Below are 1,128,093 nucleotides of genomic sequence, written 5' to 3' on the forward strand. Positions count from 1 at the left end.
TTGCCACAAAAACAATAACAATGCAATCCTTGTTGTGTTCTGAGGTTGCAGTTGGGACTACAACAGATGACAGATTTCAGTGAGGATCTCACACACTGTTCTTTATGAGGTTCAGCTAGGAGAATTGCTCCCTGAACACAATCGATGGATATACCTATCTCCTGAGATGCCTTCTTCGTCTCCTCCTCCACCGAAAGTCAGCATCCTCTCCTCCACCACCGAGCAGCCTATTCTGCACTACTTCATATCAAAGAATTATAGAAATGCTACAGTGCAGTAGGAGCCCAATCCACCCAACATGCACATTTTTGAACTGTGGGAGGAAACCAGAGCACTTAGAGGAAACCTGCACAAAAAAGCGGCGAATGTGCAAACCTCACACAGATAATCACCCAAGGCTGGAATCAAATCCGGGTTCCCGGCACTGTGAGGCTACAACATTAACCACTGTGCCACCATTCACCCAATCATGCTAAATCTCACAAGTAATCCCTGCTACTGCAACCATGTCTGGGAGCAGCGAGCCTGTGCAGATATTTTAAAGTCAGGGTCAAATCTTTCAGCACCAGCCACTTCACTCCCTGTAGGTTCTAGACACTTCGAAGAACTCTAGAAGGCACAAAACACTTTGTCCAATCAAAGCAACAGGCAGAAGAAATCAATCAGCAACTAACCTGAAAGTCCTTTCAATAGCATTGGTGGGGATCCTTCTGGCTGTTGAACCCACATTCAACCATATGTTTTTAAGAGAGGACCTTAGCTGGAGTGTGGAGACTCTAGATCAAAGGAATGAATGATGTCATGGCCTGACTACTTACAGCATAAGCACAATGCTTACACTCCAATGGCCTGACCAATTTGACATCTGGCATGATTTGCACTAGAAGTGTGTGTGTGTGTGAACACACATTGGAGAAACTGTACTTAGAGTACTGTGTTTAGTTATGGTCCCTTTAACTGGGGAAGGATATACTTGGAAGAGGTTGAAACAATGACTCATTGGATTGATTTCTGGAGTGAGAGGGTTCTTCTATGAGAAGAGATTGAACTGAATGGGTTACTATCCTCTAGAGTTTAGGAGAATGAGAGGTGATTTCATTGAAAGACACAAAATTCTTAGAAGGCTTTATGGGATAGATGCTTAGAGGCTTTTTTTTCCCTGATTGCAGAATCTAGAACCAGGTATCATAGCCTCAGGATAGGAAGTTGGCCAATTAACACTGAAATGAAGAGAAATTCTTTTACTGAGAGGGTTGTGAATCTTCAGAATTCTCTATCCCAGGAGGCAGTGAATGTTCAGTCATTGAATATATTCAAGAGTGAGGCTGAGAGATTTTGGGGCACTAAGGAAATCAAAGAATATGAGGACCCAGCAGGAAAGTGGAGTTTATGTAAAGGATTTGAACCATGATCATGCTGAATGATGGAGCAGGCGCAAGAGGATGTATGATTTACTCTCCTCCTATTTCTTACATATTTAGGTTCCATTCTGCATAGGTGTTAACAACAGGAGATTATTTTATGTATATCAGTATCTTTCCAGTAAGCAAAACTGTACTTCTTTCTTAACATAGTCTTTGGCAGTACTATCAGGTGAATTAACAAGCCTTTAACCTACTTTAGATTTCTTCACTTTTATCCTTACGTCTATTTCAGGCTGAGAACAGAAATTAGGCTGTATCGCTAAGAAATACTTCTTTACCACTTTTGCGCATTAATTTTGTCACATCTGCTTTTTTATGAACTTCAACAATCAAAGAATAATGTACAATTATTTTTAAAGCCCAACAATATTTCTCTATTTGCTACTCACTTCTGACAGACACACTTAAATTTAAAAAAACTTGTCAGCTCTGGCATAAATAAATAAATATAATCTGATTTTCCTATAGCAGATCATCTCACAGTGTCTCTTATGGGTCAAACCCATGCACCCTTCAGCTTACATTTTAAAATGTTAAAAATTAAACTTTGTCATTTTAAAATTTACTAGAACAATTCACCTCACGGAGGAACGAGACTCCACAGTTATAAAGGCTCATGTTTGGTGTCAGAGAGGTGATTGGCAGTCATTAATACTTATCATGTCAATAAAAGGGCATTCTAGTCATTATTAGCCCTAAATATCTGTGGCCAATTTGGTCCACCCAAATGTAACAACTTCATGGCATTCAATGTTTGTCAATCCTGCGGCAGACAGTGGAACACCACAAACAGCAACTTTGGGAAATTCGCATATAAGTGGGCATCTGCTCCTTTCCCTACTGTATCATCAGCATCACCATTTGTTTGACAATAAAACATGGCCCATAATAGCTTTCAGTTATGACGGGTAGTGCTACTGTTTAAAAGCATAATTAAATTTGAAGGTGAGCCTCCTTAATAGTGAAATGCTCTTGCATTCCTAATTTAACAACACACATAAAGATAATAGAAGAGGTAGGAGCAGATGTACAGCACTCTCAGAGTCATTAAGGAATTAATGAAGACTGACTGAGGATCTCATCATCAGCCATCAATTGACAGATCAGTTCTAATGAATTATAACTTTTTCAATCCTCTGTTTGCTTGAAGAAGATTTTTGGCTAAACGCGATGATTTAATTGTAGCTACCAGTTTGGCATATACGTAATTGGCACTGAGTCATTCCTGAGTTTATGATTGTACCTCTATTCAGGTTATTTAGCTTCCTTACAATTAGAGTCAGTAAATGCTTCAAATCAGTGCTCTACGGTGATATCATTACCAGTTATAGCTGAACACAAATAGTTTAAGTAAAAAAAACTGACAGAAATAGTCAGAAACATTGCATATCACAGTTAATTACAATTTTGTTGCAACTGTTTGATTTTTGAAACATGCTCAGATGCTGCGATTTCCAATTTTATTATTTTCATTAATTCAGCAAGTGAAATTAGACCTAATTAGACTAAGAATCATATTTAAATACTGCTACAATTTAAAATCCCTTATATAGATTGCTTGGACCCATCCGTAATATAGATTGGCTTTTTGAAACTATAATTTATTGCATGCTGTAGTTCAATGCTAGGGCATCATGAAGCAGGAATGGAAGCAAAGAGGCTGGGAAAATAGTGGATGGGATGGCTCCTCAATACATTACTGCAACTGGGGACGTTTTGCAGGGGTAGGTTAGGAAGAACCATTTATCTTAGAGGCAGATAGCCACTTAAACTCATTCAGACTCCAGTTAGGGGTGATTTTGCAGCCTTTCAAACTTCCTGCCGCTGACAAAATGGTCACATGCAGAAACTGCCTGCTTAATAGAGATGGTTTCCCTGCAACAGACTGGGGAAGCATCAGAGTCAGGGGCTCCATACCCTATTGACAGCCTCAAGCATGTACTTAGCAATCACAGCCAATCCAGATCATGTGGAGGGACTTCCCCACCATTCAGATGGACCTGTCAGCCTCAGTCCTATTCATTGCTGAACTGCAGTGAAAGCCTGCGAAGGTTCCTAGCTGACCTTGACCTGTCTCAGTAGTGCCCATCTTTCCCAATGGAGTCTGCCACGACCCTAGAGCTGCTGTCCTTCTGACTGGGCTTGGCACATCAAGTGCCCATCAGCTACTTTTAATTGGATAATGAGCTTGAAGAAGTCTAATCAGAAGGCTGCCTCCTGAAAAATTGCAGTGCAGTCTCAAAATCCATTGGGAAAAGGGCATAAAGGGCAAAAGAGTAACAAGGGAAATAGTAGGGCCTCTTAAGGATCAACAAGGCCATCTATGTGTGGATCCTCAAGGGATGGGTAAGATCCTAAATGAATATTTCTCATCTATATTTACTGTTGAGAGAAGCATGGATGTTAGGGAACTTGGGGAAATAAATAGTGATGTCTTGAGGAGTGTACATGTTACAGAGAAAGAGGTGCTGGAAGTCTTAAAGTGCATCAAGGTAGATAAATCCCCGGGACCTGATGAAGTGTATCCCAGGACATTGTGCGAGGCTAGGGAGGAAATTGCAGATCCCCTAGCCAGGATATTTGAATCATCAGTAGTCATGGGTGAGGTGCCTGAAGATTGGAGTGGCAAATGTTGTTTAAAAAGGGCTGCAGGGAAAAGTCTGGGAACTACAGGCCAGTGAGCCTCACATCTGTGGTGAGTAAGTTGTGAGAAGGTATTTTGAGAGACAGGAATTACAGGCATTTAGAAAGGCAAGGACTGATTAGGGACAGTCAGCATGTTTTTGTGAGTGGAAAATCATGTCTCACAAATTTGACTATGTTTTTTGAATGGATAACCATGAAGGTAGATGAGGGCAGTGTAGTTGATGTTGTCTACATAGACTTTAACAAGGCCTTTGACAAGGTACTGCATGGCGGGTTGTTGCATAAGGTTAAATCTCACAGGATCCAGGGTGAGGTATCTAAATGAACACAAAATTGGTTTCTTGCCAGAAGCCAGAGAGTGGTTGTAGAGGATTGTTTTTCAAACTGGAGATCTGTGACCAGCGGTGTGCCTCAGGGAACACTGTTATTTGTCATTTATATCAACGATTTGGAGGAGAATATAGGAGGCATGGATAGTAAGTTTGCAGATGATACCAAGATTGATGGCATAGCAGACAGTGAAGAACGTTATCTCTGATTGCCACAGGATCTTGATCAATTGGGCCATTGGGCTGACGAATGGCAGATAGAGTTTAATTTAGATAAATGCGAGGTGATGCATTTTGACAGATTGAACCAGGGCAGGACTTACTCAGTTAATGGCAAGGCAATGGTAAGGGTTACAGAACAAAGAGATCTAGAGGTACATGTTCATAGCTCCTTGAAAGTGGAGTCATAGGTGGACAGAGTGGTAAAGAATACATTCAGCATGCTTGGTTTCATCAGTCAGAACATTGATTACAGGAGTTGGGTTGTCTTACTGAAGTTGTACAAGAGATTGATAAGGCCACAGTTGAAATACAGTGTACAGTTCTGCTCATTCTATGATAGAAAGGATATTATTAAACAAGAAAGAGTGCAGAAAAGATTTACTAGGATGCTACCTGGACTTGGTGATTTGAGTTATAAGGAGGGCTGGATAGACTGGGACTTTTTTTTCTGGAGCATAGAAGGCTGAGGGATGATTTATAGAAGTCTATAAAATATTGAGGGGCACAGACCAGCAAGATAGTCAAAACATTTTCCCAAAGTTAGGGGAGTCTAAAACTAAGGGGCATGGGTTTAAGGTGAGAGGAGGAAGATACAAAAGTGTCCAGAGGGTGGTGAATATCTGGAATGAGGCATGTACAATTTTGTCTTTTGAAAAGCATTTAGACAGTTGCATGGATTCAATGGGTGTAGAAGGATATGGGCCAAATGCGGGCAATTGGAATTAGCTTGGGAGCTTAAAAGAAAGTGGCATGGACAAGTTGGGCTGAAGGGCCTGTTTCCATGCTGTAGACCTCGATGACTCTATAAACCTCTGTGAAAACCCAGCCTAAAAGTCACTAACATAATCTATTTCAATACAACAGCCACTTAAATTATACATTTTGACTGACTAGGCAAAACAACGACTTGCATAGGCTCAGGTTTTGCCTAAATGCTTCAATTAAGTTAGCTTCCTATTAAAGACAGACCTTCGAAGACCAATAAATTATTGTAATGACTATAATGTTAGAGGCATTACTATAATTTCACTAAAACATGCACTGAAACAGGAAAGCAATACATAGCAATATAGAAACACAATTATGCCACCCATTGAGTCTGTCTTTTTATTCAATTAGATCTTGGCTGATCTGCATCTTCATTCCATCTACCCACAATGTACTTTAAAAAAAACTAGAGAATATGAATCTATGCCCTGCTTGAAGTATATTTATATGTTGTACATAGTTATAAAAATAAATGTGGAAGAAGCACATGTCCAAGGCAGCTAAACTGAGCCTGATTTTCCCTCAACTAATATACACACATGGAGATAGCCAGCTGGAATTGGTTTCAGGTCTGGGATCCAAACTGTTTTTAGAACAACAAAGAACAGTGCAGCACAGGAACAGGCCCTTCGGCCCACCAGGTCTGTGCTGACACAGATGCCTCACTAATCTCATATTTTCTTGCCTCTACATGATCCATATCTGTCAAATATTTAGTCTGATTTATTATTATCACAAATATTGGTATACAGTGAAAAGTATTCTTTCTTGCGTGCTAAACAGACAAAACATATTGTACCTAGAGAAGAAAAACAAAGAGTGTTGAATGTAGTGTTACTGTTATAGCTAGGGTGTGGAGAAAGATCAACTTGATGAGAGGTAGGTCCATTCAAAAGTCTGGTGACAACAGGGAAGAAGCTGTTTCTGAGTCAGTTGGTATGTGACCTCAGACTTCTTCATCTTTTTCCCAAGGAAGATGATGGAAGAGAGTTTATCCAGGATGCGTGCGGTCCTTGATTATGTTGGCTGCTTTTCTGAGGCAGCAGGAAGGGTAGATAGTGTCATTGTATGGGAAGCTGCGTTGAGTGATGGACTGGGCTTTTTTGATGACACTTTGTAGTTTATTGTGATCTTGGGCAGAGCAGGAACCATACCAAGCTGTGGTACAACCAGAAAGAATGTTTTCTATGGTACGTCTTTAGAAGTTGGTGAGAGTTGTAGTGGACATGCCAAATTTCCTTAGTCTCCTCAGAAAATAGAGGCATTGGTGGGCTTTTTTAACTATAGTGTCCACATGGAGGGACCAGGACAGGTTGTTCGTGATCTGGGCAAAAACTTGAAGCTCTCAACCATTTCCCATTGATATAGACAGAGGCATACCCTCCACTACACTTCCTGAAGTCAGTGGCTATCTCCTTTGGGTTGTTGAAATTGAGGGAATGTCAATTTATTGTCATTGCACCAGTTCACCAGATTCTCGATCGTTTTCCTATACTGTGTCTCATCATTGTTTGAGATCCAACCCATAACGGTGGTGTCATCAGCAGACTTGAAAATCGAGTTGGAGGAGAATTTGGCCATACAGTCATAAGTATATAAGGAGTATAGTAAGGGGCTGAAGACATAGTCTTGTGAAGCATGGATGTTGAGGATGATTGTGGGGGACATTGTTGCCTATCTTTAATGATTGCAGACTATGGATTAGGAAGTCTAGGATCCAGTTGCAGAAGGAGGAGCCGAACGCCAGACCATTAAATTTGAAGATGAATCTCATTGGAATAATTGTATTAATGGCTGAGCTGTAGTCGATAACTAGAGTCTGACATAGGTGTCTTTATTATCTAATGTTCCACGGTTGAGTGTAGGCCAGGGAGATGGCGTCTGTTGTGGACCTGTTGCGGTGATAGGTGAACTGTAGTAGATCCAGGCAGTCTGGGAGGCAGGAATTTGTTTGTACCATGGCTATCCTTTTGAAGCGCTTCATTATGATGGATGATGAAAGGCAAATTTATCAACTGCAACAGGGAAGTAACCATATTTCAAATAGTAAAAACATTTTTTTAATTGTTCAGAGACCCAAGGCCTGTATGCCATTTTGCAAGATGCTATAGTGATTGCCCTCCCTCTCATCCAAGGTAGATGCTGCAGAAGCACTGTAAATGGCCCAGTCACTGGCCTCCTTTGAATTCCCCCTACCCACTCCTGGTATTTCCCACCGAAAATTATCATCCTCCGTCACAACCTCCAACCCCTCTGCCAGACTATACAACATTTCAGCTCCCTCACACCCACCCACCCACTACATCCCACATTGCCTATTAGGTCAAATTTTGGCCTTCAAGACAAGTTTCTGGCCTTCAGCCCACATCTACACCCACCCAGCACATTTTCAACTACTTCCAAATCCTTATCAAGAAAGATTTTGAGTTCTTGGCCAAATTGGAATATCTTGAAGATTGAGAGTGAAGAGAGGCAGTAATTATGTTAGATACTGACTTTGAACGAACAGTAATTGCCTGCATTTGATTAAAATGAGCAGCTTAAAAATCTCCCACCCCATATCTACATCTTTCCTTATAACCTAGAAAGCAATCTCCATCACTGAGCATATATGAAGGACAGCGAGTCATGGATTGCACTGATCCCTGTATACTCATTGTGAGTCCCTGTTATGGAGACCGACTACGCAAAATTGTCACGTTCTGCTAGGGTGGTGCTGCAGTGTGCCCCATGTGTCTCCTAGTTCCTCAATCTGTATTGCAGAGAAATACGTGAACTCCAACTAGCTCTGCATCTCTACTCCCGAAACTGTCTCTCTTAATATTTAAATATATCAAAGTATAATATTCAGGCACTGTATTGAGGTAACCTCATTGGTAATTTGATGGAAATCCAGCTTCAGCAAACACATCCGAATTTATGGGAATGCAGCAACAAAAATTCAGAGGGAATTCAAGCGAATATATCCATTAAAAATCTCACATCAGCATATGCTGGTGTAATCCCAATATACCCCGCCTCCCCCACCCACTCCACTATCTTCACTGCACTCCAGACTGCACTTTTGGTCTGACCCTCCTCTCATTACCCACCCCATCTCTTCCATAGGATATTGACTAGTGTTAATAATGTTAGCTATCAGGATGTTTTAAAGAGAGTTAAAATGTTAACCTATTTTAAATTCTTAATACTTCCATTAAAATAATGCACACTAAGCATTCAATCATTAACGTCATCAACAATAATATCTAGTCACACATTCTATTCATGCAAAAATCTTTAACTTAAAAGGGGAAGGATACAGAGACATTATAAATTATGTTGTTTTACACATGATCGGGATGGTATGAAATAAATTGCAATGGAAAACTGGTACATTTATAAGGAGCTAAATAGTTATTTGGTGAAGCAAATGGGTGGTGGGGAAAAGAGATAGAGTATGTACAATAGTTTTTAACTTCTCAGAATGGTCTAAAGAACCATTCCAGAGCTTTCTAGTTCATGTCTGTATGGCACTCCGAGTCATCAAAGGAATGATACAAAGGTCATTTATTGAAGTTCAGGCAGCAGTAAATGAGGAATAAGAAAGCTTTTTTGTACTATCTAAAGTTGATCATTTGGGGTCATTTGTATCACATCAAAGATTTGTTTCTTACAATGGCTAACTAGTCTGGGAAAGGTGACTTGATATCTGCAGGTACTTCTTTGTACAACTGCATGATAGTGTCTAGCATAGTACATCATAATAAGCTTGTACAGTGCAGTCTGATAAAGATCAATCATTTGTGCTGGTAAAGCTAACATGAGTTCTCTTTGACTTCATGTGTGCTGAGTCTAATATGTTACAGCACTCGGATTAGGAAAAAAGGTACTGGCATTTCGTTGGAACCATTAGTCACTATCACCTGTAGTTAAACAATTAAACCAGAAAGTTCTTTAGTCCATTAATGAAAAAAATCAAACTCTCTAGACAGGTCACATTTGGTGACACAGGTGCTGCATTATGTTCCATAGAAGGGAGGATACAGTATGGGGGAGGGATTACCTTTTACCTGTGTGTTTATTCATCCAGTCATTATAAACAATGACTGTAATCAACTGTAAAATTTGACCACAGATCTGATTTGGGAAAGTTTGCGAATGTCACGTTGCACATAAGAGTACTCAAAAATGTAACTTTTATTGCATGCAAAATATTTGTCATTTATAACATCTCTTTATACTTAAATTCATCAGTTAAATCTTCTCTGTACATTTTCATTCAAATCTGGTTATATATATATATATATATTCATAAATCTCTATGACGTCTGTTCTTTTGTACAAAATATTACCACTGAAGTTAGCTTCTGTGGTGCAAATTTACATGATTTCCCTTAACCATGTACATTCGTTATAAAAGCAACAATGTACATTTTGAAACGTGCCATATTTTAATGAAAAAATTAGAAAAGTGCATTATTTTACAACACTGCAGTAATTGTAAAGACAATGTAAAATATATACATGTTAGTGCAATCATTACAAAAAAGAAGCAATCCCAATAATTACATTTTGTACATAAGTCTGAGAGCTACCTTGAGTTGTAAACATTTTGTTACAGCTTCCTATCATTTGAACTATTTCATAGAACAGCAAAAAAAATCAAGTTTGGAAATAACAGTTAAAATTATTTAAACTGTTAGACCTTCTAATGAGAAAAATCTTTTTTGTTGTTGATTTTCTAGTCTTATTGTTTATACCCAGGCATTCAAAAACTAATTCCAGGTCATGCCAGTCATAACTGCACTAAATAACTAAATGCAACCCCAACCATTCATTTTTACTCGTCCCATTCTCCGATAATTCTCCACAAAAGATGAGAAAGAACAAATGGCTGGAATTGCCACAAAAGCATAAATACTCATCATAAATCAATAAATATTAATGGTTTTTATTAATTTCATTGCTAGTTAACTTGTGTTTTCAGGTAAGTTACAATGCATACCAGTTGTACAAAGCGCATGCATTTTAACTGGCATGCTAAAATGATCTTTCTGCACTTTACAATCCAGTAATAAAGAGCCAGCTGTTGAAAACACATCCAGTGTACTGACTGCTTCATGTGTTCACGCGCATGCTGTTTTGGCAACAGGATTTAGGTTCTTCTGTTAGTCAAATCTGAAACTCAGTATTTAAACTGTTTAACAAAATTAATACCTGATGCATTGTTTCCACATATCCCACTTCCATAATAACACTCTTTCATTCTAACAGTTTACTGTCCTTCCCAAGCAGAATAATGCCAATCTAACGAGTCCTCTAGCTTGTAGTTTCAGTGGATGGCCAACATGTTGCTTGTTCCTAACATTCCAACTGCCACCTGTAAGGCATATTGTTGCTACTGTAGAGCTTTATTAACCATGCTTCATGCTTGGTTTCTGAGTCCCAGAGAAAGGTTGTTTTATTTTTCTCATCTTCTCCAGCACGCTCAAAAACAAATCAAGGTAAAAAGTGTTTCAGATGGACTTTCTCCTTCTCATGAGCCTGTGATTTTCATTGAAGCTGTGTAAACCTGGCGACACAGAACTCACAGGGGAGGGGAACAGACTGTTTTTCAGTGTGCTCGGTGAAATCTCTTCTATCTTGTAAGATACTGAGTGAAAGTACTGAGGATTGAGTTGGGAACTGAATGAATTCTGGTGAGATACCACCTGATTGGTATACTCGTGGGACCTGTAGCACATGCAGGAGCAAACGGACTGCAGGTCTGTCACCTCAGTTTTGTACCTCTGTCGGCCCTGTTGGGGATCTTCCTGGATGTGGATGATCATGCTGTTCCTATTTCCCGCCAAAGAAGCTCGCTCTTCGGCATCCCGCCGCTCATCTTCACTGTTCATGGTCAAAAACCTGAGAACCACAAGGTTAAGGAAAGCTCCAATAACTGTTAAACCCACTAAAATATACATAAAGCTAAAGGCCACATACAGCGGCCTTTTCTGCAGAGCCTTATCCTTCTGGAGGGCCACAAAGTCCCCGAACCCTATTGTAGTCAATGTGATGAAGCAGTAGTAATATGCATGAAAAAAGTTCCAGTCTTCGTAATGTGCAAAGGCAGCAGCTCCAATGCACAGGGTCCCCATGCAAGAGAAGAAACCCACGGTCACCATGTTCTCCATAGACACATCTGTGCTTTTCATGCCGAGGCATTTCTTTATTCGTTTCAAAAGGTATTTGACAAATGTGTTCATCCGTTCTCCCAGACTCTGGAACATGACTAGGGTCAGTGGTATTCCCAGCACGGCATAAAACATGCAAAAAGCTTTACCTGCATCAGTGTCTGGAGCAGCATGGCCATATCCTGCAAAGCAAAAAAAAAGTCATCAGTCAAATTGCACACAGAATCTTTGGGTGTTTGAGAATTTAATCTTCAAATCATACAAAATGAATTAATCTCAGCCATTTCTGACGGGAAAATATTCTCTTTTATTTCTTCTTGACTTTTGACACCTGAAACAGGTGTTGTGCTCTCTCAGCATTGCAACTTGTTTATCTTTGAAATATTTAAAATATGCCCATCAGCAGCACATGGGAACAGAGGGCTGGAAATTTCTCAAATGTATCTGTCATTAACATATGAAATAACAAATGCCTTTAGTTTTTAAATGATTGCGTAAAATAATGATAATAATAAGGAAACATACAGGTATTACAAACTTAAGCAAACACAGCAATTCAAAATCAGTCTGCGGTCTGGCAAATCTGAGTTGTTGTGTTTTAAGAAAACTGATACAACTGTTGTACTGTGGATTTATGTTGACTTGGGTACTGTAAACTAGGGACTTGGCTGACATCAACCAAATTCATTTAACATGTGACACAGGTAAAAACAATGCTCATTACCAAACATACATGGATTCATGTTTCCAGAGATTTCAATTCACAATACCACTCAACTTCTAAATATGGGTGGTATTCTCCAGACTTGCGTGCTACCACTACCAGCGAGAATTTGGTGCTCAGTGGCAGAACTGGTTAATCCTGGCCATGGGTGAGGTTGATGGATTTTGACAATGTACTCTTCAATTTTAATAAATATGTAACTGGATTGCCAAGACCTGAATTGGGATTCCCATATGCTATAGACAAAAATTGCCTCCAGTGATTCTTTTTTTTTAGTCAGCAATTTAAAAATATATGTGACAGAAAATATTGATGGAAGAATAGTTTGGCTTTTAAAATGTGGTGCTATTTCCAGGCTGAATTTAGCAATAGCTGGAATGTCTGGCCCTTCCTGCTGGTAGAATCTTTTGGCCCCACTGATAGTGATTTGCCCCCTGCCCCTCCACCATCCACTCCATGGCACATTCCCCAGTGGCAGGGGATCTGGGGCGCGCTCCCCCAAAGACATCAGTGGGACCAGAAGATCCCATCGCCAGCCAGTGGCGGACCATCTCCACTGCCGGAAGATACACTGCTGGGGTTGGGGGCTAGAAAATCTTGCCTATGATATTATCAAGTATCCTGTAGACTTGTTAAAAAAAGAGCAATTTATTTCTGTGCGTTAACATGTGTGGTTATTCTACACAATGGCAAAATATTGGAAGTTTTTTGGTACAATTAAATTTTGAAGATTAAAGCCCCCCAGAGTGAACAACAGTTAGAGATGTTCTGATAAACTATTACAACAACCATCTCAGGACCCGCTGCAATGTCCAAGGTAAGTTTGTCCCATTCTTCAGATTGAAGACAAAAGTATGACTGTCATGGAGGGGACACAGTTAAATCACAGTATTAACAATTCATTAAATGAAGGCAAAATTGCATTTAAATATTCAAATCAGTTCAATTCCTTCACATCTACACACAAACTTAACAAGATTCTTTAATCAGTCAACACCAAGTAACACAGGGGGCAGAAGTTTTCTGGAAAGATTTGGGTAACTATACCATGAAAGTAGAATTATACCTCATTGTACCAAATTTGCAGGTTTTTGATTTGCGGCAGTTTTCCTCTACTATTAGTTTCATCTCCTCAGTTACATCTGCCAAAATCCAGCTTAACTCATTTATACATCTAATTCTGTTCAAAAGTCCAGAGAATGTAGGTTTCTTGCAGTTGTTCTAAAAAAGCATAAGTTTCTCCCAAAGAGAAAGGTAAATTTCACTTTAAAAAGTCAATACAACAAAGATATATTTCACATAGTTACAAGCACTCACATTATTTCCTACACAAATATAGGACCATGTGCAATCTCAGTCTTCCCAACTCATCTTTGCTATGCAGGATGTCTCATTTAAACATTTTGCTCCATGAGTCACATTCACCAGTAGCTGTATTCTGTCCAAAGTCCCAGAACATGGTTACTGTCAAAAAGGCAAAGGTGTAGGAATCCTCTCTCATTCAGGCGTCCTGATAGCACAGTATGCCCAGAGATTGCCTTCACTGACCTACTTAGATGGTCACCTACTTAGGTGGCCAGTGGCAAAATAAAAACAGCTGCAATGGGTGTTGTCCAATCTACATTCCAATGCCCTTCCTGTCTTCAGCTCACTCCTTTTCCACCTGTATAATAAAACATAGTCTGAGTTATGTTCTCAGTGGCCTGATTCAACACCAGGACCCTGAAGACTGGCAAACAGAAAACTGTTCCAGTCAGTTAGAACCTTATTTGTTTCCTCTTTATGTGAATTCTCTGTGAACTGAACTGCCAAACAGAAAACATAGGCTGATCCAATTCCATTGCAGTTAATTTTCTATTTACCCCTTGTTTCTTAGCTGTTCATTCCCATAACCACGGGTCCCATGGGCAATTATTAGAAGCTAATGATGTCACCATCAGGAATCCAATTAACCCTCTTTCAGAATTCTCTCCAGCCCAGGTTGGTCTCAAAGGGACAATGAACCAGAGAAAGGATAGGTGTTCCCAGCACATTGGGCATTATGGTATTGGACTTTACACATTGATCCAACCTAAAACTGTATCAAATCTGTTTTTAACCACCAACCACGCTACCCCCCACCCCCCAGCTCTTCCTCCAGGACACCCTTGGTCCTAAAATTAGTTTTTATTCACAAATTCTATTCACTATCTACTCAGAAGCAATTAACTGGAATGAATTTTAATGTTATTAATGTCACCATGTTTTACAAACCATCAGACATGGCAGGCAAATTGCTCTGATGTGATCATGCTGATTAGAAGCAATGCAGGATATAATAAAGGATTTTATTTTAAAACAAAATGACCGATTAAGGGAAGTGTGACACTGATCAGAAGTGGAAGCAGAATTCTCACAGAAGATGAAGGAATGGCAAAGATGCTAAATAAGTTATTTGTCTTAATTTTTATGAACTCACAATAGTGAAGTTGCATGCATCTTAGAAGGGTGGAAGATGTCAGAAGAAGAATTGTCAGGGCTCCAGGCAATGATCCTTCATGCTCCCTTTAATATGGAACTGACGCCAAAGGAAGAGAGGGTTCTATAATCATATATGATGCAAATGTCATGAAATAACGGAAACTTGCCAATTGTTAGAAAGTGGCCAACCACTCACAAGTTTGGAGCATCCACCTGTCACCTGGGAGACCCAGGTTGTGACAGAATCATTGAATTCCTACAGTGCAGAAGGAGGACATTTCACCCATTGAGTCTGCACCAACAATAATCCCATCCAGGCCCTATCCCCCTAACCCCACATATTTACCCTTTACTCCCTCTAAGCTATGCATCCTGGAACACTAAGGGGCAATTCAGCATGGTCAATCGACCTAATCTGCACATCTTTGGATTGTGGGAGGAAACCAGAGCACCCAGAGTAAACCCATGCAGACACAAGTAGAACATGCAAACTCCACACAACAGTGACCCTGTGGATGTGGTGTATCTGGATTCCTGATTTCCAGAAGGCATTTGACAAGGTGTTGCACCAAAGGCTGCTACATGAGATAAAGGTGCACGGTGTTACGGGTAATATATTAACATGGAAAGAGGATTGGTTAACTAACACAAAGAATGGGGGTAAATGGGCGTTTTTCTAGTTGGCAATCAGCGACTAGCAGTGTGCCTCAGGTATCTGCGTTGGGACTGCAATTGTTTACGATTTACATAGATGATTTGAAGTTGGGGACCAAGTGTAATGTGTCAAAATTCGCAGAAGAAACTAAGATGGGTGGAAGAGCAAAGTGTGCAGAGGACACTGGAAGTCTGCAAAGAGATATAGATAATCTAAGTGAGTGGGCGAGGATCTGACAGATGGAGTACAATGTTGGTAAATGTGAGGTCATCCATTTTGGTAGGAATAACAGCAAAATGGGCTATTATTTAAATGATAAAAAATTGCAGCATGCTGCTGTGTAGAGGGACCTGGGTGTCCTTGTGTAGGAATCTCAAGGAGTGGTCTGCAGTGCAGCAGATAATTAAGAAGGCAAATGGAGGTTTGTCCTTCATTGCTAGAGGGATGGAGGTAAAAGCAGCGAGATTATGTTGCAGCTGTACAAGATGCTGGTGAGGCCACACCTGGAGTACTGTGTACAGTTTCGGTCTCCTTACTTGAGAAAGGATATACGGGCACTGGAGGAGGTGCAGAGGAGATTCGTTAGGTTGATTCCGGAGTTGAGAGGGTTGGCTTATGAGGAGAGACTGAGTCTGGGGCTATACTCATTGGAATTAAGAACAATAAGGGGAGATCTTACAGAAATATGTAAGACTATGAAGGGAATATATAAGATAGAAGCAGGGAAGTTGTTTTCACTGGTGGGTGAAACTAGAACTAGGGGGCATAGCATCAGAATTAGAGGAAGCAGATTTAGGACTGAGTTGAAGAGAACTTCTTCACACAAAGGATTGTGAATCTGTGGAATTCCCTGCCCAGTGAAGCAGTTGAGGCTACCTCATTGAATGTTTTTAAGACAAGGATAGATAAATTTTTGAACAGTAAAGGAATTAAGGGGTTATCATGAGTGGGTGGGTAAGTGGAGCTGAGTTCACAAAAAGATCAGCCATAATCTTATTGAATGGCGAGCAGACTTGAGGGGCCAGATGGCCTACTCCTGCTTCTAGTTCTTATGTTCTTATGATCCAAGCCAGGAATCAAACCCAGGCCCCTGAGGCAGTAGTGCTAACCACTGTGCCAACATCATGCTGCCCAGGTTCCAGCACAAACTGATTCACACCTACATGGAAGTTTAAATGTTAGGAAGGAGACATAACTTTGAGAAATGGGAGAAAGCATATAGAAAATAATTATTGACCACGAAGTAAGTTACTAATATTAATAAGATTAAGCCCATTTGTTGACTAAATGTTTAAGGCTTTTAGGCAAGCATTTGGTTGAGTACAGAACTTTGTGAACTTGGGGCTAAACTCACATTAATATTCCTGTATTATATTCCACTTGTGAGATATTTATCCACTCACCTAATCCATCTATATCCTTCTGTAGCCTCCCAATGTCCTTTTCAAAACTTACTTTCGAAAAATTATGAAGACAGAGGTAAAATACTTTTTCAGCTTATTTGCAATCTCCTTATTTTCCATTCCTAACTCACAGACTCACTTTCTATTATGCTCACTTAGTTACCTCTTTCCTTCTTCAAATATCTATGGACACTCTTACTATCTGTTATTCTATCGGTAGCTAGCTTTTTCTCATACCAATTATCTCACCATCAGTCTACTCTCAATCACCAGCAAAGTGATAGAAGGGGTCATCAACAGTGCTATCAAGCAGTACTTACACTGCAATAACCTGCTAAGTGACACTCAGTTTGGATTCTGCCAAGGTTATTCAAGTCCTGACCTCATTACAGGCTCGATCCAAATACAGACAAAAGAGCTGAGTGCCAGGGGTGAGGTGCAATTGATTGCCCTTGACATCAAGGCAGCATTTAACCATTTGTGCCGTGTCCTAGCAAAACTGGAGTCAATGGGAATCAGGATAAGAAACATCTGCTGATTAGAGTCATATCTAGCATAAAGGAAGATTGTTGTGGTTGGAGGGCAGTCATTTCAGTCCCAGAATATCACTGCAGAAGTTCCTCAGGGTAATCTCCTAGGCCCAACCATCTCCAGTTATTTATCCATGACCTTCCCTCCATCATTAGGTTTCAGAACTGGTAAGTTTCATTGATGATTGGACAATGCCCAGCAACATTTGTGACTCTGAGCGGTCTATGCCCATATGAAGTCCTGAACAACATTGGCACTTGTTGCAACACACAATTGCCCGGCATTGACCATTTCAAGCAAGAGAGTATCAAATCATTTCCCCTCGACTTTCAATGGCATTACCATCACTGAATCCCCCCTTATCAACATCCTTGTGGTTACCATTGACCCACATATTAGCTTTCCCTTGTCACTTGACCACAATACAAAAATAAAAACCAACACAAAATAAACATTCCAAACAAAATTTATAAATGAAATCATTACATATTGCTTGCAGAATTAAACAAATCACTTATCTGCTCTTCCTTTGTGCCTGTTTTCTTTTTGCTTTTGCCTGTTCTAGTGCACCTGCCACGCTACGCCTGTAGCTGCAGCCTGGTTGGAAAAGGTTGCTGACTTTTAGTGGCAGAAGAACTTGGAGGACAACCTCAAATAATTCCATATCTAGATGGCCTGGCTGCAGGATTGGAGAATGAATGATGTCCTCATGAGTGAGGACAGCCAGCTTTTGTCCCATGAAATCACTGCCACTCCCTTGGGGCAGCGCCTCAGCAATTTAGTAGTATAAGGGAGTGCAGATAAATGGATTGCCATGAAGCTCCTTTGCAAACTGCATTCCATAGCAATGATGGGAACAATATAAGCTTGCATGGCTTCAAAGTAACTTTACATGGCAACAGTTTTAGCTTTCACTATAACATTCAGATATTAGATGGCTGCTATTTCTATGGCAATTGGTGCTGCAATATTGCCATCAGTTGGAGCATCATGGTTGGATTCGTACTATGTGAATGGAGTTCATCATCATTTCTGGCAAGGGCGTGCTCCAAGCATTGTGCAAAGCCCTTGATCCTTTGTACTTTGTACTTGACCCTTCCACACTTCCTAATGTTGACTGCAAGTTTTCAATCAGCTCCCCAATGCACCACACTTTCGTTGTGCACACCTATCAACGTTCTTGCGTAGGTTACCCCCTGTAGCAGAACCTGTGTCTCAGCATGGTCTAATACTACTTTTATGTATCCTCTAAATTAAACACAATGTTAGAATCTGAGCTAGTAGCTGATGGTGTAAAATCAAGTAACCACATATCTTCATTATCATTGTGCACTTGTTGTTCCTCCACTACCTGACCAGTTTGTAATTCTTGGGTAACTGAATGAAAATAACATGAGGGGAAGATTGTGGTGTGAGTAGGAATGTAAAGTAAAAGGTACATGCTTATAGCATCTGTAGCTTGAAAATCAGAATAAAGTGTGGGGTGAAGGTAAAGTGATGAATGAAAGAGGATTTGTTTTGAGAATGCCATCATATTTGATAGTTTCAGCCTTGGCATTGGCCACAGCTTCAACAACGGTCATTCTAATATTTGCCAGCACCATCACATCCATAGATAATAAGTCAGGCAAATGGGCCCGTTAAGCTTCTAGTTAGCTCTTGTTGCTTCTGGACGTTGCTTGTTGTTTTGCAAGAGACAGGGAAGAGCATCAGTGAGTGTCATGCAATCTGCTTGAGTGCTATGGTTAACTTAGATAATAGCTGGAAGAGCAGGGACCTATGAGATGTGGGTGTGAGCTTGCACTATACAAAGTAGGTATGTATCCTGATTAATAGAAATTTTTTGCAGGTGGATGATGGAGGTGTGGTGAACTGAACAGTGTGTGAGGCTAATAGTGCACTTGGTGGGATATAACATTTGAGGATACATTCATTGACCTTGACCACTCATGTGCAGTCTTTGAACTTCTTGCAGCACTGCATTTGGGTCCTTGAGGCTTGACTCTTGACATTAGGCTCCATGGCTATCTGCTCTATGTTAAATTGCATCCGGAGGGCTTTCTGTCCCTTGGTGGATACAGGACATCAGTCCTTCTTTCCATCTCCTCCACTCAAGGTCACCAGTGTAGCATCCAAGAACTTTACAGCCCATGTTGTGCCAGTCTTCAATGTTTCCCAGATCAGGTTCACTTCCAGCAAGACTTTCAGCACCTGCTCCAACCGCAGTGCATCATCCCTATTGATACAACCAGCCAATCAACAGCCTGATTAGTGCTGGCTAAATGCTGAAATCTTTGAAATGAAGAGGCAGCGAAAAGCTGGAGTTGCAACCCATTAATAAGCCGTCAGCATTTCACACCTATTTTGGGGTTTATCAAATGTAGCCCACAGGAAGTAAATATCGTGCTAATAGCCACTGCTTAACTCACACATAGAAAATTAAGGATATATTGATATCTTACTAAAAGTCAGTGCCTTCTGGGCAAGAAGGAAACTGATGGAATTAAGAAAATCAGATTTGTTATTGATCAGTATTGAACCAAATGATGTGTTTCCAGAGTGAATTCTCCAGAAATGTGTAAAATGTAAACTAGATAGCAAGTATCTTTTTTAAAGAAGCAGCTGTACTTTCTTCCCCTGTGTCATATTATGTGAAGGCAATACATGCTGAAGATATCAATGAATTTTGCTACAATAAATCTAATTTTAGAAATCTTCCTGACCGCCAGTGTCCTGTCCCATATCCAAAAGGGTAACTGATGTAATTGCATTTATCTTTCAGATGGGATCACATAGGATACTGCATGAAAACAACACAGAGGTAAAAGGGAATTGATACAGACTTAATATCATTGAATAGGAATGCGCATATTAGGAGAAATACCACAAGGACCGTAACCTGCTATGTTGATATTTAGAAAAAAAACCTCTCATCAATTCATGGAAAACAAGAAGATGGCTTCTGTTTAGTCCTTTTGTTTGCTTTCATTGCCCTTTTATGTTAGTGGACTCAGACCTTCCAGTCTCCAGTTTGTCAGAGACTGGATGAACCCCAGTAGATATGCTATGGGACTCTTTGGAAATCCCAAAGCAAGGATTTCAAGCCTGTTTCCCAGAACTCTTTGAAAATATCTCCAGTTCTGAGTTAAGGGTGGAGATTTTTGACAGTTCTGCAGTACTCACCTGGATAGCTACTCAGGAAATATTAGACAGGAAAAAATCTAGTCTGATTCCTGAGCAATTATCACAAATGACCCCTCCCATAATCACTCACACTGACCACCCCCCTCCCATCCCATCCCCCCGCCACACACAAAACACACATACCCAAATACTCCATGATTTTCCCAACTTGACCTGACCAGCCATACGATCCAATTACTCTGACCTACCCACCCATTCATCCACCTGCCACCTTACCTACCTCACCAACCTATCACCCAACCCTTTCACACCTTCTCTCCACTGCCGTTTTCAAAGCAGCTTTGGAACACTTGAGCTCTTTACTTACAAAAATACAGCAGCTAGTGCCATAAGAAAAGAAATTTGGCTTTTATGTGGATTCTCTGCACTACTCCCTATGAGGTTTCCTGGGTTGAACGTGAAGGATCTTTCATGGGAAGGTAAGTAGGTCCAATTTTTTTGTCCAATCAAGGTCAGAAAAAGGAGTTCCGATCCTGATCGGACAATCTTGGTCCAAAATTGTGAGTTGGCGTCCAATATTTTTGTTTATTCCAACTTGTTTACCTGGATAGTTACCCAGGAAAAACCTACAACAGATACCACCAGTTTCACCCCCAACTATCCAGTTTACCTCCTTGAACCCCAACCACGCTCCCGACAACCACTCTCCCCAACACCCCACTCCTCTCAGCTATCCTCCCTAACACTCCAACCCTCTCCCATCTGGACCTGACTAGTCCCTGACGCCACCTGACTACATCCCAACTCATCTATCCACTTACCCAGCTGTCACCCAACCCACCTATCACTTGACCCACTTTGATTTCCATCTGTCAATCTACCCACTCACTCACTTCTCCCCTACCCTCATACCATTTACTTTCTCTCCATAGCTGTTTTCCAACCAGCTTTGGGGCATTTAAACTTCATTTTAGTGGATTATGGCAACTCATGCTGTACAAAGGGGGCATGGCTTTTGCACAAATTCTCTGTGATGCTCCCTACAAGGTTTGCTACACTAGGTCAAATATGAAGGATCCGCCCTCCATTGGAAGAATGCTCAGAAAAATCAGAAGAAGGCATGTATGCAATTTTTTATTTGCTCAGGATCCAAAATGGGTTTCTGATCCTGATCAGAAAACCTGGGCTTGGTTTCACTCAGTGCAACTTAGGTGCAATACATTGTAGATTGGAATAGAAGAACTAGTTGATGCGCTCTAAGCTCTTATAAAAATTGCCTGCCCCATTTCCCAGATGTAAGTCATCAGTGCAATGTGAAAGTTTTGGAATCATGATGAAAATATAGTGATACACATTACAGGTTCTTAGGTGTTCTGAATTGGTTGCAGTAGTGTTAATACATTTAAGTCTACAATCTCCCTATGGCCTGAATTTTTCACCAGTCAGACACGCACACTTGGCAGGCCTAGAAACAGACTTGAAACATGTTCCCAGCCTTAGTCAGCCCCGGAGCATAATTTCATGCCAGCTGGCCAGTTAATGACCATCCATTGTGAAACGTGCTCTGTGAAAGACTGAGTACTGCCAGGGTGGGTGAGAAGAGGGCTGCCACTTCTATGTGCTTCCTCGACAGCCACTGCAAAGTTACATCATAGAGCAACTGACCTATGAAATATAAATAATGATGTTAAAATTATGCCACAAGTCTAGGCAGCTAAATCATATACAGACCTCAGTCCCCAGATACCTTTTTCATTTTATTTCACCGCTGAAAGTTCATCCTATCCTGGATTATGGTTGCAGCTAAAATGTAAATGCTGCCTCACCTATCAACCTGGCCACCAACCATAAACACAAATGGACCACTTAAAATTGTTTTCAATTGCCCCTTAATGGGTTAAATTGCCTTCCAGATTATCATCGGTTGCACATTCAACTCTCGTGCCCATCTGCTGATCAAAATGATATTGAGCAAGTGCATGATGATGTCAGAACGTCTTCTCCCACAGCTTCACACTCTTCCTGGTCAAGCATGCATCCATCTGATCAATGTAGAATTCTGGCCTTGGCCTTTTTCTCTGAAGGGCATGTTAGCAGAATGGTGAAAAAGGCATACAGGACTTTTGCCTTTTTTAATTGGGGTATAGAAATAGGGGAGACGATGGTCTAGTGGTATTATTGCTAAAACAATTAATCCAGAAACTCAGCTGATGTTCTGGGAACTTGGGTTTGAATCCCACGGCAGATGGTGGAATTTGAAATCAGTAAAACAGAGCCTGGAAAGAAGAACCTACTGATGATTATGAAACCATTGTCGATTGTTGGAAAAACCAATCTGGCTCTCTAATGTCCTTTAAGGAAGAAAATCTGCCATCCTTACCTGGCCTAGCCTACATGCGATTCCAGAGTCACAGCAATGTGGTTGACTCTCAACTGCCCTCTTAACAAGGGCAGCAAGGGATGGACAATAAATGCTGGCACAGTCAGTGACACCCACGTCCCATGCTGGAATTGTTTAGATCTTTGGTGAGGTCACAGTTAGAATATTGTATGAAGTTCTGGTTGCCACATTATAGGAAGGATGCAATTGCACTGGACAGGGTCCAGAGGAGATTCACCAAGATGCTTCCTGGGATGGAACATTTATGTTATGACGAGACGTTGTATAGGCTTGGGTTCTTTTTGTTGGAGCAGAGAAGACTGAGGAATGACCTGATTGAGTGTTCAAGATTATGAGGGGCATGGACAGAATAGATAAGTGATTAGCTGTCCTCCTTAGTTGAAGGATTAGTCATGAGAGGACATAGGTTCAAGGTAAGCGGCAGGAGGTTAGTGGGGGATGTGAGGAAAAATGTTTTTACCCAGAGGGTGGTGATGGTCTGGAATGCACTGCCTGGAGAGATGGTGGAGGCAGGTTGCTTCACATTCTTTAAAAAGTACCTGGATGAGGACTTGGCACATGATTACATTCAAGACTATGGGCCAAGTGCTGGCAGTTGGGATGGTGGGATTCAGATGTTTCTCGACTTGATGGGTCAAAGCGCTTCTTCGCTGATCAAAGGCAGAGTGGCATCAGACTCCCCCTCCCCCTCACTGATCACAGGCAGAGTGGCAGCAGAACCCCTATCCCCACCCTCCATCCCCACACCCCATCAATCTCAAGCAAAGAGCTGTCAGACACCTACCTCCTTACTAGCTGGAGTGCCTGAATTGGACTTATATGGAGCATGTCTGTTTTGTGCCCAATCTAGATAGGCGAATGCAGTGGTAAAGGGGGAAGTGCCAGTATGGGCATGCAGCCCATTAAGTCAATTTAAATGCATTTAAATGGACATGACAATGCACAAAACAGATGCAAAGATCATGGCCATTTATGGGCCTTGGTAAAGGAGGAACCGGCGCAATGGCGGGGTGGATAGCACTACTTGCCTCACACCCAACTTAACCAAGTTTTCGCACCAGAAAACATGCGCAAATTGATGGTAAAATCGGGCCCTTTGCTTCCTATTAATTTGAATTTACAGGCTGTTTGAGCAAACTAAAGCCCAAAAAAGACATTTTCAGTAGAAATGTCAAACAATCAAATGTTGAAAAAGAAGCAAAATCCAAATACTATACAGGATTTCAAAAGATAAAAACTGAAGGCCAGATGAGGTTTAACTTAACCAATTAGTATGCATGAGATTATTTTTCCCTCCATCAAACTTCATGATATTTCAATGAAAATTTTGATTATTAAATCTATTCATTTTAAAAACAGAAATGATTTTATCATCCCATAACTTTAAAGGCTCTGTTCACATGTTTATGAATGCAAATTCAGACCACAGGGCATTTTGCATGTGAGGCCAGGTAGAAAATTGCTTCGACATAAACTTTCACCATCTTACACAACTGGCCTATCAAGTCTATCTGCCACTCAATCATAGCTGATTTTTTTTCTTATCCCCGTTCTCCTGATAACCCCATAACCCCTGATCTCCTTATTAATCAAGAACCTATCTATCTCTGTCTTAAAAGATCTTCAATGACATAAGAACACAAGAAATAGGAGCAGGAGTAGGCCATGTAGCCCTTCGAGCCTGCCCCACCATTCAATAAGATCATGGCTGATCTGAAGTGGATCAGTTCCACTTTCCCGCTTTCTCTCCATAGTCCTTAACTCCCCTGTCTATCAAAAACCTATCTACCCGTGACTTAAATATATTTAGCGAGGTAGCCTCCACCACTTCAACAGGCAGAGAATTCCAGAGATTCACCACCCTTTGAGTGAAGAAGTTCCTCCTCAACTCTGATCTAAACTATCCCCCCCCCCGGCTTATCTTGAGGCTGTCCTCTAGTCCTGCTATCCTTTCTAAGCGGGAAGAATCTCTCTACCTCTACCCTATCCATCCCCTTCATTATCTTATACATCTCTATAAGATTCCCCCTCATCCTTCTAAACTCCAACAAGTACAGACCTAGTCTATTTAGTCTCTCTTCATAGTCGAACCCCCTCATCTCCCCTGGCCTCCATAGCTTCTTTGGCAAAGAATTCCACAGATTCACGACTCTCTGGCTGAAGAAATTCCTCCTCATCCCTGTTTTGATGTGATGACCACATCCTTTGTGATATCTCTGGACTATTTAAATAAAATTTGGAGCTCAGAAAGAAGCCATTTGGCCTCCAGGTGTTTATTATGCTCCACACAAGACTCTGCCTGCCTCACTTCATCTCAACCTTCCCGTATTTCCTTTTTACCTCATGTACTTATCAGACTTCTCCTGAAATACTTATTTCAGGAAATTATTTGCCTCTTCGTAGTAGTGAGCTCCATATTCTCATTCTCTATGAATAGCGAAGTTGCTTCGGAGTTCCTTATTGAATGTTTGCTTAATTTATACAGCATTTAAATTAAATTGTCTGTTATCCAAGCACTTTGTGGTCTGTAATCATACATGTCATATGTTTTGATGCCTATGTTGTGAATGCCATTTTCTTAAGAGAGAAAGCACGCATACAGATTAGTTGATCAAGCCTGTTCCTAGCCAAGATCCTGTGTAATCTACCTGTCATGGACAATACCTCGTTAATTCAATCATTTTGCAGAAAGTTCTGCATAGAACTTCACTTATCCCCAAATAACTCCAGAATATTCATTGATCCACTCTACCCAACATTGGCCTGCTGCACTCTGAACAATATTCGCCATCTCATGGTTTAGCAGCACAGAAAACATTTTCTTCAGTGAAGTATATTGTAAGACTGATTATCACATGGCACGCTTAATGAAGCCAGATCACCTGTTTTCAATTATTAATTCACCCATCATGTTCCTATTATAAATACTATTAGGTAGCCATCAATAAGACACCAATCTAGTCAAGGGATTTAAATGACATCTAAACTGTTTAAGTTTATTGCATCATCTTAACAGCTGAATTGGATTATTTGTCTTGTTATCCACTGAGAGGTGATTAGCGTCCTCCCCACATTTCAGACATAAAGATATATCTATGTTACTTGAGCTGACACTGATTGTGAGAGTTCTGCTTGTAACTGACCTCCCAAGTACAACAAATTATCAATGTTTATCACTAATTATAGAGTATCTTTTATAGATGGAACTCCTGTAACAAACACCAATAAATATCGAAGTATCAATAACAGTATAATTGTGTTGCAATGAATGTGGTAGAATGCCATAAATAGACAGACAAATAGTGACTGAGTATTTACTATGGTGGCAATGAAAGTTGATTTAACCCTCAGGCTGGAGGGATACCATGGAAGCCTTGTCAGCTTTAATAACCAGACCATATTTACATTCTATGGGGTAATTTCTCACCCAAAGTGAATGGAAATGCTGAAGAGTCTGGCAGATAGGCAGAAGTAGGAGACAACACCAAGGACCTTAGAATTGTGGGACAGGGCCAGCATTTATTACTCATCCCAAATTGTGCTTAAATTGAGTGGCTTCCCAGGCCATTTTAAATGCATTTAAGAAGGGCTGGAGTCACTTGTAGGTCAAGTAAGGATGCCAGATTTCCTTCCCTAGTGTTGGCCCTCTGTTGTTTAGTGCTTGGACCTCTGTAGTTTGTAGTATATAAAAGTGATCTGGAGTAAAATGTGGGTGGTCTGATAAGTAAGTCTGCAGATGACATGAAGGTTAGTGAAGTTGCTGATAGCACCAAGGATGGTCAGAGGATACAACAGGATAAAGACAAGTTGGAGACTTGGGCACAGAAATGGCAGGAGTTTAATCTGGATGTGTGCAAGATGGTGCATTTTGGAGGATCAATTTTAGGTGCAAATTATACTGTAAATGACAGAACCTTTAGGAGCATTACCATACAGAAGGGTCTGGGTGTGCAAGTCCACAGTTCCCTAAAAGTGGCAACACAGGTGACCAAAGTGATTAAGAAGGCATATGGCATGCCTACTTTCATCATGGACAGCATGGTGGCATAGTGGTTGGCACTGTTGCCTCACAGCACCAGGGACCCAAGTTTGACTCCCAGCTTAGGTCATCGTCTGTGTGGAGTTTGCACGTTTTCCCTGTGTCTACACGGGATTCCTTCAGGTGCTCTGGTTTCCTCCCACAGTCCAAAGATGTGTGGGTTAGGTACATTGGCCGTGCTAAATTGTCCATTAGTGTCCTGGGATTTGTAGGCTAGAGGGATTAATGGGGTAAATATGTGGGGCTGTGGGATAGGGCCTGGATAGGATTGTTGTTGATGCAGACTCGATGGGCTAAATGGCCTCTTTCTGCACCGTAGGGACACCATGATTCTATCAACTGAGGCATTGAGTACAAAAGTTAGGAAATCATGTTGCAGCTATATAAAATCTTGGTTAGGCCATATTTGGAATATGACATGCAGTTCTGGTCACCACACTACCAGAAGAACATGAAAACTTTAGAGGGAGTACAAGGAATGTTCACAAGGATGTTGCCCGACCTCGAGGGTGTTGGCTGTGAGGGGAGGTTGAATAAACTAGGATTGTTTCCACGGGAAAGACAAAGGCTGATAGAGGTCAACAAAATTATAAGAGGCATAGATAGTGTGGATACTCAGAGGCTTTTTCCCAGGGTGGAAGTGTCAATTACAAGGGGCACAGGCTCAAGGTGAGAGGGGGAAAGTTTAAGGGAAATGTGCGGGGGAAGCTTTTCACACAGAGAGTGGTGGGTGCCTGGAACACTGCCCGAGAAGGTGATGATGGAAGCAGGCACGTTAGCAACATTTAACAGGCATCTGAATGGGTACATGAACAGAAAGGGAATCAAGGGAGATGGACTGAGTAAGGACAGAGGGTTTTTTTTAGTTTAGTTAGGCACAGGCTTGGTGGGCCAAATTTCCTGTTCCTGTGCTGTACTTTTCTATATCATTTTAAAGGACATTGGTGAACCAGATGGGTTTTTGCAACAGTCGACAATGGTTTCAATTCCAACTTTTTATTGAACTCAAATTTCACCAACTACTGTTGCCCGATTCAAATCTGCGAACTCAGAGCATTACTCTGGGTCTTTGGATTATTAGCCCAGCAACAATATGACTACATCACCAGCTCCTCTTAGTCGGCCAGAGGCAATGACATGGAGAGAGAGGAAGGACCATGATTTCATTCTGACACCTGGAGAAGCACGTCTCCTTTTCCTGGAAATATACTGTTTTAAAATCTTACTTTGCTGTGTCACTTCCAACCCTAACTCCTGTTTCTGGCAGGTTTGGTCTGACAGGGAAGTCATATGGGTTTCCTCATGCAGGTCTAGGGTTAATATTAGTTTAATTGGAATCCAATCTGCATATTTAAACAAGCACCCTGTTGGCTTCTGTTGTGTGCCCTTTGTAGCTACAATTTAAATTACAGTCAGCAGGATCCAGGCAGGAAGGGCCGAGGTAATATTCCTCTTCTACTTTAACTGTCTGGAAACCAAGCAGTTAAAAATTTCCCACCACTCTTATATCATAATTTAAAATAATATTATTTAGATGACCATTTAAAGGCAGTTCTCAGGCTTACGACACAACTGTCCCTGATAGTAAGTTGCAATATCGTAGACCAATATCAGAACTAAGTTTCCCATAGAGACAATGTTAAAAATGGGTGATTATTTCATGAATGAACACATATTAATGTCCAGTCCTTCAGGACTTTTTGTGCATCAGCTTGGTGATTCCAGGTGGTAGTAAGCCATTTGTCTGAAGCTATTTGTCAGCCAACAAGTCACTGTAGGAGATTAAACCACATGGAAACGCTAGGAGATGAACCTAGCATGGTGCTGGCACATTTACTGAGCTCTCATGTTCTCAGTGTAAGAGTCAGTCTAAACAAGGCACAAAAAATCCAAGGCAGAGAGCACTGCCTCGCCACTCCACTGCTCCCTGTCTATCTATCATCCTGTCTGTCTCTGTCTCCATATCTCCATACTGTAAAGTCACATTTTTACTGAAAAATTCAAGGGAGATTTCTCTGCTTCCACGGACACATTTGAGATCGAAGTCCCAAAAGTATAAAATATGGGTGGCATATAACATTGTAACATTAAAACCTGCATTCTAAAACTGAAACCGGGTGCAAACTTATAAATGTCATGAGTGCTATTCGTCATTACTCAAACATCATAAAGTCGAGGACTGTCTGTACTTAAAATGACACAATCCTTATCACCACATAATTAAATGAAAGTGCCCATATTAGTCTATACTTAAAATTACATTCCTATATTGTTATACACATATGTTTATATAACTATGAATTTAGAACAAATGTACATCGTAAAAAGAATAACAGAAGTGGCTTGACTTTAAAATAAACAAACATATGAAATATCTGGAGTATATTGTAATTGAGGCTGTCTGCCAGAGTGATTGTTTCCATCAGTTGTCAATGTGACTGGGATTTTGAAAGGTAATTATGCGCAGCCGCCAAATTTAACTCATTTTGAACTGAAATGTGGACTATTATTAAACTGAGAGTCTAGCTTCAAATACAGGTTACTTTAGTTATCTTTTCAAAGTTGAGGGAAGGGCAAACATTAATGCAAGGACTCAAAAGTTCCTGAACTATTTTACAGAGTACAGATGAGCTTTGCTCACTAGGGGATAACCTAATTATTTGGAACAAGTTTGCTCCACCATCAGCGTCCCATTTAACTTGGACAGTTTAAATTAAACTGCATTCTTAAATAAATACAGATGATAACATTGTTTGTGAACCATAATTATGGATTAGGAAATGATGTAGAAACATAGAAAATGGGAGCAGAAGGAGGCCCTTCATGCCTGTTCCACCATTCATCATGATCATGGCTGATCATCCAACTCAATAGCCTGATCCCACCCTCCCCCTGTATCCTTTGATCCCCTTCACTCAGGGCAACATCTAAATCCTTCTTGAAAACCTACAATGTTTTGGTTTCAACTGCTTTCAATGGTAGTGAAATCCTCAAGCTCACCTCTCACTCTCTGGGTGAAGAAATTTCTCCTTATCTCAGCCCTAAAAGGTTTATCCCATATTTTTACACACATAGAGTACACACCCTGCTGGAGTGAAATAAGAACATAAGAAATAGGAGCAGGAGTAGGCCATCTAGCCCTTCGAGCCTGCCCCACCATTCAATAAGATCATGGCTGATCTGTTGTGGCTCAGTTCCACTTTCCCGCCCTCTCCCCATAACCCTTAATCCCCTCTCTTATCAAGAACCCATCAACCCGCTTCTTAAAAATATTTAGCGAGGCAGCCTCCACCACTTCAACGGGCAGAGAATTCTAGAGATTCACCACCCTTTGAGTGAAGAAGTTCCTCCTCAACTCTGTTCTAAACCGCCTCCCCTTTATCTTGAGGCTGTGCCCCCTAGTCCTCCTGTCTTTTTTGAGCAGGAAGAGTCTCTCCACCTCTATCCTATCCATCCCATTCATCATCTTATATGTCTCAATGAGATCTCCCCTCATTCTTCTAAACTCTAACGAGTACAAGCCTAGTTTATTCAGCCTCTCCTCATAGCTCAACCCCCTCAACTCCGGTATCAGCCTAGTAAACCTCCTCTGCACTCCCTCCAAGGCCAAAATATCCTTGCGCAGGTGAGCGCCCAAAACTGCACACAGTACTCCAGCTGCGGCCTCACCAATGCCCTACACAGCCGCAGCAAGACCTCCCTACTTTTATATTCAATCCCCCTCGCTATGAAGGCCAGCATCCCATTCGCCTTCCTGACCACCTACTCATATTCGTATATACATCACTATGATGCTTGGTTCTGGGCACTCCCACCATTGGGAACATTCTTTCTGCATCTACCCTGTGCCCGAAACTGTACACAATATTCTAGAAGGCCGGGGGGGCGGGGGGGGGGGCGATTCTCCCAAAGTATCGATTTCACATGAAAACTGGAGCAATTCATGCTTTTTTTTTTGTGGGAGTTCAGAGAAGAATCTTCCACACTCTATGCACTGCTAAGTGCACTAGTATGAATCACATAAAATATCTGTGAGCGGGATCTATTCCCACTGGAGAGGCTGGCAGCATAGCACTGAGCAGGCCAGTATAATTGCACCAATCTGTCAGCATTAAGATCGGCACATGCGCAGTGGCCCCTGTCTGCTAGCCTACCAGTTGCTGTTTGATCACTGGCCAGCCCCACAATCCCCACATCGCCAACCCTCCGCCCACCACCCCCCAGCCACCCCTGCACAGCCAACTCCATGGCCCAAACACTGGTCCCCCAAGCATGTCTAGGCCCAGCCTCAAGTTCCCTCCACATCTCCTCCTTGCAGCCTCAATCTTCAATCACCTCCCCCCGATCACCTCCCCCCCACCCATAGTCCTGACTCTCCTCCCACAGTGCTGACACTCCCCGCAGTGTTGACCTCCCTGGCAGTGCAGACCCCTGCAGTCCCGACACCCTCCTGCAGCCCAGAAACCCCCATCCCTGAGCAGGCTGACACCAACCCGCCCCCCCGCCCCCACAAATATCAGCCCCGATCGCTGGCCTCTCTCCTTCTGTCACTCAGCCCAAGTGCAGAATGACAGCAGGACCCCCCACCCCCATCAATCGCCTCTGGAGGCCCTGCCCCAACCAGGCCTTGTCCCACTAGTCGCTGCCCCCTCAGCTCTGCCTGATGTCCAATGGGCTGTGCCAAGCTGCCCCTATGCATTGGCACTTTGTTCCTTGGACAGTGCCAGCGGGCCTGGGCACTGCCAAGGTGCCAATGCCCATGGCCCGCTTCCCCCCCCCCCTTCACTCCACCATGATCGGGCTTCCAGCTCCCCGCAAGTGGGGAGCTACTCTAAACCCTGCTGGAATGAAATACTCATATTCATATATACATCGCAAACTCTTGTACTCACTGACACTTCTCATAAAACCTAAATGATGTTGGCCAAATTATGTTTTTCCTACCTGAAGTCAGATTTTTTCAGGAATTATGGATTTGCATCCCAAGATGTCTCTGCTCCTCCAAATACTTCAACACCTTGGGACTGGCTTCCATCTTTGCTTATTCCCCTCAAAATACATTGCCTTGCTGTATTAAATAGTATGCACCATCTGTCTCTTTATTATGCTAACTCATCTATGTCTTCCTAAAATTTGCTACAATCCTCCTGACAGTTTCCCAACAATTTTTGGACTGTTAACAGACTTCAATATTGTGCTTCCTAATTCAAAACATACATCATCTAAGGAAATTGCAAACCAAAATGATCCCAGCATTGACCTTAGAGTAACATATTCCCAATCTTTCTCCAATTCTTAGGATTGGAATTCAGTTTGCACATCGGTGCACTTTGTTTAACCTGAAATCTATTAACAAGGATTATTAGAAATTAATGAAAATGAGACAGGAGACTGGAGAAATTATAGCATATTCTACTAAATGATCTGAAAGAGTTCAGAACTCTACCCTACCCCAAATATCAGGAAGCAAATTAAAAAGCAGAATGTGCAATTTACATTCAGTTCAACTTTTTAAGAGCTACTTTCAGTTTTAGTGCAATTTGAAAGGGCGGGGGGAATCAAAAACTGAATTCACAAACAGACTTTTGTTGATCAGTGATTCAACTTTCTGCAGTTGACGTAAAATCCAGCAGAAATCCTATTCAAAGCCACTGACATATCCTGAATGTCTTTTGTTTGTTTCATTAATTTTCTTAATTTTGGGATCAGATTAATTGTATTAAAAGCTGCCATGAAATTATTTTGAGGGCACTACTCAACAGAATGTACCAAGTCCCTTGCCACATAAGAGATTAGATCAGATGTCAAAATCTACCCATTGCTGCAGATGGATCTGAACATGGTTTTTTTTTATATTATTCATTGCACATATTCTATCCTTAGAGTCTTAGTATTTCTGAATATTACTGTACAATCAATATCTTAATATGGAGGAATCCAAGAGGAATATCCTTTCACATTTGCTGATATATAGTGATTGAAATGTCAACAATAAGCACTAAGATGAATCATCTTGTGTGCCCATTAGTGATTCAGATTATAGGTTAGTCTTACACACAAATTTTGGTGCTCCTATATATGTTGTACATTGACTGGAGAACAATAGAGTACTAGAGCTGGTGAATAATTAAATTCAAGGGATTGTTTTCTTTCCTTTCAATAAGAGAAAAGCAGATTTTCATCCAAAAACAAAGAAGTATTACATTTTTGACAATTCTCTCGTGTCTTCACTATTTTTTCTATTTCATTCTCATTTCAAAACTTGGTGTGTTGCTGAGATAATGGGACTACAGCCCTCACGCACTCTCCTGCAGTTCAGTTTGCAGCATATTAAAGGTATTAAGGGAAATGGGACCAAGGCAATTATATGGAGTTAGGTCACAAATCGACCATGATATCATTGAAAAGAGCTATTGATGTTCCTATGTTTCTATGGTCAGTTGTAAAAACTATCTGACCATATTATTCAGTCAAGGAATTCAACTGCATCATGAGAAGCTTGCAACAAGATGAAAAATATCTAGATTAGATTAGAGGTTAGAAATTTTATGTGGTGAATGTCACAGTAATGTTTTGTGCTCATGTGGTGTTCACAAGTGCATTATTTCTGAATTAATGTTAACCTTATTTCAAAGGAAGACTACTTTAAATAAACATTCTATCTGCTTCATTTTGTCTTTCCCACTTCTCAGACAGATAAATTAGTGCTTTATTACGTTTACCTGGTACATAATTTAAAAGTCTTAGTTTTTGTGTTTATTCATCTGTGTTAGATCAATGTATTTAAGTAAATTCCATGCAAAACTCACAACTGATCTGAAGCTATAATTCAGCCAATCATTTCTTAAAAGGAGTATGGCCGAGATTTTAAAATCAAAGGCAAGGAAAGGTGCTCACTGATCACTAAGCTGACAGGCACCCAAGCAGTTTTTTTAGACATTTGGAGAGAGTCTAAACCAGCATGGGACTCTTAAGCAAAGATTAGTAGCTTGTGTGGCCAGGACAAGAGCAATTCAGCTTTTCAACCAATCAGGTTGAAAAATCCTCACTGGTTCATGCAGGGCTGATTTTCCCTGAGGCATTCTGAACCCTTTTTTAGTCCCAAATTGGAGTTAGAAGCCCACACTCTGTGGGAACAGTCACCACTTGTGTTTTTTTCCCAAATTGGCCAATTAATAGCCAGAGGATGAGCTTACCATCCAATTATAGACAGTGGGCAATCTCTGAAAGCTGGAGAACCAATGAGAGGCCTTCTAGCTTGAAAGCAAGATGCCAAGGCATTTAATAATTAATTATGTTTGCAACTAGATCTCTACTGTTTGAAGGGGGGACTGACTCCCTCATAAAGAGTGGCTTGCAACTGCAACTGCCATCTAGGCAAGAAAGAAAGGTTTCTAGGCCTGCATGAATCCCCGCCCCTGATATTCCACCACCAGGATGCTATCTCCAGGCAGTTAAACTGGCCCCCACCATCTGCAGAAACCTAGAGGATGACCGGAAAATCCTAGTTAACCTCCTTCAATTAGCCTTAGATGCTCTTAATGAGCTTAACCAGCTACACAACACTTGCAGGCAGATAGCCTTGCTACACCATTGCATCCTCAGGAAAATGGCCTGGGAGGGGGATGAAGTCAGGGAACAGACCCTTAGGCCAGCAGCAGCATTTTCAACATCTACCCACTTTGGCTCGCAGCCGCAAAAGGGCTTAAAATCAGACCTAATGCATCTAAACTAAATAAATGAGACAAAAAGTGAAATAAAGAAAGGGAGTGCAAATTGGGATTAAGAGAGGGACCGAGACAAAACAGATAGGCAAAATGGAAAAAAATCTCTGATACAAAGTAAATTCTGAAGGAACGAGACACCTGAATGCAACAACCTACTTTTTCTGCTATGTTTAGTGATTAACTAGTAGGCAACTCCGTGCCCTTGGAGTCAAGAACTATAAATGTGTTTGTGCATATTGGTATACATGCATGTCAGTAATTACAAGTGTGTTTGTATACCTGTTAGTGAATGAATGTCAGCAACTATGAATTGTCTTTATCTATCAGTGAATGCACATACATGTTACTAGCTATGAATGTATTTATGAGCAGGCATGTTCACCATTACCATGCATGTGTTTGTGTGTCTGTGGATGTGTTTAGTTGTGACTATGCTTGAGAAAGACAAAGAGTAAATCTGAAGAATAGAGAGAGTGAAAATGTCAACATTTTTCTGTTTCCACCTTTTTGTTTTAAGGTGAAGAATACAGTAAATATTTTATGACAAATCTAAAGGACACCGATTCATTACTTAAATATGAAAAATGTTCTGTTTCCCATATCGAAATGAGAATTTCCATTGTGTGACATAGAACCTGAGGCAATACTGCTGAGAGTAATGTAGTGTAAGGGTATACAGCCTCACACTACAGAATTGAAACTATTATGCTACAGCTTATATTTACTGTGCCTTTTATATAGAAGATTTCATGTTTTGTTATTTTTAGTTTTTAATGAAGCAGGAAATTTATAGCCAAGAAATAAACCTATAAATCAATATATGTTAAATTTGTACCATCTAATTTTAACACCTTATTGATTTGGGATTCTAATATTAATATTCTAATTGACTTTTAATGTTAGAAAAATTGCCTGAGCTTATTTTCACCAAGCATGCTTTTATTAAAAAATCTGTTAAAGAAATATGTGAATTTTAATAGTTACTTATGTACCGTTAGAGTTTTTTAATCTAAAATTGGATAAAGATCAACAGCCCAAGCAATACAAGACTGAAACTTTTTCTGAATTAAGAAAGTCTTCCCAGTTCTTTGTTGAGCCAATAAACACAATTTGCGGGAAAATAATCTGTGTCATCTTTGAATCAAAAATTGCAGTACATTTCTCTTTCCTTCCTCTAACTTCCACCCTACATGAAGCATGCCGCTCATTTGGTCTATTACAGAATTGCGATGAAGGTGGCCAACAGACAGTCCAATCCTGTTGCTCTAGTCAAAGAAATCAAATCAGCATTGGAAGCCATATTGGTTGATCTAACGTGAGGAAAAATCAATGATGGAATGTAACAAACTACAACTAGCATTCCTGCCCCACAGTATTATGACCCAAGCATGTCTTGAAGATTGCATAGCATCTTACAACACACAAGGAGGCCATTCAGCTCATTGTGCTAGTTCTGGCACTTTAATAGAGCTATCCAATTGTCGCACTCTCCTGCTACACACACATAGCCCTGAAAATGTTTCCTCTTTGCTTTTTGAAAATTTTGAAAGATTAATTATGTCAACGTGCCTTTCATTATGAGTATGAAATATCTCCTTATAACAACCTGTAGTCAGACTGTATCAGAAAATGTTCTAGTAAGGCTCTACCAATTCTAGAAACTGTCTCATACATTTCTTGCCATGTAATCCATAGACAGACAATCTGTAACATTACTTTTCAAGGGACTGCAGTTTTATTGGTCCCTAAGTAGCCATTCTGCTACCAAGCAAATGTATAGTTCAGTAATGGCTTCCAGGGGATAATAATGATCAGAGTGATGGTATGAAATAACATTATTAATGGGACCATTATCTATTTTGTCTCTTTAATTAACTTTGTAATAAATCTAGCCCTTGGAGTTATTAGTAAAGTTTTTATTTCATTGGTTTGCTCAATGACATATTGTTTCATTTAATTTTGCCTAAGAATCCACAAGGCCAAAATTAATCTAGTCTTTCTATCATGATGAAATGGTACTGCAATGCTGGGGAGCATTTTCAGCTATTGAAAAATAAATGACTGAATAGAGAAATATATAAGACCAGTGGAGAGGAAAAATATAAAAATGTACAGAAGAGACTAACAGTAAGCTATGACATAAAAAACCATAAATTATTTTACTACCAATATTTTCTTCATGTGTTACAATTTCAAGGTTATTTATCAATATAATTTGTTTTTGAAGTTGAGACATCATTACTGAAAAAAAATTTCACATGCAATATTGCACATAACTATCAGTTGCAGTTTGTGCTGTAATTATAATGTGGAGTGTCTTTGATTTACCAAAAATTCAATGTTACATCTTTCAGCAAAGACATTTGCAGTATCCAAGAAAGGGAAACTTTAGTATAGAAAGACAGCTGTTTATCCTAATTTAATTTACTAAGTGGTTAGTAACTTACATCCATCTCTGAGACTGACATTAAGTGGCTCAGGTCTCAACTAAGCTCTCATCAGATTTTTTGACCTATTGCCAGGAAGGAATTTGGTGCATGGTTTGGAATGTTGGTTTCACATTAATCCAGCTCACATTAATGGGCAATGTAGATCTAGCTGCCAACAGGGATTGCATGCAAATGGAAATGATGTGCTGAATGCCTTTTTTTAATAGTTCTGAATTTGCACTCTTTAGATTGGCCAAGTACTTGAGATAACAATTATTCAGTGCAATACTATGCTGAAGCTGTCCAGTATGATGAAGTAATATTTGTGAAGATTGAATGGTGTACAGCCCTTGGCATGTATGATCCTGAAAAGGATCTTTGCATTTTTCTGCATCTGAAGAAATTGAGGGTCTGTATCCAAAGTTCCATCCAATTCTTCTGTGTTAACCAAAGACTTTTGTTCCAAAGCATCTCTTCAAGTTTAGTCTGCTTTCTCAATCATGACAATGAACATAGAGCACAGGATACAGATGTGACCAGAGGTTGATGTTGCTGGGATTGGGAAAGGGTTCCAGGGGTGATCTCATGATAGAGCTCATGAAATAACACTGAACTTTGGAGAAGTATGAAATTGAAGGTAGCTTTTTAAGTTTTACTAGTCAAGGTAAAAGTAATTGGTATGAAAATATGATATAGCTCTTTTGAAAAAGTTGATGTTATTTGGTGAATTTCTTTTCCCCCCAGTATCTAAATCAGAGCTTGAAGGACTGTGCAGGTTAGCATTGTTTTCAGTAGTAAATGTTAAAATGGTGCAACTTCCCACTATGGTGAAATATATTCTCATTTCTAAAATTCTGCACTCAAACATAAAGCTGAGGCACTTTGCAACAATTACCAAACTAAGCAAGTGATTTTCACATCCATTCAGGACTGCAATAAGGGACCGTTTTAGATTTCTACCCCAATAGCCCACCTTCAAAATACTCAAACTACTTCACAGGAGAAGTATATAGAACAATACAAGGTATCAACCCTTGGGCAGGCAAGGACAATTACCCTAACTAATATTATTGCTTGCTTGCAATGGTAAGTTGGCTTAAATTGTGCAGCAATTTAGTGATTTCTGTTGCACATGATAGCTCTTCCTCACTATACGTTGTTGGCTAATTTGATTACCAATAACATGTGCATCATGCACATATTAATTTTTCAACAAATTCTGGGCCAGTATTTATACATTAGTTGAGGAAAACAGATGTACAATTCACATTAATCACACTAAAGCTGCATGGTGGCATAATGGTTAACACTGCTGCATCACAGTGCCAGGGTCCCAGGTTCAATTCTGGCCTTGGATCACTGTCTGGAGTTTGCACATTCTCCCCATTGTTTGTGTGGGTTTCCTCCAGGTCCTCCAGTTTCCTTCCACAATCCAAAGATGTGCAGGTTAGGTTGATTGGTCATGCTAAATTGGCCTTAGTGTCAGGGGGATTAGCAAGGTAAATGTGTGGGGTTCTATGAATAGGGCCTGGGTGAGATTGTGGTTGGTACAGACTCAATGGATGGATGGCCTCCTTCTGTAATGTAGGGAATCTATGGTTAATAGCCTCAGGTAATTCATCTAAAACAACAATAACAAATTATATTTACATAGCGCCTTTAATATCATGAATCATCCCAAGTTGCTTCCCAGCAGCATTATAAAGTAAAGAATGACACCTAGCCACATAAAGGAAATATTAGGTCAGATGACCAAAAACTTGATTATAGAGTAGGTTTTAAAGAGTTTCTTGAAAGTGGAAAGTGAGTTAGAGAGGCAAAGTGAATTGCAGAGCCCTTGGAGCTAGACAACTGAAGGCATTGTCACCAATGGCAAAGTGATTAAAAATTAGGAAGTACAGAATTAGAGGAACCCAATATCTTTGGAGGGCTGTGGGGTTGAATGAGATTACAGAGATAGGGAGGTGCAAGATATGGAAGAAATTGCAAAAAAGGATGAGAATTTTAAAATCAAGACCAGTTGTTTGACCAGGTGTGAATGTAGGTCAGCGAGCACAGGGGCGATAAGTGAACAGGACTTGTTTCAAGTTAACATACAGGCAACTGATTTTGGCCTCAAATTTACAGAGGATGGAATGTGAGAGACCAGCCAAGAGTGTGTGAGAATTATCTAGTCTTAAGCAAAGGCATGAATTAAGATTTCAAAAGCAGAGAAGCTGAGACAGGATTGGGCAAGATTATGCAAGCGGAAATAGGACATCTTAGTGATGGGGCAGACATGACTTTGGAAGTTCATCTTGGGATAAATATGACACCAAGGTTATGAACAGACTGGCTTAATCTCAGACTGTTACCAAGGAGAAGGATGAAGTCAATAGCTAGGGATAAGAGTTTAAAGTAGGAATTAAAAACAATGGCTTCAGTTTTCCCATTATTTGATTAAGGAAATTTCAAGTTATCCAGTACTGAATGTCAGGTAAGAAGCCAGATAATTTAGTAACAGTTGAGGAATCAAGAAAGATGGTGATTTGATTTAATCTGATTTGATTTATTATTGTCACATGTATTAGCGTACATTGAAAGGTATTGTTTCTTGCACACTGCGTACTGTTCATAGAGAAGGAAAGGAGTCAATGCAGAATGTAAGGTTATAGTCATAGCTAGGGTGTAGAGAAAGATCAACTTAGGGTGAGGTAGGTCCATTCAAAAGTTTGATGGCAGCAGGGATGAAGCTGTTCTTGAGTCGGTTGGTACGTGACTCAGATTTTAGTATCTTTTTCTGACTGAAGATGATGGAAGAAAGACTGTCCGGGGTGCGTGGAGTCCTTAATTATGCTGGCTGCTTTTCTGAGGCAGTGGGAAGTATAGACAGTGTCAATGGATGGGAGGCTGGGTGAAGAAATACAATTAGGTGTTGACAGCACAGATGTGAAAACTAATGCTGTGCTTTCAGGTGGTTTCACCAAGAGAGAGCATGTGGATGACAGGTAGTAGGAAACCAAGGCTAGATCCTTAAGGAACAGCAGAGGTACCGGTGCAGGATTAGGATAGAGATGTCCTTGCAGGTGCTTCTCTGGCTACAATCAGATAAATAAGAATGGAACCACACTAGAATGATTCTACCCAGTTAGACTATAGCTGAGAGTCATTGGAAATGGATGGTGTGGTCAACCCTGTCAAAGGTTGTAGACAGATCAATGGGACCAGATTTCAGAAGACATTGGCAGAAAATTAGGGAATTTTTAAAAAAAATACTTAGGCAACTGCACCGATGCATTGCATTTTGCTTTTTATGATGTCCCAACACAAAAACAATTCTTTTTTTGTGTATTTCACGATAGCGCTGCTTGTGAACCCTCCTCAAATGCAAACAGGATATACTGAAACGACAAAGATCTTTTGGATGTTTAGACACTCTTGTCTATTACTAACACTATTTATACATAAGCAAAACAGAATTTGCAGAAGAGTGGAAATTCAACATATCATAAAAGGATAATATATTTTTAATGGCATCATATTTTCATCAAGCACCTGGGAATATACTGACTATATTTGTGCAAATTAAATATGTGCATATCTATTATAAAAATAAATAAATGTTCTCATAATTTATACTTCAAATACGATAAAATGACGAAAGCAAAGAACTGTTCTGATTTCATTTAAATACAAGGCACAAGGCATTTGATAAAATGTTTTGAATTCTTATTAGCAAACTCAAATTCGATCATCAAGTCAATTATTCAGAAAAGGTATTTTTGTATGCTTAACTTTAAGGAGGATTTTTTTTAGTCCTAGTGGTTACTTATAATGGTGCGGGCTGACTAATGGAATGTTTTTTTTGCTCCCCCAGTGAAAGCAAAATTTGTGCTAAGCAGGTGCCTCGCATTATTGTTTTCTCCTCATATTGAGCTTCCTAAAATACTTCTGAAGTTTCAAAACAAAATCACACTTGCTACAACTTAATTAACTTAATTTAATATGTGTTATATTTTAATTTTGCAAATTTTAGTTTATTAACATTTGCTGAAGACTTTGCCTGTGGATGATAACCCACAATAATATGGGAGAACATTTGGCAGTGAGTATTTCTGCGACAGGTTCACTGCAATGCCAAGCAGCATTGCAGTTATCTTTTAAACAAAATGCACAACAACCAGCCTTAAACAGGAGTACAATCTTGCACCAACTCACCATATCATTATTTATTGAATTGAATTTTACCAGCCTGATGGGAGACCACATAAAATGCTGGAGGGAGGCATTGCAAGAGAAGCCTGACATCTTCCCATTCCATTACCATTTACAAAGGTAGGAAAATCAGCTGCATGGCCTCCCACAAACTGGAACCATGCAACCAATTTAACCAATTAATTGACCAATTAACAACCTCTTCATGCACCTGCTGTCAGGACGAGTGGTCACTGTGGAAACCATCAGGCAAACCATGGTGGTCTCCCAGAAGATTATCCAAGGGACCATCCTTAATGGCCAATCCATGTTCCACAGAGGGGCCCCCACTGGCATGGCCACCACCACAGCTCCAACTCCAACTCTTAGCATCACCCCTCCTATCACACAGGCCTGCCCTTCTGGCACCTGTACAGCAAAACAAATCTTACCTGACCTTTGAGGATACGTCAACGTGAAGACACTTTCTATCTCCCTTGCATTCAGTTTATTGGTGGCACTGCTGAGCTGCTGCACTACGGGATCTCTGCTTGTCCTAGATGTGGGCCACCATCCTCAATTAGATGGCAATCCTGGAAGCAGCACTTAATTGGCGACCATCAGTAAAATCCCTCCCCAGTTCCCGGCAGTGGGGCAACCAACGATTTGGTAAGATCATTTAGAGTTTTACCAAAGACAAGGGTATTTGGTGACTGACAATGTACAAGATTCTGGGGTGATTCATCCATAGATTGCTATACAGGTGGCATAGTGGCACAGTGGTTAGCACTGCTGCCTCACAGTGCCAGGGTCTTAAGTTCGATTCCAGGCTTGGGTCACTGTTTGAGTGGAATCTGCATGTTCTCCCCATGTCTGCATGGGTTTGCTCCAGTTTCCTCTCCAAGTCCGAAAGATGTGCTGGCTAGGTGCATAGGCCATGATAAATTCTCCCTTGGTGTATCTGAACAGGTGTCGGAGTGTCACAACTAGGAGATTTTCACAGTAACTTCATTGCAGTGTTAATGTAAGCCTCCTTGTGGGACTAATAAATAAACTTCAACTCAAAAAACTTATATATTTATCTTAAATCACACTAAATAATAATGATATATAATGTGACATTCGTAGAAAATATCCAAGGGGTTATAACCAACTTCTAAATAAAAGCTTGTTTCCAAGCATTATCTTGATTAGAAAGTACAAGAATTATGCACCATTAAACTGCTGTTGTTTTTGCAAAATTATGATAAACTTTGATTTTCTGAGCAAGCCTCTTAACTGTTCTTTACACACACAGATCTTCCATGTTCTTATTTTGCGTGAGCAAAGGAACAATTAATATCTGCACACTACATTCTTACACCTACCTTTTGTTTTCATAAAGACAAATGCTTCACAAATGATTGCTATTTTACATTAATATAACTTGGAAATGAAAAGTCATTCATTCATCCCATGTATTAAACACAAGCAATAAATTGAATGTCTTTAAACTAACACTGAGACTTAATAACCACAGAATCCATCACTGCAACGCATATGTCAAAGCCTGACACTTGAAAGATTTTATGACATATAATAATGTTGCATGCAGAGAGATCATTTATTTTTTTAAAATAAATTTGCATGGCCCACTGATGTTGCAGTTTAGGTTTACTAGTGCATGGTGACATACATCTTACATCATGGGTGAGATTCACAAAGACTAGTGAGTTTCTGATCTTGCCTCACTACAGTCAGAAAGATCATGCACTATTGTGCACTGTTCATGACATCATAGCCTTCTAAACATCCTCCTATGTTGCTGTGAACATAAATTAGAGGGTAGTAGTACAGCTGAGATCAGGTCATGATGAATTATGCACATACATCAACATGTAACGACTTTGAGGCACTACGTATTACCATTTACAGACTCGATATTAGGGAACCACCCTCTTTTCATAACTACTGCATGTTTTGGAGATATCAGACAACTGAAACAGATCAAGGCGTTGAATTTCTACTGCCCCATCAGTAGGTATAAAGGTAGGAGTGGGCACATTCAATCCAGCGGGTGACCTTCTTGTCATTTCCCTGCTGGCCCCCCCACTGGTCTGAAACTTTAAGAGGAGGTCGAAGAGGCCCAGGTAGTTTAATGACCTTGGCCCTATTGAGGCTCTTAAGTAGCCAGTTAATGGATATCATCCCACCACCTCTAGAATTTACCCACTGCAGGCCATGCCACACGGGAAGCCCAGCAGCTTTGGCTTCACTGGCTGATGATCGGAAAGTGTGGAGGAAACCTGCTTTGCAAACCCTTTGTGCCTATCAGAGGCACTCCCAAAGCTCATGGTCCCCTTTAACCCTGCCTCCTGGAGTCTTGAAACAGACCCCTCACCCAACACACTGAGACCCTCATCCTGGGCTCACCTGGGCTCCTTCGTGTAGTGGGACTGCCTGTGGTCCCAGCAATAGGCTATCATTCCTGGCTGGTGCTGCTGGAACTGCAGAGATGTCTCTAAAGAGGATTTACTACTGAAAAAGGGGAAGAATTCTGTCTTGAAGGAATTAACATTGCTCCCAGTGTTCAATTGATGTGGGGCAGTTGTTCAGATCTTGGGTGGGCTCCCATCATTGATGGGGGCAGGGGCTGGAGTGCATGGGGGTAGGGACCTGTATTAATGCCTGCAAAATCCAGCTCAAAGACACAATAATTTTAAAAAGTAGAGCATACAGGATCATTAAATTAAGTATGTTTTCTCTTTACTGTTGACAAAATTAAGATTCATTTTGATATTTTTAAAGCTAATAAGTTCAAATGTTTAATATATAAAATGATTCATTTAGCTGTATATTAATTTTATGATTTTTTTCATCAGGACTTTACCTAATGATGAGGTTTTTTTATACAATGTGGAAGTACACCTTAGAGAAAGTATCAAACAGAATCTTATTCCTCTCCCAGAAAGCAGGCTGGCAGGAAAGGGAAGTGTAAAATCAGGCCTTGTCAGGGAACACTGTACCCATCACCTACCTGCCTCCATTGCTATTTTACCAGTGGTAGTGAGGAATCAGGTAGCCCACATCCTGAGGCAAAGTGAGGCCCTCAGGTGGACAATTAATCACTACTTAAGGTCTCTGCCTGCCACCACTGGTAGTTTACTAGCAGCAAGGCAAGCCCACTCCTTGTTGCAGTCTGGAGATGGGGTCGTTCCTGTGTGAGCATCTTGTGCCCAAAATATGCCCACAAACACAGTGCTTTCCACCTTTGCTTATTCACCACTTGAGGTTTCTGCCTACCGCCACTGATAGTTTACTAGCAGCGAAGTAAGCCCACACCTTGTTGCAATCTGGAGATGGGGTTGTTCCTGTTTGAGCGTCTTGTGCCCAAAATATGCCCCACAAACACAATGCTTTCCACCTTCACTTATTCCTCGTCATGGCAGCCCTCTCATCTGCCCCTACCTGATTTGTCCTGACAAAACCACCCAAGTTACTTCAGTGTCTAGCCCCCAGTAATGGTTTTCCTTGATGACTAGCTGCAGTATCAGCAGCGACCATCACACCTGGCCATTTTATTGAAGTGGAAGTCTCACTTTGAGCCAGAATATCAACTCAAGGTTGGCTTGCTCCTAATTTTGTAGCTGGAATGCAGGGCCAGCACCTCGATGTGAAATTATGGCTGGGATTTCTCTCAGATGACACAGGAGCAGAAATAACCTATTTGGCCCATTGAGTCTGTTCAGCCATTCAATTCCACAGGCTCATTACCCCTGAGAAATCTTAACTGAATGACCCTTTACTCTGAGATTATGCCCTCTGGTCTTAGACTTTCCCGTAAGGGGAAACAGCCTTTCAGCATCAACCTATCAAGTGCCCTATGAATTGTATATGTCTAAATATAGTTGGCTCTCATTCTTCTAAACTTAACCTCTCCTCATAAGAAAATGTCTCTATCTCCTGAATCAACCTAATTAACCCTCTCCGGACTACCTCCAATGCCAGTTTATCTTTCCTTAGATAAAGGGACCAAAACGGTTCACAATATTCCAGATAGGGAGGAAATCAAACAGTGTCAGTCCACCAGTTACTCTCCTATACTAATGACTGGTTACATTGCTAAATTTACCATAGCGAAGTCACGGTAAGAATGGTAGAAAATGTTCCTCGAAGAACTTCAAATGTATCAACCATAACCAAAATTGTAGCACCAAAATTATCATTTTTGGAACAGAAATTGAAATAGGTGAGTCCAGTTCTCATTGAAATAAGATCATTTATGGGATATGCCAGTGAAGAATTAGTAGTACCATCCCTGAGTGCAATTGGTATAGTCCAGCAATTACATATCATCATTGTAAGCAATGGAACAGCAGGTTCAATAATAGGAATTCATTTCTCAACCCCTAATCTTTGATTAATTGGTCTATCATTATCTTTCTCAAAGGTACTTGATTGGAGGACATTTCATGTGGATTACATATATAATCAGCTACCTACCTAGACTTGCTGATCCAATATAAAACAAATAAGTGCTACTATTGAGAAATCAGCAGCCAGGATTTCACAATTAATGGTGAAATGACAGTGCTCATATAGAGCTTGAGGAAGACTGCCTACAAAGATTCAGTCACCTTTGTGGAATTTATTTCCTCTTTTTCAACATCAGTTTGAATCTAGCACCAGGCACACAGCAACACAGATATGATCAAGCAGGTTAAGCAACCTGCCACAAAGTATTCTCACAGACAGTGGGCTGAATGATATGGCGGGAGGAAGAGGTGGTGGGGGAGTGGTGGGAGAGATAGTTGAGGAGGGGGAGGGGGCAGGTGGTGGCATGCCCATCCCTGAAGATACATCAGCATGAAGCCAAAATACACTTCACACAGCAGCGCCGTAGTGATAAAGCATTAATTTGGGCCAAGGGGGCCTACTGCTTCTCATTGGAATTGACTGGCAGCTCCATGAGTCCTGGCACTATAGGAGAGTGTGAGTGGTAGCTTTTAGGATTGCAGTTGAAGAGAGGAGCAGTTGAAGAGAGAAGATAGTGCTTCAAATTTTTGGAATAAGTCTAGGATCTAAGTCTAGGGAAGGTTTGCAAACAGGGAAGGTTTACAGACAGCGGCAGTCAAGGGTGGCGGGGTGAGTGGGGTGGTGGTGGGGGGGGCGGTTTTGGTCAGAGGGTGAGTTCAAAAGAAGAAGTGAGTTGAAAGGAAAGGAGGGATCAAACCAAGGGGCGCCACTATCTGCCCTTCCCCCCAAAGGACAGGCCTTGAAGAACCTTGCCCTTTTTTTCCATTGTTTAATCATTTGAGGTTAAACTTTGGGCTTCCTGCTCCCACACTGCTGCTCATGCCAAAAGTATTATTGTGTGGATAGCATATCATTTAGGTTAATAGGCTTAATAGCAAGCCCAATTGACTCAGAAATGATAATTTTAACATGGCAGTTGGGCTGCCAATTTCAGTGCCCGCCCACCTTACGTGGGTGAGCTCGGAAGTGAAAAAGAAGATAGTGGGATACGCGCACAACATTGTGCATTTCCCCTCCCCCTTCCAGGGAAACATACACATTGGGGCATGCAAAATTCAGTTCAGCAAATCTGTTCAAACTTTTTAAAGTTTATTTATTAGTGTCATAAGTAAGCCTTTATTAACACTTCAATAAAGTTACTGTGAAAATCCCTAGTTGCCACACTTAGTGCCTGTTTGGTTACATTGAGGGAGAATTTAGCATGGGCAATGCATCTAACCAGCACGTCTTTTGGACCATAGGAGGAAACCAGGGACCTGGAGGAAACCCACACAGACACAGGGTGAACATGCAAATTCCGCACAAACAATGACACAAGCTGGGAATCAAACCTAGGTCGCTGGTGCTGTGAGGCAGCAGTGCTAACCACTGGGCCACTGTGCCGCTTAGAGGGTTTTATTATTAATAAATTGGTTTAATTTGGAAATTTTGCAAAAAGTGAAATGAGGCAATAGATAGGAGCTGAAATATCTTCATATTATCAATCTTAAAATATTATTTTAGAATGAGACTTTTTTCATCATAATAGAAAAAGTGGACCTTACATAAATATATAAATTGATTATTTGGGCCATTGGGGTTGTTCTGAAATGATTATAAATGCCCCCAAAAACCCAATTACAACTCATTCAATATGATGTAACATTTTCAATGGTTTTTAGAATTATAGAATCCCTGCAGTGCAGGAAGCCATTTGGCCCATGAGCCTGCACCTAAACAATCCCATCTAGGCCATATACCCATAACTGCATGTATTTATCCTGCTAATCCCCTTGACACTAAGGAGCAATTTAGCATGGCCAATCAACCTAACCCACACATCTTTGGACAGTGGGAGGAAACCTGAGCACCTGGAGGAAACCCACACAGACATGGGGAGAACGTGCAAACTCCACACAGACAGTGACCCAAGGCCAGAATTGAATCCAGGTCCTTGGTGTTGTGAGACTCTAGTGCCAACCATTATGCCACTGTGCCACCCACAAAGGTCAATTGTGACGGGCAAATTTTCTTTGGTTCATTAAATTATTTTTTGCAATCTGGGGTGACTTCAACAGTACACCCTGGAATCGGTAACAACAGCTTCCGGATTCACGTGTTTCATTATTCGTGTGCAGGCTCCAGAAGCTGTTTTCAGTTGTTAAGGAATAATTACCATAAGCATCGAGTTTCACCAACATTACTGCGAGCAAGTGAAGAATGTGTCTACTGAGAGCGCCTATAATATGGCAGAGATGAATGTGTGCATGTGTGAAATGTGGCACAATCTGCGTGTAATGTTGAAACGTGTTAGTGTGTATGGGGGTGAGAGAGAGATGAAACAATCGTATGCATGCGTGTGAGATGGAAGTGTGTGTGTGTGTGGCCTGCGAAATGGCTGTGTACAAGTGTGTGAAATGTGATACAGCTGTGTGCGTCTGTGTATGTTTTTACAGCTTCCACACGAATAGGTGGCCATGTCCTTGCATGAACTGTGCGGTGCGCTCGTTAAACCTACGGTGCAAAAATGCTTCCCTTTTCTAACGTTTAAACTGTGAACAGCAGGGGGACTCCCGGGAGGATACCAGACCACACAGCAATAAGTTTCGAGCTCCAAGAGAAACCGCTGAGATTCGACGCTTGGAGGAGGCGTCCAAAAGTTAACCTCGCGACTGAAGCAATTGTGCATCTATAGCATTATCCCATGAGGGTATGAAATGGATTTACAGACAGTCTATAACCTGGGCAGCCTGAGGAAGGTTCAAAGGAACCAAGTAGAACATCGGACCAGGCGAGGAATGGGCTTTTCATTCGAATTTGCAGAAGGACCCGCAGCTTGCTCAGTGTTAAAACTCTTCAGCGGTGCGTCGATCATTTAATTCAGCGTTCCTCTCATTCTCCGTAATTTTGTTCGGAGAATAGCGATTATAAGTTTTGATACATTTTCAAACACTTTGGATTTTTATTTCTGCGAGAAATGAAAACGAGCAAATTTGTGACAACACTAAACAATCGACGGGTGGGGTAAATCAGACTGTAAAACAGAATGACGATAAACTTTAGGAGGAGCGCAAGACCCAATAGGAAAGGGCGGGAGAGAGTGGATAGGGAGCAGGTGAGATGTATAAGATTACAAAGATAGAACAACATGACCGAAAATAAAGACTGGAACAGAACTGGGAAGATATGTGAAGGACAGTAAGGAAAGGCAGATAGTGAAAGTGCAAAGTTCTGGCTGTTAGCCCATGTTCTGGAGCCGAATCCGCAGGGAAACAGCAACCGAGCAAAAGCAATACAGCCAAAACTCCAGGAAAGCATGATGCAAAAAAGAGTCGTGGCGCGCGACATTGTTTAACCCCATCCTGACCAAGTTTATGGAAAAAACCCACAGAACACTAAGTCGTAATTTACCCCGCTACTCATCATCACTCCCAAGTAATAAACAGCAAGCTCAGAACCCAGGTGAGGGTGACTGGGGACAGTCGCTCCACCAGTTTACAGTACCCAAACTAACTCCAGTACATCCGTGACTGTCATCCTAAAACCAGTGGGAATTCAAAATCATATCCGGGTAGCCAGATCATTTGAGCACATCACGCTGTATCTTCAATTTATCTTCAAATAAGTAACTTTCTTTGCTATCCGAGTTGATTGGGGTATGTCTATAAGCTAATGGAGGCAATGGATTTGAACGATTTTGATCTAGTTCAATTTAACGATGAGAATCGACCTGTCGGGCCACAGAATTTTTTCCAAAGTCAGTTAGTAGTAAAGTACAGAGAGATAAGACAAAATGCAAAGCACTACCTGTGACTGCAGTCTGTTCTTGGATTTTCAACATCTGGAGAAGCGATTTTGTGAAGTTGAAATTGAAAAGGGACTTGAATTGGATAAGCACCCGAAGATTAAAAACTAATGCAGGGCTTCAGGGAGAGGGCGGGGGAGTGGACGACCAAAGAGCTGGCAGGGACTCGACAGGCCGAAGGGTCACCTCGTGCTACTATCAGTCCATGATTCTGTTGCAAATTCTGAATTGCGTTGTTTAAAAAAAAACTGAGAGATGCAAGAATCTACTCTGCCCCTCTCTCCAATCCCTGGATGAAGCAGGAGCTAGTTTCGGTACTAAAATGACCATAATCCTCGAAAGGGATTAAAAGACCTAAAGGGATAAAACTATAAGGGGTGCATCCCTCCCCTTTGTACTCAGTGGTGGCTCTAAGTGGAAGTGCGCGTCTCATTTCAATGGCATTATCTCTAAATTCCAACCTTTTGTTCTCTTCTGTTCCTCAGTTTGTTTAATCAAATCAAATTGTTCATTGCTGCCCACTGACGATGTGAATTCAGAGATTTGTGAAATGCTGCTGTAACCTCCAGAATAATCACTCTGAGCTCCAGTAATCTAACATTGCAGACAACATTATTCAAGGCTGGCCATAGGCGGAATTTCCACGTTAAGCAAGGGAATCATCCTATTCCCCACTGTCTTTAATCATCTGTCTACCCTTATAACCTCATGTTCCCTTCTTGAAGAGATATTTATCTATCTCTTTAAGAAAACTGTCAACAGCTAAAGCATCAAAAGCGTATACTAGGAGGCGACTCCGTATAATTGTTAACTTCTTCTATTTCCTCCGATTTTACCTCCTGAAAATAATGTAGAAGGTGGTGTTAAATGGGAAACAACTGATTGTTAGAACATCGAAAAGATTGGGCCTTTTCAAAATCTGCAGTGGTCATTCCCACCGTCTCTCCTTTCAAAGTTACCCCTCTCTTCAAAGTAGGGCATTTACCCCTGCGCCTTGCCCCTTTTCTTGACTTAATTAGATCAATATCACACATTGCTGAACAAAATAATGTAATACATCATTTCACAGATCTATCATCATCATCTATTTATCTGTTACCTGTTTTGTGTATTTCTTGCCCCGACAATCTTAATTTTCAACAATTGTTATGGAGAATGCAAAGTATGTTGAACCAGCTTTGGATTGGAGAACAAAGTTGACTTAACAATGCCCCAAATAATTACCAACACTCAAGAAGCTCAACACCATCCAGGAAAAAGCAGCTGCTTGATTGGCACCCTATTTGCCGCCTTAAAATTGACTCTCCCCACCAAGGATGAGCAGTGGCAGCAGTGTGCACCATCTACGAGATGCACTGCAGCAATGCACCGAGTTTCCTTCATCAGCATCTTCCAAAGCCATGGCCTTTATGACCTGGAAGGATAAAGGCATCAGTTGCACGGGAACACCACTGCCTGAAAGTTCCTCCAAGCCACACACCATCTTGATGTGGGACGTGGAGGCCTATAGTGTGTTAGTGTTTATTAACACAGGGTTTGAGTTTAAGAGTCATGGGGTTATGCTGCAACTGTACAGGACCTTGATGAGACCACATTTGGAATATTGTGTGCAGTTCTGATAACCTCACTATAAAAAGGATGTGGAAGCATTAGAGAGAGTGCAGAGGAGATTTACCAGGATGCTGTCTGGTTTGGGGGATAACTATTATAAGGAAAGGTTGAGGGAGCTGATGCTTTTCTCTTTAGAGTAGAGGAGGATGAGAGGCGACTTAATAGAGGTTTATAAGATGATGAGGGGGTTGGGTAGAATGGACATTCAGAGATTATTTCCCTGGGTGGATGTAGTTAATGCTAGGGGGCATAGCTATAAGGTTCATGATGGGAGCTATAGGGGGGATGTCCGACGTAGATTCTTTACTCAGAAAGTGGTTAGGGTGTAGAACGCACTGCATGCTGCGATTGTGGAGTGAGATATTTTAGGAACTTTCAAGCGGTTATTGGATAGGCACATGGAACACCAGAATGATAGGGAGTGGGAAAGCTTGATCTTGGGTTCGAACATAGTTCAGCACAACATCTCGGGCTGAAGAGCCTGTACTGTGCTGTGCTGTTCTATGTTCTATGTTCTATGTTCTATACCACACTTCCTTCACTGTCTCTGGGTCAAAATCCAGGAGCTTCCTTACCGACAGCACTGTGGGCGTACCTGCACCAATGGACTGCACCATTTCGTGAAGGCGGCTCACCACCGCCTTCTCAAGGGCAATTAAGGATGGGCAGTGAACACTGGTCAGGGGCGGCCACGTCCTGTGAAACAATTTTAAAAATTGCTTGTCAGTTGTGAGATTAATGAGGAGCAAATTTTTGTCAACATCGAAATGAAACAAAGTTTCCTGAAGTTTAGTCAAGTTTCAATTGATACCATTTTTCAAGGAGCAGACTCACTATAGGGCTGGGGTGAGGGTTGGTGGTCGGTGGTCATGGGGGCAGGGAGATTGTAGGGGTTGGATGTGATATTCCACATGCGACATGTTCTCCTTTGGGCGCGTAACAATCCCTGTATCATTAACCTTGACACTAAAAGACTGTCTTGTAATCCACTACTGGACCGCTTGCGTTCGCAAACACATAAGAGCATGCACCAGAATACAATCTAGGTGATGGCAGTTTATTTATATCCTAACCTAATTCGAATAGCTAAATATGTTTGTTGAAAACTGTGAGTTTTAAAGCACAAGATAATTTCTAACCTCAACAACTGAATCATTCCCATATGTTGAACTATGATGTATTACAGAATCACTGAAACACTCATCTTCTCGCAATCTATTTATATGTACAGAATAGGTTCAATTTATATGCATCTTCTTCCTGACACAAAAAGGCGGAAATAATGTATACATTATAAGTGCATCGCTTTGGCATGGCGGATGTACTCCTCAGGCCCAATGATCTTACACCTGGATCCACAAGGTATTCAAGGTAACAGGAGCCAAACGATCTGCACCTGAATGTGCGTGGGTACCCCCGCCGAGATCTGACACTATGTTGTGATTCGAACTTAAATGCATCTCCAAGCCAGCGCTTGTTGTCGGTAATTAAATAAGCAGCGTTGGTGGAAACATTTAAAGCAATTAATCAGGAAAAGTGCGCTGGATGAAGTGACTAGAAGGCGGTGGAAATGTCAATTCTTAACTTAGGGATGAGCAAAGAGGAGTGGCTGTCAGAGCCGAAGGCGGTACATAAGACTTAAGCGTGAATTACAAGAAGACTTTTCATTCCACTGGCAGCTGGGTTTCCACCGTTTGACTCTGCCCAAGAAAACTAAATGTGTAAAACAACAACTTGCATTTAAAAAGTTCCTTCAATTGAGCAAGGCGCTTATAATGTAATGGTTTGAAAGTTAGAGATATGGCAATATGCCTGGGGTGGGCTGTATTCAGATCCTATAGTGGTGTTGTCAGGTTAAATCCATGCAACACGAGGAAACCATGATGTGGGAGGCACATCTTTTTATTGCAATCCCGTGACGACTCCACAGAAGTGACGTTCCCCTTCATGCTTAGTGTGGGAGTATGGATGATATGGTAATGATTCACCTCCCCACATCGTCATTCACGGCCACGACCCACCCACCCAACTCCCAACTCCTCTTCCCAAACACCACCCCCCACCCGCCCCTACATCCAGTCTTGCGCATTTCAGCTAAGTGGCATTATTATTGGTTATTAATGCAATTTCAGAAGGGGGAGGGGATAGCTGGTGTATCCCAGGTGCTGGGTATCACTTACTGCAGTGCTTTGTTTCAAACACTCATCTGTCTTTGGTGCAGTGGGAGGTTGGTTTCCCACCTTGTAGCGCCTGTTATTAAAAAACGCCTTCCATAATGACTATACCCTTTTAATATCTGAAAGCGTCTCTGTCTAATAAAAAACCTTTAAATATTTAATATCTTTATTATCTTACAGTCCTGTCAACGACGAATAGAGATTAAATCTTCAGCTCCGACCTCCAAACTGCCACATGCATCTTCAGTGAAAACTATGTTACGCACCTCATTGAATCCCATATCTTTATATCTCCCTGCTCTTACACAGCACGTCATATTTCGCGCTTGCTGCACTGCACATACACATGGGAAGCAGTTTTATTGTAATTTGTCCACATTGCGGCTTTCTTGAAAGCGTTTCAAATTCACTTCTGGTTATTTCGGACTTTACGAAGCAACACATCCCACCCTGAGTGGAACAAGCTTTAGAAAAGCTGCCCACTTTCTCCGTAAGTCTCCCATATCCGCAGCCAACCCCCCCCCCCCCACCCCCACCGCCCCCAACCTCCACACCGCTCACTGCCATCGCCTCCCCTTTCCACTTTCCACATACTCTTGTAAATCCTATTCGGTAGGCAGCATGACCGCTGTGGCTTTACGTTCTGCCAGGTGTTTAAGTACTTCGCATGCAACAGGACATAAGTTCAGTGAAAAGACTGAAACAGACGCGAGTTCAGTTGCGATGTGGTCAGGATTTCCTGGACATTACAAGGAAACCATCCCTGTTCATTTTCTTTCAAAACCACGACGGTGCCCGTGTTCCCAATAGGTTTAAACATTACAATGATAAAACAAATCGACTTGATCCTATTTCAAACAGACCACGTACAGTAGCCGAGAAGTTGCAAGTCATGATGAGAGCCAGGGTGTCTGGCTATACAACTGAAGTAGTGAGTCTGTCCAGCAGTTTCAGCCCGTGGAACTGTACTCACGGGCAGCAATCTATCTACACAAAACGCACAATGAGTTCCCTTTGTAACCGTATTTGGTGCACTGTTGCCCAGAGAAAGGGTTTAAACTAGACTTGGAGTTCAGACTTAGAAGAATGATCGCGTTTATAAATCGGTTCCATTGCCAGATTTGTGTATCTGCCAAACATGAAGTAAACAAAAGCCTCATTTCCCGCTTTCAGACTTATCTCGCTAATGTGAAAAGTGTCTAGCCCAGCAAACGTTTCTGGCTTCGTCGCTGTTCTTTCAGCACTAAGGTCAGCACCGAAACAGCTGTGTGTGTGTGTGTGTGTGTGTGTGTGCTCAAAGTGGAATCACAAAGCAGAACCTTACCTATAGTTGTGATCACTGTAATAGCAAAATAAAAAGAGCCGGCGAATTTCCACTGAACTCCAGCTCTATGGGGCTCCGCTTGCATGATGATCACCTCCAGTTGCTTGTAGTCTTCATCGCTGATGTTATACTTGCCCTTGAGCCCGATCTGCTGCTCCTTGAGCTTTCCACCCTGTTCCATTTCAAACTCGGACTCGAGGGCATCGAAAACAGCAGCTCCCACCAGCAGGTACGTGAACGTGCAGATGATCAAGGATAGAGTTCGCACGTTCTGCCGCTTCATGGCCTCCAAAAAGCGGCTTGTGAGCGGCTCATGTCCGCTCTCCCTCCTATTCTCCAAACGGCCGAGGTCCACAGAGAAAGCCCGGGTGCAGCAGCCAGGATCCCGGCAGCGGCTGCTCAAGTTATCCGAGACGTACTGGTCCTCGTCGATGGCTTTGTCGGAGGCGGACAGGCAAAGCAAGCTGCTGGATCGCCGGGACCAGGATCCCTGCAACCTAACTCTGCGCAAGACCTGACCAAACCAAGTGGTCCCAGTGCGCAGGGCCATGAAAACAGCACGCTCTGGGTGGGGGGAATAATGCTTTTCGCTGAGCGATCCGTTCACAGAGGGTGCGATCGGGTGCCCAAAATCTGTGTAATCTGCGTCAAAGCCCGCTGCTGACAGCGGAGAGATGCTGACGGGGTTGGACTGAGTAGGTTTGGCGGATTCCGGAGAGATCTGGGTGGGATAGCCACCAAGTTGGGTTGAGTGTGATTGCTGGTGAGCTTTGCCTCCCCCGGGTCCTCTCTGCCCTTTCTAACTGCACCCAGTGGGATCCCAGCCATCTCATATCTGGGTGTTTCTGTTTATTTATTAATTTACGGGGCAGGTATCTCCAGATGGTTTTTATAAGAAAGAGGCGCACCCAGCCAGCAAGCTGATGTCATCTCCATATTTGTACTATGAAAGGCGGGAATGAAACAACCTGTTAAAGGGAGGGGGGGGCAGAATTATGTCGGGTGAGTCTGAAGGAGAGAGGGCGGGGACAAACCAAGGGGAAGGTCATCAGCGGGAACTTTCTTTCAAAGATATCAAATTGTTCTGTGCATAAACTTCTATAATCTTCCCTTCTCCCACCACCCATTCCTGATTTCACATAGATTCCCGCAGGGGCTACCTAGATTAGGTACCTAGGGTAGCTTGACATTTATGACGATAATAATAGATGTTTGTTTGTTTTGCATTTTATGTTGTGTGTGTTTTGATCTATGCTCTGTGTTGTATCACTTCTACTTTGATTGTTTGGGGCTATACTTGTCCTAAAATATATTTTTCTTTATTAATGTGTGGCCAACCAGAACAGATAGTTTGTGACAATGACCACTGGTCCTGATTACCAGGTACAAACGGACATCCTTATCCCTGCGTTATTAAAGCGCTTTGAATGCAAGTACATGGTAATTCTCCGTAGCTGCACAAATCTACCGCATAATTTTTCCAACTATGTGCTTTTTATTCCCTGACATGTCATTTCGACTGAAAGAAAGGCAAACACGGATGGGTACAGCAGTGAAACGGAGCCCCAGAGCGGCGCTATACAAATGTTTACCTCATTAAATGGAGTATAACTACAGGGAATTGCTGCAACCCAGATTTGGCTCACATGCCCGAATAACCTGGTGAAGTTAGCGCTGTGAAAGTATAGAAAAGAATCCAGCAAGTAACACGTCCTGGAGTAGTTGAAAAATTCTAGGGAATGATCCCGAAGATATCCCACATCGAGTCATAGAATCCCTACAGTGTAGTGGAAGGTCATTCGGCCCATCGAGTCTGCACCGACCACAATCCCACCCAGGCCCCTATCGATCCCCCTGACACTAAGGTTACCCGCACACCGCTGGATCGTGGGAGGAAACCCGCACAGAAACGGGGACAATGTGCAAACTCTCTACAGATAGTGACCCCAGCCGAATTGAACCTGGGCTCATGGTGCTGTGAGTCAGCAGTGCTGACCACTGTGCCGTACTCACAATCTAGCTTCAGTGTACTACCAGCCCAAACCCATTGCTACATTCAATTCCTTGTCCAAAGTCTCTTGTTCCATCCGCACCGGAAAGGGATTGTGTAGTCAACTTAATCTAAAACTACAAAATATTTTAAAAGTTTGATATTTTCCTTTGTGGTTAGTAAATCCCCTCAAGATCCTGTTACATAATGGATGTTAAATGCATGTTATCTCGATTCAAGCGTGACATTATTTGGCCAAGTAATCTCACCTGTTAGGATTAGACAATGGGAACTTGGAGAAAAGCATCTGTTGTAAATAGGGATTTTTTGTGTGTTTGATGGTGCATTAAACGAGTTATGATTCATGCAAAATGAAATTGTTGTCCCAAAATGGCGTTGGTTATCTGGAGTCATAGTTGTGATAAAGCAACTTATTCTAATAATAAACAACAGCCTCATGGCGAAGAAGCCACGTTGTGTCTTTGTTGTTCCTGCACTGTCCGTGGTCCTGAAATGCAGCGTAAGGCACACTCCAGGGCGGGGTTTTCCTTCTGTGCGTCACCAGCAGCAGAAGAAATTGACATCATGGGTGAGTTACACGGAAAATCAAAAGATACAGGAAGAGGGACGTGAGATGGTGTGGCCGAGTCAGACTTCTCTCTGCTGAGTCGGCGGTTACACAAAATGCTGTTAGCCGCTGAAACTTCAGCCAGCCAGCCTTAAACAGCTTCTTCAGGCTAATTAGTTGAGGAGGCGCACTATAGGTTAACATATTACCTTCTCCACCGACCAGAATATGCATTTTTTTCCTTAAAAGTCATTACATGACCATCTATTCAAACCACAGGGCTACGTGCTGTTGTATTAGAAGTGCAACTTGTGTTGTAAGGAATCATCCAGTGTCAAATGCACCATTCTCCTGAGTTCGGCGCAACAGCCCATTCAAGCTGGAAAGTAAATTGCTCCGCATCTCACAGGACCCTACCGCGCATCAACAGGATCGTTACTGTTATTCCCATATCGCCCTGCACATCTTTTAAGCAGAGTTCTCAGAAAATAGATATGGAACGTTAACAAGTGTGACCAAGATTACTGTAAATATAACCATATTGCTTCAAGCTAAAATATTGTCCTTGGACTGTGTGCAGGAACAGTTGATGCCGGAGGATTAAATACATTTTCCTGCCGTTCTCACGGGTGAAGCTTTAAGCCCCCGCTTTGTATGTGTTCACTAAACAATGCTCGCTGACACTGTTTAATCTCTGACTTTTTAAGACTCGGCTGGCCAATACCCCAGAGAACGGTGAGGTTAAGCTGCTTTTATTTTGGCCAAGGCTGCAAAAATATTATACCTCGATGAGAAAAATCTCGTATTCCTCGGATAGTTTTGCAATCATTTGATCAATTTCATCAAAATCCTAATAACAGGCAGAATTTGAAAAACATGCCCCTTTTTTATTCCAGTAACATTTAAGTTGGAAGAAGGTGTTGAAATTACAATGCTCAATATTATTGTGAGAAGCACACAGTGGAGTGGGAGGGCCGCTGTTTGTACTTTTAGAGACAAGCACTTTTTTTCTTATATTGACCCGAGTAGAGGGAACAGCTTGCAGTTAGCATCGTTGTTATTATTATACTTTCTATGAAGGGCTTGACCTCAGGATATTGCAATCTACAATACAACGGATGTGAAATTTACGCGTCACTGGACAGTTGCTGTGAAACAGTCCATAAATGCGAATGAGAAAGCCTGCAACTTGGGTTCAGCTTGTAACGCCGCAATGCAAAAAGCACATTGACTAGGAATAATCTTTGCGGGGTTTACACTGTTGGAGGTATACGATGAGGACAATTGAACACAAGAAGTTATTTTGGATGTGTGTGGTTATGGGTAAGTGTAAAAGAGGTGCAAGAAATAAATGAGGCTTAAGGACGTCACTTAGTCTCACTCACTTTTATAAAGTGTTTTATTCTGGGTGTTATCATGAAGTTGAATACGTTACTGAGTCAGCGAGAAAGCATACCTCCAGCACTTTGTGATTTTAGGGAAGGCGTCTCCAAATAAATCATCTCGAAAGTGAAGGGGAGCACATCACGACATCACTTAAGAACATTAAGAGGTTGACTAAAGAGAGTAAACACGGCGAGAGAGTGTTCAGGACAAACAATCCTGGATCTTTGTAAAAAAAATCATGACTGACAAGTTATTTTCTTTCGTAAAGAATGAACTGTATTTTAACTTTCTGCAGCGCTGCATATCATTTCACAGTACATACTCTGATTATATACCTTATTGGATTACCATGGTGCAGATTCTAGCGTTTGAAGCAATAAATTGATTAGTGCGGTGACGGTAATCTGTAAATTCACAGCAGGGGTTGGAATTATTGCATTTATCTATGGTTCTTCTGATGCGTCTCCTTTTACCCCAAATATCAGGTGCCAGCTTACATTTTCTCAGAATTGGTTGGGAAAGAGGTTAGTTAAGGAAGGTACATTTGTCCGACAAACGCAGCTCCCCTTAAACATGTCCAGATTCGGTGACAGAATAGATTAGTTGAGGAGATTTATGTACCTATCATCATGACTCCCCTTATAAATACCCCAGACGGGGTAAGGGGAGATATTAGTTGAGGTGGGACATGTACCCGAATACCAATTGCCCCTGATCGCCTTATACCCAGCTCAACCTTGGCTGCAAGGAGACTGTTTCAATTGATACATGTACTCAAGCAACTGCTGCCCTAGATGTCCTCAGAAATATCGCAGACTGGATTATGATTTTTAAGGCAAGAGTTACCTGATCTGAAGAATGCTCTTTCACCCTGTTAAAGTTAAAGATTAAATGGACTGACCACTAGTTCCCTCTCCGAGGATCAGTTTTCAAAATTGGGTTTTCTAGACCCTGCATTTTGCATATTAAGCGTATTATTTATAAGCATACATATTTTAGTTACAGATATTCTGTGGGGCGAGAAATGCGAATGAAACTAGTGCGCCAATACTTTATTTGATGCCTTCTAGGTTATGGATTAAGATGCGTTGGTTCGTTAGCGCAGTTGGCTAGATGACATTTTTCCTCACAAATCAACTTTGACCTGGGTATGCGGCGTTCTGGGACAACTGGCACTCGAGTACAATCAATCTCTTCCTCTACCTCGTCTGCGATTTTATAACCAGATCAGTGATAACAGGCATTGAGCTACAGACATTTCAGTGCGGGTTCACTGTCCGTACCGGCTGAGGCATGTCTTAGGGTCACCCTCCATGCCTTGCCACAAAGTACGAACACGGCATGAGCCAAGATTTGACAGCTCTCAGACAACGTGGAAGCGGCAGAGAGAGGTATTACGGATTTTCCAATGTTACTGACTGCTCATATAGTCATTGTGTCATAGTGTCATACAGTATAGAAGAGGCCCTTCGGCCCACCGAGTCTGCATCTACTCTAAATCTACACTAATTTCACATTCCAGCATTTGGCCCATTGCCTTGAAAGTTATGACATTCCAAGTGATCATCGACGTTTTTGACATTTGCCGCCTCTACTACCTTCTCAGGCAATTTATTCCAGACGCCACCGCCTTCTGGGTGAAAATGTGTTTCCTCAGATCCCGTTTAAATCTCCTGTCCCTCACCTTAAAATTATGCCCCCTCCTTATTAAGTTGAAGTCCCCTTCAACTTAAGGGGAACATGGCTCAACCAAAGTTTTGTACAGCTCCATATAATCTCCCTGCTCTCTTAATCTACGCCATGACTGATGAAAGCAAGTGTCCCATGTGATCTTAACTACCCTTTTAACCTGTCCAGCCACCTTCAGGCACCCTCAGGATCTGTGGACAGGCACCTCAAGATCCCTTTATTCCTCTGAATTTCTGAGTGTCCTACCATTCATTGAGTATTCCCTTGCCTTGTTACTCCATATAAAGTGCATTACCTCGTAATTTTCAGAGTTAAATCCCATCTTCTACTGATCTGCCCATCAGACCAATCCATCCTGCAACCTAAGACTTTCTTCCTCACTATTACCACCCCACCAATCTTTGTGTCATTCACAAGCTTACTTATCATCCTTCTCACATTCTTATCTATATTGTTCATGTATATATCATAAATAATAAGGGATCTAGCACTGATCCCTGGGAACGCCACTGGACATTCGCCCCAGTCACATAAACAGGCTTCTACCACCATCAACTGTCACCTACCACTAAGCCAGTTTTGGATCCAACTTGCCGAATTACCCTGGATCTCATGTGCTTTTACACTTGTTATCAGTCTCCCATGTGGGAATTGTCAAAGGCTTTGCTACAATCAATATAAACTACCTCAACTGCACTGTTCTCATCTGTACCCTGGTCATCGCCTCAAAAAATTCCATCAAATTTGTTAGACATGACCTCCTTCTGACAAAGCCATACTATCTATGATCTAACCTTACCTCTCCAAGTGGAGATTAATTCTATCCTTCAAAACTTTCTCCAATAGTATCCCTACCACCGATTGAGACTCTTCTTTAAAACTAAAACCTCATTAGCTCTCCTCCAATTCACTGGCACCTCCCCTGTGGCCAGAGTGGAATTAAAAAAAAATGGTCGAGCCCTTGTAATTTCTTCCCTTGCCTCCCACAGCAGCCTGGGATACAACTAATCCGGACGTGAAGATTTTCCCACTTTAAAGCCCACTAAAACCTAATATACCTCTTCACTTCTTAGGCCAAACTGTTGAAGAACCTCACAGACCCTCTCCCCAAATTCTCTTCTGTTTATTATCAAATAACCTGTTGAAAAGTTTGATCAAAATTATTGAGCTGAATATATAATCTAACATTTGTGATATACAGTTCTTTAAATGTATCTGCCCCTGTTGTCAGCTCACACTTCGTGCAAAATCTTTCTTGATACACTCCCCAAAGCTGTTTTGGGGCCAGAGGCTAGGAATACTGCGGTAAGTAACTCACCTCCTGACTCCCCAGATCTTTTCTACCATCTACAAGACACAAGTCAGAAGTGTGATGGAATATCCCCCGCTTGTCTGGATGAGTGCAGCTCCAACAACACTCAAGAAGCTTTTCACCATCCAGGACAAAGCAACCCACTTGATTGGCACCCCATCTACAAACATTCAATCCCTCCACTACCAACGCTCAGTGGCAGCAGTGTGGACTATCTGCAAGATGCACTGCAGCAATTCACCAAAAATCTTTAGACAGTGCCTTTCAAACCCATAACCACTTCCGTGTAGAAGGACAAGAGCAGCAGATACAGGGGAATACCACCACCTGCAGGTTCCCCTCCAAGCCATTCAATGTTCTGACTTGGAAATATATTGCCGCTCCTTCACAATCACTGGGTCCAAATCTTTGAATTCCCTCCCTAGTGGCATTGTGGGTCAACCCACAGCACGTAGACTGCAGCAATTCAAGAAGGCAGCTCACCACCAGCTTCTGGAGGGCAACAAGGGATGGACAATAAATGTTGGTCAGCCAGTGACGCCCATGTCCCATGAATGAATTGAAAAAAAGTTCAAGTTAACAATGATAAACGTTGTCCACCCTTTCTCACACTCCTGTACTCACACTCACAGCTTCTTTAATACATACCAGTATTATTTTGGCCCTCCTTGTCTTTATCACTGTTTTTGCCATCTATCTCGTGTTCCCAACTTATCTTCATTTGAGCAAAGTCTGGATTTCCCCCAACTCACCTCTCCCACCTCATCCCATCCCACCCTTCCTGTCCCCACTCAAACCTTATTTTGTTAAGGGCAGCACAGTGGCACTTCTGCCTCAGAACGCCAGGGAACCAGGTTCATTTCTTGGCTTGGGTCACTGTCTGTGTAGAGTCTGCGCATTCTCTTGTGTGGGTTTCCTCCGGATGTTCTGGTTTCCTCCCACAGTCCAAAAGGCATGCCGGTTAGGTGCATTGGCCATGCAAAATTCTCCCTCAGCGACCTGAACAGGTGCCAGAATATGGGAACTAAAGGATTTCACAGTAACTTTACTGCAGTCTTAATGTAAACGTACTTGTGACACTAGTAAAATAAAATACTTAAAACTTACTTGTTCCACTACTTATTTTCAAATTAACCATTTTTACTTTTCACAATCACTGCTTTTGTCTGTATTACTTTTTTTTCCCCAATCACCCGCTCGCTTGATTTTTGTGTCTTTGACCTATACGTACGTTCATTCCACCCTTTCTTGAGGTGATGCTTTAGCTCCAATAACCAGTGACAATGCACATAGTGATTGATGGAGACAAGCTGCTCAAGTCGTGTCGACTGAGGATATGCTGTTCTATTCTAACCTGCTGTCCTTACGGAGGTTCTTAAACATGACACGCAGTGTCACAATAATTACTTCTGATTCGATTTATGCAACACTTCAGAAACTGCGCAGCATTTTAAGATTTTTTTTAACTTCCTTCAGACACATAGATAGAACGGTTATGGATTGGTAGGATCTCTGCTTTTCTTGAGTTTTCGGCGTTTTACTTTTACAAAGAATCAGATATTGTACGGATTGGGAATTAAATGAAACAAGGTTAGCAACAACTGTTTCAGTCATCAATTACTGGAATATGATTTCATTAGTGTTAGCCATCCTCTTGGATCTTGCACACAGGCATTCTTAATATGTGGCTTTAGACAAAGTCAAGAGGTTCTTTGCTCATGAGGAACATCACAACCACGTTCAACCCTCTTCCCCAACAGATGTTCAGACACTTCCGGCAGGAGTCACTATATCAGAATCAGGTGCAGAGATCTGAGTAAATCTTTCTGTCTCAACGGGAGACTTCGAGGTTACTTAGATGGCTCCCATACTGTCCTGTTATATATCAACTCATATAGACACAGAGCACGGACTCAAACTGGGCTCAGCAATTCATGCAAGGTGGGAGGGGCGGGGGAGGCAGAGAAGATCATTCTAAAGAACCGGTCGGAATTCCTTTATATTGCAATTGTGTCAATTAATGGTCGCATACTCGACAAAGCGATTTAATAATTATCCATATTGTTAACGCGTTTTGCTATTAGGTGAGTGCAATGAACTGTTGTTCAGATATATTGACCAACGAGAGGATGAAGGCAGTTGTGAAGTGTTTGTATCCTTTGAAGCCCGGGACATTTGGGAAGCAATCTTAAATTGTATAAAGTTGGTGCACTATGTCCTCTCTGGCTCTATCTAGCAAATTAGTTAGACAGAAAATCTCTTTTCGGGGTTGGTAAAGATATTCGGAGGAATGTATTTTGGTACAACTTGGAGCAGCTTTGTAGGATAATATTTTCCTTGAGGATATTTGTCCAAAAACAACAATTAACAGATTAATTAAACTCCTGGGTCATTTGGTGAACGTTATGTGGTTTTAAAAAATGCATGAGATCAAATATCATGTTGATAGTTAAAGGGCTTAAAACCGGATGAGTTCCTTAGAGGGGAACCGATTTCCGATTGGACAGCATGCAGTAAATACAGGCTTTTCGGTGTTGGAGAAGTTAGCCTATAATCAATCGTAAATGCACTGGAAGTATAATTAGTGGGTGGTGTGGAGAAGCATTCCTTCTGATAAGACAGGTTATACAACATGTTAGTGGCCAATATTCAATCATCGTTATTTTTTAAATAACGCCTAGTTCGAATATTTGTGTTTAAAATCTTTGCTCATGCACTAACGGGTAGTGGTTGGAACAAAGAGATTTCTGAATGGGGCGCGATTTTATGGCCTCGCTCGGGCGAGACCGGAAATTCCCGCCCGAGGTCGACGGAAATTTCCGTTGTTGGACCTGACGGGGGAGATAGTAGGGTTCCTGAGTGAACAATTTATCTTCTTGAATATAGCTGCACATCCTGTAAGGTCAGTATTGAAAGTTGGAATATAAGGATGACACCTTCATACACTAAACCATAGAAAATAGAAGCTCTTGGAGCCTGCTCTGCCATTCATTATGATCCAGGGCTGATCATCAAACCATGATGAGATCCTGATCCTGCCTTCCCATTTTGGCTTCAACTACTTTCAGAGGTAGTGAATTCCACACATTCACCACTCTCTGGATGAAGAAATTTCTCCACATAGTCCTAAAAGCTTTATCCCTTAACCTCAAACCATGACCCATGTGATCTTCCATCTTTGGGAACATTCTTTCTGAATCTACCCTGTTTATCCCTGTTAGAATTTTATTTCCTCTCACTCTTCTAAACTCCAATGAATATAATCATAACTGATTTAGCCTTTTCTCATATGACATTCCTGCCATCCCAGGAATCAGCCAGGTAAACCTTTGCTGTACTCCCTCTATAGCAAGATGTTCCTTCCACAGATAAGGACACCAAAACTGCATGCAATACACCAGATATGGCCTCACCAACATTCTATGTAGTTGCAGCAAAACATCCCTATGCCTTTACTCACATGCCATTTGCCGTCTTTACTGCCTGCTTTATCTGTGCACTTGCTTTCAGTGACCATTGCACAAGGACACCAAGACTTCTCTGAGTATCCAATACTCTCAATGTACACATTTCAAATAATGATCTGTCTTCCTATTTTTGCTACCAAAGTGGATAACCTCACATTTATCCACATTATACTGCATCTGCCATGCATACACCCAAATACTCAGCTAGTCTAAAACAGGCTGAAACTTCTCTGCATCCTCTTCACAGCTCACCCTCCCATCCAACTTTGTATCATCTGCAAATCTGGAGATAATACATTTAATTTCTTCATCCAATTCATTAATATATAATGTGAACGGTTGGTGTCCTAGTACAGGTCCCTGTGGAACTCCATTAGTTACTGACTGCCAATCAGAAAAAGACCAATTTGTTCCACTTCTTTGTTTCTTGTCTGCCAATCAGCTTTTTATCCATCTCAGGACATCCCATACGTTTTAGCTTTACATCGTAATCTGCTATTAGACCTTGTTGAAAGCCTGCTGAAAGGCTAAATAAACCGCATCCACTGGTTCTCCCTGTTCCCTCTCCCTTAATCCAGCCTTAATTCTCAACATTAAAAACCAATACACTTTCCCTTATCATATCTTGTGAATTCAATAAACTTGGAATTTATTGCTTATTTCCTCCATCCAGTGACTCAGCTTCCTGTGGAATGATAGATCACTCCAGACAAGAAAACTTCAGTTCTGCCTTCCTATTTCTAAACCAGTTTGTCACCAGTAACGCCAGTCAGTAGAAAGATATCTTTTTGGGTAACTAGTTTTCTCCCAGATACTCATTTTGATAGATGTGCCCTGAGAAAGTATCAAAGCAGGAGGGTACCATGCTTATTTCAGAGAAAATGAGAGTACTTATCTCCCAAAAGGATCTAGTGAAATACATTCACATGACAATTATTTAATGTTGTCTTTATTCCAGAAGTCTATACACAATTGACAAAGATGAAGGCACATTTGGACTGTGGGCTTATTATTTAAACTGTAAAGATGATTACTCGTTGTCTGATTCATGCTAATAATCCCTTTTATTCTTAGTTATGCCTCCTCCAGACCCATCTTTTGTTTCTTTACAAATTCAAGTTTTGTGGATGCTGGAAATCAGAAATAAAACAGAAAATGTTGGAGAGATGCTCAGCAGATTTGGCAGCATCTGTGGAGAGATTTAATTTAATTTGATTTGATTTATTATTGTCACATGTATTAGTATGCAGTGAAAAGTACTGTTTTTTGCGCACTACGCAGACAACACATCATACATGGGGAAGGAAAGGAGAGAGTGCAGATTGTAGCGTTATAGTCATAGCTAGGTTGTAGAGAAATATCAACTTAATGCTTGATAGGTAGAGAAAGCTAACATTCCAGAGGTATGACCTTTCATCAGAATTTGTCCCAGTTTTATCTCTTTTTGCTTTGCGCCATCATCTCATCTACCTTCTACTCTTCAACACCCCCTCCCTCCAACTTCCCTTGATTCTATACTTGCTAAAAATCCGTCCAAACTTTTCCAAGTTCTGACGAAAGGCTAACCATTTAAAAGTCAAGCATTTCCCTCTTTATTGATGCCGCCTGATTTGAGTATGTCCAACAGCTTCTTTTTTGTATATTTCAGATTTGCAATATTTTGGTCTTATGTTGCTTTATATCCAACTTGCTTCTTGGCAGGGAGAAGCACAGGTGAGCATTCCTATCCCAATTCTTGCAACAGTCAAGCCACCTGACACATTCTGCCTTTAATCGCCGCAATATGGATCAATGCCATTTTCAGGATGTAACCAATAGGCACACCTAACTATTGTCTTCAAATTCTGCGGCCTGATATGAAGCCACCGTCAAAACTCACGTCTGGAAGATAAGGAATGTTGCAGGGCTGTATACAACATAGGTGGATTTGCTGAGGTGTTGCACAGTTTGTCTCACATTAAGTGAGGCAAGAACCTTTTGAGACAAAGTAAACATTCCACCGTAGACTATTTGCTTGAAGCCGCTGTGCGCTTTGGCGAGAAGCCGGAAGATGCTCTGGTTCAGCTGGTCTACTCTCAAAAAAGAGAACGGCATCGAAACAGTGCCCCACTCCACCCAGGAATGGAAAGCAAATCTCACTTTGATTGCAAGACGCTGCCAAATCCATTAACTTAGACGCCAGCCAATAGCAAAAGGATATCTAACCAGTGATACACGATAATTACAGGTGAAGGAGATGATTCAACCCATCTCAATTCATCTACCAAAAGGACCATTACATTCACTCATAAAGTCAGCCCATGATCCGTAAATAAATCCAAGGAGTTGAATTCCATCACTCTGATAGTGTATTCCGCGGTGATCACGTTTTGTCCATTGAAACCTACCACGCCTTGATCTATCTTGGCCGTTTCATTGATAATAATTTTCCAGTTTTACCTTTTCTACGCTGTTTATTGCCTTTTTTGTGTCTAACATCACATCTTATCATTTCACTGAAGTACTTTTTTTAAGTCTAAAGAGCCCAAGATTTCCTACGTATTCTTATCCCTGAGTCCTCTCAGGCAGGAAACCAATTTCCCTTTCGCCTTTGTGCTCTTTCCAGGCAGTGATCATCTCCTTTGGCTTGACACCCAGAAATGGGCATCGTCTAATCAAAATACTTCACAATTTAAATACAATTTCCTCGAAGTTGTGTTTTTGTTTCAATATTCTATTTGTTTTGTTGATGATTGCTCTTCATTGGTTTGGTGTTGGGAGCATTGAGTTTGCCAACCCTATGGCAGACTCATTGAGCCATTAAGTGTAATATCATGAGTTTCCTGGATATATATTTTGAGTTCCTTGTCTCCTAGTAAGTGTCACTGAACATCTCCCCTGCCACTGCCCCCCCCCCCAATCAATTTGGTTAATTTGTTTGAAATTAGTTCTTCTAATGATATGTACCTCATTATGATCTTCGATATTTCTGAATCCAAGAACATCTCAAACTTTATCAGTGTAGGCTTGTACTTTGGATCAATAGCAGGTCCTGATAAGAATGACCACTCATTTTTCTAATACCCTGAGGCAATAGAAACCATGAAATGGTTGTGCATTTACCAGCTGACTCTAGAAAGATTAATGCCTCTCAATTTGTTTTAGGTGGTTAAGTAATCTTTGAAAAATATCTTTCCTGTTTTCATCCAATTCATCCAATCAAAAAGCTAACTATTTTCCTTATACTCAATTGGAAGTCAGTGGAAAACCTCTAGTTTAATTAGAGGTTTTCATGATAGACATGGCTACACAGAGTAATCTATTTTGTACATAGATTTTTCTGAAATAAATTGCCCATTCCACAATCACTTTCTGTCTGCTCTATCTTTTTTTTATTCTTTTAATGGGATGTGGCTGTCAGTGGTAAATTCAACATAGAATCATAGAGCCTTGGCCCATCCTATCTGCATCAGCCTTCACTCACCTACCTATTTTAATCCTATTTTCCAGCACTTGGTCCATAGACTTGAATGTTATGGCATTTCAAGTACTAATCTAAATGCTTTTTAGATTTTGTGATGGTTGCCACCTCTACCAACCTTTCAGGCAGAGTTCCAGGTGAAATATGCTGAAACATTGTAAAGTGTTTGCAGTCATGGTCTTCTACCTGTGACTGCCCTCAAAACAGGAAACAAACAACCAGGATGATAATCTAAAATGTCTGGTATGTTCTTAAAATTTGTTTTAATGAGTTGGGTACTTTAAATATGTGGAAGTCCATCAACCTATTTAAGTTGCTCCAAACCAAGTTAATAAAGAATTCATTTGGATAAAGTTCCTGTTTGCTGAAACTTGTCTTCCCACTCCAATTACTTACATTTTAATTATGAGTTATAAAGAACCAAGGCTCATGGATAAATCAAACTGCTGTGCTCTGCAACATTGCAGATTTATGTCACGTGAATACTGCATTATGAACTATTTTTATTCATTCATGGGATATGGGCATTGCTGGCTGGTCAGCATTTATTGCTCACTCCTGGTTGCCCTTGTCTACTTGAATCACTGCAGTCCACATGCTGTGGCTTGACCCACAATGCTGTTAGGGAGGGAATTCCAGAATTTTGACCCAGTGAGTGTGAAGGACAACAATATATTTCCAAGTCAGGATGGTGAGTGGCTTGGAGGGGAACTTTCAAGTGGTGGTGTTCCCATCTATCTGCTGCCCTTGTCCTTCTAGATGGAAGTGATCGTGGGTTTGGAAGATGCTGTCTAAGGACCTTTGGTGAATTGCCGCAGTGCACCTTGCTGATAGTACACACTGCTGCTACTGAGTATCAGTGGTGGAGGGATTGAATGTTTTTAAATGTGGTGCCAATTAAGTGGGCTACTTTGTCCTGGATGGTGTCAAGCTTCTTGAGTGTTGTTGGAACGGCACCCATCCAGGCAAGTGGGGAGTTTTCCATCACACTCCTGCCTCATGCCTTGGAGATGGTGGATAGGTTCTGTGGAGACAGGAGGTGAGTTACTCGCCGCAGCATTTCTAGCCTCAGATCTGCTCATGTAGCCACTGTGTTTATGTGGTGAGAGCAATTGAGTTTCTGGTCAATGGTAACCCAAGGATGTTGACAGTGGAATATTCAATGATGGTTACACCATTGAATGTTGAGGGGTAGTGGTTGAAGTGTCCCTTATTGGTGATGGTCATTGCCTGGCATTTTTGTGGCGCAAATGTTACTTACCACTTGTCAACCCAAGCCTGGATGTTGTCCAGATCGTGTTGCATTTGAACATGGATTGCTTCTATATCTGAGGAGTCATGAATGGTGCTGAGCATTGTGTAAACATTGGCGAACATCCCCACTTCTGACCTTATTAAGGAGGGAAGGTCATTGATGAAGCTGAAGATTGTTGGGCCTAAGACATTACCCCGAGGGACTCCTGCAGAGATGTCCTGGAGCTGAGTTAACTGATCCTTCACAACCACAATCATTCTCCTAAGTGCCAGGTATGATTTCAACCAGTGGAAAGTTTGCCCCCTGATACTCATTGATTCCAGTTTTGCTAGGCCCCTTGATGCCACACTTGGTCGAACCTGATTTCAATCTTCTATCACCACTCGTTATTTTATTTAGCTCGTTCCAAGGGAAATAATGACTATTTCTGGTCAGCTCTTGAGCAGTGTTGAGACTTCTTACATATGTAGCATGTATCAGGAATCCCTCACATGGCAAAATGAAGTTCATAAGGTACCGCAAAGTGCATGGGTATTATTTCCTTCCTCCTCATCACAGCAGACATGTAACATATTCCATTGACTGGTAGTTACACCAATGGTAGGGATTGAGGCTGCTTAGCTTTCTACAGCACAATCAGGATTGGTACCAAACACTTGATGTGTGACCATGTAAGCCATGCATGGCCTTCCAAGACATATTACTTCATCATCAGCTTATATGATGAATAGCCACTTTCAGTGTGGGGAAAAGAAGTTACTTAGGACAGCTTGTTCAGCAACAGCCATCTTGATGTTCAGTGTTGGGCTGGTGTAGATTTATGTCTTATTTTTCTGGAATCAGTTTTGTCACAATTCATATTCACACCTTGGGACTAGATCTTGCACATGATCTGGAAACATAAGTATTGATAGCATTCATGTTTGTGTATTGTCCTTTGCAAAGAAAAAGTATTGGAGAAACTGAAGGGACAAAAGCTGACAAATCCCCTGGTTCTAAATGAAGTTGCTACAGAGATAGTGGGTGCATAGGTTATGACATTGCAAAGCTTCCTAGATTCTAGAATGGTCCTGTGTTTTATAAACCTCTTCAAGAAATGAGGGAGAAAGAAAACAAGGAACTACAGACCAGCCTGACATCAGTGATCAGAAAGCTGGAATCTTTTATTAAGGAAGTCTGAATAATACACTCAGAAAATAAAACTGTGATCAGACAATTACAGTATGGTTTTATGAAAGATAAGTTGTGTTTGTAAAATTATTACAGCTTTCTGAGGATGTAAATAGTGATATTTGATAAAGGGAGCCTGTAGATGTGGTACATTCAGAAATCCAAAAGGCATTCAATAAATGTGTTGTACAATAGGTTAATATGAAAGATAAGGGCTCTTGGATTTTGAAGTAATATATTGGCATGGATGAAAGGTTGGTTAACTGATCAGTAGGAGAGAGTAAGGACAAGCAGGGCAAGGAGCAAGTACGGCAAGGAGCAAGTACTGCAAGGAGCACTGTTATGGCCTTAGCTGTTTACAATCTACATTAATGAGTCAGTGAAAGAGACTGAGAATAATGTATCTAGGATTGCTGACAATAAAACATTAGATGGGAATGTAAGCTTCGAGGAGGGCACAAAGAGGTTCCAAAGAGTTCTAGATAAGTGAGTGGGCAACAAGGTGGCAAATTGAGCTCAAAATGAGAAATTGTGAGGTTATTTACTTAAAAAATAAGAATAGAAGTAGAATTTTTTTTAAAATGCATATAATTTCTCAATATAGATGTTCAGAGAATGTAGTGCTGTTCATGTAAGGAATATAGAAAGCTAACATGCTGGTACCACAAGCAATTAAGAAGGCAATGGCTTTTTCCCATTTATTGCAAGGGAATTGGGTACAACAATAAGGAAGGCTTGCTACAATTGAGTCGTGCTTTGGCGAGACTGTACCTGGAGTACTGTGTGCACTTTTGCTCTGCATTTTTAAGAGAGGATATGTTTGTCTCGAAGGCTGTGAATCAAGGGTTCACTAGGATTGGCCCTTGATATAGAAGGTTGTCCTATGATGAGAGACTGAGTAAATAGGGCTGATGCTCACTGTAATTCAGAACAATGAGAGGTGATCCCATTAAAACGTACAGGAATCTGATGGCGATTGACAGAGGTGACGTTGAATGTTGTTTCCCATTGCTGAGGAATTAGAACACTGGGGCACAATCGCAGGATATTTTGAGGAGAAATTTCTTCACTCAAAGGTTTGTGAATCTTTGGAATCCTCTACCCCAGTGTGTTGTGAATACTCCATTGTTGAATGTAATTAAGTCTGAGATACTTAGATTTTTGTTTTCTCAGGGAATCCAATGGCATGGGGAGCAGGCAGGAAAGTAGAATTCAGACAAGAGATGAGGCATAGTAGAGTAGGCTCAATGGCTGCATTGTTTAATGCTCCTCTTTTGTGATTTATCTAGGTTAAAGCTGGCATTGCTGTATTAAAATGATTAAGTTATTGATTAAATGAAGGAGGAGTTCCCTTTTTAAATGCATCCACAATGACACAATATCGTTTGTGTAAAATAACATCACAATTCCTTCAGAAAAGACACACTGTAACCATCCCTTATCAAGCCAGTCAATACATCATTAATGAGGACTTTTAATATGATGAGTAACCCTGGACAACTTTGTTTCATTCATCGCCTGAGTGGAATAGTTTTAATAAGCTTCCAGCCTTAATAGTTCATGTCTACATCCTGGATAAAATCTACAATTTGGCTATGTACTTCCATAACTTGGAGCTTTTGGGCAGTATGGTAGCACAGTGGTTGGCATTGCTGTCTCACAGGGACCTGGGTTCAATTCCCGGCTTGGGTTGCTGTCAGTATGGAGTTTACACATTCTCCTGGTGACTTTGTGGGTTTCCTCCAGGTGCTCTGGTTTCCTCCCACTGTCTGGTTAGGTGCATTGACACAAACAGGTGGCAAGTAGGGGAATTTCACAATAACTTAATTGCAGTGTTAATGTATTCCTTACTTGTAACTAATAAACTTTAAAAACTTTATATCATAACATAAGAGATATTCACCCTACAAAAATCAGTGTAAACAGTGTAAATGGGTCTCTATCAAAACCTCCCATTATCTTGAAATGTTACTAGGTAATTTCTTAATTTTGCGGCACTTGGCCAAGCTGTCCTGCCATGACTTGCCCTTACATCACTCCCTTTCTACTTAAAAGATTGAGAATATTAATAACACTGAGGACATTCTTATACTCCAAATGCTGACTCTGCAACAACAAACCTTACATGTGTTCTTACTAAACTAACAGTAGAATAGATACTCACCAGTTCCTACTTACCAATCAGCAGGTTCCCAGACTTCTTCACAGCAATGCTGACTGTAGGACACTTTTCCAGTCTGCTTCATGGTGATGCTGATTGTAAGGCATACTTCAGATGAGGATCTTCTGGCTTTCAGTTGATAACCACATATGGAATTTCATGCAAAGCAGGAACAGAGCCAGCTTAGAAAGCCTCCTTTCTCAGCCTATTCCCCCAAAAAGTCTGAGTTCAGTAACAATGGCCAATGTTATGTGGGAAACAAGGGACACTTCCAGTGTCCAGCATAAACATGCATTCAGGAAGTGTCTCCAACCACAGCTAATAGAAATCATGTATCAGAGCTAGAGAGACACCTGGAACATCCATGAAGCTGAGGCATTCATGGATAGCATGTTTAGGCCAAGTCTACACAAGTAGAATGGGAATGGGTGACTGATTGTAAGGAGGAATAGAGGTAGGCAGGTAGTGTAGGAGTCCCGTGGAGTCATATCCTCCTCAAACATATATGCTTTAGATACTGTTGGGGGTAGGTGATAAATTAAGAAGCAGGACCTCCAAGGTATTAATCTCAGGATTACTCCCAGTGCCTTGCAATATGGAGAACAAAAATAGGAAGATAGGTAGGATGAATGCATGGCCAGAGGAGTGGTGTATAAGAATGGCTTTCAGACTCCTGAGACTAGGGATAGGATCTGGTGAAGGTGGGACCTAAACTGGTACAAGTTTACTGTACCTACATTACATGTCATGTGGTGTACCTATACCACATGGCCTGCACTGGTTCAACAAAATAGCTCACCACTACCTTCTCAAGGGCAATTAGGATTGGCAACAAATGATAGCCTTGCCGGCAATGCTCACATCCCATGAAAGGATCAAAAAACTATGTACTTTTGGAGAATGAGAGGTTGTCTCAATTGACAAATTCAAGATTATGAAGGGGCATAGATTCAAAGTAGATACTGAGACATTGTTTTCCCCAGACTGAGGCAAAGTTTCAGGTTCATTTGGAACTGGGTTAAAGACAAATTGCTTCAACCAAGCTGTTCTAGTACATCTACACCACTGGCATCTATCCAGCAATGTGAAAAATTACCCAGGTATGCCTATACACAAAAAACAAGACAAATCCAACATGACCAATTAGTGCCCTATCAGTCTGTTCTCAATCATCAGCAAAGTGATGGAAGGTGTCATAAACAGTGCTATCAAGCAGCATTTATACAGCAGTAATCAGCTCACTGATACTCAGTTTGGGTACTGGTAGGACCACTTATATGGCCTCATTATGGCCTTGGTTCAAAAATGGAGAAAACGGTTGAAATCCAGAGGTGAACTGAGAGTGATTGCCCTTGATATCAAGGCTACTTTTGACTAAATGTGGCATCAAGGAGCCCTAGCCAAACTGGAGGCAATGGGAATCAGGGGGAAAACTCTCCACAGGTTAGAGTCATACCTAGCACAAAGGGAAATGTTTGCGGTTGTTGGAGATCAATCATCTCAGTTTTAGGAATCACTGCAAGAGTTCCGCAGGGTTGTGTCCTCGGCCCAACCATCTTCAGATGCTTCCTTCCATCATAATGTCAGAATGAGGATGTTCATGGATGACAGAACAATGTTCAGCACTATTTGTGATTCCTCAGATATTGAAGCAGTCCATATCCAAATGTACCAAGACCTGGACAATATCCAGGCTTGGGTTGACAAGTAGCAAGTAACATACAAGTGCTGGCAAAGGCCACCTCCAAGAAGAGAGAATCTAACCATCACCTCTTGACATTCAATGGCATTACATCGCTGATTCCCCCTGCGATCAACATGCAAGAGTTGACCAGAAACTGGACTAGCAATATAAGTACTATGGCTACAAAAGCAGTGCAGAGGTTAAGAATCCTGCAACAAGTAAGCCAGAACCTGTCCACCAACCACAAGACACAAGTCTAGACTGTGATGGAACAGTCTCCACTTGCCTGGATGAGTGCAGCTCCAACAACTCTCAAGAAGCTTGACACCATCCAGGACAAAGCAGCCCACTTGATTGGCACCACATCCACAAACATTCACTCCTTCCACACCGACACACAATGGCAGCAGTGTGTATCATTCACAAGATGCACTGCAAAATCTCAACAAGCCAACTTAGGTAGCATTTTCCAAATTCATGATCATTCCCTTCAAGAAGGACCATGGAAGTGGATAGGGTAGGGTGTTAGCGTGGATAGAGGATTGGTTGTCAAATAGGAGGCAGAGAGTGGGGATTAATGGGTGCTATTCGGATTGGCAGTTGGTGACTACTGGAGTGCCCCAGGGGTCGGTGCTGGGGCCTCAGCTATTTACCATTTATATAGATGATCTGGAGGAGGGAACCGAGTATATGGTGTCGAAATTTGCTGATGACACCAAGATTGGTGGAACGGCAAATTGTGCGGAGGGTGTAGAGAGTCTGCAGAAGGATCTAGATAGGCTGGGCGAATGGGCCAGGAACTGGCAAATGGAATTTAATGTTGGCAAGTGCGAGGTGGTCCACTTTGGTAGGAATAATGGTAGGAAGGACTATTACTTATGTGGCAAAAAACTGCAGCAGGCGACGGTGCAGAGGGACCTCGGGGTCCTTGTGCATGAGTCGCAAAAACCCAGCCTGCAGGTGCAGCAGGTGGTCAGGAAGGCTAATGGGATGCTGGCCTTCATAGCGAGGAGGACTGAATATAAAAGTAGGGAGGTCTTGCTGCAGCTGTATAGGGCATTGGTGAGGCCGCAGTTGGAGTACTGTGTGCAGTTTTGGTCGCCGCACTTACGCAAGGATATTTTGGCCTTGGAGGGAGTGCAGAGGAGGTTTACTAGGCTGATACCGGAGTTGAGGGGGTTGAGCTATGAGGAGAGGCTGAATAAACTAGGCTTGTACTCGTTAGAGTTTAGAAGAATGAGGGGAGATCTCATTGAGACATATAAGATGATGAATGGGATGGATAGGATAGAGGTGGAGAGACTCTTCCCGCTCAGAAAGGACAGTAGGACTAGGGGGCACAGCCTCAAGATAAAGGGGGGGGCGGTTTAGAACGGAGTTGAGGAGGAACTTCTTCACTCTAAGGGTGGTGAATCTCTGGAATTCTCTGCCTGTTGAAGTGGTGGAGGCTGCCTCGCTAAATATTTTTAAGACGCAGGTTGATGGGTTTTTGATAAGCGAGGGAATTAAGGGTTATGGGGAGAGGGCGGGAATGTGGAACTGAGCCACGACAGATCAGCCATGATCTTATTGAATGGCGGGGCAGGCTTGAAGGGCTGGATGGCCTACTCCTGCTCCTATTTCTTATGTTCTTATGTAAAACACCACCACCTGGAAGTTCCCCTCCAAGCCACTCACTATCTGGGCTTGGAAATATTTCATTGCCCCCTTCACTATTGCTTGGTCGAAGTCCTGGAACTCCCTAACAGCACTGTGAGCGTACCTACACCATGTGGACCACAGCAGTTCAAGACGGCAGCTTCTTAACACTATCTCAAGGACAAATAGATATGGGTAATAAATGCTGGCCTAGCTAGTAACACCCCCTATGAATGAATTTTAAATATCAAGAATTGTTCACCTTTCAAATTCTGTACCCCAGAGGATTGTGTGTGCCACCATTGAAGATATTTAAGGTCAAGATGGACAGATTTTTAGTCTCTTGGGAACTAAAGGGTACAGGGAATGGGCAGGAAACTGGAGTTCAAGCTTTGCTATCATTAATATGAATGCTGGAGCAGGCTCGGTAGGTCTTGATTTGATTTATTATTGTCACATGTATTAACATACAGTGAAAAATATTGTTTCTTGTGCACTATACAAAGCATACCATTCATAGAGAAGGAAAGGAGAGAGTTCAGCGTGTAGTGTTACAGTCATAGTTCTGGTGTAGCGAAAGATCAAAATGTGAGATAAATCCATTCAAAAGTCTGATTTCAGCAGGAAAGATGCTGTTTTTGTGTCAGTTGGTACATGTCCTCAGATTTTTGTATCTTTTTCCTAATGGAAGAAGGTTGAAGAGAGTATGCCTGGGCTGCGTGGAGTTCTTAATTATGTTGGCGGCTTTTCTGAGGCAGCGGAAAGTGTAGACAGTGTCAGTGCAAGAGAGGGTGGTTTGAGTGATGGTCTGGGCTTCATTCAAGATCCTTTGTAATTACTTGTGGTCTTGTACAGAGCAGGAGCCATACCAGGCTGTGATAGAACCAGAAAAAAATGCTTTCTATGGTATATCTGTAGAAATCAGTGAGACAGCAGACATGCCAAATTCCCTTTGCCTTCTGAGAAGGTAGAGGTGTTGGAGGGCTTTCTTAATAGTAGCATCGGCTTGGGGGTATAAGGACAGGTTGTTGGTGACCTGGACATCTAAAAACTTGAAGCTCTCGACCATTTCTACTTCATCCCCATTGATGTAGCCAGGGGCATGTTCTCTTCTCTGCTTCCTGAAGTCAATGATTATCTCCTCTGTTTTGTTGAAATTGAGGGAGTGATTATTGTTGCAACAGTTCACCAGATTCTCTATCTCTTTTCTGTACTTCATCTTCTTGTGGACAAGGTGTTGTTGCTTATCCTTACTGATTGCGGTCTGTGGTTTCGGAAGCTCCGGACCCCATCACAGAGGAAGGTGCCAAGTCCCAGGCCATGGAGTTTGGAGATGAGTTTCATGGGAATAATGATGTTGAAAGCTGAGCTATATTTGATAAATAGGAGTCCGACATAGGTGTTCCAGGGTTGAGTGCAGGATCAGGGAGGTGGCACCTGTTGTGGATCTGTTGTGGCTTAGGTGAACTGTTGTGGATCCAGACAATCTGGGAGGCTGGAATTGATTTGTGCCATGATTAACCTTTTGAAGCACTTCATAATGATGGATAGCAGAGCCACTGGACAATAATCATTATGGCACACTGCTTGGGTTTTTTTGATATGGGGATGATGGTCGTTTTCTTAAAGCAGAAAAGGACCTTAGAATGGTGTAAAGAGAGGTTGAAGATATCTAAGAATTCCCCTAATATCTGGTCTGTGCTTGATCTGAGTTCTCATTTGGGTAACCACTCTGGTCCACTCTCTTTCTGTGGGTTGACTTTTGAGATGGCTGCTCTGACATCTGCAATGGTGATCTCGGATCCAGGTTCATCCAGGGCATCCAGGGTGGAGGGCATGCTCTTGCTGACCTCTCGCTCAAAACAGGTATAGAATGCATTGAGGTCATGGGGGGGGGGGGGTGGGGGGAGGGTTGGGGGGGGGTGGGGGGGGGTGGCGGGGGGGAGCATTGCAGCCGGCGATTTTACATGCCTTTATCCTCTAGCCTGTTACGTCTTGCAGACCTTGCCATAGTTGGCGGTAGTCAATATGACTAGCCTGTGACGCTAGCTTGATCCAGTACTGTCTTTTGGCATCTTTGATGGCTCTCCTTAAATCATATCTGGTTTTCTTGTATAAGCCAGAGTCACCTGACTTGAACGCCTCAGACGTGGACTTCAGCAAACAGTGCATATCTCTGTCTGTTCATGGTCACCTGTTGGGAAACATGCCGATTTGCTTCTCTGGCACACAGTCTTCTACATACTACTAATGAAGTTAGTCACTGTAGTGGGATACTCAGTGGCATCATATAATCTTCTACTGTTTCTTATTTCCTTATTAGGTATTACTTTGTAAGTCACCTTGTTGTGAATATATCTATCATGGGTTAGATTTTCTGGACAGGCTCTCCACAATGCCAGAAATTCCCACCTGAGGTCAGTGGACCTTCGTATAGTCGCCCTGCCTGTTACAATTCCCATGGCAGGCAGGATGGAAAAACTCTGCCCCGTGTGTCTTTATGAGTTCATGTTGTATTATGTGATTCACTGTACACAGTATTGCTCCTGCTGACTAACTGCAGTTGTTGTTGGGATAAATTTCCTCATAATCTTATAAATTATGCAATAACTGTTTATATTGTTTCTCTCTCTGTTGAGTGGATCTTCTGATATTTAGTCAAATAGGATAACCCTTGAGGAAATTTCCAGCGATTGCTTAGCACTGCAATGAATAATGCACCATCTGTCTCATGTAGCTGGACATATTTACACAGAGTAAATATTGCATTGCGCTAAAAAATATATTGCAACATATGAATTGCACTATAATCAATACTGCAGAATGTGACTGAATATCTAGATATTTCATGTTACTTGTAATACAATATTTAACAGCAGAATACTGTAAATGATGCAGCATGTGATCACTGTAGTTGATATTCCATTATGCAAACTCACACTTGCGACATGTGATCCAAATTTGCAGTTGATGAGATGCTATATGTCCTTGATTTCAATACTTACAGGAATGTGTGCTGATGGGCACTATATGCCTCATGCTGCAGTTCACATCACTACAAGTCTCACTTATTTCAGTGGACATTTTGTGGTCATGTGACCTACGATAGTCAATATTTGTTTTCCATTGCAACAGCATTGCTCATCTCTGTTCTGACTTCAGCTCAACCGCTGCTGGTATCCTCCTTGTGCATTTGTTGTTCTTGCTTCAACAAAGCCTCCCATGTTGCACCCTCTGTAAGCTTAGGCTTGTCTACAAATCTGCTGCTCAAATCCTAAAGCAAACCCAGTCCTTTTCAGCCATCACCCCTGCATTCACTGATTAATATTGACTCCAAGTCTGGCAATGTGTTGATTTTAATTCTTTTATCCTAATTTTCAAAACCCTCCTCATCACTATAACTTTCTCCAGCCCTGCAAGTCTCAGAGATATCTACACTCCTCCCATTCTGGCCTCTTATCCCTGATATCCATTTTTCCATCGTTGACATCCATTCCTTCAGCTGCCTAGGTCCTATACCAGACCCAAGATAAATTATGTCCCACGAGCTACATCTGGCCCAGGGAGCTCTCAATTTGGCATGTTTAGGCTGTGAGGTATGCTGGCAAATACCATGCATACCAAGCTTACATGCGATACTGCGTCTGATGCCTAGTGGATCAACATTGGGAGCTATTAAAGTAACTTTCAGATTGTGGAAAGGCCAACTAAAGTACCTCTGGAAAATCTGAAGTTGGCCCAACTTTGGAGACCAGAAACAGGTTTTTCTTGGAGAATTTTAAAGGGGCTATTGCTTGGAGAGCAGTGGTAAAAGCAGCAAGTATAAGATTTTGATAATACTTCTGTGTGAAACTAACTGCTTTATTTTAATTTTCCTTTATAATTTTTATAACAATTTCTAAAATGTATTAACACTTTCTTGTGGGATATAGCCTGGTTTTACTTGCAGCTCGGGCAGGTTACAAGGTTACAACATGCTGACATGTGTTATGCACATCCCCAGCTCATGATCAGTTAACCTTGGCAGAAATCGCTATCTTATGAACAAAGCATGATCAGAGGTCAGAACCAATTATTATTAGCCACTTCTGAAGGGGTGTTTAATTATCTAATGAATGTGAATGGGTGTTCTCTACAATGATGTACAATAATGCTTATAAGATAGAGAATAACAGCGCAGTCTGTGAACATTTGTAAGAGATAGAAGGAACTCCTAATTATCTTATACTTGTACCAGGCCCCAAAGTGTCAATGAATTCTTGAATCTAACAATTCTGGCGTAGTCAGCAGGATCACAGATTGGATCTCAACTGGAGGAGCATTGATGGACCCATGAACGCCAAGAGGGAAGAACCCCTCTTAGTCATGGTTCTCCGTTAGTTGACTCCAAGTTGGCCGTTTGTGTGATTCCATATTCTGACACATCTCATTCAGAGATTTCAGCTCGAGGCCCCCAACTGAGTGCACTTTCAGCTAAAGGTTAGCCTATTCTCACAGTTGACCTTAATCAGCACAAGAGTCCTTTACTTGGAATTAAGGATGGCAGGAAAGAATATTAAAAGTTACTTACCTACCATAGAGAAGGGTGAAATGACCCCTTTGGATGTAACAGAACCAGAAGTGATGTGACAATTGAAAGAGTTTGTAGCAGTTTAATTTACCAAAAATGTTTGCCAAAATTGAACAAAAGTACGGAGCCATCAAGGGAAAAGGGACCTTGGATGATATTAGGTGGATGTGGGGGGAAAGCCAAGAGATTATTCGGCAAGGATCTGCTCTGCCATTCAATCATGGCTGATATTTTGCTCATCCCCATTCTCCTGTCTTTTCCCCATAACCCCTGACCCCCTTATTAATCAAGAACCTATCTATCTCTGTCTTAAAGACACTCAATGACCTGGCCTCCTTTTGTGGCAAAGAACTCCACAGATTCACCAGTCTCTGGCTGAAGAAATTCTTCCTCATCTCTGTTTTAAAGGATCATCCCTTTAGCCTGAGGTTGTGCCCTCTGGTTCTAGTTTCTCCTACAAGTGGAAACATCCTCTCCAAGTCCACATTATCCAGCCCTCACAATATCCTGTAAGTTTCAATAAGATCCCCCTTCATCCTTCTAAACTCCAATGAGTACAGACCCAGAGTCTTCAATCATTCCTCATACAGCAAACTCTTCATTCCAGGGATCATTCTTGTGAACCTCCTCTGGACCCTTTCCAAGACCAGCACATCCTTCCTTAGATATGGAGTTCAAAGCTGTTCACAATACTTCAAATGGGGTCTGACCAGAGCCTTAAGCAGCCTCAGATGTACTTCCCTGCTCTTATATTCTAGCTTTATCGACATGAATGCTGACATTGCATGTGCCTTCCTAACTGTCGACTAAACCTGCATGTTAACCTTAAGAGCATCTTGAACAATCTTTCCCAAGTCCCTTTGTGTTTCTGATTTCCTAAGCATTTTCCTATTTAGAAAATAGTCTGTGTCCCCATTCTTTCTTCCAAAGTGCATAACCTCATACTTTTCCACATTGTATTCCATCTGCCACATCTTTGCCCATTCTCCTAACCTGTCCAAGTCCCTCTGCAGTCCCCCTGCTTCCTCAATACCAACTGTCCCTCTACATATCTTTGTATCATCTGCAAACTCAGCAACAGTGCCTTCAGTCCCTTCTTCTAAATCATTTCTGTATGTTGTGAAAAGTTGTGGTCCCAGCACCAACCCCTGAGGCACACCACTAGTCACCAACTGCCATCCTGAAAAAGACCCTTTATCCCCACTCTGCCTTCTGCCAGTCAGCCAACCCTCTATCTATGTCAGGATCTTACCCTTAACACCATGGGCACTTAACTTATTTAACAGTCTCCTATGCAGCACCTTGTCAAAGACCTTCTGGAAATCTAAATAAATCACGTCCACTGGATCTTCTTGATCTCAGTTCCTTGTTACCTCCTCAAAGAACTCTAACAGATTTGTCAGACATGATCTCCCCTTGACAAAGCCGTGCTGATTCAGTCCTACGTTATCATGCACTTCCAAATACTCTGTGATCTCATCTTTAATAACGGATTCTAAAATCTTGCCAATGACTGAAGTCAGGATAACAGGCATATAATTTCCCGTCTACTGCCTCCCTCCCTTCTTAAACAGCAGTGTTACATTAGCTGGATCACTGCTTAATCTGTCAAGGGAATAATGCTGGGATCAAGGTGTAGGTACTACAGTTAAAAGCACCCGCACTTCCGGAACTATTCCAACACCTATATTTCACTGCCATCATGCCAAGAGTATGCAGATGTTGTGGTTATAGTGGACAAATTCTCTAGATGGACGAAGGCAACTCCTACATGTCAAGCCACAGCTCACACACAGCAAAGATATTCTATAAAGACTATATACGTCAGTGGGGTCTGTCAGCTAGTATAGACTTGGATCAGAATACACACTTTACAGGAATTTTCTGCCAGAAGGTTTGTTGCTTGCTAAACATTATCTGGAACTTGTACTGTTCTTATCACCCAAAATCATCAGAAGTGGAGAGGACAAACCACACGTTAAGAGTTACTTTTTCAAATATGATCAGGAGGGTCTGAAATGGCCTCAGGCACTTTCTAGAATATTATTCAAGTAATCCTGAATAAAACCACTGGGCTGAGTTTTTTTGAGGTCATGACTGGTAGACCAATGTCATTGCCAGGAACTATTGACCTTCGCAAGGCTGACTGTGATGAATGATTCCATCATGGCATATTATTTAGCACCAACCAAAGCTGTAAATTCTATTTCCCAAAAAGGTTACTATGAAGGTGGACATGACATCGTTCCAGGCAAGTGGGTGTACATTAAGAAACCTAAACCTGGTTAGGCCACATTTGGAATACTGTGTCCAGTTCTGGTGCCGCACTACCAGAAGGATGTGGAGCTTCGGAAAGAGTGCAGAGGAGGTTTACCAGGATGTTGCCTGTTATGGAGGGTCTTAGCTATGAGGAGAGATTGGGTAAACCGGGGTTGTTCTCCCTGGAAAGACGGAGAATGAGGGGAGACCTAATAGAGGCCTACAAAATTATGAAGGGTATAGATAGGGTGAACAGTGGGAAGCTTTTTCCTAGGTCGGAGGTGACGATCACGAGGGGTCACGGGCTCAAGGTGAGAGGGGCGAGGTACAAGTCAGATATCAGAGGGACGTTTTTTACACAGAGGATGGTGGGGGCCTGGAAGGCACTGCCAAGTAGGATGGTGGAGGCAGACACACTGGCTTCATCTAAGACTTACCTGAATAGTCACATGAGCAGACTGGGAATGAAGGGATACAAATGAATGGTCTAGTTGGGCCAATGAGCGGCACAGGCTTGGAGGGCTGAAGGGCCTGTTACCTGTGCTGTACTGTTCTTTGTTCTTTGTTCTCAACGTGAACCACTTGATGCCAAGTGGGAAAGTCCCTATCAAGTTTGCTTGTCACACATTTCCAGTGAAAGTCAAAGGCAAGAAAACTTGGATCCACACATCACATATCAAAAGAGCTCTGTTGGAGAGAGAATAAGTCTAGAGACTGTTAATAGGTTGTTGAAATGATTAAGCCATGTGTTTGTCAATATCATGTTTTCCTATATCTATCTTCATGTTGTTAATTTTACTATTTTTGAATCTAGTGAGTCCACCATTTGAGATAACACTTATCTTTACATGTCCTATATCTACGCTAAAATCCTTAATCTCTCTAAATATTGGTGGATCTGTTCACACATTCCCTTCCATGGACAAGATGGATGCCAATATGAGGCTTCCCATTCAATGCCTCTGAACACATATCTTGGTGGTGTTTCAATAATGGATCCCATTCCCCCTCAACTTTGGATGACACTATCAATTGCTCATCCTCTGGGATGTATTGCTACACAGGTTGGTATCAACCTTCCTTTGATATATCCTGCGAACCACCCTTTAGTGAACTTCATAATAAAGTCTACCATAAGCCCCATGGTGCTTCCAGTGTGATGGCAATAATAGCACCACGCTAGGGAGCTCTACTGCCTAACATATTAACATCATAGTTTGTGCTCCTCATGGCACGCACAGTTGGTCTCGTTACCAAACCCTCTCAAGGGAAGCAATTGGACCTGTGGTGACCATGCACAATGGTGTGGATCATGCATCCTTGGCTATGTTATCCCTTACATCTATTACTCTCCTTCTTTACCCCCTCGGAATGTTTACACCACTACAATAGCTGACTTCATTACTAAGTGTGTAGAAGACTGTGTGCCAAAGAGGCAAATCCATATGTTCCCCAACCAGAAACCATGGATGGACAAGGGTATTCACTGCTTGCTGAAGTCCAGATCTGAGACATTCAAGTCAAGCGACACTGACCTATACAAGAAAGCCAAATACGATCTAAGGATATTCCAAAGATACCAAAAGACCGTACCGGACCAAGGCTAGAGTCCCAGGCTAGCCACACCGACCCCCGCCAACTATGGTAAGGTCTGCAAGACTTTCCAGGCTACAAGATGAAGGCATGTAAATTCGCCAGCTCCAACGCACTCCTCTCTGATGAGCTTAATGCATTCTACACCTGTTTTGAGTGAGAGTTCAGCGACAGCATGCCCTCCACCCTGGAAGCCCTGGATGAGCCTGTATCTGGAGTCACCATTGCAGATGTCAGAGCAGCTTTCTTGAACGTCAACCCACAGAAAGCGACTGCCCTGGATGGGGTACCCAGACGAGTACTCAGATCATGTGTGGATGAGCTGGCGGGAGTTTTCACAGACATCTTCAACCTCTCTTTACAAAAATCTGAGGTCCCTATCTGCTTCAAGAAGACAACCATCATCCTGGTATCTAAGAAACACCAAGAAGTGTGCCTTAATGATTATCGGCTGGTGGTTCTGACATCCATCATTATGAAGTGCTTCAAAAGGCTAGTCATGGCACAAATCAATTCCAGCCTCCCTGGCTACCTGGATCCACTATAGTTTGCCTATCTTCACAACAGGTCCACAGCAGATGCCATCTCCCTGGTCCTGCACTCAACCCTGGAACACCTAGATAACAAGGACACTTATGTCATGTTATTGACTACAGCTTAGCCTTCAATACTATTATTCCCACGAAACTCATCTCCACACTCCGTGGCCTGAGCTTCAGCACCTCCCTCTGCGACTGAATCCTGAACTTCCTAACTCACAGATCACAATCAGTAAGGATAAGCAAGAACACTTCCTCCACAAACTACACTTTTGACTGTGCAGCCAAATTTCCCTCCAATTTGATTTAAGTTTGCTGACAACAAAGCGTAGTGGGTCTGATCTCAAATAATGATGAAACAGAGTACAGGAATGAGATAGAGAGTGGTGAATTGGTGCAGCAACAATAGTTTCTCCTCAATGTCAACAAAACGAAGGAGATTGTCATCAACTTCAGGAAGCATAAAGGAGAACATGCCCCTGTTTACATCAATAGGGACGAAATAGAAAGGGTCGAGAGCTTCAAGTTTTTAGATTTCAGATCACCAATAATCTGTCCTGGTTCCTCCCATGCCGACACTACAGTTAAGAAAGTCTACCAATGTCTGTACTTTCTCAGCATGTCAGCTACAACTCTCACCAACTTTTACAGATGCACTATGGAAAACATTCTTTCTGGTTGTATTACAGCTTGATATGGCTCCTACTCTGCTCAAGGCCACAAGGAACTACAAAAGGTCGTGAATGTAACCCCAATCCATCACGCAAACCAGCCTCCCATCCATTGACTCTGTTTACACTTCCCACTGCCTTGGCAAAGCAACCAACATAATTAAGCACTCCACAGACCCCAGACATTCTTCCAACAGGAAAAAAGATACAAAGATATGAGTTTATGTACCAACCAACTCAAGAACAGCTTCTTCCCTGCTGCTGTCAGACTTTTGAATGGACTTGCCTTGCATTAAGTTGATCTTTCTCTACACCCTAGCTTTGACTGTAACACTACATTTTGCAGTCTCTCGTTTCCTTCTCTATGAACGGTATGCTTTGTCTGTATAGTGCGCAAGAAACAATACTTCTCAGTGTATGTTAGTTAATATGTGACAATAATAAATCAAATCTCTCCTCTCCTGCAAAGAAAACGGCTTTCACAGAGACTCAGCTCTTCTTCTCTCTCCTGCTTCTATGGTATGGTGCAGCCAAGTTGTCCAGGGAAAGTATCAATATGGCCTCTGTTATGGAGAAGATAGCCAATGACACATCTCTGGTTCTAAGATTAATGAGATGGTAGCAATTCACACGGTAGCCCTCCAGAACTGTGTGGCACTCGACTTTGACTAATGGCTGGGGAGTGAGGGAGGGGAAAAGTGCACTTAAATTGGCTCGGAATGTTGCATCTATACACTGGATAACTCAGAATCCATCACTGATTTGGCCGAGCCTATCAAAAAAGAAATTGAGAAGCTCAAACAACCTCCATCATCTACCCTATGGAGGTGGGCTTCAGGATGGTTGGGTTCCCTAGGAATGGCCATTGTGCAAGGAATTGTGTTTTTTCTTGATTTTATTAGTTTTATAATCTTGTCTTTTTGGTTATCAGATGCTGTTGTAAACAAATGATTGGTAATGCTTTAGAAACCGCTAAGCTTCTCCCTGTCACATTGGTTTCCCTCAAATCGACACTTGTGTCGGTGCTTATATATAAAATCTGGCCCAGTACACGTTAGCTAAATTTGACCTTTCCTTCTATTGAATGCTGCTCCACAAGTCCTGGGACCATCAAAGATTGATGGAAACGATTTTGTAATACATGCCGTTGTTTGCTTAATTCTTCTTTCGTGAGTGTCATAAGAATTGGGCCATGGTTGGGGGTGGGGGGGAGGCGGGGTGCGGATTGATGGCAGGGCTGGTTACTGTGGAAAGCTGTTTTATTTATTTTTTCTTTATACTTTTTCCTAACAGCTTCTACAATGTATTAAATTAACACTTTCTCATGGGATAGAGCTGTTGATGTTTCAAGTTTCACTTGTAGCTGGGGCATGTTACAAGGTTTCAACATGCCGCGATAAATTGTGCACATCCCCAGCTGTGATCAGTTAACCTTGGTAGAAACCACTATCTCAAGAACAGGGCTTGATCAGAGGTCAGAACTAACTAGTGTTAACTACTTTTGAAGGTGTGTTTAATTATCCAATGAATATGAATGGGTGTTCTCTACGCTGATGTATAATAATGTAAGGGAACAATAGAGCAGTCTGTGAAATCTTGTAAGAAGCAAGAAGGAACTCCTAATAAACTTATGCTTGTACCAGATCATGTCAATGAATTCTTGAATATAACCCTACTAATTCTTTGGGTTGTATTTTGTTAAGCAACATTCATGGATTTTATCTTGACCACTTTTTAAGCAGTTCTGTTTGAATTTCTGCTTGTGGGACAATTTATACTATTCTCAAGGAATAGTTCTCAAGGAACTGGTGTTGATGATTTCATCACATTAAAGGTATCGTAAAGTCTGGGTTCAAGTCTGGCACTTGTTTTAATTACACTGTGCAATTGAGGGCTTCTTTGCTAGTTTTGAAGAAATGATCAAAAGGTTTGAGCTCAGCAGCTTAAACTTAGGATGACAGCTTGTCTTTAAATAAAACCACGTAGTATTAGGTTTAATTGCTTAACCGTATCTGTAGGTCAGAACATCTATATTAGCGGGAAACATTTCTTTCCTGACATTATGGTAGGAAATATTGCTCTTAATGGCATTAGTATCCATGGGACTTGAGATAAATTATGTTGATGTGAATTGTTTATAATAGGTTGTATTATTGGTGATATGTAATATGGTTTGCACAGCTCTGTTATCTACACGGATGTATTATTTGTTCATAATGGAATGTACCTCAAGGGGCCCGAGAATAAAATGATATTTGTCTACAGTCTAGATGACTGTAGTTATGGGTAAGGAGTGACGCCAGAAGACAATTAACCACTAAAACTGGTTATTTCCCAAAAGGAAAAGGAACAATTAGAACCAGGAATAAAAGTAACTTTTATTTATTTTATTACTCATTAGTCACAAGTAGACTTACATTAACACTGCAATGAAATTACTGTGAAAGTCCCCCATTCATCACACTTCAGCGCCTGTTCAGTTCACTGAGGGAGAATTTAGCACGGCCAATCCACTTAACCAGCACATCTTTGAACTGTAGAAGGAAACTGGAGCACCCGGAGGAAACCCATGCAGACATAGGGGGATATGCAGACTCCACACAGACAGTGATTCAATCCGAGAATCAAACACTGGTCCCTGGCACTGTGAGGCAACAGTGCTAACCACTGTGCCACCCAGTCTTTATTGGCACAATTTACCATGGCTTCTGTAATATAATTCTTCTGAGAAACCAATCAACACATTGTCATTTCAGGGACAGAAGCAAAAAAGGATCTCGAGAGATGTTGTCCTTACTTTTTTTTAAGTACAAGGAAACTCTGGCTTGATAAATTCTGCTTGATTCATAAATGAGTTATTAATAGCTTGTTGGGTCAGGCACAATTGAGAACTCCATTGTTAGAAATTAAGACTTTGGAACTTACTTTAAATAAAAAATACACAAGATAAGTGAACAATATCACTGATTAGATTGCTGCAGTTTTGATTTGCTTTTTAATTTTTTAGTATATGCTTAGACAGGAAAGATGCAAAAGGGTCCGGAGGGCCTTTTTTTTTCACTCAGAGGGTGGTGAGTGTCTGGAATGAGCTGCCAGAGGCAGTAGTAGAGGTAGGTACAATTTTGTCTTTTAAAAAGCATTTAGAGCGTTACATGTGCAAGGTGGGTATAGAGGGATATGGGCCAAATGCAGGCAATTGGGACTAGCTAAGTGGTTAAAAACTGGACAACATGGACAATTTGGGCCGAAGGGCCTATTTCCATGCTATAAACCTATATGACGAGAATCTCTATGCACTGTAATATCAAAATTTCTATTTATTTTACACTTAGCTTTTAATACTCTTCATGAAAAGTGAAGTCAACTAATTTTTTTGTATCCTCCATTGTTCTCATTCCCTCACTTAAGGGGCTGATTCCTGTACTTTTTACTTCTGGTGTCATGGGTACTGGCAATCCAGGATTTGAACCTGGGACCTTCAGGTTTGCATTGGCTTAGTCATTCACTGACAAGTGCCTCATTCACTAGAATGGATATATAAATTTTGCATCTGAATGTATATTCTGTCAACTTTTTACATTATAAATTCCTCTAGCCATCTTTATAATGGTACCAGGAATGTGGAACTTCAGTTAAATGGGGAGATGTGAAAATCTGTGGTTGTTTTCCTTAGTAAGGAGTCTCACAGCACCACACTAAAGTCCAACAGGTTTATTTGACAGCACAAGCTTTCGGAGTCTCAGGTTCCTTCTTCATCTGAGTGAGGAGTTGTGTTCACAAACAGGGCATATACAGACACAAACTCAATTTACAAGATAGTGGTTGGATTGTGAGTCGTTACACGTAATCAAGTCTTAAAGGTACAGACAATGTGAGTGGAAAGAGAACCAAGCACAGATTAAAGAGGTGTGTATTGTCTCCAGCCAGACAGTTAGTGAGATTTTGCAAGCCCAGGCAAGTCGTGGGGGTTACAGATAGTGTGACAAGAATTCCGGTTGAGGCCATCCACATGTGTGCGGAACGTGGTTATCAGTCTCTTCTTGGTGATTATGCATTGTTATGTATCATAAAAGCCACCTTGGAGAACAGTTATCCGAAGATCAGAGGCTGAATGCCCATGATTGCTGAAGTGTTCCCCAACAGGAAGGGAACACTCCTGCCTGGTGATTGTCGAGCAGCGTCCATTCATCTATTGTCTGCTCTCTTGCATCTTTGTTGAAACTTAATGTCTGTGTCGATATGCGCGATCTTCTTGGAAATTTCCTTAGAGCAGGGCAAGTTATAGGTAGATTTCAAAGATGTTCAAAATCTTGAAGGATATGGATAAGGTATACAAGGAGTAACTGTTTCTGGCAGAAGAATCAGTAAAAAGAGGACTTAGATTTGAGGTAATTGGCAAAAGGACCAGAGTGAGGAAGATTTGTAGACACAACATAAACTTGATCTACAAGTGATTGAAATATTGACATATACATATGGCTACCTGCCAGGAGCCCCAAGAAATGTATGACTGAAGGTTCCTACAAGCAATCTCAATTTAACATTTCCAAATTGGCATCTCAGTTATTAGTTGCTTATGCACTTCTGAAAATAATAATTGAAAGAGCATCTTCTATTCCTGCTGAAATGTAGCTAAGATTTGCATTTGTAAGACGGATAATGATAAATATAATAGAAAGTAGAAAGAGAGTGATTTTAGGTTAGAGTTTTCTGTTCAGGGGTATTTGATTTATTGTCACATGTATTGGCATACAATGAAAAGCATTGTTTTTTATGCAATATAGACAAAGCATACCATTCAGAGAGTACATAGGAGAGAGGGGAAGGAAATAGTGCAGAATATATTATTAGTCATAGCTAGGGTGTAGAGAAAGATCAACTTCATACAAGATAGGTCCATTCAAAATTCTGATAGCAGCAAGAAAGAAGCTGTTCTTGAGTCAGTTGGTACATGATCTCAAACTTTTGGTTTTTGTAACACAATTTATTCTACTTATGCATTCATGGGATGTGGATATAGCTGGCAAGGCCAATGTTTGTTGCCCACCCCCCCTAGCCCTTCAACTGAGTGCTTGCTAATTGCCTTTCATAGGGGAGTTAAGAGTAAACCGCATTGTTATGGGCCTGGAGTCTCCAGATCAGATAAAGATGGCAGTGAGCCAGATGGGTTTTGACAACAAGGGATGCTAGCTTTAGGGTCACTACATTGTATAGATTAATTTTCACTTCCAGATTTTTTTTATCAATTGAATATAAATTCCACTAGCTGACTTGGTGGGATTTGAATCCGTGTCCTTGAAGTCTCAGCCTGGGCCTCTAGATTAGTCTACTTTTATTACCACTATGCCACCTTATCCACTAAATGTCTTGTCGATCACAATAAAGCAACATTTATATTGTATGACGAAAATAAAGCAATGCAATTGTTGGAAATTTGAAATAAGAACAGAAAATGCTAAAAGTACTCAGTAGATCAGGCAGCATCTTGGAAAGAGAAAAATGAGCATGGATTTAGATGCCATTGTAAAGAAAGATGACTAACTACATTGTTCACATTAAGCCAATAGGGCATGAAAAGGAGGGGGTGTTTAATTTCATTACTGCATGCAATTCATCATGATGATGATACAAATTATCAGAATAAAGGTTTTATGTTTAGTGTACCAAAATTTACCTGGATTATAATTTATCATTTCTTTAGTATTTATGATTGGCTCATCAAATGATTTCCATACTTGGCTCTGGCCTAAAAGTTCGTCCACCCCGTTCTGAACACTGGAATTCCTTTCCTAAACCTTTTGGCACGGCTACCACTTTCTTCTTAAGATGCTGCTTAAAACCTACCCCTTCTGGTCATCTATCCTAATATCTCTCTTACATGGCTTAGTGACAAATGGCTCAATAACTTTCCTGTTAAAGCTCCTTGGGATGTGTTACTGCACATTGGCATTGTTTATAGATTTTGCAACAGCATCTCAGTAATATTGTCTCAAATAGTAATCAATTAAAATGATATACATCACCCAATGAACACGTGCACATCAAATTGAAGACTGCCCTGCTCCAGAAACAATATTTTACACTTTAAACATCTTTTCACCAAGAAAGAAACAGCACATGTATGTGTAAAGTTAAACTGACCCAAGAAAATGCACCTGCCATTACAAAGAGCAGTAGAATTTGTTGGTTCATCACATTTTAATCTGAAAATCTAGACAGTTACTGGCTTGTCATACACTCCAATCTTCAATTAATTATATTCAGTTATAATCAAGAGTTTTCATAGCCATGAACTGAACAACCAATGTGGGTGCCAACACCTTCCATCTGTTTAAAGTCAAAATTGGCACACACCAGATCCATGGATAAATTTCCAATGCATAGCTCACATTCACTCTTATTATGTAGAAAACTTGATCAAGCACAAAAAGGTCAATCAATTAGATCAGATTTTAATAGAAATCAAAAAGCTCCAGTGTAAAATATCTCAGTGAAACTCAATCTATCCTGGTAACAATGGTTTCTCTATTATTTTCTGTAATTCATGAACAGGTTTACAAAAAGATTCCTTTACAACTGTTGCATGTTCAGGGCTTTCAAATAGTATTTGCTAAGATTGTACGTAATATGTGTATAATTAAAAATCTTTTATTACTTATATATAAAATGGCCCCTCTTCTATCTCCAAACCCCTATATAAAATGGTTTGAACTCAGTAGTGAACACAGATTCCATGAATTTGGCGTGAATTAGTCACTTCATTTTGAGAGGATTTATAGAAGCTGAAAATGAAAGATTCCCAACAGTACTCTTCTGGGACTGAGTTAATTAGGCAGAAGTTTATTCTAAATTTATAACTCCCTAAGATTAATGTTGACAGTGGGTGCAAACATTTAATGGTCTGATGATGAGTCTCATTTTGAATAGCAGAGAAAAAAATCGAAAGTGACTGTGACAATTTAAACCTTTGTTCCGATGGTACATCCTATGATTTGAATCATTGTCTTCAACATTAGCATTACTATTTTTCCAGTGCACATCAATTGCTAATCACTGGCAAAATTGACAAAGAAATGCAGATGTGAATTACACAGAAATAGATAAATATTATAACACCTGAATAGGCCATTTGGCCCAACCAAGCATTATTGATGTTTACGCTCCATTCAAACAATTAGTTCTTGTCACATTTAGCTACCCTGTTCCCTTATCTTTTCCATCTCTTTGTTTCACTATTCCATCCAATTTTAGGTTGAACCTTGACATGATTTCTGCCTCAATCACTGACGTTGGAAGTGAATTCCACATCCAAACAAATCTCTTTGTGTGAAGAAGCTTCTACCTAAATCTAGATCTGATTCTAAATCTTGCATTAAAGTTCCTATCTGGGCAGCTTGGTAGCATGGTTGTTAGCACTGCTGCTTCACAGCACCAGGGATCCGTGTTTGAGTCACTGTCTTTGTAGAGTTCGCATGTTCTCCCTGTGTCTGCATGGGTTTCCTCCATATGCTCCAGTTTCCTCCCACATTCTGAAAGAAGTACTGGTTAGGTGCATTAACCCAAACAGACGCCAGACTGTGGCAACTAGGGAATTTCACAGTAACTTCATTGCAGTGTTAATGTAAGCCTCATTTGTGACTAATAAATAAACCTTTTTACTTTATCTATGGCCTTATTGAAAATCTGCTCTATCTTGCTGTATTCTTTCAGAGTTTTACGCATTTAAATATGTGATTTCATAATCTACATTGTTCTAATTAAAAAAAAAGTTTCCTCAGTAGAAGAAGCATCCCAATTAATCTGTGATATTCTATGTGAAACTTTAAAATCTTTCATAGGAGTTCCTGATCTCTGTGTGATGTGTAACAAAGAGCTTACCTTCATATAGAAAAGAAAGAGTTCTCATATGACATTTCCAACAACCATTCTCATTACTGAAAATAGCTAGTTTACAACAACATTGGAAGTGGCCTTCCTGATTGCAAGAGGCCAGGAATTAAGACAAGAAAGTCATATAAGCCTTAATGTTAATTTGGGATGGGTATTGGGTTTATGGAGCTGAATGAGATGACAAACCATCTGGTTCCGTCAAAACATGAGGTTGAATGATTTTAACTCCCGGCCTCATTAATATTAATTGACACTGATTCCTGACTGAAGTGGTTCAGGTGCTGAAAATCCATGAATTTGTTCCCTGGTGACAGATTGTGGTGGGTGGGGGGCAGTGGGGCTGGCCGACTCAAGATTGTACGGCCTCTGGTCGACTCATGGTTAAAAGGGCTTCAGCATTCCAATATATAAGGCGTGACTTTGCTGTTTAAGTATACTCATGCAGTGGACAGCTTTCCTGTACCTGAAATCAGGCCACTTAGAATGATGGAAGTGTTAGCCTTTTGAGGAGGGGTGAGAGATTAAATTTGCCCCCAGAGTTTTTCCTCAAAAGGAAATATGCTATATTTTTTAAAACTTAAACAATATACATTATTTTGTTTTTACAGATCATGTAACCGCACTAAGAAATCAAAATTTTTAAAGCATTTTTAAGATCATCTCCCTCATCTTATCAAAAATGCTTGTGCTTCTACACCCTGTAAACAATACATTTCTTGAAAATTGTGACCTCCCATATAGGCACCCAATTAATCTACCATCTATGGTTTAATGTGGGATCCAAACTTTTGAATGAAAATATATTCTATAGATTTGAAGCAACTTTGGAATCATTTAACAATTAGTGCTGGCCTAGGAAACAAAATGTTCACTTAAAAGTATAAAACTAATGCTGAGAAGGAAGTTTTTGATTACAGAAGAACATGCAAGCCAAATTTATTTCCAAAGATACAACTTTTTGCAGGTACAGGAAAGAAAATTATCTTGAGAATATCAGTTGAGTTAGTGTACAGAGATGCTAGTTATGGTAGTTCCTGAATTTTGTTTGAAGCAAAAAGACAGACAAATAGCCTTGTTCACACTGCAGCTGAAATAGTGGCATAATTCCATAATAGTTATCATTCTAATTACTTTATAATAATTGCAGATGTTCAACTGCAAATTAACCATGAAGGTGCATTACTCATAAGATTAGATAGACCTAAATTGTAGCAACTTTTAAATGTAAAAAAACCCTGAGTTTGTAACTGGTTTTCCAGTTTTTTTTAAATTTGTTTATTGGTATCATTGAAAATGGTTATAACACCTTAGGGAAATAACTATCAAGTAACCCCTCTGAAGGGATATGGCCACTTCATTGCAGTGTGAATGGGGCACCTTGTCTTACTCTCACAAACAACTGCAGGTACCTCACAGCAATAATAGACCATCAAAATGTTGTGCCCATATATTTGAACAGTACACATCGTATTTCAAAATGGGAGGATAAGGAATTAACTAAGCATTAAGACTGAACTTAACAGCATTGTCATATCAGACTTGTAAAGAATACATGCCTTCATAATCACAACACTGATGTTATTTGTCAACATTCCTTCTATTCCCCATTATTCTGACAGCCAAGATCCAGGAAACATTTTTAACACCTAATCTTCATTTTACACCAGTTTTTACTTAACCATGCCAAAAAATGTAAATTTACCTTTTAGATTTTAACAAGGTTCTGATTAGAGATCTAACATGACACCAAACTACTAATCAAGTGTCTTTTATTTTGTTCAAAGGTGCAACCTGTCTCTTCTATAATATAGATTTATTACTAACTTGAATAATTTTACTGAAAGTAATTGTCAATCCCTCAGATATTTAAAAATTTGGCCAAGCAAGCTTTACAGAAAAACCTAGAAGCATTTTATTTTTGGGGACAGTGTCAGCGTAATCTTAAACCAGAATATTCAGTAAGATCCTGTTGGCATGTATGACTAGTTAGTCAGTATTTACATGATCTAACTCACTACATCTTACAACCTCTATTTTCTAAGATAAATTTAGAACATTGTGTGTTGAGCTGGATCCATGGCACGCACATGAACACTTGGCAAGCAGAACCAAGAAAGGGGCAGCTCCCTGCTTGAGTTGTCATCATGAAATTTTATATTCAGGTAATAATCACCAGCATACAGGAATAGGAGAGCTCCACTGCAAACAAAATCTTCAGTGGATTTCACCTGAAAAACAAAATAAAAATATAATACCATTTAGCAGAAATGCACATAGCACAAAACAGGAACTCTTTATTACCAGACCAGGGATAGACCTACATATATAGAATGTGGACTGAAAACTATCTTTCTTGTGAATCCAACCAACAGACACCATAGGATAAGGCAAGCCATTTACCACAAGGGCACAAAATCAATGATTAACACTTATCTCATTGATCTCTTGATTCCCGTTGGTGCTGTATTACGCAGGAATCTTTAAAAATGGCACAATATAAACTAGGTTTACATTTTAAAAGCTGTGTGTTGTACATTAATCTGTGCTTTATTTGTCAGTGTTAGTGTTTTCATTTATTTGTAAGAAGTGAGTCGAGCAGATCAGGGGTTCTCTGAGTGTTTCAGTTGCACTTTAAGCCACAATACAAGGTTTCTAATATATTTTTACATTTTAATATTAGATGTCTATTTTTTTCTTATTCATTCAAGGGACGTGAATTTCACCGGCTAGACCAATGTTCATTGCCATTTCTAATTGACCTTGAGAATATGGTGATAAGCTGCTTCTTGAACTGCTGCAGTTCATGAATAAGAACATAAGAACATAAGAAATAGGAGCAGGAGTAGGCCATCTAGCCCTTCGAGCCTGCCCTGCCATTCAATAAGATCATGGCTGATCTGAAGTGGATCAGTTCCACTTTCCCGCTCTCTCCCCATAACCCTTAATTCCCCTGTCTATCAGAAACCTATCTACCCGTGACTTAAATATATTTAGCGAGGTAGCCTCCACCACTTCAATGGGCAGAGAATTCCAGAGATTCATCACCCTTTGAGTGAAGAGGTTCCTCCTCAGCTCTGATCTAAGCTGCCCCCCTCTTACCTTGAGGCTCTGTCCTCTAGTCCTGCTATCCTTTCTAAGCGGGAAGTATTTCTCTACCTCTACCCTACCCATCCCTCTCATTATCTTATACGTCTCTATAAGATCCCCCCTCATCCTTCTAAACTCCAATGAGCCCTAGTCTATTTAGTCTCTCTTCATAGTCCAACCCCCTCATCTTCGGTATCAGCCTAATGAACCTCCTCTGCACTCCCTTCAAGGCCAATATATCCTTCTGCATGTGCGGTGACCAAAACTGCACACAGTACTCCAGCTGCGGCCTCACCAGTACCCTGTACAGTTGCAGCAAGACCTCCCTGCTTTTATATTCTATCCTCCTCGCTATAAAGGCCAACATTCCATTCGCCTTCTTGATCACCTGCTGCACCTGCAGACTGGGTTTTTGCGACTCGTGCACAAGGACCCCCAGGTCCCTCTGCAATGTAGCATGCTGCGGCTTTTCGCCTTTTAAATAATAATCCCTCCTACTATTATTTCTGCCAAAGTGGATAACCTCACACTTGCTAACATTATACTCCATCTGCCAGGTCCTCGCCCACTCACTCAGCCTATCCAGATCTCTCTGTAGACTTTCACACCCTCCACGCAATTTGCTTTTCCACTCATCTTTGTGTCATCAGCAAATTTCATCACCTTACATTCAGCCCCCTCCTCCAGATCATCTATATAAATGGTAAACAGTTGAGGCCCCAGCACCGATCCCTGCGGCACTCCACTAGTCACCAACCGCCAACCAGAATAGCACCCCCATTGATACCAACTCTCTGCTTCCTATTAGACAGCCAATCCTCTAGCCACGCTAACACCTTACCCCCAACTCTGTGCACCCTAACCTTCTGTAGCAATCTTTTATGAGGCACCTTATCAAACGCCTTTTGGAAATCTAAAAACACCACATCCACCGGTTCCCCTCTGTCTACCGCACTAGTCACATCCTCATAGAAATCCAATAAATTCGTCAAACTCAACTTCCCCTTAATGAATCCGTGCTGTGTCTGCTCAATCAAACCATTCTTTTCTAGGTGCCTTGTTATTTCTTCTTTGATGACGAATTCTAGCATTTTTCCAACTACAGACGTTAAACTAACCGGCCTATAATTCCCTGCCCTTTGTCTGCTACCTTTTTTAAACAGTGGCATGACATTTTTTTTTTTGGGCGCCGCACCTGCGCAAAGATATTTTGGCCTTGGAGGGAGTGCAAAGGAGGTTTACTAGGCTGATACCGGAGTTGAGGGGGTTGAGCTATGAGGAGAGGCTGAATAAACTGGGCTTGTACTCGTTAGAGTTTAGAAGAATGAGAGGAGATCTCATTGAGACGTATAAGATGATGAATGGGATGGATAGGATAGAGGTGGAAAGACTCTTCCCGCTTAAAAAAGACAATAGGACTAGGAGCCATGATCTTATTGAATGGCAGGGCAGGCTCGAAGGGCTGGATGGCCTACTCCTGCTCCTATTTCTTATGTTCTTATGTTCTTATTAGCCGTTTTCCAATCTTCCGGCACTTCCCCAGAGCCCAGCATATTTTGATAAATAATCACTAAGGCATCTGCTATCACCTCTGCCATTTCTTTCAGAACCCTGGGATGCATTCCATCCAGTCCTGGGGACTTGTCCACCTTCATACTCATTAGTCTATCAAGCACTACCTCTCTAGTGACAGTAATCGCATTTAGGCCCTCAACTCCTACCATCCTTCTATCTTTAAGATCCGGCAAACTATTTGTGTCCTCCTCCGTGAAAACCGAGGCAAAAAATTAATTTAAAGCCTCAGCCATTTCCTCATTGCCCACCGCTAAATCCCCCCCTCACCCTCCAAGGGTCCAACATTCACTCTAGCCAGTCTCCTCTTCTTTATATATTTGTAAAAACTTTTACTGTCCTTTTTTATATTTAGTGCTAGTTTAGCTTCATAGTCTATCTTTCCTTTCTTTATCACCTTTAGTCATTCATTGTTGATTTTTAAATCTTTCCCAATCTTCTAATCGCCCACTATTTTAGCCACTCTGAACGCATCAGCTTTCAATTTAATAGTCTCCTTCATTTCCTTCGATAACCACGGCTGGTTATCCCTTCTCCTACAGTCCTTGTGTGTAGGTGTAGGTACACTCAGTGTGCTATTAGGTGTAGGTACACTCAGTGTGCTTTTAGGTGTAGGTACACTCAGTGTGCTTTTAGGAAGTGGATTCTAGAGTTTTCACCCAGTGACAGTGAAGTCAGGATGGTGAGTGGTTTGGAGAGGTATTTTCAGGTGTTGGCGTTCTCATATTTATTGCCCTTGTTCATTTAAATAGTAGTGGTAGGGGCTTGGAAGGTGCTATCTAAGGAGCTTTTGTAAGTTCCTGCAGTGCATCTTGTAGATAGTATACACTGCTGCTACTGTGTGGAGGAAGTAAATATTTGTAGAAAAGTTGCCAATCAAGCAGGCTGCTTTGTCCTGGAAAATGTCAAGCTTCTTGAATGTTGTTGGAGCTGCGTTCGTCGAGACAAAGGAAGAGTATTCCGTTACACTTCTGACTTGCGTGTTACAGATAGTGAACAGGCTTTTGGGAGGCAGGAGGTGAGTTACCTGCTGCAGGATTCCTCATCCCTGACCTACTCTTGTAACTACAGAAGTTGAGTTTCTGGTTAACAGTAACCCCCAGGATGTTGATAATGGGAGGTTCAGTTATGATAATACCATTGAATGTCATGTGACCACGCTTTTATTTTTCTTTAGAGAGAAGCCAAAAGAAAGTTCAATTGTCAGAAGAATGTCCTCTTATACGTGTAATTTTAATGTAAGGGTGTCCTGTTTGTGAAGATTGCAAACAAAAACATGTGAACTACTTTGGAAACAAAAGAAGACATACTGTCACTTAAAATTAAATGTTAAGATCTGATACCACTCCGACAATACCTTGTTAAACTATTTGACAACATTTAATTGAGTTAAATGTTAGGTGCAGTGGCTCTGGGGACTCTGTGGCTCTTAGCAATAGAACTAACTTAATAACCAACCTAGTGAAAATTTACTGTATATGGCTGTATATGGTTCAAATAGAAGCAGACATTCACTTTCCCAAGAAACTGTCACAAAAAGCCTTCAAGTACGGCTGAAAAAAGTGAGGAATAAAAGGGAAAGACTGAAGCACCGATGTTACTTTGGCACCCTTTCAACACAATTTTCAACACTACATCATACTTGAATCACAAGGAGTTAGCGTGCAGGTCCAACAAATGATTAGGCAGGCAAACGGAATGTTGGCACTTATGCCAGGGGAATGAAATGTAGAAGTAGTGATGTTTTGCTTTAGCTATACAGAGCTACATCTAGAGTACTGTGTATAGTTTTGGTCTCCTTATTTGAGAAAATATATAAATGCATTAGAAACAATTCAGAGAAGGTTCAATCAACATTTACCTGGAATGGAGGGTTTAGTCTATGAAGAAATGTTTGGCAGGCTGGGCCTGGATTCACTGGAGTTTAGAAGACAGAGATGATCTTACTGAAATATAACATCTTGAGGGGACTTGACAGGGTGGAAGCTGAAAGGATGTTTCCCCTTGTTGGAGAGACACAGTTTAAAAATAAAGGGTCTCCCACGCAAGAAAGAGATTAGAAGATTTTTTTTCTTCAGAAGGTCATGAGTCTTGGAACTCATCCCAGAAAGCAGTGGAGGCAGACTCATTGAATGTTTTTAAAGTAGGGGTAGATCGATTCTTGACTAACAAGGGAGTCAACAAGGGGTGGATGGAAATTGGAGTTGATGCCACAATTGGATCAACATGATCTTACTGAATGGCAGAATAGGCTCAAAAGGCTGAATGGTCTTCCCCTGCTCCTAATTCATATGTTCTTATACAGCCATTGACTCAGAGGTTTACAGCATGGAAACAAGCCTTCAGCCCAACTTGTCCATGCCACCATTTTTTTTAAAGCCCTAAGCTAATCCCAATTGCCCGCATTTGGCCCATATCACTCTATGCCCACCCTACCCATGTAACTGTCTAAATGCTTTACAAAAGACAAAATTGTACTCGCCTGTACTACTACCTCTGGCAGCTTGTTCCAAACACTCAACACACTCTGCAAAAAAATTGCCCCTCTGGACACTTTTGTATCTCTCCCCTCTCACCTTAAATCTATGCCCTCTAGTTTTCGACTCCCCTAGCTTTGGGAAAAGATATTGACTACCTAGCTGATCTGAGTGCCTCATTATTTTATAGACCTTTATAAGATCACCCCTCAGCTTTCTACGCTGCAGAGCGAAAAGTCCCAGTCTATCCAGCCTCTCCTTATAACTCAAACCATCAAGTCCTGGTAGCATCCTAGTAAATCTCTTCTGCATTCTTTCTAGTTTAACAATATCCTTTCTATAATAGGGTGACCAGAACTGTACATGGTATTCCAAGTGTGACCGTACCAATGTCTTGTACAACATTAACAAGACGTCCCAACTCCTGTATTCAGTGTTCTGACTGATGAAACCAAGCATGCTGAATGCCCTTTTCACTACTCTGTCCACCTGTGACTCGACTCTCAAGGAGCTATGAACATGTACCCCTAGATCTCTCTGTTCTGTAACTCTTCCCAATGCCCTACCGTTAACTGAGTAAGTCCTGCCCTGATTCAATCTACCAAAATGCATCACCTCGTATTTATCTAAATTAAACTCCATCTGCCATTCAATAGCCACTGGCCCAATTGATCAAGATCTCACAGCAATCAGAGGTAACTTTCTTCACTGTACACGATGTCACCAATTTTGGTATCATCTGCAAACTTACTAACCATACCTCCTATATTCTCATCCAAATCATTAATATAAATGAGAAATGACAGTGGACCCAATATTGATCCTTGAGGCACACCGCTGGTCACATCCCTCCAGTTTAAAAAACAACCATCTACAATCACCCTCTGGCTTCTGTCAAGAAACCAATTTTGTATCCGTTTACCCTGGACCCCATAAGATTCAACTTTATGCAACAACCTACCATGTGGTACCTTTCCAAAGGTCTTGCTAAAGTCCATGTAGACAATATCAACTGCACTGCCTTCATCTGCCTTCTTGGTTATTTATCGCTTCAAAAAACTCAGTCAGATTTGTGAGACATAATTTTCCACTCACAAAGCTATGCTGACTGTCCCTAATCAGTCCTTGCGTCTCTAAATGCTTGTAGATCCTGTCTCTCAAAATACCTTCCAACAACTTACCCACCACAGATGTGAGGCTCATTGGCCTGTCGTTCCCAGGCTTTTCCCTGATGCCCTTTTTGAACAAAGACACAACATTTGCCACTCTCCAATCTTCAGGCACCCCACCCGTGACTATTGATGATTCAAATGACTATTGATGATTAAATATATATATATTTAATTAAATAAAGCAGTAGAAATAATAAAACCATGGGGTTGATTTTCTTCTTATTTTCACTTGATTTGCACCCAAATTATGGCACAATTAGCCAAACAGCATAAAAAAACCATTGGAGAATCTCAAATATCTGATAAATTATCCCAAAACTACATATCCTAGTGTCTTCCATGATCTTTAATGCTTGCTCAAGGTTTGATTCAACCCAATCAAGCTATGCCTATAAAACTACAAGTGATGCCACTCTTAAATACCTCAAGGAATGCTTTCTTAATAGCTAGAGAAATTAAGAAATTGGTTGTATTGCCCCATGTACGATTCTATAATTGTAATGATGTGGATTAATTTTAGCAGATTAATTGATCTAATTTCAAGTGCATTTTCAGTGCAATGTTCTGATTGCACCCAAAGCATAAACTCTCCCCCAAGAGTAGCATCAAATGTTTCACCTTGGGTTTGGGGTCTAGATTTTTAGGGTTTATTTGTTATCCTAAGAATGCCACTGTAGTACTGTATGTACTGTTATTCATATACAACATCTTCTTTATTGATAGAGGTATATATTTCAGTACTTTACACGGAATTCTGTTTCTCACCAGTTCCTAATCTCTTAGTCATGGAACATTGCATTGTAGTTACATCAGAGTCAGGTGTTCCTGATGTTAACCCTTTACACTACATTGTCTCTCAAAGTCTCTATTGTGCCTCTACCAATAACCCTGATCTAGTTCTGATTTCCTGTTGTAGTTGAGGACAAAGTGTATTTTCATGTCACTCGATAGAAGTGTCTTCGACCTGGGTCCAGCATGCAATGATTGTATACCACTTCCCTGTATCCACAAGAGATTGAGAGGCATAATATACTGGCCTTCTTTGAACTTGCATCAACATGGTGCCCAAGCCTGTAGATGAAGAATCCAATACTACAATTATTGGCAACTCCAGAGGGCAGTGAAGTAGATTTAGAACTAATTTCTGGTGAAATTAGGAAATTTTTGATTTTGTCAAAAGTGTTTTACTAGTCAACTTTTCAGCACCACTGTTGACCTTACCTCAATATCTGTCATAATGGCTTGATAACAATGATGTCAAATCATTCATTTCCACCATGTTTGGTAGGAACTTGCCTACTTGGTCGACCATCCCAAGAAATCTTTGTAGTTGTGACTTTTTAGGCTGTGGGATCGCTCTGATCGCCTTGGATTTCTGTGGGTTGGCTGTAATTTCTAAGCTTCCACAGTGCATAGGCTTTGGAAATTCACATCTGTCGTCTAATGTCAAACCTGCTTCTTAGACTGCTTTGAAGACTGCTCTCATGCAGCTGTCATGTTTCTCCCTCAGTGAATGTTGTATGAGAACATCGTCCATATGGCATATTGCTTCTTTAATGCCTTCCATGGTTGGAGATATTGTTCTTTGGAATATCTTGGATGCAGAAGCAATTTCAATTGGTAAACTGTTAAAGCAATAATGTCTGAATGGGGTGATAAAAGCAGTTACCAATCTGGATTCTTTGTCCAAAGCTGCTGTTAGTATCTAATTTTGTGAAGAGGCTTCTGTGTGCTAATTTGGCGAGACTTTCATTCACTGATGCCATCAGGCGGATCTGGAGTTCTAGCAAATTATTTAATTTCGACAAGGCCACTCAGATTCTAACTGAATCATTAGACATCATTTGTCTGCATGGTTACTGGAGTGATGACCCCTTGCTGTAACATATGCTCAATATGGCTCTTGACTTTGTCTTTGAGTGGGTTAGGGAACTTTTTCACTGTAAAGAAATATTTAGGCATAACATCCATCCTTAGAGTTATGTGATATTTTGTTTTAGCTTGAAAATAGAGTTGGAAACTCATTCCCGACTACCTTTTGCAATGATGCAACTGTGCTGTTAAGCCATTGAATTAGAAGCATCCCTTAACAGCACTAATGAAAGGACTCGCTTTCAGTTGCTTCCTGACCAAAGAGGTCTTCTTCATTTGTAACTATCCTGAATTGGTCGGCGCAACATCGAGGGCTGAAGGGCCTGTTCTGCGCTGTAACGTTCTATGTTCTATGAACTGTGTCCACTCTTGCTGCACCAAGCAGTGAGAGTATTTCTCAAGAAGGAGCCCCATAGCCCAGCATAGCAGTCCTCCCAGTCTCCTCATATCCTGCCTAGACAGAATACTTGTACTTTCTTTTTCAGTGAACGCCAGTACTACATGACTGCCAAATGCTGCTTCTGCATGTCTACTTTAGGATAGAATTTAATGTGCCGTCCCTCACTGTGTGCCCGAGATGAGCCTTGAGCTTCACATGAAGGTAGAGTTTCCTTCTGCTATTCTCCAGCCTCTTCCGGTAATACTGGATGCATTGTTGTTGTGTTGGACATTCCTACCCTCCCCCTTGACCCTATCATCCAAGAAGTACCCATTACTCTTGTGGACTTCTATCCACCCCATCTCAAGACTGTATGAACCCCAATTTAATTATGTCTTCCCAATCTACAGTTGTAGATGCCTCCGGTCAGCATCACCATTCCCTTTGCAACCCAATACAGAGCTTGCCAAGGCTAGGGATAGGACCATAAGAGAGCCCTGCAAAACAAGTTGTGCTTTACTCCTGTGGAAGACACAGCTCCTGCCCCTCCCTGCAGCTGGAGTGCACCATGTTTTCAATGATTGTGCAGAAGTGCTGCACGAACAATCTCCTATCTTGGACTTCAGACTGCAAGGTCAACCTATCCCCTGGATTATCTGTATTCTGTGATTCCTTTAAACTTCACAACAGAAGTGTCTGCACTCTATGACTGCAGTCTGTAAGACCTAAACCAAAGACTTCAACCTTCAGAGTTACCCATTTCCCATGCTATGAGAACTAAGGATAACAGACCTTCCAAACCACGCACCCCCAACTTCTGAGTCTTCATGCGAACCATCCCTGGGTGCCACACTAACAACATCCCTTTCCTCACCTCCAATTCTGGAATCTGTGTTTACCGCCTTCCACTGAAAGATGTGTTATTCCTTTGACTGCCTTGTCTATCAGCATTTCACACACCCGTGTTCAGCTCCAGCCTCCCACCCCTTAGTCTTCCCTTTCCCTTTCATTGTTCATCATCCTCCTCATACCCCCTTGCCCTTCCACTCCCACTGCCACTGCCCTTGCACAGTCTTCCTTCACCAATGCCCCACTTGTGTTTGCCTTTCTCCCTCATTGTCGTTATACAGATTTCCTTCCCCAGTGCCTCTCCTTGTCTTCATCATTCCTACTCCCCCTCACATCCCTCCACCAGTCAGAATTCTAAAGTTCCGCAGCACAGTGGTGTTCTTGTGGACTATGGTGTCAGCCACCAGAAAAATATTGAAGATCCCTATACTTGCCAACTCCAGACACAATACTGGTTAATGTCTAAAAGTGGAATCATCAGCATAGTGGTGCCCTTGCAGACAACATCGGCAAAAAGCAGGAGAACATCAACCCTACAGCTCCAGTAGTGTCATTGAATGCAACAAGAGCTATGGCAGATAGGCTTGAAGTCACAAGTGAACTAAGGTCCAACTTGTGCACACCATTCATTTTTAAATGGGTTTGAGACTGACGTAATTTCCAGCTGGGTGGCGCTAGATGGGAGGGTGCATGGAGATTCTGGCGAACAGCTGCTTTAATTAGTATTCATGAGATGTAAATAAATGCAAATGGTGTTCAGGCAACTTGAAAATCGAGTCACTATTAACATGACATTGGGACAATTGCGAACTGTTCTGCTCCTGTTAGACTCTGTGTTCCTACCTGCCATAAAATCCATCCTAGGATTCTGCCCAATTTTGCACAGCTAATGGCATAAATGGCACATCTGCCCTTGCTTGATGTTGCTGTAACATTTGCACATAAATAATTGAGTGCCATTAACCTCTCCATTATTTTGACAGATAACGACAGACTAATGTACAAGTTGAAAGTTATGACCAGCCATCAAAATGCTATCGACACAGTAAGAAAAGCAGTCAGTGCATGAACTGCCACCATCTAAGTATGCTTTTAAAAATATATATTTACCTCATAAACTACAAAGAACAAAGAAAATTACAGTACAGGAACAGGTCCTTTGGCCCTCCAAGCCTGCACCGACCGTGCTGCCTGTCAGAAGTAAAACTCCCCATGCTTGCTAGTGATAGCAAATAAATTCTGCTAACCTTCTGTTAGTCTATATGGCAAAAGCTTTAGCTTTTAATTGTTTATAACAAATACTATTTGTTTAAGAAAGGAGAAGAGCTAGCAGCATGCAAAGATTTTATGATATCAAAATTGCAACTGATGTAATGATGCATTTCAATATGATATATCTCACTGTAATCTAAAAAAAATTCTGAATATAATGCAAGGAAAAGGAAGAATCTAATATAAAGATACTGAGCTGAAATGACCTAATTCCAGTTAGATGAATGGGGATCTAACATTTAAAGTTTATTTATTAGTCACAAGTGAGCTTACATTAACACTGTAATGAAAATCCCCTAGTTGCCATAATCTGGTGCCTGGTCGGGTACACTGAGGGAGAATTTAGCATGGCCAATACACCTAGTTAAACAAAAAGCAAAAAAAGTCTGTAAACCAGCTTTCTGGCAAATAAGGATAAGGATATCATGCATATTAAGAGTAAAAATCTGATTACAGTAGGTGTATGATAAATGTAAGGATATAATACAGTATACAACTCAGAAAATCATCAAACAGAAAGGGCAGTTAAGACCCAGTACATGGAAGAACAAAAGAAGACTGGGTGTCAAAGTGAAGTGAATTACCCATATTTTAATGAATCATCCATGAAGTGATGGGAACACTTTAAAATTAAACAGCCAGTTTTCTGTTGAGCATGATGCAATGGTGTAGAAATATTCAAATCAGCTTTTACAGGGAAAGATGAAAATAGAACTGAAAGAGCAGCTAAGGAGGATGCAAAAGAGCCATAACTGTAGATAAGTTTGTCAAAGCAAGCTTTAGAAAGGCAGTAATTTACTGTAGTCTTGTAACAGTCAGAACTAATTCATTAGAATTCTTGAGGAAATCATGATGTGGTTGACTCTCAAATGCCTTCAGAAATAGACGGCAGTTAGGGTGGGCAATAAATGCTGGCCCAACCAGCAACGCTGACATCCTGTAAAAATGAATTTTAAAAATAAATAAATAGGAATTTGGTAAGCATTGCATTCATGAATTTAGAGCCACCGTTTTGATCGGCTGAAAATTGTCAGTAGCCACTTGGACAAGAGATGACTAGGGGACAGAAAGTTTAATCAAAATATAGAATGCTATACCTCAACTATGGTATATCCTCTGAAACCATGGTGGCACAGAGCTACCACACTCTACTTTGACACAAACCCTTTTGCACCGTCAGCAAGGATAAAAAAAATTCAACCATCGTGAAAGAGTATTTTGTTTTAACAGCCAAGGCCAGGCCTTAATTGAAGTTCGATCCTCTTTATCTTTCAGAACCAGCTTTCAGAACCAGAACCTTTTCACTGATGCTATACAACATTCCAGACTGAAGATTTTCAATTACTTTTTCAAGTTGTACAAAAGGTAATTTTGATTGTTCTTTTTTCAACCTTTCCAAGATCGTTGTTGTGCACCCCGTTTTGATAATCCTGGAAATGGAATGATAGCGAGGGCAAAGGGACCAACTGTGGGCTTGCTCTGATTAGTTATATTTTGTAATGATGTGGAGCAGAAAATAGCTGTTTTAAGCTATCACCTTTGGTCAAATAGCATCAGAGATTCTGGAGGTGAAATCCACCTAAAGTGGCAGCATCAAAATGGCACTAGCAGATCGATAGTCCATTTTACATGAGTTTCTTTTTCACTGAAGAAACAAAATCCTGAGGAGTGTAAAGTGGACTGTTCATCTGCCATCACCCAATTTGCCCAACAGCTCCAGATACATTTGAATCCTTCTGAATGTCAGATAAGACACTCAGATAAGAGATACTACCCTGGCCTGCTTTTTGTGGAAAACTTTGCCTGACAATGTTAATACTTATCCTATCATGTCTATAGGAATTACTTGCTAAAATTTATCGACCATCTCTGAGCCATTACCTCTTTGGCCAAGCTTTTGATCATCTGACTTATTATTAACTCCTTATATAGCTTGGTGCCATTCTTTGTTTAAAATGCACTTGAGAAACACCTTGGGATGTTTCAATAAGTTATATAAATTTATTTTGTTATTAACAAAGTAGATTCTTTATAGCAACTGATCAAACTACAGACAGTGCATTTTTATTTCCAGATGGTTTACTTACTGCATCTATATAGAACGTATTGGATCCAATTAAAGTAACAGCATTGCCAAGATTGTTGTTGTGCACCCCGTTTTGATAGTCCTGGTATGGGATGACAGTGAGAGCAAAGGGGCCGACCGTGCGCTTGCTCTGATTAGTGAGCTTCACTTCCAGGGATGTTGGGTCACCAGCCTGACATTCCACCACAACATCACAATCGCAGGGCTTCCCAGCTACAAAAACATCTGTAAAAAAGGGAAAAAGAGAGGCCAAGATTTATAAAGAATGCTTAAGAAGCTGAGTCTGTCCCTATTGTTCTAATTTTCTCCTTTCTTGTCTACATTCTGAAGGCATACTTGGAATGCAGTTTCATAGGTGCAACATTCAGTAGCTATCACTGTGAGGCATCATTCCCTCTCACTACATACATACAATTGACACTCTGGAGCAGAATCACAAATTGATTTTTATTCTCTCTCTCTCGAGCTCACGGATATTAACTCAACTGGAGTATCCTCGCTGTGATCATAAAATCAGCAACCTATCCACAGACTGAGACTATAGTATATATCAGTGCCTCACGATCTATGCTTAAAGCTCAATGGATGAATCACAAACTATATATGCTACACATGTACCCACAATATACACTGCCAGCTGTTTTGCAGGATGGATATTTGTTTAATCTTAGGTGGAAATAAACAGGATATTTAAGCATGCCATATGATGTCCCTCTGTCAACATCTGTAATAGTGTGGCACACCTTGGATGACGTCAAGACACTTCAGGTTTCATTAGGAACAAAAGATATTTATTGATGAACAAAATTCAATTACAGGGGATTGCAGCCCTTGGTTGCCTTGGTGCAGAGCCCCTGACCTTACATGCATACTATATGACTGCTCGATGATTCTGCACGAGAAGGGCTCCATCCTCACTCACTTACCGTTCACTTTGATCCCTCAAGCCAGGTAACCATTTTTTGCTATGCTGTTTTAAACAGACAGAGAGCAAAATTACTGCAATAGTCTTAACTTCTAATTCCATTGCTGAAGAAGGGATAATCACGACTACATTTGTAACTGAGATAAAGTCACAATCAGATTAATCTACTTAATTTCACTTTGTGATCATCTAAATATTCTGCCAGAATAAGGTAGAAGTACAAAACTAGCATTTTTAGGTTGAAAAAAACTTCTATTTATCATGGCCTAGAAAGAGAAAATAAATCCAGTGGATTGGATGGATTGTCTTGGACAAATGATATGTGAGAAGGCTCAGTATTTGCCACAATCAATGCTGAGAAGCTAATACACAATTATTCTTTAGAAAATGCTTTATCTCCAACTATGGTCTGACGTAAAGAGTTGTGTAAATCCTTTCTTCAGAAGTTATCACTATAATAGCTTCTCTTTCATAATTAAAACAAAGTCAAGATGCAAATTAAGTGACACATCATTTATGACACATTTAGAGGAGACATGGGAGTAATTTTCAGCCCGTGTCCACCAGAGAGAATGGCAATGTGGGCAGAAAATCCAGAGAGAATCAGGAAATGTGATTCTCTCCAGGGAGGTCGCATTTCCTGATTCTCCACAATGGTTTTCTGAGCCTGACGTTTATACTGAAAAAAATATGGTAAGGATTTCCCCCTTAGAAATTTTTCTAGAGCAATATATTAATAATAATATTGATAATTCGAGTTATTGGTGATGAAGTAGACCAAGTGAAATGTTCCATTCATCTCTAGAACCTGATTTTGAAGCTAGCTAGGGCTGGTGGATGAAAATCTATGTAAACAATTAACAAACTCAATATTCTTTTTGGTAATCAAGTTGAATCCAAGTCACAAAAAATTGGCAATATCACAGAGGCACCTTCAAATGAACTGATGGGACCAATGCAGTAGCTTTCTTCTTTCATGCGGTATGGGCGTCACTGGTTGGGCCTCTGTTTATTGCCCATCAATTTGGGCAATGGTGAGGCTTTCTAGAACTGTATACGTGTATGTACACCTGTAGTGCTGTTAAGAAGGGAGTTCAAGGACTTTGATCCAATGACAGTGAAGGAACGGTGATATAGCTCCAAGTTAGGAGGGTGACTGGCTCAGAGGGAAACTTGCAGGTGATGGTGTTCCCATTCATTTGCTGCCCTAATCCTTCCAGGTGATAGGGGTTGTGGGTTTGGAAAATGCTGTCAATGAAGCTTTGGCAAGTTGTTGCAATGCATCTTAAAGATTGTACACAGGGTTGCCACCATGCATTGGAAGTGGACATAGTGAATATTTAATGTGTTGAATGGGGTGCCAGTCAAATGTGCTGTCTTGTTCTGGATGGAGTTAAGCTCCTCGAGTTTGCTGGAATTGCACTCATCCAAACAAGTAGAGAATATTCCATCACACTTCTGACTTAAGCCTTGTGGTGGACAGGCTTAGGGGAGTCAGGAGGTGAGCAACTCACCACAGCGTACCCAGCAACTGACCTGCTCTTATAGTCACATTTATGTGGCTTGCCCAGTTCAGTTTCTTGTCAATGGTGACTCCCCAGGCTGTTGATAGTGGAAGATTCAGCAATGATAATGCCATTCAATGTCAAGGGGAGATAGTTAGATTCCCTCTTGTAGTATTTTGTTCTTACTGTAGATTTCCTAAGATTTTTAAGGTATATTTCTAAGTGCAAGGGAGCTTTACTACAAGCACCCTCTGCTGTCCACCATTTGTGATGTTACATTTTACATTAGATGTCAAGGTTTAAAATGAGACACTTGCACTGATATCATTTAAGAACACACATGTCCACATAAGGGAAATAAATTGTTTTGTACATAATTAATTATTGTTTTACTTAGAGACTGAAGCTCCCAGATCATAGTTCAAGATTTTCTTCCTACCCACATTACAGTTGCAGAATATTTCACCCAGTAATAATCCTGGGCATTTCAGAAGCATGCAATACAAAAATTACTAGAATAAAATATAAATAGAAACAATGAATACCTTGACTTAGAGTAGCTGAATACAAATCCATATAGCACACTGTTAAAAAAGACTGCTACTAAATCAGAATTTCCATCATTTGGCACAAATCACCTTGTTGGCATTCAAAAATAAATAAGCAGTTCAATTGATGAGCAGCTGGCCATCATGAAATTCCATTGATAGTTTGTCCTTCCTGTACTATTCCAAGAGATCTTGTGGTGCAGTGATCTCATCGCCTGCCTCTAAGCCAAAAGCTGCAGGTTTAAGTTCCATTTCAGGAATTAATAACTTAGAGTCATGGCGATTTTCCGGCTATGTTCGCCCCTCAACCGGAAAATCCTGCCCTACGTAAATGGACCTTTGCATGGTCCGCCCCTGCACTTGCTATGATTCCCGTGGCGGGTGGGATGGTAAAATTCCACCCATAAAAGGGTGGAAAAAAGGAAGAGGCTGGCTAGGGTGAACGTTGGTCTCTTAGAGGATGAGAAGGGGGACTTAGTGGTAGGGGATGGGGATATGGCTGAGGTCCTGAATAACTTTTTTGTTTCTGTCTTCACGGAGGAGGACATGAATAATTTGCCGGGTGTTAGAGATGGAAAGGTGGTAGGACTGGAGGGTCTTAATGACATTACTGTTACGAGAGAGGCGGTGCTCGACAGACTGGAGGGGCTGATTGTGGACAAGTCGCCAGGACCGGATGGAATGCATCCGAGGGTTCTGAAAGAAATGGCGGAGGTGATAGTGGATGCCTTGGTGGTTATTTTCCAGACGTCGCTGGATTCTGGGGAAGTGCCGGAAGATTGGAAAGCGGCTAATGTTACGCCGTTGTTTAAGAAGGGTGCCAGGCAAAAGGCAGGGAATTATAGGCCGGTTAGTTTAACGTCTGTTGTAGGTAAAATGTTAGAATCCGTCATCAAGGAGGAAATAGCGAGGCATCTTGAGAGGAATTGCTTGATAGAGCAGATGCAGCACGGTTTCGTTAAAGGGAAGTCGTGTCTGACAAATTTACTGGAGTTCTATGAGGATGTGTCTAGGGCGGTGGATAGAGGAGAGCCGGTGGATGTGGTCTTTCTTGATTTTCAGAAGGCGTTTGACAAGGTACCTCACAAGAGGTTATTGCAGAAGGTCAGGGGACATGGAGTTGGGGGTAGGGTGTTAGCGTGGATAGAGGACTGGTTGTCAAATAGGAGGCAGAGAGTGGGGGTCAATGGGTGCTATTCGGATTGGCGGATGGTGACTAGTGGAGTGCCCCAGGGGTCGGTGCTGGGGCCTCAGCTATTTACCATTTATATAGATGATCTGGAGGAGGGAACCGAGTGTAGGGTGTCGAAATTTGCTGATGACACCAAGATTGGTGGAACGGCAAATTGTGCAGAGGGTGTGGAGAGTCTACAGAAGGATCTAGATAGGCTGGGCGAATGGGCCAGGAAATGGCAAATGGAATTTAATGTTGGCAAGTGCGAGGTGGTCCACTTTGGTAGGAATAATGGTAGGAAGGATTATTACTTACGTGGCAAAAAACTGCAGCAGGCGACGGTGCAGAGGGACCTTGGGGTCCTTGTGCATGAGTCGCAAAAACCCAGCTTGCAGGTGCAGCAGGTGGTCAGGGAGGTGAATGGGATGCTGGCCTTCATAGCGAGGGGGATTGAATATAAAAGTAGGGAGGTCTTGCTGTGGCTGTATAGGGCATTGGTGAGGCCGCAGCTGGAGTACTGTGTGCAGTTTTGGGCGCCGTACTTACGCAAGGATATTTTGGCCTTGGAGGGAGTGCAGAGGGGGTTTACTAGGCTGATACCGGAGTTGAGGGGCTTGAGCTATGAGGAGAGGCTGAATAAACTAGGCTTGTACTCGTTAGAGTTTAGAAGAATGAGGGGAGATCTCATTGAGACGTATAAGATGATGAATGGGATGGATAGGATAGAGGTGGAGAGACTCTTCCCGCTCAGAAAGGACAGTAGGACTAGGGGGCACAGCCTCAAGATAAAGGGGGGGCGGTTTAGAACAGAGTTGAGGAGGAACTTCTTCACTCAAAGGGTGGTGAATCTCTGGAATTCTCTGCCCGTTGAAGTGGCGGAGGCTGCTTCGCTAAATATTTTTAAGATGCGGGTTGATGGGTTTTTGATAAGGGAGGGGATTAAGGGTTATGGGGAGAGGGCGGGAATGTGGAACTGAGCCACGACAGATCAGCCATGATCTTACTGAATGGCGGGGCAGGCTCGAAGGGCTAGATGGCCTACTCCTGCTCCTATTTCTTATGTTCTTATGTTCTTATAGTGTCACATAGCACAGAAAAGGCTCTTTAGTCCATCAGGTCTGCATTGACAATACAACCACTAAAGTTGCACCAATACCATTTTCCAGCACTTGTCTTATGTCCTTAAATTTTATGATGTTTCAAATTTTCATCCAAATACTTTTTAAAGATTGAGAGATTTCCAGCCTCCACTACCTACCCAGGCAACGCATTCCAGATTCCCACCATCCTCTGAATGAAAAAATGTTTTTCAAATCCCCTCAAAGGATGGCAAAGCAGAGCTACAAAAAGGTAGCATGAAAAGAAACCGATGAGAGGTATCGAAATCAACTTCTACAATTAGGGTAGGGAGAAGATGGTGGCTTGAAGCAATATGGGGACTTGAAAACTGATAATGGTGAAGTGCAAAATAAAAATAAGGAAATTGGACATGTTGAATACAGACATATAAATTAGAAGCAGGAATAGGCCACTTGGCCCCTTGAACCTGCTCCGCCATTCAATAAAATTATGGCCGACCTGATTGTAATCTTCATCCCACATTCCTACCTACCCCCGATAACCTTTCACCTCTTAATAATCAATTAATCAATAACTATTTTACATGAGAATTTATAGCAAAGGAAGTGGCCAGCAGGCCAGACACCCCACTGAATCAGGACAAACACGCCACAAAATTAAAGATAGAAGTAGTGTAATGGAGAAATTGATGGCACAAACATGCTACAGATTGCCAGCAGCAGAAGGTTTAAAAGACTCTGCTTAATGATATCATGATTTTCTGAGTACTCTGTTATCACAGTCCTAAAATAATAAATAGATTATAGCATTTTTCTACATTATCAAACCCATTTTCTATCTGTGTTATTAATTAATTCATTTTGTTATGAATATTTCTCATGTTCAGATATAGTGCTTTTAGCTTTAACTTTTTCCCTGATGTCACCTTAATCACTTTTAATGCCTTCACTGCCGCTTCATAAGCCACTCTGCTTATCTTTATCTAAATCAGTACATGGCTCTACAGCCTTGACATTTCGCCAACGGGTTCTGAATTTACCCTTTCCTGAATTCTCCCGTCTAAGATAGAGGAACGTTAAGATCTTACAAACAACAGTGAGATGATGATCAAATTGTTTTTGTGATGCTGGTTGAGATCTATAACTATTGATTAGAACAGAGGGAGAATAGCACTGCTGCTCTTTGAACAGTGCTATGGGATCTAGTACCACCAGAGAAGGCATACCTGGCCTTAGTATAATTTCTCATCTGGAGGATGACACCTCTGTCCTTGCAGGAGCCCATCATAAGAGCATCAGAAATAGGAGCAGGAATAGGCCATCTAACCCTTTAAGCCTGCCCCGCCATTCAATAAAATCATGGCTGATCTGAAATGGATCAGTTCCACTTTCCCGCTCTCTCCCCATAACCCTTAATTCCTTTGTCTGTCAAAAACCTATCTACCCGTGACTTAAATATATTTAGCGAGGTAGCCTCCACCACTTTACCGGGCAGAGAATTCCAGAGATTCACCACCCTTTGAGTGAAGAAGTTCGTCCTCAACTCCGATCTAAACTGTCCTCCCCCATTATCTTGAGGCTGTGCCCTCTCGTCCTGCTATCCTTTCTAAGCGGGAAGAATCTCTCTACCTTTACCCTATCCATCCCTTTCATTATCTTATACGTCTCTATAAGATCCCCCCTCATCCTTCTAAACTCCAATGAGTACAGACCTAGTCTATTTAGTCTCTCTTCATAGGCCAACCCCCTCATCTCTGGTATCAGCCTAGTGAACCTCCTCTGCACTCCTTCCAAGGGCAAAATATCCTTGCGCAAGTGCGGCAACCAAAACTGCACGCAGTACTCCAGCTGCGGCCTCACCAGTACCCTGTACAGTTGCAGCAAGACCTCCCTACTTTTATATTCTATCCCCCTCGCTATAAAGGCCAGCATCCCATTCGCCTTCTTGATCACCTGCTGCATCTGCAGACGGGGTTTTTGCGACTCATGCACAAGGACCCCCAGGTCCCTCTGCACCGTAGCATGCTGCAGCTTTTCGCCCTTTAAATAGTAATTGCTCCTACTATTATTTCTGCCAAAGTGGATAACCTCACACTTGCTGACATTATACTCCATCTGCCAGGTCCTCGCCCACTCACTCAGCCTATCTAGATCCCTCTGCAGACTTTCCACACCATCCGCGCAATTTGCTTTTCCACTCATCTTCGTCAGTATGGCACTGAAGCGTTTGCCTAGATTGTGTGCTTGGGCCTCTGGAGCAGAACTTACATTCAAAACATTCTGTCTCAGCGATGGGAGCACTACTACTGATGCTATGCATGTTCCTGGATTCAGTGTCATCAGTTACTGTTGCTAACAGACCTTGCTTTATATGATCTCTCTGCCCAATATAGGCAAATCACAAGAACCATAACAGAGAACCTTTGTCTGTGTACTGACAATACGCGAATCCCTTTTTCACTTTCCAAAAACTGAATACAATCTTACCAAACTGAGGCATATGCTTTGGACCAATAAGTGGCTTTATTTATGCACGCAAGTGGTATACTCTGAAAATTATACACCTCCACAATACTAAATATATAAAAGAATAATGTAATTCACTTTCTCTTTAAATATCAGGCTGCATTTCAGTGGCTGTCTGTCCACTTTTCCATTTAACCTTCAACGGAAGAAATGCAGAAACATGTTTACAGTGTGTTCCCAGGGTTTTCCCCAAAACTATGGCAGATAAGAGAGAGACTGCCCACAGAAAATTACTGCCAATTTGCTTTTAATTGTAGCAGTATCGTTACTCATCTTTTTGAAAGTTGGCACTTTTTTAGTGTGGCCTGTTGATTGACTCACTGTTCATTGAAACTAAATATCATCATTCTTTAAAAGGGAGAGACATTAAACTTAAATGTATTTTTTCATATTCTTTCACAGGATGTGGGCTTTGCTGGCAGGGCCAGCACCTACTGTCCATCTTGAATTGCCCTCTAGAAAGTAGTGGTGTGCAGCCTTCTTGACCCACTGCAGGATTTTGACCTAGCGAAAATGAGGAAACAGTGATACAGATCCAATTCAGGATGGTGTGTGGCTTCGAGGAGTATGTGCAACTTATTGATTGACCTCCACTTAACCAACAGAATGACTACTGATGCCACTGTGTGAGTCAGTGAGTTGGAGATGGATCAACACTTACGACAGGACTCTCAACCAAGTGCATTTTACAGCAATGTCTAGATGAGCAAACAAAAGTCCATTTCAACAGTGCATTACAGAATGCAGTTTACCAAACCTACTTAAGAAGTCTTTACAAATGACAGCAAACAGAACTCATGACTGAAACTGCAACCAAATCTCCTGATAAAAGCAGGGTGTTTTCACCAGTAAAATATTGATAGATAATTATGCACAAATTATGTTCAGAACATCAATCATAGTCACTGACAAGAATAAGATCTGGAGCCAAGATTGATGGAGGGAATGTCCAATCATCTCTATTCTAGCAAGGAATAGCAGTGTCACTTTGCAGCTAGTTGTTCGGTTTCTGCTGACTTTATAGCTTTAAATTAAGGGGTGGTAGTTATAGGACAGATGTCAGAGGTAGGTTCTTTACCCAGAGGGTGGTGGGGGAATGGAATGCCCTGCCTGCTGCAATTGTAGATGCGCCTAGTTTGGGGGCGTTTAAGAGGTCCGTGGATAGGTTTATGGATGGAAAGGGATTGGTTTAGGTTAGAGGGTCATTGCTTTTCTCTTAATTGGTCAGCGCAACATCGTGGGCCGAAGGGCCTGTTCTGCGCTGTAATGTTCTATGTTCTAAAAAGCCAACTTGTGCTTCCTGAGGTGGTAAGCTGGCAATGTTGGTTCATCCAATTGGCATTCTTGGCTGAAGTTGTTTCAAATGTTTCTGTCTCATTACATACACAGATGTGTTGAACTTGCCAATCATTGAGGATGGAGTATTTGTGGCGACACTGCCTCAAATGGGTTATTTAACTTTCTGCTATTGAGGTATTAAGCTATGATGCTTCTATATGTACAAAATGCTAATTGAATTCACATGTTTCATACAGAATAAAATTATTTTGTTTTTGTAGAATTGAACTACATTTCTGACGTGATGGGATTTCTATTTGTGATACACATTCTGACAGCTACACCAGGAGGAATGATACAGGGTGAGAGATTGAAATAAGGACTGAAAATGGGGACTTCAAAATTTGGAAGGGAGGTACTGGTTGAGAAACAAGTATAGGGGTATTTGTGATGAATGGAGTGCCAAAAGTTAGATCATTTTGAGTGTGAGATTATGCTTGTAAGCAACTTGGAAGAAGAGATTTTTATTAGGGTGAATGTAGAGGGTGTGGAAGAATATAGAGGATGGTGATGAGGGATAGAAGGCTGTCAGTGGAACTGGTCTTTCAAAGAACAAAACTATGGTAGATGGCGAGTCCAAAATAGTGGCCACAAATATGGATATAGAATTTAATGTGGAGAGAGCTTCACGGAAGGCAAGAAAGCAGTAAATTTGAAGGGATGCTTGGGGGGGCGGGAGGCGGGGGAGGTGGTGGCAAAGGGAGCTGAGAGGATGACAACTCATGTAATGCAATGACTTAGAGAAGTAAGATAGAAAAAAACTCATCAGATGTCTTTGAGGTAGTGGCTGAGGAGCATATGAGAGAGGTAAAAGAGATGGAACAGAGTGAGATACTTTTAAAGGGTCAGGCCAAGGTGTGACCTGGTGATGAAAGTCATAATGCCAATCACATAGCAAAATATAACCAGGCGGGAAAGAGCCATGACTTTTCTACCCATGAACCAAGCCACATCAAAGCAATTCATCTACAGATTGTTTAAGGCAAAGGTTTTGTTTGTGAGTGTATAGGCATTGAGGGGAAATCCAGTGGCAGGAGATGGTTGTCGATTCTCCGAAAGATTTTGCTTATTGGTGGGACAGAGGGTCTATCGCCACTGAAGCCATCCTTCCCTGTGGTCATTTTTTACTTTTATATAACTAATTATTAAATAGATGTGTTATTGCGCTACAGCACACTGCTTGTGTAAACAGTAGAAGAAATAAAGCTACAATAATGCTTTAAATTTTACCTGTTTAGGATAGAAATGCAATGAACTAGAATTAATGAAAGGCATTACAAACTTGACTGCAGGTCAGAACATTACATCTCAGCAATTTGGAAAGAGATGGCAGGCACATTCCAAGTAGATATCAATAAATATGTTTGCAATTGTTCAATATATATCTTTCCTCATTTCTTTGCCCTTTCAGTAATTTGAAAGGAAAAGCCTGAAAACCACATTTGAAATAAACTGACAATGAAGTAGAAAAAGCAGATACAGACAAGTCATTTTGAATATTCACCAGCCAGTCTTTAGCTTTGATTTGTAATAATCTGATCAAGGAGTCACCTGCTTTGAGTAAACAAGACACTCATTTGGTCTCTGTATTTGGCACACAGGCAGCTACTAACAGTGAACAGCTGCATTTGCACGTTAGTATTCCTATTAACAATGCCCAGAGAATATGAATCTCGTACGCACCAAGATCTGTTCTGGTTCACAAAAGATGCAGTTTTATTTTGTTTTTAAAAAGATATTCATTCATGGAATGTTGATATTGCTGGCAAGGTCAGCATTTATTGCCCATCTCTAATTACCCTTGAGAAGGTGGCGGTGAGCCACATTCTTGATTTGCTGCAGTCTACATGGTACACCCACAATGCTATGATGGTGGTGTGGTGATTGTCCTTTCAAGGGCAACTCAGCAGAGTAAGGGTCACCTGGTGACCAATCAGAACTCAGTGTGGAATCACCCCATGGTGAGATAGGCTCCCAGGCAGAGATTTGAGGAGTTATCTACAGCCATGCAGTTACAGTACAATTCTTATTGATAAATACCTTGTGTGTTCACTAACGAAGTCTGTGAAAGTGCATCTTTACATTCTGGAGTTTCAGGATTTTGACTCAGTGATAGTGAAGAAAAGGTGATACAATTCCAAGTCTGGACGGTGTGAGACTTGGAGGGGAATTTATGGGTCATGGCATTTCCATGCGTCTGCTGCCTTCGTTCTGTAGATGGTTGAACACTATCCTAAGAGACTCCGACAGTGATGCCCTGTGCAGAAATGACTGCCGTCCAACAACTAAATAATCTTGCTTTGTGCTAGGTATAACTCTAACCAGTGGAGAGTTTTTCCCCATGATTCCTTGATGCCAACTCAATGAAATATACTATGATATCAATCTTACTCTGGAATGCAGCTCTTTTGCCAATGCATGGATCAAGGCCATAATGAGATATGAAGCTAAGTGGCCCTGGTAGAACTCATACAGAGCATCAGTGAGTAGATTATTGCTGAGTAAGTGTGACTTGATGGAACATGCCATCAACAGTACTTTCACTTTTCTGGTGATTGAGAATAGACTGCTAAGGTGGTACTTGGCTGCATTTGCTTGTTTAAGAATAACTTTTGTTGCTTAATAAATTGTCCTGACACCATTGCATATGTCTGAAATTTGTGTCTTGTTTTTGAACCTCTGGCATTGGCAAAGCACATCTTCCATTTTCCTTTACAAGTACAACATTTATGCCTTTTCATTGTAGATCTTGCTTTTTCACTGCTGTGAGGTACGTTTATGAGATGCTAATCCTATACTATACATCTCCAACTCCAGTGCTTTACTCCCATTCTTTGGGTTTTTAACAATATTATCATTAATCTGGTTCCTTATTTGTCTGTTCCCTTCATGCATTTCTCTGCTTCACTAACTTCTGCCAGTGACCATTTCTTACTAGCTGAGAAAGCTCAGGTACTTGCAGTTTCAGGTGAAACTAATGCTGGTTCAACAGTTTCCCTCCCCCTCAAGGTGTGGCCCACCAATTAAGGAACAAAAACAACTTTCTATTCATTCCATACTCTCAGATGGTTCATAAATGTATCAAGCACCAAAAATTTAAAAACTGTCTCAAGATTACTGTCAACAGTATTATTACATTGGAAAATGCACTCCTAATTCAGCTTATTTCACAAGCAATTCACTATTTGTGAACATTTTGAGACAGATTGAGAAAGGTTTCTGTTACATTCACAAAAAACCTCAGCATGATTATTCTGTGAATATGTAAAAAAAAAAGTAGGTAATATATATAACAGAAAAGAGCACATATTAGATTAATGGAGAGACAGATTTATAATTGAGATGTTTGGGAAAAAGCACTCATGATTCTTTCAAAGGAATAAGCATTTCGTCAAGCTTGACCTGTTGTTGGAATAAAAAAGAACATAAATTGAATCTATAGTAATCCTATCATTCAACTGAGAAACATTGTCCTAATACAGTGACTAGGAGTGCAACTGGGATTCATTGCTTATCAAATTGTACGCTCACTTAAATAATAAAAACATATTGTACAAGTAATATGGAAACTCAGCCTTTTTGTTTCATTAGTACCTTTAAAATCAACTGCAATAAGGTGGATAAGCACTGGGACCACAGTGCTGGCTTGACTTCTCATGCTGTGAGCAGAGCTTAAACATGTGGACTGCATCTTCACTATTTGAACATACACTCTTATCTGCTAAAGTTATACCTACACTGCAGAGATAACTACAAATAATGTGTTAACAATTATGGTGGATAGAAAATCAATTAAAAAATCACAGATCTTTCAAGACATTCTAACTTTCTGTTGAATTTCAATTCAGCAGATATTACATGCAAGTACGCAAAAGATGTACAGATGATTTTTCAGCACTAATGAAAAGGATTTCAAAGGTTTTCTCAATATAAAGGATATCTTGACCTCTAGAAAAGCACAACTGAATGCTGTTTCTCAAACAGTGGAACAATTCTACAAGTGCTGGTCTTTGTACAGCGTCCTTGCCTAACGGGTATTTTTCATGTTTGAGCTCGTACAATGAGCTAAAGTAAGCTATTCTGCCTTGAAAATCTGCTTCATGCATACAGTTTCCAGCTGTGGTTATCAAACAGTGATAATGGGGCAGAAACCATAGCTAGACTTGCCTCTGTATAACCTGGAGATTGGCAGCAAATGTTTTCCCCCCACCATTGTATGAGCTGAGAGCAACAAATTCATCACAGAAAGACACTTACAGGTGAAATAAAATAAAAATATGAAATAGTGGTATTCTGAAACAAAATAAAATATACTGGAGTCATGCAGTAGGCTTATAAGCATCTTGAAGAGATAGGACAAGATAATATTTTAAGTGCAGATCCTTCATTGGAGTGAAAAGTTCAAAGGGATCTCTAAGGGTAATTCTCCTTTTTCTCTTTCAGATGCTGTCTACTGGTGGCAAATATCAGGACTTTTTGTTTTTATTTAAATGTGCTGCTTTGTACTTAAAAAGAGTGCCCCTTTTCTGTCAGTTTTTAAATTGTATGCAGCTGTGTGTTACTGAGAAACCAAAAACAAATAAAGACTATCAAACCAGCACAATTTCTTCTCCAGGTTTGGAAGAATATTGTAATTTCCACAAGTTCAGATGCCCTAAAGCGCTTCGTGACCAATTAAGAACTTCTGAAGTGCAGTGACTGTTACAATAATGAATGTTGCAAAATGACAGCAGCCAAATTGCACACAGGTCTCACAAACAGCAATGTGATAATAATTAGGTAACACATTTTTCTCCAGTTGGCGGAGGGATAAATGTTGTCTAGTACAGCAGGGAAACTTCCTTGCTTTTCTTCAAAATTGTGCTGTGGAATCTTTTATGCCCACTGAATGGGGTAGAAGGCACTATCTATCATCTTATCCAATAGGTGGCACTACTGATAGTGCAACATTCTCTCAATACTGCACTGTCAGCTTAAGACATTGTGCTTCAGTCTCTGGAGTTGTTCTTGCAGCCATATCTTCTGACATGACTGCAATGTATAAAATTATGAGGGGCATAGATAGAATAGGCAGGAAGAAACTTTTCCATTTGGTGGACGGATCAATAGCTAGGGGGTATTGACTTAAAATAAGGGGCAAGAGGTTTAGAGGGGTTGTGAGGAAAAGCTTTTTCACCCAAAGGGTGTTGGGAGTTTCGAACTCACTGCCTGAAAGGGTGATAGAGGCAGAGACGCTCAGAACACTTAAGAATTAATTAGATGAGCATTTATGATGTCAAGGCATACGAGGTAATGGGCAATAGTTAGGAGGTTTGTCTTTGATTGACGCAGATGTGGTGGGCAAAGGGGCCTTTTCTGTGTTGTATACCTCTATGACTCAGAGGTGAGAGTGTTGCCAATAAAATGTATTTTAATATGTTATGCAAGATGTTTGGGTGGATGCCATCTCAATGCACCATGTGCTTACAATCCATCTGCTCACAGATTTCTCACTAAAGAACTAGTCAATATTGAAATACCAGACATTAGATTTTATCTATTTGTGGCTGGCATGCTGGACTGTCTGTGTGGAGTTTGCACATTCTCTCCATGTCTGTGTGGGTTTCCTCCGGGTGCTCCAGTTTCCCCTCTCAGTCCAAAGATGTGGGGGTTAGGTGGATTGCCCATGCTATGTTGCTCCTTAGTGTTAGGGGACTAGCTAGGGTAAATGCACGGGATTATGAGAATTGGGCCTGTGTGGGACTGCGGTCGGTGCAGACTAGATGGGCTGAATGGCCTCCTTCTGCAGCATAGAGTTCTATCCTGCATTTTAAACAGTTGTAACCATAGAAAATATATATACAATATAACACACAATTTTAAAACAGTATTTGTTTTAAATGGTCACAATTTTTGTTAAGTTGGCTAACAGCATATCATTTGACTTTGGCATTATAACTCCTGAAACAACTATATGATGACATCAACAAGTTCCATTCCACCATCAGACTCACCATGGACTATTCTCCGGAATAGGTGGCATTCTTGGACACACACATCTCCATCAAGGATGGTCACCTCAGCACCTCACTGTACCGCAAGCCCACAGATAACCTCACAATGCTCCACTTCTCCAGCTTCCACCCTAAGCACGTTAAAGAAGCCATCCCCTATGGACAAGCCCTCCATATACACAGGATCTGCTCAGATAGGGAGGATCGCGACAGACACCTCCAGATGCTGAAAGATGCCCTCATAAGAACAGGATAAGGCGCTCAACTCATGGATCGACAGTTCTGACGCACCACAGCAAAAAACCGCACCAACCCCTTCAGAAGACAAAAACGGGGCACAGTGGACAGAGTACCCTTCGTCATCCAGTACTTCCTCGGTGCAGAAAAACAACAAAATCTTCTCCGGAGTCTTCAACACATCATTGATGAAGATGAACATCTCGCCAGGGCCTTTAAAGGGCTCGAAGGGCTAGATGGCCTACTCCTGCTCCTACTTCTTATGTTCTTATCTCTACACCCCCACTTCTTCCCTTCAAACAACCGCACAACCTCAGACCGTTGTTCGTAGCAAACTACCCAGCCTTCAGGAGAACAGCGACCACAACACCACACAACCCTGCCACAGCATGCCGGATCATTGACATGGATGACATCATCTCACGTGAGAACACTATCCACCAGGTACACGGCACATACTCTTGCAACTCGGCCAACGTTGTCTACCTAATACGCTGCAGGAAAGGATGTCCCGAAGCATGGTACACTGGGGAGACCGTGCAGATGCTACGACAACAGGTCAACGAACATCGCTCGACAATCACCAGGCAAGACTGTTCCTTTCCTGCTGGCGAACACTTCAGCGGTCACAGGTATTCGGTCTCTGATCTTTGGGTAAGTGTTCTCCAAGGCGGCCTTCATGATACACGACAGCGCAGAGTCACTGAGCAGAGACTGATAGCCAAGTTCCGCATACGAGGACGGTCTCAACAGGGATCTTGGGTTCATGTTGTTCTATCTGTAGCCCCCATGACTTGCCTGGGATTGTAAAATCTCACTTACTGTCCTGTGTGGAGACAATACACATCTCTTTAACCTATGCTAATGCTATCTCCACTGACATGGTCTGCATCTTTAAGACTTGAATAGCAGGTTAGCTGTAAAGACTTGCATTCTAATCAATATTCTGTAAACTGTGTGTGACTTCATATGCCCTTCTCTGATCAGAACCTTCCACACACCTGACGAAGGAACACCGTTTCTGAAAGCTTGTGGGATTACTATCAAATAAACCGGTTGGACTTTAACCTGGTGTTGTGAGACTTCTTATTGTATTTAACCCAGTCCAACACCAGCATCTCTTCATTATGACTCCAGACAAAATTGCAATTTGAGTAAATATCTCACTAAGTAATGAGCAATCCCAGCCACTTGTGAAACTTGTAAGTCCTTTGGTTAAGGATGAGTTGTAAACACAACAAGACCGTCACATATCAGCAATACATCATTCTGGGTCAAGGAGCCATCGAATGTGTCGTCTTATGCATGAAAGGTATTCAAAGGGTAATTTGAATTGAATGAAACACTCAGTTAAGTTAACATTAAGACAAAATTTCTCAATGTGTAAAAGACTGTAATAACCCACTATTCTTTTTTGGAAGAAAGATGTTGAAGTTGTAGTTGGTCACATGATTTATAGCAGTTATGCTGGTTGCCTGTCCGTTGAAAAACAAAACACCAGAAATTGTTCAGATCAGAAACATCATCATCTGCTAAGCCATTGAACCAGCTGCAAGACAATACAGCCAAGGTAAAACATCAATACCTTGAAAGAAAGAGGAAGAACCTTCCTGCAATCTGTTCCGACTTCATGTTTACCTCTGAGCCATATTCCTGGAAATGCAACCACAAGAAGCATTGCTGCTTATTGAGATTTTTATGCGTTTTCAACTCCAACTGAAATATCAATTCAGCTGAGAAACTACTGGCCTGCTATGCAAGAGACTGAAATCATTACTACTTGCAAGTATATTCTTTTCTACTATATCTGTATCTGATAACTGTGTATGTGGCAAAATGTGAGAAACATTAAAATCTCCTACAAAAGTCTGTGAAAATAATTTATCAACTATATTTTTAAAATTCACAAAAAGCTTGCTGCTGGAAGTTAGTTAAATTGGGACAACCACTCTGAGGGAAGAAAATACACATTTCAATGTTTAAACACTTTGTTCACAAACAATGATAAAATACAAATTCTGTCCACAACATAACAATAAAATGGCACATTTCATAACTTCAGGATGTTCAAAAATGTTTCACAGTCAGTGAAGATCTTTCGTTGTGTAATCACTGCTGTAATTAAGGAAATGTGGCAACCAACATGTGTACAAGATCTCACAAACTGCAATGCAGTAATGACCACATAATCTGTTTTAATTAGTGGTTGGGGGATACATATCAGCCAGGACACAGGATAAGTACCCTGCTCTTCTCCAAAAAAGTGCCATTAGATTCTTAAAGCCCACCTGAGGGAATAGATGGAGCCTCATTAATAGTTCTACATGAGTACAACATTACAGAGCTCGGTGCAAAAAGTATCCATAGTCTCGCAAACAGAGATCAGGGTTTGATCGATTTTTTTTCACTTTTTAAACCAAAATCAACAATTTAATAGGTAATTTTGGAAGGGGAATTTATCTCACATTAAATCCATGTTGGTTAAATCACAAATTGTTACCGTTAATGCAAATGTATTTTAAACCACAAGCTTTTTTTCAATGATTTATTTTTATTACTGCAAAAAAGTGAGAAATTCTACGTCATAAAATTTTCCACAAAACAATTGGGAATTAGCAGGTGTGTATATATATTAGCTCCATAAGAAAATGTGGAAAAACAGTGTAATAGAATACATTTGATTCATTAATGTACATCATTGTTTATTCCCTTCACAACCTTTGTCATGGTAATGAAAATATTGTTTCTTTTCACTAGGTCTCTTGCTAGTTCATTTAATCACCCACACTTCTTGCCTTTGTCATCTTGATCTATCATCAACCTCTGACCTCACATGAACGCACCCATATTGTTAAAGCTGTTTACTAGACATATAACTGCCCTTCTTCATTATCAATTTATTCTGAAGCCAGTTAGTGAAGGGGGAAGCCAGACCTAAATCTTTTACTTAGTACTCAATTAATTTACAGAACACAAAATTACAAATGTCTGCCTCTTTCCTAACTGACACACATTACCCCAGATGTTTCTCCTCATATGTGCCCAAGATACTTAATAAATCAGTACTTTACACTGGAATATCCTTAATAGTAATAGACATGCCATTGACAGATTCCCCTCTATTCTTTAAATCAAAACGTTATTACACACGAACAATATTTCAAAACAAATTGAGGAAAAGCGAAAGAGAAGAAACAATATTTTACATATTCCGTGCATCACATCACAAAATGTCCCTTTTCTAAGAACTCCAATAGTCTCTTTGTGGATGTATTCCATTTTACTGAAAACAGACATGTTTCTTTTTGTATTACAAAATTTCAAATGATCATAACAATTTACACTGCAGGAAAAAAGGGTGTTGACTATTTGGCAAGTGAACTGATTTGTCAATGCACCACCCTGGAGAAAACAACGGGGATCTAGAGGCTCCCAAAACTCCTGTATAAGTCAAAAGAGGTGCAAAGCAGAAAGCTGTTCCAATGTTGGATTGGTCTTTGCCTATGCTGCTACTCCTTCTGTAGTCTCAGAAGCCTCTCTTTTATTGTTTGTTGCTGAAAGTTAGCAGAGTGTTTAACAAGTATTGTGCAGACAGATAGAGCAGATAAAATGTGAGGTATTGGGCTGCCTTAATTACTTCATTCTGCACTGTTTGCTGCCTTTTAATCTGTGGCTGACTTACTGTGCACCTAGATGGACAGCTATATGCCAGGATTGTTTGGATGTCAACTTTGCAGACTGACAAAAGTTTGAATGAATTCTCTGCTTTTTTCCATTGTAAATTCTTAATTTCCTTCTCCTTGAAATGGAACCACCAACTATTGTGCATTGCTCTGTCCTGTGAGATCTCAGATTTGTTTGAGGATGGAAGAAGGCTACTGAATGAGGACAGCAGAGTACAAGGGTCAACCCAAAATTAGATTCCACAACTCATTTCAGATCAATCGTCACTAATGGATTGCCCTCCGTCATTCACCTTTTGCCTGGTGCAGGGTTCTGACAAGGACCTTTGGGAGTAAATGATGGATCATCCAAGTCTCTCACTTCTGAAAGTAGCAAACCTTATACTTTTTATAGTGTGAAAATGCAACCTTATTTGAACTCTCAAGCTGTGAAAGACCGCTCTGCTCATGAAATTTGTTTGGAATTTAGGATTTGAATTTTGTTTCATTTATACTTTTTATGAAATTTAATAAGGCATTTTTGATCCAATGACAAGTTACATTTCTACTGCACCTTTAATGCAGAAAACATCTCAAGCTGCTTCACAGGTGTGTAATCAGATCAAAACATATATAGAGTCAAAAACAGAGGGATAAGGGAGGTGACTAAAACCTAGATCAAGCAGATGGACATTAAAAAGCATCAAAAATGTTTTTCTGTTTAGACCCGGATTTGGGTGTGCATGGCACGATTTCAAAATTTGCAAATGGCACAAAAGCTCGTATCATAAACTGTGAGGAGGATAAACACAGACCTCAAGAGGACATAGACAGGCTTATGAAATAGGTGAACATGTGACAGATGAAATTCAATGCAGAGAAGGCTGAAGTGATTTATTTTGGGAGGAACAACAAAGAGAGGCAATATAAAATAAAAGGAAAGTATTCTAAATGGGTGCAGGAGCTGAAGAATCTGGGGGTAAATGTGCACAAATCACTAAAGATGGCAGGGCAAGTTGAGAATATGTTTAATAAGGCATCCTGGCCTTTATAAATAGAGACAGAGTACAAACTAAAGGAGGTTACAGTGAAGCTCTATGAAACATTGGTTCAACTGGATTATTGCGTCCAATGCTGAGCATCAATCTTTTGGAGAGATCTGATGGTATCTGGAGAGGCTACACAAAAGATTCCCAAAAATGGTTCCAGGAATGAGAGCTGAGACTGTTCCCTTTAGTGAAGGGAAATTTGAGGGAGGGTTCCAAAATCATGACGGTCTGGAGCAGATAGGGAGTAACTGTTCCCTTTGAAAGAAGGTTTGAGAACCAGAACACACTGATTTAAACTGATCGGCAAAAGAGCCAAAGGCAACTTACAAAAATCTATTTTATGCTATGAATGGTACGGATTTGAAATGCACTGACAGAGACAGTGTTAGACCTAGACTGAAGTCTTCAAAAGGGTATTGGATAATTATCTGAAGAGAAAAAAATGCAAGACTACAAGGAACAAGCAGCAAATGGAACTAGATGAGTTAGTCTCACAGAGATTCAACATGGACACAATGTGCCAAATGGCCTCCTTCTGCGCTGTAACCATTCTTTGAGTCTACGGGTAGAATTTTACGGATGGCGAGCTGAGAGTTGGAGCCTATTGAACAGCCGCTGACTTTCAAACTCTCACTGCCATTTAACACTCACTTGTACGTTGATTAGGAGGGGAAGGACTTCGATCCAACCTTGAAAGGAAATGCCGCCTAAGAGAGCTTTCAGCCAATCTGATGGACCAACAGCTCTTCAACCTAGCCAGAAGTGGTACAGCAGTGTTCTGCTTGGGACAAAGTCCCTGAACCTTCAAGATCCTAGGGATGGGAGAATAAAGAGAAAAGGGAAAAACATGAACCTGGAATTCAAGTGATCTGAAGAGGAGCATCATTGTAGATCAGGTGTCCCAAGGAGAAGAACATCGGAGGGGGAAAGGAGAAGGTCCCAAACCAAGAAGGCGGCCCCAAACCACGAAGTGGGACAGAAAGAGGTCCCAGAAGGGAGTCCAAGATAAGGGACGAGGATGGGAATCTGAAACTAGGTCCTATTAAGTAAAGTCAAAAGCAAGGGGCAATAGTCAAAGGGAAAGCTGTGGGCAGTTGACTTAAAACAAGGCGTGCTTGAGAGAAGCCAGAACATCCGAAGGGAAACCAAAGGTTGGTGACTCCTTACTGAGGGCCTTTGGAGTAATATTGTTGTGTCTGATGCAGCCAAATACCTGTCAGTGTGCTTGGAAGGTGAAGTTTGAGAGCATGAGGAGGCCAGGAAGAAGGAACACTGGAAAACGAGATTGAAATCCCTGACATGGATCCTTGTTGAAGCAGAGTTTGGGAGATAATTCTAAGGCAAGTTCTTTGACCATGGAGATTGATACGTTTTGTGAGAGAAAGTGTTTCAGTGAGACTGTTTGGCTCACAGTATAACAAGTGTCTGCCAGAGAAGATGGTAGAACGTGGGTACAATTACAACATTTAAAAGACATTTGGACAGGCACATGGATAGAGAAGGTTTAGAAGAATATGGGCCAAATGCAGACAAATGGGACTAGTTTAGTTTAGGAAACCTGGTCGGCATGAACGAGTTGGGCCGAAGGGCCTGTTTTGCACTGTATATCTTTATGACACATACGTAATTAATATTGGAATGGAAATGACAATTATTTTATATATGTTCCTTTGATAACAAAGGGAAATGATTATTTGTCTGAAGTTATATTTCACTTAAAAATGACTGTAATTAACTAAAACGATTGTATGACGTAAGAACATAAGAACATAAGAAATAGGAGCAGGAAAAGGCCATCCAGCCCCTCGAGCCTGCCCCGCCATTCAATAAGATCATGGCTGATCTGTCGCTGCTCAGTTCCACTTTCCCGCTTTCTCCCCATAACCCTTAATCCCCTCTCTTATCAAAAACCCATCAACCTGCGTCTTAAAAATATTTAGCGAGGCAGCCTCCACCACTTCAACGGGCAGAGAATTCCAGAGATTCACCACCCTTTGAGTGAAGAAGTTCCTCCTCAAATCCGTTCTAAACCGCCCCCCTTTTATCTTGAGGCTGTGCCCCCTAGTCCTACTGTCTTTTTTGAGCGGGAAGAGTCTCTCCACCTCTATCCTGTCCATCCCATTCATCATCTTATACGTCTCAATGAGATCTCCCCTCATTCTTCTAAATTCTACCGAGTACAAGCCCAGTTTATTCAGCCTCTCCTCATAGCTCAACCCCCTCAACTCCGGTATCAGCCTCGTAAACCTCCTCTGCACTCCCTCCAAGGCCAAAATATCTTTGCGCAGGTGCGGCGCCCAAAACTGCACACAGCACTCCAGCTGCGGCCTCACCAATGCCCTATACAGCTGCAGCAAGACCTCCCTACTTTTATATTCAATCCCCCTCGCGATGAAGGCCAGCATCCCATTTGCCTTCCTGACCACCTGCTGCACCTGCAAGCTGGGTTTTTGCGACTCATGCACAAGGACCCCGAGGTCCCTCTGCACCGTCGCCTGCTGCAGTTTTTCGCCCCGTAAGTAATAGTCCTTCCTACCATTCTTCCTACCAAAGTGGACCACCTCGCACTTGCCAACATTAAATTCCATTTGCCATTTCCTGGCCCATTCGCCCAGCCTATCCAGATCCTTCTGCAGACTCTCCACACCCTCCGCACAATTTGCCGTTCCCCCAATCTTGGTGTCATCAGCAAATTTCGACACCCTACACTCGGTTCCCTCCTCCAGATCATCTATATAAATGGTAAAAAGCCGAGGCCCCAGCACCGACCCCTGGGGCACTCCACTAGTCACCATCAGCCAATCCGAATAGCACCCATTGAACCCCACTCTCTGCCTCCTATTTGACAACCAATCCTCTATCCACGCTAACACCCTACCCCCAACTCCATGTCCCTCGACCTTCTGCAATAACCTCTTGTGAGGTACTTTGTCAAACGCCTTCTGAAAATCTAGAAAGACCACATCCACCGGCTCTCCTCTATCCACCGCCCTAGACACATCCTCATAGAACTCCAGTAAATTTGTCAGACACGACTTCCCTTTAATGAAACCGTGCTGCGTCTGCTCTATCAAGCAATTCCCTTCAAGATGCCTCGCAATTTCCTCCTTAATGACAGATTCTAACATTTTACCTACCACAGACGTTAAACTAACCGGCCTATAATTCCCCGCCTTTTGCCTGGCACCCTTCTTAAACAACGGCATAACATTAGCCGTTTTCCAATCATCCGGCACTTCCCCGGAATCCAGCAACGTCTGGAAAATAACCACCAAGGCATCCACTATCACCTCCGCCATTTCTTTCAGAATCCTCGGATGCATTCCATCCGGTCCTGGGGACTTGTCCACAATCAGCCCCTCCAGTCTGTCGAGCACCGCCTCTCTAGTAACAGTAATGTCATTAAGACCCTCCAGTCCTACCACCTTTCCATCGCTAACACCCGGCAAATTATTCATGTCCTCCTCCGTGAAGACAGAAACAAAGAAGTTATTCAATATCTTAGCCATATCCTCATCCCCTACCACTAGGTCCCCTTTCTCATCCTCTAAAGGACCAACATTCACCCTAGCCAGCCTCTTCCTTTTTATATATTTATAAAAACTCTTGCTATCCTTTTTTATATTAAGCGCTAGCCCAGCTTCATAGTTTCTCCTACCCTTCTTTATCAACTTCTTTGTCAATCTTTGTTGACATTTAAACCTCTCCCAATCCTCATCTCGCCCACTACTCTTAGCTACTCTAAATTCCTCCGCTTTTAATTTAACACTTTCCTTCACCTCCTTCGTTATCCACGGCTTATTACCTCTCTTCCTACTATCCTTTTTGACCATCGGAATAAATTTCCGCTGAGCACCAAGAAAGATCTCCTTAAAGATCCTCCACTGCTCCTCAACAGACCCTCCCTCCAACGCGCTCCCCCAGTCCACATTCGCCAATTCTTCTCTCATCCTACCGTACTCCCCTCTATTCAAACAGAGGACGCGTGTCCGGGAACCCACTTTCTCCTCCTCCATCTGCACCAGAAACTCCACCATACAATGATCACTCTCCCCAAGAGGATCCTTCACCACAAGGTCCCTAATTCTACCCGCCTCATTACATAGCACCAGATCCAAGATAGCTCGCTCCCTCGTCGGCTCCAACACACACTGTTCGAGGAAACTATCCCGGCAGCATTCCAAGAACTCTTCCTCGTGCCCCCCACGTCCAACATGGGTCGACCAATCAATATGCAGATTGAAATCCCCCATAACTACGGCCGTCCCATTCCTGCACGCCGCACTTATTTGCGCGTTAACAGCCCGCCCCACCTCCAGATCATTATTCGGGGGCCTATAGACGACACCCACCAGCGTCTTCCTCCCTTTGCTGTTCCTAATCTCCACCCACAACGATTCCACCCTCTGCTCCTTGGCTCCAATATCATCCCTTGCTACCACCTTGATGCTATCCTTAATCAGCAGAGCTACACCCCCCCCTTTTCCCTCCTGCCTATCCTTCCTAAACACTTGATAGCCCTGTACATTCAGCTCCCAGTCCCTGTCACCCTGCAGCCACGTCTCTGTAATGGCCACCAGATCGTATCCATTTGTGTCGATCTGCGCCACCAACTCATCCACTTTATTCCGAATGCTTCGTGCATTCAGATAAAGCGCTTTCATCCCAGCCTTCACCTGGACCCTATGTACCGTAACGCCACCAACCATACTCACGCCCCCTACTCCCTCTATTGTTGGGACATCCTCGGCCTCTTCCCTTACCTGTACCCTCTCCTTAACTTTAGACCTCGTAACATCACCTACCCTCGCACCCTCCCCCCCCCTAATTAGTTTAAAGCCCTGTCTACAGTCCTCTTTACTCGATTCGCCAGGACTCTGGTCCCAGCACGGTTCAGACCAACCCCATCCCACCCGAACAGGTCCCACCTACCCCAATACTGGTGCCAATGCCCCATAAATTCAAACCCATTCCTCCCACACCAATCCCTGAGCCACCCATTCACTTCCTTAATCATGTCAACCCTACGCCCGTCTGCACTCGGTTCAGGCAGTAGCCCAGAGATGACCACCTTGTCGGTTCTACTTTTTAATTCCATTCCCAGCTTTTCATACTCCCTCCCCAGATCCTCAGTCCGCATTTTGCTTATGTTGCCGGCACCCACATGTACCACAATGACCGGATTCTCACCCTCCCACTCCAGGTTCCTCTGCAGCCCAGCTGCGACATCCCGTACCCGAGCACCAGGCAGACAACACACCCTTCTGTGCACTTTGTCATTGTGACAAAGGACAGTGTCAATACCCTTCACCCCACTATCCCCAATCACTACTATGTTCCTTTTCCCCCTCTCTTTGCCTATGTCCTGCTGCATCACTGTACCGTGTGCAGTTTGCTCACCAACCTCACCTGCCTCATTCTCGTCTAGCCTGGAAGCAAGAACCTCAAACCTGTTATGCAGATTAAGAGGCTGAGGCCTCCGCTCCCCACCCTCCTTCCTCCGCTCCTCACCCCCTTCCTCCTCCCAGCAGCCCCCTCTTGTCCCTGACCCTTAGAGTTAGCCAGTCTAGGGGGGGTGGATGTCAATTGCACCCCATTGACGATGGCACCCTCTCTCCCCCTGATGAGCCTCAGTGTCTGTAGCTCAGAGGCCAGCTCATTTACCCTGAGCTGGAGCTCCTCCAGCAACCTGCACTTACTACAGACATGGTCACTGGGATGGACCCTGGGGTCCACCAGTTCCCACATCATACAGAAACCACACATCACATGCCCCTCCATTATTCACTGTAGTAGTTTTGAAAAAAATTTTTTTTGTTTTTTTTTTCCTTGTTTTTCAAACGAACTCACCTGTCCTTTTTTCCTTCCAGCCCTTTTTGATATTAAGCCCTAATAGCTCACTCTGCTTCCCACTCACTCCGCTGCCCGCTCCGACACTGCCCGCTGTCTACACCAGGCCTCCTTTTAAACCTGGCGCTGATTTAAAGCTGATGTCCCACAACTGCCTGCTAACCACTCCCTCAGAATTCTTAAAGCAGTAAATACAATAAATAAATGCTTTAAACAGTTCTACAAAGAACAAAGTGCTTTAAACTTATTTTAAACAGGTTTTTAACAGGTAAAATCTTAGCTCTCTCTCTGCTCCTTCACTCGTCTGCTCCAGCAAACACCCTAAGCACATGCTTGGAGTTCAATGCTTGCATCAGTACTTGTTACCAACCCTTCAGCTTTGTGAAGGTCTATGACCACTGAGCATATTTTCACATTCGTGTTGACAAGTAGAGCATCAAGCTTAAATTATGCAAAGTTGCAAAGCAGTAAGGCCAATCTTTCTTCAAGTGATGTTCCATTATCCTCTAATGGCATCATCATCAAATTATGGTGATAAGATCTTGAAGCAGTTTGGAATCACTTAAATATATAGCATAGTGCTACCACAAAATTTGTCTTGGAATGAAGGATTTTTTTCAGTTGCTCAGAGAAAAACATCTAGGGAAAAACACTCAGAGGGTGGTAGGTGAGTGGAATCGGCTGCCGTCGATGGTGGTGGAGGCAAACTTGTTGAGGTCTTTTAAGTACATGGATGAGTACATGGGATTTAATGGGATTAAGGGTTATAGGTAGGCCTAGTAGGTAGGGATATGATCAGCGCAACTTGTGGGCTGAACGGCCTATTTGTGCTGTAGTTTTTCTATGTTCTAAAGCAACAAGAGAGTCTGAAATTGAGGTAGTTTGCAGGTTTAAACACCTACACCCATGTGTTCAGCTTCCAGTTTTAGCTTTGCTGTTGTGAGGAATATTCTAAGAGGAACAGCAAACCCTTTCTCATATGGGGATTATAAAATAAGAAATAAAGTCAGCCATTTTTAAAAATCTTACTTATACCCAGTTCAAGAGCAATAGGGAGCTGACTGGGCAGGATACGGCAGCTGTGGCTCTGTGGAAACCACTGCAAAGAGGATAAATATAACTTCAAAAAGCCATGTACTTTTCAGGAGGTAAAAATCTTCAAGGAGTCTTCATGACAGTTACAATATTATTTGACAAACAGCCAATCAGCTTTATGTATGCAGAGTTCTTCATTTAATTTCCACAATGCAAATATCAACAAAGAATGTTAACCCAAACCTGGGTATATGTTCAAATCTGAAATTCACTCTCTTTAGCCTTGGGCTTTTCAGATTTATAGCTGATTGCTTTGTCTGTCTTCAGCCAGCTCATTGCAAAGCTGCTGCTTTATTTAAAGAAATCTTATTTTATACTGAAGCACTGGCATAAATGTTTCAAAATTTAGCAGATGAAAAACAATGTATTTCAGTTCAATTAATTAACAGGAGCATAATGGTTATTGATCAAAACACCAAGAAAGATCATGCTATTTCACTCACATCGTGCAAATTAATGTAACTATTCCATCCACTGAGCAGACCCCAAAATAACCTTTTCATGAATTCATTTCAGTGTGAATGTAGGAAGGCAACGAACAGTTGTGAAACAGCTTGGAAATCTATCAGTTATTTTAACTCCATATTTTTACATCAATTGCAGAGAGAATCTTTCTGGAAAAGAAGATTTTGAATCAATTTGGTTTCATTAGTTTAGAATTCCCACATCACCCAAATAGTAAGTAAAGCTGCTCAGATTTGGGCAGCACTTTTTTGTCTCATTGGCACCACATGATATGTACTTGCAGCTGGGCAGGGATTGCAGTCTGCTTGTTATAGACATTTCCAGGGAACACCAACACAGTGAGCTGTGTAGGGCGTAATTAAATGGGTGAATTGCAGCTGCAGGCTTCAGAAACAAAACACGGAAAAATAAATCTTTATGCAACAAAGAAAATAATTATAACAAAGAATCAGTTCAAAAATAATGTTACTCCTTTCTAACATTTGAGTCTTCAGTGTTTTAGTTTATTGGAAAACATTCTAAAAATGACCAATCAACTCATTTTATTCTGATTTCTGAAGGAAAATAATTGATATCTGGCCAATAAATATAAACAATTTTCTCATAAAACACTGTCAATTTTAGACAGATTAAAGTCAAATAACTTGGCCTGGAGCTTATGTTAGGTTGTACTGATTTTTTTCCACTGCAACCTGCCTGAAAACGGTAATCACCTCAGTAAATAGCAAATTTTCAAGCACAAATCCAGTTTCCATAATCTTCTGCATTAGTTTAAAAATTGCTGCACTAGAAATTAGCCTTACGCACAACTTGCTATGCCCCCAGATCAAATTAATTATTATTGAGAGTATCCATTAATTTTGGCCATTTCTGGGTCTATACAGAGGCTCATAACATTAAGCTACCTGTTTATTTAAGGACATTAATAGGAACCTTATTGAAAACTTATGAATATAATTGTTTTAATTTATTATGAAAGTCGTTATTCTATAGTAGTATAATTAAATGATTCTGTGTAGATACTTGATTGTTGCGATAAATCCACTTCAACTTGCCCTTCGTTCATTTAGAAGTAGGAAAGTTGTGCTAAACCCACAGTGCCAGGAACCCAGGTTTGATTCCTGGTTTGGGTTACTGTCTGGGTGGAGTTTGCACATTCTCCCTGTGTCTTCATGGGTTTCCTCTGGTTTTCTCCCACATTCTAAAAGACATGATGGTTAGGTGCATTGACCCAAATAGGCGGTGGACTGTGGCAACTAGGGGAATTTCGCAGTAACTGCATTGCAGTGTTAATGTAAGCCTTACTTATGACTAATAATAAACTTAGCATTCTGCGCACAGTTCTGGATAATGCGTTACAAAATGACAGGCATTGGAGAGGGTGCAGAGATTACACACAAGGATTATATCAGAAATGTATTGCCATGCATATCAGGAAAGGATTGGCAGGGCAGTGCTCTTTTCTTGATCAAACAGAGGTCTTTAAAATTATGAAAGTTTTATTAGGGCGTATACAGAGGATATTTTCTTTTATGGAGAAATGCAGAATTAGAGGCCACCAATAGTCACCAAGAAATCCAATTTCAGAAGAAATGTCTTTATCCAAAGAGCGGTGAGAATGCAGAACTCACTACCACTGGGAATGGTTGAAACAAACAGATGTACTTAAGGAGAAGCCAGAGAATCATTTGAGAAAAAGGAAATAGATAGTAGTTGTGATGGTAGATTTAGATGATAAAAGATGGGAGGAAACTTCAGTGGAAATTAAACACTAGCATGGACTGGTTGGGATGAATGGCCTGTTTCCTTGCCGTAAATCCTGTGTAATCCTACATGACTGTATTGATCAAATGGCATTTAGAAATATATTTACTTCTTAAAGCAAATTATAAGAGATTATTTCAAAATCATTCCTCGACCATACTGGTTCATGGCAGAATTTTAGGTTTGACAATGTGCAAATGAATTTGGGCAAAATCTTGCGGGGTAAAATGATTTTCAAAATGAGTGCAATTTGGGGAGGGGAGAGTCATTTGCATTTGATCATTTAATTCCTGAACTGGGAGTTGTATTGCCATATTTTTAGCTTTAGGCACCCCAGATGATTGGTCATAATTAGCAATGCAGGGCCAAGATTGATAATGCAAATTCCACTAAACATTAAAGAACTGGGAAAAAAGTTGACTTCAAGCTTGTATTTTAAAATGTGCATTTTAGCTACAAGAGTTCATTATTCACTTGGTTGCAAAAGTATTCTGGCATATTAGTATTGAGGGAAGAGTTAAGCTTTCTACCTTCCTAAATTTAAAGCACTGTTATTTTACAGACAGGATAGATTAAAATGCACGCTTGTTTTGGTAATTTCCAACCAAACAAAATGCACCTGTCTTCTTTCAGTGGGTCTGTGTGACATGAGTCAAAAATTTGGCCACCGAAATGTAGTGGCCCAGTATCTATTCACCACACCACACAACTTTATTCTCTGAATGGGTCATGATCTGATTAGCAACTACTTACTATTCTTGTGACAATATTTAAAGTAATTATGATGCAGATACATGAGTTTCTTTGTAAGCCACGCAGGGGTGAAATACAGATAGAGCTGAAATAGATACAGACAAGGGTTACTATCCAGCGTAAACACAAAATAAATTAAGGGTTGCAGTTAAAACGATCCACTTAATTAACACCAAATAACTGAGCTATAAATAGTAAAAAAAAATTAGACCATGAAAGTCTCCAGCACAAGGTTACTGCCACTATAACAAAACATATGCATGTCTCACACAAATCAAATCAGTTTTCTTCCTGAGGTATTTATAGCAATAACACGGTACAAATTGAAGAGCAGTTTAAAAAAGAATTCATTCCATTTACAGGGATTAAAAAAAGCAAAACTTATTTGGAAACTTACATTTTTAAAAAATGTGTTTTTTAATCTTTGCTTCATCTGTGTGGTGAACGCTTTACTGTTTAGTGGCTGCTGTGCCCATGGCTTTTATTACTAATAACAGTCTTCCAGTTCTGCAGCGCCTGGACTTAAGGGATTTTGCACAGGCTGGTATTGATTCTGTCACAAGAATATACTAAAAATAGCCTACTCTGTACACATGCTTCACTTCAAACATCAAAAATGTATATAGCCGTTTATGATTTTACAGCTATTAAATATTTAAGCTGATAATGTCTTCATGGAAAGATATCTTGGCAGGCCTTTTCATTTGTTTGCAATCACATGATGCAATGAAATAAATCAAGCCAAAATCCATATGATATCACTGTGGTAACAATGACTTATACCTTGTCTGGCTATTTTCCATATTAAAACAAAAATGTAATTTGGTAAACATGGTCATGGAAGCAATGATACTTTGGGTAGAATTTTAAATATGGTAAGTGATTGGTGCTTGCCATCCCGAGAGTCAGCGTGTAAGGTGCTACTGCCGACGTTCAGATGCCTGCTGCCATTTAACACTCATTTCAGCAGTGATTAGCAGTGGATGAGTCTTCAGCCAGATAGGCTGACAGCTCTCTGAACAGGCTGGCATAGGGCTGCAATAGCCAGAAGTCATATTGCAGCGCTCTACCTATCTATCTGGATCCAAGTCCCAGGGCTGTTGGAAACGCAAGTTGTGGGGGTCTGGGGGATAGGAGTGTTGGGGGCATCCTTGGGAGTCAGAAGAAGGAAAGGTGGGTGATCGGCAGGGTAGGCAAGGGGATATGGGGAGGGAGGCCCGGAGCTCCAACGTCCAGGAGAGATGGGCACCCCAATTCTGAAGGGGCCTTCAGATTCAGACACCCCCACCCTCTTCCCCATCTTACCTGCACCTGCCAGGCTAAACATTGAGGCTGTTTGGGCCTTCATATGGCTGGTTTCTCACCTGAAGACTTGCCCACCCAAGTGTGAAATTGTGTCAGCCTTTGGGCAGGTGCATTCCTCGGGGGAATCCTGTCCATTCAATTTTACTCCTTTTCCCATCTCAGAAACCACATTGCGGGAGGTGGGGGTGGGGAAGTGTAAAATTCTGTCCATGAACTTTAGTTTAACAGATAGTTGTGTTTATTGAAATTCAAGTTCTTCAAAGTTGAAATATATTGATTATGCCAGTTTTTTTTAATATAGTGGTATGGTACACACATCTCCTTAATATCACATGCTACAAATCTATGAACAGTGCTTTGTTTGTTTTCTTATTTCAGTCCATGTGGTGTAGGTACACCCAGTGTTATTCAGGAGGGAGTTCAGGTTTGATTGGCCACACAAGTTAAAATGATGATGGCCATGCACTCTCCTTTAAATCTGCTTTCAACACTTCACCTCACCTTCCTTGCATACTACCATCCTGTTTGCATCTTCCCTTTCCTCTCCAAAGTCAGCTGGGTTTCTGTTAAAGCCATGATGTCCATGCAATCATCCACAATAAGTTCATGGATGGCAAAGACCTTGCTTACAAATGAACTGACATTCTGGAAGGGTAGTTAATGCCATTGGCAAAGTCCAAATATTTGAAAAGGAAGAACATTAGCAAGATTAGCCTCTAGTGGGTGCTCTGAGCAGGAATGTCAAAGAAAGAGTAGGGTGGGGGAACTGAAATTGCTGTTCATAATGGGCTAGTGCTGTGTACCTCTGATCCCTTTGATAGATGCCAAGAGAGGCACAGATGGAAGTTATATGCTTTTCTAAGAGGTAATCAAGCCTTGGCTGGCAACAAAAGAGCAGGAAGGTTGAGTACTGAAGGAATGAGGTAGGGAATATGGAAGTATAGTGGAGAGTGGAAAAGTGAAAGGTAGCATGATGAAAGAAGACAGAGATCTAAGAGAAGTAAAGAGGAATGTACTTAAAAAGAGCAAAACACAGCAACAGAATGAGTTGTTTTTAATTTTTCAGTGTTGGAGTATTGAGTCCTAAGACAGCTGAATCATGATATTAGGATTTCATGTGTGATAAAACATTTCTTCTGACTTTTATACTAATCTGTCCCAACAGAGAAGACAGCAGCCCAACCCAATACTACCCTCAGCTACATTTGTCAACTCCAGCAGTAGTTACAGGATCAGGTTTAGGTATAGGAAATCTAAAGTAATTTTTTAATTAAATTGTTAATTCAGGACATTGAGCTCAATTGCAATAGCCCTGCTGTAATCAGCTAACATAATTCAGTAAGCATACCTCAGTTACTCACTGATGAACTTGGCTTATCAGGGGATCCAATATCCCAATTCCAGTTAACAGCAATTTTGTTCAAAATTCTTTTGTATCAAACCCCACGGGCAAAAATAAACTAAAAATAGGATACTATAAGGCTTTATAACCCAGTGTTTAAAACATTCACATTTTACCCCATTATTTGTCTTCTATAAGGTTCTTGGCAGGTTGCCAATACTCTGAACCAAGAACTGTTACATTCAATAAAGCAACATGAAAGCTTTTGTCCAATACTGCATCAAAATATTACAATCACATCAAAGGATCCATTTGGGATTTGTTCATAAGTTTTTTTTAATGTTTCAAATTAATAGCAATTAGTAGCCTTGGAAAACCTTTTACCTCAATTAAAAGCATACAAAGAACTGAATCAATAGAAAGCAGTTTTAATCAAGTTTAACTGTGAACTCCCAGTGTTTAAGTATGAAAAGCAGTTCCAATCTTATCCAAGAGGTCGATCCCCTTAATGAATGCTGACATGATTTCCCATTTCTCCTAAAACTTACACATCTTGTGAGGGCAGCTTAGTTTCAAATCAAAATGATTGCAATCTCACACTGGCAGCTGCAACTGGCAAAATTAAAAACTCGTGACTATCAAAGAGAGTGTTATCATGACTCAGTCAGTTTCCCTCTAATTTTGCGTTAGAAAGTTATGATTTCAAGCACCAGACGAGTTCAAAAGCACACAAAACTAGACTAACATTCTTATGAGTACTGCAGTAATTAGGGAATGTTTAATTATTAGCAGTGCAATCCTTTGGAAGGGTGTTGAACCTGAATCCTGTATTGATATCAATCAGGGGAAATAAGAAATCCAAGAAACTAAACCAACGCTTGATTTTCATTGTTGTCGTAATTCAAGCCAAACAGTTGGTTAGCTCAGTTGGCTGGACTGCTGGTTCATGATGTGGAGCGACACCAACTGCACAGGTTCAAATCCCGTACTGATCTAGGTTATTCATGAAGACCCCATCTTCTCAATCTTGTCCTTGCCTGAGGTATGATGACCCGAGGTTAAATCACCACCAGTCAGCTCTCTCTCAGCCTATAGCAATCTGGGATTATGGCAACTTTAATTACCTTTATCACTCAGATCGGGCTGCATAAAATGAACATTGACTCTGTGCGATGTGTTGAACAGCACTCTCAATTGTTTTCATCCCTCAGATCAACTATCCTCCAGAACCAGCCAGGAGGCCGATGACCCTCCATTGACACTACAGCAGTTGCTGACAGAAAATGCACCCATGACATTCTGTCTCTTAGCACCAAGCACAGTGCAGATACTGCCACGTTGGTGGGCAATAGCACATCAGTTCAGTTGGTGGAGCACAGTGGTGAGGGCATATCAAGCTCGCTTGAGCAAATGGTGAAAGCAGGGAATGCCCAGGGTATCAGATATTGGAGGACTTGGGGGAGATGTCAAGACATAGCACCCGCAAATGTAAGCTTAAAACAAACAGCACAGCAATGGGTTTGCACAGGTGGCTTATTTATGCTTTTTTGTAAATATCACATGTTTAAGTCAGTTCATTCTGGAGGTTTCCTGTATTTTTCATTTAAATGTCATAAAGAAAAATAAGTTCTTTGCTCACAGCGCTCAGTGTCCAGTGTATTCGATGGGTGTTTGTCTTAAAAGTGCCTGGTGAAAGGTGTCTGGGGCAGCAAACTTCATTACTAAGGCTTCAGTGACTTTGGACTCCTGGCATGGTTATGCATGAGATGTCTGCAAAAAAGGCTGTGCCCTTCGTCAGATGGAAGACAAGGCATGGTCACCTACCTGAAGAAATGCTGAATTAAGGCCTCTCTGGTGTTCCTATCTCTCTGAAAGTTCCTCATTTCAGCCTCTTCATCCTTGCTATTTACCTGCCTGGGCTCTGCATCTGAATCATCATTGGGTTTCTATTGCCTTTGTGGTCCAGTGCTCCTTCTTAGAGAGAGCAAGATTACGCAAAGCACAGCAGACAACAATGATGAGCAACACTTTGCAATATCTGGTGGATATTGAAAAGTGCCCCTGAGCAATCCAGGCATCAGAACACAATTTTCAGCCTACCCATTGTCCTCTCCATCACTGTCCTTTGGAGACATGGAAGTGGTTGTATCTTTCCTCTCCCTCTGTCCTTGGGTGCTTGAGAGAAATCATCAGCCATCTTTCCAAGGGATGCCTGTTGTCACTCAGGCAAGCTGAAGCAGCCTTGGTACCTGTGTTTCAGTATGTCAGCACTGTGGGAGCTTGCACAGACTTGTAGAATCTGATCACAAATTAACTGAACATTCCAGGGAGTGGGAGATCCCTGCAATTGCAGCAAAGCCTCTGGCCTGCTGATGAATGTGTTCACCTACCTGAACAGAGTATCAGCCACCAGCTTAACAAAGCTGTGTGCAGCTGACTGGAAGGCTTCACAAAGATCACCCACTGAGCCTGGAAAAATCAAGAAGCATAGAAGTGCGACAATGACCTTAAGGGCAATGGACATTAGGTGTCCATGCACACAATTGGAGGCTACCTCCATCCCAATTATTTGGCAAATGGATATGATGGTTTCCTTTGAAAGCCGAACCTCCTGTTGCACAGGACCTCCATCAAGTCAAGGTAGTTGGATTGCTGTTTGTACACCCTGGCAGCTAGATAGTGGCATCTTCTGCTGAGCCTTCCTCCTTGTCATCCCTGCTGGTCCTGGACACCCTCTACCTGCTCCATCCCTCTTGAAGTGATACCTGCAGGGCCTCTTCTCTCTTTCGTCCCCATCTTCTTCCTCAGAGGGGGTGCTCCATGCTGAAGAGGTGAAACCCAAGACCAGAGATATAAAAGAGGCTGACCTGTGGATTGAGGGTGCCAAATGGTAGAAAATCCCAGAATCATTGCAAGACTAAAATGTCCTGAAAACTCCAGACAAGAAGCACAAATTTCCAAAGAAAGCAATGAAAATGTTCACAAAACTTTAGTCTAAGCCCTCACCAAACTGTCAATAACTCATACCAACTCAGGTTACCTTTACTCCTGCCCCCTTTTATCTCATCCTTGAGCGAACTTAAACACCACATGGACAACATTAAATCAAGATCAATTGCAGTCTTACTCTTCTTAATGAGCTTCCTAGTTGCCAGCAGGCAGACAATTGATTTGTGCTCTTGCCTGCTGACCGAAATATTGCCCAAATACATGATGACATTGTAATGCTATTCCAACATTTCCTAGTGTAATTTCACATGTTTCCGGATTGGACAGATACCCACCTAGGCAGTGTAAAATTCCGCCCTATGGAATCACATTTATTTTTCTATCATTTTTTTTACATACTTGCAGAAGCTTTTACAATCTGTTTTCATATTTTTTTGCTAAATTGCATAAACACATTAGAATTTGGTGAGATAGTCAAAATAAACTGGACCGCACTAGATCTCAAACTTATCTTTCCAGTTACATAACTTGTTCTCACTTCGATAATTGTACTCATTTGCATTCATTTTAGTTAGCGATTTGCAAAACATGATCTAGCTTATTTAATAATGTGTTCCAACACAGCCAGATAAAACAGCATCTTTTTTATTTGGTACTGTGAATTCCTCACTGTATTCCTCACCCATGCTGTGAGGAAGTATGGGTGTGAAACTACATCTCACTATTCCATGCCACAGCATGTCACGGCAATGACATACTACACAATCATGCCATTCAACATATGGCGTGCTCAAAAATTTGGAGCCAAAAGTGAACTGAAATAAATCAAATGAAGATATATATTTGTCACTGCTGAGCCCTTCTACAACTGACTTTCCTCATTGATCAGTATATTTTCTTTTTGCATGGTGTCTTTACTCGATAAGCATTTCAATTTTATGAAAATAAATTGTCTTACATCTCACAAAACCTTCTGAACATCTCTTCACTATAGAAGGAGCACCTCTCTGTCCCTCCACCACTCTTACCTCAAACTAGAGCTCAAGGATTTCTTTACCAATAAGACAGTAAATTCAGCTGCCTCTAATGCTTCCTTCCCTTCATCTAGCCACTAAGGCAACTGTAGCTGGCCTGGACTTGCACTTTTTTCTAGTTTCTCTCATGACTTTTCTAAGTTTTGTTTATGAGGGCCAACTCATGCTTTCTTGACCTTAGTCCCACTAAACTGTTAACTATCCACCTTCCTTTCTTGTTCCTCTCCCTGCCAAATCTGTCACCATCATTTTCAAAAAACCCACGCTTGATCGTACTGACCTTGCAAACTCCAGTCCCATTATCAACCTCCCTTTTTTGCCTTAAATGTGATGGGATTTCCCAAATTCCTGATTTTTCCTACAACTCTAAATCCCTCCAATCAGGCTTCCGTCCCTACCACAGCACTGAAAGAACTTTTTAACATAGTCAAAAATCACATCTTATGTGACCTTACTATCTACCATTTGTCCACCCAGCCCACCAATTTCTACACCATCCTCCTCGTTGCACACAATGATCCCAAGTTTTGTATCATCCGCAAATTTTTGAAAGAGTGCCCTGGACACCAAGGCTAGGTCATTAATATATATCAGGAAGGGCAAAGGTCCCAACACTGACCACTGGGGAATTCCATTACTCCTCCGGTCTGAAAAACATTCCATAATTCCCACTTCCTGTTTTCTGTCACTCAGCCAATTTTATATCAATGTTTCTGCCGTCCCTTTTATTCCATTTGACTGGAATTCTTTCAGAAAGTGATTAGTAGAGTTGAACAAAGAGAACTGGTGAATGTGGTCTCTTTAGACTTTCAGAAGGCTTTCGACAAGCTCTCATATAGCAGACTACTATGTAAAATTAAAGCACATGGAATTGCACATACTTCAGATGCATAGAAAGTTGGTAAGCAGACAGGAGGCAAAGAGTTGGCATAAATAGGTCTTTTTCTGATTGGTTGGCAGTGATTAGTGAGGTACTACAAGGATCAGTACTAGGGTCCCAACTGTTCACATTAATCATATTAATGATTTGATTATTTCCAAATTTGCAGATGATAAAAGGTTGGGTGAAAGGTTAAGCTGTGAAAAGGATGCAGAGATGCTTCAACTCAGTGAGTGGGCATATTCATATACTGCAGATGCAGTATAATGCGGATAAATGTGAAGTTACCCACTTTGGTAGCAATTAAAGGAAGGCCGATTATAATTTGAATGGGTAAAAAAATGGGGAGAAGTGAGTACTTGGTGAGACCTTGGTGTCCTCATATATCAGTCCCTGAAAGTAAGTGTGCAGGTACAGCAGGCAGTAAAAAAAGGCAAATGGTATGTTGGCCTTCATAGCGAGAGGATTTGAATACAGGAATAGAGATGTTTTACTGCAATTGTGTAGGGTGTTGGTGAGGCCACACCTGGAAAATTGTGTGCAGTTTTGGTGCCCTTATCTGAAAAAGTATTTCCTTGCTATACAGGGAGTACAGCGAAGGTTTAACCGACTGATTCCTGGGATGATAGGACGAATGATTAAATTCATTGGCGTTTAGAAGAGTGAGATGGACTCTCATAGAGACTGATAAAATTCTAACAGGATTAGACAGAGAGGATTCAGAAAAAAAATGTTCTCGATGGTGAGAGTCCAGAATTAGGGGTTCGCAGTTTGAGGATAAGGGGTAAATCTTTTGGATTGAATTGAGGAGAAATTTCTTCACCCAGAAAGTGATGAATCTGTGAAATTCATTACCCCAGAAAATACTGGACGTCAAAACATGTGATTTCAAGAAGAAATTAGATATAGCTCTTGGGGTTAAAGAGATCAACAGATATGGTAAGGCAGGATCAGGACACTGAATTTGATGATCAGAATGACTGACAGACTAGGTTGAAAGGGCTGAATGGCCTACTCCTGTTTACATTTTCTTTGTTTCTATGCTACTTTTGGTGGAAGAGAATTCCATAAACTAACAACCCTTTAAGGGAATTTCCTCAACTCCGTCTTAAAATAGTAGATTTCTACTATAGTAGTGTCCCCTGGTTCTACTCTCACCCACATATGGAAACATGCTCCTCATCAAATCCCCTCAGGATCTTGTATGTTTCAATAAGACTATCTCATTCTTCTAAACTTCAATGGGCGTAAGCCCAACCTGCTCAACCTTTCCTCATAAGATTAGCCCCTCATCCCAGAAATGAGACAAGTGAATTTTCTCTGAACAGTTTCTAATACAATTTTATTATTTTCAAATAACATCAAAACTGTACATGATATTCCAGATGTGGTCTCATCAAGACCCTTTGCGGCAGCAGTAAAATACCCCTACTTCTATATTCTATTCCCTTTGTGATAAATGCCAACGTTTAATTCGCTTTTCTAATTACTTGTTATATCAGCATACTTTTTTTTGTGATTCATGTACCAGGAGACCCAGATCCTTCTGCACCACCTAGCTTTGCAATCACTCTACTTAAATAGTATACTGCTTTTCCTGCTAAGGTGGGAAAGTTTACATTTTTCCACATTATATTCCATTTGCCAATTTTTTTCACTTAACCAACCTTTGATGTGGCACCATCAAATATCTTCCGGAAACCCAAAAACACCATGTCTACTGCGCAAGGATATTTTGGCCCTGGAGGGAGTGCAGAGGAGGTTTACTAGGCTGATACCAGAGTTGAGGGGATTGAGCTATGAGGAGAGGCTGAATAAACTGGGCTTGTACTCGTTAGAGTTTAGAAGAATGAGGGGAGATCTCATTGAGACGTATAAGATGATGAATGGGATGGATAGGATAGAGGTGGAGAGACTCTTCCCGCTCAAAAAAGACAGTAGGACTAGGGGGCACAGCCTCAAGATAAAGGGGAGGCGGTTTAGAACGGATTTGAGGAGGAACTTCTTCACTCAAAGGGTGGTGAATCTCTGGAATTCTCTGCCCGTTGAAGTAGTGGAGGCTGCCTCGCTAAATATTTTTAAGAAGTGGGTTGATGGGTTCTTGATAAGAGAGGGGATTAAGGGTTATGGGGAGAGGGCGGGAAAGTGGAACTGAGCCACGACAGATCAGCCATGATCTTATTGAATGGCGGGGCAGGCTCGAAGGGCTAGATGGCCTACTCCTGCTCCTATTTCTTATGTTCTTATGTTCTTACTGGTTCTCCTTTGTCCACCTTGCTTATTACTTCATCAGAAATGCTAATAAATTAATTAAACACTATTTCCCTTTCAGAAACTGATATCAATCTGCCTGATCAATTAACAATTTTCTAAGTATCCTCCTTATCAATGAATTCAGGAGATCACATTTCACACTCTGCTTTTCTTGTGACATCCATGACCCTGGCCCCACGAGGGCAATGTACTTTTCTAAAAGTATGTCTGTGGCTACTCCCCATATGATTGGGCTTCCTTATAGTCCTCTGTACAGTTAAGCCACCCATGGTGTCATGGACATGACCCTGGCTGACTCCACAGATGAACCATCACTTCCATCAGTATTCAAAACTAAAGACTGGTTGGAGAACGAGGTCCTCAGGGGACTCCTGTACTACTTGCATGTTCCTTCTTTACTGGCTGGTGGGCACCCATTCTCTCTCTCCCTGCATTCTCTTAAGCTATGGGGTGACCACATCTAGAAAGGTGTTATCCACAAAGCTCTCAACCTAATGGATGCACTGCAGTGATACCAGCTGCTGTTTAAGTTCTGTAACCACCCCCAATATAGCATTATCCTCAAATTTTGAAATTGATTTTGATTTCACAGTCTGAATTGTTAATATAAATTATGAACAGTAATGACCCCAGCACGAATCCTTTTAGGACCTTGTCACCATCTGCCATTCTGAATAGCTAATTTTTGCTCCAATTCTGTGCAGATTATCCTGTATGCAGCTAGCTAGTTATTTTGTAATTTGTCCCCATACTCCACATGCTTTCATTTTATTCATTACTGTATTATGCAACAACTTGTCCAGAGTCTTTTGGATATCTAGATCCATTATATATCCTACATCACCCCTCTCTATTCCTCTGTTTCCTCTTCAAATAACACAATGTCAAACAAGGCTTTCCTTTTTGAAATCCATGCCAATTCTTCATTATGTTTGGTTTCTAGATGTCTTTCTGCTTTCTCCTTTAATTGGGATTCCATTATTTTTTGTATCACCAATATTAAGCAGACTGGTCTATAGCTCCCTGGTCATGTTGTATCTCCCTTGTTTAAACGTGGGTATAATATGGGCGATGTATCTATCTCTTGCACCTTTTCTTCTCTAGATTCTTTCAAATGCGAGGACATAATCCATCCATATCAGAGGTTTAATCCACTTGGAGAAATTTAAATGTATTTCTCCCCTTTTTGTTTTAAATTTGCAATACGTAAATCTACAACAAGAATCTACTTCCTAATGAAATTCACTAACATAACCATCACTATTCTGTGGGTCACAGTTGAGCAAAAATTAAACAGTACAGGCTTCATAAATTCTGCAGTTAGAAGCATAGATCAGAAGCAGGACGTTCTGTGTGAGTGACGCCCCAAAGCCTTTCATTAATCTATAAAACACAAACAAGTCATGTGAAGGAAAATTGTCCACTTATCTGGATGAGTGTAGCTGCAACAGCACTCAAGAATCTAAAAACCATCCAGGACAAAGCAATTTGCTTGATCAGTAATTCATATCACCTTTAATATTCACTCTGTCCACCATCAGTACAACATGACTGCAACGTATACTATCTGTAAGATGCACGATAGCAGCTTCTCGCAAACCATGACCCTAGAAGAACGAGGACAGAAGATAGAAGGGAGCATCGCCACCTGAATCTTCCCCTCCAATTTACATACATCACCACTTTCTCAAAAGCAACCATGGTAATAATTGTTGGCTTTGCCCACACCACCCACATTCTCTGAATGATTAAAAAAAAATCTCTTTTGCATGGATTTAAATCTTGGCTGCAGGGGATCAAGTGTGGTGTTTAAACACATACTATCTCCTGCAGAGGAGGGTTCTGTGGAAAGTCTTTAGTCCTATTGGCAGTGATGAATAAGCCATCTGTTGGAAGGATTAGCGGCTTTATTAGTAGAGTTTTGACAGGTAATACAATACCCATCAGTTATTATATAAACTGCATAATCACGAAACATGCTGCACAGCATACATACTGTTATTTCAGAAATTATACTATCTTATGCTCGTCACTACCTTAATGATAAGATGGTACGTTTGAAAATTTGCGATGCTATAACAAAGTATAAAGAATTTAAAACTTAAACAGGGAAGTTACTTGTAAACTTTACTGCCCCTTACATTTGGTGTGATCATCCCAAGTTTCATTAATTTGTGATTAAACCTGCAGATGTGAAGAAATATATTAGATTTTAATTTTTGGAGAGTTTTCAAAGGAAGTTAATGTGTAAGTATCACAGGAAGCACTTAGCAGCTGATTCAATCTCAGGATTGTGTTATCCTGATGGAAGATTACATATCGTCAAAATGAATTTTATGCATTGAGCTGAATGAGGACAGCAAAAGCTACGGTAGGAATCAAGGTATACAAGGACATGCTCGAACACAACTTCAAAGGATGTAACATCAACACTGGCAGTTAAGAAAGTCTGCAGATGATAGTAGGTGAGGTGCTTGAAGATTGGAGGGTAGCAAATGTTGTGTCTTTGTTTAAGAAGAGCTGCAAGGGAAAACAAAGAAAAGCCTGGGAACTACAGCTCGGTGAGCCTAATGTCTGTAGTAGGTAAGTTGTTAGAAGATATACTAAGAAACAGGATCTACAGGCATTTACAGGGGCAAAGACTGATTAAGGACAGTCAGCATGGCTTTGAGGGTGGAAAATCATTTCTCACGAATTTGACTGAATTTTTTGACTGGGTAACCAAGTAAGTACATGAGGGCAGTGCAGTCAACATTGTCTACATGGACTTTAGCAAGGCCTTTGACAAGGTACCACATGGTAGGCTGTTGCACAAGGTTAAATCTCCAGGGGTCCAGGGTGTGGTAGCCCATTGGATACAAAATTGGCTTGATAACAGAAGACAGAGGGATGCTGTAGAGGGTTGTTTTTCAAACTGGAGGCCTGAGACCAGCAGTGCCTCAGGGATCGGTGCAGGGTTATCTATCATTTATATTAATGATTTGGATGAGTATTTAGGAGACTTGGTTAGTGAGTTCGCAGATGGCATCAAGATTGGTGGCATAGTGGATAGTGAAGAAGGTTATCAAGGATTGCAATGGGATCTTGATCAATTGGGCTGACAAATGGTAAATGGAAGTTAATTTAGATAAAAATGAGGTGACGCATTTTGATGCATCGATTTGGGGCAGGCCCTACTCAGTTAATGGTAGAGCATTGGACAAAGGGCTATAGAACAAAGATCTAGGAGTACAGATTCATAGCTCCGTGAAAATGGAGTCACAGGTGGACAGGGCGGTGAAGAAGGCATTCGGCATGTACTGTTTCATTGGTCAGAACAATGAATACAGGAGTTGGGATGTCTTGTTGAAGTTGTACAAGACATTAGTAAGACCACACTTAGAATACTGTGTACAATCCTGGTCACCCTATTATAGAAAGGATATTATTAAACTAAAAAGAGTACAGAAAAGATTTACTAGGATGCTACTGGGACTTGATGGATTGAGTTATAACGAGAGGCTGGATAGGCTGGGACTTTTTTCTCTATAACGTAGGATGCTAAGGGGCGATCTTATAGAGATCTATAAAATAATGAAGGACACAGATCAGCTAGATAGTCAATATCTTTTCCCAAAGGTAGGGGAGTCTAAAACTAGAGGGCACAGGTTTAAGGTGAGAGGGGAAAGATACAAAAGGGTCCAGATGGCAATTTTTTCACTCAGAGGGTGGTGAGTGTCTGGAATGAGCTGCCAGAGGCAGTAATAGATGAGGGTACAATTTTGACTTCTAAAAAGCATTTAGACCGTTACATAGGTAGATGGGTCAAGAGGGATATGGACCAAATGCGGGCCCACGGGAATAGCTTCTTGGTAAAACACTGGGCAGCATGGATAAGTTGGGCAGAATGGCCTGTTTCCATGCTGTAAACCTCTATGACTCTACTAGCTGTCAAACAGCAACACAAATGTCAATTTTGCAAGCAATGATGCACATCTCCCAAAGGAGAAGTGGCAGTAGGTTAAATATGATCAGCAGCAGCCAGTCAACAAGAGCCAGGCTATTTAAATCTGTGAAACGTACTGGATAACTTGCTGAAGCCTAGGTTTGAGATATTCAAGTCAGTTGACCCTGACCTCTATACAAGAAAGCCAGATACAATCTAAAGAGATTCATCAAAGATGTCAAAAGACAGTACGGGACCACTTGAGTCCCAGGCTAGCCACACAGACCCCCACTATCTATGGCAAGGTCTGCAAGGCATAACAGGCGACAAGATAAAGGCATGTAAAATTGCCAGCTCCAAAGCTCCCCTCCCTGATGAGCTCAATGCATTCTATGCCTGTTTTAAGCAAGAGCTCAGCAAGAGCAAGCCTTAGATGAACCTGTATCTGAAGTCACCATTGCAGATGTCAGAGCAGCTTTCTTGAAGGTCAATCCATGGAAAGCAACAGGCGTGGATGCGGTGCCTGGATGAGTACTCAGAACCTGCATGGATCAGCTGGCGGGGGCATTTGCAGACATCTTCAACTTCTCAATAAAAATTTGAAGTCCCTATCAGCTTCAGGAAGATGATCATCATCCCAGTACCAAAGAAAAGCCAAGCAGTGGGCCTTAATCACTGTCGTCCAGTGGCTCTGATATCCATCATTATGAAGTGTTTTGAAAGGCTAGCCATGGCATGAATTCATTCCAGCCTCCTGGACTGACTGGACCACTAAAGTTCACCTACTGCCACAACGGGTCCACAGCAGACGCCATCTCCTTGGCCCTGCACGCAACCCTGCTACACCAAATAACAAATATGCTCGACTCCACTGACTATAGCTCAGCCTTCAATACCATTATTCCTATGAAACGCATCTCTAAAAGCCCTTGCTGGGCCTCGGCTCCACCCACTGCAAATGGATCCTGAACTTCCTAACCCACAGACCACAGTCAGTAAGGATATGCAACAACACTTCCTCCACAATCATCGTCAACACTTGTGCCCCAAAAGGCTGTGTTCTGAGCCCCCTTACTATACTCGTTGTACATCTCTGACTGTGTGGCCAAATTCCCCTCCAATTCGATTTTCAAGTTTGTTGACAACACCACCATAGTGGGTCGGATCTCAAACAATGACAAGACAGAGTACAGGAAAGAGATAGAGAATCTGGTGAAGCGACAATAATCTCTCCCTCAACGTCAACAAAATGAAGGAGATTGTCATCGACTTCAGGAAGCATAGGGAGAACGTGCCCCTGTCTACTTCAATGGGGATGAAGTAGAACGGGTCGAGAGGTTCAAGTTTTTAGGTGTCTAGATCAGCAAAAACCTATCCTGATTCCCCCCATGCCAACACTATAGTTAAGAAAGCTCAGCAACGCCTCTACTTTCTCAGAAGACTAAGGAAATTTGGCATATCAGCTACGACTCTCATCAACTTTTACACATGCACCATAGAAAGCATTCTTTCTGGTTGTATAACAGTTTGGTACGACTCCTGCTCTGCCCAAGATGCAAGAAATTACAAAAGGTCGTGAATGTAGCCCAATCCATCACACAAACCAGCCTGCCATCCATTGACTCTGTCTACACTTCCCGCTGTCTCGGCAAAGCAGCCAGCACAATTAAAGACCCCACACACTCTTGACATTCCCTCTTCCACCTTCTTCCATCAGGAAAAAGAGACAGATGCCTGAGGTCACGTGCCAACCGACACAAGAACAACTTTTTCCCTGCTGCCATCAGACTTTTGAACGGGCCTATCTTGCATTAAGTTGATCTTTCTTGACACCTTAGCCATACATTCTGCACTCTCTCGTTTCCTTCTCCATGAATGGTATGCTTTGTCTGTATAGCATGCAAGAAAAAGTACTTTTCACTGTACGCTAATATATCTGACAATAATAAATCAAATTACATCTAAGGTTCCTCTGCAAAAAAAAAGTCAACCCAGTTCCTTAATGGACATGGGCAAATTAAAGCAGTACTGCCTTCAATTTGGCACTAAACTATACAGGAAGGCCACAAAGATGGATGGAATAGAAAATGAAAATGAACCAGTTTGGGGTATTCTTCAGATTTTGTGGTATGGCATATTAGTGAAGTGATGCATAAGTCGTCTCACTCCAGGCTTATTCTGAGTTACCCCCTGTCCAAAGCTATAGTTACTTATGTGAAAGGTAAATATGATAAACTCCTGCACAGCCAACTTGAACAATGTCCCATTAATAAGCTGCCAAATACATGTGATACATAACATTATGCTTGGGAAATGCTGCAATGGGTATATTGTAAATCTGAGGCGGTAGTGAAAAGTCCTAGAAACGATAGGTGCTTGGTGACTGATGCAGACACAATGGGTCTTGCAGTGCCGTTGAGCTTTTATGACACTTGCATCCCTCATGTCACCTTTTTGCCACTACACTACTAGAGGTGCCGAATTTAAATGGTTTATTTGAGCAAGGCAATGCCAAACCTTGAAAAAAGAAAGTAGGCTAATGTCAAATGAAATTAACAAGACAACAATCAGATACAAATACTATTTACCCTGATTTGTTCTGCATGGCAGTCTCACTGCATATCAATGTTAACAACATCATCTTCAGACTGGATCAATATTTAAAGTACACCTCCAGAGTCATTGTGCTAGGAAATGATATATCATTGCATTAGTACGAACGGGTTGCCAACGTCTGCATCATTAATTTCATTCTGGAACTGAATCCATGCCAGATTCATGTTGGCACCAAACAGACAGGTTAAACATAATTGAATGGCAGAAGGTGCACAAAAACACTACTCTTAATATTCCTTCGACTGAGGAACTCAAATATCAGATGACATTAATGAAATTTAAAAATAATTAAAATTAAGGCATACCCATAATAGATGGGCTGGTTAGCTTAGTTGGTTAGATGTTAGTGTGTGGTTCAGAGTAACACAGTCTGAACTTGATTCACCTTCCAGCTCAGGTAGGCTTGAGACTTGCCTCCTCGCTCTGTCCCTGAGTGTGGAAGGCAATGGCAAACCACCACTGACAATACCTGCCAAAGAAAACAATTCAGGATGAAGCATCAGCAAGCAAACAATAAGCCAATGACTTGCCTTCAGGCACAGCATATATAGCAGATCACATCTATGACAACCTTAAGTTAATGTTGGATTCTCAGACAGCCACAGATAAAATGTCAGCCTCAAATTCAGATTCAACACCAAAAAGCGGGCATGATAGCATGTATGGAAGTGTGAAATAGATACAATGCATCCATTTCATCAATATCTGATTGCTGGTTTTCATGTCTAATTATGTCAACGTGGCATGTTCTGAACTCCAGCATTTAAAGACGAAGCTCCAAACCTGCTCTATAAAGCAGCTTGAGTTGTGGTTAAACCAGTGCTGAAATGGAGCTGAAAACAGCAAAGGCTGTGCCCTGCTTTGCTGGTATGTCTCCAGATGTGCCACTGGAGATTGTGTGGGGTTGGGGAAAGATACTGTTCTTTCGTATGGGAGGAAAAAAATATGTGGATGAGACAAAGGTATGATTGGACATTGTCAATCAGGCAGTAGCAAGACATGATGACACCATCCATGAATAAGAGAAGGCACAGCAACAGCGAATCTCCCCTGCTTGACTTCGATCAGATGCCGCATCCCAAGAGCCACTGATAAAAAGGAAATTTACTGTACAGGAGCAGAAAACATGCAATGTACTGACAGATGTTCCAACTGCGCAGTTACAGACAGACTAGATGGCGAAAGGGGGCATGGGAACATGGACTCTGCTTAAAGCACTTGACCCCCTCAGTCATTAGCCTACTTGCTGCCTCCTATCCTGATGGTCAAGTCTGTAGAAGAGCAGGTTGGGTAATCATTGGCGGGGTCCTCATGAGTGAAAAGCCCAGAGGTCATTAGCCAAGAGCAACAGAACAGTCAAAACCTGTCTTTACTCCTGCTGTAACCTGAGGGTTTGTGCAATAGAGTGCCAGGAAAAGAGTAAAGATTTAAAGTTGCACAAGGGAATTATTATATTGTTAAGTTTCTGGTGTGCATTTGAAGTATACAAATACTATTCTTTTGCATCAATTTTCTGCCTTGCCTGTTTTTGTTTGTTCATTGACAAGTGTCATTTTCAGATTGCTCAATAATCTTAAAGCATGAATTAATAGTTATTATTGCGAATGAGATGTTTAGTTGCTTGCAGGACTTCTTTATATTAGTGGCAAGGAATGTGACAGCAAAAGTGACATGCATGAGGCTGTCTGTTGGATACGCTGGTGGAATTTAAGCAATCCTCACAATAATCCAGCAAAAATACTGATATTGTATCATTTATGCACGTTATGCATTTGTGTGCTGCTGACTGAGATTAGGAGACAAAAATGTGCAGCTGAGTCCTGGAAGGATCCACAGGAAAAGAAGTTGAACACAGTGACTTTAACAGCCATTGGTAAAGCATGACCACTAGATCCAACTGGCACCACGTCTTATTCCAATAGGCTGAAAATGTCTGGTACCATTTCAGCAACTTTGTAGGCTTCCTGGTAAACTGGTCTTCAGACAAATCAAGGTACTTCATCCTCTGCTTGTAAATAATGTATGGGGAGGTATGGCCTTCTTTGAGCTTCACCTCTATGCTGATCCCTCCTATGGAGCTTCTGGTGTGTGAGCAGCAGGTTGATGCAAGTGTTGCTGATCATTTGGTTCTTTAACTGAGGTCCAATATAAAGCAGCACATGTGATCAAATCTCCATTGTGCAGATCAGACCTCCAAACAGGGATGAAACCTCCAACTGTTGAAGAAATCTTCAATGTGTGAAGTCATCTCTGAGGACAATTTTTGTGAACCCAACCCTTTGCGAAAAAGGTAAGAAACTAACTGTAGGTAGTGAACGCTTATTAGACAAGGCTTTCCCTGACTAAGCTTCAGCCTCCCTCAGTTGATATAGTGTTCCCACCTTGCTTTCACTAGTAGTGATTTCTAAGACACTAGTGCAGCCAAAGTTAAAACAGAAAACATGCATCAACATCACTCCAGTTGAACAATAAATGCATTGTATGTTCAAGGGGCAACTCCCTTCTCCCAAGGGGTTTGCTTGCATGCAGCCTAATTCACATCAGTGAAATACAGCAGTCTGGAGCCAGTTAACATACTGGCTAGTTTTGCTAGTTTTATCCATCTACCTACATCCATGTACTCCTTCACATTAGAATTTAGCCCGATTGGACAGAAACAACACATTACCATCAGCAATACCAAGAATAGGCCAGTATCAAAGAATATTTACCTACTGTGATGATTAAATCAATCTATTTTTCATAAACATTGTATTTATTGAATTACTAGCTTCACAGTTATAAACATGCCGAGCCGAATGCTGCATTTTTCAATTTAGCTGAAGTGGGGTGTAAATCAATAACTCATATTCCACACAAGTAATTAGCTTTTCTATTGCAGCAGGCTGTGACGATCTATGAATTGAGCTGACTTAATGCTATCTAGTGAATTTATAAATGGTAAAAATTGCCTTAGTCTCCCAAGAGGAACATAAAGTAAGATCGTGTCAATATATATCTGTGCGTGAATGGAATACACAAAATAAATTGATATAGACACATATAGGAGGAGGTTTCCTCAATTTAATCAGTTCACCCCAATGTAGGACGCAAGGGTAAAATTATGAGTGCTAGATGGCTAAGTAAAGCAATTAGGAATGCAGAAGTAGAAAAAAAATCAACTAAATTCGATGGCAAAAACTCTAGTAGTACACCCCCATTGCCAAGGTATGGATCTGCACAGATTTCTAATTCCTATTACACTGAGCACTTAACACAAGCTGCATCAAGTGAAACCAATTTATCTTGATGGGGAAGGTGGAAAATCTTCAGGGGCATCCTACATTTGTGCTTTCTGATGTCTCCTAATAATGAGCTATATGAGCTGAGCATAGGCTGTTTGCCTGCCTTCAATAATAAAAAGGTGAACATACTTTGGAAAAATTACACTGAAAAATGATATATTTATTTCCTGCTTACATATTCTAGTGAAAAGGATCAGTAATTCCTTAAAATTCTTCCATGGTCAATTTCAGTTGCTATACATCAACCAATAACAGGTGCATTGAGCTAAAGATAGTAGCTTCTAAGAACTTTTAAAATGGGTAAAATACACATGCAACTGGGTGAACTTCAGGGCAACTAAATTAGAATCTGAACGCAAGAATCCCTGAAAGAGAAGCCAGTGTTTGTTCAATTCAATTACAAAAAATTCTCCAAAGCAAAATAATTGAGAAACATCAACAAAATACTCTCTGGATCAAAATTAATTGTGAGCACTTCAAAAGGTGCTGACCATTGTTCTACTACTAATATATTCTACTACATGACCTTTATGCTACTACTAACACCTGCCTTAGTATTTAACACTCTTCATTACCATACTCTGTCTTGCAACCGTGATATCTGTCATTTAATCCCAGCTGATCTCCAACCTATGCCTGACCTTCTATTTTGCTCCACTATTACTGCTTTCAAAAGCATGAAACCCACCATATTCTATTCTCTTCAACTATGAAAAGTCATACGGACTCCTAAAAAAAAATCGTGGATGTGATCATTGCTGGCTAGACTAGCATTTATTGCCCAACCCTAATTACCCTTGAAAAAGTGGTGGCAAGCTGTCTTCTGCTGCAGTCCTTGTGGCGTAGGTGCATCCACTATGGGTGTAGTGAATACTAGGTAGTTCCAGGATTTTGATCCAGCGACAGTGAGGGAATGGAAATATCAGGATGCCGTGTTGCTCGAAGAGAAGCTTCCAGATGATAGTGTTCCCATGTGTCTGCTATTCTTGTCCTTCTAGAAGGCTGTGATTGTGGGTTTGGCTGGGGCTGTCTAAGAAGCCTTAGTGAGTTCCTTCAGTACATCTTGTAGATGCAACTGTTGCCATTGTGCATTGGTCATAGAGGCAACCAAACAGGCTGCTTTGTCCTAGCATGATTTTGAACTTCGAGTGTTGTTGCAGCTGCACTCACAAGGTTAGCAGAGAGTATTCCATCACTCTCCTGATTTATGTCGTGTAGATGGTAGGCAGGATTTGGGCAGTCAACAGATGGGTTACTCAGTACAGGATTCCTATTCCCTGACCTTCCCTTTAGTCACAGTATTTATACGCCTTTTTAGTTCAGTTCCTGGTCATGGCAAGTCCCAGGATATTGATAGCAGGGGATTCAGCAATGGTAATGCCATTGATCATCATAGGATAATGATTCAGTTCTCTTTTGCTGGAGATGAGGATTGCCTGTCACGTGTTTGGTACGATTGCTGCTTGCCACTTATCAACTCAAGTTTGAATATTATCTAGGTCTTGCTGTATTTGGACATTCACTGCTTCAGTGCCTGAGGAGCTGTGAATGGTGCTGAACATAGTGCAATCATTAGCTAACATCCCCATCTAACCTTAAGATGGAAGGCAAGTTATTGATGAAGCATCTGTAGATGGTAGAACCTAGGACACTACCCCCAGCAACACCCAGATATAAGCATAATACTGTGGATGCTGGAATCCAAAACAAAAACAAAAAATGCTGGAAATCTCAAAGTCTGACAGCATCTGTGGAGAGAGAATAGAGCCAACATTCCGAGTCAGGATCACCTTGACTCGAAATTTTGGCTCTATTTTCTTTCCACTCCTTCGGACATTTGAAATTGACTTGAGCATTACAATTGAGTTTGGAGTGAACCCCAGATCTAACAGGGAGTGGTTGAAGCAAATGGTAACGATGTATTATATAAATGAAAAGATATGAGAAAGAAAGAATTAGTGACTTATGATCACAGATTTAGATGAGGACAGATGGGAGGAGGCTAAGTGATGCATAAACACTGGAATGGCCAGGTTGGGTTAAATAGCTTGCTTCTGTGCCATGTATCTTGCATAAAAGTTTCAGCTGGAGAAACATTGGATGATCTCCCAGTCAATACTACATCAATGCTTTACATGAAATGCCTGCACTCGAATTGGTGTGCTTTTGGTGAATTGGTTCTGATGGAATAATAAATTAATTTCTGATAAGCAAGAAACCTGCTGCCTGAAGAAATACATCAAACACATTATTGAAATAAAGCAACAAGGCTTTCGTTCTTTAATTCTTTGCAGCGTTTATCCCGTTCAATGTTTCCCATTGAACAAAATCTTTGCAATAAACATATAAATCAATATTAGCATGTAACAGCTGTAGAACTGAAACTTTTATTCAGTCTTTGAGAAAGGTAAGTGACAGGAAGCCCAAAAGGTGGAAAGCAAAAATCATTGCAAGTTGATAGCTAACTGCCTCACCAAAATGCACAGCCATCAATCCCTCTATCTTTGACAGAAGATAGCTTGACATATACACATTTTGTTTCAAAACACTTAGCTTGAAGCTTCTGTTGTTAAGATCAGTTAAACTTTGAAACATACGATGTACATGTTTAAAAGGTTTGAAGTACTATTCCCGGTGTACAAACAACAACTGGATAGCAGCTGGTTCATAACTTAAGGCTAGGCTGACCCGTCAGGATTTCTTGACGTTTACCCTTATTGCTTATATAACTCAAGCTCCCGAACACTTTTGTAGTGAGTATTCTATATTTCCCAAAGTGTGGGACTGGATGCAGTGGGGGGAGTAAGGAGGTGGAAGGGGATGGTTGGTGGTAAAAACTAAATTGTGTCAGCTCTTAAAGGACTGTGGTTGCTTAAAGGTAAGCAGTAATTAAGTGAGAAAAAATGTTTCAGAATTGAATAGTACAAATTGTGTTTGGAAAAGCAAAAGGAAGATGAAATAAATAGAAGCATAAAACAGTCTTCAGCCAAATATTGAAGTGACGCAATGCTCAAACCCTTATTTTGCCTAACAAAGTGGAGATGCAATTGTGTGAGGCGAGTGCAAATCTTGTTAGGCACTGCAGATCTCTCAAGAGGGCAGCAGCGTAAAATCTGAGTGGGGCAGGATACATTCTATACTGCACAACCTAGAAACTGATACAAAATAAATTGGTACAACTTAATAAACTGCTTCAGTAAGATAACATTTACAAATACAAAAATAAAATACTAGAGATGCTGGGCATCTTAAGTAACAACAGAAAATGCTAAAAATACTCAGCAGATCAGGCAGTATCTGTGGTTCTAATGAAAAGTTATCCACTCAAAACATTAACACTGTTTCTTTCACCATAGATACTGCCTGACCTGCTGAGTATTTTCAACACTTTTTTTTAATTTAGTGCCATTCACCAACTAGTCAGCTTGAAGTAATACATGCCAATCTGCTTCGCATTTACAGCATGCAAATGTTAAACCCACACAGATATATATATATTACATTCACAGTTTACTATGTATGTTCATTTTCCAGTACAATAATATTCAAGCTGTAAACCTCTATGACTCTAAGTCACAGTTTATAACTAAAACCCATTGCAATAATGGGCAGAATCTTTTGTCCCCTTGCCAGCAGGTTTGTAGGCAAAGAGTGACTGTAAAATTTCATGGTTTTCCCACCAGGCTCCTGCTCACCCCAAATTCCTGCAATTTTAATGCAATTTTACACTTGCATGGGTGAACCAAAGCCAGCAAGTCTGCCCTTAGCCCAGCTGAGGCCCTTTAATGGCCAATTAATGACCACTTAGGGGCCATTTCCATAGAAGCATAGAAAGGTTACAGCATAGAAAGCAGCCATTCAACCCATTTTGTCCATGCCAGTCGGAGGACACCGAGGTGTCCTTCCTAATCCCACCTGGCCCACAGCCCTGCAGCTTACAGCATCTAAGATATAGATCCGGTACTTTTTAAAAGAGTTTAGGATCTGCCTCCACGACCAACTCGGAAAGTGAATTCCAGATGCCCACCACTGCGCAAAAAAGTCATTCCTCATGCCCCCTCTACACCTACAGCCACTCATCTTGAAATTACCTCTAATACAGGATCAATAGAAGACTTTACTGAAGTATTGAACAATGTAATTCAGTAAGAAATGTAGAAAATAGTACATGAATACTATAGTCTGAAGAATTATGTTTGTGCATCTTCACTCATTCTTTAAATACTCTGGCTTGTTTGATGGTTCAGTAAATTTAGCTATTGAGTAACTGAACTGATCAAGCCCAGGTGCCTGATATAACCTATTCTGACTGAGATTTGTGGGTGTGTTTTGGTTACTACAATTGGATCCTAATCCTAGAGTTGGGAGGAGATAATAGGCCAAGATTCCTTCTCTTGACGGCCTACTACTAATTATTTCAGGAAGAATGTATGTGTAGATTACTTATATGGTTTGAGGATGCAGTAATCCTCTGCTGTCAACTTTTTCAATGGCCAATTTTCACATTAGAAAAATAGCCACTTAGATGAGTTACTTGATTTCTGTGGTAGTGTACTCCAGAGAGGGTCGTAATAGCTTGAGTAGAACAGAGAAAACTGAGTTTAGAAAACCAGAAACTTAGTGTATAGTCCCATTTTATTGATGCTAGTTTCCGTTTATACCTTCCTCTTTTGTTTTCCTGTCATGTTGCCCTATTTGTAATGTACTGCATACATCAGCGCCCATCTACTGTACAACAAATAATGGTAGAAGAGGAAGCATGCTTCAATGCTTTTGTTTTACCTGTGTTTAGACAACTTGTGGGAAGTATGATTTACCTACCTTTTGTTTTTGCTCCTTTGCTCTCTGTTCTGTGCTGTCTTCAACTAAGAATGACACAGAATGGTTGTAACCTTATGTTAGAATATTGTATTTCTTGAGTTACAAAAGAAGCAACTTTGAATTTCCTAAGCAGTAGCCTAATTGTGAGCCCTCTCTCAAAGAAGCACAGCTATCCCTGGAACTTCCTTTGCACTACATAAAACTTGCATCCATTCCGTTGTGGAAGATGCACATAAATTATAAGTCATCATACAATTCTGAAGTGGGTAGTAAAGGTGGCATATTACCCCTGTCTCACTATCTGCTCACTCTATTGGCACAATATCTATGAATACCAAGGGATGATATTCTTGCAGAAGTAATTACCTGAAACATTGCTAAACAGTGTGGCCTCTTATATAGGAAGACGATCAGTGTTTTCTGCGGACCAGCAATAGGTGAAAGAATGTGACATTCTGTTATGGATGGTGTTATAATGCATGCGCCAAGGAGTGGCTTTATACTCCACATAATTGACTGTTAATAGTTGCATAATATCAGGTGTAAAATTACTGTGAGAGAGGTGATAAACCTGAACAGTCTGTAACAAGCTCCCAGAGTTAATAGCCAAGAATTTGATTTTTTCTTCTTTGATATTTGTTGTAATACTGGAATGTGCTTGCTGTGCAAAGCTGATTTCAAACTTTGGTTTGGTTGTAGAAGTTTTTTCTTTCGTTGCTTGTGTTAGCTATGTACAATTAGGGGAATATGATGGCATAAGGTAATGTCACCGGACCAGTATTCCACAGGTTCAAACTAATGTTGTTAAGACATGAGTTCAAATTGCATCACAGAAGATTGTGGAATTTGAGTTACAGTAATAAATCTGGAGTGCAAAGTTAATCTCTGTAATGGTAGCCATGAAACTATTATGGGATGTTGTAAAAAGAAGCCTGGTTCATTAATGTCCTTAGGAAACGAAATCGACCATCCGTATGTGGCCTAGCCTACATGTGACTCCAGACCTACAGCAATATGGTTGAGTCTTAATTGTCTTCTGAAATGGCCTAGTAAGCCACTCAGTTCAAGTGCAGCAAATGCTGGCCTTGCCGATGATGGCCCTATCCCATGAAAGAAATAAGCAATCCCCTGGTCCCAGATTTACTCAGGTAATTTTTATGTTTTGGCAGAAAAAGTAAATTTTAAAGTGAATCAAATTCCTCAGTAAAATAATTGGGTTCTGATGAAAGCATGTTGGCTTATAGAAAGCATTGTATGTAGGACAGATTGATTGATTGAAATTTAAGTTTTAAATCGTTTTCACTCATTATTCATTTGTATAAAATGATCAGATTAGTTGAGTGGATTCTGCATATATGTTTGATTGAAAATTCCTGCCTTAGGGTCAAGATTTGGTTGCTTTTTGTGCCAATTCATTATAAAGGAAAAAGTTTTACCATTTTTGTAATGGAAACTTGGGAGCAAGGAAACTTGCCTGCCGGCATAGTTGCAAATTTCCCAACGATGTGGTGTGAATCATCTAAGTCCGCCTGCCACAAAATAACAACTTTTCCATTTTTACAGTTTGCTCGACCTTCAATTATTGCCGTTTGTGTGCAGGTACAATAAGTGAATTTTAATGCTTTTGGCCTTTGCCTTTTGCATGGCCTCCCACTCCCATACTGGCCTCATTTCCTTCAATATCTGGCAGGGGTTTGCTGCGTTTTGTATGCTGGCCTCAGTCTATCCTTCATTATCCCTATTCAGTTGTTGCCTTGCTGTTCCATGATTAAGCCAGGGCCTGTTGCTGCTGATCCTATCGAAGAGTATATTTTAATTTTGAAAAATTTCTGCAAGGTGAATTATCATATTTTCCCGTCCTAAGAGAAGGACTTGCTAAATGTCTTAAAGATTTCCCTTCTCCCTTGTTTTTATTGTGAGATGGCCTTCCTTGTCTGAATTTGTTTTGCTGGTTTTTGCTTAATGTGGTAACAATGGGTTTTGATGAAAATCAACCCGAAATATTATTCGTAACTTCCCTTCTCCGCAGATGCTGCCTAACCTGAGTTTCTACCATTTTCTGTACATTTCATTTTGTTTCAGCATCTGCGGCGTAATGCTTTTGCAACTTATTATCTGGGTACACTATTTCCACTTGGGCATCCACTAAGCATTGGTGCTGAATAAAACTCTCTTTACGTTGAACCAATAACCTTAACTTTGGTAGAACATATCCTACTTTTCTACTTGCCACAACAATAGTAGTTTTGGCTTTTGAGTAAGATTACCAGTTTGCGAACCATGTAATTTATGCAATGGAATCTTGTCCAGTCGGAGTTCATTTGAGATTTTTCAAGCCACTTTACATTTGATCTGAATGCAGTTCAAGTGCTTTTCATTTGGTCACTTAGCCAGAGAGAATTAGAACACTATCATTTGGCTTTTCTCTTGGACCTTAGGCTTGAAAATAAGCCCATGCAATTTTTTATTTACATGTATTACATTTATATTACATTTGGATAAAGGCTAAAAGAGACTGGAGAATGGTCAAAAACTATGGCAAAGTTTAATTCCATGGAAATCTTGCTGTATTTATTTGAAAGACTAATGTTTGCAATTCTGTGCTCCAACAAGAAGAGGATATTTTGATTTTTGAACACTGACGGTGTATAATTAGAAGTGACAGAGGAGCAGGGAGATGTTGCAGAGATTATTTTAAGAGGTTACCTTTGAGTGCATTGAATAGATTAAATAACAATGTTGATTTTTTTTTTTAAATGAGTGTGCAAAGGGAGTGAAAGACAATTGTTTGTTCCCACTTCTAGGGGCACAGGAAGTTCTCATTGATCCAGGTACCGTATTTCTTTGCTTTATTAATTTGTTTTTGCTTTTGTTCTTTCCTTGCTATCTGTTTGCTTACACATAAGATATTGCTTGCATGAAGAGATCAAGATTCTAAACTGTTGCAATTTAAATCAGAAAACATACATCAAAGTTTCTATAGAAAAATAATACTGTTTGGTTAACACGTGGCACAGAGCTGCTAGTAGGTTAAAAAGTCTTCTGGATTTTGCTGCTTGTTAATATTTGGTGCAAGTTTGTTAATTTTCTTCTGGTGTTCTCTTCTACAGTCACGTATAATGATTTTACACCAGTGAAACTTAGAAAAAAAGTCTTTTTTAATATGGCTGTCAGAGAAGATTTGTCATCTCAACTCATGATATCCCACTTCTGAAACTTTTAAATGTTTGCATGGTGTATCTCAGCAGTTTCTTTTCAGTGTTTTTTTATTTATGCAAAATAAACAAATTTGTGAAGTATTTTAGCTATGGATTGGATGATTTATAAAGACAGGAAACAATGATTTTTGAAATATTCAGAAAATGTGTGTTAGAAGAAAAATCCCCCCCCCCCCGGCCACGTGTTTAGCTCAATTGACTGATGCAAAGTCTGAAAATCTAAGACAAATATTAGGATAAAGGTTAACAGAATTGAAGCCCTTAGCACTTAAAAATCCTCACATCTGATATTATTCTCTCCTATCCCCAATGGGAAGGCAGTATCAACAGAGGCTGGCTGCTTATTTCAGGGTTCACATCAATCGAAAAGAGTGTGGTACAATACAATACAAAATACCTTCTTCATGGACTCCAATCCTTTTTGTTTGTTTTTCTACTGTTTTAATCTCCTTCCAAAAAAGAGCAACAGCAGGGAAACCATTAGTCTCTCCAAAAGATGCAAGAGACAAGGGCTGGAATTCTCTAATGTCATACACCTTGCCATCACTATCAGTGAGAATGGAGAAGTTGGCGCACAGCCAAATCTCCATGCACTGCAGCAGGACCAGAGAATCTCAGCTGCAAACTAGGTTGGAGAATCTGGCCTAATGTCTCATGCATGTCGTGCAGATCTAATTAACTAGGAAGCAAGGGAACTTTTAGCAGTTAATTTAGTGGGCTTTCATTTAGCAACAAACTTGATCTTGTATAAAAATGTACATTTATATAGGTTGTGACTTGAAAGATTAGCACAGCAGCTATGATGTAGAAACTGCTGGGTCTTTACAGACAGTAGGTTGAGAAGAAAATTGTGAACAGGTGTGTTTATGAAGTCTCTGCGTAGCCTAGAATATTATTGCTTAATGAAGGCACTAGAGTTGATCAAAACATATGGAACCCTGAGTTTTATAAATAGAGACATCAAGTTTGAAAACCATGAAGTTATTTTATTGTAAAGAAAACACTAGTTTGGCCTCAGCTGGAGTGTTGTAACTTTTACGCAGTTTCAGATAGGAAACATTTCATTTAAAATATTTTAAGTTCCAAATCTTCAATTTACATAAATCATGAATGACAGAAAAAAGGCCTGGGTAAGATACCCAGTCCGAGAGTCTGTGCAGACTCGATGGGCTGAATGGCCTCCTCTGCACTGTAGAGATTCGATGAAATAAGGCAAAATCCAAATTAACTCTTGCCATTGGTTAGAATCGTTTGGAACAAACATCTCTGCACAGCAATAACATGTTGTCACCACCTGCAACAAGGAAAGTGTTGGACTTTTGCTCCTCATTGGAAAGAAGTCCCACCATTGGGAAATGGTTAGCAACTCTTCCAGTCCTGGTAGCTGTTGGGGGTGCTGCTGGATTGCAAGCAGGCCAATGATAAAGGCCACAATGAATCACTGACTTGGTTAAAGAGACATTGGGTTGGAAGGGGGCAGGCATCTTAAGGAGGTAGGAATGCAGGCGGGGAAAAAGGAAAGGCATTGCATGTGGTTGAAGGGGTTGAAGAGGTGAATGGAATGCTCAAGTTGAGGAATTACAGTTATATTGGTAGACTAGCGAAGCTGGGATTGTACTTGTCAGAGCAGAGGAGGCTGGGGAGATTTGATAGTGTTCAAAGTAAACACAATAATTATTAATAATGTAACAAAATGTCCCAAGACAAATTATAAAACATGATGCCAAGGCACAGGAGGAGATACTGGGTCAGATGACTGAAATCTTAGCCAAAAGGAAAGGTTTTAACAACTGCTTCAAAATAGGAAAGTAAATAAAATCTGTATCCAGTGCCTAAAGGATCAGCTGCCAATGGCATAGATTTAAGGTGATTGGCAAAAGAACTTGAAGCACCATGAAGAAATATTTTCTGTAATATGTGATTTGTATTTGGGATGCACAGTCTGGTAAGGTGATGGATGCAAATTCAACAGTCACCTTCAAAAGGGAATTGGATTAAAAGTAAAGAGAAAAAAGTGGTAGGAGAATGGGAGAAGAAGTGGGGAAGTGAGACTAACAGAATTGCTTTTCGAAATAACCAATGCAGAGATCTGTGCTCTAATATTCTATGAAGGGAAAGTCAGAAATGGACAATGTAAAAGGGAGACATATGTGACAATTGGAAGCACGAATTTTTAAAAAATCATTTTTGGGATGTGGGCATCACTTGGCCAGCATTTAATTGCCCTTGTGAAGATGGTGGTCAACTGCTGTAGATACACCATGCTGTTGGGGAGCAAGTTCCAGGATTCTGACTCCGATGCAGTGTATGAATGGCAATATAGTTCCAACTCAGGATGATGTGCAACTTGGAAGGGAAACTTGGTCTTCTAGATGGTATCAGTCGCAGGTTTGCAGGGTGTTATCTAAGGCGTCTTGATGAGTTCCTGCAGTACATTTTGTAGATGGTACACAATGCTGCCACTGTGCATTTGTTGAAGGGATGCCAGTCCCAGTCAAGTGGGCTGTTTCGTCCTGGATGGAGCCAAGCTTCTTTTGTGTTGTTGGAGCTGCATTCATCAGGCAAAATGCAGAGTATTCCATTGTACTCCTGACTTGTGCTTCGTTTTAATTTAATTTGATTTATTATTGTTACACATATTGGCATATGATGAAAAGTATTGTTTCTGTGTGCTGTAAGACAAAGTATACTGTTCATAGAGTACACAGGAGAAGAAAAGGAGAGGGTGCAGAATGCAGTGCTACAGTCATAGCTAGGGTGTAGAGAAAGATCAACTTTAAGGTAGGAACATTGAAAAGTCTCGTAGAGAAGAAGCTGATCTTAAATTGGTTGGTATGTGATCTCAGACTTGTATATCTTTTTCCCAGTGGAAGAACGTGAAAGAGTATATCTAGGGTGCTGGGGTCCTTGATTATACTGGCTGCTTTTCTGAGGCAACGGAGGGTGTAGACAGTCAATGGATGGAGGGCTTTTTTCTGTGATGGACTGGGCTATGTTCACAACCTTTTGTCGTTTGTGGTTTTGGTCAGAGCAGGAGCCATCCCAAGCCTTGATACATCCAGAAAGGATGTTTTCTATAGTGCAACTGTAAAAGTTGGTGCAAATCATAGCAGGCTTACTGAATTTCCTTAGCCTCCTGAGAAAGTAGAGGCTTTGGTGGGCTTTCTTAACTATAACATTGGTGTGGAGGGACCAGGACAGGTTGGTGACTTGGACATCTAAACTTGAAGCTTGTGACCATTTCCACTTCATCCTCATTGATGTTGAGAGGGGCATGTCTCATCATTGTTTGAGAGCCGACCCACTATGGTGGCATCATCAGTAAACTTGAATATCGAATTGGAGGGGAATTTGACCGCACAGTCTTACGTGTGTGAGGAGTAGAGTAAAGGGCTGAGGACACAGCCTTGTGGGGCACCGGTGATGAGGAAAATCATGGAGGAGGTGTCATTGCCTATCCTGACTGATTACGGTCTGAACTTTAGAGAACATAGAAACTAGAAGAGAAATAGGCCATTCGTCCCTTTTGAGCCTGCACAGCCATTCATTTTGATCACGACTGATCATCAAATTTAACATCCTGATCCCCCTCCCTCCATGTATCCCTTGATACCTTTGGCCCTAAGAGCTGTGTCTAATTTCTTCTAAAGGGAGCTCCAAGTTATTTCCAACAGCAATTTTATTTGAAAATCTTATTGATCCAAATAATATGAATTTAAATGTTCTAATACTTGAATATAGAATTGGAGGGAAATTTGGCCATGGTACAGGTAGCATGATAGAAATGTGTGCCTGAATGTTTTTCCTAACAGTCCTACCTTCCCTTTGATAGGATCTCTGTTATTCATCAGCTCATTGGCCAATAGTCCAAGCAGTGAAATACATTGAATCATGAGAAGACTTTGGCTGATAGGATTAAGGAGAATCCTAAGGCGTTCTATAAGTATGTCAAGAACAGAAGGTTGGTCAGGGCAAGATTAGGGCCAGTTACAGACAGCAGGGGGAAGTTGTGTGTGGAACCGGAGGAGATTGGAGAAGTATTGAACCAATATTTCTCTTCGGTGTTCACGCAGGGGGACATGAATATAGCTGAGGAGGACATTGGGTTGCAGGGGTGTAAAATAGACAGTATTACGGTTGATAAAGAGGATGTGCTGGAAATTCTTGAGGGGCTGAAAATAGATAAGTCCCCTGGTCCGGATGGGATCTACCCTAGGATTCTCTGGGAGGCTAGAGAGGTGATTGCAGAGCCTCTGGCTCAGATCTTCAGGTCGTCATTGGTCTCTGGTGTAGTCCCGGAGGATTGGAGGATAGCGAATGTTGTCCCATTGTTTAAGAAGGGGAACAGAGACTTTGCCGGGAATTATAGACCGGTGAGTCTTACTTCTGTTGTGGGCAAGGTTTTAGAAAAAATTATTAGGGATAGGATTTATAGTTATTTGGAGTGTAATGAATTGATTAGAAATAGTCAGCATGGTTTTGTAGCAGGTAGGTCGTGCCTTACTAACCTTATTGAGTTTTTTGAGAAGGTGACCAAAGAGGTGGATGGGGGTAAGGCAGTTGACGTGGTATACATGGATTTTAGTAAGGCGTTCGATAAGGTTCACCATGGTAGGCTTCTGCAGAAAATGCAGATGTATGGGATTGTGGGTAATCTAGGAAGTTGGATCAGGAATTGGCTATCAGATAGGAGACAGAGGGTGGTGGTGGATGGTAAATATTCATCATGGAGTGCAGTTACGAGTGGTGTGCCTCAGTGATCTGTTTTGGGGCCACTGTTGTTTGTAATTTTTATTAATGATCTGGATGAGGGTATAGTTGGGTGGATTAGTAAATTTGCTGATGACACCAAAGTTGGAGGTGTGGTAGATTGTGAGGAAGGGTGTCATAGTCTGCAGGGAGACTTAGATAGGTTGCAGAGCTGGGCCGAGAGGTGGCGGATGGAATTTAATGCGGAGAAGTGTGAGGTAATTCACTTTGGTAGGAGCAACAGATGTGTCGAGTATAGGGCTAACGGGAGGACTTTGAATAGTGTGGATGAACAGAGGGATCTAGGTGTGTGTGTACATAGATCCCTGAAAGTTGGGAATCAAGTAGATAAGGTTGTCAAGAAGGCGTACGGTGTCTTGGCGTTTATTGGTAGGGGGATTGAATTTAGGAGTCGCAGTGTAATGTTGCAACTGTACACTACTCTAGTGCGGCCGCACTTGGAGTACTGTGTGCAGTTCTGGTCCCCGCATTACAAGAAGGATGTGGAGGCGTTGGAGAGGGTGCAGAGGAGGTTTACTAGGATGTTGCCTGGTATGGTGGGGAGGTCCTATGAGGAGAGACTGAGGGATCTAGGGTTGTTTTCGTTGGAAAGAAGGCGGCTAAGAGGGGATCTTATTGAAACATATAAGATGATTAGAGGTTTAGATAGGGTGGATAGTGATCGCCTGTTTCCTCGGATGGAGTAAGCTAGCACGAGGGGGCATGGCTTTAAATTAAGGGGGGGTAGCTACAGGACGGATGTCAGGGGTAGGTTCTTTACCCAGCGGGTGGTGAGGGATTGGAATGCCCTGCCTGCTGCAGTTGTAAATGCGTCTAGTTTGGGGGCGTTTAAGAGATCTCTGGATAGGTTTATGGACGAAAAGGGATTGGTATAGGCTAGTGGGTCATTGTTTTTGTAACTGGTCGGCGCAACATCGTGGGCCGAAGGGCCTGTTCTGCGCTGTAATGTTCTATGTTCTATGTTCTATGTTCTATGTCCCCTAGTTTGGGAATTCTCCGCCAAGGGAAACAATTTTACCTTGTCCACTCTATCTTCTTCCCGTCATAACTTTGTATACCTCTATCAGATCACCCCTCAGCTTTCTTTGTTCCAAAGAAAATAGCTGCAACTCATCCAATCTTTCCTCATAGCTACACTTTTCTAGCCATGATAACATTCTTGTAAACCTCCTCTGCAGTCTCTCCAGAGCAATTGTCGTCCTGTAATATGGTGGTTAGAACTGCACAAATTCCAGTTGTAACCTTATACAATTCCAACATTATATCCTTATTCTTGTATTCTATGCCTCTGCCAACGAAGGAGAGCATTTCACATGCTTTCTTTACAACCTTGTCTACTTGGACTGCTGCCTTTAGGAACCTATGTACTTGTACGCCAAGATCTTTCACTATATCTATCCTTCTTGGTATATTTCCATTTATTGTGTATGACCCATAACTGTTTAACCTCCCTAAATGTATTACCTCTCTTTGTTAAAATCCATCTGCCACTTTACCATCCACTCTGCCAACCCATCATTTTGCAGATTATAGTTATCCTCTACACTATCAACTACTCAGCCAATCTTTGCATCGTCTGCAAATTTTCCAATCATGCCCACCACATTCACATCCAAATCATGAATACATAGAACAAATAGCAAGGATCCCAACACCAAACCCTGTGGAAGACCACCTGAAACAATTTTCCATTCACAAGGGCATCCATGGACCATTACCCTTTGTTTCCTGTTACTAAGCAACCTTTGATGCAGTTTGCAACATTACCCTATATCCCATGGTCAATCTGCCATGTACGACCATATCAAATCCATGTATACAACATCCACTGCACTACCTTCATCAGCCCTTCTTATCATTTCCTCAAATAATTCAATCAAGTTTGTGAGACAAGACTTTTCTTCAACAAATGCATGCAGACCATCCGTGGCAAGTCCATGTCCCTCAGGATTTATTCTATAAATTTGCCCACCACCAACGTAAGTCTAACGGGCCAATAATTGTTCGACATTTCCTTCAATTCCTTTTTAAACAATGGAACTATGTTCACATTTCTCCAGTTCTCCGGTACCTACACTATGGAAAATCATCTTCAGAGCATCTGCAATCCCGTCCCTCACCTCTTTCAGCAGCCTTGGAAACAGTCCATCTAATCCTGGCCACTTACCAACTTTCAATTAAAACCTTCACAAAGCCTCCGCATCTACACACAGGTTCCCTTCTTCATCTCTTTTACCATTAATATATTTGCAAAACAGCTTTGCATTTTCTTTAACTTTACTTGCTAATCTGTTTTCATACCCTCTCCTTGATTTCCTGGCAGGAGAGGTTCAGGGGGGAAGGGAAGCCCAAAAATGAACTGTGTTCAGGCCTTAGGCAAGTGGGCATCTCCATTAGCAATCTTCTTTTAACATGGGCTCTTCTCTCCCCTCACCCTCACCGCCCCCCGTCCCAGGGGGTCCGGCCTCTGCAGATCTTCTATCCCCAGCAGCCTCTCTATCAACAGGGACCACACAGGGCTTAAACGGTTCAAGAAGCAGTTCACCAGCATCTGCTCAAGGGCAATTAGGCAGCTAAATGCCACTTTCCAATTCAGGTATTCTTTTTTGCATTCTGTATCGCATCAGCTATGTGAAACACAATTTGTAAAACTTCAATACCAAATGCCAGGATTCATCTTAATATGACTACATAAGAACATAAGAAATAGGAGCAGGAGTAGGCCATCTAGCCCTTTGAGCCTGTCCCGCCATTCAATAAGATCATGGCTGATCTGTCGTGGCTCAGTTCCACATTCCCGCCCTCTCCCCATAACCCTTAATCCCCTCTCTTATCAAAAACCCATCAACCCGCGTCTTAAAAATATTTAGCGAGGTAGCCTCCACCACTTCAACGGGCAGAGAATTCCAGAGATTCACCACCCTCTGAGTGAAGAAGTTCCTCCTCAACTCCGTTCTAAACCGCCCCCCCTTTATCTTGAGGCTGTGCCCCCTAGTCCTATTATCCTTTCTGAGCGGGAAGAGTCTCTCCACCTCTATCCTATCCATCCCATTCATCATCTTATACGTCTCAATGAGATCTCCCCTCATTCTTCTAAACTCTAACGAGTACAAGCCTAGTTTATTCAGCCTCTCCTCATAGCTCAACCCCCTCAACTCCGGCATCAGCCTAGTAAACCTCCTCTGCACTCCCTCCAAGGCCAAAATATCCTTGTGTAAGTACGGCGCCCAAAACTGCACACAGTACTCCAGCTGCCCCCTCACCAATGCCCTATACAGCCGCAGCAAGACCTCCCTACTTTTATATTCAATCCCCCTCGCTATGAAGGCCAGCATTCCATTCGCCTTCCTGATCACCTGCTGCACCTGCAAGCTGGGTTTTTGCGACTCATGCACAAGTTGATGACCAACATAAATCATGACCAAAATATATCATTAAACAGAAAAATGTTTTTAAAAATGGACAACAGTGTCAGAATTTTTAAAGAATGCCATCACCCATAGAGCATCCCTTAAGATCCCATAGAATGAATCAACATATCTTGTTTAAAGGGATAGGAAGTCATGCTAGACTTCATTTAGATGCATTACAATATTTAAATTAAGCAATGACTCAATTTTGCAACATCTCCAGTACAGCTAAAAGACCTGTTGAAACATAGCCAACAATCTAGTTCTAGCTAATGTATGAGCCAGATTTTCCTGTCCTTAGCAGCTGTACTGCATCTGTGCCAGCAGCTACAACATCTAGGAAATATACCACAGTCTTTTTCTGATGTTAGTCAGCAGTATTGTAATGGCTCCAAGCCCCAGCTCCCCAGACTATGGATTTATAGCAGTGTTATTTTAGTAACACATTACAGACTGAGCTCTAGAGACGTGCAGATGATTGATTAATCCGTTTTAATGCCTTCTCATTCTATTTGTCTTTATGGTTTACAATGAACTAATTTATTAAAATTTTCAAAACAATACTCCCATCTAGATAAAAACAAAGTGAACACACAAACATGACTCATCCACTGAAAACATGATGCTACGAATATCAGAGATTCAAAAAATAAGGTGTGCATTTTAATCATAATTTAACGCCCCTTAAAACATCCTGAGGTTGTGCAGTGTCATTTTTTTGTAAAGAATACAGAGCTAGGTTTTCTTCTATTAAAAATGAACTTCAGGTTTCAATATTGATTTGATTTCACATGTTAGTATACAGTGGGAAGTATTGTTTCTTGCGTGATATATGAAGTATACCGTACATAGGGAAGGAGAGAATGCAGAATGTAGTATTACAGTCATAGCTATTGTGTGGAGAAAGATTAGCTTAATGCAAGATAGGTCCATTCAAAAGTCTGATGGCAGCAGGGAAGAAGCTGTTTTTGAGTCAGTTGGCATGTGTGTTCAGACTTTTGTATCTTTTTCCCGATGGAAGAAGGTGGAAGAGACTATGTTTGGATGCGTGGGGTCCTTGATTATGCTGGCTGCTTTTCCAAGGCAGTGGGAAGTGTAGACATTGTCAATAGATGGGAGGCTGGTTTGAGTGATGGACTGGGCTTAGTTTATGACCTTTTCAAGTTTTGAGGTCTTGGACAGAGCAGGCGCCACATCAAGCTGTTATACAACCAGAAACAATGCTTTCCATGGTGCATCTGTAGAAGTTGGAGAGAGTTCTATTGGACATGCCAAATTTCCTTAGTCTCCTGACAAAGAGGCATTGGTGGGCTTTCTTTACTATAATATCAGCATGGGGGGGTCCAGGACAGGTTGTTGGTGACCTGGACAGTCAAAAACCTGAAGCGCTTGACCATTTCTACTTTGTTCCCATTGATGTAGAGAGGGGCAAGCCCTCCACTACGATTTCTGAAGTCAATGACTATCTCCTTCATTTTGTTGACATTGAGGGAGAGATTATTGTCATTGCACCAGTTCACCAGATTTTCTATCTCTTTCCTGTACTCTGTCTCATCATTGTTTGAGATCAGACCTACAACAGTGTAGTCATCATCAAACATTACATTTGATAGCATTAACCAGCTATATGGAAAACATGACCATTCACAATAACATTTAACAAAATGAAACACAGAAAAATGCCAAAAATATAGGAAGTTACCATAAATCGTGTATATAAAATGACTATTTTTCTGGCCCTAAAATCATGTTTATGCACGCACTTGGCACATAAGCCAGGTATGATATGCTATAAGCTCACTAGTCAGCCTCAATTTTTGCCCTGCAAATGCAAAGTTTTTTTTTACTTATAACTGGATTTAAGAGATAAGCAGATCATATCGGCTATGTAGTGAAAGTGGGCAGGACCTTTCAAACATCCCCCTCTTTCAAAATCAATACCAGCAGTTCACTTTTGTATTGAACATAAAAGTCAAACCCCACTTTGAAGGGATTTTTCAAGGCTTCAAGGATTGACTTACATGCCAAACCCTATGGTAATCTGAACAACCTCTTAGGGAATACAACACGATCTGAATTACATTGAAATTTACAAAGGCATCGCTTAGAATCCTTGTAGCAATTCTCTCCCAGGAACATCTATTTAAGGACACTATCCCTTACACCTAAACACAGCTCCACAAAAATATCAAGAAACATTAAAATTAAAAGTAAAAGGTATTAATCAGAGTGTAATGATGTATGCTCACAGACTTTGTCAGGAACACAAGAAAAAACCGTACAGAGGCTGGCAGTTCCTGCTGCACCAGTCTCCAAGTCTTCTGCCTAAGAGAGGACTGCCGACGACACGAAGGTTGGTGGTGTTGTGGATAGTTTGGAGGGAAGTCAGAAGTTACTTCTTGACATAGATAGGATGCAAGATTGGGCGTAGAAGTGGCAGATGGACTTCAATCCAGATAAATGTGTAGTGGTCCATTTTGGCAGGTCAAATGGGATGAAAGATTACAATATCAAGGGTAAGACTCTTAGCAGTGTAGAGGATCAGAAGGATCTTGGGGTCTGGGTCCATAGGACTCTTAAATCAGCCACACAGGTAGAAGATATGGTTAAGAAGGCGTATGGCGTACTGGCCTTCATCAATTGTGGGATTGAGTTTAAGAGTCGGGAGATAATGCTGCAACTTTATAAGAACCTGGTCAGACCCCACTGGGAGTACTGTGCTCAGTTCTGGTCGCCTCATTACAGGAGGGATGTGGAAGCTATTGAAAGGGTGCAGAGGAGATTTACAAGGATGTTGCCTGGATTGGGTGGCATGCCTTATGAGGATAGGTTGAGGGAGCTTGGTCTTTTCTCCTTGGAGAGACGAAGGATGAGAGATGACCTGATAGAGGTGTATAAGATGTTGAGAGGTATTGATTGGGTGGATTCTCAGAGGCTTTTTCCCCAGGGCTGAAATGGTTGCTACAAGAGGACACAGGTTTAAGGTGATGGGGAGTAGGTATACAGGAGATGTCAGGGGTAAGTTTTTCACTCAGAGGGTGGTGGGTGAGTGGAATCGGTTGCCATGGGTGGTGGTGGAGGCAAATTCGATAGGGTCTTTTAAGAGACTTCTGGATGAGTATATGGGACTTAATGGGATTGAGGGTTATAGATGAGCCTAGTAGGTAACGATATGATTGGCGCAACTTGTGGGCCAAAGGGCCTGTTTGTGCTGTAGTTTTTCTATGTTCTATATTCTATGAACACCCTGGTGTGATTACCCACCCTCAGTCCCAATTAGTCCCCCAAGTCAAGTGATTCTCTTCTGCTGTGTTGCCTTTAAAGGGACAATCACCACACATAACCTCATCCTAACGCAACAAAGTAGAAAAGTGACATTTCTGTTGCCATAATACAGTAAATATCCAGCAAACAGTTGGTTCAGCCATCACTTAATACCACGTAAACAAAAGAGAGGAAAATAGTAGTTCAGACACATTTTCTTTACTGGAACTGAAGTTGAGAGGTGGTTGGGTGTTAGTAAAATTACATTTTTTCGTTTGTTCTGTTTAAATCATCACCAAGATTTTGTGTCCACATTCACCGCAAGCACGAGCAATGACATGGGCACAAAATCTGGTGAGGCTTGGAAACCAAGAATCTCGTTGGTGCAGTCTCGTTTTATGATTCTCCCTGCCCACCACCAGTGATGTAACAGGATTCCTACCCATGGAGATCGGGAACCATGTTTCAATAAATTACAATTCAAGGGTTTTCCTGCCATATCACCCCCTCACATTTGGAACCTGCCCTTTGCTGATATGACTACACACTGGTAAGTTATACAACTGCTTTTGCAAAATGTGAACTAGGTGAAGGGAACACGCAGGGCTGCTTAGATAAGTATATCTATGCCCCTGGGGGGAGAGGGACATGCACAATGCCTAGGGGGGGGGGGGGGTCCCCTCTGGGGGATTCTTTTGTGGAGAGGGGTTTCCTTATACATAAGAGGTGGGTTACCCTTGTGCATGTTGTGGGGGTGGGGGCTGTTCCCTTATCCATGGGAGGGATATCCTTTGTGTGTGTTAACAGACATAATGGAAAATTCTGCCCTATGTCTTTGATATAAACAAACAATGCACCATTTACAATGCCTGTATTTATTTATAATTATTCTATGCCAGTGACCACACTGGCCATTTGCCAGTCATTCAGTTGCTAATGCTGGCTTTATGTATTGAAATATATTTTCATTAAGTTAATTATCTGGGGAAAAATAGAGAGCCACAGAATCATTAGATTTAATGGGCAGATGATGAAATTCAAATCACACCAATATATTTTCTGACTAGTTAATTTTAGGACCAAATGTTAAAATGTAACTCAATCCCCACAAGCCTGCAGCTAGCCAACCAATCTGAAATACATCACAGGAGTATGCCTTCTCTTCCCTGTAAGACTTAAGATAGAAAATCATCCAGCTGAAAATTGACAAGCAAAAAAAAGTAAAATTCTAATTAAATGATACTGCAACAAAAGAAACAGCTACCATTATAACATGGCAGAATTCACAGCATGGTAGTACAATGTTCAGCACCGTTCATGATGCATCAGACAGTGAAGCAGTCCATGTCCCTATGCAACAAGATCTGGACAACATTAAGGTTTGAGCTAAAAAGTGGCAAGTACCAGGTAATGACCATGTCCAACAAGACAAAATCTAACCATGTCCCCTTAACATTCAATGGCATTACCATCCCTAAATCCCACATTATCCACATCCTATGGGTTATCATTAACCAGGTACTGTAGTTACAAGAGCAGATCAGAGACTGGGAATCTTGATCCCTGCTTACCATATACATGGCAGAAGTCTGGAATACTTTCCACTTGCCTGGTTGAGTGCAGCTCCAACAACACTTGAGCAATTTGACACCATCTAAGACAAAGCAATCGACTTGATTGGCACCCCATCCACTACCTTCAACATTCACTCACCCCATCATTGCAGTGGCAGCAATGTGTACTATCTACAAGATGGATTGTAGTAATCCACCAAGTCTCCTTCAAAAGCACCTTCCGCACTAGCAATCTCTATCACCTAGAAGGACAAGGACAGGTGCATGGGAAATTGTCAGTTGCAAACTTCCTTCAACCCACTCTCCTGATTTGGAACTACACTGCCTTTTCTTTACTGTGGCTGGGTCAATATCCTGGAACTCCCTTCCTAATACCTGTATCACATAGAGTATGAAGGAATCTGGAACAAATGTGGATTAGTGAAATTCATCTGACTGAATGATGGAACAGGCTCAATGGAATGAATGCTTACTCCTGTTCCTATCTTTGTAGGATCCTTCCCATGCTTCAACCACCAGGATACCAGATGTTTATAACCAACAGCATCCCATGACACTGAGGAAGAAGCAGAACTGCAGTAACATACCAAAAAAAAGTGAGCTACAGGAATATGAAGATGAAAATATATTCATTTGTAAATTCTGAATGACAGCAAGTTTCATGAATCCATGAAACATGCCTAACTAGGCCATCATCGATGTAATGTGAAATTTCAAAAGATATATACTGTAGTTGCAAAGATCAAATTAAAAGTCATCTGAGCAAGTATATTTGCTCCATATTAATTCATGAATAATAAACTACCATGTACAAATCTGGTGTCAAGTATAAATATTCTATTTAAACATGCTGTGCAGTTTAACTTTAAGTGCTGAATTCTAATTCAAACTGCCTCTCATTACCTCCCTTTTGAAAGTAAACAATACAATGACTACATCATTGATGTGCATCTACCTTATTATTTCTGTATTTAGCATCCCTCAGATTGAATGCTAGTGGCTTTCAGACAAATGATCAAGTAACTCATTAAACCACATACTTTTAGAAACAATTCATAATTTTAGGATTAAAAGAATGTTAGGTGAGATGAACACAAAAGATGCCATGTACACAAATAGAATGAATCCTTTAGGGTTGAATAAGCACTAATTGTGTTACTGTAGTGTAGACTTGAGATAATAGTATAAATAGAAAATTGATTTCTCTCCTTGTATGGAGAATAGAGATTACATCAGCTGAAAGTATAAATGACTGAAAGCTCCTCAAGGAGAAGAACTGTTCATGTCAGCAGGGATTGAGAAAAAGAGAGGCAGGAGCCTGTGTTAGATGCAGGAAAGGACAAAGGAGCCTTTTTAAATGTAAAACATTGCAGAGACCAAAGGTTGAAGTTTTAAAACATTTCAGTTGCCTAAATACTGCTCCTCCTCTTCAACAACACAGAAGATATACTCCTTTTCTCTGACATCAGTTTCACATGCAGTTGCTGAGAATTAATTTGTGAATTTCTAGCATATTTTGAGTTAATGGGGCACAATTTTTTTTTTCTGACAAAAACTATTGTGGAGAAGATGTATATCACCAAATATGCTTCACTACATCCTATTGTAGATAGGATGTAATGAAAATTTTCTTTGAAAAAAAGAGAAAAAGAAAATTTTAAGAGTTCCAACAGATTTGTAAATTTTGAAATTGTTTTTAATATTTTTGAATATCAAGAAACATGCTTTCATAAAAATTGAATCAAATGTTTACAAAAGACATTTTGTTTTACATTTAGGAATATTTGCACCATATCCAGCAAAGTCATAGGTCCACACAAGGATTTGAGTAGCTGTCATAACCCCAAGTGTTACAGCATTTTGATTTCGGCAGTGACGATCACAGAATTTAAAACATCCATAAGTCAACAGTAAAACAGTAAGATGGTGTCACAAATGATTAAAAACAATATTTACACCTGTCAAACACTAGAATCAAATTTATGATACATTCAGTTCACCATTAACCTGGTACCATCAAACACTCAAAAGCCAGAGCAGATATCCAAAATAAACCTAGTTTGTTTCCCAATGACACCCTCCTCCATCTGCAGCAACAGATGACTTGCCCTCTGTTTCTGCAGATCACAGAAGGCCTCATTACAAATGCTTGGCTGAGCTTCAAAACTGACTAATGGATTAGCTAGGCAGGGGCCTGTTTTCACAGGCTAAAATGGAGCTTTTGCTTTGATTAACATCTTTATGACGTTATAATAAGCTATTCTTTCTCTGAACAGTTTTTAATGTCCATACGCATATTTCAACAATATTAAGAAGTATGGAGCAAGGTGAAGCTTTGTTACTGACACTATAATGGCTCTTCCTGAAAAACAATTTTATAGGGTTTTAAGAGTCATAGTTTTTTTTTCAAAACAGGCTTTTGCATGGGTGTTACATTTAGCGCATTTCAAGACTTACAATTATTATATAGACCATTATATGGTCCAAATGGAGCATATTGGCTGAGTCCTTATCGTTCAAAAGGTTCCCAAATCCAAACTAAAACACCTTTAAGGGGCTCTGAACCACTTATCCTTGAGAAGCAAGTCTGACTCCATGAAAGTTGTGGACTGGAGTGCATGAGATGCCCGACTCCGGAATGAAAATGGCCATGTTGATAGTATGGAGCGTAGGTTCACTCCTTGCTCTCTTCTCTCTTGCTGGTGAAAACTGCTGGTACCAGGAATAGTGTCAGAAGTCCCAGAATTGGGTCCTGCCACCATTTATAAAGTTCTCCAGAGTTGGCCTGACTCCATGAGAATTCCCCTTTTCTGTCCAAATATACTCCCACTCCATAAATCCAACTTATCCAAATGCAAACTGGCATTCAGTTTTACTTACCTATAGTCTAGATCCATTGCTCTTCTCCTAGAGCTTCTCCTGCTCCTTGTTTCCCAAATATACTGATGTTAAAATGCTCATCCTTAAATCCCTCCAAGGCCTTATCCTGTCAAACCTTTTCATATAGAACATTCAACGAGCTCCAATCTACTTTCATAAAACCCCTCCGGAAGCTCTTTTCCCTCTTCTCCTTGAAACATAGAAATAAAGTGGTTAAAAAAGGAAGAGAAAGAGGAATAAGAGGAAAAAGTCAAGATTTTCATTTCCCTCTCTCGCTAACTTTTCTTTCCCTTTCTGGCCACATCTTCCATTACTCCTTTCTACTTTTCCCTTTTAAATACGTTACTTATGTCTTTCAAGTTAGAGAGGTTAAAAAGCTTAGAAAGGGCTTAATGAAGTTCTGTTCCAGTGATATTGGGGACAGGAGCAGCCAACAGAATTCTAACCAATCCCTCCATCCCACCAGGATAAGGGGGAGTCAATTCTGATCAATCCGAAACCAGAACCCAACCAGCCATGATTGCACCTGCTTCTAATTTAACATGGGCAGATGAGGTATGGGTAAATTATCCGTGCTCTAGAAGTGGGTTAGTAATTTAAATATGCTAACGAGACTGCATGCCTCAGATTTTAACATGATTTCCTTGGGCTCAGGAAGTCAGGCAGATGGTTGGGAAGAAAGATTGGATCCAGCAAGTTCAAGTGCTTTTCCAGCACTGTTTGAGGGCATGGAGGAGCAGCAGAGCTTTGTCTCAAGCTCCATCAGCACTCCAAGTTGATGTGCCACAGCTTCTCTAGTCTCTCCATATAACTAACATACAAGTTGCTTATTCCTGGCAACCCTTACTGGTAGTTATGTAACACAAAACAAGGGAGGGATTGGAGGAATTCAAGATATGGAACTGTTACATAAAAATATCTCCCTTGTAAGGTTAGGTAGGCGATCAACTTTCACATTAATTGAGCAGTTTTATTGAACTGTCAAGAATTATCCATACCTTTACTCTGAATCCCCTTCAAGCTGTTTCTACTCGATTATGCATTACCTTACCTTTATCAATATTAAAATTAATCTACAATTCTTTGGTTTCACAGCAATAGAAGAGGAAGCTCATCTTTTCAGGACACTGAGTGCACAACCATTCTTTTTCAGATAATATATTTTACTTTTACATGTATATTTATTTATACAATTAGATATTGTACAATTCCAAAATTCACTCTCATATATTATGAAATCCAAGTTTTTTGCAGCAGAAGTCCTGGATTCACTTGGTTATTCCACAAGTCAAAAGAAAACAAAACCAATTACGTCTTACAAACATTGAAGGCCAGCATCAATTGGACAACATTACAAATACAGCATTCTAGAATTACAATATATGCTTTGTTCGAGTTTGTAAATTAGCAAATGAATTACATTTTTGCTTTCTGTCAGCAGTAATATCGTTTCAGACTTTGCTTTACAAGTCAAAATTAAATATGCCAAGAACATGTTTGTTATTAATCACTTATAGATAAAGAGAATGTTCTTAATGCTTGATGACTGTGGTGCTGTCTCTATAGGGAGCTCTGATTTTTTGAAGTTCGACCAAGGTCAACAGTTTAAAAAAGGAACTGGGGGCAAAATAATCAATAAAACCTCAACCAAAAACAAAAAACACACATCAACAACAAACACCAGAAAATTCCCTATGGTGGTGGGGGTGAGATTATATCCCAATTATCCACCAAAACTTTAATAAAAGAGCATCACAAACTTGGGAGAGAATCTCTTTAGTTATCCTTGGACTTTCTCAGGTTAGTTAAAACATATATAGTTTTTCAAACAAATTGACCCATTCTCTGCATTGCACACCTGAAGTCTATTTTTGGTAAAATGGACCATATTTGATCAGCATTTATAAACCTGTGATGATGCGAATTTTATTGGAAATAAATAAAATTTAAATTGCATAAAGTGCTATCATTTTCCTCAAAAGGTTTGAATGATTTTGCATTTACAAAGCACATGGCGTAACAATTGTTTCCTCTCGTTGAGCCGACTTCCATTTAAAGTTTATAGTTAAATAATAGAAAATGCTGCAAATATAGCTCTTCCTGTTTTTATTTCAAATTTCTAGCATCTGCTTTTGTATTAATTTATAGTGACCTGTCGTCAATGGGGCTAGTGAAAATATAGTTCTAAACCTACAATAGAGCTGTTAGAAGTTAACAACTGAGCAATACTTTAAAATTCTTCAAATGGCAATTTCACTTTGATGACTGATGAAATGAAGCAACACACTGGAATTCCATAATGGCTCTGATAAAAATACATCACTTCATGCTGTTTTTTTTATTTCCATCAATTAAAAAGGCTGGATTGTACAGAACACCTTTTAATAGTCACTCCTGGTGAGCACGTTTCTGAAATGAAGCATCTTTGACTGAATTTTCAAAAACTTAATGGCATTTAGTAGATGACAAATTTCTACAGTTGCTAGAAATTATTCACCATTATTTTACCTTGAATTCAATATGAACAAAATAAGGAAAGTACAGTAGAGAGTTTTTAAAACCTGTGAGAAATTAAGTTCTATCACAGTTTTGACATAAACAAAAGGTAAAGTATAGATACCCAACAGAGATAATTATAAGTTAGAATGAAATTAGATGTGATGATCTTTCACCCAGAAGGAGCACAGTAAAGAAAATTTGTAATTTCTTTTTTAAAAAATCTGTGGAATCTTGGGACCTGGAGACCCTGAGCCCAATCAGTTTGTTCAGTAAGGTTTCTCTAGTGATTATAATTTCACCAACTCCCTCTCCCTTTCTGCCAGCTCCTGATTTATAGGTATTACTGTTTTTTTTCTGGTATCCTCTATAGTGAAGACAGAAGTAAAATATTTGTTCATTTCATGCACCATTTCCTTATTATCCATTATGAACCATCCCCCCCACCACCCCCCACTCCCCATTCCCATTCTCTAGAAGGGCAACAGTCACTTTACTTTCACTTTTCCTTTTTAAATGTGTGGTAACTCTTGCTCTCTGTTTTTACATTTTCTCTCATAGTCTAATTGTGTGCGTTCATTAATCACTGTGTGCCATTCTTTATTGTGATAATACTGTGCCTTTAAGAAATATATTTGTTATGTTTCTGGATGGGTGCAGCTCCAACAACACAAGAGGCTCAATGCCATCCAGGACAAAACATGTCAACTTGATTGGACCATCATCCAGCCTTTAAATATTTGCTCCCTCCACAACTATTGCACAGTGGCAGCAAAGCTTACACGCTACAAGGTGCGTCAAGAAATTTGCTGTCTCTTTTGAAAGAATCTCTCAAACTTGCAACCTCTGCCATCAAAAAGGATAAGGCAGCAGATGCATGCGAACACCCACTGCAAACTGTTCTTCAAGACACACACTGTCTTGACTTAGAATTAGATCACAGTTCCTTTACTTCACCGGGTCAAAAACCTGGAACTTGCTTCCTAACAATGCTGTCAGTGTACTGACAGCTGATGGACGGCAGCTGTTCAAGAGTTGGTCACCATTCTCTCTTAAGGAGAATAAGGGATGAGTAACAAATGTTGGCCTTGCTGATAATAATCATGTCCCATGAAAGAAACAAAATGATTATGTTGTCAACAACAAAATAATATATGGATTGGATTACTAATAGAGGCCATTCATATGAAGGGGAAACAGAATAAGAGACAGATTGAAATCCTAAGGAACACATGTTAAAGGAGAAATCCAGAGAAATAACTTTTGGTAGGAGGCTGTCACTTTTGTAATTTTTATTTACTGAAACGAAGATGAGAAAAATAAGGCAAGTAGTATGTGTGAGATAAAATGAAGCAATAAGCAAATAAAAAATATAACTTGCTTAAGATGTTTTTATCCGAGTTATGTTTTTTTGTAACTCAGGATAAAAACATCTTAAGCAAACAAACAGAAGGAGAAATGTCTAATTGTACCAGTTGCCAGGAAGACATTCTGGCAAAGACATGCAAAATGAAAGATAATTTACCATTCTATTAAGGATAACAATTGAACAGAGGGTACTAAAGATGTTTGAATTCCAATAATTTGTGTTCAGCAATGTGAAGTATAACAAAGAACATAATAACTGATACTTGTTAACTTAAATGAATTATATAGTCACATTTGTGACCTGTACATAAACTATCAAGAGGATAAATACTTTTGAAACAACATGAGTTTGGAAGGATAGAACTATCCAAACTAAGTTGAGTGTCCCAATGAGTATGCGGCCACCTCCTTAATTATGGCTTGTATTAGAATATCTTCATTAGACTCTTGTCTGCTAATGTAATAAATAATTATGTTTGCATGGACTTTTGACTCCTAAGGTAATGCATTGAATTGACATCTCAAGAGTCAATTAGAACTGGAACTTAACAAGGACATGCTAAATTGTTTAAGGTCAGAGATTTTGAAGTATGTTGCAAGATTGCTTGCAAAACAGCCATATCAAGATCATGGGAGCAACTTTGAGCTTGCGCTGGGGGAATAGCAGTGTGGACTCAAAATCCAGAGGGCGCAATTCATGCCGGCAGATTTCCCAGTTTCAATCTTCCTGGCACCTCACCAGTGGAGTGGCGTGAAACAGGCTGCGGGACCGCAGAAAGCTCGTTTATTACATTAGCACATCATTGCCAAGCGTTCTTGCCGGGTATTGAGACTGCACAGAATTTTCAGCTAGTGTGATGTCATGTTGACACCATTTACAACACTTCCGCCAAAGAGTGAACCTGGCAGCTTCACCGCTGAGGGAGGTTTCGGACATCAGTACTCAGACAGCCACCACTCTCCATGGAGTACACTGGTCTGGGATCACCAGAGGGGGCTCAGGGAACACAAACAGGTTCAACTCAGGGCTGGGGGTCCCAGAATCACCATTTTAGGGAGAGGGGTCACGCCTTTAGGCCTTCTTTATCCTTCAAGTGGGGCACCTTGTGGACTAAAGGGATTGTGAAGGCTGGTATGCAGGCAGTGCTTCCTGTGTCCCCCTGCCTGGATTCCTATCCTTAGTGGGGGCTGGCGAGAGGTTAGGAGGGACACAGCACTTCCATTCTAATACTCCACAAGTCTGAGATGCCAGTTGAGCATGATGGTTCTTCCCCACCGCCCCCCCCGCCTCACAAGCTTGGTGGCACAAACAGACAGGGTGGCGGCTTTATGGGTGAACACTGGGAATTTTATTGACAAACATTGAGAACGAAACGTGAATTTACAGCAATGCACCCATGCTCAATAAATGCCTACAGTTTCTTAATCTTCCTCACCCTCCCTCTACATCTAGATCCAAAGCTGAGGTTTAAGCAGCCTATTCACTTCCATGCCCTTTTGTCTGACATGACTTTGGTTGCCATCCCCTGCAATCACTCTGCGACACGTTCTGGGGAGTGCAGGAGAGCCATTTATAATGAGCTTCCCAGTGCCTGCAGCAGTTTAGTCATTCCGTGGCAGGTGAATCAGCGGGATCACACCTCTGGAGCGGTGTGAAATCTTGGGAATAGAAATTAATACTAATGAGCCATCAGATTTGGCCTGAAAACACACCGGTACTATCGGCATATAACAACTTGTTATTCGCGCCGGACCAACATCCTGCCATTTTTTAAAAAAGATTTTACCCCATTATGGTATCATGCATAAGGCTAGAATTTTTTAAGTTATGGATAATTTAACAGCCAACTGAAACATCCATAACTTTAGTACCGACTGATGTAAGAGCAGCAAACTTGTTGTCAGAAATTAATAGCAATCATTTTCTTAATGATAGGATGAAAATAAGCAATAATACTATGGGCTGATTCTGTGAAATGTGCATCAATCCAGGCAGGCTCCATGCTGATACCAGTGCCTTGTAAAATTACCTCTAAACTGCCAAACGAGACAGAAATCCATTGTATTAGTTAAACATCCATTTCTCACTAAGGTACTCTTAAGCAAAATGCCACCTGACTGCCAGTAGCCTAATTAAACCACCAAATTATATTTTGCATTAAATTTTCACTGTAACACTATGTTCTGTAAAATAAATAAGTAGAATTAAAAGCAAAGTAACAATTTAATTCTCATACTGATGATAAAAGCATAACCAACTGTTAGGTGGAGGGAAAGAGGGATTGGTGAGACTACATGGATGACTGAACACAAGACAAAAGCAGATGGTAGAGTTCTCTTTCTTTAGTGAATTCATGAAAATTGTATTTCTTGCTATGTTTAAACTATCATACAAACTTATACTATCAATGAGACAGCTTTTACAGTCCTCACCAGGTATGTTGTCCCACTAAGTTCACTTAAATGGAATCTGCCAAGTCACACCTTTAAAGCTAATTATTTTGATCCTTGAACGTCCAAACTTCCTGGCAGTACTTCAGCCTGATTCCTCAGATCTCACATCATGAACAATATGAAATCTTGGCCCTTTTGCTTAAATCATATCTTTTCTATTTCTCTGGTTATTGTAAGCAATAATGCGATGCTTGTGTGTATATCATATGCATGCAATCTTTGGTTATTATATGCCTTGAAATTCTGCAAAGCAATTCAATCCATGTATATTGATAAATGAATTGTTGCCTTTTTTGTTCAATCGAATTACAGTTTGGAACTAAATAACTGGTTGCTGTTGCAGTGAATGGAGTTTTGGATGAGTGACGAATTCTGCATTCTCGCTGGCAGCAGGGGCAGGGTGAATGAGATCGGAAAATCCGACCCTATATGTTTGTGTGAAATCTACTCACGCACAATAGCAATTTAGAATTACATAGAATTTCACAGTGCAGCAATAGAACATTTAGCCAATTATTCCAATGCTAGTGTTTATACACCAACTGATCCCTCTCGCAATTTACTTCATCTTATTTCATCTTACTTTAACAATATGTTCTTCTATTCTATTATTTTTGCAGAAGCTACTCAAGTAAGTGCATAGAATGTGGAATGGATGAAGTTATTAGCATAGATGTATTTAAGGGAAAGCTAGACAATAAATGAGGGAAAAAGAAATGGAAGGACATTGAAATGAAGTAAGATAATATAGGACTCACGAGATGTATAATATGCCAATATTGACCTCTTTGGCTGAAGGCCCTCAAGTGCACTGTCAAGTTCTTTGTAATTCTAAATTACTGTCATATGTATGAATAAGTTTCTCACCTTTCAATTATTTATTTCCAAGCTATAATTTGAATAGAAAAAGCAACACTTCATTTATCAACATATTGTACGTGAAATTAAGTTATCTGACCCAATTTGAAGGAATACAATAAACAAACATTACAGGCATGTAATAGCTCCATGCGCACATTCAGGAACAACATTCTTTGCCTCATTAACAGCTCTAGAGATACCATAAAAATGTAATTAACATTTGGCCTATACAGATATATGCGAGGAAAGTTACCCAAATATGTTGTTGAAATTGATTGAAAATTAGTTGGAAGAGAGGTGGGAGGGGGTCAGTGGGCAGGTGTCATTCAATCTGCCACTGTTGTTGCCACATTTTTCTCCCTTTTGTTGGTAAAAATTCCAGTACAAAACCAAACTGTTTCAACAGTTAGAAGGAGAAACTAATATTTCAATATATTCCTACATAAAAATTTAATGGATCATAGTTAATATTCACTGATTTTACAATCAGAACTACCATGACATAAACTTTACAAAGAATTCCTCTTAACACACCTATACCTTTCAGTGCAAGCTGTGGTGAACCTTGTTTTCACCAATGGTTTCAGGCTATAAACTGTAATGAGACAATTGAATTTCTTGCAAAATTATTGCGATTGACAATAACCAGCTTTGTTCTGTTTTGAAAATTGTTTTTCTGAATGCTGCCTATTATACAAGAGTATGAATCATTTTATTTTTTCAACAATTAAAATAGCCTTTCAAACCTGCAGAATTTTGAAGAGAGCATGCAGAATTGTGTGGCTAAATGTTCCATATGGGGACAATTTTCTGTCTTATCAGTTTGTATTTTTGACTGTTTTTCAAAAACAACCACATCCTCTGATCTCAAGGCATCATGTAAACCTGTTTCAAACTGCTGGATAAGACTTCCACGTTGGAGCATTCCTGCGGTAATATTGCAAAAAGGTCTAGATATGTCCATGTTATGATTCCACTCTTCTCAATAATAATATAAACAACGATACAAACTATTTGGCAATATGAATACAGGTTATGGATTGCACAAAGTATTTTGTAACAATGGATGTTATAAGCTATGTTATATGAAATTGGAGAGAAACACTATTTTAGAAATAACTACTGCAAAAAAAATCATCTTATGGGATTTGGAACAAGAAGTTCCCCTCCACCCACGCAATAAGGATTCATAAAGTTACAATAAATAATAGATACCACCATAGTTGGAAATTTTGGGTTATTTATAAAGAATGCTAAAACATACATTTAAAGTTTGATTGCAATCACTGAACTCTTCTCATATAAGGATTGCACCAAGGCACACAAACCATTTATCTCCAGGCAGAATAAACATTCCATTTGTTTAGTACCTTTAACATAGTAACAGCGCTCCAAAGTACTTTACAAGGAGCAAAATGTGGCACTGAACTACAAGATATAGGATTGGGGATGTTCACAATTTATTTAAATTAATGATTGAATAAACAATTTTGAAATAAACATCCAACAGTTTATTCAAATCTGATAAATACGATGAGTTGCGAATGCAGCCCAGTTTATCACGCAAACCAGCCTCCTGTCCACTGACTCTGTCTACACTTTCTGCTGCCTCAGGAAAGCAGCAAATGTATAATCAAGGACTCCACACACCCCAGACAAACTCTCTTCCACTTTCTTCGATCAGGAAAAAGATACAGAAGTCTGAAAACATGTACCGAGGACAGCTTTTTCCCTGCTGCCATCAGGCTTTTGAATGGTCCAGTTCATCTTTCTCTTTACCCTATCAGTAACCGCAATACTAAATTCTGCATCCTATCCTTTCCTTCTCCTATATGTACTCTATGAATGATACGTTTTGGCTGTAACAGCTCACAAGAAACAATACTTTCCACTGTAGCCCAATACATGCGACAGTAGTTCAAAAATGTATTTGCATCAGCTTTTAATAGCTAATTGTCCTTTTGAAAGGTTATATTTTGTTTCTGTGAACATGTAATAGAAATACTGGAGTTCAAAATGCATCTGTTGTAAGTTTCACGTAACATCATATGTACTTGAACAAAATAAATCATTGCGCTTATGTGGCATCCCATCACATTTCTCAAGTATGCCTCATATTTTTTCATGTACAACGAATTACTGTGAAGTGTGGTGACAGTTATTATGTAGCCAAATCCAACAGGCTTTTCCCCACAAACAGCAATTTATTTTTAGCTGTACCATTTGAGAGAGTGTTGGCCAGGATGCCAACAGAACTACCTTTTCCTTTTTAACTGTCACGATGTAACTTCACTATCTAACAATAGAGCAATTGAAAAGCTATTTTTCAAGTATTATTTCAGCAACTGCAGCCTGAACTGGTAGATGGGATTATTAGAGTTTTTCTAACCAATTATGACATGTATTGACAACAAAAAGGTGGTTTACATGAGCAGATTGAATAAACTATGCATTGAAATCTACATGCCATAAACAGATTAGCATGTTATGGGACAATTACCTCTTGCCTTGCATTTGTCACACCAAAGACCGTGTGGGATGTACAAATATGATGAATATTATACTGCCAAACTTTAATGCTCTTTACGAGAGTTACATACAAGCAGAAAGATGCAGGAGAAAATAGCAACACAAAACTTGAATTGCACAATAGATAAAAGGTCCGAAACTCTTCGGACCTAACATTCTGATGGTGTTGTTGTATCACCAGATCTGACGAACATAGGATTACCACACACCTTCAGGTTGTGGCACTGACAATGCTGCTCAACTAATAACAGACATGTAATTTACGGAAATATTGCAAGGAGTGGAAAATAGTGAAAAAAAAAAATCAGCTTAAACTTCCAACAAGCTAAAGGATAATGGGTTTTGCAACTGCTAGCTAAACCATTTCAGGTTATAAGCAATGGAGATCGTGTCCCATGCAGAGTGCTGTGAAAGTGCCGTAATAAGATGCTGTTTGGAAGGGCGAGACTCTATGTTTGAGGGTTTGATCTGTGTAAGTATCTTTGCTATATTTTTTTTCTCTGTGGGTGTGGTTTGGCCTCTTTCAAGCCCATCTTCTCTTTCTTATGGTTGGTTCCCTGTGGCCGGTGGGGAGTGAGGCCCTGGGCAATGGTGATGTTGATGTCAGCGGTTGTGGGGGGAGACTCCCCAGTGAGGACGGGTACCAGGCTACTGTTAGAAATGTGGGATGCTAGCTGGGAGGCCTTTATGTTCCAATCTTGGAATGATCAAGTTCACTAGCTGGAATGTCAAGGGATTAAATCATCCTGTTAAGCACGCTAAGATATTTCAACATCTTCGACAACTGGGTATCCAAATTGCATTCCTCCAAGAGACCCACCTCGAGCCAGTGGACTATTTTAGGCTCCATAGAGGATGGAGGGGGTCAATGTTTTCACTCAACTTTTCACACCAAGGCACAGGGTGGGGGGGGGCGCCAATCCTCATCCATAAGTCCTTATCCTTGGTAGTAGTCAATAACATTTCTGACTCATAAGGCCGATATACGTCATTGTCACAGGTAAATTATATGAGATGCCCCCGGTGTTAGCCAATGTGTATGCCCCGAACTGGGACTGTGAAAACTTTTTCCAGTTGTTTTTTGCGCTACTTCCAGATTTTAATTCACATCGGTTGATACGGGACAGAGATTTTCAACTGCTGGTTGAATCCAGGCCTGGACCATTCCTCCCCCAGGACTGCTTTATCTTCCAAGTCAGCAGAAATTATTAAATCATTTCTCATGGAATACGCGGTGTCGGACCTGTGGAGATTTCTTAACCCCACTAGCAGGGAATATTCTGTTTTTTCACCTGTCCACTGAACATATTCACTTATAGATTACTTTTTGATAGATAATAAGTTGCTCCCGGCTCCTATGAAACCGTTGTAATCTCGGACCATGCTTCCTTGACAATGGACTTGGTAGTGGGGAAGAGGGTGGGCCCCCATATGCCTCGGCAAATTAATACTTGAAGAAGAATTTGTTAGATTTCTGTTAACCCAGATCGATGATTTCTTAGAGTTCAATGATGATCTGGGAATCTCGGCAGCTACCTTATGGGAGACACTGAAGGCTTTTTTAAGGGGCCAGATCATATCTTATTCAGCGCACGAGGCAGAGCAGAGAGGTAGGAGGTTATTGGAATTGCTGGGGTATATCACCCAAGTTGATGCCATGCACGTTGTGGGCTCATGCCCAGAGGTATATAAGGAAAGTTTACTACTACAGGTGGAGCTTGAGACCTTATCCTCACGTCAAGCGGAAGAGATTTTGTTCAAATCTAAATATACACATTATGAGCATGGGGACAAGGCAAGCAAGCTTCTAGCTCATCAGCTGTGCCAATTCTCTGCCAAAAGGCTAATGTCACAAATGCAGACTTCGAATGGGGCCGCGACTGATCGACAGCGAATAAATGAACTGTTCAGGGACTTTTACTCAACCCTCTATAGCTCAGAAACTACCACCAATGAGGCAGACTTTCAGGAATTCTTTGGGGCACTGAATCTCCTCGTGGTGGACAGGGGAGAGGCTGTGGCACTGGAGAAACCAATCGACGTTGAATAAATTGTTAAGGCGGCTAGAACTATGCCGAGTGGGAAATGTCTGGGGCCAGGTGGATACTCCATCAAATTCTACAAAAGATTTATGGATACGTTGGCTCCTTTGCTACGGCACATGATCAGTGAATCATATGAGAACTGCTCGCTCCCGCAGACTTTGAGGCAAGCAACTATTTCGCTCATTCTTAAAAAGAATAAGGGTCTGCAAATCTGCAGTTCTTACAGACCAATCTCATTGCTGAATGTGGATTTCAAACTGATCTCTAAGATTCTGGCCATTCGCTTGGAGGACATTCTGCCCTCTATCATCTGGCCTGACCAGACTGGGTTCATTAAATATAGACATATGCACTTGAATATTCAGTAGCTGTTTAACACATATGTGCCTGCCACCTCCAAACTACCAGAGATGTTAATCTTGTTGGATGCTGAAAAAGGTTCAATTGGGTGGAGTGGGATTATTTATTTTATGTTCTTGGGAGGTTTGGGTTCAGCCCAAAGCTCATCTCCTGGATCATAATACTGTACTCGTCCCTCTAGCCTCAATCTGGACAAACAATGTGCATTCAGCATTTTTCCCTTTGACCCAGAGCACTAGACAAGGATGCCCCCTCTCCCCCCTGTTATTTGCCATTGCTATTGAACCTCTTGCTGCAGCTTTTCGCAACAGCAAACGAGTGGTGCGGATTGGTCAGGAGGGAATGGAGCGGAGAGTATCACCGTATGTGGACAACCTGCTATTGTACGTCAGCAACCCGTCGAACTTGATTCCTGAAGTGTTATCGATACTAGAGAGGTTTGGTCATATTGCGGGATATAAGCTTAACTTAAATAAGACTCCGCTCTTTTCTTTGAATGCAGCAGCTCGTAGCCTCCCACTTCACACCCTGCCTTTCAAGATTGTCACTAGGCAGTTTACTTACTTGGAAGTGCAAGTGACTTGCAAATTTAGTGGGTTCTTTGGAGCTAACTTTGCTCCACTCATGGGGCGGATGGAACAGGACCTCAAACGTTGGTCCATCCTCCCATTATCATTAATGGGCCATATCAATGCAGTGAAGATGACATATTACCAAATTTTTTATATCTTTTTCAGTGAATCCCTGTGTTCATCCCCAAATCCTTTTTTCACGGACTTGATCGGCTCATTTCAAGCTTCATCTGGAATAGAAAAAGCCCAAGAGTGCGGAGAACAGTTTTGCAAAGCCCTAAAACAGAGGGGAGGGTATGGGATTGCCAAATTTTCTGCTTTATTATTGGGCAGCCAATATGAGATCGGTAATGTGTTGGGTGCAAAGAAAGAGGCAACAAGAGGTTCTTTGTTGGCTGCAGTTAGAATCCTCCTCCTGTGCTCCATCTTCCTTGGCTGCCTTGATATGTTCCCCGGTAAATTTTCCCTCCTCCCAGTCTACTAGGAGTGCACTTGTCAAGTCAATTTAGATGCCACTTTGGATTTAAGGCCTTATCCCTGGCCTCCCCAGTATTGGCTAACCATTTTTTCCCTCTGTTTTAGATGGTGCCTTCAACATATGGGTCAAGCATGGGATCAGAACATTCCAGGACTTGTATGTGGATGGCATGTTTGCATCATTCTAGCAGGTGGTGAATAAGTTTGCTTTACCTGGAACGCACTTTTTCAGATATTTGCAAATTTGAGACTTTGTGCATAGGCCTACCCTTAACTTCCAATGCTCCCACCTCGTGCCTCCATTGACATCTTCTTAGTGCCTTTTATTACTATGTGTGGTATCAATTCTGTTCTTTGTTCTCAAATTCTGAGCCAACAAAAGTCTCTATCAGTGGTTAAATCTTTACGAGAATGAGATCTGGGGAGGAGTTATCGAAGGAGGATTGGGACATGGTGCTGCATTGAGTACACTCCTCTTCAATATGTGCCAAACTGGATGTGATACAATGTAAACTCCCTCACAGGGCATATCTAACTAGGGTTAGACTCTCTATAATGTACCCAGCCACAAGCCCACTTGTGAATGGTGCTGGCAAGCTCCCACCACCCTCTTACATATGTTCTTAGCTTGCCCATCACTGTATAACTACTGGACGTTGATATTTGAGGCGATTGCGGCAATGCTAAATTGGGACATAATGGCAACCACCCAGGCTTCTCTGTTTGGGGCCATGCCTTTAAATCCTTGGCTGCCAAAATTCAAAGCAGATTTTGTAGCTTTCACCACACTCCTGGCAAGATGACTAATCCTGTTTAGGTGGAAATCACGTGCATCTCCGATGCACTCACAATGGGTGAAGGTGGTGATAAATACTATTAAACTGGAGATGAGATGTATGCTACATGGGTCCACTGCTAGGTTCTATAAGTCCTGGCAACCATTTATACAGCATGTCAGGATGCTGCAGTTGGAGACGGGTGAGTAGATACCCAATGGCCCCAGGGTGCCCCCACAGAACCTCCCCTCCTGGCAAGTGTGAGGTTATCCACTTTGGTAGGAATAATGGTAGGAAGGACTACTACTTACATGGCGAAAAGCTGCAGCATGCTACGGTGCAGAGGGACCTGGGGGTCCTTGTGCATGAGTCGCAAAAACCCAGCCTGCAGGTGCAGCAGGTGGTCAGGAAGGCAAATGGGATGCTGGCCTTCATAGTGAGGGGGATTGAATATAAAAGTAGGGGGGTCTTGCTGCAACTGTACAGGGCACTGGTGAGGCCGCAGCTGGAGTACTGTGTGCAGTTTTGGTTGCCGCACTTGCGCAAGGATATTTTGGCCTTGGAGGGAGTGCAGAGGAGGTTCACTAGGCTGATACCGGAATTGAGGGGGTTGAGCTATGAGGAGAGGCTGAATAAACTGGGCTTGTACTCATTAGAGTTTAGAAGGATGAGGGGAGATCTCATTGAGACGTACAAGATGATGAAAGGGATGGATAGGGTAGAGGTGGAGAGGTTCTTCCTGCTCAGAAAGGACAGCAGGACTAGAGGGCACAGCCTCAAGATAAGGGGGGGCAGTTTAGAACGGAGTTGAGGAGGAACTTCTTCACTCAAAGGGTGGTGAATCTCTGGAATTCTCTGCCCGTTGAAGTGGTTGAGGCTTCCTTGCTAAATATATTTAAGATGCAGGTAGATAGGTTTTTGGTAGGCAAGGGGATTAAGGGTTATGGGGAGAAGGCAGGAAAGTGGAACTGAGCCACTTCAGATCAGCCATGATCTTATTGAATGGCGGGGCAAGCTCGAAGGGCTAGATGGCCTACTCCTGCTCCTATTTCTTATGTTCTCCCCCAATTGATGGATGCGCCCTTGCCCTTTACCTGAGTACACCCGTCCATCCTGCCGAGGTGGGGGGACCAACAAGAACTTTTCTCTTCTCCCTCTCACTCTCTCTCTTCTCTCTCCTTTGCTGTCTCTTTTTCTTTTCTCTGCTTGCTAGGTTATGGCCTGGGCTGTTTGGGTGCTCAGTTCGTTCTCCAATGGCATTCCTCTGCCTTTTTGTTTTTATATTATTATCATCACTACCAGTGCAATTAGATGGGACTTGGGTGGGGTAGGTGCAGAGGGTACTAGGAACTTGTACCCTGGCCAACGGGAGCCCTGTGCCCAGTCATGTTGAAATGTAATGCGAGCACTGTGTGGATCTATATCTGTGTTCATTTGCTATGTAAAATATAAGAAAATTCTCAATAAACACATCAAACAAAACTTCCAACAAGCTCACCTGTGATACCAAGTTAACTGATCCTTCCTTTCACCACTGTTTGTGGGAACTGGTGCAAAAATTGGAACAAAATTGTTTTAGCAACATTTCCAAAACATAAACAAGTGATCGAATTTCAAAAGTGATTTATTGGAAGTGAATGCTTTGGGACATCACGTGACACAAAATAACCTACGTAATTGCAAGTTAGTCTTTTCTTTCCGATACCTTATTTATATCTATTTTCCGACACCTTACTTATATATGTGATAGAATTGCTAAAGTGCAAGTTGATAGAGACTTGGGCATCAGTGTTCACTATGTCTCAATACAACGAGACTGAACCAAACAAAGCAAATAGGATTTTGCCAAATAAGCAAAGTTCAAATCCTCAGAAGGCATGCTGAAGCTATACAGTGCCCTGGCCAGGTCACATCTAGAATACAGTGTTTAGTTCAGCCAGTTTATAAGACGATTAGTGCAATGATGTGTAATCAGGTGGGTGTTAGAGGAAGGTTATGACCTTCAAGACTTCAAAACAGACAATTCAATGGCATAGGATACTTCAATAAATAAAGAAAACCCAAAACATTACTTTCAGGCAGCAGGTTAAGTAGACACATGATTAAGATCATAAAAGGCAAAATAATGACAGGCATATAAGGTATTTCTTACATTTATAGCTGATAACAATTGGAATTCATTGCTATGAAAACAGGAGTCACTTCTGACAGAAGTAGATATTGTGATCGGTGATGTACTCTACAAAGAGATCAAATTGACTGAAAGGTTTTCTTCATCTGAACTTGGGTCCAAAGGAGAAAAATAATCACGAGTACAATGGTCAGGGTAGCAGATGAGCTTTTTATACACCTTGCATCATGGCCAGAATTCTCCGATGTCATATGTCACTGTGGCGAGCGATAACAGAATTTGAAGCTCAGCCAAATCTCCATTCACAGCAGCAGGACCAGGGAATTCTTGCCATGGATGAAGTCAGAGAATCCCAGTCCATACTTCTTTTCAAATACTTAATCAACTGTTCTGTAATATTAGAGGATTTCACAAAGTAATAAATATAAAAATTGAGGTCCAGGCAGATCTAATTGCAATGCAAGATTGGGCCTGTGTCTGGCAGATGTAATCGAATGGAGAAATGGTCAATGTGAAACATGTGCACGCTATACAGAATTTCATGATGTCCATAAGTTGGAGAAAACATAATGGGACAGACTAGCTGTTCTTTTTCTGTCTTTCATTTTCATTTATTCATGTGAGAACTGAAGCGATGTGATGATAGATAATCCAAAATGATTAATTTAGAAAAAAACTCAAAGATAAAATGAATTCAAAGTAACATTATTCATCATAAATCATGTACATTATGTACAGGTTTCTAAAGCTTTTAAAATTATTAGTCCTGTAGAATATTAAAAAAAAGTTTCACATTCCCATCCATCCTTTTAGGCAGTGCACTTCAATTATTAATTTGTCTTGAATGCAATCATTATTATTACCAGAACTTAAATGTTAATGACCAAAAATACATTAGATTAGTTCACTGAACATTCTATCTTCTGTCACAATTAACCACCCCATCAGGAAGGATAACTGAGCTGGGTTCCTGCTCCATTTGCAGTCATATGGAAGATACCAGGGCATGGAGGGCACAGTAGATTTTGGATGATAGTACTGTTGAAGCCGCAGGAAGTCCCACAAAGATAATTTTATCATGGGGTACACTGATTATCTTTGCTCTTTCTAGCTCACTTAAGAAATGAAGAATGTTGAGAGTCACTATTATATTTAGCCTGGATTGTGCACCAATGTCTCGGAGAGGGTAGGAAGTATATTAAAGGGCGAAGGGAATCATTAATGTCTGTATAGTCCCTTGTATGTTTATTGATGTCTCCTTTTTACATCCACAGGCGATTCGCTCCGCCTTGTTGGCCAACAAGGGCATACACGTGGTGGGTTGTGCGAGGGCTTCTCTTGGATGTTACTTCAAGAGTTGCCTAGTGCTTCACGTCCGTTAGGGTACTCCTAAAATAGACCAATTGACGGGCACACAACACCTCAGTGACTATCACTGTTTGTTGTGCAGTTACAAGGACTCAGGTCAGATCTCCGGCTTGGGTCAATGTCTGTGGGAGTTTGCACATTCTTCCTGTGCTTGAGTGGGTTTTCTCCAGGTGCTCCGGTTTCCTCCCACACCCCAAAAACATGCTTTTAGGCTGATTGGCGTCAATAAATTGTCCCTAAATTGGATCTCCCTTAATCTGGCGCACATATAATTCCCTAAATTTGCACCCCTTTATTGTGGAGTCCACTAGATGTAGACAAAAGTCATAGGTAGAAGGACTTGAATAAGGCACTCACAGTGTTAAAATCAGTGGCGTGGGCTTGTAGGGCCAAAGGGCCTATTTCCCGTGCTGTGCTGTTTCTTTGTTCACTCTATATTCAAAGGTAGCATAGTCAGAACCAATGGCCTGTTCTGACTATGCTAATGACCCTGATTTGGTCAATTTGCAATTAGGTATACATTTGGGGATTAGAGAACTTGCACCCTTATGCTACATTTCTGTTATGGAGCACACAAATTGGAATTTCAACTTACAAGATGGAAGGCTACCAATAAAGGTCTGAAAGACAAATTGGGCCTACATGGACACAATTTCAAAATAAGCTTGCACAAGACAGATCAACTGATTTAATGAAACCACATTTAAAAAAAAAATCATCTTGGACCATAACAGCTGCAATATTAACCTAATTAAATTGAGTTTGAAACCAATTTTGAATAAATATTCCAGAATGTGAAGAATCAAATAAGATTAAGTAAACTATCTTGAATAACACCGTGATGTTGACTGCGTTCCCTCTGTCACATATCCAAGTTTGTCTACTGTTGATGGTTGGAGATGCTGCCTTAACAGCAATTCATTTCAATAACGGGGCCACAAAATAAAGTATTCCGAGATGTGGATGCAGTATCTTATTATCCAACTGCAAAAAGATAATGACATAACCACTGGTGGAAAATCTAGCACCAGATCTTGTGCGAGGCACACTTAAATATTGTCCTGCTCACTATCAACATTTCTTAGAACAATGCTTTGTAAGTTGAATAAAAGGTTACTTGTATTTTTTTAAAATATTGGGGTTCAGAAGAAACAGGCACAGTACAACCAAGATAAATACTTTTGGATGATCAATTATTGCCTTTGTCCTTAAGCAGAAATCTAGGATCTGGTGGTTGTCTAGGAAAGTATGACTCTTGAAATCGCCACTGGATGAATGTTTTACTCATGAAGGTGCAAAGTAAAATGATGAACTGCATCATGCTTCAAGTGCCATTGTGAATGGATGATATCCAAAGGTAAGGAAGCTAACAGCATTAACTTAATGTTGTTTCATTTGAATGAGTTAGTAAAATAGAAAGATAATAGTATAGTAATATCAATATGTGACTGCACTTGCTGCCTGTTGGTTTCAGCACTCGCTAATCACATCCATTATATCTTATGGGCATCTAAGGTGAATCAATTGAAGACATGGCAAGAAAGTGGTTAGTTGTTTCACAGCCAGTTCTGCATCTATTTACTTTTTAGTCTGTTTTTCTTGGAGCCACTTTGGCTTTTATGAGCTTGTATGGCAATTATCCTGCTATTTCATGCAACACCACCCACTTCAACAGTCATCAAATGTAGGATGGTTTGGTGTTGGATTACTCTCATTATTTGCCTGCAGACTTATGCCAGCTGCATTTCACTGCACTTTATTCCTGCTTCTTCCTCTTAGCTGCCCCATGCTTTCAACCTTGTCAGAGCTGCCAATGATTCAAATGCCTTGAAGTTGTGTCAAATGCTGCAAAAAATTATGTCCTCGTGTTCTGCTGCTTAAGTTTAACTATTTGCATTCTATTAAGTTTTGTCTACATACAATTTCTGCTTCCACAACTAATGTTGATCTTGAATGCATCTGATTCTGTGAATGATTATGACACTAGACTATGAAAATGGCATGCTATCAGCTCATTAACATTCTGGTGTGACTTGAACCTATTTTAACTTGTTAGAATTGTTTTACATTGAAAATTGTAATTTTTCTAGAATCAGTGCAACTTTGCTTTACATTTACAATGTGGAAGAGATGTACATCATTTCCAAATGCATTAAACTGTACTTAAATGAAGGATGTAAATGCCAAATGGCAATTCAGATTGTTGAAAACAACTAGATTCTACAAACAAAATTATTAATGGAATTATTTATAGGAACTTATATCAAATGATCCTATGTCTGACCCTCTGCATTTTATGGAAAGTGTTTCATAGAGTCACACAGCGCAGAAGAGACCTTTTGACCCATTGAGTCCACCTTGACACATTAGAAACACCTAAACTCCCACCTAATCCCATCTGCCAGCACTTGACCCAGGCCCTGAATGGTAAGATGTGCCAAGTGTTCATCCAGATACTTGTAAAGTATATGAGGCAACCTGTCTCTACCATCCTCCCAGGCAGTGCATTCCAGACTGTCACCACTCTCTGGTTAAAAACGTTTTTCCTCACTTCCCCTTAAACCTCCTGCCCTCACCTTCAACCTATCTCCCCTTGTGACTGACCCTTCAACGAAGGGGAATAGCTGCTCCTTATCCACTCTGTCCATGTCTCTCAATCTTGTACACTTCATTCAGGTCACCCCTTAAGTCTTCTCTGCTCCAACAAAAACAACCCAAGCCTACATAAACTATCTTCATAACTTAAATGTTTCATCCCAAGCAGCATCCTGGTGAATCTCTTCTGCACTCTGTATCCTTCCTATAATATGGCAACCGGAACGACACACAATACTCTAGCTGTGGCCTCACCAAATTCCAATATGATTTCCCTGCTTTTGTAATCTATGCCTCGATGGACAAAGGCAAGTGTCCCATATGCCTTTTTCACCAACCTTCTAACGTGTCCTTCTGCTTTCAGAGATCTGTGGATAAACACGCCAAGGTTCCTTTGTTCCACAGAGCTTCCTAGTGTCCTACCATTCATTGAGTACTTTCTTGTCAAAGTTACTCCTTCCAAAGTGCATCTCTTCACACTTTTCAGGGTTAAACTCCATCCGTCACTTATCTGCCCATTTGACCATTCTGTCTATATCTCAAGACACTCTGCCTCACTATTAGCCACCCGGCCAACTTTTGTGTCATCTGCAAACTTACTAATCCTACCCCCCACATAGTCATCAATGTCATTTATATAAATAACAAATAATCAGGGCACAGAGCAGATCCCTGTGGTAAGCACTGGATACTGTTTTCCAATCACTAAAGCAACCTTCTGTTATCAACGTCTGTCTCCTATAATTGAACCAATTTTGAATTGTCTTTATCCAATTACACAGTACCCCATGTGGGAGCTTGTCAAAAGCTTTGCTGAAATCCATATGAACTACATCAACCGCACTACCCTCAGCTACACACCTGGTCACCTCCTCAAAATATTCAATCAAATTTGTTAGGTATGACCTCCCTTTGACAAAACCATGCTGACTATCCATGATCAAGTTTTGCGTCTCCAAGTGGAGATAGATGTTCTCCTTCAAAGGTTCCTCACTAACATGAGATTCACTGGTCTGTGTTGTCTGGTTTCTCTCTACAATCCGTAAATTTCAACAGAGCAATTTGATCAATTGAAAATAAATTAACCAACCAATCTTTGCACAAGAATTAAACTGTAATTTGAAATGATTCTAATTATATCTGGCAAGTGTACTAACACAACGTCTTCCACAAAATTTCCATTATAAATACTGCACGCTCTGGTATTGCCACAGTCAAGTTTGGAAACTCTTTAATCACTTGAAACAAAACTCAATACCTGAAATTACCAAGGATCATATTTCAGGATGAAATTCTAGAATGGTAGGAACCTAAGTAACTGCTTACGTTGATTAATAAAACTATTAATTTGCTTAAAATGAACACAGTAGTTTTGAAATCTCAGAGCTTCAACACAAAGGCCTCTTTTTCTTCGAGTCTGAGCAAAACTCAAGTCAAGTCCAGCAAAACTTAAGGGCACTAATGTTTACAAACAGGTATTGGTTCATCATTGGATTGTTTTTAAGAAAAACCATAACGGGAAATACATTGATCTTTATACTGCATAATAATGGTATCAATTCATTGGGGCAGCTGTTAGATATACATTGGAAATCTTCCGCCTGTATTTGAACCCAGCTTTCATTTCAGCTATTATGGCAATTTAATTAATAGTTTTTGCAATTAAGTCTCGGAAGCGGAAAACCAAGGCAGTAATATTTGGTTTTATTTTGGTCCAAATGAATGCAAATAAAAAACAACATTTACAGTTTCATATAAATTAGATTTATAAATTTGTCATGTTCTGCAAGGGAAATGTGATTACAAACCTGCGGAAAGACAAAAATGTTTGATGGCTGTTTTTATTTGAAAATGCAGGAGATATCTGTGGGATGTAGGAGTGAAGATGTGGGAATACATAGGTAGTGTGCGCTACATCAGTTTTTTTTAACAGTAGCAGGTTGTGTACCGATACTGCTTGATAGGAGATCTCTCAGGACTTAAGGAAGTAACTTATTCTACTCGGACAACGTTTTTCTCAAATACTTCCTCAGCTTTAAAGATAATCAAGTGAAATTTCTGAATAACTATTTGACTGGATTATTCAACCATGGTTAGCTATCATTTGGACACACTTAGACTCCACCTACTTTCTGCATTGATCTACAATTCTCAACATTTAAACCTAAGACTTCAAATGAATGTCAGTATTAAAGATGGTAAGAATGTGACATTCTGAATATACGTGCGTCAAATGCTGCTGACATCTTATTATATTTGCACAATCAATATCAGTATAATTTCAGAATTATTTTAAATGCCAACTTTAAAATCACACAAAATATTTTCAAATCTTTCTACAATAAAGAGGCACATTTTACAATAACTTACAATGCACAGGATTCATTGCATCTCTCAATATATCAGCAAATTGCAGATAACATGAAGTAAATGAACTGGAATGAACTGGAAATTCAAATACGCCTGTTAATGTTTGACTATTTTAAAAGTTTGGTAACGTTAGGTCTTGGATTTATTGTGGAAACATTCTAAATATATCCACAAAGTGTTGGCTTATAGAATAATGAATAACTAATTAAATTCAATGTGAAATGGCCCTTTGAGGGAAGAATAAAGAAGAACACAAGTTTTGGCAAAGTATAATGTTTGTGGTGAGAAAATACAACTTCCAGAAGCAACACATATTTTTGCACAAAGGTAGATGTATTTTAGATTAATTAAATGCAGCATTTATATCACAAGTGATGACAGCACAATTGCTCATGGATCAATGAAAGAGAGGCTTGCGAAGACAGGAAACTGGAGACATATTACACACCATAAAATACCAGCAACAAGTGTGTCTCAGGAATACATTTTAGAAATAATCTCGAAAATAAGTGCGCAATCTTTAATGAATTAGGCACCGAATCAACATTTTGGAGTTTGATTAAGCATACTTAATATGCCTACAACCAGTCCCAGCAAAACTGTGACAGGAATAGATATGTGGTGGGATTCTCCCGAAAAAAAATTCGACGTGTAGAATTTGCATAAAAATTAGAGTAAGTTTCAGTAAACGTACTGGAAATTAACTGTTTTTTTCAGCAGTATTTTCAAAATGTATCTCCTAGACTCTGTACGCTGCAGAGTGCATGCGCGTGAATGTCGCAAAAAATCAGGGTGTGGGCTTGATTCCCACTGGAGAAACTGGCACCATAGTGCAGACTGGGCGACTGCGCATACTCCGATCTATCAGAGTGGAGATCGGGGAATACGCAGTGACCCCACACTGTCGACCTCCCAATAAATGGCCAGACCCCGGCACCCTATTGCTGTCCTCCCGGACAAGTTCGGGCAATTTCTGGTACAGCGCTGACGGAGTTGGAAATCCGGCACCTGGAGACTCATGGAGGCTTTGGCATCCAGCAGGAAGCCCGCCAAATGATCTCCACTTAAGTCTTCTAACCCACTGTGCTGTTTTAGCATCAAAGCAGGCTGGGAGAATCTCCCCCATAGACTTCAAAGTATAAAACAAATTCAAATTTCTGTGACCACTAAAACAAATGAAAGGAATTGAATGGAGTTATTTTTAATCAAATTGTAATTCAGTAATTGATTATTATAACTGCACTTCATCTAAATAAATAACTGCTCCTCCCTATTTTCACATCAACTCCTATCCATTTTTAATTCCATAATATTACTTGATTAAGGCATTACCATATTTAGCTCTTCTTTCCTATGCCTGATTAAACCATACACAATTAACAGTCTCACATGATGTAAATAATGAAAGCAGTATATGTCGGGCACAATCTAGAAATGAACACTTAATCAGGCATAGCAGCAATGCTCCAACATACCAATCAACTCCAGTGATGCATTGCTTGTTTTTATTTAAAATGTAGGTAATCATTTACTGCCTTAGTCAGCTTACTAATATAAAAAAAAACATTTGGACACTATTAGAAAAGGGATGCTAAATACTGCTTGCATAAAGACGTCTTAATAAATGCAATTTTTGTTTGCGATTAAAAATATGAAGTAACACTATCTAAAACACTGTATAAAAGGCAACTCTCAATACTTACTCAACTATTCGTAGCACCAAAGCAAAGATATCACCACTGGAGAGGACCCTGTAGCTCCTTCATAACGTAATTGGCCCAGTAAATTAAAATCTCCCTTTTTATATTTGGATAGTGCAACTTATCTGAAAACATATGAGCTCATTGCTCACCTCGTGTTGACCTTGCATTTAAATGTGGGATTAGAGCCTTTCTATAGTATTCCAATGATCATGTACATGAAACCTAAAGGGTTGTTAATCAACTTTAAATTCTTGAATTCCTTTTGTAAATCTTTCCATCTTAGCACTGCCCAACGGTGGAAACCTGGAGGGATTCAAGTATGAAGTTTTGGTAAATATGGGCCTGATTTTGGGAAGTGATATGACATTCCAGGGCTTCAGGAGTGAAAGGGAGGTTGGAAATTGGGTGTTAGATTGTAAGGATTCAGTGGAGGATAAATTTCTTTTTTTTTTAAGAGGAATAACGACATCAAATTTGAAGGTAAAAAGACAGACGATAGAGAACTGTTACCAATGTCAGAAAGCATGAGAGATGGGAAGGGAAGTTGAGTGGTCAGTAGTTTAGTGGGAATAGGAAGTGGGTCCCCTGGATAAAATTAATTCTGAGAGGCACAAAGGTTTAGGTGAAAAGAAAGAGATAGGGCAGTGCTTGACAAAAGGTAGAGGTGTATGTGAGGAGCTCTTTAAGAGACCTGACTGCCAGCTGCCATCTTGTTGTTACTGTTCACGCAGAGGATAAACACTAACACAGGCTGGCCAGATTGAGCGGTCTGTTTCCATGTTGTAATTTTTGTGTAATTCTAAGTAGGAAAATCTCAGTTATAATTTACTTGCCTCCTAACACTGACAGATCACCTGTGGGTTGCAGCAGCAAGATTTAATAGCTGCAGTCGGGAAACCTATGGACCCCCACAAGAGAACAGTAAGCAAAATTAAAGCTCTTGGTATTGGGGATAACATATTGACGTGGAGAGAGAACTGGTTGGCATTTCAGATAACAGAGTGGGAATAAACAGGACCTTTTCAGAGAGGCAGGTAATGACTAGTGGGGTACCACAGGGCTCAGTGCTGGGACCCCAGCGATTCACAATGTACATTAATAATTTGGATGAAGGAATTGAATGCAATATCTCCAAATTTGCAGATGACACTAATTTGGCAGAGTGTGCTATCAGGAGAATGCTAAGAGCCTGCAGGTGACTTAGACAAGCTGGCTGAACGGCAAGCACTTGACAAATGTAATATAATGTGGATAAATGTGAGGTTATCCACTTCAGTGGCAAAAACAAGAAGGGAGATTATCGGAATGGTGGCAGTTTAGGAAAAGGGTGGGTGTCATGGTGGAACAGTTGAAGTTGGCATGTAGGTACAGCAGGCAGTGAAGAAAACTAATGGCATGCCAGTCTTCATACCAAGAAGATTTGAGTATAGGAGTATGAATGTCTTATTGCAATTATGCAGGGCCTTGATGAGGTCACACCTTAAGTATTGTCTGCAGTTTTGGTCTCCCAGTCTGAGAAAGGACATTCTCGCTATTACTGAGAAGGTTCACCTGGCTGATTCCTGGAATGGCAGGACCAACATATGGAGAGAGACTGGATTGACTGAGCTTGTATTCACTGGAATTTAGAAGAATGAGAGGGGATCCCATGGAAAAATATAAAATATTGATGGGACTAGACAATCTGGATGCAGGAAGAATGTTCACAATGTTGGGCAAGTGCAGAACTAGGGGTCACAGCCTAAGAATAAGGGGTTGCCAATTTAGGACTGAGATAAGGAAGAACTGCTTCACTCAGACAGCCATGCCCTTTTGTGTTGCTAAGGCCTTGTAAAATAATTAAAAACAAACCTGCTACAACTTTTATTCTCCATGCTCACAATGGCAGCTCTCATCTCAGTCAATGGAGCTGCTGATCATTGAGTGTTGAAGGGCCTCTTGCTGGCCTTCCTGTGCCTGATTGGATGGCGAGCCGATTCCCTGCCATTAATTGGCCTAGCAATTCAAATATCCAGGTAGTTGGGGGAGAGGGATCTGGAACAAGTCATGTGGGATCAGGACCTGGAACTAGGTTCCCGATCCAAAATTGAAAATTCCAGCCATGGGCTTAAATAATTGTTTCCTAAATTGTGTGAAATAGTTACAATAGCTGTCATAGCCAGTTCCTTAAAAAAACAAAATCTGTAATAAATATTAAACTGTGCACGCTTATCATGCCACTTTGTGTAGCTCCTTGCTGCATTTGAAATTAAATCTTTTAACGCTGAATATTTAAAATTATGACGCTGAATGTCATAAAAGTTAAAAGCAAAATAATGCAGATGCTGGAATCTGAAACCAAAACAGAAAATGCTGGAAAATCTCAGCAAGTCTGACAGCATCTGTGGAGAGAGAATAGAGCCAACATTTTGAGTCTGGATGATCCTTCGTCAAAGCTAATTCCAGCTGGTTGCTGGAATTTTATACGCACTGTAAACTGGGAAATAGAGAGGCTGTACTTGACCTGGTGTTGGCTAATGAACCTGGACAGGTGTCAGATCTCTCAGTGGGACAGCATCTTGGGGAGGGCGATCATAATTCTATCTCCTTCATGATGGCGTTGGAAAGAGATAGGATCAGGCAGGCCAGGAAGGTATTTATCTGGAGTAAGGGGAAATATGAAGACATCAGGCAGAAAATTGGATGAGTAAACTGGAAGGAGGTGTCTTGGGGAAAAGTACTGAAGGAAGGCAGCGGATTTTCAAGGAATGTTTGTCTGGAGTTCTGCATGACAATGTTACGATGAGACAGGGAGGTTTTGGTAGGCCATGGGAACCATGACGAACCTAGTCAGGAAGAAAAGAAAAGCGTACAGAAGGTTCAGAGAGGTAGGAGATGTTAAGGATCCAGAGGAGTATACGGGTTGTAGGAAGGAGCTTAAAAAGGAAATTAGGAGAGCCAGAAGGGGTCATGAAAAGGCCTTGGCAAGTAAGATTAAGGAGAACCCCAAGACGTTCTACAAATACGTGAAGAGTAAAAGGATGAGATGTGAAGGGATAGGACCTATAAAAGGTGAAGGGGGAAAAGTCTGTGTGGAACCAGAAGAAATGGCAGAGGTGCTTAATGAGTACTTTGCCTTGGTATTCACGGTGCAAAATGATCTGGGAGGTTGTACTGCAGGTTTGCGGCGGACTGAAAAGATTGAGTATGGACATTAAGAAAGAGGATGTGTTGGAACTTTTAAACTCTATCAAGATGGATAAGTCGCCGGGACTGGATGGGATGAACCCCAGGTTACTGTGGGAGGTGAGGGAAGAGATTGCAGAGCCCCTGGCGATGATCTTTGCATCATCGATGGAGACGGGAGAGGTTCCTGAGGATTGGAGATATGGTTCCTATTTTCAAGAAAGGGAACAGGAATAGTCCAGGAAATTACCGACCGGTGAGTCTGACCTCAGTAGTTGGTAAGTTGATAGAGAGGATACTGAGGGACAGGATTTATGAACATTTACAGAAGCTCAGTATGATCAGAAATAGTCAGCATGGCTTTTTCAAGGGCAGGTTGTGCCTTACAAGTCTAGTTGAGTTCTTTGAAAATGTGACTGAACACATTAGGTATGAAGGAAGAACGGTGGATGTGGTTTACATGGACTTCAGCAAGGCATTTGATAAGGTTCCCCATGCAAGACTTCTTGAAAAAGTGAGAGAGCATGGAATCCAAGGGGCTGTTGCCTTGTGGATCCAGAACTGGCTTGCCTGCAGAAGGCAGAGAGTGATAGCGGATGGGTCTTTTTCTGCATGGAGGTCAGTCACCGGTGGAGTGCCCCAGGGATCTGTTCTAGGACACTTGCTGTTTGTCATTTTCATAAATGACCTGGATGAGGGAGTGGAGGGATGGGTTAGTAAGTTTGCCGACAATACAAAGGTTGGTGGTGTTGTGGATAGTCTGGAGGGATGTCAGAAGTTGCAGCAAGACATAGATAGGATGCAAGACTGGGCGGAGAAGTGGCAGATGGGTAAATGTGTAATGGTCCATTTTGGAAAGTCCAATGGGATGAAGGAGTACAATATCAAGGGTAGGACTCTTAGCAGTGTAGTAAAGCAAAAGGACCTTGGGGTCCGGGTCCATAGGACTCTTAAATCGGCCTCGCAAGTGGAGGATGTGGTCAAGAAGGCGTATGGTGTGCTAGCCTTCATTAATTGAGGGATTAAGTTTAGGAGTTGGGAGGTAATGCTGCAGCTTTATAAGACCCTTGTCAGGCCCCACTTGGAGTACTATGCGCAGATCTGGTCGCCTTACTACAAGGAGGATGTGGAAGCTATTGAAAGGGTGCAGAGGAGATTTACAAGGATGTTGCCTGGATTGGGTGGCATGCCTTACGAAGATAGGTTGAGGGAGCTAGGTCTTTTCTCCCTGGAGGGACGAAGGTTGAGAGGCGACCTGATAGAGGTTTATAAGATGTTGAGAGGTATAGATCAGGTGGATTCTCGGAGGCTATTTCCCAGGGCTGAAATGGTTGCTAAGAGAGGACACAGGTTTAAGGTGCTGGGGAGCAGGTGCAGAGGAGATGTCAGGGTTAAGTTTTTCACTCAGAGGGTGGTGAGTGAGTGGAATCGGCTGCCTTCGGTGGTGGTAGAGGCAAACTCGTTAGGGTCTTTTAAGAGACTTCTGGATGAGTACATGGGATTTAATGGGATTGAGAGTTATAGGTAGGCCTGGTAGGTATGGATATGATCGGCGCAACTTACGGGCCGAAGGGCCTGTTTGTGCTGTAGTATTCTATGTTCTTATATCTACCATTAAGGATTTGGCTGCTCTGCATTTGTTTGTCCTTTAACTGGAGGCTAAAAATATTTTGGTTGATATAACGTTCAGCACAATGATTAACCCTGAATGGTTTGGTTAGCATATCCTGTTAAATATTAACAAAGATTTCTACTTTAAAGTTTATCCAGAGTGCGGTTATTAGGTATCTCCAAACACCCATATCAATTCTGTGCTATAACGTTAGCAAAGCTGTAGTGGAGGCTCTTGATGTACAATACAGGAATTTATTCTCAATGAACTGAATGCAGTCTTTGCATTCATTCTAAGATTTGAAAAGCATTTTAATGAATTAATTGGCCAAACATGAAGCACAATCAAAACAAATCTCTCCCCTCAGGTTGGGTAGAAATATTCATTAGTGATAACTAGTGAGTGTCTCGTCATTGTCAACCTATATTTGGTAATACTTTGATAATCAAATTACAATGTTCAAAATGTAGTAATATTTGATATAATGCAATATAATGATATGCCACACATATACAAGGAAAATATATTTTACACTAATATTTATAGTATTTGCTAGTACACAAAGAAACATTTTGTGATAATTGTGGGGCATTATACCTTTATGTACAAGACAAATCAATCTCAGTTTAGTTCCAGTTACATAGCACAGAAGTAGCCCATTCGGTTCAACTTGTCTGTGCTGGCATTTGTTTGTCAGAAGTCTCCTCCCATTCCATCTACATCATCTCAGCCTTTCAATATATCTTTCCATTCTCTTTTTTCATAAACTTGTTAATTTCCTCTTCAAAGCATCAGCGCTATTTGCCTCAACCATTATTCTAAGTAAAAAAAAATCCTTATTTCTTTATTGGATTTATTAGTAGTTAGCCTGAATTCTGGCCTATAGTTTTGGTTCTGCAATAAGTTGAAACATTCTCTCCATACCTATCTAGACCAACCCATTCATGATTTTAACAATCTCTGTCAAGTGTGATGATACTGTGCCTTGAAGAAACATATTTATACCATATTTCTTTTAAGGTATGGGGTATGTTTAGAATTCAGGTCTATTTTGCAGGGTGCCAATTTGTCTAGGCAAACTTTTATATTAGCGGCTGGGAGCACAACAGATTTAATAATTTTAGACATGAAGTGTTTGTTTAAGTAGACTGGATGCATTTGTATTTACTTTGGTTTCCGCTGAGGTTTCAGAATAGAGCTTTGATTAGAGTCATGTGATCAATGGGAGGAGCTAAGCTTGCAGGAAAGAAAGGTTTCAGTTTCATTTTAAAATACACAGCACATATGCCTGTATTTTGCTAATTAATTTTAACAAGGGGGATTGAGGGGATGGGGGGAGGGTGGAGGGAGGGGATGGGTGGGAGGGTGGAGGGAGGGGATGGGTGGGAGGGTGGAGGGAGGGGATGGGGGAGGGTGGAGGGTGGAGGGAGGGGATGGGGAGGGTGGAGGGAGGGGATGAGGGAGGGTGGAGGGTGGGAGGGAGGGGATGGGGGAGGGTGGAGGGTGGAGGGAGGGGATGGGGGAGGGTGGAGGGTGGAGGGAGGGGATGGGGGAGGGTGGAGGGAGGGGATGGGGAGGGTGGAGGGAGGGGATGGGGGAGGGTGGAGGGAGGGGATGGGGGAGGGTGGAGGGTGGAGGGAGGGGATGGGGGAGGGTGGAGGGAGGGGATGGGGGAGGGTGGAGGGAGGGGATGGGGGGAGGGGTGGGTTGGGTGACGCCGGGGTGGGGGGGGGGGGGCTTGGAGAGTTGAGGGGATTTGGGGAGGGTTTGGGGTTTAAGTCTCTAAGAGGAATATTGTTTGCACTAGAACTCATGATGATAGGTTAGCAGTTAAAATTGTACCTTGCCATGTTTAACTATTGTTCAATTGTTAAAGGTTAAGCTTATTAATTTGTTATAGTTAAACCATGTTGTTACTTTTTGCAATAAAGCTTCCGAGTTTGTCAGTAGAATTTTGCCTGGGGTAAAACATCTTATCGTCACACTAATGCCAAAATAAAAAACTGTTGGTGTCTAGTTTGGCTTCAGAATATACCTTGGAGTTTCTGATCTGTACCCTAATACAAGTCACACCCAACCTGTTTGATCTTTCCTGATAGTTGAAAGTTCTGTGTTGGTACCATTGTTGTAAATCTTATTACACTTTCTCCATCCTTTTCATCCTTGCACAGTTCTCCAAGTGCAGTTTGACCAGGGTCCTGTGCAAATTTAATATAACTTCACTACTTTAGAATTTTGTATCCCTGAAATAAAATCTCAAAGCTTGGTTAACATTTTTAACAATGAATGGGTTATATTCAGTACAACTTTAAACGGGATCAAATAATGTTCCAGATTTTCCTGTTACATTACACCTTGTTTTTGTAATTATTTATGCACCAATCTTACTGCAACTTCAGCTGACTGCCAAAAGAGCAATTAAACACAAATGTCCAAAATTTACTGTTCAACTCAATTTGTATCTCACTGCCTGGCTCAGTATTAAAATGCAGTGAAGGATAATGAAGTAGAGTGTATTTGCATGGTTGATACCAACCAAATGCTCCACAGAAACTTCAATTTGCTTACACTCAATGATGTGGTAACTTCCTTATTGACAGCCAACATTTTAAATTTGTTTTATTTCACCTTCCGTTTATTTCTTATATCCCTTTTATAATCCTTCATGCAGTATTTAGGTCTCTTTTTGCACCTAATATTGAATTCACCATTCTAATGTTAGGTGATATACAGTTGCTTATCTTGGTAACTGAGATCCATTATGTCCTCATTGTGACATCCTTGCACTTTCACCAACTTCCCATGCAAAAATTTAAAAACCTAAATGGGCAACCTAAATGAACAGCTGATTTTGTTAGATGGATGGGTGTCTGTGTGGAGTTTGCACATTCCGTGTCTGCATGGGTTCCCTCCAAGTGGTCCGGGTCCCTCCCACAGTGCAAAGATGCGCAGCTTAGGTGGATTGGCCATGCTGAATTGCCCCTGAGTGTCAGGGGGATTAGCAAAATAAATACATGGGGTTCAGGGAATAGGGCTTGGGTGGGATTGTTGTTGGTACAGATTCAATGGACCAAATGGCCTCTTTCTGCACTGTAGGGATTCTGTGACACAGCTAAATCCTGCAAAAATGACCAATTGTCAATAGTCTGTAAAGGCTATATCAATAATTTTTCCATATCCTTCTGTTTCCATTCATTCAATTTCATTTGCCCTATCTGAAGGTAGTTAGACTATAAGACCATAAGACATAGAAGCAGAATTTGGCCATTCAGCCCATCGAGTCTGCTCTGCCATTCAATCATGGCTGATTTTTTTTTCAACCGCAATTCTCCGAACTTTTCCTCATAAATTACTCATAAATTTGGGTAAATTACTTTTTCTACCTCTATTCATATTACTTCATGTCAAGTTTAAAATTAAAGGAACATTGAGGATTTCTAAAGTGAACCTTTAAAAATACAATGCAGTATTACATCCCCTTGATCAATCAAGAACCTATCTCTCTCTGTCTTAAAGACACTCAATGACCTGGCCTCCACAGTCTTCTGCGGCAAGAGTTCCACAGATTCAACTCTCTGGCTGAAGAAATTCCTCCTCATCTGTTTTAAAGGATCATCCCTTTAGCCTGAGGTTGTGCCCTCTGGTTCTAGTTTTTCCTACTAGTGGAAACGTCCTCTCTATGTCCATTCTATCCAGGCCTTGCAGTATCCTGTAAGTTTCAATAAGATCCCCCCTCATTCTTCTAAACTCCAACGAGTACAGGCCCAGGGTCCTCAACCATTCCTCATGCAACAAGCTTTTCATTCCAGGGATCATTCTTGTGAACCTCCTCTGGACCCTCTCTAAGGCCAGCACATTATTCCTTAGATATGGGGTCCAAAACTACTCATAATACTCCAAATGGGTTTGACCAGAGCCTTATACAGTATCTGAAGTATATCCTGCTCTTGTATTCTAGCCCTCTCGACATTAATGCTAACATTGCATTTGCCTTCCCAACTGCTCATTGAATCTGCACGTTAACCTTAAAAGAATCTTGAACAATGAATCCCAAATCCCTTTGTGTTTCTGATTTCTCAGCGTTTTCCCATATAGAAAATAGTCTATACCTCCATTCCTCTTTCCAAAGTGCATAATCTCACACTTTTCCACATTGTATTCCATCTGCCACTTCTTTGTCCACTCTCCTAATCTGTCCAAGTCCTTCTGCAGCCCCCCTACTTCCTCAACACTAACCTGCCCCTCTACATATCTTAGTGTCATCTGCAAAATTAAGAACAGTGCCTTCAGTTCCTTCCTCCAAAAGGTTAATGTATATTGTGAAAAGTTGTGGTCCTAGCACTGATCCCAGAGGCATACTGCTAGTCACCAGCTGCCATCCTACAACCCCTTTTCCCCACTCTCTACCTTCTGCCAGTCAACCAATCCTCTATCCATGACAGGATCTTACCCTTGACTCATAGTCTGATGATGGTTTCTGGTCAGTTTTTGCCAGTGGTTGTTTGCCATGTCTTCTACTCAGAGACAGGGAGAGGAGGCAGGCCCCAAAGTCCACCTCAGTTGGAACAGGAATCAAACCCATGTTGTTACCATTATTCTGAATTCACACTGATAGGTTAAAATCCATTTTGAATCAAATATAGCAGAACTGCCCCAGGAAGCTGCTGTGAAGTTGTATTTGAGCAGTTCCCATAGTTACAGATGGGCTGCACAAACAAGCTGAACAAGGGTCAAGAAAATGGGAACTTTGATAAGCAAGAAGGGAAATAGCCATAACAACCAAGTCTGTTTGGATGATGTAGCCGTGTAGGCGTGTTTCATTAGTAATTGAATGTCATAAATAGATAAGTATCTAGAGTCTAACTGGTCAACTATATTCACCTGAAATAAATTAAATAGTTAGAACTATTATCTGTGATTGGATGTCAATGACTTCAGAACAAATGAGTACTTGTGATTGGTATATACAAATTATGTATGTATGCAAGATAACCAAAAGTATCATTGCTCATGCCATGTATCGCTCAGAAAGTCTGTATGCCAGCTGGTGGAAGCAGCCTTCTGTGCTACATCTTGAATAAAGACCAATTTAAAACTCTGAAGATCTCTGTCTGGTCTCACGAGGAGAGCGAAGTATGAGTAGCTGGATAGTAGAACTTGAGTTCCCTCACGCACATGCTAACCTTCTAGCCAACTAAGCCAACTGACCCCTTTGGTTACCATGGTTTAAGTTCTTGGTCTGAGGCAGTTGAAAAGTATATGTTTTGTGCGTCGCTATATTCATTTTTCATGGAATTCAGAAGCAACCAGTACGACAACTGATACTTTCTGTATCCATCTAAAATTCTTTCAATTACTGTTTTCCAGTACATTTATTTCTCAGGTAAAAGTGGAAAGCAAAACTTTGATTACTCAATTTTGTATTCCATTTTTCTACTCAAGTCTTGTCATCAAAACTTTAAGGCCCTGGCGTACAGAAGTTGCTTCATGGAGACACAGACTAATGAGAAATATGTGAAGTACGTAAGTGTTTGTATCTTGGAGCTGAATTGGCAAAGGTTTTTCATGATGAAAAGTGATATGTCATCATGAATACCAGATAGATCGGAACTTAAATAACAAATTACAAAGCCGAAATGCAGCAGGTATTCTTGTAGAGTCAAACAAACCACTCAGGGGAAGTCATTTACTCATAGATCACTGTAAGCATGAATGGCCAGCAGTAAAGAGAGGTCCAGAGAGAGAGAGGTTATATTTTAGAATTACATTTCTATGAATCACAAACTGAATCAGCAAGGAAGAGACTGCAATAGTCTGGCCATTCCTGGTATTGGTATAGTAAATGTTCTCTGAACTGATTCTAACATACTTGCATCATTCCTTAAATAATATTGAACAATACTTCAGACGGGGTCTCACCAATGCCCTCTACAACTAAAGCACAACTCCGTACTTTTGTAATTAATTCTTCTCACTAAACAAATACATTCTTAATTATATGCTGTATCTGTGCACTAGCATTTTGTGAATAATGCAGTAAGACATCCAGATTCTTCTGCACCTCAGAACTTTGCAATTTCTCACTATTTAGATAATCAGCTTTATTTTTCCTTCCTGTCAAAATGGACAATTTCACATTTTCCACATTAAAATCCATTTATCTGACCTTTGCCCACTCACTTAACCAATCTATGTCCCTTCGTAGTCTCCTTATGTCCTCTTCACAATTTACTTTCCTATCTATCTTTATGTCGTCAGCAAGTTTAACAACCATACCTTCATTCCCTTCATCCAAGTCATTTATACAAATTGTAAGAAGTTGAGGCCCCAGCATGATCCCTGTGGCAAACCATTCATCGCATCCTGCCAAGCAGATAGAGATCCATTCATGCCAGCTGTGTTTCCTGTCAGCCAGACATCTTCAATCTCCGCCAATTCATAACCCCCTCTAGCGCGAGTTTTCATTTTCCATAATAATCTTTGATGTGGCAGCTGAAAATATGCCATCTGGAAGTCTAAGTACAGTACTTCCACCTCTTCCCTTTTATTCATAGCATATGTGGCTCCTTCAACGAGCTCTGTTAAATATGATTTAGCTTTCACAAAGCCATGTTCACTCTGCCTGATTGTCTTGAATATTTCCAAATGCCCTGCTATAACATCTTTAAAAATGGCTTTTAATATTTTCCCTATGACAGATGTTAAGCTAACTGGTCTGTAGTTCCCTACTTTGAATCTCTCTTTTGAATGAAGATGACACCAAGATGGGTGGAAGAGCAAAATGTGCAGAGGATGCTGAAAGTCTGCAAAGAGATATAGATAATCTAAGTGAGTGGCGAGTGTCTGGCAGATGGAATACAAATTCGGTAAATGTGAGGTCATCCATTTTTGGTAGGAATAACAGAAAAATGGACTATTATTTAAATGGTAAAAAATTGCAGCATGTTGCTGTGCAGAAGGACCTGAGTGTCCTTGTGCAAGAATCACAAAAAGTTGTTCTGCAGATGCAGCAAATAATTAAGGCAAATGGAATTTTGTCCTTCATTGCTGGAGGGATGGAGTTTAAAAACAGCAAGATTATGTTGCAGCTGTATAAGGTGCTGGTGAGGTCACACCTGGAGTACTGTGTACAGTTTTGGTCTCCTTACTTGAGAAAGGATACACTGGCACTGGAGGGGACGCAGAGGAGATTCACTAGGTTGATTCCAGAATTGAGAGGTTTGCTTATGAGGAGAGACTGAGTAGACTGGGGCTATACTGATTGGAATTCAGAAGAATGAGGGGAGATCTAATTAAAAAATCTTACATGTGATGAATGAGAGTTGATGAACCTTTATTCAGGAAATCCTGGGATAATACAAACAAAGCCAGGGATGTACATATTTTGTGCTGTTGATCTTACATGAAAGAAGTAGGAAGTTGCTTTTCAAAAGGGGAGAAGATGAAGGACTGAATCTATAACATGTGTGAGGTGATTCACTTTGGCAGGAATAATGGATGTGTAGAGTATAGGGCTAACGGTAGGACTCTGAATAGTGTGGATGAACAGAGGGATCTAGGTGTATGTGTACATAGATCCCTGAAAGTTGGGAATCAAGTAGATAGGGTTGTTAGGAAGGCATACGGTGTCTTGGCGTTTATTGGTAGGGGGATTGAATTTAGGAGCCGCAGCGTCATGTTGCAACTGTACAAAACTCTGGTGCAGCCGCACTTGGAGTATTGTGTGCAGTTCTGATCCCCACATTATAGGAAGGATGTGGACGCTTTGGAGAGGGTGCAGAGGAGGTTTACCAGGATGTTGCCTGGTATGGAGGGGAGGTCCTATGAGGAGAGACTGAGGGATTTGAGGTTGTTTTCATTAGAAAGAAGGCAGCTGCGAGGGGACCTTCTTGAAACATATAAAATGATTAGAGGTTTGGATAGGGTGGACAGTGATAGCCTTTTTCCTTGGATGGAGAAAGCTAGCACGAGGGGGCATAGCTTTAAATTAAGGGGTGGTAGTTATAGGACGGATGTCAGGGGTAGGTTCTTTACCCAGAGGGTGGTGAGGGATTGGAATGCCCTGCCTGCTGCAGTTGTAAATGCGCCTAGTTTGGGGGCGTTTAAGAGATCCGTGGATAGGTTTATGGATGGAAAGGGTTTGGTTTAGGTTAGAGGGTCATTGTTTTTTTAACTGGTCAGCGCAACATCGTGGGCCGAAGGGCCTGTTCTGCACTGTATTGTTCTATGTTCTATGTCTTTATGTTGTGTTTTAGTATTGTAGAGTAGCAAATATGGTAGGGCTGGAAACTAGTTTACGGTGCAAACGCTTTGCTCAAAACTCAACGCTCTTCAGTTAGTTTGATTTGAAATGTACTTAATTTGAATCAGTCATAAATGTGTAAACAGGCTAAAATGACAGCAGCAAAAAAATTAAACTGTCGTTATCCAGTTCGGTTAAAAAATATGGCAAATCAGCCATATCCCAAAGTTCATTATTTGGCAAATCAGCCAATGTAATAAGCTATAAGATAATCACAAAAATAAATCTGAAACCAGCAATAAAAGTTGAAAATTATATAATAAGCTGCAATTCTGTCACATAATGGAAAGTATTACTGGTGAGGTAAAACACAACAAAATGCAATTACTTCGTACAAGAACAGTAATTAAACTCTTTGCATCTTTCTCAGGCTATTTTCAATACATTATCATACAAAGTTCCAAAGGTGGTCTAAATGAGTAAATACAGCTTATAGATATTAAAGCCACGATCATATTTAGTTTGGAACAGGCTTGGACTACCCATGGCCTGAAAAGCCCATCCTTGTTGCCCCATGGGCTGTTTTTGACAATGTTGGTAAACTGGCTCAATGAATTTGAATATTTCTTCGAGATACTGCTTTTCTCCCACCATTCACTATTGAGTCTATCAGCAGTAAATATGAGAGAGAAACAGGTAATGAGTGGAGGAGCAGTGAACTCTGGAATCTGAGAGTATTTGGAAATAGAGAGCGTTTCTGCTCAGCACATTTTACTCATTGCTCCGTCTGCTTTCCTCTGGCTGCCAACGCTCTGGCCTGGCCATAGCCACAATCCTCCTACTCTTTCCCGATTATCCCCTGCTTTTCCCCAGTTCCATCAGAGCTCCCCCTCATCCCTGCGCACATTTTCATCCCCTCCTACCACTGGATCTTGCCACGTTCCCCTGACTTTTGGTCTTCCCCCAGTGGGCAGCAGTGTTCATGTGCTGCTAGGTCTCAGTCTTTGCTCCTGGTCTCTCTTATGCTCTCATCACCCCCACCACTCCATCTAATTTTGTGAGTGAAGGTTAGTAAGTGAAGGCATGTGAGTGAGGCTGTAAGCAAGTTTAAGGGTGTATGAGAGAGTGAGTGAAGGAGGATGAAGGTCGGTGTGAATGGATGTAACTGTAAGGGTGGGTGAATAATGGTGGTTGAGTGACAAAGGATGACCATGGGAGGGGCTGGGTGAGTGAGTGTCTGGGTCTGAATGTGCGAGTGCGTGAGGATAGGTAAGTGAGTTTGGAAATGTGCAAGTGTGGTTGAGTAAAGGAGATTGGGTGAGAGACAGAAAGAGGGAATGGAGAACGTGCCTGGCTCATTCAATGTCTCTGGATTCCCATTCACCCTTACTCCCACACATCAAAAGGCACACTCACAGTGGATAAGACTGAGTGAATGAGTGAGTTTCCAGACCCCCAACTGCTCATGACATATTTTCTGGCAGCAGGTCTGCCATTTGCCAGCAGTGGGATCGTAAGTCCTGCCAGTGGCCCTACAGTTTTGTGCGTCCCACACCCTCCACCACCAGAAAACACACCATGAGTGGTCACTATCATTCCAGGCAAGTACTGGAAAAGTTCAGCCTGGGAGTGATATGAACACACGCTCTCACCCTTTGACACTCAGATGGTCATCTTGATTTTTTTTTAAATGATCAATTTATTGTTGCGTTGTTTATCTCAGCAAGTTCTTTCTTCTGATACATCAGCCTTTTCTTTGGAAATTCATGTTTATTGTTGTGCCAAAACTTCTTTCCAAAATTTGCTCATTCCCAGCTGTCTCTCCTCATCCTTCAAAGTGTGCAAAATCTGAATTGTGGCCCCTCACGTGAAAAGGCTGGATAAGCCAGGTATCAAACAATTAAGAAAGATACGTGGCATAAACTTACTGAACAACTACAATCTACAATTAATCTCCAATTCATATGATGTGCACAAGATACTGCCATTTGATTTGTACTTTTTTTTAATATTTGTATAATAATCAGCACTGAAACTATTTTTTTCAGGAGGTCTACATGATGGATCAAAATACAGCGCCATTTCCATATTCAAAAATCTCAATGTGAGCTCTTCAAGTAATATGCAAAATTGTAAACATTACTGTTTATTGATTATTTATTGACCTTAACTGCAAATTTTAGAAAATATGGATGCAACTTTTCAAAACTGCCCTTCATTTTCAGACTTCTCATCTACCTCTTCATAATAAAGTAGCTCACTGGCATCCCAACAGGCCAATTCATATTCGAAGTTGAACTTCACCCAATATTCCTTCCAAAGCATCTTCCAAACATGTAATCTCTACCACCTAGAGAACAAGGCCACCATCTGGAAGTCCCCCTCCATGTCACAAATTATCTTGACTTGGGACTATATTGCTGTTCCTTCACTGTCACAGATTCAAAACTTGGAACTCCCTTCTTAACAGCATTGTGGCTGTATCTGCACTAAATGGTCTGCAGTGGTTCAAGACGGTGGCTCATCACCATCTTTTCATGGGCAGTTAGGGATAGCAACAAATGTTGATCTTGCCAGCAAAACACACATCCCATGAATGAATAAAAAAATGAAGTCAATGTTATATTGTTATCTTATTCAACATGATTTAAGCTCATTAGCATTCAGAATACCACATCTCAGAAATTTAAGATGCAGCGCAGTACTGAGATGGGAATGTTACACTACTGAAGGGATATGCTTCAGTGGGTAGAATGGTCTTGGGTTTGACATTTTCTTATGTTCCTATGTGCAATATAAATCTTTCCAGGTGTTAACTGCACCCTAAAAGGTTCAATCATTGCTCAACGCAACAAGCAATTTTAAAAATGTCAAAAAAAGAAAATCCAATAATCTTCCACTCCAGTAAATTTTGTGTATTAAAAATAACATTTTTTCTGGAGAAAGGTCAGATTTTGCATTTCATTATACTTTCAGAATAAATCAGGAGAAAAATGATCAATACTTTAGTTTCCCTGGAAATAAATTCATTGAGGCACAAAATGTCTAAGTCCCTCTATACACAGAATAGATGTTATCAAATACGATACATTGCAATACTGGAGCCCCTGTGCAAACAAGCAAATTGGTCAGATACTCTGGTTTTTCCAGTAATTAATCAAAATCACTGACTGTACTTCACCTATAGATTATATCAACAGGAACTGTTATAACATTTAACTTTAAAGGTTGAACTGTCATGGAGTGTTGTCAAGTTGTACTTGAATTTTGGAGTGGTTATTAATTTCAGAAAAAAAACATACTCATTGATGTGAATTAGTTTCACATACATTTATCTTTTAATCATCCCAATTTGGAGACTAGTACTCATATCTCAGTAAATTGACACTTTGTAGATGACATTTTTTCTTGCACTATTCATTTGCAGTTTTCTTTTGTATGTAATAAAATGCATGTGGCAATATAGAAACAGGTGGAACAGTGGTTAGCGCACTCAGCACCAGGGACCCAGGTTCAATTCTGGCCTCGGGTAACTGTGTGGAATTTGCACATTTTCCCCATGTCTGTGTGGGCTTCCCCCAGATGCTCTAGTTTCCTCCCACAGTTCAAATGTGCGCGGGTTAGGTTGATTGGCTATGCTAAATTGCCCCTTAGTGTCAGGGAGACTGGCAGGGTAAATGCGTGGTGTTACGGGGTAGGGCCTGGTAGGATTGTTGACGATGCAAATTTGAAGGGCCAATTGGTCTCCTTCTGCTCTGAAGGAACTCTATGATTCTGTATAGGAATTCTACACTGTGCACATGATACTGATTATTAAAAAATAATTCTCAATTTCCTTGCAGCTAATTTATATTCAGACTGATCGCCTTTGTTTGTCTACAGCTCTGTATTTACTGAGTATATGGAATTCTAATTTTAAGTTCACAACAGGAAAATAAATCAGCAAAATAAATTGAATTCATTTGCACACCAGAAGAGTATTCTTTAAATTTGGAGTTAGAAACAATTTTAGGTCAGAAGTGGGAATTTATTTTGCATGAGTTACTCTCTAAAATGACAAAAATCCTGGTAAATCTGAATTTTAAGGTGTCTAAAATATATATTTTTTTAAACTTATGCTACAATATAAATAATGCTGTATGCAAGATCGGTTATTATTAAATTGTGGTGGCTGCTAAGTGAAATTTAATCAACAATGTACAGGGAAAATCAATACTTAACTGGTGAAACGGCTTTAGAAAAGAGGATTTCAATGGCACGTAATGAGAACTATCACTATGTAAAGGGCTCATGTGAAAGTTAGTAATGGAGACAGGAAGCAGGGCTAAAATAAAGACAATAGGCTTGCTTTTGAAACCATATAATATTTCTATAGGAGTAGGATTCGCTCTTATTCTCCAGATTGTTGTACTCTAAGCAAAAGCCTGTAACAACTGTTCAATCTTGTGATAATTTTTGAAGGATGGAAGGAAGCCAGGAAACTGCTCAACAATTCTTAGAGGGAAGTACTGTTGTATTTTTTGCAACATATGAACAATGCACCACTGACAAAATTAATTCTCAGTTGTTATCATCTCTTTTCTGGCTACAGAAGTCAGAAATTACCATTACAGCAGTTCACAAAACCTATATATTGATGATATGTGTATGTTTGAAATCAATGCACTTGGAAAAGGCAACTAAGAAAATTGTTGCAAGCCTAAATCTAGAATGTTCTGTGAAACAGATTCTTGATCAAAAGTTGAAAAGGTGAAAAGTTATCAGGGATAGGCAGGAATGTGAGGTTGAAGTTACAAATGAGATCACCATGATTTCTTGAATGGCGGAGCAGGCTTGAGGGGCTGAGTGACCTACATGTGCTCCTAAGTCATATGTTCATATCCGTTTTGGAATAAAGAGGTGGAGGTGCTGGCATTGGATTGGGGTGGGCCCAGTAAGAAGTTACAGCACCAGGTTAAAGTCCAATGGGTTTATTTGGAATCATGAGCTTTTGGAACATTGCTCCTTGATCAGGTGAGTGAGTTAGTTCGCAAACACGGCATATATAGACAAAGACACAATTACAAGATAATTACAGATTGGAACGTGAAGAATGATCGGAATGTGCAGAATAATTGAACTACGAGTCCTTACAGGTAATCAAGTCCTTACAGGGACACTGTGCGTGAAGAGAGGCATAAGCACAATTACAGACAATGCAGCAATTCTGGATCTGGTCTTTGTATTGAAACATGATGCAGTAAAGTCATATTCAGGCTAAAAATCACAATTGATGCAGATAAATAGTTCCATTTACTAGTGACATCAAGGAGTATGGGGACAATGGGAGAAAATGGCACAGAAGTAGATTACCAATCATGATCTGATTGAATAGTGGAGCAGGCTCAGTGGGCCAAATTGTTCTTATTTCTTACATTGCTATCTGTTTTTTTTATCTTATACTGGGATAACATGTTTGCTGTATATTTATATATGCATAAACAAATATAAACTTCAAAGGTTTTCTTCCAACATGGGAATAATGGACAGCAAATCATAAGGATGAAGTTTAGCAGAGAGCCTGTGGATATTAAGAATTGAATGAAATTGCAACAGCTGCAGCATGGGAAATTCAAGTGTCCCTATTTCAGTTTAGATTTCTGTATATCCAAAATTGTGATTGCAGAAAATAAATCATGAAGTGAGGCTTGCAAAAACCAGCCTGGTACATCTTACGTAATCTGACAAATTTATATCAAAAAATGAAAGGAAGGTTTAGGATTTCATCCCGTCTTTGGTTGTCATCTGTGCTCAAAATTCCCTCATTTTAACTCCCAGCTTTGGTTCCATGTTTAAAGTATGTCTCTTGCTCGAACCTCAGTTGAAAAGATAACTGGCTGTGTGCAGTTGTGGGATTTTGGGCAGAAGGAGGCCACCAGCACCATCAGGTGTCTGAAGAAAAGGTTTGAAATTGTCAGGTAAGTGCATAATATTTGCAAAATAAATCTTCATTAAAATGACATAACTCTTCAGAAATAAGAACACCTCAGTGGAAAGCAGCATGAAATACTCAACATTTTACATGGATACAAAAATTAAAATATAAAGAAGACAGTGGAAGAAAAATTTAAGGCAGCAGAGATGTGGTTTCTGGGACATGTGACCAGGATTAGTTGGACAACCCAGAACAATGAGGGAGTTTTGAGGAAGCCAGTCACACAAAAGAAAATGATCACCAAAAAACTGCAATTTCTTGGATACATATTTTGGAAAGAGAAATTAGAATCACTGATAGCAACTGTGATGTTATTATAATGATAACCTTGGGTTCATTTACTGTATAAAACACAAGCCATAAAGAATTGGATAAACACATGGTGCATTCATTTATTAAGATGAGGCGTATGAGAACAGCTATATATAGGTACAAAGCCTGAAGACAATAGAGCTGTGTGTGTGCTCTGCTCAAAGCAAAAGTGAAACTAAGACAGAATCACAGGACATATTTCCCCTGTCATGCTGATATCGCTTAAAGGCCCTTTTCTTTTCAAAGATACTCACCCCTCCCCCTTCCAAAAAGAAGTATATTTACATTACATGGTCATGTTTAATTACCATTACACTAACACATAGAACTGATTAATCTAAATCTCTAAAGTGTATAGGGAATCTGTTGACATGTCTAGATCTTGTAATCATAAAATTGTTTATACGTTTCTTTAATTGCTCAATGATTGATGGGCTTCTCATTCTTGGATGTTGGTACTGATTGTATGGGATCTTCTTGTAGATGCAATAGGACTGTATATGGTGTCTGAGGAGCTGGAATAGATCTGATTTGTCTTCAGTTATGCCTCATCATTGCACCTTTGTGTATAATTATTTCATAGGACTTTGTCACCTTAGCTGGTTTCCGCACATCTGTGGGATTCCTACTGTACCTGCATTTTTATCATCCACGTTGGTCATCTTATCTTGCAGATTTAAGAGAGCTCTCTAGTTTCTGAGAGAGTAGAATGGATAAAAGTCATAAATTTGATATGCGTTCATCTGTCAAATACGAGCTCAGTCAGTGAGGGACTTAGAGGTGTTGCTCTTGGTTGTAACATTGTAATGTGTAGATCTTGCTTCATCTGTCTATATTTGAGAATTAGGTATTTCACTGTGCTAACCAATTGTTCAGCTAGGTTGTTAGATCTAGTGTATTGACTTGGCACATGATGTAGAAGTTCTTCACATTTCCTGACAATGACTCAAAATCGTGGATCGAAGCATACTCTTAATGATGCACAATCTTCTTTATGACACGTGATTGAGTTGCTTCAATCTATGTGCTCTTGCACTCTTCTAATGATTCCATCTTTATGCATTCTGTCTAGTTCAGTCTGCGAAACGTCTTCTATGTGAATATTGCAATTGCTTGGTGGATCATTTGATGGGCTTGCATTAAAGTCATAGGGTGGAATTTTCCTGTCCCACCAGCCACAGGAACCGTAGTGTGGTGGTGGTGGTAGCATTCAAAGGTCAGTTGACCTCAGATGGGATTTCCTGATCTTGGGGCAATCGCAGCTGGAAAAACCCACTCAGAGTTTTACACCACAGAAGGAGTCCCTTTGGCTCATCATTTCTGCGCTGGCCATCAAGTACCTATCTATTCTAATCCCATTTTTAAGCACTTAGTCAGCAACCTTACATTCTATGACATTTCACATGCTTATCTGAATATACCTTAAATGTTGTGAGAAAATTAAAGCAAGTTACTGTGGATGCTAGAATCTGAAACCAAAAGCTCTTTTTCTCTCTTTACAGATGCTGCCAAACCTAGTAAGACTTTCCAGCATTTTCTCTTAAATGTCGTGAGAGTTCCCACCTCGACCACCCTTCCAGGCAGAGTTCCAGACTCCCACCATCCATGGGATGAAAAGGTTTTTCCTCAAATTTTCATTCAATCTCCTACCCCTTATCTGAATTCTATGCCCCTGGTTATTGATCCCTCTACTAAAGGGAAAAGCTTCTTCTCATCTACAATAACTATGGCCTTCATAATTTTGTACAACTCAGTTTGGTCCCACATCAGCCTTCCCTGCTGTAAGGAAAACAACCCCAACCTAGTCAGTCTTTCTTCGTAGCTGAAATACTCCAGACCAGGCAATATCCTGGTGTCTCTCTCTCTCCATTCCTTCGAGTGCAATCACACCCTTCCTATAGTGTGACAACCAGAACTGCACATAGCACTCTAGCTGTGGCCTAACAAGCCACACAGCTCCATCATGACCTCCCTGCTCTTATATTCTATGCTTCGGCTAATAATGGCAAATATTCCATATGCCTTCTTAATCATCTGTCTGTCCTGTTACCTTCAGGGATCTTTGGACATACACCTCTAGGTTCCTCTAATCCTCTGTACTCAGCATCTTACCATTCACTGCGTATTCCCTTGTCTTGTTTGTCTTCCCAAAATGCATCATCTCATACTTTTCTCCTGCAATGTTGCAGCTCCCTTGAAAATGACAAATTTGTCAAAACATCCTGAATATTTCAATGTTAAGTCATGAACTAAGGTGATAGGAATAGTTTAAAGTTATTCTTCCTTGTGCTATCTGACTCATTTATTCCATAGACTATTCCTAATCACTAGTCCTTTAGTTTCCATTATGCAGAGCATCTGTGACACCCAGGAAGATTGATTGTACTTGTATTACAGGACTATGGACCTTACACATGGAATTACTGAATCGTTACACACTGAAAGATTCACAGTAGCAGGTTTTGCAAGACCTTCAACACCTGCGGTCACATTTCCTTTAGAATTCATAGAGGTAGTATGATGAAGCTTGCCCTTTTACGAACAGTCTATTTTTTTCCCCAGAGCAGCTAATTCAAATCTTGGCAAAGTCTTCAAATGGTGTAATGGCATCTATGTTTTCCACCAGATTGACAGTATGAAACGTGTTTACCAGTCTCTATCTCATTGACAAACATGAAAATGATGGTGTTGTACAATCACTGTATGCAAACAAACTATAAAAATGACATTCCTACATCTCTCCTGCCCCAAATCTTGCCACCAACATTCTCTCTGTGACACGCAGTAATAGTCACTCAACCAGGTGTGTAAATTGTGCAGGATCCTGACTATTTCATATTTATAAAGCTCACACATATCTGGGATAAGTAGTTCACATGCATCCTGGAACTTCAGAATTAAACTGATGGACAATGGGAGTGTGGCATAATGGGGAGATAAGTCCTTCACCCCAATTTTCACTTGGCTGCACACCAAGTACTTCTTGTTCAAAAATTCATGGGGCTTTAATGACAGTACCCATAATTTCAAACAAGGCCACTACATTGTCGGCAAAGTTTAGATCTGTACATAAACAATTAGAGCCTACGCTGGTTTCAAATCCACTTTGTTTTTTTGTTGACTTTATGCAGGAGTCAACATCTGGCAGGAACAAGTTTGCTGAGAGTTCATCATACTGCATATTCTGATAGTGAACTCAAAAAGCTAAAAAAGGCAGAGCAGGTTTGAAGGCCAAATGGGCTACTTCTGCTCCTATTTCATATGTTCATAAAGCATTCTGTCAATACAGATGTGGCAGTTTGAATAGGCAGAAGGATCGGGATATTTAGAAATTGTAACAGAAGGTATTGGTTTGACAGACAGAAGGCAGAGAGTGGGGATAAGGAGATCCTTTTCAGGCAACCAGTGACTAGTGGTGTTCCACAGTGGTCAGTGTTGGGATCACAACTTTTCACCATATACATTAATGATCTGGAAGATGGAACCGAGGGCATGGTTGCTAAATTTGCAGCTGATACAAAGATACATAGAGGGACAGGTAGTGTTAAGGTTGCAGAATGACTTGGACAGGCTAGGAGAGTGGGCAAAGAAGTGGCAGATGGAATACAATGTTGGAAAGTATGAGGTTATGCACTTTGGTAGGAAGAATAGAGGCATACACTATTTTCTAATTGGGGAAAGGCTTTGGAAATCTTAAGAACAGAGAGACTTCGGAGTCCTTGTTCAGGACTCTCTTAAGGTTAACATGCAGGTTCTATCGGCAGTTAGGAAGGCAAATTCAATGTTTGCATTCATTTGTAAAGGGTTAGCATACAAGAGCAGGGATGTACTGCTGAAGTTGTTTAAGGCTCTGGTCAGACCCCATTCAGAATATTGAGCAAGTTTGGGCCTCATACCTAGGATGTGCTGGCCTTGGAGGGGGTTCAGAAGAGGTTCACAAAAATGATCCCAGGAATGAAAGGTTTGACATATGAGGAGCGGTTGAGGAGTCTGAATCTATAATCGATGGTGTTTAGAAGGATGAGGGAGGATTAGTTGAAACTTGCAGAATACTCAGAGGCTAGATAGAGTGGATGTGGAGAGCATGTTTCCATTAGTGAGAGTGACTAGAACTCAACGGCACAACCTCAGAGTGAAGAGACACACCTTTAAAACTGAAATGGAGGAATTTCTTCAGCTAGAGGTTGGTGAATCTGTAGAACACACTGCCACAGAGGGTTGTGGAGGCCAGGTCATTGAGTGCCTTTAAGACAGAGGTAGGTTGATTCTTGATCAATAAGGGGATCAAGGGTTAGGGGAGAAGACAGGAAAATGGGGATGAGAATCATATCATCCATGATTGAATGGTAGAGCAGACTCGATGGGCCAAATGGACTAATTCTGCTCCTATATCTTATGGTCTTAGGGATTTTTGAAGTTTATGTCACCATCAGTAAAAACAAATTCAAAGATGAACTGTGCAACATTTTTCAGGCACTGGCAGAGTCAATCATGAGAAGATATTTTCAAAGATCAGTTCAGCAGTACTAACCTGCAACTTTCAAATTCAATGACAATCCACCAATACAGTAGACTCCATGAAACAATTAATTCACTTACATAATATAATTTCAACCAATGGACATCATTTCCTTACTGCTATAACAACAACTATTTATATTTGTTTAGCAACTTTAACATAGTCAATTCACAATCTAAAAGCTGCTTCACAAGGGCATTATAAAACAAAGACACCAAGCCACATCAGGAGATATCAAATTAGAAGACCAAGAGTCAAAGTAGTATGTTTTAAGGAATGTTTTAAAAGAGGAAGATAAGGTAAAGAGACAGAGAGGCAAAGGGAGAGAATTCTAGAGTTTGGAGCCTATGCAACTGAAGACACGTACACCAATGCGTGCAATTATTGGAAATTGGGAATGCACAAGACCAGGATTAGAAGGGCACAGATACCTTGGAGAATTACAGTGTGGGAGGAGATGATAGAGATAGGGATGGACAAGGATGGATTTGAAAACAAGGATAAGAATGTTAAAATCAAGAATTTGCTCAGCTGGGAGCCAGTGCAGATCGGTGAGAACATAAGAACATAAGAAATAGGAGCAGGAGTAGGCCATCTAGCCCTTCGAGCCTGCCCCGCCATTCAATAAGATCATGGCTGATCTGTCGCTGCTCAGTTCCACTTTCCCGCTTTCTCCCCATAACCCTTAATCCCCTCTCTTATCAAAAACCCATCAACCCACGTCTTAAAAATATTTAGCGAGGTAGCCTCCACCACTTCAACGGGCAGAGAATTCCAGAGATTCACCACCCTTTGAATGAAGAAGTTCCTCCTCAACTCCGTTCTAAACCGCACCCCCCCTTTATCTTGAGGCTGTGCCCCCTAGTCCTACTGTCCTTTTTGAGCGGGAAGAGTCTCTCCACCTCTATCCTATCCATCCCATTCATCATCTTATACGTCTCAATGAGATCTCCCCTCATTCTTATAAACTCTAACGAGTACAAGCCCAGTTTATTCAGCCTCTCCTCATAGCTCAACCCCCTCAACTCCGGTATCAGCCTAGTAAACCTCCTCTGCACTCCCTCCAAGGCCAAAATATCTTTGCGCAGGTGCGGCGCCCAAAACTGCACACAGTACTCCAGCTGCGGCCTCACCAATGCCCTATACAGCCGCAGCAAGACCTCCCTACTTTTATATTCAATCCCCCTCGCTATGAAGGCCAGCATCCCATTCGCCTTCCTGACCACCTGCTAGCTGGGTTTTTGCGACTCATGCACGAGGACCCCGAGGTCCCTCTGCACCATCGCCTGCTGCAGTTTTTCACCCCGTAAGTAATAGTCCTTCCTACCAAAGTGGACCACCTCACACTTGCCAACATTAAATTCCATTTGCCATTTCCTGGCTCATTCGCCCAGCCTATCTAGATCCTTCTGCAGACTCTCCACACCCTCCGCACAATTTGCCGTTCCCCCAATCTTGGTGTCATCAGCAAATTTCGACACCCTACACTTGGTTCCCTCCTCCAGATCGTCTATATAAATGGTAAAAAGCTGAGGCCCCAGCACCGACCCCTGGGGCACTCCACTAGTCACCATCCGCCAATCCGAATAGCACCCGTTGACCCCCACTCTCTGCCTCCTATTTGAGCACAGTGGGAAAGAAGAATTGTATCTGCCTTATTGATTTAGAACAGTGAGCTGCTTCTTGCTTATTTCATCTACACTTCAACTACAATCGTATCCAATTTCAGCTGCTCTTGCCTTGCTCCTTCCTCACTGTAGTATAGTTTAAAAAAAATGCTCAATCCTATAACAAAATCTGACTGTTTTTACAAGAGCTGATTCAAAAATGTTGGAGTTAAACCTAGAAAGGTTGATTCATAAGAATTTGACTTAATCCCAATGGCCTTATCCTAGAATACTCAATTATATCCTAACTGTTGATTGGAAGTATCTACTGAATCCCAATGGGTTCATTTTGGAAATATTAGAATTGATCAAATTAAGACATCTCCACATTTTTTTTTATAATTACCTTGTTACCGATCTCTCACGAGATGTTTGAAACTAAGTAACACCACAGCAATCATTGTCATACTTTTGAGAATTTTAATTTAATATTCATACACCAGCAAATCTCTTATTATTCAGGGGAATCAGAGGCTACAGTAATCTTGAGGAAACAGGAAAGCATATGACTGTTGAAAGGAACCAGAAAGGAGATTATGAAATGTGCTCAACCTGACAAATAAAACTTTTCTGATTGTTTCATGGGAAATAAATAGTATTTTCCTTACTCACTACTGGTGAATACATAAAGAAATTATATATAACACCTAGAAAGCTAACAAAACCTGCCAGCATCTTGAAAAGCCAAATATCTGACAAGAATAGACCTGAATTGTAATATTAAGTAATTACAAGAATATTGTAACTTAAGATCATAAGAAATGGGAACAGGGTAGGCCATGAGCCCCTTGAGCCTGTTCTGCCATTCAATAAGACCATGGTTCATCTGAATGTGATCTTAACTCCACTTTTCTAGTCGTTTTCATTACAATTCCAGTTGATGTTACTACTGAATGAGAAAGAGCCAAAATTGCATCTTGGCTCAAAAGACACTGACTTACCTTATTTAGAAAAGAAGAAGAAACAGAGTCACAGGACTGCTTGAGACTATAATACAAAGTAAAAGTTCCTTTGACTATAACACAATATACTATAATGTTTCACTTTATCTCATCTTCATAAACGTTCACAGATGATTTCAAGGTTAACACAGGTTACAGGCCTTACACTATAATGTTCTCAATAAACACAGTCCTTGTAACCCAGCAGGCTAAGCACGATCAGATGACATCCTACATTGAAACCAAGCAGTAGATACCACTCAATCGATCTTCTGGGGGGGATTTTGTGGAGAAATCCACAGATGATTGTCACACAAGTGCTTCCAAACTTGCCTCTCAAAAACATGCTTTAAAATCTACTTTGTCTTCATCAAGGATCCACTTCCAGGGTTCTTGAACCTCCTTTCAAGCAAGGCTCTCTCAGCAAGGATCCAGCACCGACTCTCCTTTCAGTATTCCTTTGTCTTGAATTGCCTCGTCCAAACTTCCACACAAACTCTCAGGTGCTCTGTCCAACAGAATACTATTGTTTCAAATCCTGAAAACAAGGATACCAAACCTTGAATTTAGATGGCTTCACCCAGTTTCCTTTTCCCAGGTCTTGAGTTTAACTTCAATGAACAGTGCCCTATTGCAGTTCTTCTTTGTTCCTTTTTACTGCAAATGTTCCTGTAAACATCTATTCTTTCTTTTGTTTCTAGAACTAACTGCCTTTTCGTTTCTGGAACTTGCATTCTTGCTCATTGCAAGATTTTGTGCTTCTAGCAGGGCTCCAAGAGCTGATTACTCTATATCTTCCTAGCTCCAGCTGCCTTTTGTGTTCAGGTCCCTGGCTGCTAAGCAATAACTCATTCTTTCTCCAAGCTTTTGTTTATTTTTCCCATCATAAATGACAACAATAAAAACACAGCTTGAACTGAAACCATAAACCCACATGCATGCAAAAATATGAATCCAACTAAAGTTACACCTTTTCCTAAGCAGAAACACTAAATTAAACCCACTTAAATCTATACTTTCTCTCGAACATTCAGCAATGCAAACATGGCTCACTTAAAACTACCTCTGCTTCCAGACATCCCCCATAACCCTCAATGTCCAGGGTGAGGGGGGTGGGGGAAAATCGCCACTGCTGGAGTGTGGGGCTGGACATCAGGGCGCTCTGGGGTGGAGAGAGTTGGGGCTAGCATGGGAATTGTTGTGGGGCCGCAATGGTGGTGGGGGGGGGGTTGGTGTGGTGTGCTGGAAGGGCACTACTGCGGCGGCGGAGGAGGGGGGGTGTCCCAAAGCTGGCCAGCAAATGGGAGGTTGACAGTTTGGAGCCACCGTGTATGCACAGAGCTCCAGAACTGTCAAACTCCGACGTGAATAGGCTCCACCTCCTGGGTTTTTAAATGAGATTCCCGTCTAGGACCTCTTCAGTGCATAGAGTGCAGAGATTCAGGTGAGAAGCTGAACAGTGTTCCTACCAGTTCAGCACTTTTGGAAGAATCGCGGCCCTCATTTCACCAATAAACCATTGCATAGGGAGTCCTAAAGAATTTATTCTTAGCTTCCTCATGTTTTAAACTACATGCTTCTTTTCAGTAATATCATCTGAAAGAAAACAGAGTTCCACACATACGATCATGGTACCAGCTTTACCGCAGCGCCACCCCTTTCTCCCCTGCCTCTGATTTGTTGCACAACTGGTCCAGTCCCCGACCTGCAATTTCCTCCATCTATACATTAAGTCAATGTCTTCACATACTGTCATTAATTCCTTAGCTAAAGGCTCCTTCCCCCTCCTTGATCTTTGTCTTAGGCTAAAGCAGTATGTTTGCAACCTCCGCATCGTAATTGATTCAGAACTGAGAAGAGTTCTGAAACCATATTTTATCTCTCATCAAAACTGACTACTTTTGTTAATGTTATATTAGTTGTATGTTCAATTGTGGAAGATGATGGGTATTAACCAGGGATCCACCGTACTGCTCAAACGCTCCCTCTCAGACAACATCCCATATGGGAGCAGACTGAAACTGTTAGGTTTTGGAGATGCATGTTTGTAATGCAGATTCAATGGCTTCACACAATATATGTGTAAATGTACACCTTCAGAAAAATATATATAGTATATACATATATATGTAATTCCTCAAGAATCCAACAACAGGAGTTTAAAAATTATGTTCTGGTAAATTCTAACCACTTTTATACTACATAATTAACCTTTTGCAAAGAAAAGGAACAACTAAATTGCCAGCAGGATTCAAGCAGACCCCAAAAACATTCTCAGTGTGCCCTTCCCTCTGAAAACAGCTGATAATTCTGTCCTCACTCTCCTCTCAGAGTTTATGCTGGTTCAGAGATCTTCCTCCTCACTCATACTTGGACAACCTTGGTACTTTCCTTCCATTCCATAGAATTTAGTATTGCTGAAAATCAACGTCCTCCTTTGATGTGAGACAAGACTTTCCCACCCTTCTGCCTCAGTTAAGCATCTGGTTGTATAAATAAAGAGAATAGTAACACAATTGTGTCAGCCAGTGAGGCTGACACAAGTGGGATAGAACCTGAGAACCTACATCAATCAATTTTATGTCAGTCTATTTTATGGCAAAGTCTAGTTAAAGAGTCAATTTAAAATTAGTTCATACAAACAACATATAGAACTACTGATAAAAATATCAGCAAGTTTCAAGAGTGAAGTTACTTCTCAGTAAAAGGCAGTGAAGTGAGTGGAGAATAGTTTCATAATACAAGTTATGAGCATAAAAATCAATCCCAGTTGCTTACTGCAGTACAGTCTCCAGGCATAATTGATGGGGGACTTAACAATCATCGGCATTCTGGTCAGAACTACTAGCAGTGTCTCAATAGTTAGCCATAAATAAAATGGAATAATACCTGGTCAGCCATATGTTATAATAATACGAAATGCTTGATTGGACTTAACAAGCATACATTTGCTTACTAATTAGTGCTCCAAATAACACAATACCAACCCACTTTCTGAATTTCAAACTGCTGTCTTGTTTTTGAGAAAATATGCTGCTCTTACATAACACATTTAACTTATAAAATGTGAAGTGCAATGTTTGCCAAATAAATCTAGACATTCCACAATCCTTAGTTTATGAAGCTGGGAAGGAAGATTTTAAAATTACTCCCTTTTCAGATAACACTACAGATCACTGACAGCCTGGCCCAGAATTTCTTCCACGGGGCGAATCTGGCTAGAGGACTTCAATGTCCATCAAGAGTGGCTGGGTAGCACCACTTCTGACCGAGTTGGCTGAGTCCTGAAGAACATAACTGTTAAGCTGGATCTGATGAGAGAACCAGGGAGGAAAAACCTTTTTGACGTCATCTTCATCAGTTGCAGGTACTTCTGTCCACATCAGGAGTGACCACTGCACAACCCTTGTGGAGACAAAGTCCCATCTTCACATTGAAATGCCTCTCATTGTGTTGTATGGCACTACCTCAGAGCTGATCAGGATAGATTTCGCACAGAAGTGGCAGCTCAAAACTGGACATCCACAAGGTGCAAATGTTTTATTCTGTGGTCATGGTTTAGACAAAGGTTTTGTGGATGATCTCTCATCCCAAAACGTGCTCCATGAGTCTACAGCAACCCTGAAAAGTGCAAGGTGATGCACCTTGGAAGAAGTAACAAGACAAGGGAGTACTCAATGAATGGAAGTACACTAGGAAGCTCAGAGGAACAGAGGGATCTTGGAGTGCTTGTCCACAGACCCCTGAGGGCAACAGGACAGGTTAATAGGGCAGATAAGGAGGCTTACACGCCACTTGCCTTCATCACAGATTATAAGAACAAGGAGTTATGTTGGAGCTGCATCAAACTTTGGTTAGGCCACAACTGGAATACAGTGTGCAGTTCTGGTTCCCTCACTATAGAAGGATGCAATTGCACTGGAGAGGGTGCAAAGGAGATTCCATGGGATATTGCCTGAGAGGGCGCATTTGAGGAATGAAGAGTGGCTTTATAGGCTTGGATTGCTTTCTTTATAGCAGAGAAGGCTGAGCGGGGGAAGGGGTGGCAGGAAATGGGACTTGATTGAGGTATAAAAGATTATGACGGATTTGGATAGGAAGCAACTTTTCTGCTTAGTTGGAGGGTCAATAACAAGGGGGCATAATTTTAAGGTGGGGGCAGGATGTTTAGAGGGAATCTAAGGTGGGAGTTTGGAATGAACTGCTGGGTCAGGAGGAGAGGTGGGAAGCTTCACAACCTTTAAAACATACATGGATGAGCACTTGAAATGTCATAACATTCAAGGCTATGGGCCAAGTACTGGAAAGTAGGCTATTTGTAGATTTGGTGGAATTCTGTCGGTGCAGGCTTGATGTACACACAAGGGCCTCTTCTGTACTGTCTGACTCCATGACAAGTTTCTCAAAATTATTACTTTATTTACAACAAGAATTTACATATTTGGTCCTTTACACAAGGTTGGACCTTCTCCTTTTTGATCGCTCTTGATTCAGTCATGTGATCCAACATATCAGCATCATGGATACTTCTGTTGTTAATGTCTTACTTTACAGATCTCCCAAGTCTTCATCCCCAACATATTTACATTCTCCTAGATCTCCCCTCAAAGTCTCAGACTTCAGAGTTAGTTTCTGAGGTGCCTTAGCCATTCTCCCTGATCTTGTTCTGATTTCCTTTCGAGGTCGATGATCTTCTGTATTCTCTCTTTTATTGCTGCCAGTATTTTTCTCCTGAATGGCTAAGTAGATTGTATTCTTTCTTCTGAATCTGTAGTAAGCTCAAGTTCCTATTGGCTTTCTCTCCAAGGACATTAAGGTACTAAGGCTTCTTTTTTCTGATATCTTGGTCTGTCTCAATCCTGTATAATCTCAATTGTGAATCTTTTTTGATGATTGTGCCTTTCCTCTGTTGCTCTCAGGCCCATTCTTTTTCTCCAGGCCTCAGCACTGATAACTCACATGCTCTATGCACAGGTTCTGAGCTTTGTTTAAGAACAGAAAATGCTGGAAAAATTCAGCAAGTCTGGCTGCGTCTGTGTAGAGAGAAACAGAGTAAGCACTTCAGGTCCATATGACTCTGCTTTAAAACTCCAAAGAAGTCATGTGTACTCAAAACATTAACTCTGTTTTTCTCCCCTCAGATGCTGCAGGGTCTGCTGAGTTTTTCCTGCATTTTCTGTTCTTATTTCAGATTTCCAGCATACACACTATTCTGCCTGCTCTTCCCTATGCTGTTTTACCTTCTTGTTGTTGTCATTAGTGATATTAGGTTTGTGTTTTTGTTCTAGCGATGAAAGCTGCGTTCGCAATCTCCAACCCATTAGTAACTCTGATGTTGAGAAGCCATTTTGGAGTGAAGAGGTTCGATAAGCTAGGTTTTTCCTCAATAAACTGTTGATGATTCATACCCCTCTCCCAGCTTGTCCATTGGCTTGAGGATAGTGACCTAAACTGGCTATGTGCACAAAGATATATTTGTTTGCAAAAGTGTGGAATAGTTCATTAGCAAATAGCGAGTGGTCGACTCCTGCTTCTATTTTGTATGTTTCTGTTTCCCCCGATTTGGCCGCATGCTCGCTTTGATGTTGACAAACTCATGGTCTCACTTAATTTTCTCCACCAGACCTCTCCTTCTCTCCAAGTATACATCTGATTCTGTTTCTTGAGTTCTGTTTGCCTTGCACCTTGCACTGTTTTCATGAGTGCCAAATCCTCTCATCTGCAGTGCTTCATCTAGGACCCCTTCAATGATCCTATCGGGAACCAGTTCATTCTTTATGATTCCAAACTCATAGATGTCTGTCAGCCAATAGAGATCCTTGAGAACCCATGCTTTCACCTGCTCTTTTATTAAATTTAGCACTCTATTATTAAATAAGAGTCAAAAGCCTGCAGGATATTTTGTTAGATCCTGAAGCCTCATTAATCCCCTGCCTCACTATCACATTATCAGCAATAGGTCCTACATGGACTGCAGTAGTTCAAGGTGGTAGCTCATCACCACCACCACTTTTGCAAGGGAAATTAGGGATGTGCCACAAATGGTGGCCTAGCCAGTGATGCCCACATTCTATGAAAGAGTATAAAACAAATGCACTCATTTTACCAATATCAAGCTACGCTTAGAAATACCGTGAATCTCATTACAAAATGCCTGAGAACCATGCTGGACTCATACTATACATTTCGCTTCTTTAACTATGAAAATTAAAGTTTTATTTAAGTTAATGATCCATTATACATATACATTACTGCATGTGTAAGAACCTGTAATCAGGGAAGCTTTTCCATATCTTTCAGGTGACTTAGGCTTGTGAAACAAAAATGCAGTCACAGAAACAGAAGATATAATGCAAGTCTTAGTTCCCGGACTCAAAACAGAGGAGCTCTTGGAAGCCTGTTGAAGATTTAAATTTAAGGGAGGCCCACAGCTATTACAGTAAGCAACGTAGAGGGTAAACTCTTCCAAGGGAATTGTCATGGGCTAGATAGTGGTCTTTGGATTCATGTGGCTCATGAATGAGGCTACTGAGATAAGGGAACGCCAGCCTCTCCAGCTTGCCACTTCCTAGCTGCTGACAAATTCCCAACTCAGCAGGAAAATTCCAGCAGCAACTCCTCAAGTGTGTTCTCAATTGATCCTTGTTAGCTACCCACCGCTGCCACTTAGACCCTGCCTCTCACAAAAGTGACTAAAGGTGGGCAAGTGTTGGAAACTGATATGCACCTTGCAACATTCAATCATGGCCCCATCTCGAAAGCTACTTTCAGAGTTGGGATGATTCACCCCTTTCATTCACCAAATCCATTAATCTACATTTCTTTTGTAACTGTAAAATTATTAAGTTTCCAGCAATCTTTTAAGGAAAAGTTCTCACCGGGAGTGTAGAAAGGTTTTGCTATGTGGATTATGTTGGCACCAAGAATACAGGGTTCAATACCCATTCCAGCTGGGCTGGATTTGGGACTTGTCTCCTTGTTCTGCCTTTGTTAGAGATTGTGGCACTCTGTGTTGGCACTGCCTTCAGGCAGATCACTCAACAGGTGAGTCTCCAGACAGCCATCTCTGGAACTCAACCAATTTGATTGACATGCCCTTCTAAACAATTTCCAAATTGAAACTAATGCATGGAACATACATCAGATTGCTTCTGTAGACAGAAGGAATATAAAACAGTTTACTATGAATGAGAAGTATGATTTCTCAGATTGTACTCAAATTTAGCATATCTATCAGAACCAAAACCAGAAATAAAACACTCAAGAGAATTTGATTTAACATTAAAATCCATACAATTTGTAGTGGCCATCTAATAGTGTGTTCACTCTGATCTGTCTTTGCACAAAGAAACATGCTTTATTATTTTTTCATCAAAGTAGCTAGCTTACACTTCAAGTGTAAACTCTAATCACAGTTAGAAAAAGTGAATGAGTGTCATAAAGTCCAGGTTTAGCGTTCTTGTTCAATAGAAGAATACGTTTGCAGGATAGGATCAAATATTGTATCATTGTATCTTAACTCCTGATAACCATATTGTCTCAACCAACAATACAAAATAATCAAGTGTAATACTTCATTGACTTAACGCCTTTCATCACATCTGATTATAATTGTGTGCAACATACTGTTGACAGAGGGAATTTCGCAACAATCAGGCTTCCGGTTCTCCACATCTCTGCAGCTAGGGAAACCATTGAAAATCCAAATTAAAATAGAAAATGCTGGAAATACTCAGATTGGGCATCATCTCTAGAGAAAAACAGGGTTAATGTTTCAGATTGATGATACTCACAATGCATTTCAACAGTGAGTTTGAAGAAGAGTTATAATAGACTCAAACCATGAACACTGTTTCCTCTCTCCTCAGATGCTGTCAGATGAGCTGAATATTTCCAGCACTTTATTTATTTCATTATTTCCAGCATCCACACAATATTGAGATTTTATTATACTTTTAAAAATTCTTAGTTTGAGAAATAAGTTATAGCTTTGAACTGTGAAATTACTGCAGCCATTAATAGAACTTGTGTTCTAATTTATGAAAATACTGAGCAGCATTTATTGCACTAAATATAGTTTACAGTTAAGCCATTATTTTACTTTCTGTGAAAAAAATTCAGACATGCACATGGAATTATGGGAGAAACTTAAATATCAAAAACACAAAATTAAAAAATATGATTGGTTGGGTTTCACCAGGCCCCCTAGTCCCTGGTGGAAAACCAGGTGGCCTGCTGAATCAGGCATCAGGCCTAAAACAGGAATCCCATGATGCTCCAGCCTGCCCCACCAACCCAGATGAATATTTAAAAATCCTAACAAATAAGTAATTAGCAGCCTCCAATGAGGCACATGCCCAGCATCCCCTCTCCTAGGGAGAAGTCAGCTGGGCAAGCTTTGGCACAAGTCCTGACAAACCTGGCCTTGTACTCCAAGGGGGAGAGGGTGGAGGGAGGAGAAAGAATGAGATAAGCCATTTGCCTTTTCTGTTGCCAGATACAGAAGGAGGAGTGTCCAAGGGGCATGGGTGGACTCGGGCTAGGGAAAAGGAGTTGATCTAGGGACCCCCCCCCCCCCCCCCCCTTCCTCCAGCATGGGGGTCTACTGGCTGCATTTGTGCCCATTTCCCTGGGAAAAGTATTGTTCAGTTTCAGGATAATGAATTCTGACCATTCTGCTTGCCTCTGTCCTCTGAAACGTTTGAAGTGCCCGGGTTGCTTTGACATCCACGTCCCTTGGACATCTGGAAGCCTTCAAATCATTGCTGCGCTCCATGCTACAATAGCAATTGGCCCAGGTGTTAAAAGCTCTCTTTGAAGTGTTCTTACAGGAATGACCCATCAGGGTTTCCCAGGAGATTCCCTTGCATACTTTCATAGCTCACAGCTTCATGTGAAATCCCTTTGTAGTGTTTTGATGGTCAGTTTCATTGGGAAGTACCCTCTTAACACTGGAAGTACACCCTTTGAAGTGGTTTGGCTGACAGGTATGAATTACCTACCCACTTGCAAAGAACCTTGTTTGCTTTTCTTTCTCTTCACGCTTTGTGAACATTGAGGTTAGAAAAGGGGAAGTTCAACCTTGTAAAATATCCAACCTGTCACTCAAAGGCTGAATGTTGAGAAGCATTGCAGCAGTCCACTCTGTACAGGAATAGGGTCTTTGTCAGAAATTTATGGAATTTTCTTTTTTACGTATATTCACATAAGAACATAAGAAATAGGAGCAGGAGTAGGCCATCTAGCCCTTCAAGCCTGCCCCGCCATTCAATAAGATCATGGTTGATCTGAAGTGGATCAGTTCCACTTTCCTGCTTTCTCCCCATAACCCTTAATTCCCTTGTCTATCAAAAACCTATCTACCCGTGACTTAAATATATTTAGCGAGGTAGCCTCCAATGGGCAGAGAATTCCAGAGATTCACCTTTGAGTGAAGAAGTTCCTCCTCAACTCTGATCTAAACTGCTTCCCCCCCCTTATCTTGAGGCTGTGTCCTCTAGTCCTGCTATCCTTTCTAAGTGGGAGGAATCTCTCTAGCTCTACCCTATCCATCCCCTTCACTATCTTATACGTCTCTATAAGATCCCCCCTCATCCTTCTAAACTCCAACGAGTACAGACCTAGTCTATTTAGTCTCTCTTCATTGTCCAACCCCCTCATCTCCGGCATCAGCCTAGTGAACCTCCTCTGCACTCCCTTCAAGGCCAATATATCCTTCCGCAAGTGCGGCAACCAAAACTGCACACAGTACTCCAGCTGCGGCCTCACCAGTACCCTGTACAGTTGCAGCAAGACCTCCCTACTTTTACATTCTATCCCCCTCGCTATAAAGGCCAACATTCCATTCACCTTCTTGATCACCTGCTGCACCTGCAGACTGGGTTTTTGCAACTCGTGCACAAGGACCCCCAGGTCCCTCTGCACTGTAGCATGCTGCAGCTTTTTGCCTTTTAAATAATAATCCCTCCTATTATTATTTCTGCCAAAGTGGATAACCTCACACTTGCTACATTATACTCCATCTGCCAGGTTCTCGCTCATTCACTCAGCCTATCCAGATCTCTCTGCAGACTTTCCACACCCTCCACGCAATTTGCTTTTCCACTCATCTTCATGTCATCAGCAAATTTCGTCACCTTACACTCAGCCCCCTCCTCCAGATTATCTATATAAATGGTAAATAGTCGAGGCCCCAGCACCGATCCCTGTGGCACTCCACTAGTCACCAACTGCCAACCAGAATAGCACCCATTGATATCAACTCTCTGCTTCCTATTAGACAGCCAATCCTCTATCCACACTAACACTTTACCCCCAATTCCGTGCACCCTAACCTTCTGTAGCAACCTTTTATGAGGCACCTTATCAAACGCCTTTTGGAAATCTAAAAACACCACATCCACTGGTTCCCCTCTGTCTACCGCACTAGTCACATTCTCATAGAAATCCAATAAATTCGTCAAACACGACTTCTTAACGAATCCGTGCTGCGTTTGCTCAATCAAACCATTCTTTTCTAGGTGCCTCGTTATTTTTTGATGATGGATTCTAGCATTTTTCCAACTACAGATGTTAAACTAACCGGCCTATAATTCCCTGATATAATTCCCTATAATTCATTGTTCACAATGAACAGCAAGAGTTAACAGTGTTATGATTATGTAATTTCAGGATTCATATCTTTAGGAATATAACTTTAGTTTGAGGATTAAAAAAATTAAACTCTGGTTGAGAATACGTTAAACAAACCTAAAACAATTGCAATTTGAAGGGAATGTGTATATTTCATATGGTAGGAATTGGGTATAGAAAACCTTAAACAATGGGTGGCCCCTTTCTGAGGTTCTTGGTGGAGAGGAAACAATTACAACTGTCTTCATAAGGCACTTAAATCATTCACATGGTTTCCCAGAACAAAGCAAAGGCTTGGGAATTATAGGATGCTGCCTGGTCTAGAGGGTAGGTCTTATGAGGCTGAGGGAGCTGGGGCTTTTCTCTTCAGAGTGGAGGAGGATGAAAGGCAATTTAATAGAGGTTTATAAGATAGAGGGGGATAGATAGAGTGGACGTGCAGAAACTATTTCCTCGGGTGGATATAGCTGTTACTAGGGGGCATGGCAATAAGGTTCATGGTTGGAGATATAGGAGGGATGTCCGAGGTAGATTCTTCACTCAGAGCGGTTGGGGTGTGGAATACACTGCCTGCTGTGATAGTGGAGTCAGACACTTCAGGAACTTTCAAGTGGTTATTGGATAGGCACATGGAGCACACCGGAATGATAGGGAGTGGGGTAGCTTGATCTTGGGTTTGAACATAGCTCGGCACAACACTGAGGGCCGAAGGGCCTGTACTGTGCTGTACTGTTTTATGTTTCTATGTTTCAATGATATTAGGGAGGGCATACAACATAATGATAGACATGAGAGACCAGGGTTATAATTCAAATGAAACAGAAAGGTCACAGCAGGGGTACAATGCTCATGAATGACCCTTCAAAAATTTCAAGGTCAATAGTGAAAGATTATTTTCACTGGTCAGTGAAGCACCATAAAAGGGAATAGATTTGTGATGAGTACAATAAGGAAAAAGAAGGATAGTTAGAAAATCTTTGTTCACATGAAGTGTCGTTGAAAGATGGAATGCATTACTGAAATTATCTATTTAAGTTGAGTCAATCATAACATTTCCGTACAAAATAAATAAACACCAGAATAAAAGTTTATAATCACGAGCAAATGCAGGAAAATGGCACAAGAGCAGTGTGAACCAGCAAAGAATGACTGGTTGAAATGCTATTTCCTGTGTTGAAAGGTGTCTTAGGTAATTTTATGCTCAAATTAATAATTAGAGTTCATTAGGCATTTGCACCACTCCTTGTTTCCATAACCTTCAATAACTGTCATAAGCAGGAAGGCATGCAACTTACTCCTTGAATTTGTCAAGAAAACAGGAAATTAACTGAATGCAACCTACCTATAACTTCACCAGCTAACCAAAAACATATTGAACTGTTTAAAGACGACCTTTTTTTTAAAAAATACAAGAAGATATTGAACAAAGATGGCTACCAACAGTCACACGCTGTCTGGAATTGGAAGTTGATCACTATTTCTGCAAAGTTCTTTATAGATTGCACTGCAGACTTACCCTGATATGTTGCATAGAATTTCATACCTGTGTTATGTCAAGGTCCAGTTCAAAAACAGACATTTGAAAGGAAGGTATTAAAAATGCAAAGTGTGCGACTTTAATCAACTGTCATTCTATCAAGACAATGAGAACTGCTAAATAGCTAGATACACCAAAAGACATCTAAAACCTCCTTTGGAGGACAAAGTAACCCAATTGCTTACTGGTTTCTACTATATTGAAATGTGTCAAAAGTTTTCAAGATGAAAATCAAACTGCAATTACTTGTTCTACAACAATGACTGCAAGACATTTTAATCAAATTCCCTTCTTGAAATATACAGTCAGGGGCGGGGTGTGGGGGGGCTATAAGAATCAGTTTTGCCAAAGAGAGAAGTCAGGAAAAAAGTAAAGAAAGCTGTGAGGAAACTTTTCCTCACTCTCTCCCTGAAGCTAAAATTATCTCCAGAAAGGTGCAGTTATCTGCATTTCAGTTCATCTCCAGGGTTTTAAAGAAAACCTCCTAACTTCAAACAGCTGCAACATTCAGCAATCTACGCTTCAAGGACAAGCAACCAAAGGACTTAATCGTATATCATTTCAACTCTTATCTGGACTCTAATTTGTGTTTGTGTTCTTTTACTCAAGAACACCTGGCTTAATTGGCTCCTTATTAAAAATAAATACATTTGGATTGTTAATGGCTTGTACGTAGAAAATAAATATATAAAAACCTTTGTTGAGTTCATCTACAGGGCTGAATAAAGGGAACTGAGTACACGCCTCCTCATCCAGTTGTAACAAAATGATTAAACATGAAGCATTTTTGATTATGTTGATTGATGTATTTATTGCAGCATGGTGGTGCGGTAGTTAGCACTGCTGCCTCTCAGCATAGGGACCAGGGTCAATTCCAGCTTCGGTCTGTGTGGAGTTTGCACATTCTTCCCACGTCTGCATGGCGTTTCCTCTGGGTGCTCCAGTTTCCTCCCACAGTCCAATGATGTGCAGGTTAGGTTGATTGTTCATGCTAAATTGACCCCAGTGTCAGGGGATTAGCAGGGTAAATATGTGGGGTTACATGAATATGTCCTGGTGGGATTATGGTCAGGAAAGATTTGATGGGCTGAATAGCCTCCTTCTGCACTGTAGGGATACTATGAAAATAAGAAAAATGTCTTTAATATCTACACTAAGACTTGAGTAGTTTTGCTCTGATGTCTATCTGTTCTTGTGAATGGACTGAGTTAAATCACCTTCCCATATCTATACAAAACATATACTCTGCATTTAGAGAACTACAATACACCTCATCATAATAGAAACAAATTTTGTTCATTTGTCATACTTGTGAGGATACTCAAGTAGTAACAGGGTACTCAAGACAGCAGTGAACAGGAAATGATAAAACATTCACATCAACATACAAATATGAAAATACACAAAGCTCCAGGACAGGAGAATAATTCTTTAAAAATGTATATTAAAATATGAGAAACAGCAAATGCTAATATCCAAGTGTATTATTTTAAAAAGTGGACATAGGAGTTAAAAAGAGTTTTCCATTATTTGTACTACAGAAGGTTGTTGCAATTGCAGAAACATGCACCATATTACTTCTCACCTTTCTCCAAAGGAGATTAAGCTGCAGCTTTACACATTCAATGTGCCATCAAAATACTACTACTATTAAGAGCTGCAGGAACCATTTAGGTTTGTCATTCCATACAACCACTATATACCCCAAATCTGTCTCATCTTATAGTTGCTTTTATTACTCAATTGCAATATAGTATATTGCTATAAAGTGCATTGCAGCTAAATAACAAGAAGCACTCACACTTAAAATGTGATTTTCAGAAGCTCAGAATATCTTGAATGCTTTTCAACCCATGAATTATTTGCTGAAATGCAGCCACTCTTTTGTAGGCAAAAGCAACTGCAAATTTGCATGCAGCAAGAGCCCACAATGAGATAAATAACCAGTTGGTTGGATAAGTGGAACAGCAGGAGGGTGTGGAAAGTCTGCAGAGGGATCCAGATAGGCTGAGCGAGTGGGCGAGGACCTGGCAGATGGAATACAATGTTGGCAAGTGTGAGGTTATCCACTTTGGCAGGAATAATAGTAGGAAGGACTACTACTTACAGGGTGAAAAGCTGCAGCATGCGACTGTGCAGAAGGACCTGGGGGTCCTTGTGCACGAGTCGCAAAAACCCAGCCTACAGGTGGTCAGGAAGGCAAATGGGATGTTGGCCTTCATAGCGAGGGGGATTGAATATCAAAGTAGGGAGGTCTGGTGAGGCCGCAGCTGGAGTACTGTGTGCAGTTTTGGGCGCCGCACTTGCGCAAGGATATTTTGGCCTTGGAGGGAGTACAGAGGAGGTTCACTAGGCTGATACCGGAGTTGAGGGGGTTGAGCTATGAGGAGAGGCTGAATAGACTGGGCTTGTACTCGTTAGAGTTTAGAAGGATGAGGGGGGATCTTATTGAGACGTATAATATGATGAAAGGGATGGATAGGGTAGAGGTGGAGAGGTTCTTCCCGCTCAGAAAGGACAGCAGGACTAGAGGGCACAGCCTCAAGGGGGGCGCAGTTTAGAACAGAGTTGAGGAGGAACTTCTTCACTCAAAGGGTGGTGAATCTCTGGAATTCTCTGCCCGTTGAAGTGGTGGAGGCTACCTCGCTAAATATATTTAAGATGCGGGTAGATAGGTTTTTGATAAGAGAGGGGATTAAGGGTTATGGGGAGAAAGCGGGAAAGTGGAACTGAGCCACTTCAGATCAGCCATGATCTTATTGAATGGCGCAGCAGGCTCGAAGGGCTAGATGGCCTGCTCCTGCTCCTATTTCTTATGTTCTTATAAACACTGGAATAGTAAGATAAATATTTGTGGCTAAGGGTATTTTCATAGAGAAAGCACTGACAGAAGTAGCATCTCAACTTCAGTCTGGATTTAATAGCTATAATTATTGCATACTCTTTGGCCACTTGGAATTTGGAAAGCCTAAAACTGCCTTCCAACATACACGTACATACTTCCTGTTAAGTACTAGGAAGGAGGAAAGGTTTACTTTTAAAGAACTAATAATGTATCAAAACCACACTTGAAGCTCCTATATCTTGTCTCAGGAAAAATAAAAAAGTAGGACAAATCCAATTGACCAATCACTGCCCTCATCAGTCTACTCTCAATCATCAGCAACATTTGGAAAGAATGGTTGAGTGCTATCAAGCAGTATTTACTCTGTAATAAACCTGCTTACTGACCCTCAATTTGGATTTTGCCAGGGTCACTAAGCTCCTGACTTCATTACAACCATGGCCCAAACATGGATGAAACAAGATGAATTCAAGAGGTAGTTCAAGTGTGACTTCAGATGACATCAAGGCAATATTTGATCAAGTGTGGCATTAAGAAGCTCTGGCAAAACTGAAGTGAATGCAAATTGGGGAAAGACCTCCACTGGTTGGAGTCAAATCTAGCATAAGAAAGATGGCTGTGATTATTGAAGGCCAATCATCTCAGTGCCAGGATATTGCTCCAGCAGTTGTTCAGGGCAGAGTCTTGGGTCCATCCATCTTCAGCTGTTTCTTCAATGACCTCTCCATTTAAAGATTACATGTGGGGATGTTCACTGATATTTGCACAATGTTCAGCAACATTCAGAATTCTTCAGATACTGAAGAGGTCCTTGCAGCAAGATATGGACAATATTCAAGCTTGGGCTGATGTGTTGTATGAATATTACTTGCCACTTAAGTGCCATGCAATGACTTTTTCCAACAAGATCAAATGTAACCATCCCCTTGTGACAATTAATGGCATTACCATCACAGGTGGTTGTCAGATCGGCACCTCCTATCAGCCACTTAAATGTATTAAGGTGGTCACAGATGCCCTGCATACCAGGGCAAAGATGTCTTCAAATGAGGTATCTAACCAATCACAATGAAGCATTCTCACAGCTAGCAAAACCAGAAGCAAAATACTCTGATTATTCTTCGCTTCTTAGGTAATTTTACAGGACATGAAATAAATGATGGGATGTGCACATTAAATGCTGAAACATCAAACAATTCTTTTTTAAACAAATTAAATCTTCAAATTTGTTAAATATTGAAAATACACAAATATAAAATTAGTTTCAGAGAAAGTGATAGCACTAGTAATTCTTTCATACTCCATTCAAAATCAAGTTACAGCTCATTAACAAGGCACAAATTTTCTGGGGTGGGAGGTTGGAGGTCTTCCAACAATGATTTTAAAACAAAAAAAGAAAGTTCTCATCAGTTCAACTATTTATGACTGTTTGCAGTCTGTGAAGACGTCGACAATGCAGCTTAAAGTTAAAGCTTATTTATTAGTCATAAGTAAGGCTTACATTAGCACTGCAATAAAGTTACTATGAAATTCCCCTAGTCGCCACTGTTCGGGTCAATGCACCTAACCAGCACGTCTTTCAGAACACGGGAGGAAACCAAAGCACCTGGAGGAAACCCACACAGGCACGAGGAGAACGTGAAAACTCCACACAGACAATGACCCAAGCCGGGAATCAAATCCCTGGCGCTGTGAAGTAGCAGTGCTAACCACTGTGCTGCCCCAGCATATGGAGCAGCATAAAAATACTTAAAGCAACTTCTGGATTTCCACATTTAACTGCATGTATAAAAACTCCAAAAGTTGCTATCAGTTTCAAGGAGTATTTACGTCAAGCTGTCAATACGACCATAAAGTTCCAGTTGTTAACTTCATTTCTCACTCCAACAATTCTGCCTGATCTGGTGAATAGTTGCAGCATTTCTGTTTTTATCTTGGCATTCTCGATGTATAAGGACAGATAAGCAAGTGTCATAAACAGATATGCCTTGCCTCAAATACACAATTGAAGCCTTTCAAGATTCACTCATTTTCAGTAAGACTCGCTCATTTTGGTTTAAAATATCATTTATTTTGAAATATATTAATTTGTAGGATAGACATATCTCTTTATATGTTTAAATGTATTTGTATAACCAGTTTATTTCTTTCTGATCATTTTGAGAGAGATCCATGTTGGCTATGATGTTTGTTTGCCTCTGAAAGTTGGAAGAAACTTGCCACTCATGATATTCATTGGGAACTTGTCTCATGCCTATTAGGACCATAGAATCCCTACAGTGCTGAAAGAGGCCATTCAGCCCACTGAGTCTGCAACAGCTCTCTGAAAAAGGCCCTCCCCTCCATTCTTTGCATGTAACCTTGTACATTCAGCATGGCTAATTCACCTAACCTGTACATTTTTGAACTGTGAAAGGAAATCAGAACGCCTGGAGGATACCCATGCAGACATGGGGAGAACATGCTAATGCCTCACAGGCAGTTTCCAAATGTTAATAAAATATTATACATTGGGCAAAAGATGATAACCCAGATTGGCTGGCCTCAACTGGCTCACCGGCAAGCAGACTGTCTGATGCCTTCTCCACCACTGGTGAAATACTGATGTTGTTGAGCATGGTGCCACTGCAATGCACCCTGTCTTATGCTCCCCCATCTAACTGACTGCTTCAGAGGAAAAAAAATCCACCTAATTAAAAATACTGAGGTAGAGTTTCCACCTAGGGAACAAAAGGCAAATTGCTCCTTAATCATGCCTAAAATTGTGATGGTTCGGTTAGGCCTCAAATTTGCATTAAATGATTTGCATAATCATAAACATTAAAATCTTCTTTAAACCAATATATTGCTTAAAAAAGTTTTTTTTTGTCTTTTCTCATTTAAACAATTCCTTGAAGCATTTCTGTGTGGAGCCTGTTACAAGTTTACTGAAATGACTGAACATGGTTTAATCAGCAAAAATAACGATTTTCAATCAGTTTTTCAAGTCCACCATTTATGCAAATATTGATTTTAAATCATTGAAAAGTTTAAATACACTGTACCAAATTATTTAATAATTTAATTTGATATTCAGTAAACATATTTTTGGACAAAAAACAGCTTCTAAATTGTGCATTTGGTTTCCTGCACCCAATGCAAAAAAATTAGGACAGTTTGAGGTGCCTTTTCAAGCCAAGGCAATTTGCAGACTCTCTCAATTTTGACCGACAGATCTGGCCAGTTTTGTCGACCCCGTTACATGAAGGTGTATATATAGCAAAGATATATATAGTTACAACTATATGGGCATTTTGTTTGAAAACAACATCTGGTTATTTGCTGTTAATAGAGCACTTGTTCTCTTTTCCCCACATGTTCATTTTCTTATTTTACTTGCTATATCCATGGAGGCAATATTTTGCAAAAAATTCCCAAATGGATAGTCGAAGGTAGAATCTATTGCCTTCTTAGGTTTCCCCAATAGACAGCAAAGGAAATTCTCACTAACAATTCAAGGCAAGCATCAAAATGGTTCCAAAGAAAAAAAAAGTCCATCTCAGGGAAATATTTGTAAATGCAGTTGACAATATGATAGTAATGTTATAAATTGGATTAATGACTAACACTGCAGAGGACACAAGTTCATCGCATGGAATTCCTCATGATGCTGGTGATGAATTAAATTTAGCTTATGTGACAGCTAAACACAACATATGACATGGAATTGAGCTACATGTGTCAATTAAATTTAAGATTCCATCAAGAATTAATCTGGATTGATTTACCAATCATAGCCAGGGCAACAGAAGGGAGTTTACAATTTATTTCAGTAATTTTAGGCTAGGGAGTGCAGAAGGAAACTGATTGCCAACATGAAAAATTTGATTCCTTGATGGCACTTGGAAGGCAGAGGTGATATCCAGTGGGAAATAACCCTTGCGCATGCCTCCAATAAGGGGAAAAAACAATTTTAATCTGAGGGAATAAAAAGAAAATAATGAAGTAACAGAGGTGCTTGGGATAATGTATTGTCAAGTACTAGGCTAAGGAAGATGTGCATTGTATTAAATTGTCACAAGATAAATGATTCCAAACGGTAGTTCCTTAGCCTTGATACTAGATGCAAGCTTGAAAATACTTCTTGTGCCATTTATCTTGTGCCATAAATTGTAAAAAATAATTTATTCACAACTGAATTCAAAGTTGCTATTTCATGCAGTGAATATTTTTAAGTTCATTCAGTCATCAATTCTCTGTACATGATCCAAACTTTATCCTGGTGACAAAAAATGGTTGATTACAATGAATTTAACCGAAGTGCCATGTCATCTAGTGTCTTTTATGTCAGCATATAATTAGCACAATTTATTATGTAATCCAAGAGTGCTTCAATCCATCATTTGGCATACACTTGTGTAATTGTAGACAAGAATCAATTGGCTTTCTTTATGATTTGCCAAATATGTCATGAACATTTCATAACTAAATTTAAATCAATATTTTCCATCATATTTATAAGCTCACAAGTGCACAATTGAACCCATAAGTGCCAAGAAACTTGCAACTGTAAACATGATTATCCTTTCAAAAACTACAATTATATGATCAACATTTCGCTGTGCAAAGTCTTTCTTTTTCATTTGAAGATGTGTCTAAAATTTACATGCTTGAAAGAATCATTTGCGCATTAAATGTTGAAATCTTTAAACACTGAGCTGCTGAACTCAAAAGCTTGCAAGATTTAGTTTTTTTTATTTTGGACTTATACAGGATTCTACTGGGCTACATAAAAAACCTATTAAAAAAATCAAGGCAATAAATATAAAGAATGCAATGCACCAAACATCTCAGGTATTTGGCATCCCAGAAGTGAAGCTAACATGATGTTGAATGAGATCCAGTTCTGAGAGGTCATGACTATCATCAACATTATAAATTTTGAAATTCAGTTTATTTTTTTAATATTGTATTCATACAGAGTTCAAGGGAATGGATTGATTGACAATTCAACTTATAGCATCGTGAAGCACAATATCAGGTGCCCTTTAGCTTCGAAAGTTGTGGCTTTCAAACATAACTCCATGAATTTTTCCCTGTCCCCTAATTCATGATTCATGTTCCAAAGAAGAGTGGCATTGGACTTAAAATGTTAACCCTGTTTCTTTCTTTGTAATGTAAATGTGACAACCAAAAGACAGAGATATGTTATACAGACTTTATATCAGGTAGACAACCTGAATGAGCAGGTGTGTCTTCCAAACATGTTTTTGAATAAAGTCGGTTACTGCAACTTTTGGATTTGACTGGTTTCAATCTGTTACATACTATTTAGAGAATGTTAATTTCTGAAAGATTTCTGAGTTGAAATAGATAATCAATCAGGGAGAAGACAAAACTACAAAAAGTAGACAGAATAAGTAATTGGACAGAATAGGAGGGAAACATCTAGTACAACGAGATGACATTGGAGGGGACATGGAAGGTATGGGAGGAGGGGCATGTGGTGGGTGAGGGTGGATAGGATGGCACAACAGCATCGTGGGACTCAAGTAACTAAAACCTATATCACTTGTGATCAAGACTTTACTTTTGCTGCCCAACATCCAGCTATATATTATGATCTAAGAATTGCAATAGAAGAAACACTCAGTGTATGTTTTGAGCAGTATATACTTGCATGTTCATTTCTCCTGCCTTCTCGATGGTGGAGTGATAAACAGAAGTTTATCAATATTGATAAAAAAGTGAAATTAGATAAGGTTAATTGCAAACTGATCTATTTTATTTACTATATATAAATTAACAAAGTAGAACTTGAAAGAAATTTTGAACTATGTCATAATGCTCCATATTACATGGGAAATATTTTTAAAAAGGCAGGACGTTGTGTTTTAAGAACTTTACAGATTAGGAAATCTGCTTTCTGATTCAATATTTGGAGAAATACTACAAATTTCTACTTCATATAAAGTCAAAAAGCTTCACCTCTGTTCATTTCCCAGTTTCAAGTTAGAGACTGCCATTTGAACTGTCAATCAAATTCAATACTGCTCTCATTGTACTGGGTTCCTGGCAGCAACAACTGCTGCCCTGCTCTGAGCACAGATGAATGGAATGATAAGCACGTATTAAGTATGAATATTGCTTGATTGTATCAATGACTATCATTCTGATAGACATTTTGTTCCCAAATGCTTGTGTGCGATGTGGGACTAATTCCATACGAGTTGAACTTAATTTAATGGTGTCACATAAATAATATAAATTTGATCATCAAGTAGTCACAAATTCAAAAAAGATTGTGTACTACATGAGGAAGAAAAATGGATATTATGAGAGGAAAGCTCAGACATATTTCAAATTATAAGAACGTATCTATTTTTAATACATATAATTGAGATGTAGCTGTTCACTTTAATTTGTTAAATGCTGAGAAAAAAAATCCCAAACTGTTGGTGTCTGTTTTTGAAGGCTGCATTTTGCTCCCTAGAACGCAAATTGTTGTTTCAAAGGCATATCTTTGCTTTTAGATAGGCAATCTAACAAGAATTATTTGTTAAGATCAGTATTGAAAGGATGACTTAATGCTGCTTACTAGAACGTACAAGATATATGACTAAATCATGATAGTCTTCTTCTTAAAAAGTCCTTTGGAATTGAGGATGACTTGCTTCTACTCTGGTGTGACAGGTTTTGACACAGCTGATAAGTCCAATGCATGATTTGCAGACACTGCCAGGTGGTATTTGGAGAATTGGATAGATGAACTATTGAGAGTTTGTACGTAATTTCCATTGCCTCAACTTTGTCCCTTATCAAGTTTCTTTCCAGCAAGTCTCTAAAGTCTTGCCTTTGAAGTGGGCTGAGATGAAAGCTTTCAGACTGATTTGTGAAGGGAGAGAACCCTGATCCCTTGCAATGAAGCATAAAGTATAAAGCCAGGAGCCACTGGTTCTGAACATGAACGAGACAGCCTTTTTCCAGTTCGCCAGCTCTTCTAAGCCCATTAAGAAAGAGACTGAGGACTCCATGTCAGTAGACTGAAATCTCACAATGACATTCCATCATAGATGCTGGTCACTTTTTAATAAACCAAACCAAAATGATGAAATTCATATACTTTATAAAAAAAGTTCTAAAATTAAACATTATGCTCTAGTCCAATAAATTCTCTAATAATCCTTAATTAAAGGTTATAAACTAAATTGTATGGAAACTATTTACTTCTCTACTGTTCAAAAAACATGAGAAGGCCTGAGCAAATTTCAATAAGTAAATGTGCACTAACAGTAAGAAGGATTTCCATTCAATCTCGGGATACTGTATGCGTAGTATTTGGTAATGCAACAAAGTTTCATTTCATTTTAAAGAGAGCAGGACTCATTAACAGAAGCTCTCTTTTACACTAAGTACAAAGGTATTTTGCGAAGCCCGATGATCCGCTAATGTTGTTTAAAATGGCCGAGGGTGAAGCAGACATGGAGTTTATTGGACTTGAAATTGTGCATATTCAATTACTGCAGAATGGCAATCAATCAAGAAAATGGAATGACGTACTGTACAGAAAACAGTAGAAAACAGTCTGGAAGTTTGATATGGTCATGTCAAAAATGATCAGGCTAGTTCAAGTCAACAAGACAGAAAAAAAACATTTAACCGCTGGAAAAAGGATAAAGAATTATATTCACCAACTGAGTACTGAATTCTGTTATAAAAATGACATTAGCATATTTCAATTTCCTGTAAATTTTTCTGTATTTAAAAATGTATGGGTATAATCCTCTGAGCTAAACAATGTAAACTAGGATATAAGGGTGTTTCCATTATTAGTCCATAGACTGCTCAGTTTCAGAAACCAATAATCACAAACAGTTTGCAGGCAATCTCACCATTGAGCTATGAAAGGAGAGACACACTTACATAAACAACATATGAATCATGTGACAAAATTGTTATTTTCAGAAAGGGGCAAACTTGTCTGAAAGTCTCAAATGGATATTTATTATTCATATAGACAAACATAATAAATAGTTGCTAGTGAAAGAAAGGCAATAATTCTTTTGATGAACAATCAACTAGGAAAGTGGGTCCCAAATGATTGATAAACATTAACAGAACCATGAAATTGAAATATTGCAGGAAATTCACTGAAATATTTGTTTTATATTATGCAATTTAACATGTTTTTCAGTATAATCATTTAATTTTAAGCTCTCTACAAAAATATGCCTTTCAATCAATTATCACAATTTAATTCAAACATTCCAAATCTGTGGGTGACTTCATGTCCTGATCTATTATCCCAACTTCAGAGTAGCTGAAGCATTCTAAAATGTTTTCTCAGTCTAAAACTATCCTTCCAAAATGTTTTTTTTTAATATTAGGTTTTCAAGCTTTGGATAAAGGAACTGGACTTAATAAAATAGCTGCCGCAAGCTCATCGGTTAGGGACCAATAATGCAGTCATGTAATCAGGTCTAAACAAGCACCATTACTAACCCTAACCCTAATACATACAGCAAGTCTGGAATCCATCAGGTAATTTTTCATACTTCTCAGAAACCTTGTTCAACTATGATGGTGTATAGTTTAAAGGATCTGAAGTGAGAAGAGATGCAGCTGGGACAAGGAACATAGATGGGCAGTATAATTTAACTGGAACTATTTTAAGGGGCATATAGAAGCAGAAGACCTTCAGGTATATTTTCAAAAATCTTTGAAGAAATCAGGCAAGTTTATAAGGCAATGAAAAATATGAGATACACAGCTTCATAAATAGGGACATAAATAGAAGCAAGGAACTCATGCTAAAACTTTACAAATCACTAATTAGGTCTCAGCATCAGTGATAACAACTTTTGATTTGATTTATTGTCACATGTATTGGGATACAGTGAAAAGAATTGTTTCGGATGTGCTATAGACAAAACTTACCATTCATACAGTACACGGGGAGAAGTAAAAGACAAAATGCAGAATATAGTGTTACAGTCATACTAGGGTGTGGAGAAAAATCAGCTCAATATATGGCATGTCCAATCAAAAGTCTGATGGCACCAGGGAAAAGCTATTCTTGAGTTGGTTGGTACGTTATCTCGGATTTTTATATAATTTTTTCAATGGAAGAAGGTGGAAGAGAACATGTCCGGGGTGCGTGAGGTTTTTGATTATGTTGACGGCTTTTCCAAGGCAGTGGGAAGTTAAGAGTCAATGGATGGGAGGGTGGTTTGCATGATGGACTGGGCTATATTCACAACACTTTGTGGTCTCTTGCGGTCTTGGTCAGAGCAGGAGCCATATCAAGCTGTGTTACATCCAGAAAGGATGCTTTCTATAGTGCATTTCTATGATAAAACACCCCAAGGTGCTTCATGGGATGTTACCAAATAAAATTTGACACATAAGGAGATATCAGGACAAATGATCAAAAGTTAGGTCAGATAGTTAGGTTTTAAGAAGCAGCTTAAAGGAGGAGAATGGTTGGAAGATTTAGGGATGAAATCTATTGTTTAGGACTCAAGCCTAAACAGTCAAATGTATGAAGTCATGGATGTGCAAGGTGTTAGATTTGGATAAGTGCAAACATCTTGAAGTGTTCTATGGCCAAAGCAGTTTACAAAGAAAGGGAGGAATCAGACATGGAATAATTTGAAAACAAGAGGACCACCAGGGCATAGACAGTCCTTTGGATCAGCTGTGTTCTTCATGGTTCAAGGTCTGAAACTGTGTTTGGAAAGTGAAGCTCAGGTTTATTCAGAGATCAAGAGAAAAGGAATCTGGAAGACAAGATTGAAACCTGTGAGGAAAGCCATTGCTGTCCAAGTGGGAACAACTTTTGGAAGAATTCCAAAGCAAGATTTTCAAATGTGAAGACTGGGAATCCTTGTAAAAAGACAATGTTTCAGTGAGATTGGTTGGGTCACACTGACAAGCGCCCAGGTAGAATGTTGAGAAACCCATGGAATCAGATTTAGTTGCATCTGCCATTAATTGTGCAACATGATGTGTTTAACCACAGTTTGCTTGTTAATTTGAATGCACCTCATGCTTACCCTGAATGTTAGAGTACAAAATAAATACTTGTAAATTGTTTTATCTTTCTGAACTTATAAACCTTTCTATACAGTTCAAGATGCTTACCAAGAAAATAAAGTCACCAGATTCTGTAGGTTTTAAACAAACAAAAATAAACCTTGCTATACTTTTGTTTGTTCAAAACTTGCAGAATCTGGTGGCTTTATTCTCTTGGTAAGCATCTTGAACTTTAACCTCTTTCTAATTTAAATAAAACATTATTGGTCCCTAACCAGCACCCCCCGCCCCTCCAACCTCCCCCCACCCATCTATGTCCTGAGGTCAGGTCAAAAATCATAATCTTTACAAAATACTGGTTCAGCCTCAACTGTTAACAGGTTCTATTCGGATTGGCAGTTGGTGACTAGTGGAGTGCCCCAGGGGTCGGTGCTGGGGCCTCAGCTATTTACCATTTATATAGATGATCTGGGGGAGGGAACCGAGTGTATGGTGTCGAAATTTGCTGATGACTCCAAGATTGGTGGAACGGCAAATTGCGCGGAGGGTGTGGAGAGTCTGCAGAAGGATCTAGGTAGGCTGGGCGAATGGGCCAGGAACTGGCAAATGGAATTTAATGTTGGCAAGTGCGAGGTGGTCCACTTTGGTAGGAATAATGGTAGGAAGGACTATTACTTACGGGGCGAAAAACTGCAGCAGGTGACGGTGCAGAGGGACCTTGGGGTCCTTGTGCATGAGTCGCAAAAACCCAGCTTGCAGGTGCAGCAGGTGGTCAGGAAGGCTAATGGGATGCTGGCCTTCATAGCGAGGGGGATTGCAGCTGTATAGGGCATTGGCGAGGCCGCAGCTGGAGTACTGTGTGCAGTTTTGGTCGCCGTACTTACGCAAGGATATTTTGGCCTTGGAGGGAGTGCAGAGGACGTTTACTAGGTTGATACTGGAGTTGAGGGGGTTGAGCTATGAGGAGAGGCTGAATAAACTAGGCTTGTACTCATTAGAGTTTAGAAGAATGAGGGGAGATCTCATTGAGATGTATAAGATGATGAATGGGATGGATAGGATAGAGGTGGAGAGGCTCTTACCGCTCAGAAAGGACAGTAGGACTAGGGGGCACAGCCTCAAGATAAAGGGGGGGCGGTTTAGAACGGAGTTGAGGAGGAACTTCTTCACTCAAAGGGTGGTGAATCTCTGGAATTCTCAGCCTGTTGAGGTGGTGGAGGCTGCCTCGCTAAATATTTTTAAGATGCGGGTTGATGGGTTTTTGAAAAGCGAGGGGATTAAGGGTTATGGGGAGAGGGCGGGAATGTGGAACTGAGACACGACAGATCAGCCATGATCTTACTGAATGGCGGGGCAGGCTCGAAGGGCTGGGTGGCCTACTCCTATTTCTTATGTTCTTATTATGCATCCAATTATGGGCAACACACTTTAGGAAGGATTTGAAGGCTTTGGGGAGGGTGCAGAAAAGGTCTACGAGCCTGGTTCTAGGGATTAGTGACTTCAGTAATAAGGATAGATTAGGGAAGCAGAGAAGGTTGAGAAGAGATTCTCTACAGAAGTTCAAAATCATGAAGGGTCTAGATAGACTGGATAGAGAGAAACAGGTTCTCAACAGATTTAAGATGATTACTAAAGAACCAGGGGCAACATGAGAAAAGTATTTTTTTTAATGCAGTGAGTGATTCTGACCTACAATGCATAGCCAGAGAGGGTGGTGGAAGCAGATTCAACTGTGATTGTCTAAATCAAATTGGCTAAAGGAACTGAAGCTAAAAAAAAATTGCTGGGTTATGGGGAAAGGGCAAGGTAGTGGGACTGTTCATGTAGAATGCTGGTGTGACCTTGAAGAGACAGTCACTTTCTATGTTGCGATCATTCTAAGATAATATATCATTGAATATTTTTTACCACTTCAGCTTTTTGAAAAAATACAGTTATATGTTGCTAAACCTCTCTGCTGCTTCTTACTACTCATATTCAGTATATTTGATGCTTAACTACTTGCTATTCTATCTTCTTTCTTTAACCATTTAAAAAAATAGCCTGCTTTGTTTTTCCCAAACTGTCTCATCTTAAAACGCTAATCTCTCCTTTCAGATACCAAAGATTTTGTTGTGAAGGTTTTGTATTTTGTTTTTCAATTCCACCTTATAATGTTGTTTTATTTCATGTCACATTGTATCAGCAGAACAATCAAAAACATTCATAAATCACAGACAGAGCAGTTTTGAGGTTGGGGCAAATTAGGAGTTCCAATTCTATTATGGCAAATTACAAAATTGGATTCAATAAATTCGCTAATTTGTGGACTAGCACTAGATAAATTACCATACCTTTTCTGGATTATCATACAAATCCAAAAACTTCACTAATGTTGTTTGCCAAAGGGAACTTGTTTCCCCTGCTGATTTCTACAGCTCATGGGTGACCATAAGTGTCATGCTATATGTTGCTCCTTCCTATGCTACTAAAATAGAATTTTTCATGTGATACAGTCAAAGCTAATCTGGAATACTTCCTTTTTGCCTCACTGCCTACCAGGCATGGGGCAGTGCTAAGGGGACGGGACCTAGGGGTGATCAGTGGGGAGGGGGGGGTGCCTCTCTGCATTGTGATCATTCGGGGCTAAAGAGAGGCCAGCGACTGGGACCGGCTTGGTGTGGGGGGGTGGAGAGGGGGCAGCACTGCAGGCTCAGCTGGCCAGCAAACTGCACGCTGACAATTTGGGGCCGGTGCACATGTGCAGAGTTTTAGAACTGTTAGACTCTGGTTTGAATTGGCCCTGCCCCTCCTGAGCTCTTAATTCCCCCCTCCCATCCCCCGCTGCTGGACTTTGCATTTAACTTGATTATGTTCACTCGACAGCAGGATGACTTCTAATTGTCAATAAATACTGATCCATATAATTATCAAACAGTGTTAATACTCCATTGAAATATTTATGTGCACTACTTATATCATAGAAAATAGATGTTGTTAAACCTCAAACTTGAGCAAGGGGATTCTGTATAGATCAACTACACAATGCAATGAGACCAAGTTGATATGACCTATGTTTATATATTAAATTTATCACATACAAGAGAATTGTAAAATAACAAAATCTATTAAAAATACTGATTCTAATGATAAAACTGGACTTTAATATCACACAACACAGCTTATCAATGGCATGAAGGTTAGTAAAACTATAATTCACAATGCAGATTCCTTTTGCCACAGTGAAAAAAAATATATCATCGAAACAATATGTATAAAAAAAAATCAGTTTTTGCCCAATTGAATTTAATGCAGAAAAGTCTTAAGGCCTTTTCATGATCAACATACATTAAATCTCATCATCACAAGAACTCATCTGTCAGCTTACTTGTCTAAACTGCAAGATAGTTGATAGATTCCATACAATGCTTGTACTAAGAACATCTAGGATGGCTAACTGTTCTTTTTAACCTCTTCTAAGGCAACAAGGTGATATTCAGAACCGGTTCAAAACAATCCATTGAAAGTGCCCTTGCCACACCAATGCTGACTTGAGAACTTTTCTGGGATGGCAAACTCTCCGATTCAACAAATTGTGGACCATCAATTATTTCAACTATCAGGTTATATATAATTACATGATAGATGATGATTTAAAAGAGGATTCTTCTCCCACACGATACGAGTAATAACTCTTTAAATTTATCTACATTTCACCAATCTAAGTTATGCCACCAGCATAAAACTTCCAGACCATACTTTTGTTTCAGCCAGCTTTGAAGCGTCATTTGAATATCACATGAAATAACTAATTGACAAGTTTAATACCAGGGAGAATGCAAATCACATACAGTTCCCATTGCTGATAGAAAATGCATTGGTGTCAAAGTGGTTTGCTTGCTAGTGGTGGCCGTATTGTAAGTTATTTCCAGAAATAATTATTTATATAAGTAAAGTATCAATTGTCATTTGTAAAAGAAAGCTCCAAACCTCTCCCACTCATCTTACGTAGAAGTGTTTCCTGAAAGGTCTGACTCTAATTTTTGCATTATGTTCCCTAGCCCTAACGTGTCCACTCAGCAGAAAGAGTTACTATTTGTTCCCTATATCTTGAAAATCTCCATCAAATTCCCCTTAACCTTCTAAATTTCAAGGAATACAATCCTAGTTTGTGCAACTGTAAATCAATTTAGTCTTTGCAATCAAGTTATTGTTCTATATAATTTACAATACATTCCTTCCAAGGCCAACATACCCTTCCAAAAACTGCTCTTAGTTTTCCAGGTGTGCTCCAACCAGGACTTTAGATAGCTGAAATATGACTTATATCCCTTTGCATTCTAGTCTGCTAGATATAAAGGTTAGCATTCCATTTATCTTTATGAATATTTTCTGTAACTGTTCATGCGGGGTAGGCTCGAAGGGCTAGATGGCCTACTCCTGCTCCTATTTCTTATGTTCTTATGACATTTTAGTGATCTATTTTCCTGGACCTTCATACCTCTTTGAGGTCTTCCACTGGGTCCTGTTCTCTCTGTCCTTTTTTATTATGCCCAAAGTAGTTATTCTCCCATTTGTCTACATTGAACCACATTTGCACAGTTTTTTTCCCTTTTCATTTAACCTGTCACTATCTCTGGTGACATTGTCTTCAATCTGCAGTGCTTACAATACTGCTCCTATCTTTGTGCTGCACCCTTTTGGTAGTTGGCTGAGTAACTTCCAATGCAAAATCCCACAGACAAGTGGGACAAATGCAAAGCACCATCGACCACAAGATCAGATTCAATGTCTAGATTCTTTATAAATTTGCGGACAAGATAAAACTTGGAAGCACTGTGAACTGAGGGGATAGTGTAAAACTTCGAAAGAACATAGGCAAGTTGAAGTAATTCATTTTGCTGGGAAGAACATGGAGAGACAGTATGAACTAAAGTGTACAATTTGAAAAGGGGTGCAGGAGCAGAGGGATCTGGGTGTATATGTGCATGATATGCAGAGAGGAGATTTGATAGAGGGGAATGGCTCTAGGTGAATTGTTCATTTGGAGAGCTGGTACAGACATAATGAGCCAAATGGGCAACAATTCTGCAATTCTATTTCTGCCTCTGTGATTATGGTCAGACCTCAGTTTATAATGCAAAGTCAATTGATTGGATATAGCCATAAATAAATTAAAAATTGGCTTTTAAAAATCAGTACGTGCTGAATGGATCAAAATGCTTATTACATTTTAAGCAGCATCTTCATAATTGATGTCAATGGCAATGGGAAATGAATAAACCCATTTTCCAATAAGGCAGCTGCCTGAAATTGCAAGGATGGTGCAGTAGTAATGAGCACATAACAAAACAGACTACTGACATGAATTAATGATTATTTGTTTACATTATCAATGGGAGGTCTGTTGTTGCCTTTTTTCTGGAAAAATAAACTTCCATAAAATTAAAACATTAAAATGATCAAAAAATAAAAATTGATACAGCGCAAGTAAAATGTATATATTTGTTTGCTTATGCAATCAGCTGGCTTTTTCTAGCTGGAGGTCTGTCACTAGTGGTGTGCCACAGGGCTCAGCACTGGGACCTCTTCTCTTTGTAGTGTATATAAGTGATTTGGAAGAGGGAGTAGGTGGTGTGATCAGCAAATTTGCTGATGACACCAAGATGGCTGGATTGGCGGGCAGTAAGGAGCAGTGTCTGGCAATACAACGGGATATTGATAGGCTGGCTGATTGGGCAGATACATGGCAAATGGAGTTTAATCCGGATAAATGTGAGGTGATGCATTTTGGCCGGAATAATGTAGGGGGGAGTAATATGATAAAGGGTAAACCCGTAAGGAGTATAGAATCGCAGCGAGACCTGGGGGTGCAAGTGCACAAGTCTTTGAAGGTGGCAGTGCAAGTGGAGAGTGTGGTGAAGAAAGCCTATGGTATGTTAGCCTTTATAGGAAGGAGTATAGAATATAAGAGCTGGAGTCTAATGTTGCAGTTGTACAGAACGTTGGTTAGGCCGCATTTAGAGTACTGCGTCCAGTTCTGGTCGCCTTACTACCGGAAGGACGTGGAGACTCTGGAGAGAGTGCAGAGGAGGTTTACCAGGATGTTGCCTGGTATGGAAGGACTGGGGTATGAGGAAAGATTGAAGAAATTGGGGCTCTTTTCCCTTGAAAGTCGGCAACTGAGGTGGGATCTAATAGAGGTATATAAGATTATGAAGGGTATAGATAGAGTAAACAAAGGTAAGCTATTTCCTATGATAGAGACACATAGGACAAGGGGCCATGGACTTAAGGTGAGGGGGGTGAGGTATAACACAGATATTAGAGGGAGGTTTTTCACACAGAGGGTAGTGGGGGTATGGAATGCTCTGCCAAGTAAGGTGGTGGAGGCAAACATGCTAGAGTCATTTGAGTAACTTAGACAGGCACATGACTGGGTTGGAGATGGGTGGATATAGGAGATTGTTTTAAATAAGGATCATTAGCATTGGGGCGTCCCTGGTAAGGTAAATGGATATGGTACAATAATAATGTTTTTTTTTTCCTTTTCATTCACAGGTTTTAAGTCGGGCCACCTTGTGTCCAATGAGGGGCATACACACGATGGGTCGTACTTGGGCTGCTCTTGGTTGTTCGAGATTGGCCTAGTGCTTCATGTCGTTAGTGTGTGCCTAAGCTGGACCAGATACTGGGCAAGACGACAGCTCAGTGACTATCACTGATTGCTATACAGACACATGGATTTGGGCCAGTGTCTGTGGGAGTTTGCGCATTCTTCCCGTGCTTGCATGGGTTTTCTCCGGGTGCTCTGGTTTCCTCCCACACCCCAAAGATGTGCTGTTAGGCTGATTGGCAGTAATAAATTGTCCCTAAATCAGTTTCCCTCAATCTGGATGGCCATAAAACATTAGACAAGGGTCGTGGGTGGAGAGGGGGACTGGTGGTGTTGAGATGGCGGCGTGGGCTCGTTGGGCCGAAGGGCCTGTTTCCCGGGCTGTTTTTGTTCTTTCTTTGGCTTTTGGAAACTGCCAAAAATTAAATTTTCATTACAGGTGCTCGCCATTCTCCGAGTAATTTATTTTGTTAGAGTAACAAAGTAAAATCAAATTTGCAATGTTACCCATTAAAAGGTGGACATGTATGCTTCTAGAAAATCCCATCCTTACTTAGCTTCAAAATGATTAGACAATCATTCCACTTGCTTCCAGGTCTATTTTAAAATGTCAGAATCTTTAGCCAAAAAGCACCTCTGAGTGCAAATGATTATTCATCTGACAACATAATGTCTCGCTCTTTCTTTTTACCTAAATACCACGTTTAACAGTAGTGTTGACTAATAAAATTGTGCTACAGACAAATTCTCTGGCCAGTTAAATGTCTAGGAGGGAATTGATGGGTTGTTGGGATGATTGGGGTGTCAGCTGTGCAGAAACTCAGAAGTTAGACTAGGTTTTAATCTATTCAGGCAAGTATTGCAGATGCAGTCTCTGACTCTAGCTTGTACCCAGAGATTCTCAGAGCGGGTCCTGGGGAGCAAGAGAATTGCCCACTGGAAGTTGAAATTTCCCAGGCAATTTCCACCTAGGATGGTGCGCATTAGAATTTCCATGGAGTCTTGACATGCATTTTTTGTTTAACATTGGGGGGTGGAGGGGGTTGTCCCGAAAAAATTTTAAGTGATGAACTTGCATGACAACGGGAGTGAATCGCGCTGTTTTTTTCAGTGGGAGTTTCAAATGAATCTCCCACACTCTTGTGTACTGTAGAGGTCACTAGCATGAATCACTCTGAAAAGTGTTGGGCAGGGTCTGTTCCCACTGGAAAGGCTGAAATCAGCACGCTGAGCAGGCCACTGCACATGCGCACATCTCTGGGAGATTGCTAAACAAATCCTCCCAGCATTGAAATTGCTGGCTTCTCATTCCCCCATGGACATTGCTGGCCTCAACCCCCCACAGATATTGTTGGCCGCTCACCACCTTCCCCCACCACAAAAGATTCACTGGCTTCCTGCCCTCCCTATCCCCTCCTGACCCGGACATCAATGGCTTCCCATCCCCCGCTGACCTGGACATCACTGGGCTTCTCATCCCCCATTGGCTGCCCGCATCCCCACTGATGCAGTATTCACTGGCTTCCTGGCCCCCCCCCCAAACCCTCCCACCCATTTCAGAGCCTTCAGCATTGCACCCACCCCAGGCACATTACCTCGAGCATTGCACCCACTCTGGACTCAGTGCCTTGGTGAACCAACCCAATCAGCACCTTTGGAGATGGCTTACCTCTACTGAAATCAAGTTGCCTGTACATTATTCTCAAGGAAATTTACCTCATGGGCCCATGGCTGGCCCAAACTGACTGCATCTGGATCAACGCCAGGCGTGGCACAGCAGTTAGCACTGCTGCCTCACAGTGCCAGGGACCTATGTTCAATTCCTGGCTTGGGTCACTGTCTATGCGGAATCTACACGTTCTCCCTGTGCTTGCATGGGTTATTTCACGTCCTCCAGTTTCTTCCCACAGTCCAAAAGACATGCTGGTTAGGTGCATTGGCCATGCTAAATTCTCCCTCAGTGTACTTGAACAGGCGCTGGAGTCTAGCGACTAGGGGATTTTCACAGTAACTTCACTGCAGTGTTAATGTAAGCCTACTTGTGAGACTAATAAATAAAATGTTAAAAACTTTAAATTTTAAGCTTAAAAAAAACTTTAAGATAGCCCTAAAGCAAAGTGCCCAGAGATTTGTGGAGTGTGAGCAGGTCCACCTGCTAGATACAGTGGAGGAGAAGCACCAACTGCTCTACCCCACTGAGGGCCATGGTTCAAGGGGCCATGCAGCAAGTGTGTCTTGGGAAGCAGTGGCACCATCTTTGAATGTCAGGACTGACCCCTCAGTCTGGAGAGCAGTGCCACAAGAAAATAAACAACCTTCTTTGGGCTGCAAGGGTGCGCACGCGCATCTCATTCTGAAAGTTGTACATGTGCTGTATGTACAATGTCAAAACACCCCCAAACGCTTCAAAGGTGGCCACCAATGACTCCCCCCGTCCCCACTGCCTCCCCCACCTCCCAGTACTGCCTCCAACCTCTGTGGCTTCCTTTCTCCAACCCCATCCCAGTAGGGACACATTTTCCAGAAACAGCCACTACAAGCTCCCCAGCCCTGACACACATTCCATCCCGTGCCCTTCCATACATCATGCTTTCAATCCCCCTTATGTCTCCACAGGAGACGAACACACACAACTGCCATGAGAGGGAGAAGACTCGTGGGGGTGCCTCAGAGCTGGGATGCTCACAGTGTATGAACAGTGGCGGGGGGGGTGTGTGTGTGTGGTGATGGTGGTGGTAGTGATGGTGGTGGTGGTAGTGGTGGAATCATGCACCTCGAGGGTAACTGGCATCCAGGTCAGCGTCCAGCATGCAGGTGAGCATCAGCTTAACCCTATTCCAAAGTCTTCTTTGAAGTAAGTGCCATGCAACTTGGGCTGTTTTCCCTCCCTTCCCCTAATGTGTGCATTTTTTTTATATATACAGTACTTGATCCTGATGCACCAGGCTCTTCTGGTGTCAGCACACCCTTCCCCCCACCACTTGCCGCCGCCAACCCTCCCGCCCAACTCCTGAAGGTACCCACCCCCGACACCGCGGAGGGAAGCCCTGAAGAATCCTCTGAGGACAGCGCCAGAGATTCGACACAGGCATCAACCACACAACCCACTAACACAGAGACTACCATGACGGTGGGTCACGTTAATGCTGAGCCACTGATGCACATCAGGTGGAGGCGGGAACATCCAAGGGCTCAGGTACTTGGACGTCTGCCGGAGGTGAGGATTCAGCTGGCCCCAAGCCAGCGAGCTCTAAATCATAAAACCCGAGATCCATTCTGCATAGTGGTTTTAGAGAGAGAGAGAGAGAGAGAGAGAGAGGTTGATAGGTGCATGTCATTGCTTGCATCTACCCCAAAACCACCACCCCCAATCCCTCACTGGGATCAGTTTGCCCACTTGTGGGTGCTGGCAACATAACACAATCTGTGGTGCAACGCTTCTCCTTTTTTAGGTTGCCTGCCACTGGCATTGTGAGCACAACAGGCAGAGAGACCATGCAAGCTGGTGTGTGGCTGTGGCTATTGTGCTACCCTGAGCCATTGCCATGAGTGTCACTACAGCATTCTCTCCCACACATGTGCTGCAAGTTAGGGACATGGGCAGACTCCTAATCATCACAAGCTGGGTTCCTATTCACTGCAGAGTACGTGCAGCATGATTGTCGATGTTAACCAGAGACCCCTGCTTTGGGCACCAGCTGCCTGAACTGATAAGCCCTCAAGCAGCACATTGTGCACTTTCTCAACTCCACTCCTCCTCACCAAAATCCCAGCACTTAGTCCAGTTCCTCACCACACCCCACAGCTAGAAAAATGGAATAGCCCAGTGTTTACAGACAGCAGCCTGACCAGCATTCAGTAAAGGGCCCCACTCCAACAGAACAGCCCAGTGACTGCAGAGAACAGCCTGACCAGCACTCAGTAAAGGACAACACCCCAGTCCATAAACACCACATGGAACATCTCTGGGCCTGGGAACAGCACTTACAGCTCTGCCCTACAGCAGGCAGAAAGTTTCCAGGCCCTACCTTCAACCTCTCCTGCACTCTAGAGGCTGCAGCCCCCTAAAATTTACCTCCTTACCCCTGTTCAACACTGCCACAACTTTCGACTTTTATACAGCAGTTTTAAACCCCACCAGCATGACATCATAGAGGAGGCAGATGCTAGCAGGTGATGAACATTCTAGTTGTGCACCCGCTGATAATATGCTAAGATATATAAATACATGCTAATGTCCATTACACTGATTTTCAGTGTGATTCCATGCATCCCAAAACAATTAGGCTATGAGATATGTGGAGGCACGGATGCCCAGCGGGAATCGGCCACCACTCAAGGCTCCTGGCCCACCGCGCCAAAAAATGGAAGAATAGCTCCCTCAATCTCCAATGGTTCAGACACAGGAAGATTTGGCTCATTAAAAGAAATATCACGAAAGGAAATCTTAGCTGGCTGCTTTACTACTGAATTCTAAAACAATTTTGAATGGAACAAGTTAATTACCAGAAAGAGTCCTGCCTGATTTGAGAGCTATTTTAATACTAAACCTGCAGTACTGTTCCATATTATCAAATTACTTTCAGACCCATGTTATAAATTCATAATGGTCATAAAAAAAGGAGCTGAAAAAGGTAATTTACTCATTGAATCTGCTCCATTCTTCAATAAGACTTTGGTTGATTCTCTGATTGTGGCCTCACCCTCACTTCCCCATCTGCTCCCCATAACCCTTCATTCCGTTGTAGATCAAAAATCTGTCAGCTCTGAACATATTCAATGACCCACTCTCCACTGTTTGCTGGAGAAAAGAATGCCAAAGACTGACAACGTTCTGAGAAGAAATTCTACCTCATCCCCATCCTAAAATGGAAGATCTCTGTTTAAACTTTGTCCCCTGGTTCCAGATTCCCCAGTGAGGGGAAACAGCATCCACTGTATCAACCCTAGCACAGGGCAGGCAACTCAGCCTTTGGGACTCATGCTTCTAGCTGCAGAGAATAGTCTTGATCTCCCAAACTATATTGTCCCCTGGGTTTGATTCCTGGCTTGGGTCACTGTCTGTGTGGAGTCTGCACATTCTCACCGTGTCTGCGTGGGTTTCCTGCAGATACTCCAGTTTCTTCCTACAGTCCGGAAAGACGTGCTGGTTAGGTGGATTACCCATGCTAAATCTGCCTCACTGTGCCCGAACAAACACCAGAGTATGGCGACTAGGGGATTTTTTACAGTAACTTCATTACAGTGTTAATGTAAGTCCACTTGTTACACTAATAAATAAATATTATTTATTTACAACCATATTCCTTTTAACTCCCCCACTTGAATTTTCCCCTGCACCACATAGCCATGTTCAGTTTGCTCATCCTCCCTGTTCTTACCTACAGAAGCTGCAAGAACATTGAACCTCAAATAAAAATAAAGTACCGCAGAGGCTTGAAATTTGAAATAAAAACAGAAAAAGCCAGATAAGCTCAGCAGGTCTAGCAGCATCTATGGAGACTTAATGTTTTGGGTCAAAATGACCCTTTTGCATTAGAACACTGAACCTGTTGGAAAAGTATAAGACTTCTTCATTGTTGCTTTCTGGATTCCCCATACCTTCCTCACTTGCAGTCACACTCTTCAGTTTCTTATCACTGGCTAAATATGAACAACATACCTGAAGGTGTGTGTAAAGGTAACTTGCTCCTCCCTGATGCACTGCAGTGTGTGAAGCTTTGAACTCAGCTCATCAACCCTGAGTTGAAGTCCTTTGAGTTACAGAGTTACTACAAATGTGGTTTCCATGAATCACATTGGTGTCCACCAGTTTACACATGTTACAGCTACAAGTCACCTGCTCTGCCATATTTACAGTTTTATTGAACAAATTGAGTTAAGGAATATCAGTTAATTATTATTTGTAGTTATATTAAAGAATTTAATCTGTTACGCTGTAATTTTAATACACTGCATAGATCTCCTCAGTACCTGTTGAAACTATGGTCCCAGTTTTATTAAGAAGTTTAAAACTCAAACCAATCACCTGCCTGTTCATGTAATTATCACCTCTGGATTTCAGCTCTCTGCTTTTACTGTCTCTAGCTTCCTCTCTTGGACTACTCTTAAAGTTTTATTTAAAGTTTATTTATTAGTGTCACAAGTAAGCTTACATCAACACCGCAATGAAGTTACTGTGAAAATCTCCTGGGAAATTCCCTGTGAAAATCTCCTGGGAAATTCCCTGGGAAAATCCTCTTATTTCATAAAGGACCAGAACAGTACTTCGCAGCCCACTGCATCAAATTTCAAAAGAACAAAACAAAGAACAGTACAGCACAGGAACAGGCCCTTTGACCCTCCAAGTCTGCGCCACTTATGCGCCCAACTGGACCATTCATTTGTATCCCTCTATTCCCAGTCTGTTCATGTGGCTAAGTCTTAAACGATCCCAGCGTGTCTGCCTCAACCACCTTATTTGGCAGCGCATTCCAGGCCCCCACCACCCTCTTGTGTAAAATACGGCCCTCTGACATCTGTGTTGAACCTTGCCCCCTTAACCTTGAACTTGTGACCCCTTGTGTTCGTCACCTCTGATCTGGGAAAATGCTTCCCACTGTTCACCCTATCTATGCCCTCTACAATTTTATACACCTCTATTAGGTCACCCTACAACCTCTGTCTTTCCAGGGAGAACAACCCCAGTTTGCCCAATCTCTCCTCATAGTTAAGACCCTCCCATACCAGGCAACATCCTGGTAAACTTTTTCTGTACTCTCTTCAAAGCCTCCACATCTTTCTGGTACTATGGCAACCAGAACTGGATGTAGTATTCCAAATGTGGCCTAACCAACGTTCTATATAGCTGCAACATCATATGCCAACTTCTATACTCTATGCCCTGTCCAATAAAGGCAAGCATGCCTTCTTCACCACCCTCTCCACCTTTGCTGCCACCTTTAGGGATCTGTGGACTTGCACACCCAAATCCTTCTGTGTGTCTATACTCCTGATGGTTCTGCCATTTATTGTATAGCTCCTCCCTACATTACATCTACCGAAATGCATCACTTCATGACATCCATGGCCATTCCCTCGTCAATCGTTTTTGTCACCTCCTCAAAAAACTCAACCAACTTTGTGAGGCATGACCTCCCTCATACAAAACCACGCTGTCTATCGCTAATGAGATTATTCTGTTCTAAACGTGCATATATTCCATGTCTAAGAATCTTCTCCAACAATTTCCCTACCACGGACGTCAAGCTCACCGGCCTACAATTACCCGGGTTATCTTTGCTACCCTTCTTAAATAATGGGACCATATTTGCTATCTTCCAATCCTCTGGGACCTCACCTGTGATGTGGAGATGCCGGCATTGGATTGGGGTAAACACAGTAAGAAGTCGCACAACACCAAGTTAAAGTCCAACCAATTTATTTGATAGTAAACCCACAAGCTTTCAGGGTTTACCCCTTCATCAGGTGAGTGGAGAGTCTCACCAATAGACAAAGATTTCTGTTAGAGGCCCAGCAATTTCATTGCTCGTCTCCTTGAGCAGTCTCGGATAGATGCCATCAGGCCCTGGGAATTTGTCTATCTTAATGTTTCCTAAAAAACCTAACACTTCCCCCCTTGTAATTGAGATTTTTTTTTTAAACGGGTCAACACATCCCTCTGAGACGCTATCAGTCAACATGTCCCTTTCCTTTGTGAATACTGATGCAAAGTATTCATTTAGGATCTCACCTACTTCTTTGGGTTCTAAGCATAATTCCCCTCCTTTGTGCCTGAGAGGCCTGATCCTTTCCCTGACAACCCTCCCATTCCTAATGTATGTATAAAATGCCTTAGGATTCTCCTTAATCCTGTCTGCCAAGGACATTTCGTGACCCCTTTTTGCCCTCCTAATTCCCTGTTTTGAGCTCTTTTCTGCTTTCCCTGTATTCCTCCAGTGCTCCATCTGTTTTTAGGCATACGTAAGGTCCAGGTAGCTCTTTTTTCTTTTTGATTAGACCCACATGTACCACATGTTCCTTACGTACCAAATTCCAAGAGTTAAGCACTCTGTCTGGAGCACTCAGCTGAGTTGAACTGTCATGTTAAATACTTCAGATATCGGCCCAACCTCTTGTATTTATAAAAGTTTAAACTCTGGAGATCAAAGTCAGGTCCAGCTGCTAGGAAATCTGTTCTAAACAACTACCGAATTAACTAATCTGCAGCTGCCTTTCAGCGTGGAGCTTGTTTGTCATTGAATAAGACTAAAAGTAGTTATAAGTTACTGAAACAGTTAAATGCTAAATGCAAACTTGACTAGATTTTGGAAAGAAATAACCTTTAAAATTCACTTGGTTGGCAAATTCCCAGAAGTAACTGCAATTTTGTAATATCTTTGTCTGAACTTAGAATTTTGGTGATTTTTTTAAAAATGTGGGTGAAGCATCATACATAAGTACAAAAAAAGTTCTATTCTTGAAAAGCATCAGGGAATATAACAACATATGTAAGGCCCTCAAGTTCCACAGCTCTACTGAGAAACTGCAAAATAAATCCCTTATTGAACCATATGATTATGTAATTGCTGAGCAATGATGATATCATAACAGCCTCTGTTTTCAATGAATGCAATTCTAGCTAGCATTCTAATTATTAGTAGAATTTTTACTTAATTAAGCCATGGCAAGTAATGGGGATGCATGTGTACATATTCTGGAAAAAGATATTGAGAGAAACAAAAACATCAGCTGTAATTCCAATATTCAAGGACCAGCCATAAAGGCACTCTTGCTTTACTTTCATTAATGAATTATACAATCTAAACTAAATTAGAATTTTATTACTCATTTCCAACCTTCGAAAGTTCTAACAGTATATCTTCTGATGGAAAATATATTCACAACACTGACCTGGACACAAAAGAAAAGCTTGGCGAAGGGGCTGAATGCAACAATGGAGAAGCACATGGCATTTCCACTTCCAGGAACTGAAGTGATGCAATTGAAATCTTACTTGATTAAGATGTCACCTTAATCGCCAATGCAAGGTTCCAATGTGAAATGAGTTTAAAGTCTCAACATAATTCCAAATACATGCAAGTCTAGTACAGCAGATATCAAACTCAAGAGAAACCAAGCAGTAAGAACATGAAAACACACAATTTTTAAGGAATGCAATGCCTACTGCCTGATAAGCCTCCTTCAGTGACAAAATCCACAGATTCACTATATTCCTCATTCCATTCTCTAGAAATAGTCTTTGAACAAAATTCTCTATTGTTCATGTAAATGCCAATCCCTAGTATTTAGTTCTACAACTGGTTGGCATTTCTAGTCTTCTATTCTGGGATTCAAGCTATAAGGAAAAGAGAGGACTGCACCCAATAACATTTGAGCTTGATGCTGGCACTGGCTGATAAATCTAGTAAGATGTTAATTTCCCTTGCATTGAGATGGCTCACAATGATGAGGGCAGAAATTCACCAAATAAAAATGATAAAGCATTGTAAATAGAAAAATAAAAGCTAACTGTAGTATGGGCAATGCCAAAAGTGATCAGCAGAAGTTGCTTACTATTTAAGCAAATTCTGCTAATCACTTGCAACCAAAAGGTATTAAAAAAAAAGAATTTTAAAAAGGAAATGTCTTGTAACTGGCATTAAATTCCTGACCATTTAAAAGGTGCGCTGTTTTCAGGAAAATACATTTGACGAACCTTGTTTCATTATTTTACAAAAAAGCATACAATTTTTCTGATGACATCACATGCAAATAACATGATGTCACATTTCCACATAATTTACAGCACTTTTCATATACTTAAGCACAGAGGTCTGATAAATACATTTTTGAGAATACATTTGGCACAGGATGCTCAAACAGTTATTGGGCAGCATGGTAGCACAGTGGTTAGCACTGCTGTTTCACAGCTCCAGGGGCCTGGGTTTGATTCCTGGCTCAGTCACTGTCTGTGTGGAGTTTGCACATTCTCCGTGTGTCTGCATGGGTTTCCTCCAGATGCTCCTGTTTCCTCCCACAGTCCAAAGATGCGCAGGTTAGGTTGATTGGCCAAGCTAAAAATTGCTCCTTAACATCCTGGGATGCGTAGATTAGTGGGATTAGCGGGTAAAATATGGGATATGGAGTTAGGGCCTGGGTGGGATTGTGGTTGGTGTAGACACGATGGGCCGAAGGGCCTCTTTCTGCACTGTATGATTCTATGAGGTTATCAAGATTTCAGTAAAGAATTAAAGACTAAGCACTGCTAGTTAGAATCTTCGTGAAAACTGTGATGATATATTATTATAATAAACTAACTAGGCACAGGCATATTATTGAGCAAATAGGCTTTAGTTGATCACATTCTAAATTAAGTGAATCATTGGTTGACCATCTTTGCGATGTATGGATTGCATTGGTTAATTGAACAACCTAGGTTAATTGCTACAAAAACATGATTTAATTTTGTTAATTCTGATAAGTGTATCATTACTGTATAAATTCTTAATGATTATTGAATAATCAAGATATCAGTATGAAAACAGCAGCAGTAAAGTCCACTGTTGGGAGCGTGAGACAAATCAGCAATATTAGACCAGGACTGCTTATGCCTGCAGCAAGAAAAGTAGCCTACTGTTAGATACACAGTTCTCTACTTATTACTAATTCATAAAAATGTTGTGCTTTTTCCTAGCTAATAATTGTTTAGCAATGAGTACAGAGACAATTATTTTAGAAGCACGCGTAATTTCTTCTTGATGAAACTGTCATTAAAATTTGGAGACTAAAAGACAAGCAGGTTCCCAACTTATAAAAATAATGGACTAAATGAGGTTTAATATAGATATATTTAAGCCAAATAATTCAAAACCACTTTATGCAATGTTTATTTATAACAGTAAATAACAAATGGCTTTAAAATGTCTATTTTATAAAACTGATGTTGTCAAGTAACTTGTCTTGCATTAAGTTTACTCTCTGGCTATTAGAGAAGAAACAAACATTGGCCTTTTAGAGATTTTTTTAATACCCCTTTTAATCTTTACTACCATTTAATTAGTTACAAAAAAAAACTATAAAGAAATTACTTTTAGTGTTTGCTTTACTTATACAATGGCTGATATTTCTCCCATTCTAGCTGAATGCAAGGCACTACTTTGTGCAAAACACAAGGATAATGGGTCATGTTTGAAAGTCGGAGTGTTTACATGCTGAAAAACAGCACTTCATCATACACACGCTTCCATCTCTCCTGGATCCATTCTTCACATGGCCATATTGATTCCAAGAATCTGGAAATATTTATATTCAGCCAAGTTAAGGAAAAAGTACTGAGCCAGAAACAAAATAAAAATATACTGTTTTAAACTATATGAAAAATATTTAAGGATAAAATATGATTTTCGGTTTGGGGTCAATATTTGAACAGATGCCACTAAATTTTTTTTTTAAAATGGGGATTTTGAAATTTTTGGGCAATTTGAAGTTTTTGAACATTATTTTTCAAAAGGAATATTTAGAAAGATCTTTGTGACTAAAATGGAGAGGGTTTGCTTGAGGTTCCTTTATATAAACAATGCCAGTAACGTTCAGTATGCAAAGCTGCTCCCGTGCCAGCCTGAAGTAAGTAGAACAAATAATGTGGAACTGCTAAGCGCAGGGTGATAATGGCGGCAGGCAAAGCAGCAAGTGCCTCCTGGCACTTTTACTGCACAGTCTTCCTCTTTCCAGATGGATTAATTTTTAATGACAAGTTGCTTTTCCTTTTCCAAGGGGGAGAGAATAAGGAATGCTTTCCAAAAATAGCCCAGCTTGTCAGAATTGTTAACTGTCACACAGCCTGACATCAAACATAATTTCATCAAGGTGCATAGAAATTCACTCAGAATAAGAATTACCTCATGCAGTGTTAGATAAAACTTAAGCTGAGGAGCAGAATTGGAGATAGGAAAAATTTCAAACAATCCATGCTGAAAATTCCAACTTTAAATTGCATTATAATTTGAAAAGAATACTTTCCTGCAGTTAAAACATTATACTCAATTTCTTCCATTAATGCTTTAAGAAAAAAATCTGATTTCATTTCAAAATACTTTTTTTTCCAAATCATGTACGAGTTATCTTATCAATTGCAATTTTTGATTTTTGTCCAGGGCAAGGAAGATTTTAAAGGTGCAAATGACAGCAAAATGCTTTGCCATGTTCTGCAACTACCTCTCATCGTGAAAATGTTGAAAGCTTTCCGAGCTAAATTTAGACTTCTGTTACAACACCTTTGCAGTTCTCTTTAACCCATTCAGTCCCAGCTCATGCACAAATGTATCACTAGGGCCCAATATTCTTAAAATAACAATATTAGTACATTGACAATTATTTAAAGGGCATATCAGCAACTTACAAATGTTTATATTTTTATTTTAGCAAAGTATTTTGGAGCTGATGATGGATCAATGAAACCTTTGTATTGTAAAATTGCTTTAACTATTTTTAATGCTTGTTGCTTAGTTTAGAAACTTTTGGGATGATCAGGTTTAAAGAAAGACAATAAAAAACTGGATACATCAGATGTTTATTGTCCAAACATCACGGCCAATCAAAGCAATTCTTTCAATGCTGGCTGCTCAGTTAGCCTTCTGCACAAGGCTTTTTCTTCAGAATGAAGATGTTTCATGAATAGTGATAAAGTCCATATACTTCCATCTGTTTCTTGTTTCAAATACCATTCATTAAAATACAAAAAAAAATTGTGCAATATTGCTTTGTACGGAGGTGAAAATAGACTCTGGATTTGTTTCTTCCAAGTCACTTGGTGTTGGCATATCTTTTGTTGAAGTGGTAGTGCCTGACAATATTCTGCTATATAGAAGAGAAAGTGAAGGGGCCAGCTCCATAAAAAAAAACTATGCTTCTTTCGCCATCTGTTTGAAAAGTATTTTACTTTTAGCAACAGATTGATGGATGGTTTGTGTACTTTAACTGTTGACCTCCCTCTTTGTAAGTTTCTGGCAATTGCAAAACAGATTCAGCAGATGCTGCGAGTGTGGGGGCAGGGTGAAGAATATATAACACATTGCTGAAATTTATTACAAAAAAGCCATGTTCTTTTCATGCCATTGCTGCAAAGTATTACAGGAAAAATGACATTACAGCGTACTTTGCTAACCTATCAAACTTAATCATCATAATTTTCAAAAAAATCATATGTTGACATAATTACTATTATATTTCAACATTTTGAACTCCACACTGTTCGCTTATTGCCTCTGAGGCACTGTAGTTATCTTAGAATTATACAGTACAGGTGGGGGCAGTTCAATCCATCATGTCTGTGCCAGCCCTTTAAAAGAGTTGTCCAATTTGTTGCACTCCCTATTCTTCACTGGGCATAACCTTGCAAATTTTTTCTTTTCAATTACATATTAAATTATGTTTTGAGAGTTACTATTGAATCTGCTTCCACTAATTTTTCAGGCAGTGCATTCCAGATCATAAAAATTTATTGCGTAAAAAATTCTCAACTCTACTGCAGATCAATTCACCAATTATCTTCAATCTGTGGCCCCTTCTGTCAGTGGAAACAATTTCTCCTCATTTACTCTCATCAAAACATTTCATGATTCTGAATACCTCTTACATTTTCCCTCAACAATCTTTGCTTAAATAAAAAAATTCAGAGTTTCCAGCATTGCCATAACATTGAAGTCCCTCATTCTTGGTATTATTCTAGTGAATCTCCTTTCCAAGGTCAACATCTTTTTGAAAATGTGAACAACGTGACTGTTAATGCCTAACTGGTGATATATAAAGGTTTAGCGTAACCTCTTTGTTTTCTGTTTTGATAGCGAAGTGGAGAGCGTTTCCAGAGGGCCATGTGGCCGGCGAAGACCCTATGGATTGTCCCAGTGGTCAGCTAAGCCAATCAGCAGGAAGACACATACCACTGGTCAGGGAGGGACTCCAAGTTGGAGCAAGGTGGTCGACTGGATCAGTTGCATTATAATTTAGTCTGAACTTGTTGTATATACATTATTTATCAATAAAGGCTTTTATTAAAGCCACGTTGAGTTGCCCTCAATCTATTACATTGACAACAAGGCAAAACATTGAAGTCGCTGAGGATCGAAGTATGCAGCTAATGGGAGAGGAGATTTGAGCATTGAGAGCAAGAAGCAGCAACGTATACTCACTTAGCAATGCCCATGATTGGAAAAATCGAGCCATTTGACCCGAGTACACAAATGGGGGCAATACATAGAACAACTGCGTTATTTCTTCATGGCAAATGAAACAACCTCTGAAGAAAAGCAAAAGGCTATTTTTGCTTACTGTCTGTGACTCACAGATTTACAGGTTAATGAGAGCTTTAACATTGCCAGATGCTCCAGACATGAAGGGGCAAGTTTTCAGTTTCGCTGTGCCTGGTGTAGATTACGACAATCCCAGGAAATTGTGTACAGACCTAAAATCAGCCCAGCACCAACAGTTTGCAATTGTCCCAGTCCCTTTCTACTGGTGCAAACCAATCATGTAGGTCAATTAGCATGTTCAAAGTAGCATTTAAATATGCCTACCCATTTGACACTGGATTCTCACAGCTCCCAGGATCTTCTATGAATCACTTTTGGTCTCCACTAGCAGACAGCCAGCATGGGGTGGAGGGGGGTGGGGGTGCATGCATCCTCAGAGACCATTGAAGCCCTAGGGTGGTGAGGGACATAGCTGGGTGGAGCCCATCTGGCAGCACACCCGACAGGGGCCACTTGGCACACTGGCAGTGCCCACCTAGTACACTAGCAGTGACATCTGGGCACAGCTGGTGTGCGAAGGGGATACGGTCTGAGTGTGGGTGGGGGCGGGGTGGGTTGTGCAGGGGGTGGTTGTGCATGGGGAGTAGGGCAGGGGAGAAGCATGAAGGGGGGACATGTCATGTGATATCGGGGTCATAAAGGCAGTATGTTGGGGATCATAAAAGAGGACCCACTGGGAGGGTCTCAATGCCCTGATACTCATGATCCATGTCAGAGGGGGAGGGTGGGGAAACAAGCCATAAATGGAGGGGTTCCAATTTCCACAGAGGGAGGGTCTCTCCCAGTGCACTGAGATTGGGTCACCCTTCAAAACGGCACCTGATTGCTTTGTAGCCAGGCATGTTTAGGTCCCACTCCTCCCAGAACCAGCACGCACCTCACCACTCGCTCAAAAAATGACTAGTGTGTGACACGATTGCAGTATGGTCCATGCCGGATAGACCAGACTGTGCATCTGGTCAAAAATCATTTTAACCCCTGACCCTTGATCATGTTGCTGAGACACAAACTTCATACAGTGATCCATGAGCCAGGAGAAACAGTCTCAGACTTCATGGCAACACTTAGGGGACTGGCAGAACACCACAAATTCAGCCCAGCTTTTGCAGAAATGTTAAGGGACAGATTGGTTTGTGGTATGAACAACTTAATAATACAATAACAACTTACTGGTAGAGACCGAAATTACCTTAGAAAAAGCTGAGGAGCTGACCCCAGGCAGCTGACAGGCATAACAGAATTCCAAGGCTTACAAGATAAATTGTTTATGGTGGGAAATGGCTGTGATGCAAAACAGGTGCAGGTGCAATTAAGAAGTGCAACAATGTGAGTTGAAGTATGTTTTTGATGTGGGGAAAACTGTCCCAAGATGTTTGTTGATGAACAAATGCGTGCTTCAAGCGTAACAAGAAAGGTCACTTAAAAGTGTGCTGCAAAGCAAAGCAACTAGTTCAGTCAGTGATAAAAAAAAGCAGCGACTACGAGCTTAACTCTCTTAAACAATTTGGATGCGGAGTCCAGCAAAAGATTTGAGTTTTTCCACCCTAAACGAGGTCCAGCTAAGCAAAGTGCTCCTAGTAGAGATAACTTTGTGAATGGCAAAGCACTCAGGATGGAGGTTGGTTGATACAGGATGGCGCCTTAGACGAACAGGCATTTTGTTATCTTTAAAACAAATTCCAACTGTCAACATTAAGTGTGTCACGTGCCATTTTGTCACAGACCTTGTTTAGTGGGCCCTGACTGGTTGAAGCAAATACAGATAAACTGGCTGTAAATATTAAACCTAAGGGATGGAGGTTTTCAGGAGCTACTGTATAAACATTCCAAAGTCTTCAGAGATTCGTTAGGACGTACAAGGGAACATAAGAACATAAGAAATAGGAGCAGGAGTAGGCCATCTAGCCCTTCAAGCCTGCCCCGCCATTCAATAAGATCATGGCTGATCTGTCGTGGCTCAGTTCCACTTTCCCGCCCTCTCCCCATAACCCTTAATCCCCTCTCTTATCAAAAACCCATCAACCCACGTCTTAAAAATATTTAGCGAGGTAGCCACCACTTCAACGGGCAGAGAATTCCAGAGATTCACCACCCTTTGAGTGAAGAAGTTCCTCCTCAACTCCGTTCTAAACCGCCCCCCCTTTATCTTGAGGCTGTGCCCCCTAGTCCTACTATCCTTTCTGAGCACTTCAGTGTTAATGTAAGCCTACTTGTGACACCAATAAAATAAACTTTAAACATGTTTCAAGCTAAAGCTAAAATCTATCTAGATCAGGAAGCGACACCTAAATTTTTTCAGGCCTGCCCGGTGACTTATGTCCTTCATTTGAATGTGGAAATCAAGCTCATGGGGCTGGAAGACTTAGATATCATAAAGCTGTACAATTCTCCAAATGGGATGCATCCCTGCTCCCCATTTTGAAACTGGATCAGGCAGTTAGAAATTGTGGGGATTACAAATTATCTGTTAATAGAGGAGCGTAGATAAACAGGTACCCCAAACCCAGAATTGAAGGTCTCTACACTAAACTAGAGTAGGTTTATTTAACCTATCAATATCTCTTTGTAAACTGTTTGTATCCCTCTTGTAAATTGCCTTTCTACCTATTTTTATATCACTTGCAAATTTGGCTACAGTACATTTGCTTCCTTCTTCCAAGTCATATTGTAAACAGTTGCAGTTCCAGCACTGATTCCGTTGCCAATGCGAAAAAGAACCCTTTATTCCAACTCACTGTTTCCTGCCCATTAGCTAATTTTCTATCCATGCCAGTATACTACCACCAACACCAGGGGCTCTTATCATATGATTTAATCTTTCATGAAGTAGCTTGTAAAAAGCCTTCTGGAAGTCCAAACACAACACAGCCACTGGTTCGGCACTATCCATTCTGGTTGAGACTTCCTTGAAATACTCTACTAAATTAGACAGGCATGATGTTCTTTTCATGAAGTCAGGCTGACTCTGATTGATTAGATTATGATTTTCCAAACATGCTGCTATTACTTCCTTAGTAAGTGATCCTAACATTTTTCCAACAACAGAAGTTCGGCTAATCAATTTATAGTAACACGTATTTTTGTCTCCCTCCCTTTTTGAATAGGGGTGTCAGATTGGCAGTTTTCCAATCCTCTGGCACTATTCCAAAATCCAAGGATTTTTAGAAAATTATAACCAATGCATCTACTATCTCTATAGCTACTTCTTTTAGGATTCTCAGAGGCAAGCTATCAGGATCAGGAGGCTTGTCTGCCTTTAGGCCCATTAGTTTGTCGAATACTACTTCTCGAAAGCTGCTATCACTTCCTTAATAATTGATTCCAACATCAGTTAATTCCTCCCCCTATTCTTTAGTATTAATGGGATGTTCAAAGTATCTTCCCCTGTAAAGATCGATGCAAAATATCTGTTTAACTTCTCTGTCATTTCGTGTCCCTCAATGTGAAAATTAGGTTGTAATTCCAGCAATGGCCAAATATTTGTTCAGCAAGATTAAAGACGCCCACTTCAAATAAAATACTGTGGGTTTGCTGGGACCTGTGAAACTATAGGTAAAAACAGTTAAAAAACTGCAGATGTTGGCATGGAAATTAAGTTACAACCACAATAGCAGGCAGATTCATTTTGGACAAACTTGAAGTCGGATTGCAGGGTCAACGGCAGGGTTCTGAGGAATGTGGAGGAACAGACATCTTGGGGTTCATATCCACAGATCGCTGAAGGTTGCCACTCAAATGGATAAGGCTGTGAAGGTGGCTTATAGTGTGTTAGCGTTTATTAACAAGGGGTTTGAGTTTTAAGAGCCGTGGGGTTATGCTGCAACTATACTGGACCTCGGTGAGACCACATTTGGAATATTGTGTTCAGTTCTGGTCACCTCACTATTAGAAGGACGTGGAAGCATTGGAGAGAGTGCAGAGGAGATTTACCAAGATGCTGCCTGGTTTGGAGGGTCGGTCTTATGAGGAAAGGTTGAGGGAGCTACAGCTTTTCTCTTTAGAGCGGAGGAGGATGAGAGGTGACTTAACAGAGGTTTATAAGATGATCAAGGGGATAGATAGACTGGATGTGCAGAGACTATTTCCTCGGGTAGACGTAGTAGTTACTAGGGGGCATAACTATAAGGTTCATGGTGGGAGATACAGGAGGGATGTCCGAGGTAGATTCTTCACTCAGTGTGGTTGGGGGTGGAATGCACTGCCTGCTGTGATAGTGGAGTCAGACACTTAATGAACTTTCAAGTGGTTATTGGGTAGGCACATTGAGCACAACAGAATGATAGGGAGTGGGATAGCTTGATCTTGGGTTTGGACATAGATTGGCTCAACATCAAGGGCCGAAGGGCCGGTACTGTGTTGTACTGTTCCATGTTCTAACTCTGTCAGCAAAAATGGAAACAAGGCCTTACTGAGGCCAGCAATTGCGCATTCAGGAAAGAGACTAATCTAAGCTTGTGACACTTTTGTAAACACTGCATTCCCGGCCTTGGCCACAAGATGAAAGAAAGACAAGTTACCATGACAAATACCAAAAAACAAGATGTGTTGACATATTACGGGAATGAAGGAGATGGTTTTCTATTGGATAAGGGCAAAAAAGCTAAGCTATGATTGGTGGACTATGTGTGAAAATGTAGGATTAGGAAGTTGCTCATTTCTCATTTGCTATAATTAACTATAACTGATAATTAGCTGTATGAATCAACAAAACATCACAGTGAAATTCACTATGTCTGTTCTCCTCGCTAGGAAGTAATAAAAGCTTAAAAAATTGAGTACTCACTGGGCATTGTCTGGCTAATCCTAAACAGTAACTATCTCTCCAGATTCATTTTCTAAGGGGCCTATGTTCACCTTAACCTCGTCTCCCTTTCTTTTTTATATATTTAAATAAGCTCTTTATTGTCAGTTTTTATATTCCTCACTATTTGGCATTTGCAGTTTATTTTCTCTCTTTCTATTATCTTTTTGGATCTCCTTTGCTGGTTTCTGAAATAATCAGTGCTATCATCAACTCTTGCCTCCTTTTATGCATTTTCTTTCATTTTAATACTCTCCTTATAAATAGCTTTAGGTTCAAACCACTTGTGCGTCATTGCTAACATCATGAAGGTCCATTTGTGTGCACAATGTACCAAGACTATCTATGGTTAGATAGTTGGAAATGATCTTGTGATAAGAAACATTTATCAACACAGGTCTTGAAAGCAACCTCAGGCTGTCAATCAGTTTGGGAGATTCAAAGAAATGCTGCCAAGCAAGCATGGCAATCTTTCTACCCACAGTTTTTCAGAACCAAATCAGATCTTAGGCCTGACTTCAACTTTGATGAGAGGAAAACTAGAAATCTCCTGTTGCAAAAACTCTGAATTCAGAACCAGAAACTCACAGCCTCCATTTTCTTTCGTGAACGAACTCATCAGAGATCTGCAGATTCCATCTCAAAGAATAATAGTCACTTTTGGACACTTTAAACATCTAATTGCATGCTCCTTCTTTTGTAATTTTTTTTGTGTGTGCGCGCACGTGTTGTGTGAGTGTGTGAACAGGTTCTGTTGTGATTACATTTGGGCGTTAAGAAATAAACATTTAACTTTTATTTACTTACGAAAAAAATCTACTTAGTGTTTGTCAAGAGTCACAGCGCTCAAGAGGTTAGAACATTTCTTCTTTAGAACACGTCCTGTTGTGGTTAATCTAGAAATAGAAAAAAGGGCAGAGCCATCCTATCTCCCCTCTGTCCAATTTTAGAATTCAGCAAAAGATGACCAAGAAAACAAGAACATGAATAAACTAGAAAGAGGCACAAAATAACAGATTGTGAAGCTTCAATAGGTATATAAAAAGGAAGAGAATAGTGAAGAAAAGAATATTGTAAAAAGATAGGTCCCTAGATGCAGGGACAAAAGGAATTATAATGGTGAATAAGGAAATTGCAGAGGCTTTAGATGAAAACTTTGTAACTAATGAAGCATTTGGCAGATCAGTGAGAGATTTTAAAGATCTCTAAGGTGGGGCCAGGAGTTCATTCTGGTTTTCAAAAACAGTCAGTACATAATACAGTTTATACAAAATTAGGACTCCTGGGATTGGAAGTAAATTATTAGCATAGATTGGGAATTTATTAACAGACAGAAACAAAAAAAAATCAGTCATTTTCTCTTTGGCAGGCTATACAGTGCAAGGATCAGTGCTTAGGCACCAGCTGTTTATAATTAATATGAATGATTTAGATGGACAAAGTGCAATGGTATCCAAGTTTGCTGACAATACAAATTTAGGCAGAAAAGTAAGTCGTAAGAAATACACAAGGAGTCTGCAAAAAGGTTCAGACATATTGAGTGAGTGGACAAGAATATGGTTATTCAATAATAGAGAAGGAAATCTACCATCCTTAACTAGTCTAGCCTACATTTGACAGTAAGAAGTCTCACAATACCAAGTTCAAGCCCAACAAGTTTATTTGGTAGCAAAAGACACTAGCTTTTGGAGCGCCGGTCCTTCATCCTTTGCTCCGAAAGCTAGTGGCTTTTGCTACTAAATAAATCTGTTGGACTTTAAGCCAGTGTTGTGAGACTTCGAACTGTGTTTACCCCAGGCCAACATCGCCGACTCCATATCATGGCTACATTTGATTCCAGACCCACAGCAATGTGGTTGACTCTGAAAATGCCCTCCAAAATGGCCCAGTCAGGAATTTCCACATCCCAGGAAAGAATAAAAGAAAATACTATGGAGAAGTATGCAGTTGTTCACTTCCTTAAGAAAAATATTCAGAGGGACCTGGGTACTCCAGTACACAAGCCACAGGAAGTTATATTGAAAATAAAGGAAAGCAAATAGTATATTTACATTTATTGCAAAGAAATTAGAACATTATAATATAAGAAAACTTTATTGTAGTTCTAGAGACCATTCCTGGAGTACTTAAGGAAAGATACACTTGCCTTCAAGGGAGTGCAAAGATTCACTCAACTAATTCCTGAAGTGGAGATTGAACTGACTCAACCTATATTCCCAAGAGTTTACAAGCACAAGCAGTGATCTTATTCAAACATGTAAAATTATGAATGATATTTGATAGAGTCATTGCTGGGAGGTTAATTCCCCTGACTGTGGAGTCTAGGCCTAGGGGTCAGAGACACATTTCGGATATTATGAGAAGTTTTTTTCATTCAAGGAGTCATAAATTTTTGGAATTCTTTGCTCCAGAGAGCTGGGCTGCTCAGAACTAAATATGTTCAAGACAGAGATCAATAGATTGTGAACCACCTTGGAACATATTATTTTATTAAAGGTGTTATATAAATTCAAGTTGTTGGTGAGTAATTGATCTCGTGAGGGCATATCATTATTTTAAAGTTATTCGCTGCAGGATGCCATTGGTGTTCCGAATAAGCCTGACTCCAAACAGAAAGTCTTACATTGCAGGGAATATAACTGCAATACGGTGACAAATTAAATGTTATAACTGCAGTTAACTTAAATGCATAGTTCGCATAGACACTGTCACGCTCTAAACATCTAAATATCTAAATATATTAAATATTAAACTGGAAGCGAAGTTCTAAGCATGAATTGCAGATTTTTTTTATGTGCATAACTAAGGTACTACATGATGCAACCAATGCTGCAGCTATATTTTGAGGTTGGTGGCTGCATTGTAACTGTAACACATTAAATTGTCGACCAGACTAACCTAAAGTATTCAAGTGAGAAATATACCTTTTTTTCAGGTCAAACTAAATTATTTAATTGCATTTCAAAATCAAGTTCACAAAAATAATAGAAGCCTAAAATGAGAAAGAGCTACTTGACTCACTGAAGCTCTCAGAAGTCAAATTAGTCTTCAACAGTAGGGTAAAACAAGTGATAGTGAATCAACATTGCATTTTAACCTGTGTAGAGAGAAAAAAAAAATCAGACGTGATGTTAAATAAAATGCGGATTTGCTATCGTATGTTTTGCACTATTGTGAAAGAAAGTCAGCCTGGAATTTATCAGGATTAGCTTCGGCCTTTACTACACTGCACTTGGTACAGAAATGTAAGGAATGGCAGAATTTTCAACATGTGCATGATTTCGGTTTTCCTTGCCTTGATTGGATTGAGCTCTGTATATGAATATGTTGTGGGTGCTCTGAATATTTCTGACAGTCATGAATTCTTTGGGAAACCATTGCAAAATCCACTGCATCACCACTGGCTTAAATGCACAAGGACCGGGATGAAAGTTGGGAAAAAAACATCGATAGGAGATTTTACAGTTAGCACAACAGGTAGACGACTCTGCAGATGTGATTTTAGGACAGAATGTCGTTTCCCTGGTTCTCAGGATGTCACTGAGTAGGTGCAGAACACAGGTGAGGGTCGAACAGCCAGGGATCATAAAGTCATTAGGGCACAGAAAATGATCTCTCCATCAAGTCTATGGCAGCTCTATGTAGAGCTACCCAGTTAACTTCATTCCTACACTTTTCCCCATAATCCTGCAATATTATTTCCCCTAATTGCAGATCCAATTTCCTTTTGAAACTTTTGATCATGTACGCTTCAAACAGCCTTCTAGGAAGTGAGTTTCAGGTCATTACCACTCATTGCATATAAAGGTTCTTTGTTACAATGGTCCACATCGGTCTAAGGGCATTGGTACTAAGATGGCTGAAGTCCTATTGGCAGATTTTAGGCTGCTAGGAAGGAGACTAAATAGTAACTTAAAGGTAGCGACCTCTATTATTCCCTGTGCTGCATGCTAATGATTAGAATATGTGGTTGGAGGGGTGGTGCAAGAGGAGAGTTTTAGATTATTGGGTCAGTGGAATTGGTTCACGGGACATGGAAACTATACATACAATTTGGGTTGACACTCAACAGAATCAGGGCTAATTCCTCGACTGTCTGGTTTGCTCATGCTGTGGAGTGGGTTTGCTCATGCTGTGGAGAGTGATGGGAAACAGGATGAAAAGCATTAGAAAAGAGACACAAGGTGCAATAAGGATTGGGAAAAACAGAGGTAATGCAAAAAGGTCCAAATTAGGTTGACAGTGCACATATGCAAATACACAAAGTATGCCAAATAAGGTTGGTGAGCAGCAATTGCAAATAGCAATGTGGGAAAATGATGGTCTGGTGATAATTGATACCTAGCTCAAAAAAGAACAGGACGTGGTATTAAATATTCTTTGATACAACAAGTCATCCAGGAAAGATAGGGAAGGAAAAACAGGAAGGTGTGGTAGTATTAAGTCAGGAGAATACTATGTCATGAGGAAGAATGTGGATTTATTTTACAGATCACTGAAAAGCACATGCTTATACATCAAATGCTTTTCAGTGGCTATTTTTAAATTAGCATCTTGCTCACCAGTCAAGTAACCTAGTTTCATTGGTCATGGTCTTTCTTCTTCAAAGCATTCTTCAAATCAGCATTCAACAGTTCATCTGTGATCAAACCATGCAAACTCATTATCAGGAAATATTAACTGCACTGTGGGTTGACTGGCCTTTGAATTAAGGAATCTTCTAGCAACGTAACTAAAATTACAGGCTGGTTTTGCAATTTTTTCTTGGCATTATTTCATCTTTAGGAAACCATAGAGCCACTGAATCTCTACAGTGCAGAAAGAGACCAGTCAGTCCATCACGTCTGCACCAGTTCTCTGAACGAGCATCCCACCCAGGACCTCCCTCTCTACCCTATCCCCATAACTCCACACATTTGTCATGGCTAATCCCACCTAACCTGCACATCTTTGCACTGTGGGAGGAAACCGGATTACCTGGAGGAAAGCCACTCAGAATGGGCAAACTCCACACAGACAGTCACCCAAGGCTGGAAATGAACCTGACTCACTGGCAGTGCTAACTACTGTGTCACCATGCCGCCCATAACCACATCTAAAAACTCAGACTTGAACTCAGGAATTTGATGAATGAGGGAATTTTATGCAATGAGGGAACAAGTGCTGGTCATTTCCACAACAAGGGGTATTCTGAGAGCAAGACATAGTGAGATTAGGACCATTAATTAGGAAAGCAGATAAACTATTGATGAGTTTTAAGGTTTTTTCTCTATAAAGGGGCAGTAGTTTAAGCTGCCAATGGAAGTAGAAGTATCAATTAAATTTATAGCTTAACAAGTTAAACTACTGACTACAAATACAAATTATCATTCAGTGATATTTCTAAACTTCAAACCCTAATTAACACAGCCCAAAATACAACATCAATGACAGTGCAAGTGATGTGTTACAGATGCTGCTTGTGGAAGCCTTTGGATACCAGTGTGATCCATATCAAAACATCTACAGTAAGTGTCTGCACTTATAGGAACTTTGATTCAGATTTGCTGAGTTGGAATCTGCGTGTTCACGAGCACCAGGGAAGGAGAAAACCCCTTAGGTTAGATCATTCCGATTTAGTCCATGGTCAGGGAAAGGAGAAAGGAGAAAGTGAATACGAGTGAGGCAGGGTTAGGTATCTCAAAAATTTGATATTTTAAAAATCTTTTAAACAACAATTAACTCTACTTCTGGACTTTACCTATGATTATCTCACAGAAAGCATCATTTATGATGATTTGTTACTTTTAGCCAGGATTTCCAAGGTCAATTGTACATCTCCATTCATCACTCTGGATGACATCAATTAATTCAGCATACCTGTGTGATGTTTCAGTTGGTATGCTGCAGCTCCACACTGGACAGTGAACTTGTCAGCTGAAGCAGCCATGAACATCCAACCATTGAAGTTAGAGAAATTATGTTAGCATTCAGCACTTCCTCACAACCTCAACTCCGTCTAGAGTTTTTCTTCCCCTTCATGTTTGGTACAATAATGCTCCAGTAGGTCTGAAGGAGCTAAATGTAGGTTATTGTTTCCCCATAACATTGTGTTAGCTAAACTCTAAATATAACCAGAATCACCATGCACACACACACACACAAACACATACTAAACACAGTCCAAAACACTGCTATACTATAACTAAAATCGTTCATAACACAGGTCAGCGGTATAAAGCAGAGAAGGAAGGGCTATTGAATAAGATCTCATTAATGCGATTGAATGTTCTGCTGCCATTAACTCTCCTGTTGTCGCTAATTAATGCTAGCATGATTAGATTGGACAATTAGCAACTGCTGCGTGAACGACAAAGCAGCAAAGGAAGTCCACCATTAAAAAGAAAACCGGGAAAGAGAATAATACTGAATGCTTTCTATTCATACAAACTAATTAAAACTTCAGACTCAGTTTTTTTTTATTCACCAAACACAAAAAACACATTCACAGCAAGTGGTGAGGACAATTATCTTACTAGCTTTTGAAATTGTAGAACAACAGAATGCAATAACTTGCAGATGGTGGCAATAAATCTATCATCTAATCTTACTGTCAGGGACACAAGAGGCACGATCAATAAAACAAGCTTCCAATGTAACCACAAACAGTGATATGTAAAATTAACTTTTTTGGAAACCTTAACTTCATAAAAATTATATTTCCTTGTAAAACTTGTAGTTAATTCATAATATCTTTGCACTATATTCATGGCAAAACAATGGTTATCTTAAGCACGCCTAGTCTCTCATGAAACAAAGCCTGCATGTCGAATAATAGGCCCAGGATTAAATGTTGCACCATAATTTAATTTCATAGTCCATCAAAAATGCATTAGATGCATTTCCTGACTCAGTTGAAAAATACCAAACTGGGATACATGAATACTAAAATTCAAATCATATTCATTTGAAGTAGAATATGCAAGAATAACTAGAAGATTTGAATCCGCGATATTAAACAATTAAGTTACATTCTACTGTGGATTTAAATACTATAATATGTTAATTACTTAATTTAGTAATCAATAGCATTTCTGAATGAAATGTTCTTGAACAGGTCATCAGAAGTCAAAGTTGTACATGGATGACATGATTTCCATTGGTGAATGGATTTTAGATTTGCAGTCCTGTCTTAAGAGATGAGCAAACTCTTTACTGACATATGCTATAGAAATACATAATATAACAACTTAACTTTTGAAGTCTCATACATATTTTGAAGTAGGGTGTTATTGCCTGTGTGTTACTGTTTTTATTTAAACATCTAGGACGGCACGGTGGCACAGCGATAAGCAATTGTGATTTGGGTTCAATTCCTGGCTGTCCACCACCTGTAAGGAGTTTGCATGTTCTCCCCATGTTTGCATCAGTTTCCTCCGGGTGCTCCGGTTTCCTCCCACAGTCCAAAGATGTGCAGACTGGCCATGTTAAATTGCCCCTTAGTGTCCTGGGAGGGATTAGCAGGGTAAATATGTGGGGTCACAGGGCTAGGGCCGAGATGGGATTATTGTCAGTGTAGATTCGATGGGCCAAATAGCTTCCTTCTGCATTGTTGGGTTTCTATGATTCTATGATCTTCCTTTCAGTTTAGCAATCAGAGAAACGTGCTTGTTACATTGTCAGACAGTCTTTATAGATTAACATTCCACTTCAAATGCTCTAGCCACTAAACAACTTTGGTTTTGGTCTAATTAATTTGTGAACAAAGAGAGTCCAAGTGATCAGCCAATTCTTAGCATCCAATATGCTAACAGACCTAATGATGCCAGAGGAACAACAGGCATAGCTTACAAATATAGCTGGCTGAAGTCTATTTTTGTGTTGGATTTATCCTATCTAAAATTTTCCAGCATTCCCAATCATTAGTTGTCAAAATTTCAGCTGCAACACCTTCCAAAGTTTTTCTACAGATAGGTCTGGCATTATAGTACTTGAGCATGGGGAAAGCTGATCTATGGCCACTCCATATTTCTAGGTGCAGCCCTAATTTAGCATTTGCATCCAGGTTTCTGCTGCATTGATCAAGTATTCCTGGCTCCAGACAACAGAACCGGGTTTTCCCTACATGACAGTTGCACTGTATGAATGCCATTGAATGTAGTGTTATTAACCCACCTGCTGTTGCTAATTAATGTTAGTGTGATTAGATTGGACAATTAGCAATTGCTGTGTGAATAATGCAGCAGCTAAGAAACCGTGGCACTAAAATGAGCAGGGAGGGAGTAAAATGCCAAGTAGTTCCAACTCATCCAAATTATTTTAGCCACCCAGTTTCTTCCCAAATAATTATACTAAGTTGTAGTGTAATTACCATAATAATTGTGCAAAAAACAATACGTCAAATTTAACAGTCCAATTGGAGTTATTACATCTATTTTGGAAACATTTTGTGAAATTATTTTTTGCAATTTGTATGACTTCATAAGGCTGATTTTCCTTTACCTTCCAAAATATGCTAAAATTGGATGCAGTACAGAGGAAAATGGATATAAATATCTTTGTCTTATTCTGCTTCTGAGGAGCATGCAAACAAAGTTTCTCCACACTCTTTTGGTGTTTACACATAACTGCACCTGAAGAGGATGTAGCAATGTCAAGCTCATGCAAATAAATATTAGTGTCAAGCTTTCTCTTCTTGTATAAATTAAATTGTACAATTCTAAAAAGGGTGCAAGAACAGGGGAACTGAGGCATTTTGGCATAGCAAGGGTCAATATGGGACTGAGGAACAGTACTGCTCACAGTGTGATGTAGAGGAACATGTGACCACAGGCTAAAGACAATTGTATAAGTCGGCAAGAAGCTCCTCTTATGGGCTATATTTTGTACTTAAGTAAATAGCTAATGTTTCCAATGAATACTACTGTTCAAACTTACAAACCTCTGAACCTCTTAGTGAGGCCTACTGAATAAACCCTTCCAACAGTTAATAAGTCATACGTGATCTTGCGTTTTATAAAGAGGGGCATCATGTACAATTATGCTGAATTTTTTTTATAAAGATTCTACCTCAATTGGAGTAGTGTTTCCAATTCCGGACATATCATTTTAAAAACAATGTGAAGTGCAGAAAAGAATTATTGGTATGAGGGATTTGGGTTCTGTTGGCAGATAGGTGCATGCAAGTGGCCCGCTCAGCGCTATGCTGTCAGCCTCTCCAGCGGGAATAGGCCCCGCCCCCCGAATTTCAGCATGATTCACACTAGTGCACGCTACATCGCACGTAGTGTGGGAGATTCATTTTGAAACTCCCGCTGAAAAAAAAGCATGATTTGGGAGAATTGCCCCTCCCAAATATTTCTCAATTCTACATTTGAAACCCTCCAATCAGGTTTCCACCCCAAATATTACATGAAATAGCCCATATCAAAGACACAAATTATATTTGTGATTGTAACTGTAATAAACTTTGGCTCCTCATTCTTCTTGACCTGACTACAATTGAGCACACCATCCACCTTCAATATCTCTTGTCTGTAGTCCAGATGAGTGCAACTATTTTTCCTTGATTCAATTTGTATTTATTAAAAGCCAGAGAATCATCTGCAATGGGTTTTCCTCTCATTGGTGCAGGCTGTGATCCCTGGAGTCTCCCAACGATCTATCACTGGCCTTCTTCAATTTTTCATCTAAAGGCAACTAGTGACCTGATTAGGATAGCTGCTTTCCCACCTGATATGCTCCATTTCTGTGTAAAGCTTACAAGGTGAGCAAATGGGTGGTTCCATATTTATAAGATTGCAGTCAAATAGTACATGGAGCTATACAAATTCCAATGGGCACACTGATCGGTGAAGGTTGGCTTGTGGTAGATAGCAACAGAGAACTTATTAGCTGATTTCTCAAATGGCATGTTGAGGAAATGGAGCATGTTAGACTGCTCCATCTTGTGTTTGTCCTGATGAGGACAACATTAAAAGCTTTGTCAGAGGTATCTCTTTTTAGCAGTATGCATGTCATTTATCTATTTAAAATAGTTCATAACACTAATCTTTGTATTTATTGTTTTCATCTTCAGGTTTGCCTGCTTATAGAATGATCACTGGTTAATCAACACTGAATTGATGAAGATGATACAAAAACAGTACGTAGTGTTTGAAATATGACTGCTGAACTTCACTGTCAGGAAAAAATAATGTTATGTTTTCAATGAAATTGCTTTATTTCTTATATTGCTATTACCATTCACTAATTTTTCAAACAGTTGTTTTTCCTATCAATATCTTTAGGATCTGAAGAACTGAATTATTTTAAAAATAACAACCAAAACAGATTAATGCGTAATTATTTACAGTCACAGAAGATAAATGTTAAAATTGACACAAATATTATTCATCATTAAATGCAAACATTTCTACAATTGCTCATTTGCCTTAAGAAATTTCAAAGGTCCTTAAAGAACAAATGTAACTGAAATGGCACTCTTATCAGAGGCATTTGTATGGCTAGTACTGATTTTACCATCAAATAACCAAAGATGTATAAACAAAATGTGAGAGAAAAATAAAGAATAAATTAGCATGTACTTTGCTGGGGCTTGCCACTTCTAATATGATGGCAACAGTTATCATGAATTGAGACAACGTATCCAATGCAAGCGGGAAATCTGGAGTGTTTCCTCGCTGACGTTAGTAGTGTCAATGGATGCTAATTTATGCATCGTGGACAACATGCCAGTCAGCCCTGCTGTTCTGAGACCGGGCCACCATTTTTAAAAAGGGTGACCCAGTCTCCATGCACTCCCGTGAGAAAGTAAATAGCAGCCCGCCACACTGACCAGGGAAGCATTCACCAACCTCTCCTCACCAAAGAGGGGCTCCTTCCACCCCACCCACAAATAACAGGTAACCCCACCCCCACCACCACTCAGGCCTCCTTCCCCCTCAGATCCTCCACTGAGCCTTCTACTCCCTCAAACCCTCAACTCAGCCTCCCCATCAGCCCCCTTCAGGCCACGCACCTTGGCAGTGCCAAAAGTGGCATTCTTACACTAACACTCCGGCCAGGCCCCTTGGGCCCTGTGAAGGCTCAAGGTGGTAGGTCCAATGGTCATTTGTTTCTCTGCTGGTGCCAGGCTGTAGGGGAGGGATCCTTCAAAGGTGCTGGGTTTGGGTGGGCTCAGGCTGGGACAAAGGTTGACCTCTCTATCTTTACCAAGATGGAGGTGTCATGGCTGAATTTCCCCTTTGCGTCCTGGCAGGCTTGAAGATCACCCCAGCATTGTGATTTCAGACAGCCCTGTGATCAATGTCTGCATTCCTGCCTATGGGCAATGCAAATTCTGCAGGGTCTCATAAAAGATTCAGCTGCCAGCTCAATGGATTTCTATCATCCTCCAGCCACCTATGTTTATTTTTATTACCCTCCATGGCTGAATGCACCTCAATTGTCCCAATGATCCTGACCACAATGTTGACAGAGTCTTTGAGGAAGTGAAACCTCAGACCGTCAGTCAGACATTGTTGAGGGGATGGAAGTGCTTCCTCAACCCTTTGGGTCCAACATGCCAGGTCCTCACTCAGCTGCTGCGGATCCCATTGGGGAGGTGGATGAATAGTGGGAGATATTTGAATCAGGCTTCAAGCCCACTAATTATAGCTGCAAAACCTGTTTTTGCTCCGAGGTTCAATCCTCCAAATGTCACCCGCCTTTCCTCAATCAGATTATCCGAATTTTCTGGAGGGCATTTTCTGGAATGTCTTTGATTAATTCAGTGGATATTTGTATATTTCAAAAATCCATCCACTAATGAAAAGCACTCAATACTGCATGGAGTCACATCATATCCCAAATAGCAATGAAGTTTAAAAGAGGAAAGGTTTGATGTTGGAATTACTCAATTACCTCACTGAGCTTAGTTCAGTGGGGCATTTATTGGGAAACCATTTTAGGAATCATTTTAATGAATTTTCAACATGTCAATGGAACATTCAATTGTTTTGACATCAATGTTTAAAAATAGATAGAAATAGAAAGAGTTATTACTTTGCTATCTTGCAAGTTCTACAGATCATGGACAGCTCCAGTTCAATCAACAGAAACTAGAGCTATTAAATGAGGTACAAATAGAAACAATCGATAGACTAATTTGGCAACCTAACTAACAAAATCGCACAGGCAACAATTATTCCACAGATGAAACACTGTGTCTGCAAGAAATGCTGCAAATCCTTCTTACTGTACATTTCTGAATCTGGTCCAAACTGCAATCTAATTTATAAATTATTCCTTCAAGAGCTGCATTTGTGTAAATTGCAAGTAGAAGAGTGACTTTAAACATTTAATACTCTAACACAGTTCTTTAAAATGAATTTAAAACAGAAAATGACACATTTTATATCTATAAATACTAATTTCCACGATAAAACATTGCAAGTAGAAGATTAAAAATGCCATATATACTTGTGTAAAAGTCAAACTTTTGAGACCAGTTTTTAGGTGAAAACTCTTAACATAGATAGTGTTTGAGGGATTGACAGGCAAGGTTGATTTGGGTCCAAGTGAAATTCTAAAAAGCCAGCACAATGGAATAAAGTAAAAGCCAACAACATTAATTTTTTATTTTTATTTATTCATTCATGGGACATGGGTATCGCTGGCTGGCCAGCATTTATTGCCCATCCCTAGTTGCCCTTGAAAAGGCGGCGGTGAGCTGCCTTCTTGAATCACTGCAGTCCATGAGCTGTGGGTTGACCTACAATGCTGTTAGGGAAAGGAATTCCAGGATTTTGATTCAGTGGCGATATATTTCCAAGTCAGGACAGTGACCAGCTTGGAGGGAAACTTGCAGGTGACAGCGTTCCCATGTATCTGCTGCCCTTGTCTTTTTAGATGGAAGTGGTCATGGGGTTGAATGGTGTTGTCTAAGGATCTTTGGCGAACTGCTGCAGTGCATCTTGTAGATAGCAGCAGCAGCAGTGCGCACTGAGTGTCTGTGGTGGAGGAAGTGGATGTTTGTAGATGTGGTGTAAATCAAATGGGCTGCTTTGTCTTGAATGGCATCAAGTTTCATAACTATTGTTGGAGCTGCACCCATTCAGGCAAATGGGGAGTATTCCATCACACTCCTGACTTGTGGCTTGTAGATGGTGGATAAGCTCTGGAGAGTCAGGGGTATTCACCGCAGTATTCCTAGCTTCTGACCCACTCTTGTGGCCAGTGTCTATGTGGCGGGTCCAGTTGAGTTTCTGGTCAATGGCAATGCCAAGGATGTTGACAGTGGGGATTCAGTGATGGATTCAGGGGTGGTAGTTAAAATATCTCTTACTGGTGATGGTCATTGCCTGTCATTTGTGTGGCACGAATGTTATTTACCACTTGTTAGCCCAGGCCTGGATTTCATCCAGATCTTATTGCGTTTGAACATGAGCTGCTTCAGTAACGGAGGAGTCATGAATGGTACTGAACATTGTGCAATCACTCTTGAACATTCCCACTTCTGACTTTATGATGGAGGGAAGGTTTTTGAAGAAGCAGCTGAAGATGGTTGGGCCTAGGAGACTACTGTGAGGGACTCCTGCAGAGATGTCCTGGAGCTGAGATGACTGATTCTCCACAACCACAACCATCTATTTGTGTACCAGGTCTGACTCCAACTAGCAGAGAGTTTGCCCCCGGTACCCATTGATTCCTTGGGTTTTGCTAGGGTTCCTTGATACCACACTCAGTCCAATGCAGCCTTGACGTCAAGGGCTATCACTCTCAGCTCACCTCTGGAATTCAGCTCTTTCATCCATGGCCGAAATGAGGTCAGGAGCTGAGAGACCCTGGTGAAACCCAAACTGGGCATCACTGAGCAGGTACTGTTTGATAGCACTGTTGATGACCCCTTCCATTGCTTTACTGATGACCGAGAGTGGACTGATTTGGCAGTAATTGGCTAGGTTGAATTTGTGTTGCTTTTTGTGCACAGGACATAAAAAATAATGCAGATTAATTAACATTAATTTATAACATCACAAACCATATGCAATTTATCTGATGCAACATAAATACATAATGAATCAACTGCAACACTTCACATTGAAATTCTTTGAAATCATTCTAATCACCATCTGATCTCTAAATAATTTGCCACAAACATCCAGCTGTATAAGTATGAATTTTTCAGATCTTCATCATCGGGAGTAACTCCGGCAGCAATATTCCACAAATAATTTCCTTGATACCATCGAGTGTATTCAATATTCCACATTTTAGAAATGTTTTTGACAATATTGGTATCAAGTTCATTCCATGCATCTACAATACATTAACAATGTTCCCAGGGGTGTCTGCATATTTCTGCCCTTAGTGAATGTTCGTTTTCACCTACCAACATCCAATTGTTTCACATCTCTCAGACACTGCCAGTCTTGAGAAGTTTACTCACAGACACATGAAATAGCTGAACATTCATAAGACCATAAAGAATAACTACCACCTTGATGTTGGCTTATCTCAATCACTGGCTACATTGTTGATGAGGCGGTACTTTAGCATCTGCCAGACAAACCAGCCCCTTTCTTTGCATAGCCCTCCTGGTCTCAAATTCCACACATATCCAATACTTGCAACTATTTTCATCCATCTATTCAGCCTTTCCATGAATATAGATGACAATATCTTCTTGAAATTTTTCTTCAGGAAGAGGATTTCATTTAACTATCACTATCAGATTTATTTTTGCGCAATCTGCCATACACAGAGTACTATGAACCATGTCTTCTCATGGCCAGTCATCTTTACAAGAATTGTTTTCTAACCAATCTCAGTAATGACCTTGTTTGCTGGAATGTTGAAATTCATTGGTGGTTCATCCATATACAATCCTCGCTTGATGTCGGTTGACCAAATGTGAAATTATTATAATTTTATGTTGAGGTGCAAATGCACACACTGAAATTTTCAATTTCTAACAGAGTACTTAAATCATGCCTCTTCATGAATCTTGTGCACCACCTAGCATTGGCCTTGAATTCTGGAAAGCCATCTTTCCTTGTTTCTGAGGGTATAGCATTGGATGACGTTGCTGATGATAATATTACAGTTCTACTGATATTTTCTTTCAATCTTTTTCCTCCAGTTTAAGAACATAAGAACTTCCTATGTTACTATCCATCACTTTAAAAATTCACACCCTCCACCACCAGCGCAAATGGCATCAGTATGTACCAGTTAAATGTTGTCTCAGTAAGAAGTCTCACAACACCAGGTTAAAGTCCAACAGGTTTATTTGAAAGCACGAGCTTTTGGAACGCTGCCCCTTCATCAGGTGAGTGTTTCGTGCTCATGCTACCAAATAAACCTGTTGGACTTGAACCTGGTGTTGTATAACTTCTTACTGTGCCTACCCCCGCCCAACTCCGGCATCTCCATATTATGACTTAAATGTTGTAATGCAGCAACTTAGCAAAACTCCATCAACAGCATCTTCCAAACCACATAGAAGAACAGCATGAGAAAACCACTACCTGCAACTTCCCCTCTAAGTTACACAACACGTTCACCTGGCACTATGATCACTGTACCTTAACTGTTCCTGGGCCAAAATCATAGAGCTCCTTCTCTATGTGCACTGAGGGTATACATACATCACGTGGAATTCTAAGCTTCAAGAAGTCAGCTCTTGTTTAAGGGTGTACAATTTGTAGAAAAGTCATATGAACATGAAACATGAACCCTGTTTCTTGCTCCACAAATGCTGCACAACTGCCAAGTTTATCCAACATTTATTGTTTTATTTCAGATTTCCAGGATCTGCAGTATTTTACATTTGTTTATTAATGCTGGACTTGCTAATGATACTCACATCACATGAATGAGTATATAAAAAAAGGATTACGATTACAGACCGCCTCCTCATCTAAGTTATGATACAATATAATACTCCAAATATGAAAGTGCTTCACGTGAAGTGTTTTATGAATGCTTTTAAAAAAACAAATATTTACTCACAGATATTAGTGAGATGGGATGGCTGCTTCTCGCTGCAGAGCCTGCCTTATTCTTGACAGACGCATGGAGGGAATAGGAGCCTGAACAGGGGCATACCTTAGTGTAAGCAGGAGCACTGAGTGAAGGGGGGGAGGACAGGATTCTGGCAGGGGGGTGGGTTTTCCAAACAGCACAGAGTAGAGCAAACATCTGGCTGCCACTCCTTTGCTTACTCTTTCCCATGTTGCCCTTGACAGTTGCCTGTGAGGCCCAACTGTGAGCCAGCTCTGTGACGCAGATCACCTGTGAAGTCTCTGTGGACCCCATTTTGAAAATCAATGATCTTCTGATGCAAACAGTAATGATATTTAACTTTTTAAACATTTATTAGTCACAAATAAGGCTTACATTAACACTGCAATGAAGTTACTGTGAACGTCCTGCTGCATTTTCTTCTGTTTAAGTGTGGTACACTAGTTCAGTTGTGCCCTGTAATACAGCATTAGCATACAAAAGAGCCAAAGCTAAACTTGAATTATTCACAGAAATGAAAAGTATTTCCAAATTTTGCATGTAAAAAAAATGTAATTTTAGGGGGGTGTTGATTATTAAGTTTGAAAAAGAGCAACATCCTCAAGATTCACATAGCAAATGCCAGCTCCACAAGCTTAAACTCCAATTATGATAACATGAGAGTGACAGTTTTCAATGTTTTATCCCTGCAGTATAATTTGTTTCCCATGCAACTGCTACATAGCTGCCCTATAGGTCCAAAACAAAATAGGTGATAAACCGTATGCCCAGTGCTTTAATCATAAGCTTTGAAATTCAATTTAGACAATTCTGCTTGTGGTTTTAAAAATTTTAATTTTATTAAGAAATCGTTTTGCAACAATAATTGCTGGAAGAATTTAAATAGAAGGGCACATTAAAACAAAACTGGGCAGCTGGCAAGAAGTTTAGATATAAATAATAGTACAATTCATTTCTTTAAGATTGTTAAACTTGTGGAGTGCTTGATGGAAGTTTGCAAAAGAGAGTGGGGTTCATCAGTTACTCGGGCAAGTTGTACTTTGAGGGTTCAGGAAAGTGACAGAAAAGGAAGGTGTGATGGAAGTACATGCCTTTTCAAAGACAATTAGGAATGGGCAATAAATGTTGACCTAGCCAACAATGTCCATATCCCATGATTAAATTAAAAAAGTTGTATTTGAGGAGACTAAAGTGGAAGTAGCTATTGAAAGGCAAGCTTTAGGAAGGGGATGCCAGATGGATTAGTAGTGATACAGAATGATCTAAGTATATCATCCATCTTTTCAGGGTAAATGGTAGGACTCTGAAGAGTGCAGATGAACAGAAGGATCTGGGAATACAGGTACAGAATTCCCTAAAAGTGGCATCACAGGTGGATAGAGACGTAAAGAGTGCTTTTGGTACATTGGCCTTTATAAATTGGAGCATCGAGTATAAAAGTTGGAGTGTTAAGGTAAGGCTGTATAAGGCATTGGCGAGGCCGAATTTAGAATATTGTGTACAGTTTTGGTCACCTAGTTACAGGAAGGATGTAAATAAGGTTGAAAGAGTGCAGAGAAGATTCACCAGGATGTTGCCGGGACTTGAGAAGTTGAGTTACAGAGAGAGATTGAACAGGTTAGGACTTTATTCCCTGGAGTATAGAAGAATGAGGGGAGATTTGATAGAGGTGTATAAGATTTTGATGGGTATAGATAGAGTGAATGCAAGCAGGCTTTTTCCACTGAGGCTAGAGGAGAAAAAAACCAAAGGACACGGTTTAAGGGTGAAAGGAGAAAAGTTTAAAGGGAATATTAGGGGGGGATTCTTCACGCAGAGAGTGGTGGGAGTGTGGAATGAGCTGCCAGATAAAGTGGTAAATGCGGGGTCACTTAACATTTAAGAAAAGCTTGGACGGGTTCAGGGATGAGAGGGATATGGAGGGATATGGTCCAAGTGCAGGTCAGTGGGACTAGGCAAAAAGTGGTTCAGTACAGACAAGAAGGGCCAAAAGGCCTGTTTCTGAGCTGTAATTTTCTATGGTTTTATGATTCTATGGTTTTCAGAGGGGCCATAGATATGAGACAGAATGTAATTGACTGTTTTGAGTTATTCATGAGATTTATGGTTTAAAAAAGCTCAATGCTTTGGGAAACTCAAGCAAAAAAGCCAATGAATGAGGAGTACCAAGTTTGAAAAGTGCATTTATAAAATTATAAAAATGCATCAAATTATGGGAAGGCCAGATAGAGGGGATAGAAAAGACATAATTATGTTAGCAGAGAAGTCAATAACCTAGGGCTGTAAATTTAAGGTTATTGAAAGAAATATTAGAATTGACAAGTAACTTCTTTCACCCAGAACGTGGAGGAGGTCTGGAAATTGCTAGGTGTAGAAACCCTCAGAAGCATTTAAAAATGCTTGGATATGCATTTAAGATGCCATGACTTTAAGGGCTACAGGTCAACTGCTAGTAGGTGGACAGATAGGCCAAATGGCCTCCTTCTAGACATCCAATTTTGCCATGTTTCCTATACTAAGCCAGGTCAAGTTATTTAATACATAACCTTCATTGTAACATTTTCTATTGATAGCACAGTGAAGCTACCTATCTATACTGGGCCAGAAACTGCTGCAATGGTGCTCTCTCAATGTATAACTTTAATTGGACTTTTACCCCACCATTTGCATTGCACTAATTGCTAGAAAGTCAAAATAATTATGGTGCACCAATGTCTATGTCAGACCTTTGACCTCATTTTGCCCAATGGCCTATTACCTTAACCAAAGGGAAGGAATGGCTTGGAGAACAAAACAAAATGAACAACAGAGAAGGAAATAAGATGAATTAGAAGAACAATAGAGACAGAAAGAAAGAGTGAAAAGAAAGTGGGTACATTAAAAAAAAGCAAAAGTGCACATCATAGCACAGGTATGTTCAGGAATTGATGTAATGATCCTCAAGAAGTTAATGAGTGAATGGCAGAATGTGTGTGAAATTTCCAAACATTCTTAACCCATTGGGAGATTTTGATAATTCTACTAACTTTTAGAATCTGTGATATACATGGATTTTATTCTATAACCACAGCTTAAACTCAAGATTCAATTTGAATTTCTGTTGGACAATTGACAGTCAAGATAACTGGGGAATAGGGAAAAGGATATTTGTGAAAAAACAAAATTGTTTCCTCAACGAAGTTCCATTGAGTCTTGAATTGAAGCAACAGTTTCTTAATAGTTCACAATACAATTTGTTTTTTTTAAATCAATTTGAAGGGAATGGCTAAAAGTAGTCTAAATTTAAGATGACACTGCACTTAAACAAACCAGGCATTGCTTTAATGATCTAATAAATGTGAGGTTATTCACTTTGGAAGCAAAAACAAGGTGGCAGATTACCACTTGAATGGCTGTAAATTAGGAGAGGGGAGTGTGCAGTGGGACCTGGGTGTCCTTGTACACCAGTTATTGAAGGTAAGCATGCAGGTGCAGCAGGTGGTAAAGAAGGCAAATGGTATGTGGCCTTCATTGCGAGAGGTTTCAAGTGAAGAAACAAGGATGTGTTCCTGCAATTATGTTCGATAAGGTCTCCCATCCAAGACTTCTTCAGAAAGTGAGAGGGCATGGGATCCATGGGGCTGTTGCCACGTGGATCCAGAACTGGCTTGCCTGTAGAAGGCAGAGAGTGGTTGTGGATTGGTCTTTTTCTGCATGGAGGTCGGTCACCAGTAGAGTGCTCCAGGGATGTGTTCTGGGACCCTTGCTGTTTGTAATTTTCATAAATGACCTGGATGAGGAAGTGGAGGGATGGGTTGGTAAGTTCACCAACGACATGGAGAATGGTGGTGTTGTGGATAGTCTGGAGGGATGTCATAAGTTGCAGTGTGACATAGATAGGATGCAAGACTGGGCGGAGAAGTGGCACATGGACTTGAACCCGAGTAAACGTGTAGTGGTCCACTTTGGCAGGTGAAATGGGATGAAGGAGTATAATATTAAGGCTAAGACACTTAGCAGTGTAGAGGATCAGAAGGACCTGGGGGTCCGGGTCCATAGGACTCTTAGATCGGCCTCGCAGGTAGAGGATGTGGTCAAGAAGGCATATGGTGTACTGGCCTTCATCAATCGAGGGATTGAGTTTAGGAGTCGGGAGATAATGCTGCAGCTTTATAAGACCCTTGTCAGACCCCACTGGGAGTACTGTGTGCAGTTCTGGTCACCTCATTACAAGAAAGATGTGGAAGCTATTGAAAGGGTGCAGAGGAGTTTTACAAGGATGTTGTTTGGATTGGGTGGCATGCCTTATGAAGATAGGTTGAGGGAACTCGGTCTTTTCTCCCTGGAGAGACGAAGGATGAGAAGTAACCTGTTAGAGGTTTATAAGATATTGAGAGGTATAGATTGGGTGGATTCTCAGAGGCTATTTCCCAGGGCTGAAATAGTCGCTACGAGAGGACACAGGTTTAAGGTGCTGGGGAGTAGGTACAGAGGAGATGTCAGGGGTAAGTTTTTCACTCAGAGGGTGATGGGCGAGTGGAATCGGCTGCCATCGGTGGTGGTGGAGGCAAACTTGTTACGGTCTTTTAAGAGACTTCTGGATGAGTACATGGGATTTAGTAGGATTGAGGGTTATAGGTAGGCCTAGTAGGTAGGGATGTGATCAGCACAACTTGTGGGCCAAAGGGCCTGTTTGTGCTGTAGTTTTTCTATATTCTATGTTCTAATTATACAGGGCCTTGGTGAGGCCACACCTAGAATATTGTGTGCAGTTTTGGTCTCCTTTTCTGATGAGGGAGTACAGCGAAGGTTTAACAGGCTGATTATGGGGATGGCGGGACTAATGTATGAGGAGAGATTGACTAGGTTAGGATTGTTTTTGCTGGAGTTCAGACGAATGAGAGGAGATCTCATAGAGACTTATAAAATTCTAACAGGACTAGACAGGCTAGAGGCTGGGAAGATATTCTCTATGGCGGGGGAGTCCAAAACCAAGGGTCACAATCTGAGGATTCAGAGTAGATTATTTAGGATGGAGATGAGGAGACATTTCTTCACCCAAAGAGTGGTGAGCCTATGGAATTCATTACCACAGGAAGTAGTTGATGCCAAAACACTGAATGCATTCAAGAGGCAGCTGGATATAGCACTTGGTGCAAATGGGATCAAAGGCTATGTGGAAAAGGCAGGAATAGGGTATTGAGTGGGGTGATGAGCCATGATCGTAATGAATGATGGAGCAGGCCCAAAGGGCTAAATGGCCCCCTCCTGCTCCTATCGTCTATGTTTCTATATACCAGAGGGGAATCTGTAGGAACTCCTCAATATGAATACCCATCCTTGGCTATCACTGCCATTTGTTATTCCTTCTCCATCTAAGTACTCTTGTCTTCTGTTAAAGTTCTCCTGAATCTAATGGTGAGTCTAATTTACTCAAACTTTAAGTTTGATGTTAGTTTGAACAGCCTCCATTTGTTAGTTCATATCTTAACCCCAAAATTCACCTCATGATCACTGGTAAAATTGTTGAAAAGACCTGGATCTGAATGTTTTCTCACATCTGGTTTCAAATCCTTGGACTTCTGTGGATATGATGTCAGCATTTCTGCATTGGACTTCACTCAAATAGACTGTAAAACTGTTTCGGTCCATAATTGGTTACTTTTCCAGAATAGCTGGAAAAAAAATCCCGATTAAATGTTGCATCAATATCATTGCCTTAATGGAAATATGGCGAAAGTGATAACACCTTTCCCCTTAACTATCCTGGTGGTAGTTTTGTGGTGCTTATCACAAAATCACACTTTGGTCTGACCCTCTACCTTTCTGGCACTTCTGCCATTTTTGCATACCCCACCTTGTACCTACACCCATCACCGATCATTCAAAATCATCATTTTCTACCGCCCTCCGAAGTATGAGAAAAATTCTCGCCATGGTTCCCTCCCTCAGCCCTGAATAACTTCTCAATCACAACGATTCCAACCTCAGTGATCTCAACTCATCATGTTTTCTCTCCTGAGTTCACTGCTCTCAATCTCTCCTTCCATGTTAACTCCCCAAGCCCATATTCGTGGCTACCTCCACAACCTTGCAAATCCCATAGCTTCAATCACAACTGAAGCCATATCTCTGACCACTTCCTCTCCACCCATGTCCCCCTCCCATGACCCAACCCAAGTTATTTTTGTATCTGCCCCTGGAATAAATTGTCCCAATTCACTTACGACTGCACTTTCAAATTCCTAACTGTCTGGCTTCTGGCCCTCTATTTGGCAAACATCTCCGCAGCAACTAATCTTCTCACTTCTACCTTCGATGCCCTGATCCCCAGTAAAAACATTATGCTCTCTCAGCCTGGCTGTTCAAAGTGCTACAGCCCCTCAAGTCCATGAACAGATGCGAGAGGATATGATGAACAACTGATTTATTGAGGGCCCCCACTACACCCAAGTAATTTATTTCTGAATGTACATTTTAACTTCCTTAGAAACCACTATTTTGTTTGCTTACTTTGATCATGCACGTCTTTTTACATTGACTGTTTTCTTTATATTGATGCTGAAGACGCTTGAGTGTGCCATAGTGCTTTAATAATTTTTGTTATCTCTTATCATGCACATTGGGCTTAGCATTACACTGCAAATCCCAATTATATATTCAATCCATGTCCTATGATTTACTTTTCAACCCTGTTAACACTACACAATGTCCATTCTGTATCAGATTAGTTAAAATTCCCTTCATTAAAAAATGATCCCGGCTAAATGCACACATACATCTCAGTAAAATATCTGATTGATGTTGTTTGGTCAGCCTCAATTTTTCTTGTTTTCTTTAACTGTTTCCAGAATAATTCAGTCTCTCTCCAGCTACCCTTACTACCCTACCTTTTTTTTACACTTTTACCCATTAAATATATATATTAGCTCTCCAGTATGCCTACATCTCAAATTACATTAGGGAAGTATTGAATTCTAGTTATGTTTTCCACCCACAGGATTTCATTGATACTTATGTTGATACACATTTTTGGCAAACATACCGCTCTATCCATGCCGTATGTGCAACCGAAGTTCCAGCACAGGTATACCTTTGCTCTGGTTGCAGTAGGATTCAATGCTCTTAAGATTTTGGAGTTTCTACCTCATCTCCAGGTCCCCCACGTAGTATATTTACAAATGGCACATATCTATTCTAAGAGCAGCAGGTCATCACCCCTCAATATCACAATCTAAACCATTCTTTTCTTGCTCAATACATGTACTGTAGCTGTACTCCACAGCTTCCTCTGCTCTTCATCATTTCATCAACCTCAAGTGTGCTCACTTAAGCTATCCATAATATGCTTTCCTTCCCCTCACCATTTACCTCTCAAGCTCATATTTGATACCCTGAATGTTATACTGAGCTTGCATACAATGCATATATAGAAACCCTGCCTTATCAGCTAGAGTTCAAACAGATCACAGTCTAAACAATGCAAGATTTGTTTGCCACTCTATTTAGTTTTGGTATCTACTGCTAGTGATATGAGGTCACAGTTTTACACAGTAGCGAACTCCCGCACAACCCCAGCTTTTCACTAAGAAACGTATGCTACAAATTTTGGACTCAATTCAACCTCACCCTACCCTGTTCATTCCAATTTTCTTCAAGAAAAATACCTCATTGTGCAACTAAAACAAAAACCTGTTTCCATGTGTCTTCATTTTCTAATCCCAATCAGTTACCAGTCAGTTTAGAGGCCACTTCTAACAAATCAACATCAGACTACTTAATGAACTGTCATCAGAACAGCTCTTTGAAAGGTCAACAACCTAAAACATCAACTCTGTTTCTGTCAGACACAATGTGGATATGCCGGCGTTGGACTGGGGTAAACACAGTAAAAAGTCTGACAACACCAAGTTTAAGTCCAACCGGTTGGACTTAAACCTGGTGTTGTCAGGCTTTTTACTCCGTCAGACACTGCCAGGCGTGTTGAACATTTTCAGTTTAAATTTCAGATTTCCAGCATCCACTGACTAAACTCTACTCAAAGATTTATGTACTACGAATGTGTACTTCTCAAAACATCTGGGGCAGAATCTGACCCCAAAAATTCCAAGTGTCATAGCAACGAAGAAATAGGAGTCCTCCATGAGCGAGCGCCACGCTGCAATCTTCCAGCTTTTTGACAAGTGAGAACTTTGCGCTGGTACAGGGGTGAAGATGGAGACTAAACATACTGAACATACTGGCAAAGCTGACTTCAGAATATTCATGCATCATTCCTCAGGGGGGTTCAGATTTGCTGGTGAGCCAGGAGACCTCCTCTCAATCTCCCCCTGTGGACATCGGAACTCCCTCCGATCGGCGGCATTGTCACCACTCACGCTGTTGCCGGCACCGGAGCATCAGGGCCCTCACAGTGGGCCCGCTGGCAGACCCACAATATGCAGTCTTGCATCTGCTTTACAATCCGATTTAAATTTTTCATCAATTCCTCTTTCCCCCTTGACATTTCCTGAGCTGCCAAATGATAAAATTTGAACAGACCCAACCTAACAACATCAATAAGAACCTAAAAAGATCAATTTGGTTTGTTTTATCCAGATAATGACTTTTCACTGGAGATTTGCTTGCTTTTTACTGTAATATTAATAAACGCTAGTGCAATAATATCAGCTGCGAAGTCCCACGATGTCCCCGGTCCCACTTCCACAAGGACTTAATCATACTGCAGTCATTAAGACAATTGCTAAGTTCTTCCAAATATAATTTCCGCAGTTTTTGGGGCAAACTATTTAATTATAAACTTTAAGAGCACATTGTTATCACGGACAAGAACATGAAGTCATATTTATACTATTTAATTCAGAATGTAAAAGATTTATACAGAGAATAAAACATAAGAACAGAAGAAGTAGGAGCAGGAGTTTGCCATCTAGCCCTTCGAGCCTGCCCCGCCATTCAATAAGATCATGGCTGATCTGAAGTGGCTCAGTTCCACTTTCCCTCTTTCTCTCCACAACCCTTAATTCCCTTGCCTACCAAAAACCTAAAAGCTGAAAACTAATTATATTTTTATTATCAGTATAAATATAAGATCAATTGCTTTGTTGAAAAATTCGCTGAATTGAAAAATTAATCCAATTATTTATTTTACTTTCTGATTTGGGATAGGAAATGTTGAACTGTCCAATTATAGATCTTTCAAAATTAATTACAACATATTAAGACTTTGTTATATCAGTAAAATAATATTAATTTATCATGGAGCCATAAGTAAATAAGTCTTAATAAGTCAAGACACTGTGGTTATAAATCTTGACTTACTTAAGAATTAAATTCTTTTTAAGAATGGTGAAATCCTTGAGTTAATTTGCTTAATTAACTTTCAATAATTGTAAAACTGTGGTGATAGCATCGGAAGTGATTGAGAGTAGGTTAATATTAAAACACAATAACCAATTAAGACAATGCAATAAAATCTGAAGTGTAAGCATATTAAAAGAATTAGATCATTTCCGTATTTTCAAGGTGGCAGTATTCATTAGCATGAAACGTATTGGCTAAGATCAAGTGTCAGATCAAGCCCAAGATGGGGTGCAATGCCTCATCTTATCGGCTTGGATTTTGTTTGCCTTCCTTTTATGGAGACCTTGATTGGAATCAATTGGATTTTGAATTTGGTTTTTGGAGCAAGCAAGGAATGGATTTGGGTTTCCCTGGTCTATTCTGAGCACTGGGGTTGCAACTTTAAGAACGGATATTGTGTTTCAGAGGTGTATTATAGTATCGATTTCGGTTCATTGTCAAACCTGAATTTAGATTTAATCCCAATGGCTACTTCTCAAACTAATGTATAAATCTCAGAACGTCGAGGCCTTTTTTCTACAATTCTACCCATATAGCTATTTTCTCTGCTTGCAACTGGAATCATTTCACCTTCCCTCCATACTGGTTGCAACATTATTAATGGAATGTACCATCAGTTCCTCAGAGTTCTATAATGGAAGAGCATTGAAGATGCAACTCAATCAATTACTTGCATATTAAATTTTGCAGATATGTTTTTAAAAATTTATTTAAATGATTGCTTAATTATTCATGCAAGCTCATTTTGCTATATAAATTTGAAACTATTCAAATATAAACATCTTCTTTCATTTCATTAAAAGAAATAGGCTTTTGCTTACAATTCATTCTTTACATCAGTTGTGAAAAAAGTAAAACATGAAAACCAGAAGTTTATTTGTGTCACAAGTAGGCTTACATCAACACTGCAATGAAGTTACTGTGAAAATCCCCTAGTCGCCACACTCTGGCGCCCGTTTGGGTACACCGAGGGAAAATTTAGCATGGCCAACGCACCCCTAACCAGCAAAGCTTTTGGACTATGGGAGGAAACCGTAGAACCCGGAGAAAACCCACGCAGACAGGGAACTACATGCAGACTCCATACAGACAGTGACTGAAACCAGGAATCAAACCCAGGTCCCTGGTGCCATGAGGCAACACTGCTAACCATTGTGCCACCATGCCACCCAAAGTAACACTCAAAGTGAATTGTTGATAAGAGTTTGATAAAAACAGAGGCAGAGGGTCAGAGGCCAAGGGAGGTGGAATGGCTTGAGAGGCCAAAGGGGTCAGAGGCTCTGGGGAGGTCAGTGACCCAGGAGAGGCTTGGGTCAGAAGCTAAGGGGAAGCAGACAAGTCAGATGCTAAAGGGAGTCGGAGTGATCAGAGGCCAAGGGGAGGTGAGGGAGATGGCGTTCTGAGGCCTGGAGTGGGGAGTGGTGCTGATGGGTTCAGAGGACGAGGAGTGAGAGTATTGGGGGGGGGGGGGGGGGGCAGAGGTCAAAGGGAGCCAGCGGGATCACAGGCCAAGGAGAGGCGAAGGATTAGGTGGGGGGAGGTTGCAGTCTCAGGCATGGGGTGGTGGGGTGTGATTGGAAGAGGATGGGTGATTCAGAGCCTGTGGGAGGCATGTGGGGATTGGGGGGGTGGCGGTGAGGTCAGAAAATGAGGGGACCAAATGCCTTGGCAGGTGGAGAATCAAAGAACTGGGTGGGACAAGTTTGATGGGAGGTGGGGTTAGGTATCATCCAGGGAGCAGCAGATTGGATGCTGGGGACATGTGGGAATGATGCTGTGGTGGTGATTAGTTCATGTCTGTTCAATCACAGGAGCAGCCAAGCAGGCATGTTGGATCCAAAAGGTAGGTTTAAAGCCACTCCCTTCCCAGATCCAGCAACCCTCACTTGGATGCTCAGGAACGCTAGCCAATCACAGTCAGAAGCAAAGAACACACAAACTGGTGGACTGCTGTAACTCAAAAGGGAGGATTATTTTTGTAGCAGTGCAATCTGTAAGGCTGGACCTAAAGCCAGCAAACCTGACTGATCTCATCACTAGTGCTTACGTGTTCACCTCTTAAACAGACACTGCATCACTAATACACAACACACTCGACCTAAACACACATTCCTCTTACAACCCACCCCCACTTACCCTCTTCCCACCCAGTGGTTCCATGTCCTCCTACTGATCCATTGGTAACATTATAACATGACAAAGCAGAAGGTTTTGTTCTTAGTCTATGCTGAATTAGCTGTTCTTAGTCAGGGAGCACAACACTCCAATTGCTATCAGCAGTCTTTCAGAAGAAGAAGGAAAACAGCCTTAGAATTCCACCCCACTTCTTTTCAATGACTCTGGCCAGAAAATTGGTAGAATGAATGTCAGAAGAGAGTTGGACTAGGCTCCACTACATTCAGTAGTTGAAATGCCCATAAGACTCATTATGCATGATGCATTTTCACATTATGGCATGAGGGGATATGTAGGTTATTATAAAATACAGAGAGAACTGCAATACAAATATTAGAACCCTCTCATATTTACAATGAAACATCTGATAAAGTATTTCTCGCATAAGATATACTTAGTTGCATTACTATTGTTAACTAGGACCAGTAAAACCTATAAATCTGAATCGTAGGTTTTTGTTCATTCATTCCTATTGAATTAATTTGTTCAGAAAAAAACATAACTTTACAATCTGGGTAGCAGAAAAACTAATAAATTAATGCAACAAACATGCAATACAGCATTTTTTGGCAGGTCAATTTCATTATTAAATTTCATGAATACCATTCTCTGCCTGATATTACACATCTGGTGCAATGGCTAGAAAGGCAATTAAGAAATGAATGCAATGCTACAAACTCCTCAACATCTCAAATAAGCTAATAAGGTAACACACCCTCTGCTTGCATGACCTGTAACTCATATTTTCTCATAACACCTGCATTAGTTAAAGTTAATTAAACAAATGTACAGTATTCATGTTAATGGACTTTAATTCAGAGCTGTCAACAAACAATTTGATCTACTTATTGTTGCCTATGCTGTATTTAAATAATATTACATTACTTCAGAATGTGGAACTGAGCCACGACAGGTCAGCCATGATCTTATTGAATGGCGGGGCAGGCTCGAAGGCCTACTCCTGCTCCTATTTCTTATGTTCTTATGTTATAATATTGCACATAATAATTGAGGATACACTATTACTTCCTTACATTTATAAGCTTTGAAACTTCCTAGCACACTTTATTCCCTTACTATTGAATATTAATTTGATTACTACTATGATCACATTGCATTGAAGCAGCTTGATGTGTGTTTCCGTTTCACTGGAGATAGCATATAAAAATTTTAGTAAGACAACCAGAGTTGCACACTTACTATACACTAGCAAACACTTTCTATTGCAGCATTGCACAGAATTTTATTCAAGCCACATTCAATAATATGTTTGTAAATGTTCAAGCCTTGACAATAAACAGGTTTTGAAAATCACTTGTTATAGTTTTAATTAAGAATGTAGGAACATAGGACTTCAGAGCGGGAGGAAGCACAGCCTGTCCTGTCATTCAATTAGATCATGGCTGGTCTGGTTATGGTATCAACTCCACTTTCCTGTCTGCCATCATAGGCCTCATCTCTTATCTAATTTTGCCTTGAATAATGCCCTGGAAAGAAATTCCACATACAAAAACACTCAGGAAAAAAACTCCTTATCTCAATCTTAAAAGGGAGAGCTTTTAACTGTCTCCTCTAGTTCCAATCCCACCCCACCCCTCATTTTTCGTGCAAGTCCCCTCAGGATCACAGCGTCATTACTGCACAGAAACAGGCCCTTCGGTCCATCACGTTTGCGCTGATCATCAAGAGCCTAACTATAGTAATTCAATTTTCAGCACTCGATCCATATTCTTGTACGCTATGACGTATCAAGTGCTCAGTTAAATGCTTAAATGTTGTGAGGGTTCCCATCTGAAACACCCTTTCAGGCAGTGAGTTCCAGATTCCTACCACCCTCTGGGTGAAAATGTTTTTCCTCAAATATCCCCTAAACCTCCTGCCCCTTATCTTAAATCTATGCCCCCAGGTTATTGACCACTGTAAGGAGAAAAATTTCTTCCTATATACCTAAGTCCCTCATAAATTTTTATGCCTTAATCAGATTTCCCGTCAGCGTTCTCTGCTCTAAGAAGAACAATCCCAGCCTAACTGGCCTCTTTTTCTAGCTGAAATGCTTCAACCCAGGTAACACCCTGATGTATCTCCTCTGCACTTCCGCCAGTGCAATCACATCCTTCCTATAATGTGGTGACCAGAACCGCACTCAGTAGTCTAGCTGTGGCTTCACCAAAGTTCTATACAACTCTCACATGACTTTTGTAATCTATGCCTAAACTGATAAAGGAAAGTGTCCCATATGCCTTTTTCACCACCCTACTAACATGCCCTTTCTTCAGAGATTTATGGACAAACACGCCAAGGTCCCTTCGTTCCACAGAACTTCCTCGTGGCATGCCGTTCATTGAATACTTCCTTGTCAAATTACTCCTTCCGAAGTGTATCACCTCAGTTTTCAGAGTTAAATTCATCTGCCGCTTATCTGCCCATTTGACTATCCTGTCTATATCTTCTCGTCACCCAACACACTCAACCTCACTGTTAACCATCCAGCCAATCTTTGAGTCATCCGCAAACTTACTAATCCTAACCACACAGCCATCTATGTTATTTGTATAAATTATGAATATTAGGGGACCTAGCACAGATCTCTGTGATACACTAGACAACAGCTTCCAGTCACGAAAGCAGTCTTCTATCACCACCCTTTGTCTCCTACAACCGAGTCAATATTGAATCCACCTCAAGTTACCCAGTATCCCACGTGCATTTGCCTTCTTTATAAGTCTCCCATGTGATCTTGTCAAAGGCTTTGCTGAAATCCATATAAACTACATCAACTGCACAACCTGATCATCTCCTCAAAATATTCATTCAAACTCTTAGACACAACCTCCCCCTTATGAAGCCTTGCTGACCATCCCTGATCAAAGCTTGCCTCTCTAAGTGGAGATAGATGCTTTCCTTCAGAAGTGTCTTCAATAGTTTCCTTGCCACTGACTTGAGACTCATGGGTCTGTAGTTCCCTGGATTATCTCTATAACCCTTCTTAAATAGGGGAACCACATTAGCTGTTTTCCAGTCCTCTGGCATCTCCTCTGCGGTGAGAGGGGAATTAAAAATTTCGATCAGAGCCTTGAGGAATTTCCTTCCTTGTCTCCCATAGCAGCCTTCAACACAATCCATTTGGACCTGGCGATTTTTTAAGCATGCCAATACCTCTAATATCTTGTCACTGCAATCACTTACCCTGAATTCCATACCTTTATCCTCATTCTCTTAGGTGAAGATGGATGAGAAGTATTCGTTCCACACTATCAATATCCTCTAACTCCATCCACAGATTGTCCCCTTGGTCCTTAAAGGGCCTTTTTTTTTCCCCTGATTATCCTCTTCCCATTGATAAATTATGGAACACTTTGGGGTTTTTCCCTATTTTGTCAGGAATGTTAGAGGAATATATCAATTGTATATCCACTTATGAATCCTATTGTTTTGATATCAAAGAAAATAAATAATTTGCCTTGTATAACACTTTTCATGACCTTACGGCATTTAAGACATGTGCCATAAATTAATCACTAAATTATTGTGATATCACTAATGGCTTTGAGACCTTTGGAATCATGGTACAAATCAATATTAAACCACATCAAGCATGAAGATGATGAAAAAAAATTATCCCTCGTAATCAAAGGCTTGGTACTTAATCTGCCCATTTTTCATTTCTGTTGAAGTTGAAAGCACTGCCCAACTGGACAACAAAATGCCAAAAAAAACATTTCTTTTGAAAATGAATTTCACTAGTCCTTATTCTCATCTGTGTTGAATTAAAATGTCTCAAATGAAAACTTTGTGCTTTATTGAAGGTAGTACATCTCGAGAAGTAATAAGAAATGCAACTCATGCTATCAGGAGCATTACGCTGCAATAAAGTCCCTTCATGATCAGGCTTTATTGACTTAAAAGAGCCCTCTTATCCCAAACATAGCATAAAAGATGATGTTTTGAAATTTTAACTTATAAAAAATTTAATTCCATACATTTTAGAATGAAATATTTGTACAGTTGGATATCAATCACAATTACACTGTGGTAGAAAATAGTAGTGATTGGAGGTTTATCTTCAGAGTATAGGACAGGAAAATCTGAGGGCAAGAGATTTCAAGCCACTGTGTACAGCTTTATAACTACTGATAGTGGTATTTCTACAAACCTGGGAGATGAATGGCGTTTCCAAATTTCTCTGCTAAAAATGATGATGAGGGGCCAAAGCTTGCTTGGATTTGAGGGAGGAAATTCCAAATTGTATTTGTGAGATAATACTCACTTGATCCTCTGAGCAACAATCTCATTAATAATTTCCTCTTTCCCCTATAATTGTAAAGATATTATTGAATGGTGAAGACATACTTCAGGGACATTTGGGATTCTTGAACTGATGGGGCAAATTTTGCAATAGAAATAAATGTGAGACTAACCGCGCTCACTATTGTTTACTTGGAAACAGAATGGAAATTTTTGGTAACTATGTGCAATAAAATGCAGACATCAGGAGATTACTGTCCAGGATATCTTGCTCCTCCAAAAGTTGTGGCATCTGATAGGGAGATTCACCATTCAATTAGATTCCTATGCTTAACCGGAGTTGAGGGGGTTGAGCTATGAGGAGAGGCTGAATAAACTAGGCTTGTACTTGTTAGAGTTTAGAAGAATGAGGGGAGATCTCATTGAGACGTATAAGATGATGAATGGGATGGATAGGATAGAGGTGGAGAGACTCTTCCCGCTCAGAAAGGACAGTAGGACTAGGGGGCACAGCCTCAAGATAAAGGGGGGGCGGTTTAGAACGGAGTTGAGGAAGAATTTCTTCACTCAAAGGGTGGTGAATCTCTGGAATTCTCTGCCCGTTGAAGTGGTGGAGGCTGCCTCGCTAAATATTTTTAAGACGCGGGTTGATGGGTTTTTGATAAGAGAGGGGATTAAGGGTTATGGGGAGAGGGCAGGAATGTGGAACTGAGCCACGACAGATCATCCATGATCTTACCGAATGGCGGGGCAGGCTCGAAGGGCTAGATGGCCTACTCCTGCTCCTATTTCTTATGTTCTTATGTTCTTAACAAATGAATACATATAAAACTCATCAGAAAAATATGGCTTAGCATTCCAGTTTAAGTATTGCATGTTTTTAAATGGCATGGTAAGAACTTAAGAAATAGAGCAAGAGTAGCCTATTCGGCCCTTTAAACCTATGCCACCATTCAACGAGATCATGGTTGATTGCCTACTCCAACATCATTGTTCTACACACTGCCCATATATTAATTTATTTAATATGTAAAAATCCAGCTATCTCAATCTTGAATATACTCAATGACTGAGCCTCCACAGCCCTCCAAAGATTCACCGCTCTGTGAGTGAAGAAATCCTTTCGCATTTCAGTCTTAAATGTTCTGCCCCTTATTATGATAGCATCCCCAGGATCGAAACACCTCTGACAGGGAAAACCTCCTTCTGGCATCTAGCCCATTGAGCCCTTTAAGAATATTGTTTGAATGAGATTACATCTTAAATTTCTAAAATCCAGAGTATAAAGGCCCAGTCTATTCAATTTACTTCAGAGGGAAAACCCTCCAACTCAGGAATGAGTTTAGTGAACCTTTGTTGCACTTCCCCGAAGGCAAGGATGTCTTTTGTCATGAATAATGTTTAATTTTTATAGTTGTATACTTGTGTGTTAAGACTGGTAACAATGGTTTCGACTTAATTTAGATTTCATTCATGAACCTTGGTGCCTGGGTGTCTGGAAATGCTTGTGACTAAAAAGTTCCAGGTCTTTTGGGTCGGTTTCTGTAAATACATTTTTAATTAGGTCTTACAACTCCTGAAGTTAAAGAGAACCATTAAAAGGGGTTGAATGTTCAGTGATTCTGGAGAAAAATAAGGAGGAAAGCTTTACTGCTGCCTAACAACAGACACAGAAAAGGGAGGAGTTGAAGAAAGGGGTGTTCAGCATGCATCTATCAAGGAGAGAAAACATGGATTTGAAACTCTCTGAAAGAAAACAAACAAGTGGGACAGTAGCTACCTGAATTATCAGTTAAAGGACTCAGTAAATAGTCAGTTTAATGAAGGTGCTACTGGAAGACTAATTTTAGGGAACTCATTTTGTTTGCTCCACAGTTAAAGACAGAGTTTAAAAAGTGTGGTTTATAGCATCAAGTTTGAAATTCTTTGGAAGAAAGCCATTTTCAACTGTGGCTGTCCCAAATAAGAAGCCCCTGTGTCAAGCTAGTGGTAATTCTTCACTGATTTGTGTCTGCAAAGATATTGCTAGGGTAAAGTAACAGTGAATTGAATCGTTTTCTTATGTTTGCAGTGAAATCTTTCCATCTTTTTACACCTTTGTGTAATCTAGCTCACTTTAATAAATATTTTATTCTTTGTATTAAAAGTTCATCAATAGATTCCTGTGACTTTGTTTCCCTGACTTTCTTCTTTAAAAAAAAGTGATGGTTATGAAGCCTCGTTTTATTCTGAAATCTGACTTGTCCAGCATTAACAGCACCTGAGATCATTACACTTTCCCTAGGTAAGATCAATACTGCGCATAATACTCTAGGTGTAGTCTCACCAAAGGTCCATATAATTGTAGCAAGACATCTTTACTTCTACACTCAAATCCTCTTGTGATAAAGACCAACATACCACTTGTCTTCTCAATAGCTTATTGTACCTGCATGTTAGCTTTCAGTGATTCATGAATAATGACACAAAACCTCTTTGAAGTTCAATCCTTCACATTCTCTCACTATTGTAGAAATACACCATATTTTCGTTTTTTCCTACAAAGTGGATAACCACATTCTTCACATTGTCTTCCATCTGCCATATTTTTGTAGATTCACTTAGTCTTCCAAATGCCAGTAAAGTTTTTGCTCATAACTCAAACTTCCACCTAGATGTGGGTACACGGTGGCACAGTGGTTAGCACTGCTGCCTCACAACGCCAAGGACCCAGGTTCGATTCCTAGCTTGGGTTACTGTGCGGGGTCTGCACATTCTCCCCGTTTGAGAGAGTTTCCTCCAGGTGCTTTGGTTTCCACCCACAGTCAAAAAGACATGCTGGTTGGGTGCACTGGGCATGCTAAATTCCCCTTCAGCGTACCCGAACAGGTGCCAGAGTGTGGCGGCTAGAGGATTTTCACAGTAACTTCCCTGCAATGTTACAATAAGCCTACTTGTGACACTAAATAAATAAACTTTAAACTTTTTAAAAAAATTCCACTTTGTGTCATCTGCAAACTTGGAAATATTACATTTAATCATTGGTATTAAGTTGTGAATAGCTGGGGCCCAAGCAGTGATTATCGTAGTAACCCTCGAGCTGATGTTTGGCTAATAGGGTCTAGAGATTATCTTTGAGGTTCTACTTTTAAATTTTGTACCTAGCTCCTCATACTCACTATCCAAAACCCTTTTCTCAGTCTCTTTTTTTGTTGGTATCTACATGGATGACAGCAACTAGATCCTACCCCTACCACTTGAAGTTCCTCTCCAGCCTTGAGCAGATACCCCAAAATCTAGTACAATGGACAACCCAGCCTTCTGGATTAGAGTCATAGAGGTTTTCAGTGTGGAAACAGGCCCTTGAGCCCAACTTGTCCATACCATCCAGTTTTTTACCACTAACCTAGTCCAAATAGCCTGTGTTTGGCCCATATCCCTCTATACACACCTTATATATGTAACTGTCCAAATTCTTTTTAAAAGACAAAATTGTTTCCGCTTCTACCACCACCTCTGGCAGCTCATTCCAGATACCCACTACCCTTTGTGAAAAAACTGACCCTCTGGATCTTTTGTATCTCTCCCCTCTCACCTTAAACCTATGCCCTCCAGATTTAGACCCTCCTACTGTTGGGAAAAGATGTTGACTTCTACCTGATCTATGCTCATTATTTTATAGACCTCTATAAAGTCACCCCTAAGCCTCCTACGCTGCAAGGAAAAAAGTCCCAGTCTATCCAGTCTCTCCTTATAACTCAAACCATTAAGTCCTGATAGCATCTTTCTTGTTTAATAATATCCTTTCTATAATGGGGTGACCAGAACTGTACACAGCATTCCAAGTGTGGTCTTACCAACGTCTTGTGCAACTTCAAAATGACGTCTCAACTCCTGTATTCAATGTTCTGACCAATGAAACCAAGCATGCTGAATACCTTCTTCACCACCCTGTCTACCTGTGACTTCAATTTCAAGACCTATGAATCTGTACCCCTATATCTCTCTGTTCTATAACTCTCCCAAACACCCCACCATTAACTAAGTAAGACCTGCCTTGGTTTGATCAATCAAAATGCATCACCTCGCATTTCTCCAAATTAAACTCCATCTGATATTCATCATTCTCAAATGGCAGAAATTAGAGTCTATCACCGGCCATCCTATCACCTGATACCACTATATTCTTTCAACTCCCCTCACTTGAATGGCTGCTTGTATCATTATGCCATAGTCAGTTTGTTCATCCACACTGCACTTTTATCCATACAAGCTGCAAAAGACTTCAAACTTCTTACTCCTCCACTCTTACCTTCTCGATCCCCTTACCTGCCGGATTTGCAGTCAAAATCTCCTGTCCCTAACTAGTATCAGATGACGCTAACCTTCAGGAACAAAGTGTCCAGGTAACTCCCCACTCCGTGATGCGTCGCAATGTATGCAACTTGGCCTCCAGCTCATCAACTTTGAGCATAAGATCCTCAAATGCCAGGCATTTACTACAGATGTGGTTGCCATGGATTGGGGTGACATCCAGCAGCTCCTACATGCTACAACCATGACATAACACCCATCCTGTCATCTTTGCTGTATTAATGATTTTCTTAAAATTTGTAGTTCCCTTCATCACTGAACTCCCAGTTTCACAATTTGCGCACTGGAGCAGCATTCAGTGCAAACAAATGGCACCCAGGGTCCCCTGCATTTGTACTGTCTGAAAATTAAGCTCTACTAAAGTTCAGAAATCAGTTAACAAACTAATTAACTAGTTACAGCAGCTCTCAGACAGCTTGTACATCCCTGTTCAGGGCTGGAAGAAACTTAACTTGCCTCTTAACTTAAACAGTATTTTGTAGTTAATTGCTAAATATAAACAAAAACCAGACTTGAGAGAGAGAGATTAACTCGCAAGATCTCCTCCCTCACCAAACTCCTGGCTTCACAGTCCTCTTTCAAGGTCAAACCAAATACACAAACTCAAATTAAATTAGGACAAAGTAAAAGAGGCAGCTCCCCAAAAGGAAGGGGAACAGCCGGAATAAAAACAAAAGTACAAAGGAAACTTAAGACACATCAAATTAAAATGTGATTGTCGAGGTCTATAACGCACCCCAGCTCCTGCGGTGCCCAGCGGGCACAGGAGGCATCAACTGCGTCTGCAGACACCACATGCTCCCTCTCCAGGGACACCTGGCCGCGAACGTAGCCACAGTAGAGGGGCAGACAGTGAGGATGAACGACCCCGCCGATCGCCCGCTGCCTGGATCTATTGATGGCGCATCACGCCAGGCCCAGGAGCAGTTTCACGAGGAGTTCGGCATCCCGACCCTCCCCTCTCCACACCAGGTGTCCGTAGATCAGGAGCGTGGGACTGAAGTGCAAACAAAACATCAGTAAAAGGTTCTTCAGAAAAACAAAAAGGGTGTGCAATCTATAACGTGAAACGTAGACATGGTCCACAGACTCCACGAGGCCACATAAACGGCAGTCGGGCCGAGCACGACCGTCCTAAGGTCTTGGATGGCTCTGGCCATGCACCGGACGGACACCCCCGCGCGCTCAGCCAGCACGCGAGGGTTCATCGAGCCCGCTCCTCCCCGATCCTGGTCACCCCGGCGTCCACAGCCTCCCTCTCCATCAGCCACCTGAAGTTGTAAGGCTGGAGGTGTGGATTCCTGAGCAACAGTTCTCACACAAGAGCCGCTACTCCTGAGCTTCACAGTCCGTGCATTCAATCAGCACCCAGTGCAGATGTCTTGGATATTGCCAATCAATAAATTAGATGCTCGTTTATTCAGATTGTTAGAAGTTTAAACTTTGGAACATATTGTTTCTTTTATTTCTCTCTCAATCCATTTTTCTCCTTATCACTTTCTGTACCTTATTTGACACAAAGTAATATTCTAACTGAGATTCTGCATGATTCAATAATGATTCTTGAATTAGATTTATTAAGTTGATAAACTACTGCTTCTCCTATTGACATAGCTCCCAGATACTCTGTCAGGTGATGTACTTTTTGGATAGTTGGTTAATGGGAACGTCCAGCAAAATTGCTCATCGGAAGTGTATGGCTGGTGCAAATTTAACAGATAAGCACTAAAGTCCAGCCCAATAATTTCATTACAAATAGAAAAGATCTCAGCATGGTTTGTACGATTCTATTGATACAAGTGGCTTCTCAACTCAGTCGCCAGTTAACGGGCATTAAGCACTTTCCACAGAAGGAAAGAAAAAGATGCAATCAGCAGGCTGGTCATTTTTGCAAAGCTGTCTTAGTAGAAGTTTTAGCAGATGGAAAGATTATATTACTAGGCAGAGGCTGAATGCAGGCAATCATGTCTCTTTTTTTAAATGTCAAACTGTTTTTCAGTATGCACATTGCCTACGAGCTAATGAAACAAAACTATTATTACACATCTCACCACATAACAAGCAAACACATACATACTCAACTTGAAAGCCACTAGCCAGAATAGCATAATATTGGCTAAATATTAGAAGTTGAGTTCCAAGTCACTACCCAAATGCAGCCTTCTGCACGAGATGAGTCGATGCATTGTAGTCTCCCATGACAACCAGCAATTTAACACAATACTTTAAATACAGCATTTTCAGTACATCAGCTAGTGACATAAAAAAGCTGCTCGACTACAAAATACTTGAGGAATTGATCTAAAAATCAAACGAATAATTGCACATATTAAAAGATAACTGTGACCACTGTCTAACCACTACAATTCAAGATTCAATAAGCAACACATCATAAAAGAATAAATATAGAATTATCAAGTGCTAAAGTATTTATGTAGTCAAGTAGCTTTTCTATGTCACTAGCTGATATACTGAAAATGTTGCATTTATAGTCTTGTTAAATTGCTGGTTGTCATGGGAGACTACAATGTATTGACTCACAGCTCGTGCAGAAGGCTGCATTTGGGTAGTAACGTGGAACTCGACATATCATCCAATATTTAGATGATATGCCATTATGGTGTTTGGCTTTCATGTTGAGTGTTTGTGCCTGTTATACAGTGAGGTGTGTTTGGAAATACAAATAACCATTTTGTTTCATTAGTTTGTAGCCAATGTGAGTGCTGAAAAACAGTTCAACAGTTTAAAGAATTAGAAACGTAAGTGCCTGCACTCAGCCTTTGCCTAATACTATGATCTATCCATCTGCTGGAAACTCTACCAAGACAGCTCAGCAGATGTGACCTGCTTGCTGATTGCCCAGTCATATCAGACCCTAGCCATTAACTCTGTTTCTCTCTCTACATATACTGCCAGATCTGCCGAGTGTTTCCAACATTTGCTGGTTTCTACCCTATTGTTAATAATTCCCTTTGTCAAAACATTGTGTGTCTCCTTTTCAAAACCACGATCATTGCTCTTCTTTTTCAAATAACCCACTTTTGATCCTTAAAGATGTAGCAATTTAACCATTGGCAGCCGATTTTACCCATCTGATTTTCTTAAGCAGTCATGTCAACGTGCAAATAAATCATATGCAGTGTGAAGTAGGATGTCAATTTGTTATTGTCTCCTCTTCACTGTCATTGAAGAGTAATTTCACCCTTATACTGTCGTAATTTTCAACACCGACTCAACTTCAATTTGTAACAAATCCAAACAGTTTCTGGGATGTTTGGTACTGTCACTGAAGTTCCATTGTTGAACCTTCATCTTGATAATAAACAAATTACACACACAAGAACATGTAATGGCTTCAAAAAGTTACTCACTACATTTGCTGAAAATGTCAACATGGTAAGCATGATAAATGACAAATAGGAATTCTCATTTTCTAAATATTTGAGATTCTTCATAATGCATGCTTATTCAGGAACATGTTTGCTAAGGATTAGGCAACATTAGGATGGCATGGTTGAGCTCCGTATGCCACTTTTCAGCCCGGCTCTGCATCTTGCAGTGTCTCTTTGTGGCCTGCAAGAGTCTTCCGCCTCGTCTACTGCTCCGCCAATCTTGGTGTCATCGGCAGATTTGCTAGCCCACCCTTCAGACCCATCTTCCAAGTCATTGATGGGAGTCATAAATAGCAGAGGACCCGGCACTGATCCTGGTGGTACACTGCTGGTAGCCGGCCTCCAGTCTGAAAATTTTCCCTCCACCCCCATCCTCTGTCTTCTATGAGGTAGCCGGTTGCATATCCAATCGGCCAGATTTCCTTCTATCCCACGCCACCTTTCTTCATGAGCCTACCGTGGGGAACCTTATCGGATGCCTTGCTAAAATCCATGTATATGACATAGAACATAGAACATTACAGCGCAGAACAGGCCCTTCGGCCCACGATGTTGCGCCAACCAGTTTAAAAAAAAACAATGACCCACTAACCTAAACCAATCCCTTTTCGTCCATAAACCTGTCCACAGGCCTCTTAAACGCCCCCAAACTAGGCGCATTTACAACTGCAGCAGGCAGGGCATTCCAATCCCTCACCACCCTCTGGGTAAAGAACCTACCCCTGACATCTGTCCTATAACTACCCCCCCTTAGTTTAAAGCCATGCCCCCTCAGGCTAGATTTTTCCATCAGAGGAAAAAGGCTATCACTATCCACCCTATCTAAACCTCTAATCATCTTATATGTTTCAATAAGATCCCCTCTTAGCCGCCTTCTTTCCAGCGAAAACAACCCCAAATCCCTCAGCCTCTCCTCATAGGATCTCCCCTCCATACCAGGCAACATCCTGGTAAACCTCCTCTGCACCCTCTCCAAAGCCTCCACATCCTTCCTGTAATGTGGGGACCAGAACTGCACACAATACTCCAAGTGCGGCCGCACCAGAGTTGTGTACAGTTGCAACATAACGCTACGACTCCTAAATTCAATCCCTCTACCAATAAACGCCAAGACACTGTATGCCTTCTTAACAACCTTATCTACTTGATTCCCAACTTTCAGGGATCTATGTACACATACACCTAGATCCCTCTGCTCCTCCACACTATTCAAAGTCTTCCCATTAGCCCTATACTCAACACATCTGTTATTCCTACCAAAGTGAATTACCTCACATTTCTCTGCATTAAACTCCATCCGCCACCTCTCGGCCCAGCTCTGCAACCTGTCTAAGTCTTCCTGCAAACCATGACACCCTTCCTCACTATCTACCACACCTCCGACTTTGGTGTCATCAGCAAATTTACTGATCCACCCAACTATACCCTCATCCAGATCATTAATAAAAATCACAAACAGCAGTGGCCCCAACACAGATCCCTGAGGCACACCACTTGTAACCGAACTCCATGATGAATATTTACCGTCAACCACTACCCTCTGTCTCCTAGCCGCTAGCCAATTCCTAATCCAGTTCCCTAGATCACCCCCAATCCCATACATCTGCATTTTGTGCAGAAGCCTACCATGGTGAACCTTATCAAACGCCTTACTAAAATCCATATACACCACGTCCACTGCCTTACCCCCATCCACCTCTTTGGTCACTTTCTCAAAAAACTCAATAAGGTTAGTAAGGCACGACCTACCCGCCACAAAACCATGCTGACTATCTCCAATCAACTCATTACTCTCCAAATAACTATAAATCCTATCCCTAATAATTTTTTCCAAAACCTTGCCCACAACAGAAGTGAGACTCACCGGTCTATAATTCCCGGGGAAGTCTCTGTTCCCCTTCTTAAACAATGGGACAACATTCGCTAACCTCCAATCATCTGGTACTATACCAGAGGCCAACGACGACCTGAAGATCAGAGCCAGAGGCTCTGCAATCACTTCTCTTGCCTCCCAGAGAATCCTGGGGTAAATCCCATCCGGACCAGGGGACTTATCTATTTTCAGACCCTCCAGAATATCCAGCACATCCTCCTTATCAACTGTAACACTGTCAATTCTACTCCCCTGTAACCCAGTGTCCTCCTCAGCTATATCCATGTCCCCCTGCATGAACACCGAAGAGAAATATTGGTTCAATGCTTCACCAATCTCCTCCGGTTCCACACATAACTTCCCTCTGCCGTCTATAACTGGCCCTAACCTTGCCCTAACCAACCTTCTGTTCTTGACATACCTATAGAACGCCTTAGGATTCTCCTTAACCCTATCAGCCAAAGTCTTCTCATGTCCTCTTTTAGCCCTTCTTAGCTCGCTCTTCAACTCCCTCCTAGCCAATCTAAAGCTCTCTAGTGCACTATCCGAGTGCTCACGTCTCATCCGAACATAAGCCTCTTTTTTCTTTTTAACCAACGAATCAACTTTTTTGGTGCACCACGGTTCCCTAGCCTTACCAATTTCACCTTGCCTGACAGGGACATACCTATCACAGACTCGCAGTAGCTGCTCCTTGAAAAAACTCCACATTTCGGACGTTCCCAATTCCTGTAATCTCCTAGTCCATCCTATGATTCCTAATTCTCTCCTAATAGCCTCATAATTACCCTTCCCCCAGCTAAAACCACTGGCCCAAGGTTCATGCCTATCCCTTTCCATCACTAAGGTGAACGTAACCGAATTGTGGTCACTATCACCAAAATGCACACCAACTTCCAAATCCAACACCTGATCTGGCTCATTTCCCAGCACCAAATCCAATATAGCCTCACCTCTAGTTGGCCTATCTACATACTGAGTCAAAAAACCTTCCTGCACACTTTGCACAAAAACTGACCCCTCTAACGAGCTAGAGCTATAACAATTCCAATCAATATTAGTAAAGTTAAAATCCCCCATAACAATTACCCTATTACTTTCACTCCTAACCAGGATCGTCTCCGCAATCCTTTCCTCAACCTCTCTAGAACTTTTAGGAGGTCTATAAAAGACTCCCAACAGGGTGACCTCTCCTCTCCTATTTCTAATCTCCGCCCATACTACCTCAACAGACAAGTCCTCATCAAACCTCCTCTCTGACACTGTGATACAATCCCTGACCAATAATGCTACCCCTCCCCCCCTTCTACCTCCTTCTCTACTTCGACTAAAACATTTAAACCCCGGGACCTGCAGCATCCATTCCTGCCCCTGCTCTATCCATGTCTCATCAACTGCTCTCCCTTCATCTACACACTTAGGTACCTTATAGATGATCTGGAGGAGGGAACTGAGTGTATGGTGTCGAAATTTGCTGATGACACCAAGATTGGTGGAACGGCAAATTGTGCGGAGGGTGTGGAGAGTCTGCAGAAGGATCTAGACAGGCTGGGCGAATGGGCCAGGAACTGGCAAATGGAATTTAATGTTGGCAAATGTGAGGTTGTCCACTTTGGTAGGAATAATGGTAGGAAGGACTATTACTTGCATGGCGAAAACCTGCAGCATGCGATTGTGCAGAGGGACCTTGGGGTCCTTGTGCGTGAGTTGCAAAAACCCAGCCTGCAGGTGCAGCAGGTGGTCAGGAAGGCTAATAGGATGCTGGCCTTCATAGCGAGGGGGATTGAATATAAAAGTAGGGAGGTCTTGCTGCAACTGTATAGGGCACTGGTGAGGCCGCAGCTGGAGTACTGTGTGCAGTTTTGGTCGCCGTACTTACGCAAGGATATTTTGGCCTTGGAGGGAGTGCAGAGGAGGTTTACTAGGCTGATACCGGAGTTGAGGGGGTTGAACTATGAGGAGAGGCTGAATAAACTAGGCTTGTACTCGTTAGAGTTTAGAAGAATGAGGGGAGATCTCATTGAGACATACAAGATGATGAATGGGATGGATAGGATAGAGGTGGAGAGACTCTTCCCGCTCAGAAAGGACAGTAGGACTAGAGGGCACAGCCTCAAGATAAAGGGGGGGGGGGGGGTTTAGAACGGAGTTGAGGAGGAACTTCTTCACTCAAAGGGTGGTGAATCTCTGGAATTCTCTGCCCGTTGAAGTGGTGGAGGCTGCCTCGCTAAATATTTTTAAGACGCGGGTTGATAGGCAAGGGGATTAAGGGTTATGGGGAGAGGGCGGGAATGTGGAACTGAGACACGACAGATCAGCCATGATCTTATTGAATGGCGGGGCAGGCTCGAAGGGCTAGATGGCCTACTCCTGCTCCTATTTCTTCTGTTCTTAAGCATAGATTACCGTATAGCATTATAGGAAGAATGTGGAAGCATTGGAAAGGGTGCAGAGGAGATTTACCAGGATGTTGCCTGGTATGGTGGAAAGTTCTTATGAGGAAAGGCAGAGTGACTTGAGGCTGTTTACGTTAGAGAGAAGAAGGTTTAGAAGTAACTTAATAGAGGCATACAGGATGATCAGAGGATTAGTTAGGGTGGACAGTGTGAACCTTTTGCCTTGGATGGTGATGGCTAATATGAGGGTACGTAGCTTTAAATTGAGGGGCGATAGATTTAGGACAGATGTCAGAGTTAATTTTTTTACTCAGAGAGTAGTAAGGGCGTGGAATGCCCTTCCTTCAATAGTAGTGGACTTGTCAACATTAAGGGCATTTAAAGGGTCATTGGATAAGCATATAGATGATACTGGAATAGTGTAGGTTAGATGGGCTTTAGATTCGTTTCACAGGTCAGCGCAACATCGAGGGCCTAAGGGCCTGTGCTGCGCTGTAATGTTCTATGTTCTGTGAATCACCTCGCACTTATCAGGGTTAAACTCCACCTGTCACTTTTCAGCCCAGTTCTGCATCCTGTCAATGTCTCTTTGCAGCCTACAACAGTCCTCCATCTCATCCACTACTCCACCAATCTTGGTGTCATAGCAAATTTACTGACCAACCTTCAGCCCCCTCCTCCAAGTCATTAATAAAAATCACAAGTAGCAAAGGACCCAGCACTGATCCCTGCGGTACACTGCTGGTAACTGGGCTCCAGTCTGAAAATTTTCCATCCACTACCACCCTCTGTCTTCTATGAGATAGCCAGTCACTTATTCAATCGGCCAAATTTCCCTCTATCCCACACTTCCTTACTTTCTTCATGAGGCTAACGTGGGGAACCTTATCAAACGCCTTACTAAAATCTATGTATACAATATCAACTGCTCTACCTTCATCTACACACTTAGTTACCTCCTCAAAGAATTCAATCAAATTTGTGAGGCAAGGCTTACCCTCCAGAAATCCGTGCTGACTATCCCGGATTAAGCTGCATTTTTCCAAATGGTCATAAATCCTGTCCCTCAGGACCTTTTCCATTAACTTACTGACCATCAAAGTAAGACTAACAGGCCTATAATCACCAGGGTCATTTCTATTTACTTTCTTGAACAGAGGAACAATGTTCGCCACTCTGCAGTCCTCTGGCACTCACCCCATGGATAGTGAGGACCCAAAGATCAAAACCAAAGGCTCCCAAACCTTTGACTCCCAAAGAAACCCTTACTTCCCAAAGAATCCTAGGATATATCCCATCTGGCCGAGGAGACTTATCAACCCTCAGGTTTTTCAAAATTGCTAATTCAACTTTTCCTCAGAACATCTATCTCCTCCAGCCTATCAGCCTGTATCATACTCTTATCCTCAAAAACATGGCCCCTCTCCTTGGTAAAAATCGAAGAAAAGTATTCATTCGTCGCCTCTCCTATCTCTTCTGACTCCATGCACAATGTGACATCCCACTACTATCCTTGATCGGTCCTAACCTCACCCTGGTCATTCTTTTATTTCTCACATAAGGGTGAGGGGGGAGAGGTATAATTTGAATGTGAGAGGAAGGTTCTTTACGCAGAGAGTTATGGGGGTATGGAACGCGCTACCGAGGAGGGTGGTGGAGGCAGGAACGTTGGACTCGTTTAAGGTTCAGTTAGACAGACACATGAGTGAAACGAGGATGGAGGGTTATAGTAGGGGCTATTAAATAAGGTCAGAATCTCGTGAGGCACCGGAAATGCAGACTTGTAAGTTAACGTTTTTGTCTTTTTATTCAGCAGGTGGAGGTCCACCTCATTGTCAAACGAGGGGCATGCACACAGTGGGTCGTGCGTGGGCTGCTCTTGGAAGTTCCCGGAGTGGCCTAGTACTTCGTGTCGGTGTGTGTGCTTGATCGTGGACCGGTAGACGGGCGCCGCAACAGCTCGGTGACTAGCACTGCTGGCTGTGCAGATACATGGATTTGGGCCTGTGTCTGTGGGAGTTTGCGCATTCTCCCTGTGGTTGCGTGGGTTTCCTCCGGGCGCTCCGGTTTCCTCCCACACCCCAAAGATGTGCTCTTAGGCTGATTGGTTTACTAAATTGACAGTATTCTCCCCTGAATCTGGCTAAGTTAGGGGTTCTATTCGTAGACACGCAGGGTAGAATAGGTGTAGGGTGATGCGGCAGCGCGGGCTCGTTGGGCCGAAGGGCCTGTTTCCCGTGCTGGGTTGTTCTTTGTTCATGGTAGTTAGCATTGCTGCCTCAAAGCACCAGGGACCCAGGTTCAATTCCAGCCTTGGGTGATGTCTGCGTGGGGTTTGCACATTCTCCGTGTCTGCATGGGTTTCCTCTGGATGCTCTCCGTTCCTCCCACAGTCCAAAGATGTACAAATTAGGTGGATTGGCTGTGATCAATTGCCCTTTAGTGCCCAAAAATGTGTAAATTAGGGGGATTAGCCATGGTAAATATGTGGACTTACAAGGATGGGTGGAGGGGTGGGTCTGGGTAAGATTCTCTGTTGGAGATTTGGTGCAGATTTTACGGGTCAGATGGCTTCCTTTTGCATTGATTCTATGAAATTCCAGAAATATTCCATAATATAATATTGATATTCAGTCCACAAATCACACTCCTGCATTCCACAGTTTTATTCCATTTGACAATTCCACATGTAATAAAGCAGGCCATGCCTTTGAGCAACAAAACGCAGGCAATATCCAAGCTTGGTTAAGTGGTGTGCATTCATTTAAAGCCACTAGAAGTCTCAAAGCACTCTATGGTCAATTGAGTACTATTTGAAGTCTAGTCACTGTTGTAAAGCAGCAAATGCAACAGCCAACTTGTGCACAGCAAATTCCCACAAACAGCAATGTGTTAATGAAAATCTGCTTTTGTGATGTTGATTGAAGGATAAATATTGGCCGGGGCACCTGGAATAATTCCCCTGCTCATAGCAATATAATTTAACACCATTCACCTGTCCCAAGTCTCTCCTTTCCTACATCCACAGAAGGCTCAGGTTCCCATCCTTGGTCACCTGTGTAACTATTTACCCCAGGCAATATCATCCAGAAGTCTCAGCTCAGCTTTAGCATTACAACTAACTTCTCTTTCACTTTATCAGCCCCAAGGTTATCCTCCAAATAACAATGAATCCGATGGCACAAATTTTTCTTCAGCTTAATTTCAAAAAAAATTGAAAGCAGCTTCTTTACTCACATAGGACCTCAGTGCCTCAGATTAAGCCTCTATGAATTTAACCAAAATTTTATACAAAATCTGGAGAGAAAAAGCATTGCTTGAACTGGAACAGTGTTTTCTTTTGTAAACACCTCACATTGCTAGGACCATCTTTAATCCACCTCTGCAACATCTTCTAACACTGATTCACCCTTACCACTGCCAAAATTATAATCGGCATTTTATTACTGCAAGGCTCAACTTTTAAAATGGTCCTTGAGCCACGTTTCGCAAATTATAACTCATTCAAAATTTCAAGACCTGTTTCTTCATCTAAGAAATCCCAGTGCTCCTAACCTCCCCAAAGCAGGGCATGGGTAAATTTCAACATATAATTTCTAAAATATTTTTCTCTCATTTATATCCAACAGTGCATTTTAATCAGACTTTAGCTACTGATGGCTCAATGGATGATCAATTAGCTTATCTGAGTTGAAATGCCTCTTGCCCAAACCTCCCCCTCTTTACTTTTCAAGACTTAATGTAAGTGTTATGGACCCTTTGTAGGACAATGTATGAAAGAATGTGCAAACATGGCTGTTATTTCTAGTTTACAGCATGCAGGTCAGATACTTTGATTTACAAAAAAGTCTGGACGCAGGTGATTCATTCTGGTGCTAATCTGATTTTGCTAAATGAAATCTTAATTGACTATGCAAGTCCTCTGATGAAATGTGAACTACAATTTCTCAAGTGGTTGCATGTTCAAAATGCTCTGTTTTGTTTCTAATTTAATTGAATTTAGAAGCTCTGTGCAAAGAGGTCTCTTGACTTGAGAGATGTTCTACAGTCATTGCCATTTTTTTCAGTTCACTATCATTCGAGTCTAGGTGGAATTGTATAGAAATAACACCATAGAAATAGGTCTTCCAATCCAATTGATCTTCCCTGCGTGTGGAGGGATGGGTTGGTAAGTTTGTCGATGACACAAAGTTTGGTGATGTTATGGATAGTCTGGAGGGATGTCAGAAGTTGCAGCGAGACATTGATAGGATGCAAGACTGGGAGAAGAAGTGGCAGATGGACTTCAACCTAGATAAATGTGTAGTGGTCCATTTTGGCAGGTCCAATGAAATGAAGGAGTATAATACCAAGGGTAGGATTCTTAGCAGTGTAGAGGATCAGAAGGACCTTGGGGTCCGGGTCCATAGGACTCTTAAATCGGCCTCGCAGGTGGAGGATGTAGTCAAGAAGGCGTATGGTGTACTAGCCTTCATTAATCGAGGGATTGAGTTAGGAGTTGGGAGATAATGCCGCAACTTTGAGACCCTTGTCAGACCCTGCTTGGAGTACTGTGCGCAGTTCTGGTCGCCTCACTACAAGGAGGATGTGGAAGCTATTGGAAGGGTGCAGAAGAGATTTACAAGGATGTTGCCTGGATTGGGTGGCATGCCTTATGAGGATAGCTTGAGGGAGCTCAGTCTTTTCTCCCTGGAGAGATGAAGGATGAGAGGCGACCTGATAGAGGTTTATAAGATGTTGAGAGGAATAGATAGGGTGGATTCACGGAGGCTATTTCCCAGGGCTGAAATGGTCGCTATGAGAGGACACAGGTTTAAGGTGCTGGGGAGCAGGTACAGTGGAGATGTCAGGGGTAAGTTTTTCACTCAGAGGGTGGTGAGTGAGTGGATTCGGCTGCTGTCGGTGGTGGTGGAGGCGAACTCGTTGGGGTCTTTTAAGAGACTTCTGGATGAGTACATGGGATTTAATGGGATTGAGGGTTATAGATAGGGATATGATTGGCGCAACTTGTGGGCCGAAGGGCCTGTTTGTGCTGTAGTGTTCTATGTCTATCCATGAGCCTTCTCCCATCCTACTTCATGTCAACTGGCCAGCATAACCTCTGATTCCTTTCTCTTACAAAATCTGCCTTAACCACTTCATGTCATAACAAATTCCAAATTCTAATGATCCTCTGGATAAAGAAGTTTCTCCTTTAATTAATTATGAATCCAAAATGTATTGCATAATACTTGCAGCGAATGGGATCAAAGGTTTTGGGGAAAAAGCAGGGTTAGGCTGCTGAGTTGGACGATCAGCCATGATCTTAACGAATGGTAGAGCAGGCTCAAAGAGTCAAACAGCCTCCTCCTGCTTCTATCTACTATGTTTCTATGTTATTAGGGACAATTTTGTTTTGGACTCCTCCCACAAGTGGAAACATCTTCTCTAAATCTATCTCATCTTCCTTTTCATCACTTTAAATACTTTCAGAAGGTCACCCCTTAGCTTTCTCTTTTCTACAGTAAAGAGTCCCAGCCTGTTCGATCTTACCTGATAGTTATAATCTATCAAATCTGCTGTCATCCTTTAAAAGCTATGCAGTTTAACAAAAATGTTCCAAATTCATATTACAGGGCAGAAAACTAAATTTTGACTTTCTGACAGGTTAGAAAGTTTCAACAGTAGTTTTGTGCTTGACTCTCAAACTAGGCAATGCTTGTTCTCCAATATGGTACTAAACTTTTCTTTTAGCCCCTAGAGAGATTGACTTAATGGATGAGGGAGTATGCTTATCATCTGGTTTGTTTAAAAGTAAACAAATTTTGAAAGTCCAGAAAACAGAATAAATTTTACTAATGAAAGTCAGGAAAGTAAAACAATCCACAAAATCTAACTTACGCTCCAGCATTTAGAAGTAACGTGAAGCAAATATGAATTAACTGACAAACTGTGGTCAAGAACACCACAACGCATTTTACATGGCAGATGAGACCAAGACAGATCCAATGGATTTCTCAGCAACCCACACAGAAATCAATGACTATCGCGAATAACAAAATCTGTTTAAAATTCTGTCTCCTTGAGGGATTTCAACTCTTCACTAACCTCCAAGTTCCCTCAAAAGGTGCTCTGATTTGGACTACCTCAATGACTGCACACTTTCCAAGGATTCAGTTGCTTCTCCTCAGGCTATGTTCCATGGAATTCACAATGCTGCGCTCTCACCTCTAATTACTGGCACACTTCCAATCCTTTTGCAGACTGCTAACTTCACTAAGATAACACTGCTCCTGGGTTTTTCTGAACTCCAGTCTCCACCAGACTATATATGGCTCCAAGGGCTTCGCTGAGCCCTAATTGCCTGGCATGGAACAAATGATCCTCCACAAGCATTTCAGCTCCCCAGAAACAGGTTCTAACTGCCTGGAGCCAACTAACGGCTCTCAGAACTTGATTGCAAGCTGCACACATTTGAAGGTTCAAAATGCAACCAGCCAGTTGCACCGGACAACTCCTAGGACTTCCCTGCGAACAGCCGTACATTTTTGGTATTGAACCTCTTCCCTTGCTGCAGAGCACTCAGATAAATTGAAACTAGAGCACCTTCTTAAGCTCCAACCATCTCTATGACAACGTGGCCTTTCAATGTGTATTGAATCTTTTTAAATGAATTGAGCTCTAATTCACAAACTCTCTCTGGATCGCACTTTTTCAAACAGTGTAGACATCATGTCTCCAGTTCTCCAGCTAACTCAGCCCACTTGCTGCTTTATGCTTCCATCTTTCTTCTATTCTGAGTCTATTCAACAAACATCAGTAACCTCTGAATTGCAATTTTCTTCTTGGTTTTCACACAATCTCTGGAGCCCAGCATTTTAGTTACTTCACTTTGACAATATTTTCCCCATAACTAAACATTATCTCTAATATGTTAATATGAACTATGAACTCAACATTAGTCGTATTGAATCAGATCCAATCTCCTATCTCTAAGGCAACACTAAACTCTTTGGGGATAGTAGGAACTAGCTACTCCCAAGTAAAAACACATTATTTAGTTGATTGGTTGATGTATTTTCTTCATAATGTGCATCTTATATTTCCAGTCTTAAGGACTAGTCAAAATATTATTGTTTTGACATCAGCATAAGTACTTCTGGCTTGCTTCTTTCTTTGTCAACTTAATGCTTCTTATGTTGTAAATATCAAAAGTATCAAGTGTTAGTAGGAGAACATATACAGACAGTGATCATCGTATTACATAGTTTATGCTGACCATGGAAAAATATTAAGAACAGTCTACAGCAAGAGGAATTGACTAGGAAAAAGTCAACTTTAATAAGTGGTGGCACAGTGGATAGCACTGCTGCCTCACAGCACCAGGGAACTGGGTTTGATTCCTGGCTTGGGTGGAGTTTGCACATTATCCCTGAGTCTGCGTGGGTTTCCTCCAAGTGCTCCGGTTTCCTCCCACAGTCCAAAGATGTGCAAGTTAGGTGGATTGGTGACCTGTGTGCCTCCACACAGTGACCCAAGCCAGGAATCAAACCTGGATTCCTGGCACTGTGAGGCAGCAGTGCTAACCACTGTGCCGCCGTACCACTCCAATCAGTGCAGAATCAATGCTGAAGCATGTCTCAGAAAAAGGAAGCAAGGAAGAAAAATGCTAAATTGCCCCTCAGTGTCAGGGGACTAGTTGGGATAAGTGCATGGGGTTATGGGGATAGGGTCTAGGTGGGATTGTCAGTGCAGAGTCAATGGGCTGAATGGCCTCCTTCTGCACTCTAGGATTCTATAATTATCAGTGCTTAGGGATGTGAGTTGTTATTCCTTATAGAAGGATTTTTTATTTGAAGGAAAATAACCTGTCATTTATATGATACATTATGCATTATATGTCAGAAATTAGAAAACTACCCTTGCATTTTAACTCAGGGTGAACTAAACCATCAAAACGAATGTAAAACTGGACTCTTTGGATTTTTGTCAAATCTGATGGGGCTCATACATATGACGTACCAACATTTTAAAAAATTCAGATCTGGACCTTTTCTATGACCGAGAAATCTGTCACTTTGCACAGAAATCCAAACTTAATCTACCTGAATGAACCTGTCAGTCTCATGTACACTCAACCTTCAGCTTGATATTTCACTGAATACAAGTTTTTACTAATGAAAGACAAGTTTAACCATGTCACAACAACTAAATCTTGTTGAATAATCTGCTTTCTGTCTGATTGATTTCTTCAAAAAAAAGAAATTTACAACATAAAGGTGGAGGAAAAGCTAATTTAAATGTTATTTTCCCTTTTCTTTCCCATGATCATCCTAGTCATTCATATGCATATAGAGCCTTGTAGGTGATTGAGCTAATTATCTAATTTCAATGTAATCTGACAAATAGAAGGACTATTAAACTGAATGAAACGTCAGTTGTTCCCAACTTGCAATCTACCTACTGCAATATTACTGGGAACCTCTTAAACCATTGCAAAATATATTAAACATTTAGTAGAATGTCAATTTCATGAAAGTTTTGACTTATAATATTGCAAGAGTTTACAGAAAAATACAAAACCAATCAAAACTGAAAATATTACTTTCTAACAGGTATCTTTTATTCAAAATACCATGGACATTTAGAAGCAATCTCATAATCCATCATGTGGGTGTGGAAATACTGTATCTCGTTTGTAATATATATTCAAGATACTGCGCTTCCCAATGTCATGACTGAAATAGACTGATATCTTCATACTGAGTCATTTTGTGCACCTCTTCTCACCATTTCTAAATTGTCTGATGTGGTTGTTAATAATTTAGTTTTCCCACTTTGAAAAAGAAGTAAAATATATAATGAAGCAAAAGGAAAAGATTAGCAAACAATTGTGGATTCATTACAAATGAAGACAGGGGAATTTAGAATGGAGAATGGGGAAACAGTGGAAAAACTAAACAATTGCTTCTGTCTTCACAGAGGAAGAGGCAATACACTAAAAATTAATTGAATTGAACGTTGATAAAATACCTGGACCTGATGAGCTAAATGCTGGGTGTTGAATGTTAAATGATGAGTGTTGAAGGTGTTGGCTATAATGATGCTGGATGCATTGATGGTTATCTTTCAAAATTCAATAAATTCTGGAAAGGTTCCTGCAGAATTGAAAATAGCAAACATAACCCCACTACTTAAAAGAAGAGAAAAATGAGAACGCAGACCTGTTAGTTTGATGTCAGTAGTAGGGAAAATGTTAAAATCTATTATAAAAGATGTGATAACCAGATTTATGAAAGGGAAATCGTGTTTGATTAACCTATTGGAGTATTTTGAAGATGTTACTTGTAGCATAGGTAAAGGAGAACCAGTGGATGGGCTTTATTGGATTTTAGAAGGTCTTTGACAAAGTCCCGCAAAGGAGATTAGTGAACAAAATGAGAGCACCTGGGATTGATGGCAATGTACTGGCATGAGTTGAGAATTAGTTAACAGACAGAAAACAGAGTAGGAATAAATGGGTCATACTCAAGATTGCAGGCTGGGGGACTGGATACAGGTATTGGGGTATCAAAAGGATCAGTGCTGGAACAATTCACAATCTATATCAATGATTTGGATGTAGGGACCAAATGTAATATTGCTGGGTGGCACAGTGGCAAGCACTGCTGCCTCACAGTTCCAGGGACCCAGGTTCAATTCAAGTCTTGAGGACTGTCTATATGGAGTTTGCACTTTCTCCGCATGTCTGTGTGGGTTTCCTCCAGGTGTTCGGTTTCCTCCCACAGCCCAAAGATGCTTAGGTTAGGTGGATTGGCCTTGGTAAGTTTCCCTAGTATCCCAAGTTGGGTAGTTTAGATGGATTAGCCATAGGATGTGTGGGATTACAGGGATAGAACAGGGAAGAGGAGGGCCTGGGTAAGATAGTCTGTAGACTCAATGGGCCGAATGGACTCCTGCACTGTAGGGATTCTATGAAACCCTCTGCAGATAATTCCAAATTTGCTGATGACATAAAACTAGGTGGAAATACAGGTTGTGAGGAGGATGTAAGGAGGCTTCAAGGAGCGTTGGACTGGCTAAGTGTGGGTTGGTGGGCGGAATTCAGGTAGCATTATCACACCAAGTCACTACTCACCTACATCTTAAGTGCACTTGTGGATGTAAAATGAGGACATGATCAAGCAAGAGCTTGTTGATTGTTAACCTGTCAGCACTCACTGTCAGGGCTCACCGTGTCTTAAGAGGAAGGTAAAAGGGAATAATAGTTGGAGACAATTGAAGACAAGAATAAAAGATATTTGGAAATACTTTCTTGCCAAATTGTACTTACTGAATGCTTTTATAAAGTATAAACATGTGCAAAATCAAGCTGTCAAGTTTCCTCATAGATTATCTGGAACAATGCCCATTCATTACAATAAATTTCCGAATGAACTTTAATAGGTAATTCTGCAGAGCTTTTTGCACAGTCCAATAACAAGGAAGAAAAGTTAGCAGTATTCAGCCTAATTTGAATCATTATCTGCAGTTTCAAGTCAATTAAACCCTTGAGAGATACTCGAAAACAATTCCAAATAATTTGGAACAACAGTCAACTTCATCCAAGATAAATTTCATTTTTAGTAGAATCAACACAAGAGAATTTGAATTTAGGCACAAATAATGATTAGACAGACCATTTTAATGCTCAGTTGGTAAACATTTCATATTGTTAACCTATTTTATTCAAATGTACAAAATGGCTTACTAGAATTGTCCCTGCAAATAATTCATTTTCTTTCTAGCTATTAAACTGGAGACTCAACTGCCCTGTTATGTGAGTTTAAGAGGCAACATGACACTTTTCATAGCAGAACAGCAGGGTCACTTGATTAAAAGCAAAATACTGTGGATGCTGGAATCTGAAACATAAACAGAAAATGTTGGAAAATCTCAACAGATCTGACAGCATCTGCAAAGAGAGGACAGATTCAATGTTTTGAGTCTGGATGACCCTTTGTCAGAGCTAAGAACAAAGAAAATCAGAAAAGATTTATAATATGAGGCGGCAGGAATGGGGCGAGCTATAACAGGACAAAGAATGTGAGCGAGGACAAAAAAGACTGACAAAGATGCTAAAAGTGCCCATTAAGTGAGTAGAATGTGCGAATGGCAGAACAGAGGTACAGTTGGTTAAGGCAGTTGCTCTGAAAGGGGGGAGGGGGGCAAATTTGCAGATGACACTTAACTGGTGGCAGTGTGTGCTGTGAGGAGGATGCTAAGAGGCTGCAGGGTGACATGGACAGACTGGCCGAGTGGGCAAGCACTTGGCAAATGCAATATGTGGGTAAGTGTGAGGTTATCCACTTTCGTGGCAAAAACAAGAAGGAAGATTATTATCTGAATGGTGGCAGTTTAGGAAAAGGGAAAGTGCAATGTACATAAGAACATAAGAAATAGGAGCAGGAGTAGGCCATCTAGCCCTTCGAGCCTGCCTCACCATTCAATAAGATCATGACTGATCTGAAGTGGATTAGTTCCACTTTCCCACTTTCTCCCCATAAATCTTAATTCCCTTATCTATCAGAAACCTATCCACCCGTGACTTAAATATATTCAGAGAGGTAGCCTCCACCCACTTCAAAGGGCAAAGAATTCCAGAGATTCACCACCCTTTGAGTGAAGAAGTTCCTCCTCAACTCCGATCTAAACTGCCTCCCCCCCACCTTATTTTGAGGCTGTGCCCTCTAGTCCTGCTATCCTTTCTAAGCAGGAAAAGTCTCTCTACTCTATCCTAACTGTCCCCTTCATTATCTTATATTTCCTATAAGATCCCCCCCTCAGCCTTCTAAACTCCGAGTACAGACGGGATGTGACGTGGGTGTCATTGTGAAATTGTCGCTGAAGGTTAGCTTGCAGATACAACAGGCAGTGAGGAAAGTTAACGGCATGCTGGCCTTCATAGCAAAATGATTTGAGTAAGGACATCTTGCTGCAATTATACAGGGCCTTGTGAAGTTACGCCTTGAATATTGTGTGCAGTTTTGGTCTCCAAGCCTGAGGACATTCTTGCTACTCTTGAGGGAATCCAGCGAAGGTTCACTATGCTCAGTCCTGGAATGGCAGGACTGACATATGAAGAGAGACTGGATCGAATGGGCTTGTACTCACTGGAATGTAGAAGAATGAGAGGGGACCTCAGAAACATATAAAATCTTGATGGGACTGGACAAGCTAGATGCAGGAAGAATGATCCCGATGTTGGGGAAGTGCAGAAGTAGGGGGTCACAATTTAAGAATAAGGGGTTAGCCATTCAGGACTGAAATGAGGAACAACTTTTTCACTCACTGAATTGTTAACCTGTGGAATTCTCTACCACAGAAAGCTGTTAGGGCGAGTTCATTAGATATGTTCAAGAGGGAGCTGCACATTGGCCCTTGTGGCTAAAGGGATCAACGGGTATGGAGAGATCGCAGGAGCGGGATACTGAAAGTGCATGATCAACCATAATCATATTGAATGGTGGTGCAAGCTTGAAAAGCTGAATGGCCCACTTCTGCATCTATTTTTTATGTTTCTATGTGGTTGAATTGTATGTTCCGTCTGGATGGCTATAAAGTGCCCAATCAGAAACTGAAATGTTATTCCTCCAGTTTGCATTGGGGCTCAGTAGAACATTTCAAAAGGCCAAGGACGGACATGTGGATAGCAGGGTGGCTGAAGTGGCAAGCAGTGATGGGACCATTCTCACCGGGACACCCGGCCACCCTTCCATCACCTCACTCACTGCCCATGGCACCTTGCCGTGAAATCGTGGAAGATGCAACACCTGCCCCTTTACCTTCTCCCTGCTCACCATTCCAGGTCCTAAATACCCCTTTCAGGTCAACAGTGCTTCACATGCACGTCCTTCAATCTAGTCTATTGCATTCGTTGTTCCAAATGCAGCCTACTTTACATAAGACCAAACATAGACTGGGTGACTGCTTTGCTGAACACCTTCAATCGGATCACAAGCAGGACCCAGACCTCCCTGTCACTTTCCACTTCAAAACACCACTCTGCTCTCCTGTCCGCGTGGCCTTTTGCAATCTTGTGGTGAACTCAACGCAAACTGAAGGAACAGCATCTCATTCCCTGATAGGGTGCTTTACGGCCTTCCAGACTGAACATTTGAGTTCAACAACTTCAGAGCATGAACTCTCCCCCTCCACCCCCTTTCCATTTATTTTATTCCATTCTGTTTCTTCTTTCCATCCCATTCATCCATTTTTATCATCTTTCTTTCCCACTTCCATTTTTTCACTTCTCCATTCCCACACTCCTCCTTCCACCTCCCCCCCACCCCACCTGTTTTAGCCATCTGTACCTCTGTACTGCCATTCTCAAATTCTGATCACTTAATGGACACTTTTAGCGTGTCACTCAGCCTTCTTTTATCCTCATTTACATTCCCTTTGTTCTATTAACTCATGACCCTTAATCCTCTTCAAACTATTAAACTAGAATAATATACCATCAGGCACCTGATTCAGCCCTTTCATTAATGGATACAAAATTGGCTGGATAACAGAGGACAGAGGGGGTTGCAGAGGGTTGTTTTTCCAAACTGGAGGTCTGTGACTAGTGGTATGCCTCAGGGATCGGTGCAAGGTCCACTGTTATTCGTCATTTATATTAATGATTTGGATGAGAATTTAGGTGGTTAGTAAGTTTGCACATGACACCAAGATTGGTGGCATAGTGGACAGTGAAGAAGGTTATCTAGGATTGCAATGGGACCTTGATCAATTGGGCCAGTGGGCTGATGAATGGCAGATGGCGTTTAATTTAGCTAAGTGTGAGGCGACGCATTTTGGTCGATCAAACCAGGGCAGGACTTACTCAGTTAATGATAGGACACTGGGGAGAGTTCATAGGTACAGGTTCATAGTTCGTTGGAAGTCGAGGCACAGGTGGACAGAAAGTGGTGAAGAAAGCATTCGGCATGCTTGGTTTCATTGGTTAGAACATCGAATACAGGAGTTGGGACGTCTTGTTGAAGTTGTACAAGACATTGGTAAGGCCACACTTGGCATTATATAGAAAGGATATTAAACTAGAAAGAATGCAGAAAAGATTTACGAGGATGCTACCGTGACTTGATGGTTTGAGTTATAAGGAGAGGCTGAATAGACTGGGACTTTTTTCTCTGGAGCGTTGGAGGCTTAGGGGTGACCTTATAGAGGTCTATAAAATAATGAGGGGCACAGTTCAGCTAGATTGTTAATATCTTTTCCCAAAGGTAGGGGAGTCTAAAACTAGAGAGCATAGGTTTAAGGTGAGAGGGGAGAGGTACAAAAGGCTCCAGAGGGGCGATTTGTTTTTCACACAGTGGGTGCTGAGTGTCTGGAACAAGGTGTCAGAGGTAGTAGTAGAGGCGGGTACAATTTTGTCTTTTAAAAAGCATTTCAACAGTTATACAGGAAAGATGGGTATAAAGGGATATGGGCCAAATGCAGGTAATTGGACTAGTTTAGGGGTTACAAAAAAGGCTGGCACGTACAAGTTGGGCTGAAGGGCCTGTTTCCATGCTGTAAACCTCTACGATTCTATGACTAACAGTTATGATTGACACTTTTAGAGGACTGGGATATACCACTATCATAACTTACCTTCCTGTCAACAGCTGAAAGATATGGCTCAAGAAAAATCATACTTATAAAACAAAATTGCAGTTTTAATCTGCTTCTCCTCCTGTGGAGATGCCATTTTTGCTATTTCCTCTCTATAGGAAACCAACCTTTTGTGGTTGGCAAAGAGATCAGTCAGCAAATGGTTCTATTGTAAATTCTACTGATCACTACTTACACCAAGACAAAAAAGTGTTCTTTTCACCAAAATTCAGTACCAGTTCATCACTGCCAGATTGGACAATTTAAAAACAAGTGTTTATGATACTGACTTCATACTCAAAGTACTCCTTCTACATTTTAAGTTTTAAGAAGTTTATTATATGTCGTCTGTTTCTCACTGAGTCTTTTCCCTTTAAGTATCTGAACTGAACAAATGAATCTCTGAACTGTTTTACACAAACTTCAAGGGTCTTTTTGAAATGCAAAACTACTGTCATGTTAAAATATAACTCAAGAAAACATAACACAAGCATGGCTTCTGGAAAAATAGGAGGTATGTACAAATCAGTTAAAACCTTTTAGAGAAAGTCACCTGGGTAGTGGAAGGGGAAAACGAATAGGAACAGTCTATCTGGGCTTGTAAAACCCTTTGGTAAGGTCCCTCACTTATTCCAAGGCAGAATTTTGCCAAAATAAATTGGATGGATTAGGGGAATGAGACACACAATTGTAAATGACTTGGATAAAAGTAGTGTCATGCATTTTGGCCAATGCAGACTGCACATATCATTGTAAGGACCAATAATGAGACCAACTGAGGGAAAAGGATCTGGGTGTTTTTGTGCATAGGTTACGGATGGCCAACATAGAGCAGCTGCTGCTGAAGTTAGCAGGGTTTTGCTAATAGAACTGGAAGTATGAATCAAAGGACAGCATTTCATTATCATGTGGGCTGCTGGTCAGACCCAATTGTGTTTAGTTTAGGCCCACCCCAAAATGGGGAAACTGATGCCTTTAAAAAAAGGTGCAAGAAGAATGATACATAGTTCATTTAATCTTAGCTACTTAAATAGGTTGAAGGTCCTTGATCGGTTTACTTTCAAGTTTAAAGTACACTTTAAAGTAGTGTGATTGAGGTCTCTAAAGTAATGAAAGGGCTGAATCAGGTGCACGATGGTATATTATTCCAGTTTAATAGTTTGAAGAGGATTAAGGGGCATGAGTTTAAACGATGCAAGAGTAGGAATGGATGTTAGGTGCGTTATTTTTCCCAAGAAAGTAATGTGCCTCTGAAATACATGCTGGTGCAATGCGTGTCAATAGTACATTAAATGGATCTGGGTAGGTTTTCAACTTGGGTAGAGACTGAATTATACAAGTAGTCAGTATTGTTGTCGCAGGGTTCATGTGATCACCTGGATTGGTTTTGTTTGCCACAGGGGATTAAAGAGAAATCTTTCTGAGAATTATTTTATTTGCCATTATTTTATCACTTCGTTTAGATGGGAGGTGGGGGAGGGAACGGTATCACTATGGTACTCCAAATAGGCTTGATGGATGAGCTGGTCTTTTCCTGATCAAATTCACATATTCATATCTTGTAAGGCTTTGTCACAATTCTAACATTCATATCTGTGAGTATTAACTTCTCCTGGATCAACAGAATTTCAAGACAGCTATTGACTGATTCAACTCATCACTGACAAGAGTAATTACTAGCCATTAAAGAGGATACAGCAAACTTTAGCACAGCTTTACAAGGAGGAAAGCAAGTAAAAAATATAAATATTTTGAAAGATAAACATAGACTTTCCTTCAATTTTGCCCAGTGGCAACAGTATGTCCCTCTACAGCTCAAAACTTTCAGAAAGTTGTCTATAGGCAGACACAGTCAATTGTGAAGTTATTACCAACTTTAGCCATAACAAAAGAGAAAAAAAAAAGAATGTACCCATGTTGTTTTAGAAATTACGGAAACACATGTGGGTACTTCCATGCAGTTAAATCTGCTTTCCTGCAGCACCTGCACGTGAAGAATTTGTAAAGGAAATCAGTCAGTTGATAACAGTTTTGCCCATCAAGAAGATTGATAGAAGAGATAGGATTGGAACCCAGAGAGAAATTGAGGAGATTAAGATGACAAAAACGTTGGCAGGTATAAAAATTTTTTTAAAAACTCAGGTATGTTGAATCAACCTAAACCAAACCACTGAATTTGTAACCGCCTGCTAAAATAACTATGTACCAAAAAAATTGAAAAATATACATTTCTGCCTCAAGTAATGTAGTTGCTAAATAACAGAAAATAAACAGTGGATGAAAAACAGATAGGTTGAGAGAAGTGACACACCACACTGGAGGTCAGTGGCAAAACGATGGAGCAGTACATATGCTGCTTGTCCACACTCCTTCCTCCGATGCCAACACACTAGGCAGCTTTAAAATGACTACATGTCTGGTTTTCTTGTCATGTGTTCGTCACAGAATCATCTACAAGATGCAAAGCAGCAAGCCTTCTTTGACAATATTTTCCAAAGGCAGCATAGGCATGGGAACAACACTACCTGCAAGTTCCCCTCCAAGCCACAAATCATCTTGGCTTGGACCTATATCATTGTTCCATTCCATGCTTTCATTGTCGCTAGATCAAAATTCTGGAACTCCCTCCCTAATAGCACTGTGGATGTACCTATATCACAAAGACAGCTATCACCTTTTTCAAGGGTAATTAGGGATGGGCAATTAATACTGGCCTATCCAATGATGCACACACCTGGTGAATGTATAAATGAAAGAAAAAAGTTGGAGTTAGACTCCTCCCCGTTCTATGATTTATACCCTACTGGGGTGAAATAGATTACATTTGAGGACACTGGACTGAGAGACTTCTTGAGTTTGTTGTTCAATATAGTGATTGCCCCTCAGTTGCAACATAATTCAAGGTACCTGCCAGCCTTTCATTATGAAATATACTTTGCTTTATTGCTAGGCGTATGTTTCACAGTTGCTGAATGAGATAGACACACATCATAGTTTCATGTTTTGTGCACACTGTTTTAGGTTTTGGAATTAGTTTGTTTAAGGGGAGATGGTTAGGTTCTCTGTTTTTGAGGTGGTCATTGCCTGGCACTTGTGTGGTGTGAATATTACTTGCCACTTCTCAGCCCAACCTGAATATTGTCCAGGTGTTGCTTATTTAGTACCTGAGGATACTTTGCAATCATCAGTGAATATCCCCACTTCCAACTTTAATGAAGGAGGGAAGGTTGTTGATGAAGCAGCTGAACGAAGATAGGAGTGTTAAAATGCTTGGAGCAATGCCCTGGCACTAAAATGACTCTTTTTTAATAACAACATCCACCTTGCTTTGTGCTAGTTACGATTCCAACCAGCGCAGAGGCTGCCCCCACCCCCACCACCCCACAGTCTGATGACGATCAACTTCAATAGAGTTCCTTGTTGCCACTCTCAGTCAAATGCCTTGACGTCAAGGGCTGTTATTTTCACCTCACTTCAAGTTTACTCTTTTGGCTATGTTTGGCTGCACTGAGGTCAGGAGCTAAGTGGCTCTGGTGGAACCTGTACTGAGTGTCAGTGAGCAGGTTACTACTCAGAAATTTCTACATGATAGCTCCATCAGTACAGTGATAAAGTTAGAGGTAATGGCCAGGTTGGTGGATTGGGCAGATATATGGTAATTAAATTTAATGCAGACACATGTGAAATGATGTGCTTTGGGAGGAAGAATGAGGAGAGAATATAAAATAGAGGGTACAATTCTAAAGGGGTGCAGGAGTAGAGGGGCCTTTGAGTGTACATGCACAAATCACTGAAGGTACTAAAAAGATATACGGAATCCTGGGTTTTATAAACATCTATACAGAACACAAAAACAAGTTTTATAAAAAAACTTTTATAAAACTCTGATTTGATTTCCACTGGAGGGTGTTCAATTCTGGAGATCACACTTACAGGAATATGCGAAGGCTTTAGAGTGGATGTAGATAAGATTAATTGAGAAAGACTCCAGGATGATTAGATGGGCTTAGTTGTTCTCCTCAGAGAAGTTGAAAGCTTTAACAGCAATTTTCAAAATTGAGGAGTGTAGATAGAAACTGATCCCATTGGCAGAAGAGTTGAGAACCAGAGGGCTTTGCTTAATGGTGATTAGCAAAAGGAGCAATAGCAATATGGTTATGATCTAAAATGCACTGTTTGACTGTGTGATTGAGAAAGATTCAACATGGTTTTAAAAGAAAATAGGATAAGCACCTAAACAGAGGTAATTTGCAGGGAATGGGAAAGGGAGTGGGACTAGCTGAACTACTCTTGAAGAGAGGCAGTACAGATTTGATGGTCCAAATGGTTTCATTCTATGCTTCAATTATTCTATGATTCTATAAAATGATCAGAGAAAACTATTTGACGACAACTTGAAAAAGCTGTGAAAATATCCTTTGATGCTGATGTGTTTAATAAGTAATATCAAAGTTTAAAACCTCCTTTTAAATATGTATGTCAACAAGAGCATGCAAAATATTGTCTGTTCTCTTTACAAAGTGGTCTATGAGAGTTTTACGAAGAGAATTAATAATCATGAGCAATGTATTTGACATTGTGCTATATAAAGATTTGACAGTTTGGACCACACAGGAACTTTCACAGTAGCAGAAGTCATTTTCATGTTTCATTATTTTTTGACACTTTAGTCTAGTCTAATTAGATCTACTGGAAATTCTGGCATAAAGTGATCATTCTCAAAATTGACAAAGGAATTGCATAAAATTGAGGCATAATTTTATGTTCACACTGTAACAGGAAATGCTATTCCAAATCTTTCCTTGTTTATGTATTTCCACAGTAGTTAGAAAAAAAGCAAATCTTTCATTTTCATTTCACAAAATGATGGTGCTTTTTAACAATAAATCAGACTTTAAAAGATTGCTAAAGCCTTCCAGAAAATGTTCACAGTTAGCTGAACATCGCAGCATTATGGAATTTTAGAGCTCCTCCAATGAAATAGATGCATTCCTGAGCGTGTAGTAGAATTGCAGATGAAAAAAACTACAAAGTAGATTTCAATGGCAAAAATCAGCTTGTTATTTTCTCACATTCAAAACCAAAACAAATGCTCTTTTAACAGTATGGTCTTAAATTTCTCCATTTAGTACCAGAATACATTGTCAGAATTCTAAGAAATTCAACCCTGTCTAGTTTTCAGAACATGCTATTTTATGATTGCTTCAACTATTTATATATGCATTTTCATTTCCCTTGCCTTCTGCTATTTTGAGCTGCACTGTTCCACTTAGATCTAATTAGCTATAATCAACATCTATGAAAAAAATCATTCATACAGACCTACACTGAAATTTACCTGCACTCACATCAATGATAATTTCTATGTCATGTATTATTTCAAAATAGGGTGCATGGAATAGTGTAAAATTACATTCTTTTGAACCCATTGGTAAAATTACAATATTCTTGAAAAATACACATAAAAGCATTAGAAAAATGTTCAGCAGCATTGTCATATTTAATCTAATATTACATATTTGCCATCTCAGGTTATGTTATATGTGGAATGCGAGTCAAGAAGCATAAGGATTCAATAGAAGTCATGAGTAACGTGCACAGCACATGAAAAAAGATGTTATCTGTCGGTTATCATGACTCATGCTCACACCTCACCTAGAATTATTGTATAAGTGTCAAACTGTACAAACATAAAATTTAATAATTGCAACATTTTCCATCCATAAGCAACTGATCAACAAAGATGGCTACACTAACGTTTTATGTCCAAAAGAAGTGTTAGCCTATGTATAATGTTGGCAAGTGTGAGGTTGTCCACTTTGGCAGAAATAATAGTAGGAGGGGTTATTATTTAAAAGGCAAAAAGCTGCAACATGCTATGGTGCAGAGGGACCTGGGGGTCCTTGTGCACGAGTCACAAAAACCCAGTCTGCAGGTGCAGCAGGTGATCAAGAAGGCGAATGGAATGTTGGCCTTTATAGCGAGGGGGATAGAATATAAAAGTAGGGAGGTCTTGCTGCAGCTGTACAGGGTACTGGTGAGGCCGCAGCTGGAGTACTGTGTGCAGTTTTGGTCGCCACACTTGCGCAAGGATATATTGGCCTTGGAGGGAGTGCAGAGGAGGTTCACTAGGCTGATACCGGAAATGAGGGGGTTAGACAACGAAGAGAGACTAAACGGACTGGGTCTGTACTCGTTGGAGTTTAGAAGGATCGGGGGGACCTTATAGAGACGTATAAGATAATGAAGGGGATGGATAGGGTACAGGTTGAGAGATTCTTCCCGCTTAGAAAGGATAGCAGGACTAGAGGACACAGCCTCAAGATAAGGGGAGGGCAGTTTAGATCAGAGTTGAGGAGGAACTTCTTCACTCAAAGGGTGGTGAATCTCTGGAATTCTCTGCCCGTTGAAGTAGTGGAGGCTACCTCGCTAAATATATTTAAGTCACGGGTAGATAGGTTTCTGATAGACAGGGGAATTAAGGGTCGTGGGGAGGAAGTGGGAAAGTGGTACTGATCCACTTCAGATCAACCATGATCTTATTGAATGGCGGGGCAGGCTCGAAGGGCTAGATGGCCTACTCCTGCTCCTATTTCTTATGTTCTTATGTTCTATGGTTAGTCTATGGTTCTAGAGCACGTATACTATCTGGAGAAACATAATTTATAAGATTAATTAGACCACAATATAAATTCATGAATGAGTCAGACACTTGAAGATCTACTTAAGTTAGTTAAATACTAGGGGTGGCGATGGCCTCATGGTATTATTGTTAATTGCTCCAGAAACTCAGCAAATGTTCTGGGGACCTAGTTTCAATTTTAAAAAAAATCAGGAATTAAGAATCTACTGATGACCACGAAACCATTGTCGATTGATGGGAAAACGCACTGGTTCACTAATGTCCTTTAGGGAAGGAAATCTGCCTGGTTTGGCCACATGCGACTTCAGAGCCACAGCAATATGGTTGACTCTCAACCAAGGGCAACTAGGCATGGGCAACGACATGCATGTCCCATGAATGAAAAAAAAAATGTGGATTTGATAAGTTTCAACTCAAAGGTTGCTCAGAAAATAAGAGCTCATTATGTATTGGATTACATTGATAGAGGATTGAACATAAGAACATAAGAACATAAGAAATAGGAGCAGGAGTAGGCCATCTAGCCCTTCGAGCCTGCCCCGCCATTCAATAAGATCATGGCTGATCTGTTGTGGCTCAGTTCCACTTTCCCGCCCTCTCCCCATAACCCTTAATCCCTTCTCTTATCAAGAACCCATCAACCCGCTTCTTAAAAATATTTAGCGAGGCAGCCTCCACCACTTCAACGGGCAGAGAATTCCAGAGATTCACCACCCTTTGAGTGAAGAAGTTCCTCCTCAACTCCGTTCTAAACCACCCCCCCTTTATCTTGAGGCTGTGCCCCCTAGTCCTACTGTCTTTTTTGAGCGGGAAGAGTCTCTCCACCTCTATCCTATCCATCCCATTCATCATCTTATACGTCTCAATGAGATCTCCCCTCATTCTTCTAAACTCTAACGAGTACAAGCCTAGTTTATTCAGCCTCTCCTCATAGCTCAATCCCCTCAACTCCGGTATCAGCCTAGTAAACCTCCTCTGCACTCCCTCCAGGGCCAAAATATCCTTGCGCAGGTGCGGCGCCCAAAACTGCACACAGTACTCCAGCTGCGGCCTCACCAATGCCCTATACAGCTGCAGCAAGACCTCCCTACTTTTATATTCAATCCCCCTCGCTATGAAGGCCAGCATCCCATTCGCCTTCCTGACCACCTGCTGCAGCTGCAAGCTGGGTTTTTGCGACTCATGCACAAGGACCCCGAGGTCCCTCTGCACCGTCGCCTGCTGCAGTTTTTCGCCTCGTAAGTAATTGGTGAGCTATTAGGTCAGTTACCATCCAGCACAAAAAGCAGCCTGCTGGATTGGCACTCTTTCAAACATCTTCAACATTCACTTCCTTCATACCTACCTACAAGATGTACTGCAGCAACTCATCAAGACTCCTTCAACAGGTTAGCTATAGGAAACAGTGAGGAAGGATAAATGGTCCATTTTCTGGTTTGCAACTACCAACGATTTTCAATGCATATCAATAACTTGGATGAGGACACCGAATGTACGGTACCTAAATCTGCTCATGACATGAAGATAGGTGGGAAAGTAACTTGTCAAGAGGTGGTCAAGCATCTGCCATGGAATATAGGCATGTTAAGTGAGAGGACAAAACAATTGGCAGATGGAGTATAATGTGAGAAGATGTGAACATTTCCACTTTGGCAGGAAGAGTAGAAAAACAGCCTCCTAGTTAAATGGAAACAAATTGCAGAACCTGGTGGTACAGGGGGATCTAGGTATCCATGTTGGTACATGAATCACAAAAAGGTAACATGCAGGTACGGCAAGTGATTAGGAAGGCAAATGGAATGTTGGCATTCATTGCAAGGGGATTGGACAATATTCTTGTTGTTCAAGAAACATTCAAAGTGCAAGTGAATAGATGTACAATGTACATGCAAACATTTGTGTCAAAAAGTAATTACACATCATGCACTAGATTTTACAACGTCTTCACACATGCTGATCAAAGATATAAATGTGGTATGTTTTCAGTTGGACATTATATCCTAAAAGTGTGCATGAGAATTAGTATGCATAAAATGCAGCAAAAATGAAAACCGTTGAGTGAGCTTTCAGCATAAATGAAGACTTTGTGCTGAACAGCTGACAAGCACCACTTGCTGGCATTTGATCTTGCGCCATCCACAGAGTGTTATTTGGTCTAATATATTTGATTTCTTATAGTATGTTTTCTTCATATCAACCTATCTCTAGGTAGTGTACAGAACATTAAGCATGATCACCACCTGCTGTCATGAATAGTGCACTTCTGACATCGAGAGAATGCTTTAAAATGTGAAACAGTCCAATTTCCCTTCAATTTACATCACGCAACACAAATGGGTGTGATGGCATCAAGTACAATCAACGCAGCCAAAAGAGAATTTGACCGTAATCTGAAAAGAAAGAATGTGTAGCGTTATGAGGAGAAGGCAGCAGAATGGCACTAAGTGAATTGCTTATTCTGAGCACTGGTGCAGACATGATGGGCTGAATGACCTCCTTCTGCACTGTAATAATTCTGTAATTCCCAAAATCCCTGCTTGGAAGCCGCTAAAATGGTTCCAACACTACACTATGACAAAGATAGAAAGAAAGAAATTAGGTCATTAATCTACTTGTAGTGAAGAAAATAATTATGTACCAATATGTTATAGTTGATACAATACATACAGACTGATAACTTTAAGAAAAAAATTCAAACTTCTTATTGATAGCTGAAGGGCGCCAAAAGATTTCGGGGATTTTCTGCCCCAATTTTCCCTGCCATATAATGGCAGGAACCACATTTGGATACTCATAAACACGATTAGCAAGCTAACTGCTAAAACACCCCGCACATAGGAAATTGTTCCACCTCCATCCCCCCCACCCCCCACTCCACCCCCTCATTGGCACGATGTCAAGCTGGAAGAATTTGCAACAAGTTATTAAAAATGGGAACTGATGAGCAGAATCCAATTTGGACACAAGTGTAAGTACAGCTGTCTGGGTGGGGAGGGGGCCTATGTCTGGGCAGTGCCCAGGCACTATCCCCAGCATTGCCAGCCTGGGACAGTGCCAGTGGGCAATGCCAGGGAGGAGCCAGGAGATCCACAGTGGTACTGGTTGGAGGGTGGGTGTTCTGTTTTGATGGGGTCCATGTGATTTTTGACATTGGGTTGCCATTTGTCACAGTGACACGTGAATCTTTTCATCCCCAAAGTGTTCAAAAATTTAGTGGGAAAAGCTGGCAGCGCAGTCAGCCAGCCACACAGTTTTGCCCACCTGAGTTGACACTTTGGAGAAAAAAAATGAGAAAATTCCACGCTTTTTTTTTCAGAACTTTTAAAATGCTTAACACCAGAACCATCCTTCATGATGTTCCCAGAGATCTAGCTTTGAGCTCAAGCCTTACTTCAGATCCTCACTAATTTGGTCTTCTCAATCTGAGCACTCACAATTCTGTGTGAGGAACTATAGAGACTTCTGGTTTCTAACCACTCTCTTGCCCATGATCCTAGTAGAGTAAACTGTCTGGAAAATTCAATAATATTTTACGAAAACTTGAAACTCAATCTCACAATGGCTTCATAAGCTCTCTCCTTTTCTCAAAGCCCACCTCCATGGCAAACTGAATCCATGGGCCCAATATCCAGGTAGAAATGTTGAAGCTACCCTTAAACTTCAACTCTGTTCTGTCTTGGAGGTAAACCATAGTTTAAAACACAACCAATTACAGCCCAACATTCTCAACTCTTGCTCTGACAAAGAATCTTCCAGACTTGAAACGTTAGCTCTTGCTCTCTCTCCACAGATGCTGTCTGACCTGCTGAGATTTTCCAGCCTTTTCTGTTTTTGTTTGATTCCGGCATCTGCAGTAATTTGCTTTTATTCTCAGCTCCTCTCTGGGACTTTGGAGAATGATGTGGAGATGCTGGCTTTGGACTGGGGTAAACACAGTAAGAAGTCTCACAACACCAGGTTAAAGTCCAACAGGTTTATTAGGTAGTAAGGTTAATGGTGTTTACTACCAAATAAACCTGTTGGACTTTAACCTGGTGTTGTGAGGCTTCTTACTTTGGAGAATAGGAGCCTAATTACAGCAAACACAGATGCTATTGTCACTACTTCCAAGCGTGAATACCATGTATTTTCTTTCCAGCAAAACGATTAAGCCTCCTTTTCTTACTTAACAACTAAGTCACCCAAATCTGTAATTTGGCAGACTTAGTTACGTTACCTTCTCCATTTTACCCAGAAGACAATCCCAAAACATAGCAATATTATCAAGCTAATTTTTGTAACACTATCATGAATATCATATGTTCGTCATAAAAAGTCCACGTCAGCTTACTAGTACCTCAGATGTGTGACAGTTAGGTAACAAACACTGAATTCACTCTCAGCACCTGTGTCATAGATTTAATTCCCAATCCCTTCAATAATCAGTAATTATTCCCTTGCTTCAACTAGATGTCCCAACTGCAATAGGGTAACCAATGTCCCACTGTGGACAATTCTACAAGGGATCTACGAGCTAGGTTTAAATTTGCGAATTAGATATCCTTGATTTACTACAATGCCTTATTTTCTCAAGCTCGAGCTATTTAAATTAATTTGGTGCTGACGAACAATGTTATTTTTCAATGTTGACGGCATCGCATTTAAAATGAAGTTAAGTGCATACAAATTTTACCTCTCCTTAGTTGAGTGACTGATTAACCAACTGCATTTTGGAAAAATGTTGCATACAAAAGTCTGTCTTACACATAAACTTGCATACATTGCTACAATTCTACTTGGCAAGAAGCTACATTCATATATTCAAAGGTCATTCATATGTCCATTTACTTCTTATCAGCATCAACTAAGGGAGTGACATGTTACTTTATAAGAACATAAGAAATAGGAACATAAGAACATGAGAAATAGGAGCAGGAGTAGGCCATCTAGCCCTTCGAGCCTGCCCCGCCATTCAATAAGATCATGGCTGATCTGTTGTGGCTCAGTTCCACATTCCCGCCCTCTCCCCATAACCCTTAATCCCCTCTCTTATCAAAAACCCATCAGCCCACGTCTTAAAAATATTTAGCGAGGTAGCCTCCACCACTTCAACAGGCAGAGAATTCCAGAGATTCACCACCCTTTGAAAGAAGTTCTTCCTCAACTCCGTTCTAAACCGCCCTCCAATTCATTTTAGACACAATACTAAAATAAATCAATGGTTAGGCTTTGATTTTCTACTTTTCATTGAATATTGCACCTGTATGATTTTGTTTCTTAAGAACTCTATTTAAGCTGCTTCTGTACAATTGCATTGGAAAATTGTTCAACTTTCATGCCTGGGACCTTAGTCCAAATCCAAAGATTGTTGAAAATAGTCTTGCATCAATCAACTGAATTTAGCAAATTGCAATTTATCAAATTTTTAGTTGATATAATGCAACAATATAAAATTGTCTCTAACTGGAACATAAGGATGAAATCAGTCATGAACTACTGGATTCGTGGTACTATAAACAGAGATGTCACAGTGTTCCAATAGGAAAGTTCTTTTGAGGTTGAAACTAAAAATTATTGAGGCTTATTCTATGATAAGAATATAAGAACATAAGAAATAGGAGCAGGAGTAGGCCATCTAGCCCTTTGAGCCCACCCCACCATTCAATAAGATCATGGCTGATCTGTCGTGGCTCAGTTCCACATTCCCGCCCTCTCCCCATAACCCTTAATCCCCTCTCTCATCAAAAACCCATCAACCCGCGTCTTAAAAATATTTAGCGAGGTAGCCTCCACCACTTCAACGGGCAGAGAATTCCAGAGATTCACCACCCTTTGAGTGAAGAAGTTCCTCCTCAACTCCATTCTAAACCGCCCCCCCTTTATCTTGAGGCTGTGCCCCCTAGTCCTACTGTCCTTTCTGAGCGGGAAGAGTCTCTCCACTTCTATCCTATCCATCCCATTCATCATCTTATACGTCTCAATGAGATCTCCCCTCATTCTTCTAAACTCTAACGAGTACAAGCCTAGTTTATTCAGCTTCTCCTCATAGCTCAACCCCCTCAACTCCAGCATCAGCCTTGTAAACCTCCTCTGCACTCCCTCCAAGGCCAAAATATCCTTGCGTAAGTACGGCGCCCAAAACTGCACACACTACTCCAGCTGCGGCCTCACCAATGCCCTATACAGCTGCAGCAAGACCTCCCTACTTTTATATTCAATCCCCCTCGCGATGAAGGCCAGCATCCCATTTGCCTTCCTGACCACCTGCTGCACCTGCAAGCTGGGTTTTTGCGACTCATGCACAAGGACCCCGAGGTCCCTCTGCACCGTCGCCTGCTGCAGTTTTTCGCCACGTAAGTAATAATCCTTCCTACCATTATTCCTACCAAAGTGGACCACCTCGCACTTGCCAACACTAAATTCCATTTGCCAGTTCCTGGCCCATTCACCCAGCCTATCTAGATCCTTCTGCAGACTCTCCACACCCTCCGCACAATTTGCCGTTCCACCAATCTTGGTGTCATCAGCAAATTTCAACACCATACACTCGGTTCCCTCCTCCAGATCATCTATATAAATGGTAAATAGTTGAGGCCCCAGCACCGACCCCTGGGGCACTCTACTAGTCACCAACCGCCAATCCGAATAGCACCCATTGACCCCCACTCTCTGCCTCCTATTTGACAACCAGTCCTCTATCCACGCTAACACCCTACCCCCAACTCCATGCCCCCTGACCTTCTGCAATAACCTCTTGTGAGGTACCTTGTCAAACGCCTTCTGAAAATCAAGAAAGACCACATCCACCGGCTCTCCTCTATCCACCGCCCTAGACACATCCTCATAGAACTCCAGTAAATTTGTCAGACACGACTTCCCTTTAACGAAACCGTGCTGCGTCTGCTCTATCAGGCAATTCCCCTCAACATGCCTCGTTATTTCCTCCTTGATGACGGATTCTAACATTTTACCTACAACAGACGTTAAACTAACCGGCCTATAATTCCCTGCCTTTTGCCTGGCACCCTTCTTAAACAACGGTGTAACATTAGCCATTTTCCAATCTTCCGGCACTTCCCCGGAATCCAGCGATGTCTGGAAAATAACCACCAAGGCATCCACTATCACCTCCTCTCAGATGATTGATCTGACCTAACATAGTTCTGACAATGTAATGACAGTGAGTGCCAAATTATTTTCTTAGCAGCTATATTTTTTTATCTCGATTGCCTCAAATCAAACGTTTATCTGCACTTTATTTGGCAATATATAGGTCCATGTCTTTGATAAAATTACAAGAAAAATTTGTATTGTCAGTAATTAGATTAGTTTACAAAACTGAATTTTGTTTACTTTCTAAAAGGGGGCACCACCCTTCAGGAACATATATTTGGCAGACATTCTTTGAAAGAGAGTAAAACATCATTTGCAAGTTGCATTTTGGTGTGTGGTAGGGTTTTAGACAGGATTTGGGTATTGTCCAGTCTCTCATAAGTATGGTGACATTGGGTTTGATTTTTTGTTCTCAATCCCCTACTCATTATTAACTCTAATGGTGAGGAACTATTCTGTAGTGGTGAGGATCAATACACTCAGAAGCACAAGATGAAGGTCTTTGTTTTTCTTTAATAACTGCTTAATGGTGTCTATCCCTTTTTTGGCCTATTTGTTTGAGGATAGAAAAGTGAACTTGTTACATGAACTAAGCTTTACACATTTGCAAAATTTTGGAAGTTCTCATTTGAGAGTCGTGGCCCACTGTCAAACACTATGATGTTTAGGATGCCATGTCAATAATGAGGGATTGAATGACTGTTTCTGTTGTGATATTATGTAATCAGTTTACTTCAATTCACCAGAATAATAATAATCACTTACAATAGGGAAGGCTTTTCCCTTCGAGTAAAAGAAGTCTATTTCCAGGCACTTGCAAGGCCTTGAGTAGTGTTCCTTTCCCTGGCTGTTTAAAATCATTTCTTTTTTCTAGCGAGTAATACTTGGCCACCAGGCTGACTGTCGTATTCGACATTTCATAACTCCACTTTGTCCTTGAAGTCTTTGGAGAATATCAATTTGATGGGTTCTTGGTATCACTGATCTCTGATTGAAGACTAGTAATTAATCAATGACAATGAGGTGCTTGTGCTGCTCAAAATACTGACATAGTATTGGATTACTGGGGATATAATCTGGCCATCCTTCCAGGCAATATTCTTGGATTTGAAGAAGTTCATTATTCTGTTTCTGCTTTTGATTTTCCGATAACTTTCTTTCAGTAGTTGGTAAATGCTGATTAAGGACATGTATGCTCAACATCCTCAAAGAAGTCTGAATCTTCTTGTTCAGTTCCTTCTGATGGTATTCATGACAGTGCATTAGCTGTTGTTTGACATTTGCCTTGCATTTGGTCCATGATAGAGTCGGACCTCATCAATCTTAATCTGAACCGTTGGTAACACTCACAGTTTCTTTCACATTCAGAAGAGCGACTGGTGATTTATAGACCACCAGTTTATTTCAATTTTTGAATGTAATCCCACAACATAACCTGAAACATTTAATTGTATTTAGAAACACAGAAAATAAAAGTCGGAGTAGACCACTTGCCCCTTCAAGCCTGCTCTGCCATTCGCTTTGATCATGGCTGAACATCAAATCCAATAGACTAATCCCACCTTCTCCCCATATCCCTTGATCCTTTTAGCCCTAGATCTAGATCTAATTTCTTCTTAAAACACATAACATTTTGACTTCAATAACTTTGTGGTAGTGAATTCCACTTATCCATCACTCTCTGGTTGAAGAAATTTCGTAAAAAGTCTGACAACACCAGGTTTTAGTCCAACCGATTTATTTGATAGTAAACGCACAAGCTTTCGGGTTAGTCCCTTCGTCAGGTGAATGGAGAGTTCTGGCCTCAGGCAGAGCATGTAAAGCACAGACAGTTTACAGATTACTGATTAGAATGCGCATCATTACACCTAACCTGCTGTTCAAGTCTTGAAGTGGCCGACAATGTGAGTGGAAGGAGCACTGATCACAGGTTAAAGAGATGTGTATTGTCTCCAGACAGTACAGTGAGTGAGGTTTTGCAAACCCAGGCAAGTGTTGGGGGTTACAGATAGTGCGACATGAACCCAAGATCCCTGTTGAGACCGTCCGTGCTCTCATTCCACGTACTCCCCGCATTGGAGATTTCTACTGCCTCCCAAAGATACACAAGGCAAACACACCTGGCCGTCCCATCGTATCGGGCAATGGGACTCTGTGTGAGAGCCTCTCCGGCTACGCCGAAGGCATCCTGAAACCCATTGTACAAAGAACCCCCAGCTTTTGTCGCGACACTACGGACTTCCTACAGAAACTCAGCACACATGGAGCAGTTGAACCAGGGACACTCCTCGTCACAACGGATGTCTCGGCACTCTACACCAACATCCCCCACAATGATGGCATTGCTGTGACTGCCTCAGTACTCAATGCTGACAACTGCCAGTTTCCAGATGCAATTTTACAACTCATCCGCTTTATCCTGGACCACAATGTCTTCACCTTCAACAACCAGTTTTTCATCCAGACACATGGAACAGCCATGGGGACCAAATTTGCACCTCAATATGCCAACATCTTCATACACAGGTTCGAACAAGGCTTCTTCACTGCACAGAATCTTCAACCGATGCTATACACTAGATACATCAATGACATTTTCTTCCTTTGGCCACATGGTGAACAATCACTGAAACAACTATATGATGATATCAACAAATTCCACCCCACCATCAGACTCACCATGGACCATTCCCCAGAATCAGTTGCATTCTTGGACACATGCATCTCCATTAAGGATGGTCACCTCAGCACCTCACTGTAACGCAAGCCCACAGACAATCTCATAACGCTCCACTTCTCCAGCTTCCACCCTAAACGTGTTAAAGAAGCCATCCCCTATGGACAAGCCCTCCGTATACACAGGATTTGCTCAGATGAGGAGGATCGTGACAGACACCTCCAGACGCTGAAAGATGCCCTCTTAAGAACAGAATATGGCGCTCGACTCATAGATCGACAGTTCCGATGTGCCACAGCGAAAAACCGCACCGATCTCCTCAGAAGACAAACACGGGACACAGTGGACAGAGTACCCTTCGTCGTCCAGTACTTCCCTGGAGCGGAGAAGCTACGACATCTTCTCTGGAGTCTTCAACATGTCATTGATGAAGACGAACATCTCGCCAGGGCCATCCCCACACCCCCACTTCTTGCCTTCAGACAACCACACAACCTCAAACAGACCATTGTTCGCAGCAAACTACCCAGTCTTCAGGAGAACAGTGACCACAACACCACACAACCTTGCCACAGCAACCTCTGCAAGACATGCCGGATCATCGACACGGATACCATCATCACACGTGAGAATACCATCCACCAGGTACACAGTAAATACTCTTGCAACTCGGCCAACATTGTCTACCTGATACGTTGCAAGAAAGGATGTCCCGAAGCATGGTACGTTGGGGAGACCATGCAGACGCTACGACAACGGATGAATGAACATCGCTCGACAATCACCAGGCAAGACTGTTCCCTTCCTGTTGGCGAACACTTCAGTGGTCACGGGCATTCAGCCTCTGACCTTCGGGTAAGCATTCTCCAAGGCGGCCTTCACAACATACGACAGCGCAGGGTCGCTGAGCAGAGACTGATAGCCAAGTTCCACACACATGAGGACGGTCTCAACAGGGATCTTGGGTTCATGTCGCACTATCTGTAACCCCCAACACTTGCCTGGGTTTGCAAAACCTCACTCACTGTACTGTCTGGAGACAATACACATCTCTTTAACCTGTGATCAGTGCTCCTTCCACTCACATTGTCGGCCACTTCAAGACTTGAACAGCAGGTTAGGTATAAAGATTCGCATTCTAATCAGTAAACTGTAAACTGTCTGTGCTTTATATGCTCTGTCTGAGGCCAGAACTCTCCATTCACCTGACGAAGGGACTAACCCGAAAGCTTGTGCGTTTACTATCAAATAAATCGGTTGGACTAAAACCTGGTGTTGTCAGACTTTTTACTGTGTTTACCCCAGTCCAACGCCGGCACATCCACATCATGAAGAAATTTCCCCTCACCTTAGCTCTAAAAGGTTTACCCCTTATCCTCAAACTAGTTCTGGACTCCGCCACCATTGGGAATATTCTTTCTGAATTTACCCTGTCTAATCCTATTAGAATTTTATAAGTTTCTATGAGATCCCCTCTCGCTCTTCTCAACTTCAATAAATATAATCTTAAATGACTTAGTCTCTCCTCATATGACAGACCTGCCATCCAGGAATCAGCCTGGTAAATCTTCACTGCACTCCGTCTACAGCAAGGGCATCCTTCTTCAGATAAAGACACCAAAACTGCACACAATACTCCAAGTGTGGCCTCACCAATGACCTGTGCAATTGCAGTAAAACATCCCGATTCTTATACTTGAATCCTTTTGCTATGAAGGTCAACATATCTTTTGCCTTCTTTACTGCCTACTGTGCCTACGCGCTTACTTTCAGCGACTGGTGCACAAGAACACCAAGTCTCATTTGAGTATCCAGCTCTTTCAATTTACAGCTATTAAAACAATGATCTGCCTTCCAATTATTGCTACCAAACTCACATTTATCCACATTATACTGCACCTGATATACATGTGTCTACCCTCTCAGCCTCAAATTATACTGAAGCATCTGTGCATCCTCCTCACTGCTCACCCTGCCACCCAACTTTGGATCATCTGCAAAGTTGGAGATAATACATTTAGTTCCCTCTTTTGAATCATTAATATATATTTTAAATAGTTGGGGCCCAAGCACAGATTCCTGCAGTAGCCTGCCAATCGTAAAAAGACATTCCAACTCTTTGCCTCCAATCTGCTATCCAGTTTTTTATCCATCTCAAGGCACTACCCGCAATCCCATGTGTTTTAAATTTACATAGTAATGCTATATGACACCTTGCTGAATGCTTTCTGAAAGTCTAAATAAACCACATTCGATGGTTTTCCTTGGTCCCACTGTTTTCCAAATGCTAAGCTATGAGATCCTTAACAATGGATCCTAGCAACTTCCCCAGCACTGATGCTAGGCTCACTGGTCTATAGTTCCCTGTTTTCACTCTATCTCCCTTTTTGAACAGCAGTCTTACATTAGCCACCCTCTAATCTGTAGGAACCAGTTCATAGTCCAAAGAATGTTGGAAAGTGACCACCAATGGATCTACTATTTCTAGGGTGGCTTCCTAAAATACTCCATGATAAAGATTATCAGGCTCTGGAGATTTAATCCCATCAACTTCCCCAAAACACTTCTACTAATACTTATATCCTATGGCTCCTCACTAAAAGTTGCTTCTCTGAGAATTTCAGGTGCATTATTCATGCCTTCCTTAGTGAAGCCAGAATCAAAATACAAATATAATTGCTCAGCCATTTATTTATTCCTTGTTATGAATTCTTCCATTTTTGATTGTAAAAACATATATTTGTCAATCTTTTTCTCTTTACATAACTTTAGATACTTTTACAGTCACTTCTTACATTCCTTGCTAGCTTATTTTCATACTCTATTTTCCCTTCTTAATCAATTCCTTGGTCCTCCTTCGCTAAATTTTAAACTGCTCCCAATGTCAGATGTTTATCTCTATCTGCAATTTTCTCTGTTGATGTTCTCATAAAATTATCAGGACTTATTTTTGAAAAAACTGCTATTTACTTCATAATAAATTGAATCCAGACCCAAAAATGTTAGAATATTGACCTATTTATTAAAATGACTTGACAAATATATTTCCATGAATAAGGTAGGCTGAACAAATGCGTCTGGTGTTTGCATGTTGTCCTCATGTTTGCATGGGTTTCTTCTGGGTGCTCCAGTTTCCTCCCACAGTCCAAAGGCGTGCAGGTTAGGTGGATTGGTCTTGCTAGAGAGTTATGGGGATAGGGCATAGCAGGATGCTCTTCTGGAGTGTCAGTGCAGACTGGATGGACAGAATGGCCTCCTTCTGCACTCCAGGGATTCTATAGTCCTCTGTTTCTAATGTAACTTTCAAATGTGTAAATAGCGAAATCTTAGAAATAACTTGGATGAAATCAGTAACATCACTATGAACCAAAATATTTTACTTATAACAGGCTGAAAACACCCTAGTCACACATGATGAAACATATTCACTAAATACAATGTTTATTTATGAGTTTAATGCAAAGATAGAAACAGCCACAACTGTATATTTTTCCATGAAAGCAGCATCAAAATACCAATTCATAGAACACAGAACACTACAGCACAAACAGGCCCTTCGGCCCACAAGTTGCGCCGATCACATCTACATCTACCAAGCCATAGAACTGTCCGTAACTCCCAATCCCATTAGATCCCACATACTCATCCAGAAGTCTTATAAAAGACCCCAGCGAGTTCGCCTCTACCACCACCAATGGCAGCTGATTCCACTCACTTAGTGACAAAATTAACCCTAACATCTCCTCTGTACTTGCTTCCCAGCACCTTAAACCTGTGTCCTCTCATAGTGACCATTTCAACCCTGGGAAATAGCCTCCGACAATCCACCCTATCTATTCGTCTCAACATTTTATAAACCTCTATCAGGTCGCCTCTCAACCTTCGGCTCTCCAGGGAGACGAGACCTAGCTCCCTCAACCTATTTCATAAGGCATGCCTCCCAATCCAGGCAACATCCTTGTAAATCTCCTCTGCACCCTCTCAATAGCTTCCACATCCTTCCTGCATCCGACCAGAACTGCGCACAGTACTCCAAGTGGGGTCTGACAAGGGTCTTATAAAGTTGCAGCATTACCTCCTGACTCCTAAACTCAATCCCTCGATTAATGAACGCCAGTAAACCATACGCCTTCTTGACCACATCCTCCAACTGCGAGGCTGATTTAAGAGTCCTATGGACCTGGACCCCAAGATCCTTCTGCTTTTCAACATAGCTAAGACTCCTACCCTTGATATTGTACTCCTGCATCCCATTGGTCCTGCCAAAATGGATCACTACACATTTATCCACGTTGAAGTCCATCTGCCACTTCTCCGCCCAGTCTTGCATCCTATCTATGTCACGCTGCAACTTCTCACATCCCTCCAGACTATCCACAACACCACCAACCTTTGTATTGTCGGCGAACTTACTAACCCATCCTTCCACTTCCTCATCCAGGTCATTTATGAAAATGACAAACAGCAAGGGTCCTAGAACAGATCCCTGGGGCACTCCACTGGTGACTGACCTCCATGCAGAAAAAGACCCAGCCACAACCACTCTCTGCCTTCTGCAGGCAAGTCAGTTCTGGATCCACAAGTCAACAGCCCCTTGGATACCATGTCCTCTCACCTTCTCTAGAAGTCTTGCATGGGGCACCTTATCAAACGCCTTGCTGAAGCCCGTGTAAACCCCGTCCACGGCTCTTCCTTCATCAATGTGTTCAGTCACATTTTCAAAGAACTCAACTAGACTTGTAAGGCACGACCTGCCCTTGACAAAGCCATGCTGACTATTCCTGATCATTCTAAACTTCTCTAAATGCTCATAAATCTTGTCCCTCAGAATCCTCTCCAGCAACTTACCAACCACTGAGGTCAGACTCACCGGTCAGTAATTTCCCGGGCTATCTCTGTTCCCTTTCTTGAAAATAGGAACCATATCTGCAATCCTCCAATCCTCCGGAACCTCTCCCGTCTCCATCGACGATGCAAAGATCATCGCCAGGGGCTCTGCTATCACTTCCCTCACCTCCCACAGTAACCTGGGGTACATCCCGTCCGGTCCCGGTGACTTATCTGTCTTGATAGAATTTAAAAGTTCCAACACATCCTCTTTCTTAATATCCACATACTCAATCTTTTTGTTCTGCCGCAAACCTGTAGTACTACCTCCCAGATCACTTTCTACCGTGAATACCGAGGCAAAGTACTCATTATGCACCTCTGCCATTTCTTCCGGTTCCACACAGACTTGCCTCCCTTCACCTTTTATAGGTCCTATCCCTTCTTTTCTCATCCTTTTACTCTTCACATATTTGTAGAACGCCTTGGGATTCTCCTTAATCTTACCCACCAAGGCCTTCTCATGTCCTCTTCTGGCTCTCCTAATTTCCTTTTTAAACTCCTTTCTACAAGCCTTATACTCCTCTAGATCCTTAACATCTCTTAGCTCTTTTATACGCCTTTGTTTTCTTCCTGACTAGGTTCACCACAACCTTCGTGCACCACGGCTCCCGCGACCTACCAAAACATCCTTGTCTCATCGGAACGTTGTCGTGCAGAGCTCCAGTCAAACATTCCTTGAAAATCCACCACCTTCCTTCAGTACTTTTCTCCCAGAACACCTCCTTCCAGTTTACTCGTCCAGTTGTCTGCCTGATGTCTTCATATTTCCCCTTACTCCAGACAAACACCTTCCTAGCCTGCCTGATCCTATCTCTTTCCAATGCTATCGTGAAGGAGTTAGAATTATGATCTCCATCCCCAAGATGCTCTCCACCGAGAGATCCGACACCTGTCCTGGTTCATTAGCTAGGACCAGGTCAAGTACAGCCTCTCCTCTTGCAGGCTTATCGACGTGCTGTGTCAGGAAATCCTCCTGAACACACCTAACAAACTCCTCCCCATCCAAACCCCTTACCCTCGGGATATTCCAGTCGATGTATGGGAAATTAAAGTCTCCCATCACGACAACTCTGTTATTACTACATCTCTCTAGGATCTGTTTCCCCATCTGCACCCCAACTTCCCTGTCACTGTTGGTCGACCTATAGAAAACACATCCTAGGAACATCCTATTGTAATCAGATTTCAATCAATTTGTCGCAATTTGTCGTTGTACATCATGCAATGCCAAACTGTCAAGCCTACCATGTTCAGTTCACAGCTCCGTGTCAACATCGGACTAATGTAGTGATCCATAGAGTCTGTGCTGCAACATGTGCTACACTGTCTTGTTGTTAAGTGATTTACAAGACCTTCTGCTTGACACTGAAGTAGCTAAATTCCTGTCAGGCCACAAGTCACTGCAGTGGTCTAGTTGTTCTTTTTGATGAAACTTCATTTAGGATTTTGCAAAGTTGTTTCTAAATAGACTAACGAAATCAGCCACAAATTTATAAGTGAAATTCAAAAATAAAAGTAAGGAAAATTTGTCTCAATGATGGACGAAAAAGAAACAGTAAATTATACATGGAAATATTGAACATTACAAAGACTTCAGGCTAATGTTTTAAAACAGACACAATCCCTAAAATGGCTAGGAATCTAGTCAGTCACCTACAGGGATTGCTGCAGAGTAATCCTCTAAGGGACAATGGAACCACTCCCTGTGTTTCCAGACAACGTGATTTCAAAAGCACCCAAAAACTGATTACGATCTCTACTAATAACAAAAGAACATAACTATTTCAACTCAAAGATCCTGGGTGTAATTGCTCTTTGCCTGGATACTAGATTATTCTGGTCTCCTTTTGAAATATGCAAAGTGGACAAAAAGCCTGCATTCTTGCTGCCTGTTAGTGCCTGTCTAAGTGTCAGTATGCTATGAGGAAAAGCAGCTGAAGGTTTTACACACTGAAGGTGAGTGATACAGTAACCAAAGCAGAACTCCGCAAAATTTCACCTCTTGCAATTACACCTAAAACCTCACTCTTTGGGGAAGTTAATCAGTCAGCAAAAGGATCACAGCTGAATAAAGAACTGAGGTCATCTCTGCCAAACCACTGACCTTCGTAGAAGAATCAACTATGTACCTGCAGAAGTCAATATACTGGAAACAAATTGTAATGGCCGCATTGCATCAACGACTGTTCCATATAACCTTTTATTTATACTTACTTGTTATTGGACTCAATTCTTACTTCTAATCTGTGTGAATGTAGATGCATGTGTTTTATCATTTCTCCTTACCTCTTTTGCAGTTAATAAACTTACTCCATCTTAATTCAAGAAAGCCCAGTTAAATTGGCTCCTTTTGAAACATAACTATTAGGTCTGGAAATTTTATCCAAGGAAAAGGGAATCTTGTTGGAATAACCTTTGTTGCTACCAGCAGAGGGTGAGTTGAATAAAGGACAGAACCAGTAACCCCTCCTCACCTGTGTTTGTAACAATTTGGGGATATCTCAGCCTCTGTTCACAAATCTAGGGGACTCGCCCAGATTTACAACCTCACCTGGGGCTAAATGTAACACAATCTTAAACAGAATTATATGGTTATTAACTATCAATATATTAAATACTCAAATTGCACTGAGACAGGAATACAATAAGTAAGCTGATGTCTATGTGCCTATTGCGCATTTATGTTGTTGTGTATAAATTGAATTGCTGAATGAATAATTAAAAGGGCTGCAGTGTAAGGAATTGCAGATAAGCTTTTCATGTTTGCAATACCATGATCAAAGCAGAACATTTGTTGGCAAACCAATTCTGCCTATTATCATGATTCAACTGTGAGATACTTCAAGACTGAAACACACCAGCAAATGGCTTTGACCTTACAGAAACAGAAAAGGAGGAACTTCGAACAATTATCAATAGGGACAAATTACTCAACAAGCTTTTGGGATTAAAGGCAGATAAGTCCCAAGGCCTGATGGCCTACATCCTAGAGTATTAAAGCAAGTGGCAGTGGAGATAGTAGGTCCATTGGTTATAATATTCCAAAATTTCCTAGATGCAGGTAAGGTTCCAGTGAATTGGAAAACTGCTAGTAGAAAACCCTTATTCAAAAAGGGAGGGGGGCAGAAAGTAGGAAACTATAGACCAGTCAGTTTAATGTCTGTTGTTGAGAAGCTATTAAAATCCGTTATTAAGTATGTAGTAACAGGACATTAGGAAAGTCAAAACGCAAGCCAGAATCAGCATTGTTTCATGAAAAATCTTGTTTGACTAGCTTGCTAGAGTTATTCAAAGATGTAACAAGCCATGTGGATAATGGGGATCCTGTAGCGTATCTGGACTTGTAGAATCATAGATTAGAATCATAGAATCCTACAGTGCAGAAAGAGCCCATTTGGCCCACTGAGTCTGCACTGATCACAATCCCACCCAGGCCCTATCCCTATAGCCACATGAATTTATGCTAGTTAGTCGCCCTGACACTTACAGGCAACTTAGCATGGCCAATCCACCTAACCCACATATCTTTGGACTGTGGGAAGAAATTGAAGCACACAGAGGAGACCCATGCAGACACGGGGAAAATGCGCAAATCCCACACAGTGACCCAAGCGGGAATTGAACCCGGGTCCCTCGCACTATGACACAGCAGTGCTAACCACTGTGCCACCGGACTTCAGGAAGGCATTTGATAAGGTGCCGCAAGGAAAGTTAATACACAGATAAGAACACATGGGGTTAGGGGTAACTTATTAGCTTGGACAGAAGACTGGCTAAGACAGAAGGCTAAGAGTCAGAATAAATTAGTCTTTTTTGATGGGTAAGATGTAACTGGTGGGATGTCATAGGGTTCAGTCCTCAGGATCCAACTATTTACAATCTATATTAATGACTATGGATATAGGGATAGAAGGTGTACGATAGCCAAATTTGCAGATGATACGAAAATGGGTAGGATAATAAGTTGTAATGAGAAAATAAGACATTTATAAATGAATGTAGATGGTTAGATGAGTGGGTCAAAATGTGGCAAATGGAGTTTAATGCAGATAAGGGTGAGGTTATCAATTTTAGTTGAAAAAAATGGAAAGGAAACTTAATTCCTAAACAGAATCAGAGAAGTTTAAAGCATGGAAACAGGCTCTTCAGCCCAACTTGTCCATGCCGCCCCTTCTTTTTAAACCATAAGTTAGTCCAATTGCCCATGTTTGGCCCATATTCCTCTATACTCATCTTACCCATGTAACTGTCTAAACACTTTTAAAAAGTCAAAACTGTACCCAGTCTACTACTACCTCTGGCAGCTTCTTTCAGACACTCACCACCCTCTTAAAAAATTGCCCCTCTGGACCCTTTGTATTTCTCTCCTCTCACCTTAAACCTATCCCCTCCAGTTTTAGACTCCCCTACCTTTGGGAAACGATATTAACTAACTAGCTGATCTATGCCCCTCATTATTTTACAGATCTCTATGAGATCACCCCTCAGCCTCCTATGCTCCAGAGAAAAAAGTCCCAGTCTATCCAGCCTCTCGTTGTAACTCAAACCATCAAGACCCGTGGCATCCTAGCAAATCTTTTCTGCACTCTTTCTAGTTTAGTAATATCCTTTCTTTAATAGGGTGACTAGAACTGTACACAATATTGCAAGTGTGGCCTTAACAATGTCTTGTACAACTTCAACAAAGCATCCCAGCTCCTGTATTCAAATGTTCTGATCAATAAAATCAAGCATGCTGAAAGCCTTCTTCGTCATTCTGTCCACCTATGACTCCACTTTCAAGGAGCTACGAACCTGTACCCCTCGATCTCTTTGTTCTATAACTCCCCAATGCCCTATCATTAACTGAGTTAGTCCTGCCCCGGTTCAATTGAGCAAAATGCATCACCTCGCATTTATCTAAATTAAACGCCATCTGCCATTCATCAGCCCACTGGTTTAATTGATCAAGATCCCTCTGCAATCCTCAATAATCTTCTTCACTGTACACAATGCCACCAATCTTGGTGTCATCTGCAAACTTACTAACCATGCCTCCTATATTCTCATCCAAATCATTAACATAAATGAGAAATAACAATGGACATAGCACTAATCCCTGAGGCAGACTGCTGATCACAGGTCTCCAGTTTGAAAAAGAACCCTCTATAACCGCCCTCTGTTTTCTGTCATCAAACCAATTTTGCATTCATTTGGCTACCTCACCCTGTATCCCGTGAGATTTAACCTTATGCAACAGCCTCCCACGCAGTACCTTGTCAAAGGCCTTGCTAAAGTCCATGTAGACAACATCAACTGCACTGCCCTTATCGACCTTCTTGGTTACCCCTTTCAAAAAACTCAGTCAAATTTGTGAGACATGACTTTCCACTCACAAAAACATGCTGACTGTCTCTAATCAGTCCTTACCTCTCTAAATGCCTGTAGATCTTGTCTCTCAGAGTACCTTCTAACAATTTATTAATTGCAGATATTAGGCTCATCTGTCTGTAGTTACATAGAAACATAGAAAAACTACAGCACTAACAGGCCCTTCGGCCCACAAGTTGAACCGAACATATCTCTACCTACCAGGCTTACCGTTAACCCTCAATCCTACTAAGTCCCATGTACTCACCCAGAAGTCTCTTAAAAGACCTTATCGAATCCGCCTCCAGCCAGCAGCCGATTCCACGCACCCACCACTCTCTGAGTGAAAAACTTACCCCTGACATCTCCTCTGTACCTACTCCCCAGGACCCCAAACCTGTGTCCTCTTATGGCAGCCATTTCAGCCCTGGGAAAAAGCCTCTGAGAATCCACATGATCAATACCTCTCAACATCTTATACACTTCTATCAGGTCACTTCTTATCCTTCGTCTCTCCAAGGAGAAAAGACCGAGCTTCCTCAAACTATCCTCATAAGGCATGCCACCCAATCCAGGCAACATCCTTGTAAATCTCCTCTGCACCCTTTCAATGGCTTCCACATCCTGTAATGAGGCAACCAGAACTGAGCGCAGTATTCCAGGCGGGATCTGACCAGGGTTTTATACAGCTGCAGCATTAGTTTCCAGATTTTTCTTTGCAGCCCTGTTTAAACAAAGGCATGACAGTTGCCACCATCCACTCTTCAATCACCTCACCTGTGACTGTTGATGATTCAAACATCCCTCCCTAGCAATTTTCTCCCTAGCCTCCCACAACACCCTGTGATACATGTTACCAGGTCCTGGGGATTCATTTATGTTGATGCACTTGAAGATTTCCAGCACCACCTTCTCTGTTATATGTACACTCCAAGACATCACTACTTATTTACCCAAGTTCCCTAACAGTAAGAAATGATGAGAAATATTCATTTAGGGTCTCACCTATCTCTTGTGGATCTTCACAGATGACTTTTTTCTAATCCTTAAGAAGTCCTGCTCACTCCCTATTTACTCTTTTGCCCTTTAGGTATTTGTAGAATCTCTTTGGGCTCTCTTTTCCTTATCTGCCAACACAATCTCATGTCCCTTTTTGCCCCCCTGATTTCTCTCTCAACTCTCCTTCTACACCCTCTATACTTTTCAAGGGATCCGTTTGATCCCAGCTGCCTATGCATGTCATGTGCCGCCTTCTTCTTCTTCACCAGGGCCTCAATATCCCAAGTCACTCACAGTTCCCTGCTTGTACCAGCCTTGTCCTTCACTCTAAGAGAAATGTACTTACCTTGAACACTGGTTAATACACTTTTGAAAGCCTCCACTTACCAGACATCCCTTTGCCTGGCAGACTCCCCCAATTAACTTTTGGAAGTTCCTGTCCGATATCATCAAAATTGGCCTTGCCCCAATTTAGAATTTTAACTTTTGGGCCAGACCTATCCTCCTTCATAGCTTTCTTAAAAAGGAGAAAGACTTTGAGGTGCTTCAGTGGAGAGGGAGCTGAGTATCCTCCTGCATGAATCAAAACTCGTATGCAGGTACTAGCAAGTAATAAGGAAAGCAAACGGAATTTTGGCATTTACAACTAGGAATACAGTATAAAAGGAAGGAAGTGTTACTGCAAATGTACAAAACTGTGCACAGTTTTCATCCAATTACTTGAGGGAGGATGTAGTGGTATTAGACGAGTTCAAAGGAGGGTCACTAGATTGATTCTAAAGATGAGGGGTTTGTCTTATGAAGAGAAATTGAGCAGTTTAGGCCTCTACTCCTTGGAGTTTGGATGAATGAGAGGAGGTCTAATTGAAGCATACAAGATGGTAATGGGGATCAACAAAGTAGACATCAAGAGAATGTTTCCTCCTGTGGGGCAACCTTGAACCAGAGTCATAGTTTTAGGATAACGGATTTAAAACAGTAATTAGGAGAAACTACTTCTCTCAAAGGGTAGTAAATCTGTGTAATTCACTACCCCAGAGTGTGTGGACGCCAGGACATTGAGTAAATTTGAGGAGATAGACAGATTTTTAATTAGTGATGGATTAAGGGTTATGGAGAATGGGCAGGAAAGTGGAGTTGAGACTGAGACAAGGTCAGTCATCATCGTATGGAACAGCGGAGTACGCTCAAGGGGTTGAATTGCCTACTTTGTTCCTAGTTCTTATGTTCTCAAAAATAAGACATTTTCAAGTCAGCACACTGTAACTCATGAACTGACACAAGGATTTGTGTTGGGACATCAATCATTTACAGTCAATATTAATAGATATAGATAATGTGAGTTAGGGAGATTATTTTCTTTGGCAGTAAGAATGAAGGGCAGAATTTACTTTAAAATGTGTACAACTTCTAAATGTTGCTGTTCAGGGAGTTTTGGATGTACTTGTACACAACACATGAAGAAGGTACAGCAAGGAATTTGGAAGATAAATGTAATATTGGTCATTTTTGAAGCTACAACTTTGTTGAGACCACACCTGGAGAACTACACAATTTTGGTTTTCATACGTAAAGAAGGTAAAGTTTGCATTGGGCTACAACAAAAATTCACAAAGTTAATTCCTCGTATGAGAGAATTGTCCTATGATAACAGGCTGAGTGAACTGCATCTATACAAACATACAAATTATGATGAGTGGGACACTTGGTCCCTGAAATCTGCTCCACCATTCAATAAGATCATAACTGATCTAATTTTAACAATTTCACTTTCCTGCCTACCCACAAAAGCCTTTCACCCCTTGCTTATCAGAAATCTATTTACTTTTGCCTTAAAGATATTCAAAATATCTGCCTCAACCACCTTTTGAGGAAGAGAATTCCAGACGCTCAACCCTCAAGAGGAAAAAACCTGGACACCACCACCTGCAAGTTCCACTTCAAATCACACATCATCCTGATGTGGAAAATTATTGCTTTTTATTTGAAAAGGAACTCCCTACCTGACAGTACTGTGGGTGTACCTAAACCATGATGTGGAGATGCCAGCGTTGGACTGGGGTAAACACAGTAAGAAGTCTCACAACACCAGGTTAAAGTCCAACAAGTTTATTTGATAGTAAACGCACAAGATTTCGGGGTTTGCCCCTTCGACAGGAGAGTGGAGAGTTCTGGTCTCAAACAGAGCATATAAAGGCGCACATACTTTACAGAATACACTGATTAGAATGCGAGTCTTTACAGCTAATAAACTCTCCACTCACCTGACGAAGGGGCACACCCCGAAAGCTTGTGGGTTTACTATCAAATAAACTTGTTGGACTTTAAGCTGGTGTCGTGAGACTTCTTACTGTGGGTACCAAAACCACACAGAATGTTGTGACTCAAGAAAGCATCTTACGCTGGTTTTGGCAGTGATGTCCACATTCCTCCTAATCATACTCATTATTAGGGTTCTATATCAGTTTGAAGTCATATCTTAGGCTTTGCCTTTGTCCAGTTTTAATTTCTGTCCGCTGAGTTAGACAATTAAGTAATTAACAGCGGGCTGAAAACAGTCACAGCAGCTGTCGAGAGATGTTTGTTCAGTTTAAATCAGCCACCACATTTGCTTTGATCACACTACATGCAATTCAAGATTTTTGTCAGCTTTTAAAAAAAGTAAAATGTTTCAACTTAATATGGCACCTTACCGTTAAACAAGTTCCATGTATTTTAAGTTTTGGTTTACCATTCACTTTGATCTACTGACTATATATGTAGCATAGAACACTTACATTCTAAAAGCATTCCTTTCCTGACTTTTACTGGGAATTATTACTGACTTCTAATCTTAATAATCTTAGTATCCATGGGAATAGAGTAGCATGGCTATGTGAATTGTTTACATTTGTTTGTTTTTTGATAAGGGGATATAACATTGTTTGTACAAATGCTCAGTGTCTTAGAGGATGGGTCATTTGTTCACAATAGAAGGTAATTCCAGAGGCCTAAGGGAAATAAAAAATGAACATTTCTCCAATCCGTAAATGATTCCAGTTGCAGAGATGAGGTGGCACTAATGACCATCACCCATAGCCAATGAAAGGGGTTAATTAAAATCATTTCCTAATAAGGAATAAGGAACAATCAGAATTGGGGATGAAAGTTGTAAAATCATTATCTTCGTTCACACAGTTTTACCACTGCTTCTGTGGTATAATTCTTTTGAGAGCAGGGAAGGTGGTAAAAGAGAAGGAGGTGTGGTATTGTTGGTCAAGGACAGTAGTACGGTGGCAGAAAGGATGTTTGATGAGGACTCATCTGCTGAGGTAGTATGGGCTGAGATTAGGAATAGGAAAGGTCACCTGCTGGTTTTTTATAGGCCTCCGAAAAGTTCCAGAGATGTAGAGGAAAGGATTGCAAAGATGATTCTGGATAGAAGTGAGAGTAACAGGGTAGTTGTTATGGGGGACTTTAACTTTACAAATATTGACTGGAAAAGTTATAGTTCAAGTACTTTAGAAGGGTCAGTTTTTGTCCAATGTGTGCAGGAAGGTTTCCTGACATAGTATGTAGATAGGCCAACAAGAGGTGAGGCCACATTGGATTTGGTACTGGGTAATGAACCGGACCAGGTGTTAGACTTGGAGGTAGGTGAGCACTTTGGTGATAGTGGCTACAATTCGGTTATGTTTACCTTAGCGATGGAAACATAAGAACATAAGAAATAGGAGCAGGAGTAGGCCATCTAGCACTTCAAGCCTGCCCCGCTATTCAATAAGATCATGGCTGATCTGTTGTGGCTCAGTTCCACAATCCCGCCCTCTCCCCATAACCCTTAATCCCCTCGCTTATCAAAAACCCATCAACCCACGTCTTAAAAATATTTAGCGAGGCAGCCTCCACTACTTCAACGGGCAGAGAATTCCAGAGATTCACCACCCGTTGAGTGAAGAAGTTCCTCCTCAACTCCGTTCTAAACCGCCCCCCCCTTTATCTTGAGGCTGTGCCCCCTAGTCCTACTGTCCTTTCTGAGCAGGAAGAGTCTCTCCACCTCTATCCTATCCATCCCATTCATCATCTTATACATCTCAATGAGATCTCCCCTCATTCTTCTAAACTCTAACGAGTACAAGTCTAGTTTATTCAGCGTCTCCTCATAGCTCAACCCCCTCAACTCCGGTATCAGCCTAGTAAACCTCCTCTGCACTCCCTCCAAGGCCAAAATATCCTTGCGTAAGTGCGGCGACCAAAACTGCACACAGTACTCCAGCTGTGGCCTCACCAATGCCCTATACAGCTGCAGCAAGACCTCCCTACTTTTATATTCAATCCCCCTCGCGATGAAGGCCAGCATCCCATTAGCCTTCCTGACCACCTGCTGCACCTGCAGGCTGGGTTTTTGCGACTCATGCACAAGGACCCCAAGGTCCCTCTGCACCGTCGCCTGCTGCAGTTTTTCGCCACATAAGTAATAATCCTTCCTACCATTATTCCTACCAAAGTGGACCACCTCGCACTTGCCGACATTAAATTCCATTTGCCATTTCCTGGCCCATTCGCCCAGCCTATCTAGATCCTTCTGCAGACTCTCCACACCCTCCGCACAATTTGCCGTTCCACCAATCTTGGTGTCATCAGCAAATTTCGACACCATACACTCGGTTCCCTCCTCCAGATCATCTATATAAATGGTAAATAGCTGAGGCCCCAGCACCGACCCCTGGGGCACTCCACTAGTCACCAACACCCAATCCGAATAGCACCCATTAACCCCCACTCTCTGCCTCCTATTTGACAACCAGTCCTCTATCCACGCTAACACCCTACCCCCAACTCCATGCCCCCGACCTTCTGCAATAACCTCTTGTGAGGTACCTTGTCAAACGCCTTCTGAAAATCAAGAAAGACCACATCCACCGGCTCTCCTTTATCCACCGCCCTAGACACATCCTCATAGAACTCCAATAAATTTGTCAGACACGACTTCCCCTTAACGAAACCGTGCTGCGTCTGCTCTATCAAGCAATTCCCCTCAAGATGCCTCGCTATTTCCTCCTTGATGACGGATTCTAACATTTTACCTACAACAGACGTTAAACTAACCGGCCTATAATTCCCTGCCTTTTGCCTGGCACCCTTCTTAAACAACGGCATAACATTAGCCGTTTTCCAATCTTCCGGCACTTCCCCGGAGTCCAGCGACGTCTGGAAAATAACCACCAAGGCATCCACTATCACCTCTGCCATTTCTTTCAGAACCCTCGGATGCATTCCATCCGGTCCTGGGGACTTGTCCACAATCAGTCCCTCCAGTCTGTTGAGCACCGCCTCTCTAGTAACAATAATGTCATTGAGACCCTCCAGTCCTACCACCTTTCCATCGCTAACACCCGGCAGATTATTCACGTCCTCCTCCGTGAAGACAGAAACAAAAAAGTTATTCAAGACCTCAGCCATTTCCCCATCCCCTACCACTAAGTCCCCCCTCTCATCCTCTAAGGGTCCAACGTTCACCCTAGCCAGCCTCTTCCTTTTTATATATTTATAAAAACTCTTGCTATCCTTTTTTATATTAAGCGCTAGCCCAGCTTCATAGTTTCTCCTACACTCGTTTATCAACTTCTTTGTCAATCTTTGTTGACATTTAAACCTCTCCCAATCCTCTTCTCGCCCACTACTCTTAGCTACTCTAAACGCCTCTGCTTTTAATTTAACACTTTCCTTCACCTCCTTCGTTATCCACAGCTTATTACCTCTCCTCCTACAGTCCTTTTTAACCATCGGAATAAATTTCTGCTGAGCACCAAGAAAGATCTCCTTAAAGATCCTCCACTGCTTCTCAGCAGACCTATCTTCCAACGCGCTCCCCCAGTCAACATTCGCCAATTCTTCTCTCATCCTAACGTACTCCCCTCTGTTCAAACAAAGGACGCGTGTCCGGGAACCCACTTTCTCCTCCTCCATCTGCACCAGAAACTCCACCATACAATGATCACTCTCCCCAAGAGGATCCTTCACCACAAGGTCCCTAATTCTACCCGCCTCATTACATAACACCAGATCCAAGATAGCTCGCTCCCTCGTCGGCTCCAACACACACTGTTCAAGGGAACTATCAGCATTCCAAGAACTCCTCCTCGAGCCCACCGCGTCCAACATGGGTCGACCAATCAATATGCAGATTGAAATCCCCCATAATTATCGCCGTTCCATTCCTACACGCCACACTTATTTGCGCGTTAACAGCCCACCCCACCTCCAGATCATTATTCGGGGGCCTATAGACGACACCCACCAGCGTCTTCCTCCCTTTGCTGTTCCTAATCTCCACCCACAACGATTCCACGTTCTGCTCTTTGGTTCCTATATCATCCCTTGCTACCACCCTGATGCTATCCTTAATCAGCAGAGCTACGCTCCCCCCTTTTTCCTCCCACCTATCCTTCCTAAACACTTGATACCCCTGGACATTCAGCTCCCAGTCCCTGTCACCTTGCAGCCACGTCTCTGTACTGGCCACCAGATCATATCCATTCGTGCTGATCTGCGACACCAGCTCATCCACTTTATTCCGAATGCTTCGTGCATTCAGATAAAGTGCCTTCATCCCAGCCTTCACCTGGACCCTATTTGCCAGAACGCCACCAACCATACTCACGCCCCCTACTCCCTTTATTATTGGGACATCCTCGGCCTCTTCCCTTACCTGTACCCTCTCCTTAACTTTAGGCCCCGTAATGTCACCTACCCTCGCACCCTCCCCCCCCACCCCCATTTAGTTTAAAGCCCTGTCTACAGTCCTAGTTACACGATTCGCCAGGACTCTGGTCCCAGCACGGTTCAGACCAACCCCATCCCACCCGAACAGGTCCCACCTACCCCAATACTGATGCCAATGCCCCACAAATTCAAACCCGTTCCTCCCACACCAATCCCTGAGCCACCCATTCACTTCCTTAATCTTATCAACCTTACGCCCGTCTGCACTTGGTTCAGGCAGTAGCCCAGGGATAACCACCTTGTCGGTTCTACTTTTTAATTCCATTCCCAGCTTTTCATACTCCCTCTCCAGATCCTCAGTTCGCATTTTGCCTACGTCGTTGGCACCCACATGTACCACAATGACCGGATTCTCACCCTCCCTCTCCAGGTTCCTCTGCAGCCCAGATGCGACATCCCAGACCCGAGCACCAGGCAGACAACACACCCTTCTGTGCACTTTGTCATTGTGACAAAGGACAGTGTCAATACCCTTAACCCCACTATCCCCAATTACTACTACGTTCCTTTTCACCTTCTCTTTGCCTATGTCCTGCTGCATCACTGTACTGTGTGCAGTTTGCTCACCAGCCTCACCTCCCTCGTTCTCGTCCAGACTGGAAGCAAGAACCTCAAATCTGTTATGCAGATTGAGAGGCTGAGACATCCGCTCCCCACCCCCCTTCCTCCGCTCCCCACCCCCCTTCCTCCGCTCCCCACCCTCCTTCCTCCTCTCAGCAGCCCCCTCTTGTTTCTGACCCTTAGAGTTAGCCAGTCTTGGTGGGGGGGGGGGGGGGTGTGTGTGTGTGTGTGTGTGTGTGTGTGTGTGTGTGTGTGTGGATGGATGGATGGATGTCACTTGAACCCCATTGACAATGGCACCCTCTCTCCCCCTGATGAGCCTCATTGTCTGTAGCTCAGAGGCCAGCTCATCTACCTTGAGCTGGAGCTCCTCCAGCAACCTGCACTTACTGCAGACATGGTCACTGGGAAGGACCCTGGGGTCCACCAGCTCCCACATCATACAGAAACAACACATCACATGCCCCTCCATTATTCACTGTAGTAATATTGAAAATTTCCACACGAACTTACCTGGCCCTTTTTCTCCCAAGCCCTTTTGTTCCTAAGCCCTAGTAGCTCACTCTGCTTCCCACTCAGTCCGCTGCCCGCTCCGACGCTGCCCACTGTCTACACCAGGCCTCCTTTTAAACCTGGCGCTGTTTTAAAGCCTGCTCCCCCACAACTCCCTGCTATCCACTCCCTTAGAATTCTTAAAGCGGTAGATACAAAAAGCCCGCAAAAATGCTTTTAAATGATTTAAACAGTTCTACAAGGTAAGTTCTTACTATGAAACTGCTTTAAACTTATTTAAACAGGTTTTTAACAGGTAATTTCTTATCTGTCTCTCTGCTCCTTCACTCGTCTGCTCCAGCAAACAATGGAAGGCTTCACCGTGTGAGCACCTGATAATTAAAGCCTGCTCCCCCACAACCAGATAGGTATATACCGAAGGGCAAAACTTATAGCTGGGAGACAGGAAATTACGAGGCGATTAGGCGAGATTTAGGATACATAGGTTGGAGAAGGAAACTGCAGGGAATGGGCACACTTGAAATGTGGAGCTTGTTCAAAGAGCAGGGAGGGAGGAAGTGGTCGAGTGAGGGAACCGTGGGTTACTAAGGAAGTTGAATCTCTTGTGAAGAGGAAGAAGGAGACTTATGTAAAGATGAGACGTGAAGGCTCAGTTAGGCCACTGGAGAATTACAAGTTAGACAGGAAGGACCTAAAGAGAGAGTTAAGAAGAGCCAGAAGAGGACATGAGAAGTCTTTGGCAGGTAGGATCAAGGAAAACCCTAAAGCATTCTATAGGTACGTCAGGAATAAAAGAATGATTAGGGCAAGATTAGGGCCAGTCAAGGACAGTAGTGGGAAATTGTGTGTGGAGTCTGAAGAGAAAGGAGAGGCACTAAATGAATATTTTTCGTCAGTATTCACACAGGAAAAAGTCGATGTAGTCGAGGAGAATACTGAGAAACAGGCTTCTGGACTAGACGGGATTGAGGTACATAAGGAAGAGGTGTTAGCAATTCTAGAAAGCGTGAAAATAGATAAGTCCCCTGGGCCGGGTGGGATTTATCCTAGGATTCTCTGGGAGGCTAGGGAGGAGATTGCAGAGCCTTTGGCTTTGATCTTTATGTCATCATTGTCTACAGGCATAGTACCAGAAGACTGGAGGATAGCAAATGTTGTCTCCTTGTTCAAGAAGGGAAGTAGAGACCATCCTGGAAATTATGGACTGGTGAGCCTTACTTCTGTGGTGGGCAAAGTTTTGGAAAGGATTAAAAGAGATAGGATTTATAATCATCTAGAGAGAAATAATTTGATTAGGGATAGTCAACACAGTTTTGTGAAGGGTAGGTCGTGCCTCACAAACCTTATTGAGTTCTTTGAGAAGGTGACCAAAGAGATGGATGACGGTAAAGCAGTCGATGTGGTATATATGGATTTCAGTAAAGCGTTTGATAAGGTTCCCCATGGTAAGCTACTACAGAAAATATGGATGCATGGGATTGAGGGTGATTTAGCAGTTTGGATCAGGCATTGGCTAGCTGATAGAAGACAGAGGGTGGTGGTTGATGGGAAATGTTCAACCTGGAGTTCAGTTACAAGTGGTGTACCTCAGGGATCTGTTTTGGGGCCACTGCTGTTTGTCATTTTTATAAATGACCTAGATGAGGGTGTAGAAGGATGGGTTAGTAAATTTGCTGATGACACTAAAATCTGAGGAGTTGTGGACAGTGCAGATGGATGTTGCAGTTTGCAGAGGGACATAGATAAGCTGCAGAGCTGGGCTGAGAGGTGGCAAATGGAGTTTAATGTGGAAAAGTGTGAGGTGATTCACTTTGGAAGGAGTAACAGGATTACAGAGTATTGGGCTAATGGAAAGACTCTTGGTAGTGTGGATGAGCAGAGAGATCTCGGTGTGCACGTGCACAGATCCCTGAAAGTTGGCACTCAGGTTGATAAGGTTGTTAAGAAGACGTATAGTGTGTTAGCTTTTATTGGTAGAGGGATTGTGTTTCGGAGCCATGAGGTTATGTTGCAGCTGTACAAAACTCTGGTGCTGCCGCATTTGGAGTATTGCGTACAGTTCTGGTCGTCGCATTATAGGAAAGATGTGGAAGCATTGGAAAGGGTGCAGAGGAGATTTACCAGTTGCCTGGTATGGTGGGAAGGTCTTATGAGGAAAGGCTGAGGGGACTTGAGGTTGTTTTCGTTTGAGAGAAGGTTAAGAGGTGACTTAATTGAGGCATACAAGATGATCAGAGGATTAGATAGGGTAGACAGTGAGAGCCTTTTTCCTCAGATGGTGATGGCTAACACAAGGGGGGCATTGCTTTAAATTGAGGGGTGATAAATATAGGACAGATGTCAGAGGTAGGTTCTTTACTCAGAGGGTGGTAAGGGAGTGGAATGCCCTGCCTGCAGCAATAGTGGATTTGCCAACTTTAAGGGAATTCAAATGGTCATTAGATAGACATATGAATAATATTGGAATAGTTGAGGTTAGAGCGTCATTAGATTGGTTCCACTGGTTGGTGCAACATCAAGAGCCGAAGGGCCTGTACTGCACTGTAACGTTTTATGTTCTATGTTCTACAGTTCAACATTACTTCAGAAACAGAAGCAAAATGGCATGCTCATGCTAACAACACACAAGGATGCCTGGGCTTTGAGGAACAAAGTTTATTATTTATCATTAGTATCACAAGTGGGGTTACATTAACACAGCAATGAAGTTACTGTGAAAATCCCCTAGTTGCCACACTCAGGCGCTTCTTCGGACAGAATTTAGCATGGCCAATCCACCTAACCAGCACGTCTTTCAGACTTTGGGAGGAAACTAGAGCACCTGGAGGAAACACATCCAGAAACAGGGAGAATGTGCAGACTCCACACAGTGATCCAAGCCGGGCATCAAACCTGGGTCCCTGGCACTGAGAGGCAGCAGTACTAACCACTGTGCACCCCAGGTGGAAGGAGAAGCTTCCACACTGTTCACTGCTTTTGTTCAGTATATATAATATCTGCTAAATAAAATGTACTTCATTCATACATAATGTTCGTTTGTACCTTGTTAGGTCACATACAACAGACTGACCCCTTTGATATAAATTGAGAATTTAGAATGTAGATTGAGCGTTTGAATTAAAAGCGTTTTTTATAACTCAAAAATCCTCAAAAACTTAGACCATGAACAAAAAAAGAAAAATAAACGTAATCAAAAAAAACTTGCAAATATTCAAGTCATTGTCTGATTAGAATAACTTATTTAGCTTAAATTTAGTTTCATGATATACGGTTTATATTTATTATCTTTAAGTTTTAACTTTCAACTGTGTTATAATTATGAAGTTTGAGATGACGTTTTGGGAATGTGTCTTTAGGATAAAATGAAAAGGATCATGTGACTTATTCCAAAGTCAGTCTGACAGAAAGCTTTGGTTTGTTTGTTTGTTTGATTTGCTAGATATTAAAAGTGGTCCAAGATTTATTTTATTCGGAAGAAGGTGCAGTTATACTTGCAGATAATGGCAAAGTGGATAGACCGACTCTCCAAAGTCCCAGAAAAATATTGAGAATGCCTGATTATAAACAGCTGTGAAATCTCAAGGATAGCTAATCAGCACCTCAACCTGGATATGAGGCATGTGGTGGGTCAGTGGAAACCAGGGAGACAGCGAGAGAGAGAAGAGCTGTCAAGCTACAGTTAGAGGAAGAGATGTCCAGGAAAACTCTCACCATCAAATGCAGTTCTGGAGTTAAAATTTTCCAGGTTGGGAAAGGAAATGATTAGACATAAAACTTTGGGAGCTAACGATAATTTTGGACTGAGTCTGTGAGAATTGAATGCCAACTTAAAAGGACACTGGAATGTGTAGTTCATATTGCTGAAAAGAGAAACATCGTGAAAGTTTCTTGTCTTGCATTCATCAGGATAACTGCAAGAATGCATATTGTTTACAAAGAACGGGTCCTGGCACATTAATTTATTTAGCTTTCAGCAAGCATAAATAAGCCATGTTATGAACCCAACTGATTATCATAAATTGATTCTTCCTGCAGTTATTAGCACACTCAGGATTGTTCATTAAGTGTTACCAATAAATGGAACACACTCAAGCCTTAGCTTTGTTGAATTACCTGGGTGCTGTTATGTTCTCAATGGCAATACCTCAGTCAATCAGCATCAATATGCCAATGAGTAGCATCCTTTTCTCCCACAACAAGATTTCCCAACTTTCTTAAAGCACAGGACCATTGTGCCCTCCCAAGAGTATTGGGGAACCACAAACATTCCAATGTCAACACCTCTTTTTGGTCACAAAATAAGTGCAAACACAGAAATCAGATGTAAAGCCTTTATTAAAGCTATATCTAATGCATATATCAATAAAATATTATTAAGACGAACCTTCCTGTTGTCTCCAGTGTGAGAGGTGATGCTGCCTCCTTTTATAATTCAACTGCTTGATGCCAGAGGTATACAGTCACAAATATATTTGCCAACTGCATAAGACTCTCATCAACACTGCTTCCCTTGTCCTCACCTTTCTGCCTCCTTACTTCTGGCATCTCTGCCCTCCACGCTCTGAATGCCTGGCCAGCCGCCACAGCGGCTGTCACCACAGAGCTCTGACTCCAACTTTCTTCTAGTTTCCTGTTCCTGCCGGCTCACTTTTGAACTTCACTGAGCAAAGCACTGAATGCTGCGCGGCTGAGAAATATCAGCACTTACAGTGCTCCAAGAGGCCTTGCTCCGATTGGCCCATTTGTTTTCCTTGCTTATTTTTAAATCTGATGCATTGCAACAGACGTTTGCTGATCAAGTGGCTGCCACCAGCATCATGGACCCCCTGGTGATGCTTCACAAACCCCTGGTGATAGAATCTACAATCCCTACAATGCAGGAGGCCATTTGGCCCATCAAGTCTGCACCGGCTCTCCAACAGAGCATCTTACCCTGCCCCCTCACCCTATCCCCATAAACGTATGCATTTACCCTAATAATTCTCCTAACCTACATATCTTGGGACATTAACGGGAAATTTCACATGGCCAATCCACCTGGCCTATACATCTCTGGACTGGAGAGAAAATTGGAGTACCAAGAGAAAACCTATGCAGACACAGGGAGAACATTCAAACTTCACACAGATAATCACCTAAGGACTGAATCAAACCTGCGTCTCTGGCACTGTGAAGCAGCAAGGCTAACCACTGTGCCACAGACCCCAGATTGTGAACATCTATCTCAGAATATAAACTGCTGTAACCATTTAAAATTCACCATGCATGCATTTTGTTTTGTAGTCATCAAGATAAAAGCTTCAGCAACATTCAAGTTCTGTACAACCAGGCAACTGTTTGTATAACCAACTGATCAAGGGTTCTTCTGATTGTCGAAAGTTACTTTCTGTAGTCTAAAGTTTAAGTTGCTTACAAAAAATGTTTAATCAATAATGCTTTAAGTCTACTGGTCATAGCAAATTACAACATAAAATCTTTTTGTGTTATCCTTTCAGCTATTAATCTTTAAAAAGAGAAATTCAAACTTACAACTTCTACAGTAATCATAAGAACTACAACAAGTGAATATTACCTTTGTTTTATTCATTTTGAGTGAAGGCAATTAAGGAGAATTTTCTTAAAATAGAGAAGAGCTAATGAAAGAGTGAGCAGTTGAATGTACTGCTCTGCAGAATGCTCAGTGTCTTTATTATGTCATAAAAATTAAGTACCCTATGCAGCATGATTTACTACAAAATGTAAAAACTCTTGCTGCCGATACAAATATATGGTACCAAAAGATTAATCATGAATTCTGCACAATGGAATATCTTTATAGCTGCTGAACTAAGCAATAAATAGTGCTAGAAAGATTTATTAAGTCTTATCACAGATCTAGATACATAATGAATGAATGCAATTACTTCTAAAAATAGTATGCATATTCCTTTGAGGAAATCAGTTTGGAACCAAAAGTAGCATCAACTCTCTAAAAGTGATGATAATGAAGAATGTGCTACTGGGCGTCTATGAAAATTAATTTATTAAAGGGAATGTTATATTGATGACAACAGTAACATTGATTAAATAAATTTTAAACTGTCCAGCATCATAGAAGCATGAGGAAATCTTATGCAACTCAGCTAAAACATTAAAGCATGTTATTGGAATCCCTAACTTTAATCTAGAGTCAATGAATAATTAAAAATATTGAAAGTTAGAATAAAAAGAAACATTATTTAAAAAGCTACTTCGTTTAATATAAACTACGTTATTAGGAAGTGGAACAGTTGTATAACTTCAGACTTTATATTAGAAGTACCTTCCAAACTCCCAGGGTACACTAAGCAGCTCTGGTGTCAATGACCCAAACAAATACTAGCCCACAATACTCTAAATCATAAAGTGATCGAAGGAGTCGTCAACAGTGTCCTCAGGTGGTTTTTAAGTTCTTAAGTTTATTTATTAGTGTCACAAGTAAGCTTACGTTAACACTGCAATGAAGTTACTGTGAAAGTCCCTTAGTCACCACAGTCCGGTGCCTGTTCGGATACACTGAAGGAGAATTTAGTATGACCAATGCATCTAACCAGTGCATCTTTTAGAATGTGGGAGGAAACTGGAGCACCTGGAGATCACCCACACAGACAAGGGAGAGTGTGCAGACCACACACAGACAGTGATCCAAACCAAGAATTGAACCCAGGTCCCTGGTGCTGTGAGTTAGCAATGCTAACCACTGTGTCACTGTGCTGCACACATTTAATCTTCAATAAACTGCAATTAATGTTTCTGCCTGGACTACACAGCTTCAGATCTCAATACAACCAAGTCAATGGAGATGGGAGAACACACTTCAGTGACTGGTGTCATACATAGCACAAGGAGCGATGATTGTGGTCATTGAACATTAACCTTCTCAGCCCAGGACAACACTAAAGACCTTTCTCAGGACAGTGTCCGAGGAACCAACAATCTTCTGCTGGTCCAACAATAATCTTCCTTTTATCATAAGGTCAGATTTGGGGCTGTCTGCTGATGAACACAGTGCTCAGTTTCATTCACAAATGCTTGGTTATTGAGTAAATGTAGATATTTGGGCTGATAAACGGGAAGTAACGTTGGCACCACTTAAAAGCAGTGACCAGGTCTAACAAGAGAGTAAAACACCGACCAACCACCTACAGCTAACATTCAATGGAACAACCATTGCCAAGTTCACTATAATGAGAATCCAAGGATATCACTGATTAGAAACTCAACTGGAGCAGTCACATAAATGCCATGACTGCTAGAACAGTTTGAATCTCCTCAATGCCCTAAGGTTCAACAACCTACAAGACCCAAGTCAGGTGTCCTATAAAGCAGAAGTGGATCCCTCATCTGAGAACTAACACCTAACCACTCCAAGAGGAATACTTTGCCTCAATCTGTAAAAGTGATTATGAAGTGGTATGATCTGCTCTTCCGCAACTTTTAGTGGTTCAATCAAAATAACTCCCTGACACTCTCTCTGAAGTCTACAAGTAACAATTTATTTATCTAACTAACAACGAACAAGTTAACTAAATTATTAACAAACCGAATAAAACACGATTCAATGGAATGTTGTTTAGATAAATGTAATTTTATAGAAATATAATTCTATATTAACAAAAAAATATAGAATTGTTGTCACTCTCTAAATTACAACTAGGTTTGGCATCCTCCAGAATATTTTGGGCCTTCTCTGTTGATTCTTCTGATTGGAACTTCTGTCTTCTTTGGTACCTTCACAATCAAGATGGAGCTTTCGCTAAGACATGGATAAGGCTATTACTCTGGCTATGGCAGTTGCTCTCTCTGCTTATTGTCCCACTGCCCTCTTCTTTTATATGTGATGACATATCAACATCCCCCACAATAGGATTGGTTCTTAGTTGTCATAAACATCAAATTCAAATCTAATAGGTTGCTGGTATCCAACTGCCTGATTTAAACTGATTGGCTAAATTCAAAAAAATTCAAAAGGCTGAAAAGCCTGTTACCAAGGCATCACTGCTGCTTGGCCTCCTGATACAAATGCTTCAGTCTGGGACCCCATATATGCACATGCATTTGTTTTAACTCTTCAAGCACAGAAAAAGCACCACCATGTAAAAGGACCATGAAATGTTTTCACTCTTAGCATTTTACAAACACTAAATTCTAACATTCTATTTTTCACCCTGCAATTACTCTACTCAATTTCACAATGGGATTCTGTAATATTCTCTAGTTGCCTAGACTGGAGCAGTTCCAACAAGAAGCTCAACACCATCCAGGAGAAACAAGTTCTCTTACTGGCCATCATACCATCAGTGGTATACCAAAGCTGCAGTGCTACAGGGTGTAGTGTTGTACTGATTAAACTGAGTGAATTTGATCTTAACTCTTGTATTATGCAGTGACTTCCTTTGAGGCTAACAATTATAGTGAATTGCTTTTGGCCTCATCTTAAAAATGTATCTCTGTCCATTTTCAAAGCCCTAGGATATGTTGTTATTTAGTTGGATATTGAACAGCAGAGGCACAACATTAAACCGAGAATACCAGATTGCATACAGAAGAGATCCTAAATAGCCAATTCTATTAATGGAAAATTTTACATCTTGCCCCATGTACATTTTTGCTGCACATATGAATATACACAGGTTCATTTAATTAATATGTGCTGAATTTCAATGAAGTCATCAAACATTTGTACCAATTATCATCTGTGAACGTATCATGGAAAAATCCAACTGTTTGCATACATTTTAAATTTCAAGAGGAAAGAGACAAGAGTAAAAATAATGTCCTCCAACTTACAGATGATACAGTAAGACATGCGCAATTGGAATGTACCATAAGGGTTTGCTTCTGCATCAATCACAAAGTAACAACCAAAGAGGCCAACTTTCTTATGCCTGTTTTATACTTGAGGTAAGTCTCGCCTCTTCATACCATGTTCCCTTCTCCCTAAGGTATGTGACATTCTCTCCCCAAGATGCATCAATGTTATTTGTTTCAATCATTGCAGTAGCACATTCCTACACTCTGCATAATGAACCCTTCCTAAATCCTTTATTTGAGATATTTGTGACAATTGGATATGTATTCTCCTTGTTCTAGGAAACGTCACATATGAAAACAATTTTGCCACATTCATCCTATGAAGCATTTCATAATTTTGAAGATTTCTATCAAGTATGTTGCTTTATTTTTACTTTCCAGAGAATAGAGCATCAGCTCAATATTTCAAGATAATTGCATCCTCTCAATTCTAGGAATATACATGTCATTTTTTTCTGTACTAATTCTGATGCTTGAATATGCTTTTTTTTTGTTGTAGAACCAGAGCTAACAGTGATTTTTCACCTGGTTTTATATAAATTTAATATTACCGCCCTGGTTTTGTATTCTATTCTTCTATGCATGAACTATAATAATGATATTTACATTCTATATAGCCTTATCAACTTATATTGCTACCTCTCTCAGCCACATAAAACACATAACTTTAAAGTGGTCCATGAATTAAGAATTTGTGTTTACGTAGCTCTTTTTTAATTTGAACGTGGTTTAATTTAAGAAAGCTAATAAACAAGCTCTAATCTTAAACAAGATAAAAGTTAGTTTATTACAAAACTACTGCTGAAAGTTAAGTAAAAGTGATGACATTTAAAGATGAGATTTCAAATCAGTCTTTGTAAGAGACAATTTTGGGTCCATAGCTTGAATTCCTTCTTTCAGAAGTGAAGATGATGAAACTGCAGGTTCAGGTTGACAGTTGCAATGGCTTCTGCAGTTGAACATTTGAAGGTTTGCGCCTTTCCAGGTGGACTCATGTTATGGCAGTTGTAGATTGCCTAGACTCTTAACAAAATAGCAGTTAATTTCTGAATAACTTCTTTGTCCCCCTTGGACATGAACCCTCTCTGATGTCTCCTAAGATAGCTTTATGTAGCCTCCTTTATGCAGCTTAATAAACATAAAAATTGATGCACTGTTCATGTTCAAAGTATTTCAACAAGCAGGGAAGTTAAGTCCCTTCCTGACTCCTGTTCTTTCAGAAATAAAAGGGTCTTTCACACATTTTAGCAGGTTCAATTGTCACCCCTGGAAAAGGCATTTACATCTTAATGGTTTTTCACAGCCAGCTCTGGAGACGGGAGTCTGACAAAGTTTGACAAACACATGTTGTCTCTCCATATTTACATTTTGAAAAATATTTTAATTCAATGTAAATAGTTGCAAACAGAAATGTACCTTTAAAACAATTGTTTTCAAAATCTATACTTGAACAATTGCATGTCTGAGACTACCTTTAGTTACTTATCAAATCTTTGTTCCTCCAGATCACAATGCTTATTTCCCAAGGAATAAATGGCCTGCTTATTTCTCCTACCAAAATGAATTGCAGCACAATCTTGAACTTAATTGCTCATTTAACTGTGCACTCTGCAAACTGATTAATGTTTGCTGCATTTTAATATAATCTTAATTACTTACAACTCCCTCCCCCCACCCCCACTTAATTTGATTTCAACTGCTGATTGAGGCAGGACCTGAAGCAGACAAGTCAGCAATTTCTAATTATTGCCTGGTGTGCCAGTCCACCATTATGGTCCTTCCTCTTGGCTATTTTGAGCAAGGATGTCAAGGGGGAAGCATGAGAACCAATGCCCACCAGCAGCAATAAGCCAATTAGGTCAATTAAATTGTCCACTGAAGGCACTGATCAAAGCATCTGGAATTTTCAAGACAACATGTGGGTCCTTTACCAAGGCCAAAGTCTGAGGAATGAATGGAGGCAGCTTCCCAGCAGCAGAATAGTAGGTCGCAGATGCCCCATTCAATTCAGCCCTTCCAGCTGCTGCAACTGCAGCAATGGTGGTCTGGCATCTGTGACCACTTTTTATTTTTATAGTTTGTAAACTCAAATGTGGGTGCTTCCATATTAAGGCACCTTCTTATTCTCCCCACTTCATTGACTGCTCCCACGCCTAACAGTGGGGCACCAATATTTCAGTGCCAGAGAAGTTATTGGCCCTCCTGTGCCAGGAATCCATCCACCATTTGAACTGCATTGCAAACACACCACCTTCTTCAAAATTGCACTGAGCATCAGGTGCCAACAGGGTGAAGGGTCAGAACCAGATATGCTCCTGCCTTCGAGGTTTCAACCCAAAAATGAAAATTCAGCCTCATACCTGCTGAACTTTCTTCATAAAAGAACATTTTGTGGAAAATTATGTAACAGAGTTGAAATAAAACAGAAGATCTGAGCATTGCCAAGAAACATCCCAGCTGTCAAACATTGTGCTTTTTAGGTATTTTCTGTTCTTTATATTCCAGATTAATTTAGCTCTGGCATCATCAATCAATCTTAATGATGTGTTTGAATTCTTCAAACCTTCAAATATGTCTATTCTAACCTTGTAATCTGCTTGAACTTTCAATGACTTAACTAATGAATATCATAGCTTGTCTAGCAATTATTTTGAAACTCTTCAACAGAAACAGATCATAAAATAGCATTTGTTTTGAACACTCAACAAGCAATTTAAGTGATAATACAATAATGTATTTACACTATGTATGTTATCTAGCCCCAGTATGAAAAACCGTAAAACCACTGCACTTTCATATCAAGTTGCTGTTCTGTGACTTTTAAATACATTGAGTCTTCTTTCAGTCTTTTGTAAGCTAGTTGATTTTATATGGATTATATACAATTTGGGTTGACTATTATTTAGTAACTGTTTAATGGACAAATCCAATTAATGACACAAGACACAACTTATTTGGATTTTTAAACCTGACACTTGGGGTCGAATTTTGTTCTGGGTGTGGAGGTGAGTTTTGGTGTACACATGACCACACCTGGATTTTCTTTGAGGAAGTATAATTTCCTTTCATGTTGTTAACCTCAGGCCTTTTTCCACTGGTCATTTTGCAGGTCAGGAATGTCTGTTGTAAAAAATGCACACCTGACCCCACCCACATCAGGTTTCCCTTTTTAAATAGCAGACAGGAATTAGATTTCCTCCTGCACACCATTTTCATTTGGTAGACTGGAGTTTGGAGGCCCATTAAAAGCACATCCAGTTTGCAAGTTTATGAAGAAAACGGAAAGCCTGTTGAAGAATTAAGAATATTCTAAAAGGTAAATGTAAAACGTTTTCATGCCTTCAAATATCACAATAAATATATATTTATATAGTCATACTATAATATAGATATACTATAATGCAGTGATTCACCACAGCGATCTGTCCTGCAAAGATGACGTTGACCAATATTGTGCAATTGTTCACATGCATTTTATTACATGGAGAAAGTAACATAATATCCTGTCAGTCTATTCTGTTATCCCTCTTTGATGTGAGTTAGAGTGACTGCTTTGGCAAATGAAAAAAAAGCTTTTGATAGCTGACAAAAAACACAACCACCTACTCCCAATAAAAATCCAGCCTCCTGCTTCCATCCACTGATTGACAGGCATTTTGCTTTAAAATTGAAATGAGCGTTCTGTCCTTTCCATCTTGGAGAGTTCTGTTATTTGGACAGCAGTAACCATTATGACTCTTTGGCTGAGTTTCAAATGTATATGGGCCTCAGCAGAATAGGTGTTCCTTTCATCTGAGAATGAAATACGGTTTAAGGAGTTTTAGTAACATATCAGACTTTTGAATGGACCTAATATATATGAAGCTGATTTTTCTCTACACCCTAGCTATGATTGTAACACCATATTCTGCAGCCTCTCCTTCCTATGTACTTTATGAATGGTATATTTTCTCTGTACAGTGCACAAGAAACAATACTTTTCACTGTATCCCAATACATGACAATAATGAATCAAATCAAACATTGCACCTTTGATGTAGGATTTGGATTACAGATATTACAAGGTTTATTAACACAACAGAATGTATTTCTTTTCTCAGTATCAATGGTGGTCTTGAAGAAGGCTTTTATTAGATGGCGAGAGGTTTTTCTGCTCCAAAGGATACAAAATAGTTTTCACTACATGGAATCTGAGGATTGGACATAGTGGATACTGAGTGAATGGCTATGAAGGATACTTAAGGGTGCATGAGGGGGCATGGGGTAGCAGGGAGGAATGAAAGAGCGAGTCTTTAAACATTTAAAATTTTGACCTACTCACTATCCTCCCTCTGCACCTCTTCAACATTGATTCATGGCTCGCAAACTACTCTGTGAACTAGAGCTCCTTGAATAAAGGCAAACGTCCTGGGAAAAGTTGCACATCATTTGGTGGTGCAGTTAGAAACAGAATAGCACAACTTGCAAAATGGGCTTCCAAGAAGTAAAACCAGTCTTTGGATTCAAATATATTTGTGCCTCATATCTAGCCAAACAAATCACACATCACAGCACTCCTCTCAAGTTCAAAAACGAGTTTGAACTGTCCTGAAAAATATGGTATTTAATGTGACTCACCATGTATCTACTGGTTTTAAAATGTAAACCAATTAAAAACATACAAATAAAAATACTTAATTTCTGTCCCGCAAAGCATTAAGGAACTTCTGAAATTCAGATTTTTCAAGCATTGTATAACTCTCTTTCTGGTCTGGATTACACCATCATAATTAACATAGAGGAGGGATGTTCACATGGTCAACAATCACTTCCAGTGACAGTGTCAATAATAGCGGCGAGGCAGCCAATAGCTGAATCAGTTTTTTTCTTTCTATTGAATAGCTTCCTTTAAAGTAAAATTCATTATTGTAAATTTACTTGTGACAAAATTCCAATTGTTTTAAATGTGCACGTCATACAATACTACTTCACATAGTTAGAAAAGCTGAGTGATTAACAATGGTTTAGAAATGAACTGTGGGCATAAGCTGATTCACATGTATAAGCAAGAAATGTCCTCTCTCATTAAAATAACTGTGTATTTAGCTTTTCTTCCCAATATTCTGCCTGGTTGCCCACAAAGGTGAATAGGTGGTTAGGGACGAAGCACAGCAAGCAGCTCTCAAATACAACACAATAAATATCTGAAATTGCAGCAAAAAATTATATAAACAAAGCTCAGTGGACTGGTGTGAAAATGTATAATTCTTAAATATTTTAATTACATATACATAAGAACATAAGAAATAGGAGCAGGAGTAGGCCATCTGGCCCTTCGAGCCTGCCCCGCCATTCAATAAGATCATGGCTGATCTGTCGTGGCTCAGTTCCACTTTCCCGCCCTCTCCCCATAACCCTTAATCCCCTCTCTTATCAAAAACCCATCAACCTGCTTCTAAAAAATATTTAGCGAGGCAGCCTCCACCACTTCAACGGGCAGAGAATTCCAGAGATTCACCACCCGTTGAGTGGAAGTTCCTCCTCAACTCCGTTCTAAACCGCCCCCCCTTTATCTTGAGGCTGTGCCCCCTAGTCCTACTGTCTTTTTTGAGCGGGAAGAGGCTCTCCACCTCTATCCTATCCATCCCATTCATCATCTTATACGTCTCAATGAGATCTCCCCTCATTCTTCTAAACTCTAACGAGTACAAGCCTAGTTTATTCAGCCTCTCCTCATAGCTCAGCCCCCTCAACTCCGGTATCAGCCTAGTAAACCTCCTCTGCACTCCCTCCAAGGCCAAAATATCCTTGCGTAAGTGCGGCGCCCAAAACTGCACACAGTACTCCAGCTGCGGCCTCACCAATGCCCTATACAGCTGCAGCAAGGCCTCCCTACTTTTATATTCAATCCCCCTCGCTATGAAGGCCAGCATCCCATTCGCCTTCCTGACCACCTGCTGCACCTGCAAGCTGGGTTTTTGCGACTCATGCACAAGGACCCCGAGGTCCCTCTGCACCGTCGCCTGCTGCAGTTTTTCGCCACATAAGTAATAATCCTTCCTACCATTCTTCCTACCAAAGTGGACCACCTCACACTTGCCAACATTAAATTCCATTTACCATTTCCTGGCCCATTCGCCCAGCCTATCTAGATCCTTCTGCAGGCTCTCCACACCCTCCGCACAATTTGCCGTTCCACCAATCTTGGTGTCATCAGCAAATTTTGACACCCTACACTCGGTTCCCTCCTCCAGATCATCTATATAAATGCTAAATAGCTGAGGCCCCAGCACCGACCCCTGGGGCACTCCACTAGTCACCAACCGCCAATCCGAATAGCACCCATTGACCCCCACTCTCTGCCTCCTATTTGACAACCAATCCTCTATCCACGCTAACACCCTACCCCAACTCCATGTCCCCTTATCTTCTGCAATAACCTCTTATGAGGTACTTTGTCAAACGCCTTCTGAAAATCCAGAAAGACCACATCCACCGGCTCTCCTCTATCCACTGCCCTAGACACATCCTCATAGAACTCCAATAAATTTGTCAGACACGACTTCCCTTTAATGAAACCGTGCTGCGTCTGCTCTATCAAGCAATTCCCTTCAAGATGCCTCGCAATTTCCTCCTTAATGACGGATTCTAACATTTTACCTACCACAGACGTTAAACTAACCGGCCTATAATTCCCCGCCTTTTGCCTGGCACCCTTCTTAAACAACGGCATAACATTAGCCGTTTTCCAATCTTCCGGCACTTCCCCGGAGTCCAGCGACGTCTGGAAAATAACCACCAAGGCATCCACTATCACCTCTGCCATTTCTTTCAGAACCCTCGGATGCATTCCATCCGGTCCTGGGGACTTGTCCACAATCAGCCCCTCCAGTCTGTCAAGCACCACCTCTCTAGTAACAGTAATGTCATTAAGACCCTCCAGTCCTACCACCTTTCCATCGCTAACACCCGGCAAATTATTCACGTCCTCCTCCGTGACGACAGAAACAAAAAAGTTATTCAAGACCTTAGCCATATCCCCATCCCCTACCACTAGCTCCCCTTTCTCATCCTCTAAAGGACCAACGTTCACCCTAGCCAGCCTCTTCCTTTTTATATACTTATAAAAACTCTTGCTATCCTTTTTTATATTAAGCGCTAGCCCAGCTTCATAGTTTCTCCTACCCTCCTTTATCAACTTCTTTGTCAATCTTTGTTGACATTTAAACCTCTCCCAATCCTCTTCTCGCCCACTACTCTTAGCTACGCTAAACGCATCCGCTTTTAATTTAACACTTTCCTTCACCTCCTTCGTTATCCACGGCTTATTACCTCTCCTCCTACGGTCCTTTTTGACCATCGGAATAAATTTCTGCTGAGCACCAAGAAAGATCTCCTTAAAGATCCGCCACTGCTCCTCAGCAGACCCTCCCTCCAATGCGCTCCCCCAGTCAACATTCACCAATTATTCTCTCACCCTACCGTACTCCCCTCTATTCAAACAAAGGACGCGTGTCCGGGAACCCACTTTCTCCTCCTCCATCTGCACCAGAGACTCCACCATACAATGATCACTCTCTCCAAGAGGATCCTTCACCGCAAGGTCCCTAATTCTACCCACCTCATTACATAGCACCAGATCCAAGATAGCTCTCTCCCTCGTCGGCTCCAACACACACTGTTCAAGGAAATTATTCCGGCAGCATTCCAAGAACTCTTCCTCCAGCCCACCGCGTCCAACATGGGTCGACCAATCAATATGCAGATTGAAATCCCCCATAACTACGGCCGTCCCATTCCTGCACGCCGCACTTATTTGCGCGTTAACAGCCCGCCCCACCTCCAGATCATTATTTGGGGGCCTATAGACAACACCCACCAGCGTCTTCCTCCCTTTGCTGTTCCTAATCTCCACCCACAACGATTCCACTTTCTGCTCTTTGGCTCCAATATCATCCCTTGCTACCACCTTAATGCTATCCTTAATCAGCAGAGCTACGCCACCCCCTCTTTCCTCCTGCCTATCCTTCCTAAACACTTGATACCCCTGGACATTCAGCTCCCAGTCCCTGTCACCTTGCAGCCACGTCTCTGTAATGGCCACCAGATCGTATCCATTTGTGTTGATCTGCGCCACCAGCTCATCCACTTTATTCCGAATGCTTCGTGCATTCAGATAAAGCGCTTTCATCCCAGCCTTCACCTGGACCCTATTTGCCGTAACGCCACCAACCATACTCATACCCCCTACTCCCTCTATTATTGGGACATCCTCGGCCTCTTCCCTTACCTGTACCCTATCCTTAACTTTAGACCTCGTAACGTCACCTACCCTCACACACTCCCCCCCACTAATTAGTTTAAAGCCCTGTCTACAGTCCTCTTTACTCGATTCGCCAGGACTCTGGTCCCAGCACGGTTCAGACCAACCCCATCCCACCCGAACAGGTCCCACCTACCCCAATACTGGTGCCAATGCCCCATAAATTCAAACCCATTCCTCCCACACCAATCCCTGAGCCACCCATTCACTTCCTTAATCATGTCAACCCTACGCCCGTCTGCACTCGGTTCAGGCAGTAGCCCAGAGATGACCACCTTGTCGGTTCTACTTTTTAATTCCATTCCCAGCTTTTCATACTCCCTCCCCAGATCCTCAGTCCGCACTTTGCCTACGTCGCTGGCACCCACATGTACCACAATGACCGGATTCTCACCCTCCCTCTCCAGGTTCCTCTGCAGCCCAGCTGCGACATCCCGTACCTGAGCACCAGGCAGACAACACACCCTTCTGTGCACTTTGTCATTGTGACAAAGGACAGTGTCAATACCCTTCACTCCACTATCCCCAATCACTACTACGTTCCTTTTCCCCTTCTCTTTGCCTATGTCCTGTTGCATCACTGTACCGTGTGCAGTTTGCTCACCAACCTCACCTGCCTCGTCCTCTTCCAGACTGGAAACAAGAACCTCAAACCTGTTATGCAGATTAAGAGGCTGAGGCCTCCGCTCCTCACCCCCCTTCCTCTTCCCAGCAGTCCCCTCTTGTCCCTGACCCTTAGAGTTAGCCAGTCTAGGGGGGGTGGATGTCACTTGCACCCCATTGACAATGGCACCCTCTCTCCCCCTGATGAGCCTCAGTGTCTCTAGCTCAGAGGCCAGCTCATCCACCTTGAGCTGGAGCTCGTCCAGCAACCTGCACTTACTACAGACATGGTCACTGGGGAGGACCCTGGGGTCCACCAGTTCCCACATCATACAGAAACCACACATCACATGCCCCTCCATTATTCACTGTAGTAGTTTTGAAAAAAAATTTTTTTTTTTTGTTTTTCCGTGTTTTTTCAAACAAACTCACCTGGCCTTTTTTCCTTCCAGCCGTTTTTGACATTAAGCCCTATTAGCTCACTCTGCTTCCCTCTCACTCCGCTGCCCGCTCAGACGCTGCCCGCTGTCTACACCAGGCCTCCTTTTAAACCTGGCGCTGATTTAAAGCTGGATGGTCCACAATTCCCTTCTAACCACTCCCTCAGAATTCTTAAAGCAGTAAATACAATAAATGCTTTAAACAGTTCTACAAAGAACAAAGTGCTTTAAACTTATTTTAAACAGGTTTTTAACAGGTAAAATCTTAGCTCTCTCTCTGCTCCTTCACTCGTCTGCTCCAGCAAACAATATAGGCAGATTAGGGAACTTAATAAACAGAAACAATATAATGATTGTAAAAGTGTGTGAAAGTAAAAGACCATTCAACCCTTGAGCCATGTTTACCAACCTGTTAGAACACAACTGATTTGTGCATCAACTCAATTGCCCAGCTTTCTTCTCGATTCTTCAATAGTCTTCGCAAAAACAGAGTTCCAGATTTCCTCTACTTGGCACTGCTCTAATTTTAAGATTATGCCCCCTTGTGGATTTCTTCTATTCACGACAAAAAAAATCTGATTTGGTTTTCTATGACCCACATTAAACCCTCCATCTGCCATACGTTTTGTCCAGTCACTAAATCAATCTAGAGTGGGAACACAGATTGGAAATGATGAGGGCTAAGTATGGCAGGGTACAAGTGTTAACTTGGGGATTTGGTGCAGGTGGGAAAGGAGGTGCTGCTTTTTATACCATATGCTCACTAGTAGCTGGTGACTGTTCAAAGCAAATAATGAGGTAAGCAGATAAGTGATTGATTGCTGTGTTTGAATATCTTAATTGTCTAAACTGGGACAGTAGTTTTCTGATATTGGGGAGATACAAGCATTGCATTAAACTTATAGCTTGATTAGTTACTTTACACAATGTAACAACAGATACAATGAGTGATATTGCTAAACTTGGAATCTAATTAGTTAATAAAACACATTAAAATTAGCAGGGCAGGTGATGTGTTACAGCTGTAGCATGTGGTCCATTGCGACCAGACCTGAAGTATCTGCAGTATTAGGAATTTCAGTTCAGAGCTTATGAGCTGGGGATTGAGCTTCAAACACTGCAATGCAACAGGGAAGTTCCCTGGACACTTAGGTTTTTTTGGGAGAATCCCGGCCAAAGTGCCCAACCAGGCAGGAAAACAGGAGAATTTCCCACCTTTTTTGCAGGTATACTTACCTGAACAAATCTCTGATGCTCTGCTCCACAGAGTGCCTTAGTGTGATTCACATTGGAAAATGGGAGACGAGGCCTCGTGCCACCTGAGAGGCCAGAATCAGCGCACTGCGCGGACCAATGCGCATGCGCCAATCTATTAGTGGGGAGTTTGGCTCATGCCCACTGCCCCCTCCCCCCCACCTCAACTGCCGGCCTCCTGATCACTGGCCTCCTGTTTATCTCTGAACTCCCACCCTGATCGCTGGCCTCCCCCCACCCTCCCCAATTCCCACCACCCTCCCACCCGGTGGGAAGTGCCAGGATGCCCGGCTGCACCATTATTGTATATATTTAATGCTGAGATAACATATTTTTAATCTGTCATGGAATCAAGGGGTAAGGGAAGCTGGCAGCAAAGTGCAGTTGAAGCCCAGGATCAGCTATGATCACGTTGAATGGATGGTCAATTTGGTTTTCTCCAGCTTCTTTTTTTAATGTTTTTCTATTCTTTTATAACCTTCTACTCCTACAACTTATGCAGCCTCCAAACCTACTGTCATTTCCAAATTTGGATATATATTTCTCTATTCCTTTAAGTGGCTGAATCTCTGCCACTGCTAATTCTGGGAGCGTGCCAGAAGCAGCATGACAGAGGGGCTGGTAAAATCCAGTCCTATATATAAGCATAAATATTCATCTTCAACAACATGTTCCAACTCCAATTGGAAAAAAAATGTGTGTGAACCTCACCATTTATTTGCATTAGCTATCATTGCAGTGTCTGTCAGTTACTAATTATTATAAGTTTTGCATTTTTTTTAAGAACTGAGTTGAGGTTATCCAATTCCATTTCATTATGGAGCCACAAAATAAAGAAATATTCAGTTTGCAATTATATTGATCAGAGGCCCAAGTGATGAAAAAAATCAACTAAATATATTAAGTTATTCTATCTGCAATACATACTTCCTTAAAAAAAGCTAATGAGGATTTAGCGGCTCAATAAAATGAACTGAAATAGCTTTATCATTGCACAGGGTTTGGATACTTACGCTGCAAGTATTAGAAATATGAGGTTTGAGTTATTTGTTCATAAAAACAGTATTGGAAGTCAAAACTGCTTCTTGAAAAAGATTAAATACAAATTGCATAATCTGTAATGGCAGGGAGAATTTGACAAGATTTCATTTCAAGTCAATAATTTTGGATTGACCTCGAATTTACATTTCCAAAGAGGGAGAGAATGAGAAAAACAGGACATCAAACACCAATTGAGATGCAAATAAAATGAAAACCGGCTGGTCAGAGAGGCATGTTTTCTCCAGACTAAATCACGATTTGGACTTGAAAATTGATGCAGCTATTTCACTCATCTATGAGAATCATAATAAGTGTTTTTTTCTCCAAATTGAAGTTTGTTTACCATCAATGTATATGCTAGCACATTTTGTGATGAAACACATCAGGACTGCATCAGCAGAAAATGATCAGCGCTCAGAATTAATGCTTTGGAAGCAATATTTGCAAAGCAACAAGGGACACAATATGATCCAAAGTCATAAATAGATACATTTGTTCAGCTTTTTTGTTTTGAGCAATGTATTTTAACATAATAGGATATATTCATTAAAAAAATTACCTTCTGATTTAAAATGACCATAAGTAGCAGAAAAGTTACTTACATATTATTTTAAAAATTCTACCGTTCATTGTGCAAATGCGTGGGAAGGAAGAGATTGGAATATACATTCAAATAATATATAATTTCCAATGAAAAGGATGGTTTAATAAAATGAATTAGATAAAATTATGTATCATATTTCAACAGAAGAATAACTTTTCCAAAAAGTCAGATTAGATTGCAATACATCATTTCAAAGAACTCTATAAATAGCTTCACAGGTTAATAGATCTTTGAATACATATTTATGAAGGTTTGCCAGTGGAACAGTGGTTGAATTTATTCTTTCAGCTCTGCTACCTAAATTCATCATTGGCTGAAAGTACAAAGAATTATGAAATTACATAATATGGTGACAAATGTTAAGGAAATATAGTGATCTATTTTATATTTTAAATTGAGCTTTTAATTTTGTTTATAAATATCAAAATGTAGTCATGTTATTGATTTCACAATAAGGTTAGCTATCAACAGTTAACACTTCTAAATAATAATTGCAATTATTCTGGATTAGCATAAAGTTCTATTTTGCCAGTTTTGTCTGATACACACCATTCCCAGACACTGTTGTCATAGATGAACCAATTTATTGAGTAATTTCTACTGTTTGCAAAACCGAAGAGTGAATCATTTATGCACTTTGAAGATGTAAGCAGTTGCAACTCTAGAGTGGTTAAATTATGTTGTCAGTAAACATAGTGTTTAGAAACATAAAAGCAAGATATGTTTAATGAACTTATTTTGATTTTAACCATGCACTTGCAGTTATAAAGTGCAGCTGATCAGGAGCAAATCTGGGCCTTCTATCTGCATCAATATTTTTACTGATTGGATGCAAATAGTTTTTGATCAATTTTGAAAGAATTAATTCAGTCCGGTTGAAATCTGAATCAAACTGTAGATCAACAGACATGCACTTCAGCTCAAACCCCTACTTTCAGTCAAACTGAATAAACCACTTCACATCATTTTGTCAAAGTTTCTTCTGACCTTTTGAATTTGAAGCTTAAGAATTACGTGGGACTGCCATAAGAAATCATGTTATTTTCACGGAACAGTTACATTGCAAAAGACGGCCATTCTGTTCCTTATGTCTGCACCAGATTTCCGAGTCAACAATTCACTTTGTGCCATTCTGCCATCTTCTCCCCATAACCCTGCACATTTTTCCTTTTCAGATCAGTCTAATTCCCTCTTGAATGCTTTGATGGACCCTGTCTCCACCAAATTCACAGGCAGTACATTCCAAACTTTATCCACTTGCTGCGTGAAAACATGCTTCTCATATCACTATTGCCTCTTTGCCAATTCCTTAAAATCAATCTTTTTTTCAATCATGAGTTTAAACCATGTAAGAGCTGAAATACACTGGGTGTTAGACAGCTCTTTTGTCAGAGAATAGTGAACCTCTAGAATGTTTTGCTTACAGGTTTGGTGGGTGTTGACTCTTTGTATGCCTTCAAGAGGGGGTTGCTATGGTTCTTGACTCGGGCAGAGATTACACCATATTCACAGAAGTATTATTAAAATATGATTACTGCTATCTACTTTCTTTATCCTTCTCATCTTTTTTGTCCTGAAAAATTTAACTCCACATAGATTTATTATGCGCCAGCTAACCTTCAGTACCTCTTCCAAATGTTCATTTTATGTGAATACTATTAGCAAACAATACTAGCATACAGGGTGTGTATGTTTCTGTCTTTGTGCGATAATTTATGAAGTTGATAACCCATCCTTAATAAAGTCCACATGGTGTTCATTCCACCAGTTTGAATGGAAAGGAGGTCAGGCAGATTCTATAAATGGTGGGTGATCCACTCCACAAAATTACTGTCCAGGTGGTGAAAATTAAAATCTATCCAACAGTGCCAATATTCATTTACTATTTCAGCAAATAAAAATATAATTACCATCTGTGTTTTATTCAAAGTTGGTAATTTGGCTAAAAATGGACAGAAATAGAAACATATGTCCTGCAACCAATCATGCAATCACCAAATTCAATGTGTATAAATATCACTTAAAAAGGCATGAACAACTGTTGGAAAACTCATGATCAATCAGTCCTCCCTGCTGGCAGATACAAGGAATGATGTGGGTATGCTGGCGTTGGACTGGCGTAAACACAGTAAAAAGACTTGATGTCTGTGTCGATATGCGCAATCTTCTTTTTACTGGAGATACAAGGAATACACCAGTGAGCCAGCCCTCACGTGTAATCCCTGAAACCTCAGCAATGCCTTCCAAAATTCCACCAAACACAATGTTCTCTTTCCCTGGTGACCAGGGACAGAATTTGCATATCGTCTAACTCAAGATCCTACCTTAGTTCTATGTTTCACTTGTTATTTCCTGTTCATGACTAACAAAATGGTTACACAAGTGCAATCAGAACATAACCAGATCATTTGGCCTAAGCTGCTGAAATGATCGCAAATGATTTGTGACAAAACTTTTTTGGGTATGAAGATGTGAAGCTTTCAAATGAAAACTTTCCTCTAATTATTGCACTATTTAATATTTTAGCTTATACTGACAAAAGGCATGCATGCGAAAAGGTTTCTCCAAAACACAAGTTTACGCACAAGCTGAAACATAGACTCATCTAGCATTAACAAACCACTACTGCAAGCTTGAGGTACATTTACAATCCTGAAAAATTGATTAAAACCCGGAAGTAGAATATTGATTTAGTTTGTAATACCGCAATGGCTAAAACTGTATTTGACTAGTTTATTACATCATCCAGTTTTGAATCACCTTCAATCAATTTTTAGACAAGACAGTTTTGATCAACCTCAATAGGCTCTTTGAAAAAAAATTCAAGAATACTCACAATTCACTTTTACTTTAAAATGTTGTGGCATTACAACACTTACAATTATGATATTTATAAACATATAGCTGTCTCTAATTCAAGTAGAAACCTGTTTATTTGTAATCAATTAATATTTCCATTTGGGAACAACCTTGATCACATGGGCAATGGTCAGTGCTGATCAAGTTACAGTAAAATAACAGATGAAATTAGCATTATCACATAGACTTGAAGCCCAAATTCATTTTGTAATTAAGACTGACACAACTTGTATCTACTTTGAGCTAATTTGCCAATATCTAAAAATTGTACAATTTGAATCAAGAGGAACATGTCACAATATATAACTGAACCATCACGGTCTCAATCCTGGCGTTCAGAGCACTGACAGCTTGCCAATAACCCCTGTGGTTGTGTCTGTCAATCACCAAAAAGGCTGAATTTTCATCTTTTTGTTCTCTTGTACTGAAGCCACATCATTCATAAGAACATTAGAAATAGGAGCAGGAGTAGGCCATCTAGCCCTTCGAGCCTGCCCCGCCATTCAATAAGATCATGGCTGATCTGTCGTGGCTCAGTTCCACATTCCCGCCCTCTCCCCATAACCCTTAATCCCCTCTCTTATCAAAAACCCATCAACCCGCGTCTTAAAAATATTTAGCGAGGTAGCCTCCACCACTTCAACGGGCAGAGAATTCCAGAGATTCACCACCCTTTGAATGAAGAAGTTCCTCCTCAACTCCGTTCTAAACCGCACCCCCCCCCCCTTTATCTTGAGGCTGTGCCCCCTAGTCCTATTATCCTTTCTGAGCAGGAAGAGTCATCCAATTGGGAAGGCAAATTAGTTCTCCGCAGTATTGCCAAACTGATAATCCTAATAAGTAACAGATTCAGTCTGGCAGTTCAGTGTAATCAATTATATATTTTTCTCGATAATATTTAATAGAGGATGTTTTCATGCTCCTCAGTGATCAAGTAGTCTCATGCATAGATCCGTGAAACAAGGATTAATGTCTTGGAATTAACTTCACATGTACCTGAATAAAGGATTTTCAGGACTAAACCTAAGTTCCTGAAGCAATCAAACTAAATCGTTAATGGAAGACTCAAATAAATGAATACTGAAGTGAAAAAATCCAGTTAAGTCCTGTTTTAATGGCTATAAAAGTTGATATTTGTGCTTTTCATATCAGGAGAAGCTAAAATAGTCACCCTTGTATAATGGTGGCTGTCCTTCAATCTCATATGATCCACGGTTCCCAATTTTCTTTACATCACAGCACACCATTATGTTGTAAACGTTTGAGGCACACCTCTGATATTCTCCAACTGAACTGCCTTCTGGCAAAAGCCTTTTACTCTCTAAAACCTCCCAAAAATGTGAAGCTGCCATTTAATATAATTCTCATTAATTTAAGGACTTTACAATGAAAGCTTTATCACCAGATGCATATCAAATACAATATTTTGCTACAGAAAACGTACACAATTTAAAAATTCCAATCTGTTTGGTTTTTTTAAGTTTGCATTTTCACATTGTGTAAGCTCATATTCTTAACGTAATAAAAAAACTGTTTCTCCTCAATTAAAAAATTGAAATTAAAAGCATATTATTCGGAGCAAAACACAGAATAAGTAAATGCCATGGCAAATTTGGTAGTCAACTCTGTTAAAACAGCATACATCATAACTGGAACTTGCTGTTCAATATACATTCCCCAATTTCTGGCTTCCTCAACATCACGCTGCTTCGTATCCACTGACTGACTAAAACCCAGAACACTGCACCTTACTTAGAACTTTGTGATGATGCATTGAACCTACTTACTGGTTGCCTTCGATCTTACTGCTCCATGTGGAGCACCCTTCCATAAGCAGAGTCTGCAAGCAGACATCCTTTAGATCAAGGAATAGGAAACACAGAAAGTCACTAACAAGTTCCTTGCAACAAACCCCTATCACTAGTGGGGCTGAAGATAGACAAATCTCTTGGCCCTAGTGGAATGCATCCCAGGGAATTTAGAGATTGCAGGGGAAAGAGGAAGTGCACTGGTGGTAATTTACCAAAATTCGCTGGACTGGGATGGTTCCAACAGATTGGAAAGCAGCAAATGTGAAGCCACTGCTTAAAAAATCTAAATAAATAAATTACTGCACATCTCTGTTCAGTCTGTCAGTAAAGGGGATGTGTAGTAAAGTGGTCTATGCTTTCCATTAGTCTGTATCTGAAAGAATGCAGCTGCTAATCTTGCAGGAGATGCATCTGCAGCAGTGATAATGGATAAGTCTGGGTCATAGTGAGTTAAAACATCAGGTAACATCAGCATCTCTTTGACTTTCTCAAAAGTCCTCTGCTGTGCTTCCTTCCAGCATCATGTATTGTCCTGTCATAACAGTTGACATTGGGGCTCACTGATGATAGATTGGACGAGAACTTTCCAACTTGGTTTACCATACCCATGAATCTCTGGAGTTCAGTAATGTCAAGGAGCTGGAAACTCTAATTGCTCTTGTCTTCTGTGGATCAACTCTGACACCAGATGCATCCACAATTTCCAAGGAACTTGACAATCAGCTGTGAAAATTTGTATTTGTTGTCGAGCGTAAATCTTGCTTCTAATAGGCATTGCAATATTGAACATAGAACGTTACAGCACAGAACAGGCCCTTCGGCCCTCGATGTTGCACCGACCAATTAAGAAAAAAGCAATGACCTTCTAACCTAAACCATTCCCTTTCCATCCATAAACCTATCCACGGACCTCTTAAACGCCCCCAAACTTGGCGCATCTACAACTGCAGCAGGCAGGGCATTCCATACCCTTACCACCCTCTGGGTAAAGAACCTACCTCTGACATCCGTCCTATAACTACCACCCCTTAATTTAAAGCTATGTCCCCTCATGCTAGCTTTCTCCATCCGAGGAAAAAGGCTATCACTGTCCACCCTATCTAAACCTCTAATCATCTTGTACATTTCAATAAGGTCTCCTCTTAGCTGCCTTCTTTCTGACGAAAACAACCTCAAATCCCTCATAGCTTGCATTCTGTGAGACTGAATCCATCGATTAGGACATTATCCATGTGATATATGATTCCATCCAGTCTTTTTAAGATAAGTTCCTCTGAAAGATTTCTGACACTGATGTAATCCCGAAGAATAACCTGTTGACATAAAACCTCCCAAATGGTGTAATGAAGGTTGCGAGCAACTTAAGATTCTTCATTGAGTAGTAGTTGCCAAAAAACACTCATTTTCATCTGGCTTTATGAAGACTCAACATCTTTTTCAATTTTGCTACGTTCTTGTCCACCAACAACAGAGGATAAACTTGGCATTCAACTGTTTTGTTCCCCTGTCTAAGATCTACCGAAACTCTGGTAGATCCATTGGGTTCCAGCTTGTTGGATCTATCACAGGTGAAATAACTCCTTGCTTCAATATAGAGTCATTTCCTTCTTTATCTGTGGCAAAAATGAATGAGGAAATGTTTTGGCTATAAACAAATACACTATCTTCATTTCAGCGTGGAGTAATGTGATATGCTATTTTCAGCTTTCCTAGTCTTGTAAATAGCTGTGGAAATTCAGTGAAATTTTTATGCTGTTTTTTCTAGCTTTCTATTCCTTTATTCTGCAAATTAGTTGTAAATCAGTACAGGCTTTAGTGAGAACAACTCCAGCAGGATATGAGTATATGAGATTTCAGTGATTATTCTCTCTCTAGGTTGAAAGGTTGCATTCTGTTGTCCTATGCCCTTGAGTTCTATGCCTCTTGGCCCTTGTAGTTTTTTGTATGTTGACTGAAAATAACTTTCCCCCAAACTATGGTTCAGCATCAGAAAGAACTGTTTCTGTTGCACCTGTGTATAAATTAAAGCATGTCTTTTCTCTCTGTACTAGAACAAAGAACAAAAAGATGTACAGCACAAGAAGAAATCCTCCAACCTTGTGCCAATCATGAAGCCCTAAGTAAACTAAAGAAAAACTTCTGCCCTTACTCAGACTGTATCCTTCTGTTCCCTCCCTATTTATGTATCCATCAAGATGCCTTTTACATGTTGCAAAGAGATTCCAGCACTCTATTAGCTTCTACTGGTTCTTGCTTTCACCAAGGAAAGGTATCTAAATATCGTTGATACATATAATACTTCAGGGTTTTCGTCATCTTTAAAAGGCTTTTTTTTGCTTATTCTGTAGTAGCATTTTGTTGCGACACATAGCCTAAAGATGACTCTCCTTTCTGCAAAAGCAGCGTTCAACATCTTTGGCGGAATGATTATCACAGCTGCATTTTTTCTTGCCACACCAAATAAAAATTAGCTGGAATACTCTTCTTGCCTTATTCTCAATCCTTTTAAGAATCCAATTTCTCCCAATCTACCCTGTCCAGCCCTCTCAAAATTTTGATCATTGAAACATAGAAACTAGAAGCAGGAGTAGGCCATTCGGCCCTTCAAACCTGCTGTACTATTCACCACGATGGCTGATCATCAAACTCAATATCCTGATCTCCCCCCTTCTTGCTATATGCCTTGATCCCTTTAGCCCCAATCAGCCAACATTTTGGCCTCAACTACATTCTGTGATAGTGAATTCCACACATTCTTCACCCTCTAAGTGAAGAAATTTCTCCTCACCTCAGTTATAAAAAATTTACCACTTATCCTAGATCTGAACTTCCCCACCACTGGGAACATTCTTTTTGAATCTACTTTGTCTAACCCTGTTAGAATTTTATAAGTTTCTATTAGATTCCTTCTCACTCTTCTAAACTCCAGTGAATATAATCCTAACCAACTTAGTCTGCCATCACATGACAGATCTGCCATCCCAGGAATCAGCCTGGTAAACCATCGCTGCACTCCCTCTAAAGCAAGGACATCCTTCCTCAGGTAAGGAAACCAAAATTGTACACAATACTCCAGATGTGACTTCACCAATGCCCTATACAATTGCAGCAAAACATCACTATCCATATACTCAACATTCCTATCAAATCTCCTCAACTGTCCCAACTCTCTAATCGGTCTTTGTAACTGACACTTCTCATCCCTGCAACCATTCTTATAAACCTCCACTCTCGCCAATACGTTCCCATCCTTTATATAGAATGGCAACCAGAATTGTGCACAATACGGCAGCACGGTGGCACAGTGGTTAGCACTGCTGCTTCACAGCACCCGGGTTCAATTTCAGGCCCGGGTCACTGTCTGTGTGGACACTCAGACACACACACAAAAGATGTGCAGATTAGATTGATTGGCCATGCTAAATTGACCCTAATGTCAGAGGGATTAGCAGAGTAAATGCATAGGGTTATGGAGATAGGGCCTGGGGGGATTGTGGTCAGTACAGACTCAAATGAGCCAAATCCTCCTTGGGGATTCTATATCTATATCTAATACTCAAGTTGAGGCCTAACTAGTGTGGTGCACATGTTCAGCATAACCACCTTACTCTTGCGCTCTATTATCTAAAACACAAGCAGACACCAAGTTTGAGTGTTGACTTGAAAAAGAAAAGGTATTTTTTCATAAATGTGAAAACAAATTATTTTACACAGTAGATTGTTGAAAATTGGTTCCAGATTATTTACAGTGGACTTGCAGAATTTCAGTTTTTCAAAGCTCAGTAAAATACAATCATCAGGAAAAGCACAAGCATTGTAGCATTCATCCCTCGAGATTATTTTATGGTTGCCAGTTCCATGAAGGTTAACGCATATTTTTTAATAAAAGAACAAAATGTTCCTTCAAATTGTAAAAATGCACTGTAAGCTGAACCATTGAAAATCAAAGCGACATCATGGAAATTGCTATGGGCAAAACAATACTGGAAGTACAATGTGAATCAACAGTAAACAGTTAAGCACATTTAGCAAAACAGGAATGCAATTTAGAGAAAAATATTTAAAGAGGTTTGGCAACTCAGTTTGGAATTCAAATTCAACATTTTTCATTATAATTTAATTAGAAAAGCATGCTTAGTGCTCCAAGGATTATTAAATGCAATTTCCTGCTATTAAACTATCAATCTAGCATGGAATTTAAAAGTGCATTTCTATGCCATAAAATTACAATTCAGAGCAGATTACTACACTGTGCGCTTATTTGTAAGATGCAATAATTAGACCATTTTTTCATTACAGATTGTACACTTTAATGCATTACAATTGTGATTACATTTTAAAAGGACTTAATTGGCTGAAGTATATTGGGGCATGCTGAGCTCATGAAAGGCACCTACAAATGCAACTTTCTTTGATATCCATGATCTTTTCACCAACTATGCAAACTTGCTGTAACATATTTTTAAAAAAATTAAAGCAATGCAGCAAGTTAAAATGCTGCACTACCATGTCTATGACCTGGTGTTAAAAGCTTTGGGTGGCATGGTGGCACAATGGTTAGCACTGCTGCCTCACAACACCAGGAACCCAGATTCGATTCCTGGCTTGGGCCACTGCTTGTGCAGTCTATACATTCTCCGTGGGTTTCTTCCAGGTGCTCTGGTTTTCTCACACAGTCCAAAAGACATACTAAATTCTCCCTCTGTGTACCTGAACAGGCGCCAGAGTGTGACAACTAGGGAATTTTCACAATAACTTCATTGCAATGTTGACGTAAGCCTATTTGTGAATAATAAATAAGCCTGTCCTACCAAAATGTTGGGTCAATGTCAACACAGCAATACATTGTGCAGCTGGTAATGGTCCAGCATAAAACCTTACACATCAAGTCCACAAGAATACAATGGGTGAAAAACACTACAGTTTGGTGCGAAGATGCCTAGCTAGGGCACAGAGAGCTTCATTAAGTAACCAGTTGCCAAAAAGTTCTACTTTCCCGCAATGACATCTCTCAAAACCAATTTAATCAATTACTATGGAACTATTTCTAAAGTCTGCATGTTGACCTGAACGCAACAAATTTTAAACTGGACGGGGCAAAGCTCACATCTGTAAAAGAAACTGCCCAATTGAATCACACGTATGGACTGCTATTACCCAGTGTGCCTGAACACAGATGAAGGAGAATTTTCTTTTCTGTTTCTTTTAAAAATGTTTTCCTTACCAATTGCTTTAAATAGAAAATGCCAATTGTGACAAAGTTCAAAATTGGTTATAATTGTAATTTTTGACAGATTTCAAATTGATCTCTTAATATCATCAGAAAATCTATTTGGTAAACACCACAAACAAATCCAACATATTTCGTTTATAAAGTACAGAATGTTCATATCATTTGCAAATACTTCTTGTTTCACATTGAAGAAAGGATTTACTGAATATACTCCTTAGCCGGTAATGCTTTCCCTGTATTAAAAATGATACAAACTTGCCTCGTGAAAAATAATGCTGATATCTTTTCAGTTTAAACATCAGGGATTATTAGGTTTTATTATTGTTTATTTTAGGTATAAGAACGTTTGCCGAATTCAGCATTTCATAAATGTTCAAAATAATGTCAGCATTATCTAATTTTTGTTCCATATACTATATCTGGAGTGGTGGGGTGCAATCCCAGTTTGGAAATGCCTCCTTTTAAGTATAAGATGTTCACAGATACAGCAATAATTGGTTGATGAGTCACCAAGGATTACTCTCCTGCATCTCTGAGCTAAGCAGTATTATCAATCCATCTTGGCATCTGATAATAACATGTGCAATATCCATGATGTGAATTCAATTCCTCCAATATAAACATAACTAATTGAATTGGGTATTGAAGTAATGTCTGTTCTATAATTGATTAGTTGTTTATTATTACTTGCCTGTATTACAAATATCAGGAATATTGGTTACAAGAGCTCACATCAATCATTGAGTAAATTGAACCGAAGTGTTGTAACTGATTACAATGGGCTTTAGAATAAACAAATGTAATTATCAGAGCTGTTTCTAAGTATGATGAGTTATAAAGGGGTGATTTTGAGCTCATGTTCACTGTCTGTGGGATTGCCAACACGGGCAGAGAGAATAGGGAAACGTGATTCTCACAGACAAGATAGTGTTTCCCAATTTTCCACACTCTTGACATCACAAGGTTCATACCCACAAAGAGCGAAAACCTCATTTTAATGATTTTGCATACATCTTAATATCTTTAGCCAGTCTGCTGCCACATGAATGCACTCACTGGATATTCAAAACTCAACGGCTATTTAAAAGCATGATTCAGTCAAGGAGATTCACTGGAGGCACAAAATTAAGTCTTATCCGGGGGGGGTGGGGGGGGGGGGGCGTGTGTGTGTGTGTGTGTGTGTGTGTGTGTGGTGGTGGTGATGTGTGCCCTGATACAGGTTAGCTACTCCGACGTCTGGAAATTGGATGGGGGTTGCCCTGATGCCTACAAGGAAGTGGGGTAGGTAGGGGCAGGGAAAGTGCTCTGAGGCTAGTGATGTGTGATTGGGGTATGGATGGAGGGTAGGAGCCCCAGTTACTTGAGTGGGCAGTCTTAAGTGTATGTGGGGGAGGTTGGACTGGGGGCTATCCAGTTTCTGTGCTGACTGGGGCACCCTTTAGAATGGCAGTGGCCTTGCCAGCTCTTTCAGGCCCCACCAGAGTGACGTCATAAACCCTGCCCAATTATTTTTTTCCCCAAGGGGCTCAAGATCGGGAGTAAAAACTTGGCCATGTAGCTGGAGAGCTATGCACCAGTTTTCAGTCAGAGTTTGACACTGAAAAAAATTTGGGAAAATTCCACTCATCGCCAGTTAATTGGCATGATGGATATAGTACTGTAGGAATACATTGAACTATTTATTTCAGGCCAAACTTACAGGCTGGTCTTTTACACCATAACAGAACAAAAACCATATAACTTGGAATACACTATCGCCTAGGATAGATTCAGCAAGTGATTACCTTCTGACTTCCCTTGCTTTATTCCTACAAGGAGGAAACTAAAAACTGATGGGAGCACAAGCCCAATGATTGAATTCAAAACAATATAACTGATTAAAATGGTAGAAATAATTTTTGTTATGTTTTACATTTTCCCTCATGAGAGCCCTAGTACAATCAAGGTTATCCCAGCAATTGAATTCTGGAGTATTGTCATTATGTATATATGTAGAATTAACTATTCTGCCACATTTAACACCTGGGGGTTGAGTTTCCAATTTGGGAGCAATTGGCCATACGAGCTCAAATCCCACTCAGAGTTGTGCAAGTTTTCCAAATTGATTTTTGGTCAGATTTCTGCTCAAACTTATTTGCATATCACCAAATGTAATATGTTCTATGAACTGCTGCTATCAGCGATGTCTTAGAACACAGTCTTTTCTTCTTACAATAAAAATATTTATTGATAAGTTAATTGTGGTAACCTAGTGCAGTTTTATTAACACAGCTGAAAATGGATTCAACATTAAAGAGAAGCCTTTTTGAAGAAGTATATCTTGACTACTGCCTGTGAATAATCCCATTTTAAATAAGTGAACACTACTTTAGAAAACCATACAGACAATTTGCTACTTTCATTGACCTACAGGAGTCAGCTTTTGAGTGAATATTCAATAATCTTTCATATTTAAAAGCTTTTAAAAAGCTGAGCCTAATAGATAGATTTCTTCAAAGGTCAGTGTAGTACAAAAGTGACACAACATACCAAGTAATTTCTGAAGTTTTTATTCAAATCCATGATGTTAATGTTTTGCAATGGAACACAATAAATGGAGCAAAAAATAATAACAAAAACTTAAAAGAACCCAATGCCTATTAATATGTAGGCTGGACATCGATGTTCATAATGAAGGAAACTGTCTTAGTAACACCTAATAAATTATTGTTGCATGGAAACAGCTGCAAGAGAGGTTGAGCTCTGGTCGTTTAGTAAGGAGTAACATTTCACTAATATTTGATCTTGCAAAACTCATCTAATTTCCCAATAACATGTTTTCACATTTATCTTGTTTTTCTCAATCTTACTTCTGATTAATGTGATTCAGTCATTAATGTAGGGTAGTGTCATAAACAGTCTCCAAAATAATGTGTTTGGGAACTGCTGAATGATGCACTGTAGACAGATTTTTGTTACTTTGGGAATCTTAACTGAGCAAAAAAATCAGTGCATCAAGGAGAGTAACTAAAACAGATAATCAAATTGGTCATATCTCGAGTACATTTAGAAAATATGACTATATCCCAATAGTTGCTTATGTTTTATTGTATTTTTCTGCATTTAACCAATGAATATTGCAGTTGCTGCAAATAAATGTTTGGAAGGAGGAGCACGTGATATGTTTATTTAAAAAGGATTCAAATCATAACTTGTCAATTATAGTAGATTATTGAGTTTGACCTTGGAAAAATAACAGAAAATATCACTGCTCTTTTTCAAAGACTAAAATCACATTCCAGTGACTTCCATTTTCCATTGAAGATACCTACATTTTTGCATCACTGTACCTTCTACATTCAAAAACTATTGAAATGTAAAAAACCGTTTCAGAAAAATCATTAAAATTGATGCTAATTGCAATAATTTTAACTGGTTAAAGGTCTGAAAGAGGAGGAAAACCTAAGACAAAGTGTAAAACAAAGTCTGTTGGAATCCCTGACTGTAAGCTAAAGTCAGAGAAGAGCAAGGAATAAGTTATTTTTACCCACAGAATGCACTGCAAAGCCTCACCAGGAACAATTGCCTTGAAGACGGATCAATGGAGCAATGAAAATTGCATTTAAACTTTTAAATATCCTGGCATATTTAAGATTCATTTATGCGCAAACCTCCTATTGCAGGAATCAGGCCAGTCCAAAAATTAACAAATACATTATTGTGGCTTTAAAAACACATTTGTCACATCCAAAATCACAAAATCATCACAACATACGAATGCACAGTTTCTCAGAACAACTGAACTTAGTAGCCATTAGCATATTACTGTAGCAGTAGAGATTATTGCGGTAAAACCAAAAGTAAATCATTCCGAATTGTTCAGATAATTCGGCTAGTTAAAATGAAAAATGCTGTAATTGGTAGTTTGATACTTAAATGGGTAAAAGTAAGACAGTCCAATTCTCTACCCAAGGTTTACAATGAAACATCTACCTGCATGGCATAATTAATTCAACACAATTGAATTTATGCATTGCTCTTCTAATTGCAAGCTTTGACAAGTCCTAGGTGTATATTTTTCTTACCAAAATATAAATATACTTTAGCAATAATGTTTACATTCTTGTTTTTTTTAAACACATGGTAAGTATACAGCAATCTTGTTTCAGTTGATCTTTTGTTCATTGATGCTGTTAACTATGTAAAGCAATGAGTGTTATCTATTTGGAACAAATGATAATATGAGTAATATAGAAATTTCAATACAATCTGGCAGCACAATTATTTTAGGTACATAGCAGGATGTTGGATGATACAGTTGATATTCAGATTAATCATGGGATGTCATCCTTAATTTTGAAATATTAAGAGAGGCAACCTATGGTTAGTATTGTTCTAATCCAGATAGTTAGTGAAAAATAAAAGCACAATACTATGGATGCTGGAGATCTGAAACAAAAATAGGAAAAACCCAGCTGGTCTGGCAGCATCACTGGAGATGGAAACATAGCTAACACTGAGTTCAATATGACTTCTTTAGAACTCAAAGAATAATAGAACCACGCATTTATAAGTTCTTTTTTTTAAAACAATGGCATGCATTACAAACATAGACCCCAAACCCTACAGTTATGATTTCAGTCTGCTCCTCTATTTAGGAGAACATAGTTAATGCCCACCACCTGAATAAAATTAAACATCTAATTAATAAATAATTGACAGCCATTTATCAACTCAAAGATGATACCCTTATGCACCTCTAGTCGAACAGCTGTAATGCATCTTTTTAAATAGAATTTTCACTCAGACCAGTTTCTTCAATTTCACGCGATGTCCAAGTATGCACTTTTTACAACAGCACAACATATCCAAAGCTATATAATCACTGTAATGCAACATGAACATTTACATTTACTAAAAATGTAAAGAAAAAAGTGTGTTCTGCCTGACAGCCGGTCACAGATTCATCGAATTGCTGTGGCAGAGGAGGCCATTCAGCCCATTGTGTCTGACTGGCTCTCCAATTAACATTAATACAGCACCATTTCCCTGCCTTTTCCCCATAACCCTGCACATTGTTTCTATTCAAATAGTAATCTAAGGACTATCTCGATTACAGAAGTAAGGCCTTTGGCAAATTATGTTATAGTTATATAAAATGATTGTTATGCCACATTTGGAATACTGTGTCCAATTCTGGTCGCCATACTATCAGAAGGACTGTAATGGCTTTGGAGGGAGTACAGGGAAGATTTACCAGGATCTTGCCTGGTATGGAGGGTATTAGCTATAAGAAAAGATTGAATAAACTGGGATTGTTCTCCCTGGAAAGACAGAGGCTGACAGGCAACCTGATAGAAGTTTATAAAATTATGAGGGGTATAGATAAGGTCAACAGTTGGAAGCTTTTTCCTAGGGTAGATATGGCAATTACAAAGGGGCACAAGTTCAAGTAAGGGGGAAAAGGTTCAGTGGCGGTGTGCAGAGGAAGTTTTTTTTACACAGAGTGTGATAGGGGCCTGGAGAGTAGTGCCAAGTGAGGTGGTTGAGTGCAGTTTTGGGCGCCGTACTTACGCAAGGATATTTTGGCCTTGGAGGGAGTGCAGAGGAGGTTTACTAGGCTGATGCCGGAGTTGAGGGGGTTGAGCTATGAGGAGAGGCTGATTAAATTGGGCTTGTACTCGTTAGAGTTTAGAAGAATGAGGGGAGATCTCATTGAGACGTATAAGATGATGAATGGGATGGATAGGATAGAAGTGGAGAGACTCTTCCCGCTCAGAAAGGATAGTAGGAGTAGGGAGCACAGCCTCAAGATAAAGGGGGGGCGGTTCAGAACAGAGTTGAGGAGGAACTTCTTCACTCAAAGGGTGGTGAATCTCTGGAATTCTCTGCCCGTTGAAGTGGTGGAGGCTACCTCGCTAAATATTTTTAAAACGCGGGTTGATGGGTTTTTGATAAGAGAGGGGATTAAGAGTTATGGGGAGAGGGCGGGAAAGTGGAACTGAGCCACGACAGATCAGCCATGATCTTATTGAATGGCGGGGCAGGCTCGAAGAGCTGGATGGCCTACTCCTGCTCCTATTTCTTATGTTCTTATGTTCTTATGAGACAGATACCTCAGTAACCTTTGCTGGTTAGGCATATGAACAGGTGGGGTATAGAGAGATACAGGTGGTTGATCTAGGTAGGACAATGTAATTGGCACAGGCCTGGTGGGTCAAAGGGCTTGTTCCAGTGCTGTATTGTTCTTTGTACTTTGTCTCCCAATTCTTCATCCTAAGATGTTTTCTTGGCAGTCAATTTTTTGTCAGTGGTGGTTAGCGCTTGCTTTCTACTCACAGGGGCAGTGCAAGGAGACACTACCTATCACTTATCTTTGCCAAAAAGGGAACCAAACACACGCTGTGGAGTTATTCTGAACCATGCACGCTAGCCATCTAGCCAACTTAGCTAATCAGTCTTCTTACTAAAAGTAAGTAATTAATAAAGCTTAAAACTATCGCCAGAGTGATTTAGTTAATCTATGTGAATCTTTTACTCTTCCAAAAAATTAAGTTGTCCTTTTAGTAACATCTTTAATATACCTTTCATTTATTAAACAGACAATTTTGAACTGTTAAAAGTATCACCAACTGTTTTAAAACGTCTATATTTAACAACACTGTATCTATACTTACCATATCATCAGAAAGCATAAACCCAGCAGATTTACTCTAACTAATGGGTAGACCTTTCTGGCAGCTTTCTTGTAATCACTCTACTTGAATTTTCTGTCTCTCAAAACCCTTAGACGTTTTCCTTCATCATATGACATAAATGCATCAATTCCATTTCAAAAAGATTCACACAAGATTCATCAGTTAAGAGTCTTTGCAGCTTTGCACTGTAAGACTTAATAAAGATCGCATATTCTTTTATCAAGAAATCTAATTTCATTCTCACTAATCCCAGAATAAATCTTACACGTCAACATGAACTGCCTAATATTTATCCACATTAAACGTAATTTATTAATCAGTAGCCAAAATGCCACTTCAAAACATTAACAACTTTGAACAATAATTGAAGTTGATCAAAATCAATTTTGAGTGTGTTCAGCAATAGCGGCTATTTTTAATTGTAACAAATTTTCCAGTTTATCTTAAATTTAATTTTTTAGATCTAAAAACTGAATAAATTTGTAACATGCAAGACTATGAATGATAGAGAGAGATTAATTCCAACACAACTGATGTCACTTTGGTGAAGCAGGATTTTGTTCTTATCACATTCACTTAATCTGAAGCCCGCTTGTCTCTCAAGTTTGAGAAAAATCTAAAAATATCTTGATTTACCTGCAGTATTGTAAGCAAAAATGGTCTCATGCTAGAGGAAAATCTGTGTTCACATTTCTTTATCCAAAAAAAACAGGAAACGACTAGGTACAGGCATAATCTAATCACTCACAGTCTGCTACAGCCATTTCATTATTAGAAGTGCAAGACCAGAAATACCAAATGTAGATGTTTGATATCAACAAAATATTCATATTCATATTCCAACAAATAACTTCAGAGTTGCAAACATCTCCAGCTCAGATTAAAATGTAAAACAAATAAAACAAGTAATATCAGGTTTTCCTCACAATAAAATCTGTAGATTCCTCAAACTAGTGGATTCACTACTAGTTTGAGTGTCTCAAACTAACATTTTCGTACTCACCCCACTGCAGAGGAGCTAGCTGTAAATGTTCCTGCACCAGTTGATTGAGAACTCCTTCCACACTTGCTTCGCCTTCTCGATTAAGAGATGGGTACAAATAGTTAAGGAGATCAACCTGTTGAAACCCATTAGCTTTAGAAATAAAATGTTAAATGTTTTGAAGTTTTCTGTTATAGCATTTGCAGGCTGTGGATGTAATCTGATGATGCAGCGGTGGTGCAGTGCTGATTTTTGCGCAATTCTTATTTCATTAAGAAATCTTAAAATTTTGTGACTCAAGCAAATAAAATCCATTAATTACAAAATACTTTTCCTGTTTAGGTCTGCAACTGGTCCAGTACCATGTAGAAGTATGAATAAAATGCACATCATCACAATAGGATCTGGCTTTGCACCTATGGGCCAGAATTTTCTGTCCAATCACAACATACCGCTGCTGCAAGCAACAGAGAATTTGGCGCTCAGCTAAATCTCCATTCACTGCAGTTGGACCAAAAAATTCCACCCATGATTTCTGTGAAGTAAATTTCTAACTGAAACATGTCACAAGGGAAAATATATTTGTCACAGTATGGGACAATGAAAGGAAATGTCATGGATTATCACACACATCTTGGCTAGAATTTTCCGGTCTTGTTCACTGGCAGGATCTTCCGGTCCCACCAACAGCAAATGCCTGGTGTGGGTTTGCCTGTGGCAAGTAGGAAACTTCACTGAAAGCAGTGAACAAAGAACAAAGAAAATTACAGCACAGGAACAGGCCCTTCGGCCCTCCACTGACCATGATGCCCGACTGAAATAAAACCTCCTACTCTTGCAGGGACCATATCCCTCTATTCCCATTCTACTCATGTATTTGTCGATTAAAAGTCACAAAGTGAGATCAGAAAATCCCACTGCCAGCGAATGGCGGGCCATATCCATCATCCCAAAACATGCTGTGGCGGATGTGGAAAACCCCACCCCTCATATCAGTTGTAAAGTTCCAATGGAAAAGGAGTAGGGTGAGGGAGACTAGGTTAGTCACCTTCTTGTTTCCTTGTACATAAAGGACAGAAGAAAAAACTGAATATTGGAAGTGGTAAGCTTTAAATGTTCCAAACAACTTTATTCCAAAATATATTAAGTTGATTTTATTTAACCACGGCCCATAACACAAAAATGTCATTGCGCCTTCAAAGTAAATATCATAAATTAGTGTGGATTTATTATTTCTGTTGCATATTTGCTTATGTGAAGCTGATTAAAAGGAAGATTTTTGCTGAGAGTTTAAGTTCAGCATTGCAAACCACTGGGCTGGATTTTCAATTTGTCAGTGGGAATCGGAAGTCAAGATATATTCAAAGTTACAAACTTATCCCCCTGCCAAGGGCAAGAAACCATTGGTCTGGTTTTCACAAGAGCAGTCCCTTAATTGATTTGGAAATGGGATCGGTAGCTAAGTAGCAATTGCAGGAGTGGGAGGCAGGACCACTCAGATGCAGGTCCAATTTAATCACCACAACAGCCATTGTTGTGGCTACTGCTTTATCTTCAGTCTTGAACATTACAGAAAATCTGAGAATCAGATGCCTGGAACCCAAGACAGGGCAGCCTCTCATTTCACTGATGCGCATCTTGTGGTCTTTGAAATCACAAAGAAGAGAAAGGTCCTTTTTCAGAAGATGGTAAGAGAGGCCAAACCACAGACTCTGCAGGCCTGGATGGAGATAGCTGATAAATAGCAAAATAAGTGTGACATGCAGAAACTGAATCCAGTCTCAAAAGAGGATTAATGACCTGATACGCACTGGCTAGATAAGTAAAACCCCAAAACTCCAGGCTAGGTCTCTGAGTATTCACCCTCCAGAAGACAGCTAAGGAGCCTAATGAGGGCTACATGCTTTTCCTGAACATGGGAGGAATGTGTCCAGGGTCCTTACTGCTGAGGATTTGCCAACATTAAAACATGCAGCTAAAAATGAATAGGAACAGCTGACATTGCTATGGATGCCAGCGGTGCCTTAAGATGCTCTCCTTTGTCCTCACCCATGAGAGGGCCCAAATAAGAGGGAAGGTTGCACACCTTCATGTTATCCCTGCCATGGAGGAGAGGACCAGGAAAATTGCCAGAGAAGCAATCACGAGAAAGTTGGACAGCCACAGTGAAGATAGTGATTAGAGGACAGTATGGTCACCAAGGGGTTGCAGTCCTTCATATCAAAGACTGAATCGCATGAAGTAGTCTGGTACAGATCAAAAGTAAACTCTCAATGAGCTTTTTAACAATCATAGTTGGCACTGTTAATGGATTGGGTAGGATCTCAGGGCCACCCACTCCTAACCCTAAACTGATGAACAGCAATGGGAACAGCACTGGAAACCTGCAAGCCAGCTAGTGCTGTTATTTTCATCCTCCACTTGCCTCTGTATCTTCCCTGACCCCTGCAGATCCTGAAAATTTAGCCAATGTCTCTCATCCAAAACACAAGTAACTTATTGCTCTGTGGTTTTATTCTACTGGTAGAATAGCGATCTTGAATACATTACATTTTCACTGTTGGCAACTTGTGGTAAAGTAGTATTTCTGGATAATATAAAAATTAAGTTAGTCATGCAACCTGTTCTAAACCTGCAATTTTTATTGATTCAAAATACTATCATAGAATTTACAGCATGGAAACAGGTCCTTAGGCCCAACTTGTTCACGTCACCCAGTTTTTACCACTAAGCTAGTCCCAATTGCCTACGTTTGGCCCATATCCCTCTATACCCACCATACCCATGTAACTGTAAATGCTTTTTAAAAGACAAAATTGTACTACCTCTACTACTGTTTCTGACAGTTCATTCCAGACACTCAATACCTTCGGAATGAAAAAATTGCCCCTTTGAACCCTTTTGTACCTCCTCCCACTCACCTTAAACCTACACCCTCTAGTTTTAGACTCCCCTACCTTTGGGAAAAGACGTTGACCTGATTGACGCCCCTCAATATTTTATCGACTGCTATAAGATCATTCCCAAGCCTCCTACACTCCAGGGAGTAAAAGTCTCAGTCTATTCAGCCTCACCATATAACTCAAGCCATCAATTCCCCATAGCATCCTAGTAAATTATTTCTGAACTCTTTTTATAATAGGGTAACCAGAACTATACACAGTATTCCAAGTGCAGCCTTACTAATGCCTTGTACAACTTCTCAACCCCTGTATTCAATGTTCTCACCAATGAAACCAAGCATGCCAAATGCCCTCTTCACCACCTGTTCATGTGTGATTCCATTTTCAAGGAGCTTTGAACCTGTACTTCGAGATGTTGTATAACTCTCCCCCAACGCCCTACCATTAACTGAGTAGGTCCTGCCCCAATTCATCACCTCACATTTATCTAAATTAAACCCATTTGCCATTCATCAGTCCCAACATCCCGCAACAATCCTAGATAACGATTATCACTGTCCATTTCACTACCACCAATCTTGGTGTCACCTGCAAACTTACTAACCATGCCTCCTAAATTCTCATTCAAATCATTAATATAAATTACAAATAATATTGAATCCCTGAGGCACACCACTGGTCACAGGCCTCCAGTTTGAAAGACAATCCTGTACAACCACCCTCTGTCATCAAGCCAATTTCATAACTAATTGTCTAGCTCACCCTGGATCTTGAGATTTAACCTTATGCAACAACTTACCGTACCTTGCCAAATTCTACGCAGACAATGTCGACTGCACTGCCCTCATCTACCTTCCTGGTTACCCCTTCAAAAACTCATCCAATTCTTAAGTCATGATTTTCTACTCACAAAGCCATGTTGACTGTCCAAAATCAGTCCTTGCCTCTCTAAATGCCTGTAGATCCTGTTTTTCAAAATACCTTCCAACAACTTACCCACCACAGAAGTTAGGCTCACTGGTCTATAGTTCCCAGGTTTTTCCCTGCAGCCCTTCTTAAACAAAGGCACAACATTTGCTATCCTCCAGTCTTCAGGTACCTCGCCTGTAACTGTTCAATGATTCAAATATCTTTATTAGGGGACCTGCAATTTCTTCCCTAGCCTCCCACAATGTCCTGGGATATATTTTATCAGATCCAGGGGATTTATCTACCTTGATACACTTTAAGACTTCCAGCACCACCTTTTCTGTAATATGTCACTCCTCAAGGCATTACTATTTATTTGCCTAAATTCCATAACATCCATGCTTTTCTCAACAGTAAATACTGATGAGAAATGTTCATTTAGAATCTCACCCATCCCTCATGGATCTTCACATAGATGACCTTGTTGATCCCTATGAGGTTCTACTCTCTCCCTAGTTACTCTTTTGCCCTTCTAAACAAACCCCAAACCTCTGTATACTGAGTCATAACATATTTGAACCACTACTGATGAGAATAGCTTTGTTGAAAGCATTTCTTTACTAACAAATACTTTAGCAAATTTTCTACCACAATGCAAGAATGTCATATTAGAACTAATTGTTACTAAACTCATATTTGTACACTTAACTAAAGTAATTTCTTTGTAATCAGAATGCTGCAATGATGATTTAATTGGGTTTACCTATTAGCAACCATCAGAAGATGATATTAAACTATGCATAAATGAGGTAATTTCACATGAACAGTTAATTGCCTTAGAACAGCAACTCAATTTAGATTACTGGGTGTTTGATAGATCATGACTAGAAACATCATACTTATCTCTGGATTTGAGCAGTTAAGTGTGCACCATCAATAACTTAAATGTGACACTGTGGACTCTAGAAGCAGAACATTTGTTTATAGCTAATGATGCTTTAGGGAATTTTCCATACATTTACTTGTCATCCAGAAAGCAGTCATGTTAACTACAGGTATCTGAAAGCAGGTCTTTCTTGTACAGTAACAGTTGCATACTGTCAAAGGCTGAAAGGCTTTTTTTTGCATTTTGATAATATAATTGCTCATTAATGAGGCACTAGATACTATTTTTGTACTTACCTGTTGTTAAATAACAGTTAATAATTAACGGTTTTTGTTGACTACCACTTAATTTGTTCTCATTATGCCACAAAGTACTAGATTTTTCACTACTCAGTTTCAAGTCCAACAAGGGCGTTACAGATTTTTCACAAATGTAGTCTTAACAGTCAGTTAAGACCTTACCCAAAAGCCCTTCATTTAAGTATGCTACAATAAAATATATCTACAAAGCGATTCAATGACTAACCTAAAAATTATTCTGACAGATACGTCATACAGACAAATGAGAGAACAAACTCAATGACTACAGAAGACCTTACATTCCTACATCATGAATTGAAATATATTGATTCTTATTTGTTCTATTTAAATTTCATTGTAGACTTTAACACAATGTTATGAAAATAATTTTCAATGCTATGCCATTTGGTAGACTCACATTACATGTACTTGTATATTTGTCTCAGGATACTGAACAATAAGGCTGAAAAAGCTTAGGTATCTCCATGAACATAATTTCATAGATGCTGACTTCACAACAGGGGCAGGATACTGTCTATTGTTTGGGAACTTGCAATAATTGACAATTGGATTCTCAACACAAGGCATAGACATGGATGGAAACAGATAAGAAACTCGTTGAAGAGTAGGAGACAAATATATGGCTCATTAGTTCTGCTGCAATGAAACTGTGACCACTGTTTCTATTTTTTATGAATGACCTGAATTTACAAGCAGTCAAATTTGAAAAAGATACTAAGCCAGATGGGGTGGTGGAATTGGAAGAGACAGCTCAGAAATTACAGGATGAGTTGGACAAGTCACTAAGTGGGAAGAACAATGGCTGACTAATTCTAACGCAGATTAAAATGATGTACTACAAGAAAGGAAGCAAAAGTAGATGACCGGGTTACACAGTGAAAGGTGTGGAAAAAGCTGAAGATCATGCAAATAGAAACTTACAAGTCAACAGAATACTGAACTACATGCAAACAAAAAGCAGAATACAAGTCAACGGGGATAGTAATCAAATTATACAGCACTCTGGTTAGACCACAATTAAATATGGAATCCATTTGTGTCATTGGGAAACATGAGATGTTCAAGGGTTGGAAGGTATGAAGGGAACAGCTTCAAGGCTAATCCTAGTTTCAGACATTACAAAGAGAAAAAAGGGAGAAATTTGAAATGTGCCAATGTAATTAAACTATAGAGTATCTTAGAGGTATTTAAGAGTTTTAAGATTTAGAAACGATTAATTGAGAATATTATTTTCAGTTAAACTAAGGAAATTGAACTTGGAGACAGGCTCAAACTAGCGAAACGTACAATTACTAATTGTAATGTAATTAGGACTGATACCAGGAAGTTCTTCAAACAAAGAGCGACCAACATATGGAATATACGTCCAGATGTATTATGGAGGTAAAACCATTAAATAATTTAAGAAACACTTTTAATCTATAACAGAGATGTGGAGTGGGATGGTGGGAGACTTGTTCGCGGTGGCGGTGCTGGACGAATTAACTAAAATAGGAAAATGCCTTGCTCACCTATAATTATCCTAAGATCTTGTGAATACATGTTTTAACATTTGGTGACACTCTAATGCACTCTGCAACTCAATTACACTTTCTAGAATGGTCTTGCCAAGAAAGCATTCAGACCATTTGTGTACAAATAGTCAATTCATTGTTCATTTCCCAAGGTATAAGACACAAAGAAATGGAACTTCCAAATGTAATGAAGGCTAAGCTTCGTATGGGGAAAAGCTGCTTGGTCAGTTACAATCTGCAGTTAACATCAACTTCCATGTGATGGTAATCTGCATGCTGATTAACCATTTTGAATTGACCAATTGAGGCACATGTTTAAATTTACATGCAGAGTAATTTGTGGACACTTAGGAAACTCAACCTTGAGACCCTAGAAACGAAAGGACAGACTCTCATTCCAGCAGGTACTGAATACTTTCTAGAGGTTCTTAACTCCGCTTTGGCAGCTGTTTGTATTTTTTTTTAATCAAACTTGCCATTCACACTCGTCAGTGTCAAAAGGTAATAATTTTCAGGATGCAAAGCTGTTTTGACACTCAAATGCAAATTAGGTAGCTTTCCTTCAAAAAATTATTTTAGGATACAGTATATGAGTAAAAATATTTGCATATTTCACACAGCATCATTCATTCATTATTAACTTTTCAAAGACCAATACAACAACTTCCAAATATAATCAAGTTGCAATGTTGATAGCAAAATACTATGGAAGCTTGCTGATCTGAAATAAAAACAGGAAATGCAAGAAATAATCAACAAGTCAAGATATTTCTGTAGACAAACAGTTAACAATTCAGGGGACTGGGGATTCAGATCGCTATTTATAAGTTATCAGTCTGATCAGGGATCATAACACTATCTTCAACAAAAGAGAATTTAACCATCCCCTCTTGACATTCAGTAGCATTATCATCACTGAATCACCCACTATCAACATCCTGAGGAGTTATCATTAGCCAGAAATTGAATTGGACTAGCCACATAAATACTATGGCTACAAGAACTGGTCGAAAGCTGGGAATTCTGTGGCAAGTGACTCACCTCCTTTCAACCATATACAAGATGCAAGAGGGAGGGAATACTCTCTACTTGCCGGGATGAGTGCAACTCCACCAACACCAAGAACTTGGGACAAAGCAGCCTGCTTGATCAACATCCCATCCACCTTTTCCATCAGTGGCAGCAGTGTGTGTCACTGACAAGATGGGCTGCAACAACACATCAAGCCTCCTTTTACAGCACTTTTTACATAAAAACATAGAAAATAGAAGCATTTGGCCCTTGCCTGCCTCTGCCATTAGTTATGATCATGGCTGATCATCTAACGCAATAGTCTAAACACACCTTCCCCCAGTATCCTTTGATCCTTTTCATCCCAAGAGCTAACTCCTCCTTGAAAATCTGCAATATTTTGGCCTCAACTACTTTCTGCAGTAGAAGGTTTCCACAGAATTACCACTGAGTGAAGAAATTTCTCATCTCAATCCTAAAAGGTTTACCCTACATCCTTAGACGTTGGCCCCTGGTTCTGGACACCCTCATCATGGGAAACATTCTTCCTACCCTGTCTAATAGTGTTAGAATTTTATAGGTCTATGAAACCCCTCCTCATTCTTCTGAGCTCCACAAACATAAGAACATAAAAACTAGGAACAGGAGTAGGCCATCTGGCTCCTTCAGCCTGCTCCACCATTCAATAAGATGATGGCTGATCTTTTTGTGGACTCAGCTCCACTTACCTGCCCACTCACCATAACTCTTAATTCCTCTACTGTTCAAACATTTATCTATCCTTGCCTTAAAAACATTCAATGAGGTAGCCTCAACTGCTTCACTGGGCAGGGAATTCCACACATTCACACATTTGAAGAAGTTCTTCCTCAACTTAGTCCTAAATCTGCTTCCCCTTATTTTGAGGCCATGCCCCCTAGTTTTAGGTTCATCCACCAGTGCAAACAACTTCCCTGCTTCTATCTTATCTATTCCCTTCATAATATTATATGTTTCTATAAGATCTCCCCTCATTCTTCTGAATTCCAATGAGTATAGCCCCAGTCTACTCAGTCTCTCCTCATAAGCCAACCCTCAGCACTCCGGAATCAACCTAATGAATCTCCTCTGCACCCCTTCCAGTGCCGGTATATCCTATCCTTTCTCAAGGAAGGAGACCAAAACTGGACACACCTGACAAAACAGACCAAATCTGCCAGATCCTCACCCACTCACTTAGACTATCTATATCCTTTTGCAGAATTTCAGGGTTCTCTGCACACTTTGCTCTTCCACCCTCTTATGTGATCTGCATTTGGTCCCCAACCCCAAATCATCTATGTAAATCGTAAACAATTACAGTCCCAACACTGATACCTGAGACACACTACTAGTCACAGATCACCAACCAGAAAAACATCCATTTACCCCCACTCTTTGCTTTCTGTTAGTTAACTAATGCTCTATCCATGCTAATACATTACCCGTAACACTGCGCACCTTTATTTTATGTAGCAGTCTTTGGTGCGGCACCTTGTCAAATGCTTTCTGGAAATCCTATACACTACATCCACAGGTTCCCCAGTGTCCACTGCACATGTAATGTTCTCAAAGAATTCCACCAAATAAACCAAACATGAACCTCCCTTCATGAACCCATGCTGCATCTTACCAGTGGGATAATTTATATCTAGATGTCTCGTTATTTCTTCCTTGATGATAGATTCAAGCATTTTCCCTACTACAGAAGTTAAGCTAACTGACCTATAGTTAGCTGCCTTTTGTCTACCTTCTTTTTTAAACAGTGGCGTCACGTTTGTTGTTTTCCAATCAGCAGGAACCACCCCAGAGTCCAGCAAATTTTGGTAAATTACCACTATTGCACTTGCTATTTCTCCCGCCATCTCTTTTAGTACCCTGGGATGCATTCCATCAGGACCAGGAGACTTGTCTACCTTTAGCCCTATTAACATAATCCTAACGACTCAATCTCTCTTTATATGCCAGTCCCACCATCCCAGGAATCAATCTGATAAACCTTCACTGCACTCCCTCTATAGCAACAACATACTTCCTCAGATAAGGAGATAAAACTGCACATAACATCCCAGATGTGGCCTCACTAAAGCCCCATATAATTGCAGCAAGACATGTCTGTTTTTGTACTCGAATCCTCTCACTATGAAGATCAATGTAATATTTGCCTTCTTTGCTGCCTGCATCATTACTTTCAGCAACTAGTATACAAGAACACCCAGCTTTCGTTGCAAATTTCCCTCTCTTAATTTATAGCCATTCAGATAATAACCTGCCTTCCTGTGTTTGCTACGAAGTGGATAACCTCATATTGACCCACATTATATTGCATATGTCATGCATTTGCCCACTCATTTAGCTTGCCCAAATCACACTGAACCATCATTACATCCTCCTCACAGCTCACCCTCCCACCCAGCTAGGTGTCATTTTAAAATGTCAAGATATTACATTTAGTTCCCTCCTCTAAAACAATAATATAAATTGTGAACAGCTGGGGTCCCTTACTAGTCACTGCCTGCCATTCGGAAAAAGACCAACTTATTCCTATTCTTTGTTTCCTGCCAGCCGATTTTCTAGCCATCTCAATGAAACACCTCCAATTCCATGCATTTTAATTTTACATGCTAATCTCTTAATGTGGAACCCTGTCAAAACCTTTTGAAAATCCAAATAAACCATAACTACTGGCTCCTCCTCATTAACTATTAGTTACATCCTCAAAGAATTCCAGTAGATTTGCCAAGCGTGATTTCCTTTTTATACATCCATGCTGATTCTTTCCAACTCTACCACTGATTTGCAAGTGCTCCATTATAAAATATTTGATAATGGATTCTTGAAGCTCCCCCACCACCAATGTCAGGTTGACTGGTCTATAATTTGCAGTTTTCTCTCATTCTCCCATTTTAGGTAGTGAGGTTACATTAGACACCCTCCAATCTGTAGGAACTGTTTCAGTGTACATAGAATCTTGGAAGATGACCACCGACGCATCCTTTATTTCTAGGGCCACTTCCCAAAGTACTCTGGGATGTAGATCATTAGGCCCTGGGGATATATCTGCCTTCAATCCTATCAATTTCTCCGCAGACTGATTTTCCTTCAGCTCCCCCCCTGCACAAAACTGTTCCCTAACATTTCTGGTACGTTATTTGTGCCCTCCTTTGTGAAGACAGAACCAATGTAGTTCAAAGAACCCTACATTGCCGAAAGAGGCCCTTCGGCCCATCGAGTCCGCACCAAACACAATCCCACCCAGGCCCTACCCCCACATCCCTACATATTACACCCACTAATCCCTCTAACCTATGCATCCCTGGACACTAAGGGGCAATTTCTTAGCACGGCCAATCAACCTAGCCCGCACATCTTTGGACTGTGGGAGGAAACCGAAGCATCCGGAGGAAACCCTCGCAGACACGAGGAGAATGTGCAAACTCCACACAGAGTGACCCGAGCCGGGAATTGAACCCAGGACCCTGGAGCTGTGAAGCAGCAGTGCTAACCACTGTGCTACCATGCCGCCCATCAGTTAGTTGGTCAACAATTTCTTTGTTCCCATTATAAATTCCCCTGTTGCTGACTGTAAGGTACTTGCATTTGCCTTCACCAATTTTTTTCTCATCAAATACCTATAGTAATTTTTACAGTCAATTTTTATGTTTCCTGCTTGCTTCCTCTCATACTGTACTTTCCCTTTCTTATTCAACCCCTTGGTCCTCTTTTGATGAATTCTAAACTGCTCCCAATCCACAGGTTTTTTTCCGGCCAATTTGCATGCCTTTTCCTTGAAATGAATACTATTTCTAAACTCCGTTGTAAACCATTGTTTGGCCACCATTCCGGCGTTCCTTTTGCACCATTTAGGAATAAAAATTACTGCAGTTCACCCATGTACTCTTTGAATGTTTGCCATTGCCTAACCATCATTTTCATTTCAAAAAAACGTTCCCTAATCCATCATCACCAACTCATGTCTCAGGCCAATGCAGTTTCCACCAAATTGTTGGGATTCACCACTCTGACCTCCCTAGAACTATCAAATCCTACAGTGCAGGAGGCAGCCATTCGGCCCATCAAGTCTACACTGATGACAATCCCATCCAGGCCCTATCCCCATAACCCCATGCATTTATCCTAGCATGTCCCCCTGACACTAAGGGGCAATTTAGCATGGCCAATTCACCTAACCCACACATCTTTGCACTGTGGGAGGAAACCAGAACACCTGGAGGAAACCCAAGCAGACATGGGGAGAATGTGGAAACGCCACACAGTGACCCAAGCTGGGAATCGAACCTGGATCCCTGGTGCTGTGAGGCAGCAGAGCTAACCATTGTGCCATCCTCATTTCACTTATTAAGATTCAGGACCATTGTATTAGAATCAACTACGTCACTCTTCACCTTGATGAAAAATTCTACCATTTTATAGTAACTCATCCTCAAAGGGCTCTCATAACTAGATTGCCAATTTTTCCTTTCTCAGTACACATTAACAAGTCTGGGAGGGCCTTTTCTCTAATTGGTTGCTCAACGTATTGGTCCAGAAAACCATCCTATACATGCTCCAGGAACTTCTCCACTCTGGTATTGTGACCAATTTTATTTGCCCAAACTATATGCAGATTAAAGTCACCCATAATTACAGATGCTCCTTTATCGCATGCATCTCTAATATCCTATTGAATGCCATTCCCAATATTACCACTACAGTTTGGTGGTCTATATACAACTTCTGGACATTCGTTTCCCATACATAATATCTCCTGAATCCTGACTATATTATACTCATTTTCATCAACTTGCATGATTAATTCATCCACTTTATTGCAAACGTTCCACAAGTTAAGGTACAAAGCCTTGAGACTTGTCTTCTTAACATTACTCCTCCCATTCCCACTATTTTTCATCCCTCTGCCACTTCAGTTTAAATACTCCCCATCGAATCTAGCAAATACTCCCCCAAGACATCAAGGCCAAGTCCTGTTCTTGTCCAGGTGTAACCCTTCCAGTTGTATTGGTTCCAGCTCCTCCAAAACCAGGCCCAATGCCCCAAAAATCTGAAAACCTCCTATATACACTCCAGGATGTATTCTCAAGGCATTAATGTCCTAATTTGACCAGATGGAGTGGAATGTATACTCCACCCCATCTCTTCAAGCACTTATTCATCTGATATATCCAAAAGCTCTATCAACTAGAAAGGCAAGGTTAGCATATGCAGGGAAAGACAACCTGTCCTGACTTTGAACAATATTGTCATTCCTTCATTGCTGCTGGATCAAAATCCTGGAACTCACTTCCTAACAGCACTGTAGGCTTTCCACCCGATGGATTGTGGTGGTTTAAGATTACAACTCACCACCACCTTTCCACCAGTAATTTAGGGATGGGCAACAAATGTTCTCCTTGCCAGTGACACTCACATCCCATTAAGAAGTAAAAACACTCCAATGTGCCATGTTACATATAAAGGTCATTGATGGATACAACAAAATGATTAGTGCATTGTGAAGCTAATGTTGAATTATGGCACTGGGACATTTGAACCTGTGTGCTGAGGGTGGGTAGATGAATCAACTGCTAGCCCACTCCACGAGTCAGAGGGAAGCTGCTTTTGCATAACTAACCAGCGTCCAAATGAAGGATCTAGCTCAGAATCCCGCTATCCTGCTCAGTAGGTCAAGCGCTGTCAGAGCCTATTGCTGCTACAATTAATGTCAAAATGGGAGAATTCCACTCAATATGTGCAATGGAGGATTGCTGAGGCATCTTCCCAAAGGAGTGCTATGCTCCTTTGGTGCTTGTATCTCATTCATGCTTGTATCTCATTCATGCTTGTATCTCATTCATGCTTGTATCTCATTCATGCTTGTATCTCATTCATGCTTGTATCTCTGCCACTCCACCAATAATTCAGTTGTTCCCAGTTAGCCAGCCAACTGAGACTGCTGCTGTCCATGCTGTGATTGTGCTGTCAGCAACCAGGCCTTCTGGCTTGGAACTGCTCAAGGTCTTCCTGTAAGGCCATCTGCAGTCTTCTCCACTTAAAGTTCTATCAGCCACTGCAGGAGCACTTCATAGGAACACAAGGCCAGGCAACAATTCATGGTAGGCAGGCACAAAAGTGAGGAGTTTTATTTTGCATTCTTCACAGCATAATTTAGTTTATAATTTAGGGTTGGAATGTGTATTTGGAATTGTATTTTTTTGCATTATGGTCCAGAGGATGATGAAATGGTCAGTCTTAGTAAAGTTGCGAAATGTGAGGCTGATGGCAAATAGGTAATCGGGGCTGAGGTTACCAGCAAAACACTTATTTGAGTTCTTCACAAGCAGCCTGGTCAGAAAGTGGCTATTTTTTAACTTCTTATCCTGTACTCTACCTCACACTCCTCAGTAACTCGCCTAATTCATTGTAGCAGAAGCTATTACTTTATGTTGGGAAAACATGCAGCACGCAACCACAGATTTGACACCCACTCAGCCAAGTGCTACAAAAGTCCTCTAGAATGGTCCAAGTCCTAAACTGTTGCTTCAGCAAACCAATGGTCTATTTTATCATATTTCATGTGAAGCATGGCTCTTATTATGCTCACTTTTGAACACGAGTCACAAGGCATGGATGACATGTTAATTGAAATGTAGCTTGCACTACAGTCTGGTAGAAAAATAAACTTGTGATTGCTACCAGGATACTAGGCAGTGGCATGCAGGATGCACTGACTATGATCATGTACCATTTTATATTTTTTTTTACAATTCGTTCATAGGATAGAGGAGAGCCGGTGGATGTGGTCTTTCTTGATTTTCAGAAGGCGTTTGACAAGGTACCTCACAAGAGGTTATTGCAGAAGGTCAGGGGGCATGGAGTTGGGGGTAGGGTGTTAGCGTGGATAGAGGATTGGCTGTCAAATAGGAGGCAGAGAGTGGGGGTTAATGGGTGCTATTCGGATTGACGGTTGGTGACTAGTGGAGTGCCCCAGGGGTCGGTGCTGGGGCCTCAGCTATTTACCATTTATATAGATGATCTGGAGGAGGGAACCGAGTGTATGGTGTCGAAATTTGCTGATGACACCAAGATTGGTGGAACAGCAAATTGTGCGGAGGGTGTGGAGAGTCTGCAGAAAGATCTAGATAGGCTGGGCGAATGGGCCAGGAACTGGCAAATGGAATTTAATGTTGGCAAGTGCGAGGTGGTCCACTTTGGTAGGAATAATGGTAGGAAAGACTATTACTTACATGGCGAAAAACTGCAGCAGGCGACGGTGCAGAGGGACCTCAGGGTCCTTGTGCATGAGTCGCAAAAACCCAGCCTGCAGGTGCAGCAGGTGGTCAGGAAGGCTAATGGGATGCTGGCCTTCATAGCGAGGGGAATTGAATATAAAAGTAGGGACGTCTTGCTGCAGCTGTATACGGCACTGGTGAGGCCGCAGCTGGAGTACTGTGTGCAGTTTTGGTCGCCGCACTTACGCAAGGATATTTTGGCCTTGGAGGGAGTGCAGAGGAGGTTTATTAGACTGATACTGGAGTTGAGGGGGCTGAGCTGTGAGGAGAGGCTGAATAAACTAGGCTTGTACTCATTAGAGTTTAGAAGAATGAGGGGAGATCTCATTGAGACATATAAGATGATGAATGGGATGGATAGGATAGAGGTGGAGAAACTCTTCCCGCTCAGAAAGGACAGTAGGACTAGGGGGCACAGCCTCAAGATAAAGGGGATTTCATTGTCATCATTAGACTTTTAATTACAGATTATTATTGAATTCAAATTTCACCAAATGCAATGGTGAGATTCAAACCTAGGTCCCCAAAGCAAGTATGGGTTTCTGGGTTACTAAACCAGTGACAATACCATAATGCCACTACCACCTTGCGGCTGTGTAGCCCCTTTCAGTTTCAGTACATGGTAAAGTTGGCATGAAGTGTTGCAAAGCAATTCACTTGCGGGTAATGTCACCCTGAACATGTGGAATTCTTGCAAACCTTTAAACTTGCTCAGCCTGCTTCAGTCTAGCGAGAGGGAATCAAACAAGGTTGTCACTCCATGAACAGAGTCTCCGTGACATCCTTTAAGCATGTGCAATGCAGGCATGAGCCTGGAAGGCGGTACATGCAAAAGTAGCCAGTTATATTCACAGCCATTGGCAATATGGTCCATGGACTGTTCTGTGCCTGAAATTCTGAAGCTAGCAACAGGAAATTGATAACACAGCTGCATATATTTTAATTAATTCGCCCACAGGCTGTGGCAGGGCCAGCATTTATTGCCAACCCTTATTGCCCTTGAGAAGATGGTAGTGAATGAATGAATGAATACAGCTAAGTGGCTTCCTCGACTATTTCAGTAGGCAGTACGAATTAACCACATTGCTGTGAGTCAGGAGTTAAAAATGGGCCAGCCAGTTAAGAACCAGCTGATTTTCATTCCTAAAGGAAATTAGTAAACCAGATGGTTTTTAAAGACAATCTAGTAGGTCCATGGTCACCACTAATACTATTTCAGATTTATTTAATTAATTGAATTTCAATTTCCCAGCTCCCACAGTGGGATTTGAATTCATGTTTCAGATCACTAGCTCAGACATCTGGATTACAAGTTCAGTAAAAAAAAATACATACACACAAACAGCTCATTACAAATACAGGAAAGAAATACAGATGGAATAGAGTGAGGAAGTTCTAATGACATTGCAACGTAGTTTACAAAAAGCTACGAACAGCCGGTGGTGACAACCAAAGAATAAATGGCCATGACTTGCTCAAAGGAAATAATTCTAAGATGTAGACCAGGATTCTCCCATAGAATTCTAAGTGCTGAGTTTGTGTAAAAACTGGAGTAACTTCTGCTTTTTTTTAAATCAGGTTTTGAAAACGAATCTTCCACACCCTGAGCACTGCCGCAAGGAAATTCACGGTGAAAATCTGGGGGGTGGAGCCTATTCCTGCCCAAGAAGCCGACAGCGTAGTGCTGACTGGGCCACTGCACATGTGTCAATCTATCAGAACGGAGATCAGTGCATGCGCAGTAACCCCACACTGGTGGCCTCCCGATCATTGGCCAGCACAGCGAGCCCGCATCACTGCCCCTCCTACCATCCCACTCCCAGATGTCTCCAGGCCAGATTCCATGGCCTCCCTTGATTCCAGCTGTGTTGGGCCACTATCAGTGCGGAGCTGTTGTAAACCCCACAGGAATGAGCCATTCTTGGCAGGGGAGCCGGGGCTAGTGGGCCCGGAGATTCAGTCCCGGGCCCGCTAATGATATTTAAATTAGCTTTGCATCCACTTCCAGCAAGGAGCTGATATTGCCAGAAATCCTAGCCCAAGGGCTGTGGCGCACAGCGAGGAGCCAACTAAACAGCCTCCGCTGATGTCTCCCAGATCTTTGCGTTGCTAGAGCAGTGCAGTGGGCTGGAGAATTACTCCTGCAATCTTTAGAAAGAAACAAAAGAATAAGTTTTATGCCAGCACCTATTATGTAGATAGAGACAGATATCTGGGATACACCTGGATTATAATTTGATAATGTCATAAGGCAAAACGAAGTAAAGATTTTTAAATCTTCACCTGAATGGAAACCTTATATACTCATATGTTACTTTTAAAATCTTCAGTATGTTCAGTGAATTGGTTTAGCAAGCCATTCAGCTCATCATTCAGGATGAGCAATTATTGCTGGCCAGCCAGCAACACCCATGTCCCATGAATGAATCAAAAAATATAACAGTGCTGGAATTTTGAAATAAAAACAGAAAATTCTGGAAATATTCAGAAGTTTAGGCAGCTTCTCTAAAGAAACAGAGGTTCTGATGAAAGGTTCTTTCTCGCTTCATAGGTGCTGCCTGAACTGTTGAATTTTGTTATAAGTGGTAAATAATATGTGGGATTTATTCTGTTGATTTTGTGTGGCGTCCTATATATCCTTGATGTGTGACAATGTTTCCCAAAAATACCATAATTCTCATCATTACTTCAGAATCCTGAGAACCAAATTGAATACCAGAACATTCTTTATCCTGTATGTATGACATACAGGATTTGTCATTGAAAAGCAAGAAATCAATCAATTAATGCAAATAATTACGCTGTTTATCTAACTTGTGTAATATAAAATATAAATATCTTTAACAAAGCATAACACATGCTTTAAAACATTTATATTAAATCCTTGAAATGCATCTATTTCACCGATAATTAAAGTTCGAGGATTGTTGCACATAAAAGTAGTTTGGAGTCTCACAGCTCAAAATGAAATACAAAACTAGCAACTGTATAAATATAGTTCCTCCGTCTGCAACTGGAGCCTAGACTTCTTAACTCACAGATCGCAGTCAGTAAGGATAGGTGCCTCCTCCAAGGTCATCCTCAACACCAGTGCTCCGCAGGCCTGTGACCTCAGCCTCTTACTACACTCCTTAAATACCTCCAACTGTATGGCCAAATTCCCCTCCAATTTGATTTTCAAGTTTGCCGATGACACAACTATTGTGGGTGAGATCTCAAACAATGATGAGACACAGTACAGCAAAGAGATAGAGAATCTAGCGAACCGGTACAATGACAATAATCTCTCCCTCAATATCAACAAAACTAAGGAGTTAGTCATCGACTTCAGGAAGCGTATTGGAGGGTATGCTCCAGTCTACATCAATAGGTATGAAATAGAAATGGTCGAGCGCTTCATGTTTTTAGGTGTCTAGATCACCTGGTCCTGGTCCCACTATGCTGATGCTATTGTTAAGAAAGCCCACAAACGCCTCTATTTTCTCAGGAGACTAAAGAAATTTGGCATGCCCACATAAACTCTCACCAACTTCTGCAGATGCGCCATACAAAGCATTCCTTCCAGTTATATCACAGCTTGGTATGGCTCCTGCTCTGTCCAAGAAACTAGAAAGCCTCACGAATGAAGACCAATCCATCACTCAAACCAGTCTCCCATTCATTAACACTGTCTACATACTCTGCTGCCTCAGAAAAGCAGCCAGCATAATCAAGGACCTCACATACCCCAGACAGACTCTGTTCCAACTTCTTGCATCGGGAGAAAGGTACAAGGTCATGTACCAACCAATTCAAGAACAGCTACTTTCCTTTTGCCATCAGACTTTTGAATGGATTCACCTTGCATTAAGTTGATCTTTCCCTACACCCCAACTATGACTGTAACATTATATTCTGCACTCTCTTTTCCTCCCAAGTACGGTATGCTTTGTCTGTATAGTGTGTAAGAAACAATACTTTTTGCTGCATGCCAATACATGTGACGATAATAAATCAAATCTAAATCTAAACTAACTTCAAATTTCACACACAAATTAATTGCATTTAATTATATGCAATTACATTCAATTTATTTTCTAATTATGAATACTTCAAACCTTCCATATAGAATTTAAAAAAAAATGAATGGTAGTGGAATCAAACCAAGTGCAGTCTTTTTGTGAAGGGCAAGGAATAATTGGATCAGGGTACTCAGATATAACTTGGTTCCCATTTTGATGTTCTAAATAATGTTCTTATTTGTACATATTTCTATTGGTTATGATATATATCTTGATTTTAAATGTATGTGCACCAATGTTGGAAACAAATGACGTCTGTACAGCCTATTGCACAATTATAGGCAAAGCAACTCTAAATTACTTTCTATAGCTCTTAGGTATTGCCAGAACTAATTTCCTGTGCTGTACTGCTAAAATTGATGAGCACAACAATATTCAAAAATGAGAAAAATAAGACCATTTTATAACCTTTGCACTGTCATTAGAGATGTTCAATAAAATCTCTATATTACGTTGTGAATGGTACACAAAAATGTATTGATGGCCTTTTTGTTACAAGCTCGCAGTCAATATAAACTATTTAAGTGAAATTAATATTTCACTAATTTTGCATGTCAAAATTATGAAGGAACACATCAAGAATATACGGATATATCTAAGCATATACTACAGAAGTATTACTTTTAGGCTGAAAGTTTGTCCAAAACAAAATGGACTTAACCATTGTGGCATTTCTTCCACTTATGCAATAATATTGCCAATGCAGGGTAGGATAAAAGCAATTCCAGTTACAAAGGTTAAATCAGTTTGGACCATGTAAAAGGGCATAAGTGCAGTAATTTCAATCATAGATCATGCTGCATGCAATATTTCTTTAAAGTTAATTATACTGACAATGTTCAATAGCTATAAATAGTACCAGAGTTGCCATTACAAATAATAGGATAGCTAACTCATTGAAATGTCAGTGTTAATAGGTTTTTGTAATACCTGTCAAAATGCAGTACGATTTATCCCAAATGCGCTCTTTCATTTCATATCTCAATGAACAGAATTCACATGTTTAATCTTGTGAAGCAATTTAACTGCATTTTGTTTCAACTGCTACATTTGAAATAGAATGTACTAAGTAACCCACTGCTATGGCTTCTGAAACAGACAAAAATGATCAAATATGATTCAGATTGAGAAAGGAAAATAGAATGGAATCATAAAGTATGGATTTTGGATCATCCCATTCATCATATTGTACTTTTAGAGAAATGATAACCTCTAATGTTGCAAGACACATTTAAATGAATTAATTATAAAAGTTTCATATTGCACCTTGAAACTAGGTAACGACTTGCATTTATATAGTGCCTTTACTGTAAAACAGAATCCAGAAATTTCAGATGAGTGATAGGAACCAAGAAAAACCAAAAGATTATTGCCCAAATTTCCCAGTCAGTGATAAGGTGTTGACTGCAATTTAAACTGTGGCCTTTACTTTTTATACTACAACTTTAGGGATTGCTGTCCGGGCTGCAGGATGCAGCCTCAGTGAAGAAAGCACAAGGGGAACGAAAGAAGAACAGAAGCACCAAGGCCACAGCACCTTGATGGTAGCAGTGGAAAAAAAAAGTCTTTGAGGGTCCAGCAGCTTTGTGACAGATGTTTTTGTAGTTCTTCAGCATTTCTTAGACTGGTTTTAATCTTTCAAAGGCTTTTAACTTCTTTTTTTGAATGTGAATAAACTTTAATATTAAATAGTTAAACATGGAAAAGTCTCAAAATTAATAAAAATAACTAAAATGAAATTAGTAGGATAGTACGTTTTACAGTATTGTAGATGTAATATAAGTAACATTCTAATTTTTTTTTTAAGTGTTTCAACTGCTTTCATATGTTTTTAATTGGATAGCTGCTAATAATAGAAATTTCAAAAAACTTATCTAGAGGATAATAGGATCGTAAAATCATTCTAGCTTTTAAAGTTTAGACAACTGCTTTGAGTTTGAGCTACTGATAATAGGACTTGTGAATTCAAAATGTGTATACAGAGGAGGAGGATGGGGTGGCAGTTGGTTGGAGGGAGATGGTGTGCGTGTTCTGGGGCTGATTACAAGTTTGTTATTATGGTGTGAACTTCTGGGCAGGTTTGGGGCATTTAGACCAAGTCTTGACAGCAAGGTCAGTTCTGTGCAGTGTCAGAAGTATCCACAGAACTGATGGGGCAGCATATATCTCCCTGCTGCAGGTTTAAAGTGTACCAAAAGCATTGCACATGTGCACACATCCTAATTTTCTCTGGGTCATGAAACTTAATAATGGCAAACGTCACAACATGCTACATTGTCTGATTGAATAATCTGGATCAAAAGGAAGGCAAAACAAAAGATTGACCAAAAGAAGATGATCTTAAGGAGGATGTGATTAGAATTCCAGAGGCCCTCAGCGAGAATCAGCTGGAGGCTGTAACTAGTAGAATTGTCACAAAACCAGGTTAAAGTCCAGCAGGTTTATTTGGCAGCAAAACCCACCAGTTTCGGGGCGCTGCTCCTTTGTCAGGTAAGTGGGAGTTCTGTTCACAAACAGGGCATATATAGACACAAACTCAATTTACAAAATAATGGTTGGAATGCGAGTCTTTACCGATAATCAAGTCTTAAAGGTACAGACAATGTGAGTGGAGAGAGGGTTAAGCACAAGTTAAAGGAATGTGTATTGTCTCCAGCCAGGACAGTTAGTGAGATTTTGCAAGTCAAGCCAAGTCAAGTTGTAGGGGTTACAGATAGTATGACATGAACCCAAGATCCCAGTTGAGATCCTCATGTGTGCGGGTGGAACTTGGCTATCAGTCTCTGCTCGTCATGTGTCATGAAGGCCACGTTGGAGAACGCTTACCCGAAGATCAGAGGCCAAATGCCCGTGACCGCTGAAGTGTTCCCCAATAGGAAGAGAACATACTTGCCTTGTGATTGTCGAGTGTCTGCACGGTCTCCCCAGTGTACCATGCCTCAGGACATCCTTTCCTGCAGTGTATCAGGTAGACAATGCTGGCCGAGTTGCAAGAGTATGTACTGTGTACCTGGCAGATGGTGTTCTCACATGAGATGATGGTAACCATGTCGATGATCTAACACGCCTTGCAGAGGTTGCTGTGGCTGGGTTGTATGGTGTCATGGTCACTGTTCTCCTGAAGGCTGGATAGTTTGCTGCGGACAACGGTCTGTTTGAGGTTGTGCAATTGTTTGAAGGCACAAAGTGAGAGTGTAGGGATGACTTTGGCAAGATGTTCATCTTCATCGATGACATGTTGAAGTCTCTGAGAAGGTGTCGTAGCTTCTCCGCTTCGGGGAAGTACTGGACGATGAAGGGTACTCTGTCCACCGTGTCCTGCGTTTGTCTTCGAGGAGGTCAGTGCGGTTTTTCGTTGTGGCATGTCGGAACTGTCGATCGATGAATCGAGAGCCATATCCTGTTCTTCTGAGGGCATCTTTCAGTGTCATAAGAACATACATAAGAACATAAGAAATAGGAGCAGGAGTAGGCCATCCAGCCCTTCGAGCCTGCCCCGCCATTCAATAAGATCATGGCTGATCTGTCGTGGCTCAGTTCCACATTCCCGCCCTCTCCCCATAACCCTTAATCCCCTCGCTTATCAAAAACCCATCAACCTGCGTCTTAAAACTATTTAGCGAGGCAGCCTCCACCACCTCAATGGGCAGAGAATGCCAAAGATTCACCACCCTTTGAGTGAAGAAGTTCCTCCTCAACTCTGTTCTAAACTGCCCCCCCTTTATCTTGAGGCTGTGCCCCCTAGTCCTACTGTCCTTTCTGAGCGGGAAGAGCCTCTCAACCTCTATCCTATCCATCCCATTCATCATCTTATATGTCTCAATGAGATCTCCCCTCATTCTTCTAAACTCTAACGAGTACAAGCCTAGTTTATTCAGCCTCTCCTCATAGCTCAACCCCCTCAACTCCAGTATCAGCCTAGTAAACCTCCTCTGCACTCCAAGGCCAAAATATCCTTGCGTTAAGTGCGGCGACCAAAACTGCACACAGTACTCCAGCTGCGGCCTCACCAATGCCGTATACAGCTGCAGCAAGACCTCCCTACTTTTATATTCAATTCCCCTCACTATGAAGGCCAGCATCCCACTAGCCTTCCTGACCACCTGCTGCACCTGCAGGCTGGGTTTTTGCGACTCATGCACAAGGACCCTGAGGTCCCTCTGCACCGTCGCCTGCTGCAGTTTTTCGCCATGTAAGTAATAATCCTTCCTACCATTATTCCCACCAAAGTGGACCACCTCGCACTTGCCAACATTAAATTCCATTTGCCAGTTCCTGGCCCATTCGCCCAGCCTATCTAGATCCTTCTGCAGACTCTCCACACCCTCCACGCAATTTGCCGTTCCACCAATCTTGGTGTCATCAGCAAATTTTGACACCATACACTCAGTTCCCTCTTCCAGATCATCTATATAAATGGTAAATAGCTGAGGCCCCAGCACCGACCCCTGGGGCACTCCATTAGTCACCAACCGCCAATCCAAATAGCACCCATTAACCCCCACTCTCTGCCTCCTATTTGACAATCAATCCTCCATCCATGCTAACACCCTACCCCCAACTCCATGCCCCCTTACCATCTGCAATAACCTCTTGAGGTACCTTGTCAAGCGCCTTCTGAAAATCAAGAAAGACCACATCCACCGGCTCTCCTCTATCCACCGCCCTAGACACATCTTCATAGAACTCCAATAAATTTGTCAGACACGACTTCCCCTTAACGGAAACGTGCTGCGTCTGCTCTATCAAGCAATTCCCCTCAAGATGCCTCGCTATTTCCTCCTTGATGACGGATTCTAACATTTTACCTACAACAGACGTTAAACTAACCGGCCTTGCGATCCTCCTCATCTGAGCAGATCCTGTGTATATGGAGGGCTTGTCTGTAGGGGATGGCGTCTTTAACGTGTTTAGGGTGGAAGCTTCCACGGTAGACAGAGTACACTTTGTTATCCAGTACTTCCTCGGAGCGGAGAAGCTACAACATCTTCTCCAGAGCCTTCAACAGGTCATTGATGAAGATGAAGATCTCGCCAAGGCAATCCCAACACCCCACTTCTTGCCTTCAAACAACACAACCTCAAATAGACTATTGTCCACACAAACTACCCAGTCTTCAGGAGAACAATGATCACGACACCACACAACTCTCCCACAACAACATCTGCAAGATGTGCCGGACCACTGACACGGGTGCCATCATCTCACATGAGAACACCTTCAACCAGGTACTCGGTCAATGTTGTCTATCTGATACGCTGCAGGAAAGGATGTCCCGAGGCATGATACATTGGGGAGACCATGCAGGCGTTACAATGAATGAACACCGCTTGACAATCACCAGGCAAGAGTGTTCTCTTCCTGTTGGGGAACACTTCAGTGGTCACGGGCATTTGGCCTCTGATCTTCGGGTAAACGTTCTCCAAGGTGGCCTTCATGACACACGACAACGCGGAGTCGCTGAGCAGCATCTGATAGCCAAGTTCCACACTCGAGGGCCGCCTCAACCAGGATCTTGGGTTCATGTCACACTGTCTGTAACCCCCACAAACTGTCCTGGCTGGAGACAATACAACCTGTGCTTAACCCTCTCTCCACTCACATTGTCTATACCTTAAGACTTGATTACCTGTAAAGACTTGCATTCCAACCATTATTTTGTAAATTGAGTGTGTGTCTTTATATGCTGTGTTTAGGAACACAACTCTTACTTACCTGATGAAGAAGCAGCACTCCGAAAATTAGTGGCTTGTGCAACCAAATAAATCTATTGGACTTTAACCTGATGTTGTGAGACTTCTTATTGTGTTCACCCTGGCACCTCCACATCATCACTAGTAGAGTTGACAAGGGAGGGCTGATGGATGGTTTATTTAGGCTTTCAGAAGCCTTTGAATGAGGTATCACACAGCAGATTATTATGCAAGTTAAAACACATAAGATTGCGGGTAGAATCGAGATGCACAGAAAGCCTGTTAGCAGACAGAAAGCATAGCGTTGGAATAAATGCATCTTTTTCCGATTAGTAGGTAGTGACCAGTGAGGTATACAGGGATCTGTGCTAGGAGCCCAACCGTTCAACATTATATATTAACGATTTGGACGATGGATCCAAATGTATTGGTTCCAAATCTGTCGATGATACAAAGATGGATGAAAGGGTAAGCTGTGATGCGGATGCAGAGTGCTTCAGCGTGATTTGGACAGGCTGAGTGAGCGGGCATATGCATGGATAATATAGCATAATGTGAATAAATGTGAGGTTATCCCACTTCAGTAACAAAAATAGGAAGGCAGATTATTATTTAAATAGGTGTGAATTGAGAGAGATGGATACTCAGCATGACCTTGGTGTTCTCATGCATCAGTTGCTGAAAGTAAGCACGCAGGTACAGCAGATAGTAAAGACGATAAATAGCACACCGGCCTTCATAGCAAGAGGATTTGAATATAGCAATAGGGATATTTTACTGCAATTATATAGGGCACTGGTGTATTGTAAGCTGCTTTGTGCACCTTTGATTTGATTTATATAGTTTGCCGGGTATTAACGATGGAAAGATGGTAGGAGTTGAGGGCCTGAATGAGATCAATGTCACTAGAGAGGTAGTGCTCGACAGACTAGTGGGACTGATGGTGGACAAGTCCCCAGGACTGGATGGAATGCACCCAAGGGTTCTGAAGGAAATGGCAGAGGTAATAGTGGATGCATTAGTGATTATTTTCCAAACTTCGCTGGATTCCGGGGAAGTGCCAGAAGATTGGAAAACGGCTAATGTTACGCCGCTGTTTAAAAAGGGTAGCAGGCAAAAGGCAGGGAATTATAGGCTGGTTAGTTTAACGTCAGTTGTAGGAAAAATGCTTGAATCCGTCATCAAAGAAGAAATAGCGAGGCATCTTGAGAAGAATTGTTTGATAGAGCAGACACAGCACGGATTCGTTAAGGGGAAGTCGTGTCTGACGAATTTATTGGAATTCTATGAGGGTGTGTCTAGTGCGGTGGATGGAGGGGAACCGGTGGATGTGGTGTTTCTCGATTTTCAGAAGGCATTTGATAAGGTGCCACACAAAAGGTTGTTACAGAAGGTTAGGGGACATGGAGTTGGGGGTAAGGCGTTAGCATGGATAAAGGATTGGCTGTCTAATAGAAGGCAGAGAATAGGTGTCAATGGGTGCTATTCGGATTGGCGGTTGGTGACTAGTGGAGTGCCCCAGGGATCGGTGCTGGGGCATCAGCTATTTACCATTTATATAGATGATCTGGAGGAGGGAGCTGAGTGTAAAGGGGTCGAAATTTGCTGATGACACAAAGACAAGTGGAAAAGCAAATTGTGCAGAGGGTGTAGAAAGTCTGCAGAGGGATCTGGATAGGCTGAGCGAATGGGCGAGGACCTGGCAAACGGAATACAATGTTGGCAAGTGTGAGGTTATCCACTTTGGCAGGAATAATAGTAGGAAGGACTACTACTTACAGGGCGAAAAGCTGCAGCATGCTACGGTGCAGAGGGACCTGGGGGTCCTTGTGCATGAGTCACAAAAATCCAGCCTACAGGTGCAGCAGGTGGTCAGGAAGGCAAATGGGATGCTGGCCTTCATAGGGAGGGGGATTGAATATAAAAGTAGGGAGGTCTTGCTGCAACTGTACAAGGCACTGGTGAGGCCGCAGCTGGAGTACTGTGTGTAGTTTTGGTCGCCGCACTTGCGCAAGGATATTTTGGCCTTGGAGGGAGTGCAGAGGAGGTTCACTAGGCTGATACCAGAGTTGAGGGGGTTGAGCTATGAAGAGAGGCTGAATAGGCTGGGCTTGTACTTGTTGGAGTTTAGAAGGATGAGGGGGGATCTTATTGAGACGTATAAGATGATAAAGGGGATGGATAAGGTAGAGGTGGAGAGGTTCTTCCCACTCAGAAAGGACAGCAGGACTAGAGGGCACAGCCTCAAGATAAGGGGGGTGCAGTTTAGAACAGAATTGAGGAGGAACTTCTTCACTCAAAGGGTGGTGAATCTCTGGAATTCTCTGCCCGTTGAAGTGGTGGAGGCTACCTCGCTAAATATATTTAAGACGCAGGTAGATAGGTTTTTGGTAGGCAAGGGAATTAAGGGTTATGGGGAGAAAGCAGGAAAATGGAACTGAGCCACTTCAGATCAGCCATGATCTTACTGAATGGCAGGGCAGGCTCGAGGCCTACTCCTGCTCCTATTTCTTATGTTCTTATGTTCTTATGGTCACATGTATTTACAATGAAAGTATTGTTTCTTGCGCTCTATACAAACAAAACATACTATGAATAGAGAAGGAAACAAGAGAGTGCAGAATGTAGTGTTACACTCATAGCTAGTATGTAGAGAAAGATCAACTTAATGCAAGGTAAGCTCATTTAAAAATCTGACAGCAGCAGAGAAGAAGCTCTTCTTGAGTTGACTGCTAGATGACCGCAGACTTTTGTATCTTTTTCCCAATGCAAGAAGATGGAAGAGAGAACGTCGGAGGTGCGTGGGGTCCTTAATTATGTTGACTGTTTTGCCAAGGCAGCAGGAAGTGTAGACAGAGTGAATGGATGGGAGGCTGGTTTATGTGATGGATTGGGCTACATTCATGACATTTTTGTAGTTCCTTGCAGTCTTGGGCAGAGCAGGAGCCATCCCAGCTGAGATACAACCAGAAAGAATGCTTTCTACGGTGCATCTGTAAAATTTGGAAAGAAAAGTAGAGGCATTGGTGGGCTTTCTTAACTATAATGTCAGTATGGGGGGACCATGACAGGTTATTGATGATTTGCACATCTAAAACTTGAAGCTCTCGATCCTTTCTACTTCATCCCCATTGATGTATACAGGGGTATGTTCTCCTTTATGCTTCCTGAAGTTAATGACAATCTCCTTCATTTTGTTGACATTGAGCAAGAGATTACTGTTGCTGCACCAATTCACCAAATTCTCTATCTCATTCCTGTACTCTGTCTCATCATTGTTTGCAATCCAACCCAGCATGGTGGTGTCATCAGCAAGCTTGAAAATCAAATTGGAGAGGAATTTGGTCACATAGTCATAGGTATATAAGGAGTAGAGTAGGGTGCTGAGAACACAGCCTTGTTGGGCACTGGTGTTGAGGATGATCGTGGAGGAGATATTGTTGCCTATCCTTACTGATTGTGGTCTGTGAGTTAGGAAGTTCAAGATCCAGTCACAGAGGGAGGTGTTGAGGCCTAGGCCATGGACTTTGGAAATGTGTTTCGTGGGAATGATAGTATCGAAGGCTGAGCTATAGTCAATCAATAGGAGTCTGACATAGGTATCCTTGTAATCTAGGTGTTCCAGGGCTGAGTGCAGAGCCAGGGAAATGGCATCTGTTGGAGTATTGTGTGCTGTTTGGCGTTCTTATCCAAGGAAAGATGTTCTTGCAATAGAAGAAGTGCAGCAAATGTTAACCAGGTTGATTCCTATGATGGCAGGACATAATATGAGGAGACTAAGTCGAATAGGATTATATTCATTAGTGTTTAGAAAACCCGAGGGGGATGTCATAGAATCTTATGAAATGTGAACAGGATCAGACAGGATAGATTCATAAAGAATGTTCCCGATGGTGGGGCAATCCAAAACTGGGGGTCGTAGTTTGAGGATAAGAGGTAAATCTTTTAGAACTGAGACAAATAGAAATTTCTTCGCCCAGAGTGGTGAACGTGTGAAATTCAATACCACAGAAAGTCGTTGAGGCCAAACATTTGTGTCCTTTCAAGAAGGAATTAGAGATAGCTCTTAGGGCTAAAGGAATCAAGGGATATGAGGGAGAAAAAGAAGATCAGAGTATTGAATTTGATGACCAACCATGATCATAATGAATAGCGGCCAGTTTTGATATATGTTTCTAAGCATAATGGGTGAAGTAATGAGGAAATCAACAAGTCAGAGGAATGAAGTTCTGGGTGACTGTAAGGCTGGAGGAGATTATAATAAGAAATGGAAAGACAATGAAGGAATTTCATAATTAGGATAAGAATCTTATTTGATAGACATTGAGAGACCAAGAACAAATTGCATATTAGAAAAAACTTAGGTAAAACTTTGAAAAAGCTGAAGACAAAAAAAAAATTGGAGGATGGGAGATCAGTGAAGAGAGCACTGGCAGTTGGGAGAGACATCACCTGAATGTGATGCAATCTATACGGTAGTCTTGCCATGCTGGAGTAGAAGTGGAGTATCTGATGGGTTTTTTAGCTGCTGTGAGACAGCAGTGGGGGAGGAACAAAAAGACAATTGTGAGGACACAAGAAACTGGTGAATTAATTGTCTGACAAATGCTCAGTATCAGGGGTAGCGTGTAAAAAAACTTATGTCTGGAATAAAGGAAAGTTAGGGCCAAATATAGTAAGGTGATACAAGTAATTCAAAATGGAATACATTTAATATTACAGAAGTTCACGGAGTGTACCCGAGGGTTTAAAAAAAAGGCATAACATGTTGGACATTTAATATATAAAAAAGCACCATAAATAAGTAAATAATTTAATTATTTAAAACACATCAAGAACGGCAGGACAGATGATGTGTTATATATTGTGGGAGCTCTCAGATAACATCCTGATCCAGGCCAAGAACATCTGCAGTAAGTGTTTGTGATTTAAGTCATAAAGCTGGAGGCAGAGCTACAGACACTGAAAAACCAGAAACAGTTATCTGGACACTTTGTTTCAGGAGATGGTCACATCCCTCATATCTGAAGATAGGGTCTTCAGATTTGGAAAGTGGTCAAGGACGGGGGTGTGTGACTGTAGCTGACGGGAACTATAGTGTAGGAGTGCAGAAGTATCTGCCTCTGCAATAATCCAACAAGTCTGAAGTTCCCTCAGCTTGTTTGAATGAGAGTAGGAGCTGCAGGGTGGATGAATTAACAAGCCGCAGCACTGTGGAACAGGAAGCCAATCAAGTTGGGGTAGCACATGCAGTGGCAGTAGGGGACAATATAGTGAGGAGGTTTGACACTGTTCTCTGCAGCAAAGTGCCAGAGTCCAAATGGCTGTGTGGTCTGCATGGTACCAAAGTTTGGGACATTTGCTCCAGGCTGGAGTGGAACTTGCAGTGGAAGGATCCCATTTTCATGGTCCATGTAGTACCAACAGCATTGGTAGAATGAGGAAAGAGGTTCTGTATTGACAGTTTGAAGAGCAAAGCACTAAATAAAGCAACAGAACCTCTTAGGTTATAATCTCTGAACTGTTATCTGAGCTGCGTATAAATTGGCAGAGCATACATAAAATTAGAGAGATGAATACATGGCTCAAAGATCGGTGTGGAAGTAGTAACTTCCAGTTCCTGGGGCACTGGCCTCAGTACTGGCCAAAGAGGAGGACAGAAATAGTTTGGTGATTGGAAATATGATTTCAGGGTGGAGTTAAGTAAAACAAACTGTGCCAAAGAAGAGGAATTTGAAGTTGCTTCTGTTCTCTAGAAGAATCTCAGATGACAAAAAATTACTCAAAAGTGGAGAAGAATGTCACGCCAAAAATCAAAATGGTAGGGAACGGCTAATGCATCTCAGACCTAATCTGTTGCTGCAAGAACAAATAGAGGGCATGTTTGACCGATCACAACCCAGGTTTAGAGGTAATACAGTAATGTGGAAAAATTTATTTTTCAAAACACGTGGATGGTTATTTAGTCACTCAATTCTTTTTAAACATAGGACGTCAGCAAGAGAGTAAACAGCCAACTTCTTAAATTAATGAATGCACAGAGTTTGTGTTTAATTATTTAAAATTTCTAATGCAGTTCACTATATACAACACACAATATTTAGTTGCAATACTTACAGAAACAAATGCATCAGTATTGTTATTTATTTTGGGCACCGAAAAAGGATATTATCTTCCAGTAGATGTTTAATTTGTTGTTGATCTCAACAGCTTGGGCATGACTCCTTTCTTCTTCAATCTGCTTTAGATTTTCTGTACATAACAAGTTGCCTAATTTATCTGATGCTGGAAGAGTATCAAAGTTGAACTTGTCGACTTGAATGGCCATCCTGCAAGGTAAAATAAATCAAACTCAGAATACAGCAACATCATCAACATTCAGAAGACTGGATTGCATGCAGATCTATAAGCTTAGGTCCAGAGGCCTGGCATATACACTTCACAACCTACTGGGTAAAACCACCAGGTCAGTACTGAACATTCCAATTTGCATATTCAGCATATACATCTTATTCTTGAAATCATGATCATAAAATGATCCAACTAGGCTAATCAAGAAGAAACATCAAAAAACTGAACAATAGTTTTTTAAAAACTGTCACAATTCCCAAAAGGCTAACAGTTCAAGACTGTCCTGATAAAAGCATCTGAAAATAAGTTGTCAGAAATGAAGTGATGAAGTGTTTCACAAGCATGTCATAATTTAGAAAGCAGATATGCCTGATACTCCATCATTGTTATTGCAAGGAAAAAATTTTAAGTATACAAGGGGTTTAATTTTGAAAGGTCGTGGGGCATGTACCTCTGAAAAAATTTTGATAGTTTTTGTGGTCCATTTTCTGCCATTTTGCAACCTACGTTAAATCTGCCTTTTATGCCATTGGCAAATTCTTCTGGTAAGGTTACAGAAATTAAAAAATGAAATTGGAGCAGCTGCATCCAATTTGAGTACAATTCCTCAGACTGTAAATATAACTCCAGAAACAGTGCTATTTTGTGCACATAAAGCATCTACACACATAGAACTATTTCCAGTGGCAACACATTTTACATTAATGAGGCAAACAGATGAACCACTGCATTTATCCTAATCCCTGGTCTTATGTCAGGCCAGAAACAACTGGAAGATGACCATTTTGAGGAGTCTTGTGCCACAAATTCCATAGAGACCAATAACTTGTTTAAAAACTTCAATTCCCATATACAGGAATTACATGACAAGTTTTAAGACCTTTACTGTAAAAAACCAATAGCAGCAGTGATCAATCATTAATTGGTAGAAAACTACTATTCTAAATCACAGAATAGATAACACTTACTAATCTTCTAATATGCTCAATGGCCCCCACATTCCTGATCTATACATACTTTACAGCACACTCTCCACAGGATTACAGTCTTTAAATTACAGTTTACAGTCCAATCACTCTCATTCCAATGGGTTCACATCTTCCTGCTTCACAAGTCATAACATGAGTGACCATTGAAAGATGTTTCTCTAAGTTTTCAAGGGGTTCCTGAACCAACTACCAGCAGTAAAAAACACAATTTTCCTCTAAGCCATGCCAGGGCAAACCTTCCAGAGATTGAGAATGCCACAGGATGCATATCTCTTCAACCAGACACCTTCCTTTTTCCCACATTCTATCTTGCAACTCTCAGAAAAGCAGCTGACCATACTCACTGTGACCTTCCATCTTTTTAAAAGATATTTCTCTTTTTCTGTGTAAGAACAGAGAACAAATATATGTCCAGAATTAACCCAGCTACGCTTGCCTTTGCTTCAGGTGTGATCATTCTGCATTTTGCCCACCATCAGCGTCACCCTGGACTCCTATGCCAACAGTGACTTTCTCCATCGAGGCCTGCGTTTGGGCAGAGTTCTGAACAGATCATATGATTCTCTTCAGTATGCCATTATACCATGCATTAGAAAGATTGCCGCAAAACATAATCTTCTTATAAAACCTTGCATTCATAACACCCAATTTAACTATTTTGAATAATCTTTCAAGCTTCTCTCCTTTCCCTTAGTCCACCAGGTCAAACTTCTCAGGTTTCCCCCTGCCCTATGCCTGAACTCGCACCGATTTGTAGTTTCTCTCCCAGCTTCCTTTATGCCCTCTTTCAGCTGATCTTGTTCATGAGACCCATCTCCTGCTTCTCTGTTCACCGCCCTACTTCTCTACCTGGTTCTCTTGTTAAGTTGTTGCTTTAGCCTCAAGAGAAACAGGAGTGGGCTATTATTAGAAATCAACATGAAAATGGTATTCTTTTCAAAGGTCGCATGTTATATTTTCCATTTTCGTTCTTGGCCAAATCACTGTGCATTTCAAACATATTCTGGTATTGAACCTGAAATCATCCAAGGCTATAAATTGTTGTGATAGTGATGGCAATTACTTTTTTGTAGCTCTATTTCAAGTGGGTTAATGTGTAAAGTAATGGTCAGAGTAAACAGGTTAGCATTTCTGGTAAAATGAGAGAGAAATGTCTGACAATCTCAATTTATTTTTAAACATACCATCACACACTCCTTTCCCTTTCAGAGAAATAGAGGGTGGAAGGATTCCCAAGCTCATTATCAGCTCAATGAACTGCATTATGTATGCTCGTTTCATAGCCAACGAGTCCTAGTATTGGACCCAAACGCAGAGTTTCAATCCAGAAGTAGGGATGCTACCACTTGTGCCACAAGTCCTCAACAAATGTTCTACTGCTATTACTGTCAATTATTATTCAGAATCTATACTGTTACCTAATGCTGTCAAAATGGTGTACTTTCTTGTATTGAACAAAAATTAAACTACACAATCATCCAAAAGAACAAAAATTGCAAAATGTGGTTCCAAACATAGGGAAATAAACATCCAGCTCTTTGGCAATCCTAACTGGCAGCATGTGGTCTGGGATCTGCTGTTTACTGTACTTCTATTGATTACAATGCCCTTTTTCACATTTTGTAGTTGATGTTGACAATTCTAATATGGAATGTGAAGGTGCATTCCCTCATTACTACACAGAAATAAAAGCACCTCCACCAGAAGTACATAAGAACATAAGAAATAGGAGTAGGCCATCCAGTCCTTCGAGCCTGCCCCGCCATTCAATAAGATCATGGTTGATCTGAAGTGGATCAGTTCCACTTTCCCGCCTGCTCCCTATAACCCTTAATTCCCTTATCTATCAGAAATCTACCTACCCATGACTTAAACATCTTCAACGAGGTAACCTCCACCACTTCAATGGGCAGAGAATTCCAGAGGTTCACCACCCTCTGAGTGAAGAAGTTCCTCCTCAACTCTGTTCTAAACTGCACCCCCCCCCCCTTATTTTGAGGCTGTGCCCTCTAGTTCTGGTTTCCTTTCTAAGTGGAGAGAATCTCTCTACCTCTACCCTATCTAGCCCCTTCATCAATCTCTATAAGATCCCCCCTCAGCCTTCTAAACTCCAACGAGTATAGGCCCAGTCTATGTAATCTCTCCTCATGAACTAACCCCCTCATCTCCGGTATCAGCCTGGTGAACCTTCTTTGTACTTCCTCAAAGGCCAATATATCCTTTCGCAAATAAGAGGACCAAAACTGCACACAGTTCTCCAGTTGCAGCCTCACCAGTGCCTCGTACAGTTGCAGCAAGACCTCCCTACTTTTATATATAGCGAGGCATCTTGAGGGGAATTGCTTGATAGAGCAGACGCAGCACGGTTTCGTTAAGGGGAAGTCGTGTCTGACAAATTTACTGGAGTTCTATGAGGATGTGTCTAGGGCGGTGGATAGAGGAGAGCCGGTGGATGTGGTCTTTCTTGATTTTCAGAAGGCGTTTGACAAGGTACCTCACAAGAGGTTATTGCAGAAGGTCAGGGGGCATGGAGTTGGGGGTAGGGTGTTAGCGTGGATAGAGGATTGGCTGTCAAATAGGAGGCAGAGAGTGGGGGTCAATGGGTGCTATTCGGATTGGCGGATGGTGACTAGTGGAGTGCCCCAGGGGTCGGTGCTGGGGCCTCAGCTATTTACCATTTATATAGATGATCTGGAGGAGGGAACCGAGTGTGCGGTGTCAAAATTTGCTGATGACACCAAGATTGGTGGAACGGCAAATTGCATGGAGGGTGTGGAGAGTCTACAGAAGGATCTAGATAGGCTGGGCGAATGGGCCAGGAACTGGCAAATGGAATTTAATGTTGGCAAGTGCGAGGTGGTCCACTTTGGTAGGAATAATGGTAGGAAGGATTATTACTTACGTGGAGAAAAACTGCAGCAGGCGACGGTGCAGAGGGACCTCGGGGTCCTTGTGCATGAGTCGCAAAAACCCAGCTTGCAGGTGCAGCAGTTGGTCAGGAAGGCTAATGGGATGCTGGCCTTCATAGTGAGGGGGACTGAATATAAAAGTAGGGAGGTCTTGCTGCGGCTGTATAGGGCATTGGTGAGGCCGCAGCTGGAGTACTGTGTGCAGTTTTGGGCACTGTACTTACACAAGGATATTTTGGCCTTGGAGGGAGTGCAGAGGAGGTTTACTAGGCTGATGCTGGAGTTGAAGGGGTTGAGCTATGAGGAGAGGCTGAATAAATTAGGCTTGTACTCGTTAGAGTTTAGAAGAATGAGGGGAGATCTCATTGAGACATATAAGATGATGAATGGGATGGATAGGATAGAGGTGGAGAGACTCTTCCCGTTCAGAAAGGACAGTAGGACTAGGGGGCACAGCCTCAAGATAAAGGGGGGGGCGGTTTAGAACAGAATTGAGGAGGAACTTCTTCACTCAAAGGGTGGTGAATCTCTGGAATTCTCTGCCCGTTGAAGTGGTGGAGGCTACCTCGCTAAATATTTTTAAGACGCGGGTTGATGGGTTTTTGATAAGAGAGGGGATTAAGGGTTATGGGGAGAGGGCGGGAATGTGGAACTGAGCCACGACAGATCAGCCATGATCTTATTGAATGGCGGGGCAGGCTTGAAGGGCTAGATGGCCTACTCCTGCTCCTATTTCTTATGTTCTTACATTCTATCCCCCTCACGATAAAGGCCAACATTCCATTCGCCTTCTTGATCACCTGCTGCACCTGCAGACTGAGTTTTTGCGATTCGTGCACAAGGACCCCCAGGTCCCTCTGCACAGTAGCACACTGCAACTTTTCACCATTTAAATAATATTCCATCCTACTATTATTTCTTCCAAAGTGGATAACCTCATATTTGCTAATGTTATACTCCATCTGCCAGGTCCTCGCCCACTCACTCAGCCTATCCAGATTTCTCTGCAGACTTTCCGCATCCTCCACACAATTCGCTTTTCCACTCATCTTCGTGTCATCAGCAAATTTTGTTACCCTACACTCAGCCCCCTCCTCCAGATTGTCTATGTATATGGTAAACAGTTGAGGTCCCAGCACCGATCCCTGCAGCACGCCACTAGTCACCAACTGCCAACCAGAAAAGCACCCATTTATTCTGACTCACTGCTTCCTGTTAGATAGCCAATCCTCAATCCATGCTTACATTTAACCCCAACTCCGTGTACCCTAACCTTCTGCATCAACCTTTTGTGAGGCACCTTATCGAACACCTTTTGGAAATCTAAAAACACCACATCCACTGGTTCCCCTGTCTACCGCACTAGTCACATCTTCATAAAAATCCAGTAGATTCATCCAACACGACTTCCCCTTCACAAATCCAACACGACTTCCCCTTCACAAATCCAACAAGTGTGTAAACAATGCAAAGGTAGGCTTCAAATTTATAGCACTGAATTGGGAAGTACACATTATAAAAAACGGACATTGTAGTAAAATCCCAACATTGGCATCTCTATCAGTTTTTTTAGTTGAATAAGTTCCTTGACCATTTAATTCACATAGCCTATTAAGTTTCCATGAATGCATTCACAGGGATTGTTAGAGAGGTTAGAATTAATTGGGACTAAACAGACTAATAGATCAAGGTAGACTAATTTAGAGTGAATGCTATATCGAGAAAGTACTAAGTATCTGGAGTTACAAAAGGTTGTTTGCACAGAAACACATATAATCACTTAGAGAATGTAAACATGTATTTTTTTTGAAAACACATTATATTCAGTATTAAAAGCATACACCTTGGTAATAACGTTCTAGGGCATGATGGGATACAGCTCAGTGAGAAAAACTGCATTTCTTGAAAAAAATACAGCTACTCAGGACTCACTTATCGATGTGGCTTTAGAAAGTACAAGCTTCCCAGACAGTAGAATGAATGGAATCATTCAGTTTTCTGATAAAGGGTTGCTAGGTAGACAGTGAGAAAATAACTTTTGAACTCTATAGACCTACGTATTTGGGTTGTTAGGAAACAGTGGGTAAAGAACTTTCGAATTGTACAAACTTGTGTATCCTTATGCTACCGGAGAGTGGAATGTTATTGGCCAAGTGTTATAGTTCAGGTCAGAAACTCCAAAATGTTTTATGGAGCCCATCTGGATCATAAGTTTTGCCTCTTGAATTTGGCTAGGACAAGTATGGCATGTTTCACTTTAAGTATGATTCTAATGACCCACTAGGGAGCTTTTACCAAGCCAAGTTTATTTAAGAATATAATAAACATGTATGGTAAGAAAATTAGCAAGAACACTCATCAATTACAAACAAGAAACAAAACAACCACTACAATGTATAAACCTTAACGAAGATGTCTAATGTGCTCCAATCAAACTAATCCCGTAGACAAAAGGCCATTTTCACAGGTCTAATGCAGCAAAGAGTAATGCTCACGTGATACTGGAAAAGACCTTTGGATGAAGTCTTCAGTTCTCCAGATAAACTCAACAATTTGAAATCAGAACAGCTTCCCAAAATACCAGAGATTCGAAACAAGCCATCAACAGCTGATTCTCCCCTTCAGAAAGGGAAGACCTTGTTTTTAGCTAACCCATAGAATTTCCAAAACTGGGAGATTCAGACTTTTCACCTTAATGCCCCTCTTAAAACTAAAACTCAGAACTGCAGCCAAACAGAAAAAAAAATCCTGAATCCCCTCAAAAGGAAAAAAACTGACCAAAACCCATGACTTCTCTCCTAACAATGCAGGGCCATAAAAACAATCCAAGAGTACACATACACAACCCCTATTTAAGCTATTGAAGGAGCAATAAAAGGACATCTCTAGTTAAGCTGGTAACAGATGACACCAGCTGAGGCTGCGGGCTAAGAAAACAATGAAGCTGAGAGAGCTGGGGAGATAATGATTTAAGAAAAACCTCTCAAAGGCACACTAATGTCACACCAAGGTAAATGAGTCATACTAAAATTATTGGCTCACATCTGGCCAATAAGCAAAAAGAGGCAGGCAAATGATTTTTGAAATATTATAATTATACTGTTATTTATGCTACAAACTAACTGGCAGGCTAAGTCACTTTTGAGTCAGAGAATGAACAAGAGTCAGTAGTTTTCCTATGTTGGCCAAACAGGTATTATCAAACATAACCTTTGAACAAAACCAAAATAGCAACTTTGTTTTGAAATTCATTCCTTAGCCAGCCAGTTGCTATCCATGTTTGTCACTTACTTGCCTCATCACAGATCAAATGCAACAACAGAAACAAAACTTCTGAATAGCACACACAATTTTTCTGCTCAACAACTGTCTTTGCTGAAATCCTCAGATTTTTTACATTAAATCTCAGAGCTATTATAGTTCAAAAAAAAAGGCGAAGCGACCTCCTCAGAAGACAAACATGGGACACAGCCAGAGTACCCTTCATCATCCAGTACTTCCCTTGAGGGGAGAACATAGAACACAGAACATAGAACACAGAACATAGAACACTACAGGCCCTTCGGCCCACAAGTTGCGCCGATCATATCTATACCTACCAGGGCATAGAACTATCTATAACTCCCAATCCCATTAAATTCCATGTGCTCATCCAGAAGTCTTTTAAGTTACAACATCTTCTCTGGAGTCTTCAACATGTCATCGATGAAGACGAGCATCTTGCCAAGGCCATCCCCACACCCCCACTCCTTGCCTTCAAACAACCACGCAAGCTCAAGCAGACCATTGTAAGCAGCAAACTACACAGCCTTCAGGAGTACAGCGACCACAACATCACACAATCCTACTACAGCAACTGTACGTCTGCAAGACGTGCTGGATCATCAACACGGATGCCATCATCTCATTTGAGAATACCATCCACATGGTACATACTCATGCGACTCAGCCAATGTTGTCTACCTGATACACTGCAGGAAAGGATGTCTCAAGGCATGGTACATCAGCGAGATCATCGAGACACTACGACAACGGATAAATGGACACTGCTCTACAATCACCAAGCAGGAGTGTTCCCTTCCTGTCGGGGAGCACTTTAGCAGCCAAGGACATTCAGTCTCCGATCTTTGGGTAAGCGTTCTCCAAGGCAGCCTTCAAGACACATGACAACTCAAAATCACTGAGCAGAAACTGATAGTCAAGTTCCACTCACTAAGGATGGCGTCATCTGGGATCTTGGGTTCATGTCACACAATCTGTAACCCCCATAATTTGTCTGGGCTTGCAAAATCTTATTAACTGTCCTGGCTTGAGACAATTCACACCTCTAACCTGTACTTAACCTTCTCTCCATTCACATTGTCTATACCTATAGACTTGATTACCTGATAAAACATGCATACCAACCATTATCTTGCCTATATTTGCCCTGTTTGTGAACCCAATCCTCCACTCACCTGATGAAGGGGCAGCACTCCGAAAGCTTGTGCTACCAAATAAACCTGTTGGACTTTAACCTGGGGTTGAGAGACTTCTACTGTACCCACCCCAGTCCAACACTGGCATCTTGACATCATGACTCAATTTCACACCAACAATTTGACTACTGTTGGCAATGCTTGTAATCTAGCTCTTTCTGCGGCCAACCTTTTAATACTAAGTTATTTAATTTGGCACAGAAAGTCTGTTTGATGAAACATGCATGTTATGTCCAAGAGAAGGCATTAAGCATTGTAGCAAATAGTTCCACAACACTGGGTTTATGACCAACTATCAAAAGGACTGTATCATTCTTCAATCTGGAAAGACATCGAACTAAAACTACTGTTGACCAAAGCAAATTACCTTCAGTTACTGAATCTTAAGGCAGTCAATGCAATAATTATGGATATTCAACAACTGCAGCTTAAAATATCTTTTCTGTAAGGTGTTCTGATTATGCAGTAATCCTGCTACTTCAGCTACCATTGTTGCTAACAAGAATTATTCTTGTTAAAGCACATTCACTTCCAAAAAAAGGACAAAAAAAATCAATTGGAAGTGTGAGCTATAACATTTTAGTAGAAAAAAATCTCCCCACAGTATGAAAGGAAATGTTATTATGAAAATAAGTCAATTAAGCTTATCAGAAAGATGCATATAGTGCATAGTGAAACAGGATGAAAACAGAAGTTGGCCACAGGCACAAAAAGGGAATTGAACACTTACTGAGAAACCTAACTTTTTTGTGTTTTTTGGATCTCTAGCTATGCTGGATAGAGGAAAAAGAACTGCTGATTCCATTATAAGAAATAGAGCCCAGTGTATCTCAGATAGTAGACAAAAGACTATCAACAAAAATATAATTTGATGCATGCTTTCAGGGAAAGTCTAACCTCATAAACATGTGTAAACAATCAAAAGATTATAAAAATTTATAATTATATTTTCTATCCAATGTTGTTGACTTTCTGGATATTAGTGTTTAAAAAGTATGGCTTAGAGTTTCTACTTGGCTGTGATGGTTTCTTTGGTCTCATTCAGTTGAAATCTGTGTAATGAGTTTAAAAGATGACAAAATTTTAAGCACTAATTACGGTGTTCACAAATCAGGTTTCCATAATCTTTTATAGTATATTTAAAAACATCACACTAGAACCAGGTGCTGGACCCAATATAAGCCATATCCTTGAAGTGAATTAATTGCTATTGGGAGTTTCAACAACAACTAAATTTTTATTTCGAGTCAAATAAAAGTAACGTCCAGGCCATAAGACAGGTTTTAAGGAGCATCTTAAAGAGTTAAATAGAAACAAAAAGGTGTAGGGAGGGTATTGCAAAGCTGAGGGCCAAGGCAGCAAAAGTGCTCAAGAGGTCAGAATTAGATGAGTGCAGATATCTCAGAGGGTTGAAGGGTTAGAGGAGACTACAGAGACAGGGAAGGATAAGGCCACAAATGGATCCGAAACAAATATGAAAATTTAAAAGACAGAGGCATTGCTGAGCTGAGAGCCAGTTTTGGGTTGATGTGCACAAGGGTAATAGTGAATGGGACTTGGTAATGAATAACAGCACAAGAGTTTTGAAATGACATCAAGATTATGAAGGATAGCATGAGGGAGGCCAGGTGAGGTGTGATGAAATAATCAGGACTAGGAGGTAATAAAAGCATTATTGAGGGTTTCTGCAGATGATGAGCTGAGGTGGAATGGAATACAGGCTATTTATGGAGTTGGAAATAGGTGCATTTTTCAGACAAGATTTTCAAACCTCTGACAAGCTTTGTATGTCAAAGTGTTTCAAAATTTCACTACAGGAATGTCAAGCTCTAACTTTTAGATGATATCACATACTCCTCGACTCCCTGACCAACAGAAATAGTTTGTCATCAACCCCATTTGTTCAACTTAATATCTTGGGAACCTAGATTAAATTACCCCACAATGATCTAAGTTCCAGGGAAAATGATCCTCCTTGGACAATGTTGTGTAGGCATAATGTTCGAGCGAAGTCCAAAACTCCTAATTAATACTTGGCACTGCAGAAAATGGAACTAAACTAGGGGAAGAGGCAGAAATCATAAATAGTCATTTAGTGATTATAACATCCGATGTGGCAAAGCCGGAGAATAGCAGGATTGAGAGATGGCTATGGGTGAGCGGAAAGGGGGCAGAGTTTGAGGACAGCAAAACTGAGTAAGGTCAGAAATGTCAGTCAGAGGAAGGACAGCAGTGGACATTAGATCAAGATTGAAGTCAACTACAATAAGATAGCCACTGAAATTGTAAGTATAGAACAAGATGGGGCTGGGGACGCGAGTTAAGACAGAACTATGCACATTAGAGGCTGGGAGAGATAGGAGGTGAATAATAAAAATAAAACAATCACAAAAAGATCATGAGCCACTGGATTGTACATTATCATCATCAGGAGGGCTGCACTGATTCAAGGCAGCAGCTCACCACTACTTTCTCGATGGCCAAAAAAACCTGACCTGGCCAGAAACACTCATCCTGTGAAATAATTTTAAAATCCCAACTGTTACACTGATGTTAGAGAAACAAAGTATTTTATAGCAGCAATAAAACATACTGGAACTTGTTGGTCAACGTCTGAGGGTTCTAAGAATGGTGGGCAGAGCTAGTGGATGCAGTACAGATTTTCCAAAATTTTCTAGATTCTAGAAAGGTTCCATGCTTTGGAATTTAGCAAATGTCACACCACTATTTAAGAAAGGAAGGGAGAGAAAACAGGAAACTAAAAGTTAGCATGACAACCGTCTTTGGGAAAAGGCTGGAATCTGTTACTCAAAGTTTCAACAATGCACATAAAAAATCATAATGTCAATATGTTCTTATGAAAAGAAAATTATTTTGCCTTGAGGATGCAACTAGTTAGGTCAGTAAAGGGGAACCAGTAAATTAAATATAATTGGATTTCCAAAAGGCATTGAATAAGGTGCCACACAAAAGGTGTCTTATTTGTAAGATAAGGGCTCAGAATACAGGATAATAGCAAGGATAAAAGGATTGCTAAGCAGACAGGTAGTAGCAGCAAAAAAACAGAGCAATTTGAAGTTAACAAGCTAAAACGATTAGTATGTGGAAGGATCATTGCTAGACCCTCAACTCTTTACATTTATATTAATGACTTTGATGAAGAGGTAGAAGGTAGGTAATGTTTCCATTTGCTGATGATACAATGCTAGATAGGAATGTAAGCTGCAAGACACAAAGCAGCTGCAGAGATATAGACAGGTTAAGTAAGTGGGCAACAAGTCGATAAGAGTGTGGGAAAGTGTGAGGTTACTCAGTTTAGAATAAGAGTAGAAAAGAACTTTTTTAGAAGGTGTGAAATTTTTAAAATGTCGTTCAGACACAAAAACAAAATACTGCTGATACCAGAAATCTGAAATGAGAACAGAAAATGCTGGAAATAATGACATCACAAACACGTGGGTGTGGTTGTGCAAGGAACACGCAATGTAGATACAGCAAGAAATTAGGAAAACAAGTGGCACGTTCTTTCTGTTGCAAGTGGATCGGACTACAAAAAGATTAAATCCTGCGGCAATTGTTTTGGGCGTCGGTGAGATCACATGGAGTATTGTGTGTAATTTTTGTGTCTTTATCTAAAACAGGACATACTGACATTGGAAAGTGTAGTTAGATCTAGCTTTGTTTGCTAGATTGGTTGAGATGAGAGAGTTGTTCTCTGATGAGAGGCCAAATAAATTTGATTTTGATTTGAATCAAAATGGTTTTTTGATTTGATTTACTGTCATATGTATGAACATACAGCGAAAAGTATTGTTTCTTGCATGCTATACAGACAAAACATACCGTTCATAGAGAAGGAAACGAGAGAGTGCAGAATGTAATGTTAAAGTCATAGCTAGGGTGTAGAGAAAGATCAATTTAATACAAGGTAAATCCATTCAAAAGTCTGACAGCAGCAAGGAAGAAGCTGCTCTCGAGTCGGTTGGTATGCGACCTCAGACTTTTGTACCATTTTCCCAACGGAAAAAGGTGGAAGAGAGAATGTCCGGGGTGTGTGGGGTTCTTAATTATGCTGGCTGCTTTGCCGAGGAAGTCTATACAGAATAAATGGATGGGAGGCTGGTTTGCATGATGGATTGAGCTACATTCACAACGTTTTGCAGTTCCTTGCGGTCTTGGGCAGAACAAGGCTGTACCAAGCTGTGACACAAATCAGAAAGAATGCTTCCTATGGTACATCTATAAAAGTTGGTGAGAGTCGTAGCTGACATGCCAATTTCTTTAGTCTTCTGAGAAAGTAAAGGCATTCGTGGGCTTTCTTAACTATAGTGTTGCCATAGGGGGACCAGGACAGGTTGAAGGTGATCTGGACACCTAAAACTTGAAGTTCTCAACCCTTTCTACTTTGCCCACACTGATGTAGACAGGGGCATGCTCTCTCTATATGCTTCCTGAAGTCGATGACAATCTCCTTCGTTTTGTTGACATTGAGGGAGAGATTATTGTTGCCACATCAGTTCACCAGGTTCTCCCTCTCATTCCTGTATTCTGTCTCGTCACTGTGTGAGATCCGACCCACTACGTCAGCAAACTTGAAAATCAAATTAGAGGGAAATTTGGTCACACAGCCATAGGTGTATAAGGAGTATAGTAGAGGGCTGAGAACAGAGTCTCGTGGGGCACCAGTATTGAGGATGATCATGGGAGGAGGTATTGTTGTCTTCCCTTACTGATTATGATCTGTAAGTTAGGAAGTTCAGGATCCAGTTGCAGAGGGAGGTGCTGAGGCTCAGGCTACTAAGTTTGGAGATGAGTTTCGTGGAATAATAGTGTTGAAGGCTGAGCTAAAATCAATAAATAGGAATCTGACATAGGTGTCCTTCTTATCTAGGTGTTCCAGGTTTGAGTGCAGGGTCGCAGAAATGGCATCTTTGGACCCCGTTGTGACAGTAGGCAAACTGTGATGGATCCAGGAGTCTGGAATTGATTCGAGCCATGAACTAGCCTTTCGAAGCACTTCATAATTACACGTGTCAGAGCCACTGGCTGATAGTCATTAAGGCACACTGCTTGATTTTTTAGGTACCAAGATGACGGTCATCTTCTTTGAGGTCCCTATCTGCTTCGATTTTTGTAAAGAGAGGTTGAAAATGTCTGTGAATACCCCCACCAGCTGATCCTCATATCTGAGTGGTCATCCAGATACCACATCCGGGCCAGTCGTTTTCCGTGGGTTGACCTTCGAGAAGGCAGCTCTAACATCTGCAGTGATGACCCCATATACAGGTTCATCCAGGGCTTCCAGGTGGAGGACATGCTCTCACTGACCTCTTGCTCCAAACGGGCGTAGAACACACTGAGCTCATCAGAGAGGGGTGCATTGGAGCCAGCAATTTTACATGCCTTTGTCTTGTAGCCTGTTATGTTTTGCAGATCTTGCCATTGTCAGCGGTGGTCGGTATGGTTGGCCTGGGACTCTAGCTTGGTCCGGAACTGTCTTTTCTCATCTTTGATGGATCTTCTTAGATCATATCTGGCTTTCTTGTATAGGTCAGTGTCGTCTGACTTGAATGCCGCAGGCCTGGGCTTCAGCAAGCAGTGTATAGCCCTGTTCATCCATGGTTTCTGGTTTGGCATATATTATCTGGGGTTTAGAAGCTGATCTCACTAAAATGTACAACATTCTGATGGAGTTTGACAGTATATATGCTCAGAGGTTCTTTCCCCTGGCTGAGAAATCTGGTGCACAGGGCACAGTCTTAAGATAACAGGTTAATCATTTGAGATTGAGAGAATGAGAAATTTCTTTACTCAGAGGGTTGCTCCTCTTTGCTATTCTCTAGCCCACAGCATTATCAAAACTCCATTACTGCTGAGAAAGACTGAACTTTCGCTGCTCAGGGAATCAAGGTATGGGAGGTAGGTGGGAAAATGTGATTTAGGCAGAAGATTAGCTATAATTCTATTAAATGATGGAGCAGACTTTAAGGCTTCTATGGTCCACCCATGCTCCTGTTTCTCTAATCACACTATATTCTTTAAAAGAAACTTGCAGTCCTTACCCAGTCTGCCTGATGACCCATGATTCCAGAAATGGCAAAGCAGTAACATGATTGACAATTAAATGCCTTCTGAACTGGCCTAGCAAGTGACTCAATTACATCAAACCACAGATGGTTTCTTCTCAGAGCAGTGTGGATTGGGCATTACTTGCTTTGCCAACAATGCCTGAATCATGATAAAGCAAGCAACATAAAATCGAAAGATGTTTAGCAGATTGTAATTTAATATTTTAAAGCAGGTCTAAGACCATTTTAAAACTAATTCAATTCAAACTGTTTTGATTTTAAATGATTTATATTCACATCAGATATAAAATATTCAGAGATTTTATTATTTAATTCAAATTGCCTTCTGATTTAATTTTGAACCATGACCCCTTTACAAGGTGTAGTAAATCAAATGCATGTTGAGTAATTAACGAGGTTGTAGAACAGTAATTGTATTAATTCATTTTAAACTCTTTTCAGTTTACAAACCATTTCTAATTCTCATCTATATACACTTGCTCATTCAAAACACTTGAGAAAAAATGACTTTAAACAGGTGGTGAATGTAAACAATTCTTCCAATAATTATTAAAGCTTGGTGTTTTGACAATCACAGAAAAAAGTCAAAATAACCATCGGTGCAGTCAGGATTCAAATAATGCAGTGTTATCTTCAGTTTTGACAAAGCATCTCACTTTTATCACCTTTTCATTAGACAGTGACAGTGATCAAGACTGCAATATGTACTGATTTTCTAACAGCACTGCAATTAGAAAATCTAGTTAGGACTAATTGATGCTTCGTGGATTCATGAGGTGAATCTACCACTTCTCATAAATGACACTATTTAATACATTGCGAAACTAGAAAAACCCAACAGTCCTTCTTGCTGACTTCTTGGTGCTGAACATCTACTTTCAGGTGGAATAAGTGAACTATTCCATGTTTAACATTATATTGGGCCAGATCTTCTGATCAACAACAATGCTGTGCGCATTGCTGCTATCTGCAGAGATGATTGCGTGCTTACTATTAAGAAGAGGTGGTAGAGCAGTGTAGAGGACACACACCTTTTAATAACATCAGCTGCCACACTGAGTTAAGTTTTTAAAGATCCAAGTCTTTCAGTGGATTTAATAAGTGGGTGAGCAAGAGGTAATGGATAATTAGATCGAGAGAGTGAATGGGAAGTTGGGTCAGGGAGCCAGGTGGGTATTCAGGTTGGGAGTGTTGATGGGTTAGATTATTCTATTCATCACTGAGTTACACCAGAATTTAAACAATGTAACACCGAGCATTGCTGAAAAAGACACTTTGTCAAAGCTCCTGTCTTTCACTTATCAGGAAAATTTCAATAACACCAATATCAGGGAAACAACAACTTTATACTGTATGAGAAGAGAATGCTGATTAGGTGGCAAGTCAATTGCAATTAGTAGTAGATGCATTGCCATGAAGAATGCACCAGTTAAATGTGACTGACAATTAACTGCTAAGCATTGTTAGAAAATTTGATACACAGGGCCCTGTTCAATGCAGACAGAAACAGCATGTACACTGCGCTTGTTTCAGCTAAACAAAATAAGTGACAGCCATTTACTGGTCAGGGCAATGCCTTCACCAGAGTTGAGCTGTTTGGTTTAAATTCACAGTACAGAAGGTCATCATTTCGCACATCAAGTCCATGCCAGCTCTCCGTAAAACAATCAAGTTAGTCCTCCTTTCCCACTCTAGCCCATACCTCTGCATGTTTATTTCCCATTGTAGCCAATTTAACATTTAAATTGTTGATGTTCTCTACTTCTATCATTTGTACAATGGAGAATTCCAAGTCATTATCACTCGTTGTGATAAAGGTGATATTTTGACTTTTTTCTGTGATTGTCAAAACACCTAGCTATAATAATTATTGGAAGAATTGTTACCCAGCACATGCGCCACCTTCTTCATAGCCCCACTACATCTCTTGCCCAAAGTTTAAATCTGTCTTCCCAAGTCCTTGCATCATCAGCTACTGGGAACAGTTTTCATTGTCTACTTTTTAACCAACCTATTATAATCTCATATATGTCTATCAAATCTCCATCCAATCTCTCTGCTCCAAGGAGAACAAACTTCAGCTAAAATGCCCCATTTCTGGGACCATTCTGGTAAGTCTCCCCTGCAGCTTCTCAAGAATTCTCACATCCTTTCTAAAGTGTGGTGAACAGAACTGGACACAATATTTGAATTCTGGTAAAACCAAAGTTAGACACAACCCCATGTTTTTGTACTCAATAACTTCATTTATGAAGACCAGAATCCAATCTTGTTTTACTAATTACTATCTGAGTATATCCTACCACCAAGCACATGAACACCCTGGTTCTTCTTTTCTGGCTCTGAAGAACTGCCATTTAGTATACATTGCTTCTCATGATCTCTTCTGCCAAAATGCATCACCTCTTACTTCTTGATCTGTATTTCAGATCAAGTCCTTACCCTAGCTAAGACATCCTCTCTTTTCAAAACTAGGGTTTTCCTAATCAGTGCTGCTATCCTACCTGCCTTCTTTCTTCTTAACTTTTCTGAACACCTTATATCTCCGAATATTAAGCCTTACTGTAGGTTTAAGGTGAGAGGGGAAAGATACGAAAGTGTCCACAGGGGCAATTTTTTCACACAGAAGGTGGTGAGTGTCTGGAACAAGCTGCCAGAGTTGGTACCAGAGGTGGGTACAATTTTATCTTTTAAAAAACATTTAGATAGTTACATGGGTACGATGAGCATAGAGAGATATGGCCAAATGCGGGCAATTGGGATTAGTTTATGGGTTTTAAAAAAATAAGGGTGACATGGACAAATTGGGCCAAAGGGCCTGTTTCCATGCTGTAAACATTTAATGATTCTTTAACAAGTTTCTGACGTCAAATTCCTGCACAGCTATTGACGCTTGTAACTCACCAGCCTTATTCACCACATGTGGTGCATGCACATGCATGTATTCTAAACCTGTGTTCCTCTTAGTCTGTTTCTATCTAATGTGGCATGGCTTCTCTATTACTACGTAACACTCTTACTTATTCCACTCTTCTACTTCCATACACTAGTGCTCATCCCCATGCCAATTTAGTTTCAAGCCTTACAAACTGTACCAGTGAACCTCCCCACGAGGACATTGGTCCCAATCCTATTCCTGTACAACCTGTCCTTGGTCAGTCAGTGCTTGCTGCCCCAAAACCAGTCCCAATGATCCAAGAATGAAACCTTGCCTTCTGCACCATGCCTCAAGTCACACATTTAATCTCCCCATCTTGCTACTTCTAATCTCAATAGCACAAGGCAATGGGAATAATCCAAAGACCGCGATTTTCAAAGTTCCACTTTCTAAAAAACTTCATAACGCCTGAAAATCTGATCATAGGACTTCAATACCTGCCCTCTCCCTCTGCCATTAGTACCTAAGTGTATCACAAGCTCTGACTCACCACCTTCCCTTGCAGCTTACTCTGCACCCTCTAAAATATCCTTTACCAACCAGGCAACACACTGTGCAAGACATGACGCAGAATTGACAATGTCCCTATCAAAATCACCTATAATAATTGCATTTCTACTCTTTGCTATTCACTTGAATGCAATCCTTTGCCCATTGGTGCCAAGATCTGGTTCACACTCCTACAAGGTGTCATCACTCTCACCAGAGGTACAGTCTCAAGAAAAGGGAACCATTACTTCGGGCTGAATGAGGAGAAATTTCTTCACTCAAGGTTTTTAAATCTTTGGAATTCTTTACTCCCGAAGGTTCTGCCTGCTCCATCATTGAATATATTTAAGATGGACAGCTCTTTGGATGTTCAGGGAATTAAGGTATATGGGAAATGGGTGGGAAATGGAGTTCAAGTCCAAGATCAGCCATGATCGTATTGAATAGTGGAGCAGACTTGACAGACATATGGTCTACTCCTGCTTCTATCTCTTGCGTGCAGTCTGTATCAATTTGAGGAAACTCAGATGTGCACTGGTTTATTCCTTCTAATCCTCTGTGGTCTGCAACAATACTGTTCAAAATGGTGGTGTGAAACTCATTTATACAGAAGTCTTTTTAAGAAAACTTGGTGGTGTTTTGATTCCTCCATTTCCAGCCTCTTCCAAAACCTCTGGATGTCCACTTTTCTACTATCCTGAATGAAAACTGCCTGTGGTGTGACTGCTTTCTGGAATCTACGAACAAGGATAATCATACCCTTCCTCACATTCTGCAATGACTCCAGTTGCTCTGAAGCACCAAAATTTTGAGCTTGAGCTCACGCAGCCAGTCCCCAGGACTCACTGAACGTCCATAACAGAGCTCTATTCTATATTTGGGACTTCTAACTCCAAACATGCTATTAAGCCTCTAAAATGCTAAACAACTTTCTATTTTGAATATGAATAGTTAAACACACTAGCTCTGACTGACAAAAAAGCAAAATATTGCATAGAGTGTTAAATGCCACAGCTGCTGACTGGCTAATAAGATGAATAATGAAAGATTCAGACACCTATTACATTAAAGATCTAACGAATTGGGTGGAAAGCAAGATTGTGACAGGTGTCAGAGCTATGCGCAATTTGCAAGTACAATTTTATCTGCAAGACTAATAAAGCTACATGAAATTTAATTTTCAAAGTAACAATCCTAAACGTACCAAATTGATGAATAGTTTCAGCAAATGAAAATGAAGACTTGACCATTACTATCTCCCAAACACACAAGAAATCAACAACTGATTACTGTTTATGCACCCAAACCTTTTCCAGTTCCTTAAATGAACTCTCCTGCAGGAGTTAAGGGTGCATAACTTATTAATTGAGTCTACCCTTGGAACTGCATTGCATATGCCATATGTAAATTGTGAATGAGGGGAAGAAATTGCTGACTAAATTCCATATTCTGAATATGCCATTTGATATGGATACACACTTAGTGACATCAATGGATATAGGTTATAAAATTGGTGCCAATCATGATCGGCCCATTTTGCGGTATTGTCGTTGATCAATTTCACCCCGACTATCTGTGACTAACTCCAGCTCAAATGAAGAGGATATGAAAATGTCTTTTTACTGAATGCAGTATAGGTACATGCTGAATGAAGTGCATCATAGCAGTTTCAAATCAAATAGGTTTGACTTCAAAGAGCTATACTGCAAAAAGAAAATCAGCATAAAACTGTCACTCTCAGTCAGAATGGTTGGGAGGACAGCTGATCTTGGGGATAGGGTACACTGCTGGAATACAAAAGAATCTTAAGATTTACTATTGTGCAACGTACAAGCATTGTTATGCTGCAGCCAACATATGCTATTTTTAAGCTTGGCACATTACTTGCTGACACTACACACAAACTGCAGAACTGCTGTTTTTCCCAACCAGCACCCCACTTACCTTACATTTACATGACAAAGTGCATACAGTCTGTGGAATACTTTTGAGGTGTACTCTTGTGATGCAGGGGAACGTGGCTGTCAATTATTGCACAATAAGATCCACAAACAGCAATCAAATTTAAGATAAAATGGGTTTTATTGATTGTTGGGGTTGACCATGGCCAAGGCAGCTACTTACAGCCACATGTGTTAAAAATGGAAAACTGCAGATAGAATACGAGGCAATATGGTGCTTGACCAATTTGGCCACATTCCTGTAGCTCTTCAGTCACAGACCATTAAGCTTTCTCAGCAGGGGCCCTCTTATCAGAGCACCACCAGCTGTATTGAGTAACTGAGTAAGGAATGTGGTTGAGATAAGAAAATCCTGAGTGTTGCGATTGATTGTAAAGACACAAAAATGGTAGATAAGATGTCAGGTAAACATCATGAGATGGCCCAGAGCTGTCCACAAGCTGGTCACACAGTCTCATGATGCCTAACTATTAACTTGACTGGATATGCATTTAATCAATAAATACCGTGACCTCCTTGTAACCAGTTGGGATGTGCTAAAGTGAAAATGTAAGAAGTGCATATCTTCTTTGTTCTTTGGAGGAGTGCAAGGTAAGCCCAGTGACCTGCTCCTTGTTAGTGTAAAATAATAAACCATTCGATGATTGGAATGAACCTGGGCGTCAAGTGAATTGTCCTAAGTCATTCTTCGCTTGATTAACTTTATCTGAATGCACGAAGCATTCGGAATAAAGTGGATGAGCTGGTGTCGCAGATCGGCACAAATGGATATGATCTGGTGGCCATTACAGAGACGTGGCTGCAAGGTGACAGGGACTGGGAGCTGAATGTTCAGGGGTATCAAGTGTTTAGGAAGGATAGGCGGGAGGAAAAAGGGGGGGGTGTAGCTCTGCTGATTAAGGATAGCATCAGGGTGGTAGCAAGGGATGATATTGGAGCCAAAGAGCAGGAAGTGAAATCGTTGTGGGTAGAGATTAGGAACAGCAAAGGGAGGAAGACGCTGGTGGGTGTCGTCTATAGGCCCCCGAATAATGATCTGGAGGTGGGGCGGGCTGTTAACACGCAAATAAGTGCGGCGTGCAGGAATGGGACGGCCGTAATTATGGGGGATTTCAATCTGCATATTGATTGGTCGACCCATGTTGGACGCGGTGGGCTCGAGGAGGAGTTCTTGGAATGCTGCCGGGATAGTTTCCTTGAACAGTGTGTGCTGGAGCCGATGAGGGAGAGAGCTATCTTGGATCTGTTGTTATGTAATGAGGTGGGTAAAATCAGGGACCTTGCGGTGAAGGATCCTCTTGGGGAGAGTGATCATTGTATGGTGGAGTTTCTGGTGCAGATGGAGGAGGACAAAGTGGGTTCCCGGACATGTGTCCTTTGTTTGAACAGAGGGGAGTACGGTAGGATGAGAGAAGAATTGGCGAATGTGGACTGGGGGAGCACGTTGGAAGGTAGGTCTGCTGAGGAGCAGTGGAGGATTTTTAAGGAGATCTTTCTTGGTGCTCAGCAGAAATTTATTCCGATGGTCAAAAAGGACCGTAGTAGGAGAGGTAATAAGCCATGGATAATGAACATAATAAGAACATAAGAACATAAGAAATAGGAGCAGGAGTAGGCCATCTAGCCCTTCGAGCCTGCCCCGCCATTCAATAAGATCATGGCTGATCTGTCGTGGCTCAGTTCCACTTTCCCGCCCTCTCCCCATAACCCTTAATCCCCTCTCTTATCAAGAACCCATCAACCCGCTTCTTAAAAATATTTAGCGAGGCAGCCTCCACCACTTCAACGGGCAGAGAATTCCAGAGATTCACCACCCTTTGAGTGAAGAAGTTCCTCCTCAACTCCGTTCTAAACCGCCTCCCCTTTATCTTGAGGCTGTGCCCCCTAGTCCTACTGGAGGTGAAGGAAAGTGTTAAATTAAAAGCGGATGCGTTTAGAGTAGCTAAGAGTAGTGGGCGAGAAGAGGATTGGGAGAGGTTTAAATATCAACAAAGATTGACAAATAAGATGATAAAGAAGGGTAGGAGAAACTATGAAGCTGGGCTAGCGCTTAATATAAAAAAAGGATAGCAAGAGTTTTTATAAGTATATAAAAAGGAAGAGGCTGGCTAGGGTGAACATTGGACCCTTAGAGGATGAGAAGGGGGACTTAGTGGTAGGGGATGGGGAAATGGCTGAGGTCTTGAATGACTTTTTTGTTTCGGTCTTCACGGAGGAGGACGTGAATAATTTGCCGGGTGTTAGAGATGGAAAGGTGGTAGGACTGGAGGGTCTCAATGACATTACTGGTACTAGAGAGGCGGTGCTCAACAGACTGGAGGGGCTGATTGTGGACAAGTCCCCAGGACCGGATGGAATGCATCCGAGGGTTCTGAAAGAAATGGCAGAGGTGATAGTGGATGCCTTGGTGGTTATTTTCCAGCCGTTGCTGGATTCCGGGGAAGTGCCGGAAGATTGGAAAACGGCTAATGTTATGCTGTTGTTTAAGAAGGGTGCCAGGCAAAAGGCGGGGAATTATAGGCCGGTTAGTTTAACGTCTGTTGTAGGTAAAATGTTAGAATCCGTCATCAAGGAGGAAATAGCGAGGCATCTTGAGGGGAATTGCTTGATAGAGCAGACGCAGCACAGTTTCGTTAAGGGGAAGTCGTGTCTGACAAATTTACTGGAGTTCTATGAGGATGTGTCTAGGGCGGTGGATAGAGGAGAGCCGGTGGACGTGGTCTTTCTTGATTTTCAGAAGGCGTTCGACAAGGTACCTCACAAGAGGTTATTGCAGAAGGTCAGGGGGCATGGAGCTGGGGGTAGGGTGTTAGCGTGGATAGAGGACTGGTTGTCAAATAGGAGGCAGAGAGTGGGGGTCAATGGGTGCTATTCGGATTGGCGGTTGGTGACTAGTGGAGTGCCCCAGGGGTCGGTGCTGGGGCCTCAGCTATTTACCATTTATATAGATGATCTGGAGGAGGGAACCGAGTGTATGGTGTCAAAATTTGCTGATGACACCAAGATTGGTGGAAAGGCAAATTGTGCGGAGGGTGTGGAGAGTCTACAGAAGGATCTAGATAGGCTGGGCGAATGGGCCAGGAACTGGCAAATGGAATTTAGTGTTGGCAAGTGCGAGGTGGTCCACTTTGGTAGGAATAATGGTAGGAAGGACTATTACTTATGTGGAGAAAAACTGCAGCAGGCGACGGTGCAGAGGGACCTCGGGGTCCTTGTGCATGAGTCGCAAAAACCCAGGTTGCAGGTGCAGCAGGTGGTCAGGAAGACTAATGGGATGCTGGCCTTCATAGCGAGGGGGATTGAATATAAAAGTAGGGAGGTCTTGCTGCGGCTATATAGGGCATTGGTGAGGCCGCAGCTGGAGTAGTGTGTGCAGTTTTGGGCGTCGTACTTACGCAAGGATATTTTGGCCTTGGAGGGAGTGCAGAGGAGGTTTACTAGGCTGATACTGGAGTTGAGGGGGTTGAGCTATGAGGAGAGGCTGAATAAACTAGGCTTGTACTTGTTAGAGTTTAGAAGAATGAGGGGAGATCTCATTGAGACATATAAGATGATGAATGGGATGGATAGGATAGAGGTGGAGAGACTCTTCCCGCTCAGAAAGGACAGTAGGACTAGGGGGCACAGCCTCAAGATAAAGGGGGGGCAGTTTAGAACGGAGTTGAGGAAGAACTTCTTCACTCAAAGGGTGGTGAATCTCTGGAATTCTCTGCCCGTTGAAGTGGTGGAGGCTATCTCGTTAAATATTTTTAAGACGCGGGTTGATGGGTTTTTGATAAGAGAGGGGATTAAGGGTTATGGGGAGAGGGCGGGAATGTGTAACTGAGCCATGACAGATCAGCCATGATCTTATTGAATGGCAGGGCAGGCTCGAAGGGCCAGATGCCCTACTCCTGCTCCTATTTCTTATGTTCTTATGAGACAGAAATATTGGCCAGCATGAGGAGATCGCCACTGATAACCATCTTGGAATCCTGTCATGAAATCTTTTACATTGCCAGACTAGTTTTAATTTATCATCCAAAAAATTGTTCCCCAGTTTAATGTTTCAACAAGAAGATGGCACCTCTGAAACGTAACGCTCAGTATAGTATTTAAGTGGCAGGGTAAATTACAGGAAAATATGCAAGAGTAAGCCTGAACTATGACCTAACCCCATTTTTACCACTTAATGAACATCTATTGACCCACATTTAAAAGCAACATTTGAACGAGCATTAACTGTCGCTTACAGAAGAGAATTCCAAACTTCTACCACCCTGTGTGGGTAGGAGGGTTTCCCAACTTGACACTTGAAAGGCATAACCCTAATCATTTGGCTAAGTCCTCTAATCACAGATCACCATACTGAAATAGTTATTCCCTACCCTCTCAGTTTCCCTTAATGTTTTGAAAACGTTGATCAAATTTAATTTTCCAAATCAAAATCCATGGTACAATTTTTGTAAATCTACACAACATTCCTTCCAAAGCCAACATATCCTTTATAAGGTATTTTACCAAAACTGCACAAAGTATCCCAGGTTTGCTGTAAATGGACTTTGTACAACTGCTGCAAAACCCCTTGTACATCAGGCTTTTAGATATGGAGGCCAGAATTATTATTAAAATGTCACAAACAAGTAGGAATAATGATGCCTACAGAGATCTCCAAGTCTTTTTGGGTCTCCACTGATCCTAGCTTTATACCATTTACCAAGAACCCTTTTCTATCCCCTTATTAGGTCCAAAGTGAATGTCCAAACTTGGCTAATCCATTTGCTACAGTTTTGCCCATAAACTCAATTTCTTGGTACCATTGTAATTCAATGCTTTCATCAGCACAGCTTACAATGCCGCCTATATTTCATTAATGGCAAACTTGAATTTGAGATTTTTCTACCCCATCATCTTAGTTACGAGAGTACAGAATCTCTGATACATTACTAGTGATGTCCCACCAATTTGATCACCCATTTATCTCATTCTCTGACTTCTGTTGCTCAGGCAATTTCCTAATCATACAAACATATGAATTAGGGGTAACAGTAGGCCACTCAGCCCCTTGTGCCTATTCAGCCATTCAATAAGATCATGATTGATCAAATTTTAACCTCAACTTCACATTCGTGATTAGTTCTGATAACATTTTGCCCCCTTGCTTAACAAGAATCTATCTACTTTTGTTTGAGGATATTCAAGGACCCTATGTCAACCACCTTTTAATGAAAATAATTACCCAACTCAATTTTGAATATATTTAATGATCTAACCTCCACCACTCTCTGGGCAGGAGAATTCCGCAGATCAACGATCCCGACGAGAAAGAATTCTCCTCATAAAAGTCTAAAATGGAAGATTTCTAGTCTTTAAAACATGTCCACTAGTTCTATGCTTCCCCATAGGGGGAACATATGCTTTAAAGTGACATGGTTAATTACGACGTGAGACTCCAAGCCTCCTACAACTTTCATGAGGAAAGAGTATGACAGGTCACACATTTCCTAACTGTCCATGTTGTTTCTCTGTAGAGTAAACTACTCAGTCCAAGTTCTGTACAAGGGTCATACGAACTCTAAACATTCGCTCTGTTTCTCTCTCCAAAGATGCTGCCAGATATGCTAAGTTTATACAGCATTTTCTGCTTATAATTAGTCCCATTGCACTGCTGTTGTGTCACAGCTCTACAATTTTATTTCCCTCATGTGGTTACCTAATTTTCTTTCAAAATCATTACCTGGATTTATTTGAGTTTGCCAATCATCCTAACTTTAAAGATTAATCCATCTCCATGGTTGTCAGGAAAGTTTGCAAGGCTTTGGCCTATTGTTTCATGCAATCCTCTTGAGAAAAGTTGGAAGCTACGGGAGCACATTCCAAATCTTAGATTTTATCTGTCTTCTTCAGGTCCATGATCCATGCAAGAGCTTGGCAGATTCACAGGACCCATTTTTCTTGAAGGATTGTAATACAAAAACAGATAATACTGCATTTATATAGTGATTTTCACAAACATCAGATGTTTCAAAGCACTGAATAGCCAATGAAGTGCTTCTAAAGTGTAGAGTAATCTCTGTTGTACAGTAGCAAACAACAGCCAAGTTGCACAAAACAAGGTGGTATGTTAGCCTTCATAGGAAGAGGTATAGAATATAAGAGTAGGAGTCTGATGTTGCAGTTGTATAGAACGTTGGTTAGGCCTCACTTGGAGTACTGCGTCCAGTTCTGGTCGCCGTACTACCGGAAGGATGTAGAGATCCTGGAGAGAGTGCAAAGGAGATTCACCAGGATGCTGCCTGGTATGGAAGGGCTGTCTTACGAGGAAAGATGAAAGAACTTGGGCTGTTTTCCCTTGAGAGACGTCGGCTGAGGGGGGATCTAATAGAGGTTTATAAGATTATGAAGGGGTTAGATAGAGTAAATGGTGGTAAGCTTTTTCCGCTATTAGAAATGGATAGAACGAGGGGTCACGGGCTTAGGGTGAGGGGGGGCTAGGTATAAGACAAATATTAGAGGGCAGTTTTTCACGCAAAGGGTAGTGGGGGTGTGGAATGCACTGCCGAGTAAGGTGGTGGAAGCAGGCACGCTAGGGTTGTTTAAGAGTCACTTAGACAGCCACATGAGCGGGCTACATATAGGGGGATATAGTAGGCCTTACTAAACATTGTAGGCTTGGGAATACGGTTTGCCTCAGGGATGTTAGTCTTTGCCTGTTTAATAATGAATTTTTTTGTCTCCACAGGCATTTAAGTCCAGCAAGGGGCATGCATGCGGCAGGTTGTAGTGGGCTGCTCTTGGACGTTGCTTTGGGAGTTGCCTATTGCTTCATGTCGTTAGTGTGCTTAAACTGGACCATCTCAAGGGCAACATGACAGCTCAGAGACTATCTCTGTTACTGTGCGGACACATGGATTTGGGCCTGTGTCTGTGGGAGTTTGCACGTTCTCCCCGTGGTTGCGTGGGTTTCCTCCGGGTGCTCCGGTTTCCTCCCACATCCCCAAAGATGTGCTTTTAGGCTGATTGATTGGGTACTAAATTGTCCCTAAATTGGACCTCCCTGATCCTCGCACATTAGGCGTAGACTAAAATCATGAATAGGTCACTGAGACAGTGGGACGGCGGCGCGGGCTCGTTGGGCCAAAGGGCCTGTTTCCCGTGCTGTGTTGTTCTTTGTTCATTGTTTAAATAGCAATGTGACATTGACCAAACAACCTCTTTTTGTGAAGTTGATTGAGGGCAGAATATTGCCAGGGCACCACGAATCTTCAAAATAGTATCACGAGATCTTTGGTGCTCCCCTTCAAGAGCTGAAGGGGCCTTGGTTTAACACCTCATCCAAAAAAATCGCCAAATGTGCAACATGCTCTCAGCTCGGCACTAGAATGTCAGCCTTGATTTTTGCACTCAGGTCCTGGAATGGGAGTTGGACTTGAAAGAGGCAAGAGTCTACCAATTCAACTATGCCAATTTTTAAATAATAATGAGACTAAATTATTCACCATACCCATCACGTTGCATATTTTAAATTCAACATTAAGTTAAGACATTCCGGTTTCTGGCATTCCAATTCAAAGGTAATATTGTGTTCACGACAGATTCACCTGGGATCAAGCATGTACACACCTTTTTAAACATAGCCTTGCACAGTTTATGAAACAATCTTGAAATTACTGAGTCAAAGATACAGAAGACATCTGGTCTAATTGTTGATTCTTACTGGTATCCTGTGTTCGGCATACAATTGATTGTGGGCTAATTAAATCTCATTTGAAGTGAGAACTGGAGATAAGCTTTGGACAGACCTGATGTGACCCATTCTCCTTTATTGATTTGGTTGATAACATGCTCTTCTGGTGTGCACTTTATCCCCATTGTTTGTTAGAGTCGTTGTGCATGACCTAAACCATGTACACATCAGGCACAGCATGGATCCCAGCTACCTGACAACATAGGGAATTAGTCACTTGTATCCACTGGATAACATGTGGTTTTGTGCTATCCTGTCATCATTTCTTACAAAGACACTATGGAGATGAAGTACTGGATGGTATCCTGTGGGATTAAGGCTGGGCTCCAAATTTGGTCAGTGATAGTAGTTTCTAGTTAGGGTATTCTGAGAATATTTCTCAGTGGCTTGAATCTTCTTGTTCCCCAACTGTTGGCATTTTTTAAATTGGTTGAAAGTTTTATAGCCAGGGTTGGGGAAAAAGTGGATTGGGGATTCTTTGGCTCAGCAAAAACGTACCCTGATGTGAAGATACTCTTCTCATTGGCAAATTAAAGAAAAATCAATCAATAGTGCTATCCAGCAACACTAATAACCCACTCACTTATCGTCAACGTGGTTTCTCAAAGGCTACAACTCCAGCTTGCATTAAAACTAAATATAGATTAAAAAATGAGGTGAAAGTGACTGCCTTTGACATCAAGACAGCAGCAAACTAAATATGGTGACTCATTACACCTCATGAGAAACTAGAGATAGGCCAGTTTTGCTGGTGATGCCCAGATTTCAAGAAAATATTTTACAATAATGTGGAAATTAAGATTAAATAGCTCATCAAAAGCAGTCTGAAGAAGATTACTGTACTTGAGATGACAGGCATTTTCTTGACTTAGAAAACTCTGTGTCTCCTATTATGATTCTCAAAATCATGGAATTTTTGAGCAATAGTTTAATTGTTGCTGCACACGTGATTGATTTCAATTAGATGTTCTTTCGTGGTATATTTCAAGTCTCTCTATATCATAGATCTCTTGTGCAGAAGGAAGCATTTAGCCTATTGAGTCTGCACCAAATCTAATCCAAGCTTACTATTTCATGGGATATGGATGTCACAAGTGAGGCCAGCACTTTTATTGCCCATACCTAATTGTCCTCGAGAAGGTGGTGGTTGGCTGCTTCCTTGAACTACTGCAGTACATGTGGTGTAGGTAAACCCACAAGCGCTGTAGGGAAGGATTTCCAGGATTTGACCCAGCAACAATGAAGAGACAGCAATATTGTTCCAAGTCATGATGTTGTGTGTCCTTAAGAGGAACTTTAGATGACAGTTGTTCCATGCATCTGCTATTCTTGTTCTAGGTGGTAGATATTGCAAGTCTAGAAGGTATCTTGAAGGAGACTGCTTCAGCGCATCTCATGGATGGTGCACATTGCTGTTACTATGCATCAGTGGTGGAGGGCATATTTGTTGAAGGTGGTAGAAGTTGATTTGTACTGGATGATGTTGATCTTCATGAATATTCATGAAGCTACTCATTCTAAGCAAATGGAGAATGCTCCATCACACTTCTGACCTGTACCTTGTAATGGTGGACAGACTTTGGAGAGACAGGAGGGACTGTCCAAAATTCCCTGAACTGTTCCTGTAGCCACAGTATTAAGTAGCTGGTTCAGTTCAGTTTCTGGTTAATGATAAAACAATAACACCCAGGATATTGATTGTGGGTGTGTTCAGCAATCATAATGCCATTGAATGTCATATGGGATGGTTTGATTCTTTCTTGTTGGAGATAGTCATTGTCTGACACTTTTGTGGTGCAAATATTACTTGTCAGTTATCAACCCAAACCTCAAAGTTGCCCAGGTTTTGCTGCACATAGCCATGGACTTCTTCAGTATCAGGGGAGGTGCAAATGGTGCTGAACATAGGGAATAATTGGAGAACATTCCCACTTCTGAGCTTATGATGGAAGGAAGGTGATTGATGAATCAGCTGAAGATACGGTAGTGTCTTGGACTGAACCGAGGAACAACTGAGTGATGTCCTGGGAGAGGTGATTGACCTCCAACAACCAGAATCGTCTTTCTTCGGACAAGGTAAGCCCTGCCATTACAGCTTTGAATTTTTTTGACTGTATGTCTGCTGAATTGTTGGTGATCTTGAAACATCTGATTTGGCAAAGAACAACACAGCACGGGAAACAGGCCCTTCGGCCCAACGAGCCCGCGCCGCCGTCCCACTGTCTCAGTGTCCTATTCATGATTTTAGTCTACACCTAATGTGCGAGGATCAGGGAGGTCCAATTTAGGGACAATTTAGTACCCAATCAATCAGCCTAAAAGCACATCTTTGGGGATGTGGGAGGAAACCGGAGCACCCGGAGGAAACCCACGCAACCACGGGGAGAACGTGCAAACTCCCACAGACACAGGCCCAAATCCATGTGTCCGCACAGCAACAGAGATAGTCTCTGAGCTGTCATGTTGCCCTTGAGATGGTCCAGTTTAAGCACACTAACGACATGAAGCAATAGGCAACTCCCGAAGCAACATCCAAGAGCAGCCCACTACAACCTGCCGCATGCATGCCCCTTGCTGGACTTAAATGCCTGTGGAGACAAAAAAATTCATTATTAAACAGGCAAAGACTGTAACATCCCTGAGGCAAAACGTATTCCCAAGCCTACAATGTTTAGTAAGGCCTACTATATCCCCCTATATGTAGCCCGCTCATGTGGCTGTCTAAGTGACTCTTAAACAACCCTAGCGTGCCTGCTTCCACCACCTTACTCGGCAGTGCATTCCACACCCCCACTACCCTTTGCGTGAAAAACTGCCCTCTAATATTTGTCTTATACCTAGCCCCCCTCACCCTAAGCCCGTGACCCCTCGTTCTATCCATTTCTAATAGCGGAAAAAGCTTACCACCATTTACTCTATCTATCCCCTTCATAATCTTATAAACCTCTATTAGATCCCCCCTCAGCCGACGTCTCTCAAGGGAAAACAGCCCAAGTTCGTTCAATCTTTCCTCGTAAGACAGCCCTTCCATACCAGGCAGCATCCTGGTAAATCTCCTCTGCACTCTCTCCAGGATCTCTACATCCTTCCGGTAGTACGGCGACCAGAACTGGACGCAGTACTCCAAGTGAGGCCTAACCAACGTTCTATACAACTGCAACATCAGACTCCTACTCTTATATTCTATACCTCTTCCTATGAAGGCTAACATACCATACGCTTTCCTCATCACATTCTGCACCTGCACCGACACCTTCAGGGACTTGTGCACTTGCACCCCCAGGTCTCTCTGCGTATCTATACTCCGGATAGTTCTACCTTTTATCGTATAACTCCCCTCCACATTATTCCGGCCAAAGTGCATCACCTCGCATTTCTCCGGATTAAATTCCATTTGCCATCTATCTGCCCAATCTACCAGCCTGTCTATGTCCTGTTGCATTGCCAGGCACTGCTCCTCAGTACCCGCCAATCCAACCATCTTAGTGTCATCAGCAAATTTGCTGATCACACCACCTACCCCCTCTTCCAAGTCATTAATATATACCACAAATAGAAGAGGTCCTAGTACCGATTTCTGCCATCACTACTTGAAAGGCCTACATGGATTGGGAGAATTGCAAGAAAAAAGTGTTTTCTCACAGTTAGGAAATAGCACACTGTGGAAGGGGTTTTCTAACCAGCTAATAAGATTTACAGGCAGAATGCAGTCTTTTTGAGGACAAGGAAAGGAGTTAAATGATTTTTGTGAATGCAGTAAGTGAATCAAACAAGTGATTATCATTTTAGAACATATAATGCTTATATTTTAAATGTATTTCAATGCAATATACAGTTACATCAAGCAAAGTTACCGAAAGGCATGGCAGTCGATAGTTTAAAACCAAAGGTCTGGGAACAGGTTGATCAGCAAGTCTCACCGGGTGGCATTCATAATGTTCCATTATGCAACATTATAAATTGATGTATTCATTGCCCAGGCACAGAATAGATATGAACCTGGATGCAGGAACACGTGTCTATTCACCTTGGCAGTGAGACAGTGGGCATTCCATTGTGACTTTGTGGGAGCATCTAACATGGAGTTAGTTAGTGCCAAGAGGAGAGACTATGTCCAGAATCAGTTGGACGAATAAGATATCACCATGATATTAAGTATCTTATGATTGGCTATGGCATTTGACAGATGTGTATTGATATATTACTGTTAAACAAAATTGATGTTAAGCTTATGAAAGGCAGAACTATTGGTTATGAAAAAGTGTAATTGATCTGTATTTGACTCCATAATCCAGTTCTTTTGGAGGGGTTCTGTTGCTCTGTCCTTGGAGTTACTCAGCCCTTCGTGAGACTCTGATCAGCTGTACATTTGCTTTGTATTGCTTTATGTCTTATGTTTAATAAATTTGTAACATCTTTTACACTGAGATATTTGCCTTGGGAGTTTTGAATTGTCTTACTTTAAGACACAATTGACCTTCTCTTGAAACTTTCCCACTACTTACTAAGTTCAAACTTGTGTTCTTTTCAAGTCCTGATACAAATCAAGGTATCTAGAGAACTATGCAATTCATTTAACTTATCTGATTGTGTTGGGAAGCTTTGTTCTGAACTTGGCAGGTCTGCTCTGGGTGACAATCTCTTGTGCATTGATCAGTCTTTAAAAGGCCTTGTGTGGGGATGCCTGCAGTAGCAGCAGCATTACTATATAGTAAGTCTGTTGTTTATAATTTTTCAAGCTCAAAATCTGCCCCCCTCTAAATAGCCATACGATCAGTTCTTTCATGGGACATTTTGACTGGCCTCAAATTATATTCTCTTATCAGCAAAACATTCTTGTTCAACCTGGTGAAATCTTACAATTCAACTGAGGAATGAGTGATATGCTCACCTAACCTTTGCATTGTATAATCAAAATATAGGAGAGCAGGAAGCACCAATTTCACAAAAGCCTATGATTCAGGCTTCCCCAAATTTTCCATGTGCATAAGGTATCTAATGTCAGTGAGTTATCCTGACTATAAATCCATCAATAAAAATTGAGGTGGTTGAGTCTTACTCTGTTATTTTAACTGTTTTAATATGTTAAGAAACAGAAATTAAAATGAAATAGAGATTACAGACTTGTTATAAACCTTTTATAACCTGTTCCATTACCAATTCTGCTGAAAGTTTGGCTCTATTAAAGTTGTGTTTCCAATACTGAAAAAATTCAATTTGAACGGGTATATTCAACCTTAATGTACTACTTACAGATAACATTATTTATCCTGCCTTTTGCCTGATAAGCAAATTTTCAGTCAGCAACTTAATTTTAAAATAAATTGTGAATCTTTACGCGGTTTAGCAAATCCTGTGTGTTCTCTGGTAAGAATACACAAATTAATTTTTCTCTTGATGAAAGAAAGGGCAGAACAAATTGCCTGGCGTTCTGCTTTCAAGTAACTTTTGAAATTGTAGTTTCAGAGAAACACAAATATCGCTGTGGCAAACAGCCAATTTGACAATTTTTGTACCGAAAGTACCTGTAAAGTCTTGAGATGTACACCTAACAAATAAACAAGTATCCGGATTATGATCAACGAGTAAGATAAATAAGGTGATAAACACAAATGGTTTGTCCAGTTTAGTTTACTCAAAAAAGTAATGGCCAAAAGTGTCAATTAACACTGAGTACATAATTCACATGGTGCACTTTATAAGAAAGATAGCATTGAGTACTTGGAAGGGAACTGACTGACATTTTCACTTGTTGACTGTAAACTCAAGCAATCAAAAAAGCATATACAAATTGGCTCTTTCAAATATGTTGTGAAATTAATTTCAAGATTATGGATAAATTGACCAATTCATTTGTTAATGGTCTGATGACTGAGGCTGGCAAGACACATATTTCACCTCCTGGATGTATGCCCCACCAGGTTGGCAAGCGAATGGACGCCACAAGATGGAAGAAAAAGATGGGGCCAGCAAAGAAAACATGACAAAATTCATTTAAGATGACCTTCAAGAGTGGGCTGCAGCAAAGGAGATTGTGATGGATTGGTGGTAAAATCTTGCTATCCATTATTCCACAAATGGCCAGAGAATCTAGTTGGAAGTCTACATTTCCATGCACATCAATTACATAGCAATCTGTCCAATAAAAACGTATTTAATCAAAGATGAAATTTTAAATATTTATATTTTTGCAATTATTTTGATTCTAACATACCAACCACGCTGAGAATACCAAAATGTTTGCTGCACATCTCAATACTGTGTATACTGAACTCCCAAATTAGATGATTCATTAACACCTACCACAAAAAAACGTACACCGAAGGTCTGATTTTATTTTTGTCACATCTACTGAGATACAGTGAAAAGTTTTGTTCTTGCACACCATACAGGCAAAACATACTTTTCATGAAGTACAGAGGGAAAAAGGAAAACGATCGGGTGCACAATATAGTGTTGCAACTACAAATAGGATAAAGTGAAAGATCACTTAATATATATTTATGATTAAAAGATCATGAAAATGCCTGCTTTCAAACTAAGAACAAATTTAGGATTCAAAAATATTGAAAAATGGTATAGAAGACATTCCAAGATGATTGACATCTTTAAAAAAATGTCTTGCTAACATACAATAATCTCATGGGATAGATAGGATTTTTCTTTTTTAAACTTTGTTCTTCATATTATAACTGATCGTTGCATTCCTGAAAATTTCCATTTTAAGTGAATCGACTTTATGTGAATCATGACTTCCCATAGCAATTAATGTTAAAGCTGGATTAAGTTCCATTGGTCATTGATCACCCAGAAAAAAAAAACAAAAAAAAACATCAGTTGAAATACTGTGTTATACATGTGCAACACTGCATTCCAAATGGAAATAACTTAAAGTAAAAGAAAACCGACAAAGATTTGTTAACACTCAGTCTCTCGCTCTCACCTCTCTTCTCAAAAATTCCTCAAGTTCAGGGATGCTTTGCTTCCACTGTGGCTCAGTGAATGGGGGAGTTGTTTTACCTCTTCCAGTGGGGACTCTGAGGACATCCCTCAAGAGTTTCAGTGGAGCTGACTTGGAGAGATTTACAACCTCAATCCTGGGCATGTTGGGGGGAGACTTGGCTGCTGCATTGCCTTTCTTATCACTAGATTTGGAAGATCCTTTGAAGTCACTGTTGGCAGTGCTTTCAGCCGCCTGCACAGTTCCATGACCAAGGGCTTTGAGATCCTACCCTCTTCTTCTGAGAATTTGGAGTGATTTGAATTGCAAACAATCAGCTCCTAGTGCCGGTGAGCCTTATGTCAGTGGTACAGGAATTATTGGAGAGGATTCTTTGAGACAGGATTTACTCCCACTTGAAAATAAGTGGATGTATTAGCGAGAGGCAACATGTGAAGGGGAGACCATGTCTCAGTAACTTGATCGAATTTTTCAAGGAAGTGAAGATGGAGTGATGAGGGATGGGAAGTGGATGTTGTCTACATGGAATTCAGTAAGGCCTTTGGCAAGGTAACTCATGGCAGACTGGTACAGAAGGTGAAGTCGAATGGGATCAGAAGTGAGCTGGCAAGATGGATACAGAACCAGTTCGGTCATAGAAGACAGAGGGTAACAATAGATGGGTGCGTATAAATGGAAGGCTGTGACAAGTGGCATTCCTCAGGGATCAGTGCTGCAACCCTTGCTGTTTGTGTGTGTGTATATATAAAAAGTGATTTGGAGGAAAATGTAATTGGTTTAATAAGTAAATTTGCAGGTGACACAAAGGTTGGGGAAATTGCAGGTAGCGATGAGGACTGTCAGAAGGATATAGATCGGTTGGAGACTTGGGTGAAGAGATGGCAGATGGAATTTAATCTGGACAAATGTGAGGTAACACATTTTGGAAGGTTTAACATAGATAGAAAATATACAATAAATGGCAGAATCCTTATGAGTATGGATAGGCAGAGGGATCTGGGTGTACAGGTACACAGGTCACTGAAAGTGGCAACACAGGTGAAGAAGGTAGTCAAGCGGCATATGGCACGTTTGCCTTCACGGCTGGGGCATTGAGTTTAAAAATTGGCAAGTCATGTTACAGCTTTATAGACCCTTGGTTAAGCTGCATTTGGAACATAATGCTCAATTTTGATCGCCACACTACCAGAAGGATGTGGAGGCTTTGGAGATGATACACAAAAGATTTACCAGGATGTTGCCTGGTATGGAGTGCATTAGCTATGAGGAGAGGTTGGAGAAATTTGGTTTGTTCTCACTGGAATGACAGAGCTTGAAGGGCAACCTGATACAAAGTCTACAAGATTATGAGGGGCATGGATAGAGTGGATAGTCAGTAGCTTTTCCCAGGGTGGACAAGACAAATCACAATGGGGTATAATTTTAAGGTGCGAGGGGCAAAGTTTAAAAGAAGGTGCTTGAGACATTTTTTTTAAACACAAAGGGCGGTGGACGCCTGGAACTCACTGCTGGGGAGGTAGTGGAAGCAGAAATGATAATTATTTTTAAGGGGTGTCTTGACAAATACATGACTAGGATGGGAATAGAAGGATATGGTCCCCAGAAGGATAGGGGATTTTAATTCAGGCGAGCAGCATGGTTGGCGCAGACTTGGACAGCTGAAGGGCATCTAATTCTTTCTGTAAGTCCATGTTTACTTTTCCCATCATAAACCCTCTTACAGCACAAATAGAAACTGTTTGAACTGAAATCAAAAATCCCCACACTAACTGCTTTGTTCAACATGAATCTAAGTGGAGCTTTACTTTTCATTCCACACAACCAATAAATTAGACTCAGCTTATTTCTAACGTTTGACAATACAATTAAAGATCACTTAAAACTGAGCATTGAGCAATTCCAAGTGTTAAGCCAGTACTATAATACTGACTCCAGTATCAAATTTGAATTAAATGTTTTAGCCTTTAGCTTCTAAAGCAACTGTTTTGTTCTTGATCCTCCACTTCTAGCAAATCTAGATTCATTTCTTTTTTCATTCCCAATTTCCATGATTGTCTGCTTTTCATAGACTCTCGCATTTTTTTCCCTTTAATTGCATCTATCCTACAGAATTGTAAGTGTTCCATTTTTCCACCTAGGAAACTTTCTGCTGTACTGCTTTTTAGCACCACAGCACCAGCACTTTAAAATGGCAATGACAGGGTTTTCAATTGTTCCTTCATTTTGATAGGATTTTGAATGGGTAGGATTGCCAGATTTGGGCGTACCACTAACAGGCTCCTTCAGTCTTGGTATTTCCATGGATTATGGCCTGATTTTATTCCCTAAACTCAGCCTTTCCAGTGCATTGAACTGCTTGTTCATGTTAAACTATCCGTTGTCTGCAAAATACTGAGCCACTTTTCATTGCAGATTGTGACAAGGCAGTTGGAGATAAGTTTGCCAACTTTAAGGGCGTTCAAATGGTCAGTGGATAGGCATATGGATAACATTGGAATAGTTTAGGTTAGAGGGTCATTAGATTGGTTCCACTGGTCGGCGCAACATCGAGGGCCGAAGGGCCTGTACTGCGCTGTAATGTTCTATGTTCTATAACTTAATCCTTCAAAATAATCCTCAAAATTAGGACTGAGTTGAGGAGGAACTTCTTCACGAAAAAGGGTTGTGATGCTGTGGAATTCCCTTCCCAGTAAAGCAGTTGAGGCAACCTCGCTGAAAATTTTTAAGGCAAAGATAGACTTTTGAACAGTAAAGGAATTAAGGTTATGATGAGCAGGCGAGTAAGTGTAGCTGTGTCCAAAAAAAATCAGCCATGAGCTTATTAAATGGCGGAGTAAGCTTGAGGGGCCAAATGGCCTATTCTTGCTCCTAATTCATGTTATGTTCAATGCACCATAACTGTAAAAACTGGTTAGTCTATTCATGTCAGTGAGGAGTAATTCAATGGATTTCCATGACCTTTGGGATCTCTGATTGAATTGCATTCACTCAATTATGACGCTCCACTTTGGGCTGAAGTATGCATCGAATACATGTTGGACTTTGACTAACTTTGCAGAGATCTCTTCTCATGTCCTGTCTCAGAAGACATTGACAACAACAGGCCCCACTGCACAGAGGAATATGCTAACTTAATGCTTCTGCTCTTCAGCATGAAAAAGCAATGCTACTCAATGCCTCTGAAAATGCTTTATCTATAACTCCCAATGCTGGCCTTTCTGCAGACTTAAGGTTTGAAAATGGTTCTTGAAGGGGCAGTGACTGGTGCTGATGTTGATGTGACCAATTCTCAGTGTGCCTCTCACCAAGGTAAGTCTTCTGATTCTTCCTTTGAAGAAGTCTTCATCTGATTTTTCCCATGGGTATTCTGTTGATGGAGCTAAATGGCTTGGTTTCCATTTTGAATGCTATTTTGTTCTCTCATTGGAGAAGTCATAGATTGTTCAAGTTTCAGAAGGTTCTTCACTACTTAAACTCTTATTCAAGATATTTTACATTGTAAGCTTTTAGGTAAGCACATCTGTCTCTTGAACAAACTATCCCATCTTGACTTCTTAGTATCTTGCACGTGATGTCACTGTTACATTATGGTAGATATCACTATCTCATTCTCATAACTTTTCTATCATTGCCTGACACTCATGTGGCATGAATGTTACTTGCCACTAATCAGCCCAAGCATGAACATGTCCAGGTGTGCTCTATATCGGCACAGACTACTTCAATATCTGAGGAGTCATGAATTATGTTCAACAAACATCCTCACTCTTGACCTTATGAAGGGAAATCATTGATGAAGCAGTTGAAGACGGATGGGGCTCAGACACTACTCTTGCAGTGATGTCTCTGGACTAAGATTATTGACCCCCAACCTTCTCCAATCTTCCGTTGGACTGGATCTGACTCCAATCAGTGGGGAGATTTTCCCCAATTTCCATCAACTCCAGTTTTGTTAGTGCGCCTTGATGTCTCTCTCAATTAAGTGATGCCTTGCTGTCAATGGCAGTCTCTCTCATCTCACCAGAGTTCATCTCATTTGTCCCTTTTTGGAACAAGGCTGTAGTGAGACCAGGAGCTGAGTGCCACTGGAGGAACCCAAATTGGGTGGCAAGATGGCTCAGTAATTAGCACTGCTGCCTCAGAGCGCCAGGGACCCGGATTCAATTCCTGGCTTGTGTCACTGTCTGTGAGGAGTTTGCACGTTCTCTCCGTGTCTGTGGGGTTTCCTCGAGGTGCTCCAATTTCCTCCTACAGTCCAAAGATGTGCAGGTTGGGTGAATTAGCCTTGCTAAATTCTTCCTCAGTATACCCAAACAGGCACCGGAGTGTTGTGACTAGGCGATTTTAACAGTAACTTAATTTCAGTGTTAATATATGCCGACATGTGACCAATAAATAAAACTTCTTATTTTAAACTGAGTGTCATAGAACATAATGGCCCTTCAGCTCTCGATGTTGCGCCGACCAGTGGAACCAATCTAATGACCTTCTAACCTCAACTATTCCAATGTTATCCATATGCCTATCCACTGACCATGTAAACGCCCTTAAAGCTGGCGAGTCCACAACTGCTGCAGGCAGGGCATTCCACGCGCTTACTTCCCTCTGAGTAAAGAACCTACCTCTGACATCCGTCCTATAATTACCACCCCTTTATTTAAAGCTACGTCCCCTCATGTTAGCCGTCACCATCCAAGGAGAAAGGCTCTCACTATCCACCCCATCTAACCCTCTGATCATCTTGTATACCTCAATTAGGTCACCTCTCAACCTTCTTCTATCTAACGAAAATAACCTCAAGTCTCCCAGCCTTTCCTCATAAGACCTTCCCACCATACCAGGCAACATCCTGGTAAACCTCCTCTGCACCCCTTCCAATGCCTCCACATCCTTCTTATAATGCGGCGACCAGAACTGTACGCAATACTCCAAATGCGGCCGCACCATAGAACATAGAACATAGAACATTACAGCGCAGAACAGGCCCTTCGGCCCACGATGTTGCGCCGACCAGTTACAAAAACAATGACCCACTAGCCTATACCAATCCCTTTTCGTCCATAAACCTATCCAGAGATCTCTTAAACGCCCCCAAACTAGACGCATTTACAACTGCAGCAGGCAGGGCATTCCAATCCCTCACCACCCGCTGGGTAAAGAACCTACCCCTGCAATCCGTCCTGTAGCTACCCCCCCTTAATTTAAAGCCATGCCCCCTCGTGCTAGCTTTCTCCATCCGAGGAAAAAGGCTATCACTATCCACCCTATCTAAACCTCTAATCATCTTATATGTTTCAATAAGATCCCCTCTTAGCCGCCTTCTTTCCAACGAAAACAACCCTAGATCCCTCAGTCTCTCCTCATAGGACCTCCCCACCATACCAGGCAACATCCTAGTAAACCTCCTCTGCACCCTCTCCAACGCCTCCACATCCTTCTTGTAATGCGGGGACCAGAACTGCACACAGTACTCCAAGTGCGGCCGCACCAGAGTAGTGTACAGTTGCAACATTACACTGCGACTCCTAAATTCAATCCCCCTACCAATAAACGCCAAGACACCGTACGCCTTCTTGACAACCTTATCTACTTGATTCCCAACTTTCAGGGATCTATGTACACACACACCTAGATCCCTCTGTTCATCCACACTATTCAAAGTCCTCCCGTTAGCCCTATACTCGACACATCTGTTGCTCCTACCAAAGTGAATTACCTCACACTTCTCCGCATTAAATTCCATCCGCCACCTCTCGGCCCAGCTCTGCAACCTATCTAAGTCTCCCTGCAGACTATGACACCCTTCCTCACAATCTACCACACCTCCAACTTTGGTGTCATCAGCAAATTTACTAATCCACCCAACTATACCCTCATCCAGATCATTAATAAAAATTACAAACAACAGTGGCCCCAAAACAGATCCCTGAGGTACACCACTCGTAACTGCACTCCATGATGAATATTTACCATCCACCACCACCCTCTGTCTCCTATCTGATAGCCAATTCCTGATCCAACTTCCTAGATTACCCACAATCCCATACATCTGCATTTTCTGCAGAAGCCTACCATGGTGAACCTTATCGAACGCCTTACTAAAATCCATGTATACCACGTCAACTGCCTTACCCCCATCCACCTCTTTGGTCACCTTCTCAAAAAACTCAATAAGGTTAGTAAGGCACGACCTACCCGCTACAAAACCATGCTGACTATTTCTAATCAATTCATTACACTCCAAATAACTATAAATCCTATCCCTAATAATTTTTTCTAAAACCTTGCCCACAACAGAAGTAAGACTCACCGGTCTATAATTCCCGGCAAAGTCTCTGTTCCCCTTCTTAAACAATGGGACAACATTCGCTATCCTCCAATCCTCCGGGACTACACCAGAGACCAATGACGACCTGAAGATCTGAGCCAGAGGCTCTGCAATCACCTCTCTAGCCTCCCAGAGAATCCTAGGGTAGATCCCATCCGGACCAGGGGACTTATCTATTTTCAGCCCCTCAAGAATTTCCAGCACATCCTCTTTATCAACCATAATACTGTCTATTTTACACCCCTGCAACCCAATGTCCTCCTCAGCTATATTCATGTCCCCCTGCGTGAACACCGAAGAGAAATATTGGTTCAATACTTCTCCAATCTCCTCCGGTTCCACACACAACTTCCCCCTGCTGTCTGTAACTGGCCCTAATCTTGCCCTGACCAACCTTCTGTTCTTGACATACCTATAGAACGCCTTAGGATTCTCCTTAATCCTATCAGCCAAAGTCTTCTCATGTCCTCTTTTAGCCCTTCTCAACTCACTCTTCAACTCCCTCCTAGCCAATCTAAAGCTTTCTAGTGCACTATCTGAGCCCTCCAATCTCATCCGAACATAAGCCTCCTTTTTCTTTTTAACCATCGACTCAACTCTTTTAGTGCACCAGAGTTTTGTACAGTTGCAACATGACCCCACAGCTCCGAAATTCAATCCCACTACCAATAAAAGCTAACACACCGTACGCCTTCTTAACAACCTTATCAACCTGGGTGCCAACTTTCACGGGGTCTCTGCACATTAACACCGAGATTTCTCTGCTCGTCGACACTACCAAGAGTCCTTCCATCAGCCCTATATTTTGTACTCCTGTTACTCTTACCAAAGTGAATCACCTCACACTTTTCCACATTAAACTCCATTTGCCACCTCTCGGCCCAGCTCTGCAGCTCATCTATGTCCCTCTGCAAACTGTAACATCCATCGTCACTGTCTACAACTCCTCCGACTTTGGTGTCGTCAGCAAATTTACTAACCCATCCTTCTACACCCTCGTCTAGGTCATTTATAAAAATGACAAACAGCAGTGGCCCCAAAACAGATCCCTGAGGTACACCACTTGTAACTGAACTCCAGGTTGAACATTTCCCATCAACCACCACCCCCTGTCTTCTATCAGCTAGCCAATGCCTGATCCAAACTGCTAAATCACCCTCAATCCCATGCATTTTCTGCAGTAGCCTACCATGGGGAACCTTATCAAACGCTTCGCTAAAATCCATATACACTACGTCAACTGCCTTACCCTTATCCACCTCTTTGGTCACCTTTTCAAAAAACTCGATAAGGTTTGTGAGGCACGACCTACGCTTCACAAATCCGTGTTGACTATCCCTAATCAATTTATTTCTCTCTCGATGATTATAAATCCTATCCCTTATAATTCTTTCCAAAACCTTGCCCACAACAGAAGTAAGGTTGACCGGTCTATAATTCCCAGGATGGTCTCTATTCCTCTTCTTGAAGAGGGGGACAACATTTGCTATCCTCCAGTCTTCCAGCACTATACCTGTCGCCAATGACAACATGAAGATCAAAGCCAAAGGCTCTGTAATCTCCTCCCTAGCCTCCCAGAGAATCCTAGGGTAAATCCCATCCGGCCCAGGGGACTTATCTATTTTCATACTCTCAAGAATTGCTAACACCTCCTCCTTATGTACCTCAATCCCGTCTAGTCCAGGAGCCTGTTTCTCAGTATTCTCCTCGACTACATTGACTTTTTCCTGCATGAATACTGACAAAAAATATTAATTTAGTGCCTCTCCTATCTCTTCAGGCTCCATGCACAACTTCCCACTATTGTCTTTGACCGGCCCTAAACTTGCCCTAACCAATCTTTTATTCTTGACGTACCAATAGAAAGCTTTAGGGTTCTCCTTGATCCTATCCGCCAAAGTCTTCTCATGTCCTCTTCTAGCTCTTCTTAACACTCTCTTTAGCTCCTTCCTGGCTGATTTGTAACTCTCCAGTGCCCTAACTGAGCCTTCATGTCTCATTTTTACATAAGCCTCCTTCTTCCTCTTTACCAGAGATTCAACTTCTTTAGTACACCACGGTTCCCTCGCTCGACCACTTCCTCCCTGCTTGACAGGTACATATTTATCAATTTATCATATTTGTCAGTGAGCAGATTGCTGAATAAGTGTTGTTTGATAGCATTGTTGACAACACCTTTCATCACTTTTCTGAGAGTAGGCTGATGGGAGTTGATCAGCTGAATTAGAAAATCCTGCTCTTTGTGAACACGACACAGCAGCCAGGTAGATGCCTGTGTTGCAGCAGTACTAGAACTGGCTGGGGATGTGGCTACTTCTGAAGCAGCAGTCTTCAGTATTATTGCTAGAATAATGTCAGGGCACACAGTCTTGGTAGTAGTCAGTGCCTTCAGCTGCTTCTTGATATCATGTGGAGTGAATCCAACAGAGTGATAACTGGTATTTGTGATGCAGGGAAGCTCAACCACTCAGCACTTTGGACTGAAGATGTTTGCAAATGCTTTAGCCTTATTGTTTTCACTGACATGCTGAGCTAGATTATCATTGAGACTGGGGATATTTGTAGTGCCTCCTTCTGTGCAAAGACAAGTGGCAGGACAGAAAATCAAACAGAATATAAAAATATAGAGCCAGCAAAATGAAAACAAGCAGCAAGAGTTTTTAAAAATATTTCAAAAAGAAAAAAGTTAACAAAGTTAATACTGATCCCATAGAAAGTGAGTCTGAAGAACTGATAATGGGAAACAATGAGATGGCAGATTAATCAAATGGATATTTTGCATCAGTCTTTACTTTGGAGAATATAAGGAGTGATCCCAGAAGCAATGATAAATCAGGATATGGAAGACAGGACGGAATTCAGGAAAATCACAGTCACCAGAGAAGTGGTATTGAGAAAATTGTTGGGGCTGACAAGAGCTTGATTCCTGGTGGATTTATCCTCGGGTCTTAAAAGATGTATGTAATGAGATAATTTATGCATTGATTTTAATTTTCCAAAAAAGTAAATGCCAGGTCGTTGAAATCGAGAATTTATCAGCTTCCAGATTACCCAAGGATTTTATATATCAACCATCCTTCTACATGTACTTAAAGACATAAAAGTTACAGGGGTGAAACGATAAAGTACAAGTCATTCTCTCCCTTAGTTTTGTAATGGAGCCAGCAAGTCTGGTGAGATTGCAGATGTCCCAGTAATATAAATTGAAATAGGAAAGCAACAGATTCTTAAAGTATCCAGGCCAAAGTACTAGTGCTTAAAGTGTCCAGATCAAAGGGAGTTTTTGGGAATTGAAGTTAATTTGTTGAAATCTCTATCTGGGCCATCCCAAGGGCGTCACATTACCATTGGGATAGGTTTCACAGGGGCATCCTTTTGTGTTAGGTTTAACTGTGCTTTCTTTGACAGCCACAGACAGAGAAAGAAAAGGTTGCTCGTAATAGGTGCTCAGAAGCAGCTGAGACTAGCACCAAGTTTATTTTCTGATTCTGGAGCCAGTAAGCAAGGAAGCAATCAAGTCCATGCTCAAGTTGAGGCGTCACAATCGTGAGGTGCTTCAAGAGTGTTACTGGGTCACCTGGCGAATGTTAGTGAAAAGATCCCAAGAAACTTCATATCATACCAAACCAAACTCTAAAGAGCTATGACACACCTTGATTTGGTCTCTGGACAAATGAAAAAAATCCTCAAGATCACAGAGTATAGCAGGACTCTTGGAATGGGAATAAAATCTAAACACGAAATGTCTGTTACAATTTTTGGGTTTAAAGAATAACGGTTTGCCAAAATATAGTGCTATGTTAATTTAAGAAAGAAAGAAAATATAGAATTGAAAGAAAGTCTCAGTAATAGTGACCATAAAGCTCTCATTGATTGTCGTAAAAATCCACATGGTTCACTAATATCCTTTAAGGAAGAAAATCTGCGTTCTTAGCTGGTCTGGCCAACATGCAACTCCAGAGTCACAGCAATGTGGTTGATTCAAAGGTAAAAAGCAAAACTGTCATAGTTCCAGATAGCTCTTGGAGAGGGAGACTTGACTGGTGGTGATTTAACCCTGAGGATCACCATACCTCAGGTGAGGGGGCAAGGTGGAAAAAGCGGGCTTTCATGAACAACCTCTACCAGCAAGGGAATTGAACCCATGATTTTGGTGTCACCCTGCATCACTAATGTTGTCCAGCCAACAAGGTAAATTGCTCTCTCAACTGGCTCAGCAGGTCACTTAATTCAAGAACCATTAGGTATGGGTAAAAACTGCCGACCCTTGCCAGCAGTGCCCATGTCCCATGAGCGAATTCTTTAAATAAAATCATAGTACTTATTTTTTAAAATCCTTGTTCAGTAAAACCTTTTTGTTTAAAAGATATAATCTTGTTGTGTAGTTCTCTCAGTTTATAACTGGGAGTTTGTGGTCCCCCTCGAGTTCATAATAATAGTGTTATCTGTCACCTCAGACTTATATATATAGTTGCCACACTTAAAATGCTTTAGAGGGTGATACACAATCTCAAGGCAAGTTTGGACTAAACTAAATTATAAAAGCATTTTATTTATACATAGTCTCTTACAGTAGAATAGAAATAATAACCATTTTTTCATGTCTGCCAAAACCGCTGTTTCCAATGAGCTCAAAACTAATCGGGCACACTGACTGGTTAAATTCTTTTTTTTTTATTAGCAGACAGCAAACACCTATGGTAGGTTACTAAAGCTTAAAAATCTCAACCAGCTATGCTGGTCATAATTGAAATTATCTAAGTCTTGCTATTCATGTTGCATTCATACATGAGTTGCAACTAGGTCAAACCAACTTGATCATCAGTAACGTCCAAATCTTAACATCCCCATAAATATAGTCCTGCTCTGGAGAAATGAACTATTCTCAACTAGACAGCCAGTATCATTAACATGTATACAAAGATCTGCCAAAGACCATGTGGGGTAGAGTCAATGAAGGCTGTCTCAACCAGAGTTGCCTTGAAACACTAATAACATTTTTACCTTAAGCTGAACATTTTCCTTTTCCTATTGATGCTGGCTGACTGAGTGTTTCACATTTTTTTTCTGCTTTTGCCCTGAATAGACAGATCTAAATTAATTACCTGAGATGCATGTTAAGGGTTTCTAGATTTAGCTGTTGTTTTTCTGAAATGTTACATCTACTCATAATCAACAGACTGAAACGCATCAGAGAAAAAATCTGTAACTGAAGGCCAGATAAACATTTTCATGACTATTGAAATTACACATAGCATGATTACAATGAGGATATGCATATTCCACATTCCACACAAAATCCTGAACGTTTGATTCAATAACTATTCAATGAATACAAGAATTTATCAAAATCAGTATTTTAGAAATCTACTTTCCAGAAAAAATCCCAGCAGCAATTTTTTGAATAGGCTAAATGTCAGTAACTATTTCTGACAGTTTATTTGCACTTAATGAATGTCAAAAACAATTTAGTAATTAGTCGGTCTTGCTCTCAATCACCTACCTCTGACACTCTCCAGCGTGCAGAATCAATTCCTCATTATTCTTTGCACTAATGGTTAGTTCATGTTCTGTTGAGTTGAAGACATCTAAGAGAAGGTGGCATTGCCTGGTGCTGTTGGAACAGAATTCATCATGTTTAACAGCAAAATATATATTTACGTAGAATTTTCAAACATACCAGAAGTAATAAATAATGTGATATTTAAAGATACGTCATTTAATTTGCTCATATAAAATTCACCTTTGCACTATAGAGTACAGAACTTCTATTTAAATTCAAAATACCCAATAACAGTCATGTCCTACATATGAAAATGTTTTATATGCATTGAGGTGCAATTTATAGGTTTCATTTGTGTTTCAATATTACATAACACAATGTTATAATGGCAGGGCTTGGATATATCACTGACTCACCACACAATGAGATCTTGATTTCAATGACACCACAAGAAAAGCCCCTTTCCCATGAGGGTGGGAACTTACTCAGAGAACAGAACTATGTTATTTGTACACAGCTGGAAGTGTTCAACTCAAGTGTAGCATTATCAGCACATCATCTGCTTGGTTGCTAATCTTTGGTTGAAGAATACCTGTTTTGACTTTTGGACTTTGAGGTTGTTTCCCATGCCCAGCACAAAACTAATGATCCATGAGCAAAACTATAATGCCTGATGAGATTATGTGCACAAGTTACCTGGAGTATTATACCATGGACAAACAGAAGCCCAGTTAAAAAATCCTGAAGTTCATGTCAAATACAAATAAATAAATTAGTAGCAAGAGTAGGCCATTCACCCTTTGAGCCTGCTCCAGCATTTGATAAGATTACAGCTGATCAGATTGTGACTTCCCATTTCTTGTCTACCTATTGCATCCCTCGTCAGGCAGGAATTCCATAAGTGTAAGATTTCCATATGCACACACATCACATCAGAAGTTAATTAATATCACACATGGCAGATAATTTAAAAAAAATCAGCAGCCAAATAGGTTTACTCAATCACATATTTATAGAAGCATATAATAACAAATGGATGAAATTAATGTAATTAACAAGGCTCCTTTGAATCAATTTAAGAAAAGACGAAAAAGGCAAGTAGGGTAGTGGAGTTATTTTGATTAGATATCTTCACAGATCTTTTTAAAAAATGAGCAAACACTTATCATCAAAACGAACCTGACTGATTAAATGCTTCCTTGAAATTACATCATTATTGTACCTGTAAAGCTGCATCACTTCATTTAACAGAAAATGCTGGAAAATCTCAGCAGGTTTGACAGCATCTGTGTAGACAGAATAGAGACAACATATTGTGTCCCGATGATCCTTTGTCAGAGCTAAAGACAAAGAAAGTTGGATGAGATTTATACTACAAGGGGTTGGGGGAACTGTAATTGATAGGACTATCATAGACAAAAATAACGTAAATGGTGATGATAAAGGCTGAGAGTGGTGCTAATGGTGTCCATTAAGAGATTGGAATGTGCAAATGGCAGAACAAAAGTGCAGAAAATCAAAGGACAGTCTGATGGATAGCCTTAGTGAGCAAGCTGGGATTTCAGGGGGGCGGTGTTAGAAACAAAATGGAAAGCGAGATTTAGAAGTGGACAGATAAAACAATGGAAAAAATTATCTATTTTAAATTTTAAGTTATAAAAATGAATTAAGATAAAAACATGAAATACATAAAATAAATGGAAATTGAGTAAAGGTGGAAGAGAGAGTGCATGCTGTGAAGTTGAACTCAGGCTTCAGTCCAAAGGGCTGTAGAGTGCCTATTTGCAAGATGAGGTGCTTTTCTTCCAATTTGCATGGGGCATCACTAGAACCTTGCCAAAGGCTAAGGAGGGACATGTGGATAAGAGGGCAAGAAGATGTGTTGAAATGGCAAATGACAGGAAGGTCTAAGCCCTGCTTGTGGATGGACCGAAGCTGTTCAGCAAAGTGCCCATCTCAATAGGGCCATCTGTCATATTCCTCAGGTGTACTTTGACACCTTTATTCTGCCATTTACACATTCCAATCTCTTAACAGATGCTATCAGCACTATTCTCATCCTTTATAACCACCATTTATATTCCTTTTGTTCATGGCATCTTGGTCAATTATAACCCCTCCACCTCCCCAAGTATAAATCTCATCCTCTTTTTTTGTCTTTAGCTCTGATGAAGAGTCATCTAGACTCAAAATGTTGGCTTTATTCTCTCTCCACAGATGCTGTCAGACCTGCTGAGATTTTCCAGCATTTTCTGTTTTTGTATCAGAGTCCAGCATCAACAGTATTTTGCTTTTATCTTAAGAGTTTAACTCACTGCAACTTCTCTTCCAGGAACATGTACCCTGAAGTAGTGCTGCTCTTCTCTCTGACAGAATTTCCATTTAATTCTTTTACCCTGTCCACCTTTGTTGCTTAACATTTTCCTCCTGGTGTTTGACAAGGTGTTTACAAAACTTGCTTTCACAGCTACATTTCCTTCCTCAGTTACAATCTCTGTCTCTAACTTAACCTACGTGGATTCCAGCTGACGTTCCACCCCTCATGTTTCGAATCCACTCAGGATAATGCGTATCCCCAGGACATACAACATTCCTCAGACTGCTGCTCTCACTATATCCCGAGATCCACACAGTGCCATGCACCGCCATTTTGTGCACACCCCATCGCCTCTGGACATCTCCACAGCATCCGACCTCAGTGTCCCTGCTTCTACCTCCTTCCCAAAATCCACAAACAGGATTACCCTGGTAGGCCCATTGTGTCAGACTGTTCGTGTCTCACTGAACTCATTTCTTCCTACCTTGACTCCATCCTCTCTCCTCTTGTCCTGTCACTTCCCACCTACATCCATGATTCCTCTGATGCCCTACGCCATATCAACAACTTCCAGTTCTCTGGCCCAAACCATTTCCCCCTTATCATGAATGTCCAGTTCCTCTACACCTCCACTCCCTCCCAGGATGACCTGAGAGTTCTTTGCTTCTTCTTTGCAATTTCCACTCCTTTATCACCCTCACATGGTCCAACCTCTGACACTTCTTTACCGTTTGTTGACTCTCTGTTTCCATTTCTGGTGATAGACTGTCTACCAATATGCCTTACAAGCCCACTGACTCCCACAGTTATTTTGACAACAGCTCTTCTCTCCCACATCCTGCAAGGACTCCATCCCATTCTATCAGTTCCTTTACCTCTACCACATTTATTCCAATGATGCCACTTTCCATAATAATGCTGCTGTTATGTCTTCCTTCTTCCTTAATTGTGGTTTTCCACCCACTGTGGTTGGCAAGGGTCTCAACTGTGTCTGACCCATTTCCTGTGGCACTGCTCTCACCCCTCCTCACCCTACCAGGACCAGGATAGGGTCTGCCCTTGTCTTACTTTCCCCACTAGGATGATCCTTTGAATGCAAAGACTAGTGGGGAAAATAAGACTATCCTGGTCCTAGGAGGGTGGGGAGGGGGTGAGAGCAGTGCCACAGGAAATGGGTCAGACACTGTTGAGAGCCCTGTCAACCACAGTGGGTGGAAAACCACAATTAAGGAAGGAGAACTTATGGGGAAAGTAAGACAACTCCAGCATATGCCGCCACCAAACATATCTGCCCCTCACTCTCCTGTCAGCATTCTGCAGGAGCCATTCCCTTCAAGACATCCTGGTCCAGTCTTCCACTACACTCAACACCTCAGCTCACTGCCCACAGCACCTTCCCATGCAATCATAGTAGGTGCAACACCTGTCCCTTTACCTCCTCCATGCTCACCATTCCAGGACTCGAACACTTTTTTCAGGTGAAGCAACACTTCGTGTGCACCTCTTCAAGCTGGTCAATTGCATTTGCTGCTTCCAATGCAGTGAACTCTACATCAGACAGACCAAATGCAGGCTAGCTGACTGCTTTGCTAACACCTTCGGTCCGTTCACATACATGATCCAGACTTTTCTGTCGCTTCCCATGTCAACACATCATCCTGCTCTCTTGTCCACATGTCCTTGGCATGATGCAATGTTCCAGTGAAGCCCAGCGCAAACTGGAGGAACAACACCTCATCTTCCAATTAGGCACTTGACAGCCTTCCAACCGAAGATGGAGTTCAACAACTTCAGAGCAAGGACTCCTTCTTCTACCTCCACTCCATTTCCATTTATTTTATTTCTTTTTACCTCATTAATCCATTTTTATTATTTTATATTCTTATTATATATTTTACATTTTAATTTCTTCCATTATTTCATTTGTCCACTTCTAAATCTTGCTTTCCACCTTGTCTCCCCACCCCCCCCCGGCCAAACATCATGAGGGCCATCTGCCACATGTTGCCCTTTGACACTCTGCACCTTTGTTCTGCCACTTACACATTCTGATCTCTTAATGCCCATTAGCACCATTCTGAGCCTTTATAGCAACCATTTACATTCCCTTTATCCTTTTGTCTATGACATCTTGGTCAATTACACCCTCACCTTTACTGTATAAATCTCATTCTATTTTCTTTGTCTTCAGTTCTGATGAAGGATCATCCAAATTAAAAACGTTGGCTCTATTCACTCTGCACAGATGCGTTCAGATGTGTTGAGATTTTTCTGCATTTTCTATTTTTGTTAAAGATTCCAGCACCTGCAGTATTCTGCTTTTATTTAAGCTAAGTTGAAGCTGTAATTAATTTGTACATCAAAGGTGTTACGCTCATTTCAAAGAGTCCTTTGAAATAAAGTTTCACCTTGAGGGGGCAGAATTTTCCATGACCTATGGAAAAAAGGATGGAACCAGAATGGAGGTGGGGAGATGATGGGTGCACAGCAGAGAGCCATACTAGTACAGCGCTTTAATAAATAAGAATGTGGATTGGTGGCCTACTTCCTAGATAATTAATACTTGGTCCATTTTTCAGGTTGTTAAGTATTTTGAGGCACGTTCATGTACTCACACTTGCCTCATAGTGCCTACCTTTTCCAATGGGAATTAGGCTGCTGTACTGAGAACCTGCCTACCATCCTAACCAGGATAGTGAATAGGGAGGTGGCCAAATATGAAGCAACCTCGAGAAAAAATAGCTCCACCAGCCCAGTACTCACATTTGGTCCCACATTAGAGATGCTGAATCACACAGGAAAGTCCTGTTCACAGCAGCGCCGGAAGCGGGCGAGCGAGCAAGAGCAGGCGGCGCCGGGAACAGGCAAGCAAGCGAGGGCAGGCGGCACCGGGAGCCAAACCTGGAGCAGCACATTCTCTAAATTTTTTTTTGTTTTTATTCCAATTCAATCCAAATCAAGTCCAATTCAGAGTCTCAACAAGTTGAGACATTCCCGACCCAAGCTAACTAGACAGGGCTCTCACCTCCTGTCTTGGGCTTGATCTATGTGATCCAAGCTGATTGGAGTAGCATAGCTCCTCCTCCAAGGCTTAATCTCATTTGCATCTTAGCCAAAAGGCCAAGATGCCGCTTTTAAAAAGTGCTTTAAATGAAGCTAAAATGTAACCTAATGACTTCAACCACGCACAGCATGTCAATACTACATTTGATCTTAGCCAAAATGCCAAGAAACAGAAAGCATAAAAGTTGCCTCTTCTGGTTTTAGGCAAGTGTCATCTCTGTTGGATATGTCCTAATTAGATTATGTCCTTGAACAACTGTCCTCTTCTGATACATGCATATTGTTCCAAGGCGTGTTTACAACTGTACTAGTGACTGGATTGAATTGATTACTTTTTCCTTTCAGCTTTCATGTAGAACAAAACAAAAATAAACAATTATCCCAGTCTGCAGTTGCAGAAGCCAGAGAACGAAACATACCTGAGGAAGAATCTATTTTAGGCAACAAATTTCTTTAAAAATTATGTTTTTGTCACAGCCATGCCACTGACCAGAAACAAATAGCATTACATACAGTAATGCATAATTTGACACACACTGTTGATTAGTTTCTGCTTCTGTTTAACCAAGATCTTCCAGTCAACCACATCAAAGGATTCTGTTCAAACTATTGTATCTTAAATCACAAGAGGGTGCAAAGAATGGTCCATCTGACTTACCCAACATAAATAATCTTAATAAAAATAGGCCATTTGGCTCCTCAAACCCACCCTATCATTTATAAGATCATGGCTGATCTGATCATGACATCAACTACCTCAGATAACCTTTGACTCCTTGTTAAAAAAAATCTAACTCAGCCTTGAAAATGTTCAGTGACCCACTTTCCAATGCTCTCTGTGACAGCAAATTTCGAAAAGGCAGCCTGCCAAGAGAACAAAGGCCTCCTTATCATGGTCATAAACGGGACTATTTTGAAACTGGGCTCCCTAATTTTAGAATTTCTCTCATGAGGAAAATATCCTCTCAGCATCTACCTTGTGAAGTCCTCTCAGAATTTCATACATTTAAATACAATCACTTCTCATTCTTATAAACTCCAATCCCAGGGATCAACCTAATGAACCATCTTCGAGCTACATCCAATCCAAGTATGTCTCTTCTTGAGAAAGGTGACCAGAACTGTACTAAGTTCTCGAGATGTGGTCTCACCAATGTCCTCAAACGACTTCCCTGCTTATTCATTACTCTATCTCCCAAGCAATTCAGGCCAACATTCCATTTTTTTTCCTTTTTATTTGGTGTACCTGCATGCCAACTTGAGATTAATTTATGAAGACACCCAAATTTCTCCAAACTACAGCAGTCTGTCGTCTCTCTTCATTTAAATAATGTATTGCTTTTCTATTCTTTCCACCAAAATGGACAACCTTTTGTTTTCAACTATTATATTTCACGTGCCAAATTTTTGCCCACTTGCTTAACCTATTTCTATTCCTTTGCAGAGACTCTGTCCACCTCCCAACTTGCTTTCATACCTATCTTTCTCTTCTCAACAAATCTGACGACAATACATTTTGTTCCTTTATCCAGCACATTAATAAAGACTGTATATAGTAGAACCCCAACATTGATACCTGTGAAATCCCAGTAGTTAAATTTGCCCTTCTCACTGCAAAAAGCATCAGGCCTATATATTCTGCAATTCAAGGTTGTACAACACAAGTAGATAACTTAGCACATGACAACTTCATGGCTTAAACAATTATCCTACTGATTTGTCAAAGCAGCATTGCAAGTAATCCTCTGGGACTTCCTTGCTTTTGGATAATTTACAGGATTGAATGACGTATTAGTCATGTAAATTGCACCTTTTAAAAATAGACAAACTTTAACAACGTTTAGAGAAAATTTGTTCTGTTGTTGCAATAATTTTCTTCAATGCTGGAAATATGAAAAAAAATCCAAACGCTGGTGCATCAGCACAAGCAGATTATTTCACATGATTTTAAAATTCACACGTTAATTTTAGAGTTACAGATAGATCACTACAAATAGCTTCATGCTAATAGATACAAAATGGTCTGCACAAATCACCAGCTTCTAAGAAAAATTTTTTAACAAACTAAGCATTTTCAGTCACATTACAGTTGAAAAATGGTATTGTACTGTGACAGCCACAAGATGTATGTGGGTTGGTTGGAGTTTTACCACACCGTTGGAGGATGGTGGGGAAGGGGACTGGAGAGCAAGGAAAATCATAAACAATGATATTGGACTGGAAGGCTCTGACAATATTCCAGTAATAGAAGTGAAGGCTTACACTTCAGAACTAATTTAGTCAAGAGGTTCAAGTACAACTACAACACTGCATCTACCAAGCAATATGGAAAACTGCCTAGATATGTCTTGCCCATGAAAAGCAGGACAAATTCAACTGGGCCATTATCACCATGATCCATGCTTGATCTGCAGCTAAGTGATGGAAAGCATCATCAATAGTGCTGTCAAATAGCACTTACTCAGCAATAGCCTGCTCACTGATGGTCAGTTTAGGTTCCACCAGGGCTGTTGCACTCCTGACCTCATTAAACCCCTAGACCATACATGGACAAAAGAGCAAAACTCAAGAGGTGAGATGAGGTAAGACTTCACGTGGTATCAGTGAGACCTAGCAAACTGGAGTCAACAGAAATTAGGGGCAAAGCTCTCTCTTGGTTGGATCCATACATGACACAAAGGAAGATGGTTGTGGTTGTTGGAGGTCAGTCATCTCAGCCCCAAGACACCAATGCAAGAGTTCCATGGGGTAGTGTCCTAGACTGAACCATTTTCAGCTGCTTCATCAATGAACCTCCCTCCATCATAAGGTCCGAAGTGGGAATCTTTGCTGATGACTGCACAATGTTCAGCACTATTTATGCCTCCTCAGATCCTAAAGCAATCCATGCTCATATGCAGCAAGACAATGTTCAGCCTTCAGTTCATAGTGGCAAATAACATTCATGCCACACATGTTCAGGAAAAGACCATTTTTAACAAAAGAGAATCCAATTGTCTCCCCTTGGCATGCAATGGCATCATCTCTGAATTCCACACCATCAACACCCAAGGGGTTACCATGGATCGGAAATTGAATTGGACTAACCATATAAGTACTGCGGCTACAAAAGCAGTCAATGGCGGTGAACTGTCCCAAGAGTACCTCCCCTTTTGATTCCTCAAAGCCTGTCCACAATCTATGAGGCACAAGTCAGAATTGCGATGGAAACTCCTCACTTGCCTCAATAATAGCTGCTCCAAAAACACTCAAAAAACTGGAAACCATTTGGCACAAAGCAGCACGCTTGACTGGCACACTATCCACTACCTCCCAACACACGCTGCCTCCACCACTGACGCAGTGTCACCAGAGTGTACCATCTGCAAAATACATTGCAGAAACTTACCAAGGCTCCTATAAATGCAGCTTCCAAACTCGTGACCTTTACCATCAAGAAGAACAAGGACATTGAATGCAGGGGAAAACACCATCACCTGCAAGTTCTGCTCCAAGCCACATGCGATCCTGACTTAGAAGAATGTTGCCATTATTTCACTCTCCTTGTGGGTGTACCTACACCTCATGGACTGCAGCAATTCAGGAAGGTGGTTGACCAGTACCTTCCCAAGGACAATTAGAATGGATAATAAAATGCTGGCTGAGCTAGCAAGATCAACATCTCATAAAAGAATTTTAAAAAAGCTCCCATTTACTCACTCTTTTCCCAGAGGATGCTTTTGTGCACTGACAGCAGCCCACCTGGATGTCAATTGAGGTTGTTACTTAAGCAATTAGCAGAGATCCTCTGAGAATTGAAATTTTACCAAAGTCGCAAAGAACTCTGCTTATCTGCAACTCATCAACTCACAGAAGGCAAAGGCACAGCAGGTGGTCAGAGCACTAAGGAAATAATATGCAGTCTATCATTAAGGATAAAAACTTGGTCAGAGGCTTGTTGCTGCACGACTATCTCCTGGAGATGACATCACAATGCAGGCGATGAAAAATTGGCTGCCATTTCTTCCAGTCATTTCACTCCATTTCATCATGGTCCTATTCACTTCTGCTGTGCTCTCATTGAGGAGAAAGTGAAGGCTGTTGGCCACATTTGTAATCACACCCTTGTTTTACTCCCCATGTCCTCAAATAGTCCGTCATCTTTAATTAGATGGCAATCTCAGGGCAGTTTTTTTTTAAATGAGGCCCCCTGGAATACTGTAACAGCTGTCCTGCTGTTGTGCCAAGTGGGTTCATGACCAAAAAGTTTTCCTTCCATCCAGAGGAAACAAAATTGTGTAAATTCAGCCCATAAGTTCTCCTGGTTTGAAATTTTGAAAGATCATATAAATAATGAGGTATAGTACAGTTGATAGTAAAATTGAATGATGATCTGAAGAAAAATCAATGAAAATATAACTGGATTGGAATGGCTAAAGTTAGGAACCCCTGATGCCTTCCAAAAAAAAAGAATAAATACGGGGAGGTGGATTATGCTCCAACATCTCATCTCACATAATTCTAGAAATTATACAAATTTTCATTCAGCAACATTATTCCATCATGATCGGTACTGCTGCTATTCATGACATGGAACCAAGCAAATATTGCAAACTGAATAATTGGGATATCCATCTTCAAGTAAACATGCAAGAGTCAAATAGTTGTGTCAATTTAATAGAGAAAGATTATTTCCTAACAGTTGCTTTCAATTAACACTGCTGAATTATTTCTGAGCACATTGTCTGCTGCAAGCCTTTTTTCAAATATGGCATACATCTGCAATGTGCTTGGTTAATTTGTTACAATTAATATGGATAAATGGGTCATAACTTTCTGTGGCATTGTATCCCAAAGATGTGCTGGGGACCACCCCCACCCCTGCCATGAATTTCCAAGATAAAGTTTGAATAGCAAGTGGCCAAGTTCAAACCTCCTTTGGGGATCTGCTGTGCAATGGGAATCATCCGAAAGTGTGATTTAAATAGCAAGCTTCAGATGGTTCTGACTTTACCTTGAAAATATTTGAATTAAAAAACTTCTAGCTTCTGCATCCCCTCTCCCACTGGACTCTCTTCTCTGCCACTTGCTACCACCCCTACAGGACTCCTGCCACCCCTGTTGTCAATTCATAAAAAACTAAGAGTAGCCTGCAAACTTCCGTTACCAACAACATTGTTATAAACAAGTTACCTATTATGAATCCATGATTAAAAGCTAGATAGAGCAGTATTACACAATCCATACGCCACATTATCCCAGTCTTAGCTTTCTCATTAAGGTGCACTCACTGGTAAAAGCAGAGTCAATAGTTAGAGTCTCCCTGCAGTCACATAACTATAAGACTGTCATTGTTCTGTGATGAATATTGCATTGATTGTCAGAAAAGCAGAGTCAGAGAATTTTAAAACAAGTAAAAAATAAAAAGTATTGCAAACAAGTCACATATTCATTTTAGAGTGAAAATTACAGTCCATAAAAGCACGAGAGCATTTTAATCCATAAGTAGCATTTCCCAATTCGAGTTTAAAAATTGAAAAAATAGGCTTAACACAGCTTTCTTCTTTTTTCCTGGAGCAAATGGAGGATATGTAATAATTCAATATGCTGAAATAAAGTAGAAAGAGATTCTAATAGAGTAGATAACACCACCAGAACATCACATACATCAAGACATTATTATAATGCCCTGAGATTGTTCATATGCTCTTTGTCCAGAGACTATGCATCAATATATGTGTGACATCTCAAGATTACATTGACTATTTACATTTGAGCAATGTTGACAATTTTAACACTGGAAATACAAAGCCATGGAGTTCTTGGAAAAAATACAGCCTTGCCTTACAGCGTTATTGAAGTGACACATCGAAGAATTAACTTTTAAGTAATCAATTCAAATGACATTAAAATCGCAGTGTACCTCTACATTATCAATGTTGTTCTTTGCACTGTACATATGGGACAATGCATAATCATCTCATATGGTCATTTAGGAATTTACGATAAAATGTGCAAAAAAAAATAAACAAGAAACTCTGACATCTTTAACTGCAGTGCAGTAAGGCTGCAGAGATTCCAGGTTTGCAACTTTGCCAAAAACATCAGTTCTTCCTTCAGCCATACCCTATGTACCCTACCCTTATCCATGCACCACATTTCATTAAAAGCTACCCATTATGTTTTCGAGATATTTTGTTTACAATCAAACAGATGAATGGAATGAAAACATTACTTCCACCCATTTGCAGTGGCAGAGGTAATTATCACATTGTTCAAACTATGAGCCCAATCTTTTTGCAGGGATTAACAGGGAATTAATATGCAAATCAAGTTTTAAAAATTAATTGGGAATCAAAGGGTAAAGTATGTTTGAGTGAGATAAACCGACAAGGAAATTGTAAAGACTTGCAAATTATGCCATACCCCTTCTACTCATATTAATATTGGCATGGGCTATGAATTCAATCAAAATGGCAGTTTAACATGGAGAAGCAGGTGGCATTGATCAAAATTCTTCTTAGTTTGAGCAACCTTGGTGTTGGATGAAAGCAAAAAGGCAAATAGAATTTTATGCATGATTGTATCATGTTTTAAACATCCCAAAGGGTGTAATTTGTGCATGCCCCTAGTACATATCCTAGTAAGTATCTAAATGTTGAAACATTTTATATATAAAAGTTAAACTAGAAAATTACATTTTTCTAGTTTAGTTGTATCTTTTATAATGGTTCAACTGAATGAACCAGTCACTACGATCAGCCAGCATAAAGGACAGTTGTCACTTACGAAATGTAGAAGATATAAATGATATTTTGTAAAATGTTTGGAAAATTTAAAGATAGGATGGAAGAAAACAGTTGCAGAAGGGTCAAATTATTTGGATCAACATGAAAGTACATCAGCCTCAACTTCTTCCTTAAGCAGGGAACTGCGCTGTGATAGAAGCTTAATGCACTCATTTATCCCAGAAAGTCGTCAACTTCTTTAATCTGTATCTTGGTGGAAAACTCAGAGGGATCTATCAAAGCAATCAAGCAATACTGCAGCCACCACATTGGTAATGATAATTGTTCAACCTCTGCCGGACAGCATTTGGACAAGGTCTATCTTGTGTCCTAGTCAAATAGTGACCTTGGCCTCCAGCTTTTGAAAATTAACAAAGATAGAAACCTTAGAAACTATAGAAAATTTACAGCTCAGAAACAGGCCCTTTGGCCCTTCTTGTCTGTGCCAAACCATTTTTTGCCAAGTCCCACTGACCTGCACTTGGACCATATCACTCTACAGCCCTCTCATCCATGTACCTGTCCAAGTTTTTCTTAAATGTTAAGTGACCCTGCATTTACCACTTTATCCGGCAGCTCATTCCACACACCCACCACTCTCTGCACGAAGAAGCCCCTCCAAATATTCCCTTTAAACTTCTCTCCTTTCATCCTTAACCCATGCCCTCTGGTTTTTTTCTCCCCTAGCCTCAGTGGAAAAAGCCTGCCTGCATTCACTCTATCCATACACATCAAAATCTTATACACCTCTAACAAATCTCCCCTCATTCTTCTACTCTCCAGGGAATAAAGTCCTAACCTATTTAATCTCTCTCTGTAACTCAGCTTCTCAAGTCCTGGCAACATCCTCGTGAACCTTCTCTGCACTCTTTCAACTTTATTTACATCCTTCCTGTAACTAGGTGACCAAAACTGCACACAATACTCTAAATCTGGCCTCACCAATGCCTTATATAACCTTACCATAACACTCCAACTTTTATACTCGATGCTCCAATTTATAAAGATAAACTCCATGCCCAGCCTGTCGTGTGAACTGCCTCCACAGAGACACTGGAATATTTCCGTGCAAATGGCCTGCAACTACAGGGGCATGGGGGCATCCCTAACACCATACTAAGTGAAGAAATGCCGTAAAGGACCTGTTAGTCTTAATCAAAAACTTCACAATGGTTTTTAGAAATTCGTTTACAGGATGTGGGTGTCACGGCCTAGGCCATTGATTGCCACCCCAAATTGCCCTCGAGAAGGTACTGGTGAGTTGCCTTATTGACTCGCTGCAGCCCATGTTATGTAAGTACACCCGCCCACAGCATCAGGGAGGGAGTTCCAGGATTTTGACCCAGCAACAGTAAAGAAATGGCAATAGAGATCCAAATCAGGATGGTGGGTGGCTTGAAGGGGAACTTCTAAATGGTGCTGTTCCCAGATATCAGCTTTGCTTGTCCGTCTCGATGGTAATGGTCATGGGTTTGGAAGGTGCTGCCTGAGAAGCCTTGCTGAGTTCCTTCAGTGCATCTTATAGATGGTATATACTTTTGCCGCTATTTGTTAGTGGTGGAGGGATTAAATGTTTGTGGAAGCGGTACCAATTAGGCAGAGTTTGTCCTGGATTGTGTTGAGCTTCTTGAGTGTTGCTGGAGCTGGATGTGTCCATAAAAATGGAGTGTATTCCATCACATTCCTGATTACGCCTTGTAGACAATGGACAGATTTTGGGCAGTCAGGAGTTGAGTTACTCGCCACAGGATTCCCAGCCCCTGACCTGCTCTTGTAGCCACAGTATTTACATTGCTACTTCAGTACAGTCTCTTGTCAATGGTAATCCCCAAGATGTTGATAATAAGAGATTCAGCAATGATAATGCCATTGAATGTCAAGCGGTTAGATCCTCACTTTGGAGATGGTCATTGCCTAACATTTTTGTGGTGCGAATGTTACTTGCCACTTGTCAGCACAAGCCTGGATGTTGTCGAGGTCTTGTTTACATAATCAGATCCAGATGACGAAACGTGTTCCCAACCAAAATGCCTGCAGTGTCCCAAGTAAGTATTCACTCTGTTGAATGCCATATCCTGATGCAGTGCAAGGTCGACACCCGACGGGCCAGTCTTCTGGGAATGATGGTGACAGACAAAATCCAGTTCTTAAGCAAGTGGAGACGCCTCTCTTAAGAAACTGGACAGTGACAGCATTCTCTACCAAGAGGGGCATCTCCCCAGTTGCCAGGCTATCACCCAGGACATTCAAGTAGTTCTTAGTTCTCTCTCCCCCAAATTATCAGAAACATCTTGTGGAACTCGACAGCAGCCTAACCAGTCCCAGGAACCTTTCCATTGAGAGCTGCCATGGGCACCTGTCAGCTCTGCCAAGCTAAGCGGAACACCCAGTGCCCTCTGGGTCAAATTTTGACAGGTTGTCCCACAAAACATTCTGTATCCACACTGGACAAATCGGGAAAGAACAAAGCAACAATCTGCGTAGGCCTGACTACTGATGTACTCCAGATTCAAGACCAGGGATTCATTCACCAGCCAGAAGTCCTTATGGCTGCTGATTTGCCCCTTGCAATTTTTTCAGTTTTGTTTCAGAAAATGGGGAAGCCACAGTCCAGGTCTTTGAGGAACTAGGTCCAAAAGTCTTATGAGCCTGCCATTCAAACTTGATGAACTGCAGGTCCTTAAGCACATCCTTCTTTTCATTGTATACCTTTTGCAGGGCAAGGTCTTTGATGTCCTGACCAACAGGGAATCCAAGTCAAGTATCTCTTGTTCAACTGTCTCATCCTGGTCTTCTGCCCCCTTGCTTACCCCAGAAGATAAAGCATGAGCACTGCCACATTCCACCATAGCCTTAAGGAGAGGAAAACCACTGCTTGCTTTTCCAATTGGCCAGAATCAACATGACACACCCTGAGCTAACTGACCTCTGGCTGCAGGCTATAAGAATGCCAGTATCCACATGGAGAAGAACCAGCTCCAACTATAATATGCAGCAGCTTGAGCATGACAGCAGCTGCATGCAAGTCACTGGAATGCAGGAAACATACACCTAAGCAGTGCACAGGCACTCTGGAACCTCCTCCTCCAGACTCCATCGAAGTGCAAGTGCTAGAGTTGGTGTGCAAAATACCCCAGTCATCCATCACGTCAAAGGATTCAGCCACGTCCCTCAACTACCCCATCTCCGTCAAGCAGTGTGAGAAACCAGAGTGGTTCCTTGTTTCAAGGGTACAATTAAAACTCCTCTCTCCAAGGGTGATAAATTCATTGGTGTTAGTCAAGATCAGTGGATACATTTTCAAAGAAGCACACAGATGAGTGCTAGCTTGGGGACCTTGCTTGTTAATGAGATGCAGTGGATGGCCCACAGCCAGAGGTGAAGCAAACATGTAGGCAAACTTATCCATGTTGATCCCTCCTTCCCACTCCAGGAGCCACAAAGTTTCACTTCCTGAACAATGTGGGTTTTCTGCAGAAATAAAGTCTTCTCCACTCCTTAAGAAGTTGAGAAATCTATGGTATGCCTCTCTGTTACCTTTGACATTGAGGTAGGTTTTGGTTTTCATCAAGGCAAGAGTTAAGTGCAACCACTACTTTCACCCTACTGTGGAGAGGGAGCAGAGTTGGCATATTCTCCCCATATCTGCGTGGGTTTCCTCCTGGTGCAGTTCCTCCCACACACCAAAGATGTGCAGGTTAGGTTGACTGGCCATGCTAAATTGTCCCTTAGTGTTCTGGGATGCGTACGCTAGAAGGATGAGCAGGGTAAATATGTAGGATGACACAGATAGGGCCTGGGTGGGGGAATCAGTGTAGACTTGATGCGCCGAATAGCCTCCTTTTGCACTGTAGGGTTTCTATGATTTTATGATCCTCAGCGGGCCAGCAAGGAACACTTTGAGCCAGTGCACCTCAATTTGGCTCACATCCTCACTCGTGCTGAAGTTTTTACAGCAGAATAAATGAACCCAACTGCAGCACCATTCCAACCATTGATAGAGGGCTAACAAGGATTTTGTCACGGTTACAATTATCTAGGTTATAAGATGATTATTATTACTACATCTAACTTCAACCTTATCTTGTGACCTCAACATGTTGTCATCATCAAAACTTAAGAGTACTTTTACATTCCTTAAACTTCCATCAATCTTCAATACCAAATGAGCCAATTGGTTACACATATTCCCGAAGTGCAAGTGCATTGTTCAGTCAAAAGAGTTAGTGACTAACACATCTTTCAAATGGCTAAAACTGCGTATGACTTGTAAAATTAAGCAGATTTTGGAATGGTCCACATACTGGACGCAGCTAGTAATACAAAATCTGTTTATCATCAATTCCTCTATTCGTTGCTTCAATGCAGAATGTTTCACTTCCATATGTTTCCCAGAAATTTCTTTCAAGGAAGCAGACAAGTAATTCAACAGGTTCTCCCTCTCTTCTTGGAGGAAAAACAGTGCCTCTTCAGTCATGACATTACTCATGTCCACATATCCATTTTATTCATCCATGCTCATGAGCCAAATTCTGAGAAGACTGGAAAATAGTCACGCCCAGGCAATTTGCACATCCTTTCTACCATTTTAGGCAGGGAGCCGGGTTAGACCATAAGACATAGGAGCAGAATTAGGCCACTCGGCCCATCGAGTCTGTTCTACCATTCAATCATGGTTGATTATTTTTCTCATCCCCATTCTCTTGCCTTTTCCCCATAAGCCCCGATCCCTTGTCAATCAAGAAACGATCTAGCTCCATCTTAAAGACACTCAATGACCAGGCCTCTACAGCCTTCCGTAGCAAAGAGTTCCACAGATTCACCACTCTCTGGCAGAAGAAATTTCTCCTCATCTCTATTTTAAACATCGTCCCTTTAGCCTGAAGTTGTGCCTTCTGGTTCTAGTTTTTCCTACAATTTGGAAACACCCTCTCCACGTCCATCTATCCAGGCCTTGCAGAATCCTGTAAGTTTCAATAAGATCCCCCCTCATCCTTCTAAACTCCAATGAGTATAGACCTAGAGTCCTCAACCATTCCTCATAAGACATGGTCTTCATTCCAGGGATCATTCTGGGCTCAATTCTGGCATTGGGTGACCATCTGTGTGGAGGTTGCATATTTTCCCCGTGTCTGCATGCGTTTCCTCTGGGTGCTCCACAGTCCAAAGATGCATGGGTTAGGTTAATTGGCCAAGTTAAATTGTGTTAGTGGAACTAGGAAGATAAATACATGGGGTTACAGGGATAGGGCCTGGGTGAGATTGTTGTCAGTGCAGGCTCAATGGGCTGAATGGCCTCCTCCTGCACTGTAGGGATTCGATGATTTCAACAAATACTACTAGTATTGTTGATTTTTGTCAAGCCTTTTTCCAGCCTTCAGGCACCAACCCTCTAAAGCCATGCAACTTTCCAGACAGCAAGTTGGCAAAAGGTAAAAACAGAGCCAATCTAAACAGTTATTTACAGAGTTATGCCTTGTAAATGAGAATGAGAACATGTAGCAAGTATTATATACAGTTGAAAGGTGTAAGGAAGGGGTTAAGGAGATCACAAGGCAACATACTTGCAACCAAAAGGTCACAGACAAACTTCCATTTGCATTGTTTTGCTCAACCATCCTGCAATCATGCTGGATGTTTCTATCCAATCACGATTCGAAAATAATCCAGTCTGATCAGATTCCTATCCATGCCTGTCTTTTCTCTAAAGCAACTCTTCATCTGTTATAGGTCACTTCAAATTTTACTGCTCCCACAACAAAAATGTCATGCCCCAAGAAGCCATCACAAGTTTTCTACTACCAAGTGCAATACAACTATCACAAAAATAGCATATTGCAAAAAATAAATTAACTAGTTTGTTGTACCTTGTTGCAGGAAGTGTGCTGACCCTAGTAAAGAATACAGATGGCTCTACATCCACATGAAGCCCCAAAGAGAGATTCCTGTAGTATCCGTCAATATGGCCAGGTCCACCAGAATATTTGAAGTTCAAAATGGCTTCTAATGTCTGAAAAACAAAAATGGTATTCAAATATTTGTTGTATGCACTCATTTCAGCAATCTAATTTACAATCATTCACCAAGTAAAGTCAATTAGTCAAATAACACTCTTAGTCCCAGCACGGACAAAAGAGCTAAACTCAAGGAGTGTCTGCCCTCGATATCAAGGCAACACTTGACTCAGTGTAACAGCAAGAAGTCCTACCAAAGTGAAATAAATGGGAATCGGGGAACATGCTGCACGAATTGGAAACATATCTACCATAAAGGAAGATGATTATGATTGTTGGAAGTCGATCATTTCAGTACCAGGACACCACTGCAAGAGTTCCTCGGCTAAGAGTCCCAGGCTGAACCATCATCAATAACCTTCCCGCCATCATAATATTAGATGTGGGAATGTTCACCAACTATTGCACAATATTTATCACCACACTCCTCAGGTATTGAAGCAGTTCATGCCCATATGCAGGAAGACATGGGCAACATTCAGGCTTGGGTTAATAAGGGGCCAGTAACTTTCACGCCAGAGAAGTGCCAGGCAACAACCATCTCCGTCAAGAGAGAACCGAATCATCATCACATGACTGTCAATGCATTACCATCATTGAATCACCCACTCTCGACATCCTGGGAGTTTGCATTGACCGGAAACTGAACAAGATTAGCCATATCAAGACCTTAGCTCAAAGAGCAGGTCAGAGGCTGAGAATTTTGCAGATGATTCAGTTCCCGATTCCTCAATGCCTGTCAATTTTTGGAACATAAATGGGGAAATACTAAAGGCATATTTGAAGTGAATTTCAATTATGATGTGAGATTTTAATCTGTATATTGATTGGACAAACCAAACCAGCAAGGATAGCATAGAAGGATTTATGGAATGCATCAAGAATTGCATTTTAGAGCAGTACGTTGTGGAACCTACCCAGTGATAGGCTATTATAGATGTGGTTTTGTGTAAAGATGATTAATAAAGTAAAGTTTATTTACTAGTCACAAGTAAGACTTAGATTAACTGTGAAATTCTCCTAGTCACTGGAATAAGGGATCTTGTGTTAAAGATCCCCTAGACAGTAGTGATCACATGATGATAGAAATTCAAATAAAAGTTTGAGGGTGAATGCCATAGGTTCATAACCAGTGCTTCAATTTAAATAAAAGCAATTATAATGGTATGAGGGAGGAGTTGTCTAAGGTGAAAACAAAAAGGGAAAATGCTGGCTAATCTCAGCAGGTCTGGCAGCATCTGTAAGAGGAGTAAAGAGCTGACACTGAGTCTGGATGACCCTTTGTCAAAGCTAAAAGACATAGAAAGTGACAGATATTTATGCTGTAGCACGAGGGAATGAAAGATGAGTCATAGCCACAAAAACAAGGGGAAGGCTACTAATGGAAGTCCATAGAGGGAATAAGTGGTATGAATCGCCAAACAGCAGAGAACCTGAAATCAAAGGGTAAACTGTGATGGATGAAAATATGAGCGGAAGGGGGGAGATGGGTGAGAGAGTGGTAAAATTGATAAAAAACGGGGAAACGGGAAGCAAAGGGGGCATGACATAGATGGTTTACATAGATAATGTGCAGTTCAGGACCAAATGCAGATGACACTAAGACAGAGCAAAGTGTGCAGAGGACGCTGAAAGTCTGCAAAGGGATATAGAAAGTCTAAGTGAGTGGACAAGGGTCTGGCAGATGGAGTACAAGGTTGATAAATGTGAGGTCATCCATTTTGATCAGAATAGCAGCAAAATGGACCATTATTTAAATGGTAAAAAATTGCAGCATGCTGTTGTGCAGAGTGACCTGGATGTCCTTGTGCATGAATCACAAAAAGTTGGTTCGCAGATACAGCAGGTAATTAAGAAGGCAAATAGAATTTTGTCCTTCATTGCTAGAGGGATGGCATTTAAAAACAGTGAGGTTATGTTGCAGCTGCATAAGGTGCTGGTGAGGCCACACCTGGCGTACTGTGTACAGTTTTGGTCTCCTTACTTGAGAAAGGATGTACTGGCACTGGAAGGGGCACAGGGGAGATTTACTAGGTTGATTCCAGAGTTGAAGGGGTTGGCTTATGAGGAGAGACTGAATATACTGGGGCTATACTCACTGGAATTCAGAAGAGTGAGGGGAAATCTTACAGAAACATGCAAGATTATGAAGGGGATAGAAGCAGGGAAGTTGTTTTGACAGGCAGGTGAAACTAGAACTGGGGGATATGGCCTCAAAATAAGGGGGAGCAGATTTAGGACAGAGTTGAAGAGGAACTTCTTCACACAAACGGTTGTGAATCTGTGGAATTCCCTGCCCAGTGAAGCCATTGAGGCTACCTCATTGAATGTTTTTAAGGCGAGGATAGTTAAACTTTTGAACACTAAATGAATTAAGGGCTATGGTCAACAGGCAGGTAAGTGGAGCTGAATCCACAAAAAGATCAGCCATGATCTTATTGAACGGCGCAACGGGCTCGAAGGGCCAGATGGCCTACTCCTGCTCCTAGTTCTGATGTTCTTGTAAAATAGGAGGAAAAAAAAATAAGGACAATAAAGAAAGAAAAGATAAAGAACAGTTAAAAATGAAATAAAATGAAAACAAGGGAGTTGAGCTAATTATCTCAACTTGTTGAATTCGATGTTGAGACCAGAAGGCTGTAATGTGCTTAGACAGAAGATGAGATGCTGTTTCTCAGGTTTGCATTGATCTTCACTGGAACATTGAAAAAGACCAAGGATAGACATGTGGGCATGGGAGCAGGATCGTGTGTTAAAGTGGCAAGCAACCCAAAGGTCAGGGTCCTGATTGCGCACAGGCTGAAGGTGCTAAGCAAAGTGATCACCCAGTCTACACTTGGTCTCTCTGGTCTCGAGACGACCACATTGGAAGCAATGAATGCAATACACCAAATTGAAGGAGGTACAAGTGAAATGTTGCTTAATCTGGAATAAGGGTTTTGAATATTGGATGGCAGGCATGGAAGAGATAAAGGGGCAGGTGTTACACCTTCTGCGATTGCATGGGAAGATGCTCTGGGTAATGAGAGTTGTGTTGAGGATAGTGGAGAACTAAACATAAGAAATAGGAGCAGCAGTAGGCCATCTAACGCTTCGAGCCTGCCCCGCCATTCAATAAGATCATGGCTGATCTGAAGTGGATCAGTTCCCCTTTCCCGCGCTCTCTCCATAATCCTTAATTCCCGTCTATCAAAAACCCATCTACCGGTGACTTAAATATATTTAGCCGCGTAACCTCCACCACTTCAACAGGCAGAGAATTCCAGAGATTCACCACCCTTTGAGTGAAGAAGTTCCTCCTCAACTCTGATCTAAACTGCCCCCCCCACCCCCTTATCTTGAGGCTGTGTCCTCTAGTCCTGCTATCATAGAACATAGAACACTACAGCACAAACAGGCCCTTCGGCCCACAAGTTGCGCCGATCACATCATCACCTACCAACCTACAGACCTATCTATAACCCTCAATCTCATTAAACCCCATATACTCATCCAGAAGTCTTTTAAAAGACCCCAGCGAGTTCGCCTCCACCACCACTGACGGCAGCCGATTCCATTCACTCACCACCCTCTGAGTGAAAAACTTACCCCTAACATCACTTCTGAACCTCCCTCCCTGCACCTTAAATCTGTGTCCTCTCGTAGCGACCATTTCAAACCGGGGAAATAGCCTCTGAGAGTCCACCCTATCTATTCCTCTCAACATTTTGTAAACTTCTATCAGGTCGCCTCTCAACCTTCGTCTCTCCAGGGAAAAGAGTCCCAGCTCCCTCAACCTAACTTCATAAGGCATGCCTCCCAGTCCAGGCAACATCCTTGTAAATCTCCTCTGCACCCTTTCAATAGCTTCTACATCTTTCCTATAGTGAGGCGACCAGAACTGCGCACAATACTCCAAATGAGGCCTGACAAGGGTCTTATAAAGTTCCAGCATTACCTCCCGACTCCTAAACTCAATCCCTCGATTAATGAAGGCCAGTACACCATACGCCTTCTTGACCACCTCCTCCACCTGCGAGGCCGATTTAAGAGTCCTGTGGACCCGGACCCCAAGATCCTTCTGCTCCTCAACACTACTCAGACTTCTGCCCTTGATAGTGTACTCGTTCATCCCGTTGGTTCTGCCAAAATGGACGACTACACATCCTTTTTAAGCGGGAAGAATCTCTCTACCTCTACCCTATCCATCCCCTTCATTTTCTTATATGTCTCCATAAGATCCCCCCTCATCCTTCTAAACTCCAACGAGTACAGACCCAGTCTGTCTTCTTAGTCCAACCCCCTCATCTCCGGTATCAGCCTAGTGAACCTCCTCTGCACTCCCTCCAAGGCCAATATATCCTTCCGCAAGTGCGGCGACCAAAACTGCACACAGTACTCCGGCTGCGGCCTCACCAGTACCCTGTACAGTTGCAGCAAGACCTCACTACTTTTATATTCTATCCCCCTCACTATAAAGGCCAACATTCCATTCGCCTTCTTGATCACCTGCTGCACCTGCAGACTGGGTTTTTTGCGACTCGTGCACAAGGACCCCCAGGTCCCTCTGCACTGTAGCCTGCTGCAGTTTCCGCCTTTTAAATAATAATCCCTCCTACTATTATTTCTGCCAAAGTGGATAACCTCACACTTGCTAACATTATACTCCATCTGCCAGGTCCTCACCCACTCGCTCAGCCTATCCAGATCTCTCTGCAGACTTTCCACACCCTCCATGCAATTTGCTTTTCCACTCATCTTCGTGTCATCAGCATATTTCGTCACCCTACACTCAGCCCCTCCTCTAGATCATCTATATAAATGGTAAACAGTTGAGGCCCCAGCACCGATCACTGTAGCACTCCACTAGTCACCAACCGCCAACCAGAATAGCACCCCCATTGATACCAACTCTCTGCTTCCTATTTGACAGCCAATCCTCTAGCCACGCTAACACCTTACCCCCAACTCCGTGCACCCTAACCTTCTGTAGCAACCTTTTATGAGGCACCTTATCAAACGCCTTTCGGAAATCGAAAACACCACATCCACCGGTTCCCCTCCGTCTACCGCACTAGTCACATCCTCATAGAAATCCAATAAATTCGTCAAACACAACTTCCCCTTAATGAATCCGTGCTGCGTCTGCTCGATCAAACCATTCTTTTCTAGGTGCCTCGCTATTTCTTCTTTGATGACGGATTCTAGCATTTTTCCAACTACAGACGTTAAACTAACCAGCCTATAATTCCCTGCCCTTTGTCTGCTGCCTTTTTTAAACAGTGGTGTAACATTAGCCGTTTTCCAATCTTCTAGCACTTCCCCGGAGTCCAGCGAATTTTGATAAATAATTACTAAGGCATCCACTATCACCTCTGCCATTTCTTTCAGAACCCTGGGATGCATTCCATCCGGTCCTGGGGACTTGTCCACCTTCAGTCCCATTAGTCTACCAAGCACTACCTCTCTAGCGACAGTAATTGCATTTAGGCCCTCAACCCCTACCATCCTTCTATCTTCAATGTCCGGCGAACTACTCGTGTCCTCCTCTGTGAAGACGGAGGCAAAAAACTTATTTAAAGTTTCAGCCATTTCCTCACTGCCCACCACTAAATCCCCCCTCTCATCCTCCAAGGGTCCAACATTCACTCTAGCCAGCCTCCTCTTCTTTACATATTTGTAAAAACTTTTACTGTCATTTTTTTATATTTAGTGCTAGTTTAGCTTCATAGTCTATCTTTCCTTTCTTTATCACCTTCTTAGTCATTCTTTGTTGATTTTTAAATCTTTCCCAATCTTCTAATCGCCCACTATTTTTAGCCACTCTGAACACATCAGCTTTTAATTTAACACTCTCCTTTATTTCCTTCGATAACCACGGTTGGTAATCCCTTCTCCTACAGTCCTTCCTTACCATCGGAATATATTTCTGCTGAGTACCGAAAAAAATCTCCTTAAAAATCCTCCACTGTTCCTCAGCCGTCCTACCAACCGATCTGCGCCCCCAATCTACGTTCGCCAATTCCGCTCTCATCCTATCATACTCCCCTCTGTTCAAACAGAGGACACAGGTTCGGGACCCTACTTTCTCATTCTCCATGCATCAAAAATTCAACCATACTACGATCACTCATCCCAAGAGGATCCCTCACAAGAAGATCCCTAATTCTACCTGCCTCGTTACACAACACCAGATCTAAGATAGCTCACTCCCTCATAGGTTCCATCACATACTGTTCAAGGAAACTATCCCGACAGCATTCCAAGAACTCTTCCTCAAGCCCACCGCGTCCGACTTGGGTCATCCAATCAATATGCAGATTAAAATGCCCCATAATTATCGCTGTTCCGTTTCTGCACGCATCAATTATTTGCTTGTTTATAGCCCGCCCCACCTCAAAGTTACTATTTAGGAGCCTATACACCACACCCACCAGTGTCTTCCTCCCCTTACTACTCCTTATCTCCGCCCACAATGATTCCATAGGCTCTTTGGAGCCTATGTCTTCCCTTACTACAGCACTGATATTATCCTTAATTAACAGAGATATCCCAGCCCCTTTTTCCTCCTAGGACGAACTAGGAGGGAATCCTAGCAGGAATGGTCTCTGTGGAATGCTGACAGAGGGAGTGAAGGGAAGATGTGTTTGGTGGTGGCATCATGCTGGAGTTGGCGAAAATGGCAAACGATTATGCTTTGTGTGAGGAGGCTGGTGGGGTGTAATGTGAGAACAAGGGGGACTCTCTCTTTGTTCTGGGAGGGAAGGGAGGGGACGAGGGTCATGGCGGAAGAGATGGCCTGCACTGTTGAGTGCCCTGTCAATAACTGTAGGTGGGAAACCACAGTTGAGGAAGAAGGAGCATATATTAGAAGTACCACTTTGGAAAGTAGCATCATCGGAACCAATGCGACAGAGCTGAAGGAGATGAAAGAAAGAGATAAAGACCTTACAAGATGTAGGGTGCAAAGAGCTGTAATCCAGATAGCTGTGGGAGTCAGTGGGCTTGTAATGGATATTGGTAGATAGTCTACTGCCGGAAATGAAGACAGAAAGGTTATGGAAGGGAAGTGTTTGAGATGGACAGGTGAAAGTGATGGAGGGGTAGAAACTGGAAGCAAAATTGATTAATTTTTTCAGGTTCGATCGAGAGCATGAAACGACCGTCTAAGGTTAACTGAGTAAATAAGTTAAGATAGAAGTCAGTAGATGAGCAGTGGTAGATATTCAAATAGCCATGCAAAATGCTCAGCAGGAGTTTATCCCAATCAAAAAGAGGGATTCCACAAGAAAGAAACAAAATCCATGGCTAACAGGGGAGATCAAAGATAATGTTAAATTGAAAAGCAGGATATGCAAAGTGGCAAGGAATTGTGGTAGACCAGAAGTAGATGAGGCCGGGAAGCTTTTAGGATAGAGCAGCAAAAGTCTAAAAAACTCATGAGGGAGAAAATGAATTTTGAGTGAAAACTTGCATTAAAACAAACAGCAAGAGATTGAATTGAAAACAACAAAGAAATAGCAGATTTGCAAAATAAATTTTTTGCATCAGTCTTCACTTTAAGGTATCAGATGGACTGATTTCAAATAACATGGCAGAACTTACAAAAATTCCATTCACAAGGGTTAGAATATTAGAGAAACTCAAGGGGCTGAAGACAGACAAAGGTTTGAATGGAAGTGGCTGTCGAGATAGTGGACCCACTGGTTGAGATTTTTTGTTACTTGCTAAATACCAGAAAAATAATGAAGATTGGAAAGCAACCAACGTGATACCCTTGTTCAAAAAGGGAGAAAGGGAGGGAATAATAGGCCAAGTTGTTTAACATCCACGTGCCAGGCACTCATCACTCTGTGCTTGCTAACTCAGTGGCTCCTGATTACGCAGCATTTCAATGTTAAAATTATCATCCTTGTCTTCAAATGCATCCATGGCCTCACCCTCCATATGTAATCTCCTCCAAGATACCTGCCTTCATTTAATTCTGGCTTCTTGAACACCCGCAATGTTAATTGCTCCATTAGTGGCCCTGGTCCTAATCTCATGTTGTTTCTTCAGTTTTCATGTTGATCCACTTGTGAGGCTTTTAATCTATATGTCAATATTTTTGAAGTTGTTAACTCATTGTTTTTAATTTTGTAGTTACTATGTGTGGCCTTTTTTTTTAAATCTGCCTTCCCACAGAATTTTGTGGAAATTTAAGCTTCTGATTTTATCTACATCTGCTGAACAATAGAATATGAAGTAGCTAAATTAACATGCACAGTTGAATCTTGCTTTTTTGTTTATAGACATCTAACTAAACCTAATGATCCCTCCAAACTAATTTCCCAATTACCTCAAGAACCAGGATTATAGCAGACACTCAGATTCACAAGTCATTCAAATTTGCAGCAAATATCAATATCTAATTTCTTATGTATTTGGACTTACGGCAGTCCAAAAATGTTCAGGTTAGGTGCATTGGTTATGCCAAACGGCCCCTCAGTGTAAAAAGATGTATAAATTAGGTGGATTAGCCTTGGTAAACGCACAGGTTATAGGGATAGGGCCTAGGTGGAATGCCCTTACGGAAGGGTCAGTGCAGGCTCAATGGGCCGAGTGGCCTCTTTCTGTACTGAAAGGATTCTCTGCATCAAAAATAAAATATTCTTTGGTTACATTTTGGTTAACTTACACAAATGCATAATAAGTTTCAGTTCAATGCTGCACCATTTTAGAAATGATTAAATTTAATTAGATCTGCTGTTTCTTAAAGAAAGCTTATTTTCTATAACTAGGACTTTATTGAACTAAGTAAATCAATAGTTAACCTCAGGAATATAAGCAATTATTCTCTCCTTTACCCCTGTTTGTAAAATGCAAAATAATTATGACTTTTTAAAGTGTATTCAATACATGAAAGAATCATGAACTGACAAGCAATTAATATGGCTGATAAAATGATCTATCTTGAGAAAAAATATTCATCAAAAGTACTGATTCCATATTTAAAATTGTGGGAGATGAGAACATCAGCACAATTAAAAGGATGCACACAAACCACTTGCCTGTTCTAAATCATAGATTTGGCCTTCTGGCAAGGAGGCAAGCACTTCAGTCAGTTTGAACTGAATGTATTTGCATCTGATTTAAAAGCAGTATTCTGATAGCTGATCATAATAGGTCTTAGTTCAGCATACAAGTCTCAATATTTTTTGATTGACCTGGTTGCCAATTTTAAGATACTGGTACAAAGCTTCAAAATAAATTGGGGAGCTGCACAGAGTTGGAGCATGAAGGCTCTGTGCAACAAAATGCCACAATATGGTTCAGATTGCAATTGGCACACGATGATTGTTGATTTCACGTGCAATATTACAAGAAGTACAAAACAAAACAGAAAATCATCCTGAAGTGTTCTCACATGTTGCCCAGCATCCAAAAATAAAACTGTGTTGGGAAATGGGAGCCATATCCAGACATCTTCTCACCCAGAGATGGTCCTTGATCTAAAAGGGGAACAAATAAGGAAAAACCTAACCACTGCTTCCACTTTTAAAAAATGACATCCTAAGGAAAGAGAAGTTCTGTATGCTGAGCTGGGAGAATCTACTAAATGGAGAGGCTTGCTAGGCAGATTGACAAGGGAATGTTGGTGAGTATGTGGATTTGATGCAGAGGACAAAGGGGTTGCTTAGTGATTTAAAATGAGAAATAACATTATATAAATATGTAAATAATCTGAGACCAATACTAGAGAGTCAAGGCGCGTAAAACCAGCAACAGACCACAAAGCTACCAAAAAAAATCTGAAAAACTGATGTCATAACCAGGATGGAGGATAGAACCAGGAATAACAGGCAAGCATTTGATGTCTGTTGTTGTTATGTTAACATTAAAGCTCAAGTATCTACCTTATTGGTTCATGTTTTTAAATAGTTGGTATTTTAAGTGGTTAGAGTTTTAGTCTTTTAGTATTAGCTGATCATTTAAAGAGCCTTCAAGCTGAAAAAACACTTGAATAAGAAAGTGAACATGGTAGGACACTAGAGCCAATCACATGTAAATTCAGTGCCATGTGGGCACTCTACCAGTGGGAAACCACATTTCTACAATTCAGTGATTCAAAGTGGGCTGTTTGGCCTGACGTCCATGAGAATCCTCTGTCATGGCAACATCTAGTCACTGCAATATCTTCCCTGCTGATTTATTCTCTTAAGATAATTATCCAATTCCTTTTTGAAAGCCATTATTGAATCTGCTTGTGCTATACTCTTGGGAAGTGCATGCTAAGTACATGCTGCATAAAAACATGATTTCTCTCATCACTGTTAGCTCATTTGCCAATCATCTTAAATCAGTATGCTCTGCTTCTCTTTCTTACGCAAATGGAAAGGTTTCTCCCAACAACTGTCCAAATCCTTCATGACTCTAAGCACCTCAATAAAATTCCTTTTAATCTTCTCTTCTCCAAGGAGAACAGTCTCAATTTGTCCAATTTATCCACAAAACTGAAATTCCTCATCCATAGAACCATTTCTTTAAGATCATAAGTAGGAACGTGAGTAGGACATTCAGCCCCCCCAGCCTGCTCCACCATTCAATAAGATCATGGCTAATCTGATTGTGGCATTAACTCTACTTTCTTAATGGCCTCCCATTACATTGAACTCCTTTATCAATCAAAAATATGTCTAACACAGCCTTGAATACATTTATTCAATGACCCAGCCTTCACTACTCTCTGGAGGAGAGAATTCCAAAGACTAATGATTATCTGAGCAAATAAACTCCTCTCCGTCTTCATCTTAAATCTGTAAATATTTTATGCATGTAGTCTAATGCCTTACATCATTCCTAATGGATTCAAAACTCATAATAGTACCTGGATAAGCACTTGACACATCATAACATTCAAGGCTATGGACCTAGTGTTGGTAGATTTGGATTAGGTGGGAATTCAGGTGTTTCTCACATGTCGGTGCAGATTCAATGGGCTAAAGGACCTTTCCTTCACTGTATGATTCTATGACACAATATTCCAGGTGAGGCTGAACTGGTGTTTTCTCAAGATTCATAATAATTCTTTACTTTTCTACTTTGTATCCCTATTTATGAAGTCCAGGATTCTGTATGTTTTATTAGTCATTTCCTCAACCTGCCCTGCCATCTTCAATGATCTATGCCCATATACCACTTAGACCCTCTACTCCTGAATCCCCTATAAAACTGTATCCTTCCAGATTTGCTTCTCCTCATTCTTCCTGCTAGATTGAACCTTTTCTCTGTGCTACGTTTCACTGGCCTGTAGCTGCATGTCTGCCCATTTGACCAGTCACAAAACCTTCATCTATTTAGATCTTTCTTAAGGAAGCGCTGAGTTGCCCAAATATTCATTCCTCCCTCCAGAAGTAACACTAGATGAGACTGGGACCTTAGGAGTGTCGCCATTGCACCCCAACCACACCTTCCCAGTAGCTGCAAAATCTGTGCCACATGCATGCCAATCATTCAAATTTTAGGCAGACAATCCTAGGGTTCAATTAGCATTTTCTAGCATAAATCAGTACAATTTTGCATCCTCATGTCTCTGCTCCTGAATACTGTAATTAAAACATCCAAGGGGTCTCGATTCCTAATAGATTCGAACCTTTATATACTGTAAGCAGGAATTCACACAAAAACATAGACTGTGGCTTTCTTTAAATGCAAGAAGCAATCCTATTTATAAAGGGAAAGAATCTGGTGCAATCAGTCCATTAGCCTCTGACTTGGATAAGAATAAATGTGGAAAAATAGATGCCAAAAGGAAGTGCTACAATACATTACAAAGGGAAAGGGCACAAGATTGGTAAAAGAAATGGAAAGGACAAAATGTATCAGAAAGGGAGAAGGAAGAGCGCATAGCAAGGGAAAAAGAAGGATCAGACTACATGGCAGAGCCAGGAAGGGCAAATTAAATGGTTGGAGGAAGGAAGAAGGAGAATACCTGATGAAGGCAGTGAACAAAATATATGAAGAGAAAGAAATAGAGCTGTTCAATTACATTAGAGCCTAACCAGAAGAATACTGTTGTGCAAAATCTTAGAATAATATTGTCAAAACTATCTGCTTCTCAGTACCATGCTGAAATAGACTTCAAATGTACCTGGATATACTTGCTGCTCAAAGCTATTAACCTATCAAGTATACAAATAATCTATTGTTGCCAATTTAATGATTGTGCACAATGAACAAGACCCTGTTCTATATTATGTAAAACCCAGCTGGTGCCTAGTTATTGTGCTGCATTTAACCTAATATTTGATTGTGTAATTATTAAGAACATAAGAACATAAGAACATAAGAAATAGGAGCAGGAGTAGGCCATCCAGCCCTTCGAGCCTGCCCCGCCATTCAATAAGATCATGGCTGATCTGTCGCTGCTCAGTTCCACTTTCCCGCCTTCTCCCCATAACCCTTAATCCCCTCTCCTATCAAAAACCCATCAACCCGCGTCTTAAAAATATTTAGTGAGGCAGCCTCCACCACTTCAACGGGCAGAGAATTCCAGAGATTTACCATTTATTTATTGAAACGCAACTATTTAATAACATCTTGCCTGAATTATTTGTGTATATTGAATGCCTGATCTGAAGACGGTACTAATCATATTACCGTCAACGTATTAATCAAGTGATGTTAATTCATGTGCAACTGTGCCTTGACATTTCTGATGTCTTTGACAAGAGTAACTCGCTAATTTACTCAGTCATGTGGAGTGTTCCAGCTGTGATTGGTTTGGTTTATATAGATGTACACAAACATGAGACAGTTTGAATGAGCTGAATTTGAGATATGTAATAAATCTTCGGTTATTGATTTATATGGAGTTGAAGGAACAGTTTCATTTGATGTCTCCAAATAACAATTCTTACATGGCCTATAGAATTGCCACCAAAGCACTGTTACAAAATTAAGGGCAAAACATAAGCAACTGTTTAAAGTAGCCATTCAGGGAGAGACTATGGGTGGGATTTTCTGACCACGATTGCTCCAAAACCGGAAAATCCCGCTGGAGGTCAACAGACCTTTGTGGTCCACCTCTCACCCACTACAATTCCTATGGCAAGTGAAACAGGAAAATTCACTCCTATATTTAAATTTGGATTGTAAATAAAAGAAAAAGACTACAGGGAAAGGGCAAGGAAATTGTATTGAAACACCAGCATGGACACTGGTGCAATAGGTTCCCTAGTATGCTATAATCTCTTTGCAAGTGCCTAAATGTTTTTGCACTAAGCACTGTGCATAAGTATAATGAGACCACCACATGATAAACCAAAATTGAAAAACAGAATTGAGACAAAACAACTGCAATACCTTGGGTATCTTAGAAAATTGACCAGTGATAGATTTCCTTCATTTGAAATTGGCACATCAGTGGCAACGTAGGCAACAGTAGTACTGATGATGGATTAATGCGATCAGAGAAGACTAGACGGAAGGCAGCTGGAGTTCCTGACTGCACAGCAAAAACATTAATGATGTTCAGCTCTCAAGAGATCTCAACAAAAGCAAGCTCGAGCCAAAATATATGACAGATCATGATAATGATTCTTGTACCTAGAATGCTGATTTCTTTTTTAAAGTTCATTCATGGGATGTGGGCATCATTGGCAAGGCCAGAATTTATTGTCCATTCCTAACTGCCCTCAAGAAAGTGATACGGCGTTGTAATTTTGAACGACTGCAGTCTGCTTGGTGTTGTCATGCCCAGAGTGCTTCAAGATGTGACAATCAGAGATGAAGGGACAATGATATTTCCAGGTAAGGATATATGAAACTGAAAGGAGAATTTGCAGGTAGTGGTGTTCCCATGTATCTGCCGTTCTTGTTCCACTAGGTGGTAAGGGTTGCAAGTTTGGAAAGTCCTATCAAAAAAACTTTGAGGATTTACTGAAATGCATCTTGTTGTTGGTGCACACTGCTGCCATTTTTGGTTAAAAGGTGGAGGAATTAGCTATCAAGCTCTGTCCTGGATGATGTTAAGCTTCATGAATGTTATTGGAGCTGCTCTCATCCAGGCAAGTGGAGAGTATTCCATCACACTCCTGATTTATGCCTTGTAGATGATGAAACTTTTTTTTTAAGAATTCAGGATGTGAATTACTCGCTCAAGAAAACCCAGTACCTGATCTGCTACTGTAGCCACAGTATGTGTATGACTGGTCCAGTTTTATGTCTGGTCAATGGTGTCCCCCAGGGTGTTGATGTTCAGTGATGATAAAGTTGTTGACTATCAAGATTTTCTTTCTCTTATTGGAGATAATTATTTTGATGACGCAAATCTTACTTGTCATTTAGTATCCAGGCCTCAATGTTTTCCCAAGTCTTGCTGCATGCAATTATTGCAATTATGGACAGCTTCTGTACCTAAGGTGTTTCAAATGGAATCGAGTGGGTGCAATAGTCAGCTAACATGATTGGCCATCAACAATAATTTTGCTTTTTAATTTGATTTGTTATTGTCATACGTATTGGGATACAGAGAAAAGCATGTTTCTTGCACGCTTTACAGACAAAACATACCGTTTACAGAGTACATAGGGAAGAAGGAAAGGTGAGGGTGCAGAATATAGTGTTTCAGTCATAGCTAAAGTGTAGAGAAAGATCAGCTTAATCTATGGCAGGTCCATTCAAAAGTCTGATGGCAGCAGGGAAGAAGCTGTTCTTGAGTTGGTTGTAGGTGATCTCAGACGTTTGTATCTTTTTCCTGATGGAAGAAGGTGGAAGCAAGTATGTTGGGGATGCGTGGGTCCTTGATTATGCTGGCTGCTTTTCTAAGGCAGTAAGAAGTGTAAATGGAGTCAATGGATGAGAGGCTGGTTTCAATGACAGACTAGGCTATGTTCACAATAATTTGTACTTTCTTGTGGACTTGGTCAGAGCAGGAGCCATATCAAGCTGTGATATAACCAGAAAGGATACTTTTAATGGTGCATCTGCAAAAATTGGTGAGAGTCATAGCAGACATGGAAGAATTTCCTTAGCCACCTGAGTAAGCAGAGGCACTAGTGGGCTTTCTCAACTGTAATGTCAGCGTGAAGATACCAGGACAGATTATTGGGGATCTGGACACAGAAGCTCTCAACCATTTCCACTTCATCACTGTTGATGTAGACAAGCACGTGTCTTCCACTATATTGTCTGAAGTCGATGAGATTTCCTTCGTTTTACTGATATTGAGAAAGATTATTGTCGTCACACTAGTTCACCAGATTCTCTGGGCAGGATTTTATGGCCTCACTCGTCCTGAAACCCCAAAATCCAACCTAAGGTCAACAGGCCTTTCCACGGTCTGTCCCTCGCCTGCTCAGATTCCTGTGCAGGCAAGGCAGTATAATTCCGGCCCTTATCTCCTTTCTGCACTCCATCTCAGATCTGACCCACTACAGTGGTGTCATCAAACTTGAAAATGGTGTTGGAGCTAAATTTGGCATAAGTATATAAGCAGCATAGTAAGGGGCTGAAGAGACAGCATTGTGGGGCACCTGTGTTGAAGGAGGTGTTGTTACCTAACCTTACTGATTGGGGTCTGTGTGTTAGGAAGGCTAGGATGCAGTCACAAAAGAGTCATCAAGCTCTTGGCCACAGAGTTTGAAGACGCGTTTGTGGGGATAATGGTATTGAAGGTGGGGCTGTAGTCAATAAATAAGAGTCTGACATATATATCTTTAATATCCAGATGTTCCAGGATTGAGTGAAGGGTCAGGGAAATGGTGTTCGCTGTGGACCTGTTAGAGCGATAGTGAACTGTAGTGGATGCAGGCAATCTGGGAGTCTGGAGTTGGTGTGTGTCATGATTAACCTTTCAAAGCACTTCATAATGTTATGAAGTTGGATAGAGTAATTGTAGATTGGAAGATAGGAAGTTAAAATTTGGTGTTTGTAAAATTTTAAAAGGTGGCGCTTCTTCGGTGCTTAGAAATTTAAAATGCAACTACATAGAGAGCCCAAACTGAAAGATTTGCATTGAGAGGACAAGCAGCAGTTTTCAGCTAGACAATAGGCCTTTGAATTTAGCCAATCAATTTGGATCAGGCAATTAGATACCAAAAACCTACTGAATTTAAATCCGATGGTTTTGATGAGCGAGTGTGTGAATCGCTGGCTTTCACAGCTTCATCTATATCTTAGAGAAAGCACCATCTAGATGGCAAAGGTATCAAAGAAGAAAGAAGTTCCAGGTAGAAGAATCAGAGAAGGCCCAGAATATTCTGTAAGACACTGGTTGTAATTTATAGAGTGACTAAATTCCATTTTGTTAATGAGTGGGAATTGTATTTAGTTGAACAGCATAATATTAAAATGTTATTTTATTTGGAAATAGTTAATAGAAGGGATTTATTCGATTTGTTAATAGTTTAGTTAATTTGGCTAATTTGTTCACTCTTAGATAAATTGTTACACGTTGATTTAAAAGCGAGTGTCACGGATTTATTTTGTATTTAACCACTAGAAGTTATTGAAGAGAAGTCGCTGAAGAGCCAGTCACACCACTTCACACACACATTTTATAGATCATAAAGTGAGGTACATCTCTTTGGGTGTTTGGATATTGGTTCTTAGAGGGGGGGAATCAACCTATGCTTTATAACAATAACACTGGATGCCAGAGCTGCCAGATCTCAATATCAAACTCACTGCATAAAAGTCATCTATCTCCTCATGGTTCTTTTGACAATTTTCTTAAATCTATGCGCTCTGGTGACCAATTCACCTATCAGTAAGAGCCATCGTGCCTTTCTCATCTGAAAACCACTCCAGTACATTCTTTGAACACCTCGCTTTATCTTTATCTGCTTTGTGAACAATTCTAGCTTCTACTGTCTCTCCATGTACCTGTTTTATGACCACAGATGTTAATTGCTAAGCAAACCAAACCCGAGGGGAAACTTGGCTTATGGACCATGCTCTGTTTTGTATTCTGAAGACAAAAATAAAATATTCATCTCAGCATTTTGAGATTTTAAAAATTAAAAGTGTAAAAGTAAATTAAAAGTAAAGTTTATTTATTAGTCACAAGTATGCTTACATTAACACTGTAATGAAGTCACTGAAAATCCCCTAGTCACCACACTCTGGCGCACGTCCAGATAAACTGAGAGAATTTAGCATGGTCAATTCACCTAACCTGCACATCTTTGGACTGTGGGAGGAAACTGGAACATCCAGGGGAATTCCACGTAGATACAGGGAGAACATGCAAACTCCACAGTGACCAAGCCAGGAATCAAACCCAGATCTCTGGTACTGTGAGGCAACAGTGCTAACCACTGTTCCACCCATTTACTAACAAGCAGACAAGATCACACAGTTAAAATTGGTCTTATAAACATTCTACCGAAAAACTCCCTACTTGGTCAAATCCACAAGTAAACACCTTCCAAGCAATACTCCCTTATGGATGTTTACCTGTTAAAATCCATTACCATTACGCAAGGCAAACTGTTGTAGCTTTAAAAGAATACCACACAATCTCGCAAACTCACTTTCATTCTGCTGCGGAAATCAAGACTTCAGAATGAGACTGCTATCCGCAGCCTAAAGGGGTGATTTTACCCAAAAAAATCTAACAGCTGAATGAGCACTTCGGAGAGAATTGAACCTTTTTTGGGTGTTAAAAATCAAATCTTATTGCATTTTTTTTCCTCAGTGAGGCAAGATCTGTTTCCTGCCAGCAAATGGAGGGAAAAGGAGGATGGGGCATAAACACACAAAATTGGCACTTGCAGCAGAGGGCGTCATTGTGACTACACAGACCTCTCTGCTCTCAATCAATTTCCCCCAGCTATAGCAGGGCTCTGCTACCAATTGCACCCCCCGCCACTGTGTAAGACTAGCTGATTGCCGACCATCCCCATGAGTCGGCTCGACAACCCCAGCCTCGCATGGGTCGATTGTTTACCCCTCCCCTACCCACATGGACAGGCCAGTTGCCACAGTACACGACATTCCCCCACACCCTCCCCAACAAATCCCAGTTAAAGAGTTTGTAGTGCTCCCCACACTCACCACTTCCTCAGGCCCCACTCCCTTGGCACTGCCCCATGCCTGATGGGCACTGCCACTGTGCCAGACAGGCACTGCTCAAGGGGCACCCTCTGCCCCAACTTCCCAAGGGACCGCAACAGCCTCTGCCCCTACCAAGAGGCCATCAGTTTCCCTAAGATGGGGACCATAGATGATCCTCCCTGCTGAGGACCTTCACTGGAGTGGCTGCAAAGACAAGTGAGGCTGGATAATAGCATCCCAGACTTACTTGTAATATATCTTCCCTGTTATTCCCTCACCTCAGACTCAAATCCTGCCAAGTACGAAATCTGACATGTTTCTATGTTGTCTCTTCTTTCAGGTCAATAAAATCTAATATACTCTCTTCTGTTTAACCATGGAACTCCTGTAAGATGCAACATGTTTCCTGTCACCTCTGACTTGCTTTTGATGTGCAAACAAATTCAACTTTTCTAAAAATCCAAATGTGAGATCCAACCTATTTACCTGTACACAACTCTTTCATCCTTTCATGTCTTAAACTTTGCAGATTAGTCTTTAATAATGTTTCCCCAGTTCAATTTACATACACAAAGACACACAGCCTTCTTCACAGAATAACACAGTAGTTTGCTAAACTATTTTTAAACATCCATTTTCATACCTAAAATCCCTTATCTTTGATATAATTTTCACACATCTTGTCATGAGACTTCTGAACTTTCTTCCTGAAAAGGTGATGGAAGCAGAGTCTTTGAATATTTTTTAAAGCAGACATGGATAGATTCTTGCTAAGAAAGGGATGCAGATTTGATATTACTGTCAAATCAGCCATGATCTTACTAAAAAGTGGAACATGCTTGAGGAGCTGAATGGCCTGCTCCTGCTTCACGTCCACACATTTTATGTTTCTCTGCAAACTCTCCAAGGACTTTTACCACATTATTTTACAATTTCTGAAAATGTGGTGCCTATTTGTTACTTTCATGTATCCAGTGAAATTTTTAAAAATTGGAGCATCTGTATGAATGCTTATGCCACAAGCAACACCATATTTCACTATGTTTCACTATGTTTCACTATGTATATTTCAACTCTGCAGAAACGTGAACCTTCAAAAGACTTTTTTTTAATTTGTTCTTAGGATATGGGTGCCATTGGTTGGGCCAGCATTTATTGCCCATCCCTAGTTGCCTGAGGGCAGTTGAGAGTCAACCACGTTGCTGTGACTTCGGAGTCACACGTAGGCCAGACCAGATAAGGGCAGCAGATTTCCTTCCCTATAGGACATTAGTGAACCAGATGGATTTTTCTGACAATCAACAATGGTTTCATGGTCATCAGTAGATTCTTAATTCCAGATTTGTTTTATTGCAGATCAAATAATGCAAACTTTATTGCATGATATCCAAATAGAAGTAGAATTAACAGTTATCTGCAATTAAGTTCACATTTAAAAAGACCAGCACTGTGAAAGCCTCAACAACCATGTGGGAAGAATTTTCAGTACTTGGTTTAATCAACAAAATATATTTATGACTGTTCTTCAAATCAGCTGCCAAAATTTACTACCTAAATCTATAAATTGACTGTTCATCCTGAGAATAAGGGCTAATATTCCAAATGCCAAAATGTAAATTTTTAAATTGCGAAATAATAAAATATTTTATGAACAAAACAGTAACATTTAATTTACAAAAATACAGAGGCAGCAATAAATCATTCGACCAATGATATACTGAATATTAGAAAATACACAAACATAAATCTCAAGTCTAAATTTACATTTATTCCTCTTGTTTCTCTTCCCACACCCAATGGTGCACAAGGCAGACTTTCATCTGTTCCCAAAGCAAGTTTTACCTGAAAAAGGTTGCTAGCCTGTCACCAAAGGCTTATAGCTTGAGGGGGTGCAACCAAGCATGCTGCACTAGCATGACCAATCGCCTTTTACCTCCTGCCATTAACATGCTGGAAGGATATTACAGGTCAATACTGAACTTGTTGGTGGCATTATGAACATGTTTTCCTTTGTCATCAAGTCCTGGGATAGGACTTGACTGTGGAGCTTGTGGCTGAGGTAGGTGTGCTATCCACTGCACCACAAGACCTCCCATAATTTTTCAATAACAATTTTTAAAAATTAACTAATTGTAAGGGACACCAAGTAAAGTACTTAAATTATATTTAAGATTTCTAAAGTTTAAAAAATGTGAATATAATAGCATTGGATAAACCTCAATCTGTTACACAAATAGAGTTTCACATTGCAAACAGCATTTTTATTGGTGGGGGGGTTATAGCATGTTGATTTCTACAAACCACCATATGACAAACAGAGCGCTCTCAAACAGTTCAGTGAGTAAGCAAACCAGAAAGATCGCTTTTTTGACCCAGGTTTGAATGCAGTTAATTCCCCTTACCCAGGGTGACTACAGCATTTTAGCTAGTCTCTTTATCCTTGAGCTTTGGAAAAAAAGAGCAGAATCCCTAACCCTTCTCTTTATCCAATAACACTGTTGGACTAATAAATCTGCACTTCTGTCTAAAACAATCTGCATGGATCATTCAGCCCAATAATCATCAAATAAGCTCACGCATCAGACAGGCATTAATTCGATCATCTCCTTAATTTGATTTATTACTGTCACATGTATTATGTAAAAAGTACTGTTTCTTGCACGCTATACAGACAAAACATGCCATTCATGGAGAAGGAAACAAGAGAGTGCAGAGTGTAGTGTTACAGCCATAGCTAGGGTGTAGAGAAAGATCAACTTAACGCAACCAAAAAAGATTCCAGCATCCGCAGTAATTTGCTTTTTATCAACTTAATGCAAGGTAAGTAAATTTCAAAGTCTGACAGCAGCTGGGAAGAGCTGTTCTTGAGCTGGTTGGGACACAACCTCAGATTTTTGAGGTCAGAAGGTGGAAGAGAGAATGTCCAAGATGCATGGGGTCCTTAATTATGCTGGCTGCTTTACCAAGGTAGCAGTGAGTGTAGAGTCAATGGATGGGAGGCTGGTTTGTGTGATTGATTGGGCTACATTCACAACCTTTTGTAGTTCCTTGTAGTCTTGGGCAGAGCAGGAGGCATACCAAGTTGTGATGCAACCAGAAAGAATCCTTTCTATGGCACATCCGCAAAAGTTGATGAGAGTCATAGCTGACATGCCAAATTTCCTTCGGCTTCTGAGAAAGTAGAGGCGTTGGTGGGCTTTCTTAACAATAATGTCAGCATGGGGGGGACCAGGACAGATTGTTGGTGATCTGGACACCTAAAAACTTGAAGCTCATGACCCTTTCTATTTTGTCCCCATTGATATAAACTGGGGTATGTTCTCCTTTACGCTTCCTGAAGTCGATGACAATCTCCTTCATTTTTCTGACATTGAGGGAGAGATTATTGTTGCCACACCAGTTCATCAGATTCTCTATCTCACTCCTATACTCAACATTGTTTGAGTGATGTCGTCAGCAAATTTGAAAAACGAATTGGAGTGGAATTTGGCCGCATAGTCAAAGATGTATAAGGAGCATAGTAGGGGGCTGAGAACACAGCCTTGTGGGGCACTGGTGTTGAGGATGATTGTGGAGGAGGTGTTGTTGTTTATTATTACTGATTGTGGTCTGAGTGTTAGTAAGTTCAGGACCCAGTTGCAGAGGGAGATGCCAAGGCCCAGGCCACAGAGTTTGGAGATTTTATTTGGATATTTATTAGTATTTTTATTTGTAATCAGGATTGAGTGATATTGACTTGTCTGTTTGTTTTCAATCTTTCTTCTTCTTCTTCTCCTCTTTGACGAGTGCTTTCTTCTTCTCCTTCTCCTCTTTGACGAATGCTTTCTTCTTCTTCTCCTCTTTGACGAATGCTTTCTTCTTCTTCTTCTCCTCTTTGACGAATGCTTTCTTCTTCTTCTTCTCCTCTTTGACGAATGCTTTCTTCTTCTTCTCCTCTTTGACGAATGCTTTCTTCTTCTCCTCTTTGACTAATTAGCCTTCCCCCAGTTTAGCACCTTAACTTGAGGACCTACACCTACACTTATCTTTACCCAACAGTACCTTAAAACATACTGAATTGTGGTCACTGTTCCCAAACTGCTCCTCTACTGAAATATCGACCACCTGGCCAGGCTCATGCCCCAATATCAGGTCTAGTATGGCCCCTTCCTTAGTTGGACGATCTACATATTGTTTCAAGAAGCCCTCTGGATGCTCCTTACAAACTTGCCCCATCGACACGCCTCGTAGTGAGTGCGTCCCAGTCAACATAGGGGAATTTAAAATCTCCCACCAGAACAACCCGGTTACTTTTACACCTTGCCAAAATCTGCCCACATATCTCTTCCTCTGTCTCCTGCTGGCAATTGGGTGACCTATAGCAAACCCCCAACATTGTGACTGCATGCTTCCTATTCCTGAGCTCTACCTATATTGCCTTGCTGTATGAGCCCTCCAGGGCGTCCTCCCACAGTACAGCTGTGATATTCTCCTTAACTAGAAGCGCAATTCCCCCAGCCCTTTTACATCCTCTTCTATCCCGTCTGAAACAACAGTATCCTGGAACGTTAAGCTGCCAATTCTGTCCTTCTCTTAACCAAGTCTCTGTAATGGCAACCACACCATAGTTCCTATATAGTTCTAAGTTCATCTGCCTTTCCTGTTACACTTTTCACATTGAAACAAATACATTTCAGTCCACTACACCCTCTTTGATTAGCTATTACACCCTGCCTGCTCTGAGTCTTACTGGCCCTACTCTCTGGTTCTCCTTCAGCTAATTCATCTTTGGTTCCCACCCCCCTGCCAAACTAGTTTAAATCCTCCCGTGTGCCACTAGCAAATCTCCTGGCCAGAATATTTATGCCCTTCCAGTTTAGGTGCAACGCATCCTTCTTGTACAGGTCCCATCTGCCCCGGGAGAGACACCAATGGTCCAGATATCTGAAACCCTCCCTCCTGTATCAGCTGTTTAGCCACGAGTTGAGCTGCAATATCTTCCATTCCTAGTCTCACTAGCATGTGGCACAGGGAGTAATCCTGAGATTACAACCCTAGAAGTCCTGCTTTTTAACTTTCTACCCAACTCCCTAAACAGCTGCTGCAGGACCTCATCACTCTTCCTACCCATGTCTTTAGTACCAATATGTACAATGACCTCTGGCTGTTCACTCTCTCTCTTCAGAATGCTTTCTGCCCGTTCAGAGACATTCTGAGATGAGATGAATGAGACATACAATACAATGAATGAGACAGACAACACAATGTAATTACAGTGAAGGAGGAAACCAATCAGCACATCATCTCAGTGCTGTCTGCAGGAATACTATATCATTTAATCCCACTTTCCTGCTATTGGTCTATAGTCCATTAGATTACAACACTAATTTCAAAACAATCCCAATCTATCCAATATTTTCTCACCTTTAAAATGCTCCATTCCTACCACCACCCTCATTAATTTCCTGTGCACCCTCTTGAGTGCAATCACATCCTTTGTATAATGCCATGACCAAAACTATTTGCAGCCTTCCAGCTATGGGTCAACTACTTTTGTTTTAATACATTTCTTGGATGACTTCACTGCTTTTCTATTCCATGCCTCTGCTAATAAAAAGTATCCCACATGCCTTCTTAAACAGCCTCTTGTACTCCAAAAAAAAGACAGCAGCACGATAGCAAAGTGGTTAGCACTGCTGCCTCACAGCTCCAAGGACCTGAGGTCAATTCCCTGCTTCAGTCACTGTCTGTGTGGAGTTTTTTTACATTCTCCCTGTATCTGTGTGGGTTTCCTCCAGATGCTCCAGTTTCTTCCAACAATCCAAAAAATGTGCCGGTTAGGTGGATTGGCCACGCTAAATTGCCCCTTAGTGTCAGGGGCACTAGCTAGGGTAAATGCATGTGGTTATGGGGATAGGTCCTGGGTGGGATTGTGGTTGATGCAGACTAGATGGTCCAAATGGCCTCTTTTGCACTATAGGATTCTATGATTCTATAAGCTCTCTCAATTTCACTTGCTTCCATAATCCTATTGTTTATCATGGTTTCCCTTGCTTCTTCCAATTTACTTTCTAAAATTGTATCCAGTCTGGTCAGCACAGGATCTAGAAATCGTGCATCCCCTTCACTCGAAATCAGCTAGAAGGAAAGCTAATGAGTGCAGAATCTGAACCAGGAAGTGTCAACTGGAATGGCTAATTCAATACCAAATCATGAACAGCAAGTAAAATAAAGAGGGACAGAAAGATGGGATTATAAGAGAAATGAGAGGTAGAAAAAGTAAAAGTAAAACTTCATAACTCCAACAATAATGTAAAGCTGAAGGCTGAGACATAAAGTAATAATATAACAAAAGCTGATTTTCAGTAGCAGAGGTTATTTGGCAGTAATTATGGCTTGCCACACCATTAAAACTTTACTTTGAGGAATGGGCAAGCCTTACATTTTCTGACATGCTTAGTGGGTACTTACTTCGTAAGCACCACCAGTTTATGCTGTCCCAATGTATGTCAATGCAGAGTCTCCCATTGAGATACGAGGACGGCACAGCTTCTAAAAGAGCTGGTTTCTGATAATTGCCTATGCGCTATTGCCAGAAGTTGTACATAACTTGGTCATTAATCACAGACATGTTAATAGATTCATTGTTATTTCTACCAAAGATCCAGGTTTTTAGTTTGGATAAAAAATATACAATTCATTACATTTGAGAATAATTGCATTGTGCATCAATCCAAAGAACATGGGCTGCAGTAATTCAAGGCGGCAGCTCACCACCACTTCTCAAGGGCAATTAGCGATGTACAATAAAAATGCTGGCCAGCCAGCAACACCCATGTCCCCCAAATGAATATTTTAAAAATGTTAAATTCTAGATTGATACATCACAGGGGGTCATGGCTTGACTCATCATGCCTGTTCAACTCAAACCACCAGAGAGATATTTAACTTGAGGGCAGTGTAAGCAAGTGCCACAAGTTTGACCCTAGTGAAAAAGAACTCAGTGGAAGATGATATTTAGGGAGGAACCTCAGAAGTAGAATAGACAACAATATGTATGAGAGGGGTGATATAACCTCAAACTAAAACATGACAAGTACATAAAGTAAAAGGGAAATTTAGAATGGTCATTGAGTTTCTCAGAAAAGGGGTAACGAATACATATAATGGACTCCTGGATGGAGTAAGGAGAAAGAAATCCTGGCATTATTCAAGAAACAGCTAGAGTAAATGATTAGGTAGCTGCAGGTGAGATGACTGTTTTTCTGGATGAATGAGCAAGGATTTGTTAATGGTTTTTAAGAACATAAGAAATAGGAGCAGGAGTAGGCCATCTAGCCCTTCGAGCCTGCCCCGCCATTCAGTAAGATCATGGCTGATCTGAAGTGGATCAGTTCCACTTTCCCGCTCTCTCTCCCCATAACCTTTAATTCCCATGTCTGTCAAAAACCTACCTACCCGTGACTTAAATATATTTAGCGAGGTGGCCTCCACCACTTCAACGGGCAGAGAATTCCAGAGATTCACCACCCTTTGAGTGAAGAAGTTCCTCCTCAACTCCGATTTAAACTGCCCCCCCCACCCCTTATCTTGAGTCTGTGCCCTTTAGTTCAGCTATCCTTTCTAAGCGGGAAGAATCTCTCTACCTCTACCCTATCCATCCCCTTCATTATCTTATATGTCTCCATAAGATCCCCCCCTCATCCTTCTAAACTCCAACGAGTACAGACCCAGTCTATTTAGTCTCTCTTCATAGGCCAACCCCCTCATCTCCAGTATCAGCCTAGTGAACCTCCTCTGCACTCCCTTCAAGGCCAATATATCCTTCCTCAAGTGTGGCGACCAAAACTGCAAACAGTACTCCAGCTGCGGTCTCACCAGTACCCTGTACAGTTGCAGCAAGACCTCACTACTTTCATATTCTATCCCCCTCGCTATAAAGGCCAACATTCCATTTGCCTTCTTGATCACCTGTTGCACCCGCAGACTGGGTTTTTGCGACTCGTACACAAGGACCCCCAGGTCCCTCTGCACCGTAGCATGCTGCAGCTTTTCGCCTTTTAAATAGTAATCCCTCCTACTATTATTTCTGCCAAAGTGAATAACCTCACACTTGCTAACATTATACTCCATCTGCCAGGTCCTCGCCCAATCTGTATCTATCCAGTGATATTGTAATTTTAAAAAAAGCCTCTGTCTTCTATACTCAGGATACATAATTACTGGGACAGTTTTATTTTGAATTTGAGAGGACATGAATAAACTTTACAAGTAATACTTTCGGAAATACTCCACAGGCTGCCATTTTGGTAAAGATCCAACATGCACCAAATAAATGGCAAAAAAATCTATAAATACTTCTTGCTAACAGTTACCATGGCAATCAGAATTGCACCTTGTTTCAGGATTATCTGGTGTGTGCAGAAAATCTTGTTGCTATTTAAAGACTACGAAGAGCAAAGAGGAAAGAACTAATTGGTGGGAAATTAAACATCAGCCCAGCTCCATAAGAGTTCACAAAGTCTATTTCTGATCCTGTAAAATGTCAAACAGATCACTTCCTATCCTTTAATATGTAGTTTATCAGCCTATTTAGCAAGCATCTATGGAAGTAAATGGTATAAATAAGTGGCGACAACATTTTTTAATATAATTACAAAGCTTGGATTTGTAGCTTTTTCCTATTGAATTTCATTGTAGACAAAAATAAACTGATTCCTTTCCCAACATTACAAAAACATGAGTAACGTAGAATTTTACTGACAAACCTTTATGCTCACTGTGTTGCAGGATGCAAGCTCTGGCAAAAAAAATTTCAAACATTGGACATCTAATGTAGGCTCCAAATATTTCTGAATTGACATATTAACTGGGTGAATAATAAAGCAGGATACAGTTTACATAAATTGCATCTCAACCCCAATTTTAGATAGTAACATTCCTATAGTACTTCAATCATGTCCCTTTCTCACGTCAACCATCCATGCAAACTGAGCTTGACAATTTCTGTAAACTACAAATTTTTGTGTGTACTTCCATCCAGACGCATTGGATTTCTAAGGAATCAAATAGCTTGATAGCTAAAGAGTTACAGCCCAAAACTTTAATTCTGATCTCAGGAGTGTTTTTACTCACACTGCAGTGTTTAATTCATTAGTTCAACATTACAAATTACATGGTGGTTTCAATTATTTCAAAAATAGGCTTAAAATCTCTAGACATTCTTTACTTACCAATTATAAGGATCTGTTAAACTTTTTTTTGCTATTCATTCGTGGGACATGGGTGTCGCTGGCTGGGAAGTATTTATTTCCCATCCCTGGTTGCCCTTGGAGGGCAGTTGAGAGTCAACCACACAGCTGTGGCTCTGGAGTCACATGTAGGCCAGACCAGGTAAGGATGGCAGATTTCCTTCCCTAAAGGGCATTAGTGAACCAGGTAGATTTTTCTGACTATCGGCAATGACTTCATGGTCATCAGTAGATTCTTAATTCCAAATATTTTTTATTGAATTTAAATTCCACCATGTGCTGTGGTGGGATTTGAACCCAGGTCCCAGAACATTAGCTGATTTTCTGGATTAATAGTTCCACAATAATACTACTAGGCCATCGTCTTCCCTTAACTACCACAGTAAGAAAATCCGGCAAAAATGCCAAAGCTCATTCACGAAACATCAAATGTTTATTGGACACATTTTTTTCCACAAGGAAAACAGCGCAGATTGGAACTGGCTAACATAGATGTGGTGTGGAAATGCCAGCGTTGGACTGGGGTAAACGCAGTAAGAAGTCTCACAACACCAGGTTAAAGTCCAACAGGTTTATTTGATAGTAAATGCCACAAGCTTTCGGAGCGCTGTTCCTTCGTCAGGTGAGCGGAAAGTTCTGATCAGAAACAGGGCATATAAAGGCACACACAGTTTACAGAATACTGATTAGAATGTGAGTCTTTACAGCTAATCAAGTCTTAAAGGTGCAGACAATGTGAGTGGAGATAGCATTAAGCATAGGTTAAAGAGATGTGTATTGTTTCCAGACACGACAGTAATTGAGATATTGCAAGTTCAGGAAGTCACGGGGGGCGTTACATGATGGCCCCAACCGGGATCTTGGGATCATGTCACACTATCTGTAACCCCCATGACTTGCCTGAACTTGCAACGTCTCACTTACTATCCTGTCTGGAGGCAATACACAACTCTAACCTTTGCTTAATGCTATCTCCACTCACATTGTCTGCACCTTTAAGACTTGAACAGCAGATCAGCTGTAAAGACTCACATTCTAATCAGTATTCTGTAAACTGTGCTTGCCTTGATATGCCCTGCTTCTGATCAGAACTTTCCACTCACCTGATGAAGGAATAGCATTCCAAAAGCTTGTGGCGCTTACTATCAAAAAAACCTGCTGAACTTTAACCTGGTGTTGTGAGACTTCTTACTGTGTAACATAGATGTGCCATTATAAATATTCAAAAATGAAGTAACTCGCAAACTTCCTGATGGAACTATAGTAAACAAAACTATTGTACTGTCCCTAAACATTTTGATCTGTAAAAGAGACTATTCCCTACAGTGCAGGAGACAGCCATTTAGCCTGCACTGGCAAAAATCCCACTTAGGCCCTATCCCTATAACCCCACGTATCTACCCTGATCGCCAAGGGCACGGTTTTACGGCCTTGCTCAAGCGAGTAAGCTTGAGATCAACAGGCATTGCCATTGCCCACCCCCGCCCACTCTGATTCCATGGCAGACGGGATAGTAGAATTCAGGCACAAGGGTCAATTTTGCATGGCCAACCTGCGCATCTTTGGACAGTGGGAGGACACCCACGCAGACACGGAAAATCTCCACACAGTCACCCAACGCTGGGATTGAACCTGGGTCTCTGGTGCTATGAGGCAGTAGTGCTAACCACTGTGCCAATGTGCCTCCTGTCATTAAGATCCATGTAGACAATTTAAAATAAATCAAATTAAACCATCATTTTCTGCTTAAACCACATGTAAGAATTTGCATCAGTCCAGAGAAATTTCAAAAAGGCAATAAAAGTAACATCTTAAAAACTGAACTAAAAATCATTTTGTGAGGATCATAAATTAGCAATATTCCCAACTTTGACTTTAATGCAGAGGGGAACAAGAGTCAAACACTTCAAAAGCTACCTTTATTCAGCTGCCACTAAAAATTCCACAACCTAATCTCAGATTCCAGCATCTTTCTCCAGCAGCACACTGAGCATGAATTTGACTATGCAAACTGTTTGACCACATGTTAACTTTTACATGGAGTGAATCAAATTGATTGAAGACTAATGATACTGGGACCTTTACTCAGAGAATAGTAAGGGCATAAAATGCCCTGTCTGCAACAGTAGTGGACTCACCAGCATTAAGGACATTTAAATGGTCATTAGATAAACATATGGATGATATGGGAATAGTGTAGGTTGGATGGGTTTTAGATTGGTTTCACAGGTCGGCGTAACATCGAAGCCTGTAATGTTCTATGTTCTGTGGAGGCAGCCAAAATGGTTCATCCACTCTGCAGCTCTGACTGAAGGCTGTTGCAAATACTTCAACCATGTCTGCTGCACTGATATGCTGGGCTACCCCATCACTAGGGATAAGGATATTTGTGGTGCCTTATCCTCCTCCACTTAGTAGTTTAATTGTCTATCACCATTCATGACTGGATTTAGCAGGACTGTAGAGCTTGGATCTGGTCCAGCGGTTGTGGGATTGCATGCTGCTTTTGCTGGTTAGCATGCAAATTTAATAGGAAGCTAGCTAGAAATACAAATAGTAAGAATTTCTCTATGTATTTAAATTGGAAAAGAATAACTCAGGATAGAGTTTGTCTTCAGAGAGTGACTTTGGTTGAATGCCTCAAGTGCTATCTTTGTTCCTAACCACAATGTTTATAAACATTCAGCTTTTGATTGATAGATTTATGAGGTTTCACTTGCTCTTTTCTAATCACAACATTTACAAAGCACTCCAGATGCATTAAACTGTGAAGGGAAACAAAAACAAATAAAGCTCTTTTCTAGTTGGCGTAACCATACCTGTCCAAACAACTTCAAAGGATACATACACCTTTCAATGTTAAAATGGAAGTCACAACCGATTTATTTGATAGTAAGCTCACAAGCTTTCGAGGTTAAACTCTTTGTCAGGTGAACGGAGAGTTCTGGCCTCAGACAGAGCATATAACAGCACAGACAGTTTACAGATTACTGATTAAAAACTTGATGTCTGTGTCAAAATGCGCAATCTTCTTGGAGATCCTCTCCACTTGGATCTAGCAGTTTGCGGTGTCGATAGTAGTCATGATGTGGAGATGCCGGCGTTGGACAGGTGTTGTCAGACTTCGTACTGTGTTTACCCCAGTCCAACGCCAGCATCTCCACGTCAAAAGGGAAGCCCCCAGTGAAGCTGATCTTCAAAGGACATCAAAGAGATTTCAGAGCAGCTGTGGGTTATGAGGGGAAACAAGGGGATCTCCTGGATAAAAATGAAATCTTTTCTGTAAGAACACTTACATCCACACTCCAATGAAGTTCTCTAAGTACACTCCAAAGAGGTCTCTAATCATCTGAGCCAATCTCTAAAGTGGAATGGAGAGCTGTGGTGATTTTGAAGGCTTCCAGGTGTCTAAGGGACATGGAAATCAAAGTGACCAGGGCACTTCAAAAGGTTTTAAAGGAAAGAGACAATAATGAAAATTTTATCCCGGAATGGTGCCTGAAATTACCATCCTGAAAATGAACACCACCTTTCCTAGGGCAACAAGGACAAGTGCAACCACGAGACCACCATTCTGGGGGAGAGTCCCAAGATCAAGCCCTTTCTCTGAACTTGAGATCACCCAACCCCCAGCTCACATGCTGAATTTTTAAGCAAGTAAATAAGTATATTTACTGGTCACAAGTAGCCTTACATCTGCACTGCAATCAAGTTACTGTGAAAATCCCCTAGTCGCCACAGATCGGCACCTGTTCAGGTCAATGCACCTAACCAGCACATCTTTCAGACTGGGGGAGGAAACCGGAGCAACCAGAGGAAATCCATGCAGACATGGGGGGGAATGTGCAAACTCCACACAGACAGTGACCTAAGCCATGAATCAAACCTGGGTCCTTGGTGCCATGAGGCTGCAGTGCCTGTGTCACCATGAATTAAAACAACTCGCTAAATATTGAGCGTTTGGGCCAGTTTTGGAAGACATGCTCTGGGATAGATTGGTCATAGAATAGAACCATAGAATCCCTACAGTAGAAGAGGTCATTTGGCCCATCAAGTCTGTTTGGACTCGATGACTGTATCTTACCCAGGCCCACTCCCCTACCCTATCCCTGTAACCCTATACAGGGACAACTGGGGCCGCCAATCCACCTAACCAGCACGTCATTGGATTGTGGGAGGAAACCAGAAGAAACCCACACAGACACAGGGAGAATGTGCAAACTCCAGATAGTTACCCAGGATGGAATCAAACCCGGGTCCATGATGCTTTGGGGCAGCAGTGCTAACCACTGTGCCACCCAATAAATCCCAGTGGCATGTATGAGGACAGCACACAGCGTTGCCTGTTGGAAGAAACCACACTGACTTACAAGAAAGCTCTAGAAATTTCTCAGGGAATAGAAATGGCTGCAAACAATGCAAAAGATATTCAAAAGGCCAATGGTGGTGCACAGTTGGGTGCAGTGCGTCAAGTGAGAGAAGTAGAAAATGAAAGGACAAAAGCAGCAGAGTGTTTCAGGTGTGAGAGGAGCACATTAAACAAGCCATTGCAAATTCATGGATGCTACTGCATGAAAATATGCAGGCAGGGGTGCTAAAAGCAAGTCAAAGGCTGGGTAGGGAGTTTCAAATTCAAAAAAGCCTCACTCAGATATGCATCATCTGGAAACCACATCACAGGAAGAGGAATGCTCCTGCAACATGTTCAATGCAAGTGAGGCACACGTGGAGCCTATGCTGCACTGAAGGTCGATGGAAAAAAAAAGACAATGGAGGTAGATGCATGGATTAAACTTTAGACATACAGTGGAGAGACTATACCATTGCTTGAGGACAGAAGTGAACATTGCATGTAACAGCTAAGAAGCAAGAGCACAGCTACTGTGGTGAAAAGGAAAGGGCTGAGCTTATAAGGGCAAGACTGGCTCAGTAAAATTCAGTTGAACTGGATGGACTAAGATAAAGCAGTAACAGGAGATATCATTAATACCGTGAGGATTTCAAAATATGAACTGGGTACACTGCGGACACTACAGTTCAGTTATTGGTAGACCATCAGACTACTTTTACAAGCCCAGGACAGTGTCCTACACCATGAAGGGCAAAGTGGAGGAGAGGTTGGAATGACTACAGACACTAGGAATCATTGAGCCCATTCAGTTCTCACACTTGGCAGCCCCAGTTGTCACTGTTCTTAAAAATGATGGCATTGTGCACATATGCAGAGACTATAAACTCACCACCAATCAACACTCCAAGCTGGCGCATACCCACTGCAGGAAGTGGAGAATCTGTTTTCAACAAGAGGAAAGGCATTCTCAAGGTTTGACAACAGCCATGCCCACCAGCAGCCCTTGTTAGAGGGGAACTCAAAACAATATGTCACAATCAACACAAAGATATGTTCAAACACAATTGTCTGGTTTTCAGGGTGTTCTTCAATCCAGTGATTTTTTTTTCAAAGGACAACAGGGATTCCTCTTGCAGCAGTTTACTTCGACAACATCTGGATCAGATGGAAAACTGAGGACGAGCACCTCAGCAACATGGATCAAGTGTTAAAGAGATTTACAGAGGCAAGGCTGCGTCTGAAGCATAGCAAGTGCATCTTCCAGGCACAAAGTATGGAATATTTGGGTTGGAGTATCAGGGCAGGGTCTCCTCTCTGTGGAAGACAAAGTCGGAGCTATCAAGGCAGTTCGAAATCTCAAAAGTCTGTCTGAGCTCAGGTCATGTCTGGGCTTGGTAAATTCCTATGGGAAGTTTCTACAAGACCTGATAACACTGTTGACGCTAAGGCTTCACAGAGAGACTCAATGGAAGCAGGAACCAGCACAAAAAAAATTCAAAACTGAAAGCACTGCTACAATCAGTTAATCTGATGGTTCCCTTCGATCTGGGTAGAGAGCTCATTGTGTCATGATGCCTCGCCCTTCAGCTTTGAAGCAGTTCTCTCTCTTCTGATACAGGATGGATCAGAAAAGCCCATTGTTTTGCATCATAGATGCTGTCAACAGCTTAGAAGGGATACTCTCTGCTAGACAGAAGTTTTTCACTTTGAAATGCTTTCATCAGTACCTTTATGGTCAGCCATTCACTGTATGTACAGACCAGAAGCCATCGAGTCTTTTTGTGAAGCCAGGTGCATTCTTCTCCTCAGTGAGGATCCAACGTTGGCCTCTCACATTGTCAGCTGACCAGTATAACATTGCGTACAGGGCAGGGAAGAACAATGCGAATGCACATGAGCTGAGTCATCTCCCTTTACCAGACTTGCCCACCAAGACATTATTTCCTCCAGAGACAATTTTCTTGCTTCAGAGAATTTCATATTCTCCTGTCAATGCCAAACAGATTATGCAGTGGATGGACGAGGACTCTCTTCTAGACCAGGTGAGGAGATTCCTTATGCAGGATTGGGCTACTGCTATAAGGAATGATGAACTGAGGCCAAATGCAAAAGAGAAAGGTAAGCTAAGTATGCAGGATGGTTGCATTCTTTGGGCATCCAGAGTGGTCATCCATACTGGATTGGTGCCTGGGACTTTGATGTTGTGGCCATTTCAGAGACATGGATAGAGTAGAGGCAGGAATGGTTGTTGCAGGTTCCAGGGTTCAGATGTTTCAGTCAGAGCAGAGAAGGTGGTAGAAGAGGGGGAGGCGTGGCATTGTTAGTCAAGGACTGTATTACTGTGGCAGAAAGGACGTTTGATGTGGACCTGTCTATTGAGATTAGAAACAAGAAAGGAGAGGTCACCCTGCTGGGAGTTTTTTTTTATATAGGCCTCCAAAAAGTTCCAGAGATGTAGAGGAAAGGATTGCAAAGGTGATCCTGGATAGGTGAGAGAATAACAGGGTAGTTGTTATGGGGGACTTTAACTTTACAAATATTGATTGGAAAAGCTATAGTTCAAACACGTTAGAGGGGACAGTTTTTGTCCAATGTGTACAGGAAGGTTTCCTGACACAGTATGCAGATAGGCCAACAAGAGGTGAAGCTACATTGGATTTGGTACTGGGTAATGAGCCAGACTAAGTGTTAGACTTGGAGGTAGGTGAGCACTTTGGTGATAGTGACCACAATTCGGTTACGATTACCTTAATGATGGAAAGGGATAGGTATATACCGAAGGGCAGAAGTTATAGCTGGGGGAAAGGTAACTATGATGCTATTAGGCGAGATTTAGGATACGTAGGGTGGAGTAGGAAACTGCAGGGGCTGGGAACAACTGAAATGTGGAGCTTATTCAAGGAGCAGCTACTGCAAGTCCTTGATAAATATGTACCTGTCAGGCAGGCAGGAAGTGGTCAAGCGAGGGAACCGTGGTATACTAAAGAAGTTGAATCTCTAGTGAAGAGGAAGAAGGAGACTTGCATAAAAATGAGACATGAAGGCTCAGTTAGGGCACTGGAGAGTTAAAGAGGAGGAGCTAAAGACAGAATGTTAAGAAGAGTTAGAAGAGGACATGAGAAGACTTTGGTGGATAGGATCAAGGAGAACCCTGAAGATTTCTACAGGTATGTCAAGAATAAAAGATTGGTTAGGGCAAGATTAGGGCCAGTCAGAAACAGTAGTGGGAAGTTGCGCGTGGAGCCTGAAGAGATAGGAGAGGCACTAAATGAATATTTTACATCCATATTCACGCAGGAAAAAGTCAATTTAGTCAAGGAGAATACTGAGGTACAGTCTTTTAGACTAGATGGGATTGAGGTACTTAAGGAGGATATGTTAGCAATTCTTGAGAGTATGAAAATAGGTAAGTCCCCTGGGCCAGATGGGATTTACCCTAGGATTCTCTGGGAGGCTAGGGAGGAGATTACAGAGCCTTTGGCTTTGATCGTCATGTTGTTATTGGCTACAGGTATACTGCCAGAAGACTGGAGGATAGCAAATGTTGTCCCCTTGTTCAAGACGGGGAGTAGAGACCATCCTGGGAATTACAGATCAGTGAGCCTTACTTCTGTTGTCAAAGTTTTGGAAAGAATTATAAGGGATAGGATTTATAATCATCTAGAGAGAAATAAATTGATTAGGGATAGTCAACACGGTTTTGTGAAGGGTAGGTCATGCCTCACAAACCTTACCGAGTTTTTTGAAAAGGTGACCAAAGAGGTGGTAAGGCAGTTGACGTAGCGTATATGGATTTTAGCAAAGTGTTTGATAAGGTTCCCCATGGTAGGCTACTGCAGAGAATGCAGATGCATGGGATTGAGGGTGATTTAGCAGTTTGGATCAGGCATTGGCTAGCTGATAGAAGACAGAGGGTGGTGGTTGATGGGAAATATTCAACCTGGAGTTCAGTTACAAGTGGTGTACCTCAGGGATCTGTTTTGGGGCCACTGCTGTTTGTCATTTTTATAAATGACCTAGATGAGGGTGTAGAAGGATGGGTTAGTAAATTTGCTGACGACACCAAAGTCGGAGGAGTTGTAGACAGTGACGATGGATGTTACAGTTTGCAGAGGGACATAGATGAGCTGCAGAGCTGGGCCGAGAGGTGGCAAATGGAGTTTAATGTGGAAAAGTGTGAGGTGATTCACTTTGGTAAGAGTAACAGGAGTACAGAACATAGGGCTAATGGAAGGACTCTTGGTAGTGTCGACGAGCAGAGAGATCTTGGTGTACATGTGCAGAGACCCGTGAAAGTTAGCACCCAGGTTGATAAGGTTGTTAAGAAGGCATACGACGTGTTAGCTTTTATTGGTAGTGGGATTGAATTTCAGAGCCGTGAGGTCATGTTGCAACTGTACAAAACTCTGGTGCGGCCGCACTTGGGAGTATTGCGTACAGTTCTGGTCGCAGCATTATAAGAAGGATGTAGAGGCATTGGAAAGGGTGCAGAGGTGGTTTACCAGGATGTTGCCTGGTATGTTGGGACGGTCTTATGAGGAAAGGCCGAGGGACTTGAGGTTGTTCTCGTTAGATAGAAGAAGGTTGAGAGGTGACCTAATTGAGGCATACAAGATGATCAGAGGGTTAGATAGGGTGGATAGGGAGAGCCTTTTTCCTCAGATGGTGACGGCTAACATGAGGGGACATAGCTTTAAATTAAGGGGTGGTAATTATAGGACGGATGTCAGAGGTAGGTTCTTTACTCAGAGGGTAGTAAGGGCGTGGAATGCCCTGCCTGCAGCAGTTGTGGACTCGCCAACTTTAAGGGCGTTCAAATGGTCAGTGGATAGGCAGATGGATAACACCAGAATAGTTGAGGTTAGAAGGTCATTAGATTGGTTCCACTGGTCGGCACAACATCGAGGGCCAAAGCTCTGTAATGTTCTATGTTCCATTCCTTGGTTGTTCACAAGTCTTGAATGAAGTCCACGATGCTTACCCAGGTCCCAGAGACATGTGTGGGAGGGGGGGGGGGGGGAGGGGCGGAGAGAGAGAGAGAGAGAGAGAGAGAGAGAGAGAGAGAGAGAGAGAGAGAGAGAGAACAACACCAGGACAGGTTGGTGGTGCTCTGGATGCTTTAAAACTTGAAGCACTCCACCCTTGCTATTTTGTCCCCATTGATGTAAATAGGGGCATGCTCTCCTTGATGCTTCCTGAAGTCAATAACAATCTCCTTCATTTTGTTGACATTGGAGGGAGAGATTATTGTTGCCGCACCAGTTCACCAGAAAGGAGGACCTAAAAAGAATGACAGGCAGAACCCTTGGAACCAAACTCTCATGGCTCTTGTTTCAGTACCGCATCACACCACAAACAATGACAGGACTCTCCCCAGCTGAAATGCTGAAGGAAGCCAAGTCTCACCTGGCTTCAGACATCCAGATTTCAAAGTGAAAAGTGGGAAGCTGACAGGAAAAGCAGGAGGAGAGATGTGACTACCATGATAGGGAGTAACATTTCAATTGAGATGGCTTTGTCCATAAGGAATTTTCATAGGAACCAACGTTGGCTGCCAAGAGTCATTTTCAACTGAAGTGGTCCGGTATCTTTAATGGTGAAACTAACTAATGGAAGAGTCATCTGCAGGCACCAGAATCACATTTGTTTGTCTCAGAGTCATTGTGCCGACTAATTTCTAGACCACATGATAAAAGGAAAAGCTGCTGTAGAAACTTGACAAGAAATAGTTTACGTTCAGGGACATTAAGTGGACTCTGCTCCAGGACAGGATGAGGAACATTCACTTACAAACACCCAACCTACTCAGTCACCCCACAGGCCCAGCTTCGCTAAAAGAAACCTCACTAGTGTCTACTGAGTCACCAGTGGTGTTGTGCAGAAAACAATGTAATTGTAAAATTCTTGAAAGACTGACATACAGTTGAGACATGAGTAGCATTATGGTTTTTTTTTCCCTTAAGGGGCATTGAAATTAAGGGGAGAGAAGCTTTAAAGTGGTATAGTGGGTATACCAAGCATCTTCCTACTTGAATACATGTACTGATGTCTTTAGTAAGTGTGAGCATGCATGAGTGATGCCATCAGTAGCGTGAGCTCATGTAGGTTATTATGTAGCCACAAAGGGCCTGTGCTTGCCAGGTTGTGTGTCCATGCTGTACTCTTTATTTCAGACTTTTGTAAGTAATGAAGATTAAGCATCAAACCATGTTTGTCTTTGTCAAGTTACCACATGGAGTTATTGCAAAAAAAAACATAAATCTCAGTTCAAAATAATAATGGACATCAGTAAACCAGGTGGATTTTTAGTTCTCATGGTCATCGTTGCTTGGACCAGCTTTTAATTCCAGATTTGTCAATTCAATTTAAATTCCATTAGCTGCTATGGTGAGTTTTCAACCCTTGTCCCCAAAGCCTTAGCCTAAGCCTCTACATTACTAGTGCAGTGACATTACCATTGTGCCACCATCTTCCATACTGCATCCAATGCAAGGGTATCCTAGAGTCATTCTCAACTGAAGTGGTCCAGTATCTCTAGTGATGAAACTTCTGTGTGGAGTCCAAAATTGCACACACTATTCCTACTTGAGTCTCTCCAAGTGCAAAGATGGGCAGGTTAGGTTGATTGGCCACGCTAAGAAATTGCCCCTTAGTGTCCAGGGATGCATAGGTTAGAGGGATTAGCGGGTATAATATGTAGGGATACGGGGGTAGGGCCCGGGGGGGGGATAGTGTTCGGTGCAGACCCAATGGGTCAAAGGGCCTCTTTCTTCACTGTAGGGTTCTATGATTCTATGGGTTCTATATAATTTTACCAAGATTTCTTAATCCTTGTACTCCAATACTCTTACAATAAAGGCCAACATGTCATTTACTTTCCTCATTACCTGCTGAAAAAGCAATCTAATTTTTGGTATTCCATGCACAAGTACACCCAAGTCAACAAGTTTCATGCCTTTGCTTTTCAATTCTTACGAACAAAGTCAATAGCCTAACAATCATCCACATTTCGTCCATTTGTGACCTTGTTACCCACATAGTTAACCTGCCTCTATTTCTTTTCATCTTTGTGCCCACCTCATGGCTTGCATTCCCACCAGCCTTTGCATAGTCAACAAAACAAGACATATTCTCATTGTCCAAGTTATAAATAGCTGAGGCCTTAGCACTGATCTTTGTCATATGTTAGTCACAGATTGCCAACTTGAATATGCCCCATTTATCCTTATTCCAACATCCTGTCCATTAACCAATTCTTTATTGATGCTAATATATCACCCTAAACTTCAAGAGCCCTTAGATTGTGCATTCACCTTTCATGTGGCACATTACTGAATGCTTTTTGCAAATCGAAGCATACTATATTGACTGGCTCCCACCTACCCTATGTCCTCAAAAAAACTAAAATTTGTCAAATTTCATGAAGTCAAACAGGTCACAAATTAACTGTTCACCTTAGCACAGTGTATCATGTCTCAAATTACTTCGAGAGATTATCATCAAATGTTATTTTCTGAAATGAAGTTCATTTGCATTTCTGAATATCCAAACAGCTTTGCAACGTGAAAACTGCTGCCTTTTGTCATGATTAGAAGTGTGGTTGGCACAACAGGCACAAAAACTGCCACAATAGATAAGTTTTAAAAAATGTCCTGGAACGATATATTCATTCTGGGAATCAGCCTCCACAGTTTCAGTGTTCTCTTCCTGCGCCTCAAAAGTTTAATGCCAAGACTCCTAAGTCACTTCATGGAGGGTACTTTAGACATATGTTACAGGTCCTAACTGGCTGCAGCAAAATTAATTCACAAAATGGTGCAAGTCCAGCAATTTCATATCAGACCTCATTTCAATAGAATGATAATGGTGGCCTGATAACTTTCCCGGTTTTGTCAAGGCCAAGAGCAAATCTTCAAGCAATTTACAGTAAATTGCCAATCTTAATGTCTCCCTTCTTTGCTGCAAATTGTTGAATTTATAACCGAGTAGTGGCAAACATTGTGAACTGAGCTCAGCATTATTCTTTCAGCAATTTCTGGGTTTATGAGTTTACACACATTTAAAATCCAAATGATCAAGACAAAAAGCAATTACTTGCTTTTAATTTTAAAACACAGCTAGAGAACAAGGAAAAATTACTGAAACCCAAGAAGCCTCAAAATTTCAACAAGAAATGAAAGCCACTTAATACCAAATAGCATGATAGGAGGTATTGGTATGTATTCAATCTCAGGATTGCAAAAGCGTATAAATAAATTACTGCCCTAGCAAATATTGTAAAAACCAAGTTGTATACTTGCCAATATCTTTAATAACATACAAAAAAATTTTAAAAATTAGAGCCTTCAAACAGATCGAAAAAATTTCATTTGTGTTCAGTTTGGTTTTGTAATTACAACAGAACAAGGATCATTTTCTCAATGTTTGTATCAGTCTCCTCTGCCCATCATTGGGCAAAACTTTGAATAGAAATCCCAGCAATAATACAAAAGTTCAAAATATAGTAATTAATAAGGTTGGGGGGGGGGGGGGGGGGCGCGGGGGGGTGGGGGGGGGGGGGGGTGGGTGGGGGGGAAGAGGAGGGGAAGCAGATAACAACAGATTTCAGGAACACACTGGCTAGTAAAATGGGCAGACACATGACTAATGGAATTTAACACCAAGTGGAAAGTGTTACATTTTGGTAAAGATGAAGTGAGGCAAAATCAAGTAAAAGGCACAAATTTGACAGACATACTGGAACACAGTGACCTAGGGATATATGTATGAATAGCTTTGAAGCATTCAAGTGAGAAGCATGATAGAAAGACATTTGGATACTTGACACTGAATATAAAAGAGGAGAAAACCCATTAGTGTCCGTTAATATTTTGAACAAAGATTTACGGAGTACTCTTGTTTCCAATAATTGTAAATCACATCTGATTTTACAAACTTAACCACATGGCAACAATGAACACTTTAAATGGTGAATCCAGGAAGTTTATTAACCAATGAAAAGTTTGAAAGACAGAAGGTGAAGTGTCAATTAACAGTTATTAACAATAAGAGGAGAAAGCTTAACTTTAATTATTAAACAGACCTCTCCCCACCCTTCTCAGACTAGGAGTTGAAGAAAAGGCTCCGAAAACGTGGATAACAACATGTTCACACAAGATGGCCCCACAAGACTTTTCACTTATACCTAAAAAACACTGGACAGACCTCAGCTGGTTCACCATGATGTTATTAAGGGCAGTCAAGTATGAACAACAAATGTTGACCTTGCCATCAGCAATCATATCCCATCAAATAAACGAAACCATACTTTCAGCAGGATGTCAAGATCTCAGAAATAACAGAAGATTTTACTAAAAAAACAACACAGATGAGCAACTTCAGTACAGATTGGAGAAGCTGTAAATCAGAAAAGGGAAGGGAGTAACCCAAGAAAATTACAATCAGCATAGAGGATACAAATAACATCCCAGAAATGGTGGTCAACCAGGAATCGGAAAAGACGGAGGACTTGATAAAACATCAGCTGGGAAATGGCGCTCAACAAATTGTTCTGTTAGACGACACACATTCAGACATGCTGCAAGCAAAGTTGAAATAACATCGAGATTGCTTTCCAGTTGGTTAGACAGTCTGAGCTACACAGGATCATTTTAAGAGGAGAAAGGAAACCACACAATTAAACAGCAGAGACAGGGACACTCCAGGTCAATGGAAGCAATGCCCTAACCGACCAGTGGAGAAACTACACCAGCATTGTGGAGCAAAGCATCCCCACAGACAAAATCAATGACCTGCAATTTATGCCCAATACACTCCATGTAAGAGATTTGGGCACTTTGGCAAACTGTGTAAGGCTAAAACATCTATATGCACAGAAGACCCAAAGATGATTCACGAGATTGAAATTGCACACAGAGGGTTATGCTTGGGGTGACCTCTAAGACTTGGGTTTTTGCTTTGGAATGCCGAGATTTCAGTTAATTGCCATCTCACAAACTTTAAATAGGTTACAGGAGCCAATGCTACGATGCTGTTGGACAAAGAACAGCAGTTGGTAATCTAACAGCCAATGCCACCGAGGACATGCCTATAGAGAGCAGGAGGCATGCAGGTGACATTGTGCTACAAGGATAAAAGAATCTGAGAGACTCTGATCATGATACAAAACTAGGACAGTTTATTACTAAGCTGCAAAGTCCACGTCAAACTTAACCTTCTACAACAAACTGATGAGGTTAATTGTTGGGGTACATAATCAGAAAATCCCAAGGTATGTTTAAGAAATTAGACTACATTCCAACCATTTGTTATTTTGGCACTGAGAGAATATGATGTTTCACTTCAGGTGTGATTCTACTAACAAATTGAGAATCTTTTATTAAAACTTTATTTAACAACACAGTAGTTTAATTATAACAAATACATTTGCTTAACATTTAAACAATACTTAAAAATGACAAAATACAATCCTTAACTGCTAACCTATTCCTATGACTTCCAAATCAAGCAATATTCCTCTTACAGCATTAACGGCGGGTGGGGGCAGCAGGATACCGTACCAGTCAGGATGGCCAAGCAATCTAAGGTGCTGCATTCAGGTCACAGTCTTCTCTAGAGTCGTGGGTTCAAATCCCACTTCTGACAGTTACTTTTTGGGCAACATGGTGTCCATAGTGATTAGCAGTGCTGCCACACAGCACCAGCGACCCAGCTTGGGTCACTATCTGTGAGGAGTTTGCACATTCACCTCTTGTCAGCATGGGTGTCCTCCAGTTCTCCGATTTCTCCTCACATTCTGAAAGACATGTTGGTTAGGTGCACTGACCACTCTAAATTCTCCCTTAGTGTACCCATACCTGAACAGGCACTGGAGTGTGAAGAGTAGGAGATTTTCACAGTAATGTTATTGCAGTATTAATATAAGCCTACTTGTAATGCTAATTAATAAATTCCAAGAAAAAACTTAATGAGGACAAATTATACAAATTAGATCAGCTTTCTCTGGAATTTAGAAGGTTAAGGGGTAATCTGATTTGATTACAAGATACTAAGAGGAAAAGACAGAACATAAGAACATAAGAAATAGGAGCAGGAGTAGCCCTTCGAGCCTGCCCCGCCATTCAATAAGATCATGGCTGATCTGTCGTGGCTCAGTTCCACATTCCCGCCCTCTCCCCATAACCTTTAATCCCCTCTCTTATCAAAAACCCATCAACCCACGTCTTAAAAATATTTAGCGAGGAAGCCTCCACCACTTCAACGGGCAGAGAATTCCAGAGATTCACCACCCTTTGAGTGAAGAAGTTCTTCCTCAACTCCGTTCTAAACCGTCCCCCCCTTTATCTTGAGGCTGTGCCCCCTAATCCTACTATCCTTTCTGAGCGGGAAGAGTCTCTCCACCTCTATCCTATCCATCCCATTCATCATCTTATATGTCTCAATGAGATCTCCCCTCATTCTTCTAAACTCTAACCAGCACAAGCCTAGTTTATTCAGCCTCTCCTCATAGCTCAACCCCCTCAACTCCGGCATCATCCTAGTAAACCTCCTCTGCACTCCCTCCAAGGCCAAAATATCCTTGCGTAAGTACGGTGCCCAAAACTACACACAGTACTCCAGCTGCGGCCTCACCAATGCCCTATACAGCCGCAGCAAGACCTCCCTACTTTTATATTCAATCCCCTTCGCTATGAAGGCCAGCATCCCATTCGCCTTCCTGACCACCTGCTGCACCTGCAAGCTGGGTTTTTGCGACTCATGCACAAGGACCCCGAGGTCCCTCTGCACCGTCGCCTGCTGCAGTTTTTCTCCACGCAAGTAATAATCCTTCCTACCATTATTCCTACCAAAGTGGACCACCTCGCACTTGCCAACATTAAATTCCATTTGCCAGTTCCTGGCCCATTCGCCCAGCCTATCTAGATCCTTCTGTAGACTCTCCACACCCTCCGCACAATTTGCCTTTCCACCAATCTTGGTGTCATCAGCAAATTTCAACACCCTACACTCGGTTCCCTCCTCCAGATCATCTATATAAATGGTAAATAGCTGAGGCCCCAGCACCAACCCCTGGGGCACTCCACTAGTCACCATCCGCCAATCCGAATAGCACCCATTGACCCCCACTCTCTGCCTCCTATTTGACAACCAGTCCTCTATCCACGCTAACACCCTACCCCCAATTCCATGCCCCCTGACCTTCTGCAATAACCTCTTGTGAGGTACCTTGTCAAACGCCTTCTGAAAATCAAGAAAGACCACATCCACCGGCTCTCCTCTATCCACCGCCCTAGACACATCCTCATAGAACTCCAGTAAATTTGTCAGACACGACTTCCCTTTAACGAAGCCGTGCTGCGTCTGCTCTATCAAGCAATTCCCCTCAAGATGCCTCGCTATTTCCTCCTTGATGACGGATTCTAACATTTTACCTACAACAGACGTTAAACTAACAGGCCTATAATTCCCTGCCTTTTGCCTGGCACTCTTCTTAAACAACGGCATAACATTAGCCGTTTTCCAATCTTCCGGCACTTCCCCGGAATCCAGCGACGTCTGGAAAATAACCACCAAGGCATCCACTATCACCTCCGCCATTTCTTTCAGAACCCTCGGATGCATTCCATCCGGTCCTGGGGACTTGTCCACAATCAGCCCCTCCAGTCTGTCGAGCACCGCCTCTCTAGTAACAGTAATGTCATCGAGACTCTCCAGTCCTACCACCTTTCCATCTCTAACATCCGGCAAATTATTCACGTCCTCCTCCGTGAAGACCGAAACAAAGAAGTTGTTCAAGACCTCAGCCATATCCCCATCCCCTACCACTAAGTCCCCTTTCTCATCCTCTAAGGGACCAACGTTCACCCTAGCCAGCCTCTTCCTTTTTATATACTTATAAAAACTCTTGCTATCCTTTTTTATATTGAGCACTAGCCCAGCTTCATAGTTTCTCTTACCCTTCTTTATCAACTTCTTTGTCAATCTTTGTTGACATTTAAACCTCTCCCAATCCTCTTCTCGCCCACTACTCTTAGCTACTCTAAACGCCTCCGCTTTTAATTTAACACTTTCCTTCACCTCCTTCGTTATCCACAGCTTATTACCTCTCCTCCTACAGTCCTTTTTGACCATCGGAATAAATTTCAGCTGAGCACCAAGAAAGATCTCCTTAAAGATCCTCCACTGTTCCTCAGCCAACCTACCTTCCAACACGCTCCCCCAGTCCACATTCGCCAATTCTTCTCTCATCCTACCGTACTCCCCTCTGTTCAAACAAAGGACGCGTGTCCGGGAGCCCACTTTCTCATCCTCCATCTGCACCAGAAACTCCACCATACAATGATCACTCTCCCCAAGAGGATCCTTCTCCGCAAGTTCCCTAATTCTACCCGCCTCATTACATAGCACCAGATCCAAGATAGCTCGCTCCCTCGTCGGCTCCAACACACACTGTTCCAGGAAACTATCCCGGCAGCATTCCAAGAACTCCTCCTCGAGCCCACCGCGTCCAACATGGGTCGACCAATCAATATGCAGATTGAAATCCCCCATAATTACGGCCGTCCCATTCCTGCACGCCGCACTTATTTGCGCGTTAAGAGCCCGCCCCACCTCCATAAAGAAACTTTTTCCACTGATTGGAGATTCTAGAACTAGGCAGCACAGTCTAAAAATGAAGGCCAGACCGCTCAGGAGAGATGTTAGGAAGCATTTCTACACACAGAAGGTAATTAAGGTTTAGAACTCTCTTCCACAAACAGCAGTTGATGCTAGATCAGTTGTTAATTTTAAATCCAAGACAGATGAATTTTTCTTAAGGTATTAGAGGGATATGGGCAGATCAGTCAAGGTATCATTAAATGGCAGAACAGGCTTGAGGGGCTGAATTGTCTATGCTTGCTCCTGTGTTCCTATAACAAGCAGGCACCTGCCAGTGACCACAAGAAAGCTCTAACAGATTCACCAGGAGCAAATGCATGATGAGGAGTGTGCCTGCATCCATCATCTCTGCCAAGATGAATGGTCACAATAGAAACCACATGCTGGAATCATAGAAGCTTGATTTGAACAATAACATCAGTTGAAGGGTCAGTACAAGAGGACACAAGTTAAAAGTGAGGGTGGGAGGTTTAGAGGGGATTTGAGGAAAAACATTTTTACTCAGAAGGTGGTGACAGTCTGGAACGCACTGTGCGAGGGTGGTGGAGGTGGCATGCCTCACATCCTTTAAAAAGTACCTGGATGAGTACTTGGATTAACATAACATTCATGGCTATGGGCCAAGTACTGGCAAGCGGGATTAGGTGTGCAGGTCAAGGCATTTCATCAATTGGTGCAGACTCAATGGGCCAAAGTGCCTGTTTTGCACTATAATATTCTGTGATTCTGTGAATAAAAATACTTCACAGTCATAGACGATCTCCTTGCTTACAAATGAGTGGCCGGTGATCCCAGTTTCCTTTTGGCCAAAGATTCTTCAAAAAATACATGAGGGCCACTTGGGCACCACCAAGTGCAGGGCATGGGCCCAATCCACTGTCTGGTTGTCAGGTGTTTCAAGGGCAATTAAGAACACCATAGCAAACATAAGGTGTGTGCACTGCAAGGGCAGGACCAAAGAGATCCTGTCATCTACACACAGTTCACTATCAGGCCATGGGAGAAGCTGGGCATCAACCTACGTGTCTTCAACAGAAAATCATTCCTTGCCATGGTGGATTACTTTTCCAGATGGCTTAAGGTGAAGTAACTATACCACAGAAGCAATAATTAAGGCTCTGAAAAAAAGTTATTCGGGAGCTACTGCCCACAATTTTCAAATGAGTGCTTTGTTCACATCACATCCACATCCAGCTTCTACCATATCCCTGCTTCTGAGACACCCACAGACAAATGGGGAGGCTGAAAGACACATCTGTACAATAAAAGCCCTCTGAAAAAGAATGAGGTCTTTCTCACAACACTGCAAACCTTCACTCTGTAACAGTTATGGCCTGGCTTCATCCAAACTCCAAACACAGTTTCCAATCCCACCAAAGAAACTAATACCAAGCATTACCAGACTATCCAAGCAAAAGGGAAGTCTTGCAGGCAGAAGCAAGCCTCTGCCTACAACACAATTTACCATACAAAGGGATGCTAAGATCTGGATTGGAGAACAGTAGTGAGAAAGAGATAATGAAAGGATTATTGGGCAACCTGACCACCTGAATGTTTGAACTTAAGAGGTTTGAAGTGGGAAGATAGGGTAATAACTATAAATACTGTAAACTTGAAATACATTGGATAGTTGGGAAGTGCAATATAAGGGTCTGGCACATGTAGGGTTAGCTTGGCACTGAGCACAGTATTGTTCACAAAGTGATGAGAGAGCGCATTGAGGCGAACTGCGCACACAAGCAAGCATGGAAATAACTCCTAGCATGACCCCTTTGTACATATATAGATAGTTGTTGTAATTACTATGTACAGTTAACCTATTTAAGATTACGAGGACTTGATTAAGACTAATAATTGCATCCAACACCCCACATACGAACATCCATACATAAGTACGAACACCGTACAACAAGAGAGACACTAACTTCCTCACTTTCTCAAAATTACTGCTTTCAGTGGAGTAAACACAAAGAAGAGAAATATGACACAAGGGAGTAATGAAAATGAGTCATTTGGTCCCATTTGTCCGTTACATCAGGTGATTCATAAGACTATACACGTTATTGGAGTGACGTGACCACTATTTCTCATTGTAAACTGCATTTGGTCTTTAGAATGAGAAAAAATACAACTCAAAGTAAAGGAAAGGAAAGGAAAGGAAACTTAACACTAATTTCAAATTTGACAATTCATTAATATTAATGGAATCATAAAAAAATTTATATTTCAAATAATACAGCAGTAAAATAAAAATATACCAGTCATTCTGGAGCAATAGGTAGGACCTCCAGATGCCAACAGCAGCAAATCCTGAGATTTATGCTACTGTTGCATATCAGGACTTTTTAAAGTCCCGAACCATAAACTTGCAAGAGCATTGCCTGGAGGTTAAACTTCTAATGCAAAATTTTGCACTGTCCAGGCTCCTTTCAGAATGGTTCAGACACTAACCTTGGAGTTGGAGACTTAAACCTGTTGTGTGACATTTCTCCTCATACTGCAATATTCTCTCACTGTTAATTTCTGGTGGAGGTCAGTGACTAAACACCAGAGCCAACCCTATGGGGTAAGTATATTGATCAGCTTTTAATTAATTGAAATTAATCCAATTTAAAATAAGGCTATCTCAGTTAATTAAGATGGAAATCGCAAACTATTTTGGTAATTTATCATATAATTACAGGCAGTATTAAATTAATTTGATCTAGGGATAAATTAAAATTAAATAGCAAGGAATAGTTACAGTAAAGGGTTCTAATTTTTCAATAAATTAAAAGGAGAAATATACTGAGTCAGATAAGTAAAATCATTTCTTAGCTCACAGCACAAGTAGCTGCTTGGTGAATATCTGGCAAGTCTATTTTTTAAGTCTCAAGTTTATTTCTATTAAATCAGTTAATCATCTAATAAAGAACAGAACATCTTGGTCTTGCAGAATGTATATACCGCTCACGTAGGAACTCAAAGACACTTCTTGTGCCATGGATAATCACATGTGTAGACTGGAGCTGATGATACAAGGCTGACAGTTTTGTTGGTAGCACATTTTTGGATGTGATCACCTCAGTTTATGAGCATGTAGGCAGAAGGGGAATAGCACCATGCAATCAAGAATCATGCAGGTAGGACAAGAATCCAAAGGCTCACTCTTCAACAGTATTCAGAAAAAGAGTGGGAAAGCAATAGTGATTGGAATTTCATGGTTAAGGGAAGTCTGTCGATTCTGCAATTGCAGACAAATCTAGGATGGTCTGTTGCCTCTCTGGTGTCAGGGACAATATGTTCACAGAGTGGCTCCAAGCACTCGGAGGGGGTGAGGAGTGTACTGGCAGCAGTCATGGTCCACACTGGTATCAATGGCACAGCTAGAAATATTTCAGGGAGCTAGGAAAGGAAATAACAAACATGACCTCGAAAGGTAGTAATCTCCAGATTATTTCTTGTGTAACACAACTGACCAGGGAAATAGAAGAATAGAGCAGATGAATGAAGGCTGGAGAGACAATGCAAAGGGAGGGCTTTAGATCCCTGCAGTACTGGGAAAGGCTGTGGGGTGATTGGCCAGTACAGGCCAGATGAGTTGCACCTGAACAGGGTGGAACCAATACCTTTGCTCTTGCAGAGAGCTTAAACCAGCAGAATGGTAATTGGAGGGAACCAATACAAATAGAAATGGGAGAGGAAAACAAAGCTGCATAAAAAATTAAAAGAGCGAGATAGCACTCGAAGAAGAAATATTAAGGGTGGGGTTAGAGTAAGACAGAATGCAAAAAGGTCTGAATCTCCATGTCAATGAATGCATGCAGCATGGTAAATAAGATTGATAAGTTACAGGGACAGATAGCCACTTGAGAATATGATGTTGTGGTAATAACATAAGTGGCACAGTGGTTAGCATTGCTACCTCACAGTGCCAGGGACCTGCATTCGATTCCTAGCTTGGGTCACTGTCTGTGTGGAGCTTGCATGTTCTCCCCTGTCTGTGTGGGTTTCGTCCCACAGCCCAAAAATGTGCAGGTTAGGTGGGATGGCCTTGCTAAATTGCCCCTTAGTTTTGGGGGGACTAGCTAGGGCATAAGAACATAAGAAATAGGAGCAGGAGTAGGCCATCCAGCCCTTCGAGCCTGCCCCGCCATTCAATAAGATCATGGCTGATCTGTCGCTGCTCAGTTCCACTTTCCCGCCCTCTCCCCATAACCCTTAATCCCCTCTCCTATCAAAAACCCATCAACCCGCGTCTTAAAAATATTTAGCGAGGCAGCCTCCACCACTTCAACGGGCAGAGAATTCCAGAGATTCACCACCCTTTGAGTGAAGAAGTTCCTCCTCAACTCCGTTCTAAACCGCCCCCCTTTTATCTTGAGGCTGTGCCCCCTAGTCCTATTGTCTTTTTTGAGCGGGAAGAGTCTTTCCACCTCTATCCTATCCATCCCATTCATCATCTTATACGTCTCAATGAGATCTCCTCTCATTCTTCTAAACTCTAACGAGTACAAGCCCAGTTTATTCAGCCTCTCCTCATAGCTCAACCCCCTCAACTCCGGTATCAGCCTAGTAAACCTCCTCTGCACTCCCTCCAAGGCCAAAATATCTTTGCGCAGGTGCGGCGCCCAAAAATGCACACAGTACTCCAGTTGCGGCCTCACCAATGCCCTATACAGCTGCAGCAAGACCTCCCTACTTTTATATTCAATCCCCTTCGCTATGAAGGCCAGCATCCCATTCGCCTTCCTGACCACCTGCTGCACCTGCAAGCTGGGTTTTTGCGACTCATGCACAAGGACCCCGAGGTCCCTCTGCACCGTCGCCTGCTGCAGATTTTCGCCCCGTAAGTAATAGTCCTTCCTACCATTCTTCCTACCAAAGTGGACCACTTCACACTTGCCAACATTAAATTCCATTTGCCATTTCCTGGCCCATTCGCCCAGCCTATCTAGATCCTTCTGCAGACTCTCCACACCCTCCGCACAATTTGCCGTTCCCCCAATCTTGGTGTCATCAGCAAATTTCGATACTTTACACTCGGTTCCCTCCTCCAGATCATCTATCTATAGGGCAAATGCATGGGGTATGGGGATAGGGCCTGGGTGGGATTTTGGTTGGTGCAGACTCGATGAGCCGAATGGCCTCTTTTTGCACTGTAGGGTTCTATGATTCCAATTCAAAGGGCAAGAAATTAGGAAAGGGTATACCTGGAGTATTGACCACAGTTTTGTCTCCGTATTTGAGGAAAGATTAGTGGCATTGGAGTCAGTTTAGAGGAAATTCACTAGATTGATTCCGGAGATGAGGGGTTTGTCGTACGAAGAGAGACTGAACAGTTTAGGCCTATACCCTCTGGAACTCAGAAGAAAGAGGGGAAGTCAAATTGAGGTATTCAAGATTTTAAAAGGTATGGGTAAAGTAGATGTGTAACGGATGCTTCCGCTGGTGGGGCATTCTAAGATGAGAGGTCATAGTCTTAGGATAGGGAGTAGAAAATTTAAAGCAGAGTTGAGGAAAAACTACTCCCAAAGGGTTGTGAATCTGTGGAATTCGCTATTCCAAAGTGCGGTGGATACTGAAACAGTGAGTAAATTTGAGGAGTTAAGACAAATTTTTAATTGGTAATGGGTTGAAAGGTTATGGGGAGAAGGCAGAAAAAATGGGGATGAGGAGTATATCAGTCATGATCGAATGGCGGAGTGGACTCGATGGACTGAATGGCCTAATTCTATTACATAAGAACATAAGAAATAGGAGCAGGAGTAGGCCAACTAGCCCTTCGAGCCTGCCCCGCCATTCAATAAGATCATGGCTGATCTGTCGCTGCTCAGTTCCACTTTCCCGCCCTCTCCCCATAACCCTTAATCCCCTCTCTTATCAAAAACCCATCAACCTGCGTCTTAAAAATATTTAGCGAGGCAGCCTCCACCACTTCAACGGGCAGAGAATTCCAGAGATTCACCACCCTTTGAGTGAAGAAGTTCCTCCTCAACTCCGTTCTAAACCGTCCCCCTTTTATCTTGAGGCTGTGCCCCCTAGTCTTACTGTCTTTTTTGAGCGGGAAGAATCTCTCCACCTCTATCCTATCCATCCCATTCATCATCTTATACGTCTCAATGAGATCTCCCCTCATTCTTCTAAACTCTAACGAGTACAAGCCCAGTTTATTCAGCCTCTCCTCATAGCTCAACCCCCTCAACTCCGGTATCAGCCTAGTAAACCTCCTCTGCACTCCCTCCAAGGCCAAAATATTCCTACATCTTATGAACTTATAAACTGTAAACCAGCCTAGATTTTAGATCTTACTTTTGTAGGTTGTCTGTTTAACTTGGCAATTTTAAAAAAGCTGTGTGTTCAATTCTGGGCACTGTAACTCTAAGGAGGATGTGCAGATTTTAGAGAAGGTGCAGAAAAGATTTATGAGAATGGTTACAAGGATCAGGGACTTCAGTTACATAAATAAATTGGAGAAGCTTGGCTGCTCTCCTTACAGAAGGTATGAAGAGGAAATTTGATAGAGCTGTTCAAAATCACGAGGTGTCTGGACAGACTTGATATTGCGCAATTATTCCCAAATGCAGAAGCAAATCGAGGAAAGTAAAGGTGAATGGGTAAAAAGCCAAAGGCAACAAGAAGGGAAATGGTTAGGATTTGGAATACACTGCCTGACAATGTGGTGGAGGTATTTTTAATCACGTCTTTAAAAAAATTAATTACATGAAGGGAAAATATTTGCTAGGCCACGGGAATAAGGTAATGGCGTGGGACTAGTCAAGTTGCTCTTGTAGACAGCCGGCAAGGACACAATGGGCTGAATTTTCTATGTTGTAAGCATTTTATTGCTCTGTGCTTTTACTATTCTAAATCATGATTTCAACCAAATAGTGTTTTTTTTAAACCCAGCACAATTTATTGGCACATTTCTTTCCAGTTGCTAATTTATGAAACTAACACAATGAGGAAACACACTCACAACTAGGATAAACTTGAGAAAAATATGTGCAGGAACTAGATCTCAGAGCCAATACAAGATGTAGTTGCCAGAATAAACAAATTTTTGACTGGATTGTAATTGGAATACAATTTTTAGAATGGGCATAACGTATCTCTTTTTTTGTCAAATTATGCTGAGCTGTATGTACAGAACACCCAGTATACGCCAACAGTAAACTCCAAATTTATTACTGCCATAGTCTTTATTCTTGGTATATTGACTTTTATGAAAAGAAATCAGCTGGAGACAATCCCTATATTAACAGCATAATAGCTGCTTTTCATTTGATGTGAGATTTTGATCAGAGCTGGGATAATCTCAGTAGGTTGAAGTATATTCCCAATAATAAATGCATTTACAGACTTAGAACAATAAGCCTATTATTTTAAAAAATGTTGAGTCAAAATTCTTACCTTTAGAGTTTACAATGCAATAAATGGTTAATGTGGTTTTTTCAGATGCTAAACATCAGGAGTAAAATTTATCTATTTATGCAAAATTGATAGCCTCCAAATGAAATCATAAGCATTACTCTGAGATGGCAAGTTCCTCTTTGATCTGACCATTCTGATCCCTTTGAACGCCACAACGTAACATTCAGCATATGGGCTGGGTAAAATACAGAAAAGATTAGCCCTGTTTTCTTTATTTTTACAGAGATTGCATGCCCTGACCCACTGGACTCCACCATGTGAAGGTGAATGGATAAGGGAGTAAAGGAAATGATGAAGCATTTCCACACGTAAATTCTGTCTCCACCAATCTTAGATCCACCTCAAAACCAAAGGAAGTGAGGCCAGGAATGCAAAGCCTTAAAATTTACAAACATATTTCCTAACTACACACTAATCATCAAATTTGCAGGGAAGCAAGTGCAACAAGGATCATATTGCTCAGAAGTATCTGATAAGGTTCCAAAACAAGATAAAGTAAAACCTCAAAGATCCAGTGGGAAATGCAACCATAGTAAGAGGTGGTGAGCTTTTTTAAAATATAACCTTCTATGGAGTGTCGTACGGATTAGTTCACGATAATCACCTTAATACAATTGGGATGTCCATGTCAAGAAATGAGGCCATTTGAGTTCAACTGTAAAATGAAAGAGGAGCAATCACACCACTGAGTGTACTACAATCCTCCCAGTCACAGGAAGGAGCAAATACATAGGCAAATCTCTGACAAGTGCCAGAACAGTAAGGGAGTAATAATAGGTGATTCAAACTGCCCCAATGTTAACAAGAGGTAGAATAAGCATTCATATAAAAGGCACAGAGGGAACAGAATTCTTAAAATGCATTCAGAAAAACTTTTTTTTTGCCAGTATCTATTAAGTCCAACAAGATAGGGTGTGATTCTGGAATTAGTTTGCAGGGATACAACTTGGCAGGTGGAAGAGCTCAGCTGGGGAGAAATCTGATGGCGGTGATCATAATTCAGTTAGTATTGGAAAAGGGCAAAGGTAGACCAGGACTAAAAATTCTCAACTGGGAAAGTGCTAATTCACAAAGTTGAAAATTTTACTTGAGGGCAGTTAAGGATGAGCAGTGATGCCCACATCCCATGAAAGAGTAATAAAAAGTCAATTAGAAGGTAAATCAATGTGAGTGGGGCATGATCACATCTTTCTAGCTGTTAACCCCTTAAGGCAACATAGTCTTCAAATTGTTTTAATTACATTTATATCATTTTCTACAGTTAAACTTTAATCTTCCCAAAAATAAAAATCACTTCTAAAATATTAGAACGAACCACGAGCTCAGTTTTATAACAGTACTCAGTGAAGGCTATTAAATGAATTTCTATTCCATTCTCATTCCACCAGCCCCAGAAAAAGAAATGACCAGTAATATTTTACCATTATATCAGAAATAAATCTTTTTACACCCAGGGACCAAATTCTCTAGTCATTCATGCCCCACCAATGCTGCCAGAGAGGAAGGAGAATTTGGCACTCAGCTAAATCTACTACAGTAGGACCAGAGAATCTGGCTGGTGTAACGGCCAGGGAATCCTGCCCGAGGTTTCATATTTAAGGTCTGAACTAGTCTCCCTCAAAAAGTCCTACATATCCCAGGCTTACACTTGATTTAATAAATGTCCCATCAACAACCAAACTGTTCTTGATTCAGTATCAAGAACTGATGCATGATGAATTCTAATTTATTTCACTGTACTTACTACGCCATGATTAATACTGTTCTAAATTGTATTATTGATGATTATGGTTAAATTAAATGACATGATCGGCAAACTTTAATGGATTTTAATAGTATCATACATATTAAATCTTGAAAGTATTGTGAACTTTCAGGAGGAAAGTGACAAACTTCGAAAGGACATAGACATGCTGGTGGAATGGGTAGACATATGGCAAATCAAGTTTAATGCAAAGTGTGAAGTTACACATTTTCTAAGGAAGAACCAACAGGGGTAACACGAAATAAAGGATACAATCAGTAGGTGGCATAGGAAGATAGAGGTCCGGGGGAATACATGCACAAATCATTGACAGTGCCAGTGCATGTTGAAAAACATGTTAAAAAGCCTTTATCATGTGAAACAGATACCAGAGGAAGTTATGCTAAACTTAAATAAAATAAATTCTGGTTCAGCCTCAATTGAAAGAAGGTGAAAACTTCAGAAGGTGCAAAAAGAATTTATGAAATTGGTTCCAAGAATGAGGGATTTCTGCAACATGATTTGATTGAAGAAACTGGGGTTGTTCTCACTGATGGGAAGATTGAGAGAGATTTGAAAAGAGATGTTCAAAGTCATGACAGCTCCAGACAAAAGTAGATAGAGAGAAACTGTTCTCACTTGCAGAAGTACTGAGAACAAAGAAACAACGATTTAAGGTGATTGCCGAAAGAACGATCATTACATAAGGAATATTTTCTTAAACGCCCAGTGAGTTTGATCTGGAATGCACTGCCTGGCAGTGCAGTGGAGGCTGATTGAATCATTACTTTCCAAAGTGAATTGAATAAGCACCTGAAGAGAAAAATTTGTAAGATTATAATAAACAGCTGAGTCGCCCTTGTCACAGGGACTGACTCTCTCTCACGATAGGCCAAATGGCTTCCTGCTGCACTGCATAAAATTTTATGGTTTTTTTAATGTATTCTGATGCCATCATATATATATATTCACCTATGCATTTTAAAAGAATCTAGAAGAAAGGTGACAAAGGAATTACTGCACATATTTAATAATTAATTAGAAAACAGTAAAGTGGCAGCTACCATAACTGGGTATTATTGACCCGTCATCTGAACATTGATAGAATAATAGAGTCCCCACTAATCAACAGAATAGATCAAGAAAACACAAGTATAATAATGAACATTCAACCTGGATTTTAAAGAGGGAAAAACTTGCTTTTACTGCCTTATTGATTTTTTGAGAAGATAGTAGAGAGAGGAGACAATAGTAATGCACTAAGTGTAATTTATATAGATTTTCAAAAGGTTTTCAACGTGGTGTCCCAGAATAGACCACTGAATAAGGTCAACAAATGTAGAGTCAGACAATATGTCGTACAATTGATTTCTAGCTAACTTCAAGACAGAAAGCAAAAAGTGGACAGAAAGTAAAAGGTAGGTATTTACAGTAGGAGATGGAAAGTGGTGTTCCTCAAGGATCAGTGCTAGGACCAGTGCCGCTCTCAATGCACAATAACAATTCGGATTTTGAAATCAAAGAGATAAATTATAAATTTGTGAATAACACCAGATTGGGGGGACAGGGGAGCATGATTGGGGATAGTCAATAATAAGAACTGCAATAAATTACTGGAGGATATTAACAAACTTGTAGAATTGACAAATAATTGGCAAACTAAGTTAAACATAGATAAATGTGAGGTAGCACAGTTTGGCAGGAAGATTATTAGTTGGAAGCTGCAAGTCTAAGTAGGGTAGAAGAACAAAGGAATCTCAGGGTACAAATTTGCCAATTACTGAAAGCTGCACCACAGGCTAGCAAGACCATACAAAAAAATAAACAAACCAAACACCTGGCTTGAATGCTTAAGGAAGAGAGCTGAAAGGGAGGGAAATTATGCTAAACCTGGATAAAACCTTGGTTAAACCATACAAAGTACTTCATACAATTTCAATGGTCAAGTTATAGAAAGGAGAGAGGCATTTCAGAAAGGTGCACAACAGATTTACAAGGATAATACCAAAACTACATTGGTACACGCATATTTAGCTCAAACATTAGCAATTGTCTTCAACCTCCTCCCAAGATACCAGTCTTCACTCAATTCGATCCACTCCACGTGACTTCAAGAAATTGCTGGAGACATACGTACTGGAAATAGCTGCAGCCTGAGCCAAACTATTTCATTTCAGTTACATCATCTTCGAGCCAATGTGAAAAAATTGCCCAGCTATGGCCTATCCACAAAAAAAAACACAAACCTAGTCCAGCCAATTACCATCCATCAATTTACCCTCGATCATGAGCAATGTGCTGGAAGTGTCGTTGACAGTCTATTAAGTGGAAATAACCAGCTCACAAATGCTCAATTTGAAGTCTCCCAAGGATACATGGCTCCAGGTCTTATTACATCCTTGGTCCAAATATGGGGGGAAAATTCCAGAGGCGAGGCAAGAATGACTGCCATTGGTATCAAGGATCCCAAGCAAATTTAAGTCAATGGGAATCATGGGGAAAACTCTCCACTGGCTAGAGACACACCAAGCACAAAGTTGAGATTGTTGGCAGGCAATCACCTCAGTGCCCAGTAATAATTTCTACGGTTCATTAGGATAAAGTCCTCGGTCAAACCACCTCAGCTGCTTCAGTAATGTCCTTCCCTCCATCAGTGAGTCAGAAGTAGGGATGTTTGCTGATGATTTAATATTTGAAACATCACTATTAATATCCTACGGGTTATCATTGACCAGAAACTTAACTGGATTTGCCATATAAATGCCACAGCTACACAAGAGCAGGTTAGTGGCTAGGAATCCTGCGACGAATAAGTCACCTCCTGACTCCCCAAAGCCTGTCCACCATCAACAAGGTGGAAGTAAGGAGTGTGATGGAACACACTCCACTTTCCTGGATGAGTACGGCTCCAACAGAACTTAAGGAGCCACATACCATCCAGGGCAAAGTAGCCCACCTGATTGGCATTCCATCTACAAACATTCACTCCCTCCACAACTGACACACAGGGACAGTATTGTGTACCATCTACAGGATATACTCTAGGAACTTGTTGAAGCAGCTTCAACAACACCTTCTAAACTGACAGTAGCTAGCATTTAGAAGGGCAAGGGTAGTAAAAGCACAGAAATACCACTGCCTGCAAGTTCCTCTCCAAGCCACAAACAATGCTAACTTGGAACTCTATCGCCATTCTTTCATTGTCGCGTGTCCAAAACAAGAAATCTCTCTATAAAGCACTGGAAACATACCTACATCACATGGACTGCAGCTGTTCAAAAAAGGCAGCTCACCACCTTGTCAAAGGCAATTCAGGCTGCGCGGTAAATGCTCGTCTAATCAGTGGCGCCCACATCCCATGCATGACTTCTTTAAAAGATAAAATACTCAAGCAGTCGGTACCTGTATGCAGCAAGACCTGAACACATTCAGGTTTGAAAGGAAAAGTCGCAAGGAACATTCATATTACACAACTGCCAGGTAATGATCATCTCCAACAAGACAGAGTATAACCATTTCCATTGAAAGTCAATGGAATTACTATCACTGAATTCCCCCTATTGTCACCACTCAGGAGGTTACCACTAATCAAAAACTGAATTGACGTGGCTACAAGAGCAGTTCAGAAGTTGGAAATTCTGGAGGAATGCACCACCTGACTCTCCAATGGCACTTAACATTTGCAAGACACAAGTCAAATGGTGGACTACTCTCCTTTTACATGGATGAACAACAATCAAGATGATCAATGCTGCCCAGGACAAAGCAGCCCACGAGATCAAGAACCCATTTATCCCTTCCACCTCTGGCACAAAGTTGCTGTAGTGTGCATCAGCTACAAGGTACACTGCAGCAACTCTAACCCTCCTTTACCAGCACTTTGCAAATCTGCAACCACTGCCATATCAGAAAGCTGGAACACCTTTTCTAAAAGCACTGTGGGTCTCTTGACACCAGATGGACTGCAACTGTCGAAATCAGTGGCTCACATCACCTTCACGAGTTCAATTAGCGATGGTGAACAAATGGTAAACAAGGGTTGGTGTCATCAGCAGTGCTCATGTTGCATCCAGAAATATAATATGGCTCTGGTAGATTGGGAAAATACACAAAGAAAATTAATGATAAACTGGCAATTAACAAAGTATTCCACGGTCTACAACAAATATACATTTCTCAAAAACACTAAAAAACAAGAAATGTTAGTCAATCATGGCTATCAAAATAATTTGAAAATTACATTAGATCAATGGAAGTGTATCATAAGATTGGTAGGCAAACCAAAGAATTGGAAGCAGTTTAGAATTCAAAGGAGTAAGAAGAAACTGATAAAGGGAAAAGTGAATATGAAGTCAAGCTGGTGATAAACATAAAGGCAGATTACAAACAATTCTTTAGGTATGCAAAAAAGGAAAAGATTAGCAAGGACAAGTGTTTACAGACTGAGACAGCAGAATATCAAAATGGAGAACAGGAAATAGCTGAGGAACTAATATTTGTGGGACACTGGTATTCACAGAGGGAGTTACAGAAAATTTTCCAGATACTAGGCAACGAAGGGACTTGTGAAAATGAGGAACTGAAAGACATTTGCATTAATAGAGAGGTAGCACTCAAAAAACAAATTGGATTGAAGGTTGATAAATTGCCTGGACCAGAGGAGCTACATCTCAAAGTTATTTTGTGAGCTGTAGAGATAGTAGTAATCTTTCAAAAATCTAAAAGATTCTGGAAAGGTGCCTGCAAACTGCAAAGTCGCAAATATAACCCTACTATTTAAGAAGGGATGAAGAGAAAAAAAAAATGGAGATTACAGAACTATTAGTTCAACAACAGTTGTAGACAAAATGCTAGAATCTACTATCAAGGATATGATAACTTGACACTCAGAATTAATTATATGATTGGACAAAATCAACATGGATTCACGAAAAGGGAATAAATGTTTGAAAAACATGTTGGGAGATTTTGGAGGATGTCGCTTGCAGTGCAGATAAAGGAGAACCAAATGAAAGTGGTGTTTTTGGATTTTCAGAAGGCTTTTGTTAAGGTTCCACACAGGAGGCTGGTAAAAATTAGAGCATAAGGAATAAGAACATAAGAATATAAGAAATAGGAGCAGGAGTAGGCCATCTAGCCCTTCGAGCCTGCCCCGCCATTCAATAAGATCATGGCTGATCTGTCGTGGCTCAGTTCCACATTCCCACCCTCTCCCCATAACCCTTAATCCCCTCTCTTATCAAAAACCCATCAACCTGCGTCTTAAAAATATTTAGCGAGGTAGCCTCCACCACTTCAACGGGCAGAGAATTCCACAGATTCACCACCCTTTGAGTGAAGAAGTTCCTCCTCAACTCCGTTATAAACGGCCCCCCCTTTATCGTGAGGCTGTGCCCCCTAGTCCTACTGTCCTTTGAGTGGGAAGAGTCTCTCCACCTCTATCCTATCCATCCCATTCATCATCTTATATGTCTCAATGAGATCTCCCCTCATTCTTCTAAACTCTAACCAGTACAAGCCTAGTTTATTCAGCCTCTCCTCATAGCTCAACCCCCTCAACTCCAGCATCAGCCTAGTAAACCTCCTCTGCACTCCTTCCAAGGCCAAAATATCCTTGTGTAAGTACAGCGCCCAAAACTGCACACAGTACTCCAGCTGCGGCCTCACCAATGCCCTATACAGCCGCAGCAAGACCTCCCTATTTTTATATTCAATCCCCTTCGCTATGGTGGTCAGCATCCCATTTGCCTTCCTGACCACCTGCTGCACCTGCAAGCTGGGTTTTTGCGAATCATGCACAAGGACCCCAAGGTCCCTCTGCACCGTCGCCTGCTGCAGTTTTTCGCCACATAAGTAATAGTCCTTCCTACCATTATTCCTACCAAAATGGACCACCTCGCACTTGCCAACATTAAATTCCATTTGCCAGTTCCTGGCCCATTCGCCCAGCCTATCTAGATCCTTCTGTAGACTCTCCACACCCTCCGCACAATTTGCCGTTCCACCAATCTTGGTGTCATCAGCAAATTTCAACACCATACACTCGGTTCCCTCCTCCAGATCATCTATATAAATGGTAAATAGCTGAGGCCCCAGCACCGACCCCTGGGGCACTCCACTAGTCACCAACCGCCAATCCGAATAGTACCCATTGACCCCCACTCTCTGCCTCCTATTTGACAACCAATCCTCTATCCACGCTAATGGGGATAATATATTGGTATGGACTGAGAACTGGTTAATAAACAGAAGAGAGTAAGTATAATTTATTGAAGACATAAAATTAGATGGGAATGTAAGTTGTCAGGAGGATGCAAGGAGGCTTCAAGGGAATTTGGTCAGGTGAAATGAAATGAGCAAGAATGTAGTAAAATGTGACTACAAATCCTACAGTGCATGAAGAGGCCACTTGGCCCATTGAGGCTGCACGAACCACAATCCCACCCAGTCTCTACCCCCACATCACTACATATTTACATGCTAATTCCACGAACCTCCGCATCTCAGGACCATAAACATTGCCACTACACCCTGGCCAGGATCCCAACTTGCGGTCGAACATACAATATAAAACACAAGATCACACTGCTCACCATTGGCACTTGGAACGTGCACACGCTTTTCGACAACCCTACAGCAGACAGACCAGACAGAAGAACAGCCTTAGATGCTAGAGAGCTTGCAAGATACAACATTGACATTGCAGCCTTGAATGAAACTCGTCTTGCCAACATAGGTCAGTTGACTCAAACTGGAGGCGGATACACTTTTTCTGGAGCAGTTGCGGCAGTGACAAGTGTCGTGATGCTGGAGTCGGATTCGCTACCAGGAGTCACTTTGTTCAGAAACTTACTAGTCTACCCAAGGGTGTGAACAGCCAACTTATGACATTACAGCCTCCGCTATAGAAGTCATGCCACCCTGATCAGCGCCTATGCCCCCACAACGAACAACCCGGACGAGATGAAAGACAAGTTCTATGAAGAACTAGACGCCCTACTATCAGCAGTGAGCAGTACCAACAAGCTGACCTTGCTTGGCGATTTCAATGCAAGAGTAGGGTGTGACTCTGCAATCTGGCAGGAAGTCATTGGGAGGCATGGAATGGGCAAGTGTAACAGTAACAGCCTATTCTTAATGAAGACGTGTGCAGCACACAGCGTCCTCATCACCAACACAACGTTTCGTCTGCCTACCTGTAACAAGATCTCTTGGATGCACCACCGCTCTAAGCCTTGGCAACACATCAATTATGTCATTGTCAGGAGAAAAGATAGGCAGGATGGCAGAGTGACCAAGGCCATGTATGGTGCTGACTGCTGGATAGATCACAGGCTCATCGTCTCCAAAATGAGGCTCCGCATCAGACCCAAGAGGCGACCACAAGGAAGCATGGTTATGAAAACAATCAATGCGGCCAAGCAAAAGAACCCCTGCATAGCTTCAGCACTGGCTGAAGACTCACAAATCAAGCTTGCTGACATACACCTCACAGGCAGCGCTGAGGACAACTGGGAATGCTTCAGGGATGCTGTCCATACATCTGCACTGAAGATGCTCAGGCCCTTCACCCACAAGCAGTATGACTGGTTTGATGAGTCTTGTTGAAAAGTACCGTCTTCATTGGGTCTGTCAGAACAACCCATCATCAGCTGCCAAGAAAAATGCTTTTACCAGTGTTCGCGGGACAGTCCAGAATAAGCTGCGTAAAATGCAGGATGCCTGGCTGAGCGCCAAGGCAGATGAAATACAGGGATACGCTGACAGAAACAAATTGAAATGGTTCTATAAAGCCTTCAACACTCTCTGGGGACCTCAATTTCTTGGAAGCTCCCCCCTCCTGATTTCAGATGGTACAACTCTCACTACAGAGAGGCCCCAGATCCTGCAGAGAAGCCGTCCTCAACCGACTGACATGATTTTGGCTGTGCGCCAACTTCAGGAGAAGTGTCAGGAGCAGACCTTTGTTGACCTCATGAAAGCCTTCAACACTAAGGCAACAAGGCCTGTGGAGGATCACGTCAAAGTTCAGCTAGCCTCCCAAATTCATTTAGATGATATGCCAGTTCCATATTGGCATAATGGCCAGAGTACTGGATGGCAGAAAGTCCTCTGAGGCATTCCCAGTCACCAATGGCATCAAACAGGGCTGTGTGCTCGCACCCACACTGTTCAAAATGATGTTTACTGCCATGCGGAATAATGCCTTCCAGGAGAATGTTGCTAGAATCAGCCTCAAGTACACAGTGGATAGGAAGCTCTTCAACCTGAGGATAGTTGCAGCATAACCTCACAGCTCTTAAACTCAAATCCCCTGTTAATAAACGCTAACACAGTAAGCCTTCTTCACAGCTCTATCCACTTGAGTGGTGACCTTCAGAGATCTGTGGATATGAACCCCAAGATCTCTCTGTTCCTCCACATTCCTCAGGACCCTGCCATTGATCCTGCCCATAATCCACATTCAAGTTTGTCCTACCAAAATGAATCACCTCACACTTATCAGCGTTAAACGCCATCTGCCACTTTTCGGTCCAGCTCTGCATCCTATCATTGTCTCTTTGCAGCCTGCAAGAGCCCACCACCTCATCCAATACTCCACCAATCTTGGTGTCATCAGCAAATTTACTAACCCATCCTTCAGCCCCCTCTTCCAAGTCATTGATAAAAATCACAAAAAGCAGAGGACCTAGCACTGACTCCTGTGGTACACCATTGGTAACTGGCCTCCAGTTTGAAAATTTTCCTTCCACCACCACCCTCTGTCTTATCCAATTGGCCAAATTTCCTTCTATCCCACACATCCTTATCTTCATGAGCCTACCATGGGGGAACCTTATCAAACACCTTACTAAAATCCACGTATACGACATCTACTGCTCTACCTTTGTCTACACACTTAGTACCGCCTTAAAGAATTCAATCAAATTTGTGAGGCAGGACTTACCCTCATGAAACCGTGCTGACTATCCCTGATTAAACTGCATCTTTCCAAATGGTCATAAATCCTATCCCTCAGGACCCTTTCCATTAACTTACCAATCACCAAAGTAAGACCTATAATTACCAGGATCATTCCTATTTCCTTTCTTGAAAAGAGGAACGACATTTGCCAGTCCTCTGGCACTATCCCTGTGGACAGTGAGGACCCAAAGATCAAAGCTAAAGGCTCCGCAATCTCATCTCTTGCCTCCCTAAGTATCCTAGGATGAATCCCATCTGGCCCAGGGGACTTACTGACCCTCAGGTTTTTCAAAATTGCTAATAAGAATTTAAGAACATAAGAAATAGGAGCAGGAGTAGGCCATCTAGCCCCTCGAGCCTGTCCCGCCATTCAATAAGATCATGGCTGATCTGTCGTGTCTCAGTTCCACATTCCCGCCCTCTCCCCATAACCCTTAATCCCCTTGCCTATCAAAAACCTATCAACCCGCATCTTAAATATATTTAGTGAGGCAACCTCCACCACATCAACGGGCAGAGAATTCCACAGATTCACCACCCTTTGAGTGAAGAAGTTCCTCAACTCCGTTCTAAACCGCCCCCCCCCCCTTTATCGTGAGGCTATGCCCCCTAGTCCTACTGTCCCTTCTAAGCGGGAAGAGCCTCTCCACCTCTATCCTATCCATCCCATTCATCATCTTATATGTCTCAATGAGATCTCCCCTCATTCTTCTAAACTCTAACGAGTACAAGCCTAGTTTATTCAGCCTCTCCTCATAGTTCAACCCCCTCAACTCCGGTATCAGCCTAGTAAACCTCCTCTGCACTCCCTCCAAGGCCAAAATATCCTTCCACAAGTGCGGCGACCAAAACTGCACACGGTACTCCAGCTGCGGCCTCACCAGTGCCCTATACAGCTGCAGCAAGACCTCCCTACTTTTATATTCAATCCCCCAATACATCTTCCTCCTCCATCCTATCAGCCTGTATCACGCACTCATCCTCAAAAACTGGGCCCCTCTCCTTAGTGAGCACTGAAGAAAAGTATTCATTCAACGCCTCGCCTATCTCTTCTGACTCCATGCACAAGTTCCCACTACTATCCTTGACTGGCCCTAACCTCACCCTAGTCATTCTTTTAAGCACCATAGCACTATACATCACCACTCTAAGGTAGGCAGCAAATTGAAATTGTTTGCTATTAATGTAAAAATGCAGACAAAGGATGCCGGAAAGATTTTAGATATAAACAATCTTTAACATTTCCTTTTGTTTTGGTCAAAAGCCACAGATTTTCCAATTAAGCTTTGATATATTTCCAGTCTGGCTTTTGCCTTTTCCTTCTCTACTTGTCTCACAGCTTTGTTCTTGTCAGTTTCAGTGTAGACAGGGCTGTCACCAATGAAAATTTAACTTTTTCCAGTTCTGTAATGGTGCTGCATGTGACTTCACTGTCAGCAATGGTATAGTAAGTAGCCTAATTATAGGCTTGCAACATCAAACAGTTCACAAATTTCCCCTCAACCATAGTTAGCTGGCTTAGCACTGCCATCTGCGGTTGTAGTTCAGGGAACGTATCAGCATTTTCAAGAAGATTTATCCCAAAGTCTTCTGAACATTTCATTACTTCTCTGATGCCCATTTTGAGTGGTTGGCTTGGGTAGTGTGTTTTACACATTTGTAGCTTTACTGGGGCTTCTCTATCCCTCTTTTTAAGCTCTGTGCTCTTCACAACTTGAAGGTTAAAGTATTTGTCAAAAGGCTTATAATATTTCATTAAAGCTGGCTGAGGCTTCATCAATGCATTGCATTAAGATGACTTTGTCAACAAATGCACTGAACAGGTATAAAAAAATTAATCTGGACTTGTTCTGATTTCCTATGTAGATCTGGTGTACTCAGGTAATGTAAGACACCCAATTGTGTGTCAGGCTTGGCCTTTGCATGACTGCAAACTGGTCAGAAAGAATGGATTTCTGATCCAAGATTAAAATCTTTAAATGCAGATTCAGCTGCCAGTTATTACCATTACTAGAGATATTGGATTTTCAGTAAAGAAGCGGCAGCAATGTTAAATAATAAATTCGCTCCAATATTTACCAGAGAAGACAACATTGAATAACAAGATGAGTAAGGAGATAAATGCATTTAAAATACAACAAGGGATGTTTGAACAACCTAAACAAACTCAAAGGCCCTGGTCAGGTGGACTCCTTCCATTGTGTAATGACTCGGAAGCCAGATTGAAAAAGCAATATAGTTTATGAAGAATGCAAAATAAACCACTATCGCGATGCGTACACACTTGTCCCTGTCTTGGACTACAGTTTGGCAGGCCCAGTCCTATGCTTGCCTTATAAAAGGCTCAGGAAATGAGTCCCAACAGAGCAGGCCACAGCCTGTTACCAGGAGAACTGCTACTCATCGAGCCCCTCAGGGAGATCAGTGACTCCCCATGGGCCTCCTGAGGGTTATAACACATGTATTTTAAAATAATCAAAAGATAATGGAGGCAGAAGGCATTTTTATTTATACTTAATAATTTTCCTCGGAAAAGATGATGTAGTACCAGATAGATAATGTAATTAGTTTGATTTGTCACGTATTAGCATACAGTAAAGAGTGTTGTTTCTTGCCACTGTACAGACAAAGCACACTGTTCAGAGAGAAGGAAAGGACAGAATGCAGAATGTAGTGTACAGTCATAGCCAGGGTGTAGAGAAAGATCAACTTAATGCGAGGTAGATCCACACAAAAGTCTGATGGCAGCAGGGAAGAAGCTGTTTTTGAGTTGGTTGTACGTGATTTCAGACTCTTGTAAGCTTTTCCTGACGAAAGAAGTTGGAAGAGAGTATGTCCAGGGTGTGCGGGGTCCTTGATTATGCTGGCTACTTTCCAATGCAGCGGGAACTGTAGACAGTGTCAATGGATGGGAGGCTGGTTTACATGATGGACTGGGCTGCTTTCACGACCCGTTGTAGTTTCTTGCAGTTTTGGGCAGAGGAGGAGTCACACCAAACTGAATTACAATCAGAAAGAATGCTTTCAATGGTGCATCTGTAAAAGTTGGAGAGAGTCATAGCAGGCATGCCAAATTTCCTTAGGCTCCTGAGAAAGTAGAGGTTTTGGTGGGCTTTCTTAACTATAGTGTCAGCATGGGGGGACCAGGACAGGTTGTTGGTGTCTGGACACCCAGAAACTTGAAGCTCTCGACCATTTCCACATCATCTCCTTTGATGTAGGCAGGGACATGTCTTCCACTATACTTCCTGAAGTCAATGACTATCTCCTTCGTTTTGTTGATATTGCGGGAGATATTATTGTCATTGCACCACATTCTCTATCTCTTTCCTGTGCTCCATCTCATCGTTGTTCAAGATCTGAACCACAATGGTGGTCATCAGCAAACTTGAAAATCGAGTTGGAGGGGAATTTGACCACACAGCCATAGCGGTATGAGAAGTATAGTAAGAGGCTGAGGACACAGCCATATGGGGTACCACTGTTGAGGATGATCATCCTTGAGGTGGTGTTGTTCCCTATCCTTACCGATTGTGGCCTGGGGGTTGGGAGGTCTAGGATCTAATCACAGAGGAAGGGGCCAAGCTCCAGGCTACAGAATTTGGAGATGAGTTTTGTAGGAATAATGGTGTTGAAGGCTGAGCTGCAGTCAATAAGTAGAAGTCTGACACAAGTGTCTTTGTTATTCCAAACTTGTGTGGGGCCAGGGAGATGGCATCTGCTATGGACCTGTTGTGGTAATAGGCCAACTGTAGTGGATCCAGGCTATCTGTATTTAGCCGTATTTGGGGAGCAAAACACAACAAGTTCAGGAAACTACAAACCAATCAGCTTAACACTGGTGTTAGGAAAAGTAACAAGGTGCTGCTGTCAAGCTAAAAGAACATCCTTCCATTTGCATAAATGAAGACTGTGGTATGTGAATTTCAGTGTTGGTCCAACGCCAGGTATGCCTCAGTGACTAATGGATCATATCAAACAGCACATTCCTTCAGCAATTCATGACAAAGAGTTCTGATTTTATGCAGTCAGATATGCTTTCAAAGTAACGGACCCCAATCGCTCTCACCTTGCATATTGGGTAGTTAGTGACGTATTTGTATTGTTGCTGGACTAGTAATCCAGATATTCAGAGTTACGCTCTGGGGAGCCAGATTCAAATCCCACCACAGCAGATGGTGAAATCTGAACAAAAAAAAGAAAATCAGGAAGTAAAAGTCTAATGATGCCATGAAACCATTGTCGATTGTCATAAACAATCATCTGGTTCACTAATGTCCTTTAGGGAAGGGAATCTGCTCAGGCCTACAAGTGACTCTGGAGCCACAGCAATATGGCAGACTTTTAAATGCTGTCAGTGATGGGTAATAAATGCTGGCCCAGACAGCAAAGCCCACATCCCATGAATAAATTCTTTAAAAATTCCAAAACATAGATGTGTTTGTTATATTTGAATCTGGAGCTGCATCCTTACACATCTAATTGCACTGATTCCCACGCTCAAATTCACCTTTGAAACAGAGCAAACACAAGCTCCCTTTCCTCAACGTGCTAGTTGAGAAACGCTAGATGGGTTCTCTATAGCTGTTTACTGAAAGCCTACAAGTCAATGAACACATTGGGGTTCCTAAAGCTTTACAATACTGACCTTAGTGGCAATTGCATACGTAGGCCCTGCCAACTCATTTGCTTACCATGCAAGCTTCATGGCAAAATAGGGATCAAAGCTATTGTACAGGATAATAGCAATCCCGATCAATTCACTGTGTGCAACCCATAGCAAGAAGTCATGAATGAGCTTAAGGCCACTACTTTCAGACCTGGAAAATGCCCATTCTATCCCAAATTACATGGTAGGATAAGGCATCTCAAAACCTTGAGCAACAAGCAAAACTGGCCATTTTACATTCTGTTGCTACTACATAGTAGCAAAATTTTTTTTTTGAACTAGCAGAATGTTATCAAGCCAAAAAGATGTTCCCCCAGCAAAACAAACAAGTAATAATGTATACGAATATCAGTGCCACTGCGATGCTAGGTATATAGGTCATACATCCCAATAACTCATCTGATGAAGGAGCAGTGCTCCGAAAGCTAGTACGACCAAATAAATCTGTTGGACTTAACCTGGAGTTGAGACTTCTTACTGTGCCTACCCCAGTCCAATGCCAGCATCTCTGCATCACGGCTCCCAATAACTTACGGATCATATCAAATAGCATATCCCTTTGGCTGTTCACAACAGAGTACTGACAGTAGTACTCAAACAGCCTCTGCTTGTAAAACTCAGAACATAAAGTTGAAAATGAGATGTGATTTTATGATTGGACATCACTTGCTTAATTATCAGGAACAATCCTGAATATCACAAACTAACCAGTTGAAGATTTCCAGTCTGCTTGTGAAGGTGGAAAAAAGCCATAAAGATGGGTACCTGGCATAAAAATAGCTGTCCGGCACCTAAGGGGTTAAAAGGCATTAAACCTGCACTGACGTCCAACACAGACAATTACTTAAAATTCAAACCACAGGACAGACAGTTATCTGAATTAAAACATGGAACAGACGCTTCAGGAAGCCAGGCACCTTAAAAGAGATAAAGATAATCCTGGGACAATAGGGTCTGATAGGGATATTAAGAACAGGAATGCATAAACACAAAGGAACCACATACTACAAGAATAGAATAAAATTAAGTCATTGATAAAGAGGAAATGTACCCATTCATGGAACAATGTGATATTGAAACGATAATGGCGGTACCTGTCCATAATAATGAGCTAAGAAATATTGTACCCATTTGACTATGACGATGTGATAATCGTGTCCGGTCCACCTATTGTGTAAAGGGTATAAAGGTGGACCGCTTCTATTGTTTCATCGAGAGAAGGTAGCTGTCCAGTACTACAGAGTGCTGGTCCCTTTTCTCCACGGAGCTTCGTTGAATAAAACTGTATTGTTGTTCCTCCAGTCTGACTCTGAAGTGGTAATTTTCCCACAACACTTGCCATGTGATATACATCAGGGCCACATTCACATTGTCCTGCTTCCTTTTACTGTGTAACCAGAATTGAAGGGAATCAGGAACAGGTCAATTAAGCTCGTTAGAAGTTACATATATTCATACACAGGGACCAGTCTTCAAAGCACACATTGAGCGTCATGTCCACAGCGAAAATACCCTCTTCAAAGAGCGCCACTGGTTGACAGCTAAAATAGTACTTCAACTAGCATTGGATCCCCTTGCCTTGTCTCCAAATAAAAAACCTCAGAAATCCCGTAGTCCCTACTGAGACATACTGCACATCCTCTGAACTGATGACATCCCATCTCTCAATGGCGCACCTCCTGATTGATTGCACAATTCACCAACCACAACCTGGTAATTAATCCATTTGGTAAATGCGCAAGTTTCAAGTTTTCAAATAAAATCTGGTCAACCCTCAACCACTTGAAGGCTGTCCAGGGAAACTGTGGCCACTTGCTTCCCAAGTGGAATATGAGGATCAGTTCAAGTTGTGATTGTTGCTATCCAAGACAAACCATAACTTGTATACTGAATATGTGCCCTGTAAAACCCATTCCTGGTGGTATCACACTATTCACACCAGTTCAGCCAAAAGACATTGAATGAATTGTTAATCTGACATCAAACTCCAACTGCTTCCCCAACATTACAAATAAAAAAGCTGACTCCTGCATAAACTCCCACTGAATTTCTTTTTTATCCCTTCATCGTGTTTTTTCAAATTAGTGATTCAGCAATTATTCCACTATCATTGGAAAATACTAATTATGCCATTAATATTCCTCAGTCAGTAGAAACCTACCTCAGCTGCACATCGCCAAATGTACTGTTTGCATGCGTTCTAACACAGCTGTTGCAGATCCCTTTCCTCAAAATTTTGGTCCACAACAAGAGGAAGCAGGACAACAAACATTGCTCTGAATAACATCATTGAACAATGATAGCAGTGCTGCATCATGGTATTAACGTGAACCCCCAGGCTGCAAACCTAAAGGACAGTTTTCTTGAACAGAATTTAAACAATTCTAAAATCATATTTCTAACTTCCTAGTAGCTATTGCCATATCAATTTTGGGGACCATTCCAAAGGTCATTTCTAAGTCACATTGCCTCTTCACTATCTTCAGACGCAAATCACAAAACATATATAAGTACCTTACCTCCAGAGAGATTTCAGAGTTGAAGTGGATCGGGGCATGCTTAAGCTTGAAAAAGTGAAAGAAACAACAAACTATGACATTACAGGAAGACTGAGTGTTGATGAATCAGTAACTATTTCTGTTGAATTTTCCTTCTAAGAAGGGAGTTAGTCTAAGCAGCTTGAAATTTTTTTAAAATTGGAAAGTTAAGTGAAGCAGTTTTGTAATATTTTAAATATCAAGGGAAATAGAGTGAGTAACTGGTGAGTGTCTTTATTTGTAAATCCTAAGTTTAATTAGTAGAAGCAAAGCTCCTTCAGAGAAGCAAGGCTAATTACCTAATAGATAGAGGAACGGCAGGGCAGATAAAGTGCACATCCTGTACTAAGCAAAAACTTCAGGGTGGGCTTCCTGTGTTATGGATAATGACGTGAGCAGTAAATGTCAGCAGTTTCAGTAGCTCACGCTCTGGATTTTGAAGCTTCAGCAGCAGTTGGCACCAATGTGTCTTATCTATGAGGTTGAGGAGTTTGTGTCAGTTAAAGAGTATGCAGGAAGTGAGGAAATGGATGATCACGAGGCATACAAGAAGAAACAGGCAAGTCACCCTCCAACTTTCAATGGAAGCAATGGGTCATCAGGGGGTGAAGCTTGAGCAAAGTTTAAGGCACCATCATTGGCTTAGCTTTACAGGACGGGGCACAGAGGAAACTGGAAGAGCAATATTGATAGGCGATTCAATATTTAGGGGAACAAGAGAGGTATTCCAGCAGCCATAGATGTAAATGTATGATGGAATGCTGCTTTCATGGATGCCTACCAAAGAATGTCAATGCTGAGGGGCACCAAGAGGGGATGATGAACAACCAGTATCAATATGTAGAAAGAATTACATAGGCCTGCAGTCAGAGTTTAGGGAACTAGGTAGGATATTAGCAAGAAGGATTCAAAAGCAGTAATCCCTAGATTACTCCCACTGTTATGCACAAGTGACTAGAAACATAAGGATAAAGATGATGAATGTACATAGGGGAGAGGGCTTCAGATTTCAACTCCGTGGGAGATGGAACCTGTACATGCAGGCAAGAAAGCTTGCATTTAAACAGAGGGAGGACAATTTCCTTGGAGAGGTGATTCTTAGTATTGCTGGAAAGGGTTTAAACTAAATTGGCAGGGTTGTGGGAGCCAAGAGTTAATATCAAATAAGAATACCAGGGTGCACAAATACTGAATTACAGAGAGCACAAATGACAGTAAAAGGAGGAACAGGGGAGGAGTGGGAATGGCGGTGTTGATTAAGAAGCACATTGTATTGCGAAAGAGGAAGCACCTCTCAAGGACATCTCAGAGAGGTCAAGGGCAAAATCTCTGTGGCTACAGCTAAGAAATAAAGAAGTGCAATTATATTTCTCTGAAGACCATCAACTAATGGGAAAGAGGTAGAGGGACAATTTTGCAAAGTTAAAAAAGTGCAAGAATTTTAGACTTATTATGGGGGACTTTAATTACCTGAATATAGGTTGGGATAGTTGAAATGTAAAGGGCAGAGGGGACAAATGTTCTTAATGTATTCATGTTTCCCACACAGTTATATTTCCAATGCAATGAAAGCAAACATAAAAGAAACAAGAAGCAGGAGTAGGCCATTTGGCCTTCAGAGCCTGCTCCACCATTCATTTTGAACATGGCTCATCATCAAATTCAATATCCTGATCTGCCTCCATATCCCTTCATCCCTTTAGCCCCAAGAACTGTAGCTAATTTCTTCTTGAAATCAGACAAAGTTTTCGCCTCAACTACTTTCTGTGACAGTGAATGCCACACATTTGCCACCCTCTTGGGTGAAGAAATTTCTCCTCATCTAAGTTCTACTCCTTATTCTCAAACTATAACCCCCAGTTCTAGACTCCCCCACCACTGGGAACATTCTTTCTGAATCTATCCTGTCTAACCCTGTTAGAATTTTATAATTTTCTACAAGATCCCCTCTTAGGATTTGGAGTGCAGTACCTGAGTGTGTGATGGAGGCAGGTTCATAGAAGACATTTAAGAGGGAATTGGATCAGAAAAAATGGTGCAGGGCTAATGAAATGATGGGGGAATGGTACCAAATGAATTTCTTCAGAGAGTCAGCACACACAAGCAGAATCATTTCCTTCTGTATTATAACTGTTTTGTGATTCTGTGAATTGCTTATGCATTCAACATCTACTGATCATATAGAATTTTGGCAGCGCAGGAGCTTTTATTGGGAATAAAGAAAGGAGTTTCTTGAACCTCAGATGTGAAGTTATCTTTGCTAGTCAAAAGACAAAGAAAATATAATACAAATCTTTATACAAACATACAAAAATAAGTGGCTGGAAAAGACCAACTGGTCCATCAAAACACTTCATATTCAGGATGCCTGGAGCACTATGGCCAGACAAATTCCACTCTGAGCAGCCATGTGATCTCCTGGGAGAGGCAAACGGAAAAATAAATCCAGGGACAGAAAAGGTGAAAGCAAATCCAGGTTTTTCTTCATTGATATCCTCGAGCAATGAAAGCAAACTGAACAGATCATTTTGACTATGCATTACTGTTAAATTATTTAGCTTTTATAAGATGTCTGCCTTAGCCAGTCTAGCTCCCTTTCGAAGGCATGCAAAGTCAGTACACACCACATTCCAAAGATTCATTACTCTGAGGGGAAAAAAAATCAAAACATCTAGTCTAGACTACTCCTGAACATTTTAAATGCTGGATATATAGTCCTCCAATTTGTCAAACTTAAATAATTCATCATTAGATATAGGCTCCATATTTTGTATGCCTCTATCAAGTCATCAATAAGTCTGTGATGTTTTAAAGTCTACATACATGGTGCTTTAAGACTACATAATAAAGGCTCAAATAAGATTGAAGCAAGCACACTAATAGGCGAAAAGTTTGATTAACTCATTTAAATCACAACAAATAATATGCATTTCTATAGCACCTTTACTGTAAAGAAAATCCCAAGTACTTCAAAAAGGTACAAAAAAATGGATGCTAGATGAAGAAGCAAAAAGCTTGATCAGAGGTGGTGTTCAGCAACTTAAATTTATCTCACACATTTGACATAGTAAAATATACAAAGATTGGCAATTACGACCAAAGAAGAGTCACAGGGATCATCAGTGCTGGGGCCTCAATGATTTACAATGTATATTAACAACTAGGAAGAAGATATTGCATTGACCATAAATAAAGCAACAAAAATAGGCACGGTAAACAAGTTACAGGAGAGATAAAGGGTCTACAAAGAGATATAGATAAATACGTTAAGTGGCTAAGTTTGGCTGATCAAGTATCATGTGGAAAATAAGAGATTGCTTTTCTATTCTTCTCACTAAAGCGGGCAAAGTATTTAAATGGAGGGAGACTGTCGAATTCTGGGGTGGTCCCGCACACGAATTACAAAAGGTTACTGCAGTGATTGTTTCTATAGAGGGCCACACACCAGAACAATCACCACAATTACCATGTGGGTACAAAAATTAAGTAGACCAGCAGATCATGGATCAGTCATGATCATATTGAATGGCAGGGCAGGCTTGAAAGGTCTGTCAGTCTACTCTTGCTTCTATTTCTCGTGTGTTCATGTGTGTTAAGAAGGAAGACAAATGGAATGTTGGTATTTATGGAAAAGAATGCATTATAAAAATAGGGAAGTCTTGTTTACAATTGCACTGACTTCAAGTACTGTGTACAGTTTAGGTCTTTCAATTTGAGGGTGATATACTTCAGTTGAAGCAGTTTAGAGAAGGTTCACTCAGTTGATTCCTTGGATGGGTTCTCTTGCAAGGAAAGGCTGAGAAGGTTGGGTTGATACTCATTTAGATGAGCAAGGGATGTTGTTATTGAAACATACAAGATTATGAAGCAGCCTGGCAAAGTAGATGCTGAGAGGATTAAAAGTAAAGTTTATTTATTAGTCACAAGTAAGGCTTACATTAACACTGCACTAAAGTTACTGTGAAATTCCCCTAGTCACCACATTCCAGCACCTGTTTGGGTCAATGCACCTAACCAGCATGTCACTGCCCCTTGTTGCTAAGTCTAGATTGAGGGAATATAGTTTTAAAATAAGAGGTTACCCATTTAAGACAGCAAAGAGGAGTTTCTTCTGAAATTTTAATCTTTGAAATTTACTATCTAGAAAGCAATGGAGGCTGGGTCATTGAATATATTCAAAGCTTGGCTATACGGATTCTTGATTTACAAGGCAGTCAAGAACTACAGGGGCAGGCAGGAAAGTGGGGTTAATGCCATAATCAGATCTGCCATGGTCTTTACTGAATAGTGGAGCTGGCCTGATGGGGACAAATGGCCTGTTCATATTTCTTACATACTTACATAAGAAACTGAACAAGAGCAGTACCAACGGAAAAAAAGACAAGGCACAAAAGTGGATACCAGAATAGCAGAGTTCTGGAGAAAATTAGACAGTAGAAGCTTGGCCAGGAATGCTTCACACCTCCAGGGTCCTGGGTTCAATTCCCAGCTCAGGTGTGGAGTTTGCACATTCTCCTCATGTCTGCGTGGGTTTCCTCCGGGTACTCCGATTTCCTCCCAAAGTCCAAAGATGTGCGGATTAGGTTGATTGGCCATGCTAAGAAATTGCCCCTTAGTGTCTAGGGATGCATAGGTTAGAGGGATTAGTGGGTATAATATGTAGGGATATGGGAGTAGGGCCTGGGTGGGATTGTGTTCGGTGCAGACTCAATGGGCCGAAGAGCCTCTTTCTGCACTGTAGGGTTCTATGATATTATGATTCTATGAAATAGTCAAGTCTCGAGGGAACAATAAAATGGATAAGGGTTTCAGTAGCATCAGCTAAACTGCAACAGAATCAGAGTCAAGCAATGATGTGCTTGAAGAGAATCTTAAACGCTGAGAGAAAGTGGGTAGATGAAGAAATTCCCGTATGCCTCCTAGGCAGCAAACGGCCAGCAGTGCTGAGTGCAAATGGAGAATGCAACACAAAAGATTAGTCAAAGAAAAGAAGAATTTGGATGAGGAATTACAGGAGATTACAGAAAGGCACAGGGATTTCGATATCGGGATTAAAACCTGGAGATGCTCAGAGTTCAGAATCTCATATAATGTTAAAGGAGGACTGTGTAGATGGGAGAGATGTGCATTGGATTATGGTAGCAGAATGTTGGCTGAGTCAGTGTCTATAAAAAGGTGGTGGAAAGGAGACCAACTAAGGTAGCATTGGAACAATTAAATCTCATGTCCAGGATGAAGGATTCAGTCAGATAGCCACAGGTAGAGACTGAGCTAATAACTAACAATCAGTAATTGAAGCACATGAATCCTGCTCCATTAAATCAATCTTAACAATTCAGGACTATACCAAAGGTATATGCAATATGCAGACCAGAGCTCAGGGACAACTCACTGATACCCAAATCCCAGTTACTATTTTGAAGGTTAGGAGAAACTAAACACTCTTCGTTACCATTAAGTGTCTAAAAACTTGAGACTTAGCATTTGAATTCTACTATCCTACACTTGAGACTAAAAGCATGTTTATCTTTTTTCAACCTACCTTGCACGATTTTATTTTCAGAAAAGTTGAAATCTGGTCAAATTAAGACAAACTACACAGTGTAAATGCATTTTGAAATGGAATGAGTGCCCCATCTACAGGTAGATTGCAAGGTAGATGAAACAAAACATACCAATTCTGCTTTAACTGTGCTTCCTGTTGACTAATCACGCAACTATATCGACATCAGTAGAAGAAAAACCTGATGACAATATGGTCTGCTCTCCTGATGGAGAAAGCATGGGGTTGAGCAGAATCTGTACGTGTTCAAAATTCTGAAAAACTAGCAAATTTAAATTTCAAACTTAAAATTAAATATTTATTGCTTAAGCAATTTACCTGTTTATTTTTAATGTGAATTGTTGAAATTTAGTTGAGCACCTATTCTAAATTCAGGCAAGCAAACTCACCATAATTCTCACTTTAACATGTTTTCATTTTTGAGTAAATTGGTCATTTTATTCAAGACCCAAACAAGATCTTTCACGTATCTATAAAAAACTTCTGGGCTTCCCTTGATTTAATTTCTAGGTAAGAATCAAGATGACCACCTGCTCGCTCAGTGATTAGATGCTCCTGATTCAGCAATTGTTTTGGTTTGTTAACATGGAATTAAGAGGAACACATGTCAGCAAGTGTTGAGAGGCTGGGGCTACATGCAGGAGGAGTTGAGGGTGTCGTGCTCAACAGGAAAAGTTCACAACAACAATAAAATTGGATGGAGAGTCATGAATCTCATTGTTTTCTAACAGCTATTGTCACGCAGTGCAAAACTCAAATGGAACAATAAATTATTATATACCAAATGCAGCCATGGTCTTCTTTCTAAATGAATTCATTACCATTATGTATCTTCTTCCATCAGGAAAATACAAAAGTCTGAGATCACATACCAACCAACTCAAAAACAGCTTATTCCCTACTGCCAGACTTTTAAACGGACCTACCCCGCATTAAGTTGATCTTTCTGCCAGACCCTAGCTATGACTATCCAGACTACTCTTTTTTCCGTTCTGCCTATCTTTCCAAATACCGCGATCCTCAAATACTATTTCGAGCTTCATTGCCATGTAACCATATCTCTATAATTAGGTCTAAACCATTTCTCTCTTATATCTTTAGTTCATCTATCTTGTGAATGTTTTGTCCATTCATATTGAATAGTCTACTTTTTTAACCACTATTCTTTGCATGTACCTTATTTGCTGATGTACTATTACCATTAAACTCTGTCCGTTTCTACCCCACCCTGTTTATCTTTACTCAAATCTCAGTGCCCCTTTACCTCAATTTTTCTCCAGAGGTTTCTAAATGTCCTTTCACAGGGCTCTTTTCTCCTTTCAGTCATAAGACCAATACACAGCCCTAATTATGCAATTCACCAGGATGCTGATTCCAGCCTGCTTTCAGTGGAGTCAATCTCAACATAACATCTCCCCATTTCCCCCCACAATGGCACCAGTACCTCATGAATCCAAACATCTTTTTTCCCCCCCACACCAGTCTTTATTTCTCCAATCTGCTTGGCCATATGCCAATTTCCACCTGGATCAGAGCACAATTCAGAGATCAATACCCTTGAGATTATGCTTATTAACTTAGAAGCCAGATCCTCAAACTTCCTCTGTATCATTTTCAGTCCTACCTAAGTTGTTGGTTCCTATATGGGCCATGACAAGTGGATCTGCTGCTTCCCACTGTGAGGACGGCACGGTAGCACAGTGGTTAGCATTGCTGCTTCACAGCTCCAGGGGATCCTGGTTCGATTCCCGGCTTGGGTCACTGTCTGTGTGGAGTTTACACATTCTGCTCGTGTCTGCGTGAGTTTCCTCCGGGTACTCCGGTTTCCTCCCAGTCTGAAGATGTGCAGGTTAGGTTGATTGGCCATGCTAAGAAATTGCCCCTTAGTATCCAGGAATGCATAGGTTAGAGGAATTAGTGGGTATAATAATGTAGGGATATGGGGGTAGGGCCTGGGTGGGATTGTGTTCAGTGCAGACTCTTTCTGCACTGTAGCGTTCTATGGTTTAACCTCCATCTACACATAACTGCACTCAATAACCTATCCCTTCACTCCCCACTCTCACTTCGATTGGTTTCTGCATCTTGATAGTCTGGTCAGTTTGCCCATCACCCAGCATCAAAGCTCTTTCCACACAGATAGCAAGTACCTTGTATAGGTGGGACAAAGTTAAAGACCAAACCTCCTTCATTATTCAGAGTTTGAATCTCCACATTAAAACTGTAACTCACAATCATAACCAGCTGTCCCTGGCCATTGATCATTTCTAAAGTTCTTCTTAGCTAGGGAGGTGTGACTGCCTCCTGGAACAAACTGTCCAGGTACTGTTCCCCTGCAGTTGTTGCAACTGGGGCTCCAGGCCAACAACTCTGAGCTGAAGTTTCTGGAGTTGCAGACACTTAACACAAAATGGTTATGAAAAGCATAAGCAAAACAATCCCATCAAATTTCACAATTTTGCTAATTATAACATTGTTAATGTTGTTTCAACAGCTTTCAGATATTTAGATCCTAGAATCTAAAACTACAATATCATGTCAAAAACAACAATGCAAAATGTTACTATGATACAACTATTTCAGTTCATAACAATCTTTTACTATCCTGCGTCACAAACGCAAGTTGCTGTCAAAAAGAACGTATTCACCATATAAGCTGCAGTGATTATCAAGATAAACAGAATGATCTGGATAACTTGCAAGAAAAAGCAAGCTCAGAACCTATCATTGCACATTTTGGCAATCCTAATTTGGCAATTACATGCATTTGAACGTGATATAACAGAGTGCTGCAGATAATTACACAATTTTTAAGTTTTTCACACTGAACCATTTTGGTGCAATTCTGCAGCTGGTTAAGTTTGACATATGTTATAATCTTGGTCAGAATCTCTGAAGTTTTTAACGGTGTCAGCTTGACCTTAAGTTTTCACTTTGAATTTTGGCATGGGTAGACATAAGACATTTTACTCCAGGTATGATTCAAATGGCCTGCTAGAGAAGTTTTATCAAAGTTTATTTAAGAATACAGTTGATGGAAAAAGAAAATTACCAATAATTTTTACTAATTACAAACAAAAACCATGATATTGTATAAACCTTATTAGCTCAATGTACTGTTCCAACCAAACATTCTTACAAACATACACCCGTCCCATGTTCAACACAGAAAATAAATAGGCTCCAACCTACTCGATGGTTTACTCCTTTGGATGCTGAGTTGAAAACACTGGGGCCTTCTGACCCTGGAACATTCAGCACACTTCAAGGGACAGTGGCATTCTTTGCCTCTAGTTACTAGCCAGCCACTAAGAGTCAAACATTCAATACCAGAGAGCAAGAAAGTACCAGAAACACTTTTCGTTCTGGATTCTAAACAGCTTCTACCTAATTGAATTGAAAGTAACTCCAGATTTCCCCATGAAGGAAACACCTGACCTTGACTTGTCAGTTGGTCGCAAAAGAGGCTCCAGGGCATTGCATCCGGCGCAAATTAAAAATAAACATTGCTGCAATTATCCTGATAAGCAACCATAAAAAATACCAGTACAGACAATACGGTAACAAGGACAAAAGGCCAAGCCCTCTTAAAAGTAGTACAGAGGAACATGATTAAAATACATTCCTCAAAAGGCACAGTCACGTCACATACAGAATACTACAGCTTGTGACGAACCACATGTTTCTGGCAAAAATATAAAGGTCTCGCTCAGGTAGGGGTTGTACAGAAGTTCCGAGATTGCGAATCATCAGCTGAAGGATGTTGATGGAAGAATTTTCAATTCACTCAAATCTCCCTTCCCCTCCATAGGAACAGATACTGAAATATTCAAAGCCAATCTGTGAAAAAAAAATAGTTCCTGCCTTTCGGAATCACACAAAGGCTCATCAGTTGGAGGATGTTTTCATTAGAGGTAGGTTGTCTTATGAAAGTCTGCTAAGAGGAAAGAAACTTACACTCAAGAAAACTACTGACATGTGCAGAAGCTCTAAGATTGCTAATCATCAGCCAGAGAGTATTAGAACTAATGAGTTTTTTCACCATGCCTGTCTTTTTGTAACAGGGTTCCCTGGAACCCAAGGGCTGCCTAAAAGAATTTCTCACAATTTTCAGCCCAGCCCAATTACAAAAAATTTTCTTCAACTTTGCACAAAATCTGAAATGAAATACTTATGATTTCGAAGTTAACGTACAATCCATATTACAAATGAGCAGTATTTAACAAAATATTCATTTTGCATTGTTTTAACTTTAATAGGAGAGTTAAAACAATTTTTGTCACATGATAAAATCTTGTACTCATTTCTTGGACACATTGCATCTGATCTAGGCCCTTCATTGCGTCCTATTGCAAGGATTTGCCTTGTTACTAATTTCATGACCTTTAGTTCTTCTTTACACTGAATGCCATCTGTAAGTAAATAAGTTGTTTTCTTGGGAGCAATGGAAATTATGATATTTTTAAATAAGTTCACAAAAATTATGGATATATTTCCAAAGGAAGCCCAACTGTCCCTTCACTAGATTGACTATGTATAGGTAATAATATCACGTGTTGGAAGTCATGCAAAGGAAGTGAAATCAAGTATAAGCAACGCAGCAGTACAACTTAACAAAAATGTATCATATTTAGGCAGTATAATGATCGCTTCCTAGCCAAAGGCTACACCTACATAATGTTCCAACTACATTAAGGGTTGTGGGTTTTTAACAAAAGAGAAAAAATGTGGTTTCCACCCGTAGATTCAAAGCAACAACAACAGATTTACTGAAGCACAAACTTAAAATAAAACAACAGCCTATAACACCCTAATGAGATCATCAAATCATGTGATCAATTCAAAGCAACCAGGAGCCCTTTGAAATACATAAGCCTTTAACTTTGTGGTCATGACAACAAATTACTATCACATTACACATAGGATCAATAACACTGTAAACAGTGCTACACATCAGTAGACATTATACACCATCAATAAGGAAGTCAATCAGGAGGACATCTATTCTCTTGTGGTCATACCTGATGTTCTGGAATTTGGCTGTCCCAGACGCTAGAAATATGACTTGAAGCATAGGCACTTCTTCTCTTGGAACTAATTGTGCATGATTCTCAGACGGTATAGTAGCATAGACATAATCATCAGATAACTCAGATGCAAATGAATCACCCACAGTAGTATTCGCAACACTAGGGACTAAAGGTGTTCGTACCTCGAGATGATATTGAGAAATCATTTTGAGATGACAACAGTTAGTCAGCGTGGCGGTGCCAAAATAGTTAAGTCTTTGGTTTGAACAGTAAGAAATTGGACTGGTTTTTGCTAAAATTAAGACTGGTACAGATTTCACTTGTGACAGAATTGCACGCTAATAATACTTGATCACCTTGCTGAAATGAGCATTGCTTTACCCTCACTTCTCATCTAGCAAATTGAGATTGTTGACGATGCTCTACTATGAAAATATATAGTGAAAAGTATTGTTTCTTGCATGCTATACAGAAAACTTACCGTACACGGGAAAGGAAAGGAGAAACTGTTAGTTATAGCTAGGTTGTAGAGAAAGGTCAACTTACTGCGAGGTAGGTCCATTCAAAAGTCTGATGGCAGCAGGGGAAAAGCTGTTCTTGAGTCAGTTGGGTACATGATCTCAGACTTCCGTATCTTTTTCCTGATGGAAGGTGGTGGAAGAGAGTACGCCCGTGGTGCATGGGGGGTTCTTGATTATGCTAGCTGCTTTTTCAAGACAGTGGGAAGTATAGACAGAGTCAATGGATGGAGGCTAGTTTGAGTGATGGACTGGGCTTCTGTCATGACCTGTTGCAGTTTCTTGCAGGAAGAACAGGAGCCATAACAAGCTATGATACAACCAGAAAGAATGCTTTCTATGGTGCATCTGCATAAGTTGGTGACAGTTATAGTGGAAATGTTAAATTTCCTTAGTCTCCTAAGAAAGTAGAGGCTTTGGTGGGCTTTCTTAACTATAGCGCCAGTATGGAGAGACCAGGACAGGTTGTTGGTGATCTGGACACCTAAAAACATGAAGCTCTTGACCATTTCTACTTCGTCCACATAGATATTGACAGGAGCACGCCCTCCAATTCCTGAAGTTGTTTTGGTGATTTTGTGGGAGCGATTATTGTTGTTGCACCAGTTCATCAGATTCTCTATCTCTTTACTTTACTGTGCCTCATCATTGTTTGAGATCCGACCCACAACAGTGGTGTCATCAGGGAACTTAGAAAAATCAGTTTGGAGGGGAATTTGGCTATACAGCCAAAAGTGTACAAAGGAGTATAGTGAGGGACTGAGGACGCAGCCTTGCTGAGCACCAGTGTTGAGGATGATCGTGGAAGAGGTGTTGTTGCCTATCTTTGCTGACTGCGGTCTGTGGGTTAGGAAGTCTAACACCCAGTTGCAGAGGAAGGAGCTGAGCCCCAGCCCATTAAGTTTGGAGATGAGTCTCGTAGGACTAATAGTGTTAAAGGCTGAGCTGTAATCTTTGAATAGGAGTCTGACATAGGTGTTTTTGTTAATCAGGTGTTCCAGGGTAGAGTGGAAGGCCAGGGAGATGGCGTCTGCTGTAGGCCTGTTGCGTCAATAGGCAAACTGTAGTGGATCCAGGCAAAATTACAAGAGAATTAGTTCCAAGAGAAGTTCTTCAAAGTTTCTGGAGGTAATAACAAATCAAGTGTACTTCTTAACTTCCTCTTCAAGAGTGGTAATGCAGGTGAACTTTGGGTAGTCACATGAGTAGTGTTTCTATATGATACCAAAAAACTACTTACCAGACATGATAACAAACATTGCTCTTTTCAAACATTTTAAACATTTCAAGGATTGTACAAATCTTTCAGCCAATCCATTAGTTAAATGGATGATAAAAGGTGCGGATTTTATACACTGAATACCATTTACTTTGAGTTAATCCTCAAACTTCTGTGAAGCACTAAACCATTATCGCTAACATTCTGTTCCAGTTTACCAAATCTTGCAAAAATTTCATCAAGTTTTTCAATGGTTTGTTCAGTTATGGTAAATTTCATGATAACAATTTCTGGACACTGAGTGCACATCAATTATGAAGAACATTTGATCCTCAAATAGACCAGCAATATCTACATGCAATCATTGTCATGGCATTTCAGGCACTCTCAAGGGTGTAAAGGAAACAACAATGGTGCATTTCTTATTTGTGCACAGGATTGACATTGTCCCACCTTTTCTTCAGTCCGAGCATCCAGACCTAGCCACTAAAAATAACCACTTGCTATTTCAATGCATCAATATCCTGGAACTTCCTTCAAATCAGCATTGTGCGTGTTTCTACACCAGATTGACTGCATCAGTTCAAGGAGGTTGCCTCCCACCAACCTCAAGAACAATTAGGAACAGACAAAAAATGATAAACATGGCACAGAGACATTGAGGTTTATAGTATGGAAACAGGCCCTTTGGCCCAACTTGTCCATGCCACCCTTTTTTGTTTAAAGCCCTAAACTAATCCCAATTGCCCAAATTTGGCCCATTTCCCTCTATACCCACGTAACTACCTAAATGCTTTTTCAAAGCTAAAATTGTACCTGCCTCTACTACCACCTCTGGCAGCTTGTTCCAGACGCACACCACCTGCTATGTGAAAAAATTGCCCCTCTGGACACTTTTCTATCTCTCCCCTCTCACCTTCAACCCATGCTCTCTAGTTTTAGACTCTCCTACATTTGGGAAAAGATAGAACCATAGAAAACTACAGCACAGAAACAGGCCTTTTGGCCCTTCTTGTCTGTGCCAAACCATTTTTCTGCCTAGTCCCATTGACTTGCACCTGGTCCATATTCCTCCACACCCCTCTCATCCATGTACCTGTCCAAGTTTTTCTTAAATGTTAAAAGTGACCCCGCATTTACCACTTCATCTGGCAGCTCATTCCACACTCCCACCACTCTATGTGAAGAAGCCCCCCCTAATATTCCCTTTAAACTTTTCCCCCTTCACCCTTAACCCATGTCCTTTACTTTTTTTCTCCCCTAGCCTCAGTGGAAAAAGCCTGCTTGCATTCACTCTATCCATACCCATCATAATTTATAGACCTCTACCAAATCTCCCCTCATTCTTCTACGCTCCAGGGAATAAAGTCCTAACCTATTCAACCTTTGCCTGTAACTCAGTTTCTCAAGACCCGGCAACATCCTTGTAAACCTTCTCTGCACTCCTTCAACCTTATTAATATCTTTGCTGTAATTAGGTGACGAAAACTGCACACAACAGTCACTTATCTTGTGCTACCAAATAAACCCACCAGACCCCAACCTGGTGTTGTGAGACCTCCCACCACATTCAACACTGGCACCGCCACATCATTTGTCATTTAGCCTGTTGTGAATTTGAGTAGATTCAGACTGTACTTCAGATATTGACTGACTATCTACCTTGTCAATGTCCCTCAGTATTTTACAGGTCCTCTGTAAGGTCACCCCTCAGCCTCCTACGCTCCGGAAAAAAAAAAGTCCCAGTCTATCCAGCCTCTCCTTATAAGTCGATCCATCAAGTCCCAGTAGCAGTCTAGTAAATCTTTTCTGCATTTTTTTTTAGTTTGATAATATTCTTTCTATAATAGGGTGACAAGAATTGCACAGTATTCCAAATGTGGCCTTACCAATGTCTTGTACAACTTCAACAAGACATCTCAACTCCTGTATTCAATATTCAATTACTCAATACTCACATTCCATTAAAGATTTAAAAAGTGAACAGAAACACTGATTTGATGCAGAAATTGCAAAATAAAGGTCTATTTAAAGGGCTAAGTTTCATGGTTCAAATTGCCTTTTCTAATCTCATACTTCTGCCTGCGTTCCCACAGAAAGGCAGCCACAGCTTTTCTCACCCAGCAGGCAGTAGAAGTTGCAGACTATGCACTCCAAAGTGAAGGCAGTCACAGAAGCAATAAGTCTCATGGGTACAATCATTGCACGTAAGAAAGCCTTCCGAAAGCCGTATGCTCTAAGCTTCAGGACTAATAAAATAATTTTTTAAGCACACTGAAGCATATGCAATTTAGGAATCATGCATGTTGCATTTCAATTGATAAAACATTTACGATGTGCAAATTGAAACATGTCTTAACCTCAAAATGAGAACAACTATGGATATTGGAGACAGCAATAATGTTCCGATGAATTTTGGGATAAAGCAGCAGTAATTCTGACATTTCCTCATCAAGAAATTAATTCTACATATATTATATTGTACAATACAATCATTAATTTTTTTTTAAGAACACCAGAGCAGGAGTAAGCTATTCAGTCAATCTAGCATTCACTGCCACACAATTAGATCATGATGGACTATCTACAGCTCAACGTCGTTTTCCCACGCTATCCCATTATCCTTGATGCCACCAATATCCAGAAATCTATCAATTTCAGCCTTGACTATGCTCAATGATCGAATTTCTGCAGCCCTCTGGCGCAGAGAATTCCAGGGTATACCAGTCTCTGAAGGAAACTCAGAACACAGGCCCTGTGTCCTCAATCTCTCCTGACAAGAAAATCCCACCATTCCAGGTATTAGTCTGGCCAACCTCCATGGCACGTCCTCAACAGCAAGTATATCCTTCCTTAAATAAGACAACAAAAACAATACTCCAGTTGCAGTCTCACCAAGTGTTAATACAACTGCAGCAAGACACCTTCACTACTGTACTCAAATCCTCTTGCAATGAAGGTCAACATGCCATATGCCTTCCTAGTTGCTTGCTTCATCTACGTGCAAGATTTTAGTGACTAATTAAAAGAGCACTTAAGGTCCCACTGGATATCATAACTTCCCAGCCTCTCACCATTTAAGAAATACTGTGTTTTGTTTTCTATCAATGTGGATAACTTCACACTTATTCATGGTATATTCCAGCTGCCATGCATTCACTCAGCCTGTCCAAATCCCCTTGAAGCCTTCTTACATCCTACTCACAACTTACATTCCCATTTAATGGTGTAATCAGCAAAATAGGAACTATTATATCTGGTCCCACCATCCAAATTATTCACGTAGATTGTGGACAGCTGTGGTCCAGCACTGATCCTTGCAGTATACCACAAGTAACAGCCTGCCATTCTGAGAATGACCCATTTAATCTCACTTTGTTCACTGTCTGACAAACAACTCCCAAACCATACCAGTGCATTGTCCCCAGTCCCGCGTCCTCTAATTCAGTTTACTAACCTCCTGTATGAGACTTTATCAAAGGCCTTATGAAAACCTAAATACACCACATCCACATATTCTCCTTTATCCATACTACAAGTCACATCCTCAAAAGACGCCAACAGGTTTGTCAAACACAATTTCCCTTTCATAAATCAGTGTTGATTCTGCCCAATCATGCCACTTTTTGCCAAATGTTTAGTTATCACAAGCTTTAAAATACCTTCTAATGTTTTCCACATCAATCTGTCTTTCTACATTTTCACTCTCCTTCAAACTATGCTCTTGATAATCCTTTTCACATACTTAAACTTTTTTAGTCTGCCTTTACTTTTTTTGTTAACATGTCTTCACACTCCCTTTTCTCTTTATCAGTTTCTTGGTCCTTCTTTGCTGGATTCTAAATTGTTCCCAATCTCAGTCTTACTGCTTTTTCTAGCAACCGTTTAAGCCACTTCCTTTGATGTAATACGATCTTTAATTTATTTTGTTAGCCACAGTCGTTTTTCCTATTTTTGTTGTGTCTTTGAGGAACGTACATTCGTACACTATGTAATACTTCTTCAAATATTTGCCATTGTCTTTTCACAATCTACCATAGTCAGCTTGTCTTACGTCCACCCAAACTGATTTTGTATCAAAGATCCTTAATTGGGAAGACAGTGGCGTAGTAATAATGTCACTGGACTAATAATCCAGCGACCCAGGCTAATGCTGTAGAGATGAGTTCAAATCTCACTACAGGAGCTGATGGAATTTTAAATCAACTAATAAATTTGGAATATAAAACTAGTCTCAGTAATCGTGACCTTGAAACTAATCACTGATTGTTGTAGAAGCCCATCTGGTTCACGGATGTCCATTAAGAAAGGAAATCTGCCATCCTTATTCTTTAAGGGCATTCAAATGGTTACTGGATAGGCATATGGATAATATTGGAACAGTTTAGGTTAGAGGGTCATTAGATTGGTTCCACTAGTCGGCGCAATATCGAGGGCTGAAGGGCCTGTACTGCGCTGTAATGTTCTACGTTCTTATGTCTAGCCTGGAGGTGATTTCAGATGCACGGTAATGTGGTTGACTCTTTAATTGCCTCTGAAACTGATCAAGCCTCAGTTTAATTATTGAATAGGTAAAGTGCTACCCTTGCCAGTGATGTCTGCATCCTATGACAGAAAAAAATAACTTAGTATTTTTAACGTTATTGTGCATTCTGATCGTATTTGATGCTTGCCTTCCCTTTGAATACTCTGTTACTAGTTTGGCTTCCCCCAAATTTGAGCTCCTTCACAGGTTCCCATGCCCCTACCAATCTATACCAACCTAGTTTTTAAATTCCTGCCGATAGTACTAGGATGTTAATCCAGGTCCTGCAAAGGTGCAGGACGTACATCTTGAACAGTTGCAACCTACCCCAGAACCAGTCACAATGCCTCAGAAATCAGATATCCTCCCTCATGCAACAATTCACCAACTATGTATTCAATCATTCAATTCTCCTTTTCCTACGTTCATCAGCATTTGACACTGGGCATTTTTTTAAAAATTCTTTCATGGGACATGGGCATTATTGGATGGGTCAGCATTTACATTGCCCATCCTTAATATTCCAGAAGCTGGTGGTGGTGAACTGCCTTTTTGAACTGCTGCAGTCCATCTGATGTAGGAACACACACAATGCTGTTGAAGGAGAGAGTTCCAGGATTTTGATCTGGTAGCAGTGAAGGAAAGAAGATACAGTTCTAAGTCAGGATGATCTATATCTTTAGAGGCACTTACAGGTGGTGGTGTTCCCATGCATCTTGTCCTTCTCAGTGGTAGAGGTTATGTGTTCGGAAGGTACTGGCAAGGGAGCTTGGATGGTATACACTAATGCCACTGTGCAGTGGTAGAGGGAGTGGATGATGTGCCAATGAAGTGAGCTCTTTGGTTCTGGATGGCATTAAGCTTTTTTAAGTATTGTTACAGCTGCACTCACCCAGGCAAGTGGAGACCATTCCATCATACTTCTGACTTGTGTCTTGTAGATAATTTGAAGAGTCAGATGGTGAATTATTCACCACACAAATCTCAGTCTCAGACCTGTTGTTGTAGCCACATCATTTATACGGGTGGTCCAGTTCAGTTTCTCATCAACAGTAATCCCCAGGGTGTCAACAGTACCGGATTCTTCAATGGTAATGCATTGAATGTCATGGGGAGATGGTTGGATTTTCTGTTGTTGGAGATGGTCATTCCCTGTACCTGTTTGGTGCAAATGTTATTTGTCACATATCAGCCCAAGCCTTGATGTTATCCAGGTCTTGCCACAAATGCAGTATCCAAGGAGTCGCAAATGGTGCTAAACATTGTACCATCATCCGCAAACATCCCCACTTCTGACCGTCTGACAGAGGGATGAGGGTGGGTCAAGACATTATCTGGTGGAACACCTACAGGATGTGCTGGGACTGAGATAATTGACCTTGGCAACCACAACCATCTAGGTACAACTTTATTTGTTAACTCCCTGAAATCTGCTTTCATGCCCTCATCACACATCCTACCTATGTCACTACTAACAATGAGGACCATGACTCCTACTGTTCATCCTCCCACAACAGAATGTACTGCAGCTGCATGGATACAGGATTGGTTTAGCGTGGATAGAGGATTGGTTGTCTAATAGGAGGCAGAGAGTTGGTATCAATGGACGCTATTCTGATTGGCGGTTGGTGACTAGTGGAGTGCCGCAGGGATCAGTGCTGGGGCCTCAGCTATTTACCATTTATATAGATGATCTGGAGGAGGGGGCTGAGTGTAGGGTAATGAAATTTGCTGATGACACGAAGATGAGTGGAAAAGCAAATTGTGCGGAGGGTGTGGAAAGTCTGCAGAGGGATCTGGATAGGCTGAGCGAGTGGGCGAGGACCTGGCAGATGGAGTACAATGTTAGCAAGTGTGAGGTTATCCATTTTGGCAGGAATAATAGTAGGAGGGATTACTATTTAAAGGGCGAAAAGCTGCAGCATGCTACGGTGCAGAGGGACCTGGGGGTCTTTGTGCATGAGTCGCAAAAACCCAGTCTGCAGGTGCAGCAGGTGATCAAGAAGACGAATGGGATGCTGGCCTTTATAGCGAGAGGGATAGAATATAAAAGCAGGGAGGTCTTGCTGCAACTGTACAGGGTACTGGTGAGGCCGCAGCTGGAGTACTGTGTGCAGTTTTGGTCGCCGCACTTGCGCAAGGATATTTTGGCCTTGGAGGGAGTGCAGAGGAGGTTCACTAGGCTGATACCAGAGATGAGGGGGTTGGTCTATGAAGAGAGACTAAAAAGACTGGGTCTGTACTTGTTGGAGTTTAGAAGGATGAGGGGGGTCTTATAGAGACATACAAAATAATGAAAGGGATGGATAGGGTAGAGATAGAGAGATTCTTCCCGCTCAGAAAGGATAGCAGGACTAGAGGGCACAGCCTCGGGGGGGGGGGGGGGGGGGGTGGGCAGTTTAGATCAGAGTTGAGGAGGAACTTCTTCACTCAAAGGGTGGTGAATCTCTGGAATTCTCTGCCTGTTGAAGTGGTGGAGGCTACCTCGCTACATATATTTAAGTCACGAGTGATAGGTCTTTGACAGACAAGGGAATTAAGGGTTATGGGGAGAGAGAGTGGGAAAGTGGAACTGATCCACTTCAGATCAGCCATGATCTTATTGAATGGCGGGGCAGGCTCAAAGGGCTAGATAGCCTATTCCTGCTCCTACTTCTTATGTTCTTATGACATCATTGACCCTGGCAACAGGGAGGCAACGTACCATCCTAGAGTCACGTCTACAGCCACAGAAACAAATGTCTATTATCTTAACAACACCTCTTTCACTTTTGCTGTTCCACCTTTCTTTCTCCTCTTCTGCACAGCTGAGTCACCCATGGTGCCACAGATTCTGCCCTTGCTCCACTCCTTTGAAGAAAAATCATCTTCACCAAAATGGAAAACTGCTTTGTGACCATGATCAACTGCAGTGGTTCTCTTGGCTTGCCTTGCAGTCACCCATGCCTTCTCTGCCTGCAATCTCCTAGCCTGGGGTGTGACCACCACCCGAACTGTTTTTCCTTTGTAGGATAGCCATTGTTGTTCCTTTGTGGAAGAGACATTGTTCCTTTGTTTAAGAAGGGTAACAAGAACAATCTAGGTAATTACAGGCCAGTGAGCCTTACATTAATGGTAGGGAAATTATTGGAGAGGTTTCTTCGAGGTAGGATTTATTCCCACTTGGAAATAAGTGGACTTGTTGGTTTTGTGAAGGGGAGGTCATGTCTCACAAATTTGATCAAGTTTTTTTTTGAGGAAGTGATGAAGATGATTGATGAGGATAGGACAGTGGATATTGTCTACATGGACTTCAGTAAGGCCTCTGACAAGGACCCTCATGGCAAACTGGTGCAGAAGGTGAAGCTGTATGGGATTAGAGGTGAGCTGGCAAGGTGGATACAAAACTGGCGCGGTCAAAGACGACAGAGGGTAGCAGTGAAGGGTGCATTTCTGAATGGAGGGGTGTGACAAGTGGTGTTCACCGTAAGAAGTCTCACAACACCAGGTTAAAGTCCAACAGGTTTATTTGGTAGCAAACACCACTAGCTACCAAATAAACCTGTTGGACTTTAACCTGGTGTTGAGAGACTTCTTACTGTGTTTACCCCAGTCCAACGCTGGCATCTCCACATCATGACAAATGGTGTTCCTCAGGGATCAGTGCTGGGATTTTTGCCGTTTGTAATATATATAAATGATTTGGAGGAAAATGTAGCTGATTGATTAGTAAGTTTGCGGACAACTGAAGGTTGGTGAATTTGCAGATAGTGATGAGGACCATCAGAGCATACAGCAGGATATAGATCAGTTGGAGACATGGGTGGAGAGATGGAAAATGGAGTTTAATTCGGACAGAAGTGAGGTAATGCATTTTGGAAGGTCGAATACAGGCAGGAAACACAGTAAATGGCAGAACCCTTCGAAGTATTGATAGGCAAGGGGATCTGGGAGTACAGGTACGCTGAAAATGGCAATGCAGATGGAGAAGGTAGTCAAAAAGGCATACAGCATGCTTGCCTTCATTGGCCGGGTACTGAGTTTAAAAATTGGCAAGTCATGTTGTTGCTTTATAGAATCTTAGTTAGGCTGCACTCAGAATATAGTGTTCAATTCTGGTCGCCACACTACCAGAAGGATATGGGGGCTTTGGAGATGGTACAGAAAAGATTTACCAGGACGTTGCCTGGTATGGACAGCATGAGTGAGGAGAGGTTGGAGAAACTTGGTTCGCTCTCACTGAAGCGACAGAGGTTGAGGGGAGACCTGATAGTAGTCTACAAGATTATAAGAAGCATGGACAGAGTGGATAGTCAGGGGGAAGAGTCAATTACTCGGGGGCATGGGTTTAAGGTGCGAGGGGCAAGTTTTAAAAGAGATGTACGAGGCAGATTTTTTTTTTTATACAGAGTGGTGGATGCCTGGAACTCGCTGCTGGGGGAGGTCGTGGAAGCGGATACAGTAATGACTTTTAAGGGGTGTCTTGACAAGTACATGAATGAGATGGGAATAGAGGGATGTGGTCCCCGGAAGCATAGGGCATTTTAGTTAAGACAGGCAGCATGGTTGGTGCTGGCTCGGAGGGCTGAAGGGCCTGTTCTTGTGCTGCAATTTTCTTTGTTTTTTTGTTCTAAAATGTGCTGTGCATCACAGTGACTTCAACCACCAAATTCCAAAACCCAGAGCTTCTGCAACCAGTGTCGTTTTCTACAATGTTTTTGTTGAGGACACATAGTGCGGTCAGGGCTTTCCACATTCCACTTGGCCCAGCTGCCCAGCCGTAGTTTTACATTTACAAACTACTTATTCCTCTGTACCAAAGAATGAGCCAAATACTGAAGATCGGAAAAGAATGGCAAGAGCACCACCTTGCCCTCTTCTCTGAACTCCCTCACTCACCAAACCCCAACTGCTCATTCAGTAAAGTCATGCTCACTGCAAGTTCTATTCAGAGCCCTGTAGTTATGCCAGCTGAGATTTGAATGAAATAACTAAGAAACCAGATTAAGCTGGCTAACAATTTAATAGAGAGATTGTTTATCCACGCTTAGAGCGAGGAAATTTAAACTTAAGTTAGTGGTAGATAAAAGTATTTTTTACATTCATACATAGGAATATGACGACGATGGCACAAATAATCAATTTTAGCTCAAATCTTCCAAGGAGCGACAATTATCATCGGATTGCAGCTCTGCTTTAACTTTCCCCAGCCAAGATACTCTTCCACATTTCTTGCAGTCATCTGAGCCCGGCTTTCCCAGAAATGAGAAGCAGTGCCCCTCAGAACTCTATCAGATCGCAGTAGAATCAGGAAATACAGAACATGCCCCTTTTTTAAAGAGCACTAGAAGTCACTTGTATATTTAAAGGTTCAGTGTGATTGTTGGCAAATGAGCGAGACGAAGTTGACAGGCAGTGAGATTGGGTTGGGAGGGGGTTCTATTTGATTTGATTTGTCATATGTATTAACATAGTGAAAAGTATTGTTTCTTGCGTGCTACATAGACAAACATATCATTCATAGAGAAGGAAACGAGAGAGTGCAGAATCTAGTGTTACAGTCATAGCTCGGGTTGTAGAGAAAGATCAACTTAATGCAAGGTAGGTCCATTCAAAAGTCTGACAGCAGCAGGGAAGAAGCTATTCTTCAGTTGGTTGGTACGAGACCTCAGACTTCTGTATCTTTTTCCCGAAGGAAGGAAGTGGAAGACAAAATGTCCAGGGTGCTTGGGGTTCTTAGTTACGTGGGCTGCTTTGACGAGGCAGCGGGAAGTGTAGAGAGTTAATGGATGGGAGGCTGGTTTGTGAGATGGATTGGGCTACGTTCAGAACCTTTTGTAGGTCCTTGCAGTCTTGGGCAGAGCAGGAGCCATAACAAGCTGTGATACAACCATTGTTGAAAGAATGCTTTCAATGGTGCATCTCAAAGTTGGTGAGAGTCGTAGCTGACATGCCAAATTTCCTTAGTCTTCTGAGAAAGTAGAGGCATTGGTGGGCTTAACTATAGTGTCAGCATGGGGGGACCAGGATAGGTTGTTGGTGATCTGGACACCTAAAAACTTGAAGCTCTCAACCCTTGCTACTTCGTCCCTGTTGATGTAGACAGGGGCAAGTTCTCCTTTATGCTTCCTGAAATTGATGACAATCTCCTTAATTTTGTTGACATTGAGGGAGAGATTATTGTTGCCGCACCAGTTCACCAGATTCTCTATCTCACTGCTGTACTAGCTCGACAGATAGTGTCAGGTATGTAGTCAGAAGGTCTGCAGGTAGCGTAGTAGAGTTGGCTTAGGGTATTTGGGGGGTGGGAGAGCAGGGGCTCATGCACTTCTAAGAACATAAGAAATAGGAGCAGGAGTAGGCCATCTAGCCCTTCGGGCCTGCCCCACCATTCAATAAGATCATGGCTGATCTGAAGTGGATCAGTTCCACTTTCCTGCTTTCTCCCCATAATCCTTAATTCCCCTGTCTATCAGAAACCTATCTACCCGTGACCTAAATATATTTAGCGAGGTAGCCTCCACCATTTCAACGGGCAGAGAATTCCAGAGATTCACCACCCTTTGTGTGAAGAACTTCCTCCTCAACTCTGATCTAAACTGGCCCCCCCCCACTTATCTTGAGGCTGTGTCCTCTAGTCCTGCTATCCTTTCTAAGCCGGAAGCATCTCTCTACCTCCACCCTATCCATCCCCTTCATTATATTATACGTCTCTATAAGATCCCCCCTCATCCTTCTAAACTCCAACGAGTACAGACCCAGTGTACTTAGTCTCTATTCATAGGCCAACCCCCTCATCTCTGGTATCAGCCTAGTGAACCTCCTTTGCACTCCCTCCAAGGCCAATATATTCTTCCGCAAGTGCGGCGACCAAAACTGCACACAGTACTCCAGCTGCGGCCTCACCAGTACCCTGTACAGTTGCAGCAAGACCTCCCAACTTTTATATTCTATCCCCCTCACTATAAAGGCCAACATTCCATTTGCCTTCTTGATCACCTGCAGACTGAGTTTTTGTGACTCGTGCACAAGGACCCCCAGGTCCATTTGCAATGTAGCATGCTGCAGCTTTTTGCCTTTTAAATAATAATCCCTCCTACTATTATTCCTGCCAAAGTGGATAACCTCACACTTGCTAACATTGTACTCCATCTGCCAGGTCCTCGCCCACTCGCTCAGCCTATCCAGATCTCTCTGCAGACTTTCCACACCCTCCGCACAATTTGCTTTTCCACTCATCTTCGTGTCATCGGCAAATTTCGTCACCCTACACTCAGCCCCCTCCTCCAGATCATCTATATAAATGGTAAACAGTTGAGGCCCCAGCACCGATCCCTGCGGCACTCCACTAGTCACCAACCGGAATAGCACCCATTGATACCAACGCTTTGCTTCCTATTTGACAGCCAATCCTCTATCCACGCTAACACCTTACCCCCAACTCCGTGCACCCTAACCTTCTGTAGCAACCTTTTGAGAGGCACCTCATCAAACGCCTTTTGGAAATCTAAAAACACCACATCCACCGGTTCCCCTCTGTCTACCGCACTAGTCATATCCTCATAGCAATCTAATAAATTCTTCAAACACGACTTCCCCTTAACGAATCCATGTTGCGTCTGCTCTATCAAACCATTCTTTTCTAGGTGTCTCGCTATTTCCTCTTTGATGACAGATTCTAGCAATTTCCAACTACAGACGTTAAACTAACCAGCCTATAATTCCCTGCCTTTTGTGTCTGCTACCTTTTTTTAAACAGCGATGTATCAATAGCCGTTTTCCAATCTTCCGGCACTTCCCCGGAGTCCAGTGACTTTTGATAAATAATTACTAAGGGATCCACTGCCATTTTTTTCAGAGCCCTGGGATGCATTCCATCCAGTCCTGGGGACCTGTCCACCTTCAGTCCCGTTAGTCTATCAAGCACTACCTCTCTAGTGACAGTAATCGCATTTAGGCCCTCATCTCCTACCATCCTTCTATCTTTAATATCTGGCAAACTATTCGTGTCCTCCTCCGTGAAGACAGAGGCAAAAAACTTATTTAAAGCCTCAGCCATTTCCTCATCGCCCACCGCTAAATCCCTCCTCTCATCCTCCAAGGGTCCAACATTCACTCTAGCCAGCCTCCTCTTCTTTAGATATCAGTAAAAACTTTTACTGTCATTTTTTATATTTAGTGCTAGTTTAGCTTCATAGTCTATCTTTCCTTTCTTTATCACCTTCTTAGTCATTCTTTGTTGATTTTTAAATCTTTCCCAATCTTCTAATCGCCCACTATTTTTAGCCACTCTGAACACATCAGCTTTTAATTTAATACTCTCCTTTATTTCCTTCGATAACCACGGCTCGTTATCCCTTCTCCTACAGTCCTTCTTTAAAGGACTGAAGTTCTGAAGTTACCCAGGAGTTAGATTAGGTTTTAATCTGTTGAGCATTTCCTGGCTTAGTACCACGCAGCTCTCCAAAGTATCCAACTCTAACCTGAGTCAGAGACAGTTGTGGAGGGTGCTACGCAACAAAAGAATTGCCCATCAAAAGTTCAACTTCCTATGAAATTCCCAAGGAGTTCAGCACATTGGACATCCTTAGAGCCTCAGCACACACCTTCAATCCAGAGACTGAAACACCTGTGCCATTATTAATAGAAAAACAGATCAATACAGGAAGTTTAGCATTGATTTAATGAAATTTGCCACAAATTTCAATAAAAATCTCTGCAAGAATCCATTTATACATGCTTCAAGAGAGAAATTAAACCAATAATTTACGATATGGTATACAAGTAGAATATAGAACCAATTTGTAGATTAAAAAAAATAAAGATTACTGCTGCATTTCTTCAAACTACAATTCTAGACATCAATGGCACTACCCAATATCAGCTGTGCTCTTTAAAATCATAATTGAAATCCATTTAGTCTTGCGGCAGCAAAATGAAATCTTTACTGAACTGAACCTTTGAGCAATTGATTTTCATTTCTATGCAGTCCACACTCCAGCCTGTCAGTCATAATTTCACAAACTTGCACCTCACAGATCAAAGCTGACATTTTACTTAATAAACAGCATACTGGTCATGCATTCCAGGTTGCTTCAGTGTAATGGACCTTCAATTTTGCCAGCAAAGAAGTTGTATAGCAAATTACCTTTTTGGCAATTTCAGTCTTTGATGTTTAAATCATGAATTTCGTAAACACAATTATGGGGAACACAGATTATATTCAAGTAATATATGTGATCAAGCTTGTATAGATATTTTTAAAATATCTCAATTTCCATTTCTTTCAATAAAACTGGACTGCCAGCATATCATAGTTATTTGTTTAAACTACATGGTATTCAAAGATCTGCCCATTTCATATTTGGTCAATGGTTAACACGATGGCTTCACCGTTTAGAAATTGCAGGTATCCACATTTTATTTCTGTACTTCATTCTTCCCCAAACTTTGCTCTTTTACATTTAAAGTCACCTATATTTGTGTCCTTAATCTGGAAGACGGGACAAACTCCGATAGCACAAAGCCAACGAACCTTTCATAATTTAAAATTAACTCAGTTCAAATATTTATCCAGTATCCCTGCCTGGTGCCACTCCCCAACACAACCAAAAGAAAAACTGACCACTTTCTTTGCTTCACTGATCAATTGCAAGGGAATCAGTTGCATTTTAAGAATGATTTCTATCATTTCTATTTTGTAACCTGAAAAATAAATCTACAGAAATGAAAATCAACAATTTAAATGCTGATTCTTATGATTTAACAAACATTTTGTCAATCAAATGAATGTGAGAAAGTTATATTTAAATTCAGGAGTTCTCAACTGAGTACTTGCAGTCTACTAGAGGTAATTGAGGAGGTTTCAAGGGGTCCAACAGTGGTTCTGTCTTCAGTATGTATACAGTTCAAAGTAAATTTAATAACACTCCCCTAAAGCAACAGTATCCCAGGCACAACATCTTACCTTCCAGCCTTAAGTCGCCAAATCAATCACAGCACAATATCACCTGCGTGATGGCTCTGCACAGGATGTGTGGAAATAGACCATTACTAGGCCCCACAGGTTAATTGTCAAGGAAGTAGCATCCAGTTTCACTGAGTACAATCATTTCTGCTCATTAGTAACAAGGAAGACAAGACAGCCAGCATGGGCCTCAACATATTGGTCTGATTAGCACTCTAGCAGCTTCCGTGACAGCCTCAGTATAATTTTACCAAGCTTGGCGAACTTCAGCAGAACTGAACCAGAACACTGAACATGTCATGCTCACTGAAAGATCCTCCACATCGGCCAAACTGTTTTTTTCAAGCACAAGGACCGTACTTCAAATTAGAAGTAGAAGAGAAATAAATACAAACTTTCAATTGTACAAATAATTTCTGAACAGAAAATACAAAGTGTGCATTACAGGGTCCAATGAATTTTTATGATGGGGGGGGGGGGGGGGGGGGGGGGTCACAGAAGCAAAAAGGTTGTGAATCCCTGTTCTAATGAAAGTACTTATTATATGAAAACTGGTAAAGAAATGCAAATAAGCTGCCATGCACAGCTAGCATCAAATTCCTCCTATTTCAGCCCATTCATAAACAGCAAAATTAAATATAGTTTACGTTTGTTGTATCATACTTGTCAATGTTTTAAGATATTACTGTCCCATCTATGTTAGACTAGAATTAAAGGGAATCAATTATTCACAAAATTCATTGTTGAGCAGAAGTGGATCCTCTCTACCGTGGAGTCCTTGGTTCATTCACAGAAGGTTGGCATCACCAGCAAGGCCAGCATTTAATGCCCATCTTCAATTGCCCTCAGAAAAGGTGATTCTGAGCCACCTTTTTAAACGACATTGTTGTGAACTTCCTTCCCTGAAGGACATTATTGAATCAGATGGAATTTCAATTACAATCCAATGGCTTCATACTTACCATTACTAATAGTAGCATTGTGTTCCTGATTTCTTCAATTATTATTTTATATTTCCCAGATGCCATTGTAGGATTTGAACTTTTATCAATAAAATATTAGTCCAGGCCTCTGGATTACTAAATCCTGTAATGCAGCCCTTTGTTACCATATGCCTAAACTGTGTAACTGTATATGACTTGGGCTACTGTACTGCAAACAAAATATTATTGCAAATCGTAAAAGTATAGTTCAACATCCATGAGCTACGGCATTACTTACACCCAGGAGTTTCGATAGTCACACAAACATTTCTGAATTATTTAGCTCCCTTACCTGTTTTGCAAACATTGAACTGAAAGACATGACAAACATGCCTTATTCAAGGACAATGCTTCCTGAAATAAACTGTCGTGGTAACAAACACAATTGTGTTGCTCTTTTTTTAAAAAATTAGAAAGAACATATATTTTTCACTGCCCAAATTATCTCCATGAAATCTAAGCAATTGCAGAACACTTGGAGAGCTGCAGAACACAACCAATATAAGCATTGTTCACTAAAAGGTTACAGGAAAAGCATTATAAATTTCACTAGCATAAGCAAAGTAAAGCAAAGACTTTATACTAGGACACGGTTCATCAGCTAATGCCATACGCGATGAACTGCATAATTATATTGATACTCCTAATGCAATAACTGAGATGATCACCTTAAAGAGGTCACAAGTACAAGTGAATAAAGTAAACATGTCTCCTCGTATCAGTAGTGTTGAAGCTGTAGTGCACGTACTGTTTTCACAATTGAATGAGTTGAGAATATCTAAGATGGGGGGAACATTTGGAACATGAAATATGCATGCACCCATTTGTATACTTGCAAAGATCCATCGACAAAGTACTGATCATATAAATCCAGTCACAAGCCTTGGCAAAAGAAAACACATCATTCAATAAAAGAGAAAAAGATAGCTGACACTCTCAGGTCTCCTGTGGTACCCACGAGCAAAACATGTTTCTTTCGGCCATGGTCTATAACTGGTGCATATTATATCATTGGTTCCTAAATAAGGTCTTACTGGAAAATGGAAGGAACTGAAAAAAGTATGATTGAAGAGTTTAAAATGATTTGAGGATTCAGGGGATCAAACAATTTGTAGATTTACAATAAAGAAAATTACAAAATTACATCCAGAGAAAGAATGTGCTAAATCAGTGCTAGGGGAATAACATTTATATATGGAGGTGTTGGGTCGAAAAGGGGGCAAAAATTAGTGAACCTTTTGCTTCTCATCATTGTTACTAGATTTTAATTCTCAAAAATTCTAAATTTGGAAAGACACATTTGGACAATCAAGTTCCTTTTATTTTCTAAGTTACAAATTCATTTTGGTCTTTTGGCAAGCAGTCTTTTTTTCCAACAAATCACATGACTAACTAAATGACCAGCAACACACCTGGGGAGAAAATAGTTGGGGACGATTCTCCACAAAAAATTCTACGCGTCAAATTCACGTAAAAACTGGAGTAAATCATGCTTTTTTTTTCAGTGGGAGTTTCAAAATGAATCTCCCACACACTGCACAACACAGAGTGCACTAGTGCAAATCAGTCCAAAAATTAGTGGGTGGGGCCTATTCCTGCTGGAGGGGCTGGCAGCATAGCGCTGAGTGGGCCACTGTGCTTGCACTAATCTGTCAGCGCCAAGATTGCTGGTCATTTGGCTCTACACTGCCAGCCTCCCGATCGCTGGCTAGCTCTGCCACTGGCCCTCCAACAACCCTGGATGTATCCAGGTCTTACCGCCACCTCCCTGCCTTGATCTCCCCTCACCACATCCCCCTCCCCACAGCCCTAATCTCCTGATATATCCAGATGGTCAGCCCCAATCGCTAGCCTCCCTCCCCCTGTCACTCAGCCCGAATGCAGAGTGGCAGTGGGAACCCTCCCCTCCTCCACACAATCACCCCATCCCCATTTGGCCCCTTGCCCTTGACACTTCCCAATGCCCAGTGGTCAATGCCAAGGTGTCCCCTGGGCATTGGCACTTTGCTTCTTGTGCAGTGCCAGGGGCCTAGGCTGGCAATGCTCAGGGGCACACCCCTGCACCCAACCCTCTGCAGGGCCTTTATTGCAACAGGGTCAGGCAACCAGCTCCCCAAAAGTATACTAAACTCGGCTGGAGCGAGTCACTTGTAGTACAGGAAGTTAGGTGGGGTGGGAGATGCTAGCAGTTCCAAAGGTTCCAGTCCCGGGCCTGCTAATGATATTCAAAATATATGGTAATGAGCGTTACCACAATTTATGCAGCTCTGCACCGATTCCTGGTGCGGAGCTGATGGCGCCAGTAATCTGGTGACCACGGCGCCCGAGGGAGCCCGTGAAATGGCCTCCCCTTGAGGCAACATTGACAAAAACAAAATCTGTACATGCAATCATAACTTGCCCAACCTTTTTGTCATCATATCACAGTACTCGCCATTGGCAGCTAAAATAAATACATGAACATGTAAAGTAACAACATTCCTTCCAATGCCACTACTTTTAAAATAAGATTTTGTAAATGAATGGGACAGGTAAAAGAAGTCTCAACAGACATCTCCACTGGATAGAGATCAAAGAAGGCTTTTTCTCCCTCCCAGAGAGTTGGATAGATTAGCCATGCTTAATTGCCCCTTCAAAGAGTTGTAGCTTAGATAGATTAGCCATGGTAATTGCACAGGGTTACAGGAATAAGCAAGGTAGGTGGGCCGGGGTAAGATGCTATTTGAGAGGCAATGCAAACTCGATGGATGAAATGGCCTATGGTTCCAATTATTCAACTTTACCATACTTTGCCAGCAATATGTTGTATTAGATTGAATCATGGTAGGCTACGAATCTCCTATTCAAAATAAACAGATGCACTCAAAGTGCAAAAATCTATTTTGAGACTGATTAAACATGGTCAAAAAATTATTTATTCCACAGAGATGCACATTCTTCAAAAACACCTGTACAGACTATTCCAAAGTAGTAAAACTGCAAAATGATCTGGGCTCAGGAAAAAATAGAATGTTAGCTCACTTTAAAACATTTTGGACATCATGACAGGAGCAACACTTGAAACTGATTATTTCATTTTTGCACAAAATAAAATTCCTTTTGCCAAAAAGCAAGCCTTAAATGAGTCCAAAATTTCATTCCTGCCCATCTCCCCACACAACGAAACGCCCTTCCTAATAATTGCCGAAGGGATGCTGGGAAGCAACAAGTCATGTGAATGATACTTTTTGAAAATAATATCAGCAATCCGATGTGAACCGATGGTTTTTTTTCCCCCAATTTCCACATGCCTGACCATTCTTGGGTTCAGAAGTAGGAGATAAAAACATTTCTTTTGTAAGAATATTGCAATCAAATAAGCATCATTTGATGTTAGGATATTCAAGAACCATCATTTGTCAACACAGTAAGGAGTCCACAAAGTTAGTTATGTGCTCTAATATTCTCTATTTTTATGGATAAGAGATTAAGTTTAATTTTTAAGGAAAGAAAAGAGCATGCAAGTTGACATATTTCTCAGTCCTTGAGCAGAAACAAAGTGAGCCAGTCAATTGTTGAGTGGCTCCAGGAACAGGGAAGTTCAGGACTAATCTGATTAGGGTGTTCACTTGCAAGCAAAAGCCACATAACAATAAAGTTGTTCGCTCTCAAATTGACCAGCGAGGAAGCACAGGTCCAGCAGCAAGGGAGCACAGGTGAGAACACTTGTCATCCCTTTGCCTCAAATTAGACATCTCATACTAAATGAAGTTCAGATCTTGAGTGAGGCAAGGACTGACCAAAGTTGCTGTCCAAAATTGAATGCTGGCAAAGATCCTGGATGAACCTGTTTTTTAAAAATGACTCACATCTTGTTTGTTTTATGTATCAAACCATTACTGTGCTGTCTATCCAAATGCATACTGATTTATCCTGCATAATCTGAAAATGTCACAGGATCACACATACCACCTAGCTCAACCATGGTCATCCTAAAATAGATCCCACAACTCATTTCAGGAAAACAACATCAGTTCAGTGAATGGTGACTTTAAATGAAGACTGTTGAAGAATAGTTTGCTTTTTTTAATTACTGTCACAAATAGGCTCACATTTACACTGCAATGAAGTTACTGTGAAAATCCCCTAGTTGCCACACTCCGGCACCTGATTGGGTACACAGAGGGAGAATTTAGCGTGGATGACGTACTTCACCAGCATGTCTTTCAAACTGTGGGAGGAAACCGGAGCTCCCGGACGAAACCCACGCTGAGAGGCTGGGAGAATGTGCAGACTCTGCACAGACAGTGAACCAAGCCAGGAATCAAATCTGGGTCCCTGGTGCCATGAGGGACCAGTGCAAACCACTGTGCCACCATGATGTCCACTCAAAAATCATAGCATTAGTGCTGCTCATCACTAACTGGAGTGATGGAGACATGTGGGAAGGCTACAAAGAGGACACTCAACTCCTGAGATCTCAAACAAACTGAGCATTTACAGCTGAAATGGTTTCTGCCATCAAGTGAATATGAAGGTGATTTTGGTTTGACGCAAGAGGAGGAGCCATCAGACAGAAAATTGGTCCAACAGCAAGGAAGCACAGGTGAGGGCAGTTCAAAAGAATAGCCTATCAACCTTTGCATCAAATTAGATATCTCATACTAAATGAAGTTCAGATCTTGGAATGAGGCAAGGACTGACAAATGCTGCTGTCCAAATTGGCAAAAGTCCTGGCTGGGCCTGGATAAGATAGGTTTTCAGAGAGCTGGTGCAGACCCAATGGGCCAAACGGGCTCCTTGGGCACAACAGGGATTCTATGGATTCTAAGATGGTGGTGAGGCAATTTCATAATGGTGATTTTTAATTTTAAGAAAACAATGGAGTGGATCACGAAAGAATTTCAGTGATCAGTAGCACCAAAGGTTTTACCAATTAAACTTCAGATCAGTTTTCATTAATTACTGTAAACTTGGCAGAAGATCAGTCAGGAAACCTCCCAAGAAAATTTCCAATTTAAAAGTCACAACATTTATGGTACCAGTACCAGTGTACATAAGAACATACATAAGAACATTAGAAATAGGAGCAGGAGTAGGCCAACTAGCCCTTCGAGCCTGCCCCGCCATTCAATAAGATCATGGCAGATCTGTCGTGGCTCAGTTCCACATTCCCACCCTCTCCTCATAACCCTTAATCCCCTCTCTTATCAAAAACCCATCAACCTGCGTCTTAAAAATATTTAGCGAGGTAGCCTCCACCACTTCAACGGGCAGAGAATTCCACAGATTCACCACCCTTTGAGTGAAGTTCCTCCTCAACTCCGTTCTAAACCGCCCCCCCCTTTATCTTGAGGCTGTGCCCCCTAGTCCTATTATCCTTTCTCAGCGGGAAGAGTCTCTCCACCTCTATCCTATCCATCCCATTCATCATCTTATACATCTCAATGAGATCTCCCCTCATTCTTCTAAACTCTAACCAGTACAAGCCTAGTTTATTCAGCCTCTCCTCATAGCTCAACCCCCTCAACTCCGGCATCAGCCTTGTAAACCTCCTCTGCACTCCCTCCAAGGCCAAAATATCCTTGCGTAAGTACGGCACCCAAAACTGCACACAGTACTCCAGCTGCGGCCTCACCAATGCCCTATACAGCCGCAGCAAGACCTTCCTATTTTTATATTCAATCCCCCTCGCGATGAAGGCCAGCATCCCATTCGCCTTCCTGACCACCTGCTGCACCTGCAAGCTGGGTTTTTGCGACTCATGCACAGGGACCCCGAGGTCCCTCTGCACCGTCGCCTGCTGCAGTTTTTCGCCACGTAAGTAATAATCCTTCCTACCATTATTCCTACCAAAGTGGACCACCTCGCACTTGCCAACATTAAATTCCATTTGCCATTTCCTGGCCCATTCGCCCAGCCTATCTAGATCCTTCTGTAGACTCTCCACACCCTCCGCACAATTTGCCTTTCCACGAATTTTGGTGTCATCAGCAAATTTTGACACCCTACACTCGGTTCCCTCCTCCAGATCATCTATATAAATGGTAAATAGCTGAGGCCCCAGCACCAACCCCTGGGGCACTCCACTAGTCACCATCCGCCAATCCGAATAGTACCCATTGACCCCCACCCTCTGCCTCCTATTTGACAACCAGTCCTCTATCCACGCTAACACCCTACCCCCAACTCCATGCCCCCTGACCTTCTGCAATAACTTCTTGTGAGGTACCTTGTCAAACGCCTTCTGAAAATCAAGACAGACCACATCCACCGGCTCTCCTCTATCCACCGCCCTAGACACATCCTCATAGAACTCCAGTAAATTTGTCAGACATGACTTCCCTTTAACGAAACCGTGCTGCATCTGCTCTATCAAGCAGTTCCCCTCAAGATGCCTTGCTATTTCCTCCTTGATGACGGATTCTAACATTTTACCTACAACAGACGTTAAACTAACAGGCCTATAATTCCCCGCCTTTTGCCTGGCACCCTTCTTAAACAACGGCGTAACATTAGCCGTTTTCCAATCTTCCGGCACTTCCCCGGAATCCAGCGACGTCTGGAAAATAACCAAAGTACCTGAGTGAAACAATATTAATATGCTAAGTATGATGTCAGACAAAGCAGAGATCTGGCCTTAGGACAGGTCCTCTGCTTATTTCTCCAAGCCTTGCCATTTTGCACTTCTCTCTTTATGTCTTTGTAGGAGTCTCCCATTTTCAATTTCAAATGGTCTTGCTCCATCCTTCTCCCGAATGATATTTTGTAACTTTCTAGACTTTGAATAGCCGCTTTTCTCAAGATCCACGTTTCAACGCCATACAACACAGGTTGGGATCGCGTATTGGCCATTAATTTATTCAATGGCAGAGCAGGCTCTTGGCTTTTAATGAACTACTGCTCTTTTTTTTCTGTTATGTTCCAAATACCTCAAGTTATCACGATAAACTCAAGCTTTGAAGTAATACAACCACCCAAACTAGCACACAGAATATATTAAATGCAATTATACCTTTATATGATTGTATTCATTCTTATTGCTGGTGTCAGCTGAATTGAAGATAGTAGATTTGCTCTCCGATCGTGGTTTGCCGTTCTGACGGAAAGGACTCGACAATGGTAGCCCAGCAACACTGATTCCATCTAAAATGCACAAGAGACAGAAGCAATTTTAAAGCAAACCACAAGAGTATTACTACACACAACCGTTAATGACTTAAAAATATTTTATTAATTCCCTTGATTTATGTAAACTACAAAATTTTTAAAAATTATAGAAACAAAGCATTACAGTACACAAATAACAAAATGCTACATCTCAGTATTCCTGATTTGACAATCAGGACAGAATGCAGCCACTTACGTACACAAAAAAAACAAAAGGTGTTTAGCCATTTACATACACAAAAAATGAAAGGTGTTAAATACTTGACTGATTTTAAGAGCTTAATATTGTATATTTTTTAAAATTTGAGGTTTTAGACTAACACAAACACAATCAAAAGGATGGAACAGAGGTTAAAGCAAAGAGCTTTATTGGGAGACTTCTTCCTTCTGCTTCCATTGTGCTAGTGACTACAAGCCTAACCAGAATACATGATATAGTGATATATGATTTGCATCAATATGCATTCAAGTGATCAGATTTATTTTATCCAACATATTATCTTCACATACTAATCAATATACTATCACAACATGACCTTAAATAAGACATCCATACAATTGAACACCAATATGCACACAAAAGGTATCCCTTGTGAAGTAGAAACAATGATAATGGTTACCAGTATTTATGTAGATCAACTGTAACATGAATACTTGGAATACCAATCCTCAAGGTGACGTTGACATTTGGAATCGTATTAGTCATCAGCTGACTTGATAAGACCTTGCAACAACTACATGAATGTGTGCCTTTGAGGTGTCTGCTCTCTTGTCCTAAAGATCATGGTCAGACTGACTGTTATAGAATCACAGAATCTTACAGTGCAGAAAAAGCCCTCCGCCCATCAAATCTGCAGTGACAATAAGTAGCATGAAAGGTGCACTAATCCTGCACTTGTCCCATATCCATAAAGTTAAGGTATTTCAAGTGCTCATCCAAATATGTTTTAAAGCTAAGGTTTCCAGCCTCCACTATCTTTCTAAGCAGTGCATTCCAGGTTTCCAACATCTTCTAAGTGGAATTCCATTTTCTCAAGTTCCCCTGAATCTCCTGTCCTTCACTCTAAAACTACACCCCCTCATGACTGACCCTTCAACCAAGGGGAACAGCTGCTCCATACTTAACCTCTCCATACCCTTCAATCTTATACATCTCAATCACCTTAGCCTTCTCTGCTCTTAACAAAACAATCCAAACCTATCCAGTCTCTCTTTGCAGCTCAAATGCTCCATCCCTGTGAACTTCCTCTCTACTGCTATCACAGCCTTCCTATAATGAGGTGACCAGAATCGCACAGCTGTGGCCTAACCACGGTCTGTATGACTTCAACATTTCTTCCTTGTTCTGAGACCCTATACCATGACTAGTAAAAGCAAGTGTCCCAGATCCTATCCACGTGCTCTGCAGCTAAGGATCTGTAAATAACGATCCCAAGATCCCCTGTTCCTGAGCTACACAGTATGCTTCCTCGTCTTTGTTTCTTCTTCCAAAGTGCATCACCTCGCACTTATCAAGGTTAAGTGCCATCTGCCCAGCCTATCTACATCTTTCTGTAACCTACAACCATTTTCTTCACTATTAACCACCCTACCAATCTTGGTGTCATCTGCAAACTTGCTTAAGTTCCTCCTCTTCTTCCCCTCTCTCCACCCCTCCCCCTGCCCCATTTTTACCTGAATTATTTAAGTACATATAAGGGTTGCAATATTTATCCTTGTGGCACACCACTGGACACCAGCCTCCAATTACTCGAACAACCTTCTTCCACTATTCTGTGTGCTTTATTACTAAGCCTGTTTTGGATCCATGTTACCAAGTTTCCCTACATTCCATGTGCTTTAACCTTCTCAATCAGTTTTCCTTGTGGGATCTTGTCTAAAACTTTGCTAAAATTCAAACAAACGACCTCAGCAGAATTTCCCTCATTCACATGCTTGATCACATTTTTGAAAAACTTCTGAAAAATTTGTTAGGCATGGCTTCCCTCTGATAAAGCCATGTTGACTATCCCTAATGAACCCATGCCTTTCCAAGTGGATAATAATCCTCTCCTTCAAAATTTGTCCAAAAGTTTCCCAATCACTCACCATTACTCTGTAATTTTCTGGTTACCACCCTTCTTACAAAAGTGAGGCTCAGGTCCAGTTCAGATGGGAAGTTATGCTGAACTTTGAAAGTGTCAAAGGCGCAATTACCATGTTATAGATTTCAAGAACAACTGTTTTAAAGTCACATTTCTGCTCTCAAACCTTTGTTTTTCAAAACGTAAGTATTACAGACAGGATGGTACCTTCCGGTGTTTATTCAAACTCATCAGATTCATACCTCCAGAGCTGGTTACAAACGGTCAATAAAAATGCTAACATCCCTCCAAGCATATCCATCAAATTCTAAAAGGTGTGAAAAACTTTTACTTCCAAGGGAATAGGAAACAGGAAGCATTGTGGCACAGTGGCAAGCACTGCTGCCTCACAGCGGCAGGGACCCGGGTTCAATTCCTGGCTTGGGTCACCACCTGTGTGGCGTCTGCATGTTCTTCCAATACCTGTGAGAGTTTCCTTGGGTGCTTTGGTTTCTTCCCACTATCCGAAAAACATGCTGGTTAGGTGCATTGACCATGCAGTGTACCCAAACAGCTGCCATAATGTGGTGACTAGGAGGTTTTCACAGTAACTTTTTTTTACATTGTCGTGTAAGCCTACATGTGACTAATAAATAAATACACTTTTATCTTTAAAAACAGGAAGGGACTTCAAAGGACTTCAAGATAAATTTCCACTAGGGTGATAAGTTATCAAAATTAACATTGCATCCATCTGAAGTTTTGAAACGCTGTAAAATTTGTTTAGGAATTTGTTAGGAACAGGAAGAACATGAGAAATACCTTCAGGGTATCAACGGCTATTTTGTTGGACAATCAACAAATAACATAACCATCGAATTACTAAGGAGAAGGAAACCATATCTCTCCCAAAAACCTGTTGGGCAACTGAGTCAATCTGAAAAAGGTAAATCTCCAAATAGTTGACTGCAGAAGCCATCATAGCTGCTAAATCATAAAATCCCTACAGTGCAGGAGGCTGCCATTCAGTCCATCAAGTCTACACCGATCCTCCATACGAACAGTTTACCCAGGCGCACTCCTCCACCCTATCCTCATAACCCTGCACATTGATCATGGCTAATCTAACAAACCTATACATTTTTGGGCATGAAGGGGCAATTTAGCATGGTCAATCCACATAACCTGCACATCTTTGGACTGTAGGAGGAAACTGGAAGACCCAGAGAAAGCCACAAAGACACTGAGAAAACATGCAAACTCCACAGAGTCACCCAAGGCCAGAATCAAATCCAGGTACCTGGCACTGTGAAGCAGCAGTACTAATTACTGTTTCCACCACGCCTCCCTGATGTTTCAACTTCAAAAAAAAGTCAAACAATGCACCTGTGTAATATCTCTCAGAAACCGATTTGAAATCTCATCCTTAAAGATTTTTTAAACTTTAACTGATCTTAAATTTTGTTTCTGTATTTTAATAACCTCACCAGTTTACCCATGTAACATTCAGCAGAAATTTTAAAATAAACTAACCGCTATCTTTAGACTAAAGCTCATCTGATGGGTTATTCTCAAATTGAACCACTCAAGAATTAAAATGGGGAACCACATACAGACATATTCTTAGTTCATGGACCATTATAACAGCACACTTATACATGGTTGTGAAAAGAAAGCTCTGGCTAGGCCACAACCAATCATCAAGCTCTGATCACCATTCTTACAGAAGGATGTGAATATCCATGGGAGTAACGAGGTTTCGTGGCACAGCGGGTAGCATCCCTGCCTCGTAGCCAGAAACTCCAGGTTCAAGTCCCATTCCAAAATGTAATGGCAACAGAAGGTACATTCATAGCATGACCAAACATGTTGATTATCAATGTGCAAATCCTTCCAATGTGCCTCTGGCAGGCTGAAGAAGAACAGGAGACATGCCTGTTGTGCAATGCTTAATACAAAATAATATCTTTCAAGCTACAGCCTCTAGCTTCAGGTTCATGACAAAGAAAATACAAGCTACAGAGACAAATATATGCAGGTGCTTTGTCTGTTTCATACATTCCCGAGTGTGGGAAGAAAATAGAGAAAGAGAAGATCCTTGAAGGTGTCCAGAGGAGATTTATCAGAAAGGCTCCAAAGATGGGGTATTAGTTATAGTGTTAGATTGGAGGAGCTGGGGGCTGCTCTTTTTATAACAAAGACAAAAGAGGGGAGGTTTTGTCAAGGTGTACAAGGTCATCACAGATTTAAATAAGGTCAACAAAAAAAAGTGATTCCATGAGCTAATGGTAGAATGACTAGGGAGGACAGATTTCAGGGTTTCAGCAAATGATGTGAGGTGATGTGAATAACAACTTTTTTTTTACTCAGTAATGACCTGGAACACTGTCTGCAAGGGCGATGGAAAGGGTGACAATTAATTATTTCAAAAGGAAATTAATGGACATTGAGGGAAAGAATTTGCAGGTCAAGGGAGTAGAGCAGAGAATGGAATCTATTATTCTACAACAGGTCAAATGGCCCCTTCTGTGCTGACTTGACTACTTTCTTCTGCCTTTTAATGCGATAACTGAACAATATGCTTGCACATGAATTGCAGCAGAGTTAAATCCCATCAACTTCACTTTGTTAATATCTTGTGTGGCATTTCTGTTTGCATGTTATAATTCCATCATTTGATTTAGGATACAATGTAGAAATAATAATTTTGAAAGACAGAAATTCATTGATGATTCTAAACATTAAAAGATGTACAAGTTAGCCATATGAACATAAAAAAGGCATTGAACATTATCAAAACAGGCCCAACTTCAGTTGCTGCAGCAATTTCTCTGTTAAGGTTTATCAGCTGTGTAAAATAACTTCTTAATGTGAAAGTCACTTATCTTCTACAACTAAGACATCTATATAATACAATACAAATATGTTTGTGGATGACAATTAAATTTACTTGAAGTAGAGTAAAAGAATGTCATATTCTTCTTGTTAGCTAAAATGAGCAACATAATAACACCAATCCACTGAAAGATAGATCATGAAATGCCCAAAGGAATACAAGATCTTTATAGTAATGTCAATTTTACAATTACATTACTAACTTCAATTCTTTCAGTTGCCAGCTTGAATTGCTGATCCATCTGAAAATACAAACTTATAAATAAGTTTAATGCATTGCAAAAACTTAATTAATGTCAAGCAATTTTGTGCATCTCTCAAAAGTCCCTCTTCCGATCAGGTTATCCTATGATCAACAATAATTATGCCATTGTTTGTTAAGGAACTAAATCCCCCAAAAAACATATTTTACAAAAATGAAACCACGCGCCTTTGTTCTTCAGCAATAACGAAATACTCTCTGCTGGTACTTTTTTTTTATTCAATACTTACAAGTAGGTCATCACTCCTGAGCTGGAGAAACTGTGATGCCAATGAAATTATTGCAGGTAGCTAATAATTTTATTTTTGCATTTAGAATAACTGCACATCAACAAATCAAAAATTATCAAGATATACACCTCCATAAGGTGTTCTTAAGATATCAAATGGAACTCATTTAGCATCAATGAAGTACATATTAATTAAACTCTCAAAGAAAAATGGATAAAGGCAAGAAGAATTTATGTAACTGCTCTTCTGCTAAGAAGAGATAAATGACAGTCAGTAATATTAGCATTGATCAAGCTGTTGATTGTACCAATCACTGTATTTAGTTAAATGCTTGTATATTTTTAGTAAATTAAGTTGCCTCCAGCATTTAAAACATTATCTTCTACTGGTGACTAATTGTGTTCTGATTGTTCCTGGATCATGAACACCATGGGCATCAAATTCTCAAAATTAAATGAGTTTTCAATGAAAAAAGGCAGGATGTTGATCACTGATTACTTTGATACAAAAAGCAAATACTTTTAACAACTTGAAATTAATGAACATTTAGCACATTTCTAAACTCAAATTTCATCCTACTAATTTAGCTAAATTTACATCCGATCACTTTGGAATTTATTATTCATTTCAATCCTACAATAAATGCATCTTCCACACAATGCATTGGGAGGGATGGGGAGAATGTGCAAAGTGACATACACTAAGTATGAGGTTGTCCATTTTGGCAAAACAAAAATAGAAAGGCAAATTATTACCTAAATGGAAAGCAGATTCGAAGTCCATTTGGGCAGAGGAATCTGGGTGTCTGTATTCATGAATTGCAGAAAGTCAGTATGCAGGTACAGCATATAATAAAAAAAAAGCAAATGGGATGTTGGTATTTATTTCATATGGGCTGGAGTATAAGAGGGGAGAAATGTTGTTGCAATTGTACAGGATGGTGGACAGACCATATCTGGAATAGTGTCCAGTTTTGGCTTCCTTATTTGAGAAAGGATTTGGTGGCATTGGAGGCAGTTCAGAGGAGGTTCACCAGGCTGATCCCAGGGATGAAAGGGTTGACAAGTGAGGAAAGATTAAATAGTTTGGGCTTATACTCACTGGAGTTTAGAAGGATGAGGGGGGATCTGATCGAGATGCATAAAATTTTAAAAGGGATTGATAAAGTTTCTTCTTATGGGACAATCACGAACAAGAAGTCACAGGTACAGGTTAAAAGGTGGTAGATTAAAAACTGAGATGAGGAAGAACCTCACAAAGGGTGGTTAACTTGTGGAACTTGTTGCCCTATAGCGTGGGGGAGTCTGAATTGTTGACTAGTTTCGAGGAGAAGGTAGATACATTTCTAATAAAAAAAAACATAAGGGGATATGGGGAACAGGGGGGAGATGGACTTGAGACCAGGGAGAGATCAGCCAAGATTTGATTGAATGGCGAAGTAGGCTTGAAGGGCTGAATTTGCCTACTTCTGCTTCTAATCCTTATGTTCTTATGGATATATCTGCACTGTTAGTAAGTTAATGTGCTTGGGATCCAGGTTCCAATTCCACCATGGCAGACAGTGGTACTTGAATTCAATAAAACTTTGCAGTCAAAAGTCTAATGACGACCATTGCGGTAAAAACCCATCTGCTTCATTAAAGTTCTTCGGGGAAGGAAATCTGCTGTCCTTAATTGGTCTATCCTGACCTACACACGACCCCAGACCCACAACAATGGTGGTTGATTCCCGAATACCCTCTGTAGCTGTTGAATCCAACTGAGTATTTCAGCTCAAAGAAAAAGGAATGAAACTAGAAATCAGCACTAGCCTAAACACCAGGAACAATAATGGCAAATCCAGCCCTGTCAGCCAAGCAAAGTCCTCCTTACTAACATCTGAGGTCTTGTGTCAAAATTGGGAGAGCTATCTCAGACTCATCAAGCAACAGTTTCATACTTTACAGCCCCCACCACCATTCCTAGTTGTTAAATCTGTTGTACTGAGGCTTCTCCTCAACAACTATTCCTCAATCAGATGTCATGCAACACAGTTCTATATTAGGTCTAGCCACTCCACACTCCAAACAAACTGCCCACTACAAGTGGATCCCAACAGCTCGCCCCACACTGGAGGTTACATGGCCCATTCCCTTAAAAGGGGTTATGCCCCCACACGCATAACACCGAGTATGTGACCTCCCACTGCAGGACAATCACAGCAGCGGTGGTGTACTGGGGATTGTTTGCTACAGCAATATATCATGGAGCCAAATCTGAGAACAGGCTATTTAAAAAGTAAATTATTACAGATGCTGGAATCTGAAACAAAAACAAAATGTTGGAAAATCTCTGAAATGCTGGGAAGAGAGACCATCTCGGATCTGGTAATGGGTAATGAGCTAATAATAAATAACTTTGAAGTAAAAGATCTCCTAGGGATTAGTTATCATCACAATAGAATTTGATATTCAGTTTGAGAGAAACATAGGTTGGAAAGAACTGTGTTTAACTAAAATAAAGGGAATTACACTGACATAGGATAAAGTTAGCTAAAGGGGACTGGGAGGATAGATTAACAGGAAAGACAGTAAGCAAGCAGGCATGCAATTATGGAAATAATTCATGACTTTTAGTAAAAATAGAATCTTTCCTTCTTACTGAGATATAAGAGAGGGATAACCCAACCATGGCTAGTCAAGGAAGTTAGGAGAGTACTAAGTTGAAAGAGAGAATACAAAGAATCAAAAGTCAATGATAGCCCTGAAGACTGGGATCTTCAGAATCAGCATAGGAGGATTAAAAAGATAAGGAAGAAAATAAATTACGATGGCAAACTAGCAAAGAACATAAAAGTTCTCTAAATATAAAAAAGGAAGAAGGAGGTCAAAGTGTACAGAGGCCTCTTGGAAATTAATCTGCGGAGATAGTTATGGAGAGCAAGGAAATGGCAGAGGTGGTAAACAGATACTTTGCATCAGTCCCTATGGTGATAGATGCTCCAAACATCCCATTAATATTAGGAGAATATGGGAGCGGAATCAAGTATCATCACCATCACTACAGTAGTAGTATTAGACAAACAAATGGGGCTAAAGGCAAATAAGTCCCCTGAGCCTGATGGCTTGCATCCTACAAGAAGTAGTTACAGAGATTGTGGATGCATTGCTCGCAATTTTCCAAAAACCTTGGACTCTGGAGAAGTACCAGAGAATCGGAAAGCTACCAATGGACACCCTATTAAAAAGGGAGGAAGCCAAAAAGCAGGTAACTTCTGGCCAATTAGCCTAACATCTGTTGTTGAAAAATCTTGAAATCAATTATTAAAGTAGTAATACTAGCATATTTGGGAAATCATAATTGACCAAGCACAGTCTGTGTGGCTTCATGGAAGAGAAATAGCATCTGACTGATCTATAACAGTTTTTTGAAGAAATCTCAATTTGAGTACATAGAGGGTAACCAGTAGATGTATTGTACTTGGACTTCCATGCAGCCCTCAACCTCATTTGTTTAGTGATTTTCTATCAGAGTTTAAACCAAGTAATAAGGCATGGTCTCTATTTCTTGAAGCTAACCTGGGAATTTCTAGTAATCACTGAACTGAGACAACAATATTTTCAAGCAACTTCCATACAATGTCAAACCAAAGCACATAAAATTCTCGATGTCCAATCATGAGTCTCCCATCAATTAGTGGAATCGGCCAAAATTGCAGTAAGCCTTTTAATACATGAAGCAATGGCTCAAACATGACATCCATCATTTACTGAAACACTCTGCAGTAGATGGAGTCAGTTCAGCAATCTTTATTTCCTTGAGTGATTTTTAAAACTACTAATTGCTTGCACAACAGTATTTCAAATCCGACACAAACTCAAGTTTGTAAAGTGTTGATAAGTATAGTCTTCAGCTAAAAAAAAATTGCCAGCCAACACGAGAATATACAATCAGTTTTGAATAAGAATTCCAGCTTGCACATCAAATACTGCAATTTTTGCTGATTCCACTAATTGGAGGGAGATTCATGATTGGACACTTGAAGTTTTATGCCCTCTTGTTTGACAGCATTATGTGATCATGGAGAATTCAGTGATTATTAGAAATCCCCAGATTGGCTTCAAAAATTAGAGGCCATGCCTTATTACTCTAGTTGGAATCTGAAAGAAAAATTGCCTAACAATGATGTTTAAATTGGTTAATTACATAGATATGAAAAAAAGCAGGCTCCATCAGCCAACCATCAAATATTGAAAGTACAATTTAACAGCTTAATATGAAAGCAAATATTTCATATAACAAAGGGTCGTCACATAGTTACAACCCAGAACTACTTCCCACTTCCCTGACAACTTGTTGCTCCAGATTTATTATCTCAAGATCTACCTGCTGTTGAGTTGGAAACACAACTTTAGAGAGAACTAAGATGGTTTGCCAACATCCCCATAATTTTTTTTTTAAAACACAAGCTTTACTAGCCTTCAAAGTGCATTATATAAACACCACCATTACAGGTTTCATCAGACATTCACTGACATAGATGACTACTAATGAGATTGGGTTAAATTACGAAGAGTGTGTAAATGGCCATATAGACCAGTTGTGTCCAAAGACTATTTCTGTGCTGAAGAGTTTATGCAACTTGATGTAACATCAATCACTCACTGTTTCTCTGTTGTAACTTCATACATCACACTGCCTTTTCTTCATGTAATCATTGTCAATATCCATCTGAAGCAAAACTGTTTGTTTCACAGTTTTGCTCTCTATATCCATCCACAACATTGAATTTCTAGAACACCACTGAACATCATTCCTCAGGAGCAAAATAAATCTCATTACATTTTGTATTTTTAAATCTGTACCGAATTACATTTTCCTTTATATAATCACTCTATCATGGTACATTTCATTCTATTTTGAAATGATTGCACAAGATGCTGCATTTAATTCATTCTTTCATACTAACTGCTGACCAGCTTTGTACATTCAAAATCGAAAGCAAAGGGTGGCATGGTACATTGTGCAGCAGCATGCTGTCAGGGTGCAGGGAGATTCAGGGTTGATTTGCCTACTTTGTCAGGTTTCTAGTCTCAGTACCTTCAGGTTGCAGAGCAAAAGACTCAGTCCAATCAACTTCAGCTATTGAAAATGAACAGTGACAGCACTGCAGTAATCCATTCCCATGTTACCAAACCCAAGCCAAGACTGACACCAATATTTTGTAAATCTAAGATGCATGTAGCAGCATTCTCAATCTGGTTTAGCAGCAGCCCTCTTCCTATAATTCAGAAGGTTCAAGCAACAATCCAGTACTGAAGGGTACTTTTTTGTAAACAATTGCTTGGTGTTCAAGAACTTTAACATTGGCAACATATCTCTCCTTTTGGCAAAGATTGAGTGCAAAACAAGAAGCTTCTGCCTCTGTTCTCAGTGATATTCAAGTACTCCCTTGTTGAAAGCGTTATCTTTCAGGTGATACTGAAACCATCTATCCAGATGAATGTAATGATATTCTATTGCATTAACTTGAAGAAAAGGATTGAAAGCAGTAAACATAATATGGGTCACCCAAAATGCAAATTATATTTCTTTGCAAATGCAAATTATATACTTCTTCGAAAATGTGACTGAACACATTGACTGTGTGCAGTTTTGGTCGCCGCACTTACGCAAGGATATTTTGGCCTTGGAGGGAGTGCAGAGGAGGTTTACTAGGCTGATACCGGAGTTGAGGGGGTTGAACTATGAGGAGAGGCTGAACAAACTAGGCTTGTACTCGTTAGAGTTTAGAAGAATGAGGGGAGATCTCATTGAGACGTATAAGATGTTGAATGGGATGGATAGGATAGAGGTGGAGAGGCTCTTCCCGCTCAGAAAGGACAGTAGGACTAGAGGGCACAGCCTCAGGATAAAGGGGGGACGGTTTAGAACGGAGTTGAGGAGGAACTTCTTCACTCAAAGGGTGGTGAATCTCTGGAATTCTCTGCCCGTTGAAGTGGTGGAGGCTGCCTCTCAATATTTTTAAGACGCGGGTTGATAGGTTTTTGATAGGCAAGGGGATTAAAGGTTATGGGGAGAGGGCGGGAATGTGGAACTGAGCCACGACAGATCAGCCATGATCTTATTGAATGGCGGGGCAGGCTCGAGGGGCTAGATGGCCTACTCCTGCTCCTATTTCTTATGTTCTTATGTTCTTGACGAAGGAAGACTGGTGGACATGGTTTACGTGGACTTCAGCAAGACGTTTGATAAGATCCCCCATGCAAGACTTCTTGAGAAGGTGAGAGGGCATGGGATCCAAGGGGCTTTGGCCTTGTGGATCCAGAACTGTCTTGCCTGCAGAAGGCAGAGAGTGGTTGTGGATGGGTCTTTTTCTGCATGGAGGTCGGTCACCAGTGGAGTGACCCAGGGATCTGTTCTCGGACCCTTGCTGTTTGTCATTTTCATAAATGACCTGGATGAGGAAGTCGAGGGATGGGTTAGTAAGTTCGCCGATGATACAAAGGTTGGTGGTGTTGCGGATAGTCTGGAGGGATGTGAGAAGTTGCAGCGTGACATAGATAGGATGCAAGACTGGACAGAGAAGTGGCAGATGGACTTCAACGCGGATAAATGTGTAGTGGTTCATTTTGGCAGGACCAATGGGATGCAGGAGTACAATATCAAGGGTAGGAGTCTTAGTGGTGTTGAAAAGCAGAAGGATCTTGGGGTCCGGGTCCATCGGACTCTTAAATCAGCCTCGCAGGTGGAGGATGTGGTCAAGAAGGCGTATTGTGTACTGGCCTTCATTAATCGAGGGATTGAGTTTAGGAGTCGGGAGTAATGCTGCAACTTTATAGGACCCATGTCAGACCCCACTCGGAGTTACTGTGCCCAGTTCTGGTCGCCTCACTGCAGGAAGGATGTGGAAGCTATTGAGAGGGTGCAGAGGAGATTTGCAAGGATGTTGCCTGGACTGGGTGGCATGCCTTATGAAGACAGGTTGAGGGAGCTAGGTCTCTTCTCCCTGGAGAGCCAAAGGTGGAGAGGCGACCTGATAGAGGTTTATAAAATGTTGAGAGGAATAGATAGGGTGGATTGTCGGAGGCTATTTCCCAGGGCTGAAATGGTTGCTACGAGAGGACACAGGTTTAAGGTGCTGGGAAGCAAGTACAGAGGAGATGTTAGGGGAAAGTTTTTCACTCGGAGGGTGGTGAGTGAGTGGAATTGGCTGCCGTCGGTGGTGGTAGAGGCAAACTCGCTGGGGTCTTTTAAAAGATTTCTGGATGACTATATGGGATCTAATGGCATTGGAAGTTACAGATAGTTCTATGGCTTGGTAGGTATAGATGTGATCAGCGCAACTTGTGGGCCGAAGGGCCTGTTTGTGCTGTAGTGTTCTATATTTAATAATAGAGAGGATACAAAAGATACAATGTTAATTATTTAATGCTTTAAAATACCTTGGTCTTTTTGTGCAAGCTCAACTTATAAATCAGAATCTGTCCCTTTCTACTTTTGTTCTTTATTCACACTTTCCCTATTCTTGCTTTAAACTTGTTACATCTGACAATAATCACTGACCTGAAACAGTAACTTTTTCTTTCACCACAAACACTGCTTAACTGGTTGAATATTTCCAGCATTTTCATTCTTTTGTTTCAGATTTCCAGCGTCTGGAGTATTTTTTGCTCCTTCTTTCATGTCTTGCTTTCAATCTTGACCACAACAGTTGTAGACAATTAGTGGAACCTAGCAAATCTCATTTCTATGTTCGACCTTTAGCAATGTGTCAAGATTCAAATCAAGTCTCTGCATTTTTCTCAGGAGTTCTTTGACATCAGCAGCATAGCACACACACAGGATTGGTTCCTCTTTCTATTGTTATATGCAAGCAGTTTTTTACGTTACTAACCATCTGCTCCTACAATAGTTTTAAACATCAATGCTCAGTTTTAAAAGCAATCTATGTTAGAATGATAGCAGTTTCACTCATCTGTCAGAGTTGAGCTTTAATCAGAAAAAAGATGCTGCCAAAGCTTTTCATCTTGTACACATCAGGACTGATGCAAGAATGTCAAATTTCTTGTCAAATCTCGAGGCCAAACGATTATTATGGTATGTGGATTTCAGTGCTGGTACAATACCAGCTATGCTGGCCATATGTCAAAACAACTAGTGCATCATATCAAGCAGCACATCTCTCTGGCTTTCTGCAATCGGCAGAGAACTGACGGCACTCAACCATCTCATGCTTCCAAAACTCAGAACATAATGTTGAATGTTAGATGCGATTCTGTAGTTGGACAGCACTGACTGAACAATACTGACTACACAAAGAACTACACCAAAGACCAGTTTAAGAGCATCAGTCAGGTTCACAACATTGCTCACTTATGCGTGCCAGAAGCTATATACATTCATATATAGGGGCCTGCCCTTTGTGGATAAGAAAACATGTCTCAACATTGTGCCTTTTTATAAATTAAAATAAAGCATGGGAGGTAATATTCCCTGATGCATTCTCATGACAATTCCTCAACCAATGAGAATCAATTTGTCAACCGATCATCACCTTTTCACGTGCATTATAAATTGGTGCTCACTTTGAAATTTGATATTCATGATTCTGTCCTGATGAGTGCAAGTATTTATATTCAGAAACAAATGAACAATCTTTGCCTGTTCACAGGTCATTTCCCTAGATGTTGAATATCTGTTTTGTGCTTGAGCGCAATATTGTATGAGATGTAAAGGATTTAATTTTTAACTGAAAATTCCAATCACTAACATTTAAGAAAGATCAGTAGATACCAACAAGAGATTACAACATAGGCAATCCAAGTATGTGATTTATTTGACATCTTTAACTGCAGGAGTGAAGATTTAATTGCAGGCAGGGTTAAGAGGCTTGTTACAACTGCTCTTTGAAATCCAAGATTAAGCTACACTCTTGAAGTAAACCCCAGGAGTAATCTCTAACACATACTTTCCAATTGCATTTAGGAGTTGTCTATTTTTGGATCAATTTGTTTGCTGCTAGCAGCTCTCATGACAGAAGTTTGGTATACTCCAAATCCTTGAAGCATAATAACATGCAGAAGAACATTAATGGTTGTAATGCAATTATTGTGGGTTTATCAACAAGTAACAAGCAATCATTTTAGTTCTGTTTTACAGCATATACTTAATTCAACTGTCATTCTATAAATCTTGCTGCCCCAGTTTCCTTCAATTTATATGAAAAAAAAATCAAGTCCTCTGCCTTAAGGCTAACATTGTTATTTTAAGTACCAATTTATCTCTGTCCTATATCAATCAGTTCAATCCGCCACACTTCACCTTTCCATTTGGCCAATGCTCTTCCCCAACTTCAATGTTCGATAAGGAATAAAACATTAGCAAATTAAGCTTTGGGAAGCCTCTATAAAAGACACATCCTAAACCAAATTATCAATTTGCACATCCAAGGAAAAAAAAAATCAAGAGCTGGTCATCGATGCCTAACAATAAATAATGCTGAAGAAACTGCTGGCTATTACCAGTTGTCTTGATATACAATACACACCACACGAAGGGCCAAGACTCTTAAGTGTAATACGACCGCAGGCAATGAGGATTCTCCTCGATTTTTGATAGCATTTATTGAGAGGAATGTTTGTCACAACTGAATCAGCTGAAGCAACATATAGAATATTAGGCTTAACAAATTCAAATGAAGGGCATAAACAATATTGATAAATTAAATAACGTTATAATCAGGTTCAGAGTGGGCTTGTAGTAGAATTATTTTCAAAATGATATTTCTTGTCTCAATGTTTGGAAAATATGCTCCAAGTTGCTTCCCACAAAGTGAAACAGTACTCAAATTTGGAACCAAATGCATTTTTAGGGATTAACTTAGTTCTTCAGATTTCCAATATTACTGGAAAGAGATGGACATTGCCAATGTTATTCATTTTGCACTAACAGGACAAATGCAAGAATGCCATACTTCAAACAATCACAACAACTTAGTCTACAGAAGAAACGGGTGCTGATTGACAAAATCTCAGCCGGAGTCAACTAGCCAAACCAAAGAGGAACCAATGGGGAAAATAAATCAAAAATCAGAAAAGGCTTTGAAATATGCCTTTATTTACTAAAAACAGATCCTTGCATATGAACACGTTACTTCTAGCAAGCATAAACGGTCCACGTTTTGAGTTTGACTGATTATCTTAAATATGTTGATAGTGGAGCTTGACACACTCAGGATTATTGAGAAAATACTGCCCAATTGCAGAACCACATGAGATAATGTTTTGCTTTGGGTTTCACATGCACAGACTGGTTGAGTATGGTGTACCCTGTGCATATTATGAACAAAACAAAGGAACATTGACTAAAGACTGCTATTTATCCACCAGAAAAATACAGGGACTACCTCAAATTACATTGGAATGACAAAATCTAAAAAAAATTTAATTATTTTGTAAGCTATTTCATACTATTACTATGCTGTGGCTATGAGTGGCATGCTCCACAAACAGGATGCTGCTGTCAGTCCAAAAAGGCATTCTGCCTATGACACAATTGAGCAACATCATGTATGAATTTCAGTATCAATATAACGCCAGATATATAGATTGTACATCCCAATGACTAACTCATAAAATCAGATCACAAGTTCTTTCGGTTTTCCATAATAAAGAGTACAGGCTGTACCAAATCAGCCTACATTTGCAAAAACAAAAACATTTCCTGTTCAACATGATTCTGCAAATTGGCAGCACTTGCCAATCAATCTTGAGTGCACTGACAGTTTCACTAACAACCAACTTAAGATAATAAATTGGGTTCATGACTGGCTCATTTACACTCACTAGAAGGAACGTACATTTATACACAGTCTAATTCTTTGGAAACAAAACGGAATTTATCCAAGCTCTGCATCTTTTTTGAATTACTTGGGAGCTTGGAAACCCTTGTTCCTCATTGCTTTCGCCATGGCAATGCCTCAGCCAGAGATGACTTGCCAACCAATCAGCACCCATTTCTGTTGTAGAGATTGCTGGGATTGTTTGAAATGTGGCACTCTTGCATTTGTCCTAACAAAAACAAAACACATTGGCAATATCTTCCTTGTCAGCAATATTCGAGCATATTTATCACAGGGTAAAAGGTAAAGTCATCACAGTCCCAGATGGCCATAGGCTGATTTTCTGTTTGAGGGGGTGAGCTGACTGGTAGTGGTTTAGCCTGAGGAACATCACACCTCAGGTGGGGGTCAAGTTGAGAAGGTGGGGTCTTCATGAATAACATCAGCCAATACAGGAATTGACCCATGCTGTTGATGTTATTCTGCATCACAAACCAGCCATACAGCCAACTGAGTTAACCAATCCCAAGTGAAAAGGTGTCACACGAGAAATCAAACTTCTCGGCAGTGGATTTAATCATCAAAAACAGGGCTGGTGACAATGACAGAAGAAAACAAATCAAATCCAATTTAAAAACAAAACAGGTTTTAAATATCATCTAAGAATGATCATATGAAACATGAAAAGTTTCATGAGTCATCTTCCATAATTCCATATCAGGATGATAATGTTTCCATTTATTGTGAGGGAGAAAAAGCCAAACTCATTTCATCAACATTAAGAATGTGGCACACTATCAGAGTTAACGAAACCAGAAAGCACAACAAGTTACAAGATCCAATTAAGTTTAAATGCTTAACATCATGTGGCTTTTAAAATGAAGTTCCAGTTACAGTTGACCGCAATTTTTCAAGATGGCCAAAGTCAACAGATCAACTTGCTTCTAACATATCACATTGTAAATTGTCAATAGACTATTCTTGTATCCTTACAACATGCCACCTCCACTATGCACAGTTGCAATAAATAACTATTGCTGGCAGCTTTCCTGGAACCAGAAACTGCAGTATAGGTTACACCACATGATCCTTCAATTACCTACAAAGAGAGTTGGAAACACCTTCCAAATTTCCATTTCTTCTTCCAGTCATTTTTTTTTCGAACCAAAAACATTAGAGCTAGCTAATGTTGAATCATCATGCTTTTAATGAAAGGTTGGCTTACCATCATTCAGGTCCTGAAGAAGGTTTTCTTGACAGGAGAAGTCCAGTTTCACTTGCACATTCACTGTAAAAATAGCAACCTTCCCAGGTTCAAGTGGAAATTGTGCCAGCAATTCTTCCAAATTCCAGCTCAGAAAGTCACCATACAGTTTTTCTGTGAACAAAAAAAATTTGATTCATAAATCACTAATATATCATACTAATCTGCCAAATTGAATGAAGTCCAGCTGATAACTGTTGAAGGATATGTGCCGTTTTATTTTCAAATAAATTAACATTTCTGCATGTTAAAAAGATTGATTTCAACATTAGATTTTAGATCAGAAATAGTTAATTCTTAAAAATGGGAACTTGCATTTGGAAAGGAGAAAAATTAATATGAGTAGGTCATGTGAATTCAGATTCAAAAATCACAACCCTGGATGAAACAATCCAAAATTCCTATATTTGACAAATGTTCAAGGAACATTTGAAATAAATCATGCAGCAAACCATTTTATCTACATTACATATTTTAATAGTTTTTTTTACATTGTGTTCTTGGATTAAATTAAATCACACAAAGTGTTATAAATCAGAATTAGTAAGTTTTGGCTAGTTCTGAAACACACTGAGCATCAGGAGGTCAAAGTAAAATTAATTATACTCCCCTGATATTGAAAAGATATCACAAAGATATGCTGACTGTGGACTACAATTTCCAGAGTTGTGGAATATATTGCATTCCTCCAATATTTTAATAGGAAACCATGTGATGTTTTCAACCTGATCAATTCTTATCTCCATAAATGCACATATCCAGAAATGGTATCAATTTGAATAGGGGTAGCAATACCCTTAGATGGGTAAACAACGCATTTGATCAAGATGCAAAAAGAAGGATCGTATAAATAGAAAATTGCACAACTGGCTATATAGTGTTACTACAGGCATGGGAAGAGTGCGCAATTTGTTGCGCCCCATGACCCTAAGTTGCATCATTAGTTGAAAAGTGTAATTTACTAACCAAAACAGCCAATTTACATTTGCTGCTATCAGACCCAGAGCTAAGAGAGACTTTAACCAGGCTTATTTCATTGAACTCAATGATTGATTATAAAACAAAAGCTTGTTTTGTTAAAATAAATGGCAAGAACGGGCACACAATTACGCAAGTACAACTATATCTTTTTTTAAAGGTACCCCAGCGCTCGCACACACATACACAAACAAACACAGGGCAAACGTATAGGGGTCTCTGCAGAGATAAGCTTGATAAATTAAAGAATAAAGTTTTGAAATATTTGATTTTCCCAACACTGTGAAAATGTTAATAATCACACAAGTTTAAACATCATATAAGTTGCATGCTGCTAGACCCAGTCACACAGGGAAAGCTACCTTAAAACCACACCCAAATAAGCGTCAAGGACCATAAACCTACACACAAGATCTCCATTGAATTATGCACAGATACAGCTTTTAGTGTCTGTCCTAAGAGGCAGTGGGACAGAGGAGTTGATGAACCACTGGTTAGAAAGATAATCAGTGGCACAATGGTTAGCACTGCTGCCTCATAGCATCAGGGATCCAGGCTTGATTCCAGCCTTGGGTGACTGTTTGGAGATTGCACATGTGTGGGCCTCCTCCAGGTGATCTGGTTTCCTCCCACAATCCAAAGACCTGCTGGTTAGGTGAATGGGTCATGTTAAACTTCTCTTTAGCGTTAGGACGATTAGCAGGGCAAATACGTGGGGATAGGGCCTCAGCAGGATTGTTGTTGGTGCCAGTTTGATGGGCCGAATGGCTTCCTCCTGCACTGTAAGGATTCTATGAACTTCGTAATTGTCTAGAAATACATACTTGGTGATATTATAATTAGATAGGCATGTATAAGTTGTAATTTGACAACTATACTCTCATGTTATTCATAATGCAAACCTAATCAATATTGCAAATGGATATAGATTATAACTTGTGTGCGAATATACATCTGATTGTTATGTGCCAGTTTCTTGTAACTGGATCCTAACTCTATAAATGTCTGTTTAACGCCTGGATTGAGGCTTTCCCTGATGAATCATTCATAATAAAGGCATTGTCTGAAACTCCAAGAGTCTTTTTCTGGTTTTCTTGCGTGAAAGAATGAAGTACACTTTGGCCGAATAGCTGTATTTTTCTCTCGAACACACAGAAATCAGCTAATCTTAAGATTCAGGTTGTTGGCCAAGTTTCCAAGAATAACAACAATTTGTACCAATAGAAGTGTTTTTACAGTTTCTATTTTTAAGCCAATAGGTCATTAAAAAGAACACTTAAGCTCTCAACTTTACTTTTAGTAGGCTGAACATTTCTGAAATGTGGACTTTTCCAGCAGGAATTCTAAATAATGAGGGGGTCAAAAATGTAATGCTAACAGTTTTGACTACGAATGGGAAAAATAATTTCAAAACATTTACTTGGGATGAGAATATGCTGCACTGCCATTTCTACTATGATAGAAGATGTTTGCAGACCGAGTTAAGAATGTAATTGGATATAACAAAGATTGATTGAGGTTTAGAAGATGGCAATTAATCTGTGGAGATTGTGCTTTTTTATTCCACTGTGACATGACTGTAAAGCAAAGCTAAAAGGCAAACCTGGATACTTTGTTTTCTTTACTACAAAATGTCAGGAGGCATGAGTTTCCTATCAATTTGTTCTTAACTAATATAGCAGCCATTTTTAAGACTGATCTTGTATCAAAAAAAAGACCAAATGTGCATCATGAGAGAGAATGTAGAAATGATCTGACGCAAAGAACAAGTCTTTGAGGTCAGATTTTCAAAAATATAAAATATACCATGTACACAAATATTTAGAGGCCCATAAACCATGTCAGGACTTTTGCTAGCACTTTATGGTCGGTATTTACAACACAATTTCTTGTGTCAATATTTAAAATTGAATTTCTTATGTAATTGTAGATCTTCCATCACTAGTGACTAGTCCCTTGTAAAAATATTTCTTTAAATCTCCGACACGAAAGAACCTCTGAGGAAATGAGACTCTGCACCTGTAGAATTTAATTTTCAAAGCCAGAAAGGTGCTTTGGCAGTAATCATCAATTATCCTTCCTTTAAAAATTCATTTGCTGCAAACTGTACAGTCCAAACATTTATGCCATTTTTTGTAGCCAACAATCCCAAGATCACGCCATTTACATCAGCTGCACTGTCAAACTCTTACAGCACACCCAGTGCAGGAGAGGGCTCTCTCTTGACAGTAACATTAAGATTTCTCCACTTAAATGAGCACATACAGACAGTAGACCCAACTATCAAATTTTCAATGAGCACTGAAAGCCATACCATTATTCTCCACACAAGATCTGGGCCAAATTTGAGGCTACCCAAGTGAATCATTGCATGCATGCAGGAGGGAGACAAAGCAGGCTAAGATTTTTTTATTGCTATTTTGAATCTGGAGTGAGGAAATACAGGGTGATTCCGAAAGGAGCTGCATTTCAATTTTTTTTAAAAAATCTACTTGGATCTCTCAGGGCATTGTAAGTGAAGATTTGTAGCTTGCATCTATAAATAACAGATAATTCAATATTTAACTTCTTGTACTATGTGAGGTACAATGTTCATGGGCTAAGATGTTTCAAGCATCATCAGCAAATTACTTCAAATATTCCCCTCTCTTGGCTCAAAAACCCACGTAAGTCATTACCTCTTTCAAGAGCTTTCAAGGATCCATCGTGAAGCAAAATTGCTTTCAAAAAATTGGAAAAGCGATGCTAGAATTTTTCTTCAAACATACCACTCAAATGATTTACAAAAATAAACTTAATATGCAAGTCAGCTTTCAATAAATGCAAAAATCTGTCAAAAATTCATCAAAAAAAAGAGTCCTGCTATGTTGGTCTGAGGAATCAAATGATGTCCTATGGGACTGCTTAGAATCAGTAGCTGTGATGTGGAGATAACAGCATTGGATTAGGGTAAGCACAGTAAGAAGTCTCACATCACTAGGTTAAAGTCCAACAGGTTTATTTGGCAGCACCTATTTTGAGTCTCAAGCTTCTTCACCAGGTGAATGAAGACTTGCATTCACAAACAGGGATATAAAGACACAAACTCAATTTACAAGATAAAGACTTGCATTCCAACCACTATCTTGTAAATTGAGTTTGTGTCTTTATACGCTCTGTTGTGAATACAAGTCCTCAATCTCCTGATGAAGGAGCTTCAGACTGCGAAAGCTAACGCTGCCAAATAAACCTGTTGACTTTAACTCGGTGTTGAGACACTTCTTTCTAGAATCAGTAAGCCAGTCAGTATTTAAAAACTCTGCGACCAGCCTAAATGAGAACGCCACTATGGTAACTGACTTCAGTGAGTGTGTAGGAGACTGCCAAAGAAGCAAATCCACGTGATTCCCAACCAGAAACCATGGATGAATAGGGATACCCATTGCCTGCTGAAGTCCAGGTCTTAGACGTTCAAGTCAGGCAACTCTGACCTATAAAAGAAAGACAAATATGATCTATGGAGATCCAAAGATGTCAAAAGACAGTACTAGATCAAGCTAGAATCCAACACGGACTCCCACCGACTACGGCGAGGTCTGCAAGACATAACAGGCTACAAGATGACGTCAGGTAAAATCACTAGCTTCGATGCACCCCTCCCCCATGAGCTCATTGCATTCTATATCCATTTTGAGCAAGAAGTCAGCAAAAGCACACCCTCCACCCCAGAAGCCTCTGACAAACTTGTATCCGAGGTCACCAATGCTAACGTCAGAACATCCTTCTCAAAAGTCAACCCATAGAAAGCAACCGATCCAGATGGGGTACCTAGACGAGCATTCAGATCCTGTGCGAACCAGTTGATGGGGGTACTTGCAGACATCTTCAACCTCTTTACGCCGATCTGAGGTCCTACCTGCTTCAAGGTGACCATCATCCCGGTACCAAAGAAAAGCCAGGCAGCGTGCCTTAATGACCATCATCCAATAGCTCTGACCTCAAACATATGACGTGTTTCGAAAGGTTAAGCATGGCACAAATCAATTCCTGCCTCCCAGACTGCCTGGATCCACTACAGTTCGCCTATTACCACAACAGGTCCACAGCAGGTGCTATCCCTCTGACCCTGGAACACCTAGCTAACAAAGACATCTACATCAGACTTCTATTCATAGACTACAGCTCAGCCTTCAACACCATTATTCCTGCGAGATTTCATTGACTGGGGCTCGGCTCCTCCCTCTGCAACTGGATCCTAGACTTCCTAACCCTCAGACTGCAGTCAATGAGGATAGACAACAACACCTCTTCTACGATCATCCGCAATACCAGTCCCCTGCAAGGCTATCTCTTCAGCCCCTTATTATACTCCTTTTACACCTCTGGCTGTATGGTCAAATTCCCCTCCAACTTGATTTTCAAGTTTGCTGATGACACCACCATTGTGGGTCAGATCTCAAACAATGACAAGACATAGTACAGGACCTGGTGCAAAAACAATAATCTCTCTCTCAAAATGTCATCAAAATAAAAGAGATAGTGATCAACTAACATAGTTGATATCATAGTTCATATATGAAGCATAGTGGAGGGCATGCTCCTTCAACATTAATGGGATGAAATAAAAATGGCCGAGAGCTTCAAGTTTTTAGGCGTGCAAATCACCAACAACCTGCTCTGGTCCCTCCATGCCAACTCTATAGTTGAGAGCCCACCAAGGCCTCTACTTTCTCAGGAGGATAAGGAAATTTGGCACGTCCGCTACAACTGCCACCAACTTCCACAGGTACACCATAAAAAGCATTATTTCCAATTGTATCCCAGCTTGGTATGGCTTTTGCTCTGTCCAAGACCACAATAAACTACAAAGGGTCATAAACGAAGCCCAGTCCATCACTCAAACCAACCTCCCATCCATTGACACTGTCTACACTTCCCGCTGCTTTGGAAAAGCAGCCAGCATAATCGAGGACCCCACACAGCCCGGATATGCTCTCTGCCACTTCTTCCATTGGATACAAAAGTCTGAGGACACGTACCAACTGACTCAAAGTTTCTTTCCTGTTGCCATCAGACTTTTGAATGGACCTACATTGCATTAAGTTGACCTTTCTCAACACCCTAACAATGACTTTAACACTACGTTCTGCACTCTCTCCTTTCCTTCCCTATATACAATATGCTTTATCGGTACAACGCACAAGAAACAATACCTTTCACTGTATACTGATACATGTGACAATAATAAATCAAATCAAAATTTAAACTAACTTCAAATTTTGCATACATATTACATTATATGCAATTACATTCAATTTATTTTCTATTAATGAATAACTAAACTTTCCATATCGAGTTTTATTTAAAAAGAAAAAAATAAATGAATGATAGTGGAATCAAACCAAGTCCGATCCTTTAGTGAAGTGGAATTAAAGAGCAAGGAATAATTGGATCAGAGTATTCAGATGTAATTTGGTTCCCACTTTGGTGTTACAAATAATGTCCTTAATTTTACATATTTCAATTATTCATTCCCATTTTCACACTCTTAATGGGAATTGCCTCCAAACTTACTACGCTGCAATTACATCCAACAGCCAATGGAGGTTCTGCCATGAATGATGTTTTTAATACCCTTTGCCTGTTGTCACATGGCAATGTTTCCAATAGTGAGACTAATTACAATGTATTGTTTCCACATACATTGTTTTCATTGCAAGTGTTGACATTACATGTTTCCATTATAAAACCCAATGCAATCACAAGAAGATAAATAGGTTTATATATTTATATATACATACACAAATAGATCTGAGATTGAACTGCTTCACAAGCTGCAGCCAATGTCCTATTACATGGTGCTGTACAAACAACGTCACAGTAATGGTTAGAGATATTTGGTGCATGATAATTGGGTATATGTATTCACAGCAATCGGTGTTCACAGCCCAAGATTGCATTCCATTGCATTTATTTTTAGACAAAGTGAAGGAATCACGATTTTCTGGCTTTATGGAACTACTGAAATGATTTCCTCTAACTGAGTTCACTAAGTTTGCTTGAATGCTATAATTGTCGTATGTTTGTTCCAGTTGGCAAAAAGAACAAGCTCTCGGTAGAAATTTGCATCCCTAGACCAACTTATTGTTTCTCAGAATCATTGTTTTGAGGTTGGTCTCAAGCTATGGGCCTGTGCCACTCTCCATAAAGATTCTGAAAATGGATAGTTGTCACAAAGGCCCACATCCTGACTTGGATACATGTCGCTATTTTCTAACGGGTACTTTTTCTCCATGCTGAAATTCCCCTTCCAGTATAATCATGAGAGTATCATCACAAAGACTCTGAAAGTTCAAGGAGTTCCACCATATCCAACTCCTTCAGCTCTCGCTGCCCAAAGGAGTTGGATATGGTGGAACTCCTTGAACTTTCAGAGTCTTTGTGATGATACTCTCATGATTATGCTGTCCAGAGAGGGGCAATAAATGCAGTTTTGCCTATAATCAGAAGTTGAAAAATAGCATGAATCAATGTGACACTCGGTAAGCATTTGCAGCAAGACCAGTGATAAACAGGGGGAAGAGCATCTGGTAGAAGTGGCAGAGGCAAGTGGCATTCTGGAAGATGCTGGTCCAGCAACATCTATTGAGAAGCAGGGAGCAAAAGATCTGGTGAAGTCAGCCCAGCAACATCTACTGAGAAGTAGGAAACAAAAGATTTGGTCTCAAGAAACAATTTTAGAAGGCAGTCATACCCTTTAAATGAAATAGCTCCAATTTGGCCGCTGGGACAACAGAGGGTTGTGACTGCAAATGAGGCAAGTAGAAAAATCCGAAATTCTGAAATGGAGGAGACTCAGTTCTTAACCTTGTCTAACAGGTACAATGTACTTGCTCCCTGTGTGAATAAGGAAAAGGACTGTTGAGAGGATGAGCTAACTGACCACTGCACCATGGTACAGGAGGCCATTCAAGAAGGGGAAAGCGAAAAGAGTGGAAGTGGTAGGGGATTCCATAATTAGGGGGACAGGTAGCATCCTTTGTACGCAGGAAAAAGAGTCCCGCATGTTATGTTGCCTCCCTGGGGCCACAGTAAGTGACATCTCTAACCAGCTTGAAAGGATATTGGAGTGGGAAGGGGAGGATCCAGTTACTGTAGCCCATGTTGGGACAAACAACATAGGTAGACCTATTTGAGGAATATCAGGAAATTAAAGAACAGGTCCTCAAGGGTTATAATCTCTGGATTATTGCCAAGAGAGAAGATGATTAGGGAGATAAACACATGGCTAAAGGTGTCACGTGGGAAAAGGGGATTCTATTTCATGGGGCACTGGCATCAGTATTGGAACAGGAGAGAACTATACTCATGGGATGGGCTCCACCTGAACCAATCTGACCAGGATCCGACAGAAAGGCTAAGTCAGGAATTCACAAGGCCTTTAAACTAGATAATGGGCAGGGCTTTGTAGAAGTTTATAAAGTTTCCAGAATTAGTCAGAGTTGTATGGAAATTGGCAGGAATAAAACTTGTGGCATAGTCAATAAAAGTACAACTACAGCATACTATGGGACAAGGAAAGCAAGGAGAGGACAATTTAAAAAAAAAAAATAAGGGTGGACAGGATGAAATGAGGGTAAGCTAGCTAATATATCTAAAAAACCTCTTGCAATCTTCTTTTATTAGATATGTAAAAGCTAATAAGAGAGGCAAGAATGGACATTGGACTGCTGGAAAATGAGACCGGGGAAGTATTAATGGGGGACAAGAAATGGCAGAGGAACTTTGTATCAATCTTCATGGTGGAAGACACCAGTAACATGCTTGAACTTCAGAGGCAAAGGTAAACGTAGTGGCCATCACTAAGGAGAAGGTGCTAGGAAAGCTGAAAGGTCTGAAGGTGGATAAATCACCCAGGCCAGATGGACTACACCCCAGGGTTACGAAGGAGATAGAAAAGATTGTGGAGGCATCAGTGGTGATTTTTCAGTCATCACTGGAGTCAAGGAAGGTCCCAGAGGATGGAAAAAGGCAAACGTAACACCCCTCTGTAAGGAGGGAGGGAGGGAAGGAGGGAGGCAGAAGATGGGAAATTATAGGCTTGTAGTCTGACCTTAGTCATGGTTAAGTTCTTGGAGTCAATTATTAAGGATGAAATTACTGAGTACTTGGAAATGCATGGTAAAATAGGGCTGAGTCAACACAACTTTGGCAACGGGAGATCATGTCTGACAAATCTGGTGTAATCTTTTGAGGAGGTAATGAAGAAAATAGACAAAGGAGAGCCAGTGGACATGATTTATTTGGATTTCTAAAAAGCCTTTGACTAGGTGTCTTACAGGAGGCTGTTAACTAAGCTCAGAGCTAATGGTATTAAAGGTGAGGTACTGGTATGGATAGAAGATTGGCTGACAGACAGACAGAAGATGGAGAGTGGGGATAAGGGGGTCCTTTTCAGAATGGCAACCAGTGACAAGTGATGTTCCACAGGGGTCAGTGTTGAGACCACAACTGTTCTACATTAATGATCTGGAAGATGGAACTGAGGGCATGGTTGCTAATGTTGCAGATGATACAAAAATATATGTGGAGAGACAGGTAGTGTGAGGAAGTGGGGAGGCTGCAGAATGACTCGGACAGGCAAGGAGAGTGGACAAAAGTGGCAGATGGAATACAATACGGGAAAGTGTGAGGTTATGCACTTTGGTAGGAAGAATAGAGGCATAGACTATTTTCAAAATGAGGAAAGGCTTTGGAAATCTGAAGCACAAAGGGACATGGGAATGCTGGCTCAGGAGTCTGAAGGTTAACATGCAGGTTCAGTTGGCAGTTAGGGAGGCAAATTCAATGTCAGCATTCATTTCTAGAGGACTAGAATACAAAAGCAGGGTTGAACTGCTGAGGATGTATAAGGCTCTGGTCAGACCCCATTTGGAATACTGTCTGCAGTTTTGGGCCCCATACCTAAGGAAGGATGTGCTGAAGGGGGTCCACAGGAGGTTCACAAGAATGATCTCAGAAATGAAGGGCTTGTCATACAAGGAGCAGTTAAGGACTCTGAATCAAGAATCGATGGCGTTCAGAAGGATGAGGGGAGATTTGGTTGACACTTACAGAATACTCAGAGGCCTAGTTAGAGTGGAAGTGGAGAGGATGTTCTTACTTGTGGGAGAGACTAGAACTCAAGGGCACAACCTCGGAGTGAAGGGACACTCCTTTAAAACTGAAATGACGAGGAATTTCTTCAACTACAGGGCGGTGAATCTGTGGAACTCACTCAATGACCTGGTTTCTACAGCAATATGTTAAGATAGATAGGTTTTTGATCAACAACGGGATCAAGGGTTAAGGGAAGAAGGCAAGAGAATGGAGATGAGAATCATTTCAGCTTTGATTGAATGGTGGAGCTGACTCGATGGGCCAAATGACCTAATTCTGCTCCTGTACCTTATGTCTTTCCTGCTAGAGAACATTTACTGGTATTTTCCAGTATTTGCTGCCAAATGGAAATCACCACCCTGAAATTTCTCAAGACACACAAAAAATCCCAATGTCACTTATCAATCAACATAGAATAGCTTATTTATTTGTGTTATACAGCTCTCAAGAGGCTGAATCAATTCCGAGTCTGCTCAATAGTTGTTACTTGATCTTTGACATACCGCTACTGTGAATTGTGGCAGTCGTACAGTGCAGGGAAGGTCCTTTGGCGCATCAAGTCTGCATTGACAATAGCTACCACTCAACTCACACTTATCCCATATCCTAGAATGTTATAAAGTTTCAAGTGCTCATCCAAATACTTTTTAACGGTTGTAAGGTTTCCAGCCTCCACCACCTTCCCAGGCAATGCATTCCAGGTTCTCACCATCTTCTAACTGAAAAAAAATCTTTTCTCAAATAGCCTCTGAATCTCCTGCCCCTTTCATAAAACTATGTCCTCTTGTGAATAACCTCTCAACCAAGAGCAGCAGTTACTTCCTGTTCACACTGTTCATACTCCTCAATTTACTAGACCACAATCATGCCTTCCTCAGCCTTCTCTGCTCTAGAGAAAACAATCCAAGCCAATGAAGTCTCTCCTTACAGCTCAAATACTCCATTCCAGGCAACTTCCTGATGAATCTACTCTATACCCCATCTAGTGTAATCACATCCTCCCTAGAGTGTGATGATCAGAATTGTGCACAGTACTCCAGCTGTGGCCTAATCAACATCTATCCAGCTCCAACATAACTTCCTTGCTGTTATACTATATGTCACAACTGATAGAGCAAGGAAATAGGATAGTTAAGGCAGCATATGGGCCACTTGCTTTTATCACCTTCAGGGATCTGTGAATCAGTAACCCGAGATCTGTTTCTCTGAGCTTCCTAGTATCCTGCTATTCATTAAATACTTCTTTGCTTTGTTACTTCTTCCAAAGTGCACCACCTCGCACTAATCAGGGTTATATACATCTGCCACTGCACTGCCCATCTAACCAACCAATCTGCAATCTTCCTGTAACCTACGACCTTCTACTTTACCATTAACCACCCTATCAATTTTGGTGTCATCTGCAAACTTGTTTATCAACCCCCCCATATTATCATCAATATAAATTATGCATATAACAAACAACAAGGATCCTGGAAGTGAACCTTGTGATATGCCACTGGACACCGGCCTCCAGTCACTCAAACAGCTTTCTACGACCACCATCCTTTTGTGTCATATCATAAAGCTAGTTTCTGATTCACCTTACCACGATTCCCTGAATTCCATGTGTTTCAGCTTTCTCAGTCAGTCTTTCATGCGTGACCTTGTCAAAGATGATACTAAAATCCATATAAACTATATCAACTGCACTTCCCTCATCCACGCATTCGATCAAATTTTCAAAAAATTGAATCAAATTTAATAGGCATGACCTCCCTCTGACAAAGCCATGCTGACTATCCCTAATTAACCCAGCCTTTTCAAGTGGATATTAAATCTCTCCTTCAAATTTTGTTTAATAGTTCCCCCACCGCTGGCATGAGACTCACTGGTCTCCAATTTCCTGGTTCAAACTTTACCAACGTTTTGAAACGTGGAACCACATTCGCCATCCTCCTATCCTCCGGCACTTCCCTTGTGGCAATAGATGAATTCAAAATGTGTGTCAGAACCCCTGCAATTTCCTGCCTTGCCTCCCACAGCAACCTGGATTGCAATTCTGCAGCCTGGGGATTTGTCCATTTTCAAAGCCCGACAGAGCCTCCAATACTTCCTCACTTTTTGTGCCAAACTGTGCAAGTTCCTCTCAGTCCCTTTTCCTGAAAAGTGTACCAATGTTCTCCGTTTTCTGGGTGAAGACCAATGAGAAGTAATCATTCAACACATTTCCAACGTCCTACAGCTTCACACGCTTTAGGTTGGAGCAGAGAAGACTGAGGGGCAACCTGATCGAACCGTACAATTTAAATGGGGCATGGACAGGGAGCAGCTGGTCCCTTGAATTGAAGGATCAGTCCCAAGGGGACACAAGTTCAAGGTGGGATGCATGATACTTTGGGGAAAGCCTTTTTACCCAAAGGATGGTGATGTCTGGAATGCGCTGCCTGGAAGGGTGGTAGAGGTGAATTGCCTCACATCCTTTAAAGTACCTGGATAAATTCTTGGCACGTTATAACATCAAGGTGATGGGCGAAGTGCCGGTAAATGGAAATAGGTAGGCTCGGTGGTTCTCATGTCGATGCAGACTTGATGGACCAAAGGGCCTCTCCTAACACGTATGATTCTGCGATTCTCTCTTCGTAGAAGTTTACGAATAAATCCCTGATGATATTTTGTCTTATAGCAAAAATCTTAAAAACAGATTACTACTTTAAAGCAAGAAACCAACATTTCAACTGCGAGCATCAATCAGTACTAACCTTTATTATTTATCGTCTTAGCAGAGATCTCTAAAGTTTCTAAAAGCTCAGTGCCAATGTTCTCCAGTTTGATTGTCAGCTGTTGCAATTCCCCATTGAAGAGCTGAACAGATACACTACTGGATACCTCATCACCCGACGATGGTAGCAGAGTGTGTGCAGACCTAGAGTAAAACATATTCTATTAATATTAAATGATTTTTGCACAAATTTGACACTTCTCTGAAGGAGTAAACTACAACCCATTATGGGCAACGATTAATTCTAATTTAATCACTGAGATGAGTCCCCTGATGCGTCCAGGTACAACAAACAAATAAATCTGCAACTGACTGAAGCACCATCTAGCCTGGGTAATAATTTTAAAATATTGTAAAATGGATAATTTACTATTCAGCACAGGTAAAACAAGGTGATAGTATTATCAAGCAACCATCATCAGTAAACTTTGGCCAATAAATATTATAAATCCTAGAAGTATGAGCAGCATGTCACAGTAACTCTGCTGTACTTAGCCAGAAGATAGTTTAATCATTTAATTAGTATACTAATTCAGGAAGCCCAATTGTAAAGGAACAGTATTTATTGTTAAACTCAAAGTCACTACTCCATGACATACTTAAATCCCAAATTTTTTTGGTAAAGCAACTGAACTAAATTTATAAAAATTCAGGAACAAAACAAGAAGTGCAGCTCCCAAAAAGCAGAGAACCACCCAAAATAAAAAACAAAGTGGAAAGGAAACTTAAAACATTAAACCAAAATGTGACTAAAGGGGTCGATAATACACCCCAGCCCCTGCGGTGCCCAAAGAGCAAGGTTTCAATGGTGCCTTTGGACACCGTATGCTCCTTCTCCAGGGACCACAGCTGCAAATATAGCCGCAGTAGAGGAGCAGACAGTTGGGTTGGACGACCCCCTTCATCAATTGCTGCCTGGATCTGTTAATAACGCAGTTAGCTAGGCCCTGGTGCAGATACACGAGGTGGTCTTCTGCATCGACTGCCCGTAAATTAGGAGCATGAGGTTGAAGTGCAAATAAAATATTAAAAGATTTTTAAATAACTAAAAAGGGAGTGCAACCTAAAACATGTAATGTATACACAATCCACAAACTCCATAGGATTGCAAAAATAGCAAGTACCTTGGGAGTCCATGAACCAGTGCAATTTATGCTGTATGGTAATACTGCATGTACTACCGTCCACCCACTGTCTCCAATGCAGTGGGGTTGGATGCATCTATACAGGGACCTCTGCTGGGAACTTACACACACCTGACGAAGGAACACCATTTCCAAAAGCTTGTGGGATTACTATCAAATAAACTGGTTGGACTTTAACCTAGTGTTGTGAGACTTCTTACGGAACTTCCGCTGCCAGACTGCAACAATGAAGTGTGTCCAGGCAATGGGTGAGGGCACATTAGTGGAAACTGTGCAACACACAGGGAATTTTTCTGTGCAATGGCAAAGGGCATGGAGGGCATTTCTATAAGGTGACTGAAGTTGTGGGGCTTCATCCCTAGTGAAGCAGCTCTGGGCATGGGACCAACGTGAAATTCCATCTGAGCCAGGGTAAGCTCAGATGGGATTCCACCACATAGTTGTGCCTCCTGAAGATTACCTGTAATGTCAGATCAGAGCAAAGCTGTTTTGAGGTTTTGGCATTGTTTTCCAGGACTGCCAGATACGTTAAACTCTTTATGATGCAGAAAGTTGGAGCCCCACAAGTGGTTAGGAGGCTGACTTTCTGCTAGTTGTCCGCTTCTATCCCATTTGCCCAGAAGTGGTATTTTATTCATTCAGCATACTGAGGCCAATCCTCCATGCCCACATCACATGATCCCAATTTTCTGAGCAAAGGCATTTTTCAAATCTACCCATTATGGTCTTAACGGGTCCACTGAAAAGCAAGGTTATCCAACACATTACACTCCTTGTAGCCAATGTAATAACTCAGGAAGCCAACTGGAAAGAAATAGTATTTACTGTTAAACACAAAGTAACACCACTACTCTATGGCGTACATACACAAGTTCCAATCAGGACAATAGCTCTGCAGATCCTTCCCAATGTCTGCCTCATAAAGAGCACAGGTGACAAGTTTCACCTGGGCAGACCACTGCCTATTACAGGGAAATCGATTAGAGGTTCCCATGTAACTCATCAGGGTTATCACAAATAGTAAAGCCATGCTTCCTTACAAAGCAGTCACTTAACTATTTGGAATTGATTTGTTCATCACTGTATCTTGTAATTTTGTGTATCGCCATTCAAAATGTACTAAAAGATTTACTGTTATAGCTGTAAAAAATAACTTTGATTGCACAATTTTTTTTCCTGGTCTCATTGGAACATACACAAACATGTCAGGTTGCATAAAAAGCATTCCTGACACTTCCTCTGATCCAATTAACCATCAACACCAATTAAACAAGTAACCCAATCAGTTCACTGGCTGTATATTTTAGATAACAGCTCCTTCTACAGGTCCATTAGTTTATTGCACTCCAACACAAACAGCAGCTTTATTTCATTTTAGAAAGATCTCAAAGCTTACATTGAAAATGTTGCATTCTCAAGTTTGAGAAATGAGACTTAAAAGCAAAAGGTATGACAGAGGAAAGGACGTATAATCCAGCACAGGATTGGATTGCTACTCAACTAGAATGAGAGAGGGGGATGGTGAGCTATATTTGATAGGATATTAATGCTCGGAAATTATTTAAAACAAGCTGAAATGCACTACAATTGAGGAGAAAGAATTTTTGCAATTTGATTGACAAGAACAGAAAGTAAATTATATAGTAAAATAGAGACATAACTTGCAAGGGAAAACCACTGACAATTATGCAAAAAAATTAACAGAGCTGGTCATAACACTCACAAGAGACACACAACTTTCATAATTGCACTCAGATCTTCCATGACATTGCTCACAAAATGTCATACATTACAGTGCTTTATAATTACTATTCCAGAAATAATAAATAATTCTGCAGCTATGGTGGAGCTTTGTTCAAAGTGGCCTGTTTTGTAATGGCAACATATTTTGCTGTAAATGAGCAAAAATCAGAAGTAGCTCAAGAGCTTAGTCACTGCTGCCAAGGGAGTTTGCATTTTGCCAGGTGCTTGCAAATTTGCAGGTCAATGCGAATCTGTAAACTTGACAATCTGTAACTTGCAACAGATATCAGACTGAAATTGACGTTGGAATGTTTTTTCCTGAACATTATTCAATTATGATATGACTTGCAGGGTTACAGAACAAGAGAAGGGGAACGAGACCAATAGAGTAGATTAAGGAGCAAGTACAAGGGCAATGAACCTTCTTCTGTGCTACATGATTCTGTGACATCTCCACATAGAAGTGTATTTCATTTTGGCCACTTGACTAATCTTGGTCTACGCTCCCTTTCAAATTCCTGCTCCCAACTGGACAAACCATGCTCCCTTAATGTTACCTGTAAGCTTGGAATTAAAAATCTGTACTCCTTTACTATGTACACATTAATGATTTGGATAAAGAGCCTAGCCCCCAAAGAGATTGTTATGGAATTCCATGAGCCACATACCAAGGAGGAGGCATGGGCAACCTGTCCATGATGACTGAAAGAAGCTGGTGAAAGATATGAACAAAGATAGGACTTGCTGTTCAAAGGTAGACACAGACATCATATCCAAAGCTATTCCAACTGCTCCTTCTATCCCCAAACTCTTTTCTTCCTACGCTTCAATTACTTATCTTATATTCTCCTAAAAATGCAATGATATCCTCCTCAAATATTCAGTGCAGCATAACATCCCATACTCCAACCTTATGCATAATGAAATTTCCCCCAATCTTCGACATTTTCAATTTGATAATCCATGTTATATTTGTAATTTGACACATGCACTAGACTGGCTTAATGCATGTCCAAAAGAAAATCTGGATAGTCACAGGATCTGTGGTTCTGCCAGGGTCACTCAGTTCCTGATCTCATTACAGCCTTGATTCAAACATGGAAAAAAAGCTGAATTTGAGAGGCGAGGTGAGAATGACAGCCCTTGACATCAAGGCTGCATTTGACTGTGTGGCATCAAGGAGCTCTAGCAAAACTGGAATCAATGATTATCAGAGGGCAAACTCTCCACTGGTTGGAATCATACCTGGCACATAAGATGGTTGCAGTTGTGGGGGTCATTCATCTCCAAGACATCTCTGCAGGAATCCCTCAGGGTAATGCCCTAGGCCCAACCATTTTTAGATGCTTCAACAATGACCTTCCCTCATTCATAAGGTCAGAAGTGGAATTGTTTGCCAACGATTGCACAATTGTCGGCACTATTTGCGACTACTCAGATACTGAAGTAATCCATGTTCAAATGCAACAAGTTCTGGACAATATCCAGGCTTGGACTGACAAGTAGCAAATAACATCTGCACCACACAAATGCTAGGCAAAGACTATTACCAATAAGAGACAATCTAACCACCGCCCCATGACATTCAATGGTGTTACCATCACTGAATCCCCCACTGTCAACATTTTTGGGATTACCATTGACCAGAGACCCAACTGAACTTGCCACAGAAACACTGGTTACAAGAACAGATCAGATGCTAAGAATACTGCAGCTGGTAACTCACCTCCTTGCTCTCTAGAGCCTGTCCACCATCTATAAGGCACAAGTCAGCAATGTGATGGAATACTCACCACTCATCTGGATCAGTGCAGCTCCAATACTGACCAAAGAGGTGGATAGGGGTAAGGCAGTTGACGTGGTATATATGGATTTTAGTAAGGCATTTGATAAGGTTCACCATGGTAGGCTTCTGCAGAAAATGCAGATGTATGGGATTGGGGGTAATCTAGGTACTTGGATCAGGAATTGGCTAGCAGATAGGAGACAGAGGGTGGTGGTTGATGGTAAATATTCGTCATGGAGTTCGGTTACGAGTGGTGTGCCTCAGGGATCTGTTTTGGGGCCACTGCTGTTTGTAATTTTTATTAATGATCTGGATGAGGGTATAGTTGGGTGGATTAGTAAGTTTGCTGATGACACCAAAGTCGGAGGTGTGGTAGATTGTGAGGAAGGGTGTCATAGTTTGCAGGGTGACTTAGACAGGTTGCAGAGCTGGGCCGCGAGGTGGCGGATGGAGTTTAACGCGGAGGAGTGTGAGGTAATTCATTTCGGTAGGAGTAACAGGTGTGTTGAGTATAGGGCTAACGGGAGGACTTTGAATAGTGTGGAGGAGCAGAGGGATCTAGGTGTACGTGTACATAGATCCCTGAAAGTTGGGAATCAAGTAGATAAGGTTGTTAAGAAGGCATACGGTGTCTTGGCGTTTATTGGTAGGGGGATTGAATTTAGGAATCGCAGCGTCATGTTGCAACTGTACACAACTCTGATGCGGCCGCACTTGGAGTATTGTGTGCAGTTCTGGTCCCCACATTACAGAAAGGACGTGGAGGCTTTGGAGAGGGTGCAGAGGAGGTTTACCAGGATGTTGCCTGGTATGGAGGGGAGGTCCTATGAGGAGAGACTGAGGGATTTGGGGTTGTTTTCGCTGGAAAGAAGGCGGCTAAGAGGGGATCTTATTGAAACATATGATTAGAGGTTTAGATAGGGTGGATAGTGATAGCCTTTTTCCTCGGATGGAGAAAGCTAGCACAAGGGGGCATGGCTTTAAATTAAGGGGGGGTAGTTATAGGACAGATGTCAGGGATTGGTTCTTTACCCAGAGGGTGGTGAGGGACTGGAATGCCCTGCCTGCTGCAGTTGTAAATGCGCCTAGTTTGGGGGCGTTTAAGAGATCTGTGGATAGGTTTATGGACGAAAAGGGGTTGGTTTAGATTAGTGGGTCAGTGTTTTTTTTTAAAAAACTGGTCGGCGCAACATCGTGGGCCGAAGGGCCTGTTCTGCGCTGTAATGTTCTATGTTCGATGTTCTAATACTCAAGAAGCTTGACACCATCCAGGACTAAACAGCCAGACTGATCGGCACCACATCTACAGACATCTACTTCCTCCACCATCAAAGCTCAGTAGCATTTACAAGATGCACTGTAGAAATTCAAAGGTCTTTAGACATCCCCTCCAAAACCCATGACCATTTTCACGTACAAGGACAAAGGCAGCACATGCATGGGAGCACCACCACCTGGAACTATATCATTATTCCTTGGCAGTAGCTGGGTCAAGATCCCGGAACTCCCTCCCTAACGGCATCGTGGGTCAACCCACAGCACGTGGACTGCAGGTTTCAAGGCGGCAGCTCACCACCACCTTCTAGGGCAACTAGGGATGGGCAATAAACATTGGCCAGCCAGCGATGCCCATGTCCCACAAATGAATAAAAAAGGTATCTTGCGCACTATTTTAATTTCTTTTTAAAATTGAGTATATTACTGTTTCAAATTTAGTCAACAGTTCTAATTTTTAATATCAAAACAAGCACTGCAGAATGCTGCTGTAAATTATTTAAATGGCTGTTGACACTAAAAGTTAAAACACCAACTCAAGATGATAGCTTTGAGAAATAATAGCCTTCTCTGAAATGAACTGACAAAGTTGTAATGCACCAAGGTAATGTTATGATTTTTAGCATAAAAGTGACTACACTTCCAAAATGACTTCATTGGCTATAAAGTACCTTGGAAAATCCTGTTGTTGTGAAAGGCGTTATATAAGTGTGAGCCTTTTGTTGATTTTGTGATGAGAGATGAGGATTATTGTATAGATCTAGAATGTGCTGCCTGGGAGGGTGGTAGAGAGAGTTGCCTCACATCCTTTAAAAAGTACCTGGGTGAGCATTTGGTGCATCATAACACTCAAGGCTTTGGTCAAAGTGCTGGTAAATGGGATTGAATGGGAGATCAGGTGTTTCTCATGTATCTGTACAGACTCAGTGGGCTGAAGGGCCTCTTCTGTACTGTTTGATTGTATGACCCTTGTCAGCAGAATATGTTACATTTAACATCTGCTGAGAAGAGTTACCTTTGTGCATGTGTGTAGGTGCAGTGTTACTGAGATGGCTCCAACTCCAAGATCTTTGTGACTGCCATCCATTAACATCCCATTTTCTTTCTGCTCAACCAGATGCGTTTGAAGAAGCATCGATGGCAGAAGAAGATTTTGAAGACCAGAGACCCAGATCCTTTGATCTTCTCCCTTGACTGGAGATGCTTTCAGACCATCCCATTGTGTTACATTGAGGACCATAATGGACATCACAGACTGCTCAAGTTATCATACTGTGTAGTGCTGATTACAAGTAAAACCTCAAAAAGGCAGAGACATGATGATCATCCCCTCATCTAAAGAGGCTTAATCGTGAACTGTACCTTCTTCGGTTAGCTCCTCCCTTTTCTAGGAAGTAACCATGCCTCCATCAGTAAGCTCTCCAATGTTTTGTTGCTCTCTCACTGCAGTCCATTCTACAGCCCTCTCTACTAAATTTTCCAGATACCTTCTTTGCTATTTTTAGAACCACTGAATTCCTACAGTGCACGAGCAGGCCATTTGGCCCATGAAGTCGACACCAATTCTCTGACAGTACGTCCCACCCAGACCCTATCCCCGTAATACCATTTATTACCGCACTAATCCCTCTGATCTACACACCTTTAATTAAGGGGCAATTTAGCATGACCAGTAAACCTAACCTGCACATCTTCAGACTGTGGGAGAAACTGAAGTACCCGAAGGAAACCCATGCAGACATGAGGAAGACCAGAGCATGGCACATTACTTTCACTGCTGTATCATACGCAAATGATACACAAACATTTTGGTAAAAAGACTTTTCTTTCTGCATAATTCTATAATGTCACAAAAAAAGCATCTGATGAATACTTAGTGGGGAAACCACACAATCAAAATTCTACTGGCACATCTTGTATCTTAACACTCATTTTGTTGAATATTTATGCTGTAAAGGAAATGTTGCAACACATCATGACTTCATGTCACGTAGCCATAATTACATGTATTACATTGCACCTCACACTGTAACAAAGGGAGTTTTGACTAACTTCTGACTTCCAACTAATTACACATTTTCACATATTTACCTCTGCCACTGAAGATGGGAGAAGGCAATGTTTTCACCCATTTGTTTGTTGTCTGTAAACAATGCATCTCAAAAGCTAATGGATGGATTTTAGCACAACTTGGAACATAAGGGTATGGCCCAAGGTAGGGATTAGCTTTTGGCAAAGATGAGAATTGTTTTAAAGTATCTTTTAACATTGGTCAATAGGAGAAATTGGCTTTATAATGTTGGTGATTGTTTTAGAAAATTGTGAAACATCTCATTTGCTTCTGTGGAGGAATTTATCATAGCTGTCCAGAATTTTAGAAGCAGGTTGTTGGATGTGGATTGGCCGGAAGATTTCTTAGTGATATGGAAACTCCTTAAAAAATATTTCTTCAGCTACATAGTTAGAGCTCCAGCCAGAAGGGAGAATCTTGATGGAAGAGCTTTGTAATCATAACACACGAGTTAACACAAGGTGGAGGTCACATACGTTAGTATCCTCTTGACTTGTCTTATTTTGTAAATCTGTCATCTCTACTAGTGCTCAGCAGTCTTTTGTTTAAGGACAAGTCGGCTTGATGTTCCATCCCTCAATGCAAAAAAAAACCTTTTACACAGCAATTTTAAGTTTAAATCAAGCGCTCATCATCATGGAAGGACATGCTACTGGTTTAATTGGCAACATATCTGAAAGGGGATCGTACCATATTAATAATTATGCCCACTGAAAGGCTTAAAGAGTTTGGTTTAGCTGAACATCATACAATCTGTGAACTGTGAGCAAGGACCCAAGAACACAAATTGCAAGCTTTTGTTTTTTTACTATCTCAGATTTAACTAAGTGGGATTGCTGTTTGTTCTGACAATCAAATATCTAAAGATATCAGCAGGCAACACCATCTACAGTTTGAACATAAGACTTGATTTGTCTATCGAACCTTCCTTGCTTGAGAGAATTCATTAAACACCTGGGGCCTTGGACATGGAGGATAACTGGTATTCCACAAGTCATACAGAAGTTAAGAAATCAAACTAGATAGCCATGTACAAGCCTTTATACTGATTATAATATCCAATCAAATGGACGTGCACAAGTTGTAATTGGTTGGTTGTATTCATACTTTATGCATGTTGTAAACCTAATCAATAGTTGAGTGGATATAGATAGCTTCTATACAAATATACATCTCTCATTGGTTTATGCTAATTAATTGCAATCAAATCTGGAAGCACATCTCCGTGACATATTGATGTATTTGGGGCTCTCGGTGGTTCCACCAGCTAGAGTACTGGAGCCCTAGCTATAATTGTCATAAAGGCCGATATTAAACTCAGAATTTTTTTGTCTGGTCACTTGAAGGGGATAAAGTACAAAAGCAGCCAGATACTTTTTGTCTCGCAACATCATGAAGACAATTCATTATAAACAACACTTTAGATATTTAGTAAGCTTAAGTGTCTAATTATTACAAAGTTAAAAATGAGATGGTTGACCACTGCAAGACAGATTAGTTGACTTGGGTCTCTCTGGCTTGTCCCTGTCTTGCCATTTGTTTAAATCTTTCCTCTTCGGCTTCTCTTTCTCAAAACTTGTTCTTCTCCCTGTTACCTACTTTGCAAGGTTGATTATGTGGCTGGTACAATAAGGACAAATTCAACCAACTTTAAGGAAATTAAAGAATAAACATGGTGGTTCTTAAGGGCTCATTTCCCATCCTCTCCCTGAATCATATGTTCTCCCAGTCACTCACTCCAAATGTTTTCAACCCCATCAACCCCCTCATCCTTTACCCCCAGTTCTCCCTTTAGCTCTTCCCCTTTAACTGATCTTTCCACCCCTCTATTCCAAGTCACTTGCCTCATTTTAAACTGTTAGCCATCCTTTCACCAAATCTTCCCCACGTAAGACTGATAAAAGGGCTCACTCAGCTGCTCTCTTGCCCTCCTTTCACTTCATTTGTTCCTCCTTCAGGTGGTCTTTCCTGTCTTCAACTTACTTTCTTCCCCCCGCAAAAGGAAATCAGAATCAAATTGCTCATGCCTCTCTCTCTCCATCTGCCTCAAAGGTTTCACAATTAAAGTCTCCATCTCTCAAGTTTTTATGCAATTAGCATTCAACTTTTCTAACCAGTTAATCAGTTTGATTCATTTGAAAATAGAACAAGCATTGACATTAACTCACTCAGTTTTAGGCTGTCTCCTTTCTTGACTTTACCTTAAATTTACAGGATACGAAAACTAGAGAAACAATCAGTAAGTACACCTTGATTTTTCTCTTGTCACAAACATACAGTGGGCTGAATTTCACTGGACCCCAGTTCCCCCCTCTCCCACCAGCCTAGCATTTTAGCTTTGTGGGGTCAGGGGAAGTGGAGGGTGCTTGCCCATGAATCCAATGGCTGCCCTGAAACAGTTTAACACCAAGAAAAAAGAGACTTCCTGGCCGTTCTGAAAGAGTACACCTGAAAGAGTTGCCAGTAAATCCAAAATGACCAGCACATTAGACCTGACAGCAGCCCACTCAGCAAAAGCAGTTGGGCATTCCCCATAGCCATAGATGAAAGACCAGCATAAGAGATTGGGCCTCAATAGGTCAAAAGACTGACAGGCAGGCTGATGTCTCCCTCAAAATTTCAAACAAGTCAGGAGCAAGTAGGTAGGCAGCGGGAAATCCATCCAGTGAATTTTACAATCCTACACCACCCATTCCCACCTGTCCTCTCAACATCATCCCCCACTCTGACCTATTGTCTTCAAGGGATTGTAAAATCTAGCCCAGTGATTTTTTTTTTGAAAAATTAGGGGTACAATTCCTTCGCTGTTACTTTCCTGAGTCAGTCTTCCAGAGGTATGCTATAATAATGATTTAGAGGACACAAATCTTAAATATCAGGATGACAGCTTTGAATTCATATATCCTTTAATTCTATGCCCACAAAGCTGTTGGACTGTTTGAAAAATCTAACTAGTTCATTAATGTCCTTTAGAGGATGCCATAATGCGTATAATTACCATTTTGTTTTATATTTACAGCATTGTTTTCTTTTCAAAGATATTTTAGTCTCAAAATTATTAAAGCCTTAGAAGTTTATATCTGGTCCTTCACAATGCAGGAAATGGGAAGCAGGGATATGTGCAATACCAGGAAAAGATTTGTGTTTGTTACTGACTCCAATTTCTCTGTTTACATCAATAAGGGACAGCAGCCATTAAACTTCAGGTCTTCTGAATCACAATACTTTCTCCATCAAATAATCAGATTCATCTGCATTGAAAAGACGATTGATGTAATAGGGGTGATCTGGCCCTCAAATTGGAATTAAAGATTGGCAAAGCAAAACCGTAATTGAAAAATGATTGCCTTTGAAAAGAGGAGAAAGTTTTAAATGTATTTGTAGTACATTCCCCCAAAGTGGAAAGGTAGCACAACCAAAGCCAGAGCTCCAAAGATGACAAGAGATAATCTTCCTGATATATGAGGTAGAAAAGGGATGCACATGAAAGGTGTCAGTTTGACACACAAATGAAAACCAAGAGAAAATAGACAGCAGGAATAGACTATGCTTCCAGCCAATTCTGCCATTCAATGCAATCATAGATGATCTTCAGCTTCATCTCCACATCTCCAGCCCCCCCGATATCCCCTGATTCACAAAGACAGAAGGTTTGTTTCTCAGCCTAAATTATTACATGACAGGAGAATCCACAACCCTCTGGTACAGATTTCAGAAGATTCGCAACCCTCAGTGAAGAAATTTCCATTAGTCCTAAATTATTGGCACCTTATCATGAAATTGTGCTTCCCTTTTCTAGATTCCCCTGGGAAGACAGCGAAAATTACACAAGCTCTGATCCCAATCTTCTAATCCTCCTGTGAAACACTGTGGTGCCAGAGGATTAGAAAATTGCAAATGTTGCATTCTTGTTTCAAAAAGGGTGCAAGGACAACCCCAGCAGCTACAAGCCAGTCAGTTTAACCTTAATCACGGGAAAACTTTAAGAAGCAATAACCCAAGTCAAAATGAACAGGTCATGTGGGAAACTGAATTAAGGCAAAGCAATATAGATTGGAAAATCATGTTCAGCTAATTTGATTTGAGTTCTTCTTAAATGAGCTAACAGAGAATGTTGATGGGTGATGTGGTAAATATGGTACATTAAGAAATACGACGAAGCATTATAATAGTTACTTCTTGCAATTAAAAAAATACATTCAGCTGCAGCAATCAATAAATGTTTACTTGATGAGGTTAAGTTTCTTGTTTAGTGGTGGCAGTGCCTGCAGGGGTAAATTTTGTTGTACACCTTACAGTAGAAAAAACTGAGTTTATACAATGCGCATACAAATATTCATGTATAAAAGATGTATTCTTAATAATCATTCCATACTAACACAGGAAATGTCAAGTCACAAATACAAGTTTCCACCAGAATAAACGTAGAAGAGAAAACGTCAACACGTGAAAGGCATGACCCAAGATGTAATTAATTTTCAAAGATCCTACCGTGGCAGAGAGGTAGTAATTTGCATCCGTGGTAAAGCTGGAACAACTTCCACAGTACAGCCATTTGATTTCACTCCAGGCAAATTTTCTAATATGCAGTCACTGGACACCCCAAAAACAGAAGTCTGGTAACCTAGAAAACACATGAGCCAATCAATTAAAATCACACCAGCCATTAACATTTCAGTTTAAAACAAAACACCACATTGGAACAAGATTACAAATTCAAACCTAACAAGATTGTTCTAAGAATTTCTAAAAAAATTTACCTCAGGAAAATTAAACATTATGTTCTAAAGTAATTAATTTCTGAGAAATAGCACTTCACACAAAAGGAACACCTTCATCCAATGTCTTTTGAATAAAATATATTGTCTTTTTCAATTAAATGTGTTATTTTGCTTGGAATAATCTTCACAATTCAATCAAATTATGCCTGCACAATACTCTACTTGAAGTAATTAATGTTGTGTATTTTGAAATCTTGGTGTGACAAGTTGATCTTTAAATAAAATTAGTTTTTATTGGCGATGAAACAGTTTCAACATTTTTCTTTATACTTTGACCAGTTTTGATTATTGTAATTAGAGGTGAGAATTAATTATGCAACACCACTTAAATATTAATACTTCATACGGATCTCAGTTATAATGTAAATGCAGGAGCAAAGAAATAGGACTTTGGTTTTTGGGTTCAGGACCTCATTACATATGGTAAAGCACTCGTGCTGTACAATGCACATTCCCATGAGCAGCAATAAAAATTGGTTAACTGAACCATTTTTGGTGGTGTTTCTCAAGGGAGATGAATGTTGGCCAGCAAACCAGCTGGCTAACTGTTGTTTCTTTAATGACTTATTTTTAAATGACTATTTCTTTAATGACTATTTGCATGAAATTTTTAACATCCAACCAAAACATGAAATACCATAACATATTTCAGTACAACCCTGAAACTGAAGGACAGAACGCTCAAGTGATTCTCCAAACTAGAGCGCCACAATCTAGATTGTGGAACTCAAAGGGTTAATCTCAATTCTCTCATTAGAGATGAGCATGCTTACACAACTGGGACAACGTTAACAGTTCAAAGCAGAACAGAAAAAATAAAGTTTGAATTATAAATTTATAAACAGCAGCATATTTAGGTTAAAAATGCTTTGAAAAATTAATTTTTTGGAAAAGCAAAGTAAGTGGCTTAGTCTTTAAAACACAAAACATTCTCAATATTTAGAATATCTAGAATATCATACACTTTATTGAAACCCATTTCAAGTTAACGTGCATGATTTAGACCTATCAAAATTAGGACCACATTGTCTTTATGGTATTTCTGGAATGAAACATCAGATAATGTAACACTCCTGATTAACAATGTATACCAGATCATGGGTTTACAATTTGCTTGATGAAAGTGATGAAACCTTTTCCAAGCGTGAAAAACACGTGAGCGACCATTGAGTTTTGAAATCTCCAAGATCATCAGGAAACAGAGCATTTTATAATTTCCATTTTATAAAAATGCTTAATTAATATAATGAAGGGTAGGCTGTAGAACTTGAAGTAACATAGGGAGATTAAATCAGTAAACAAAGACAACACCCAGTGTGTACTACACTGATGCAGCTGAAGTAATAATGGTTAGACTGTGCAGGTGCGATACAAAAACCAATTTTTTTCAAATAAATGATGAGAAAGTGGTTAATAAAGCATACAAGATCCTAGGCTTTACAAAAAGGGGCACAGAATACAAAAGGACATTATGATAATTTTTTTTAAAAAACTGGTTCACAGCCTCAACTGAAGTACTATGTTTACTTTAGGAAGGATACAAGGTATTAGAGAAATTTTAGAAAAGAATGGTTCCAGGGCCGAGGGATTTCAATAATGTGGATAGATTGGAGAATCTGGGGCTGTTTCCTTCGAGTAAAGAACATTGAGAGGAAACTTGGCAGAGCTGTTCAAAATCCATTAAGTGTCTGGACAGAGTAGAACTTCCCATTGACAGAAGGGTCAAGAACCAGTGAGCACAGATTTAAGATTGGCAAAAGTAGTAACAAAAACAAGGAAATCCTTTGCTATGCAGCAAGTTAGGATCTGGAATGCATTGGTATGGTGGAGGCACATACAACTGTGTCTCTCAAAAGGGAATTGGATAATTATTTGCAGAGAGAAAAAACATAGGTCCATAGGGAAAAGAGCAATTCATCAAGGGCTGATTCTTGTTGAGTTACTCCTGCAAGAAACTAGCAGTGATATAATGGACTGAATGGTTTCATTCTGTCCTGTAAACTGATAAAGGAGCTCCAGAAATCTCAGGGCAATTATATATGTTAGAAAAGATTCAGGTAGTTGTGAAAATTATCTACATTAGTCACACCAATAGTTCTATTCTTAGTGATATAGAATTTTATTTCTATTAAATAAAATTAACATTTGTTCACCCTGAACCAGATGGTCTGTCAGCATGATGATTTTCATCAATTCAGATACATCAAGCACATGCAGCAATATATTGAATAAGGGTTCATTGTTCACTCTACTATTACAGGTAGTTTTCAAAACCACAGAAGTAAGTGTGACGACGCAGAAAGCAGCCACTTGGCCAATCGTGTCTGCACCAGCTCTACAAATGAGCATCATGATTGCATGCAATTCCCCTGCCTTTTCCCTATATCCCTGCACATCCTTTTGTGCATAATATTCTCTATTCATATGAACTGCAGGCTTTCTATTGAAGGAAGTAAACCTCCATGGCAGCACAAGCCAAGTATTGGGAAGTCACCCAAAATGTAACAGCTTGCACAATGATCTACCCTGTCCCTTAGTGCAACTATCTAGAGTGACAGACGAAGCAACATAATTTGCTTCCTGGCCTACAACAGAGTTACATCTGGTAAGTCAGCAGCAGCAAGTGGTGAACACATATGGCCTTCACTGGTCTGGAAAGTTTAAGACAAAAATTATATCTCTATAACATATCGTTATAATATTGGCATGTATGATATAAATAGATATACGGTCAGTTCTTCCCCGTCATGCAAAGAGAATAGCTATCACATCGTAAAAAGTAATTGCATTGCTGTTAAATATGTTCAAATTATTGAAATAAATAAGAAAAAAAACTGAAACATCGATTGATGCAAACACACCATATAAAAAGTATGAACAGCTTTTAATCATGTCTCATTTCAAGAGTTTCAATAACACTCAATTTCACACCCAATTACCCATGCTATGTAACAACTAAAAATCAATACAAGTTACATAGACAATTCAAATATAAAATAATGTAACATCTAAGAACTCAATTCAAGTGATAAATGTTTAGACTGGAACAATTTGTCTTCTGGAAACTTTTTCCTCTCAGATTGCACATTATCTTGGGAAACAATGAATCATAACAGCCGGAAACCTCAAGTTTCAGGATGATAACCAAAATTACACATCTTCAAGCACCAGCAAATTATTTCAAGCTTTCATTAGAAAATAACTATATCAAACCATTTAAATAAAGCTCACCATATGGCTCAATTTGAAAAAAATTCAATCCCTCAATTTAAATATTTCAGCATTAAATAATCCTTGATTGCACAACAGTTATGCAACTTGTGCTACCGTTATATGTACACAACACACAGAGGCAATCTTTCTGAAAAAATTTTAAGTGTCAAAAAAAGTCTGAAAGCAGGAGTGAATCGTGTCAGTCTTTTCAGTGCACCACACAACACACTTAGTACAATGAAAAATCCTCAATGCAATTCTAGCCGGAATGGAAGCTCCAAGTGCTTGACTCACCCAAACATGCCACCGCTGTGTGCCGTTAAGCAGGTGGGCTCCATATAAACACTAACAATGCCCACAAAATCAGTCATGCCAGGAATATGGCACTCCACAAAGCAGCCCCACGGTTCACCGAGGAGCAGGGAAGGCTGCTGGACGCAGTAGAGGAACAGAGGGCAATACCTCCCCCCCCCCACCGAGACAACAAGTGGGCCAGGGGTCAGGCAGGCAATACGGCCTGGGAGGTGATGGCAGCAGCAGTCAGTGCCCGTACACTGGCACAGAAGACCTGCAGCCGGTGCCAGGTGATGAAGAATTACCTTATTCGGACAGTAAGAGCAATCGTCCACTCCATTCTGACATCAGTCTCATCTGCGATGTCCATATTGAGCGACTCCCGACAGCCCGCAGCCTCCCAGCACCTGAGCCCCTAGCACTCTCCTCCAATCCCTCTGCCAACCCTCTTCCACAACTTCTGCCTGCCAATGGACAGCCCTTATAGGCCCCACCCCTGACACCCCATACCCTTCCATCCATCAGTCTTTTAATGCCCCATTGTCCCTGAAGCAGGAAACAGCCCACAACAGAAGGGAGCAGGCGTAGAGCAGAGGTGGAGTCCCTGAACTGTGCATCCTCACCACCTCCGAGGAGCAGGCCATGGAACTCTCAGGGGAGTCAACGGGAGAACTGTGATCAGCAGTCACTTCAGGAGTGTCGCAAAAGTGAGGAGTCATGGATTTTTCAACCATATGACCTATGTCAAGCAAGCTGCAATCTGCCCAGACACTTGCCACCCTCTTGAATTTACCCACGTGTCTTGTTTTGCAGGAGACAACCCAGATGAGGCGGAGCTCTCAAGAGTCAACATCCCCCTTGTTGCCCCCACAGAGAGCCCAGTTAACACTTAAGGAGGCTCCAACAAGAATTCTGAGGAAAGCACCCACAAGTCAACACGGGCATCATCCACCAGTGCAGATACAGTCGCCTTGGCAGGGCAAACTAATAGACCGTGCCTGGGGCATTTTTGGTGATCACAACACAGCTGATGACACACATCATGTGGAGGTGGGAACTTCCAAGACTCCAGCAAGCGGAGACCTGCTGGAGCTGAGGAAATAATTGGCCCCAAACCGCTTATTAAGTGGCTGAAATCTGTCAGCTGGAGATGCAGCAACAGCTGAAAAATGCAGGAGGGGCATTGCAGCAACTGCAACTCTGTTTGGAGGAATTCAACAGCCTTCAGTCACAGGAAATGATGTTGGCATTGCATGGCACCCAAGCTAACACTGCAAGACACCGGCAGCCACTATGGAAAACCTAGGACATGAAATGATTGCCATGGGTGGCAGGGTCCAAAGGATAGCCAGTTTCAGTAGACCACAGTAGGCCTCAGGAGTCTGCTGCAGACACAGTAAGCCATGGCTGCATGCCTTGAGCGCTACTGCAGAGGGGCTATAGAGCTTAGCCTCGTCTCAGAGCTCATTGTTAAGGGCATCCAGGACTTGGTCCAGATTAGAGGGCTGTCGCCAATGGCTCCCACACATGCAGCATAAGCTGTTGGGCCTCAATGACTGGCAGAGTCAGATGATGCCAATGTCTCCAGAGCTCACACCAACTGTTCTGCAGTCCCCTGGAATGTCTCTCAGTCCATGAAAAGATCAGCCATGGTCTTATTGAATCGCAGAGCAGGCTCAAAGGGCCAGATGGCCGACTCCGACTCTACGTTCTTATGTCCCATGGACATCCCAAGAGAGGAGGAAGCACTTAAGCACATGCCAGGGCCTCCTAAGCAGGATACCCCAAACCTCCCAAGCTCTTCCAAATTCCCCTTTCCTGCCAGTTGTGCATCTCACAAGCAGCAGTATGAATAGGGTGGCATAGCTACATCAGTGGCAGCCAAAAGACAGCCAGGGTGTTGAAGTCTTTGGCCTGGGCTGGCCTTGCCACAGCTGCAAATCTCCCTCTTCCTCCTCCATAGCCATAATTATTATGGCTAGCACAATGGGCTGTACAGCCAAAGCCATTGTATCTATGGGGAGGAGGGGCAAGCGACAGAAAGGAAAAAGGGAGAGACAGTAAGATTATCCATTCCAAGGCCCCACTGACCACCCAGCAACCCGAGCCCCCATGAGTCTGGGCACTGTTTCAATGTGCTGCTGACCACTGACACATCATTGCAACGGTAGACACCTGGGGCACACAGGTGTCTGTGAGGGGATCCTCATTGACAATACGTGTATCATACACATCAGTGCATCCACCTGGCTGCCTCGTGCAGTGGCTTCCAGGAATGGCTAACAGTTCAGGCAGATGGGGGAGGAGCACCCTGGTGACTAGCATGGAATGAGTTCCCATCGAAGGTAGCACTGCAAAGTCTACGCAGTGTGAGAAGCTGTGTAAACACCTGCTGAGCTCCCTTGGCTGGAGCAGCAGCTGACAGAGCTTCTGTTTGTTACCGTTAGTGGGGTCCAGAATGGAATGTCAAGTTTGTCCAGTGGATAGTCAGCAGAGTGATCATGATGACATTGGTGGGTTTCGGAGTTGCCCTTTAAAGCAACACCTCATGTGCCGACTTCTCTCGTATTAAAATATATTCAAATTCATGCTAATAAGTATCGCACCTAAAGCGGTTTGCACCTGTAAAAGGGGGCTGGAAGATAGCATGGTGCTGGGCACAAGTCTGACTTTTTGCCTTGTATGTTATATTTCCATCTTGCCGCATCAACGGGTGTGACAGAGTGATAAGGCCACCCCCACTGTGTTAATCATGGTCAAGTGTGGAGCCTGGTGCAGTTTACAACAAATCTACTGCAATTAAATGAGGCAGCTGTTTGATTCAAAGACATAATGTAATTGGCAATCCATTTCACTGCTGAATGTGAATTATAAAATTCTGGCCAAGGTCACCACCAACCAGGTCAAGTCTGCTCTGGGGTCAGTGATCCATCCTGATCAAACCTGTGCTGTACCCAGCAGGAAGATCTTTGGTAGCCTCATGCTACTCGGGGATACAATCGCCTATGTGCGGGACAGGCAGGTGGATACGTGCTTCATCAGACTAGACCAGGAGAAGGCGTTTGACAGAATATCGCACAGCTACACAATGGATGTGCTCTCCAAAATGGGCTTTGGGGATGGAATCCGCAATTGGATCTGACTGCTCTACACAGACATCAGTAGGGCAGTTTCAATCAACGGGTGGGAATCAGAGAGCTTTTAGATCAGGTCTGCCCTCTCTCCTCCGTCCTTTTTGTGATGCATTGAATCCTTTGCCCAGACCCTCAGAAGAGAGTCAGGCATTAAAGGGGTTACAATCCCAGGCAGCGGAGGCACGTAGGTCAAAGCCTCCCTGTACATGGATGACATGGCTGTCTTCTGCTCAGACCCCTGTCTGTTCACAGACTCCTGCAAATCTGCAAGCAGTTCGAGCTGGCCTCGAGAGCCAAAGTCAACCAGAGCAAAAGCAAGGCCATGTTCTTTGGGAACTGGGCTGACAAATCCTTTGTCCGCCTTCACTGTCAGAGCAGATTACCTTCACATGCTGGGGATACGGTTTGGAGCAGCAGGGGCACGTGCCAAAAACTGGAATGAGCGCATAGCCAAAGCCAGGCAAAAACTGGGCTTGTGGGAGCAACGTTCCCTCTCTATCACCAGAAAGAGCCTGGTGATCCGATGCCAGGTGCTGTCTGTGTTGTTGTACGTGGCGCAAGTGTGGCCTATCCTCAAATCCTGTGCTCCAGGCCATCTTCAAATTTATCTGGAGATCAAAAATGGATCGCATCCAGAGGGAAGCGATGCACGAATCTCCAGAGAACAGAGGGAAAAACATTCCCAACGCCGCTCTCATCCTGATGGCCACCTTGTGCGCAGCTGCATCAAGCTGTGCTTAGATCCTCAGTACACCAACATCAAGTGCCACTACTTTGAGGTTCTATCTATCCCAAGTGTTGCAGAGGATGGGTCTGGCCACACTGCCGCAGGATGCTCCAAGTAGTTGGACCGTACTGCAGTACCTGTCCTTCGTAGAGAAATTTTTCCGCAAATACACATGGTGATTAAGCAGTGGTTAGCGCATAACATCCTCAAGGCCCTGAGAGAAAAGGAGATGACAGATCCTATTGGATGGTTCCTGAACAGACGGTCAGTGTCATCTGGCAGAATGCCTCATCACCAGAACTCACAAACAAGCACCAAGACCCGGCTTGACTGGTAGTGAGAAGGGCACTCCCCATCAGATCCTTTATGCACACTCAAGGTCTCAACATCACCGCACGCTGCCCTCGAAGCAGCTGCGGGGCTGATGAGACGATCGCACACCTCCTTATGGAATGTGCCTTTGCAAGGAAGGTCTGGAGTAAGATGCAGTGGTATTTGTCGAGGTTCACCCTGAGCTGCTCGGTGATGCAGCACTCTGTGCTCTACAGGATGTTTCCGGGGTTGGACGCCGAGACAAATATCAACTGCTGCTGGAGGGTCATCAACTCGGTGAAGGACACACTTTGGTCCGCCCGAAACTTGATCTTGCAGTTGAAAGAATTGTCCTCGACCAAGTGTTGCAGACTGGCACATTCCAAGGTCCAGGACTACGTGCTGAGGGACGTGCTCAAGCTTGGGGCAGCAGCCGCAAAGGCACGATGGGGAAAGGCCACACTGTAAAACCTTTCAACCAAGGCAGACCAAGGACCTGGGAACTGCAGAATACCCTCGGCCTGTGTAACTGCGTGCCAATCTGAAAAATAACAGCACACAGTAAAGTCTGAGGCATGTATATGGTTTTAAGTTTTGAAATGTAATGACTGTCATTTTGTGTATAGAACTGTAAAAATGACTTTTTCTGCACTATTTGTAATTTTTAGATTTGTCAGTTTGCAATTGTTTGAGATTTATGAATAAAGTACATTTTTGAAATAAAAATAATTTAATTCAGCATTCTCAGCCTTTTGGCTAAGATCAAGTGTAGTATCGACATGTTGTGCTTGGTTGAAGTCATTAGGTTACATTTTAGCTTCATTTGAAGCATTTTAAAAGCAGCATCTTGGCCTCTTCATTGTTTGAATTGTTTGCTGGAGCAGATGAGTGAAGGAGCAGAGAGACAGCTAAGATTTTACCTGTTAAAAACCAGTTTAAAATAAGTTTAAAGCACTTTGTTCTTTGTAGAACTGTTTAAAGCATTTATTTATTGTATTTACTGCTTTAAGAATTCTGAGAGAGTGGTTAGCAGGCAGTTGTGGTTCATCAGATTTAAATCAGCGCCAGGTTTAAAAGGAGGCCTGGTGTAGACAGCGGGCAGCGTCTGAGCGGGCAGCGGAGTGAGAGGGAAGCAGAGTGAGCTACTAGGGCTTAATATCAAAAAGGGCTGGAAAGAAAAAAGGCCAGGTGAGTTCGTTTGAAAAACAAAAAAAACAAAAAAAAACAAACAAAAAAAATTTTTTCAAAAGTACTACAGTAAATAATGGAAGGGCATGTGATGTGTGGTTTCTGTATGATGTGGGAACTGGTGGACCCTAGGGTTCATCCCAGTGACCATGTCTGCAGTAAGTGCAGGTTGCTGGAGGAGCTCCAGCTCAGGGTAAATGAGCTGGCCTCTGAGCTACAGACACTGAGGCTCATCAAGGGGAGAGAGGGTGCCATTGTCAATGGGGTGCAAGTGACATCCACCCCCCCTAGACTGGCTAACTCTAAGGGTCAGGGACAAGAAGGGGCTACTGGGAAGAGGAAGGGGGGTGAGGAGCGGAGGCCTCAGCCTCTTAATCTGCATAACAGGTTTGAGGTTCTTGCTTCCAAGTTGGACGAGAACGAGGCAGGTGAGGTTGGTGAGCAAGCTGCACACGGTACAGTGCTGCAGCAGGACGTAGGCAAAGAGAAAAGGAAAAGGAACGTAGTAGTTATTGGGGATAGTGGGGTGAAGGGTATTGACACTGTCCTTTGTCACAATGACAAAGTGCACAGAAGGGTGTGTTGTCTGCCTGGTGCTCGGGTACGGGATGTCGCAGCTGGGCTGCAGAGGAACCTGGAGTGGGAGGGTGAGAATCCGGTCGTTGTGGTACATGTGGGTGCCGGCGACGTAAGCAAAATGCAGACTGAGGATCTGGGGAGGGAGTATGAAAAGCTTGGAATGGAATTAAGAAGTAGAACCGACAAGGTGGTTATCTCTGGGCTACTGCCTGAACCGTGTGCAGATGGGCGTAGGGTTGACAGGATTAAGGAAGTGAATGGGTGGCTCAGGGATTGGTGTGGGAGGAATGGGTTTGAATTTATGGGGCATTGGCACCAGTATTGGGGTAGGTGGGACCTGTTCGGGAGGGATGGGGTTGGTCTGAACCGTGCTGGGACCAGAGTGTTGGCGAATCGAGTAAAGAGGACTGTAGACAGGGCTTTAAACTAATTAGGGGGGGGGAGGGTGTGAGGGTAGGTGACCTTACGAGGTCTAAAGTTAAGGAAAGTGTACATGTAAGGGAAGAGGCCAAGGATGTCCCAATAATAGAGGGAGTAGGGGGCGTGAGTATAGTTGGTGGCGTTGTGACAAATAGGGTCCAGGTGAAGGCTGGGATGAAAGCACTTTATCTGAATGCACGAAGCATTCGGAATAAAGTGGATGAGCTGATGGCGCAGATCGACACAAATGGATACGATCTGGTGGCCATTACAGAGACGTGGCTGCAGGGTGACAGGGACTGGGAGCTGAATGTACAGGGCTATCAAGTGTTTAGGAAGGATAGACAGGAGGTAAAAGGGGGGGGCGTAGCTATGCTGATTAAGGATAGCATCACGGTGGTAGCAAGGGATGATATTGGAGCCAAGGAGCAGAGGGTGGAATCGTTGTGGGTGGAGATTAGGAACAGCAAAGGGAGGAAGACGCTGGTGGGTGTCGTCTATAGGCCCCCGAATAATGATCTGGAGATGGGGAGGGCTGTTAACGCGCAAATAAGTGCGGCGTGCAAGAATGGGACGGCCGTAGTTATGGGGGATTTCAATCTGCATATTGATTGGTCGACCCATGTTGGACGTGGGGGGCTCGAGGAAGAGTTCTTGGAATGCTGCCGGGATAGTTTCCTCGAACAGTGTGTGTTGGAGCCGACGAGGGAGCGAGCTATCTTGGATCTGGTGCTATGTAATAAGGCGGGTAGAATTAGGAACCTTGTGGTGAAGGATCCTCTTGGGGAGAGTGATCATTGTATGGTGGAGTTTCTGGTGCAGATGGAGGAGGAGAAAGTGGGTTCCAGGACACGCGTCCTTTGTTTGAATAGAGGGAAATACGGTAGGATGAGAGAAGAATTGGCGAATGTGGACTGGGAGAGCGCGTTGGAGGGAGGGTCTGTTAAGGAGCAGTGGAGGATCTTTAAAGAGATCTTTCTTGGTGCTCAACGGAAATTTATTCCGATGGTCAAAAAGGATAGTAGGAGGAGAGGTAATAAGCCGTGGATAACAAAGGAGGTGAAGGAAAGTGTTAAACTAAAAGCGGAGGAATTTAGAGTAGCTAAGAGTAGTGGGCGAGAAGAGGATTGGGAGAGGTTTAAATGTCAACAAAGATTGACAAAGAAGTTGATAAGGAAAGGTAGGAGAAACTATGAAGCTGGGCTAGCGCTTAATATAAAAAAGGATAGCAAGAGTTTTTATAAATATATAAAAAGGAAGAGGCTGGCTAGGGTGAATGTTGGTCCTTTAGAGGATGAGAAAGGGGACCTAGTGGTAGGGGATGGGGATTTGGCTAAGGTATTGAATAATTTTTTTGTTTCTGTCTTCACGGAGGAGGACGTGAATAATTTGCCGGGTGTTAGCGATAGAAAGGTGGTAGGACTGGAGGGTCTTAATGACATTACTGTTACTAGAAAGGCGGTGCTCGACAGACTGGAGGGGCTGATTGTGGACAAGTCCCCAGGACCGGATGGAATGCATCCGAGGGTTCTGAAAGAAATGGCGGAGGTGATAGTGGATGCCTTGGTGGTTATTTTCCAAACGTCGCTGGATTCCGGGGAAGTGCCGGATGATTGGAAAACGGCTAATGTTACGCCGTTGTTTAAGAAGGGTGCCAGGCAAAAGGCGGGGAATTATAGGCCGGTTAGTTAACATCTGTGGTAGGTAAAATGTTAGAATCTGTCATCAAGGAGGAAATTGCGAGGCATCTTGAAGGGAATTGCTTGATAGAGCAGACGCAGCACGGTTTCATTAAAGGGAAGTCGTGTCTGACAAATTTACTGGAGTTCTATGAGGATGTGTCTAGGGCAGTGGATAGAGGAGAGCCGATGGATGTGGTCTTTCTAGATTTTCAGAAAGCGTTTGACAAAGTGCCTCACAAGAGGTTATTGCAGAAGGTCGAGGGACATGGAGTTGGGGGTAAGGTGTTAGCGTGGATAGAAGATTGGTTGTCAAATAGGAGGCAGAGAGTGGGGGTCAACGGGTGCTATTCGGATTGGCGGATGGTGACTAGTGGAGTGCCCCAGGGGTCGGTGCTGGGGCCTCAGCTTTTTACCATTTATATAGATGATCTGGAGGAGGGAACCGAGTGTAGAGTGTCGAAATTTGCTGATGACACCAAGATTGGGGGAACGGCAAATTGTGCGGAGGGTGTGGAGAGTCTGCAGAAGGATCTAGATAGGCTGGGCGAATGGGCCAGGAAATGGCAAATGGAATTTAATGTTGGCAAGTGTGAGGTGGTCCACTTTGGTAGGAAAAATGGTAGGAAGGACTATTACTTACGAGGCGAAAAACTGCAGCAGGCGACGGTGCAGAGGGACCTCGGGGTCCTTGTGCATGAGTCGCAAAAACCCAGCTTGCAGGTGCAGCAGGTGGTCAGGAAGGCGAATGGGATGCTGGCCTTCATAGCGAGGGGGATTGAATATAAAAGTAGGGAGGTCTTGCTGCAGCTGTATAGGGCATTGGTGAGGCCGCAACTGGAGTACTGTGTGCATTTTTGGGCGCCGCACCTGCGCAAAGATATTTTGGCCTTGGAGGGAGTGCAGAGGAGGTTTACTAGGCTGATACCGGAGTTGAGGGGGTTGAGCTATGAGGAGAGGCTGAATAAACTGGGCTTGTACTCGTTAGAGTTTAGAAGAATGAGGGAAGATCTCATTGAGACGTATAAGATGATGAATGGGATGGATAGGATAGAGGTGGAAAGACTCTTCCTGCTCAAAAAAGACAATAGGACTAGGGGGCACAGCCTCAAGATAAAAGGGGGGCAGTTTAGAACAGAGTTGAGGAGGAACTTCTTCACTCAAAGGGTGGTGAATCTCTGGAATTCTCTGCCCGTTGAAGTGGTGGAGGCTGCCTCGCTAAATATTTTTAAGACACGGGTTGATGGGTTTTTGATAGGAGAGGGGATTAAGGGTTATGGGGAGAGGGCGGGAAAGTGGAACTGAGCAGTGACAGATCAGCCATGATCTTATTGAATGGCGGGGCAGGCTCGAAGGGCTGGATGGCCTACTCCTGCTCCTATTTCTTATGTTCTTATGTTCTCTTGGCTAAGATGTAAATGAGATCAAGCCTTGGAGGAGGAGCTATGCCTATTCCAATCAGCTTGGATCATGTAGATCAAACCCAAGACAGGTGGTGAGAACCCTGCCTTGTCAGCTTGGATCGGGAATGTCTCACTTGTTGAGACTCTGAATTGGACTCGATTTGATTGAACTGGACAACAAAAAAAAATTCAGCATTATATTTCTTGATAAAATTATAAAGTTATAGGCCTTCCAGAGGTGTGAAATAGTGACCAGAATTCTCTGCGAGATTCTTCAGTCCCACCATCAGCGCACTCCCACCTGCGGGTGTTCTGCCAGTGTGGTCCAACATCAATGCCCATTAACGATGGCACAGCCAGAGAATCCTGCCGCTAGCAAACAGCATGCCACCTCCCATCGACGGGAATTACGTGGTTGGGAGGGTCGAGAATCTCATGCAATATTTTAAAATGTTGCGAAGCGGTTGGTAAAATTTCAAATAATGTCCTTCCCTCCATAAAGCCTCTTATTTTCTTACAATGAAATATCTCATTGCTGCTCTACCTCCCACAGTGGATTGATTTAAGATACAACATTTATTTTGTTTTTGGCTGTTCAAGTTCTTTTTTAAGTTGTTCCATTAATTTTAAAGTTTATTTTAGTCACCTTACATCCTAGAGCAGGGGCAGGAATGGTTGCTGCAGGTCCCGGGGTTCAAATGTTTTAGTCGGAGTAGAGAAGGAGGTAGAAGGGGGGGAGGGGTAGCATTATTGGTCAGGGACTGTATCACAGTGTCAGAGAGGAAGTTTGATGAGGACTTGTCTGTTGAGGTAGTATGGGCGGAGATTAGAAATAGGAGTGGAGAGGTCACCCTGTTGGGAGTCTTTTATAGACCTCCTAAAAGTTCTAGAGAGGTTGAGGAAAGGATTGCGGAGACGATCCTGGTTAGGAGTGAAAGTAATAGGGTAATTGTTATGGGGGATTTTAACTTTACTAATATTGATTGGAATTGTTATAGCTCTAGCTCGTTAGAGGGGTCAGTTTTTGTACAAAGCGTGCAGGAAGGTTTTTTGACTCAGTATGTAGATAGGCCAACTAGAGGTGAGGCTATATTGGATTTGGTGCTGGGAAATGAGCCAGACCAGGTGCTAGACTTGGAAGTTGGTGTGCATTTTGGTGATAGTGACCACAATTCGGTTATGTTCACCTTAGTGATGGAAAGGGATAGGCATGAACCTCGGGCCAGTGGTTTTAGCTGGGGGAAGGGTAATTATGAGGCTATTAGGAGAGAATTAGGAAGCATAGGTTGGACTAGGAGATTACAGGGACTGGGAACGTCCGAAATGTGGAGTTTTTTCAAGGAGCAGCTACTGCGAGTCCGTGATAGATATGTCCCTGTCAGGCAAGGAGGAATTGGTAGGGCTAGGGAACCGTGGTGCACCAAAAAAGTTGATTTGTTGGTTAAAAGGAAAAAGGAGGCTTATGTTCGGATGAGACGTGAGGGCTCGGGTAGTGCACTAGAAAACTTTAGATTGGCTAGGAGGGAGTTGGAGTGAGCTAAGAAGGGCTAAAAGAGGACATGAGAAGACTTTGGCTGATAGGGTTAAGGAGAATCCTAAGGCATTCTGTAGGTATGTCAAGAACAGAAGGTTGGTTAGGGCAAGATTAGGGCCAGTTATAGACAGCAGAGGGAAGTTATGTGTGCAACCGGAGGAGATTGGAGAGGCATTGAACCAATATTTCTCTTCGGTGTTCACGCAGGGGGACATGGATATAGCTGAGGAGGACACTGGGTTGCAGAGGAGTAGAATTGACAGTGTTACAGTTGATAAGGAGGATGTGCTGGATATTCTGGAGGGTCTGAAAATAGATAAGTCCCCTGGTCCGGATGGGATTTACCCCAGGATTCTCTGGGAGACAACAGAAGTGATTGCAGAGCCTCTGGCTCTGATCTTCAGGTCGTCGTTGGCCTCTGGTATAGTACCGGAAGATTGGAGGTTAGCGAACGTTGTCCCATTGTTTAAGAAGGGGAACAGAGACTTCCCCGGGAATTATAGACCGGTGAGTCTCACTTCTGTTGTGGGCAAGGTTTTAGAAAAAATTATTAGGGATAGGATTTATAGTTATTTGGAGAGTAATGAATTGATTGGAGATAGTCAGCATGGTTTTGTGGCGGGTAGGTCGTGCCTTACTAACCTTATTGAGTTTTTTGAGAAAGTGACCAAAGAGGTGGATGGGGGTAAGGCAGTGGACGTGGTGTATATGGATTTTACTAAGGCGTTTGATAAGGTTCACCATGGTAGGCTTCTGCAAAAAATGCAGATGTATGGGATTGGGGGAGATCTAGGGAATTGGATCAGGAATTGGCTAGCGGATAGGAGACAGAGGGTGGTGGTTGATGGTAAATATTCATCATGGAGTTTGGTTACGAGTGGTGTGCCTCAGGGATCTGTTTTGGGGCCACTGCTGTTTGTAATTTTTATAAATGATCTGGATGAGGGTATAGTTGGGTGGATTAGTAAATTTGCTGATGATACCAAAGTCGGAGGTGTGGTAGATAGTGAGGAAGGGTGTCATAGTTTGCAGGAAGACTTAGACAGGTTGCAGAGCTGGGCCGAGAGGTGGCGGATGGAGTTTAATGCGGAGAAGTGTGAGGTAATTCACTTTGGTAGGAATAACAGATGTGTCGAGTATAGGGCTAACGGGAGGACTTTGAATAGTGTGGAGGAGCAGAGGGATCTAGGTGTATGTGTACATAGATCCCTGAAAGTTGGGAATCAAGTAGATAAGGTTGTTAAGAAGGCACACGGTGTCTTGGCGTTTATTGGTAGGGGGATTGAATTTAGGAGTCGCAGCGTTATGTTGCAACTGTACACAACTTTGGTGCGGCCGCACTTGGAGTACTGTGTGCAGTTCTGGTCCCCATATTACAGGAAGGATGTGGAGGCTTTGGAGAGGGTGCAGAGGAGGTTTACCAGGATGTTGCCTGGTATGGAGGGGAGGTCCTATGAGGAGAGGCTGAGGGATTTGGGGTTGTTTTCGCTGGAAAGAAGGCGGCTAAGAGGGGATCTTATTGAAACATATAAGATGATTAGAGGTTTAGATAGGGTGGATAGTGATAGCCTTTTTCCTCTGATGGAGAAATCTAGCATGAGGGGGCATGGCTTTAAATTAAGGGGGGGTAGTTATAGGACGGATGTCAGGGGTAGGTTCTTTACCCAGAGGGTGGTGAGGGATTGGAATGCCCTGCCTGCTGCAGCTGTAAATGCGCCTAGTTTGGGTGCGTTTAAGAGATCCGTGGATAGGTTTATGGACGAAAAGGGATTGGTTTAGGTTAGTGGGTCATTGTTTTGTAACTGGTCGGCGCAACATCGTGGGCCGAAGGGCCTGTTCTGCGCTGTAATGTGCTATGTTCTATGTTCTATAGTGGATTTGATGTTCCTAGTGTTAGAAATTAGCCAAGTGCCTGGTATATGTATATAATCAGTTTGAAATACATTATTACTGCAGGTTTTGTTTCATTGGAAACTGCTAATCATTTCATTTCCATAGAAACAAGTCTATGGGTAATTATTCTCAGCTAATGTCAGTTCAAACAAGGGATCATAGTTAACTATATTCCTCTAATTCTGGCCTCTTATGTATTCCCATTTGTAACTGCTCCACCATTGGTGATTGTATCTTGAATTGAGTTATCTAGGTCCCAGGTTCTGGAATGCCCATCCTACACCTCTCCGCTTCCCTACCTTACTCTCCTCCTTTAATACAGTCCTTAAAACATACTTCTTTAACAAGCTTTTGGTCATCTCACTGAATGTCTCAAAGAACAAAGAAAAATACAGCACAGGAATTGTCCTTTCAGCCCTCCAAGCCTATGCCAATCATGAAGCCCCAACAAAACTCAAAAAACCTTCTGCCCTTGCTCAGTCCAAGTCAGGTCTCCTATGTCATTCAGGATTGTAATTTGTTTACAAAATACTCCTGTAAAGCGCCTTGGGATTTTTCATTATGTTAAAATTGCTATACAAGTCTCACTGTTCTTGTTGCAGTTGGTAAACACATGAATTAGATAATCATAGACAAAGCTGTGCAAAACCTTTCACTTAACCTTCCAAGTACATAAGTTTTAGTGCACAGACGTAGAAGTTAATTTAGTGAACACCACCATGATTCAGCAACTTGTTAACAGATCATATAAACAGCCTTAAACATAAATAAACAATAGTGGAATAGATACAAATAACAAAACTTTCAGGGAGTTAGTCTGATGCTGGAGTTGGGAAAGGAAGCAGGGAAGAGAAGGGAGAGTTGTTTGTGTATGCAAGCGGTACTGCCCAATTCGGACTGGTACTTGCTACTCACCCAGAATATTAAAGTAAGTAGTTACAGAACTAGTGGAAGCACCGGTAATCTTCCAAAAATCCTTAAATTCAGGAAAAATCACAGAGGATTACAAAACTGCCATGTAACTCCCTTATTCAAAAAGAATCAGGGGAAGGTAAAGAAAGGTAACTACAGGCCACTTAGCTTAACTTCTTTCATTGGAAAAATGTTATCAAGTCCATTATAAGGGACATAATAGCAAAGCATTTAGAAATGCATAATATATTTAAGCAGAATAGCATGGCTTTCTGAAGAGGAAATCATGCCTGACAAATTTATTTGAATTCTTTGAAGTGGTGAGGTGGTAAGGGGCAGGAATGATAAAGGAGAACCAATAGATGCAATATACTTGGATTTCCAAAAGGCTTTTGATAACATACTGCACAAAAGACTAGTTAATAAGAAAAGAGCTCATGATGTTAGGGGTAGTATATTAGCATGGATAGAGGATTGGCTAACTGAAGGCAGTTGCAATCAAAGGGGTATTTTCAAGATGGTAACCTGTAACTAGTGGAGTGCCAGGGCAATCAGTGCTGGAGCCACAATAATGACTTGGACAAGGGAAGTAAATGTAACATTCAACCAAATTTGCAGATGACACTAGGTGGGAAGGCAACTAGTGAGGATGACAAACAGTACAGAGAGGGAAATAGATAGGTCAGGTGAGTGGACAAAAACTTGGCAGATGTAATAAAGTGCAGCAAAATGTGCACTTCGGTGGAAAGGATAAAGCTAAATATTAATATGGGGTCCTTATGCATGCTAGGAGGGTCTGGCACATGCAGAGTTAACGTGGGACTGAGCGCAGTACTGCCCACAGTGTGTTATTAGAAGGCACATGTCCCAGATGGAGTCAGTATGGTATTGAACAGAGACAGGTTAACACAGACATGGAGATCGTGCCTTCCCTGTACCCATTACTGTATATTTGCATATAGTTACAAGCAGGTAATAAAGACTTGCTGTTAACATACAGAAGACTACAAAGACGTATTTAACTAACACATTCTGTAAGCAACATCATCAATCAAACTTAACATCCTGCAATGGGATTGATTTAAGTCGAGTTGAAAACAAACAGGTCCCACCACATCCACTGTGGTCTCACAACTTAATGAGGTTGTAAGCCAGGGGGGTCCAGCCCATGTCCTTAGTGGATAAGAGCCTGACTAAGTTCTCCATAAGCACAATATTTTCCAATCTAGCCACTGAGAAGCTTCCCCTCAATGAGGGTGTACAGTTCCTGACCATATTTATGAAGTACTTTGGCAGGTTTTGCTTCAACCATCTGCCCTTTAGGATCACATCAGCCCCAGAGATATTACAATACATCATGTCTGACATCTTGCAGGATCTTCAGGGGGTCATTTGTCACAAGAACACTGTCTTGGTTCACACTGGAAGAACGTAACAAAAGGCCCGTGGCAGTCTTGAAGCAACTGCAGAGGAAAGGACTGACAATGAACGACAAATATGACTTAACCAAGACCTCTATTCAGTTCCTGAGCCAAATCATTAGCGATGTTATCACAATAGCCTGACAAAAAAAAGGCAAAGGCAATCATTGACTTCCAAAGAACAAAGAACAAAAAACAGCCTGGGAAACAGGCCCTTTGGCCCAACGAGCCCGCGCCGCCATCTCAACACCACCAGTCCCCCTCTCCACCCACGACCCTTGTCTAATGTTTTATGGCCATCCAGATTGAGGGAAACTGATTTAGGGACAATTTATTACTGCCAATCAGCCTAACAGCACATCTTTGGGGTGTGGGAGGAAACCGGAGCACCTGGAGAAAACCCACGCAAGCACGGGGAGAATGCGCAAACTCCCACAGACACCAGCCCAAATCCATGTGTCTACACAGCAATCAGTGATAATCACTGAGCTGTTGACTTGCCCTTTCTGTCCTCAACCTCCAGTGTCTCCTGGGAATGGTGAACCAGTTGGCAAGAGACAGTCAGTCCTCTGATGGAATAAGGATAAACTTGGTCCTACAAGCTTGACATGGCAGTTTGATGGAACAGAAGTTCTCTCTGGCCTTTCCCTAGATCAGCCCCACCCTCACACAGTGGAGGACCAAAGATGTGCAGGTGAGCTGGATTGGCCATGCTAAAATTGCCTCAGTGTCCAAATGTGTGGGTTAGAAAGATTAGCCATGATAAGCATATAGGGTTACAGGGATAGGAAAAGGGAGAAGGCCTGGGTGGGATACTCTGACAAGAGTTGGTGAAGAGTGGATGGACTGAATGGCCACCTTTTGCACTGGAGGGATTCTATGATTCTATAGCCTCCAAGCCAGGCAAGAACCAGAATGAACAGAGCCTATCACTTCTCCGACAGAATAGAAAATGAAATGTGAAAGAGCTGGAAGGCCTCAAAACCTCCTGAATCTCTAAATTTAAGGACATTTGGGGAGGACGCTATAAAGTAGTGAGAACGTTGCAATAATACAAATACAGTAATAGCAATAACGTTGGAATATCATTAAGGCAGAAGCAAGGAAGAAAAAGTTCAGCTTTGGTTTATCCTTAACGCTTGCAAACTCCGGCATGAGTCTCTCAAATCTATTCCATTAACCGGAAAGATAGGGAGGGGATAGTCTTGATCTTGGGTTTGGGCATAGCTTGGCACAATACTGAGGGCCGAAGGGCCTACACTGTGCTGTACTGCTCTATGTTTTTATGTTTCTATAAGGAAAATGCACAAGGTTAAAACTCAATATCCATGGGATAAAGGCTTTGGAGGTGGTGTTATATAAAGGGTAGGCAGATACTGGGTTAATGCAGGACTCAGTATAGTACAGCTAACACCATGATGTAAGAAGGCATGTGACCCAGACTGGAGTCAGTGTGGTATTGAGCAGAGACATGTTGACATCTAGACATGGGGATAGTTCTTTGCCTGTACCATTGATTGTAGACCGGTATTTAGTTATTAGTTACATAGAAACTAGAAGCAGGAGTAGGCATTCAGCCCTTCAAGCATGCTTCGCCATTCATTTGGAGCATGGCTGATCGAATTCAATATCCTGATCTCCACTTCCCCCCTAGAGCTATATCTAATATGTCTTGAAATTAGACAATGCTTTAGCCTCAACTACATTCTGTGGTGGTGAATTCCACATATTGACCACCCTCTGGGTGAAGAAATTTCTCCTCAACTAAGTTCTAAAAGGTTTGTCCCTTATCGTCAAACAATGACCCCTAGTTCTGGTCTCCCCTATCATTGGGAACATTCTTTCTGAATCTAACCATGTTAGAATTTTTCTTAGAGATCCCCTTTCTCTCTTTTAAACTCCAGTGAATATAATCCTAACCGACTTAGTCTCTCCTCACATGACAGACCTGCCATCCCAGAAATCAGCCTGGTAAAACTTTGTTGTAATCCTTCTATAGCAAAGGCATTCTTCCTCAGATAAGGATACCAAAACTGCATATAATACTCCAGGTGTGGCCTCACCAACCCCCTATACAATTGCAGCAAAGGATACGCAAGGATATTTTGGCCTTGGAGGGAGTGCAGAGGAGGTTTACTAGGCTGATGCCAGAGTTGAGGGGGTTGAGCTATGAGGCGAGGCTGAATAAACTAGGCTTGTACTCGTTAGAGTTTAGAAGAATGAGGGGAGATCTCATTGAGACGTATAAGATGATGAATGGGATGGATAGGATAGAGGTGGAGAGACTCTTCCCGCTCAGAAAGGATAATAGGACTAGGGGGCACAGCCTCAAGATAAGTGGGGGGGGGGTTAGAACGGAGTTGAGGAGGAACTTCTTCACTCAAAGGGTGGTGAATCTCTGGAATTCTCTGCCCGTTGAAGTGGTGGAGGCTACCTCGCTAAATATTTTTAAGACACGGGTTGATGGGTTTTTGATAAGAGAGGGGATTAAGGGTTATGGGGAGAGGGCGGGAATGTGGAACTGAGCCACGACAGATCAGCCATGATCTTATTGAATGGCGGGGCAGGCTCGAAGGGCTGGATGGCCTACTCCTGCTCCTATTTCTTATGTTCTTATGTTCAAACATCCCTGTATTCAAATCCTCTCGCTATGATGGCCAACCACACCAATTGCCTTCTTTCCTATTCTTTACCTTCAGTGACTGACGCATGAGGCCTCCAAGGTCTCACTGAGTATCCACCTCTCTCAATTTACACCCATTCAAGTAATAATCTGTCCTCCTTTTATTGCTACCAAAGTGGATGACCTCACAGTTATACACATTATATTGCATCTGCCACACACACGCCAATACATTCAGCCTGTCCAAATCACACTGAACCATCTGCATCCTCCTTGCAACTCACCCAACTTTGTATCACCTGCAAATTTGGAGATAATACACTCATACACTGTTCCAAATCATCAATATATAATGTGAACAGTTGGGGTCCTAGCGCAGACCCCTGCAGAACTCCACTAGTCACCGATTCCCATTGAGAAAAAGACCTATTATGCCAATTCTTTGCTTCCTATCTAGGAAACCAGCTTTCCATCCACCTTAAGACGTTATAATCCCACATGTTTTAACTTTACATCACAGTCTATTCTGTGAGACCAAGTCAAAAGCCTTCTGAAAATCCAAGTAAACCACATCCACTGATTCTTCTCGGTCAACTTTACTAAATACATCTTCAAAGAATTCCAACAGATTCATCAAGCTGGATTTCCCTTTTGTAAATCACTGTGGCACAGTGGTCAGCACTGCTGCCTCACAGCCCGAGACCCAGATTCGATTCCTGGCCTGGGTCACTGTGGAATTTGCATGCTCTCCGTGTGTTCATGGGTTTCCTCCGGGTGTTCCAGTTTTCTCCCACAGTCCGAAAGATGTGCTGGTTAGGTGCATTGGCCATGCTATATTCTCCCTCAGCGTACCTGAACGGGTGCCAGAGAGTGGCGACTAGGGGATTTTCACAGTAACTTCATTGCAATGCTAATCTAAACCTACTTGTGACATTAATAAACAAACTTCAAATCCATGCAGATTTTTGTCTGATCATACTACTGCCTTCCGAATGCCAAGTTATGAAACCCTTGATGAAGTCTAGCAACTTCCTCAGTACCGAAGTTAAGCTCATTATAGTTCCCTGTTTTCTCTCTCTCTTTTGGAATAGTTAAGGGAGACTTGCAATTAACAGATAGAAGACTATGAATACTTCTAACAGACACATTCTATAACCAACATAATCACAACAGGGTCCATTGTTATTTTCATCACCTTTTTCAGAATTAGTTTTGTCCCATGTTATTTCAAGGATCCTGTCTGTTCCCTTTGGGCAGTTCACTGTGTAATAATAGTTTAAATCAAACCTGAAGCACCTATTAATTGCTCCTGGGATTTACACACTTAATGTTCAATTTCTGACTTCTGTAACAACCAGAACTGTCGTCATTATATCTGTTTTAATCATTCCTATGTATTAAAACCTGGGTCCAGTATCTGGACCATTTAGAAATCGGTTAATCATTGAGCCCTCGTATCACTGTGAAATTATTCCACAAAGGAAATGATGGTTTCACTGGAAGCTTTTTCAGATTAGCAGACATCTGATCCAACAGGATATCCCTATCTGAAACTCAGGTTAGAACCATAATATAAAAGTAGATGTTGTAATCTGAAACAAAAACGAAAAATGTTGGAAAATCTCAGCAGGTCTGGCAGCATCCGAGGGGAGAGGACAGAGCCAAAGTTTTGAGTCTAAATGACCCTTTGTCAATGTTACGAGCAAAGAGAATCAGCAGAGATTTAGAACCAGTAGCTTGCCCAAATCAGACAATCCAGCATTGTGGAAGCCTGTACTGATACAAGGATTTGTGAACTAAATATAGTCAGTCTTTTATACAATCTGCTAAGTCCATGATGGCTCCAGGAAGGAATCTATCATCTATCCTATAAAATCTGTCAAAGTCTGACCATGCCTCATTGGCATTTAAAATTTCATCTAAATACTCTAACAATAAGTCTAAACTTTCATCAATATCAAACTAACAGACATTCAGCTCAAAAGATACTTTACTCCTGCTTTTACTTTTTATAGGAAGGGACAAAACCCAAGGCCAGGCTTCTCAGTTCCTCTCTAGTATGGGCCTAACTTGTGCCCACATATCCACTTCATCCTTCCAATGGTCATATAGTTCACTGCGAAAATAATTAGAGGGTAATCATATCTCAACTACTTAACCTAACATTTTCCACACGGGCAATTAGAATCGTGGTTCTGTCTGAAACATTTTGCTTCCTACATTTACCTTCCCTTCCACCGTGCTCTATTCCAGAAAGCCTATTGGTAAAGGACAGAACTGGAGCCAATCTTTACACATGTTCATAAGCATTTCACAGTTATTTGTTAAAAACATGCACCTTATAACACCAATGACTACCGCAAAAGTGCCAGGCAATTACCACGCCAATCAATTACTACCCCCAACAACAGTACAAAAAGGAAGGCACTCACAGGTCATTGAGTCTGCACCTACTCTCTGAAAGGGCATCTCGCCTAACTCCCCAGCATCCCCCACGCACATTCGATTCTGGCCTTGAGCGAATGCGTGAAGTTTGCACTTTCTCTCCCTGTGTGCATGGGTTTCCTCCAGGTGCTCCAGTCTCCTCCCACAGTCCAAAGATGCATAGATTAAGTGGATTAGCCACAGTAGATACATGGGGTCACAGGAATGGGACAGGCCTTGATAAGATGCTCTTTCAGAGAACCTCCTCCTGCAACGTACAGATTCCATGTTTCTATGATTTATGTTCTTCTTACTCCAGTTTGTTACCCATGCTCTCCTCCATTAGCCAACAACTATCAGCAGCAACTTCAACAACGAGTACAGCTCTATGAAACCTTCTCCTCAAAGCTCTCCATTTTTCCATCCCTTTCTCTTGTAAAACTATGTTCAGAACAGACTATACCAGGTAAGCTTTTGGCCACCTGCCTCAACAACTTAATTCCTAATTCAGTAGTTGTATCCATTATGCCTTTTCTGAAGCACTTTGGGACACTTCTGAAATGCTAAAAGCACTGTTAATAATGTTTATGGCTGCCTACAAATATAAGTTCAATTTCGGATAGCGATGAGGTCAAAGTCAATGTTGACTGCGAAGTACCAGTGGATGTGGTTTATTTGGACTTTCAGAAGGCTTTTGATAAGGTCTCACAGAACAGAATACAATGTAAAGTTAAAACACATGGGATTGTAGGTACTGTCTTGAGATGGATGGAAAGCTGGTTAGCAGATAGGAAGCAAAGAGTTAACATAAATGGGTCTTCTTCTGAATGGCAATGTGACTAGCGGGGTTCTGCAGGGGTCTGTGCTAGGGCCCCAACTGTTCACATTACATATTGATGACTTGGAACAGAGTGTTGAGTGTACTATCTCCAGATTTGCAAATGGTACAAAGTTGGGTGGGAGGGATTTGCAGGTAGCGATGAAGACCAGAGGATACAGCAGGATACAGATCAGTTGGAGACTTGGGCGGAGAGATGGCAGTTGGAGTTTAATCCCTACAAATGTGAGATAATGCATTTTTGAAGGTCTAATACAGATAGGAAATATACAGTAAATGGCAGAACCCTTAGGAGTATTGATAGACAAAGTGATCAAGGTATATAGGTACACAGGTCACTGAAATGACCACTGGCAACGCAGGTGGAGAAGGTAGTCAAGAAGGCATACAGCATGCTTGCCTTCATCAGCCAGGGTATTGAGTTTAAGAATTAGCAAGTCATGTTGATGCTTTATAGAACCTTAGTGTGGCCGCACTTGGAATATAGTGTTCAATTCTGGTCGCCACAGTACCAGAAGGATGTGGAGGCTTTGGAGAGAGAGTACAGAAAAGAATTACAAGGATGTTGCCTGGTATAGAGGGCATGAGTTTGAGGAGAGGTTGGAGAAACTTGGTTTGTTCTCATTGGAGCAACGGAGGTTGAGGGGAGACCTGACAGAAGTCTAAGATTATGAGGGGCATGGACAGAGTGAATAGTCAGAAGCTTTTTCCCCCCCAGAGTGGAAGAGAATTACTGGGGGCATTGGTTTAAGGTGCAAGGGGCAAGTTTTAAAAGACATGTTCAAGGCTGATTTTTTTCATATATACAGAGAGAGGTGGGTGCTTGGAACTTGTTTCCGGGGGAGGTAGTGGAAGCGGATATGGTAGTGACTTTTAAGGGGCATCTTAACAAGTACATCAATGAGATGGCAATAGAGGTATTTGATCCCCAGAAGCATAGGGGGCTTTAGTTAAGTCAGGCAGCATGGTCAGTGTAGGCTTGGAGAGCCAAAGGGCCTGTTCCTGAGCTGTAATTTTGTTCTTTGTTCAAATGTTGATGGGATCATAATTTAAAAATCACAACAGCGATGAACATTTGTGGACAGCATGAAATATGCAGCATATATAGGATGCTTTCTTCTGTCAGGAAATACCTTAAGTAAATAGAATTTGTAGAAGTCTTTATGATCTTGCTAAATATGGGATTATCCTAAATTCTTACCATTTACATTGATCTGTCCTGATGTACGTGGAACACCAACAAGCGTGACTGGGTATAACCCCGATTCAGCAGGGAGAGAGAGTGCAGCTGGGAGAGATTCAAATTCGACACCAGTTACCAACAGCCCCTGTAAAATTAATCAGAGAAAAAGGAAAAAAAACACAATTAGATTAGAAAATGTGTTATAGTTATACAAAAAAAAACTATTACTGGAATTATACAGAATTTGCAGCATATGAATCCAACACATTATACAAGTCTGTATAGTTAAGATTCTAAACAAGTCTGTCAACTGAGCTTTATCAGTGAAGTATTCTGAAGAGCACTACACTGACGAAGCAACAAAAGTGGCCCCAACTTGCATGACAAGAATTTTTCCCCCTCCAACCAATAACAGTTATATTCAAGTATCTCCTTTCACTATTACTACAATTCCAAAATCATAACGCCAAAGAGAAGTAGCTCTAAATGACTTTCTTAAGACTAAATGTACATAAGCAGGCAGTTAAGAACACACTTTGATCTGTCACAATGTCGTACTGTGCACTGAACCTGTAGAGCCAGTATCATTCCAAACACATTGTGACATAATCAAAGTTTCCTTCACTACCCTAGCATCTGACTCCTCATATTTTATGAGCTTCTATTAACATGTAAGATTTTGCCAAATTACAACATGTCAAATGGATTTCAATGCAATTAACTGAGATATGATGCACTTTTGTTTAAAAAAGACGTGGATAAAAAAAAAAGAGGTTGAAGGATAATGGGAATAGGGTGGGAAAATGTGATTAGAACTATTTGCCCCTGTGGATTATAAACAATGACATGGAGTAGCCTGCTTACATGTTGGAATTTTCATGCAGACATTTGTAATTCTGATGATTTAGCAATGACCCAACTGAAATCGTTAATAATGCATGTTTTTTTAGGTGGACAATCATACTTGTTAGCAAGTGATTGCCGAAGGAGGAGTTAATAATCTTCTCTACCCACCCCTCCCCATTCCCGCCCACTTCCTACTTCAATACAGGATAATGTATTCAATTTATTTTTTGAATTTCTCTCGGTCTTCACAACATAACTTGCAACACATTAAACTAACTAGGCTGCAGTTTCTAAGGCAGTATAGTTAAAAGGTCACATCGTATTACTCTCTCATCAAATTGCACAATTTTGATAACCAACTGAAAGCACAGGTGTTCAAATACTGAACTAACTGCCTTTGTCTTGGAAACATTTTAAATGCTAGATTTTTACTTACACAACCAAGTTTTAAATGATTTTGAATATGAAGCTAATGGGTATGTAACAAAAACAAATTCCACATGGCACTAATTTTGATCAGTTTAGATTATCAGCATAAAATGTAAATTTGGTTCTTGAAGTAGTAACTAAATTTTCTCTGGGAGGCAAGGGAGGCGATTGCAGAGCCTCTGGCTCTGATCTTCAGGTCGTCGTGGTCACCGGTATAGTGCCAGAAGATTGGAGATTAGCGAATGTTGTCCCATTGTTTAAGAAGGGGAACAGAGACTTCCCCAGGAATTATAGACCGGTGAGTCTTACTTCTATTGTGGGCAAGGTCTTCGAAAAAATTATTAGGGATAGGATTTATAATTATTTGGAGAGTAATGAATTGATTAGAGATAGTCAGCATGGTTTTGTGGAGGGTAGGTCGTGCCTTACTAACCTTATTGAGTTTTTTGAGAAAGTGACCAAAGAGGTGGATGGGGGTAAGGCAGTTGGCGTGGTATATATGGACTTTAGTAAGGCGTTTGATAAGGTTCACCATGGAAGGCTTCTGCAGAAATTGCAGATGTATGGGATTGAGGGTGATCTAGGAAATTGGATTAGGAATTGGCTGGCAGATAGGAGACAGAGGGTGGTGGTTGATGGTAAGTATTCGACATGGAGTTCAGTTACGAGTGGTGTGCCTCGGATCTGTTTTGGGGCCACTGCTGTTTGTAATTTTTATAAATGATCTGGATGAGGGCATAGTTGGGTGGATTAGTAAATTTGCTGATGACACCAAAGTCGGAGGTGTGGTAGATAGTGAGGAAGGGTGTCTTAGTCTACAGGGAGACTTGGACAAGTTACAGAGCTGGGCCGAGAGGTGGAGGTTGGAGTTTAATGCGGAAAAGTGTGAGGTAATTCACTTTGGCAGGAATAACAGATGTGTAGAGTATAGGGCTAGCTGTAGGACTCTGAATAGTGTGGATGAACAGAGGGATCTAGGTGTATGTGTACATAGATCCCTGAAAGTTGGGAATCAAGTAGATAGGGTTGTTAGGAAGGCATACGGTGTCTTGGCATTTATTGGTAGGGGGATTGAATTTAGGAGCCGCAGCGTCATGTTGCAACTGTACAAAACTCTGGTGCGGCCGCACTTGGAGTATGGTGTACAGTTCTGGTCCCCACATTATAGGAAGGATGTGGAGGCTTTGGAGAGGGTGCAGAGGAGGTTTACCAGGATGTTGCCTGGTATGGAGGGGAGGTCCTATGAGGAGAGACTGAGGGATTTGAGGTTGTTTTCGTTAGAAAGAAGGCAGCTACGAGGGGACCTTATTGAAACGTATAAGATGATTAGAGGTTTAGATAGGGTGGACAGTGATAGCCTTTTTCCTCGGATGGAGAAAGCTAGCACGAGGGGGCATAGCTTTAAATTAAGGGGTGGTAGTTACAGGACGGATGTCAGGGGTAGGTTCTTTACCCAGAGGGTGGTGAGGGATTGGAATGTCCTGCCTGCTGCAGTTGTAAATGCGCCTAGTTTGGGGCGTTTAAGAGATCCGTGGATAGGTTTATGGATGGTAAGGGTTTGGTTTAGGTTAGAGGGTCATTGTTTTTTAACTGGTCGGCGCAACATCGTGGGCCGAAGGGCCTGTTCTGCGCTGTAATGTTCTATGTTCTAAATTTTACATCATCAGCAAGAATCAATAATGTTGTTACGCACATCACATAATCTGAATGCTTCAGCTGCCAATTTATAGTTGCATTACTGACTATAACATTGTCAACTGCAATACAACATAGCATGCTTTGAAAGCTCAATACAAGGAAAAACTGCAGAAGCTTCACATTTAAATTGACTTCTATTCGGCATAATTCAGAATTTAGCATTTTTTTAATTGGAAAAAATAGTAACGCTTATAGATGTTGCCCAATAGATTCCCTGAAAATGTTCATGAGAAATTCTACAAATCTTAGTCTGACCTCAACTTCAAATGATCCTCTTTACCTTTCTTCCAAAAATAGCCAATTATACTTCCACCTCAACAAAAGATTTTGGAATTTCATATTGCATTACAACTGCTGCAAAATATCAATTTCATATTTTTGGCTATCTAAACTGGTCTAGAATGGTTGTGTCAATTTTTAGATCTGAATCATAATTTTTTACATTTAAACTTCTTTAGTTTACAACAGAGCAATTCATCCGAGAACTTTAATTATTCACACACTGAGTTTCTTAATCAACACATGAATGGATGCTATTTCCAGTTCATCCTCCAAGGGGCATCAAGATTCTAACAAAGGTCTGCAACATACCAGCAACTCCAGAAAGGTTTATGGGTGCTTCAGTGTGAATGTAGACCTCTAACATAGATGGATGTTGAATTACAATTTTCCCTTTAAATGAAAACTTAGTAACTTACTAATGTTTCAAGTGAAAATTCAAGAACAGTGTTTACAGATTCCCAAAGTCAGGGTCGCTTATTTTAAGTACACTTTTTCTTAAGTACAAGATGTAGAGCCCAATGAAAAGTAAAAAAAAATGCTGATATGAAAAAAAAATTTGCTGAAAAGTGAAGTCAGCAAAATAGAACTGAGCGTATTACAATACTTGTACAGTCATGCAGGTTGTCAAAAAAAATGATTCGATGCAAATTCTATTCAAAAAATAAATATTTGATTATTTCCTAAAAGTCATGAGCAGAGAAAATATCAGCAGCATGCCATCCATCACAAGTTACATCACTAAACTTAAATGACTTTTTAATCACTTGTATAGCTATTACAGTGGATATAGAGTGGATAAGGGCAAAATCTCAAAATCTTGGAGAGAAAACGTTATACCAATGGTGAGGAGAGACACTGGAGATAAAATTAGCAAAATGCTGGCAATCATGAGTGAGTGAACTTGAGAGATCCCAATAATTTGAAAACACGCCAACAATGTTCCCATTTGCAAAGAAATGTAACAAATCTAACTACAGAAAGATTATAGTTTGACATCAATAATGAGAAAAATAAAGGTACCATAACAAAGTTGAAAATAACCCAGTATCAGTCAATTCCATTTATAAAGAGGTAAAGTCTGCCTCTTTTTTTGAGAAAGATGCACTTTAGTTGAAAATCCAAAGCCCCAATAAAGTTCCATAGGAAAGTTTATAACACAGTAGTGGAATAAAGTAGAGTTTGAAGGTGGATAAGGAACTGGTTCAAAGAGAAAAAGCAGTAGGTACCAGTTAATGGTGTGGTGTCCAGTGGGAATGATGCACTGAATAGAATACCTTAAGAATTAGTGACATCAGTCTGGATTAACAACAAATTGATCAAATTTGCTGGGGAGGGTAGAATCCAAAGAAACAGCTAAGCAAAAAAAAATAACTTGAATAACACTGCCTAGTCATAACTTAAATTCAGTATCGATAACTGCAAATTTGCACAATGGAAAAAAAAATTAAGCACTTAATGGTGTTAAACTATCTGGGGAGAAGACTTAGACCTGATAATAGTAGGTTCAAACACCAACTATATATAATCATTGCTAAATCATAACAAATAAAACTCTGATGGCAAATCATTACTGAGTCTGAGATCTTTGTGCTGAAGCTTGTTTTCTGGTTAGGCCACATCTTGAAATAAGTATTATTTCTGCTCAGAAGCACAAGGGAAAATTCAATCCTTAGGAGCAGTGCAAAAACAGTCCACAAAGTTGATCTGTAGGATTGGAAGACTGAATTATAAGGAAAGGCTAGTAAAGCAAGGACTCCAGTTTTGAAAGTTGGCAGAAGATACAGCAGTGTAATATGCAGACTAAAAATGTCTAAACCTGGGGACTTGGATCTAAACTGGTAAAAGGCAAGTTCAGGTCCAATGTTGGAAAGCACCTCTAGCATAATGATTAACACCAGTATTATACTGCAAACAAAAGCTCCAGGGTCAGATGCTCAAGGAACAATTAGAATGATGAGGTCATTCATTTCTCAACAGTATGCTAGATGGGTCCAATGACTGCCCTTATCCACACTTACTCCTGTGATAACGGCATATAGCAGCATCATGGCAAATATGATGACAAACCATCAGCTCTGCTGTTCTAAAAAAAAGCTTTGAAAGTTATTGCAGAGTATTCAATGATGAACAATGCAGAAAACAGTGCACAAACTGCTCATTTGAAAATACCTGCTCTTCATCAAACACTCATTGCATTGGAATTGCAGGATCACACAAACACTTGAGATGTAAAATTAAGTTTTGTATTGTGAAATGTATTAAAATGGAAATCATTCTCCAGTTTATATTTATGTAAGGTTTAGTTTCGTTCAACACACAAAAGGATACTTACACAAATAAAGTACTGCATCACATCTGTTGTTAAGTTTTAACCTACAAAAGTCTATACTTACGTTTATTGCATGCAGATTGAAATGTATAGCATGATCACATATTTTTATTTCTAACTGACATGCCTAGCATCCACATTCTGCTGAAGAGAACTCAGTTAAGATAGGCAGGACATGTTGCCAAACTGCAATTAAAAACCCTTCAATGGCAACTGAGGGGAAAACCATAAAAAGTTTTTTTAAATGATGGCCTCACTGAAGAGTTTCAACACTACCCCTCAAAGGATTGCTCCATTTGGTTTAGTCATATCATTAAAAGCACCACCCCCATGAACAGAACCTCATTACACCTGCCAACAGGAAAATTGAGCTTCACACCAAGAATTGCAAGCCCTCTTCCACACCGACAATTCAGAAGTGTTCAACATGCAATAGGTCTTTTTATGCTCAAATTGGACTGATTAGCCAACTTTAAACACAAAATTAACTGAATGAATTCACGTTGATTGTCATGGTCATCTTCAACTACATAAGACAAACAATTTATTTGAATAAATTATAAAATCAATAACTTAAAAATTCCTGAGAATTTAACTCTCTTCTACAATATGCTCTGATTTGATTCCTTTCCAAAACACCACGGAAAAAGTCCATATGTTCAGCTTCCTGAAGTTAGAAAAGTATATGTGACAAATCACTTAAGTGTTTTTTTTACAAATCCTAACTTTGCATTTAATTGTCATTAAAAGACCATAAAGCTAATAGAATGGCATAAATTAAATCATAGAAAGTTTACAGCACAGGAGGTCACTTGGGCCATTGTGTCTATGTCAGTTAAAAAAAAGTCACCCAAACTAATCCCACTTCCCAGTAAATATCATAAGTTACAATTCTTGATCCAAATATCCAGACACCTTTTAAATGAGTTGAAGGTTTCTGCCTCCAGTACCCTTTCAAGCAGTGACCACCACAATCCTTTGGGTGAAAAATGTTTTCTTCATCTCCTCTCTAATCTTTCTACCAGCCACTTTAATTCCATGTCCCTGAATTCTGTTCTCTCTGCTATGGTAAATAGGCCATTCCCATTCACTATGTCCAGGCTGCTCTCAATTTTATATATCTCAATCAAATCTCCCTCAATCTATCTTTCTTCATAGCTGCATTTTTCCTATCCAAGCAACATTCTCATAAATCCACTTTGTACCCTCACTAATGCAATTACATCTTTTATGTAAAAAGGTGATCAAAACCACGCACGGTATTCAAGTTGTGGCTTAACTAATGTTTCATACAATTCCATATAACCTCCCTGCTCTTGTATTCTATGCCTCCTTAACCGTCTGATCAACTTGTCCTGCTATCTACAGGGATCCTTTACGGGCATTCATTTCAATGTTCCTCACTTCCTTTACATCACTCACTGATTTCCTGTTTATTGTAAAATCCTTTGCCTTGTTTGACCTCCCCAAATGCATCACCTCACACTTTTCTAGACCAAATTCCATTTGCCACTTCTCTGCCCATCTGGCCAATGAATGGAGTTTTTACTTTCTTTTCCTTGGCTGGCAGACAAAATGGGCTGAATGGCCTCTTTCAGTGCTGCCACTTTTCTTTGGTTCTAAAAGGCATGCAAAAGCAACTCCCATTTTCTTATCTGTTCTCATCACTCATTCCCTTTTTGGGCATGTTTGCCCCACCAAGAATAATTCAGCAACATTTGGGAACTTGGTGCAATCTCAGGGATATGAATTCTGCTGTATGATTCATTGTATGTAACATTTTTGTCGATATTTCTCTTTTATTCTTTCCCTCCCCAACTCTAGCACTGACATGTTCCAGAGTTTGGCTCAAGAAGCATTTGCTCCATCATCAAACCTCACTCCTAAAGTCCCTGCAGGTTATTACACCATGGAAGCATAAATAGCCAAGCAAGACAAATTTTTATCCAACATCCCACACTTTCAATTGGGGGTGTTAACAAATGACCTAAGGGTGAATTAGTTTTATTTCCCTCATCCAAACAAAGGTACTAAGATCAACAATAACACCCTGACAGCCCATCTGATAGTTAAATCCTAGTCAAATGAAGTTCAACCAACTAAATGCCAGGTAACACATTTTTGTAGGAAGGATTTTGTAGGAAGGACTTATTACTTGGCAGGTGCAACTTTAGGCAGGTAGAGGGAAAAAAAAGTTTGTGGAGTACAAATACATCAATCACTAAAAAGGTGGTGCCACAGGTTAACAAAAAGATAGGGGTCCTGAAACTTGGTTCCACGGGAGCCTCCTCAGGGTTTGAAGGCAGGTCAGGCTGATCCATACAATTTGAAAAATATCAAGTTGCTTGTCCAATCAGCACTTGGCTTCCCCAGAACCCAGACTCTGATTGGACACACTGGAAATTGCACAAAACTCAAATTTTGAGATCAGGGTGAAGGCCAGACCTTGGACAGGGAATGAAAGGATGGCAAGGGGAATAATGGGATGACAGCTGAGGGCAAACAGGGATCACTGACATATGAGAGGGGGGACTAAAGATTTGCTTACGTGTGCGCACGTGAGAGCGAGGGGGCAGGATGGGCTGTGATCCAAAGGTTTCCATTGCTGAAAAGTTTGGGAAAACCTGTTCGGGGGGGACAGAATTGATAAGTTGGATGTTACGTTAGCCTTAAATAGGCCACACCAAGAACACTGCATGCAGTTCTGCTCGCAGTCATTTTAAAAGTTTAAAGAGACACTGGAGCGATTGCCCAAGGATGATACCAGAAACGCACAAGTATGCATTATCAGGAAAAGGATTGACAGGCTGGAACTCTACTCTGTCAAGAAAAAAAGACTTTGGGTGTTTGCAGAAGTCTTTAAAATTATGAACGGTATTGAAAGATTGAATAGAGAATGTTTCCTCTCGTGGGGGAACAGCCATAAATACAAGATTGTCACCAAGAAATCCAGTAGAGAATTCAGAAGAAATTTCTTTACTCAAGAGTGGTGAGATTGTGGAACTTGCTAGCACGCGCAGTGATCAAAACATAGTTTGTCTTAATTTTTTCAAGGGATGTGGACTTCACTGAACAAAGTACAAAAGCTAGGCCAATATTTGTCAATCCCCAATTGCCCTTCGAAAGGCACCGATGAGCTGCCTTGAATTGCTGCAGTCCATGCGTTGTAGGTACACCCACCCAGTGCTGTTAGAGAGCGAGTTCCAGGATTTTAATCCAGTGACAGCGAAGGGATAGCGATAGAATCTACAACGGCAATAAACGACAAAAAGGTCGTGAATGTAGCCCAACCCATCACGCAAACCACGGGATAGTTTAGAGAGGAATAGGGAGAGGGAAAGTTTGAACTTGTGGCTGAGGGGATGGTGCAGGAGGGAGGGGTTTAATTACTTCAGCAATTGGGGCTCATTCTGGGGAAGATGGGATCTCTATAAGAGTGATGGTATACATCTGAACCAGAGGGGAACAAATATCCTGGGGGGTAAATTTGTGAAGGCTATGCGGAGTGGTTTAAACTGATTCAGAGGGGGGGTGGGATCCTGGGTAGAGGGGGTGAAAGTGAGGGGGGCATAGAAGGGGACGGCATTGCACGGCATTGTGGGGGTGGGGCGGAGCGAGGTTTGAAATGTATATACTTTAACGCGAGGAGTATTCGCAATAAAGTGGATGAACTTGCAGCGTGGACCAGTACCTGGGACTTTGATGTTGTGGCCATTTCAGAGACGTGGATAGAGCAGGGTCAGGAATGGATGTTGCAGGTGCCGGGGTACAAGTGCTTTAGTCGGAGTAGAGAAGGAGGTAGAAGGGGGGGTGGAGTAGCATTATTGGTCAAGGACTATATCACAGTGTCAGAGAGGAAGTTTAATGAGGACTTGTCTGTTGAGGTAGTATGGGCAGAAATTAGAAATAGGAGAGGAGAGGTCACCCTGTTGGGAGTCTTTTATAGACCTCCAAAAAGTTCTAGAGAGGTTGAGGAAAGGATTGCAGAGACGATCCTGGTTAGGAGTGAAAGTAATAGGGTAATTGTTATGGGGGATTTTAACTTTACTAACATTGATTGGAATTGCTATAGCTCTAGCTCGTTAGAGGGGTCAGTTTTTGTTCAAAGTGTGCAGGAAGGTTTTTTGACTCAATACGTAGATAGGCCAACTAGAGGTGAGGCTATATTGGACTTGGTGCTGGGAAATGAGCCAGACCAGGTGCTAGACTTGGAAGTTGGTGTGCTTTTTGGTGATAGTGACCACAATTCGGTTACGTTCACCTTAGTGATGGAAAGGGATAGGCATGAACCTCGGGTCAGTAGTTTTAGCTGGGGGAAGGGTAATTATGAGGCCATTAGGAGAGAATTAGGAAGCATTGGTTGGACTAGGAGATTACAGGGACTAGGAACGTCTGAAATGTGGAGTTTTTTCAAGGAGCAGCTACTGTGGGTCTGTGATAGGTATGTCCCTGTCAGGCAAGGAGGAATTGGTAGGGCTAGGGAACCGTGGTGCACAAAAAAAGTTGATTTGTTGGTTAGGAAGAAGAAGGAGGCTTATGTTCGGATGAGGCTTGAGGGCTCGGGTAGTGCAGTAGAAAGCTTTAGATTGGCTAGGAGGGAGTTGAAGAGGGAGTTAAGAAGGGCTAGAAGAGGGCATGAGATGACTTTGGCTGATAGGATTAAGGAGAATCCTAAGGCGTTCTACAGGTATGTCAAGAACAGAAGGTTGGTTAGGGCAAGATTAGGGCCAGTTACAGACAGTAGGGGGAAGTTGTGTGTGGAACCGGAAGAGATTGGAGAGGCATTGAACCATTATTTCTCTTCGGTGTTCACGCAGGACGATATGAATGTAGCTGAGGAGGTCACTGGGGTGAAGGGGTGTAAAATAGAAAGTATTGTAGTTGATACAGAGGATGTGTTGGATATTCTAGATGGGTTGAAAATAGATAAGTCCCCTGGTCCAGACGGGATTTACCCTAGGATTCTATGGGAGGCAAGAGAGGTGATTGCAGAGCCACTGGCTCTCATCTTCAGGTCGTCGTTGGTCTCTGGTATAGTACCGGAAGATTGGAGGACAGCGAATGTTGTCCCATTGTTTAAGAAGGGGAGCAGAGACTTCCCTGGGAATTATAGACCAGTGAGTCTTACTTCTGTAGTGGGCAAGGTTTTAGAAAGAATTATTAGGGATAGGATTTATAGTTATTTGGAGAGTAATGAATTGATTGGAGATAGTCAGCATGGTTTTGTAGCGGGAAGGTCGTGCCTTACTAACCTTATTGAGTTCTTTGAGAAGGTGACCAAAGAGGTGGATAGGGGTAAGGCAGTAGATGTGGTATATATGGATTTTAGTAAGGCGTTTGATAAGGTTCACCATGGTATGCTTCTGCAGAAAATGCAGATGTATGGGATTGGTGGTAATTTAGGTACTTGGATCAGGAATTGGTTAGCAGATAGGAGACAGAGGGTGGTGGTTGATGGTAATTATTCATCATGGAGTTCGGTTACGAGTGGTGTGCCTCAGGGATCTGTTTTGGGGCCACTGCTGTTTGTAATTTTTATTAATGATCTGGATGAGGGTATAGTTGGGTGGATTAGTAAGTTTGCTGATGACACCAAAGTCGGAGGTGTGGTCGATTGTGAGGAAGGGTGTCGAAGTTTGCAGGGTGACTTGGACAGGTTGCAGAGCTGGGCCGCGAGGTGGCGGATGGAGTTTAATGCGGAGAAGTGTGAGGTAATCCATTTCGGTAGGAATAACAGATGTGTTGAGTATAGGGCTAACGGGAAGACTTTGAATAGAGTGGAGGAGCAGAGGGATCTAGGTGTATGGGTACATAGATCCCTGAAAGTTGGGATCAAGTAGATAAGGTTGTTAAGAAGGCGTACGGTGTCTTGGCGTTTATTGGTAGGGGGATTGAATTTAGGAGTCGCAGCGTCATGTTGCAACTGTACACAACTCTGGTGCGGCCGCACTTGGAGTACTGTGTGCAGTTCTGGTCCCCACATTACAGGAAGGATGTGGAGGCTTTGGAGAGGGTGCAGAGGAGGTTTACCAGGATGTTGCCTGGTATGCAGGCGAGGTCCTATGAGGAGAGACTGAGGGATTTGGGGTTGTTTTCACTGGAAAGAAGGCGGCTAAGAGGGGATCTTATAGAAACATATAAGATGATTAGAGGTTTAGATAGGGTGGATGGTGATAGCCTGTTTCCTCGGATGGAGAAATCTAGCACGAGGGGGCATGGCTTTAAATTAAGGGGGGGTAGTTATAGGACGGATGTCAGGGGCAGGTTCTTTACCCAGAGGGTGGTGAGGGACTGGAATGCCCTGCCTGCTGCAGTTGTAAATGCGCCTAGTTTGGGGGCGTTTAAGAGATTGGTGGATAGGTTTATGGACGAAAAGGGATTGGTTTAGATTAGTGGGTCAATGTTTTTTTTTAAAAATAAGACTGGTCGGCGCAACATTGTGGGCCGAAGGGCCTGTTCCGCGCTGTAATGTTCTATGTTCAAACTAGTCTCCCATCCATTAACTCTGTTGACATTTCCTATTGCCTCGGAAAAGCAGCCAGCATAATTAAGGACCGCATGTACCCCCGACATTCTCTCTTCCACCTTCTTCCGTTGGGAAAAAGATACAAAAGTTTGAGATTACATATCAACTGACTCAAGAGTTTCATCAGGCTTTTGAATGGACCTATCTCACATTAAGTCGATCTTTCTCTACACCCTAGTTATGTCTGTAACACTACATTCTGAACTCTCTCGTCTCCTTCTCCCATGAACTGTACATTTTGTCCGTATAGTGCGCAAGAAACAATATTTTTCACTGTATACGAATACTTATGACAATAATAAATCCAAATCAAATAGTTGCAAGTCAGGATGGTGGGTGGCTTGAAGGGAAATTCCAAATGAGCTGTTCCCATGCATCGGCTGCCGTTATCCTCCTAGACGTTAGCAGCCGTGGCTTTGTAAACTGTTGTCTGCAGAGCCTAGGTGAGTTCCTGCAGCGCATCTTGGAGGTGGCACACATCAGTGCCACTGTGCTTTGATGGTGGAAACAGTGAATAGGCTGCTTTGTCCTGGATGGTATCAAGCTCATCGAGTGTTGTTGGAGCTCCACTTATCCAGGCAAATGGAGAGCACTCCATCACACTCCTGAATTGTGTCTTGTAGATTGCAGACAGGGTTTAGGAAGTACTAGCCTCTGACTTGCTCTTGGAGCCACAGTATTTATATGGCTAGGCCAGTTTAGTTTCTGATTAAAAGGTAACCCCCAGATGTTGATGGTAGTTCCATCAAAAGTCAAGCGGTCATGGTCAGATTCTCTCTTGTTGGTGATTCACAATGTCTGGTACTTGTGCAATTGAGGTGTGCAAATGATTTGCATATGTTGTGTGTCTTTTTTAAATCTTTCAGGAGAATGCTTTAAAGTTCAGTGTTTTGTTTAAAACCAGATAGCATGTCTAGATGGAATACAGCACAAATGCTAGGAGGCAGGATAATTACTCATTTCAATCTTGCAAGTGGTTATGTGAAGTCCAGTAACTCAAGTCCCCTGGGATTTCAGATTAGTGATTGACAGGGTCATGTGATGTTGTGGTTTATGTGCAGTCCCAGATCTGTAGAAAACAAAACAGGCTTTTGCAGAAAGGAGTTGGAGTTTGAACCCCACCACACTACCAGCAGGATGTGAAGACTTTGGAGAGAGAATACAGAGAAGGTTTTACCAAAATGTTGCCTGATATGGAGGGTATTAGCTATGAGGAGAGATTGAATAAACTGGGATCATTCTCCCTGGAAAGACGGAGGCTAAGGGACGACCTGATAAAAGTTTATAAAAATTATGAGGAGTATAGATAGGGTGAACAGTTGGAAGCTTTTTCTTCACCCAGGGAAGAAATGACAATTACAAGGAGGCACAAGTTAATGATGGGGGGGGGGGGGGGGGAACAAAGCATGAGTGGAGATGTGCAGAGGAAGCTTTTTTTTAAGCACAGAGGATGGTGGGGGTCTGGAATGCACTGCCAAGTTAGGTGGTTGGGGCAGATATGTTACAGACATCTGGATGGATACATGAAGAAACAAGAAATAGAAGGGTATAAGCAATTGGTCTAGGCAGGACAACGTGATTGGTGCAGGCTTGGAGGGCCGAAGAGCCTGTCCCCGTGCTATACTGTTCTTTGTCAGCCCAAGCTGACAGGTGGAGGTCCACCTCGTGTCAAGCGAGGGGCATGCACACGGCAGGTTGTGCGTGGGCTGCTCTTGGAAGTCCAGGAGTGGCCTAGTACTTCATGTCGGTGTGTGTGCTTGATCCTGGACCGATAGACGGGCACCGCAACAGCTCAGTGACTAGCACTGCTAGCTGTGCAGATACATGGATTTGGGCCTGTGTCTGTGGGAGTTTGCGCATTCTCCCTGTGGTTGCGTGGGTTTCCTCCGGGCGCTCCGGTTTCCTCCCACACCCCAAAGATGTGCTCTTAGGCTAATTGGTTTCCACCAAATTGACACTATTTCTTCCCTGAATCTGACTGAGTAGGGTCCCATTCGTAGACATGCAGGGTAGAATAGGTGTAGGGCGATGCGGCGGCGCGGGCTCGTTGGGCCGAAGGGCCTGTTTCCCGTGCTGGGTTGTTCTTTGTTCTTTGTTCAAGCATTGATGCATTTAAGGGGAAGTTTGACAAACATGAGAGATAAGGGACTAGAGAGTCACTATGATGGATTTAAATGAGAAAAGATCTAAGGAGGCTTCAGTGTAACAAACACCAGCATGAACTGGTGGGATTGAAACGCCTGCTTCTAAGCCATATATCATATGTAATCTTTTACACAACTACAGAAAGTCTAATCTCAGAATTAATAAAACAGACAAATATATGAAAGAGCAGAACAAACCATATTTTCAACTCTGAGTTCAAATGGCATGGGGTTATAGACCATCAACTGAACTTCACACACATCCCTTTGCACCCACTGGAAATCTGTTGAGGGAAAACAAAAACATGGTTATCGACAAGGATGATTTTACAATTTTAACTCTACTCACTTCCTCCGCATGACAGCTAGTACTCTGGGTACCTGCACTGGTGCTGGTGGTGTCCTTTTTGTGGGATAGGTGAAGAATTTTAACAGTTTCTGAGGCGATCTTACCAGAATTTTGCAGAGTGTCAGTTCTGGTGAGAAAACTGGCATGAACACTGGTCCGTTTTCCCTCCAGATCTTGACACTTAGAGGGTATGGTTTGCACCATCATGTTGGTGCCCCGATCAAATAATAAATATGCCCCAATCATCCCTGACATCCATATCACCTTCCCACCCCACCGGAGCCCATCCCTGGCCTTGCTAAGGCAGTGCCTGGTCTTATCCCTCTCTCCCAGACTTTTGCGTCCCTGGGGGGAACCCCCTTGACAGGTTTACATTTGGGTATGAAAATTTAGTGAGGGAGAATGATTTGGCAAGAGGGGCATATAATTAAATGAAAATTTGTTGAAGTGTATTCAGATCAGGTTCATGCCCATTATGGGCATGAACCCGATTGCATCATTGGTGAGGGGCATGGAAAATCAAATTCTATTCAGTGTACAAAACAAACTGAAATCTATACCATTAAGTATTTTCTTTAATTTGGCTTATTTGAAACCCAAGGTAGTATCACAAAGTGGTAGTGACCACATTGAGATTTTTTTTCCCCCTCAATCTCAGGACATAACCACACCTAGCACTGAAACCATTATACACAAAACAGATTGATAAATAGCATCAGAACTGAGGGTTGATAAGTCTACTAAAACTAATGTTCAAACATTTCATATATCTTATCTAGCCCTAAACATGCTCGCCCCTTTAACTTCCTCTCAAAAGAATGTGCCTTTTTCTCTACATACAAAGTATTTTTTTAACATTTCAAACTTTGAACTGGATTGAGACCTATGCGGAGTTTAAATACTTACAAGGCATTATTTCCGTTCTCACATTAAGACCGTCAGCAGGTTTTGTTAATCAAGCATTAAAAGTGCACAAGGCGGCCACACTGTAGATTTAAAAATGGTTTGAGAGACAATAGACATGCAAAGAGATTTTGGGAGAGATGCAGAATCATTTTTTTTAGTTTGGAGGAAGGTTTATAGTGGGATCAGTATCAAGACCTCTGTTTTTCCTGATATATATTAACTGTCTAGGTCTTGGTGTGCAGAGCATAATCTCAAGATTTGAAAATGATAAAACACCTTAAAACACAAGAAGACAATGTAGAATTGTAAAAAGATATAAACAGGCAGATATACAATATGGAGAAATGTGAAGCAGTTCATTTTAATGGGAAGAATAAGGAGGTACAACCTAAAACAAAGGGTACAACTCTAAAGGGTGAACAGAAGCAAGGGACCTGGTCGTGCATGTGATAAGTCAATAAAATGTGTCAGGACATGTGGAAAGAGCAGTTATTAACTCATATGTACCCAGGCTTTATTAATAATGGTGTGAAATACAAGAGCAAGGAGGTTCTGCTGAACTTGCATAAAAGAGTAGCTAGACCTCAACTGGAGTACTTCTGAGCACCACACTTTAGGGAAGATGTTTGGAGAGGGTACAGAAAAGACTTACAAAAATGGTTCCAGGAGTGAGCAACTGTAGATTGGAGGGTTTGGGACTGTTCTCCTTGGAGAAAAGGAGGCTAAGAGATTTAATACAGATGGTCAAAACCATGAGAGGTTTGGACAAAGTAGGTAGGGAGAAACTGTTCCCGCTTGTAAGAGGATCAAAAACAAACGCAGACAGATATAAAGGAAACAAATGCAATGATGTGAGAAAAACGTTTTCACACAGCAAGTAGTTCAGGTATGGAATGCACTGCCTGGAAGCGTGGTGGAGACAGGTTCAATCAAGGCATTAGACGATTGTTTGAGTATAGTTTCTAGAGTTGAAGAAAAGGCAGGAGAATGACACCAAGTCAAAATGCTCACTTGGAGACCCAACGCAAGAATCACAGATTAATTGGCATTCTTCTGCACCATGACAGTTCTGTAGTTCTGTGAAGAGACAGGCAAGAGATGTTTGCAAGATGGGGACGAGGTAAGGAGAGAAATCAGGAAAGAAGAATACTAATGCGGAACAAGGTGAGGGGCAGTGAGGACATGGGTGTGTAGAAGATGATGGGGGCAGAGGACCAAGAGAAGCCAGAGGCAACGGGAGACGGTTAAAAGAAGAAAGGATGGCAGGTGGGCAAGAGGTTAGGAAGGACAGAAGGTGTGGGAATTGAGTGAAGGAAAGAGAATCAATGATACAAAGAGTAAAGGGGTCCATAGGAAGGGAAGGGGTTTGTTTGGAGGAGTAAGAATACAGCCATTAGGAGGAGTAGGCCCTCTGGCCCCTCAAGCCTGCTCACCCATTCAACAAGATCATGCCAAGAAATGGCAAATGGAATTTAACGTTGGCAAGTGCGAGGTGGTCCACTTTGGTAGGAATAATCGTAGGAAGGACTATTACTTACGGGGCGAAAAACTGCAGCAGGCGACGGTGCAGAGGGACCTCGGGGTCCTTGTGCATGAGTCGCAAAAACCCAGCCTGCAGGTGCAGCAGGTGGTCAGGAAGGCTAATGGGATGCTGGCCTTCATCGCGAGGGGGATTGAATATAAAAGTAGGGAGGTCTTGCTGCGACTGTATAGGGCATAGGTGGGGCCGCAGCTGGAGTACTGTGTGCAGTTTTGGGCGCAGTACTTACGCAAGGATATTTTGGCCTTGGAGGGAGTGCAGAGAAGGTTTACTAGGCTGATGCCGGAGTTGAGGGGGTTGAGCTATGAGGAGAGGCTGAATAAACTAGGCTTGTACTCGTTAGAGTTTAGAAGAATGAGGGAAGATCTCATTGAGACGTATAAGATGATGAATGGGATGGATAGGATAGAGGTGGAGAGACTCTTCCCGCTCAGAAAGGACAGTAGGACTAGGGGGCACAGCCTCAAGATAAAGGGGGGGGCGGTTTAGAACGGAGTTGAGGAGGAACTTCTTCACTCAAAGGGTGGTGAATCACTGGAATTCTCTGCCCGTTGAGGTGGTGGAGGCTGCGTCGCTAAATATTTTTAAGACGCGGGTTGATGGGTTTTTGATAGGCAAGGGGATTAAGGGTTATGGGGAGAGGGCGGGAATGTGGAATTGAGCCATGACAGATCAGCCATGATCTTATTGAATGGCGGGGCAGGCTCGAAGGGCTAGATGGCCTACTCCTGCTCCTATTTCTTATGTTCTTCTACCACAGCGTCAATGATCTGTGCAAGCAACACATCTATGATGTGTGCTTCAAGTTTAGCAAATCCTGTCAGTCTATTTGTTGTATAACCGTAATAAGTAATTAATTCTTCAAAAGATTCTCATATTCCCAACCGATGATGAAATGATTCTCTGTAGAACAGCGTATTGAAATTTTTAATTACATAATGTGGCAGGAAATACACCGAATATTTGTTGGGGCTCTTTGGAAACCATGTTCAAAACTAATATGGGGCACAGGGCGGTAAATGGACCTAGATAGTCGATCACCCATGATCTCATTCAAAGTTGGAAAAGGCTTGACGGGCTAAATGGCCTGCTCCTACGTTCAATGTAACAGCAGCCTTCAAAATACAATTGGAAAAATATCTGAAGGAGAAAGAAATTGCTGGGATGTCGGAAGTGGGGGAGTGGGACAACAAGATCATTAGATGTTGGAGCAGAAGTAGGCCATTCAGCCCATCAAGGACAGGATTTCCTCAGTTAATGGTAGGGCGTCAGGGAGAGTTATGGAACAAACAAATCTAGGGATACAGGTTCATAACTCCTTGAAAGCTGTATCACAGGTGGACAGGGTGATGGAGGGGTATTTTGGCATGCTTGATTTCATTGAATGCAGAATATTGAATGCAGGAGTTGTACAAAACATTGGCAAGGCCACATTTTGAATATTGTGTGCCATTCTGGTCACTGGTTTTATAGAAAGAATATTATTGAACTAAAAAGAGTGCAGGAAAGATTTACTAGGATGCTATTGGGACTTGATGGTTTAAGTTATAAGGGAAGGCTGGGTAGATTGGGGTGTAGGAGGCATAGGGGTGATCTTATAGAGGTCTATAAAATATTGAGGGGCAGAGAAAAGGTAGATTGTCAAGCTTTTTCCAAAAGCTAGGGGAGTCTAAAATTAGAGGGCATTGGTTTGAGAGAGGGGAGAGATACAAAATATCCAGAGAGCGAATCTTTGAGGGTGATAAGTGTCTGGAACAAGCTGCCAGAGGTAATAGTAGAGACAGGTACAATTTTGTCTTTTAAAAAGAATTTAGGCACTTACAAGGGTAAGGTGGGTATAAAGGGATATGGGCCAAACGCAGGCAATTGGAATTAGTTAAAATGGTAAAACTGGATGGCATGGACAAGTTGGGCTGAAGGTCTGCTTCCATGCTGTAAACCTCTAATGACTCTAAGTTGCTGTGATTCAATGAGATCATGACTGATCTGATATTATAATCCTCACCTCCACTTTCCCCTTTATCACATAACCTTCAATTCCCTTACCGATTTAAAATCTGTCCATACTTAACATCATACTTAACAACCCAGCCCCGACAACCCTCCGTGGTAAAAAAATTCCATAGGATTCACTGCTCAGTAAATTCCTCCTCATATCTGGGTGATCCCTTACTCAGATATGTTCTGTGATCCTAGACCCTCCCACAAGGGGAAAACACCCTCTCAGCATCCATCCTGGGTCAAGCCCCCTGAAAATCCAATGTTTTGACAAAGTCACCTCTCATTCTTCTAAACTCCAATGAGTACAGGCCCAACTGACTCAACCTCTCCTTACAAACTGGATTGGTCTTTAAAACAGCTGGTTCAAACTCAATGGGCCAAATGGCCTTTTTGTTGCTGCATTATACTGTGATAAACAACTTGAATCATGTTTCTTAATGCTACAGTACAAAGAGAAAGCTAATAGAAACTAAGGAGGATTATTTATATAAAACATATACATTCAGAATGCCATGAAGTAAAATAATTTATCTTAGTGAACCAATTTTATGTGGAGTATTAAACTATGTATGTACTCTAAAGTTCAACAAGGGATAAAGAATATTAGAATCCTGAAATCCAAAATAACCATCAGGCTGCCTAAAATTCACTTAGGTTTGTTACATTTTCTAGAAGCATATAATTATTCCCCTCCAATTGCAATCAATTCAAATTAGTCATTTTGAAGCATTTGTTTGCTGACTTTAGACATTGTGCAATAGGCTAACTTTTTAAAATTGTGATGCTTTGTCTCTGGTTTACAAAAGATCAATTTTGACATTGAAGGAGAAATCACACCAAAAAAAAAAGGTTGTACGCTAAATTTTGTGCAATTGCATCAATGCACATTCATATTTCCTATATGCATCTTAATCTTTGTAAATGTAAAGGGAGCATTATTTTGATCTGTTACCTTAGGCAATATTCAGCATAGTCAGCATACAAGGTTCTAAATGCATGGTCACAGAATAATCTTTTACTATCGCCTGAAAAGTATCAAAAGCAGCAATTCACAACTTTGCTATTTCCACAATTCCACAAATTAGTCAAAACACTTGCTATAATCAATGCCTGTTCAGATACCAGAACGTCATTTCTTCTTTTCACAAGATCATGCGCAATTTTGTCATTTACCACGAAGCATTATCGGAGGCTTTTAAGATCAGCAATGAGAGAAAAGTAGGGCTGCATGCCTGGCACCAATTCTCTTTAGCATAATTTTCTCTACGGTGGGGCTGCATGTCGCGACTTCACCTTTCATTAACATTTGATAACTTCATTCTGGAGGTCTTTGACAGTATCACATATCTTAGATCATCAATTACCACCAACCTGCCCCTTGATACAAGATCAAAACCAGGATTACCAAGGCTGCAGTTGCCATGTCAAAATTGAGAGTTTAGTATGGACCAGCAGCAAACTAACAAACTACAATGCTTTGTCAGTACCAGGTTTGAGTTCTCAGCCATCTCTTTGACAGCAGCCAGGTATGAACAAATTAAGAAAACGAAGAAAAGTAGCTCAGCTCAACAACTTCCACTTCTGATGCCTCAGACAAACAATGGGCATCCCTTGAAAGGAAGGAGTGCCAAACACAGAAGTAAATCAGCATGCAGGGATCCCCAGCACGTTTTCCCTCATGTTTGGGAGATGCAGCAACTCCATTTGTTGAACCAAATGGATGATGGCTGCATCCCCAAAGACATGCACTATGGCAAACTTGCTATCAGCACAAGACCAACAGATCAACCAGGCCTGCAATACAAGCTTGTCTGCAAGTGAAATCTTCAGGTGACCAGGAATTGATGCATGAGAAATCCTGGCTGCTGACCAGAGTGCCTTAAGACAAGATGTTGGGGGGGGGGGGGGGGGGGGGGCTGTATGGGGTGTCAGAGATGGGTAGTACCTCTGGTGGGGTAACACGTCATGTCCTTTCAGGGCAATTTGTCCACCCTTTGTCCCCACCTGGCACTCAGCTCTCACCTGTGGCCCACCATAGCTGTTTGCATGCAACAGTGACCACACCCCAGGCAACAGCTTTGCCAAGCCGGCTAAATCAGGTGAGGGTAGCCAACGGGTCTCGACCCTTGATGAGATAGAGAGATGTCAATCCCAACATGTAAAGACAGACTCCGGCGGATTGAGCGGGCGAGACCAATGGAAGGTCCAATGGTCAAGAAGGCTGTCTCTGCAAGCATCGTGGAATGCAAAGAGCAGAACAAGACACAGATGTCCTGGTCATCCACTGCACCTAGTCCCATCTCGACTCTTGTCTTGCCACTGGATCTAGATGGGAATTGGGCAGAGAGTGAGGCTGACGCTGCGCAGCTCTCCCTTACTTTATTCCAAATGAAGCGCTAGTCTTAACTCCATCATCATCATCATCATGTAGCCTGTTCAACCCTTGAAGTCCTGTGGCAATGGGTGAGCGACAAAGCAGCAGGTGTGGATACACTGGGAGCTGTAGTCACGGACCTGCACACAGACGGCTCAAGTCTAAAGATCGTTTTTCACTGACCGAAGCAGGAGTGAAACTCGGCGTCTACCTGGGCAACTGAGCAGTCCTCTTCAGGAACGCACTGCTCACCACCATAGGTTGAGGAAGGGGCTAGAAAACGTGCCCTAAACATTGCCAGCTTCACTACAGCCTAGCCAGTTTACCGTGGCTGGCAGGGATTCCATTTTGCAATCGAACAAACAAAACAAAACACAAGGTGACACCACTCACCACTGGCGCTTGGAATGTGCGCACACTTTTGAACAACCCTATAGCAGACAGGCCAGAAAGAACAGCCTTAGTTGCCAGAGAGCTTGCAAAATACAACATTGACATTGCAGCCCCAAGTGAAACTCGTCTTGCCAACATAGGTCAGTTGACTGAAACTGGAGGTGGATACACTTTTTTCTGGAGCAATCGCGGCAATGAGCATTGTGATGCTGGAGTTGGATTCGCTGTTAAGAGTCATCTTGTTCCGAAACTTGATAGTCTACCCAAGGGTGTGAACGACCGGCTTATGACATTACAGCTTCCGCTACAGAACAGAAATCAAGCCACCCTGATCAGCACCTATGCCCCCAAAATGAACAACCCGGGTGAGATGAAAGACAAGTTCTACAAAGAACTAGACACCATAATATCAGCAGTGAGCAGCACTGATAAGCTGATCTTGCTTGGCAATTTCAATGTAAGAGTAGGGTGTGACTCTGCAATCTGGCAGGGAATCATTGGGAGGCATGGAGTGGGCAAGTGTAACAGTAACGGCCTACTCTTAACAAAGACCTGTGCAGCACACGACCTCCTCGTCACCAACACAACCTTCTATCTGCTTACCCATAACAAGACCTCTTGGATGCACCCCCGCTCTAAGCATTGGCATCTTATCGATTATGTCATTGTCAGGAGAAAAGACAGGCAGGATGTCAGAGTGACCAAGGCCATGTGTGGTACTGACTGCTAGACAGATCACAGGCTCACTGTCTCCAAAATGAGGCTCTGCATCAGACCCAAGAGGCAACCACAAGGAAGCAAGGTTATGAAAAGAATAAATGCGGCCAAGCTAAAGAACCTCAGTGTAGCTTCAGCACTGGCTGGAGACTTAGAAATCAAGCTTGCTAACCTACACCTCGCAGGCAGCGCCGAGGATGACTGGGAACACTTCAGGGATGCTATCCCTACATCTGCACTGAAGATGCTCAGGAGCTCCACCCGCAAGCAGAATGACTGGTTCGATGAGAATGATGAGGAGGTACAGGCCCTACTTGTTGAAAAGCATCGTCTTCATTGGGCCTGTCAGAGCGACCCAACTTCAGCTGCCAAGAAAAATGCTTTTACCAGTGCTCGCAGGACAGTCCAGAATAAACTGCATAAAATGCGGGATGCCTGGCTGGGCACCAAGGCAGATGAAATACAGGGATACGCTGACAGAAACGGTTCTAATGAAGCCCTCACTCTTTATGGACCTCAATCTCTCGGGAGCTCCCCCCTCCTGAGTACAGATGGTACAACTCTCATTACAAAGAGGGCTCAGACATCTGCAGAGATGGGCTGAGCACTTTGAAGCCATCCTTGACTAGCTGTCATCTATTAATGATGAGGCAACAGACAGGATTCCCCAGGTTGATATCAACAGTGCCATGGATGACCCACCGGTAGGTAGTAGCTGAAGTCACAAAGTCAGCCAGCTACCCAGTGGCAAAGCCCCAGGGGCGGATGCCATACCTGCAGAGATCTACAAAGCTGCTGATCCTGTACTTATTGAGAAGCTCACTGAGTTGTTCCAGTCCTTTTGGAAACAAGGATCCATTCCTCAGTAACTTAGAGGTGTACGTTGGAAGCATCTTTTAGAGGAAGGGCAATTGGCAAGTATGCGACAACCGAGGAATCTCGCTGCTCTCCATCACAGGAACAACCCTCGCAAGAGTCCAGCTAAATCATCTGGTCACTCATCTGGAGCTGGGCCTGCTTCCAGAGTCACTGGAAGCGTGGCTTCCACAAAGGTTGCGGGACTATTGACATGATTTTTACTGCGCGCCAACTTCAGGAGAAGTGTCAGGAGCAGAATTGCGAGTTCCACACAACCTTTGTTGACCTCGCAAAAGCCTTCGACACTAAGCCAACAAGGCCTGTGGAGGATCATGTCAAAGTTCGGCTGCCCTCCCAAATTCATTCAGATGGTACGCCAGTTCCATGATGGCCAGAGTACTGGATGGCAGAGAATACTGAGGCATTCCCAGTCACCAATGGCGTCAAACAGGGCTGTGTGCTCACACCCACACTGTTCAGCATGATGTTTACTGCCATGCTGAATAATGCCTTCCAGGACAACGTTGCTGGAATCAGCCTCAAGTACAGAGTGGATGGGAAGCTCTTCAAATCTGAAGAGACTTCAAGCTATTACCAAAGTGAAGGAGACTGTTTTGAAAGACTTCCTCTTTGCCAATAACTCCGCCCTGTATACCAGCTCAGAGCCAGAGATACAAGTCAGTCTGGACCAATTTTCCACGGCTTGTGACAACTTTGGACTCACCATCAACATTAAAAAGACCAAAGTCGTGCACCAGCCTGCTCCTCATGCACTGTACACACAACCCATAATCACAATCAAAGGGCAGAAACTACAGGCAGTAGACCAGTTCACTTATCTTGGCAGCACCCTCTCCCAACCCCTATTGATTCAGAAGTTGACTGCAGAATAGCAAAGGCGAGTTCTGCTTTCGGTAGACTGTGCTCCACTGTATGGGAACGTTGAGAAATCAGCCCAGCAACAAAACTGAAGGTCTACACTGCCGTGGTACTCACTACCCTCCTGTAAGCCTGTGAAACATGGACTATGTATCGAAGGAATGCAAAACAGCTCAATCATTTCCACATGACTTGTCTTTGCAAAATATTACACATCAGATGGCAAGACAAAGTATCAGACACTGAAATTCTCTCTCCAGCAAGTCTACCATTAGTCCACACACTGCTGATGAGAGCGCAGACCAAGTGGACAGGTCATGTCATCTGTATGTCAGATGAGCGCACACCCAAGCAGCTCCTTTTTGGGAAACTCTCTGCTGGAAGGTACTCGCATGGAGGGCAGAAGAAACATTTCAAAGACACACTCAAGGCCTCCCTGAAGTCGCGTGACATAGACACGACCACCAGGGAAACACTGGCACAAAACCGCCCTACCTACCGCACAAGTCCAGAGCCACCAGTGCAACAACTACAGTGTCTGCACAAGTCTGTCCAAAATATGCCAGGACATTCCGTGCCCAAATTGGCCTGATCCGTCATCTTCAGACACACCACAACCAGCCTCGAAATGACTAATGGTGTCCAGATCCTCTTTGATGATAAGAACATAAGAAATAGGAGCAGGAGTAGGCCATCTAGCCCTTCGAGTCTGCCCCACCATTCAATAAGATCATGGTTGATCTGTCGTGTCTCAGTTCCACATCCCCTTGCCTATCAAAAACCTATCAACCCGCGTCTTAAATATATTTAGCGAGGCAGCCTCCACCACTTCAACGGGCAGAGAATTACCACCCTTTGAGTGAAGAAGTTCCTCCTCAACTCTGTTCTAAACCGCCCCCCCTTTATCTTGAGGCTGTGCGCTCTAGTCCTACTGTCCTTTGAGCGGGAAGAGCCTCTCCACCTCTATCCTATCCATCCCATTCATCATCTTATATGTCTCAATGAGATCCCCCCTCATTCTTCTAAACTCTAATGAGTACAAGCCCAGTTTATTCAGCCTCTCCTCATAGTTCAACCCCCTCAACTCCGGTATCAGCCTAGTAAACCTCCTCTGCACTCCCTCCAAGGCCAAAATATCCTTGCGCAAGTGCGGCGACCAAAACTGCACACAGTACTCCAGCTGCGGCCTCACCAGTGCCCTGTACAGTTGCAGCAAGACCTCCCTACTTTTATATTCAATCCCCCTCGCTATGAAGGCCAGCATCCCATTCGCCTTCCTGACCACCTGCTGCACCTGCAGGCTGGGTTTTTGCGACTCATGCACAAGGACCCCAAGGTCCCTCTGCACCATCGCATGCTGCAGTTTTTCGCCATGTAAGTAATAGTCCTTCCTACCATTATTCCTACCAAAGTGGACAACTTCACACTTGCCAACATTAAATTCCATTTGCCAGTTCCTGGCCCATTAGCCCATTTGATGATGGACAAACAATTAAATTAAGACGAGGTATCAGAAAAGGCATGGAAAAAGCAGAGGATAAGATAAATGACCAGATAGTGGAAAAGAGGACTAGCTGAAAGGAAAAATGTCAACTTCAGATCAACCCTATACACCCGCGTCAGCTGTGGATGGGACTGCCACTCATGAATCAGCCTCTATAACAACAGACAGTATTCAATCCAGAAGGGATGTATACTCTGGACATGGTCCATCATCTTGATATGGATGGATGATGCACATCAAAAGCAGCATTTCAGAGTTTTCCTAGTTCCAGCAGGATGGAATAGTAGTTCCACAAACCATTTGCAACATAAATAATTTCGGAAAGAAATTGTGTATTTATTGGAAAATTTGTTCACCCTTTACATTCTATTCAAAAAAAAGTATCCTGTTATTTCTGGAAGCTGTTCAACTGAGTGATTATAGAAAACAGATTAGCAACGGAAGGATGTTTTTCAGAATGGGGATCTATAGCTAGCCATGTTCTGCAGGGGTCATGATAGGGCCTCTGTTGTTTGTAGTATACATAAATGATCTGGAGGCAAGTCTGGGTGGTCTGATTAGTAAATTTGCGGATAGCACTAAGATCAGTGGAATTGCTGATCGTGACGGGGATACAATCCAATATAAATAGATTGGAGTATTGGGCATAAATGGCAGATTGAGTTTAATCTGGACAAATGAGAGGTGATGCATTTTGGAAGATCAAATCTAGGTGTGAATTATACGGTAAATGGCAGAACCATTCAGAACATTAACATAGAGGGATTTGGCCCATAGTTCCCTAAAAGTGGCAATATTGGTGGCCAAGGTGATTAATAAGACATATGGCATGCTTGCCTTCATTGGCCGGGGCAGAGTACAAGAGTTGGGAAATCATGTTGCAGCCATATGAAACCTCGTTTAGACTGCATTGGAGTATTGCATGCAGTATTGATCACCACACTACCAAAAGGATTTGAAGCTTAGGAGAGAGTGCAAAGAAGGTTCATCAGGATGTTGTCTGCTCTTGAGGCTGTTGGCTATGAGAAGACATTGAAGAAACTAGGAATGTTTTCATTGGAAAAACGAAGCTGAGGGGAGACCTAATCGGTGGTGTACAAAATTGTGACAGGCATAGACAGGGTGAATAGTCAGAGGCTTTTTCCCAGGATGGAAGTATAAATTACAAGAGCGCATGGGTTCAAGGGGAGAGGGGAAAAGTTTAGAAGAGATGTGCAAGGACGTTTCACGCTCAGGAGTAAATAGTGCCTGGGATGCACTTTCAAAAGGAGGTAGTTGAAGCAGGCACATTAGAAACATTTAAGAGGCATCTGGATGGGTACAAAAATAGGGAGGGAATAGAGGGATATGATCCAAGTAAGGGCAGAATGTTTAAGTTTAGTTGGGGCATCATTATCACCACAGACTTGGCGGATCGAAGAGCCTGTTCCTGTGCTGTACTTTACTTTTCTTTGTTTTTTGTTTTAATTGTCAAATTCAATCCTAAACAAGCTCTCTACAATTTGTAGCATCCAAAATTAAATGGATTGCATTGTATTTTTCGATTATGATTGGTTCATTACATGAGAAAAATAAATTTTTAAAAAACTTGTAAATTTTTTTTTGAAGACATGCACCATTCCAACAGTCTCACCTTATCCCTAAATAGTCAATTAATGAAACATGTTCACAAGCCAATAGAGGCTAAAGGGCAAACCATATTTTCTTAAAAATCACATATTACAAATTAAATGCCGATTCTAGAAAGAATAAATTGAAGTACACTGGGCAAATAAAAATGCATGGGAGTGTTCCTATGAACATTAAGTTTTGTGACTTTTAAGGGGGGTCTGGACAAATATGAATAGGATGGGAATAGAGGGATATGGTCCCCAGAAGGGTAGGAGGTTTTGGTTGGTGCAGGCTTGAAGAGCCAGTTCCTGTGATTTTCTTTGTTCCCTTCCTATATAAAGGAAATGCATTGCTACGATACCAATATAATTTGCACAAAAAAATTACTTCCTAAATATTATGCATTCGTATGGAACTAAGATTATGGTCTAATATAAACCCATAAATTTTATACAACCAGTCTAAGCAACTTATCATGAACTGTCCTAACCCCCTGAGCTCAAGGTAATCATTGAATAAACGGTGTAATTAATGATGTGGTCATCATGGATCATGCTGGATGAAAGGAGAAGCAGCAACAGTATTTACATCCTGTCATTTATGCAATAAAACTTCCCAACTCACTTCATAACAGCATTACCAAAATATTGAGCTACATAAGGTGGTACAAGGTCATGTGGCCAAAAGCTTGGTTAAAGTAGTAGATTTTGAAGAGCATCTTAAAAGAAAGGGCAAAAGGGAGAGAATTTGAGCTTCGCATCCAGGCAGCTGAAGACACAGTGCCAATCAAGGATACACAAGGGACCAAAAACAGAGGAGCAAAGCAATCTCAGAGTTAAGGGCTGGAGAAGCCCTCAGAGATAGGGAGGGATGAGGTCATTGAGGGATTTGAAATTATGGAAACTTTAAGATGAAGGCACTGCCAGATTGATAGTCAGTCAATGTAGATAAGCTATTTCAGGGATGATAGGCAATTGGGATTTGATGTATTTTAGGATATATGCAGAATTTGGATGAGCTCAGGTTTATTGAGAGTGGAAGATTAATGGGTGGCCAAGTGAGCATATAAATGGTCAAGTCTACAAGTAATGGCACAAATAACAGTTTCAGCAGATCAGCTGAGACAGAAGTGAAGACAGGTGATGTCAGGTGGTGATGAAGCAGATATGTAGCAAAAATGCCTCCGGATCAAATGGGGTGCTGAAGCTGAGAACAGTTTGGTTCAGCCTTGGTGACCAGAGAACATTGTTCTCCGGAGCATTGAACCTGGTGGCTGTGGTGAGTGCCTGATTTAAATTGAAAACCGCTTTTTTTCCTGTACTTCCAGTTTGGGGATTGTCGTTAAGGGGGAGCGGGGGGTATAAAAAAGGGGTAGCAGCATACAGCAGGCAGCGTCGGGAGCGGGCAGCGGAGTGAGTGGGAACTGAGTGAGAAGGGCTTTGGCTCGCTGGGCTTAGGCGAGAGTAGGCTTAGAGAAGGGGCGTTGCACATTCTACCTTTGGGCACTTACAGGAGGTTGGGACATGGCAGGGAATATAGGGAGGAATATAAGTTGTGTCAGATGCCACATGTGGGAGTTCTTGGTGGTGTCACGTGTCCCCAAGGTCCACATCTGCAGTAAATGTTTAGAACTGCAGCGCTTGAGGGCCCGGGTCAGGCAACTCGAGGGGCGTCTGGAAGATGCGTTTCTAGTCAGGGAAAACGAGGAGTTAATGGCTAGGAACCACGAGCAGGAGGAGGTCTCAAGGGCTGGAAGGGTGGAAAACTGTTAGGAGGAGAAAGAGGAAGAAGAAGAGTAGTCAGGGTCCCCCGGCCTCCCCGGAGGCCCCCCAAGGTTCGTTGACAGGGGCACAGAAAGGTAGGCAGGAAGGGGAGACTGACTCAGAGGGACAGAAGGGGGCTGGCAAGGTGATAGTGGTAGGGGATGGGAGGGTCCGAGGTATTGATAGGAGATTCTGTGGACAGAGGCGTGACTCCAGGATGGTGGTCTGCCTCCCTGGAGCAGGGGTAAAGGATGTAACGGAAAGGGTAGAGGGTATTTTGAAAGGGGAGGGGACCCAGGCAGAGGTCATAGTACACGTAGGGGAGGGGGACATAGGAAGGAGGAGTAGGGTAGAGGTCCGTTTGCAATTTAGGGAGTTGGGGTCCAAACTAAAGAGCAGGACCTCCAGGGTGGCACTCTCTGGGTTGCTGCCCAGTACTAGCAGGGCAAAGAATGACGAGATCATGCAGTTGAATGCACGGTTGAGGGATTGTAGGGTAGAGGGCTTTACTTTTGTGGATCACTGGGAGGTGTTTAGGAGAGAAGGGCAACTGTACAGGAGGGGTGGGGAAAATTTGAACGGGAGGGGAACTAGTGTCTTAGCGGGGAGGTTAGCTGGGGTGTTTAGGAATGGTTTAAACTAATAAGGAGGGGGAGTGGGGAGGTGGCTGGGAGAGAGGCGGGTGAAAGGAAAATTATCAGGGAGAAGGAGGTTCTGAGGGACACTCGTGGGTTGAACTGTATCTGTTTCAATGCTAGGAGTGTGGCAGGGAAAACGGATGAGCTTAGGGCCTTGATGTTTGTGAGGCAGTTAGATGTGGTGGCTGTAACGGAGACGTGGTTACGGGAAGGGCAGGACTGGCAGCTGAATGTTCCTGGGTACAAGTGTTTTAGGTGTGACAGAGGAGGGTTGAAGAGAGGTGGAGGGGTGGCACTGTTAGTAAAGGAAAACATCACAGTAGTACACAGGGAGGACGATATGGAAGAGACAGGGATTGAGTCACTGTGGGTGGAGCTGAGGAATAAAAAGGGAGAGATTACATTGCTAGGGGTGTACTATAGGCCACCCAACAGCCCGAGGTCAGTGGAGGAAGGCATTTGTAGGGGCATTTTGGACAGGTGCAGGAAGAATAAAGTGGTTGTAGTGGGTGACTTTAATTTTCCTGGAGTGAATTGGAGGGGGCCTAGAGCTGGGGGTACGGAGGGAGAGGAGTTTGTGAAATGTGTTTTGGAAGGGTCTCTAGAGCAGTATGTAACCAGCCCGACTAGGGGAGGGGCTATACTGGATTTAGTGTTGGGTAATGAGCCGGGGCAGGTGGGTGAGGTAGAGGTAGGCGAACATGTGGCTAACAGTGACCACAAGGCCGTCTACTTTAGGATAAAAATGGAAAGGGACGAGTGCCGGCCGAACGGGAGTGTGCTGAACTGGGGAAAGGCGAGCTATAGCAGGATTAGGAGGGAGCTGCAGGACACTGATTGGGAGGGACTATTAGCTGGCAAGTCCACAGTTGGCAAGTGGGAGGCTTTTAAGGGCAAAATGAAATGGTTGCAGGGGAGTTATGTTCCGGTTAAGCGGAAGGATGGGAAAGGTAGGATTAGAGAGCCGTGGATTACAGGGGGTATTGAAGACTTGGTCAGGAAGAAGAGGGAGGCATATGTTAGGTCGAAATGACTGGGTACGGAGAGTGCGCTGGAGGAATATAGAGAGAGTAGGAGGGAGCTAAAAAGGGGAATTAGAAGGGCGAAGAGAGGGCATGAAATGGCTTTGGCTGGTAGGATTAAGGAAAATCCAAAGGCATTTTATTCCTATATTAGGATCAAGAGAGTAGTTAGAGGGAAAATTGGTCCTCTTTAGGGACAAAAGTGGAGAGTTATGTATTGAGTCGGAGGGAATGGGGGAGCTCCTGAATGAATGCGTCGGTATTCACGAAGGAGGGGGGTTCGGAATCGTGCGGTCTCTTGGAGGAAGCTGAGGATCAGTTGCAGGAAATATCTATTACGAGGGAGGAAGTGCTAGGGCTTTTAGGTAGCGTAAGGACGGATAAAGCTCCGGGGCCTGATGGTATTTATCCCAGGCTGCTTAGGGAGGTGAAAGATGAAATTGCTGGGCCTCTGGCGCAAATCTTTGTCTCTTCTTTGGACACAGGTGAGGTCCCAGACGACTGGAGGGTAGCAAATGTGGTACCGCTGTTCAAAAAAGGTAGTAGGGATAACCCTGGAAATTATAGACCGGTGAGTTTGACATCGGTGGTAGGGAAATTAATGGAAAAAATACTTAGGGGTAGGATGTATGAGCATTTGGAGCGTTGCGATCTGATTAGGGATACGCAACATGGCTTTGTTAGAGGGAGGTCTTGCCTTACGAATCTGGTGGAATTCTTTGAGGAGGTGACAAACGGTTGACGATGGGAGAGCCGTTGATGTCATCTATATGGATTTCAGTAAGGCGTTTGACAAAGTCCCTCATGGTAGGCTGGTAGGGATACGAGGTCAGGTAGCTAGGTGGATTGAGAACTGGCTGGGTAATAGGAGACAGAGGGTAGTTGTGGAGGGGACCTTGTCGGGCTGGAGGCCAGTGACCAGTGGTGTGCCGCAGGGCTCAGTACTGGGACCTCTCCTCTTTGTAGTATACATAAATGACTTGGAAGAGAGCGTAGGTGGTGTGATCAGCAAGTTTGCTGATGACACCAAGATGGCAGGGTTGGCGGGTACTGAACTGGATTGTCAGGTGATACAACAGGATATAGATAGGTTGGTGCATTGGGCAGATAGGTGGCAGATGGAATTTAATCCTGACAAATGCGAGGTGATGCATTTTGGAAGGAATAATGCAGAGAGGAGCTATGTGATAAAAGGTAGACAGATTAGGAGTATAGAAATACAGAGGGACCTGGGAGTGCAGGTTCACAAATCCATGAAGGTTGCGTCACAAGTGGAGAAGGTTGTTAGGAAGGCTTATGGAATGTTAGCCTTTATAGGAAGGGGTATAGAGTATAAAAGCTGCCGTCTAATGCTTCAGTTGTATAGAACGTTGGTTAGACCGCATTTGGAGTACTGCATCCAGTTCTGGTCACCTTACTACCGGAAGGACGTGGAGTCTCTGGAAAGGGTGCAGAGGAGGTTTACCAGGATGTTGCCTGGCATGGAGGGGCTGGGTTACGAGGAAAGGTTGGAGAAACTGGGACTATTCTCCTTGGAAAGACGGAGATTGAGGGGGGACATGATAGAGGTATATGAGATACTGAAGGGAATAGATAGAGTTAATAGTGAGAGACTGCACCCTAGACTGGGTACAAATACGAGAGGTCATGATTTAAGGGTGAGGGGGGAGAGGTATAATTTGGAAGTGAGAGGAAGGTTCTTTACGCAGAGAGTTGTGGGGGTATGGAACGCGCTACCGAGTAGGGTGGTGGAGGCAGGAACATTGGACTCGTTTAAGGTTCAGTTAGATAGACACATGAGTGAAACGAGGATGGAGGGTTATGGTAGGGGCTATTAAATAAGGTTAGAACCTCGGGAGACACCGGAAAAGCAGACTTGTAAGATTAACGTTTTTGTCTTTTTATTCCGCAGGTGGAGGTCCACCTCGTGTCAAACGAGGGGCATGCACACAGTGGGTCGTGCGTGGGCTGCTCTTGGAGATTCCGGGAGTGGCCTAGTACTTCGTGTCGGTGTGTGTGCTTGATCCTGGACCGGTAGACGGGCGCCGCAACAGCTCGGTGACTAGCACTGCTAGCTGTGCAGATACATGGATTTGGGCCTGTGTCTGTGGGAGTTTGTGCATTCTCCCTGTGGTTGCGTGGGTTTCCTCCGGGTGCTCTGGTTTCCTCCCACACCCCAAAGATGTGCTCTTAGGCTGATTGGTTTTACCAAATTGACACTATTCTCCCCTGAATCTGGCTAAGTTTGGGGTTCCATTCGTAGACACGCAGGGTAGAATAGGTGTAGGGTGATGCGGCGGCGCGGGCTCATTGGGCCGAAGGGCCTGTTTCCCATGCTGGGTTGTTCTTTGCTCTTTGTAAACACCAGGGAAGTGGTCTATTTAATCTCACTATTAGTAATTATACCTCTCCACGAGAGGATGGATGAAAATGATCACTGCACAGACCACATGGAGTTTATGTCCAATCTGTACATTGAGGATGCCCTCCTCATATCATGTGGCCCCAGCACTACCCTAATAAATTAACAGCTAACATGTGAAATCTAAACATATGTGAGACTTTGTCAGTCATCTCCAGTGGCAAAATAGTATACCACCACAACTGCAAACCTCGTGGTTACTCACCCTTCCAACACCTTCAAATCAGATGCCTGACTGAGGAACAAAATGAAGCTCTTGAAAATGAGACAATATCCAAATGAAGAAATAACACAGGACTACATGCACATTAAACAAAGAAAGGAGCATGCTTTTGATGAAGTAAATCTATCACACAATTAGCAGATCAGGTCAAATCATTATGACTCTGTTACACCAAGTCATGAATGGCAGTAGACATTTAAGCAATTAACAGCGTAGAAGGTCCATGAACAGCACCTTGCTCAACATTGCATTTACATGCTGTAACAAAAGACAAAGCAGAACTATTTATAACCATCTTCAACCAGAAGTTTGGACTGAATGATCCTCCTTGGATCAGAGGCCTAGATATAATGGACGTGGAGAGGATGTTTCCACTCGTGGGAAAGACTAGAACTTGAGGATATAATGTCAGAGTGAAGGGATACTCCTTTAAAACTGAGATGAGGAAGACTTTCTTCAGGCAGAGGGTGAAACTCATTGCCACAGAGGACTGTGGAAGCCAGGTTACTGAGTGTCTTTAAGACAGAGATAAATAGGTTCTTAAATCAATAAGGAGATCAAGGATAAGGGGGAGAAGACAGGAGAATGGGAATAGGAATCATATCAGCCATAATTGAATGGCAGAGCAGATTCAATAGGCCAAATGGCCTAATTCTGGTCCTATATCTTGTGGTCTTGGCTTCCTGAAGTTGCAACCATCAAATGACTCTTTAGGCAAACTGATTCACTCCACACAAAATCAAGAAATAGCTTCTAGTTATCCCAATTATAGTATTGAAATGTGTGCTACAACATTAGCCACACCCAGAGTTAAAATGTTCCAGTTCAGCTTCACTGACATTTGGTATTCACTATTCACATCCAAAAAGCAATTCTGGCCAACACTCTACCAATTCCAATATTCCCAAGATTCAGCTGAGATGCAAGGCATGATTTCAAGCAACACTTAGTCACCAATAATCTGCTCATCCATACTGTTTGGGTGATGTTAGAACCACTCAGTTCCAGACTTCATTAAAGTCTTGGTTCAACAAACAATAGCTGAAATCAAAAGGCAAGAATGACTATCTGGACAAGAGAGTGTGTTTAACAGGTAAAATGCTGAGTTCAAGTTAAACTGAAGTCAATGGGATCAGGGGAAAATTCTTCAGTGCCTTCAGCATACCTCACACAAACTAAGATGGTTGCTGAGAGTTGATGACCTCAGTGTAGATGTGGAGATGTCGGTGTTGGACAGGGGTAAACACAGTAAGAAGTCTGACAACACCAGGTTTAAGTCCAACCGATTTATTTGATAGTAAACTCACAAGCTTTCGAGGTTAAGCTCTCCATCAGGCCACATTGTCGGCCACTTTAAGACTTGAATAGCAGGTTAGGTGTAAAGATTCGCATTCTAATCAGTAATCTGTAAACTGTCTGTGCTTTATATGCTCTGTCTGAGGCCAGAACTCTCCATTCACCTGACGAAGAGTTTAACCTCGAAAGCTTGTGAGTTGACTATCAGATAAATCGGTTGGACTTAAACCTGGTGTTGTCAGACTTCTTACTGTGTTGACCTCAGTGTAAGCATATTACTTTAGGTGTTTCTCAACCCAGTGCCCACACACAATTACCTTTAGCTGTTTCATCAAAAAACTTCTATTTAGTAATTTGATAATGATGTATTTTAGTTTTTTACTTGTTCACTGAAAGTGGATGTCACTAGGCTAGGCTACTATTTGTTGCCCATTCGTAATTGCCCTCATGGTGGTGTCATGGGTGAGCCAACTTCCTGAACCACTGCAGTCCATGTAGTTTTAGGATATTGACCCAATGACAGTGAGGGAATGGCAATATAGTTCAAGTCAGGTTCCAAGTGCAGCTTGGACGGGAACTTGCAAGTGGCAGCATTCCCAGGAAATTGCTGTTCTTAATCTTCTAGGTGGTAGAGATCATGAGTTTGGGAGGAATTGGAATTTGGATTAAGGACTGGTTAACTATCAGAAAGCAGATTAGGAACAAATGGGTCATACTCAGATTGGCAGGTTGTGACAAATGGGATGCCACAAGGATCAATGCTTCAGGCCCAACTGTCACAATCTACATTGATGATTTGGATGTGGGAACCAAATGTAATATTCCTAAGTTTGCTGATGACACACAACTAGGTGGGAATATGAGCTGTTAGGATGTAAAGAGGCATCAAGGGAATTTTAACAGGCAATGTGATGAGCAAGAATATGGCAGATAGAATGTTGTGGAAAAATGTGAAGTTATCCACTTTGGTAGGAAAAACAAAAACACAGGGTATTTCTTATGTGATGAGATATTGGGAAGTGTTGATGTCATAAAAAGGTCAGGGGACTCTAGTTCACAAGTCACTAAAAACTAGCATGCAGATGCAGCAAGGAATTAGGAGGGCCAATGGTATGTTGACCTTTATTGCAAGAAGATTTCAGTACAGCAATAAAGAATTCTTGTTGCAATTGTTTAAAAGCCTTGGAGCATTGTGTAGTTCTGGTTTCTTTACCCAAGGAAGGGTATATATGCCATAGAGTGTCCAATTACGGTTCACCAGGCAGATTCCTGGAAAGGCAGGATTGTCCTACAAGGAAAGATCGAGTCTGGACCTATATTTACTACAATTTTGAAGAATGAGGGATGATTGCATTGAAGCATGCAAAATTCTTAGAGAACTTGACAACAGGGATGGAGGCAATGTGCTGTAGGGTACATGGACTCAGTATAGGAGATAGGCCATTTGGAATTGGAACCATAGGATCATACAACTTTACAGTGCAGAAAGAGGCTCTTCAGCCCATCAAGTCTGCACTGAACACATTCCCACCCAGGCCCTACCCCGACATCCCTACGTATTATACCAACTAATCCCTGAACACTAAGGGGCAATTTCTTAGCATAGCCAATCAACCTAACCCGCACATCTTTGGACTGTGGGAGGAAACCAGAGTACCCGGAGGAAACCCAAGCAGACATGAGGAGAACATGCAAACTGCACACAGACACAGTGACCTGAGTCGGGAATCGAACCCAGGACCCCGGAGCTGTGAAGCAGCAGTGCTAACCACTGTGCTACCGTGCCACCCACAGTTAGATGAGGTGGAGCTCCGATACTCAGAAGGTGGTGGATCTTTGAATTTTCTACTCCAGGGGATTGAAGAAGCTCGGATATTGGGTACATTTAAAACAGGATTGATAGATTTCTGGATATTAAAGAAATCTAAGGGGATCAAGCAGTGAAATGGAAGAGATGGAAGATTGGTCATGATCTAGCTCAGTGGAGGAGTAGGCTCGAGGGGCTAAAATGGCCTACTCCTGTTCCTATTTACTATATTCTGATGTTCCTAAGATGCTGTCAAATGAGTCCTGGTGAGTCTATTTCCCACATCTTGTGAATAGCACACACTGCTGCCACTATACACCGATGATGGAGGGAATGAATGTTTAAGGCAGAGAATGGTGTGCAAATCAAGCTCATTGCTGTGTGCTGGGTGGTATTGAGCTTCTTGAGTATTGCTGGAGCTGCACTCATCCAGGAGTGCAGAGTATTCCATCACACTCCTAACTTAAGCCTTGTAGACGGTGGACAGTTTTGGAGAATCGGGGGTGAGTTATTTACTACAGAATTCCCAGCCTGCGGTTTTGTGGCCACAGTATTTACATAGTTGATCCAGTTAAGATTCTAGTCAGTGGCAATCCCCACCTGCCCCAGACTGTTTATTGTGTGGGTTCAGCAGTAGGAATGCCCTTGAATTACAAGGATGAATGGTTAGATTTTCGCTTATTCAAAATGGTCTTTGCCAGCACATCTGTGGCACAATTGTTGCTCGCCACTTATCAACTCAAGCCTGAACACTGCCCACATCTTATTGCATATGGGCACGGACTGCTTCAGGAATCACAAATGTTTCTGAAATCATCTGCAAACATCCCCACTTCTGATCTTATGATGGAAGGGATGTCATTGATGAAGCAGCTGAAGATGGTTGGATCTCAGACATCATTCTGATAACCAAAGACTGAGATAATTAATCTCCAACAACCACAACCATCTTCTTTTGGGCTAGGTTTGATGCCAGTGGGCAGCTCCCCACCCCAATTCCCACTGGCTTGGACCCCTTGATGCTGAATGCTACCTTGCTGTCAAGGGAGGCACTGTCTTTGTTCACATTTGGACCAAAGTCATAAGGTCAAGAGCTCGGTAGCTCTGGCAGATCCCAAATTGAGCATCAGCAAAGTTATTGCTAAGTAAATTGCATTTGACAACACTGACAAGGATCCCTTCCATCACTTTACTGATGATCAATGGGGCGATAATTGGCTGCGTTGGATTTATCCTGCTTTTTGTGGACAGGATGAACCTGGAAACATTTCTACATTGCCAGATAGATGCCAGTATTACAGCTGTACTGGAACAGCTTGTTTACAAGCACAGCTACCTCTGGAACAAAAATCTTGAGTATTGTCACCAGAATGCTATCAGGAGACAGTGGTTAGTGGTAATATCAGTGAACTAGTAATCCAGAGACCAGGGTAATGCTATAGAGACAAATCACACCATGGCAGATAGTGAAATTTGAATTTTTTTTAAAATTTGGAATTAAAAGGCGAATCATGAAACCATTGTCGATGGTTGTAAAAACCCATCTGGTTCACTAATGTCCTTTAAGGAAAGAAATCTGGCATCTTTACCTGTTCTGGCACACTTGTGACTAGACCCACAGCAATTTGGTTGACTCTTAAAAATGGCATCTGAAAAGGGCAATTGGGATGGGCAGTAAATGCAGGCATAGCCAGCGACACTCGCATTCCATGAATAAAAAAATTATTTCAGCGATCATTAGCTAAAAATTCACCTGGACCAGCTGCATAAATGCCATGGTTACAAAAGCAGATCATTTATTTGATTTTCAAAGGCAAGTGAGTCAACCCTCAACTCTAAATCAAAACTATATTTTCTTTTAAAATGCTTAAAGGCTTGGTATTATTTGGACAATTGGATTTTTTTTAAAAAAGGAGGGTCACAAGTTACACTCTGATGAAGATTCTCTGGCAACAGGTTGATAAGCACACGTGGCCTGGGAGCATGGCTGCTTTTTTCCCCAAGTAATCACCTGGTCAGCATGGTACTTGAGGGGAAATAAGCTGTGTGCACATTTGTACTGCAACTACTTTAGATGATAGCAAAAAAACTGGCAAAGGCAAGTGATTTACTGGAATTCACATGACAGAGCCAAACTTAAACTTCAGGGCCATGTTTTTGACCATCTGTTTGAACAGAGGGGAGTATGATAAGGTGAGGGCGGAATTGGCAAATATAGATGGGGCACAGATTGGTTGGTAGGACAGCTGAGGAACAGTGGAGGATTTTTAAGGAGATCTTTTTCAGTACTCAGCAGAAATATATTCCGATGGTAAAGGAGGACTGTAAGAAAAGGGATAACCAGCTGTGGTTATCGAAGGAAATAAAAGGAGAGTATGAAATTAAAAGCCGATGCGTACAGAGCAGCTAAAAATAGTGGGGAATTAGAAGATTGGGAAAGATTTAAAAAACAACAGAATGACTAAGAAAGCGATAAAGAAAGGAAAGATAGAGTATGAAGCTAAACTAGCTCTGAATATAAAAAATGACAGTAAAGGTTTTTACAAATATATAAAGAGGAGGAGACTGGCTAGAGTGAATGTTGGACCCTTGGAGGACGAGGGGGGGAATTTAGTGGTGGGTAACAAGGAAATGGCTGAGACTTTAAATAAGTTTTTTGTGTCGGTCTTCATGGGGAAGGACACAAATAGCTTACCGAATATTAAAGCTAGAGGGATGGTAGGAGATGAGGTCCTTAATACAATTACTGTCACGAGAGAGGTAGTGCTTGATAGACTAACGGGATTGAAGGTAGACAAGTCCCCGGGACCGGATGGAATGCATCCCGGGGTTCTGAAAGAGATGGCGAAAGTAATAGCAGATGCCTTAATAATTATTTATCAAAATTCGCTGGACTCTGGGGAAGTGCCGGAGGATTGGAAAACAGCTAATGTTACGCCGCTGTTTGAAAAGGGTAGCAGACAACAGGCAGGTAATTATAGGCCGGTTAGCTTAACGTCTGTAGTCGGAACAATGCTAGAATCCATCAAAGAAGAAATAGCCAGACACCTAGAAAAGAACGGTTTGATCAAGCAGACGCAGCACGGATTTGTGAAGGGGAAGTCATGTTTAATGAATTTGTTGGATTTCTATGAAGATCTGACTAGTGCAGTAGACAGAAGAGAACTGGTGGATGTGGTGTTTTTAGATTTCCAGAAGGCATTTGATAAGGTGCCTCACAAAAGACTGCTGCAGAAGGTTAGGGTACACGGAGTTGGGGGTAAAGGGTTAGTGTAGATTGAGGATTGGTTATCTGACAGGAAGCAGAGAGTTGGAATCAATGGGTGCTTTTCTGGTTGGCAGTTGGTGACTAGTGGAGTACCACAGGGATCAGTGCTGGGGCCTCAACTGTTTACCATTTGCATAGATGATCTAGAGGAGGGAGCTGAGTGTAGGGTAACAAAATTTGCTGATGACACAAAGATGAGTGGAAAAGCGAATTGTGTGGAGGGCACGGAAAGTCTGCAGAGAGATAGGATAGGATTCTCAGATAGGCTGTGAGTGGGCGAGGACCTGACAGATTGAGTATAACGTTAGCAAATGTCAGGTTATCCACTTTGGTAGAAATAATGGTAGGAGGGATTATTATTTAAAGGGCGAAAAGCTGCAGCATGCTACAGTGCAGAGGCACCTTGGGGTCCTTGTGCACGAATCGCAAAAACTCAGTCTGCAGGTGCAGCAGGTGATCAAGAAGGCAAATGGGATGTTGGCCTTTATAGCGAGGGAGATAGAATATAAAAGCAGGGAGGTCTTGCTGCAACTGTACAGGGCACCGGTGAGGCTGTAACTGGAGTACTCTGTACAGTTTTGGTCCCCTTATTTGTGAAAGGATATATTGGCCTTGGAGGGAGTACAGAGAAGTTTCACCAGGCTGATACTGGAAATGAGGGGGTTAGCTTATGAAGAGAGATTGAATAGACTGGGCCTGTACTCGTTAGAGTTTAGAAGGCTGAGGGGGGATCTTAGACTTACAAGATAATGAAGGGGCTAGAGAGGGTAGAGGTAGAGGTAGAGAGATTCTTCCTGCTTAGAAAGGAAAACAAAACTAGAGGGCATAGCCTCAAAATAAGGGGGAGCAGTTTAGAACGGAGTTGCGGAGGAACTTCTTCACTCAAAGGGTGGTGAATCTCTGGAATTCTCTGCCCACTGAAGTGGTGGAGGCTACCTCATTGAATATATTTAAGTCACGGGTAGATAACTTTCTGACAAACAAGGGAATTAAGGGTTATGGGGAGAAAGCAGGAAAGTGGAACTGATCCACTTCAGATCAGCCATGATCTTATTGAATGGCAGGGCAGGCTAGAAGGGCTAGATGGCCTACTCCTGCTCCTATTTCTTATTTTCTTATGTTCTTATGAAATCAGTGTATTTTAGGGAAAAGCTGAGGAAAGTAGGTTTACTTAACTCAGCAGAAATCCAATGCATGCTCATCAACCTTTTGCCAGAGAATCCTCATCAGGGTGTAACTTGTCTGCATTTGGAAACCTGAGAAGCTGAGATAAAAACTGAACCAACTCTATATTCTCCTCCACATAGGGCTCAGTTGGTGAGAGCCTCCACACATCAATGGGTCCAGCACAAGGAAATCCCATATCAACAGCAATGAAACCTTGTGAATTTTATCCTTTCTTTTATAAAGTCTTTCCTTTGCAGGTACCCAATAGGTTTGTCCTTTATTTGAGTGTGTACACACGCACATGTGCTGGGATATCTTTAAAAAAGAAATAGATGGTTGTACTTCCAGCGTACAATTGCATGTACCATTCTTGCAACTTGTTTTAAAAAGTTTTGTTGTGTAGCAAATCAGTCATTCGAATTTTATTGAAAGAAGCCTGGTTAAAGTCTCCTTTGCTCTAGGTCTAACCACAGAAGGTAAATAACTAACCTTTTGATGAGTGAATTAAATCAGTTGTAACACTGATCCTTTTCATTCTCCCCCAATGCAGGATCAATATCACTGTTGATGTTGAGTAGCACTCAACATCAACAGTGGACAAAAAGAGTAATCAGGAAGCAACCATACTGACTGCTGAAAATCAATACTGAACTGGCACACTTGTGTCAAGGCAACTACCTGGCTAATTTGTAAAAACCAGACTCAATGTTATTCAAAAATATAACTAAACATCCCTCAGGAAATTTAACAGCCAGTAAAGGAAGCCAACACTTACACATGATTGAAATTAGCACAGTAATTATGTCCTTGTGCTGTTTTTAGCAACGAACAAGCTAGCATTAAAGCAAATTACCCTTTCAGGTCTATTCATTTTTCTATTTGCTCTGTTTTTACTGAATGTACAGCTGAGGTAGAAAAACTAAATGTGACAACAAAGGAGGAGTCCTGATTCGGTATACTGAAGCACCTTATGTTCTAATTTGACCTTGTGTTGTATCATTATGTTTGTTAATCGCAACACCCAACACACCTGGTTCTGTGTTACTGGACGATAATTTTGAATTTTCATTTATTTTTTAATTGGTTGTTAAAATCATCATACCCCAATTTCCATTTGGTTACACTTCTGTGGCTGGATGCTAATATTCTTCGGAGCAGAATGTTGTCCTACATAAGTCACTCAATACACATTCTAATCTTTACCTTATTGAACAAACATGCTTAGTATAATTTATGATATATACAGTAACTACAAAGGGCACTATTGATTTGTGAGACTGTGAGAAACTGTTGAGGCCGATTACTTTATCCTGCTGCTTTTACATTTTCCAGTATCACTACATATGCTCCAAATTCTCTCTCAACTCAATTACTCTCCCCATTGTCGCAAAGGTGACCAAAGGAAAATCTGAAAGTATGTTTCAAAATAATGTGGATTAGTGCCAAGGTAAAAAATGAAAAAATTGCTTCCATTTCAAAATTTCATTTCCAGTGCATGCTCATCATATTTCTGTCCTTGAACACCTCTATACTCAGCCACCAATTACGCTCACTTCAAAGGATTTCTTGCATACTTCGTTTCCCATGGAATCGTCAGCTCCACCCTCAGTGTGCCCTTTAACTGCTGTGACTGCAATGCAGCTGATCAAAATATCTTTTGGAGTCATACTAATAATCTGTACCAAGAAAAAGTGTTAATCACTAAAAATATGCACAGGGCAATAATTCAATTTATATCTTACGCCATGCTTTCATCTGCTATCCATTTCACAAATTCAATTACTAATTATCCTAATGGACCGACATGATTTACCTGTCCACCTCCTGTTGCATTGCAGTGATTCATAATGTCCTACTTAAAATTTTGGGCAATAATGATGGTTCATTATGTATCAATATCTAACTGTTAAATTGCATACAAAAATTATCACATCGATAATTCACCAGTAAATTTAAAATAGTGTGATAGTGCCATATACTGTCAAGCGAAGCAATGACAAAACATGTGCTCCTACCTTACCCAAAACATTTAGTTTCTGATCTCAGCCACATCACCACAGGAAGATACTAATTTGAAAAGTAGCACATTCTTACACAGTGGAGCACCACAGCAATCATTACTGAATTCTCTGATACATCTAGCAATTGAGCCAGAACTAAAGCCCTGCAGCACTTCAATGTACATCAAGCAAGGTCAGAATTGGTTAGGGAAGTTGACAATGTGAAGATAAACATACCAGTCAGCAACATACATGATCTTCATGATTAAATATTGCATACTTAAATACAACAAATTTATCGTGAATAATTTAAAAAAATGGTAAGTTCTAAGTCAAGTAATAAATAACTTTTGAAGAAAGAACAGAAAATGCTGGAAAACTCAGCAGATCTGTCAGCATCTGCAGAAAGAAAATTTCAAGTCCAATATTTCTTTGGAACTGGAGAGAACTAGAAATGTGATGGGTTTTATGCTGTTGAAAAGTTATATTGGACTCAAAACATAAACTCAATTTCCCTCTCTCTCCATGGATGCTTCCAGACCCAAGTTCTTCCTGCATTTTCTGTTTTTATTTCAGATTTCCAGCATTCACCATATTAATGCTTTTACCTCCTGAATCTTCATTGTCATTGGTACAATTAATAATCCCCTCAATTAAATGTTCTTACAACTTTTTTTTAATTCATTCATAGGATGCGGCTTTGCTGACAAGGCCAGCACTTATTGTCCACCCCTAATATCCTCAAGGTGAGGGTGAACCGTCTTCTTGAACCACTGCAGTCTACACAGTGTTTCTACTTCCATAACTGCCCTACCCCAATCCATAATGGGTATAATTTTAGAAAAGCTTGGTTTTCTATTAAGAACCAGCTTAAATATAGCTTGCAACGAAAAACAAATGCGGACACCAATTTACCATAAATCAATGTGCCCTCACCTATTTTTTTGCTTCTTTCTTCACCACGGTGATGTGCAATAATTGGTGAGTAAATGAAAGGGCTCTTGGAGGACACATTCTGGCTCAGTGTATTTTTTATCTTGAGTGGGCGGAGGTTGGGTGGAAGATTCAAGAGCTTTACAGACCTAATCAAAAATAGAGTAAAGTTAAAAACATTAAATTGTATAATCTAAAATTTGGAACCATGAGTGATTACAAAACTGCATGTAAAAATATTTTAGACCATTTCTTCCATTACAAAATTCTACAATTAACAATTAATTGAAGTGGATAAGAGTTTCGTAAATAATTTAAAAATCTGAGCACACCTTATCAGCATTATAATAATCTTTTAGCTCAATTTTTTAAAGAATAATTACCTCTGATTTTAAATCTATAATAAAAGAGCCACAAGAGTACTAGTTTACGAGGTGATGCATTTTGGAAGGTCTAATGCAGGAGGGAAGTACACAGTAAATGGAAGTACCCTTAGGAGCATTAACATGAGAGAGATCTAGGTATACAGGTCCATTGTTCCTTGAAAGTGGCAAGACAAGTAGACAATGTGGTCAAAAAGGCCTATGACATGCTTGCCTTCAGCAGTCAGAGCATAAAGTATAAAAATTGGCAAGTCATGTTGCAGCTGTTTAAAACTTTAGTTACGGTACATTTGAAATACTGCACACAGTTTTGTTCACCACACTACCAGAAGTATGTGGAGGCTTTGGAGCAGGTACAGAAAAGGTTTGCCAGGATGTTGCCTGGTTTGGAGAGTATTAGCTGAGGAGAGATTGGACAAACTTGGCTCTTTTTCAGTTGAATGCTGGAGGCAAAGGAGCGACAAGTTTAGAAAATTATGAAAGGCATAAATAGAATGAATAGTCAGTCTATTTCCAAGACTAGAAAGACATAGGTTTAAGGTGAAAAAAGGGGAAGTTTAAAGATGCGAGAGGCAAGTATATTTAAACAGAGGGTGGTAAGTGTCTGGAATGTGCTGCCAGAGAAGGTGACAGAAGCAGATACAAGAACAATGTTTAAGAGGCATCTTGACAAGATACATGAATAGGCAGGGAATAGAGGGATACAGACCATGTAGTAGGAAAAGGTCTTTAATTTAGAAACGCATCATGTGTCAGCGCAGGCTTCATGGGCTGAAGGACATGTTTCTGTGCTGTTCTTTTTGTACTCTGATATGCCTAGTATTATCACTTCTCCTGCTTGCCACAAAGCAGAGTAAGGGTTCTAAAAAATCTAACTTGAATGTATTCAACTTCATGTTATTTCTAACTTGAGATACTTTGCTCTTCCAAATCTATGAAATTTAAAATCCCACATTAAAAAATCTCTACTTTTACTGCGAGCTTATTTAATTTCTGAATTATTACATTCCGTCACTTCAGAGCTGTTGGAGAGGCTGGTACACAAGTCCCATTACAGTTTTAAGTCTCCATTTACTTCTCACTTGCATCCATAAAGGTCAAAAGAATCTTAAGAATCATAAAAACTAGGAGCAGGAGTAGGCAATTCAGCTCCAAGCCTGCTCTGCCATTCAACATGATCATGCCTGATCTCCTCTTGACTTCAGCTGCACTTACCTGCCCATTTGCCATAACTTTTAGTAATTAAAAATCTGTCCAATTCTTCCTTAAATTTACTCAAAGTTCCACATCCACCACACTCTGGGGTAGTGAAGTGAATTCTACAGATTCACGACCCTATGAATGAAGTAATTTCTCTTCATCTGTTTTACTTCTGCTATCCCCAATCCTAAAACCATGAATTCTCATTGTGGATTGCCCTACAAGGGGAAACATCCTCTTCAGGTGGACTTTATCAATCCCGCTTATCATCTTGTGCATCTCAATTAGATCTGCTCTCGTTCTTCTAAACTCGGTGTATAGGTCTAAACTGCCCAATCTCTCTTTTTAAGACAAAGCCTCGGGAGTGAATTTTCCTGTCCTGCCTGCCATGGGAATCGTAGCTGGCGGGGGTGTACCATGCAAAGGTCTGCTGACCTCAGGCAAGAATTTCCATCCTTGGGGTGAGCGCAGCTGGAAAATCCCATCCCGGGAATCAATCAAGTGCACTTCCTCTGAGCTGCATCCTGAAGTAAGGGGAGCAAAACTGTATATAATATTCTAGGTGCAGTCTGACTAATGTTTTCTGTAGTAGCAGCAACAGGACGCTACTTTTATATTCTATTCTTTTGGCAATAAGTGCCAAGATTCCATTTCCTTCCTTATTACCTGCTGCACTTCCATACGAGTTTTCTGCTAGTTTTCATGAACGAGAACTCCCAGATCTCTGCGCCAAAGCACTACTATTTTGATAATAATTTGCCTTTGTATTTTTCATACCAAAATGGATAATCTCACATTCATTCACATTTTAATGGCAACTGCCAAATTTTGACCCATTTGCTTAACCTATCCACGTCCATTTGTAAGTTTATTTCATTATTGCTGGTTAGTATCCCACCTACTTCAGTGTCATCTGCAAATTTGGCTATGATACCTACTATCTCTGCATCCAAGTCGTTAACCTAGATTGTAAATAGTTGGGAACCCGAAGACCTAACCCTATGGCACGGCACTAATTAAGTCTTGCTAGCCTGAGAAAGACCCAAGAATGCTGACTCTGCTTCTTAATGGTTAGCCAATCCTCTGTCCAAGCTAATAGATTACCCCTAATCCCAAGTGAACTAACCTTGTGTATGGCACTTCATCAAATGCGCTATGGAAGTCCAGATGTATTACATCTACAGAGTCACCATTATCCAACTTGCTTGTTACATCTTTGAAGAACTCAAGCAAATTAGTCAAACATGACATCCTTCATTAAAACAAGCTGACTGATGGATTGCATTTAACTTTCAAAACGTCCTGTTATTACTTCCTTTATGGTGGATTCAAGTTTCTCAGCAACAGATGTTAAATTAATTGGCCTACGGTTTCCTACATTTTGCCTCCTTGATTTTTTTAAAAGGGCATTAGATTAGCATTTTAATTCCACCAGATCCATTCCTGCTTCCAGTGAATTTTGGAATATTGTGACCAGTGGATCCACTACCTCCGACACCATTTCTTTAAGATGTAGGCTATCAGGCCCTAGGGACTTGTCTACCTTCAATCCCAATATTTTTCTCAGTACTTTTTCCCCTGGTGATGATGATAGTTCTAAGATATCCCCTTTCGATAACCTCTGCATTTTCTCTTACTTTTGGAATAATAATCCTTCACCATGAAAACTGATGCAAAATATTGATTTAGTGTCTCAGCCATTTCTGCATTTCCCACTATTAACTTCCTAACCTCACCTTCCAAAAGGACTGACATTTACTTTATCTATTCTCTTCTTTTCATATACTTATAAGCACCAAGGGAAAATTTAGTATGGCCAATCCATCTAAACAGCACATCTTTTGGACTGTGGGAGGAAACCGGAGCATCCGGAAGAAACCCACACAGACATAGGGAGAACATGCAAACTCCACACAGACAGTGACCCAAGCCGGGAACCAAACCCAGGTCTCTGGCACTGTGAGGCAGCAGTGTCAACCACTGTGCCACCCACCTCACCCATTAGACAGGAAATCTGTGATCACGGGTGACTTGAACCTGCACGTAGATTGGGAGTGTCAAATTAGCCACAGTACAAGAGGAATTTCGAAAATGCATACAGGATGGTTTTCTGGAGCAATATAACAAGGAAACAGGCCATATTGGAATGGGTGTTGTGCAGTGAGAAAGGATTAGTTGGCAATCTGGTTGCGAGAGAATCCTTGGGGATGAGTGGCCAAAATATGGTAGAACTCTGTGTCAATGTAGATAGTGATGTAGCTGATTCTGAGACCAGGGTCCTGAATCTCAATGAAGGCAACTACGATGGTATGAAGCATGAATTGGCCATGATGGACTGGGAACATTACTGAAAGGAAAGACAGTGGTCAGGCATCAACAAATAAATGAACTCCAGAAGCTGTTTAATCCTGTTTGGCACAAGAGTGGTAAGGGAGATGTGGCCAAACCATGGCTTACGAGGGAAATTAGAGTAGCATCAGATTAAAGGAAGTCACATAAATTGGCAAGGAAAAGCAATAGGCCTGAGGATTGGAAGCAATTTAAAATTCAGCAAAGGGGTTAATTAAGAAGGGAAAAATATACTGAAAATAACCTACCAGGGATCATAAAAACTGACTGCAAAAGGTTATTGGTATGTTGATTGACAAGATTGACAAAACAACTGCAGGCTCCTTAGCCAGGAGCAGGACAATTCATAATGGGAAATGAAGAAATAGTCAAGGAATTAAATTCGTACTTTGCTTCAGTCTTCACAAAAGGAAGACATGAAGTGTACCAGAAGTTCTGAAAGAAACAAGTTTTATTGAGGAGGCGAAGGAAATCAGCAATTAGTGGAGAAATATAAGCACTAAATATAAAAAAGGACAGTAAGAGTTTTTATAAATATATAAAGGAGGAGGAGGCTGGCTAGAGTGAATGTTGGACCCTTAGAAGATGAGAGGGGGGATTTAGTGGTGGGGGATGAGGAAATGGCTGAGGCCTTAAATAAGTTTTTTGCCTCGGTCTTCACGGAGGAGGACGCGAATAGTTTGCCGGGTATTAAAGATAGAAGGATGGTAGGAGTTGAGGGCCTGAATGCGATTACTGTCACTAGAGAGGTAGTGTGCTTGATCGACTAGCGGGACTGATGGTGGACAAGTCCCCAGGGCCGGATGGAATGCATCTCAGGGTTCTGAAGGAAATGGCAGAGGTGATAGTAGATGCCTTAGTGATTATTTACCAAACTTCGCTGGATTCCGGGGAAGTGCCAGAAGATTGAAAAACGGCTAATGTTACGCCGCTGTTTAAAAAAGATAGCAGGCAAAAGGCAGGGAATTATAGGCCGGTTAGTTTAACATCTGTTGTTGGAAAAATGCTTGAATCCGTCATCAAAGAAGAAATAGCAAGGCACCTTGAGAAGAATTGTTTGATAGAGCAGACGCAGCACGGATTCGTTAAGGGGAAGTCGTGTCTGACAAATTTATTGGAATTCTATGAGGATATGACTAGTGCGGTAGACAGAGGGGAAATTGGTAGATGTGGTGTTTCTCGATTTTCAGAAGGCGTTTGGTAAGGTGCCGCACAAAAGGTTGCTTCAGAAGGTTAGGGTGCATGGAGTTGGCGGTAAGGTGTTAGCTTGGATAGAGAATTGGTTGTCTAATAGGAGGCAGAGTTGGTATCAATGGATGCTATTCTGATTGGCGGTTGGTAACTAGCGGAGTGCCGCAGAGATCGGTGCTGGGGCGTCAGCTATTTACCATTTATATAGATGATCTGGAGGAGGGGGCTGAGTGTCGGGTGTCGAAGTTTGCTGATGACACAAAGATAAGTGGAAAAGCAAATTGTGCGGAGGGTGTGGAAAGTCTGCAAAGGGATCTAGATAGGCTGAGCGAGGGGATGAGGACCTGGCAGATGGAGTACAATGTTATCAAGTGTGAGGTTATCCACTTTGGCAGGAATAATAGTAGGAGGGATTACTATTTAAAGGGCGAAAAGCTGCAGCATGCTACGGTGCAGAGGGACCTGGGGGTCTTTGTGCACGAGTCGCAAAAAGCCAGTCTGCAGGTGCAGGAGGTGATCAAGAAGGCAAATGGGATACTGGCCTTCATAGCGAAGGGGATAGAATATAAAAGCAGGGAGGTCTTGCTGCGACTTTACAGGGCACTGGTGTGCTGTTTTGGTCGCCGCACTTGCGCAAGGATATTTTGGCCTTGGAGGGAGTGCAGAGGAGGTTCACTAGGCTAATACCGGAGATGAGGGGGTTGGACTATGAAGAGAGGCTGAATAGACTGGGTCTGTACTCGTTGGAGTTTAGAAGGATGAGACATAAAAGATAATGAAGGGGATGGATAGGGTAGAGGTAGAGAGATTCTTCCCGCTCAAAAAGGACAGCAAGACTCGAGGGCACAGCCTCAAGATGGGAGGGGGGGGGGGGGAGCGAGCGGCAGGGGAGCGGCAGTTTAGAACGGAGTTGAGGAGGAACTTCTTCGCTCAAAGGGTGGTGAATCTCTGGAATTCTCTGCCTGTTGAAGTGGTGGAGGCTACCTTGCTAAATATATTTAAGACACGGGTAGATAGGTTTTTGGTAGGCAAGGGGATTAAGGGTTATGGGGAGAAAGCAGGAAAGTGGACCTGAGCCACTTCAGATCAGCCATGATCTTGTTGAGTGGCAGGGCAGGCTTGAAGGGCTGGATGGCCTGCTCCTGCTCCTATTTCTTATGTTCTTATGAAATGGTTTTGGGGGAAATGATAGGATTGAAGGTGGATAAATCTCCAGTTCCGGATAATCTTCATCCCAGAGTATGTAAGGAAGTGGCCCTGAAAATAGTAGATCCATCGGTAGTCATTTTCCAAATTGTTTTTGACTTTGAACTGGTTCCTACAGATTGGAGGTTAGCTTGTGTAAGCCCACAATTCACAAAGGGAGGTAGAGAGAAAACAGGGAACCATAGACTATAGCCTGACCTTGGTACTGCAGAAGCTGTTTGGAAGGCAGTGCTATAATCAGACAAAGTCAGCATAGATTTGTAAAAGGGAAATTATGCTTGATGAATCTATTGGAATTCTAAGATGCAACTAGTAGAGTTGCCGGGGAGAGCCAGTGGATGTGGTTTATTTAAGAAAGCCTTATTTCAGAAGGCTTTTGACATGGTCTCACGTAACAGACTACTAAGTTGAAGTGCATGGAATTACAGGTAATGTCTTGAGATGGATAGAAAGCTGTTTCGCAGATAGGAAGCAAAGAGTTGGCATAAATGGGTCATTTTCTGATTAACAGAGGCAAGCGGGGTTCCACAGGACCCCAACTGCTCACATTCTATATTAATGTTCTAGAAGAGGGAACTGAATGTATTATCTCCAATTTTGCAGATGATATAAAGTTGGGCGGGAGGGTGAGGTGTAAGGAGGATGATGCAGAGGTGTTTCAGATTGATTTGAACAGGCTGAATGTGGGGGCATGTGCATGGGAGATGCAGTATAATGTGGATAAATGTGAGGTCATCCACTTTGGTAGCGATAATAGGAATATGTACACATATGGGTGTAAATTGAGAGAGGTGGATACTCAACGAGACCTTGGAATCCTCATGCATCAGTCACTGAAAGGAACTGTGCAAGTACACCACGTAGTAAAGACGACAAGTAAAATGTTGGCCTTCATCGCGAGAGGATTTGAGTATAGGGATAGGGATATCTTGCTGCAATTGTATAGAGCCTTGGTGAGGCCATACCAGGAGCATTGCGTACACTTTTGGTGTCCTTATTTGAGGAAAGATGTCCTTGCTTTGGAGGGAGTACAGCAAAGGTTTATCAGGCTGATTCCTGAGATGGCAGATATGTCATATGAGGAGAGACTAAATTGGTTAGGATTATATTCCCTTGAGTTTAGGAGAACAAGAGGGAATTGATCAAAACTTATAAAATTCTAACAGGGTTAGACAGAGTGAATTCAGAAAGAATGTTTCTAATAGTGGTGGAGTCCAGACCTTGGTGTCATAGAACATAGAACACTACGGCACAAACAGGCCCTTCAGCTCACAAGTTGCGCCGATCACATCCATACCTACCAAGCCACAGAACTATCCGTAACTCCCAATGCCATTAGATCCCATATACTCATCCAGAAGTCTTTTAAAAGACCCCAGCGAGTTCGCCACTACCACTACCGACGGCAGCCGATTCCACTCACTCACCACCCACTGAGTGAAAAACTTTCCCCTAACACCTCCTCTGTACTTGCTTCCCAGCACCTTAAACCTGTGTCCTCTCGTAACGACCATTTCAGCCCTGGGAAATAGCCTCCGACAATCCACCCTATCTATTTCTCTCAACATTTTATAAACCTCAATCACGTCGCCTCTCCACCTTCGGCTCTCCACGGAGAGACCGAGCTCCCTCAACCTACCTTCATAAGGCATGCCTCCCAATCCAGACAACATCCTTGTAAATTTCCTCTGCACCCTCTCAATAGCTTCCACATCCTTCCTGTAGTGAGGCGACCAGAACTGCGCACAGTACTCCAAGTGGGGTCTGACAAGGGTCTTATAAAGTTGCAGCATTACCTCCTGACTCCTAAACTCAATCCCTTGAATAACGAAGGCCAGTACACCATACGCCTTCTTGACCACATCCTCCACCTGCGAGGCCGATTTAAGAGTCCTATGGGCCCGGACCCCAAGATCCTTCTGCTCTTCAACCCAGCTAAGACTCCTACCCTTGATATTGTACTCCTACATCCCGTTGGTCCTGCCAAAATGAACCACTACACCTTTATCTGCATTGAAGTTCATCTGCCACTTCTCCGCCCAGTCTTGCATCCTATCTATGTCACGCTGCAACTTCTCACATCCCTCCAGACTATCCACAACATCACCAACCTTTGTATCATCAGCAAACTTACTAACCCATCCCTCCACTTCCTCATCCAGGTCATTTATGAAAATGACAAACAGCAAGGGTCCTAGAACAGATCCCTGGGTCACTCCACTGGTGACTGACCCCCATGCAGAAAAAGACCCATCCACAACCACTCTCTGCCTTCTGCAGGCAAGCCAGTTCTGGATCCACAAGTCAACAGCCCCTTGGATCCCATGCCCTCTCACCTTCTTGCGAAGGTCCCCCATGCAAGACCTTATCAAACACCTTGCTGAAGTCCATGTAAACCACGTCCACCGCTCTTCCTTCGTCAATGTGTTCAGTCACATTTTCAAAGAACTCAACTAGGCTCATAAGGCACGACCTGCCCTTGACAAAGCCATGTTGACTATTCCTGATCATTCTAAACTTCTCTAAATGCTCATAAATCTTGTCCCTCAGAATTGTCTCCATCAACTTACCAACCACTGAGGTCAGACTCACCGGTCAGTAATTTCCCGGACTATCCCTGTTCCTTTTCTTGAAAATAGCAACCATATCCGCAATCCTCCAGAACCTCTGCCGTCTCCATCAATGATGCAAAGATCATCGCCAGAGGCTCTGCTATCACTTCCCTCACCTCCCACAATAACCTGGGGTACATCCCATCCGGTCCTGGCGACTTATCAATCTTGATAGAATTTAAAAGTTCCAACACATCCTCTTTCTTAATATCCACATACTCAATCTTTTCAGTCTGCCGCAATCCTGTAGTACAACCTCCCAGATCACTTTCCACCGTGAATACCGAGGCAAAGTACTCATTAAGCACCTCTGCCATTTCTTCCGGTTCCACACAGACTTTTCCCTCTTCACCTTTTACAGGTCCTATCCCTTCTTTTCTCATCCTTTTACTCTTCACATATTTGTAGAACGCCTTGGGATTCTCCTTAATCTTACCCACCAAGGCCTTCTCATGTCCCCTTCTGGCTCTCCTAATCTCCTTTTTAAACTCCTTTCTACAAGCCTTATACTCCTCTAGATCCTGAACATCTCTTAGCTCTCTGAACCTTTTATACGCCTTTCTTTTCTTCCTGACCAGGTTCACCACAACCTTCATGCACCACGGCTCCCGCGACCTACCAAAATCTCCTTGTCTCATCGGAACGTTGTCATGCAGAGCTCCAGTCAAACATTCCTTGAAAATCCACCACCTTCCTTCAGTACTTTTCCCCCAGAACACCACTTTCCAGTTTACTCGTCCAATTGTCTGCCTGATGTCTTCATATTTCCCCTTACTCCAGGCAAACACCTTCCTAGCCTGCCTGATCCTATCTCTTTCCAATGCTATTGTGAAGGAGTTAGAATTATGATCTCCATCCCCGAGATGCTCTCCCACCAAGAGATCCGTCACCTGTCCTGGTTCATTAGCCAGCACCAGGTCAAGTACAGCCTCTTCTCTCGTAGGCTTAGCCACGTGCTGTGTCAGGAAACCCTCCTGAACACACCTAACAAACTCCTCCCCATCTAAACCCCTTCCCCTCGGGATATTCCAGTCGATGTTTGGGAAATTAAAGTCTCCCATCATGACAACTCTGTTGTTATTACTACATCTCTCTAGGATCTGTTTCCCTATCTGCACCCCAACTTCCCTGTCATTATTGGGGGGCCTATAGAAAACACCCAGCAAAGTTATCAACCCTTTGCTGTTCCTAACTTCCACCCACAGAGACTCCGTAGACAGTCCCTCCACGGCATCCACCTTCTCTGCGGCCATGACAGTGTCCCTGATCAACAGTGCCACTCCGCCACCTCTTTTGCCCCCCCCCCCCCCCCCCGTCCTTCCTGAAGCATCTGAATCCCGGCACCTGAAGTACCCAGTCCTGTTCCTGAGACATCCAAGTCTCTGTAATGGCCACCACATCACATTCCCAAGCAGCAATCCACGCCCTAAGCTCATCTACTTTGTTCACTACACTCCTGGCGTTAAAATAGACACACCTCAGACCTTCGGTCTGGGCACTTCCCTTCTCCATTACCCGTCTAACCTCTCTCTCATACTGTCTACAGTCCTTCTCTACCTGGGAGCTAACATCCTCGCTCCTCATCTCTATTCCCTCCCCCCAACCTTTTTAGTTTAAAGCCCCCCCAATAGCCCTAGCCAATCTTCCTGCCAAAATTTTGGTCCCCCTGGGATTCGTGGCACCCGTCTTTACTGCACAGGTCACACCTGCCCCTACAGAGGTCCCAATGATCCAGGAACCAGAATCCCTGCCCCCTGCTCCAGTCCCTCAGCCACGCATTCACTCTCCACCTCATTCCATTCCTGCTCTCACTCTCCCACGATGCAGGCAGCAATCCTGAGATTACTACCTTCGCGTTCCTCTATCTCAGCTGTCTACCTAGTTCCCTATAATCCCTTTTCACGACCCCTTCCCTCTTCCTGCCTATGTCAGCGGTACCTATATGAACCACAACCTCCGGCTCCTCACCCTCCCCTTTCAGGATGTCTGGGACGCGTCCAGAGACATCCCGGATCCCAGCTCCAAGGGGGCAAACCACCATCCACGACTCCCGTCTGCGTCCGCAAAAACACCTGTCTGATCCCCTCACAATGGAGTCCCCTATTAACACTTCCTTGCTGCTCTTTTTCTTACTTTTTTGAAGTACTGGGTCAGGCTCAGCTCCAGAGACCTGGCCACCGCTTCCTCCCCCAGGTGAGCTGTCCCCCTCAGCAGTACTCTGACAGGAGTACTTATTTTGAAGGGGGACATCCACCGGCGTGCACTCCATCACGTGAGCTTTCCCCTTCCTAACCGTTACCCACTTGCCTTCTTCCCGTTGCCCCAGTGTGACCACTTGCCAGTATCTCCTGTCAATTACCTCCTCATTCTTTCTAATGAGATGAAGGTCCTCGAGCTGCAGTTCCAGTTCCTTAACCTGGTCCCTTAGGGACTGCAGCTCCACACACCGAGCACAGATATGGATGTCTGGGAGACCAGGAGCCTCCAGGACCTCCCACATACTGCACTGGCAACAGCATACTGGCCTCACACTCATACTTGCCCTTTTTAGAAATACAGAGAAAAAAGTAATAAAAAAAACTTATGAATTTACCTTGCCTCACCCTTTTCGCTTTGGCCCTGTGAGTCAAAGCCCTTCCAGCTCACAAAAAAAAACAAACTTACCTGTTCTCATTCTGAGCCCCTCTCTCTCTCTCTTTTAGGTTAGAGGAGGTGGGAGGGTGGGGTACTCTACTTGTGTAGAGTATCAGGATTCCTCACCAGTCTAATTTATGGTAAGAAAAAAAAACTACCCAAGTCCCTTTGCAAACTACTTCCATAAGAACATAAGAACATAAGAAATAGGAGCAGAAGTAGGCCATCTGGCCCTTCGAGCCTGCCCCGCCATTCAATAAGATCATGGCTGATCTGTCGTGGCTCAGTTCCACTTTCCCGCCCTCTCCCCATAACCCTTAATCCCTTCTCTTATCAAAAACCCATCAACCCGCTTCTTAAAAATATTTAGCGAGGCAGCCTCCACCACTTCAACGGGCAGAGAATTCCAGAGATTCACCACCCTTTGAGTGAAGAAGTTCCTCCTCAACTCCGTTCTGAACCGCCCCCCCTTTATCTTGAGGCTGTGCCCCCTAGTCCTACTGTCTTTTTTGAGCGGGAAGAGTCTTTCCACCTCTATCCTATCCATCCCATTCATCATCTTATACGTCTCAATGAGATCTCCCCTCATTCTTCTAAACTCTAACGAGTACAAGCCTAGTTTATTCAGCCTCTCCTCATAGCTCAACCCCCTCAACTCCGGTATCAGCCTAGTAAACCTCCTCTGCACTCCCTCCAAGGCCAAAATATCCTTGCGCAGGTGCGGCAATAAATTTTTTTTAAAAACTAGCAGAGTTAATTTTTTAAAAATCGCTTTAACTTACCCACAAGCTCTCCTCTTACAAATCGCTGCCTCTCTTCAGTGCTCCCAAGGAACAATGAGTCAGAGTTTAAAGGTTAAGGGTTAAATCTTTTAGAATGGAAGGGGGGAGAAATTTCTTCACCCAAAGGGTGCTGAATGGGTGGAATTCATTACCACAGAACGTAGTTGAGGTCAAAACATTGTCTGATTTCAAGAAGAAACCAGATATAGCTCTAAGGCTAATGGGACATTGAATTCGATAATCAGCCATGATCAAAATGAATGGGTGAAGCAGGCTCAAAAGGGCTGAATGGCCTCCTCCTGCTTCTAATTTCTATGTTTTGATGTAAGTGGGTGTTTAGTTTGAATAGATAGATGAATTAAGTTGGAGCAACTAGTCTTTGTTCATAACTAAAAACCTTGTGATACTGAAAACTAATTCCATCTTGAAAACCTGACTGCAGCTCACGAGTCAGCTAACATGTAATACTTTAGGGTGCTTCAGGTTAAGTTCACAGCAACAGCTTCTCAGCCTAAACAATCATTAAAGGCAAAAGCAGCTAAGAAGGCAAGAAATAAAAAAACGTTTGCGATGTAAAAGATCACATACAGATACCATTAGCTATAGTAGATTCTATTATTTACAGTAAAAAGCAGTCTTACCTGACTATTGGAAGTTTAGTCAGAGGGACTGGAGGTAATTTCACACCATCAGGAAGTGTAATAATCTCCATTGTACCAGGGCACTTTGTTGTGTAGATCTCTAAACTCTGAGAAACTTCCTTCTTCTCTGCAAAACAGAACCATAAATAGAAACAACATATCACTTGGTTCTTTACTCAACAGGAGCTCAAAACTATGGAAATAATAAAATCAAATAAAAATTGAACTGTAAATCTCAGTGATGCATCTCAATTTTTGCCACAATACTTAAGCAATTCACTAGCAGTCATGCCAAAGCTGTTTGCAATCATACAAGTGACATTAACCTGTATTCTAATAAAAATAATCACGTTCCTGAAGAGGGGTGATAGTACGTCACACACCATTCCACGGCCATGTTTAAGGCCTGTTTTACAGGATCTGACTGTACCACTCTGTATGCTTACATTATGAGATGCAAAATAATTCCAGATAGCAAACTCCAACTTCTTGCTCTAACCATTCAAAAGGAACTACTGAATTTCACATACCACACTTCTAACAACCCAATCAAGAAGTCACTGTATTGGAACTTTTATATCATTTGAAAACTTTACAATGTTGATTATAAAGGAGTGAAAAGCTTATAACCATGTTCTTCTGGATCAACATGATACAAGAAAAATAGCAACAGTACAAAGAGTGCTGAATATGTAGAGTGCCAATTCACCAATACATCCCATCTAACAAAGGTGCTTCAATCCAGCAAGTGACACTTCAAATTTCATTATTTTTAACTAATCTTATGGAACACAAGATTGTTATTAACCCTGAGAATGCAATTCACTCTATTCTATATTGAGAACAGAAATGGCAAAGGACTGGAGAATTACAAATTGTACACCCTTCTTCAAAAAATAGTTAGAAAGGGTAGCCCCTCCAAGGGCGAATTTCAAGAAACAATTATTCGGGATAGAATTAATAGTCACATGGGAAAGCATAGGTGGATTAAGAAGAGCCAGCACAGATTTCAAAAAGGAGAAACCATGCTCAATTAACTTGCTGGAGATTTTTTTGAGAAGGTAACAGAAAGAGTTGATGAGGGTAATGCTGCTGATGTTGTATACATGGACTTAGAGGGAATTTGCTGCAATGCCACACAACAAACTTAAGAGAAAAATAGCTCCTGGAGTAAAAGGGGCGATAGCAACGTGGATATAAAATTGGCTGAATAATAGAAAATAGAGAGTAATGGTAAATGGATAATTTTTGGGATCAAAGGTGGTTTGTAGTGGAGTTCCCCAGTGTCAGGACTGGGATCCTTACTTTTCCTGGAAGTTATTAGTAATCTAGATCTTGATGCGTGGCAGGGGGCAATTTCGAAGATTGTGGATGCCACAAAATATGGAAGTATTGTAAACTTCGAAAAGGACAATGTAGAACTTCAAAAGAATATAGACAGATAGGCGGCAGATGAGATTCAACATGGAAAAGTGAGAGATGATGCATTTTGGTAGGAAGACATTGAGAGACAATGCCAAATAAGGCAAAATTCTTTAAGGGATGCAAGAGCAGAGGGACCTGCATGCGTATATATGCCTAGATCATTGAAGGTAGCAGGACAGGTGGAGAGAGTACTTAAAAGCATATAGTATTCTGGGCTTTATTAATAGAGCAGAGAATACAAGAACAAGGCAGTTAAGGGTGACAAATGGCAAGTAACATTCATGCCACAGAAGTGCCGGGCAATGACCATCTCCAAAAAGAGAGGATTGAACAATCATCTCTTGACATTTAATGGCACAACCATCGCTCAATCCCCACATCATCATTGGAATTACCACTGACTCGAAACTGAATCTGTTATATAAATACTGTGGCAACGAGAGCAGGTCAAAGCCAGCAATCCTGTGGCAAATAACTCCACTCAGGATTCTCCAAAGCCTGTCCACCATCTACAAGGCACAAGTCAGCAGTGTAATGAAATACTCTTCACTTGCCTGGATGAGTGCAGCTCCAACAACACTCAAGAAGCGCAACACCATCCAGGACAAAGAAGCCCACTTGATCGCTACCCCTTTCTGTGACCTCAGTCACCTGGGAGGTAAGGGAAGCAGATGCATGGGAACACAATCATCTGCAAACTCTCCTCCAAGTCACAAACCATCCTGACTTGGAACGAAAATCCCGTCCCTTCACTTTAAGTCAAAATCTTCCCTTTCTAACTGACTTTGGGCATGTCAACAACACATGGACTACTGTGGTCCAAGAAAGCAGCACACTATCACCTTCTAAGAGAAAAATAGGATTGGGAAATAAATATTAGCCTGGCCAGCAATGCTCAGATCCTGTGAAAGAATTTAGAAGTATTTATAAATTAATGAAAATATGATTTAATGCTTTAATTGTTGGTCGCCTTTCCACTTAGCTGCAACTTCTGAAATGATGTTATTCCAAACAAAACTACATTCTTGGCTTCTAGCTTCTACTCAAATTGTTTGTTCTGCAACTCTTTCTTCATTGGCTCAAATAACCCATAGCTTTTCTTTCCCACTTTCGCATCTCCATACCAATTATCTTATCTATACACCATCCAATCAATGCAAAAAAAAGGAAAACTTGTATATACTAAAAATATTGAACAAAAACAGAACAGTTATAAACATTCAAAAGATCAAGCAGTATATGTTTAGAACACAAGTAAGTTAATGTTTTGGGCGGGGATCTTTTGCAAAAATTACAGTACTTTACAGACGAATGAGCTGTGCTTATGTTTTCTTCTCCAACTTATTTCCTTCTACTAAGTTATTGTAAGGAAAACATAAGACTGCAAGATAATATTTTTTAAATAAACTACCGCAGGACATGATGCAGATTTAGATTATTCTCAGTAGCTGCAAACCAATTGCAAGGTTCAAACACAGTTACAACGCCTTCAATATTCTGAAAACAGATAATGAGATTTTGTACACAGTAACATATCAATCTCACAAAAATAATTGGTCACTAGGTCTCCCAGTTGAAAATAGGTGATCACCTCACTCAAGTTTTGGAGACAACCAAACATTAAAAACATGGGTATTGAGCCAAATTTGGTACAAGATTCCGGCTGCAGTTGACTCAAACTCCTTAGATCTCATGGCTGGATTTAAAGGACAGTCAAATAACATTAAACTAGACATTTTTTCCTCTCAGACATTCTTAACTTCATTGCTTCACTCAAAATTACTCAAGACTAACCCACACAAAGCAGGAATGTGATTCTACCTTGATCGGAGAGGAAATCAAGCATGGTTTGAAGTAGGAAAGATAGATGACGAACTGCAAGAGCAGGATTTCCCATTCGTCTTGAAGCATAAACAAGCTCATGTAGTAAGCGCATTTGTACTGCCGGCCAGCCTTTATGGGCTCCTGCAATTTTAATTTAGAATTAAAATCAGAATAACTATCGACAGATCATTGTTGAGACATACAATGGAACGGTGACTGGAATAAGGAAATCAATTTAAATAGTATATTTTAAAATCAAGTAGAAATGCAGAGGAACCTTGATATGCACTTCACCAGTTATGAAAGGCAGCAGGCACAAGTGACATGGCCTTAAAAAAAGGCAGATTGAATTTTGGTTGTGTTGTAAATTGCTGGAGTAGCATTTTTAAAATAGAGTACCAGCATTAAAAGGTGGTCATGCAAAGCTGCAATTAAACTGAATGATGGGGAAAGGCTAGTAAATCAAAACTAAATTAGAAATGAGAAGAATTGCTTCAACAAAACAATGTTACCATCAATAAGATGTAACCTTGAATTAACCAGGCATAAAAGGATATTAGTATATTCAGAAGTGAGTTTTTTTTCTAAAGATAGGATTGTACAGCGGTTCCAGGTAGCGACAGGCAAGAATTAAATGTGTCACTTCGTCATCCGAGCTGTCCAAGATCAAGGGGATGAGTTAAGCCAACCTGATACAGCAAGAGGAGAAGCTGGTGCAGTAGATAAGGTCATTACAATCGATAGAAATTATACTACCATAGGCAAGTGTCACAAAAGGTGGACAATAGAGTTGTTAGTGAAAGAGCATAAAGTTGTCAACTCTAAATATTGAGTCAGACAAGGTGGAGAGGAAACAGATTTAACAATCAGATATGTATGATTATTTTTTACTGAAGTATTCACAATTTTCTGAAATCCTTTAAATGCTTAAACATGGCACTGCAACATTAAAACATTACTATCTGTTTATTCAAACAAACTATTTGATTTGCAGCCATTAGCACACACAGTTTAACTTCAGCCAAGATCCATAATATAGATTTATAACTTCACAACTCAAATATTTCTAAATTTAGATGTGCAGAACACATTTTCCAATCTAAAAGTAATAGGGGAGGAAAAATTAAAGTATGACAGAAAGGTGGATGGAAATATAAAGGAAGATAATAAGAGTTTCTAGAGATATTTTAAATAAAATTAACCAAGTGACCACTGGTACTATAGAAAGAAGAAAGTCAGGAACATTTTAATCACCAAGCAAATGGTGCTTCGCAAACTTTTGGAGCTGTAGGCTGACAAATTCCCAAGTCCTGATGGATTTTATTGTAGGATCTTAAAAGAAGTGGCGAAAGATGGTTGATGAACTGGTTTTCATTTTCCAGCATTCTCTGGATTCAGAAAAGGTTGTAAAAAACATTTCTAACTCCCGTGCCACTCCAAAAGCTAGTGCCTTTACTGGAAGGAGAACAAAGAACAAAACAGCATGGGAAACAGGCCCTTCGGCCCAACGAGCCCACGCCATCATGTTAACATGATGGGTCCCCTCTCCACCCATGACCCTTGTCTATGCTTATGGCATGCCACATTGAGAGAAAACTAATTTAGTGACAATTTGTTATACCAATCAGCTTAAGAGCACATCTTTGGGATGTGGGAGGAAACCGGAGCACCCGGAGAAAACCCACACAAGCACGGGGAGAATGCACGAACTCCCACAGACACTGGCCCAAATCCATGTATCTGCACAGCAAACAGTGATAGTCACTGAGCTGTCATGTTGCCCAGCATCTGGTCCAGTTTAAGCGTACACTAACGACGTGAAGTACTAGGCTATTCTCAAAACAACCAAGAGCAGCCCTGGTACAACCCACCACGTGCATGCCCCTTGTTGGGCAACAAGGCGGACAGAAACACTTGTGGATTAAATGAGAAAAACATCAATAACATCCACATCCTTATACACACATTCAAGGGAATCCCCAAGTGAAACAAGTGAGCCAGAAAATATGTTGGAAGGTCCATAGGAATCAACTGATTCCCAGGGACGTCCCAAGGCTCCTGAACCTTATTTAAAACAGTCTCCTCTGTCCCTCCATCTCCATCCCACTCATGTGCCTATTTAAGTAACTCAAACAACTCCAGCGTGCCTGCCTCCACCACCTTGCTTGGCAGAGCATTCCATACCCCCACTACCCTCTGTGTGAAAAACCTCCCTCTAACATCCGAATTATACCTCGCCCTCCTCACCCTAAGCCTGTGGCCCCTCATAATTTGCGTTTCCAACTTAGGAAAAAGCTTACTTCTGTTTACTCTATGCCCTTCATAATCTTATATACAAAGAACAAAGAACAACCCAGCACGGGAAACAGGCCCTATGGCCCAACGAGCCCACGCCGCCATCTTAACAAAGCATTTTCCTACACCTACCTTGCCCCATGTGTATGTGAATGGTACCCCTATTGTAACCAAATTCAGGGGAAAATACTGTAGGGTCAATTTGGTACACCAATCAGCCTAAAAGCACACCTTTGGGGTGTGGGAGGAAACCGGAGCACCCGGAGGAAACCCACGCAACCACAGGGAGAATGCGCAAACTCCTGCAGACACAGGCCCAAATCCATGTATCTGCACAGCTAGCACTGATAGTCACTAAGCTGTTGTGGTGCCAATTTGCTGGTCCAGGTTTAAGCACACAACACGACATGAAGTACTAGGCCACTCTCGAAACATCCAAGAGCAGCCCACACACGACCCACCGTGTGCATGCCCCTCGTTTGACAACAAGGTGGACCGACACGCCTGCGGATTAAAAGAGATAAAACATTAACATGTAGTATTACATTTCCAGTATCGTCCCGAGGCTCAGACCCTTTTTAAAACTGTCGCCTATAACCCTCCATCCCTGTGTCACTCGTGCCTATCTAAGTAAACCTTAAACAAGTCCAGCGTGCCTGCCACAACCACCTTACTTGGTAGTGCATTCCATACCCCCACGACCCTGTGTGAAAAACCTCCCTCTAGTATCCATATTATACTTCTCCCCCCTCACCCTTAGCTCGTGACCCCTTGTGATATTTGTCTCCAATCTAGGAAAAAGCCTGCCACTGTTGACTATCTACACCTTTCATTATTTTATACACCTCTATCAGATCCCCCCTTAATCTCCGTATTTCATAAGAACATAAGAAATAGGAGCAGGAGTAGGCCATCTAGCCCTTCGAGCCTGCCCCGCCATTCAATAAGATCATGGCTGATCTGTCGTGGCTCAGTTCCACATTCCCGCCCTCTCCCCATAACCCTTAATCCCCTCTCTTATCAAAAACCCATCAACCCGCGTCTTAAAAATGTTTAGCGAGGTAACCTCCACCACTTCAACGGGCAGAGAATTCCAGAGATTGACCACCCTTTGAGTGAAGAAGTTCTTCCATCCTATTCATCATCTTATATGTCTCAATGAGATCTCCCCTCATTCTTCTAAACTCTAACGAGTACAAGCCTAGTTTATTCAGCCTCTCCTCATAGCTCAACCCCCTCAACTCCAGCATCAGCCTAGTAAACCTCCTCTGCACTCCCTCCAAGGCCAAAATATCCTTGCGTAAGTGCGGCGACCAAAACTGCACACAGTACTCCAGCTGCGGCCTCACCAATGCCCTATACAGCCGCAGAAAGACCTCCCTACTTTTATATTCAATCCCCCTCGCTATGAAGGCCAGCATCCCATTCGCCTTCCTGACCACCTGCTGCACCTGCAAGCTGGGTTTTTGCGACTCATGCACAAGGACCCCAAGGTCCCTCTGCACCGTCGCCTGCTGCAGTTTTTTGCCACGCAAGTAATAATCCTTCCTACCATTATTCCTACCAAAGTGGACCACCTCGCACTTGCCAACATTAAATTCCATTTGCCAGTTCCTGGCCCATTCGCCCAGCCTATCTAGATCCTTCTGTAGACTCTCCACACCCTCCACGCAATTTGCCGTTCCACCAATCTTGGTGTCATCAGCAAATTTCGACACCATACACTCGGTTCCCTCCTCCAGATCATCTATATAAATGGTAAATAGCTGAGGCCCCAGCACCGACCCCTGGGGCACTCCACTAGTCACCAACCGCCAATCCGAATAGCACCCATTGACCCCCACTCTCTGCCTCCTATTTGACAACCAATCCTCTATCCATGTCAACACCCTACCCCCAACTCCATGTCCCCGACCTTCTGCAATAACCTCTTGTGAGGTACCTTGTCGAACGCCTTCTGAAAATCAAGACCGACCACATCCACCGGCTCTCCTCTATCCACCGCCCTAGACACATCCTCATAGAACTCCAGTAAATTTGTCAGACACGACTTCCCTTTAACGAAACCGTGCTGCGTCTGCTCTATCAAGCAATTCCCCTCAAGATGCCTCGCTATTTCCTCCTTGATGACGGATTCTAACATTTTACCTACAACAGACATTAAACTAACCGGCCTATAATTCCCTGCCTTTTGCCTGGCAGCCTTCGTAAACAACGGCGTAACATTAGCCATTTTCCAATTTTCCGGCACTTCCCCGGAATCCAGCGACGTTTGGAAAATAACCACCAAGGCATCCACTATCACCTCCGCCATTTCTTTCAGAACCCTCGGATGCATTTAAGGAGAAGAGCCCCAGTTTACCCAATCTTTCCTCATATCCCAGTCCTTCCACACCAGGCAGCATCCTGGTAAACCTCCTCTGCACTCTCTCCAGGGTCTCCACGTCCTTCCGGTAGTAAGGTGACCAGAACTGGACGCAATACTCCAAATGCGGCCTAACCGACATTCTGTACAACTGAAGCATTAGACGCCAGCTCTTATACTCTATACCCCTTCCTATAAAGGCTAGCATTCCATAAGCTTTCTTCGCAATCTTCTCCACCTGGGTTGCCACCTTCAGAGACTTGTGCACTTGCACTCCCAAGTCCCTCTGCATTTCTATACTCTTAATTGGTCTACCCTTTATCATGCAACTCCTCCCTGCATTATTCCTTCCAAAATGCATCACCTCGCATTTGTCAGGATTAAATGCCATCTATCTGCCCAGCATACTAGCCTATCTATATCCTGCTGTGTCACCTGACAATCTTCCTCACTATCCGCCAATCCTGCCATCTTGGTGTCATCTGCAAATTTGCTGATCACACCACGTACACCCTCTTCCAAGTCGTTTATATATATTACGAAGAGGTCCCAGTACTGATCCCTGCGGCACACCACTGGTGTTGTCAGACTTTTTACTGTGTTTACGCCAGTCCAACGCCAGCATACCCACATCATGCACACCACTGGTGACTGACCTCCAGCTTGAAAAGGACCCTTCCACTACTACTCTGTCTCCTGTTGCCTAGCCAGTTTGCAATCCATCTAGATACCTGTCCCTGTATCCCGTGTGCCTTAACCTTTTCTACCAGCCTACCGTGAGGGACTTTGTCAAACGCCTTACTGAAATCCATATAGATGACATCAACGGCTCACCCATCGTCAACCGTTTTTGTCACCTCCTCAAAAAATTCTACCAGATTCGTAAGGCAAGATCACCCCTGAACAAAGCCATGTTGCGTATCCCTAATCAGATCGCAATGCTCCAAATACTTCTACATCCTATCCCTAACAATTGGAATGTGCAAGTAGAGAAGCCTTGTTACAACCATAAAAGGACATTGGTGAGACAATATCTGGAGTACTGTGTACAATTTTCATCTTCTTACTTCAAAAGAACACAGTTTCATTGGAAGCAATTTAGAACAACTTCAAAAACTGATCCCTGGGGTTATGGGAAAAGGTTGAGCAGGTTTAGCCAACATTCATTGGAGTTCAGAAGAATGAGAGGTGATCTTATTTATGCATACAAGATTCAGAGGATGTTTCCTCACAAGGGGGAATCCAGACCTCATAGCACAGTTTAAAAACAAAAGATTTAATAAAAGTTTAAAGCAGATGTGAGCAGGAATTTCCTCTCAGAATTGTTAATCTTTGGAATTCTCTTATCCCAGAACACAGTGGAAGTTGGGTCATTGAATATATTCAAGGCTGAGTTAGACAAAGGAATCGCAGCTTATGGGGAACAGAAAGAAAAATAGAATTATGGCCATAATTGCAATCAGTCATGATTTCATTGACTAGAGGAGCAGATTTGATTAGCCAAATGGCCTCCTCCTGCTCCCTTTTAGAATCATAGAATATATAGTGCAGGAGGCCATTCATCCCATTGAGTCTGCACCAAAAACAATTCCACTCAAGCCCTATCCTCACAACCCCGTACATCCACCCTCCCAATCCCCCTGACATAAAAAGGGGAAACAAGCAAACTCCACCCAGTTACCCAGGGCCAGAATCAAACCTAGATCCCTGGCGCTGCAAGGCACTAATCACTGTGCCACTCTTTTCTTATAATCTTATCAGTTTGGAAACATAGCAAAGCTAGAAAACAAATTTGACCTTTGTTGAAGTCTTGGGGATCCAATGACAAGCTATATCCAGACAGTGTTTCTAACAACAATTTATAGCAAGCTCTCCATCCAGGATCAACAATTGACGGTGTCACACATTGCATTGCAGCAACACGTTTGAAGAAGGCAGCTTTTCGATGAAAACCTATTAGGTCATACAACTCAGAAAGGACACTGTATCGCTGAATCTTCTCCTCTTCAGAAAGCTACAAAAAGATACAATACTCATTATACTATTGTAGGAGCTAGAAAATACTGAACACATACAAAATTTATTACCCAGTATGAACATAGATCACTTAATTAAGTTTTGTGAGCATAGCACCTGATGGTTTAGCAATTATAAAATGCTTCCAAAATGAGTGATGAGATTTTCAGACAAGTAGCAAATCTATTTTTCTTCTCTGTTCTAAACCTTTAGTGTTTAATCTTGCAGCAATTCCAATCCTTAAACCAACAGAAACCATTTGCTATCAATCCTGTCCCATTCACTGAACTTTAAACATTATTGAATCATACAGTGAACTGCACTATTCTAACAAAAAAAATTCTTCATTCACATTAATATAAGCATGGCCAGGCCAATGCACTGTGCAATACTAACATGACTTCTACAGATCCATGGCAGTAATTAGGCATGGAGCTCTGGTAGCTCAAAATCAAGCACCACTTAGTGGATGTTGTTCAGTAAATGCTGCCTCGTAGCAGTTAACTGTAACTTCACATCCCTTTGTTGATGACTGAGAGTAGACTGATGATCATAAGTGACCAAATTGGAGACCTGGAAAATTTTGATCATACAATTATACAAACATGACCACTTGGAACTCCTCAGATACTGAAGCAGTCCTTGCCTACATACAGTAAGACCTAGGCAGTATTTTGGCTTGGACTAAGTGACAAGCAACATTTGTGTCACACAAGCGCCAGGTGACTATCTCCAACAAGGAAGAATCTAAACCTCTCCTCTTAGCATTCAATGACATTGCTATTGTTGGCTGTGGCTTCATTGGAACAGTTTGGCTTGTTTTCCTCAGTTGTTCATAGGATGTGGATGTCTCTGGCTGGGTTGGCATTTATTGCCCATTCAACTGTGCTCGAGAAGGTGGTAATGAGCAGTCTTTTTGAATCGCTGCAGTCAATGTGGTCAAGGTACATTCACAATGCTGTTGAAAGGAAGTTTCAAGATTTTCACCCAATAATAGAGAAGGAACGGCAATAGAGTTCCAAGTCAGCATGGTGCGCAGTTGGAGGGGGACTTGCAGGTGATGGTGTTCCCATGCATAAACTAAACTAAAGTTTATTTATTAGTCACAAGTAAGGCTTACGTTAACACTCATGAAGTTACTGTGAAATTCCCCTAGTTGCTACAGTCTGGTGCCTGTTTGGTCAATGCACCTAACCAGCATGTCTTTCAGAATATGAGGGGAAACTGGAGCACCCAGATGAAACTGACACGGGGAGAACATGCAAACTCCACACAGACAGTGACCCAAGCCAGGAAACAAACCCTGATCTCTGGTGCCATGAAGTAGCGGTGTTAACCACTGTGCTACCATGGCATGCATCTGTCACCTTTGTATATTATGGATTGGCTTTGGGGAAATCATGAGCGAATCATGGAGTGAGCTAATCTCAACAGAATTCCCAGCCTCTAACCTGCTCTTGTAGGTACAGTATTAATATGGCTGACCCAGTTCAGTTTCTGGTCAATAAGTGTAACTACCACTGTTTAACATTAATAGTTTTGTATTGAGGCATCACCATAGTGTCACTTTTTACCTATGCTTACTGTTGCTCTCCTACATGCTTCATTGAGACTAGGTTAATTTTCTGGCTTAATGATCACATGTAAGATATGCTGAACTAAGAGGTTACAAATTTTGATTGAATAAAATTCTGCTAATGATGGCTCACAGTCACCTCATGGATTCCCAGTTTTGAACAACTAAATCTGTTCCATTTAGCACAGTGGTAGTTCCATAAATCATGCTGCAGGTTGTCTACAATGTGAATACAGGACTTAATTTCCACAAAGATTGTCGTTGGTTACTCCTACCTATATGATCATGGGGACAGATGCATCAGCAGGTAGATTTGATTTGATTTGAACATCACATGAATTGGGATACAGTGAAGTATATTGTTTCTTGCGCACTATAAGGCATATTGCTCATAGAGTACATGGGGAGAAGGAAACGAGAGCATTCAGAATAGTGTTACAGGCATGTATGCTAAGTCCATTCAAAAGTCTGATGGCATCAGCAAAGAAATAGTTCTTGAGTTGGTTGGTACATGATCTTAGGCTTCTGTATCTTTTTCCCAGCAGATGGTGGAAGAGAGTCTGTCCAGGGTGCAGGCGGTCCTTGGTTATGTTGGCTGCTTTTCTGAGGCAGCAGGAAGAGTCATTGAGGATGGGAAACTGGTTTGCAAGATGGATTGGGCTACATTCACAACCCTTTGTAGTTTGGTGATCTTGTCAGAGCAGGAACCATACAAAGCTGTAATACAACCAGAAAGGATGCTTTCTATAGGGCAACAGCAAAAATTGTGAGGTATAGCGAACATACCAAATTTCCTTAGCCTCCTGAGAAAGTAGAGGCGTTGGCAGACTTTAATTATAACATCAGCATGGAGGGATCAAAGCAGGTTGTTGGTGGTCCAGATATCTAAAAACCTGAAGCTTGATACTTGAAGGTTGGTAAGAAGACATTTCCCTCGTATTGACTCCGACCAACAGGCGTAGGCCAATTCAGTCAGTGGTGACGCAACCAAGCCACTCTTGGTGACGGGACAATGACAATGACATTCTCGACTAAGAAAATTACATGCTCTTGCCATCCTCGGCGCTTCTTCCAAGTGATGCTCAACATAAAGAAGTACTAATTCATCAGCAAAGACAAGGTGGTAGGTGGTAGTCAACAGATTTCCTTGTCCACATTTGACCTGATGCAATGAGGCCTTAAGAGGTTCAATTGTTAAGGACTCTCAGGAACACCCCTTCCTTACTGTTTACTAACGTGTTATCATCTCTGGTGATTTTGTTCCATCCATGGGACAGAACATAACCAGGAACGGTGGTGAAGTGCCCTCTGGGGCATTGGTTTTAAAGTAAAATCTGGTGAGTATGATGATGTCACACTGTTGTTTGCCAAGTCTGTGGGAACACACTCAATTTTGCACAAATCCCCAGATGCAATTGAGGAGAACTTTGCAGTGTCAACTGGGCAGGGTGTGCCTTACCATTTCTGGTGCCTCAGTTGCTGCCAGGTGATCTACCAAGTTTTATCTTATTCAACTTTTTTGTAGCAGTTTGATATATTGAAATAACCAGCAAGCTGCTACGAGGGCAGTTAAGAGTCAACATTCTTTTCGTTTGGATTCACATATAGGCCAGATCTTTGAAGGACGTTGGTAACCAGATACGTTCCTGTAAATCTAGTAATAGTAATTCAGATCTCTGGATTACTCACCCAGCAACATTACCACTATACTACCATCCCTTCATGTACTCAAAATTAGTTAAGAAAATCAGGACACAATCAGAAGGGATTTCCATAAAGCAAAAACAATGCAGAAGGAAAGAAAACTTTACCTGGCCAAGATTGATGTACACAGCATTCTGAAGGAACTCAGATGCTTCCATGCTTCTCTTCTGAATGGCAAGCACGCGAACTGCCTTTATACAAGCTTCCAGCTCAATCACTCCAGCGTTTTTGTACTGTAAGTTATATAGTAGATTATTTTGCATTGCACAGAAATTCCCCAAGTAAATAGAAGCAGCCATCTAATAAAAATCACATCCTAAATAATAAAAAATAAAATACATATGCTCTTTAAATAAGAACTGACAGATCATTTGTAAAGAATTGTTCACAATATCCCCAGCAACATCAAAATTTGGTGTATGATTTCAGGGACTGATTTTAGAAATACTTGGAAACATCCATCTTTTGATGTACTATTGTGAAGTTTTGCAGTCAGCAGATTAATCTACATGCTGTGAAATCTTCAACCTGTAAGATATTTGGTAATGATGGACTCTGTGCCTGTGGAGAGCACATCCAATTGAGCTATATTTGATCACCATGTAATTATTTCATACCCCCAGCAAGTCTGTTGTATATTCAATAATATATCAATGCAAAATTGTGGCAAGTAGAGGCACAGTCTTGGTCAAGTCTCTTCAGTTTCTATTCAATCAGACAGAATGCTTGAAGTCTTGCAATGCAATTGTTAATTTGCTGTTTTAAGACATATCTATGAATTTGTTGCTGAAACCAGCAACAAAGTCAGGACGAGGACAGTTCCATAATGTTAGTAAGTTAAAAGGCAAAATTGCCTTTGCAAAGTCAGGTAGAAACAGAACAGAGGGAACAAAGGGCAAAGGGCAGTGTCTTTGGAGCCTGGGAAAGTTTGAATTGTTTGGCATTCCTTTTGGAGGAACAAAAACTCAGAGTTGCTCAGTAGAGAAAGGAAATAAGAGTTTGAAATCTGGGAACTTTACATTGTACAAAACTGTTTTGCTATTCTGTTTCTTCAGATATAAAGGAGTATCCTCAAAGAAGGGAATAGAGACTCCAAATTGCTTTGACAAAGTACTCACCTATTGAATATGAACAACCTAAATATTTCATGTTTCTTACTTGATTGGATAATAAATGAAATTCTAAAGTTAAAACCTTTTTTAACAAGTAACTGGTCAATAACATTTAATTCTTCAATACAAAAATTTCCAGGAAACTTATCCCTTAGGCCACTAAATAACAGCATGTCGTAAATGAATGAAACGTGCGTAACTATATTTGTGCTCTGTAGTTCTAAGTATAGACATACTGTTCTGAAACAGCAGGGGTCATTGCACTCTCTCAAACCATGTCTTTTATAATGAAGAGCAAGTTTAGGTTTATTCCAGAAATGATGCGAGAAGATAGAAGCTATCCCTTCTGTCTGTCACATAAAACATTAAGCTTTCTTCATGATAATAAAATCCCTGGTCATACTATTATCACATATGCTTCAAAATGCAAATCAACCAGCCAGCTGCAATTCAACTCCTCAAGCTCTGTGCCATATGAATTCACCCACTTTTACTGTATTTATAGAAATTTTGCTTAATTACTAGTCAGATCTCTGGATCAAGTGCTTTACAAAAGTTTAACACTCTATAGATCAAAACAAAATAGCTTCAGAAGTTGTAATCAGAAACAAAAAACAGGAAATGTTGGAAAATCTCAGCTTCACTGGGACGTTGCAAAAGGCCAAAGACGGACACGTGGACAGGACTGCAGGGTGCTATGTTGAAATGAAAAGCGACAGGAAGATTTAGGTCTGCTTACAGACAGACCGAAGGTCAGATCGGACTAAACATGGAGCTCAACAACCTCCAAGCATGAACTTTCTTCTCCACCCTATTTCCATTTATTTTATTATTTCTTTTCATCATTTATTACTTTTATTTTTCCACTTGTAAAATCTCACTTTCCATCCTGTTTCACCTCCTTCCTACCCTACCAGGGCGATCTTCCACTCTCCTACACTCTGATCTTTGTTCTGCCATTTACACATTCTCATCTCTCAATGGACACTTTTGGCACCATTTACATTACCTTTGTCTTTTTGTCTATGCCATTCAAATCAATTACACCACCCTCCTCAACCCTCAGTATAAATCTTGTCGTATTTTCCTTGCCTTCAGCTCTGATGAAGGCTCATCCCGAATCAAAACATTGGTTCTATTCTCTCCATAGATGCTCAGATTTACTGTGGTTTCTGTTTTTGTATTACACTTTATACCTCTACAGGTGAAGAACAGCAGACAATTTGCTTACTCTACTTGGCACTAGGCTAAGTCAATTAAAATGGATACACAGGTAATAATCCCACGATCTGGGCTACATGAATTTGTGATGTGGATATGCCGGCATTGGACTGGGGTAAACACAGTAAAAAGTCTGACAACACCAGGTTTAAGTCCAACTGATTTATTTGATAGTAAACTCACTAGCTTTTGAGGTTACCCCCTTCACCTGACGAAGGGGGTAACCTCGAAAGCTAGCGAGTTTACTATCAAATAAATTGGTTGGACTTAAACCTGGTGTTGTCAGACTTTTTACTACATGAATTTGCCAGTTAAAGTGCAGGCAAGTAGTTTCTGTGGTAGCTTAAACATCTCTACAATACAAAAGGCTCAAAGTCCTCAGATTTTTAAGACACTAGTGACCTACATTTAGTCAAGCTTTTAAATTTGAATAATTCATTTTGACAAAATGAACAGTACTGACAACCAATTGTGAATTTTAAAACAGGAACCACTTTACTTTCATAAAGGTTATCCCAGATATCAAAACAGGTCTTCAAATTAAATTTATCCATTGCATCCATATAATTGGGGTATTAAAGGTGCATCCACACTTAGCTAATTTAACTACCTATACCAGATGTAAATCAATGATAATATTCAAGTGTGGCAACAGATCACTTATTGGGCACTAAATATCCATGGACAATGGTGTTCAGACAAAATAGGGAAGGAAGTAAGGGGTGCCAGTACCAACTAAGGAGATTAGCTTTGGAGAGAAAGGACACCCTGGAGCAAGCAAAGGGTCAAATGGTCTAAATTAAAGATGATCATACTGTCAGAGTCTTGGCAAAGGAAGAGGTCATTAAGATGCTGGATGGGCAAAAACTTCATAAAACAAAGGTATTAGAAAGGCTGCCTGTACTTCAATTTGTTAAGCTCAAGGATTTGATGTTGCATTCAAAGATGGTATGGGAAACAAATGTGGAAATGGAGGATGGATAGGCCACATTCTTCAATATTCCATAGATACAATGGTTGTACCAGAGAACTGGAGAATTGTAAAAAGGATCATTTTTGTAGTTGCTGGAGTTCTGTGAGCATAACTCCAGGTCACTCAATTTAACCTCTGCAGTAGGAATGCTTTTAAAAAAGGTAATGTAGGACAACATTAAGCCACTTGGACCGATGTGGATTAATTGAGGAAAGCAAACAGATTTGGTAACGGTTAATTGTATTCAATTAACTGGGTTTTTTTTAAGTTTTTTTTGGAGGTAAAAGAGCAAAAAATAGTCGAGCACAGGAACAGGTCCTTCAGCCCACCAAGTCTGTGCCAACACAGATGCCTCTCTAACCTAATATTTTCTTGCTTCTGAGATATATATCCCACTATTCCCTGCCTATTCATGTATCTATCCAGATGCCTCTTGTACGTTGTTACAGAATCTGCTTCCACGACCTTCTCCGGCAGCACGTCGCAGGGATTCACCACCCTCTGAGAAAGACGTGCTCCTTACATCTCTTAAGCTTTCCCCCTCCCACTCTCAACCTATGACCCCGAACAATTGGCCCTTCGACCCTGGAAAAAAGACCGATTATCCATTTATCCAAGCCTGTCATAAACTTGTAAACTTTTATCAGTCCCTTCTCATTCTCTGATGCTCCAATGAAAACAATCCAAGTTTGTTCAGCCTTTCTTCACAGTCCATATCATCCAAACTAGGCAACATTCTGATCAACCTCTTCTGCACCCTTTCTGATGCATCAACATCCTTCCAGTAGTGTGACGACCAGAATTGTACACAATACTCCAAATGAGGCCTAACCAAAGTTGTATATAGCTGCAACATGATTTTCCAATTCCTATACTCAATGCCCCAATTGACGAAGGCCAGCATGCCATATGCCTTCTTAGCAACCTTGTCCACCCAAGTTGCTGCCTTCAGGGAATTGTGGAGCTGCACACCAACATCCCTCTGCATGCTAATGTTTGTAAGGACTGTACCAGTCACTGTTAAGAGAATTTTTTGAAAATTCAGTTATGGGTTGTGGGCAAGGCCAGCATTTATTGCCCTTCCCTAGTTGCCCTTCAGAAAGTGGTGGTGAGCTGCCTTCTTGAAACGGTGCAGTCCCTGAGCTGTAGGTACACCTACAGTGCTTTGGAGAGGGAATTTAAGATTTTGACCCAGCAACAGTAAAGGAACAGCAATATATTTCTAAGTTAGGACTGTGAGTGATTTGGAAGGGAACCTCCATGTGGCAACATTCCCAGATATCTATTGCTCTTGTTCTTCTAGATGGTCATGGTCACGGGTTTGAAAGGTGCTGCTTAAGGAACCTTGGTGAGTTCCTGCAGTGCATCTTGTAGATTAAACACATGGCTGCCATAGTTCATTCATGCTGGGGGATTCAATGTTTGTGGAAGAGTAGCAATCAAGTGAGCTGCTTTGCCCTAGATGGTGTCAAGTTCCTTGAATGCTGTTGGAGCAAAGCTTGTGGGTTTACTATCAAATAAACTGGTTGGACTTTAACCTGGTGTTGTGAGAAGTTTCACAATCTCGTTGTCCAACGCCGGCATCTCCACATTGGAGATGCACTCAGCCAGGCAAGTGGAGAGCATTTCATCACATTCTTGACTTGTGTCTTGTCGATGGTGGTCAGGCTTTAGGGGGTCAGAAACGAGTTACTCATCACAGCATTCTGAGCCTTGGACCTGCTCTGGTAGCCACAGTATTTTCTGGCTCGTCCAGTTCAGTTTCTGGTCAGTAGTAACCCCACGATGTTGACAGTTGATAAGGGTAATGCAGTTGATGTGGTGTACATGAACTTTCAAAAAGGTGTTTTACAAAGTGCAGATAACAGGCTTGTCAGTGAAGTTAAAGCCAACAGAGTAAAAGGGTAGATATCAACAATGATATGAGTGACAGTGTTGACAGTTGTTTCTCAGGCTGTAGGAAGATATACAGTAGGATCCCCCAGGAGGTAGTCCTCAAACCATTGCTTTTCTTAGAATAGAATCCCTACAGTGCAGGAGGCCACCATTCGGCCCATCAAGTCTTCACCAACCACAATCCCACCCAGGCCCTATTTGCATAACCCTTCATATTCACCCTGCTAATACCCCTGACTAGCTTGGCCAATCAACCTAACCCACACATCTTTGGACTATGGGAGGAAACTGGAGCACCTGGAGGAAACCCACGCAGATACAGACAGAATGTGCAAACTCTACAGTGACCTGGCGCTATGAGGTAGCAGTGCTAACCACTGTGCAACCCCCCCTCCCCACTTTTCTTTCAACATTTCAAGATGACAGTTTGCAGATATTGTGAACTGCCATGAGGGTATTAATAGACTTGGAGAACATGGGCTAAAGGAATGAGGAATCAATTCATCTCTTAACCTAATCGCCAGGTCACTTCACTAGCCCTTTTTCATGCCGTCATAATTGCCCATATTTAAGTTTGAAATAATAGTTCTGGAACCATTCAATTGATCAATTCATAATGATCAATGCTTTCTACAGCATTCACAATGAAGTCATCATTTAATTCTAGTTCATTACACAATACCAGCTCTACTCTAGCCTGCTCTCTGGTGCCAGAATGAGCTGCTCTAAGAAACTATACTGAAAACATTACATGAATTCCTCATCTGGGCTACCTTTTACATCTGATTTTTGCAGATTACATGCACACTAAAATCTCCTATGATTATCACTATACCTTTCTGACAAACTCCCATTATTTAATTCCATTATGATCTGTCCTACTACATGGTTACTGCTAAATGGCATGAGGTTGGCAGAATACAAGAGCTGGGATGCTCTGCTGAGGCTTTACACGTCTCTGGTCAGGATACATTTGGAATATCGAAAGCAATTTTGGGCCCCATGTCTGAGGGAGGATGTGCTGGCCTTGGGGAAGGTTCAAAGCAGGTTCACAACAATGATCCCAGAAATGAAAGGCTTGACTTTTGAAGAATGCTTGAGGACTCTGGGTCTGTATTCAATCGAGTATAGAAGGATGAGGGGTGATCACATTGAAACTTACAGAAAACTGAAAGACTTGGATAGGGTGGACGTGGAGAAGATGTTTCCATTAGGCGGGAAAACTAGTATCCGAGGGCACAGCCTCAGAGTAAAGGGACAACCCTTTACAACCAACATCGAGGAATTTCTTCAACCAGGGGGTGGTGAACCTGTGGAATTCATTGCAACTGAAGGCTGTGGAGGCCAGTTCATTGAATGTATTTACGACATAGATAGGTTCTCGACTGGTAAGGGGATCACAAGGTTACAGGGAAAAGGTGGGCGAATGGGGCTGAGAAACATATCTGCTATGATCAAATGGCAGAGCAGACTCGGTGGCCAAATGGACTAATTCTGCTCTTACATCTTATGGTTTTATGATTGCAGGATCAACCTTCTGTCTGAGAGCTATTGCCAGGAGTCAAGGACAAAATACTTATTTTCTCAGTTTTTGGAACATCACACCTCATTATGCCTAGAGCGCTAGGCACAGAATCCCATCACACCTGGAACTGTTCAGACCAATTTCAAAGGGAACATCTGAGATGTTTTTTGCTAAGCCAATCATCTCATTCTGACGTAAGGATTTACTTTTTTCTTTCAAATTGGAATATATATGAGGTCCAATTTGAGACAACATATTCCAGTATTGTACAGTGCACTATTTCAAGATTACCTTGCCAAAGTAAGTAATGGCTTCCTTATATTTGTCAATAATATCCTCAGGACTCAGACAGTTCTTCGCTCTTCCAATCTCAGTACTAGTGTCTGCACTGATGCCATTTGTTGTCAACGCACCTGGAAATTTAGACAAGCAACAGAATAAGCATTTTGAAGTGAACATTCTATGTAGAAATCGCAATCTACGTCCACACGAGATATTAAAAGATCAAAACATAGTCGTTGAGCTACTTATAGTAAACAAGAACCACTACCCATTGCAACTCAAATCATTTTGTTTTGTTAGACGAAAACAGATGGGATGGCTCAAAAGACCATCTTCTATTCTGTAAACTTGCATCAGATCATAAAACATGCAGTTATTGTATCTTTTCAAAACAATGGCTTCTCATATCCATGATCCAGGAAGGCCAGAGGCAATGAATCGATAAACTCAAGTAATTCTGTGCTCTTCGGACCACAGCACTATACGAATAATTACCAGGGGCATGGTGATCCTTTGAAGCCCATATGAAACAAGCCACACTCTATTCAGTAATGTCATGCTTATGTCTCTCACTTCCTGCTTCAAGAGGACATTACGTTAGTCTCAAAGCCTACGTTCAGTGACTAGGTGGCCAGGATCTGATATAACTGAGTTATACAGTCCACATTCTTGGCTGTTGCTGGAGTAAAAGGAGTTCCAAATCTTCAACTGTAAACATACACCCTATAAGTAAAGGGCATCCAACACAGGTGAATCATTTGAAACAACAGCACCAAACATGGGATAAACAGAAGTGAACAGGATGCAAGCCAACTTTACTATTTTTTTAAAAAACCTCCCAATTAGAATATTTTTCTCACTTAGTCTCTTTCCACACTGGTAGGTTTTAAATCAGGTTAAAATCTGCCTTTAGCTTCCACTTCAAGCAACAGTCTCTTATGAGGTATTACATCGAATGCTTTCGCGCAGTCCATATAAATGGGATCCAAAAGCATTTCCTTGTCTACTACTTTATTCACTTCAAATAATACAAACAGATTCATCCCTTTATAAATCAATGCTGACTCTGATTAGCTAAAAAATAAAAAAGTGGTAGGATATGTGAGCACTTGGCTGCACAGGATTCAAGCTTATGAAACCAGAGACAGAACCTTATTGCACAAACAGGAAATTGGTTGAGTAGTAGTAAATAATGGCAAGGAGATACCTGCATCTGTGAACAATAACTAGTGATAACCTGGGATAATTTTTACTATAATTCCGAGAACAATTAATTATCAAAGCAATTCTTACAATATTCAGTTTCCTCAACTCTTCCAGGGACACATATTTTATATACTCTATTTTAAAAGTTCTATCTGCACTCCTTTCACAAGCTATGAAATTTCTCAAAGCCAAGAATGGTTATTCATATGACACTAGGAATGTGGAGGCATGCATCTCCCCAGCCTTCTCTGCAGTGAAGAATTTATAATACAAGAAATTTATGCCTATTTGTGAGACAAAGACACAATATCTGAGCTTTCCATTTAGAACATAGAACATAGAACATAGAACATTACAGCGCAGAACAGGCCCTTCGGCCCACGATGTTGCGCCGACCAGTTACAAAAACAATGACCCACTAGCCTATACCAATCCCTTTTCGTCCATAAACCTATCCAGAGATCTCTTAAACGCCCCCAAACTAGACGCATTTACAACTGCAGCAGGCAGGGCATTCCAATCCCTCACCACCCGCTGGGTAAAGAACCTACCCCTGACATCCGTCCTGTAGCTACCCCCCCTTAATTTAAAGCCATGCCCCCTCGTGCTAGCTTTCTCCATCCGAGGAAACAGGCGATCACTATCCACCCTATCTAAACCTCTAATCATCTTATATGTTTCAATAAGATCCCCTCTTAGCCGCCTTCTTTCCAACGAAAACAACCCTAGATCCCTCAGTCTCTCCTCATAGGACCTCCCCACCATACCAGGCAACATCCTAGTAAACCTCCTCTGCACCCTCTCCAACGCCTCCACATCCTTCTTGTAATGCGGGGACCAGAACTGCACACAGTACTCCAAGTGCGGCCGCACTAGAGTAGTGTACAGTTGCAACATTACACTGCGACTCCTAAATTCAATCCCCCTACCAATAAACGCCAAGACACCGTACGCCTTCTTGACAACCTTATCTACTTGATTCCCAACTTTCAGGGATCTATGTACACACACACCTAGATCCCTCTGTTCATCCACACTATTCAAAGTCCTCCCGTTAGCCCTATACTCGACACATCTGTTGCTCCTACCAAAGTGAATTACCTCACACTTCTCCGCATTAAATTCCATCCGCCACCTCTCGGCCCAGCTCTGCAACCTATCTAAGTCTCCCTGCAGACTATGACACCCTTCCTCACAATCTACCACACCTCCAACTTTGGTGTCATCAGCAAATTTACTAATCCACCCAACTATACCCTCATCCAGATCATTAATAAAAATTACAAACAACAGTGGCCCCAAAACAGATCACTGAGGCACACCACTCGTAACTGCACTCCATGATGAATATTTACCATCCACCACCACCCTCTGTCTCCTATCTGATAGCCAATTCCTGATCCAACTTCCTAGATTACCCACAATCCCATACATCTGCATTTTCTGCAGAAGCCTACCATGGTGAACCTTATCGAACGCCTTACTAAAATCCATGTATACCACGTCAACTGCCTTACCCCCATCCACCTCTTTGGTCACCTTCTCAAAAAACTCAATAAGGTTAGTAAGGCACGACCTACCTGCTACAAAACCATGCTGACTATTTCTAATCAATTCATTACACTCCAAATAACTATAAATCCTATCCCTAATAATTTTTTCTAAAACCTTGCCCACAACAGAAGTAAGACTCACCGGTCTATAATTCCCGGCAAAGTCTCTGTTCCCCTTCTTAAACAATGGGACAACATTCGCTATCCTCCAATCCTCCGGGACTACACCAGAGACCAATGACGACCTGAAGATCTGAGCCAGAGGCTCTGCAATCACCTCTCTAGCCTCCCAGAGAATCCTAGGGTAGATCCCATCCGGACCAGGGGACTTATCTATTTTCAGCCCCTCAAGAATTTCCAGCACATCCTCTTTATCAACCGTAATACTGTCTATTTTACACCCCTGCAACCCAATGTCCTCCTCAGCTATATTCATGTCCCCCTGCGTGAACACCGAAGAGAAATATTGGTTCAATACTTCTCCAATCTCCTCCGGTTCCACACACAACTTCCCCCTGCTGTCTGTAACTGGCCCTAATCTTGCCCTGACCAACCTTCTGTTCTTGACATACTTATAGAACGCCTTAGGATTCTCCTTAATCCTATCAGCCAAAGTCTTCTCATGATTCAATGTATTTCACTGCTTGGACTATTGGCCAATGAGCTGATGAATAACAGAGATCCTATCAAAGGGAAGGTAGGACTGTTAGGAAAAACATTCAGGCACACATTTCTATCATGCTACCTGTACCATGGCCAAATTTCCCTCCAATTCTATATTCAAGTATTAGAACATTTAAATTCATATTATTTGGATCAATAAGATTTTCAAATAAAATTGCTGTTGGAAATAACTTGGAGCTCCCTTTAGAAGAAATTAGACACAGCTCTTAGGGCCAAAGGTATCAAGGGATACATGGAGGGAGGGGGATCAGGATGTTAAATTTGATGATCAGTCGTGATCAAAATGAATGGCTGTGCAGGCTCAAAAGGGACGAATGGCCTATTTCTCTTCTAGTTTCTATGTTCTCTAAAGTTCAGACCGTAATCAGTCAGGATAGGCAATGACACCTCCTCCATGATTTTCCTCATCACCGGTGCCCCACAAGGCTGTGTCCTCAGCCCTTTACTCTACTCCTCACACACGTAAGACTGTGCGGTCAAATTCCCCTCCAATTCGATATTCAAGTTTACTGATGATGCCACCATAGTGGGTCGGCTCTCAAACAATGATGAGACATGCCCCTCTCAACATCAATGAGGATGAAGTGGAAATGGTCACAAGCTTCAAGTTTAGATGTCCAAGTCACCAACCTGTCCTGGTCCCTCCACACCAATGTTATAGTTAAGAAAGCCCACCAAAGCCTCTACTTTCTCAGGAGGCTAAGGAAATTCAGTAAGCCTGCTATGATTTGCACCAACTTTTACAGTTGCACTATAGAAAACATCCTTTCTGGATGTATCAAGGCTTGGGATGGCTCCTGCTCTGACCAAAACCACAAACGACAAAAGGTTGTGAACATAGCCCAGTCCATCACAGAAAAAAGCCCTCCATCCATTGACTGTCTACACCCTCCGTTGCCTCAGAAAAGCAGCCAGTATAATCAAGGACCCCAGCACCCTAGATATACTCTTTCACGTTCTTCCACTGGGAAAAAGATATACAAGTCTGAGATCACATACCAACCAATTTAAGATCAGCTTCTTCTCTACGAGACTTTTCAATGTTCCTACCTTAAAGTTGATCTTTCTCTACACCCTAGCTATGACTGTAGCACTGCATTCTGCACCCTCTCCTTTTCTTCTCCTGTGTACTCTATGAACAGTATACTTTGTCTTACAGCACACAGAAACAATACTTTTCATCATATGCCAATATGTGTAACAATAATAAATCAAATTAAATTAAAACGAAGCACAAGTCAGGAGTACAATGGAATACTCTGCATTTTGCCTGATGAATGCAGCTCCAACAACACAAAAGAAGCTTGGCTCCATCCAGGACGAAACAGCCCACTTGACTGGGACTGGCATCCCTTCAACAAATGCACAGTGGCAGCATTGTGTACCATCTACAAAATGTACTGCAGGAACTCATCAAGACGCCTTAGATAACACCCTGCAAACCTGCGACTGATACCATCTAGAAGACCAAGTTTCCCTTCCAAGTTGCACATCATCCTGAGTTGGAACTATATTGCCATTCATACACTGCATCGGAGTCAGAATCCTGGAACTTGCTCCCCAACAGCATGGTGTATCTACAGCAGTTGACCACCATCTTCACAAGGGCAATTAAATGCTGGCCAAGTGATGCCCACATCCCAAAAATGATTTTTTAAAAATTCGTGCTTCCAATTGTCACATATGTCTCCCTTTTACATTGTCCATTTCTGACTTTCCCTTCATAGAATATTAGAGCACAGATCTCTGCATTGGTTATTTCGAAAAGCAATTCTGTTAGTCTCACTTCCCCACTTCTTCTCCCATTCTCCTACCACTTTTTTCTCTTTACTTTTAATCCAATTCCCTTTTGAAGGTGACTGTTGAATTTGCATCCATCACCTTACCAGACTGTGCATCCCAAATACAAATCACATATTACAGAAAATATTTCTTCATGGTGCTTCAAGTTCTTTTGCCAATCACCTTAAATCTATGCCATTGGCAGCTGATCCTTTAGGCACTGGATACAGATTTTATTTACTTTCCTATTTTGAAGCAGTTGTTAAAACCTTTCCTTTTGGCTAAGATTTCAGTCATCTGACCCAGTATCTCCTCCTGTGCCTTGGCATCATGTTTTATAATTTGTCTTGGGACATTTTGTTACATTATTAATAATTATTGTGTTTACTTTGAACACTATCAAATCTCCCCAGCCTCCTCTGCTCTGACAAGTACAATCCCAGCTTCGCTAGTCTACCAATATAACTGTAATTCCTCAACTTGAGCATTCCATTCACCTCTTCAACCCCTTCAACCACATGCAATGCCTTTCCTTTTTCCCCGCCTGCATTCCTACCTCCTTAAGATGCCTGCCCCCTTCCAACCCAATGTCTCTTTAACCAAGTCAGTGATTCATTGTGGCCTTTATCATTGGCCTGCTTGCAATCCAGCAGCACCCCCAACAGCTACCAGGACTGGAAGAGTTGCTAACCATTTCCCAATGGTGGGACTTCTTTCCAATGAGGAGCAAAAGTCCAACACTTTCCTTGTTGCAGGTGGTGACAACATGTTATTGCTGTGCAGAGATGTTTGTTCCAAACGATTCTAACCAATGGCAAGAGTTAATTTGGATTTTGCCTTATTTCATCGAATCTCTACAGTGCAGAGGAGGCCATTCAGCCCATCGAGTCTGCACAGACTCTCGGACTGGGTATCTTACCCAGGCCTTTTTTCTGTCATTCATGATTTATGTAAATTGAAGATTTGGAACTTAAAATATTTTAAATGAAATGTTTCCTATCTGAAACTGCGTAAAAGTTACAACACTCCAGCTGAGGCCAAACTAGTGTTTTCTTTACAATAAAATAACTTCATGGTTTTCAAACTTGATGTCTCTATTTATAAAACTCAGGGTTCCATATGTTTTGATCAACTCTAGTGCCTTCATTAAGCAATAATATTCTAGGCTACGCAGAGACTTCATAAACACACCTGTTCACAATTTTCTTCTCAACCTACTGTCTGTAAAGACCCAGCAGTTTCTACATCATAGCTGCTGTGCTAATCTTTCAAGTCACAACCTATATAAATGTACATTTTTATACAAGATCAAGTTTGTTGCTAAATGAAAGCCCACTAAATTAACTGCTAAAAGTTCCCTTGCTTCCTAGTTAATTAGATCTGCACGACATGCATGAGACATTAGGCCAGATTCTCCAACCTAGTTTGCAGCTGAGATTCTCTGGTCCTGCTGCAGTGCATGGAGATTTGGCTGTGCGCCAACTTCTCCATTCTCACTGATAGTGATGGCAAGGTGTATGACATTAGAGAATTCCAGCCCTTGTCTCTTGCATCTTTTGGAGAGACTAATGGTTTCCCTGCTGTTGCTCTTTTTTGGAAGGAGATTAAAACAGTAGAAAAACAAACAAAAAGGATTGGAGTCCATGAAGAAGGTATTTTGTATTGTATTGTACCACACTCTTTTCGATTGATGTGAACCCTGAAATAAGCAGCCAGCCTCTGTTGATACTGCCTTCCCATTGGGGATAGGAGAGAATAATATCAGATGTGAGGATTTTTAAGTGCTAAGGGCTTCAATTCTGTTAACCTTTATCCTAATATTTGTCTTAGATTTTCAGACTTTGCATCAGTCAATTGAGCTAAACACGTGGCCGGGGGGGGGGGGATTTTTCTTCTAACACACATTTTCTGAATATTTCAAAAATCATTGTTTCCTGTCTTTATAAATCATCCAATCCATAGCTAAAATACTTCACAAATTTGTTTATTTTGCATAAATAAAAAAACACTGAAAAGAAACTGCTGAGATACACCATGCAAACATTTAAAAGTTTCAGAAGTGGGATATCATGAGTTGAGATGACAAATCTTCTCTGACAGCCATATTAAAAAAGACTTTTTTTCTAAGTTTCACTGGTGTAAAATCATTATACGTGACTGTAGAAGAGAACACCAGAAGAAAATTAACAAACTTGCACCAAATATTAACAAGCAGCAAAATCCAGAAGACTTTTTAACCTACTAGCAGCTCTGTGCCACGTGTTAACCAAACAGTATTATTTTTCTATAGAAACTTTGATGTATGTTTTCTGATTTAAATTGCAACAGTTTAGAATCTTGATCTCTTCATGCAAGCAATATCTTATGTGTAAGCAAACAGATAGCAAGGAAAGAACAAAAGCAAAAACAAATTAATAAAGCAAAGAAATACGGTACCTGGATCAATGAGAACTTCCTGTGCCCCTAGAAGTGGGAACAAACAATTGTCTTTCACTCCCTTTGCACACTCATTTAAAAAAAAAAATCAACATTGTTATTTAATCTATTCAATGCACTCAAAGGTAACCTCTTAAAATAATCTCTGCAACATCTCCCTGCTCCTCTGTCACTTCTAATTATACACCGTCAGTGTTCAAAAATCAAAATATCCTCTTCTTGTTGGAGCACAGAATTGCAAACATTAGTCTTTCAAATAAATACAGCAAGATTTCCATGGAATTAAACTTTGCCATAGTTTTTGACCATTCTCCAGTCTCTTTTAGCCTTTATCCAAATGTAATATAAATGTAATACATGTAAATAAAAAATTGCATGGGCTTATTTTCAAGCCTAAGGTCCAAGAGAAAAGCCAAATGATAGTGTTCTAATTCTCTCTGGCTAAGTGACCAAATGAAAAGCACTTGAACTGCATTCAGATCAAATGTAAAGTGGCTTGAAAAATCTCAAATGAACTCCGACTGGACAAGATTCCATTGCATAAATTACATGGTTCGCAAACTGGTAATCTTACTCAAAAGCCAAAACTACTATTGTTGTGGCAAGTAGAAAAGTAGGATATGTTCTACCAAAGTTAAGGTTATTGGTTCAACGTAAAGAGAGTTTTATTCAGCACCAATGCTTAGTGGATGCCCAAGTGGAAATAGTGTACCCAGATAATAAGTTGCAAAAGCATTACGCCGCAGATGCTGAAACAAAATGAAATGTACAGAAAATGGTAGAAACTCAGGTTAGGCAGCATCTGCGGAGAAGGGAAGTTACGAATAATATTTCGGGTTGATTTTCATCAAAACCCATTGTTACCACATTAAGCAAAAACCAGCAAAACAAATTCAGACAAGGAAGGCCATCTCACAATAAAAACAAGGGAGAAGGGAAATCTTTAAGACATTTAGCAAGTCCTTCTCTTAGGACGGGAAAATATGATAATTCACCTTGCAGAAATTTTTCAAAATTAAAATATACTCTTCGATAGGATCAGCAGCAACAGGCCCTGGCTTAATCATGGAACAGCAAGGCAACAACTGAATAGGGATAATGAAGGATAGACTGAGGCCAGCATACAAAACGCAGCAAACCCCTGCCAGATATTGAAGGAAATGAGGCCAGTATGGGAGTGGGAGGCCATGCAAAAGGCAAAGGCCAAAAGCATTAAAATTCACTTATTGTACCTGCACACAAACGGCAATAATTGAAGGTCGAGCAAACTGTAAAAATGGAAAAGTTGTTATTTTGTGGCAGGCGGACTTAGATGATTCACACCACATCGTTGGGAAATTTGCAACTATGCCGGCAGGCAAGTTTCCTTGCTCCCAAGTTTCCATTACAAAAATGGTAAAACTTTTTCCTTTATAATGAATTGGCACAAAAAGCAACCAAATCTTGACCCTAAGGCAGGAATTTTCAATCAAACATATATGCAGAATCCACTCAACTAATCTGATCATTTTATACAAATGAATAATGAGTGAAAACGATTTAAAACTTAAATTTCAATCAATCAATCTGTCCTACATACAATGCTTTCTATAAGCCAACATGCTTTCATCAGAACCCAATTATTTTACTGAGGAATTTGATTCACTTTAAAATTTACTTTTTCTGCCAAAACATAAAAATTACCTGAGTAAATCTGGGACCAGGGGATTGCTTATTTCTTTCATGGGATAGGGCCATCATCGGCAAGGCCAGCATTTGCTGCACTTGAACTGAGTGGCTTACTAGGCCATTTCAGAAGACAATTAAGACTCAACCATATTGCTGTAGGTCTGGAGTCACATGTAGGCTAGGCCACATACGGATGGTCGATTTCGTTTCCTAAGGACATTAATGAACCAGGCTTCTTTTTACAACATCCCATAATAGTTTCATGGCTACCATTACAGAGATTAACTTTGCACTCCAGATTTATTACTGTAACTCAAATTCCACAATCTTCTGTGATGCAATTTGAACTCATGTCTTAACAACATTAGTTTGAACCTGTGGAATACTGGTCCGGTGACATTACCTTATGCCATCATATTCCCCTAATTGTACATAGCTAACACAAGCAACGAAAGAAAAAACTTCTACAACCAAACCAAAGTTTGAAATCAGCTTTGCACAGCAAGCACATTCCAGTATTACAACAAATATCAAAGAAGAAAAAATCAAATTCTTGGCTATTAACTCTGGGAGCTTGTTACAGACTGTTCAGGTTTATCACCTCTCTCACAGTAATTTTACACCTGATATTATGCAACTATTAACAGTCAATTATGTGGAGTATAAAGCCACTCCTTGGCGCATGCATTATAACACCATCCATAACAGAATGTCACATTCTTTCACCTATTGCTGGTCCGCAGAAAACACTGATCGTCTTCCTATATAAGAGGCCACACTGTTTAGCAATGTTTCAGGTAATTACTTCTGCAAGAATATCATCCCTTGGTATTCATAGATATTGTGCCAATAGAGTGAGCAGATAGTGAGACAGGGGTAATATGCCACCTTTACTACCCACTTCAGAATTGTATGATGACTTATAATTTATGTGCATCTTCCACAACGGAATGGATGCAAGTTTTATGTAGTGCAAAGGAAGTTCCAGGGATAGCTGTGCTTCTTTGAGAGAGGGCTCACAATTAGGCTACTGCTTAGGAAATTCAAAGTTGCTTCTTTTGTAACTCAAGAAATACAATATTCTAACATAAGGTTACAACCATTCTGTGTCATTCTTAGTTGAAGACAGCACAGAACAGAGAGCAAAGGAGCAAAAACAAAAGGTAGGTAAATCATACTTCCCACAAGTTGTCTAAACACAGGTAAAACAAAAGCATTGAAGCATGCTTCCTCTTCTACCATTATTTGTTGTACAGTAGATGGGCGCTGATGTATGCAGTACATTACAAATAGGGCAACATGACAGGAAAACAAAAGAGGAAGGTATAAACGGAAACTAGCATCAATAAAATGGGACTATACACTAAGTTTCTGGTTTTCTAAACTCAGTTTTCTCTGTTCTACTCAAGCTATTACGACCCTCTCTGGAGTACACTACCACAGAAATCAAGTAACTCATCTAAGTGGCTATTTTTCTAATGTGAAAATTGGCCATTGAAAAAGTTGACAGCAGAGGATTACTGCATCCTCAAACCATATAAGTAATCTACACATACATTCTTCCTGAAATAATTAGTAGTAGGCCGTCAAGAGAAGGAATCTTGGCCTATTATCTCCTCCCAACTCTAGGATTAGGATCCAATTGTAGTAACCAAAACACACCCACAAATCTCAGTCAGAATAGGTTATATCAGGCACCTGGGCTTGATCAGTTCAGTTACTCAATAGCTAAATTTACTGAACCATCAAACAAGCCAGAGTATTTAAAGAATGAGTGAAGATGCACAAACATAATTCTTCAGACTATAGTATTCATGTACTATTTTCTACATTTCTTACTGAATTACATTGTTCAATACTTCAGTAAAGTCTTCTATTGATCCTGTATTAGAGGTAATTTCTTTCCTAGGATAGTATGGATGAATAAGCCAAATTATGCAAGTTCTTTCATTTAAAAAAATTATATTCCAATACATTTGCCAATTGCAAGTGCTCCACTTTCTTCACCACAAGTGAAAAAGTACTTCCTTCGTGAACTATTTGGGTATTTGTTCGATATGAATCTCATTACAATAAAATATAAACACATAGTAATGTCTATCTGATTTTCTATATATATTGTAATGAACCAAAATTGTGTTAACTGAATTATTCCTTTTTTTTATTAAAACTGAACAATTGACCATACAATTCTCAACTCAAGACACTAACAAGGATTTCTAATGCATTGGAAGACATTCATTATTGTATGCTTTATGTATAAAAAGATCACAAGCATTATATGTTCGTTATAAATTATACTATTAATTTCAAGAAACATAGAAGATTTACCAACCATAAAATACTGCTTACTTACCATGTCGATGTCGCTTGCCAGCCTCAGGTGGTAAACACACATAAGGTCTGCGAGTTGATGGTTTTGAGCCAGTGCCACTTGGATAATGGTAGATCACAGAAGATGAACACAAACCTTCCAATGCAGCTAAATAACAAAGTAGTATTTCTTAGTTTGAGACTAAACCACAAAACCCAAACAGACGCTATGCGCTTCCTGGACCAAAGGCATGAAGCACAATAAACAATCTATTAACATAATATGGCAAATGTTATGGAATAGAGCAAATTTCATCCACTAAAATGAAAAGGATATTTTGAAATTGTGAATTTAGCTTCATACACAATGCATCATATTAAGCAACCAGAATATCCATTTAATCCACAAATGAATGACTTCTCATCTTCAGTGATTTCAATCTCCATCACAACTTATCATGTACTCTTCCAAGTTCACGAACCTCTTATCCTCCCAAATCCCTTCTATGTAAAATTCCCAACCCACATTCATAACCACTCCTTTGATCTTGCCATCTCGCATTGTCTCACTACTCCCATAATCTCAATCACAGATAAAACCGTCTTTGAACATTTGTATCATTCACCACCCACATCCTGACCCCCTTCCTCCCTTCCCATGTCCCAACCCTACCTCCTTCTGCATTGGTCCTTGGAAAAACCTCAAATTAAATTACAACCACACTTTCAAAATCTTAATTATCTAGTCTAAGACATTCAATTCACTGCAACATTTTTGCAGCTACTGATTTACTCAGTGTCCTCACCGCCACCTTTGACGTCTAGGTCCCCAATAAGAGCGTTACACCCTCCTGCCCTGGTTGTTTCCAAGTACAGCCCTCTTCTCTGCCCATTTAACTCCAAGGAACACAGACGTAAAATGAAATAGCACACAAGTGGCTTAGCCATTTATAACCAGATCAAATTGTACCACACAAATCATCACCAGGTCCTACTCTTGTCTGCTGCAACTGCTCACATGGAAAAAAAAGTCCCCAATTCTCCCTGCACCCTCCACTTTCAACAAGTGCAAAGTATTCATGGATTTTTCCATCACCAAGATTAAGACATCCATCAGCTACCTCTTATTGCACACCTCTCCCTTCCACTAGCCTGCTTGGCAAAATTTCCTTTAACCGCTTCCTTGCCTTAGCCCAAACTCTCTTCTTTCTTGATTCCCTATCTCCTTTCATACCCTCTGAGCTCATCTTGTCCAGAAAACCCACTCCTGTTCCCTGGATCCTATTCCCAATAAACTGACCACCCAACCTCTTTTCATGGCCCTTATGATAAAAACGTTGTAGAACACCAGCAATCTCCTCAAGGTGTTGTTCCTCTCTCCTTTAAATCTGCTGTCATCACTCTCCTCAAAAACCAACCCCTGGCCTTCCATCCTCTCTCTAACCTTTCCTTTCCAAAGTCCTTTAGAACGTTCGCCTCTCAAATCTGTTCCTAATTTTCGGGAACTCCCTGCTTCAATCTCACAAATGATCAAAACTACTCTTATCAAAGTCATAAGTGACATCTCATGTGACTGTGGTAAAGGTAAATTTTTCCTCCATATCCTACTCAACCTGTTTGCAGCCTTAGACATGGTTGGTCACATCATTCTCCTTCACTGGCTCCGCAGTCATCCAACTTGTTGGGGCTGCTCTCAATGTTCTACTCTTATTTACCCAACTGTAACCAGAAAATAATTTGCAAGGGTTTCCTCCTCCTGCCCTCGCACCGTAACTACTGAATCTTGGGGGACACCAATCCTTGGCATCCTCCTTTTCTGATCTATATGTTCTAAAATTTATTTCTGGGATATGAGCATCACTGGCTCGGCCAGCATTTACTTGTCACCCGTGTTGCCCCTTGACATGATCATCTCAAGGCACAGCATTAATTTTCACATGTATATTTACAATACCCAGGTTAAGCCAGAGTGTTCATAAGCTTGATATCATATCTGATTCGGAGATGAACTCCCAATCTCTCATTCATGCCATTTCTAAAAACTGTGTATTTCCACCTCCATAATATCACTCTACTTTATCCCTGCCTCAGTTTGTGCTGCTGAAACCCTAATCTGTCTCTTCATGAACTCAAGGCTGGGCCTTTCCAACACATTCCTGGCTGGTCTTCTACATTCTATCCTCCATAAGCCTGAGATGATCCAAACATCAGCTGCCTGTGACTTAACTCAGTGAATGTCAGTTTCCCATCACCTCTGTGCTTGCACATCTACATTGACTCCTGGTCAAGCAATGTTTTGATTTTTAACTGTTTTCAAATCCTTCCATGGCCTTGCCCCTTCCTATCTCAATCTCCTCAACTCCAACAAACCTCGTGGATAAGAGTAACCCAACTTTTGGGCTGTTGTGCATTCCCAATCATAACTATTGCATGATCGATGACCACGTCTTCCAATTGCTTTTCAAATTTTTCCAACTCCAATTTTCCAATTAGAACCTAAAATTCCATCCCAACATCGCTCCACTTCTATAGCTAGTCCTCAAACCTACAATACAACTGGTTCCTGAAAACCATATCTCAAGGTGATATGTCATACATTGGAACCAATTTTCCCATAAGTGAAAGGTTTGATTCCTGAACCAAGGCCTGATACCCCAGCTACAAAAACAATCCAGAACTTTTAATCAAATATTTTTTAAGAAGTTATAATATAAATTTTTAAGGAAAACTTTGGAAATGCAGGGTGGGATTTTTCAATCCCAGGGTCAGAAAATCCCACCCGAAGTCAATGGGCCTTTGCAATGCCCACCCCCGCCTTCAATGATTCCCGTGGCAAGCAGGATGCAAAAATTCCACCCAAAGATTCGCCAAGTAAAAACACATCAGAACAAAGTGTCAAGTCAGGGAGATGGCAGTGCAGAATGTTGTTGGGCACGTATAAATGTTTGAACTGGTTCACTGGTACAGTAAAGTCAAAACTGACGCAAATTCAAAATATTCCTGTCAAGTGCAGTTTTATTGCAACACAAACATTGTAAAGTCAAGGATTGCCTGCATCCTGTTTTTTTTCCCTTTGAGGGACTTCTTAGACTAAGCTTTTGGCCATCTAATGCACTTGTGGAGTGCTTTGGGATATTTCATGACATTAGATATATTATAACACCACTACCTCCCCCAACCCCCTCCCACCACCCAAGGATCAGGTCACTTCATTTTAATTCTCCACCTTGTCCCAACCTATCTCAACTCCTCCCTCAGGATTCCATTAAGCCTCAAGATAAGTTCAAGGAACAGCATCTCGTCTTTGCCCAAGCATCTTCAGAACTGAACAGAATTTCATCATTTCAAGCCTAAACCCCACCCCCACCTTCTCTCTTTTTCCTTTGATTTTACTATTTTTTATCCCTCTTGTTTGAATTCAGATAGCAGGTGATCATTCTGCCATTCACAATTTCTCTGGACACATCTTAACTTTCCTTGTCCCATCATCACTCCCTTTGGCTCTGCATCACCTACCGTCTGTCATTTCATCTCTCCTGTCTTCCACTATCACGTACCTTCACTCTTCTTTTTCCAGCCTACACCCTTCACACTTGTTCAAAACCTATTCAATTTTTAACATTTCCCAGTTCTGATGAAAGGTTGTTAACCTGAAAAGGTTAATCCTATTTCTCTCTCTCTCCACATCCACTGCACAGCCTACAGAGTATTCCCAAATTTCTCCTGTTTGTATTTAGGATAAATTGGCAGCCTTTGCTGGGACCTGGTACATTCTGATCTTCTGTTCCCACTACCACAATATCAAGCAACTAAATTAGGAGTATAATTCTCAGCCCATGTTTGAAGAAAATAATATTCAACAATCTAGTACATACAATTACTTAAATCATGAATATTCTCAACTACATTGAGTCCTTTTTAAAATTTGACCAAAGGAAATTTAGCATGCCAATTTTGGGAAGCTCCTCAAAGAACAGCACAGCCCTTCAGCCCTACAAGCCCACACTGCCCATTTTAACACTGAGTGCCTTATTCAAGTCTTTCATCAATTGTCGACATTTTTGTCTACCTCTAGTGGAACTCCACAATAAAGGGAATTATATGTACGCCAGATTAAGGGAGATCCAATTCAAGGACAATTTATTGACACCAATCCGCCTAAAAAGCACATTTTTGGGATATGGGAGGAAACGGGAGCACCCGGAGAAAACCCACGCAAGCATGGGGAGAATGTCTGTGGGAGTTTGCACATTGATCCAAGCCGGAGATCCGGCCCGGGTCCCTGTAACTGTATAGCAGACAGTGATAGTCACGAGCTACCCGTCAATTGGTCCAGACTAAGCGTACACTAACGGACGTGAAGCACTAGGCAACTCTCGAAGCAACATCCAAGAGCAACCCTCATACGACCCACCGCGTGTATGCGCCTTGTTGGCCAACAAGGCAGACCGAATCGCCTGTGGATGTAAAAGGAGACATCAATAAACACAAATAGACATACAACAGGCTATACAGACAGTAACGGAAGATCCCCAATAGCTCCAACGTAAGTGACAAGGTGAGCCTTAAAATTTGTTGGACGACTGATAGGAATCTATTAATTCCCAGGAACGTCCTGAGGCTCTTGATCTTCAACTCGAACATTCTTTTGTATCCCTCCATCTGCCGTCTGCTCGTGACTATCCAGCTAAATCTTAAACAACCCTAGCGTGTCTGCCTCCACCACCCTGCTTGGCAGTGCATTCCAGGCCCCCACCACCCTCTGTAAAAAAACATCCCTGACATCTGAGTTGTACCTCGCCCCTTGTGATCGTTGCCTCCAACCTGGGAAAAAGCTTCCCACAGTTCACCCTATCTATACCCTTCATAATCTTATACACCTCCATCAGGTCTCCCCTCATTCTCTGTCTTTCCAGGAAGAACAACCCCAGTTTGCCCAATGTCTCCTCATAGCGAAGACCCTCCATACCAGGCAACATCCTGGTAAACCTCCTCTGCACTCTAAGGCTTCCACATCCTTCCGGTAGTGCGGCGACCAGAACTGGATGCAGTACTCTAAGTGTGGTCTAACCAACGTTCTATACAACTGCAACATCAGATTCCAGCTTTTATACTCTATACCCTTCTTATAAAGGCAAGCAAACTATATGCCTTCTTCACCACCTTCTCCACCGATGCTGCCACCTTCAAGGACTTGTGAACTTGCACACCTAGGCTCCTCTGTGTTTCTGTACTCTTAATGGTCCTACCATTTATTATAAACTCCCCCCTACATTTATTCTTACAAAATGCATCACCTCGCATTTATCTGGACTAAATTCCATCTGCCATTTCTCCGCCCAATTTACCAGCCTATCTATATCATGCTGTATTGTCTGACACCGTTCATCACTATCAGCAAGTCCAGCCATCTTCGTCTCATTCTCAGCCCTTCCTAAAATGCCTGTTCTTGTCTCAGTGAACTGTGAAATATATCACACCTTTAATAGATGCAATGTGAAAGTTATTCTACATTTATGAATAGGCATGCCAATTTACAGCTGGTCAGACATGAACAGGTATCCAGAATTAGGCAAGAGTCAAACAGAATTACATATGAAAAGGTTATGTGGCTTAGCTGTATACAATTTTTGTGGACAAGCCTCTCTCACAGTAGCATATAATCTTTTACCAGGAGATTATTATTCCATCTATCCCAACCATAGAAGTTTACCATTGTGAATAGCCACGATTCTGAAACTAGTCACCCCACATTACATGACCCAACAGGAGATTATCCAGTCCTTTCTGAATACCTAGCTGCCCGATTCCGATATTCTCAGCAATTCCATCAACCATTTTTAGTAAATCTGATGTCTGCATTTCTTGTTTTCCTTTGATGTCTCAATTTTGAACTGTATCATTAAGTCCATAACCTTTATGCTCAATATTAATATCTTGTGTCCCATGCGCAAGAAAATTCCATTCCAGGGTATCTAATCTTGCTCAATATCTCAGTCCTCTTAGCACAGGAATCAGCCTCAAAAGATTCCACTTATTCCCTCCAATAATTCCTGCTTCACATGATATGAGAATAAAACTGAACGAACTGCTTTAGATGCAGCCTCACAAACCTCAGTAATATTAGCCTTCAATTAGAAGGTGCACCTGCTTGTTATAAATTCCAACATTTTATCATCTTTCTGGCTGGCCCACTTGCAAATACAACATTAATTTAACTGACCTAATTATGAAACTTGCCAATCTGATATCTGCACTGTTACCTCAAGTTTGTTATTATTTAACAGATATTCCACATTCTTAATTATTCTACCTGATTTCATGACTTTACTTATACTGTGAACTTATATTGTTCACCCATTGAAGTAACATATCCAGAAGCCTTTAGGTGATTGCAAACTAATTAGCTGCATTACCCACTGCATCCAGTTTGATATTTCAACCAAACATTCCATCCTTTAAGTCACTGCTAAAAAATGTGGCCCCAACAAACCTTTGCAACTCCATTAGCAACCAGTTTCTATTCTACCCACGTGGGTAACAACCTTTTGCTTTTCACCCTTCGGCACTGCATCAAACCAGCTTAAAATCCTTGTCACTGACAAGGTTCAAATGTAAATATAAGGCTCAAATATAAAACAAGACAGAAGCTTATTCATAGAATCCCTACAGTACAGAAGGCGGCCATTCGGCCCATCAAGCCTGCACCAATCACAATCCCACCTTATCCCTGTAACCCCACATATTTATTTACTTTGCTAATCCCCCAAAATTAGTCAATTTAGGATGGCCAATCAACCTAACCCGCACATCTTTGGACTGTGGGAGAAAACTGCAGCACATGGGGGAAACCTATGCTGACATGGGGAGAATGTGCAAATTTCACACAGTGACTTAAGCCAGGAATCGAACCCAGGTCTTTAGGGCTGCGAAACAGCAGTGCTAACCACTGCGTGTCACCTTCCTCCTGCCTTTGCCATTGTTTTTTCCCCTACTTGATCTACCCACGTTGACAAAGTGTACTGCAATATCACTGTCTTCTGGTCAATGTGCATCACACGATTGTTAATTATTCCACTTTGCTAAAAAGACAAGAAACTGCTACGCAGCATGCAATCCAAACAGCCAAAAAGTTTTTTTATATTTCAAATTATGTCCATTTTAATAGTCATAACATTGCAGGGTTTCCAGTGGGAGCAACAATGTAGCCCAGACAAAACAAATACATTGTTGGATTTATTTGAATATATTACCAATCATCCTCAATCTTATTTTACTCAGCATGCAATAAAAAGCGAGAAATGGCCATTTTCCATATGCAATCAAAAGTGAAATGGCCATTTTTCTCCATGTTCAGTTTTTCTAAAAAACAAATCATACTTTGAAATCTTACTTTTGGCTCTAATCAGAAGAGACAACCAGTAGTGGCACACTTTAGACACAATCATTCACAATTTACAGCATCAATTAATTTTACACACCAAATAACTCACCTCCCAACCAGAGAAAGTCATTCACAGAACGTAGTAGTTCTACAGCCATATGGTAATGCACAAGAGCATCTTGCAGCATGCCCGCTTGCAAACAAAGATCACCAACATGTTTCCGCATTCTGCCTTGACAACGCTTCTTATAATGTCTAAGATCAAAACAAAATAATTGTTAGGGCAGTATGATTCCAGGAGGTGTAGTCTATGAAAGTTTAATGCATATTTATTCATATTTTTGATTAGACCCTTTGAATTCCCATTTCCACATTGGTCAATGAAGCAATACCAAAGTAGCATTATAGATTAACTAGTTTCTAATAACTGAGTTGTTCTGTTTCATACCAACATTAGATTACAATGAACAGCATACTACAAGAGAATCAATCTACAATCCCAAGGCTCTCATTCCAATCAAATGTAACTGGACTTAAATGGAAAACCAGCTGACAATTACTTTAACCAGAATTTTTAAAAAATGCTTAAATTGTAATCTAATTCCAATAATTGACCAGATGGTATGTGGTTTTCAATACTTCAGCATCTGCAGTTCAAATAGTTTACAGTACATGCTGATTGAAATAAAAAAAAGTTCAGTTTTCTCATTAACAAAATTCTCATGATAAAGTCTGTTCATGCCTTCAACAGTTTTCATGAAATAAAAATAACTTGAAAGACTAAAAAGAATATTTCTTTCCGATCAGAATAAATAAAAACAAATCCTAAGTTTATGATCCTCCAGTTAAATATTCTAATGACATCAAGTGTTGATGAATTCCAGCACCAACACAAGTCTTGACTGAGGTCGAAAACAGACGTCCTACAGGTGACGTGCAAAATAAAAGCTGGATGCACAGTGAAGCGTATTTTAATTTAGCCAGTTGTGAATTTTGCTACAAAAAAATTAAGAGATTTACTATTTTTTTCCCACATTTTCAAAAGACATGTCGCTAAGTCATCTAGAAATTATGCAGTATGTTGTAATTATTTGGAGATGGTTACCACACACCTTCTTGGTCATTATTGCATTAATTTCTGAAGCCAGGTTTCAAAGCTCAGTGCAAACTAAACAGCCAAAAAATTTAAAGATTACTAACTGCTCAATGGAATTATTCTTAAAAAGGAACAGTTCAGCGGTGACTGTATGATTCAGCACAGTACAATTCATATCACATCATAATGTATTTACATTACATCTCCACATCTATATGATAAAATCATGATTGCCCAAGAGTGGGCCACTGAATAGCAGAACAATCCAAACTGAATTTGTTTTCTTTATAATCTGGTTAACAATTACACCAAATTAAAACAACAACTTGGTTTATAAAATCAGAACAAAACTTTAAAGTAAAATGAAAAGCTACAATGTATTTCAGTGTAAATAATTTTACAGGTATTTGAGCAATAACTACTATTTCAGCATTCACCTAAAGGCACAAAAAATTAAATTGGTGTGTTGCAGTTGAAACAAGAGGTTTGCAAATTTCTCTGAGTGGTAAAGACCCATAGAAGGGGCAAAGTCCTTTTAGAAACACAATGGCACATGTCCAGGCTTCAAACCATTGTAAGCTATCACATTAAACAGTGAAGCCCTAAAATTATATAGGATACCAACATCAATCTGAAATTCCTTTTCCACTATTTCAGGAACAGTGTAAATCAGTTATTGATCATATTAATTAACAGCTCCACTTAAAATAGTGGAGACAGAAATTTTGGGTAAACTATTCCCAGTATAACTTCCCAGTATAATCCTAAAACCATTTTTACAAATGATTTTAACAACAAATTATTTCAGTTTTAACCCACCATCCTTTACCATTACCAAAATAGCAGCATAAAGCGCTGTATTTCAAGTTTGAGTTCAATCAAACTGAATCATATACCGTAGTTCATACAATCTGTTTATCCCTTGTGTGCATAAATACACAGTCACCACCAAGTCCAAGCATTTTATGAAATCATGACAATTTCAAAACTAGCTTCACAGCATGGTTTTGTTTGGCTATGCATGAAATCTTAATAGCTTTAAAATAAAGCCTGCTGATATGGGATATTCATTTTCCTGTAGGACTATTTTAATAGTTCAATGAACAAATGTGATTTTTTTTAAATTTCATCAGGCAGGAGTATAGCAGTTGGGAGCATGAACTTTTGGGTGAAGACTACAGCTCACCTTTTCACACCCAATAATAAACTCATAGGACAGTGTTGGAAAAAAAGAAACAAGAATAAGAAATAATTTGAGAAAACCATATGAATAATTTAACAAAAATCAGGAAACTTTCCACAATATTTACATTGGTATAAGAAAAATAACTAAAGATGGAAAATAAATAGATAACAACACTGCACAAAAAGGTCTCAAATGACAAGTAGCTGCTGACTAGCAAAATAGTTCACAGATCCTGAGTTTTGATGCTGCTGACTTACCAAAGTCTGAACAAATTTAACAACTTGAAACTTCAGTTTTCAGCCTTTCAATTGTATGACAATAATTAAAATTAGGATCTTGTGTTTAAAGAATCAACTTGTAATTATATAGCACCTTGTCACATTCTTATCACTTCAAAACACTCTGAATCCATGAATTATTTTGAACTACAGTTATCTAAATAGACAGGTGTGATGGCAGATTATGCACACTAACAAAACTTTCCTAACTAACGAGAGAGAGAGAGAGAATCAGGATAAATGTGCAACAGGGATTAGTGCTGTGGCCTCAACTTTTTATGTTCCATATTAATAATGACTCAAATTAAGGAAACAATTGCAAGATAGCAAATTTGCTAAGGCCACAAAAGATAGATAGGAAAGCAAGTCATGAGGATAAAAAGAATTTGAAAATTAATATAGGTAAGTTAACTGGGCAAAAAAGGTAGATGGCGTATAACGTAGACCAAATGTAAACTTGTCCAATCAGCAGGAAAAATAGAAAAGCAGTATATTATGTAAATGAAGGTAGGTTGCAGGACTCGTGATACCAGGGGACATGGGTGTCCTGGTACATGAATCACAAAAAGTTAGTCAGCAGGTACAGCGAGTGGTAAGTTGGTGTTTATTGTAAAGGGAATGGAATTTAAAAGTAGGGAAGTTCTGCTGCAGCTGTACAGGACCTTAAACTACTCCAAGTTTTGGGTCCCCTTATTTAAGAAAATAATCTAATTGCAGCACTTCAGAGAACGCTCAGTCAACTAATTCCTGAATAAAGGAGTTATCTCATGAGGAAAGGTTGAACAGGTTGGGCCTTGTATTCAATGGAATTTAGATGAATGAGAAGTTCTCTTGTTTAAGCACACAAGGTTCTGGGGGAGTTTGACAGGATGGATACTGAGAGGAAGCTTCTCCTTACAGAGACTAGAACTCGGGGATAGAATTTAAAAATAAAGGGTTTCCCATTTAGAAATGGGGATGAGGAAAAAAAAGTGTGTTTATCCAAGGATCATCATTTTGTGGAATTCTCTTCCACAGAGAGGTCATTGGATTTTTTCAGACTAGAGTTAGATAACTTTATGATTTACAAGGGAATAGGCAAGAAAGTAGATTTGAGGCCACAATCAGATCAGCCATGATTTATCAAAATGGCATAGCAGACTCAAGGAGACTAATAGCCTATTTCTCCTCCTAACGCGTATGCTCTTGACATCAAGGTCTTCAAAACTCCTGCATTAACATCTTTTAGTATGCATACAATATGTACCTACAATGTGTGCTATTTCCCATCAGCCTAAAGCAAACTCAAATGTAATTGAGTGACACAACAGTGACATTCCCCACCAGTAGCCCTATCCTCACCCCAACCTGTACCAAAATGACATGAATCTAACTTGGCTTTTGGATTCCAAAAAGAAGTTGAAGTTTCATGGAACTAGTCTAAAAAAAATCAGCTTCACTGCTTTGTCCCTCAAAAAAAAGTACAAGACATGCAGTCACGTGGAGGATCTAACATTTATAGGGAAAACATGTAGTTCAAATTTCAATTATACAGAGCAACTTATAACGGAGACACATATACCAGAGTAACATCTCACACAATTCCACTATGTTTAAAAGAACAGAGTGAAAAGAGTAAATTCTCTTTTGAGAATAGCAGCCAATAATTTCTACCAACACTGCCTTTGGACATTTCTGTTCTTCAAATAATGGACATCAAGATCAATGTTTTAACTGTAATTCACCAGTGAATCAACACAATTCCCGTCATTTGTGTTTAAACTTCAGTCAAGAGGTTTAAAGACAGCACGTCAACCACCACCTCTGGAGAATTACATCCCACATGTAAATACTAAAGTTCTCATCAAAACCAATTTTTACTTGCTATAAATTGTCTTTTAAAGATGGAGTATAATGGGGTACGTTAAGTACAACAACAAAATGTATAAATCCCTCCAACTGGATAATTCATCAGAAATACTTGACACACTTCACTATCTTTCCTTGACTATAAATAAAATTCCCAACATTATACAGTCAGAGCTCTGTAACATAGCTGACTGTATAGTATATTAACTTCAAGTAACATGCAATTACTCACCTGCTGTCCGTATCTAGGCCTACAAAATCTTTCTTTTCAAATGGCACACACAGTAATTGAATTTTGTCTCCCGATTTATCCGTTGCTCTGTCAAGACGTTTGGATTCCAAAACAATGAACAATGATTCAATAAAATCTTCCACTTTCTTTTCTATGGTTTCACACTCATCGTAACTAGAATAAAAGGCAACATCAGTGCGAGGTTGCTCAGCAATTTCCCCCTGCAGCCCAAAGACAAACAAACGTGAATCATACAGTGTAGAACCATAAATTTCTTTCTGCAGATGAAATTTCTCCGACGTCTGTGGCCAGTCCTTTGCATTGCAACACTGCGTGATAGCTATTAGCCCAACAACTTTCCGATGAGTCTGAAAGTCTCCCCATTCGTTATTTTCAGGTGGGTAATGATGTCTGTAACGAATATATAGAACACGCTGTGAATCCCGAAGATTAATCTGATTGGCAACAGCAATTTTCTTGTAAATCTTGAAAAACTGCTCTTCCGGTACAATTCCCACAGGTTGGACAATGACTAAAAGGCTCTGATGGTCCTCAGCACACTGCATATAGTCAGGGACACTCATTCTCCATCAATTGAAATCTGGTTAATGAGAAAAAAAACATTATTGCTCTTTCAATTTTAATAAGACTGTTTATTAAGATTTCAAAAGAAAAATAGTTCATTTTAGGTCACATAAAATGATCTTGCCATAGTTAATTAAACTTTATACTGATACTGAAATGTAACTCAACCTACATGAGAACAATTGAAATGAGAAAAATATTACTGTCTCAATAGGGGCATTAAAACAAATTAAGGTTTAGAAATAAACTTCAAGTTGCACAATTCGATGCACTTAAATGGAATAAACTAAAATTGCAAATCAGTATTTTATTGGCATCTGTTTAGAACCGTGATAATCAACTATGCTCCATATCTACTGCAAAATACATTTCAGTGCCATGGAACAACTGGTGTAGATAATCAGGTTTTATTATTTAAATGGTCGAATGAAAATTAATTTAAAATTGTACAATATTATCATGGCATTCACACAGAAGTCATGACTTCTAGCATTTCTCATGGGGTCTCAACTGTTGAAGATCACAACTGTTTATTGGCACAATAACACTTGTGTGCTAAGTCTTCCATCACGCACATCTCATTTTAGAGCTTTGAAATGCTTTGGTTCAATTGTAGCTTCCTTATGCATTCAAATTTTACTCCAAATACTTGATCAACCAATTTAAACTTTCAGTTCAACACAGTACTGAGGAAATGTTACATCATCAGACCAAAAACACAATTTGTTGTCAAATATCCCACAGCGTTAATCAAAGAACAGAGAAATTCTCCAAGCATACCACAGCCACCACACTATCCCACCTTGCTCTAACCACAGCATTTCTTCTATTAACAAGTACTTCTTGGGAAATCCAGAGGTGCAACAAGTGCACGTTATTTCATTCCAGATATCACTGATTGTGTTGAATTTATAAAATGTAGCCAATTTAGAGAACTATTGAACAAATGTTATGACTGATCAGTCACAAAATAAAACCAAAGAGTATCAATCTGAAAATTGAAGTGATAGCTCCTTTTGTGTCCTTCACCTCTTTTATATATCAAAATTCATACTCAAGAATAACCAAATAATGTATTGCTATATTGTAGTGCCAAACAGCAACAAGATGAATGCCCAGTTAATCTGCTTTTGGTGGTGTTGCTTAGGGTGTGATCACAGAAAATAGAAATAGAAACTCTACAGTGAAGAGGCCATTTGGCCCATCGAGTCTGCACCAACCACAATCCCACCCAGCCCTACCCCCATATCTCTACATATTTACCCGCTAATCCCTCTAACCTACACTTCTCAGGATACTAAGGGGCAATTTTTAGCATAACCAATCAACCTAACCCGCACATCTTTGGACTGTGGGAAGAAACCCACACAGACATGAGGAGAATGTGCAAACTCCATACAGACAGTGACCCAAGCCCAGAATGTTCTGCAAAAGTAAATTTCTGCAAAAATAAATTTCAGTGTCATGCAACAACTGGCTTAAATAATCAGATTTTGTATTAGAATTATAGAATCTCTACTGTGCTGAAGGAGGCCATTCAGTCCATCAAGTCTACACAGTCCCACCCAGGTCCTATTCCCGTAACTCCACATATTTACTTGCTAATCCCCTGATACTAGGGTCAATTTAGCATGGCCAATCAACCTAATCTGCACTCCTTTGGACTGTGGGAGGAAACTGGTGCACCCAGAGGAATCCCACAGAGAAAAGGGGAAAATGTGCAAACGCGACACAGATTTATTTAAAAAAGGTCAGATTAAAATTCACCAAAAAAAAACATTAAAACCTGAACAACATCATTATGGCATTCACACTGATGCCATGATTTCTAGCATTTCACATGCGGTCTCTACTGTTTTGAAGATCAAGACTTTTTTTCTCAGCTCAATAAAACCCCCAGATACTCGTAGACAATTTCATCTAGAACAGGCAGACAGATATAAACAGATAGTGCTGAAAATACTCTGCAGGTTAAGCAACAGCTGTGTAGAGAGAAACAGAGTTAATGTTTCTGTTTAATCTCTTTCCCACCCCACATATGCTGTGTCACCTCCTGAGTATTACACATTTACTCTTTATTTCAGATTTCTGGCATTTGCCATATTCTGTTTTCACAGTAGCCCAAGTCCAATATAAGAATAGAACAAGTGAGCAGGTGAAATTCTTACCACCCAAAATTCTAAAGGCACAAAATATCGAATGCAACCACTACTATTCCCCAGCAGTCTCCAAAACAAAAAGGTGTTTGACTCTCGCTCGAACAATCCCATCAGATGAAAAGCTGCAGATGAATGTCTATATCCACACAAGTAGTTGGCACCTGAAACAAACAAAGTTTCACTAGCTAACAGATATTCTGACAATGGCTTTTCTTCATAAATCGAAGAGGGAAGTCTCCACCATAGCACGAGTACAATCAGGATACCAATTAAACTGAGGACCCACAGCCTCTTCCTTTTAAAAAGGAATGTAACATTTATTGCAACTTTCAAGTATCTCATGTTCCAGGTGCAACAGTTTTGCATCCATCCAATACAAGGCACCTGAAGAAAGGAAGAAGGACCTCCATTTACAACCAAAACATGCCTCTGCTAACCTCTTGTTCTACCTACTGAATCTAAATTTCCAATGTGGTTATTCATTTAGGCATTGATTACATAGCTTTGCAATGTAACAAGATGGAATTACCTCACTTCCTAATTGCTGTACCTGCATGTACACTGTGTTCCTTGTATAAGTACACAAGTCCCTCTAAATGTTCACAAATCCTATACCTTTTGAAAACTTTTTTAGTTTTTCGACTAAAGCAAATAACCTCACGTTTGACGCCACCTGCCACCTCAAATTCCACTCACTGAACTTCTGTATCTCTCTGCAGCATATTCTCCTCACAGCTTACATAGCCCTCCAGCTTTGTATCAGCAAACTTATACATGTGTTAGATGCAGGAACAGTAATTAATACAACTTCTAAATAGCTGATACCCCAGCCCTAACCCTTGCAGCACTCCACCAATCAACACCTGCATGTTGAAAATGCCCCATTTAACTATAATCTTGTGCATTAACCTTCAATGTTATGTAACACCTTATTAAATGCCTTTATGAAATCCAAATATGTTATATTTTCTGCTTTGCATTTTTCTCAAAAAATTCTAGTAAGTTTGTTGAATACAATTTTTGATGACTGGTAACAGGCTGCCAGTAGTTTTCCATTTTATTGTCACTTTCCCTCATTTCTTGAATTGCCATCTTCAGTCTGCTGGATCCAGAATCGGGAATCAATGCATTAGGAAGATCTAGAATAATGCAGACAGTGGAAATGTCCTTCATCCACAAAAAGTCACAAACGGTCAGTGTCTTAAATAGCCTCTCCTCAAACTTCGACTGCCCAGCTTCATATGCCAATTCCTATTTAAAACTGTGGGCAGAGATGTGAAGGTGTGTGTTTGGCGCCTCAAACCAGTAAGAAGGCTCAACACCAGGTTAAAGTCCAACAGGTTTATTTGACAGTAAATACCACATGCTTTTGGGATGCTGTTCCTTTGTCAGGTGACACTATCTAATAAACCTGTCGGACTTTAACCTGGTGTTGAGGGGCTTCTTACTGTGATTACCCCAGTCCAACGCCAGCATCTCCACATCATGCCTCTAAACCAGGCAGCTGGTTGATAAGACACATCAGCCTTAATTGCCAGTGCACCTAGGAGAAAGGAACTCTGATTTCAAAACTCCCTGTCACAGGTTAACTAATAAAAGATATACATGGGCTGACAGAGCGGATAATCACAAAAAAACCTATGGATTGCATCGTGGTATAAAGACTAAGTAAGGCTCTTCGGCCTGCTCAGCAGCTTATCCAGGCAAACAATAACTCAAAATTAAACCTGCATCCTTTCAGCTGCTGCACTTGCGACACACATTGCAATGCAGTATTAGCTGCCTAGGGAGTGGGAGAAGCTATGCACAAATCCCACCCATTTACATGTACACAATATGCAGATTGTTCAGCAAAAATACCAGACATACCAAGCCCTGTGGTGATGGGGAATTGACAATAAGGACAAGTGGAGGATGCTACTTTCAGACTTCATTCATAACCCTGAGCACATGTGGCTTCAGGGTGATGGTCACTCTCCAGGGATCAGGCAGATGTGAAGTTTGTAACTCCTGGGCAACACACAAAGCACTGCCTTCCCCATTTTGAGGAGAAGGAAGAAAGGAAATTCTAAACACAGCCTGTTCTCCATACACCTGTCAGGTTACCACTGCTGGTTAGTCATCCATTCATACAGTTGAAATGTAAAGAACAAAACTACTCATCATTGCATGACTAGTGGATCATGGCAATGTCAGAACACTTCTAGATAACAGTACAAGACCAGAATGCAGAATAGTCCCCAAGCATGAATATTGACAGGGACAACATTGACATAGCCACCCTAAGTAAAGCTAGGCTTGCTGAGGAGTTTCAACTGGAGATTGGTACATTCTACACATTCAACCAGGCTGGCAGGTCCAAGGACCAATCTTTTCAGTCAGGCAAAAGCTTTGCCATTCAATCTGAACTAGCACATAAGCTTGACTCACTTCCATGTGTCACTGATCAAAGGTTTTTCACAAATCTTACCAGTAACCAGCATGCAACATTCATCAGTGACCTTGCTCCAACAATAAAACAAAGTCAAAAAAGCATTCTATGATGATTTCATCAAGAAAATTAGAATACCAACCCATCAGAACATTATGCTTGATGATCTCAATGCCAAAGTGAGAACAGGTTGTAATATATGGAAAGGAGAACCACAACATCATGAGCACCTGTCAACAGCCAGCTCCTTTTTCAAGTGCAGTGCAGTGAGTCTGACCTAACTATCACAAACACAGTCTTCCAATAAGCAACTTTGAAAAAAATACAACTTGGATGTACCCATATTCAAACAATCGCACATGTTGGACCATCTTGTTTTATCCACAGACATGCAGGACATGTGCTTTATCTGCTCCCTTAGAGTTTTTGGATGATCTGACCAGTTTATTGAGTGTACTGCACCTTTAAAACATAAAATCTAAAGCACTCTGGTACAGAGCCAAGCAACAAAGGAAGCTTAATGCAACTATTCTTAAAGACAAAGTCAAGAGACAAAATGAGAGCAGAAATTAGCCATAGCAATTGCTGACATCCCAGGAGGACAGTATTTCCATTGAAGATAGTTAAAGATATTGCTTACTGCATGGCATTACAAGTCTGAGGATTCATTAAATAGAAGCACCAAAGCTAGTGCAATAATAACAACCAAGACAAAAAGGTAAGTATGATGCTTACAGATCTTACAAATCTGACAAGAAATTACCTGCAAGGAATGCCAGATACCATCACACAAAACACACTACAGGTCAAACTTCACGCAAAACAAATGCTGCAGGCCAAGTTAAGGGATGCTTATAATTGATAGTAAGCAAAAATGGCTTGAGCTTCAAGTAATTGCTGATTAAAAACAACCTAAAGACTATGCAAAAGGTCTAAAAATCAGTCTATGGCCCTAAAACCAATAGCGTGACATCCATCCTCTCTCCAGGTGGCAATCAGCACCTATCAGATGGGCAGGAGATTCTCTCTCGTTAGGCAGAACACTTCAGTAATCTCCTAAACCAACAATCCATAGTGTGAAATTATATCATTGAGTCACTTCCACAGCACTGCACTCTGGAAGACATTACTCTCTCAAGCAATCCTTCTCAAGTGATGGTCACAAAGGCCAGGTTCCTACGGGTAAGTCACCAGGAGCTGGTGTCATATCATCCGAAGTATTCAAATACAGAGGCAGTCACCATGATTAGGAAACATCATAATTCTCTTCTGCCCAGTCTGGAATCAGGACATTGTGCCTCAAGATTACAACTCATTACAAATGGAAAAGGAGCAAGTTCATCTGTGACAAGGACTGTGGAATAATACTTCTTCCCACAGCAGGAAGAAAGCTATTCTTAAATGGACTGTCACTCACCTCTAACTCTGGATACCCAGAATCAGAGTGGCTTCCATTCAAGACAGGGAACAGTGAACAGGTTCTTTGCAGTATATTGAATTCAAGAAAATTCCCATGAACAGAATATAAACATTCATATGGGGTTTATTGACCTGACCAAGGTTTTTGATATAATAAACTGGGGAAGTCTGTGAAAGGTTCTGTACAAATATAGTAGCCCTGAAAAGATGAACAGTGCAATTTGTTCATTTCACTATGGTCAGTATAATGCAACTGATGTGTTATTGGATGCCTTTCATGCCACCAACAGCACCGGGCAAGGCTATGATTGGCTGCAACTCTGTTTGCAAGATATTTCTTGGCCATGCTCCAGTATGCACTCAAAAATCTTGATTTTGGAGCACGCTTTCAATTCGGAATAGACAACAAACTCTTCAACTTGCAACTGCTCGAGGCTTGAGGAAAAATTACTGAACAGCAACTGAATGAATTCTTGTTCATGAATGACTACGCTCATATTGTACATACTCCTGGAGACATTCAGCTGCTTGTTGGTTGCTTTGCCCTAACCTTAGAACATTTTGCTCTGATAATAAGTCTGAAGAACACAGATCTTACATCAACCAGCCCACACCAACCAAGTACTCCCAAACACCATAGTCAACATCAACAACATATCTCTCCATTCAGTACAAAGATTGTGAGATTTTGGAAGCATGGTCTCCAATAATACTATGCAAGATGAAGAAATCAACCATCGCCTGGCAAAAGTAAGCTCAGTATTTGGTAGGTTCACTCAGATCTTGGAAAAAGGCTTTGACAATCTACCGCCATCATATAAATCAACCAGAAGCACTCCATTTTCACCATCTGAGATCTCCTTGCAACATCAGGTAACAGGATAAAATCCCACTGAGGTTCTTGCATTGTGCTCCATACCTGGCAACAAGAGCAGAGCTCAGTCATATGGTTCACATGGAGGATTCCCACAAACCAAAGGCAGTAATCTGCAGCCAGCAGAGAACTGAAATCTGCACCACAAGATATCCAAACTTTGGATAGAAAAATAATCTAAAAGCTAACCTGAGTTTGCAATCTGGATCCCAATACATGGAGAAAAAAAAACCTTGGACGGATCCAAATGGAGAAGTTTTGGGTCATCAATCGATTTTAATATTTGAGAAGGAGCCAAATGCCTTCAGGATAAGCAAGTGAGATGCAAAGTCTCAATTCATCCAATACAGACTTTATATGCAATATTTACAATCAATTAAGCAAATCAAAACTTGGTTTAATATCATACTTGAAACTTCAACCTAGACTACAAAATAAAAATTTTTTCTTCTTACTGAATGTTCATCCATTGAAGCAACAGGAGAATCCATTCTAGAATCAAAAAAATTTTAGAAGACCTTAACCAGCACATCCACTATCTCTTTCTTTTAGAACTCCAGGACATAGGCACTGAGGTTTGGTGGATCCATCAGATTTTAGTCCAGTTTTTCTAATTTCTCTCTGCCGATGTCACCTTCAGTTCCACACTCGTTAGCCCCTTAGTACCCTGTATTTCTGGTCTGTAATCTGTGTTGTCTGCTGGGAAGACAGAACAATTTATTCGACGTCTCTTCCATTAAACTCCGATGAGTGAATCATTCCATGGTCATTTAATTAACTGTTTAGGAACACAATTAACGCTGTTAGAAAGAGAGTTCCAGCATCTGACCAACGGCAGTGAAAGAATGGCAATGCAGTTCCAAATCAGGATGGCGTGTGACTTGAGAGGAAATTTGCACATAGTCATGTTCCTACATACCTTCTGTCCTTGTCCTTCTAGGTGGTAGAGGTAATTAGCTTGGGAAGTGCTGCTGAATGAGCTTTGGCATGTTGCTGCAGTGCATCTTGTAAGTGGTACACACTCCAGTGCACCAGTGGCAAAGGAAGTGAAGTGAATGTTGATGTGGTGGATAGGGTGTCAATCAAGCAGACTTTGACCTGGTTGGCGTGGAGCTTCTTGATTATTGTTGGAGCTGAACTCAACCAGGCAAGTGGAGATTATTCCATCACACTAGTCTTGGCACCTTGTATATTGTGTACAGGCTTTGTGAAGTCAGAGGTGAGTGGCATGCTGCAGAATTCCCAGCCTCCAACTTATTCTTGTAACCTCAGTATTTTTATGGCTGGTTCAGTTCAGTTTTTGATCACAGGTAACCTACAGGGCGTTAATAGTGGTAGATTCAGCAATGGTAAAACCATGAGTGCCATGGTTGGATTCTCTTTTGTTGGAGATGATCATTGCCTAGTATTTAAGTGGAAATTTGCACCACACATCAGCCTAAGCCTGAATGTTGTCCAGGTCTTACTGTATTAGTTCACAGACTACTTCAGTATTCGAGTAGCAGCAAATGATAGTAAAGATTGTGCAATATCAGTGAATATCCCTACTTCTGATCTTATTGAAAGAAAGCCATTGACGATGCATCAATTCACAACACATCTCAAAAATTTGTAAGAGAGAATCAAATGTAGTATTTCCAAGTTTGCTAATCATACAAAATTGCATGGAATGGAGAGTGGTGAGGAGTCTTTAAAGAGGCTTGAAGGTGATGTAGATAAGTTGAGCGAGTAGGCAAATACATGGCTGCTAGAGGTAGTAACAGAACATAAGAACATAAGAAATAGGAGCAGGAGTAGGCCATCTAGCCCTTCGAGCCTGCCCCGCCATTCAATAAGATCATGGCTGATCTGTCGTTGCTCAGTTCCACTTTCCCGCTTTCTCCCCATAACCCTTAATCCCCTCTCTTATCAAAAACCCATCAACCCGCATCGTAAAAATATTTAGCGAGGCAGCCTCCACCACTTCAACGGGCAGAGAATTCCAGAGATTCACCACCCTTTGAGTGAAGAAGTTTCTCCTCAATTCTGTTCTAAACCGCCCCCCCTTTATCTTGAGGCTGTGCCCCCTAGTCCTACTGTCTTTTTTGAGCGGGAAGAGTCTCTCCACCTCTATCCTATCCATCCCATTCATCATCTTATACGTCTCAATGAGATCTCCCCTCATTCTTCTAAACTCTAACGAGTACAAGCCCAGTTTATTCAGCCTCTCCTCATAGCTCAACCCCCTCAACTCCGGTATCAGCCTAGTAAACCTCCTCTGCACTCCCTCCAAGGCCAAAATATCTTTGCGCAGGTGCGGTGCCCAAAACTGCACACAGTACTCCAGCTGCGGCCTCACCAATGCCCTATACAGCCGCAGCAAGACCTCCCTACTTTTATATTCAATCCCCCTCGCTATGAAGGCCAGCATCCCATTTGCCTTCCTGACCACCTGCTGCACCTGCAAGCTGGGTTTTTGCGACTCATGCACAAGGACCCCGAGGTCCCTCTGCACCGTCGCCTGCTGCAGTTTTTCGCCCCGTAAGTAATAGTCCTTCCTACCAAAGTGGACCACCTCACACTTGCCAACATTAAATTCCATTTGCCATTTCCTGGCCCACTCGCCCAGCCTATCTAGATCCTTCTGCAGACTCTCCACACCCTCCGCACAATTTGCCGTTCCCCCTATCTTGGTGTCATCAGCAAATTTCGACACCATACACTCGGTTCCCTCCTCCAGATCATCTATATAAATGGTAAAAAGCTGAGGCCCCAGCACCGACCCCTGGGGCACTCCACTAGTCACCATCCGCCAATCCGAATAGCACCCGTTGACCCCCACTCTCTGCCTCCTATTTGACAACCAATCCTCTATCCACGCTAACACCCTACCCCCAACTCCATGTCCCTCGACCTTCTGCAATAACCTCTTGAGGTACTTTGTCAAACGCCTTCTGAAAATCAAGAAAGACCACATCCACCGGCTCTCCTCTATCCACCGCCCTAGACACATCCTCATAGAACTCCAGTAAATTTGTCAGACACGACTTCCCTTTAATGAAACCGTGCTGCGTCTGCTCTATCAAGCAATTCCCTTCAAGATGTCTCGCAATTTCCTCCTTAATGACAGATTCTAACATTTTACCCACCACAGACGTTAAACTAACCGGCCTATAATTCCCCACCTTTTGCCTGGCACCCTTCTTAAACAACGGCATAACATTAGCCGTTTTCCAATCATCCGGCACTTCCCCGGAATCCAGCGACGTCTGGAAAATAACCAAGGCATCCACTATCACCTCCGCCATTTCTTTCAGAACCCTCGGATGCATTCCATCCGGTCCTGGGGACTTGTCCACAATCAGCCCCTCCAGTCTGTCGAGCACCGCCTCTCTAGTAACAGTAATGTCATTAAGACCCTCCAGTCCTACCACCTTTCCATCGCTAACACCCGGCAAATTATTCACGTCCTCCTCCATGAAGACAGAAACAAAAAAGTTATTCAATACCTTAGCCATATCCTCATCCCCGACCACTAAGTCCCCTTTCTCATCCTCTAAAGGACCAACATTCACCCTAGCCAGCCTCTTCCTTTTTATATATTTATAAAAACTCTTGCTATCCTTTTTTATATTAAGCGCTAGCCCAGCTTCATAGTTTCTCCTACCCTTCTTTATCAACTTCTTTGTCAATCTTTGTTGACATTTAAACCTCTCCCAATCCTCATCTCGCCCGCTACTCTCAATTCTTCCACTTTTAATTTAACACTTTCCTTCACCTCCTTCGTTATCCACGGCTTATTACCTCTCTTCCTACTATCCTTTTTGACCATCGGAATAAATTTCCGCTGAGCACCAAGAAAGATCTCCTTAAAGATCCTCCACTGCTCCTCAACAGACCCTCCCTCCAACGCGCTCCCCCAGTCCACATTCGCCAATTCTTCTCTCATCCTACCGTACTCCCCTCTATTCAAACAGAGGACGCGTGTCCGGGAACCCACTTTCTCCTCCTCCATCTGCACCAGGAACTCCACCATACAATGATCACTCTCCCCAAGAGGATCCTTCACCACAAGGTCCCTAATTCTACCCGCCTCATTACATAGCACCAGATCCAAGATAGCTCGCTCCCTCGTCGGCTCCAACACACACTGTTCAAGGAAACTATCCCAGCAGCATTCCAAGAACTCTTCCTCGTGCCCCCCACATCCAACATGGGTCGACCAATCAATATGCAGAGTGAAATCCCCCATAACTACAGCCGTCCCATTCCTGCACGCCGCACTTATTTGCGCGTTAACAGCCCGCCCCACCTCCAGATCATTATTCGGGGGCCTATAGACGACACCCACCAGCGTCTTCCTCCCTTTGCTGTTCCTAATCTCCACCCACAACAATTCCACCCTCTGCTCCTTGGCTCCAATATCATCCCTTGCTACCACCGTGATGCTATCCTTAATCTGCAGAGCTACGCCCCCCCCTTTTCCCTCCTGCCTATCCTTCCTAAACACTTGATAGCCCTGTACATTCAGCTCCCAGTCCCTGTCACCCTGCAGCCACGTCTCTGTAATGGCCACCAGATTGTATCCATTTGTGTCGATCTGCGCCACCAGCTCATCCACTTTATTCCGAATGCATCGTGCATTCAGATAAAGCGCTTTCATCCCAGCCTTCATCTGGACCCTATTTGCCGTAACGCCACCAACCATACTCACGCCCCCTATTCCCTCTATTATTGGGACATCCTCGGCCTCTTCCCTTACCTGTACCCTCTCCTTAACTTTAGACCTCGTAACATCACCTACCCTCGCACCCTCCCCCCCCCTAATTAGTTTAAAGCCCTGTCTACAGTCCTCTTTACTCAATTCGCCAGCACTCTGGTCCCAGCACGGTTCAGACCAACCCCATCCCGCCCAAACAGGTCCCACCTACCCCAATACTGGTGCCAATGCCCCATAAATTCAAACCCATTCCTCCCACACCAATCCCTGAGCCACCCATTCACTTCCTTAATCCTGTCAACCCTACACCCGTCTGCACTCGGTTCAGGCAGTAGCCCAGAGATGACCACCTTGTCGGTTCTACTTTTTAATTCAATTCCCAGCTTTTCATACTCCCTCCCCAGATCCTCAGTCCGCATTTTGCTTATGTCACCGGCACCCACATGTACCACAACGACCAGATTCTCACCCTCCCACTCCAGGTTCCTCTGCAGCCCAGCTGCGACATCCCATACCCGAGCACCAGGCGGCAGGTATAATTTTGTCTTTTAAAAAGCATTTAGACAGTTACATCGGTAAGATGGTTATAGAGGGATATGGACCAAACCCAGGCAATTGGGACTAGCTTAGTAGTTTTAAAGAAGAGTGACATGGACAAGTTGGGCTGAAGGGCCTGGTTGCATGCTGTAAACCTCCATGTCTCTATGGCAGATGCAGTTTAACATGGATAAGTGTGAAGTTATCCACATCGGTAAGAAAAACAGACTGGAGAATATTATAGATAGATTAGGAAATGTTGATAAACAGGCATTGGTGCCCTTGTATACCAGTCATGAAAAGCAAGTTGTTAGGAAGACAACTTGTACATTGGCCTTCATTGCAAGAGAATTTGAGTACAGCAGCAAGAATGTCTTACTGCACCTGCATGGGGCCTTGGTAATCTAGAGTAAGGAGTCCAGTTTCAAGACACAAGACAGGCCATCTAAGATTGATATGAGGAGAATTTTTTTACCCTCAGAAGTTGGTGAACCTGTGGAATTCTCTACCACACAAGGCTGTAGAGAGCAAATTAATGAACATATTTAAGAAAAATAAATTTCTAGACACTAAGGGTGTCAAGGAACTTGGGGAAACTGCAGGAGTATGGCATAAAGATAGAGGATCAACCATGGTCACATTGAATGGGAGAACAGGCTTAATGGGCTAAATGGCCTATTCCTGCTCCTGATTTCTATGAAGCAGTGGAGGATAATTGGGTCTGCCCTGAAGAACTCCTACAGCAAAGTCCTGGAACTGAGACAATTGACCTCCAACAACAACAATCCTCTTCCTTTGTGCATTCCAACCAATGAACTGGCAACTCCATCCCAACCCTCAACTAATTCCACCCAACTTCAATTTTGCTAGGGCTCCTTTATGCCACAGTGACTGCTGCCTTGACACCAAGGACAATCACACCCACCTCCCTCCAGAATTCAAATTCAGTCTTTTCACTCATTTGGCTCTAAGGCTGCAATGAGGTCAACGGCTGATTGATCCTGGCAGAACCCAAATTGTGCATCCGTGAGCAGGTTGTTGCCAAATAGGTGCCACTTGATAGCACTGTTGGTGACATCTTCCACTATTTGGCTCGTGATTAAGGCTAAACTGATGGGGCAGTAATTGGTTGGATTTTCTTGATTTTTGTGGATGGGGCATACCTGGGCAATTTTCCACACATTCAGACAAATACAGTGGCGTAGCTATGCTGGAACAGCTTGGCTAATTGTGTTGCTGGTTCTGGGGCAGTGAATATTTAGGGGACGTTTAAAATTTTGATAGAGCAATTAAAAAGAGTTACATTTTCCAGTGGAAAGGAAACTGCAACATACATTCAAAGTAAATGGAAAAACCAGAAGCAACACTAGGAGAAATAAATTTATGCAGTGCGTTGTAATTTGGAGTGTACTATCTAAAAAAGTTGAATGCCTTCGGTCACCTATCCTACCACTTCCTTGTAGTTCAATGACAATTTGCATCTGATAATATTCCTATAAGTGCCATTTTACTACATTAAATGCATTATATAATTACAAGTTTTAATGTTGCAATTACTGTTAATAAGTGTCATTGTATGCTTAAGTTCTAAATTTTCCAATAATGCCTTTTTAGAATAGAGGCCCAGACTCCCCAATCGCTCTTCATCTGACAGTCCTGCCAACCCAGGAACAAGTCTAGTGAACCTTCGCTGCACTCCAAAGGCAATATCCTTCCTAAGGCAAGAAAGCCAAAATTGCACATAGTACCCCTGGTTCAGTCAAACCAAGATTTTTTATAATTGAAGCAAGACTTTGCTACTCCTATGTTCAAATCCTCTTGCAATAAAGGCCAATGTACCATTAGCCTTCCTTATTATCTGCTCCAACTGTATGTTAGCCTTCAGTGATTTATTAACAAGGACACCCAAGTCCCTTTGTAAATATACACTTTCTAATAGTCCCTTACCATCTAAGGAATATGCTGCACATCTATTCCTCTTACCAAAGTGCATAACCTCACATTTTTCCATTTGGCATTTGCGTTTTCCTTGTCCATTCACTAAGCCTGTCCAAATCCTCTTGAAGCTACTTTGCATCTTCCTCATAACACTTTACATAAGCTGTAAATTTGGAAATATTACATTTGGTCCCCACACCGAAACTATTGACATTTAATAGCTGGGGTCCAAGTGCGGATCCCTGCGGCATTCCACTAGTCGCAGCCTGTCAATGTGGGAATGATACATTTATTACTATTGTTTTCTGTCTGTTAAGTAATCTTTAATACATGCTAGTAAAGTACTTCCTATCCCATGGTTTAGATTTTGCTAACCAACCTCCTGTAGGCACTTCATCAAATGCCTTATGAAAGTCTAAGTACACATCATCCACTGATTCATTATCAATTCTGTTAATAACATCCTCAAAAATATGGTTCAAACATGATTTCCCATTCATAAATCCATGTTGACAATGCCCCCATTTAGATCATGATTATCCAAGCATCTTTTAAACACATCCGCATTTTCCCTACAACAGATGAAAGGCGAACAGATCTGTAGTTCAGATTCCACTTTCCCTCATTTCATAACAAGTGGAATGACATTTATTATCTTCAAATCTGCAGAAACAATTTCAGAATATGTATCAATGCAATTAATTCACTAATCTATAGAAAGCCCAACACTGATGTAGATCATCAGATCCGAGGCACTAGTCAACTTTCTGTTCCATTAATTTGTCAAATACAATCTTCTACTACAAATTTCGCTCAATTTCTCACTCTCCCTAATCCCTTTGATCTCTAATTATGGAGAATTTTTGCATCAGCGAACACAGAGCAAAATAATTATTTAATTTCTCTATTCCCCATTATAAATTAAGTTAACATTTTGAGTCCATATGACTCTTCAGAGCTGGAGAGAGGCAGAAAAGTGATCAGTTATGGAGTTGGAAGGTGGGGTGGAGACGTTGCAGCCAAATAGAGAAATCAGGAATAAGTGGGACATCAGAAGAGACCGAAAGGTGTCATAAACACAAGACAAAGGCAATGTTAAAGACTAAAGAAAGTGCTAATAATGGCTTAAAGTTAAGGTAACAGATTCCGCTACCATTCCAATGTGTCTAGAAACTCCAATGCACCTTGTAACTCACTTCAGAGCTGTTGTTGTGTTGTGGGAAATACTATAATCAATTTTCATACAGCAACGTCCCACAAACAGCAATTTGATAATGGCCAGATTACCTAATTTAGTAAAATTCATTGAGATGTAAATTGGCCAGTTTGGTGATAAAATTTCTCTGCTTTTTTCAAAAGGTGCCAAAGGATCTTTTCCATCCACCTGAAAGGAAACACCAGACTTTGAAAGATAGCATTTTCCTATTATGCAACATTACCCTAATACTGCACTGATTATGGGTGCCTACATTGTGTTCTGGTCTCTGAGGTCAGACTCAAAATCCACATTTTTGTGTTTGAATGGCGACATTGAGCCTAAAATTTAATGTTATATTCTTCACTTGGATAAACATGGTAAGTATTTGAAACAATTTACAGTGAAATTAGAGGAGTTAAAATCATTGGCAAAGTTCACAATATTATTGTTTACTGGACCTGGCAATGTTCACGATGTAAGAAGTCTCACAACACCAGGTTAAAGTCCAACAGGTGACCTGATGAAGGAACAACGTTCACTACCAAATAAACCTGTTGGACTTTAACCTGGTATTGAGAGACTTCTTACTGTGTTTACCCCAGTCCAACGCCAGCATCTCCATATAATGTTCATGATACCATTGCATACTAGGCTGGATAATATAGGTTAAAATTGATGAAGTGCTTACAGGAAGTTGGTTAGCAAAATCTAAACCATGGGATAGGAAATACTATACTAGCACATATTAAAGATTAGTTAGCAGGCAGAAAACAATGGTACTAAATGGATCATTCTCACAGTGACAGGCTGCAACTACTGGAATACCGCAGGGATCTGCACTTGGACCCCAGCTATTAAATGTCAATAGTTTCGGTGTGGGGACCAAATGTAACATTTCCAAATTTACAGCTCATGTAGGGAAGATGCAAAGTAGCTTCAAGAGGATTTGGACAGGCTTAGTGAATGGACAAGGAAAACGCAAATGCCAAATGGAAAGATGTGAGGTTATGCACTTTGGTAGGAGGAATAGGTGTGCAGCATATTCCTTAGATGGTAAGGGATTATTAGGAAGTGTATATTTACAAAGGGACTTGGGTGTCCTTGTCAAGATTGCCTTTTTTTATGCTCTGCCCAAAGAATGACTCAAAGATTAATAAGAAGGGAAAAGTTAGAGTATGAGAGAAAGCTAGCTCAAAATATTATAAGATAGTAAGAGTTTCTGTAGGAATTTATTAAAAGAGATAAAGTGAACGGTGGTTCTACAGAAAATGAGTCTGGTAGTTAATAATAGAAAACAAGAGATAGTAAGTGAATTGAATATGTATTTTACATTGGAGTCCACTATAGAGAAAACAAGTAAAATCCCAAAAATAACAGTCATTCAGGAACTGGAAAGATGGGAGAAATTCAAAAAAATTACAATCAGGAAAGTGGTCCTGAACAAATTAACGCAAGTACAGGTTAACAAGTCCCCAGGCCCTGATGGACTTTACCCAACAGCCTTAAAGGAAGTGGCTGGTGAGATAGTTGGTGTTGCTTTTAATTTCTCAAAATTCTCCAGATTTGGAGAAGGTTCAATTAGATTGCAAAATATCTAATGTAATTCCTTTGTTCAAAAGGGTGGGAGACAAAGCAGGAAAATACAGATCAGTTAACTAAAAATCTGTCACAGGGAAAATGTTAGAATCCATTATAAACAACGTTATAGCAGGGTGCTTAGATAAATTCAAGCTAATCAGGCGGAATCAACATGGTTTTGTGAAAGGAAAATCATGTTTAACAAATTTATTGGAGCTCTTGGATAAAGCAAAACCTGTGGATGTACTATATTTAAATTTTGAGAGGGGATTTGATAAGGTGCCTCATCAAAGGCGAAAATAAAAGCTCGTGGTGTAGAGCATAACATATTGGCACAGACAGAAGATTGGCTAGCCAATAGGAAACAGAGAGTAGGCATAAATGAGAAATTTTCTGATTAGTAGGATGCAGAGTAGTATGTCACAGGGATCCATGCTGAGGCCTCACCTCTTTACAATCTATGTGAATTACTTAGATGAAGGGATTAATGGAATGGTTGTTAAATTTGCTGATAATGCAAAGATAGGTAGGAAAGCAAGTTGCAAAGGCTGCAAAAGGATATGGATAGGTTAGATAAACAGGCAAAGATCTGGCACCTGAAAAAACATAAGGTTCTCCATTTTGGCAAGATGAATAAAGAAGTACATCATTTAAATGGTTAGAGATTGCAGAGTTCAGAGGTGCAGAGGGATCATAGTGTCCTAGTGCAAGAATTGTAAAAGGTTAATGTACAGCAAGTAATTAGAAATGCTAATAGAATGTTCTAAGTTATTGCAAGGAGAACTGAATACAAGAGCAGAGAGGTTATGCCTCAGCTGTAGGACATTGGTGAGACCATATCTGGAATATTGCGTATAGTATTGTTCTCTTTAAGATGCAAACGCATTGGAAGCAGTTCAGAGAAGGTTTACTCAGTTAACACCTGGAATGGTGGGCTGTCTTATGAGGAAATGCTAGACATCTGAAATCACCAACTAGGAGCGGAGACAGCTGGACTTTTGAGGGACGCCTCCAGTCAAGGACCAGATAAAAGAGAGCGAGGCTCAGGGCCTTCACTCATCTGCCAGGCGCAGAGACATTCGGACCTGTGAGGATCACTCCCACTTAGGCAACGGGCTGAATTTGAAACAAAAATCCAAGAGTGTCATCACAGTAAGACTGTAAGCGCATTAGTTGATGAGAAACTACTTCTGGGAGTATTTAAATAGCTTAAACGAGAAAAACGTATCATTCATAAAGTAGCTGCTCCTTGGATTTCAGTAAGGAACACCAGCAATAGGGAAGTAAAGATAAATCAAGTCAAAGTAAAATGGTTTACTGGTGACTACTACACTTAAAGATAAAATTAGTATAATACATAGAAACATAGAAAAACTACAGCACAATACATACTCTTTGGCCCACAAAGTTATGCCGAACATGTCCCTACCTTAGGGATTACTAGGCTTAACTATAACCCTCTATCTTACGAAGTTCTATGTCTTTATCTAAAAGTCTCTTAAAAGACCCGATCGAATCCGCCTCCACCACTGCTGCTGGCAGCCCATTCCATGCACCCACACTCAGTGAAAAACTTACCCCAACATCTCCTCTGTACCTACTCCCCAGCACCTTAAAACGGTGTCCTCTTGTGACAACCATTTCAGCCCTGGGAAAAAGCCTCAGACTATCTACTCGATCAATACCTCTCAACATCTTATACACCTCTATCAGGTCACCCCTCATCCTTTGTCTCTCAAGGCCGAGTTCCCTCAACCTATCCTCGTAAGGCATGGTCCCCATTCCAGGCAACATCCTTGTAAATCTCCTCTGCACCCTTTCTATGGCTTCCACATTTTTCCTGTAATACAGCAATCAGAACTGAGCACAGTACTCCAAGTGGAGTCTGACCAGGGTCCTACATAGCTGCAACATTATCTCTCGTCTCCTAAACTCAATTCCTCAATTGACGAAGGCCAGTACACCATATGCCTTCTTAACCACAGCTTCAACCTGCGCAGCTGCATTGAGCGTCCTATGAACTTGGACCCCAAGATCCTTCTGATCTTTCACACTGCCAAGAGTTCTACCATTATTATATTCATAAGAACATAAGAAATAGGAGCAGGAGTAGGCCATCTAGCCCTTCGAGCCTGCCCTGCCATTCAATAAGATCATGGCTGATCTGAAGTGGCTCAGTTCCACTTTCCCGCTTTCTCCCCAAAACCCTTAATCCCCTTGCCTACCAAAAACCTATCTACCCGTGTCTTAAATATATTTAGCGAGGTAGCCTCCACCACTTCAACGGGCAGAAAATTCCAGAGATTCACCACCCTTTGAGTGAAGAAGTTCCTCCTCAACTCCGTTCTAAATTCCACCCTCCCCCCTTATCTTGAGGCTGTGCCCCCTAGTCCTGCTGTCCTTCGAGCGGGAAGAACCTCTCTACCTCTACCCTATCCATCCCTTTCATCATCTTATACATCTCAATAAGATCCCCCCTCACCCTTCTAAACTCCAACGAGTACAAGCCCAGTCTGTTCAGCCTCTCTTCATAGCTCAACCCCCTCAACTCCGGTATCAGCCTAGTGAACCTCCTTTGCACTCCCTCCAAGGCCAAAATATCCTCGCACAAGTGCGGCAACCAAAACTGCACACAGTACTCCAGCTGCAGCCTCACCAGTGCCCTGTACAGTTGCAGCAAGACCTCCCTGCTTTTATAGTCTATCCCCCTCGCTATAAAGGCCAGCATCCCATTCGCCTTCTTGATCACCTGCTGCACCTGCAGACTGGCTTTTTGCGACTCGTGCACAAGGACCCCCAGGTCCCTCTGCACCGTAGCATGCTGCAGCTTTGCCCTTTAAATAGTAATCCCTCCTACTATTATTCCTGCCAAAGTGGATAACCTCACACTTGCTAACATTGTACTCCATCTGCCAGGTCCTCACCCACTCGCTCAGCCTATCTAGATCCCTCTGCAGACTTGCTACACCCTCCGCACAATTTGCTTTTCCACTTATCGTCGTGTCATCAGCAAATTTCGACACCCTACACTCAGCCCCCTCCTCCAGATCATCTATATAAATGGTAAATAGTTGAGGCCCCAGCACCGATCCCTGTGGCACTCCACCAGTCACCAACCGCCAATCAGAATAGCACCCATTGATACCAACTCTCTGCCTCCTACTAGGCAACCAATCCTCTATCCACACTAACACCTTACCCCCAACTCCATGCACCCTAACCTTCTGAAGCAACCTTTTGTGCAGCACCTTATCAAACACCTTTTGAAAATCGAGAAACACCACATCCGCCGGTTCCCCTCTGCCATCCTATCTGACCTGCCAAAATGAACCACTTCACACTTATCTGGGTTGAACGCCATCTGCCACTTCTCTGCCCAATCTTGCATCCTATCAATGTCTCGCTGCAACTTCTGACATCCCTCCACACTATCCACAACACCTCCAACCTTTGCATCATCAGCAAACTTACCAACCCACCCCTCCATTTCCTCATCCAGGTCATTTATAAAAATCACAAAGAGGAGGGTCCCAAACAGATCCCTGGGGCACTCCACTGGTGACCAACCTCCATGCAGAATATATGAAGCATCCATAACCACTCTTTGCCTTCTGTGGGCAAGCCAGTTCTGGATTCACAAAGCAGTGTCCCCTTGGTTCGCATGCCCCTTCACCAAGTGTAGTAGTCATCAGTAAATAATTCTATTCATTCTACTTGCACCAAATGTAATACATGGTTTTTAGTGTTATGCAACAACAGGTCAGCTCAGCCAAGTGGATTGTTGCATTTTGTGGTATGCGTGAAATTGTGGACGCAGAACAAACATCAGTAGTAAGTGTTATCAGCTCCACAAGTTTGGGTTTGGGTTTTGGAACTTAAGCAACTGTTGGAGTCACTGTTGGGCATCCAATGGGCAGAGGAGTACATGAATAGCATGTTTAGAAGATGGTCACACTTCAGATTAGAAGTGTGCAGCCAAGAGAGAATGGGTCCTGCCAGGCAACCTAAGACAACCAGGCAGGTAGCATAGCAATCCTCCAATTCTATCACGCTTGCTAATTGGTTTTCCAATCTGGAAGCTGATAAGGGTGGCGACTCCTCAAGAGAATGCAGCCAGAGCCAAGCCTGTGGTACCACAGCTGTTCAAGGGAGGAAGAAGAATAGAATAGTAGTCTCAGAGAATTCCATTGTCAGGGGATAAGACAGGCATTTCTGCAGCAGTAAACCTGATCTAGAGTGGTGCACTGCCTCCATGGTGCCAAGGTAAATGATATCACTGAGTGGTTGCAAGACATCCTTCTAGGGGAACAAATCAGCCATAAGTCACAGTCCACATTGGTACCCCAACATCATCGGTAGGACGAAGGATCAAATCCTGAAAGCCACTTTCGGGAAGTTAGAAAGGAAATTTGAAAGCAGTAGAAATCATCATAGAAACCCTACAATGCAGAAAGGGGCCATCGAGTCTGCACTGACCACAATCCCATCCAGGCCCTGCCCCCATATCCCTACATATTTACCCACTAATCCTTCTAACCTACGCATCTCAGGACACTAAAGGACAATTTTAGCATGGCCAATCGACCTAACCCGCACATCTTTGGGCTGTGGGAGGAAACCGGAGCACCCAGAGAAAACCCATGCAGACACGAGGAGAATGTACAAACTCCACAGATAGTGACCCAAGCCGGAAATCGAACCCAGCTCCCTGGAGCTGTGAAGCAACAGTGCTAACCACCGTGCGATGGAGTAATCTTAGGATCACTCCCAGTTCCACAGGCAAGTGAGCACAGGGATAGGAGGATTGATCAATTAAATACATGGCTGAAAAAAAATGGTGCAGGAAGGAGGGCATCAGATTTCTGATGCATTGGACCAGTTCTAGGAAGGTAGAAGCTATACAAACTGGACAGGTTACATTGTAACAGGACTAGCACCGATATACTCACAGGAAATTTACTAGCATTGTTGAGATGGGTTTAAACTAGCTTGCGAGGGACCCAAACGGTGGCACAAGGGAGGCACAAAAGCACAGTAGCCGCCTCACAGCACCAGGGACCCAGATTTGATTCCCAGCTTGGGTCACTGTCTGTGTGGAGTTTGCGCAGTCTCCTCTACTTAATGTATAAATAGATTTTATTATTTGTTCTAAATTTGTAAACTATTTAAATCTGCATTATATGGCATGCTTAAGTGTTCGTATATTTTGGTTTAGAATCGTCGAAATCTGGAAAACTACTTAAATCTGCATTATATTATTATAGAGGTTATAAAAGTGTTCATGTGTTTTAACTTAGACTATGGAAACTGAAAATTTAATTCAGAAAATGAGGGGTCAGGACTTCTCAGACCACGATTTGGACACCTGCATGAGATCGAGAAAAAAAAATTCACATTTTGAGCAGTGAAAAATTTAAATTAGTATTCTTCTACTTTGCTTACTTGATTTATAATTCTCATTTAACTGTTCTGTATGTTTCAATAAACCATTTGTATAATTTCATATTTAAATGTTTTGTTTCAATAAAGCATTAGAATGTCACAGTTTAATGGAAAATAAAAACAAAACTTTGATACCATGTTAACACTTAATTAAACATTTTGCTTTAGCAGCTGCACTGACGTTTTGAATTGCCTCATCTTTACAAGTTTCTTAAGAAAAATATATTATTTTGCTGACAACAAAATATTTTTATACATTAGCACAACAGTTCTGATGTCTCTAAACAAGGAGGTGAGGAAGGGAAGGGGGGGTGGGGGGTGGGGGAGTGTTTGGATTTTACATATAGCCTGATTCTTCCACACCTACATCAAAGACTCAAAAAGAACTTCAATTAAGAATGTGATGTTCCAGCGGTGATGGAACATGACTCCAAATTTTCACTCTGCACTACATTCTGTAATGTCTATCAGAGAGGTAGATCACATCAGCTTAAAAGAGACTTGCATATGTCATTTTACGGGATACACTTTCCTAAAGCATTTGAAATAGGTTGCATTAGGGATATTCTTAAAATTGGGATCAACATTACAGGAGAATCGCATACATCATCTTAAGGAATACACTTTCCTGAAGCATTTGAATGAGCCAAGATACACAAGGATCAAAGTTGCATCAGGGAACTCTTAAAAATAGGGTTAAACACTGCTTAAGATATTGCAAAATCCAAATGCCGAAATTTATTCCAGATGCTAACATCCACCTTGTTATAAATTAATATACTTTTTTTTGAAAACCTGGAACTTGTTGCCATGGCAAAGTTAGAAGTTGTTTTTAAATCTTTCATTCATTTTTGTTTCACTAGGACTCAGGGTCACTTTGGTTTCACCCAAAGAATGTCTACTGCCTCTAGTTGCTGCAGCTAGACCAAAAATAACAGCGTAAATAAAAGGCCAAAAAAATCAATCTAACATTAACGCAAGCGAGGGGGGTTTTGGCACAATTTTAGCTCAATGCTTTAATACTGGCAGCTTTCAGAATCTCAATTGGAAGTTAAAAATTTGCATCTTTTTAGCCAGACTTAAGCTGGCATTGGGGCTGAAAGTTACGACCCAATATTTCTGAAAGTGAGCAAGTTCAATCTGAAGCCATGGTGTTAAAGATGAATAAAGGAAATTATGAAGGCATAAAGGACAAATTGGCTGAGATTGATTGGGAGAATACATTAAAAAAGGTATGACTGTACACAGACAATGGATAGTCTTCAAAAGAACTACTACATAGATTACAGCACCTATGTATTTCTTGAAGGTGCAAACCCTTCCTCCACACACCCCTACCAAAAAAAAGCTAGTCAATTGTGGCTGATAATGGAAGGATTGTTTAAGATTAAAAGAAAAGGCTTATAAAGTTACCAGAAATAGTAATTCCAAGGATTGGGAGGTTTATAAGAATACAACAAAGGAAGGCCAAGAAACTGATAAAGAAAAGGGGAACAGAATATGAATGCAATCTGGCAAACATAAAAATAAACTGTAAAAGCTTCTATAGGTATGTAAAAAGGAAGTATTTGGCTTAGACAAATGTGGTTCCATTACTTGCAGTCAGGAAAATTCTGAATGGGAGAATAGAGAAATGATTACTTTGTTTTCACCAAAGAAAATCCAAAAAAACATACTTAGTGGGTGGAAATATAATGTGGAAATACACGAGGTAATCTACTTTGATAGAAGGATACGTGCGCAGAGTACTTCCTAAATGGCAAGAAATGAGAAAGAGCCTGGGTACAAAAGAGCCTGGGTGCCCTTGTCCACATGCCATTGAAAGCTCACATGCTGATGCAGCAAGTTTTTCAGAGGGCGAATGGAATTTTTACCTTTATCACAAGAAGATTTGAGTGTACAAGTAGTGAAATCTTGTTTCAGTTGTATAGAAGCTTGGTTAGACTGCACCTGGATACTGGGTGCAGTTTTAGTCCCTCTACCTCAGAAAGGATATTCGTGCCTTTGAGGGAATGTGAGAAATGTTTACCAGGCTTGTTCCAGGATGATAGGTCTGTCCTATGAAGAAAGATTGGGCAAACTGGGCCTGTATTCTCAGAGTTTTGAAGAATGAGAAATGATCTCATTGAAACCTCCAAAATGCTTAAAGGAATTGCCAGGATAGATGGAGACAAGATGTTTCCCTTGGTTGGGGAAACAATTTCAAATTAAAGGGGTAAGCCAGTTACAACGGAGATAAGGAAAAAATTTACACAGAGTTATGTATCTTTAGAATTCTCTACCTTAGAGAACCATGGAAACTCAGTCAGAGTATGTTTAAGGTGAAAACTCAGATTCCTGATTAACAATGTAAAAGGTTATGGAGATAATGTGGATAATCAGCCACAATCATATTAAATGGCAAAGCAGGTTTGAGGGACTGAACAGCCTACTTCTGTTCCTCTGACAGAGTAGGATACAAGCCAATGGGGTTCAGAAGAACAAGAGCAAACTTGATTGAAACGTACAAGATCCTGAGAGAACTTGACAGGGTGAATGTGGAAGGGATGTTTTCTCTTGTGGGAGAATCCACAATTCAGAGTCACTTTCAAAATAAGGGGTCGTCCATTTAGAACAGGGATGAGGAATGTTTTTCTCTGAGGGTTGAGATATTTTGAGATTCACTTCTTCAAAAAGGTGGCTGTGAGTTCTTAATAGTCATGATGTGGAGATGCCGGTGTTAGACTGGGGTAAACACAGTAAGAAGTCTGACAACTCAGTAAGTTGTTCTTAACAGCAGAACTAGATAGGTGCTTGATAAGCAAGGGGTGAAAGGTTGTCAGAGAACAGCTGTAATACAGAGTGGAGATTAAAATCAAATCATCCATTTTCTTACTGAATGGCAGAGCAGGCTCAAGGGGCCAAGTGGCCTACTCCAGATCCTAATTTATATGTACTACGCCATTGAGCTTGTGGGCAACATCCATAGAAAAAGTTGGGGATGAGAAAAAGAATCATACATGCAAAAAGCATGTTGCAATTTTCAAAAACCATTTTCAATGTAAGCAACGTGAAAAATGTGACTGAGGAAATTGCTGTTTCCACTACAACAAAAATCATTAATCACTGTAAATAAGAATGAACAAGTCAATGTAACAATTTGTGTTTAGTTGTGGAACAAATTTAGGGTCCAGAAAATCTGTCAACATTTGAGAACAAATTTTACTTCTCAGTTCAGACTTCAAAAGAACCAGCATTTGCTAAATATATTAAATTTAGATATTTTGAAAAGATTTTTTTCTACATTTCAATAGTTTAAATTGTCCTACTTCATTATCCCATATGCTACCAGACTTTCACGTCAGTTTTTCTTAGATTGTCAAGTTGCTTCTTTGCCATATTAAAATTTAATTATCTTCAAAACTGCAATACAAGTTTTCCTATTCCTAGCTTTCAGTGTTTTACCCATACAAACATTACTGCAGCTCAGACCATCACTTAAACGTCTCAAATCTTGATTAGTACACACGGCAGGTTTATTTAAAAACATATACTCCTTTGAAGCATCCTGAATAATCTAGTGTGTTTGCCTGATAAACAAAATGCATTGAATATGCAAGCCGAAATCAACAAATGTAGTGACAGTGAGAGACAGGGAAAAACACACAAGGCCTAAGATGCAGCAAAAGGCTTCAGGTGGAAGTAGACCAACTGCCGCCTAGACTCAACCAATCGACCCAGGACAGTCACTTTCTGATATAACAACAGGTAACAACATTTCAAGAGAAGTTAAACACAATTAACTCTGGTTCTGAGCACATCATCATTCGCCCCTCTAAAGCTGCACACTCTCGTCCACGTCAACGTTGACACATATTTCCAACTGCTTTATGACCTCAGCGAGCTCCATAACATGCAAACAAATATACAGTGTAGGTGCCTCGCGTCAATCCAACATAAGACAGCTAATCTTCACAAATTAAACGTCTCGACTCGTAATGGATCGCAGACACCTTACCCTTCAAGACAACTGAGTGAAACCCAAGAAGAAATGGGCAAGCCTCCCCAGCGCTGTCATAAGTTTGCCGAGGCTCTAAAAGGGGAGCGGGGGGGAGGTGCTGGATGTCGCGCGCGGCCGAGCGGCTCAGGAAGACCGTTGTCCTTTGCCGGTTTTAATTAGCACGCAGACAGACTCATGCCATCAGACTCGGCGGCCCGGCCGGCTCATGCTCAATTTCCTCGCGCGTACACACCCGTCACTCCAAAACGCGTCCCAGCTGAGATAGCGCGTGACGCCACAGGACAAGCTCGCGCTCTGGATGACGGTTGGTGTTTTCCCTCCTTGTCCCCGCCCCCCGGCGCGCAATGTCGAAGACGATTACGTCATTGCCGAGCCACCGATCCACCGCCCAGCACCACACCCCCCCTCCTTCCCTGCCGCCGACCGCTTCAGAACATACCCGCCCGTCCTGGGAGAGGGAAGGAACTGACTGAAGAACGCACGCAGTCAGTCGGCCAAAGTCCATCGGAATTCACCCTTCAGTCTCGGTGAAGTAAACCCATTTTTGTTCACAGAACGTGACGTTGACTGATTTGATCCCGTAAAGAATGGGCGTGATGGTTGTTCTTTTCACCGACACCCCTATTCATTTACCCGGGAAGAGTCCTGCACTCGGCTCTTGTTGGGAAAGAAAAACAGGAGCGAGTTTTGCCGAGAGTGGCATTTTCGAGATTCACTGGAAAGAAATTTATGACACAAGAGGAGAAAATAACCATTCATCGTGTTTATGTCAGCCCAGAAAGAGCTATCTTGCCTGATCCCACTTTCCAGCCCCTGGAGTTAGTCCCCTCTTGCAATTCAAGTACATATCACAATATTTTGTAAATGCCACGAGCGTTTTTACCACTGCGAGCTGTGCAGGCAGACAGTTCCAGACCTCCCAGCACCCTCTGAGTGAAAAATAATCCTTCCACTCACCTCTAATCCTTCTGCCAATTACTTTAAATCTCTGTCCTCCTGTTAGAGGAGGATGATGTGGAGATGCCAGCGTTGGACTGGGGTAAACACAGTAAGAAGTCTCACAACACCAGGTTAAAGTCCAACAGGTTTATTTGGTAGCAAAAGTCACCACCTTGCGGAGCGCTTGCTGCTCCTTTGTCAGATGGGTGGGAGTTCTGTTCACAGACAGGCCACATAAAGACGCAAACTCAATTTACAAAATAATGGTTGGAATGCAAGTCTTTACAGGTAATCAAGTCTTGAATTAAGTCTTAATCAAGTCTAAAAGATTTGATTACCTGTAAAGACTCGCATTCCAACCGTTATTTTGTAAATTGAGTTTGTGTCTTTATGTGGTCTGTTTGTGAACAGAACTCCCACTCATCTGACAAAGGAGCAGCAAGCGCTCTGACTTTTGCTACCAAATAAACCTGGTGGACTGTAACCTGGTGTTGTGAGACTCCTGTTAGAGGAACATAGGAATTAGGACCAGGGGTTATAGACCACTCAGTCCTCCTGTGGATACCAGTTCAGCTCTTTGTTTATTAAGAATCTGTCTAGCTGTGCCTCAAATTTATTTCAAAGACTGTTCCCATGGCCTTTTGAGGAAGAGAGTACCAAACACTAGGAGAAAAAAAATTACCATCTTTTATTTTTGAACGATGACTCCCCAGTTCTAGAATCTTCCAAAAGAGAAAACATCCTTTTATTACAATCCCAGCTGATATTACTGCTGATGGTGACACCATGATTCGCACTGCTCTCTCACAGTGCCAGGGACCTGGCTTCAATTCCCAGCTTGGGTCACTGTGTGGAGTTTACATGTTCCTGTCATGTCTCTGAGGGTTTCCTCCATGTGCTATGATTTCCTCCCACACTCCAAAAGAAATGTTGGTTTGGTGCACTGGCCATGTTAAATTCTCCCTCTGTGTACTTGAACAGATGCCAGAGTGTGACAAATAGGTGATTTTCATAGTAACTTAATTGCAGTGTTAATGTAAGCCTACTTGTGACACTAATAAATAATTTTAAACTTTACAGGACAGTCAGACTCCAGAGTAGAACACAGCCCAATAGAGCCTAATGTTTTTATTTAGGAATAAGAGATACAAGACTATTGAACTAAAGCGTAAAACATTTATTAAACAAGAGTCACCTCCCATCCCGCCCCACCTCCACCCCGAGCTGCTTGTTTTATTGCAAGCCACCTAGTTTAACTGGAACTTTGACTTTCACAAAAAATTGCTGAACTATGTTCTTGAAGACTACACCATTGGCATCTTCTCCCAAACAATACTCTCTGATGCCTTCACCAAAATTAACATTCAGGTTTCAAGCTCCTTTCCATCTTAATTTGACCTGGACCATCATGTGCATTCAACTTCCATATAATCTCTCAGGTACCCAACAAACCGACAAGACACCACTTCTTCACAGGCTGTATTAAGATGTCATCAGCCTTTTCCACCTTGGATGTCAGGCCTTTCACTAACCTTCATCTTTGAGTCTGCACCCTGTCTTTCACTGGGAGCCTCTCCCTCTGCTGCTGACTTCACTGAAAAGCACCCTTTCCACATTTCTGACCTTTGTTCGTTTAACTTCCTAGAACTCTCATTTCCAGCTTCTGACTGTTCTTTAGCTGCTAGGACTTTCTTTCTGTCCCTCTGTAATGTGCTGCCTATACTGGCTGTCTCTGTGGGAAAGTGTCTTGCATTTAGGTTGCCTAGTTCAAGCAGAACACTAACTGCTTCTGTGTTTCTGTATGAGCCTCTGGTTGGTAAGCAATAGCTTAGTTTTTTTAAGGGTCATGAAACTTGATTACAATGCAGGCAAAGTTTAAAGTGAAACTAAAACCTATAGACTTGTAGGCACCTTTGTTTAACATAAAGCTAAGATGAAGTTTTAACCCTTAGCCTACAAATACAGAAACTTTAATTAATCTTACTTAAATTCAACCCTCATTTCTAACATACACACAATACAAACATAAATTTGTTAAATTATTTCTATTTCCTAACACTTTCTTCTCTGAAATAAAGAAAACTTCACAAACATGAATATTTAATTACATCCACTTCACACCAACTTATTATAAATATCTAACAAAATAGCTTCTTAGGTCATATACAAGTAAACTTACTTCACAATTACGCACATCACATTCTATCATAACAATGATGTAACCAAAACAAAGGCAACAAATGTTAAAAGAGTAACAGAATTTGTACATAATAGCATTATCATATCTCAACCGCCATGTTTCTTTTTCCTCTTATTTGCAGTCTTTAACTCAGCAAAGACATTGGAGTCTACAGTCCAATCATCCTTTTTGTTGACTGCAGTTCCATTTTCAAACTCATTTTCCAAAGTCAAATGTGGCAACCTATGACTTTCATTTAGCAAAGTCAAAATGCCACATTTGTGCATTAACACCTCATTTCTACTCTGGTCAAAATATCTTTTAGCTATTTCAAGAATATTGCTAAGATGCATCTTACGTTCACTCAAAGGCTTTTTATTCCTCCTTAGTTTGATCTTTGAACTTTTCATGATCATGTTGTTTCTCCAAATCCCATTTCAAACATGTCTTTTGCACTTCTTTTGAGCATCATCAATTATCTTCTCCCTCTGAAGTTCCATATTTTATTCTAACTCTTCAACTATTTTGCATACATTATGAACCACCTCAGTCCAGTCCCTAGCAAGTTTCGAAAGGTCTTTTCCAAACTGTTCATTGCCTTACTCCAATTGCTACATCTTAAAATAAAGTAAAAGTAACATTAATTTATTAGTCACAAGTAGGCTTACATTCACACTGCAATGAAGTTACTGTGAAAATCCCCTAGTCACCACACTCTAGCGCTTGTTCGGGTACACTGAGGGAGAATTTAACATGGCCAATTCACCTAGCCTACACATCTTTGGATTGTGGGAAGAAACTGGAGCATCCAGAGAAAACCCATGCAGACACATGGAGAATGTGCAAACTCCACACAAGCCCGGAATTGAACCTGGGTCCCTGGCGCTGTGAGGCAACAGTGCTAACCACTGAGCCACAGTCCTGTGTTTTATCATTTTCAAGCTCTTTAAATCAGTGTTGCTGGTCATTGACCTAAAAAGAACATTTGGTCATTTTTTCCTTCTTGGTGACTACATAATTTCCAAATTTGCAGTCATTTCATTCATTTCCCTATTAACCATTCCAATATCCAAACCTCAGTAAGGTTACTGGGATGAGCTCTTTGCTCAACCTGATTGCAATTTAGCAATGAGTTTTTATTCATAGGCACAACTTTGTAACTGTGATGCTCCATACCACCCAACCTCTCTTTCATTTTCTCCAATTTGCTTCAAAGTTCAAGAATCTCATTGGTCTTTACATGACAAAGTTTTAAAAATTCATTCGTTTAATTTTGTAATTCTGTGTTCAACCAATTATTCTGATTTATGAGCAATTCCTTTTCCTGTTTCAAGAATTTTCATTGATACTTCATAGAGACTTCTAATGTTTGAAGTTTTAACTTGAAGATTGATCTTTGTTATGTTTGCTTTTACAAGTTTATCATTTATACATTTTAAGCCCTCAGTCAAGTAACCCACTTTCCATGATTGGTTCTCATTGTTCTCGCTTTTTCTCTTTTTTGATTAGCAAACTCCCCTTTTGTACATGAAATTCGGTTTTCTACATTAATCAGATTTCCTGTCAATTCTTGTTATTGGCAATAAGTGTCTCAATTTTGACCATAGTAGTTTCCAGGAATTTGGTAAGACCTTTAGGATCAATCACCTGCTGAAATACAGTCATCGCCACATTGCAGTCTCCACTAGCCAAATAATTGCCCAGGATAAAATAGATAATTTAGGAATAATTCCTACCCAATAATTCCATTTACAAAGTCACCTCTTAAATTAACTTTACACAAAGCAAAATCAATTAAATTAATACCTCTTCTTAATAGTTTCATAAGAACATAAGAAATAGGAGCAGGAGTAGGCCATCTAGCCCTTCGAGCCTGCCCCGCCATTCAATAAGATCATGGCTGATCTGTTGTGGCTCAGTTCCACTTTCCCGCCCTCTCCCCATAACCCTTAATCCCCTAGAAGTATGGCAGAAGGCAGAGAGTGGGGATAAAGGGGTCTTTTTCAGGATGGCAGTCTGTGATTAGTAGTGTGCCTCAGTGGCCAGTGCTGTGACCGCAACTTTTCACAATATACATTAACGATTTGGAGAAAGAAACTGAAGCCACTATTGCTAAGTTTGCAGATGATCCAAAGATATGTAGAGAGACAGGTAGTATTGAGGAAGTAGGAAGGCTGCAGTAGGACTTAGACAGGTTAGGAGAGTAGGCAAAGAAGTGGCAGATGGAATACAATGTGGAAAAGTGTGAGGTTATGCACTTTGGAAAGAGGAATGGAAGCATAAACTATTTGCTAAATGAGAAAATGTTGAGGAAATCAGAAACACAAAGATACTTGAGAGTCATTGTTCAAGATCCTCTTAAGTTTAACGTGCAGGTTCAGTCAGCAGTTAGGAAGACAAATGCAATGTTAGCATTCATGTTGAGAGGGCTAGAATACAAGAGCAGGAATGTACTTCTGAGGCTGTATAAAGTTCTGGTCAGATCCCATTTGGAGTATTGTGAGCAGTTTTGGGCCCCATATCTAAGGAAGGACGTGCTGGCCTTGGAAAGGGTCCAGAGGAGGTTCACAAAAATGATCCCTGGAATGAAGAGCTTGTTGTGTGAGGAATGATTGAGGACTCTGGGCCTGTACTTGTTGGAGTTCAGAAGGATGAGGAGGGATCTTATTGAAACTTACAGGATACTGCGAGGCCTGGATAGAGTGGATGTGGAGAGGCTGTTTCTACTCGTAGAAAAAAACAGGACCAGAGAGCACAACCTCAGGGTAAAAGGACGAGCCTTTAAAACAGAGATGAGGAGGAATTTCTTCAGCCAGTGACTGACGAATCTGTGGAACTCTTCACTGCAGAAGGCTGTGGAGGCCAGATCATTGAGTGCCTTTAAGACAGAGATAGATAGGTCCTTGATTAATAAGAGGATCAAGCGTTATGGGGAAAAGGCAGGAGAATGGGGATGAGAAAAATATCAGCCATGATTGAATGATGGAGCAGACTCAATGGGCTGAGTGACCTAATTCTGCTTCTATGTCTTATGGTCTTATGTGGAACACAAATTGTATCATCAGCCACCAACATTAATGATTAAGCATGACTAAACTGCCCCACAATCTCTCAAGTATTTTTAATTTGCTTACTTACTTTGTTGAAAGAAGAAGGGATCAGTTCTCCCTTCAAAACGAAAGACCCAGAATCTCTAATAGCTTGATTTCCTTCACCAGTACTTAAAGAATTCTATGAACAGCCTTAAAACATATTCCCCTTTCTGGATGGTATTGAGCTTCTTGTTGGCTGCTCTCATCTAAGCAAGTGGAGAGTATTCTATCACACTCTTGACTTGCACCTTTTAGATGGTGGACAGACTTTGGGGAACCTGGTGAACACTTCCAGCTAAATCCACATTAAAGATCCATTTGTACCAACAGACCATTCAGTGTACAGTGAGCTGTATTAGACTTTCCACATGTTTGAATTATGTTTATGGTATCAATCAAGATTGGCATCACTCAGATTCACTTCATCCACACTCAAAGTCCCAAATGTGCACATTTACATTACCAGATTCTGTGCATGCTCAGACAAGTATCAGCGGACGTCTTACACTGCCACCTTGCATTGGCAGAAGACACTGTATTGTTCATATAGTGTGTGAACATGGTCCTAAAGTTGCCATTGGATATCCACAAAGGCAATCGTCCTCCCAAAACTTCTATCTAGATCACCCCCTCATTCACTTGTCAACCAGGAACTATACATAATGCAAACATCATTCATAGCTGCTTCACCAGAGGCCAGAGTGTCTTCCCTTATTAACAGGTTGATGCAGTTAGTATGCTTCTCCATTTCTCAAACCATATCCTTTAGATGTACCGTAATCATTTGGCCCTCATCTAATTCTCCATCTTCCACTTCATTCATCTTAAAGTTTATTTATTAGTCACAAGGAAGATTCACATTAACACTGCAATGAAGTTACTGTGAAATTTCCCTAGTCCCCACAGTCGGCACCTGTTCTGGTGGATTGACTTAACCAGCACATCTTTTGGAATGTGGGAGAAAACTGCAGCATCCGGAGGAAACCCACACAGACGTGGGGAGAACGTGCAAACTCCACACAGACAGTGACCCAAGCCGAGAATCAAACCCAGGTCCTTGATGCTGTGAAGCAGTAGTGCTAACCACTGTGCTATCTTGCCACCCAATAACACCTTCTGTTGCCCTAAATTAAACAGAGTTCCAATGTCATGCTGTGTTTCATACCAAAGGCTTGAGAATCTTAAGCCTCATTAAAACTAATGCAAGAAACTAAAAACTGGGATTGATACAAAACATGGTGTTGACACACTATCACCTGCTTTAGTACTCTTGCAAAGTACGGGGATGAAATCCCGATTTGACTTGGAGCGCTTAAAGAAAGGTTTTACAAATCTCTACAACATTCTAGGTTCATCCCAAAGAGAATTAAATCCACAGTGAACAACACAATTTGTATGACAGTTTCTACAGAAAAGGAAAACATTCCAGTTCTCGAGTTAAACCGTATTGAGTTTTTGAACCGTGTATCATTTTTCCCTGAAAACTTCAAGTCAACAAATCAATGTACATTTTTCCTGAGGTGCTGATACATGTCTGATTGACAAATCCTGGAGATAGTGTCATTAATTTAAAAGGGGAAGATGCCATTTGTGGTATACTGTGGGTTGTTGTCAGAGAAGTCAGAATGATGAGGTTGTGTTAGCTACAGAGTTGAATTGTTTTGTAAATGTCATGATTTTTTGTATCACTTTCCTAACATCAGTTGATTGTTCTGTGATTAATTCTCCTTAAGGAATTTGCATTGTGCCTTCAATTTCACCATTGTGACTGTCCGCCAATTGCATGCAGCTGGAATGAAAGAACTTACATTTATAACAGCATCAAAAACAGAAAATGTTGGAAAATCACAACAGGTCTGACAGCATTTGTGGAGCGTGAATGTTTTAAGAAAGTTGGGTGTTTCCCGAATATCTATTCTCAGTCACCTTGTAGGGATATGAATTCTATGAAACCCCAGAGTAAGAAAGTTCTTGTCAAGGGACTCCCTGATTTTAGTAGCACTGAGAGCTGGTCCTGGGCTTTGGTGGCACTGAAGAAGAATTATGAGCTGTGAAGAATTGAAGAGAGCATCCTAAATGTTGGTAGCCTTGCAGCTCAATGTAGGCAATAGTGAGAACATTTACTTTGGATCTGAGAAAGACAACCAATAATATTTTCTTAATGGAGAAACTGTGGGAGAAACTTAAGTGACCATGCATGCCAGTCACTTAAATGCAGTAATCAAAAGGCTAATGGAATGTTGGCCTCCCTCTCTCAAGAAGATTGGAATTCAGAATTGATGTTTCAGTTGCAAGGAGTCTTGATCAGATCCCATTTGAAGTATTTCACTCACTTCTATACATGAAAACTGATATCAGCCTTGAAACCGGTACATTGCAGATTCAGGATAGATTGCATAAACTTGACATGTATTTCCTCAAATTTGGAAAGTTGAGGGGTAATCTAATCAAGAGATTTAAATTATAAAACAGATTCAATAGGGTATTTATAAGGAATAGAAAAGAAAAGGGCATACACTTAAAATAAGAATCATAGAAATCATAGAAACCCTAAAGTACAGAAAGAGGCCATTGAGTCTGCACCGACCACAATCCCACCTAGGTCATACCCCAAATCCCTACATATTTACTCACTAATCCTCTAACCTTCACATCTCAGGACATTAGGGGCATTTTTTTTTAGAATGAGCTATTTAGGTGTGATAACAGGAAACATTTCCATGTGAAGGGCAGTGGAAATCAATAATAAGACTTGGATCACATGAAAATTTAAGCATTAAGATAGATAGATTTTTGTTGCATGGGGAATCAAGAGATATTGAACAGATATAGGTAAATGGAGTTAACGTGCAGATTAGTCACAGTTCTAATTGAATGTTGGAACAGACTAAAGGGTTTGAATACTCTACTCCCATTCTTACGTTTTTGTGTTCCTATAGAACATTGAACAGTACAGCACTGTGCAGGCCCTTCAGCCCTCGATGTTGTGCCAAGCTATGTCTGAACCCAAGATCCAAGCTATCCCACTCCCTATCATCCTGGTGTGCTCCACGTGCCTATCCAATAACCGTTTGAAAGTTCCTAAAATGTCCAACTCCACTATCGCAGCAGGCAGTGCATTCCACACCCCAACCACTCTCTGAGTAAAGTACCTATCTTGGACATCCCTCCTACATCTCCCACCATGAACCTTATAGTTATGCCCCGTAGTAACAGCTACATCCACCCGAGGAAATAGTCTCTGCACATCCACTCTATCTATCCCCCTCATCATCTTATAAAGCTCTCTCAGTTTCTGCCTCCATCTTATAAATCTCTCTCAGTTTTTTCCTCCAAATTGTAATTCCCAAAGAAAATTGTAAATTCAAGCTGAAAGAACTACTATCAGCGCTCAACTTTCACTGTGGCTAACCAAAAGTTTGCTTATTTCAGCCTTTATATTTTGCTAATAGGTCAGTTTCAATTAACATTGGATAAAAGCAAATTACTGTGGATGCTGAAATCTGAAACCAAAGGAGAAAATGCTAGAAAATCTCAGCAGTTCTGACAGCATCTGTAAGGAGAGAAAAGAGTTGACATTTCGAGTCCAGGGACACACGACAGCTCTTTTCTCTCCTTCTAGACGCTGCCAGACCTGCTGAGATTTTCCAGCATTTTCTCTTTTGGTTTCAATCAACAAAGACTGTGTACTGGCACCCCTTTTAATCAAATTAAGTTAGGGACAACTCAAAAAAGAAAGTTCCCTAAAAGGAGGGGGAACCACCTGAAACAAAAAACAAAGCAGACTTAAAACAGCAAATTAAAATGTGATTAGAGGAGTCAATAATACACCTCAATCCCTGCAGTGCCCAGCAGGCACAGAAGACATCAACTGTGCCCCGGACACTGCATGCTCCCTTTCCAGGGACACCTGGCCATGAATATAGCCGTGGTAGATAGACTGTCAGGTTGGACGACCCCCTCTATCGTCCGCTGTCTGCACCTGTTGATGGAATGCCTTGCTTAGGCCCAGGAGCAGGTTCATGAGGATGTCCTCCTCCTCCTTCCCTGGCCCCGCCCCACACCCTGCGTCCATAGATCAGGAGCACAGAAACTGAAGTGCAAATAAAACATCAATAAAAGATTTTTGAGGAAACCGAAAAGATTGTGTGTACTGGCAGTGAAATTCAAAATGCAGTTTTAATGAATGACTTCATTGGCTTTTTAAGTATCTTAATTGATTTCCTAACAGATCCAAGGAGGTTCCCCACTCTCCTTGGAACCTGCTCTGATGAAACCTGGAAGAGAATGGGATTCTAGCCTGACATCAGTTTTAGAGTATTTAATTTCCTTCATGTACTAAAATCCAGTTCTTAACTAGGGAAGCTATATCCTACATTGTAAATTTTCTAACTAAGCTAAATTACGCATCCTAAGTTTGATCCCAAGTTTCCCAAAGCCTTAGTGCTGTACCAAAGTTTGGGATGTATTAACGTGTTGTTAGTGGTAATAGCTGTCCAAATTTGTATGTTGTAGATTTGGGGAGAAGTGGTCACTTTTTAGAATGGAACAGAGGCCTGAACAATCTCCATCACCACTCTCTCCCATCTGGCTGATCTTGTTTCTCACTTAACAATTTCTTCTTTGAACTGTGACAAAGTGTCATCCAGACTTGAAACATTGGGTGGGATTTTACAGCCTCGCCCAAAACCATAAAATCCTGCCCAAGGTCAATGGACTTTTACATGGTTCATTGCTCACCCACTCCGATTCCCATGACGGACAGGACGGTAAAATTCTGGCCATTGCTCTACTCTTTCTCCACAGATGCTGTCACACCTGCTGAGATTTTCCAGCATTTTCTGTTCCTGTAAGCTTGAATCTTGTTTGTCTCCCTTGTGAGGAGCATGAATTGGCTTCAATTGGAATTTGGTTTTTGGAACAAGCAAGGAACAGGTTTGGGATTGCCCGGTCCATGCTGAGCATTGGCTTTGTAACTTTAAGGATGGGTGTTAAAAATTTTAAATATGAACTCTGTGTAGAGAACCTGAATATTATTGCACTTTGAAATGTTTGTAAAGTTCTTTAAAATATTTTACGAATAAAGTATATTTTTGCAAAAAAAAGAGTATAACTTTGCAGACTCCAATGTTGGCTTTGTATAAGGTTCCAGACTCTATGATGTTGTAAACTGAAGTGTTGGATTGTGTTTCAATGAACAACCCGTCCTAAGGGGGCGTTGGTGCGCCCAAATTCCCATCTGGCATCGCGCTCTGGACTTCCGGTCAAGATGTCGCCTGGATTGTTTCAGTTTAATGAGGCACGACAGAAATTCAGTGTAAGGAATTTTTTTTTTGTTTTCGTTATTAATCAGACCGTTCTTCAATGTTGGCCCGTGGTGATGAGTATTGTACGGAGTGGGGTTGATTTTGGTTAATTGAGATTGTTGTGGAGGGAGAAGACTGCTGCCATCGAGATCAAACACCCTGATCTGGGTCATGTGGTGCGGCAATAATTTATTATTCGCGCACAGTAAAGTCTACTTTTAATGTATAAAGCTACTACGATCCATGTTTACCGTGTTTCTTGTATTTTCACTTTATCATTTTTAAGAGGGGAGGTAGGTTTTTGTTTAATGAAGTAGGTTGAAAACTAACGGTTGGCCAGATCACCGAGAAAACTTTCTTGATCTTCAAATTGTACGATGTGCACCTGACGGGATAGTTATGGTCTTTATTTAAAGTCACAGCTGAAGATGGTTCCTCTGACTTGCTGCTGCATTCCCTCAAGCCAGTTTAAATGATATACTCGAGTCTCTTGGAGCACGTTTGAAACTGTAACCTTAAAGAATTACCAATGAGCCGTGGCTAAAATATCAAAGTGAAGTGTCAGTCATAAGCATTTGGGTAATGTAACTTGAATAACACACCCACTTTGAGAAGAGGATTTCCTGTGGTCGCATTTGCAGGGGTTGGGGGTCATTGAGTAAAAGATCCCTAGGTAGGGACGGAAACTGCAAATATAGTTCTGGGAACAGTATGAGTTATATGTGGTGCCATGGGGACAGTACAAGCTTGTTTTTGAAGAGATGAGACAGAAATGCAACCCACTAATGGGTTAAGTTGAGGCATCAACTTAAACAATTTATTTATAATTTTGAAATAAACTGGCAACGCAACAAAAATCCTGACAGATTTTTTGATATGCCGTGATTAGTTTACTCAGAGTTGCACATACGGACAGGAATGTACTTAGAAATAGGTTAACCACATGAGCAAATTGCAGTGATCCTACATTTAAATTCATTCTTCTTTCAATTTTTCAAACTAATTTTTAATATCAACAAATTCTCTAACCATGGAAGTGAGCTCCACATCCTTGCAACTCAAGTTTGTCTTGTTCTAAATTTCTTGCATTTAATCTTGTACTCCTGTTCTACACTCAACCTCCAGGAATGATCTATCCTGTCTCATCCTTTCAAATTTTTAAAGCACTTCTATCTTATGCGTTGTAATCTGTGACACTGTCAAATGGGTAATTTTTCAAATGTCTTAAACCTTCACAACTGTATTCCCCTTACTCTACCCCTATAATTGGCGATCTTGTATATCGTTGTAGGATCACATTTCAGGTGATGCCTTTCAAGACTGAAAAGCTTTTTCTGTCTTCCCATATTACGATAGGAAAAAAAACTTTCCACCATCTGTAAGATAGGTACAGAATTCATAGGAATTGAGTGCAAAGATAAGGGACCCATTATCCTGCTTGGGGTAAACTATACAGTGCCAAATATCAGAAGAATCATACAATCCCAATAGTGCAGAAGGAAGCCTTTTGGCCTATCAAGTCTGCACTGACTCTCCAACAGAGCATCCTCCTAGGCCCTACCCCATGACCCTGCATTTTTACCCTGATAATTAATCCCCCTAACCCACACCTGTTGAGACACTAAGAGGCAATTTAGCACGGCCAGTCAACATCTTTGGATTGTGGGGGGATATTGGAGCACCGGAAGAAACCGACTCCAACACAAGAAGAATGTGCAAATTCTATAAAACTGGTCACCCAAGGTTGGAATTGAACCTGGGTCCCCAGCGCTGACAATTATGTAATTTGAGCTATAATTGAGTTGCAGACAGAATAATAACATAGAAGATTTTAACTAACCCCCTTGCAAACTAGTAGGCTGAAGGAGAAAGGGGGATTGACTTTTTTTAGTGGACAGGAATTCTTCCTCATTGTGTAAGAAATCTAACAAGCAAAAAAATCATTGCTGGACCTTTTTAATAGGTAATGAACCAGAGCAGAGAGTAGGAGAGAACTTTGGTAGGCTCATCACAGCATTAGAATGAAGAGTCTCATAAGTATGACAAAGACTGAGGGAAAAATTGGAAAGTGCAAATTGAGGAAATTATCATGGAATTGAAATTAATCTGGGAGAAAATCTTAAAGCAGTGACAAAATACAGTAGTTGTTGATTTTAGGCTAATCAGTAAATTTTGAGAAATACATTTCATTACAATTCAAAAACAAGACAATCACTAAGGGCACTGTGGATGAACAAAGAACTGAAGATAAAATTGTTTAATCAAAACAGACAAGAAATGTTTAGTATAAGAGAGAGAGAGACAAATGGGAACAAAGAAAAAGGCAAAGTGAAATTACAAAACAAAGTTATTAAGGAATAGAAATGAAATAATTTTATCTATGGACACAAATTCAAAGAAGAATCAAAATAGGGATCGGGTCACCGAAGAATGAGCAAGATAAACTCTCATATTGATAGACATGGCAAGTTTTGAATAACTACTTCAGTTCTTTTGTACAAGAAGGAAAAGACGACAAGACATTAGAAAACTTGCTGGCTTGGCAATTAAGTGGCTAATAAATGAATGTGACATGATGCATTATGTTAGGAAAAACAGCAACATTACTTACATCTGAGAAAATAAACTGAATGAAGTAGAAGAACAAAGAAATCTGGCAGGCTGCACAGTAATTGAAGTGCTAATTAAGTATGGATATTTCTAGAGCATAGAATTCAAAAGTAGCAAAACTGTTCTAAACTTGTGTCAAACGCTTACACCTCAGAGTACTGTACCTTAACAGAAGCTTTGGAGAAAGGGCAAAAATGATTTACAATGATGAAAGTAAAATTCAGTCATTACAACTATTGGGAAAGATTGAAAGGTTGAAACTTCCTTTTCTTTAGAAAGGTAAAACTTGGAGGAGCTCTTTAAGTTATGAGTGAGTTGGTCAGCGTTGACATGAAGAGAATGGGTGAGATCTTAACTCGCACAAAACCCATCCACTTGCACAGAATTAAAATTGGACCCAATATTTCCACTTGTGGGAGAATCCAAAACTAAAAACCATAAAGATAGTTACTAATATAGTGAAAAAAGCAGGAGTTGATTTACTAGAGAGTGAATAGAATGTGGAACTCGCTATCCCAGGAAGTGATTGAGGCAAACTATTTCAAAAGGAAACGAGATGAGCACAGTAGAGAAAAGAGAATAGAAAGATATGCTGAAAGGTTGAGGTGAAGTAGGTGGAATGGGATGAGACTCCCAATGGCTTGGAGTGTACACAGGATCAATGAACTAATCAAAATGGTCTGTTTCTGTGTTGTCTAATTTATGGAGTTCAATGTAACTTCGACCCTTGACTCTCAGAATCAGCCTTGTGGGTTTTTTTCTACACTCACTAGAATGTTTTTTCTGTGTCTCGATCAGAGCATAGGCATGTCATTCAATGACTGAACAGAACTGACTTTAGGAGTGGCATGGTAGCACAGTGGTTTAGGACTGCTGCCTCACAGGGTTCAATTCCAGCCTCATTGTTGATTTTGCACATTCTCCCCATGTCTGCATGGGCTTTGGTCCGGGTGCTTTGGTTTCTTCCCACGGTGCAATGATGTGCGGGTTAGATTGATTGGCCGTGCTAAATTGACCCTTAGTGTTGGGGATTAGCAGAGTAAATATGTGGGATTACACAAATAGGGTCTGAATGGGATTGTGGTAAGTGCAGACTCAATGAACCAAATGGTCGCCTCCTGTAGGGATTCTATGATCCTATTCTCTGAACTACTGTACCATTTGATCATGGCTTTCTCTGAGTTGTGTTGTACTGTTTTGAGTATGTCATTCAGCTTTTGATGAGTTCCGTTGGCTGATATGCCATTGGACATGTTAGAATCATAGGATCCGTACAGGCAAAATTCAATTTGTAGCTATTCCAATTCTATTCAGGAAATACTTGTTCCTGTATTTATTTCCTATTTGCAGTAGCTCACGCTTGCATTAAATTTAATTTTCTATTGTTCTGTCCAGTTAAAGTTTTGTCTGGCTCGCTGTGTAGTTAATGAACTTCTAGTTTGGTGCCATCTGCAAACTTGCATGAAGTTACAGATCTAATTTGTTGACTTAATTTGGAAACAGCCATAGTTCTAACAACAATCCCTGCAGCATCCCTGTGTGTCTGTCACCAATGAGCACCTTTCAAGGAAATTACAATTGATTCCCAAAACTTACTGTAGGTGTCCAAAGCTTTGCCATTAATTGGTCGGCATTTGTGTGGGACCTTGCAGTTAAACACAGCAGCCAGCTGCATACAGCAAAATCCCATACACAGCAATAAGATGCATGACCAAATAACCTGAGACCAGCTGTAGATGTAATTGTCCATGCCTTTCAACTGGAACAATTATTCCTTTTCTCTTCACTCTAGAGTTTTGTATCTGGCAAGTTGTGAACGTGTGGATCTTTACAAAACATTTAAATTAAACTTTCATATGCTGTCAGATCACCTGTGTCATTAGTCATGATTGGTGGCAGATAATCTGAAGGAAAGGCCAGAAGAAATTATCCAAGTTAACTGAAACTATACAAAATGTTATTTACCAACTGAAATCACTGCTTTGTTTATTTTGTTGAAACTACTAATTCCATCTGAGATGATCTTACAATTTATCTCCTTCACTACATTTCAATTGGCATCAGCAGTTCAATTTTGAGCCTACTTTCCTTGTGATTGTACCATTCCCTGCATGCTAAGTTGATCAAGCTTCAGATAGGTGGAACTGGGTAGTAGAAAACTGGGCTTACAAAATTTGTTTTGACAGTTATAAAAGGTTGTTAATTCACTGTCACTGAATTAACTTTTAATTAGGTAACTTTGACAACACTTTGACTATATACATGAAATGACTTTATGAGCTTCATTACAGTTATCTTTCATTTTACTAGATTTGTACAAAAGAAGCCCTGAACAGCAAGACTGTCAAGCCACTAATTCTTATCTTCAGTCAGTTGAGTGGTGGGTAAGTGAATTAACATTTTAGCTTGGACATTTAAAACTTAGTGCTTTGAATGGAGTAACATTTGGCATTTATATGATTATCATTCTAGAACTTGAAAAGAGGTTCTGGTTAGAGATTATGAACAGCTAGGAGTTAAATTGAAAAGAGAAACTGAAAAGTAATAATCTCTGGATTATTACCTGAATCAGATAGAAGTTGGGTAAATAAATTTATTGGGTAAATGCATGACTTAGAGATTGGTATGAGAGAAGTGGAATTTGATTCACTGGTATTCATCAGTACCAGTACTGGGGAAAGCGAAAACTGTACTGTTGGAATGGTCTTCACCAAACCATGCTAGGACTAGTGTTCTGATGAGTCATAGAACTAAGATGGTAAAGAGGACTTTAAATAGTGAAAGCGAAGAATAAAGCAAATAAATTGAAGCGAGAAAACAAGGCAAGAGAGCAGGGTAGCAAAAAGGGAATTGATAATCTGAGTGTGGCAGGGAGTGCGGCAGGTATCCGCTCACCTGACGAAGGGGCAAACCCTGAAAGCTTGTGGGTCTACTATCAAATAAACGTGTTGGACTTTAACCTGGTGTTGTGAGACTTCTTACTGTGTTTACCCCAGTCCAACACCAGCATCTCCACATCGTGGCAGAGAGAGACGGAGCATATAAATCGAAGAGTGTGGCAGTAGTAATGCTGGTGGTTGCAAAAATAATAAGCTAGAATTAGAGGCTGTCTTATCTGAATGTACATAATAATCACAAAAAGATAGATGATTTGCAGGCACAAATGGAAAACAGCTATGATCTAATTGCCATTTCAGAGACATGTTATTGGGTGACCTGAACATTCAAGGGTATTCAACATTTTGGAAGGATAGGCAAAAGGTAAAGGATGTGGGCTAGCACTGTAAATAAAGCATGAGATCAGTACATTAAGAAAGGGACTTTGATCGAAGAGTGAGATGCAAAATCAGTTTGCATGGCGCTAAGAAACAGTACAGGGCAGCAAAATATTCGTAAGATTTGCTTGTAGACCACCAAATTGTAGTGGTAATGTAGGGCATTGTATATATTGGGAAGTTAGAAGTGCATGTAACAATGATAATATAGTAAGCATGAGGAGTTCCATACACATATAGATTGGAGAATCTAATTAGCCTGAATGCTATGGAGGACAACTTTCTAGAATGCATAGATGGTTTTCCAGAACAGTGTGCTGACGAACCATCAAGGGAGTAGGCTATTTTAGATGTAATATTGCATGATGGGAAAGAGCTAATTAATAACCTTGTTGTAAAAAGAGCTTCTATAGTTACCATAATATGATAAAATTAAAGTGGACTCTTTAATCTAAACAAAGGAAGCTTCAAAGATATGATGGACAATTGGCTATGGAAGAAACTATATTAAAAGATGTGGCAGTAGGCAAGCAAAAGCTAGTATTCAAAGAATTAATACATGGTTTAAGTAAAAAAGCAAAGTAAAATAAAGTTTATTTATTAGTCTCAAGTAAGTCTTACATTAGCACTGAAGTTACTGTGAAATTCCCCTAGTCATCACAATCTGGCACCTGTTCGGGTTAATGCACCTAACTAGCACGTCTTCCAACAAAGTTACATTCCTTTGAGGCACAATACTCAACTGGAAAGATGATCCAGATGTAGTCAATGAGAAGTTAAAGATTTTATTAAGTCAAAGGAAGAGACTTGTAAAGTTTTTAGAAAAAGTATTTAGCCTAAGGATTGGGGCATTTTAGAATCCTGCAAAGAAGGACCAAGAAACAGATAAAAAGAAAATAGAATGAAAATAAACTAACAGGAAACATTAACAGAGTAAAAGCTTCTATGGGTATGTAAAAGGAATAGGTTAGCAAAGACAACTGTGGGCCCCTGATGCAGAGACAGCACAGGAGAATATGTAATGAGCAATAAGGAAATAGGAGACGAACTAAAGAAATACTGTGTCTTTCTCCATGGAGAAAAATACAAAAATCCTCCCAGGAATACTTGAAAACCAAGGGACTGGTGGGAATGAGGGACTGAAAGAAATTAGCATTAGTAAAAAAAAAAGTACTAGGGATATTAATGGGACTGAAAGTTGACAAATTCCTTGACAATCTCAGAATTTTGAAAGAAGTAGCTATGGAGATGGTGGATGTATTGGTGGACATCTTCCAAAATTCCATAGATCCCAGAACAGTTCCTGTAGATTGGAAGGTGGCAAATGTCAGCCAACTATTTAAGAAGGGAGAAACATAGAAAGTAGAAGCAGGAGTAGGCCATTCGGTCCTTTGAGCCTGCTCTGCCATGCATTTTGATCATGGCTGATCGTCAAATTTGATATCCTGATCCCCTCCCCTTCCTTTTCCCATATCCCTTTAGCCCGAAGAGCGATATCTAATTTCTTCTTAAAATCAGACAACATTTTGGCCGCAATTACATTCTGTGGTAGTGAATTCCACGCATTCACCACCCTCTGGCTGAACAAATTTCTCCTCACCTTAGTTCTAAAAGGTTTACTCCTAATCTTCAAACTATGATCCCCTCGTTCTGGAGCCCCCCTCATTTGGGAACATTCTTCCTGAATCTACCCTGTCAATCCCTGTTAGAATTTTATAAGTTTCTATGTGATCCGTTCTCGGTCTTCTAAACTCCAATGAATATAAGTTTAATTGACTTAGTCTCTCTTCATATGACAGACCTGCCATCTCTGGAATCAGCCCGGTAAACCTTCGCTGTAATCTTCTATAGCAAGATAAGGAGACTAAAACTGCACACGCTACTCTAGGTGTGGCCTCACCAACGCCCTTTACAAATGCAGCAAAACATCCCTACCCCTATACGCAAATCCTCTCGCTATGAAAGCTAGCAATATCATTTGCCTTCTTTACTGCCTGCTGTACTTACATGCTTACTTTGAGCGACTGATGTGTGAGTACTCCAAGGTCCAGTTGAGTATCCACCTCTCAGTTTATACCCATTCAAGTAATAATCTGTCTTCCTTTTATTGCTTTCAATGATGGACTCACATTTATCCACATTGTACTGCATCTGCCATGCACATACTCAGCCTGTCCAAATCACTCTGAAACATCTCTGCATCTTCCTCACAGCTCACTCTCCTAACCAACTCTGTATCATTTGCAAATTTGGAGATAATACATTTAGTTCTGTCTTCCAAATCATTAATATACAATGCGAACAGTTGGGGTTCTGGCACAGATTCCTGTGGAACACTATTAGTCTGTGACTGCCAATCAGAAAAAGGCTCATTTATGCCAACTCTTTGATTCCTATCTGTTAACCAGCTTCCTATCCCTCTCGACACTACCTGCAATCCCATGTGCTTTAACTTTACATAGTAGTCTGTTAGGTCAGACCTTGTCGAAAACTGCCTGAAAGGCTAAACCACATCCGCTGATTCTCCTCAGTCAACTCTACTAGTTACATCTTCAAAAAATTCCAATAGATTCGTCAAGCATGATTTCCCTTTTGCTGACTTTGTCTGATTATACACTGCCTTCCAAACGCCAAGTTATGAAATCCTTGATAAGAGACTCCAGAAACTTGCCCGGTACTGATGTTAGACTCACTGGTCTATAGTTCCCTGTTTTCTCTCTACCTCCCTTTTTGAATAGCAGGCTTACATTAGCTACCCTCCAATCTGTAGGAACTATTCCAGAATCCAAAGAATTTTGGAAAATAACCACCAATGGACCTACTATTTCCAGAGCCACTTCCTTAGGTACTCTGGGATGAAGATTATCAGGACCTGAAAATTTATCCACCTTCAATCCCACCATTTCTCCAAATTGGAGGGAGAGAGGAAACATGGAACCATAGATTGATTAGCCTGATATCAGTAGAATGGAAAATTCTAGAGTCTGTCATGGATTAGTGAAAGGAGTTAATGTTTGACAAACCTGTTCATGTTTTTTGTGGATGTAACAAAATAGATACATGGGGGGAGCCAATGGATGTAGGGTATTTCGGATTTTCAGAAGGCTTCTGATAGGGTCCCACACAGGTTATTAAGCAAAATTATAGCAAATGTAATTGAGGATGATAGCCAGAGGAGGAATGAGAATTGGTTAATAGTCAGAAAACAAAGTAGAAATAGGTCATTATCAGGTTGGCAGACTGTGGCTACTGGGGTACTATGAGGCTTGAGCCCCAGCTATTCACAATCTATATCTATGATTTGGATTTGGTGACAAAATGTATTAACATAAAACTAGATGGGAATTTGAGTTGTGAAGAGAATACAAAAAGGCTTCACAGGGATTTAGATAGACAAAGTGAGTAAGCAAGAACACGGCAATGGAATATGATATGGAAAAATGTGAAGTTATCCACTTGGGTACGAAAAGCAAAAATGCAGAGTATTTATTAAATGAGATTGAGAAATGCTGATGTTCAAAGGGACCTGGATGTCCTTGTTCATGATTCATTGAAAGCCACGTGCAGGTGCAACAAGAAATTAGGCAAATGATATATTGACCATTATTGCAATAAGATTTGCGTGAAGGATTAAATAAGTTTTGCTGCAATTGTTTAGAGCTGCCTTGAGGTGACATCTGGAGTATTTTGATCTCTATACCCAAGCAAGGATATACTTGCCTTAAAGGGAATGTAGTGGCAGTGACAGTTCACCAGACTGATTGCTGGGAAGGCTGGATTGTCTGGTGAACAAAAGACAAAGAACAATGAACAATACAGCACAGGAATAGGCCCTTAGAACCAGGATTTGTAGTCTCAAACAAGGTAGGCTGTTTAGAACTGAGGTGAGGAGGTATTTCCTGACTCAGGATGGTGAATGTTTTAAAATTTCTAACCTAGAGGGCTATGGAGGCTTTTTCATTGAGTATTTTCAAGACAGAAATGGATAAATTTCTTGATTATAAGATGAAAATCATGCAGAAAAATGGCATTGAGGTAGAAGATTAGCCATGATCTGATTGAATAGACAATTAGGCTATAGGAGATGAATGGCATACTCCTGTGTTACTTTCAGAGGGTGGAATGTTTTTAAGAATGTATGCTCTCTTTGTTTCAATGCAGTGAAACAGAAAAGAAAACAACTTTGGATCAGGCATTCAGAGGTGTTCTTGAAGAAAAAATTGTAAGTTTCAATGGAATTCTGTCATATGTGGCAGAGATATTTCTCCTACAATTTTAGGCACTGCATATAATGATGACTATGAAATGCTAATGGGCTTCAGAACAAACTGAGCAGTCAGAAAAAAACTTCCTTTTAAAGTGTCATGCAGTATATTCATCAATTAGAGGCACAGTTGTTTTAGCCTGCATGGAAGAACTTGTGACAGAAGAATAAAGTATCAGTGGCACTGGACACAATACTGCCAGATAGGCCCTTTCCCATAATCCAATGAGATTTAAAGCTGGGAAGTAAAACAAAAAAAAGCAAGTAGCCTTACTCTTTTTTTGATCAAAATACCAGAACCGGAGAGATTTGATTTTGCGGAATTTACCATCAGAACTATTCTTCAAGATTATCTAGCAAATTGTTTGATATTGTATTCAAACACAGAAAATTTTGATTTGCGATAGGGTAAATAGAAGCATTCCTATCATGGGGAAGATGAATGTTCTTCCAGGTTTCACCTTATCAGGATGGCTCAGTGATTAGCACTGTTGCCTCACAGCACCAGAGACCCACGTTCAATTGCAGCTTCAGCTAACTGTCTGTGTGGAGTTTGCACATTCTCCTTGTGTAGGTTTCCTCTGGGTGCTCAGCTTCCTCCCACTGTCCAAAAATGTGCAAGTTAGGTTGATTGGCCAAGCTCAGTTGCCTCTTGCTGTAGGGGGCATTAGCAGGATAAATATATGGGGTTATGAGGTGGGATTGTTGTTGGTGCAGACTCAATTGCCAAATGGCCCCTCTCTGCATTGTAGGGGTTCTATTCTATGATGCTATTTCCTGAATTGTGAACGGTAGTACCCTATGTTGTTTATTGATATATCTCAGTTTATTTTTATTGGCCTCAATTTTGCAGTTGGCAGCAAATTATGGATTTCCCCTTTCCTGACATTAGTTTGATCTGGTGTCCAAGTGAAGGCATTCTCAAGTTATCCATTAACTGAATCGTAGATAGAATCATAAAACCCTACAGTGCAGAAGGAGGCCCTTCGGCCCATTGAGTCTGCACCTAACACAATCCCACGCAGGCCCTATCCCCATATCATACCCACTAATCCCTCTAACCTACGCATCCCCGGACACTAAGGGGCAATTTCTTAGCACGGCCAATCAACCTAACCCCCACATCTTTGGACTGTGGGAGGAAACCGGAGTACCTGGAGGAAACCCACGCAGACACGAGGAGAACGTGCAAACTCCACACAAACAGTTACCTGAGCTGGGAATCGAACCCAGGACCCTAGAGCTGTGAAGCAGCAGTGCTAACCACTGTGCTACCATGCCACCCGAACAGTGATACAATAAACAGGGTGTACAGCCAGTGGCATTGAAATATTCTCAGACGTAAGACTGGGAAGTAAAATGCACTGAATTCTTCATTTTTAATTAAAGTTTTGCTGACAGCAAAATAAAAAATTGGGACATATGCATAGATTTAGGTAGAAAATGAAATATCATAACAAACCTTTCTTAAATAAACTATTTTTATCTTTTTATCTTGGCAGAGATATTGGATATTTCACAAATATAAGCATAGTTTTTCAGGGCCAGTAAGGCTGGTCCACAGTAATTATGAGCTTAGTGTATCATTAAAAATCCAGTTTCATCTCATGAATTCTATTTGATTCTAGTCTAGGAGTAATTCACTCACACACCATATAGTGAAATACACATTATTTAACAGCACCTCTGGACTCCCATGTTTTGCTGCATATGTGCAATCTTTAGAAGTTGCACTTAGTGACTTTATGCTTCCCTATAGGTTATGATTTCTGAATCCTCCAAAACTGGAATCAAGTATCTGTATAATCTCTATCTGATTGTAAGATAGCAAGCAAACTGAAATAGATAAATTAAGTTGAAAAGAAACATTTCTAAAAATGAAATGTATTTGCTTTCAAGCTTATTGAATTTTTATTGGACAAGGATTTATTTTCTTTTCATTCTGCGGACATGGGTGTCACTTGGAAGGACAGCATTTGTTGTCCATCCCCAGTTGTCCTTGAGAAGTTGGATTGGTAAAGTTGCTCCCATTATATTAGGCAAGGAATTCTAAGATTTTGATCCAACAACAATGAAGGTATTGCTAGATAACCAATTGATTACGTAGTTGCCCACTTTTTGTCACTTAATAACATGTTTTTTTGGCATTGAATTCTTGACAGTCTTCCAGAAAAGAGTGACTGATCATTTCATTTTGAATCAAACTAAATATTGTTTAATTCCAGGTCTGATAACTAGGACAATTTTAACTTTTGTTGTTCAGGTTATTCTGATCTGTTTTACATGCCTTATATTTAATGGCGCATAGTCTAATTGGATTAGAAATGTTATGACCTGAAACAAACTTTTAATATTGTTGAACGTGCGGGCTTTAGTAATTTTGTTCTTGGTGCCTTTTTTTTCCCTTTTTTCAGTTAGACCAAGGGGAATGTGAAGATTTCTTGTCCATTATCTCTCTTAGTATTAATGGAGTCACAGAAGGTAATTGTATATTCAAATGTTTATTCAAAATTAGTACCATTATTCAATATTGAACCACTGTACAGTGTTAAAATGTTTGAACATAATCAAGGATATTTAGATAGGGGATTTTCACAGTAACTTCGTTGCAGAGTGAATGTAAGCCTACTTGTGACTAATAAATAAACTTAGCTTTATTTTAGGTAGCTAATGTACCATTGTCAAATTATTATGTGCAATCTAAGAATGTGACATAGGAGCAGGAATAACCATTTGGCCCTTTTGAACTTGCATTATCACCATGTCTTCTGATTACCTTTGTATCCAAAAGTCTATTGATCTGTGTCTTGAATATACTCACCAATTAGGTATCTGCAGTTCTTTGGAGCAGAAAATTCAAACTATCGCAAGTAAGAAATTTCTGTTCACCTCACTCTGAAATTACTCCCTGTTATGGGACTGTGAACCGTAGACTCTCCATCCAGCCAGGGGAAACATCCTCCCAACATTTGTCCTGTCAAGACTCTTAAGAATTTTATGTTTCAATGCATTAAAGCATGAAAACCAACAGAATTGCCTGGCCTATTCTTGTTTACTTCCTAACACTTACAGTTCAATCTGCTGGAGGTTGGGGAAATGGTTACTTGCACATGCTGTCAGCAAGGGTGATAACATGAAGTGAGGATAACAAGGCTTAACTAATAAGGGTGGAAAGTTAATTAATACTAATTTCAGTTTTGAATATCAATGAACTTCTAATCCTTTACAAAAATGAAAGTTGACGATCCCTTTCTCTTAAAAATATTGATGGCTTTATTCACAATATTTAAATGCCTAATCTTCTCATCCTACCTGGCAGAGAAGCGAGATCTCATTTCTCTTTTAAGACCCCTATTTAAATCATCAATATGTTACCTATGATGAAATATTGCTAGTTTTGATTCCTCATCATGAATGCTTTGTATTATAGACTTTAGTATCTGCCACCATTTATAATTTTGAAATCTTGTTGCCCTCTTCAATCCAGCGAATAATTAGAGTGCTGAAAGTGTAAAGTAAACATTTTAATTTATTAGTGGAAGAACATTTAGTTTTCACTAGGGGCAGAATAGCACTACTGCTTAATAGCATGTTTATTCTAACTTAGCAAATATGTTATGCTGTGATAACTTGATAACTTTAGTGCTCATTCTGTGCCTGTATAGGTATTTGCTCTGCAACAACACCGTTTCTATTGCTTGGTGATGTTCTTGATTGCCTTCCTCTTGACCAGTGTGACAAAATATTCACTTTTGTTGAAAAAAATGTTGCAACTTGGAAATCTGTAAGTAAAGTAATGATTCAATGAAAACAGTTCAGATGAAATAATAGACAATTTAATTTTGATCACTTGTTTCCTGAAGTACATACACTGCAGTTTAGTTTCTACAAGCTAATTAATTGGTGATTCTTTTTAATGAGTGAAAATAAAACTGAAAAAAAGTATCTCGGGAATCTTAGTCATGTAACAGCATTGAGAGACACCTCTAATTATTTCATTTTCAGAACAGTAGAGACTTACATTCATGTCCTGGTTAATGATAGAAATAAAATCCAAGAAGATGGAGGAATTATTTTGAAAATCGAAGTGCACCAATAGCCTACTGAAACCTCTCTAAATGTAAATGAAAATAGTCTGCCATTAGCAGTAAAAGAGCATACGAAAGACATCCCACTACCCCTAATTTCTTTCGTAGCATTGTCCTAAATTTTTTTTGGGGACATCTCCATAGGCATTAACAGTCATCTGGTATCTTAACAAGATGACATGCAAGTCCAGCTGATGTGTTGCATGGTTTTGGCTTCCAGAAACACCGCAGCTGAGATTAATTCTCAGCTACCCTCATGGACACTTTACAATATGGAACAATGGATTTGCTGATGTTTGTATTACAAAAAATTGTAGTTGCCCTGATGTCCCTGCTGGAATTTGCTAATTCATGTATGGCTTAGAGGCATTCTAGAATATATATTTGCCCACTGTGCCATTGAGGCAATTTTAACCCTATTTATATGATTTGCATCATAATATTGAGAGACTTTTAGAAGAGTGAGAGTTACAGGGGATTTGGTTTAGCTCAGTTGGCTGGATGGCTGGTTTGTGATGCTGAGTGATGCCAGTAGCTTGGGTTCACTTCTCTACCAGCTGAGGATATTCATGAAGGCCTCACCTTCTTGACCCTGCCTGTCGTCTGAGATCTGGTCATCATCAGGTTTCTTCTTCACCAGTCAGTCCTCTCTCTCAAAAGGGGGCAAGCAGTCCTTTGAAGCTATAGAGACTTTACCTGAGAGAATTTCATTATTGGTTGCGCCTTCAGTGATTAAGCATTTTTAATAGACAGTCAAAATTTTAAAAATCATGCCAATAAATAGATGTTAAATAATTGCAAGTATGCTCAATACTCTCTCAATCCAGATGAACATCACTTGTTGAACCAGAATAGTTATAAAATTGGACAAGAACCAGCTTCATGGAAGCAACTGCATGTCTAAATTTAAATTGGAATCATAGCAGAATAGGATTAAAATGCTCATGTGCTGATTCTTGTTCACTTTGCCAAGTATTTAGTTGCAGGACCATGTGCTGCTGTAATGTTTTTTCTCTTCAGGCGCTTATTCAATTTGCTGATGAAAGCCCCAACTGCTTCCACCACAATCTCAGGTTGTGCATTCCAGACCCTAACCACTTGCTAAATTTAAAAAGGTTTTCCCCACGTATTGCAACTGGTTCTTTTGCCATTCACCTCAAACCAGTGTCCACTGTTTCTCAACCCTTCCGCCAACAGAAAGCTTCTATCTGCTCCATTTAAACCCTTCTTGATTTTACACTCTTCTTTCAAATCTCTCAATCTTTTTAAGGACAACAGCCCCAATTCTCCAATCTACTCATATAACTGAACCCATTTTTGTGAATATTTTTTGTGCCTTCTCTAAAGCCTGCACATCCTTTCTCAAGTGTGATGCCCACGATTGGAAATAACAACTTCCATGCTTTTTAAACTACTTTCTCAGGCTGCCTGCCACCTTCAGTGGTTTGTGCACATATGCCCCTAAGTCTCTGTTCCTGCACCTGCTACAGAATTGTGTCCTTTTCGATTTATGTTGTTTCTCCTCTTTCTTCCTCCAAAAATTTACCACTTTGCACTTCTCTGCATTAAATTTAATCCACCATATGTTTGTCTGCTCCATCAGCCTATCTGTGTCCTCTTGAAGTCTGTTACTATTTTCATCAGAGCTGACAGTACTTCCAAGGCTCGTGTTATCTATAAATTTTGGAATTGTAGCCTGCACATCCAAGTTTAAATCATTAATATATATCAAGAAAAGCAATGGTATGATCACCCATCCACCAATGGTGGATGGAGCACATGTTTAAGGTGATGGATGCAGGAGCAATCAAGTGGGTTGCTTTATTCTGAGCAATGTCAAGTTTATTGAATGTTGCTGAAGCTGTACTTGTGCAGACGTGGGGAGTTTTCCATCACACTCCTGATTTGTGCCTTGTCGATTGTGGGGGGGGGGTGCTTTCGGGAATCTGGGTTTGATTTATTCATTGCAGTATTCCCAGCCTCTGACCTGCTTTTGTAGTAACAATATTTATGTGATTGGCCTAAGTAAGTTTCTGGTGAATTGTGATGATGCGAGATTCAGCAATAACAGTGCTGTTGAATGTCATGGGGAACTGCTGAGAATTTCTTTCGTAGGAGATGATTATTGTTGGCACTTGTTTGGCGCAAAAGTAATTTACCACTTAGCAGCCCAAACTTGAATATTGTCCATGTCTTCCTATCCGAGGAGTTGCAAATGGAACTGAATGAAATGCAATCATCAGTACCCGTCTCCATTTCTGATTTGATAGTGGAGGGAAGGTCTTTGTTGAAGTATGTGCCTTTCGCATCCTCAGGATGTCCTACAACATTTTAAAACCAATTAATTGCTTTTGCGATATCGGCACCAAATGGATGCTATGTGTTTTCCCACAGACGATAAATAAAAAGGCATTGTCTCAAGACTACTTTAGCTATCTTCATACAACTGGTTGGAGAATAGCAAAAGCAGAGACTTTGGAAAATATTACATATCTGCATGTTTGTATCTTTAGAAGACTGAATTTATGTTGGAAGGCAGGGGATAAGAGTCAAAGAGTAGCACACTTTTAATGGACTAAGATAAACCTATGTAAAATTGTCACGGTAATGATTGTGTTTTGCTTTTAGGTAACGTTTTACTCTGCTGGAAAAAACTACTTATTAAGAATGTGCAATGGTAAGTGGGTATAAAACATTCAGCCAAAGCTTTGTAAGTTACTACAGTCAAATTTATGTATAAATGCTATCAATTCAGCATTGCTCTTCAGACTTTCTTTAAAAACCTTTTCTTAAAGTACTTTGTTCTTGTGCAGTGAGGCAGTCGTCATAAATAGATCAATAAAGCAAACCCACGATAAACTAAGCTGCTTAAAACTTCAGGTAATTTTAATTTGATGCATTACATTTTGGCAATGCAGTCTCAAGGGAGCACCAGATTTGTTTTGAAGATCATTTAGGCTTTTTATAAACCAGGCCGTCCTAACCATTCACTGGGTTCATTTCAGCATTCATTCATTTCCCCTGGAACCCGAGAGCATATAGAACACAGAACAGTATTAACAGAGTGAAATTTTGCCACAGGATATAAGCATACTTGTCAGCAATTTCAAATTTCTTGAACTATGGAGAGTCACCATCCATTAACTACGTAATTAGAATTTCCATAGGCTGTATGGCACAGGAGCAGGCTATTCGACCCAACCAGTCCATGCCAGCCAAGTCCAACCAATCATATACTTGTCTGATTTCCCCTTAAATGCATTTGTACTATTTGATTCAACCTGGTAGCAGATTCCTCATTCTCCTGAATTGCTGTTACATTTTTTGCTGACTTACTTACATTTATGCTCAGATGAAAGCAGAATACTGCAGATGCTAGAAATCTGAAATAAAAACAGAAAATGCTGGATAAACAGAACAGGTCTGACAGCATCTTTAGAGAGAGGAACAGATTCTTCTACAGAACTGTTCTAGAGAAGTCATTTGGACTCCATGCTAACTCTGTTCCTTGCTCTTGCAGATGCTGCCAGCCTTGCTGAGTTTATCCAGCATTTTCTAACTGTTATATTCATGTCCTCTGGTTATGCTGTTTTCACAAGAGGAAACACTATTTTTGTACCCACTCTATCAAAATCTTTCATAATTTTAAATACCATGACACCGCAGCCATTTCTCAGACAAAAGAGATGAAGCCTGTCAGTCCATTCCTGGTACGTATACCTGTGCATTTCTGGTTTCATCCCTGTAATTTTTCTCTCCAGTGCCTCTATGTTTTGCATAATTGGCAAGAACTTGGCTTAAGAACTTAATGCTGCGCTTCCAAATTTAGTAGTTATTGGAATAAATGTGATTTGGTTAAGGATATTTAAAGTCAGGAGGTTTCTGTTTACTTCTCTCATTACCTTACTTACTTCATTATTTTCTCCTATGGGCCTCTTACAATCTATATGGCCTCCTTCAGTTGAGATTTGGCCTCAGCAAAATGTAATCACAATGTACTCCTAATGGGTCCTTTGTACCTCTCCACAGCATGTTACTCTAAGTATAGTTTTGAGTCAGGGCTGTTGGGCCCAGTGTATTTATGTTAGGTGTTTTTAATCTGGCCTATTTCAAATGTAATTCTAGTCTGAAGTAACCAATGCAGAAAAAAGGTCTATAAAACAATTAAACAAAACACACAATTATACCCCCTGCAACTATATACTGGCACATCCTATTGTGGCACGGGTATAATTAAACTGATCCACTGGTCCACTACTGAAACAAATCCCACCCCACACTCCCCTATTATCTCTTACGTACCAGTGCCTACGTCAAATACTCCGGGAACATAGGTTAGATGAATATTGCAGCTACCTTTCTGCCTGAATTACGTCCCTTGTCCCCTTCTAGTCCAATATGGCACTTCCAGTTTTTGGTATGTGGCATAATTGAGGAACTCTCTGAACTTGCCGTTAATTGAATAATTATAGAAAATTTTGTGATATTGATTTGGGCACATGAAGAATTGAAGTAAGCTTGTTCAATTTTGTTTCACTTCTGAGATGTACACCTCATTTATTCAGGCAAAATACAAATTCTGATACTAGAGGTGAAATTATGGTATTTTAAACCTTTTTTATTACATGTCCTTGACAACTGAGGCTTTTTCTGGGATTTAAATTAATTTTGTCTTGAGATAATGTACATCAACTTTGTCAAAGAGTTTTCCTTTCCTTCACACATCTCCCTTTCCCACGACCTCACATTTTTCAGGGATTCAACTAATTGTTTTTGAATTGATGGAAGAGCAATCTGTTTCTAAAATACTGTATGCAGGATATGGAAGGCCACCTTTGAACCTGCTCTTCTTTCACTTGATACTTCCTGGTAACACAGTGTTGAACATCTCCAGAATATGGAGTTGATTACATGGCTTCACCACACTACTCTTTAATGTTGTGTGATAGACTTGCAACTTGTTTTCCTGTTATAAAGTTCTGTCTGCATGTTTTTCACTAAATGCAAATCATTTTGCAGATCTCCTACGAAGACTTTCCAAGTCACAAAATACTGTTTTCTGTGGAAGAATACAGTTATTCTTGGCTAGATTGTTTCCTTTATCGGAGAAATCGGGTAAGGAATTAGAATCATGGTAAGGAATTTCCATTTCCATTCGTGAACCTTTGCTGTAGTGACTGTTAAATAGAATAGATTTTGTATATTGATCTTGGCTATATTTCTCAGAGAGCTCCATATGAGAAGTGTTAGAATTGAAGGACATTCATTACTTGTTTCCCAACAATATTTTGGGTTGTTCTACCTGATCCAATATTCAGCACTCTGTTACATCTTCAGTAAGGTGTAACCTTTTCCAGAGTTCTTACAGCAAGATTAATAATGTAAAAAGTGGAACCTTAAGTCAAATCAGCAATGTCTGATTGATTTTGATCTGTAAGGATTTCAGCAGAGCATTGTAGAATGGGAGCCACTGACAGCAACTTCTGAATTTTTGTGTGTAACTACATATGTACAGGCACCAGAAATTACTGTCAATTTCATAAGAATAATGAACACGAACGCTGACTTTCTTACCATCATTGCAACCACAAAATCTGGTTCCATGTCTGTTTCTGTCCCCACTTGCTCTATCTTTGTGATAGTTTATGGCTGAGTTTTTGTTTGGAACTTTGTTTACAAACAAACTGCCCCTCTCTTCTCTCTCTATGTTTTTCAAACTCATCATTTTAGTTAATCTCTCTTCCTGACTCAGCATATTACCCTTGTCTCCATTTTTAAGAACATAAGAAATAGGAGCAGGAGTAGGCCATCTAGCCCTTCGAGCCTGCCCCGCCATTCAATAAGATCATGGCTGATCTGTTGTGGCTCAGTTCCACTTTCCTGCCCTCTCCCCATAACCCTTAATCCCCTCTCTTATCAAGAACCCATCAACCCGCTTCTTAAAAATATTTAGCAAGGCAGCCTCCACCACTTCAACGGGCAGAGAATTCCAGAGATTCACCACCCTTTGAGTGAAGAAGTTCCTCCTCAACTCCGTTCTAAACCGCCTCCCCTTTATCTTGAGGCTGTGCCCCCTAGTCCTACTGTCTTTTTTGAGCGGGAAGAGTCTCTCCACCTCTATCCTATCCATCCCATTCATCATCTTATACGTCTCAATGAGATCTCCCCTCATTCTTCTAAACTCTAACGAGTACAAGCCTAGTTTATTCAGCCTCTCCTCATAGCTCAATCCCCTCAACTCCGGTATCAGCCTAGTAAACCTCCTCTGCCCTCCCTCCAGGGCCAAAATATCCTTGCGCAGGTGCGGCGCCCAAAACTGCACACAGTACTCCAGCTGCGGCCTCACCAATGCCCTATACAGCTGCAGCAAGACCTCCCTACTTTTATATTCAATCCCCCTCGCTATGAAGGCCAGCATCCCATTCGCCTTCCTGACCACCTGCTGCACCTGCAAGCTGGGTTTTTGCGACTCATGCACAAGGACCCCGAGGTCCCTCTGCACCGTCGCCTGCTGCAGTTTTTCGCCACGTAAGTAATAGTCCTTCCTACCATTCTTCCTACCAAAGTGGACCACCTCACACTTGCCAACATTAAATTCCATTTGCCATTTCCTGGCCCATTCGCCCAGCCTATCTAGATCCTTCTGCAGACTCTCCACACCCTCCGCACAATTTGCCTTTCCCCCAATCTTGGTGTCATCAGCAAATTTCGACACCCTGCACTCGGTTCCCTCCTCCAGATCATCTATATAAATGGTAAATAGCTGAGGCCCCAGCACCGACCCCTGGGGCACCCCACTAGTCACCAACCGCCAATCCGAATAGCACCCATTGACCCCCACTCTCTGCCTCCTATTTGACAACCAATCCTCTATCCACGCTAACACCCTACCCCCAACTCCATGTCCCCTGACCTTCTGCAATAACCTCTTGTGAGGTACCTTGTCAAACGCCTTCTGAAAATCCAGAAAGACCACATCCACCGGCTCTCCTCTATCCACTGCCCTAGACACATCCTCATAGAACTCCAGTAAATTTGTCAGACACGACTTCCCTTTAATGAAACCGTGTTGCGTCCGCCCTATCAAGCAATTCCCTTCAAGATGCCTCGCAATTTCCTCCTTAATGACGGATTCTAACATTTTACCTACCACAGACGTTAAACTAACCGGCCTATAATTCCCCGCCTTTTGCCTGGCACCCTTCTTAAACAACGGCGTAACATTAGCCGTTTTCCAATCTTCCGGCACTTCCCCGGAATCCAGCGACGTCTGGAAAATAACCACCAAGGCATCCACTATAACCTCCGCCATTTCTTTCAGAACCCTCGGATGCATTCCATCCGGTCCTGGGGACTTGTCCACAATCAGCCCCTCCAGTCTGTCGAGCACCACCTCTCTAGTAACAGTAATGTCATTAAGACCCTCCATTCCTACCACCTTTCCATCTCTAACACCCGGCAAATTATTCACGTCCTCCTCCGTGAAGACAGAAACAAAAAAGTTATTCAAGACCTTAGCCATATCCCCATCCCCTACCACTAGCTCCCCTTTCTCATCCTCTAAAGGACCAACGTTCACCCTAGCCAGCCTCTTCCTTTTTATATATTTATAAAAACTCTTGCTATCCTTTTTTATATTAAGTGCTAGCCCAGCCTCATAGCTTCTCCTACCCTCCTTTATCAACTTCTTTGTCAATCTTTGTTGACATTTAAACCTTTCCCAATCCTCTTCTCGCCCACTGCTCTTAGCTACTCTAAATTCCTCCACTTTCAATTTAACACTTTCCTTCACCTCCTTCGTTATCCACGGCTTATTACCTCTCTTCCTACTGTCCTTTTTAACCATCGGAATAAATTTCTGCTGAGCACCAAGAAAGATCTCCTTAAAGATCCTCCACTGCTCCTCAGCAGACCTACCTTCCAACGCACTCCCCCAGTCCACATTCGCCAATTCTTCTCTCATCCTACCATACTCCCCTCTATTCAAACAAAGGACGCGTGTCCGGGAACCCACTTTCTCCTCCTCCATCTGCACCAGAAACTCCACCATACAACGATCACTCTCTCCAAGAGGATCCTTCACCGCAAGGTCCCTAATTCTACCCGCCTCATTACATAGCACCAGATCCAAGATAGCTCGCTCCCTCGTCGGCTCCAACACACACTGTTCAAGGAAATTATCCCGGCAGCATTCCAAGAACTCCTCCTCGAGCCCACCTCGTCCAACATGGGTCGACCAATCAATATGCAGATTGAAATCTCCCATAACTACTGCCGTCCCATTCCTGCACGCCGCACTTATTTGCGTGTTAACAGCCCGCCCCACCTCCAGATCATTATTCGGGGGCCTATAGACGACACCCACCAGCGTCTTCCTCCCTTTGCTGTTCCTAATCTCCACCCACAACGATTCCACGTTCTGCTCTTTGGCTCCGATATCATCCCTTGCTACCACCTTGATACTATCCTTAATCAGCAGAGCTACGCCACCCCCTCTTTCCTCCTGCCTCTCCTTCCTAAACACTTGATAGCCCTGTACATTCATGTCCCAGTCCCTGTCACCTTGCAGCCACGTCTCTGTAATGGCCACCAGATCATATCCATTTGTGTCGATCTGCGCCACCAGCTCATCCACTTTATTCCGAATGCTTCGTGCATTCAGATAAAGCGCTTTCATCCCAGCCTTCACCTGGACCCTATTTGCCGTAACGCCACCAATTGGGACATCCTCGGCCTCTTCCCTTACCTGTACCCTATCCTTAACTTTAGACCTCGTAGCGTCACCTACCCTCGCACCCTCCCCCCCCCTAATTAGTTTAAAGCCCTGTCTACAGTCCTCTTTACTCGATTCGCCAACACTCTGGTCCCAGCACGATTCAGACCAACCCCATCCCGCCCGAACAAGTCCCACCTACCCCAATACTGGTGCCAATGCCCCATAAATTCGAACCCATTCCTCCCACACCAATCCCTGAGCCACCCATTCACTTCCTTTATCCTGTCAACCCTACGCCCGTCTGCACTCAGTTCAGGCAGTAGCCCAGAGACGACCACCTTGTCGGTTCTACTTTTTAATTCCATTCCCAGCTTCTCATACTCCCTCCCCAGATCCTCAGTCCGCACTTTGCCTACGTCGCCGGCACCCACATGTACTACAACGACCGGGTTCTCACCCTCCCACTCCAGGTTCCTCTGCAGCCCAGCTGCAACATCCTGTACCCGAGCACCAGGCAGACAACACACCCTTCTGTGCACTTTGTCATTGTGACAAAGGACAGTGTCAATACTCTTCACCCCACTATCTCCAATCACTACTACGTTCCTTTTCCCCTTCTCTTTGCCTATGTCCTGCTGCATCACTGTACCGTGTGCAGTTTGCTCACCAACCTCACCTGCCTCGTCCTCTTCCAGACTGGAAGCAAGAACCTCAAACCTGTTATGCAGATTAAGAGGCTGAGGCCTCCGCTCCTCACCCCCCTTCCTCCTCCTCCCAGCAGCCCCCTTTTGTCCCTGACCCTTAGATTTAGCCAGTCTAGGGGCACCCTCTCTCCCCCTGATGAGCCTCAGTGTCTGTAGCTCAGAGGCCAGCTCATCCACCTTGAGCTGGAGCTCCTCCAGCAACCTGCACTTACTGCAGACATGGTCACTGGGAAGGACCCTGGGGTCCGCCAGTTCCCACATCATACAGAAACCACACATCACATGCCCCTCCATTATTCACTGTAATTTTGTATGGGGAAAAAATTTTTTTTCCTTGTTTCTTGCTGTAGTAGTTTTGAAAAAATTTTTTTCCTTGTTTTTTTTTCAAACAAACTCACCTGGCCTTTTTTCCTCCAAGCCCTTTTTGATATTAAGCCCTATTAACTCACTCTGCTTCCCACTCACTCCGCTGCCCGCTCAGACGCTGCCCGCTGTCTACACCAGGCCTCCTTTTAAACCTGGCGCTGATTTAAAGCAGGCTGGTCCACAAATGCCTTTTCACCACACCCTCGGAATTCTTAAAGCAGTAAATACAATAAATAAATGCTTTAAACAGTTCTACAAAGAGTAAAGTGCTTTAAACTTATTTTAAACAGGTTTTTAACAGGTAAAATCTTAGCTCTCTCTCTTTGCGTAATAAGTATGCCTTTTAATTGCAAGTGGCTGTCACCAACTAATGTAAATAGAGTAAAAATGTCTCCTCTTTGACCAACCTTCCTGAAAGCAGCCTGTGTTCCCATTTCCAGCCTGAGCAAACATTTCAAGAAAGCCAAGCAATTACATGCACTTTAACAGCAGAATTAAGCAGCATGCTTTTTATTTGTGTACTGTTCCAGTTTTTATAAAGCAGAATATCATCTGACATAAAGTGTATGGCAGGGCAGAGAGTTTGCAATTCTATTAGTGAGGGAACATTGCCAACGTCAGAGCAGCCTTCTTAAAAGTCAACCCATGGAAAGAACTAGCCCAGGTGGAGTACCCGAACAAGCATTCAGGTCCTGCGTGGACCAGCTGGTGGTGGTATTTGTAGACATCTTCAACCTCTCTTTACACCAATCTGAGGTCCCTACCTGGTTCAGAAAATGACAATCATCCCGATACCAAAGAAAGGCCAGGCAGCGTGCCTTAATGACTATCATCCAGTACCTCTGACATCCACCGTTATGAAGTGCTCCGAAAGGTTAGTCATGGCACAAATCAATTCCTGCCTTCCAGACTGTTTGGATCCAGTACAGTTCGCCTTTTGCTGCTACACGTCCACAGCAGGTGCCATCTCCCTGGCCCTACACTCAACCCTGGAATGCCTTGATAACAACGACACTTGTGTCAGCCTTCTATTTATCTACTACAGCTCAGCCTTCAACACCAATATTCCTACGAGCCTCATCTCCAAACATTGTGGCCTGGGACTCTGCTCCTTCTGCTGCAATTCGATCCTAGATTTGCTAATCCACAGACCGCAATCAGTAAGGATAGGCAATAATGCTTCTTCCATGATCGTCTTCAACACCGTTGCTCTGCAAGCCGTGTTCTCAGCTCCTTACTATTCACCTCTTACTGCGTTCCCTTCCAACTCAATTTTCAAGTTTGCTGATGACATCCTTGTAGTGGGCCAGATTTCAAACAATGACGAGACACATTACAGGAAAGAGATAGAGAAATTGATGCGACGGCAATAATTTCTCTCTCAATGTCAACAAAACAAAGGAGATAGTCATCGACTTCAGGTAGCATAGTGGAGGGCATGCTCCTGTCTCCATCAATGGGGACGAAGTAGAAATGATCAAGAGCTTCAAGTTTTTAGGTGTGCAGATCACCAACACACTGTCTGGATCCCTCCATGTTGACGCTATAGTTAGGAAAGCCCACCAATGCCTCTACTTTCTCTGGAGATTAAGGAAATTTGGCATGTCCACTAGAACTTTCACCAACTTTTACAGATGCACCATAGAAAGCGTTATTTCCAGTTGTATCGCAGCTTGGTATGGCTCCTGCTCTATCCAAGGCCACAAATAACTACAAAGGGTGGTGAATGAAGCTCAATCTATCGCACAAATGAGCTTCCCATCCATTGACACTGTCTACGCTTCCCGTTGCTTTGGATTTGCTTGCAGTTCATGAAGGCTCCCATCCTGACTGCAGTAACTGACTCCATTTTAGTCTAACAAGCCCCAAACTGGCCAGCATTTGTGTGATCTCGCTGTACACAGTGAATGCAAAGTTATAGATGGTGTCACACAAGATGTCTGGTCTTGGGTGTTTTGTTTGAAAGAGCCTGATAGAGGCTGCAGAGGGTACTTCTGGGTTCATTCTGGGTCATTGATTTGGCAAGTGTTGATCTGACGATGACTTTGGAGTGGTTTAACTTTTTAGTTGAAACCTGTCCTTGCTACACACTTAGGGGTGGTCAATGGCACAATCATCCCTGTGATAGTTACAAATCTACCTGGAGTATTGTGTGCAGTTTTGGTGTTCTTATCTGAAAAAGGATGTCCTTGCTATGGAGGGAGTGCAGCAAAAGTTCACCAGGCTGATTCCTGGGGTGGCAGGTTTGTCATATGAGGAGAGATTAAATCGGTTTGGACTATATTCATTGGAGCTTTAGAAGAGTGAGAGGGGATTTCACAGGAGCTTATAAAATTCTAACAGGATTAGATAGGGTAGATTCAGAAAGAATGTTCCTGATGGTGGTGGATTCCAGAATTATGGGTTGTAGTTTGAGGATAAGGGATTGTAATAAGGCATTGAAGGCAGAAGTCCCCTCACCAAAATCCCTTTATTTACAAGTCACACAATAACATACAGGGTGCTTTCAGTTAACAGTCTACACTCGGAGTCCCAGAGGAACTGACGTTCTCTGCTTTGTGGGTTCTCTCCTTTTTGATTTTTTGAGAACTATTTCACTTTGTCTCAAGTCTTTTAAGTTTTCACTCTATTTTAGCTCTTTTTTATGTACTTGTGTTTTTTTTAAAATCACAATTTTTTCTTGCTGTCTTTTTGCTTGTACCAAAATGTTGGTTCTCGACCTCCAGCATGACCTGAATGTTGCTATTGTGACAACTCCTGCATCATCCCAAACCTTAGTAAGCTCTTTTGATCTGAGAATGAACATTAGTAGACATTGGAAAGTGTAATTTCTTAGTAGTCTGTGCAATTTTGTCTGCTCTAAACTCGTGGGGAGACTGACTTATTGGTTATACCACAGCATTAGTAATCCAGAGGCCTAGGCTAATGATCTGGAATCATGGATTCAAATTCCACAATGGTAGTAGTAATGGTTACTGTGATTTAAAAACCCATCTGGTTTGCTCATGCCCTTTAAGGGAGGAAATCTGCTTTCCTTACCCGGTCTGGCTTGCATGTGACCTCAGATCTGAAGCTTTGTGAATTAACTGCCCTCTGTAATAGTCAAGTGAGCCACTCGTTTCAAGGGAATTAGGGATGAGTAACAAACACTGGCTTTGTGGCACCCACATCCCATGTAAGAATCAATTTTTAAAAACCTTTCTCCCTAATCACAGAACTTTATATAATTCAACTCCAACGATCAGCATGTTAAGAAAAACTTGCCTAGAGCTGTGCTACAATAATTAGCCATAATTATCACAGGTTTAGCAACACTGACCTGTTGTTGTAAGTCTGCTTTGTTTTAAATTTCAGGGCTCAACTTGCAAAGCCAGTTTAACTTGGAAAATGTCACTGTGTTTAACACTAATGAACAGGATAGTACCCTGGGGCTGAAGGTGAGTAGGGTGAAAAACTACAATTGAACTATATACCACTAAATGTTGTTATATGATTGTGTGATTACTAATTATTTTTTATATTTTTTGAGAATTTGCAACACACCGAAGATAGAGAAGATGGAATGGAAGTTGAAGAAGGAGAGACAGGTGATGAGGAGCCTGCGACAACTTGGTAAGGAACTTTTTATTAACCTTGGAGAACTATAGAAAGGACCCATACTTAACCTTATTTGGAGCATGTGTGTTTTAAGTGTAATTTGTATGAAAGTTGCTGCTGAATATAAACATAGAATTTACAGTTTCAGAACAGGCCATTTGCCTCAACCGGCCTATGTTGCTGTTAGTGCTCCACACTGGACCCCTCCAATCCGATGTCATTAACCTATTTGCATATTCTTCTATTCCCTTCTCGTAACTAACTATGACTTAAAGGCATTATGCTAATCAGTTACTCCCCAACTTCCACATTTAACCAGTGACTTTGTTATATTGCAGCTCCTAATTGTGGTCTCCCCTGCAAATGGAAACATCATCTATACATTTACCCTATCAAATGTCTTAATTTACAGACCTGTTTCAGGTCATCCCTTGGGCTCCTATTTTCTATCGATAGTCTCAGTTCAGGTATTGCTCTTGTAAATATTCTTTTGCACCTTTTCCAATTTTTTGATATCCGTTTTATAATAGAGACCAAAAAGTGCGCAATACTGAAATGAGGGCAAACCAAGCTTCTGTGTAACCATAAAATAACTCACCTTTAATTAAACATTTTAACATTAGCGGGTATGCTTTCCTTTATTCAGTCATTGATAATGCAAACACTACTAAATTCTCCCACAGGGTACCTGAACAGGCGCCAGAATATGGCGACTCAGGGATTTTCACAGTAACTTCATTGCAGTGTTAATGTAAGCCTATTGTGACACTGATAAATAAACGTTAAAATGTATGTCATCTCTATTTTTTAAAAATAATTAGTTGTATTGACCAACTTCCACAATAATAGATAAAAACTTGGAAATATATATATATATATATATATATAAGTATTTAGTAGAATATTATTCTCAATGTACATATTTTTAGATCAGAAAAATCAATTGGAATTCAACAGATTTTCATGACAAGGATGTGATGAGCCTAATAAGCTTGCTTTTAGGGTTATGGAACTGATTTAAATAAGTAACAATTATGAAACTATTGTATTTCATTCTTGTAGATATATATATTTCTTATACGCCCATTTCAAATTGGCTGCTGCCTGACATAATTGAATCAAGCGATCAGATTTTTGTTGTTTGCTTCTTGGGCTTGCGTGTTCTAAATGTTGATCTACTCATGCCATTTACAAAACCTTTGTTTAATGTTTTCTCCCATAGCCTTATTTAGTGCCAGCACTTATATATATTTTCTTGTTTTAAATAGCTCTGTTCCAATTGATTACAACTTGTACCGCAAGTTTTGGTCACTCCAAGACTTCTTCAGAAATCCATTGCAATGTTATGAGAAAATTTCTTGGAAGACATTTCTAAAGGTAAAATAGAACATAGAAAAATTACAGCACAAACAGGCCCTTCAGCCCACAAGTTGCACCGATCATATCGCTACCTACTAGGCTTACCTATAACCCTCAATCCTATTAAGTCCCATGTACTCATCCAGAAGTCCCTTAAAAGACCCTATCGAATTTACGTCCACCACCACCGATGGTAGCTGATTCCAATAAATCAATTTATTAGCATGATGGGTCTCTTAAAAAGCTCTTTCATTGTGCTTGTGTTTTATTTTTAAAAATCTGTATTTATCAGGTCATGGTGTTAAATTGTTATATTTCCCAGAGGAGGTTCTGCAATTGCATATATGTTACTTTTGGAGGAAGTGAATCTTTGCTCCACCTGGTGCTGAAGCTTGCAATAAAAACAGAAAGTCATGGTAATACTCAACAGGTCTGGCAGTATCTGTGGAGAGAAGAGTTAATGTTTTAATGATCTTTTATCAGGTTTGGGAAAAGTTAGAAGTAAAATAGGTTATAAGTATGTCAGTTGTGGGAGGATGCAAAATGAACAAAAGGGAAGCTGTGTGACAGGGAAGAAATGGGAGACATTAAATGACAAAATAATTAGCGGAGTAGAGCCAGAGGGAGCCATAATGTGACAAATAAAGACACAAAAGATTTGTCCGGAGGAGTTCTAAATGGTGGAATAACGAACAGCTGCCATCCAAAAGCAAAAACAAGATTAAGACTAACCAATACATAAAGAAAAGGAAACAAAGTGAAGGGCAAGGATTGTGATTTGAAATTGTTGAGTCCAGAAGGCCTAATTGAAAGATGAGGTGCTGTTCCTCCTACTTATGTTGTGCTTCATTGAAACAGTGCCATGGGCTGAGGGTAGAGATGTCAGCATGAGAACAAGACAGAGAAAATGACAAGCTACCAGAAGCCCGGGGACTGAATGGCAGTATTCCACAAAGTAGCCACCCAATCTATTTGGTCTCACCAGTGTACAGCAGACCACATTATGGTAATGCAATATACTAAATTAAAAGAAGGGCATATAAATTTCTGTTTCACCTGGAAAGAATGCTCGAGGCCATTGCAAGTGAGGAGCAAGGAGATAAAAGAGCAGATGTTGCACGTGTTTTGCTTGTATGGAAAGGTGCTGTGGGAAGGGACAGGATGTTGGGTGTGATGGAGGAGTGGGTCAGGGTGTAATAGAGATGGGGAGAGAGTTTTGATTGGTCCTGGTATCAAGTTGACAGAAAGGCAGAGGATGATCCATTCAGTGCACAGGTGGTGGAATGGATGGTTCAAGACAGGAGGGAAAGTGATGATGTAGAAATGGGTGGCACAGTAGCCCAGTGTTCAGCACTGCTGCTTCACAGCTCCAGGGACCTCGGTTCGATTCCCAGCTTGGGTCACTGTCTGTGTGGAGTTTGCACTTTCTCCTGGTGTCTGCGTGGGTTTCCTCCCACAGTCCAAAGATGTGCGGGTAAGGTTGATTGGCCATTCTAAAAAATTGCCCTTTAGTGTCCTAAGATGTGTAGGTTAGAGAGATTAGTGGATAAAATATGTGGGGATATGGGGGTAGGGCCTGGGTGGGATTGTGGTCAGTGCGGACTCGATGGGCCAAATGACCTCTTTTTGTTCTGTAGGGTTTCTATGATTCTATGAAATGCAGGAAATGAGTTGGACATGATTGTGAGCCCTGCCAACTATGGTGGTGGGAATCCTCGGCTGAAGAAAATATCTGAAGTGCTGATGTGGAAGGTTGTATCACAATAGGTGCTGCAGAGTAAGAAAAACTGGGAAAGTGAATTAGAGGCTTTGTGAGAATTAGGATGTGAGGAAATGAAGTTGAAGTAGCATGAGAGTCAGAAGGGTAATAAGGAATATAAGTAATGTGTGTCTACACAGTATGTGTATACACGTAGGGACAGTGAATACTGTGTGCGCATGTATTCGACTGTGTATACAGGAACAGTGTGTGTACAGGATAAACAGATAGAATAGCCTATCCAAAGAAGTAAAGATATAGAAATTGATGAAGAGTCAGATATGGATTCTGAGGGATAGAAAGATGGAAATTGGAGATGTGGAGGGATTAGGGCCAGAATTCGCCCCAAAAAATTCTAAGTGTTGAATTTACGGGAAAACTCGAGTAATTCAGGCTGTTTTTTGGGGCTGACCCAACCATTCCTGGGTCAGCACCAAGCCACCACTTCCATGGCAAACCCAGCCCACTAGGAGTACTTCACTCCGGCGGGGTTTACAGTTGGTCCCCATTTTCAGGGGACTATTGGGACAGCCTCACTGGAGTAACAGGTAGGGGTGAGCAATCAGGGCCCCCGGGGGTCGGCTGGGGTGGGGTGTCACTGATTGCTGGCCTCCCTCCTACCCCAACCCATCCCTACTTCAAAGTGGCAGCGGGACCTTCCACCCCCTTGGCAATGCCCAATGGTAGTGCTATGGTGCCCTGTGGGAATGGGCAGTTTGCCCCTTGGACAGTGCCAGGGTGCCCATGCCCAAGGGACTCCCAACCCCCTGTGGGCCCCAATTGCCCACCCCCAACACATTACTCCAGTGAGGTTGCCCCAAAAGTGGGGACCAACTGTAAACCCTGCTAGAGTGAAATACTCCTAGCGGGATGGGAGAGGAAAGCAGGCCTGGAGAATTCAGTCCCGGGCCCACTATTTACATTTAAATTATATTAAAAACACGTTAAAATCAGTTACCTGGTCTTCCTGCCGGTTTTCAGCACAGATTTGATGGCGGCAGAAATCCGGAGCTGGGGGAATGTGCTCATGGTGAGACTGCACGCATGGCTGCGAGATTCTCCCACCCCACGCCACTAGAAAATTAGCATGGCAGGGTGGGAGAATCGCCACCTTGCCATTCATGGAGAATGAGACATAACTGGGACCAGGAAACTAAACATCAGAAGAGTGATGGATGTGGATGGGGAGAGATTGGACAAGAGAGAGTCAAGATGGGGAGAACGAAGCTCCATAGGCAGGAACAATGATAGGTTTACCAGGGCAGCCCTGTTAGTGGATCTTGCGAAAGAGATGGAAGCTGTTTGAAGTTGAGTGACTACAATGTTAGAAGCTGAGGAGGGACGATCTCCAGAGGAAAAACGGACTGTGACACTCTTGGAAACAGTGGCTTGATGTTTGATGGTGGAGCCAGTGTCTGGAGAATTGGAGTTCAACCTCTACTAGGTAGAAGTCAATTCATCAGACTTCAACAGCACCATCTCCTTCAGCAGTTTTGATGACAATGTTCAGGTTGGACCTGAGAAAACAGATTGCAGCAAATTCAGTGAGAGACAGATTAGTATCAGTGACAGGAACAGAGAAATGGAGATGGCCAGCATTTTGCACAGTTAGGTTTTGTATGCTTGCAAGCTACAATAAACAAAGGTTTATTTACAGCATGGAAACAGGCCCTTCAGCTCAACTTGTCCCTTTTTTTTAAAAACCCATAAGCTAATTCCAATCGCCTGCATTTGGCCCACATCCTTCTATATCCATCTTATCCACGTAACTATTTAAATGCTTTTTAAAAAACAAAATTGTACCCGCCCCTACTACTACCTCTGGCAGCCTGTTCCAGGCACTCACCACCCTCTGTGTGAAAAAATTGCCCCACTGGACACTTCTGTATCTCTCCCCACTCACCTTAAACCTATGCCCTCTAGTTTTAGACTCCCCTATCTTTGGGAAAAGATATTGACTATCGAGCTGATCTATGCCCCTCATTATGTTATAGATCTCTATAAAATCACCCCTCAGCTTCCTACGCTCCAGAGCAAAAAAAGTCCCAGTCTATCCAACCTCTCCTTATAACTCAATCCATCAAGTCCTGGTAGCATCCTAGTAAATCTTTTCTGCGTAATATCCTTTCTATAAAAGGGTGACCAGAATTGCTCAGTATCCCAAGTGTGGCTGTACCAATATCTTATACAACTTCCAGTATTCAATGTTCTGACCAATGAAACCAAGCATGTCTTCTTCATCGCTGTGTCCACCTGTGACTCCAGTTTCAAGGAGCTGTGAATATGTACCCCTAGATCGCTTTGTTCTGTAACTCTCCGCAACGCCTTACCGTTAACTGAGTAAGTCCTGTCCTGGTTCAGTCTACCAAAATGCGTCACCTTGCATTTGTCTAATTAAATTAAACTCCATCCGTCATTCATCAGCCCATTGATCAAGATCCTGTTGCAATTGGAGATAACTTTCTTCACTGTCACTATGCCACCAATCGTAGTGTCATCTGCAAACTTACTAACCATGCCTCCTATATTCTCATCCAAATTATTAATATAAATGACATACTAATTTCTCTCTGGCTGTCATCTAGAAAAGTCTGGCAGGCTTATTTTAGAATTGCTGTTGGCTGCCTGAGACATGCTGTTTGTGAGCCAGTGGTGCCAGGACCCTAATAGAAAATCCCATTTTTCCATAAGCAACCATCAGTATTGTTGTTGTGAATTAGCCATCCAGTTGCCTCAAAGATTACATATTGCCCCATGTCATAACCAAGCTGAGGATGCTTGAGTTGGACAGCCACTGAAATGTTGGGAACCACATGGGGGTACTGAATTATTAATTTTAGATTTAGAATTAAAGGTTGCCCTCTGCTTGATCAACACACACACAAGTTGGTGCAGGTCAAAAATAGATTATGGTAAGTTGTGTAATGACTTACAGAACAGTAATTTAAATGTGTCCAGTTTAACCTGTCCTTTGGCTTATGTCCACTTAATTTCAGAATGCAACCCATGAAGAGTCTACGTAATAGAATAAAATACCTTTTTTTATGTTCGTAAAATGTTCATGGTCTTGAAAAATTTTTTTTATTGTAACCCATTTATGTGAATTTACTCCACAGCATTCAGATGAAGTGTTGGATGTTTTCAGAAGCTACAAATTAGATGATATGCAGGCTTCAAAGAAGAAACATGAAGAGTTAAAATCTTCAGGGGAGGAGCATGTTTACTTTGCTAAATTCTTGACTAGTGAAAAGGTATTTTTTGATCGTCACAAAAATTTACTTTGGTCGTTGGATTTACTATTCTTATGGATGTGGAATTTTATGCACTAATGATTGGTCTTATCTGTAGCTTTTCCTCTTGCAGCTTCCATAAATTGAGTTTTCTGTGATACAAAATTGTTAGCACATTATGTATAAAATAAATTGCCCAAGATTAATACATTCATGACTTACATTATAAACTAGAGGTTTTGTAGGCTATCTGCCATGTTCTCGTGCCTCTCAAAAGGTAAGATATTATACAATGACAGATTATCACGTATAGGTTAACCCCATTTTATCAGATTTATTTACGGGTTAATTAAACCCTAGCAGCAACTTGTGGAGCAAGAAACCATCAGCACAAAATTCAAAAATAAAACTAGAATGAGTCCAAGAAGGCTTAGTGTTTTTTATAAGAACAGATTTATTGTATCATTGGACAATTGCTCGGGCTTTTGTGATATTACACAATATACTGCTTAATAATGCAAACTTCAATTGATGGAGTTCAAATCTGCAGCAAGCACTAAAACCTATGGCGCTCATCTCTATACATAATCAGTGCTTTCAGTCTTGTCATCTCTGGAGTAAAGGCACAAAGATATAAGATTGAATGAAATCATTTTAAATGGTTACTCATATGTGGTCATTTTCAAGTGCTGGTTAGTGTTATGACCAAGTATAATTTAATTAGCATTTCAACTAAAGTCCTCATATCTTGGCTGATTTTGTGATAAATCATTCTGGCCTCAGTCTGTTATTAATTATCTCTCATCTTAGTTTTGTATTTTGATAAGAAATGGCAGCTTCCATTTTTATTCTCAAATAATAGCAAAACACGGTGGATGCTGGAAACCTGAAACATAAATAAAACTCAGAAGGTCCGGCAGCATCTGTGAAGAGAATTGCATCTAAGTGACCCTCCTGCAGAACTGTTTCTTGACAGGTGCTGCCAGAACTGAGTTTATCCAGCATTTTCTGCTTTTATTCCATTTCAGAATTCTGGAGGTACAGTCTATTGTTACAATAGCCTCTTTGAGAATGACCGGTGTAGGTTGGGAGTAGGATAGTTCTTGCAACCTGTGAATGAGCATGCAACATTACATCCTCACCTTTCTGACAAATATTGGCATTTTCTATCTATTTACCTTCATCAAAAGAGATTAAAAATTCAAAACGTATCTGTTTTTAGTTCCATGTTACTGGACCATATTTCATACTTTTTTTTAGATTCTAGTTGCTAACATCAATAGCATGAGACCAATTATGCAGGATGCCAATAAATGCCTACAGCCCAGTTCCTTCCTGTCCATTGCAAATCGCCCCCACCCAAGATTTTCCAAAATAATTTTGTGAGGCTCCTGTAATGGCATGAAAAATTGCTACAATAGTCTTGAGTATTTGAATTCAGAAAATTTCACTTGCAAATTTCCTAACTTTACTTTTTCTTTTGTTAGTTGATGGATCTACAACTGAACGACAGCAACTTTAGACGGCATATCCTTTTGCAATATCTGATATTGTTCCAATATCTGAAGGGCCAAGTCAAATTTAAAAGGTAACCTGTCCTTTTAAAGGTGATAGTGGATGCCTTAGTAATTATTTATCAAAATTTGCTGGACTCCAGGGAAGTGCCGGAAGATTGGAAAACGGCTAATGTTACACCGCTGTTTAAAAAAGGTAACAGACAAAAGGCAGGGAATTATAGGCTGGTTAGTTTAACATCTGTAGTTGGAAAGATGCTAGAATCCGTCATCAAAGACGAAATAGCGAGGCACCTAGAAAAGAATGGTTTGATCAAGCAGACGCAGCACGGATTCGTTAAGGGAAAGTCGCATTTGACGAATTTACTGGATTTCTATGAGGATGTGACTAGTGTGATAGACAGGGGGGAACCGGTGGATGTGGTGTTTTTAGATTTCCAAACGGTGTTTGATAAGGTGCCTCACAAAAGGTTGCTACAGAAGGTTAGGGTGCACCGAGTTGGGGGTAAGGTGTTAGCGTGGATAGAGGATTGGCTATCTAATAGGAAGCAGAGAGTTGGTATCAATGGGTGCTATTCTGGTTGGTGGTTGGTGACTAGTGGAGTGCCGCAGGGATCGGTGCTGGGGCCTCAACTGTTTACCATTTATATAGATGATCTGGAGGAGGGGGCTGAGTGTAGGGTGACGAAATTTGCTGATGACACGAAGGTGAGTGGAAAAGCAAATTGCATGGAGGGTGTGGAAAGTCTGCAGAGAGATCTGGATAGGCTGAGCGATTGGGCGAGGACCTGGCAGATGGAGTATAATGTTAGCAAGTGTGAGGTTATCCACTTTGGCAGGAATAATAGTAGGAGGGATTATTATTTAAAAGGCGAAAAGCTGCAGCATGCTACGGTGCAGAGGGACCTGGGGGTCCTTGTGTACGAGTCACAAAAACCCAGTCAGCAGGTGATCAAGAAGGCGAATGGAATGTTGGCCTTTATAGTGAGGGGGATAGACTATAAAAGCAGGGAGGTCTTGCTGCAACTGTACAGGGTACTGGTGAGGCCGCAGCTGGAGTACTGTGTGCAGTTTTGGTCGCCGCACTTGAGGAAGGATATATTGGCCTTGGAGGGAGTGCAGAGGAGGTTCACTAGGCTGGTATCAGAGATGAGGGGGTTAGCCTATGAAGAGAGACTAAATAGACTGGGTCTGTACTCATTGGAGTTTAGAAGGATGAGGGGGGATCTTATAGAGACGTATAAGATAATGAAGGGAATGGATAGGGTAGAGGTAGAGAGATTCTTCCCGCTTAGAAAGGATAGCAGGACTAGAGGACAGCCTCAAGATAAGTGGGGGGGGGAGGGGGATAGTTTAGATCAGAGTTGAGGAGGAACTTCTTCACTCAAAGGGTGGTGAATCTCTGGAATTCTCTGCCCGTTGAAGTGGTGGAGGCTACCTCGCTAAATATATTTAAGTCACGGGTAGATAGGTTTTTGACAGACAAGGGAATTAAAGGTTATGGGGAGAAAGCGGGAAAGTGGAACTGATCCACTTCAGATCAGCCATGATCTTATTGAATGGCGGAGCAGGCTCGAAGGGCTAGATGGCCTACTCCTGCTCCTATTCCTTATGTTCCAAAAATATTGAGAATGTATCAGTTGAGGTTACATAGTCTTAACATCTACAGTTAAGGATGCACCATTACTGTTTTATTAAGTTTAGTGGTACATCCAAAAATACTTCAGGGTTCTTCAGAGCCAGCATGTGAATAGAACAATAGCAAGATCTTAGGAAAAACGTAAATCATGGGATGAGGGCAGAGAGGCAGAAAAGGAGTTGGCAGAAAAGTTCATAGAACTCTCATTTCAGCTGGTCATTTCAAAATCTTGTATTTTGGAATAATTCCTTGACATATGAAAAAATGGGTATTTCACCAATAAGGACACTTTCGGATAATATGATCCAATCTTTTCCTTGTAGGAAATAATCTTAAAACTTACTTTTTTGAATAGAAATAAATTCTAAGTAACAGGTACCAAAGCTGGGAAATAATATTAGAACTTAATTAAAATAGTAATAAATCTTTGATAACACATGCCAAAGTTATTCTAACATAGTCAAACAAGTGATTGTATCCTTTGGCTAAAAGACAGGAAAAGCTCTATCTGGTTATAATTGAAAGCCATTGAATCCTACTACTCATGTCATCATCTGTTGCCACAACCATAAGAAATGAAAAGTGTGAAGGCATTACGAGGAAAAGACACCATTCTGCAAATAAGATGCAACATAACATGAATAGAGAATGCGATAGTCCAATCATAAACAGTATGTAAATGATTGAAAATGTAATGATTTCAACCTGACAACATACAATCCATGAACTTTAATGCAGAATGCAATAAACCTTTCATTTTAGGGTATAAATTAAGGAGACCTACATTTTGCAACGTGTTCTAATTATTTGTATACTGAATTGTTCATGATTGTGCAATTCCTTTATTAAGCTTTATTTTTATTTTAATGATTGATTACTTGTTTTGTGTATTATCAGCTCACGTCAGCACCTGCCACCCTCCTTCCCCCTATTCTCTCCCTCTTTCCCTCCTCATGCCTTCTCTGTTTTCATGCCCGTCTTCCTAATTCACAGTTATTCATTTTGAGCTCTTGTAGCAAATTCCTGCCTACCCTTAATAACCTTTCACCCCCTTGTTAATCAAGAATCTATCTAGCTTGTCCTTAAAAATAGTCAAAGACTCTGTTTCCTCTGCCTTCTGAGGAAGAGCATTCCAGAGAGTTATGAATCTGAGAAAAATTGCCTCATCACCGTTGAAAATGGGTGACACTTTATTTTTAAACCATGATCCTTAGTTCTAGATTCTCCCACAAGATGAAATGCCGTCTCCAAATCCACCCTGTCAACACTCTCAAGATCTTGAAGGTTTTGATCAAACCTCCTCTTGCTTTTATAAGCTCCAGTAGACAAAAACTTCACCCGTTCAATGCTTCCTTGTAAGACAATACACGCATTCCTGTTATTAGTCCAGTAAACTTTCTCTGAACTGCTTCTAACACATTTACATCTCTCCTTTAATAAGGAGATCAATACTGTACATGGTACTCCAGATGTGGCCTCACCAATGACCTGTACAACTGAAACACCATCTCTCTACTTTTGTAATCAATTACCCTCTCAATAAATGATAACGTTCTATTGGCTTTCCTAACTGTTGTACCTGTACATTAGCCTTTTGTGATTAATGCATCAAGACACACACATCTCTGAATTTCAAGCTCTGCAATCTCTGACATTTAGGCTTCTTTATTCGTCATGCCAAAATGGAGAATTTCACATATGTCCACGTTATACTCAATTTTTGCCCGATCATTGTCCATTTATTTAACCTATCTATGTTCCTTATAGGATACCTGTGTAGAAAGTTTTGAAGACTGTGGAAATAAATGGTTGAGACTTTGATTAATATTTTAGAAACTTTATACCTGTGAGATATATTCAGAAACATGAGATACATGTTATGGGAAAATAAATTAATGAAAAGGTGTTGAGAAAGATGCTCAAGCTTATTATATAGAATGGTTCGTCTTGAGCATAGAGACCACAAACAATGAAAAATTTTCAAATAGCTTACCACCATCTACAGCTATTAAAAACTGCATGAATGTAGTGTGACCCTAGTATAATTCTGCTTCATAGCTCCTATTGTGTGTTGACTGATGAACAGTCCCTCTGGATTGAAGATACCACCAAAGCAGTTTATCAGGTTAGTAGAAAGGAATTAATTGCTAAGTTTTACTGTAACATCATTCATTTTCTCATTGTGTTTTTATAAAAAGTATGCATTCTGTCTTATGAGTAGCAGTGTTGATTGCTTAAATTGTTCAGTCTAACGGGAAAGTGCAAGAAATTTCCCTGCACCATGTCCAATCAGGGATTCAGATTGTGAGGGTGCCTTTTCTGGACTTTTAACTGCTAGACAGCGTATACAATTTGATTTAATGTCCGGGTCTCTTACCAACACTGAACTGCAACTTAATCATCCATTAATTTTAGTTATCCATTGTGGGTCCCCACCCATTGTGGTTGTTGAGGTTCCATGATGTATTAATTTTTGACCTGAAATTAATAGTTAATTTTGTTCTCCAATACAATATTTTGAAAACATTGTCTTGTGCCAAGCCCTAATTTCACAATGTGTAATCAGCCTCTTAATGCTTTACACGTATCTTATGGGCTTGGATTTTAAAGCTGGACTGAGATGAGGCACATAGAAACCATAAATGTTGATTTTTCTGCTTTGATTTGAAACTTTAAAGCAAGTTGATCCTTGTTTTAGAATTTCCAACCCAACCAAAGTGTACTACTTCTAGAGACATACCATGAAACCTGTGTGCAATAATGCACTCTTCCAGCAAGGTCTATGTAATGACTTCATTAAACATATATGTGAAAGTATTTATAATTATATATTGAAAGAGGCCGCAAAACATTACAGGTAATATGCAAGAATCTAAAGAAGAGAGTCTTAAATGAAATTGTAATACTGATGACCAAAAATAATGGGAGTGCAGTAGATTATCCCAGCAATAAATGCATTTTTGCACATATGTCCCATGTATTTGCAGAAATCACTTCACCTTGCTGCAGCTTGAAGTGAGACTTTCACTGGCCAGCTTATTAAGATGTAGAGATGCCAGCTAAGCAGAGTGAGAAGTCTCACAACACCAGGTTAAAGTCCAACAGGTTTATTTGGCAGCACAAGCTTTCGGAGCATTGCCCCTTCATCAGGTTAGTGGGAGTTGTGTTCACAAAAGGGCATATGTAGATACGAACTCAATTTACAAGATAATGGTTGGAATGTGAGTCTTTACAGGCAATCAAGTCTTAAAGATACAGACAATGTGAGTGGAGAGAGCGCTAAGCACAAGTTAAAGAGGTGTGTATTGTCTTCAGCCAGCACAGTTAGTGAGATTTTGCAAGCCCAGGCAAGTCACGGGAGTTACAGATAGTGTGACATGAACCCAAGATCCCGTTGAGGCCATCCTCGTGTGCGGAACTTGACTATCAGTTTCTGCTCAGCGATTTTGTGTTGTGAAGGCCGCCTTGCACAATGCTTATCCAAAGATCAGAGGCTGAATGCCCGTGACTACGGAAGTGTTCCCGACTGGAAGGGAACACTCTTGCCTGGTGATTGTCGTGCGGTGTTCATTCATCCATTGTAATAGTGTCTGCATGGTCTCCCCAATGTACCATGCCTTGGGACATCTTTTCCTGCAGCGTATCAGACAGACAATGTTGGCCGAGTCACAAGTGCATGTACTGTGTACCTGGTGGATGGTGTTCTCACATGAGATGATGGCAGCCGTGTCGATGATCCATCACGTCTTGCAGAGGTTGCTGTAGCAGGGTTGTGTGGTGTTGTGGTCACTATTCTGCTGAAGACTGGATAGTTTACTGCGGACAAGTCTGACATTGTGCTGTTGTTAGAAGGCAAGAAGTGGGAGTGTGGGGATGGCCTTGGCGAGATATTCGTTTTCGTCGATGACATATTGAAGGTTCCGGAGAGGATGTCGTAGCTTCTCCACTCCGGGGAACTGTCAATCAAAACCTCCAATGTGCCACAGCGAAAATCTGCACCAACCTCCTCAAGACAAACACGGGATACGGCAGGCAGAGTACCCTTCATCGTCCAGTACTTCCCCGGAGCAAAGAAGCTATGACATCTTCTCTGGAGCCTTGCAATCTCAAACAGGCTATTGTCCGCAGTAAACTACCCAACCTTCAGGAGAACAATGACCACGACACCATACAACCATGCCACAGCAACTTCTGCAAGACATGCCGAATCATCGACAGAATGCCATCATCTCACATGAGAACACCATCCACCAGGTACATGGTACATACTCTTGTGACCTGGCCAAAGTCGCTGCAGGAAAGGTTGTCCGGAGGCATGGTACATTGGGGAGACCATGCAGATGCAATGACAACAGATAAATGAACATCGCTTGACAATCACCAGGCAGGAGTGTTCTCTTCCTGTCGGGGAACACTTCAGCCGTCACGGGCATTCAGCCTCTGATCTTCAGGTAAGCATTCTCCAAGGTAGCCTTCACGACAATGTAGAGTCGCTGAGCAGAAACTAATAGCCAAGTTCCGCACACATGAGGACAGCCTCAGCTGGGATCTTGGGTTCATGTCACACTATCTGTAACTGCCACTATCTGTCCTGGCTGGAGTCAATACACACCCCTTTAACTTGAGCTTGACCCTCTCTCCACTCACATTGTCTGTACCTTTAAGACTTGATTACCTGTAAAGACTCACATTCCAACCATTATCTTGTAAATTGAGTTTGTGCCTATATATGCCCTGTTGGTGAACACAACTCCCACTCACCTTATGAAGGGGCAGTGCTGCCAGATAAGCCTGTTGGACTTTAACCTGGTGTTGTGAGACTTCTAACTCTGCATACTGAGGACAGTATTGCTTTCTAGTGGGCAGGCTGAACAATACCAAGCTGAGTCTTCTGGAATTACAAAGCTGGTAATGTTCCTGATGATCTGCTGCACTCTGTCCAAAATGGCTGGCTATGGAAAATTACCTGAGTACTTGTCAGGGGTTGCCTTCTGGCAGTAGTGCCTTTAGTGTCTTGTCTGATATGGAGGGATGAAATTTGTGGAATATGTTGACTTAGCCTTATACTGCCAATGATAATTTTGAAGATCTGCTTCAACATCACTTGTGTCTCCTTTTTTCTTAATTGATGGGCTAGGCCTCTGAGAGACATGAAGTTTTTTTTTGTACTTTTGTTCTATTGACTGTTCCTCCAAATCCAGTTAAAGTTCAGAGTCTTGCACCAGATCGTTTTGATGAGCATTGCCATTTTTTCAGTTTGGGCCAGGGAGAATGCTGTTTTAGCTGATGATTTGAAGTACCTCCCCAATTCTCTCTCAATTAATTAAAATTCAGGAAATTCTGGTAACTTTTTTTGGGTTTTACAGAGAAAAAATTGTTTAAGCGAGGAACTATTGGAAAATCTTGTAGAAACTAATCATTTTCAATGCCTAAAGAGATGAAACAGTTTGAATTTCCAAAACACCGTGTAAGCACCCACAGTAGTTAATTTAGGAAAGAAACAATATTTTGCTGAAGTTATTTATGCAGGATCAGCTTAATTCTTAAAGTATATTACTTCATCCACTTAAGTTGGCTGAAAGAGATCTAATCAAAAATGATTGTCTATGCTCTTGTTCAGTTCTTGTAAAATCAATTTGCTTATTTTTTAATTTAGCACTTCTGTTTTTGACAAAGCCTAGAATGAGGTCCTATGGAGATATGTAAACATAAGAATTTGGAGCAGGAATAGGCATGGTGGCACAGTGGTTAGCACTGCTGCCTCACAACGCCAGGGACCAGGGTTCAATCCCAGCCTCCGATCACTGGAGTTTTCACATTCTCCCGCATCTGTGAGGGTTTCCTCCCACAGTTGAAAGATATGCAGGCTAGGTGGATTGGTCATGCTAAATTAATCTTAGTGTCAGGGAGAATTAGCAGGTTAAGCATGTGTGGAATAGGGCTTGCATGGGATTGTTGGTGCAAACTCGATGTGCCAAATATAGGGATTGCGCTTTAGGTATTCTATGATTCTAGGCCGATTGGCCCCTCTTGCTTGCTGCACCATTCAAGGTGATCTGGCTGATCTGATTGTAATCTGAACCTCACGTTCCTGCCTATGTCTGAGAACTTTTCATCTCTTGTTAATCACAAATCTATCCAGCTCAGCCTCAAAAGTATTCAAAGACTCTGCTTCCACTGCCTTTTGAGGTAGAGTTCCAGAGACTCATGATCCTCAGAGAAAAAATTTCTCCTCATTTCCATCTTAAATGAGCAACCCTTTACTTTTAAACAGTGACCCCTAGTTCTAGCTTCTCCAGCAAACATCCTCTCCATATCCATCCTGTCAACAACTCTCAGGATTTTAAAGTGTTGATGAAGTTACCTCTTACTCTTCTAAACTCTTGTGGATGCAAACCTAACCTCTCCAACCTTTGCACGTAAGACAACCCTTTCATTCCTGGTATTAGTCTAGTAAAGCTTCCCTAAACTGCTACTACGTTTGCATATTTCCTTAAATAAGAAGTACTGTACACAGTACTGTAAATGTGGTCTGACCAATGCCCTGTACAACTGAAGCATAACCTCCCTACTTTTGTAATCAATTCCCCTCACAATAAATGTTAAGATTTTGTTAGCTTTCCTAATTATTTGCTGAACCTTTATGCTAGCTTTTCATGAATTATGCCCTCGGACACCCAGATCCTTGTGCATCTCAGCTCTGCAACCTCTTACTATTTAAGCAATCTTTTGTATTCTTCCAGCCAAAATGGAGAATTTCATATTTGCCGTAATTATACTCCATTTGCTAGATTTTTGCCCACTCAGTTTACCTAACAATGTCCCTTTATAGCCTTGCATTGTCTTCATGCTTTGCTTTACTTTCCTACCTATCTTCAGTACCTTCAGCCCTGTCATTTATGTAAATTCTGAAAATTTGAGGCCCCAGCACAGATCCCTGTGGCACACACTAGTCACATCAACCGAAAAAAAGAACCATTTATGCCAGTGTCCTGTTTCTTATTAGCTGGCCAATCATCTTGTATCAATATGTTCCCTACACCACCAGCTTTTATTTTCCATAATAACCTTTAATGTGATACCTCATCAAATGTCTTCTGGAAATCTAAGTATAGTGCATTCATCTTTTATCTACAGCACATGTGACTCCTTCAAAGAATTCCAGTAAATAGGCTGAACATGATTTCCCTTTCACAAAATCATGTCGACTCCGCCTGGTGACCGTGAATTGTTTCAATTGTCGTGCTTTAATATCTTTAATAATGGCTTCTAACATTTTCCCTGTGACATTAGCCTGTAGTTTCCTGCTTTCACACTTTCTCCCTTTTTCAATGAAGGAGTTATATTTGCTGTCTTCCAATCTAATGAAACCTTCCTTGAATCTAGGGAATTTTGTGAAATTTAAACCAAATGCATCAACTATCTCATCAGCCACTTCTTTCAAGACCTTTTGGTGAAGTCAATTCAAACCTGGGGATTTATCAACTGACAGACCAAATAATTTACTCATACCACTTCCCTGGTGCTTATACTTTTTTGAATTCCTCCTTCCTTTCCATTTCCTGATTAGCAGCTGCTCTTGGGGTGTTATTTGGGTCCTCTGTAGTGAAGACCAGTGCAAAATATCTCTTTAATTCATCTGTCATATCCAGTCGCAAAGAATAGACAAGGGCTTGCATTTTTTTCTGGGCACCTGTAATACTAATCAGATCAACTTTTGATACAAGATTCTGAAGGTCACTGTAACTGAATTTTCTGACATTTACTTTGATGTCAAATGGAGGATAAATGTGCTTGAAGCTTTGGGGTGCAGGGACTTGCCCATGTGAGTAATCCAACCTATGAGATGCCAAAATCATTTGAAGTCTGAAAGTGAGAGATTGTCCATACATAGGAAAGTATTGTACATATGGAGACAAGTTTGGGGCACAGGATGGATTTACGCATAAGGGATTATTAGGAAGTAGCAGAGGAATTCCAGAGGAGTTTTCTCATGCTGAAATTTATAAAGTATCTCAGGGCTCTGGGATCAATGCCTTGTTGTGAGATTGCAGTATTGGTCTCCTATAATTCTATGATCATATATTTACGTTCATTCCAATGGAGGATGTGTGTATGCATAAATATAATTGGAACATGCTCACCCAATGGTGTTTTTACCAATAATGAGTTCATGTTTAATTCAACACCCTAACAACTGGACTTTGCTTTTTGATTACTGGAATACTGATTTGAAATCAAGAATAATTTTAAAATCAAGATGTTGCTTTACTGGAACCACTGTAGTTTTGCAAGCATAGGCTGATAGAGGAACTGGACTTGGTACAAGTTAAGACAAAGGCAACAGAGTTTGGATAACTTCAAATCTGGGAGATAGAATGTGAGAAACCAGCCAGAAGTACATTGGAATAGTCATGTCTTGAGGTAATAAAGGTATGAATGAGATTTCAGGAGTGAATTCGGGCAAAGTTATGGAGATGGAAATAGATGGTTTTACTGATGGTGCATGTATGAGTTTGGAAGCTCAGGTTGCGAATAGGCTGACTTAAATTCAGATTGTTGCCAGGAAGAGGTATGGAGTCTATAACTAGGGAACAGAGTTCAGAGCAGGGACCAAAAACAAAAGGAAATTTCTGCTCATCCAACACTGAATGTTAGATAAGCATTTTAAAATTCCACAGTCATGGGGGAATCATGAGAGGTGGTGATGAAGGCACAGCAGGTAGGCGAGAGGTAGCCAAGAACCAAGGACAGATCCTCAAGGGGCACTGGGGATAACAGTATGAGAGCAAGAAGAAAAGTAATTGCAAGTGATTCTCCAGTTGCAAATAGAAGTGGAACCAGATGAGAGCAGTTCCACCCTGCTAGACAAGAGAGCTGTTGAAGGAAGATGGTCACTGTGTCAGGATTTTAAAGGAAGTAGATGGGAGCTTTGCAGATTCTCTAATTGTCTTCTAAAGCTCTCTGGATTTAGGAATGACTCCTTTAGGTTGGAAAATTGTCTATACCACTGCTATGTAAGAAGATGAGAGGAAAATCAGGGAATTATAGGATAGTTAACTCACCACAGTAGTAGGCAACCTGCAGCCCAGGACCACATGTGGCCTATCTAGTTTCTGAGTGCAACCCATGAGACATTTGACCACTGCCCACATGCAGGGTTGCCACATTCTACTGATATCCATTCATGTAGTTTTCTCCCCTCCAGTATAACTGAAATAATGTGCATGTAAAGCAAGGGCAAGTGAAGTGAGGTGCCTGCTAATTGCACAAGACATTGACTGTGAGCGCTGTGTTCTGCTCCTTGTCCAAAGTGTAAATTTTTATTTTGATTTTACCATTTGAAGTTGAGATTTTATTAATATATAACAGAATATTAATATGGTGGCACAGGTTAGCACTGCTGCCTCACAGCACCAAGGACCCAGGTTCAATTCTGGCCTCAGTCACTGTCTGTGTGGAGTTTGTACATTCTTCCTACGTCTGCGTGGGTTTCGTCCGGGTGCCCTGGTTTCCTCCGTAGTCCAAAAATGTGGGATTAGGTGGGTAAATATATGGGGTTACGGGAATAGGGCCTGGTTGGGATTGTGGTCGGTGCAGACTCGAATGGCCTCCTTCTGCGCTGTTGGGATTCTATGATTCTATATGAATGATTAAGCACTTGCTATAACTCATTATGAAATATTTGGTGTGTATAAATGTATTCAATCACGCCATCATGTATAGTCAACAAGCTGGCAGCCAACTGCGATGAAGGAAGGCCACTCACATAGGCCACTCTCTAGCTTAAGTTTCCCAACACTAGTTTAACATCTGTTGTCAGGATATTACTGGTTTATAATTACAGATAGAGTAACTGAATACTTTCATTAGAGTTACTTTCTTTGGTCTGTAAATACCAACAAATGCTATTTTTATTCCTAGGTAGAAGTTATAGTTAGCTAAATTTGAATTAAATATTTGAAGTTAGTTTGCAGCATTTTCTTCCAGAAAGTATAAATTTCAAGTTTAGATTTTAATGGGTGTATTATCTCAATCCTGATCAGATTAGTTTTATTAACGAATTTTAATCATAAATGTAGAACTATTTAAATAAGCATTTTGTTCCTCATTCACTTACACAGTTATTCAAAGAGACACCACCTGATGGGGAAAAATTTTCTAGCATGGTAGAGGTACGTTAATATATTTTTGTATTGAATTTCTGAATTAAATCTACCAGTACTAGATTGAAAATAATTTGCAGCAACAAAGCTATCATTTCTTTAAGCATGGATGTGCTTTCCTGCAAGTGTACTGAATTGTGATCAGGAATGGCCACTCGAGCTAATTTTGTCCTCGGCTTTTTCCCCTCCTTCACTCCTGTTCTTGTCCAGGAACACTGAAGCCGATTATAATGCCATGCACGAACAAAAGTCAATTAATAATGCACAAACCAAATATGAGATGATTTTGCGAATTAATTCCTGGAATCTATGTGCCGCTAACAAGGCCAGCAATTATTGCCCATCCTTAATTGCCTCCATGGTGGTGCTGGTGGGCTACTTCCTGAACTGCTGCAGTCCATCTGGGCAGCTACTCCACAATGCTGTCAACTGGGGAGTTCCAAAAATTTGGTCCATTGACAGTGAAGGGACAGTGCAATATATATATTCAAGTCAGGTTAGCCAGTGACTTGCAGGAGGAGATGATGTTCCTAGTCTTATTTGGCTCAGGAATATATTCAATGCACATCCTCACTAAACCAATGGTGGTTCATATTTATGTATATGTTGAAAGCAAATTAGTTTGTTCTAAACATGTTTTAAGAGTTTATATACTTTTGATTACAGCATATACTACACAGTGAAGAAAATTGGATTGCGTGGAAAAATGAAGGTTGCCCAAGTTTTGTTAAAGAAAGGTATATCTTTTAAGCCATAGTATCAAATTTTGTAATCACTTTTCTCTCCACCTTCTACTTTATGTAGCTTGTTTAATTTTATTGATTAAAAGGGTAAACAGCTATCCTGTTCAGTATGCCTAATATAACTCCCCTTCTTAACAATCAATGGCACAACAGGCAAACTAAAAGCTGTACCATTTGGTCTCTGTTGGAATACTCCTATTATTTTCTTAGATGTTTGTATGTAGCCTTGTCATAAAAGTTTAATTTAATTCAGTGAATTTCAAGCAGGCAATTCCTATTAAATTGTGCTGAATGAATAGCAATAGCTGGCATTTTTTTTGTTTCATTTGGGGTTGTGTGGAAAAAGCAGGATTAAGAGTTGGACGATTAAAAATGATCGTAACAAGTGGCGGAGCAAGCTTGAAGGGACAAATAGCCTCCTGCTCCTATCTTCTATGTATCTATATCAGTTTTCAGTTTTACCATGTTGAGAAATATGAGCAATGAAATTGATTTAATTAAAGCAATAAAATAAGAACCACCTGATATTCTGACTTGATGGTTAATGGATTAAATTATTAAGCATGTACCAAAAATGATTATTCTGGAAATTTGTTGCATGTTTCAGATTGTGCCATTGTTCTGTTTTCATACACAATCATAAGTTCACTTTCATTAGTTATATTTGGTTTTTAAAGACCACCTGAATCCAAAGTTCCAAAGCCTGCAAGGAAACGACCTGCCCCTGAGGATTTCTTTGGAAAAGGACCAGGAAAAAAGGTCTTGATGGGAAAGTGAGTACAAATTCTATTTTGAATAGTTGTAGAACGGGACATAATCAAGCACTACCAAAACTAGAATTAGGCAGATCAATAGAAATAAGTAGTTAGGTACTTGTCTGCTCCCCAAGAAAGAAGTGTTTTGATAAGCATCTCAGTTACAGTAAGCCAGTTAAGAATAACTGAGCTCAGAAAGTTATGTAAGTTAATTCGTTATCGTTTATTACAATCTAATCTTTGAATCATAAGATCCCTACAGTGCAGCAGAAGGCCATTCAGCCCATTTTGTCTGCACTGACTCCAACAGAACATTTTACCCTATCCCCATAACTAATTAGGCTAATCCCTGTACTCTATACAACTTGAGACACCAAGGGACAATTTAACGTGGCCAGTCCACTTAAACTGCACATCTTTGGATTATGGGAGGAAACCAGAGCATCCCCATGCTGACAGATGCAAACTCCACACAGGCAGTCACCCAGGCCTCTAGACCTGTAGGATGTAATGCTAACCACTGTACCACCATGCTGCCCTCCTGCATATCCTCTACCTCCAATTTAGATGATCCAGGTAGATTAAAAAATTATCTCACTAATTAACTTTGCATTCAACCCTGTGAATTCTCAGCATAAAATTTTAGATCCTGTCCTGTTAATTTCACATACAACAAAGATATGTTTGTTAGATGGTGTTTAGTTTTTATAGATGTCACGTTCATGATTTTTGATATTGAAATTTCAAGATGGTAGCATTATCCAGCCCATCTGGTTCATTATTCGGTCACAATTTTTTTCAACCACAATCTTTGAAAAGAACTTCTTAAAGTTTACAGTTAGACTGTGATTTTGGATCATTCTCCCTCGTGGTGGGCATACAAAGATAGATGTTTCTTTTACCCCTTTTTATTTCATCTTGATTCTGTGATGAAGAAAAGCACTGCTTAAAAAATTTAAGCTGATTAAATTATTTGCATCAAACTGATTAAACTAAACGATAAGTCTGTGTAAATGATAATGCTATCATAACTCACATATCTAAAACTTGAGTTTTTGGTTTCCTGCAGTGAAGAACTGACACGGCTTTGGAATCTCTGCCCTGACAACATGGAAGCCTGTAAGTCCGAAAGCAGGTGAGAGATGCATGTTGACATTAAGCCTTTTTTGTAGGATTTGAAAGTTTGACTCTTCGTAAATCAATTACAGATACTGCCTATACATGAAGTCAGAAAGCTATCTGTATATTTGTGAGTCAGTGTCATGGTTATTGAAGCATTGACAATGCAACATGAAGAGTTAGGAATCTGTCCCGAACTTGAGGTTTCCTGCTGAGTGAATTTCCAGTTCTAATTAGGAAATGTGAAACAGCAAAAGTTTCCTTCCTACTAAGGACAGTGTTGAAAATTGGAAATGACTATTTGCATAATTCACGATGCACACCCCCTGACAATAATGTTGTTAAATCAGAAGATACTGGGAGGAGATTTTTATTTGTCCTTGTGGGCAAAACTTGACTTTGAAAAGCTATTATGAGAATACTTGCTTGAAAGTGAAAAGCTAGATTTTAAAACAAAGCTTCAAGCAACTTTGTTCTGAGCCCTGCCAAAGTCTTAAAATTTTGACTGTTGGAAACTACTCTGCAATATGCCATTACTTTGATCAGCGGTACTTTTGTCTAATGAGTTACATAAGTTTCACATCAAAAGTGCCTGCGCTAATTTTTCATGATGTGATCCATGGCTGCCTCAGTCAGCAGTAAACAGCCATTATTCTTGCAGAACTACTTCAAATAGCTGTGGCTCTGCCAAATGAGCTTGTTCCTGTTCTGCTTAACCTATGCTCTTTATACTGCAGTGCTGGTTTAGCTGTTGATGCTGTCATTGGCATTTGTGCACTTATTCAGTTGTGAACATTTATCTGTTTGTCTTTTAACCACCTTGCTACCAATTACCATCACCCCCCCTTCTCTCTCTCTCTCTCTCTGTCTTCCCGCTGCCCCTACACAGCTACCTGCTTGCAATGCGGAGATCATCTTCCAATATATGTATTTTTCGGCCTTTGGCTCCATTTCCAAATTTCAATTAAGTAAATCTTTTTCCTTTTATTCCCTACTAACCTTGACAGACATGAACATTCTGTGGGTCTCCAACACCTGGCCAGCTTGTTGGTAGATAAGGAACATTAGTTTATCTGTAAACGTCTAAACTAATGAGATCTAACTGGATAGACCTATGTCTCGTAGATTAGCAGAAAAATGATCATCAGTGGGTTCAAGGATCAAGAATTGTTCCAGTGAAGGTTACTATGTTTTGCAAATGGCCATTCTGATCAGTTTTATTGTGTTTTTATCATTATTTTGATGTGATCTATGTGGATTGCAGAGAGTTTATGCCCACTTTGGAAGAGTTTTTTGAAGAAGCTATTGAGCAAGCTGATCCAGAGAACATGGTTGAAGAAGAGTACAAGTAAGTTATTGTGATGTGAAATCTGTAAACCTGTTGAATGTCCATGAAAGTATGATTGTCAAGAATCTGATTACACTCTGACAATAGTTTTTACTTGAATAACACAGGGTGGTAAACAATTCCAATTATGGCTGGAGGGCTTTGAGGCTGCTAGCACGACGAAGTCCCCACTTCTTCCAGCCAACTAATCAACAGTTCAAGAGCTTGCCTGAGTATCTAGACAACATGGTTATCAAACTGGCCAAGGAGCTACCTGTAAGTATCTTTTCTGTCTCACGTTTGTGTTAGCATAAAGTGCAGTGCTGTATTTTGAAAGCTGGAAGAGATGGCTGAATAATTAAACCATTTAGTCTCTGAAATTATGAGTCACCTAACCTCGCTGTTTGTTTGTGTACCATCATTGTGGGGAACAAAGTCAGCTGAACAACTACCACTACACCCCTGCTGCATGCAGGGTCTGTGTGCCTTTTGGAGTACTCAGTTGGATTAAAACGGGCAAATCTCAATGAATAGCTGAGTACACATTTGTTCAATACATCCCATAGCACACCTTGGTGGGGGCAGAAGCAACCTACTTTAATATAACATCTATAACATAAAATATACCAAAGCTTTTCACAAAGGCAGAAAGTAACCAGACATCAAATAATCCAGCAAGAAGAATTAAGAGGTTAAAGGAATTAGTGGGGTGAATACATGGGGTTATGGGGTAAGCCTGGGTAAGAGTTCATGCAGACACGATGGGCTGAATGGCTTCCTTCTGCACTGGAGAGATTCTATTTGAAGAGATTGTGGCCAAAAGCTAAATTAAAGTGATGGATTTTGAGGATGGTAGAGAGGTTTCAAGCAGAGGAACCAAGGGCGAAAATTGAAATGCGTTACAAGAAAGGATACAAATGAGTTTCGAGTTGTAAGAGCCGAAATGCATGCCAGAGCATTTTATTTGTTCTTGGAATTGCAGCATTGCTGGCTGCCCTAGCATTTGCTGCCCATTGAAAAGGTGGTGATGGGCTGTCGTTTTGAAATGCTGCAGTCCGTGTGGTGTAGGTGCACCCACAGTGCATGGGTAGGAAGGAAGACCCTACCAAAGCTCAAAGATGTTTAAGTTTTCAGTTTGTTTTTAAGCCTATTGTTTTCTCCCTTCTGATTCTGACTTTTTTTTATTCATTCACAGGACATGAATGTCGCTGACTGGCAATTTAATTTATTATTAAATAAATACTTCGAACTGTAATTAACTCAGGCCTTTTTGAATAGCACTTAATTCATAGTTGTTCATCAGTTTCTCAGGTGTTGTCATTTAATTTATTTTTTAACACTTTAATACCTGATCTACAAGTTATATTTCAAAAATGAAAGGTATGCCTCCACCAGTAATTCTCTTGAAGCTGTATTGGAAATTGCTTTAATCACTTTTGTGACTACTTGCAGCCTCCCTCTGAAGAGATAAAGACAGCAGAGGATGAAGATGAAGAAGAAGACAATGATGATGCATTGCTAAAGGAAAGCACTGAAAGTAAGTCTGAAATGCAGCTTTTATGTGAAATATGTTGAAGATTTATAGTAATTTTGACCTATTACTAATTTCTCAACAATTATAAGGAGACTTAACTATATAAATTTGTCTTTAATCCTCACCTTTCCTCAGTAAAGAAAAAGGCAGGAGAAGTCTGCTGTTCCAGTTTCTGTATTCAGAAAAATGTGATCTATGGAAGAAAGGAAATTACTTTTTTTTCCGCATTGCTGACCAGATTTGGTAGCATTGGTCAGAAAACAAGAATGGGAGTGTAGCATACAAAGATAAAAAGAATAATAAATTTTAATGGAAAACCCGAGTCTCAAAACAGCATACCTGTTCCACAAAGCTGATTTCTAGACAGGTTTTAATTTGATCATTTCATTGTGAATGTTTCAGCCAATTTCATAGCAGCCACTAACTGCTTAGGACATTGTTAGCAAAGTTTTGTCACTGCATGATGACAAATGTCAGGTAGTCTTCCGCTGGCTGAACAATACATGGGAACCTAAAATTGTGAATTTTGTAAATGTTATTTCTCTCAATAGTGCTCAGGATAACTGCTGAACCACAGACAGCTCATTATTGTAAATGGTCAGTGGAAAAATAATATTGTGTTAACAAATGTAAGTGGAGCTTGCTGTGTAGTACAAGCAAAAATCACTACATACACACTTCAAAAATATTTTTCTTATAGTCTTTCTGGTGCACTAGTGACTGCTCTGAGCTCTGTTGGGATTAAAAATCATTTTAAAATGAGAAAAATAAATAGATGCAGGAACAGTTCTGGGGATTTATTATTTTGACAGGCTGCCCATGAGATGAAAACATATGGACTAGCTTCTATTTTATTTTAAATGATGCCACAGATTAAAGGCACAAAGTTCAGAATCATTGCTGCTGCTAATTATTGTTTTATGTATGTCCTGGTTTCCAATCAAATTCTGACATTAAGAATACAAGAAGTATTAGATATTTAACAAGACTTGGTCTTTTCGCCATGTGTAGGTTTGATACTTGACTAGCTGTGCTAAAACACAGCACTTATCCACACATAGCCATGATGAGCTTTGAGAAGGAGAATAGCAAGCAGCCTGATGAATCATGACATTTTCAATGATTCATTCAAGGATCATGCTGAAGGCTAATAAAACTAGAAAATCCATGATATTCATTTTTGAAGTAACAAATGTGACTGAAACAGATGCTCCTCTTCTGTTTAATAAGAACTATCAAAATATATAATGAAAACTTAATTTTTTTTAAAGAAGTCCTCCAATGTTGACATTTCTAGTTTCCCATGTATTTCAGCCAACAACAGCAGGCTACCTGACATCATCGTCTGGTGACAAAAGGCTGCTAACGACCTCTCCCAAGCAGTTAATGGTTGCTATCAGGTAGGTAGAAATATCCACTTTGAAGGCATTTTTACACTCTTACATGAGGTCCCAGGAAATAGCACTCAGATGAAGACCTGTGACCTTCATGTGCCCCATTTATTTAGACCCATCAGAAACTGAACACTAGCAATTTTTGTAGGTAATTGGGGGAGAATCTAGCTTCATGCCTTCAATTGGAAGTAAAGACTTGATAGCATTTCACAAGTCTTATGAAAATCTGGATTTCTAATATCATTGTATCTCCCAGAATTGCCTCCGTTATACTAAATTTATATTTCTGTATGATAGCTAGTGACACATTTATTTTCATGCATAATTTTCTATGATAGTATGTATTGAAGTTGTGTCTTATTCTCACCTAACTAGTAGACCCAGATTATAGATTTTGTCCATAAACATTACTCAATATTTAGTGTGAATTAGATATTGAACATCTGTCTGAAAGAGGCATTTAACAATTTTCCTTATTTTTTTAGGTCCTGATGTGCAGACTAAGCTTGTGACAGGTGAACAGATAGATATCCTTGCCAACAAGCTTGGAGAACAGTGGAAAGTATTGGCACTACACTTCGAAATGAAGGAGTCTGACATCCTTGGAATTGAATCCGATAGTGAGGATGTGAAGATGCGTGCTAAATTGCTGCTGGTTGCATGGCATGATCGGGAGGGACTGCAAGCTACAGTGGAGAATTTTTTGTCTGCATTGATGGATGCTGGTTTAACTGAACTTGCAGAAATCCTGACAAATGACGCTGATAGTATCAGCTAGTAAATTACTGAAAAACTAAGCAAATGTACAAATTGAACAAGTAGTTTTTTTTACTGTTCTACTTTAGGTAAAAGGAGTTGGTTAATTTTACAAAAGTGACCTTTTTTATAAACTCATTTCTTAGATATGGGAATTTTAGTTTACTCTCCTTTCACCAGCAGTTTCTAGTCATCTGTATTATCAAAAGATTTTATTTTAAGTTGATGAGCAACATTTGGCATGGCGTTCATTTTCACCATTGCAAAACTTTGTTTTGAGAATGGGGATGTCTTCATTAACGTTCAAGATGGCTGCCTGCCATTTGTTAGTGTAACCTCAACAATTAGTTTGACGTACATCTGCATTCAGTTTGATTAGTGATCAGATGTCAGTATCATTGGTTGATACATGCTGTTATTTTCAACTTAGAGGGTATGTACCAGTAAGTAAATATGTTGTTCGGTATTCCGGATTATGGACTAATAGGCCAAACAGTGTTTGTTGACTTGTGAACTAACATTGTTTTGAGTCTGCTGGTCAAAAAAGCCCCATCTTGGAAATTTACTGTGGCGATAAAAGGTATAATTTTTCAAATCTAGCGTTTTATTGCTTCTATTGAATCTTGTCTTTTTATCCCTTCCAGTTCTCTATGGGCCTCTATTCAGTGTTGTAGAGTGTCATTTGCACTTCTCACACTGATGCCACTTCTTTTGAGTTTCTAAATACCATACATCCCCAACTGAAACAGCTGGACAGTCTCTGTCAATTACATTCCAAAACACTCTACCAAGATGATTGCAAGATTAGACCAGAAGGGCATGTTTCCTTTTGATTTTATCCTCTATTTCCAAGGCAACTTGGATATGCCTTGGTTTCAGAGTTCCCCATAGCACCACAACTGAGGCCAACAATTCCAACTTCTGAGGATTGCAGGTGTGAAACCTGACTCACTATATTCTGTGAGCATGTTACCACAGTCTCAACTCATTCTTGAATTGCATGTGACTTTAATAAATAAATGGTTCTTATTGAAACTATAAGGTATTTTGTGGTTCTGCAAGTTACAATCAGCAGCATGTAGTAAGATTTAGTTTGCTGAGAAATCTTGTCTTTCATTTATTCACTTGAACTCCGTATCCATTCACTTTGCTAGAATCCTTGATGAGATGACCAGAAAGTACCAACCATTACTGTGCTGTCTATTAAATTTTCCTGTAAAACTCTCAAATTCTGCAAGGTAACTTTGAGATAGCTATATTGGGGTGATTACAATTCTGTTTCGTGAAGGTTAAGTTGATTAAAACTTGTGTTTACATGAGACTTACTGAAGGAAATGTATTTTGCGGGAAAGAAAAATATTTATCGACCAATAGTCCTAGGTGTTCTTGTTCCTTATCCATTGGCTAATACAGTTACGTTTCCCCATTTTTTTGTGTACACGTCCCAGAGAATCCACAAAATCTTATTTTTATCATCTATCTTAGCTTTTCTGTTCTCTTCTATCTTTTCTTTGCCTGAATTTTGCACTTGTCAGGTGCGAATGTAAAATCTGCTGCTGCGTGAGATCACGTTGTGAACACAATTTCAAACTGGGTGGCCGATTACATAGAAGCTAGAAGCAGGAGTAGGCTATTCGGCCCTTTGAACCTCCTCTGCCATTCATTTTGATCATGGCTGATAATAAAGGCTTGTCCAGCATGCACCATGTCTTCAAGTAGACTAAAAGTAGAGGAGGGTGGGAACAAGTCAGGCACTGCACCCAGCTTTAAAAGCATCCTGAAGGGGTTTTGGAGTCCTCCTCTTTACAGAATCAAAGAGCAAATGTCTACACCACAAATGGTCTCAGCACCTGATGGGCATGGAACATGGGAGGGCAAGTCTGGTGGGTGCTTTGCCTTCTGTTTTGCAAATGAGTGGGCATCCTCATAAAAGAGACCAATGACAAGTGTGACATCCTCATACCTTGGAATTTTTTTTCACTTCTAGGACATGGAGTTGCTGATTGGCCAGCATTTGTTGTCCTTTGGAAGGTGGGAACACTGCAGTTCACGTGTGGTGGGTTGACCTACAATTGGCAGCAACTGGAGTACTGTGTGCAGTTTTGATCGGCGCATTTGCGAAAGGATATATTGGCCTTGGAGGGAGTGCAGAGAAAGTTCACTAGGCTGATACCGGAGATGAAGGGGTTAGCCTATGAGGAGAGATTGAATAGACTGGGTCTGTACATGTTGGAGTTTAGAAGGCTGAGGGGGGGATCTTATAGAGACATATAAGATAATGAAGGGGATAGATAGGGTAGAGGTAGAGAGATTCTTCCTGCTTAGAAAGGAAAACAGAACTAGAGGGCACAACCTCAAAATGGTTGGGGGGGGGTGCAGTTTAGATCGGAGTTGAGGAACTTCTTCACTCAAAGGTTGGTGAGTCTCTGGAATTCTCTGCCCATTGCAGTGGTGGAAGCTACCTGGCTTGAATATATTTAAGTCATGGGAGGATAGGTTTCTGATAGACATGGGAATTAAGGGTTATGGGGAGAAAGTGGAACTGATCCACTTCAGATCAGCCATGATCTTGTTGAATGGCGGGGCAGGCTCGAAGGGCTGGATGGCCTACTCCTGCTGCTATTTTTATGTTCTTATAATGCTGTCAAGAGCAAATTCCAGGATTTTGACCCAGTGATCGCAAAGGAACGGTGATATATTTCCAAATTAGGATAGTGAGTTTAGATTTTCTGACTCTGAGTGGCTTGGAGGGGAATGTACATGCAATGGTGTTCCCATGTATCTGCTGCCCTTGTCCTTCTAGATGGAAATGATTGTGGGTTTGGAAACTGCTGTCTTGAGGATCTTTGGTGAATTGTTACAGTGCATCTTTTAGACAGTACACACTGCTACTACTGAGTGTCTGTGTTGGAGTGAGTGGATGTTTGGATGTGGTGCCAATCAAGTGAGCTGTATTGTCCTGGATGGTGTCAAGCTTCTTGAGTGTTGTTGGAGCTGCACTCATCCAGGCAAATAGGGAGTATTCCATCATACTGCAGACATGTGTCTTATCGATGGTGGACAGGCTTTGGGGAGTTAGATGAATTATTTGCCACAGTATTCCTAGTCTCTGACCTGCTTTTGTAGCTACTGTGTTTGTGTGGCTATAGACGGGAAGAGGAGGCCGCCATCACAAATTACAAAAGAGGGATGGGCAGTGCTGGTCTCCACACGAATGGGCATGATGTGGTGCACTGAATGTGGATACAATGCTGCAAAAGGTTCAACAGTCTTCTGTGTTTGGCATGGGTGAGTACAGAGATGACATGGATCTGCAATGTGATGTGTGTTTAGGTGGTCATTCCTTAGGAGTGTGACTGTGTGCTAAATTGCACTGAAGCCTGAGTCAACCAAGGCCTGGAGTTCTGACTGCTTGGCCTGAGTGAATTGAAGGTGGAGGTGTGCCATTCTTCCACTTGGTGGGTTTGGTCCAGTTTGGAATGATGCTATAGGGAGAGGTGGCACTAAGGGTGAAATATGCTGTTCCTTTGCAGAGAGAAAAGAGTATGATAAAGCACTGAAGAATGGGTGGCAGGGAGCCCAAACCTCCTGGTACACAGCCACTATGAGATAGATGCCCTAGAGCAGGAACACAATTGCAGAGCTTGTTTCACAGCATGTAATGATACAAGAGTCTCTGAAGAAGAGTGCAGTGCACAGATGTGAGACTGATGACGAGAGCAAAAAAAAGGTAGGATCATCTCAGCTAAAATGGAGATGTCAAAACACTGATGCCCAATGATCTTCCAAACAAGATGTCACTGCTGCAGTTCTCTATTGTCTCATCAGCCCACCAGGTGTGTGTCTGTGACAATGGAACATCCTGACCTTCTCTTCCTCCTGCCGATGCTCAGAATAGAAGCTCCAGGACACCCACCTGCACCCACATTGTACCTGCTTTGTAAACACAAGTTTGTCAGCTTCCCATGGTCGAGCACAATGTACAGAGGGCTTAGCATAGTCACATCAAGGGAGCAGAGGCAGTCTGTGCTGAGTGCTGGCAACTGAAGGACTGCTGAAGACCAGGAACATGTTGAGTCCAAGGGAGATGATGAGCTGCTGAAGTTGTCAAATCAGGCAGCAGATACTGATGTCCAGCAGAATTCAATGAAGATCTCACAGATCCCTTTGCATGCCATGGTTTTTATCATGGAGTGTCCAAGTGGAGCATGATCACTGCGTTGACCCTGAGCACCAAGTGTAGAGCCTCCTTCATCAAGAGAGCAGGAGGTCATGGAGATGCAGCTCCAGGAACAGAATCAGGTTCCTGGGCTGGTGCTCAGACCTGCAAGCCTTCACACAGGCAATAACCTCGGGAGATCACTGCTAGTATGAGATGGATGGCTAGTATGAGATGGATGGGGGCCAAAGGAGCATCATAAAGGAAGAAAATCAAGAATGGGATGGGATCATAGAGCTTAGGAACCAAGTAGCTGAAGTCAAAGTCACCAATGAAAAAGCAATTAAAATTGGGGGTGCTCAGGAAGCTAGTATGAAAACAAGGGTGATGGAGAAGAAAAGTTGGCTGATATTACAGAGGTGGAACGTGATGTTATGCTTACGTACTCCAAAGCTCATCTCGAGTCAAATTACGAGCACAAGTCAGCCATATGGTCGCTTCTGTCTATTCTGCTATTCAGGAAGAGCATAGCTCATCTTTTCATGGACTCAGCTGCACTTGTGCCCATTCACTATAAGCCTTAATTCCTTTACTGTTCAAAAATCTATCTAGCTTTGCCTTAAACATTCAATGAGGTAGCCTCAACTCCTTCACTGGGCATGGAATTCTTTTGGGTGAAATAGTTCCTCCTCAACTCAGTCCTAAATTTGCTTCTCCCTTGTTTCTCTCAAGTCAACCCTCTCAACTCTGGAATCACCTCTGCACCTCCTCCAATGCTAGTATATCCTTTCTCAAGTACACAGTATAACCTCTGACTTACTTGCTGCATGAATGTGCTACCTTGTGATTCATGTAGGATGACATCCAGTCCCTCAGATCTGCAGAATTGTGCTGTCTCCATGGCCCCACATTGCAAGCAATTTGATTAATCAGTAGATAAGGAATCGATTTTGAAACAGACTAAAAACAATGGCTTTCTAATTTTTCATTAGGGGAGATTGCTGCTCATCCAGTACTAAATGTTGGATGAGCATCCCAATAACACAATAGCAAGTCAAGAAAAATCAGGTGCCAGATCCCAGCCTGGATGAGGGGAGTTAACAGCAAGAAGGACATTCAGCTGTCAAATTACTCCCAAATCCAGAAAATTATGGCTAATATCAACCATCATTGTGGTGGCCCCTATGGATAAAGGGAAAGGAAGGAAGGAATGAATGAAACAGAGGAAGTAAGATAGATGGTGATGGGGACAAATTGAATGTCTTGCAAGTGAGAATTAACAATGTATTTCTGGATGAACTGATGACAGTAAAAAGTCTGACAACACCAGGTTTTAGTTTTTACTTTTAGTTTAGACTTTTTACTGTGTTTACCCCCCTCCAACGCTGGCACATCCACATCATGAACTGATGCCAACAGTTTTCACTTGGGGAGTGGTCAATCTTTGGAATTCTCCCCCTGAGCACTCTGAAGGCTGAGTCATTGAAAGAGTTGGGAGACTTCAGATGATTCTGTTTGATTCAACTTAGGATAGGTACCCAAGAAAAGTTAGCATTGTGAAGCTTTATAGAACATAGAACATTACAGCGCAGAACAGGCCCTTCGGCCCACAATGTTGCGCCGACCAGTTAAAAAACAATGACCCTCTAACCTAAACCAATCCCTTTTCATCCATAAACCTATCCACGGATCTCTTAAACGCCCCCAAACTTGGCGCATTTACAACTGCAGCAGGCAGGGCATTCCAATCCCTCACCACCCTCTGGGTAAAGAAGAATACTGTACCCCATTTCTGATTAATTGGGGATAGTGTGGATGAAAGGCATTTAAATGTCTGATCATCCATGATCATACTGAATGGCAAAGCAGGTTTGAGGTGCTGGATGGCCTATTTCCTACAATGCCAGACCACAGGCCCACCCATCCAACTCCCTCTAAATGTTTACCACCTCTCTTGTCCAAGTGGCTTTGGGACATTTAAACTTACTGGTATATGGCAGCTAGTGCCTTTAAAAGTGGTCATAGCTTGGGTGTATCTATAATTCTTGCACTATGGACTTCAGAAAGGTGGGAGTGTACTGGTTCTGAAGATGCCCAGTTCAAGGTAAATAAGTAGGAGCAAATGGCAATCTGATAGATTTCCACTCCACTGACATCATCACCAGTGTGTCAGGCTTCATCGCGAAAGATACAACTATCACTGAATTTTATGAAACGACAGCCAGTTTGACATTTGTTCTTAGGAATTAGCTGGGTGCAGAATTTTTTCCTAGTCTTGAACCATCCTACACAGCATGTAAAATAGGTGCAATTTTATGTCTGCTATGCAGTTTAGTATAATAGGAAATAGAAACAAAAATTGGAAAAAGAAAATCCTTAGAATCATAGAAGCTCGTCAAGACGGCACTGACCCAGCTCTATCCCCACAACCCCATGCATTTACCCTAGCTAGTGTCAGGGGGACTATGGGGCAATTTATAGCATAGACAATCCACCTAATTCACACATCTTTGGACTGTGGGAGGAAACCAGAGAAAACCCAAGCACATACAGTGACCCAAGCCAGTAATCAAACCCCTGGCCCCAACAAGTTCACCTACTTCAATTTCCAGGTCTCAACACATTCTTCACATTCTAATCTGTAATTATCTGGCAACTGTCTCTTTGCCCATATGTGTCATGTTTGAGAACTAATGTCCACTCACTTGAAAAAGGAACAGTACTCTGAAAGCTCGTGATTCTAAACAAACCTGTTGGGCATTAATCTGAGACTGTAGGACTTCCTACTGTGCCCAAGATATTCAAAGTATAGATCCCATGATATTAGAATCCTAAAACCATTTTGCATTAATCAGCAATACAACATTTCCTTAACACCATTAATAACCCTGAAGCAGTATAAGTGGATGATACCCATATCTAATACTGTATAACAGGATTCACTCACTTGCTCTGTTACACGTTGTTGAAAATGTTTGGTAATTATCTGTCATTTTAGATTATGGAATCACTTCTTAAATTCTTGAAACAACTTGACAACTGTCAAAATTTTTAGGAAAAAAAGTACCCATTAAACTGAAATTCTTGCAGCAGAAAAGTGGAAAAACTATATAGACCTGCAGTTACAAGAAAACAACAGGAGAAATCCTTCCTTCCAACAGACAATGCACTTCTCAGATTTACATTACCTCAGCTCCTTGAAGGCTACAAACATTCAGTAACTGCAGGTCATGTTTATGTTAATCAGAATACAGAATTTCATATTCTTCATAATGAAAATGAAGATAAAATAGGATTCTGACATTCAGACAGATCATCAGCTTCCCTCAGCTTCATGCAGTCACTGACATTGCCACACAGACTTCTGATGTCCTTTGTGACTCACAAGGGCTCCCATTCCACTAATGTACAAATGAGCAAATCCAGCACTGGACCGTACATAGTTACCACTTTTTCTGGCTGCTTTAATCTTTGCCACTGTAGAAATAAATTTGAATGTGTTTGTAAGCAGACAACAGTTAGTGCATAAAAAACATCACCTTGTACTCAACCCATTTCCACCACTGTTTGTCTTCCCTCTACCAATGATAATGTTGAATAGAGTCCCAAAATGGACAGTATTTAAACTTCTATGGTTTCTAATCACCTTGTTGGACATTAAAAGGAACGGATTATAAACTGGATATCTGATATAAAGTATAATTTTGTTCAAAGTTGAAACTGAACTGCAATAAAGTCTAGAAGGCAGCATTTTATCCCACTTTGTGGATTCTGGACTCCAACCAACTACAGCAGAACACAAGCAATCTGACAGAGCTCCTTTTCCAGACTGATGAAGTAATCTCTGTGCAACACCCAAGGCAGCTGCCAAGTGATTCTCCCTTCCTATAGAAGGGCACAAGTCCCCCGCTTGAGCTCAGGAACTCAGCATTTTGGAGAAATTTAATCCAATGCCGAAATAACAAATTATCAGGTGCTGATGAATCATATACCTAGGCTCAGAGTTTCAAATTAGCTGGCTTTTTAACACAAGTTAAACAACAACACTTTAGTGAAACACTTAAGTTTTATGAATTTACATTATACAACACAATGTGGTTTCAGGCAAACTGGTTTTGACTGGAGCAGCAATATGGTAATGCAAAAATATTAAAACTTGGCATTTAGTTACAATGTAAAGTTTGCAATGCAAAGTTTACATTTTTATTTTACTGTAAAATAAAAATACAAACCATTCAACACAGTATTAACTTTGCTTCTCTTGTACAGCATCACATAACCAGTTACCATTAATCACACATGACTGAAAACCACATAGAACATAAAAAAGGAACAGAACTGAAGGATTATGGGTCACTTGCTTTTTTTTTTATTCCACATTGAGAAATGTCAGAATTAAGAATAGATCAAATCCACAGATCTTCCTCAACTAATGCCTGATGTGTTTTCAAAGGTGTGGTGGATGATGTGAAGCAGTTACCAGGGACACAGTTGAGGCCATAGCTTCCCTTTGCAGTCTTACTCACGTAAGCTACAAAAAGTGAAGGCATCATAAAACAGTAATAGCCATGCAGGATAACGGAATTGAAGGTAGTTGTGCTCATCCACGACATCACTGCGGGGTTTCATCTTCAATTAATTCTAGTCTACGAGGCCCATAAAGTAGAACATAAGCTATGTGCCAGTCACCACCACCAGATAACTTCAGAATATCTTCAGGTGCCACAACACTGACTTTGTCATCATCGAATTTGATCCATTCATCTAAAAATTAATTCAATAAAGAAAAGTGAAAACTTACATAAGTACCCATGTCATGCAAACTTTTATTGAGACATAGATTTCTGTGTCATCAATACTGTCTGACATTCTAATTTGACTACAAATCTGCTTGTTAGAATATGGTTTCAACAGACAAGACTTTGTGGCAACTCTACAGCACATCCACACAAATTAAACAAGTACAGAGGTATGCAACCATAAAAACTTTCATAAATAAAAACACCATGGAGTAGTATTTGACGGATTAGTTAAAATATTCAAGTAACAGAGCACCACATATTCAAATCTGCTAATGGTGCAAAGTATATAGAGGGGAATGCAGATGAATGTATAAAATTACAGAAAAACACTGACTGCTTTCAACACTGAGCTCATCCATTTTGGACCAAACAAGGATAGATCTGAGTTATTTAAATGGTTAAAATCTAGGAACAGTGGAGGTCGAAACACAGATTTCCTTGTTTGAAAGCTGAAGAGGTCAGTGTGAGGTAGCAGCATATTTTGTAAACAAAGCTTCCGTCGTATGGGGAGTTAATTACCCAGCATTTTTGGTAGCTGGATAAAGCCTTGCAAACATTCAATCGCAAGCAGAATGGTATTTCTGCTGCTCTGGGTGCTGGGTAAAGATCTCTCCATTTCAGAAAAGCTGTTTCTTTCTTAAAACCCGTCACTCCCTCAGGCTGATCTGTGTACTGTCTTCTGGCCCTCAGCAACTTTCTGGAAAAAACACTGATTCAAAAGGTGCTCCCAGGGATCTGTTCACTAGTTTTCTTTAGAGATGCAACTTTTTAATAAGAAACTGAGCAGGTGAATCCTCACCCAATTACTCCATGGGACAGTTTCAATATGCTGCAACTTTACACTAAAAACAATCATTTCTGACCAACTTACTGAAAGCACCTTTGTTTTATTAGTTGTCCAATGCAAAATGTGTATTAAACATGAAACATACCTGATTTTCTTCTAACCCAAGCTACATAATGACCAGATGAACTTGATCTGCCTTGATGTGTTAGCACTGCCATTAGATCATAGTACCCACTGTTATTTGAGCCTAAGTCTATTAAAATAAAACCAGAATTAGTTTCAATATGAAGCATATTAAACAGCATGCATAACAAAACTTTAATTTCCACACCATCAAGTTTCTAATCTCAGCTGAAGACATCAAGCAGAGGCCAGATACCATCCTAGTTAGCCATCAACAATATTTTAAGGCAGGGAAAAAATCTTGTCAGCTAGATTGCAGATGGTAGTTTGGGCTTGGAAGTCAGGGTCTGGATGTATCAAACAAAAATCACAAAATTGCTTTTTTAAAAAGCAATGCATCCACAATGTGAACCAATAGCATTTATTCACATTATTTAAATGCCTTCAGTTTTCAAACAAAAAGTTAGGCAAGACGTCCAGAAAATTTCAGTACCAACTTTCTGGTTGAGTGTCATTTCTAGGATCTAACAATGGACACAGCTTTTACTCCAGAAGCAAGTTTAAAATGGTTCCTTAAGCTGGCAGCACATTAAAACTGTTATCACAGTAAACTATTGTTACATCTCAATATCATACCAAAGCTGAGCAATAATTACAAAACAAGTTTCCAAACCTTACACACAATCAAAAATTTAGAACAAAAAGAAAAGTCCTGTTAAGGTCGACATCACGCAAATGATATGCATCTTCTATATGCTGCAGGATCAAAGCCCAACTTACACTGGTTGGTTCTGGTATGCCAGAACATCCACATAAAGATTGGAAACAGTTGGCACCTCTCATGATCTTGACCCAGCCTACTGTGTGAAGCCTATAGCATTGCCCTGCACTAAACAGTAATCATTCACTCAAAATATCATTGCAGAGTTTGAGGGGGTTGGTGGATAAGATTGTAATATGTAGTATGTGAATGATATGCATTACTTGTAAAACACTGATGACCCTATAAAGACAAGTAGCCTACATTTGTTCATTAATCACCCAGATATTTGTACAAATACAGCAAAGTAATAATTAGTTGCAGAGCTCCAGCACAGGAGCTACAACACCAGCCAAACAGAATGTGTGTGGAATTCAACTTAAAATGGTCATATTTGATGAAGATAGATTTATAAACAGTATGAATTAAAATCTGATTGAGATATGCAGAATGCAGCAATGTTTGTATGAATATTTGTGTGCCCCACCAAAATAGTGGTACAAAATGCACTCAATCATCCAAAAGGGCATGATGCTGCTTGGTTACTAGTTTGCCAAGGATCATTGCACCAAAGGAAACATAACTGAATATATTTTGATTTTATGCTAATATTTTCTCAGCTTACAGGATCGCCAATTTTCCTGGAATTAGATCTTGTGCCCTCTTTGTATACCTGATGAACGTAGGTTAGGTGAATTGATTAGCCGTGGTAAACGTGTGGAGTTACAGGGATAGAGTTTGGGTAAGATACTCTGTCAGAGAGTCAGTGCAGACTCGGTAAGCTGAATGGCCGCTTCTGACTGTAGGGATTCTATGATCACCCTTTTCTAACCAATGTAGTCATGCATTGCAAGATTCAAAGACCATAATAGAGAACTTTGTTCTGTATACTGGAAATCATCATAGCCACTCCACACTTCCCTCTGAAAGGCAGAAAATCAACTTTTCCAGATTCAGTCCCTGAAGGACCAAATGACTGCGCTTAAATAAAGCCAATGAATCAAGAGCATATAATACAAAACAACGAATCATACATTCCACTACCCTCCTTGATAAATTATTTGAGAGTAATAAATAATTAAGCTTTCAAGGCTTACCTGTGGAAGTATGATTCTAAATCTGTTTGAAGTTATAGTCAAACAAAACAAAACGGATAACAGCATATGCAATTAATTTTGGTAGAAACAATGAGGAGAGGCAATGTAAACTAAATGGTGCAATTTTAAAAGGTTCCAGGAGCAAAGGTCTTAGAATCCCTACAGTGTAGAAGGAGGCCATTCAGTCCATGGAGGCTGCACTGACAATGATCCAATCCAGACCCTATTCTTGTAACGCTATACACCCTCCCTGCTAATCTCCCTGGTACCAACGGACAATTTATCACAGCCAATCCATCTAACTCACATCTTTGGACAGTGGGGAAAAGACCAGAATACCCAGAGGAAACCAACGCAGACACAGGGAGAATGTGCAAACTCCACACAGACTGTGACAAGCCGGAAATTGAACCTAGGTCCTTGGTGCTGAGAGGCAACAGTGCTAACCACTGTACCACCATGGTCTTAGAGATTGGCATTCACAAATCTTTGAAGTCTGTAGGATAGAACATGAAAACAGTGTTGCATAACTGCGAGAGTCATTGCAAGACCAATGGAACGACAAGAATGCAGCACAGATATAAGAAGCAGCCAGTGATTCTCTGTGAGATCAGTGGGAAAGGCAGGAACACAGTGATGGTAAAAGGAGCAGCAAAGAGAGGGCGAGAGTCACAAACACCATTGGGAAAGGCAAGTTTACAGCAGGTTCAAAAGGAGCAACATCAAGGGGAGAGTCTATAACAGTGACTATAAGGAAACCTGGTTCAAAGGAAGACTAACCTGGGTATTAAATATTCCTTGATACAAGGCGTTCAAGGAAAGGGAAGGAAAAGGAGAGAAGTGGCAGTATCAATAAAAAAGAACATTGCAGTGCTGAAGAGAAAGGATGTCCCAGAGGGTTCAAGGGCAGAATTTTATTTGACTAGAAACAAGGAATAAAGCATGCAATTACTTGCTTGATGTAGTCTAGATGCCACCAGAGGGACACATTTGCAAGGAAATTACAAAGAGGTGCAAGAACTAGAGTGTTGTTATTAAGGGGAACTTCAGTTATCCGAATAAAGACCAGGAAACTTATAGTGTAAAAGGACAGAGAAGGGCAAAAGTTCCCAGAGTGTTCAAGAAAATTTAATACAGCAGTACGTTTTCAGTCAAATGCGAAAGGAGGCACTGCTATATCCAGTTCCTGGGAATGCAGCGGATCATCTGTCAATGAGAACATTTAGGGACATCATTGTATCATAAAGTTCAGGCTGACAATGGAAAACGGCAAAAGAATAACGTAGAAGAATAATTAACTGGGGGAAAGCTAGCCTCAAAGGGGTAAAAATGGAACTAGTCCAGATTAGATGAAATTAGAGTGATAGCAAATACAATAACTGAACAAAGAGCTGCCTTTGAAGAGAAGTGGTGCATGCAAAATCAAGGTACGTTCACATGAACGGAAAAGGTAGGGCAAACAAATCTAGAGGTACCTTAACGACAAGAGATGGAAATTAAAGAAGAAAAACTGTGCTTATGACAGAAGTTACGTGGATAAAACAATCAAGAACCAGTCTGAATATAGAAGGGGGAGTGAAAATTAAAATAAAAGAAACTAAGAGTATGGAAAGAGATCAGCAGCTGACATTAAAGGGACTCCAAGTTTTCTACAGCCACAAAAATAGCAAAAGGAATAGTAAAAGGGCCAAATAGAACTAAAAATGGGATTTATCCTGAAAGCAGGGACATAGCTGAGATATATGAATACTTTGCATCTGCCTTCACCAAGAAAGATTTTTCTGCCCAGGTAATGAAGAAAGAGGAGCTAATTAAGATATTTGAAAGGATTAAAATTGATAAGGAGGTGCTATTGAATATGGTGTCTGTATTCAAGTTGATAAGGTAACAGGACTGAATGATACCCAAGAATACTGAGGGAAAAGAGAGCAAAAATTGTCAAAGCATTAGCCATAACTTTCCAGTCTTCCTTAGATGCTAGGTGGTACTGGAGAATTGCAAACATAACACCCTTGTTCAAAAAAAAAATGGTGTAAAGATATGCCCAGTAACTATAAGTCTGCTCAGGGATAAAAGTAACAGTGACTTGGACAAATGAGGGTTAATTAAAGACAGTCAGTATGAGTTAAGAGCAAATCAATTTTAATTAACTAATCAAAAAACCCTAGCAAGTTAAAGAGTGAGTTGGTAAGTGTAATGCTGTTGATACAGTGTATACGGACATCTAAAAAAGATATTTGAGAGCATCACACAACAGCAAAGTATTGCTCATGGAATAAAAGGACAGAAACAACATGGATACAAAAGTGGCTGGGTGACAGGAAACAGAGTAGTTGTTAATGAGCGTTTTGGAATGAAGTTACCCAAGGTCAGTGTTGGAACCCTTGCTTTTCTTGATATATACTAATGACCTAGACCTCAGCGTATAGGGCACAACTTCAAAACTTGCGGATGATATGAAATGTGGCAGTGTTGTGTACTGAGCATACTACAGAACTTCAAAAAGACAAACACATTGGTAGAATGGATGGGCAAGTGGCTGATGAAATTCAATGCAGAGAACTATGAAGTGATCCATTTTGGTAGAAAGAACATGAAAAAAGATGCAAAACAAAGATTATAATTCTAAACTAGGTTCCAGGGCAAAGGGATCAGAGTGTACATGGGCATTCATTATTGAAGGTGACAAGACAAGTTAAGAGCAGTCAATAACGCAAACAGTATCCTAGGTTTTGTTAATAGGATAGACTACAAGAACAAGGAGGGTACATTAAACTTGTATAAAATACTGGCCTCAACTGGAGTACTGTATCCAGTTCCAAGCGCTACACTTTAGAAAAGATGTGATGCATGAGCGGTTGTGCAGAAAAGATTCATAAAAATAGTTACAGGGATGAGATGCTCCGGTTACACAGATAAAATTGAATAAGGTGCTTTCTTTGGAGATAAGGTTGAGAGGAGATTTGATAGAGGTATCTAAAAATCATGAAAGGTATGGACAAAATAGAAACTGTTCCACTGATGGAAGGTTGAGAATGAGACCACATGGGGCAGCACAGAGGCAAGCACTGCTGCCTCAGCACCAGGGGCCTGGGTTCAATTTCCAGCTTGGGTCACTATCTATGTGGAGTCTGCACGTTCTCCCTGCGTCTGCATGGGTTTACTCCGGGTGCTCCAGCTTCCTCCCACAGTCCGAAAAGACGCACTGGCTAGGTGCACTGGCCGTGCTAAATTCTCCCTCAGTGTACCCAAACAGGTGCCGAAGTGTGGCGACTAGGGGATTTTCACAATCACTTCATTGCAGTGTTAATGTAAGCCTACTTGTGACTAATGAATAAACTTTAACTTTACCTTAACACGAGTCTTCTCACGCTCAATTCTTCCACCAGTGGGAACATATTCCTATTTACTCTGTCCAGATCTCTCACGATTTTGAATACATCTATTAAATCTCCTCTCAACCTTCTCTTCTCCAAAGAAAGCAATCAACTTCTCTAATCTAGCTAGGTAACTGAACTTCCACATCGTCACCACGTTGGCAGAAAAACCTCCTGCCGTGCTGTAACAATTTTATTTCTGTAAGACGAGCGCTGAAGTCAGAAATTTGGCATAAGTGAGATCCTCTGCTAAATATTTCTTAAACTGTAATTTAGATTAACATCTTTCAAATCTGACTTAGAAACTACAAGCTAATTACAGTATCTAGTTAACAGACAGATTGTCCGTGGCCCTTTCATGTAGTTTTATTTCTTTAAAAAGTTATCCAAAATATACTTTAACAATAAAAAAACTTAGTCAACTTCAGATCAGAAATAATTAGTAACTTAATCCTACAGGACACTTTAGAACATTAGAACAAAGTATTATCTACTTACCATCAGGGAAATAAAATGGTGCGTACTTAACTTCTTTTGGCTCTCCACTCCCATTTTTCGTGTCAGCCTATTAAAAATGAATGTGATGGTAGATTTAAAAATCTAATAGTTAAAAAGTCCTAAGATACAAATTAGGGAGACAGAAGCACCAATTAAATTTGTGCGCTCATGAATAGTCATCCATCTAAACCATTAACTTGAGCTCTCACTCCACAGATGTTGCCTGACCCAGAGAGTATTAATCAAGAACTAATTGGAGTAACAGAAGTAATCCATAATCATAGGGGACTTTAATCTTCACATAGATTGGCAAAAGGTAGACTGCATATGAAATAATTTCCTAGAACAATATGCCAGGGTAAGACTAATACAAAATGGAAATACAGAGCATGACTGGCAGTAATTGTGGAGATTGAAACAGAAGTTTCAGTTGTCAGGTCTCTAATTAGACACGGCTAACTTTGATAGTGTTGCGTAGTGAAATCAGGATAATTAGCAATCTCAATAAAAAGATCCTATGATAGAATTTTGTATCAAGTTTAAAAGTACTTAAACCCAAGATAAGGGTCTTAAATGTGAATGAAATCAATTACGAGTGAATTGATGAAGGTTAATTGGAAAATTACAAAGATTAACAACAGATATGCAGTATCAGAAACTTAAAGAAATAACATGATTCTGTGATTAAACAGTACCTGTTCAATAATCAAGTTCCAAGTTTTAAAATTGCAAACTTCTAACACTAATAATTGGTATCCTAATTTACTAGGAGGTTCACTAGGCTGATACCGGAGATGAGGGGGTTGGACTACGAAGAGAGACTAAATAGACTGGGTCTGTACTCGTTGGAGTTGAGAAGGATGAGGGGGGATCTTATAAGACAAGATAATGAAAGGGATGGATAGGGTAGAGGTAGAGAGATTCTTCCCACTTAGAAATGATAGCAGGACTAGAGGGCACAGCCTCAAGATGGGGGGGGCGGGGGGCAGTTTAGATCAGAGTTGAGGTGGAACTTCTTCACTCAAAGGGTGGTGAATCTCTGGAATTCTCTGCCCGTTGAAGTGGTGGAGGTTACCTCGCTAAATATATTTAAGTCACGGGTAGATAGGTTTTTGACAGACGAGGGAATTAAGGGTTATGGGGAGAAAGCGGGAAAGTGGAACTGATCCACTTCAGATCAGCCATGATCTTATTGAATGGCGGAGCAGACTCGAAGGGCTAGATGGCCTACTCCTGCTCCTATTTCTTATGATCAATCCCAAGTATGCTAACAATTACACTAACAACCAATTTAAGATTATTAGTTGGGCTTGCAAAGTGGCTCACTTATATATGCAAAGATAGATATTTTTACATGCAAAAATCTGTTCTCTGCAGGCAAAAGAAGTCTGTCTAGCTCAGCACTGTGACTTTTTTAACATTAAAAGCAGAGGAAAATAGTTCCAGTGCATTCTACTTTGCAATGCCTGAACTGGAGTCAGCTTGTCGACCAATCGGCACCCTTTTCTCATGCATTAAAATTGTTGCTCCCTTTGAAATTTGACATTCTTGTATTTATCCCAATCGCAAGACAGGAAGCTTTGAAACCATGTCTCTTTTTTAAGCAATACTAAAGAAGTAATTCAAAACTCTCAACAAAAATATGTTCTATTGAAAACAAAAGCTCAAATGGCAAAACTAAATCATCCATAATTGATCAAAGATGTTAAGGATAGTATATGGTGAAAGTCTGAGTAGTAGTAAGCTGAAGCATTGATACAGTTTTAGACAGAAACAAAGGATAAACAAGAAACTGATTAAGGGAAAAAGCAAGCTAACAAGAAATATAAAAGTGAATTATGTAAGCCCTTACAAGCCAAATTGGGAGAAATTATGAGGAATAAGGAAATGGCAGAGACAAATAAATATTTTGTTGTGTGTTTATCTTCATAGAGGATACAATTACCAAAAATGGTGCGAAACCAAGGAGCCAATAGAAGTGAGGAATCTAAATTAATTACCAACAGATGGAAGGTGCTAGAGAAATAAATGTAACTATAAGCCAACATATCCCCAGAACTACATCTGAAAAAAGGGATAGCTACAGAGACAAGGGGTAGATTGTTTCTACCAAAATTCTCTAGATCATAGAGTAATACTAGTGAATTGGACGGTACCAAAAGTAATGGGCCAGATTCTCCAACTTTGCCTGCAGCTGGGATTACCTGGTCCCACAGCAGTGAACAAATGCCAAATTCTCCCTTTTTACTGGCAGCAGCAGCAAGGCATGAACAGCTGAAGGATTCTAGCCAACATTGCAATTCAGGAAAGGAACACGCAGAGAAAAGTATGAACTAAAGGCCAGTTAACCTGACATCAGTCACTTAAGTAGTTCGACATCCTTCTTGCAAAATACTGTATAAGCATTATCCCATTGAGGCTCATTGTTTACTTAATGCATTGTAAAACAGATCAATTTTACATCCGATTCATTAATCAGTTATATAATCAGCCAAGCAGCAATGAAGACAGCTCTTTGCTAAATGACAAGAATGGCCCTTCCCAAATTACCTTCATTGTCTGCATATTGACTTTCCGGTCTTCTTGTTCCTTGAATTTTGACCTGTGTGGAATCATTTTTTCTTGCAGCTCTGGTATGCATAGTTCATAAACATCCAGCATTAAAGGAAACTTGACATCCTGAAGACAATAATAAAACAACTTAATTCCCTAGAAACATGCAGAAATAGTACCATTAAGCTGTTTACTTTAATGAGCCTTCTGCTACAAAATCCTCTTACAATTTGTAACGTTGGAAGTTAGAAGATAATTTGCTGTACAGTATAAATTACAAAGATGACAACCAACGGTCAATTAAAGCTAAATACCTGTACAAATAGTTTAAACCAAAACCTACTTTTCCAAATCCAAGTTTTAAAATTGCAAACTTCTAACACTAATAATTGGTATCCAAATTTATTACATTCCAGAGGGGGTTTAAGGACTCATACAGAAAATAAAAAGCAAGACTTTAGTTATAGGCAGATTACTTCTCGTGGCATACAATAGGCACTTTAAACAGAAGATTAGGTAGATCAATAAATGGTGTGGGACATGTCTCTGTCTACATAATAAAGTGAAGATGGTCAAGAGCTTCAAGTTTCTACGTGTTCAGATCACCAACAATCTATCCTAGACCCTCCATGCCGATGCTATAGTTAAGAAAGTTCACCAACATCTCTACCTTCTCAGGAGGTTAGGGAAGTCTAGCATATCCACTACAACTCTCACCAAATTTTACAGGTGCACTTTAGAAAGCATCCGATCCGGTTGTATCACAGCTTGGCTTCACTCCTGCTCCGGCCAAGACCACAAGTACGTACAAAGGGTCATGAATATAACCCAATCCATCACTCAAACCAGCCTCCCATCCATTGACGTGGTCTACACTTCCCACTGCCTTGGAAAAGCAGCCAGCATAATCAGGTACCACCCCCCACACCCCAGATATGCTCTCTTTCATCTTGTTCCGTCAGGAAAAGATACAGAATTCTGAAAGTACGTAGTAACAGACTCAAGAATGGCTTCATCCCTGCTGTCAGACTTTTGAATGGTCCTATCATACATTAAGCTGATCTTTCTTTTCATCTTACCTGCAACTGCAGCACTATATTCTGCACCCTATCCTTTTCCCCTACGTTCTCTATAAACAGAATGTTTTGCCTGTAAAGCATGCAATAAACAATACTTTTCACTGTTTTGATTTGTCATATGTATTGATATACAGTGAAAAGTATTTTTGTGCTATATAGACAAAGCATACTGTTCATAGAATACACAGTGTGTAGAGAAAGATCAACTTAATATAAGGTAGGCCCATTCAAAAGTCTGATGGCAGCAGGGGAGAAGCTGTGTTCCAGTACACGTGACATCAAATCAAATCAATGGCTGCAGGTCTGGAAAGGCCTCACATTTATAGGGTATTGGAGAGAGGTTGGACAAAAATGCTAGTGAGAAGGGGCAGCTTTCAGTTTAAACAACATCTCTAATCTAACTTAATAACTGAAAGTTTCTCATCCCTAGAAACATGCATATAAATCTTTCGTCACTCCTTCCAATGTGCTCACATCCTTCCTATAGTGTGGCAACTAGAAATGTACACAATATTCCAGTAAGATCTAACTAATTGTCTTGCACAAGTTCAGCATCCTTGTGTTTATATTCTGTGTCCCTATTAATAAAGCCCAGAATACTATATGTTTTATTAACTGATCTCTTTGCCCGTTCCTGCCATCTTCAAATGATCTACACACATTTCTAAACCAGATCAAAGTACTTTGCGAAGGACCATAAAAAAAGCAGCACTAGTAGTTGACTACGATCTGTTAACTAAAGTTTATTTATGGAACATAGAACAGTACAGCACAGTACAGGCCCTTCGGTCCTTGATGTTGTGCCAAGTTATATCCAAACCCAAGATCAAGCTATCCCACTCCCTAATTTCTGGTGTGCTCCGTGTGCCTATCCAATAACCGCCTGAAAGTTCCCAAAATGTCCAACTCTACTATCGCAGCAGGTAGTGTATTCCATACCCCAACCCCAACCACTCTGAGTAGAGAATCTACCTTGGACATCCCTCCTATATCTCCCATCACAAACCTTATAGTTATGTCCCCTAGTAACAGCTACATCCACCCGAGGAAATAGAGTGGACGTGCAGAAACTATCTATCCCCCTCATCATCTTATAAATCTCTATTAAGTCGCCTCTCATCCTCCTCCACTCTAAAGAGAAAAGCCCCAGCTCCCTCAAACTTCTATTGATCACAAGGCTTACATTAACACTGCAATTAAGTTAACGTGAAATTCCCTTAGTCACCACACTCCAGGACCTGTTTGGGTCAACGCACCTAACCAGCATGTCTTTCAGGCTGTCAGAGCAAACTGGAGCGCCCAGAGGAAACCCACTCAGACACTTGGCGAACATGAAAACTGTGACCCAAGCTGGGAATTGAACCAGAGCCCCTGGCGCTGGGAGAGGCAACAGTGCTAACCATTGTGCCACCATGCCAACATAGTTAACTATGTTAACTGTATATAGCATACAGGCTACATTTTCTTTATAAAATACAGCCACATGAATATTGCTGAATGAAAAGTCATAATATCAAAAGTTTTCATTTTGTACTCGAGACAAAATTAAGAATGCCAAATTTGAAACAATCAAGACAATTTATACTCCAGGAGAAAAGGGTGCTGACTGATTGACAAGTCAATTCTGCTTGGCTGAGACATTGCTAGGTTCCCCAAGCAATTCAAAAAAGGTGCAAGGTTTGAACACATTCCCATGGTTTGCACAGAATGAGTTCCTCTGTATGAAAGTATGTTATCACTAACGTAAATAAGCCACATTACAAGCATGGCAGATTATCTTAAATTGTTGTTAATATAGCAATAGGGCACTAGGATTGTTCAGCAAGTGCTGCCCAATTGTATAATTTAAAGTGTTAGAATTGTTTGAAATTGGGCAGTGTTTGTTCTGATGTGCAAGATAAAAACCTTCGACATTAGACTTATTACAAAAGGTTGAAAGATTTCAATTTAATAAATTTCCTAAGCTTTGCAACCAAAAAAGTTTTTTATCTTAAACAAAATTAAGGTCACAATTTGCAAAATGAGCATCAATGGAATCTAAAGCACATATTTTTCAAACAATTTATGTACTGCCTGCAATACTGTAGAGCACAATTACAAACCTTAAGAACTTTGGCATTTACAGATTCTTTCTCTTTGTAGAAAAACCGCACCATCTGAACTGTAAGGTATGCAGGTAAACGCCGAATTTTAGACTAAATTAAAGGAAATAAAAATTCAAATGGTCAAACTGAGCACATATAGGGTTACACAATATTACACAATTCATGCCAGGATTGTTTTACCCTTTGAAACTGCATATTGATTTGATTAGTTTGAACAGTTTCTGTAAACTTCCACAAATATCAAAGAACGCTTCTGTAGAAATCAAAGACAAATCTCAGTTCTAAAAATTAAGCTGCACACACAGCGCAGTTCTTAGCTAATGCATTTTTGAATAGTACATGGGGAGGTTAAGGTAGAAAAACAAACTTGCTGTCAGTGATTGATACTCCAAAAGCATTGTACTGCAAAAGCAAAACTTAGTGGAGAAATGAAGAAAGACTTCTATTCATATGAAAGAGACTATTTCCTTGCAACAGGAATAGGCCATTCAGCCACTTCAGTTTGTTCCACAAATTTCTATGTTATTGAATTGGTTGAAGATTTAATTTTAATCAGTTACTATGTTACCCTATGTATGCTGAACTGTAGGATGGGTGCAGCAATTCAAGTTTGGAAGAGGAGTGGGAGGGACAAGTGGGGTGTGGCATGGGAGAGAAATCTAAACAGATTCTCATACACAATTACCAAACAAACAATACTTGTTGAAAGTGCACATCTACATGTATTAAGTGAGGACAGACATGGGCTCAGCTGTGACACCTTTGTGGACAACAGCCCTATCAACACAGATGGCTCACAGATGAAGAATGATCTACAAGCACTGATTACACTTCAAAAATAATTAATTGGCTGTAAAGCACTTTGGCATGTTCTGCTGATATAAAAGGCACAGATAACTGAAAATTCTCTCTTTCCTTTCATTGGCTATTTTGTGTGAGGACTGTTGTCTCTATGGTACTCTACTGCTAGCCAGAGTGCAGTACCTTGGCAGAAGGTAAGGGGGCATGGAGTTGGGGGTAGGGTGTTGGCGTGGATAGAGGATTGGTTGTCAAATAGGAGGCAGAGAGTGGGGGTTAATGGGTGCTACTCGGATTGGCGGTTGGTGACTAGTGGAGTGCCCCAGGGGTCGGTGCTGGGGCCTCAGCTATTTACCATTTATATAGATGATCTGGAGGAGGGAACCGAGTGTACAGTGTCAAAATTTGCTATTGACACCAAGATTGGTGGAACGGCAAATTGCGCAGAGGGTGTGGAGAGTCTGCAGAAGGATCTAGATAGGCTGGGCGAATGGGCCAGGAACTGGCAAATGGAATTTAATGTTGGCAAGTACGAGGTGGTCCACTTTGGTAGGAATAATGGTAGGAAGGACTATTACTTACGTGGCGAAAAACTGCAGCAGGACCTCGGGGTCCTTGTGCATGAGTCGCAAAAACCCAGCCTGCAGGTGCAGCAGGTAGTCAGGAAGGCGAATGGGATGTTGGCCTTCATAGCGAGGGGGATTGAATATAAAAGTAGGGAGGTCTTGCTGCGGCTGTATAGGGCATTGGTGAGGCCGCAGCTGGAGTACTGTGTGCAGTTTTGATCGCTGCACTTACGCAAGGATATTTTGGCCTTGGAGGGAGTGCAGAGGAGGTTTACTAGGCTGATACCGGAGTTGAGGGGGTTGAGCTATGAGGAGAGGCTGAATAAACTAGGCTTGTAGTTAGAGTTTAGAAGGATGAGGGGAGATCTCATTGAGACATATAAGATGATGAATGGGATGGATCGGATAGAGGTGGAGAGACTCTTCCCGCTCAGAAAGGACAGTAGGACTAGGGGGCACAGCCTCAAGATAAGGGGGGGTGGTTTAGAATGGAGTTGAGGAGGAACTTCTTCACTCAAAGGGTGGTGAATCTCTGGAATTCTCTGCCCGTTGAAGCGGTGGAGGCTACCTCGCTAAATATTTTTAAGACGCGGGTTGATGGGTTTTTGATAAGCAAGGGGATTAAGGGTTATGGGGAGAGGGTGGGAATGTGGAACTGAGCCACGACAGATCAGCCATGATCTTATTGAATGGCAGGGCAGGCTCGAAGGGCTAGATGGCCTACTCCTGCTCCTATTTCTTATGGTCTTATGGAAAGAGGGAAGAAAAATTGACACAAAATGGAGGAAAATAAAGCATACACCTTCCTCAGTCATTTGATATAGCAGTAATAACATCTAACAAGATATATTGGCCTGACATTTTTTTCCATAGAAATGCCCTAAAACATTAACCAATGAATAATATTGCTTGAAGAGGTTGTATAACATTCATTTTGCTTAAATCTAGTTGCTAATGTACTAGCAGCTTACAAAATGTACTAATGTTAAAATTATACTTACAGATTTTATGTACAAAGCATTTCTTTGCAAGGTAGGAGAATGTTTGGTGATCTCTTCATGAAGACGCTGAGAAATTAAAAATTAAAGTTACTTGCTGACCACAAAGAGCTAATACAGTTTGTTCAATAATTGCCAAAACTATAAGCCCTCAAATGTTCTCTATTGTTGTTGACAATTATGGACACAATAAAATGAAGTTCATCTTTGGTTACAAGAGAACAATAAAGGGCTAAGGTGACTTTATCACCTTAAATGACAAATAAATGGTCAGCTTTTCATGGGTTTGTCTTCTTTATAAGCCTTTAAATATTAATTCATTTGATAAGGTTTGGTACTCACCAACTTCAGCCCTGTAAAAAGATATTTCACTTCTTGATTAATGAAACAACTAAGCTGAAGTTGTGTTTCCTTGCCCTTTGTTACTTCCTCGTCATCTGTTTCAGTGCACTTCATGCTTTAAGAAAATTAAGGATGAACCAATATGAAACCAGTACTGAAGGAAGTAATATATAAATTGTTCCAAGTATCCTAACTTAAAACAAAATTGCCTCAGAACAGCAAATGCTGGAAACACTCAGCATCTGTGGAAAGAACAAAGAACAAAAACAGCCCGGGAAACAGGCCCTTCGGCCCAACGAGCCCGCGCCACCATCTCAACACCACCAGTCCCCCTCTCCACCCACGACCCTAGAAATAGTTACAGTTCAGTTTGGTGATTTTTCATTAGGTTTGAAGCAACTGAAAAAAGTGTATGGGGGTGGGGTGGAGAGGGGGCAATAAGTATGAAGACCTTGAATTGTTTCTTTAAATGTTTTCTGTTTGCCCTTTGTTTTTCCCCCTCTCCACCCTACCTCACATACTTTTTCCAGTTGATTAATTAAAAAAAAAATCAAACTGAGCTGTTAACTCTGGCGCAAACCATGCTGGAGTGAAACTCTGCTGTGCACTTGGAGAGATACACTCTGGTTATCCAACTCCTTGGCAATGCCAAGGGGTTGGGGCTATGCAAGGGGTGAGCTCTGCAGAGGGTGTATGCAAGAAGGGAGAGGGCACAGGAGAGACCAGCAAAGGGTGTGGGGAGAGGGTCATGACAGAGGGCATATCGGGAAAGTCTCAATGCCAATAACCCATGTTGCTATGGGAGAGTTACACTGCTGCTGGCGATGGGAGAGGGGGTCTGATGTCTGACTACGAACCCTGCTTCTGGACACCCCGACCATCAGGTATATCCTTCCTGCTTCTACACTGTCTAACTCTGTTAGAATTTTACAGTTTTTTATGAACCCCACCCCCCCCCCACCCACACAAGCAAGTATAAATGCCAATCCACTCCATCAGTCCCACCATCCCAGCAATCTGCGTGGTAAACCTTAGTTCCACTCCCTCTACAGCAAGAGCATCTTTCCTCAAATAAGGAACCCAAAGCTGCACACATTATTCCAAGTGTGGCCTCACCAAAGCCCTATATAATTGCAGCAAAACATCCCAGGCTCCTGTATTTGAACTCTCACAATGAAGGCTAACATACGTTTTGCCGCCTTGACTGCCTGTTGCACCTCCACGCATTTACTTTCAGTGACCAATGTACGAGGATAGGTGTCGTTGCATATTCCCCACTTAGTTTATAGCTATTCAGATAATAATCTGCCTTCCTGGTTTTGATACCAAAGTATTGGGGGGAGGGGAGGTGGTGTGGAATGAATGAATGAATGAGAAGAGAAAAATTAACTGAAATATTTTTAAGCATTAGAACATAAATAACTTTTTGCATCCTTGATTTGTTTCCAACAAAAGAGGCTTTCCATGTGCTTTTTTTTTAGAAAGGATACGAGGTTTCATATTCTATACCAAAGAACTGATCAATGAAATTTTTCTTGGTTGAAGCTGCAGCTCCCTCTGAATCAGTCTTGCAAAAGAGAAAAAAATACATAAGAAAACTATAAAAACTGTGAAATCATTTGAAAGGTTCTACATTTGGCTGATAGGAAAGGCTATTAACTATGTTGAGCTAAGTTTGTTACTTCCATACACACCAATTTAAAAATTCACTACAGCATCTGGAAATTATATTCACAGCATTACACAAAACATACAGAACAACTTCTACATCCTTTCTAGACCATGGGCCTCTCAGTGGCAGGAACCTGGTTCAATTCTGGCAATGGATCCACGTGCAGTTTGCACATTGTCCCCTATCGGAATGCATTTCCTCTCTCAGTTCAGTAGCGCAGGATGGATGGATTGGCCACGCCAAATTGCCTCTTAATGTCCAAAGGCCTGTAGGAAACGCGGAGGGTTATGGCGATAGGAAGGAGGGGAGGGGGGGGGGGAAATAGAGAAGAAAGATTTACAGGCAAAGACTATGACAAATAGCTGTTTTACACGTGCCCAGAGTCCAGAATCCAAGATCAATGGTGCATTCCTTCAGAGATCAGCAGTCTGAACTGGCACTGAATAATTCATTTTTCCAGTAGAGCTGACTTCCATGATGGGATTGATTCATCTGTGTGCCTGCCTTGTAAGTGATGGTACAGCAATTCCAGTAGAAACAGTTTAGATGGGGTCAGGTACTTAAACTTGGACAGAGACCATTTCTGCGCTCCTGCTAGGTAGATGAAAATATGGCAGCTCCACAGGACATTATAGGTTTCACCAGCTTAGTGGTGGTGGACGAGGGAGGAATAGAGTCGTGCCACATGACTCCTACCTCTCCATTTTGGTTATGACAAAGGGTGCACATCCCTTTATCTAGGGTTCTGACATTAACAATGTTCCAACCATTAAGTCTTATCAGGAGGCTGCAAGGATCTTTATTTTAGCAGACAGCTTCAGTAGGCCAAGCCTGGCTAATGAAATGTAAACATCCTTCGTATATTCTCCTTTGAATTTGGTCTCTGCAGCCCACAGGGTTGGTTAGAGTCTCTTCAGGGATAAGGAAGTACTGTGTGCAGTTTTGGGCGCCGCACCTGCGCAAGGATATTTTGGCCTTGGAGGGAGTGCAGAGGAGGTTTACTAGGCTGATACCGGAGTTGAGGGGGTTGAGCTATGAGGAGAGGCTGAATAAACTAGGCTTGTACTCGTTAGAGTTTAGAAGAATGAGGGGAGATCTCATTGAGACGTATAAGATGATGAATGGGATGGATAGGATAGAGGTGGAGAGACTCTTCCCGCTCAAAAAAGACAGTAGGACTAGGGGGCACAGCCTCAAGATAAAGGGGGGGGGCGGTTTAGAACGGAGTTGAGGAGGAACATCTTCACTCAAAGGGTGGTGAATATCTGGAATTCTCTGCCCGTTGAAGTGGTGGAGGCTGCCTCACTAAATATTTTTAAGAAGCGGGTTGATGGGTTTTTGATAAGAGAGGGGATTAAGGGTTATGGGGAGAGGGCGGGAAAGTGGAACTGAGCCACGACAGATCAGCCATGATCTTATTGAATGGCGGGGCAGGCTCGAAGGGCCAGATGGCCTACTCCTGCTCCTATTTCTTATGTTCTTATGTTCTTAAGCAGAAGTTTCTGCAATACTGCCAAAAAGCTCCTTTTGTTCAGGGTTCCAGACAGACACTGCTTCAACCATTTTAAAAAGATCACTGTCCAGTTTTAAAACATTAGAAATTAGCAATGAGGATATACATTATTACGAATGTGTGATCTTCACCCTGTTCCTAATGCAGACTATTTATTTGTTACAAGTAGGCTTACATTAACACAATGACATTGCAGTGAAAATCCCCTGGTTGCCACGCTCCAGCGCCTGTTCAGGTACACTGAGGGAAAAATTAGCATGGCCAATGCACCTAATTAACATATCTTTCAGATAATGGGAAGAAAGCTAAGCAGACTCGGGGAAGAACATGCAAACTCCGCACAGACAGTGACCCGAGCTGGGAATCAAACTCAGGTCCCTGGCATTGTAAGACAGCAGCGCTAACCACTGTGCCAACTCTTAATGGCACAGTGTTTAAACAATGAGCAGCTGAAGCACATTAACCATGAAAGCTGCTGGTGCAATCCTATTTGTACCAGTAAACTGGCCACAAGTTAGTGCGATGATACTTTAGCCCTCACCACACCTATATTAAAGCAGGAAGTGTGGGGAAAGGCCAAATGTCCCATTTCTGATTACTATCCATTCCTGAAAATGCAACTGTTCAATTGGCTAAACACTGGATTCATCATGCTATTTCCCATGATCAAATCATCATTAACATTCAAAGTTCACAGGCTATTACGATCACCAGGGTGTGGTGCGCCTATGGAAACTATCCCTAAGCAGGAGTCAATGCCTTATGAGAAGAAAATAAAGGTACACCAATGGGACTGAAGTTTGCAGGGATATTGCTCAGTTTCGATGTAAACAACCATAGCAGTAACTTTTATTTTAGGAGATAGCTATGATAAGTTAAGACAGATAATACTGTGCATAGATTTTAAAAAATGTACAAATAGAATAGAAATCTCTATGTTAGCTGTATCTTTACCTCCATAGGTGCCTCTGATTCTATAGGATCAAGCTTCTGTTGCAGCACTCTCATGATTTGTATCCAACACTCATTAGCATCCTAATAGGGGGAAACATACAGACTATTAGAAATCTCACAGGAGTCATAAGCTTCAGAGATAGCACTTTTACAAATTTAATAATTTGTCTTGGCCTTTAATTTACTCTGGATAGCAATCACCTGTTGGCAACTCAGCTAAATAAGAATCATTATCAAATAAATTGACGGAACAGTAAAATACCACATTGGGTACATAATTATTAAGATTTTAAACTCAAGTAGCATGACTGCTCTTTATTGATTGCAGTTGGTGTTATTAACCCTACTTGTCTAGCTATTATTTAAGTTGGGTAGCAAAGATAAATGAAAAAAATGATAAGCCCTTTAATCAAACATCTGTTTTGAGAATGTTACTGGAGTCTTGGAACCAATATGAACTGATCAGCCAGCATGGATTTGAAAAGTTAAGCCTGGTCAAACAAACCTAGTGAAGGAGGCACCAAACATTGCAGAGAAGGGCATATCTAAGGGTGTTAATGATATGAACTTACAGAAGGCGCTCAATAAGGTTCCACACCACAGATGGTTAACAGAAATTGCAGTATATGCAAGTGAAAACATCCTATTGATATGGTTCCTAAATTGGTTAATAGATACGGGACACAGAGTCAGGGCAATGGGTATTATCCTGGCTGGCAGCATGTGATTAGTGGCGACTCTAGGGAATCTGGAATGATGCCACAATTTTTCAGTATTTTCAAAAAATATCTTGAAGGAGGAATAGACAACCATACATCCAAGTTGGCCAATGACACCAAGTTAGGCGGCTCAGTAGATAGCGTCGATGAGAGCTGGGGGGAATGTGGGTGGGTGGTGGTGGTGTGTGTGGGTGTGATGATGGCTAGGAATTGTGACACAGCAAAGAGATTAAGGTTAGTACTGCCCTTAACATGGAACAGGAATAGACTATTCAACCCCTTGACTGTTTCATTATTCAATTAGATCATGGCTATTCTACATCTTAATGACATTTACCTGGCTGGATTCCACAGCCCTGAATATCTCTACACGACAATTTATTGATTTCAGGCTTCAAATTTTCTACTGACCCAGCCTCAACATTTTTGAAGGGAAAATTCCAGATTTCTACAGCTTTTTGTGTGGAGAGGTGCAGAAATCAAAGATAATAGACAAACGCATGGTGGGGCAGCAGTGGTTAGCACTGCTGCCTCATACCTCCAGGGACCAGGGATCGATCCCTGGCTTAGGTCACTGTGTGGCGTTTGCACATTCCCCTTGTGTTTGCGTGGGTTTCCTCCCACAGTCCAAAGATGTGCAGATTAGTTTGACTGGATATGCTAAATTAACCCTTCATGTCTGGGGATGTGATAGATTAGAGGGATTAGCATCAGTGCAGATTTGATGGGCTGAATGGTCTTTTTCTGCACTACAGGGATTCTTTGATTCTATGATAATTAAAAAGGCCAATTAAATGTTGATCTTAGTGAAAAAAGTTATTAGTTGAGTAAACCTCTGGTTATACCCAATTTAGATGATGTCAAGTTCTACACACCATAACGCAGGAAGGATATTTTGGCCTTGGTGGGGGTGAAATGTAGATTTACCAGAATGATATTGAGATTAAAAGGGTTAAATTATGAGAACCGATTACACAGGCAAGTCTTATATTCCCTTGTGTGTAGGCGATGGGGGTAATTTAATTGATTAAAAGGAATCAATAGGCTGGATGGAAAAAATATTTCCTTTGATAGGGAAGAAAAAGGGGGCACAACTTAAATTGGAGCTATGGCATACAGAGGTAATGTCAGAGAACACTTCTCCACAGAATAAGTATTAGAAATTGAGAACTTTCTCCAAAAAAAATTAAGGTTGAATCAATAGAAAATTTGAAACGTGAAATCAATAGATTGCTGTGTCGCGATATTAAGGGATATAGAATCAAGCCGCGCAAAAAGTATTTAGATATCAGCCATGATCTAATTGAACAACAAAACATGGTCAGGGGTTTGAATGGCTTATTCCTGTTTCCACGTTCCTGACCTACTGCCAACACAAAACATAGTAGCGAAGCAGATTACCATACGATTGTCACCAGTATGGAGGAAAGAAGATCTGTTTAGTCACCAGGGGGATTACAGCCCATCATAATTAGAGGTAGAAAGAAAAAGACAGCTAATCTTCCAGATCAGATAGACAAGAATCAAATATGATTGCTTAATATCCTATGAGAAATTAGTTATCCCACTAAAGGTAAAAAAGTTTTTATATTCTATTTTTGTCAGGATGAGGATCAACAGCAGAAAACATTTAAGTTTTTTTTAAATTAACTAACCTGCTGAAGGTATTGTCCTTGATCTCCCTTTTCTGCAAACTGTGGGAAGGCCATGTGAAGAAACTGAAGTAGAATTATTGGTGGAATGCTGGAGGATGTTTTATCCATTGAATCAAACAAATCTCGAAAAGCTGTAATAAACAAAAACACATTACAATTTATCATTTCTACTGCTACTAGTGGATCTGTCATCATATCGTCCTTGATAAATTGAAGGATGTAATTGAGCCTGAGGGGGGAAAAAGACTGGGGTTTCAAACAGATGCAAATAAAATTTGAAAACATAGCCTGGAGTTGATGGTTGAAGAATTTTTGTCAGGTGCGGGGGGCCGGGGGGTGCAATGATTTAGAAGCATCAGTTTGGAATACGAAGCAAGCAACTGATTTTGAACAATCAGGACTGGGAACATGTAGGCAGTCAGCTAGGAGTTCAGCCACATTCTTATTTCAGCAAAATGGTGGGAAAGCTTTACAACACCATCAAGGCTAGAAGGCATACAGTTACACCAAGACAGTTAATTATTTACAGAACATAGAACATAACAGCACAGAACAGGCCCTTCGGCCCACGATGTTGCGCCGACCAGTTACAAAACAATGACCCACTAACCTAAACCAATCCCTTTTCGTCCATAAACCTATCCACGGATCTCTTAAACGCCCCCAAACTAGGCGCATTTACAACTGCAGCAGGCAGGGCATTCCAATCCCTCACCACCCTCTGGGTAAAGAACCTACCCGTGACATCCGTCCTATAACTACCCCCCCTTAATTTAAAGCCATGCCCCCTCGTGCTAGATTTCTCCATCAGAGGAAAAAGGCTATCACTATCCACCCTATCTAAACCTCTAATCATCTTATATGTTTCAATAAGATCCCCTCTTAGCCGCCTTCTTTCCAGCGAAAACAACCCCAAATCCCTCAGCCTCTCCTCATAGGACCTCCCCTCCATACCAGGCAACATCCTGGTAAACCTCCTCTGCATCCTCTCCAAAGCCTCCACATCCTTCCTGTAATGTGGGGACCAGAACTGCACACAGTACTCCAAGTGCGGCCACACCAGAGTTGTGTACAGTTGCAACATAACACTGCGACTCCTAAATTCAATCCCCCTACCAATAAACGCCAAGACACCGTATGCCTTCTTAACAACCTTATCTACTTGATTCCCAACTTGCAGGGATCTATGTACACATACACCTAGATCCCTCTGCTCATCCACACTATTCAAAGTCCTCCCGTTAGCCTTATACTCAACACATCTGTTATTCCTACCAAAGTGAATTACCTCACACTTCTCCGCATTAAACTCCATCCGCCACCTCTCGGCCCAGCTCTGCAACCTGTCTAAGTCTCCCTGCAAACTATGACACCCTTCCTCACTATCTACCACACCTCCGACTTTGGTGTCATCAGCAAATTTACTAATCCACCCAACTATACCCTCATCCAGATCATTAATAAAAATTACAAACAGCAGCGGCCCCAAAACAGATCCCTGAGGCACACCACTCGTAACCGAACTCCATGATGAATATTTACCATCAACCACCACCCTCTGTCTCCTATCCGCTAGCCAATTCCTGATCCAATTCCCTAGATCTCCCCCAATCCCATACATCTGCATTTTCTGCAGAAGCCTACCATGGTGAACCTTATCAAACGCCTTACTAAAATCCATATACACCACGTCCACTGCCTTACCCCCATCCACCTCTTTGGTCACTTTCTCAAAAAACTCAATAAGGTTAGTAAGGCACGACCTACCCGCCACAAAACCATGCTGACTATCTCCAATCAATTCATTACTCTCCAAATAACTATAAATCCTATCCCTAATAATTTTTTCTAAAACCTTGCCCACAACAGAAGTGAGACTCACCGGTCTATAATTCCCAGGGAAGTCTCTGTTCCCCTTCTTAAACAATGGGACAACATTCGCTAACCTCCAATCTTCCGGTACTATACCAGAGGCCAACGACGACCTGAAGATCAGAGCCAGAGGCTCTGCAATCACTTCTCTTGCCTCCCAGAGAATCCTGGGGTAAATCCCATCCGGACCAGGGGACTTATCTATTTTCAGACCCTCCAGAATATCCAGCACATCGTCCTTATCAACTGTAACACTGTCAATTCTACTCCCCTGCAACCCAGTGTCCTCCTCAGCTATATCCATGTCCCCCTGCGTGAACACCGAAGAGAAATATTGGTTCAATGCCTCTCCAATCTCCTCCGGTTCCACACATAACTTCCCTCTGCTGTCTATAACTGGCCCTAATCTTGCCCTAACCAACCTTCTGTTCTTGACATACCTATAGAATGCCTTAGGATTCTCCTTAACCCTATCAGCCAAAGTCTTCTCATGTCCTCTTTTAGCCCTTCTTAACTCACTCTTCAACTCCCTCCTAGCCAATCTAAAGTTTTCTAGTGCACTACCCGAGCCCACACGTCTCATCCGAACATAAGCCTCCTTTTTCCTTTTAACCAACGAAACTACTTTTTTGGTGCACCACGGTTCCCTAGCCCTACCAATTCCTCCTTGCCTGACAGGGACATACCTATCACGGACTCGCAGTAGCTGCTCCTTGAAAAAAACTCCACATTTCGGACGTTCCCAGTCCCTGTAATCTCCTAGTCCAACCTATGCTTCCTAATTCTCTCCTAATAGCCTCATAATTACCCTCCCCCCAGCTAAAACCACTGGCCCGAGGTTCATGCCTATCCCTTTCCATCATTAAGGTGAACGTAACCGAATTGTGGTCACTATCACCAAAATGCACACCAACTTCCAAGTCTAGCACCTGGTCTGGCTCATTTCCCAGCACCAAATCCAATATAGCCTCACCTCTAGTTGGCCTATCTACATACTGAGTCAAAAAACCTTCCTGCACGCTTTGTACAAAAACTGACCCCTCTAACGAGCTAGAGCTATAACAATTCCAATCAATATTAGTAAAGTTAAAATCCCCCATAACAATTACCCTATTACTTTCACTCCTAACCAGGATCGTCTCTGCAATCCTTTCCTCAACCTCTCTAGAACTTTTAGGAGGTCTATAAAAGACTCCCAACAGGGTGACCTCTCCACTCCTATTTCTAATCTCCGCCCATGCTACCTCAACAGACAAGTCCTCATCAAACTTCCTCTCTGACACTGTGATACAGTCCCTGACCAATAATGCTACCCCTCCCCCCCTTCTACCTCCTTCTCTACTCCGACTAAAACATTTGAACCCCGGGACCTGCAGCAACCATTCCTGCCCCTGCTCTATCCATATCTCTGAAATGGCCACAACACCGAAGTCCCAGGTACTGATCCACGCTGCAAGTTCATCCACTTTATTGCGAATACTCCTCACATTAAAGTATACGCATTTCAAACCCTGCTCCACCCCACCCCTGCGATGCTGTGCATTGCAGTCCCCATCTATGCCCCCCTCACTTTCAACCCCTCTACTCAGGATCCCACCCCCCCCTCCGAATCAGTTTAAACCTCCCTGCATAGCTTTAGCAAACTTACCCCCCAGGATATTGGTCCCCCTCTGATTCAGGTGTAGACCATCCCTCTTATAGAGGTCCCATCTTCCCCAGAATGAGCCCCAATTGCTCAAGTACCTGAACCCCTCCCTCCTGCACCATCCCCTCAGCCACGAGTTCAAACTTTCCCTCTCTCTATTCCTCTCTAAACTATCCTGTGGCACAGGCAAGAGTCCGGAGATAACTACTCTATCAGACTTGGCCTTTAGTTTCCACCCCAACTCCATACCTCTGCTTAATATCCCCTTCCCTTAACCTCCCTATGTCATGTGTCCCCACATGAACTATAACTTGGGGTTGATCTCCATCTCCCTTAAGAGTCCTGAATACCCTTTCTGATACATCCCGGACCCCAGCCCCTGGGAGGCAACACAGCAGCCCTGAGTCCCTACCTTTACTTCCAACTCTCCTATCTGTCCCCTTAACTGTGGAGTCCCCAATCACTAGGCCCAATCTTTTACAGCCCCTAACCACCTGAGCTTTCACACTAGGCTCACCCCCAGAGACCTGCTCCCTTTGGCTATCCCCAGTTGATTCCTCCTCAACAGTAGTTATTTATATATAACTGTAATTATTTATAACTAACTATTTATACAACTGTAATTATTTATATATAAAAGGGGACAGCCATTATGCTTAGAGGCATTTTACATTGAGAGTGTTGACGAAAATCATAAACGAACCATGACACAGAAAAGTGTGCACATACAAGTATATGGAGTGCAACATAAAAAAAAATTACACACAGTTAGCTGATTGTTTGGTCGACTAGTATGGATCAGATTAACACCAGCAGCATGGAATTTGATCCCTGGCCTAGCTGAGGCAGACCAGGGCCTGCTTCTGTGCCCTACCCTTAGTAAACAATCACAGCAAATGCCACAGTTCAGCGAATAATTGCCGAGAGACTGCTTTTGTACACTGCTCAAGATGAAGTAGCATAGTTCCATGGATAGCCGTGGTTCTCTATCTTGTTAAATTGATTTTTGTTTGTTATGAGGGCTAGCAAGAGCCATTACAACCAATTCCAATACACATTTTACACACTTGCCAGCAAACATTGTTAGACAATCAAAATAGTGTGTTTTAATTGATGCATCCCACCTTTCCAGCTCAGAAGGCCAAGTTCAATAGTGAACCTTCAGTTTAGATGACAAAAAAATCATGGCTTAGTTCTTCTTGGTGATCATGACTCAGTCACAAAATGCATATATTTACCCAGAGGAGTGATCAGGAGGGATGTAACTTTTTCCTGTTGTCTCAGAGGGGGAAAACAGGATAGGATAAATTGAAGCAATTAAAACATGTATACAATATAAGACAGTACTCACCTGCTGTTATATACTGCGGTGGAGTCATAGCTACTGAAGTTCTCAAGGCACCTTTAAACCTAGGAGCATTTGAGAAAATATTTTCAGTAAATTGGACAGAGATGCACATAGATGGCGCTTTTTAAGATATTTGTTAATTTGCAGCAAGAATTATTTGTTTGCTTTTAATGTGATCTGGCACTGCATAAAATTTTACAAGCTCTCCATTACAGATTTTTAGCATACATCTTTTCATTAATGCATGTAGCTAAATGTTCTAGATTTTTTTTAATGGCAACCTTGCTAAGTTTAGTTCCTTTTATATAAACATATTACAATGGCATTTGAGGTAATTGCAAATCATATTTCCATGAAATCAGTTAGCTATATAACTTATTTTAAATTTTAAATGTTCTAAATGCACAATGCAGCACAGAACAAAGCTTTTTACTTATCTTCCTCCATTTCAGAACTTCATACAATTAAGAAAGGCATTTGAAATCACGCTAACCTGTAATCTGCAGCAACTAGATGTGCAAGTGTGAGCATAAGTTAGTGAGAAACAATTCAGTCTCTTTTATAACCTTCTGCAACATATTCCTAATTACGTTCAACAACTGACATTTCAGATTATTACAACTGCTTCATTTGATTCATTAATTTCCTAGTCAGTGTTTTGAAGTATTGTAAAAATAGAAGCAATATCAACCTAATTCAAATCCTTTAAAACAAATTATGTTGATTGTACTAAACATTTCAAAAGGGGAATATTATCATGTAATTGCCCACCAGCCAACTTGTAGATATTCTAAATCTTGCTGCAAGACCACCTACCTTTTCAGGGTGTCCCTGAGCTCAGGCACTGAACGCAGACATTGAACTGTAGCATTCATGTAGCAAGTGTTTCCAAGATTGGTGAGCCCACATGGAAGATCCATCTAGCAACAAAAGAAAACGTAATAGTCAGTCATTTATAGGAAGATCCCAGAATTCAGCATGGCCATCAAACATGTTGATACAGCATGAACAGAAAGGTGCCTCACAGACTTTACTTCCATAATGTTTGTTCTACAAAATATTAAGATAGGAAATTTTAAAGTTCCCCATTGATTGTTCAATGGGGAATGGGTTCAATGATTGTTCGTATCTGTTAAAAGTCTTGCAAATACACATCCATCTGATGTTATACTGTGGAGTTCCTATTGTCAGATTGCAAAGCATCAACCTATTATATCTCCAAAAATTCAATCAAATTCATGTAGCAAAATCATCTTTATAAGATCCAATCATATTCAAATAACAAATTTTACTGCAATACATAATTTCCAGGAGTTCTGCACTCACTACATTGTATAGAATAAATACAGCCCGTAAAAATTTCAACGAATCAGAAAGTTTGCTTTTAAATGCAATTGCAATTTTTTCCACTTTTGCTACAAATATATAGACCTTGCGTACAGCTAAGATCCACATAAATCTTTCTTCCTGCTCTTTTTCACAATGCCCAGAGCTAACCAACTTTAAGAGGCCAAAGTAAGAGGCCAATCTAACCAGAAAATGTTCATACAGGAATCCATCTTTGATGGGTTTGTAAATAAAAAAAAAGGTCAAGGAATTGCCATGTAGTCAGAACGTCAATCCATGCACAAGCATATATAGCTCTTCACATAATGTTGTTGATGCTGAGGACTCAGGCCTTGCCCTTCAACTTTCCATGTTATTGAGGCTCCAACTGTGATGTTAGATATCCTTAGTCCCCAAACTACTGACATTAAAGGCAGTGCACACTTGAACCACCTCATAGATCCACCAATAACACAAGTATGCTGTTGCAGAAATAATGTTATTTTTGAAAATACTTACAGCTGAAGCTAGCTGCTCTTCTGTCATGTCTTCCATAAAGGTTGGACGCACAACTGGTTCTTCAGGCAATGCCTCTGCTGACCCCATCATTAGCAAAGTCATCCCCTGTAATTTTTAATTACAAATATTTGTAGTTAGGCAATCTTCACATCCCAGCAAATACGCCAAATTTTTCATGCTCCTTTAGAGGTCATTTACATTTGATGTTGGACAAGCATAATTTTGAAAATTAAGGAAACAGAAGAGAAGACATAGGGGCACCATAAAAACTGAAAACAGTAAAAAGGCAAATGGTGGTGAAGTAATATTAAAGTTACATTTTAAAATCTTGAAAATTGAGAGGAATTAAAGACAGAATACAAGGAATTACGTAGTTTTAAGTTCTTTAGAAAAGTGAATCAGGAGCTAGATTCTGAATTTCTTTACAGTGAGAATATAGGGGAAAAAGGAAGAGTTGCATTTAAATAGTGCTTTTCAGGGTCACTGGATGTCATAAAACACTTTACAGCCAAACAAGTATATTTGAAATGTGATTAATTCTGTAGTGTAGGAAGGAGAAACAACATAGCATAGTGCTTTTGAAACTCATTAGGAGCCAAAATGAGGAAGATTAAGAGGAACACAGTAAGGAAGCAGCTCACTGAGTTCAAGTATATCGAGTGTCAAGAGGTAAGGCAAGACTTGATGGTCTTTTCTTTAATGTTAAGAGAGTGTAATAGGTATGGCTAATGAATTAAAGGCATAGATTGACACATAAAATCTGATATTGTTGCCATCACAGAAATATAGGAGTGATGAACTAATGATATTATTGCAAGACTATAAATCAAAAAATGCTAATGCTCTGGGGACCCAAGTTTAAATCCCACCGTGGCAGATGATAAAATTTGAAGTCAATAAAAAGAGAAATCTGGAATTAAGAATCTTCTGATGACTATGAAACCATGGCCAGAAAAACCTATGTGGTTCACTAATACCCTTTAGGGAAGAAAATCTGCCATCCAAAGCCAAAGCAATGTGGTTGATTCTCAACTGCCCTTGGGCAACTAGGGATGGGTAATAAATTCTGACCAGCCAGCGATGCCTGTGTCCCACAAATTAATTTAAAAAAGGTCACGGAAAAGTCAAGACTAGCAACTTAACATTCCTGGGTATGGATTTTTAGGCGAATCAGAGAAGGGTATAAAAAGGGAGGTTGTTTGACACTATTAAGGAGTCAATTACTGCAATAAGGAGAGATGACTTGGGGGGTGGGAGGGGACGATTCTCCCATTCTGTTGCATTAATTTATTAGCGCAGCAGGGCCAGGTTGGGCATCCAGTCCTAGTGCCTCTGCCAGCGACAGATTTCTGGCAATAAGCCTTCAAAGGCTCATTTCAATATTATTTATATAGATGATCTGGAGGAGGGAACCGAGTGTATGGTGTCGAAATTTGCTGATGACACCAAGATTGGTGGAACGTCAAATTGCGCGGAGGGTGTGGAGAGTCTGCAGAAGGATCTAGATAGGCTGGGCGAATGGGCCAGGAACTGGCAAATGGAATTTAATGTTGGCAAGTGCGAGGTGGTCCACTTTGGTAGGAAGAATGGTAGGAAGGACTATTACTTACGTGGCGAAAAACTGCAGCAGGCGACGGTGCAGAGGGACCTCGGGGTCCTTGTGCATGAGTCGCAAAAACCCAGCCTGCAGGTGGTCAGGAAGGCGAATGGGATGCTGGCCTTCATAGCGAGGGGGATTGAATATAGAAGTAGGGAGGTCTTGCTGCAGCTGTATAGGGCATTGGTGAGGCCGCAGCTGGAGTACTGTGTGCAGTTTTGGGCGCCGCACTTACGCAAGGATATTTTGGCCTTGGAGGGAGTGCAGAGGAGGTTTACTAGGCTGATACTGGAGTTGAGGGGGTTGAGCTATGAGGAGAGGCTGAATAAACTAGGCTTGTACTCGTTTGAGTTTAGAAGAATGAGGGGAGATCTCATTGAGACATATAAGATGATGAATGGGATGGATAGGATAGAGGTGGAGAGACTCTTCCCGCTCAGAAAGGACAGTAGGACTAGGGGGCACAGCCTCAAGATAAAGGGGGGGGGGGGGGCAGCTTAGAATGGAGTTGAGGAGGAACTTCTTCACTCAAAGGGTGGTGAATCTCTGGAATTCTCTGTCCGTTGAAGTGGTGGAGGCTGCCTCACTAAATATTTTTAAGACGCGGGTTGATGGGTTTTTGATAAGCGAGGGGATTAAGGGTTATGGGGAGAGGGCGGGAATGTAGAACTGAGCCATGACAGATCAGCCATGATCTTATTGAATGGCGGGGCAGGCTCGAAGGGCTAGATGGCCTACTCCTGCTCCTATTTCTTATGTTCTTATGTTCTTATTTAAATGTGAGTAGCGGGCCCAGGACTGAATTCTTAGGGCCCGCTAGCCTCTCCCACCCCACTAGGAGTATTTCACTCCAGCAGAGTTTACAGTAGTTCCGCACTTGAGGACCTAGTGGCCCAACCCTATTGGGGTGGTGGGGGCAATCGAGGCCCCACAGAGGCTCGGGCAGTGGTGGGAGGGGTGCCCCTGGACATTAGCACCTTGACAGTGCTAATATGGGCCTCCTGGCATGACCCAAGGGGTAAAGTACCAATGTCCACAGTGCACCATAGTGCCAAGGGGCAGAGCCTAGGAGGCAAATCAGTGGGAGTGGGGGTGGGGGTCCCATGGCCACTCTGCAGTCGGGATCAGTGGGGGAAGGAGAGAAGCCAGCGATGGGGCGGGGGGTATTGAACAGTTGACCAGCAAATCGGGAGGCTAACAGTGTGGGGCCATTGCACGTGCGCCAATCTCAGCGTTCAGCACATGTGCAGTAGCCCACTCAGCATTGGATTTCAGCCTCAAATGTTTATTCTCCCTGTTCCTTTAAACACTCCTTAAAACCTGCTTTTTCATTCACCCCAATATCTCATGTGGCTTGGTGTCAAACTTAGATTTCTAAAGCTCTTGTTGATCACCTTAGGAGGCTTTGCCACATTGAAGGTGCTTCATAAATACAAATATTACTGTTCTTCAGTCACTGGATCAAGCTCCTGGAGCTTGCTACTATCCACAGTATGGAAGCAACTTCATCACATAGGCTGCAGCAGTTCAAGGAAAAGGCTTGTTACCACATTTTCAAGTTTCAACTTGAAAATGCTGACATCACCAGCAATGGCAGCATCCCAAGAATTAACTTTTTTTAAAATAATTCAATCTGACAATTTTATGGCAACTGAACTTTTAATTTCAAACCAGTAAGCTGACAACTATTTACTGTTTTAAACAAAGACAAAGATTAAAGCATTTCATAATAAATATTTTAATGCAATATAATTTTGTAATATTAATGCATTATATTACAACAGTTTTTCACACTACTTACACTCTTTATCTTAATGTTGCCCCATTCATCATCCTAAAAAAATAAAAAATAAAGTTTGGTCATCAAGAAATATTGCTAAGAAAATTTCAAATAGCTGGATAGGATAAATTTTCAAAGGTTATCACAGTAAGCCATTTTGATTAATTTCAAGCAATTTTCACACCTCAAGAAATTACGTCAGGTGAAAAATAATAATTGTCATTTGGAAAAAATCATGGGACAAGATACACAATTTGGGAGGCAACCGTGCTATGGCCAACAGATTTTCAATATGTTAAGAGTTTACTTTCAAATAGGCTGGCTACTCCAAAGTTGCAATGAGGATGTAACAGAATATATCTGATTAACTGGCTAATGGTTAGATATTGATGACATATACTTGGGGCATTTAGTTATTGGGGACATGAAACGAGTGAAGTCTGCAGGTCCATGAAAACAGGAAATTAATCACGCATAAACTAATGGACAATTTGAAAAACTTCCATTCCTGATTAGGGCTAAAAATAAGGGAGGTGTTCAGCTTATACAAAAGTAACAAAACTAAACAAGCTACTCCGAAGCGGCATCATAGAGCTAACCCGTCTGTGCTCTTTCCAGTTACTCTCACAGTAGAGCAAATTATTCAAAAACAGTGGACGAAACAGCAGTCATACAGGATTATATTCCCCATCATTTGCTACTCCATTTAAATTGCAACGTTTCCTTCTGACTTCAGACCAAAGTTCCCTGACTTCAGTTGAGCATCCATTCAACAGATTAGATGTAGGGAAGTAGTGAAGCTTAAAGTCAGGAAGGAAACAACATTTAAACATCAGTTCAGAAGAAACAGATTAGGCAGCAAAGTACTGACTGAAATGAGGAAGGTCAGATTTAAAAATTTAGATGCAAATGTCATTCAACACGAAGACAATTTTAATCTTAAAATATGAAATTGGCCTTATTTATGTGTCTCCATTTTTAGGACAAAATTTAGGAATCATCTTATGAACAAATAAGACTGCTGGGTGGTATGCAGCATTTGTTTATTGATGGGGAGAATTACATGTTAAAACAGCAATCTTACAAAGAGCTCATATTTGAAGTATTTTTTTCTTGATTAATCCTACGGATCAATGATATTGAATTTGTTACAAAGTGCTGGCACCGGCTTCACATCAAAAAAAATCAAAATGAATCATAGAATCCCTACAATGCAAGAGGCCATTCAGCCTATTAAGTATGCACTAACTCTCCAACTGAGCATCTTACCCAAGCCCATTCTTGGCCTCTGTCACCCCACATATTTACCCTGTTAATCCCCATAACCTACACATCTTGGGACACTAAATGGAAATTTAGCACGGCCAATCCACCCAACTTGCACATCTTTGGACTGGGAGGAAACTGAAACATCTGGAGGAAACCCATGCAAACACAGGGAGAACGTAGTACAGTTGGCCAAGACTGGTGTCGAACCAGGGCCCCGGCATTGAGAGGCAGCAGTGCTAACCACTGTGCCACCCCAACCAAACCAATTAACATACAGAGCAAAGTGCACCTGCTGGAAACATGGGACATTTAATTGAAATGTTTATTCTAACAATAAAGGCAAGAAAATAGAATTCAATAAAAGATGATTAAGTACACAGTCCTTCAACATAATGATATGATTATAGCAAGTTATAAAAAAGTGATAAAGCAAGCATAAACAAGGAGGTTGTTAAGTCTTCGATAATTCCTGGACATGTTACTGATCTGTTTTCTGGGTTTCAGGTGGAAAGGAATAAGAGAAAACAAAAATGATTCACCCTCACAAAAAAAGCCACAAAAGCATAAAAAGTGCTTTGATAACACTACCCAATATAGCATTCTTAGTACAAAAACATTACCTTTAGTGTGCCTCCTTTAATCATAACCTTCTGTCTTTCAGGCTGAACTCCAGTTAATGCAAATAACTGTGCCTTGAAAACTACAGGTGGATCATCAGTGTTCAACTCCAATCCGTCAAATTTCTCCTTCCCCCACTTGACATTTACTGGAAAGCAGACAAAAAGTCTTGTTTATTCACCACCAAAATTGAGTTCATATGGTAGAGCATGTCTGAACTTTAGTCTTCAGGCATTCCTGCAAGCGAAGGCTTACTTTCTCCTGCTAGAAACAATGATGCACAAATGTCATACTGAATAACAAACATATATTGCTTTTAAGCAATATTAAAGTACTAAATGCATTTATTTGACATAATTTCTGAAATACCGACAAAGCCAACACATATACCACCTCAGGATCAACAAACAAGATTTTTTTGCTTCCATTAACCTGATACGAAGGCCATCTCAGGCATCAATCATTTTATTGAAGAACACTGTGACATTAGTCCTGAACTTGCCTTTAGCTTGTCTGCACCCTTTCACCAGGAGTAACCAGTTTTAATTCATTTAGTATCTTGCTTTCTTCAAAGATCCCCTCTCATTTACCTGCATTCAAGACTGAAGAGACCATGTTGTCTCGCTTTCACTTATATGAATTGCTTAGAAGGTTTGAATGTGTGAATATGATCAGAATCAAATGTAGTATTCAAGGTATTATATTAGTATCTCCCATCCCCTCTATATCTGCGCAGCATTGAGGGAGACTGTTGAGGTGCTGTTTGTTGTATGAGAAGTTAGGTGGTTAGAAGGCTTATGGTCTATTCACAGATGTGGAGACGCTGGCACTGGACTGGGGTAAACACAGTAAGAAGTCTCACAACACCAGGTTAAAAGTCCAACCCTTGGACTCTAACCTGGTGTTGTGAGACTTCTTACTATTTGCAGAATCAGGAAGACAGCCTCTCTTTCATCCTAAGGAAATGGTAGATCGATAAAGGTGTATGCCCCTACACCCCCTCTATAGCTCTACACTCGTGGTTCTGTGTGAAATTTTGTTTAATACTATGGTCACAAAGAGCTACGATATGACTTGCTACATAGGAACATTGGACTTAGGAACAGAAGGACATTTGGTTTTTTGAACCCATTGTCATTCAATACGATCGTGACTGGTCTGTTTGTGGTCATAACTCCACTTTCCTGCCTGCCACACATAACCCTTCACTCCTTTGTCTATCAAAAATCTAACTCTGCCTTGAATAAACTTAAAGGCCCAGCGTCCATTACTTTCTGGGGAAGAGAATTCAACTAACAACTCTCAAGAGAAAATAAATTCTCCCCATCTGTCTTAAAAGGTTGCCCTCTTATTCTTTAAAGAGCATCTCCTAATTTTAGCCTCCCTCGAGGATGTCTGACAGCATCTCTGGAAAGAAAAAGTTAATGCTCCGGATCTAAATGACCCTACTACATCTCCACAGATGCTGTCAGACCTGCTGAGTTTATCCAGTTTTTTCTGTTTTAACACCATTCCTCAGCATTAGTTTTGACATTCCTGATTATTGTGATCATGAAGCATCATTCTTCCTTGGCCTTGCCATGAATGATGGTAATTATATACCATCCTCTCCCATTGTCCTCATATGGTTCCACAAACCCTACTTATTCCAGAGCAGCTAGCACATTCCCAATGGTTTCCTCTCGAATCCCCTATGCATTTACCCAAGCCATCCGAGGATTTATTCTCGGTCCTTTTCTCTTTCTCCACTTACTATTGTTATTATTCATAAATACATCTTCAACCTCAATTTGCATACTGATTAACATACACCTTTATTGATATACATTTCCTTAGGATGAAAGAGAGGTGGTCTTCCTGATTCTGTAAATAGTAAGAAGTCTCACAATACGAGGTTAGAGTCCAACCAGTTTATTTGATAGTAAACACACAAGCTTTTGGAAACACTGTTCCTTCGTCAGGTGTGTGGAAAATTCTGATTAGAGAAGGGCATATAAAGGCACATACAGTTTACAGAATACTGATTAGAATGCGAGTCTTTACAGCTAATCTGCTATTCAAGTCTTAAAGATGCAGACAATGTGAGTGGAGATAGCATTAGACATAGGTTAAAGAGATGTGTATTGTCTCCAGACAGGACAGTAAGTGAGATGTTGCAAGTTCAGGCAAGTCACAGGGGTTACAGATAATGTGGCATGAACCCAAGATCCCGGCTGAGGCCATCCTCACGTGCAGAACTTGGCTATCAGTCTCTGCTCAGCGACCCTGCGCTGACGTATGTTGTGAAGGCCGCCTTGGAGAACACTTACCCGAAGATCAGAGTCCGAATGCTGTGACCGCTGAACTGTTCGCCAACGGGAAGAGGTGATTGGCAAGCGATGTTCATTCATCCGTTGACGTGGCGTCTGCATGGTCTCCCCAACGTACCATGCTTCGGGGCATCCCTTCCTGCAGTGTATTAGTAGACAATGTTGGCCAAGTTACAAGAGTGTGTGCCGTGTACCTGGTGGTTGGTATTCTCACATGGATGACGTCATCATGTCGATGATCCGGCATGTCTTGCAGAGGTTGCTTTGGCAGGGTTGTGTGGTGTTGTGGTCACTGTTCTCCCGAAAGGCTGGGTAGTTTGCTGCGAACAATGATCTGTTTGAGGTCGTGCGGTTGTTTGAAGGCAAGAAGTGGGGATGGCCCCAGCGAGATGTTTGTCTTCATCAATGATAGGTTGAAGACTCTAGAGAAGATGTTGTAGCTTCTCCGCTTCAGGGAAGTACTGGATGACAAAGGGTACTCTGTCCACCATGTCCCTCGTTTGTCTTCTGAGGAGGTTGGTGCTGTTACTCACTGTGGCGCGTCAGAACTGTCGATTGATGAGTCGAGCACCATATCCTGTTCTCATGAAGGCATCTTTCAGCATCTGGAGGTGTCTGTCGCGATCCTCTTCATCTGAGCAGATCCTGTGTATACGGAGGGCTTGTCCGTAGGGGATGGCTTCTTTAACATGTTTAGGGTGGAAGCTGGAGAAGTGGAGCATCGTGAGGTTATCTGTGGGCTTGCTGTACAGCGAGGTACTGAGGTGACCGTCCTTGATGGAGATGCGTGCGTCCAAGAATACAACCAATTCTGGAGAGTAGTCCATGCTGAATCTGATGGTGGGATGGAACTTGCTGATGTCGTCATCTTTTCATCATCTCAATGTAAGCGTTCTCCAAGGTGGCCTTCACGACACACGACAGCGCAGGGTCACTGAGCAGAGACTGATAGCCAAGTTCCGAACATGAGGACGGCCTCAACTGGGATCTTGGGTTCATGTCACACTATCTGTAATCCCCATGACTTGCCTGAACATCTCACTTACTGTCCTGTCTGGAGACAATACACATCTCTTTAACCTATGCCTAATGCTACCTCCACTCACAGTCTGCATCTTTAAGACTTGAATAGCAAGTTAGCTGTAAAGACTCGCATTCTAATCAGTATTCTGTAAACTGTGTGTGCCTTTATATGCCCTTCTTTGATCAGAACTTTCCACACACCTGACAAAGGAACAGTATTTCCGAAAGCTTGTGGGTTTAATATCAAATAAACTGGTTGGACTTTAACCTGATGTTGTGAGACTTCTTACTGTGTTTACCCCAGTTCAACACTGGCACCTCCACACCTGTAAATAATGCCATAGATCCTTTAAGCCACCTAACTTCTCAAGCAGACAGCTCCTCAACAGTGCAACACCCTCCCTCAATACTGCACTGAAGTACCAGCTGAATTCTATTCAGACCTCTCAAGTCTGAAAGAGGTCTTGCACCACAACCTCCTGAGGTAGAGTTCTTACTCAAGGCATTTTATTTACAGATTTGCATTAAATCATAAAATGTTTCTCGAGAAGTATAATAGCTGTTACTGGGAAACACAGTAAGAAGTCTCAACACCAAGTTAAAGTTAACCTGGTGTTCTGAGACTACTTACTGCGTTTACTCCAGTCCAATGCCGGCATCTCCACATCATGAGTGGGAAACACGGCAGCATTGCACAAATGTCAAACAAATAGACCAGTAAGGGTTTTTCATTTTAAAAGATGTGACAAACCTGTTGGGACAATTCATGCTAGAAAAAACATAAATATTCCATAATTAACTGACAGAACAATATCACAAAATGTTTGTGTTTTTTTTTACACAAACAAAACTTTACTGTGTATAAAAAAAATAAGCAACATGACCTGTATTAATACGATCGTTTATAATTACTTATGCTATGTACTCAGTCTTACTTTTACTTTCAGTACCAACCCACGAGGTATGCCACAGCCCCCTAGAATTCATTCAATTCTCCTCAGTGTGTCTGCTATTCCCAAGGTAATATTTACTACAGATCCTTCTATTAGCTTTTTGAGTAAGCTGCGGATGCCTCAATTCTTTGTTCTGGTTGCTGGCAGATATCCAATCACTTCTCAGAGCTTCCAAGCTAACTCGACTGATTGTTTTCTGCCACAAAGCTCCATAAGGACCAATGCAGATTTTTTTTTCTCTAGTTGCAAACTGGGCAGTACTTTTAGCTACTTTTTCCCCTCAAAATCCAAACTGATCTTAAGTACCACCTGTATTCTGTGCAGTGAATAACAAAGTTAACATTTTCTCTATTTAAAATGTAGGTCTGTCAGCTCTCTCAACCCAAAGGAAACTACAACTGCCTGCTTTCTGAGTAGAATCACAGAACTGTTATAGCACAGGTGATCATTTAGGCTATCATGTCTGCATCATATCTGTAAAAGAACAAAAGCTAGTGTCATTCTCCTGCCTTTTTCCAATGCCATCTTGAATGAACTCATTTCCACCACACTTCCAAGCAGTGCATTCCAGACTTGAGTCATTCATTACATGAAAGATTCTGACAACATATTTGCTTCTTTTGTAAATTATTTTAAGTCTGTGTTCTCTTGCATAAGTATGAAAAAAGGGACCTTTCTCCCCATCTACTCTATCAAGCCCCCTCATGTTTATGAACAACTCAATGACATCTTGGCCTTTTCTGCTCCAAGGAGAACCTCCCCAGTCAATCTTCATAAATGAAATTTCTCATCACTGGAACCACTTCAGCAATCTTGCCAATGTGTTCACATCCTTCCTGTTGTGTGAAACCCAAAACTGTATATAATACTCCAACTAACATCTATTAGTATCTTATGCAAGTTCAGCATAACTTCCTTGCTCCTGTACAGCACAGCACTATTAATAAAACCCAAGAAACTGTGTGCTTTAATTGCTCTCTCCATCTGTCCTGCCGGCTTCAAGATCTATATATCACACACACAGGATCCTCTGCAGCTCACTGTGTCCCTTATGTTGTGCCTACCAAAATGCATTGCCTCATATTTCTTCACATTCATCTGCCACCTGCCTGCCCATTCCACCAATTTGCCTGCGAACTTTTGAAGTTCCATACTGTTCTCCCAAGTTTACAATGCTTCCAAGTTTTGTATCATCCACAAAATGTTGAATTGTCCCCTGCACACCAAAATCCAGATCATTAATATACATCAGAAAACATAAAAGGTCCCAATCTTGATGTTTGGGGGACTCCATTACAAAAACTTTCCTCCAGCCTGAAAAAACCTTTAACCATTACTTTTTCCTATTACTCAGCCAATTGTATCCATATTGCTACTGTACCTTTTATTCCATTTATACATTTTTGCACAAGCCTGTTGTGTCACTGTATCACATGCCTTCATTAAGTCCATGTGCATATTAACAACATTATCCTCATCAACCCTGTGTTACATCTTCAAAACAAAATCTAGCAAGTTTGCCCATTATTGAAATTAAATTAATGGATCTGTAATTACTGGGTTATCTTTACAATCTTTTGACTTCAGGATTCCACTTTATTTTGGCTGTTTGTCCTTCCTCTCACCTCTCTAATATGCTTTCCCACTCCCCTCTAAACCAACTGTATTCTGCTTGGTTCTCAGTTGTGTTTTCCACTTGGCATCTATCAAACTCACTTTTTAATCCTAATTTCTATCTCCTTTTCCATCTTGGAAGCTCTGGATTTGTCTGCCCAATCTTTCTCTTTAGACAGAATATACCTTGGCTGTACATGAAACATTTCTTTTTCAAAGGCAGCCCATCATTCAGCTGCAGTTTTTCCCACTAACATTTTGTTCCAGTCTTTCTGACTCAGTTCCGTTTTTGCCCTATTGAAGTCAAATTTCCCCAATTAATTATTTTTACTCTGGACTTCTAACGTCCTTTATCCTAAACCCGCTGATACAATTATCACTGTCTCCTAAATGCTCTCCAACTGATATCCAGATGAATTAAAAGAATATTCTAACCCTACTGCCCTATGACAATGTGGCATGCTTTGAAATTGTTTCAATGTAAACAAGTTATTCTATCCTCAATATAACTCTTTGATTCTGTAATGCAAATGAATAATTTATATTGCTGCCTGAGTTTATGAGTAGCTCTCCAGAATGTATGTCCCCATCGAGGAATTTTTCTTCACAACCAGCTTTCAAGTTCTTTTCATTTGGCAACTACATAAACAACTTAAGCAATTCAAACATCTTGGCATTACCATTAAAAATAAAGCTATGTTTATCTTAGGTGAAAATTAGAAGTGTAAAATTTATTGAAGTAAGGGTAGACCATATGGCTCCATTCTGGCCCAGAGGTAGGTAATTTATTGCTTAAATTAAATGCAAGTTAGCTTTTAGCTGTAATTAACTCCAACCTTATTCTGAAGCATATCCACTTAAGATGTCTCCTATTTCTTAAACAGATGCCCCCATTTGTCTATAGTTCAAACTTTAATTCAGAATAAATTGTATTCTAAAAACAAATTATTAACTAGATATTCACAAAAAATATTGTTCTCCGAATCATCACACATTATCTTCAACATCTGGAATAGTGTACACAGTTTTAATTTCACATTTTATAAAAAGATTGCATTGAAGGCAGTGCAGTGAAGGCTCATGGAGTTAGTCTCAGGGACAATGGGGTTGTCCTATGATTACAGGCAAGCAAAGTGGGTCTATTTTCTCTGGCGTTTAGAAGAATGAGGGGTGATCTTATTGAAACATTCAAAATTTTGAAGGGGCTTTATAGGATTAACAACAAGAAACTGTAGGTTAATGCCAAGAGATTGTTTGAACATAGGAACGTAAGAAATAGGAGCAGTAGGCCATCTAGCCCTTCGAGCCTGCCCTGCCATTCAATAAGATCATGGCTGATCTGAAGTGGCTCAGTTCCACTTTCCCGCTTTCTCCCCATAACCCTTAATTCCCTTGCCTACCAAAAACCTATCTACCCGCGTCTTAAATATATTTAGCAAGGTAGCCTCCACCACTTCAACGGGCAGAGAATTCCAGAGATTCACCACCCTTTGAGTGAAGAAGTTCCTCCTCAACTCTGTTCTAAACTGCTCCCCCCCCTTATCTTGAGGCTGTGCCCTCTAGTCCTACTGTCCTTCCTGAAATGGGAAGAACCTCTCCACCTCTACCCTATCCATCCCTTTCATCATCTTATACGTCTCAATAAGATCCCCCCTCATTCTTCTAAACTCTAACGAGTACATAGAACACAACAGCGCAGAACAGGCCCTTCGGCCCACGACGTTGCGCCGACCAATTAAAAAGCAATGACCCTCTAACCTGAACCAATCCCTTTCCATCCATACACCTATCCACGGATCTCTTAAACGCCCCCAAACTAGGCACATTTACAACTGCAGCAGGCAGGGCATTCCAATCCCTCACCATCCTCTGGGTAAAGAGCCTACCTCTGACATCCGTCCTATAACTACCACCCCTTAATTTAAAGCTATGCCCCTTCGTGCTAGCTTTCTCCATCCGAGGAAAAAGGCTATCACTGTCCACCCTATCTAAACCTCTAATCATCTTATATGTTTCAATAAGGTCCCCTCTTAGCCACCTTCTTTCTAACGAAAACAACCTCAAATCCCTCAGTCTCTCCTCATAGGACCTCCCCTCCATACCAGGCAACATCCTGGTAAGCCTCCTCTGCACCCTCTCCAATGCCTCCACATCCTTCCTGTAATGTGGGGACCAGAACTGCACACAATACTCCAAGTGCAGCCACACCAGAGTTTTGTACAGTTGCAACATGACACTGCAGCTCCTAAATTCAATCCCCCTACCAATAAATGCCAAGACACCGTATGCCTTCCTAACAACCTTATCTACTTGATTCCCAACTTGCAGGGATCTATGTACACATACACCTAGATCCCTCTGTTCATCAACACTATTCAGGGTCCTACCGTTAGCCCTATACTCTACACATCTGTTATTCCTGCCAAAGTGAACTACCTCATACTTTTCCGCATTAAACTCCATCCGCCACCTCTCGGCCCAACTCTGCAACTTGTCCAAGTCTCTCTGTAAACTATGACACCCCTCCTCACTATCTACCACACCCCCGACTTTGGTGTCATCAGCAAATTTACTAATCCACCCAACTATACCCTCATCCAGATCATTAATAAAAATTACAAACAGCAGTGGCCCCAAAACAGATCCCTGAGGCACACCACTTGTAACCGAACTCCATGACGAATACTTACCATCAACCACCACCCTCTGTCTCCTATCTGCTAGCCAATTCCTGATCCAATTAACCAAATCACCCTCAATCCCATACATCTGCATTTTCTGCAGAAGCCTTCCATGGTGTGCAGAAGCCTTCTATGGTACAGCAGGTGGTCAGGATGGCAAATGGGATGCTGGCCTTCATAGCGAGGGGGATTGAATATAAAAGTGGGGAGGTCTTACTGCAACTGTACAGGGCACTGGTGAGGCCACAGCTGGAGTACTGTGTGCAGTTTTGGCCGCCGCACTTGCGCAAGGATAGTTTGGCCTTGGAGGGAGTGCAAGCCCAGTATATTCAGCCTCTCTTCATAGCTCAACCCCCTCAACTCCGGTATCAGCCTAGTGAACCTCCTCTGCACTCCCTCCAAGGCCAAAATATCCTTGCGCAAGTGCGGCAACCAAAACTGCACACAGTACTCCAGCTGCGGCCTCACCAGTGCCCTGTACAGTTGCAGCAAGACCTCCCCACTTTTATATTCAATCCCCCTCGCTATGAAGGCCAGCATCCCATTTGCCATCCTGACCACCTGCTCTACCTGTAGGCTGGGTTTTTGCGACTCATGCACAAGGACCCCCAGGTCCCTCTGCACTGTAGCATGCTGCAGCTTTTCGCCCTGTAAGTAGTAGTCCTTCCTATTATTATTCCTGCCAAAGTGGATAACCTCACACTTGCCAACACTGTATTCCATCTGCCAGGTCCTCACCCACTCGCTCAGCCTATCTCAAAACATAGTGGCAGAGTCTCAGGATAAGAGAGCAATCATTAGGGACTGGATGAGGAGAAATTAGTTCACTCGAGAGTTGTGAATCTTTGAAATTTTCTGCTCCATAAGCTTGTGCTTGCTCCATCATTGACTGCATTTAAAGCTGGGATAAACAGGATGTGGGGAATAGGCAATAAAGCGGAGCTGAAGTCCAAGATCTAGGTCATGATCACAATGAACAGTAGATCAGGCGCAATTGGCCAAATGATCTACTCCAGCTCCTTGCATTCAGGTGTCCGTACAACAAACAGCAGACAAATATAGGCTTAAAGTGTAGATAGAACCATAGAATCTCTACAGTGCAGGATGCTATTTGGCCCATCGAGTTTGCACCAAATCTCCAAAACAGCATCTTACCCAAATCCACCCCCCACCAACTATCCCCATCACCCTGCACATTTACCATAGCTAATCTACCAAACCTACACATCTTTGGACAGCAAGGGATATTTAGCATGGCCAAGCCACCTCAGGTGCACATCTTTCTGAAGCAAGTGCAGACTATTTATTTAAGCCCATATTTTCTGCAATGTGCATCTTTCAATCCAAAGTAAATAACTTTGCAAGACTAAAACATTTTACAAAGAGGATAGCAGGTCTAAAAACTTCACACTGATCATTTAGCCTGAGATTTTAAAAAAAATCAGTTGCCCCTCTTCACTGAGGTATAATATGGATTTTAATTAACACCTGAATGAAAAAAAAGAACCAAACAGCTTAGACATTTAAAAATAAGTGCTTCAGAAAAATACGTTTGAAAGTGAGACAGGAGAGCTGAAGGGGGCAGCAAGTAGCAGCAGCTGCCCCAGCTTTCTGCACAATCATTGTGGCAGCTACTCTGCAAAGGGCACGCATAGCAGCTCAGCCACAAACAACAAAAAACACACACTCGAAGGCCAAATTCCCACATTAGTCTCCAGAAACCACGATGCGTTAAAGCAGCTGAATCGGATTCAGTGCCGGGGGGTGGGGGGGAAGGAGCCACCGATCAGTTGCTTTGAGCTGGGCCTCGGACCCAATTCCGCACAGGGCCTGCAGGCTGACAGTGAACAAAGCACCGTTAGACCAGTAGGGCCAAGGTGAACGCGGAGCCCGAGGCCTAGAGCGCACTCCTGCTCCCCGCTCGCCTGAAGCAATGCAATAAGAGCGGGTCGGGCCAGGCCAGACCAGGCCTACCTGTGAACACCGGCATGTTGCCGCGGCTCCTGCGATCCGACTGAGCTCGAGCACGGCCTCGGCCTCATTCAAACCCTGCCCCCACCCCCAGACCGCGCGGCACTGCGCCTGCGCACGCCCCTGCTCCGCCAGCCACTGCTCAGCCTGGATCGGCTTTTCCACGCTCCATTGGCGGTGCTTGGCTCCCCTCGGGCCAGAGAGCCGATCCCGGAGCGAAGCGAACAAACACCAGGGATGAGGGCGTTAACCTGGGCGGCGAAACCAATACCGCTTCCTGCTAAAACTTCATCTAATCCAACACTCACTCCACTGGAGCTCGCTTCCTCCTTCCAGCTTGCACCTTGCTCCAGTATTTACTGAATTTTCCCAACGGATGGATCGTGTTAAACACCCAGTCTGGTTCCTACCGATCACTAAAAGCGCGAAGGACAGCCTATACAGCTGACTATCCCTATTGATCATTCGCGACCTTTCTGCTGCTTTTGACCACACCAATGTTGTCCTGCTGGGTAAAATAATCATAGAATCCCTACAGTGTAGAAGGAGGCCATACAGCCCACTGAGCCTGCAACAATCCCACCCAGACCTGTAACCCCATATATTTACCCTGCTAATCCCCCAACACTAAGGGGCAATTTAGCATAGCCAATCCACTAAACTTGCACATCTTTGGAGTGTGGGAGGAAACCCACGCAGACTAGAGGAGGATGTGCAAACTCCATCCAAGTGGTCAGCCGAGGCTGGAATTGAACCTGGGTTCCTGACACTGAAATTCCCGCTCACCTGACAAAGGAACAACGCTCCAAAAGCTAGTGGTGGTTACTACCAAATAAACCTGTTGGACTTTAATCTGGTGTTGTGAGACCTCTTACTGTGTTTACCCCAGTCCAACACCGGCTTCTCCACATCATTCCTGACACTGAGGCAGCAACGCTAACCACAGTGCCACAATGCTGCCCGTCATTGCCAGGTTCCAATCTTGTCCATCTGATCATAGCCAGAAAATCATCTGCAATTGCTTCCTTTCCTGCATCGTTACCTCTGGAGTTCACCAAGGATATACCTCAGGCCCAGCTCCATTTATTCCCCATGAGTACTATCCTTCAGCAACATAATCTAACAATGGCATGTTGACTTTTATTTCAGAGATATAGGAATAAACAAGTCAAGCTACAACTGTGCGGAGCTTTAGCAAAACAACACCTGGTATCACACATCTTTGTGCAATTTTGCTCTTCATATTTAAGGAATATACTTGTAGAGAGATAATTTAGCTGGGATTAAAGCACCAGAAAAACTTGGAAATAACTTACTGGAAATGACTTATCACACCAATTTCAAACAAAATTAATAATTTACAAAATTGGGATGGATAAGGTAGAGGTAGAGAGATTCTTCCCGCTCAGAAAGGACAGCAGGAGTAGAGGGCACAGCCTCAAGATAAGGGGGGGGGTGCAGTTTAGAACAGAGTTGAGAAGGAACTTCTTCACTCAAAGGGTGGTGAAACTCTGGAATTCTCTGCCCGTTGAAGTGGTGGAGGCTACCTCACTAAATATATTTAAGACACGGGTAGATAGGTTTTTGGTAGGCAAGAGAATTAAGGGTTATGGGGGGAAAGTGGAACTGAGCCACTTCAGATCAGCCATGATCTTATTGAATGGCGGGGCAGGCTCGAAGGGCTAGATGGCCTACTCCTGCTCCTATTTCTTGTGTTCTTATGTACTGTTTCTTCCTTCTGGGAGAGCTGCCCTTAAAAGCTGAGTAAATTGGGCCAAGGTTCTCTGGAGTTTAGAAGAGTTGAGAGGTAATCTCATTGAAACGTACAAAATTCTGAAGAGGCTTAACAGGGTAGACAAAGAAGTTATTTTTGTTTGATGGGGAATCTAAAACAGCAACATAGCCTAATGAGTTTGTTATGGGATGAAAAATGCCTTTATTCGGTTGTGAAACTGGGCTTTATATCAAAATAATGATTTTGAAATTTACTGACTGGAAATCCCTAGTTGATTTTAAAAGAGACTAAAGCCACATTCCAGTCACTGAGGATCACAGTCAAAATGACTGCACATTTGCATGCTTCTTTATTCCAAAATAATTGGAATGGAGACATTTTAGCCACACCAGAAACAATTGCCCTGAAAGAGATGCATGGGGTCATCTACCCCTTTAGCAAAGCATCCAGGCAATCATTTGGGTACTCAACTGGGTAGAGACAAATCTTTAGACCTAATGACTTGGGCAATGGGGCCCTGACTGAGAGAGGAATTCCCAGTCAGGATCTTGGATTGGAGGTGGCACAGTGGTTAGCATTGCTGCCTGACAGCACCGAGGACCTAGGTTCAGTCTGTGTGAAGTTTGTACATTCTCCCGTTGTCTGCTGTTTCCTCTGGTTGCTCCTGTTTCTTCCCACAGTCTAAAGATCTGGGTTAGGTGGATTGGCCATGTTAAATTGCCCCTTAGTGTCAGGGTAAATACGTGGGATTAAGGGATTGGGTCCTAGGTGGGATTGCTGTCGGTGTAGATTTAAATGGCTGAATGGCCTCCTTTTGCAATGTAGGGATTCTATGAATTAAGGTAACAGAAATATACTAGTCATGACCATATTTGGGCTATTGTGCAGTTGGAGAGAGGTTTTGTGACAAGATAATCTTTTGTGTTTTAAGCACCTGCTTTCCCAGCAGAATAGGACAAGCAATTGATATGCTGAAGGAACAAGATTTTGAGTTCGTTCCTTCTCTCTCCATGCAACTTGTCAACTTTGGACCATGTCTGTTGATTTTGACTATCTAGGTGCCTCAGACAGGGGTTTTAAAAATAACTCAGTCCTGATGAATCCAGAAGTGCAGTTAAATCATCTGATTGCAACTTTAAAGTGCATTGATGCAGGTCCATGGAATTCAGCCTGATACCAGTCAATTCACCAGCTATCAAGAGCTGTATTTTCCTTTAATTCTATTGGATTATAAATTACCTATCATCCCCACTCTGTGATCGATGTGTATGTGTCTGAGAAGCTCAGAGCATTTTTACTATTTTTCTTAGAGTAGGTTAAGTACAATAAAAATTACCTTTAAAATAATGTAAAAAAAAGTCTCATCATGTCTTTTATGGTCCTACCAGATAAAATGTTAAATATTCAGGTCAATACTATCCTAGAACAAGGTGAAGTAACTTGAGACAGTTTAAAAGCCTTATCTATTGGACAATAGATGACTGTAACAAGATATTTATAGGTAAATATCCATCCAAGAGGCAGGAAACCTAAAACCATATTGCAATTGAATTTGATTTATTTTGTCACATGTAGTAGCATACAGTGAGAAGTATTGTTTCTTGTCTGCCGTACATAGAGAAGGAAACAAGAGAGTGCAGAATGTTGTGTTACAGTCATAGTTAGGGTGTAGAGAAAGATCAACTTAATACAAGGTAGGTCCATTCAAAAGCCTGACAGCTCCCCACAGCCCAATCGTTGCCCCCTTCACAGCTGTGTCCAGGCCAGCCTCCATCCCACCCCCCCGCCCACCTTGATCTTCCCCCCCACCCCGCCTCAGTCTCAAACTCTCCCAGCAGGCTGACACCCATCCCACCCCAATCCCAATCTCTGGCCTTACTCCTTCTGTCACCCAGGTGAACTGCAACAGCATTCCTCCACCCACCCCACCAATTTCCCCCCCTTGACACTGTCTAATGCCCGATGGGCAGTCTCTTTGTCCCATTTGCCCCTTAGTCAGTGCCTTTGATCCAGGAACTTTGAAAAGGGGAGGATGTTCCTTACTCCTGCCAGCCTTGCCCTTCACCCTAACTGGAACATATGGATCCTGAACTCTAGTTATTTCACTTTTAAAGGCCTCCCACTTGCTGAAGGTTCCTTTGCCCTCAAACAAGCTACTCCACTCAACCCTTGCAAGCTCCTGTCTAATTCAATCAAAATTTGCCTTGCCCCAATTTAGAACTTGCATCTGTGGACCAGCTTTGTGCCTTTCCATAACAATTTAAAAATTAATAGAACTATGGTTACTGGATCCAAAGTGGTCCCCCAACGTCATCTCAGTCACTTGCCCTGCCCTATTTCCCAAGCGTAGGTAAAGTTTTGCCCTTTCCTGAGTAGGACCTCCACATTCTGCCTGAGGAAACTATCCGAAACACACATAACAAATCCCACCCCATCTAAGCTGTTACAAATTCCAGCATCTGGAATAACAATCTAAAGGCAAAATACTGTAGTTATACTTCCAGACCACAATTATGTGTTAATCAGTTCTTGCAACTTGTTAAAAAGGTTTGTTTTATAATAAATCAATTGTTATGAATTTATTCAGTGAAGCCTGGTTAAAGTCTCTTTTATTCTGGTTACCAGTAAGTAAAATAAACCTTTAAACTAATATTTTGAAGAGTGGAGTAATGGGGCTAGATAACCCCTGCACTCCTCTCATTCTGGTCATAACCCTTTCTTTGTAGAACAGGACAAGCAACTAAGATATTTAAGTAACAAGACCCTAAATGGATTCTTTCCCCCTCTCTCCATCCAACTTGCAAGATTTGAACCTTGTCAACTTATCTGGACTATCTAGGTGCAGTAAAAAGTCTGACAACACCAGGTTTTAGTCCAACCAATTTATTTGATAATAGACTCACAAGCTTTCGGGGTTAGTCCCTTCGTCAGGTCCAACGCCGGCATACCCACATCATGACTATCTAGGTGCAGCAGACAGAGATTTTAAATAGAACTCAACCAAGCACTGATGTCTTGAGAAGAACAGGTAAATCATCCATCTAGAAACTTAAACTGCACAGCCGCTGAGTGGAAGCAGCAAGGAACATCACCACCTGCAAATTCCTCTCCAAGTCACACACCACCCTGACTTGGAACTGCAGTGAAGTCCTGCCACTGGTTCACATTTTCACTTAACTGCACTTTGTACACCACAATGCCCATCGCATGAGCAATGTTCACTTATCTGCGGTTTCTTAATGGTGAGACATCCTCCCCTTTTCCATCACAAAGCTGCAGGTTTCACCTTGACCAGAAGGGCTGTCAATATGTCAGAGCTAAAGGTTCTCCCTTTATCCCTCCAGCTCTCCAGAGCCGTCCTGCAAAACTTAATTGGATGGTGAACCCCTTCCTCTCTTTAATTGGCCTGACACTTCAGAAATCTGGGTGGATGTATCTGGAACACAGCATGTGGAGGTGGGACCTTGAACTCAACTGGCAGGCAGGTTCCCAATCCAGAGTTGAAAACCCCAGCCATACTTGCAGTAAATTTAAAGAAAAGGGAAATGTTCTATGTTTTCTGCAGTGATTGGATAGTTGTGTACATATGGCACTGCTGAGAAACTCAAACCAACTTGGTGTTTGGGGCGACATTAACATGGGCCACATTAACAAGAAGCTGAGAGTTCCTAAAAGACTCCAAAGGCAGTCCATTAATCAGGAAAAAAGTGAATTCACCTGGATGCTATGTCGAACCAGTAGACAGTAGAAACCAGGATAGTGGTGCTGAAAGTGGGTGGAAGTGAGAGGATAGCAGCTTGGAAGCATTTCCAGGGAAACTAGAAAATTGTCATTTGTGGTGAAACCGCTGTGATGAAATAATACCCAATCCTTCGGGCCTTCTGCATTCCCTGCAACCAAAAGTATAATTTACCAAAATTTCATCAAAATGATTACCCTATTCAATTTGAAATCTTCACCAACGTGCTGCTCAGAGGCACCTCTGTCTGTTCTAGACATGTACTCCACCACAATACTGCTCAAACCAATGCTGCCTTTGCACGGCTGGAACCTCTCTAAATGATTCCTATTCAAAAACGTATCTCCTATTTGCAATTTACCCATTTGCTAAATTTCATGGGAACATAAATCCAGTGAGTGGCAGGATTTTACTGTATATCGTTGTTCCATCACTGGGTCAAAAGCCTGGAATTCCGTTCCTAACAGCATTGTGGGTATTTCTATTACATATGGACTGCAGCAGTTCAAGAAGGCAGCACACCACTATCTTTTCAAAGGAAATTAGGAATGGGCAATAAATGCTGTCCTAGTCAGTAACTCCCACATCCATAAATTAATTAAAAATAAGGAGCACCAAATGCAGTGTGAAACCAGTCAGGTCACCAACCTCCAAGAGCCATATACCCTTTTAATTTTACCAGACTTTAAGTCACTTAAATAAATTACAGAGTGGGGAGGATAGATTATGTGTAGACCTTTGAGTATCAGACCATTTTTATTATTCTTTGTCTTTGACTGGATTATGTACAATAAAAACTTTTCTTTCTTTTAAAGGACTTAAGAAAACCTGTCTGATTGTGTCATTCAAGTTCATGGCACATAAGCAGTTAAACACTCATGGAATTGGAAAATATATCTGTTTTAAAAAAGTTGTTCTTTTTTATGGAATGCCTACAGTGCAGAAGGCAGCCCATTGAGTCTGCACCAACTCTCCTACAGAGCATCTTACCCAAGCCCTATCCCAGTAACCACACATATTTACCCCACAGGCCCCTCCTAACCTATGCATTTTTGGACACTAAGGGGCAATTTAGCATAGCGAATGCACCTAACCTGCACATTTTTGGACTGTGGGATGAAACCGGAGCATCTGGAAACATGGGGAGAAAATGCAAACATCAGTTACCCAAAGCTGGAATCAAAACTAGGCCCCTGGCACTGTGAGGCAACAACGCTAATCACTGTGCCATCATGCCATACTGGTCGAGGGAAAAGGGAGCTGTTTGATTGTTTCTCACCTGGTCATAACAACAGAAAGGGTTATGACCCTTTGCAATTCTCAGTCCAAAGAATCGTGGATGCTCCATCATTGAATATATTTAAGGCTAAGATAGGCAGAATTTTGGTCTCTTTGGAAATGAAGGGCTATAAAAAAGCAGGCAGGAAACCATGATTGTATTAGCAGAGCTGACTTGATGGACCATATGATCTACTCCTGCTCTTAGCACTTGTGTTCTTGTGCTGAGCATCCATATTGTATTTAGAAAAGGGAAACCATCTTTGACAAATTTAGTAGCTTCAGCTGTTCAGGTAATTGGTGAGACCATCTCTAGAGTTCTGCATACATAGTGGTCTCCTTATTTAAGGAAGGGTGTTATTGCATTGGAAGCAGCTCTGAAGGCTTATCATACTAATATCTGCAGTGGCCAGATTGCCCTTTAAGGAAAGGTTGGACAGGCTAGGCTTGTATCTGCTGGAGTTCAGAAGCATAAGATCCTGAGAGGACTTGACAGGGTGGATGTGGGCAGAATGTTTTGTCTTGTGGGAAAATCTAGAACTAAGGATCACATTTTAAAAATAAAGAGCTGCCCATTTAGGACAGAGATGAGAATTTTTTTTCTCTTAAAGGATTGTTTCTTTGGATCTCTTCCTCAAAAGGTATTTGAGGCAGTCTTTGAATATCTTTAAACAAGAGATTGATAGGGGTATCAACATGGAGTTGAAGCTACAATCCGATCAGCCACAAACTTATTGAATGGCAGAGCAAGCTTAAGGGACAGAGTTGCCTACCCCTGCTCCTAATTCATACGTTCATATGATATGGTCCTAGGAAGAGAGGACTATGGAAGTGTGTGTTTCTTAATAGTAATTGTACCTATGAAACCCAAAGGTGAATCCATTGTCAAATGACCCCGGCTTAGTCTGTGTGAATATAGAAGAGCATATTGTGCAACTGTGTAGCTACCAAGTGCCACATTTGTGTAGAGAATGACGCAAATGCTTGTGATGGCACAAGCTATATCCTTGTTGTATTGACTATTTGAAAAGTGAAACATATATTTTTTTATTTGAAGTATCAAATGTCTATTAATTCATGATAATGTTGACTCAGCTTGGTGTTTAAAGTAACATTTTTAAGAAGTGAAATCTTGTTGGTAATTTCTTCTTTGTGGATCATTTGGTAAATTTGGTTTATGATTCCTCCATGGGGATCGTAGCAACCATTAAGCTCCTCATCATCTTGAATGTTTCAATGAGATCACCAATCATTTTTTTAAACTACAATGTTGGCAACCCTGCTCAATGTAATTAATTTCATTTAATTTTTAACTGTTCTCTACCTTTTTATTTTGTCTTTATTTTTCTTCCCTGCCACCCCCTTTCTTCCCCTATTTTATCTCCCCTTTCTATACCTTTTCTCCTCCTTTTTCTCAACTTTACCTCTTTCCCACCCATTCCCTGTTCCCCCACCTTTATCTGTCACAGTTTACCCTCTGATTTCAGCTTCTTTGCCATTTGGCCATTCACACCTTTTATTATCTTTATGGTCTGCCATTAACAGCCTCTCTCCTTGTTTTTTGTGGCTATGACTCATCTTTCATTCCCTACCATGCAGCTCCACTTTCTGTGCCTTTTAGCTTTGATAAAGGATCATCTGGACTCGATATGTCAGCTCTTCTCTCTCCTTACAGATGCTTCCAAACTTGCTGAGATTTTCCAGCATTTTCTCTTTTAGACCTTGCTCAAATCACTCTTTGTTTAGCCTCTCATCCCAGGAGTCAACCTGATGATCCTTCCCTGACCTGCATCCATTGCAAGCAAATACTTCCTTAAATAAGCAGGTTTGAGTGGCTGAATGGCCTTCTCCTGCTCAGTTGCTAAAACTATACTCAGTACTTTAGGTGTGCTTTCACCAATGCTCTGCACCATTGTGACAAGATTTCTCCACTTTTATACTTTACCTGCTTTGCAATAAAGACCATGATTCCATTTGACTTCCTAATTACTTGCTATACATTGCATGTTAACTTTGTGATTCATGTACAAGGACACCCAAGGTCCCTCTGTACCATAGGAATAAATGGGTGCTTTTCTGGTTGGCAGTTGGTGACTAGTGGAGTGCTGCAGGGATCGGTGTTGGGGCCTCAACTGTTTACCATATACACAGACGATCTGGAGGAGGGGGCTGAGTGTAGGGTAACAAAGTCTGCTGATGACACGAAGACGAGTGGAAAAGCAAATTGCGTGGAGGACGCGGAAAGTCTGCAGAGAGATTTGGATAGGCTGAGTGAGTGGGCGAGGACCTGGCAGATGGAGTATAACGTAGCAAATGAGAGGTTATCCAGTTTGGAAGAAATAATAGTAGGATGGAATATTATTTAAATGGTGAAAAGCTGCAGCATGCTACTGTGCAGAGGGACCTGGAGGTCCTTGTGCATGAATCGCAGAAACTCAGTCTGCAGGTGCAGCAGGTGATCAAGAAGGCAAATGGAATGTTGGCCTTTATCGTGAGGGGGATGGAATATAAAAGCAGGGAGGTCTTGCTGCAACTGTACCAGACACTGGTGAGGCTGCAACCGGAGTACTGTGTGCAGTTTTGGTCCCCTTATTTGCGAAAGGATATATTAGCCTTGGAGGGAGTAGAGAAAGTTCACCAGGCTGATACCGGAGATGAGGGGGCTAGCATATGAGGAGAGATAGAGTAGATTGGGCCTGTACTCGTTGGAGTTTAGAAGGCTGAGCGGTGATCTTATAGAGGCTTACAAGATAATAAAGGGGCTAGATAGGGTAGAGGTAGAGAAATTCTTTCCACTTAGAAAGGAAACCAGAATTAGAGGGCACAGCCTCAAAATAAGGGCAGGGGGGAGCAGTTTAGAACAGAGTTGAGGGGAAACTTCTCTGAGGGTGGTGAATCTCTGGAATTCTCTGCCCATTGAAGTGGTGGAGGCTACCTCGTTAAATATGTTTAAGTCACGGGTAGATAGATTTCTGATAGATAAGGGAATTAAAGGTTATGGGGAGCAGGTGGGAAAGTGAAATTGATCCACTTCAGATCAACCATGATCTTATTGAATGGTGCGGCAGGCTCGAAGGGCTAGATGGCCTACTCCTGCTCCTATTTCTTATGTTCTTATAACACTTTGTAGTCTTCCGTTTAAATGTTCACACTAAAATTATGATTTGTACGTTGATAATGCCCTGCACATATGGAAATTCAATGATGGAAGCAATTCCCACTGCCCATTGTACATGCCAGGTCTGCTTGTTTCAAATCATATGTATTGTCCAGCTTTTGCAAACAGCAGGTCAGCGATTTGCAATGCTCAAACATGTGCTCCATTTGGGAGACATCATCAAGTTTTGCTGCTGATCCTTGAAAAGTGCCAGTAGCAAAGTAGTTCAGGGCTACAGAGACCCTAAGAGCTACTGGCAGGACATGGTAAGAAGTATTGAGACGTATGAGATCTTCCTTAACAAGGGCATAGATCTCATATCATCTGCCTAGCTAGGTGCAGTCTCCTGCAGCACTGATTCTCTGACATGTCCAAGTTGCTTCTTCTTCGCTGGTAGATCCTATGCTAAGATTGTCTTCCTGTCCCTTGTTCTTCTGCTCTAGCCACATCATGGCTGTGGATCTCCATCCGCTTGTCAGAATGTCGATTTTCATTTCAACTAAACCCAATCCCTGAATACCTTAATCCCATGCCCAGCCGTTGCTTCGTTTGAGGTCAGCTTCACTTGCAGTGCTTACTAGACCCACAACCCCTTATTGCTCCATGATCCCAGGAGTGCATTGGCACCTCACCTGACCAAATGCTCTACTAACTTGATGGTATCTATATGCCAATGACAGAATAACCCTTTCAGCCGTGCACGTTTCCCAGCTCTGATGAAAGGTTATTGACCTGAAATGTTAACTGTTGCTCTTTCCACAGATGCTGCCTGATCTGCTGAGAATTCCACTATTTTTTGTTTTTATTTCAAATTACTAGCATCTATAGTATTTTACTTTTTCATTTTTATAGTGGTGTGGTTGATCCATGAAGGAACTTTCAAAAAATAATTTTCACAAAGTAAACAAATTGAAGGCAATAGGGTTAAAGGAGCAGTGGTGGATTGGTATGAATTTAGTCTAGGAACAAAAAGCAGATAGTGGTAAGCAGTTGCTTTTTAGACTGGAAGGAAATGTGCAGAGGTGTCCTCATGGGGTAGTTACGACAACTGCTCTTTTTGAGATATATTCATGACCTAGACTTGGGTATACAGGGCATAATTTCAAAGTTTTTGGATGACAAAATTCAGAAATGTAGCCAACAGTGAAGAGGATAGGAAGAAGCCTCAATTTTGAAAATCTTTATAAAACACTGTAGAATGTCAAGTCTTTAAAAAATGATGCAGTGGAAATTCGATTTTTTGATTTATTATTGTCACATGTATTAACAGACAGTGAAAAGTATTGTTCCTTGCATGCTATTCATACAGAAGGAAACGAAAGTGCAGAATGTAGTACAAAGAACAAAGTAAATTACACACAGGAACAGGCTCTTTGGCCCTCCATGCCTGCATCAGCCATTCTGCCCAACTGAACTAAAACCTCCTACCCTTCCAGGACCATATCCCTTTATCCCATCTTATTCACATATTTGTCGAGACACCTTTTAAAACTCACTATGGTATCTGCTTCCACTACCTCCCCTGGCAGCAAGTTCCAAGCATCCACCACCCTCTGTGTAAATAAAGAACTTACCTTATACATCTTCTTTAAATCTTGCCCCTCACAGCTTAAACCTATGCCCCCTCATTGACTCTTCCACCCTGGGGAAAAAGCTTCTGACGATCTACTCTGTCCATGCCCCTCAATCTTGTAGACTTCTATCAGGTCGCCCCTCAACTTCTGTCGTTCCAGTGAGAACAAACCAAGTTTCTCCAACCTCTCCTCATAGCTAATGCCCTCCATACCAGGCAACATCCTGATAAATCTTTTCTGTACCCTCTCCAAAGCTGCCACATCCTTCCGGTAGTGTGGCTACCAGAATTGAACACTATATTCCAAGTGTGACCTAACTAAGGTTCTATAAAACTGCAACATGACTTGCCAATTTTTAAACTCAATGCCCCAGCTGATGAAGGCAAGCATGCCATATGCCTTCTTGACTACCCTCCCTACCTGCATTGCCACTTTCAGTGACCTGTGTACCTGAACACCCAGATCCCCCTGCTTATCAATACTCTTAAGAATTCTGCCATTCACTGCATATTTCCTATCTGTATTAGACCTTCCAGATCATTATCTCACATTTGTCCGGATTAAATTCCATCTGCCATCTCTCCGCCCAAGCGTCCAACTGATTTATACCCTGATGGTCCTCATCACTATCCACAAAATAGTGATAAGGACCTTTGTGTCGTCCGCAAACTTACTATTCAATCCAGTTACATTTTCCTCCAAATCATTTATATATATTACATACAACAAAGGTCCCAGCACTGATTCCTGAGGAACACCACGTCACAGCTCTCCATTCAGAAACGCACCCTTCCACTGCTACCCTCTGTCTTCTTTGATTGAGCCAGTTCTGTATCCACCTTGCCAGCTCACCTTTGATTCCATGCGACTTCACTTTCTGCACTAGTCTGCCATGAGAGATCTTGTCAAAGCCCTTACTGAAGTCCATGTAGACAACATCCACTGCCTTACCCCCATCAATCATCTTGGTCACTTGCTTGAAAAACTTGTTCAAGTTATTGAGACATGGTGTCCCCTTCACAGATCCATGTTGCCTCTTGCTAACATGTCCACTTATTTCCAAGTGGGAGTAAATCTCATCTCGAAGAATCCTTTCCAATAAGTGCACTCACCTGATAAAGGGGCAGTGCTCTGAAAGCTAGTGGCTCCTGTTACCAAATAAGCCTGTTGGACTTTAACCTGGTGTTGAGAGACTTCTTACTGTGTTTACCCCAGTCCAAAGCTGGCATCTCCACATCATGACCTCCCCTGTAGCCAGTGAGGAGGCAAAGATTTCTCTCAAGGCCCCAGCAATTTCCTCGCTTGCCTCTCTCAGTATTTCGGGGTATATCCCATCAGGCCCTGGGGACTTGTCTACCTTAACGTTTCTCAAAAACCCCAATACCACCTCCTTTTTGATTGCAACATGACTCAAACTATCTACACACCCTTTCCCAGATTCATCATCCACCAAGTCCTTCTCTTTGGTAAATACTGACACAAAGTACTCATTTAATACCTCGGCCATTTCCTCTGGCTCCATGCATATATTCCCTCTCCTGTTCTTGAGTGGACCAACCCTGCTGTTATAGGGTTGCGTTACAGTCATAGCTAGGTATAAAGAAAGATCAACTTAATGCAAGGCAAGTCCATTCAAAAGTCTGACACCAGCAGGGAATAAGCTGTTCTCAACTCAGTTGGTATGTGACCTCAGACTTTTACATCTTTTCTCAACAGAAGAAGGTGCGAGAGAATATCCGGGGTGCGTGGAGTCATTAATTATGCTGGCTGTTTTGCCAGGCAGCAGGAAGTGTAGACAGAGTCAAGGATGGGTGGCTGGTTTGCGTGATGGATTGGGCTACATTCACAAATTTAACAGAATGCTACCAGGGATTAAGGATGTTAGTTTTGTGGAGAAATTAGAGAATCTGAGTGGTTCTCCTCAGAGCAGAGATTGTTGAAGAGGATCATATAATCTCTACAGTGCAGAAGGAGGCCATTCGATCCATCAAGCCTGCACCGACAATCCCACCCAGGCCCCATCCCTGTAACCGCACATATTTACCCTGCTAATCCTCCCGACACCAAGAGGCAATTTATCATGCCAATCAATCTAACCCACACCTCTTTGGCGATTTAGTAGAGGTGCTCAAATCTTGAAGAGCTTTGAGAGAACAAATAAGGGGAGTTTGCTTTCATAGGCTGAAGGGCTAGGGACCAAAATACACAAAGTTAAAATAAATAGCAAAAGAATCGGAAGTGACATGAGGAAAAAATATTACATAGAAAGGTGCCCAGTCTGGAAGTGTAGAGATCAGAATCAATAAAAACTTTCAAAGGGAAACAGTTAAATACTTCTTAAAAATTGCATATCAATGGGGAAAGAGCAGGGGTAGGACTATTTGGAAAGCTGTTTCAAAGTGTATAGGCTTGATCGGCTAAATGGTCTTTTTCAATGCTGTATTTAAGAAACTTACCAGATGTTTATTCCTGAAAAGGATAATTACTTTCGGAGTCCCTGCTATTGCTGACTCTGAGTGCAACAAGCCAGTGTTGTCCAAGTCAACCAATTATTTCTAAGTTTGGTTAGGACGCTTTCTGCAGTCAACAAAGAATGAATAGTGGACTTCACACTAGGGTGTGAATATTAACAATCAAGACCAAAACTTAACATCGAGGAGAAAATTGTTCAGGGTACAGGACAAGCAACCCGTTTGATTGGCACCCCTTCCACCACCTTAAATATCCATTCTCTCTCCACCAGTGGTAGACTGTAGTTGCAGTATATAAAATTTACAAGATGTACTGCAGCAACCTGCCAAAGTTTCTTTGGCAGCACCTTCAAAATCTGAAACTTCTACATCCAGTATGGCAAGGGCAAGAGGCATATGGAAACACCTTCAATTTGCAAGTTCTCCTCCAAGTCTCTCACACATTTGAAAATATATCACTGTTCTACGAAAATCCTGGAACTCCCTCCCTAATAACATTGTGGAAATACTTACACAAGGACTGCAGCAGTTTTGGCAACATCTCACCACCTTGAGGGCAATTAGGGATGGCCAATAAATCCTAGCCTTGCCACAATGAATGAATCATACAAAGAATCACTGTCATTGTGACTATTACACTCTCCTTAGAGAAGCATATCATGGATGATTTTTCAACATTTAGATAGCAAGTTGGTTTTAATCAACTTCAAGGCAACATAAATGATGCATCAGTGTGCATCTCAAAATACTTTTTTCTCAACCCCCTATAAATATCAAGGGTATTACATGAAGGTAGTCATAGTTAACCTAATTTAGGTAACAAACTATCCACTGATGGAATGGCTAATGCTGCCTTCGTAAGGATAGGAAGAAATTTTGTAGCAAAGGTTTTGTAGCAAAATCAGTAATAAAATAGTATAGGCCATTCATCCCAAGTTTGCTGTGATGGTTTTTTCATCACAAGGCCAATCCCACTGTTCACTCCTCATAATACTAAAAGTTCAAGGAACCAATATAGGTCTGTCAGTTTGGCTCAAAGACAGCACTGCTTGTTGTCTTTGAGCCATAAATATTTCATGTTCAAGTCCTTTCCAGAACATTGGCAGATCATCAATGTTATCACTTGTGCAGTACTGAGGCGCTGCTGCATTGCTGGAGATTCTACCTTCCAAAAGAGACATGAAACTGAGCCTCCATTAGCATATTCTGGTGATTGCTTGCCACTCAGACGAGTTACTGAGAATTCTGTATCCTCATTCCTCGCTCAGCCAACATTGCAGTGTGCCAAGTGGCAACCATAAACAATATTTCTTTCTTCAGTGAATGAATAATTTCTACTTCAATGACAAAGAGTCATGCTGCATGTTTCGATGGACAAAGACAATAGTAGAAAAATCAGGCAACAGGAGAACTATTTCGGACTAAATTAAAAGAGGCAGATAGATGAAGATAAGATATGTTTATTGGTACATACCCATCAGTGCGACGTTCAGTATCATTTAAAACATGCGTTCATCCTAAACAAATATCCAATTTCCAGTGCTTTAATACATGTAACTGCAAAGCTATTATAAATTATTTTGGGAGGTACTGGGTGAAGTAAACCATATCATGAACATGTTCCTGCTGACTGGCAAGAGATAAAACAGTAAATACAACAATTCCTATATTACTGGAGTGACTCCTGAAATAATTCACAGAAATAAATCTTACTTAATGCCTTCTACAGTTCAAGTTTCCTGCATGTTTTCCTATGAATAAATCCCATTCATCACAGGCAGTTTATTCACCTCAACATTGCATTCAGTTTATACCCAAAATAAAATCTTAACTTAAAATACATTTCACAATGCAAAGGAAAATGTTTAAGCAAATGCAGTTATTTGAAATTACGTTGCATTAATTATATGGCAGTAACACAGTTCTTCAAAAAAAAGGCACCAACAGGACGTTAGTCCCGTTAAAGTGTCTTGAGTAGAATAATTTATTTTCAAAACAGTGCACAATTTATCTGTTAAGTTAATGTTGTCTATCATCTGATAGGAATCCATTTGTAAGGCAATATATTTATAAAATTACAAAATAACGTACCCCCCAATATACTCATAAACCTGGTTGTTCTGAATTTTTGCTATGTTCCTAATGCTTCTGCTATTTCTAGTTGTTCATCAATCCATGAACCACTATTTTTTGGCAAAAAAATGTATAGATTAAGAGTGAAACGCTTTGCTCATTTATCTCAAATCTACACATTTTTAACTGAAGCATTTGGAACAGTATAATTTTTAAGCACTTGTATAAGGAGTTCACCAAGCTTTTCCATCTTAAAGCCAAAGGATTTTAGGCATTAACATCTCAACAGATCTGCACTGAAGGCATGAAAAGTTTGAAGACATAACAGATTCCATGATGTTGTTGGTCTTTTCAAGCGTTTTGATACCATCTTCACAGCAGTCCCATTTTGTCTTTGCTTGTATTTTCAGTACTTTGATTCCACACTTTCCTGCCTATTTAGCATAAGCTATTTCCTCAACTGCAGCAGCTCTAACCTTTACTCATTTAAATGATATGATAAAGAAAGCTCAGTGAGCTATTCCATAATGATCTACCCCAGTGTTCAGCTGATTACAGAAAAAATACAGAAAAGCATCTTGTTTCTAGCTATGCTTTATCTGTTGCAATTGTAAAAAAAACTATGGTAATATGGGTAACACGCAGTAAATAATCTTCTGTGTACTTGAATCACATGAAGAATGGGGAATTGGGGAATGGGAAGCAGGGGTTAAACAACAATTGCAACCCTGACATTTGTAATGTTTGTACTGGAAGGAATCAAATCCGTTTTATATTACTTTGTGACCTTAGAAAACTTGGTTTCTTGAAAATCATTTTAGAGCGCAATTCCATAGGAGGTTAGCTGAAACATAAAAAAAACATGATCAACAGAACTCCAGCATCTAACTGAACACAGCGGCTATAATAAAGTACGAAAACATATCTGTTGAAAGAAGGAGTTTAAGAAAAAAATGCATTTTATTCAAATTATAGAGTAAACTATTATTTACCTCATTACATAAAATATGATTTAACAGACTAAATTACTATTTGCAAGCCATTACACAAAAGGAACTCAATGTCCTGTGTCCTAATCTGTCCATTTTAGACCTTTTTTGCACAAGTATCATTCTGCTGTCCCTGGCAGTTCTGTACTACCTTTCACACATAGTCTTTCTTCCAGTGAGTATCAGGAATTCTAGTGTCTAATGCACAGCTTCCACTAGGATGTCATTTGATGGTCAGGAATGAAACATTGGTTGATTTCCCCCCAATTCCCAATCGAACAACACGTCGACTATAGCAATCTAACATAATAACAACTGAATCCAAGTCTGTCTTATATGAATCGTTTCCATACCACATCACTAAATATCTTCTTACAGCTACAGGAACAACTTGTAATTATATGTCACTTCTTAATGTAGTAAAATGTTCCATGGCACTTCACAAATGTAAACAAACAAAAGATGGCACTGAGTGAAAGAATGAGACATTAGGTCAGGTGACCAAATGCTTGGTCAAAAGAGATAGGCTTAAACCTATCTCTTCAATGCTCTTCTTGTTGGCCTTGCTTGCTCTATCCTTCACCTTTCATAAAGCTCATGCAATCTAGAACTCAGGGTCCACTACTCTTATCATCTAGTATTTAAGAATTTTCATCTACAATAGGAGCTATGTTATATAATGTAAATTTTTGTTGAGGAATAAGTAACCTTTCCTCCTTCACAAACCATATGCCCTAATTCATCTATTACACTACATTTTTAACAGTTATTTCATGAGTTATCTCTTATTTTTAACTGTTTGCTGTAACTTATAAAACTACTGAATGCTTGTTTAGTTCATTGGTAGCATTCACATCTTCAACTCGGGAGTTAATCTAGTTTGACATGTCACTGCACAATTGAGGACGTTTTGCATTTTCAGAGGCACTGTTTTCTTAATAAAATGTTTTAACGAGATCCCAACATGAAAAAACTCATTAAATTATTTGAAAAGGAGCAGTGAAGATGACCCAGTGTTCTGGCCAGCATTTATCCTTAAGTGACATCACCAAAATTGATTAACCGGTCATTCATCTGAAAATGGTTTGTGGGACCTCACTGTGTGTAAGCTGACTGGTACATGAAATAAAACAAGTGATTATATAATACAATAATTGCACCAAAAGTATTTCATTCATTATACAGTGCTTGGAGAAATCACATGGACATGAAGTGTTATAATGCAAGTTTATTTGTTTTTTTTTAGCTTTTCTTACTTTAAATCTTTGCAGAATTTTGTTTTTTTTTATTGCACAGTCCTTAAACTCCAGTTCTCCATGAATAGCATTTAGAACTCGAAGCAGCTATCATAGAGAGGATTAATTTTGAGCTATGTTCTACAGTTGTAGGGGCAGCATAAACAAACTGCAAACTAACTTGATTAAACTGTTACTTTCAGGGTCGCTGATACACTGACTAAATCAAGTTAGTTTCTCTTGTTTTGAATATTCTTCAATGTTTGCGGGATTGTATTCTGTGAACCATCCATATTTTTATGAAAATAGCAAACTAATGATTTCTATCCTGTCACTTTCCACAGTTTAACCCAGAAGAAAATCTTTTATCTAATATATTACCTGGGCTTGATTGGAACAATATGTTTGGCAGGTTTGCGAAAAGATTGGTTTGGCGCTGATCTTGTCGAAGAAGTCCTGGGAGAAGCACGCACAAAGGTTGAGCCTGGTGGTGGATTCTTAGGAATCTTCTTCACTAAATGTCCAATCCACCTTTTCTGTTCATCCTGAGAGCATGCCAGTAGCAACATATCTCTAGCTGTGTTAACGTCATAATTCACTAAGGAGAAAACACATACTTTTAGCCAAGCTCAACATAAAAGATTCTACATTCCCCTCTGCATTATTCTAGTTACTTTGCAGTTTGATGAAAAAAAAATTAGACAGACGACATGTTTCTATAAACTTGACATGAGCTCCCTAATCAGCTCCAAGAAGCAGCACATTAAATTCACAGCGTGACTTGAACTATCTCAAGATGCCTTACCTCAGTTTGGTGTCTTACTGGAGGAGAGAGGTAACATTATAGGTGCCAACTTGCATCTTACAAACTTGCATGACAGCATGTGGGTATTGAAACATTCTACTTCCCAGGAATATTTTAAACTGTTTTAAACTATTTTAAAGTGAATAGCAAACTAATAGTTTGGAACATTATGAAATATGAACATGACAAATGCTTATTTTTCCCCTCAAACATGGAGATGAAATATACATCGTGAAAGATAACTGACTGTAAAAACTCACTAGGTTTACTGTTCCAAGTTTTTTTTGCTGCTGTAAACATCAAATTTAACGAAACTGTTATAAACCAAGACATAGGCCATGATCCTCACGAACTGGAACAAAGAATCCACATCAGTGGGAAAACAGGAGGGTTTCCTACTGGCAATGGCAGCATCTATCAACATCAATCTGAAAGATGCTAATGAGCTTAACTCAGGGAACCCGTTGGCTAGCCCAGCTGTTCAGAGATTAGAGCACCATTTTTAAAGGGCGCTCCAACTTCCACACTTGGGAACAGGCCCTGTTTCCCCCCTCAAAAAAATGAAATGGTGCCACCTCCCCACTGATCAAGAAGCACCACCAACCCCTCACCAACGAGGGCCATCCTCCCCCACACACAAATAACGGGTAAGCCCCACCCTCCACATCATGCAAGTGTGAGGTTGACCCAACCCCCTCCACTAAAGCCTCCCATCCCTCTCAAAACCCATGGCCCCACTTCCCCCTCAGCCCCTGCTGCTTCTAAAAAAAGGGAAATCTCTGCTGCAAGATGGAGTGCTACAGTGAATTAAAAGGCTGACAGATGACTACAGAGCACGGGGATTAAAGTGATCTGACCACTTCAGAATTTCCACAGCTGACAGGCAGGAATGCAGAGGTTGATCAAAGGGTTGCCCAAAATCATCATGCTGGAAGTGATCTGCAGGTCTGCCAGGGCTAGAAGGGGCAGATCTGTCATGATAACTCCATCCCAGGAAAGAGCGGTGAGGTCAATCCCTTGCTCCTGTCTGAGCGCTACCCAACCCACAGGGCTCTTACTCTGCAGCCTGGCAGCGGCAGAGGGGCACAGTCACTGGACTGAGGATGAAAGAGAGCTTTGGGACATCTGAGGGGGAAGAGAGCTTCAAGTCCTCACTATTAAAAATAACAAATTCCAATTCTTAATACCCTAACCATTCATAAAAAGTTTGTTCTTCCAAGAATTTTGCATTTACCACAGACTTCATTAACTCAGTACAAAATTTATTAGAAAAGACTTCTAAAAAACTCAAGTGATTTGTTTTCTAAAAAAAAATTTATGTTGCAAGTCATGTATGGTACTGCTTTTTAAAATGTCTTTTTACTTGTGTAATTCACCGGCTTGTAAATAAATAGCACAGTAGTTAGCACTGCTGCTTCACAGCTCCAGGGTCCTGCGTTTGATTCCCAGCTTGGGTCACTGTGTGGAGTTTGCACATTCTCCTTGTGTCTGCATGGGTTTCCTCCGGGTACTCCGGTTTCCTCCCACAGTCCAAAGATGTGTGGGTTAGGTTGATCGGCCATGCTAAGAAATTGCCCCTTAGTGTCCAGGGATGCGTAGGTTAGGGGGATTAGTGGGTACAATATGTAGGGATAAGGGGGTAGAGCCTGGGTGGGATTGTGTTTGGTGCAGACTGATGGGCCGAAAGGCCTCTTTCTGCACTGGAGGGTTCTATGAACTAAATAACAATAATTGATCAGACAGTGTGATACTTGAAAATGCACAGGTGATCATGGTGGGCAGCTCACGAAGCGCTGATTATTATAGCAGAGTATCCTATCACTGACGTGCTCAATACATTCAGATCATATGAAACATGGGCATGGGTTTAGTAGCATGGTAGTTACTGGACTAGTAACTCAGAACCTTGGAGTAACAATCCAGAAACAAGAGTTCAAATACCACAATGACAGCTGGGAAATTTAAATTCAGTTAATTAAGGAAATCTGGAAGATAAACAAAGATGACCATAAAACTACCAGATTGTTGTAAAAACCCAACTGAAGAGAATCTGACACTCTTGCCCCATCTGGCCTAGACAATATTACAGTCCCACAGCCATGTGATGAATCCTTAAATGCCTGCACAAAACTATGAATAATAACACCTGATGATTGACTGCCCCACATCAACATCTTGAAGGTCAGGATAATACCACTGATCAGAAACTTAACTGAACCAGTTGCATAAATGTTGTGGCTACAAAAATAGTTCAAAGGTTGATTAGTTGTGGTGAATGACTCATCTCCTGATTCCTCAAATTCTGTCTGCCATCTTTAAGGCAAAAGGGAGAAGTGTGATGGCAAACTTTTCAACTACTTTTCAACTACACTGCTCCAACTACATTCGAAAAGCTTGATACCCTATCATAAACATTCACTCCCCTCCACCTGCAGTGCATTGTGGCTTCAAAACAAGCCAGTAGATGCACTGCAGCAACTTGCCAAGGTTTCTTTAACAGCCCTTCCTAAACCTGCAACTTCCACCATTCAGGAGGACAAGGACAGCAGGCACATAGGAACATCACCACCTGCAATTTCTCCTCCAAGTTAGCAGTTCAAGCAAATAGCAAAGCACCATCATCTTAAGGGCAATTATGGATATGCAATAAATGCTGGTTATCACAGAAGATACATTCCATGAGCGAATAAAACAAATCTGCTTAAATGAATTGTATTTTACTGTAAATGAGGTTAAAAGAGGTCAAGATGAAAGTTAGCACATTATTGATCACAAAATATATTTCATACCTTTGCATGGCACAATCACGTCTTCCTTTTTATCCAGATGATCCTTATGGCACTTAACATGGCATCTCCTGCATTCTAATGCAGCTGGTGGTTTGAAAACATGCCACAGAGGTTTTGCACAAGCTTCACAATTTGTAGGAAAATGGTACAGTGTAGGAATGAATTCATGACCCTTATGAGGTATAAAGTCAGGCTTTTCTGCTGACTGCACAGGATCTGTTTCCACATCCTTCCGACATTCACCCTCATTGGCATATAGTATCTGAAAGAAGCACAATTCATATTTCATTCAAAAACAACATCAAATAATTGAACTGAATGGTTCAAACTACAAAGTTATATGCAAATTTACTGCATACATAATTCTATTAAAAGCTGGTGCATTTTGGAACACTACAGACACAAGATAAATCAATCCTCAAAGTCAGACACTTGGGAATCAATCTGCACAAATGCCTATAACAGTGGGAAACAGGAGTGAAAGTCCAAATGGACATGAAATTTTTTTCTTCTTCACATTAGTTTTGTAGCATTGTACGTGGTGAGGCAAAGGACAGTCTGGGTCTGCTATGTTAAACAGCAGTCACTCACTCACTCTCAGGTGGGCCAAAGATCAGCCATGTAAAAAAAAGTTTCTCTCCTTCTCCCTCCATCCTGCCCTGATTCACAGCTTCTCATTATTCCTTTCCTATCCTCTTTAACAAGGTCTTTACCTCAACAGGTTCTTTATCCTGATCCTTCTCCTAATAAGTGAGTTAAACATTCTTTTTTTGTCTCCTGCAAGACAGGACTTTTCTTCGAGCAATGCTAGAATTTGTCTCTTCTTGATATGCAACTAGGTTCTCTTCTGCTGCCCTTCCTTGATTGGGTACCCAACTGGAACTCTCTTCCTCTCTATGCTGGGGTACTTAATGAGATACCAGACATCTCCGCTTTGGAAGCAGATGTTTCATTACATTAAAGGCACTATATGAGTATAAATTGTTGGTGGCTGGCGAATACTGCCACGTCCTGCTTTTTCTACTAATGTCTTTATCAAGGGACTGGGTCTTACACGAGCGCATTTTACTCGTGTTTACTGGGGTCTCTATTTTTGCCACATTCTGCTGGTTGAGTGGAGATTATAGAGGAAAAAAAATGAAAGAGGGAAAGAAAAAATGTTTGGGGGCCTTGGGTGACAGAAGAGAGTGGAGGAGAGAGAGAAATAGTTCATAAGTAGCAGAGTCTGAAATAGTTGTCAGCTGGGCTAATAAATCCAACTGGATGTGAAAGTGGACTGGGGAGATTGCAAATATTACACCACTGTTTAAAGAAGGGGAGGAATAACTTCAGTTAACTTCCTTTAATGAATTTAGTGTGTATACATCATGCAAGTACAGCAAATTTACACTGTTCCATGTACTTCAATGCCGAGTCTCTTAGCAAGATACCAGTGCAGCACAGCTTTGAAAGGAGCAGGGCAGTTTGGACAGCAACTTCCTGACTTAGCCTTTAATTGTTCTTCGTAGATGCTGGAGATTGCTGACCAATTTACACTTATAATGGTTTAATGCTATTAGACTTTCTTATTTCTGCAACAAATTCTGGTCCAATGTTATTTTAGCTATACATAAACACGTAGAATCATAGAATACCTTCAGTTCAGAGGGAGGCCATTTGGTCCATTGGGCCTGTACTGACAACAATCCCACCCAGACCTTATAACCCACAGGTCCTTTTCATTGTGACCATGACACCCATCTTACAGCCTAAATACAGACAATAATAAAAATAAACTCCAAATTCAGAGTACTTGATGGAAACTGACGGTGCTTGATAGCCCACCTGGAATATCCGAGGAATTTCACCAGTTTCTGCCCTGTACACGTCACCTTGTGTTACAGGGCGCACATGGAATAATTTGCTGGAACATAATGGCAAAGAGATGCAAATGACTTACAGATTTCATTATGTTGTGTTCATTCATATGTAAATCAACTTTAAAGATAAAGCTTTTAAAGATTTATTATTAGATGTAACTGCATTCATATATAAAACAATTTGCAGTTAAAAATTCTCTATCTGCATAACATTCTTATTCACAGATGCTAGGAATTAATTGCTGAAGATAACAGGTTTGTTGCCATATTCATATGATGCAGAGCTGTGCAACATATTTTAAATCTTAGTCATTTCAATTGAACAAAAATTGTTGCACCAATTTTTTGACTGAATTATCAAAATCCTACAGGTGAATTCCAGACTATCTGGTAAGAAAAGCCAACAAGTCTGTTGCTATGTTTTTCACCTTATCAACTGATCAAGATGCTACGCAGAAAGGAATATCTGACATTGCCATTCTCACATTGTTTGTGTAGAGTGGGATTTTGTTCCATCTCATTTATATAATAGACATTAGTTGTTTTGACAATATTTTCCAAATGAAAACATGAAGGGGAGGGGAAATCAAATCAAAATGGAAGGTATTAAAATAGATTTAGCTACTGCCCATCTGAAAAATAAGTTTCATAGTTTGGTTTTGCCTATGAAATGTGTGGCAGTTGGACTCTTCAGTAGTTGATATTGGTTATATTAGCAGAGTTCAAAGATCATTAAGTCACGAGGCTGCTGTATTGTGAAAATTACATTACATTTAAGAAAACTGTACAATCTCACAATTTGTTTGTAACAGAGAAAAGGTTTTGCAAACACTGGTGGTTATTTGCATTTCTGCTCGCCTAGCAGTGATGAGCAGGTTATTGCTAAGTAAGTGCAGCTTGACAATACTGTCAAGGACACCTTCCATCACTTTGCTGATGATGGAGAGTAGACTGAGGAGATGGTAATTGGCTGGATGGGATTTGTCCTGCCTTTTGTGGACAAAATGTACCTGGTCAATTCTCCACATCGCCAGGTAGATGCCAGTATGGTAGCCATACAGGAACAGCTTGGCTACATATACAGCTAGTTTTGGAGCACAAATCTTCAGTACCTTAGTCAGAATGTTGTCAGGGCCATAACTTTTACTGTGTCCAACTGTTTCTTGATGTCATGTGGAGTGAACTGAATTGGCTGAAAACTGGCAGCTGGAATACTGGGGACTTTCACTTGGGACTTCTGGCTGATGATAGTTGGAAATGCTCCAACATTGTTTTTGATATTGATGGCTCCCCCATCATTGAGCATGGGAATATTTGTGGAGACTCCTCCTTCAGTTACCAACATTTACAACTAGATGTCGGAAGACTGCAGAGCTTCAATTTGGTCTGTTAGTAGTATGATCATGTTGCTCCATCTTGTGCATGTTGTTTTTGTCGTTTGTCATGTAGGTTTGCATCTTGTTTTCAGTTACAGCTTGACAATGCTCATGGACATGCTTTCCTGCACTCATCAATGACCCAGTGTCGATCCTTTGGTTTGATGATAAATGCATTGAGGGATATGTTGGACAATGAGGCTACACATTATAATTTTATATAATTCCAGTGCTGCTGACAGCCACAATGTCTCATGAATGCCCAGTTTTGAGTTGCTAGATCTGTTTTGAATTTATTATATTTAGTACAATGATAGTAAAGCACAAGACAATGGATAGTGTCCGCAGTGTGAAGACAGGACTTCTCACCAGAAGGACTGTGCAGAATTCACTTCTACCAATGTTGTCACAGGTAGATACCTCTGTGACAGGTAGGTTTTTAAGGCAAGGTCAAGTAGGTGTTTTTCTGGTTGATTTTCTCAGTAGTTATTGCAGGCCCAATCCAGTAGATACATCTTTAAGGTTGGCCAACATCACCCAGAATACTTTCTGTGCCCTTGCTATCCTCAGTGTTCCTTTCAAGTAGTATGCAACACAGAAGAGTACATGGTATTCAACTGATTCATCAGCTGAGGAAGGATACTAGGTAGTAACCAGCTGGAGAATTTTTTCCATGTTTGATCTGATGCAATGAGACTGCATGGGATCCACATCTGGTGGATCTGGCCTGTCAGTGGAACAGGTCATAGCTAGGGGTGGTAATGGAGAAGTCTGGAACAAAAGCAAAATATCTGAAATAAGAGTAGAAATTGCTGGAAAAACTCAGCAGGTCTGACAGCATCTGTCTAAATGAAACAGAGTCAAAATTTGAATCCTTATGGCTCATCTTCAGAGACTCCGAAGCTCTGAAGCAGAGTCATATGAACTCGAGAAACCAGAACATTGGCTCTAAGGTATGATTGTGGTGAATGGATGATAGCTGAAATAGATTCTAGAGGGGGTACCTCTGTTGTTTCACATAATGGGGAATAGTAGCCAAGTGGCAATGTTAGTGGACCATTAATCCAGAGGTCTGGACTACTGCTGTGGAGGTTTGAGTTCAAATCCTACGAGGGCCGTCAAGCTGTGCCCACCCCCCGCTTACGATAATTCTTCTTATTTTAATACAAGTTCCCAGATGTTAGTTAGGAGCTCTTTCCAGAGTTAACTGGGTAAGGTGTGCTGTTATTGTCTCCATAGCCTAAATTTATGCAATCAGATCCGTCCAGTTTTATTCTTAAAATTTTCGCAACAGTTTTGATAGAGCCGAGTGGTTTGCTGGGCCACTTCAAAGGGCAGTTAAGAGTCAACCACATTGCTATGGGTCTGGAGTCACATGTAGACCAGACCAGGTAAGGACAGCAGATTTCCTTTCTTAAGGGATGTTAATGAATCATATGGGAGTTTTATGACAAACCTCTAATGTCACTATTACTGAGTAACTACTGAGACTACTCGTCCAGTAAAATGATCACTTTGCTTTGAAGCATCAGAGGTATCCTTGCTGGAATTTGTTTTAACCACTGGTGTTGTCAGACTTTTTACTGTATCCCTTCTCCCAGTCAGACATTATGCTTCTCATTAGTATCCTCCATTTTCTTATCCAATTGTGTGTTCTACTTCGGATTCCCCTATTCAACATGTCCTTTTTAAAAGGAATTCAGTGTCAAGGCAGTTGTACTTACTCTATATCCAATACCATAGAAGGATTCGACTGTTCTTTGTTCAATTCATCGTTGTAAAACAGTATTTTTCTGCTGCTGACCACAACATACTGTAGAAAGAGTTTGACATTACAAAAAAAATCAAAATTTTGTAAAGATGCACAAAAGACTTTTTAGATCTATTTTCTATCAGTTTGCTGAAGACCCAAAAGACCCTATGCAACAGTCTGACAACCTCAAAGTTTCTGATCTGCATCATCAGCCTTACAAACCTCAAGCTGCACTGAGTTAGCTGACCTCAACCTGAAATGTAGTTGAGACAATACAATTAACCTCAATGTTCTGTGCTAGAAAAATGAATAAAATCAGCCAGTATTACTATGTGCTAACCCCAGCAATCAAATAGGAGGAACTGATGTCAGTAATTTGTAGCAAGAATCCAGGTGTTAAAGAAGTGGCAGTTAAGTACTGCATGATACAACATATCTAGAAAGGACAAAGTAGGAAGGAGGTAAATAGGGTAGCTGTACTAAAGAGAGATAGCTTTAACAAATATAATATTAAGATAAAAACAGAATTAATATGATTGAGACAAAGGATAAGAAGGGACTGATCATGTTAACAGGGATTCTATATAAATCATCAAAATGTGAAAGGGACTTGAAGGAAGAAATATGTACACAAATACATTTTTTACCATCCACACTCATGATTTTGAATACCTGTATCAATCTCCTCTCAAACTTTTCTCCAAATTGTTCAAATTTTTGATAATAATTAATATGAATTCTTTATTGTTATTGGCTTTTACTTTGTTTCATTGTGAGGTTCTTTTTCAGTTTCAGTTGGGCCCAAAATATTACCTGTATAAACGTGAACCCTGTCACTTCTGGCCTCAAAAAAATTTCAAAAATCCAACTTCATCGGTATACATGATAAATCTTAAAATTTGCAACTTGTTCAAGCCATTGAGATTCTAATTGCATGAACCAGAAGGTTGCAGGATCATGTGTATACCTTACACAGCGAGTTCCTCTTGAAGAGAGGGTGAAAGGGTAAGAGTAACAGCCTAAAAACAAATAGAGGTCAGGAGTTTCTTCACAGGAAGAGGAAAAGACTCATTGTAGTCCAGGGGTTCTCAACTGGGGTTCATATCAAGATTCCAAAGATTCTGCCAGTGGCTTCTTGCCTCGATTGGCATGGCAATGTAAAGCCAATCGCTGAAGGTTACTATATACAGAACAGTGACCTTTACCCCCAAACTCAAATTACCAATCAACAAGCATAGGCTGGAATTCTCCCCCAAAAATTCCAAGTGTCGAACGCGTGTGAAAACTGGAGTAATTCACTCTTTTTTTCAGTGGGAGTTCACAGAAGAGTCTCCCACACTCTATGCACTGCAGAGGCTACAGCATGAATATCATTAAATTTCAGGGGATGGGCCCTATTCCCGCTGGAGAGGCTGAAATCAGCATGCTGAACGAGCCACTGTGCATGCATTGATCTGTCAGTGCCAAGATCGACGCATGTGCAGCAACCCCAACTGATAGCCCACTGATTGCTGGGCAGCCGTGCGACTCCTGAAATGCTGGCTCGCCGCCGTTCCATGTCCTGATTTCTGGCCTAGCCCTGAACCCACAGCAGGCTGCACCACTGCGCAACACCCCCCCAACCCCCAAACGGTCAACGGCTCGTACTGATTGCTGGCCTCCCTCCTTCCCCCACCGATCCCAAATGCAGAGTTGCAGCGAGAACCCCTCTGGTCACCCCTTAGGCCCCACCCCATCCCCATATGCCTCACCCCATGTCCAGTGGATAGCGACAAGGTGCCCCTGGGCATTGGCACTTTGCCTTTTGGGCAGTGCTGGGGCCCAGGTTGGCATTGCCAAAGTATCAATGCCCAGGCCCTGAAAGTGGGGAACTAGTGTAAACCCCGCTGACGTGAAATACTCTTCATGGAGTGGGAGAGGCTAACAGGCTCGGCGATTTCAGTCCTGGGCCCACTAATCCCATTTAAATAACATTTAAATGAGTCCCTGAACGTGTAATACAGCGTCGCGCCTATTTCCAGCTTGGCGCCTGAAATCTGGCACTGGGAGAGGAGTTCAGGACCGGATGCCCAGTGGGGATTCCGCTACTCCGGCCCCATTGAAATCTCCCGATGGGAGAAACGTCCCCAACTCTGCCTGACAGCGGACATGAGAAATCGGAAGCTACTCTCTGGCTCCAGAAACTTGTGGTCATCCGTACAGCACCACAAGAAGGAGATGGCATCCAGTTTCAGTTGGCATGTTTCTATTTTGCTTGTTAGTGACAGACAAGAGAGGTCAGAGCTAGTATGGCCATCAACACATGTGGTTCCATCAGCACTCTATCAGCTTCAGTGACATTCTATTAGCCTCAGAGTGACAGACTACCTAACTTGGCAACAGTCTTGAGCTAGGGCAGACACTGAGCATGACACAAGCACGTGCGTCTTGAAGGTAATTCCACATCTGGTCAGAATTGTTGTTTACCATCAGCAACACAGTCCTATACTAACATTCCTAATTCTGCTTTTAAATATGTGATGCTGTCTACAGTTAAGAAATGTTATTTTTTCAGAATTAAAACTTGTACATTTATTAACCTATTTGTTTTTTAAATCAGCTGTTGATATTATACTATAATTTAACCCTGTGTATTTGTTCGCGAGACCTGGGTTAAAAATAACATTCTATCAAAAAGAGAGATTTTATCCAGGTGTGAAATACAATTTAACAGTGCAGTATACATGATTGAAAACTTAAGTTTTTTTTTGAAACAACCATTTCATACCTGTTTTTTCCATCCGTATCTCTTGATGTTTGCCCTGTTTGGTATAGATAACCAGCCCTCCATCCTGGTTTCTGATTTCAAAAATACATTGAAATTGTAGTGAATGAAAACACCTTTGACATGAATTCTGCTTGTGAAAGCAACAACATCACTGTAGGCCTAGTCATATAGAGTTACATTACAGAAATGACATAAATTCCAGTCAGGCTGCCACTTACGTTTCTTTCTCCCCTTTTTAAACCATTAGGCTTAACAGACAATACAAAGATGTATAATAAACTTTTTAAACTTTTCTAAAAATAATGAAAACTGGAATCCGGTCTTTTGGTATCAAAATTCCACTGCGTACAGTGAATATGGTTAAATGGCACTGTAAGGATAAATGCAGGGTGATGTGTATTTCTGGGTTCATCCTCCAAAAATCTGGTCTGATTATCTGGTCACTATCACAGTGCTGTTTGTGGGAGCTTGCTGTATGCAAATTGGCTGTCACATTTTATGCATTAGAATTGTGACTACACTGCAAAAGTGAAGCACTTTGAGATGGTGGCAGTTATGTAAATGGCTTTATAAATGTATTTTTTTCTTTTTACAAATCTGTTGTAGAGGTCCTAATCTCCACCTGTAATGGAGAGGCACTTTCAACATTTCCCAATGAACCCAACATAGAATGCCAAAGAGGATTTATGTATGTTCTAACGTCATCTGATGAAATGGAGGATTATGTTGTGAATGCAGGAAACGTGCATGTGAGCAATTTACACTGCAATAGCCAGTTTAATGAGTTCAGTTTTCAATGGTGTTTATTGAGCATTATTTGGCCCCTACCAGTAATATTGGATCCTGATAAAATGTCAGCTTCTAGTCATGGAATTGACTCCTAGGACAGATTACTTACCTTAATAATGCTTTTTTTTAGATCATGCCCTAAAGCAGGTTACAGCAACAATCACTAGAAGGTTCACAGTTTTGTCACATGAAAACATGTATCCATGTTGCACCTGCAGTATGGTACAAGTTTTTTCTTTGACAGACAAGGTCAAGAGCTGTTGGTATTTCAAGGTGTTACTGATCTCTTTTTGGGAGATGTGAGAGGAAGGATATGCCGTGGAATGGTAGAGCAGCAATTGCCTCAATTCCATTCAATATTTTGGCCCTTCCCTACCTCTAGCTTTTCTTGACTGAGGAATTAGAAGCTGTCAAAGCCATCACTGTGCTTACCAGCGAGGCAAAGAATCTATAACACTTCCAGGATCACCCAGCTTTTACTTCTTGAAGCAAGTCATTGTATCTCAAGATTGACACAAATTGATACTTGCGACAATACATTCTTAGAAAAAGAACCAATAGGATATTTGTCACTTTTAACGTATTAATGCACAATTAATGTACAGGCTTCAATTGAAAGCACTTGGGTTTATGGGCTTGGAGCTCGGCCTCACCCATTCAAGTCCATTCCCAACAAATAACACCACACAAATATTAACTAAATAGGTGCAAGAACCACAATCTTATCTTTGCAACATGGCATCTGTTATTCATTACTGCACTGCAAGTTGAGTATGTTTATTCATTCACAAATAAAATGATTAGAATGAAACAATTGAAGTAACTTGTGGGAATAGGGAGAAGAAATTACACTATTGCCATAATGTAAATAATTTATTTTAACTTGACGTTTATTATATATGATGAATTGAAATTGGAAAATTGCAGACATATGACATACGTGCATTTACTTTTCTTGCGCAAATTAAACAAATCTCAATCTTTTCCCTTGATTTCTACAACTTTCAATGACTCTATAGTAAATGAGACCATCAAAGCTAATTAATCTAATAAATGTTAAAATGCTGTTAATCAGTCAAATAACACCTCTCTTTAACTTACTATATATTGAAAGTTAGTGAAAAAATATGCTATTACCATCAATCGTAAGCACAATAGTCATGATAAAAAAAGCTAACAAGATACATACAACTACCAAAGGATTCATCACCACATTCTGAAGAGCAACTAGAGATAGGCAATAAATGTTAGCCTAGCCAGCAATGCCCACATCCCTTAAATACATTTTTTAAGAGGATTCTTTAAAAAAAATTGAAATTGTACCTTCAACTGTAAATAAGTGGAATCCCAGTCAAAAGATTTTAAGAGGGCAGAGTTGGAGAACTGCAGACTTCTTAAGGCACAATTTTAAACTCCAACGAAAGCAGGTTCTGAAGCAGGAGGGAGTATAAAACTGAATGGATGGGATTCCTCCAGGAACCCGTCCACCCTAACCCAGATCTAATTTCAAGCTTGGACAGATAACCTGTCAAGGCCCTTAAATGGCCACATAATGGCTATTTAGGGGCCTTACCCCACTTAGTCTCAATTTTTAGGCTGGTGGGACCAAGGATGGGTTGAGTGGGAAAGTGATATTTACACATATAGGCAACAGAGTTTTGGATGAGCCTATCGAAAGTGCAAAATGAGAGGTCAACCAGGACAGCACTGGAATAGTTTATACTAAAGCACAGATGAGGGTGTCAGCAGTAAATAATCTGGGACATGGATAGAAGCAAACAATAATTTTCATGGAGATAGTAAGCGATCAGAAGCTCAGTTGAAGGTCACTAGTATGCTAAGGGACAGAGGTTTAAAAAAAAATAGTGGCAGGGTGTAGGTTGAAATTAGTGGTGAGGGAATAGGGACTGTGCTGCAGGCTGAATGTGATGCCTTCTTTCCTCTTAATGTTTACATGAAATAAATTGTGGGCATCAAAAATTGAATGTTGAACAGCCTGACAAACAAAGAGACAGTAGAGGGGGTCAACAAAGATGGTGAGGGAGGTCTGGGTGTCATTAATGCACATGTGCAAATTGATATTATGGCTCATAACCTCCGATCTCTGGGGAGTGTCATGATGCACTGGGAAACCTCTCTCAAAACTCCGCACATAATGATTGCACAGAAAGTGCCCAGGAAGTTCAAACTTTTGACAGAAAATTACCCTCCACTGGATACCATCCAATAATCCGATTTAGTTTGGAGACTTTGGATAGTCCCAATTGTTTTAGCAGAATAGTTACCCAGGTAAAATGAGAAGAATTAAAACCACTTTCTGTCAGCAGCTTTTGTAATGATCACCCCCACACCTCCGACCCCCCCGCCCCGCCCCCCCAATCCCCATTTCCACTGGACTCCCTGACTACCTTCCATCCCCACATTACTCCCCATCCCCCCTTCTATAGCCCTCATACACCCAACTACCCTTCTTGATTCCCTGACAACCACCACCCCCCTCCCACCAACTACACTCCTGACTTCCTGACTGACCACCCGGCACTCTTGTTAACAACCCAACCCCCTCCTTCCCAATGGCAACTTGTATTCCTCCTCAACTGACTGACCATTAACATCCCCCCTCAACCCTCCATCTTGCCCTCTTACACACTTAGCTTCTACCTGGCTTTTAAAAGCAGCTGCGACTTTGAAACTGATGTGCTTCGTGGCAACTAGCGCCATGAAAAAAGGGGTACGGCTTGATTGAAGACCTTGGGAAACTGGCTGCACTATACTATTCTCACCTGGCTCAAGTTCAAAGGTTGGGTGAGAAAGGTGCTGCTGTATTTTAGTGAAGATAAATAGGAGCAGAATGACAATCTGACTGTGATTGCCACTCCACGGAAGTTCTGGCCCCATTTTTAGACGGTGTCACTAAACAGCAGCATGGATATGAGAAAAAGATCATCATTATTCAGTACACTTAACCATAATACCCAAACTTCTAATTCTTTTTCTGAAACGTAGATTCAGTGATTCATAGAAAACATAGTTCTGCGATTTTCAGAACATTGCAACATTATAAAAAACATATTGAAATAGGAAAATTACAGGCAATTCAGGAGCACAAGGATAAAGCAACCATTGTTGTTTAAAAAAAGACCATGCTAAGCTGCATTCAATAATTTGTACAATAATGCTATTAAAATTTGACACTTTAATGCTTTAAAAGACAGTATCCCTTGTAAAAAATTAACTCTGAAAACTAGTGTGGCAATTTTGCATCACAGTGAAAAACATGGGAATGACAACTCTATTGAAAATTTATAAAATGTCCCTAATTTTATTTTATTGTGGTTCATATAAAAAGTAGAGAAATGATTTAATCATATATTAAAACATGACACTCCAGTTTTTTCAAACAAGTACAAGTATTCAAAAGGTTAATGCATTATTTTAAAATTGATTATGTGTTTAGTAGACATTAACTTTCTCTGAAAAGCCGCCAACACTTCTGTAACCTTGAATGGTCAATTAAAAGTTATGCCAAATTAAAGCTTTTAATGACTGCTTCTTGTTGTATCTGTTAAATTAAGTGTTCAAACATTCTCATGAATAATTCTGTAATTCTTCAATAAAAGATGGATAAAAAGGAATGCTGTCCCTTAAATATCACAAAGCGACTTAATCAGATAGAAATGGAGTCAGACATCAAATGCCAGCCAGCATGCAGAAAGTGCAATAGAACAAGGCTTTCAATTACTCACTGGAAAAGATAGATAAGACATGTGTTGCAAGAGGAACACCCAACTAGGCACAAAGAATAAAAGGCATTTCTATAAAAAAAAGGTTTATCTGGAACATAATTTTTAAAAGTTACTCTGCCATAATATGTCTTTAAAGTGAATGGAATTTTAATGAGTGAACTATTTGTTTATGAAAAATGTTTGCAGGTCAGTACCCAAGTGGATAGATGTCAGTGACAAAATCTGGATTTGAATTCAAGCACCAGTCATTACAAGATTACTTTCCAGCTGACATAAACAAACTTGGAATGCAACAATTTTAATTTCTTTTTTGGAGATGTGCTATACAGATTCATAGGATGGTTACAGAGCATGGGAGGAGACCATTCAGCCCTTTTGAGTCTATACTGGCTCTCTACCAGAGCAATTTAGACAGTTCCACTCCCTTGTCTTTTCCCTGCTTCTTTTCAGTTGTCTTTTGGAAGCCCCTTTTGGAAGGCATCATTGAAATCGCCTCCACTATATTCTGGGGCAGTGCATTTGAGATACTAAGCAGTTGCTGTGTAAAAATCTTTTCCTCATGTTAACTTTGGTTCATTTGCCAATACTTAAATCCATGTGCTCTGCATCTAGGTGTTCAGATCCCTCATGATTTTGAGCACCTCGATCAAACCTCCACTCAACAAGAAAACAGTCCAGCCTCTCCAATAGTCTCTTGTCCCTGAAACCACTCCTTATATTTTTTCTGTACTCTCGCTAAAGAATTTCTAAAATGGAGGGCCCAGAATTAGACACAATGCTCAAAATTAAACCAAACAAGTGTTCAATAAAGTTTCTTTCACAACTCTTCTTTTATATCTTCTGGGTTGGATTTTCAACCCCCCAAAAAAAAAAATCGGGAATGGGTGTGGGAATCAGAAACACCAATGCCACAGGGCCTCACTGAACTTTGCTCTCTAAAAGAACCCCACACAATCTTCCTATAAGCAGGACGAGGTAACCACTGATTGGCCTAAGGGACATTTGTATTTATGCCCCATTGTATTTTCATTGGGCTGGATGGAATTTGGAAGCCACTGGAAAACTGCTAGGTAAAAGAGTTTGGGAACCTTGGGAGAAGCTTGCTGAGGAATTAGGATCATTCTGACAAGCAAGAATTAAATCTTCAAATATTATTATTAGATGATGTCTAATAAATGAGATGTGGATTTACTATAGCAATCGATCATGGTGCTCTGTGCTAGAATGGCAGGTTGACCATTATATTGACCAACATTGTGTAAACGTTGTGATGTATTAAAGTACTTGTCCTATTAGAAAAAGTGCTACTATTGTTACAAATATCTAGCTCATAATTTGTTTGTTTTAGAATATAACATTGTTTTACAAATTAAAGATTTAGCTGTAGAAAAGTAGGAGCATCTGATTGCGAAACTCAAAAAAAAATCTGAAGTAGGTAGTTGTTTGGTAGTACAGGGCTTGAGTAAAGATGAAAAATTATATTTTATGGAAGCTTTTCATCTTGCACTCATCAGGATAACTGCAAGAATATAAATATCTGGGGAAACAAAAAATTTTTGTAGTATGAGAAGAGATTACGGATCAGATGGCAAATGGAAATTGATTGGTAGAGGCGTTGCCATGGAAAATGCACCATTTCACAGTGATTGACAGTTAACTTCCAAGCATTGTTTGAAACTTTAAATCAGGTAGCTTGTCTCGGCATTGCCCTAAAACGGACCAGCAAACGGCTACCACTTATGTTGTTTAGCCGAAACAGATGCAATGTGTGTTCTTTCTGCCTGCAAAATAACGTGTCAGATAAATTTGTGCTAGTGTGATGCTAGGTATGTAGGTCACATAGACTGATTGAGCTTACCAAACAGCATGTCTCTTCTGCTGTTCATAAAGCGCAAGGTGTAGACCATATCCAACCAGTCCATGCTTGCAAAACTGGAAACTCAGTGTCCAATGTTAGATGTGATTCCGTGACTGGACAACATTTCTATATGTAGTTCTCAGTGTGCTAAAAATTACACTGACAACCAATTTAAGATTGTTAATTGGGCTTGCAGCCTGGCGCATTTGTAAGGACTGAAAGTCACATATACTGATACACAGGACCCTGTCCTTTTTAAACAGAATGAACATTCACACATATTGCACATGTTTCAGCTAAACAAAATAAGTGACAGCCATTCACAGGTTTGTTCCCCAGGGCAACAATGCCTTGACCAACAGGGTCAAGGTGCCTAGTTTTAATTTTCAAACAATGTCTGACAGCTAACTGTCAAGTCACCATTAACAGATTTACTCTCCACGGTAATGTCTCTTGCAATCAGAGGCCAGCCCCGATCAATCAACACTTTCTTTTCAGACAGTATAAAGTTGTTGTTTTCCTTGACATTGGTATTCTTGCATTTGTCCTGATGAGCGCTAGATGAAAAGTCTTTTTTTAAGCATAACTCTGAAGTATCACAGAACCCTTACAGTGCCAAAGGAGGCCATTTGGCCCATTGAGTCCACACCAACCACAATCCCACCCAGGACCCACTCCCGTAAATGGAACTCAAAAAATCCTGTTTTCACTACACTTAAAAAGTAACCTGTGATTAGCTTACAAAGTCAGAATTGAGAATGAAAAAAATTGCCTCCACTAGATTCCGGGGCAGTGCATTTGAGATGCTAAGCAGTTGCTGTGTAAAAATCTTTTCCTCATGTTAACTTTGGTTCATTTGCCAATACTTAAATCCATGTGCTCTGCATCTAAGTGTTCAAAATCACGAGGGATCTGAACACCTCGATCAAACCCCCACTCAACAAGAAAATAGTCCAGCCTCTCCAAAAGTCTCTCGTCCCTGGAACCACTCCTTATATTTTTTTCTGTACTCTCTCTAAAGAATTTCTAAAGTGCAGGGCCCAGAATTAGACACAGTGCTCAAACTTAAACCAAACGAGTGTTTAATGAAGTTTAATTTGGCATTCCCTATTGGAGCCAGGGAGTCTGACGAGGGGACAATTACACCTATGAGAAATAAGGATTATGCATTTGAGTTGCAGAATCAAGGAGTTCTGTTGATAGTAAAATCATTTGTTTTAGATTCCTGTTTGAGATCTATCCAAAGTATGCCCTGTTGTCACAGAGATTGGTTATGGGGGTGAGAGCTTCTTTTTTTAAAGTTACTTGGGTGTTTGCTCAGAAAGCAGGTAATTGCAATTTTGTGTTGACTACATCTCACTGGATTGAAAGAATCAACAGGTGATGACTGGTAGATGAGGCCTTCACTTTAAGCAGAGAAAATATTGTCCATCCTGCAGAATGCCAGCAGGACACAAACTCAGTATGGATGTTGTGAAGGTAAAAGCAGCTGCAAGATTTGCCTAGCTGACAGCTACAGGAAAAAAACCTACAGCTGATCTCACAGAGCTTTGTGACAGAAATCAGTCAACAGATTTAACTTGGAAGTTGTGAGAAAGCTGTTTGGTATCTGCCAGCATTCAGAACAAGGAGCTGAGGCATTACACAAAAGTTGGAGGATCAGTTAGCCATAACGTGAATGGAAGGATCCCCAAAAAAAAAATTACCTGAGAATAGCTGGAACACTGGGGAGAATGAAAGTGAATTCCTGTGGACAATTGCATACTTTGTGGGTTGGTCCCTAAAGAAATGAATGAACCTTCGAGGTTGTTTAATGAATAAGAGAATTCTTCAAGGGAGGTAAAAAAAAGAACTGAGTTCATAGCATGAGTCGTTATAAACTATGGTATTATATTAATAGTCCTTGTTTTATTTAATTCTCCTTGCATGTAATGAAGTTTATTTTCATTTAAAATGTGTAATCTTGTTACATAGTTCTATCAGTTAATAACATTTTTCCACAGTGGTCCTAAACAGGATTGTAAAATGATGCATTCAAGCTACAAAGAAGTGTTTGTGAACTCTAGTGTATGATCTGAGGTGATTTAAATGTTCATAGTGCTTGGAAGTAGAAAATAATTAGCTTGCCGCTCCTGGAAAGGTCATCTAATGTAGCATACCCGAGCTAACAGAGTTTTCAGTTTCAACAAGCTCCACTGTTTGGAGTTGTAGTGGCCTGTTTTGATAGCTGAGCCTGTTATGAATGCACGGCTGAGTTTCAAAAGCTCATGAACCACTTAGTTCAGCAGGTGTGTGCACACAGTTTCACTGACAGATTCAAGAGGCTACTAAAACATTGTTTGTCCTTCATGTAATTTCTGAACAGAATATTCTTGTTTTACAACTAATAACCACTTGAGAGGATTTAACACCTTTTTCCCCAATGAATCTGGAATATGTTTTCCAGGATGAATGGCTATATGCTTGGGAGGCAGCTCTATTACATTATTAAAGGTTTCATTTTTCTTCACATCCATTATGAAGACTTTCCATGACTTCTAAGATTTGTTCATAGTAGATACAGGTGTGTGGCTATGCAGGATACTTGTGGGACATAAAAGAAGCACGAGGATATAAAGGCATGGAGGGAGCTTGAGGGCATGAGGGAGCACAGGTTGGATGAGGGAGCATATGAATGATGTGGAAAGCTACACTTATGTCCCTGAAAAGTGAGGCGAATCTTCAAACAACCAGGCTTCCACACTCTGGTCCAACACAATTGGGAGTTGCAAACCCCACCCTTGTCTCTCCGAGGAAAAAAAAGTGGCAGAAATCAGGTGAGAAGGCAGGTGCAGATTTCCCAAGTCTGAATTGGCACATGAAAATCTGACCTTTTGCCTCTATTTATATAGTTCAGGATCCCATAAGCCTTTTCAGCCACTTAATATTAACCAAAGAAAGCAGTGATCCTAGTATCAATCTCTGGAGAACCACACTCTGTACCTTTCTCTAGCCTGAAAAACATTCACCATTACTCTGTTCCCAATCACTCAGCCAACTACGTATTGATGTTGTCATTGCCCCTTTTGTTGCACAGATTTCAACTTTGTTCACAAGACTATCAAACCTTTGTCAAACTTTTTGGAAGAGCATATAGATCACATTTACCACATTACCCTCATCAAAAATCTCAATCAAATTTGTTAAATACAGTTTGCCTTTCACAAATCTCTGTTGGCTTTCACTAATTAATTGATGCTTGTTCAAGTGCTGATTAATTTTGACCTGGTTATCATTTCTCATTATCAAGGCTAACTTGGCTGGCTGGTATTCATCATTTACCTTTACACTGAGTAGCATTTACAATTCTCCATCCTATAGCAATCCCCTATTTAAGGAGGGTTGGAAGATTATGCCCAAAAATCTCCATCCTCATTCATGGCGGGGATTCTCTAATGCCACTGAAAGTGAATGGAGCTTTGGCTGAAATGCCAAATTATACATTCATTATACATTGGCACAGGACGGGCAAGGACTAGATGGGAGAATCTCACCCTATCGCTCATACTTCCTCAATTTCCACCTTATTTCCTTCAGCATTCTTAAATGCATGTCATTAGGGTTGATAGTTAGGAGTGATATTGTTATAGAACCAAACATTTTTCATTTCTGAATGCATAGTTAGTGTTGAATATTCATTAGGTCAGACATAGCAGTCTGCCACAGACTAAAGCTCCTATTTTGCCAAAGCATTTGTCTAAAACTCAGAAACGTACTTCATGTGCAGAATTTCTCTACTTTTGCTGTCCTGTTTTCTTTTTCTTTGTCACTGCCTGATTTGGTCAGTTTTCCAAATTAACTTTATTTTGGACTTTAAAACTATAAGCAAAGGGAGACATTTTTTTCTAGGTTGAACTGAAATTATGATCCCAGAAATGAAAGCATTCTAATCCACTGTATCACTCTGACCCTCTAACTCGGCCAGTCTACCTATTTGATCAAAGGCAGCTTGGATAAAATAACCTAACCTTCGGAGTGGGATGAATAATGTTTACAAGTTTAGAGTAAAGCTAACAAGTAAAACCTTTTATTTATATTCTGGCGCTGATTCTTGAAAATTAGTCTGCTTTTACTCATACTAACAAGTAACAGGATGGAAAGAAACTATTGTTCAATTGCTGAAAATGATTTAAAATTAAATTAATTCCTTGAACACGTAGACCGAAAATACTTTGTCCAAAGTAAACCGTTAAGATTAAGTCAATCTTACCAGGTACATTTCCATCAGAATCTTCACTCTGTAAACTGGTCACACTTGTGTTATCCATACGGAGCTGGAGGTCTTGCAGCTTAGAACGAAGTTGTTCAAGATCACTGTCCTTACTATCAAGCTGCATTTGGAGCTCTGTACGAAGGTTAGATTCCTCTGCCAATTGCTGTAATTTTTGAATAAAATTGTCAAAATAAGAGAAAAAATGTAATATTTCAAGATAATAGTAGAAAGTTGTCAAGGCCACTTACAGTTAAAATTACTTTTATAAAACATTTCATTGCCATACTGCAAAGATATACCTGCAACCTTTTTTTGCCTGTTGCTTGACTTAACAAAAAATGACAAGAATAAATAAATTACAATCTCAGGCCTATAATCATAAAAATCTACATGATGACACTGTTTATTTTCCGAAATGTTGGAAACGCAGACAGCACTCAGCATACTAATATTCAATGCAATGGAAAAGCCATTTAAGTTCTGTTTAGCACAGTTCTGATCTTTTCAAATCAGGCAATTAGCTGAGCAACCCACAACACTTTCTGGCCACATTGTGGCAGCGTTGGACCATATTCCCACCCTTTCTGGTTTGATGTTGAGTATGCTGCAGTGCAGTCGAAACTGCAGAATATCAATATTTCCTGACACATGATTTATATCTCATATTCAAGAATACTTGACCAGGGTATACAGACAAAATTTAGCTCCCATTTTGAAGTCATGCATTTCACATCTGTTCTTTATAAAATTTGGATGTCTAACTATACTTCTAATAGAGGCTGTCTACACAAACTTGTCATATTGTCACTAAATTCCCTCCCAAATAGAGACACTATTGTGCCAACGCTGGAGCAGTGTCTGATTACAATGTGGCTGTATGAACTTACAATAAAAAAAATTGACAGAAGAGTGCACATTGAATTTTTTTGTAGATAATGTATCCGTATAAAAATAGCACATCCATGTAAGATTTCCTTACTGCTTGCATTTCATTTAGGTCCTTCTGATACTTCACAACCATGTGACTGTATTTCTCCCTCTCTTGGTTCAATTCCAGTTGCAATTTTTTGTTCTCCTTTTCTTTCTTTCGGACATCTGCTGTATTTGCTTTCTTTCGATCCACTTTTATATCTTTGCGGTTCATAATCTCAGCAAGTTTATTAACTGCCTAATTGATGCAAACATAAAACATTCATGAAGATGTATAAGACAAAGTTAGCAGAAACTATTGGAAGACTGCAGTAGAATGTGGCTATTTATAGTTTGGAAAGCATTTTAAAACATCTACCTGTGTCTTCAATGTACGTTCTTGGTTAATTATCTTTTCATAATTAGTTTTCATGTTGTTTAAGTCTTCCTCCCTCTTCTTCTGTGATTCTGAAAGAAATTTTGAGTGAGAGTACTTTACGGTTGATCTGTGTGATACATTTATTTTAACAACATTATTTTGACCAGCATCCCATCCTTCACCATAAATATTAATTCCAGCCACAACTTGTGCACAGTGGCACCAGTGTCTAACATCTATAAAAATGATCTGCAACAACTCATCAAGGCTCCTTCAACAGCACCTTCCAAATCCACAATCTCTATCACCTACAAGGACAAGGGCAACAGACGCATAACAACCACCACCTGCAAGTTCGCTTCCAAGTCATACACTATCCTGACTTGGAACTATATAGCCATCGCTTCCTGTCTCTGGGGCAAAATCCTGGGACTCTCCTTAATGGGCTGTGGGTGCATCAGTACAGTAAGAAGTCTCACCACATCAGGTTAAAGTCCAGCAGGTTTATTTGGTAGCAAAATCCACGGTGCATCAATACCACATGCAATGATTCAAATACGGATGGACAATAAACGCCAGCCTTACTAGCGCTTTATGTATCCGAGACCGATTTTTAAAAAAACTTTTGCTTTATCCAAAGTATTTATCTGGATAGAATTCAATTTTACAAACATTATGGCAACTCATCTGAGTCAACATCATTCACAACATAAAATAAGAAAATGCTGGAAAAATTCAGCAGATCTGGCAGTGTCTGTGGAGAGAGGTATACTTAAATGATGTTTGAGTTGACAAAGCTATGGACAATCATAAATAATACAGCTAACCCCATGTTTTCACCTTCCCTAGAGATGCACTCACAAACCTTCCACCAAGGGCACCAGAAAACCATAAAAAGTGAAAGCTTTTCACTCTGCAGTCCATGGTGCTTCTACCACAGTCGAGACTGCTACAGTATTCTTAAACTACATTTTTACAGATTAATTTTAACGAGCTTTATAATTGAGTTATTGGTAATAATTGATAGAAGTAAAAAGCAATTTTAAAAGATTTGTAAAATCGAATATGTTCCATACCTTCTCCCACGGTCTTCAGTTTTTCATCAAGCTCTGCTTTTTCCTTTGATAAATTTTCTACATCTTTGGTCAGGGTTCTATTTGATTCCTCTAGCTAAACGTGAATAAACGTTTGCACATGTTTATAAAAGAAATAATAATGCTAAATATCATTAAAGGCATGAATAACAGACTGGAACTTCACTCCTGATAATATTTGCAATAGTTTACACATTATAAGAGTTGGTATGTGTAAAATATCCAAGCTTACTAAGGCAATGGTGTTGTCTTTCTCATTTTGCTCCTGCTTATGACGTGCTGTTACTTTCTTCAATTCCTGATCAAGTTCAGAACGTTGATCCTCTACAATAGCTCGAGCTAGCTGCTCAGAATCTGCTTTAGTTATAATTAAATCCATTTGTGAAGATAATGATTCCCTGGTGGAAGACAGACAAATTAACACACATAATAATGCCAGAGTTATAAATATACAGTGCAGTAAAAAAATACAGTAAAGCATTATGCCTTAGAAATTAAATGGGATCGAGGAAGGGAGAATGGATGCAAGCAATGGCTGGCTGCAGTTCAAGCACTAGTGCCTCAAAAAGTGAAAAATATTCAATTTACCTTTTGCGCAGCCTGTAGCATTTTCTTTAAAGTTTGCATACGCTGCATTGATTCAAAAAAAGTTTGGGAAAGGATTCAGGCATTTGCAAAACACCAATTTCCAGCACTTGTCCTAGAATTCTACTAAGTAGCTCTAGCCAGGTGGCACACTGGCAATAAAGAATAAGTGTGCACATCACCTGCCATATTTGACATTCAGGCAGCTGGAATGCCCTTGGATCATATAAGAACATAAGAAATAGGAGCAGGAGTAGGCCATCTAGCCCCTCGAGCCTGCCCCGCCATTCAATAAGATCATGGCTGAGCTGAAAGTGGTTCAGTTCCACTTAACCGCCTGCTCCCCATAACCCTTAATTCCCTTATTGATCAGAAATCTATCTACTTGTGACTTAAACATATTCAACGAGGTAGCCTCCACCACTTCAATGGGCAGATAATTCCAGAGATTCACTACCCTCTGAGAGAAGAAGTTCCTCCTCAACTCTAAACTGACTTCCCCTTATTTTGAGGCTGTGCCCTCTAATTCTTGTTTCCTTTCTAAGTGGAAAGCATCTCTCTGCCTCTATCCTATCTAGCTTCTTCATTATCTTATATGTCTCTATAAGATCACCCCTCATCCTTCTAAACTCCAACGAATACAGGCCCAATCTACTCAATCTCTCCTCATACGCTAATCCCCTGATCTCCGGTATCAACCTGGTGAACTTTCTCTGTACTCCCTCTAAGACCAATATATCACTGACTTTCTAGAACTTGAAATCATAATGATGGGTATTAAAGGAGAGAAAAGTTAGGTGAAGTGCATTTTTTAGAAAATGCTCACTATCTTTCAAAAATTAATTGGGGTTTGCATGTTTGGGGAGGGTATGGTATCATGAGAACTCATATAGGTTACTTGGGGGAAGGCCTACCTTGGCATGGAGATATGAGGAGGGCCTTCAGTACTTACCTTTCATGCATACTGTGCCTGATGACACCTTGGCTGCCATGAACCATGACTCACTGGCAGCACGGTGGCACTGCAGCCTCACAGTACCAGAGACCAGGGCTCGATCCTGGCCTCCAGTGACCGTGTGGAGTTTGCATGTTCTCCCTTGTGTCCAAGTGGCTTTTCTCCAGGTGCATCGGTTTCCTCCCACAGTCTAAAGATGTGCAAGTTAGATGGATTAACCATGTTCAACATGTGGGGTTACAGGCAGAAAGTTATGCAGATGGACTGAAGGGCCTCCTTCTGCACTGTCGGGGTTCTATGGTTTACTGAATAGCTGGCTGACTGGCTCGATGAAAATTGTGGAGTAGTAGGACATGTCTATCCCTGCAATGGAGCCGACCAGATTTTGAACGTGGGGTGCAGATGCACAACCAGCCTGCACCGTGAAAAGGCACCCCTGAATACTGGAAACACTGTGAATGGAGTTGGAAATCCTGGAATCAGGTCCCAGCTACCTCAGAGGGCTTGCTTCAGCAGGCTCCAGAGTCATCCTGACAAAGTAAAAATCTAGCCCAACATTTCAGGTTGTGACCTTTCATCAGAGCTGGGAAAACTTAAAAATGTAGGATCTGTTAAGGAGGTGAAATGGTCCAGACTATGGGGTGGAAGATTAAAAAATGGAAGAACCTGATAGGGCAGAAGACAGAAGACAATAAAAGACAAAAGAGTTGGTGGAGAAAATCCATACCAAGTGGTAATGGACTAGGTTTCTGGAGAATATTCATTTTGACTGGCAGCAACTACAAAATGTTCCTAAAATTGGGTCTGCTATGTTTTTATTTGTTCATCAAAACTCTCCTCACAGCACTGATATAAGTTTATCCATGTTCTTCCAAGGGAATGTAAAAAGCAGATCAAACCTGACCTGATATTACATTTCAAAATTTAAAATGACGTGATAATATGTGGATTGAGCTGTGGGTAATCATTCAAATGGGCATAATATCTTCTTTGTATTTAACACTATACTCTGTATAACTCACCAACAAGCTTCTAATACTCAAAGTAAAGAAGTAAAGTTTATTTTTTAGTCACAAGTAAGGCTTACATTAACACTACAATGAAGTTACTGTGAAACTCCCCCAGTTGCCACACTCCAGCACCTGTTCGGGTCAATGCACCTAACCTGCAAGTCTTTCAGAATGTGGGAGGAAACAGAAGGACCTGGAGGAAACCCATGCAGACACAGGGAGAACATGCAAACTCCTCACAGATAAAGACCCAACCAGGAATTGAATCCAGGTCCTTGGCACTGTGAAACAGCAATGCTAACCACCGTGCTGCCCTGCTGCCCCAGAATAAATCAGAATAACTCACTTAGGTCCCTCTAGTACTCCAAATGATTCATCACCAGCTTTTTATTACTTTCAGCTCTCTAGTACTCCAGACATGCTAACCAATGTGTGGCCTGGTTAATCCAGTTGCACTTACTTTAAAGAGTCTGGGTCCAATTTTACCATCGCGTTGCATGCATTTAAATTGACTTGGTGGGCCACACACCCAACCTTACTGACACTCTCCCCTTTACCACCATGTTCGCCCATCCAGAATCGGTATGAAACAGACATGCTCCATAGAAGTCTGGTTTGGTCAATCCAGTGAGTGAGGAGGTAGGTTGCGGGGGGGGGGGGGGGGGGGGGGGGGGGGTGGTGTCTGCTGCTACTCTGCCTGAGATTACTGGAGGGAAGAGGGGGTCTGCTGCCACTCTGCCTGAGTTCAGAGGAGGGCAAGTGGGGTCTGCTGCCATTCTGCTCGAGGTTGGTGGAGGGGGGAAGGGGGGTCCACTGCCATTCCACCTGCTGCCTGAGATCGGTTGGAGGACAGAGGCGCTGTGATCAGTCTGGGTAGCGGTGAGGTAGGGGGATAAGGGGGTCAGTAATGTTGTGGGGGAGGCATTATCTGGCCCAGGAGTGTTGTGGCAGGAGAGCAGCATTCTATCATTTTTTTTCTGTGCACGCGTAGTTGGAGGTGCTGATCAGAGCTGCAAGGTTTTGGGCGCGTTAAGCACCACCCACAAGATTGTGCAATGCAATTCAGACCGCTGATATTTTTTCAGACAGAGTGCATATGGGGATGCCTCAGAACAGGTCTAAAAGTCAGATCTGAAACACTCTCAGTTTCAAATCCACCCAGCACTTAGAATCAAAATGGTAAAATAGGGCCCTTGTATTGCATCAAGACAAGAAATAAATGAGATTCACAGACCATGGAATATTCCACCATACCTATTTTAGGGATTTAAATCTGCTCAGGCAGCAAATTTTTTAAGTGCAAAAGGTGGAGAACTGGTTTGTGCAATGGGTTAAGCATTGGTTGCCTGCCTTTGGATACAAAATTGGCTCAGTCAAAGATGACAGAGGGTAGCAGTGGAAGGGTGCGTTTCTGAACGGAGGGCTGTGATGAGTGGCATTCCTCAGGGATCAGTGCTGGGACCCTTGCTGTTTGTAATATATATAAATGACTTGGAGGGGAATGTAACTGATTTGAATAGTAAGTTTGCGGATGACACAAAAGTTGGAGGATACAGCAGGGTGTAGGTCAGTTGGAGACTTGGGCGGAGATATGGCAGATGGAGTTTAATCCGGACAAATGTGAGGTAATGCATTTTGGAAGGTCTAATACAGGTAGAAAATATACAGTAAATGGCAGAAGCTTTAAGAATATTGACAGGCAAAGAGATCTGGGTGTACAGGTACTCAGGTCACTGAAAGTGGCAATGCAGGTGGAGAAAGTAGTCAAGAAGGCATACGGCATGCTTGCCTTCATCGGCTGGGGCATTGAGTTTAAAAATTGGCAAATCATGTTGCAGCTTTATAGAACCTTAGTTAGGCTGCACTTGGAATATTGTGTTCCATTCTGGTTGCCACACTACCAGAAGGATGCAGAAGCTTTGGAGAGGGTACAGAAAAGATTTACCAGGATATTGCCTGGTATGGACAGCATTAGCTATGAGAAGAGGTTGGAGAAACTTGATTTGTTCTCACTGGAATGATGAAGGTTGAGGAGCGACCTGATAGAAATCTACAAGATTATGTGAGGCATGGACAGAGTGGATAGTCAGAAGCTTTTTCCCAGGGTGGAAGACTCAATTACTAGGGGACTCAGCTTTAAGGTGCGAGGGACAAGGTTTAAAGGAAACGTAAGCAGCAGATTTTTTTTACGCAGAGGGTGGTGGGTGCCTGGAACTTGTTGCTGTAGGAGGCAGTGGAAGCGGATACGGTGGTGACTTTTAAGGGATGTCTTGAAAACTACATGAATAGGATGGAAATAGAGGGATATGGTCCCCAGAAAGGTCGGGGGTTTTAGTTAAGTCGGTCAGCATGGTTGGTTCCTGTGCTGTAGTTTTCTTTGTTCTTTGAACCTGGGCTTTAATCCAGCTTAGATGCAATGGCCAAGGGGCTCCTGAAGCCTCAGTTCCTATTAGGATTGAATTCACATCACAAGACTGACATTTACTAGCAGTTTAATGCTATTGCCAAGTGTGGGAAATGAGGAGGAACACATGCAGGGATAACAGGTATGATTTTTAAATTTTTTTTCAAAGCATTTTAGGATATAGTAATAGTTTTTTGAAAAAAACTGATCTGTGAGAGATTAAGTAAGCCATTAATGAGGTTTATGAACCAACTGTTATTCTATATTGTTTTAAAAACACATTAAATCATGATTTTTATATCAAGCCTCTTGATTTTTAAGAGTTTCTCTCTTGATTTATTTGACAGCGGGGTTGGCATTACTCACTCCTATCTCTGTAATAACTCATCACCTATCAATGCATTCTCACTACCTCTAATACTGTGTGTAACTTTTATGTGCTTGTGCAACATAGGGAATGTTAGGAGTCCAGGGAAGGAAAGCACAGTCAACCAGTCTCCTTGAGTAATGCGCAAACACTTGGAGCAATTTTCCAGCAATGTTCTTGTAACTAGTTCCTGTAGAAATTGGAGTATTTCTACAAAGTGACTTCTCTTCCTGATTATTAAATCTACACATTCCTGGAATATTTATGTGCAGAGGGAGAGGTTGCAACTTAGATTTTAAAGTATTTTCTTTAAAAGGACCTAACTTCAAAGTTCAACAACAGGACAATCTTACTAGCCATTCAACCACGCATCCGTTGCAGAGAAATCGGAGAATTTGGTGGCCAGCCAAATCTTGGCTTCTTGCAGTGGGATGGGAAAATTCTGCCAGCATGAACAGTGATAAGATTCCAGCCAGAGTATCTATAGTATCCTCTGCTCATGTCACACATATGCTGGTACAAAATGCTCTGAATGGTATAATATAATAACAAGTTAGGGTAGCAAGTGGTTGATGAGATCAGCAACAGCTGTTGCCTGGTTATAAGCTGGACCAGGATGGAGCAGCCTACAAAGGATGGATTTTAAGAGCGTCTGTTAAAAACCCTGGCTTTCAGAGCTCTTATGAGATCGCAAGGGAGGCTTAATTTTAGTTTTAAAGTTAAAACCAAATTTTAACTTTAAAGTTAATTTTCAATAAGTCACAGGAAGTACCCAGAGAAATGACAGTTCACAAATTCAGGGCAGATACCAAAAGTTATCCATGTGCAATCAAAATCAGAAGGTCAATGAATAAGCTAAGAAATAAGGCAAGAAGGAAATAGATTGGAATCAATTGATAAGTTTCCCTGAGTGGGCTAATCAACCTGTGAAAATGAACTCCAATTGATTTAAAACAATTATGAGATGAAATTCTGAAATCAGGACGAAGATGGCAACAATAGAAAAGAAAGTCACCTCATGGGAAAGAGTATGCTATTAAGTCAAACTTCAAGGTAAAAGATGAGGGTCCTGCTATTATATCAAAATTCAGTGGTAACACAGAATGAACAATATACTTTCCTTTACCAAAAATACCCCAGATCGTTTCCTTGTGTTGTATCCTGGAGGCCAATAGCATTTAGATAAGTACAAAACAAACTTACAGGATGATATAAAGTTTAAGTTAAGCTAAATGTATGTGTTCCATCTGATACTGCAGTATTTCAGCACCAATTATCGTTTGAAAACACAGTCAAGAATATGAAGTTTTTACTTGTCACTGATCAGCTCCTGAATTCTTTTCTGTTGATCAATATTTATTCTGTTCTTCTCTTCATTCTCTTCTTTCAGCTCCTTAACTTGAGTCTTATACAGAGTCTGTGAACAAAACCAACAATTCTTCAAATTACAGTACTTCATGTTGGAAAGCAAAGGAATAAATTAAGAACATAATTTAACAAGTAAACGTGTGCATGTAAAGTTCACTCTGCAGCTTCTAAAGATCAAAGTACTGCACTTAGGGAAACAATAAAACTTTAGAACAAGATCATTCCACCTATTAAACTTGTTCCTTCTCAGACCTTGTACAGTGATTTTCAAAGGATATTTCATTGTTTCAATTAAACCTACAATCAGATTGGCCAGCTGCTTTCTAAGGTGAGACTTCCTCTCCAGTGAGGAACAGAAGTCCCACCTGCAACCACTTAACATTCATTCAAATGTGGAATGGCTGTGGGACATAAGAACATAAGAAATAGGAGCAGGAGTAGGCCAACTAGCCCTTCGAGCCTGCCCCACCATTCAATAAGATCATGGCTGATCTGTCGTGGCTCAGTTCCACATTCCCGCCCTCTCCCCATAACCCTTAATCCCCTCTCTCATCAAAAACCCATCAACCCGCGTCTTAAAAATATTTAGCGAGGCAGCCTCCACCACTTCAACGGGCAGAGAATTCCAGCGGTTCACCACCCTTTGAGTGAAGAAGTTCCTCCTCAACTCTGTTCTAAACCGTCCCCCCTTTATCTTGAGGCTATGCCCCCTAGTCCTACTATCCTTTCTGAGCGGGAAGAGTCTCTCCACCTCTATCCTATCCATCCCATTCATCATCTTATACGTCTCAACGAGATCTCCCCTCATTCTTCTAAACTCTAACGAGTACAAGCCTAATCTATTCAGCCTCTCCTCATAGCTCAACCCCCTCAACTCCGGCATCAGCCTAGTAAACCTCCTCTGCACTCCCTCCAAGGCTAAAATATCCTTGCGCAAGTACGGCGCCCAAAACTGCACACAGTACTCCAGCTGCGGCCTCACCAATGCCCTATACAGCCGCAGCAAGACCTCCCTACTTTTATATTCAATCTCCCTTGTGATGAAGGCCAGCATCCCATTCGCCTTCCTGACCACCTGCTGCACCTGCAAGCTGGGTTTTTGCGACTCATGCACAAGGACCCCGAGGTCCCTCTGCACCGTCGCCTGCTGCAGTTTTTCTCCACGTAAGTAATAATCCTTCCTACCATTATTCCTACCAAAGTGGACCACCTTGCACTTACCAACATTAAATTCCATTTGCCATTTCCTGGCCCATTCGCCCAGCCTATCTAGATCCTTCTGTAGACTCTCCCCACCCTCCGCACAATTTGCCTTTCCACCAATTTTGGTGTCATCAGCAAATTTCGACACCTTACACTCGGTTCCCTCCTCCAGATCACGAGAGTCAGCAGAACTCTTCGAATGACGGGAAGCAAGCCCTTGCCATCTGAAAAATTCAAGCCCATATTTTGATTTGAGAAAACAGAAAAGTAAAAAAGAAAACCAGTAAAAGAAAAAGAGCGAAAGAGAAAGATCAAAAAATTGTAAAATATCTCAGATGTCCTGAAGTGCTTTTCAGCCATGCTATCAAAGTGTCAATGCTGAAACCTAGTAGTTAAGTGGTATAAGTGTGAACAGAAGCAGAAAATTGCAAAAAGATACAAATTGAGCCAGTGGATGGAATAGCAGCAACAGGTCATAGTAGTTTAACATACTGTGCGTAGCAACACATTTAAGATACAAAAAAGTCATATGTTATGGAACATAAACAGAGGAACCACCAACGACAAAACAAAGGGACTTAACTGTCCATATAAACAGCTAGTGTCAAATAAAAAAGTTGAAAAGGACTAAAAGGATGCTACGTTTCAGAACTAAAATAATCAAATGTATAAGAAAGTACCCCTGCAGCTATACAAAATGTTGCAGTACTGTGTTCAGTTTTGTTTTCACCTTAACAAGGATATACTGACATTGAAGGCACACTAGAAAAGATTCCACAGAATAATAACTGAACCAAAGAAACTAAGATATGAAGACGTACTGAGCATATTTTGGATCATAATCACTAGAGGTAGGAAAGTAACAGGAGTAAGAAATCTAAATTAGAAAATAGTGGATGCATTACTCTAGCATAGCATCTAGAATGAGTGACTGTTAATTACCTTTGCTGGAATTTTGTTGCATTCAGCTGCTACTCAGTAGGAAAATACTCTTGCTTTACTTGCTAGTCTTGTTTAAGGTTTAGATTTAAATGTACGTCCTCTCACCTTGTTTTTGTAGACTGAGTCATGTTTGCTTTAGTTATTAGCAAACTTCTAAATGAACTAAAATAAATTCCCTATTTTCATATCATTCTGAGCCACTCATGAAGTGACCAAATTAAAACCATGCAAAGCACTTCAAATTTCATTGTATAGTCACATGATGCATTTGTCTCAGGGTAGCAGTTGCAAAAATGGTAATTTAACAGAAAATGTTTCAAAAGTACTTCCTAGAGGAGAAAAAGACCTCAAGGTCACAGAGAGTATTCATATAGTGGGTGAACAGTCTCAAACTGAAATTTAGTTTTGAACTTAGCTTGGAATTTTAACAACTGTGCACAAGAAACTTCAAGTTAAGTAATATTCAACAGAAATTGCCAGTCAGTAGTAGTTAACTATCAGTTAAAAATGATTGAAGAGTATTTAATTATTGCGAGCAGGAAGCAGAATGAACATTTGTAACCACAGTGCCCTGAAAAAGTACCTGGCTTAAAATACCCGGCTGACACAGAAGGGCAATAAATGGAGTGCACTGTAATCAAAGTGCAAAAATTGGGAATTTGGTGAAAGTGGAAATACATTAATTCTGGAGACAGGTTAGAATTTAATTTAATGTACTGGGATCTAATAGTGCATCAAGGTCAAATCAGGAGAAGAATGGTCACAAGTTTGATCTGTATGCACAAAACCACTCAAAACAAGATACACAAATTAATGGCACAAGTAGTGATAAATGGGTTTGATCCAATAGCCATTAGAAAGATGTGGCCAGAGTTTGACCATGGTTGAGAATTAATTCCAGCGTATTTGAGCCCCTAATTACTGGCAGTGTGCCTGATGACAAAATCTTCCCAGAAGTGGCCTCATGGCTGCCATTGCATTCACCATCCTACTAAAGATAGGCTCTTGATGTGGTCATTCCAATTAAAGAATTAAGGCTTAGGGTTAGGAAGGACACAAAAGTTGATTATTTGTATCACATGTGGCCTTTCCTGCTTATGCCCCCAATCTTTAAGGTATGAAGCCTCCCGCTCTATTCGTCCCCAGGTTCCAACCAGCATGTCCACAAAGTCAGTCCTAATTAGACCCGTAATCAATTTAACTGGCTGCCTGTCTCCATGGTGCAAGCAGTCAATTGAGTCCCTGTCTGCGCATGTGAAATATCCCTGGTGGTGAGCCGTCCCAGCGTGCCTCCCACCTATTCTCCCGGGACTCCCAAGTTGCTATCACGGGGAGAAGAATATGCAGCCTGAAGAATCTGTAAAGGGATTGTTTTAGATTATGGACTAAAAGCTATAACACAGGGTTATTAAAATTTGGTAGGAAGAATAGGAAAAAGAGAATAATTTTTAAATTTGAGAAACGATGTACCGTTGTATTCATAAGAATCTGACTGCCCTTCACTATAAAGCACAGAGTTAACCATGTAGGAATAGCAAACATTGGAGAAGGCAAGCGTATGTTGCCTTCGTTGCAAGGGGTTTGAGCATAAGAGTAAGAAGCTCTTCCTGCAATTGTACACGATTTGATGAGTCCAAATCTCAGGGCACTGGTCTTCATCCCTGAGGGGTTCATTAAATTGCTTCCTTGAATAGGATGATTATTCTTGGAGGAGAGCCTATTCTTGCCCAAGCTTAGGAAAATGAGAGGCTTCTTATTGAAAAACACAAGGTTCTGAGGGGGCTTAATAGGGCAGATGTTGAGAGGCTGTTTTCCCAGGCTGCAAAATCTAGAAATACGGGCATAGTCTCAGAATAAGGGATCAGTCTTTTAGGACTTTGAAGAGAAATATCTTCATTTTGATGGTTATGATTTCTTACAAGAGCTATGGATGCTTACTAGTGAGTACATTTAAAGCTGAGATTGATAGAATGTTGAACTCTGAGGGAATCAAGGCATATGGTACTCAGGCTGGAAGGTGAAGTTCAGGTCAAAGGTCAGCCACAATCTTGTTGAATGATGATCCATTGGGTCTACTCCTGCTTCTATATCTTACCCTATCAATCTTGACAAAAACTTGGTTAAAGATTGAATTTTAAGGATGGTCTCAAACAAATAAAAGTAGGAAGGTAAAGGAGAAAATTCCAGAGGGTGGGACGAGTCAGCTAAAGGTACAATTACTAATACTGAGATGCACAAGAGGCATCGCAAAAACAAAGAATACATGTTGGATTCGAGGCTGCGTCAAAAATGGTGAGTAAAATCTAGTGCAAAGCTTTGGATGATCTGCAGTTTATGGTGCACTCATGGCATGTGGCTGATCAAACTCGACAGACATTTCCATCTTACTCCTAAGGGAAGACTGCAAAATGTCTTGCGCTTCAGTGTTTAGGTATCAAATGCCATTCGGTATTGTAGAATGGGAAGGCTAACAATGATGTCCGTAACATCGCAACTCACTACAAAAAATGTAGACAGTGGGATTGCTTGCAAAAAATGAACATGATTAAAGGATTAATTACCAAGGCACGTTTATTTGTGTACTTACAAATATACCGCGTGCCTGCTAGTGGCACTATTAAGCTTCCGATAAACACTAAAACTGAAGTCAGGTTGTAATACAACCAATAAACAGAGTAATGAAAATTATTTTCTTAATTGGATTTTTCAGATAAATTTGGAAATGTCAAAAACAAATGCAATGTGACAAGTTTGTAGGAATCTTTAGTATGCAATGGTAACTGGTATTATTGTTCAAAAGGATAATCTAACTAAACCTTTGAAACTTTTCCAGGAGTGCTGGTGAGTAAGAACATAACGTATGATTGGGAAAAGGCCTTTGATACTACAACGTAAAACAAATTTGAATCTAAAGAGCAGATTATAGTTGGAGTTAACAGTAGACTCCAGAACTCATGTGCTGCTGTGGGTATTTTTATCATATTCAAAGTTAACTCCTCAAATATCAAAATATCACACTTACTGAAAAATACTGCTCTGCCTCAAGCTGGTCCTGAAGCTCCCGCATTTGTCCCTCATTTCCTCGATACTGCCTTAAAAAATCAAGAGGGCATCATCAGATAGTGGAGTAACCAGCTTTAAATTAAAACTACGTTGTATGACAAATACATCTACAAAAAATATTAGAGACATTACTGTGAACATTCCCATTTTAATTTTATTCTTTATCAGTGCAACAAATTATGGCACCAGAAAAAAAATGACAAATAAAATCCTTTTTTCTATCTAGTTAGATGTCCAATGTGCATGGAAACACATAATGTGTTTTAAAAGTTCCCAGATTATGCTATTAATGAATCTGCACCCACCTACTGAGTTTCCAATATTTAGCTCAAACTCTCGTCTTTGACACACATTCCACTAATTCAAGTCAAGAGCAGATTAGCAAGGCACAAGGTTACACATAGAGTTTAGCCAGATAAAATCAGCTTGCCAGATCTATCAATCATTACTTATTCAGCTCAGATCACTTTAGCAATTGTAATATTGTCTTGCAATGATAACTGAATTAAATGAGAAAAATTCCAGCTCCCAGTGGCAATCTACCCTTATAGATCCCAGCAAAGACTGGCTGAGATGGTCAGTCAATCAGCAGGACTATCAAATACTGCAGTTTTGCCTGATTTAACTTTCAAATTATCAAGGTTGCCATAAACTGCTGAATTTGGTTCCAGGATCTGGAGGGGTAGATTGCCACTGAAAGCTGGAATTCTTCTCACTTCTGCATCAGTGCATCATGAGGAATCCTGTCAAAGCCCTTAATAAAGTCCATACAGATAACATCCACTATTTGCTCTCATCAATCATCTCAATCATGTTTACAAGACACAATCTCCCTCACACAAAACTGTACTGCCTATCGCTAATAAGTCCATATTTTTCCAAATGTGAGTAAATCCTGTCCCTCAGAATTTTCTCCAATTATTTTCCGACCACTGACAAAAAGCTCACAAAGGCTTGTAATTTCCTGGATTATCCCTGTTGCCCTTCTTAAGCAAAGGAACAATCTTGGTTATTCTCCAGTCCTCTGGGACCTCTCCTGTGACTAAAGGGGATACAAAGATTTTGTACAAGTCCCCAGCAATTTCCTCCCTTGCCTCCCTCATATTTTGGGATAGATCCCATCAGTTGCTGGGGACATGTCTACCTTAATGCTTGTCAAAGTGTCTAACATCACCTCCTTTTTCACATCAACAGGCCCTAGAATGTCAACACACCCCTCTCCAGACTCACCATCCACCCATCCTTCTCCTTTATACTACTGATGCAAAGTATTCATTAATGACCTCACCCATTTCTTCCAGCCCCACACATAAATCCCCTCCTTTGTCCTGTTGCTCCATATGTGTTTATATATATTATGCCTTGAGATTTCCTTAATCCTGTTTGCCATGGACACTTCATGGCCTCTTTTAGCGTCCTAATTCCTTGTTTAAGTTCTTTCTTGCTTTCTTTATATTCTTTGAGGACTCTGTCTGTTAGCTTCCTAAACCTTATGTATATCTCCTTTTTCTTTTTGACTTAACTCACAATTTCTCTTGTCACCCAAGGTGTCCCAATCTTGCCATCCTTATCTATGATTTTCACTGGAACATGCTGATCCTGAATTCCAATCAACTAGTCTTTAAAAGATTTGCACATGACAGATGTGAATTTACCCTCAAACAGCCGTCCCTAATCTACATTCCCCAATTCCTGCCTAATATTCCCGCAGATTAGGACCGTGATTCTCCCATCCTGCCGCACTATTTTTTTTAGTGAAGTGGGCTGGGAAAATCACGTGTTGGTTGATTTGCGGGGTTCCTACGAACGTTCACGCCGCAACATACATCTCCCAGGACCAGATTTCCAGTGGTGTCTGCGCCATGCTGGAAATCGGCTGGGAGGCGGGATCAGTATTTAAATATTATTTAGCATATTACTTAAATGCTATTAGCAGGCCCGGAACTGAATTCTCTGGACCTGCTAGCATCTCTCATCCTTCACAGTTTTTCACTGCAGGGAGATTACACTGGCTCCCCATTTTTAGGGAACTAGCAGCCAACGCTGCTGGAGTGAAGGGGGCGAGGCAATCAGGGGCTCCCAAGGGGCACCTCTGCAGCCTGTGCCCTGGGGACTGCCCAAAAGGCAAACTGTCCACACCCACAGGGCACCTTGGCACTGCTCGTCAAGCATAGGGCAGTGCAAAAGGGCAATTGGTAGGGGAACCTGCTGCCACTCTGCCATTGGGATTGGTGGGGGCAGGAGGGAAGCCAGGATTTGGGTGTTTCAAGCATGATAGAGAGGGGTGTAAAAGAAGTCGGGGAGTTATGTTACTGATTATGGAGAATATCACAGCTGTACTACGGGAGGATACCTTGGCAGGCTCATCCAGAGAGGCCACGTGGGTAGAAATCAGGAACAAGAAGGGTGCAAGTCACTTTGATGGGGTTATACTACAGGCCTTAGAAAAGATCTAGTGGATTTAAACAGTTTAATTAAAACTGTAGTGGCAATAATTTCATAATATTACGTTATTTACTAATGTGTAGGTAGGTCCAATTAAATCTATGATGCACACCATCTATTAATGCTGGTAGTGCTTACTTTTGAAAATTTATAGATTGTGTACTAATATCATTGAACATTGTGCTTAAATGACATCATACAGTTAAGCTACCAGTCTTGTCCCTCTCTCAACCAAGTCTTTGTAATAACTACAACATCATAGTTATATGTACTAATTCAAGCCCTAAATTCATCTGCCTTACCTGACAAACTTGTCATGTTAAAACAAAAAGACTTCAGACTACCAGTCCCACTGTGTTCAGTAATCTTTCCGTCTGTTCTTCCTCTTGACCTTACTCGGTCATTTCACTTGCTGACCTACTGCTCCGGTTTCCACCCTCCTGCCGTATTAGTTTAAACTCTCCCAAATGACACTAGCAATCCTCCCTGCCAGGATATTAGTGGCCCTCCAGTTTAGATGCAACCCGTCCTTCTTGTACAGGTCTGGAAGATATCCCAATGATCTACATGTCTGAAGCTCTCCCTCCAACACCAGCTCTTTAGCTATACATTTAACTGTACTGTCTTCCTATTCCTAGCCTCAATGGCATGTGGCACATGAAATAATCCCAAGATTACAACCCTGGAGGTCCTGCTTTTCAATTTTGGGAGATGCAGCAGCCAATTTGGTCCAGAAAGGTCCCAGAAGTAACAATGTGAAAACGACCAGAAAACCCATTTCTTTAGCGTTTATTTAAGGGATAAATATTAATCAAGATACCACACCAGAGAAACTCTCCTACTGTTCACTGAAATGCTACCATGAAATCTTTTATGCATGCCAGACAGGATCATAGTTTTTAAAAGTTTAACAGGTTCTGACATTAATTATTCAAAATAACATTGGCATAACATGTCCTTTGTTCTGTGGACAGCACATGCACTTGCCGTATCCAACTTCCTCATCATTGCATTCTATAATATTACCCAGGTGCAAATAATCATTTGTGTATAGTGTATAAACAGAGGTAGCTGTTTGAATTTATTTTCATTCTGATCTGTACTCAGAGAAAGAAAAACTAACTTGATGTTATCCAATAACTAGTATAATGACAGTTAAGCATAAGGTTCAACAATATTAGTTCACAATCTATAAATTCTCAAAAGCACTACCAGAAATAATAGATGGTGTGCATCAAAGATTTAATTTGACATAAGCAAATAGCACAATATCATGAAATTGTTACCATTGCAGCTTTAATTAACCTGTTTAAATCCAGTAGATCTTTTCTAAAAGACAACTCTGATGAAAGGCAGTGATCTTTCTTATCTTCTGTCTAGTCTTATTGGTCCTTAGGCATATAACAGCTGAGAGCATGGGATACTTGATCTTGTTCCCCAAGTCTTTACCAATACAAGTCTTAGCCAGCAATGAAGAGATCAACCACAGTGGATCTGAGGGAAACACCATCTGATTTTTCCTTGCAAAGGTAATGCTTACCATTCCTCAGAGCAGTATAACTGACATTGGGAACTACACAACTTTGCTTCCTAATGTGATTCACCATTCAGAATCCAGAATTTAACAAAATAATCAAATGAAAGATCCAAGATCGATCATTTAGGATGTGAGTGGTTGGCAGCACCAATAAGAGAGCAAACATTTTGCGACAGGGAGCAAGAAAACCTGGAAGGATGAATCAATTGGAAACTGCTGCATGTACTAATCATAAAAAGAATACAGGGGCTGTCAAAATGAGATGAGGAGAAATGTCTTCACCCAAATGGTTGTAAATCTTCATCCAGAAAGTTGTGGATGCTCCACTATTGACTACATGTAAGACTGGGATAGATAGAGTTTTGGTTTCTCTTGAAATCAAGGAATTTGGCAAACAGGAATTTGAAACACAAGATCAGCCTTGGTTGTATCCTATAGAGGAGCAAACTCAACAGGTTATATGTTCTACTCTTATTCCTATCTCACGTTATTATGAGACATTACACAATATGCTATTCCGTATTAATTTTTCAACTTGTTTTGAAAATAACAGTGGCCATTAAGACAGATGAAAAAAGGGAACAACTAAACATTTTCACCAATAGCTAAAATTAACATATGTTAGATAGAATTTGCAACTTAGGCTGCAAAAGGTATATGGTTCATCTGAAAATTATGATTTAAGGTATTACTGAGATAGCATTCTTTTCTACATCTTAGTACTTAAAATGAACCGTGAAATAAATCTATGTGTAGCACACACTGGAGTTCTTAAAAATGCATTTCATTTTTCTTTCATTTCCTATCTGAGGTGTGCAAGAATCTCTCCTATGGGTCAACTTCAGATTTTTACTTTCTGCAGAAAAGCACCTGACCTAATGCAATGAGATATTTAACTCATTGTTATATAAATATTTAGTGCAAAACTATTACTTCAACATGCTGCCCCACATTATTGAACATTTCCTCTTTAAATTTTATGAGTATTTTGAAATTGCATGCATTACAAAATAACTTTTCCTAACAAATTTACACTGAGTCCTCCCAAGGCAGTACATATAAAATAAATTTTATACAAATTTAATAGTCCAAGCAGAAGTAAATACTTTGAGAGTTGTGCCAGCTGGAATTCGAGCGACCGCTTGGATTCCAGCAATGAATTAATCTCTTGTTTCAGTTGTTTCTCTGAACCTTTCAGATTGTCCGTTTCCAATGACTGTGCCTTTAGTTCACTCTTTGTTATCTCACGTTTATTCATCTCTTGATCCAGCTGCAGTGTCAGAGTCTTCACCTGTGTAATTAAGAATATCGATCACCATTAATACAAATGATTTGAAGTTAAGATGGAAATGAATCATAGTGCAAAGATATTGCCTGGATTGGGTGGCATGCCTTATGAGGATAGGTTGAGAGAGCTCGGTCTTTTCTCCTTGGAGAGAAGGATGAGAGGTGATCTGATAGAGGTGTGTAAGATGTTGAGAGGTATTGATCAGGTGGATTCTCAGAGGCTTTTTCCCAGGGCTGAAATGGCTGCCACAAGAGGACACAGGTTTAGGGTGCTGGGGAGTAGGTACAGAGGAGATGTCAGGGGAATGGGATGCTGGCCTTCATAGTGAGGGGGATTGAATATAAAAGTAGGGAGGTCTTGCTGCAGCTGTATAGGGCATTGGTGAGGCCGCAACTGGAGTACTGTGTGCAGTTTTGGGCGCTGCACCTGCGCAATAGTTTTTCACTGAGGGTGGTGGGTGTGTGGAATTGGCTGCTGGCGGTGGTGGTGAAGGTGGATTCGATAGGGTCTTTTAAGAGACTTCTGCGTGAGTGCATGGGACTTAGTGAGATTGCGGGTTATAGGTAAGCCTAGTAGGTAGAGATATGTTCGGTGGAACTTGTGGGCCAAAGGGCCTGTTTGTGCTGTAGTTTTTCTATGTTCTATTCTTCTGAACTCCAGCAAATGTTATCCTAACTGACTCCGTCTCTCCTCATGTCATTCTTGCCATTCCAAGAATCAATCTGGTAAACCTTCACTGCAATTCCTCTAATAGCATGAGCATCTTTCCTCAGATAGGAAATGAAAACTGCACATAATCTTGATGAGTTGTGGCCTCATCAAGGCCCTATATAAGGATCCCAAAGGCGGAGGTGTTCAGAATCAGAGCTATAATCTTAATGATATAGGGGAAGCTTATAGGGCTGAGATGAGGAAAAATTTCTTCTCTGCTCCTGTACTCAAATCTTCTCACTATTAATGCCAACATACCATTTGCTTTCTTTACCACCTGCATGCTTACCTTCATCGACTGGTGTATGGATCACCCAGGTCTCAATGCATATTCCACTCTCTTAATTTATCGCCATTCAGATAATAATCTGCTTTCCTGTTTTTCCCACTTGAGAATTTTCTCAGTACCAATGTCAGGCTGACTGGTTTACAACTGCCTGGTCTTCTCTCTACCTCCCTTTTATAAATTATATTTGCTACCCTCCAATCTGTAGGAATTGTTCCAGAGACTATAGAATCTTGGAAGATGACTACCAATGCATCCATTATTTCTAGTACTAATTCCTTAAGTACTCTGCAATATAGATTATCAGGCCCTCAGGATTTATCAGCATTCAATCCCATCAATTTCCCCAGCAACTTTTCTCAACTAGAATAATTTCTTTCAGTTTCTCTCTCTCACTAAACCCTGTGTTCCACAACATTTCTGGTATATAGTTTGTGTCCTCCTTTGTGAAGATAGAACCAAAGGATGTATTTAGTTAGTCAACCACTTTTTGTTCCCCATTATAAATTCTTCTCTTTCTGACTGTAAGGAACCTATATTAGACTTCACCAATCTTTTTCTCTTCACACTGTCAAAGTACCCAAAGATCTGTAGAGAAAATCTGCCTGCTTCCAAAGGGAGAAACATCAATCTTAAAAAAATGCAAAACAGTTATAAACCTTGGTTTGCAAGCTCTCACCTCATCCTCCAATCTCTCCTTCTGTTTACTGAGCTGCTCCACTTTTTGTTGGAACTGCTTTAAATCGACTTCCAACATAGAAAGCTTTTTTTCCACTTCCATCACCTGATTCTCTGCTTTCTGTCTGGACATCCTCTCTTCTTTCAGCTTGTTATCCATTTCTGAATAGTATCAAGTAAGTTTTAAAATACAGCAACATTTTAGGATAATACAAATATAGTAGTTATCATAGACATATAATTTTTGAGATGCCAATGATAGAACATGCATTGAGTCAATAAAACAACTAAATGAAATTTCAGAAAATTTCAACTGCAAATAAAATCATTTTTACACTGTACAATTGTATTAGGAAGTCATAAAAGTTAGCTGAATATTGAAATAGTTGTTCTATTCAAACCAAGTCAAAGTTTCTTCACACACATCCTACTTTGTACTGAATCTTCTGTAACTTGACATCCAGTGTGCATTTATATTTAAAAAATGCACACTAGCATCAGTAACTTCTTCCTTAAGCACTAAAACAAAATATTTCTGGAATCCTTCAGAACAGCCACCAGACAGCAAGGCTGCTGGTAGACATACTGGATGAATTTACTGACACTTTGAATAATCAGAGGTACTAATAAGTAAAAACTCACATTGGTTGAGGTAACCAATATATCTATTAAACAATGACTTCTGTAATGGCAGTTTTCATCTGTATATTTGTTTTATTTCAGGGTTGAGACAAAGCCAGCATTTATGTAACTACCTATTCCTTAGTAACCGTCCGATATGCCATGCACCAACATGCTGTATGCACTAGGTTGGTCCCCAAATTTACACTGGAGATCCTTGAATTCACTTGCATGAAAAATAATCTTTGCAAATACTAACCATTCATGGCCACAGACTTTGCTTCTTCTATGGATTCATACTCATCTACCAATCGTGCTTTAGTTACTTTATGCTCCGTTATTTCTTGGTCCAGCCGCTGTTGTAATATTTTATGTTTGTAATTCAAGTCTATTTCCAAATTATTCTTTTCCTAAAGTGAAATTGAATCACAGAATTATTATACAGAGTGAGCATAAGAGACTGAGGAAGCAATGTTATGTCTTTCTTGGTGTAAGTGGAAGAAACAAGAAAAGATTTCCACAATTGTTTGCAAGGAATTACCAATCATAGCTGTACTACAGAGAGAAGGTCACGTGCCTTTTGACACATAAATAAATAAATCATGGGTTTTATTCTGTACCTTTTCATGAGAGTTACAAAGGACAACCCTTACAGCAATGAATGATGCACAGTTTGAAAGTGGGGAATGGGATGAACGTTAATTGACAAACGAAATTTTCTTTAAATAGGCTCACGTGGAAAGTTCATTTTATATTTACTCTCCAGAGCATTTAGTAATAGTTACAGATGGTACTTGTGTTACATTTATATATTATGTTGTGAACTCAATTACCAAACACTTGCACTTTTGAAAAGGGTAGAAGAAATGGAATTGCTGAAGCATGAAGGAAAACAAATGACATTAATTCATGTAATCTTCACAAATTTATCCCAACAGCAAAATCTGTGGTCAATTATTGCACACTTAAGGCCTCATGCTGCGCTGCTGCTATTAACCCAGTGGCGGGCAGGGCTCTCATCATTTGGAAACAATCCTTTGCTTTTGGACTCATAGGACTTGCGGGTGGGTATCCCTCATTCAATTACACTGAGTGCCAAAAGAGAAAGTGCTGGAAAATCTCAACAAGTCTGTCAACATCTTTAAGAAGAGAAGAAAGCTGACATTTCAAGTCCAGATGATTCTTTGTCAAAGCTTTGTCAATGCTGCCAGACCTGCTGAAATTTTAAAGCATTTTCTCTTTTGGTTTCAGATACCAGCATCTGCAGTAATTTGCTTTTTTTTTTAAACACTGAGTGCCTGTTCGAGGGACCCAGGATTGGGCCACTGAGAAATGGGATAGTGGAGTACCAGCTGCAGGCATCACTTCTCCGGTGGCACTGCTGAATACAGAACAGCTGTCAGCCTCCAATTGGCTGATAGCTCCCATTGGTGGGACTTCCACCCCTATGTCCTTGATTCCGGGAGAAGGCCCGTTGCTGCCTTAAGTCTCAATGGCACAAGATGTGACAGACCTTTTCATAAATTGGCAACTTGGGAACGTCACTGCCTCTCCACAAGATTCTGCCCAATGATACAAAAAGTGTAGATAATGATACTATTGGTCTTGCCTTTGACACTGATGATAAAATATTCAGAGTATTAACAAACATTGAGGAAAAATATTTAGATTTAGACTGTCAGTTTGAGGGTAACACTAAGAATGCAGAAAGTGATTAGTAGAAATCATAATAAAATTTGCATATCTAACTAAATTAGAACTAAGTGAAGTAAAGCAAATGAACAGAAATGCATTGTAAAATAAGTACTGTTGTCACATAGTGTTTAAGTATGATAACGTGTGTAAATCTAGGTATTTGTATTTCATAATTGTGGGATTAAAGTTTTTAATTAGTTGTGCAAAAGAAGGTAATTAAGTGAAATCTTGAATGAAATCTGTTGGACATTCAGTCTATATGCCATTGGGGTAAATGTCTCAACTATTACCTCATTAAACATTTTAAAATCTGATTTTGAGAATATTGTTTCTAACTGTTATCCCTTTATTTCCTGGATGTAGGACGTGCAGCTTTTATGAGGAAAAACAACAGCTGGAAATGCTCAGCAGGACTGGCAGCAGCTGAGGAGAGAGAAACAGTTAACATTTCAGATTAATGACCTTTCATTCGGTATTATCCCAGTTCTGTATTTACCTTCTCTAGATTGCTAAGCTTGTCTTGTGCCTGTTTCCTCTCCATCTCTGCTTTTGAAAGATTCATTTTTGTCATTTTCAGTTCTTCTTGTAAAGATGTAGTTCGAGCTGAAAAAATATTGTCATTATCTGATTATTCATCTGTGCTTAGGGATTTTCTAGAAGAGGTGTACTAACAACCTAATCCAATAAAGACACCCTCCTACCCCAAGACATAGTTCAATTTTAAGTTACACAGACCATCAGTCACAGGTTTGATCCATGGTCTGTGCCGAGTTAGCAGATCTCAATTTGGCCAGCAGGTGGAATATCACCATTGACTTCATTCCTTGGGCCCTCAAGCAAAATCAGTCAACTTCTGCTTGTAAAGGTTACTCAGCAAGCCTTGTTCCTTAGCATTTGGTGAAGACAGAAACAAGTTCTGCAGTGATACCATGCTGATACTCATCATATCAGTTCATAAGGTTTATAAAACAGTACAGAACCAAGCTGAATGGAAAAAGTATGGAGGAAATCCAAAAAACGGATGAGGAGTGTACGGGAATTGATTAGTGGCTAATACAACATAACACTTGCGGTCCAATAGCCACCCTTTGGTTTGCTGTGGCAGTTCAAATACAGATAGCACAGTAGACTGACACAGAATGATGGCATCCTGACTTATGGCAGGCTACCAGACATTGAGTTGCATGACTCTCTGCCTACAGTTATACACCCGTTGGAGTCTGAGGAAGTGAGATCTCTTTTGGTTTCAGTATACAGCAGAATAGACATATGACACCCAGAAAGCTAAGCATTTTCAGTCAACTATATCTTCAACATGGGGAGGCCTGCAATCCTAATGGAGCCTTCTGCTTTCTCAGTGGTTAATGCGCAATGAATAGAGTGTGTCAACAACCGCCATCATGCCACAATACAGTGCAAACTGTGAGTTGTTGCAAATAGCTCAACACAGGTCTCAAAAAGTCAGATTAGTAAAAGTTCACCATCACTGTCACCTTGATAGCCACTGAAGGCAATGGATCCTTGTCCAGTTCTGAGGTTGCAGTTGTTGGTAGATTTTTAGTGAAGTTATCCTTACCGAAGCCTAGGTGTTGAACAATTTGTTTCTCACTGAAGTTCAGATGAAAGAATAACTCCAGGAATAGTCTGGACTGGTAATGGCCTCCTGCCCTCCACAAACCTTCCCAGATCATGCTGTATGGTAAGGGAAATGCCTGGGAACAACTGATTTGTGCAGATGTTTTGCAGTCAGCAAAAGATTCTTTAGCAGCTATCATACACAGCCTCTAAACTATACAAAGCATCGAAGACTTGTAGAATCAAAGCAACAGCTGGAAAATATCAATTTTCCAATTTACTAATCTGTAAACAGTTGATTCTAAATTGATTTGCTGGAAGGCTCTGCTTGCTGCTAAATGAGTGTTCAGTTCTGCAAGATTAAAAGGAGCCTACAGTCAGAGCATTGAGGTCTAAAATAGCATCACTGCCATTAAATCAGTGTGCACATTATGATCTGCCTGCTTTGACTTTTTCCACCAGCTGTTTATAACAATGTGCTAATGTCTTCAACCAATGTGAAATATGATGTGACTAACTCCAAAAGTGTATGTGTGACACATGTGCCATTGTGGTCCCTAAAAAGTACTTACAACACCCAAATATCAGGGGCCAAAGATCATAATTTAGTGCTATTTGTGGCTCGTGAGATTTAATCGAATGGCTGGAGATCTCTGTCATATTACTGTTCACAGATTTCCTGCAGAGGGTGCCACACTGAAAACAGGTGGTGGATGAGGGGACAGTACCACTGACAAGGCTGTGAAAGCATGTGGACAAATGTCAGCCAAGTGAATGCCACTGATAGCAAAATCTGGCCCAATAACATCCATGTAGGCCATAGTACCATTAAGGGGCATCATCAGAGATTGATTGAGGCCTTTTATTTCAGTCAGTTCCTCAGTGCTATCATAGGGTGGTGCTGATCAGGTACTATTTCTTCTGGGAAGGGAAGGGAAATGTGTGGAAGACACATTTTTCCACCTACTGGCAAGAAGGAAATAGTCCAAAAGGTCATTAATGACAACATATTGTTAACAAATATCAATTTCCAAATATGGCTTACCTTGCAAATCACTGATCATTTCTGAGCCATGGCTGCGAACTCGCCTTTCAGTATCCAAAGCAGATTGGTGCTGGATAATATCCTTCTCCAGCTGTAGTTTGGCACTTTCTAAAGTTCGGTTTCTCTCTTGTAGTTCACTATTTAAAGTCTCTACCTGGCTCATGGTCTTTGTTAATTCAGTTTGGTTCCTCCGTAACCTTGCCGCTGTGTCCGACTCAGATCGCAGTAAAGCATTAGCTTCTTCTAACTATTAATAAATAACAGCATTATATTTTTCAGGCATTCCTTGCTTTTTTGATTTTGAAAAACTTCAGCATATGAGTTTTAGGACTTACTTGTTTTTGTAACTGTACTATTTTCTCATTTGAAATGTGAGAATTCTGGCTCATTTTCTTCAAGTCCTCAAGTTGCTCCTTTAGTGTAGATACTACAAGCAAAACAGTGAACAGTTAGAAGTTATAGGTCCATTATCAATGAGACGTAATTCACTGCAAAAGGGATTTTCTATTAAACTTATTTCTAGGCACAAATTTCAAGAAAATATGTAGGACAAATGACCGTCAGTACTAAATGATTCAATGATTTTAGACAGAAATTGTGAAAATGCACATACTATTTGCTTCCTACTCTTTCTTGCTTGCCTCCTGCTTGCTGCTTCCCACTTTCCATTCGTAACTTCACATCCCTCACTCACTGCCCCAACGCTCCCTCCCACTAATCACTTCCCTCGGCCTCCTTCTTGCTACTTTCCTCTCCAGAATCCCTTCCTGCCTCCCAGTCTCCACATCCTTTGGCTGCCCCCCTTACACCCTCTCACTTGCTACCCCTCTTGCTGACTCATTTATTGCGCCCCCCCCACCACCTTCCCAAAACCTTCCAATCACTGCTCCTCTTTCAACCCCTTCAACTTTTTCCTCTCCCTCTGGCTCGATGCTTTCCTCTCTGGACTACCTCATTCACCCTCCCACAAGGCACGTTCCTCTGCTAACCCCCTTGCTTCCTCCATCTCACTACCCCTCTCTTATCCCCCTTACTGTCTCTCTCCTGAGTCCTTGAAAGAGGGCTTGGGAAAAGACTGGAAGCAGCAAGGGGATCAGGCGAAGGAAGCGGTAAGCAGTGGGGAACAAGAGGATTGATGAGTGAGAGAAAGTGAGGGGTTGAGAGGGAGAAGCAATGAGCAGGAAGGAGTGTGAGGAAAGAGAAGTGGTGAACAAAGCAGAGGAAAGTGTTTTAAAAAAAAAGTGCATAGTTACAACATGGTTCTTGGTGCATACGTATTAACAGTGCTAAAACAAAAATGGAAGCAGGGCTATTCAATCACGCTCCCTAATTTGCAAACCACCCTAAGATGAAAATGGGCTATTAGAATGCAGTTTAAATAGGGGATATCTATATATGGCCCTTGTACATCCTATAAAAGTGTACCACCTCTCACTTGTGTATATTGAAGTTAATTTGCCAGTTATGCATCCATTCTACAAGTTTATTGATGCTTTCATGGATTTTGCTGCAGTCGTGCTTTTCACTAATTACACTACTCAATTTATTGTCCACAACTTTAGAAATTGTACTTCAAATTTCCCCATTGATTAATTGACACAGACTTCATAGTTTTAGTTAGAAAATCAAAACACAGACATAATTGTTTTTATTAACCAGTTACTAACAGAATCACAGCATTAGGAATGTTCTAATACTACTTCTGGCAAAGGACTATTTCTTCTAATCTCCAGCACTAAATCATGTCCTTTACATGGATCTTCATTACTATCCATTTTAAGGTAGGATACCCAAAATTCCTCATCTGTCATAAAATAGCTTCTTTCTACTTATATTGAAATGTTCTTAGGAAATACTCTAGTCTTTGTAAGTTTTGCCTTCAATTGCCATTATCATAAATCAAATCGGCACAGATAAAGAGAAACATGCTAAAATTGTACCCAAAAGTAGGTTTGCCCTAAAAGGGCAGTAACATTTTAGAAAAATACCTAAATATGACACTAAGAATATAGCCATTGAGCTTACCCTCATTTTCTAAATTCCGTCTCTTTTCAGCCTCTTGTTCCCCTTTCCTTTGGTAATCATTGATTTTGTGCTGGAGCGTTACTTTTTCCTTTTCAAGCTGAGACACATTAACCTCTAAACTTTTTCGTGAATTGCCCTATAGGTAAAGCCAAAATTTCAGATAAGAAACATCTTTGGTTTAAAAAAATCAGACTGATAAATCTGATTGCATTGAAAATACCACATTCAAAGCGTTGCCATAATATTTTCTGAATGTGAGTACAATTCAATCTAAAGGTCTAAAATGCTTTGCATTCCAGTATATTACAGAAAATGCAGATAAATTATATTGCACATGAATTTTAAACTATTTCAATTTCAAAGTAGTCATATTTTGGGATAGCATACTTTGTAACATGAATAGAACTCACAATTTATTGCTCAAGTCAAAAAATCAACAAATACAACAAATATTTATAAAGGTCGGTATTGTCACATTTTGGATGCTACAATTTTAAATGAAAAATGCATGCTCCAGATTTATTATATAACATGGGTGAAACATATTGAAAAACTCAAATACATCCCATTTTAAAATGCGCAATTTTCTAAGAGAACTATAATAAAATTTTGTGGATTGGAAAGGTCAGATACTCATATAAAGATAATAGTGATACTTGTGTAATAAACAGAGCAAATAATAAACAAATCTGAATACAAAGCAAATTACCTCATCATCCAGTTCCTTTGTTATTTTCTCCAACTTGGTGTTTGCTGACCTAGAAACAAAATCATTGAACAGTTTCATAAGAAAACCAGAGTTTGCTAGGAACCTTGCCCACTATCTTTTGCAAGAACACCCTTATCCATACCTCAGTTTCAGACATGAGATGCATCTATGTTCATAACATATCAAAGCAGTTACTGAAAATGGCACGGGCTCCAACAAATTAAAAATGGACATTTTGAGATTGTGCCTTACCTAGATTTTTGTTCCCATTCATCCTTTAATTTTACTTCATTGTGTAACTGCTCCTCCAGCTCATAAATTTTCTTTTTCAAATTTTCAACCTTAAAAGTAAGATAGCCAAGGTGAAATGCCCGCTGATTAAGCTATTTTCTTCAAAGTTTCAAAGATTGAATGTCAAACAAACAAGGAGAGAAATACAAAGCATCACTGGGCACATTTAAATTCATTGCTGTAGATAAATCTTACCATAGTTACCAACATTCAAATACTGTGCAAAACTTTCTCACAACTTTGGTTATGAAAGGTTTGTAAAGCCACTAGAAAGAAAATCCTGAAATGAACATTCAAGAAAATGCTGTTTGTCATTCTATTCCTCCACTCCTCTCTAAAAATACAAATTATTTATTTCATATGAAATGTTTTGAGACAGTCATAAAAAAAGAGTTTGTCTCCTGGATTGTAGAAAGCAATGCCATTTAGGATGGCTACATGAACTATAATGTTTTTTTAACTGCACTGTCCAAACATTATAATCTGAAAGCAATAACAAAATCCTTACTTGACTATTGTCTACAGTAGAACTGACTCTACAGTCACTGGTTCGTCTAGAGGTACCAGATGAGTTCCTATAAGGGGAATTAAAGTACAGAAGAATTTATGAAAACATTTCAAATCAATCTCAATAAAATGTTAGGTTAATATAGTAAAATACTACAAATCAAATCAGACTTGACCAGCTTCATTCAGACAAACTGTGGTTTATAGTAATTTTAATGATATCCTGAGAAGATACAAGTTCATCTAATGACAGTTAGAACGTAGAACACTACAGCACGAACAGCCCTTCGGCCCACAAGTTGGGCCGATCATATCCCTACCTACCAAGCCAATCATATCCCTACCTACCAGGCCAATCTATAACCCTCAGTCCCATTAAATCCCATGTAATCAACAGTTAGTTCTACTTATTCTGCCATCTTATCAAATAAGAGAATGCATTCACGCTTGATATAAATCTGGAAAGGCCAGAATATGGAAATACAAGAAAGTGTCGGATGTTTAAATTACCATCTGATTGGAGGATTAACACAATTTGCATTTAGAACAATTCAACACAGAAAACATCCCAAAGAGCTGAACAGAGTGAAATACTTTGAGATGGTGACCTAATTCGTGATTTAAGAGTTGGGTTTTGAGTAAGTTTTTAAAAGGAGAAAGGGAGAAACAGGAAGATATAATGAGGGAGTTGCATAGATGAAGGGGAACATTTGTTATTGCATGCTTTTTCAGAAACATTTTTGCCTGCTGCCTCATTATAGCACTTCTTTCGTGGTCATTTATTAGACTATATCCACTATAAGAAAACTAAAACAGACTCAACGCAGTCCAATTTCAAGGGAAAGGCCTGAGACAGTAGTTAGGCCCCTCTAAAATATGCAAGAATCCTAAGGCCTGTTTTAGGTAGCTGCCAGAAACAGATAAATTGCCTGATCTATTCATTCAATCTCTATAGTGCAGCAGGTGGCCATGTGGTCGATCAAGTCTGTGCCAACAACAATCCCACCCAGGCCCTATCCCCGTAACCCTACATATTTACCTTGCTAATCCCCCTAAAAAGGAACAATTTTGCATGGTCAGTCAACCTAATCCACACGTCTTTAGACTGAGGGGGGAAACTGGAGCACCCGGAAGAAACCCACACATACATAGGGAGAATGTGCAAACTCCACACAGACAATGACCTGAGGTCGGAATCGAACCCAGGTCCCTGGCGCTCTGAGGCAGCAATGCTAATCACTGTGCCACTATGTCACTGTGTTGACGTAACATGGAACCAAGTATATTTCAGATGTTTTAGGAGCACACAACATAGCAAGCAAAATTGTGGCTTTCTTGCATTAGTTTGGTGGAAAACTGTCACAATGTGAACCAATTTCTACCATATATAGAGAAGTTGTAGCATAAAAGGACACAACAGTGGACGTTTCTGCCATTCCTGACTGAAAGTAAATGGGGAATGCAGAAAACGCTGAAGTCAGAAGTGAAGAGGACAAATCAGGCAATCACAGCCTGGGGAAAGTTGTGAAATAGGAAAGGTGATGCTATAAAGGTGCTGATTAGGGGAACAACGAGGCAGTATGCATGAAAGAGGATGGAATGTTGGCTCAAGGAAACAGTATGGAACAAGAGTGGAATGAGTTTGGAAATGTGAGACATCAGGATACTGCTAGAGAGATAAAGTCAACTGGTGATAAAAGCATATATAAAAGTGTTAGCAGTTATAAAGATGAAGTGAGGCAAACTATAAAGGCATAAATATGCAAAGTTGGAGATTTATACAGTTTGGGGGTTTTAAGCTCAGATTTGAGCCAAACAGAACACTGATGTAGTGCACTGTATGGTTCAATGTGGCTGGATCTTCGGGGGTGGAGAGAAAAGCAAGCTGAAATTAGTGGAAAATGAGTTGTGAAAACAAAGGCAAAAGAAGAAATCATTGGGAGGAATGTCTTGGTTGGGGTATAACCATGCAAAACAATCAAACAGCTGGATATGGAGAGGATCACAAGAAAAACAATGTAGTCACCATTGGTGGTATAATAAGCTGTCATGTTATGACAGATAATATCATTCAAGACTTTCTGACCAAGGTGATCATAATGCTATGGACAAGTAGAAACTGAATTAAAACAATAGAGTCGAATAATAGAAATCATTAAAAATTTACAATACTGAAACGGCCATTTGGCTCATTCTGTCTTTGCCAGTCAACAAAGTTACCAGCATTAGATTGGAATCCTGCAGGTCATGTTTCTTCAAATAGACATTCAGGTACTTTTTGAACATGTTGAGACTTTCTGCCTCTAACACCCTTTGAGGTAATGAGTTCCAGGTCCTTAATGCCAATCTAGGTGAAAAATTGTTTCATCAGTCCTCTAATTTTTCTACCAATTATTGTTGAGAAAAAAAGAGATGCTGTCAGAGTTTTTCATCCTGCACTTAGCAGGATAGATGCAAGAATGCCAAATCTGAAGCGAAGCAACTATTTATACTGCATGAGAAAATGATGCTTATTGGTTGGCAAGTCAACTAATTGGTTGAGGCACTACCATGAAGAATGCACCAGAGAACTACTATCTCCATCATTTTTGTTAATTCACAAAAGGCCTTTTGCTTGCACAGGTCATGTCCCTGCATATAAATATACATTGCTTTTAGCAAGCAAAAGTAAGCCATATTGCTAGCCCAACTGATAAACTTAAATGGATTGCTAGCTTGGGATTGTTCAACAGGTGCCACCATGGGGCAGCATGGTGGTTAGCGCTGCTGCTTCACAGCGCCAGAGACCCAGGTTCAATTCCTGGTTCGGGTTACTGTCTGTTTAGAGTTTGCACATTCTCTCTTTATTTGCATAAGTTTCCTCCGGGTTCCTCCCACAATCCAATGATGTTCGGGTTAGGTGAGTTGGCCATGCTAAATTGCCCCTTAGTGTCAGGAGGACTCATATTGCAGAAGTGATTGTGAGATGTAAAGATTGGGTGTAGCTGAGTATGGAAAATTATGTCATAGGTGACCATATGTGAGGATCCGAAAGAGGGCCTAAAAGTCAGAGGAGAGGGGGCATTGGGAATTTAGGTGGAGATTGGTCAGAGAGAATGAGTAGCTGTTCATTCAGGGCTTTGTGTTCGTTTTTGCAAGTTCACGCTCTGTTATTAATGAGACAAGAAGTTATTGTTTCAGAGAGTTTTGCTTTCTTGTTTAAAGCAAGATGTATTTCAAGTTGACTGTACTCACTGATTATCTCTGTAGTATGTAAAGCCTACAAAAGGTAATTGGTTGCCAACAAAGGCCTTTGGTATAGGAAAAGTTTCTTCCTCGCCTTTATCTTCTTCCAGATCATCAAAATTGCTCGTGTCGATGTCACTACTTAGCTCAGGCACGACTGGTGCTGAAGCTATAACAAAAGACAGATGTGAATTAGTTGCATTAAAACACCAGAACATATATGCAGTGCCTTGAGCCTGTTCTGCCAGTCAATTACAACATGACTGGTATCTACCCTCCAAAACATCTTTAACACTCTTGTCTAAAGAAATTTTATCTGTCGCACTATTGAAAATTTAAAATGATCAAGCATTCACAGGCTTTTGAGGGAGAAGGTTCCAAATTTTTATTACTGTTCCTATGGAATAAAAAAAGTGCTTCTTGATTTTAGTCCTTAAATGACTTAGCCCTAATTTGAAGATTATTCCCCTTGTTCTGGATTTTCCAAACACAGGAAATAGTTTGTCAGTAACTAACCTATCAAATATTGTTTATCAATCCAAAGTCCTTAACTAAATTACCTTCCAACCTTCTGAACTCAAAAGAATAAACCCATCTTCATCATGTAACCTTTTAAACCTGCAACTGTACGTAATCTGCACTTCCACAATATACCTGTCCTGAGGTTCAATGCCAAAAATTGAATGTAATACATCAGATAGGGTCTGGTCAAAACTCTGTATGCAAAGTACCACTTGCTCACTTTTGTATTATAACTCTCTTGAGATAAATCACAATAGTTTTTTTGATTACATTTTATACCCATACACCAGTTTTTATGATTTGTGTACATGAACAGCCAAATTTCTGAAGTCTAGTTCCTAGTCTGTCTATAATTTGTGCTCCTCAGATCCAAAAAAGATGACCTAATAAAACAGTCCTTTTCCTGTTTCTATAGTTTTCTCTATTTAGTGAGCACTGTTAAATGGCACATTTATGGGGAGACAGTGGCATAGCGGTAATATCACTGGACTCATAATCCAGAGGCCCAAACTAATGCTCTCGGGACAATAGTGAAATCCCACCACGGAAACTGGTGGGGGAATTTAAATTCAGCTAATAAACATGGAATTTAAATAAAATCTTGTCCGTTAATACTGACCATGAAACACTGTCAATTGTAATAAAAACCCATCTAGTTCGCAAATGTCCTTTAGGGAAGGAAGTCTGGTCTATAGATCCTCAGCAATGAGGTTCTGAAAGCAAGCCACTCAATTGCATCAAACCATTATGAAGTCGACCAGAAGGAATGAAACTGAGTAGCCTACCAGGCACTGACCTAGCACCTGAAATGACAATAGTGAGCCTACCCCTGTTGATCCTGCAAAGTTCTCCTTTCTAACATCCGAGGGCTTGTGCCAAAATTTAGAGAGCTATCCCACAAACTAGACAGACAACAGCCTAACAAAGTCATACTCATGGAACCATACCTTACAGACAACATCCCAAACACCACTATTATATCCCTGGGTGTAGTAACATGTTGTGGCTTCAACAATGAATGATTTATTATCAATATAACATGTATACAAGATAAGGGTCTGATAGAACTATTACACAAATCTATTGTCTTCTCCTCCCTGGCTCCAGCTGAGGTTCTTCCCCATCCCAGGATCTGCGCCCTTGCTCCCAACTGGCTTGGCTTCCAGTGCAGCCTCTCCATAAGGTCTGGCCCAATCACGTAGCCCTTAAAGGATCGCCCCTAAATGGCCTTAATACAACTTCAAAATTCACATAGTATAACTTAACATTTATGGCAACTTACTCTCTCTGATGTTTTCCCATGTCCACTGATCATTTCGGAAAAAAGGATGCCTTTTGATTTCTGCAACACCATTTCGACCTAGTCTTACTTCCCTAGAATAAATGGAATAAGTCAATAACCTGTTACTACAACAATGCTGCAGATAATCTTAGGAAAGAGTACCACATATGCATGCACTAGAGTTCTGTTCATATAGACAGATCATATACTCAAGTCAATTCAGTTTAAACTAAATTCAATACTCTGTTTGCAACCTTTATGTAAGCCACATTTGACCACTAATTACTCTAATCTTCTTTTAATTGCTATAAAGTCACAGGACCCCAAAACAAATACATTTGAGGGTGCACATTTTGAAAAATTTTTACATGTTGTCGAACAGTTTCACAACCTTTGTCTACTTCCCTTCAATTGCTGTGCTCTGCAGGAAACCTGGAAAGAGACTTCCATCATGCTAGACTCCTAACAGCTTAATGATATCACTATTTCTTTGTTATTGCTGGATCAAAATTCTGTAATTCCCTTCTGATCAGCTCTGTGGTATAAGCTGCAGTGATTCAAGAAAATGGATCATTACTACCATCTCAATGGTAATTTGAGATGGCAACAAATGCTGGCCTTAACAGCAAAATTCACATCCATGAAAGGAAAATAAAAGGTTTTATACAATTTATTGGGTTCATTTTAAAATAATATTCTAGAACAGAAATATTGAAACTAGAAGCAGGAGTAGATTATTAGGCTCTTCAAGCCTACTTGACCGTTCATTATGATCATGGCTGATCATCAAATTTAATGTCTGGTCCCCCTCCCCCATACCCCTTTAGCCGCAAGAGCCATTTCCAATCTCTTCTTGAAATCACATGACATTTTGGCCTCAACTACATTCTGTGGTAGTGAATTCCACACATTCACCACACTCTGAGTGAGGAAATTTCTCCTCACCTCAGTTCTAAAAGGTTTACTCTTTAACCTCAAACTATGACCCCCTAGTTCTGGATTCCCCCTTCTGGAACATTCTTTCTGAATCTATCCTATCTAATTCTGTTAGAATTTTATAAGTTTCTATGAGGTCCCTTCTCACTCTTCTAAACTTCAATGAATATAATCCTACAATTTAAGTCTCTTCTCAGACGACAGACCTGCCATCCCAGGAATCAGCCTGGTAAACCTTTGCTGTACTCCACTGTTGTGGGAAATTTACCACTTCGGAGTCAGACTTGGAGGTTCAACAAAACAGTTTTATTTCAGGCAAAGGTTTGGGAGAAAACGCTGGTACTCCACAGTACTTGGCAGCTACCTTCTCAACTACACAATGGTAGTTTGTCATATGAGAAGGGACTTAAGGATTATATTCATTGAAGTTTAGAAGAGTGAGAAGGGACCTCATAAAAACTTATAAAATTCTAACAGGATTAGACAGGGTAGATTCAGAAAGAATATTCCAGATGGGGAAATCCAGAACCAGGGGGTCATAGTTTGAAAATAAAGAGTAAACCTTTTAGAACTGAGATGAGGAGAAATTTCCTCACCCAGAAGGTGGTGAATGTGTGGAATTCACTACCACAGAATGTAGTTGACACCAAAATGTCATATGATTTTAAGAAAAGATTAAAAATGGCTCTTGGGGCTAAAGGGATCAAGGGATATGGAGGGGAAGGGGGATCAGAATATTAGACAATAGGCAGTACGGATATTAGTTATTAACACATTGTTACAAGTTGAGTAGGCAGATATGGACATCGACAGTTAACACATTATTGTACATAGAATGGACACATTTATGCAGTTATGTCCTCTATCAATGACTGGTTTCGATATATACATTTATGTATTTATGTCCCCATCAGTGGCTAATCTCATTATCAAACTCATTGTCCTGGGTCAGCTCTTATCTCAAGTTTTAAAGTGCACCAGGTCTGACCAACTTCCTGCAGTAATTCAGAGACTGCAGGTTTTAACTCTTTGTGCAACTGTCTTTTAATATCCCTTCCCAGAGTCCATTTTGTGTACCAAGTAACCATTTTGTGTCCATCACTTTAATTTCACCATAATACCTCCTATAGCAAGGAAGAATGTAAATAAAGGTCCTGAATTAGTTTCTCCTCATCATAAAGAGTCCAGGAAAAAGATGAACTGGTTTCTTTTGCATCTCTACGGGATCTATTTGATTTATTCATTTGTATTTCAAGTAATATACTGGAGAGAACAATATTTCCTCACAGTATATTGTCTTCTTACGGTACCTGTCAGTGAGGAAAGCACAAATGAGGCTTTTTGCATCCTTGGAAATTTCATTGTCATCAGGAAACGTCAATGAGTTTTTGTGATTCATGATTTTGCTATACGTTCCAACTAGTGAGTCTGCATAAAAAGGTGTGTCACCTACAAAGAGGAAAAATCACCATTAAAGATCAATTCAGACATAGGCTTTGTATAAGTGAAGATGATGTTGACAAACAAGAACAGAGATTAGAAACAACTTAAATTTACCCACTGGTTCGTGGCCATCATGATAACTAATTTCAATACCCTGTTATCCTCTATCTTAATGGATGGCTCAAGAGGGGTGGAAGACATATCAGTACAAAGTGCAATACCAATAATCCAATTGCATTGAAGAAAGAAAAATTAATCATGGTGCTCAAAGGGTAATGTTTGTGATACAATGTATAATCTAACAAGAATTTAATCTAATGTTGATGCATCTTTTATTTTAAAGCTTCTAGTCTGCAAAACACTTCTCATGTTCAAAACAGGGATTCTACAATTGCCAATGTCCTGGAATTTTCATTTTAAGTTGTTTTAGCTGCTAAAGTTATGAGAGCTGGTTGCACCTTTGGCAAAATCTGCATCAAGAATTATTGTCTACAGCCAGGGCGAAGGAAGCTACACAACAGCACCCCAAACTCAGTTGAATTCTTGAGTGGTCAGATCATTTTAAAATTAGCATAAGCTCCCAGACAGCTTTGGTTTTGTGCCAGCACATAGCTAAATGTAGAATATAATGGTTATCCTGATAAATTTAAGTTTACTTATTGCACCCATAAAGCATCTAAAGACATGCAGTTCCTTATCTAATTCAGAAAGGAGAAAGTTAGGAGTGATTCTCCCATCCTGCTGTCAGTTCCATGCCAGAAATCGGGGTGGAGCTGATAAATTATGGTCATGGTTATTTATATTCTTTTAAAATATTAGTGGGCCCAGGACCGAAATCTCAGGGTCTGCGCACCCCTGCCCCCCCCACCCCCACCCACCACTCCAGCAGGATTTAGTTTAGCTCCTCACTTGTGGGGAGCTGGTGGTTCAGCCCCACTGGAGTGAAGCCCATTGAGGCCCCAACAGAGGATCGGGTACTGGGGAAGGGGGATGGGCCCCCTGGGCATTGCTACCTTGGCTTGGGCTCCTGGCACTGCTAAGGGGCAAAGTGCCAATGCCCAGGGCACCCTGGCATTGCCTATTGGGCATAGGGCAGTGCCAAAGGGGTGAGGCCCAGTGGGGACCAATTGGTAGGGGTAGGGGGTCCACTGCCACTCTGCATTTGTGCTGAGTGACAGAGGGAGGCCAGCAATTGCTGGGGGGGGGGGGGGGGGTGCGCGGTAGGTGCCTCTCCAGCCAGAATAGGATCCGCCCACTGATTTTCAGTGTGATTCACACTGAGACACTCTGCAATGCACAGAGTATGGGAGATTCATTTCGAAACTCCTTCTGAAAAAACCAGCGTGATTTACTCCATTTTTTACGCAAATTCGGCACTTCGAATTTTTTTGGGAGAATCACCCCATGACATTTTCCCTGAAATTTCACACACTAAATAGCATGAAGTTGCGTACATTGATTTTTAGTTTCAAACTAGAATTGGTACAGCATAACTTATATTTAAATATGCAAGCATTTAATGTACCATTTCATCACTCACCAACTAGCATTTCATATAGGAACACTCCAACTGACCACCAATCACATTCCCTTCCATAATACCCATCTCCTCCCTGAGATTTCAGCACCTCAGGGGAAATATAATCAGGAGTCCCCACTGCAGTATCACATCGTACCATCCCTTCCTAGAATAACAAAGAAAATGGTTAGTAAACAACTTGCATTTATTTTGCAGGTTTAACACAATAAAATGTCATAAGAGTTTATGACAGACTTACGGAACAAATTCTAACATTAAGATACATGAGGAAATATTGGGCCAGATGACCAAAATCTTGGTCAAAGGGGTAGTTTTTAAAGAATGCCTTAAAGGAAGATAATGAGGAGAGGTGGGCAAACAGAAGGAGGGAAGTCTAGAGTTTAGAACATAAGCAGCCTGAGAGCAGGACTGCCAATGGTGGAGCGATTAAGACTAAGAATGCATGTAAAACTATCAATAGCATCAGCTAACATAGGAACCAGGACTGAAAGATGAGTGGTCAGCAGTTTAGTAGGAGTAGGGTCTGAAGAGTAAGAAGTGAGTCCAATCTATAAGATCAGCACAGAGAGGGCATTAAGTGGAGATTGGAGAGAAATTTGAGAAAGATTCAGGTTGAGGGCAAAAGGGAACATGGTTCAAATTATGCCATGACCTTAAAACATCATGCTATTCTTCATCCTAAATAGAGTATAGACTGGGAGGAAATATATAAGCAGTATTATCTTCAAATTAAAGCAAACAAATGCATCTTGACTAAGTATCACACAAAAGTAAATGGAATTGACCAATATTGGGAAGTCAACAGTGCATCATATCAGACCAAGTGGTAGTTTAAATATCAACAAACCATATGCATGTAGCATTTTACCTAATTAACTAATGTTAATTGTTGAAATTAAATATAATTGACATAACAGAGAGAAAAGAAACAAATGGAAGATTTAAGTTGCAAAACAAATAATATTATAACCATAAAAATTACATGGATACTGGTGTTTAGGTCCAGGCTCAAAGTATTTTTAAAAGGCTTCTACAAAGAGTTGCAAAACTGTCAGAAAGGATTAATCATCAGATCAAACTGAGATGGTCCCTTGTTCATTTCTGATATCAGTGAAACCAGGTCAAAAGTAGCATAGGATACCAGTCAGGAATTCAGGGTAGAACCGGAATTCAAAATCAGGGTAGAACCGGAATTCAAAATCAGGGTAGAACCGGAATTCAAAATCAGGGTAGAACCGGAATTCAAAATCAGGGTAGAACCGGAATTCAAAATCAGGGTAGAACCGGAATTCAAAATCAGGGTAGAACCAGAATTCAAAATCAGATTCATAATCTCAAGAAATTTTGAAGGGTTCAATGTCTTCTGCATAGACATACCAGGCAAAATACAGTTTTGTGAATTACTGAAGCTTTCTTCAGTTATTTCTTGAAATATCCTCTGCCAAAACTTGAGTCATCACTTGACTTTGAAGGAGAGGAGAACTTTGGTGCCAAAATTGTCCTTAAGGTCGCTTACAACCAGTAATACACACAATCACATGGAAATTGCTAGACAAAAAAAAACAAAGGTCTATCCAACTTACATTCTGCCATTCTACTAGACACATGATACAGTGATACTGAAGTTAAATTATTTTTCTCACACCCACTGCCTTGAAGGCCTTCAGTGAATCAAGTCCTTGCGCTAAATACCAAGAAAAGTTTATACTTTAAGGTTTGGAACAATAGAATTAAAATTAATGCTCAAAACTTGGGTCAGCTAAAGACACTTTCTTGGTCTCAGTGACAGTAATAATACAAATTAGAATGCTGATCTGATTGTGACCTCAACTTTACTGTCTTCCCACTATAACCTTTGACTCTATTATAATTCATGAATCTGACACATCCTCGACAAATCAGATTTGCTATATGTCCATCATCTTACACAGATAACAACAATGATCTAGATCTTGGTGTGCAGGAGGCAATTTCAAAGTTTATGGATGACACAAAACTTGGAAGTATTGTAAACTGTGAAGATGACAATGTAGAACTTCAAAAACACAGACAAATTGGTGAAGTGGGCAGATAGTTGGTGGATGAAGTTCAATGCGGAGGAGTGTGAGATGATGCATTTTGGTAGTAAGAGACTGAGAGACAATATAAAATTAATGGTAAAATTCACAAGGGGAAGCAGGAGCAAAGGGACATGGATGTACATGTGCACAGATCACTGAAAGTAGCAAGACAGGTAGAGAGAGCAGTTAATAAAGCATATAGTATTCTGGGCTTTATTAATAGGTGCATAGAGTACAACAGCAAAGAGGTTATGCTGAATTTATTCAATACACTAGTTAGTCCTCAGCTGGAATATGAGCTGGATTCTCTGACTGTTCACACCAGCAGGATTCTCTGATTCCACCAGCAGTGCATCCCTGCATGTGGGTTTCGTGGCAGCATGGGGTGGCTTCAATGGAAATGTCATTAACAGCAGTGGCACCAGAGAATTCTGCCATGCACAAATGGCATGGTGCCATCTACAACCGAGAAACACACAATTGGGAGGCAGGAGAATCCCGCCCAAGGTGTATAATTGGAGAGCAGCAGTGCGGCACAGTGGTTTGCACCACTGCCTCTCAGAATCAGGGGCCTGGGTTCAATTCCTGGCTTGGATCATTGTCTGCAAGGAGTTTGCAAATTCTCCTCGTGTCTGCGTGGGTTTCCTCTGGGCGCTCTGGTTTCCTCTCTCAGTCCAAACGATGCTCTGGTTAGGTGCACTGGCCGTGCTAAATTCTCCCTCACTGTAACCGAACTGGCGCTGGAGTGTGGTGGCTAGGGGATTTTCACATTAATTTCATTGCAGTGTTAATATTCCCTTCTTACGACACGAATAAATAAATTTTATACCTTAGTTCTGGGTGCCATACTAGGAAGGGCGAGAGCACATTGGAGAGACTGCAGAAAAGGTTGACAGGAATGTTTTCAGGGATGAGAAATGTCAGTTACAAGGACAGATAGGGACTGTTTTCCTTGGAAAGGAGGAGGAGATTTAATAGAGATGTTCAAAATCATGAGAGAGCTGGACAGAGTACATGAAGAGAAACTGTTCCCACTCATAAAAGGATCACAAACATCACTGTATAGTTTAAAGTGATTTGCTAAAAAAAACTACGCGAGAAAATAATTTTTCACTCAAGTGGTTTGGGTCTGGAATGAACTGCCTGGAAGTATGGTGGAGGAAGGTTCAATCCATGCAGGGGACAATAAAAACGTCATAAAATAGAAGTAATGACACCTGCTTGGAGAGCTGGTGCAGACACAATAGGCCAAATGGCTTCCACCTGCACCATAACAATTTGTGATTTTATGAAGTTAACAATCTGTCTTCCTGGTGCCTTTTTTAAAAAATCCTATATGGAACACGTAAGTTATGAGCGTAATCTTTGCCTCTAACCTTTTCTTCCCATTTGTTCAATGGAACAAATGGCCAAAAATACATCCAAAATATCATGATGGATATGAGATGAATCAGAAAGGATGCATGACTTTCAATATTGACTTTCAAAACTAGTTATTACCAAAAGCATGAAATATTAACAAAATCAGTGGACTTATTTAAATTTTGTCCAAACTTTTAATAGTACATACAAATCTTGTTGGGAGGACCTAGGGGAGGATAGGAAATATATCCACTGCTCTTTGAAGTTCAGGGGCATTTATACTGCTCATTTTACCAACTATCAACATCCTGAGGGTCACCATTGACCAGAAATTTAACTGAAGCAGCAATATGAATACTGTGGCAATAAGGGAAGGTTAAAGGCTGGGAGTTTTGCAATGACTAACAGTATTCAAGAACCTCAACACTATCCAAACCAAAGCAGCCCATTTGATTGGCATCCCATCCACCATCCAAACATTCACTCCCCTCATCAACAGCACACGTGTCAGTTGTTTGTACCATCTATAAGATACTGTGCAGCAATTTGCCAAGCCTCCTTCAACAGCACCTTTAACTCTACCTCCACCAAAAGCCACAAACTAACATGACTTGGGTCCCTGGGTCAAGAACCTGGAACTTCTTCCTATCAGCACTGTGGATGTACCAATACTTGTTGGAAGGCTGCAGCAGTTCAAGAAATCTCACCATTTTCTTCCCAAAAGGAAATTAGGAATGGGTAATAAATACGTGCCATAACTATGTACATTATGCAGTTAGGTTTACTTCTTATTTGCTCCAAGAATTCTCACAGAAATCACATTCTTCTTTTATTTACTTCTGTAGAGATAAACCATATATGTGTCACAGTCCTCTGGAGAATCCTCCTTGGCTCCAGCTCTTCTCAAAAGTAAAACTTCTGTTTACAACCTTTTGATTGTGGATGCCTCATTTCCACGTTCTGGTTACTTTTTAATTCTTCCAATTATATTTATTTATTGCTATCTTTGCCACAAGACTGTCAAGGACCACTGCAGATTTTTCCACCAGTTTTAAACTAGGATTGTGTGCAGTTCTGGTCATCATATCATAGAACGCTTATAGAGGCACAGGAGAGGACACAGGGAAGGTTTAAAAAGGATGATACCAGAAATACGTGGAATACAAATCAAGAGAGAATTGACAGGCTGGCTTGCTTCTCGCTTGAAAAATAATTGTTGTGGGTTGATCTAAGGGTCGCACGGTGGCACAGTGGTTAGCACTGCCCGTCTCAGCGCCACAGATGGCAAGTTCAATTCTTGGTTTGGGTCACTGTCTGTGTGAAGTCTGCACATTTTCCCTGTGTCTTCGTGGGTTTCCTCCAGGTACTCAGGTCTCCTTCGGGTACTCCAGTTTCCTCCCGCAATCGAAAGATGTGCCGGTTAGGTGCATCAGCCATGCTAAATTCTCCCTCGGTATACCTGCACTGGTCACCAGAGAGTGACGACTATGGGATTTTCGTGGCAACTTCATTGCAATGCTAATGTAAGCTTACTTGTGACAAATAGATAAACTTTAAAACTTTAATTCAAATCTTTAAAATGAAAGATTTTGAAAGAATGAATACTGAATGTTTTCTCTTGTGAGGAAGGGCATAACTAGACACCATCATTTCAAGACAATCACCAATAAATCCAATTGGGAATTCAGAAGTAACTTTGTCGCTCAATAGGCGATAAGAATGTGAGTTTGTTACCAAAAGGAGTAGTTGAAGTAGACAGGGAAACAAATTTGACAAGTTCATTAGAATTCTTTGAGTATGTAACAAGCAGGGTGGATAAAGGGGAGCATTTGATGTAGTATATTTGGATTTCTAAAAGGCATTTGGTAAGATGCTACATAAAAGTTACAAGATAAGAGCTCTTGCTGGGGATATATTATATAATCGAGATCCTCCGGATAGAAGGACGGTTAACTGAAAGGCAACAGAAACTCGGAATAAATGGATAATTTTCAAATTGGCAAAGCTGTATTTAGGGGATCTACAGGAATCAGTGCTGGGGCCTTGACTATTTACAATGTATATTAACATCTTGGATGAAGGAACAGAGAGTAAGTAGCCAGATTTTTTGACAACACAAAAATGTGAAGGCACAAAACATCTGCAATGAGATACAGATAAGTGAGTGGGCAAACATTTAGCAGATAGAGTATAACGTGGGAAAATGTGAGGTTGTCCATTTGGATGGGAAGACTAGAAAGCAGATTATTATTTAAATAGAGATTGTGGAATGCCATTGTGCAGAGAGATCTGGATATCCTTCTATACGAATCACAAAAAGCTAGTGTGTAGGTCCATCATGAAATTAGGAAGGCAAATGGAATGGAGTTAAAAAGTAAGAAGTCTTGCTAAGTTGAGGACCTTGGCGAGACCACGCCTGCATACAGTTTTGGTCGCCTTATTTAAGGAGGGATATACTTGCAATGGTGGCAGTTTAGAGAAGGCTGATTCCTGGGATGAAAAGGGTTGCCTTATGAGGGAAGGTTGAGCAGACTGGACTTATATTCATTGGAGTTTAGGAGACGATGGTGATTTTATTGAAACACATAGGATTCTGAGGGGTCTGACAGGACAGATGCTGAGGATGTTTTCCCTCATGAGTGAAATCAACAATTTGGTTGGAGGTGGGGGGAGGTTCCTAAATAAGAGGCCTCTTATTTGAGATCAAGTGGGAGTCGGGGGCAAGGGTTGGGGGCAAACAGAAAAATGGGACTACGGCCACAATCAGATCAGCCACAACGTGTTCAAGGTAGGGTCAGATGACCTAATCCTACTCCTATTTCTTATGTTTGTTCTCATGTTCACCTGAAACTTGGCAAATATATATGAGGGAGAAGGGAATAGATAGTAACAATGGTAGATTTAGACAAAAAATTGGAGGAGGCTTAAAATGGAGCATAAACATCAGCGTGGGCCAGTTGGGTTATATGGCTTCTTTCTGTGCCTCATACTCAATGCAACCTTAAGCAATACAAGTCCATATCACTACAGAAGTCACAAGAGCATCTGTCAGCTGGAAATTATCACTGTTCAGAACATCAGATCAAAACTGAAGTTATATGATGTCAACTGAATCTCTCAAAGCATTACTATTTAGCAATAAATATATCTTGTAATGTACAAAACAAGACAATGTTTCAGTGTTATATAACTCAACAGTATATTAGGAAATAAATCAATACAGCAACAAAATCGGGACAACTCATCAAACTTGAAATACCAGAAAAAATCAAAACTGAACAGACATTTTCAAGGGGAAAATATCCAAAATGGCATACAACAACTTACTTTATTCATCTTCATGCAAGTTCCAAAATCCGCTAATTTTAAGTGACCAGATTTGTCAAGTAACATATTATCTGGCTTCACATCTCTGAGAAAAAGACAAAAAAAGCACTATTTTTGTAAAGTATTTTTGCAAAATAGAAGGTAGTTTCAATGTTACTTGTCAGCAATGTTCTAAACATTTAATATAAAATAACTTCACATGTGCAACATGCACATGTGCATCCACATAAAGAAAAAATAACTTGCATTTTGATAGCATATTTCACAACCTCAGGATAGAGTCATACAGTCCAGAAAAAACCCTTTGGTCCATCGAGTCTGCACCAACAATATCTATTACTAAAGGCATGGTAATCCCATTTTCCTGCACTTGTCCCATACCCTTGAATATTATGATATTTCAATGCTTATCCAAATGTTTTTAAAGATTGTGAAGGTTTTCGGCCGTGACTACCTTCCCAGGCAGTGCATTCCACCACTGAGTGAAAATGATTTTTCTCAAATCCCCTCTGAATCTCCTGCCCCTTACCCTAAAACTATGCCCCTTGTGATGACCTCACAACCAAGGGGGAACAGCTGTTCCCTACTCACCCTATGGCCCAAAGCATTTTGCAGCCAATGAAGTATTCTTGATGGGTCGCCACTATTGTCTTGTAGAAAATGCAGCACCTAATATGCCCACAAGAAGCAGTGTAATAATGACACCCAATCTACTTTAATGAAGTTAGACAAATAAAATACAAGTAGGACAGGAAACCAGGGAGACCTCCGTTGCTCTTCAAATTAGCGCCATGGATTTTTTTTTACACCTACCTCAAATGGGAGGTGGGGCTGTGGTTTAACCTCCCATTTGAAAAATGACACCTGTGATAGTGCAGCACTCCTCAATATTGCAATGCAGTAACAGTTAAGAGTTTGTGCTCAAGTATCTGGAGTGGGACTTGAATCTGCAACCTTCTAACCCAGGTGAGTGTGCTACCACTGAGCCGCAGCTCAAACACACACGTTGTTTATGTGAAGTTGTGTACATATTTTAAATAATGTTAAAGCTATAACATAACTTCAAGAAATTAGTATTGTCAATTCAATTTGTAACAGTCAGGATTAACCATCTGAGAATGATTAATTACCTGTGAATGAAGCCCATAGAATGAATGGCATCCAGGGCAAGTACAACTTCTGCTGTGTAAAACCGGGCCCATTTTTCAGGCATATCGTAATTACTCATTAAATTTACGAGATCCCCACCAGGCATGTATTCCATCACCATGTAGAGATAACGATTATCTTGGAATGCGTAGGATAGCTATTTAGAGAATAACAGGTTTATCATTTCATAACAGCAAATCTGTCAAAAACAATATTGCTATTACATATTATGCAAATGAGAATAACCACTCAAGATATATTAAAAGTAAAATGCTGCAGTTGGAAATAAAAATTGAAAATGCTGGAAATAGTCAGCATCTGTGGAGAAAGAAATATAGATTTAACTTTCATGTCCATGACTTTTAGTATTGTTGACATGTTTTCATTTTGCATTCATTAGGACAAACCCAAGACCACCAAATTTCAAATAATCACAATTCATACTACTTAAGGAAAGGGTGCTAATTGGTTGGCAAGTCGACTCCAATTGTCCTAGGCATTGCCAGGGAGAAAACAATGTAGAACTATAGGCTCTCCATTCTGCTGGGTAATTCAAAAAGGTGTTAAAGCTTGACCACGTTCCTTTTGTTTGCAGAGAATGGGTCTTAGCATGTTTGTTGCATCAAGCAAATGTAAATGTTCATCTTATACGCTCATCTTAAATGACAGATTTATCACTTCATAAAGGCAAAACTGTCACAAGTAACATTGCTATTACATATTATGCAAATGAGAATAAACATTCAAGATATGTCAAAAACAAAATACTACAAATATTGGAAATAAAAACAGAAAATGCTGGAAATAGTCAGCTGATCATCTTAAATTTGTTGCTGGCATAGCTATTAGCACACTCAGCATTGTTCAGTGCTTCCCAATCTCAGAATCACATCTAACATTATATTTCGATTGGGTTTTGCAAGCGCATACTGGTCGAGTATAGTCTCAATAAATTATATAGCCCTAGGATCCCCTTTGGGGATCCTTTTCCTCAACACGTTAATTGAAAATTCTGCTAATGGGTTTCCCAACACCGTTAACCACAAGCCAACCTTTACTGGTCAATATATATGTTTGGAATCATGTAACTCCACAAGCCATAAGATTGACCTCATCAGCAATTTTGTAAATAGGACACGAGCCAGTTGTTACTTTGTAAGCTTGACACAGAAATAGAGTACATCTAAACTACCTGTGGGATAATGGTTATCCTGATTAGACTATATATCATTCAAACTCGCAAATTGACCAAAGACCACCATTTCAGACCTGAAAAGTATCAAGTCTACCTCAAATTATTCTAGAAAGGCAAAGTAGCTTGAAAATTTGAGTAACAGGTTAAGCAAGCTTTTCACGCTGCGGCTATGCAGTGCATTAGTATTTTCCATCAACAGGATGCGGCCATCAGTCCAAATCGATGACCTGCTCACCACACAATTGAGCACAGTCATTCATGAATCTCAATGCCAGTGTGATGCCGGGTATGTAGGTCGGATGTTCCAGTGATCGGCTGATCGAATCAAACAACATGTTGCTTCTGTTGTTCGTAATAGGTGGAGAACAGACCAGACTCAACCAGCCCATGCATGAAAAACCCAAAGCATCTACTTTAGAAGTGACTCTGCAATTGAATAGCACATGCTGAACAACAATTCTTCAATGTGCTAATAGCTACACTAACAACTAATTTAAGATTATTAGTCAATTTCATAATGTGGCTCATTTATACTTGTTGGAAGCAACATACTTTCACATGCAGCAACCTGTTCTTTATAAACAAAAGGAATATGTTCAAGCTTTGCACATTTCTAGAACTACCTGGCGGCATGGGGAGCCGGTAGTTTCCCTTTGTTTTCTCCTTTGCAATGCCATGGCAAAACAGTCGACTTGCCAACCAAACACCCCGTTTCTCCAGTATTATAAATTATTGTAACTGTTTAAAAATTGCCATTCTTCACAATGAATGGAAGATGAAAAGCTTCAGCAATTTGTCTCTCTTTTCAGCAGTACTTAATACCGTCATAAGAACTGGAAAACATAAGAGAAGTAACTGTAAGTAAATGGGGAGGGAAAAGGGAGGGGGTGCAAAGAACAAAAAGGGTAGGTCTGTGATAGGGTAGAAGGCAGGAATGATTAAATGACAAAGGAATTACGCTGTAGTGAAACAGGAAAATAAATCTTATACCATTTTAGTAACAATCTACTAATATAATCCTTGTTCCTTTTAAAAAAGAGTCAACACATAATTTTTTGATTGAAGACTTTAAAACAGATAAAGGTTTATTTGGATAGAATGGCAAAAACTCCTCAAAGGTATCACCTTGAAGAATGTGTTTGACTTTCTTTCATGCTTTATCCTAAACAAAAGTTCACGGGCAGCACAGTGGCATAGTAGTTAGCACCATTAAGGAGAATATCACAGCTCTACTGCGGAACGACACCGTGAAGGGCTCATACAACAAGGCAATATGGATAAAGCTCAGAAATAGGAAGGGTGTAGTCACAAAGTTGGGGGTTTACTATAGGCCACCCAACTGCCAGCAGGAGATAAAGGAACAGATATGGGCAGATTTTGGCAAGGTGTAAAAGTAACAGGGTTATCGTGGTGGGAGATTTTAACTTCCCGTATATTGACTGGGACTCATGTAGTGCTAGGGGTGTGGATGGGGCAGAGTTTGTAAGGAGCATCCAGGAGGGCTTCTTGAAACAATATGTAGATAGTCCAACTAGGGAAAGGGCCATGTTGGACCTGGTACTGGAGCCCGGCCAGGTGGTCGATGTTTCAGTAGGGGAGCAGTGACCACAATTCAGTAAGCTTTAAGGCACTGATGGATAAAAATAAGTATAGTCTTGAAGTTAAGGTGCTAAATTGTGAGAAGGCTAATTACAAAAATATTAGGCAGAAACTGAAGAAGGTAGATTGGGGGCAGATGTTTGAGGGCAAATCAACATCTGGCATGCGGGAGGCTTTTAAGTGCAAGTTGATAGGGATTCAGGACAGGCATATTCCTGTAAGAATGAAGGATAAGTATGGCAAGTTTTGGGAACATTGGATAAGGGGTGATATTGTGAGCCTAGTCAAAGAGAAAAAGGAAGCATTTGTCAAAGCTAGGAAGCTGGGAACACACAAAGCAAGAGTGGAAATCAAGAAAGTAGAAAGAAACTTATACAAAGAGTAAGGAGGGCTAAAAGGGGTCACGAGAAAGCCTTGGCCAACAGGATTAAGGAAAATTTCAAGGCTTTTTATATAAAAGAGCAAGAGGATAGTCAGGGTGAAGGTGAGAGTCAAAGACAAGGGAGGGAATCTGTGTGTGGAGCCAGGGGAATTGGGTGAGGTGTTAAATGAGCACTTTGCATCAGTATCACCAAAGAGAAGGACTTGGTGGATGATGAGTCTGGGAAAGGATGTGTAGATAGTTTGAGTCATGTTGAGATCAAAAAAGAAGAGGTATCGGGGCTCTTGTGAAACATTAAGGTAGACAAGTCACCAGGGCCTGATGGGATATGCCCCAGAATACTGAGAGAGGCAAGGGAGGAAATTGCTGGGGCCTTGAGAGAAATCTTTGTATCCTTCCTGGCTACAGGGGAGATCCCAGAGGATTGGAGAATAGCTAATGTTGTTCCTTTGTTTAAGAAGGGTAGCAAGAACAATCCTGTGATTACATCCACTGATGTAAGGCCAATGAGCCTCACATCAATGGTAGGGAAATTATTGGAGAGGATTCTTCGAGACAGGATTTATTCCCACTTGGAAATAAGTGGACATTTTGGTGAGAAGCAACATGGTTTTGAGAAGGGGCGATCATGTCTCACTGACTTGATCGAGTTTTTCAAGGAAGTAATGAAGATGATTGATGAGGGTATGGCAGTGGATGTTGTCTACGTGGACTTCAGTAAAGCCTTTGACAAGGTCCCTCGTAGCAGGCTGGTGCAGAAGGTGAAATTGTATGGGATCAGAGGTGAGCTGGCAAGGTGGATACAAAACTGGCTCGGTCAAAGATGACCAAAGGTAGCATTGGAAGGGTGCGTTTCTGAATGGAGAGCTGCAACAAGTGGTGTCCCTCAGGGATCAGTGCTGGGACCTTTGCTGTTTGTAATATATATCAATGATTTGGAGGAAAATGTAACTGGATTGATTAGTAACTGGATTGAGGACCATCAGAGGATGCAGCAGGATATAGATCAGTTGGAGACTTGGGCAGAGAGATGGCAGATGGACAGTAACCCCGACAAATGTGAGGTAATGAATTTTGGAAAGTCTAATACAAATAGGAAATATACAATAAATGGCAGAACCCTTGAGTATTAATAGGCAAAGGGACCTGGGTGTACAGGGACATAGGTCACAAACTGACAATGCAGGTGGAGAAGGTAGTCAAGAAGGCATACAGCAGGCTTGTCTTCATCGGCTGGGGAATTGAGTTTAAAAATTGGCAAATCATGTTGCAGCTTTACAGAACCTTAGTTAGGCTACACTTGGAATATAGTGTTCAATTCTGGTTGCCACACTACCAGAAGGATGTGGAGGCTTTGGAGAGGGTACAGAAAAGATTTACCAGGGTGTTGCCTGATATGGAGGGCATCAGCTATGAGGAGAGGTTGGAGAAACTTGGTTTGTTCTCACGAACAGTGGAGGTTGAGGGGCAACCTGATGAAGTCTACAAAATTATGAGAGGCATGAACGGAGTGGATAGTCAGAAGCTTTTTCCCATTGTGGAAGAGTCAATTACTAAGGGGCACAGGTTTAATGTGCGAGGGGCAAGGTTAAAAGGAGATGTACGAGGCAGTTTTTTTTACAGAGAACAGTGGGTGCCTGGGACTCATTGCAAGGGGACGTAGTCGAAGCAGATATAATAGTTACTTTTAAAGGGCATCTTGACAAATACATGAATAGGATGGAAGTAGAGGGATACGATCCTCGGTAGGGTACAGGGTTTTAGTTAAGTTGGGTTGCATGGTTGGTGCAGGCTTGGAGGGCCGAAGGGCCTGTTCTTGCGCTGTAATCTTTTCTTTGTTCACTGTTGCCTCACAGCACCAGGGATCTGGGTTCGATTCCCAGCTTGGGTCACTATCTCTGCAGAGTCTGCATGTTCTCCCCACATTTGTATGTTTCTCCTCCGGATACTCCGGTTTTCTCCCACTGTCCGAAAGACGAGTTGGTCAGATGCACTGGACACGCTAAATTCTCCCTCAGTGTACCCAAACAGGAGTGTGGCAACTAGGGGATTTTCACAGTAACTTCATTGCAGTGTTAATGTAAGCTTACTTGTGACACTAATAAATAAACTTTAACTTTAAAGTTTAAAACTTTAAATACTCTTACTAATGCTTACCAAAAACAACACTTTAAAAACATTAGATCAGTTAATCCAAGAATAAATGTGATGTGGTGAACCATTAACCAATTTGTAATGGTCAACTTGTTAATTTCTGTACGGTTGACAGGTTTCAAGAAATACTTTCCTATTCATATCCATTCTTCACATCCGCCTCAAACATCTACTGAAAAGTCTATTTAAGTGTAGTGGACTTCTTTCTCACTGAAATGGTTCAAGTTATTCAATTTCAAACACAAATATCTCATTCAAGATGAGAAGGAATCAAAAACATGAGCTTGATTGTTGCTTTGTATAAGTATGTATATGAGCTACAGCATATACAAATCATATTTCCTAAATACATTTACTGGATAACATAAATTCAAATTATGAATTGTGTTGAATACAATATATTGTGTTAAAATATGTCTAAATCAAAAACAGTGGCCTGCATGATATCTAGTTGAAAATGGTTTTATTTGGAACTTTCAGCTTTGGAAGTGTGTCGCCAGCCATTTTTCTCTCCTCCCTCCTAGAAGAGTTTGGAGTCTCCGTCTGATACCTTGTCCAAATGGCTAATAGTCAGCAGTAAATGATGAGACATCTATGGTGAATCACAGCCAAACCTGTTGCCCTCACCTGATGCTATATATAATGCCTTTCAGCACTAGAAAAGCATGATAATAAATACCTTGGTAGGTTCTTGCTTCATTCACGTCCTACTGCTGTCCCAGATGAAATCAGGTAACTGCTATTGGACCAGCACTGAATCTGAGACCTTCCTGATCAGTATGGTTCAGTTAGTCCCTTAATTGTTCATTGACCTCTCAGATTTATGGTGGAAGTAATCATTTTTCAGGTTGAGTATCAGTGATTGTAACTCAGATGCAACGATTTTCAGATTCAACAAATCCACAGATTTTCAAAGCTGCTCAATACAACATCATATAATGGTAAAAACAAATTTAAATTTACCTGTACAACCCATGGACTATTGGCAAAAGCCATGATGCCCCTCTCTTCCCAGAAGAATGCTGAATCAGATCGCTTAATCATCTCAAACTTGCTGAGCAGTTTCATTGCGAACACTTTTCTTGTACCTCTGTGTCTCACCTTAAAATAAATATTGCATGAGCAGTTAACTTACCCATCATGCTTTTTTTGCCCTCACATTAAGTTTTAATGACTATATGTAACAGTCAATAGTTAAAATGTTTTAATTTTCATGAAACACAGTGGAATCTATCCTTTCAATTTCTGAATTTTTAAACATGAAAGACTAAAATAACTGAAACGCAAACATTTAAAAACATCAAGCTTTGTCATGAAAATGTTATTCCTTATAAACAGCAGCAGTTTTTAGTTTCCAAATCATTAATTATATATTTTACATTTAACTTGAATCCATCATGTGTTGGATCTTTGTTGCAGATATCAAACCTTTCAAAGATTTTGGTGGAACAAACATCAGAAATTCACACAAATGCCACAAGAATTTTTAAAAAATCAAAACGCATAACACCATTTGTTACCAAATTTATGAACAGAGGTAGAAAAGCAATGAATCAGCAACCAGTGAAATTCTAATTAAACTGCTTGCTGAGGATGATGTTTTCTCAAGTATCTTAATAAGGTTTGTTGTTTTCTCAATCATCACAACATAAAATTTCATTATAAAAATATGGGATTATATATTCATACAAAACCAACAAATCTGATCAAAGAATTCTGCTAATTACCATCTACTGACTTTATTCAGCTAATGAATCAAAACTTCCATCTTGGAAGAAGCACAGGGTACCAATGGTGCAAAATGTACTCTTGATGGGAGATTTCAATCTTCATCACCAAGAGTGGATCAGTAGCAATACTACTGACCAATCTGTAAGGATGCAACTACTAGACTGGGTTTGAGGCAAGTTGAGAGAGAACCGATTTGACCTATCTCTCACCAGCCTAACTGTCACAGATCCATCTAGTCATGACAGCCTTGGCAGGAGTGATAATTGCACATGCCTTGTAGATACAAAATTTTGTTTTTTCATTGTGAATATCTTTAATTGTGTTGTATAGCACTATTACTATTCTAATTAGGATGGATTCAGAACAGATTTAGAAACTCAAAACTGAATGGCCACGAGGCAGCAGAATTGTATTCCAACACAATCTGTAACCTCATGATCTTGTTTATCCCTCACTCAGCCCTTAGCATCCAATCTGTCCAAACATGGTTTTGTGAGTATAGAAGAGCATGCCAGCAGCTTGGCATGCCTGATAATGATGCAATGAAGCTCCAACAAAGGATTACATGCATGTTACATACTGGAAGCAAAATGATATAAACAGTTCTAAGCGATCCCACAATTGATGGATTTTATTAAAACTCTGCTGTCTACCTCCAGACATGAATAGTGGTTGACAATTAAACAACTACTGGGAGGAAGAGACACCATTAACATCCCCATCCTCAACATTGACAGAGGCCAGCATGTAAGTGCAAAAGACAACACTGGAATGTTGTCTTAGCCAGATGTGCTGAGTTTTAAGATTCCACATTTACAGATGCCAGGTTTCAGCCAATTCGATCCACTCTATGTGTTAGAAGAAATGCTGAGTGCACTGGATATAGCAAAGACTATGGGTAGAAATTTTCAGCATTTACTGCTGAATGTGAGCTCCATCCCCATGAGTCCTGACAACATCCCACTTGTAAAGCTGAAAAACTGTGTTCCAGAACTAACTGCACATCTGGCAAGTTGCTCCAGAAAAGCTACAATGTTAGCATCTATCTCACAGATTGGTGAATTGCCCAGGTACATTCTATTTACAAAAAGCAAGGATACCTCAATCCAATCAACTACTGTCCCATCGATTTACTATTAATCCTTAAGAATTCCTCATTCTTAAGGACTTTAAAGGCAGTGAAAAGAAAGCCATAAAAATGACAATATTTTGGAGAGCAACTCAGCCATAAAATGGGGAAGTATCTGGAGAACATTGGGTGATAAAAGTGGCAGGAGTTCAGAGGAGCTGAGCAGGGCCATAATTTTTTTTCTTCATTTGTGGGACATGGGCATCGCTGGCCAGCCAGCATTTATTGCCCATCCCAGTTGCCTGAGGGCAGTTAAGAGGCTGTAGCTCTGAGTTCACATGTAGGCCAGACCAGGTAAAGATGGAAGATTTCCTTCCCTAAAGGACATTAGCGAACCAGATGGATTTTTCTAACAATTGACAATGGTTTCATGGGCATCAGAAGATTCTTAATTCCACATTTTTTTTATATTGAATTCTAATTCCACTTCCTGCCGTGATGGGATTCGAACCCAGATCCTCAGAACATTAGTTGAGTTTCTGACTTAAGAATCTAGTGATAATACCACTAAGCCATCTTCTCCCCTAAAGATAGTGAGAGTTCAGAGAACATCACAGTCTGTGATATCAGAAACACAAATCAAGGTGTAACACCACAGAGAAGTCATAGCTTGATTTGCCGATATTGTTGTTTAGGAACTGAGTCTAAACATCTAGCAGATTAAAAATGTTAAGATAAATAACGAGAGAGTAGTTGCTGGTCTTATCTTTTATTTTTAAGCAAGTTTTATTACTACCAGTAAGGTGTGTTAAATTTAAAGTTTATTTAACACATAAGTAGGCTTATATTAACACTACAATCAAGTTACTGTGAAAATCCCCTAATTGCCACACTCCACTGCCTGTTTGGGTCCACTGAGGGAGGATTTAACATGGCCAATGCACCTAACCAGCACGTCTTTCCGACTGTGTGAAGAAACTGGAGTACCCAGAGGAAACCCACGCAGACACAGGGAGAACATGCAGACTTTACACAGACAGTGACACAAGCCGGGAATCGAACCTGAGTTCCTGGCACTGTGTGTGGGGGGAGGGGGCAGCATGGTGGCACAGTGGTTAACACTGTTGCCTTGTACTGCCAGGGACCCAGGTTCAATTCCCAGCTTGGGTCACTGCCTGTGTGGAGTTCTCCCTGTGCCTGCGTGGATTTCCTCCCACACTCCAAAAACGTGCTGGTTAGGTAATTTGGCTATGCTAAATTCTCCTTCAGTGTACCCGAACAGATGCCGGATTGTGATGACTAGATTTTTCACAGTAACATTATTGCAGTGTGAATGTAAGCCTACTTGTGACTGATAAGTAAACATTACTTTTACTTTACTCTGCACCATTCAGAAAGGATAGTAGGACTAGGGGATAAGATAAAGGGGGGGGGCGGTTTAGAACACAGTTGAGGAGGAACTTCTTCACTCAAAGGGTGGTGAATCTCTGGAATTCTCTACCCGTTGAAGTGGTGGAGGCTACCTCGCTAAATATTTTTAAGACGCGGGTTGATGGGTTTTTGATAAGAGAGGGGATTAAGGGTTATGGGGAGAGGGCGGGAATGTGAAACTGAGCCACGACAGACCAGCCATGATCTTATTGAATGGCGGGGCAGGGTCGAAGGGCTAGTTGGCCTACTCCTGCTCCTATTTCTTATGTTCTTATGTTCAAATTAGTCTTTGAGACAGGGCCAGTATCTTTTAAAAACTGGTAATTATTAAAGAAGAAAAAGACATAGGTCTACAATGAGACCAAGTGGGATAGTTATGGATTGATCCAATAAAAAGCTGAATGGCATCCTTCTATACTGTAAATTTTTATTGTGCTGTAGCTATACTTGCTTTAAATGTTTTATCTGAAGAGTAGAATCACAGAACAGTAGAATTACTGTTGATATCATTTCATTGATATCAACAAGTGGGCAGTATGGCAATCTTCTAAAACCACAAAATATTTGTGACTGCATTGAGTAAAGAAGCAAAGAAAGTAAGCAAAGAAAAACAATTTTAGGTTCCTAATTTGGCACAGGAAAATTTACTGCAAGAATTAACTTTTTGGCCATTACTTGATCAAATACACTATCAAAGTTATAATGGAGTTTTCCAAGATTTAATTGATATCAAATCCTGCAGAAAATTTGCATTTTGGTTTTTGGTTTTAAGCCTATGATAAAAAAAAGTCACAACAATTTAAACAATCAAATCAAATTTTTTCCACAGCTGCAATTAAAGTTGAACAATTTATGCAATGAAATAAAAAATAATACAATACGGTTAAAACAATTATTCTCACACTGATGTTTATGCAAGTGGAGGTGTTAAAGTTTCTACGCAGCCTATTTTTATTTTTACGATAACAAGATTGCTATATCATATCTACACATGCCTTGGATTTATTATTGTATTTGGCATGGTCAACATCATTACAGAATACAGGCAGGAAGTGATAGTGGAACAAGTATCCATTGTTTACAGTTCATCCTCATACCAAAGTAAGGTTTACAAGATTTGGTATTTGTACTCAATTCTAAGATCCCAAAACCAAATGGATATCTATGGAGGTGATTCCCTCTTTGAAAACCAAACACTTCTTCCAAAGTTTCAGAGCTATCTCTTCTGCTGGGGATTGATATAACTATCAGATGTAACTTGAGCAGATAGCACCCAGCACACAAACACACTGATGTTCTCAGTGGGATGTGGTGTGCATTTATGAATCCTCCTATAGGGAAATGAGTAATGTTTTTGACAAATTAACTTAAATGAAGAACTGAGACATTAATTTTTGTACAAATTTTCGAAAAGTCAACGTCATAAACATGGAAATGATTGATACTAATATTGCTGCTTAGTATCTTGAAGTTCATCAGAGAAATTCTGTTCTTTTTGGGTGAATATAATTTATGAGAAAGATACTTTGACAAGGTAAATCTGAAAATTCATTAATGAAATCAACAATGAACTAAACACCCACAAAACTGCTAAACAGCCAAGACTCATTGATTTTTATCAAATTGTTACATCTATTTAACATGCCTACTCTCTTTAATAATTAGCAATTTCCAAAATAAACATTTCGTTCTGTTTCAAACACTCATACTGGCATTGAAATTCTGTTACCTACATTAACTGCTATTAAATCAATTTCACAATCATTCAATTGAGAGGTGCAAGTGAAGTGATCAGTTTAGTAGATGCACATAGACTTGCATTCACATATTTTCACATGTTGAGTCCCCTATTTCAGTTGCGTGCCTTGAGAAAAACACTAAACAAGTAAAAGCTGAAAGTTCAGGGAAGTAGAGGCAGTTTTCTGAATATTCATTCTTAAGTGTAGAAACAACATTGTCTGACCACTTCATCACTTTTTGTAACAAGGTCAAAACAATTTTAAAAACAGCCATTAGAAAGGACATATCAGATTAGTCTTTTTAAAAACCTTTAAAAAATTACACAGAAGCCATTATGTTTAATTACAGCCTTGCACTCATTCCTCTGGAAATCATACAAAATATATTACAATGAATAAAGTTTTACAGAACAATTGTCATGTGCTATACTGCATTCAATTTTTTAAAAAAGAACAAGTCTTACATCAAGAGTTCAGGGCATAATATTAAAGTATGCTACCTATCTAGGATAACTAAAAAAACTAACTGAGAAATTTAAGTCAAGGACATAAGAAATACAGCAGAAATAAACCCTGCTCTGTAGAGTGGTATGAATGCTCTGCATTCAATACAATCTTGGCTGATTTACCTCAACCTGATCTTAATATATTTTTATTATTAGGTATTTTGCATAGATACTCATAGCATTACCTAGGATCACTGTAATCAACTGTCCCACCACCATTCATCTATTCTCCCATTCATGATATGCCAAGCTAAGAAGAATTTCATGGATCAAATTGAAGATTTTCCCTTTTGCCAAGAGGGAACAACCATTAGGGGGAAAAGTAGGAAGCACAGCTGTCCTACCATCGAGAAACAGGCAAAACTGCTAGATTGATACTGTCCATTGCTGCTCTTTCACTACATAGTATGGAATGTTGGAACATTCCGATTGTTTCTCTGCTTGGAATTCAAGCCTCCAACTAAAAAAGTGAACTGTCAAAACCCACCAGCTGAACTTCACCAAACGCTCCTCTCCCAATCACTTTAACAACTTCATAATCTTCTGCTTTCATTCTTAAGTCCCGAACTTTACTCATTGCATCTTTATCTGTAAAACAAATGTAAACAGTATTAGTTCATCTTTTTTGCAATTATTTACAGGTGAGAAATAATACTTAGTCATGACCAGATTTTGAAAGCTGCTAAGGACCAAACTAGCACCCATATTGCATGTTCGTGCTTCTGATAAAAAGCACATTATATACCAGCTTGGTGAACGTTTGGCACAGTTAACATCCACTAGAAAGTCACAGCAGGCAGATAACATCAGCATTGCATGCTGTTTAACGTTAGGATGCCATAGCTGCTATTTTGGCACTCAACGGTCCAGTTGAAGTCCTCTCTTAAGCTTGCAATGCTGAACATATTTTAAGCATCAGCAAGGACCTTTCACTAGCACTGTTTAAAGACATCAAGTACTTTCAAATAAGTTGATGTTTGATTTCTTCAGGTTGTTGCTAGACATTTCTACAAGTTCCTCGGTGCTTTCCATAACTGTTCCAAGTTGCAAAAGTCTACAGGAAATGGTGTGCCAATAGCTTTCATTGAATATCTGCACAAACCAGTTAATTTCCAGACATGGATGAGTGGGCTATTTATTAATTCTTCCTCTTAGAAATGAGCTTGACTGGGAAAATACCCAGAAGTCACAGAAATCAGGACATATTGCTGGATGAGTGAGGAGATGGTGAGCAAAAAGGGCTCTCGGCAGAAGACAATAACTGCTCAGGGAGCAATTTTCCTGTCCAAACCTCAGCATAGACCAGTGTGAGATAAATCTGCACTTCATTAAAGAAATCCTTACTGAAATCACCCAACTGCTGCAGCCACAACTCCAACCTAAGAGCAGGGTAAGGGCTGCATTGCCAATAGCTGGCAAGCTCACTGTGGTGATGCATTTTTTTGGCTCCTTTCAGGCTGGAGTTGGAGATACTAGCAACAAACATCTTGCACGCTGTTGCATAAACAAGGTCACAGAGGCTCTCTTTTAAAGCCAATGTCATATTCATTCCCTCTTGTAACAGACAAGTAGGCAGTCAACAGAGAAGTTTAATAGAATGAAAGGTTTCCACATGATGCAGTGCTATTGACTGCATGCACAACATTGCCATGTAAAAAAAACTGAAAGGGATTCCATTCCCTCAATGTCCAGTTTGTGCAAGCTCAATACCTGGCATTCTGGCAGCAGTCACACACTTTGGAACACAAGTGCCAGGCAATGACCATCTCCAATGAGGCAGAATCTAACTACTGTCCAATCACAGTCAATGACATTACCATCACTGAATCTCCCACTTGCGACATCCTGGGGGTTACCATTGACTAGAAACTGAACTTGACTGGCCATATAAATACTGTGCTACAAGGAAAGGTCAGCGACTGGGAATCCTGTGGGGACTAACTCATTTCCTGACTCCCCAAAGCCTGTCCACAATCAACAAGACACAAGTCATGAGTGTAACAGAATATTCTCCCCAAGTGGATGACTGCAGCTCCACAACACGCAAGAAAATTGACATCATCCAGGGCAAAGTAGTCTGCTTGATTAGCATCCCTTCTACAACTAGTCATAAAGGCTTACATCATGGAAACAGCTCTTTTGGTCCAACTTATTCAATCCACCCAGTTTTTAACAACTAAGCTATTCCCAATTGTCCACATTTGGCCCATATCCCTCTATACCCTTCTTACCTATGTAGCTGTCTAAATGCATTTTAAAAGACAAAATTGTACCCACCTCTATGAGTACTTCTGGCAGCTCATTCCAGACACACCACCCTCTGTGAAAAAATTGCCCTTCTGGACTCTTTTCTTTCTCTCCCCTTTCGCCTTAAACCTATGCCCTCTAGTTTTAGACTCGCCTACCTTTGGGAGAAGATTTTAATTATCTACCTCATCTATGCCCCTCATTATTTTATCGACCTCTATAAGATCATCCCCAGGCTCCTACGCACCAGGGGAAAAAATCCCAGTCTATCCAGCCTTTCCTTATAACTCAAACCATCAAGTCCCAGTAGCATCCTAATAAATCTTTTCTGCACTCTTTCTAGTTTAATAATATCCTTTCTATAATAGAGCGTCAGAACTGTACACAGTATTCCAAGTGTGGCTTTATCAATATCTTGCAACTTCAACAAGCTGTCCCAACCCCTATATTCAATGTTCTCACCAATGAAACCAAACATGCCATATTCACCACCCTGTCCACCTGCGACCTCACTTTTAAGTAGCTATGAACCTGTACCCCTAGATCTCTTTGTTCTACAACTCTCCCCAAAGTCCTACCATTAACTGAGTAAGTCCTGCCTTGGTTCAATCCACCAAAATGCATCACCTCGCATTTAACTAAGTTAAATTTATCTGCCATTCGTCAGACAACTGCCCAATTGATCAAGATCTTGTTGCAATTCTAGAAACCTTCTTCACTGTCCACTATGCCACCAATCTTGGTGTCATCTGCAAACTAACTAGCCTCCTAAATTCTCATCTAAATCATTAATATAAGTGACAAATAACAATGGATCCAGTTCCTAGGTTTTTCTCTGCAACCCTTCCTAAACAAAGGCACATTTCCACCCTCCAATCTTCAGGCACTTCACCTGTGGCTGTCGATGATTCAAATATCTCTGCTAGGGGTTCCGCAATTTTCTTTCATGGGATGTGGGTGTCACTGACAAGGCTGGCATTTATTCCCTTTCCCTAATTGCCCTTGCGGTGGTGGTGAGTCGCACTCTGTAGTCCATCTGGCACAGATGCATTCACAGTACTGTTAGGAAGGGATTTTCAGGATTTTGATCCAGCGACTGTGATGTAGTTCCATGCCCTTCACTTTAAAAGGAGTACTCTTACCCTGAACCTGCTTAACACACTTTTGAAAACCTCCCAATTGCCAGATGTCACTTTGCCTACCGACGGGCTCCCCCAATCAACTTTTGAAGGTTCCTGCCTAATACCATTAAAATTGGCCTTACCTCAATTTAGAATTTTAACTTTTGGGCCAGACCTTCATTCTCTATAATGGAATTCCTGATAATCTCCCCCTGATTACATAATTCATTTACACTGTCGTGAATTATGAAAGGACGCCCATGGCACACAACTGGCGAGCTGAACCCATCAGAGGAGTTCAGCTTAAATGCCAAAGCTTTAAATGACATAAATTAGGTGTATACAAATTATTAAGACAGGCAGTGTAAACAGATATGCCAAAGCTTAATAGTTATACATAATTCAAAACCATTTGGTTAATTTGCTCAATAGCCACGAAGATAAAAGAAATTATCATCAGGTGGCAAATAAACTTGGGATGTGATGCTTATTGGGAAAACATTGTTGACTTTGGGATTGTCTCTAAAACCACATGTATACGTTACATCTTTATGCATATTATGAATGGCAAATTTACTGGATTTTGACATATATTTTTTCTTTCTTCCTGACCAAACTTCTAAAGGTGCCACAGATATATCTGACACAAAACTATATATTTTTTAAACATTCTTTCATGGGATGTGGGTGTCACTGGCAGGGACAGCATTTGTTCCCTTTCCCTAATTGCCCTTGAGAAGATGGTGAGTCGCACTTTTGAATTACTGCAGTCCATCTGGCACAGGTGCATCCATAGGACTGTTAGGAAGGGAATTCCAGGATTTTGATCCAGCAACTGTGAAGTAGTTCCACGTCAGGATACTATATTGCTTGGAGAGGAATTTACAAGTGGCTGTGTTTCATGCATCTGCTGCCCTTGTCTTTCTAAGTGATAGATTTAGGTTTAGAAATTGCTGTTGGAGATGGTTTGACTATTTTTCACAGTACACCTTGGTACACAGTGCTATCACCGTGCGTGAGGTAAGTAAATTTCTATGTGTGGGCGGGTTGGGGGAGCAGTGGTGAGAAAGAAATCAAGTGGCCTGCTTTGCCCTGGATGGTGTTGAACTGTTTCAGTGTTGTTAGACCTCACTCATCGAGGCAAGTGGAAAGTATTCCATCACACTCCTGACTTGTGCCTTGTAATGGTGGACAGATTTTGGGGAGACAAAAGGTGAATTACTCTTGTAGCTACAATATTTCAATAAAGCCAGCTGGTTAAAAAAAAGCACTGCAGCCAATCTTTACTGTTTAACATTTATTTAGAGAATTAAACATTACAAGCAAACACCTCCAAATTCAACTACCAGCCAAACCACTTCCCCGCATGAGTTTCAGTGACTGTCTCCTTGTAGTTGTTAGATTTCAGACTCTCCTGCCAGATATGAAGGGCACCTGGCCAGCCTACACTATCCCTTCCATCTTTGTCCTGCCACGATTCCATCAGTACCCACTAACCCCTCCTTAGTCATCTTCCACACACCTTGCACTGCCACCACCTGGTCTCAAGCATAGGCTGGTATTTACAGACATTCCCCAAAGAGGATATTGCAGTGACGACACACTGTGGGGAAAAAACTCTACATATTTTGCTGGATTCCCTAAGCTTTGGAAAGTGGCAGAATCAGAGAGATTTTCCTAGCCCCTTCAGCACCAGAAAGCTGAGTGAGTACTGGAACCATCTAACAAAGCAATTAAATGGTTAATTTTGGATGCTTCCATCAGTTTTATACCAATAGCTATGCTGAAGGAGTTGGAAGAAATAAAGCCACTTCCAACTTCAGCATAACTACTCTAGACACCTAGGCTGAACCTCGCACAGAACATCCCTAACACCACCACCACCTAAGGCTAAGTGGTGATCTAACTGATGCTTTTAAAATAATGAAGGGAATTGACATGGCTAATAGGAAACAATGCTTTGTTTTCATACAAGAATTGTGTAAAAAGAGTTAATAATCTTAAAATCAGAAGTAACTTGATTAAAAGCAAAGCCAAAAGTAAAATTCTTGACACAGAGGGTTGAGAAGGAACTTGATTAAAACCAAAGCCAAAAGTAAAATTCTTGACACAGAGGGTTGAGAAGGAATGCAGTATCTAAGATGAGCATGGATGTGTAATGATTAAAGGAAGAAAGATAAGCCCTCGGGAAATAAAAGTACAAAGGATGTGGGGAAATGTTGGAGAATTGGAATTTAAAAGATAAATAGTCACCAGTGCAAACAAAATAGTAGAGCAGGCTCAATGAGCTAAAGGCTTATCACCATTCATATGATCTTACAAAATCTCATTACAACTATGTTCCAAGGCAATAGCTACCAATTTAAAACCACAGCTTTCAGTTAAAACGTCTGGTAGCAATGGCCCACCAATCTTTTTCTCCGCTCTTTGCTGCTTCCTGACAATTTGGAATTATTAAAAAATTATATTCCAAACCATTAGTTGTGTGCAGACGGTGTGACACATTTAGTGTGTTCCACTTGACTGTTCATTTCTATTGATCAGTGTCTCAGTAATGATGTTTACTGAAGGTCAAGTGGAGATGGCTAGATGTTCTTGATCAAGACGTTAGTTGGCACTTCTGCAGCATGACTTTAACTGCCAATGCAAGTTCAAGCCTATGTTCTCCAGGTTGTTATATAGACTGACAGAGAGGGTTCCTGAGCAGAACACTGAACCAGTTCAGTCAGAGGTGGTCCTACAGTGATACACTGATAGAACCACAGAACACACCAGTACAGAAACAGGTCTTTTGGCTCTTCTTGGCTGTGCTGAACCATTTTCTGCCCAGTCCCACAGACCTGCACCTGGACCATATCCTTCCACACACCTCTCATCCATGTACCTGCCCAAGTTTTTCTTAGATGTTAAAAGTGAGCCCGCATTTACCACTTCATCTGGCAGCTCATTCCACAGTCCCACCACTCTGAAGAAACCTCCCCTAATATTCCCTTTAAACTTTTCCCCCTTCACCCTTAATCCACGTCCTCTAGTTTTTTTTCTCCCCTAGCTTCAGTGGAAAAAGCCTGCTTGCATTCAGTCTATCTATACCCACCATAATTTTTTATACCTCAATCAAATCTCCCCTCATTCTTCTACACTCCAGGGAATAAAGTCCTAACCTCCTTAACCTTTCTCTGTAACTCAGTTTCCCAGCAACATCCTTGTAAACCTTCTCTGCGCTCTTTCAAGCTTATTAATATCCTTCTTGTAATTAGGTGACCAAAACTGCACACAATACTCTAAATTCAGCCTCACCAATATCTCATACAACCTCACCATAACATTCCAGCTCTTATAAATCAAAGTATTGAGTATAAAGGCCAATGTTCCAAAAGCACTCTTTATGACCCTATCTACCTGTGAAGCCACTTTTAGGGAATTATGTATCTCCCAGATCCTTCTGTTCTACTTCAGTGTCCTACCATTTACCACATGTGTTCTATCTTGGTTTATCCTTCCAAAGTGCAATACCTCACACTTGTCTGCATTAAACTCCATCAGTCATTTTTCAGCCCGTTTTCCTAGCTGGTCCAAATCCCTCTGCAAGCTTTGAAAACCTTCCTCACTGTCCACTACTCCTCCAATCTTTGTATCATCAGCAAATTTACTGATCCAATTTACTACATTATCATCCAGATCATTGATATAGATGACAAACAACAACGGACCCAGCGCTGATCCCTGTGGCACTAGTCACAGGCCTCCACTCAGAGAAGCAATCCTCCACTGCCACTCGCTGGCTTTTTCCATTGAGCCAATGTCTAATCCAATTTATTACCTCTCCATGTATACCCAGCAAAGTGAGCTCTCCACTCCAGAGAGGTAAGGTCACTTACGTAACACCTGAAGATACAGACATAAAAACATAAAGAAGGGTTAGTGTAGGCCATTCAGCCTTTTGAGTCTGTAGCAGATGAGATATTTTGAGGCCATTTAACAAGATCATGGTTGGCCTTCTGCCTCACCCATCTTTTTGGACAACCCCCAAAATCCCTTAATTCTATTTGCACCATTGAATATACTCAACAACTGAGCATTCTTAACTCTCCAAGGGAGAGTACCTTGTACGATTTAACACAGTTATGGAAAAAGACAAAGATGGACCAGAAATAAAGGTTCTGAACTGTGGGAAGGCCATTTTTATTGGATAACACAGGACCAAAGTGAACTGGGAACAACTATTTATAGGAAAATCCACATTAGAGCAGTGGGAGTCATTCAAAAATGAAATGGAGTACAAAGTCAACATGTTCCTGCAAAGATAAAGGATGGGACCAAAAGATCCAGAGAAACCTGGATGTCAAAGGATATACAGAATTGGAGAAGGAAAAAGAGAAAGGCTGATGGCAGATACAGGGGGCTTAAAACATTGGATGTGTGAGAGGAGTAGAGAAAGTGCAGAGGGGTATTTAAAAGGAAATTAGGAGTGAAGAGTGAAAAAGCACTAGCAGGCAAAGGAAAATCCCAAGGTGTTTTCTAAGTATGTTAGGGGCAAGTGGGTAACCAGGAAAAGAGTAGGGTCCATTAGGAACCTAACTGACAACCTGTGTGTGGAGCCAAATGATGTGGTAGATAAGATATTAAGTAAGTATTGTGCATCGGTAATCATCATGGAGAAAGACGTTGCTGGCATAAAAAGCAGGGAAGGGGACTGTGATATAATTGAACAGATCATTTAGAGGGAGGTGATCATTTAACGGGCTTAAAAGTGGATAAATCCCCAGGTCCAGATGAGATGTATCCGAGACTGCTATGTGAGGCAAGGGAGCAGATTGCAGGGGCTCTCATGTTAATTTTCAAATTTTGTCTGGCCACGGATGAGGTGCTAGAAGACTAGAGGACAGCTACATGGTTCCATTATTCAAGACGGGAAGTAGGGAAAATTTAGGCAATCACAGACCAGTGACTATTGTTAGTGGCAGGGAAATTACTCAGAAAATTCTGATGGACAGAATTAACCTCCACTTGGAAAGGCAAGGATTAATTAAGGACAGTCAGCATGATTTTGTCAAGGGGAGATCACTTCTCACAAATTTGATTGTATTTTTTAAGGGGTGACTAGTGTGTAGATGAGGGTAGTGCAGTTGATGTAGACTACAAGTAAGGCTTTTGACAAGGTCCCACATGGGAGAGAAGGTAAGCCCATGGGATTCAGGACAATTTAGAAAATTGGGTCCAAAATTGGCTTAGTGGCAGAAGGCAGGTGGTGATGGTCGAAGGTTGCTTTTGGTGACTGGAAGCCAGTGTCCCATGGCGTACCGCTGACATTGGTGCTGGATCCCTTGCAGTTTGTACTGTACATTAATGATCTACACAAATCATTAATTCAACATTAATGTGGGGGTATGATCAGTAAATTTGCAATGACATAAAAATTGGTGATGTGGTAAATATTGAGGAGAAAAGCCTGAGATTACAGGACACTATAGACAGGCTGGTTAAATGAGCAGAGCCGTGGCAAATGGAATTTAACCCTGAAACATGAGGTGATGCATTTTGGGAGGCAAGAGAATACACAATGAATGGTAGGATGCTCTGAAGTACAGAGGACCAGAGGGACTTTGGGGTGTATGTTCAAAGATCCCTCTGACAGCAGGACAGGTAGTTAAGATGGTTAAGAAGGCATATAGGATACTTGCCTTTATTAGCCGAGGCATAGAATATAAAAGCAGGGAGGTTATAATGGAGCTGTATAAAACATTCAATAGGCCACAGCTAAAGTACTGTGTGCAATTCTGGTCGCCACGCTATAGGAAGGATGTGATTGCACTAGAAAGGGTGCAGAGAAGATTCACCAGGATGTTGCCTGGGCTGGACTGTTTCAGCTATGAAGAGTAGTTGGTTAGGCTGGGGTTGTTTTCCTTACAGTAGAGAAGGCTAAGGGGGTTCTGATCAAGGTGTATGAAGTTATGAAGGATGTAGATAGGGTTGAGAGGAAGAATCTTGACTGCCAGCTACCATAACCCCCATTAACTATCCAACCTGGCATCCTGAAGGAATAAGGCTTCAAATATGTGCTTCAAAAATGCAGTGTGCAGATTCAAACACCACAGCTTGCGTTTTTGCAAGCTTAAACATGCTAACTCTCAAAACTTGCTGAATCTTAACTTTAAAAATCTCCATGTTTAATTTGCCAAATGAGAAGGCCGTAAACATATCATAGGAACATTACAATAGGAGTCAGAGGCCATTCGGCTCCTCATGTCTCCTCCGCTAGTCAATTAGATCATGGCTGATCTGATGTGGCATTAACTCCACTTTCCCACCTGTCCCCACTAATCTTTAACTTCCTTGCCAATCAAAACTCTGTCTAACTCAGTCTTAAATACATGTCCAGTGCTCGTTGGAGGGGAGAATTTCAAATATTAACAAGCCTCTGAAACAAGAAATTCCTCATCTCCATGGGAGGAAGCACCTTGGCTGGAATTTTACAGCCGTTCACACCCCACCACTGCTGCAGGCGAGTATGGAGAGAATTTCGCACTCAGCCACATGTCCACTCACTGCAGTAGGACAGCACAATCTTGCCAGTGTGAATTGTCAGAAAATTCTGGCCCTTATTTTGAAACTGTGCTCCCTAATTCTAGATTCTCTCAGCATCTACCTTGGCAACTTCCCTAAGAATGTTATATATTTTAATAAGATCATCTCTATTCTTTTAAACTCAAAATATATATGGGTTAGATGGATTGGCCATGCTAAACTGCCCCTTAGTGTAAGGGGATTAGCTAGGGTAAATATGTGGGATTACAGGGATGGGGCCTGGGTGGGATTGTGGTCGGTGCAGACTCGGTGGGTCAAATAGCCTCCTCCTGCATTATACGATTCTATGATTCTATAAAATGCAAACCTTAAAGGAAAGGAACAGGAAAAAAGTAACTGCTTGCGAATTACAAAAAAGATGATGGAAAAGGCATGAGGAAAACCAGCCAACATACTTCAAAAGCCAAAGTCTAATTATAGAAGTATTCTTAAATAGTTTAGATCAGTACTAACAAAATTAATTCAAATGAAGTTCAACACTATATTTTTCACCCTGCCCCCTCAAATGGAGTTACTCTCAACAGTGTTCCAATCAATCTTATTTTGCATCAATAACCAGCTTAACCTTTGGAACACAGATTTTTATCTCTTGGCAAATTTAATGGAAAATAAATTAGAAAAATTCCCACAGGGATTTGCATACATATCCATGTACAATTCTAGAGCTGGCTGATCCTCAGCACTAAGTAAATTAGAAAATAACCATTCTGTCCTTTCCCAAAAATAAAGATGATCTTTTCAAAGTCATCGCAAGGTCTGAGTTTAATCTGCAATAGCCAACAATAAAATGCATCCAACAGCAACATTTTCATATAATAAATTACTTTTGTTTGTGATGATCTGTTTGCTCCCATATGTGCATTCTTAATACTAAAAATAGCATACCTATTGGTTGATATTTGTAAATGTAAATAAAAACCATCAGGTATACTTACACAGTTGATTGAACCTTGCTAAGCACCATCAGTGCTTACTCAGAGGGTAGTAAGGGCGTGGAATGCCCTGCCTGCAGCAGTTGTGGACTCGCCAACTTTAAGGGCATTCAAATGGTCACTGGATAGGCATATGGATAATATTGGAATAGTTTAGGTTAGAGGGTCATTAGATTCATTCCACTGGTTGGCGCAACATTGAGGGCCGAAGGGCCTGTACTGCGCTGTAACGTTCTATGCTCTATGTAGTCATAAAGGAGAATGAAAGGATGTTGTAATTTTAATATGTTCAAAACCATGATTTTTGGTTAAGTGGACATTGCTACATGATGCATGGTAAAATATCCTCCGGGTTTCAATGTTGCAACCATCTTCTAGAAACATAATCATTAGCAGTTCATTGCCAACTCATTCTTTAAGGAGCTGTAAAGTTAAAGGATGAAAGCAGCACAATCTTAGTTCTGATGGAGTTGGTGACCTGAAAGGTTAACTCCTGTTTCTCTATCCACATATGTTGGCAGATCTATTTCTAGCATTGTGTGTTTTTATTTCATATTTCCAGTATCCACAGTATGTTGTTATTGACTCTTATTCACCTTATTTCCATTTTTTGGTTTTTTTTCCTTCAATCCTTAAATGTTGTTGGTTAAGAAGGTGGACTGAAACTGTCCTTGCTTCAACTTGCCACTTTAGCAACATGCAGGGCAAATAATGCGAGCTCTGGGTAAGGGAAAGTCTAATTAACAGGACATGTGGAAAAAAACCTTGCTCTGGCCAAAATGAGGCCTATACTTTTAAATTTCTTCCAGAAAGAAGTTATAAAGCTAAACTATTCATTATTTTCTTTTGTCAGATAATCCCAACAACTATAAACTTGAAATGTCTGCACAAATATACAACTTTTGCCATGTAGAAGTTTTTACTTTACCTCAGCTGTCTGGACAACTGGTTAGTGATGCAAAACGACCCCAATAGCAATGGTTCAATTCCTGTACCAGCTGAGGTTATTCACGAAGGCCGCACCTTCTCAACCTTGTCCCTCATTTGAGGTGTGCTGACTCTCAGGTTAAAATAACCACCAGACACAGCCTATGGTCATGACAACTTTACCTTACTTTTAGAAATTGGGAGACTATTAATGTATAGAAAGATGAAATATACTGCCTTCATTTAATCTACAATTTTATCTTCTTCCTAGCAACATTCATGCATTTGGAGAGGCAGGGATTATTCAAGAATAGTCAGCATGGTTTTGTTAAAGGGAAGTCATGTCTGACCAACTTGACTGATTTTCTCGAAGAGAAAATGAAGGTAAAACATTTGACGGAATTACTTGGACTTCAGCATGACTTTTGATAAGGTCCCACATGGGAGACTGATAAGTGAAGGAAATTTGGCAAACTGGAACCAGAATTGGCTGAATGGCAGGAAGCAGAAGGTGATAGTCAAGGAGTGTTTTCTTTTTGATTGGATGCCTGTGTCCAGTGAGGTCTCACAGCGTCAGTGTTGGGGCCCTTGGTGTTTGTGGTTTATAAAAATAATTAGACTTGGAAATAGGAGAGTTGGTCGGTAAGTTCGTGGATGATACAAAGATTTGTGGGTGGTAAATACTGAGGAGGATAGCCTTGGACTATAAATGGGCTGGTCAGTGGCATATGGAATTCAGTACTGATAAGTGTGAGGTGATGCAGTTGGGCAGGACAAACAACGTAAGAGAATACATGATGAACAACAGGACCCTGGGAAGCACCAAGGGTCAGAGGGATCTTGATATGCATGTACACCAGTCCCTTCAGATAGTTGGACAGGTGGATAAAATGGTTAAAAAGGCATATGGCATACCTGCTTTTATTAGCCAAGGCATAGAGTTTAAAAGCAGGGAAAATATGCTAGAACTGTATAAAACATTGGTTAGGCCACAGCTAGAGTATTGTGTGCAATTATCAAATCCACATTACAGGAGCTATGTGAGAGCATGGAATAAGTGCAGAGGAGATTTACTGAGATGTTGCCTGGGCTGGAGAGTTTTAACTATGAAAAGAGATTGCATAGGCTGGGGTTATTTTCCCTGGAGCAGAGGAGACTGAGTGGGACATGATTGAGATGTATAAAATTATGAGGGGCATGGACAGAGTAGACAGGAAGTAACGTTTCCCCTTGGTGGAGGATTCAAAGACCAGGGGCATCGATTTAAGCTAAGGGGCGGGAAGTTTGGGGAGAATGTGGGAAATAACTTCTTTCACTCAGAGGACAGTTGGAATCTGGAATTCACTGTCTGAAAGGGTAGTGGAGGCAGAGACCCTCATTACATTTAAGAAGTATTTAAATGTGCATTTGTGATACCAAGGCACATAAGGCTATGGGCCAAGTGCTGGAAAATGGGACTAGAATAGAATCATAGAACCCTACAATGCAGAGAGAGGCCCTTCGGCCCATCCAGTCTGCACTGACCACAATCCCACTGAGGCCCTAGCCCCATATTTTACCTGATAAATCCCTCTAACCTAGGCATCCCAATACATTAAGGGGCAATTTTAACATGGCCAATCAACCTAACCTGCACATCTTTGGACTGTGGGGGGAAACCGGAGCACCTGGAGGAAACCCACGCAGACACGAGGAGAATGTGCAAACTCCACACAAACCGTGACCCAAGCCAGGAATCAAACCCACGTCCCTGGAGCTGTGCAGCAGCAGTGCTAACCACGGTGCTACCGTGCCGCCCTACTAGTTAGGTATTTTTGATCAGTGCAGTCGCCATGGGTCAAAGGGCCTTTTCTGTGCTTCAGGCCTCTATGACTCCATGATTCATAAGAACATATAAGAAATAGGAGCAGGAGTAGGCCATCTAGCCCCTCGAGCCTGCCCCGCCATTCAATAAGATCATGGCTGATCTGTCATGGCTCAGTTCCACTTTCCCGCCCTCTCCCCATAACCCTTAATCCCCTCGCTTATCAAAAACCCATCAACCCGCGTCTTAAAAATATTTAGCGAGGCAGCCTCCACCACCTCAACGGGCAGAGAATTCCAGAGATTCACCACCCTTTGAGTGAAGAAGTTCCTCCTCAACTCCATTCTAAACCGCCCCCCCTTTATCTTGAGGCTGTGCCCCCTAGTCCTACTGTCCTTTCTGAGCGGGAAGAGTCTCTCCACCTCTATCCTATCCATCCCATTCATCATCTTATACGTCTCACAATAGCTTTGTTTGAAAATAATTAATTTGAAATATTTCTGAATATTTTACATTCAACAATACTTACATCGATTTATGAAGTTGTCAATGTTTTTGTTTTTTCTTAAGGCAGGAAAGTCCAAGTCATAAATTAAGGCATCCAAGCTATCCTACAAGAAAAAGAACAGGTTTTGAAAAAAATGACAACTATACTGCAGATCACGTGCAACTTGCAAGAAACAATGTTAAAAAGAGTTTACTTCTAGTGCGTTGTGATAGGTACTGTATTGAATGTTAAAAAAACGATTAGGCTGAATATTCAACTTTCCTTGAAAAACCGATGTATTGATTAAAATAAATGCCAGGGCTCGTTATTATGTCTGTAAAATAATATAAGAATTTCCTAATCCTTGTCACAAGAAGGTTGAGACCAAATAATATTTTTGCAGAATGCAAAGATCATTTCTAAATGTAAGTATTGTGAAATAGGAGTATCAAATATCATTTTGGTATATTTGGCATTACCAAGACTTTCTTCATCCAATACAAAATAAAAAGTGAGAAATTAGGATACAAATCTGATTATGATAGTAAGTAAAACAGAAGCTAGTAAACTGAACTTTGAACAATGGAGCAGGGTTTTGAAATAAAAAGAGAATCATGAGCCTCTTGCTTAGCCTTAATCGTTGTGGAAAAAGCAACCACTAAATATATTTCAAACGTGATAAGACAATTTTGGACCTATTCCAAAGCAAGTTCGACCTATATTAAACTTGTACAGTCAATCAGTGAAAGCCTCTTAGATACAAGGTACAAACAATGCATGTTTCTGTGCACTGGGCATAATTCCAATTCTGCGTCAAACCTAATGTAAAAGTGTTTGAAGGAGCTTTTGCGCACAATTAATCCAATAGCAATTAATTTAAAATGCTTAAGCACTGAGAATTAAATGGGCTGTATCGTGGTACATTGTCTAACTTAAAGCCTAACAGTGGAGAGAGGAACTTTGTGTGTGTGTGTGTGTGTGTGTGTGTGTGTGTGTGCGCGCGCGCGTGCGCGCAAGTACTATCCTGGGCACCCAAACTGAGGATTCTGAAAGGCTGTATAAGCAAAGTATTGCCAGGTGCAATATAAACTGCAGTCACTAATCTTAATGGTAGAAATCTAAACATAGTCCTAGATTTTGTGTTAGGAGTAATGATGAAATTGTCAGCATTCACCATCATTACTATTCTGGAACTGATGACAACTTTTGGAGTCTGCAATTATAAAGTGAAAATCCTGAAACTGCTGTCAGAGATTGTATGCTTATCCATACTGTGAGCTGTTGAAGCACCCAGAGTGGAATCAAGTAGAAAACTGAAATTGACAAGAATTTGCACTTTTGACACTATTAGTCACACTGTAAAAATCCTTGAAAATGGGTGGTGTACTAAATTCAGAAATACTGCTGAACAATCTCACCAGGCCATTTCACCTTTGTGATTGGGTGTTGCGAAAATCTGGTTCATGGTTTCTATGTTTGAGAAGATACCTTTTAATCTTAAGAATTAGTTTTAACTTTAGATAAATGGAAAAAACGTGGTTATAAAAACTGAAAAACAATCCTCATGAAAAGGCTAAAACCTAGGTTTAATTAATCTGTCTTTATCTTACATGGTGAGAGTTGGCCGTGAAAAGAAAACTTACAACAACGGGTGATCCATTTCTGCACCTCTTGGTAGGGCTAGCATGCTTAATATTTATCTCCATATAAGCTAAGACTTAGAAATTCCAGAACTCAGGGTTGTAATTTCCTTTGGAAATACAAATTATTCATACGGGTTACAGGATCAAAGGTAAAATAATTGGTTTGCATTGATGGAACTATCCCAAACCGTGCCATGCTGCCATGAAGACTTGGTTATAAGCATCTTTTGTTTAATTTATTTGCGTATGTTTGCTATCCAAAGCAAACAACCCCATTTGGGAATAGGCAGAGGTAGTTGCATCTTTAGTTCTGTTGTAGACTGCATCTCAAAAAATTGAGAGAGCCAGCAAGCAGTGAAAATACTAACTTCATCTTTCACTACATGTAATGCAGTTAGAGGCTTAATTTCAGTCTAGTTTCTGTGAGGGAAAACAGCTGGAAGATTTATGTTAGTTTTTAGCTGAGCAGGATTAATTCGGAAAGCTGTGGGAAGGTAGTTGGGTATATGCTGACAACCTGAACAAGGGCCTGAAACACCTACAGTCATGAAGTCTGCAAAGACCATAAGACGTAGGAGCAGAAGTAGATCATTTTTGGCTGATTGAGTTTGCTCTGCCATTCAACGAGATTATGGGTGATTTGATATAAAGTTTATTTATTATTAGTCACAAGTAAGGCTTACATTAATACTGCAATGAAATTACTGTGAAATTCCCCCAGTTGCCACACTGCAGCGCCTGTTTGGGTAAATGCACCTAACTCGCATGTCTTTCAGACTGTGGGAGGAAACTGCAGCACCTGGAGGAAACCCACGTAGACACGGGGAGAACGTGCAAACTCCACACAACCAGTGACCCAAGCCGGGAATCGAACCCGGGTCCCTGGCGCTGTGAGGCAGCAGTGTTAATCACTGTGCCACCATGCCTCCCCAAGCTCCACATTCCCACTTTATTCCCATACCAAGTAAAAATGACTATCTCAGCCTTGAACATGTTTAAAGATTCAGCCTTAATCTTCTCTGTAATAAAGAATTCCTAGATGCGCTACCCTCAGAGAAGAAACTTCCCCTCATCTCTATCTTAAATGTGCGACCACTTATTCTGAGATTATGTCCTGTGGTCCTAGATTTTCCCACAAGAAATATCCTCTCAGCATCGATCCTGTCCAACCTCCCCTGCCCCCAATCCAATATGTCTCAATAAGGTCACCTCCCATTCTTCTAAACTCCAATGAATACAGGCCAAAGAAAAGGCAGAGGATAGCATTTCCAAACCGCTATGGGAGGAACCCCCAGAGAATCCAAAAGAGTCTTATCTTGGAGGAACACTGAGGAGAATTCAAGTGAATTCTGGAGGGGTGTGGCATAGAAAAACTTGAAATTCTCTAGAGATTTTGTATAATATGGGAACTCTTGAGGGGAGAAATAGGAAAAGTGAAAATTAAAGATAAATTGATAGAACATGTCTTTGTGAGTTAGTGTTTAATACTGCTTGCTTTGTTTAATTTCTCTTTGTACTCAATAGTTTGCATTTGTTTAAAAATGACACCCAGTTAATTGCAGAGTGTTTGAATTTCTTCTTCAAATGTCAATGGGCCCTAACAGAATCATTACAAGAGAAAAATAATGCTCAATTCAATGAAATATTTTCTGACAAGAATCATCAGAAAATCAGTTATCCAATGCCTCCCAGATGGACTGGAGTGCCAGTAGCTTTTTAGGTAGCCTGAATGATCTAGTATGTAATGGTTATTTTGGAAATGTATTAAGTTTGATAAGGAAGTGCCCATTTATATCTTGTTTTACTTCAGTAGTTATAAATTATAAAATTATAAAATAAAACACAAATATTTTGATTTTATACCATATGCATTGTTCAATTTATATGCATGAGAAATATTGACCAAAATCAATGTAATATGCAACACAGCCATAAATGATTATTCACAGTGAATTAAATAACAAACACATAAAACCAGAATTTGCTGTAGAAAGGCATCTAACAGTGCCTGCCATTTGTTAGCCACATCCCTGAATCCTACAGCTCAAAATTTTCAATGCCCGCTCAATGCTGAAAGTGCAACTTGCACCGTGAGGGAAACAGGGCAGAGAAGGACTTAGAAGGGGGGTGAATTAAAAGCGGTGACTTCAATGTTAAGTCAGGTACAGGAAGTTAAATGCAGAGGAAAGAAATATTGGATTGAGAAAGAGGAAAAAGATGGAAAGAAAAATTTTAATTTAAAATGACATTTAAAAGCCCTAAACAAAATCAAAACCTTCATTTTCAGCATTAGACAGTTTGACTGGCAGTCATTAACACTTACCATATTGATAAAAGGATACCTTTTTCAACAAAGTGATTTAACTTTCTGCAGTAAGTTTAATTAGCAATTAATGGGCAAATATATCAAGTTCCTAAGCAAAGAATGGGGAGGCTAAGTGCACAATGGTGAAGTTAATAGAGCAACAGCAAAACCTGGGCAGTAACTTTTCAATATTCAACTTAACTGCGCATCTTACTGTGACATCTACTTAAAAATAACATGGAACCTTTACATTAACAGCAAATCCTGACCCATAGTTTTCTACCTTTGCACCACAATTATAATTCAGCATCAAGCCATGAATGAACCAGAACTTTCCCTAACTCAGAGGCAAGGCTAAAGAGAAATTGTTCAATACCAGCCATAAATTCTACATCTTGGTCTGGTTTCATTATCCAGCTCACTCAAGTGTCAATTCATGATACACAACATCTTGTTTGACTCTAGGATGAGCTTCAAATGCCAAATCAGATCATGTCAGATTATTTCTACTTTATCCCCAATTCTCCCAAAACATTCCTCTTGCCTTTGTGACTTCCAGACTGGACTTTGGAAATGTCCTGCTCTATCCTAAATAAATTCCAACTTTGAGAGAATTCCTTAATTACTTTTCTATTGCTATTCAGCATTCGTTTCTGTCTCTGAAGCAGCTTTGGGACATTTTAGCTATGTCAAAGTTGCAATATAAAATCACATGTGCCGTGGAATATCTAACACACACACTTCAACTGTGGCATATTTAACATAGTGACATTTCCAAGGCATCCCAGAAATAGCAGAGAGCAATTACACCACTTGAGGAAAATAAGATAGAAATTTGTCTTTTGATTACTTTCAAATTAGAAGCTGCCATTTATCCATTTTGACAGCTGATGTGAGGTGCATGATACAGAATGATGAAAAATGAAGAAGAAAACACAGAACATAATTACTTTTGCACTGTAGTCCTCAGCCAGCCAAACTCACCTAAGTCTGAGAAACATAGCTGATATTGGAGATTTGCACTTAGTTTCAGAATGGAACTTCACCACTGCATTACTAGAACTATTAAGTTCGGCATTCACAAATTTGTAATGAAAGTTGTTTTACTTTCAACTGTGCAAACTCTGATCATATGCTAATGAATAGAAAACCGTTCAATTTTTGAAATGTTCTGTGAAGTACTTTCTTTCTTACTTGTGGCCACTCTGTATTTTACATTGTACCGTATTGTCAGAGGAGGTTAGATCATTTTCTTTCTAAATCTATGTGATGTTATGACTGGACATGCCAAATCCAAGGATGGAATCTGGCTTGATAGATTCTAACTTTTCTTTTTTGTTTAGATACGTGGATGAACAGAATCATAGGACAGCTAATGACTTTTAACAAAATAATAAATCATTCACTTAAGATTAACCAGAATCCACCAATCCTTCACCCCATACCTTTACAGACATGCATAGATTTGTAAGTACACAATCAAAGAACAAAGAAAATTACAGCACAGGAACAGGCCCTTCAGCCCTCCAAGCCTGCGCCAACCATAATGCCTGACTTAACTAAAACCCCCTACCCTTCTAGGGACCATAGCCCTCTATCCCCATCCTATTCATGAATTTGTCCAGATGCCCCTTAAATGTCACGATTGTATCTGCTGCCACTACCTCCCCAGCAGCGAATTCCAGGCACCCACCACCCTCTGCGTACAAAAATTGTCTCGTACATCTCCTTTAAACCTTGCCCCTCACACCTTATACCTATACCCCCTAGTAATTGACTCTTGCATCCTTGGAAAAAGCTTCTGACTATCCACTCTGTCCATGCCCCTCATAATCTTGTAGACTTCTATTATTAGGTTGCCCCTCAACCTCCGTCATCCCAGTGAGAACAAGCCAAGTTTCCCCAACCTCTCTTCATAGCTAATGCTCTCCATGCCAGGGCAACATCCTGGTAATTTTTTTTCTGTATCCTCTCCAAAGCCTCCACATCCTTCTGATAGCGCGGCGACCACAATTGAACACTATATTCCAAGTGCAGCCTAACCAAGGTTCTACAAAGTTGCAACATGACTTGCCAATTTTTAAACTCAATGCCCCGGCCAATGAAGGCAAGCGTGCCTTATGCCTTCTTGACTGCCTTCTCCACCTACGTTGCCACATTCAGTAAGCTATGTATCTGTACACCCAAATCCCTCTGCCTATCAATACTCTTACGGGTTCTGTCATTTACCTTCCAAAATGCATTACCTCACACTTGTCCAGATTAAACTCCATCTGCTATTTCTCTGCCCAAGCCTCCAACCAATCTATATCCTGCTGTATCCTCTGATGGTCCTCATTGCTATCTGCAAATCCGCCAACCTTTGTGTCCTCCACAAACTTACTAATCAAACCAGTCACATTTTCCTCCAAATCATTTATATATATTACGAACAAAGGTCCCAGCACTGATCCCTGAGGAACACCACTTGTCACAGCCCTCCATTCAGAAATGCACCCTTCCATTGCCACCCTCTGTCTTCTATGATTAAGCCAGTTCTGTATCCACCTTGCCAGCTCACCTCTGATCCCATGCCACTTCATATTCTGCACCAGTCTACCATGAGGGACCTCGTCAAAGGCCTTACTGAAGTCCATTTGGACAATGTCCACTGCCCTACCCTGATCAATCATCTTTGTCATTACCTCAAAAAACTTGATCATGTTAGAGAGACAAGACCTCCCCTTAACAAAACTAATGCAGATCAATAGGCAAACTGAGGTTAGACACAAAACTCTGAAACTAAGTGACAGATGCCACCTAACACAACTTCTATGGATTTCCATCAATTCCCCACCACACCGGATGCTTGTCACACTGTGAGCCAACTGGTCTGATTGGATTGCTTTCACCCAAGGGTTTCCTCTCCACTCTTAAAGAACACACCTTGGAATCCTCTCCCAAACAACGCTTTTACTCAATATCTTTAGCAGGAATAAACCCCCAGGATTACCTCCTCTCCTTTCAGTGTATCTCTACCCTGGATCACAATGTACACTCAAGCTTCCACACAATAACTCAAATACATAATCATGCCAACAGAATACCACTGATTCTCCGGCTGTATTAAGGCGCAACAACATTTTCACCACTTCAAATATTTGGCTTCTTGCAATCTGACTTTAAATCTGTCACCTGCAGCTGTCTCTATTTCAGGGGAGTAATTGTCTACCAAACTGAAAGTCTATGGTTGGAATTTTCCAGCCATTCCCACCAGTGGGATAGAGTCACAGAGGTTTACAGCATGGAAACAAGCCCTTTGGCCCAACTTGTCCATGCCGCTCCTTTTTTTAAAACCCCTAAGCTAGTTCCAATTGCCTGTGTTTGGTCCACATCCCTCTATACTCATCTTACCCATGTAGCTGTCTAAAAGCTTTTTAGAAGACAAAATTGAACCTGCCTCTACTAGTACGTCTGGCAGCTTGTTCCAGACACACACCACCCTCTGAAAAAGTTGCCCCTCTGGACACTTCTGTATCTCTCTCCTCTCACCTTGAACCAATGCCCTTTAGTTTTAGACTTGGCTATCTTTGGGAAAAGAAACTGAGTATCTAGCTGGTTTATGCCCCTCATTATTTTATAGACCTCTATAAGATCATCCCTAAGTCTCTTACGTTCCAGGGAAAAAGTTCTGGTCTATCCAGCCTCTCCTCCTTATTCAAACCATCAAGTCCCAGTAGCATCCTAGTAAATCTTTTCTGCACTCTTTCTAGTTTAATAATACTGCCCAGAATCATGCACGGTATTCCAAGTGTGGCCTTATCAATGTCTTGTACAACTTCAACAAGATGTCCCAACACCTGTATTCAATTTTCTGATCAATGAAACCAAGCATGCCAAATGCCTTCTTCACCACTGTCCACCTGTGATTCCACTTTCAAGGAGCTATGAACTTACCCCAGATCTCTTTGTTCTATAACTTTTCCCAGTGCCCTGCCATTAACTGAATAAGTCCTGCCCTAGTTCGATCAACCAAAATGCATCACCTCGCATTTATCTAAATTCCACCTGCTATTCGTCAGCCCACTGGCCCAATTGATCAAGATCCTGTTGCAATCCTAGATAACTTTCTTCACTGTTCACTGTGCCACCAATCTTGGCGTCATCTGCAAATTTACTAACCATGCCTACTAAATTCCCATCCAAATCATTAACATAAATGACAAATAACAGTGGACCCAGCACCGATCTTTGAGGCACACTGCTAGTCACAGGCCTCCAGTTTGAAAAAAATCTTCTGGATCTTTCAATTATGCTGACGGTGAAGCCCCTCTGCGAGTTTCCTGGTGGTAGAGGTGTCCATACAAAGGATTAGAAGATCCTACTGCTGGCCAATGACAGACCACAACCGCCACCAGAAACATGCAAAACGCTCAGAAAATCTTGCCTGTTTTGCAATCGTCCTGCTCACACTACTCCACATATGTAAGGCTTGGACTTCGTCCCACTATCATGCCAAGAAGCTTAAGCACTTTCACCTGAGCTGCCTGTGGAAACTTCTGAAGTTCACAAGGCCGCATAAAATACCAGACATTGAGGTGCTCTTCAGATGATTCTTTAGGTCTGGCTTCATTCATATTGCTTGCTGGGAGTTGACTATCTATTCTCTGAACATAAGAACATAAGAAATAGGAGCAGGAGTAGGCCATCTAGCCCTTCGAGCCTGCCCCGCCATTCAATAAGATCATGGCTGATCTGTTGTGGCTCAGTTCCACTTTCCCGCCCTCTCCCCATAACCCTTAATCCCTTCTCTTATCAAGAACCCATCAACCCGCTTCTTAAAAATATTTAGCGAGGCAGCCTCCACCACTTCAACGGGCAGAGAATTCCAGAGATTCACCACCCTTTGAGTGAAGAAGTTCCTCCTCAACTCCGTTCTAAACCGCCTCCCCTTTATCTTGAGGCTGTGCCCCCTAGTCCTACTGTCTTTTTTGAGCGGGAAGAGTCTCTCCACCTCTATCCTATCCATCCCATTCATCATCTTATACGTCTCAATGAGATCTCCCCTCATTCTTCTAAACTCTAACGAGTACAAGCCTAGTTTATTCAGCCTCTCCTCATAGCTCAATCCCCTCAACTCCGGTATCAGCCTAGTAAACCTCCTCTGCACTCCCTCCAGGGCCAAAATATCCTTGCGCAGGTGCGGCGCCCAAAACTGCACACAGTACTCCAGCTGCGGCCTCACCAATGCCCTATACAGCTGCAGCAAGACCTCCCTACTTTTATATTCAATCCCCCTCGCTATGAAGGCCAGCATCCCATTCGCCTTCCTGACCACCTGCTGCACCTGCAAGCTGGGTTTTTGCGACTCATGCACAAGGACCCCGAGGTCCCTCTGCACCGTCGCCTGCTGCAGTTTTTTGCCACGTAAGTAATAGTCCTTCCTACCATTCTTCCTACCAAAGTGGACCACCTCACACTTGCCAACATTAAATTCCATTTGCCATTTCCTGGCCCATTCGCCCAGCCTATCTAGATCCTTCTGCAGACTCTCCACACCCTCCGCACAATTTGCCTTTCCCCCAATCTTGGTGTCATCAGCAAATTTCGACACCCTGCACTCGGTTCCCTCCTCCAGATCATCTATATAAATGGTAAATAGCTGAGGCCCCAGCACCGACCCCTGGGGCACCCCACTAGTCACCAACCGCCAATCCGAATAGCACCCATTGACCCCCACTCTCTGCCTCCTATTTGACAACCAATGCTGCCTGTTGCAATCTAAAACTTAGGTTTCAGTATTTCTCCATTGTCTCATCCAGTCTCTTTAGAAATGCTCTCACTTTAGCTTTCACGTCTAAAAAGCAAACTCATCCTATCCTTAATTAACCTATGACTCCTTTCTTTTACAGCCTGTATATATTTTCCTTTGAATGACAACTACCCTTTCTACTTCTGTAATGGAGAAGCAATGGACTAACGGTATTGTCGCTAAACTATTAATCCAGAAATTCAGCTAATGTTCTTTGGAATCAGGTTTGAATCCTACCCAAGATGATGATGGAATTTGAATCCAATAAAAAGTATCCGGAGTTAAGCATCTACTGATGACCATGAAATCATTGTCGATTGTTGGAAAAACCCATCTGATTCACTAATGCACTTTAGTGAAGGAAATCGGTCTGGTCTGCTTCCATATGATTCCAGAGTTACAGCATTGTGTTTGACTCAACTGGGCAACTAGGAATGCCAGCAACACCCAAGACCCATCCATAAATCAATTAAAAAAACACAACCGTACTAAATTACTTTATGTAAACATCTGTTTGAAGTCCTCCTAGGCTTATTATCATATCAGTTGCAGGGAAAATTAGAAAACCCAAATTAAAGGAGGAGGTAAGAGTGCAGGTTAGCAATGTGGCGAACGGTTACCAGGTGATAAAGGTGAGGGACAGAATGTGTGAATGTCTTTATGCACCAAGGAATTATAAGAATTGGGTAATTTACCAGTAGATCAAATTTAAAAGCTTTCTATTTGAACGCATGAAGCATTTGGAACAAAATTAATGAGTTAATGGCGCAAATAGAAACAAAAGAGTATGATTTGGTGGCAATTATTGAGACATGGTGACTAGGAGACCAGGTCTGGGAACTGAATATCCAAGGGTACTCAGCATTTTGGGATGAAAGACTGAAAGGAAAAGGAGGTTATGTAGCTTTGCTGGTGAAAAAAGGGATCAATGCCATAATGAGAAATGACATAAGCACAGGAGATCAAGATATGGAATCAGTCTGGGTAGAAATAAGAACTAGCAAAGGGAAGAAGTGCTTGGTAGGAGTAATCTATAGGTCCCCAAGCAATAGTTTCACAGTGGGGCACAGTATAAACCAGGAAACACTGGGGACTTGCAAGAAAGTCATAGCAATAATCACGAGTGATTTTGACATGCACATAAATCGGAAGAAACAAACTGGCAACAACAGCCTGGAGGCAGAGTCCATTGAATATATTAGAGATTGGTTCCACTACATACTGTTCTAAGAAACAATCAGGGAGCAGGTTACTCTAAATTTGGTATTTTGTAATGAGGAGGGATTAATTGATGACCTCATAGTTAGGGATCCTCGAGGGAGTAACGACCATAGTATGATGGAATTCAAAATTCCATTTGGGGGTGAGAAAGTGGACTCCCACACTAGTGTTCTGGAATTAAACAAAGGAAATTATATAGGCATGAGGACAGATTTGGCCCAAGTGGAGTGGGCTGGAAGGCTAAAAGGTAAGACAGCAGGTAAGCAATGGCGGTTAAGGAGATACTCAATTCCTCAACTAAAACATATCCCAGTGAGGAAGAAAGATGGTAAGAGGGGTAAAAAACATCCACAGCTAAACAAGGAGGTCAAGGACAATATAAAGACAAAAACTAATGTATACCATATTGCAAAGGCCAGTGGCAGGCTGGAAGTTTGGGAAAATATCAAACATAAATAAAGGGATACTAGAAAAGTAATAAAAAGAATTAAGGTAAATTAAGAAAGAAAACCAGCGCAAAATATCAAAAAGAACAGCAAAAGCTTCTACAACTACATAAAAGGGCAGCAAGTCACTAAGTTGAATGTTGGTCCCTTGGAAGATGAAACCGGAGAGTTAATAGCGGGGAACACTGAAACGGCAAAGACATTAAATCGATACTTTGCCCCAGTTTTCACAGTGGAGGACACTAATACCATTCCTATAGGAACAGGCAAGTCAGAGGTAACAGAAAGGATTGAACTTTAAAGAAGTTAATGCTAGAGCATTAAACAAAGTGGCAATGGATCCATTGGTTATAATATTCCAAAATTCCCTGGACACGAGAATTTATAGATGACACAAAATAGGCGGGACAGTAAGTTGCAATGAGGAAATAAGAACCTTACAAATGGATATAGATAGGTTAGGAGAGTGGGCCAAATGTGGCAGATGAAGTTTAACGTGAGGTCATGTATTTTGGTTGGAAAAATGGGAAGGTGACTTATTATTTCAATGGGAAGAGACTTGAGGTGCTCTGGTGCAGAGGGATCTGGGTGTCCTCATTTATGAGTCACAGAAAATTAGCATGCAGGTACAGCAGATAATAAAGAAAGTGATTAGAATGTTGGCACTTATAGCTAAAGGAATAGAATATAAATAGAATATAAAAGGTAAGGAAGTTGGTGAGATCACACCTGGAGTATTGTGCATAGTTTTGGTCCCTTATTTGAGGAAAGATGCAGTGGCATTGGCAGAAGTTCAGAGGAGGTTCACTGGATTGTTTCCAGAGATGAGTGGTTTGTCATTTGAAGAGAGATTGAACAGTTTAGGCCTATACTTTCTGGAATTTAGAAGAATGAGGGAGATCAAATTAAGGAATACAAGATGATAAAAGGTATGGATAAAGTAGACATGGATGCTTCCTGATGTGGGACATTCTAGGACGAGAGGTCATAGTCTTAGGATAAGGGATAGCAAGTTTAAAACAAAGTTGAGAAGAAACAACTTCTCCCAAAGGGTTGTGAATCTGTGGAATTCGCTACCCCAAGTGCGGTGGATGTTGGGACAGTGAGTAAATTTGAGAAGGAATTAGACAGATTTTTAATGGGTTGAAGGGTTATAGGGAGACGGCAGGAAAATGGGGATGAGGTGCATGATCGAACGGTGGAGCAGATTCAATGGGCTGAATAGCCTAATTATGCCCCAATATCTTATGATATCAAACTGACTTCTTGTCAGTTTAGATTCTCACAGTCCCCATCTCTTGCTTCAATTATCTCTGACACATCTCCAGCAGTTTAAAAACAGCAAGAATGTTAGCAACAGAAAAACATTACAATTTCTTGTATTTTCCTGACACTATACAAACCAATGGCTGAACCCATGGTTTGAATACTGCATCTGGTCCTGAGCACCCTATTTTTAGATGGATGTCAATAGCATTGAAAGGTGGATTTTCAAAGTTTTGAAGAGCAAGGAGTCATCAACCTTCCATCGCCTTCTCTGATCTTCAAGACTTCTTTCAAGTGCGTTTCGTTTCAATTCTACTCCTCACATGCCTGTCTTTAATTTGGAGCCTATTGCTTTGCTCCTTTGTTTTAACTTGAATCCTGCACCCTCTTTCTGTTCCCTGTTTTTGTCTCTGCCTGGAACTTCCTTCTGAGGCTTCTATGTCCAATTCCCTGTGATACCTTCTGGCTAATGATGCAATGGCTCAGGTCATTTGACCTGCATTTTGTGTCATTTTTACTTCTTTTCTGCGCTGATGTGCAGGGTCAGGTCCTAAAAAGAGTAAAAGACACCAAGCGCACATGTACAGAAGACCTGAGGCTGTGTATCCAAACATTAGCCCTGGCCTCTGGATTACTCACCCAGTGACATTAGCAATATGCCACTGCCTCCCTCATCTCTGATATCATCCTGATAAACATCTCCAGTACTCCCTTATAAACCAGCTTGAAATGTAGTGTCCAGAACTGAAGATGATGCTTCAGGTGAAGTCCAAACAATGGTTTAATAGTTCTGCCAGATTTCTTTGTTCTATTTTTAAAAATTCAACGTTCCTACTCAGAAAGTTAATATCTCATGCATTTTCTTAACTGCCTTATCAACCTGCCAAGCCACCTTAAAGATTGGCAAAAATGTGCCCAAAGCTTTCTAAGTAGTTTCTAAATGTCGTTCCTCCCAAAATGCATCACTTTACACTTATTTGTACTAAACTGCATCTCTTATGAGTTTGCCCATTTCACTAGTCATTCTACAAAATCCTGAAGTCTGTTCCCAAGGTAGTAATGATCACCGTGGATATGAAGCCGATGTCAATGGAACTCTTATAATGAGCCACTTTGATAAAAATACAATTTCTGGCATTCTCCGCAAGAGTCTGGGTGGTTATCATGAGATCTGAAAGAACAAGCCTCCCGGAGTTTGATCCAGTGGTATTCACTACGCAGCCTTCAGGTTACTTGCCATTCTTGTGGCCCACTCTTCAACCCACTCATTTGCTGTCATTCTCACTTCTTCATTAACTTTCTCTCATCTCATTGACCCAAGCCCTTGCTGACAGCGAAGGTACAGGAGAGGAAAGTGGCAAGTTAAGATGGAGGGCCAATGAGTGGGCTTGCAAAATGGGGTATTGCAACCCCACCTCCTCAACTCTGAACATGTACGCCCCCACCAGTGCTCTCCCCACTCACACCACCTCCCTCTACCAATAGTTCTCATTTTGGTGTTACATTAATTTAAAGCATTAAAATGAAATTATAGTAGGAACAAGTTTGGGAGCATTGCTTGAAAAAGTGTCTTAAAGGAGGAAAGTGAGGCGCATAGGAGCAGGGAGGGGGGAATCCAGAGTTGGGGCCGAGGTAATTATGCACCAATGGTGCAGAAATTATAACTGGAAATGCACAATTAGAGGAGCACAGATATCTAGCAGAGCTGTGGAATTGGATGAAATTACAGCTTTAGGAAGGGGCAAGGCCATGGATGGATTTCACTCCAAGGAAGGGGATTTTCAAGACACTGCTTGATTAAGAGCGACATGAGTCAGTGAGGACAAGGGGAACAGGACTTGGTAAAGTTAAGATATGGCAGGTAAACTAAAATAAACCAATTTATATTTTCATTATATCATTTTAACTACTCATTAGAAACTACATACTAACAACTATTCTGATGTCATATTATAAAACTGTGCAATTTTCAAAATGCTAGAAGAAACACACATCAAATGCAGTTGCTATATTATGTTTTAGAGGCTGGCAAGAGTACCTTTAGCTAATTCCATAAATTCTCATCTGCATCAGTGATAGCCACTTCAGGATATCACTAATCATGCTAGACAGCCTAACAAAGAATCAGAACTTAAATCATGTTATTTAATCTACTATTTTCCTATGTTATACCACATTTAGTAACTGCATTGCCCAATGTCAGGTGATGCTCTGCTTCAACTTTGTTTTACCCAGGGATTTCTACACACGTGGACGAAAACCATGCGGTGTAAAAATAGCATCAAATTTTGTTTTCAGCAAACATCTTGATTTTCAGAAACCAATTAGATAAATTCATATTATGTCCGGTTATTTTTGAGAGAATGGTTTTCTTCCACTTTTCTTCATGTTACATGGGCAGCAAAAACAATTAGCGACCTCCTTCCAGACTTTCAAAATTCTTCCTTGAATTTGGCAACAAGATGTATCAGAACAGTAATTCCCATTCCCTGCTCACTGATCAGCAGTCCAATAATGTATTGTAATTGAGATCAGAAGGAAAGAGAACCACAAATGAAAATCCATATCCCCTCTCAGCATGATGTTTCAACATACTTGTACACCAGAAATATCAGTTTTGAATGAATTCAGCATTTAACTCTGCCAGCTTTAATGCTTGAAAGATCTAACCAATCTATGAAAGCTTCTGAAGTAATTAGAACAATAAAGCTTTGCACGAACCCTATCTTTCTCTCACTCAGAAACCTTAACTATTCAAGTAGTTAGATGCACTACTTGGTGTGGAACCGAATTGTAATAGAACTAAAATGTTTTATATTCAATCCCCCTCGCGATGAAGGCCAGCATCCCATTCGCCTTCCTGACCACCTGCAAGCTGGGTTTTTGCGACTCACGCACAAGGACCCCGAGGTCCCTCTGCACCGTCGCCTGCTGCAGTTTTTCTCCACGTAAGTAATAATCCTTCCTATCATTATTCCTACCAAAGTGGACCACCTCACACTTGCCAACATTAAATTCCATTTGCCATTTCCTGGCCCATTCGCCCAGCCTATCTAGATCCTTCTGTAGACTCTCCACACCCTCCGCACAATTTGCCTTTCCACCAATTTTGGTGTCATCAGCAAATTTCGACACCCTACACTCGGTTCCCTCCTCCAGATCATCTATATAAATGGTAAATAGCTGAGGCCCCAGCACCGACCCCTGGGGCACTCCACTAGTCACCACCCGCCAATCCGAATAGCACCCATTGACCCCCACTCTCTGCCTCCTATTTGACAACCAGTCCTCTATCCACGCTAACACCCCACCCCCAACTCCATGTCCCTCGACCTTCTGCAATAACCTCTTGAGGTACCTTGTCAAACGCCTTCCGAAAATCTAGAAAGACCACATCCACCGGCTCTCCTCTATCCACCGCCCTAGACACATCCTCATAGAACTCCAGTAAATTTGTCAGACACGACTTCCCTTTAACAAAACCGTGCTGCGTCTGCTCTATCAAGCAGTTCCCCTCAAGATGCCTCGCTAGTTCCTCCTCGATGGCGGATTCTAACATTTTACCTACAACAGACGTTAAACTAACAGGCCTATAATTCCCCGCCTTTTGCCTGGCACCCTTCTTAAACAACAGCATAACATTAGCCGTTTTCCAATCTTCCAGCATTTCCCCGGAATCCAGCGACGTCTGGAAAATAACCACCAAGGCATCCACTATCACCTCCGCCATTTCTTTCAGGACCCTCGGATGCATTCCATCCGGTCCTGGGGACTTGTCCACAATCAGCCCCTCCAGTCTGTCGAGCACCACCTCTCTAGTAACAGTAATGTCATCGAGACCCTCCAGTCCTACCACCTTTCCATCTCTAACATCCGGCAAATTATTCACGTCCTCCTCTGTGAAGACCGAAACAAAAAAGTTATTCAAGACCTCCGCCATATCCCCATCCCCTACCACTAAGTCCCCCTTCTCATCCTCTAAGGGACCAACGTTCACCCTAGCCAGCCTCTTCCTTTTTAGATATTTATAAAAACTCTTGCTATCCTTTTTTATATTAAGCGCAAGCCCAGCTTCACAGTTTCTCCTACCCTTCTTTATCAACTTCTTTGTCAATCTTTGTTGACATTTGGGCGCCATACTTACGCAAGGATATTTTAGCCTTGGAGGGAGTGCAGAGGAGGTTTACTAGGCTGATGCCGGAGTTGAGGGGGTTGAGCTATGAGGAGAGGCTGAATAGATTAGGCTTGTACTCGTTAGAGTTTAGAAGAATGAGGGGAGATCTCATTGAGACGTATAAGATGATGAATGGGATGGATAGGATAGAGGTGGAGAGACTCTTCCCGCTCAGAAAGGATAGTAGGACTAGGGGGCATAGCCTCAAGATAAAGGGGGGGGGGGGGGGCAGTTTAGAACAGAGTTGAGGAGGAACTTCTTCACTCAAAGGGTGGTGAATCTCTGGAATTCTCTGCCTGTTGAAGTGGTGGAGGCTGCCTCGCTAAATATTTTTAAGACGCGGGTTGATGGGTTTTTGATGAGAGAGGGGATTAAGGGTTATGGGGAGAGGGCGGGAATGTGGAACTGAGCCACGACAGATCAGCCATGATCTTATTGAATGGCGGGGCAGGCTCGAAGGGCTAGTTGGCCTACTCCTGCTCCTATTTCTTATGTTCTTATGTTCTTATTCCTCTGTTTCTGCATTTGAAGTGTTTGGGCAGGAGAGGGGAAGGAAAAGGCATAAATCAGCCTAAGTTCCCATCAATGCAGTCAATCCTACCCTACCGATAACAAATGGTGCTTATGCAGGAAAGTGGAACCAACTGGATTCCTCTCCAAAAGTGTTGCCTTAAACACAATTGACCAAATGCAAGCTTCTATGCTGTAGTATTCTGTGCTTCTATACTAATTAACGTCTGTGGTAGGTAAAATGTTAGAATCCGTCATTAAGGAGGAAATTGCGAGGCATCTTGAAGGGAATTGCTTGATAGGGCAGACGCAACACGGTTTCATTAAAGGGAAGTCGTGTCTGACAAGTTTACTGGAGTTCTATGAGGATGTGTCTAGGGCGGTGGATAGAGGAGAGCCGGTGGATGTGGTCTTTCTGGATTTTCAGAAGGCGTTTGATAAGGTACCTCACAAGAGGTTACTGCAGAAGGTCAGAGGACATGGAGTTGGGGGTAGGGTGTTAGCGTGGATAGAGGATTGGTTGTCAAATAGGAGGCAGAGAGTGGGGGTCAATGGGTGCTATTCGGATTGGCGGTTGGTGACTAGTGGGGTGCCCCAGGGGTCGGTGCTGGGGCCTCAGCTATTTACCATTTATATAGATGATCTGGAGGAGGGAACCGAGTGTAGGGTGTCGAAATTTGCTGATGACACCAAGATTGGGGGAAAGGCAAATTGTGCGGAGGGTGTGGAGAGTCTGCAGAAGGATCTAGATAGGCTGGGCGAATGGGCCAGGAAATGGCAAATGGAATTTAATGTTGGCAAGTGTGAGGTGGTCCACTTTGGTAGGAAGAATGGTAGGAAGGACTATTACTTACGTGGCAAAAAACTGCAGCAGGCGACGGTGCAGAGGGACCTCGGGGTCCTTGTGCATGAGTCGCAAAAACCCAGCCTGCAAGTGCAGCAGGTGGTCAGGAAGGCGAATGGGATGCTGGCCTTCATAGCGAGGGGGATTGAATATAAAAGTAGGGAGGTCTTGCTGCAGCTGTATAGGGCATTGGTGAGGCCGCAGCTGGAGTACTGTGTGCAGTTTTGGGCGCCGCACCTGCGCAAGGATATTTTGGCCCTGGAGGGAGTGCAGAGGAGGTTTACTAGGCTGATACCGGAGTTGAGGGGGTTGAGCTATGAGGAGAGGCTGAATAAACTAGGCTTGTACTCGTTAGAGTTTAGAAGAATGAGGGGAGATCTCATTGAGACGTATAAGATGATGAATGGGATGGATAGGATAGAGGTGGAAAGACTCTTCCCGCTCAAAAAAGACAGTAGGACTAGGGGGCACAGCCTCAAGATAAAGGGGGGGCGGTTCAGAACGGAGTTGAGGAGGAACTTCTTCACTCAAAGGGTGGTGAATCTCTGGAATTCTCTGCCCGTTGAAGTGGTGGAGGCTGCCTCGCTAAATATTTTTAAGAAGCGGGTTGATGGGTTTTTGATAAGAGAGGGGATTAAGGGTTATGGGGAGAGGGCGGGAAAGTGGAACTGAGCCACGACAGATCAGCCATGATCTTATTGAATGGCGGGGCAGGCTCGAAGGGCCAGATGGCCTACTCCTGCTCCTATTTCTTATGTTCTTATGTTCTTATGAACTAGGATAGGATGGAGTCAACTATATTGTTAACAGCTTTTCAACATAATCAGGATCATACATCAACAATACTGCAGAAATATACTACATGTTTGTGAACATCTCCAGGCTAGCCACTTTCGTGCAATAGGAGAATAAAGTTGGGGGGGAAAGAGAATTCCATACTTTTACATAATTCCAAGCACAGCTAAAGTGTTATTTTCTTCAGAGACAAACAGTTGTGGGAAAGCACCAGCTTTAAGGAATGTCAATAAAGAAAATTAATAACATTTTCTTATCAAAAACTGATTACTGTGCACAAAATTTGAATTTCACAATATTTTCCCTTTTTTTCAAAGTCTCAGTCTGCTGATGTTGGCCTATAGCTTTGTTGGTGTCAGCTGCTTTCTTGTATTTTATTCAAGTCACCAGTCTTTGAACATGAGCCATAGCAGTGGGTGTCATCACAGTCAGTCCCAATACTGTACTCAACCAACATACACATACACTTTAGAGGGGTCACTGGACACTTCTAGAAAATTAAAACCTTGGCCAACATCCCTGTATCAGATTGAGAAATTAGCCAACAAATCATACACCAAGGATTGGACATTGCACTTTGGTGGCTCAATTGCACATCTGGTAATATGGTTATCAACTGAGCTTTTGGGGGTGGTTACATTCAGGATTTTTAAACAAATAATTTACGTAATTTCAAAGAAATTTTAACATATTGACATAGTAATAGCAGCGGGTCAGTCAGTCAGTCCCTCAAGCCTGTTCTGCCGTTCAAGTAGATTATGGCTGATCTGTATTTTACCTACTTTGGCTCCACATCCCTTAATATTCTAGAGTAATAAACATCTATCAATTTCTGTTTTGACATTTTTGATTAACCTACACAGTTAACAAGTTTTGGAAGGGGAAGTGGGTATCCTTAAAAAGAAATGTTGACATTAGCCCTAAACTTCCTTGCTCTAGAAGAAATAATTTATCTCTATCTATCTCAAGTAATACCTAATTTCATCTTAAACTTAATTAGATCAACACTTAATTGTCAGCCTTTAAAGAATACTGGCAATGCAATCTGTTCTCATAATTAACCTTTTCAGTCCTATATTAGTTTGGTCAATTGGCATGCCACCTGCATCAAGGCCAATACATCCTTCATGAACTGTGGTGCACAGAACTAAATGCATATTCCAGATATAAAAACAGCAAATGCCGGAAAAACTCAGTGGATCTGGCAGCATCTATTGAGAGAGAAACAGTGTTGATATTTCAAATCCATATGACTCCTTCAAAGTTGAAGGGAGGTAGAAATGTGATGGGTTTTATACTGCTGAAGAAAGGAGATGGAGCAAAACAGAAGGTCCGGGATAGGTGGGAGATCAGGAGAGATGTGAATATTCTGAGTTGGGAGTATGCTACACGACGTCAGCCAAATTTGCCAAAATGGAGAAAACAGTTGATGAACTCTGTGGATTACATATTCAGTATTCCAGATGGTGCCTAACCTATCTTCCAACCTTGTGTGTTCTGGCCTTCTTGAGAAAGAGACTAATGTTCTGTTAGAACCTTAAATTTTTTTTGGATTTACTCGTTAGATTTTTAGTGCTTTCTGTACATGGATGACTTAATTTCTCTGCTTCTCCACAGTCCCAAGCTTATCAGCATTCAAAAATTAATCTTACCTGTTTTATTTGGATCGAAAGTGTATGGCCTCATATTTAGCCACATTGAACGCCATCTGTCAGTTTTATCAAAATACTTTATCAATATCCATTTACAACTGCCTGAGTGTCATCAGAAAAATTCTATACATGACTTTCTATTTTCTTTTGTTTTAAGTCATTTATGAATACAGTAAAATAGCTGGAACCCCTGCACAGTTCCCACTGGGGTCACAACTTGATACATTCTGCCAATTTGAATACATATTCTTTATGCCTCTCTCTCCTACCTCCGAATCATGTTATAAGATTTTTGCCATGAATTTAATCAATTACTTTAAATCATTTAACTTCTCAAAGGATTGCATCAGCGATTAATAAAAACCTTACAAGTTTGAGTCTTTGAAATAGAAACAGAAGGCAACATTTAACTGTTATTGTTATTTACTATTTTAGTTGCATGAGTCAATTTAGAGAGAAAAAAATAAATTATCCAGAAGGTTCCACAGGTTAAAATATTTGAGCACAACTCTGGAAAGTTCATTAAGGTAAGAGTTTGATATTAAAAAAATTAAGAACCATAGAATTTTACAGCACAGATGGAGACCATTCAACACATAGGTGTGTGTGAGAGAACAATTAGTCTCACTCCTCTACTCTTTCCCTTCGTTCGGAAGATGCTTTTTTACGTATACATTCAATTCCCTTTTGAAAATCACCAATAAATCCATTTCCACTCAAATTTGAGGCAGTGCATTACAGAACATAACTGCTCACTGCATAAAAAAAATTCTCATCTGCCCTCTGTTGGAGGCAATAATAATGTACTAAATTAAGGGAATATTCTAAGTTGGGAGTATGTTACAGGTTGTCAGCCGAACTTGCCAAAGTGCAGAACGCAACTGAACACCTCTCGCTGATTTGGATTATACATTCAATTAGCTAACAAACAAATATTTTTGTTTAGTTAATGTGATTTTTTTGTCAGAAGTCTACGAGAGAACATTGCCAAATAGTTGGAAAAAGTAACAAAAAAACCTCAAAATTGTTCTGTTAAAAATGCAAGTCAACTTGGGTCATTTTTGTGAGCCTGAAACAAGACCTGCCTCTATTTCATTAGAAAGCTACTTGCAAGATGGAAGGAACAAAGAAGAGGAGGAATAAATTTTAAAACCTGCAATGGAAAAACAATTTCTTCAAAGATTTCCCAGCCTCTATATTCTTAAAAACTTGCTCTAAAGCCTCTGCAGCCAAAAAGTCTGGCTTATTTGCTCCTGCACTGTCACTCCTGTTCCCAGGTCCACCTTGCTCCTCTGACTTCTCTTCCTATCTTCATCAGCCCCAACATTCACTTGGGCGTTTTTTTTATCTCAGGTAAAGAACTGAACCAACCAAGGTTCAAACCTTGCTTCACAATGCTAGAATGTTCAAATGTTGATGTTCTGTATCACCATCAAAACAATAATTTTTCTCAACACTTAAAAAATACAAAATGGTATATTGCATTCTATTACTTATTTCTGCATTTCACTCTGCTGTTTTTGTTGTCAGCATCAAAAACGTTTCTAAGCCTTCAAATCCAATATCTGGGATATTTGGTAAATAACCCAAACGTAACACTACTAAAAAACTTCAACTTTGATTATACTCAACTGTAACACATAAGCCACATTACAACCCTTCTCCCCGGAAAGTGCTGAATCGTGCTTTGGTATGACTGCGGAGGCACTCTTTGCAATGCCACACCCTACTTGGTGTTTTTCACATGCAATCTGAAACAGTGAATGTCAACAGGTATTTCAACCATGAGGGAGGGTAAGCATCACAGCCAACCTTAACTGTGCCCTTATCCAAAATCTGCAGATGTGAATTCCTTAGAGCAAGTCATTGAGTAGTGAATAGGAACAAGAACTTTGAACCGTGTTTTCCGTCTTAACAAAAAGATATTTAATCCATATTAAAATTCTGGTATAGATCATTTATTCCAGCACAGAACAAGAGCCAAATTTTCACTCTTGAGTTAAGAGCGCAGTGGCAGGAGAATGTGCCTCACCCCACCAGATCTTCGGGTTTTCATTGGCTGGGGTTGGGGGGTTTGTGGGCAGGAGGGGGTGACGGGAATCAACTGGCTTTGGAACCACCGTTTCCAAAGACAGGTCAGAGGCAATTAGGAAGGCCTCCCAGTGCTAAGGCAGGTTTTCTAAAATGATGCACACCTCATTTTACAGCCAACATATTCCAAAAATATCCTGCTTTAGTGCTAAGAACAAAACGAGCTGTTACAGGGCAGTTACTGTGAAAAATTGCCCAGGTCATGTCTTGTCCACAAGAAAATTAGGGACAAGCAGTCTGGCCAATCAGCCGTCTCTTAATTCTTAATCATCAGCAAAATGATTTAAGGTATGATAGCGTTCTGTAGCCTGTCTCTCATTTAAATAAGTCTACTTTTTTTTGTTCTTCCTATCAAAGTAGACAAGTTCAAATTTTCCCCTGTTGTATTTACTTGCTAAATTTCTGTCCCCTCACTCAACCTATCTAAATCCCATTGTTGATTGCGAGGTGTCCTTTTTCACAACTTATTTCTTACCTTTCTTTGTTATCAGAAAATTTAGATCTCAAGATATTCGGTCCTTTCATCCAAGTCATTAATATAGATTGCAAATAGTTGACACACTGATCCCTGTGGCACTCCATTAATAACAGCTTGCTAATATGAAAATCCCTATTCTTTGCTTCCTGTTAGCTACCCACTACACTCTGAGTTCTTATTTTGTGCAGTAAACTTTGCAGCAGCGTTGCTGCAACTGGAGCACAAAGGTCAGGTCTGTTTTAATACTATTTCCTGCATTTTCCTCCTCACACTGTTGTCTCTCCAATGGCATGGACTACCCAAGTGTGCTAATATCACTGCATAGCTGACGAGGCCACCCTCACCTTGTACGTGAAAACTCCATATAATGCATATCACAAAGGTGTCCAGTTTGGAGGCTTCCGGCAGGTGCCATTTTTGGTGAAAACTCTCCAATGACTAGAGCCCGATCTACTTCAAAGGGAGATGGTCGTGGTTGATTGGTGATAATATAGAATGTCATTTCTTCTTTCCATAAGAACTTCACAGTTTCTTCAATTACAAAGCAGTATCTTTGGAGGCTTTCAAGATCTGTGGCAGGGTAAAACAGAGCTGCATTCTGGCACCAACTCTATTTGGCATATTTTTCGACAAACTGCTATTGTATGCTTTCAGTGATTAAATGAAGGTGTCTACCTGCATGCCAGAGTTCAATCTGGCAAGATTGCTTGGCAAAACCAAAATGTGTAATGCCTTATTAGGTGACTTGCTGTTTGCTGATGACTTTGTACTGGCATGCAGTATTGAAGTTCACTTGTAACAGCTTGTAGATCGGTTCTTCCAGGCCTGCATGGTAATTAGATTAACAGCCAGTGTCAGAAAGGCCAAAGTTATGGGCTAGGATGTAGAGACGCTGCCTTCTATCAATACTGACAACCTCACTCAGGAGGTTATCAAAAGCTTCACTTACCTGGGATCAACAACCACCAGCAACATGTCCCTTGATACTCAAATCAGCATCTGAATTATCAAGGCTACAGCTGTCATGTCAAAGTTAAGAAGTCAAGTGCGGACCAACAACAAATTAAATGAAAGTATAAAGCTCCTGTTCTCAGCACTCTCCTTTACAATAATGAGGCTTGGACAACTTATGCAAGCCAAGAACAGCAACTGAACAGCATCCGCTGCCTCAAGTAAATATTGAGCATCTCCTGGCAAGAGATTATGCCTACACCAACATGCACAGATCCCTAGCATCTTGCCACCTCGAGTCAGTGGTGACTCCAATGGCTAGGTCATTTGAATCCAATGATGACAGCCACATCCTCAAAGAGATGCTACGCTCTAAAGTAAATTTGCTGTTGGCACAAGACCAATAAGTCATCCACATTAGAATTTCTAGAATCCCTGCAGTGCAAGAAGAGATTATTTGGAACTCTGAGTCTGCACCCAGTCTCCAAAAGAGCACCCACCCAGGCCCTCCCCTCCACCCTACCTCCCATAATCTCACACATTTACCTTGGCCAATCCACTTAACCTATACATCTTTGGACAATAAGGGGCAATTTAGCATGGCCAATCCACAAAACCTGCACATCTTTAGACTGCGAGAGAAAACCAGGGCACCCAGAGGAAACCCACACTAACACGGGGAGAATGTATAAGTTCCACGCGAACAATTACCCAAGGCTGAAATCAAATCCAAGTTCATGGTTCTATAAGACAGCACTGTGTCACCATGACATATCTGTAGTATAATGATGTCTACAACTGAGACTCCTACACGGATTGGAGTCAATGCATGGGAAATTCTCATTGCTGATCAGAATGCCTGGAGACAAACAGTCAGGAAGGGTGCGGAAAAAGCAAAGTACAAAAGGACTGGATGGCAAAAGGAAAAAACATCAGTCAACCTTCAGCCAATTGTACCAGCTGCAGAAAACATTTCTACTCATGAATAAGCCTTTACAGTCACAACAAAGGTCAATACAAATGTGACATGCACTTCATGCACATTCCACTGACCCCTGAGATGGGCAGATGTGAATATATTAGTTTGCAGGAAGCATTAACACAGATATCAACCAGAGGGCTGAATGGCCAACTTCTGGTGCATGTAAGCACATTGTATTGACTTGCTAGCGTTCAAAGTTTTGGCAGATAGCCCAACAAGCACTAAATGCAGCCTAGGTCTAAATTTACAGTGGAATGCATGACAGATCTAGATGGAGATCAATTAGGCATTCTCCTTTCTTTTAAAAATATACGTATCACAAAAAGAAGTCCATGGAACATATGTATGGGTGTCCAAGAGGGTCAAAAGCCTAGCAGTCATAGTTTGAGATACAATTATAGCTACAGCAAAATCAGGTGTAATTGAAGTGAAGATTGAATATTGTAAGACTGTTTACATTAACAGGATAAAAATGTCACCAGGTGTATATAAATATGCAAAGATTGGAATCGCTGACGTGTTTCCGCCATTCTCCACCCCAAATTTAAGCATATTGACGATCATATCATTACACCTGGAATGATCTTGTACATTTTCAATTAAGACACAAAACATGATCAATATGAATTTTGATTGTTGAACTGATGAATCAATCAGGAAAAGAAGAAATGCAATTTTTTTAATTTTGGAAATTACATGCAATATTGTCTAACAATTATACTTTGATAAAATCCTAATGACAACTTCAGAGTACATGCTAAGTAAATTTGCTGTCAATACTGAAGTGGACTGAACCACTGCAGAAAACTGAATTTTATCAGCCCTCTGCAAACAGTCTATGACAGTAAAAAGTCTGACAACACCAGGTTAAAGTCCAACCGATTTATTTGATAGTACACTCACTAGCTTTCAGGTTAGTCCCTTCATCAGAAACCCGAAAGCCAGTGAGTGTACTATCAAATAAATCGGTTGGACTTAAACCTGGTGCTGTCAGACTTTTTACTGTGTTTACCCCAGTCCAACGCCCGGCACATACACATCATGAACAGTCTATGAGACAGGGGTGGGGATTGCCTGTGGTCTTCCTGCCACCATGCTATTTTACTAGCACTGGGGAAGGTAGGGGAGTGGGCCCCTCTTATTTGAGCACTTTACGCCCATGGAGGGGTTCCTTAACATCAATCGTCACCACCATGAAAATCACCAGCCCTACCCTCATGCACCCCCACCCTGGGCTTCTGAAGAGAGCTGTTTGACCGACTCTGAGGCTTCAGACACAGATCACCTGGTCAAAAGATCAGCCTGCTTCCACAAAGTTCTATCTTCTAGGCACACACGTAGAAGTGGTCACCATTCTTGGTGGCACAAACAATGGAATGGGGGAGTGCGGGGTGTGCCTCTAGTTTGGGGGCATGTCATCAGGGATCTGTGGTGCCGGTAAAATTCTAGCCTCCCTTTATCACTTGCGAACAAGGGAAGAGTGAAGCAAAAGATCTCAATGCGATATGCAAGCGTACAAGTAATATAAACACTGAGATCTAAAGAACAGAGTCTTGTCAAGGAAACAGACGAGGAAATTCGGCATGTCCACTACACCTCTCACCAACTTTTACAGATGCACCATAGAAAGCATCCTTTCCCTAAGCAGAGTCATAGAGGTTTACAGCATGAAAACAGGCCCTTTGGCCCAACTTGTCCATGTCGCCCTATTTTTTAAACCGTTAAGCTAGTCCTAATTGCCTGCATTTAGTCCACATCCCTCTATATCCAACTCACCCTTGTAATTGTCTAAATGCTTTTTAAAAAACAACATTGTACCCGCTTCTACTACTACCACCACCTCTGGCAGTTTGTTCCAGACACTCACCACCCTCTGTGTGAAAAAAATTGCACTTTTGGACCCTTTTGTATCTCTCCCCTGTATCACAGATTGGTATGGCTCCTGCTCTGACCAAGATGCAAGAAACTACAAAGGGTGTGAACATAGCCCAATCCATCACGCAAACCAGCCTCACATCCACTGATTCCATCTAAACTTCCTGCTGCCTTAGAAAAGCAGCCAGCATAACCAAAGACCCCACACATTGCGGACATACTCTCTTCCACCTTCTTCCAAATGGGAAAGTCTGAGATCACATACCAACCGACTCAAGAACAGCTTCTTCAATGCTGCCATCATATATTAAGCTGATCTCTCTCTACACCTAGCTATGACTGTAACAAAATATTCTCACCCTCTCCTTTCCTTCTCCCCATGTAGTCGATGAATGGTATGTTTTGTCTGCATTGCACACAAGAAACAATACTTTTCACTGTACCCCAATTCATGTGACAATAATAAATCAAATTCAAATCAAAATGATGGGTTATTGCAACAAATATTAGCACATAATAACGATGTTTTATGCACAGGAAAGTGCAGAGTTATTTTGGATGGCATATATAATGGAAAATATATTCAGAGTATTAATGTCAACATTATTTGAAGTCTGTAAACATATAGATTCTGGACACCATTTTTTGACCTACTCTTTAAAAATATTTAAGCACTTAGAAGGCTGACTAACCTGCACTATTTAATGCTCAAATTAAACCAGATTGTTTATTTTTCCCTAAATGTAGCAAGAAGCATGCACAAAAGCCCATGAGACAGAACTAAAGTGGAAATAGTTCTAAGAACCATAGTATCACTGAAATCAAGCCAAATATTGGATCCTATAAACTTTCAAAGAATGGTTTTGGGGGTTGCAGGAAGAAAAAGACTTTGTTATTTTAGCTCACCAAGGAACATTTTAATTTTAGTATACTTTCTATGGAAAAACCAAAATAAAATTCCAATAGTGTACAATTGTAATACAATGGAATATAGAGATTTGATGTTTGTTACTCCGTCTTCTCAATGGCAATTTGGAAGAACAATAAATACCGACCTATCCCATCCCATGAACAAGCGCATTTTTTAAAATGTATTTTTTAAAATTTTGCTTGGACAGATCATCCAGGGAGTGACGAGCATATCTATTTTGAAAACAGCGCTGATGTCAATGAATTTGTTTTGTTATGTTTGTGGTATGCATATTGACTGTGCTCCAAACTCTTTTCTTTCCAGTTCCCAGAGTTGTTGTTAAAAGCAGTAAAAAAAAATCCAAAGTTAGAAACAAAAAATGCTGGAAAATCTCAGCAGGTCTGACAGCCTCTGTAGGGAGAGAATAGAGCCAACATATTGAGAGGAATGACTTTTCATCCAACTTTGATGAAGGGTCATCTTGACTTGAAACATTGGCTCTATTCTCTCCCCACAGATGCTGTCAGATCTGCTGAGATTTTCCAGCATTTTCCGTTTTTGTTTCAGATTCCAGCACCTGCAGTATTTAGCTTTTATCCAAAGTCAGTCTCCAATTAGATTTTAAATACAAGTACAGTACATGGAAGCTGCATACTTGAAGAAAATCTCTCCACCTTGCAACATCCTAATTCATCCACTTCACTGAAAGCATCCTTTACAAGTGAAACAGGGGTAGTAAATTGAACACCAAAGGAACAAGTATATAATTCTTTAGACTTCATTTTTGCCTTAAAAGTTGCCATTTAAAATATGTAAGCACTTTCCTTAATAGCTAAGGGGTCAAATTACTACATAAAATGTGAGGTGCTGAGCCACACAGATGTGGAAACTCCCAGGTTCATGCACACTGAATGCTGATGATTCACCCATTTGCATCTAAAAGAAGTACAACAGCCAATATCAGCTCTCCAGAGCCCTGGGTTGAAAGCTTGCCAGGACACGACTTCTAATTTTTGGAAATGATCCTTACTGAATTTTGCTTATGGAAACCAAGGACAGAGCTTTCCTGTCACAGCTGCCGTGGGAATTATAATGGGCAGGACACAGAACATGCAAAGGTCTAATGGACTCAGATGGGATTTTCCGACTTCGGGGCAAGTGCAGCTGGAAAATCCTGCCCCAAATGTGACTCTGTCATGAAATATTTCTTGAAGAACATGAAAACATAAGAAATAGGAGGAATAGAAAATATGGCCCCTTGAGCCAGCTGTACTATTCAATTATGATCATGGCTGATCTGATTGTGGCTTTAACTCCATTTTTGCAACTGTTCCCCATATCACTTGATTTCCTGAGAGACCAATAGTCTGTCTAAATCAGCCTTAAGTATATTCAACTATGGAGTATCGACAATCCTCTGGGGTGGAGAATTCCTAAGACTTACAATCCTTTGAATAAGGCATTTCTCCTCATCCTAAATGATCAGTAACTTATCCTAGTACCTCCTTGTTTTCTTTGGCTTAGGAACCTTGAAGAATCAGCATCTACCCTATGAAGCCTCTTCAGAATATCGAATGTTTCAATGAGATAACAGCAGCATGGTGACACAGTGGTTAGCATTGCTGCCTCACAGCACCAGGGAGCCGGGTTTGATTCCAGTCTTGGGTAACTGTCTCTGTGGAGTTTGCACATTCTCCTCATGTCTGCATTGATTTCCTCCATGTCCTTCAGTTTTCTCCGACAGTCCAAAGATGTGCATGTTGGGTGGATTAACAGGCTAAATACATGGGGTTACAGGAATAGGGCCTGGATTTTTGTCGGTTCAGGCTCGATGGGCCGAATAACCTCCTTCTGTACCATAGGGATTCTATGATAACCTTGTATTCATCTAAATCCCAGAAAGTATAAACCCAATTTACTCAGCATACAACAAAAAACCCTGCTGCAATTGTATAGGGTGTTGGTAAGGCCACGCTGGAGCATTGCGTGCAATTTTGGTGTCTTTATCTGAGAAAGGATGTTCTTGCTATAGAGGAAGTACAGTAAACATTTACCAGGCTGATTCCTGGGATGACAGGACTGTTATATGAGGGGAGATTAAGTCGGTGAGGACATAACAAGCAGGGTGGATAAAAGGGAACTAATGGATGTAGCATAATAGAAACAGAAAACACCAGAATATCTCAGCAGGTCTGGCAGCATCTGTGGAGAGGGAAACCAAGTTAACATTTCAAATATGTATGACTTTTCTTCTGAAACGTTCACTCTGTTTCCTAGTGAATGTTTCAGAAGAAGTCATACATATTCAAAATGTTAACTGAGTTTCCTTCTTCATAGACGCTGCCAAATTTTGAGCTTTGCCAGCATCTTCTGTTTTTATTTCAGATTTTTAGCAGTCACAGCATTTACATTTTAATATACATATATTAATATACATGAGGTATATTTGACTTTCCAAAATACATTCAATAATTACACAAGATAAGAGCTCATGGTGTTTGTGGTACTGTTTCAGCATGGATAAAGTGCTGGATAACTAATAAAAAACAAGTCAGGAGGAATGGGTTGTTTTTCAGCTTGACAGGCTGTATCTGGTAGAGTAGCACAGGATTAGTTCTGAGGCCTCAACTATTTACAATATATACTAATGACTTGGATGAAGAGACTGACTGTATTACAGCCAAATTTGCTGACAAATCAAAGATAAATATGAAAGCAAGTTGTAGAGTCATACAGCACAGAAAAAGGCCCTTCGGCCCACCATATCTACGCTGACCATGAAATACCAATTCACACGAATCCCATTTACCAGCACATATACCATAGCCTGTTATGCCTTGGTGATTTAAGTGCTTATCCAAATGCTTCTTAAATGTTGCATGAGTCCCTGTATCCACCACTCTTTCAGGCAGCACGTTCCATATTTCCATCACCCTCTGGGTTAAAAAATGTTTCCTCAGATATCCTGCCATCCTCGCAACACCCCCTCACCCCCGACTATCCTCCCCAATTAAACCCCGGCAACACTCGCAACTATATACCAATTACTCTTCAAAAATACTCCCCAACCACCCGAACCCCCGACTCAACCCAACCTAGCCCCTCCCCCACTTAACTTACAAACTTACTTTCTTGCCTAACTTGTCAAGGCAGCTGGGACATTTAAACACACCAAAATACTGCAGCTAGTCTTGTAAAAAGTAGGGCATGACTGAGTTTTCCCCAATACTCCTACAGTACGAAAGAGGACTCCAGTTACAGGTATGCTCCGTATTTCTCAGAAGGCCCAAGTTGGAAGTCCAAGCAAGAAATTTGGAACTCCGGTGTCAGCTAAGCAAAGAGAAGTGGAGTGGCAATCCAATAGTGATACTCCATGAATGATTCGCCCAGTTTTTGAGGTTGAGTTAGACAGAGTTTTGATCTACAAGAAAGAGTCAAGAATTATGGGGCAAGAAAGAAAGGGAGCTTATGTTATTGGAACCTACATGCACCATGACAACTGGATCTTTCCCTTCCCAAATGATACATCTAAAATGGTTTGATTAAAAGAGAGATAGAGAAACTTTCTTCTGGAAGAGGTATCCAGAACAAAAGGACCTAACGTAAAATAATTTGAAACAGACAAAAGGTAGTGAAAATCTGGAACTCACTCCCCAAAATGGCTGTGGATAATTGCCAGATAAGAATATCAATAGATATGGATCAAAGATGAGTACATTTTTACATTCCAATCTCAAAATTTGTAATGTAACCATGTATCCTGAATAGACACCATACCAGAAGTCCATGTTTATATCACCAGGCCTCAGAGACTGCCAAGCTTAAATTTATGCTTCCATTAATTTCTATATGTTTCAAGTTGCTGAAACTAACTGATAACTGTATTTTCATTTAAGTTTAATCTGTTATATTACACCAATGGTAGAAGAGTATGCCTTCCCAGTCCAAGTCCTTAAAGTTCAAACAAAACAAACCAGCAAAGTAGAATTCCAAATTCAGCTGAGTTACTTTAGCTTCAAGAGCCAGATTGCGAAAGGTTTGGAGCCATGTGGTCCGCAAGGCATAACTAGACATTGCTACTCTATACAATTAATCTAGATTTGATGTTGGATATGAATTATTAATCGTACAAGCTGATAACCTGCGCAAGGATATTTTGGCCCTGGAGGGAGTGCAGAGGAGGTTTACTAGGCTGATACCGGAGTTGAGGGGATTGAGCTATGAGGAGAGGCTGAATAAACTAGGCTTGTACTCGTTAGAGTTTAGAAGAATGAGGGGAGATCTCATTGAGACGTATAAGATGATGAATGGGATGGATAGGATAGAGGTGGAGAGACTCTTCCCGCTCAAAAAAGACAGTAGGACTAGGGGGCACAGCCTCAAGATAAAGGGGAGGCGGTTTAGAACGGAGTTGAGGAGGAACTTCTTCACTCAAAGGGTGGTGAATCTCTGGAATTCTCTGCCCGTTGAAGTGGTGGAGGCTGCCTCGCTAAATATTTTTAAGAAGCAGGTTGATGGGTTTTTGATAAGAGAAGGGATTAAGGGTTATGGGGAGAGGGCGGGAAAGTGGAACTGAGCCACGACAGATCAGCCATGATCTTATTGAATGGCGGGGCAGGCTCGAAGGGCTAGATGGCCTACTCCTGCTCCTATTTCTTATAATTTATGGCCTTGGAAATGCAAAATTAACCACTACTTGCTCAAAAGCTGGTACTGCTAAAGGCTAGATGATGTTATAACTAATCTATGATTTACTTGTTAGCATACCAGTATTATTTGCTCTCTGATTCTGGAGGTATCATTTGAGTTCTGTCCTGTTACAACCGAATCTGCTATGCCATCTGATAAATAAACAAATATGTATACATACAGCAAAGACAAAGGTCATAAAAAATAGGAGATGATCTTTCTCTACACCCTAGCTATGACTGTAACATTACATTCTGCACTCTCGTTTTCTTCTCTGTTAATGATATGTTTTGTCTGTATAGCGCGCAAGAAACAATACTTTTCACTGCATGTTAATACATGTGACAATAATAAAATCAAATCAAAATCGAGTAAGCCATTCAAAATTGTTCTATCATTTAACAAGGTCATGGTTGATATGACTGTGACCTTAACTCCACTTTCCTGCCTGCCCTACTTAATCCTTAATTCCCTTGTTGATTAAAAATCTATACAGCTCATTTTCACATTTATTCAATGACCTAGTTTGCACGGCTGGCTAGGAAGTAAATTTCCCTGGGAAGTGCCCCCTAACTGGTCTCAGTGAGTTGCTGTGGTACATCTTGTGTATGGTACACCTATGCCACTTGCATAAGTAGTGGAAAAGTGAATATTTAAGTTGGTGGATGGGGTGCCAATCAAGCAGCTGCTGTCCTGGATGGTGTTAAGCTGTTTGAGTGTGGTTGGAGCAGAACTCAACCAAACAAGTAGACTGCAATCCATCATACTTATGCCTTGTAGATGGTGGACAAGCTTTGGGGGATCAGGACATGAGCTACTTCCCTCAGAAATTCCAGCCTCTGATTGCTCTCGCAGGTGCAGTATTTATGCAGCTGGTCCAGTTCAGTTCTGGTCAATATAATCCCCAGCATTTTATTAAGGCAGATTCAGCAATGATAATGCCATTGAATGTCAAGAAGAGTTGGTTGGAATCTCTCTTGTTGGAGAAAGTTATTGCCTAACACTTGTATGGCGCAAATGTTACTTGCCACTTATCAATATAGGCCTGAATGTTGTCCAGGTGTTGCTGTAAACTGGCTTAGATATTTTCAGATCTGAGTTGCAAATGCTGAAATGTGTGCAAATATCAGCAAACATCCTCATCTCTACATAATGATGATGGGAGGGTCATTGATGAAATAGCTGAAGATAACTGGGTGTAGGACATTTCGCTGAGGAACTTCTGCAGCAATGTGGTGGAATTGAGATGATCGACCTCCAACTACCAGAACTACCTTCCTTTGTATTGGTAAGACTTCAACCAGTGGACAGTTTTCCCCCAATTCCCAGTGCTCCTTGATGCCACTCTTGTTCAAATGTTGCCTTGTTGTCAAGGGTAATCTCTTTCACTTCATCTCTTGAATTCAGTTCTTTTATCAATATTTGGATCATAACTGTGATGAGGTCAGCAACTGAGTGGTCCTGGCAAAACCCAAATTCAGCATCAATGAGCAGGTTATTGCTGTTTGAGTGCTGCTTGATACACCTGCTGATGACCGGGAGTTGGCTGATAGATGGTATTTAGCGGGATTGGATTTCTCCAGCTTCTTTGTGGACAGGATATACCTAGGCAATTTTCCACATTGTTGGCAGATGCCAGTGTTGTAGTTTACCACCTGGCATTGTTATTTTATCATAAAATCCCTACAGTGCAGAAGGAGGCCATTCAGCCTATCGAGTCTGCACTGACCATAATCCCACCCTGGCTCTATCCGCATAACCCCAGGCATTTACCCTAACTAGTCCCCCTGACACCATGGGGCAATTTAGCATGGCCAATCTCCCTAACCTGCACATCTTTGGATTGTGGGAGAAAATCGAAGCACCTGGAGGAAACCCACGCAGGCGTGGGGAGAACATACAGACTTCAAAGACAGTGACCCAAGCTGGGAATTGAACCCGTGTCCCTGGCACTGAGGCAGCAGTGCTAATCACTATGCCACCCTAAAAGCATTGCCCGAATAGGGACTTACAGAGTGTAATACCCTAACTATGTTAGGGATTGTGGATTTTAAACAAAAAGAAAATAAGGGGCTTATACATGTAGATTCAAAATAACACAACAGGTTTATTCTAGGAGCTCTTGCCTGTACAGAGTAGAAATTGAAATCAAACAGCAACTTGTGAAATACCTTAATTACATCATTTTCAAATAATATGATCGGCTCTTAAAGCAATCATGCAATTACTTAAACATATAACATATAGCCGATTAGTGTTCTTATATTCTGTTGTAACCTTAAATGTGACATCTTACCCAATGCCTTTGGAAATACACATCTACTACTTCTCTACCCACTCTATTAGTTATATCCTCAAATAAATTTCTCAAACTTGATTTCCCTTCCAATTAAAGCATGCAGGTTCTACTTGGTTGTATTGTTATTTTCTAAATATCTTGCTATTACTTTCTTAATAATGGATCCCAACATTTTCTCAATGGGGCAGCAGAGTGGCACAGTGGTTAGCACTGTTGCCTCACAGCGCCAGGGACCCGGGTTCAATTCCCAGCTTGGGTCACCACCTGTGTAGAGTCTGCATGTTCTCCACGTTTCTGTGTGGATTTCCTCCACGGTTCTCCAGTTTCTCCCACAGTCCAACGATGTGTGGATTAAACAGATTGACCATTCTAAATTGGTCCTTAGTGTCGGGGGGCTAGCTAGGGTAAACGCATGGGGTTGAGGGGATAGGGCCTGGGTAGGATTGTGGTTGATGCAGACTTGATGGGCTGAATGGCCTCGTTCTGCACTGTAGACTTCTATGATTTCTATGACTGTGTTAGCCTAACTGATCTTTAGTTCTCTGATTTCTGTCTCCCACATTTCTTGATTTGAGGAATTATAATTGCAGTTTTCTAGCCCACTGGGACATTTCCAGAATCTATGGAATTTTGGAATATTACGATCAATGTGTTCAACACCTGTGTAGCCACTTCTTTCAGAACCTTAGCAAGGGGACTCGTCAGCCTTTAGTCCCATTTTTCCTTGTACTTTCTCTGAAGAGATCACGATTGCTCCTCCCTCCCTTATGCCCCTTGATCTTCTACTATCCTTGAGATAATTTCTGTATCCTCTACTGATAGATCCAGCAGCTTAATACTTTATTACCTTTACTCTTTCATGGGGTGTAAGTATCACTGGTACTGCCAGCATTTATTGACCATCCCTAATTGTCCTTGAATTGAGTGGCATTCTAGGCCATTTCAGAGGGTGATTAAAAGTCATCCACATCGCTATGGGACTGGAGTTACATGTAGGCCAGACTAAGGGTGGCAGTTTTCCCAACTGAAGGACGTTAGTAAACCAGATGGGTTTTACAACAATGATTTCAGTTTCAGGGTCACCATTACTGAGACCAACTTTTAATTCCAGATTTATCAATTGAATTTATATTTCATCAGCTACTATCACTAAAGCATTAGCCTAGACCCTCTGGACTGCTAATTCACTGACATTACCACTACACCCACCACCTCCTCCATGGGCATCCATGACTTGGAGTGGGCCATCAGCAACGGAGTTATACACAACTACAACTTCATTACTCATTTGTCTATCATCATATGATTAAATGAAAAGTCAGAACAGGATAAAAGGAGAAAAAACCCAAGCTATAACACTGTATGCTAAGCACCAAAAGCAGAAAGTCCTGGATTGAGTTAACAACTAACAATCCGAGCAGGGATTCATAGTGTTAGCACATCCAGACAAAAATGGTGGAGAATATTCAGGTAACCAGTTGGGAAAGGTCAAGGCTCTTTGAATATCTCTATCGTGACATCTTCAGCTAAATGCACCAAGTGAATGACTCTATTTGCCTTCTCCAAAGGTTCCATTACATTATTGCCAATATTCAGCTAACAGTTCTTACGATGACGTTAAGAAGTGATCAAAAGCAGTGGGCACTCTCTGCTGATCTAGACAAGATCTCTGTTGATCTAACTGTGGCTTCTACTTTCTATATGTACCCAACAACCTTCAACTCCCTTGTCAATCAAGAATCTAATTCAGCCTTGAGTATATTCAATGGCCCTGCCTCCACAGAATTCCACAGACTAACAATCCTCTGAAACTGCTTGAAATTATCTTCCTCGTTTTCAAATCTATAGTTCCACCCATTCCTTTCTTCTAGCCCTACGTTCCTTTGAGATATCCGTTTTCAGACTCCAGCTGAAGGCTTGTGTACCATTTTATAGCCATTTCCCTGTTAAAGCTGTTCTAAAGTAGCTAATTCCCCAGTGTTAGGAAAATTGCTGACGATGAATCTACTCTAGTCAATTACCACCTTATCACCCTTCTCCCAATCACAATAATGAAAGGGTCAATAATGTCCATCTGAAATGCATGTATCCTTATGTACACTGATGACGCCCAGCTCTTCTTCACTACCACCTCTCTTGGACTTTCCACTGTCCTTAAATCATCAGATTGCTTATTGGGTGGCACGGTAGCACAGTGGTTGGCACTGCTGCTTCACAGCTCCAGGGTCCTGGGTTTGATTCTCGGCGCGGGTCGCTGTCTGTATGGAGTTTGCACATTCTCCTTGTGTCTGCGTGCGTTTCCTCCAGGTACTCCGGTTTTACAGTCCAAAGATGTGCAGGTTAGGTTGATTGGCCATGCTAAGAAATTGCCCCTTAGTATCCAGGGATGCATAGGTTAGAGGGATTAGTGGGTATAATACGTAGGGATATAGGGGTAGGGCCTGGATGGGATTGTGTTCGGTGCAGACTCGATGGGCCGAAAGGCCTCTTTCTGCACTGTAGGGTTCTATGATTTTTATCCAGCATCCAGTATTGGATGAACAAAAAATTTCCATTTTTAATACTGTAAATACCAAAGCCAGTGCTAAGTGAACCTTGGTGTCAAACCTGACCCAAAGAGCTTCCAAAACACCAGACCTGCTTATTTCCATCTTTACCAGACTCCACTCCTGTACCAGTTCATCTACTGCTGAAACTCATTTTCATGCCTTTGTTATCTCCAGAATTGACAAATCCAACACACTTGTGTTTTATCTTACATCCTCTGCAAACTTGAGCTCATTCAGGTTCTGCTGCCCATGTCCCAACTTGCACCAAGCCTTGTTTACCCATCATCCCTGTGTTCACTGACTTATATTGGCTTTGAATTAATTACATATGAACATACAAATTAGTAATGGGGTAGGCCATTCAACTCCTTCAAGCCTGCTCCACCACTCAGTAAGATCTCTGTTGATCTAATTGTGGCTTCTACTTTCTATATATACCCAACAATCTTCAACTCCCTTGTCAATCAAGAATCTAATTCAGCCTTGAGTATATTCAATGGCCCTGCCTCCACACAATTCCACAGACTAACAATCCTCTGAAACTGCTTGAAATTATCTTCCTCGTTTTCAAATCTATAGTTCCACCCATTTCTTTCTTCTAGCCCTACATTCCTATGAGATATCCGCCTTTCTCTAATTCTAGCCTCCTGAGATTTATCATTTCTAACATTCCATCATTGGAGGCTGGGCCTTCATAAGAACATAAGAACATAAGAAATAGGAGCAGGAGTAGGCCATCTAGCCCTTCGAGCCTGCCCCGCCATTCAATAAGATCATGGCTGATCTGTCGTGGCTCAGTTCCACTTTCCCGCCCTCTCCCCATAACCCTTAATCCCCTCTCTTATCAAGAACCCATCAACCTGCTTCTTAAAAATATTTAGCGAGGCAGCCTCCACCACTTCAACGGGCAGAGAATTCCAGAGATTCACCACCCTTTGAGTGAAGAAGTTCCTCCTCAACTCCGTTCTAAACCGCCTCCCCTTTATCTTGAGGCTGTGCCCCCTAGTCCTACTGTCTTTTTTGAGCGGGAAGAGTCTCTCCACCTCTATCCTATCCATCCCATTCATCATCTTATACGTCTCAATGAGATCTCCCCTCATTCTTCTAAACTCTAACGAGTACAAGCCTAGTTTATTCAGCCTCTCCTCATAGCTCAATCCCCTCAACTCCGGTATCAGCCTAGTAAACCTCCTCTGCACTCCCTCCAGGGCCAAAATATCCTTGCGCAGGTGCGGCGCCCAAAACTGCACACAGTACTCCAGCTGCGGCCTCACCAATGCCCTATACAGCTGCAGCAAGACCTCCCTACTTTTATATTCAATCCCCTTCGCTATGAAGGCCAGCATCCCATTCGCCTTCCTGACCACCTGCTGCACCTGCAAGCTGGGTTTTTGCGACTCATGCACAAGGACCCCGAGGTCCCTCTGCACCGTCGCCTGCTGCAGTTTTTCGCCACGTAAGTAATAGTCCTTCCTACCATTCTTCCTACCAAAGTGGACCACCTCACACTTGCCAACATTAAATTCCATTTGCCATTTCCTGGCCCATTCGCCCAGCCTATCTAGATCCTTCTGCAGACTCTCCACACCCTCCGCACAATTTGCCTTTCCCCCAATCTTGGTGTCATCAGCAAATTTCGACACCCTGCACTCGGTTCCCTCCTCCAGATCATCTATATAAATGGTAAATAGCTGAGGCCCCAGCACCGACCCCTGGGGCACCCCACTAGTCACCAACCAGCTCCAGAAATGCCACCCTAAGCCCCTTACCTCACTCTTCTCCTTTAAGAAACTTCTTAAAATTTACCTCTGTGACCAAGTTTTTGGCCTAATTTGCCTAATATCTTCAGCGTCAAATTTTATTTTAGAGTCAGAGGTTTATAGCACGGAAACAGGCCCTTTGGCCCAACTTGTCCATGCCGCCCTTTTTTTTAGAAACCCCTAAGCTAATCCCAATTGCCCACATTTGGCCCATAATTCTCTATACCCATTGTAGTCATGTAACTATCTAAATGCTTTTTAAAAAATAAAATTGTACCCGCCTCTATTACTATCTCTGGCTTGTTCCAGACACTCATCACCCTCTGTGTGAAAAAATTACCCATCTGGACACTTTTGTATCTCTCCCCTCTCACCTTAAACCTAAGCCCTCTAATTTTAGACTCTCCTGCCTTTGGGAAAATATATTGACTATCTACCTTGTCTATGCCCCTCATTATTTTATAGACCTCTATAAGGTCACCCCTCAGCCTCCCACACTCCAGAGAAAAAAGTCCCAGTCTACTCAGCCTCTCCTTATAACTCAATCCATCAAGTAATGCTTTTGAGAAGTGCTTTGGTACACTTTAGGTTAAAAACATCACATTAATACAAGTTGCTGTTGTTGTAGCAAACAACTAAGCTTCATGGTTATTAGAAATGTACTAAGAAAACACCAGCCTAAAGCAGGATCTGGATGATATCCAGACTTGGGCTGACAAAGTAAAATTAGCACTACATTACATACCAGGCAATAACCATTTCCAACTAGAAAGCCCAGCCACCTCCCCAATCTTCAACTGCAATACCATCATCAAGTCCTTTCTCAATATCTTGGAGGTCACCAAAATGTCTAACTACATCAGGCATAAGCAACAAAAATGACTAAAAGTCACTAATGAAGGAGAATATCCTGTGATCACAGTCCCCTCCCAAACTTTCAAACCTCACCATCTATAAAAGCATAAGTCATGTTTATGATACAACATATATTTATACAAATCTTTCCACAACCTTTGTGCATTCCAACATGTTTTACAGACTATTAAGGACTTCTTGAAGCGTAGTCACAGTTATATTGCAGTAAACACAACACAAAACTCCAACAAATGACCAGATAATCATTTTAGTGAAAACTATTGACAATGAAGAAAACTCTTCTTCAGATCACGCCATAGGATCTTTTACATTCACCCAAGGGGCAGATGGAATTTTGCTAAGTGGACAATTCCATTTCTTCCAAAAGATGGCACGCCAACAGTACCATAGAACCATGCAATCCCTACAGTGCAGAAGGCGGCCATTCAGCTCATTGAATCTGCACCGACTCTCCGAAAGAACATACCACCAAAAGGCCCTCCCCTCCACCCCACCCTATCCCCATAACCTGCACATTTGCCATGATTAATCCAACTAATCTACACATCTTTGGATTGTGGGAGGAAACTGATGCACCCAGCGGAAACTCACTCAGAACCAGGGACAACGCGCAAACTCACAATGTTTGAATTGAACCCAGGTCCAACCATTGTGCCACCATGCTGCCTGAGTACTCCCTCCGTACTGCACTGTCAACCTAAATTATGTCAGCAAGTCTCAGAGATGGCATCGGAACTCAAAACCTTCTGACTCTGAGGCACGGCTAGCACCTAAAATGCATGATGAAATACTCATGAATTCACTGAATTAATGTGAATTCAAGAAATTCAACAATATTTACAGAGCACTCTGCTTTACCAGCACTTCAGCCACTAGGCTTTTCACCAAGTTGCAGAATGCATACATAACAGAAACTCACCAAATATATCTCAGTAATGTCTCCCAGCTCTTCAATAATTCACAACATAAAGGATAAGAGAAATAAATGTTGCAGAACTAACACTAATGCAGAAGTCACACACCATCCTTATATGTCTACATTCCCACATTGTCATGAAGTCAAAGTCCTAGAAAGCCCTTCCTGACAAAACTGGTAACACCATAGTCTGAAGTACTATACAAGCATACCTCATCACATTTCAGAAGAATTAAAAAAGATTTTTCACTTAAGATGAAAAATTGTGAAAATGTTAAGAAATATTTTGATCTCTCTTGCTCCAAGTTATGCTCTATACTATTCTAGTTAACTTTGAAAGATGCATCTGGTAAATCTCATTCCTGATTTGCCAGGAGTATCAGAAACTATTTAATAACAATTTGGATGTATAAATTTGATTTTTTTTCTGCAACACTTGTAGCAGCATGGGCCTTCTGTATTGCAACCAATACTCCTTACTGATTTGCCTATCAACAGTGATGATTCAAATCATGTTATTATGATTTACTGGTTTAAACTGATCTGATTTTTCAACTGAAGTAACGAAATTCTTCCGATCTGTTATTAAGCAAAAAGCATTATCGTGCATTATAAAGAACACCTACTCAGGATATAGCACATTCAATATATTGGACACTGGTTTATTTTTACATAACCATGAATTCACCAGATTTGATTAGATTAGAAGTAAAATCCTCATTGGTCTTACACATTATATCTGTGGAAAGTAACATGAAGAACACAATCTTGCCTTGAAACATGAAGATCATATTTAAGCCTCTGGTCAACTTAACAGGGCATCAAGAGAAAACTCACTTACCAGCAAACATTCACTGTTCACTTCGCACTTGGGGTCTTTTAACATCAATTCAATCTTTTCAAACCGAGCCTCTAAACTTTCCCCAGATGACATTGTGTCCAGGTTATTTTATAAAGTTTTGTCCCAAACAAAAAGTAAACAATATCGTTACAAAATAAGCACTTCCGACGTGACTTATCAACCTCTTCACGGAATATCCAGCAGGGATAGATGTATCTGAACGTCGATGCAAACGGCTTCACAGCATTATTTCACCCAACAGTCTTTTTTTCCCCAATCGGAACCATAAAAACTTTCAGGAAGCTTCTGCGAATTATCAGTCGCATATTTCTTTTTAAATTATATATGTAGAGAAAAAATAAATAGAAGAAAAAAACTTTTCAAGTTTCAAGTTCCTCTTCAAAGTCTCAACAGGGCAGTGGCTCGTTTACAAAAAAAAGTACTGAAAATATATTTATTTATATATAGATTCGTCAACTCGGTATTTTAAAACAGTAGAAATGGGTAATTTGGTTTAAAATTACAGTTGATACTGAAGAAAGCACCTTGCCAAGCCTCAAGTTACAGGCCTGAGCAGCACATCTGGTCCCTTGACAGCTTCAGCCCAGGAAAACGAACTTCTGCAAATATTTCTTCACAGCAGCTAACACGGCGCGCGTTTAACATCCTGTGTGCCCATCGCTTCACATAAAGCTCGATTCGCAAATAAGCAGCCAGCTCGAAAACCTCAACGAGACTTTAGAAAAATAAACAAAAGCAGGTTGTTAATCACCGGCTTCTCTCTCAAAGGCGGCGACGAAGATGCAGGACAATCTTTTCTTCTCTTCCTGAAAACGCACCCGTCAAATGCAACTTTCTTTTCCTGATCAACATGTCCGCCTTCCTGTTCAAACCCCTCGGAGGAAGCCAGCCGGCCCGCCGCCACTGCGCAGGCGCCAACTAGGCCTCGCCTCACACTCAGCCAGCCTGACAAAACAGGGGTCCGACTCTGTCTGTCTCTCTCTCTCTTTCTCAGGGCCCTGACAGAAATTAAACGCAGAAAAACGTTTGCCTGTCAGCAAAACACGGGGCGGCACGGTAAGCACAGTGGTTAGCACTGCTGCTTCACAGTTCGAGTAGATCTGGGTTCGACCCCCGGCTCGGGTCACTGTCTGTTTGGGGTTTGCACGTTCTCCGTGTGTCTGCGTGGGTTTCCTCTGGCTGCTCTGGTTTCCTCCCACAGACCAAAGATGTGTGGGTTAAGTTGATTGGTCATGCTAAAAATTGCCCTTAGTGCCCCTGAGATGTGTAGGTTAGAGGAATTAGTGGGTAAAATATGTAGGAATATGGGTGTAGGGCCTGGATGGGTTTGTGGTTGGTGCAGACTCAGTGGGCCAAATGCCCTTTTCTGTACTGTCAGGTTTCTATGAAAACATGAAGGAATGCTGACTTGGGGACTTGACATTTTGTCAAGAGTTTCAGGAGGACTATCTTCATCTGTTAGGTCTCAAAGATTGCCTTTTTCCTCTCATGAGGTGCTTCTTTAAAGGTGGAGAGACTTTGATGTTGGTGGGGGAGATGGAATGGGATAGAGTTCATGTTTGAAGCAGTCCAAAACTTTCTGTCCACAAACATGGATGCCAAAGGAAAGACTGGGCACATAGATGGCTGGAGTCAGGGAATGGGCCAGTCAGAAAGAGATGTGATGCCAGAGGAGGGGGCAAAGTTATCAAGGGATTTTGAACTAAAGGCAAGGGTTTTGAAGTCAATATGTTGAGGAGATGCACAAATGAAGATGGAAATGTTGAAAGGGGAGTGCAGAATATTATGTGTGCTGCAGAGTTTTAAACATTAGGATTTTGGAGATTGCAAAGCAGCAAGTGAAGTCAAATATGAATTGACAAAACTACATTTATGGCTTTCTGAGACTGACGTTGATGTGGGCAGTGTTGCAAATCTGACTGAAAGCAGCATGGTGATGCATAGGATGTGGGAGTTAGAAGTCAGCTCAGGATTGAACAGCATGTCAAGATAGCAGATAGTCAGATTCTGTTTGGGTATTGCTGCTGGATCAGTTGCAAAATAATAGATTTTATAACAGGATGAAGACAATATTGTTGCTGTTGCTGATATTGAGTTAGAGTAAGATGGGTCAGACATGTTTACTTCTGAAATATTAATTCATAGAAAAACTGTAGAAATTAAAAAGCGTTTGTTTCCCCAAACCTTATGACGTAGGTGATTTTCTCATCAGACCCCTGCCAACCATGAAATTGCGTTTATGTTACCCACAATGTCTGATTCCACCGTGAGATTGATAACTTTTTGAGTGAAACAAGTTGCATTTTTATTACCTTACATGTAACCAAATATCCCAAAGAACTTTTTAGATAGGTGACACGGTGGTGCAATGGTTAGCACTGCTGCCTGACAGTGCCAGTGACCTGGGTTCGATTTCCTGTTTGGGTCACTGTCTGTGTAGAGTTTGCACATACTCCCCCTGTCTGCATGGGTTTCCTCCATGTGCTCCGGTTTCCTCCCATATTCAAAGATGTGCGGGTTAGGTGGATTGGCCATGCTAAATTGTCCCTTACTGTAAGGGGACTAGCTAGGGTAAATGTATGGGAATAGGGTCTGGGTGAGATTGTGGTCGGTGTACTCTCAATGGGTTGAATGGCCTCCTTCTACACAGTAGGATTTTATAGATATGAATTGATGCCAAGCAATGGAATCAGACGAAAGATAGGTTAAGACATTTAACTGGTGATGGTGAAATCTAGCTTTCAAGATGTCAGGGATTTCCCTTGCAGCAACAGGAACAAGAATTTTAAAAGGCCCGAAAGGTAGAAATCTGCCTAGCCACAGTAACAAGAATTCAAAAAAGGCTGAAAGATTGATATCTGCCTAGCAACAGGAACAGGCAGCATTTCCATGGGCAAGCAAGACTCGAAAAGTGGACAGGGCATACCAACTGTGTGAAAACATTTAAAGATGATTAGATGTGAATTGCTGTAGTAGTAGAAACAGATTACTTAGATGACTACTATAGAAATTACACAAGCAGAAACAGTTTACCTAAATGACTGATTCAGGGCTACAGAAATGTTAAACTCCACAAAAGGAAGTAATCCAATTTCTGTAGTCAGCCAAGTCTCGAGGTTGAAGTAACAAATATGGAAAATCAGAAGCGAGTCCCCATCTCACAGCGAGGAGGTTAGGATCCATTTCAATGCTAAGGGGTCATATAACATCTTTTATTTCTCAGAGATGCTATAGTGTTACATCAAAGCCTTAAAGCCAAGGCATTGGAGGAAACCTTCGTAAAGGCATAAAATATCTCTTCGCTGGACAAAGAGAAGACAATTCCCAGACTTGATCATCAGCCCTGTATTGTGTGGTAACTATAAGCTGAGTTTGACTTTTTGATATATTTAATTTGAATGTTGTTGGGAAAAGGAAAGTTTTAGCGAGTTCAGGGATTGTAGATACATTTTGGAGCAAGAGGTAATTTCTACATAAACTGTGTGTGTGCTTAGTTATTCATGTACTGAAGTGTATTAAGAGTATTGTAGTCCTTTTCACTAGTATTTTTCATTTCTTTTAAGTTCATAAATATTCTTTAATGACTGTTCATATGATGACTGGACTGTTTTCTCACTGGGGTTTTACCTGATTCACAACATTAAAAAAAAACTATACACCATCACGAACAGGTGTTTCAAGTTGGGACATCTTTACGGGTAACATCAGCGTGATTCATGACTAAGGTGACTACTGAAAGAGGAAAGAAAGGTCGTGAGACCATGAAGTGAATGAAGCTGGTGAGGAGAGAGGACATAATGCAAAGGAATTGGAAGTGCAGAATGCGCATATTAGCAAATATGGCTGGAGGAAGTTACAGAGGGAGGAAGCGGTGAGGCCAAGGAAGTATTTGGAACAAGAATTTACATTCAGTGTCTGCAGAGGATGGGAAATCAGTAGAGATTAGTAGGGATGTGGATGATAAGGATTGGGAAATATTACACAATACAGACACAGGAGGCAAGATTTTGGGTTACTTACACCCTGTGAAAGGTAAAATTTAGGATCAGTAGAGTGTTTGAGTAATCAAACCTGATAAAGAAATAGTATGAAGAAAAGCTGTTGCAGAAGATCTGCTATTTAAAATAATGTAGTAAGAAGTCTCACAACACCAACAGGTTTATTTGGTAGCAAAATCCACTAGCTTTCAGAGTGCTGCTTCTTCATCAGGTGAAGGCCGCCTTGGAGAATGCTTACCCGAATACGCTGAAGGAAAGGATGTCCCAAGGCATGGTACATTGGGGAGACCCTATGACAACGGATGAATGAACACCACTCGATAATCACCAGGCAAGAGTGTTCTCTTCCTGTTGGGGAACGCTTCAGCGGTCACAGGCATTCGGCTTCTGATCTTCGGGTAAGTCTTCTCCAAGGCAGTTTCACGAAACACGAAGTGCAGAGTCGCTGAGCAGAGACAGATAGCCAAGTTCCGCTCACATGAGGACAGCCTTAACTGGGACCTTGGGTTCATGTCACACTATCTGTAACCCCCATAATGACTTGCCTGGGCTTGCAAAATCTTGCTAATTGTCCTGTCTGGAGACAATACACATCTCTTTAACCTGTGCATAACGCTCTCTCCACTCACATCTTCTGTACCTTTAAGAGTTGATTAGCTGTAAAGACTCGCATTCCAATCATTATTTTGTAAATTGAGTTTGTGTCTTCATATGCCCTGTTTGTGAATAGAACTCCCACTCAGTTGACAAAGGGGCAGCGCTCCGAAAGCTAGTGGATTTTGCTACCAAATAAACCTGTTGGATTTTAACCTAGTGTTGTGAGACTTCTTACTGTGTTTATCCCAGTCCAATGCTGGCGTGTCTACATCATTAAAAATAATCACAGGTCAGCTTTGTATTGTTCTCTTTTCTGTTTTTATTTAGACTCTTTCTGTTCCCTCTTAACACCATCACATCCATTCCTTACTTAGATTTTTTTGTAATATTCATTTGTGGGATATGGGTGTCACTGGCTAGGCAGCATTTATATTGCCCATCTGAGAGTGCTGTGCAATTGCAAATGCAGAAAGATTTTTTTTGTCTGAGAAGATGTATAACAACTTCCTTAAAAACAGTAAAATAAAATAAAAATACTGCAGATACTGGAAACCTGGAACATAAACAGAAAATGCTGGAAAAACTCATTAATTTTGGCATCATTGGAGAGAGAAACAGAAATAACATCTGGGATTCAATATTTCCCCATTGCCATGCATTTGTTTTTCTTTTTGAGTAGAGTACTTCAATACAAGAGTTCAGTTCCTTTTGGGAAGTTATTATCGAATGTACTTCTATCACTTTTACAGGAAGTGCACTCCAGGTCATATCAACTCTGAGTAAAAATAAATCCTTGTTTAGCCCTGGACTCCTTGGACAATTAATTACTTGTTATGATCTCAGTAGAGAGCAGTAACATTCTTGGATTTTTTTGGAACTTTGAAAACTTCGGTATCTACTAAAAAAAATGAAGCCGCAACATTCACTCTTTAAAACAAAATAATTTTACTGCACAAATATCAAAGAACATGAATGTTCATCACTAATTTTTTTTCATCAGTCTGGTTAAACATGATAAAAGTACAATCAACAGTTTTAAGTTTATTTATTATTGTCATAAGTAGGCTTACATTAACACTGCAGTGAAGTTACTTATCCTCAAATGATTCAATGAAAAGTGCAGGCCGGTTGCCAGAAGCAGCACCAGGCATACCTAAAATCACATGTCAACCTTGTGAGGCTACAACAGAGGATTACTTGCGTGCAGAAGCAGCATATAACAGAGTTAAGTGATCGCACAACCAGTAGATCAAATCTAAGCCCTACAGTCCTGTCACATCCATGATGGTGGATAACTAAAGAACTAACATGAGGAGCAGGAGGCTCCACAAAATATCCCCATCATCAATGATGGAGGAGCCCATACATAGTGCAAAAGACAAGTATTTGCAACAATCTTCAGTCAGAAGTACTGAATGGATGATCCAACTCAACCCCCTCATGAGGTGCTCAGTATCATGGATTCCAATCTTCAGCCATTATGATTCATTTCATGTCATGTCAAGAAATGGCTGAAGGCACGAGATACCAAAAATGCAGTGGGCTCTGACAACATTCCAGCAGCAGTATTGAAGACTTATGCTCCACCTCTAGCAAAGCTGTTCCAGTACAGCAACAAGACTGGCACCTACCTCACAATTTTCAGATATGTCCTGTCCACTAGAAGCAGGGCAAATCCAGCCATGAAAATTACTGCCCCATCAGCCTATTCACATTCATCACAAAGTGACAGTATCATCAACAGTGCTATCATGCAGCACTTACACAGCATTAATCACACAACTTGGGTTCTGCCTGGACCACTCAGCTCCTGACCTCATTGCAGTCTTGATCCAAGCATGGACAAAAGAGTGAAACTCTAGCGGCAAAATGAGAGTGACTGTCCTTGACATCATGTGTAACTCCATGGAGCACTGACGCCAAGGGAATCATGGTGGAAATCTCTCCACTGGTTAGAGTCATACCTAGCACAACAGAAGATGGTTGTGTTCATTAGAGGTCAATCACGTCAGTCATGGGACATTGCTGCAGGAGTTCCTCAGGGCAGGATCCTCAGCCCACACAGCTGCACCAGCTTCATTGATGCACTCATTTCGTGATTACGTCAGAAATGGGAAAGTTCACTGATAATTGCAGTTCAGTATCATTCACTACTCCTCAGATATTGAAGCAGTCCATGTCCATACACAGCAAGAACTGGACAACAGTTGGGCTGAAAAGTGGCAAGTAACATTTGTGCCACAAAAGTGCCATTCAATGACCATCTCCAACAAGAGACAATATTCGATGGTATTATCATCATTGAATCTCCACTATCAACACCCTGGTGGCTACAATTAGTTAGAAAATTAACAGGATCAGCCATTTGAATGCTTTGGCTTCACGTGCAGGTCAGAGGCTGGGAATTCTGTGGTGAGTAAGAACATAAGAAATAGGAGGAGTAGGGAGTGAAGAAGTTCCTCCTCAACTCCGTTCTAAACCACCCCCCCCTTTATCTTGAGGCTATGCCCCCTAGTCCTACTATCCTTTGAGCGGGAAGAGTCTCTCCACCTCTATCCTATCCATCCCATTCATCATCTTATACGTCTCAATGAGATCTCCCCTCATTCTTCTAAACTCTAACGAGTACAAGCCTAGTTTATTCAGCCTCTCCTCATAGCTCAACCCCCTCAACTCCGGCATCAGCCTAGTAAACCTCCTCTGCACTCCCCCCCAAGGCCAAAATATCCTTGCGTAAGTACGGCGCCCAAAACTGCACACAGTACTCCAGCTGCAGCCTCACCAATGCCCTATACAGCCGCAGCAAGACCTCCCTACTTTTATATTCAATCCCCCTCGCTATGAAGGCCCGCATCCCATTAGCCTTCCTGACCACCTGCAAGCTGGGTTTTTGCGACTCATGCACAAGGACCCCAAGGTCCCTCTGCACCGTCACCTGCTGCAGTTTTTCGCCACGTAAGTAATAATCCTTCCTACCACTATTCCTACCAAAGTGGACCACCTCGCACTTGCCAACATTAAATTCCATTTGCCATTCCGATGGTCAAAAAGGACAGTAGGAGGCGAGGTAATAAGCCGTGGATAACAAAGGAGGTGAAGGAAAGTGTTAAATTAAAAGCGGAGGCATTTAGAGTAGCTAAGAGTAGTGGGCGAGAAGAGGATTGGGAGAGGTTTAAATGTCAACAAAGATTGACAAGATGATAAAGAAGGGTAGGAGAAACTATGAAGCTGGGCTAGCGCTTAATATAAAAAAGGATAGCAAGAGTTTTTATAAATATACAAAAAGGAAGAGGCTGGCTAGGGTGAACGTTGGTCCCTTAGAGGATGAGAAGGGGGACTTAGGGGATGGGAATGTGGCTGAAGTCCTGAATAACTTTTTTGTTTCTGTCTTCACGGAGGAGGACGTGAGTAATTTGCCGGGTGTTAGAGATGGAAAGGTGGTAGGACTGGAGGGTCTTAATGACATTACTGTTACTAGAGAGGAGGTGCTCGACAGACTGGAGGGACTGATTGTGGACAAGTCCCCAGGACCGGATGGAATACATCTGAGGGTTCTGAAAGATATGGCGGAGGTGATAGTAGATGCCTTGGTGGTTATTTTCCAGACGTTGCTGGATTCCGGGGAAGTGCCGGAAGATTGGAAAGCGGCTAATGTTACGCCGTTGTTTAAGAAGGGTGCCAGGCAAAAGGCAGGGAATTATAGGCCGGTTAGTTTAACGTCTGTTGTAGGTAAAATGTTAGAATCCGTCATCAAGGAGGAAATAGCGAGGCATCTTGAGAGGAATTGCTTGATAGAGCAGACGCAGCACGGTTTTGTTAAAGGGAAGTCGTGTCTGACAAATTTACTGGAGTTCTATGAGGATGTGTCTAGGGCGGTGGATAGAGGAGAGCCGGTGGATGTGGTCTTTCTGGATTTTCAGAAGGCGTTTGACAAGGTACCTCACAGGAGGTTATTGCAGAAGGTCAGGGGACATGGAGTTGGGGGTAGGGTGTTAGCGTGGATAGAGGATTGGTTGTCAAATAGGAGGCAGAGAGTGGGGGTCAATGCGTGCTATTCGGATTGGCGGATGGTGACTAGTGGAGTGCCTCAGGGGTCGGTGCTGGGGCCTCAGCTATTTACCATTTATATAGATGATCTGGAGGAGGGAACCAAGTGTAGGGTGTCGAAATTTGCTGATGACACCAAGATTGGAGGAAAGGCAAATTGTGCGGAGGGTGTGGAGAGTCTACAGAAGGATCTAGATAGAGTAAATTACATCGAGGCTTGCTAAAGCCTGCAGTCTGTAAATTCCCCGTTCAACATAATTGTCTCTAGCATCTTAAATGTAGTCACTTGGAACATAGAACGTTACAGCGCAGTACAGGCCCTTCGGCCTTCGATGTTGCGTCGACCTGTGAAACCAACCTAAAGCCCATCTAACCTACACTATTCCAATATCATCCATATGTTTATCCAATGACCATTTAAATGCCCTTAATATTGGCGAGTCCACTACTGTTGCAGGCAGGGCATTCCACGCCCTTACTACTCTCTGAGTAAAGAACCTACCTCTGATATCTGTCCTATATCTATCATCCCTCAATTTAAAGCTATGTCCTCTCGTGTTAGCCATCTCCATCTGAGGAAAAAGGCTCTCACTGTCCACGCTATCTAATCCTCTGATCATCTTGTATACCAAGTAACCTCTTAACCTTCTTCTGTCTAACGGAAACAGCCTCAAGTCCCTCAGCCTTTCCTCATAAGACCTTCCCACCATACCAGGCAACATCCTGGTAAGTCTCCTCTGCACCCTTTCCAATGCTTCCACATCCTTCCTATAATGCGGCAACCAGAATTGTATGCAATACTCCAAGTGCGGCTGCACCAGAGTTTTGTACATTTGCAACATGACCTCACGGCTCCAAAACTTAATCCCTTTACCAATAAAAGCTAACATACCGTACACCTTCTTAACAACTCTATCAGCCTGGGTGCCAACTTTCAGGGATCTACGCACATAGACACTGAGATCTCTCTGCTCATCCACACTACCAAGTATCTTACCATTAGTCCAGTACTCTGTATTCCTGTTACTCCTTCCAAAGTGAATCACTTCACACTTTTCAGCATTAAACTCCATTTGCCAGCTCTCAGCCTAGCTCTGCAGCTTATCTGTATCCCTCTGTAACCTGCAACATCCTTCCGCACTGTCCACAACTCCACCGACTTTAGTGTCATCCACAAATTTACTAACACATCTTTCTATGCCCTCATCCAGGTCATTTATAAAAATGACAAACAGCAGTGGCCACAGAACAAATCCTTGTGGTACACCGGGTCCAAGTTCTGCCGATTCTAATGTTCTTGCATTTGTAACTCTTTCATTCTCTCTCAATCTCTCTTCTCAGCTTGGCTACCCCAGGGATGACCTTACTCTTAATTAAAATTCTTCAGTTAGCAACAGCTTTTAAACCCTTTCAGCTAACATAGGGAATGTTAACTGAATTTTGCTTTAACGAGTATTGTTTCTTAACGTGTATATATCCAAAGCATACTGTTCATAGAGAAGGAAAGAACAGGGTGCAGATTGTAGTGTTGCAGTCAGAGCTACGGTGTAGAGAAAGATCAACTTAGTGTGAGGTACATCCATTCAGAAGCCTGATGGCAGAAGGGAAGAAGCTGTTCCTGAGTCGATTGGTACGTGACCTCAGACTTTTATATTTTTTTCCCCAATGGAAGAAGGTGGAAGAGAGGTTGTATAGGGTCCTTGATTATGCTGGCTGCTTTTTCGAGGTAATGGGAAGTGTAGCCAGGGTCAATGGATGGGAGGCTGATTTGTGTGATGGATTGGGCTTCACCCTAACATAAAATAGTGACCTTATTTTCCCCAAAAAACACATGTACCATCGTATATTTTAAATCTTCTGGTTACTAACCCTCTTGCCAGTGAAAACAGTTTATCTCTATCCACTCTATCAAACCCCAAATAATTGTGAACACCTTATTAAATTCCCCAAGACCTTTTTGACTCTTAAGACAATCCCACCTTCTCCAGTTTCTTTTGTCAATAATAACATTCCAACAAATCTCCACTACATCCTCTCCAAGGCCTTAACATCCTCCTATCATTCTCATAATACTCTTGCTGAGGTCCAACTAGTTTAAAGGTTTTGAGACCTTTCTTGCTTGTTACAATCCCAGTTGATGTTAGTACTGGCCAAGAAGGTTCAAGAAAGGAGTCCTGGTTCAAAAGAGCATAACTTTTACCCTTTTTTAGAAAAACATAGGTGAACAAAATCACAGAACTGCCAATTTTTAACAACAGAAAAAAAATCATAAGTTTGACTATAATACAATACTCCTTCACCTTCACAATGTACACAGATTTTAAGGATAACACAGGTTACAAAATATATTTTATTTATTATTATTGTCACAAGTAGAATCATTAAACCCTACAGTGCAGAAACAGGCCCTTCAGCCCATCAAGTCTGTGCCGACCACAATCCCACCCAGGCCCTATCCCCACATCCCTGCACATTTACCCGCTAATCCCTCTAACCTACACATCCCAGGATACTAAGGGGCAATTTTAGCATGGCCAATCAACCTAACCACAGACATGAGAAGAATGTGCAAACTCCACACAGACAGTGACCCAAGCTGGGAATCAAACCCAGGTCCCTAGAGCTGTGAAACAGCAGTGCTAACCACTGTGCTACCGTGCCACTCAAAAATAGGTTTACATTAACACTGCAATGAAGTTACTCTTAAAATCCCCTAGTCACCACAGTCTATTGGCTGTTTAGGTACACTGAAGGAGAATTTCGCATGGCCAGTGCACCTAACCAGCATGTCTTTTGGACTGTGGGAAGAAACCGGAGCACCCGGAGGAAACCCATGCAGGCACAAGGAGAATGTGCAGATTCTGCACAGACAGTGACCCAAGCCGGGAATCAAGTCCAGGTCCCTGGCGCTGTGCGGCAGCATTTTAATGGTTAATTATTAGTCACAAGTAGACGTACATTACACTGAAATGAAGTTACTGTGAAAATCCCCTAGTCGCCACACTCCGATGCCTGTTCAAGTACACTGAGGGAGAATTTAGCATGGCCAGTGCACTTAACCAGCATGTCTTTTGAACTGTGGGAGGAAACTGGAGCATCCGGAAGAAACCCACGCAGGCACAAAGAAATGTGTAGACTCTGCACAGATAGTGAACACAGGACCCTAACATGTCGAGGCAGCAGTAGTAACCATTGTGTCACCGTGCCATTATGCTATAATATTTTCAGTAAGCACACTGTCCCTTTCACCCAGCAGCTAACTGTGGTCAGACAACACCCCCTCCTCAAACCAACAAGCAGATGCCACCCAATCGATATTCTGGGGTTTTCTCCTCAAATCCCTCCAGATGATTATTACACTGTAAGCCAACCCATCACACTGATCTCTGACTTCTACATGAGTGTTTTCAAACGACACTCTCAAACAGAGACACCTTAGAATTTTCTTTCAAGCAATGCCTTCCCTCAGCTGTTTCTGGCAAGGTTCCACTTCCAGGATTTCCAACTCTCCGTTCAGTATTCCATTGTCTTGAATACCACAAACTTTCACACAATCTCTCGGTGATACAGTTTCCAATCAAATACTCTTGTTGCAAGGCCTGAATAAGGACACAGATGTTATGATTGCTCCAAATATATATCTTCTCTCTAGATGATTTCACCCAATCTTCCCTTTCTAGTTTTGTCTTTAACCTCAGTGAACAATACCTTGCTAAAATTCCAGTTTCTGTTCTCCATTTTACTTAAATCTTCCTGGAAACGTCTCTTCATTCTCTAGTTTCTAGAACTAACTACTTGAGTTTCTGGACTCTTGCCTACTACTCCAATACTTCAACATTTTGCTAAAAATTTCATCAACATTTCCTTCCACCTTCAAAAATTTGAACACCAGCTTTCATTATTCCTGCACCCTTTTTGAAATTATACCATATTAGTCAATCTCCCATAATGTACATACAGAGTTGAGACCAAGCATAGCACTTAAGGCAAGTAGTGTTAGATGAATTGAGGTAGATAAATCTCCAGGGCCTGATAATCTTCATCCATGAATACTTAAGGAAGTGGCCCTGGAAATAGTAGATCCATCGCTGGTCATTTTCCAAAATTCTTTGGACTCTGGACTGATTCCTATAGATTAGACGGTAGCTAATATAAGCCCATTATTCAAAAAGGAAGTGAGAGCAAAAACAGAACAATAGGCCAGTGAGCTTAAAGTCACTACTGGAGAAGTCATTTATCAAGGATTTCATAGCTCAGCATTTGGAAAGCAGCAGTATAATCAGACAAAGTCAGCATGGATTTACAAAGGGGAAATAATGCTTGATCAATCTATTGGAATTCTTTCAGGATGTAACTAGTAGAGCTGACCAAGGAGAACCAGTGGATGTGGTCTATTTAGATTTGCAAAAGGCTTTCGACAAGGTTTCACATAACAGACTACTATGTAACGTTAAAACGTATGCGGTTGCAGGTAATATCTTGAGATGAATAAAAAGCTGGTTAGCAGATAGGAAGCAAAGAGTTAGCATAAATGAATCTTCTTTCTGATTGGCAGGTAGTGATTAGTTGGATATTGCAGGGATCTGCACTAGTACTCCAATTGTTCACATTATGTATTAACAATTTGGAAAAGGGAACTAAATATATTATCTCCAAATTTCAGGTGATACAAAGTTCGGTGTGAAGAGGACGCAGAGATGCTTCAGCATGATTTGGACAGGCTGAGTGAGTGGGCCTATGTGTGGCAGTATAATGTGAATAATTGTGAAGTTATCCACTTCAGTAGCAATAGGAAGACAGATTATTATTTGAATGGGTGTAAATTGAGAGCGGTGGATACTCAGCAAGACCTTATGCATCAGTTGCTGAAAGTAAACATGCAGGTACGGCAGGCAGTAAAGAAGGAAAATGATATGTTGGCTTTCATAGCAAGAGGATTTGAGTATAGGAATAGCGATGTTTTACTGCAATTGTACAGGTCATTGGTGAGGCCACATCTAGAGTACTGCGTGCAGTTTTGGTGTCCTTATCCTTGCTACAGAGGGAATGCAACGAAAGTTTACCAGGCTGATTCTGTCTTATGAGGAGAAACTAAGTCGGTTAGGAATGTATTCATTTGAGTTTAGAAGAATGAGAGGAAATCTCATAGAAACTTATAAAATTCTAACAGAGTTAGACAGGGTAGAGTCAGAAAGAATGTTCCTGATGGTGGAGGAGGCCAGAACTAGGGGTCATAGTTTGATGATAAGGGGTAAACCTTTTAGAACTGAGATGAGAAAAGATTTCTCCATCAGAGAGTGGTGAATGCATGGAATTCACTACCACAGAAATTAGTTGAGGTCAAAAGGTTGTCTGATTTCAAGAAGAAATTAGATATAGCTCTTGGGGATAAAGGGATCAAGGGATATGGGGAAAGGCAGGATGAAGATATTGAATTTGATTATCAGCCATGATCAAAATGAATGGCGGAGCAAGCTCGAAGGACCAGATGGCTACTCTTGCTTCTATTTTCTATGTTTCTTTGTAAAAGATCATTGGATCCAGTCAAGACAGGAAAAAGGAAGGAAATGTTGTGAAGAGAAATTGAGGGAAGAGTTTGGAAAGATAGGAATAGGAAAAATTAGAGGAAAGATCTTAAATTTGATTTTGATTTGATTTAGAACATAGAACACTACAGGCCATAGAACAAACAGGCCCTTCAGCCCACAAGTTGCACCGATCACATCTATACCTACCAAGCCATAGAACTATCTGTAACTCCCAATCCTATTAGATCCCATATACTCATCCAGAAGTCTTTTAAAAGACCCCAGCGAGTTCGCCTCTACCACCACCGACGGCAGCCGATTCCACTCACTCACCACCCTCTGAGTGAAAAACTTACCCCTAACATCTCCTCTGTACTTGCTTCCCAGCGCCTTAAATCTGTGTCCTCTCGTAGCGACCATTTCAGCCCTGGGAAATAGCCTCCGAGAATCCACCCTATCTATTTCTCTCAACATTTTATAAACCTCCATCAGGTCGCCTCTCAACCTCCGTCTCTCCAGGGAGAAGAGACCTAGCTCCCTCAACTATCTTCATAAGGCATGCCTCCCAATCCAGGCAACATCCTTGTAAATCTCCTCTGCACCCTCTCAATAGCTTCCACATCCTTCCTGTAGTGAGGCAACCAGACCTGGGCACAGTACTCCAAGTGGGGTCTGACAAGTGTCTTATAAAGTTGCAGCATTACCTCCCAACTCCTAAACTCAATCCCTCTATTAATGAAGGCCAGTACACCATACGCCTTCTTGACACTGTTTATTATTTATTATTGTCACATGAATTAGTATACAGTGAAAAGTATTATTTCTTGCATGCTAAACAGACAAAGCATACTGTTCATAGAGAAGGAAATGAGAGAGTGCAGAATGTAGTGTTGCAGTCATAGCTAGCGCGCAGAGAAAGATCAACTTGGTGCGAGGTAGATCCATTTAAAACAGCAGCAGGGAAGAAGCTGCTCGAGTCAGTTGGTACGTGACCTCAGACTTTTGTATCTTTTTCCCGATGGAAGAAGGTGGAAAGGAGAATGTCTGGGGTGCTTGGTGCCCTCAATTATGCTAGCTGCTTTTCTGAGGCAGTGGGAAGTGTAGACAGAATCAATGGTTGGAAAGTTTGTCTGATGGATTGGGCTACATTCATGACCTTTTGTAGTTCCTTGTGGTCTTGGGTAGAGCAGGAGCCATAGCAAGCTGTTATACAACCAGAAAGAATAGTTGGCGAGAGTCATAGTGGACATGCCAAATTTCCTTAGTCTTCTGAGAAAGTAGAGGCATTAGTAGATTTTCTTAACTATAGTGTTGGCAAGGGGGGGGGGGGCGCCAGAACAGTTGTTGATGATCTGGACACCTAAAACCTTGAAGCTCTTGACCATATGTACTTTGCCCCCATTATAGGTGGAAAAGGAGCTGAGTAAGGGGCTAAAGACACAGCCTTGTAGAGCACTGTTGTTGAGGATGATTGAGGAGGAGGTGTTGTTGCCTATCCTTACTGTTTGTGGTCTGTGGATTAGGAAGTTCACAATCCAGTTGCAGAGGGAAGAGCCGAGAACCAGGCCATGGAGTTTGGAGTTAGGAAAATAAGAAAGTAAGATGGCAATGTGTGAAGGGAAATTACCTCAGCAAGAGGAGGGAAACAGGCTAGGATTTTCTAGTAAGCTGAAGAGAAAGTTGTTGTTACAGTGTTTCAAAGCTGAATTTACTATTTCGTTGAGAAAAGGTGATTTTAATGCTCAGTTACGGGGTAGATGGTTCTGGGTAGTGCTGATGATTTGAATGATCAGTAAAGGAGATGACTGGCCCATCAAGTTGCACCCGTTTTCGGGCATGAAAACTTGGTAAAATCAGACATGAGGCAAGTAGTGGTGATCCGCAACTGCCTCCGTGCCTTTTCCCCCTTTACAAGTGTCTAAAATGGCCACAATCAGGACTGTGCCTGAAACGGGTGCAATGACAATTTGAATGTATTTAAATTGAATTAACGGGCTGCATGCCCAACTTTGCCGGCACTTCCCCTTTACCACCACGTTTGCCAATCGGGAATAGGCGTGAATCAGACATGCTCAATAAAACTCCGATTCGGGTGCTCTATCAATGAGGGTGAGTGAGGAGTTAAGTGCATGGCGTTCGATGGCCCTCTGCTACTCACGGGTGTCTCGTTGTTGCGGCCATTTTCTTCCTTAAGTCGGTGGCGGCTCTGCAAGTGTGTGGAGAAATAGGAGGCTGTTGCTCTGCAGGGTCTCCAATGTCCGACTTGCAGCATGGACCCAGGTCTCAGGACTGACCTGGGGTCTTCTGGTGTTGCTGCATCGTAGTGCACTCAGCTCTCTTTCAGCTGAAGGATGTACACAAAGCCCTTGCAAATTGTCTACTGTAGCCTCTTAACTTTGCAAGGAGTTGTGATTGTGGGGAGCATGTGGCTGGGGGAACTGGGGGGGGGCAGTGCTGTGATTGTGGGGAGCATGTGGCTGAGGGAACTGGGAGGGCTGTGACTGTTGGTGTGCTAGGGGCAAGCAGTGTTCCATAACCTCTACGTGTGTTCCTTTCCATCCACCCTCCTACCGCCTCCCCTTCAGAGTGACAACATGGCATTTTCTATGTAACCAATAGATCTAGCTGTCTTTTGGTTGCTGCTGGAGCTGAGGAGGAGGAGCAGGAGGAAGAATTGAGGGCACAGGACGTTCAGGCCTTAGGACTTCCAGGGCCAGAGGGAGACAGCCACCTAAGGCAGGAGGTGGATGCCATTCACCCAGACGGGGTGCATAGGAGAAGGAGGTAACAGAGACCCCAGCAGTTCTGCGCATGAATGTCCTTCGACCAGTTGTTGGACACTGTGTGCCACCGATGTCTGACTTTGAAAGGAGACCGTGCAACACCTGTGCAACCTGTTGCAGGACCTGGCACCTAGAGGGAGGGAGGGCACCCACTCTAGGTGGCTGTCAAATTGTCGGCCTTCTAAACTTCTGTGCAACCGGTTCTTTCCAGACCCCAAGCAGAGATGTCTGTGGCATCTCCCAGTCTGCTGTGCACACCTGTGTGAGGCAGGTCACTGAAGCCCTATATGCCTGGGCTGACCACTTCATCAACTTCAACCTGGACCAGGCGCAGCAGGGAGCCTGGGCTGCAGGTTGCGCAGCCATTGCAGGGATGCCTAATGTGCAGGGATCGATCGTCTGCACACATGTCACCCTCAAGGCCCTCCTACAGAATCCACAAAGAAGTGCAAGGGCTTTGTGCATTTCCTTCAGCTGGAAGTGAGCTGAGTGCACTAGGACCCAGTAGCACTACAAGACCCAAGGTCAGTGCTGAGTCCTGGATCTACACTGCAAATCGGACATCAGAGACCCTGCAGAGCAACAGCCACCTCACCTCCCCAGCACTCACACAGCCGCACCAACCAAAACATAAAATGGCTGCAACAACAGGATACCCGTGATTAACAGAGAGCTGTCACACACTGTGCACATACCTTCATGCTACCCCTCACTGATGGAGTGCCCGAATCGAACTTTTATTGAGCACGTCTGATTTGTGCCGATTCCCGATTGGCAAACACAATGGTAAAGGGGAAAGTGCCGGTAAAGTTGGGAGTCCTGATGTTAGGAAGGGGGTAGTCATACAAAGTAGCCACAGCCACAGTCTCCTGGTTGGAAGGCCCCGGCATGGGCTCAAGCTCTTTCTCCTCCCTTGGGGTGCCTGTGGGTCCCTTGGTCACTTCATGGGATGGCGGTGCTTCTGCAATAAGCTCAGAAGCTCCGGCATCATGTGGCATTGCCAGTCCTGGAGTATTATCTGTGTCCTACCCATGGTGGTCGAGCCCTCTGTGATGGCTACTTGAGTCGGGAGCCACCTCTCAATGGCCGCAGCAAGTGCCCTCTGAGACTGGGCCATGTTCTCAACAGCTGCTGCCATAGCCTGTTGTGTCTCAGCGCTGTCCCGCTAGGTCTCCTACAAGCTCTCGAGCCTCTCAGCCATGGGCCGCAGAATCTCAAGAAGCCTGTTCAGTCCCTCAGCTATCAGCTGCTGTGACTCAGCCATGCCATCTGGGACTCTGCTGTGGCCCACTGTGACTTGGCTGTGGCCCTATGAGACTCTGCTATGGCTTGCTGTGGCTCAGCCATCGCTTGGAGCCCGCCACTCATGGTGAGGATCCCCTGGCCCAGGCTTTCCATTGCAGACGCCACCCTTGCAGTATTGACCATGGAAAGCATGCAAGACAGGCAACAGCTGGCCCACCTGAATGCTTTAGGACTCCTTCCAATAGTCTTGCAGTTAGGCCAGTGTGGCTGTCAGCCCCTCCTGCATTCCCTGCCTCTATTGGTGCATCTGCAGCAGCTGAGGGAGAAGTGATCTCAGAGGACCAACATGGAGCCTGGGGCTAGCTGAGTCCTCATCTCTGGCAGGCCTCCGCATGCCAGAGGCCTCAGACATTTCCTCCTCTACCCAATGTACATTATTAGATGTGTCGTGCTCACCAGAGAGTGACCCAGAAGCCTCAACACTAACTGGATCCACCGATGTGTCAGTATCTGGGATGGTGAGCTGATGTCAAAACCATGCCACCCTTGGAGTTCTCTTCACCTGCATCCTCCAAGAACTCAACCAAGCTGTCTGAACCAGGTTGGGTGGGAGCTGTAGCCAGGGCCTGTAGTCCAGAAAACCCCAGGGATCTGTCCCTGCAACATAGGACACAAGCTTAAGTACAAGGGAGGGAAAGGAATCCGGGATGCCAAACATGTTATTCATATTTCTCCATTGAACGTTGAACAAAAAAACCAAGAAAATTACATCACAGGAACAGATCCTTTCGCCCTCCAAGCCTGTAGTGACCAGGCTGCCCGTCTGATTTGTAACCCCCTACCGTTCCAGGGACCAAAGGCCTTTTCCCATCCCATTCATAGCTGTAGAGATGCCCCTTAAAGGTCACTCTCATATCTGCATCCACAACCTCCCCTGGCAGTGAGTTCCAGGCACCCAGTCCCCTCTATGTGCAAATAAATGTGCCTCTCATATGTCTCCTTTACACCTTGCCACTTGCACCCGAAACCTGTGCCCCAAGAAGTTGCCTGAAAGTGGTTGAAGGAATGATAGGTATTCACATCTTGACGGCAGACCAACCATGCTGTCGCTGACAGCCCGCATCTCCCCTTCTCTGGAGATGTCCAGTGCCCGCTCCTCAAAGGGGGTGAGGACCTGGAGGTTTGGCTCACCATACCCTGTCTTCATTCTCTTACGGGTGTTGTGGTTAATCTTCTCCTGTGGAGACACAAGGAGCCATGAAAGAAATGGTGGAGTTACTACTGCTGAGGGTGGTGGCCCTTCGAAGGTAAGCACGGTGGGGCTTATTGGAGGGAAAGGAAGGAGGTGATTGGGAGTCAAGAGCTGGAAGAATGCAGGATGCTGGGGATGGGAGGACCTGGAGGAGACATGGGGAAAGATGCAAGATGGGGTTCAGCACTGACCCTTGCTGCACGGATGAGGTCATTGACTTTTTTCCAGCACTGCTTACCAGTTCAGGGAGCCAGTGCCCTGGCACTAACCGAGGTGGCAACTTCCTCCCAAGGCCACAGTTCCATCAGCCCTCCTGGATCTGCATCCTCCTGGAAGGAAGAGGATGTCTCGCTTCACCTCTGCTGCATCCAGCAGCCTTCTCAGGTCGCCCTCAGAAAATCGGGGGGCTGGTCGTGCACACATTTTGTGCAGGAATGTCTGCCTGCCTGTCCATTCTTCAGTTTTTAATGGAGCTGTTCCTCATTAAGGCAGAGCAGCTGCAGGCAGTTTGGCAGAACATTCCAGCAAATTACATGCAATTTGTATGTTAGTATTGAGGGAAGGCAAGTGAGCACTTGCAGGTGTGCTGATGGGGAGGGAATCGAGTGGTGGATGAGTGGCTCAATGATTGAGGACAGGGGAGAGAGAGGGAGGTGTCACATTGCCATCAGAGTCCAGAGGAGATGGCGGCCTTGTGCAGAAGGGTCTGAGGTGGGGGTGAGGGGGATCACCCTGCCTGATATCTGTAGGGTGGAGGGGAGAGGGTACATCTCTCCGCCTGAGATGAGTGAGGGGGAGGTGGGGGTCTGCTGCCACTCTGCCTGAGATGAGTGAGGGGAAAGGAGGGATCCTCTGCCACTCTGCCTGAGATGAGTGAAGAGGGCAGGAGGGTCCATTACCACTCTGCCTGAGATCGTTGGGGGTGGGGGGGTGGGGGGGGAGGCCATGATTGGTCTGGGTGGCGGGCAGGTGGGGGGATAAGGAGTCAATAATGTTGTGTGGGTGGGGCAATGTCTGTGGGGGCCAGGGGAGGCATTATTTGGCCCGAGCGTGATGTGGTAGGAGAGCATTATTCTATCTTTTGTTTTTCTGTGCGTACACAGCTGAAGGTGTTGATTGGAGCTGCAGTGTTTCAGGTGCGATAAGTCCCGCCCACAGGCTTGTGCAGTGCCATTCAGAATCGCTGACTGTTTTCCAGGCAAAATGTGTATGGGGGCACTGGAGAACAGGTCTAAAAATTGGATCTGAAACACTCCCAAATTCAAATCCACCAAATCGGGCCCGAAGTGTCATATGTCATCTTAATGGCTGAACAGGGCAAAATGGGATGCCAAATATTGAACGGAATTTTCTCCCAAAAAACTAAGTGTCATAACGATGAGAATCCACGCTGGTTCCACAGGCGCGATCCACACTGTAATTGTTCGACACTCAGTCACTTTTTTGGAGAGTTGGGAGATTCAAACTGATACTGGGGAATTGGGGCCTAACACCGATACACCCAGCTTCTGAAAACTTGGGTGCCATTTTGCATGTGTGCCCCAATCTCATAGTGCACTGGGAGACCACTTACTTCCCCCTACAGACGTTGGGACCCCTCTACCCTCATCAGCAGCCCCACATGAGTCGCCATGTCAGGGCATTGGGCCCTTTCCAAAATGTGGCACCAACATCACCCCCGACAAACCCTCATCATGACCCCTGACATAACCCCTGTCATGACAACTGAGATACTCCCCCCGTGCATAGACCCCCACCATAGCCACCCCCCATATAGCACCTCCCCCCTCCATGACACTCCCCCTCACCCCCCTTTCCCGTCATAGCCCCTACTCAGTCCCCAGCCCTTTGACAAAGCCCCTCTTGCGTCAGTGATGCCTAACTGGCACTGCTGGTGTGCCAATTTTTTCTTATTCATTTGTGGGACATGGGCATTGCTGGCTGGCCAGCATTTGTTGCCCACCCCTAGTTGCCAGAGGGCAGTTGAAAGTCAACCACATTGCTATGGCTCTGGAGTGACATGTAGGCCAGACCAGGTAAGAACAGCAGATTTCCTTCCCTTAAAGACATTAGTGAACCACCGATAAGTACTTGGTGACCACAGCCATGCCCAATGGACATTGCCTGACCTTTAGGCCTGGATGCTATTTTCCCAGATCAACGTGATCTGTATCACACATTGTGAGGAGGGAAAATTGCCCCCAATATTTCTCATTTTAATGGTCTGTATGGGAAGGGTGAGCACAGTAAGAAGTCTCACAACACCAGGTTAAAGTCCTGGTGTAAACTTCGTGTCTTTATACACCCTGTTTGTGAATAAAACTCCCACTCACCTGATGAAGGAGCAGCAAGCACTCCGAAAGCTAGTGGCTTTTGCTACCAAATAAACCTGTTGGACTTTAACCTGGTGTTGTGAGACTTCTTACTGTATTTACCCCAGTTCAATGCTGGCACCTCCACATCATGGGAAGGGTGAAGCCAAAGATAATTTCAGTGTGTGAGGCAACATTGTATTGTCATGCACATTGCTTTGGATTACTTCTTAATTTTATCTTAAAGCTTCTTCAGATGCTGGATTTTAAATGAAACTCTTTGAAAGTGCCAACAGTCCAGTTTTTATCCAGAATCTCTTTGCTGTCTGCTTAGATTCTCCATCTTCTAAACCCATCTTCAATACATCTTTTCTGACGATCCAGTTATTAAGAGCTTGTTTCAAAATTATCTCCAACTGCATTACTCAATATTCCAACACAGAAGAATATGTTAATATTCAGCTTCTGCACAGAAATAAGGGCACCCAACAAAAAAAGTGACTTCAGTTGTTATTTAAAGAAGATTGTGAAATATATCTTTCTGCAGCTGTCATTCTGGAGAATGTAAATGCAAGGGGTTGTCACGTTGCCTCACAGTATTTAATGAGTCATAAAACATGACTTCACAGTGCCAGGGTTAGGCATAATACTTATGTAAACTTATAACCAGTTACTAATTTCAGTATTTATCTGCATGCACTCTCTTTCCGTAATGATTTTTGTGTTACACATCATCAAAGGTAATCAGAATGGATTTGGGAAGGATTTGTCATATTTGACTAATCTCTCTTGAATAAACTCATAGATTATCTCTGTACTTACTCTTGGCATTCTTCAAAGGACCTCTGAGGTACATTTCACTGCCCCCTTAGGAGCAGAAACCCCCAACTGTCTCATTCCCTCAGCAATCCCCCTACCCAGTGTGTCTAGATCCCAAGACCCCTGAGAGCAGATGATGGGGTTAAAATCGTTGAATACAGTTGAGCTCCTCTGTGAACTGTTTTTAGCAGAATCCCCCTGGAAAACTGCTGTGAAGTTGTTTCTGTGCAGTTCCTAAAGTTACAGATAGGTAGAACAAACAAGCTCACCAAGGGACAAGAGAATGAGAACTTTGATAAAAAGAAGGGGAATACCATAACAAGGTCTACAGGTATCGATGTTTGGATGGCGCAGTCATGCAGGTGTGTTTCATTAGTAATAGAGTATCATAATTAAGCAAGTGTTTAGAGATTGTAACTGGTTAACCATACTCATTTGACATAAATTAAGTAATTAGAACTAATAGCTAATAACAAATAACTAATAGCTTTGTCTGTATAGTGTGCAAGAAACAATACTTTTTACTGTATGCTAATACATGTGACAATAATAACTCAAATCAAATCAAATAGTTGTAATTGGATATCAACAATTTAAGAACAAATGTATACTTGTGATTGATATATGCAAATTATTTGCAAGATAAGCAGGAAGCCTGTGTACCATTTTGCGAATGCAGCCCTCCCTAATAGAGGTTGAATAAAGACTGATTTAAAACTGAAAATCTTTGTCTGGTCCCTAGAAGGGAGAAAGGTATGAGTAGCTGGATAGAAGAAGGAGAGTTCTCTTACAGCAGACCAACAATCAGTTCCTCTCTCCAGATCCTTCTGTAGCATACCTTTTGATTTGCAAGCAATGCTCTTGCCATTCATGACCTTAGTGTGGATGAAGGCACTGATTTCATTGCTTTGACAGAAACTAGGCAATGGGTAACAACACTTTGCCCCCCGCCTCCAAGCCTTGCCATTTGGCTAAAACTTCCATCACTTGTCCTGGTCAAACTATGATTGCACGTGGCAATTGTCAGCAAGTCTCATCTTGGTCTATCTTCATACTCCTCTGGCCACTTCTCCTTTGGCATTCCATCTTGTTCCACATCTCTCACCTCTTTTTAAAATCCTCGTTCTCTACTGACCAACAACACTTCACAGATTTCTTCACAGACTGTAGCATGACATAAGGACAATAGGGATAAATGATCTTACTCAGAGGATTAGGAGGTATAATGAGTTTGGATGGAGATTAGGAATAACAAAGACCAGGAAATGCTTATGGGAGCAGTTATAGGCCCCTAACAGTAGTTGTGCCATTAAACAGAACATTAAGCAAGAAATAAATGAGTTTGTAACAAAGGCAATATAATAATTGGGTGGGACTTTAATCTCCATACAGACTGCCCCAATTAAATTGTCCAAGGTGGTCTGCAAGATGAGTTGTAGAATACGTTTCTGATGGTTTCCTGAGACGATACATTGTCGAGCCAACTAAGGATAAAGATATTTTAGATTTAGTATTGTGCAATGAGACAGGATTAATTAGTAATCAGTAAAAGGTCTACCGGGAAAAAGTGATCAAAGTACAACTGAATTCCATATGTCATGGGGCCTCCGACAGTAGGTGACAGTTTGCTGGGGGAGTACCAAGCTGGAGAACTGGTTAGCCCCTGTGGGCACCTTCCTGCAGGGAGCAGTGTCATTGACAAGCTGAGGTACAGTGCCCAGTGCCATGAGGTGAGGGAGAAGGCAGCAGGGATAAAGCCAATACAACATCCTTTTGATTTGATTTATTATTGTCACATGTACCTATATACACTAAAAGTTATTGTTTCTTGTGTGCTATACAGACAAAGTGTATTGTTCACAGAGAAGGAAAGGAGAGATTGCAGCATGTAGTGTTACAGTCATAGCTTGGGTGCAGAGGAAGATCAACCAAATACAAGGTCAGTCCATTCAAAAATCTGCTGTTCTTGTGTCGTTTGGTACATGTCCTCAGACTTCTGTATCATTTTCCCGACTGAAGAAGACAGAAGAGAGTATGTCCAGGGTGTGTGGGATCCTTAATTATGCAGGCTGCTTTTCTGAGACAGCAAAAAGTGTAGACAGTGTCAGTGGTTGGGAGGCTGGTTTGAGTGATGGATTGGGCTTTGTTCACTACCCTTTCTAGTTTCCTGCAGTCTTGGACAGAGCAGGAACCATACCAAGCTGTGACAACCAGAAAGAATGCTTTCTATGGTGCATCTGTAAAAGTTGGTGAGAATCATAACAGACATGCCAAATTTCCTTAGACTGCTGAGAAAGCAGAGATGTTGATGGCTTTCTTGATTATAGTGTCAGCGTGGGGGGATCAGGACAGATTGTTGGTGATCTAGACGCCTAAGACGCATGAAGCACTTGACCATTTCTACTTTGAGCCCTTTGATGTAGACAGAGGCATGTCCTCTATTACACTTCCTGAAGTTGATAAGTATCTCCTTTGTTTTATTGACATTGAGGGAGAGATTATTGTCATCACATCAGATCCTCTATCTCTTTCCTGTACTCTGTCTCATCATTGTTTGAGATCCGACCCATTACAGTATTCTCATCAGCAAACTTGAAAATCAAGTTGGAGGAGAATATGGCCACACAGTCAGAAGTGTATAAGGAGTATAATAAGGGGCTGAGGACACAACCTCGTGGTGTACCGGTGTTGAGGATGAATGTGGAGGAGGTGTTGTTGCTTATCCTTACTGATTGTGGTCTGTGGGTTAGGAAGTTCAGGATCCAGTTGCAGAGGGAGGAGCCAAGCTTCTGACCACAGAGTTTGGAGACGAATTTCATTGGAATAATGGTGTTGAAGGCTAATCTGCAGTCTATGAATAAGAGTCTGTCATAGGTGTCTTTGTTATCTAGGTTTTCCAGGATTGGGTGCAGGGCCAGGGGGATGGCGTCTACTGTGGACCTATTGCATGGTAGGTGAACTGTAGTGGATCCAGGTAATCTGGGGGGTCAGAATTGATTAGTGCCATGGCACTTCATAATGATGGATGTTAGAATCACCAGGCGATAGTTGTTAAGGCACGCTGCCTGGCTTTTCTTTGGTACCAGGGTGATGGTCATCTTCTTGAAGCAGATTGTTTATTGTAAAGAGAAGTAGAGGATGTCGGTGAATACCTTGCCAGCTGGTCCACACAGGAGCTGAGTGCTTGTCCGGGTATCCCAGCTGGGCCAGTCGCTTTCTCTGGATTGACCTTTGAGAAGGCTGCTCTGACACCTACAATGGTGACCTCGGATACAGGGGTAGAGGATGTGCTGTTGCTGACTTCGTGTTTGAAACTGGCATAGAATGCATTGAAGTCATCAGGGAGGGATGTGTTGGTGCTAGCAATTTTACATGCCTTCATCTTGTAGCCTGTTATCTGGCAGACCTTGCCATAGTTGGCAGGGGTCCGTGTGGCTAGCTTGGGACTCTAATTTGGCCCGGTACTGTCTTTTGGCATCATTAATGGATCATATCTGCATTGCTTGTATAGGTCAGGGTCGCCTGACTTAAACGCCTCAGACCTAGACATCAGCAACATTCCTGTTCATCCTTGGTTTCCGATTGGGAAACACGTGGATTTCTTCTTTGGCATACAGTGTTCTATGCACTTACTAATGAGTTAGTTACTGTAGTGGTGTACTTGTTCAGGTTGGTTGCAGAGATTTTATACACTGACCAGTCCACACTGATTCTAAGCAGTCCCATAGGAAGTCGTCTGATTCCTCAGACCAATGTTGTATGACTTTGTTTAATGGATTCCATCACTCCAGTTTTTGCTTGTAAGCCAGAAGCATGAGCGCAGCCTTGATATCTGATTTACCAAATTATGGGTGGGCAATGACGCAGTAGGGATGTTTGATATTTGTGCAGCAGTGGCCTCAGATGTTTGGGCCTCTGGTGGAACAGGAGACATGGTGGTGGTATCTTGGTAGGGCACTCTTGAGCTTGGCCTGTTTGAAGTCTCCAGCCATGATGAACAAGGCCTCGGGACATTTCAGCTTCAGGCTATTTGTAACGGTGTCTATTTCATCCAGCATGGTCTTCATTGTCCGCGTGGGATGGGATGTAAACGGCTGTCAGGATAACAGAGGTGAACTCCTGCGGAAGATAGTAGGGGCGGCGTTTTATCATCAAATAAGTGATGGCATTATTGAACCAAGCAATAATTGGCATATGTTTATTCCTCTGTTACTGAGGACGGCATGGGCACACAGTGATTAGCACTGCCTGCTCATAGATCAGGGACTTGGGTTCGATTCTCGGCTTGGGTCATGTCATTGTGGAATCTGTATGTTCTCGCCTGCATGGTTTCCTCCAGGTGTTTCGATTTCCTCCTACAATCCGAATGACCTGCTGGCTAGGTGCACTGGCCATGCTAAATTCATCCTCAGTGTATACGGATAGGCACTGGAGTGTGGTGACCAGGGGATTTTCACAGTAACTTCAATGTTTATATAAGCCTATTTCTCACACTAATAAATAAACTGAGCTGCAGTAGATGTGCCTGAGAAGTAAATGGTTCCGTTCCAAATCTGTTTTGTTTCCCAAATATATTAAATGCCACATCTCTGTCTATGGCATGTGCATTTTAAAGAGAGACTCATCTTCAAGTGCTAAATTGGCAGGAATGGAGCACGTAAAGTTTTCTTGGTGGTGATATTATAAATGTGCTTGAGATTGCATCAATTGCTATGAAATTGGTGAATTTATATATTTCTTGAGAAATTCCTGCTGACAGCAGCTTCATGAAGCATTATTTTATCTTTTACAAAGTTCCAATGGAAGCATTTCCCATGCCTTTCAGCAGCAGGAGATGCAGTAATCAAACAAAGTTTCCCACATGAATACCTCTGAGCTCTAATTCTTAGATCATTGATTGTTTTACAATATCTCCAAAGAAGTGATTCTTTGAATACTATACAAGTTAACAAGGACAGGAGTGAGTTATTCAATGTTAATCAGATGAAGGACAGTCAGAGATGGTCATTTTGCTTGTCAGCAGAATAAGCTTATTTCTGAATTCTTGATTTGATCACAATCTTTCTTTTCTTTCATATTCATTTCCTTGCTTGAATGACTGGAACAGTATAGATGAAGAGAACATTGTCAGATTGGACTTTTAAGAATGAAACCAGGCCTGGACATTAGAGCTGTGATTAATCAAAAAGTTGCTGAATAATTGGAAAGGATGGTGTGTTGGTGCAGGGCGGTAAAGAAGAATTGGGGTGCATTTTTCCAGGTGTGATGCAATCCTGACATTGGTTTCAACTGCAAACCAGAAACCCTCAAATGCCTGTGGAGGGATATTGATACAGACATACCACGCTTAACCAATTAAGAGCAGTCCTTGCCCATCTGCAGCAAGAATTAGATTACACTCAGACTTGGGCTCATAAGAGGTAAGTAACATTTGCACCAAATATGTGCCAGGCAGTGACCATCAGCAACAGGATAGAATCCAATCACCCCCTTCCCGCAGTCCCCCAAGCCACCCTCCTTGACATTCAATGGCATTACCATTGCTGAATACCCCACGATCAATATCTTGGGACTATAGTGATCAGAAATGGAACTGCAATCGCCATATAAATACCGTGGCTTCAAGAGTGTCCTCCCTTATGATATTCCCTTTGTTAAGAACCCAGCTAATGTTAAATGCAAAGGTATCCCAAAACCAGAAAGGTAACTTGGAACACTGGTTCTTAGTGGTGTATATTTTCAAGTTGATGTAATGTGAAGAAGGATATGCAAATCAGAAAGGAACAGTCCAATCCTTTTGCGATCACTTAATAAAGAATATTTATTAATTTGAAAGACAACACATAGCACGAAGGACTATAATACACAATGACAATATGGTTAACTACATTGATGGCTATACACATACAGTTTCTCATGAAGTTACCTCTTTGTCCCAACTATCTACATGTCCTTGACCCTGAGAAATGTTCTTTTTCCCCAAACAACATCCAATATTATGTAACTCGCTAAATACAGCAGATAGTTACTATTCCGTGGGTTATTTGTCCATGTTTGGGAATCTGTCTTCAGTTTCAGCAAAGGCATAATATGTTCAAGTTTTGGATTTTAACTTTTTAGCAATAATTTGTTTTCAGAAGAAAACTGCTTTCTGCAGCTGGGCGTGGCTACAATGATAGCTGCTTCTGTTATGTCCCTTACTCCAGTTATCTGGCTATGGATATATAATTTTTCTCTTCGACATTATTCATCCTGTGGATCCACCTTTTAGTGTATAAGTGCCAATTCCCTTATCTCTCCACTTTGAAGTCACCTCTTGTGTACCCAATTGTTTTTCCCCTGGTCACATAGGTAAACACTTGCTTTTCTCACTGGTATGCTAATTTTCTTATCAAAACAGTCCTTCAGGCAGCTGCATTTATCTGTCCCCTTTCATCCCCTTTATTCTGTTCCAATTTCATATTTTAATCTTAATTTTCCTCAATTCTTGACACCTTTTAAACACTCCCATCATTTTCAAGTTGACTAACACATGTTGTTTTTCTTCCTCTCCTAACTCAAGGCCCTAGAGATTTGATCACGTCCAAAATCAGGCATATATATGTTCATATGGCTCAGCCTGCATTACATGTCCTATTTTTTGTTTGCACTCTTGCTTAGGAGATTGAATGTCACTGATCCCACAAAAAGATAGCCAGCCCCCTTAAATGAGAGGTGCACACTGGATGCAGAACCAAAGTTCCACCACTTTTGCAGATCTAGCTACCAGATTTTCTAATACTACATTGGCAGTTGTAGTTCAGGCAATGAACAGGAGGAGAGAAATTGTGTTCCCCTCAGGAAGTCTAAATCCATGCTGACAACACTTTGTACTGTCAGTGGGAAGAAGTCACAGAGCAAGTCAATGCCAGAAGCTTAGTTCCCGGGACACAGCTGAATGAACAAAGGAATTCAGTGACCTCATCAGAATTGTCAAGGTAAGATTACTCTCACTCTTTCCTCACACCTTCACCCTCACTTTTCACAATACTCCCTTACCTTGATTCCCTTCATTTTCTACAATCACCCCATCCCACCTGCTTTCACCAGACACTCATCTATCTTTGTTCCACTTCCACTCCTTCACCTCAGGTGTTGAAATTAAAATTAAACAGAAAAAAGGCTTATTGCAATTGTGAAAAGAAAGATTCAGTTAATAACCAGAAAGATTATGGAAAATATAAGATGTATTGAAAAAGTTAATGCATGAGAATAAAGATTGGCAAGAAACGTTAAATTGAACACATAAAATATTTTATAAATATAAGTATAGGCAGGTCGCTAGAGAAATTCCTATAGAGGAAGAGGATGTGGAAAAAATATTACATACTTACTCTACATCTGCCTTTGCAAAGGAAGTGGATGATGGGAATGCGGATGACTCAGAGGAAAGAAAAGTTACGGACAGGATATTAACAGAGAAGACATACCAAAAAGATTATCATCATTACGATTACTCTTTTACCCTGGTAGTTCAGCATGGTGTGGAGATCCGGCGTTGGACTGGGGTAAACACAGTAAGAAGTCTGACAACACCAGGTTTAAGTCCAACCAATTTATTTCAGCATGTTCAGCATGGGATAGCCCTTGTCTCCATTCCCTTAAGTTCAAGTGCTGCAGACTTGGACAGAAATGGTGGGCAACTGGTTAATCCATGCACTGCCATATTAGGTTAGACCACATAAAACATTATCAAGCTCTGTTCTTGTCTGGAGAACAGTTCAGTACTCCACGATCATCCTGGATATAGCTGTCAAAGAAACTTCACAATTTAGAATGAAGATTCACAAGTTGGGAACTGCACATAAGTCAGAACAGCAACAAGCATGTCACTCACAGATGTGCCAAAATGGGCCATTCAGCTGGAGCACGGATAGTAAATTTAAGAAGTGTTTCAAAATGTGTCATATTACAAAGCTTGTTGGGCTAAGTCAGCTTCCTTGAGAAGAATATTGAGAAGACGAATCTGGGTAATTTCAAGAAGAACAAGTTGGAATCTATAAAAAGAATTTACAACATGTTAAAAAGTATTAAGACTGTGAAGAAAAGAATGTCTAGAAGAGCCCCAACTGAACTTATCCATTCAGAGTGAATCACATAAGAGAAGAATTGTTTGATAGAGCAGACGCAGCATGGATTCATTAAGGGGAAGTCGTGTTTGACAAATTTATTGGAATTCTATGAGGATGTGACTAGTGCGGTAGACAGAGGGGAACCAGTGGATGTAGTGTTTCTCGATTTTCAAAAGGCGTTTGATAAGGTCCCGCACAAAAGGTTGCTTCAGAAGGTTAGGTGGCATGGAGTTGGGGGTAAGGTGTTAGCGTGGATAGAGGATTGGTTGTCTAATAGGAGGCAGAGAGTTGGTATCAATGGGTGCTATTCTGATTGGCGGTTGGTAACTAGTGGAGTGCCACAGGGATCAGTGCTGGGGCCTCAGCTATTTACCATTTATATGGATGATCTGGAGGAGGGGGCTGAGTGTAGGGTGACGAAATTTGCTGATGACACAGTGGAAAAGCAAATTGTGTGGAGGGTGTGGAAAGTCTGCAGAGGGATCTGGATAGGCTGAGCGAGTGGGTGAGGACCTGGCAGATCGAGTACAATGTTAGCAAGTGTGAGGTTATTCACTTTGGCAGGAATAATAGTAAGAGGGATTACTTTTTAAAGGGCAAAAAGCTGCCGCATGCTAAGGTGCAGAGGGACCAGGGGGTCCTTGTGCATGAGTCGCAAAAACCCAGTCTGCAGGTGCAGCAGGTGATCAAGAAGGCGAATGAGATGCTGGCTTTTATAGCGAGGGGGATAGAATGTAAAAGCAGGGAGGTCTTGCTGCAACTGTATAGGGCATTGGTGAGGCCGCAGCTGGAGTACTGTGTGCAGTTTTGGTCGCCACACTTGTGGAAGGATATTTTGGCCTTGGAGGGAGTGCAGAGAAGGTTCACTAGGCTGATACCGGAGATGAGGGGGTTGGACTCTGAAGAGAGACTAAATAGACTGGGTCTGTACTCGTTGGAGTTTAGAAGGATGAGGGGGGATCTTATAGAGACGTATAAGATAATGTAAAGGATGGATAGGGTAGAGGTAGAGAGATTCTTCCCGCTCAGAAAGGACAGCAGGACTAGAGGGCACAGCCTCAAGATAAGGGGGGGGCACATTTTAGAACGGAGTTGAGGACGAACTTCTTCATTCAAAGGGTGGTAAATCTCTGGAATTCTCTGCCCGTTGAAGTGGTGGAGGCTACCTCGCTAAATATATTTAAGACACGGGTAGATAGGTTTTTGGTAGACAAGGGAATTAAGGGTTATGGGGAGAAAGTGGGAAAGTGGAACTGAGCCACTTCAGATTAGCCATGATCTTATTGAATGGTGGGGCAGGCTCAAAGGGCTAGATGGCCTACTCCTGCTCCTACTTCTTATGTTCTTATAAATTCAAGGTGATTCCAAAGTTAAGTGAACAATCTATTAGGAAGGAGGTTGATACTGGTGTTGCTTCATCTTTCATTCCTGAGACTACATACCAAAAGCCAAAGCATCTACCTTTAAAACCAGCTGGTGTGATTTTTAAGAACATACATGGAAGAGATCATACTGTTAAATGGTTAAACCATGGTCAACGTAGAGATGAGTGGACAAACAGCAAAATTGCCTCTGGTCTGTGGTAATTTTCCAGCTCTATTTGGGAGATCATGGTAGGGGAAGATAAAGCTTAACTGGAGTGCTGGTAACAAATTAGCCAATGTCAAACAGATCTACAGCATCTTCTGGATAAAAACAAGAATGTTTTCAAAGGGACACTTGGCTCAATGAAGGGAGTTCAAGCGAAATTCAAGATAAAGCCTAACATTCAACCAAAAAGTCTTACAGCAAGAGCAGTGCCATATGCAATTCATCCCCAAGGGTGAAGAAGAATTTGTATGATTTGTTGGCACTGGTGTGTTAGAGTCAGTTATAATGAGTGACTGTCATATGTGACATCATACCTGTCATGAACCAGATGGTTCAGTTTGTATTTGTGGTGATTTTAAAACAACCATTAATCTAGTATTGTGTGCTGATCAATATCTGCTTCATTTAATTGAAGGTGTATTTGCTGGTTTGTCAGGTGGGCAGAAATTCAACAAGATTTATCTTTCACAAGCATATTAACAGATGAATGTAGGAACTAAATCACAATCATTGCTTATCATTGTTACTCATAAAAGTTATTTAATTATAGTAGATTGGAATAACATCCACAGAGGCGGCACGGTAGCACTTAGGGTGACATGGTAGCACACTGGTTAGCATTACTGCTTTACAGTACCAGGGATCCAGGTTCAATTCCCAGCTTGGGTCACTGTCTGTGTGGAGTTTGCACATTCACTCCATGTCTGCATGGATTCCCTCCAGGTGCTCTGGTTTCCTCCCACATTCTGAAAGATGTGCTGGTTAGGTGCATTGACCCAAACAGGCACCGGACTGTGGCAACTAGGGGAATTTCGCAGTAACTTCATTGCAGTGTTAATGTAAAGCTAACTTGTGACTTCTAAATAAACCTTAAAAACTTTAAACCATCCCTATCAGAAATATCAATAGATCAGATTTTAAGTGGTCTTTCAGGTGCATAATATTATCTGGATGATATTCTAATTACAGAGTCCAGTCAACAAGAGCACTTAAGTGATTTTGAAACAACATTAGAGCACCTTCAAGCACATGGTCTGCATATCAAGAAAGAAAAGAATGACCTTTTCCAGATGTCAATCCTGTATTTGGGTCACATCATCGTTAGTAAAGACCTACATAAAGTACTTAAAAAAAGGAAGCTATTTTAGAAGCACCAGATCTGACGAATGACGCAATTGAGGTCCTTTTTAGGATGAGTAACTTATTATGGCAAATTTGTCCCCAGCTTAGCTACATTATTGAAGCCATTGCAGAGTTTACTATGTGTGAAACAGTCATGGGACTGGATAATAGAATGCAACAAAGCTCATAAGGATGTCAAAATGCTTTGCAGATGTCTGAAGTATTGATTTATTTTAATCCGAAGCTACCATTACTGCTTGCTTGCAACACTTCATCTTATGAAGTTGGGGCAGTCGTTTTACATATTATGCCTTTGGGAGAAAAACGACCAATAGCTTTTGCTTTGTGTATTCTGAAGAAGCATTGAGTATAATTTTTGGCATATAAATGTTTTGTATTTATGTGGTTGGCATTTCACATTATGGGCTGATCATTGACACTTAACTACTATTTTGGAGCCACATAAAGGCTGTGTTAACATCTAGTCAATTGCAAAGATGGTCACTTGCATACTCCTATGATATAAAGTATCATCAATTGGAGTGTCATGATAATGCATAGCATACTTTACCTCATCATAGAATCATAGAATTCCTAAAGTGCAGAAGGAGGCCATCGGGTCTCTCGACCCCCTGACAGAGCATCATACCCAGAAATGAATAGATGCCACCAAATTCTTTTGCAAATATTCTTTATTTTTTGCTAGTTCATTTGCCTGTGACAGCTTCTCAAGTTCAGAGACATAGAAATTATCCTGTGATGGATATGATATTGAAAGGAATGATAGCTGGAACACATTGTAGGCATCAACCATATTTATCAAGATAGCTTGAGTTGACCATCCAAAGTGAAACCTGAGTGGTCATTCTTTTAGTCTGTGTGGAAGAGGGAAGAGTTATTGAACAACTACATGAAGAACATCCTGGTATAGTCCTGACAAAAGAATTAGCACATAATTATTTTTGATGGCTGGGTCTGGACGCCCAGTTTGAAGAAAAGGTGGGACAATATCAATCCAGTGCATGAATAAGAAATACACCACTATTGTCTCCCTTACAGTCTTGGGAGTGGCCTGAAATGACGTGGCAACAATTGCATGTAGATTTTGCTGGTCCGTTTGAAGGTTACATGTTTTTAGTCGTGATTGATGCACTCTCAAAGTGGCCAGAAGTTATCATGAGATCTACCACAACTGAACAAACCACTGAAAAACTTGACAAAATCTTTGCAAGATTTGGTAAACTAGAACGAATTGTTATCAATAATGGCTCACATGGTTCCTTTCCAAGAATTTGTTTATTATCTCAAAGTAAATGTTATTTAGCTGTGATGGTACTGTGCCTTTAAGAAATGCACCATAATCATGTTTCTTTGCAGGATTTTGTCAGCACCATGTTGCCTCCAGTTGGTGACCTTTAATTGTTATGAAGCAATATAGTGAACATCATGCTGATTTTAATCTGAACTCATGCAGGGTCTATGGTTTTTAGTGTCTCTTGAGATTGTTGAGTGGAGCTTGATTGGGCATAATTGGCAGGTCAGGTGATCTGCCAAGGGGAACCTTTTCATTTTACAGAGCATTCCAAGTTTTAGTTTTGTTTCTCAGTTGCTGCAGAAGTTGATGGAAAAAGGTAATGGCTCTTTGTTTCTCTCTCTCCAGAAAGTTCCAAGACTGGGGAGCCTCAGAGATTTGATCCGACATTCAAAGGGACCAATTCACACACATGTTGAAAGCTGCAAATTTAGCATTACACGAGCACACTTGTTTCTGTGTCAAGTCTGGAGAAGGGTTTATGCTGTGGGATGGTGTTTAGCTTGGAATAGCAGAGATAGCTAGCTGTTAGGAGTTATACTGTGTCATGTTTAAGCTTTGTAATTGGTAAAAGTTATGTTAATTCTTTAATATTTTAACTGTTTTTTAGTAAACTTTGTTTGATAAAAGCATCCAAGTGGGTTACTTGAATCCCACACCTGGAGCGAAACGTCTTATGCTCACTCATGCCAAAATCAGATGTAAAACTTCGGGTCCAGGTTAATTTTCTAAAACATCTTGGAGTTTCTGGCCTGGGTCTTAACTTAGCAAATAAAATCTACACCTTATCATCCATCACCCAGTGGATTAGCTGAAAGATTTGTACAATCCTTGAAATGTTCTTTAAAATCTTCAAATGAGCAATGTAGATCATCATGTCATGTGAATTTCTTTTTGGAATCTTATAGAAACATTACTCATGTAACTACACAAAGTTCATGTGCATTCCTGCTCTTAAAGAGAAAGTTGAGAACTACATTTGTTATTATCTCCAGAAACTTCAGTCAACAACAATCTCAAGTTGCTAGACAAGAATTGAAAGCAAAACAATACTCCTTTCAACAAGGAGATCAAATGTTCATATGTAATTATGCCATGAGTGAGAAATGGACACCGGCTTGTTTTTAGCAAAAGCAATTCCAATTTCTGACATGGTTCAAATCGAAGATGGATTAGTTTGGTAATGACCAATTGTTGTCATCTCAAAACGATTTCTTAAAATCTTCTCTAAAAGTACCAAATTCTTTATTCCCTAGTGTTTTGAATACTATCACAGAAAGCTCAGTTGAACCTGAGTTGCCTGACGATTGTGTCTGTGGTACTAAACCATCTGAGAATGAAAGAGAATTAGTTCCAAGAGAAAAAGTGTCTACTGAAGTTGCAAATCATATTCTAGGGTCAAGGGCAGCCAAATTCCAGAATGTCTTTTACAATCAAAGAGGAATAGATGTCCTCCAGATCGATTTTCTTATTGACTGTGTAAAATGATTAATGGTGCATAGTGCTGTGCCTAGAATGTTGTTGATCCTAAGTGTAACATTCTAGTAATTTGTTTTTGTGACCACAGAAGTAAAGAGGAGGGGATGTTATATATTTAAGTGTTTATATTATTACTTTAAGAACTGATTGTACAATTTGATATAATGTCCTTAGGATGTTTTGTGGGTTGCTGTTTAGTTTCAGTTTTTGTTCTGTGCGTAGAGCATCTTTCAATAAACTTGCTGTGCATTACTTTGAATCAATGTGTGCAAACCACACCTTTTCCTTTTTGTTTCAAACCGATTATCCCTAACATAGGGCATTACAAGATTGGAAAAGTTGGAACTCTTTTCCTTGGAGAAAACAATGCTAAGAGGAGATTTGATAGAGTTTACAAAATTATGAGGTTTCTGGACAGAGTAGAAAGTATGAAACTGTCCCCAGTCGTGAAAGGGCCGAGAACAAGAGGATGCAGATTTAAAGTAATTGGCAAAAGAAGCAAAAGCCATATGAGGAAAAAAAACTTCACACACTCAGAAGTTAAGGTCTGGAATGCACTGCCTGAGAGTCTTTTGCAGGGAAGTTCAATCGAGGCTTTCAAAAGGGAACCAGATGATTATTTGAAAAGAAAGTCAACTGGGAGAAGGCAGGAGAATGGCAGTTGCTAATATGCTTATTTGGAGAGCTGGTGCAGACACATTGGATCAAGTGGTCTCCACTGTGCAGTAACAATTCTGTGATCTGTATGCGACTTGCTGGAAGGCAGGATTAAGTTCAAATGTGCTTGGTTGTAACAGACTCAGATGCTGACTCTGAGGGCCTTGGTCTGGATTCCTGAAGACTTCAGAATCAGTCCTCATGTAATCCTTAAACTTCATTTTTAGGGTGAGGCTGCAGCAGAATATCTGGGTAACTGACCACTGCTGATCTTTCCTGCTCTTCCACCCAGTATATCTGTCAATAGTGGTGCCTCCCAAGATTATTCAAATTGGAATGCATCCCATTATCCCACCATATTCAGAAGAGTCAGGGACAGAGATTCCCACTAGCTGTCTTCTTGCACTTCCATCAGGATCTAAGATCCAAAAACATTCCAGCCCACAATGTTTAGCATGTCACATCCTTTGTGCTTCCTGAGTTGCACTTCAGCATTGTACTTTGCATGGGAATTTTTATTCCTCCTCCTTTACCAATCTATCTGTCCATTAAAAATTTTGTGTACCCTGAGATGTATTTTTTGCATCCATTTACAGGATGTGGGATTTGCTGGCCAGGCCAACATTTTATTACCTATCGCTAGTTGCTCTTGAGAAGGTGGTGACAATCTTGAACTGCTGCAGTCTCTGAGGTTAGGTGCACCACCAGGACCTTCAACTGACACTATACACTAGATACATCAATGACATTTCTTCCTTTGGACTCATGGCAAAAATCACTGAAACAACTATATGGTGACATCAACAAGTTTCATCCCACTATCAGACTCACCATGGACTACTTTCCAGAATTGGTTGCACTCTTGGACAACTGCATCTCCATCAAGGATGGTTGCTTCAGTACTTCACTGTACTGCAAGCCCACAGATAATCTCACGATGCTCCACTTCTCCAGCTTCCATCCTAAACACATTAAAGAAACCATCTCCTATGGACAAGCCCTCCATATACACAGGGTCTGTTCAGATGAGGAAGATCGCAACAGGCACTTACAGATGCTGAAAGACACCCATGTAAGAACAGGATATAGGGCTTGACTCATCGATTGACAGTTCCGACACGCCACAGTGAAAATCCACACTGACCTGCTCAGAAGAGAAACATGGGACAGAGCAGACAGAGTACCCTTCGTCGTTCTGTATTTCCCCAGAGCAGAGAAGCTATGACATCTTCTCTGGAGCTTTCAACATGTCATTGATGAAGACGAACATCTTGCCAAGGGCATCCCCACACCCCCACTTCTTGCCTTCAAACAACTGCACAACCTCAATACAGACCATCGTCCGCAGCAAACTACCCAGCCTTCAGGAGAACTGTGATCACAACACCACACAACCCTGCCATAGCAACCTCTGCAAGATATGTTGGATCATCGACATGGATGCCATCATCTCACGTGAGAACACCATCCACCAGATATACATACTTCTCCGACTCGGCCAACGTTGTCTACCTGATACACTGCAGCAAAGGATGTCCTGAGGCATGGTACAGTGGTGAGACCATGCAGACGCTACGACAATGGATGAATGAATACAGCTTAACAATCACAAGGCAGAAATGTTCTCTGCGTGTGGCAGAACACTTCAGCGGTCACAGGCATTTGGCTTCTGATCTTCAAGTAAGGACATAAGGACATAAGAAATAGGAGGAGGAGTAGGCCATCTAGCCCTTCGAGCCTGCCCCGCCATTCAACAAGATCATGGCTGATCTGAAGTGGCTCAGTTCCACTTTCCCGCTTTCTCCCCATAACCCTTAATCCCCTTGCCTACCAAAAACCTATCTACCTGTGTCTTAAATATATTTAGCGAGGTAGCCTCCACCACTTCAACGGGCAGAGAATTCCAGAGATTCACCACCCTTTGAGTGAAGAAGTTCCTCCTCAACTCTGTTCTAAACTGCCCCCCCCTTATCTTGAGGCTGTGCCCTCTAGTCCTGCTGTCCTTTCTGAGCGGGAAGAACCTCTCCTCCTCTACCCTATCCATCCCTTTCATCATCTTATATTTCTCAATGAGATCTCCCCTCATCCTTCTAAACTCTAACGAGTACAAGCCCAGTCTATTCAGCCTCTCTTCGTAGCTCAACCCCCTCAACTCCGGTATCAGCCTAGTGAACCTCCTCTGCACTCCCTCCAAGGCCAAAATATCCCTGCACAGGTGCGGTGACCAAAACTGCACACAGTACTCCAGCTGCGGCCTCACCAGTGCCCTATACAGTTGCAGCAAGACCTCCTTACTTTTATATTCAATCCCCCTCGCTATGAAGGCCAGTATCCCATTTGCCTTCCTGGCCACTTGCTGCACCTGTAGGCTGGGTTTCAGTGACTCATGCACAAGGACCCCCTGGTCCCTCTGCACCGTACCATGCTGCAGCTTTTTGCCCTGTAAGTAGTAGTCCTTCCTACCATTATTCCTACCAAAGTGGATAACCTCATACTTGCCGACATTGTATTCCATCTGCCAGGTCCTCGCCCACTTGCTCAGCCTATTTAGATCCCTCTGCAGACTTTCCACACCCTCCGCACAATTTGCTGTTCCACTTATCTTTGTGTCATCAGCAAATTTCGACACCTTACACTCGGTTCCCTCCTCCAGATCATCTATATAAATGGTAAATAGCTGAGGCCCCAGCACCGATCCCTGGGGCACTCCACTAGTCACCAACCGCCAATCTGAATAAAACCCAATGACACCCACTCTCTGCCTCCTATTTGACAGCCAATCCCCTATCCACGCTAACACCCTACCCCCAACTCCATGCCCCCGAACCTTCTGTAACAACCTTTTGTGCGGCACCTTATCAAATGCCTTCTGAAAATCGAGAAACACCACATCCACCGGTCCCCCTCTATCCACCGCACTAGACACATCCTCATAGAATTCCAATAAATTCGTCAGACACGACTTCCCCTTGACGAAACCATGCTGCGTCTGCTTTATCAAACAATTCTTCTCAAGATGCCTCGCTATTTTCTCCTTGATTACGGATTCAAGCATTTTTCCTACAACAGACGTTAAGCTAACCGGCCTGTAATTCCCTGCCTTTTGCCTGCTACCCTTTTTAAACAGCGGCGTAACATTAGCCGTTTTCCAATCTTCCGGCACTTCCCCGGAATCCAGCGAGGTTTGGAAAATAATCACTAAGGCATCCACTATCACCTCCGCCATTTCCTTCAGAACCCTTGGATGCATTCCATCCGGTCCTGGGGACTTGTCCACCATCAGTCCCTCTAGTCTGTCGAGCACTGCCTCTCTAGCAATAATGATCTCATTCAGGCCCTCTACTTCTACCATCTTTCCATCGCTAACACCCGGCAAACTATTCGCGTCCTCCTCCGTGAAGACCAAAGCAAAAAAGTTATTCAAGGCCTCAGCCATTTCCTCATCCCCCACCACTAAATCCCCCCTCTCATCCTCTAAGGGTCCAACATTCACCCTAGCCAGCCTTCTCCTTTCTA

At 41.1% G+C, this 1,128,093-nt stretch overlaps 5 protein-coding genes and 1 long non-coding RNA gene across 10 annotated transcripts; 2 read left to right on the forward strand and 4 right to left on the reverse strand.

Annotated features, from left to right (window-relative positions):
- Positions 1–9,936: 9,936 nt before the first annotated feature.
- kcnk9 (potassium channel, subfamily K, member 9) lies at positions 9,937–54,968 on the reverse strand. Its single transcript, XM_080194947.1, has 2 exons — positions 54,645–54,968; positions 9,937–11,729 (listed from the first exon to the last, which is right to left on the reverse strand). The coding sequence occupies exons 1-2, from the start codon at positions 54,925–54,927 to the stop codon at positions 10,888–10,890; spliced, it is 1,125 nt and encodes a 374-aa protein (XP_080051073.1). The 5' UTR covers positions 54,928–54,968; the 3' UTR covers positions 9,937–10,887.
- Positions 54,969–94,866: 39,898 nt separating this feature from the next.
- Positions 94,867–813,950, reverse strand: trappc9 (trafficking protein particle complex subunit 9). Of its 3 annotated transcripts, none has more exons than XM_080194286.1 (23): positions 813,868–813,950; positions 786,776–787,376; positions 782,245–782,390; positions 774,795–774,920; positions 770,771–770,797; positions 763,119–763,240; positions 756,208–756,333; positions 752,602–752,818; positions 746,142–746,285; positions 742,896–743,022; positions 729,901–730,046; positions 700,425–700,510; positions 685,991–686,117; positions 659,906–660,038; positions 647,375–647,538; positions 634,479–634,631; positions 616,827–616,957; positions 511,317–511,459; positions 493,303–493,413; positions 446,750–446,909; positions 415,998–416,088; positions 108,714–108,937; positions 94,867–96,174 (listed from the first exon to the last, which is right to left on the reverse strand). In XM_080194286.1, exons 2-23 carry the CDS (start codon positions 787,357–787,359, stop codon positions 95,995–95,997), a joined length of 3,468 nt encoding a protein of 1,155 aa, XP_080050412.1. In that variant the 5' UTR covers positions 787,360–787,376; positions 813,868–813,950; the 3' UTR covers positions 94,867–95,994. The 3 variants fall into 3 exon arrangements, with proteins under 3 accessions (XP_080050412.1, XP_080050411.1, XP_080050414.1); XM_080194285.1 differs by lacking the exon at positions 813,868–813,950 and adding an exon at positions 813,633–813,852; XM_080194288.1 differs by lacking the exons at positions 770,771–770,797; positions 813,868–813,950 and adding an exon at positions 813,633–813,852.
- Positions 813,951–814,076: 126 nt separating this feature from the next.
- thoc1 (THO complex 1) lies at positions 814,077–881,533 on the forward strand. 3 transcript variants are annotated; one of them, XM_080194289.1, is made up of 22 exons: positions 814,077–814,162; positions 824,991–825,162; positions 830,072–830,145; positions 835,198–835,258; positions 837,715–837,781; positions 838,966–839,084; positions 842,017–842,065; positions 844,408–844,503; positions 852,529–852,611; positions 852,704–852,786; positions 854,040–854,148; positions 859,006–859,140; positions 860,607–860,707; positions 864,331–864,397; positions 872,397–872,447; positions 873,105–873,175; positions 873,859–873,954; positions 875,006–875,071; positions 876,320–876,403; positions 876,511–876,658; positions 877,835–877,919; positions 879,796–881,533. In XM_080194289.1, the coding sequence occupies exons 2-22, from the start codon at positions 825,115–825,117 to the stop codon at positions 880,086–880,088; spliced, it is 1,986 nt and encodes a 661-aa protein (XP_080050415.1). In that variant the 5' UTR covers positions 814,077–814,162; positions 824,991–825,114; the 3' UTR covers positions 880,089–881,533. The 3 variants fall into 3 exon arrangements, with proteins under 3 accessions (XP_080050415.1, XP_080050416.1, XP_080050417.1); XM_080194290.1 differs by having other exon boundaries at positions 814,091–814,162; positions 824,998–825,162; XM_080194291.1 differs by lacking the exon at positions 814,077–814,162 and adding an exon at positions 879,231–879,316 and having other exon boundaries at positions 823,522–825,162; positions 879,796–879,910.
- Positions 881,534–888,272: 6,739 nt separating this feature from the next.
- usp14 (ubiquitin specific peptidase 14 (tRNA-guanine transglycosylase)) lies at positions 888,273–933,250 on the reverse strand. Its single transcript, XM_080194292.1, has 16 exons — positions 933,152–933,250; positions 922,600–922,745; positions 920,732–920,764; positions 917,334–917,438; positions 916,305–916,408; positions 915,492–915,550; positions 910,624–910,754; positions 908,250–908,330; positions 905,601–905,677; positions 904,111–904,225; positions 903,772–903,837; positions 901,404–901,496; positions 898,220–898,348; positions 895,670–895,736; positions 889,960–890,067; positions 888,273–888,989 (listed from the first exon to the last, which is right to left on the reverse strand). The coding sequence occupies exons 1-16, from the start codon at positions 933,165–933,167 to the stop codon at positions 888,838–888,840; spliced, it is 1,482 nt and encodes a 493-aa protein (XP_080050418.1). The 5' UTR covers positions 933,168–933,250; the 3' UTR covers positions 888,273–888,837.
- Positions 933,251–948,546: 15,296 nt separating this feature from the next.
- On the reverse strand, positions 948,547–1,088,591 carry rock1 (Rho-associated, coiled-coil containing protein kinase 1). Its single transcript, XM_080194293.1, has 33 exons — positions 1,087,705–1,088,591; positions 1,045,883–1,045,964; positions 1,032,225–1,032,325; positions 1,026,225–1,026,362; positions 1,019,913–1,020,088; positions 1,018,783–1,018,867; positions 1,012,034–1,012,178; positions 1,010,361–1,010,499; positions 1,008,115–1,008,206; positions 1,006,320–1,006,479; positions 1,003,087–1,003,153; positions 1,002,540–1,002,628; positions 1,002,288–1,002,336; positions 1,001,579–1,001,714; positions 999,889–999,980; positions 999,554–999,800; positions 997,430–997,536; positions 995,498–995,648; positions 994,619–994,779; positions 992,761–992,945; positions 987,632–987,701; positions 982,410–982,513; positions 976,008–976,173; positions 975,758–975,851; positions 974,682–974,770; positions 974,373–974,561; positions 973,391–973,556; positions 962,749–962,819; positions 959,953–960,041; positions 956,818–956,896; positions 954,994–955,255; positions 951,781–951,997; positions 948,547–950,019 (listed from the first exon to the last, which is right to left on the reverse strand). The coding sequence occupies exons 1-33, from the start codon at positions 1,087,795–1,087,797 to the stop codon at positions 950,016–950,018; spliced, it is 4,095 nt and encodes a 1,364-aa protein (XP_080050419.1). The 5' UTR covers positions 1,087,798–1,088,591; the 3' UTR covers positions 948,547–950,015.
- Positions 1,088,592–1,088,696: 105 nt separating this feature from the next.
- On the forward strand, positions 1,088,697–1,124,284 carry LOC145347046 (uncharacterized). The gene is made up of 3 exons (XR_013887759.1): positions 1,088,697–1,088,781; positions 1,090,949–1,091,080; positions 1,122,790–1,124,284. It is a non-coding gene; the product is annotated as an uncharacterized LOC145347046 (long non-coding RNA).
- Positions 1,124,285–1,128,093: the final 3,809 nt, after the last annotated feature.

Source organism: Carcharhinus amblyrhynchos, chromosome 8, assembly GCF_965287045.1.
Source record: "Carcharhinus amblyrhynchos chromosome 8, sCarAmb.v2.hapA, whole genome shotgun sequence".
Lineage (NCBI taxonomy): Eukaryota > Metazoa > Chordata > Chondrichthyes > Carcharhiniformes > Carcharhinidae > Carcharhinus > Carcharhinus amblyrhynchos.

Bases quoted from the DNA above. Each gene is read 5' to 3' on its own strand.
- rock1 (XM_080194293.1), bottom strand. From the start codon at position 1,087,797: ATGTCATCTGGGGAAAGTTTAGAGGCTCGGTTTGAAAAGATTGAATTG. The intron at 1,020,089-1,026,224 runs GTAAATTTAAAT...TTCTCTAAATAG, and splicing joins ATAGTCCATGGGTTGTACAG to CTATCCTACGCATTCCAAGA. The intron at 1,018,868-1,019,912 runs GTAATTAATCAT...TCTTTTTCTCAG, and splicing joins TCTATGGGCTTCATTCACAG to AGATGTGAAGCCAGATAATA.
- kcnk9 (XM_080194947.1), bottom strand. From the start codon at position 54,927: ATGAAGCGGCAGAACGTGCGAACTCTATCCTTGATCATCTGCACGTTC. The intron at 11,730-54,644 runs GTAAGGTTCTGC...TTTGCTTTGCAG, and splicing joins TACAGTGATCACAACTATAG to GATATGGCCATGCTGCTCCA.
- thoc1 (XM_080194289.1), top strand. From the start codon at position 825,115: ATGTCGCCTGGATTGTTTCAGTTTAATGAGGCACGACAGAAATTCAGT. The intron at 835,259-837,714 runs GTAAGTTTCAAT...CCCTTTTTTCAG, and splicing joins GTGTTCTTGAAGAAAAAATT to TTAGACCAAGGGGAATGTGA. The intron at 844,504-852,528 runs GTAAGGAATTAG...TTTAAATTTCAG, and splicing joins TCCTTTATCGGAGAAATCGG to GGCTCAACTTGCAAAGCCAG.
- trappc9 (XM_080194286.1), bottom strand. From the start codon at position 787,359: ATGAGTGTCCCTGACTATATGCAGTGTGCTGAGGACCATCAGAGCCTT. The intron at 770,798-774,794 runs GTAAGTAAGCAG...TCCCACTTCTAG, and splicing joins TGGCAAGCGACATCGACATG to GGGCACAGGAAGTTCTCATT. The intron at 686,118-700,424 runs GTTTGTTCTGCT...TTAATTTTACAG, and splicing joins AACTCAGAGTTGAAAATATG to GGGCTGTTGGTAACTGGTGT.
- usp14 (XM_080194292.1), bottom strand. The intron at 910,755-915,491 runs GTGAGTACTGTC...TGTTTATTACAG, and splicing joins ACCGCAGTATATAACAGCAG to CTTTTCGAGATTTGTTTGAT. The intron at 908,331-910,623 runs GTTAGTTAATTT...TCCCCCTATTAG, and splicing joins AAGGACAATACCTTCAGCAG to GATGCTAATGAGTGTTGGAT.